Source organism: Hemicordylus capensis, chromosome 1 (assembly GCF_027244095.1).
Source record: "Hemicordylus capensis ecotype Gifberg chromosome 1, rHemCap1.1.pri, whole genome shotgun sequence".
Lineage (NCBI taxonomy): Eukaryota > Metazoa > Chordata > Lepidosauria > Squamata > Cordylidae > Hemicordylus > Hemicordylus capensis.
In genome coordinates, this window is record NC_069657.1 from 226,605,719 (window position 1) to 227,719,492 (window position 1,113,774).

At 45.4% G+C, this 1,113,774-nt stretch overlaps 10 protein-coding genes and 13 long non-coding RNA genes across 54 annotated transcripts; 16 read left to right on the forward strand and 7 right to left on the reverse strand.

The window, feature by feature from the left end:
* Positions 1–71,945: 71,945 nt before the first annotated feature.
* Positions 71,946–73,019, forward strand: LOC128339306 (uncharacterized). Its single transcript, XR_008312971.1, has 3 exons — positions 71,946–72,487; positions 72,625–72,829; positions 72,919–73,019. It is a non-coding gene; the product is annotated as an uncharacterized LOC128339306 (long non-coding RNA).
* A 20,908-nt stretch (positions 73,020–93,927) lies between these two features.
* Positions 93,928–142,386, reverse strand: LOC128339301 (uncharacterized). Of its 2 annotated transcripts, XM_053282974.1 has the most exons (10): positions 142,294–142,375; positions 105,164–105,486; positions 104,764–104,934; positions 104,431–104,558; positions 101,866–101,961; positions 99,674–99,809; positions 99,111–99,205; positions 98,466–98,618; positions 98,247–98,343; positions 93,928–97,378 (listed from the first exon to the last, which is right to left on the reverse strand). In XM_053282974.1, the coding sequence occupies exons 2-9, from the start codon at positions 105,387–105,389 to the stop codon at positions 98,302–98,304; spliced, it is 1,047 nt and encodes a 348-aa protein (XP_053138949.1). In that variant the 5' UTR covers positions 105,390–105,486; positions 142,294–142,375; the 3' UTR covers positions 93,928–97,378; positions 98,247–98,301. The 2 variants fall into 2 exon arrangements, with proteins under 2 accessions (XP_053138949.1, XP_053138951.1); XM_053282976.1 differs by lacking the exon at positions 105,164–105,486 and having other exon boundaries at positions 142,294–142,386.
* Positions 120,225–123,849, forward strand: LOC128332526 (uncharacterized). The gene is made up of 7 exons (XM_053266887.1): positions 120,225–120,441; positions 120,674–120,835; positions 121,065–121,229; positions 121,445–121,572; positions 122,415–122,546; positions 122,988–123,067; positions 123,705–123,849. Exons 2-7 carry the CDS (start codon positions 120,682–120,684, stop codon positions 123,847–123,849), a joined length of 804 nt encoding a protein of 267 aa, XP_053122862.1. The 5' UTR covers positions 120,225–120,441; positions 120,674–120,681.
* On the forward strand, positions 124,306–131,718 carry LOC128339302 (uncharacterized). Of its 4 annotated transcripts, none has more exons than XM_053282977.1 (7): positions 124,306–124,502; positions 125,861–125,965; positions 129,174–129,321; positions 129,781–129,875; positions 130,374–130,526; positions 130,630–130,726; positions 131,600–131,718. In XM_053282977.1, exons 1-7 carry the CDS (start codon positions 124,443–124,445, stop codon positions 131,650–131,652), a joined length of 711 nt encoding a protein of 236 aa, XP_053138952.1. In that variant the 5' UTR covers positions 124,306–124,442; the 3' UTR covers positions 131,653–131,718. The 4 variants fall into 4 exon arrangements, 3 of the variants coding, with proteins under 3 accessions (XP_053138952.1, XP_053138953.1, XP_053138954.1); XM_053282978.1 differs by having other exon boundaries at positions 129,174–129,309; XM_053282979.1 differs by having other exon boundaries at positions 130,630–130,708; positions 131,600–131,695.
* Positions 142,387–157,694: 15,308 nt separating the features above from the next.
* LOC128340367 (uncharacterized) lies at positions 157,695–160,306 on the reverse strand. Its single transcript, XR_008313650.1, has 3 exons — positions 160,230–160,306; positions 159,021–159,070; positions 157,695–158,481 (listed from the first exon to the last, which is right to left on the reverse strand). It is a non-coding gene; the product is annotated as an uncharacterized LOC128340367 (long non-coding RNA).
* A 1,272-nt stretch (positions 160,307–161,578) lies between these two features.
* On the reverse strand, positions 161,579–185,155 carry LOC128340366 (uncharacterized). Its single transcript, XR_008313649.1, has 6 exons — positions 184,785–185,155; positions 179,762–179,977; positions 178,548–178,692; positions 177,215–177,347; positions 162,085–162,129; positions 161,579–161,678 (listed from the first exon to the last, which is right to left on the reverse strand). It is a non-coding gene; the product is annotated as an uncharacterized LOC128340366 (long non-coding RNA).
* Positions 185,156–200,472: 15,317 nt separating this feature from the next.
* Positions 200,473–201,334, reverse strand: LOC128340370 (uncharacterized). The gene is made up of 2 exons (XR_008313653.1): positions 201,285–201,334; positions 200,473–200,604 (listed from the first exon to the last, which is right to left on the reverse strand). It is a non-coding gene; the product is annotated as an uncharacterized LOC128340370 (long non-coding RNA).
* Positions 201,335–254,474: 53,140 nt separating this feature from the next.
* On the forward strand, positions 254,475–257,100 carry LOC128340368 (uncharacterized). Its single transcript, XR_008313651.1, has 3 exons — positions 254,475–254,577; positions 255,721–255,770; positions 256,309–257,100. It is a non-coding gene; the product is annotated as an uncharacterized LOC128340368 (long non-coding RNA).
* A 4,500-nt stretch (positions 257,101–261,600) lies between these two features.
* On the forward strand, positions 261,601–294,726 carry LOC128340369 (uncharacterized). The gene is made up of 3 exons (XR_008313652.1): positions 261,601–261,784; positions 267,904–267,957; positions 294,662–294,726. It is a non-coding gene; the product is annotated as an uncharacterized LOC128340369 (long non-coding RNA).
* A 6,267-nt stretch (positions 294,727–300,993) lies between these two features.
* Positions 300,994–302,065, forward strand: LOC128343274 (uncharacterized). The gene is made up of 3 exons (XR_008315436.1): positions 300,994–301,093; positions 301,724–301,827; positions 302,002–302,065. It is a non-coding gene; the product is annotated as an uncharacterized LOC128343274 (long non-coding RNA).
* A 44,480-nt stretch (positions 302,066–346,545) lies between these two features.
* Positions 346,546–510,190, forward strand: LOC128339312 (endogenous retroviral envelope protein HEMO-like). 15 transcript variants are annotated; one of them, XR_008312983.1, is made up of 12 exons: positions 346,546–346,668; positions 361,462–361,578; positions 364,420–364,656; positions 406,807–406,983; positions 407,199–407,375; positions 407,599–407,726; positions 408,583–408,714; positions 409,460–409,554; positions 410,309–410,404; positions 411,282–411,394; positions 430,062–432,273; positions 440,828–442,082. XR_008312983.1 is itself a non-coding variant. In XM_053283002.1 (8 exons), exons 1-7 carry the CDS (start codon positions 406,272–406,274, stop codon positions 410,394–410,396), a joined length of 861 nt encoding a protein of 286 aa, XP_053138977.1. In that variant the 5' UTR covers positions 405,883–406,271; the 3' UTR covers positions 410,397–410,404; positions 411,282–412,361. The 15 variants fall into 15 exon arrangements, 5 of the variants coding, with proteins under 5 accessions (XP_053138973.1, XP_053138976.1, XP_053138975.1 ...); XR_008312979.1 differs by lacking the exons at positions 346,546–346,668; positions 361,462–361,578; positions 364,420–364,656 and adding an exon at positions 405,883–406,335; XR_008312980.1 differs by lacking the exons at positions 346,546–346,668; positions 361,462–361,578; positions 364,420–364,656; positions 430,062–432,273; positions 440,828–442,082 and adding exons at positions 405,883–406,335; positions 412,085–412,361.
* LOC128339317 (uncharacterized) lies at positions 373,082–375,750 on the reverse strand. The gene is made up of 4 exons (XR_008312988.1): positions 375,385–375,750; positions 374,824–374,976; positions 374,624–374,720; positions 373,082–373,375 (listed from the first exon to the last, which is right to left on the reverse strand). It is a non-coding gene; the product is annotated as an uncharacterized LOC128339317 (long non-coding RNA).
* LOC128339316 (uncharacterized) lies at positions 376,054–377,944 on the forward strand. Its single transcript, XR_008312987.1, has 3 exons — positions 376,054–376,126; positions 376,843–376,925; positions 377,731–377,944. It is a non-coding gene; the product is annotated as an uncharacterized LOC128339316 (long non-coding RNA).
* On the reverse strand, positions 486,715–640,355 carry PCNT (pericentrin). 5 transcript variants are annotated; one of them, XM_053282994.1, is made up of 45 exons: positions 640,103–640,355; positions 628,790–630,376; positions 624,036–624,128; positions 617,673–617,837; positions 608,455–608,710; positions 607,703–607,749; positions 605,838–606,012; positions 603,600–603,724; positions 601,760–601,871; positions 592,629–592,893; positions 589,512–589,599; positions 588,060–588,276; positions 581,338–581,576; positions 577,487–577,953; positions 575,114–575,690; positions 573,188–573,409; positions 568,704–568,855; positions 567,907–568,139; positions 565,916–566,124; positions 558,459–558,606; positions 556,366–556,566; positions 553,841–554,070; positions 552,107–552,226; positions 544,847–545,053; positions 542,499–542,666; positions 541,733–541,885; positions 538,136–538,303; positions 531,999–533,051; positions 529,009–529,530; positions 527,793–527,871; positions 526,515–526,675; positions 521,619–521,813; positions 519,297–519,470; positions 518,558–518,753; positions 512,087–512,309; positions 507,304–507,454; positions 505,134–505,826; positions 502,328–502,605; positions 500,824–500,923; positions 497,393–497,557; positions 494,882–495,120; positions 493,617–493,705; positions 491,975–492,131; positions 489,592–489,701; positions 486,715–487,140 (listed from the first exon to the last, which is right to left on the reverse strand). In XM_053282994.1, exons 1-45 carry the CDS (start codon positions 640,169–640,171, stop codon positions 487,112–487,114), a joined length of 11,307 nt encoding a protein of 3,768 aa, XP_053138969.1. In that variant the 5' UTR covers positions 640,172–640,355; the 3' UTR covers positions 486,715–487,111. The 5 variants fall into 5 exon arrangements, with proteins under 5 accessions (XP_053138969.1, XP_053138968.1, XP_053138967.1 ...); XM_053282993.1 differs by having other exon boundaries at positions 527,769–527,871; positions 588,060–588,255; positions 640,103–640,354; XM_053282992.1 differs by having other exon boundaries at positions 527,769–527,871; positions 640,103–640,354.
* Positions 517,091–518,634, forward strand: LOC128339318 (uncharacterized). Of its 2 annotated transcripts, none has more exons than XR_008312990.1 (3): positions 517,091–517,525; positions 518,251–518,324; positions 518,500–518,634. It is a non-coding gene; the product is annotated as an uncharacterized LOC128339318 (long non-coding RNA). The 2 variants fall into 2 exon arrangements; XR_008312989.1 differs by having other exon boundaries at positions 517,091–517,466.
* LOC128339315 (uncharacterized) lies at positions 529,143–544,837 on the forward strand. Of its 2 annotated transcripts, XR_008312986.1 has the most exons (3): positions 529,153–529,280; positions 541,474–541,573; positions 544,499–544,837. It is a non-coding gene; the product is annotated as an uncharacterized LOC128339315 (long non-coding RNA). The 2 variants fall into 2 exon arrangements; XR_008312985.1 differs by lacking the exon at positions 541,474–541,573 and having other exon boundaries at positions 529,143–529,280.
* LOC128339319 (uncharacterized) lies at positions 545,688–587,184 on the forward strand. Its single transcript, XR_008312991.1, has 3 exons — positions 545,688–545,803; positions 584,773–584,867; positions 586,148–587,184. It is a non-coding gene; the product is annotated as an uncharacterized LOC128339319 (long non-coding RNA).
* LOC128339314 (uncharacterized) lies at positions 621,808–640,953 on the forward strand. The gene is made up of 3 exons (XR_008312984.1): positions 621,808–622,006; positions 626,860–626,967; positions 639,690–640,953. It is a non-coding gene; the product is annotated as an uncharacterized LOC128339314 (long non-coding RNA).
* A 3,575-nt stretch (positions 640,954–644,528) lies between these two features.
* C1H21orf58 (chromosome 1 C21orf58 homolog) lies at positions 644,529–718,461 on the forward strand. Its single transcript, XM_053267026.1, has 11 exons — positions 644,529–644,719; positions 652,388–652,410; positions 688,199–688,251; positions 694,546–694,603; positions 700,587–700,660; positions 701,752–701,913; positions 704,790–704,907; positions 711,438–711,577; positions 714,594–714,802; positions 716,239–716,306; positions 718,009–718,461. Exons 1-10 carry the CDS (start codon positions 644,529–644,531, stop codon positions 716,279–716,281), a joined length of 1,071 nt encoding a protein of 356 aa, XP_053123001.1. The 3' UTR covers positions 716,282–716,306; positions 718,009–718,461.
* A 5,380-nt stretch (positions 718,462–723,841) lies between these two features.
* Positions 723,842–755,657, forward strand: KMO (kynurenine 3-monooxygenase). Of its 2 annotated transcripts, none has more exons than XM_053287321.1 (15): positions 723,842–723,954; positions 727,980–728,049; positions 728,829–728,926; positions 733,117–733,206; positions 734,601–734,649; positions 736,354–736,441; positions 737,355–737,520; positions 739,956–740,027; positions 740,561–740,682; positions 744,809–744,956; positions 749,013–749,070; positions 751,067–751,149; positions 751,229–751,330; positions 751,419–751,478; positions 754,802–755,657. In XM_053287321.1, the coding sequence occupies exons 1-15, from the start codon at positions 723,901–723,903 to the stop codon at positions 754,970–754,972; spliced, it is 1,431 nt and encodes a 476-aa protein (XP_053143296.1). In that variant the 5' UTR covers positions 723,842–723,900; the 3' UTR covers positions 754,973–755,657. The 2 variants fall into 2 exon arrangements, with proteins under 2 accessions (XP_053143296.1, XP_053143297.1); XM_053287322.1 differs by lacking the exon at positions 723,842–723,954 and adding an exon at positions 726,869–727,147.
* A 1,305-nt stretch (positions 755,658–756,962) lies between these two features.
* ITGB2 (integrin subunit beta 2) lies at positions 756,963–830,044 on the reverse strand. Of its 3 annotated transcripts, XM_053283005.1 has the most exons (18): positions 828,972–830,044; positions 818,753–818,913; positions 818,356–818,448; positions 799,818–799,878; positions 797,804–797,892; positions 791,048–791,228; positions 785,337–785,507; positions 780,407–780,648; positions 778,760–778,915; positions 777,296–777,391; positions 776,908–776,997; positions 775,476–775,616; positions 770,507–770,691; positions 768,970–769,214; positions 767,180–767,393; positions 765,118–765,323; positions 762,188–762,354; positions 756,963–760,752 (listed from the first exon to the last, which is right to left on the reverse strand). In XM_053283005.1, the coding sequence occupies exons 4-18, from the start codon at positions 799,873–799,875 to the stop codon at positions 760,687–760,689; spliced, it is 2,307 nt and encodes a 768-aa protein (XP_053138980.1). In that variant the 5' UTR covers positions 799,876–799,878; positions 818,356–818,448; positions 818,753–818,913; positions 828,972–830,044; the 3' UTR covers positions 756,963–760,686. The 3 variants fall into 3 exon arrangements, with proteins under 3 accessions (XP_053138980.1, XP_053138979.1, XP_053138981.1); XM_053283004.1 differs by lacking the exon at positions 818,753–818,913 and having other exon boundaries at positions 828,972–830,043; XM_053283006.1 differs by lacking the exons at positions 797,804–797,892; positions 799,818–799,878; positions 818,356–818,448; positions 818,753–818,913; positions 828,972–830,044 and adding an exon at positions 791,547–791,563.
* Positions 830,045–830,072: 28 nt separating this feature from the next.
* SLX9 (SLX9 ribosome biogenesis factor) lies at positions 830,073–905,589 on the forward strand. The gene is made up of 6 exons (XM_053283007.1): positions 830,073–830,388; positions 847,391–847,499; positions 889,453–889,521; positions 894,867–895,020; positions 901,329–901,394; positions 905,003–905,589. Exons 1-6 carry the CDS (start codon positions 830,269–830,271, stop codon positions 905,127–905,129), a joined length of 645 nt encoding a protein of 214 aa, XP_053138982.1. The 5' UTR covers positions 830,073–830,268; the 3' UTR covers positions 905,130–905,589.
* A 76,982-nt stretch (positions 905,590–982,571) lies between these two features.
* On the forward strand, positions 982,572–1,107,131 carry ADARB1 (adenosine deaminase RNA specific B1). 5 transcript variants are annotated; one of them, XR_008313005.1, is made up of 11 exons: positions 982,574–983,217; positions 1,027,309–1,027,383; positions 1,049,730–1,050,658; positions 1,061,952–1,062,066; positions 1,064,099–1,064,267; positions 1,075,319–1,075,467; positions 1,075,917–1,076,085; positions 1,078,027–1,078,208; positions 1,083,927–1,083,988; positions 1,095,267–1,095,445; positions 1,104,226–1,104,363. XR_008313005.1 is itself a non-coding variant. In XM_053283087.1 (10 exons), exons 2-10 carry the CDS (start codon positions 1,027,356–1,027,358, stop codon positions 1,086,120–1,086,122), a joined length of 1,854 nt encoding a protein of 617 aa, XP_053139062.1. In that variant the 5' UTR covers positions 982,572–983,217; positions 1,027,309–1,027,355; the 3' UTR covers positions 1,086,123–1,086,321. The 5 variants fall into 5 exon arrangements, 4 of the variants coding, with proteins under 4 accessions (XP_053139062.1, XP_053139063.1, XP_053139060.1 ...); XM_053283087.1 differs by lacking the exons at positions 1,095,267–1,095,445; positions 1,104,226–1,104,363 and adding an exon at positions 1,086,072–1,086,321 and having other exon boundaries at positions 982,572–983,217; XM_053283085.1 differs by lacking the exon at positions 1,083,927–1,083,988 and having other exon boundaries at positions 982,587–983,217; positions 1,104,226–1,107,131.
* Positions 1,107,132–1,113,774: the final 6,643 nt, after the last annotated feature.

Consider the following 1,113,774-nt stretch of genomic DNA (forward strand, 5'->3'; position numbering starts at 1 on the left):
CAACACGGAATACTCGTTGGCTTGGTCTCATCCATGCATTAGCAGAAAGCAACTGCAGTTGAGTTGTATTGCTGGTGCAATTTTGGAAATGGCAGTTGTGGCCAATGGGGAGGCCGCTGGCATAGTTAAAGCAAGGGGCAGGGGGGAAGGCTCCAAGAGGATCCTCTTCCCTGCTGGGTCGTTGGCCAGGGTGGAGTTGCAGCAGTCTCAGGGGTCCGGGTGCAGGCAAGAGCGCAAGGAGGAATCCAGACCTCAGAGCAGTGACCTTGACACATTTCCAAGTTGGGGGCATTTGGGCAGAAACCCTTCAGCCTGAGCGCCATTTCCCACGGTGCTGACCTCTGCACAGTTTTACTCTTTCCTCAGTGTTGGGAGGGCCCTTTCCGAGAGATGGAGCCCTCTGTGAAGAGCTCTGTGCGGAGGGCTGCACTTCCCAGGACTCTCTGCAGGCCTAACAAGATGGTGCAGGGAACAAAGGGGTCCTTTTTCCCTTCAGGGAGCATCCCCACACACCCCCAGCCCGGTCCAGATGCCAGCACTGTACCGTGGGGAAATTCATCCCCAGATGCATCCAGGAGGACTGTGTAGAGTATTCTGCTTTGTCCGAAGCTGCACACAGGCCCAATGAACAATTTGTCACAGTCAGGACTGGACAGCCACTTAGGCTAAATGGGCCTGCCGCTGAAGAACACTACTCCGAGGGGGAGTGAGATTCTGGCAGGAAATTCAGGACCTTGGATAGCTCCAGACAGGGACCCTTGAGCCGGTGGGGGAGACCAGAGCAGGGTAGACGTTGCTTCAGCAATGTTGACAAGCCCAGTGCAGGATTGGATCTTTGGCTGGCTAGTTAGGGTGGCTGGCTAGTGCCTCCGTTTTGGACTTCTGCAACCTCCTTCCACCACCCCTCTGCTGCTGCTCTGGATGGGAGCCACCACCCTCTGAGCAAACGTGTTTCTGGCCCTCCTGGTACTGAGCCTGTGCTGATCCTTTTTGTTGCAGTTCAGAAAACCTTGCTTCGTACGAGCACCTGTGACGTTTCACATTGAATGTGAGATGCGGACCAGGCAGCCAGGACCTGTCCACGTAAGTTTAATGCAAGCCTTATGTTCCCTATGGACTAAGAATGGGGGCAGGAACCCGATATGGGGGCTTCATCCTTGGGATATGGAGGGAGTGCTAGATTTTTCTCTGATCCCACTTGTGTAAAGGGTTCCAGTGAAGTGGAGCCGTCTCCGGCTGAGGTGGCTGGCTAGCGCAACAGTTTTGCGCTTGGGCAGCCTCCTCCCAGCAGCGCTCTCCTGCCACTCTGGATTTCAGCCACCATCTAAAGAAATGCATTTTTGGACCTCCGGGTACTGAGCCTTTGCTCAACCTTTCTGTTGCAGGTCCCAGAGCCTCAGCTTCCTCCAGGAATGGGAGGTTTTATTCGAAAACCTCCCCATCACAGGCTGAGACCAAAACCTGTATGTATGACGCAAGTCATTCCCGTACGTTCCCTATGTAAAAGGAAGGGGGGGTCGGGACCCCAGGGAGGGCCTGCATCCTCGGGCTAAAGAGGGAGTGCGATATCTGTCACCCATTCCACTTGTGCCGGGGTTTCAGTCAAGTGGGGCTATCTTTGTCTAAGCTGTGAGGACATTGCTTCATGCAGCTTGGAGGGTGAGCAAGATTCTGGCGGGAAGATCAGGACCATGGGCAGCCCCAGGCAGGGACAACTGAAGTGGAGGGAGAGCCCGGAGCAAGGTAGATGTTGCCTCAGCAATGTTGATAAGCCCACTGCAGGCTTTGGAGCATTTGCTGACCAATTAGAGTGGCTGGCTAGTGCAACAGTTTTGCGCGGATGCAGAATCGTTCCAACAGTGTTCTGCTGCTGCTGTGGATTTCAGCTGCCCTCTGAGGAAATGCATCTTCAGCCCTCTGGGTACCCAACCTGACCTGAACTTTTCTGTTGCAGGTTCAAGAGCCTCGGCACGCCCCAGAACCTCCCCAAGATTGGAAGTATCAGCCAGAATCTGTCCAGGTACGTTTGCTGCAAGTACAAGGTTCCCTGTGGAAGAGAAATGGCGGGTAGGATCCCAAGGAGTGTGCTGCATCCTTGGGCCATGGAGGGAGTGCTGGATCCACTTGTGCAAGGGGTTCAGGCGAAGTGGGGCCGCCTGAGCTGAGGGGACTTCCTAGCTCGGAGTCAGACAGTTACTGGGTAGTGATCTCCGCTCCCCCTGCCCCTCTTCCTCCTCCCACTGCTGGGCATCATGACTCTTCCAGGGCACAGAAAGAATAGCAGCAGAAGGATGCTACAGAGAGAGTCACTGCTGCATCTGGCAGGGTCCCTCTAGCTTCAGGTGGTCCAGATATTCCTCCTCTGCGGAAGCCTTTTCAGTCTGAGCTACTCCTCACTCTTGATGTAGCTGAGATTTCAGAGTTGGGTCTGTGTTGTTTTCTGGATTCCTTTTAGAAGTGGAGACAGTTTGTGGCCACGGAGGGTCTAAGGGAGCTCCGCAGTTCGGCCTGTAGGATCCTGGAAGCGCTGGAAGCCACACAGGTAATGTTGGATCAAAAACTCCATCAATGCAGAGGGAAAGGAATCCGTGGGAGCAGGGGCATAGCAAGGTTGGGGTGGGCCCAGAGACAAGATTTCAAAATGGGTCCTTTGCTGATATACACACACAAACACACTTCACAATATATAGTGCACTCACACTCACATCCCCATTATGAATACGGTGAAGATCTAGTTCACTTTGAATCTAGGTTTTTTTACGCTCTGCTACTGCCGATATTCAAGAGAATCAACCTAATTCATAGGGGGTGCAACACGGGCGGGCAGGGAGTCATGTGACGTGCCTCTGGGGGTCCCCTCAATGGCAGTGGGGCCCTGAGAAGACTGTCCCCCCTTGCCTAATGGTAGTCACGCCCCTGTGTGGGAGGCAGGTGCAGACCCAGACAGACGGAGACCTTTAGACATTTCAGGCTGAGCTACTCCTCAGTCTGAGCTCATCCTACCCAGCATATGGTCTACCCAGCAAATAACCCAAGTAGGAGAAGTGGGTCTGTGTTCTTTTCTGGCTTGCTTTTAGAAGTGGACATGAAGGTAGGAAATGAAGGTTTGAGTGGGCCACTAATGGGCACGTTGTTAACCTTCTTGCCATAGGAATTCCTTGCAAAAAACCCTACGGCGAGATTCTATGGGCCAGGAAACTTCCATAAGAGAATTATGGAAACCATGAAGGTGATGGAAGCCATGCAGGTAATGTCTGGAAAATGCTAGTAATTATGAACAGAAGATAGGGAGGACCAGCAGAGCTTCCCCAGACAGCACACTAAAGAGCTGTTCTCATGGCCATTGACTGGGTAGGACAAGCTGCCAGCCAGTCTCCGGAGCGGTGCGCCCTCCCAAGCCCCAGTCCTGAAGAAATCAAAAACTAGATCAGAGAAGAGGGAGAGGAACCCATGGGAGGCGGGTGCCAACTCAGACCATGTCCTCCTACCCAGCAAATTACCCAAGTAGAAGGGAAAGACTTCCAGGTTCCAGAAGGGATCCAGCCCTCAGAGGAGCCGTAATCTTGATTCTTTTCCAAGTGGGGGCCTATTGGGCCGAAATGGCATGAGAGCCGTTTCCACCTTTGCTGACCTCTGCATAGTTTTACTCTTTTCTCAGTGCTGGGAGGGCCCTTTCAGAGGGATGGAGCCCTCTCTGGAGAGCTCTCTGGGAGGGATTGCACTTCCCAGCACTCTCTGCAGGCCTTCGAGGTGGTGCTTTGGCTCAGGAGGGCTCCTTCTGCCTGAAGGGAGCCCCCACCCTCAGGGTGCAAAGATGGCAACACTGCATCTTGGGAATGGTCATCCCCACATGGTTCAAGGGGGACTGTGCAAGGTATTTGGCTTGGGCTGAAGCTGCACACAGGACCAATCCACAATTTGACAGGCTTAGGGCTTTAAAGGTGCATAGGGTTGATGGGGCACTGAAGAACACTGTCGCAGGCAGCTCTAAGGGGGAAGAAGGTTTTGACAAGAAGATCAGGATCTTGGATAGCCCCGGACAGGGACAGTTGAACTGGGAGGGGACACCAGAGCAGGTTAGTTGTTGCTTAAGCAATGTGGACAAGACCTCTGCAGCCTTAGGTCTCTGGCTGGCTAGTTAGGGTTTTCTGGCTAGTGCCATATTTTCACACATGTGCTGCATCCTTCCAGCAGCGCTCTGCTGCTGCTCTGGATGTCAGCCACCACCAGAGAAAATGCATTCCCAGCCCTCTGGATACCAAGCCTGTGCTGAATCTTTCTGCAGACAAACCAAGAGCCTTGGAGCATGAAGGGACTGGGGACATCTGATCGCAACTGTGATCCTGGGTCGCTGCCAGTCACAGAAGACATTCAGGTATTGTTTGGGTAACCTCCTACTCCTAACAGAAGAGGGGGAAGGACCAGCAGAGCTTCAACCGAGGGCACGCTAGCTGCTCTCTTGGCCATCAGCTGGGTGGGACAAGCTCCCAGTCCCTCTCTGGATCTGTGCGCCCTCCCAAGCCCCAGTCATGTATGGATCAGAAACTAGATCAGAGAAGAGGGAAAGGAACCTGTGGGAGGTGGGGACAGACGCTGACAGGGTCCGGCCACCCAGCACAGCATATGACCCAAGTCGGAGGAAATGCCTCCAGAGTCCGAGAAGGGATCGAGACCTCAGAGCAGTGATCTTGAGACTTTCCCAAGCGGGGGCCCTTTTGACAGTAACCCTTCAGCGCGAGAGCCATTCCCCACTGTGCCGACCTCTGCACAGTCCTGCGCTCTCCTCAGTGCCGGGACGGCCCTTTCAGAGAAATGGAGCCCTCTCTGGAGAGCTCTCTGGGAAGGGTTGCACTGCCCAGCACTCTCGGCAGGCCTTCCAAGGTGATGATGCAGGGCTCAAGAGTGCTCCGTTGACCTTAAGATGCTCCCGCCCCCGGGCCTGCCCAGATGGCAGCACTGCACCTTGGGAATGGTCATCCCCACATGGCACCTGCCGGACGGTGCCGGGTATTTGGCTTGGGCTGAAGCTGCACACGGGGCTAGGGCTTCAAAGGCACCTAGAACGGATGGGGCCTGCCGCGGAAGGACACTGCCTCATGCAGCGGAGCAAGATTCTGGCAAGAAGATCAGGACCTTGGATTTCTTGTAGAAGTTGTTACAAAATGAGGTAATGCAGGTTTGAATGGGGCACTCATTGCCCTGTGGTCAACCTTCTCGCTACAGGGCACTGAAAACAACTGGCCTGAAGGATGGTGCGGGCTCAGGAGCTTCCCAACAAGAATCCTCCAAGCCATGGAAGCCGTGCAGGTAATGTATGGGAAAAATTCCTAACAGATTAGGGCGGGGGGGGCAGACACGTTCCCAGCCAGTCTCCGGAGCTGTGTGCCCTCCCAAGCCCCAGTCTTGGATGCATCAGAAAGTAGATCAGAGGAGATGGGGAAGAACCCGTGGGAGGTGGGCGCTGACTCTTGACAGTGTCAGAGGGGGCAGAAGAGTGGGTCAGGTGGTAGTGTCCCAATGGGTGCCTGCTACCACCCAGATTTCAAAGAAATTGGTGAAAGGGGTGATTTTAAAAAGAATTTCTGAAGTTTGTGCATCTTTAAGCTTCCCCCCCATCGGGAATGATGGGGAATTTCAGCAGCCCCATAACTCCACTTGGGGGGCACCAGGGATGCTCTGAGCGAGTGGTGGTGTAGTGCACATAGGGTTCCAACCACCCCTTAACCCAAAACCCATGGGGCACGGGGGTTTGTTGTATCAGAGCTGTTCTTCTGAGAGTAGATTCTCTAGTCGGAATGAGAGTGGATTCAAGGTGGGTCATTCTTTCTGTGCCAAACCTTCACATCATCTCCAGCAGCAGGAAGAATCCTTCACAGCAAGTAGCCAATCTTTCGTGCCTTAGCTGGAGAATTGCAGTTTGTTCCACCAGGGTCCGGAGAACACACATCTGGCAGGTGGAGGGGTCAGATGGATATCACACTGAAAACGGAGGGTGCTGTTTAGCTCCTTTTGGAGAAGCAATATTGGGAACACGTTGGGGATGATGTTGATTATGATGAATTTCATGCAGATACCTCATTCGGCCTTGGCTGGTGAATGGCTCTTTTTCCCCACCAGGGTCCAAAGGAAAAGGCTTTGCAGCAACAAAGCATCCTGGACAAATACAGGAAGGAGGGCCTCTTCCAGAGATTAAGGTCCCTCCGGAAGCTGGATGAGGTGAGGAAATCGGTAGCACGTGGGCCCCATACGGAGAACCCAGTTCTCTGGGACACGATCCCCCTGCGCTCAGCCCTTTGTGGGTTGTCTCGGGCAGAGAGGAGGAGGGTCTTGGCCTCAGTGCTGCTGCAGTTGCGAGGGGGCAGGTGGAGATTGGAGCCCCACCCCAGTCCAGTGGGAAGCTCTGCCCCTCCAACACTGGTGAGCCGAGCCTGGGCAGCCTGCAAGCAGCTTCTCCTTCCCCAAGCCAACGTGGCCATCCCCTGGGATCAGCTGGACTTCAGGTGGAAATGGGAGGGTCCTGCGGAGCATTTTCTCCCGCCCGCTCTCTTAGTCACATCATATGCCAGATGCAGGGGGAGAGCAACTGGCCCTGTCCATCCCCAGCACAGCATCCCTCCAGTGGCAGTTGCTGGGGTCTGTCTTATGTTTCTTTTTGAGACTGTGGGCCCTTTGGGGACAGGGGGCCGTTTTATTTCTATCTATGTAAACCGCCTGAGGAACCTTTTGTTGAAAAGCGGTCAATAAATATGCACTGAATTCTTATTCGTAATTCGTGCCTTACCCTCTGGAGGGCCAGGATGCAGCAGGCGCCCTCCTCACACCTTTCTCCCTGTCCTGGAATCCAGGAGACTCAGCTGCCCACCAGACCCGGGCCAGGAAGAACACGGAAGCCCCTGCCTCCAGCGCCAACTCCAGCCCCGCCCAGCACTGCAGGCTCCCCCGAGAGCACCGGAGAGGAGGTAAGCAAGCACTGCCCCTCCCGCACGGCCGAGCCCAGACGGGAAGGAGCGCCCCATCTTCCAAGCAAACTTGGCTGGCCAGAGGTCCCCCCGCCCCAGGCCAGGAAAGCCCATGGCTCAGTGGTAGCCTGGGTTCCTTCTCTGCAGCAGCTCCCAGCTTCCATCCCTGGCAAAGGGCAGAATCCTGTCCAGTCTCTCCCAGGCTCCCATGAAGGCGAATGTGCTGTTTGGAGGGCAAGGCAGAGTTGCAGGCCAGGGTGGGAGACAGAAGAGGAGCAGGGAGCTCCCCATCCCCAGATGAGGGCAGAGGTACTTCTTCCGGCCGTAAAGGGGTCGCCTTGCCTTGCAAGTAATTCGGGCTCACGGGCAGTGGGCATAGATATCGTTGATATCTATGTGAATTGCCTGCAGAAATTCTTGTTGACAAGTGGTCAATAAATATTCACCAGATTCTTATTCTTAAGTCGCTCCTCGCCTTTTGGAGGGCCAGGATGCAGCAGGCACCCTCCGCACGCCTCACTTCTTCTTCTTGCATCCAGGAGTCTCAGCCGAGGCCAGGTCTGCCGCTGCCCACCAGACCCGGGCCAGGAACACCACCGCAGCCCCTGCCTCCAGCACCAACTCCGGCCCCACCCAGCACTGCAGGCTCCCCCGAGAGCACCGGAGAGGAGGTAAGCAAGCACTGCCCCTCCCGCATGGCCTTGCCCAGATGGGAAGTGTTGCAGGGGTGGGAGTCCGAAGAGGAGCGGCGGGGGCTTCCCATCCAAAGATGAGGGCAGAGGCAACTCTTCCGGCTGTTAAGGGGTCGCCTTGTGAGTAATTCGGCCTTGTGTTCTTCTCCGCAGATGGAAAGAGGAAGGCCCCAAAGGAGGGGGTGGTATGCGGTCAAAGGCCCTCTGCTGTACAAGGTGAGGAGATCTCAACACCCCCACAGAGTGTCCCATATAGTCATCTTGGCTTTCTGGTATCCCAGAGATAAGGAGTATTGAGAGGGAGACCCAGAGATGGGATCATTTTTCCGGCAGGGGCCTCCTGCAGCCAGTTTGAAATGAGCCTCCCAGTCAGTGATTCTGCTGCCAAACCAATTAGGGGAAAGATCAATTGAAGCCAAAACTCAAGAGATGCAGCCAAGCAGGAGCGGCAGCAATTGAGATGAAACCAGATCCTAACCATAAGGAGGAGGCACTGGAGGCACAACGCAGCACTGAACAAATTGCCCTCAGAGAGGCAAACCATCTCAAGGCAATTCTAATTGCGATAGACAGACCCCACTTCCCTTCCTCCTGCCCAAACAGAACCTGAAGAGGGAGCATTCAGTGGCATGCAGCCGAATCATGTTCTGTACGGGTTATAGAGAGCAGGGGTCCCAACCCTCTACAAGAAGTGTACCCGTCCCATGGCAAACCTTCAGCTCAGGTACCCCAGAGCAGCAACTGAGTGTGTGTGTGTGTGTGTGTGTGTGTGTGTGTGTGTGTGTGTGTGTAAATCATAAATGTGGCCGTTATGAGACAGGAGACGCCAGTCACTGACTGATATCCAGACATTACTCATGAGTACACTCACTAAAATTAATGGGACAGGTTTACATGTCCCATTAGAATGAGTCGATGAGGAGGAGGAGGAGGAGGAACTGAATCTGGATGCAAGTCAGGGATTGGAGGAGCCCATCTCACAACTGTCACCTTCTAAGAGTGTGTGTGTGCTCTCCTAAAAACACAACAGGGGGTGCGGTGGGGGCAACTCCAGTCACTGGCTCGTGGCTGTTTCTGTCCCCTTCCAAGTTGCCAAGAAGCCGTCTCATGGAAGTCTTGTCCGGTCCATGTCAAGGGGAGTGCTGGGTGCGAGGCTGGGGAGAAGGAGAAGAGGGGATGCAGAGCTTCAGCACCCAGCTGGCTGCAGCCTGGGGAGGGGCAACCTCGGGGCAAGAGGGCCCCCTGGCAGCCCTCCCAGTCCTCGAACCCCTGCAGGACAGCATGCTGTGACTGCCCGTTTTCCTGATGAGCTGAGTGGGGATTCCCAGCCGGGGCAGCCCAGGATTTGTATGATGGGAGTCCATGACAACTTGGGAGACACAAGTTAGGGAAACCTCCAGTGAAGTGAAAGAAGGAGCATCGTGTGCTGTTTCACTTGGTGGGCTGCTGCAGAACCCCTGAATTGGCTCAGAACGATGGTCCCCAGAACGGCCCTGGAAAGCATCCGTGAAGAATTGGTCAGGCAGCATCTTTGCAGTTTTGCTTGGGAGAGGCAGCTTGTTCTGAGCCAAGTGGATTCCTGCAAGAGCAGCTGCTGGCGTCCTTTCTCCAGCCAATCCTCGTGAATCCTCCATCTTTTCCATTTCCACCAGGACATTGTAGGACTTTGAAGAATTCCTTCTCAAGCCCAAATCCAGAGGGGCTCAGCTGGAAACATGGCAGTGGCCTCTGCTTCTCAAGGGGCAGAGAAGGGCAACTCATCTCTTCCTAGGAATGGTCACGATGAAATGTACTGCATTCTAGCTGCGCACCATTTTACAAAAAGAAACCCAAATCTTCCAATTAGAACTAGTTTTCAAAGTTCCATTGAAACGATCTTTGATGTATGCATTTAATTGTGCTGGCGATAAACAACTTTGAAACCCGTTCCTTCTGGGGTGAAAAGGGTTCTTTAGAGAGCCAGCGTGGTGTAGTGGTTAGAGTGCTGGGCGAGGAGCAGGGAGATGAAATCTCCGTTCAGCCCTGAGGCTCACTGGGTGACTCTGGGCCAGTCACTTCTCTCTCCGCCTAACCTGCCTCACAGGGTGGTTGTGGGGGGAAGCAGAACCCTGTTCACTACACTGGGCTCCTTGGATATAAAGAGAGTGACATCAATCCATGCGGGGCTCTCGGTGGCAGCTAGTCCTGATGGCTGGAGGCTACCTCCAGGCTCAGAGGCAGGGCCCCTGTGAATAGCAGCTCCAGGGGAGCAACAGCAGGAGAGGAGGCATGCCGTCATCTCCTGGTGGTGAGCTTCCCAGAGGGCTCCACTGGTGCGCTACTGTGTGGTACGGGAGGCTGGACTCGAGAGGTCTTGGGTCTGATCTAGTAAGGCTGCTCTTCTCTTCTCCCGGGGAGATATTGAATGGCGTTGGCTGAGAGCAGAAATTGCCAGCTCTCGAAAAGGACCGAGCTGCTTGTAACTCGTGCATCGTTTTAAAAGGCTTGATCTGGCAAGCTTTCATGAAACAAAACCTTGCCGAGAGAGAGGGAGATCTGGGATGAGAGGTCTGTGGTAGTTCTGGCCCCAAGCAATTGGCCCAGTCCTACAAACAGGCGCAGGAGCACTTTTGGATTTGATTATTGGCGGGTTGTTTTTGGATTCCTTGTCTAATGGGTCGGTGTCATGGTGGCTGTGTTGATTTTTGCTTGCTTTGGGTTTTGCAGGGATTTGACAAGCTGAACCTAAGGACAGCCCAATAAACACCCCTTGCAGCTGCAATCCCTTGAAAAGAGAGACTGCTGAGTATGTAAGGAAATATCCTCGGCAGGCTCCATCTTGCCCCCGCTGTGTTTTTCCTGCAACTTGGTCATGGCATTCAGTAATCGGAATGAGTCCAGAGCGTCTGAAACCCACGAGCGCAAATGGGGGGTGAGGTTCCTCTCCCTTCCTGCACGGTAAGCCCTGGAGGTGGGGTTCAAGGACTGACTTGGGCATATTGGCCACGTGTCTATTCCAGGATCCCAGGACATGGGGGCACTGCAGGGAAAGGACATCGCTTTCCCACCCATCCCATCGAGACACTTGTCTGTTTAGTCTTTTCTGGTTGCCAGCTTTGCAACCTCGCTGCAGACCTGATTGTTGTGGCATGATGTGGCCTATCTGCTGCTGTGCCATCCAGTCTAGAACTGTGTGTGTCCTTGCCTGGAAAATGATGGTTTGCCTCTCTAGAAGAGTGACAGCTTGGGTACCAAAGAGTTGATCTCTCCCATCTTGTTGTCGGTCAGCAATGCAGTGACCTTCTATGCTGTCTGGAAACCCTGGTTGCTCCCTCCAGCAAGTCTGAAGGTTCCAAGGGAACTCTTCTTTGGCCGTTAGTTCAATCCCTATATTTAGACTAAAAAGCGTATGAGGTCTCAGAACATGAAGCCAATTAAAACAAGGCTTAGCACATCCAGCTCTGACCATGCTGGTCTCCTGCAACCTAGGGAGCTTCAGCGTGGGGATCCAGTTGGCTTTGCTTGTTTTAGAGCAGGAGTTCTCCAGCCTGGGTCACCAGAGGTCATTTGAATTCAACTCCCATCATCCCCTGCCACAGTGGCCTTCAGTGGTGATGATGGGATTTGTAATCCAACAGGATACGGGGACCCAGTTGGAGGACCTCAAAGAAAGAAAGCCATGTAGAGAGTTTCCAAAACTACAGTGATTCTTTGGGGTGATATTGGTTCTGACTGTAAGATCTTGCCAGACTCCACAGGTAGAGAAAACGGTCTCTTCCTAGCCATAATGGGCCATTTTCCAGCTCTCTTCTCTCTCTCCCTTCCATATAGTTTTAAATGATGGCTTCTATTTTGTGTGTGGTAATTCTACAAAGTTGATGAATCTTTATATACTGATTCTCAACACAAGTTCTCAAAGCGGTTGACAATGTATTAATTTAGTAATGAACTAAATAAAGATAAATTTTATTTAAAATAAATAAAATGTACTAATTACACTTTTCTTCAGGTTGACAGGATACGCAGATTTGGATGGTCCAGGAACCTCATCTTAGAAAGGGACCGTAAGTGGCTCTTAATTACCATCCGGGTCCAGTTTTGGGACAGGAATTGGAAAATCAGCTTGAACTGCTTAAGGGTCTCAAGCGACAAAGGTAGCTTTGGACCTTCATGTTCCATTCTTTCTGCTGAGATGCAGAAAGCCCAATGCATGCTAGATTCCCAGGCTGTATGCAGTGAGCACGTGAGAGACGTGGAATACACCCAGCCTTGATTGCAGGGATTCAAAGCCTCTACATGGCCAACCTCTGGAAGCACCAAAGCCACCAGAATTGTGGGGCAAGGCAGCCTCTGGCCCTTTCCCTCCGGCACCACCTCAAGGCCTCCGGCCACCCCTCTTTGGACAAGGCAGGAAGCAGAGAAGAGCTTCTCGGCCATGCTGGGCACCAATGTGGGGCTCTGCCCTTTCTGAAGTGCAGGCCTCTCTGTGGGGGTGATGAGATCTCCTCACCTTGTACAGCAGGGGAGTAGAATACCACAACCTCTTCTTGGGCCTTCCTCTTTCCATCTGCGGAGAACAACACAAGCCCGAATTACTCACAAGGCAACCCCTTTACGGCCGGAAGAGGTGCCTCTGCCCTCATCTTTGAATGGGGAGCTCCCCGCTCCTCTACTGTCTCCCACTCTGGCCTGCAACTCTGCCTTGCCCTCCAAATGGCACATTCGCCTTCATGGGTCCCTGGGAGAGACTGGACAGGATTCTGCCCTTTGCCAGGGATGGAAGCTGGGAGCTGCTGCAGAGAAGGTACCCAGTCTACCATTGAGCCGTGGGCTTTCCTGGCCTGGGGGGGGGGCCTCTGGCTGGCCACGTTTGCTTGGAAGATGGGGCGCTCCTTCCCGTGTGGGCTCGGCCGTGCGGGAGGGGCAGTGCTTGCTTACCTCCTCTCCGGTGCTCTCGGGGGAGCCTGCAGTGCTGGGCGGGACTGGAGTTGGTGCTGGAGGCAGGGGCTGCCATGGTGTTTCTGGTCTGGGTGTGGTGGGCAGCTGAGTCTCCTGGATTCCAGGACAGGAAGAAAGGTGTGAGGAGGGTGCCTGCTGCATCCTGGCCCTCCGGAAGGCGAGGCACGACTTACGAATAAGAATTCAGTGCATATTTATTGACTGCTTTTCAATAAAAGGTTCCTCAGGCGGTTTACATAGATAGAAATAAAACGGGCCCCTGTCCCCAAAGGGCTCACAGTCTAAAAAAGAAACATAAGATAGACCCCAGCAACTGCCACTGGAGCGATGCTGTGCTGTTGGGGATGGATAGGGCCAGCTGCTCTCCCCCTGCATCTGGCATATGCCTTATACTCTTTCTAAGGCCTTCATGGCCTTAGATATCCTTTCTAAGGCCTTCATGGCAATCCTACCAAGTGCTACTCTGTGGCGTATTTCTTGACTGCTGGATCTTGACTGCTGATGGTAGATCCTAAAAGGCAGAAGCTATCCACCACTTCAACGTCTTCATTGTCAATTCTGAGTCTGGTTGCTGTACCCGTTGTCATTAGTTTAGTCTTCTTTACAGTTAGTCGTAGTCCCATTTTTTCACTGTGCTCCTTGACTTTCCCTACTAGAGGAAAAGATCATCCACATTCTCACCTATCAGAGTGGTGTCATCAGCATAGCAAAGATGTTTCTTCCCCCAACTTTAAAACCACACTCATCTTCTTCCAATCCAGCTTCTCTCACTATAGGTTCAGCATGTAAGTTGAATCAAGAAGGAGAAAGTATACAGCCTTGTCTTACTCCTTGGCCGATCTGGAAGCAGTCTGTTTCACCATGTTCTGTCTGGACTGTGGCTTCCTGTCCTGTGTATAGGTTTCTCTTGAGAGCAATGAGATGTTCTGAGACACCCATTTTCCTAAGGATATTCCACAACTTGACAGGGTCGACGCAATCGAAGGTTTTTCTGTAGTCAATAAAGCACACATGGACTTCTTTTTGGTATTCTTTGGCTTTCTCAATTCTCCAGCGTGCGTCAGCAATGATGTCTCTTGTTCCTCGGCCTTTTCTGAAACCAGTTTGAACATCCGGCATTTCTCCTTCCATGTAGGACTCTAATCTGCATTGGATGATCCTGAGCATTCTTTTGCTAGCATGTGAAATGAAGGATATTGTGTGATGGTTTGCGCAATCTCTTCAGGCTCCTTTCTTCGGTATGGGTATGTAGACTGACCTCTTCCAATCTGTTGGCCATTGTGTTGTTCTCCAAATTTGCTGGCATGGTTTGGTTAGAGCCTTGACTGATTCTTCTTCTGTTTCTTGCCATATTTCTGTAGCTATTCTAACAATTCCTGTAGCCTTCTGATTTGGTAATGTCCAGAGTGCTATTTAGTTTAGGAAAAAAGACAACTGTGGGGAGACATGGTAGAGGTCTATAAAGTCATGCATGGTGTGGAGAACGTGGATGGAGAGGAATTCTTCATAACACTAGAACCAGGGGTCATCCCATGAAATGGATTGACAGGAAATTTAGGACCAAAAAATGGAAGTATTTTTTCACACAACGCATAATCAACTTGTGGAATTCTCTGCCATGAGATGTGGTGACAGCCAACAACCTGGATGGCTTGAAGAGGGGTTTGGATCACTTCATGGAGGAGAGGTCTATCAATGGCTACTAGTTGGAGGCCGATAGGCCACATCGAGCCTCAAAGGCAGGATGCCTCTGAGTTCCATTTGCAGGGGAGTAAGCGCAGGAGAGAGGGCGTGTCCTCAATTCCTGCCTGTAGGCTTCTAGCGGCATCTGGTGGGCCACTGTGTGAAACAGGATGCTGGACTAGATAGGCCTTGTGTCTGACCCAGCAGGGCTGTTCTTATGTTCTTAGAATGCTGATCTAACTTCATCTTCCCATACTAGAGCTTCTTGCAAGTAGGGGATATCTTCTAGAGTATCTTGGATGTTGTCATCCCTACTGTACAGATTTTCAGTATACTCCTTCCATCTCTGTTGGATCTTCTCTGAATCAGTGACTGTCTGTCCTTTGGCATCCCTGAACATACAAATTCAAGGTTGGAACCAGCTTCTGAGTTCAGAGATCTTTTGGAAAACTTTCCTCATTTTTCCGTGTCTATTTCCATCCCCAAGGTCTTTACAGATGTCATAGTAGTACTGTTCCTTATCTCTTCTTACAGCTTTCTGAAATTCCCTATTAAGTTCCTTCCTGAGGTCTTTCTCTTTCTTGACTTTGGCTTCTCTCCTCTTCTGGGCAATTTTGCTTTCTTCTGTTTCTTGGTCTTTGGCAGTCTCTTTTCACATTCGTCCTTAGCAACTTCTTTTTTCATTCCACAGTTCCTCCGGTTCCCTATCAATGAGGTTCAGAACTTCAAAGTGGTTCCTGATGTGCTCCTTGAAAATGGTGGCTACCTTCCCAAGGTCATATCGTGGAAGCTGGATAGCTTTGGTTTTTCCGCTTTAGCTTGACTTGGAGCTTGCACATGAGCAGTTAGTGATCTGTTCCTCAATCGGCCCCCGGCCAGGTTTTTGCTGTTATAACTGAGCTCTTCCACCTCCTTGCACCAAGAACATAATCAGTTTGATTTCTGCGTATTCCATCTGGTCAAGTCCATTTGTATAGGCGTGCTTTGGTTGTTTGAAGAATGTGTTAACAATGAAGAGATCATTGGCTTGGCAGAAACTAAGAAGTCATTCTCCTGTTTCATTTCTGTTTCCTAGGCCATGCAGTCCAACTTTGTTTTCCTCCTTATCATTTCCAACTTTTAACTTTCTTTAAAGATTCAAAAAGGTGTAATTCCATCCCAGTCTTTTATTAGGACCAAGCAGAATCTATGATTATTTTTGAACTATAAAGATTATCGTAAGGAGCGGACAACCCAAGAATGACATTGTAGAGTATTATATGTTGAATGTTTTGTAGTCATCTGCTTGGGCCTCTTCTTGCTTTTCTTTTTAATGATAGTTTTTATAAATGTATTATAATGGTGTCTGGTGTTTTTAAATAATAATCTCTTTTTAAAAAAGGGGGGGGTGTCACTGGTTTGAAGTCTGGATTCCTCCTGGGACTCTGAAGGCATTTCCTCCTACTTAATAATAAGCTGGGTGAAAGTGGTGGGTAGGATGACCCTGGCTGCATCTGCCCCCACCTCCCACAGGTTCCTCTTCCTCTTCTCTGATGTAGTTGTTGATTCATACATGACTGGGGCTTGGGAGGGCACACAGCTCCTGAGACTGGCTGGGAGCTTGTCCTATGCAGCTGATGGTGTTCTTCCACGCCAGGTCCCATCAATCCTATGTGCCTTTAAAGCCCTAACACCGCCTCCATGGTTCCGTGCACATCCCTTGGCTCCATCTCTCTGAAAAGGCCCTCCCCACACTGAGAAAAGTGCAGGGCGGTGCAGAGGTCAGCACAGAGGGAAATGGCTCTCGCACTGAAGGGTCTCTGCCCAAATGGCCCCCGCTTGGAAAAGAGTCAAGATGACTGCTCTGAGGTCTGGACTGCTCCTGGGACTCTGAAAGTATTTTCTTCTACTTTGGCTATTTGCTGGGTAGACCACATGCTGGGTAGGAAGTCACAGTCTGTCAGAATCTGCGCCCGCCTCCCACAGATTCCTTTCCCTCTTTATTGATGAAGTTTTTGATTCAACATTACCTGTGTGGCTTCCAGCGCTTCCAGGATCCTACAGGCCGAACTGCGGAGTTCCCTTAAACCCTCCATGGCCACAAACTGTCTCCACTTCTAAAAGGAATCCAGAAAACAAGACAGACCCAACTCTGAAATCTCAGCTACATCCCAGGAATACTGCCCTGATGGTCCCCAGGGCTGGGCGAAGATTGAGGAGTACCTCAGCCTGAACAGACTTCCGTGGAGGGGGAATATTTGGACCACCTGAAGCTAAAGGTACACTGCCAGATGCAGCAGTGACCCTCTCTGTAGCATTCTTCTGCTGCTCTTCTTTCTGTGCCCTGGAAGAGTCATGATGCCCAGCAGTGGGAGGAGGAAGAGGGAGAGGGGGAGCAAAGCTCTCTTCCCAGGAATTGTCTTTTCCCTGACTCAGAGCTAGGAAGTCCCCTCAGCTCAGATGGCCCCACTTCACCAGATCCCCTTGCACAAGTGCATCCAGCACTCCCTCCATGGCCCAAACGTTCAGCACACCCCTTGGGCTCCTACCCCCCATTTCTTTTCCATAGGGAACATAAGGCTTGCATCAAAGGTACATGGACAGATTCTGCCGTGCAATATGTAGGTTCTTTCTGCCAGTGTTGATATTCACAGAAAAATCCAACTAGCCATTTTGCACGCCGAGGCTCTGGAAGCTGTAGCAGAAAGGTTCAGGTCAGGTTTGGTACCCAGAAGGCTGAAAATGCATTTCTTCAGATGCTGGCTGACATCCAGAGTGGCAGGAGAGCACTGCTGGGAGGAGGCTGCCCAAGTGCAAAACCATTGCACTAGCCAGCCACCCTAACTGGCCAGGCAAAGATCAAATCCTTCAGCAGGCTTGTCAACATTGCTGAAAGAACCTCTACCCTGCTCCGGTGTCCCTCTCCAGTTCAAGGGAGAGGGCTTCCTCTCTCTGCAATGGCCCTCCACGAACTGACACAAGCACAGGACTGTGCAGGGAAATGGCTGTGCAGGGATATGGCTCTCACGGAGAAAGGTCTCTGGCCAAATCGACCCTACTTGGAAAAGTGTCAAGATCACTGCTCTGAGTTCTGGATTGCTCCTGAGACTTGAAAGTTATTTCCTCCCCCTTGGGTAATATACTGGGTAGGATGAGACTGTCAGAGTCTGTGTCCACCTCCCACCTCCCACGGCTTCATTTCACTCTTCTCTGGTCTAGTTTTTGATTCATACATGACTCAGTCTTGGGAAGGCGCACAGCTCCTGAGACAGACTTGGGAGCTTGTCCAATCAAGCGAATGGCCATGAGAAGAGCTCTGTAGTGTGTTGTCTATTGAATCTTCATAAGGGACACAACAAAAGTGTTGCTTTTTGAATAGGGGTCTTAACACAGGCCTGCAGCAGGATTTCTCCTGCTCCCCGAGGAAAGAGAGGGGAGGAAAAATCTGGAGGCTGTGCAATATTTCAGGCTTCATGATTAACTCACTGTGCCTGCATACACCAGCACATTAGCCTATCCATTTTCTCTTGAAGAGAGAGTTTGAAAGTATGCCCTGCAAGTGTAACAGCCCCCAACTTGGAAAAGAATATTCATCAATGCATTGATTAGAAATGAAGAGAATATTTCGGAGACTAATAATAATAATAATAATAATAATTATTATTATTATTATTATTATTATTATTACTACTACTACTACTACTACATTTATATCCTGCTCTTCCTCCATAGAGCCTTGAGTGGTGTACTACATACTTGAGTTTCTACTCACAACAACCCTGTGAAGTAGGTTAGGCTGAGAGAGAAGTGACTGGCCCAGAGTCACCCAGCTAGTTTCATGGCTGAATGGGGATTTGAACTTGGGTCTCCCCGGTCCTAGTCCAGCACTCTAACCACTACACCACACTGGCTCTCTATTCTCTTAAGAGAATTCTTTTTTCTATTCTATCCAGTGCATTGGCGAATATTCTTTCCAGACCTGTAAATAATGTTCTTTTCCAAGCTATTTCTGTAATGTTGTCAAAGGAGAGATCTCTCTTCTTTTCATTGTATGAATTGCTGCTTGACCTGCAGTGGCAATGCAAAGAAAAGACAATAAAAGTTTGCTCCGGGGGATGGCGGGAGATTCAACCCATTGAAGTGTGGAGGGGTAGACAAGCTCCAATAGCAAGCCTTACGCAGACATATGCAAGCGGGCATGGGATGAGCCAAAGAAAGAGAGTCATGCTCGGCACTGACGGTTCTCCTAGCTGGCCTAAGGCTGAGGCGTCCCTCAGCCTGAAAAGGCTTCTGCTGAGGGGGGATATTTGGACCAAGTCATGCTAGACGGAGAGTACCAGATGCGGCAGTGATTCACCTTGAAGCATCCCTCTCTTGCTTTTCTTTCTGCTCCCTGGAACAGTCGTGATACCAAGCAGTGGGGGGAGGAGGAAGAGAAGGAAAGATCTCTTCCAAGTCACTGTCCTATCCCTGACTTATGAAGTCCCCATGCTCAGACGGAGACGGCTCCACTTCACTGGAACCCTTTACACAAGTGGGATGGGAGAAAAATCTAGCGCTCCCTCCATGGCCCAAGGATGGAGCCCCCACCTCGGGTTCCAGCCCCCATTCTTAGTCCATACGGAACATAAGGCTTGCATTAAACTTACGTGGACAGGTCCTGGCTGCTCGGTCTGCATCTCACATTCAATGTGAAACGTCACAGGTGCTCGTATGAAGCAAGGTTTTCTGAACTGCAACAAAAAGGATCAGCACAGGCTCAGTACCAGGAGGGCCAGAAACACGTTTGCTCAGAGGGTGGTGGCTTCCTGCCAGAGCAGCAGCAGAGCGCTGGTGGAAGGAGGTTGCAGAAGTCCAAAACGGAGGCACTAGCCAGCCACCCTAACTAGCCAGCCAAAGATCCAATCCTGCACTGGACTTGTCAACATTGCTGAAGCAATGTCTACACTGCTCTAATCTCCCCCACCGGCTCAAGGGTCCCTGTCTGGAGCTATCCAAGGTCCTGAACCTCCTGCCAAAATCTTGCTCCCCCTCGGAGTAGTGTTCTTTGGCGGCAGGCCCATTTAGCCTAAGTGGCTGTCCAATCCTGACTGTGACAGAGTTTTCTTTGGGCCTGTGTGCAGCTTCGGACAAAGCGGAATACTCTACACAGTCCCCCAGGCACCATGTGGTCATGGCATTCTACTTACAGAGGCCGGCTGCTGCTTCCTGGAGTTTCAGGAAGGAGGAAGAGGAATTCTTCCGGTGCGGAAGGGCCACATGGTTTCCGTTGTCTTGTCTGCCCCACTCTGATGCTGAGTGTCAGTGTGAGTGTTTGTGGAACGGAGCAGGTTTCTCTTCTTTCTCTTCTCATATTTGATGCCATCATTTTCTTTCCCCCTTTGTGACTTGACCTGCTTCACCAGCTTGTCATCAGGAGCAGGTATACCCACCCAAACCCTGTTGCGGTATCACACTTACTTACAACCTAAGGGGAAGGGGAAGATCACAATAAGATGACAGACCAATATGCTACGTACATTCTCAGTCAAAAAGTGAGTTTGTTTTGCTCTCGTTGATGCTCACTGATGTGTAGGACAAAGATTTCTAAATAGCTCTCTCTCTCTCTGTGTTTCATTAACAGTTGAAAACCCAGGTTCTTAAAGAGGAATTAATCCTTTGCCCCTGCTAACTGGGCAAAGAGGTACCTTCTTAACATGGTGATTCTGCTTTATTGAGCAGTAAATGGCCCTCTCCACCCCCAGCTCAATACTTCCAGTGACTGTTGCTGGTGTCTGTCTTATGTTTCTTTTTAGATTGTGAGCCCTTTGGAGACAGAAATCCATCTTTTTTATTTATTATTTCTGCATGTAAACCCCTTTGGAAAAATTGGTTGAAAAACAGTTTATAAATATTTTGTGGTTGTTGTTGTATTGAAAGGAGAGATCTTCCGCATGCATGATTTGGTCAGGTCTGTGATCTATATGGCTTAATTTTCAAATCACATAAACTACATGTTGCATAGAATTCAGGCTGCATCCAGAGTTGATAGAAACCCATGTTTGTTTGTTTTTTAATTTAAAAAAATCTGATTTTTTCCATTTAAACTGGCTTGTGTTTTATTTTTCTTTAACCAGTTTATTTTCCAAAAGAACACAGGTCAAAGATATCATCATCACCATGAATGTTAATCATAACTCCTAATGATATTCTGTGAATTTTTTTATCAGCAGTATATGGGGATGAGAGAGAACAGGCCTGATCCTATTCTGCAGGTGGTGAATATACAGCACTCACATACACAGTCAAGCCCTTGTGGGTGTCTGGGTGTTTCTCTCCAAGTGCAAAGACATTAGGCCCATTCACACATGATGTTCAACACACATACAATGAGTATACACACAGGTACAATTCTGTGCACAGCTACAGTCATTCCCATGTTATGTTGAACACAGGTACAGTGTAATTCCGATCTGTACAATGCATTTGAAGGTCCCGTAACGAGGTTCAATTTTGTAATGAACCCCGGTACAGTAATTCACACCAACATGTGTTCAAGTTGTACAGCATAATGTCTGAATCGGCCTAAAGAAGGACAAGGAATGACTAGAGGATTGAGGGGCATGGGATAGGTCTGAACAAGGAGCAGGAAGATGGAGGATACCTTTCCAAAGTCGTAAGAGGGATGTCTCTCACCGGAAACTGAGGACAGGTGTCGCCTCAGAGGAAATGTCCGTCAGCTGCTCCTCTGGAGCTCCGTACAGGAAGCTCCCCACTCTGGGAAAAAGAAACAGAAAAGCAGAGCATCAGTCCCGATACGCTGGGCTGAAATAAGCCGCCCATCTTTTGGGGAACCGGTTCAGATGGGGGTCCCCAGCTAGTGCTGAACCAGATGTTGTTGAACTACGATTCCCATGACCCCCATGCTACAATTCATGGTTGTGGAGGATGGGATTTGTCATTCAGCAACACCTGGAGTAACATGGCTGGGAACCTCTGCACTGTTAAGAAGAGACTTCCTTCCGCCCACTAGGAGCACTGAGGCCTGGCAGTGCTGAGGTAAAATGAAGGGAGAGGCCACTGCCCACCGGGAGGGACGAGGGAGGAGGCCATGGAGCCCAGGCCTCTGTGAGCGAGCCAGTCTCCCTCGTCACCTCAGAGACGTGAGGGACATCATCACTCCAGTGCCAGAATGGCCGCCCTTCTCTGGCCAAGAGCTTTCTCCATCCCTGGGGGGCGGGTGGGGCAGATCTCACCAGCCCCGTCAGAAATTCTTCCCAACAGTTTCTGAGGAAAAAGTCTTTAAAGAAGCAAGAAACAGCTCCCCGCTCCCTCCCTTTCTTCGAACAGCCACACTACCATTTCTGCAAGGGGGAGAAAAATGGAAAATAACCCCCCTGCCCCCCATACCGGCACACCATGCAGGAGGGCAATATTTTGGGGCTGGGAGAGTTTATTTTGCGTCCTAGAACCAGCTCCAGCTACACGGACCTCGTGGTCTTCTTCTCTCCCCTGCAGCGTGACCTTCTTGGCCAGCATAGAAACTTGGGATCAGTCCTGCAGGGAGGTCCCGAGGGCAGGTTTCCTGCATGTCCTTTTCCAAACCACTTCCCAGCCTTCATGGCAAAGCAAGTCCACACCACTCAGCCAGGCCTCTCCCGTCATGGAAATCCCCTCAGCCCATGGGTGAGCGTTTGGACTCTGCCGGGGAAAAGTATATCATCTTTTTAAAACAAGTTCTTAAAACAGGAGGCTTGGTGGGGGAAGCACAACCCTGCCTAACGGGGAGCTGCTGAATGGATTGGAAGAGCCAGGGTGCAGCCATTTTGGCCCTCCCCTGGATGTAAGGCCACTAAGTCAGCTGAGGGCTTGAACTGCCAGCTTAGCTTAGCCTTCTGCTTGCAACAAATTCGCCATGACTCCCTGTATGAATCACCTCTGTTTCCCCTGCGAAAGAAGGAAGAAAATGGTTCTTTCTTCCTGGTTCTTGGTTCTGTAACTGCCAGAGATCAATGCAAAGCAGGTTAGGCTAAGAGGGCAGAGGGATCCTGGATGTTCAAGCATGTTTGCCTGACCAGCAGAAAGGGAGGAGGACTAGCGGAGTGCGATGTGTGTGGCTTTTCCTATATAACGCTGAGGCTGAATGTGCTGGGTGTGCTTTTTGCTTTGGAAATGATTCCCTTGAGAACCATTTATTCTGCAGAATAAAAGCTGATTTCGAGATCTCCACCCTGGCTGTGTTTTATTGGCTCAACACACGCCAGGCAAGGACCAGATCTGGGACAAACGATTCACCCCATTAAAAATGCTCTATGACATCCAGGAGAAGCCTTTGAGCTGGAAATTGGCACAAGCTCCGACATTTGGGGGTAGGATGTGAAATGCAGAGGGAGTCTGTTGTGTGCACGGACCCAGAATCACGTAGCCTCCCCGAATCCCCTTCCCTCAAAAGCAGCCCAAGCCAAACCGCCCATCCAAGAATGGCACCATGAGCTACGCCGCTTGGGGCTGAACTGTGGAGCTGCCGCCGGGTCGGAAGAGCTGGACTGGAGAGAGCTCGGCCACGGAGGCCTGGTTTTGTGAGGGACGGGAGGAGAGCTTCAGAGCGCCACTGTGGGGAGAGATGGGCGAGTGGGAAGCATGCGGCCATGTCCAGGTGCTGGGTGCACATCTCCTGCCTTCGGCATGCCTGGGCTCGCTCTCGGGGCCAAGCTCTGGGAGCTGCTTGCGGGTGCTCTGGCAACTGCAGTGAAGTGGATATTGACCTCCCCTTAAGGAGTCATTTAGAACTAGGTTTTGCCTGCTTAGGAACACATGGAGCTGCCATATCCTGAGTTAGACCTTTGCTTTATCTAGCTCAGTATTGTCTTCACAGACTGGCAGGGACTACTCCAAGGTTGCAGGCAGGAATCTCTCTCAGCCCAATCTTGGAGATGCTGCCAGGGAGGGAACCTGGCCCGTTCTGTAGAGAAGGCACACCGTCCGGGACCAAGCTGTGGGCTTTCCTGGTCCCGGTGGGAGATGGGGATGGCCACCTAGCCGTAGAGGGTAGGGCACCAATGTCTGCCTGCCCATCCCCAATTCCAACAGCACCCAGGCCAAGACCCCCTGGGAATGCATGAGACAGCCCACAGGCTTCAGCAAAGGGGATGAGCGCCGTGGTAAGGCAGAAATGAACACAGCCAGAAGGTGCCCTGCTCACCAACCCCACCTTGCAGTTTCTTCCCATGTGCAGAGGCAGATTCTTGCAGCTCTTGCATGTGCTCTGATGTCCAGAGAATACAGGACCCGGGGAATGAGCCAACTTCTCTTTTCCGACTGGCAAAGCACTGTGTGGGAGGGGCTTGCCACATCCGGCCTTAGCCTTATAGACAGATTTTCAAACCTCATTTTCCTACAGTATCTCTCTCCTTTGAGGTGTGATACTACTGTACATCACTAGGGCCATACAAAACATTCTCCTGATGGACCTACAAGATGTCGCCCATCAAGTTTGGGGCTGGGGTGAGCTTTCGTCCACGCTGAAGTGATCCACACCTGGTGGCTGTTGAATCATGGCCTCCAAATCCAAGTGCCCAATCGTTGGCAGAGTAATGCTCAGATGCATTATCTTCAGAAAGGTTCCCAATGGTGACATTGAGAAGCCCAGAAAAGCAGTGCAGAGCTTGCAGCAGGGCCGTCCCTGGGGGGCTGTGGGGCTGTGCACCAATTGGAACATGTGGGACCTCCTTCTCTAACATTTGTTCGGCCCCAAGCAAGACCAGTTTCCAGCAGCTCCTAAGATGAAACAAGATTCAACTGCTTAAAAGTTTATGCCAGCCAATCTTAACAACATGTAGCCAACACACTACCCTGTTTCCCTGCTAAAATGAGGGAATTCCATCTCCTTGTTTTCCTGCAGCCAATTCCCCGCACAACTGAGAGTCGGGGGGGGGGGGTAGTTAGAGGGCTGGATGAGACCTGGGTGCAAATCTTTCTCTATGTAGCCCTAACGCTCACTGGGTGACCTTCGGCCACTACACTCTCTCTCTCTCATCCTCATCCTCACCCTCCTTACAAGACTGTTGTCAGAATAAATGTGGGGAGGCAGAACTGTGTACACCATCCTGAAGGAAGGGCAGGATATCAGGGGCCTAAGCAAATACACATCTGTACACATGCCATCTACTTCTTTATGTTGAGTATTAGCCAATGGAAGCATTACATGTGCTGTGCATGCCAAAACAGAAGGAAAAGTCACCTATTTGCATTCAGGCCAAAGATATCTATTTCCCCCAATTGGGATTTCAAACTAGACAGCAGAGTGGCAGACACGCCAACATTCCGTCTCACCCAGCACCGCCCAGCTCTGGCTGGCAGCAGTTTCCCTTTCCTCAAGCAATGACTCTTGGATCTTTTCCCGAGTTCCCTTTTCTTGATCTAAAATTGCCCCTCAAGCTTCGATGAGCCCTGTGGGGCACAGAAATAGAGTTTCAGGAACAGCATCTCAGATCTATTTCTGAAAGAGATGGAATCTCTTATGGAGGCAGAACCGGAACACCTGTGGGCAAGGTGGACTCAGAATTACCAGTAGATACATTGGTTTCACAAACCTGTGAAGGAAAAGAATCCAAAGGGGGCAATTCACCCCAAACTGCCCAATGGAACTCCATGGAGCGGAATGTTCATGGACTCCAAGAGCAGTTTACAGGCAACCAGCTGGGCAGAGCTAATGGGACTCAGTATTCTGAGTAAACCTTCTTTCCCAGTTTATTAAGTCCCTTGAGAAAGAGAGAGGTGGGGATCCTTCGTCCTGCAATGAAGCTCGAAGGCTGACCCACCAAATGCCTAGTGCAGGGGTTCCCAACCTGTAAAACTCCAGATGTTGCTGGACTACAACTCCCATCATCCCCAGCTTCAATTGATGGTGGCTGGGGATGATGGGAGTTGCAGTCTGGAGTCCCACAGGTTGGGAACCCCTCGCCTCGTGGATTCTTGCCTGGATGCAGCCACATGGACACCATGGGGCATCGTGGCTGGGGCCAGCATCTCCATCTTCCTCATCTTCACCTGGGCCTCCAAGACCAAGGAGGAGTGTGGGTGCACAGATGGCAAGTTGGAGGGCAGCACAATTGCTGACGTTGCACAACATCACAACTGATCAGGTGGTGGCGGCAGTTCTGTCAAAGCGTCAGCCTCCAGTTCCCATTTCCCGCCTTTGTAGAGCTTGAGCCCAAACGAGATGGCCTGAACTCTGCTCGGAAACTGGCGGGTTTCTTGTCTGCCCTCGAGAGTGTGCTGCTTGTACACTTCATGTCTGGGGCCAGGAGTTCCGCGCAAGGGGTCGCGCAGATGCTTATGCCAAGTGGTGTTTACGGCTATTTCTTCAGGGCCAAAGAGAAACTTCCTCCGTGCTTGCCCGGCATGGGGAAAGGGGGCAAAAGGGCAGTGCTTGGTTCTGCCAAGTGGCCTCAGGAGAGCTGGCTGTGGTGAGGTGGAAATGAACACAGCCCGAAGGTGCCCTGCTCACCAATGCCACCTTGCGGCTTCTTCCCAGGTGCAGAGGCAGATTCTTGCCGGTCTGACTTGCATGTGCTCTGATGGCCAGAGAATGCAGGACCAAGGGAATGAGCCAGCTTCTCTTTTCGGAAAAACAGGCCAAGGAGAGGAATGGAATCAGAGCGAAGCAATGTGTGACTTCTGCATAGAGGAAGCGGTTGCTCAGTGTGCAGATCTCTCTTCTTATCAGAGAGGGTCAGTTTTCCATTTCCAGCTCCTCATTAAGTTGCACCAACTGGGGCGTTTTGTGTGGTCATCATTAGCTCTCAACACTTTTTAGCAGACACCTCTTTGATGGCGGCCTGTCTCCTAACCTGGGAAAGCCTCACCATCCTGAATTTCTGGTGCGTCCGTTGGGGCTGCTCTTAAAGACACAGGAGCGTGGCTCAGAAAAGCAGCTGGCCACCCTGAATGGCAGTGGCGTGCCCAGAGGGCAGCTGGTAGGCCTGTGGGTACTCTGGGTTTCTACAAGGTTGCAGAAAAGTGAAACAGGATGGGGCCTAACCCTCGGGCTCCACAACTGTATCAAATGCAAACCCCTCCCCCCATGAGAGATGTTGGAGTGGTCACTCTTTCTTTCCCATGATGCCTCTTCTTAGGAGACACCAAGGCTCCCAGAGTCGCTTTCCTACCCCACTTCCAGCACCCCAGTCCACAGCCTCTGCTGCCAGCAGTCAGCATCTCTCCCCTCCCAGCTGTCTCTGCCTGGCCGGCTCCCATCCCCCCCTAGAACTGAGCTGAGAGTTCCGGCATCCATGGAGATGGAGAAACGCAAAAGATGCTCCAGAAGACAGTTGGCCAACTGCCTGCTTGCTGACCTGAAGCGAGATGGCCTTCTTCCTCTGGGTTTTGGCTTTGGCCATTACAAGCCTCATTGCCTTGGTCTATATCTACCGGAAAAAGGGCCGTTCAAGGCGGAGGAGACAGGTAAGAAGGGTCGCGTTTTGCCAAGTGAACCCTGGGTGGTGGGTCCAAAGAGGTTTCTCTTAATTGTTTGTTCACTTGTTCTTTTCCTAAAATCATTTCGTGCTGGACATCAGCCAATGGCAAATCAAAGAATTTGTATCCATTTTGGCAGGGGTTTCGGGCTTTTTGTGTTGCTGCATTCTAATTCATGTCCCCTGCCTCCTGGAGGGTTTCCATCACTAGAAAGAAGCACGCACCCCTTTTTTGTGGTACCATTTGTGCTTCTGAAGCTTTCCTCTAGAACATTTTTCCGGTGTCCTCTCTTTTTTGATACACTCTCTCTAAACTATCATCTGACATATGCATAACAAAGGTTTTCTCAACCAATTTCCTCAGAAGTCTTTAAATAGTGAAACTAGTGTCAGAAGATATTGCTTGCCTCTGTCTTTGTAAATAACATTTCTTTTTTTAAAAAAGAGAGACAATGAACTGTTCTTGAGGCTTCTTGGTTCCCTTTTTGTTTTAGCTTTTGCTTTGGATCCCCCTCTTTCTGTTTTAAAAACCAAAGTGCCTAGCCATTCCTTGTGTTCTGTTTGGGACTGCTTTGTTTGACAAGCCTGCATGTAGCCATAGCTGCAGATTGTAGTCCCATGCCATTCTGCATGCAATTGGATCGTTTTAGCCAAGCATTTGGACATGTCTATCCCACTCCTCCTCTGCGGGGTCTGGTGTGGTCTACATGCTTATGGTTATCCTCACAACCACCCTGTGAGGTAGGGTGGCCTGAGAGCCAAGGTAGTGGCCCCGATACAGTAGAGGGGAGGGCATGGCATCCAGCGAGGACCTGAAGAACACGGCCTCAGGCAGGTCAGGACCTTGGAGATCTCCAGGCAGGGACAGTTGAACAGGAGGGGACACCAGAGCTGGAGTGGTGTTGCTCCAGTCATGTTGACAAGCCCACTGCAGGCTTTGATCTCTTGCCAGCTAGTTAGGGTTGTTGTGCAGCATCCTTCCAGGAAGGCTTTGCTGCTGCTCTGCATGGCAGCCACCATCTGAGGAAATGCATGTTGCGTCCTCTGTGTTCTGAGCCTGTTCTGAACCTTTCTGTCTCAGGTACGAAAGAAGCGGCGTGTCCGGGTGGACCGTCGGCGTTTACCTAAGCGGCCCGCTAAAAAAACTGAACATCAGATGCCAGGACCTGTTTACGTAAGTTTTATGCAGGCGTCACATTCCCTCCAGCAGAAGAATGGGGGTCAGAACCCATGGGGGGTGGGCCGCATCCTTGGGCCATGGAGGGATAGAAGATCTTTCTCCCATTCCCCTTGTGCAAGGGGTCCCACTGAAGTGGGGCTGTCAGATACTGAGGTTTGGGGACTTCCTAACACTGAGTCAGGGATAGGAGGACGAAGCTATGCCTCCTCCCCGCACTTCTGGGCATTACAGCTGTGCCAGGGCACAGTAGGGAAAGCAAAAGAAGGATGCTGTGTAGAGAGCCATTGATACATCTGGCACTGTCCATCTTGCATCAGTTGGTCCGAAGAGACCCCCTCAGTGGAAGACTTTCCAGGATGAAGTACTCCTCAGTCTTAGGCCAGCGATGGGGTCCATCCGTGCAGAGCATGTCTCTGCTCCTTGGGCTCATCCCAGGCCTACTTGCAGAATCTGGTGTAAGGCTTGTGATAAGAGCTTGTTTACCCCACAGACTTTGGTTGGATCAATCTTCATGGCCCTCCTACCGCGCCCCCACTCCCGAGCAAAATTTTTGTTTGGTTGTGTAAGCATTGCCTCTGCAGGTCATGGAGCAATTCATACACTCTGAGTAAGACAGGTCTCTCTTTTCAAGACATTACAGAAATAGCTTGGGAAAGAACATGACGGATAGGGTGATCAAATATTCACCCATGCATTTAATAGATGGGATAAGATAATTCTCCAGAATGTTCTCTTCAGCTCTAATCAATGCATTGGTCAGTATTCTTTTCTAAGTCGGAACTTGTGATCCTTTCAGGGCAGCCTTTCAAAATCGTGATCAAATGGGTCGGCTGGTGGGGTAGTGTTTGCAGACACTGTGAATTAAGGGTGCACCTTGAAGTATAGCTCAGCCCCCAGATGCTGCTGCAGGCCTGTGTTAAGGGCCCTATTCAAGAAGCCAACACTTGTGTGCGCCTTGTGAAGTTTCAATGGATAACACACCACAGAGCTGTCCTCATGGCTATTAGTTGGTGGGACAAGCTCCCAGCCTCTTTCAGAAGCTCTGCACCCTCCCAAGCGCCAATCACATACCAGTCAAAAACCTCATCAGAGAAGAGGGAAAGGAATGCATGGGAGGCGTGTGCAGACTCTGACAGTGTCATCCTACCCAGTAGTTTCCCGGAGCATAGGAGCAAAGTTGGAGGAAATGCCTTCAGAGTATCAGGAGGAATCCAGACCTCAGAGCAGTGACCTTGACTCTGTTCCAAGCAGGGGCCATTGGGGCAGAAACCCTTCAGCCTGAGAGCCATTCCCCACTGTGCTGACCTTGGCATGGCCCTGCTCTTTTCTCAGTGCTGGGAGGGCCCTTTCAGAGAGAAGGAGCCCTCTCGGAAGAGCTCTCTGGGAAGGCTGAAGTTCCAGCATGCCTGCCAACATAGAACAGGGGCTCAAGGGGGTTCCTTTTTCCTTGGGGGAGCACACACACACACACACACACACACACACACAAACACTCTGGCCTGTGCAGATGGCAGCACTGCACATTGGGTATGGTCATCCACAAATATGGGTCCAGGGCCCTTGTGCCACGTCGTTCCACCAGTGCTGTCATGCTGCTCTGAATGTCAGCCACCATCTGAGGAAATGCAGTTCCAGCCCTTCGGGTACCAAGCCTGTGCCCAACCTTTCTCTTGCAGGTGGAACAGCCTTGGCTTACGGAGTGTCTGTCACAGGGTGACTGCTACTTTAAATGTGGAAAATGGCGAAAAGAAAAACCTGCCCACCACAGGAGGAGACCTCTCAGCGTACGTTCTATGAAATCTTACCTTCCTTACAGAAGAGGGATGGGGGCCAGAACCCGAGGGAGGGGGGCTGCATCTGGCACTGTCCGTCTAGCATCAGTTGGTTCGCATGTCCTCCCACCCTGGAAGCCTTGTCAGGCTGAGGTGATCTTCTGCCTTAGGCCAGATCTAGGGATGGTCAGTGCAGTAGTCCCATGATCATTCCTGTGACTTAGCTGAGATTTCAGAAGTGGGTCTGTGTCCTTTTCTTGATTTCTTCTAGAAGTTGAGACAAAGTCAAGATGGCACAGGGGCTCAAGGGGATTCCTTCTCCCTTAAGAGAGCACACACACACCCCCTGGTGGGTCAGGGCTAGACAAGCACATGGGGGTCAATGGGGCTGTACACAAAAGATGCTTCCTGACTGCCTCAGGAAGCTCTGAGGGGGGGCAAATTATGGCAGGAAGATCAGGACCTTGGGTTGCTCCAGGCAGGGACCATTGAACCAGACGGAGAGACCAGAGAGGGGTAGAGGTTGCCTCAGCAATGTGGACAAGTCCACAGCAGGCTTCGATGACTTGCTGGCTAGTTAGGGTGGCTGTCTAGCACAACAGTTTTGCGTTTGTGCAGCATCTTTCCAGCAGCGCTCTGCTGCTGCTCCGGATAGCAGCCACAGTCTGAGATCATGCATCTTCATCCCTGCGGGTACTGAGTCTGTGCTGAACCTTTCTGTTGCAGGTCCAAGATCTTTGGCTCACTATAGGACAGGGTGGATTTCTCCCGGAGCATGAGCGCTGGCTGCAAGAATTTCTCTGTGGCACGATGAGACCTATGCTGGTACGTATTATGCATTCCCTACGGAAGAGGAATGGGGGTAACAACCCAAGGGATGGCCCGCATCCTCAGGTTAGGGTGGGAGTGCTAAATCTGCCACCCATTCCACTGGTGCCAGGGGGACCGGTAAAGTAGGGCTATCGGGGTCTTAATATGGGTACTTTTTATGGGACAGGGCAGTTAATCAGAAAAGAATCCCACCTCTCCTTTTCACCCTGGGGGGCTTCACACTGCTGTGCATCACAGCCAAAGCTGCACACAGGCCCAAGAAACAATTTGCTAGGGTTGGAGCTAGACTGACACATTGGGGTGATGGGGAGTGCCACTGAAGAAAAGGCAGCTGAGCAAGATTCTAGCAGGCAGATCAGGACCTTGGATAGCTCTGGGCAGGGACAGTTGCACTGGAGGGAAAAACCGCAGCAGGGTAGACCTTGCTTCAGCAGTCTTGACAAGTCCACTGCAGGCTTCGATCTCTGGCTGGCTAGCACAACAGTTTTGCCATATACTGAGTGGCAGTATACCGTTGGTCCATCTAGCTCAGTATTGTCTTCATAGAGTGGCAGCGGCTTCTCCAAAGTTGATTGTTCAGCATCATTCTAGTAGCACTCTGCGGTTCTGGATGCCAGCCACCATCTGCGGAAATGCATTTTTGGTCCTCGGGGTACTGAGCCTGTGCTGAACCTTTCTGCCTCAGATCCAAGAGCCTCAGCTTGCCCCAAGACTGGGTAGATCTTGCCATGGGACTGAGCATCACCTAAGGAATCTGAACATCTCATGCCAACACCTACAGTGGGTATTGGAAAGAAACACCCCCTTTGATAGACCTTCAATTCTGGTTCCCTTACATCCTGAAATGAAAACACAAAGAAAATTCCCTTCACCAGCTGTACTTATCCAATGCAACCTATAGCATCCAACTGAGAAACATCACAATTACAGTCCAGAAGAAGTGTCAGAAATAAAAAACAAGAATTACTGAGATTGAAAAAGGATCAACCCCTCCCCATGTCAATATTTTGTTGAACCACCTTTTGCTTTAATAACAGCCTTGAGTCTGTTGGGATACTTCTCTATCAACCTTACACATCTAGACGGAGCAATATTTGCCCACTCCTCCATACAGAACTGTTCAAGTTCAAAAGGTGATCCTTTTTCGATCTCAATCATTCTTGTTTTTTATTTCTGACACTTTTTCTGGACTGTAATTGTGATGTTTTTCAGTTGGATGTTATAGGTTGCATTGGATAAGTACAGCTGGTGAAGGGAATTTTCTTTGTGTTTTCATTTCAGGATTTAAGGGAACCAGAATTTAGAGAATTTAGAGAACCAGAACCAGAATTTAAGGTCTATCAAAGGGGGTGATTCTTTCCAATACCCACTGTAAGACCCAAGAAGTGCTCGGCATTTGAGTTCTCAATCTCTCAAATTCTGCCACATCTCTGACAATACCACCTTGCTTTTGTATTTCCTTCTGTGCTATGCTCTTGATTGGTGAATCTTGAAACCAGCCTCCACTGCAAACTCCAGCCCTGTCCACCACCAAGGCCGAACGGACCCGACCCTACTTTGTGGTAAGCACCCTCCCTTTCCAGGGAATCCTGGGCTCTCTACTCCTGTGGGATGGAGTTTGGCATTTCTCTCTCTCTCTCTCTCTCTCTCTCATATCCCCCTATTTCTCCAGCAGTATTGGGGACACTTATCTATCACTCTCACGTTTCCAATGCTTCTTTATCTTCTCCTTCTGTACTGCAAGATCATCTTCATCTTGCCATCCTCTTCACTTTCCATACATGTAGAGATCTCTAGTTGCTTCAGTTTCCGGGTTTCAAGGGTTGTTGCAGTGGTGGTGGTGGAGATGATGATGATGAGAACAACAACGAAGAATTACATGTGTCAACCTGACTCTGACTTGGCTGGCAAATGGCTCTTTTGTTCCCCCAGGAGACAGACCCTAACCACCCCAATCTGTCCTGTGGCCTTAACCGGAGAGCAGTGCACTTACAGCAGGTGGGCCGAGCAAAAGTCCTGAGGCGCTTCCGCAAGCTGGCTGAGGTGAGGAAATCAGAAATACACAGACCCCCACTGAGAACCAAGAGCAATGGGGCAAGTTTTTCCCTGCGCTCAGCCCCTTTGCTGAATTGTATGGCTTGGCTAAGGCAGAATTCAGGGGGTCTTGGCCTGGGTGCTGTTGGAACTGGGTGTGGGCAGGAGGAGATTGGGGGCCCCCTCCATACTCTCCCAGTCCCAGCACAAAAGCACCACCTCCACCCTGTGGGAAGCATTGCCCCTCCAGCACGGGTGTGCCTAGACTGGGTAGAGTACTAGCAGCTTCTCCTTTTGCAAGCCAACATGGCCATCCTCATGTTCCACCATGGCCTGGGAAGCTCACGGCTCCCTGGTAGATCCCAGTAGACCCTCTTCACACCTTTCTTCCTGCCCAGGAGAACGTATCTCCAGTTTGTATATGAGACCCAAGAAGTGCTCGGCCTTTGAGTGATTAATCTTTCAAATTCTGCCAAATCTCTGAGAATATCACCTTGTTTTTGTATTTCCTTCTGTACTGTGCTCTTGATTGGTGAATCTTGAAACCAGCCTCCACTGGAAACTCCAGCTCTGTCCACCAGCAGGACCGACCCAACCCGACCCTACTTTGTGGTGAGCAACCTCCCTTTCCAGGGAATCCTGGGCACTCTAGTTCTTTGGGGCAGAATTTGGCATCTCTCCCTCCCTCCCTCTCTCTTTCTCAAAAGAAATGCCACAGACCTCATCTGCCCACATGTTTGAAGTATAGCCCCCTATTTCTCAACCAGTATTGGAGACACTTATTTATCTCTCCAACGTTTTCAATGCCTCTCTATCTTCCCATTCTCTACTGCAAGATCTGGCTTAGCTTCAAACTTCATCTTCCTTCCTCTTCAGTTTCCGTACATGCAGGGGATCTCTGGTTGCTTCTGTTTCTGGGTTTCAAGTGCTCCTGCAGTTATGATGATGATTGATTTCATGTATATAACAGACTAGGAACATAGGAAGCTGCCATATACGGAGTCAGGCCATTGGTCCATCTTGCTCAGAATTATCGACACAGACTTTCAGCAACTACTCCAAGGTTGCAGGCAGGAATCTTTCTCAGCCCTACCTTGGAGATGCCAGGGAAGGAACTTGGAACCTAGATGCTCTTCCCAGAGCAGCATTCTCTTCCCCGGAGGGGAATATCTTACAGTGCCCAAACTTCTAGTCTCTGTCTTGGTTGACGAATGGCTCTTTTATTCCCCCAGGCTCCCCAAAACCAACAGGTCTGCCTTACCTGTGGCCTCGACCCCACAACAACATTTTTAAAAAAGAAAGGGAGGTTCGAGACATTGAAACGCTTCCGTAAGATGAATGAGGTGAGGAAATCAGAAGTAAACAGAGTACCAGGTTCTCTGGGACAAGCTTTTCCCTGCGCTCTGCCTCTTTGTGGAAGCGTGTGGGTTGTCTAAGGCAGGCCCCAGTAGGGCCTTGGCAGTCTGGAAAGTGGGGAGGAGGTGAGAGCTGGTCTGGTGGGCTCCTCGGGGACACCTTGCCCCCTTGGAAGAGGACAGCAGCTCCTTCCAAGCACAAGTGCAGATTACTCCATTTTCAAAGTCTGCATGCCTTGGTGAAGACCAGGGAGTCAGTGTGGAGGAAGCGCCTCTTGGGAAGTGTCGCCTCGGTGTGCAGCAGCTGTGAAAAGGACAATTTCCATGCAAAGGTTCACCAGGAAGGGGACTGAGAACAGAGCTGCTAATATCATCACCCCTTGAGACATCCACATTTGGAGTCATACTCTGTACAGTTCTGGTCACCATATCTCTCAGAGGACATTCTGGAGGTATGAAAGCTACAGAGGAGGAAACCGAGAGGATCAGGGGGCTGGAGCACCTCCCTTATGAGGCTCAGTTTCCACATCTGGGGCTTTTTAGTTGAGGGGAGAAGGCAACGAAGGGGAGCCATGATAGAGGTTTATCAAATGATGGTGTCTAGAATGTGGAGAGTGAGAAGAATTTCTTCCCCTCCCATAAGACTGGAACCAGTGGCCATCTCATGAAAATGATTGCCAAGTCATTCAGGACCAGCAGAAGGGAGTCCTTTTGGACACAGTGTATCATGAATCTAGGGAATTCTCTGCCACGGGATGCGGTGCTGGCCACCAGCTTGGAGGGCTTTAAAGGGGACTCTGGCCATTTCACAGAGGACAGGCCTATCCATGGCCACTAGTCTGGATGGCTGTAGGTCACCTCCAGGCTCAGAGGCAGGATGCCCCGGAGTAGCAGTTGCAGGGAGCCGCGGCAGGGGAAGGGGCAGGCCTTCACCTCTGGCCTGGGGGCTTCCCAGAGGCAGCAGATGTCCAGGGTGGGAAACAAGAGGCAAGACAGGATAGCATTTCTTTCCTGAAGGATCTCCTCTGAAAAAGGGCAGGGTCAGGGAAGACCCCCTCCTTGTGCAGCCATTAAAACTTATCTTCACTCATGAATCCTTTGTCTGGGATGACATCCTCATGTCTCTCTCTTTTCTACCTTTAGAAGAAGAGCAGGAAGAGGAAAAGGCCATATGATCCAGGAGAAGGCCCAAGGTAACTTTGTTTGAAGCTTTCCTGATGTGTTAATCTCCACCTCGAAAGGAATGCCGGGGTTGTGTGGGGGATTTGAAGCACAGCCAGAGCTTTGGTCCTCCCAGACCAGGACTGGCATCAATGACTAGTAGCAGCTCTGCAGGGTCACAGGCAGAAAAAATAACTTGGCCCGGGGCAGAAATCTCTTGTGGGGTCTTCCGCGATGCATCAAGGTGGTTCATGCCCTCCGGCATCCGGACGAGTCTCCCTTTCTGGCCTGGGGTTCTGGTGTGGCCTCTCCCTGATCCACCTTCTGTCCACAAGGGGGAAACGTTCTTGGATTGGGGAGCATTTGTTCACCTGAGTAGTGGCCACCCTGCGCCATGGGAAGGGGTACAGGTTGGTCAGCTCCACGGAGATGTTGGAACTAGGTCTGAGGCCGGGCCTGAAAGCCATGGGGCTGGGATGGGTGCTTTCCTGGATCAGAACGGGCGGAAGCCTGCAGAGCAAACCCTGGCCAGCCGCAGGGACTGATTCCTTTCCTCCTCTCTCTTTTGCAGGATCAAACGGAGGAGAATCTGGCCCTAGTGACGTTTGTATTTCATGTTATTACATATACTTCTTGTTATTATAGATCCAAGTCAACTTGTACAAAATCCCCCTCCCCTTGGCCTCGTGCGGAGGGGAGGGAGTTTGTCCCAGCCCTGCCCCGCACGAGGCCCAAGAAGCGGGCCGATTGGCTCCCTTGAAATTGGAGGCGTGGTCTGGGCCGTAATCGGCCGATCCACGCCCCAAGCTCTTCAGTTTTGCCTTGGCAATCCCCTCCCTCCCTTCCTTCCCTGATGCAGAGCGGGTCTAGCGGCTGGTCGCCTGCGGGGGCCGAGTAGGAATTTTTTGCTCTCAACGCATTGGCCACCGTTGGGGGTTTTTTCGCCTACTCCGTTCTGTACTCAGGTGTTTAGTTAGAGTTAGAGTTGGCAGTAACAGTGCGGGCTGAGGGGTAAGTTGAGGGTTAGAATATCGGTGAGCACCCTTGGATCTTTAAAGGTTGATTGGTCAATTGCTCCTTTGTGGCCTGTGCGGCACGGGGAGAATAGATTGCCATGAAACCTGCTTCAGGACTTCACCAACCTTTGGGCTGTGCAGTCCAGGGTGGGTGAAGACCTTGAAGTATCCAGATCCCCTCTTCTAAAGGGGGCGGTTGGCTCTGAAGGAATTAGGCGGGGCGTACCTGCCTGTTTCCTGAGCCAGGGTGTGTCGCCCAGTGAGGCGATGGGTAGGACGTTAGAGTCCTAGCCCGAGCCTAAGGGCCCGCACTGTTCTCTAAGGGTGATTAATCACCTGGCGTTCTAGTCCGCCAGCTCTGTTGTTTCTTTAATAAAATTGTGGTCCTTTCACCCATAAAAAGTCTACGTGTCTTCTTGGGCTGGGGTCTGGGGACAACCTACTATTTGTTTCTTTATTTACGTCTACTCCTACTTGGATTGATATGCTGTTGCTATACTGGAACTGCATTTGACCTGACCACTGTGAAATTGCCTTCCGCTGCCATTGGTTCACCATATTTAAAGCAGCAAGTAGTTCCAAAGGACTTGCTTCTATGTCTTCATCCTTGTTGACCATCCACACTTTTTATAGTACCTGTATAAGTCTTTTCAAAAAGAAAGCTGGTTTACTAGCACAGAAAGGATCAGTTTGAGCAGGTTCATCAATGTCCTTGAAGGTGGTCTTTGTGGGCATGAAGCCAAATGTGAAGAAACGGAATTGGTTGCTATGCTAATATCGAGGTGAAGCCTGCTTAATTTCTAAGGACATCTTTGTGCCCTGGTTTGATAGACTTGTTTCTCTCAATATATTTCATTATTGATTTATTATTACTATTAGTATTAATAAGGTATTGTTGTTCTTGAATAAAATCCGTTACTAAAAACATTTTCCTCCAGTATGTGTCTCTTTTGAGGCTTCATAGTATGGTATGTCACTCAAGGTAAAGCACAGGGCCATAAAAAACATTCTCCGGAAGGACTGACATGATGAAGCCCATCTGGGTTAGAATGGGGGGAGCTTTCTTCCACACTGGCTGCCGTTGGGAAATGCCGAACAGGTTTTTAGCACTTTGCCCCTTGTTTACCCACTCTGGCATCAGATGCTTTTCTTCCTCTCTTCTCTTTGCAAAACAAAGACCCGAAATTCAAGCACCCAATCTTGGGCAGAGAGTCAGGCTCAGGGAATCTGGCAGGTTGTTTTGTCCAGATTCAGCCGGAGAAACCTCCCTGAGATCTCTGCGCAGGAGAAGCGTCTGTGGTTTGGGTCTAGGTTAAACACTGGCCTGCATTCATTGTGCACATGCAAGTTCCGGGTAACTGCAGTGTGGTTATTTCTATTAGAAATGGATGGTGTAAAAAACAAACAAACCCCAAAGCAGAATAAAGCACCAGGGTTGCCCTAATCATGTGGATAATGGGGAGAAAGGTATGTGGTGTGGGGGTGAGGGACGGCCATGCACCCTCCAAGAAACGAAAAAACGAGACTCTTCAAAATAGCTGTAGAAATTAGAATGAATTGCAAAACCACATCATATGCCGGAATGCACCACATATCTGGGGGAGGAAGAGGCTGCCACAGGGTCTCCCCAGTCCCTAACGAGGCCATCCAAGGCTGCAGCCCGCGTGGGGCAGGACCCTTGTTTGGAGTGACAAGGACACTTCCAGAGGTCTGGTGGGCAAAGGATGTGTTTTCCCCTCCCCACCCTCCCCACACCTTCCCCAAAACCAGCACAGAGAAGGCCCCGTCCTGCGTGTACGACAATTGAACTTCAGCAGGGCTTGGCACATAGAGCAGGGTATTCCCAACTGATCTTGCGTGCTGGGAAGCTTCACTTGGCAGAAGGCCGTGCTTCAAGGAGCCGGGGCCCAGACATGGCTGCTGTGTGAGATGGGTATGCGAAAAGATTGCTCCGGGAGCTGGAAGGGATGAGGTCGTAGCTCAGTGGTCGAGCGGATGGAGTCCTAGCTCAGTGGTGGCTCTGGGCACGCAGAAGGTCCCAGATCCCATCCCTGCTGTATTCTCCAGGTAGGCTGGGGAAGAGTTCCTGCCGGAAACCTTGGGAAAGCCGCTGCCTGTCAGTGTAGCCCATCCCAAGCTAGATGGACCAAGCATTGGGGGATCATAGGGCTGTAGCTGAGTGGGAGTGCATCTGCCTTGCAGGTAGAAGGTCCCAGGTTCCATCCCCGGCAGCATCCCCAGGAAGGCTGGGAAAGCGTCTTCCTGAAAAGCTGGATGGACCAGTGGTCTGATAGGGCAGCTTGGTAGGAGTGAGAGGACAGACAGGAGAAACCTTGGATGCCGAGAAGGGAGAAGGAGTGAAATCAAGGATGGGTTCCCTGGTACAGCCGTGGAGCTGTTGTTGGTGCTGACCCAGAGAAACAGGCTTTCTCATCTGCCCTCCTCATCTGGCCAATGGCATCACCTCTACCAGATCTGCATTATTCTCCTCCAAGCAGAGGCGTAACTAGGAAAAACAGCTCCCGGGGCAAGCATTGAAATGGCTCCCCCCCCGCGCCCCCCGCCCCCCCCAACATACTACATTATACTTAGGTTTTTCCTCACAAGCGCCCGCCGCCAAGCCAGGCCACTGACTGGCCGCCAGGTGCCAGCAAAGCAATGGGGGGGGGGGGCGTGGGCAGAACGGAAGGGACCGCTCATGGGGAAGGGGGCGCCGACGCGCTCCCTTGACTGCTGCAGCGCTGCTGCACTGAGCAGGAAACATTTGTATTAACAAAAAAATTTTTTAAAAATTAAAAAAAAAAATTTTGTCATGGCGGCGCCCCCCATGTGACCAGAAAAGATGGCGCCTGGGGCACGTGCCCCCCCTGCCCCCCCTATAGTTACGCCTCTGCCTCCAAGAGTTGTATTAACTCTTCAGTCCAGCACCCCCTGCTGGCTGATGCTGGAATATCCAGCCAAATGTGGCCTAGATCCAATGGGGTCTGTGCTTATGCTCTTTCCCCACAAAGCAGGGTTCTCCCACTTGGGTCCCCAGACACTGTTGGACCATCACTCCCATAATCCCCAGCCACAATGGCCACAGGAGATCTGGGGTTCTCGCATTCCCAGATGGCCAACACGGAGAATCCCAGCCATAAGAGCTCTGCAAAGACCTTCTGGTGGAAGAGGCCATGGCAGGACCAGAAATCTCCTTGCTTTCCCCTCTGAAAAATGCATTCACAAAAGGCAAGAGAGAAAGAATTCTGGCTCTGCATACTGAAAAATAGCAGTGTTTCTTTTCAAACTGGCGAGCCCTCCCTTTGGAATCATGAGAAGAATCAATTGCACGATGGCGATTCAGGGAGATTAAGCATCCCAGCCTTGTTCAGGAGCTGTGCGTGCTCCAGTTCGGTCAGCCTGTGCGAGGGGACAAGCCAGGTCAGTTTGGGAGAGAGGCGCTGGCATGGATGGTGCTGTCCCACCCTGCTCTGGTGCCCAGCACTTTACCCAGGTGGGCGGAAATGCCGCCAGAGGAAGCTCCTCCCCCTCCGACCTTGCTGGTCATCAAGAGGACCGGATCACCAAATGGGAGCACCCACCACAGCTCCCAACTAGGGTGGGCTGCTTGGCCTGCCCCGATCATGTGGATCTTGGAGATTCCCAGATGGAGACGGAGAGCAGGCGATTCCAGACGGAGTATTTGGTGAACCTGTTCCACTTGCACAGATGAAAGATGCTCCCTGAGAACTTGAGCCCTCCACTCGCCCATCTGCTTGCAAAACCCAAAAGGACCTTCCCATCCATTCCCTGCTCTGGGTGCTGCTGGAGGGGAGGAGATGTGGAGGGGGGGGCCTGACTGAGATCATGCAGGGGCTCTACTCAGCAGCAGCAGAAGGTCTGGGGAGGAGACCCACCCGAAAGGGCACCCCCTTTTCCGCCATGAGGAAAACAGCCTCTTCCAAAGTCTAAATTCATCGAAGGCTAAGCAGATGCTTGGACTTCCCACAAAGCTCTCCGTTTGCTTTTGGACAGCCAGCTTTGGGGATATTTGAATACAAGTCAGTCTGGCTTTTGGTCTAGGGCCACCGCAGGAAGTCTCCACTTGCATGAAGTATCAGCATCCAGAGCAGGGAAAGCTGAAGGCGGAAAACGGAAGCAGCAGGACATGCATTTCAGTTCTCCAGGGGAGAGCTCCAGTTCTCAGCGGGTCTCCATCCTCCCTCCCTGGAAGTGGAACTTCTCTTCCAGGTCTCACCCCATACACAATGGCCGGGGTTCCCTGAATTGGGTCCCCTAATGTGGCTGGACTACAACTCTCATTATCTTCTGCTGCCGCAATTTCCTTTGTGGCAGTGGATGATTGGGGGAGTTGTAGCCAGGGGTGAGACATCTCAAATTGGGGGTGGGGGGGCGGATGCACTGCATGGCATATGGGAGGCCTTGGGGTAGTACGCATGGCTGGTCCCCTTTGCTAAGCAAGGTGCACCCTGGTTTGTATTTGAATGGGAGATTCCAGGTGAGCAGGGCAAGACTTTCCCCTTAGGGGATGGGACGCCACCTGCATGCAGAATAAGCACCACCACTTGGGGAGCGGTTCTGCTCTCCCACAGCGGCAGCGGCAGCAAGCCCCGCCCCCGAGGAGGAGGAGAATGAGGAGGGGAGGGGCTGCTGCAGCCGAGGCCAAGCTGGGGTGGGCGGGGCAATGGGAGGAGACAGCGGGGCGGGAACTCGGCCCCGGGAGGAGGAGTTAGAGCGTCTCCCCTCTTCGCAGCCAGTTGCCCAGGCTTGGTGGGGGTTTCCAAGGTTAGGAGACAGGCCGCCATCAAAGAGGTGTCTGCTAAAAAGTGTTGAGAGCTAATGATGACCACACAAAATGCCCCAGTTGGTGCAACTTAATGAGGAGCTGGACATGGAAAACTGACCCTCTCTGATAAGAAGAGAGATCTGCACACTGAGCAACCGCTTCCTCTATGCAGAAGCCACACATTGCTTCGCTCTGATTCCATTCCTCTCCTTGGCCTGTTTTTCTGAAAAGAGAAGCTGGCTCATTCCCTTGGTCCTGCATTCTCTGGCCATCAGAGCACATGCAAGTCAGACCGGCAAGAATCTGCCTCTGCACCTGGGAAGAAGCTGCAAGGTGGCCTTGGTGAGCAGGGCACCTTCGGGCTGTGTTCATTTCCACCTCACCACAGCCAGCTCTCCTGAGGCCACTTGGCAGAACCAAGCACTGCCCTTTTGCCCCCTTTCCCCATGCCGGGCAAGCACGGAGGAAGTTTCTCTTTGGCCCTGAAGAAATAGCCGTAAACACCACTTGGCATAAGCATCTGCGCGACCCCTTGCGCGGAACTCCTGGCCCCAGACATGAAGTGTACAAGCAGCACACTCTCGAGGGCAGACCAGAAACCGGCCAGTTTCCGAGCAGAGTTCAGGCCATCTCGTTTGGGCTCAAGCTCTACAAAGGCGGGAAATGGGAACTGGAGGCTGACGCTTTGACAGAACTGCCGCCACCACCTGATCAGCTGTGATGTTGTGCAACGTCAGCAATTGTGCTGCCCTGCAACTTGCCGTCTGTGCACCCACACTCCTCCTTGGTCTTGGAGGCCCAGGTGAAGATGAGGAAGATGGAGATGCTGGCCCCAGCCATGATGCCCCATGGTGTCCATGTGGCTGCATCCAGGCAAGAATCCACGAGGCGAGGGGTTCCCAACCTGTGGGACTCCAGACTGCAACTCCCATCATCCCCAGCCACCATCAATTGAAGCTGGGGATGATGGGAGTTGTAGTCCAGCAACATCTGGAGTTTTACAGGTTGGGAACCCCTGCACTAGGCATTTGGTGGGTCAGCCTTCGAGCTTCATTGCAGGACGAAGGATCCCCACCTCTCTCTTTCTCAAGGGACTTAATAAACTGGGAAAGAAAGTTTACTCAGAATACTGAGTCCCATTAGCTCTGCCCAGCTGGTTGCCTGTAAACTGCTCTTGGAGTCCATGAACATTCCGCTCCATGGAGTTCCATTGGGCAGTTTGGGGTGAATTGCCCCCTTTGGATTCTTTTCCTTCACAGGTTTGTGAAACCAATTTATCTACTGGTAATTCTGAGTCCACCTTGCCCACAGGTGTTCCGGTTCTGCCTCCATAAGAGATTCCATCTCTTTCAGAAATAGATCTGAGATGCTGTTCCTGAAACTCTTTCTGTGCCCCACAGGGCTCATCGAAGCTTGAGGGGCAATTTTAGATCAAGAAAAGGGAACTCGGGAAAAGATCCAAGAGTCATTGCTTGAGGAAAGGGAAACTGCTGCCAGCCAGAGCTGGGCGGTGCTGGGTGAGACGGAATGTTGGCGTGTCTGCCAATCTGCTGTCTAGTTTGAAATCCCAATTGGGGGAAATAGATATCTTTGGCCTGAATGCAAATAGGTGACTTTTCCTTCTGTTTTGGCATGCACAGCACATGTAATGCTTCCATTGGCTAATACTCAACATAAAGAAGTAGATGGCATGTGTACAGATGTGTATTTGCTTAGGCCCCTGATATCCTGCCCTTCCTTCAGGATGGTGTACACAGTTCTGCCTCCCCACATTTATTCTGACAACAGTCTTGTAAGGAGGGTGAGGATGAGGATGAGAGAGAGAGAGTGTAGTGGCCGAAGGTCACCCAGTGAGCGTTAGGGCTGCATAGAGAAAGATTTGCACCCAGGTCTCATCCAGCCCTCTAACTACCCCCCCCCCCCGGACTCTCAGTTGTGCGGGGAATTGGCTGCAGGAAAACAAGGAGATGGAATTCCCTCATTTTAGCAGGGAAACAGGGTAGTGTGTTGGCTACATGTTGTTAAGATTGGCTGGCATAAACTTTTAAGCAGTTGAATCTTGTTTCATCTTAGGAGCTCCTGGAAACTGGTCTTGCTTGGGGCCGAACAAATGTTAGAGAAGGAGGTCCCACATGTTCCAATTGGTGCACAGCCCCACAGCCCCCCAGGGACGGCCCTGCTGCAAGCTCTGCACTGCTTTTCTGGGCTTCTCAATGTCACCATTGGGAACCTTTCTGAAGATAATGCATCTGAGCATTACTCTGCCAACGATTGGGCACTTGGATTTGGAGGCCATGATTCAACAGCCACCAGGTGTGGATCACTTCAGCGTGGACGAAAGCTCACCCCAGCCCCAAACTTGATGGGCGACATCTTGTAGGTCCATCAGGAGAATGTTTTGTATGGCCCTAGTGATGTACAGTAGTATCACACCTCAAAGGAGAGAGATACTGTAGGAAAATGAGGTTTGAAAATCTGTCTATAAGGCTAAGGCCGGATGTGGCAAGCCCCTCCCACACAGTGCTTTGCCAGTCGGAAAAGAGAAGTTGGCTCATTCCCCGGGTCCTGTATTCTCTGGACATCAGAGCACATGCAAGAGCTGCAAGAATCTGCCTCTGCACATGGGAAGAAACTGCAAGGTGGGGTTGGTGAGCAGGGCACCTTCTGGCTGTGTTCATTTCTGCCTTACCACGGCGCTCATCCCCTTTGCTGAAGCCTGTGGGCTGTCTCATGCATGCCCAGGGGGTCTTGGCCTGGGTGCTGTTGGAATTGGGGATGGGCAGGCGGACATTGGTGCCCTACCCTCTATGGCTAGGTGGCCATCCCCATCTCCCACCGGGACCAGGAAAGCCCACAGCTTGATCGCGGACGGTGTGCCTTCTCTACAGAACGGGCCAGGTTCCCTCCCTGGCAGCATCTCCAAGATTGGGCTGAGGGAGCTTCCTGCCTGCAACCTTGGAGTAGTCCCTGCCAGTCTGTGAAGACAATACTGAGCTAGATAAAGCAAAAGTCTGACTCAGGATATGGCAGTTCCATGTGTTCCTAAGCAGGCAAAACCTAGTTCTAAATGACTCCTTAAGGGGAGGTCAATATCCACTTCACTGCAGTTGCCAGAGCACCCGCAAGCAGCTCCCAGAGCTTGGCCCCGAGAGCGAGCCCAGGCATGCCGAAGGCAGGAGATGTGCACCCAGCACCTGGACATGGCCGCATGCTTCCCACTCGCCCATCTCTCCCCACAGTGGCGCTCTGAAGCTCTCCTCCCGTCCCTCACAAAACCAGGCCTCCGTGGCTGAGCTCTCTCCAGTCCAGCTCTTCCGACCCGGCGGCAGCTCCACAGTTCAGCCCCAAGCGGCGTAGCTCATGGTGCCGTTCTTGGATGGGCGGTTGGGCTTGGGCTGCTTTTGAGGGAAGGGGATTCGGGGAGGCTACGTGATTCTGGGTCCGTGCACACAACGGACTCCCTCTGCATTTCACATCCTACCCCCAAATGTCGGAGCTTGTGCCAATTTCCAGCTCAAAGGCTTCTCCTGGAGGTCATAGAGCATTTTTAGTGGAGTGAGTCGGTTGTCCCAGAACTGGGTCCTTGCCTGGCGTGTGTTGAGCCAATAAAACACAGCCAGGGTGGAGATCTCGAAATCAGCTTTTATTCTGCAGAATAAATGGTTCTCAAGGGAATCATTTCCAAAGCAAAAAGCACACCCAGCACATTCAGCCTCAGCATTATATAGGAAAAGCCACACACATCGCACTCTGCTAGTCCTCCTCCCTTTCTGCTAGTCAGGCAAACATGCTTGAACATCCAGGATCCCTCTGCCCTCTTAGCCTAACCTGCTTTGCATTGATCTCTGGCAGTTACAGAACCAAGAACCAGGAAGAAAGAACCATTTTCTTCCTTCTTTCGCAGGGGAAACAGAGGTGATTCATACAGGGAGTCATGGTGAATTTGTTGCAAGCAGAAGGCTAAGCTAAGCTGGCAGTTCAAGCCCTCAGCTGACTTAGTGGCCTTACATCCAGGGGAGGGCCAAAATGGCTGCACCCTGGCTCTTCCAATCCATTCAGCAGCTCCCCGTTAGGCAGGGTTGTGCTTCCCCCACCAAGCCTCCTGTTTTAAGAACTTCTTTTAAAAAGATGATATACTTTTCCCCGGCAGAGTCCAAACGCTCACCCATGGGCTGAGGGGATTTCCATGACGGGAGAGGCGTAGCTCATGGTGCCATTCTTGGATGGGCGGTTTGGCTTGGGCTGCTTTTGAGGGAAGGGGATTCGGGGAGGCTACGTGATTCTGGGTCCGTGCACACAACAGACTCCCTCTGCATTTCACATCCTACCCCCAAATGTCGGAGCTTGTGCCAATTTCCAGCTCAAAGGCTTCTCCTGGATGTCATAGAGCATTTTTAATGGGGTGAATCGTTTGTCCCAGATCTGGTCCTTGCCTGGCGTGTGTTGAGCCAATAAAACACAGCCAGGGTGGAGATCTCGAAATCAGCTTTTATTCTGCAGAATAAATGGTTCTCAAGGGAATCATTTCCAAAGCAAAAAGCACACCCAGCACATTCAGCCTCAGCGTTATATAGGAAAAGCCACACACATCGCACTCCGCTAGTCCTCCTCCCTTTCTGCTGGTCAGGCAAACATGCTTGAACATCCAGGATCCCTCTGCCCTCTTAGCCTAACCTGCTTTGCATTGATCTCTGGCAGTTACAGAACCAAGAACCAGGAAGAAAGAACCATTTTCTTCCTTCTTTCGCAGGGGAAACAGAGGTGATTCATACAGGGAGTCATGGTGAATTTGTTGCAAGCAGAAGGCTAAGCTAAGCTGGCAGTTCAAGCCCTCAGCTGACTTAGTGGCCTTACATCCAGGGGAGGGCCAAAATGGCTGCACCCTGGCTCTTCCAATCCATTCAGCAGCTCCCCGTTAGGCAGGGTTGTGCTTCCCCCACCAAGCCTCCTGTTTTAAGAACTTCTTTTAAAAAGATGATATACTTTTCCCCGGCAGAGTCCAAACGCTCACCCATGGGCTGAGGGGATTTCCATGACGGGAGAGGCCTGGCTGAGTGGTGTGGACTTGCTTTGCCATGAGGGCTGGGAAGTGGTTTGGAAAAGGACATGCAGGAAACCTGCCCTCTGGACCTCCCTGCAGGACTGATCCCAAGTTTCTATGCTGGCCAAGAAGGTCACGCTGCAGGGGAGAGAAGAAGACCACGAGGTCCGTGTAGCTGGAGCTGGTTCTAGGACGCAAAATAAACTCTCCCAGCCCCAAAATATTGCCCTCCTGCATGGTGTGCCGGTATGGGGGGCAGGGGGGTTATTTTCCATTTTTCTCCCCCTTGCAGAAATGGTAGTGTGGCTGTTCGAAGAAAGGGAGGGAGCGGGGAGCTGTTTCTTGCTTCTTTAAAGACTTTTTCCTCAGAAACTGTTGGGAAGAATTTCTGACGGGGCTGGTGAGATCTGCCCCACCCGCCCCCCAGGGATGGAGAAAGCTCTTGGCCAGAGAAGGGCGGCCATTCTGGCACTGGAGTGATGATGTCCCTCACGTCTCTGAGGTGACGAGGGAGACTGGCTCGCTCACAGAGGCCTGGGCTCCATGGCCTCCTCCCTCGACCCTCCCGGCGGGCAGTGGCCTCTCCCTTCCTTTGACCTCAGCACTGCCAGGCCTCAGTGCTCCTAGTGGGCGAAAGGAAGTCTCTTCTTAACAGTGCAGAGGTTCCCAGCCATGTTACTCCAGGTGTTGCTGAACGACAAATCCCATCCTCCACAACCATGAATTGTAGCATGGGGGTCATGGGAATCGTAGTTCAACAACATCTGGTTCAGCACTAGCTGGGGACCCCCATCTGAACCGGTTCCCCAAAAGATGGGCGGCTTATTTCAGCCCAGCGTATCGGGACTGATGCTCTGCTTTTCTGTTTCTTTTTCCCAGAGTGGGGAGCTTCCTGTACGGAGCTCCAGAGGAGCAGCTGACGGACATTTCCTCTGAGGCGACACCTGTCCTCAGTTTCCGGTGAGAGACATCCCTCTTACGACTTTGGAAAGGTATCCTCCATCTTCCTGCTCCTTGTTCAGACCTATCCCATGCCCCTCAATCCTCTAGTCATTCCTTGTCCTTCTTTAGGCCCATTCAGACATTATGCTGTACAACTTGAACACATGTTGGTGTGAATTACTGTACCGGGGTTCATTACAAAATTGAACCTCGTTACGGGACCTTCAAATGCATTGTACAGATCGGGATTACACTGTACCTGTGTTCAACATAACATGGGAATGACTGTAGCTGTGCACAGAATTGTACCTGTGTGTATACTCATTGTATGTGTGTTGAACATCATGTGTGAATGGGCCTAATGTCTTTGCACTTGGAGAGAAACACCCAGACACCCACAAGGGCTTGACTGTGTATGTGAGTGCTGTATATTCACCACCTGCAGAATAGGATCAGGCCTGTTCTCTCTATTCTCATCCCCATATACTGCTGATAAAAAAATTCACAGAATATCATTAGGAGTTATGATTAACATTCATGGTGATGATGATATCTTTGACCTGTGTTCTTTTGGAAAATAAACTGGTTAAAGAAAAATAAAACACAAGCCAGTTTAAATGGAAAAAATCAGATTTTTTTAAATTAAAAAACAAACAAACATGGGTTTCTATCAACTCTGGATGCAGCCTGAATTCTATGCAACATGTAGTTTATGTGATTTGAAAATTAAGCCATATAGATCACAGACCTGACCAAATCATGCATGCGGAAGATCTCTCCTTTCAATACAACAACAACCACAAAATATTTATAAACTGCTTTTCAACCAATGTTTCCAAAGGGGTTTACATGCAGAAATAATAAATAAAAAAGATGGATTTCTGTCTCCAAAGGGCTCACAATCTAAAAAGAAACATAAGACAGACACCAGCAACAGTCACTGGAAGTACTGTGCTGGGGGTGGAGAGGGCCATTTACTGCTCAATAAAGCAGAATCACCATGTTAAGAAGGTACCTCTTTGCCCAGTGAGCAGGGGCAAAGGATTAATTCCTCTTTAAGAACCTGGGTTTTCAACTGTTAATGAAACACAGAGAGAGAGAGAGCTATTGAGAAATCTTTGCCCTACACATCAGTGAGCATCAACGAGAGCAAAACAAACTCACTTTTTGACTGAGAATGTACGTAGCATATTGGTCTGTCATCTTATTGTGATCTTCCCCTTCCCCTTAGGTTGTAAGTAAGTGTGATACCGCAACAGGGTTTGGGTGGGTATACCTGCTCCTGATGACAAGCTGCTGAAGCAGGTCAAGTCACAAAGGGGGAAAGAAAATGACGGCATCAAATATGAGAAGAGAAAGAAGAGAAACCTGCTCCGTTCCACACACACTCGCACTGACACACAGCATCAGAGTGGGGCAGACAAGACAATGGAAACCATGTGGCCCTTCCGCACAGGAAGAATTCCTCTTCCTCCTTCCTGAAACTCCAGGAAGCAGCAGCCGGCCTCTGTAAGTAGAATGCCATGACCACATGGTGCCTGGGGGACTGTGTAGAGTATTCCGCTTTGTCCGAAGCTGCACACAGGCCCAAAGAAAACTCTGTCACAGTCAGGATTGGACAGCCACTTAGGCTAAATGGGCCTGCCGCCAAAGAACACTACTCTGAGGGGGAGCAAGATTCTGGCAGGAGGTTCAGGACCTTGGATAGCTCCAGACAGGGACCCTTGAGCCGGTGGGGGAGATTAGAGCAGTGTAGACGTTGCTTCAGCAATGTTGACAAGTCCAGTGCAGGATTGGATCTTTGGCTGGCTAGTTAGGGTGGCTGGCTAGTGCCTCCGTTTTGGACTTCTGCAACCTCCTTCCACCAGTGCTCTGCTGCTGCTCTGGAAGGAAGCCACCACCCTCTGAGCAAATGTGTTTCTGGCCCTCCTGGTACTGAGCCTGTGCTGATCCTTTTTGTTGCAGTTCAGAAAACCTTGCTTCGTACGAGCACCTGTCACGTCTCATATTGAATGTGAGATGCAGACCGAGCAGCCAGGACCTGTCCACATAAGTTTAATGCAAGCCTTATGTTCCCTATGGACTAAGAATGGGGGCTGGAACCCGAGGTGGGGGCTCCATCCTTGGGCCATGGAGGGAGCGCTAGATTTTTCTCCCATCCCACTTGTGTAAAGGGTTCCAGTGAAGTGGAGCCGTCTCCGTCTGAGCATGGGGACTTCATAAGTCAGGGATAGGACAGTGACTTGGAAGAGATCTTTCCTTCTCTTCCTCCTCCCCCCACTGCTTGGTATCACGACTGTTCCAGGGAGCAGAAAGAAAAGCAAGAGAGGGATGCTTCAAGGTGAATCACTGCCGCATCTGGTACTCTCCGTCTAGCATGACTTGGTCCAAATATCCCCCCTCAGCAGAAGCCTTTTCAGGCTGAGGGACGCCTCAGCCTTAGGCCAGCTAGGAGAACCGTCAGTGCCGAGCATGACTCTCTTTCTTTTGCTCATCCCATGCCCGCTTGCATATGTCTGCGTAAGGCTTACTATTGGAGCTTGTCTACCCCTCCACACTTCAATGGGTTGAATCTCCCGCCATCCCCCGGAGCAAACTTTTATTGTGTTTTCTTTGCATTGCCACTGAGGTCAAGCAGCAATTCATACAATGAAAAGAAGAGAGATCTCTCCTTTGACAACATTACAGAAATAGCTTGGAAAAGAACATTATTTACAGGTCTGGAAAGAATATTCGCCAATGCACTGGATAGAATAGAAAAAAGAATTCTCTTAAGAGAATAGAGAGCCAGTGTGGTGTAGTGGTTAGAGTGCTGGACTAGGACCGGGGAGACCCAAGTTCAAATCCCCATTCAGCCATGAAACTAGCTGGGTGACTCTGGGCCAGTCACTTCTCTCTCAGCCTAACCTACTTCACAGGGTTGTTGTGAGTAGAAACTCAAGTATGTAGTACACCACTCAAGGCTCTATGGAGGAAGAGCGGGATATAAATGTAGTAGTAGTAGTAGTAGTAGTAGTAATAATTATTATTATTATTATTATTAGTCTCTGAAATATTCTCTTCATTTCTAATCAATGCATTGATGAATATTCTTTTCCAAGTTGGGGGCTGTTACACTTGCAGGGCATACTTTCAAACTCTCTCTTCAAGAGAAAATGGATAGGCTAATGTGCTGGTGTATGCAGGCACAGTGAGTTAATCATGAAGCCTGAAATATTGCACAGCCTCCAGATTTTTCCTCCCCTCTCTTTCCTCGGGGAGCAGGAGAAATCCTGCTGCAGGCCTGTGTTAAGACCCCTATTCAAAAAGCAACACTTTTGTTGTGTCCCTTATGATGATTCAATAGACAACACACTACAGAGCTCTTCTCATGGCCATTCGCTTGATTGGACAAGCTCCCAAGTCTGTCTCAGGAGCTGTGCGCCTTCCCAAGACTGAGTCATGTATGAATAAAAAACTAGATCAGAGAAGAGTGAAATGAAGCCGTGGGAGGTGGGAGGTGGACACAGACTCTGACAGTCTCATCCTACCCAGTCTATTACCCAAGGGGGAGGAAATAACTTTCAAGTCTCAGGAGCAATCCAGAACTCAGAGCAGTGATCTTGACACTTTTCCAAGTAGGGTCGATTTTGGCAGAGACCTTTCTCCGTGAGAGCCATTTCCCTGCACAGCCATTTCCCTGCACAGTCCTGTGCTTGTCTCAGTCCGTGGAGGGCCGTTGCAGAAAGAGGAAGCCCTCTCTGAAGAGCTCTCCGGGAAGGGCTGCCCTTCCCAGCCCTCTCTGCAGGCCTTCCCAGACAGTGCAGGGGCTCAAGTGGAATCTGTTCTCCTTAAGGGAGCCTCCACCTTCGGGCCTGCACAGATGGCAGCACTATCCTGCGGGGATGGTCGTTCCAGGGTTTTCAGCTTTCGCTGAATCTGCACACAAGCCCAATCAACAATTGGTCAGACTTAGGGCTAGACAGGCACCAAGAGTTCAAGGAGCCTGCCGCTGAGGATCGGCTCTGACGGGAGAAAGATTCGGTCAAGAAGACCAGGAACTTGGATATCTGTGGGCAGGGACAGTTGAACTGGAGAGGGACAGGGTAGAGGTTCTTTCAGCAATGTTGACAAGCCTGCTGAAGGATTCGATCTTTGGCTGGCCAGTTAGGGTGGCTGGCTAGTGCAACGGTTTTGCACTTGGGCAGCCTCCTCCCAGCAGTGCTCTCCTGCCACTCTGGATGTCAGCCAGCATCTGAAGAAATGCATTTTCAGCCTTCTGGGTACCAAACCTGACCTGAACCTTTCTGCTACAGCTTCCAGAGCCTCGGCGTGCCCAATGACTAGTTGGATTTTGCTGTGAATATCAGCACTGGCTGAAAGAACCAGCACATCCCACGCCAGAATCTGTCCATGTACCTTTGATGCAAGCCTTACTGGGGCGTAGGAGCCCAAGGGGTGTGCTGAATGCTTGGGCTATGGAGGGAGTGCTGGATGCACTTTTGCAAGGGGATCTGGTGAAGTGGGGCGATCTGAGCTGAGGGGACTTCCTAGCTCTGAGTCAGGGAAAAGACAGTTCCTGGGAAGAGAGCTTTGCTCCCCCTCTCCCTCTTCCTCCTCCCACTGCTGGGCATCATGACTTTTCTAGGGCACGGAAAGAAGAGCAGCAGAAGGATGCTACAGAGAGAGTCACTGCTGCATCTGGCAGTGTCCCTCTAGCTTCAGGTGGTCCAAACATTCCCCCTCCACGGAAGTCTGTTCAGGCTGAGGTACTCCTCACTCTTCGCCCAGCCCTAGGGACCATCAGGGCAGTATTCCTGGGATGTAGCTGAGATTTCAGAGTTGGGTCTGTGTTGTTTTCTGGATTCCTTTTAGAAGTGGAGACAGTTTGTGGCCACGGAGGGTTTAAGGGAACTCCGCAGTTCGGCCTGTAGGATCCTGCAAGCGCTGGAAGCCACACAGGTAATGTTGAATCAAAAACTTCATCAATAAAGAGGGAAAGGAATCTGTGGGAGGCGGGTGCAGATTCTGACAGACTGTGACTTCCTACCCAGCATGTGGTCTACCCAGCAAATAACCAAAGTAGAAGAAAATACCTTCAGAGTCCCAGGAGCAGTCCAGACCTCAGAGCAGTCATCTTGACTCTTTTCCAAGTGGGGGCATTTGGGCAGAGACCCTTCAGCATGAGAGCCATTTCTCTCTGTGCTGACCTCTGCACCGTCCTGCACTTTTCTCAGAGGGGGAGGGCCCTTTCAGAGAGATGGAGCCCTCTCTGCGAGGGGTTGCTCTTCTCAGCACACTCTTTGCAGAGGCTCAAGGGGCTTCCCTTTCCCTTAAGGGGGCACACGGACACCCCCGGGGTGGCACAGAGAGCAGCACTGCATTAGGGAAATGGTCACGCCCACATGAGGACAGGGGGACTGTATAGAGTTCTAGGTTTGGGGTGAAGCTGCACACAGGACCAATCAACATTTTGTCAGGGTCCAAGACACTCACCTCAACCCAGGACTGGGTGCCTCTCACAGTGAATGTGAGCATCGCCCTGAGCAACCAGTCAGTCGCATGGCGAGACCTGTCCATGTACGTTTTGGTGCAACTCTTAAATTCCCAATGGAAGAGGATTGGTGGTTGGAACCCGAGGTGGGGGGGGGCTGCATCCTCGGTCCATGGAGGGCCAGATCTTTCCCCCATTCCACTTGTGCAAGGGGACTTCAGACTTCAGTTTGTTGAATCCTGCTTCACTTTTATGGCGGGATCCTGGAGACTGTTGTGCTGTGAGAGTGATGCAGGATATTGGAAGAAGACTATGCCACATCTTCACTGAACGGCAATTCCCAGGAGTCTTTGGGGAGCACCATGAAAGCTCATGCACTTTCCAACGACTATATGCAGATGCGCTGCCAGTCTTGGTGGGGGGGGGGGTGTTCTCAACTGTGAAAACAGGAGCCCTGAGAGGACATTGACTATTCCCGTGCTGTAGCTGAGATGTCAGGAGTGGGTCTGTGTTCATTTCTTGCTTGCTTTTAGAAGTGGACATAAAGTTAGGGAATGCAGGTTTGTGTTGGCCACTAATTGGCACATTGTTAACCTTCTTGCCACAGGAATTCTTTGCAAGAAAATCCATGGACGGATTCTATGGGTCAGGCAACTTCCATCATAGCATTATGGAAACCGTGAAGGTGACAGAAGCCATGCAGGTAATGTCTGGAAAATGCTAGTAATTATGAACAGAAGATAGGGAGGACCAGCAGAGCTTCACCAGACAGCGCACTAAAGAGCTGTTCTCATGGCCATCGACTGGGTAGGACAAGCTCCCAGCCAGTCTCTGGAGCTGTGCGCCCTCCCAAGCCCCAGTCATGAAGAAATCAAGAACTAGAACAAAGAAGAGGGAGAGGAACCTATGGGAGGCGGGTGCCAACTCAGACCGTGTCCTCCCACCCAGCATATTATACAAGTATGAGGAAAAAGACTTCAGGATTCGGGATCCGTTCCCCTTAAAGCAGCCTCCACCTTCGGGCCTGCACAGATGGCAGCACTATACTGTGGGGGTGGGCATTTTGGGACCTCCGGGTACGGAGCCTTTACTGAACCTTTCTGTCGCAAGTCCCAGAGCCTCGGCTTGCTCCAGGAATGGGTAGTTTTATTCGAAAACCTCCCCATCACAGGTTGAGACCCAAACCTGTATGTATGATGCAAGTCATTCCCGTACGTTCCCTACGTAAAAGGAATGGGGGGGGGTCGGAACCCCAGGGAGGGACTGCATCCTCGGGCTAAGGAGGGAGTGCGAGATCTGCCACCCATTCCACTTGTGCCGGGCTTTCAGTCAAGTGGGGCTATTTGGGTCTAAGCTGAGGGGACATTCCTCAGGCAGCTTGGAGGGTGAGCAAGATTCTGGCAGGATGGTCAGGACCTTGGATAGCCCCAGGCAGGGACAATTGAACCGGAGGGAGACACTGGAGCAAGGTAGACGTTGCTTCAGCAATGCTGATAAGCCCACTGCAGACTTGGATAATTTGCTGACCAGTTAGGGTGGCTGGCTAGTGCATCAGTTATGCACTTGTGCAGCATTCTTCCAACAGCGTTCTGCTGCTGCTCTGGATGTCAGCTACCCCCTGAGGAAATGCATTTTCAGCCCTCTGGGTACCAAACCTGACCTGAACTTTTCTGTTGCAGGTTCAAGAGCCTCGGCCTACCCAAGGTCTAGTTGCATTTCGCTGGGAATATCAGCAATGGCTGAAAGAACCAGCACATCCCACGCCAGAATCTGTCCACATATGTTTGATGCAAGTCTTATGTTCCCTATGGAAGAGGAATGGAGGTAGGAGCCCTAGGGCTGTGCTGCATCCTTGGGCCATGGAGGGAGTGCTAGATCTGTCCCCCATTCCACTTGTGCTAGGGCTTTCCAGTGAAGTGGGGCAGTCTGAGCTGCGGGGACTTCCCAGCTCTGAGTCAGGGAAAGGACAGTTCCTGGGAAGAGATCTCCACTCCTCCGCCCTCTCCTCCTCCTCCTCCCACTACTGGGCATTACGACTGTTTCAGAGCACAGAAAGATGCTACAGAGAGAGTCACTACGGCATCTGGCAGTGTCCGTCTAGCATCAGGTGGTCCAAATATCCCCCCTCCATGGAAGCCTGTTCAGGCTGAGGTACACCTCAATCTTCGCCCAGCCCTAGAGCAGTATCCTGGGATGTAGATGAGATTTCAGAGTTGAGTCTGTGTTGTTTTCTGGATTCCTTTTAGAAGTGGACACAGAGTGTGGCCATGCAGGGATTGGGTGAGCTCCGCAGTTTGGCCTACTGAATCCTGCAAGCGCTGGAAGCCACACAGGTAATGTTGAATCAAAAACTTCATCAATGAAGAGGGAAAGGAATCTGTGGGAGGTGGGTGCAGATTCTGACAGACTGAGACCCTGAGCCTTTACAGGCTGATTTACTCTTCAGTCTGAGGTCATCCTACCCAGCATGTGTTCTACCCAGCAAATAACCAAAGTAGAAGAAAATAACTTCAGAGTCTCCGGAGGAGTCCAGACCTCAGAGCAGTCATCTTGACTCTTTTCCAAGCGGGGGCATTTGGGCAAAGACCCTTCAGCGTGAGAGCCATTTCCCTCTGTGCTGACCTCTGCACCGTCCTGCACTTTTCTCAGTGTGCGGAGGGCCCTTTCGGAGAGATGGAGCCAAGGGATGTGCACGGAACCATGGAGGCGGCGTTAGGGCTTTAAAGGCACATAGGATTGATGGGGCCTGCCGTGGAAGAACACCATCAGCTGCGTAGGACAAGCTCCCAGCCAGTCTCAGGAGCTGTGTGCCCTCCCAAGCCCCAGTCATGTATGAATCAACAACTACATCAGAGAAGAGGAAGAGGAACCTGTGGGAGGTGGGGGCAGACTCAGCCAGGGTCATCCTACCCACCACTTTCACCCAGCTTATCACCCAGCTTATTATTAAGTAGGAGGAAATGCCTTCAGAGTCCCAGGAGGAATCCAGACCTCAAACCAGTGACCCCCCCTTTTTTTAAAAAAAGAGATTATTATTTAAAAACACCAGACACCATTACAATACATTTATAAAAACTATCATTAAAAAGAAAAGCAAGAAGAGGCCCAAGCCGATGACTACAAAACATTCAACATATAATACTCTACAATGTCGTTCTTGGGTTGTCCTCTCCTTACGATAATGTTTCTAGTTCAAAAATAATCATAGATTCTGCTTGGTCCTAATAAAAGACTAGGATGGAATTACACCTTTTCGAATCTTTAAAGAAAGTTAAAAGTTGGAAATGGTAAGGAGGAAAACAAAGTTGGACTGCATGGCCTAGGAAACAGAAATGAAACAGGAGAATGACTTCTTCGTTTCTGCCAAGCCAATGATCTCTTCATTGTTAACACATTCTTCAAACAACCAAAGCACGCCTATACAAATGGACTTGACCAGATGGAATACGCAGAAATCAAGCTGATTATGTTCTTGGTGCAAGGAGGTGGAAGAGCTCAGTTATAACAGCAAAAACGTGGCCGGGGGCCGATTGAGGAACAGATCACTAACTGCTCATGTGCAAGCTCCAAGTCAAGCTAAAGCAGAAAAACCAAAGCTATCCGGCTTCCACGATATGACCTCGGCACGTAGCCACCATTTTCAAAGAGCACATCAGGAACCACTTTGAAGTTCTGAACCTCATTGATAGGGAACCAGAGGAACTGTGGAATGAAAAAAGAAGTTGCTAAGGACGAATGTGAAAAGAGACTGCCAAAGACCAAGAAACAGAAGAAAGCAAAATTGCCCAGAAGAGGAGAGAAGCCAAAGTCAAGAAAGAGAAAGACCTCAGGAAGGAACTTAATAGGGAATTTCAGAAAGCTGTAAGAAGAGATAAGGAACAGTACTACTATGACATCTGTCAAGACCTTGGGGATGGAAATAGACACGGAGAAATGAGGAAGGTTTTCCAAAAGATCTCTGAACTCAGAAGCTGGTTCCAACCTTGAATTTGTATGTTCAGGGATGCCAAAGGACAGACAGTCACTGATTCAGAGAAGAGCCAACAGAGATGGAAGGAGTATACTGAAAATCTGTACAGTAGGGATGACAACATCCAAGAGACTCGAGAAGATATTCCCTACTTGCAAGAAGCTCTAGTATGGGAAGATGAAGTTAGATCAGCATTCTAAGAACATAAGAACAGCCCTGCTGAGTCAGGCACAAGGCCTATCTAGTCCAGCATCCTGTTTCACACAGTGGCCCATCAGATGCCTCTAGAAGCCTACAGGCAGGAATTGAGGACACGCCCTCTCTCCTGCGCTTACTCCCCTGCAACTGGAACTCAGAGGCATCCTGCCTTTGAGGCTGGATGTGGCCTATCGGCCTCCAACTACCGTAGTAGCCATTGATAGACCTCTCCTCCATGAAGTGATCCAAACCCCTCTTCAAGCCATCCAGGTTGTTGGCTGTCACCACATCTCACGGCAGAGAATTCCACAAGTTGATTATGCGTTGTGTGAAAAAATACTTCCATTTTTTGGTCCTAAATTTCCTGTCAATCCATTTCATGGGATGACCCCTGGTTCTAGTGTTATGAAGAATTCCTCTCCATCCACGTTCTCCACACCATGCATGACTTTATAGACCTCTACCATGTCTCCCCACAGTTGTCTTTTTTCCTAAACTAAATAGCACTCTGGATATTACCAAATCAGAAGGCTACAGGAATTGCTAGAATAGCTACAGAAATATGGCAAGAAACAGAAGAAGAATCAGTCAAGGCTCTAACCAAACTATGCCAGCAAATTTGGAGAACAACACAACGGCCAACAGATTGGAAGAGGTCAGTCTACATACCCATACCAAAGAAAGGAGACTGAAGAGATTGCGCAAACCATCACACAATATCCTTCTTTTCACATGCTAGCAAAATAATGCTCAGGATCATCCAATGCAGATTAGAGCCCTACGTGGAAAGAGAAATGGCGGATGTTCAAACTGGTTTCAGAAAATGCCGAGGAACAAGAGACATCATTGCTGACGCACGCTAGATAATTGAGAAAGCCAAAGAATACCAAAAAGAAGTCAATGTGTGCTTTATTGACTACAGAAAAGCCTTCGATTGTGTCGACCCTGTCAAGTTGTAGAATATCCTTAGGGAGATGGGTGTCTCAGAACATCTCATTGCTCTCAAGAGAAACCTATACACAGGACAGGAAGCCACAGTCCAGACAGAACATGGTGAAACAGACTGCTTCCAGATCGGCCAAGGAGTAAGACAAGGCTGTATACTTTCTCCTTCTTGATTCAACTTACATGCTGAACCTATAGTGAGAGAAGCTGGATTGGAAGAAGATGAGTGTGGTTTTAAAGTTGGGGGAAGAAACATCAATAATCTGTGCTATGCTGATGACACCACTCTGATAGCTGAGAATGTGGATGATCTTTTCCTCTAGTAGGGAAGGTCAAGGAGCACAGTGAAAAAATGGGACTACGACTAACTGTAAAGAAGACTAAACTAATGACAACGGGTACAGCAACCAGACTCAGAATTGACAATGAAGACGTTGAAGTGGTGGATAGCTTCTGCCTTTTAGGATCTACCATCAGCAGTCAAGATCCAGCAGTCAAGAAATATTCCACAGAGTAGCACTTGGTAGGATTGCCATGAAGGCCTTAGAAAGGATAACTAGATGCCGTGACGTGTCTATACCTACAAAGATTCGAATGGTTCGGAGAGTGGTTTTTCCTGTGACACTCTATGGATGCAAAAGCTGGGCTTTGAAGCAGCAAGACAGGAAAAGTATGGACACTTTTGAACTCTGGTGTTGGAGAAAACTTTTGAGGATACCATGAACAGCCAGGAAAACAAATAAATCATAGAAGAAATCAATCCAGAATTTTCACTCGAGGCACAAATGACCAGGCTGGGAGTTGATCTTGCATAGCTTCAACATTATTGGATGTTTCAAAAGTTTCCAAGGTACTCACAGCCTCCTCAGAGTTTAGATTTTTTGGGGCATCCTAGCTTGTTTCTCCCCGCAGAGTTCTCAGGGCTATTTCTCTGTTTCCTTTTTTGTTTCCCCCCATCCTTCACGCAAGGTCTCACAAATGGGAAAACAATAATCAAAAAACTGCCAGAGAATTCCAAACAAAATCCCAACAGACTGTCATTTTGAGACATAGAAGACATCAAAACCAAAAGCAAGGCAAGACATTCTCAGAAGAGGACGTGATACAGACTTCCACTCTGATGCCATCTTAAAATGCCATCTGATTTTACCCAACTGATGGGTAAAAGTGCCGGGTAAAATGACACTGAGAGTCTGTGCCCGCCTCCCACAGATTCCTTTCCCTCTTCTCTGATCTAGTTTTGGATTCATATGTGACTGGGGATTGGGCGGGGGGTGGGTTGGGTTGGGTATGCGGACATATCGCACAGCTCTTGAGACAGGTTGGGAGTGTCACGCCCTCGGTCTCAGATAGCGAGGAGGAAGGGGAAGCTGTCAGCTTTCTATTCACCGCTGGAAGACAACGTTTGTCAACCTTCGTGTCGACAGCTTTCAGCCCAAGCCAGATAGAAAGAACTATTCTGAGCCGTGTCTTGTTTCTGCAGCCCAGTTTGTATTGCGGACTTCCCTGCTGGGTGGCCAGACTGCTGACAGGGAGCATGTCCTACCCAGTTGATGGCCATGAGAACAGCTCTTTAGTGTGTTGTCTATTGACCCTTTACATGCTCCGCACAATTCAGCACTCCACAGAGGCTGCGAGTGCTGAACTGGGATCTAAACACAGGCCTGCAGCAGAATTTCTCCTGCTCCCTGAGGGAAGAGAGAGGAGGGCAGGGAGGAGAGAGGAAATCTGGAAGCTTGAGGTCTACTTAAGGCTACACCGTTAAGTCACTGTGCCTGCATATACCTCCCCATCACTTTACTCCCTTCCTTTTATTGACTTAAACTATTTCTATACCGCCCAAAACCTGCGTCTCTGGGCGGTTTAAAATGAAAATGATTTAAAACATCAAATCAATTTTCAATTAAAATCATTTAAAAGATTTAAAACATTGGAAACCCAGTATTAAAATTTCAAAACTATCAATCTAATTCAAAGCCTGGGTGAATAAATGTGTCTTCAGTGCCTTTTGAAAAGGTGTCAGAGATGGGGAGGCTCTTATTTCAACAAGGAGTGCATTCCAAAGTCCAGGGGCAGCAACCGAGAAGGCCCGTTCCCGAGTAGCCACCAAACGAGGTGGCGGCAGCCGCAGACGAACCTCTCCAGATGATCTTAACAGGCTGTGGGGCTCATGGTGAAGAAGACATTCTCTTCAATACCCAGGAACTAATACGTTCTCTTCAATACTCAGGGTTTATGGCTTTAATGGTAATAACCAACACCTAGTATTTTCCCCGGAAACGTATCGGCAGCCAGTGCAGTTCTTTCAAGAAAGGAGTAATATGGTCTCTCCGAGATGTCCCAGAGACCAACCTGGCTGCCGCATACTGGACCAACTGCAGTTTCTGGACTAGGTACACAGGCAGCCCCACATAGAGCGCATTGTAGTAATCTAGTCCGGAGATGATCAGCAGTTGTACTACTGTTCTGAGGTCTTTCATCTCAAGAAACGGACGCAGCTGGCGTATCAGCCGAAGCCGGGGGAAAGGGCCATTAGCCTATCCATTTGATCTTTAAGACAGGTTTTGCAAGTCTGCCACCAACTTGGAAAAGAATATTCACCAATGCATTGACTACCACTGAGGAGACTATTTCAGAGAATTCTTTTATCCCTAACTGCAACCCGCCTGGGAACCAGGGAAGCACAATGGGAGCCCGAGTCCCTCTCCCGGCGGCATCATCGCTCCCGCCTTCTCATCGGCCTCACCGGCTGGCCAGGAAACCACCTGCCCCATCCAGAGGGCTTGATCGGGGCCACAGAGGCTGCGGTGCAGTGAGGAGTTGCTGCGAGAGAAAGGCGAAGGGGCCTCCACAGCTGCCTCCATCTGGCTGTAGAGGCCAAGAAAGGTTCCAAATCAGAGCGGGCACATCGGATGGCACGGGGGCGGGGCCTCGAAGCCCTTCTTTGGAGGGTGTGTCACACCCAGACATGACAGGGCCAAACAGACCAGCCGCGGTGGAGCCCCTGGTACCAGTTGACCTTCATGGGGATGCCCCCTCCACCCCGCCTTCAGGTGTGCTTTAAACAGAACCACCCACATGGCAGACCTGGTTTCAAGATTGGCAGGATAAGTCTCTCCAACAGTCCAGGTCATCCAAGGGCCAAGGTGTCCAAGACCCAGGAGGGACCCATCATCATCTTCTTCTTCCTCAGGAAGCCAGACTCCCAGAAAATCTAAAAAGAAAAGCAAGGCAAAGAGTATAAGGCATATGCCAGATGCAGGGGGAGAGCAACAGGCCCTGTCTATCCCAACAGCACAGCATCCCTCCAGTGGCAGTTGCTGGGGTCTGTCTTATGTTTCTTTTTGAGACTGTGAGCCCTTTGGGGACAGGGGGCCATTTTATTTATATCTATGTAAACCGCCTGCAGAAGTTCTTGTTGAAAAGCGGTCAATAAATATTCATCGAATTCTTATTTGTAAGTCGTGCCTCACCTTCCGGAGGGCCAGGATGCAGCAGGCAACCTCCTCACGCCTTTCTTCCTGTCCTGGAATCCAGGGGACTCAGCTGCCCACCAGACCCGGGCCAGGAACACCACCGCAGCCCCTTCCTCCAGCGCCAACTCCAGTCCCGCCCAGCACTGCAGGCTCCCCCGAGAGCATCGGAGAGGAGGTAAGCAAGCACTGCCCCTCCTGCACGGCCTAGCCCAGACGGGAAGGAGCGCCCCATCTTCCAAGCAAACGTGGCCAGCCAGAGGTCCCCCCCCCCAGGCCAGGAAAGCCCACGGCTCAGTGGTAGACTGGGTACCTTCTCTGCAGCAGCTCCCAGCTTCCATCCCTGGCAAAGGGCAGAATCCTGTCCAGTCTCTCCCAGGGACCCATGAAGGCGAATGTGCCGTTTGGAGGGCAAGGCAGAGTTGCAGGCCAGGGTGGGAGACAGAAGAGGAGCAGGGAGCTCCCCATCCAAAGATGAGGGCAGAGGCACCTCTTCCGGCCGTAAAGGTGTCGCCTTGCCTAGCGAGTGATTCGGGCTCACGGGCAGTGGGCATAGATATCGTTGATATCTATGTAGATTGCCTGCAGAAATTCTTGATGACAAGTGGTCAATAAATATTCACCAAATTCTTATTCGTAAGTCGCGCCTCAAGGCTGGGTGTATTCCACGTCTCTCACGTGCTCACTGCATACAGCCTGGGAATCTAGCATGCATTGGGCTTTCTGCATCTCAGCAGAAAGAATGAAACATGAAGATCCAAAGCGACCTTTGTCGCTTGAGACCCTTAAGCAGTTCAAGCTGATTTTCTCATTCCTGTCCCAAAACTGGACCCGGATGGTAATTAAGAGCCACTTACGGTTCCTTTCCCAGATGAGGTTCCTGGACCATCCAAATCTGCATATCCTGTCAACCTGAAGAAAAGTGTCATTAGTACATTTTATTTATTTTAAATAAAATTTATCTTTATTTCGTTCATTAACTTAATTTATACCTATGTCAACCGCTTTGAGAACTTGTGTTGAGAAGCAGTATATAAAGATTCATCAGCTTTGTAGAATTACCACACGCAAAATAGAAGCCATTATTTAAAACTATATGGAAGGGAGAGAGAGAAGAGAGCTGGAAAATGGCCCATTATGGCTAGGAAGAGACTGTTTACTCGACCTATGGAGTCTGGCAAGATCTTCCAGTCAGAACCAATATCACCCCAAAGAATCACTGTAGTTTTGGAAACCCTCTACATGACTTTCTTTCTTTGAGGTCCTCCAACTGGGTCCCCGTATGCTGTTGGACTACAACTCCCATCATCACCCCTGAAGGCCACTGTGGCAGGGGATGATGGGAGTTGAATTCAAATGACCTCTGGTGACCCAGGCTGGAGAACTCCTGCTCTAAGAAAAGCAAAGCCAACTGAATTCCCACACTGAAGCTCCCTAGGCTGATAGGTTCTGCAGGAGACGAGCATGGACAGAGCTGGATGTGCTAAGCCCTGTTTTAATGGGCTCCATGTTTTGAGACTTCAAATGCTTTTTAGTCTAAATAGAAGGTTTGAAGTAAAGGCCAAAGATGAGTTCCCTTGGAACCTTCATACTTGCAGGAGGGAGCAACCAGGGTTTCCAGACAGCATAGAAGGTCACGGCATTGCTGACCGACAACAAGATGGGAGAGATCAACTCTTTGGTACCCAAGCTGTCACTCTTCTAGAGAGGCAACCCATCATTTTCCAGGCAAGGACACACACAGTTCTAGACTGGATGGCACAGCAGCAGATAGGCCACATCATGCCACCACAATCAGGTCTGCAGCGAGGTTGCAAAGCTGGCAACCAGAAAAGACTAAAAAGACTCAACAGACTTGTGTCTCGATGGGATGGGTGGGAAAGCGATGTCCTTTCCCTGCAGCGCCCCCATGCCCTGGGATCCTGGAATAGACACGTGGCCAGTATCCCCAAGTCAGTCCATGAACCCCACCCCCAGAGCTTAACGTGCAGGTAGGGAGAGGAACGTCACCCCCCATTTATGCTCGCGGGTTTCAGACGCTCCGGACTCATTCCAGTTACTGAATGCCATGACCAGGGGCAAGATGTACTCTGAGTCTGCTGAGGATCTTGCCTCACATACTCAGCAGTCTCTCTTTTCAAGGGATTGCAGCTGCGAGGGGTGTGTAGTGGGCTGTCCTTAGGTTCAGCTTGTCAAATCCCTGCAAAACCCAAAGCAAGCAAAAATCAACACAACCACCACGACACCGACCCGTTAGACAAGGACTCCAAAAACAACCAGCCAATAATCAAATCCAAAAGTGCTCCTGCGCTTGGTTGTAGGACTGGGCCAATTGCTTGGGGCCAGAACTACCACAGACCTCTCATCCCAGATCTCCCTCTCTCTCGGCAAGGTTTTGTTTCATGAAAGCTTGCCAGATCAAGCCTTTGAAAACGATGCACGAGTTACAAGCAGCTCGGTCCCTTTCGAGAGCTGGCAATTTCTGTTCTCAGCCAACGCCATTCAATATCTCCCTGGGAGAAGAGAAGAGCAGCCTTACTAGATCAGACCCAAACCTCTCGAGTCCAGCCTCCCGTTCCCCACAGTAGCGCACCAGTGGAGCCATCTGGGAAGCTAACCACCAGGAGATGACGGCATGCGTCCTCTCCTGCTGTTGCTCCCCTGGAGCTGGTATTCACAGGGGCCCTGCCTCTGAACCTGGAGGTAGCCTCCAGCCATCAGGACTAGCTGCCACCGAGAGCCCCGCATGGATTGATGTCACTCTCTTTATATCCAAGGAGCCCAGTGTAGTGAACAGGGTTCTGCTTCCCCCCACAACCACCCTGTGAGGCAGGTTATGCTGAGAGAGAAGTGACTGGCCCAGAGTCACCCAGTGAGGCTCAGGGCTGAACGGAGATCCCATCTCCCTGCTCCTCGCCCAGCACTCTAACCACTACACCACGCTGGCTCTCAAAAGAACCCTTTTCACCCCAGAGGGAACAAGTTTCAAAGTTGTTTATTGCCAGCACAATTAAATACATACATCAAAGATCGTTTCAATGGAACTTTGAGAACTAGTTCTAATTGGAAGATTTGGGTTTCATTTTTTTTTAATGGTGCGCAGCTAGAATGCAGTACATTTCATCGTGACCATTCCTAGGAAGAGATGAGTTGCCCTTCTCTGCCCCTTGAGACGCAGAGGCCACTGCCATGTGTCCAGCTGAGCCCCTCTGGATTTGGGCTTGAGAAGGAATTCTTCGGAGTCCTACAATGTCCTGGGGGAAATGGAAAAGATGGAGGATTCACGAGGATTGGCTGGAGAAAGGACGCCAGCAGCTGCTCTTGCAGGAATCCACTTGGCTCAGAACAAGCTGCCTCTCCCAAGCAAAACTGCAAAGATGCTGCCTGACCAATTCTTCACGGATGCTTTCCAGCGCCGTTCTGGGGACCATCATTCTGAGCCAATTTAGGGGTTCTGCAGCAGCCCACCAAGTGAAACAGCACACGATGCTCCTTCTTTCCCTTCACTGGAGGCTTCCCCAACTTGGGTCTCCCAAGTTGTCATGGACTCCCATCATACAAATCCTGGGCTGCCCCGGCTGGGAATCCCCACTCAGCTCATCAGGAAAACGGGCAGTCACAGCATGCTGTCCTGCAGGGGTTCGAGGACTGGGAGGGCTGCCAGGGGGCCCTCTTGCCCCGAGGTGGCCCCTCCCCAGGCTGCAGCCAGCTGGGTGCTGAAGCTCTGCATCCCCTCTTCTCTTTCTCCCCAGCCTCGAACCCAGCACTCCCCTTGACATGGACCGGACAAGACTTCCATGAGACGGCTTCTTGGCAACTTGGGAGGGGACAGAAATAGCCACGAGCCAGTGACTGGAGTCGCCCCCACCCCACCCCCTGTTGTGTTTTTAGGAGAGCACACACACACTCTTAGAAGGTGACAGTTGTGAGATGGGCTCCTCCAATCCCTGACTTGCATCCAGATTCAGTTCCTCCTCCTCCTCATCATCAACTCATTCTAATGGGACATGTAAACCTGTCCCATTAATTTTAGTGAGTGTACTCATGAGTAAAGTCTGGATATCAGTCAGTGACTGGCGTCTCCTGTCTCATAACGGCCGCATTTATGATTTACACACACACACACACACACACACACACACACACACACACTCAGTTGCTGCTATGGGGTACCTGAGCTGAAGGTTTGCCATGGGACGGGTACACTTCTTGTACAGGGTTGGGACCCCTGCTCTCTAGAACTGTACAGAACATGATTCGGCTGCATGCCACTGCATGCTCCCTCTTCAGGTTCTGTTTGGGCAGGAGGAAGGGAAGTGGGGTCTGTCTATCGCAATTAGAATTGCCTTGAGATCATTGGCCTCTCTGAGGGCAATTTGTTCAGTGCTGCGTTGTGCCTCCAGTGCCTCCTCCTTATGGTTAGGATCTGGTTTCATCTCAATTGCTGCCGCTCCTGCTTGGCTGCATCTCTGGAGTTCTTGGCTGAAGCTGATCTTTCCCCCAATTGGTTTGGCAGCAGAAACACTGACTGGGAGGCTCATTCCAAACTGGCTGGAGGAGACCCCTGCCGGAAAAATGATCCATCTCTGGGTCTCCCTCTCAATACTCCTTATCTCTGGGATACCAGAAAGCCAAGATGAGTATATGGGACACTGACCTGCAAAGAGACCTGAGCTTGGCCCCAATGCAGGAGACTGTAGAATTCTGCTCCCAGCAGATTTACTCCTGTCCTGCTAGAGATTTTGGGAATCTCACTGCCTTGCGCCATCGGAGAGCCTTCTTCAGGCTGGCCTGCTAGAAGACTGGGCAACCCTGGAGGAAAGATTGCGGGACATCCCTGACCCTGTGTGTCTCTGGGATTCGGCTATGAGCTCTGGCCCTGTGAACACTCTCCTTATCCCACCGATTATAACCAATTATTATCATCTGGGTGGACCAGGTGAGTTTGACTTTACCTGTTGTGATCATCCTCATCAGACTGCGGGGCTCCTCCTTCCCCTGCTCTTCTGCTAGGGACAGAATCGAGGGCAGCTGCTCCTCTCAGTGGCCAGCACAAGAGGAGGACATATATTTCAAAATAAGTATGCTGCCAAGAAATACATTTCACTGAATACACACACACACACTTCACAATAGATAGTGATATACATTGAATACTATATATTTGTGCTACTTTTAATGCCTAGAACACACTAGAAACACTAATGATTAAAATGGGCCCCTTGCTGCAGATTAGCAAAGGAGACTTTCAACCATGCAGGGTGAGCCTATGTCTGTTTTCTCAGAATTCTGAACCAATTCAGTCAAGTTTGATTCCAGGAGGTTTTTCACAAGAGGCTTTGAAAGCCCTTTAACACACATCTCCTCTGGAATGGAGGTGCTGCATTCCCATGTTGGCCAGATTGACCCTGAAGTCCCTGCAAGTTATTGGGGAGCAGTTCACACACAAGAAAAATAAAATAAAAGCACCACACATGCTTCACAGTTCTCACTCAGACCTTCTGGGTTGCAAAACAACTTGAACATAAGTGCATTTATAAATGAATGAATGAATGAATAAAATTAATAAAATACTGTTCCAGAAGTTTTTGCAATTTTCTGCCATGAAACAAGCCACTTATAGGACTTTTTAGATAGTTTTTTTTAAGCCAGCAAATTTTCCAAGCTGTTTCAAAATAAATATTCAGAGACTTCTCGGTCCCTCCCCCCCCCATTTCCAAGCCCTATGGCAAGCAGATCCCTATATATGGGAGGGGGGGCGGGAAAAGTAACCACAAAAAGGAGTTCACACTCTACCTGGCAAATGCTGGTCTGGGTTAAGCAGGGCAGCAAGGGGTCTTCTGCTGCCGAGAACACTCTGGCTGCCTCCTCCTTCCTGGCTGGCTTGGGCCCTACTCGAGTTCAGGCTTCACTGCGGCCTACACGGAGGCCTCCCTGGAAGCCCCGCCCACCCGCCCATCAGCTGAGAGGCGCCCGGGAGAAAAGGAGCTCTTTGCAGCTTGTCTGCTGCCTGCATTGCCGGCCAGGAGAACAAGCTGGAGAGACGGCGAACAGGGCAAGTGGCTGAGAGGCTATGGGGCTGGGCAGGGGGCAATGGGGAGTCACATGAGGTGCCTCTGGGGGGCCCCTCCAGGCAGTGGGGCCCCCAGACAACTGTCTCCCCTTGCCCTATCATTGTTACTCGCCTGGCAGATCTATTCCTCTCTCTCTCTCTCTCTCTCTCTCTCTCTCTCTCTCTCTCTCTCTCTCTCTCCATCTTTATTTCTATCTCAGTTGTTTATTCTTTCCCCCCATTTGGGAGGGTTTCTTTTGGCTCTTTAAAAATGTCTTTTTAAAAGCCCTTCCCATTGCGCCTCTCTGTTCTCTGGGGTGGGTAATAAAGGGCAGCTCAGTCTTCCAGTAGAGTTTTCTCCCTCCTGCCCCAACTGGGCAGACGATCCAAGTGCCTGGACTCACTCCTGAGCCAATTCACTTCAGAGATACTTTATGGGCACGATAAGTTTGCATGCCTAACTAAAAATCTTCGGGCTGACTCAGCTGTGTCAGCTTTGGAAGTGCACAAGGCTCCTCAATGAGCACTATGGAAGAGTTCTGTGTAAGTTGAAAGTTTGCAGATTGGTCTGGTTTTTATTTTTATTTTTGCTTTATCCTGCAAATTCTCCCGTTTCTGTATCTCTTTCAATGCCAAGGCTTATGTGGTGATAAGTGCCCTTCGATCCTAGATAAAATGTGTAGAAAAAGCAGGTTCTCAAAATACTTATGTCGGGATGGAACTGGGAATGATAATGCTCATATTAATAAGTATTAATACTATTATTAATCATATTAAATGTGCATATCTCACCATCACACTGATTTCTAAGCAAAATACAGCTATGAAATGGTTCCTTTGCTTAGTCCAGCCTGGTTAGAGAAGAGAGAAACTTTCACTCTGGCTGACAGAAGCCCCACGGGGTTTAATTTGGGGTAGTGTCATTAGGGTGGAAGATGTCGCCACAACAACATCCCAAATGGCCAGAATGATGTCATTCACTGGCCATTCATAAAAGAAGCTGCAGTTCTTGGAGGAGAGCTGGTCTTGGGGTAGCAAGCATGACTTGTCCCCTTAGCTAAGTAGGGTCCACCCTGGTTGCATTTGAATGGGAGACTACATGTAAGATATTCCCCTTAGGGGATGGAGCCACTCTGGGAAGAGCATCTGGGTTCCAAGTTCCTTCCCTGGCATCTCCAAGATAGGGCTGAGAGAGATTCCCGCCTGCAACCTTGGAGAAGCCACTGCCAGTCTGTGTAGACAATACTGAGCTAGAACGACCTATGGTCTGACTCAGTATATGGCAGTTTCCGATGTTCCTAATTTTGCAAAGTTTTGCTTTCAGGAGAGAATCATGAAGCATGTTTCCAATTTGGCAAATCCTGCTTTTCTCAGCCGTTCTGGTCTCAGTCATCCTGCAGAGAGCTGGTCTTGTGGTAGCAAGCATGAATTGCCTCCTTTGCTGAGCAGGGTCTGCCCTGGTTTGCATTTCAGTCAAGTCAAGTCAAATTTTATTTACGGTCTTAGACCAAAACAGAAAACATATACCTCTGTGAATACAATTACATCTATATGATAATACATTACCATCCTAAAAACGATTCCCCTATATACATCCTGGAAGCAATATAACAAAACTTAGCTACTGAGTTAGAAACTGGGGCACCCTCATCTGAAAGTGAAAATTTAACAAGATGTTCATCAGACTGGTTTGACAATCTACATATCAAGGGGAAAATAAAACATATCCTGTTTTTAGCTTGATGTTTTTACTGTTTTTTACTGTATGTTTTTAATTTTTGTAAACCGCCTTGGGGTTTTCTTTTAACGAAAGGCGGTATAAAAATGTAAAAATAAATAAATAAAATAAAATATCCTTACGTTTGAGTGTAATCGACAGTGCAAGAAAATGTGGTCGGTGGTTTCTATTTCCCCGGATCCACAGCTACAACAGCATGCTTCTATGGGGATACCTTGGTATCTCCCTACTAACGCTGAAGAGCTATTAACCCTAGCTCTTGTGAATACCCAGCGGAGTTTACTAAGGAGAATGGAGGACAAATAATCAGCGGGCGAGAGAGCCATCCCAGACCTTTTTCCTTTCTAAAACTCTGGTAGAGAGGCTCAGTTATTTTGCAACTCAGTATCTACCAGACGTTGTCTCACTGCTCTTTTAGCCTTAGTCTGGCCCAACTCCACCAGCTGTTCAGGAGCTATTCCTAAAGAGGTGAGCTTATTGCTTACCGCTGAATACCAAGTCGGCTGAGGAACAGCCACTAGGAACTTGGGAATTAACCCAGTCGGCCGCAAGTGTACTCTCAGCCAAAAATAAATAATTAGGAGCCAAGCACGTGATTCAATTTTTAGAAAACCAGCCTCCATACGCAAGACCACATTTAGAGTGCATCTTGAAGTACCAAATAAAGTTCTCAAAAACCCAGATTGATTCCCCCCCCCCCCCAGCATAATAGGAACTTGAGTATGAACCCAATTGAATGCCATACAATAACTGAAGGATTACTTTGGCAGAATATAATGTTAAGGCTGCAGGGATAAAACCTGCGCCTTGCGTTCTAAAGAATCTATTAGTTGCCGCCACACTGCATTTTGCCGACTTGGCTACCATTCTCATGTGCGCAGATTTCCTGGCATTTTGTTGAAAAACGACCCCCAGATATTTTCTTTGAGTGACCTGTTCTAATTGAGGTCCATTCAATGTCCATATAAATTTCTTTGCTTTGTTCTTAAAACACATAATTTTTGACTTATCATAATTGATGTTTAACTGCGCCTCATTACAATACGAGGCTAGGACATCTACATGTGAGCACTGTACATTATGTTTTCTCAACATAATTCTCTTCCACTATGATGATGCTCCATCATTTTTTATTTGTAACATTTTTTAAAATATTGATACCCGACTTCTCTTTCTGAGAAGCCCAGAGGTTTCATGGTTATTTTTAGCCTCACAACCACCCTGTGAGGGGGTTGGGCTGAGAGATTAGTGACTGGCCCAGAGCCCAGTGAGTGTCATGGCTGAATGGGGATTTGAACTTGGGTCTTCCTGGTCCTAGTCCACCACTCCCCAATATACTCCAAGGTATATTACCTAATGGTCACAGAGGGCTTCTGGAGCTCTCCATTATAACTGGATTCCATTCCTATCTGTTTTCAGTACAAGTGATATATTGTGCTCCTTTTGCATATACAGGTGAAACTCGGAAAATTAGAATATTGTGCAAAAGTCCATTAATTTCAGTAATGCAAATTAAAAGGTGAAACTGATATATGAGACAGACGCATTACATGCAAAGCAAGATAAGTCAAGCCTTAATTTGTTATAATTGGGATGATCATGGCGTACAGCTCATGAAAACCCCAAATCCACAATCCCAGAAAATTAGAATATTACATGGAACCAAGAAGACAAGGATTGTAGAATAGAACAATATCGGACCTCCGAAAAGTATACAGTGTACTGTGCTTGATTGGCCAGCAAACTCGCCTGACCTGACCCAATAGATAATCTATGGGGCATTGCCAAGGGAAGGATGAGAGACATGAGACCAAACAATGCAGAAGAGCTGAAGGCCGTTAATGAAGCATCCTGGTCTTCCATAACACCTCAGCAGTGCCACAGGCTGATAGCATCCATGCCACGCCGCATTGAGGCAGTAATTGCTGCAAAAGGGGCCCAAACCAAGTACTGAATACATATGCATGCTTATACTTTTCAGAGGTCCGATATTGTTCTAGTGTACAATCCTTGTCTTCTTGCTTCCATGTAATATTCTAATTTTCTGGGATTGTGGATTTGGGGTTTTCATGAGCTGTACGCCATGATCATCCCAATTATAACAAATTAAGGCTTGACTTATATCGCTTTGCATGTAATGCGTCTGTCTCCTATATCAGTTTCACCTTTTAATTTGCATTACTGAAATTAATGGACTTTTGCACGATATTCTAATTTTCCGAGTTTCATCTGTATATAAAATGTACACGGTTTCTCCTCCTCCTGTGGTCTGTTATTGTTGCGTTACCCTGTTTTCTGTGGCTTCTTTGTTTTGGGAAGGGGGGGGCCTTTCCCCCTCCCATTGGTCTCCCATCCAAAGGATTGGTTGAGTTCACCCCTGCCCAGCTTCAGGAAACATTTGGAGAGCCTTCTTCCTGCCCCATGTCCTCCCTTAGGCCTGATTGTAATGTATTATCATTTGTTGCTTCAAATTCCATGGCTTCCCCAGTATTGTATCGGCTTGAACAGCCTGTAATTTGTGCTTCCCTGCATGGTGCTAATGCTGTCTGGCACTTGGGTTACATCCAATTGCACCTTCTGGGCAACCCTGGCGGGGAGGATCACCAGTTTGGGCAGCAGAACTAGTTCAGCCATGGGATCCGTGAAGTGTCCCTGAGCATGTGGTTTCAGCGCCAGAGCCCAGCAGTAGTAGTTTATATACATACCTGGGCGGAGCCTAAGTAAGGGCAAGTGAAGTCAGAGCCTAGTAAGGGCAAGACGTCATCAAGCCCCACCCACTGAAGGGCAAGATGTCATCAAACCCCTCCCCCTGAAGGGCATGACGTCACCACAGCAGGGAGGAGTTGAAAACCCTCCAGAGAACATCTCCAGGCATGCCCAGAGCCTCCTGTACTATGAGGGCTACCCACCTGACCTGTGAGGACCAATAGGAACGAGGTCCCACCCTGCGTGTCATTGAGCTCTTATTGGTTGAAAAGGGATACTGTAGGATATAAGTAGCAGGCTAGGGTGTAGGTTCCTGCAACAGGGGTTGTTGTACACTTTTGCAGAGAGGATGTCTGATTACAGGACACCCTTACGCCCCATGACCCTACCTTTACCGATGGCACCAGTGAAACCTAGAAGGGGTCGTTCCAAATATGGTGTAATGAGGAGCCTCTCCTACTCTCCACCCTCGAGCCTGAAAAATGGACTAGATCTGGACCCCTGTGCCACTCCTGAAGGTGTGCCTGTGGAAACGGAGAACAGAGACCCTCAAGAAGTAGAGTGGGAATCTGAGAGCCGAGAACCACCAGTAACAGCCCTAAAGCAGAGAAACGTGAGTTCATCATCATCAGATTCTGAAACAGAAGCTCCTGTGAAACCAAAGCTGCGTAGGAAAAAGCAACGGGTTAGGAGCAGACCCCACTTTGATTGGTGTGATGAGCAATGTTGTGATAGTTCATGTGGGGAGTATACTTATTCTGATGAGTGTGGGTGCGGATCTGAGCAGTGGTCATCCAGGCCAAGGGTATCCTATCGTGTGCTCAAGTGCTGCAGTTCGAGCGAAGATTGGTCATCATGTGAATGTGAGACGCCGAGTCCTAGCCAGAATCATTACTCTTATTGTAGGGCTGTGTGTTTCACATCAGCATCTGAGAGTGAGGAGGATGTCACTGATGGCTGTGTACTTACAATACCTACAGAGAAAACAGCAGCTGAGGAGCAGGACGAATCGGTCAAAGAACCATCTATGGGAACTGGACCCCGAGAGTCTGAAGAGGTGATTGTGGAACCTGAGGGGAGAGAACGAGTACCCCCCAATCCCAGAAACGTGAGTTCATCATCATCAGATTCTGAAACAGAAGCTCCTGTGAAACCAAAGCTGCGTAGGGAAAAAAGGGTGAATAAGAAGCATCAGCTGAATAAGGGTGCTGATGAGTGTGGCTCCCTATCTTTCATGTCAAACAGGCCTCGGGAGTACCGGTGTGTCGATCAGAGTTGTTGGATGTGCAAAGATCGTGAGACACCATGGCCATCCAGCCCTACAGAGGATTACTTAAGGGATGTAAGCGTTACATCAGCAGCTGAAGGTGGGGAGGAATGTATGGATAGTGGTCTGGTAACCACGGCCATGCCTGAAGAGCAAAATGTAAATGAGGAGGTTCCCAAGATGGTGAGCCATATGTCTTTTATTTTGTATGATTAGTTTGTTTTACTTAATGCTCAGTTTTATTAAAGTATTGTCCCCTCTTATTTGTACAGGCCAGGACCATTGAGAACATGCATCTAGGCGATGTCAGCGTTTCCTGTATCACATGTGTCTGTACTGAAAACGATCAATAAAAGAATTTTGTTTGAAAAAATGTGTGTTCATACCTGTGTTAAGTAGCACCATGGCGGAACAGGAGAAAATCCTAAAGAAAATATATTATACACCAGGGAATGTAGGGAGCTATGGTGGTGTAGAACCTCGATATCAAGAGGCCCGGCAGAACACTAAAGAGTTGAGTAAAAGACAAGTGAAGACATGGCTGTCAGAGCAGGATGCTTACACTCGGCATAAACCTGTGAGGATACACTTTAAAAGAAACAAGACGGTTGTTTCAGGGGTTGATGTACAATGGCAAGCCGATCTAGTGGACATGCAGCAGTTTTCTAAATACAACGATGACTACAAGTACATATTGACAGTTGTGGATATTCTATCTAAATACGCATGGTGTGTACCTCTAAAAGACAAAAAGGGTAGGGAAGTGGCCAGGGCTTTTAAAGCTATTTTCAGTGAAGGCCGAAAACCTAGAAAGCTCCAGACGGACAGAGGGGGTAAATTTTTAAATAAGACAGTAGGTGCCCTATTAAAGGAACAAGAAATACACCATTTCATCACGAACAATGATGTCAAAGCTGCTGTGGTTGAACGTTTTGACCGAACACTAAAAACACGAATGTGGAGGTATTTCACAGCTCACAACACCTTCAGAGATATTGATGTTTTACCTGAACTCATAAAGAGCTATAACCACAGTTTTCACAGAACCATACAAAACAGGCCTGTGGATGTGAAGCCTTCCAATGAGTTGGCTATATGGAAAACTGTTTACGGTAACACTAGCCACAAAAAAGCCAAGACTCTTACGCTAAAAAAAGGTGATCATGTCAGGATTTCAAAGATTAAAGGAAGGTTTGAGAAAGGCTATGAACAGAACTACACCACAGAATTCTTTATAGTGGACCAAGTCATCAGAAGAAGGGAAAGACCTGTTTACCTGTTAAAAGATGACATGGGGGAGGCTGTTCTCGGCAGCTTCTATCCGGAAGAAATGCAGAAAGTTAAAGAGGGGGTGGACAAGGTGTACAGGGTTGAAAAAATTATAGATACAAAAGGCCGTGGAAGAGTAAAACAACATTTAGTGAAGTGGGCAGGTTGGCCTGATAAGTTCAACAGCTGGGTGCCTGCTTCAGATCTATGCAAACCGGTGTAGAATGGCAGGCAGAGGGTTTTCTGTTACTCTGCCCAGTAATGCCAGCCATAAGGCCTTCCCACAGAACACTAGTTCTGCCTACACGATCCAATTAGCAAAGCCCCTGGATCTTCCTGGAGAGTGGGAAGTGGGCCTGGTTGAGATACAGTACCCGCACAGCTAGAACACTATTACGGAGGAGACACCCTTTGAATAGACCAGGTGGCCAAGGACGCGGCTCTTTACTGTACGAAAGGGGTATTACCCAAGCATTACAGATTGGGTTGACAATAGTAGTAGAATAACCATACTTGATTTCAACATGATTAATGACCCTAGGGTCAGGAGGTCAGGCTTACGTCAACAGTGAAAGAGAAGCATGTTTATGGCAGATACTGTTTTAAGGAGGTACAAGCAGACAGCTATAACTCTATAGAAAGTGCAGCTGTTTTGAAAGCTGTATTTCCTTTTGGGGGAAGTCGAGCAGAATTCTGAAAAAAGCACTATAATGTATACATACATGTATAAAATATATATATTGGCGAATAGTACCGTTTTGATTATATTGATTTGTCCTTCAGTTTCTTTTGGATTAGCAAAATGCCCATCGCTTCTTCAGCTGCAGTCCCTTACCCCCACATTTCTTATTGTGTGTCTATGGCTGTACAGTATATGTATGCTGAATATGAATCTGAGAGTTCCAAGATAAGTCTTCTGGATCATGGTTGAAGCATCTTCATTTGTTTAGGGTTTGATTCCCCTGTATCACCTATTGGCTAAGTCTACCTGTGCAAGTCTGTGGTAGATGGTGAGAATGGAGTGCCCATGTAACTTTACTCACACTGATCAACAAGATTTAAGGTCACAGCCAAACTCACATGCATAGGCCTCCTTGAGAAAGATTTGGAATTATTCGACACAGTCTGCTATAGAAGTGAATAGTTTCTTAGAATAGCTTTGTGCCACCATCCTGTATCAACATTCTCTTGACATCAGAATTGGCAACATGGAACTTTTGGGAATTCAGTCTCTATGTAAAACTATATATTACTTTATTTTTATTTTTTATAATTACATTTTGAATTTTCATTACAAAAAGACTCAGTACAAAATACAAAAAACCCTGAAACAACACATTTCCTAGCATATCAACATAGCCATACAAAAAATTTCAACATTCATAATACTAGCTTCATATAAACATTAAAATCCATATCAAGTTTTCTCTTCCAGATACCCCAAAGTGGATCCCACCAAATTAAAAAAGAAAAGAAAAGAAAAAAGATGATCTCATTTGCCTCCCTTCTTCCTATCTTATGAATTCTATTATTTTTATCCTTTATCACTTCATCTGTAACAAAGTAAATGGTACAACATAGATGTAAAATCATACACTTGGCAATCATTGCTAAAGTGTTTGGAATAAACCCGTATACATTTGAACCACCCCCCAAACCCTTCTGCACCATTCAGTTACAGAGAGAGATTCATAGTCTTTCAAGTGTCTTGAAATTATCTTTTTAGCAGCAGTCAGGCCCTATTGTCAGAGTTCCCAGTTTAGAGGGGAGATTTACAAACCATTCCATCAGAACCACTTATTTATTATTTTATTTTATTTTATTTAACATATTTTTATACCGCCCAAAACTTATGTCTCTGGGCACTTTACAAGAAGATAAAAACAAAGGTAAAACATTAGTAAAAAAAACAAAAACAAGAAATTTAAAACACAATCATTTAATTTAAAAACCAACCAACAAACAAAAACAATATTCTAAGAACAATATTAAAACAACCAAAACAATATCAGTTAAAAGCCTGGGTGAACAGATGTGTCTTTAAAGACTTTTTAAAATTTGTCAGAGATGGGGAGGCTCTTATTTCACTAGGAAGCGCATTCCAAAGCCGCGGGGCAGCAGTGGAGAAGGCCCCGTCCCTGAGTAGTCACCAGAACACTTAGATGTTCTTTCAATTATTATGTTTGTTATTCTTTCTAAATTATCTAATACCGCCTTCCAAAATTTATGAACCACAAGGCAATTCCATTTCATATGGGAAATTTCTGCATTTAAATCTCCACACTTCCAACACCTCACAGAGCTTTTGTATACCTTATTAAGTTGTTTAGGTGTCATATACCATTGATACAATACTTTAAGAAAATTTTCTTTCATATTAATACAAATAGCTTTCATTGCTTGGCTGTTGAAAATATTATGGGATGCTTTTTAATTGGGTAATGGGGGGCACATGAGAGTAGGTTGCTTATTTAGGAGAAGGGGCAATTTTGGAGGGGCAGCACTGTTGGGGAGAAACAAAATGATTTCAAAAAGACCACATACATGAGAGTTATAGATTATTACTGTTGTTTTCTAGATGTCATTGTGGTTTTGCACAATTCTTATCATAGTACATGTGTACGACAGACAACCAGCTAGGGCATCAGCACATTTAATGTCAGCATGCCAGTCACCTGCAAAAGTATGACTGCTAGCAGCAAAAGCAGTTATCTAGAGAAATTCATGGTTACTGCTTGACTTGTCTGAGTCCCCATTTCTTAAGGGTCAAATTCACACATGATATTCATTAGTGCCCCAAACTAACATCAAGTGATGACTTGCATACATGAAAGAGTTATCACAGCTCAAACACAACCGTTTTTAGTTATAGCAATTCACACAAGGTCAAGTAATGGGCATCTAGTGATGCACGCGAACGTGTGAATCAGCCACCAGGCAAGCCTTGAAGATAAATTCTTAAGAGTTTGAAAGTAACAATTCCGGCTGTTGTTGGCTTGTAGTCTTCCATTGTTTTAAAAATCAACACACACACACACCCGACAAAAAATAAAAATTACCAGAAGTGAAATTCACAGACAAGAAATACTTTAATTCAAGATTGTGTAAAATGAACATTTTTATACAGTTAAATATCTGAAAAAATGTACAGATAAAACAATCTTATTGTAGGGTCTTTAACAGTAAAATCTACCATTTAGTGCAGTTTTCCGTTTGGAGACAATGAAGCAATGAGTGCATTGACTAATTAATCTAAAACACAAACAGATTGCAATTATGAAGAAATGTGCAAACTTTCTAACATTTGGAGGGGCAGAAACAGGGTTTGTGGCCGCTCTACAAACATGCCCCACCAGTTGGCATGAGTTTCATGGCTTTGAATCACTCCATGCTGCTTGTGTGGAAAAGAGTGGTGCTTGTAGTCCCACCAATGTAAATTCATTTTTGTTTACCTACTGTAACACAGAGCTTCAGAAGATGAGCTTTTTAGGGGACAAGCTTAGTATATGAGACATGCTGATGGAACCAGTATCTTCAAAACACATTGAAATGCTACAAAAACTTTGTTTAAAGATTTTATTTAAACTGTTAAGAATCAACCGACTGCTTCATGAACAATTCCATTTTATTTCCTGATCTTCTCTCATATTTTCACATTTCTTGGTCCTGAAGAATAAGGAAAAAGCCATACCTACTTTGTATAAAGTTTCTGATTACGTCTTGGCTATGTCTAGTACTTGCTATGTATGTGTCGGGGAAAACTTTGTGGATGCACCATTTTGATTATCATGAAACACTGATGAAAACGCCTCCAAAACATGTATCTCTATAATGTGATTTTTATTTTTTAATTTAATTTAATTTAATTTATTTATTTTGGTGGTATAAAAAGGGGGGCCAAGGAGGTATAAGCCAACAAAACTGGGAGGAAAGGATGAAAATATGATTTAGGATAATTTTGGGTGTTGGAGGGTGGGAGGGTTTTTCATTGCTTAACTTCATCTTAATGAAATGAAACTTTGTAACTTATTATAGTTAGAAATTGTAACTTTGATACTGAATTCTCTTGCCTTCAACAAGCACACTGACAGAGACAGAATGCTACAGTCTGTTGGTTATATATATTTCCACTGCTAGAGCTTCCTGTTAAGCAAGTGCGATCTGCAACATTCCCCCCCCCCCCCAAAAAAAAGTTTGCTAGCACTATATAATGTTGCATTCTTAGGCTACTGTGAAGTCTATGTTTCTTGTACCAGAAAATTGCCCTTTTGACTTCTAGATCCTGCTTCCCTAATGTGTTTTGTAATTGGTTATAAAATTGTAGACTTTTGTGATTTTGCCAAAGTTGTAGCTAAATTTTTATACACTTGTCTTGATTTTCCCCCCCAGATCCACTTAAATATTTAGAAAAGTAAATTTTATTCCTTAAAAAGATAAGGAATAAAATAGTCATACTTTGCAACACTTTCTTTCACATAAACACTTGCAATCACCAGGGGAATGTATTTTGTAACATATCAATTATAAATATCGTATTTACCTTTGAAATTTTGTATATTGCTTTTCATCATTTTTTCTTGTATGTATGTTTTTGGTCACTTGACTGGTATTGTGATGTTGTGAAAAGCATTAAGCCAAGAACAATTGCCGCTCGGCGTTGGGGGAGAGTCCCGACATCCATGCTAGGATCTTTAGGAATTATATTATCTCTCCATACCATGCATAATTTTATAGACTTCTATCATGTCTCCTCTTAGTTGCCCCCCCCCTTTCTAAACTAAAAAGCCCCAGAGGTTGTTCTAGGCTTGCCTTGCCTTGTAAGAAAGGTGCTCTAGGCCCCTAAGCCTTTTGGTTGCCCTCTCCCGCAGCTTTTCCAATTCTAAAATATAGTTTTTGAGATATAGTGACCAGAACTGTACATCGTACTCCCAGTGTGGTTGCACCATAGATTTGTATGAAAGTATTATAATACTTATAATACTTGTTATAAGTATTATCAGGGTGCTGATGAAACCCAAATCTATTTCTCCTCCTCGTCCTCGTCCTCATCCTCATTATCATGAAATTTGCTGGTCAATGACTGAATAAACTTATAACTTATAACTCATCATGAAATGGCATTCACTCCCTAAACGCCTGCTTAAAATTGAGCTTCAGGGTAGAATTTCCCCAGTGTGCCTCAGTGTGCCTTGTATACATATGCATCTGTAAAACTGTGATAGTAAATAAATGCTTCAGGTCATATAGCTCCATGTTTCACTATTTCACTAAATTCACAAAACATACAAGGACATTTCTTAGCATACTATTCTTAGCATGATATGCTGACAGTCTACCATACTCTGTGAATAAACTGTGTCTTTTGAAACTCCTTTTATTCGAACTTGGACACAAATCAGTTTATTCATGGATCGCTGTAGTTTTTCGGCAGATGGCACTAGGAATACCACACAATCGTCTTGTACATTGTGTGTATTTCTTGTTTTATTTAAGCTGAACTATATCACCAATGTAGAAAAAAAACCTGATCCATACATTATGGCTGAGTTCAGAGATGGCATGAAATTGGAGTTAAATGGGGATTGGTTGGAACTCCAGTAATCGAAAATCGAATAAATAAATAAAATAAATGTCTGAATTCGTGAAACCATGTTTTTGCAGCAAAAATGATCTGCAGTTTGCCTTGACAACCTCCAAATTGAACCTTCAGTTTGCACAAAAGTTTGCCACCAAGACCACTGGTTTGGTCACTAAAGGGTTATGTCTGAGCCCAAAGGCTGCTATAATCATGGGTTTGTGCTGATTTTCAAAGTGGTGGTGGCACAAATGTGCCAGGGATTGCAGCCGCTTCATTGCTTCTGTGATTCTCACTGGTCACCTCTCTGAGCACCAGCCCCACCCCTCCTGTCACCTATCCAGCTATAGAGTTGCCCCCCAACAGGGACACCACCACATCCCACCCCCAGATTTGTCAGCCTCACAAGCAGTGTAGTCACACAAGGGCATTCCCCTCTTCCCACTTTGTCCCTTGCTCCCCCCGACCCACAACCTGGCAAGCAGGAGGGAAAGGGGACGGGGTGATAGGATGGACACTAAGTGCTTTGCTCCCCAAGGAGGAAGCAGCAATGATATATGTTCACAAGCACAAACACTCTAGGTGGCAACATAAGCAGGGCACCCCATCACAGCACTGGGAGGGGAACAAATGGCTGGTGGTGTGGTGCCTGGGATCAAGTTTAAAAAACAGCCCCAACCAGGAATTCTTGAGCAGCCAAATTCATTTTTTTTCCCCACAGAAAGGTTGGGGAAAGGGGGGCCCCAGAGTTGGCAGATCCCCTTTCCCAGCAGATCTGCATATGATGCAATGCCAGGCCAGGCCTGACTTAGGAATTTTGAATAGATTAAAAGATCCACCCACTCACCCACCCACCCCCATCTATGTGCACGGTCAGGCTCTGACATATAGAGTGTCAAAATCTCCTTTGGGTGCACAGAAAAAGGGGTGGGTGGGGTTGCAGGGATTCTTTTTGTATATTTTTTTTAACCATGGAGAGTTGGGGACCCCACACAAGCTTTGTTGGGTTAGCTCCACTCATGAGTATGTAGTCTACAGGGAGACCTAGGGGTTTCAGCTGCATGGGCCTCCCTAGTAGACTGAACCTCTAATGAGAGGCCTAGCTTACCAGCAGCAAGCTGCCAGAGGAGCAGGATTTTGGTTTGGTCTGCATGGACTGCTTTGACAGGGTGATCCCTTGCAACACCATCCTAGGTCACAGTGGAACAGATACCCCCACCCCCACCCCGGCAGCAAGGACCCTTTGCCCTTCCGCATACACATGTCCCCTCCTAGGAAGTCTTCATGTTCCCTTCACTTTCCTCAGAAACCGGGAAATTATGTCCCCCATAGACCCTCTGCAACTGGAATCGCACTTCATTAAACCATTTCATTAAAATCAGCTAATAAAGTTAAACACGTTATCTTACTTGTATTCACACTTCTTCTCCTTTGCTTTGACTTACAATGGCCCCTGTTGCAATTTGGGGGCCATTTACATTGCACCAGACGTCACAGGATGTCTGTTTGGACAACACCATATCATATGAATTAGAGAACCTTTAGCAACATCACAGCATCAATATAAGGGAGAAAGCAGTGATATGTTTATGAAATAAACATTACGGTATCCAATAGGTGGAGAAAATCTGTTGGATGAGCTTCAATTTAAGAATCAGTGATTGCTCATACGACCAACCCAACAGGGGCAGGACAGGGCTACCCCAGGTAGGGTGGGTTGTGCGCAGTGCCAGGATCACTCCCGATCCTGGCACTCCACCTCAGATAGCTCTGCTTTCATTCCCAGGCTAAAAGTGAAGTCGTAGGAGGCATATGCACTTCCTACCTCATGCCCAGGCCGTGGGGTGCTTTGGCTGCCACAACCACCATTTCCATAGAACTGGGAAGAGGGAGGGGGAGTGGCCCCGCAGTGGGAATTTCCCAAATGCACCATGCAACTCACACAGTGCATTGTGGGACTCTAGGAGGCCCAGTTCCCTCCCCCCTGCTCTTGATTCCCGTATCATTGGCCACTTGCCACCATGCCATTCTTCTGGGCATGCAAGTGGCAGAGCACTGAGGAGCCACCATTCATGTGGGGGAGGTCAGGTGGGCTCCTGCCTTCTCCCCAGACCCAGCTGATTTGGTCATGTGAATGATCTTCTAGTGTAGAGGATTTTTTGCTTCCTAGAACATTGGTCCATTCGACTGGAAGGATCTGGGTTTCCAACTCCTCATGTTGCTCGGCACATAGGAGCAATAAGTCAGACTTATCATGTGATGTATCTACGGTATATGGATATGTTTGGTTTCGGCTGGTCACCAATGCAAATGATATCTTCTAAAACTTTAGGGACCTCAGAAGCACTTAGAGCAGAGTGCCCAAATCTGGAAGTTATAGTGTGTTTCAGCTGCAGGTATTGCTACTTAGCTGTCAGGGGCAGATCATCCTGTATGCACAAAAGGCAGGAAATTGTGATCGGTGTCTAATATCTGGTCAAGAGTTAGAAGATGATTTATGGCCCCATTGTTCTCCATAAACATAATACCAGATGTTTTGACTGCAAGATTATATCAGAGGGTCATTTTGTCATGTAAGGATCAGAGTCATTATGTCAGCACAGGTAGCTCCAGTCTGTTAAAATCTGGAGCACAGTCCAATCCAGTCCAATTTGGAGCCCAATACAGGTCTGATTGATAGAGGCTATACAAGCAAACCTCAAGAGTGGACCATGCTGAAGGGTTGGGAAGATCATATTTTAATTTAAAGATCCAACTAAGCCAATTTGTTCTATGATGTTGTAAAATAGCTGAGAAATTAAGATCCCCTTCTAGGACTGGTAACTGTAAGCTATGAAGGGAAAAACTGAGATTGTATGTATGTATGTATTTAGTAAATTTGTATTCTAGCCACTACCAAAGTCTCTAGGCGGTTTACTGCATAAAACAAACCAAGAATAAAACAAACCAAGAATTTAACTGTTTAACATAAAACTAGATTTAAAAATCCATAAAAACATTATGCCATATAAAGTGTCAGAAAAGTTTGAGAAAGTGTCTGAAGGGTTTTCGGGGAATGAATAAGAGGAGACTCCTTAATACATAAATCAAACAGGGAAGAAGATTTATTTTAATTATGTTTATTGTACTCCAAATGCTGTTAGCTAAGGAGATCCATGTATCCACATCAAGTTTCATTTGAGTGACAGTTTATTTTGTTTACAAAAACATAAAACAAAATAAAACAGACATTAAAAAACGATTTAAAACCACAAGTCTAGTTAAAAGGCTTTGGTGAAAAATGTTTCTTGAAAGGCTTCTTTAACGTTGTCAGAGATGGGGAGGCTCTTATTTCAGCAGAGAGCACATTCCAGCGTCTGGAGGTGGCAACAGAGAAGGCCCGTCCCTGTGTAGCCAACACTTGGGCTAGTGGCAACAGCACTGCTCTAGGGCTGGGAGCTTGTGCTTGGCCCCATCCAGGACTTCAAGCTCTTTCCCTGTCTCCTTTGGCCCCTCCCCAGCAGCCACCCCTCATGCTAGCACAACCGAGAGGTATCACTGGGACCCGGGCAGAGGAGCCACCTTGCCAGGATTCTAAGTTTGCATCTCTTCCTCCCACACACTGCCCGTCTTTTGCACCCCATCTCCGGACCTTATTTCATTTGAATGATTTGGTTGGTGTTCTATAGTGTTCAGTCCTGCTTCTTTAAGAATGCTTTGGAAATCATCATTTTGAGTGGCATCATTTTGCAGTGATGCCATTTCTTCTCAAACTGCCAGGATGACATCAAGGGCATGGGAAACAGAAATATCTATTGAAAACAATTCCAGAATAGCATTAGCTGGATGTATCAATTTTGACATTTGTTGGGCGGGGGGTGGGTGGTGTCAAGAAGTGTGCCAGAAAATGGGTGGGTAATTTTTTAGAAGCAGTCCTTTGGCTTCAGTGCTGATGGTTGCATCACATTCAGGGTCACTATCAAAGAATTTGAAAAGTTGTACTAGTGGCTATTCACTCCTAGGTCTCCATCACAGTTTTTAGAAAGCATGTTAAAATGTGTCTTTTTACCCAGGCTTCTATTTGATTGTCTCTGCTGCTGCTCTTTTTACTCTGTAGTGCTTTTATGCTTTCATTTTAAATTTTTAATCAGATTTGTTTTATATTTTTAGCTTAATATTTTAATGGTGTCCTTTTTACAACCTTGTTTTTAAATTTTGCTGTAAACCCCCTTGGGATTGTTTTAATTAAAGGCGGTATATAACTTTAACAATTAAAAATAAATTAAAATAGTTCCTTGTAACTTCAGACAATAGCTTCTATAGATGCAAAATGCCCTATTCAACATTCTTCCAAGAGATATTTCAGTTTAATGCTACTGTATTTCACTGAAATGGCTGGCATGAATGAAATTGTCAGAGGGAAGGCGGAGCAAGCCACGGACAAGATGGTATGTTAGCTCAATCTCTCTCTCCATGTCAGCCCTTTTATCAGACCTAGCCTTGAGAGTTTGGCAGCTACATTTGTTAATTTGAAGTGATATTGGAGGGAAAATGTCCAAGAAAGAGTTAAGCAGAAAGGGAAAGGAATTAGTGCCTTCTTGGATGATTTGAAGCCAGCTGGTATCCCCCCCGCCCCCAATATCGGAGCGGAGGACCAAGATGACGAGATCCAGGAAGAAGCTCAACTGCAGTTACAAAAACAATAAGAAAAGCCTTTGGATACCTCTGGGCGAACCTTGGAATTACAATTAATTGAACATTTGATAATGCAGCTTAATAATGAACTACAAGTGGAATGGAGTAACTTGTTTACAACTGTCCGTCAAGATTTGGCAAGTATAACTGATCAAATTAATAAGCAATGTAAGGACCTTTCACTGCAAATCTCTGATATTGGACAAACAGCTAGTAATGCCTTTGATCTGGCGAATAAGAATGCCCTAGAATTATCTGCTACTCAGAAGAAAGTGGAAGAAGTATGATAAAATATGATGATTATCCAAGATCGCGATAGAAGAAATAATTTAAATATTCGGGGCATTAGTGCAAACTTGCCAAATGTGGATTTAATGAGCTATGTTATCACTAAAATGAAGAGGTGTCTTCAAACTTGCAAATTGTAGAAAGAGATCTGGAACTAGTTCATAGGATCTCATATAAACTGAGAGACGTCCTGGTGAGATTCGTTAATTCTGGCTTGAAGGACAGAGAGCTATATAAAGGACGTCAAAAAGAGGTAATCTGGGATAATGAGAAAGTACCATTTTTTCAAGATATTAATACACCAACATTGCAGCGGCATAAAGAATTCAAGCCCTTGACTGAGATTCTCTTTTCAAAAGGGATTCGATACCAATGGGGGTTTCCCTTTAAAATAATTGTCTTCAAACCTGAAGGGAAGCAAGTTATTACATCTCTGGAAGAAATGCAAAGAGAAGTAGCTGAGCTGGAAAGTCTCACAGAGAACTAAACAACTTGGCCTTGAGTTAACTGGGAAACAGAAGAATTCGTTTAAGATATGCGTCTCTGCTAAGATTTTTTTTTTTAACTGTCTCCTTTGAAACTAGGCCATTTGGAATCTATGAGAAGCAGCTGGAAGATTTGATAAATTACTATAGTAAGTGAATTTTAAAAGAGAAATGAGGAAGAAGGGAGGAGAATGCTAAGGTGATTAGCTACGCTGGTTGAATATAGGTAAGTAGTTAAATAGTCATTTGGTTATAAGGAATATTGGGCTGGAATGGAGAGAGGGCGAGCTGATGCTCCTCTCACCCCCCCCCCCACAAAAAGTTAGATAATTTATCTCTTCTGCAACAATGTTTGCTTTCGGTCTGAGTGTACCAGGGAGGGAAGAGGGGGGGAAGGGGTGACAGGAAGAGGAGGCAGTTGGAGGGAAGGGTTTTCTGGGAAGGGGGAAGCATATTTTAAAAAGGAACAGTTAAATACATTGTTTTGCATTCTATAGATAGATATACTAAAATAGAAATGGGTGATGTGAGGGGATTGGAACTATCTGGAATTTGGAAATTAAATCATTTCTAGCTGACCCCGTACAGAGCATCTGTGTGCTAGTTGGGCCCAGCTGTGTCCCCCAACATGCTGGCATGGCCGGCTTTCTGACTGGCCAGCCAGCCGACTGGCCGTCCCCGTCCCCCACCCTCTGCCTGCTTTTGGCCCCCCTCTACTTTCTCCCCCCTCCTCCCAGCGGCCAGGCCAGGGCCTGCCACCACCTCCTCCTCACTTCAGCAGTTGGGCTGGGTGAGCCAGGGCCAGCCATTCGGCTGCTGCCTCCTCCTCATGGCGGCCTTGGGCCGTCAGCCACCCTCCTCCTCAGGCCGGCGGGGCTTTGCCCACTGGTGGTCCTCCTCCCCAGTGGCCGCCCTCCTTCTCAGGCCAGCGGGGCTTTGCCCGCCAGCCATCCTCATCCCTGCCAGCTGCCTTCCTCCTCTGGCTGGAACGTTCCACCAGGCATCCCTGCGCATCCCCATGCATTCTGGCATAGAGAAATAAGTTCTTCGTTCTTGCTGACAATCTATATAATTGTCAGCAAGAACTAAGAATCAAAAATGAGTGATTACAGTACGGTTGTTTCCTTGAAAATGAGAGGTTTGGGGGATGCAATTAGAAGGGCCAGGATATCTAAACATATTAAGTCCTTTAACCCTGTTGTGGTCTTTGTTCCCAGACCCTAGCCCAAGAAGACACGGAGACATGTATATGGTGAAAAGGGCCACAACTTTATTAAAATTACAACATGGCGAACTGGAACTTTAGGTGATTAATCACCGCTAAACAACAGTGCGGGCTCCTAGGCATGAGCAAGGACCCAAAGCCCTGCACATAGCCTGCATGGGTGACACACCCTGGCTCAGGAAATAGGGCAGGAATGACCCGCCCAATCCCTTCACAGCCAACCACCCCCTTTTCAGGAAGTGATCTGGATCCTTCAAGGACTTCAACCACCCCGGACCGCAGAGCCCAAAGGCTGGTGAAGTCTTGAAGCTGGTTTCTTGGCAATCGTTCTCCCCGTGCCGCACAGGCAACAAAGGAGCGATTAACCAATCAACCTTAGAATACCCAAGGGTGCTCACCGAGATCTAACCTCAATTTCCCTTAGCCCGCACTGCTACTGCCACACAGGGAGGTTAGCCCACGCTTGACCTCCCTGCCCCATAAACCTCCAAGAACTCGGCAAGCCCCCTCCGAATATTGCTCAGGTACAAATCGCACCAAACCTCGGACAAATGAACCCCGTCGGGTCGGTACAGCTGAGGTAGGCGTGCAGCTATCCCTGGTTGGAGTACAACTTTACCTCCAGCAGCCCTAACCATATGGCCTAGGGCCGCTGAAGCCTTGCGACGGGCTTTCTCCACCCCAAGACCCGAAGACACCCCCCTCCAGACTCTACGCTGGAGCCAGTTAACCCAAAGGATGTATACCCCCGGGATCCAGCTCCGAAGAACCTTGAAATCGGATGCGGCTTGCCGAATAATTGAGAGGCCAGTTCGCCGGCCCAAGTCATTCTCACCTAAATGTAAAATTGCCACTTGAGGGGCAGGAAAACTATCTAAATGGTTCCTAACCGTGGGGAGCAGCTGGCCCCATAGCATGCCACGCATGCCCAACCAATATATAGAGGCCCTCCGGCCGAAACCCAACTGTGTGCCCCACTGCGAGGTGCTGGCCCACCTGAAGGCCTAGAAGACCAGCGAATGGCCACACACCAGGACCTGGACTGGAGCCGCCGCTCCACCAGCACCTGCAGGGAGAAACACAGAAGAGAAACCATGAGACGTTGGCCACTGTCAGCGCACATACCGCCTGACCGCCACGGACCTCCAACGCCCAATCCGCCGCACGGCATCCTCAGTCATGCCCAATCCGGAAGCAGTAGAGGCAGCCCCTATCCGGAAGAAATGAAGGGTGAGCCCAGCTGTGGGGATCCTGGCTTCCTTAAGGACCTTCCTGATCACTGTCAGAAACTGATATTGCGTCAATGGGCAGCCGCTCCCATGAAGAAACAAGCATCCCCCAGGCCGGGGACACAGTCCAATGTAATGCCTAAGGGCTGCCACCGGGCAGAGCGCAGAACCAGTAGCCTCTGCTAACTTGACCAAGTGACCCTTGCCCCTCTGATCCGTCTTAGATCGACGGAGGCACAGGTTAGCCGTACCGGCCTCAAATGTTAAGTCAGAAAGTTGGAGACAACAATCCCGTGGGGAACAGCTGCTACGCGGCAGCAACTCAGAGGGGCGAAATGCGCCAAAAAAGGCAACCAGAAGCGCTGCCCTAAAGAGGAAAACTTCCCAAGGGCTGGAGCAACAGCCGTCCAGGCGACCCAAAATGGAAGCCAACATGTCCAGCATAATCGGGCGCCTGCTATCAATCAGCGCCGGAGACATCCTGGCCCATCCCTCCAACATACGCCTGATACGTGGATCGGAGGAGGAATCCCCGACCCCCCTAACCTGAGCCTCAAAAGACAAGGCCGACAAGTAACCGCCCAAAGTAGACCCAGATCGCCCCGCTTTGTGTAGTGAGACTAAAAACTGCTGCAGGTGACCAACCGGGGCAGGCCAAGACTCTGCCAAACCTTCAGCCTTCCGGAATTGGGCAAAAGCCTCTATCTTGGCTGCGTAACTCGCCCTGGTACTAGGTGCCAGTGACGCTGCTATGGCCTGCTGGGCTTCCAATTGCCAAGCTGCCACAGGACTGCTGGCATGGGGTCCGGGAGCCGCGCTGCCTCGGGAGCTAACGCCCTGAATCTGTCTATCTGAAAACGAGACAAGGCGTCAGCGATCTCATTTTTTATCCCCGGATCATGGCAGGCCTGAAAGACTATATTCGCCCGCAGGCATTGGAGAACCAGTGCTCTGACCAAGCACATGACCCTCCGTGAGTGTGAGGTTTGGGTATTGACAATGTGCACCACGGCCTGGTTATCACACCAGAACCTCACAGAAGAGTTGGCAAACTCCCCCTCCCAGATGTGGACTGCAACCACAATGGGGAACAACTCGAGAAAAGTCATGTCCCTAACTAACCCTCGTTCGACCCACAATGCAGGCCAGGGGGCAGCACACCACCGGCCCCTAAAATAGATCCCAAACCCGGCCCCTCCAGCCGCATCCGAATGGACCTGCAAGTCGGCTTCTAAAAGCTGTTCAGACCGCCAGAGAGAGGTACCATTAAATGTGAGAAGAAAGGTTTCCCACAGGGCCAAATCGGCCCTGACTCCTTCGGAGATCCGCACACTGTGGTGCGGGGCCCGAAGGCCTACCATGAGATCGCAGAGTCTTCTCAGAAAAGCCCTACCAGGGGCAACCACCCTGCAGGCAAAATTCAGGTGACCGGCTACCACCTGCAGTTCCCTCAGGGAAGCCTTGCGGGCCTGCCCTAGGGTCCTAACCAAAGCCAGCAAGGCTTGCAACTTGTCAGGGGGCAACCTGGAGCACCCTGCTACTGAGTCAAGCTCAATGCCTAGGAAAGACAACCGGGTAGCTGGGCCTTCCGTCTTATCTTGCGCTAGAGGGACACCAAGTTCCGCTGCTAACTCCATGAAGGAGCACAGCAGGTGACAACATTCCCCAGAATTGCCCCTCCCTACAAAGACAAAGTCATAAAAAAAAATGGGCCGTTGACACAAGCCCCGCCCTCCGCCGCACTGCCCATTCTAAAAAAGTGCTAAAAGCCTCAAAGGCCGCACATGAAATCGAGCAGCCCATGGGCCATTAAGTACTATGTACTTAAGTTTGTCTTTCACAACAACCCTGTGAAGTAGGTTAGGCTGAGAGATGTGTGACTGCCTAGTTTCATGGCTGAATGGGGATTTGAACTCCGGTCTCCTCTGTCCTAGTCCAGCACTCTAACCACTACACCACGCTGGCTCTCGTGAAAAATGAAAAGGTTTGCTGGTAATAATATAGTGTTGGGGGGGGGGGCCTTTAATATTGATGCCACTAAGTCATCTAACGAGAATAAATCAAGATCTTTACAATATAAGAAACAAGTCTTACTATAATTGAACTTTCAAAGATTGATGCATAAATATGAGCTTATAGATTCTTGGCAAATGCTTGATCCCTCCGCAAAAGTTTTACCTTTTTTTCAGGAAGACACCAATCTTATTCTAGGTTGGATTATATATGGGCATCTAATACTTTTTTAACACAAATCCATTTCATAAAATTTCATAAGGGAGAAATTGGACCCATTCTTGTTTCAGATCATGCCCCAGTGATCTTTAATTCTATCTTTCTATTTATTTATTTGATACATTTCTATACCGCCCCAAACGCAATTTCTCTGGGTGGTTTATAGACGATGAAGGCAGCCAATAAAAGATTAAAACATTTCAAAAATTAAAATTAAAAAGTTAAAAATTTTAAAGCATAATTAAAACACAATTAAAACAGTATCTAATTAGAGGAGAAATTTTTATTCTTCCCGGTTTGGCGTTTTAAACCTAGATTACTTGTGGACTGGGTGTCAAAGCAACAATTGGCCTAAACATTAAGAATTTTTTTTAAAATGAAAATGATAAGGAACATACATCACTAGTAATGAAATGGGATGTGATGAAAGCTGTTATTAGAGGGGAGTGAATTGATCAGATGAGCAGGATTAAAAAAGAATCAACACAAATGCATGATAAACTAGAATTGGAGAGTAAACACTTATTGGCAATATTTCATAGAACAGGGTCTGTTAATGCCTTTAAGCAAATAGAGAAGAAAAGGAAGGTGCTCGTGGTTTTGGAAATGACAAAAATTTCTACTCAACCCATTTATTTGAAACAAAGTTATTATGAATATGATAATAAAATTACAAGATCGTTAGCCTATAAATTAAAGAAAGTTAAGGAGAAGAGGCTTATAAAAGTAATAAAGGATTATAAAGGTCGAACCATCACTAACGCTAAAGATATCAGTGATCAGTTTGTTAAGTTCCTTGAACAATTATATAATTCTCATAACCCAACACAAGGGAAAATCCATAACTACTTAGATAAGACTAGTACCATGGTATCAAATACCATGGCTAGTTTGGTTTCAAATTAGATCTATATTGATGGATAGTAGTAGTAGTAGGGGGGAGTCTGGGGAGATTCCAGGCTTGAAAAAACCTGGAGGACCCTGGATGAACCCTCAGGAGAGACCTTTCTGCATTAAGCATCAGGCTGAATGGAGACAGGCTTAACAACATGCCTTCTGAAGAACGGCTTGCTATTTATCTACTTTTTTCTTGCCTATCAAATCTCTGAGATGACCATGGCTTTTGAGCTTGCAAGATCTTTGCCATTTCTTTTTACTTCTTCTGGCCTCCCCTTTTTTTGGTCTTTATTACTTTTGAGCCTCCTACTGACTTTTCCAGAGGGAATGATGTAAACGGCATTAAGAAGAGGCTTGGCTGGGAGAGGAATGAAGTCTTACATGACCAATGTGTGATTCTACTGCTTAATTTTTTGCAGAACCCAGCCTCTTATTTCAATCAGTTTTTAGTTTTACCTTGAAGAATTCCTGCGAGTGGTTTTGCAAAGCGTTTGATGCTCTAGTTACTAATTACTCTCATTTTGAACTCTAATCACAGCACTGGAATTCCGGCACTGATAAAAGTGTTTTATGGCTGGTAATTAAGTTCTTTGCTCTTTGTGTGGCACTCTCTGTTTCGAACATTTAGTAGCATTATTGAAGTTGGGATGGAATAGATAAATGAATGAGGGTTTTTTGTTTTTAAAGGTTTGAATACAGTATGTATATGGAAGTTTGAATACAGAAGCTCACTTGTGGTACAATTATGTTTATGTCTCTTGCTTGCTGCCTGGAACTTTTAGCAACATTATTGAAGTTGGGACTGTAGAGACAAATGGAAAGGGGATTCTTAATTTCTGAGCTTTTGATGCCTCCTTTTCATTATATTATGGATTATGGTGATGGAAAAACAGGGGAAAAGAAAAAACTCTGAACGTTACGGCATCCTTTGGGAATTTTGGACTCTCTTTATTTTCTGCTGTTGACTAATTGGATGAATACCTTCTACCACCACTGATGGAGTATAAATATTACCCAGCATTGCAAATCCTATTCAGAAAACTGGCCTGAAAGTCAACATTTGAAATAGGAATAATCACAAATAGAAGACCTAAGACTTTTTATATTTACTACACATAACCTGATAACACACTTTCCCATGCGCAAGCTTTCTTTCATATGGAGCTAGTTCCGGCAGTGTTTAGTCTCCCAGCAGAGTTTCCTCTTATCTTTCTACCTGGAATGTTTTGAAGACTTTCAAGTTAACCCCTTGATGGACTACGAAAGACTCTTAATAGTATCTACTTATTTGATATGATTTTTTCTGGGACTCTTTACTATTTTGCTTTGATGTTGGAAAGTAAATGATACCTGAGAATTGTAGTCCCTTGATGGGGGTGGTTTGATTTGAACCGGTTTGAACTGGTTTGAACTGGTTCAGACATCAAAAAATTGGTAGGATGATAGCTGGCACCCAGGGGTACCTGCCACCCAAACCCAAAAGCAATCGGACACTCGTACGGTTTTTAATGAATTTTTGAAATTTATTTTTATTTTTTTCTTAGGTATAATGGGACTCGAACCAGCCCATTATTCCTTATTGTGGAGCAACCATGGGTGCCAACAACCATTGAAATCCTGAAGCAATTGGACACCCCTATGATTTTTTATGAATATTTGAAATATTTTTATTATTTTTCTCATAGGGTATAATGGGGTCCAAATCAGCCCATATCCCCTATTGTGGAGCACCTAGGGGCACAAAGGTGGGATGGGTGGTAGACAACCAGGGGTGCCTACTATCCACAAAGTTCCAAGGCAATCAGACACTCCTCTGATTACTGGTGAATTTTAAAATTATTTTGGAATTCCTCATAGAGAATAATGAGGATTGCAGCAAATGTATAGCTTCACGTCAGGGAGAAAGGGGTGTCCTAGAGTGGAGTGTGGCGGGTGGTAGTTCCCAAGGTGGGCAAGGAAGCTATCAGAATTATTTGAAAGGAATTGGGCAAAGGGCTGATTTTAAAGTGATTTTTGAAGTTTACGTGACTTTAAGGTTTTTCTCCATAAAGAAGCATGGAGGTGTCAGCAAATGTATAGCTTCACGTCGGGGGAAAAGGGGTGTCCAAGAGCAGAGTGTGGTGGTGGTAGTGCCCAAGGGGGGCCAGGTAGCTATCAGAATTATTTGAAAGGAATTGGGCAAAGGGCTGATTTTTGAAGTTTATGTGTCTTTAAGGTTAGCAATGAGAGTGGATTCAGTTTGTCATTGAAAATCTCATATGCTACCAAAGAATGTACACTCAGAACACTTCAGAAACAACAAAACCCAGTACCCCATGGGTTAGCAACCCATGGGGGTGGTTGGCACCCTCTTTGCACTAGACCACCACTCACTCTGGGCCACCCCAGCACCTCACAAGTGGCTTTAAGGTTTTTCTCCATAGGGAAGAATTCAGGTTTCAGCAGCCCCATAACTGCACTTGGGGGTGCTGGGGTGGCCCAGAGAGAGGGTGCCAACCACCTCCATGGGTTGCTAACCCATGGGGTACTGGGTTTTGTTGTTTCGGAAGTATTCTGAGTGTAGATTCTTTGGTAGCATATGAGATTTTCAATGACAAACCATGAATCCACTCTCATCTGCTAACCTTAAAGACACATAAACTTCAAAAATCACTTAAAAATCAGCCCTTTGCCCAATTCCTTTCAAATAATTCTGATAGCTTCCTGGGCCCCCTTGGGCACTACCACCCACCACACTCTGCTCTTGGACACCCCTCCCCCCGCCCCGACCTGAAGCTATACATTTGCTGACACCTCCATGCTTCTTTATGGAGAAAACCCTTAAAGTTGCATAAACTTCAAAAATCACTTAAAAATCAGCCTTCTGCCCAATTCCTTTCAAATAATTCCAATAGCTTCCTTGCCCACCTTGGGAACTACCACCCGCCACACTCCACTCTAGGACACCCCTTTATCCCCGACGTGAAGCTATACATTTGCTGCAATCCTCATTATTCTCTATGAGGAATTCCAAAATAATTTTAAAATTCACCAGTAATCAGAGGAGTGTCTGATTGCCTTGGAACTTTGTGGATAGTAGGCACCCCTGGTTGTCTACCATGAACCCCACTATTGTGCCCCTAGGTGCTCCACAATAGGGGATATGGGCTGGTTTGGGTCCCATTATACCCTATGAGAAAAATAATTAAAAATATTTCAAATATTCATAAAAAAATCTTAGGGGTGTCCAATTGCCTCGGGGTTTGCGTGGTTGTTGGCACCCATGGTTGCTCCACAATAAGGAATAATGGGCTCATTCGAGTCCCATTATACCCTATGAGAAAAAAATAAAAATAAAATTCAAAAATTCATTAAAAATCGTACGAGTGTCTGATTGCTTTGGGGTTTGGGTGGTAGGTACCCCTGGGTGCCAGCTACCATCCAACCAATTTTTCGATGTCCAAACCAGTTCAAAATTGTTCAAATTCAAACCGAACCAGGGGGAGGTTTGAGCAAAACCAAAACCAAACCACCCTCTCCTGGTTCTAACCTCGTTCGAATTTGAACCGAACCGGGCAAACCGGTTTTTTGCACATCCCTAATTTTTAATTCCTATTGGTTTATTTCAAGATAAAAATGTATACATTTAGATTATCACAATTTATACTAATATGTTTAGTTTGTTATTTTAGCTATTATTATATGCTTATTTAATATGAACATATTCAATTTATTCCCTCTGATGAAATAGCAAATGTATGATATTGGTGAATATGGAAATCTGTGTTTAAAGGCATATAGGTGAATTTATCTGTTGAAGCTATTAGGTTGAACTTACTTATAAGAGATAGATTTTACTGAAAGCTGATTAATTTTCCCCCATTGGATTCCCTGTTATTGCAGTTTCCAAAAGTATTACAGAGACTAGGGAAATTAATTTATACATTTATACGTTTCATCTATAATTATAATTACTGCTATGTTTTTGGCCTGTATGTGTAATTAGTCTTTTCCAATATGAAGAATTGGTTTTATGGATTCCCTGTTAATTTAACAGCTGTTATCAAAAATTCTTGTGAAGAGGAAAATCTTTATACTAAAGGGTATTGTTTTTTCTCTATTTTTTTCAAATCATGGGTTAAAACTGAAGTTTAATTGGATGGTATTGCATGAGATTATGGCACTGAAGATGTGTTTGGTTTTCAGAAGATTGAGAGTTCCAGATGCAGTTTGTTTGTTTGATTTTTCATTGAGGAATTTCATTTTAGTATTTCATAAGATCTCCTCTTCTCTTTAAATTAACTTTTTCCCCTTCTCTCAAATTCCTCCCTGTTGTTCATCTCTTTTTTATATAATAGGTTCTAGATGCCAGTCATGAACATTTGCCAAAACGTCTCGTATTTGGTGTGCATGGGTTGGGAATTTTGTCTTGGCTCTGGGTTTAAAATATCCATACTTCATGTCTTCGCATGGTCAGTTTCTTCCTCTCTAATAATTAACTTTCTTCTTTCCTAAGCCCTTGGATTATCTGGACAGTCGAATGGGAAGTTCAAAATCCATTTTTAAAATCTTTTTCATTAGACTTTAGATCTATTTTTGTCGCTATCCCTTTTGTTTTAAATGACACTCCCACAATTGAGAATACCTTTTGAGCTTATAAGTACTAACAGGATTCCTTGCATTTTTGTTCCTCAGTCTCCGTGTTTCCATCATTTTTGAACCTCCCATGGACTTTTTAGGAGGCAACTATGCTGTATTGTGTATTGAGAAGAGAGCCAGTAGGAAGGGATTAATTAGTTCTGCTTGAGGGATCCTCCTGCTTTATTTGGTTTGCATTATGAAGGGTTTTATGACCAGATAACTACATTCTCACTTTAGAGCTTTCACTACCAGCACTGAACCTATGGTGACGAAATTTACAGCTTTCATTGGGGAAGTCTGCTGGCAGGAGCTTTTCTTTTTCTAGATCTTTTCTTATTAGAATTATGCTTCTTTAAAGACTTTGAATTTTTCTAATCTTTTCTCGATTTTTAGTCCCCCCCCCTCCCCCTGCCGTCTATTAGTTTAGCACCACTAATGGAGCTTGCATTCATTGCCTATACTACTCAGTATTGAAACCCTGATTGGAAATTTTGTCCAAATTCCTTCATCTGCTATTCACAGAATGAAACTATGACTGGAGAGATAGGTGTGTCTGAATGGAATTTATAGCTTTTCACTTAAGCTTTTTTATGTCTTTGTGTTATCAGAGTAAGGATTTTAAAAGACATTGAACATTTCTGGCATTTTTCTAGATTCGTGGATTCTTTTTGTCTATCTTAGACTCTATCCCTCCATTAGCTTAATAAATAGCATTATTAATGGAATTTGTACTCATTACTTATATCATTCAGTATTCTACATGGATTTTTTAAATTTGCTATTCAGAGCTGCTGGGACAGAAAATATTAGAAGATTTATGACTTTTTATAACCCTTTTAAAAATTTAGCACTGGAGAACATTGTAAGTTTTTTAAAATTCATCTCTTTCTGTTAGACTCAGGATTCTGAAAGCTTCAGAATAATTCTGAATAAAAAAAATTGGAGTGGGGAAATTTACATTCATTGATTTTATTGATCTGTTTTGTATGCGGACCATTAAGTGGTGGATTTCTTATGTGGATACTCTATGAAGGTTTTATTTCAGTGGGTTTGAGTATTTCTTTATTATGCGACAGCCTTTAAAAAAATCTATTTAATTAATTATTATTATTTAACTAATCAATTTTTCTCTTCTTTCTTTCTGGGTGCTTGAATTACTGATATTGCCTATACCTGCAGTACTTCCTGGCAAAAAGACTCCTGTGTGGATGGAACAAAGGGAAATTGATGCAGCAAGAGAAGCTGTAGGTGTGGATGTCCCATGGTGGCTCCTCCCATTATCGTTCATCATGATGTGTGTGAGCACATACAGTTCATAAGATGGCAATGAAGAATGTCATGTTAGCAGAGTCCAAGGGCAAGTGACAAGAAAAGAGTGATGGCCAGATGTTGCAGATGGATGAAAGGTGCTCTTAGATCTCCATATCATTGAGGCTATGGTGACCTGAGTTGAAATATCTGCCCATAGGTTGTTCTTTGTTGAGATGGCAGATTTATGGTTCCTGAAAGATGGCTTCAGGTCTGAGGATGTTTTACCTTCATAGCGCATATGGCAATATGGATGTTTGCACTCTTTAATATATACGACAGGTGGATGTATAGGTGAGTTTCCCCCAGATATAATAGGTTTTCTTGGTAGTGGTACTGCTAAAAGTGATGATATCCCTTAGAAAAGTGAAAGTAATGAAGTGGCTGGATTGACAGTGATGTGATCCAGGATTGCTGATGAGTGATTTTTGGACAACTCTCAGTAATTGCCTGTACAGATTAGGTGGTTGATGGAAAGCAACAGCTTTAGCTGTAAGCAAATTCTGAACTTCTGGGAAAAGCTCTCAGGGTAGTGGCTGTCTTTTTACTGCCTGGTGATAGTCTGGTGAGGCAGGATGAAAGTCTACCAAAATGGGACCCTCTCTTCTTTTTGCATATTTTGCCTCTGTAGAGAATCCCTTGATATGGCTGATGTCCTATTAATGTTGTAATCTTTGAGGGTATCCACATTTTCAAAGGTGTCATTTCAGTTTCCTGATTCCTTTGAAGAATTTTGATCATGATGACTGATACATTTAATTCAGATGATATGTGATCTTTCTCTTGATATGTTTAGGGTGGAAGGATGTATCGTTCAAGTATGAGTGTTTCATATGGAAAGGAAGGAAAGGTGTCATGGGAGGGAAGGAAGAAGGTTTCATGGGAGGGTAGTCGGCTTAGCTACACTGCCAAGGTCCATCAGTAAGTCACCTGAATGGAAGAGAAGAGAAGGAAAAATATAATGATGCCAGCACCATTTGACTAAGGAAAGTGTTAGGGATGGGAATCGCTGTAGAACTCCTAATGTAATAAGTGGAGGAGTTGTATGTGGAGCTGGTGTTAGCATTCAGGCTCTCAAAGCAAATAGTACCGTCTGCTTCCAAAGCAGTAGGTTCTTTCGCAGAAAGAACCCTGTTGGACCTATGTCATGGCTGGTATTTTTTTCTAGAATAGTCCTGTGGTAGTAATCATTTGAGGCCACAGCATATAAAAGATGCAGCTAGAAAGCAAGTCATAGGTGTAGCTTGTATTAAGTGCCATGGAAGTTAGGTGGGCCGCTGAAAATTGGCTCTGAAAATAATCCCGCATTAGTGGATTCATTTTCTAGATAAGCATCCACGTTCATAAATTCCGCCCGAATTCTGCATTAGGTCCACATTGAATTTCTGGGTCCTGGCAGCAGGAGGAGAGGGTGACTAGGAGGGTGACATTCACAATAGGATTACTAGATTTAGATTTGAGGTCCTTGGATGTTGCCTTGAGCCTGTAGCCCCTGAAAAAGCAAGGAACTATAGGAATTTCTCTCCCAAAAGTTCCATCTTCCCAGGATGCACTGCACATGTGCATGTGGCCTTAAAAGCAATGACTTAATGCAAGAACTTGGATAAGGTTTTCTGACTAATCAAGACATGACCCCTTGGGAAGTCCGGGTCACACACATTACAGCAATATGTTTGGGACCTTTAACTCCTAAGACCAGCTATGGTACAGGGGATGGGTTTCGGTGGGTGAAAGTACTTGCACTGTGGCTCCAGGGATGTGGTTCTCCCCTCCCCAATTCCTTGGAAATAGAGATTACCTTGGTTTTTATAAAGACCTTGGAGTTCTTCAGGCAGCCCTTTGCTCTTTTTAAATTAGCGGAGACGACACCAGATTTTCCTCCTGATTTCCTCCTCCTGTGGAGATGGGGAAAATGCCCACCCCGCCAGAATCAGAGGCCCTTTTTGATTACAGGAAAGGGCTGGGGCTGTGTGCCATCCCCCACCCCCACTGCCATGCAGCTTAACCAGTGGCTCACCTCATGCCCCATCAGTGCATCGGCCTTGCCCAGGAGGGAGTACAGCAGAATCAGACCAGCCTCTTTAATCCTGTGGAGGGGATGATCAATGGCCCAAAGAGTGGTCCTCAGGAAGGATCTTCGCTGATCTTTGTTAAAGATCTCCCCGAAAACCTAAAATCAAGAATCAGCCTCAATTAATTCCCCTGAAGCCCAAAGATGTGCAACTTGATTCACATGCATTCAGCTCATACGCACTGCTTCTCCTATTCTCCCTCTTCATTCCTTCCTTCTTTGATCTCCTCCACAGTCAGAATTGAGATGACAAGCTGCTTGGGGAAGGACCTGCTCTTCTGCTCAGGCTACTCAGTAAAGGACCATGTGCATTGATAGATGTAGATATTCCAAATTAATCATCATTATCTTATCAAGGTGTCATGCCACTACAGCAGGTTGAAAGTTGCGTTTCCATGAACTAACATGCTCTGCAGTTATTTAGCCCGTTGTGTCTCTGGAGAGTGTTCTGTCAAGATGTCCTAATGCTGATTCTGGCACTTCTTGAATGCAGAAAGTGATGAGGACGCCTCTGCCCATCTCACACTCTCAAAAGGAGGGACAACGGGCCATTCTGGAACCCAAGGGAGCCACACAGAGGGATCTTCTTACCTCCCCAACTCTGGCTGTGTTGAGATAGGCCAGAATTCTCTCATCCTGCTGCCATCTCCGGCTCCACAGCTCCCCAGCTTCTTTGCTGCTCTGGCCTGAGAAGGAAACATCAGGGGCTAAATAGTTATACATCCTGATGACATAGGGGGTTTCTGACAGAATGGCTGGAAGTTTTTCTGGATTCCCCCCCCAAGAGGAATTGCTCATTGCAGCAGTGGTCCGAAGCCAGACTTGAGAAATAAGAGGTTCGAGTCTGGTTTATGAGAGGGCCTGTATACTCATTGTCTCCATGTTTGCTTATGGGATGGGGTCTAGTGGAGAAGGGGAGATGAGGAAATCCAGCTGAATCAGCTGCTGGTCACTCACTAGTAGAGTCATCTTTGTGGAGGACACATCCTTATTGAAGCACCTTTCAAGGGACTCGGCTGAAATCAGTAGATATAAATGGACGAAGCCAAAAGACCAGGGGCTATAATCTTATTTACTGGTATTTGAAACTAAGGCATTTGTTATAGAACACATAATAATCTAGAAAGCAGTGTTGGTCTCACCAGCTTCCTTACCTTTGTGGTGGAGAAGCACCTCTAGGAGCCGGTAGATTCCCTCCCTGGCGTATCGGCTCACATCCCTCCTGGAATCCATAATGCAGATTCCCAGTTTGGGCACATTGTGGCCCAAACTGGGGAGTTCTGCAGAGTTCTAGCAGGAAGGAAAATGAGAGGGATCTCTGTCATCGACATTTCTTTGTCAGCCCTTCCCCTTCTTTCATTGGCAATTGATATTCCTGGGTTGGGTAGACCAGTCATCTCTTCCCTTCCTAACGCGAATAGACAAGTAGGTCCCTCCAAGGGGGTGCATTTTCCTCTCTGTCTTGGCAAGGGGTTGGTGACAGGATGAACTTGATACCTACAGGTATATTGCCAGAAGAGTAAACTTCTCTAGTTTCATTTGCTTTCTATAGATATTATATAATCTAATGAGATCTATGGTTTTAAATTTGTAATGTTGGTTTTAAACTATTTTAATGTTTAAATAATTTCCATTGGTTAATTGATTTAGTTTTGATTTTAATTGTTAATTGATTTTATTTGTTTTGATTTTGATGTAAACAGCCCTGAGCCATTTCTGGGAGGGCGGTATATAAATCAAATCAATCAATCATTTTTTTTTTGTTTTTGTGTTTTTTAATGTTGCTTTCAACCATCACAAATTCTAACTTCCTTTTGCTCTATACTAGTTCCCAGCCTATACTAGTGCAGTCATCCCTTGCCAACTGCAGTATTCCCAACGGTTCCCGCAGTTTCAGTCTCTGCGACTGGGAAATGGTGTCCGGACTCACCAACCGCAAACCAAGTATCCGTCCACATGGGTTTTGGGGGGGAATCGGGTGGTTTCAGGGGTTCAAACTGTTCATTCCTCTTGCTGGCCCTTGATTACCCTTGCCCATTTAAAGTACAATTGAGTGTTTCGCCGCGGTGTGTGCGTGTGTGTGTGTGTGTGTGTGTGTGTGTTGTCCAAAAATTCCCAGAGGTTGCCTTTTGCAAAAGGCAGAGCATCGGATGTGGCAAGGAGGGAAAATGTGGAAGGGCAGTAGCAGTAACTGGCAAAGCAATGTTGGGGTGGGGAGACAATGACAGGTCGAGGAGAGCTGTAGTGGCTGAAGGCAGTGGCAGGTCTGTGGAGGCAGCCAGTCTGCTTGTCTGCCAATCCACCACTGTAAGATGGACTGCCACCCTTCATCTCTTGGGAGCCAGAGACCCCTGATGTCAGGGATAATCCTGGGCTGAACCCTCCTCCTAACCTATTTTGTCTATGCCTATGGACTATTGCCTTTCATTTTTATCCCTATGGAATCCTTTAAAACATTGTTATTGTTAAAGAGGAGCATGAGGATTAGTCCAGTTTTGAAGTCCCTTTTGTCTCTGTCACGCCTTCTGAACTCTTGACTATCCCCGTGCCTCATCACACAACTGCCTCCCGCATGGACTTAGTCAGGAACTCCTGTGAAGCCTCTGGTCTGGAAAGAAGGAGTCAGATTTCCTCCCATTCTCACCTCTCCTCTGTTTTTCTGTGGGAATCTGTCAACTGCTCATACTGAGGTGTCGGAAGCCTGTGTGATGCACCTGTGAGGGACCTATCTAGCTTTCTCATGCCCCTTTGCCTGGATTTGAAACTATTCCTCCAGCCACTCCTGTACACGTATAGCAGAATTTCTTCACAGAGCTGGTGGCAGTTCTTCCCCTATGCCCTTATATTGGCTAAGAGTCAAGTTGAGAATCCTTTTGGGGGGAGCCAGGGTCAAGGGCAGTACTGATTTGCCACAGGGAGCATTTAAGTATCTGCTCAGCCACCTGCTCCCTAAAGTGGTGCTTTCAAGGAGAAGCTTTACCTCTTGAATCTGTGCATGTATAGTCTAGCCCTTTGTGTCCAGGAGAGGAAGTGAGTGGCTTCCCAGAGATCTCTAGGATGGAACAGGTGAGTCTGCTCAGTTGTTTCTCTCCTGCGTCTCTTTGATTTGGGGATACTGTTCCTGATCAAGCTTTTATTCAGAGATGTGTAGAGCATATGTGATGCTGTTCAACAGCATGTTGTATGAGATTGCGCATGATGTTCCTGCCTTTTCCGTTGGGCTGCCAATCACAGAAGAGCCACAGTGGTGCATGGTGGGCATTCCCGCTGACTACATGTGGCCCAGGTGTCCATCTCTCCCTGCTGGGCTCTCCTTCCCACCTCACCACCTCTTCAATGTTCTTACCTCCAGGAGGGACAAGAGATGCTGTGTGGTTGGGGCCTCTGACAAAAACCCCCTCAGCATCAGCTCCAGATTGTCTGCTGCGAGTTTGTGCAGAGCCTGAAAGAAAAGAGAGAGCCAGTGTGTAATTGCGGCACTCCCCCCAGGCCCCGCCCTCCAGCATGTCAACAAAGAGGAGCTCAGCACAGTCAAGGCGAGAGCCTTCCATCAAAGCCATTCAATGGATGAGAAAATAGACCAGTGACCTTCACTGGTTATGCGGCAGAGGCTGCCGGCACTCGCCCATTCTGCTGCCACTTCCACATCTCCTTCTGCCTTCTGCCACAGGCCTGTGATTGGTCCAGTGCCCGCACCCCTAGCAGCATGTGACCCAGTGGCGAGCGGGGAGTGTGCACACTGAGGGGGCTCTCCAGGCACCTTCCTGTCTTTCCCGTCTCTCGCTGCTACTCAGAAGGCACAGCAGAAGGCATGGGGGAGCATGGGCCTCGTCGGCCGAGGGGTGAGGACAGGGAAGTCGAGGCCACCAGCGGCCCACAAGCCATGCAATGAAGGAGATGGAAAGAGACTGTGTCAGCACCCGTGAATCACCTCCTCTGCTTTTTTTCCCTTTGCACCCCTGAAGATAGAAGGTATCTCAGGGAATTAACAATCATGGCTCCAGGAGGTGTGTTTGATGAATTCCATAAGAATGTACCTGTTTGTGGACATTTCCTGCTTGCACTGTTATGAGCCCACGAACAGCGAAGTGCAGGATCGCAGACTCTAGTTCTGGGTCAGTTGGAGGCTTGATTTTGCTGGCAGGGTAGGGGGGAAGTTAAGTTATGCAGGGTGGGGGAGAGGCTGTCATCCTCAGGTGCAGCCCAAGGCATTTGGGTGCCTGAGGTGAGGTGCAAATTGCTGCCTCACCTTGCTCCCCCCCAAGTCCTACCTGGAGCTTTTACACACATGGCTTTTAGTTTGAATATCCTCCAGAATAGAGAGCGTGAGTCCACATATCAACTGGATTTACCCCAAAGTCGTTGCAGGCTATCGGGTCAGTTCAGACACGACTCTGTTGCCTCCCGAATAATGGCTCCGCATTCTGGCTTAGCCCGAATTACTGTATGTCCAGCAATAAAAAATCCTTGATTTTCAGCAGCTTCCAGAGGAATCAAAACTCCTCTGGGGCCCATCACAGAGCCAATACATCCCCGTTCTTTTCCCAGCCACTTGTACTGATAGTGTTGTGGGCCAAAGGGAAGACCCCTTCTTTTTTGTAGGCAATTTCCATTTCCTTTTCTGCCCGTGTCTCTCCCCTTTATTTTAACTGCTCTGGTGTCTTTTGTGCAAGTCTGAAGGTTTTCTCCCCTCACTCGCCACTTTCACTGCACCCCTTTTTGCCAGCCATCTTGGCTTATTGTGAAGAGAGATCCCCCTTCTCCCAGAAAAGATACCTGAGGCGGGAGACGGCAGCCATGGCATAAAGCAGGAGAATGGTAGGCCCAGACTGCACAGGGGACTTCTCCATCACCACCTGAGAAAGACCAAGGGCCAAAACAAAGCAGAGAAGCATCAATTCATGATGCTTCCTAGTGTGGCTATTTCAGCCCACTCTTGAGCTTTCCTTCCAACCTCACACAACCTTCCAAGCAGAGATCCAGACTCTCCTGGCCGCTCTTATATGAAGCCTTGCAGCAAGCACAGATGACAGCCAGGAAATGGACATCCTCATCCTGATTGTTGGCTCTCTGAAGTTGCAAGAGAGTCAAGCAGTTAGGTAAGAGAAGACATTCTGATAGGGTCCAGCACCCATCCCACGGTGGCTCTGAATGGAGAAGAATTGAGGACCTTCCCACCCTGCATAGCATTCTGCTAGTGCACAGAGAGAGGGCGGAACTGAAAAGGGGATGGAATCAAAAGGGGTGGGATCCGTAGGCCACCATGGAAATTGTTCTGGACTCCGTGGCTGCTTCTGCTCCAGTCATTTCGTCCCAGAGGCACACATTTCCTCCACTCAGTGTTTTCAGGGGATCCAGATGACACGGAGGGGAGAGCAACCCAGCACTTTCCAGTAATTCCAATGATGCCCTCTTGTCTTTTTCCACACCCTCTTTGTGGTGCAATTTGGGAGTTAAAATGCAAGGGCAGAGCCAGAATATCCAGGCAGGGCACTCTGGAGGCTTCCCAGGACTTCCGTCCCTTAAAGGAAATCCTTAAATAGGCTTCTGCCCCTTGTCTCAGTTGTTTCCTGTTCACTTGTGTGCCTCTGAATCAGCCCAAGTTGCAGAAGCCTCTTGGAAAGAAAGGAGTGAGGACTGAGGAGGCAGAAATGAAACAAAGGAGCAGGTGCTGAATGGGGCTTAATTCTGAGTCTCATCATGCAGTAAGATCATGACGGTCGGGAGAGGCATTGCTGATTTTCACAGGGAATATGGCCGTGACAGTCCTATATGACATGTCATGTGGAACCACCGTTCGTGCCCACCCCCCCTCCCTTCCATCTGATGGCAGAAAAGCCATTGGAAAGGTAAAGGTCCAGAACATGGAAGCAACCTGTGGAGGAAGCACCTGGGATGTGGGGTTTTGTACCTCCTCTCTGTCCTCCATATGCCTGTGGATGATTTTGATTAGTTCTTCATCCACTTTGCAGTCCTCCACCTCAGACTGGTAGGAGCTGGAGGAGAAAAGGGAGCAGTGCATGCTGCTGACTGATGAATCTGGGGGAAAGAACAGGAAGAATGTGCAGACATATTAATGCACCCATCTGTATCCTTCTTCCAAAAAGGACCCAGGTTCTTCTCACTGAAACCCTCTTTGTTTAGGAAGAGTATAGCTACCTTGGAACCTGCTCTGCCTCCCATCCTCACCTATTGGCCTCAATTTCTAAGATTTTCAACCCCTAAATCCTGAGCATCTCCTCACCTCCAGATTGGTTTCCAAGTGCTCTGGAGCTTTGCCTCTCAGTATCGCTCAGGTCTTCCCAGACCATCTGTGTGGAGCGGTCCACCATGAGCTCCTCACCCAGTTTTAGGTCCTCCAGCTCTGATTCATCTGAGGAGATGAGGGTGCAGTGCATACTGCTGACTAATGAATCTGGGGGAAAGAACAGGAAGAATGTGCAGACATATTAATGCACCCATCTGTGTCCTTCTTCCAAAAAGGACCCAGCTCCTTCTCACTGAAACCCTCTTTGTTTAGGAAGAGTATAGATACCTTGGAACCTGCTCTGCCTCCCATCCTCACCTATTGGCCTCAATTTCTAAGATACTCCATTCCCAACCCCTAAATCCCCCCCCCCCCCCAATCCTGAGAATCTCTTCACCTCCAGACTGGTTTCCAAATGCTCTGGAGCTTTGCCTATTTTTGTGTGCATCTCTCCCATCCTTGACAGCGAAAGCCTCCCTCCTCCTGCACAGATGGTACCATTTGGTTCTGGGAGGGGCTGATGGAGTGCTGATGCCAAAACTCCCCTGCCGTTCAGGATCCTGGTGGTCTCTTGGCTTTCTGCAGCAGGCTATCAAGTGCCAGCTCTTGGGATAAGCAGCCATGGGCACTGTGGCACCCTCTTCTTATCTTTTGCTGCTTCCTTCTGGTGGACCAGACTTGGGCCTCCGCTTGCGCAGGAGGGTCCGCAGCCTTTGCAGCCTAGAACCGAGTGGAAAGAAGATGAGAGGTGGGGCTTGCAGGGTCCTCCTGCTCTTTGTCCCTAGAGTGAGCTTGGGCCACCTGTTTGGAAATGTTGCTGTAATATGTCCAGCCAGTAGGTGGCACTAGCCTTTGCTTAAAAGGGTCAAATGAATGGTTCAGCACCTGGACTCATGAAGATACACACACAGGTGTATTGAAGCATCAGAGCATGCCCTGAGGACAATCTCTATTAAAAAGATCCTTGCCTTAGATAGAGAAGAGGAAGCCCCAAGGCTCTCCTGAAATCACAAAGAGAATGATAGAATCAGAAAGTAGAAACCTCTATGAAATCCTACTTACATCTTGCTCCCTTTGTGTTTCTCTGACTAACAGAAAGCTCAAGCACAAACACAGATGCACGTGTGCACGCTTTCTTTCTCTCTCTTTTTGTCAATATAGTGATCCAACACTATAACACAGCAGAGAAAAGCATATGCTTCTGCTCCCAGAAAGCACCTCTGCTCATGTGACCGATGAGTGAGCAGGGGGAGGTGTAACAAGAGAGGTCATGTCCCAATGGACCATTTTTCCTCCTGAGTCCCAATGTTTCATTTCTCTGAGTGGCTTTTGATCTATGTTGAGCCTCTGAATTTACTTCTGATTTTCTAGATATGTTTTCAGTGGCTCTTGGACAACCGGTTCCATAATCAGAGGGGCACCTAGGGAATTTTGGAGCATGGACCTAAAGGTTTTTGAAGGCCCCTCCCACACACACAAACAGTATTTCACACACACTTTTAGCGTGACCACACCACCCGGGACAGACTAAAAAGGATTTGGGGTCCCCCAAGGGGACTGGAGGCCCTGGACTTCAGCCTGGAAGTCCAGGGGTAAGAGCGCCTCTGTCCATAGCCATGATAACCAAAATACTTTAGACTTATGACTAGAGAAATAAGAATGAGAAGGAATCAGAAAACCCTCTTTCTTTATCTTTGGAAGATTGTTAAAAGTCACTCCTCAGTGCTAACTGCAGGGCCGGTGTTACCATCAGGCCAACTAGGCAGCCACTTAAGGTGCAGAACTCAGAGGGGCGCAGAGTACAGAACTCAGAGGGGTCACAAAATAGTCTGGCACCGGCCCTGGCTATCTGGCCTTCCCACAATTCTAAGTTGGCATGTGAAAGTAGTGCTAATGGACTGACAAGGCCACCACACCTATTTGCATGGCATTACTTCGTTTTGCATTCCCTTTGGGGTTTATGATTAGTGCCGCTTATAGCAGATTCAAGCTGTATGCAGCATTGTGCAACCCTCTTTTGAATGTAACATGGTAATAGCTTTTCTTTTCCACCGAGAGTTGAGAATTAACTTGAGCACAAAAAAGCTTTCAAAGCAGTTATTAGCAAATTAGCAAAATAATTGAGAAAATGGCTCCCTGCCTAAAAAAAAATCCATGAATCTAGCAAAACCAAAAACGAGTTCAGTGAATTTTAAAATCCTTGTTCTATCAAAACAAGGGTATAACAGGTTTACTGCAGGAACCTCAGCAGCAGACCACCACCAAATGTTATAAAGTTCAGTTGCACCTATCTTCCACTTAAATTTCAATGTTATAAATAAGAGATGAAGGAATCTAAACGGAATTCACGAATTCAATCCTGCTAATAAGAACTCTAAAATAGAGATGTAGTTTTAAATGTATCTCAAATGTACGTCTCACATATGTCTTAGTATGTAATTTTAAATGTGCTTCAATGCACTATATAATTCCAATAAAATAAAGGGGGAGGATCCCTCAGACAGAAGATACGCTGGTTCTGCATGGTTCTGCGCCCAAAGCACACCATAGATCACATCAGTCACTTCATACTGGCTGTCTTCTCCAAACGCAGTTCAGCACAGCTACCTCCTAAAAAATCCATGAGAGGTTCAGAAGACAGCAATACAAAAATCATATTAGTATCTGTAAGCTCAACTATAAATCTAATCGTCAGAGAAAATAGAACCTAAACCTCTCACAGAACACTCCCCCTGAGTTTAATTAGTTATTAGGCAACTATATATTCAAACGATTCCAAACAAGATTGATCAATGGAGAAGAAAACAATTTTTAAAAAACACGCTAGTTTTGCCATAACAGAAATAGTATGTGTATTGTAAATACAAAGCCACATATCCACCAATAAATAATCAAAATTCCCATCTCGTCCTAAACAGGTGAACAAAACACCACAATAAAGTAATTGACAGAAATCAGCTAAGCCTTTAATAGTCCCCCTCCTTATATAATGAAAAAATAAACAAACCAACCGGAGAGATAAATGGAAAGATATCCTTTCATGAAGAGGGAGACTAAATTCAGCCATAACTGATCTTTATAACCTACAACTGGGAGCATCAGCTATCACACACTATGACAGTGAGATCTCCCCCCTATAGGTATATCTAATCCTTCACAATTTCCTTCCAATTGTTTGCATCACAAACTGTTCATTCAGTTAAGCTTCTCAAAGTATTGTTATAAAGTATTCATAACAAATAATAAAACCATTGCGGAAGAGAAAGGAATATCATCATCATCTTGAAAGAAACCGTGGAAATAATAAAGATATATATTTCTAAAAAATTGAAGATCAGGACATTTTAGTAGAGCATACTGTCAAGTTTAAATGACCACCTAAGTCTCCTTGAATTGATATTTCCAAGAGCTTTAAGATAGGCTCTCAATACTTTTTGTGCAAAGGGAAGACCGGCACGTTCATTCTTAATTCCAATGGTCTGCTGATGGTCACTAAAGACCTGGGTACTTATTGTAAAGCTATTGACACTTGTTTGACTTAGAGATTAATATCTCATCAATAGATCAACTTCCTGCTAGAGTGCTGTAAGTATATTTGCCGGTAAGGTCTCCACAAGTGGAGCCATGTAAGTGTCTCAAGCGACTCCTCAATTTAAACTGAAATCATGTAAAACCTGCAGCATTGATAATATTGTCTTTAGAAACTCTTTACTCCAAAGTCCTCATCATTTCCTCCTGCTTTATTAGACTTAGAGGAATAAAAGATATAATCCATTCAAGCATTGAAATCTCCAGCCATGACCACGTAAGCTGATGGGTGTTGAATTCCTGACTTCAATAGACATTGTTCTTGATTAGTCCAGCAGGTCCCCTTACAAATTTGAATTGGTGGGTTGGAGAGATATAACTAATAATCAGATAAATGTGTCTAATTTTAACAATAAAAGTTATTGCTACTGCCTAAATAAGCTAGTGTGGCATTTAAAGTAGAAGCTAGAACGCTGGCATCTCATCCACATGGTCTACGTTTCTGCTCGGCTGCAACTGCTTCTAATGTCAAACCCTGATGCCTATTTAATTCTATTCTATTTTGGGCCCAAGTTTCTTGAAATCATAATATATCAAACTGATGTATATATTCCAAGAATCATTGAAGCTATTCTCACGAGCAGCAAAGACCAGGCGAGGGAAGCCCATCCCGGTTTTTGCTGCTCGTGAGAATCGCTGGGAGCCACACGACTCCCGGTGGTGGCGCGGCAGTGAGGCCTCTTACGTAGCCCAGCACTTCACTCAGGTTTTGGCCGCGAGTGTGCCCAAACACCGGGCTACCTGATCGTGTGCCTGCTGCAGCTGCTTGCAGCCGTGGCGGACAAACTCAGAGGGGAGAGGGGCTCCCAGGAATGCACTGCGCACTTGCACAATCGTGATTGGGGCCCTGGGGGTAGGACACCATGCAGCAGTACTTCCATGCGCCAGACCCCCGGAGCTGCTGGGCAAGGCCTGGCGAGGTTTGTAAAACCTTTATCTATTTCTATATGTAATTTAGCTAAACAACCACCTAGCATTACTAAAACTATCAAGATTCCTCCTAACATGAAAAGAATGTCACTAATTAATCCAGGTAAAGAAGCAATTCTGAGTCCAGAAACAAGTTCTGTCAAAAAGGGTTTTAAGTGATAGATCTTTGCAAATAGAAAGCCCAGAACCTGAAGAACAACAACTATTTCAATCCTTCTCCATCTTGCTTTAATTGAACAACAAGCTATTATAAATAGATCAGTGTCTTTAGAATGCGTTAGTAAAAGAAATGAAGAGACAACTGAAGAGGATTTGACCGTTTTTTCAGAAAATCCACAAACACGTGCAGTAGTACATCCACAAATTACCATTGATAAGAATAATGAAGTAAATCGAAGTCAGTAGCCATTTTTCTCCAAAGGAAATTGACTCAGTATTAGTTAATTTAAAATCAATGCTCCTTCAAGAATAGCAAAGTCACCAACATAACTAACCAGGTTGAGCTCAAACCCTACGAAATCACTTACTGAAATGAAGGCTCAGAAATCAGAATAAACCCCAAAACTGGCAGTACCTACGTTAATCAGCTAGGAATAACTGAACCTACATGTAGACAATCTAAGATCCAAAACATATTCCAGTTATTTCTACTTTCTTTCATGGAATTAGCTGGATGGGCTAATAAGACAGCAGATAATGAAGCCCATCTCACGATGGGCGAGAAGGGCTACCCTCTTATGCGGGGAGGAAGCCTGAAAGCGCTTACCTCCCCACAGAGGATCACAGTGAGGTCTCTGGGCGTGCAAATCGCCCTCCCAGATGGGTGTTGGCTCTCCTGCGGGCCACCTGTGCTTCGCCAGGCCTTGCCCAGCAGCTCCGGGGGTCTGGTGCAGGGAAGCACTGCCGCATGGTGTCCCACCCCCAGGGCCCCAATCATGACTGTGCAAGTGCGCGGTGCATTCCTGGGAGCCCCTCTCCCCCCTGAATTTGTCCGCCGCGGCTGCAAGCAGCTGCAGCAGGCACACGATCAGGTAGCCCGGTGTTTGGGCACACTCATGGCCAAAACCTGGGTGAAGTGGTGGGCTACCTAAGAGGCCTCACTGCCGCACCACCACCGGGAGTCGTGTGGCTCCCAGCGATTCTCACGAGCAGCAAAAACTGGGATGGGCTTCCCTCGCCTGGTCTTTGCTGCTCGTGAGAATAGCTTCAATGAGTTCTTAGAATATATACATCAGTTTGATATATTATGATTTCAAGAAACTTGGGCCCAAAATAGAATAGAATTAAATAGGCATCAGGGTTTGACATTAGAAGCAGTTGCAGCCGAGCAGAAACTTAGACCATGTGGATGAGATGCCAGCGTTCTAGCTTCTACTTTAAATGCCACACTAGCTTATTTAGGCAGTAGCAATAACTTTTATTGTTAAAATTAGACATATTTCTCTGATTATTAGTTATATCTCTCCAACCTGCCAATTCAAAAAATTGTAAGGGGACCTGCTGGACTAATCAAGAACAATGTCTATTGAAGTCAGGAATTCAACACACATCAGCTTACGTGGTCATGGCTGGAGATTTCGATGCTTGAACGGATTATATCTTTTATTCCTCTAAGTCTAATAAAGCAGGAGGAAATGATGAGGACTTTGGAGTAAAGCTGAGAAACTCTAAAGACAATATTATCAATGCTGCAGGTTTTACATGATTTCAGTTTAAATTGCGGAGTCGCTTGAGACACTTACATGGCTCCACTTGTGGAGACCTTACTGGCAAATATACTTACAGCACTCTAGCAGGAAGTTGATCTATTGATGAGATGGTAATCTCCAAGTCAAATGACTGTCAATAGCTTAACAATAAATACCCAGGTCTTTAGTGACCATCAGCAGACCATTGGAATTAAGAATGAACGTGCCAGTCTTCCCTTTCCACAAAAAGTATTGTGAGCCTATCTTAAAGCTCTTGGAAATATCAATTCAAGGAGACTTAGGTGGTCATTTAAACTTGACAATATGCTCTACTAAAATGTCCTGATCTTTTATCATTAAAGCCATAGAAAGTGATTCATTAGTCTCAGAATTAGTAGCTTATGACACCGTGATTGTAGTTCTCTATAAACATTTGACTATTACCCAGTCAATTGGATGTTTCAACTCAATAAGGGGAAATCGTTAGTTTGATAGAGATTGAGGCTGGTCTCACGATCAGTGAGACCTGCCAGATAGCGTTCTGCGGGGAGAGCGGGATTAAGCCGCTCTCCCCGCAGAGGGAAGCAGCCCATGGCAGCCGAACCAATAGCCGACTCTGTCACGGAGCTGGCAAGGGATCAGGGGCCACACGGTGCCACGTGAGCGCACAGGGCATGATGGAGAGACCCCTGAGCCGGGAGGCTGCATTAGGCTCTCCGCCAGGGGTCTACTTGTGTTTTGCCACAGTGCAGAGTCATACCATGGCAACACACGACCAAAATACCCGGGTTAGCGGAGCGCTCGGTCCGCTAATCTGGGCTAAGAGGAGGGCTGCCTCATTGTATAAAACTGAAGAGGAATGTTCATGATCAATATTAGCAATACAGAGCTTCTAGTGTCAAAGTATTACCACATACCTATGTTCAGCTGAGGAATAATTATAAGAATCTCTTAACCAAGAAAGAAAACAGCAGAAAAAAACAGCTGGGAAATATTGATAGTGGCCACAATAAATAAGAACAGTAAAGTGTTGGCAAATGATCACAGCAACACTTACTGGTTATGACATAGCAAACGATTCCTGAAAATCACATGGGAACATTTCCCCCCACTTGTAATGGTTTTGCAAGAGAATTAAAAGTAAAGTGTGCCGTCCAGCCGGTTCCCTATTCAGAATGTTAAATCAGAGTTCCCCACTGAAGGGTTGCCTGAGTAGAAACCAGTCTCAGAGCTGGAGATATTCAATTTTATAGCACAGTTAAAATCTGAGAAGGCTCCAGGTCAATTCCTTCTGAATTGTTCAAATCTAATGTTCACTGGTGAGTAAAACCTCTCACTTCATTGTTCACCCATATTGATATTTTTGGCTGTATTCCCCAAAGCTGGCTTAAAACACTTTATAAACAAGTTGATCTAGCAAGAACCAATCAGCCTACTTTCCTTTCACTGTCTCTTCATCTGGACTAAATTTGGTGCAAATCAAGGTCCACAAGTTCGATCTCTTGTGCCTCAAATGTTCATATGTCCACTATCTTGGATTGGAGTGGATGTCATCACTACGAACTGCACCATTGAGGTGTCCCTGTGTGTCATTCACTACAGCTGTTCCAAATTTGGATCAAATCGGCTAGACAGTCCTCAAGTTAGTGCACTTGCGCCTCAAAAGTTTATGCATCTGCCATCTTGGGTTGGGTTGGGTGATATCACAACAAACTACCCAGTCAACCAGATAGCCGTTGAGGTGTCTCTATGTGTCACTCACTGCAACTGTACCTAATTAGGCTTAAATTGGTTAGACAGCCCACAAATTAGTCCGCTTGCACCTAAGAAGTTCATGTGGCCACCATCTTGAATTGGAGTGGATGACATCATCACACACCACACCATTTATTATTTATTTGTTTATTCAATTTCTATACCATTTGGAAAACCCTATGTGTCTCTACATCTGTAGCAAATTTGGTTCAAATTGGTTAAGCGGTTCACAAGTTAGCTCACTTGAGTCTCAAAGCTTTATGCTTCCACCATCATGAGTCAGAGTGGATGGCATCATCACAAACTACTTCACTGAGGTGTCCCTATGTATCACTCACTACAACTGTACGTAATTTGGTTCCGATCAGTTAGAAAGTACACAAAATTAGCCCACTTGAACCTCAGGTGTTCATGTGTCCACCATCTTGGATTGGGGTAGATGACATCATCACAAACTAGCCATTGAGGTGTCCCTATGTGTCCCTACAGCTGCAGCAAATTTGGTTCAAATCAGTTAAGCGGTCCACAAGTTAGCCCTCTTCGGCCTTAAAAGTTTATGCGTTTGCCATCTTAAATCGGCTTTGATGACATGATCACAAGCTTTGCCATCAAGGTGTCTGTGTGCGTCACTCACTGCAAACATACCCAATTTGGTTCAAATAGGTTAGGCAGTCCACAAATTAGCGCACTTGTGCCTCAGATGTTCATGTGGCCGCCACCTTGAATTAAAGTGAATGACATCACACACACCACACCATTAGGACATGCCTATGTGTCGCTACAGCTGTAGTAAATTTGGTTCGAATCGGTTAAGTGGTTCACAAGTTAGCCCACTTGAGCCTAAAAGTTAGTCCGTCTGCCATCTTGGATCAGCATGGATGACATCATCACAAAGAATGCCATTGAGGTTTTCTTATATGTCACTCACTGCAACTGTACCTAATTTGGTCTAAATTGGTTAGACAGTCCACAAATTAGACCACTTGCTCCTCAGATGTTCACGTGGCTGCCATCTTTAATAATAATAATAATAATAATAATAATAATAATAATAATAATAATAATAATAATAAAGCATATTTTAAAGAAGAAACAATGCTATTCTGGGGAAAATTATGGGACAATCCAATAGATTATAATAAAAAAGCAGACTGGATGAAAGAGGTCAAAAAATGTAACCAACAAATGCAAGATCTAACAATAACCAGAATTAATAAGTGAAAGAGCAAAGATAATTAAAAATTGGAGTGCTCCAGGCGACGATGAACTGCATGGCTTTTGGCTTAAACACCTAACAAGCCTTCATAAACAACTATCAAAACAGTTCAATCACATTTTGCAAGGAGGTGATATTGAACAACGGCTAACAACTGGGAAAACTCCCCTCATAATGAAAGACCCAGCAAAAGGTGCATTTCCAAGTAATTATAGACCGATAACCTGTCTGCCAACCATGTTCAAATTATTAACTGGAATAATAGCAGATGAAGTGATGCAACACTTATTAACTAACAAACAGCTTCCAGTTGAACAGAAAGGAAATTGCCCAAACACCAGAGGCACAAAAGACCAGCTGCTGATTGACAAAATGATTTTAGAAAATTGCAAGAGAAGAAAAACCAATCTAAGTGTTGCATGGATTGACTACAAGAAAGCCTTCGATTCATTGCCTCACACATGGATACTAAAATGTTTAGAAACAACTGGGGTCAGCAAAAACATTCAGATATTTATATAAAAAAGCAATGAGCATGTGGAGTGCACAGTTAACAATCAATGGTGAGACACTTGGACAGGTTAACATTAGAAGAGGCATTTTCCAAGGGGACTCACTATCCTCTCTGTTGTTTGTAATCGCCATGACCCCACTTTCACAAATACTCAACAAAACAGGCCTCGGATACCAAACATCTAAAACATCCAGTCAAATCAACCATCTGCTGTACATGGACGATCTGAAGTTGTATGGAAAGTTCCAGTCAGAAATCGAATCACTGCTAAACACTGTCCGTATATTCAGTAGCGATATAGCAATAGAGTTTGGACTAGACAAGTGTGCTGCATTAATAATGAACAGAGGGAAAATAAGAAAAACAGAAGGAATAGAACTGCCCAATGGAAGCAAGATCAAGAACCTGGAAGAGAAAGAACATTACAAATACTTGGGCATTCTCCAGGCTGATAACATCGCACACACTGAAGTGAAAATAAAAATTGGAAGTGAATACATCAGGAGAGTTAGAAAAATCCTCAAGTCCAAACTCAATGGCGGGAACACCATACAAGCCATAAACACCTGGGTTATACCTGTTATCAGATACACTGCAGGAATAATAGACTGGACCCAGGCAGAGCGAGAGATGCTAGAGCGTAAGACCAGGAAAATCATGACCATCAATCATGCTCTTGCTCTGCACCCCCGCAATGATGTCGATAGGCTATACCTCCCTCGCAGCTCAGGTGGAAGAGGAATGCTGCAAGTCCATCAAACAGTAGAGGAGGAGAAAAGAGGCCTTGAAGAATATATCAAGGGCAGTGAAAAAGATGCACTTCAAATGGTCAATAATGCGAAACTATTCAACACCAATGAAACAAAGCAGGCCTACAAGAAAGAACAAGTCAAGAACCAAGCAGAAAAATGTTGAAATAAGTCCCTGCATGGCCAATATTTGCACAATATAAGTGGAAAATCAGACATCACCAAGACCTGGCAATGGCTTAAGAATGGCAACTTGAAGAAAGAAACAGACGGTTTAATACTGGCTGCACAAGAACAGGCACTAAGAACAAATGCAATAAGAGCAAAAGTCAAAACATCAACCACAAACAGCAAGTGCCACCTTTGTAAAGAAGCAGATGAAACCGTGGACCACCTAATCAGCTGTTGTAAAAAGATCACACAGACTGACTACAAGCAAAGGCATGACAAAGTAGCAGGGATGATATACTGGAACATCTGCAAAAAATACAAGCTACCTGTAGCCAAAAATGGGTGGGACCATCAAATTGAAAAAGTTGTAGAAAATGGAAGATGTAAAAATATTATGGGACTTCCGACTACAAACAGACAAACATCTGCCACACAATACACCAGATATAACTGTAGTCGAGAAGAAAGAAAAACAAGTCAAAATAATCGACATAGCAATACCAGGAGATAGCAGAATAGAAGAAAAAGAAATAGAAAAAATCACCAAATACAAAGATCTACAAATTGAAATTGAAAGGCTATGGCAGAAGAAGACCAAAATAATCCCAGTAGTAATTGGCACCTAGGTGCAATTCCAAAACAACTTGAAGAGCACCTCAATACCATAGGGGCCACAGAAATCACCATCAGCCAATTACAAAAAGCAACTTTACTGGGAACGGCCTATATTCTGCGACGATATGTATAATAATATCAGCAACAACATTGATAATAAAATTCAGCCATCCCAGGTCCTTAGGAAGGACTCGATGTCTGGATAAAACAAGCCAGTCAATAACACCTGTCTGACTGTGTAAAGAACAACAACAACAAACATATTTATACCCTGCTCGGCTTGCAGCACACTAGCAATAGTAATAGCAATAGCACTTACATTTATATACTGCTCTATAGCTGGAAGCTCTCTAAGCGGTTTACAATGATTTAGCATATTGCCCCCCAACATTCTGGAAGGATGTTGACCTCGGAAGGATGAGTCAACCTTGAGCCCCTGGTCAGGATCGAACTTGTAACCTTCTGGTTACAGGGCGGCAGTTTTACCACTGCGCCACCAGGGGCTCTACTACTTGGGGCAGCTCATAACTACTTATCTACTGATCTGTTCCCCTAAGACAGTTGTAATTAGGGATGTGCTACATTTTAAAATGACATAGGAACATAGGAAACTGCCATATACTGAATCAGACCATTGGTCTATCTAGCTCAGTATTGTCTTCACAGACTGGCAGTGGCTTCTCCAAGGTTGCAGGCAGGAATCTCTCTCAGTTCTATTTTGGAGAAGCCAGGGAGGGAACTTGAAACCTTCTGCTCTTTCCAGAGCGGCTTCATCCCCCGAGGGGAATATCTTGCAGTGCTCACACATCAAGTCTTCCAGCTAAATATGTGATGTAGTTTTATGTTGTTTGCCATCTGAAATGACAGAAAAATTAGTGACATGCCATTTTATGTGGTGCTGTTTGAAAAGCTGCTTCACTTTCACCCACAGAACACCACCCTGATCAGAGTGAAAGACCAAATCATGCGTGTGACCTGCAATGTGCGTTGGTCTCGAGACCACCTGAGATAGGCCCATAATCGTCATAGCTGCTATGAACTCCTGAGCCTGGACAAATTGGTCCCGAAATGAACATTGAAGTTGCCCAGCACCACAAGCCTAGGCGACTCCAATACCAAACCCGAATTGGAGTGGATGACATCATTCATTCTTTCATTCATTCATCCGATTTCTATACCGGCCTTCCAAAAATGGCTCAGGGAGGTTTGCACTGAGAAATAACAAACAAATAAGATGGAACCCTGTCCCCGAAGGGCTCACAATCTAAAAAGCAACACAAGATAGACACCAGCAACAGTCACTGGAGGTACTGTGCTGGGGTGAATAGGGCCAGTTACTTTCCCCCTGCTAAATAAAGAGAATCACCACATTAAAATGTGCCTCTTTGCCAAGTTAGCAGGGGGATGCCATTTGGATGCCATTTGGAAATCCCTGTGTGTCTCAACAGCTGTAGCAAATTTGGTTCAAAGCGGTTAGGCGGTTCACAAGTTAGCCCACATGTGCCTAAAGGTTTAGGTGTCCGCCATCTTGGATTGGGGGGGATGACATCATCACAGACTATGCCGTTGGGGTGTTCCTATGTGTCCCTACAACTCTACCCAATCTGGTTCATATTGGTCCAGGCGTTGCAAAGTTGATGGGGGGCGGGAACACACGGATGGACAAACACACGGACGGACACACAGACACAGACACAGAATGCCGGGTGATCTCATAAGCCTACTGGAAAGTAGGCTAAAAAGGTTCTAAACTAGATCCTTAAAATTATAAACCTATAAGTCTCCTGTCAATAACTGGCAATCTGTTGGAGATTCAGCTCCGCATGGCATCAACCTTTTGCACCAGTAACCCTAATGACAACTAGGCATTGGGAGTAGAGATAGTCAGTCAGGGTCTCCTACTCTTTCCCGATGATCTCTGCCGCTATGACCCCTCAGTTGATTGAATGTACTCAGAAACTTCCTGGGAGTGACTTCCTCCTTCTCCACAGAATGCTTCTAGCTTGCTCGCTCAGCACCATGTTTCTATAGGTCTCTCACTGACCAACATGTAGCCAGAACCTAGACATAGGTTCATTTCATTGTAAGTCATTTCCTCCAACACAAACTCTATGCCATATATCTTAATTAAAAATTAGTTGAGGGGTGAAGTGAATAACATCTTTAGTACTGAACAAACTGCATTCTGAAGGGGCCACTCCACTTTAGATCATGCTACTGAAAGTTTCTGGAATGTAGGGGGTTGCCCACAACCCATATTAGCATGCTGGTGTCTACCTTATTTTCCTGTTTAAATTATGAGCCCTTTGGGGACAGGAAACCATCTTAATTTTTTTAAAAAATTCTGTGTAAACCGCTTTGAGAACTTGTGTTGAAAAGTGGTATATAAGTAGTAGCAGCAGCAGCAGCACAATTGAACTTGCTTGTGTGAGTTGGGGGCTCAAGTACTTTTATTTCAGGCATCCAGCCTGCCTGGAACTGCCGGTGGTAGCAGAGAAAACCCTTCTTGGAGGAATCTGGGGGTGTAAAGGCTTGGAAAGTAACATTTCTCACATTGCTGTTGATGGTGTTTCAGTTGTGTTTATTTCTAGATTGTAGACAGGGAGCCATTTTCTCAATTATTTTGCTATGTAAACTTTTTTGTGCTCAAGTTAATTCTCAACTCTCGGTGGAGAAGGAAAGCTATTACCATGTTACATTCAAAAGAGGGTTGCACAATGCTGCATATAGCTTGAATCTGCTATAAGCAGCACTAATCATATGACCCAGAGGGAAGGCAAAACAAAGCAATGCCATGCAAATAGGTGTTGTGGCCTTGTCAGTCCATTAGCACTACTTTGAAATGCCAACTTAGAATTGTGGGTAGGCCAGTTAGCCAGGGCCGGTGCCAGACTATTTGCGACCCCTCTGAGGTCTGCATTCTGCGCCCCTCTGAGTTCTGCGCCCTAATCGGCTCCCCAGTTGGCCTGATGGTAACACCGGCCCTGCAGTTAGCACTGAGGAGTGACTTTTAATAATTGGACAATCTGGGCAGGAGACCAAAGCTGCCACCAAAAATAAAGAAAGAGGGTTTTCTGATTCCTTCTCATTCTTTTTCTCTAGTCATAAGTCTAAAGTATTTTGGTTATTATGGCTATGGACAGAGGCGCTCTTACCCCTGGACTTCCGGGCTGAAGTCCAGGGCCTCCAGTCCCCTTGGGGGTCCCCAAATCCTTTTTAGTCTGTCCCAGGTGGTGTGGTCACGTTAAAAATGTGTGTGAAATAGTGTTTGTGTGTGTGAGAGGAGCCTTCAAAAACCTTTAGGTCTATGCTCCAAAATTCCCTGGGTGCCCCTCTGATTATGGAACCGGTTGTCCAAGAGCCACTGAAAACATATCTAGAAAATCAGAAGTAATTTCAGAGGCTCAACATAGATTAAAAGCCACTCAGAGAAATGTCACAATGGAACTCAGGAGGAACAATGGTCCATTGGGACATGACCTCACTTGTTACAACTCCCCTTTGCTCACTCATCGGTCACATGAGCAGAGGTGCTATCTGGGAGCAGAAGCATATGCTTTTCTCTGCTCTGTTATAGTGTTGTATATTGACATATACAACATATATAGTTGTATTATATTATTATTATATTACATATATCGTTGTATATATGTTGTATATACAACATATATAGTTGTATATAGAGAGAGTATAACATATTGACAAAAAGAGATAGAAAGAAAGCGTGCATACGTGCATCTGTGTTTGTGCTTAGGCTTTCTTTTAGTGAGAGAAACAAAGGGAGCAAGATGTAAGTAGGATTTCATAGAGGTTTCTACTTTCTGATTCTATCATTCTTATTGTGATTACAGGAGAGCCTTGGGGCTTCCTCCTCTCTATCTAAGGCAAGCATCTTTTTAATAGAGGTTGTCCTCAGGGCATGCTCTAATGCTTCAATACACCTGTATCTTCATGAGTCCAGGTGCTGGACCATTCATTTGACCCTTTTAAGCAAAGGCTAGTGCCACCTACTGGCTGGACATATTAGAGCAACATTTCCAAACAGGTGGCCCAAGCTCAGTCTAGGGGCAAAGAGCAGGAGGACCCTGCAAGCCCCACCTCTCATCTTCTTTCCACTCGGTTCTAGGCTGCAAAGGCTGCGGACCCTCCTACGTAACCGGAGGCCCAAGTCTGGTCCACCAGAAGGAAGCAGCAAGAGAAAAGAAGAGGGTGCCACAGTTCCCATGGCTGATCATCCCAAGAGCTGGCACTTCATTGCCTGCTGCAGAAAACCAAAAGAGCAACAGGAACCTGAGCAGCAGGGGGGGGTTGGCATCAGCACTCCACCAGCCCCTCCCAGAGCAAAATGGTATCATCTCTGCAGGAGGAGGGAGGCTGTCGCTCTCAAGAATGGGAGGGATGCACACAAAGACAGGCAAAGCTCCAGAGGACTTGAAAACCTGTCTGGAGGTAAGGAGATGCTCAGGATTGAGGGGGCAGGGTGGATTTAGGGGTTAAGAATCTTAGAAACTGAGGCCAATAGGTGAGGCTGGGAGGCAGAGCAGGTTCCCAGGTCGCTATACTCTTCCTAAACAAAGAGGGATCCAGTGAGAAGAAACTGGGTCCTTTTTGGAGGAAGGACACAGATGGGTGCATTAATATGTCTCCACATTCTTCATGTTCTTTCCCCCATATTCATCAGTGAGCGGTATGCACTGCTCCCTCGACTCCTCAGACCAGTCCCAGCTGCAGAACCTAGAACTGGTTGAGGAGGTCATGGTGGACCGCTCAACACAGACGGTCTGGGAAGACCAAAGTGAAACTGAGAGGCAAAGCTCCAGAGCAGATTGGAACCAGTCTGGAGGTGAGGAGATGCTCAGGATTTGGGGGGATTTAGGGGTTGGGAATGGAGAATCTTAGAAATTGAGGCCAATAGGTGAGGCTGGGAGGCAAAGCAGGTTCCCAGGTCGCTATACTCTTCCTAAACAATAGGAACCAGTGAGAAGAAACTGGGTCCTTTTTGGAAGAAGGACACAGATGGGTGCATTAATATGTCTCCACATTCTTCATGTTCTTTCGCCCATATTCATCAGTGAGCAGTATGCACTGCTCCCTCGTCTCAGACCAATCCCAGCTGGAGGACCATAAACTGGATGAGGAGCTAACCGTGGGCAGCCCAAAAGAGCGGGTCTCCAGATGGGAAAACATGGGCTACATGGACAGCCAAAGCTCCAGAGCAGTTTGGAACCAGTCTGGAGGTGAGGAGATGCTCAGGAATTGGGGGGATTTAGGGGTTGAGAATCTTAGAAATTGAGGCCAATAGGTGAGGCTGGGAGGCAGAGCAGGTTCCAAGGTAGCTATACTCTTCCTAAACAAAGAGGGTTTCAGTGAGAAGAACCTGGGTCCTTTTTGGAAGAAGGACACAGATGGGTGTATTAATATGTCTGCACATTCTTCCTGTTCTTTCCCCCAGATTCAGTGGTCAGCAGCATGTACTGCTCCCTTTTCTCCTCCAGCTCCTACCACTCTGAGGTGGAGGACTGGAAAGTGGATGAGGATCTCATGGAAATCATCCACCGGCATATGGAGGACAGAGAGGAGGTACAAAACCCCACATCCCAGGTGCTTCCTCCACAGGTTGCTTCCATGTTCTGGACCTTTACCTTTCCAATGGCTTTTCTGCCATCAGATGGAAGGGAGGGGGGTGGGCACGAACGGTGGTTCCACATGACATGTCATATAGGACTGTCACGGTGATATTCCCTGTGAAAATCAGCAATGCCTCTCCCGACCGTCATGATCTTACTGCATGATGAGATTCAGAATTAAGCCCCATTCAGCACCTGCTCCTTTATTCCATTTCTGCCTCCTCAGTCCTCACTCCTTTCTTTCCAAGTGGCTTCTGCAACTTGGGCTGATTCAGAGGCACACAAGTGAACAGGAAACAACTGAGACAAGGGGCAGAAGCCTATTTAAGGATTTCCTTTAAGGGACGGAAGTCCTGGGAAGCCTCCAGAGTGCCGTGCCTGGATATTCTGGCTCTGCCCTTGCATTTTAACTCCCAAATTGCACCACAAAGAGGGTGTGGAAAAAGACAAGAGGGCATCATTGGAAATACTGGAAAGTGCTGGGTTGCCCTGCCCTCCGTGTCATCTGGATCCCCTGAAAACACTGAATGGAGGAAATGTGTGCCTCTGGGGGGAAATGACTGGAGCAGAAGCAGCCACGGAGCCCAGAACAGTTTCCATAGTAGCCTACAGGATCCCACCCCTTTTGATTCCATCCCCTTTTCAGTTCTGCCATCTCTCTGTGCACTAGCAGAATGCTATGCAGGGTGGGAAAGTCCTCAATTCCTCTCTCATTCAGAGCCACCGCGGGATGGGTGCTGGACTCTATCAGAATGTCCTCTCTTACCTAACTGCTTGACTCTCTTGCAACTTCAGAGAGCCAGCAATCAGGATGAGGATGTCCATTTCCTCGCGGTCCTCTGTGCTTGCTGCAAGGCTGCATATAAGAGCGGCCAGGAGAGTCTGGATCTCCCCTACAGCAAAGGACAACTGATAAAAGCAATCGTGGTGAGTGAGAAAGAGGACCAGAAATCGAGTGAAAAGATGGAAGTTAAATAAGGGGTGGGACTGGGAGGTCAACACATTTGTGTAATCAATATAGATTCCGCCTTTTAACACCAAACTGCTCCCAGGGCAGCTCACAAGCTTATCTTGAGAAGGTTCTGTAAAAGAAAGGCTTGCGGATTTGCTAGAGAGTAGGACAATGCAGCCTTTTGGAACAGGACCACTAAGTCCACTTAAAAACAGCCACAAGACTGCGGAGTAATTATAATTCCCACTCAAGGGAGTTAAGTGGTCGATGAAGATAAAGACAAGTGCTTTGGAAGGAAGGTTGGAAGGTTGGATGGGGTTGGAAGGAAAGCTCAAGAGTGGGCTGAAATAACCCCTACTAGGAAGCATCATGAATTGATGCTTCTCTGCTCTGTTTTGGCCCTTGGTCTTTCTCAGGTGGTGATGGAGAAGTCCCCTGTGCAGTCTGGGCCTACCATTCTCCTGCTTTATGCCATGGCTGCCGTCTCCTGCCTCAGGTATCTTTTCTGGGAGAAGGGGGATCTCTCTTCACAATAAGCCAAGAAGACTGGCAAAAGGGGTGCAGTGAAAGGGGCGAGTGAGGGGAGAAAACCTTCAGACCTGCTCAAAAGCCCCAGAGCAGTTAAAATAAAGGGGAGAGACACGGGCAGAAAAGGAAACGGAAATTGCCTATAAAAAAGAAGGGGTCTTCCCTTTGGCCCACAACACTATCAGTACAAGTGGCTGGAAAAAGAACGGGGATGTATTGGCTCTGTGATGGCCCCAGCGGAGTATTGATTCCTCTGGAAGCTGCTGAAAATAAAATATTTTTTAATGCTGGACATACAGTAATTTGGGCTAAGCCAGAATGCGAAGCCATAATTCGGGAGGGAACAGAGTCGTGTCTGAACTGGCCCGATAGCCTGCAACGACTTTGGGGTAAATCCAGCTGATATGTGGACTCACGCTCTCTATTCTGGAGGATATTCGAACTAAAAGCCATGTGTGTAAAAGCTCCAGGTAGGACTTGGGGGGGAGCAAGGTGTGGCAGCAATTTGCGCCTCATCTCAGGCTCCCAAATGCCTTGGGCTGCACCTGAGGATGACAGCCTCTCCCCCACCCTGCATAACTTATCTTTCCCCTCTACCCTGCCAGCAAAATCAAGCCTCCAACTGACCCAGAGCTAGAGTCTGCGATCCTGCACTTCGCTGTTCGCGGGGTCATAGAGGTGCAAGCAGGACATGTCCACAAACAGGTACATTCTTATGGAATTCATCAAACACACCTCCTGGAGCCATGATTGCTAATTCCCTGAGATACCTTCTATCTTCAGGGGTGCAGTGGGCAAACAAAGCAGAGGAGGTGATTCACGGGTGCTGACACAGTCTCTTTCCACCTCCTTCATTGCATGGCTTGTGGGCCGCTGGTGGCCTCGACTTTCCTGTCCTCACCCCCGGCTGACAAGGCCCATGCTCCCCCATGCCTTCTGCTGTGCCTTCTGAGTAGCAGCGAGAGACGGGAAAGACAGGAAGGTGCCTGGAGAGCCCCCTCAGTGTGCACACTCCCCGCTCGCCACTGGGTCACATGCTGCTAGGGGTGGGGGCACTGGACCAATCACAGGCCTGTGGCAGAAGGCAGAAGGAGATGTGGAAGTGGCAGAAGAATGGGCGAGTGCTGGCAGCCTCTGCCGCATAACCAGTGAAGGTCACTGGTCTATTTTGTCATCCGGAATCCATGGAATGGCTTTGATGGAAGGCTCTCGCCTTGACTGTGCTGAGCTCCTCTTTGTTGACATGCTGGAGGGCGGGGCCTGGGGGGAGTGCCGCAATTACACACTGGCTCTCTCTTTTCTTTCAGGCTCTGCACAAACTCGCAGCAGACAATCTGGAGCTGATGCTGAGGGGTTTTTTGTCAGAGGCCCCAACCACACAGCATCTCTTGTCCCTCCTGGAGGTAAGAACATTGAAGAGGTGGTGAGGTGGGAAGGAGAGCCCGGCAGGGAGAGATGGACACCTGGGCCACATGTAGTCAGCGGGAATGCCCACCATGCACCACTGTGGCTCTTCTGTGATTGGCAGCCCAACGGAAAAGGCAGGAACATCATGCGCAATCTCATACAACATGCTGTTGAACAGCATCACATATGCTCTACACATCTCTGAATAAAAGCTTGATCAGGAACAGTATCCCCAAATCAAAGAGACGCAGGAGAGAAACAACTGAGCAGACTCACCTGTTCCATCCTAGAGATCTCTGGGAAGCCACTCACTTCCTCTCCTGGACACAAAGGGCTAGACTATACATGCACAGATTCAAGAGGTAAAGCTTCTCCTTGAAAGCACCACTTTAGGGAGCAGGTGGCTGAGCAGATACTTAAATGCTCCCTGTGGCAAATCAATACTGCCCTTGACCCTGGCTCCCCCCAAAAGGATTCTCAACTTGACTCTTAGCCAATATAAGGGCATAGGGGAAGAACTGCCACCAGCTCTGTGAAGAAATTCTGCTATACGTGTACAGGAGTGGCTGGAGGAATAGTTTCAAATCCAGGCAAAGGGGCATGAGAAAGCTAGATAGGTCCCTCACAGGTGCATCACACAGGCTTCCGACACCTCAGTATGAGCAGTTGACAGATTCCCACAGAAAAACAGAGGGCAGAGGAGGAGAGGTGAGAACAGGAGGAAATCCGACTCCTTCTTTCCAGACCAGAGGCTTCACTGGAGTCCCTGACTAAGTCCATGCGGGAGGCAGTTGTGTGATGAGGCACGGGGATAGTCAAGAGTTCATACGGCGTGACAGAGACAAAAGGAACTTAAAAACAGGACTATGACTCCCTGTTTCCTGGAAAGAGCCCTGAGTAGCCAAGCATTCCTTTTATACGAAACATACCTGTTTGTTTGTTTGTTTGTTCGTTCAATTTCTATACCGCCCTTCCAAAATGGCTCAGGGCGGTTTACACAGAAAAATAATAAATAAATAAGATGGATCCCTGTCCCCAAAGGGCTCACAATCTAAAAAGAAATGTAAGCGAGACACCAACAAAAGTCACGGAAGGTACTGTGCTGGGGGTGGATAGGGTCAGTTGCTAAATAAAGTCAGGCTTTTGGTTTATCATTTTAAAGTTTTAGGTTTTAGAGTTTTTAATCTGTGTTCTAAACTCTTTTAATTGGGTTAATATTTTAACAGGGTTTTTTTTAAGATTGTGAACTGTATAGGGACTTGCATCTGGGGTGGTATAGGGCCATGTTAAATACTGTAAATAAATAAATGTTAGCTGCATGTAATGAGATTCTGCGGTGCTGTTTCTCTTTCAGCACATCAACATCTGGATCCTCTCCAGGAATGCCCAGGAGAGAGCACGAGCCAGCAAACAATGCGCCAGCTTGCTCCGCTTTAGTGTCATGATGCCTGATTGTGATGTGAGTATTACCACACACAGGTTGGCATAACTTGGTTTTGAAGGCCAAGAGAGTCCTTGTTTTGGGAGGCAACCATAGCAAGAGAAGCAAGTGGAAATCCTTATTCTCTTCTTGCTTTGTGGAGTGAGTCTGAAGGCTGGACTCCTTGCATCGAAGTGGCCTGAAGACTTGTCCCAGTCTCTGGAGCTGTTTCCTTTTGAGCTCACATTTGTCCCTTCGATTTGAGGGCAACAGAGGGAAAGCCAAGAATCAAAGTGGGGAAGTGAGATTGGCCTTGTCTGCACCTTCCTCTGGTCTCCGAAGACCAGAGATGCATTTCATGGAGCTCTGAAACCAGGCACAGTTCTAGCTCAGGATAGCGGGACTCTGTGTACTAAATTCAAAGCTAATCAGTCACTTGGCTGATTTTTAATTTTTTTTTTTTCCCTGACAGGGAGGGCATTTCACTTTTTTCTTTTTTAATTTCCCTGTTGATCTTGCACAAGACTGCAATCAGCCACCAGGTGGCAGCCTTGTGCAAGAGCAACAGGGAAAGCACCCTCCCTGTCTAAAAAATTATTAAAAATCAAACCATTCTCTCAAGGGCTTCAAATTTAATACACAGAATCCTGCTATCATGTGCTACAACAGAGCTTGGTTAAAGAGCTCCATGGCCAGCCCTCCCCAACTTAAGAATTTTTTTATAATTTTCCATTGATTCCTACGTTAAAAAACAAAACAAAAAACACCCTTGTAGCTGGCAATAGAGACATGTCGCTGCTTGGCCAAGATCCATGACAAATTAATTTTAATTTTAAAAAAATGAGTTGAGCTTTTCAGGAAGGAAGAATTTTTAAAATTAAAGAAAAAAGAGAAATGAATGAATGGAAGTTGATTCCAGGGCACAGGAAACAAGTCTGCCCAGAGTGCTATCATGTCAGCAAAGACTCGGCAAAGCCACCCCTCCATCTCATCTTGATCCACTTTATCTGTGGGGTCTCTCCACACATCAGCATCGTATCTGCAGAATGACAGAGTATCCCAGGAAAACATTTTAGGAAGTGCAACTCTTTTTGGATGCAGATACTCTGAATTAAGCTCCATTTGTAAAGATAAAACCTGTATAATTCCGCTTGCTAGGTGAACAGTACCTTGCTGACATAGTAATGAATTTGGTCTAAATCCCACCCTCATAGGAATACACCCCAAGCCCCATGTGGAAAAGCTCCAGGAGGGGGCAGGCAGAGTAAGAGAGAGGTGATAGTTAAAAATCAGTTGGATGACAATTGGTCAGACAATGAAGAGGGAGAAGCTAAGCTGGAGGCTTGGGTCAAGGGAGGAGTAGTGAACAGGAGGGACTTTTCTGGAGAAGAGAGAAGTGAGGCTTAAGGAGAGGCAGAGGATAAATCCAGAGAGGCGGAGGGTAGATCTGAACGTCCTGAGAGGGGAGGCACATCAGGAAGAAAGCGATCAGGTTAGGCACCTAACCCCTATGTGGAGAGGAGGAAAAGTAAGAAAGAAACTTAACTCAGAACATTTCTGTAAGCTGTAAGTTATAAGAATTTTAACATCATTCTGAAACCACTATGCTTATGTATATCTGAAACCTTGTTGTAACCATCACGCTTAGATTCCCCCCCCCCAAAAAAAACCCCCAATAAAACTTGTTACTTAGGTATGTTTTATTTCCTCTCCCTCAACACCAGCAGAAGGACTATGCTATCACACAAACAAGATGGGGGGAAAGTGAGAGTTGGTCTCAGATCCTTTCTAATGAGGTCTGAGTGGTGGTAGCAAAGTTACTCTTGGCAGCAACGTTACTCACAGGCCTCTTATCCTTTCATCTCAGAGCTAAATGGGCTTCTTTCAGCCTGACGTGTGGCAGAGTTTGCTCTTCTGGCAACATACCTGTAGGTCAAGGGTCTAGTAAGGTTGGAGTGGGCCAGAGACGAGATTTTAAAAAGCCCCCCCTCTCAAAGTCCAGGGCCTCCACACACCCCAGGCCCCCAAGGATTTAAGTCTGATATTTCAAAATATGTATGCTGCCTAGAAATATATTTCACTGAAGACACACACACACACTTCACAATATATAGTGATATACATTGAATACTATATATTTGTGCTACTTTTAATGCCCAGAACACACTAGAAACACTAATTATTAAAATGGGACCCTCGCTGCAAATTAGCAAAGGAGACTTTCAACCATGCAGGGTGAGCCTATGTCTGTTTTCTCAGAATTCTGAACCAATTCAGTCAAGTTTGATTGCAGGAGGTTTTTCACAAGAGGCTTTGAAAGCCCTTTAACACACATCTCCTCTGGAATGGAGGTGCTGCATTCCCATGTTGGCCAGATTGACCCTGAAGTCCCTGCGAGTTACTGGGGAGCAGTTCACACATAAGAAAAATAAAAGAAAAGAAAAGCACCACACATGCTTCACAGTTCTCACTCAGACCTTCTGGGTTGCAAAACAAGCCAGCAAATATTCCAAGCAGTTTTAAATTAAATATTCAGAGACGTCTCAGTCTCTCCCCGTCCACATCAAAGCCCTATGGCAAGCAGATCCCTATATCTGGGCGGGGGGGGGGGGGTGACCACAAAAAGGAGTCCACCTTCTACCTGGCAAATGCTGGGCTGGGCAGAGGGTCTGCTGCAGAGAGCTGTGGGGGCCACTCTGCCTGCCTGCCTGCCTGCCTGCCTGCCTCCTTCCTTGCTTGGGGCCTCCCTTTAAGCCAACTCCAGTTCAGGCTTCACTGAGGCCTACACGGAGGCCTCCCTGGAAGCCCCGCCCACCCGCCCATCAGCTGAGAGGCGCCCGGGAGAAAAGGAGCTCTTGGCAGCTGGCCTGCTGCTTCGATGGCCCCCCAGGAGGACAAGCAGGAGAGAGGCAAGCAGGGCAACTGGCTGAGGGGCCTTGGGGCTGGGCAGGGGGCAGTGGGGAGTCCTGTGAGGTATCCCTGGTTGGGCCCCCAGGCAACCGCCTCCCCTTGCCTAATGGTAGTTACGCCCCTGCTGTAGGTATCCAGTTCATCCTGTCACCAACCCCTTGCCAAGACAGAGAGGAAAATGCACCCTCTTGGAGGGGCCTGCTTGTCTATTCACGTTAGGAAGGGAAGAGATGACTGGTCTACCCAACCCAGGAATATCCATTGCCCACGAAAGAAGGGGACGGGCTGACAAAGCAATGTGGATGACAGAGATCCCTCTCATTTTCCTTCCTGCTAGAACTCTGCAGAACTCCCCAGTTTGGGCCACCATGTGGCGAAACTCGGAATCTGCATAATGGATTCCAGGAAGGATGTCAGCCGAAACGCCAGGGAGGGAATCTACCGGCTCCTAGAGGTGCTTCTCCACCACAAAGGTAAGGAAGCTGGTGAGACCAACACTGCTTTCTAGATTATTATGTGTTCTATAACAAATGCCTTAGTTTCAAATACCAGTAAATAAGATTATAGCCCCTGGTCTTTTGTCTTGGTCCATTTATATCCACTGATTTCAGCCGAGTCCTTCAATAAGGGTGTGTCCTCCACAAAGATGACTCTGCTAGTGAGTGACCAGCAGCTGATTCAGCTGGATTTCCTCATCTCCCCTTCTCCACTAGACCCCATCCTATGAGCAAACATGGAGACAATGAGTATACAGGCCCTCTCGTAAACCAGACTCGAACCTCTTATTTCTCAAGTCTGGCTTCGGACCACTGCTGCAGTGAGCCATGGCGGGGTTCAGGCAATTCCTCTTGGGGGGGAATCCGGAAAGACTCCCAGCCATTCTGTCAGAAACCCCCTATGTCATCAGGATGTATAACTATTTAGCCCCGATGTTTCCTTCTCAGGCCAGAGCAGCAGAGACGCTGGGGAGCTGTGGAGCCGGAGATGGCAGGAGGAGGAAAGAATACTGGCCTATCTGAACACCGCCAGAGTTGGGGAGGTAAGAAGATCCCTCTGGGTGGCTCCCTTGGGTGCCAGAATGGCCCATTGTCCCCCTTTTTGGGAGTGTGAGAATGGGCAGAGGCGTCCTTATCACTTTCTGCATTCAAGAAGCGCCAGAATCAGCATTAGGACATCTTGACACAGACCTCTCCAGAGACACAGTGGGCTAAATAACTGCAGTGCATGTTAGTTCATGGAAATGCAACTTTCAACCTGCTGTAGTGGCATGACACCTTGATAAGATAATGATGATTGCTTTGGTTTGGAATATCTACATCTATCAATGCACATGGTCCTTTACTGAGTAGCCTGAGCAGAAGAGCAGGTCCTTCCCCAAGCACCTTGCCATCTCAGTTCTGACTGTGGAGGAGATCAAAGAAGGAAGCAATGAAGAGGGAAAATAGGAGAAGCAGTTCTTATGAGCTGAATGCATGTGAATCAAGTTGCACATCTTTGGGCTTCAGGGGAATTAATTGAGGCTGATTCTTGATTTTAGGTTTTCAGGGAGATCTTTAATAAAGATCAGGAAAGATCCTTCCTGAGGACCACGATTTGGGCCATTAATCATCCCCTCCACAGGGTTAAGGAGGCTGGACTGATCCTGCTGTACTCCCTCCTGGGCAAGGCCGATGCACTGATGGGGTATGAGGTGAGCTACTGGTTAAGCTGCATGGCAGTGGGGGTGGGGGGTGGCATGTAATCAAAAAGGGCCTCTGATTCTGGTGGGTTGGGCATTTTCCCCATCTCCCCAGGAGGAGGAAATCCGGAGGAAAATCTGGCGTCGTCTCCGCCAAATCAAAGAAAGCAAAGGGCTGCCTGAAGAAATTGAAGGTATCTTAAAAAACCAAGGTAATCTCTATTTCAAAAGAATTGGGGAGGGTAAAACTACATCCCTGGAGTCACAGTGCAGGTAGAAGTCTTTTCCCCCACCCAAAGCCATCCCCTGTACCATAGCTGGTCTCAGGCGTTAAAGGTCCCAAACATATTGCTGTAATGTGTGTGACCTGGACTTCCCAAGGGATCATGTCTTGATTAGTCAGGAAACCTTATGCAAGTCCTTGCATTAAGTCAATCCTTTTCAGGCCACATGCACATGTGCAGTGCATCCTGGGAAGATGGAACCTTTGGGAGAGAAATTCCTATAGTTCCTTGCTTTTTCAGGTGCTACAGGCTCAAGGCAACATCCAAGGACCTCAAATCTAAATCTAGTAGTCCTATTATGAATGTAACCCTCCCAGCCACCCTCTCCTCCTGCTGCCAGGACCCAGAAATTCAATGTGGACCTAATGCAGAATTCCGGCGAAATTTCTGAATGTGGATGCTTATCTAGAAAATGAATCCACTAACGTGGGATTATTTTCAGAGCCAGTTTTGAGCGGCCCACCTAACTTCCATGGCACTTAATACAAGCTACGCCTATGACTTGCTTTCTAGCTGCATCTTTTATATGCCGTGGCCTCAAATGATTACTACCACAGTATTATTCTAGAAAAAATACCAGCCATGACATAGGTCCAACAGGGTTCTTTCTGTGAAAGAACCCACTGCTTTGGAAGCAGACGGTACTATTTGCTTTGAGAGCCTGAATGCTAACACCAGCTCCACATACAACTCCTCCACTTAGTACATTAGGAGTTCTACAGTGATTCCCATCCCTAACACTTTCCTTAGTCAAATGGTGCTGGCATCATTATATTTTTCCTTCTCTTCTCTCCCATTCAGGTGACTTACTGATGGACCTTGGCAGTGCCGCTAAGCCGACTACCCTCCCATGACACCTTTCCTTCCTTTCCATATAAAAGTATAAACATATCAAGAGAAAAATCATATAACATCTTAATTAAATGTATTATGTATTATCATAAATGTATGTTTCATATGTATCATATCATAAATGTATTAATCATGATCAAAATTCCTCAAAGGGATCAGGAAACTGAAATAACACCTTTTAAAATGTGGATACCCTCAACGATTACAACATCAATAGGACATCAGCCATATCAAGAGATTCTCTACAGAGGCAAAACAAATATGCAAAAAGAAGAGAGGGTCCCATTTTGGTAGACTTTCATCCTGCCTCACCAAACTATCACCAGGCAATAAAAAGACAGCCCCCACCCTGAGAGCTTTTCCCAGAAGTTCAGAATTTGCTTACAGCAATAGCTGTCAGAACATCCACGTGTTGCTTTCCATCAACCACCTAATCTATACAGACGATTACTGAGAGCTGTCCTAAAATCACTGATCAGCAATCCTGGATCACACCACTGTCAATCCAGCCGCTGCATTACTTTCACTTTTCTAAAGAATACCATCACTTTTAGCAGTACCACTACCAAGAAAACCTATTACATCTGGGAGAAACTCATCTGTACTTCCACCTGTCATATATATTAAAGAGCGCAGATGTCCATATTGCCATATGCGCTATGTAGGCAAAACATCCTCAGACTTGAAGCCATCTTTCAGGAAGCACAAATCTGCCATCTTAACAAAGAACAACCTATGGGCAGATACTTCAACTCAGCCAACCATCATCTCAATGATATGGAGACCTAAGAGCGCCTTTCATCCAACTGCAACATCTGGCCATCATTCTTTTCTTGTCACTTGCCCTTGGACTCTGCTAACATGGCATTCTTCACTGCCATCTTATGAACTGTATGTGCTCACACACATCATGACGAACGCTAATGGAAGCCACCATGGGACATCCACACCTACAGCTTCTCTTGCTGCATCATTTCGCCTTTGTTCTAGCCACACAGGAGTCTTTTTGCCAGGAAGTACTGCAGGTCTAGGCAATATAAGTAATTCAAGCACCCAGAAAGAAAGAAGAGAATAATTGATTAGAAATACATTTTAAAATGTCGCATAATAAAGAAATACGCAAACCCACTGAAATAAAACCTTCATAGAGTATCCACATAAGAAATCCAACACTTAATGATCCGCATATTAAAAAAGATCAATAAAATCAATACATGTAAATTTCCCCACTCCGATTTATTTATTCAGAAGCTTTCAGAATCCTGAGTCTAACAGAAAGAGATGATATTTTTTTAAAAAATTCTCAATTCTCCATTAGTGGAGCTAAACTAATAAACGGGGGTGGGGGGACTAAACATCTAAGAAAATGTTAGAAAAATTCAAAGTCTTTTCAGAACCATAATTCTAATAAGAAAAGATCAAGAAAAAGAAAAGCTCCTGCCTGCAGACTTCCCCAATGAAAGCTGTAAATTTCGTCTCCATAGGTTCAATGCTGGTAGTGAAAGCTCTAAAGTGAGAATGTAGTTATCTGGTCATAAAACCCTTCATAATGCAAACCAAATAAAGCAGGAGGATCCCTCAAGCAGAACTTAAGCTGATTAACATAAATGCAGAACTCTGTGCCAAAACTATGAAGCAAGAGCTTAAGCAGATCACATTAATCACTTCCTACTGGCTCTCTTCTCAATACACAATACAGCATAGTTGCCTCCTAAAAAGTCCATGGGAGGTTCAAAAATGATGGAAACACAGAGACTGAGGAACAAAAATGCAAGGAATCCTGTTAGTACTTACAAGCTCAAAAGGTATTCTCAGTTGTGGGAGTGTCATTAAAAACAAAAGGGATAGCGACAAAAATAGATCTAAAGTCTAATGAAAAAGATTTTTAAAAACGATTTTGAACTTCCCATTCGACTGTCCAGATAATCCAAGGGCTTAGGAAAGAAGAAAGTTAATTATTAGAGAGGAAGAAACTGACCATGCGAAGACATGAAGTATGGATATTTTAAACCCAGAGCCAAGACAAAATTCCCAACCCATGCACACCAAATATGAGACGTTTTGGCAAATGTTCATGACTGGCATCTAGAACCTATTATATTAAAAAGAGATGAACAAAAGGGAGGAATTTGAGAGAAGGGGAAAAGGTTAATTTTAAGAGAAGAGGAGATCTTATGAAATACTAAAATGAAATTCCTCAATGAAAAATCAAACAAAAAAATAACTGCATCTGGAACTCTCAATCTTCTGAAAACCAAATACATCTTCAGTGCCATAATCTCATGCAATACCATCCAATCAAACTTCAGTTTTAACCCATGATTTGAAAAAATAGAGAAAAAACAATACCCTTTAGTATAAAGATTTTCCTCTTCACAAGAATTTTTGATAACAGCTGTTAAATTAACAGGGAATCCATAAAACCTGTTCTTCATATTGGAAAAGACTAATTACATGTACAGGACAAAAATATAACAGTAATTATAATTATAGATGAAACGTATAAATGTATAAACTAATTTCCCCTAGTCTCTATAATACTTTTGGAAACTACAATAACAGGGAATCCAATGGGGAAAAATTAATCAGCTTTCAGTAAAATCTATCTCTTATAAGTAAGTTCAACCTAATAGCTTCAACAGATAAATTCACCTATATGCCTTTAAACACAGATTTCCATATTCACCAATACCATACATTTGCTATTTCTTCAGAGGGAATAAACTGAATATGTTCATATTAAATAAGCATATAATAATAGCCAAAATAACAAACTAAACATATTAGTATAAATTGTGATAACCTAAATGTATACATTTTTATCTTGAAATAAACCAATAGGAATTTAAAATCTTATTAATATTAAAAAAGGATAATAAAAGTAATGGATTTAAAGGGGGGGGGGAGGAAAGAAAAACATATTATTTAATTCTCAGGTATCATTTACTTCCCACATCAAAGCAATATAGTAAAGAGTCCCAGAGGAATTCAGATCGAATAAGTAGATACTATTAAGAGTCTTTCCTAGTCCTTCAAGGGGTTAACTTGAAAGTCTTCAAAACATTCCAGGTAGAAAGATAAGAGGAAACTCTGCTAGGAGACTAAACACTGCCGGAACTAGCTCCATACGAAAGAAAGCTTGTGCATGGGGAAATGTGTTATCAGGTTACGTGTAGTAAATATAAAAAGCCTTAGGTCTTCTATTTGTGATCATTCCAATTTCAAATGTTGACTTTCAGGCCAAACTTCTGAATAGGATTTACAATGCTGGGTAATATTTATACTCCATCAGTGGTGGTAGAAGGTATTCATCCAATTAGTCAACAGCAGAAAATAAAGAGAGTCCCCAAGTCCCTAAGGATGCCGAAACGTTCAAAGTTTCTTCTTTTCCCCTGTTTTTCCATCACCATAATCCATACTATAATGAAAAGGAGGCATCAAAAGCTCAGAAATTAAGAATCCCCTTTCCATTTGTCTCTACAGTCCCAACTTCAATAATGTTGCTAAAAGTTCCAGGCAGCAAGCAAGAGACATAAACATAATTGTACCACAAGAGAGCTTCTGTATTCAAACTTCCATATACATACTGTATTCAAACCATTAAAAAGTAAAAAACCCTCATTCATTTATCTATTCCATCCTAACTTCAATAACGCTTCTAAACGTTCGAAACAGAGAGTGCCACACAAAGAGCAAAGAACTTAATTACCAGCCATAAAACACTTTTATCAGTTCCAGAATTCCAGTGCTGCGATGATGACGACGACGATGATGATGATGATTAATTCGATTTCTACACCGCACTTCCAAAAATGGCTCAGGGCGTTTTACAAAGAGAAACAACAAACAAATAAGATACCTCCCTGTCCCCAAAGGGCTCACATTCCCAAAAGAAACATAAGACACACACCAGCAATAGTCACTGCAAGTACCGTGCTGGGGTTTGGATAGGGCCAGTTACTCTCCCCCTGCTAAATAAAGAGAATCACCATGGTAAAAAGTGCCTCTTTGCCAAGTTAGCAGGGAGATAATTAGTAACTAGAGCATCAAACGCTTTGCAAAACCACTCGCAGGAATTCTTCAAGGTAAAACTAAAAACAGATTCAAATAAGAGGCTGGGTTGTGCAAAACAGTAAGCAGTAGAATCACACATTGGTCATGTAAGACTTCATTCCTCACCCAGCCAACCCTCTTCTTAATGCCGTTTACATAATTCCCTCTGGAAAAGTCAGTAGGAGGCTCAAAAGTAATAAAGACAAAAAAAGGGGAGGCCAGAAGAAGTAAAAAGAAATGCCAAAGATCTTGCAAGCTCAAAAGCCATGGTCATCTCAGAGATTTGATAGGAAAGAAAAAAGCCGTTCTTCAGAAGGCATGTTGTTAAGCCTGTCTCCGTTCAGCCTGATGCTTAATGCAGAAAGGTCTCTGCTGAGGGTTCATCCAGGGTCCTCCAGGCTTTTTCAAGCCTGGAATCTCCACGGATCCCACCCACCCCCGGGGGGGGAGGGGATGCGCCCTGCATGCATTCTGATCTTTATGTAGCCGATGAAAGATAATTAGACCAAATGGGAGCGGAAAGCCCTGGCAGCCAAATTGTCAGGTACTTCCCAGAAGAATGCCATCTTGCTTCTCTGTCCATTCCTCAAACCTATTGGGGGATCTCCAATCTCTATTTGTATTAAAATCGGGTAGCTGAACTATCGATGCTACTATCCATCAATATAGATCTAATTTGTAACTATACTAGCCATGGTATTTGAGATCCTGTTTCTTGTTCAATCTCAACCTTCTTGAATAACCTCTTATTTCTATGGACGTCTTTTATTCTATAAAAATTCTTTCCCTTCAACATCTTCAAATAAGCCAATCCATATTGATCTTCCCCACTATCCAGATATGTTAATAAAGGTGTTAGTGGAGAAATATCTTTCTTATAGAATTAAATAGATTTCTCCTAGGAATGAATCGATAGATTGATCGATATGAACAATTTTATAACTAATTAATTTAAGTCAATTTGCCAATAATTTAGTATACTGTATAATTTATAATCAACATTAAGTAGCAAAATTGGTCTATAAGAGCTGACTTCCTGTAAATCTCTACCTATTTGAGGAATTAATGTTATTTTTTGAGTCATACCACGAGGGTGGGAAACATGCTCCCTGACTCAGAGCATTCATTAAAATTACAAACTTTGGTATAATAATTTCTTTGAATTGGCTAAAAAATTCCCCTATCAAACCATCCGGTCCTGGAGATTTGTGATTCTGAATGGTTTTAAAAACCTCAAGCACTTCTGCCTCAGTAAATGGTGCATCCAAAATCTTAATATCCTCTGGAGTTAGTTGTGGGGTACTAATCTTATCTAAGTAGTTAAGAATTTTCCCCTGTGTTGGGTTATGAGAATTATATAATTGTTCAAAGAATGTAACAAACTGATCACTGATATCTTTAGTGTTAGTGATGGTTCGACCTTTATCATCCTTTATTACTTTTATAAGCCTCTTCTCCTTAACTTTCTTTAATAACGATCTTGTTAATAACTATCTTGGCTAACGATCTTGTATTTCTATCACCATATTCATAATAACTTTGTTTTACATAACAGGTTGAGTAGAAATTTTTGTTGTTTCCAAAACCACTAGCTCCTTCCTTTTCTTCCATATTTGCTGAAAGGTATTAACAGACCCTGTTCTATGAAATATTGCCAATAAGTGTTTAAACTCCAACTCTAGTTTATCACTCATTTGTGTTGATTCTTTTTTAATCCTGCTCATCTGATTAATTCACTCCCCTCTAATAACAGCTTTCATCACATCCCATTTCATTACTAATGATGTTTGCTCCTTATCATTTTCATTTAAAAAAAAAAAAAATTCTTAATGTTTGGGCCAATTGTTGCTTTGCCATTTGTCCACAAGTAATCTAGCTTTAAAACGCCAAACCGGAGAGAATAAAATTTTCTCCTCTAATTAGATACTGCTTTAATTGTGTTTTAATTATGTTTTAATAATTTTAACTTTTTAGTTTTAATTTTTGAAATATTTTAATCTTTTATTGGCTGCTTTTATTGTTTGTAAACCGCCCAGAGAACTTGCGTTTTGGGAGGTATAGACATGTATCAAATAAACAAATAAATGGAATTTAAAGATCACTGGGGCATGATCCGAAACAAGAATGGGTCCAATTTCTCCCTTATGAAATTTTATGAAATGAAATTGAGTTAACAAAGTATTAGATGCCCATATATAACCCAACCTAGAATAAGATTGGTGTCTTCCTGGAAAAAAGGTCAAACTTTTGCAGAGGGATTAAGCATTTGCCAAGAATCTATAAGCTCATATTTATGCATCAATCTTTGAAAGTTCAACGATAGTGAGGCTTGTTTCTTATAGTGTAAAGATCTTGATTTATTCTCATTAGATGACTTAGTGGCATCAATATTAAAGTCCCCCCAGGCTGCAACACTATATTAGTACCAGCAAACCTTTTCATTTTCCTCATTGTTTTCTGAAGGAAGTCAATATGTCTCTGATTTGTAGCATAGATAGAGGCCCAAGTAATATCCTTATTGTGCAACTTCTCCTTAATAAAAATAAATCTTCCATCCTTATCTTTCAAAAAAATTTCAACAACAAGATCAATGTCAGCTTTAAATCAAATACCAACCCCTCTTGCTTTGTTTGGAAAACTGTTTTCCAAAATATTTATCTGCAGTATCATCTATCTTATAAGTCTCTTGTAAAAAGACCACAACTGGGTTAAAGGATTTAATATAGATATCCTGGCCCTTTTAATTGCATCCCCCAAACCTCTCACGTTCAAGGAAAAAACCATACAGTAATCACTCATTTTTAATTCTTAGTTCTTGCTGACAATCTATAGAATTATTTCTCTAAGCCAGAATGCATGGGGATGCGTAGGGATGCATGGGGATACCTGGTGGAATGTTCCAGCCTGGAGAGGAGGGTGGCCTGTGGGGAGGAGGACCACCGGTGGGCAAAGCCCCGCCAGCCTGAAGAGGAGGGTGGCCTGTGGGGAGGAGGACCACCGGTGGGCAAAGCCCCGCCAGCCTGAAGAGGAGGGTGGCCTGTGGGGAGGAGGACCTCCGGTGGGCAAAGCCCCGCCAGCCTGAAGAGGAGGGTGGCCTGTGGGGAGGAGGACCACCGGTGGGCAAAGCCCCGCCAGCCTGAAGAGGAGGGTGGCCTGTGGGGAGGAGGACCACCGGTGGGCAAAGCCCCGCCAGCCTGAAGAGGAGGATGGCTGGCGGCCCAAGGCCGCCATGAGGAGGAGGCAGCAGCCGAACAGCTAGCCCCGCCTTGCCTGGCCCGGCTGCTGAGGTCAGGAGGAGGTAGCGGCGGGCCCTAGCCTGGCTGCCAGGAGGAGGGGGGAGAAAGTGGAGGGGGACCAGAAGCAGGCAGAGAGGGGAACAGCCAGTCGGCTGGCTGGCCAGCCAGAAAGCTAGCCATGACAGCATCGGGGGGGGGGGGGGGGGACACGGCTGGGCCCAACTAGCGCACAGATGCTCTGTGTGGTGTCAGCTAGAAATGATTTAATTTCCAAATTCCAGATAGTTCCAATCCTCTCAAATCACCCATTTCTATCTTAGTATATCCATCTATAGAATGCAACATAATGTATTTAACTGTTCCTTTTTAAAATATGCTTCCCCCTTCCCTGAAAACCCTCCCCTCCAACTGCCTCCTCTCCCTGTCACCCCTTTCCCCCCTCCCTTCCCTCCCTGGTGCACTCAGACCAAAAGCAAACATTGTTGCAGAGAAGTTAAATTCTCTAACTTTTTGTGGGGGGGGGAGGAGCATCAGCTCACCCTCTCTCCATTCCAGCCCAATATTCCTTATAACCAAATGATTATTTAACTAATTACTTATATTCACCCGGCCCAGCTAACCACCTTAGCATTCTCCTCCCTTCTTCCTCATTTCTCTTTTAAAATTCACGTACTATAGTAATTTATCAAATCTTCCAGCTGCTTCTCGTAGGTTCCATATTTCACAGTTCTAAGGTCAAATGGCCTAGTTTCAAAGGAGAGAGTTTTTTTTAAAAAACAATCTTGGCAGAGATGCATATCTTAAACAAATTCTTCTGTTTCCCAGTTAACTCAAGGCTAAGTTGCATAGTTCTCTGTGAGACGTTTTAGCCCAGCTACTTCTTTTTGCATTTCTTCCAGAGATGTAATAACTTGCTTCCCTTCAGGTTTGAAGATAATTATTTTAAAGGGAAACCCCCATTGGTATCAAATCCCTTTTGAAAAGAGAATCTCAGTTAAAGGCTCAAATTCTTCACGCCACTGCAATGTTGCTGTATTGATATCTTGAAAAAATACTACTTTCTCATTATTCCAGATTACCCCTTTTTGATGCTCTTTATAAAGCACTCTGTCCTTCAAGCCAAAATTAACTAATCTCACCAGGACGTCTCTCGGTTTCTGTGTTGAAATCTTATATGATATCCTATGACCTCCTTCCAGATCTCTTTCTACAGTTTGCAAGTCTGAAGACAACTCGTTCATTTTAGTGATAACATAAATAAGCTCATTAAATCCACATTTGGCAACATCACACTAATGCCCCCAATTTTTAAATTATTTCTTCTATCGCGATCATGGATAGTCGCCATAGTCTCTCTTACTTCCTCCACTTTTTTCTGAGTAGCAGATAATTCTAGGGCATTCTTAATCGCCAGATCAAAGACATTACTAGCTGTTTGTCCAATATCAGAGATTTGCAGTGAAAGGTCCTTAAATTGCTTTTTAATTTGATCAGTTATACTTGCCAAATCTTGACGGACCGTTGTAAACGTGTGACTCCATTCCACTTGTAGTTCTTTATTAAGCTACATTATCAAATGTTCAATTAATTGTAATTCCAAGGTTTGTCCGGAGGTATCCCAAGGCTTTTCTTGTTTTTGTAACTCAGTTGAGCTTCTTCCTGGATCTCTTCGTCATCCACACATCCATTATGGGTGTGTGGGGGGGGGGGGACATACCAGCTGGCTTCAAATCATCCAGGAAGGCTCTAATTCCTTTCCCTTTCCACTTCAACACTTTCTTGGACATTTCCCCTCCAATATCACTTCAAATTAACAAATGTAGCTGCCAAACTCTCAAGGCTAGGTCTGGTAGAAGGGCTGAGATGTAGAGAGCGATTGAGCTAACACACCATCCTGTCTGTGGCTTGCGCCACCCTCCCTCTGACAATTTCATTCATAAGCCAGCCATTTCAGTGAAATACAATGACATTAAACTGAAATATCTCTTGGAAGAATGTTGGATAGGGCATTTGGCATCTATAGAAGCTATTGTCTGAAGTTACAAGGAACTATTTTATTTATTGTTAAATTTATATACAGCCTTTCATTAACAATCCCAAGGCAGTTTACAGCAAAATTTAAAAACAAGATTATAAAAAGGCAATCCCAAGGCAGTTTACAGCAAAGTTTAAAAACAAGATTATAAAAAGGACACTATTAAAATATTAAGCTAAAAATATAAAACAAATCTGATTAAAAATTTAAAATGAAAGCATAAAAGCAATACAGAGCAAACGGAGCAGCAGCAGAGAGAATCAAATAAAAGCCTGGGTAAAAAGCCACGATTTAACATGCTTTCTAAAAACTGTGATGGAGACCTAGGAGTGAATAGCTACTAGTACAACTTTTCAAATTCATTGATAGCGACCCTGAATGTGATGCAACCATCAGCACTGAAGCCAAAGGACTACTTCTAAAAAATTACCCACCCATTTTCTGGCACACTTCTTGACACACACACAGGGGCGTAGCAAGGTTGGAGTGGGCCCAGAGACGAGATTTTAAAATGGGGCCCCCCCACTCTAAGTCCAGGGCCTCCGCACACCCCAGGCCCCCAAGGATTTAAGTCTGATATTCCAAAATAAGTATGCTGCCTGGAAATACATTTCACTGAATACACACACGCACACTTCACAATATATAGTGATATACATTGAGCACTATACATTTGTTTTACTTTTAATGCCTAGAACACACTAGAAACACTAATGATTAAAATGGGCCCCTTGCTGCAGATTAGCAAAGGAGACTTTCAACCATGCAGGGTGAGCCTATGTCTGTTTTCTCAGAATTCTGAACCAATTCAGTCAAGTTTGATTCCAGGAGGTTTTTCACAGGAGGCTTTGAAAGCCCTTTAACACACTTCTCCTCTGGAATGGAGGTGCTGCATTCCCATGTTGGCCAGATTGACCCTGAAGTCCCTGCAAGTTATTGGGGAGCAGTTCACACACAAGAAAAATAAAATAAAAGCACAAGACATGCTTTACAGTTTTCACTCAGACCTTCTGGGTTGCAAAACAACTTGAACATAAGTGCATTTATAAATGAATGAATGAATGAATGAATAAAATAAATAGAATACTGTTTCTTCCACAAGTTTTTGTAATTTTCTGCCATGAAACAAGCCACTTATAGGACTTTTTAAATAGTTTTTTTTAAGCCAGCAAATTTTCCAAGCTGTTTAAAAAGAAATATTCAGAGACTTCTCAGTCCCTCCCCCCCATATCCAAGCCCTATGGCAAGCAGATGCCTATATATGGGGGGCGGGGGGGGGGGGCGGGGAAGGTAAGCACAAAAAGGAGTTCACACTCTACCTGGCAGCAAGGGCTCTTCTGCTGCAGAGAACAGTGGTGGCCACTCTGGCTGCCTCCTCCTTCCTGGCTGGCTTGGGCCCTACTGGAGTTCAGGCTTCACAGAGGCCTACAGAGGCCTCCCTGGAAGCCCCGCCCACCCGCCCATCAGCTGAGAGGCGCCCAGGAGAAAAGGAGCTCTTTGCAGCCTGTCTGCTGCCTGCATTGCCGGCCAGGAGAACAAGCTGGAGAGACGGCGAAGAGGGCAAGTGGCTGAGGGGCCTTGGGGCTGGGCAGGGGGCAATGGGGAGTCACGTGAGGTGCCTCTGGGGGGCCCCTTCAGGCAGTGGGGCCACCAGACAACTGTCTCCCCTTGCCCGATCATTGTTACTCGCCTGCACACACACACACCCCGCCCGCCCACCCCACACACAAATGTCAAAATTGATACATCCAGCTAATGCTATTCTGGAGTTGTTTTCAATAGATATTTCTATTTCCCATGCCCTTGATGTCATCCTGGCAGTTTCACAAGAAATTGCATCACTGCAAAATGATGACACTCAAAATAATGATTTTCAACTGAACACTATAGAACACCAACCAAACCATTCAAATGAAATGACCAATGCCAAAGAGGATATGTAAGTCTCTCTTCCACCTACAAAACATGTATGAAAGCAATGCTGACCGTGCTGTGATTGAGACTGTCCTACAGATTATCAAACTTTTAGGAGAATATACAGGTGAAACTCGGAAAATTAGAATATCGTGCAAAAGTCCATTAATTTCAGTAATGCAAATTAAAAGGTGAAACTGATATATGAGACAGACGCATTACATGCAAAGCGAGATGTCAAGCCTTAATTTGTTATAATTGTGATGATCATGGCATACAGCTCATGAAAACCCCAAATCCACAATCCCAGAAAATCAGAATATTACACGGAACCAAGAAGACAAGGAATGTAGAATAGAACAATATCGGACCTCCGAAAAGTATACAATGTACTGTGCTTGATTGGCCAGCAAACCCGCCTGACCTGACCCCATAGAGAATCTATGGGGCATTGCCAAGAGAAGGATGAGAGACATGAGACCAAACAATGCAGAAGAGCTGAAGGCCGCTAATGAAGCATCCTGGTCTTCCATAACACCTCATCAGTGCCACAGGCTGATAGCATCCATGCCACGCCGCATTGAGGCAGTAATTGCTGCAAAAGGGGCCCAAACCAAGAACTGAATACATATGCATGCTTATACTTTTCAGAGGTCCGATATTGTTCTATTCTACAATCCTTGTCTTCTTGTTTCCATGTAATATTCTAATTTTCTGGGATTGTGGATTTGGGGTTTTCATGAGCTGTACGCCATGATCATCACAATTATAACAAATTAAGGCTTGACTTATCTGGCTTTGCATGTAATGCGTCTGTCTCATATATCAGTTTCACCTTTTAATTTGCATTACTGAAATTAATGGACTTTTGCACGATATTCTAATTTTCCGAGTTTCACCTGTATTTCAGTGCAGTTGATACAGAGAAAGGTGAAATGGCAGCTCCATCTGGGGAGAAGTATATGGATATTTCAGTTGCCATACAAACTTTAAAGATTACAGACAAAGACGACTTTCTCGACCCAAAGAAGCTTCTACCACTGTGTGAAATTTCCAAATGAACTTCAGAAATTGAGGAACTTCAAACATGCAAAGAGGTCTACGGATGAAGTGCAAGGATATGGCAGAATCTCACCAACCCCCCTCCCCCCCATCATTTCACAAGCTTACCAAACATTGTACCTTTAAAAGGAAGCAGGATAATGCTTTTTGTCCCAGAGGAGGAGCCACAGAAGTCTGAGAGGAAGGGGGGAAACTGGGGATTGAGACAGAACTATTAAAGGAGCTGAGCAGTCTCCAAATTTGACCTCCATCCCTGTAGCCCACATCCTGCTTCCTTACCTACATCTAGAGGATGAGGTGACCGGACAGATGGAAGGCCTGCATCTGCCTCCACCAAAGAACCCATCCTGCTTCAGCTACAGGTAAATTAGTGCCTAATTACCAGCCTATAACAGACTCAGTAATCTGTGATTACGAGTTGGGTTTATACTGTGTGCACGTGTGTGTTTATATGTTCTTCATTATAACACCCTCCGTTTCATAAAATACATGGTTTTTAATGTAATACATGTGAAAGGGGCTACTAACTGTTCACGTATTATTACTAGCCTACTGTTCCCCCCTTGCCCTGTTAGGAAATATTGTAACTACAGACCTATGTCTTTCATCAATGTTGACATGCAAATCCTGGCTTCCGTTCTGGCCAATAGACTGCAGTCCATTTTATCTTCAATAGTACATCCCAATCAAGTGGATTTCATTCATGGTTAACAAGGCGCAAACAATATCCCAGCCCCCTCATGGCCAACAAGGCGCAGTCAGTTTACTGAATGATCTCACTATCCCAGGACAAATCTATTCCTGCTGCTGTCTCTCTCTTGTTGGCGCTTTCCAGATTACATGCTACAACAGGGGTAAAATGCTTGAGCTTGTCAGGACCGTATTGGAAATGATCCCCAGAATCTCAAACTCCTACAATGGGGAAATGCAGCTCTTTTTCTGCAATGGACTTGTGATGTTGTAGCACTATAACGCAAAGATCAAATCTGAAGGAAGGCATCAGAAATGTGAACGGCACCCTGATGTCAGTGCGGAGACTGTGGTATCACAACACAGGAAGTATGAAAGCACACTTAGCAGATCGGTAGTGACACTGTTGTAGGGTTTAATCTGGAAAGCACCATTGCAAAGAAAGCCTTTGATAAAGTTTCTTGGTCTTTTTTGAATTATGTTCTATTCAAATTTGGCTTTCCTCCTGAATTCATTCACTGGATAGGCATTTGATACTCTGTGCCTCAGTCTCAAAAGTTTTCCAGCGGAGTTTTGTTATTGCCCTTCAGGCTTTCTTGAGCCACCAGACAAGGCTGCCTTTTTATCTCCTTTTTAATTTAGCATTAGGTCTTCTGGCTTGTACAGTCAGACAACACCTCACCATTTAAGGTATAATGATTCATAATAATTAGAGCATAACATAGCCCTCTATGCTGATGATACTCCCCCCTTTAAAGGGTCCTGTTTCTTCTATGCCTGGTTTCCCTCCTAATTCAGAAATGTAGTCAGCTCTCTGGCTACTGCATTAACTGGCCCAAGTCTGAACTGAAGCATCTGAGAACGTGTTCTCCTCTCTCCTTATTTCAAAATTGGAATTTAATACTTTGCCAAACAGATATTAAATACTTCAGAATTATTGTCACCTGCAGTAGTTGCTTGTTAATTAATAGGAATCTTCATCTCATTTTAGGCGTCTTCATCATGAGCCCTATCACCCAATGAAATCATCTGAAGAGGTTCATCTGCGGTTGCCACTAGCCCAAGTGGTGGCTACACAGGGACGGGCCTTCTCTGTGGTCGCCTCGAGACTCTGGAATGTGCTCTCTGCTGAAATAAGAGCCTCCCCATCTCTGACAACGTTCAAGAAACCTTTCAAGAAACATTTTTTCACCAAAGCCTTTTAACTTGACTTGTGGTTTTAAATCGTTTTTAAAATGTCTGTTTTATTTTGCTTTATGTTTTTGTAAACAAAATAAATTTTCACTCAAATGAAACTTGATGTGGATACATGGATCTCCTTAGCTAACAGCATTTGGAGTACAATAAACATAATTAAAATGAATCTTCTTCCCCATTTGATTTATGTATTAAGGGGTCTCCTCTTATGCATTCCCCGAAAACCCTTCAGACACTTTCTCAAGCTTTTCTGCCACTTTATATGGCATAATGATTTTATGGATATTTTAATCTGGTTTTATGTTTTAACAGTTACATTCTTGGTTGGTTTTATTCTTGGTATGTTTTATGCAGTAAACCGCCTAGAGACTTTGGTAGTGGGTAGAATACAAATTTACTAAATACATACAGACATACAATCTCAGATTTTCCCTTCATAGCTTACAGTTACCAGTCCTAGAAGGGGATGTTAATTTCTCAGCTATCTTACAACATCATAGAACAAATTGGCTTAGTTGGATCTTTAAATTAAAATATGATCTTCCCAACCCTTCAGCATGGTCCACTCTTGAGGTTCGCTTGTATAGCCTCTATCAATCAGGCTCCAGATTTTAACAGACTGGAGCTACCTGTTCTCCTACCATCAAGACTTTGAGAGAAGCATGTTTATGCTCTGTGCTGACATAATGACTCTGATCCTTACATGACAAAATGACTCTCTGATATAATCCTGCAGTCAAAATATCTGGTATTATGTTTATGGAGAATAATGGGGCCAGAAATCATCTTCTAACTCTTGACCAGATATTAGACACCAATCACAATTTCCTACCTTTTGTGCATACAGGATGATCTGCCCCTGACAGCTCAGTAGCAATACCTGCAGCTGAAACACATGACACTATAACTTCCAGATTTGGGCACTCTGCTCTAAGTGCTTCTGAGGTCCCTAAAGTTTTAGAAGATATCATTTGCACTGCTGACCTGCCGAAACCAAACATATCCATATACTGCGGATACGTCACATGATAAGTCTGACTTATCGCTCCTATGTGCTGAGAAACATGAGGAGTTGGAAACCCAGATCCTTCCAGTTGAATGGACCAATGTCCTAGGAAGCAAAAAATCCTCTACAGGAGCTTAACTACTATTAGGCAAGAGGAGGCGGCCGCCTGGGGCCACCCATGCCTTGAGGGACCCCCAGAGGCAAGTCACATGACTATATATTGTGAAGTGTCTGTATCAGCGAGGGGCCTATTTTACAATTTTGTCTCTGGGCCCACTCCAGTCTTGTTACGCCCCTGTCCTCTACATTAGAAGATCGTTCACACGACCAAGTCAGCTGGGGCTGGGGAGAAGGCAGTAGCCCACCTGGCCTTCCCCACATGAATGGTGGCTCCTCAAGGCTCTGCCACTTGCATGCCCAGATGATGGCAAAGTGGCAAGTGGCCAATGATACGGGCATCATGAGCAGGGGGAAGGGAGCTGGACCTCCTAGAGTCCCACAATGCACTGTGTGAGTTGCATGGTGCATTTGGGAAATTCCCACTGCGGGGCCACTCCCCCGCTCCCCCCAGTTCTATGGAAATGGTGGCTGTGGCAGCCAAAGCACCCCACGGCCTGGGCATGAGGTAGGAAGTGCATATGCCTCCTATGACTTCACTTTTAGCCTGGGAATGAAAGCAGATCTATCTGGGGGTGGAGTGCTGGGATCGAGAGTGATCCTGGCACTGCGCACAACCCACCCTACCTGGGGTAGCCCTGTCCTGCTCCTGTTGGGCTGGTTGTATGAATGATCACTAATTCTTAAATTGAAGCTGAAGCAGCAGATATTCTCCACCTAGTGGATACCTGTATGTTTATTTCATAAACATATCACGGCTTCTCCCTTATATTGATGCTGTGTGATGTTGCTAAAGGTTCTCCAATTCATATGATGTGGTGTTGCAATATAAAGCTCCCTTCTGGCAAGAAGTGATTGCTTGCATCAACCTAGTTTTGAATTCTGATTTTAGATTTTGTGACAACCTATTTATTTATTATTTCTCTGTGTAAACCGCCCTGAGCCATTTCTGGAAGGGTGGTATAGAAATAGAATTCATCATCATCATCATCTATAACTAATCCTTCTTCGTCATCTAATAAGCTTCTCTTATTCATTTCTCTTGTGAAACTTCTCTTGTGGTAGCAGATCATGTCTCTCCTTTTGCAGTATGTCAAGCCTTCAGTTTATCAGTAGATGCAGGGGTGGATGAATGGATAGGCAAAGCAGGCACTTGCCTATGGCGGCAAATCAGAGGGGCGGCAAATCAGCCCGACTCTACGACAATAAGGATCTTGTGTTGCCACTGCAAGGCAGGCAGCGTCGAGGTCCGGGGGTGGGGTGCAAAAGACGGGAGGTGCGTGGGAGGGAGGGAGGCAAACCCGGAAGCCTGGCAAGAAGGCTCCTCCTCCCGAGTCCCAGTGATACCTCTCGGATGTGCTAGCATGAGGGGTGGCTGCTGGGGAGGGGACAAAGGAGACAGGGAAAGAGCTTGAAGTCCTGGATGGGGCCAAGCACAAGCTCCCAGCGCTAGAGCAGGGCGGCAGTGGTGCTGTGCTGGCTGCTGCTACTGCTGCTTCCTGAAGGGACTGTCTGTTTGCCTCATGCTGCCGGAGATCGTAGCTGTTGCTGCTTAATCTGCAGTGCGCTACTTCCATTGCAAGAAGAAGAAATAGGAGGAGAGAAGACCCCGAGTGGGGAGAAGCAGAAGGCTGAGAGACCGCTCAGCAGCCCGTGCCCCACCACCTCGCACAGTTTGACTCCAGCTTTCCCTCCCTATTGCTGCTGCTTCGGCAGTCCCAGCCAACAGCCATGCTGGAGGACCAATGCAAAGGAGACTCAGGAGGAGGAGGAGGAGGAGGAGGTTGAGGAAGCGCTGGGCTGGCTCTGCTGCATTTCATTTCTGCATGTGATGCACGGAATACTATATACAAAGTAGTTTTTTCGTGTTGAGAGTCGGACAGAGAGGGGTGGCAAATCCTTGGTTGCCTACGAGTGGCAAAAAGATTAATGCGCACTGAGTGGATGGAAGATCTCTCTGACCTGGCTACATCTGAAGTCACAACTTACTGTTGTATGCTCAAAGGAGACTCTCATACCAAGATCTGGCAGGTGTATTTAGATTTGTGTAATTTCTTCCAGACTGATAATTATCTTTATCCCTTCATCCTCCATTCCCATTTCTTGTTTGTTTTGGTTTTTGTTTCATATCCCCACCTTGTTCTCTCTCCCTCTCTCTCTCTCTCTCTCTCTCTCTCTCTCTCTCTCTCTCTCTCTCTCTCTCTCTCTCTCTCTCACACACACACACACACACACACACACACACACACACACACCCCGCACCATCCAGAGGCTCTGGGCGGTGGACAACAACTTTTTAAAAAGACATAAACCCCACAATTCAAACACAATGCTAAAAACGATATTAAAACAACCCAAACATGATTAAAACCATTTAAAACTAATTAAGATACTTTTAAATATTTTTTTAAACAAGCCTTGGAAGGCCAGGCCGAACAAATAGGATTTTAGGGCTCCTAAAGAAAAGGTTGTGCAGAGCAAGAAGCCTCTTTTCTGCCGCCATTCCCCTGCCTGCATAGGCCAGACACCTATTGGCTGCCCTGCAACAATGCCATGTTTACTTTGGGCAAGCCTCCCCTGCACACAGCCATCCCATTGTCTTCAGTCAGCTGAGCAAGAGGTTTCTTGTTTGCTGGCATCACCTTTGAGGCCATAAATCACGGTGATGCCGTAACTAGGGGTGTAGCCTCAAGACCCTTGTTTTGAGAGGCCTGGAGGCTTTCCCCAAAGCTAAGGAGGAGAGAGCAGTATTGCAAAAGAGCTTTTCCTGAGTGTGGAAACCTGAAAAGTGCCCACCAAAGTTAGGTGATTAGTCAGCCTGAGGATGAATCCTATCCTAAAGGAGCTCCTAAAGAAGAAGGGTGTGGAGAGCAAGAAGCCTATTCCTCAGACTAGTCAAGGTTGGCCAGAGAGTCGGGAGGCCATCCAAAGCCCAAGCTTTCAAGCATCATCAAGTTCCCAAGATCCACCCGCCCAGAGAACATCCCCGTGCTTGCCGCTCTAGGTCAAACCTCTTGTGCCAGCATCTGCTGAGCTCAGGGAGCAGTCGCAGCCAGTAGCCCTCCCCGAACTGGTGCAGCCTCCATCCTCTGAGTCTGATCTAGGGGCTAATAGGAGAGACAAGAGGGAGCCACGTCGGGTTCTAGGCAAGCCTTCCAAGGAACAGGTCGTTTTGCCCAAGCTGCCAGCCGCTAAGCCAAAGCCGAGCACCAGACCAATACCGAAAAAGAAACTGCCAGAGGGTGGAGCACCTTTATCGTCAGAACTCTCTGATGAGCATTTCTGATATCTGTGGGACAGCAAGAAGCTGCAGAAAGGGAAAACTGTCCTTTTAGCAGTGCAGATGATGGATGAGAGCCAAGTCCTAGATACCATCCTGGCTCACCTCCAGCAGCCTCTTCAGCAGACTCCTGCTACAGACCCCAGGCAAGCTGCAAGAAGACATCTCTGCTACAAGCCAGAAAAAAGCAGGACCACAAAAGGGACCCAAAGCACATAGCCAAGAGAAGTCTTCCAATTATAAGTACTATGGGGTAAAACTGCGAGAATCAAAGCATAAAGAGTTGGTCCCCAAACTCCTGAATATGCTTCTGCGGTTAACAGGATGAGAAGGGGGCGGAAAGGGAATCGTAGAAGCAGTCAACCGGGTGGCTTTTTCCAATTTGCCTGAGAACATGGCGACAATTAAGGATTATAGGCACTTGATGCTTACAAGGCACTCTTTGCAGCGAGAGATGTCTGAGTGACAGAAACATGTCCTTGAGAGAAACATGCGTGCCACTCTCATTTTGTGCTATGATTTCGCAGGAGACAATTTACAGCTTTGGAATGTTGGAATGTGTTAAGAGAGCTGTTTATGTGGAAGACTGCATGTTCCAAGGTCATGTTAACTAGGAAGCTATATCGCAAGCAATTAAGAGCCGGGGAATGCTTGGAAAAGCATCTGGAATATATGCTTGCAACATTTTCTGAACTGTCTGAGCGTGGGATGGACTTTACAGAGAGTCACAAAGCGTTTGTGATTCTGTCCTCCTTAAACGAATCTTGGGACACACTTGTTATGTCCCTGGAGGCTTTGGACGAGAAAGAGTTAACTGTAGACCTGCTATCTGCCCGGTTGCTGGAGGAGGAAAAGAGACGAAAAGAAAAAGCAGAGTGTCGGCTGGACAGCTGGAAAGCTTCAAGAAATGAGGAGGCTGAGACCGTCCAGAATGTAACGAGGTGCTTCAAATGTGGTTCCCGTAAACACTTACAAAGAGACTGTAAGCAGAGATTGCCTGCAGCGCGAAAAGGAACTCGGCAACAAACAGGCGGTCGGCACGTGAACCTGACACGTGAGAGAGACAATGTGAGTAGCTCAGAGTGGATAATAGACAGTGGATGTTCTCAACACATATTCGTGGATCCTGAACTCTGTCCAGAACTGAGGCCAGCTACCGGCAAACATGTGAGCCTGGCTAATGGCAAGTGTTCGGACATTATGGGGGAAGGAACTGTATGTATTCCAGAGTTATGTGTGAAGCAAATGCTTTGTGTGTGCCAAGCATTAGGCAGAACCTAATCAGCGTTCCTCGTTGGATAATTCACATGTATATCCAACTCATTTAATATCTGTTTGTACCATGTCAATTCTGTACACAGATCAGACAATGAAGCATATTCTGCTTCTGCTGTGGACGTCGCAATACTATTCTGCTTTCGCGTCTTCCATCCGATTAAACTACCACCAAGTAATATGACATATCCTGTGGTGGACTTTCTATCTTTTACATCGCCAGCCCAGTCACTGTCCACATAGGCTTCAATTTTTAGGCTTTCATCGGGTTCCAAGTGCAACCCCTTGCTCATTGTACCTTTTAGATATCTTAAGACTCTTTTAACACCTACCCAATGTCTTTGCGTGGGTTTGGTGGAATATCTGCTTAAGATATTTACAGCTGTCGATATGTCAGGCCTTGACCACTGGGCTACGTACAATAATTTCCCAATTATAGATTGATATAGTTCCACATTTTCAAATGGTTCACTTGTACAACTGTCTTCGTTTAAGAAACCTGTCACCATTGGTGTTTCTACTGTTTTACATTGCTCCAAGGTGCATTCTGCTAACATCTGTGCAATTTTATTGTCTTGTATTAGTATGTACCCCTCGTCTGTATGGTCTACATGCATGCCAATATAGGTTTGGATCAAGCCTAAACCTATGAGGGTGAATACCTTGCCAAGTTCCACCTCAATTCTCTTTCTTTGTTTTTCATCATGCACGAGCACTAACAGGTCATCAACAAGTGTGTCCCAAGATTCGTTTGAGGACAGAATCACAAACGCTTTGTGACTCTCTGTAAAGTCCATCCCACGCTCAGACAGTTCAGAAAATGTTGCAAGCATATATTCCAGATGCTTTTCCAAGGATTCCCCGGCTCTTAGTTGCTTGCGATATAGCTTCCTAGTCAACATGACCTTGGAACATGCAGTCTTACGCATAAACAGCTCTCAACACATTCCAACATTCCAAAGCTGTATCGAGGCCTCTCGCATGAACCAGCAAGTTATCTTCCAAACATAACACTATGCTGGCCAACGCCTTCTCATCCAGCCTTTGTTCTTCAGCATCTGGTTCATCAGGGGGGTTAATCACAGCTCCCCACAAACCTTCTTTCCGCAGATACATCTGCATTTTCAGGCTCCAAGCCAAGTAATTTGTCCCGTTTAACTTGCTTACCAGGATGTTATGTGTTTGTCCACATGCCATAGTCCACACTTCACTCTCTACGTTACTAGGGGTACTCAATCCTCCTTCTTCAGGGCTTCACATTTCATCACAGGGCGCAGCGGAAGCGTGCTGGGCCCAGAACCTGTTGGTGTTGCGCCCTACTCGCAGAGTCACGTTCCAGTACCCCAGTGGAAAAGTTAGAAGACTCCAACACACAGGCAAGGGTTTAAACTGAAGAATATATTGTAGAAAAGGCAATCACATGATATTGCAGCCCAGTAAGTCCATTACACATAAATATGTATATACATCAGGCACATGGATACAGCATTCACATAGTTCAGCCGGGTGGACCACAGTGTAGCAGCATCTGCCACTGTGGACTCTTTGCTCTTCTCTGAGCCTCCTTCTTATACAGGCCTTGGCCAATCACTGCAGATCATTACTCAGCAGCTTGTAATTGGCCTCACATGTTGCTAGTCACTAATCACAGTAAATACAGTGACTTGCAGTTTTCACCTGAAGGCATGTTACTACAACACCTAACAGAGATATATCCTGACAAGGCGCCAGGGAGAAAAGCAGCTTGCCTGCTGCTTGGATTGCCGACCGGGAGGACTAGCAGGAGAGCGGGCAAACAGGGCAAGTGGCTGAAGGGTCTTGGGGCTGGGCAGGGGGCAATGGGGAGTCATGTGAGGTGTCTCTGGGGGGCCCCTCAAGGCAGTGGGGCCCCGAGACGACTGCCTCCCCCTGCCTAATGGTAGTTACGCCCCTGGGTCTCCCTCTTAGCCCCCCCATTGCAGAAGGCGGGGCTCTCAGGACGGGTTGTGTGTGCTGTGTGGGGTGTGTGGCTCCCCCTCCTTCCCCTCCTCTTTCTCGGGGGTCTTGTCTCCCACTCCCCTGAGGGGCTGCCTGACCGGACTGAGAAGGGGGAGTGGCTTCCTTCCTCCTCGTGTGGGGTTGTGCCCCGCCCCCTGAAGCCCCGCCCCCCTCCCGCCCCCACCCAGCCAGGGAAACTGCCTGCGAAGAGGGAGAACGCTCTAACTCCTCCTCCCGGGGCCGAGTTCCCGCCCCGCTGGCTCCTCCCATTGCCCCGCCCACCCCAGCTTGGCCTCGGCTGCAGCAGCCCCTCCCCTCCTGTTTCTTCTCCGTCTCCTGCTCGGGGACGGGGCATGCTGCCGCTGCCACTGTGGGAGAGCAGAACCGCTCCCCATGTGGTGGTGCTTATTCTGCATGCAGGTGGCATCCCATGCCCTAAGGGGAAAGTTTTGCCCTGCTCACCTGGAATCTCCCATGCAAATGCAAACCAGGGTGCACCTTGCTTAGCAAAGGGGACCAGTCATGCTTACTACCCTGAGGCCTCCCATATGCCATGCGGTGCATCCGCTCCCCCCCTCCCAAATTGAGATGTCTCACCCCTGGCTACAACTCCCCCAATCATCCACTGCCACAAAGGACATTGCGGCAGCAGAAGATAATGGGAGTTGTAGTCCAGCCACATCAGGGGACCCAATGCAGGGAACCCCGGCCGTTGTGTATGGGGTGAGACCTGGAAGAGAAGTTCCACTTCCAGGGAGGGAGGATGGAGACCAACTGAGAACTGGAGCTCTTCCGTGGAGAACTGAAATGCATGTCCTGCTGCTTCCGTTTTCCGCCTTCAGCTTTCCCTGCTCTGGATGCTGATACTTCATGCAAGTGGAGACTTCCTGTGGTGGCCCTAAACCAAAAGCCAGACTGACTTGTATTCAAATATCCCCAAAGCTGGCTGTCCAAAAGCAAACTGAGAGCTTTGTGGGAAGTCCAAGCATCTGCTTAGCCTTCGATGAATTTAGACTTTGGAAGAGGCTGTTTTCCTCATGGCGGAAAAGGGGATGCCCTTTCGGGTGAGTCTCCTCCCCAGACCTGCTGCTGCTGCTGCTGCTGCTGAGTAGAGCCCCTGCATGATCTCAGTCAGGGCCCCCCCACATCTCCTCCCCTCCAGCAGCACCCAGAGCAGGGAATGGATGGGAAGGTCCTTTTGGGTTTTGCAAGCAGATGGGCGAGTGGAGGGCTCAAGTTCTCAGGGAGCATCTTTCATCTGTGCAAGTGGAACAGGTTCACCAAATACTCCGTCTGGAATCGCCAGCTCTCCGTCTCCATCTGGGAATCTCCAAGATCCACATGATCGGGGCAGGCCAAGCAGCCCACCCTAGTTGGGAGCTGTGGTGGGTGCTCCCATTTGGTGATCCGGTCCTCTTGATGACCAGCAAGGTCGGAGGGGGAGGAGCTGCCTCTGGCGGCATTTCCTCCCACCTGGGTAAAGTGCTGGGCACCAGAGCAGGGTGGGACAGCACCATCCATACCAGCGCCTCTCTCCCAAACCGACCTTGCTTGTCCCCTCGCACAGGCTCACCGAACGGGAGCACGCACAGCTCCTGAACAAGGCTGGGATGCTTAATCTCCCTGAATCGCCATCGTGCAATTGATTCTTCTCATTATTCCAAAGGGAGGGCTCGCCAGTTTGAAAAGAAACACTGCTATTTTTCAGTATGCAGAGCCAGAATTCTTTCTCTCTTGCCTTTTGTGAATGCATTTTTCAGAGGGGAAAGCAAGGAGATTTCTGGTCCTGCCATGGCCTCTTCCACCAGAAGGTCTTTGCAGAGCTCTTATGGCTGGGATTCTCCATGTTGGCCATCTGGGTATGCGGGAACCCCAGATCTCCTGTGGCCATTGTGGCTGGGAATTATGGGAGTGATGGTCCAACAGTGTCTGGGGACCCAAGTGTGAGAACCCTGCTTTGTGGGGAAAGAGCATAAGCACAGACCCCATTGGATCTAGGCCACATTTGGCTGGATATTCCAGCATCAGCCAGCAGGGGGTGCTGGACTGAAGATTTAATACAACTCTTGGAGGAGAATAATGCAGGTCTGGTAGAGGTGATGCCATTGGCCAGATGAGGAGGGCAGATGAGAAAGCCTGTTTCTCTGGGTCAGCACCAACAACAGCTCCACGGCTGTACCAGGGAACCCATCCTTGATTTCACTCCTTCTCCCTTCTCGGCATCCAAGGTTTCTCCTGTCTGTCCTCTCACTCCTACCAAGCTGCCCTATCAGACCACTGGTCCATCCAGCTTTTCAGGAAGACGCTTTCCCAGCCTTCCTGGGGATGCTGCCGGGGATGGAACCTGGGACCTTCTACCTGCAAGGCAGATGCACTTCCACTCAGCTACAGCCCTATGATCCCCCAATGCTTGGTCCATCTAGCTTGGGATGGTCTACACTGACAGGCAGCGGCTTTCCCAAGGTTTCCGGCAGGAACTCTTCCCCAGCCTACCTGGAGAATAAAGCAGGGATGGGATCTGGGACCTTCTGCATGCCCAGAGCCACCACTGAGCTACGACCTCATCCCTTCCAGCTCCCGGAGCAATCTTTTAGCAAACCCATCTCACACAGCAGCCATGTCTGGCTCTCGGCTCCTTGAAGCATGGCCTTCTGCCAAGTGTAGCTTCCCAGCAGACAAGATCTGTTGGGAATACTTTGCTCTATGTGGCAAGCCCTGCTGAAGTTCAATTGTCGTGCACGCAGGACGGGGCCTTCTCTGTGCTGGTTTTGGGGAAGGTCTGGGGAGGGTGGGGACGGGAAAACACATCCTTTGCCCACGAGACCTCCGGAAGTGTCCTTGTCACTCCAAACAAGGGTCCTGCCCCACACGGGCTGCAGCCTTGGATGGCCTCGTTAGGGACTGGGGAGACCCTGTGGCAGCCTCTTCCTCCCCCAGATATGTGGTGCATTCCGTCATATGATGTGGTTTTGCAATTCATTCTAATTTCTACAGCTATTTTGAAGACACACGTTCTTTCTTTTCTTGTAGGGTGCATGTGGCCGTCCTCACCCCCCACACCTCATACCTTTCTCCCCATTATCCACACAATTAGGGCAACCTTATTGTTTTATTCTGCTTTGGGGTTTGTTTGTTTTCTACACCAGCCATTTCTAACAGAAATGACTACGCTGCAGTTACCCGAAACTTACATGTGCGCAATGAATGCAGGCCAGTGTTTAACCTAGACCCAAACCACAGACGCTTCTCCTGCACAGAGATCTCAGGGAGGTTTCTCCTGCTGAATCTGGACAAAACAACCTGCCAGATGCCCTGAGCCTGACTCTCTGCCCAAGATTGGGTGCTTGAATTTCGGGTCTTTGTTTTGCCGCTCCAAAGAGAAGAGAGGAAGAAAAGCATCTGATGCCAGAGTGCTCCGGTGCGAGTGAACAAGGGGCAAAGTGCTAAAAACCTGTTCGGCATTTCCCAGCGGCAGCCAGTGTGGAAGAAAGCTCCCCCCATTCTAACCCAGATGGGCTAAATCATGTCAGTCCTTCCAGAGAATGTTTTTTATGGCCCTGTGCTTTACCTTGAGTGACATACCATACTATGAAGCCTCAAAAGATACTGGAGGAAAATGTTTTTAGTAACGGATTTTCTTCAAGAACAACAATACCTTATTAATACTAATAGTAATAATAAATAAATCATGAAATATATTGAGAGAAACAAGTATATAGAACCAGGGCACAAAAACGTCCTTAGAAATCAAGTAGGCTTCACCTCGATATTAGCATAGGAACCAATTCAGTTTCTTCACATTTGGCTTCATGCCCACAAAGACCACCTTCAAGGGCATTGATGAACCTGCTCAAACTGATCCTTTCTGTGCTAGTAAACCAGCTTTCTTTTTGAAAAGACTTATGCAGGTACTATAAAAAGTGTGGATGGTCAACAAGGATGAAGACATAGAAGCAAGTCCTTTGGAATTACTTGCTGCTTTAAATATGGTGAACCAATGGCAGTGGAAGGCAATTTCACAGTGGTCAGGTCAAGTGCAGTTCCAGTATAGCAACAGCATATCAATCCAAGTAGGAGTAGACGTAAATAAAGAAACAAAGAGTAGGTTGTCCCCAGACCCCAGACCAAGAAGACACGTAGACTTTTTATGGGTGAAAGGACCACAATTTTATTAAAGAAACGACAGACATGGCGGACTGGAACGCCAGGTGATTAATCACCCTTAGAGAACAGTGCGGGCCCCTAGGCTCGGGCTAGGACTCTAACGTCCTACCCATCGCCTCACTGGGCGACACACCCTGGCTCAGGAAACAGGCAGGTACGCCCCGCCTAATTCCTTCAAAGCCAACCGCCCGCTTTAGAAGAGGGGATCTGGATACTTCAAGGTCTTCACCCACCCTGGACCGCACAGCCCAAAGGTTGGTGAAGTCCTGAAGCAGGTTTCATGGCAATCCATTCTCCCCGTGCCGCACAGGCCACAAAAGAGCAATTGACCAATCAACCTTTAAAGATCCAAGGGTGCTCACCGATATTCTAACCCTCAACTTACCCCTCAGCCCGCACTGTTACTGCCAACTCTAACTCTAACTAAACACCTGAGTACAGAACGGAGTAGGCGAAAAAGACCCCAACAGTGGCCAATGTGTTGAGAGCAAAAAATTCCTACTCGGCCCCCGTGGGCGACCAGCCGCTAGACCCGCTCTGCATCAGGGAAGGAAGGGAGGGAGGGGATTGCCAAGGCAAAACTGAAGAGCTTGGGGCGTGGATCGGCCGATTACGGCCCAGACCACGCCTCCAATTTCAAGGGAGCCAATCGGCCCGCTTCTTGGGCCTCGTGCGGGGCAGGACTGGGACAAACTCCCTCCCCTCCGCACGAGGCCAAGGGGAGGGGGATTTTGTACAAGTTGACATGGATATATAATAACAAGAAGTAAATGTAATAACATGAAATACAAACGTGACTAGGGCCAGATTCTCCTCCGTTTGATCCTGCAAAAGAGAGAGGAGGAAAGGAATCAGTCCCTGCGGCTGGCCCGGGTTTGCTCTGCAGGCTTCCGCCCGTTCAGATCCAGGAAAGCACCCATCCCAGCCCCATGGCTTTCAGGCCCGGCCTCAGACCTAGTTCCAACATCTCCGTGGAGCTGACCAACCTGTACCCCTTCCCATGGCGCAGGGTGGCCACTACTCAGGTGAACAAATGCTCCCCCATCCAAGAACGTTTCCCCCTTGTGGACAAAAGGTGGATCAGGGAGAGGCCACACCAGAACCCCAGGCCAGAAAGGGAGACTCGTCCGGATGCCGGAGGGCATGAACCAACTTGATGCATCGCGGAAGACCCCACAAGAGATTTCTGCCCCGGGCCAAGTTATTTTTTCTGCCTGTGACCCTGCAGAGCTGCTGCTAGTCGTTGATGCCAGTCCTGGTCTGGGAGGACCAAAGCTCTGGCTGTGCTTCAAATCCCCCACCCCACCCCGGCCTTCCTTACGAGGTAGAGATTTACACATCAGGAAAGCTTCAAACAAAGTTACCTTGGGCCTTCTCCTGGATCATATGGCCTTTTCCTCTTCCTGCTCTTCTTCTAAAGGTAGAAAAGAGAGAGACATGAGGATGTCATCCCAGACAAAGGATTCATGAGTGAAGATGAGTTTTAATGGCTGCACAAGGAGGGGGTCTTCCCTGACCCTGCCCTTTTTCAGAGGAGATCCTTCAGGAAAGAAATGCTATCCTCTCTTGCCTCTTGTTTCCCACCCTGGCCATTTGCTGCCTCTGGGAAGCCCCCAGGCCAGAGGTGAAGGCCTGCCCCCTCTCCTGCCATGGCTCCCCTGCAACTGCTACTCAGGGGCATCCTGCCTCTGAGCCTGGAGGTGGCCTACAGCCATCCAGACTAGTGGCCATGGATAGGCCTGTCCTCTGTGAAATGGCCAGAGTCCCCTTTAAAGCCCTCCAAGCTGGTGGCCAGCACCGCATCCCGTGGCAGAGAATTCCCTAGATTCATGATACACTGTGTCCAAAAGGACTCCCTTCTGCTGGTCCTGAATGACTTGGCAATCATTTTCATGAGATGGCCACTGGTTCCAGTCTAATGGGAGAGGAAGAAATTCTTCTCACTCTCCACATTCTAGACACCAGGCATCATTTGATAAACCTCGATCATGGCTCCCCTTCGTTGCCTTCTCCCCTCAACTAAAAGCCCCAGATGTGGAAACTGAGCCTCATAAGGGAGGTGCTCCAGCCCCCTGATCCTCTCGGTTTCCTCTTCTGTGCCTTTCATACCTCCAGAATGTCCTCTGAGAGATATGGTGACCAGAACTGTACAGAGTATGACTCCAAATGTGGATGTCTCAAGGGGTGATGATATTAGCAGCTCTGTTCTCAGTCCCCTTCCTGGTGAACCTTTGCATGGAAATTGTCCTTTTCACAGCTGCTGCACACCGAGGCGACACTTCCCAAGAGGCGCTTCCTCCACACCTACTCCCTGGTCTTCACCAAGGCATGCAGACTTTGAAAATGGAGTAATCTGCACTTGTGCTTGGAAGGAGCTGCTGTCCTCTTCCAAGGGGGCAAGGTGTCCCCGAGGCGCCCACCAGACCAGCTCTCACCTCCTCCCCACTTTCCAGAGTACCAATGCCCTACTGGGGCCTGCCTTAGACAACCCACACGCTTCCACAAAGAGGCAGAGCGCAGGGAAAAGCTTGTCCCAGAGAACTTGGTACTCCGTTTACTTCTGATTTCCTCACCTCATTCATCTTACGGAAGCGTTTCAATGTCTCGAACCTCCCTTTCTTTTTTAAAAATGTTGTTGTGGGGTCGAGGCCACAGGTAAGGCAGACCTGTTGGTTTTGGGGAGCCTGGTGGAATAAAAGAGCCATTCGTCAACCAAGACAGAGACTAGAAGTTTGGGCACTGTAAGATATTCCCCTCCGGGGAAGAGAATGCTGCTCTGGGAAGAGCATCTAGGTTCCAAGTTCCTTCCCTGGCATCTCCAAGGTAGGGCTGAGAAAGATGCAACCTTGGAGTAGTTGCTGAAAGTCTGTGTAGATAATTCTGAGCAAGATGGACCAATGGCCTGACTCCGTATATGGCAGCTTCCTATGTTCCTAGTCTGTTATATACATGAAATCAATCATCATCATAACTGCAGGAGCACTTGAAACCCAGAAACAGAAGCAAGCAGAGATCCCCTGCATGTATGGAAACTGAAGAGGAAGGAAGATGAAGTTTGAAGCTAAGCCAGATCTTGCAGTACAGAATGGGAAGATAGAGAGGCATTGAAAACGTTTGAGAGATAAATAAGTGTCTCCAATACTGGTTGAGAAATAGGGGGCTATACTTCAAACATGTGGGCAGATGAGGTATGTGGCATTTCTTTTGAGAAAGAGAGAGGGAGGGAGAGAGAGATGCCAAATTCTGCCCCAAAGAACTAGAGTGCCCAGGATTCCCTGGAAAGGGAGCTTGCTTACCGCAAAGTAGGGTCGGGTTGGGTCGGTCCTACTGGTGGACAGGGCTGGAGTTTCCAGTGGAGGCTGGTTTCAAGATTCACCAATCAAGAGCACAGTACAGAAGGAAATACAAAAACAAGGTGATATTCTCAGAGATTTGGCAGAATTTGAAAGATTAATCACTCAAAGGCCGAGCACTTCTTGGATCTCATATACAAACTGGAGATACGTTCTCCTTGACGGATTCAAGGGCAGGAAGAAAGGTGTGAAGAGGGTCTACTGGGATCTACCAGGGAGCCGTGAGCTTCCCAGGCCATGGTGGAACATGAAGATGGCCATGTTGGCTTGGAAAAGGAGAAGCTGCTAGTACTCTACCCAGTCTAGGCACACCCGTGCTGGAGGGGCAGTGCTTCCCACAGGGTGGAGGTGGTGCTTTTGTGCTGGGACTGGGAGAGTATGGAGGGGGGCCCCAATCTCCTCCTGCCCACACCCAGTTCCAACGGCACCCAGGCCAAGACCCCCTGAATTCTGCCTTAGCCAAGCCATACAATTCAGCAAAGGGGCTGAGCGCAGGGAAAAACTTGCCCCATTGCTCTTGGTTCTCAGTGGGGGTCTGTGTATTTCTGATTTCCTCACCTCAGCCAGCTTGCGGAAGCGCCTCAGGACTTTTGCTCGGCCCACCTGCTGTAAGTGCAGTGCTCTCCGGTTAGGGCCACAGGACAGATTGGGGTGGTTAGGGTCTGTCTCCTGGGGGAACAAAAGAGCCATTTGCCAGCCAAGTCAGAGTCAGGTTGACACATGTAATTCTTCGTTGTTGTTCTCATCATCATCATCTCCACCACCACCACTGCAACAACCCTTGAAACCCGGAAACTGAAGCAACTAGAGATCTCTACATGTATGGAAAGTGAAGAGGATGGCAAGATGAAGATGATCTTGCAGTACAGAATGAGAAGATAAAGAAGCATTGGAAACGTGAGAGTGATAGATAAGTGTCCCCAATACTGCTGGAGAAATAGGGGGATATGAGAGAGAGAGAGAGAGAGAGAGAGAGAGAGAGAGAGAGAGAGAGAGAGAGAGAGAGAGAGAAATGCCAAACTCCATCCCACAGGAGTAGAGAGCCCAGGATTCCCTGGAAAGGGAGGGTGCTTACCACAAAGTAGGGTCGGGTCCGTTTGGCTGGAGTTTGCAGTGGAGGCTGGTTTCAAGATTCACCAATCAAGAGCATAGCACAGAAGGAAATACAAAAGCAAGGTGGTATTGTCAGAGATGTGGCAGAATTTGAGAGATTTAGAACTCAAATGCCGAGCACTTCTTGGGTCTTACAGTGGGTATTGGAAAGAATCACCCCCTTTGATAGACCTTAAATTCTGGTTCTGGTTCTCTAAATTCTCTAAATTCTGGTTCCCTTAAATCCTGAAATGAAAACACAAAGAAAATTCCCTTCACCAGCTGTACTTATCCAATGCAACCTATAACATCCAACTGAAAAACATCACAATTACAGTCCAGAAAAAGTGTCAGAAACAAAAAACTAGAATTACTGAGATTGAAAAAGGATCACCCCCCCACAATGTCAATATTTTGTTGAACCACCTTTTGCTTGTTTTTGCTCTTCCATCCAGTTTGGAGGGCCGACCGGATCCAGGGAGGATAGCAGTCCACCAACACCTACCATCCAATGTGACCCAACTTGAACAGTTCTGTGTGGAGGAGTGGGCAAATATTGCTCCGTCTAGATTTGCAAGGTTGATAGAGAAGTATCCCAACAGACTCAAGGCAGTTATTAACCATGGGCTGAGGGTTTTCCATGACAGGAGAGGCCTGGCTGAGTGGTGTGGACTTGCTTTGCCATGAAGGCTGGGAAGGGATTTGGAAAAGGACACGCAGGAAACCTGCCCTCTGGACCTCCCTGCAGGACTGATCCCAAGTTTCTATGCTGGCCCAGAAAGTCACGTTGCAAGGGAGAGGAGCGGAGAGAAGAAGACCACGAGGTCCTTGTAGCTGGAGCTGGATCTGGATCTAGGACTCAAAATAAACTCTCCCAGCCCCAAAATGTTGCCCTCCTACATGGTGTGCCAGCATGAGGTGGGGATATTTTTCATTTTTCTCCCTCGTGCGGAAACGGAAGTGTGGCTGTCAGAAGAAAGGGAGAGAGCGGGAAGCTGTTTCTTGCTTCTTCCTCTTCTTTTCAATAGTCTTTCCCTTCAGAAACCGCTGGGAAGAATTTCTGATGGGGCTGGTGAGATCTGCCCCACCCGCCCCCCAGGGATGGAGAAAGCTCTTGGCCAGAGAAGGGCGGCCATTCTGGCACTGGAGTGATGATGTCCCTCACGTCTCTGAGGTGACGAGGGAGACTGGCTCGCTCACAGAGGCCTGGGCTCCATGGCCTCCTCCCTCGTCCCTCCCGGCGGGCAGTGGCCTCTCCCTTCCTTTGACCTCAGCACTGCCAGGCCTCAGTGCTCCTAGTGGGCGAAAGGAAGTCTCTTCTTAACAGTGCAGAGGTTCCCAGCCATGTTACTCCAGGTGTTGCTGAACGACAAATCCCATCCTCCACAACCATGAATTGTAGCATGGGGGTGATGGGAATCGTAGTTCAACAACATCTGGTTGAGCACTGGCTGGGGACCCCCATCTGAACCGGTTCCCCAAAAGATGGGCGGCTTATTTCAGCCCAGCGTATCGGGACGGATGCTCTGCTTTTCTGTTTCTTTTTCCCAGAGTGGGGAGCTTCCTGTACGGAGCTCCAGAGGAGCAGCTGACGGACATTTCCTCTGAGGCGACACCTGTCCTCAGTTTCCGGTGAGAGACATCCCTCTTACGACTTTGGAAAGGTATCCTCCATCTTCCTGCTCCTTGTTCAGACCTATCCCATGCCCCTCAATCCTCTAGTCATTCCTTGTCCTTCTTTAGGCCGATTCAGACATTATGCTGTACAACTTGTACACATGTTGGTGTGAATTACTGTACCGGGGTTCATTACAAAATTGAACCTCGTTACAGGACCTTCAAATGCATTGTACAGATCGGAATTACACTGTACCTGTGTTCAACATAACATGGGAATGACTGTACCTGTGCACAGAATTGTACCTGTGTGTATACTCATTGTATGAGTGTTGAACATCATGTGTGAATGGGCCTAATGTCTTTGCACTTGGAGAGAAACACCCAGACACCCACAAGGGCTTGACTGTGTATGTGAGTGCTGTATATTCACCACCTGCAGAATAGGATCAGGCCTGTTCTCTCTCATCCCCATATACTGCTGATAAAAAAAATTCACAGAATATAATTAGGAGTTATGATTAACATTCTTGGTGATGATGATATCTTTGACCTGTGTTCTTTTGGAAAATAAACTGGTTAAAGAAAAATAAAACACAATCCAGTTTAAATGGAAAAAATCAGATTTTTTTAAATTAATTAAAAAACAAACAAACATGGGTTTCTATCAACTCGGGATGCAGCCTGAATTCTATGCAACATGTAGTTTATGTGATTTGAAAATTAAGCCATATAGATCACAGACCTGACCAAATCATGCATGCGGAAGATCTCAATACAACAGCAACAACAACAAAATATTTATATACTGCTTTTCAACCAATGTTTCCAAAGCAGTTTACATGCAGAAATAATAAATAAAAAAGATGGGTTCCTGTCTCCAAAGGGCTCACAATCTAAAAAGAAACATAAGACAGACACCAGCAACAGTCACTGGAAGTACTGTGCTGGGGGTGGATAGGGCCAGTTACTCTCCCCCCGCTCAATAAAGAGAATCACCATGTTAAGAAGGTACCTCTTTGCCCAGTTAGCAGGGGCAAAGGATTAATTCCTCTTTAAGAAACTGGGTTTTCAACTGTTAATGAAACACAGAGAGAGAGAGAGAGCTATTTAGAAATCTTTGTCCTACACATCAGTGAGCATCAACGAGAGCAAAACAAACTCACTTTTTGACTGAGAATGTACGTAGCATATTGGTCTGTCATCTTATTGTGATCTTCCCCTTCCCCTTAGGTTGTAAGTAAGTGTGATACCGCAACAGGGTTTGGGTGGGTATACCTGCTCCTGATGACAAGCTGCTGAAGCAGGTCAAGTCACAAAGGGGGAAAGAAAATGACGGCATCAAATATGAGAAGAGAAAGAAGAGAAACCTGCTCCGTTCCACAAACACTCACACTGACACTCAGCATCAGAGTGGGGCAGACAAGACAACGGAAACCATGTGGCCCTTCCGCACAGGAAGAATTCCTCTTCCTCCTTCCTGAAACTCCAGGAAGCAGCAGCCGGCCTCTGTAAGTAGAATGCCATGACCACATGGTGCCTGGGGGACTGTGTAGAGTATTCCGCTTTGTCCGAAGCTGCACACAGGCCCAAAGAAAACTCTGTCACAGTCAGGACTGGACAGCCACTTAGGCTAAATGGGCCTGCCGCCAAAGAACACTACTCCGAGGGGGAGCAAGATTTTGGCAGGAGGTTCAGGACCTTGGATAGCTCCAGACAGGGACCCTTGAGCCGGTGGGGGAGATTAGAGCAGTGTAGACGTTGCTTCAGCAATGTTGACAAGCCCAGTGCAGGATTGGATCTTTGGCTGGCTAGTTAGGGTGGCTGGCTAGTGCCACAGTTTTGGACTTCTGCAACTTCCTTCCACCATCCCTCTGCTGCTGCTCTGGATGGAAGCCACCACCCTCTGAGCAAACGTGTTTCTGGCCCTCCTGGTACTGAGCCGGTGCTGATCCTTTTTGTTGCAGTTCAGAAAACCGTGCTTCATACGAGCACCTGTGACGTTTCACATTGAATGTGAGATGCGGACCAAGCAGCCAGGACCTGTCCACGTAAGTTTAATGCAAGCCTTATGTTCCCTATGGATTAAGAATGGGGGCTGGAACCCGAGGTGGGGGCTCCATCCTTGGTCCATGGAGGGAGCGCTAGATTTTTCTCCCATCCCAGTTGGGTAAAGGGCTCCAGTGAAGTGGAGCCGTCTCCGTCTGAGCATGGGGACTTCATAAGTCAGGGATAGGACAGTGACTTGGAAGAGATCTTTCCTTCTCTTCCTCCCCCCACCCCTGCTTGTTATCACGACTGTTCCAGGGAGCAGAAAGAAAAGCAAAAGAGGGATGCTTCAAGGTGAATCACTGCCGCATCTGGTACTCTCCGTCTAGCATGACTTGGTCCAAATATCCCCCCTCCGTAGAAGTCTTTTCAGGCTGAGGGATACCTCAGCCTTAGGCCAGCTATGAGAACTGTCAGTGCAGAGCATGACTCTCTTTCTTTGGCTCATCCCATGCCCACTTGCATATGCCTGCATAAGGCTTGCTATTGGAGCTTGTCTACCCCACAGACTTCAATGGGTTGAATCTCCCGCCATCCCCCGGAGCAAACTTGGATTGTGTTTTCTTTGCATTGCCACTGCAGGTCAAGGAGCAATTCATACAATGTAAAGAAGACAGATCTCTCCTTTCACAACATTACAGAAATAGCTTGGAAAAGAACATTATTTACAGGTCTGGGAAGAATATTCGCCAATGCATTGGATACAATAGAAAAATGAATTCTCTTGAGAGAATAGAGAGCCAGCGTGGTGTAGTGGTTAGAGTCCTGGACTAGGACCGGGGAGACCCAAGTTCAAATCCCCATTCAGCCATGAAACTAGCTGGGTGACTCTGGGCCAGTCACGTCTCTCTCAGCCTAACCTACTTCACAGGGTTGTTGTGAGGAGAAACTCAAGTATGTAGTACACCACTCAGGGCTCCTTGGAGGAGGAGCGGGATATAAACGTAGTAGTAGTAGTAGTAGTAGTAGTAATAATAATAATAATAATTATTATTATTATTATTAGTCTCCGAAATATTCTCTTCATTTCTAATCAATGCATTGATGAATATTTTTTTCCAAGTTGGGGGCTGTTACACTTGCAGGGCATACTTTCAAACTCTCTCTTCAAGAGAAAATGGATAGGCTAATGTGCTGGTGTATGCAGGCACAGTCAGTTAATCGTGAAGCCTGAAGTATTGCACAGCCTCCAGATTTTTCCTCCCCTCTCTTTCCTCGGGGAGCAGGAGAAATCCTGCTGCAGGCCTGTGTTAAGACCCCTATTCAAAAAGCAACACTTTTGTTGTGTCCCTTATGAAGATTCAATAGAAAACACACTACAGAGCTCTTCTCATGGCCATTCGCTTGATTGGACAAGCTCCCAAGCCTGTCTCAGGAGCTGTGAGCCTTCCCAAGACTGAGTCATGTATGAATCAAAAACTAGATCAGAGAAGAGTGAAATGAAGCCGTGGGAGGTGGGAGGTGGACACAGACTCTGACAGTCTCATCCTACCCAGCATATTACCCAAGGGGGAGGAAATGACTTTCAAGTCTCAGGAGCAATCCAGAACTGAGAGCAGTGATCTTGACTCTTTTCCAAGTAGGGTCCATTTAGGCAGAGACCTTTCTCCGTGAGAGCCATTTCCCTGCACAGCCATTTCCCTGCACAGTCCTGTGCTTGTCTCAGTCCGTGGAGGGCCGTTGCAGAGAGAGGAAGCCCTCTCTGAAGAGCTCTCCGGGAAGGGCTGCCCTTCCCAGCCCTCTCTGCAGGCCTTCCCAGACAGTGCAGGGGCTCAAGTGGAATCTGTTCTCCTTAAGGGAGCCTCCACCTTCAGGCCTGCACAGATGGCAGCACTATCCTGCGGGGATGGTCGTTCCAGGGTTTTCAGCTTTCGCTGAATCTGCACACAAGCCCAATCAGCAATTGGTCAGACTTAGGGCTAGACAGGCACCAAGAGTTCAAGGAGCCTGCCGCTGAGGATCGGCTCTGACGGGAGAAAGATTCTGTCAAGAAGACCAGGAACTTGGATATCTGCAGGCAGGGACAGTTGAACTGGAGAGGGACAGGGTAGAGGGGCACGCAATGTTGACAAGCCTGCTGAAGGATTCAATCTTTGGCTGGCCAGTTAGGGTGGCTGGCTAGTGCAATGGTTTTGCACTTGGGCAGCCTCCTCCCAGCAGTGCTCTCCTGCCACTCTGGATGTCAGCCAGCATCTGAAGAAATGCATTTTCAGCCTTCTGGGTACCAAAGCTGACCTGAACCTTTCTGCTACAGCTTCCAGAGCCTCGGCGTGCCCAATGACTAGTTGGATTTTGCTGTGAATATCAGCACTGGCTGAAAGAACCAGCACATCCCACGCCAGAATCTGTCCATGTACCTTTGATGCAAGCCTTACTGGGGTGTAGGAGCCCAAGGGGTGTGCTGAATGCTTGGGCCATGGAGGGAGTGCTGGATGCACTGGTGCAAGGGGATCTGGTGAAGTGGGGCCATCTGAGCTGAGGGGACTTCCTAGCTCTGAGTCAGGGAAAAGACAGTTCCTGGGAAGAGAGCTTTGCTCCCCCTCTCCCTCTTCCTCCTCCCACTGCTGGGCATCATGACTCTTCCAGTGCACGGAAAGAAGAGCAGCAGAAGGATGCTACAGAGAGAGTCACTGCTGCATCTGGCAGTGTCCCTCTAGCTTCAGGTGGTCCAAACATTCCCCCTCCACGGAAGTCTGTTCAGGCTGAGGTACTCCTCACTCTTCGCCCAGCCCTAGGGACCATCAGGGCAGTATTCCTGGGATGTAGCTGAGATTTCAGAGTTGGGTCTGTGTTGTTTTCTGGATTCCTTTTAGAAGTGGAGACAGTTTGTGGCCACGGAGGGTTTAAGGGAGCTCCGCAGTTTGGCCTGTAGGATCCTGCAAGCGCTGGAAGCCACACAGGTAATGTTGAATCAAAAACTTCATCAATAAAGAGGGAAAGGAATCTGTGGGAGGCGGGTGCAGATTCTGACAGACTGTGACTTCCTACCCAGCATGTGGTCTACCCAGCAAATAACCAAAGTAGAAGAAAATACCTTCAGAGTCCCAGGAGCAGTCCAGACCTCAGAGCAGTCATCTTGACTCTTTTCCAAGTGGGGGCATTTGGGCAGAGACCCTTCAGCATGAGAGCCATTTCTCTCTGTGCTGACCTCTGCACCGTCCTGCACTTTTCTCAGAGGGGAGGGCCCTTTCAGAGAGATGGAGCCCTCTCTGCGAGGGGTTGCTCTTCTCAGCACACTCTTTGCAGAGGCTCAAGGGGCTTCCTTTTCCCTTAAGGGGGCACACGGACACCCCCGGGGCTGCACAGAGAGCAACACTGCATTGTGGAAATGGTCACGCCCACATGAGGACAGGGGGACTGTATAGAGTTCTAGGTTTGGGGTGAAGCTGCACACAGGACCAATCAACATTTTGTCAGGGTCCAAGACACTCACCTCAACCCAGGACTGGGTGCCTCTCACAGTGAATGTGAGCATCGCCCTGAGCAACCAGTCAGTCGCATGGCGAGACCTGTCCATGTACGTTTTGGTGCAACTCTTATATTCCCAATGGAAGAGGATTGGTGGTTGGAACCCGAGGTGGGGGGGGGCTGCATCCTCGGTCCATGGAGGGCCAGATCTTTCTCCCATTCCACTTGTGCAAGGGGACTTCAGACTTCAGTTTGTTGAATCCTGCTTCACTTTTACGGCGGGATCCTGGAGACTGTTGTGCTGTGAGAGTGATGCAGGATATTGGAAGAAGACTATGCCACATCTTCACTGAACGGCAATTCCCAGGAGTCTTTGGGGAGCACCATGAAAGCTCATGCACTTTCCAACGACTATATGCAGATGTGCTGCCAGTCTTGGGGGGGGGGGGGTGTTCTCAACTGTGAAAACAGGAGCCCTGAGAGGACATTGACTATTCCCGTGCCGTAGCTGAGATGTCAGGAGTGGGTCTGTGTTCATTTCTTGCTTGCTTTTAGAAGTGGACATAAAGTTAGGGAATGCAGGTTTGTGTTGGCCACTAATTGGCACATTGTTAACCTTCTTGCCACAGGAATTCTTTGCAAGAAAATCCATGGACGGATTCTATGGGTCAGGCAACTTCCATCACAGCATTATGGAAACCGTGAAGGTGACAGAAGCCATGCAGGTAATGTCTGGAAAATGCTAGTAATTTTGAACAGAAGATAGGGAGGACCAGCAGAGCTTCACCAGACAGCGCACTAAAGAGCTGTTCTCATGGCCATCGACTGGGTAGGACAAGCTCCCAGCCAGTCTCTGGAGCTGTGCGCCTTCCCAAGCCCCAGTCATGAAGAAATCAAGAACTAGAACAAAGAAGAGGGAGAGGAACCTATGGGAGGCGGGTGCCAACTCAGACCATGTCCTCCCACCCAGCATATTATACAAGTATGAGGGAAAAGACTTCAGGATTCGGGATCCGTTCCCCTTAAAGCAGCCTCCACCTTCGGGCCTGCACAGATGGCAGCACTAAACTGTGGGGATGGGCATTTTGGGACCTCCAGGTACTGAGCCTTTACTGAACCTTTCTGTCGCAAGTCCCAGAGCCTCGGCTTGCTCCAGGAATGGGTAGTTTTATTCGAAAACCTCCCCATCACAGGCTGAGACCAAAACCTGTATGTATGACGCAAGTCATTTCCATACGTTCCCTATGTAAAAGGAATGGGGGGGGGGTCGGAACCCCAGGGAGGGCCTGCATAATCGAGCTAAGGAGGGAGTGCGAGATCTGCCACCCATTCCACTTGTGCCGGGCTTTCAGTCAAGTGGGGCTATTTGGGTCTAAGCTGAGGGGACATTCCTCAGGCAGCTTGGAGGGTGAGCAAGATTCTGGCAGGATGGTCAGGAACTTGGATAGCCCCAGGCAGGGACAATTGAACCGGAGGGAGACACTGGAGCAAGGTAGACGTTGCTTCAGCAATGCTGATAAGCCCACTGCAGACTTGGATAATTTGCTGACCAGTTAGGGTGGCTGGCTAGTGCATCAGTTATGCACTTGTGCAGCATCCTTCCAACAGCGTTCTGCTGCTGCTCTGGATGTCAGCTACCCCCTGAGGAAATGCATTTTCAGCCCTCTGGGTACCAAACCTGACCTGAACTTTTCTGTTGCAGGTTCAAGAGCCTCGGCCTACCCAAGGTCTAGTTGCATTTCGCTGGGAATATCAGCAATGGCTGAAAGAACCAGCACATCCCACGCCAGAATCTGTCCACATATGTTTGATGCAAGTCTTATGTTCCCTATGGAAGAGGAATGGAGGTAGGAGCCCTAGGGCTGTGCTGCATCCTTGGGCCATGGAGGGAGTGCTAGATCTGTCCCCCATTCCACTTGTGCTAGGGCTTTCCAGTGAAGTGGGGCAGTCTGAGCTGCGGGGACTTCCCAGCTCTGAGTCAGGGAAAGGACAGTTCCTGGGAAGAGATCTCCACTCCTCCGCCCTCTCCTCCTCCTCCTCCTCCCACTACTGGGCATTACGACTGTTTCAGAGCACAGAAAGATGCTACAGAGAGAGTCACTACAGCATATGGCAGTGTCCGTCTAGCATCAGGTGGTCCAAATATCCCCCCTCCGTGGAAGCCTGTTCAGGCTGAGGTACACCTCAATCTTCGCCCAGCCCTAGGGACCATCAGAGCAGTATCCTGGGATGTAGATGAGATTTCAGAGTTGAGTCTGTGTTGTTTTCTGGATTCCTTTTAGAAGTGACTTCCTACCCAGCATGTGGTCTACCCAGCAAATAACCAAAGTAGAAGAAAATAACTTCAGAGTCTCCGGAGGAGTCCAGACCTCAGAGCAGTCATCTTGACTCTTTTCCAAGCGGGGGCATTTGGGCAAAGACCCTTCAGCGTGAGAGTCATTTCCCTCTGTGCTGACCTCTGCATCGTCCTGCACTTTTCTCAGTGTGGGGAGGGCCCTTTCGGAGAGATGGAGCCAAGGGATGTGCACGGAACCATGGAGGCGGCGTTAGGGCTTTAAAGGCACATAGGATTGATGGGGCCTGCCGTGGAAGAACACCATCAGCTGCGTAGGACAAGCTCCCAGCCAGTCTCAGGAGCTGTGTGCCCTCCCAAGCCCCAGTCATGTATGAATCAACAACTACATCAGAGAAGAGGAAGAGAAACCTGTGGGAGGTGGGGGCAGACTCAGCCAGGGTCATCCTACCCACCACTTTCACCCAGCTTATCACCCAGCTTATTATTAAGTAGGAGGAAATGCCTTCAGAGTCCCAGGAGGAATCCAGACCTCAAACCAGTGACCCCCCCCCCACCTTTTTAAAAAAGAGATTATTATTTAAAAACACCAGACACCATTACAATACATTTATAAAAACTATCATTAAAAAGAAAAGCAAGAAGAGGCCCAAGCCGATGACTACAAAACATTCCACATATAATACTCTACAATGTCGTTCTTGGGTTGTCCGCTCCTTACGATAATGTTTCTAGTTCAAAGATAATCATAGATTCTGCTTGGTCCTAATAAAAGACTGGGATGGAATTACACCTTTTCGAATCTTTAAAGAAAGTTAAAAGTTGGAAATGGTAAGGAGGAAAACAAAGTTGGCCTGCATGGCCTAGGAAACAGAAATGAAACAGGAGAATGACTTCTTCGTTTCTGCCAAGCCAATGATCTCTTCATTGTTAACACATTCTTCAAACAACCAAAGCACGCCTATACAAATGGACTTGACCAGATGGAATACGCAGAAATCAAACTGATTATGTTCTTGGTGCAAGGAGGTGGAAGAGCTCAGTTATAACAGCAAAAACCTGGCCGGGGGCCGATTGAGGAAGAGATCACTAACTGCTCATGTGCAAGCTCCAAGTCAAGCTAAAGCGGAAAAACCAAAGCTATCCGGCTTCCACGATATGACCTTGGGAACATAGCCACCATTTTCAAGGAGCACATCAGGAACCACTTTGAAGTTCTGAACCTCATTGATAGGGAACCAGAGGAACTGTGGAATGAAAAAAGAAGTTGCTAAGGACGAATGTGAAAAGAGACTGCCAAAGACCAAGAAACAGAAGAAAGCAAAATTGCCCAGAAGAGGAGAGAAGCCAAAGTCAAGAAAGAGAAAGACCTCAGGAAGGAACTTAATAGGGAATTTCAGAAAGCTGTTAGAAGAGATAAGGAACAGTACTACTATGACATCTGTCAAGACCTTGAGGATGGAAATAGACACGGAAAAATGAGGAAGGTCTTCCAAAAGATCTCTGGACTCAGAAGCTGGTTCCAACCTTGAATTTGTATGTTCAGGGATGCCAAAGGACAGACAGTCACTGATTCAGAGAAGATCCAACAGAGATGGAAGGAGTATACTGAAAATCTGTACAGTAGGGATGACAACATCCAAGAGACTCGAGAAGATATTCCCTACTTGCAAGAAGCTCTAGTATGGGAAGATGAAGTTAGATCAGCATTCTAAGAACATAAGAACAGCCCTGCTGGGTCAGGCACAAGGCCTATCTAGTCCAGCATCCTGTTTCACACAGTGGCCTACCAGATGCCGCTAGAAGCCTACAGGCAGGAATTGAGGACACGCCCTCTCTCCTGCGCTTACTCCCCTGCAACTGGAACTCAGAGGCACCCTGCCTTTGAGGCTGGATGTGGCCTATCGGCCTCCAACTACCGTAGTAGCCATTGATAGACCTCTCCTCCATGAAGTGATCCAAACCCCTCTTCAAGCCATCCAGGTTGTTGGCTGTCACCACATCTCACGGCAGAGAATTCCACAAGTTGATTATGCGTTGTGTGAAAAAATACTTCCATTTTTTGGTCCTAAATTTCCTGTCAATCCATTTCATGGGATGACGCCTGGTTCTAGTGTTATGAAGAATTCCTCTCCATTCACATTCTCCACACCATGCATGACTTTATAGACCTCTACCATGTCTCCCCACAGTTGTCTTTTTTTCTAAACTAAATAGCACTCTGGACATTACCAAATCAGAAGGCTACAGGAATTGTTAGAATAGCTACAGAAATATGGCAAGAAACAGAAGAAGAATCAGTCAATGCTCTAACCAAACTATGCCAGCAAATTTGGAGAACAACACAATAGCCAACAGATTGGAAGAGGTCAGTCTACATACCCATACCGAAGAAAGGAGACTGAAGAGATTGCGCAAACCATCACACAATATCCTTCATTTCACATGCTAGCAAAATAATGCTCAGGATCATCCAATGCAGATTAGAGCCCTACGTGGAAAGAGAAATGCCGGATGTTCAAACTGGTTTCAGAAAAGGCAGAGGAACAAGAGACATCATTGCTGACGCACGCTAGATAATTGAGAAAGCCAAAGAATACCAAAAAGAAGTCAATGTGTGCTTTATTGACTACAGAAAAGCCTTCGATTGTGTCGACCCTGTCAAGTTGTGGAATATCCTTAGGGAAATGGGTGTCTCAGAACATCTCATTGCCATCAAGAGAAACCTATACACAGGACAGGAAGCTACAGTCCAGACAGAACATGGTGAAACAGACTGCTTCCAGATCGGCCAAGGAGTAAGACAAGGCTGTATACTTTCTCCTTCTTGATTCAACTTACACGCTGAACCTATAGTGAGAGAAGCTGGATTGGAAGAAGATGAGTGTGGTTTTAAAGTTGGGGGAAGAAACATCAATAATCTGTGCTATGCTGATGACACCACTCTGATAGCTGAGAATGTGGATGATCTTTTCCTCTAGTAGGGAAAGTCAAGGAGCACAGTGAAGAAATGGGACTACGACTAACTGTAAAGAAGACTAAACTAATGACAACGGGTACAGCAACCAGACTCAGAATTGACAATGAAGACGTTGAAGTGGTGGATAGCTTCTGCCTTTTAGGATCTACCATCAGCAGTCAAGATCCAGCAGTCAAGAAATATGCCACAGAGTAGCACTTGGTAGGATTGCCATGAAGGCCTTAGAAAGGATAACTAGATGCCGTGACGTGTCTATACCTACAAAGATTCGAATGGTTCGGACAGTGGTTTTTCCTGTGACACTCTATGGATGCAAAAGCTGGGCTTTGAAGCAGCAAGACAGGAAAAGTATGGACACTTTTGAACTCTGGTGTTGGAGAAAACTTTTGAGGATACCATGAACAGCCAGGAAAACAAATAAATCATAGAAGAAATCAATCCAGAATTTTTACTCGAGGCACAAATGACCAGGCTGGGAGTTGATCTTGTATAGCTTCAACATTATTGGATGTTTCAAAAGTTTCCAAGGTACTCACAGCCTCCTCAGAGTTTAGATTTTTTTTGGCATCTTAGCTTGTTTCTCCCCGCAGAGTTCTCAGGGCTATTTCTCTGTTTCCTTTCTTGTTTCCCCCCATCCTTCACGCAAGGTCTCACAAATGGGAAAACAATAATCAAAAAACTGCCAGAGAATTCCAAACAAAATCCCAACAAACTGTCATTTTGAGACATAGAAGACATCAAAACCAAAAGAAAGGCAAGACATTCTCAGAAGAGGACGTGATACAGACTTCCACTCTGATGCCATCTTAAAATGCCATCTGATTTTACCCAACTGATGGGTAAAAGTGCCGGGTAAAATGACACTGAGAGTCTGTGCCCGCCTCCCACGGATTCCTTTCCCTCTTCTCTGATCTAGTTTTGGATTCATATGTGACTGGGGATTGGGCGGGGGGTGGGGTGGGGTGGGTACGCGGACATATCGCACAGCTCTTGAGACAGGTTGGGAGTGTCACGCCCTCGATCTCAGATAGCGAGGAGGAAGGGGAAGCTGTCAGCTTTCTATTCACCGCTGGAAGACAACGTTTGTCAACCTTCGTGTCGACAGCTTTCAGCCCAAGCCAGATAGAAAGAACTATTCTGAGCCGTGTCTTGTTTCTGCAGCCCAGTTTGTATTGCGGACTTCCCTGCTGGGTGGCCAGACTGCTGACAGGGAGCATGTCCTACCCAGTTGATGGCCATGAGAACAGCTCTTTAGTTTGTTGTCTATTGACCCTTTACATGCTCCGCACAATTCAGCACTCCACAGAGGCTGCGAGTGCTGAACTGGGATCTAAACACAGGCCTGCAGCAGAATTTCTCCTGCTCCCTGAGGGAAGAGAGAGGAGGGCAGGGAGGAGAGGGGAAATCTGGAAGCTTGAGGTCTACTTAAGGCTACACCGTTAAGTCACTGTGCCTGCATATACCTCCCCATCACTTTACTCCCTTCCTTTTATTGACTTAAACTATTTCTATACCGCCCAAAACCTGAATCTCTGGGTGGTTTAAAATGAAAATGATTTAAAACATCAAATCAATTTTCAATTAAAATCATTTAAAAGATTTAAAACATTGGAAACCCAGTATTAAAATTTCAAAACTATCAATCTAATTCAAAGCCTGGGTGAATAAATGTGTCTTCAGTGCCTTTTGAAAAGGTGTCAGAGATGGGGAGGCTCTTATTTCAACAAGGAGTGCATTCCAAAGTCCAGGGGCAGCAACCGAGAAGGCCCGTTCCCGAGTAGCCACCAAACGAGGTGGTGGCAGCCGCAGACGAACCTCTCCAGATGATCTTAACAGGCTGTGGGGCTCATGGTGAAGAAGACATTCTCTTCAATACCCAGGAACTAATATGTTCTCTTCAATACTCAGGGTTTATGGCTTTAACGATAATAACCAACACCTAGTATTTTCCCCCGGAAACGTATCGGCAGCCAGTGCAGTTCTTTCAAGAAAGGAGTAATATGGTCTCTCCGAGATGTCCCAGAGACCAACCTGGCTGCCGCATACTGGACCAACTGCAGTTTCTGGACTAGGTACACAGGCAGCCCCACATAGAGCGCATTGTAGTAATCTAGTCCGGAGATGATCAGCAGTTGTACTACTGTTCTGAGCTCTTTCATCTCAAGAAACGGACGCAGCTGGCGTATCAGCCGAAGCCGGGGGAAAGGGCCATTAGCCTATCCATTTGATCTTTAAGACAGGTTTTGCAAGTCTGCCACCAACTTGGAAAAGAATATTCACCAATGCATTGACTACCACTGAGGAGACTATTTCAGAGAATTCTTTTATCCCTAACTGCAACCCGCCTGGGAACCAGGGAAGCACAATGGGAGCCCGAGTCCCTCTCCCGGCGGCATCATCGCTCCCGCCTTCTCATCGGCCTCACCGGCTGGCCAGGAAACCACCTGCCCCATCCAGAGGGCTTGATCGGGGCCACAGAGGCTGCGGTGCAGTGAGGAGTTGCTGCGAGAGAAAGGCGAAGGGGCCTCCACAGCTGCCTCCATCTGGCTGTGGAGGCCAAGAAAGGTTCCAAATCAGAGCGGGCACATCGGATGGCACGGGGGCGGGGCCTCGAAGCCCTTCTTTGGAGGGTGTGTCACACCCAGACATGACAGGGCCAAACAGACCAGCCGCGGTGGAGCCCCTGGTACCAGTTGACCTTCATGGGGATGCCCCCTCCACCCCGCCTTCAGGTGTGCTTTAAACAGAACCACCCACATGGCAGACCTGGTTTCAAGATTGGCAGGATAAGTCTCTCCAACAGTCCAGGTCATCCAAGGGCCAAGGTGTCCAAGACCCAGGAGGGACCCATCATCTTCTTCTTCTTCTTCTTCCTCAGGAAGCCAGACTCCCAGAAAAGCTAAAAAGAAAAGCAAGGCAAAGAGTATAAGGCATATGCCAGATGCAGGGGGAGAGCAACAGGCCCTGTCTATCCCAACAGCACAGCATCCCTCCAGTGGCAGTTGCTGGGGTCTGTCTTATGTTTCTTTTTGAGACTGTGAGCCCTTTGGGGACAGGGGGCCATTTTATTTATATCTATGTAAACCGCCTGCAGAAGTTCTTGTTGAAAAGCGGTCAATAAATATTCATCGAATTCTTATTTGTAAGTCGTGCCTCACCTTCCGGAGGGCCAGGATGCAGCAGGCAACCTCCTCACGCCTTTCTTCCTGTCCTGGAATCCAGTAGACTCAGCTGCCCACCAGACCCGGGCCAGGAACACCACCGCAGCCCCTTCCTCCAGCGCCAACTCCAGTCCCGCCCAGCACTGCAGGCTCCCCCGAGAGCATCGGAGAGGAGGTAAGCAAGCACTGCCCCCCCGCACGGCCGAGCCCAGACGGGAAGGAGCGCCCCATCTTCCAAGCAAATGTGGCCAGCCAGAGGTCCCCCCCCCCGCCAGGCCAGGAAAGCCCATCGCTCAGTGGTAGACTGGGTGCCTTCTCTGCAGCAGCTCCCAGCTTCCATCCCTGGCAAAGGGCAGAATCCTGTCCAGTCTCTCCCAGGGACCCATGAAGGCGAATGTGCCGTTTGGAGGGTAAGGCAGAGTTACAGGCCAGGGTGGGAGACAGAAGAGGAGCAGGGAGCTCCCCATCCCAAGATGAGGGCAGAGGCACCTCTTCCGGCTGTAAAGGGGTCGCCTTGTGAGTAATTCAGGCTTTTGTTGTTCTCCGCAGATGGAAAGAGGAAGGCCCAAGAAGAGGTTGTGGTATTCTACTCCCCTGCTGTACAAGGTGAGGAGATCCCATCACCCCCACAGAGAGCCCCACATTGGTGCCAAGCATGGCTGAGAAGCTCTTCTCTGCTTCCTGCCTTGTCCAAAGAAGGGCGGCCGGAGGCCTTGAGGTGGTGCCGGAGGGAAAGGGCCAGAGGCTGCCTTGCCCCACAATCCTGGTGGCTTTGGTGCTTCCAGAGGAGGGCCACGTAGAGGCTTTGAATCCCTGCAGTCAAGGCTGGGTCTATTCCACGTCTCTCACGTGCTCACTGCATACAGCCTGGGAATCTAGCATGCATTGGGCTTTCTGCATCTCAGCAGAAAGAATGAAACATGAAGGTCCAAAGCTACCTTTGTCGCTTGAGACCCTTAAGCAGTTCAAGCTGATTTTCCAATTCCTGTCCCAAAACTGGACCCGGATGGTAATTAAGAGCCACTTATGGTTCCTTTCCCAGATGAGGTTCCTGGACCATCCAAATCTGCGTATCCTGTCAACCTGAAGAAAAGTGTCATTAGTACATTTTATTTATTTTAAATAAAAATTATCTTTATTTAGTTCATTAACTTAATTTATACCTATGTCAACCGCTTTGAGAACTTGTGTTGAGAAGCAGTATATAAAGCTTCATCAGCTTTGTAGAATTACCACACGCAAAATAGAAGCCATTATTTAAAACCATACAGAAGGGAGAGAGAGAGAAGAGAGCTGGAAAATGGCCCATTATGGCTAGGAAGAGACCATTTTCTCTACCTATGGAGTCTGGCAAGATCTTACAGTCAGAACCAATATCACCCCAAAGAATCACTGTAGTTTTGGAAACTCTCTACATGACTTTCTTTCTTTGAGGACCTCCAACTGGGTCCCCGTATGCTGTTGGACTACAACTCCCATCATCACCCCTGAAGGCCACTGTGGCAGGGGATGATGGGAGTTGAATTCAAATGACCTCTGGCAACCCAGGCTGGAGAACTCCTGCTCTAAGACAAGCAAAGCCAACTGGATTCCCACGCTGAAGCTCCCTAGGCTGATAGGTTCTGCAGGAGACCAGCATGGACAGAGCTGGATGTGCTAAGCCCTGTTTTAATGGGCTCCATGTTTTGAGACTTCAAATGCTTTTTAGTCTAAATAGAAGGTTTGAAGTAACGGCCAAAGAAGAGTTCCCTTGGAACCTTCAGACTTGCTGGAGGGAGCAACCAGGGTTTCCAGACAGCATAGAAGGTCACGGCATTGCTGACCGACAACAAGATGAGAGAGATCAACTCTTTGGTACCCAAGCTGTCACTCTTCTAGAGAGGCAACCCATCATTTTCCAGGCAAGGACACACACAGTTCTAGACTGGATGGCACAGCAGCAGATAGGCCACATCATGCCACAACAATCAGGTCTGCAGCGAGGTTGCAAAGCTGGCAACCAGAAAAGACTAAAAAGACATGTGTCTCAATGCGATGGGTGGGAAAGTGCAGCGCCCCCTTTCCCTGCAGCGCCCCCATGTCCTGGGATCCTGGAATAGACACGTGGCCAGTATCCTCAAGTCAGTCCATGAACCCAACCCCCAGAGCTTACCGTGCAGGTAGGGAGAGGAACGTAACCCCCCATTTATGCTCGCGGGTTTCAGACGCTCCGGACTCATTCCAGTTACTGAATGCCATGACCAGGGGCAAGATGTACTCTGAGTCTGCCGAGGATCTTGCCTCACATACTCAGCAGTCTCTCTTTTCAAGGGATTGCAGCTGCGAGGGGTGTGTAGTGGGCTGTGCTTAGGTTCATCTTGTCAAATCCCTGCAAAACCCAAAGCAAGCAAAAATCAACACAACCACCACGACACCGACCCGTTAGACAAGGACTCCAAAAACAACCAGCCAATAATCAAATCCAAAAGTGCTCCTGCACTTGGTTGTAGGACTGGGCCAATTGCTTGGGGCCAGAACTACCACAGACCTCTCATCCCAGATCTCACTCTCTCTCGGCAAGGTTTTGTTTCATGAAAGCTTGCCAGATCAAGCTTTTGAAAACGATGCACGAGTTACAAGTTGCTCGGTACCTTCTGAGAGCTCAGTGGGGCTGGCAGTTTCTGCTCTCAGCCAACGGCAGTGACATCTCCCGGAGAGAAGAGAAGAGGAGACTTACTAGATCAAACCCAAGACCTCTTGAATCCAGCCTCCCATACCACACAGTAGCGCACCAGTGGAGCCCTCTGGGAAGCTCACCACCAGGAGATGACGACATGCCTCCTCTCCTGCTGTTGCTCCCCTGGAGCTGGCATTCACAGGTAGCCTCCAGCCATCAGGACTAGCAGCCACCAAGTGCCCAGCATGGATTGATGTCACTCTCTTTATATCCCGCTCTTCCTCCAAGGAGCCCAGTGTAGTGAACAGGGTTCTGCTTCCCCCCACAACCACCCTGTGAGGCAGGTTATGCTGAGAGAGAAGTGACTGTCCCAGAGTCACCCAATGAGCCTCAGGGTTGAACGGAGATCCCATCTCCCTGCTCCTCGCGCAGCACTCTAACCACTACACCACGCTGGCTCTCAAAAGAACCCTTTTCACCCCAGAAGGAACAAGTTTCAAAGTTGTTTATCGCCAGCACAATTAAATGCCTACATCAAAGATAGTTTCAATGGAACTCTGAGAACTAGTTCTAATTGGAAGATTTGGGTTTCATTTTGTAAAATGGTGCGCAGCTAGAATGCAGTACATTTCATCGTGACCATTCCTAGGAAGAGATGAGCTGCACTTCTCTTCCCCTTGAGAAGCAGAGGCCACTGCCATTTGTCTAGCTGAAGCCCTCTGCATTTGGGCTTGAGAAGGAATTCTTTGGAGTCCTACAATGTCCTGGGGGAAATGGAAAAGATGGAGGATTCACGAGGATTGGCTGGAGAAAGGACGCCAGCAGCTGCTCTTGCAGGAATCCACTTGGCTCAGAACAAGCTGCCTCTCCCAAACAAAACTGCAAAGATGCTGCCTGACCAATTCTTCACGGATGCTTTCCAGGGCCGTTCTGGGGACCATCATTCTGAGCCAATTCAGGGGTTCTGCAGCAGCCCACCAAGTGAAACAGCACACCATGCTCCTTCTTTCCCTTCACTGGAGGCTTCCCCAACTTGGGTCTCCCAAGTTGTCATGGACTCCCATCATACAAATCCTGGGCTGCCCCGGCTGGGAATCCCCACTCAGCTCATCAGGAAAACGGGCAGTCACAGCATGCTGTCCTGCAGGGGTCCCCGACAGGCAGTACGAGGACTGGGAGTGCTCCCAGCGGGTCCTCTTGCGCTGAGGTTGCCCCTCCCCAGGCTGCAGCCAGCTGGGTGCTGAAGCTCTGCATCCCCTTCTTCTCCTTCTCCCCAGCCTCGCACCCAGCACTCCCCTTGACATGGACCGGACAAGACTTCCATGAGACGGCTTCTTGGCAACTTGGGAGGGGACAGAAATAGCCACGAGCCAGTGACTGGAGTCGCCCCTACCGCACCCCCTGTTGTGTTTTTAGGAAAGCACACACACACACTCTTAGAAGGTGACAGTTGTGAGATGGGCTCCTCCAATCCCTGACTTGCATCCAGATTCAGTTCCTCCTCCTCCTCCTCCTCATCGACTCATTCTAATGGGACATGTAAACCTGTCCCATTAATTTTAGTGAGTGTACTCATGAGTAAAGTCTGGATATCAGTCAGTGACTGGCGTCTCCTGTCTCATAACGGCCGCATTTATGATTTACACACACACACACACTCAGTTGCTGCTATGGGGTACCTGAGCTGAAGGTTTGCCATGGGACGGGTACACTTCTTGTACAGGGTTGGATCCCTGCTCTCTAGAACTGTACAGAACATGATTCGGCTGCATGCCACTGCATGCTCCCTCTTCAGGTTCTGTTTGGGCAGGAGGAATGGAAGTGGGGTCTGTCTATCGCAATTAGAATTGCCTTGAGATCATTGGCCTCTCTGAGGGCAATTTGTTCAGTGCTGCATTGTGTCTCCAGTGCCTCCTCCTTATGGTTAGGATCTGTTTTCATCTCAATTGCTGCCGCTCCTGCTTGGCTGCATCTCTGGAGTTCTTGGCTGAAGCTGATCTTTCCCCCAATTGGTTTGGCAGCAGAAACACTGACTGGGAGGCTCATTCCAAACTGGCTGGAGGAGGCCCCTGCCGGAAAAATGATCCATCTCTGGGTCTCCCTCTCAGTACTCCTTATCTCTGGGATACCAGAAAGCCAAGATGAATATATGGGACATTGACCTGCAAAGAGACCTGAGCTTGGCCCCAATGCTTTGGAATTCTTTGGAGGATTCTGCTCCCAGCAGGTTTACTCCTGTCCTGCTAGAGATTTTGGGAATCTCACTGCCTTGCGCCATCGGAGAGCCTTCTTCAGGCTGGCCTGCTAGAAGACTGGGCAACCCTGGAGGGAAGATTGCAGGACATCCCTGACCCTGTGTGTCTCTGGGATTGGGCTATGAGCTCTGGCCCTGTGAACACTCTCCTTATCCCACCGATTATAACCAATTATTATCATCTGGGTGGACCAGGTGAGTTTGACTTTACCTGTTGTGATCATCCTCATGAGACTGCGGGGCTCCTCTTTCCCCTGCTCTTCTGCTAGGGACAGAATCGAGGGCAGCTGCTCCTCTCAGTGGCCAGCACAAGAGGAGGATGTGGGTCCCCTCTGGAGCCCCCACCACCAGGGGATGGATGCCAGCATCCTGAGCTCCTTTCCCTGCCGGTCTCTGGCCTGCCCTCCAGGCTCTCCACTCAGGCAAGGACCCAACAGGCAGCAGCAGCCCCACAGCCGGGCTCGGCTGAACGGAGGGAGCGGGAGGGCGATGGTGCACAGACCGAGGAGGGTTCGCAGCCCCAGAGCACGTGGGGGCGGCCGCCAGTGGGGCACCCATCATGGGCTGCAGAGCTCTTTTCCTGCCGGCTTTGGCTGCTGCTTGCTGCTGAGCCCCCCTCCTCCAGGCAGCTGTCCGGCAGGTGGGGCGGGGCGAGCAGGGAGCCTGAAGCGGGGATCGCTCCGTCCTCCTCCCTCCGTCCAGCTTCTTTGCTGCTGCTGCCGCTGCTCACCTCACAGGGGGGTGGCTGAGTGGGCTGGGCTGGGCGGCGAGGAGGGAGGGAGCCCGGCACGGCCAGCCCCGCCTTCTCCCCACTGCCCCGCCCTCTCTTGGCTGCTCCTCCGCCCCACCTGGAAGAGGGGGAAGAAAAAGAGCAGCCTCCACACCGGCCCTCCCCAGAGAGAGGCGGGCCGAGCGGGAGTCTCCCTGGGGTCTCCCCAGGGGCGTAACTAGGTTGGAGTGGGCCCTGAGACAAGATTCTTAAATGGGCCCCCATGCCGAGAAATATTTTAATAATAACAACAACAATAATAATAATAATAATTCGATTTCTATACCACCCTTCCAAAAATGGCTCAGGGTGGTTTACAAAGAGAAAAAGGTGCCTCTTTGCCCAGTAAGCAGGGGGCTTTTATTCTCACATTTCTGTCCTCATTCAAAACATACAAAAAACAGATGTACAAAATTGAGCAAATGAGAAGAGAAGAATTATATGGGAGTAAAACCTTTTTTAAAAGGAGTCAGGAAGCGCATCTTTGGAGGCTCAAATGGATACCTTTCAGGCACAAGTATTTCCAAGTCAAAAATTCCTTTTTCATATGGTGTATTTGCAAAACCAAGGATTTGAGCTTGAAGTTCATCTAAGCGACTTCCAGTCTGCCAGCAAGTAATAGCCGGTGGTGGCTCTGTGGACAGCAGATGCAGCTCCCTTTTCAATCGAAAAGCTCTCTGCATTGTGCTCCGTTTTCGAAGCAGAGCTCTAAGAGCGGAGCCGAATGTGCTCAGGGGCGTAGCAAGGTTGGAGTGGGCCCTGAGAAGAGATTTTAAAATGCCCCCCCCCCCAAGTCCAGGGCCTCCACACACCCCAGGCTTCCAAGGATTTAAGTCTGATATTTCAAAAGAAGTATGCTGCCAAGAAATACATTTCACTGAATACACACACACACACTTCACAATAGATAGTGATATACATTGAATACTATATATTTGTGCTACTTTTCATGCCTAGAACACACTAGAAACACTAATGATTAAAATGGGCCCCTTGCTGCAGATTAGCAAAGGAGACTTTCAACCATGCAGGGTGAGCCTATGTCTGTTTTCTCAGAATTCTGAACCAATTCAGTCAAGTTTGATTCCAGGAGGTTTTTCACAAGAGGCTTTGAAAGCCCTTTAACACACATCTCCTCTGGAATGGAGGTGCTGCATTCCCATGTTGGCCAGATTGACCCTAAGGGGAAAAAACATAAAAGCACAACACATGCGTCACAGTTCTCACTCATGTCTCAGTTCTCACTCAGACCTGGGGTGCCAAACAACTTGAACATAAGTGTATTTATGAATGAATGAATGAATGAATGAATGAATACATAAATAAATTTGTTCCAGAAGTTTTTGTAACTTCCTGCCATGAAACAAGCCACTTATCGGGCTTTTTAGAGGGTTTTTTGAAGCCAGCACATTTCCCAATCAGTTTTAAATGAAATATTCCGAGACTTCTCCGTCTCCCCACCCCCCATCCAAGCCCTATGGCAAGCAGATCCCTACCTGCAGGGGGTAGGGGCGGGGGAACCACCTCAAGGGATTCCTCTTCTCCCTGGCCAAGGCTGAGCTGTCTGGCCTGGGAAGAGGGTCTGCTGCAGAGAGCTGTGGCGGCCACTCGGACTGCCAGCCTTCTTCCTGGGGCTGGCCAGCCTACTCGAATCCAGGCTTCACGGAGGCCTACACGGAGGCCTCCCTGCAAGCCCCCCCACCCGCCCATCAGCTGAGAGGCGCCCGGGAGAAAAGCAGCCTGCCTGCTGCTGGGATGGCCGACCAGGAGGAGGAGCAGGAGAGGGGGCCAAGAGGGCCAGTGGCTGAAGGGTCTGGGGGCTGGGCAGGGGGCAATGGGGAGTCATGTTGATGTGTTTTAGTAAACCAAAGCTACTCCATTTTGTTAGTAAACCAAAGAAACTCTCCTTTGAAAGCAAAAGCTCTAACTCAGAGAAACCTCAGCAAGGCCAAGGACACAGACTCTGCAACATTGCTTTAACAATAGCCGTCACTACTCTTATCTCTCTAGCTTGCATAGTAGCAATTGCAATGCTAACCAAGCTAGGTTCCCATGAGAAACGCTTGAAATGCTAATGCTGAAGAAAGAGCGGATCTAACCATATTAGGGAAATCACCTGATGGACGATAGTCAAGTCACGCATGCGTGCTTGAAAGGGGTTAGGTCTCAGTTGGTATGTGCATTAGGGTCAAGAGCCTTTTTGCATTCATGTTGTTGTTTGTATAAATAGAACATCTCTAGCTGTAACTCATTGTATTCAATGTGATGCGTGAGCTACATTGTCTACCTTGCTATCGCGAAGCAATAAAGCCTCTGACTGATTCCCTTGAGTCTGTTTGATTGGCTAAAATGCGGACCCAAGTCGAGCCGGGTATTCACATCAATGTGAGGTGTCTCTGGGGGGCACCTCAAGGCAGTGGGGCCCCGAGACGACTGCCTCCCCCTGCCTCATGGTAGTGACGCCCCTGGGTCTCCCTCTTAGCCCCCCCATTGCAGAGGGCGGGGCTTAGGACGGGGTATGTGTGCTCTGTGGGGGGCGTGGCTCCCCCTCCTTCCCTTCCTCTTTCTCGGGGGTCTTGTCTCCCACTCCCGTGAGGGGCCGCCTGACCGGACTGAGAAGGGGGCGTGGCTTCCTTCCTCCTCGTGCGGGGATGTGCCCCGCCCCCTGAAGCCCCGCCCTCCTCCCGCCCCCGCCCAGCCTGGGAAACTGGCTGCGAAGAGGGAGGACGCTCTAACTCCTCCTCCCGGGGCCGAGTTCCCGCCCCGCTGGCTCCTCCCATTGCCCCGCCCACCCCAGCTTGGCCTCGGCTGCAGCAGCCCCTCCCCTCCTCTTTCTCCTCCGCCTCCTCCTCGGGGGCGGGGCTTGCTGCCGCTGCCACTGTGGGAGAGCAGAACCGCTCCCCAAGTGGTGGTGCTTATTCTGCATGCAGGTGGCGTCCCATCCCCTAAGGGGAAAGTCTTGCCCTGCTCACCTGGAATCTCCCATGCAAATGCAAACCAGGGTGCACCTTGCTTAGCAAAGGGGACCAGTCATGCATACTACCCCGAGGCCTCCCATATGCCATGCGGTGCATCCGCTCCCCCCCTCCCAAATTGAGATGTCTCACCCCTGGCTACAACTCCCCCAATCATCCACTGCCACAAAGGACATTGCGGCAGCAGAAGATAATGGGAGTTGTAGTCCAGCCACATCAGGGGATTCAGTGCAGGGAATCCGGCTCTCAATATATTTCATTATTGATTTATTATTACTATTAGTATTAATAAGGTATTGTTGTTCTTGAATAAAATCCGTTACTAAAAACATTTTCCTCCAGTATGTGTCTCTTTTGAGGCTTCATAGTATGGTATGTCACTCAAGGTAAAGCACAGGGCCATAAAAAACATTCTCCGGAAGGACTGACATGATGAAGCCCATCTGGGTTAGAATGGGGGGAGCTTTCTTCCACACTGGCTGCCGTTGGGAAATGCCGAACAGGTTTTTAGCACTTTGCCCCTTGTTTACCCACTCTGGCATCAGATGCTTTTCTTCCTCTCTTCTCTTTGGACCGGCAAAACAAAGACCCGAAATTCAAGCACCCAATCTTGGGCAGAGAGTCAGGCTCAGGGAATCTGGCAGGTTGTTTTGTCCAGATTCAGCCGGAGAAACCTCCCTGAGATCTCTGCGCAGGAGAAGCGTCTGTGGTTTGGGTCTAGCTTAAACACTGGCCTGCATTCATTGCGCACATGCAAGTTCCAGGTAACTGCAGTGTGGTTATTTCTATTAGAAATGGATGGTGTAAAAAACAAACCAACCCCAAAGCAGAATAAAGCACCAGGGTTGCCCTAATCATGTGGATAATGGGGAGAAAGGTATGTGGTGTGGGGGTGAGGGACGGCCATGCACCCTACAAGAAACGAAAAAACGAGTCTCTTCAAAATAGCTGTAGAAATTAGAATGAATTGCAAAACCACATCATATGCTGGAATGCACCACATATCTGGGGGAGGAAGAGGCTGCCACAGGGTCTCCCCAGTCCCTAACGAGGCCATCCAAGGCTGCAGCCCGCGTGGGGCAGGACCCTTGTTTGGAGTGACAAGGACACTTCCAGAGGTCTGGTGGGCAAAGGATGTGTTTTCCCCTCCCCACCCTCCCCAGACCTTCCCCAAAACCAGCACAGAGAAGGCCCCGTCCTGCGTGTACGACAATTGAACTTCAGCAGGGCTTGGCACATAGAGCAGGGTATTCCCAACTGATCTTGCGTGCTGGGAAGCTTCACTTGGCAGAAGGCCGTGCTTCAAGGAGCCGGGGCCCAGACATGGCTGCTGTGTGAGATGGGTATGCGAAAAGATTGCTCCGGGAGCTGGAAGGGATGAGGTCGTAGCTCAGTGGTCGAGCGGATGGAGTCCTAGCTCAGTGGTGGCTCTGGGCACGCAGAAGGTCCCAGATCCCATCCCTGCTGTATTCTCCAGGTAGGCTGGGGAAGAGTTCCTGCCGGAAACCTTGGGAAAGCCGCTGCCAGTCAGTGTAGCCCATCCCAAGCTAGATGGACCAAGCATTGGGGGATCATAGGGCTGTAGCTGAGTGGGAGTGCATCTGCCTTGCAGGCAGAAGGTCCCAGGTTCCATCCCCGGCAGCATCCCCAGGAAGGCTGGGAAAGCGTCTTCCTGAAAAGCTGGATGGACCAGTGGTCTGATAGGGCAGCTTGGTAGGAGTGAGAGGACAGACAGGAGAAACCTTGGATGCCGAGAAGGGAGAAGGAGTGAAATCAAGGATGGGTTCCCTGGTACAGCCGTGGAGCTGTTGTTGGTGCTGACCCAGAGAAACAGGCTTTCTCATCTGCCCTCCTCATCTGGCCAATGGCATCACCTCTACCAGATCTGCATTATTCTCCTCCAAGAGTTGTATTAACTCTTCAGTCCAGCACCCCCTGCTGGCTGATGCTGGAATATCCAGCCAAATGTGGCCTAGATCCAATGGGGTCTGTGCTTATGCTCTTTCCCCACAAAGCAGGGTTCTCCCACTTGGGTCCCCAGACACTGTTGGACCATCACTCCCATAATCCCCAGCCACAATGGCCACAGGAGATCTGGGGTTCTCGCATTCCCAGATGGCCAACACAGAGAATCCCAGCCATAAGAGCTCTGCAAAGACCTTCTGGTGGAAGAGGCCATGGCAGGACCAGAAATCTCCTTGCTTTCCCCTCTGAAAAATGCATTCACAAAAGGCAAGAGAGAAAGAATTCTGGCTCTGCATACTGAAAAATAGCAGTGTTTCTTTTCAAACTGGCGAGCCCTCCCTTTGGAATAATGAGAAGAATCAATTGCACGATGCCGATTCAGGGAGATTAAGCATCCCAGCCTTGTTCAGGAGCTGTGCGTGCTCCAGTTCGGTGAGCCTGTGCGAGGGGACAAGCCAGGTCGGTTTGGGAGAGAGGCGCTGGCATGGATGGTGCTGTCCCACCCTGCTCTGGTGCCCAGCACTTTACCCAGGTGGGCGGAAATGCCGCCAGAGGAAGCTCCTCCCCCTCCGACCTTGCTGGTCATCAAGAGGACCGGATCACCAAATGGGAGCACCCACCACAGCTCCCAACTAGGGTGGGCTGCTTAGCCTGCCCCGATCATGTGGATCTTGGAGATTCCCAGATGGAGACGGAGAGCTGGCGATTCCAGACGGAGTATTTGGTGAACCTGTTCCACTTGCACAGATGAAAGATGCTCCCTGAGAACTTGAGCCCTCCACTCGCCCATCTGCTTGCAAAACCCAAAAGGACCTTCCCATCCATGTCCTTTGTGGCAGTGGATGATTGGGGGAGTTGTAGCCAGGGGTGAGACATCTCAATTTGGGAGGGGGGGAGCGGATGCACCGCATGGCATATGGGAGGCCTCAGGGTAGTAAGCATGACTGGTCCCCTTTGCTAAGCAAGGTGCACCCTGGTTTGCATTTGCATGGGAGATTCCAGGTGAGCAGGGCAAGACTTTCCCCTTAGGGGATGGGACGCCACCTGCATGCAGAATAAGCACCACCACTTGGGGAGCGGTTCTGCTCTCCCACAGCGGCAGCGGCAGCAAGCCCCGCCCCCGAGGAGGAGGAGAAAGAGGAGGGGAGGGGCTGCTGCAGCCGAGGCCAAGCTGGGGTGGGCGGGGCAATGGGAGGAGCCAGCGGGGCGGGAACTCGGCCCCGGGAGGAGGAGTTAGAGCGTCCTCCCTCTTCGCAGGCAGTTTCCCAGGCTGGGCGGGGGCGGGAGGAGGGCGGGGCTTCAGGGGGCGGGGCACATCCCCGCACGAGGAGGAAGGAAGCCACGCCCCCTTCTCAGTCCGGTCAGGCGGCCCCTCACGGCAGTGGGAGACAAGACCCCCGAGAAAGAGGAGGGGAAGGAGGGGGAGCCACGCCCCCCACAGAGCACACACACCCCGTCCTAAGCCCCGCCCTCTGCAATGGGGGGGCTAAGAGGGAGACCCAGGGGCGTCACTACCATGAGGCAGGGGGAGGCAGTCGTCTCGGGGCCCCACTGCCTTGAGGGGCCCCCCAGAGACACCTCACATTGATGTGAATACCCGGCTCGACTTGGGTCCGCATTTTAGCCAATCAAACAGACTCAAGGGAATCAGTCAGAGGCTTTATTGCTTCGCGATAGCAAGGTAGACAATGTAGCTCACGCATCACATTGAATACAATGAGTTACAGCTAGAGATGTTCTATTTATACAAACAACAACATGAATGCAAAAAGGCTCTTGACCCTAATGCACATACCAACTGAGACCTAACCCCTTTCAAGCACGCATGCGTGACTTGACTATCGTCCATCAGGTGATTTCCCTAATATCGTTAGATCCGCTCTTTCTTCAGCGTTAGCATTTCAAGCGTTTCTCATGGGAACCTAGCTTGGTTAGCATTGCAATTGCTACTATGCAAGCTAGAGAGATAAGAGTAGTGACGGCTATTGTTAAAGCAATGTTGCAGAGTCTGTGTCCTTGGCCTTGCTGAGGTTTCTCTGAGTTAGAGCTTTTGCTTTCAAAGGAGAGTTTCTTTGGTTTACTAACAAAATGGAGTAGCTTTGGTTTACTAAAACACATCAACATGACTCCCCATTGCCCCCTGCCCAGCCCCCAGACCCTTCAGCCACTGGCCCTCTTGGCCCCCTCTCCTGCTCCTCCTCCTGGTCGGCCATCCCAGCAGCAGGCAGGCTGCTTTTCTCCCGGGCGCCTCTCAGCTGATGGGCGGGTGGGGGGGCTTGCAGGGAGGCCTCCGTGTAGGCCTCCGTGAAGCCTGGATTCGAGTAGGCTGGCCAGCCCCAGGAAGAAGGCTGGCAGTCCGAGTGGCCGCCACAGCTCTCTGCAGCAGACCCTCTTCCCAGGCCAGACAGCTCAGCCTTGGCCAGGGAGAAGAGGAATCCCTTGAGGTGGTTCCCCCGCCCCTACCCCCTGCAGGTAGGGATCTGCTTGCCATAGGGCTTGGATGGGGGGTGGGGAGACGGAGAAGTCTCGGAATATTTCATTTAAAAGTGATTGGGAAATGTGCTGGCTTCAAAAAACCCTCTAAAAAGCCCGATAAGTGGCTTGTTTCATGGCAGGAAGTTACAAAAACTTCTGGAACAAATTTATTTATGTATTCATTCATTCATTCATTCATTCATTCATAAATACACTTATGTTCAAGTTGTTTGGCACCCCAGGTCTGAGTGAGAACTGAGACATGAGTGAGAACTGTGACGCATGTGTTGTGCTTTTATGTTTTTTCCCCTTAGGGTCAATCTGGCCAACATGGGAATGCAGCACCTCCATTCCAGAGGAGATGTGTGTTAAAGGGCTTTCAAAGCCTCTTGTGAAAAACCTCCTGGAATCAAACTTGACTGAATTGGTTCAGAATTCTGAGAAAACAGACATAGGCTCACCCTGCATGGTTGAAAGTCTCCTTTGCTAATTTGCAGCGAGGGGCCCATTTTAATCATTAGTGTTTCTAGTGTGTTCTGGGCATTAAAAGTAGCACAAATATATAGTATTCAATGTATATCACTATCTATTGTGAAGTGTGTGTGTGTATTCAGTGAAATGTATTTCTTGGCAGCATACTTCTTTTGAAATATCAGACTTAAATCCTTGGAAGCCTGGGGTGTGTGGAGGCCCTGGACTTGGGGGGGGGGCATTTTAAAATCTCTTCTGAGGGCCCACTCCAACCTTGCTACGCCCCTGAGCACATTCGGCTCCGCTCTTCGAGCTCTACTTCGAAAACGGAGCACAATGCAGAGAGCTTCACGATTGAAAAGGAAGCTGCATCTGCTGTCCACAGAGCCACCACCGGCTATTACTTGCTGGCAGACTGGAAGTCGCTTAGATGAACTTCAAGCTCAAATCCTTGGTTTTGCAAATACACCATATGAAAAAGGAATTTTTGACTTGGAAATACTTGTGCCTGAAAGGTATCCATTTGAGCCTCCAAAGATGCGCTTCCTGACTCCTTTTAAAAAAGGTTTTACTCCCATATAATTCTTCTCTTCTCATTTGCTCAATTTTGTACATCTGTTTTTTGTATGTTTTGAATGAGGACAGAAATGTGAGAAGAAAAGCCCCCTGCTTACTGGGCAAAGAGGCACCTTTTTCTCTTTGTAAATCGCCCTGAGCCATTTTTGGAAGGGTGGTATAGAAATTGAATTATTATTATTATTATTATTATTATTATTATTATTATTATTAGTAGTAGTAGTAGTAGTAGTAGTAGTAGTAGTAGTAGTAATAATAAATTTCTCGGCGGGGGGGGCCATTTAAGAATCTTGTCTCAGGTCCCACTCCAACCTAGTTACACCCCTGGGGAGACCCCAGGGAGACTCCCGCTCGGCCCGCCTCTCTCTGGGGAGGGCCGGTGCGGAGGCTGCTCTTTTGTTTCCCCCTCTGCCAGGTGGTGTGGAGGAGCAGCCAAGAGAGGGCGGGGCAGTGGGGAGAAGGTGGGGCTGGCCGTGCCGGGCTCCCTCCCTCCTCGCCGCCCAGCCCAGCCCACTCAGCCACCCCCCTGCGAGGTGAGCAGCGGCAGCAGCAGCAAAGAAGCTGGGCGGAGGGAGGAGGACGGAGCGATCCCCGCTTCAGGCTCCCTGCTCGCCCCGCCCCACCTGCCGGACAGCTGCCTGGAGGAGGGGGGCTCAGCAGCAAGCAGCAGCCAAAGCCGGCAGGAAAAGAGCTCTGCAGCCCATGATGGGTGCCCCACTGGCGGCCGCCCCCACATGCTCTGGGGCTGAGAACCCTCCTCGGTCTGTGCACCGTCGCCCTCCCGCTCCCTCCGTTCAGCCGAACCCGGCTGTGGGGCTGCTGCTGCCTGTTGGGTCCTTGCCTGAGTGGAGAGCCTGGAGGGCAGGCCAGAGGCCGGCAGGGAAAGGACTCAGGATGCCGGGTGCCACAGACCTCAGGAGAGGCCTCATCCATCCCCTGGTGGTGGGGGCTCAGGAGGGGACCCACTTCCTCCTCTTGTGCTGGTCACTGAGAGGAGCAGCTGCCCACGATTCTTTCTGTCCGTAGCAGAAGAGCAGGGGAAGGAGGAGCCCCGCAGTCTGATGAGGATGATCACAACAGGTAAAGTCAAACTCACCTGGTCCACCCGGATGATAATAATTGGTTATAATCGGTGGGATAAGGAGAGTGTTTACAGTGCCAGAGCTCATAGCTGAATCCTGGAGACACACAGATGTGTGCACAGGGTCAGGGATGTCCCGCAATCTTCCCTCCAGGGTTGCCCATTCTTGTAGCAGGCCAGCCTGAAGAAGGCTCTTCGATGAGGCAAGGCAGTGAGATGCGCAAAATCTCTAGCAGGACAGCAGTAAACCTGCTGGGGGCAGAATTCTCCAAAGAATTCCAAAGCATTGGGGCCATGCTCAGGTCTCTTTGCAGGTCACTGTCCCATATATTCATCTTGGCTTTTTGGTATCCCAGAGATAACGAGTATTGAGAGGGACACCCAGAGATGGATCATTTTTCCGGCAGCTTGGAAATGAGTCTCCCAGACAGTGTTTCTGCTGCCAAACCAATTGGGGGAAAGATCAATTGAAGCCAAAACTCAAGAGATGCAGCCAAGCAGGAGCGGCAATTGAGGTGAAACCAGATCCTAACCATAAGGAGGAGGCATTGGGGGCACAACACAGCACTGAACAAATTATCCTCGGTAAGGTGAATGATCTCAAGGCAATTCTAATTGCGATAGACAGACCCCACTTCCCTTCCTCCTGCCCAAACAACCTGAAGAGTGAGCATTCAGTGACATAGCAATAGCAATAGCAATAGCAATAGCACTTACATTTATATACCGCTCTATCGCCGGAGCTCTCTAAGTGGTTTACAATGATTTAGCATATTGCCCCCAACATTCTGGGTACTCATTTTACCGACCTCGGAAGGATGGAAGGCTGAGTCAACCTTGAGCCCCTGGTCAGGATCGAACTTGTAACCTTCTGGTTACAGGGCGGCAGTTTAACCACTGAGCCACCATGCGCCGAATCATGTTCTGTACAGTTCTATCAAGCAGGGGTCCCAACCCTCTACAAGAAGTGTACCCGTCCCATGGCAAAACTTCAGCTCAGGTACCCCATAGCAGCAACTGTGTGTGTGTGTGTGTGTGTGGATCGTAAATGTGGCAGTTATGAGACAGGAGACGCCAGTCACTGACTGATATCCAGACTTTACTCATGAGTACTCTCATTGAAATTAATGGGCCAGGTTTACATGTCCCATTTCAATGAGAAAGATGATGAGGAACTGAATCTGGATGCAAGTCAGGGATTGGAGGAGCCCATCTCACAACTGTCACCTTCTAAGAGTGTGTGCGTGCTCTCCTAAAAACACAAGAGGGGGTGCGGTGGGGGCGACTCCAGTCACTGGCTCGTGGCTATTTCTGTCCCCTCCCAAGTTGCCAAGAAGCCGTCTCATGGAAGTCTTGTCCGGTCCATGTCAAGGGGAGTGTTCGGTGCGAGGCTGGGGAGAAGGAGAAGAGGGGATGCAGAGCTTCAGCACCCAGCTGGCTGCAGCCTGGGGAGGGGCAACCTCGGGGCAAGAGGACCCCCTGGCAGCCCTCCCAGTCCTCGGACCCCTGCAGGACAGCATGCTGTGACTGCCCGTTTTCCTGATGAGCTGAGTGGGGATTCCCAGCCGGGGCAGCCCAGGATTTGTATGATGGGAGTCCATGACAACTTGGGAGACCCAAGTTAGGGAAGCCTCCAGTGAAGGGAAAGAAGGAGCATCGTGTGCTGTTTCACTTGGTGGGCTGCTGCAGAACCCCTGAATTGGCTCAGAACGATGGTCCCCAGAACGGCCCTGGAAAGCATCCGTGAAGAATTGGTCAGGCAGCATCTTTGCAGTTTTGCTTGGGAGAGGCAGCTTGTTCTGAGCCAAGTGGATTCCTGCAAGAGCAGCTGCTGGCGTCCTTTCTCCAGCCAATCCTCGTGAATCCTCCATCTTTTCCATTTCCCCCAGGACATTGTAGGACTTTGAAGAATTCCTTCTCAAGCCCGAATCCAGAGGGGCTCAGCTGGACACATGGCAGTGGCCTCTGCGTCTCAAGGGGCAGAGAAGGGCAACTCATCTCTTCCTAGGAATGGTCACGATGAAATGTACTTCATTCTAGCTGCGCACCATTTTACAAAAAGAAACCCAAATCTTCCAATTAGAACTAGTTTTCAAAGTTCCATTGAAACGATCTTTGATGTATGTATTTAATTGTGCTGGCGATAAACAACTTTGAAACTCGTTCCCTCTGGGGTGAAAAGGGTTCTTTTGAGAGCCAGTGTGGTGTAGTGGTTAGAGTACTGCGCGAGGAGCAGGGAGATGGGATCTCCGTTCAGCCCTGAGGCTCACTGGGTGACTCTGGGCCAGTCACTTCTCTCAGCCTAACCTGCCTCACAGGGTGGTTGTGGGGGAAGCAGAACCCTGTTCACTACACTGGGCTCCTTGGATATAAAGAGAGTGACATCAATCCATGCGGGGCTCTCGGTGGCAGCTAGTCCTGATGGCTGGAGGCTACCTCCAGGCTCAGAGGCAGGGCCCCTGTGAATAGCAGCTCCAGGGGAGCAACAGCAGGAGAGGAGGCATGCCGTCATCTCCTGGTGGTGAGCTTCCCAGAGGGCTCCACTGGTGTGCTACTGTGTGGTACGGGAGGCTGGACTCGAGAGGTCTTGGGTCTGATCTAGTAAGGCTGCTCTTCTCTTCTCTCGGGGAGATGTCGCTGCCGTTAGCTGAGAGCAGAAACTGCCAGCCCCACTGAGCTCTCCGAAGGGACCGAGCAACTTGTAACTCGTGCATCGTTTTCAAAAGCTTGATCTGGCAAGTTTTCATGAAACAAAACCTTGCCGAGAGAGAGGGAGATCTGGGATGAGAGGTCTGTGGTAGTTCTGGCCCCAAGCAATTGGCCCAGTCCTGCAACCAAGCGCGGGAGCACTTTTGGATTTGCTTATTGCCTGCTTGGTTTTGGAGTCCTTGTCTAATGGGTCGGTGTCATTGTTGAAGAGAATCTGTTTCATGGTGGTTGCAAGATTGGTGTTGATTTTGGTTTGCTTTGGGTTTTGCAGTAATTTGACAAGCTGAACCTAAGGACAGCCCACTACACACCCCTTGCGGCTGCAATCGCTTGAAAAGAGAGACTGCTGAGTATGTGAGGCAAGATCCTCGGCAGACTCAGAGTACATCTTGCCCCTGGTCATGGCATTCAGTAATTGGAATGAGTCCGGAGCGTCTGAAACCCACGAGCGTAAATGGGGGGTGACGTTCCTCTCCCTCCCTGCACGGTAAGCTCTAGGGGTGGGGTTCATGGACTGACTTGGGCATATTGGCCACGTGTCTATTCCAGGATCCCAGGGCATGGGGGCGCTGCAGGGAAAGGACATCGCTTTCCCACCCATCCCATCGAGACACATGCCTGTTTAGTCTTTTTAGTCTTTTCTGGTTGCCAGCTTTGCAACCTCGCTGCAGACCTGATTGTTGTGGCATGATGTGGCCTATCTGCTGCTGTGCCATCCAGTCTAGAACTGTGTGTGTCTTTGCCTGGAAAATGATGGGTTGCCTCTCTAGAAGAGTGACAGCTTGGGTACCAAAGAGTTGATCTCTCCCATCGTGTTGTCGGTCAGCAATGCCGTGACCTTCTATGCTGTCTGGAAACCCTGGTTGCTCCCTCCTGCAAGTCTGAAGGTTCCAAGGGAACTCTTCTTTGGCCGTTACTTCAAACCTTCTATTTAGACTAAAAAGCATTTGAAGTCTCAAAACATGGAGCCCATTAAAACAGGGCTTAGCACATCCAGCTCTGTCCATGCTGGTCTCCTGCAGAACCTATCAGCCTAGGGAGCTTCAGCGTGGGAATCCAGTTGGCTTTGCTTGTCTTAGAGCAGGAGTTCTCCAGCCTGGGTTGCCAGAGGTCATTTGAATTCAACTTCCACCATCCCCTGCCACAGTGGCCTTCAGGGGTGATGATGGGAGTTGTAGTCCAAGAGCATATGGGGACCCAGTTGGAGAACCTTTGAGAAAGAAAGCAAGTCATGTAGAGAGTTTCCAAAACTACAGTGATTCATTGGGGTGATATTGGTTCTGACTGGAAGATCTTGCCAGACTCCATAGGTAGAGAAAACGGTCTCTTCCTAGCCATAATGGGCCATTTTCCAGCTTTCTTCTCTTCTCCCCCTCCCCCTCCCCTATAGTTTTTAATAAGGGCTTCTCTTTTGCGTGTAGTAATTCTACAAAGCTGATCAATCTTTATATACCGCCTCTCAAGTTCCCAAAGCGGTTGACATAGGTCTAAATTAAGTTCATTAACTCACTAAAAATAAATTTTATTGATTTACAATAAATATAATGTAGTAATTACACTTTTCTTCAGGTGGCAGGATACGCAGATTTGGATGGTCCAGGAACCGCCTCTGGGAAAGGAACTGTAAGTGGCTCTTAATTACCATCTGGGTGGGGTTTTGGGACAGGAATTGGAAAATCCGCTTGAACTGCTTAAGGGTCTCAAGCGACAAAGGTAGCTTTGGACCTTCATGTTTCATTCTTTCTGCTGAGATGCAGAAAGCCCAATGCATGCTAGATTCCCAGGCTGTATGCAGTGAGCACATGAGACACGTGGAATAGACCCAGCCGTGACTGCAGGGATTCAAAGCCTCTACGTGGCACTCCTCTGGAAGCACCAAAGCCTTAATTCGATAGTGCTATGACTACAAACACTTATCTACCACCTTTCAATGGGATGCCATTGGGAACATCTGTCTGGTGGTGAAATAGCCACCTGGTGGTGGTGATTCCTGGAACTCTCTTCAACTTGAAATGCAGGTTGGGTAGGAGTGATGACCCTGGGCAGATGGGGGTAGAGGAGGCATCGTGTTTCTCTCCCTCAGTCTAGACAACAGCTCCTTCACCCTTCTCAGCAAACAGGGTTTCTCCAGGCTTGGACCTGTCTACTCATCCCTAGGAAGTGGCCCTATCAGACCAGTGGTCCTTCCAGCTCAGTCTTTTCCTTCCTGACTGGCAGCAGCTCTCCAAGATTTCAGGCAGGAGTCTTTTCCAGCCGACCCAAGCGGTGATCTTCCCCTGAGCTCCGCCCCTTCCTCCTTCCGGGTCAATATTGTGCCACACCCATCTCACACAGCAAGCATGGATGGGCCCCAGTTTCTGGAAGGACTTGTTATGCCAAATCGATTCTTGCAAGTATAGGTCCGCAAGAAAAGGTTGCAGCATATCCCTGGTATGCCTTGAGGCTGTGCAAGGAGGAAGTTTGAGACCCCCTTTCCCCTCAGAAGCAGAAGGGGTTGTGACTGCTGTGAGGGAGTATTCTGCAAGCGGAGACATTGCCTGCTCTTTCAGTTACAGCCTACTGTTCCCCTCTTTGCCACTGAGCCCCATGAGCTCTGCCCAGCTAGTTGCCTGTCAATTGCCTAGAGTCCATGAACATTCCGCTCCAGGGAGTTACATTGGGGCAGTTTGGAGGAGTAGCCCCCATCTGGGTTCTTTTCCTTCAGAGTCTGGTGAGACGTATCTGCTGGTTATCTTGAATCCACCCTGCCCACAGGTGTCCCAGTTGTGCCTCCATGAGGAGCATTGCATCTCTTTCCGAAACAGATATGTAATAGTGCTGCTGCTGAAACGATATTTCTATGCCCCACAGGGCTCATCGAAGCTTGAGAAGCAATTTTAGATCAAGAAAAGGGAACTAGGGAAAAGAACCAAGAGTCAGTGCTTTCGGAAAGAGAAACTGCTGCCAGTCAGAGCTGGGCGGTGCTGGGCGAGACGGAATGTTGGTGTGTCTGCCAATCTGCTGTCTAGTTTGAAATCCCAATTGGGGGACATATACTGTATTTCGCCTAAATTGATTGCAAGTAGGTGACTTTTCCTTCTGTTTTGGCACTGACCACCCAAGCGATACTTCCATTGGAGGTCGCAATGTGGCTAATACTGAACATAAATAGGTATCTGGGATGTCCACAGGCATGTATTTTGTCATGCCACTGATATCCTGCCCTTCCGTCAGGATGGTGTGCACGGTTCTGCCTCCCCACTTCTATTCTGGCAACAATCCTGTGAGGTAGGTTAGGATGAGAGAGACTGAGTATCTGGCCAAAGATCACCCCGTGAGTATTAGGGCTGAGTAGAGGAGGATTTGAACCCAGGTCTCCCCTGGTCTCCCCCAGAACTCTCACTATGCCACTGCTCGGGCTCTCAGTATTGGCTGCAGGAGAACAAGGAGGTGGAAATCCTGCTTTTTAGCAGGGCAACAGAGTAGTGGGTTGGCTATGCATTGTTAAGATTGGCTGGCATGAATTTTTAAAGCATCGAATCTTGCTTCCTCATAGGGGCTTCTGAAAACTGCCTTTCTCCGGGGCCTAGCAAAGCTAGAGAAGGAGGTCCCAATCGCTCCTACAGCCCCACAGCCTACAGCCCCACAGCCCAGCCAGGTCCCACTCGCTCCTACAGCCCCACAGCCCTACAGCCCCACAGCCCAGCCAGGGACAGCCCTGCCTGCCTCCTCTGCACTGCTTTTCAGGGCTTCTCAATGTGACAGTTGGGACCTTTTCTGAAGGAGATAATGCACCTGAGCCTGACTCTGCCAAAGACTGGGTGCTGAGATTTGGGGGTCTTTGTTTTGGCCCTGGAAAGAGAAGAGGGGAAGAAAAGCATCTGATGCCAAAGTGCTCCAGTGTGGGCGTGCAAGGGGCGAAGTGCTAAAAAGCTGTTTGGCATTTTCAAACAGTAGCCAGGGTGGAAGAAAGCCCCCCCCAACTCCAAACCAGAAGGGCTGCATGGTGTCAGTCCCCTGGAAGAATGTTTTGTATGGCCTTGGTGACATATTGTACAATAAGCCTCAAAGGAGAGAGGAGAGGAAAGCTGGTCTTGTGGTAGCAAGCATGACTTGTCCCCTAAGTCCGCCCTGAAAGCATATGAAAGGGAGACTAGAAGTGTGAGCACTGCAAGAGATTCCCCTCAGGGGATGGAGCCGCTCTGGGAAGAGCAGAAGGTATCAAGTTCCCTCCCTGGCTTCTCCAAGATAGGGCTGAGAGAGATTTCTGCCTGCAACCTTGGAGAAGCCGCTGCCAGTCTGTGTAGACAATCCTGAGCTAGATGGACCAATGGTCTGACTCAGTATATGGCAGCTTCCTATGTTCCTATGAGACAGATACTGGAAGGAAATGTTTTTTTAGTCATGGATTGTATTCAAGAACATCAACAACAACGATAATGAATAGTGGTCAGGTCAGATGCAGTTCCATTATAGCAACAGCATATCGATACAAGTAGGAGTAGATGTAAACAAAGGAACAAACAGTAGGTTTGTACCAGTTAAGACTTGGATATATATACGAAGAAGAAATATATGTAATAACATATCCCAGGCAACAGTTCTGTCTCAGCAGGGCCAAGTGCATTTCTGCACGACTCAGATCTGCTCTTCAGTTTTCCAACAGACAAGCCCATGATAAGGCGCATCAAAGAAGATCGTCATCAAGGCAGCTTGTCAACCTCTGAGGGAAACGCTAAAGAGATTCTAAAAGAGACTGATGGCCAACTAGGATGAAGAAAGACAAGGAAAAACCCTTCCACAGGAGCAATTGCTCTGGACCTACAGGTGCCTTAAATATGGGGAAGAGACCCCAGCAGGAGGTGTTTCCACAGGGCTGAGGTGGTCAAATGCATTTGCATTTTAGCAGCTGCAAATCAATACAAGTAAGAACACAAATACATACACAAAGAGTAGGTTCGCACAAGTTTTTATATATCTCATTCCTACGCAATCATAAATTAAGCAAATAATACTAAATAATATAATGAAAATAGTTAAGTGAAGTACAAATGTCACTATGGCCAGCTTCTCCTCCGTTTGATCCTGCAAAAGAGAGAGGAGGAAAGGAATCAGGCCCTGCGGCTGGCCAGGGTTTGCTCTGCAGGCTTCCGCCCGTTCAGATCCAGGAAAGCACCCATCCCAGCCCCATGGCTTTCAGGCCCGGCCTCAGGCCTAGTTCCCACATCTCCATGGAGCTGACCAACCTGTACCCATTCCCATGGCGCAGGGTGGGCTCTGCTCAGGTGAACAAATGCTCCCCCATCGGAGAACGTTTCCCCCTTGTGGACAAAAGGTGGATCAGGGAGAAGCCACGCCAGAACCCCAGGCCAGAAAGGGAGACTCATCCGGATGCCGGAGGGCATGAACCATCTTGATGCATCGCGGAGGAGCCCACAAGAGATTTCTGCCCTGGGCCAAGTTATTTTTGCTGTCTGCAGAGCTGCTGCTAGTCATTGATGTCAGTCCTTGTCTGGGAGGACCAAAGCTCCGGCTGTGCTTCAGATCCCCCACCCCACCCCAGCCTTCCTTTCAAGGTGGAGATTTACACATCAGGAAAGCTCTCATGGGAAGCACAGCCACGGTCCACTGATCCAAAGAGTTGCTTCCAGAGGAGGTGAGTGTGGCGGAAGAGCTGAAGGCAGCACACAACACACTTCTCGGAGGACTCTCCCCTGATCTCCTTGGAACGTACCCGGCCTCTCCTGCGCTTCAAACAAAGTTACCTTGGGCCTTCTCCTGGGTCATATGGCCTTTTCCTCTTCCTGCTCTTCTTCTAAAGGTAGAAAAGAGAGAGACATGAGGATGTCATCCCAGACAAAGGATTGATGAGTGAAGATAAGTTTTAATGGCTGCACAAGGAGGAGGTCTTCCCTGACCCTGCCCTTTTTCAGAGGAGATCCTTCAGGAAAGACATGCTATCCTGTCTTGCCTCATGTTTCCCACACTGGCCATCTACTGCCTCTGGGAAGCCCCCAGGCCAGAGGTGAAGGCCTGCCCCTTCCCCTGCCGTGGCTCCCCTGCAACTGCTACTCCGGGGCATCCTGCCTCTGAGCCTGGAGGTGGCCTACAGCTGTCCAGACTAGTGGCCATGGAAGGACTGTCCTCTGTGAAATGGCCAGAGTCCCCTTTAAAGCCCTCCAAAGCTGATGGCCAGCACCGCATCCCGTGGCAGAGAATTCCCTAGATTCATGATACACTGTGTCCAAAAGGACTCCATTCTGCTGGTCCTGAATGACTTGGCAATCATTTTCATGAGATGGCCACTGGTTCCAGTCTAATGGGAGAGGAAGAAATTCTTCTCACTCTCCACGTTCTGGACACCAGGCATCATTTGATAAACCTCGATCGTGGCTCCCCTTCGTTGCCTTCTCCCCTCAACTAAAAAGCCCCAGATGTGGAAACTGAGCCGCATAAGGGAGGTGCTCCAGCCCCCTGATCCTCTCGGTTTCCTCTTCTGCACCTTTCATACCTCCGGAATGTCCTCTGAGAGATATGGTGACCAGAACTGTACAGAGTATGACTCCAAATGTGGATGTATCAAGGGGTGATGATATTAGCAGCTCTGTTCTCAGTCCCCGTCCTGGTGATCCTTTGCATGGAAATTGTCTTTTTCACAGCTGCTGCACACCGAGGCGACACTTCCCAAGAGGCGCTTCCTCCACACTTACTCCCTGGTCTTCACCAAGGCATGCAGACTTTGAAAATGCAGCAATCTGCACTTGTGCTTGGAAAGAACTGCTGTCCTCTTCCAAGGGGGCAAGGTGTCCCCGAGGCGCCCACCAGACCAGCTCTCACCTCCTCCCCACTTTCCAGAGTGCCAAGGCCCTACTGGGGCCTGCCTTAGATACCCACACGCTTCAGCAAAGAGGCAGAGCGCAGGGAAAAGTTTCTCCCAGAGAACTTAGTACTCCGTTTGGGGCCCGCGTGATTCTGATTTCCTCACCTCATTCCGCTTCCAAAAGCGTTCCAATGTCTCAAACCTTCCTTTCTTTTTAGGAAATGCAGTTGTGGGGTCGAGGCCACAGGTAAGGCAGACATGTTGGGTTTTGGGACCCTGGTGGAACACACGGAAGTGACACTTTGCAGTGGAGGCTGCTTTCAAGATTCACCAATCAAGAGCACAGTACAGAAGGAAAAACAAAAGCAAGGTGATATTCTCAGAGATTTGGCAGAATTTGAAAGATTCATAACTCAAGTGCCGAGCACTTCTTGGGTCTTATATACAAACTGGAGATACGTTCTCCTGGATGGATACAAGGGCAGGAATAAAGGTGTGAAGATTGTCTACTGGGATCTACCAGGCAGCCGTGAGCTTCCCAGGCCATGGTGGAACATGAGGATGGACACGTTGGCTTGTAAAAAAGAAGTTCCTAGTACTTTACCCAGTCTAGGCTCACCCGTGCTGGAGGGGCAGTTCTTCCCACAGGGTAGAGGTGGTGTGTTTGTGCCAGCTTGCGGAAGCGCCTCAGGACTTTTTCTCGGCCCACCTGCTGCAAGAGCACTGCTCTCTGGTTTGGCCCACAGGACAGATTGGGGTGGTTAGGGTCTGTCTCCTGGTGGAACAAAAGAGCCATTTGCCAGCCAAGTCAGAGTCAGGTTTACACATGTAATTCATCGTTGTTGTTCTCACCACCACCACCACCACCACTGCAACAACCCTTGAAACCCGGAAACAGGCGTTCTGCTGGAGAAATAGGGGGATATGAGGGGGGGGTAATTCCAAGTGCCATCCCACAGGAGTAGAGAGCCCAGGATTCCCTTGAAAGGGAGGGTGCTTACCACAAAGTAGGGTCGGGTCCGTTCGGCCTTGGTTGTGCAAAGGGCTGGAGTTTGCAGTGGAGGCTGGTTTCAAGATTCACCAATCAAGAGCATAGCACAGAAGGAAATACAAAAGCAAGGTGGTATTCTCAGAGATTTGGCAGAATTTGAGAGATTAATAACTCAAATGCCGAGCACTTCTTGGATCTTATATGCCAGCTGTTAGTGAAGTTTGGCTGAGTAGGTTGAAAGTTGCAGAGTCTGTGCCTGCCTCCCACGGGTGTCTCCCCCTCTTCTCTGATGATTCCTACATGACTGGGGCTTGGGACTGGCCGAGAGCTTGTCCGACCCAGTTGATGGCCATGAGAACAGCTCTCTTGAAGCTCTGCTGGTCCTCCCCAGCTCCGCGATGTTAACAACGGCATCATTTCCCAAACACTACCTCTATGGCTTGCAGTATTCTGTGGGATGAGCTGCTTTGTCTGCCCCATTCTTCGTTGGAGTTTTTTGCAAATACCCATGGTGAGAAGGTAAATGACAACAGGTCTAGTAGTGGCCAACGCAATCCTGCCTTTCCGCACTTTCTGTCAAAGACATCAAGAAAAGGACACAGACCCACTTCTGAAATCTCAGCTCCATCATGGGAATACTCAACGTTCTCTCAGGACTGCTGTTTTCACAGTCCAAATCAGAGACTGAATGGTACAGGAATCCTGTTCTCCTGGGGGGGGTTGTGCATGTTTTTGGTGTTCCCCAACTAGCGTGTGAGTTGAGGGCTGGGTCGTCGGAGGGGAGGGTCCCGTGGGAGGCGGACACAGGCTTTAAAGGCATTTCCTCCGATCTGGGTTATTTGCTGGCTGAGTGTGCTGGGTAGCATGGCCCTGCCAGAGTCTGTGCCCACCTCCCCCGGGTTCATTTCCCTCTTCTCAGATCTAATTTTTGATGCATACGTGACTCCATAGTGGGAGGGCGCACAGCTCCTGAGACTGGCTGGGAGCTTGTCCTAGCAAGCTAATGGCCATGATGAGTACAGCTCTGTAGTGTGTTGTCTATTGAACCTTCACAGACACTCTACCAGAACCCCCTTGCACAAGTGCAATGGGGAAAGATCTAGCACTCCCTACATGGCCCAAGAATGCAGTCCACCCCTCGGTTCCAACCCCCATTCCTCTTCTATAGGAGACTTAAGCCTTGCATAAAATGCATATGGATAGGTGTTGGCATGAGATGTTCAGATTCCTTAAGTGATGCTCACTCCCATGGCAAGATCTACGCAGTCTTGGGGTGAGCTGAGGCTCTTGGATCTGAGGCAGAAAGGTTCAGCACAGGCTCAGTACCCCGAGGACCAAAAATGCATTTCCACAGATGGTGGCTGACATCCAGAACTGCAGAGTGCTATTAGAATGATGCTGAACAATCAACTTTGGAGAAGCCGCTGCCACTCTGTGTAGACAATACTGAGCTAGGTGGACCAATGGTATACTGCCACTCAGTATATGGAAAAACTGTTGTGTACGTACGAGCATAGGTCTCATCATGCCACAGGGAAATTCTTGTAGCCAGCACTCACGCTAAGGGAGAAATCCACACAGTCCTGGAGCGAGCCAAGGCTCTTGGACCTGCAAGAGAAAGGTTCAGCACAGGCTCAGTACCCGGAGGGATGAAGATTCATGATCTCAGACTGTGGCTGCTATCCGGAGCATCAGCAGAGTGCTGCTGGAAAGATGCTGCACAAATGCAAAACTGTTGTGCTAGACAGCCACCCTAACAAGCCAGCAAGATGTCTAAGCCTGCAGTGGGCTTGTCCACATTGCTGAGGCAACCTCTACCCTGCTCTGGTCTCTCCGTCTGGTTCAATGGTCCCTGCCCGGAGCAACTCAAGGTCGTGATCTTCCTGCCATAATTTGCTCCCCCTCGGAGCTTCCTGAGGCAGTCAGGAAGCATCTTTTGTGTCCGGCCCCATTGACCCCCATGTGCCTGTCTAGCCCTGACCCTATCCAATGGTGTATTGGGATGGTGCGCAGCTTCCGCCAAAGCCAAATACTTTGCATAGTCCCCCTGCGCCATGTGCAGATGGCCATTCCCACAGTACAGTGCTGCCCTCTCTGCAGAACCGGGGGGTGTTTGTGTGTCCTCTCTTAAGGGAGAAGGAATCCCCTTGAGCCCCTGTGACATCTTGACTTTGTGTCAACTTCTAAAATAAATCAAGAAAAGGACACAGACCCACTTCTGAAATCTCCGCTACGTCACAGGAATGATCATGGGACTACTGCACTGACCGTCCGTAGATCTGGCCTAAGGCAGAGGATCACCAAAGACTGGAAAGGCTTCCAGGGCGGGCGGACATGCGAACCAACTGATGCTAGATGGACAGTGCCAGATGCAGCCCCCCTCCCTCTGGTTCCGGCCCCCATTCCTCTTCGGTAAGGAAGATAAGATTTCATTGAACGTACGCTGAGAGGTCTCCTCCTGTGATGGGCAGGTTTTTCTTTTTGCCATTGTCTACATTTAAAGTAACAGTCACCCTGTGACAGACACTCAGTAAGCCAAAGCTCTTCCACCTGCAAGAGAAAGTTTCGGCACAGGCTCGGTACCCAGAGGGCTGGAAATGCATTTCCTCAGATGGTGGCTGACATTCCGAGCAGCAGGAGAGCACTGGTGGAAAGATGCGGCACAAGCGCACATCTGTTGTGCTAGCCGGCCACTCTAACTAGCCAGCAAGAGATGGAAGCCGGCAGTGGGCTTCTCGACATTGTTGAAGCAACGTCTACCCTGCTCTGGTGTCCCCCACCAGTTGGACTGTTCCTGTCTGGAGCTATCCAAGGTCCTGATCTTCCTGCCCGAATCTTGCTCCCCTCAGAGCTGCCTGAAGCAGTGTTCTTCAGCAGCAGGCTCCTTCACCTTATGTGATTGTCTAGCCCTAACCCTGACAAATTATTTGCTGGGCCTGTGCGCAGCTTCAGCCCAAGCCAAAAACTCTGCACAGTCCCCCTGGACCCATATGTGTGGATGACCATACCCACTGTGCAGTGCTGCCATCTGCACAGGCCGCAGTGTTTATATGTGTGTGTGCTCCCCTAAGGAAAAAGGAACCCCCTTGAGCCCCTGTTCTATGTTGGCAGGCATGCTGGAACTTCAGCCTTCCCAGAGAGCTCTTCCGAGAGGGCTCCTTCTCTCTGAAAGGGCCCTCCGAGCACTGAGAAAAGAGCAGGGCCATGCCAAGGTCAGCACAGTGGGGAATGGCTCTCAGGCTGAAGGGTTTCTGCCCCAATGGCCCCTGCTTGGAACAGAGTCAAGGTCACTGCTCTGAGGTCTGGATTCCTCCTGATACTCTGAAGGCATTTCCTCCAACTTTGCTCCTATGCTCCGGGAAAGTAGGATGACACTGTCAGAGTCTGCACACGCCTCCCATGCATTCCTTTCCCTCTTCTCTGATGAGGTTTTTGACTGGTATGTGATTGGCGCTTGGGAGGGTGCAGAGCTCCTGAAAGAGGCTGGGAGCTTGTCCCACCAACTAATAGCCATGAGGACAGCTCTGTGGTGTGTTATCCATTGAAACGTCACAAGGTGCACACAAGTGTTGGCTTCTTGAATAGGGCCCTTAACACAGGCCTGCAGCAGCATCTGGGGGCTGAGCTGTACTTCAAGGTGCACCCTTTACTAGCGGTGCCTGCATACACTACCCCACTAGCCGACCCATTTGATCACGAGTTTGAAATGCTGCCCTGAAAGGATCACAAGTTCCGACTTAGAAAAGAATACTGACCAATGCATTGATTAGAGCTGAAGAGAACATTCTGGAGAATTATCTTATCCCATCTATTAAATGCATGGGTGAATATTCGATCACCCTATCCATCATGCTCTGCACGGATGGACCCCATCGCTGTCCTAAGACTGAGGAGTACTTCACCCTGGAAAGTTTTCCACTGAGGGGGTCTATTCGGACCAACTTGTGGAATGGAAAATTCCTTATTGTTCTCTACTGTTGAAACTGTTGAGTCTCTTATCTACCAAGGACAGACAGGGTGGGGGAAGTGGGTACGGATGTTGCAAACTGCATTAGCATAGGTGTCGAATGATAGGCTTATTTCAGACTGTAACTGTTCTGTTTCTTGGAATGTAGATGTATCTTCTCTTAATTTGCTTATCTGTCTGCTGAGGAACCAAAACTTAAGGCAAAGTCCAGCCTCAAGGCAAACACATGTGTAAATGTAATAAACTAATTGGTCCCTCGGGCTGAATGGTGATGCCCAGCTGTTTAACAATGCCAAGGTATAAAATCCCAAGGCACTGGGTATTTGGCGCGTTTTTTCCTGGTAGGCCGCGAGGCGCCAGGAAAAGCCACCAGCGCTGGTTTGGGTTCAAGAAATGATGACTATTGCTTCCTTCAATCATCCTTGTTCGTCTGGTTTGTGGTAACTGGGGTTCTCCCAGGTAACAAACTGATGCAAGATGGACAGTGCCAGATGTGTCAATGGCTCTCTCCACAGCATCCTTCTGTTGCTTTCCTTGCTGTGCCCTGGCACAGCTGTGATGCCCAGAAGTGGGGGGGGGAGGAGGAGGAATAGTTTCCAAGTCACTGTCCTCCTATCCCTGACTCAGAGTTAGGAAGTCCCCAAACCTCAGTAACTGACAGTCCCACATCAGTGGGACCCCTTGCACAAAGGGAATGTGAGAAAGATCTTCCATCCCTCCATGGCCCAAGGATGCGGCCCACCCCCCATGGGTTCTGACCCCCATTCTTCTGCTGGAGGGAATGTGACGCTTGCATAAAACTTACGTAAACAGGTCCTGGCATCCGATGTTCAGTTTTTTTAGAGGGACGCTTACGTAAACTGTGATAGTCCACCCGGACACGCAGTGCTTTCGTACCTGAGACAGAAAGATTCAGAACAGGCTCGGCACCCAGAGGACGCAACATGCGTTTCCCCAGACGGTGGCTGACATGCCGAGCATCAGCAAAGCCTTCCTGGAAGGTTGCTGCACAACCACCCTAACTAGCCGGTGGGAGATCAAAGCCTGCATTGGGCTTGTCAACATGGCTGGAGCAACACCACTCCTGCTCTGGTGTCCCTGCCCGGAGATCTGCAAGGTCCTGACCTGCCTGAGGCCGTGTTCTTCAGTTCCTTGCTGCATGCCATGCCCTCCCCTCAGCTGTATCAGAAGGCAGAGACAGAAAGGCCCCCACCACTGAGAGGGGATGCCCCTGCGACACGGGAGTCCTGCGCTTCAAAGGGGTTGACAACTGTCTATATCAAAGGAATGAAGTGTTCTGTAGCACATGTAGATTGGGCTCCTGTGATGTGGCGCAGCGGAAGGAGATGCTGTGACAATCCAGTGTCTTGGGCCAGATGCATTTCGACAGACACAGTCTTGGTCCACCCGGCGTTAAATCGTGTGGCCAATCAGAAGCCTGGTCTTCCCATGTCATTATTTCAAAACAAGCCCTGGCCAGCCGCAGGGACTGATTCCTTTCCTCCTCTCTCCTTTGCAGGGTCAGACTGAGGAAAAGCTGGCCGCAGTTATTTGCTTGATTAGTTTGTTATTTTCTATTCCTACTTGTATTGCTCTGTTGCTACAGTGCAACTGCATTTGGACTAAGCATTGTGGAAACTCCTCCAGCTGTGATCTGCTCCCAAGATCTCAAGCAGCAGAAGGTCCAGAGAGGATTTGCTTCTGCAGGAGGGTTTTCCCTTCTGCTTCTTAATCAAGGTTGACTAGGGCAGAAATGCACTTTGTTCAGCTGATACAGAGTTGTTGCAGTATTGGATGGTCTGTTTGGTTATGACGGAGAATCCTGAACTGTAATGGGTGGTGGTTGCCATAATGGTACCTTGTCTGTGTTTCTACCACTGGCAACAGGTATTCTGGGCTGGATTTCAATACCTTTGAGCCTGGGCAAGCACACAAGTCTTTCCAGAACAAAACCTGCTTTACTTGCACAGAAAGGATCAGCCTGAGGAGGTGGTCGATCAATGCCCTCCAAGGTGGTCTTTGTGGCTGTCAAGCAAAAAGAGTGAGAAACTGAGTTTGTCCCAAGTCTAGGATTGATGTGAAACCTTCTTCATTTCTCAAGCCATGCTCATGCCCGGGATATATTGTTACATATAGTTCTTCTTCTTATATATCCAAGTCTTTACTTGTGCAAACCGACTGTTTGTTTGTTTACGTCTATTCCTACTTGTGTTGATATGCTGTTGCTATAACGGAGATGCGTTTGACCTAAGCGCTGTGAAAAATACCTTCTGCTGCAATCTGTTCACAGTATTTACAGCAGCAGTAGGTCCAGAGGGCTTGATTTGATTGTCGATTTGCTTGTTATGGAGAATCCTGAACTGGAATCTGCGGTGGTTGCCCTCATGGTATTGATGTGAATACCGATTCGTCCCTGGGTCCGCCTTTTAGCCAATCAAACAGACTCAGTGGGGATCAATTAGAGGCAATTTTATTTGCTGCTGCAGCCAGCAAGGTAAATCAATGGCTATTGCTCTGCATTGAAATACAAATTGGTTATAGGTGCATCTTACATTTATGCAGACAATCTGAATGATGTTGACACCCTAGACATAGTATACTTGGCAACAAAATGGTGGACTAAGTATCTAGTACGCATGCGAAAGATTCATTGTTCATCTGGTGATCACCCCTTATTTGGTTACATCCTGTTTTCTTTAACTGTCAGCAAAGAACGGTGAGAACCAAGTTTCTTTAGATACAATTAAGTGGAGAGAGATAATCATGTGAGGCCGTGTCCTTGGGCTGGCCTGAGCTGGGCTGGGGTTACTTTAAGTTAGAGTGAGGTATTCTAAGTAAAATGGAGTTACTTTGGTTTTCTAAAACACATCAGTATCTTGCCTGCGTTGCTGCCTCTAGCAATGGGCTTTTCTAGGCTGGATTTCAATATCTTTGAGCCTCCGCAACTGCTTCTGCAGAAGGGTTTCTCTGCCCACCCTCCTTGTGAAGCCTGCAAGTAGCACAAGGGGCGGAGCGTTCTCTTTCCCCTCCCCATAGGCCACATTCAAAGCCTGCAAGGGTCCTTTGTGGGACGGGGCGGGGGGGAGAAGAGGCTCTACTTCCAGTCTAGGTGAAACAGCGCTGGAGGTTGGGTGCTTACCACATCGTAGGTGATAATGGCTGCGTCCACTGTGCCGGGCGGGGCTGGAGCTGTCACTGGAGGCAGAAGCTGTAGTGGGGTGGTGCTGCTGGTCCCAGTCTGGGTGGCGGCGGCAGAACTGGCCTCCGCAGAGTCCCCTGGATTAAGGAAGAAGAAGACAGGCGTGCCGAGGGCTCCTTCTGTGCCCTGGACTCCAGAACAACCGGGGGGGGGGCACCAACCCCTCCCCACTTTCACGAGCGCCAAGGCCCTTCTGAGGTCTACCTTCGAGGGCCCACATGGCTTGACGAAGAGAGTGGATGGGAGACGACGCTAAGCAGCAGCCTCAGTTTCCAGCCTGGTGTCCATCGGATGCTTGGGGATGGCCCCATGGGAAAGGAGTAGCTGCTGCTAGTCGAGGCTCACCATTACTGGAGCAGAAGTGCTTGCCACATCATTGGTAGTGCAGGGGGAGGCTGCAGTGATGGCGAGGGGCAGAGACAGTGGGGGCAGGGGCTGCTCACGAGGTAGACATGGTGCTTTGCAGCTGGGACTGGGACAGGACAGACGGGGGGACACCAATCTGTGCCTGCCCACCCCCAATTCCAACAACCCCCAGGCCAAGGCTCCCCTCTGCTTTAGACAAGCCCCCCACACACACACAAACACTTCTTTCTTTCCTTATTGCTGGCTCCTGCTGTGTCCCATTGAGTCCAGGGCTGTGTGAAGGGAAAATGTGGGGGTGGGTCAAGATCCCCCTTAACTGCCTGAAGAGACGCCTCTGCCCTCATCTTCGGATTGGGAGCTTCCCCTTCCTCTTCTGATGCCCCCTCATGCAACTCTGTCCTGCCTTCCAAATGGCACATACGCCCTCTTGGATCCCTGTGCAAGACTGGACAGGATTCTGCCCATTTCCAGGGATCGAACCTGGGACCTCCCTGAAACTCTGCTTCCCAGAATAGGTACTGGGAACTGGTAGTAGGGATTAAGGATTTCAGGGTCACCATGCACATTTGGAGAGAAGTACATGAAATGTACATACAATTCTTTTAATAATTGGTTTTCATAATTGTTTTATGCTACTGCTTTTATTTCTGTTTTATGTTACTGCTTTGATTGTTTTGTGTATTTTCACCTGTGCTGATTTTTAAATATTGTGTTGAATTTTGTACACCACCTAGAGATGTACATATCAGGCAGTATAGAAATATGATAGATAAATACATACATAAATAAATAGCACCAGAATGACTCCTTTTGATTTATAATACTAGAACAGTCTGGAAAAGGGTGGGGAGGTATTCATGGTGGTTTAAATCAAATTTTTAAAAACAAAATAATATCTATAGAAAATAAATGGCGGCAGCATCTCCTCCACCCAGGGCTCGGAGAGACTCCTGCCTGCAACCTTGGAGAGCCACTGCCCGTCCGAGCAGCTTGACGGATGAATCGGGATGAGGCAGCTTCCTAGGTTCCTCTCTAGATCCTGAAGTTTACCACTGCTTGGACAAGCCCCATAAGAAGACAACTTCCTCCTCTGGGATATGAACACCTGTCTGAGTTCACTCCCAGAAGTGCCTCTCCCAAGGCATGGGTGATCTTTCTGCTGGCCATTGGTCCCGCAAGCACAGCACTGACTGCTCTGTCTGGCAGTGGCTCTCAGGCCAAGCCAAGTCCTTCTGGGGCCTGCTTCCTGAAACCCTTTCACGGACAATGCCCGGGATGGACCCTGGCCCCTTCTGCAGAGAAGACACGCCATCCGTGACGGAGCCATGGGTTTTCCTGGCCCCGGTGGGAGATGGGGGTGGCCACCTTGCCCTGGAAAAGGAGAAGCTGCTGCTACCAGTATGGGCAGACCAGTGCTGGAGGGGCAGAGCTTCCTGCATGATCCCGGGGAGCGCGAGGGGAGGCTGCAGTGATGGCGAGGGGCGGAGACAGTGGAGGCAGGCAGGGGCTGCTCAAAGGGTGGAGGGTGGGAGATGGGGGCGGCCACGTAGCAGTAAAGGGGACGGTCCAATGTCCACCTGCCCACCCCCAATTCCAACAGCACACAGGCCAAGACCCCCTGGGCATGCATGGGACAGCCCACAGGCTTCAGCAAAGAGGATGAGTGCAGGGAAAGGTTGCCCCAGCGCGCTTAGTTCTCAGTGGGGTTTGCTTCTGATTGACTCACCAGCTTCCTGAAGCTGGCCAAGATTTTGAATGGGCCCTCTTTCCTACGTTGAGGCCGATGAGCCCTTGGGTCCAGGCTTGGCCACTTCTCTCATTTCCGAGCCTGAAAGGTTCAATGTCTGATCTGTAACTGAAGGATCAAAACTGCATTGACCAATAACACATCAGTCTTTCAGGGAAGGTGAGAAATGGGGAAACCTAATCTCCAGATTGCTAGCTTTTCTATCATCATGGTGGAATTCCAGCTACCGCCACAAGGGAGTTGCCAGGGATTAGCTTTGCCTACAAATCCCACCCTCCACTGTGACACCAGACAGGCTACAGGCTACATTATGACATCATGAGGTTCACCACTGAGCATCACTGGAAGCAGAGAGACAAGTTATTCATCCCTCTCTTCAGCCCATTCATTTCAATCCTCCATGCATGGTGTGGAAGGAGCGGACGGAGAGACATTTCCCTCCCTCTCTCACCATACTCGAACCCGGGGGCCTCCCCTGAAACTGACAGCCACGAAATGTAGGATGCCACTCCAGGCCTGGGAGTGCCACCCACATGCTGCAGAAGAGCAGGCAGCTGAATGGCGTGCAGGATCGGTGCCACGGTCATCCCCAGGGAGACCGCAGGAAGGCGAGTGGGGGAAACCTGACTGCAGGAGACGGGCCATCTCCTCCCACCCCCCTCGGCTTCTTACCAGGATGGGAAAGAGGGAGGGGCCTTTCCCAATGGGTGGTTCTCCTTCCTGAGCTGGGGGAGAGTGTTGCAGCAGCAAGAAAGTGAGCTGTCTGCCTGGTTTCCAGAACAAGCCCCAGAGAAAGGCTTAAGCTCACTTTCCTTGGGAGACCAACCAAAGAGGCACTTGGGGAGATCAGAATAGAACCGACCGACTCACACACAGGAAACAGAGCCCAGGAACAGGAAGGAGAAGAGAAACTCCTAGCTAGCCCCACCAGCCCAGAGGAAACTACAGTGCCCCCTCTGGCTGCAGAGCAATTGCACGATGCAAGCGATGCACAGTGAGTTGGGCCGCAGCTGTTGCATATCGCAGCGGAGAGCAACTGGCCCTATCCATCCCCCGCACAGCATCCCTCCAGTGGCGGCTGCTGGTGTCTACCTCCTGTTTCTTTTTGGATTGTGAGCCCTTTGGTGACTGGGATCCTTCTTTATTTTTTATAATTCTCTGTGCAATCCACTTAGACACCTTTTGTTGAAAAGAGGTATATACAGGTGAAACTCGGAAAATTAGAATATCGTGCAAAAGTCCATTAATTTCAGTAATGCAAATTAAAAGGTGAAACTGATATATGAGACAGATGCATTACATGCAAAGCAAGATAAGTCAAGCCTTAATTTGTTATAATTGTGATGATCATGGCGTACAGCTCATGAAAACCCCAAATCCACAATCCCGGAAAATTAGAATATGACATGGAACCAAGAAGACAAGGATTGTAGAATAGAACATTATCGGACCTCTGAAAAGTATAAGCATGCATATGTATTCAGTACTTGGTTTGGGCCCCTTTTGCAGCAATTACTGCCTCAATGCGGCGTGGCATGGATGCTATCAGCCTGTGGCACTGCTGAGGTGTTATGGAAGACCAGGATGCTTCATTAACGGCCTTCAGCTCTTCTGCATTGTTTGGTCTCATGTCTCTCATCCTTCTCTTGGCAATGCCCCATAGATTCTCTATGGGGTCAGGTCAGGCGAGTTTGCTGGCCAATCAAGCACAGTACACTGTATACTTTTCAGAGGTCCGATATTGTTCTATTCTACAATCCTTGTCTTCTTGGTTCCGTGTAATATTCTAATTTTCTGAGATTGTGGATTTGGGGTTTTCACGAGCTGTACGCCATGATCATCACAATTATAACAAATTAAGGCTTGACTTATCTGGCTTTGCATGTAATGCGTCTGTCTCATATATCAGTTTCACCTTTTAATTTGCATTACTGAAATTAATGGACTTCTGCACGATATTCTAATTTTCCGAGCTTCACCTGTAAATATCCTTAGTAGTAGTAATACACAGAGTAATATAGAGAAATGGGCTTCATTAAGTAGAGATCAAAGACAGCCAGAATCTGGATGAACAATAATCAGGCCAGGTCGAAGCGCCAGATGAGTGAGTCACAGCCTCGGATGCCAGCAGTCCGAGTCTCTCCCCTCCCAGCTCTCTCTGCCTGCCCTCCCGGGAGTGTCCCCCCCTCCAATACCACAGCGCTGGGAGTCCCAGCATCCATTGAGCTGGAGAATGGTCAAAGATGCTTCTGAAGTCAGTGGGACTCAGAGAACATCTTCTCCCCGGTGCTCCTCCAAGGCAGGCACCTCCCGGTGGCTTTCTCTCTGGAGGCATTCACACACCTTCCGTGATGAAGCCCATCCTTGCTCTGTTTAGACACATGATTTTATTTTGCATATTCCAAGAAGACGGGATCTCAAAATGGGATTGCTGTCAACCGACAAAGGCCAATGCTGGCAGGAAGGGCCACGTTTGGCAAAGCGGAAGCTGGGGATGGAGGGAGACGCTTGGCGGGAGGTGAAAGGGCTCCCCAGTCAACGGTTTCCACTCACTGAAATCACTGCGGTGTGAAAGACGCAAATGGGAGTCTCTTGGATACCCCTCTTCTCCTTTTAGTGACATGCCAAGCCCATGACTGGCTCCTCTTCATTTTGAATTGTTCTGCATTTTGTATCAGGAGGGAGATCAGTGTTGTGATTTTTCATCTCCAGGGTCCCCTGAATGCCGCCAAATGATCTTTTCCCAACTTGGCTCCTTTGGGACTTGATACAAACCCTGAGGCACCATAGCAAGGCAAGGGCCTCTGGCTTTCCTGATGCTGTGGATTGCATATGGAGGTGAAAGGGCTTTGAGTGGTTATTTGTAAAGAATGTAAAAATCTGGAATAGCTTGAATTGTGTCTATATCGCGAATAAACACTTGCATTAGAGACTGTGTGCTTGGTATTTGTCATTTTATGGAACTGACACAATGACTCATCAGAACAAAGCAAAGTTTCAAAGAGTCCAGCGTAAATCGTAAATCACTGTCCAGTCCAGCTTTAAATAGTAAATTCTGATTTGAAATGCACACTGGAGCAGATCAAACATAAAAGAGAACTGACTCAGTCAGAGGAAGAGAAGTAGAACTTGTCCTTCTGCTGGAATGGATGTCTGCTTGCTGCAAAGAAAAGCAGTCATCCCACCTGCGGTGTGTGGAGTGGGGCTACCATCATCCATTCTGCCGCAGTCTCCTCCTCCTCCTCCTCCTGCATGTGTGGGGTGTAGCGAGAAGGAGGGAAATGGGGGCGAAGCTTCCTCAAGTGGAATATCCTTTCAGTCCTCCAATTCCGGTCATTTCATTAGAATTGCCACTTTTAGAAAGACAGCTTGAAGGACATCCCGAAGGGGCAGGGCGGGGCCAAGGAAGTGTCCAGACGGAGAAGAAACACAAGAGGAAAGGTGTGACGGAGCTTCTGTGGCTCACTTGGAAGTCGCAGGAATCCCAGGCCAAGCCCAGTGCCCTGCGCAGAGGAGGGAGAGCAGCCCAAATGGGTCAATGGCACAGTCCAAATTCTGCAGCCTCTTAACCAGCTATTGTTGCCATTTGCCAGTGCCTTGGGCGTGTGCATGTGCCTAGGCCTGTCTGTGTGTGTGTGTAGGCTGGCCAGCATTGTGTAGTGCTTAGAGTGTGGGACTTGGACCGGGAAGAATTCCCGAGTTCAAATCCCCATTCAACTATGAAACTCTTTGGGTGACTCTGGGCCAGTCATGCATCTCTCTGCCTAACCTACTGCACAGGCTTGTTGTGAGGATAAAAGTAAGCTTGTACACCACTCTAAGCTCCTGGGAGGAAGAGTGTGATAGAATAATAAAATAAAATAAAATAAAAATTCCATGAGCCTAGAGTGCCCCCATGAAAGCAAGAAACTATGGGGAATCATAAGACCTATTTGGTTCCTGGATCAAATGGCCGTTACTGCACAACACAGGACGGGAAGAATCGCATCCTGGAATTCTGTCCAGGTACAATACGGCAAGATGAAGTGGGAAGATGTGGAGGAAATAAGATTAAAAGAAGCACCCAGAACTGGGGCCAGAAAGCAAACAGGGAGATGACTAGAGAAAGACAGGAGATGCAGAGAGGAGCTGGACCCCTCCCAAGGATCAGGGCTGAACACACATCTTGGTAGACGGGAAGGCGTTGCCAACCCCGGGGCTTTGCCCTTGGAGGAAGGAAAGGTGGGAAGCACCCTCTTGTTTCCTCCCGGAGAGCTCAGCCAGCCTCCCAAGGTGGTGCAGTACAGCAGAAGGGGAGGGGCCTTTGCAGCCCCAGGCAGAGAGTGCACAGTGCAGGGGGGCGCCAATTGTCCGGCCCTCCGGCTCTTGTTGAGCGACAACTCCCATCCGGCCCAGCCACAAGCTTTGGATGTGTTTAGAAAACCAACGTAACTCCATTTTTGCCTAGAAGACCTCATTCTAACTTCAAGTAACCTAGCCCAGCTCAGGGACATCACTGCCTCTCGTGATTAACGTCATTATCTCTCTCCAGCTAAATTGTATCGAGGAAACTTGTTAACACAGCTAAAGTTCCCAGGCTAGAAAACAGGATCTAGCCAACTAAGGAGTAATCACCCGATGAACAATGAATCAGGCTTCCGCGTGCGTACTAGATACTTGGACCACCATACTGTGTGTGTCTAGGGCGTCAGCACCATTTAGATTGTCTGTATAAATGTAGGTGCACCTGTAACCAAACTGTAATCGGTTTGAGAGCATGAGCCTACTGCTTACCTATTGCCATCTGCAGAAGCAATAAAGCCTCAATGAATCATTCCCAATCCTTGTGTCTGACTGACTGGTTACGTTGACCCAGGAACGAGCCCCATCCACATCAGTATGGTCGCTCAGCAAGAGCTGGAGGGCCAGATTTCCCCTCCCCGGCACAATGTCAGGGCAAATGAGCAAGAGAGGTGTTTGTGATCTGGCTCTCCAAAGCCCAGGAAGCCTGACGGAGCCCTTGCTTGACATGGCCCCCCTTGCGATGGGGATCTGCAATGCTGAGCGTTGGCCTGACTGATGGTGGGGATCTTTCTCTCCTAGTTTATCAAGTCCATTGAGAAAGAGAGAGATAGGAACATAGGAAACTGCCATATGCTGAGTCAGACCATTGGTCTATCTAGCTTAGTATTGTCTTCACAGACTGGCAGCGGCTTCTCCAAGGTTACAGGCAGGCAGGAAGCCCTATTTTGGAGAAGCCAGGGAGGGAACTTGGGAACTTCTGCTCTTCCCAGAGCGGCTTCATCCCTTGAGGGGAATATCTTGCAGTGCTCACCCATCAAGTCTCCCATTCAGATGCAACCAGGGCAGACCTTGGTTAGCTATGGGGACAAGTCATGCTTGCTACCACAAGACCAGCTCTCCATCGTCCTGCAATTGAGTTCTAAGGCTTACCCACCAGGTGCCTAATGCAGCAGTTTGGCAACTTTGGGAGTTCTGCAGGCTGCAAAACCTTGGCCTCCCGGAATCTCATGTCAGCCCAAATCCTGCTCTGGGAGTCATGGAAGGTGAAGCCTGAGGGAGGAGGGGGAGACCTGAGCAGGAGCGGTGGGGACCACCAGGTGGGGGGTATGAGCCAAGTGGGAGGGGGAGCAGTGGGGGTGGGGGGGCTTTCTTCCGAGGAAGCCTGCCCAGGACTGCCTTCGCCTTTGCTTCCCCTCCCTATTAATTCAGAGTCAAAGGGAAACGTCCTCCGTGCTTTCCTGGCATGGGCAGTTCTACCAAGTGGCCCCAGGAGAGCTGGCCGTGGTGAGGTGGAAATGAACACAGCCAGAAGGTGCAATGCTCACCAACGCCACCTTGCAGCTTCTTCCCGTGTGCAGAGGCAGATTCTCGCAGGTCTGACTTGCATGTGCTCTGATGGCCAGAGAATACCGGACCCGGGGAAAGAGCCAGCTTCTCTTTTGGGAAAAGCAGGCCAAGGAGAGGAATGGAATCAGACCCAAGCAATCTGTGGCTTCTGCATAGAGGCAGCAGTTGCTCAGTGTGCGGATCTCTCTTCTTATCAGAGAGGGTCAGTTTCCATTTCCAGCTCCTCATTAAATTGCACCAACTGGGGTGTTTTTTGTGTGTGTGGTCATCATTAGCTCTCAAAACGTTTTAGCAGAAACCTCCTTGGTGGCGGCCTCAGCCTGTCCCCTAACCTGGGAAAGCATCACCATTCTGAATTGATGGTGTGTCAGGGCTGCTCTTAAAGACACAGGAGCGTGGCTAAGAAAAGCAGTTGGCCACCCTGACTGGCAGTGGTGTGCCCGGAGGGCAACTGGTAGGCCTGTGGGTCCTCTGGGCTTCCCCAAAGGTGGGGCACTCTTTCTTAATTTCACCCAACTCTGTGCCAAGACAAGCTGGATTCTGCACCCATATAGATCACACAAAGCTAGTCCATGCCATGTATTTCCTTAGTCTGATTTCAGTGAAAGCATATGAAGTGCCTGAAAACTGTGACAGGTTGCCGAAAGGTGAAAAAGGATGGGGCTCAGCCCTCAGGCTCCACAACTGTTTCAAATGCAACACACACACATACACACACCCATGAGAGATGGAGTGGTCTCTCTTTCTTCCTCACGATGCCTCTTCTTCAGGCACCCCAAGGCTCCCAGAGTAGCTTTCCTACCCCAGTTCCAGCACCCCAGTCCACAGTCTCTGCTCCCGCAGTCAGCGTCTCCCCCCTCCCAGCTGTCTCTGCCTGGCCGGTGCCCATCCCCCCATAGAACAGAGCTGGGAGTTCCGGCGTCCATGGCAAAAGATGCTCCAGAGGACAGTTGGCCAACTTCAGCCTTACTGACCAGACGCTGAGATGGCCTTCTGCCTCAAGGCACTGGCTGTGGCCATTCAAAGGCCCATCTTCTTGGTTGTGGCCGATGTCTGCAAACCTATTTGGGGTTCCCTGCTGAGGAAGGTAGGAAGGGTCACCTGGTGCCAAGTGGGCCCTGCGGATGAAGGGAGGGCGGGAGCTAAAGGACAGTCAGGGAGTGGCCACCGAGCAAAGGTGTGCTTTAGCAGCCTCACCCCTCCTCTCCATCTTGCTTGCAGGCTCTCTCCTCATCTTTCTGGCTGCCCCCAGGGAGGAGCTGTGTGACTTCTGCCTCTCTTTCTAGCAAGGTCTAGCAAGCCCAGCATCCTGTTTCCCAAACAGTGACAGATCTTTAAGAATGGGGGGTTTCCTCGGGATGGTTGTCCTGACCCAGACATGCATCTACCTAGTGAGGGGGAAGAGAGTCAGCCATGAGGACAGCATTTCCCCCTTTAGATGCCAAGTGGATTGATCTCGAAGAGAAGTCCTCAGGGTCTTGGAAAAGGAGTATGGGCAAAGAGTGGAAGGGGCTAATGCTAAATGGGCCAGGTCCAAGGGAAAAGAAGCCGGTCTACTGGCTTTGCTGCAAGAGACAGTGTGAGAGGGAATCTGAGATGGGCTTAGGGGATCCAAGAACCTTGCTGGATCAGGCCCAAGGCCCATCCGGTTCAGCACCCTGTTTCCCGCAGAGGCCCACCAGATGTCTTGGGAAGCTGCCCCCCTCCTGCTGTTGCTCCCCTGCAACTGGTGTTGAGAGGCACTGTGTGAAAAGGTCCTTCCTTGGGTCGGTCCTAAATTTCCTGGCAGTCCGTTTCATGGGAGAAGCTCTGGTTCTAGTCCTGGGAGAGAGGGAGAGAGATTTCTCTCTGACCACTCAGCAGGTGGCATCCATAGGATATTTCCCAGGGTGTTCAAGCTGTGCACAGGATGCTGAGGTGTGGCCTCTGGCTGCCATCCAGGGATCTGGGTGTGATGCCATCACCATGCCGAGGACCCCAAGGGGATGGGGCCATAGTTCAGTGCTGGGGCATCTACTTTGCATGCAGAAGCTCCCGGGTTCCATCCCTGTCATCTCTGGCTATGGCTGGGAAAGAAGCTTGGAGAGCGGCCACTGCCAGACTGTGTCGGCGATACGGAGCTAGATGGACCACTGGTCAGACTCGGTAGAAGGCAGCTGGCTATGTCACAGTGTCCCCAGCTCTCGCTCTCCTTTCCATCTGATTCCAAGGGCTGGAAGTGAGGATTGAGCGGAGTGGTGGGCTGGCAGCAGGTCTACAGCTCTCGACCGGAGAGAAGTGCTGCTGTCAGTCAAGCCTGTGGGGATGCTACTGGTGGGGATTGGTGCAAGAGAGCTCCTAGGAACCTGGGGCCTTCTGCACGCTCAGCAGCGCTTCTCCCACGGAGTAGGGGCCCAAGGGGAACTGGGATGGTCGAGGCTGAGGTGCCAGGAAATAAGAGCTGTCTTTCTTTCCTTGGTCCATAGGAGCGTATGAAGCCCGACCCCCTGTGGCAGCTGGAGCATCTGGGGGAGCTTGCTCGGAAGGAGGTGAGGAGCATCTTGAATGGCATTGTCCAGCCTAGAGTGGAAGACCACCCAACCCCTTAAGCAAGGGGTTTGGAAAACAAGGTTGCCCTTCTTTGAGCACCCTTTTCCGTGGGGTTTGGTCAAGACACAACACGGAATACTCGTCGGCTTGGTCTCATCCATGCATTAGCAGAAAGCAACTGCAGTTGAGTTGTATTGCTGGTGCAATTTTGGAAATGGCAGTTGTGGCCAATGGGGAGGCCACTGGTATAGTTATAGCAAGGGGGTGGGGGAAAGGTTCCAAGAGGATCCTCTTCCCTGCTGGGTCATTGGCCAGGGTGGAGTTGCAGCAGTCTCAGGGGTCAGGGTGCAGGCAAGAGTGCAAGGAGGAATCCAGACCTCAGAGCAGTGACCTTGACACATTTCCAAGTTGGGAGCATTTGGGCAGAAACCCTTCAGCCTGAGCGCCATTTCCCACGGTTCTGACCTCTGCACAGTTTTACTCTTTCCTCGGTGTTGGGAGGGCCCTTTCCGAGAGATGGAGCCCTCTCTGAAGAGCTCTCTGCGGAGGGCTGCACTTCCCAGTACTCTCTGCAGGCCTAACAAGATGGTGCAGGGAACAAAGGGGTCCTTTTTCCCTTCAGGGAGCATCCCCACCCACCCCCAGCCCGGTCCAGATGCCAGCACTGTACCGTGGGGAAGTTCATCCCCAGATGCATCCAGGAGGACTGTGTAGAGTATTCTGCTTTGTCCGAAGCTGCACACAGGCCCAATGAACAAGTTGTCACAGTCAGGACTGGACAGTCAGTTAGGCTAAATGGGCCTGCTGCCGAAGAACACTACTCAAAGGGGGAGAGAGATTCTGGCAGGAAATTCAGGACCTTGGATAGCTCCAGACAGGGACCCTTGAGCCAGTGGGGGAGACCAGAGCAGGGTAGATGTTGCTTCAGCAATGTTGACAAGCCCAGTGCAGGATTGGATCTTTGGCTGGCTAGTTAGGGTGGCTGGCTAGTGCCTCCGTTTTGGACTTCTGCAACCTCCTTCCACCAGCGCTCTGCTGCTGCTCTGGATGGAAGCCACCACTCTCTGAGCAAACGTGTTTCTGGCCCTCCTGGGACTGAGCCTCTGCTGATCCTTTTTGTTGCAGTTCAGAAAACCGTGCTTCATAGAGCAGCTGTGATGTTTCACATTGAATGTGAGATTCAGAGCGAGCAGCCAGGACCTGTCCACTTAAGTTTAATGCAAGCCTTATGTTCCCTATGGACTAAGAATGGGGGCAGGAGCCCGAGGTGGGGGCTCCATCCTTGGGATATGGAGGGAGTGCTAGATTTTTCTCCCATCCCACTTGTGTAAAGGGTTCCAGTGAAGTGGAGCCGTCTCCGTCTGAGGTGGCTGTCTAGTGCAACGGTTTTGCACTTGGGCAGCCTCCTCCCAGCAGCGCTCTCCTGCCACTCTGGATTTCAGCCACCATCTAAAGAAATGCATTTTTGGACCTCCGGGTACTGAGCCTTTGCTCAACCTTTCTGTTGCAGGTCCCGGAGCCTCAGCTTCCTCCAGGAATGGGAGGTTTTATTCGAAAACCTCCCCATCACAGGCTGAGACCAAAACCCGTATGTATGATGCAAGTCATTCCCGTACGTTCCCTACGTAAGAGGAAGGGGGGGTCGGGACCCCAGGGAGGGCCTGCATCCTCGGGCTAAGGAGGGAGTGTGAGATCTGCCACCCATTCCACTTGTGCCGGGGTTTCAGTCAAGTGGGGCTATCTTTGTCTAAGCTGTGAGGACATTGCCTCAGGCAGCTTGGAGGGTGAGCAAGAATCTTGCAGGAGGATCAGGACCATGGACAGCCCCAGGCAAGGACAATTGAAGTGGAGGGAGAGCTCGGAGCAAGGTAGATGTTGCCTCAGCAATGTTGATAAGCCCACTGCAGGCTTGGATCATTTGCTGACGAATTAGAGTGGCTGGCTAGTGCAACAGTTTTGCGTGGATGCAGAATCCTTCCAACAGTGTTCTGCTGCTGCTCTGGATGTCAGCTGCCCTCTGAGGAAATGCATCTTCAGCCCTCTGGGTACAAAACCTGACCTGAACTTTTCTGTTGCAGGTTCAAGAGCCTCGGCGCACCCCAGAATCTCGCCGAGAATGGACGTGTCGGCCAGAATCTGTCCAGGTACGTCTTACGCTCCCTATGGAGGAGAAATGGGGGGTAGGAGCCCACGGGGTGTGCTGCGTCCTTGGTCCATGGAGGGAGTGCTGGATCCACTTGTGCAAGGGGTTCGGGTGAAGTGGGGCCGTTTGAGCTGAGGGGACTTCCTAGCTGGGAGTCAGACAGTTCCTGGGTAGTGATCTCTGCTCCCCCTGCCCCTCTTCCTCCTCCAACTGCTGGGCATCACGACTCTTCCAGGGCACGGAAAGAAGAGCAGCAGAAGGATGCTACAGAGAGCGTCACTGCTGCATCTGGCAGGGTCCCTCTAGCTTTAGGTGGTCCAAAAATTCCCCCTCCGTGGAATCCTGTTCAGGTTGAGGTACTCCTCACTCTTTGGCCAGTGATAGGGACCATCAGGGCAGTATTCCGGGGATGTAGCTGAGATTTCAGAGTTGGGTCTGTGTTGTTTTCTGGATTCCTTTTAGAAGTGGAGACAGAGTGTGGCCACGGAGGGTCTAAGGGAGCTCCGCAGTTCGGCCTGTAGGATCCTGGAAGCGTTGGAAGCCACACAGGTAATGTTGGATCAAAAACTCCATCAATGCAGAGGGAAAGGAATCCGTGGGAGCAGGGGCATAGTAAGGTTGGAGTGGGCCCAGAGACAAGATTTCAAAATGGGTCCTTTGCTGATATACACACACAAACACACTTCACAAGATATAGTGCACTCACACTCACATCCCCATTATGAATACGATGAAGATCTAGTTCACTTTGAATCTAGGTTTTTTTACTCTCAGCTACTGCCGATATCCAAGAGAACCAACCTAATTCATAGGGGGTGCAACACGGGCGGGCAGGGGGTCATGTGACGTGCCTCTGGGGGTCCCCTCAATGGCAGTGGGGCCCTGAGAAGACTGTCTCCCCTTGACTAATGGTAGTCATGCCCCTGTGTGGCAGGCAGGTGCAGACCCAGACAGACGGAGACCTTTAGACATTTCAGGCTGAGCTACTCCTCAGTCTGAGCTCATCCTACCCAGCATATGGTCTACCCAGCAAATAACCCAAGTAGGAGAAGTGGGTCTGTGTTCTTTTCTGGTTTGCTTTTAGAAGTGGACATGAAGGTAGGAAATGAAGGTTTGAGTGGGCCACTAATGGGCACGTTGTTAACCTTCTTGCCATAGGAATTCCTTGCAAAAAACCCTACGGCGAGATTCTATGGGCCAGGAAACTTCCATAAGAGAATTGTGGAAACCATGAAGGTGATGGAAGCCATGCAGGTAATGTCTGGAAAATGCTAGTAATTATGAACAGAAGATAGGGAGGACCAGCAGAGCTTCACCAGACAGCACACTAAAGAGCTGTTCTCATGGCCATTGACTGGGTAGGACAAGCTGCCAGCCAGTCTCCGGAGCGGTGCGCCCTCCCAAGCCCCAGTCCTGAAGAAATCAAAAACTAGATCAGAGAAGAGAGAGAGGAACCCATGGGAGGCGGGTGCCAACTCAGACCATGTCCTCCTACCCAGGGGATTACCCAAGTAGGAGGGAAAGACTTCCAGGTTCCAGAAGGGATCCAGACCTCAGAGGAGCCGTAATCTTGATTCTTTTCCAAGTGGGGGCCTATTGGGCCGAAATGGCATGAGAGCCGTTTCCACCTTTGCTGACTTCTGCATAGTTTTACTCTTTTCTCAGTGCTGGGAGGGCCCTTTCAGAGGGATGGAGCCCTCTCTGGAGAGCTCTCTGGGAGGGATTGCACTTCCCAGCACTCTCTGCAGGCCTTCCGAGGTGGTGCTTTGGCTCAGGAGGGCTCCTTCTGCCTGAAGGGAGCCCCCACCCTCAGGGTGCACAGATGGCAACACTGCATCTTGGGAATGGTCATCCCCACATGGTTCAAGGGGGACTGTGCAAGGTATTTGGCTTGGGCTGAAGCTGCACCCAGGACCAATCCACAATTTGACAGGCTTAGGGCTTTAAAGGTGCATAGGGTTGATGGGGCACTGAAGAACACTGTCACAGTCAGCTCTAAGGGGGAAGAAAATTTTGACAAGAAGATCAGGATCTTGGATAGCCTGGGAAAGGGACAGTTGAACTGGGAGGGGACACCAGAGCAGGTTAGTTGTTGCTTAAGCAATGTGGACAAGACCTCTGCAGCCTTAGGTCTCTGGCTGGCTAGTTAGGGTTTCTGGCTAGTGCCATATTTTCACACATGTGCTGCATCCTTCCAGCAGCGCTCTGCTGCTGCTCTGGATGTCAGCCACCACCAGACAAAATGCATTCCCAGCCCTCTGGATACCAAGCCTGTGCTGAATCTTTCTGCAGCCAAACCAAGAGCCTTGGAGCATGAAGGGACTGGGGACATCTGATCGCAACTGTGATCCTGGGTCGCTGCCAGTCACAGAAGACATTCAGGTATTGTTTGGGTAACCTCCTACTCCTAACAGAAGAGGGGGAAGGACCAGCAGAGCTTCAACCGAGGGTACGCTAGCTGCTCTCTTGGCCATCAGCTGGGTGGGACAAGCTCCCAGTCCCTCTCTGGATCTGTCCGCCCTCCCAAGCCCCAGTCATGTATGGATCAGAAACTAAATCAGAGAAGAGGGAAAGGAACCTGTGGGAGGTGGGGACAGACACTGACAGGGTCCGGCCACCCAGCACAGCATATGATCCAAGTCGGAGGAAATGCCTCCAGAGTCCGAGAAGGGATCGAGACCTCAGAGCAGTGATCTTGAGACTTTCCCAAGCGGGGGCCCTTTTGACAGTAACCCTTCAGCGCGAGAGCCATTCCCCACTGTGCCGACCTCTGCACAGTCCTGCGCTCTCCTCAGTGCCGGGATGGCCCTTTCAGAGAAATGGAGCCCTCTCTGGAGAGCTCTCTGGGAAGGGTTGCACTGCCCAGCACTCTCGGCAGGCCTTCCAAGGTGATGATGCAGGGCTCAAGAGTGCTCCGTTGACCTTAAGATGCTCCCGCCCCCGGGCCTGCCCAGATGGCAGCACTGCACCTTGGGAATGGTCATCCCCACATGGCACCTGCCGGACGGTGCCGGGTATTTGGCTTGGGCTGAAGCTGCACACGGGGCTAGGGCTTCAAAGGCACCTAGAACGGATGGGGCCTGCAGCGGAAGGACACTGCCTCATGCAGCGGAGCAAGATTCTGGCAAGAAGATCAGGACCTTGGATGTCTTGTAGAAGTTGTTACAAAATGAGGTAATGCAGGTTTGAATGGGGCACTCATTGCCCTGTGGTCAACCTTCTCGCTACAGGGCACTGAAAACAACTGGCCTGAAGGATGGTGCGGGCTCAGGAGCTTCCCAACAAGAATCCTCCAAGCCATGGAAGCCGTGCAGGTAATGTATGGGGAAAATTCCTAACAGATTAGGGCGGTGGGGGGGGGGCAGACACGGTCCCAGCCAGTCTCCGGAGCTGTGTGCCCTCCCAAGCCCCAGTCTTGGATGCATCAGAAAGTAGATCAGAGGAGATGGGGAAGAACCCGTGGGAGGTGGGCGCTGACTCTTGACAGTGTCAGAGGGGGCAGAAGAGTGGGTCAGGTGGTAGTGTCCCAATGGGTGCCTGCTACCACCCAGATTTCAAAGAAATTGGTGAAAGGGGTGATTTTAAAAAGAATTTCTGAAGTTTGTGCATCTTTAAGCTTCCCCCCCATCGGGAATGATGGGGAATTTCAGCAGCCCCATAACTCCACTTGGGGGGCACCAGGGATGCTCTGAGCGAGTGGTGGTGTAGTGCACATAGGGTTCCAACCACCCCTTAACCCAAAACCCATGGGGCACGGGGGTTTGTTGTATCAGAGCTGTTCTTCTGAGAGTAGATTCTCTGGTCGGAATGAGAGTGGATTCAAGGTGGGTCATTCTTTCTGTGCCAAACCTTCACATCATCTCCAGCAGCAGGAAGAATCCTTCACAGCAAGTAGCCAATCTTTCGTGCCTTAGCTGGAGAATTGCAGTTTGTTCCACCAGGGTCTGGAGAACACACATCTGGCAGGTGGAGGGGTCAGATGGATATCACACTGAAAACGGAGGGTGCTGTTTAGCTCCTTTTGGAGAAGCAATATTGGGAACTCGTTGGGGATGATGTTGATTATGATGAATTTCATGCAGATACCTCATTCGGCCTTGGCTGGTGAATGGCTCTTTTTCCCCACCAGGGTCCAAAGGAAAAGGCTTTGCAGCAACAAAGCATCCTGGACAAATACAGGAAGGAGGGCCGCTTCCAGAGATTAAGGTCCCTCCGGAAGCTGGATGAGGTGAGGAAATCGGTAGCACGTGGGCCCCATACGGAGAACCCAGTTCTCTGGGACACGATCCCCCTGCGCTCAGCCCCTTGTGGGTTGTCTCGGGCAGAGAGGAGGAGGGTCTTGGCCTCAGTGCTGCTGCAGTTGCGAGGGGGCAGGTGGAGATTGGAGCCCCCCCCCAGTCCAGTGGGAAGCTCTGCCCCTCCAACACTGGTGAGCCGAGCCTGGGCAGCCTGCAAGCAGCTTCTCCTTCCCCAAGCCAACGTGGCCATCCCCTGGGATCAGCTGGACTTCAGGCAGAAACGGGAGGGTGCTGCGGAGCGTTTTCTCCCGCCCGCTCTCTTAGTCACATCATATGCCAGATGCAGGGGGAGAGCAACTGGCCCTGTCCATCCCCAGCACAGCATCCCTCCAGTGGCAGTTGCTGGGGTCTGTCTTATGTTTCTTTTTGAGACTGTGGGCCCTTTGGGGACAGGGGGCCGTTTTATTTCTATCTATGTAAACCGCCTGAGGAACCTTTTGTTGAAAAGCGGTCAATAAATATGCACTGAATTCTTATTCGTAAGTCGTGCCTCGCCTTCCGGAGGGCCAGGATGCAGCAGGCACCCTCCTCACGCCTTTCTTCCTGTCCTGGAATCCAGGAGACTCAGCTGCCCACCAGACCCAGACCAGAAATACCACGGCAGCCCCTGCCTCCAGCACCAACTCCAGTCCCGCCCAGCACTGCAGGCTCCCCCAAAAGGAGGTGAGCAAGCACTGCCCCTCCCGCACGGCCTTGCCTAGACGGGAAGTGTTGCAGGGGTGGGAGTCCGAAGAGGAGCGGCGGGGGCTCCCCATCCAAAGATGAGGGCAGAGGCAACTCTTCCGGCTGTTAAGGGGTCGCCTTGTGAGTAATTCGGCCTTGTGTTCTTCTCCGCAGATGGAAAGAGGAAGGCCCCAAAGGAGGGGGTGGTATGTGGTCAAAGGCCCTCTGCTGTACAAGGTGAGGAGATCTCAACACCCCCACAGAGTGTCCCATATAGTCATCTTGGCTTTCTGGTATCCCAGAGATAAGAAGTATTGAGAGGGAGACCCAGAGATGGGATCATTTTTTCGGCAGGGGCCTCCTGCAGCCAGTTTGAAATGAGTCTCCCAGTTAGTGATTCTGCTGCCAAACCAATTAGGGGAAAGATCAATTGAAGCCAAAACTCAAGAGATGCAGCCAAGCAGCAGCGGAAGCAATTGAGATGAAACCAGATCCTAACCATAAGGAGGAGGCACTGGAGGCACAACGCAGCACTGAACAAATTGCCCTCAGAGAGGCAAACCATCTCCAGGCAATTCTAATTGCGATAGACAGACCCCACTTCCCTTCCTCCTGCCCAAACAGAACCTGAAGAGGGAGCATTCAGTGGCATGCAGCCGAATCATGTTCTGTACGGGTTCTAGAGAGCAGGGGTCCCAACCCTGTACAAGAAGTGTACCCGTCCCATGGCAAACCTTCAGCTCAGGTACCCCAGAGCAGCAACTGAGTGTGTGTGTGTGTGTGTGTGTGTGTGTGTGTGTGTGTGTGTGTGTGTAAATCATAAATGTGGCCGTTATGAGACAGGAGACGCCAGTCACTGACTGATATCCAGACATTACTCATGAGTACACTCACTAAAATTAATGGGACAGGTTTACATGTCCCATTTTAATGAGTCGATGAGGAGGAAGAGGAGGAACTGAATCTGGATGCAAGTCAGGGATTGGAGGAGCCCATCTCACTACTGTCACCTTCTAAGAGTGTGTGCGTGCTCTCCTAAAAACACAACAGGAGGTGCGGTGGGGGCGACTCCAGTCACTGGCTCGTGGCTATTTCTGTCCCCTCCCAAGTTGCCAAGAAGCCGTCTCATGGAAGTCTTGTCCGGTCCATGTCAAGGGGAGTGCTCGGTGAGAGGCTGGGGAGAAGAAGAAGAAGGGGATGCAGAGCTTCAGCACCCAGCTGGCTGCAGCCTGGGGAGGGGCAACCTCGGGGCAAGAGGACCCCCTGGCAGCCCTCCCAGTCCTTGGACCCCTGCAGGACAGCATGCTGTGACTGCCCGTTTTCCTGATGAGCTGAGTGGGGATTCCCAGCCGGGGCAGCCCAGGATTTGTATGATGGGAGTCCATGACAACTTGGGAGACCCAAGTTAGGGAAGCCTCCAGTGAAGGGAAAGAAGGAGCATGGTGTGCTGTTTCACTTGGTGGGCTGCTGCAGAACCCCTGAATTGGCTCAGAACGATGGTCCCCAGAACGGCCCTGGAAAGCATCCGTGAAGAATTGGTCAGGCAGCATCTTTGCAGTTTTGCTTGGGAGAGGCAGCTTGTTCTGAGCCAAGTGGATTCCTGCAAGAGCAGCTGCTGGCGTCCTTTCTCCAGCCAATCCTCGTGAATCCTCCATCTTTTCCATTTCCACCAGGACATTGTAGGACTTTGAAGAATTCCTTCTCAAGCCCAAATCCAGAGGGGCTCAGCTGGACACATGGCAGTGGCCTCTGCTTCTCAAGGGGAAGAGAAGTGCAGCTCATCTCTTCCTAGGAATGGTCACGATGAAATGTACTGCATTCTAGCTGCGCACCATTTTACAAAAAGAAACCCAAATCTTCCAATTAGAACTAGTTCTCAAAGTTCCATTGAAACGATCTTTGATGTATGCATTTAATTGTGCTGGCGATAAACAACTTTGAAACTCGTTCCCTCTGGGGTGAAAAGGGTTCTTTGGAGAGCCAGCGTGGTGTAGTGGTTAGAGTGCTGCGCGAGGAGCAGGGAGATGGGATCTCTGTTCAGCCTTGAGCCTCACTGGGTGACTCTGGGCCAGTCACTTCTCTCTCAGCCTAACCTGCCTCACAGGGTGGTTGTGGGGGGAAGCAGAACCCTGTTCACTACACTGGGCTCCTTGGATATAAAGAGAGTGACATCAATCCATGCGGGGCTCTCGGTGGCAGCTAGTCCTGATGGCTGGAGGCTACCTCCAGGCTCAGAGGCAGGGCCCCTGTGAATACCAGCTCCAGGGGAGCAACAGCAGGAGAGGAGGCATGCCGTCATCTAATGGTGGTTAGCTTCCCAGAGGGCTCCACTTGTGCGCTACTGTGGGGAATGGGAGCCTGGGTTCGAGAGGTCTTGGGTCTGATCTAGTAAGGCTGCTCTTCCCTTCTCCCGGGGAGATATTGAATGGCATTGGCTGAGAACAGAAATTGCCAGCTCTCGAAAGGGACCGAGCTGCTTGTAACTCGTGCATCGTTTTAAAAGGCTTGATCTGGCAAGCTTTCATGAAACAAAACCTTGCAGAGAGAGAGGGAGATCTGGGATGAGAGGTCTGTGGTAGTTCTGGCCCCAAGCAATTGGCCCAGTCCTACAACCAGCCGCAGGAGCACTTTTGGATTTGATTATTGGCGGGTTGTTTTTGGAGTCCTTGTCTAACGGGTCGGTATCATGGTGGCTGTGTTGATTTTTGCTTGCTTTGGGTTTTGCAGGGATTTGACAAGCTGAACCTAAGGACAGCCCAATAAACACCCCTTGCAGCTGCAATCCCTTGAAAAGAGAGACTGCTGAGTATGTAAGGAAATATCCTCGGCAGGCTCCATCTTGCCCCCGCTGTGTTTTTCCTGCAACTTGGTCATGGCATTCAGTAATCGGAATGAGTCCAGAGCGTCTGAAACCCACGAGCGCAAATGGGGGGTGAGGTTCCTCTCCCTACCTGCACGGTAAGCCCTGGGGGTGGGGTTCAAGGACTGACTTGGGCAGATTGGCCACGTGTCTATTCCAGGATCCCAGGACATGGGGGCGCTGCAGGGAAAGGACATCGCTTTCCCACCCATCCCATCGAGACACTTGTCTGTTTAGTCTTTTCTGGTTGCCAGCTTTGCAACCTCGCTGCAGACCTGATTGTTGTGGCATGATGTGGCCTATCTGCTGCTGTGCCATCCAGTCTAGAACTGTGTGTGTCCTTGCCTGGAAAATGATGGGTTGCCTCTCTAGAAGAGTGACAGCTTGGGTACCAAAGAGTTGATCTCTCCCATCTTGTTGTCGTCAGCAATGCAGTGACCTTCTATGCGGTCTGGAAACCCTGGTTGCTCCCTCCAGCAAGTCTGAAGGTTCCAAGGGAACTCTTCTTTGGCCGTTACTTCAAACCCTATATTTAGACTAAAAAGCGTATGAGGTCTCAGAACATGAAGCCAATTAAAACAAGGCTTAGCACATCCAGCTCTGACCATGCTGGTCTCCTGCAACCTAGGGAGCTTCAGCGTGGGAATCCAGTTGGCTTTGCTTGTTTTAGAGCAGGAGTTCTGCAGCCTGGGTTGCCAGAGGTCATTTGAATTCAACTCCCATCATCCCCTGACACAGTGGCCTTCAGTGGTGATGATGGGAGTTGTAGTCCAACAGCATACGGGGACCCAGTTGGAGGACCTCAAAGAAAGAAAGCCATGTAGAGAGTTTCCAAAACTACAGTGATTCTTTGGGGTGATATTGGTTCTGACTGTAAGATCTTGCCAGACTCCACAGGTAGAGAAAACGGTCTCTTCCTAGCCATAATGGGCCATTTTCCAGCTCTCTTCTCTCTCTCCCTTCCATATAGTTTTAAATAATGGCTTCTATTTTGTGTGTGGTAATTCTACAAAGTTGATGAATCTTTATATAGTGATTCTCAACACAAGTTCTCAAAGCGGTTGACAATTTATTAATTTAGTAATGAACTAAATTAAGATAAATTTTATTTAAAATAAATAAAATGTACTAATTACACTTTTCTTCAGGTTGACAGGATACGCAGATTTGGATGGTCCAGGAACCTCATCTGGGAAAGGGACCGTAAGTGGCTCTTAATTAACATCCGGGTCCAGTTTTGGGACAGGAATTGGAAAATCAGCTTGAACTGCTTAAGGGTCTCAAGCGACAAAGGTAGCTTTGGACCTTCATGTTCCATTCTTTCTGCTGAGATGCAGAAAGCCCAATGCATGCTAGATTCCCAGGCTGTATGCAGTGAGCACGTGAGAGACGTGGAATACACCCAGCCTTGACTGCAGGGATTCAAAGCCTCTACGTGGCCCTCCTCTGGAAGCACCAAAGCCACCAGGATTGTGGGGCAAGGCAGCCTCTGGCCCTTTCCCTCCGGCACCACCGCAAGGCCTCCGGCCGCCCCTCTTTGGACAAGGCAGGAAGCAGAGAAGAGCTTCTCGGCCATGCTGGGCACCAATGTGGGGCTCTGCCCTTTCTGAAGTGCAGGCCTCTCTGTGGGGGTGATGAGATCTCCTCACCTTGTACAGCAGGGGAGTAGAATACCACAACCTCTTCTTGGGCCTTCCTCTTTCCATCTGCGGAGAACAACACAAGCCTGAATTACTCACAAGGTGACCCCTTAACGGCCGGAAGAGGTGCCTCTGCCCTCATCTTTGAATGGGGAGCTCCCCGCTCCTCTACTGTCTCCCACTCTGGCCTGCAACTCTGCCTTGCCCTCCAAATGGCACATTCGCCTTCATGGGTCCCTGGGAGAGACTGGACAGGATTCTGCCCTTTGCCAGGGATGGAAGCTGGGAGCTGCTGCAGAGAAGGTACCCAGTCTACCACTGAGCCGTGGGCTTTCCTGGCCTGGGGGGGGGACCTCTGGCTGGCCACGTTTGCTTGGAAGATGGGGCACTCCTTCCCGTCTGGGCTCGGCCGTGCGGGAGGGGCAGTGCTTGCTTACCTCCTCTCCGGTGCTCTCGGGGGAGCCTGCAGTGCTGGGCGGGACTGGAGTTGGTGCTGGAGGCAGGGGCTGCCGTGGTTTTTCTGGTCTGGGTCTGGTGGGCAGCTGAGTCTCCTGGATTCCAGGACAGGAAGAAAGGTGTGAGGAGGGTGCCTGCTGCATCCTGGCCCTCCGGAAGGCGCCTCGCTTACGAATAAGAATTCAGTGCATATTTATTGACTGCTTTTCAATAAAAGGTTCCTCAGGCGGTTTACATAGATATCAATAAAATGGGCCCCTGTCCCCAAAGGGCTCACAGTCTAAAAAAGAAACATAAGACAGACCCCAGCAACTGCCACTGGAGCGATGCTGTGCTGTTGGGGATGGATAGGGCCAGCTGCTCTCCCCCTGCATCTGGCATATGCCTTATACTCTTTCTAAGGCCTTCATGGCCTTAGATATCCTTTCTAAGGCCTTCATGGCAATCCTACCAAGTGCTACTCTGTGGCGTATTTCTTGACTGCTGGATCTTGACTGCTGATGGTAGATCCTAAAAGGCAGAAGCTATCCACCACTTCAACGTCTTCATTGTCAATTCTGAGTCTGGTTGCTGTACCCGTTGTCATTAGTTTAGTCTTCTTTACAGTTAGTCGTAGTCCCATTTCTTCACTGTGCTCCTTGACTTTCCCTACTAGAGGAAAAGATCATCCACATTCTCAGCTATCAGAGTGGTGTCATCAGCATAGCACAGATGTTTCTTCCCCCAACTTTAAAACCACACTCATCTTCTTCCAATCCAGCTTCTCTCACTATAGGTTCAGCATGTAAGTTGAATCAAGAAGGAGAAAGTATACAGCCTTGTCTTACTCCTTGGCCGATCTGGAACCAGTCTGTTTCACCATGTTCTGTCTGGACTGTGGCTTCCTGTCCTGTGTATAGGTTTCTCTTGAGAGCAATGAGATGTTCTGAGACACCCATTTCCCTAAGGATATTCCACAACTTGACAGGGTCGACGCAATCGAAGGCTTTTCTGTAGTCAATAAAGCACACATGGACTTCTTTTTGGTATTCTTTGGCTTTCTCAATTCTCCAGCGTGCGTCAGCAATGATGTCTCTTGTTCCTCGGCCTTTTCTGAAACCAGTTTGAACATCCGGCATTTCTCCTTCCATGTAGGACTCTAATCTGCATTGGATGATCCTGAGCATTCTTTTGCTAGCATGTGAAATGAAGGATATTGTGTGATGGTTTGCACAATCTCTTCAGGCTCCTTTCTTCGGTATGGGTATGTAGACTGACCTCTTCCAATCTGTTGGCCATTGTGTTGTTCTCCAAATTTGCTGGCATGGTTTGGTTAGAGCCTTGACTGATTCTTCTTCTGTTTCTTGCCATATTTCTGTAGCTATTCTAACAATTCCTGTAGCCTTCTGATTTGGTAATGTCCAGAGTGCTATTTAGTTTAGGAAAAAAGACAACTGTGGGGAGACATGGTAGAGTTCTATAAAGTCATGCATGGTGTGGAGAACGTGGATGGAGAGGAATTCTTCATAACACTAGAACCAGGGGTCATCCCATGAAATGGATTGACAGGAAATTTAGGACCAAAAAATGGAAGTATTTTTTCACACAACGCATAATCACCTTGTGGAATTCTCTGCCATGAGATGTGGTGACAGCCAACAACCTGGATGGCTTGAAGAGGGGTTTGGATCACTTCATGGAGGAGAGGTCTATCAATGGCTACTAGTTGGAGGCCGATAGGCCACATCCAGCCTCAAAGGCAGGATGCCTCTGAGTTCCATTTGCAGGGGAGTAAGTGCAGGAGAGAGGGCGTGTCCTCAATTCCTGCCTGTAGGCTTCTAGCGGCATCTGGTGGGCCACTGTGTGAAACAGGATGCTGGACTAGATAGGCCTTGTGTCTGACCCAGCAGGGCTGTTCTTATGTTCTTAGAATGCTGATCGAACTTCATCTTCCCATACTAGAGCTTCTTGCAAGTAGGAGATATCTTCTAGAGTATCTTGGATGTTGTCATCCCTACTGTACAGATTTTCAGTATACTCCTTCCATCTCTGTTGGATCTTCTCTGAATCAGTGACTGTCTGTCCTTTGGCATCCCTGAACATACAGATTCAAGGTTGGAACCAGCTTCTGAGTTCAGAGATCTTTTGGAAAACTTTCCTCATTTTTCCATGTCTATTTCCATCCCCAAGGTCTTTACAGATGTCATAGTAGTACTGTTCCTTATCTCTCCTTACAGCTTTCTGAAATTCCCTATTAAGTTCCTTCCTGAGGTCTTTCTCTTTCTTGACTTTGGCTTCTCTCCTCTTCTGGGCAATTTTGCTTTCTTCTGTTTCTTGGTCTTTGGCAGTCTCTTTTCACATTCGTCCTTAGCAACTTCTTTTTTCATTCCACAGTTCCTCTGGTTCGCTATCAATGAGGTTCAGAACTTCAAAGTGGTTCCTGATGTGCTCCTTGAAAATGGTGGCTACGTTCCCAAGGTCATATCGTGGAAGCTGGATAGCTTTGGTTTTTCCGCTTTAGCTTGACTTGGAGCTTGCACATGAGCAGTTAGTGATCTGTTCCTCAATCGGCCCCCCGGCCAGGTTTTTGCTGTTATAACTGAGCTCTTCCACCTCCTTGCACCAAGAACATAATCAGTTTGATTTCTGCGTATTCCATCTGGTCAAGTCCATTTGTATAGGCGTGCTTTGGTTGTTTGAAGAATGTGTTAACAATGAAGAGATCATTGGCTTGGCAGAAACTAAGAAGTCATTCTCCTGTTTCATTTCTGTTTCCTAGGCCATGCAGGCCAACTTTGTTTTCCTCCTTATCATTTCCAACTTTTAACTTTCTTTAAAGATTCGAAAAGGTGTAATTCCATCCCAGTCTTTTATTAGGACCAAGCAGAATCTATGATTATTTTTGAACTAGAAAGATTATCGTAAGGAGCGGACAACCCAAGAACGACATTGTAGAGTATTATATGTTGAATGTTTTGTAGTCATCGGCTTGGGCCTCTTTTTGCTTTTCTTTTTAATGATAGTTTTTATAAATGTATTGTAATGGTGTCTGGTGTTTTTAAATAATAATCTCTTTTTAAAAAGGGGGGGGGGGTCACTGGTTTGAAGTCTGGATTCCTCCTGAGACTCTGAAGGCATTTCCTCCTACTTAATAATAAGCAGGGTGAAAGTGGTGGGTAGGATGACCCTGGCTGCATCTGCCCCCACCTCCCACAGATTCCTCTTCCTCTTTATTGATGAAGTTTTCGATTCAACATTACCTGTGTGGCTTCCAGCGCTTCTAGGATCCTACAGGCCGAACTGCGGAGTTCCCTTAAACCCTCCATGGCCACAAACTGTCTCCACTTCTAAAAGGAATCCAGAAAACAAGACAGACCCAACTCTGAAATCTCAGCTACATCCCAGGAATACTGCCCTGATGGTCCCCAGGGCTGGGCGAAGATTGAGGAGTACCTCAGCCTGAAAAGACTTCCGTGGAGGCGGAATATTTGGACCACCTGAAGCTAAAGGTACACTGCCAGATGCAGCAGTGACGCTCTCTGTAGCATTCTTCTGCTGCTCTTCTTTCTGTGCCCTGGAAGAGTCATGATGCCCAGCAGTGGGAGGAGGAAGAGGGAGAGGGGGAGCAAAGCTCTCTTCCCAGGAATTGTCTTTTCCCTGACTCAGAGCTAGGAAGTCCCCTCAGCTCAGATGGCCCCACTTCACCAGATCCCCTTGCACAAGTGCATCCAGCACTCCCTCCATGGCCCAAGCGTTCAGCACACCCCTTGGGCTCCTACCCCCCATTTCTCTTCCATAGGGAACATAAGGCTTGCATCAAAGGTACATGGACAGATTCTGCCGTGCGATATGTAGGTTCTTTCTGCCAGTGCTGATATTAACAAAAAATCCAACTAGCCATTGGGCACGCCGAGGCTCTGGAAGCTGTAGCAGAAAGGTTCAGGTCAGGTTTGGTACCCAGAAGGCTGAAAATGCATTTCTTCAGATGCTGGCTGACATCCAGAGTGGCAGGAGAGCACTGCTGGGAGGAGGCTGCCCAAGTGCAAAACCATTGCACTAGCCAGCCACCCTAACTGGCCAGGCAAAGATCGAATCCTTCAGCAGGCTTGTCAACATTGCTGAAAGAACCTCTACCCTGCTCCGGTGTCCCTCTCCAGTTCAACTGTCCCTGCCCGCAGATATCCAAGTTCCTGGTCTTCTTGACAGAATCTTTCTCCCATCAGAGCGGATCCTCAGCGGCAGGCTCCTTGAACTCTTGGTGCCTGTCTAGCCCTAAGTCTGACCAATTGTTGATTGGGCTTGTGTGCAGATTCAGCAAAAGCTGAAAACCCTGGAACGACCATCCCCGCAGGATAGTGCTGCCATCTGTGCAGGCCCGAAGGTGGAGGCTCCCTTAAGGAGAACAGATTCCTCTTGAGCCCCTGCACTGTCTGGGAAGGCCTGCAGAGAGGGCTGGGAAGGGCAGCCCTTCCCGGAGAGCTCTTCAGAGAGGGCTTCCTCTCTCTGCAATGGCCCTCCACGAACTGAGACAAGCACAGGACTGTGCAGGGAAATGGCTGTGCAGGGAAATGGCTCTCACGGAGAAAGGTCTCTGGCCAAATCGACCCTACTTGGAAAAGTGTCAAGATCACTGCTCTGAGTTCTGGATTGCTCCTGAGACTTGAAAGTTATTTCCTCCCCCTTGGGTAATAGACTGGGTAGGATGAGACTGTCAGAGTCTGTTTCCACCTCCCACGGCTTCATTTCACTCTTCTCTGATCTAGTTTTTGATTCATACATGACTCAGTCTTGGGAAGGCGCACAGCTCCTGAGACAGCCTTGGGAGCTTGTCCAATCAAGCGAATGGCCATGAGAAGAGCTCTGTAGTGTGTTGTCTATTGAATCTTCATAAGGGACACAACAAAAGTGTTGCTTTTTGAATAGGGGTCTTAACACAGGCCTGCAGCAGGATTTCTCCTGCTCCCCGAGGAAAGAGAGGGGAGGAAAAATCTGGAGGCTGTGCAATATTTCAGGCTTCATGATTAACTGACTGTGCCTGCATACACCAGCACATTAGCCTATCCATTTTCTCTTGAAGAGAGAGTTTGAAAGTATGCCCTGCAAGTGTAACAGCCCCCAACTTGGAAAAGAATATTCATCAATGCATTGATTAGAAATGAAGAGAATATTTCGGAGACTAATAATAATAATAATTATTATTATTATTATTACTACTACTACTACTACTACTACATTTATATCCCGCTCTTCCTCCATAGAGCCTTGAGTGGTGTACTACATACTTGAGTTTCTCCTCACAACAACCCTGTGAAGTAGGTTAGGCTGAGAGAGAAGTGACTGGCCCAGAGTCACCCAGCTAGTTTCATGGCTGAATGGGGATTTGAACTTGGGTCTCCCCGGTCCTAGTCCAGCACTCTAACCACTACAACACACTGGCTCTCTATTCTCTCAAGAGAATTCTTTTTTCTATTCTATCCAGTGCATTGGCGAATATTCTTTCCAGACCTGTAAATAATGTTCTTTTCCAAGCTATTTCTGTAATGTTGTCAAAGGAGAGATCTCTCTTCTTTTCATTGTATGAATTGCTGCTTGACCTGCAGTGGCAATGCAAAGAAAACACAATCCAAGTTTGCTCCGGGGGATGGCGGGAGATTCAACCCATTGAAGTGTGGAGGGGTAGACAAGCTCCAATAGCAAGCCTTACGCAGACATATGCAAGCGGGCATGGGATGAGCAAAAGAAAGAGAGTCATGCTCGGCACTGACGGTTCTCCTAGCTGGCCTAAGGCTGAGGCGTCCCTCAGCCTGAAAAGGCTTCTGCTGAGGGGGGATATTTGGACCAAGTCATGCTAGACGGAGAGTACCAGATGCGGCAGTGATTCACCTTGAAGCATCCCTCTCTTGCTTTTCTTTCTGCTCCCTGGAACAGTCGTGATACCAAGCAGTGGGGGGAGGAGGAAGAGAAGGAAAGATCTCTTCCAAGTCACTGTCCTATCCCTGACTTATGAAGTCCCCATGCTCAGACGGAGACGGCTCCACTTCACTGGAACCCTTTACACAAGTGGGATGGGAGAAAAATCTAGTGCTCCCTCCATGGCCCAAGGATGGAGCCCCCACCTCGGGTTCCAGCCCCCATTCTTAGTCCATAGGGAACATAAGGCTTGCATTAAACTTACGTGGACAGGTCCTGGCTGCTCGGTCTGCATCTCACATTCAATGTGAAACGTCACAGGTGCTCGTACGAAGCAAGGTTTTCTGAACTGCAACAAAAAGGATCAGCACAGGCTCAGTACCAGGAGGGCCAGAAACACATTTGCTCAGAGGGTGGTGGCTTCCTTCCAGAGCAGCAGCAGAGCGCTGCTGGAAGGAGGTTACAGAAGTCCAAAACTGAGGCACTAGCCAGCCACCCTAACTAGCCAGCCAAAGATCCAATCCTGCACTGGACTTGTCAACATTGCTGAAGCAATGTCTACACTGCTCTAATACCCCCACCGGCTCAAGGGTCCCTGTCTGGAGCTATCCAAGGTCCTGAACCTCCTGCCAGAATCTTGCTCCCCCTCAGAGTAGTGTTCTTTGGCGGCAGGCCCATTTAGCCTAAGTGGCTGTCCAATCCTGGCTGTGACAGAGTTTTCTTTGGGCCTGTGTGCAGCTTCGGACAAAGCGGAATACTCTACACAGTCCCCCAGGCACCATGTGGTCATGGCATTCTACTTACAGAGGCCGGCTGCTGCTTCCTGGAGTTTCAGGAAGGAGGAAGAGGAATTCTTCCTGTGCGGAAGGGCCACATGGTTTCCGTTGTCTTGTCTGCCCCACTCTGATGCTGTGTGTCAGTGCGAGTGTGTGTGGAACGGAGCAGGTTTCTCTTCTTCCTCTTCTCATATTTGATGCCATCATTTTCTTTCCCCCTTTGTGACTTGACCTGCTTCACCAGCTTGTCATCAGGAGCAGGTATACCCACCCAAACCCTGTTGCGGTATCACACTTACTTACAACCTAAGGGGAAGGGGAAGATCACAATAAGATGACAGACCAATATGCTACGTACATTCTCAGTCAAAAAGTGAGTTTGTTTTGCTCTCGTTGATGCTCACTGATGTGTAGGACAAAGATTTCTAAATAGCTCTCTCTCTCTCTCTCTGTGTTTCATTAACAGTTGAAAACCCAGGTTCTTAAAGAGGAATTAATCCTTTGCCCCTGCTAACTGGGCAAAGAGGTACCTTCTTAACATGGTGATTCTGCTTTATTGAGCAGTAAATGGCCCTCTCCACCCCCAGCTCAGTACTTCCAGTGACTGTTGCTGGTGTCTGTCTTATGTTTCTTTTTAGATTGTGAGCCCTTTGGAGACAGAAATCCATCTTTTTTATTTATTATTTCTGCATGTAAACCCCTTTGGAAACATTGGTTGAAAAGCAGTTTATAAATATTTTGTGGTTGTTGTTGTATTGAAAGGAGAGATCTTCGGCATGCATGATTTGGTCAGGTCTGTGATCTATATGGCTTAATTTTCAAATCACATAAACTACATGTTGCATAGAATTCAGGCTGCATCCAGAGTTGATAGAAACCCATGTTTGTTTGTTTTTTAATTTAAAAAATCAGATTTTTTCCATTTAAACTGGCTTGTGTTTTATTTTTCTTTAACCAGTTTATTTTCCAAAAGAACACAGGTCAAAGATATCATCATCACCATGAATGTTAATCATAACTCCTAATGATATTCTGTGAATTTTTTTATCAGCAGTATATGGGGATGAGAGAGAACAGGCCTGATCCTATTCTGCAGGTGGTGAATATACAGCACTCACATACACAGTCAAGCCCTTGTGGGTGTCTGGGTGTTTCTCTCCAAGTGCAAAGACATTAGGCCCATTCACACATGATGTTCAACACACATACAATGAGTATACACACAGGTACAATTCTGTGCGCAGCTACAGTCATTCCCATGTTATGTTGAACACAGGTACAGTGTAATTCCGATCTGTACAATGCATTTGAAGGTCCCGTAACGAGGTTCAATTTTGTAATGAACCCCGGTACAGTAATTCACACCAACATGTGTTCAAGTTGTACAGCATAATGTCTGAATCGGCCTAAAGAAGGACAAGGAATGACTAGAGGATTGAGGGGCATGGGATAGGTCTGAACAAGGAGCAGGAAGATGGAGGATACCTTTCCAAAGTCGTAAGAGGGATGTCTCTCACCGGAAACTGAGGACAGGTGTCGCCTCAGAGGAAATGTCCGTCAGCTGCTCCTCTGGAGCTCCGTACAGGAAGCTCCCCACTCTGGGAAAAAGAAACAGAAAAGCAGAGCATCAGTCCCGATACGCTGGGCTGAAATAAGCCGCCCATCTTTTGGGGAACCGGTTCAGATGGGGGTCCCCAGCTAGTGCTGAACCAGATGTTGTTGAACTACGATTCCCATGACCCCCATGCTACAATTCATGGTTGTGGAGGATGGGATTTGTCGTTCAGCAACACCTGGAGTAACATGGCTGGGAACCTCTGCACTATTAAGAAGAGACTTCCTTTCGCCCACTAGGAGCACTGAGGCCTGGCAGTGCTGAGGTCAAAGGAAGGGAGAGGCCACTGCCCGCCGGGAGGGACGAGGGAGGAGGCCATGGAGCCCAGGCCTCTGTGAGCGAGCCAGTCTCCCTCGTCACCTCAGAGACGTGAGGGACATCATCACTCCAGTGCCAGAATGGCCGCCCTTCTCTGGCCAAGAGCTTTCTCCATCCCTGGGGGGCGGGTGGGGCAGATCTCACCAGCCCCGTCAGAAATTCTTCCCAACAGTTTCTGAGGAAAAAGTCTTTAAAGAAGCAAGAAACAGCTCCCCGCTCCCTCCCTTTCTTCGAACAGCCACACTACCATTTCTGCAAGGGGGAGGAAAATGGAAAATAACCCCCCTGCCCCCCATACCGGCACACCATGCAGGAGGGCAATATTTTGGGGCTGGGAGAGTTTATTTTGCGTCCTAGAACCAGCTCCAGCTACACGGACCTCGTGGTCTTCTTCTCTCCCCTGCAGCGTGACCTTCTTGGCCAGCATAGAAACTTGGGATCAGTCCTGCAGGGAGGTCCAGAGGGCAGGTTTCCTGCATGTCCTTTTCCAAACCACTTCCCAGCCCTCATGGCAAAGCAAGTCCACACCACTCAGCCAGGCCTCTCCCGTCATGGAAATCCCCTCAGCCCATGGGTGAGCGTTTGGACTCTGCCGGGGAAAAGTATATCATCTTTTTAAAACAAGTTCTTAAAACAGGAGGCTTGGTGGGGGAAGCACAACCCTGCCTAACGGGGAGCTGCTGAATGGATTGGAAGAGCCAGGGTGCAGCCATTTTGGCCCTCCCCTGGATGTAAGGCCACTAAGTCAGCTGAGGGCTTGAACTGCCAGCTTAGCTTAGCCTTCTGCTTGCAACAAATTCACCATGACTCCCTGTATGAATCACCTCTGTTTCCCCTGCGAAAGAAGGAAGAAAATGGTTCTTTCTTCCTGGTTCTTGGTTCTGTAACTGCCAGAGATCAATGCAAAGCAGGTTAGGCTAAGAGGGCAGAGGGATCCTGGATGTTCAAGCATGTTTGCCTGACTAGCAGAAAGGGAGGAGGACTAGCAGAGTGCGATGTGTGTGGCTTTTCCTATATAACGCTGAGGCTGAATGTGCTGGGTGTGCTTTTTGCTTTGGAAATGATTCCCTTGAGAACCATTTATTCTGCAGAATAAAAGCTGATTTTGAGATCTCCACCCTGGCTGTGTTTTATTGGCTCAACACACGCCAGGCAAGGACCCAGTTCTGGGACAACCGATTCACCCCACTAAAAATGCTCTATGACATCCAGGAGAAGCCTTTGAGCTGGAAATTGGCACAAGCTCCGACATTTGGGGGTAGGATGTGAAATGCAGAGGGAGTCCGTTGTGTGCACGGACCCAGAATCACGTAGCCTCCCCGAATCCCCTTCCCTCAAAAGCAGCCCAAGCCCAACCGCCCATCCAAGAATGGCACCATGAGCTACGCCGCTTGGGGCTGAACTGTGGAGCTGCCGCCGGGTCGGAAGAGCTGGACTGGAGAGAGCTCGGCCACGGAGGCCTGGTTTTGTGAGGGACGGGAGGAGAGCTTCAGAGCGCCACTGTGGGGAGAGATGGGCGAGTGGGAAGCATGCGGCCATGTCCAGGTGCTGGGTGCACATCTCCTGCCTTCGGCATGCCTGGGCTCGCTCTCGGGGCCAAGCTCTGGGAGCTGCTTGCGGGTGCTCTGGCAACTGCAGTGAAGTGGATATTGACCTCCCCTTAAGGAGTCATTTAGAACTAGGTTTTGCCTGCTTAGGAACACATGGAGCTGCCATATCCTGAGTTAGACCTTTGCTTTATCTAGCTCAGTATTGTCTTCACAGACTGGCAGGGACTACTCCAAGGTTGCAGGCAGGAATCTCCCTCAGCCCAATCTTGGAGATGCTGCCAGGGAGGGAACCTGGCCCGTTCTGTAGAGAAGGCACACCGTCCGCGACCAAGCTGTGGGCTTTCCTGGTCCCGGTGGGAGATGGGGATGGCCACCTAGCCGTAGAGGGTAGGGCACCAATGTCCGCCTGCCCATCCCCAATTCCAACAGCACCCAGGCCAAGACCCCCTGGGCATGCATGAGACAGCCCACAGGCTTCAGCAAAGGGGATGAGCGCCGTGGTAAGGCAGAAATGAACACAGCCAGAAGATGCCCTGCTCACCAACTCCACCTTGCAGCTTCTTCCCATGTGCAGAGGCAGATTCTTGCAGCTCTTGCATGTGCTCTGATGGCCAGAGAATACAGGACCCGGGAATGAGCCAACTTCTCTTTTCCAACTGGCAAAGCACTGTGTGGGAGGGGCTTGCCACATCCGGCCTTAGCCTTATAGACAGATTTTCAAACCTCATTTTCCTACAGTATCTCTCTCCTTTGAGGTGTTATACTACTGTACATCACTAGGGCCATACAAAACATTCTCCTGATGGACCTACAAGATGTCGCCCATCAAGTTTGGGGCTGGGGTGAGCTTTCGTCCACGCTGAAGTGATCCACACCTGGTGGCTGTTGAATCATGGCCTCCAAATCCAAGTGCCCAATCGTTGGCAGAGTAATGCTCAGATGCATTATCTTCAGAAAGGTTCCCAATGGTGACATTGAGAAGCCCAGAAAAGCAGTGCAGAGCTTGGAGCAGGGCCGTCCCTCGGGGGATGTGGGGCTGTGCACCAATTGGAACATGTGGGACCTCCTTCTCTAACATTTGTTCAGCCCCAAGCAAGACCAGTTTCCAGAAGCTCCTAAGATGAAACAAGATTCAACTGCTTAAAAGTTTATGCCAGCCAATCTTAACAACATGTAGCCAACACACTACCCTGTTTCCCTGCTAAAATGAGGTAATTCCATCTCCTTGTTTTCCTGCAGCCAATTCCCCGCACAACTGAGAGTCCGGGGGGGGGGGTAGTTAGAGGGCTGGATGAGACCTGGGTGCAAATCTTTCTCTATGCAGCCCTAACGCTCACTGGGTGACCTTCGGCCACTACACTCTCTCTCTCTCATCCTCATCCTCACCCTCCTTACAAGACTGTTGTCAGAATAAATGTGGGGAGGCAGAACTGTGTACACCATCCTGAAGGAAGGGCAGGATATCAGGGGCCTAAGCAAATACACATCTGTACACATGCCATCTACTTCTTTATGTTGAGTATTAGCCAATGGAAGCATTACATGTGCTGTGCATGCCAAAACAGAAGGAAAAGTCACCTATTTGCATTCAGGCCAAAGATATCTATTTCCCCCAATTGGGATTTCAAACTAGACAGCAGAGTGGCAGACACGCCAACATTCCGTCTCACCCAGCACCGCCCAGCTCTGGCTGGCAGCAGTTTCCCTTTCCTCAAGCAATGACTCTTGGATCTTTTCCCGAGTTCCCTTTTCTTGATCTAAAATTGCCCCTCAAGCTTCGATGAGCCCTGTGGGGCACAGAAATAGAGTTTCAGGAACAGCATCTCAGATCTATTTCTGAAAGAGATGGAATCTCTTATGGAGGCAGAACCGGAACACCTGTGGGCAAGGTGGACTCAGAATTACCAGTAGATACATTGGTTTCACAAACCTGTGAAGGAAAAGAATCCAAAGGGGGCAATTCACCCCAAACTGCCCAATGGAACTCCATGGAGCGGAATGTTCATGGACTCCAAGAGCAGTTTACAGGCAACCAGCTGGGCAGAGCTAATGGGACTCAGTATTCTGAGTAAACCTTCTTTCCCAGTTTATTAAGTCCCTTGAGAAAGAGAGAGGTGGGGATCCTTCGTCCTGCAATGAAGCTCGAAGGCTGACCCACCAAATGCCTAGTGCAGGGGTTCCCAACCTGTAAAACCCCAGATGTTGCTGGACTACAACTCCCATCATCCCCAGCTTCAATTGATGGTGGCTGGGGATGATGGGAGTTGCAGTCTGGAGTCCCACAGGTTGGGAACCCCTCACCTCGTGGATTCTTGCCTGGATGCAGCCACATGGACACCATGGGGCATCGTGGCTGGGGCCAGCATCTCCATCTTCCTCATCTTCACCTGGGCCTCCAAGACCAAGGAGGAGTGTGGGTGCACAGACGGCAAGTTGGAGGGCAGCACAATTGCTGACGTTGCACAACATCACAACTGATCAGGTGGTGGCGGCAGTTCTGTCAAAGCGTCAGCCTCCGGTTCCCATTTCCCGCCTTTGTAGAGCTTGAGCCCAAACGAGATGGCCTGAACTCTGCTCGGAAACTGGCCGGTTTCTTGTCTGCCCTCGAGAGTGTGCTGCTTGTACACTTCATGTCTGGGGCCAGGAGTTCCGCGCAAGGGGTCGCGCAGATGCTTATGCCAAGTGGTGTTTACGGCTATTTCTTCAGGGCCAAAGAGAAACTTCCTCCGTGCTTGCCTGGCATGGGGAAAGGGGGCAAAAGGGCAGTGCTTGGTTCTGCCAAGTGGCCTCAGGAGAGCTGGCCGTGGTGAGGCGGAAATGAACACAGCCAGAAGGTGCCCTGCTCACCAAGGCCACCTTGCAGCTTCTTCCCAGGTGCAGAGGCAGATTCTTGCCGGTCTGACTTGCATGTGCACTGATGGCCAGAGAATGCAGGACCAAGGGAATGAGCCAGCTTCTCTTTTCGGAAAAACAGGCCAAGGAGAGGAATGGAATCAGAGCGAAGCAATGTGTGGCTTCTGCATAGAGGAAGCGGTTGCTCAGTTTGCGGATCTCTCTTCTTATCAGAGAGGGTCAGTTTTCCATGTCCAGCTCCTCATTAAGTTGCACCAACTGGGGCGTTTTGTGTGGTCATCATTAGCTCTCAACACTTTTTAGCAGACACCTCTTTGATGGCGGCCTGTCTCCTAACCTGGGAAAGCCTCACCATCCTGAATTTCTGGTGCGTCCGTTGGGGCTGCTCTTAAAGACACAGGAGTGTGGCTAAGAAAAGCAGTTGGCCACCCTGAATGGCAGTGGCGTGCCCAGAGGGCAGCTGGTAGGCCTGTGGGTCCTCTGGGTTTCTACAAGGTTGCAGAAAAGTGAAACAGGATGGGGCCTAACCCTCGGGCTCCACAACTGTATCAAATGCAAACCCCTCCCCCCATGAGAGATGTTGGAGTGGTCACTCTCTCTTTCCCATGATGCCTCTTCTTAGGAGACACCAAGGCTCCAAGAGTCGCTTTCCTACCCCACTTCCAGCTCCCCAGTCCACAGCCTCTGCTGCCAGCAGTCAGCATCTCTCCCCTCCCAGCTGTCTCTGCCTGGCCGGCTCCCATCCCCCCCTAGAACTGAGCTGAGAGTTCCGGCATCCATGGAGATGGAGAAACGCAAAAGATGCTCCGGAAGACAGTTGGCCAACTGCCTGCTTGCTGACCTGAAGCGAGATGGCCTTCTTCCTCTGGGTTTTGGCTTTGGCCATTACAAGCCTCATTGCCTTGGTCTATATCTACCGGAAAAAGGGCCGTTCAAGGTGGAGGAGACAGGTAAGAAGGGTCGCGTTTTGCCAAGTGAACCCTGGGTGGTGGGTCAAAAGAGGTTTCTCTTAATTGTTTGTTCACTTATTCTTTTCCTAAAATCATTTCGTGCTGGACATCAGCCAATGGCAAATCAAAGAATTTGTATCCATTTTGGCAGGGGTTTCGGGCTTTTTGTGTTGCTGCATTCTAATTCATGTCCCCTGCCTCCTGGAGGGTTTCCATCACTAGAAAGAAGCGCGCACCCCTTTTTTGTGGTACCATTTGTGCTTCTGAAGCTTTACTCTAGAACATTTTTCCGGTGTCCTCTCTTTTTTGATACACTCTCTCTAAACTATCATCTGACATATGCATAACAAAGGTTTTCTCAACCAATTTCCTCAGAAGTCTTTAAATAGTGAAACTAGTGTCAGAAGATATTGCTTGCCTCTGTCTTTGTAAATAACATTTCTTTTTTTTTAAGGAGAGACAATGAACTGTTCTTGAGGCTTCTTGGTTCACTTTTTGTTTTAGCTTTTGCTTTGGATCCCCCTCTTTCTGTTTTAAAAACCAAAGTGCCTAGCCATTCCTTGTGTTCTCTTTGGGACTGCTTTGTTTGACAAGCCTGCATTTAGCCCTAGCTGCAGATTGTAGTCCCATGCCATTCTGCATGCAATTGGATCGTTTTAGCCAAGCATTGGGACATGTCTATCCCACTCCTCCTCTGCGGGGTCTGGTGTGGTCTACATGCTTATGGTTATCCTCACAACCACCCTGTGAGGTAGGGTGGCCTGAGAGCCAAGGTAGTGGCCCCGAAGCACCCAGTAAGTTTCATGGCTGAATGGGGATTGGAACTGGGGACTCCCCAATCCGCGGTCAAGACGGACACCTTACTAAGGGCTGCATGGATGTCTTTGTCACAATGTCCCTTTGAAAGGAAAGCCTTGGTTCTTGTACTTGTCTCTCCTGTTCACCTGCTACACAACGTTACATGTGTCCTGCAAGTTCTGATGTGGCAAAGACAGGGAGAGGAAGGTGGGGTTGCCTTTCTCTTCTTTCCCCAGCCCACTCCACCCTCCTGCAGTCTCTCTAGAAGGGCTTGAAGAGGAGGACGGGCTCCCTGGTTCTCACCTGACTCGTGTCGCAGGGGCATCCCCTCTTGGCGGTGGGGGCCTTTCTGTCTCTGCCTTCTGATACAGTAGAGGGGAGGGCATGGCATCCAGCGAGGACCTGAAGAACACGGCCTCAGGCAGGTCAGGACCTTGGAGATCTCCAGGCAGGGACAGTTGAACAGGAGGGGACACCAGAGCTGGAGTGGTGTTGCTCCAGCCATGTTGACAAGCCCACTGCAGGCTTTGATCTCTTGCCAGCTAGTTAGGGTTGTTGTGCAGCATCCTTCTAGGAAGGCTTTGCTGCTGCTCTGCATGGCAGCCACCATCTGAGGAAATGCATGTTGCGTCCTCTGTGTTCCGAGCCTGTTCTGAACCTTTCTGTCTCAGGTACGAAAGAAGCGGCGTGTCCGGGTGGACCATCGGCGTTTACCTAAGCGGCCCTCTAAAAAAACTGAACATCAGATGCCAGGACCTGTTTACGTAAGTTTTATGCAGGCGTCACATTCCCTCCAGCAGAATAATGGAGGTCAGAACCCATGGGGGGTGGGCCGCATCCTTGGGCCATGGAGGGATGGAAGATCTTTCTCCCATTCTGCTTGTGCAAGGGGTCCCACTGAAGTGGGGCTGTCAGTTACTGAGGTTTGGGGACTTCCTAACACTGAGTCAGGGATAGGAGGACGAAGCTATGCCTCCTCCCCGCACTTCTGGGCATCACAGCTGTGCCAGGGCACAGTAGGGAAAGCAAAAGAAGGATGCTGTGTAGAGAGCCATTGATACATCTGGCACTGTCCATCTTGCATCAGTTGGTCCGAAGAGACCCCCTCAGTGGAAGACTTTCCAGGATGAAGTACTCCTCAGTCTTAGGCCAGCGATGGGGTCCATCCGTGCAGAGCATGTCTCTGCTCCTTGGGCTCATCCCAGGCCTACTTGCAGAATCTGGTGTAAGGCTTGTGATAAGAGCTTGTTTACCCCACAGACTTCGGTTGGATCAATCTTCATGGCCCTCCTACCGCGCCCCCACTCCCGAGCAAAATTTTTGTTTGGTTGTGTAAGCATTGCCTCTGCAGGTCATGGAGCAATTCATACACTCTGAGTTAGACAGGTCTCTCTTTTCAAGACATTACAGAAATAGCTTGGGAAAGAACATGACGGATAGGGTGATCGAATATTCACCCATGCATTTAATAGATGGGATAAGATAATTCTCCAGAATGTTCTCTTCAGCTCTAATCAATGCATTGGTCAGTATTCTTTTCTAAGTCCGAACTTGTGATCTTTTCAGGGCAGCCTTTCAAAATCGTGATCAAACGGGCCGGCTGGTGGGGTAGTGTATGCAGACACTGTGAATTAAGGGTGCACCTTGAAGTATAGCTCAGCCCCCAGATGCTGCTGCAGGCCTGTGTTAAGGGCCCTATTCAAGAAGCCAACACTTGTGTGCGCCTTGTGAAGTTTCAATGGATAACACACCACAGAGCTGTCCTCATGGCTATTAGTTGGTGGGACAAGCTCCCAGCCTCTTTCAGGAGCTCTGCACCCTCCCAACCGCCAATCACATACCAGTCAAAAACCTCATCAGAGAAGAGGGAAAGGAATGCATGGGAGGCGTGTGCAGACTCTGACAGTGTCATCCTACCCAGTACTTTCCCGGAGCATAGGAACAAAGTTGGAGGAAATGCCTTCAGAGTATCAGGAGGAATCCAGAGCTCAGAGCAGTGACCTTGACTCTGTTCCAAGCAGGGGCCATTGGGGCAGAAACCCTTCAGCCTGAGAGCCATTCCCCACTGTGCTGACCTTGGCATGGCCCTGCTCTTTTCTCAGTGCTGGGAGGGCCCTTTCAGAGAGAAGGAGCCCTCTCGGAAGAGCTCTCTGGGAAGGCTGAAGTTCCAGCATGCCTGCCAACATAGAACAGGGGCTCAAGGGGGTTCCTTTTTCCTTGGGGGAGCACACACACACACACACACAAACACTCTGGCCTGTGCAGATGGCAGCACTGCACATTGGGTATGGTCATCCACAAATATGGGTCCAGGGCCCTTGTGCCACGTCGTTCCACCAGTGCTGTCATGCTGCTCTGAATGTCAGCCACCATCTGAGGAAATGCAGTTCCAGCCCTTTGGGTACCGAGCCTGTGCCCAACCTTTCTCTTGCAGGTGGAACAGCCTTGGCTTACGGAATGTCTGTCACAGGGTGACTGCTACTTTAAATGTGGAAAATGGCAAAAAGAAAAACCTGCCCACCACAGGAGGAGACCTCTCAGCGTACGTTCTATGAAATCTTACCTTCCTTACAGAAGAGGGATGGGGGCCAGAACCCGAGGGAGGGGGGCTGCATCTGGCACTGTCCGTCTAGCATCAGTTGGTTCGCATGTCCTCCCACCCTGGAAGCCTTGTCAGCCTGAGGTGATCTTCTGCCTTAGGCCAGATCTAGGGATGGTCAGTGCAGTAGTCCCATGATCATTCCTGTGACTTAGCTGAGATTTCAGAAGTGGGTCTGTGTCCTTTTCTTGATTTCTTCTAGAAGTTGAGACAAAGTCAAGATGGCACAGGGGCTCAAGGGGATTCCTTCTCCCTTAAGAGAGCACACACACACCCCCTGGTGGGTCAGGGCTAGACAAGCACATGGGGGTCAATGGGGCCGTACACAAAGGATGCTTCCTGACTGCCTCAGGAAGCTCTGAGGGGGGGAGGGGGCAAATTATGGCAGGAAGATCAGGACCTTGGTTTGCTCCAGGCAGGGACCATTGAACCAGACGGAGAGACCAGAGAGGGGTAGAGGTTGCCTCAGCAATGTGGACAAGCCCACAGCAGGCTTCGATGACTTGCTGGCTAGTTAGGGTGGCTGTCTAGCACAACAGTTTTGCGTTTGTGCAGCATCTTTCCAGCAGCGCTCTGCGGCCGCTGCGGATAGCAGCCACAGTCTGAGATCATGCATCTTCATCCCTGCGGGTACTGAGTCTGTGCTGAACCTTTCTGTTGCAGGTCCAAGATCTTTGGCTCACTATAGGACTGGGTGGATTTCTCCCGGAGCATGAGCGCTGGCTGCAAGAATTTCTCTGTGGCACGATGAGACCTATGCTGGTACGTATTATGCATTCCCTACGGAAGAGGAATGGGGGTAACAACCCAAGGGATGGCCCGCATCCTCAGGATAGGGTGGGAGTGCTAAATCTGCCACCCATTCCACTGGTGCCAGGGGGACCGGTAAAGTGGGGCTATCGGGGTCTAAATATGGGTACTTTTTATGGGACAGGGCAGTTAATCAGAAAAGAATCCCACCTCTCCCTTTCACCCTGGGGGGCTTCACACTGCTGTGCATCACAACCAAAGCTGCACACAGGGCCAAGAAACAATTTGCTAGGGTTGGAGCTAGACTGACACATTGGGGTGATGGGGAGTGCCACTGAAGAATAGGCAGCTGAGCAAGATTCTAGCAGGCAGATCAGGACCTTGGATAGCTCTGGGCAGGGACAGTTGCACTGGAGGGAAAAACGGGATCAGGGTAGACCTTGCTTCAGCAGTCTTGACAAGTCCACTGCAGGCTTCGATCTCTGGCTGGCTAGCACAACAGTTTTGCCATATACTGAGTGGCAGTATACCGTTGGTCCATCTAGCTCAGTATTGTCTACACAGAGTGGCAGCGGCTTCTCCAAAGTTGATTGTTCAGCATCATTCTAGTAGCACTCTGCGGTTCTGGATGCCAGCCACCATCTGCGGAAATGCATTTTTGGTCCTCGGGGTACTGAGCCTGTGCTGAACCTTTCTGCCTCAGATCCAAGAGCCTCAGCTTGCCCCAAGACTGGGTAGATCTTGCCATGGGAGTGAGCATCACCTAAGGAATCTGAACATCTCATGCCAACACCTACAGTGGGTATTGGAAAGAAACACCCCCTTTGATAGACCTTCAATTCTGGTTCCCTTACATCCTGAAATGAAAACACAAAGAAAATTCCCTTCACCAGCTGTACTTATCCAATGCAACCTATAGCATCCAACTGAGAAACATCACAATTACAGTCCAGAAGAAGTGTCAGAAATAAAAAACAAGAATTACTGAGATTGAAAAAGGATCAACCCCTCCCCATGTCAATATTTTGTTGAACCACCTTTTGCTTTAATAACATTCTTGAGTCTGTTGGGATACTTCTCTATCAACCTTACACATCTAGACGGAGCAATATTTGCCCACTCCTCCATACAGAACTGTTCAAGTTCAAAAGGTGATCCTTTTTCGATCTCAATAATTCTTGTTTTTTATTTCTGACACTTTTTCTGGACTGTAATTGTGATGTTTTTCAGTTGGATGTTATAGGTTGCATTGGATAAGTACAGCTGGTGAAGGGAATTTTCTTTGTGTTTTCATTTCAGGATTTAAGGGAACCAGAATTTAGAGAATTTAGAGAACCAGAACCAGAATTTAAGGTCTATCAAAGGGGGTGATTCTTTCCAATACCCACTGTAAGACCCAAGAAGTGCTCGGCATTTGAGTTCTAAATCTCTCAAATTCTGCCACATCTCTGACAATACCACCTTGCTTTTGTATTTCCTTCTGTGCTATGCTCTTGATTGGTGAATCTTGAAACCAGCCTCCACTGCAAACTCCAGCCCTGTCCACCACCAAGGCCGAACGGACCCGACCCTACTTTGTGGTAAGCACCCTCCCTTTCCAGGGAATCCTGGGCTCTCTACTCCTGTGGGATGGAGTTTGGCATTTCTCTCTCTCTCTCTCTCTCTCTCTCTCTCTCTCTCTCTCTCTCTCTCTCATATCCCCCTATTTCTCCAGCAGTATTGGGGACACTTATCTATCACTCTCACGTTTCCAATGCTTCTTTATCTTCTCATTCTGTACTGCAAGATCATCTTCATCTTGCCATCCTCTTCACTTTCCATACATGTAGAGATCTCTAGTTGCTTCAGTTTCTGGGTTTCAAGGGTTGTTGCAGTGGTGGTGGTGGAGATGATGATGATGAGAACAACAACGAAGAATTACATGTGTAAACCTGACTCTGACGTGGCTGGCAAATGGCTCTTTTGTTCCCCCAGGAGACAGACCCTAACCACCCCAATCTGTCCTGTGGCCTTAACCGGAGAGCAGTGCACTTACAGCAGGTGGGCCGAGCAAAAGTCCTGAGGCGCTTCCGCAAGCTGGCTGAGGTGAGGGAATCAGAAATACACAGACCCCCACTGAGAACCAAGAGCAATGGGGCAGGTTTTTCCCTGCGCTCAGCCCCTTTGCTGAATTGTATGGCTTGGCTAAGGCAGAATTCAGGGGGTCTTGGCCTGGGTGCCGTTGGAACTGGGTGTGGGCAGGAGGAGATTGGGGCCCCCCTCCATACTCTCCCAGTCCCAGCACAAAAGCACCACCTCCACCCTGTGGGAAGCATTGCCCCTCCAGCACGGGTGTGCCTAGACTGGGTAGAGTACTAGCAGCTTCTCCTTTTCCAAGCCAACATGGCCATCCTCATGTTCCACCATGGCCTGGGAAGCTCACGGCTCCCTGGTAGATCCCAGTAGACCCTCTTCACACCTTTCTTCCTGCCCTTGAATCCATCCAGGAGAACGTATCTCCAGTTTGTATATGAGACCCAAGAAGTGCTCGGCCTTTGAGTGATTAATCTTTCAAATTCTGCCAAATCTCTGAGAATATCACCTTGTTTTTGTATTTCCTTCTGTACTGTGCTCTTGATTGGTGAATCTTGAAACCAGCCTCCACTGGAAACTCCAGCTCTGTCCACCAGCAGGACCGACCCAACCCGACCCTACTTTGTGGTGAGCAACCTCCCTTTCCAGGGAATCCTGGGCACTCTAGTTCTTTGGGGCAGAATTTGGCATCTCTCCCTCCCTCCCTCTCTCTTTCTCAAAAGAAATGCCACAGACCTCATCTGCCCACATGTTTGAAGTATAGCCCCCTATTTCTCAACCAGTATTGGAGACACTTATTTATCTCTCCAACGTTTTCAATGCCTCTCTATCTTCCCATTCTCTACTGCAAGATCTGGCTTAGCTTCAAACTTCATCTTCCTTCCTCTTCAGTTTCCATACATGCAGGGGATCTCTGGTTGCTTCTGTTTCTGGGTTTCAAGTGCTCCTGCAGTTATGATGATGATTGATTTCATGTATATAACAGACTAGGAACATAGGAAGCTGCCATATACGGAGTCAGGCCATTGGTCCATCTTGCTCAGAATTATCTACACAGACTTTCAGCAACTTCTCCAAGGTTGCAGGCAGGAATCTTTCTCAGCCCTACCTTGGAGATGCCAGGGAAGGAACTTGGAACCTAGATGCTCTTCCCAGAGCAGCATTCTCTTCCCCGGAGGGGAATATCTTACAGTGCCCAAACTTCTAGTCTCTGTCTTGGTTGACGAATGGCTCTTTTATTCCACCAGGCTCCCCAAAACCAACAGGTCTGCCTTACCTGTGGCCTCGACCCCACAACTACATTTTTAAAAAAGAAAGGGAGGTTCGAGACATTGAAACGCTTCCGTAAGATGAATGAGGTGAGGAAATCAGAAGTAAACAGAGTACCAAGTTCTCTGGGACAAGCTTTTCCCTGCGCTCTGCCTCTTTGTGGAAGCGTGTGGGTTGTCTAAGGCAGGCCCCAGTAGGGCCTTGGCAGTCTGGAAAGTGGGGAGGAGGTGAGAGCTGGTCTGGTGGGCGCCTCGGGGACACCTTGCCCCCTTGGAAGAGGACAGCAGCTCCTTCCAAGCACAAGTGCAGATTACTCCATTTTCAAAGTCTGCATGCCTTGGTGAAGACCAGGGAGTCAGTGTGGAGGAAGCGCCTCTTGGGAAGTGTCGCCTCGGTGTGCAGCAGCTGTGAAAAGGACAATTTCCATGCAAAGGTTCACCAGGAAGGGGACTGAGAACAGAGCTGCTAATATCATCACCCCTTGAGACATCCACATTTGGAGTCATACTCTGTACAGTTCTGGTCACCATATCTCTCAGAGGACATTCTGGAGGTATGAAAGCTACAGAGGAGGAAACCGAGAGGATCAGGGGGCTGGAGCACCTCCCTTATGAGGCTCAGTTTCCACATCTGGGGCTTTTAGTTGAGGGGAGAAGGCAACGAAGGGGAGCCATGATAGAGGTTTATCAAATGATGGTGTCTAGAATGTGGAGAGTGAGAAGAATTTCTTCCCCTCCCATAAGACTGGAACCAGGGGCCATCTCATGAAAATGATTGCCAAGTCATTCAGGACCAGCAGAAGGGAGTCCTTTTGGACACAGTGTATCATGAATCTAGGGAATTCTCTGCCATGGGATGCGGTGCTGGCCACCAGCTTGGAGGGCTTTAAAGGGGACTCTGGCCATTTCACAGAGGACAGGCCTATCCATGGCCACTAGTCTGGATGGCTCCAGGCTCAGAGGCAGGATGCCCCTAAGTAGCAGTTGCAGGGAGCCGCGGCAGGGGAAGGGGCAGGCCTTCACCTCTGGCCTGGGGGCTTCCCAGAGGCAGCAGATGTCCAGGGTGGGAAACAAGAGGCAAGACAGGATAGCATTTCTTTCCTGAAGGATTTCCTCTGAAAAAGGGCAGGGTCAGGGAAGACCCCCTCCTTGTGCAGCCATTAAAACTCATCGTCACTCATGAATCCTTTGTCTGGGATGACATCCTCATGTCTCTCTCTTTTCTACCTTTAGAAGAAGAGCAGGAAGAGGAAAAGGCCATATGATCCAGGAGAAGGCCCAAGGTAACTTTGTTTGAAGCTTTCCTGATGTGTTAATCTCCACCTCGAAAGGAAGGCCGGGGTGGTGTGGGGGATTTGAAGCACAGCCAGAGCTTGGTCCTCCCAGACCAGGACTGGCATCAACGACTAGCAGCAGCTCTGCAGGGTCACAGGCAGAAAAAATAACTTGGCCCGGGGCAGAAATCTCTTGTGGGGTCTTCCGCGATGCATCAAGGTGGTTCATGCCCTCCGGCATCTGGACGAGTCTCCCTTTCTGGCCTGGGGTTCTGGTGTGGCCTCTCCCTGATCCACCTTTTGTCCACAAGGGGGAAACGTTCTTGGATGGGGGAGCATTTGTTCACCTGAGTAGTGGCCACCCTGCGCCATGGGAAGGGGTACAGGTTGGTCAGCTCCACGGAGATGTTGGAACTAGGTCTGAGGCCGGGCCTGAAAGCCATGGGGCTGGGATCGGTGCTTTCCTGGATCTGAACGGGCGGAAGCCTGCAGAGCAAATCCGGGCCAGCCGCAGGGACTGATTCCTTTCCTCCTCTCTCTTTTGCAGGATCAAACGGAGGAGAATCTGGCCCTAGTCACGTTTGTATTTCATGTTATTACATATATTTCTTGTTATTATAGATCCAAGTCAACTTGTACAAAATCCCCCTCCCCTTGGCCTCGTGCGGAGGGGAGGGAGTTTGTCCCGGCCCTGCCCCGCACGAGGCCCAAGAAGCGGGCCGATTGGCTCCCTTGAAATTGGAGGCGTGGTCTGGGCCGTAATCGGCCGATCCACGCCCCAAGCTCTTCAGTTTTGCCTTGGCAATCCCCTCCCTCCCTTCCTTCCCTGATGCAGAGCGGGTCTAGCGGCTGGTCGCCTGCGGGGGCCGAGTAGGAATTTTTTGCTCTCAACGCATTGGCCACCGTTGGGTTTTTTTTCGCCTACTCCGTTCTGTACTCAGGTGTTTAGTTAGAGTTAGAGTTGGCAGTAACAGTGCGGGCTGAGGGGTAAGTTGAGGTTTAGAATATCGGTGAGCACCCTTGGATCTTTAAAGGTTGATTGGTCAATTGCTCCTTTGTGGCCTGTGTGGCACGGGGAGAATAGATTGCCATGAAACCTGCTTCAGGACTTCACCAACCTTTGGGCTGTGCAGTCCAGGGTGGGTGAAGACCTTGAAGTATCCAGATCTCCTCTTCTAAAGGGGGCGGTTGGCTCTGAAGGAATTAGGCGGGGCGTACCTGCCTGTTTCCTGAGCCAGGGTGTGTCGCCCAGTGAGGCGATGGGTAGGACGTTAGAGTCCTAGCCCGAGCCTAAGGGCCCGCACTGTTCTCTAAGGGTGATTAATCACCTGGCGTTCTAGTCCGCCAGGTCTGATGTTTCTTTAATAAAATTGTGGTCCTTTCACTCATAAAAAGTCTACGTGTCTTCTTGGGCTGGGGTCTGGGGACAACCTACTCTTTGTTTCTTTATTTACGTCTACTCCTACTTGGATTGATATGCTGTTGCTATACTGGAACTGCATTTGACCTGACCACTGTGAAATTGCCTTCCGCTGCCATTGGTTCACCATATTTAAAGCAGCAAGTAGTTCCAAAGGACTTGCTTCTATGTCTTCATCCTTGTTGACCATCCACACTTTTTATAGTACCTGTATAAGTCTTTTCAAAAAGAAAGCTGGTTTACTAGCACAGAAAGGATCAGTTTGAGCAGGTTCATCAATGTCCTTGAAGGTGGTCTTTGTGGGCATGAAGCCAAATGTGAAGAAACTGAATTGGTTCCTATGCTAATATCGAGGTGAAGCCTGCTTAATTTCTAAGGACATCTTTGTGCCCTGGTTTGATAGACTTGTTTCTCTCAATATATTTCATTATTGATTTATTATTACTATTAGTATTAATAAGGTATTGTTGTTCTTGAATAAAATCCGTTACTAAAAACATTTTCCTCCAGTATGTGTCTCTTTTGAGGCTTCATAGTATGGTATGTCACTCAAGGTAAAGCACAGGGCCATAAAAAACATTCTCCGGAAGGACTGACATGATGAAGCCCATCTGGGTTAGAATGGGGGGAGCTTTCTTCCACACTGGCTGCCGTTGGGAAATGCCGAACAGGTTTTTAGCACTTTGCCCCTTGTTTACCCACACCGGAGCACTCTGGCATCAGATGCTTTTCTTCCTCTCTTCTCTTTGGACCGGCAAAACAAAGACCCGAAATTCAAGCACCCAATCTTGGGCAGAGAGTCAGGCTCAGGGAATCTGGCAGGTTGTTTTGTCCAGATTCAGCCGGAGAAACCTCCCTGAGATCTCTGCGCAGGAGAAGGGTCTGTGGATTGGGTCTAGGTTAAACACTGGCCTGCATTCATTGCGCACATGCAAGTTCCGGGTAACTGCAGTGTGGTTATTTCTATTAGAAATGGATGGTGTAAAAAACAAACCAACCCCAAAGCAGAATAAAGCACCAGGGTTGCCCTAATCATGTGGATAATGGGGAGAAAGGTATGTGGTGTGGGGGTGAGGGACGGCCATGCACCCTACAAGAAATGAAAAAACGAGTCTCTTCAAAATAGCTGTAGAAATTAGAATGAATTGCAAAACCACATCATATGCCGGAATGCACCACATATCTGGGGGAGGAAGAGGCTGCCACAGGGTCTCCCCAGTCCCTAACGAGGCCATCCAAGGCTGCAGCCCGCGTGGGGCAGGACCCTTGTTTGGAGTGACAAGGACACTTCCAGAGGTCTGGTGGGCAAAGGATGTGTTTTCCCCTCCCCACCCTCCCCAGACCTTCCCCAAAACCAGCACAGAGAAGGCCCCGTCCTGCGTGTACGACAATTGAACTTCAGCAGGGCTTGGCACATAGAGCAGGGTATTCCCAACTGATCTTGCGTGCTGGGAAGCTTCACTTGGCAGAAGGCCGTGCTTCAAGGAGCCGGGGCCCAGACATGGCTGCTGTGTGAGATGGGTATGCGAAAAGATTGTTCCGGGAGCTGGAAGGGATGAGGTCGTAGCTCAGTGGTCGAGCGGATGGAGTCCTAGCTCAGTGGTGGCTCTGGGCATGCAGAAGGTCCCAGATCCCATCCCTGCTGTATTCTCCAGGTAGGCTGGGGAAGAGTTCCTGCCGGAAACCTTGGGAAAGCCGCTGCCTGTCAGTGTAGCCCATCCCAAGCTAGATGGACCAAGCATTGGGGGATCATAGGGCTGTAGCTGAGTGGGAGTGCATCTGCCTTGCAGGTAGAAGGTCCCAGGTTCCATCCCCGGCAGCATCCCCAGGAAGGCTGGGAAAGCGTCTTCCTGAAAAGCTGGATGGACCAGTGGTCTGATAGGGCAGCTTGGTAGGAGTGAGAGGACAGACAGGAGAAACCTTGGATGCCGAGAAGGGAGAAGGAGTGAAATCAAGGATGGGTTCCCTGGTACAGCCGTGGAGCTGTTGTTGGTGCTGACCCAGAGAAACAGGCTTTCTCATCTGCCCTCCTCATCTGGCCAATGGCATCACCTCTACCAGATCTGCATTATTCTCCTCCAAGAGTTGTATTAACTCTTCAGTCCAGCACCCCCTGCTGGCTGATGCTGGAATATCCAGCCAAATGTGGCCTAGATCCAATGGGGTCTGTGCTTATGCTCTTTCCCCACAAAGCAGGGTTCTCCCACTTGGGTCCCCAGACACTGTTGGACCATCACTCCCATAATCCCCAGCCACAATGGCCACAGGAGATCTGGGGTTCTCGCATTCCCAGATGGCCAACAGGGAGAATCCCAGCCATAAGAGCTCTGCAAAGACCTTCTGGTGGAAGAGGCCATGGCAGGACCAGAAATCTCCTTGCTTTCCCCTCTGAAAAATGCATTCACAAAAGGCAAGAGAGAAAGAATTCTGGCTCTGCATACTGAAAAATAGCAGTGTTTCTTTTCAAACTGGCGAGCCCTCCCTTTGGAATCATGAGAAGAATCAATTGCACGATGCCGATTCAGGGAGATTAAGCATCCCAGCCTTGTTCAGGAGCTGTGCGTGCTCCAGTTCGGTGAGCCTGTGCGAGGGGACAAGCCAGGTCGGTTTGGGAGAGAGGCGCTGGCATGGATGGTGCTGTCCCACCCTGCTCTGGTGCCCAGCACTTTACCCAGGTGGGCGGAAATGCCGCCAGAGGAAGCTCCTCCCCCTCCGACCTTGCTGGTCATCAAGAGGACCGGATCACCAAATGGGAGCACCCACCACAGCTCCCAACTAGGGTGGGCTGCTTGGCCTGCCCCGATCATGTGGATCTTGGAGATTCCCAGATGGAGACGGAGAGCTGGCGATTCCAGACGGAGTATTTGGTGAACCTGTTCCACTTGCACAGATGAAAGATGCTCCCTGAGAACTTGAGCCCTCCACTCGCCCATCTGCTTGCAAAACCCAAAAGGACCTTCCCATCCATTCCCTGCTCTGGGTGCTGCTGGAGGGGAGGAGATGTGGAGGGGGGGGCCTGACTGAGATCATGCAGGGGCTCTACTCAGCAGCAGCAGAAGGTCTGGGGAGGAGACCCACCCGAAAGGGCACCCCCTTTTCCGCCATGAGGAAAACAGCCTCTTCCAAAGTCTAAATTCATCGAAGGCTAAGCAGATGCTTGGACTTCCCACAAAGCTCTCAGTTTGCTTTTGGACAGCCAGCTTTGGGGATATTTGAATACAAGTCAGTCTGGCTTTTTGGTTTAGGGCCACCGCAGGAAGTCTCCACTTGCATGAAGTATCAGCATCCAGAGCAGGGAAAGCTGAAGGTGGAAAACGGAAGCAGCAGGACATGCATTTCAGTTCTCCAGGGGAGAGCTCCAGTTCTCAGCGGGTCTCCATCCTCCCTCCCTGGAAGTGGAACTTCTCTTCCAGGTCTCACCCCACACACAATGGCCGGGGTTCCCTGAATTGGGTCCCCTGATGTGGCTGGACTACAACTCTCATTATCTTCTGCTGCCGCAATGTCCTTTGTGGCAGTGGATGATTGGGGGAGTTGTAGCCAGGGGTGAGACATCTCAAATGGGGGGGGGGGGGCGGATGCACTGCATGGCATATGGGAGGCCTTGGGGTAGTAAGCATGACTGGTCCCCTTTGCTAAGCAAGGTGCACCCTGGTTTGCATTTGCATGGGAGCTTCCAGGTGAGCAGGGCAAGACTTTCCCCTTAGGGGATGGGACGCCACCTGCATGCAGAATAAGCACCACCACTTGGGGAGCGGTTCTGCTCTCCCACAGCGGCAGCGGCAGCAAGCCCCGCCCCCGAGGAGGAGGAGAATGAGGAGGGGAGGGGCTGCTGGGGTGGGCGGGGCAATGGGAGGAGCCAGCGGGGCGGGAACTTGGCCCTGGGAGGAGGAGTTAGAGCGTCCTCCCTCTTCGCAGCCAGTTGCCCAGGCTGGGTGGGGGCGGGAGGGGGCGGGGCTTCTGGGGGCGGGGCACATCCCCGCACGAGGAGGAAGGAAGCCACGCCCCCTTCTCAGTCCGGTCAGGCGGCCCCTCACGGGAGTGGGAGACAAGACCCCCGAGAAAGAGGAGGGGAAGGAGGGGGAGCCACGCCCCCCACAGAGCACACACACCCCGTCCTGAGAGCCCCGCCCTCTGCAATGGGGGGGCTAAGAGGGAGACCCAGGGGCGTCACTACCATGAGGCAGGGGGAGGCAGTCGTCTCGGGGCCCCACTGCCTTGAGGGGCCCCCCAGAGACCCCTCACCTGACTCCCCATTGCCCCCTGCCCAGCCCCCAGACCCTTCAGCCACTGGCCCTCTTGGCCCCCTCTCCTGCTCCTCCTCCTGGTCGGCCATCCCAGCGGCAGGCAGGCTGCTTTTCTCCCGGGCGCCTCTCAGCTGATGGGCGGGTGGGCGGGGCTTGCAGGGAGGCCTCCGTGTAGGCCTCCGTGAAGCCTGGATTCGAGTAGGCTGGCCAGCCCCAGGAAGAAGGCTGGCAGTCCGAGTGGCCGCCACAGCTCTCTGCAGCAGACCCTCTTCCCAGGCCAGACAGCTCAGCCTTGGCCAGGGAGAAGAGGAATCCCTTGAGGTGGTTCCCCCCACCCCACCCCCCACCCCCTACAGGTAGGGATCTGCTTGCCATAGGGCTTGGATGGGGGGTGGGGAGACGGAGAAGTCTCTGAATATTTCATTTAAAACTGATTGGGAAATGTGGCGGCTTCAAAAAACCCTCTAAAAAGCCCTATAAGTGGCTTGTTTCATGGCAGGAAATTACAAAAACTTCTGGAAGAAATTTATTTATGTATTCATTCATTCATTAATTCATAAATACACTTATGTTCAAGTTGTTTGGCACCCCAGGTCTGAGTGAGAACTGAGACATGAGTGAGAACTGTGACGCATGTGTTGTGCTTTTATGTTTTTTCCCCTTAGGGTCAATCTGGCCAACATGGGAATGCAGCACCTCCATTCCAGAGGAGATGTGTGTTAAAGGGCTTTCAAAGCCTCTTGTGAAAAACCTCCTGGAATCAAACTTGACTGAATTGGTTCAGAATTCTGAGAAAACAGACATAGGCTCACCCTGCATGGTTGAAAGTCTCCTTTGCTAATCTGCAGCAAGGGGCCCATTTTAATCATTAGTGTTTCTAGTGTGTTCTAGGCATGAAAAGTAGCACAAATATATAGTATTCAATGTATATCACTACATATTGTGAAGTGTGTGTGTGTGTGTATTCAGTGAAATGTATTTCTTGGCAGCATACTTCTTTTGAAATATCAGACTTAAATCCTTGGAAGCCTGGGGTGTGTGGAGGCCCTGGACTTGGGGGGGGGGGGGGCATTTTAAAATCTCTTCTGAGGGCCCACTCCAACCTTGCTACGCCCCTGAGCACATTCGGCGCCGCTCTTCGAGCTCTTCTTCGAAAACGGAGCACAATGCAGAGAGCTTCACGATTGAAAAGGGAGCTGCATCTACTGTCCACAGAGCCACCACCGGGTATTACTTGCTGGCAGACTGGAAGTCGCTTAGATGAACTTCAAGCTCAAATCCTTGGTTTTGCAAATACACCATATGAAAAAGGAATTTTTGACTTGGAAATACTTGTGCCTGAAAGGTATCCATTTGAGCCTCCAAAGATGCGCTTCCTGACTCCTTTTAAAAAAGGTTTCACTCCCATATAATTCTTCTCTTCTCATTTGCTCAATTTTGTACATCTGTTTTTTGTATGTTTTGAATGAGGACAGAAATGTGAGAATAAAAGCCCCCTGCTTACTGGGCAAAGAGGCACCATTTTCTCTTTGTAAACCGCCCTGAGCCATTTTTGGAAGGGAGGTATAGAAATTGAATTATTATTATTATTATTATTATTATTATTATTATTATTATTATTATTATTATTATTAATAAATTTCTCGGCGGGAGGGCCATTTAAGAATCTTGTCTCAGGACCCACTCCAACCTAGTTACGCCCCTGGGGAGACCCCAGGGAGACTCCCGCTCGGCCCGCCTCTCTCTGGGGAGGGCCGGTGTGGAGGCTGCTCTTTTGTTTCCCCCTCTGCCAGGTGGGGCGGAGGAGCAGCCAAGAGAGGGCGGGGCAGTGGGGAGAAGGCGGGGCTGGCCGTGCCGGGCTCCCTCCCTCCTCGCCGCCCAGCCCAGCCCACTCGGCCACCCCCCTGCGAGGTGAGCAGCGGCGGCAGCAGCAAAGTTCAGCCGAACCCGGCTGTGGGGCTGCTGCTGCCTGTTGGGTCCTTGCCTGAGTGGAGAGCCTGGAGGGCAGGCCAGAGGCCGGCAGGGAGGAATCCGGGTGCCACAGACCTCAGGAGAGGCCTCATCCATCCCCTGGTGGTGGGGGCTCAGGAGGGGACCCACTTCCTCCTCTTGTGCTGGTCACTGAGAGGAGCAGCTGCCCACGATTCTTTCTGTCCCTAGCAGAAGAGCAGGGGAAGGAGGAGCCCCGCAGTCTGATGAGGATGATCACAACTGGTAAAGTCAAACTCACCTGGTCCACCCGGATGATAATAATTGGTTATAATCGGTGGGATAAGGAGAGTGTTTACAGTGCCAGAGCTCATAGCTGAATCCCGGAGACACACAGATGTGTGCACAGGGTCAGGGATGTCCCGCAATCTTCCCTCCAGGGTTGCCCATTCTTGTAGCAGGCCAGCCTGAAGAAGGCTCTCCGATGAGGCAAGGCAGTGAGATGCGCAAAATCTCTAGCAGGACAGCAGTAAACCTGCTGGGGGCAGAATTCTCCAAAGAATTCCAAAGCATTGGGGCCATGCTCAGGTCTCTTTGCAGGTCACTGTCCCATATATTCATCTTGGCTTTCTGGTATCCCAGAGATAACGAGTATTGAGAGGGACACCCAGAGATGGATCATTTTTCCGGCAGGTTGGAAATGAGTCTCCCAGACAGTGTTTCTGCTGCCAAACCAATTGGGGGAAAGATCAATTGAAGCCAAAACTCAAGAGATGCAGCCAAGCAGGAGCGGCAATTGAGGTGAAACCAGATCCTAACCATAAGGAGGAGGCATTGGGGGCACAACACAGCACTGAACAAATTATCCTCGGTAAGGTGAATGATCTCAAGGCAATTCTAATTGCGATAGACAGACCCCACTTCCCTTCCTCCTGCCCAAACAACCTGAAGAGTGAGCATTCAGTGACATAGCAATAGCAATAGCAATAGCACTTACATTTATATACCGCTCTATAGCCGGAGCTCTCTAAGCAGTTTAGCATATTGCCCCCAACATTCTGGGTACTAATTTAACCGACCTCGGAAGGATGGAAGGCTGAGTCAACCTTGAGCCCCTGGTCAGGATAGAACTTGTAACCTTCTGGTTACAGGGCGGCAGTTTTACCACTGCGCCACCATGCGCCGAATCATGTTCTGTACAGTTCTATCAAGAAGGGGTCCCAACCCTGTACAAGAAGTGTACCCGTCCCATGGCAAACCTTCAGCTCAGGTACCCCATAGCAGCAACTGAGTGTGTGTGTGTGGATCGTAAATGTGGCAGTTATGAGACAGGAGACGCCAGTCACTGACTGATATCCAGACTTTACTCATGAGTACTCTCATTGAAATTTATGGGCCAGGTTTACATGTCCCATTTCAATGAGACAGATGATGAGGAACTGAATCTGGATGCAAGTCAGGGATTGGAGGAGCCCATCTCACAACTGTCACCTTCTAAGAGTGTGTGCGTGCTCTCCTAAAAACACAAGAGGGGGTGCGGTGGGGGCGACTCCAGTCACTGGCTCGTGGCTATTTCTGTCCCCTCCCAAGTTGCCAAGAAGCCGTCTCATGGAAGTCTTGTCCGGTCCATGTCAAGGGGAGTGCTCGGTGCGAGGCTGGGGAGAAGGAGAAGAAGGGGATGCAGAGCTTCAGCACCCAGCTGGCTGCAGCCTGGGGAGGGGCAACCTCGGGGCAAGAGGACCCCCTGGCAGCCCTCCCAGTCCCCGGACCCCTGCAGGAGAGCATGTTGTGACTGCCCGTTTTCCTGATGAGCTGAGTGGGGATTCCCAGCCGGGGCAGCCCAGGATTTGTATGATGGGAGTCCATGACAACTTGGGAGACCCAAGTTAGGGAAGCCTCCAGTGAAGGGAAAGAAGGAGCATCGTGTGCTGTTTCACTTGGTGGGCTGCTGCAGAACCCCTGAATTGGCTCAGAACGATGGTCCCCAGAACGGCCCCGGAAAGCATCCGTGAAGAATTGGTCAGGCAGCATCTTTGCAGTTTTGCTTGGGAGAGGCAGCTTGTTCTGAGCCGAGTGGATACCTGCAAGAGCAGCTGCTGGCGTCCTTTCTCCAGCCAGTCCTCGTGAATCCTCCATCTTTTCCATTTCCCCCAGGACATTGTAGGACTTTGAAGAATTCCTTCTCAAGCCCAAATCCAGAGGGGCTCAGCTGGACACATGGCAGTGGCCTCTGCGTCTCAAGGGGCAGAGAAGGGCAACTCATCTCTTCCTAGGAATGGTCACGATGAAATGTACTTCATTCTAGCTGCGCACCATTTTACAAAAAGAAACCCAAATCTTCCAATTAGAACTAGTTCTCAGAGTTCCATTGAAATGATCTTTGATGTATGTATTTAATTGTGCTGGCGATAAACATCTTTGAAACTCGTTCCCTCTGGGGTGAAAAGGGTTCTTTGGAGAGCCAGCGTGGTGTAGTGGTTAGAGTGCTGGGCGAGGAGCAGGGAGATGGAATCTCCGTTCAGCCCTGAGGCTCATTGGGTGACTCTGGGACAGTCACTTCTCTCTCCGCCTAACCTGCCTCACAGGGTGGTTGTGGGGGGAAGCAGAACCCTGTTCACTACACTGGGCTCCTTGGATATAAAGAGAGTGACATCAATCCATGCGGGGCTCTCGGTGGCAGCTAGTCCTGATGGCTGGAGGCTACCTCCAGGCTCAGAGGCAGGGCCCCTGTGAATAGCAGCTCCAGGGGAGCAACAGCAGGAGAGGAGGCATGCCGTCATCTCCTGGTGGTGAGCTTCCCAGAGGGCTCCACTGGTGCGCTACTGTGTGGTACGGGAGGCTGGACTCGAGAGGTCTTGGGTCTGATCTAGTAAGGCTGCTCTTCTCTTCTCTCGGGGAGATGTCGCTGCCGTTAGCTGAGAGCAGAAACTGCCAGCCCCACTGAGCTCTCAGAAGGGACCGAGCCACTTGTAACTCGTGCATCGTTTTCAAAAGCTTGATCTGGCAAGCTTTCATGAAACAAAACCTTGCCGAGAGAGAGGGAGATCTGGGATGAGAGGTCTGTGGTAGTTCTGGCCCCAAGCAATTGGCCCAGTCCTGCAACCAAGCGCAGGAGCACTTTTGGATTTGCTTATTGCCTGCTTGGTTTTTGGAGTCCTTGTCTAATGGGTCGGTGTCATTGTTGAAGAGAATCTGTTTCATGGTGGTTGCAAGATTGGTGTTGATTTTGGTTTGCTTTGGGTTTTGCAGTAATTTGACAAGCTGAACCTAAGGACAGCCCACTACACACCCCTTGCGGCTGCAATCGCTTGAAAAGAGAGACTGCTGAGTATGTGAGGCAAGATCCTCGGCAGACTCAGAGTACATCTTGCCCCTGGTCATGGCATTCAGTAATTGGAATGAGTCCGGAGCGTCTGAAACCCACGAGCGTAAATGGGGGGTGACGTTCCTCTCCCTCCCTGCACAGTAAGCTCTAGGGGTGGGGTTCATGGACTGACTTGGGCATATTGGCCACGTGTCTATTCCAGGATCCCAGGGCATGGGGGCGCTGCAGGGAAAGGACATCGCTTTCCCACCCATCCCATCGAGACACATGCCTGTTTAGTCTTTTTAGTCTTTTCTGGTTGCCAGCTTTGCAACCTCGCTGCAGACCTGATTGTTGTGGCATGATGTGGCCTATCTTCTGCTGTGCCATCCAGTCTAGAACTGTGTGTGTCTTTGCCTGGAAAATGATGGGTTGCCTCTCTAGAAGAGTGACAGCTTGGGTACCAAAGAGTTGATCTCTCCCATCGTGTTGTCGGTCAGCAATGCCGTGACCTTCTATGCTGTCTGGAAACCCTGGTTGCTCCCTCCTGCAAGTCTGAAGGTTCCAAGGGAACTCTTCTTTGGCCGTTACTTCAAACCTTCTATTTAGACTAAAAAGCATTTGAAGTCTCAAAACATGGAGCCCATTAAACCAGGGCTTAGCACATCCAGCTCTGTCCATGCTGGTCTCCTGCAGAACCTATCAGCCTAGGGAGCTTCAGCGTGGGAATCCAGTTGGCTTTGCTTGTCTTAGAGCAGGAGTTCTCCAGCCTGGGTTGCCAGAGGTCATTTGAATTCAACTTCCACCATCCCCTGCCACAGTGGCCTTCAGGGGTGATGATGGGAGTTGTAGTCCAAGAGCATATGGGGACCCAGTTGGGAACCTTTGAGAAAGAAAGCAAGTCATGTAGAGAGTTTCCAAAACTACAGTGATTCATTGGGGTGATATTGGTTCTGACTGGAAGATCTTGCCAGACTCCATAGGTAGAGAAAACGGTCTCTTCCTAGCCATAATGGGCCATTTTCCAGCTTTCTTCTCTTCTCTCTCTCCCCCTCCCCTATAGTTTTTAATAAGGGCTTCTCTTTTGCGTGTAGTAATTCTACAAAGCTGATGAATCTTTATATACCGCCTCTCAAGTTCCCAAAGCGGTTGACATAGGTCTAAATTAAGTTCATTAACTCACTAAAAATAAATTTTATTGATTTACAATAAATATAATGTAGTAATTACACTTTTCTTCAGGTGGCAGGATACGCAGATTTGGATGGTCCAGGAACCGCCTCTGGGAAAGGAACTGTAAGTGGCTCTTAATTACCATCTGGGTGGGGTTTTGGGACAGGAATTGGAAAATCCGCTTGAACTGCTTAAGGGTCTCAAGCGACAAAGGTAGCTTTGGACCTTCATGTTTCATTCTTTCTGCTGAGATGCAGAAAGCCCAATGCATGCTAGATTCCCAGACTGTATGCAGTGAGCACGTGAGAGACGTGGAATAGACCCAGCCGTGACTGCAGGGATTCAAAGCCTCTACGTGGCACTCCTCTGGAAGCACCAAAGCCTTAATTCGATAGTGCTATGACTACCAACACTTATCTACCACCTTTCAATGGGATGCCATTGGGAACATCTGTCTGGTGGTGAAATAGCCACCTGGTGGTGGTGAATCCTGGAACTCTCTTCAACTTGAAATGCAGGTTGGGTAGGAGTGATGACCCTGGGCAGATGGGTGTAGAGGAGGCATTGTGTTTCTCTCCCTCAGTCGAGACAACAGCTCCTTCACCCTTCTCAGCAAACAGGGTTTCTCCAGGCTTGGACCTGTCTACTCATCCCTAGGAAGTGGCCCTATCAGACCAGTGGTCCTTCCAGCTCAGTCTTTTCCTTCCTGACTGGCAGCAGCTCTCCAAGATTTCAGGCAGGAGTCTTTTCCAGCCGACCCAAGCGGTGATCTTCCCCTGAGCTCCGCCCCTTCCTCCTTCCGGGTCAATATTGTGCCACACCCATCTCATACAGCAAGCATGGATGGGCCCCAGTTTCTGGAAGGACTTGTTATGCCAAATCGATTCTTGCAAGTATAGGTCCGCAAGAAAAGGTTGCAGCATATCCCTGGTATGCCTTGAGGCTGTGCAAGGAGGAAGTTTGAGACCCCCTTTCCCCTCAGAAGCAGAAGGGGTTGTGACTGCTGTGAGGGAGTATTCTGCAAGCGGAGACATTGCCTGCTCTTTCAGTTACAGCCTACTGTTCCCCTCTTTGCCACTGAGCCCCATGAGCTCTGCCCAGCTAGTTGCCTGTCAATTGCCTAGAGTCCATGAACATTCCGCTCCAGGGAGTTACATTGGGGCAGTTTGGAGGAGTAGCCCCCATCTGGCTTCTTTTCCTTCAGAGTCTGGTGAGACGTATCTGCTGGTTATCTTGAATCCACCTTGCCCACAGGTGTCCCAGTTGTGCCTCCATGAGGAGCATTGCATCTCTTTCCGAAACAGATATGTAATAGTGCTGCTGCTGAAACGATATTTCTATGCCCCACAGGGCTCATCGAAGCTTGAGAAGCAATTTTAGATCAAGAAAAGGGAACTAGGGAAAAGAACCAAGAGTCAGTGCTTTCGGAAAGAGAAACTGCTGCCAGTCAGAGCTGGGCGGTGCTGGGCGAGACGGAATGTTGGTGTGTCTGCCAATCTGCTGTCTAGTTTGAAATCCCAATTGGGGGACATATACTGTATTTCGCCTAAATTGATTGCAAGTAGGTGACTTTTCCTTCTGTTTTGGCACTGACCACCCAAGCGATACTTCCATTGGAGGTCGCAATGTGGCTAATACTGAACATAAATAGGTATCTGGGATGTCCACAGGCATGTATTTTGTCATGCCACTGGTATCCTGCCCTTCCGTCAGGATGGTGTGCACGGTTCTGCCTCCCCACTTCTATTCCTGCAACAATCCTGTGAGGTAGGTTAGGATGAGAGAGACTGAGTATCTGGCCAAAGATCACCCGGTGAGTATTAGGGCTGAGTAGAGGAGGATTTGAACCCTGGTCTCCCCTGGTCTCCCCCAGAACTCTCACTATGCCACTGCTTGGGCTCTCAGTATTGGCTGCAGGAGAACAAGGAGGTGGAAATCCTGCTTTTTAGCAGGGCAACAGAGTAGGGGGTTGGCTATGCATTGTTAAGATTGGCTGGCATGAATTTTTAAAGCGTCGAATCTTGCTTCCTCATAGGGGCTTCTGAAAACTGCCTTTCTCCGGGGCCTAGCAAAGCTAGAGAAGGAGGTCCCAATCGCTCCTACAGCCCCACAGCCTACAGCCCCACAGCCCAGCCAGGTCCCACTCGCTCCTACAGCCCCACAGCCCTACAGCCCCACAGCCCAGCCAGGGACAGCCCTGCCTGCCTCCTCTGCACTGCTTTTCAGGGCTTCTCAATGTGACAGTTGGGACCTTTTCTGAAGGAGAGAATGCACCTGAGCCTGACTCTGCCAAAGACTGGGTGCTGAGATTTGGGGGTCTTTGTTTTGGCCCTGAAAAGAGAAGAGGGGAAGAAAAGCATCTGATGCCAAAGTGCTCCAGTGTGGGCGTGCAAGGGGCGAAGTGCTAAAAAGCTGTTTGGCATTTTCAAACAGTAGCCAGGGTGGAAGAAAGCCCCGCCCCCCCCCCCAACTCCAAACCAGAAGGGCTGCATGGTGTCAGTCCCCTGGAAGAATGTTTTGTATGGCCTTGGTGACATATTGTACAATAAGCCTCAAAGGAGAGAGGAGAGGAAAGCTGGTCTTGTGGTAGCAAGCATGACTTGTCCCCTAAGTCCGCCCTGAATGCCTATGAAAGGGAGACTAGAAGTGTGAGCACTGCAAGAGATTCCCCTCAGGGGATGGAGCCGCTCTGGGAAGAGCAGAAGGTATCAAGTTCCCTCCCTGGCTTCTCCAAGATAGGGCTGAGAGAGATTTCTGCCTGCAACCTTGGAGAAGCCGCTGCCAGTCTGTGTAGACAATCCTGAGCTAGATGGACCAATGGTCTGACTCAGTATATGGCAGCTTCCTATGTTCCTATGAGACAGATACTGGAAGGAAATGTTTTTTTAGTCATGGATTGTATTCAAGAACATCAACAACAACGATAATGAATAGTGGTCAGGTCAGATGCAGTTCCATTATAGCAACAGCATATCGATACAAGTAGGAGTAGATGTAAACAAAGGAACAAACAGTAGGTTTGTACCAGTTAAGACTTGGATATATACGAAGAAGAAATATATGTAATAACATATCCCTGGCAACAGTTCTGTCTCAGCAGGGCCAAGTGCATTTCTGCACGACTCAGATCTGCTCTTCAGTTTTCCAACAGACAAGCCCATGATAAGGGGCATCAAAGAAGATCGTCATCAAGGCAGCTTGTCAACCTCTGAGGGAAACGCTAAAGAGATTCTAAAAGAGACTGATGGCCAACTAGGATGAAGAAAGACAAGGAAAAACCCTTCCACAGGAGCAATTGCTCTGGACCTACAGGTGCCTTAAATATGGGGAAGAGACCCCAGCAGGAGGTGTTTCCACAGGGCTGAGGTGGTCAAATGCATTTGCATTTTAGCAGCAGCAAATCAATACAAGTAAGAACACAAATACATACACAAAGAGCAGGTTCGCACAAGTTTTTATATATCTCATTCCTACGGAATCATAAATTAAGCAAATAATACTAAATAATATAATGAAAATAGTTAAGTGAAGTACAAATGTCACTATGGCCAGCTTCTCCTCCGTTTGATCCTGCAAAAGAGAGAGGAGGAAAGGAATCAGGCCCTGCGGCTGGCCAGGGTTTTCTCTGCAGGCTTCCGCCCGTTCAGATCCAGGAAAGCACCCATCCCAGCCCCATGGCTTTCAGGCCCGGCCTCAGGCCTAGTTCCCACATCTCCATGGAGCTGACCAACCTGTACCCCTTCCCATGGCGCAGGGTGGGCTCTGCTCAGGTGAACAAATGCTCCCCCATCCGAGAACGTTTCCCCCTTGTGGACAAAAGGTGGATCAGGGAGAGGCCACACCAGAACCCCAGGCCAGAAAGGGAGACTCATCCGGATGCCGGAGGGCATGAACCATCTTGATGCATCGCGGAGGACCCCACAAGAGATTTCTGCCCTGGGTCAAGTTATTTTTGCTGTCTGCAGAGCTGCTGCTAGTCATTGATGCCAGTCCTGGGCTGGGAGGACCAAAGCTCCGGCTGTGCTTCAGATCCCCCACCCCACCCCAGCCTTCCTTTCAAGGTGGAGATTTACACATCATGAAAGCTCTCATGGGAAGCACAGCCACGGTCCACTGATCCAAAGAGTTGCTTCCAGAGGAGGTGAGTGTGGCGGAAGAGCTGAAGGCAGCACACAACACACTTCTCGGAGGACTCTCCCCTGATCTCCTTGGAACGTACCCGGCCTCTCCTGCGCTTCAAACAAAGTTACCTTGGGCCTTCTCCTGGATCATATGGCCTTTTCCTCTTCCTGCTCTTCTTCTAAAGGTAGAAAAGAGAGAGACATGAGGATGTCATCCCAGACAAAGGATTGATGAGTGAAGATAAGTTTTAATGGCTGCACAAGGAGGAGGTCTTCCCTGACCCTGCCCTTTTTCAGAGGAGATCCTTCAGGAAAGACATGCTATCCTGTCTTGCCTCATGTTTCCCACACTGGCCATCTACTGCCTCTGGGAAGCCCCCAGGCCAGAGGTGAAGGCCTGCCCCTTCCCCTGCCGTGGCTCCCCTGCAACTGCTACTCCGGGGCATCCTGCCTCTGAGCCTGGAGGTGGCCTACAGCTGTCCAGACTAGTGGCCATGGATAGAACTGTCCTCTGTGAAATGGCCAGAGTCCCCTTTAAAGCCCTCCAAGCTGGTGGCCAGCACCGCATCCTGTGGCAGAGAATTCCCTAGATTCATGATACACTGTGTCCAAAAGGACTCCCTTCTGCTGGTCCTGAATGACTTGGCAATCATTTTCATGAGATGGCCACTGGTTCCAGTCTAATGGGAGAGGAAGAAATTCTTCTCACTCTCCACGTTCTGGACACCAGGCATTATTTGATAAACCTCGATCGTGGCTCCCCTTCGTTGCCTTCTCCCCTCAACTAAAAAGCCCCAGATGTGGAAACTGAGCCGCATAAGGGAGGTGCTCCAGCCCCCTGATCCTCTCGGTTTCCTCTTCTGCACCTTTCATACCTCCGGAATGTCCTCTGAGAGATATGGTGACCAGAACTGTACAGAGTATGACTCCAAATGTGGATGTCTCAAGGGGTGATGATATTAGCAGCTCTGTTCTCAGTCCCCGTCCTGGTGATCCTTTGCATGGAAATTGTCTTTTTCACAGCTGCTGCACACCGAGGCGACACTTCCCAAGAGGCGCTTCCTCCACACTTACTCCCTGGTCTTCACCAAGGCATGCAGACTTTGAAAATGCAGCAATCTGCACTTCTGTTTGGAAAGAACTGCTGTCCTCTTCCAAGGTGGCAAGGTGTCCCCGAGGCGCCCACCAGACCAGCTCTCACCTCCTCCCCACTTTCCAGAGTGCCAAGGCCCTACTGGGGCCTGCCTTAGATACCCACACGCTTCCACAAAGAGGCAGAGCGCAGGGAAAAGTTTCTCCCAGAGAACTTAGTACTCCGTTTGGGGCCCGCGTGATTCTGATTTTTCCACCTCATTCCGCTTCCAAAAGCGTTCCAATGTCTCAAACCTTCCTTTCTTTTTAGGGAATGCAGTTGTGGGGTCGAGGCCACAGGTAAAGCAGACATGTTGGGTTTTGGGACCCTGGTGGAACACACGAAAGTGACACTTTGCAGTGGAGGCTGGTTTCAAGATTCAGCAATCAAGAGCACAGTACAGAAGGAAAAACAAAAGCAAGGTGATATTCTCAGAGATTTGGCAGAATTTGAAAGATTCATAACTCAAGTGCCGAGCACTTCTTGGGTCTTATATACAAACTGGAGATACGTTCTCCTGGATGGATACAAGGGCAGGAAGAAAGGTGTGAAGAGGGCCTACTGGGATCTACCAGGCAGCCGTGAGCTTCCCAGGCCATGGTGGAACATGAGGATGGACACGTTGGCTTGTAAAAGAGAAGTTGCTAGTACTCTACCCAGTCTAGGCTCACCCGTGCTGGAGGGGCAGTTCTTCCCACAGGGTGGAGGTGGTGTGTTTGTGCCAGCTTGCAGAAGCGCCTCAGGACTTTTTCTCGGCCCACCTGCTGCAAGAGCACTGCTCTCTGGTTTGGCCCACAGGACAGATTGGGGTAGTTAGGGTCTGTCTCCTGATGGAACAAAAGAGCCATTTGCCAGCCAAGTCAGAGTCAGGTTTACACATGTAATTCATCGTTGTTGTTCTCATCACCACCATCACCACCACCACCACCACCACCACTGCAACAACCCTTGAAACCCGGAAACAGGCGTTCTGCTGGAGAAATAGGGGGATATGAGGGGGGGGGGTAATTCCAAGTGCCATCCCACAGGAGTAGAGAGCCCAGGATTCCCTTGAAAGGGAGAGTACTTACCACAAAGTAGGGTTGGGTCCGTTCGGCCTTGGTTGTGGAAAGGGCTGGAGTTTGCAGTGGAGGCTGGTTTCAAGATTCACCAATCAAGAGCATAGCACAGAAGGAAATACAAAAGCAAGGTGGTATTCTCAGAGATGTGGCAGAATTTGAGAGATTAATAGCTCAAATGCCGAGCACTTCTTGGATCTTATATGCAAGCTGTTAGTGAAGTTTGGCTGAGTAGGGTGAAACTTGCAGAGTCTGTGCCTGCCTCCCACGGGTGTCTCCCCCTCTTCTCTGATGATTCCTACGTGACTGGGGCTTGGGACTGGCTGAGAGCTTGTCCGACCCAGTTGATGGCCATGAGAACAGCTCTCTTGAAGCTCTGCTGGTCCTCCCCAGCTCCGCGATGTTAACAACGGCATCATTTCCCAAACACTACCTCTATGGCTTGCAGTATTCTGTGGGATGAGCTGCTTTGTCTGCCCCATTCTTCGGTGGAGTTTTTTGCAAATACCCATGGTGAGAAGGTAAATGACAACAGGTCTAGTAGTGGCCAGCGCAATCCTGCCTTTCTGCACTTATGTGATTCTCTAGCCCTAACCCTGACAAATTATTTGCTGGGCCTGTGCGCAGCTTCAGCCCAAGCCAAAAACTCTGCACAGTCCCCCTGGACCCATATGTGTGGATGACCATACCCACTGTGCAGTGCTGCCATCTGCACAGGCCGCAGTGTTTATATGTGTGTGTGCTCCCCTAAGGAAAAAGGAACCCCCTTGAGCCCCTGTTCTATGTTGGCAGGCATGCTGGAACTTCAGCCTTCCCAGAGAGCTCTTCCGAGAGGGCTCCTTCTCTCTGAAAGGGCCCTGCCGGCACTGAGAAAAGAGCAGGGCCATGCCAAGGTCAGCACAGTGGGGAATGGCTCTCAGGCTGAAGGGTTTCTGCCCCAATGGCCCCTGCTTGGAACAGAGTCAAGGTCACTGCTCTGAGGTCTGGATCCCTCCTGATACTCTGAAGGCATTTCCTCCAACTTTGCTCTTATGCTCCGGGAAAGTAGGATGACACTGTCAGAGTCTGCACACGCCTCCCATGCATTCCTTTCCCTCTTCTCTGATGAGGTTTTTGACTGGTATGTGATTGGCGCTTGGGAGGGTGCAGAGCTCCTGAAAGAGGCTGGGAGCTTGTCCCACCAACTAATAGCCATGAGGACAGCTCTGTGGTGTGTTATCCATTGAAACTTCACAAGGAGCACACAAGTGTTGGCTTCTTGAATAGGGCCCTTAACACAGGCCTGCAGCAGCATCTGGGGGCTGAGCTATACTTCAAGGTGCACCCTTAATTCACAGTGCCTGCATACACTACCCCACCAGCCGGCCCGTTTGATCACGATTTTGAAAGGCTGCCCTGAAAGGATCACAAGTGCCGACTTAGAAAAGAATACTGACCAATGCATTGATTAGAGCTGAAGAGAACATTCTGGAGAATTATCTTATCCCATCTATTAAATGCATGGGTGAATATTCGATCACCCTATCTGTCATGCTCTGCACGGATGGACCCCATCGCTGTCCTAAGACTGAGGAGTACTTCACCCTGGAAAGTTTTCCACTGAGGGGGTCTATTCGGACCAACTTGTGGAATGGAAAATTCCTTATTGTTCTCTACTGTTGAAACTGTTGAGTCTCTTATCTACCAAGGACAGACAGGGTGGGGGAAGTGGGTACGGATGTTGCAAACTGCATTAGCATAGGTGTCGAATGATAGGCTTATTTCAGACTGTAACTGTTCTGTTTCTTGGAATGTAGATGTATCTTCTCTTAATTTGCTTATCTGTCTGCTGAGGAACCAAAACTTAAGGCAAAGTCCAGCCTCAAGGCAAACACATGTGTAAATGTAATAAACTAATTGGTCCCTCGGGCTGAATGGTGATGCCCAGCTGTTTAACAATGCCAAGGTATAAAATCCCAAGGCACTGGGTATTTGGCGCGTTTTTTCCTGGTAGGCCGCGAGGCGCCAGGAAAAGCCACCAGCGCTGGTTTTGGTTCAATAAATGATGACTATTGCTTCCTTCAATCATCCTTGTTCGTCTGGTTTGTGGTAACTGGGGTTCTCCCAGGTAACAAACTGATGCAAGATGGACAGTGCCAGATGTGTCAATGGCTCTCTCCACAGCATCCTTCTGTTGCTTTCCTTGCTGTGCCCTGGCACAGCTGTGATGCCCAGAAGTGGGGGGGGGAGGAGGAGGAATAGTTTCCAAGTCACTGTCCTCCTATCCCTGACTCAGAGTTAGGAAGTACCCAAACCTCAGTAACTGACAGCCCCACATCAGTGGGACCCCTTGCACAAAGGGAATGTGAGAAAGATCTTCCATCCCTCCATAGCCCAAGGATGCGGCCCACCCCCCATGGGTTCTGACCCCCATTCTTCTGCTGGAGGGAATGTGAAGCTTGCATAAAACTTACGTAAACAGGTCCTGGCATCCGATGTTCAGTTTTTTTAGAGGGACGCTTACGTAAACTGTGATAGTCTACCCGGACACGCAGTGCTTTCGTACCTGAGACAGAAAGATTCAGAACAGGCTCGGCACCCAGAGGACGCAACATGCGTTTCCCCAGACGGTGGCTGACATGCCGAGCATCAGCAAAGCCTTCCTGGAAGGTTGCTGCACAACCACCCTAACTAGCCGGTGGGAGATCAAAGCCTGCATTGGGCTTGTCAACATGGCTGGAGCAACACCACTCCTGCTCTGATGTCCCTGCCCGGAGATCTGCAAGGTCCTGACCTGCCTGAGGCCGTGTTCTTCAGTTCCTTGCTGCATGCCATGCCCTCCCCTCAGCTGTATCAGAAGGCAGAGACAGAAAGGCCCCCACCACTGAGAGGGGATGCCCCTGCGACACGGGAGTCCTGCACTTCAAAGGGGTTGACAACTGTCTATATCAAAGGAATGAAGTGTTCTGTAGCACATGTAGATTGGGCTCCTGTGATGTGGCGCAGCGGAAGGAGATGCTGTGACAATCCAGTGTCTTGGGCCAGACGCATTTCGACAGACACAGTCTTGGTCCACCTGGCGTTCAATCGTGTGGCCAATCAGAAGCCTGGTCTTCCCATGTCATTATTTCAAAACAAGCCCTGGCCAGCCGCAGGGACTTATTCCTTTCCTCCTCTCTCCTTTGCAGGGTCAGACTGAGGAAAAGCTGGCCGCAGTTATTTGCTTGATTAGTTTGTTATTTTCTATTCCTACTTGTATTGCTCTGTTGCTACAGTGCAACTGCATTTGGACTAAGCATTGTGGAAACTCCTCCAGCTGTGATCTGCTCCCAAGATCTCAAGCAGCAGAAGCTCCAGAGAGGATTTGCTTCTGCAGGAGGGTTTTCCCTTCTGCTTCTTAATCAAGGTTGACTAGGGCAGAAATGCACTTTGTTCAGCTGATACAGAGTTGTTGCAGTATTGGATGGTCTGTTTGGTTATGACGGAGAATCCTGAACTGTAATGGGTGGTGGTTGCCGTAATGGTAACTGGTCTGTGTTTCTACCACTGGCAACAGGTATTCTGGGCTGGATTTCAATACCTTTGAGCCTGGGCAAGCACACAAGTCTTTCCAGAACGAAACCTGCTTTACTTGCACAGAAAGGATCAGCCTGAGGAGGTGGTCGATCAATGCCCTCCAAGGTGGTCTTTGTGGCTGTCAAGCAAAAAGAGTGAGAAACTGAGTTTGTCCCAAGTCTAGGATTGATGTGAAACCTTCTTCATTTCTCAAGCCATGCTCATGCCCGGGATATATTGTTACATATAGTTCTTCTTCTTATATATCCAAGTCTTTACTTGTGCAAACCGACTGTTTGTTTGTTTACGTCTATTCCTACTTGTGTTGATATGCTGTTGCTATAACGGAGATGCGTTTGACCTAAGCGCTGTGAAAAATACCTTCTGCTGCAATCTGTTCACAGTATTTAAAGCAGCTGTAGGTCCAGAGGGCTTGATTTGATTGTCGATTTGCTTGTTATGGAGAATGCTGAACTGGAATCTGCGGTGGTTGCCCTCATGGTATTGATGTGAATACCGATTCGTCCCTGGGTCCGCCTTTTAGCCAATCAAACAGACTCAGTGGGGATCAATTAGAGGCAATTTTATTTGCTGCTGCAGCCAGCAAGGTAAATCAATGGCTATTGCTCTGCATTGAAATACAAATTGGTTATAGGTGCATCTTACATTTATGCAGACAATCTGAATGATGTTGACACCCTAGACATAGTATACTTGGCAACAAAATGGTGGACTAAGTATCTAGTACGCATGCGAAAGATTCATTGTTCATCTGGTGATCACCCCTTAATTGGTTACATCCTGTTTTCTTTAACTGTCAGCAAAGAACGGTGAGAACCAAGTTTCTTTAGATACAATTTAGTGGAGAGAGATAATCATGTGAGGCTGTGTCCTTGGGCTGGCCTGAGCTGGGCTGGGGTTACTTTAAGTTAGAGTGAGGTATTCTAAGTGAAATGGAGTTACTTTGGTTTTCTAAAACTCATCAATTCCCCCCTTAAACACTGCATCATCCTGAATCTTCAGGATGCCTTAATTAAGGTTTGTAAAGGTACAGCTATATGTATGGGTCTTACATTGTGGCAAGGTTTAAAGGTTCTCATAAACATTTGGATTAAAGCTGGAATGCATTATAAGCAGCAACATGTTGATTATCAATACAAAGAAAATACATGCTATAACTAGAATTATCTTCTGTGCCTATAAATCCATAGGCTCTCCATATTAGTTAGATGAAAGTTCTAACTGTTTGGAAATATTAATAATAGCTCCTTTTTAACACAAACTCTTAGATGGAACTCTGTGTTTCGTGTGGCTAAAGGGTTTGGGACACATGTGGTTTTGGGATGCCTTAAACATTTGTGATGCATTAAGCATAGTTTTTACAGAAATGGTATGTGCTATGGCAGGCACATTGCATACAATATTCTAGAGCTACAAACATAATTATATAATTCTATACATCACACACACATCCTTAACGACCCATATCTGGCATGATTTGATATAGATAAAAAGTTTTACACATAGCAGCAAAGTGTACATATAAAGATTATACAACTTCTAGCAAGCAAGATGATTTTAAACCATCTTTATCCCAAATAAAGTATCAATAACAGTCTTGCATTGTGGAACCAGGTGCTTCTGGTGATTAATGGATTATCAGTTTGTGGAAAGCGATAGCGATGACAAGTCATGTATAATCACACTGATTAATACAAGTGTCTATAAAATTGCAGGTAAAGCTTGGGCCAGCTTAATGTCTTAGATCACAAAGGGATCAGTAACTTGGGGATAGGTGCAGACTTGCAGGTAAATGCTCTGGTTGAAACAATGAGATGATTGGCACAATATATAAGTGAAACAAATAAGGAAATGACTGGAGAGCAAGCATGTGAGGCCCATGATCTTACAGCACAGGAGATAGCTAGGTTTTCAACATAATGATAGCACATAGTCACTACAAGAAAGTAATATAAGAAAGTGGTGCAAATCATCAACTCCCACCCCCCTTAGTGTCCTCTAAAGTCTGTCATGGCCCAAAAGGAAGCCATGGAGAGCTTTAGAATTCAAAATCTAAAAGTCCTTGGTAAGGAAAAATATATTTTAGTCCTTCAGTTGAGAACCAAATGCTCTTGTAAAACGTTGCAGGATTTAGGCTATCCTGATCCGTGTTGTTTTGGCTTGTTTGGCTAGTGTCCACAGACAAGCTCAAATGTTCATGTGTGTGGGAACCTTGACTCCCTCCCCTTGTAGGCAATCTGAAATCGTGTCTTTGGCAGAATTTGAAATAGTGTCTTTGGCAAGGTATCTTACCCAGGTAGGATGGTTCCAGGGCTTTACAGCTTGGGGAAGTGCTGTTGCATGTATGACTCCAGAGAAAAGTGAACAAATTGGCTTGCTTGTTTGTTGTCTATTCCTCTCCTACAGCACTTAGGAGCAGGAAGATGAACTGTGCATTAGGCCTTCTTCCTCGAACACAGGACAGGGTAGTAGATGGACGTTCTGTCACCATTGGGTTGGGTTGGAAATGCAGATAGGGACTGCCCCCGGGTAGCTGCTGCTGCTGGTTAGTTTTCCTGGGTCACTGTTGACGGAGACTCCCTTGGGATCACATTCTGGCGATGGATCCAGGTATTCCTTCCATCTGGGGAGGACCAATCCTTCTTGGAAAGACAATTCAAGGCACTGTTGGTTGCAAACCTGTTTACTTGAGAGAAAGACAGGCAAGTGAGTTGCCAATTCCCTCCCCCCCCCCCCATGTAGGGACAGCATCCTGAGACTAAGTCTCTGGGTGCCAACCATTAGCACAAAAGGAATAGTCAAGTTTTCAAGGCAAATAATACAAAGGATGGACAAAACCTGAGGCTAATTCAATTTGGTCTTTTGGCAATTCCCCCCCCCCCCAATTTATATTTTTGTTTCCCTGTTTGCCTTGGGCCCCCCTTTCCCTGAAGATCAGAACAGGGGATGATGTCTTCATTTGAGGCTTGGTGGCCAGGCGTGAGGCTGTGTGTGGGAGCCGGTGCTTCTTGGAGGCTGGCTGGCTTGTGTTGTAGGCTGGTTTCTGATCACGAGAACAAAACAGCAATCCTGGGCAAAAGCAAGGCAATAAAGTCAAAAAGAAAAAGGCATTCACATTTTTCACCTCCCTTGTGAGTTTGGGGTTTAGAGGAGGCATTAAAGCCTTTCAGGTCAATCACAGTCACTGCTAACAAAGTCCAGTTTCCATGTGGCATCTCACATTCTCTTCTGCATCCTGTTCTTCCTCTTTACAACAACCCTGTGAGGCAGGCCAAATCATTTGAGTTGTAGGCTCTGTGTCGCCCAGCAAGTGTCTTGGCTGAATGAGGATTTGGACTTGGGTTTTCCCGGTCCTGTTCCAGCACTCTAACCACTGCACCACGCTGGCTGACAATCATACTTACAGTCCTTTGTCAGGGCAATCAATCTCCATCCAGTATAGCTGACTTCATCGTCAGTAACGTGTAGATAGTTGTGGTGTCCCCGTTCTCCATCTTTAGCCTCATAATTAACCAGTCACTGATGGATTCAAGTTTGGGTTTGACATTTCTGTAAAGCAAAAACAACCTCTCAAGACAAGGAAAAAGATAGCCCACAGTCAATCCCTGCCCTCTGTTTACCCACAGCTTGGGCATTACCTGACTTGGTATGTCCAGTGACATACTACTATACCTTGGTAAAGTAGGATTGTTTACTACACAAATTACACAGGCGGTTGCCACATGTTCTGCAAAAGGGTACATCCAAGAGGCACAAAAGTGTCTTTGTATTGACTAGGAAAAACCAAAGGATTGGTTCTGCAAGAATTCCACATCCATCTGCTGTTCTTTACCAGCCATCCTCTTCTAAATGCGCCCCCTGCTGTGGTGCAAAGTCAATGTCCTTTTTCTGAATATGTGTGTGTGTGGGGGGGGGGGGGGTTGTGCCAAGATAGTTAGCACAAGAATCAAAGTTGCTTGGAAACAGGAATGGAAGGAGCAGCGGTTTTAACTGCAGCATCTGCCATCCCATTACCCTTTGTCACTGGGTCATTTCCCTCTGGTGACCTCTGCTATGGATGACTGCAACCTCTTCTAGTAGTGTAACAGCATTCTAGAGTTCTGATATCTGTGTCCCATATTTTACTTCCTTGTTTCCCACTGTTAAAAATCTTCTTTCTTTCCAAGTGGCCCCATGAGTTGTGTAAAAATTACCTTGAAGGTGATGAGCTCTGCAAGCTGTGCTGACTGAGATACCTGGAGAAAGAGCATGGTCAGTCACTTCTCCATAGCCAGCTTACGTTGTCCATCTTACATGAAGCTGCCTCCATCTGTGTACAAATCAATGTCTGCATTTTGGAGAGGTTGATCTTTAAGATCAGGACGGCTTGGCATAGATGCAGTCCACAGCTTGCAAGCAATCATGTTCTTGGTCTTCTGTAGTCTCAAAAGGAAGTAAAGTAGCTGGATTAAGAATAGCCATGGAAACCCCAGAATTCCCCACCAAAGTCACATGATATTCAGTCATGTGTGAGGGAGTCAGCCATCTACTGCCCCAGACTAATCCCTTTTAGCTGGGAAATTTCCAAGGTGAATTGCAAACCGGTGCTTTGGAACTCCTTGCCACTTGCAGGATTGGCAAAACAAAATTCCTTTCATCAAATCTCATGTCTGGAATTTTAAGATTCAGCTGCTGTGAAGGCAAAGCAGGGCTGGTGGTGAGACAAATTTAAAAAATTTTTTTGAACCTTAGACCATTTGATCATTAGTTCTCAGTTTACATCAAATTCAGCTAGCAGGAATATTGCATAGATTTTGCAAAAACATGACAGTAATACAATTAGACTCATTTATCTTAAAATCCATTTTTCCTTCTCACCCACAATTAATCTGGCTGGAACACAAACTGCTTTACAGAGAACCTCTTTCCCCCTCCCATCTGGAAATGGGCGGAGTTATCCTTGTTCATCAGGGATCAGCTCAGTTGTGAGCAAGAATTTGAAAGGGAAACTTCCGGTTTAGAGTTTTGAGCTCACGGAAAATGGTAAGAGACCATCTCAAGGAAATCAGTAAACATAACATCTAAAGGCTTATGATACTCGGTAGTGGCAGAAATATCACAATTAACTTGATATAAGAATGAATGAAATAGAGCTTGCTCTCATGCCTAATGCATTTAGCCATAAGCAGCACTTTTGCAGAGGTGGGAAGATTCAGCCCTCAGTTGGCCAGCTGACCGCTGAAAGTTCCCTGTGTTGCTCAGGCCATGACCAATTTTATGTTCAATTAATATAATAACTGTCAATTTTGGAATTCAATGTCAGAGCAAGTTTGGTCTGGAACAGTTTACAGAAAGGAAAAAAACACAAACATGACACTAGTATAAATACATTCACAAATACAACAGAATAAACAGAATAAATACAACAGAAACCTCATCTTCACAGAGATGAGCTATAAAATTGATGTGGGTTGAATTCCTATACAGAACCAGAGCTTTGGGCTCCCTCTCAGAAACATGCACAGACACACATACACACACACACACACACACACACACAGAGGATTGTCTTGTGTATTTCACAGAACAAAGGACTAAACAAAGAAAACTCCATATGAGTCACAAGGAATTTTATAACATTTTCAATCTGTTAGCCATAAACTCAGTTAAGAAAGTAGCTTAAATAGAACAAATTTATCACAGCCATCCATAAAAACAACCTGTAATTCTATATTACCTTTCCACATCACAATCTTATAACTTACTGGTGCTTTTCAAGCATTTTTCTTTTTGTTGTTGTTAACAACCTCCAACCAAAATCCTTTTACGTATTTCCTTCTAGGTTTTTTCCCCCCTTTTGTCTGCAATTCCCATATGCATTCCTTCAAAACTCCATTTTCTTTCCTCTTTTCCAACTGAAGTAGTTGAAGAGAGATAGAAAAGAAGAAAAAGAGAACAAAAGCAGCCTTTTGTTCAGAGAAACTTTTGCAGCTAGAACAGTGTTATCTTTTGGCTTGGTTACAACAGGACAGTGGCAGAGACTGTTTGCAGACTGTTTGCAACACACGGGCAAAGCTTGGAAGCAACTTGGAAACAGAACACAGAGAGAGAAATGATTTTTGCCAAAGACAATCATTCTTCCTTCCTTAACACTTCTAAAACAGAGGCAAGTGCAAAAGGATGTTATTTTTGGAGTCAGGAGGCCTCTGACTCGAGTTCATAGTGGCCAAACTTTCATACGAAGGCATTTCAAAACATGTTTTCTAAGAGCACTCTTTGCTCCCATGATAATCACCCAATTTTTCAACACACACTCCAAAGGTGTACATGAAATCCGTTCAGATTTTGTGTACTTGCTATTTCTGCTACCCATAGCCCCCCCTTTGAATTGCTCGGGCTTAGGCTGTTTATTTCCTTCCCAGGCAGCCCTACTTCGGCTGTGGGGTTGTTGTTTTTTGTTTGTTTGTTTTTCTTCTCTCTCTCTCTCTTTCCCCCTTCTCGAGCTAAAAGATTAAACCGCCCCTGCTTGGACTTTTTGGCTTAAATTGCCCCCCCCCTCGGGATTTTGGCTTAATTTGCCCCTGCGTGGGCAGCCCTTCTTCGGCTGTAGGATTTCCCCCCTTTTCTCGGGCTGAAAATTGCCCCTCCCTGGGCTTCCCCCCCCCCTTGCCCCTCTTCAGCTGAGGAGAACCAAAAGACGTCTTTGGATTTCACTCTCTTACTCACTCACTCTCTCTGTTCACACTTTCATTCACTCTTGCCTCGATTCCCAGATGTGGCGCGTTGTGACGACTGGTGCATCCCAGGCCCATGAGAATCCTCCACAGACAAAAGCTGTGGGGCGCGCTGGATCTCACTGTCCCGTGACGGGTCAGACTGTCCACCCAGAGTCACATCCGACTGTCACGGCACCAAATTGATGTGAATACCGATTCGTCCCTGGGTCCGCCTTTTAGCCAATCAAACAGACTCAGTGGGGATCAATTAGAGGCAATTTTATTTGCTGCTGCAGCCAGCAAGGTAAATCAATGGCTATTGCTCTGCATTGAAATACAAATTGGTTATAGGTGCATCTTACATTTATGCAGACAATCTGAATGATGTTGACACCCTAGACATAGTATACTTGGCAACAAAATGGTGGACTAAGTATCTAGTACGCATGCGAAAGATTCATTGTTCATCTGGTGATCACCCCTTATTTGGTTACATCCTGTTTTCTTTAACTGTCAGCAAAGAACGGTGAGAACCAAGTTTCTTTAGATACAATTAAGTGGAGAGAGATAATCATGTGAGGCCGTGTCCTTGAGCTGGCCTGAGCTGGGCTGGGTTTACTTTAAGTTAGAGTGAGGTATTCTAAGTAAAATGGAGTTACTTTGGTTTTCTAAAACACATCAGTATCTTGCCTGCGTTGCTGCCTCTAGCAATGGGCTTTTCTAGGCTGGATTTCAATATCTTTGAGCCTCCGCAACTGCTTCTGCAGAAGGGTTTCTCTGCCCACCCTCCTTGTGAAGCCTGCAAGTAGCACAAGGGGCGGAGCGTTCTCTTTCCCCTCCCCATAGGCCACATTCAAAGCCTGCAAGGGTCCTTTGTGGGACGGGGCGGGGGGGAGAAGAGGCTCTACTTCCAGTCTAGGTGAAACAGCGCTGGAGGTTGGGTGCTTACCACATCGTAGGTGCTAATGGCTGCGTCCACTGTGCCGGGCGGGGCTGGAGCTGTCACTGGAGGCAGAAGCTGTAGTGGGGTGGTGCTGCTGGTCCCAGTCTGGGTGGCGGCGGCAGAACTGGCCTCCGCAGATTCCCCTGGATTAAGGAAGAAGAAGACAGGCATGCCGAGGGCTCCTTCTGTGTTCTGGACTCCAGAACAACCGGGGGGGGCGCCAACCCCTCCCCACTTTCCCGAGCGCCAAGGCCCTTCTGAGGTCTACCTTCGAGGGCCCACATGGCTTGACGAAGAGAGTGGATGGGAGACGACGCTAAGCAGCAGCCTCAGTTTCCAGCCTGGTGTCCATCGGATGCTTGGGGATGGCCCCATGGGAAAGGAGTCGCTGCTGCTAGTCGAGGCTCACCATTACTGGAGCGGAAGTGCTTGCCACATCATTGGTAGTGCAGGGGGAGGCTGCAGTGATGGCGAGGGGCAGAGACAGTGGGGGCAGGGGCTGCTCACGAGGTAGACATGGTGCTTTGCAGCTGGGACTGGGAGAGGACAGACGGGGGGACACCAATCTGTGCCTGCCCACCCCCAATTCCAACAACCCCCAGGCCAAGGCTCCCCTCTGTTTTAGACAAGCCCCCCCCCACACAAACACTTCTTTCTTTCCTTATTGCTGGCTCCTGCTGTGTCCCATTGAGTCCAGGGCTGTGTGAAGGGAAAATGTGGGGGTGGGTCAAGATCCCCCTTAACTGCCTGAAGAGACGCCTCTGCCCTCATCTTCGGATTGGGAGCTTCCCCTTCCTCTTCTGATGCCCCCTCATGCAACTCTGTCCTGCCTTCCAAATGGCACATACGCCCTCTTGGATCCCTGTGCAAGACTGGACAGGATTCTGCCCATTTCCAGGGATCGAACCTGGGACCTCCCTGAAACTCTGCTTCCCAGAATAGGTACTGGGAACTGGTAGTAGGGATTAAGGATTTCAGGGTCACCATGCACATTTGGAGAGGAGTACATGAAATGTACATACAATTCTTTTAATAATTTGTTTTCATAATTGTTTTATGCTACTGCTTTTATTTCTGTTTTATGTTACTGCTTTGATTGTTTTGTGTATTTTCACCTGTGCTGATTTTTAAATATTGTGTTGAATTTTGTACACCACCTAGAGATGTACATTTCAGGCAGTATAGAAATATGATAGATAAATACATACATAAATAAATAGCACCAGAATGACTCCTTTTGATTTATAATACTAGAACATTCTGGAAAAGGGTGGGGAGGTATTCATGGTGGTTTAAAGCAAATTTTTAAAAACAAAATAATATCTATAGAAAATAAATGGTGGCAGCATCTCCTCCACCCAGGGCTCGGAGAGACTCCTGCCTGCAACCTTGGAGAGCCACTGCCCGTCCGAGCAGCTTGACGGATGAATCGGGATGAGGCAGCTTCCTAGGTTCCTCTCTAGATCCTGAAGTTTACCACTGCTTGGACAAGCCCCATAAGAAGACAACTTCCTCCTCTGGGATATGAACACCTGTCTGAGTTCACTCCCAGAAGTGCCTCTCCCAAGGCATGGGTGATCTTTCTGCTGGCCATTGGTCCCGCAAGCACAGCACTGACTGCTCTGTCTGGCAGTGGCTCTCAGGCCAAGCCAAGTCCTTCTGGGGCCTGCTTCCTGAAACCCTTTCATGGAAGATGCCCGGGATGGACCCTGGCCCCTTCTGCAGAGAAGACACGCCATCCGTGACGGAGCCATGGGTTTTCCTGGCCCCGGTGGGAGATGGGGGTGGCCACCTTGCCCTGGAAAAGGAGAAGCTGCTGCTACCAGTATGGGCAGACCAGTGCTGGAGGGGCAGAGCTTCCTGCATGATCCCGGGGAGCGCGAGGGGAGGCTGCAGTGATGGCGAGGGGCGGAGACAGTGGAGGCAGGCAGGGGCTGCTCAAAGGGTGGAGGGTGGGAGATGGGGGCGGCCACGTAGCAGTAAAGGGGACGGTCCAATGTCCACCTGCCCACCCCCAATTCCAACAGCACACAGGCCAAGACCCCCTGGGCATGCATGAGAAAGCCCACAGGCTTCAGCAAAGAGGATGAGTGCAGGGAAAGGTTGCCCCAGCGCGCTTAGTTCTCAGTGGGGTTTGCTTCTGATTGACTCACCAGCTTCCTGAAGCTGGCCAAGATTTTGAATGGGCCCTCTTTCCTACGTTGAGGCCGATGAGCCCTTGGGTCCAGGCTTGGCCACTTCTCTCATTTCCGAGCCTGAACGGTTCAATGTCTGATCTGTAACTGAAGGATCAAAACTGCATTGACCAATAACACATCAGTCTTTCAGGGAAGGTGAGAAATGGGGAAACCTAATCTCCAGATTGCTAGCTTTTCTATCATCATGGTGGAATTCCAGCTACCGCCACAAGGGAGTTGCCAGGGATTAGCTTTGCCTACAAATCCCACCCTCCACTGTGACACCAGACAGGCTACAGGCTACATTATGACATCATGAGGTTCACCACTGAGCATCACTGGAAGCAGAGAGACAAGTTATTCATCCCTCTCTTCAGCCCATTCATTTCAATCCTCCATGCATGGTGTGGAAGGAGTGGACGGAGAGACATTTCCCTCCCTCTCTCACCATACTCGAACCCGGGGGCCTCCCCTGAAACTGACAGCCATGAAATGTAGGATGCCACTCCAGGCCTGGGAGTGCCACCCACATGCTGCAGAAGAGCAGGCAGCTGAATGGCGTGCAGGATCGGTGCCACGGTCATCCCCAGGGAGACCGCAGGAAGGCGAGTGGGGGAAACCTGACTGCAGGAGACGGGCCATCTCCTCCCACCCCCCTCGGCTTTTTACCAGGATGGGAAAGAGGGAGGGGCCTTTCCCAATGGGTGGTTCTCCTTCCTGAGCTGGGGGAGAGTGTTGCAGCAGCAAGAAAGTGAGCTGTCTGCCTGGTTTCCAGAACAAGCCCCAGAGAAAGGCTTAAGCTCACTTTCCTTGGGAGACCAACCAAAGAGGCACTTGGGGAGATCAGAATAGAACCGACCGACTCACACACAGGAAACAGAGCCCAGGAACAGGAAGGAGAAGAGAAACTCCTAGCTAGCCCCACCAGCCCAGAGGAAACTACAGTGCCCCCTCTGGCTGCAGAGCAATTGCACGATGCAAGCGATGCACAGTGAGTTGGGCCGCAGCTGTTGCATATCGCAGCGGAGAGCAACTGGCCCTATCCATCCCCCGCACAGCATCCCTCCAGTGGCGGCTGCTGGTGTCTACCTCCTGTTTCTTTTTGGATTGTGAGCCCTTTGGTGACTGGGATCCTTCTTTATTTTTTATAATTCTCTGTGCAATCCACTTAGACACCTTTTGTTGAAAAGAGGTATATACAGGTGAAACTCGGAAAATTAGAATATCGTGCAAAAGTCCATTAATTTCAGTAATGCAAATTAAAAGGTGAAACTGATATATGAGACAGATGCATTACATGCAAAGCGAGATAAGTCAAGCCTTAATTTGTTATAATTGTGATGATCATGGCGTACAGCTCATGAAAACCCCAAATCCACAATCCCGGAAAATTAGAATATGACATGGAACCAAGAAGACAAGGATTGTAGAATAGAACATTATCGGACCTCTGAAAAGTATAAGCATGCATATGTATTCAGTACTTGGTTTGGGCCCCTTTTGCAGCAATTACTGCCTCAATGCGGCGTGGCATGGATGCTATCAGCCTGTGGCACTGCTGAGGTGTTATGGAAGACCAGGATGCTTCATTAACGGCCTTCAGCTCTTCTGCATTGTTTGGTCTCATGTCTCTCATCCTTCTCTTGGCAATGCCCCATAGATTCTCTATGGGGTCAGGTCAGGCGAGTTTGCTGGCCAATCAAGCACAGTACACTGTATACTTTTCAGAGGTCCGATATTGTTCTATTCTACAATCCTTGTCTTCTTGGTTCCAAGTAATATTCTAATTTTCTGAGATTGTGGATTTGGGGTTTTCATGAGCTGTACGCCATGATCATCACAATTATAACAAATTAAGGCTTGACTTATCTGGCTTTGCATGTAATGCGTCTGTCTCATATATCAGTTTCACCTTTTAATTTGCATTACTGAAATTAATGGACTTTTGCACGATATTCTAATTTTCCGAGTTTCACCTGTATATTCTCCTAAAAGTTTGATAATCTGTAGGACAGTTCTCGATCACAGCAAGGTCAGCATTGCTTTCATACATGTTTTGTAGGTGGAAGAGAGACTTACATATCCTCTTTGGCATTGGTCATTTCATTTGAATGGTTTGGTTGGTGTTCTAGGCCAGTCATGCATCTCTCTGCCTAACCTACTGCACAGGGTTGTTGTGAGGATAAAAGTAAGCTTGTACACCACTCTAAGCTCCTGGGAGGAGGAGTGTGATAGAATAATAAAATAAAATAAAATAAAAAATGCCATGAGCCTACAGTGCCCCCATAAAAGCAAGAAACTATGGGGAATCATAAGACCTATTTGGTGCCTGGATCAAATGGCCGTTACTGCACAACACAGGACAGGAAGAATCGCATCCTGGAATTCTGTCCAGATACAATACGGCAAGATGAAGTGGGAAGATGTGGAGGAAATAAGATTAAAAGAAGCACCCAGAACTGGGGCCAGAAAGCAAACAGGGAGATGACTAGAGAAAGACAGGAGATGCAGAGAGGAGCTGGACCCCTCCCAAGGATCAGGGCTGAACACACCTCTTGGTAGACGGGAAGGCGTTGCCAACCCTGGGGCTTTGCCCTTGGAGGAAGGAAAGGTGGGAAGCACCCTCTTGTTTCCTCCCGGAGAGCTCAGCCAGCCTCCCAAGGTGGTGCAGTACAGCAGAAGGGGAGGGGCCTTTGCAGCCCCAGGCAGAGAGTGCACAGTGCAGGGGGGCGCCAATTGTCCGGCCCTCCGGCTCTTGTTGAGCGACAACTCCCATCCGGCCCAGCCACAAGCTTTGGATGTGTTTAGAAAACCAACGAAACTCCATTTTTGCCTAGAAGACCTCATTCTAACTTCAAGTAACCTAGCCCAGCTCAGGGACATCACTGCCTCCTGATGATTAACGTCATTATCTCTCTCCAGCTAAATTGTATCGAGGAAACTTGTTAACACAGCTAAGGTTCCCAGGCTAGAAAACAGGATCTAGCCAACTAAGGAGTAATCACCCGATGAACAATGAATCAGGCATCCGCGTGCGTACTAGATACTTGGACCACCATACTGTGTCTAGGGCGTCAGCACCATTTAGATTGTCTGTATAAATGTAGGTGCACCTGTAACCAAACTGTAATCAGTTTGAGAGCATGAGCCTACTGCTTACCTATTGCTATCTGCAGAAGCAATAAAGCCTCAATGAATCATTCCCAATCCTTGTGTCTGACTGACTGGTTACGTTGACCCAGGAACAAGCCCCATCCACATCAGTATGGTCGCTCAGCAAGAGCTGGAGGGCCAGATTTCCCCTCCCCGGCACAATGTCAGGGCAAATGAGCAAGAGAGGTGTTTGTGATCTGGCTCTCCAAAGCCCAGGAAGCCTGACGGAGCCCTTGCTTGACATGGCCCCCCTTGCGATGGGGATCTGGAATGCTGAGCGTTGGCCTGACTGATGGTGGGGATCTTTCTCTCCCAGTTTATCAAGTCCGTTGAGAAAGAGAGAGGTGGGGACACAGGAACATAGGAAACTGCCATATACTGAGTCGGACCATTGGTCTATCTAACTCAGTATTGTCTTCACAGACTGGCAGCGGCTACTCCAAGGTTGCAGGCAGGAATCTCTCTCAGCCCTATCTTGGAGAAGCCAGGGAGGGAACTTGGAACCTTCTGCTCTTCCCAGAGCGGCTCCATCCCCTGAGGGGAATCTCTTGCAGTGCTGCTCACACATCAAGTCTCCCATTCATATGCAACCAGGGCAGACCCTGCTTAGCTATGGGGACAAGTCATGCTTGCTACCACAAGACCAGCTCTCCACTGTCCTGCAATGGAACTCGAAGGCTGACCCACCAGGGGCCTAGTGCAGACGTTCGGCAACTTGGGGAGTCCTGCAGGCTTCAAAACCGTGGCCTCCCGGAATCTCATGTCAGCCCAAATCCTGCTCTGGGAGTCATGGAAGGTGAAGCCTGAGGGAGGAGGGGGAGACCTGGGCAGGAGAGGTGGGGACCGCCAGGTGGGGGCATGAGCCAAGTGGGAGGGGGAGCAGTGGGGGTGGGGGGGCTTGCTTCCCAGGAAGCCTGCACAGGATTGCCTTTGCCTTTGCCTTTGCTTCCCCTCCCTCTCCTGCCTCCCCTGCCAGGCAGAGAGCCACTCTCTCCCTCTCCCTCCTTCGAAGGACCTCAGGCTGCTTCTCTCACTGCCCCCCCCCCGCCCCCCAACACTGAATGCTGAGAGGAAAAGTGCACACGACTTCTACCAGGGAAAGGAGGAGGTCCTTTGGCCCCGGGTGGAGGGCTGCTTTAAGGACACCCATTTTAAAGAAAAGCCCTGAAGTCATCTCCGTGGAATTTGGCCCAGGCCCTGCTTGAGCCCAAACGAGATGGCCTGAACTCTGCTCTGGAACCGGCCCCTTGCTTGTCTGTCTCAGAGAGAGTGCTGCTGGGCACAGGTCACGACTCAGGGCAGCCTGTAGTTGAGCGAAATGTGTGGTTCCGATGTGTGGCATGCTGGCCAGCAGATGCTTCTGCCAAGTGGTGTTTGCGGCTATTAATTCAGGGTCAAAGGGAAACGTCCTCCATGCTTTCCTGGCATGGGCAGTTCTGCCAAGTGGCCTCAGGAGAGCTGGCTGTGGTGAGGCGGAAATGAACACAGCCAGAAGGTGCCCTGCTCACCAAGGCCACCTTGCAGCTTCTTCCCAAGTGCAGAGGCAGATTCTCGCAGGTCTGACTTGCATGTGCTCTGATGGCCAGAGAATAACGGACCCGGGGAAAGAGCCAGCTTCTCTTTTGGGAAAAGCAGGCCAAGGGGAGGAATGGAATCAGAGCGAAGCAATCTGTGGCTTCTGCATAGAGGCAGCGGTGGCTCAGTGTGCGGATCTCTCTTCTTATCAGAGAGGGTCAGTTTTCCATTTCCAGCTCCTCATTAAATTGCACCAACTGGGGCGTTTTGTGTGGTCATCATTAGCTCTCAAGACTTTTTAGCAGAAACCTCCTTGGTGGCGGCCTCAGCCTGTCCCCTAACCTGGGAAAGCATCACCATTCTGAATTGATGGTGTGTCAGGGCTGCTCTTAAAGACACAGGAGCGTGGCTAAGAAAAGCAGTTGGCCACCCTGACTGGCAGTGGTGTGCCCGGAGGGCAGCAGGTAGCCCTGTGGGTCCTCTGGGCCTCCCCAAAGGTGGGGCACTCTTTCTTAATTCGGTGCCAAGACAGGTTGGATTCTGCACCCATATAGATCACACAAAGCCAGTCCATGCCATGCATTTCCTTAGTCAGATTTCAGTGAAAGCATATGAAGTGCCTGAAAACTGTGACAGGTTGCTGAAAGGTGAAAAAGGATGGGGCTCAGCCCTCAGACTCCACAATGGTTTCAGATGCAAACCCACCCAAACACACACACACACACACACACCCATAAGAGATGGAGTGGTCTCTCTTTCTTCCTCACGATGCCTCTTCTTCAGGCACCCCAAGGCTCCCAGGGTAGCTTTCCTACCCTAGTTCCAGAACCCCAGTCCACAGTCTCTGCTCCCGCAGTCAGCGTCTCCCCCCTCCCAGCTGTCTCTGCCTGGCCGGTGCCCATCCCCCCATAGAACAGAGCTGGGAATTCCGGCGTCCATGGCAAAAGATGCTCCAGAGGACAGTTGGCCAACTTCAGCCTTACTGACCAGACGCTGAGATGGCCTTCTGCCTCAAGGCACTGGCTGTGGCCATTCAAAGGCCCATCTTCTTGGTTGTGGCCTATGTCTGCAAACCTATTTGGGGTTCCCTGCTGAGGAAGGTAGGAAGGGTCACCTGGTGCCAAGTGGGCCCTGCGGATGAAGGGAGGGCGGGAGCTAAAGGACAGTCAGGGAGTGGCCACCGAGCAAAGGTGTGCTTTAGCAGCCTCACCCCTCCTCTCCATCTTGCTTGCAGGCTCTCTCCTCATCTTTCTGGCTGCCCCCAGGGAGGAGCTGTGTGACTTCTGCCTCTCTTTCTAGCAAGGTCTAGCAAGCCCAGCATCCTGTTTCCCAAACAGTGACAGATCTTTAAGAATGGGGGGTTTCCTCGGGATGGTTGTCCTGACCCAGACATGCATCTACCTAGTGAGGGGGAAGAGAGTCAGCCATGAGGACAGCATTTCCTCCTTTGGATGCCAAGTGGATTGATCTCGAAGAGAAGTCCTCAGGGTCTTGCAAAAGGAGTATGGGCAAAGAGTGGAAGGGGCTAATGCTAAATGGGCCAGGTCCAAGGGAAAAGAAGCCGGTCTACTGGCTTTGCTGCAAGAGACAGTGTGAGAGGGAATCTGAGATGGGCTTAGGGGATCCAAGAACCTTGCTGGATCAGGCCCAAGGCCCATCCGGTTCAGCACCCTGTTTCCCGCAGAGGCCCACCAGATGTCTTGGGAAGCTGCCCCCCTCCTGCTGTTGCTCCCCTGCAACTGGTGTTGAGAGGCACTGTGTGAAAAGGTCCTTCCTTGGGTCGGTCCTAAATTTCCTGGCAGTCCGTTTCATGGGAGAAGCTCCGGTTCTAGTCCTGGGAGAGAGGGAGAGAGATTTCTCTCTGACCACTCAGCAGGTGGCATCCATAGGATATTTCCCAGGGTGTTCAAGCTGTGCACAGGATGCTGAGGTGTGGCCTCTGGCTGCCATCCAGGGATCTGGGTGTGATGCCATCACCATGCTGAGGACCCCAAGGGGATGGGGCCGTAGTTCAGTGCTGGGGCATCTACTTTGCATGCAGAAGCTCCCGGGTTCCATCCCTGTCATCTCCGGCTATGGCTGGGAAAGAAGCTTGGAGAGCGGCCACTGCCAGACTGTGTCGGCAATACGGAGCTAGATGGACCACTGGTCAGACTCGGTAGAAGGCAGCTGGCTATGTCTCAGTGTCTCCAGCTCTCGCTCTCCTTTCCATCTGATTCCAAGGGCTGGAAGTGAGGCTTGAGCGGAGTGGTGGGCTGGCAGCAGGTCTACAGCTCTCGACTGGAGAGAAGTGCTGCTGTCAGTCAAGCCTGTGGGGATGCTACTGGTGGGGATTGGTGCAAGAGAGCTCCTAGGAACCTGGGGCCTTCTGCACGCTCAGCAGCGCTTCTCCCACGGAGTAGGGGCCCAAGGGGAACTGGGATGGTCGAGGCTGAGGTGCCAGGAAATAAGAGCTGTCTTTCTTTCCTTGGTCCATAGGAGCGTATGAAGCCAGACCCCCTGTGGCAGCTGGAGCATCTGGGGGAGCTTGCTCGGAAGGAGGTGAGGAGCATCTTGAATGGCATTGTCCAGCCTAGAGTGGAAGACCACCCAACCCCTTAAGCAAGGGGTTTGGAAAACAAGGTTGCCCTTCTTTGAGCACCCTTTTCCGTGGGGTTTGGTCAAGACACAACACGGAATACTCGTCGGCTTGGTCTCATCCATGCATTAGCAGAAAGCAACTGCAGTTGAGTTGTATTGCTGGTGCAATTTTGGAAAAGGCAGTTGTGGCCAATGGGGAGGCCGCTGGTATAGTTATAGCAAGGGGGTGGGGGAAAGGTTCCAAGAGGATCCTCTTCCCTGCTGGGTCATTGGCCAGGGTGGAGTTGCAGCAGTCTCAGGGGTCAGGGTGCAGGCAAGAGTGCAAGGAGGAATCCAGACCTCAGAGCAGTGACCTTGACACATTTGCAAGTTGGGAGCATTTGGGCAGAAACCCTTCAGCCTGAGCGCCATTTCCCACGGTTCTGACCTCTGAACAGTTTTACTCTTTCCTCAGTGTTGGGAGGGCCCTCTCCGAGAGATGGAGCCCTCTCTGAAGAGCTCTCTGCGGAGGGCTGCACTTCCCAGTACTCTCTGCAGGCCTAACAAGATGGTGCAGGGAACAAAGGGGTCCTTTTTCCCTTCAGGGAGCATCCCCACCCACCCCCAGCCCGGTCCAGATGCCAGCACTGTACCGTGGGGAAGTTCATCCCCAGATGCAGCCAAGAGGACTGTGTAGAGTATTCCGCTTTGTCCGAAGCTGCACACAAGCCCAATGAACAAGTTGTCACAGTCAGGACTGGACAGTCAGTTAGGCTAAATGGGCCTGCCGCCGAAGAACACTACTCAAAGGGGGAGAGAGATTCTGGCAGGAAATTCAGGACCTTGGATAGTTCCAGACAGGGACCCTTGAGCTGGTGGGGGAGACCAGAGCAGGGTAGACGTTGCTTCAGCAATGTTGACAAGCCCAGTGCAGGATTGGATCTTTGGCTGGCTAGTTAGGGTGGCTGGCTAGTGCCTCCGTTTTAGACTTCTGCAACCTCCTTCCACCAGCGCTCTGCTGCTGCTCTGGATGGAAGCCACCACTCTCTGAGCAAACGTGTTTCTGGCCCTCCTGGGACTGAGCCTCTGCTGATCCTTTTTGTTGCAGTTCAGAAAACCGTGCTTCATAGAGCAGCTGTGATGTTTCACATTGAATGTGAGATTCAGAGCGAGCAGCCAGGACCTGTCCACTTAAGTTTAATGCAAGCCTTATGTTCCCTATGGACTAAGAATGGGGGCAGGAACCCGAGGTGGGGGCTCAATCCTTGGGATATGGAGGGAGTGCTAGATTTTTCTCCCATCCCACTTGTGTAAAGGGTTCCAGTGAAGTGGAGCCGTCTCCGTCTGAGGTGGCTGGCTCGTGCAACGGTTTTGCACTTGGGCAGCCTCCTCCCAGCAGCGCTCTCCTGCCACTCTGTATTTCAGCCACCATCTAAAGAAATGCATTTTTGGACCTCCGGGTACTGAGCCTTTGCTCAACCTTTCTGTTGCAGGTCCCGGAGCCTCAGCTTCCTCCAGGAATGGGAGGTTTTATTCGAAAACCTCCCCATCACAGGCTGAGACCAAAACCCGTATGTATGACGCAAGTCATTCCCGTACGTTCCCTACGTAAGAGGAAGGGGGGGTCGGGACCCCAGGGAGGGCCTGCATCCTCGGGCTAAGGAGGGAGTGCGAGATCTGCCACCCATTCCACTTGTGCCGGGGTTTCAGTCAAGTGGGGCTATCTTTGTCTAAGCTGTGAGGACATTGCCTCAGGCATCTTGGAGGGTCAGCAAGAATCTTGCAGGAGGATCAGGACCATGGACAGCCCCAGGCAAGGACAATTGAAGTGGAGGGAGAGCCCGGAGCAAGGTAGATGTTGCCTCAGCAATGTTGATAAGCCCACTGCAGGCTTGGATCATTTGCTGACCAATTAGAGTGGCTGGCTAGTGCAACAGTTTTGCGTGGATGCAGAATCCTTCCAACAGTGTTCTGCTGCTGCTCTGGATGTCAGCTGCCCTCTGAGGAAATGCATCTTCAGCCCTCTGGGTACAAAACCTGACCTGAACTTTTCTGTTGCAGGTTCAAGAGCCTCGGCGCAACCCAGAATCTCGCCGAGAATGGACGTGTCGGCCAGAATCTGTCCAGGTACGTCTTACGCTCCCTATGGAGGAGAAATGGGGGGTAGGAGCCCACGGGGTGTGCTGCGTCCTTGGTCCATGGAGGGAGTGCTGGATCCACTTGTGCAAGGGGTTCGGGTGAAGTGGGGCCGTTTGAGCTGAGGGGACTTCCTAGCTGGGAGTCAGACAGTTCCTGGGTAGTGATCTCTGCTCCCCCTGCCCCTCTTCCTCCTCCAACTGCTGGGCATCACGACTCTTCCAGGGCACGGAAAGAAGAGCAGCAGAAGGATGCTACAGAGAGCGTCACTGCTGCATCTGGCAGGGTCCCTCTAGCTTTAGGTGGTCCAAAAATTCCCCCTCCGTGGAATCCTGTTCAGGTTGCGGTACTCCTCACTCTTTGGCCAGTGATAGGGACCATCAGGGCAGTATTCCGGGGATGTAGCTGAGATTTCAGAGTTGGGTCTGTCTTGTTTTCTGGATTCCTTTTAGAAGTGGAGACAGAGTGTGGCCACGGAGGGTCTAAGGGAGCTCCGCAGTTCGGCCTGTAGGATCCTGGAAGCGCTGGAAGCCACACAGGTAATGTTGGATCAAAAACTCCATCAATGCAGAGGGAAAGGAATCCGTGGGAGCAGGGGCATAGCAAGGTTGGAGTGGGCCCAGAGACAAGATTTCAAAATGGGTCCTTTGCTGATATACACACACAAACACACTTCACAAGATATAGTGCACTCACACTCACATCCCCATTATGAATACGATGAAGATCTAGTTCACTTTGAATCTAGGTTTTTTTACTCTCAGCTACTGCCGATATCCAAGAGAACCAACCTAATTCATAGGGGGTGCAACACGGGCGGGCAGGGGGTCATGTGACGTGCCTCTGGGGGTCCCCTCAATGGCAGTGGGGCCCTGAGAAGACTGTCTCCCCTTGCCTAATGGTAGTCACGCCCCTGTGTGGGAGGCAGGTGCAGACCCAGACAGACGGAGACCTTTAGACATTTCAGGCTGAGCTACTCCTCAGTCTGAGCTCATCCTACCCAGCATATGGTCTACCCAGCAAATAACCCAAGTAGAACTGGGTCTGTGTTCTTTTCTGGTTTGCTTTTAGAAGTGGACATGAAGGTAGGAAATGAAGGTTTGAGTGGGCCACTAATGGGCACGTTGTTAACCTTCTTGCCATAGGAATTCCTTGCAAAAAACCCTACGGCGAGATTCTATGGGCCAGGAAACTTCCATAAGAGAATTATGGAAACCATGAAGGTGATGGAAGCCATGCAGGTAATGTCTGGAAAATGCTAGTAATTATGAACAGAAGATAGGGAGGACCAGCAGAGCTTCACCAGACAGCACACTAAAGAGCTGTTCTCATGGCCATTGACTGGGTAGGACAAGCTGCCAGCCAGTCTCCGGAGCGGTGCGCCCTCCCAAGCCCCAGTCCTGAAGAAATCAAAAACTAGATCAGAGAAGAGGGAGAGGAACCCATGGGAGGCGGGTGCCAACTCAGACCATGTCCTCCTACCCAGCAGATTACCCAAGTAGGAGGGAAAGACTTCCAGGTTCCAGAAGGGATCCAGACCTCAGAGGAGCCGTAATCTTGATTCTTTTCCAAGTGGGGGCCTATTGGGCCGAAATGGCATGAGAGCCGTTTCCACCTGTGCTGACTTCTGCATAGTTTTACTCTTTTCTCAGTGCTGGGAGGGCCCTTTCAGAGGGATGGAGCCCTCTCTGGAGAGCTCTCTGGGAGGGATTGCACTTCCCAGCACTCTCTGCAGGCTTTCCGAGGTGGTGCTTTGGCTCAGGAGGGCTCCTTCTGCCTGAAGGGAGACCCCACCCTCAGGGTGCACAGATGGCAACACTGCATCTTGGGAATGGTCATCCCAACATGGTTCAAGGGGGACTGTGCAAGGTATTTGGCTTGGGCTGAAGCTGCACCCAGGACCAATCCACAATTTGACAGGCTTAGGGCTTTAAAGGTGCATAGGGTTGATGGGGCACTGAAGAACACTGTCGCAGGCAGCTCTAAGGGGGAAGAAAATTTTGACAAGAAGATCAGGATCTTGGAAAGCCTGGGAAAGGGACAGTTGAACTGGGAGGGGACACCAGAGCAGGTTAGTTGTTGCTTAAGCAATGTGGACAAGACCTCTGCAGCCTTAGGTCTCTGGCTGGCTAGTTAGGGTTTCTGGCTAGTGCCATATTTTCACACATGTGCTGCATCCTTCCAGCAGCCCTCTGCTGCTGCTCTGGATGTCAGCCACCACCAGAGAAAATGCATTCCCAGCCCTCTGGATACCAAGCCTGTGCTGAATCTTTCTGCAGACAAACCAAGAGCCTTGGAGCATGAAGGGACTGGGGACATCTGATCGCAACTGTGATCCTGGGTCGCTGCCAGTCACAGAAGACATTCAGGTATTGTTTGGGTAACCTCCTACTCCTAACACAAGAGGGGGAAGGACCAGCAGAGCTTCAACCGAGGGCACGCTAGCTGCTCTCTTGGGCATCAGCTGGGTGGGACAAGCTCCCAGTCCCTCTCTGGATCTGTGCGCCCTCCCAAGCCCCAGTCACGAATGGATCAGAAACTAGATCAGAGAAGAGGGAAAGGAACCTGTGGGAGGTGGGGACAGACATTACAGGGTCCGGCCACCCAGCACAGCATATGATCCAAGTCGGAGGAAATGCCTCCAGAGTCCGAGAAGGGATCGAGACCTCAGAGCAGTGATCTTGAGACTTTCCCAAGCGGGGGCCCTTTTGACAGTAACCCTTCAGCGCGAGAGCCATTCCCCACTGTGCCGACCTCTGCACAGTCCTGCGCTCTCCTCAGTGCCGGGACGGCCCTTTCAGGGAAATGGAGCCCTCTCTGGAGAGCTCTCTGGGAAGGGTTGCACTGCCCAGCACTCTCGGCAGGCCTTCCAAGGTGATGATGCAGGGCTCAAGAGTGCTCCGTTGACCTTAAGATGCTCCCGCCCCCGGGCCTGCCCAGATGGCAGCACTGCACCTTGGGAATGGTCATCCCCACATGGCACCTGCCGGACGGTGCCGGATATTTGGCTTGGGCTGAAGCTGCACACGGGGCTAGGGCTTCAAAGGCACCTAGAACGGATGGGGCCTGCCGCGGAAGGACACTGCCTCATGCAGCGGAGCAAGATTCTGGCAAGAAGATCAGGACCTTGGATTTCTTGTAGAAGTTGTTACAAAATGAGGTAATGCAGGTTTGAATGGGGCACTCATTGCCCTGTGGTCAACCTTCTCGCTACAGGGCACTGAAAACAACTGGCCTGAAGGATGGTGCAGGCTCAGGAGCTTCCCAACACGAATCCTCCAAGCCATGGAAGCCGTGCAGGTAATGTATGGGAAAAATTCCTAACAGATTAGGGCGGTGGGGGGTGGGGCAGACACATTCCCAGCCAGTCTCCGGAGCTGTGTGCCCTCCCAAGCCCCAGTCTTGGATGCATCAGAAAGTAGATCAGAGGAGATGGGGAAGAACCCGTGGGAGGTGGGCGCTGACTCTTGACAGTGTCAGAGGGGGCAGAAGAGTGGGTCAGGTGGTAGTGTCCCAATGGGTGCCTGCTACCACCCAGATTTCAAAGAAATTGGTGAAAGGGGTGATTTTAAAAAGAATTTCTGAAGTTTGTGCATCTTTAAGCTTCCCCCCCATCGGGAATGATGGGGAATTTCAGCAGCCCCATAACTCCACTTGGGGGGCACCAGGGATGCTCTGAGCGAGTGGTGGTGCAGTGCACATAGGGTTCCAACCACCCCTTAACCCAAAACCCATGGGGCACGGGGGTTTGTTGTATCAGAGCTGTTCTTCTGAGAGTAGATTCTCTGGTCGGAATGAGAGTGGATTCAAGGTGGGTCATTCTTTCTGTGCCAAACCTTCACATCATCTCCAGCAGCAGGAAGAATCCTTCACAGCAAGTAGCCAATCTTTCGTGCCTTAGCTGGAGAATTGCAGTTTGTTCCACCAGGGTCCGGAGAACACACATCTGGCAGGTGGAGGGGTCAGATGGATATCACACTGAAAACGGAGGGTGCTGTTTAGCTCCTTTTGGAGAAGCAATATTGGGTACACGTTGGGGATGATGTTGATTATGATGAATTTCATGCAGATACCTCATTCGGCCTTGGCTGGTGAATGGCTCTTTTTCCCCACCAGGGTCCAAAGGAAAAGGCTTTGCAGCAACAAAGCATCCTGGACAAATACAGGAAGGAGGGCCGCTTCCAGAGATTAAGGTCCCTCCGGAAGCTGGATGAGGTGAGGAAATCGGAAGCACGTGGGCCCCATACGGAGAACCCAGTTCTCTGGGACAAGCTCCCCCCTGCGCTCAGCCCCTTGTGGGTTGTCTCGGGCAGAGAGGAGGAGGGTCTTGGCCTCAGTGCTGCTGCAGTTGTGAGGGGGCAGGTGGAGATTGGAGCCCCCCCCCAGTCCAGTGGGAAGCTCTGCCCCTCCAACACTGGTGAGCCGAGCCTGGGCAGCCTGCAAGCAGCTTCTCCTTCCCCAAGCCAACATGGCCATCCCCTGGGATCAGCTGGACTTCAGGCAGAAACGGGAGGGTGCTGCGGAGCGTTTTCTCCCGCCCGCTCATTTAGTCATATCATATGCCAGATGCAGGGGGAGAGCAACTGGCCCTGTCCATCCCCAGCACAGCATCCCTCCAGTGGCAGTTGCTGGAGTCTGTCTTATGTTTCTTTTTTAGACTGTGGGCCCTTTGGGGACAGGGGGCCGTTTTATTTCTATCTATGTAAACCGCCTGAGGAACCTTTTGTTGAAAAGCGGTCAATAAATATTCACTGAATTCTTATTCGTAAGTCGTGCCTTGCCTTCCGGAGGGCCAGGATGCAGCAAGCACCCTCCTCACGCCTTTCTTCCTGTCCTGGAATCCAGGAGACTCAGCTGCCCACCAGACCCAGACCAGAAATACCACGGCAGCCCCTGCCTCCAGCACCAACTCCAGTCCCGCCCAGCACTGCAGGCTCCCCCAAAAGGAGGTGAGCAAGCACTGCCCCTCCCGCACGGCCTTGCCCAGACGGGAAGTGTTGCAGGGGTGGGAGTCCGAAGAGGAGCAGCGGGGGCTCCCCATCCAAAGATGAGGGCAGAGGCAACTCTTCCGGCTGTTAAGGGGTCGCCTTGTGAGTAATTCGGCCTTGTGTTCTTCTCCGCAGATGGAAAGAGGAAGGCCCCAAAGGAGGGGGTGGTATGCGGTCAAAGGCCCTCTGCTGTACAAGGTGAGGAGATCTCAACACCCCCACAGAGTGTCCCATATAGTCATCTTGGCTTTCTGGTATCCCAGAGATAAGGAGTATTGAGAGGGAGACCCAGAGATGGGATCATTTTTCCGGCAGGGGCCTCCTGCAGCCAGTTTGAAATGAGTCTCCCAGTCAGTGATTCTGCTGCCAAACCAATTAGGGGAAAGATCAATTGAAGCCAAAACTCAAGAGATGCAGCCAAGCAGGAGCGGCAATTGAGGTGAAACCAGATTCTAACCATAAGGAGGAGGCACTGGAGGCACAACGCAGCACTGAACAAATTGCCCTCAGAGAGGCGAACCATCTCAAGGCAATTCTAATTGCGATAGACAGACCCCACTTCCCTTCCTCCTGCCCAAACAGAACCTGAAGAGGGAGCATTCAGTGGCATGCAGCCGAATCATGTTCTGTACAGTTATAGAGAGCAGGGGTCCCAACCCTCTACAAGAAGTGTACCCGTCCCATGGCAAACCTTCAGCTCAGGTACCCCAGAGCAGCAACTGAGTGTGTGTCTGTGTGTGTGTGTGTGTGTGTGTGTGTGTGTGTGTGTGTGTGTGTAAATCATAAATGTGGCCGTTATGAGACAGGAGACGCCAGTCACTGACTGATATCCAGACATTACTCATGAGTACACTCACTAAAATTAATGGGACAGGTTTACATGTCCCATTTTAATGAGTCGATGAGGAGGAGGAGGAGGAACTGAATCTGGATGCAAGTCAGGGATTGGAGGAGCCCATCTCACAACTGTCACCTTCTAAGAGTGTGTGTGTGCTCTCCTAAAAACACAACAGGGGGTGCGGTGGGGGCGACTCCAGTCACTGGCTCGTGGCTGTTTCTGTCCCCTTCCAAGTTGCCAAGAAGCCGTCTCATGGAAGTCTTGTCCGGTCCATGTCAAGGGGAGTGCTCCGTGCGAGGTTGGGGAGAAGGAGAAGAAGGGGATGCAGAGCTTCAGCACCCAGCTGGCTGCAGCCTGGGGAGGGGCAACCTCGGGGCAAGAGGGCCCCCTGGCAGCCCTCCCTGTCCTCGGACCCCTGCAGGACAGCATGTTGTGACTGCCCGTTTTCCTGATGAGCTGAGTGAGGATTCCCAGCCGGGGCAGCCCAGGATTTGTATGATGGGAGTCCATGACAACTTGGGAGACCCAAGTTGGGGAAGCCTCCAGTGAAGGGAAAGAAGGAGCATCGTGTGCTGTTTCACTTGGTGGGCTGCTGCAGAACCCCTGAATTGGCTCAGAACGATGGTCCCCAGAACGGCCCTGGAAAGCATCCGTGAAGAATTGGTCAGGCAGCATCTTTGCAGTTTTGCTTGGGAGAGGCAGCTTGTTCTGAGCCAAGTGGATTCCTGCCAGAGCAGCTGCTGGCGTCCTTTCTCCAGCCAATCCTCGTGAATCCTCCATTTTTTCCATTTCCCCCAGGACATTGTAGGACTTTGAAGAATTCCTTCTCAAGCCCAAATCCAGAGGGGCTCAGCTGGACACATGGCAGTGGCCTCTGCTTCTCAAGGGGCAGAGAAGGGCAACTCATCTCTTCCTAGGAATGGTCACGATGAAATGTACTTCATTCTAGCTGCACACCATTTTACAAAAAGAAACCCAAATCTTCCAATTAGAACTAGTTCTCAAAGTTCCATTGAAACCATCTTTGATGTATGCATTTAATTGTGCTGGCGATAAACAACTTTGAAACTCGTTCCTTCTGGGGTGAAAAGGGTTCTTTTGAGAGCCAGTGTGGTGTAGTGGTTAGAGTGCTGCGCGAGGAGCAGGGAGATGGGATCTCTGTTCAGCCTTGAGCCTCACTGGGTGACTCTGGGCCAGTCACTTCTCTCTCAGCATAACCTGCCTCACAGGGTGGTTGTGGGGGGAAGCAGAACCCTGTTCACTACACTGGGCTCCTTGGATATAAAGAGAGTGACATCAATCCATGCGGGGCTCTCGGTGGCAGCTAGTCCTGATGGCTGGAGGCTACCTCCAGGCTCAGAGGCAGGGCCCCTGTGAATACCAGCTCCAGGGGAGCAACAGCAAGAGAGGAGGCATGCCGTCATCTCCTGGTGGTGAGCTTCCCAGAGGGCTCCACTGGTGTGCTACTGTGTGGTACGGGAGGCTGGACTCGAGAGGTCTTGGGTCTGATCTAGTAAGGCTGCTCTTCCCTTCTCCCGGGGAGATATTGAATGGCGTTGGCTGATAACAGAAATTGCCAGCTCTCGAAAAGGACCGAGCTGCTTGTAACTCGTGCATCGTTTTAAAAGGCTTGATCTGGCAAGCTTTCATGAAACAAAACCTTGCCGAGAGAGAGGGAGATCTGGGATGAGAGGTCTGTGGTAGTTCTGGCCCCAAGCAATTGGCCCAGTCCTACAAACAGGCGCAGGAGCACTTTTGGATTTGATTATTGGCGGGTTGTTTTTGGAGTCCTTGTCTAATGGGTCGGTATCATGGTGGCTGTGTTGATTTTTGCTTGCTTTGGGTTTTGCAGGGATTTGACAAGCTGAACCTAAGGACAGCCCAATAAACACCCCTTGCAGCTGCAATCCCTTGAAAAGAGAGACTGCTGAGTATGCAAGGAAATATCCTCGGCAGGCTCCATCTTGCCCCCGCTGTGTTTTTCCTGCAACTTGGTCATGGCATTCAGTAATCGGAATGAGTCCAGAGCGTCTGAAACCCACGAGCGCAAATGGGGGGTGAGGTTCCTCTCCCTACCTGCACGGTAAGCCCTGGGGGTGGGGTTCAAGGACTGACTTGGGCAGATTGGCCACGTGTCTATTCCAGGATCCCAGGACATGGGGGCGCTGCAGGGAAAGGACATCGCTTTCCCACCCATCCCATCGAGACACTTGTCTGTTTAGTCTTTTCTGGTTGCCAGCTTTGCAACCTCGCTGCAGACCTGATTGTTGTGGCATGATGTGGCCTATCTGCTGCTGTGCCATCCAGTCTAGAACTGTGTGTGTCCTTGCCTGGAAAATGATGGGTTGCCTCTCTAGAAGAGTGACAGCTTGGGTACCAAAGAGTTGATCTCTCCCATCTTGTTGTCCGTCAGCAATGCAGTGACCTTCTATGCTGTCTGGAAACCCTGGTTGCTCCCTCCTGCAAGTCTGAAGGTTCCAAGGGAACTCTTCTTTGGCCGTTAGTTCAATCCCTATATTTAGACTAAAAAGCGTTTGAGGTCTCAGAACATGAAGCCAATTAAAACAAGGCTTAGCACATCCAGCTCTGACCATGCTGGTCTCCTGCAACCTAAGGAGCTTCAGCGTGGGAATCCAGTTGGCTTTGCTTGTTTTAGAGCAGGAGTTCTCCAGCCTGGGTCACCAGAGGTCATTTGAATTCAACTCCCATCATACCCTGCCACAGTGGCCTTCAGTGGTGATGATGGGAGTTGTAGTCCAACAGCATACGGGGACCCAGTTGGAGGACCTCAAAGAAAGAAAGCCATGTAGAGAGTTTCCAAAACTACAGTGATTCTTTGGGGTGATATTGGTTCTGACTGTAAGATCTTGCCAGACTCCACAGGTAGAGAAAACGGTCTCTTCCTAGCCATAAGGGGCCATTTTCCAGCTCTCTTCTCTCTCTCCCTTCCATATAGTTTTAAATAATGGCTTCTATTTTGTGTGTGGTAATTCTACAAAGTTGATGAATCTTTATATACTGATTCTCAACACAAGTTCTCAAAGCGATTGACAATTTATTAATTTAGTAATGAACTAAATTAAGATAAATTTTATTTAAAATAAATAAAATGTACTAATTACACTTTTCTTCAGGTTGACAGGATACACAGATTTGGATGGTCCAGGAACCTCATCTGGGAAAGGGACCGTAAGTTACTCTTAATTACCATCCGGGTCCAGTTTTGGGACCGGAATTGGAAAATCAGCTTGAACTGCTTAAGGGTCTCAAGCGACAAAGGTAGCTTTGGACCTTCATGTTCCATTCTTTCTGCTGAGATGCAGAAAGCCCAATGCATGCTAGATTCCCAGGCTGTATGTAGTGAGCACGTGAGAGACGTGGAATACACCCAGCCTTGACTGCAGGGATTCAAAGCCTCTACGTGGCCCTCCTCTGGAAGCACCAAAGCCACCAGAATTGTGGGGCAAGGCAGCCTCTGGCCCTTTCCCTCCGGCACCACCTCAAGGCCTCCGGCCACCCCTCTTTGGACAAGGCAGGAAGCAGAGAAGAGCTTCTCGGCCATGCTGGGCACCAATGTGGGGCTCTGCCCTTTCTGAAGTGCAGGCCTCTCTGTGGGGGTGATGAGATCTCCTCACCTTGTACAGCAGGGGAGTAGAATACCACAATCTCTTCTTGGGCCTTCCTCTTTCCATCTGCGGAGAACAACACAAGCCCGAATTACTCACAAGGCAACCCCTTTACGGCCGGAAGAGGTGCCTCTGCCCTCATCTTTGAATGGGGAGCTCCCCGCTCCTCTACTGTCTCCCACTCTGGCCTGCAACTCTGCCTTGCCTTCCAAATGGCACATTCGCCTTCATGGGTCCCTGGGAGAGACTGGACAGGATTCTGCCCTTTGCCAGGGATGGAAGCTGGGAGCTGCTGCAGAGAAGGTACCCAGTCTACCACTGAGCCGTGGGCTTTCCTGGCCTGGGGGGGGGACCTCTGGCTGGCAACGTTTGCTTGGAAGATGGGGCACTCCTTCCCGTCTGGGCTCGGCCGTGCGGGAGGGGCAGTGCTTGCTTACCTCCTCTCCGGTGCTCTCGGGGGAACCTGCAGTGCTGGGCGGGACTGGAGTTGGTGCTGGAGGCAGGGGCTGCCGTGGTGTTTCTGGTCTGGGTCTGGTGGGCAGCTGAGTCTCCTGGATTCCAGGACAGGAAGAAAGGCGTGAGGAGGGTACCTGCTGCATCCTGGCCCTCCGGAAGGCAAGGCACGACTTACGAATAAGAATTCAGTGCATATTTATTGACTGCTTTTCAATAAAAGGTTCCTCAGGCGGTTTACATAGATATCAATAAAACGGCCCCCTGTCCCCAAAGGGCTCACAGTCTAAAAAAGAAACATAAGATAGACCCCAGCAACTGCCACTGGAGCGATGCTGTGCTGTTGGGGATGGATAGGGCCAGCTGCTCTCCCCCTGCATCTGGCATATGCCTTATACTCTTTCTAAGGCCTTCATGGCCTTAGATATCCTTTCTAAGGCCTTCATGGCAATCCTACCAAGTGCTACTCTGTGGCGTATTTCTTGACTGCTGGATCTTGACTGCTGATGGTAGATCCTAAAAGGCAGAAGCTATCCACCACTTCAACGTCTTCATTGTCAATTCTGAGTCTGGTTGCTGTACCCGTTGTCATTAGTTTAGTCTTCTTTACAGTTAGTCGTAGTCCCATTTTTTCACTGTGCTCCTTGACTTTCCCTACTAGAGGAGAAGATCATCCACATTCTCAGCTATCAGAGTGGTGTCATCAGCATAGCACAGATGTTTCTTCCCCCAACTTTAAAACCACACTCATCTTCTTCCAATCCAGCTTCTCTCACTATAGGTTCAGCGTGTAAGTTGAATCAAGAAGGAGAAAGTATACAGCCTTGTCTTACTCCTTGGCCGATCTGGAAGCAGTCTGTTTCACCATGTTCTGTCTGGACTGTGGCTTCCTGTCCTGTGTATAGGTTTCTCTTGAGAGCAATGAGATGTTCTGAGACACCCATTTTCCTAAGGATATTCTACAACTTGACAGGGTCGACGCAATCGAAGGCTTTTCTGTAGTCAATAAAGCACACATGGACTTCTTTTTGGTATTCTTTGGCTTTCTCAATTCTCCAGCGTGCGTCAGCAATGATGTCTCTTGTTCCTCGGCCTTTTCTGAAACCAGTTTGAACATCCGGCATTTCTCCTTCCATGTAGGACTCTAATCTGCATTGGATGATCCTGAGCATTCTTTTGCTAGCATGTGAAATGAAGGATATTGTGTGATGGTTTGCGCAATCTCTTCAGGCTCCTTTCTTCGGTATGGGTATGTAGACTGACCTCTTCCAATCTGTTGGCCATTGTGTTGTTCTCCAAATTTGCTGGCATGGTTTGGTTAGAGCCTTGACTGATTCTTCTTCTGTTTCTTGCCATATTTCTGTAGCTATTCTAACAATTCCTGTAGCCTTCTGATTTGGTAATGTCCAGAGTGCTATTTAGTTTAGGAAAAAAGGCAACTGTGGGGAGACATGGTAGAGGTCTATAAAGTCATGCATGGTGTGGAGAACGTGGATGGAGAGGAATTCTTCATAACACTAGAACCAGGGGTCATCCCATGAAATGGATTGACAGGAAATTTAGGACCAAAAAATGGAAGTATTTTTTCACACAACGCATAATCAACTTGTGGAATTCTCTGCCATGAGATGTGGTGACAGCCAACAACCTGGATGGCTTGAAGAGGGGTTTGGATCACTTCATGGAGGAGAGGTCTATCAATGGCTACTAGTTGGAGGCCGATAGGCCACATCGAGCCTCAAAGGCAGGATGCCTCTGAGTTCCATTTGCAGGGGAGTAAGCGCAGGAGAGAGGGCGTGTCCTCAATTCCTGCTTGTAGGCTTCGAGAGGCATCTGGTGGGCCACTGTGTGAAACAGGATGCTGGACTAGATAGGCCTTGTGTCTGACCCAGCAGGGCTGTTCTTATGTTCTTAGAATGCTGATCTAACTTCATCTTCCCATACTAGAGCTTCTTGCAAGTAGGGGATATCTTCTAGAGTATCTTGGATGTTGTCATCCCTACTGTACAGATTTTCAGTATACTCCTTCCATCTCTGTTGGATCTTCTCTGAATCAGTGACTGTCTGTCCTTTGGCATCCCTGAACATACAAATTCAAGGTTGGAACCAGCTTCTGAGTTCAGAGATCTTTTGGAAAACTTTCCTCATTTTTCCGTGTCTATTTCCATCCCCAAGGTCTTGACAGATGTCATAGTAGTACTGTTCCTTATCTCTTCTTACAGCTTTCTGAAATTCCCTATTAAGTTCCTTCCTGAGGTCTTTCTCTTTCTTGACTTTGGCTTCTCTCCTCTTCTGGGCAATTTTGCTTTCTTCTGTTTCTTGGTCTTTGGCAGTCTCTTTTCACATTCGTCCTTAGCAACTTCTTTTTTCATTCCACAGTTCCTCTGGTTCCCTATCAATGAGGTTCAGAACTTCAAAGTGGTTCCTGATGTGCTACTTGAAAATGGTGGCTACCTTCCCAAGGTCATATCGTGGAAGCTGGATAGCTTTGGTTTTTCCGCTTTAGCTTGACTTGGAGCTTGCACATGAGCAGTTAGTGATCTGGTCCTCAATCGGCCCCCGGCCACGTTTTTGCTGTTATAACTGAGCTCTTCCACCTCCTTGCACCAAGAACATAATCAGTTTGATTTCTGCGTATTCCATCTGGTCAAGTCCATTTGTATAGGCGTGCTTTGGTTGTTTGAAGAATGTGTTAACAATGAAGAGATCATTGGCTTGGCAGAAACTAAGAAGTCATTCTCCTGTTTCATTTCTGTTTCCTAGGCCATGCAGTCCAACTTTGTTTTCCTCCTTATCATTTCCAACTTTTAACTTTCTTTAAAGATTCGAAAAGGTGTAATTCCATCCCAGTCTTTTATTAGGACCAAGCAGAATCTATGATTATTTTTGAACTAGAAAGATTATCATAAGGAGCGGACAACCCAAGAACGACATTGTAGAGTATTATATGTTGAATGTTTCGTAGTCATCGGCTTGGGCCTCTTCTTGCTTTTCTTTTTAATGATAGTTTTTATAAATGTATTGTAATGGTGTCTGGTGTTTTTAAATAATAATCTCTTTTTAAAAAGGGGGGGGTGTCACTGGTTTGAAGTCTGGATTCCTCCTGGGACTCTGAAGGCATTTCCTCCTACTTAATAATAAGCTGGGTGAAAGTGGTGGGTAGAAAATACTGGCTGCATCTGCCCCCACCTCCCACAGGTTCCTCTTCCTCTTCTCTGATGTAGTTGTTGATTCATACATGACTGGGGCTTGGGAGGGCACACAGCTCCTGAGACTGGCTGGGAGCTTGTCCTATGCAGCTGATGGTGTTCTTCCATGGCAGGTCCCATCAATCCTATGTGCCTTTAAAGCCCTAACACCGCCTCCATGGTTCCGTGCACATCCCTTGGCTCCATCTCTCCGAAAGGGCCCTCCCCACACTGAGAAAAGTGCAGGGCGGTGCAGAGGTCAGCACAGAGGGAAATGGCTCTCGCACTGAAGGGTCTCTGCCCAAATGGCCCCCGCTTGGAAAAGAGTCAAGATGACTGCTCTGAGGTCTGGACTGCTCCTGGGACTCTGAAAGTATTTTCTTCTACTTTGGCTATTTGCTGGGTAGACCACATGCTGGGTAGGAAGTCACAGTCTGTCAGAATCTGCGCCCGCCTCCCACAGATTCCTTTCCCTCTTTATTGATGAAGTTTTTGATTCAACATTACCTGTGTGGCTTCCAGCGCTTCCAGGATCCTACAGGCCGAACTGCGGAGTTCCCTTAAACCCTCCATGGCCACAAACTGTCTCCACTTCTAAAAGGAATCCAGAAAACAAGACAGACCCAACTCTGAAATCTCAGCTACATCCCAGGAATACTGCCCTGATGGTCCCCAGGGCTGGGCGAAGATTGAGGAGTACCTCAGCCTGAACAGACTTCCGTGGAGGGGGAATATTTGGACCACCTGAAGCTAAAGGTACACTGCCAGATGCAGCAGTGACGCTCTCTGTAGCATTCTTCTGCTGCTCTTCTTTCTGTGCCCTGGAAGAGTCATGATGCCCAGCAGTGGGAGGAGGAAGAGGGAGAGGGGGAGCAAAGCTCTCTTCCCAGGAATTGTCTTTTCCCTGACTCAGAGCTAGGAAGTCCCCCTCAGCTCAGATGGCCCCACTTCACCAGATCCCCTTGCACAAGTGCATCCAGCACTCCCTCCATGGCCCAAGCGTTCAGCACACCCCTTGGGCTCCTACCCCCCATTTCTCTTCCATAGGGAACATAAGGCTTGCATCAAAGGTACATGGACAGATTCTGCCGTGCGATATGTAGGCTCTTTCTGCCAGTATTGATATTCACAGAAAAATCCAACTAGCCATTTTGCACGCCGAGGCTCTGGAAGCTGTAGCAGAAAGGTTCAGGTCAGGTTTGGTACCCAGAAGGCTGAAAATGCATTTCTTCAGATGCTGGCTGACATCCAGAGTGGCAGGAGAGCACTGCTGGGAGGAGGCTGCCCAAGTGCAAAACCATTGCACTAGCCAGCCACCCTAACTGGCCAGGCAAAGATCAAATCCTTCAGCAGGCTTGTCAACATTGCTGAAAGAACCTCTACCCTGCTCCGGTGTCCCTCTCCAGTTCAACTGTCCCTGCCCGCAGATATCCAAGTTCCTGGTCTTCTTGACAGAATCTTTCTCCCATCAGAGCGGATCCTCAGCGGCAGGCTCCTTGAACTCTTGGTGCCTGTCTAGCCCTAAGTCTGACCAATTGTTGATTGGGCTTGTGTGCAGATTCAGCAAAAGCTGAAAACCCTGGAACGACCATCCCCGCAGGATAGTGCTGCCATCTGTGCAGGCCCGAAGGTGGAGGCTCCCTTAAGGAGAACAGATTCCTCTTGAGCCCCTGCACTGTCTGGGAAGGCCTGCAGAGAGGGCTGGGAAGGGCAGCCCTTCCCGGAGAGCTCTTCAGAGAGGGCTTCCTCTCTCTGCAATGGCCCTCCACGAACTGAGACAAGCACAGGACTGTGCAGGGAAATGGCTGTGCAGGGAAATGGCTCTCACGGAGAAAGGTCTCTGGCCAAATCGACCCTACTTGGAAAAGTGTCAAGATCACTGCTCTGAGTTCTGGATTGCTCCTGAGACTTGAAAGTTATTTCCTCCCCCTTGGGTAATAGACTGGGTAGGATGAGACTGTCAGAGTCTGTGTCCACCTCCCACCTCCCACGGCTTCATTTCACTCTTCTCTGATCTAGTTTTTGATTCATACATGACTCAGTCTTGGGAAGGCGCACAGCTCCTGAGACAGGCTTGGGAGCTTGTCCAATCAAGCGAATGGCCATGAGAAGAGCTCTGTAGTGTGTTGTCTATTGAATCTTCATAAGGGACACAACAAAAGTGTTGCTTTTTGAATAGGGGTCTTAACACAGGCCTGCAGCAGGATTTCTCCTGCTCCCCGAGGAAAGAGAGGGGAGGAAAAATCTGGAGGCTGTGCAATATTTCAGGCTTCATGATTAACTCACTGTGCCTGCATACACCAGCACATTAGCCTATCCATTGTCTCTTGAAGAGAGAGTTTGAAAGTATGCCCTGCAAGTGTAACAACCCCCAACTTGGAAAAAAATATTCATCAATGCATTGATTAGAAATGAAGAGAATATTTCGGAGACTAATAATAATAATAATAATTATTATTATTACTACTACTACTACTACTACTACATTTATATCCCGCTCTTCCTCCATAGAGCCTTGAGTGGTGTACTACATACTTGAGTTTCTACTCACAACAACCCTGTGAAGTAGGTTAGGCTGAGAGAGAAGTGACTGGCCCAGAGTCACCCAGCTAGTTTCATGGCTGAATGGGGATTTGAACTTGGGTCTCCCCGGTCCTAGTCCAGCACTCTAACCACTACACCACACTGGCTCTCTATTCTCTTAAGAGAATTCTTTTTTCTATTCTATCCAGTGCATTGGCGAATATTCTTTCCAGACCTGTAAATAATGTTCTTTTCCAAGCTATTTCTGTAATGTTGTCAAAGGAGAGATCTCTCTTCTTTTCATTGTATGAATTGCTGCTTGACCTGCAGTGGCAATGCAAAGAAAACACAATCCAAGTTTGCTCCGGGGGATGGCGGGAGATTCAACCCATTGAAGTGTGGAGGGGTAGACAAGCTCCAATAGCAAGCCTTACGCAGACATATGCAAGCGGGCATGGGATGAGCAAAAGAAAGAGAGTCATGCTCGGCACTGACGGTTCTCCTAGCTGGCCTAAGGCTGAGGCGTCCCTCAGCCTGAAAAGGCTTCTGCTGAGGGGGGATATTTGGACCAAGTCATGCTAGACGGAGAGTACCAGATGCGGCAGTGATTCACCTTGAAGCATCCCTCTCTTGCTTTTCTTTCTGCTCCCTGGAACAGTCGTGATACCAAGCAGTGGGGGGAGGAGGAAGAGAAGGAAAGATCTCTTCCAAGTCACTGTCCTATCCCTGACTTATGAAGTCCCCATGCTCAGACGGAGACGGCTCCACTTCACTGGAACCCTTTACACAAGTGGGATGGGAGAAAAATCTAGTGCTCCCTCCATGGCCCAAGGATGGAGCCCCCACCTCGGGTTCCAGCCCCCATTCTTAGTCCATAGGGAACATAAGGCTTGCATTAAACTTACATGGACGGGTCCTGGCTGCTCGGTCTGCATCTCACATTCAATGTGAAACGTCACAGGTGCTCGTACGAAGCAAGGTTTTCTGAACTGCAACAAAAAGGATCAGCACAGGCTCAGTACCAGGAGGGCCAGAAACACATTTGCTCAGAGGGTGGTGGCTTCCTTCCAGAGCAGCAGCAGAGCGCTGGTGGAAGGAGGTTGCAGAAGTCCAAAACTGAGGCACTAGCCAGCCACCCTAACTAGCCAGCCAAAGATCCAATCCTGCACTGGACTTGTCAACATTGCTGAAGCAACGTCTACACTGCTCTAATCTCCCCCACCGGCTCAAGGGTCCCTGTCTGGAGCTATCCAAGGTCCTGAACCTCCTGCCCAAATCTTGCTCCCCCTCGGAGTAGTGTTCTTTGGCGGCAGGCCCATTTAGCCTAAGTGGCTGTCCAATCCTGACTGTGACAGAGTTTTCTTTGGGCCTGTGTGCAGCTTTGGACAAAGCGGAATACTCTACACAGTCCCCCAGGCACCATGTGGTCATGGCATTCTACTTACAGAGGCCGGCTGCTGCTTCCTGGAGTTTCAGGAAGGAGGAAGAGGAATTCTTCCTGTGCGGAAGGGCCACATGGTTTCCGTTGTCTTGTCTGCCCCACTCTGATGCTGTGTGTCAGTGCGAGTGTGTGTGGAACGGAGCAGGTTTCTCTTCTTCCTCTTCTCATATTTGATGCCATCATTTTCTTTCCCCCTTTGTGACTTGACCTGCTTCACCAGCTTGTCATCAGGAGCAGGTATACCCACCCAAACCCTGTTGCGGTATCACACTTACTTACAACCTAAGGGGAAGGGGAAGATCACAATAAGATGACAGACCAATATGCTACGTACATTCTCAGTCAAAAAGTGAGTTTGTTTTGCTCTCGTTGATGCTCACTGATGTGTAGGACAAAGATTTCTAAATAGCTCTCTCTCTCTCTCTCTGTGTTTCATTAACAGTTGAAAACCCAGGTTCTTAAAGAGGAATTAATCCTTTGCCCCTGCTTACTGGGAAAAGAGGTACCTTCTTAACATGGTGATTCTGCTTTATTGAGCAGTAAATGGCCCTCTCCACCCCCAGCTCAGTACTTCCAGTGACTGTTGCTGGTGTCTGTCTTATGTTTCTTTTTAGATTGTGAACCCTTTGGAGACAGAAATCCATCTTTTTTATTTATTATTTCTGCATGTAAACTGCTTTGGAAACATTGGTTGAAAAGCAGTATATAAATATTTTGTGGTTGTTGTTGTATTGAAAGGAGAGATCTTCCGCATGCATGATTTGGTCAGGTCTGTGATCTATATGGCTTAATTTTCAAATCACATAAACTACATGTTGCATAGAATTCAGGCTGCATCCAGAGTTGATAGAAACCCATGTTTGTTTGTTTGTTTGTTTGTTTGTTTGTTTGTTTGTTCGTTTGTTTGTTAATTAAAAAAAATCTGATTTTTTCCATTTAAACTGGCTTGTGTTTTATTTTTCTTTAACCAGTTTATTTTCCAAAAGAACACAGGTCAAAGATATCATCATTACCATGAATGTTAATCAAAACCCCTAATGATATTCTGTGAATTTTTTTATCAGTAGTATATGGGGATGAGAGAGAACAGGCCTGATCCTATTCTGCAGGTGGTGAATATACAGCACTCACATACACAGTCAAGCCCTTGTGGGTGTCTGGGTGTTTCTCTCCAAGTGCAAAGACATTAGGCCCATTCACACATGATGTTCAACACTCATACAATAAGTATACACACAGGTACAATTCTGTGCACAGCTACAGTCATTCCCATGTTATGTTGAACACAGGTACAGTGTAATTCCGATCTGTACAATGCATTTGAAGGTCCCGTAACGAGGTTCAATTTTGTAATGAACCCCGGTACAGTAATTCACACCAACATGTGTTCAAGTTGTACAGCATAATGTCTGAATCGGCCTAAACTAGAGGATTGAGGGGCATGGGATAGGTCTGAACAAGGAGCAGGAAGATGGAGGATACCTTTCCAAAGTCGTAAGAGGGATGTCTCTCACCGGAAACTGAGGACAGGTGTAGCCTCAGAGGAAATGTCCGTCAGCTGCTCCTCTGGAGCTCCGTACAGGAAGCTCCCCACTCTGGGAAAAAGAAACAGAAAAGCAGAGCATCCGTCCCGATACGCTGGGCTGAAATAAGCCGCCCATCTTTTGGGGAACCGGTTCAGATGGGGGTCCCCAGCTAGTGCTGAACCAGATGTTGTTGAACTACGATTCCCATGACCCCCATGCTACAATTCATGGTTGTGGAGGATGGGATTTGTCGTTCAGCAACACCTGGAGTAACATGGCTGGGAACCTCTGCACTGTTAAGAAGAGACTTCCTTTCGCCCACTAGGAGCACTGAGGCCTGGCAGTGCTGAGGTCAAAGGAAGGGAGAGGCCACTGCCCGCCGGGAGGGTCGAGGGAGGAGGCCATGGAGCCCAGGCCTCTGTGAGCGAGCCAGTCTCCCTCGTCACCTCAGAGACGTGAGGGACATCATCACTCCAGTGCCAGAATGGCCGCCCTTCTCTGGCCAAGAGCTTTCTCCATCCCTGGGGGGCGGGTGGGGCAGATCTCACCAGCCCCGTCAGAAATTCTTCCCAACAGTTTCTGAGGAAAAAGTCTTTAAAGAAGCAAGAAAGAGCTCCCCGCTCCCTCCCTTTCTTCGAACAGCCACACTACCATTTCTGCAAGGGGGAGGAAAATGGAAAATAACCCCCCTGCCCCCCATACCGGCACACCATGCAGGAGGGCAATATTTTGGGGCTGGGAGAGTTTATTTTGCGTCCTAGAACCAGCTCCAGCTACACGGACCTCGTGGTCTTCTTCTCTCCCCTGCAGCGTGACCTTCTTGGCCAGCATAGAAACTTGGGATCAGTCCTGCAGGGAGGTCCCGAGGGCAGGTTTCCTGCATGTCCTTTTCCAAACCACTTCCCAGCCTTCATGGCAAAGCAAGTCCACACCACTCAGCCAGGCCTCTCCCGTCATGGAAATCCCCTCAGCCCATGGGTGAGCGTTTGGACTCTGCCGGGGAAAAGTATATCATCTTTTTAAAAGAAGTTCTTAAAACAGGAGGCTTGGTGGGGGAAGCACAACCCTGCCTAACGGGGAGCTGCTGAATGGATTGGAAGAGCCAGGGTGCAGCCATTTTGGCCCTCCCCTGGATGTAAGGCCACTAAGTCAGCCGAGGGCTTTAACTGCCAGCTTAGCTTAGCCTTCTGCTTGCAACAAATTCACCATGACTCCCTGTATGAATCACCTCTGTTTCCCCTGCGAAAGAAGGAAGAAAATGGTTCTTTCTTCCTGGTTCTTGGTTCTGTAAGTGCCAGAGATCAATGCAAAGCAGGTTAGGCTAAGAGGGCAGAGGGATCCTGGATGTTCAAGCATGTTTGCCTGACTAGCAGAAAGGGAGGAGGACTAGCGGAGTGCGATGTGTGTGGCTTTTCCTATATAACACTGAGGCTGAATGTGCTGGGTGTGCTTTTTGCTTTGGAAATGATTCCCTTGAGAACCATTTATTCTGCAGAATAAAAGCTGATTTCGAGATCTCCACCCTGGCTGTGTTTTATTGGCTCAACACACGCCAGGCAAGGACCCAGTTCTGGGACAACCGATTCACCCCACTAAAAATGCTCTATGACATCCAGGAGAAGCCTTTGAGCTGGAAATTGGCACAAGCTCCGACATTTGGGGGTAGGATGTGAAATGCAGAGGGAGTCCGTTGTGTGCACGGACCCAGAATCACGTAGCCTCCCCGAATCCCCTTCCCTCAAAAGCAGCCCAAGCCCAACCGCCCATCCAAGAATGGCACCATGAGCTATGCCGCTTGGGGCTGAACTGTGGAGCTGCCGCCGGGTCGGAAGAGCTGGACTGGAGAGAGCTCGGCCACGGAGGCCTGGTTTTGTGAGGGACGGGAGGAGAGCTTCAGAGCGCCACTCTGGGGAGAGATGGGCGAGTGGGAAGCATGTGGCCATGTCCAGGTGCTGGGTGCACATCTCCTGCCTTCGGCATGCCTGGGCTCGCTCTCGGGGCCAAGCTCTGGGAGCTGCTTGCGGGTGCTCTGGCAACTGCAGTGGATATTGACCTCCCCTTAAGGAGTCATTTAGAACTAGGTTTTGCCTGCTTAGGAACACATGGAGCTGCCATATCCTGAGTCAGACCTTTGCTTTATCTAGCTCAGTATTGTCTTCACAGACTGGCAGGGACTACTCCAAGGTTGCAGGCAGGAATCTCTCTCAGCCCAATCTTGGAGATGCTGCCAGGGAGGGAACCTGGCCCGTTCTGTAGAGAAGGCACACCGTCCGCGACCAAGCTGTGGGCTTTCCTGGTCCCGGTGGGAGATGGGGATGGCCACCTAGCCGTAGAGGGTAGGGCACCAATGTCCGCCTGCCCATCCCCAATTCCAACAGCACCCAGGCCAAGACCCCCTGGGCATGCATGAGACAGCCCACAGGCTTCAGCAAAGGGGATGAGCGCCGTGGTAAGGCAGAAATGAACACAGCCAGAAGATGCCCTGCTCACCAACTCCACCTTGCAGCTTCTTCCCATGTGCAGAGGCAGATTCTTGCAGCTCTTGCATGTGCTCTGATGGCCAGAGAATACAGGACCTGGGGAATGAGCCAACTTCTCTTTTCCGACTGGCAAAGCACTGTGTGGGAGGGGCTTGCCACATCCGGCCTTAGCCTTATAGACAGATTTTCAAACCTCATTTTCCTACAGTATCTCTCTCCTTTGAGGTGTGATACTACTGTACATCACTAGGGCCATACAAAACATTCTCCTGATGGACCTACAAGATGTCGCCCATCAGGTTTGGGGCTGGGGTGAGCTTTCGTCCATGCTGAAGTGATCCACACCTGGTGGCTGTTGAATCATGGCCTCCAAATCCAAGTGCCCAATCGTTGGCAGAGTAATGCTCAGATGCATTATCTACAGAAAGGTTCCCAATGGTGACATTGAGAAGCCCAGAAAAGCAGTGCAGAGCTTGCAGCAGGGCCGTCCCTGGGGGGCTGTGGGGCTGTGCACCAATTGGAACATGTGGGACCTCCTTCTCTAACATTTGTTCGGCCCCAAGCAAGACCAGTTTCCAGGAGCTCCTAAGATGAAACAAGATTCAACTGCTTAAAAGTTTATGCCAGCCAATCTTAACAACATGTAGCCAACACACTACCCTGTTTCCCTGCTAAAATGAGGGAATTCCATCTCCTTGTTTTCTTGCAGCCAATTCCCCGCACAACTGAGAGTCGGGGGGGGGGGTAGTTAGAGGTCTGGATGAGACCTGGGTGCAAATCTTTCTCTATGCAGCCCTAACGCTCACTGGGTGACCTTCGGCCACTACACTCTCTCTCTCTCATCCTCATCCTCACCCTCCTTACAAGACTGTTGTCAGAATAAATGTGGGGAGGCAGAACTGTGTACACCATCCTGAAGGAAGGGCAGGATATCAGGGGCCTAAGCAAATACACATCTGTACACATGCCATCTACTTATTTATGTTGAGTATTAGCCAATGGAAGCATTACATGTGCTGTGCATGCCAAAACAGAAGGAAAAGTCACCTATTTGCATTCAGGCCAAAGATATCTATTTCCCCCAATTGGGATTTCAAACTAGACAGCAGAGTGGCAGACACGCCAACATTCCGTCTCACCCAGCACCGCCCAGCTCTGGCTGGCAGCAGTTTCCCTTTCCTCAAGCAATGACTCTTGGATCGTTTCCCGAGTTCCCTTTTCTTGATCTAAAATTGCCCCTCAAGCTTCGATGAGCCCTGTGGGGCACAGAAATAGAGTTTCAGGAACAGCATCTCAGATCTATTTCTGAAAGAGATGGAATCTCTTATGGAGGCAGAACCGGAACACCTGTGGGCAAGGTGGACTCAGAATTACCAGTAGATACATTGGTTTCACAAACCTGTGAAGGAAAAGAATCCAAAGGGGGCAATTCACCCCAAACTGCCCAATGGAACTCCATGGAGCGGAATGTTCATGGACTCCAAGAGCAGTTTACAGGCAACCAGCTGGGCAGAGCTAATGGGACTCAGTATTCTGAGTAAACTTTCTTTCCCAGTTTATTAAGTCCCTTGAGAAAGAGAGAGGTGGTGATCCTTCGTCCTGCAATGAAGCTCGAAGGCTGACCCACCAAATGCCTAGTGCAGGGGTTCCCAACCTGTAAAACTCCAGATGTTGCTGGACTACAACTCCCATCATCCCCAGCTTCAATTGATGGTGGCTGGGGATGATGGGAGTTGCAGTCTGGAGTCCCACAGGTTGGGAACCCCTCGCCTCGTGGATTCTTGCCTGGATGCAGCCACATGGACACCATGGGGCATCATGGCTGGGGCCAGCATCTCCATCTCCCTCATCTTCACCTGGGCCTCCAAGACCAAGGAGCAGTGTGGGTGCACGGGGGGCAAGTTGCAGGGCAGCACAATTGCTGACGTTGCACAACATCACAACTGATCAGGTGGTGGCGGCAGTTCTGTCAAAGCGTCAGCCTCCGGTTCCCATTTCCCGCCTTTGTAGAGCTTGAGCCCAAACGAAATGGCCTGAACTCTGCTCGGAAACTGGCCGGTTTCTTGTCTGCCCTCGAGAGTGTGCTGCTTGTACACTTCATGTCTGGGGCCAGGAGTTCCGCGCAAGGGGTCGCACAGATGCTTATGCCAAGTGGTGTCTACGGCTATTTCTTCAGGGCCAAAGAGAAACTTCCTCTGTGGTTGCCCGGCATGGGGAAAGGGGGCAAAAGGGCAGTGCTTGGTTCTGCCAAGTGGCCTCAGGAGAGCTGGCTGTGGTGAGGTGGAAATGAACACAGCCCGAACGTGCCCTGCTCACCAAGGCCACCTTGCGGCTTCTTCCCAGGTGCAGAGGCAGATTCTTGCCGGTCTGACTTGCATGTGCTCTGATGGCCAGAGAATGCAGGACCAAGGGAATGAGCCAGCTTCTCTTTTCAGAAAAACAGGCCAAGGAGAGGAATGGAATCAGAGCGAAGCAATGTGTGGCTTCTGCATAGAGGAAGCGGTTGCTCAGTGTGCGGATCTCTCTTCTTATCAGAGAGGGTCAGTTTTCCATGTCCAGCTCCTCATTAAGTTGCACCAACTGGGGCGTTTTGTGTGGTCATCATTAGCTCTCAACACTTTTTAGCAGACACCTCTTTGATGGCGGCCTGTCCCCTAACCTGGGAAAGCCTCACCATCCTGAATTTCTGGTGTGTCCGTTGGGGCTGCTCTTAAAGACACAGGAGTGTGGCTAAGAAAAGCAGTTGGCCACCCTGAATGGCAGTGGCGTGCCCTGAGGGCATCTGGTAGGCCTGTGGGTCCTCTGGGTTTCTACAAGGTTGCAGAAAAGTGAAACAGGATGGGGCCTAACCCTCGGGCTCCACAACTGTATCAAATGCAAACCCCTCCCCCCATGAGAGATGTTGGAGTGGTCACTCTTTCTTTCCCATGATGCCTCTTCTTAGGAGATACCAAGGCTCCAAGAGTCGCTTTCCTACCCCACTTCCAGCACCCCAGTCCACAGCCTCTGCTGCCAGCAGTCAGCATCTCTCCCCTCCCAGCTGTCTCTGCCTGGCCGGCTCCCATCCCCCCCTAGAACTGAGCTGAGAGTTCCGGCATCCATGGAGATGGAGAAACGCAAAAGATGCTCCGGAAGACAGTTGGCCAACTGCCTGCTTGCTGACCTGAAGCGAGATGGCCTTCTTCCTCTGGGTTTTGGCTTTGGCCATTACAAGCCTCATTGCCTTGGTCTATATCTACCGGAAAAAGGGCCGTTCAAGGCGGAGAAGACAGGTAAGAAGGGTCGCGTTTTGCCAAGTGAACCCTGGGTGGTGGGTCCAAAGAGGTTTCTCTTAATTGTTTGTTCACTTGTTCTTTTCCTAAAATCATTTCGTGCTGGACATCAGCCAATGGCAAATCAAAGAATTTGTATCCATTTTGGCAGGGGTTTCGGGCTTTTTGTGTTGCTGCCTTCTAATTCATGTCCCCTGCCTCCTGGAGGGTTTCCATCACTAGAAAGAAGCGCGCACCCCTTTTTTGTGGTACCATTTGTGCTTCTGAAGCTTTACTCTAGAACATTTTTCCAGTGTCCTCTCTTTTTTGATACACTCTCTCTAAACTATCATCTGACATATGCATAACAAAGGTTTTCTCAACCAATTTCCTCAGAAGTCTTGAAATAGTGAAACTAGTGTCAGAAGATATTGCTTGCCTCTCTCTTTGTAAATAACATTTCTATTTTTAAAAAAGAGAGACAATGAACTGTTCTTGAGGCTTCTTGGTTCACTTTTTGTTTTAGCTTTTGCTTTGGATCCCCCTCTTTCTGTTTTAAAAACCAAAGTGCCTAGCCATTCCTTGTGTTCTCTTTGGTACTGCTTTGTTTGACAAGCCTGCATTTAGCCATAGCTGCAGATTGTAGTCCCATGCCATTCTGCCTGCAATTGGATCGTTTTAGTCAAGCATTTGGACATGTCTATCCCACTCCTCCTCTGCGGGGTCTGGTGTGGTCTACATGCTTATGGTTATCCTCACAACCACCCTGTGAGGTAGGGTGGCCTGAGAGCCAAGGTAGTGGCCCCGAAGCACCCAGTAAGTTTCATGGCTGAATGGGGATTGGAACTGGGGACTCCCCAATCCGCGGTCAAGACGGACACCTTACTAAGGGCTGCATGGATGTCTTTCTCACAATGTCCCTTTGAAAGGAAAGCCTTGGTTCTTGTACTTGTCTCTCCTGTTCACCTGCTACACAACGTTACATGTGTCCTTCAAGTTCTGTTGTGGCAAAGACAGGGAGAGGAAGGTGGGGTTGCCTTTCTCTTCTTTCCCCAGCCCACTCCACCCTCCTGCAGTCTCTCTAGAAGGGCTCCAAGAGGAGGACGGGCTCCCTGGTTCTCACCTGACTCGTGTCGCAGGGGCATCCCCTCTTGGCAGTGGGGGCCTTTCTGTCTCTGCCTTCTGATACAGTAGAGGGGAGGGCATGGCATCCAGCGAGGACCTGAAGAACACGGCCTCAGGCAGGTCAGGACCTTGGAGATCTCCAGGCAGGGACAGTTGAACAGGAGGGGACACCAGAGCTGGAGTGGTGTTGCTCCAGCCATGTTGACAAGCCCACTGCAGGCTTTGATCTCTTGCCAGCTAGTTAGGGTGCTTGTGCAGCATCCTTCCAGGAAGGCTTTGCTGCTGCTCTGCATGGCAGCCACCATCTGAGGAAATGCATGTTGCGTCCTCTGTGTTCCGAGCCTGTTCTGAACCTTTCTGTCTCAGGTACGAAAGAAGCGGCGTGTCCGGGTGGACCATCGGCGTTTACCTAAGCGGCCCGCTAAAAAAACTGAACATCAGATGCCAGGACCTGTTTACGTAAGTTTTATGCAGGTGTCACATTCCCTCCAGCAGAAGAATGGGGGTCAGAACCCATGGGGGGTGGGCCACATCCTTGGGCCATGGAGGGATGGAAGATCTTTCTCCCATTCCCCTTGTGCAAGGGGTCCCACTGAAGTGGGGCTGTCAGTTACTGAGGTTTGGGGACTTCCTAACACTGAGTCAGGGATAGGAGGACGAAGCTATGCCTCCTCCCCGCACTTCTGGGCATCACAGCTGTGCCAGGGCACAGTAGGGAAAGCAAAAGAAGGATGCTGTGTAGAGAGCCATTGATACATCTGGCACTGTCCATCTTGCATCAGTTGGTCCGAAGAGACCCCCTCAGTGGAAGACTTTCCAGGATGAAGTACTCCTCAGTCTTAGGCCAGCGATGGGGTCCATCCGTGCAGAGCATGTCTCTGCTCCTTGGGCTCATCCCAGGCCTACTTGCAGAATCTGGTGTAAGGCTTGTGATAAGAGCTTGTTTACCCCACAGACTTTGGTTGGATCAATCTTCATGGCCCTCCTACCGCGCCCCCACTCCCGAGCAAAATTTTTGTTTGGTTGTGTAAGCATTGCCTCTGCAGGTCATGGATCAATTCATACACTCTGAGTAAGACAGGTCTCTCTTTTCAAGACATTACAGAAATAGCTTGGGAAAGAACATGACGGATAGGGTGATCGAATATTCACCCATGCATTTAATAGATGGGATAAGATAATTCTCCAGAATGTTCTCTTCAGCTCTAATCAATGCATTGGTCAGTATTCTTTTCTAAGTCGGAACTTGTGATCCTTTCAGGGCAGCCTTTCAAAATCGTGATCAAATGGGTCGGCTGGTGGGGTAGTGTATGCAGACACTGTGAATTAAGGGTGCACCTTGAAGTATAGCTCAGCCCCCAGATGCTGCTGCAGGCCTGTGTTAAGGGCCCTATTCAAGAAGCCAACACTTGTGTGCACCTTGTAAAGTTTCAATGGATAACACACCACAGAGCTGTCCTCATGGCTATTAGTTGGTGGGACAAGCTCCCAGCCTCTTTCAGGAGCTCTGCACCCTCCCAAGCGCCTATCACATACCAGTCAAAAACCTCATCAGAGAAGAGGGAAAGGAATGCATGGGAGGCGTGTGCAGACTCTGACAGTGTCATCCTACCCAGTACTTTCCCGGAGCATAGGAGCAAAGTTGGAGGAAATGCCTTCAGAGTATCAGGAGGAATCCAGACCTCAGAGCAGTGACCTTGACTCTGTTCCAAGCAGGGGCCATTGGGGCAGAAACCCTTCAGCCTGAGAGCCATTGCCCACTGTGCTGACCTTGGCATGGCCCTGCTCTTTTCTCAGTGCTGGGAGGGCCCTTTCAGAGAGAAGGAGCCCTCTCGGAAGAGCTCTCTGGGAAGGCTGAAGTTCCAGCATGCCTGCCAACATAGAACAGGGGCTCAAGGGGGTTCCTTTTTGCTTGGGGGAGCACACACACACACACACACAAACACTCTGGCCTGTGCAGATGGCAGCACTGCACATTGGGTATGGTCATCCACAAATATGGGTCCAGGGCCCTTGTGCCACGTCGTTCCACCAGTGCTGTCATGCTGCTCGGAATGTCAGCCACCATCTGAGGAAATGCAGTTCCAGCCCTTCGGGTACCGAGCCTGTGCCCAACCTTTCTCTTGCAGGTGGAACAGCCTTGGCTTACGGAGTGTCTGTCACAGGGTGACTGCTACTTTAAATGTGGAAAATGGCGAAAAGAAAAACCTGCCCACCACAGGAGGAGACCTCTCAGCGTACGTTCTATGAAATCTTACCTTCCTTACAGAAGAGGGATGGGGGCCAGAACCCGAGGGAGGGGGGCTGCATCTGGCACTGTCCGTCTAGCATCAGTTGGTTCGCATGTCCTCCCACCCTGGAAGCCTTGTCAGCCTGAGGTGATCTTCTGCCTTAGGCCAGATCTAGGGATGGTCAGTGCAGTAGTCCCATGATCATTCCTGTGACTTAGCTGAGATTTCAGAAGTGGGTCTGTGTCCTTTTCTTGATTTCTTTTAGAAGTTGAGACAAAGTCAAGATGGCACAGGGGCTCAAGGGGATTCCTTCTCCCTTAAGAGAGCACACACACACCCCCTGGTGGGTCAGGGCTAGACAAGCACATGGGGGTCAATGGGGCCGTATACAAAAGATGCTTCCTGACTGCCTCAGGAAGCTCTGAGGGGGGGCAAATTATGGCAGGAAGATCAGGACCTTGGGTTGCTCCAGGCAGGGACCATTGAACCAGACGGAGAGACCAGAGAGGGGTAGAGGTTGCCTCAGCAATGTGGACAAGCCCACAGCAGGCTTCGATGACTTGCTGGCTAGTTAGGGTGGCTGTCTAGCACAACAGTTTTGCGTATGTGCAGCATCTTTCCAGCAGCGCTCTGCTGCTGCTCCGGATAGCAGCCACAGTCTGAGATCATGCATCTTCATCCCTGCGGGTACTGAGTCTGTGCTGAACCTTTCTGTTGCAGGTCCAAGATCTTTGGCTCACTATAGGACTGGGTGGATTTCTCCCGGAGCATGAACGCTGGCTGCAAGAATTTCTCTGTGGCACGATGAGACCTATGCTGGTACATATTATGCATTCCCTACGGAAGAGGAATGGGGGTAACAACCCAAGGGATGGCCCGCATCCTCAGGATAGGGTGGGAGTGCTAAATCTGCCACCCATTCCACTGGTGCCAGGGGGACCGGTAAAGTGGGGCTATCGGGGTCTAAATATGGGTACTTTTATGGGACAGGGCAGTTAATCAGAAAAGAATCCCACCTCTCCTTTTCACCCTGGGGGGCTTCACACTGCTGTGCATCACAGCCAAAGCTGCACACAGGCCCAAGAAACAATTTGCTAGGGTTGGAGCTAGACTGACACGTTGGGGTGATGGGGAGTGCCACTGAAGAAAAGGCAGCTGAGCAAGATTCTAGCAGGCAGATCAGGACCTTGGATAGCTCTGGGCAGGGACAGTTGCACTGGAGGGAAAAACGGGATCAGGGTAGACCTTGCTTCAGCAGTCTTGACAAGTCCACTGCAGGCTTCGATCTCTGGCTGGCTAGCACAACAGTTTTGCCATATACTGAGTGGCAGTATACCGTTGGTCCATCTAGCTCAGTATTGTCTTCACAGAGTGGCAGTGGCTTCTCCAAAGTTGATTGTTCAGCATCATTCTAGTAGCACTCTGCGGTTCTGGATGCCAGCCACCATCTGCGGAAATGCATTTTTGGTCCTCGGGGTACTGAGCCTGTGCTGAACCTTTCTGCCTCAGATCCAAGAGCCTCAGCTTGCCCCAAGACTGGGTAGATCTTGCCATGGGAGTGAGCATCACCTAAGGAATCTGAACATCTCATGCCAACACCTACAGTGGGTATTGGAAAGAAACACCCCCTTTGATAGACCTTCAATTCTGGTTCCCTTACATCCTGAAATGAAAACACAAAGAAAATTCCCTTCACCAGCTGTACTTATCCAATGCAACCTATAGCATCCAACTGAGAAACATCACAATTACAGTCCAGAAGAAGTGTCAAAAATAAAAAACAAGAATTACTGAGATTGAAAAAGGATCAACCCCTCCCCATGTCAATATTTTGTTGAACCACCTTTTGCTTTAATAACAGCCTTGAGTCTGTTGGGATACTTCTCTATCAACCTTACACATCTAGACGGAGCAATATTTGCCCACTCCTCCATACAGAACTGTTCAAGTTCAAAAGGTGATCCTTTTTCGATCTCAATAATTCTTGTTTTTTATTTCTGACACTTTTTCTGGACTGTAATTGTGATGTTTTTCAGTTGGATGTTATAGGTTGCATTGGATAAGTACAGCTGGTGAAGGGAATTTTCTTTGTGTTTTCATTTCAGGATTTAAGGGAACCAGAATTTAGAGAATTTAGAGAACCAGAACCAGAATTTAAGGTCTATCAAAGGGGGTGATTCTTTCCAATACCCACTGTAAGACCCAAGAAGTTCTCGGCATTTGAGTTCTAAATCTCTCAAATTCTGCCACATCTCTGACAATACCACCTTGCTTTTGTATTTCCTTCAGTGCTATGCTCTTGATTGGTGAATCTTGAAACCAGCCTCAACTGCAAACTCCAGCCCTGTCCACCACCAAGGCCGAACGGACCCGACCCTACTTTGTGGTAAGCACCCTCCCTTTCCAGGGAATCCTGGGCTCTCTACTCCTGTGGGGTGGAGTTTGGCATTTCTCTCTCTCTCTCTCTCTCTCTCTCTCTCTCTCTCTCTCTCTCTCTCTCTCTCTCTCTCTCATATCCCCCTATTTCTCCAGCAGTATTGGGGACACTTATCTATCACTCTCACGTTTCCAATGCTTCTTTATCTTCTCATTCTGTACTGCAAGATCATCTTCATCTTGCCATCCTCTTCACTTTCCATACATGTAGAGATCTCTAGTTGCTTCAGTTTCCGGGTTTCAAGGGTTGTTGCAGTGGTGGTGGTGGAGATGATGATGATGAGAACAACAACGAAGAATTACATGTGTCAACCTGACTCTGACTTGGCTGGCCAATGGCTCTTTTGTTCCCCCAGGAGACAGACCCTAACCACCCCAATCTGTCCTGTGGCCTTAACCGGAGAGCAGTGCACTTACAGCAGGTGGGCCGAGCAAAAGTCCTGAGGCGCTTCCGCAAGCTGGCTGAGGTGAGGAAATCAGAAATACACAGACCCCCACTGAGAAACAAGAGCAATGGGGCAGGTTTTTCCCTGCGCTCAGCCCCTTTGCTGAATTGTATGGCTTGGCTAAGGCAGAATTCAGGGGGTCTTGGCCTGGGTGCCGTTGGAACTGGGTGTGGGCAGGAGGAGATTGGGGGCCCCCTCCATACTCTCCCAGTCCCAGCACAAAAGCACCACCTCCACCCTGTGGGAAGCATTGCCCCTCCAGCACGGGTGTGCCTAGACTGGGTAGAGTACTAGCAGCTTCTCCTTTTGCAAGCCAACATGGCCATCCTCATGTTCCACCATGGCCTGGGAAGCTCACGGCTCCCTGGTAGATCCCAGTAGACCCTCTTCACACCTTTCTTCCTGCCCTTGAATCCATCCAGGAGAATGTATCTCCAGTTTGTATATGAGACCCAAGAAGTGCTCGGCCTTTGAGTGATTAATCTTTCAAATTCTGCCAAATCTCTGAGAATATCACCTTGTTTTTGTATTTCCTTCTGTACTGTGCTCTTGATTGGTGAATCTTGAAACCAGCCTCCACTGGAAACTCCAGCTCTGTCCACCAGCAGGACCGACCCAACCCGACCCTACTTTGTGGTGAGCAACCTCCCTTTCCAGGGAATCCTGGGCACTCTAGTTCTTTGGGGCAGAATTTGGCATCTCTCCCTCCCTCCCTCTCTCTTTCTCAAAAGAAATGCCACAGACCTCATCTGCCCACATGTTTGAAGTATAGCCCCCTATTTCTCAACCAGTATTGGAGACACTTATTTATCTCTCCAACGTTTTCAATGCCTCTCTATCTTCCCATTCTCTACTGCAAGATCTGGCTTAGCTTCAAACTTCATCTTCCTTCCTCTTCAGTTTCCATACATGCAGGGGATCTCTGGTTGCTTCTGTTTCTGGGTTTCAAGTGCTCCTGCAGTTATGATGATGATTGATTTCATGTATATAACAGACTAGGAACATAGGAAGCTGCCATATATGGAGTCAGGCCATTGGTCCATCTTGCTCAGAATTATCGACACAGACTTTCAGCAACTTCTCCAAGGTTGCAGGCAGGAATCTTTCTGAGCCCTACCTTGGAGATGCCAGGGAAGGATCTTGGAACCTAGATGCTCTTCCCAGAGCAGCATTCTCTTCCCCGGAGGGGAATATCTTACAGCGCCCAAACTTCGAGTCTCTGTCTTGGTTGATGAATGTCTCTTTTATTCCACCAGGCTCCCCAAAACCAACAGGTCTGCCTTACCTGTGGCCTCGACCCCACAACAACATTTTTAAAAAAGAAAGGGAGGTTCGAGACATTGAAACGCTTCCGTAAGATGAATGAGGTGAGGAAATCAGAAGTAAACGGAGTACCAAGTTCTCTGGGACAAGCTTTTCCCTGCGCTCTGCCTCTTTGTGGAAGCGTGTGGGTTGTCTAAGGCAGGCCCCAGTAGGGCATTGGTACTCTGGAAAGTGGGGAGGAGGTGAGAGCTGGTCTGGTGGGCGCCTCGGGGACATCTTGCCCCCTTGGAAGAGGACAGCAGCTCCTTCCAAGCACAAGTGCAGATTACTCCATTTTCAAAGTCTGCATGCCTTGGTGAAGACCAGGGAGTAGGTGTGGAGGAAGCGCCTCTTGGGAAGTGTTGCCTCGGTGTGCAGCAGCTGTGAAAAGGACAATTTCCATGCAAAGGTTCACCAGGAAGGGGACTGAGAACAGAGCTGCTAATATCATCACCCCTTGAGACATCCACATTTGGAGTCATACTCTGTACAGTTCTGGTCACCATATCTCTCAGAGGACATTCTGGAGGTATGAAAGGCACAGAAGAGGAAACCGAGAGGATCAGGGGGCTGGAGCACCTCCCTTATGAGGCTCAGTTTCCACATCTGGGGCTTTTAGTTGAGGGGAGAAGGCAACGAAGGGGAGCCATGATCGAGGTTTATCAAATGATGCCTGGTGTCTAGAATGTGGAGAGTGAGAAGAATTTCTTCCTCTCCCATTAGACTGGAACCAGTGGCCATCTCATGAAAATGATTGCCAAGTCATTCAGGACCAGCAGAAGGGAGTCCTTTTGGACACAGTGTATCATGAATCTAGGGAATTCTCTGCCACGGGATGCGGTGCTGGCCACCAGCTTGGAGGGCTTTAAAGGGGACTCTGGCCATTTCACAGAGGACAGGCCTATCCATGGCCACTAGTCTGGATGGCTGTAGGCCACCTCCAGGCTCAGAGGCAGGATGCCCCTGAGTAGCAGTTGCAGGGGAGCCATGGCAGGAGAGGGGGCAGGCCTTCACCTCTGGCCTGGGGGCTTCCCAGAGGCAGCAAATGGCCAGGGTGGGAAACAAGAGGCAAGAGAGGATAGCATTTCTTTCCTGAAGGATCTCCTCTGAAAAAGGGCAGGGTCAGGGAAGACCCCCTCCTTGTGCAGCCATTAAAACTCATCTTCACTCATGAATCCTTTGTCTGGGATGACATCCTCATGTCTCTCTCTTTTCTACCTTTAGAAGAAGAGCAGGAAGAGGAAAAGGCCATATGATCCAGGAGAAGGCCCAAGGTAACTTTGTTTGAAGCTTTCCTGATGTGTAAATCTCCACCTCGTAAGGAAGGCCGGGGTGGGGTGGGGGATCTGAAGCACAGCCAGAGCTTTGGTCCTCCCAGACCAGGACTGGCATCAACGACTAGCAGCAGCTCTGCAGGGTCACAGGCAGCAAAAATAACTTGGCCCGGGGCAGAAATCTCTTGTGGGGTCTTCCGCGATGCATCAAGGTGGTTCATGCCCTCCGGCATCCGGACGAGTCTCCCTTTCTGGCCTGGGGTTCTGGTGTGGCCTCTCCCTGATCCACCTTTTGTGCACAAGGGGGAAACGTTCTTGGATGGGGGAGCATTTGTTCACCTGAGTAGTGGCCACCCTGCGCCATGGGAAGGGGTACAGGTTGGTCAGCTCCACGGAGATGTTGGAACTAGGTCTGAGGCCGGGCCTGAAAGCCATGGGGCTGGGATCGGTGCTTTCCTGGATCTGAACGGGCGGAAGCCTGCAGAGCAAACCCGGGCCAGCCGCAGGGACTGATTCCTTTCCTCCTCTCTCTTTTGCAGGATCAAACGGAGGAGAATCTGGCCCTAGTCACGTTTGTATTTCATGTTATTACATTTACTTCTTGTTATTATATATCCAGGTCAACTTTTACAAAATCCCTCTCCCCTTGGCCTCGTACGGAGGGGAGGGAGTTTGTCCCAGCCCTGCCCCGCACGAGGCCCAAGAAGCGGGCCGATTGGCTCCCTTGAAATTGGAGGCGTGGTCTGGGCTGTAATCAGCCGATCCACGCCCCAAGCTCTTCAGTTTTGCCTTGGCAATCCCCTCCCTCCCTTCCTTCCCTGATGCAGAGCGGGTCTAGCGGCTGGTCGCCCACGGGGGCCGAGTAGGAATTTTTTGCTCTCAACACATTGGCCACTGTTGGGGGTTTTTTCGCCTACTCCGTTCTGTACTCAGGCGTTTAGTTAGAGTTAGAGTTGGCAGTAACAGTGCGGGCTGACGGGTAAGTTGAGGGTTAGAATATCGGTGAGCACCCTTGGATCTTTAAAGGTTGATTGGTCAATTGCTCTTTTGTGGCCTGTGCGGCACGGGGAGAATGGATTGCCATGAAACCTGCTTCAGGACTTCACCAACCTTTGGGCTGTGCGGTCCAGGGTGGGTGAAGACCTTGAAGTATCCAGATCCCCTCTTTTAAAGGGGGCGGTTGGCTTTGAAGGAATTAGGCGGGGCGTACCTGCCTGTTTCCTGAGCCAGGGTGTGTCGCCCAGTGAGGCGATGGGTAGGACGTTAGAGTCCTAGCCCCCGCCTAGGGGCCCGCAATGTTCTCTAAGGGTGATTAATCACCTGGCGTTCCAGTCCGCCATGTCTGTTGTTTCTTTAATAAAATTGTGGTCCTTTCACCCATAAAAAGTCTACGTGTCTTCTTGGGCTGGGGTCTGGGGACAACCTACTCTTTGTTTCTTTATTTACGTCTACTCCTACTTGGATTGATATGCTGTTGCTATACTGGAACTGCACTTGACCTGACCACTGTGAAATTGCCTTCCGCTGCCATTGGTTCACCATATTTAAAGCAGCAAGTAGTTCCAAAGGACTTGCTTCTATGTCTTCATCCTTGTTGACCATCCACACTTTTTATAGTACCTGCATAAGTCTTTTCAAAAAGAAAGCTGGTTTACTAGCACAGAAAGGATCAGTTTGAGCAGGTTCATCAATGCCCTTGAAGTTGGTCTTTGTGGGCATGAAGCCAAATGTGAAGAAACTGAATTGGTTCCTATGCTAATATCGAGGTGAAGCCTACTTAATTTCTAAGGACGTCTTTGTGCCCTGGTTCTATATACTTGTTTCTCTCAATATATTTCATTATTTATTTATTATTACTATTAGTATTAATAAGGTATTGTTGTTCTTGAATAAAATCCGTTACTAAAAACATTTTCCTCCAGTATCTTTTGAGGCTTCATAGTATGGTATGTCACTCAAGGTAAAGCACAGGGCCATAAAAAACATTCTCTGGAAGGACTGACATGATTTAGCCCATCTGGGTTAGAATGGGGGGAGCTTTCTTCCACACTGGCTGCCGCTGGGAAATGCCGAACAGGTTTTTAGCACTTTGCCCCTTGTTCACCCGCACCGGAGCACTCTGGCATCAGATGCTTTTCTTCCTCTCTTCTCTTTGGACCGGCAAAACAAAGACCCGAAATTCAAGCACCCAATCTTGGGCAGAGAGTCAGGCTCAGGGCATCTGGCAGGTTGTTTTGTCCAGATTCAGCAGGAGAAACCTCCCTGAGATCTCTGTGCAGGAGAAGCGTCTGTGGTTTGGGTCTAGGTTAAACACTGACCTGCATTCATTGCGCACATGTAAGTTTCGGGTAACTGCAGCGTAGTCATTTCTGTTAGAAATGGCTGGTGTAGAAAACAAACAAACCCCAAAGCAGAATAAAACAATAAGGTTGCCCTAATTGTGTGGATAATGGGGAGAAAGGTATGAGGTGTGGGGGGTGAGGACGGCCACATGCACCCTACAAGAAAAGAAAGAACGTGTGTCTTCAAAATAGCTGTAGAAATTACCATGAATTGCAAAACCACATCATATGACGGAATGCACCACATATCTGGGGGAGGAAGAGGCTGCCACAGGGTCTCCCCAGTCCCTAACGAGGCCATCCAAGGCTGCAGCCCGTGTGGGGCAGGACCCTTGTTTGGAGTGACAAGGACACTTCCGGAGGTCTGGTGGGCAAAGGATGTGTTTTCCCATCCCACCCTCCCCAGACCTTCCCCAAAACCAGCACAGAGAAGGCCCCGTCCTGCGTGCACGACAATTGAACTTCAGCAGGGCTTGGCACATAGAGCAGGGTATTCCCAACTGATCTTGTCTGCTGGGAAGCTTCACTTGGCAGAATGCCGTGCTTCAAGGAGCCGGGACCCAGACATGGCTGCTGTGTGAGATGGGTTTGCTAAAAGATTGCTCCGGGAGCTGGAAGGGATGGGGTCGTAGCTCAGTGGTGGCTCTGGGCATGCAGAAGGTCCCAGATCCCATCCCTGCTTTATTCTCCAGGTAGGCTGGGGAAGAGTTCCTGCCGGAAACCTTGGGAAAGCCGCTGCCTGTCAGTGTAGCCCATCCCAAGCTAGATGGACCAAGCATTGGGGGATCATAGGGCTGTAGCTGAGTGGAAGTGCATCTGCCTTGCAGGCAGAAGGTCCCAGGTTCCATCCCCGGCAGCATCCCCAGGAAGGCTGGGAAAGCATCATCCTGAAAAGCTGGATGGACCAGTGGTCTGATAGGGCAGCTTCGTAGGAGTGAGAGGACAGACAGGAGAAACCTTGGATGCCGAGAAGGGAGAAGGAGTGAAATCAAGGATGGGTTCCCTGGTACAGCCGTGGAGCTGTTGTTGGTGCTGACCCAGAGAAACAGGCTTTCTCATCTGCCCTCCTCATCTGGCCAATGGCATCACCTCTACCAGACCTGCATTATTCTCCTCCAAGAGTTGTATTAACTCTTCAGTCCAGCACCCCCTGCTGGCTGATGCTGGAATATCCAGCCAAATGTGGCCTAGATCCAATGGGGTCTGTGCTTATGCTCTTTCCCCACAAAGCAGGGTTCTCCCACTTGGGTCCCCAGACACTGTTGGACCATCACTCCCATAATTCCCAGCCACAATGGCCACAGGAGATCTGGGGTTCCCGCATACCCAGATGGCCAACAGGGAGAATCCCAGCCATAAGAGCTCTGCAAAGACCTTCTGGTGGAAGAGGCCATGGCAGGACCAGAAATCTCCTTGCTTTCCCCTCTGAAAAATGCATTCACAAAAGGCAAGAGAGAAAGAATTCTGGCTCTGCATACTGAAAAATAGCAGTGTTTCTTTTCAAACTGGCGAGCCCTCCCTTTGGAATAATGAGAAGAATCAATTGCACGATGGCGATTCAGGGAGATTAAGCATCCCAGCCTTGTTCAGGAGCTGTGCGTGCTCCCGTTCGGTGAGCCTGTGCGAGGGGACAAGCAAGGTCGGTTTGGGAGAGAGGCGCTGGCATGGATGGTGCTGTCCCACCCTGCTCTGGTGCCCAGCACTTTACCCAGGTGGGAGGAAATGCCGCCAGAGGCAGCTCCTCCCCCTCCGACCTTGCTGGTCATCAAGAGGACCGGATCACCAAATGGGAGCACCCACCACAGCTCCCAACTAGGGTGGGCTGCTTGGCCTGCCCCGATCATGTGGATCTTGGAGATTCCCAGATGGAGACGGAGAGCTGGCGATTCCAGACGGAGTATTTGGTGAACCTGTTCCACTTGCACAGATGAAAGATGCTCCCTGAGAACTTGAGCCCTCCACTCACCCATCTGCTTGCAAAACCCAAAAGGACCTTCCCATCCATTCCCTGCTCTGGGTGCTGCTGGAGGGGAGGAGATGTGGAGGGGGGGGCCTGACTGAGATCATGCAGGGGCTCTACTCAGCAGCAGCAGAAGGTCTGGGGAGGAGACCCACCCGAAAGGGCATCCCCTTTTCCACCATGAGGAAAACAGCCTCTTCCAAAGTCTAAATTCATCGAAGGCTAAGCAGATGCTTGGACTTCCCACAAAGCTCTCAGTTTGCTTTTGGACAGCCAGCTTTGGGGATATTTGAATACAAGTCAGTCTGGCTTTTGGTTTAGGGCCACCACAGGAAGTCTCCACTTGCATGAAGTATCAGCATCCAGAGCAGGGAAAGCTGAAGGCGGAAAACGGAAGCAGCAGGACATGCATTTCAGTTCTCCACGGAAGAGCTCCAGTTCTCAGTTGGTCTCCATCCTCCCTCCCTGGAAGTGGAACTTCTCTTCCAGGTCTCACCCCATACACAACGGCCGGGGTTCCCTGCATTGGGTCTCCTGATGTGGCTGGACTACAACTCCCATTATCTTCTGCTGCCGCAATGTCCTTTGTGGCAGTGGATGATTGGGGGAGTTGTAGCCAGGGGTGAGACATCTCAATTTGGGGGGGGGGGGGCGGATGCACTGCATGGCATATGGGAGGCCTTGGGGTAGTAAGCATGACTGGTCCCCTTTGCTAAGCAAGGTGCACCCTGGTTTGCATTTGCATGGGAGCTTCCAGGTGAGCAGGGCAAGACTTTCCCCTTAGGGGATGGGACGCCACCTGCATGCAGAATAAGCACCACCACATGGGGAGCGGTTCTGCTCTCCCACAGTGGCAGCGGCAGCATGCCCCTTCCCCGAGCAGGAGACAGAGAAGAAACAGGAGGGGAGGGGCTGCTGCAGCCGAGGCCAAGCTGGGGTGGGCGGGGCAATGGGAGGAGCCAGCGGGGCGGGAACTCGGCCCCGGGAGGAGGAGTTAGAGCGTCCTCCCTCTTCGCAGGCAGTTTCCCAGGCTGGGTGGGGGCGGGAGGGGGGCTGGGCTTCAGGGGGCGGGGCACAACCCCACACGAGGAGGAAGGAAGCCACTCCCCCTTCTCAGTCCGGTCAGGCAGCCCCTCACGGGAGTGGGAGACAAGACCCCCAAGAAAGAGGAGGGGAAGGAGGGGGAGCCACACCCCCCACAGAGCACACACAACCCATCCTGAGAGCCCCGCCTTCTGCAATGGGGGGGCTAAGAGGGAAACCCAGGGGCGTAACTACCATTAGGCAGGGGGAGGCAGTCGTCTCGGGGCCCCACTGCCTTGAGGGACCCCCCAGAGACCCCTCACCTGACTCCCCATTGCCCCCTGCCCAGCCCCAAGACCCTTCAGCCACTTGCCCTGTTTGCCCCCTCTCCTGCTAGTCCTCCTGGTCGGCAATCCAAGCAGCAGGCAAGCTGCTTTTCTCCCTGGCGCCTTGTCAGGATATATCTCTGTTAGGTGTTGTAGTAACATGCCTTCAGGTGAAAACTGTAAGTCACTGTATTTACTGTGATTAGTGACTAGCAACATGTGAGGCCAATTACAAGCTGCTGAGTAATGATCTGCAGTGATTGGCCAAGGCCTGTATAAGAAGGAGGCTCAGAGAAGAGCAAAGAGTCCACAGTGGCAGATGCTGCTACACTGTGGTCCACCCGGCTGAACTATGTGAATGCTGTATCCATGTGCCTGATGTATATACATATTTATGTGTAATGGACTTACTGGGCTGCAATATCATGTGATTGCCTTTTCTAGAATATATTCTTCAGTTTAAACCCTTGCCTGTGTGTTGGAGTCTTCTAACTTTTCCACTGGGGTACTGGAACGTGACTCTGCGAGTAGGGCGCAACACCAACAGGTTCTGGGCCCAGCACGCTTCCGCTGCGCCCTGTGATGAAATGTGAAGCCCTGAAGAAGGAGGATTGAGTACCCCTAGTAACGTAGAGAGTGAAGTGTGGACTATGGCATGTGGACAAACACATAACATCCTGGTAAGCAAGTTAAACGGGACAAATTACTTGGCTTGGAGCCTGAAAATGCAGATGTATCTGCGGAAAGAAGGTTTGTGGGGAGCTGTGATTAACTCCCCTGATGAACCAGATGCTGAAGAACAAAGGCTGGATGAGAAGGCATTGGCCAGCATAGTGTTATGTTTGGAAGATAACTTGCTGGTTCATGCGAGAGGCCTCGATACAGCTTTGGAATGTTGGAATGTGTTAAGAGAGCTGTTTATGCGTAAGACTGCATGTTCCAAGGTCATGTTGACTAGGAAGCTATATCGCAAGCAACTAAGAGCCGGGGAATGCTTCGAAAAGCATCTGGAATATATGCTTGCAACATTTTCTGAACTGTCTGAGCGTGGGATGGACTTTACAGAGAGTCACAAAGCGTTTGTGATTCTGTCCTCAAACGAATCTTGGGACACACTTGTTGATGACCTGTTAGTGCTCGTGCATGATGAAAAACAAAGAAAGAGAATTGAGGTGGAACTTGGCAAGGTATTCACCCTCATAGGTTTAGGCTTGATCCAAACCTATATTGGCATGCATGTAGACCATACAGACGAGGGGTACATACTAATACAAGACAATAAAATTGCACAGATGTTAGCAGAATGCACCTTGGAGCAATGTAAAACAGTAGAAACACCAATGGTGACAGGTTTCTTAAACGAAGACAGTTGTACAAGTGAACCATTTGAAAATGTGGAACTATATCAATCTATAATTGGGAAATTATTGTACGTAGCCCAGTGGTCAAGGCCTGACATATCGACAGCTGTAAATATCTTAAGCAGATATTCCACCAAACCCACGCAAAGACATTGGGTAGGTGTTAAAAGAGTCTTAAGATATCTAAAAGGTACAATGAGCAAGGGGTTGCACTTGGAACCCGATGAAAGCCTAAAAATTGAAGCCTATGTGGACAGTGACTGGGCTGGCGATGTAAAAGATAGAAAGTCCACCACAGGATATGTCATATTACTTGGTGGTAGTTTAATCAGATGGAAGACGCAAAAGCAGAATAGTATTGCGACATCCACAGCAGAAGCAGAATATGCTTCATTGTCTGATCTGTGTACAGAATTGACATGGTACAAACAGATATTAAATGAGTTGGATATACATGTGAATTATCCAACGAGGAACGCTGATTAGGTTCTGCCTAATGCTTGGCACACACAAAGCATTTGCTTCATCACATAACTCTGGAATACATACAGTTCCTTCCCCCATAATGTCCAAACACTTGCCATTAGCCATGCTCACATGTTTGCCGGTAGCTGGCCTCAGTTCTGGACAGAGTTCAGGATCCACGAATATGTGTTGAGAACATCCACTGTCTATTATCCACTCTGAGCTACTCACATTGTCTCTCTCACGTGTCAGGTTCACGTGCCGACCGCCTGTTTGTTGCCGAGTTCCTTTTCGCGCTGCAGGCAATCTCTGCTTACAGTCTCTTTGTAAGTGTTTACGGGAACCACATTTGAAGCACCTCCTTACATTCTGGACGGTCTCAGCCTCCTCATTTCTTGAAGCTTTCCAGCTGTCCAGCCGACACTCTGCTTTTTCTTTTCGTCTCTTTTCCTCCTCCAGCAACCGGGCAGATAGCAGGTCTACAGTTAACTCTTTCTCGTCCAAAGCCTCCAGGGACATAACAAGTGTGTCCCAAGATTCGTTTGAGGACAGAATCACAAACGCTTTGTGACTCTCTGTAAAGTCCATCCCACGCTCAGACAGTTCAGAAAATGTTGCAAGCATATATTCCAGATGCTTTTCCAAGCATTCCCCGGCTCTTAATTGCTTGCGATATAGCTTCCTAGTTAACATGACCTTGGAACATGCAGTCTTCCACATAAACAGCTCTCTTAACACATTCCAACATTCCAAAGCTGTAAATTGTCTCCTGCGAAATCGTAGCACAAAATGAGAGTGGCACGCATGTTTCTCTCAAGGACATGTTTCTGTCACTCAGACATCTCTCGCTGCAAAGAGTGCCTTGTAAGCATCAAGTGCCTATAATCCTTAATTGTCGCCATGTTCTCAGGCAAATTGGAAAAAGCCACCCGGTTGACTGCTTCTACGATTCCCTCTCCGCCCCCTTCTCATCCTGTTAACCGCAGAAGCATATTCAGGAGTTTGGGGACCAACTCTTTATGCTTCGATTCTCGCAGTTTTACCCCATAGTACTTATAATTGGAAGACTTCTCTTGGCTATGTGCTTTGGGTCCCTTTTGTGGTCCTGCTTTTTTCTGGCTTGTAGCAGAGATGTCTTCTTGCAGCTTGCCTGGGGTCTGTAGCAGAAATCCGCTGGAGAAGCTGCTGGAGATGAGCCAGGATGGTATCTAGGACTTGGCTCTCATCCATCATCTGCACTGCTAAAAGGACAGTTTTCCCTTTCTGCAGCTCCTTGCTGTCCCACAGATATCGGAAATGCTCATCAGAGAGTTCTGGCAATAAAGATGCTCCATCCTCTGGCAGTTTCTTTTTCGGTATTGGTCTGGTGCTCGGCTTTGGCTTAGCGGCTGGCAGCTTGGGCAAAACGACCTGTTCCTTGGAAGGCTTGCCTAGAACCCGACGTGGCTCCCTCTTGTCTCTCCTATTAGCCCCTAGATCAGACTCAGAGGGTGGAGGCTGCACCAGTTCGGGGAGGGCTACTGGCTGCGACTGCTCCCTGAGCTCAGCAGATGCTGGCACAAGAGGTTTGACCTAGAGCAGAAAGCACGGGGATGTTCTCTGGGCGGGTGGATCTTGGGAACTTGATGATGCTTGAAAGCTTGGGCTTTGGCTGGCCTCCCGACTCTCTGGCCAACCTTGACTAGTCTGAGGAATAGGCTTCTTGCTCTCCGCACCCTTCTTCTTTAGGAGCTCCTTTAGGATAGGATTCATCCTCAGGCTGACTAATCACCTAACTTTGGTGGGCACTTTTCAGGTTTCCACACTCAGGAAAAGCTCTTTTGCAATACTGCTCTCTCCTCCTTAGCTTTGGGGAAAGCCTCCAGGCCTCTCAAAACAAGGGTCTTGAGGCTACACCCCTAGTTATGGCATCACCGTGATTTATGGCCTCAAAGGTGATGCCAGCAAACAAGAAACCTCTTGCTCAGCTGACTGAAGACAATGGGATGGCTTTGTGCAGGGGAGGCTTGCCCAAAGTAAACATGGCATTGTTGCAGTGCAGCCAATAGGTGTCTGGCCTATGCAGGCAGGGGAATGGCGGCAGAGAAGAGGCTTCTTGCTCTGCACAACCTTTTCTTTAGGAGCCCTAAAATCCTATTTGTTTGGCCTGGCCTTGCAAGGCTTGTTAAAAAAAATATTTAAAAGTATCTTAATTAGTTTTAAATGGTTTTAATCATTTTGGGGTTGTTTTAATATCGTTTTTAGCATTGTGTTTGAATTGTGGGGTTTATGTCTTTTTAAAAAGTTGTTGTCCACCGCCCAGAGCCTCTGGATGGGGCGGTTTATAAATGTGTGTGTGTGTGTGTGTGTGTGAGAGAGAGAGAGAGAGAGAGAGAGAGAGAGAGAGAGAGAGAGAGAGAGAGAACAAGGTGGGGATATGAAACAAAAACCAAAACAAACAAGAAATGGGAATGGAGGATGAAGGGATAAAGATAATTATCAGTCTGGAAGAAATTACACAAATCTAAATACACCTGCCAGATCTTGGTATGAGAGTCTCCTTTGAGCATACAACAGTAAGTTGTGACTTCAGATGTAGCCAGGTCAGAGAGATCTTCCATCCACTCAGTGCGCATTAACCTTTTTGCCACTCGTAGGCAACCAAGGATTTGCCACCCCTCTCTGTCCGACTCTCAACACGAAAAAACTACTTTGTAGATAGTATTCCGTGCATCACATGCAGAAATGAAATTCAGCAGAGCCAGCCCAGCGCTTCCTCAACCTCCTCCTCCTCCTCCTGAGTCTCCTTTGCATTGGTCCTCCAGCATGGCTGTTGGCTGGGACTGCCGAAGCAGCAGCAATAGGGAGGGAAAGCTGGAGTCAAACTGTGCGAGGTGGTGGGGCACGGGCTGCTGAGCGGTCTCTCAGCCTTCCACTTCTCCCCACTCGGGGTCTTCTCTCCTCCTATTTCTCCTTTTTGCAAAGGGAGTAGCGCACTGCAGATTAAGCAGCAACAGCTACGATCTCCGGCAGCATGAGGCAAACAGACAGTCCCTTCAGGAAGCAGCAGTAGCAGCAGGCAGCACAGCACCACTGCCGCCCTGCTCTAGCACTGGGAGCTTGTGCTTGGCCCCATCCAGGACTTCAAGCTCTTTCCCTGTCTCCTTTGGCCCCTCCCCAGCAGCCACCCCTCATGCTAGCACATCCGAGAGGTATCACTGGGACTCGGGAGGAGGAGCCTTCTTGCCAGGCTTCCGGGTTTGCCTCCCTCCCTCCCACGCACCTCCCGTCTTTTGCACCCCACCCCCGGACCTCGACGCTGCCTGCCTTGCAGTGGCAACACAAGATCCTTATTGTCGTAGAGTCGGGCTGATTTGCCGCCCCTCTGATTTGCCGCCATAGGCAAGTGCCTACTTTGCCTATCCATTCATCCACCCCTGCATCTACTGATAAACTGAAGGCTTGACATACTGCAAAAGGAGAGACATGATCTGCTACCACAAGAGAAGTTTCACAAGAGAAATGAATAAGAGAAGCTTATTAGATGACGAAGAAGGATTAGTTATAGATGATGATGATGATGATGAATTCTATTTCTATACCACCCTTCCAGAAATGGCTCAGGGCGGTTTACACAGAGAAATAATAAATAAATAGGTTGTCACAGAATCTAAAATCAGAATTCAAAACTAGGTTGATGCAAGCAATCACTTCTTGCCAGAAGGGAGCTTTATATTGCAACACCACATCATATGAATTGGAGAACCTTTAGCAACATCACACAGCATCAATATGAAATAAACATACAGGTATCCACTAGGTGGAGAATATCTGCTGCTTCAGCTTCAATTTAAGAATTAGTGATCATTCATACGACCAGCCCAACAGGAGCAGGACAGGGCTACCCCAGGTAGGGTGGGTTGTGCGCAGTGCCAGGATCACTCTCGATCCCAGCACTCCACCCCCAGATAGATCTGCTTTCATTCCCAGGCTAAAAGTGAAGTCATAGGAGGCATATGCACTTCCTACCTCATGCCCAGGCCGTGGGGTGCTTTGGCTGCCACAGCCACCATTTCCATAGAACTGGGGGGAGCGGGGGAGTGGCCCCGCAGTGGGAATTTCCCAAATGCACCATGCAACTCACACAGTGCATTGTGGGACTCTAGGAGGTCCAGCTCCCTTCCCCCTGCTCATGATGCCCGTATCATTGGCCACTTGCCACTTTGCCATCATCTGGGCATGCAAGTGGCAGAGCCTTGAGGAGCCACCATTCATGTGGGGAAGGCCAGGTGGGCTACTGCCTTCTCCCCAGCCCCAGCTGACTTGGTCGTGTGAACAATCTTCTAGTGTAGAGGACAGGGGCGTAACAAGGCTGGAGTGGGCCCAGAGACAAAATTGTAAAATAGGCCCCTCGCTGATACACACACTTCACAATATATAGTCATGTGACTTGCCTCTGGGGGTCCCTCAAGGCATGGGTGGCCCCAGGCGGCCGCCTCCTCTTGCCTAATAGTAGTTAAGCTCCTGTAGAGGATTTTTTGCTTCCTAGGACATTGGTCCATTCAACTGGAAGGATCTCGGTTTCCAACTCCTCATGTTTCTCAGCACATAGGAGCGGTAAGTCAGACTTATCATGTGACGTATCCGCAGTATATGGATATGTTTGGTTTCGGCAGGTCAGCAGTGCAAATGATATCTTCTAAAACTTTAGGGACCTCAGAAGCACTTAGAGCAGAGTGCCCAAATCTGGAAGTTATAGTGTCGTGTTTCAGCTGCAGGTATTGCTACTGAGCTGTCGGGGGCAGATCATCCTGTATGCACAAAAGGTAGGAAATTGTGATTGGTGTCTAATATCTGGTCAAGAGTTAGAAGATGATTTCTGGCCCCATTATTATCCATAAACATAATACCAGATATTTTGACTGCAGGATTATATCAGAGAGTCATTTTGTCATGTAAGGATCAGAGTCATTATGTCAGCACAGAGCATAAACATGCTTCTCTCAAAGTCTTGATGGTAGGAGAACAGGTAGCTCCAGTCTGTTAAAATCTGGAGCCTGATTGATAGAGGCTATACAAGCGAACCTCAAGAGTGGACCATGCTGAAGGGTTGGGAAGATCATATTTTAATTTAAAGATCCAACTAAGCCAATTTGTTCTATGATGTTGTAAGATAGCTGAGAAATTAACATCCCCTTCTAGGACTGGTAACTGTAAGCTATGAAGGGAAAATCTGAGATTGTATGTCTGTATGTATTTAGTAAATTTGTATTCTACCCACTACCAAAGTCTCTAGGCAGTTTACTGCATAAAACATACCAAGAATAAAACAAACCAAGAATGTAACTGTTAAAACATAAAACCAGATTCAAATATCCATAAAATCATTATGCCATATAAAGTGGCAGAAAAGCTTGAGAAAGTGTCTGAAGGGTTTTCGGGGAATGCATAAGAGGAGGAGACCCCTTAATACATAAATCAAATGGGGAAGAAGATTCATTTTAATTATGTTTATTGTACTCCAAATGCTGTTAGCTAAGGAGATCCATGTATCCACATCAAGTTTCATTTGAGTGAAAATTTATTTTGTTTACAAAAACATAAAGCAAAATAAAACAGACATTTTAAAAACGATTTAAAACCACAAGTCAAGTTAAAAGGCTTTGGTGAAAAAATGTTTCTTGAAAGGTTTCTTGAACGTTGTCAGAGATGGGGAGGCTCTTATTTCAGCAGAGAGCACATTCCAGAGTCTCGAGGCGACCACAGAGAAGGCCCGTCCCTGTGTAGCCACCACTTGGGCTAGTGGCAACCGCAGATGAACCTCTTCAGATGATTTCAGTGGGTGATAGGGCTCATGATGAAGACGCCTAAAATGAGATGAAGATTCCTATTAACAAGCAACTACTGCAGGTGACAATAATTCTGAAGTATTTAATATCTGTTTGGCAAATTATTAAATTCCAATTTTGAAATAAGGAGAGAGGAGAACACGTTCTCAGATGCTTCAGTTCAGACTTGGGCCAGTTAATGCAGTAGCCAGAGAGCTGACCACATTTCTGAATTAGGAGGGAAACCAGACATAGAAGAAACAGGACCCTTTAAAGGGGGGAGTATCATCAGCATAGAGGGCTATGTTATGCTCTAATTATTATGAATCATTATACCTTAAATGGTGAGGTGTTGTCTGACTGTACAAGCCAGAAGACCTAATGCTAAATTAAAAAGGAGATAAAAAGGCAGCCTTGTCTGGTGGCTCAAGAAAGCCTGAAGGGCAATAACAAAACTCCGCTGGAAAACTTTTGAGACTGAGGCACAGAGTATCAAATGCCTATCCAGTGAATGAATTCAGGAGGAAAGCCAAATGTGAATAGAACATAATTCAAAAAAGACCAAGAAACTTTATCAAAGGCTTTCTTTGCAATGGTGCTTTCCAGATTAAACCCTACAACAGTGTCACTACCGATCTGCTAAGTGTGCTTTCATACTTCCTGTGTTGTGATACCACAGTCTCCGCACTGACATCAGGGTGCCGTTCACATTTCTGATGCCTTCCTTCAGATTTGATCTTTGCGTTATAGTGCTACAACATCACAAGTCCATTGCAGAAAAAGAGCTGCATTTTCCCATTGTAAGAGTTTGAGATTCTGGGGATCATTTCCAATACGGTCCTGACAAGCTCAAGCATTTTACCCCTGTTGTAGCATGTAATCTGGAAAGCGCCAACAAGAGAGAGACAGCAGCAGGAATAGATTTGTCCTGGGATAGTGAGATCATTCAGTAAACTGACTGCGCCTTGTTGGCCATGAGGGTGCTGGGATATTGTTTGCGCCTTGTTAACCATGAATGAAATCCACTTGATTGGGATGTACTATTGAAGATAAAATGGACTGCAGTCTATTGGCCAGAACGGAAGCCAGGATTTGCATGTCAACATTGATGAAAGACATAGGTCTGTAGTTACAATATTTCCTAACAGGGCAAGGGGGGAACAGTAGGCTAGTAATAATACGTGAACAGTTAGTAGCCCCTTTCACATGTATTACATTAAAAACCATGTATTTTATGAAACGGAGGGTGTTATAATGAAGAACATATAAACACACACGTGCACACAGTATAAACCCAACTCGTAATCACAGATTACTGAGTCTGTTATAGGCTGGTAATTAGGCACTAATTTACCTGTAGCTGAAGCAGGATGGGTTCTTAGGTGGAGGCAGATGCAGGCCTTCCATCTGTCCGGTCACCTCATCCTCTAGATGTAGGTAAGGAAGCAGGATGTGGGCTACAGGGATGGAGGTCAAATTTGGAGACTGCTCAGCTCCTTTAATAGTTCTGTCTCAATCCCCAGTTTCCCCCCTTCCTCTCAGACTTCTGTGGCTCCTCCTCTGGGACAAAAAGCATTATCCTGCTTCCTTTTAAAGGTACAATGTTTGGTAAGCTTGTGAAATGATGGGGGGGAGGGGGGTTGGTGAGATTCTGCCATATCCTTGCACTTCATCCGTAGACCTCTTTGCATGTTTGAAGTTCCTCAATTTCTGAAGTTCATTTGGAAATTTCACACAGTGGTAGAAGCTTCTTTGGGTCGAGAAAGTCGTCTTTGTCTGTAATCTTTAAAGTTTGTATGGCAACTGAAATATCCATATACTTCTCCCCAGATGGAGCTGCCATTTCACCTTTCTCTGTATCAACTGCACTGAAATACAGGTGAAACTCGGAAAATTAGAATATCGTGCAAAAGTCCATTAATTTCAGTAATGCAAATTAAAAGGTGAAACTGATATATGAGACAGACGCATTACATGCAAAGCGAGATAAGTCAAGCCTTAATTTGTTATAATTGTGATGATCATGGCGTACAGCTCATGAAAACCCCAAATCCACAATCCCAGAAAATTAGAATATTACATGGAACCAAGAAGACAAAGATTGTAGAATAGAACAATATCGGACTTCTGAAAAGTATAAGCATGCATATGTATTCAGTTCTTGGTTTGGGCCCCTTTTGCAGCAATTACTGCCTCAATGCGGCATGGCATGGATGCTATCAGCCTGTGGCACTGATGAGGTGTTATGGAAGACCAGGATGCTTCATTAGCGGCCTTCAGCTCTTCTGCATTGTTTGGTCTCATGTCTCTCATCCTTCTCTTGGCAATGCCCCATAGATTCTCTATGGGGTCAGGTCAGGCGGGTTTGCTGGCCAATCAAGCACAGTACACTGTATACTTTTCGGAGGTCCAATATTGTTCTATTCTACAATCCTTGTCTTCTTGGTTCCGTGTAATATTCTAATTTTCTGGGATTGTGGATTTGGGGTTTTCATGAGCTGTATGCCATGATCATCACAATGATAACAAATTAAGGCTTGACTTATCTCGCTTTGCATGTAATGCGTCTGTCTCATATATCAGTTTCACCTTTTAATTTGCATTACTGAAATTAATGGACTTTTGCACGATATTCTAATTTTCCGAGTTTCACCTGTATATTCTCCTAAAAGTTTGATAATCTGTAGGACAGTTCTCGATCACAGCACGGTCAGCATTGCTTTCATACATGTTTTGTAGGTGGAAGAGAGACTTACATATCCTCTTTGGCATTGGTCATTTCATTTGAATGGTTTGGTTGGTGTTCTATAGTGTTCAGTTGAAAATCATTATTTTGAGTGTCATCATTTTGCAGTGATGCAATTTCTTGTGAAACTGCCAGGATGACATCAAGGGCATGGGAAATAGAAATATCTATTGAAAACAACTCCAGAATAGCATTAGTTGGATGTATCAATTTTGACATTTGTGTGTGGGGTGGGCGGGCGGGGTGTGTGTGTGTGCAGGCGAGTAACAATGATCGGGCAAGGGGAGACAGTTGTCTGGTGGCCCCACTGCCTGGAGGGGCCCCCCAGAGGCACCTCACGTGACTCCCCATTGCCCCCTGCCCAGCCCCAAGGCCCCTCAGCCACTTGCCCTCTTCGCCGTCTCTCCAGCTTGTTCTCCTGGCCGGCAATGCAGGCAGCAGGCCAGCTGCCAAGAGCTCCTTTTCTCCTGGGCGCCTCTCAGCTGATGGGCGGGTGGGCGGGGCTTCCAGGGAGGCCTCCGTGTAGGCCTCTGTGAAGCCTGAACTCCAGTAGGGCCCAAGCCAGCCAGGAAGGAGGAGGCAGCCAGAGTGGCCACCACTGTTCTCTGCAGCAGAAGAGCCCTTGCTGCCAGGTAGAGTGTGAACTCCTTTTTGTGCTTACCTTCCCCGCCCCCCCCGCCCCCCATATATAGGCATCTGCTTGCCATAGGGCTTGGATATGGGGGGGAGGGACTGAGAAGTCTCTGAATATTTCTTTTTAAACAGCTTGGAAAATTTGCTGGCTTAAAAAAAACTATTTAAAAAGTCCTATAAGTGGCTTGTTTCATGGCAGAAAATTACAAAAACTTGTGGAAGAAACAGTATTCTATTTATTTTATTCATTCATTCATTCATTTATAAATGCACTTATGTTCAAGTTGTTTTGCAACCCAGAAGGTCTGAGTGAAAACTGTAAAGCATGTCTTGTGCTTTTATTTTATTTTATTTTTCTTGTGTGTGAACTGCTCCCCAATAACTTGCAGGGACTTCAAGGTAAATCTGGCCAACATGGGAATGCAGCACCTCCATTCCAGAGGAGAAGTGTGTTAAAGGGCTTTCAAAGCCTCTTGTGAAAAACCTCCTGGAATCAAACTTGACTGAATTGGTTCAGAATTCTGAGAAAACAGACATAGGCTCACCCTGCATGGTTGAAAGTCTCCTTTGCTAATCTGCAGCAAGGGGCCCATTTTAATCATTCGTGTTTCTAGTGTGTTCTAGGCATGAAAAGTAAAGCAAATGTATAGTACTCAATGTATATCACTATATATTGTGAAGTGTGCGTGTGTGTATTCAGTGAAATGTATTTCCAGGCAGCATACTTATTTTGGAATATCAGACTTAAATCCTTGGGGGCCTGGGGTGTGCGGAGGCCCTGGACTTAGAGTGGGGGGGGGCCCATTTTAAAATCTCGTCTCTGGGCCCACTCCAACCTTGCTACGCCCCTGTGTGTGTGTCAAGAAGTGTGCCAGAAAATGGTTGGGTAATTTTTTAGAAGTAGTCCTTTGGCTTCAGTGCTGATGGTTGCATCACATTCAGGGTCGCTATCAATGAATTTGAAAAGTTGTACTAGTAGCTATTCACTCCTAGGTCTCCATCACAGTTTTTAGAAAGCATGTTAAATCGTGGCTTTTTACCCAGGCTTTTATTTGATTCTCTCTGCTGCTGCTCCGTTTGCTCTGTATTGCTTTTATGCTTTCATTTTAAATTTTTAATCAGATTTGTTTTATATGTTTAGCTTAATATTTTAATAGTGTCCTTTTTATAATCTTGTTTTTAAACTTTGCTGTAAACTGCCTTGGGATTGCCTTTTTATAATCTTGTTTTTAAATTTTGCTGTAAACTGCCTTGGGATTGTTAATGAAAGGCTGTATATAAATTTAACAATAAATAAAATAGTTCCTTGTAACTTCAGACAATAGCTTCTATAGATGCCAAATGCCCTATCCAACATTCTTCCAAGAGATATTTCAGTTTAATGTCATTGTATTTCACTGAAATGGCTGGCTTATGAATGAAATTGTCAGAGGGAGGGTGGCGCAAGCCACAGACAGGATGGTGTGTTAGCTCAATCGCTCTCTCCATCTCAGCCCTTCTACCAGACCTAGCCTTGAGAGTTTGGCAGCTACATTTGTTAATTTGAAGTGATATTGGAGGGGAAATGTCCAAGAAAGTGTTGAAGTGGAAAGGGAAAGGAATTAGAGCCTTCCTGGATGATTTGAAGCCAGCTGGTATGTCCCCCCCCCCCCCCCACACACCCATAATGGATGTGTGGATGACGAAGAGATCCAGGAAGAAGCTCAACTGAGTTACAAAAACAAGAAAAGCCTTGGGATACCTCCGGACAAACCTTGGAATTACAATTAATTGAACATTTGGTAATGTAGCTTAATAAAGAACTACAAGTGGAATGGAGTCACACGTTTACAACGGTCCGTCAAGATTTGGCAAGTATAACTGATCAAATTAATAAGCAATTTAAGGACCTTTCACTGCAAATCTCTGATATTGGACAAACAGCTAGTAATGTCTTTGATCTGGCGATTAAGAATGCCCTAGAATTATCTGCTACTCAGAAAAAAGTGGAGGAAGTAAGAGAGACTATGGCGACTATCCATGATCGCGATAGAAGAAATAATTTAAAAATTGGGGGCATTAGTGTGATGTTGCCAAATGTGGATTTAATGAGCTTATTTATGTTATCACTAAAATGAACGAGTTGTCTTCAGACTTGCAAACTGTAGAAAGAGATCTGGAAGGAGGTCATAGGATATCATATAAGATTTCAACACAGAAACTGAGAGACGTCCTGGTGAGATTAGTTAATTTTGGCTTGAAGGACAGAGTGCTTTATAAAGAGCATCAAAAAGGGGTAATCTGGAATAATGAGAAAGTAGTATTTTTTCAAGATATCAATACAGCAACATTGCAGTGGCGTGAAGAATTTGAGCCTTTAACTGAGATTCTCTTTTCAAAAGGGATTTGATACCAATGGGAGTTTCCCTTTAAAATAATTATCTTCAAACCTGAAGGGAAGCAAGTTATTACATCTCTGGAAGAAATGCAAAAAGAAGTAGCTGGGCTAAAACGTCTCACAGAGAACTATGCAACTTAGCCTTGAGTTAACTGGGAAACAGAAGAATTTGTTTAAGATATGCATCTCTGCCAAGATTTTTTTTTTAAAAAAACTCTCTCCTTTGAAACTAGGCCATTTGACCTTAGAACTGTGAAATATGGAACCTACGAGAAGCAGCTGGAAGATTTGATAAATTACTATAGTACGTGAATTTTAAAAGAGAAATTAGGAAGAAGGGAGGAGAATGCTAAGGTGGTTAGCTGGGCCAGGTGAATATAAGTAATTAGTTAAATAATCATTTGGTTATAAGGAATATTGGGCTGGAATGGTGAGCTGATGCTCCTCCCCCCCCCCAAAGTTAGAGAATTTAACTTCTCTGCAACAATATTTGCTTTTGGTCTGAGTGCACCAGGGAGGGAAGGGAGGGGGGAAAGGGGTGACAGGGAGAGGAGGCAGTTGGAGGGGAGGGTTTTCAGGGAAGGGGGAAGCATATTTTAAAAAGGAACAGTTAAATACATTATGTTGCATTCTATAGGTGGATATACTAAGATAGAAATGGGTGATTTGAGAGGATTGGAACTATCTGGAATTTGGAAATTAAATCATTTCTAGCTGACACCACACAGAGCATCTGTGCGCTAGTTGGGCCCAGCCGTGTCCCCCCCCCCCCCCCGATGCTGTCATGGCTAGCTTTCTGGCTGGCCAGCCAGCCGACTGGCTGTTCCCCTCTCTGCCTGCTTCTGGTCCCCCTCCACTTTCTCCCCCCTCCTCCTGGCAGCCAGGCTAGGGCCCGCCGCTACCTCCTCCTGACCTCAGCAGCCGGGCCAGGCAAGGCGGGGCTAGCTGTTCGGCTGCTGCCTCCTCCTCATGGCGGCCTTGGGCCGCCAGCCATCCTCCTCTTCAGGCTGGCGGGGCTTTGCCCACCGGTGGTCCTCCTCCCCACAGGCCACCCTCCTCTTCAGGCTGGGGGGGCTTTGCCCACCGGTGGTCCTCCTCCCCACAGGCCACCCTCCTCTTCAGGCTGGCGGGGCTTTGCCCACCGGTGGTCCTCCTCCCCACAGGCCACCCTCCTCTTCAGGCTGGCGGGGCTTTGCCCACCGGTGGTCCTCCTCCCCACAGGCCACCCTCCTCTTCAGGCTGGCGGGGCTTTGCCCACCGGTGGTCCTCCTCCCCACAGGCCACCCTCCTCTTCAGGCTGGCGGGGCTTTGCCCACCGGTGGTCCTCCTCCCCACAGGCCACCCTCCTCTCCAGGCTGGAACATTCCACCAGGTATCCCCATGCATCCCTACGCATCCCCATGCATTCTGGCTTAGAGAAATAATTCTATAGATTGTCAGCAAGAACTAAGAATTAAAAATGAGTGATTACTGTATGGTTTTTTCCTTGAACGTGAGAGGTTTGGGGGATGCAATTAAAAGGGCCAGGATATCTATATTAAATCCTTTAACCCAGTTGTGGTCTGTTTACAAGAGACTTATAAGATAGAGGATACTGCAGATAAATATTTTGGAAAACAGTTTTCCAAACAAAGCAAGAGGGGTTGGTATTTGATTTAAAGCTGACATTGATCTTGTTGTTGAAATTTTTTTGAAAGATAAGGATGGAAGATTTATTTTTATTAAGAAGTTGCACAATAAGGATATTACTTCGGCCTCTATCTATGCTACAAATCAGAGACATATTGACTTCCTTCAGAAAACAATGAGGAAAATGAAAAGGTTTGCTGGTACTAATATAGTGTTGCGGCCTGGGGGGACTTTAATATTGATGCCACTAAGTCATCTAACGAGAATAAATCAAGATCTTTACACTATAAGAAACAAGCCTCACTATCGTTGAACTTTCAAAGATTGATGCATAAATATGAGCTTATAGATTCTTGGCAAATGCTTAATCCCTCTGCAAAAGTTTGACCTTTTTTCCAGGAAGACACCAATCTTATTCTAGGTTGGGTTATATATGGGCATCTAATACTTTGTTAACTCAATTTCATTTCATAAAATTTCATAAGGGAGAAATTGGACCCATTCTTGTTTCAGATCATGCCCCAGTGATCTTTAAATTCCATTTATTTGTTTATTTGATACATGTCTATACCTCCCAAAACACAAGTTCTCTGGGCAGTTTACAAACAATAAAAGCAGCCAATAAAAGATTAAAATATTTCAAAAATTAAAACTAAAAAGTTAAAATTATTAAAACATAATTAAAACACAATTAAAGCAGTATCTAATTAGAGGAGAAAATTTTATTCTCTCCGGTTTGGCGTTTTAAAGCTAGATTACTTGTGGACAAATGGCAAAGCAACAATTGGCCCAAACATTAAGAATTTTTTTTTTTTAATGAAAATGATAAGGAGCAAACATCATTAGTAATGAAATGGGATGTGATGAAAGCTGTTATTAGAGGGGAGTGAATTAATCAGATGAGCAGGATTAAAAAAGAATCAACACAAATGAGTGATAAACTAGAGTTGGAGTTTAAACACTTATTGGCAATATTTCATAGAACAGGGTCTGTTAATACCTTTCAGCAAATATGGAAGAAAAGGAAGGAGCTAGTGGTTTTGGAAACAACAAAAATTTCTACTCAACCTGTTATGTAAAACAAAGTTATTATGAATATGGTGATAGAAATACAAGATCGTTAGCCAAGATAGTTATTAACAAGATCGTTATTAAAGAAAGTTAAGGAGAAGAGGCTTATAAAAGTAAGAAAGGATGATAAAGGTTGAACCATCACTAACACTAAAGCTATCAGTGATCAGTTTGTTACATTCTTTGAACAATTATATAATTCTCATAACCCAACACAGGGGAAAATTCTTAACTACTTAGATAAGATTAGTACCCCACAACTAACTCCAGAGGATATTAAGATTTTGGATGCACCATTTACTGAGGCAGAAGCGTTTTTAACCATTCAGAATCACAAATCTCCAGGACCGGATGGTTTGATAGGGGAATTTTTTAGCCAATGTAAAGAAATTATTATACCAAAGTTTGTAATTTTAATGAATGCTCTGAGTCAGGGAGCATGTTCCCCACCCTCGTGGTATGACTCAAAAAATAACATTAATTCCTCAAATAGGTAGAGATTTACAGGAAGTCAGCTCTTATAGACCAATTTTGCTACTTAATGTTGATTATAAATTATACAGTATACTAAATTATTGGCAAATTGACTTAAATTAATTAGTTATAAAATTGTTCATATCGATCAATCTGGATTCATTCCTAGGAGAAATCTATTTAATTCTATAAGAAAGATATTTCTCCACTAACACCTTTATTAACATATCTGGATAGTGGGGAAGATCAATATGGATTGGCTTATTTGAAGATGTTGAAGGGAAAGAATTTTTATAGAATAAAAGACGTCCATAGAAATAAGAGGTTATTCAAGAAGGTTGAGATTGAACAAGAAACAGGATCTCAAATACCATGGCTAGTATGGTTTCAAATTAGATCTATATTGAGGGATAGTAGCATCGATAGTTCAGCTACCCGATTTTAATACAAATAGAGATTGGAGATCCCCCAATAGGTTTGAGGAATGGACAGAGAAGCAAGATGGCGTTCTTCTGGGAAGTATCTGACAATTTGGCTGCCAGGGCTTTCCGCTCCCGTTTGGTCTAATTATCTTTCATCGGCTACATGAAGATCAGAATGCGTGCAGGGCGCATCCCCTCCCCCCCCCCCCGGGGGGGGGATCCGTGGAGATTCCAGGCTTGAAAAAGCCTGGAGGACCCTGGATGAACCCTCAGCAGAGACCTTTCTGCATTAAGCATCAGGCTGAACGGAGACAGGCTTAACAACATGCCTTCTGAAGAACGGCTTTTTTCTTTCCTATCAAATCTCTGAGATGACCATGGCTTTTGAGCTTGCAAGATCTTTGGCATTTCTTTTTACTTCTTCTGGCCTCCCCTTTTTTGGTCTTTATTACTTTTGAGCCTCCTACTGACTTTTCCAGAGGGAATTATGTAAACGGCATTAAGAAGAGGGTTGGCTGGGTGAGGAATGAAGTCTTACATGACCAATGTGTGATTCTTCTGCTTACTGTTTTGCACAACCCAGCCTCTTATTTGAATCTGTTTTTAGTTTTACCTTGAAGAATTCCTGCGAGTGGTTTTGCAAAGCGTTTGATGCTCTAGTTACTAATTATCTCCCTGCTAACTTGGCAAAGAGGCACTTTTTACCATGGTGATTCTCTTTATTTAGCAGGGGGAGAGTAACTGGCCCTATCCAAACCCCAGCACGGGACTTGCAGTGACTATTGCTGGTGTGTGTCTTATGTTTCTTTTGGGAATGTGAGCCCTTTGGGGACAGGGAGCTATCTTATTTGATTGTTGTTTCTCTTTGTAAAACGCCCCGAGCCATTTTTGGAAGTGCGGTGTAGAAATCGAATTAATCATCATCATCATCGTCGTCGTCATCATTGCAGCACTGGAATTCTGGCACTGATAAAAGTGTTTTATGGCTGGTAATTAAGTTCTTTGCTCTTTGTGTGGCACTCTCTGTTTCGAACGTTTAGAAGCGTTATTGAAGTTAGGATGGAACAGATACATGAATGAGGGTTTTTTACTTTTTAATGGTTTGAATACAGTATGTATATGGAAGTTTGAATACAGAAGCTCTCTTGTGGTACAATTATGTTTATGTCTCTTGCTTGCTGCCTGGAACTTTTAGCAACATTATTGAAGTTGGGACTGTAGAGACAAATGGAAAGGGGATTCTTAATTTCTGAGCTTTTGATGCCTCCTTTTCATTATAGTATGGATTATGGTGATGGAAAAACAGGGGAAAAGAAGAAACTTTGAATGTTTCGGCATCCTTAGGGACTTGGGGACTCTCTTTATTTTCTGCTGTTGACTAATTGGATGAATACCTTCTACCACCACTGATGGAGTATAAATATTACCCAGCATTGTAAATCCTATTCAGAAGTCTGGCCTGAAAGTCAACATTTGAAATTGGAATGATCACAAATAGAAGACCTAAGGCTTTTTATATTTACTACACGTAACCTGATAACACATTTCCCCATGCACAAGCTTTCTTTCGTATGGAGCTAGTTCCGGCAGTGTTTAGTCTCCCAGCAGAGTTTCCTCTTATCTTTCTACCTGGAATGTTTTGAAGACTTTCAAGTTAACCCTTTGAAGGACTAGGAAAGACTCTTAATAGTATCTACTTATTCGATCTGAATTCCTCTGGGACTCTTTACTATATTGCTTTGATGTGGGAAGTAAATGATACCTGAGAATTAAATAATATGTTTTTCTTTCCTCCTCCCCCCCCCTTTAAATCCATTACTTTTATTATCCTTTTTTAATATTAATAAGATTTTAAATTCCTATTGGTTTATTTCAAGATAAAAATGTATACATTTAGGTTATCACAATTTATACTAATATGTTTAGTTTGTTATTTTAGCTATTATTATATGCTTATTTAATATGAACATATTCAGTTTATTCCCTCTGAAGAAATAGCAAATGTATGGTATTGGTGAATAGGGAAATCTGTGTTTAAAGGCATATAGGTGAATTTATCTGTTGAAGCTATTAGGTTGAACTTACTTATAAGAGATAGATTTTACTGAAAGCTGATTAATTTCCCCCCATTGGATTCCCTGTTATTGTAGTTTCCAAAAGTATTATAGAGACTAGGGGAAATTAGTTTATACATTTATACGTTTCATCTATAATTATAATTACTGTTATATTTTTGTCCTGTACATGTAATTAGTCTTTTCCAATATGAAGAACTGGTTTTATGGATTCCCTGTTAATTTAAAGGTGTTATCAAAAATTCTTGTGAAGAGGAAAATCTTTATACTAAATGGTATTGTTTTTTCTCTATTTTTTCAAATCATGGGTTAAAACTGAAGTTTGATTGGATGGCATTGCATGAGATTATGGCACTGAAGATGTATTTGGTTTTCAGAAGATTGAGAGTTCCAGATGCAGTTATGTTTTTGTTTGATTTTTCATTGAGGAATTTCATTTTAGTATTTCATAAGATCTCCTCTTCTCTTTAAATTAACCTTTTTCCCTTCTCTCAAATTCCTCCCTGTTGTTCATCTCTTTTTAATATAATAGGTTCTAGATGCCAGTCATGAACATTTGCCAAAACGTCTCGTATTTGGTGTGCATGGGTTGGGAATTTTGTCTTGGCTCTGGGTTTAAAATATCCATACTTCATGTCTTCGCATGGTCAGTTTCTTCCTCTCTAATAATTAACTATCTTCTTTCCTAAGCCCTTGGATTATCTGGACAGTCGAATGGGAAGTTCAAAATCATTTTTAAAAATCTTTTTCATTAGACTTTAGATCTATTTTTGTCGCTATCCCTTTTGTTTTTAATGACACTCCCACAATTGAGAATACCTTTTGAGCTTGTAAGTACTAACAGGATTCCTTGCATTTTTGTTCCTCAGTCTCTGTGTTTCCATCATTTTTGAACCTCCCATGGACTTTTTAGGAGGCAACTATGCTGTATTGTGTATTGAGAAGAGAGCCAGTAGGAAGTGATTAATGTGATCTGCTTAAGCTCTTGCTTCATAGTTTTGGCACAGAGTTCTGCATTTATGTTAATCAGCTTAAGTTCTGCTTGAGGGATCCTCCTGCTTTATTTGGTTTGCATTATGAAGGGTTTTATGACCAGATAACTACATTCTCACTTTAGAGCTTTCACTACCAGCATTGAACCTATGGAGACGAAATTTACAGCTTTCATTGGGGAAGTCTGCAGGCAGGAGCTTTTCTTTTTCTTGATCTTTTCTTATTAGAATTATGGTTCTGAAAAGACTTTGAATTTTTCTAACATTTTCTTAGATGTTTAGTCCCCCCACCCCCGTTTATTAGTTTAGCTCCACTAATGGAGAATTGAGAATTTTTTTTAAAAAATCATCTCTTTCTGTTAGACTCAGGATTCTGAAAGCTTCTGAATAAATAAATCGGAGTGGGGAAATTTACATGTATTGATTTTATTGATCTTTTTTTATATGCGGATCATTAAGTGTTGGATTTCTTATGTGGATACTCTATGAAGGTTTTATTTCAGTGGGTTTGCGTATTTCTTTATTATGCGACATTTTAAAATGTATTTCTAATAAATTATTCTCTTCTTTCTTTCTGGGTGCTTGAATTACTTATATTGCCTATACCTGCAGTACTTCCTGGCAAAAAGACTCCTGTGTGGCTAGAACAAAGGCGAAATGATGCAGCAAGAGAAGCTGTAGGTGTGGATGTCCCATGGTGGCTTCCATTAGCGTTCGTCATGATGTGTGTGAGCACATACAGTTCATAAGATGGCAGTGAAGAATGCCATGTTAGCAGAGTCCAAGGGCAAGTGACAAGAAAAGAATGATGGCCAGATGTTGCAGTTGGATGAAAGGCGCTCTTAGATCTCCATATCATTGAGATGATGGTTGGCTGAGTTGAAGTATCTGCCCATAGGTTGTTCTTGGTTAAGATGGCAGATTTGTGCTTCCTGAAAGATGGCTTCAAGTCTGAGGATGTTTTGCCTACATAGCGCATATGGCAATATGGACATCTGCGCTCTTTAATATATATGACAGGTGGAAGTACAGATGAGTTTCCCCCAGATGTAATAGGTTTTCTTGGTAGTGGTACTGCTAAAAGTGATGGTATTCTTTAGAAAAGTGAAAGTAATGCAGCGGCTGGATTGACAGTGGTGTGATCCAGGATTGCTGATCAGTGATTTTAGGACAGCTCTCAGTAATCGTCTGTATAGATTAGGTGGTTGATGGAAAGCAACACGTGGATGTTCTGACAGCTATTGCTGTAAGCAAATTCTGAACTTCTGGGAAAAGCTCTCAGGGTGGTGGCTGTCTTTTTATTGCCTGGTGATAGTTTGGTGAGGCAGGATGAAAGTCTACCAAAATGGGACCCTCTCTTCTTTTTGCATATTTGTTTTGCCTCTGTAGAGAATCTCTTGATATGGCTGATGTCCTATTGATGTTGTAATCGTTGAGGGTATCCACATTTTCAAAGGTGTTATTTCAGTTTCCTGATCCCTTTGAGGAATTTTGATCATGATTAATACATTTATGATATGATACATATGATACATACATTTATGATAATACATAATACATTTAATTAAGATGTTATATGATTTTTCTCTTGATATGTTTATACTTGAGTGTTTTATATGGAAAGGAAGGAAAGGTGTCATGGGAGGGTAGTCGGCTTAGCGGCACTGCCAAGGTCCATCAGTAAGTCACCTGAATGGGAGAGAAGAGAAGGAAAAATAGAATGATGCCAGCACCATTTGACTAAGGAAAGTGTTAGGGATGGGAATCACTGTAGAACTCCTAATGTACTAAGTGGAGGAGTTGTATGTGGAGCTGGTGTTAGCATTCAGGCTCTCAAAGCAAATAGTACCGTCTGCTTCCAAAGCAGTGGGTTCTTTCACAGAAAGAACCCTGTTGGACCTATGTCATGGCTGGTATTTTTATTTATTTATTTATTTATTTATTTATTTATTTTTGCATTTATATACCGCCTTTCGTTAAAAAGATAACCCCAAGGCGGTTTTTCTAGAATAATACTGTGGTAGTAATCATTTGAGGCCACGGCATATAAAAGATGCAGCTAGAAAGCAAGTCATAGGCGTAGCTTGTATTAAGTGCCATGGAAGTTAGGTGGGCCGCTCAAAACTGGCTCTGAAAATAATCCCACGTTAGTGGATTCATTTTCTAGATAAGCATCCACATTCAGAAATTTCGCCGGAATTCTGCATTAGGTCCACATTGAATTTCTGGGTCCTGGCAGCAGGAGGAGAGGGTGGCTGGGAGGGTTACATTCATAATAGGACTACTAGATTTAGATTTGAGGTCCTTGGATGTTGCCTTGAGCCTGTAGCACCTGAAAAAGCAAGGAACTATAGGAATTTCTCTCCCAAAGGTTCCATCTTCCCAGGATGCACTGCACATGTGCATGTGGCCTGAAAAGGATTGACTTAATGCAAGGACTTGCATAAGGTTTCCTGACTAATCAAGACATGATCCCTTGGGAAGTCCAGGTCACACACATTACAGCAATATGTTTGGGACCTTTAACGCCTGAGACCAGCTATGGTACAGGGGATGGCTTTGGGTGGGGGAAAAGACTTCTACCTGCACTGTGACTCCAGGGATGTAGTTTTACCCTCCCCAATTCTTTTGAAATAGAGATTACCTTGGTTTTTTAAGATACCTTCAATTTCTTCAGGCAGCCCTTTGCTTTCTTTGATTTGGCGGAGACGACGCCAGATTTTCCTCCGGATTTCCTCCTCCTGGGGAGATGGGGAAAATGCCCAACCCACCAGAATCAGAGGCCCTTTTTGATTACATGCCACCCCCCACCCCCACTGCCATGCAGCTTAACCAGTAGCTCACCTCATACCCCATCAGTGCATCGGCCTTGCCCAGGAGGGAGTACAGCAGGATCAGTCCAGCCTCCTTAACCCTGTGGAGGGGATGATTAATGGCCCAAAGCGTGGTCCTCAGGAAGGATCTTTCCTGATCTTTATTAAAGATCTCCCTGAAAACCTAAAATCAAGAATCAGCCTCAATTAATTCCCCTGAAGCCCAAAGATGTGCAACTTGATTCACATGCATTCAGCTCATAAGAACTGCTTCTCCTATTTTCCCTCTTCATTGCTTCCTTCTTTGATCTCCTCCACAGTCAGAACTGAGATGGCAAGGTGCTTGGGGAAGGACCTGCTCTTCTGCTCAGGCTACTCAGTAAAGGACCATGTGCATTGATAGATGTAGATATTCCAAACCAAAGCAATCATCATTATCTTATCAAGGTGTCATGCCACTACAGCAGGTTGAAAGTCGCATTTCCATGAACTAACATGCACTGCAGTTATTTAGCCCACTGTGTCTCTGGAGAGGTCTGTGTCAAGATGTCCTAATGCTGATTCTGGCGCTTCTTGAATGCAGAAAGTGATAAGGACGCCTCTGCCCATTCTCACACTCCCAAAGAGGGGGACAATGGGCCATTCTGGCACCCAAGGGAACCACACAGAGGGATCTTCTTACCTCCCCAACTCTGGCGGTGTTCAGATAGGCCAGAATTCTTTCCTCCTCCTGCCATCTCCGGCTCCACAGCTCCCCAGCTTCTCTGCTGCTCTGGCCTGAGAAGGAAACATCAGGGGCTAAATATTTATACATCCTGATGACATAGGGGGTTTCTGACAGAATGGCTGGGAGTCTTTCCGGATTCCCCCCCAAGAGGAATTGCCTGAACCCCGCCATGGCTCACTGCAGCAGTGGTCCGAAGCCAGACTTGAGAAATAAGAGGTTCGCGTCTGGTTTACGAGAGGGCCTGTATACTCATTGTCTCCATGTTTGCTCATAGGATGGGGTCTAGTGGAGAAGGGGAGATGAGGAAATCCAGCTGAATCAGCTGCTGGTCACTCACTAGCAGAGTCATCTTTGTGGAGGACACACCCTTATTGAAGCACCTTTCGAGGGACTTGGCTGAAATCAGTGGATATAAATGGACCAAGACAAAAGACCAGGGGCTATAATCTTATTTACTGGTATTTGAAACTAAGGCATTTGTTATGGAACACATAATAATCTAGAAAGCAGTGTTGGTCTCACCAGCTTCCTTACCTTTGTGGTGGAGAAGCACCTCTAGGAGCCGGTAGATTCCCTCCCTGGCGTATCGGCTGACATCCTTCCTGCAATCCATTATGCAGATTCCAAGTTTGGCCACATGGTGGCCCAAATTGGGGAGTTCTGCAGAGTTCTAGCAGGAAGGAAAATGAGAGGGATCTCTGTCATCGACATTGCTTTGTCAGCCCTTCCCCTTCTTTCATGGGCAATGGATATTCCTGGGTTGGGTAGACCAGTCATCTCTTCCCTTCCTAACGTGAATAGACAAGCAGGCCCCTCCAAGAGGGTGCATTTTCCTCTCTGTCTTGGCAAGGGGTTGGTGACAGGATGAACTGGATACCTACAGCAGGGGCGTAACTACCATTAGGCAAGGGGAGGCGGTTGCCTGGGGGTCCAACCAGGGATTCCTAACATGACTCCCCATTGCCCCCTGCCCAGCCCCAAGGCCCCTCAGCCAGTTGCCCTGTTTGCCTCTCTCCTGCTTGTCCTCCTGGCGGGCAATCTAAGCAGCAGGCCAGCTGCAAAGAGCTCCTTTTCTCCCCGCCTCTCAGCTGATCGGCAGGTGGGCCGGGCTTCCAGGGAGGCCTCCGTGTAGGCCTGCTGTTCGCACAAACTGGGCTCAAAAGTTTTAAAGACGCTCAGCTGATGACATGTTCGTTGCTTCCGTGCCTTTTCCTTGAAGCTGGACAAGCACCAGCCAGAGGGCTCCAGCTTCGCGTGTGGAGGGGTGGTGGTGGTGGAAAACAGAGGAGCAGCGCCTGCCAGTCAGCAGGAAAGGATGGTTACTCGGACCAAGTAATGTCAACATGTAAGTTCCTTCTCAGCACTGCGCTTCTCGGCTGGATGGGAATGAACAAGCTCTCCTTTTCCCTTTCCTTTTCTTTCTCCCCCCCCCCCCCGCCCCCCTCAAGCCCTGTGAATGCCTTTCTGATGCCAGCCTCTTTAGCAGTTAAAGTTTAACTGTAACGGCAACTCCCGAATGGAGCCTCAAGGCTCCCTTCCTCAACAACTGAACTGACTCAGAAAAGATCAAAAAGCCTTGCTCGCATTCATTAAAATGTAGCACAGCCTAGGCAGGTTTTAGTGGAAAGCTTCCCTTTGCATCACAATTAACGTGGCATATACTGGTTTGCAATATGCATACTGGGGAAGCAGTGTGTGTGTACACACAAGGGGGGAAGAAGAAGAACAAAAGAGACCGCTCTTTTTATCCGGGGATGATGAGGTCAGTTTGATTTTACTGACAACTATTGATGTATGTGGAGCAATTGCAGGGCAGTTCACTGCATCTGCTGACACTTTGCAGGAGAAACAGTTATGTTAACTGGCTAAAACATTCGTCCTTTTGCAAATCTTGGGGCTTAAGCACTTAACTTCAGCTGAGCTACTACTCACTGCCAGACCACACCCCCAGCATCTGACATCAGAAGTGGGGGGTGGGGTTAGCGGGGGCGCCCGCTGCGGCTGCACACGGGCCACCGGCGGGCTAGCTATGTCCCTGCTGCTTTGGATACTTGATAAAGCATTGTTGGAGAAATCTCCAGGAGTTTGTTTGAATGAGCGGAGGCCACATCATCCATCAGGTTCAAGATTGTGACTAGGCCCAAACCAGGCCCAAATAAAGTTTTTCTTCATCAGCATCCGTTTGTCGACTTGATATTTTTACTGCTCGCAGCTAAAGGAGCACCTGTCCAAGGAGCTTAGCATGCGGGAAACGTTGGAAGAATCCCAAGCCGTCCTGCTCTATCGGATGCAGGGTATGGGAGCAACAGTGGCGAAAGAACGGAAACAGGTTGGTAAGACACAGCAATCTAAACCCTTTCTTTAGGATTTGACCAAACAATTTGAACAAACAATGCAGCCTACCCTCCAAGTAGTACTGAGGCTAAAAGCTACAACAGCTCACAGCAGATGGTAGATGGTGAATATCATTATTACTAGTGCAGTGCAAAGGCCCTGATAAAATGTCTAGAAGGCAGTTCAGAACATTTCTGCAGTCAGACAGCACGAGCATCTTCTGCAGCATGTTGGCAGCACTGTACTTGCAGAGAATGGTCTACATCAGCGTTTCTCAACCTTTTTGGAGTCAAGGACCGCTAAATTAGTTATGCACAGTTTCAAGGACCGCTATATTTGTGTGTGTGCAGTTTCTAGTCCCAGACCAGCAGTTAGCAAAGGGGTTTCAAGTTTATCTATTAGTACAGGCGTTCACAGGTGTTCACCACTCAAATGTCTGTAACTTGGCTCATGGGGGCCGAGGTCAATTTTTAGGGTGCCGATTATTAAAATAACACTTAATCAATCAATTAAATCAAAGTGAAATTAATGAAAATGAATTTAATCAATATTTAACTTTTGAAGTTCTGGCTCAGAAGGGGGAGGGAGGAAAGGATGAGACATCATGGCTCCCTGGCACCTGAGATTTGTCCAGTCCAGATTTAACATTACCATCTTTTAAAAATAGGCTGCAACCTTACACTCCATTCTTCCAATTCTGTCTTTTCTTACTCCTCATCTATCTATTTTGCATATAAACATGCAGGCAGGAACTTGTGTCAAGTTCCTGTATACATAATATCTTGCTCCTTAAATGCATAAAAATAGTAATTTAATATTGCTTTTAAAAGAGTACTCTCTCTTACACACACAATACTCCCCCTCCAGATTTCCTCCTCTCTTCATTTGGTAATCACTGCCCTTGCTCTCCTTAGCAAATGGGACAATGCATGTTTGCTACCATAAAACCAGCTTATCAACTTAATTGATAGGAAGCTTAAAACATGACATCTCATATCATACTGGAAGTCTGTAAACAAACATCATCCAAAAAACCTTCAAGCAGTACACTCAGAACTAAAACACTCATTACCTTGAAAAGGTAATGTTATGGTAATGAACTTTACACAGCAATATGGCATCCACATTAGGAAAGTAAACCACAGGGAACGGGGTGGGAGATTTAACCCTTCATACCACACATTCATATCTCTCCAGGTTTTTACAACTGTTATGATTTTTAGGCAGAGGTTTAAGGGAGGGGGGGGGAGCACTATGTACTCACACATGAGTGGGAAGACTTTTAGTGGGTCTCTTCTTCATCCTTCTTTCCCTCCTTCTCTCTCCTCTATTCACCATTCCATACCTTGCTACACCCAGCCCCCACTCCATCCCCTTTCTCGTGATCTCTTTTTTCCACTGGTTTTCTCAGTTCGCACACATTGCACTTATTCTCTCTTCTGCCTGCATGTTTGCTTTTTAAAATCCCAGTTTATGTTAGCTTCATCCCCTTTTTGGTAAGTCAGTAGCTCACCCTAGCCACCCCTTTCTTCATCTCCCTCATCCCCCCCCCCACATTTTATTTCTCAGTTCACACAGATTGTACTTGTTCTCTCCTGTATGCTTGCTTTTAAAAATCCCATTTTATTTGATCTCCATCCCCTTTTGTTGTGTCAGTACATGATCAGCCCGCCCCTCACCCCCACCCCTTTCATTCTTCTTATCTTTCCCTTCTTTTTTCATTTGATCAGCACTGGTGCTTACTTTTGTTTGTTTTCTTATCTTTTGCCTGCCTGCCTTCCTCTGTTCCTCCTCTGTAGTAGTTCAGAACAGAGTTTAGGCATGCAGCACTCCAGCCAAGCCAAGCCCTCCCTCTCACTCGCCCTGCTACCTGCCTCGTGTGTGTTTCACAGGCGGCTGCATACCAGTGATGTCACTCGCTCTTGCTATCTCCTCTCATCAAAGAGACTGGAGATTAGCTGGGAGTGAGAAAAGGCTGTCTGGGACTCCGGAGGAAGACAGAGCCCTGCAGCAAAGGCTGCCTGGTTAAAGATGAGCTCCAGGGAGCTCATCTCCAGGGTGTCAAAGGACTGGCATGCTTGAAAAGGAGGGGGTGTGAAAGGACTTGCACGGACCGGCACTCAACCCCCTGGGGACCGGCAGCGGTCCGGGGACCGGCGCTTGAGAAACTGTGGTCTACATAGTGATATCCGCCAACCGAGTTGTTATTATTTATTTTGATTTGTATAAAATGGCTTCCAAAATGGCTCAGGGCGGTTTTACCTGCTGCGCGACCAGCCAATTGATACATGCAATTTTACATTTGTGAAGATTTCCAGATAAAAAAGAATATATGGGAGTGTGAAAGTGATGTGTTTTAGTAAACCAAAGCAATTCCATTTTGCTTAGTAAACCAAAGAAATTCCTTTTTGCTTAGAAAGCTAAAAAGCTCTAACTTAGAGTAACCTCAGCTGCTCAGCCCAGGGACATTCTCTGCAACATTGTCTTTAACAATAGTCATCATTACCTCTCTCTCTAGCTAAGCAAAGTAACAATGATAGTAGCAATTGAAATGCTAATAAAACAGGCGCTTGGTTCCCAGGAGAGAGAAGATCACCTGATGCACAGTAGTGTTAAGTTACGCATGCGTATTAGAAAGGATTAGGTCATCGGTTTGGGATGTGTATTGGGGGCCGGGAACTTCTCAGCGTTCATTTTGTGGGATGTATAAAAGTGTATTTCTAACTGTGCTCTGGGTATTCAATGTCATGCGTGAGCTCAATTGTCTACCTTGCTATCGCGATGCAATAAAACGCCTCTAACTGATTCCCACTGAGTCTGTTTGATTGGCTAAAAGGCGGACCCAAGGACGAACTGAATTCACATCAATTTGGTGCCGTGAGTGTCGGATGTGACCTGGGTGGACGATCTGACCCGCCACGGGACAGTGAGGACCAGCGCACACCACAGCCTTTGTCTGCGGAGGATTCTCGTGGCCCCGGGACGTGCCAGTCGTTACTACACGCTTCATCTGGGAATCGAGGCAGGAGTGAATGGGAGTCTGGATGGAGAGTGAAATCCAGGGACGTCTTTGGTGAGTACCCCAGCCCAAAGGGGGGCACAAAGGGGACTTTTAGCTCGAGCAGGGGGAAAGGAAACCTCACAGCCGAAGAAGGGCTGCCCGAGAGAAAAGGGGCGACTCAAGCCAAAAGCCCAAGGGAGGGGCGGCTGAGTCAAAAATAAACGGCCCAAGCACAGGCAGACTAGGGAGGGGCCATGGGGAGCAGAAATAGCAAGTACACCAAATCTGAAAGGATTTCCTGCATGCCTTTGGAGTGTGTGTTGAAGAATTGGGAAATTCTCACAGGGGAGAAAAATGCTCTCAAAAAGAAAGTTTTGAAGTGTCTTTGTATAGAAGTGTGGCCAAGTTATCCGCTTGGCGATGGCGCCACCTGGTGGCCATCTACAGGAAGTGTTATCAATCTTTAATTTTGGAATTATTGATATATTGCTCAAAAACGGGAAAATATGAAGAACACCGCTATGCTCAGCCATTCATGGAATTATGGTGCAGACCTCTGTTAGCTATAAACTGTGGGCTAATGCCCGCAGGGAATTCTTCTGGACTATTTCCCTTGCAGTCTTGCCCTTCCACTCCCCTCATTCCTTCCGCTCCCACCCCTCCTCCACCCTTTCCCAGGCCCTATGAATATCCAGAAGATGATTGGGTTCAACCTATTTACCCATCTCCACCCCCACCACAACCTCAGGTTATTCCCCAGCCTCAGTTGCATCCAATTCCCAATGTGCCTGATGTACAGAGAGCACCCTCTCCAGGAAGGGGGGCGGGCATAGGTTTGGTTGACTTAGAGGGGGGAGATACATTGGGGTCACCTCCTACACCTTTGACATCCTTGGGAACGGGGGCAGGCATAGGTTTGGTTGACTTGGGAACAACACCATTGCAGCGTTTAAGGAAAGATTTGGAAGCCTTGGATTTAGCTATTGTGCCTAGTAACAGCGGTACCGTCTCCCTTACAAACCCCAAAACCAGCCCCATTGCCTGGCATACTAGGAGTAAAAGCAGCAGCAGGGTCCCAATTTTGGCTCCATTGAGGGAGACTTTAACTGCCACAGGGGAACGAACATTAGTCCATGTTCCCTTTTCATCTGCGGATTTAATGAACTGGAAGTTGCAAACCAAATCACTTAGAGGAGACCTGGTAGCCTGCTCTAGTCTATTTGAGTCTGTGTTTGCTACTCACAAACCTATATGGGCCGATATCCAGCAAATGGCCGGTTCCTTGCTTACAGCGGAGGAACGACGCCTCCTTTTGCAAAAAGCTACCCAGTTGGCCGCCAACATGGGCGCCCGTCAGACACCAGTACCCACAGCAGCAGATCTATATCCTTTGCAGGATCCTAACTGGGATCCAAATACTGATGCTGGGCGTGCCGCTTTGGACACTTTCCGCCAGCTCTTTCTAGAGGTTCTCAACACTTGTGCGCCTAGACATACAAATCTGAACAGACTTCATCAGACCTTTCAGGGTCCAAAAGAATCGCCAGGAGACTTTCTGGAAAGGCTTGAAAAATGCCTTTGCCAGTTCACGTCCCTGGACCTTAAATCTCCAGAAGCAGAACATATTTTGAGAGCAGCATTTTTAGCTCAGAGTGCCCAGGACATTAGAAAAAGGCTGAATAAGTTAGATGCACCTTTAACCATGGCCCTCGACTCTTTAGTGGAAGCAGCCTACCGCGTCTATACACAGAGAGCGAACCCAGACCCAGAGTCAGAGAGGGAGAAGGAAAAAGAGAAGGAAGAGGAAAGGGAGAAGGGAAAGGAGAAGAAGGAGTCAGAGAAGGAGAAAGAGAGAGAGAGAGAGAGAGAAAACTGGAGGGAGTAAACCACATATCTTATATGCTGGTAGATGAAGCGGGGCCCAGCAGGGGCCGGGAAGAGCATCCCCTTAACAGGGATCTCCATATTGTTACCATTGCGGAAACCCAAACCATTGGGTCCGGAACTGTCCGACCCGGTTTCAAGGGCTGCAGTCAGTGCCATTTCCACAGCAAATGCAGCAAATGCCCTATTGGCAGACAGCCTCTGCTGTTCAGCCTCAGCATTTTCAGCCTCAGTATTTTCAGCCACAGTCCCAGCAGCAGCATTTTCAGCCACAGCTGCAGCAGCATTTTCAACAACCACAGCAATTCCAACAGTTCCAATCCCAACAGCACAGCCAGCAACAGCACTACCAGCCTAGTCCCCAGGGCACCTTTCAACAAAGGAGCTCCAGATAGGACAGGCCGGGGGAAACAGCTGTATTGGCTACTTGCCGAACACTTTCACTCACAGAACCCCTGTTGGCCTGCAAAGTGGGCTCTGGAGCGAATGCTCAGACTGTTTCAATGTTAGTAGATTCTGGCGCCACTCATTCAGTCTTAATTACTCCAAAAGGGGCTACCCCAAGCAGCCGTTCCACCTTTGTGGAAGGAGCCATGGGTGCTTCAGCAAAACATCACTTTTTGGAAGCCATACCCTTTGAGTGCGCATGGTCGCAAGGACAACATTCCTTTCTGCACATGCCTCAGTGCCCTGTGAATTTATTGGGCAGAGATTTATTGTGTGCCATGCGGGCAACCTTATCTTTCACCCCGGACCAAATCGTTATGGAAATTCCTGATTCAGAAACCTGGGCAGTTCAAGCTAGAGTGATGGGTCTTTTTCCACCCATGCTTGCACCATTGATTGATTTACAAGTACCAGAGACAGTATGGGCCAAGGAGGGAGTGCCAGGCAAAGCAAAGTATGCCCAACCAGTGACAATCCGATTGAAACCAAACACCCAGCCTGTTGCAATACCACAGTATCCCTTAAGGAAGGGAGGCGCAGAAGGATTAAAACCAATTGTTGATGCCTTTATAGCCAATGGAATCTTAGTTCCTAGCCAAAGTGCCTGGAATTCCCCAATCATTGCAATTCCAAAACCAGACGGTAGATGGTGCCTGGTACAAGACCTAAGGGCAGTAAATGCCTGTGTGGAACCCCTACACACAATTTTGCCAAATCCACACACTTTAATGACAGCTGTGCCACCACAAATGACTACTTTTACTGTTCTGGACTTGAAGGATGCTTTTTTTTGGCATACCTTTAGCGCCAGAATAACAACCAATATTTGCATTAGAAAGGCACGACCCGATAACGCATGTAAAAGTCAGGCTCCAATGGTCTAGGCTCCCTCAGGGCTTTAATTCGGCTCCTCACTTATTTAGCGGTGCGTTGAGGGAGGAATTGGGCAGGTAGACACCCCCTGAGGGTGAGGAGGGAAAAGATTTTGTGTTGCTGCAGTTTCTAGACGATTTGTTCCTAGCTACAACCACAAAGGAGCTCAATTTGATCCTTACCACTTCACTTTTGCTCCATCTAGCAGATGCAGGCTTCCATCCATCAAAAGCTAAAGCACAGGTGGCCTTGCCACAGGTTAAGTACATGGGACTCTTACTCAGCCAAGGACAGAAGTCTCTTTTTTGCCAGAGCGAAAAGAGGCCATTTGCAGAATAGCCCCACCCTCCAATCGCCGCCGGTTACGTTCCTTTATTGGAATGGCTAATTTTTGCCGCCAATGGATTCATGGGTTTGCAGCTTTAGCCCAACCTCTGTATGATGCACTTTCTGGAGGAGAAAATGACAGCTTTACATGGTCAGCAGACTGCCCGTCTGCTTTCATGAAGATAAAGGCAGCTCTTGCGAGTGCTCCAGCACTTGGACTGCCAGACTACAACAAAGTTTTCTACTTATTTGCTTCTGAGAGTCAGGGGACAGCATCTGGGATACTTACACAAACCCTGGGCAAGGATCATCGCCCAATTGCATATTTTTCTTCCAAACTTGATGGCGTGGCCCAAGGTTGGCCTCCTTGCTTGAGGGCCCTGGCCGCAGCAGCTGTCATTTGGGAAGAAGCTTTGAAATTCACCCTAGGTTCCAAGACTAAACTGTATGTTCCACACTCAGTTCTTACATTGTTGGAGAACAGAGCAAACCAATGGCTGACACCTGCACGCATGGCTAAGTACCAAGCTATTTTTATCAAGTCTCCAGAACTTTCCATTCATCACTGCACTGCATTAAATCCAGCTACCCTTTTACTGCAAAACATGTCAAGAACCAGACCCTCCTTTGCATGATTGTCAGCAATTTCTGGACTATCATTGCTCAGCCAGGCCAGACCTGACTGATATTCCACTATCAGATGCAGATCTCACATTTTATACAGATGGGAGCAGTTTTATGGACAATGGGGTCAGGAGGGCTGGTTACGCCGTGGTTACCATACATGCTACAGTGGAAGCTAACTCATTACCCCCTGGGACCTCAGCTCAGTTGGCAGAACTGATCGCCTTGACTAGAGCTTTGCAGTTAGCCCAGGACCAAAAGGTCAATATCTTCACTGATTCAAAATATTCCTTCTCGGTAGTACATGCGCACACCACCATCTGGCGGGAGAGAGGGTTAATTACCACTGATGGGTCACCAATAAAGCATGGTGGCCAGATTTTGGGACTTCTAGATGCTATACTTTTACCAAGCAAGGTTGCAGTTATGCATTGTCCAGGGCATCAGAGAAAGGACACTGAGATTGCCCAAGGCAATACCAGAGCAGATCACACAGCCAAAACAGCAGCTCTGCTGCCACCCCCACCCACAGTAACCATGTTACCACTTATTCCAGCTTTCCCCTTACTTCAGCCTCAAGATCACCCTTTCCCAATGACAGGAGAGGACGTGTCTACTTTAAATAACCTTTTGCAAAACCCTGAATGGACTCAAACTGAGAATGGAGCTATCCATACTTCAGGCCAACAGTTCTTTTCATATGGCACCACCATGGCCTTAGTTAAGCAAGCCCATCTGACTACACACTTGGGAAGGGACAGACTATATGAGCTCTTGGTCACATATTTTTATCACCCTCAGTTAAGAGCAATGGTAACCACCACTGTCAACGCACGTGTGGTTTGCATTAAGAACAATCCAGCTCCACCAAGGAGAGCAAGACCACGCGGTCTGCTCAGAACAGGAACAGCCCCAGGTGACTCTTGGCAATTAGACTTCACTGACATGCCTAGAGCTGGAATGTATAAATATCTATTATTGTTTATTGACAATTTCACTGGGCGGTCAGAGGGATTTGCTTGTAAGACAAACAAGACAAAGGAAGTCACCAAGAGACTTCTACAAGACATTATACCAAGATTTTCACTTCCTAGGCATTTGGATTCGGACCAAGGGCCATATTTTACCTCTACAGTCTTGCAGGAGGTGGCCACAGCCTTAGGAATTAGCTACCACCTACATATGGCCTGGCACCCCACGTCCTCCGGGAGAGTAGAGGCCTCAAATTGGATCTTGAAGACACACCTGAGGAAGATATGTCAAGAACTATCGCTAAAATGGCCAGACGCCTTGCCTCTGGCCCTTTTTCGCATGTGCATCACACCGAGGGGGCGTAGTGGGCTCTCACCATTTGAAGCTCTGTATGGGAGAGTGTGTTCTCTAAATCCTCTATCTGCTGATGTATCTGACTTACATGTCAGGGGAGAAGAATTGCTGAAACAACATGTAGTTGGCATTGCGGCTGCCTCGTCTTCTCTTTCTTCTCATTTACAGGCAACACAACGGCCGCCACTAGAGGGACCACAACACCCTTTCCAGCCAGGCGATCAGGTGTACCTTGAGAAATGGCAGAAGCCTAACCTCGAGCCACGGTGGACGAGCCCGTTTACAGTGCTCCTAGTGACCCAAACTGCAGTTCGTCTCTCTGGATCAAGGACTTGGACCCATCATACCCGAGTGAGATTCGCGCCTACCCCAGCAGAGGAACCAGAAGACAACAACAACTGGGCGGTGACCAAGCGTGGAGACCTGAGACTCACTTTATGCAAACAGCCACCACCAAAACCCCCACCAGAGCCTCTTTCCCTTGAAGATACTCTGGCAGTGTGGGAAGCAATGGATGAAGGACACTTTTAATTTTCTCAAATATTTTTCCTGCAAAGAACAATATTTTTTCTCCTCTTCTTTTAATTTTTCCTGTACTAAGGGAGGATGTATCTCTTTTGGTGTTTGTCATGTTCTTTCTTGTGTACATGGTCAATTCAACACCCACATGCTCCACTTTTACAGACTTTAGCTGACATTGCCAACTTAAATGACTGCTGGCTATGCAGTCACATGGCAAGCACAGAAGGGGATATTTTAAATGTAGTGGTCATTCCAGTCACACTTGGCTGGTGGATTACTTATCCACAAACCACAGAACAGCCCCAATATTTTTCAAATTACACTACATATTGGTCTTGGGGAAAACACAGCGAAACAATTCACTTCCAAGGGAAAAGTATTAGCTTTAATCGCTATGGTTACATTCAACGGGAAACTCTCAACAGGAATGCCCTTGGTATCCCGGATAGTAAGCTTTCAAGCCACGGCTTGCATCCTATCTGCACTGAAAATAGAAATGGTACAGCGAAGTTTTTGGGAGTGAATCCCTACCACAGCTGTACACACAGAGTGTCCTTTAACAGCACGGACAGAACATGGTTCTCTCAACACAGAGAGAACAAACTAGAATGTTTTCATATTCCTTTTGATTTAGCAATACCTACTTCTCTTAGAGAATTTCTTTTTCTTAACTTCACAAACTCAGAGTGGATCACTGTTTCAAAGGCCCTGAAGCTTTATCATTCTTCCATATATCTTACAAAAGGTTTTGGCCTTTGTCAACAGGCAAACCAGACTGATCATGTTTGTGAAGGCTCCAGTTTTAACACGCACACGCCTTGGTATGACATCTGGGTAACAATTGCATGTGCTTTTCCAGAGGGAGTATCAAAAACATGGAAGCAATTTTTGGGCAACACAGGTAAAGACATTGTGGATTTGTGTAGCCATGATGTCAATCTACCACGTTCAGGAAACAACTTAATTGTTGCCTTACCAGCAGGCCTTTATTGGGTCTGTGGGAACAGAGCCTATCGTGCATTACCCCCAGGATGGACAGGCAGATGTGCACCAGCCCATTTAGCACCTACCATTTATGTGAAACCTACACTTAATGCACCACAAGTTCTTAATCTTGGAAGCTTGTTACACAGAACACGAAGATATGCCAAAATCAATTATGTTCCAAACCCCTTAGCTACATGAAACACTAAGTTCCATCAATGGGCAAGGACTATACTACCTAGATTAGGAGTCAATCAACTAGAAAAAGCTATCATTAATATTTCCAGACAAATCGAACTCTCATTTAACCAGACACTGTTAGCCTTAACTGATATGGGCACAGAGATAAATTCATTAGGAGAAGTAGTTATGCAGAATCGTAGAACTTTAGATATTCTCACAGCTCAAGAAGGCGGAGCTTGCGCAGTCCTAGGTGAAGTCTGCTGTTTTTATGTCAATGAGACTGGATCCATTGCTGATCATGTTCAAAATCTTAAAGATCAAATATGGCATAATATGGGAAAGGAAAACCCTATGGATATATGGGCATGGCTCACTTCTTGGTTACCCAATTGGGGATTGTGGGTACAGAAGATAATCATAATCATAGTATGTATTTGTCTTTTATTGATAATCACATGTTGTTGCTTGCAATGCATTCCAACTTTAATCCAAATGTTTATGAAAGCTTTTAGACCCCACCACAGTTTGGGACCTAAATACACATCCGTACCCTTACAAGCATTGATGAGAGCATCCTGAAGCACCCTGAAGATCCAGGGTGATTCATTATTTCAAGGGGGGAATTGATGTGTTTTAGTAAACCAAAGCAACTCCATTTTGCTTAGTAAACCAAAGAAATTCCTTTTTGCTTAGAAAGCTAAAAAGCTCTAACTTAGAGTAACCGCAGCTGCTCAGCCCAGGGACATTCTCTGCAACATTGTCTTTAACAATAGTCGTCATTACCTCTCTCTCTAGCTAAGCAAAGTAACAATGATAGTAGCAATTGAAATGCTAATGAAACAGGCGCTTGGTTCCCAGGAGAGAGAAGATCACCTGATGCACAGTAGTGTTAAGTTACGCATGCGTATTAGAAAGGATTAGGTCATCGGTTTGGGATGTGTATTGGGGGCCGGGAACTTCACATTTTGTGGGATGTATAAAAGTGTATTTCTAACTGTGCTCTGGGTATTCAATGTGATGCGTGAGCTCCATTGTCTACCTTGCTATCGCGATGCAATAAAGCCTTTGATTGATTCCCTTGAGTCTGTTTGATTGGCTAAAAGCGGACCCAAGACGAGCCCAATAGGAATGTGCGAGAATGCTGACACCACCGAGCCAGATGCCCTCTACGTGCTGTATAAAGAACCAGGTCATGGCAGAGGTTTCAGGCTCTGTGTTAAAGAGTTTAAGAAGGCAAACACGTCAACCCAGGCCAATAGACAATAACAGAATATCTACCTATTAATACCGATATCAGAATCCCCCCCGAGGTCAAGAAATCAAGTGATCACTAGAGAGCGAACCTTTATTAAGCCTCATGAACATGCATCTCAAGATATTGCAAAGCAATGAATTGAGCTACATTACCGTTGGCCCTTTTGTTAGGCCAAAATTTAAGTTTAGGTTTACACATAGCAATCAGACCAGGTACACACTGAATACAGCATCCTAAGGTAATTAGTATAATAAGTACAGCAAAGCAAATCAGCAGACATTTCCATAACTATTGCCCCACAAGGAAGAAGGTGTCATGGGAGGGTAGTCGGCTTAGCTACAACTCCAAGGTCCATCAGTAAGTCACCTGAATGGGAGAGAAGAGAAGGAAAAATATAATGATGCCAGCACCATTTGACTAAGGAAAGTATTAGGGATGGGAATCGCTGTAGAACTCCTAATGTACTAAGTGGAGGAGTTGTATGTGGAGCTGGTGTTAGCATTCAGGCTCTCAAAGCAAATAGTACCGTCTGCTTCCAAAGCAGGGGGTTCTTCGACAGAAAGAACCAGGCGCGTAACTATAATAGGGCAAGGGGAGACAGTTGTCTGGGAGCCCACTGCCATGGAGGCCCCCCCAGAGGATAGTCACATGACTGACTCCCCCAGCCACACACCCACCCGGGCTTCCTTCAGTTGTATTCATCCTCCGAAATTGATGTGAGTGTTAAGACCTGGAGCTACCAGAACAGCATGTCTTTCTCTAGTACCATTAAAAGACTTGCATCATCCACAATTTACAAACCCTTTAAAAATAACTTAGAATGATGTTCTATTGTGACACATAGGATATATATTATATATATTCTACTTCAGTGAGGGAGGGCCCATTTTAAAATCTTGTCTCTGGGCCCACTCCAACCTTGCTATGCCCCTGGAAAGAACCCTGTTGGACCTATGTCATTGCTGGTATTTTTTCTAGAATAATACTGTGGTAGTAATCATTTGAGGCCACAGCATATAAAAGATGCAGCTAGAAAGCAAGTCATAGCCGTAGCTTGTATTAAGTGCCATGGAAGTTAGGTGGGCCACTCAAAACTGGCTCTGAAAAAAATCCCACGTTAGTGGATTCATTTTCTAGATAAGCATCCACATTCAGAAATTTCGCCGGAATTCTGCATTAGGTCCACATTGAATTTCTGGGTCCTGGCAGCAGGAGGAGAGGGTGGCTGGGAGGGTTACATTCATAAAAGGACTACTAGATTTAGATTTGAGGTCCTTGGATGTTGCCTTGAGCCTGTAGCCCCTGAAAAAGCAAGGAACTATAGGAATTTCTCTCCCAAAAGTTCCATCTTCCCAGGATGCACTGCACAGGTGCATGTGGCCTGAAAAGGATTGACTTAATGCAAGAACTTGCATAAGGTTTCCTGACTAATCAAGTCATGATCCCTTGGGAAGTCCAGGTCACACACATTACAGCAATATGTTTGGGACCTTTAACGCCTGAGACCAGCTATGGTACAGGGGATGGCTTTGGGTGGGGGAAAGGACTTCTACCTGCACTGTGACTCCAGGGATGTGGTTTTACCCTCCCCAATTCCTTGGAAATAGAGATTACCTTGGTTTTTTAAGATACCTTCGATTTCTTCAGGCAGCCCTTTGCTTTCTTTGATTTGGCGGAGACGACGCCAGATTTTCCTCCGGATTTCCTCCTCCTGGGGAGATGGGGAAAATGCCCAACTCACCAGAATCAGAGGCCCTTTTTGATTACATGCCACCCCCCACCCCCACTGCCATGCAGCTTAACCAGTAGCTCACCTCATACCCCATCAGTGCATCGGCCTTGCCCAGGAGGGAGTACAGCAGGATCAGTCCAGCCTCCTTAACCATGTGGACGGGATGATTAATGGCCCAAATCGTGGTCCTCAGGAAGGATCTTTCCTGATCTTTATTAAAGATCTCCCTGAAAACCTAAAATCAAGAATCAGCCTCAATTAATTCCCCTCAAGCCCAAAGATGTGCAACTTGATTCACATGCATTCAGCTCATAAGAACTGCTTCTCCTTTTTTCCCTCTTCATTCCTTCCTTCTTTGATCTCCTCCACAGTCAGAACTGAGATGGCAAGGTGCTTGGGGAAGGGGAGATGAGGAAATCCAGCTGAATCAGCTGCTGGTCACTCACTAGCAGAGTCATCTTTGTGGAGGACACACCCTTATTGAAGCACCTTTCGAGGGACTCGGCTGAAATCAGTGGATATAAATGGACCAAGACAAAAGACCAGGGGCTATAATCTTATTTACTGGTATTTGAAACTAAGGCATTTGTTATAGAACACACAATAATCTAGAAAGCAGTGTTGGTCTCACCAGCTTCCTTACCTTTGTGGTGGAGAAGCACCTCTAGGAGCCGGTAGATTCCCTCCCTGGCGTATCGGCTGACATCCTTCCTGCAATCCATTATGCAGATTCCAAGTTTCGCCACATGGTGGCCCAAACTGGGGAGTTCTGCAGAGTTCTAGCAGGAAGGAAAATGAGAGGGATCTCTGTCATCCACATTGCTTTGTCAGCCCTTCCCCTTCTTTCGTGGGCAATGGATATTCCTGGGTTGGGTAGACCAGTCATCTCTTCCCTTCCTAACGTGAATAGACAAGCAGGCCCCTCCAAGAGGGTGCATTTTCCTCTCTGTCTTGGCAAGGGGTTGGTGACAGGATGAACTGGATACCTACAGCAGGGGCGTAACTACCATTAGGCAAGGGGAGGCGGTTGCCGGGGGGCCCAACCAGGGATACCTCACAGGACTCCCCACTGCCCCCTGCCCAGCCCCCAGGCCCCTCAGCCAGTTGCCCTGCTTGCCTCTCTCCTGCTTGTCCTCCTGGGGGGCCATCCAAGCAGCAGGCCAGCTGCCAAGAGCTCCTTTTCTCCCGGGCGCCTCTCAGCTGATGGGCGGGTGGGCGGGGCTTCCAGGGAGGCCTCCGTGTAGGCCTCAGTGAAGCCTGAACTGGAGTTGGCTTAAAGGGAGGCCCCAAGCAAGGAAGGAGGCAGGCAGGCAGGCAGGCAGGCAGGCAGAGTGGCCCCCACAGCTCTCTGCAGCAGACCCTCTGCCCAGCCCAGCATTTGCCAGGTAGAAGGTGGACTCCTTTTTGTGGTCACCCCCCCCCCCCCCGCCCAGATATAGGGATCTGCTTGCCATAGGGCTTTGATGTGGACGGGGAGAGACTGAGACGTCTCTGAATATTTAATTTAAAACAGCTTGGAATATTTGCTGGCTTGTTTTGCAACCCAGAAGGTCTGAGTGAGAACTGTGAAGCATGTGTTGTGCTTTTCTTTTCTTTTCTTTTTCTTATGTGTGAACTGCTCCCCAGTAACTCGCAGGGACTTCAGGGTCAATCTGGCCAACATGGGAATGCAGCACCTCCATTCCAGAGGAGAAGTGTGTAAAAGGGCTTTCAAAGCCTCTTGTGAAAAACCTCCTGCAATCAAACTTTACTGAATTGGTTCAGAATTCTGAGAAAACAGACATAGGCTCACCCTGCATGGTTGAAAGTCTCCTTTGCTAATCTGCAGCGAGGGGCCCATTTTAATCATTCGTCTTTCTAGTGTGTTCTGGGCATTAAAAGTAGCACAAATATATAGTACTCAATGTATATCACTATATATTGTGAAGTGTGTGTGTGTGTCTTCAGTGAAATATATTTCTAGGCAGCATACATATTTTGAAATATCAGACTTAAATCCTTGGGGGCCTGGGGTGTGTGGAGGCCCTGGACTTTGAGAGGGGGGGCTTTTTAAAATCTCATCTCTGGACCCACTCCAACCTTGCTAGGCCTTGACCTACAGGTATGTTGCCAGAAGAGCAAACTCTGCCACACGTCAGGCTGAAAGAAGCCCATTTAGCTCTGAGATGAAAGGATAAGAGGCCTGTGAGTAACGTTGCTGCCAAGAGTAACTTTGCTACCACCACTCAGACCTCATTAGAAAGGATCTGAGACCAACTCTCACTTTCCCCCCATCTTGTTTGTGTGATAGCATAGTCCTTCTGCTGGTGTTGAGGGAGAGGAAATAAAACATACCTAAGTAACAAGTTTTATTGGGTTTTTTGCGTGGGGGGGGGGGAATCTAAGCGTGATGGTTACAACAAGGTTTCAGATATACATAAGCATAGTGGTTTCAGAATGATGTTAAAATTCTTATAACTTACAGCTTACAGAAATGTTCTGAGTTAAGTTTCTTTCTTACTTTTCCTCCTCTCCACATAGGGGTTAGGTGCCTAACCTGATCGCTTTCTTCCTGATGTGCCTCCCCTCTCAGGACGTTCAGATCTACCCTCCGCCTCTCTGGATTTATCCTCTGCCTCTCCTTAAGCCTGACTTCTCTCTTCTCCAGAAAAGTCCCTCCTGTTCACTACTCCTCCCTTGTCCCAAGCCTCCAGCTTAGCTTCTCCCTCTTCATTGTCTGACCAATTGTCATCCAACTGATTTTTACCTATCACCTCTCTCTTACTCTGCCTGCCCCCTCCTGGAGCTTTTCCACATGGGGCTTGGGGTGCATTCCTATGAGGGTGGGATTTAGCCCAAATTCATTACTGAGACAGCAAGGTACTGTTCACCTAGCAAGCGGAATTATACAGGTTTTATCTTTACAAATGGAGCTTAATTCAGAGTATCTGCATCCAAAAAGAGTTGCACTTCCTAAAATGTTTTCCTGGGATACTCTGTCATTCTGCAGATACGATGCTGATGTGTGGAGAGACCCCACGGATAAAGTGGATCAAGATGAGATGGAGGGGTGGCTTTGCCGAGTCTTTGCTGACATGATAGCACTCTGGGCAGACTTGTTTCCTGTGCCCTGGAATCAACTTCCATCCATTCATTTCTATTTTTTCTTTAATTTTAAAAATTCTTCCTTCCTGAAAAGCTCAACTCATTTTTTTAAAATTAAAATTAATTTGTCATGGATCTTGGCCAAGCTGCGACATGTCTCTATTGCCAGCTACAAGGGTGTTTTTTGTTTTGTTTTTTAACGTAGGAATCAATGGAAAATTATAAAAAAATTCTTAAGTTGGGGAGGGCTGGCCATGGAGCTCTTAAACCAAGCTCCGTTTTAGCACATGATAGCAGGATTCTGTGTATTAAATTTGAAGCCCTTGAGAGAATGGTTTGATTTTTAATATTTTTTTAGACAGGGAGGGTGCTTTCCCTGTTGCTCTTGCACAAGGCTGCCACCTGGTGGCTGATTGCAGTCTTGTGCAAGATCAACGGGGAAATTAAAAAATAAAAAAGTGAAATGCCCTCCCTGTCAGGAAAAAAAATAAATTAAAAATCAGCCAAGTGACTGATTAGCTTTGAATTTAGTACACAGAGTCCCGCTATCCTGAGCTAGAACTGTGCCTGGTTTCAGAGCTCCATGAAATGCATCTCTGGTCTTTGGAGACCAGAGGAAGGTGCAGACAAGGCCAATCTCACTTCCCCACTTTGATTCTTGGCTTTCCCTCTGTTGCCCTCAAATCGAAGGGACAAATGTGAGCTCAAAAGGAAACAGCTCCAGAGACTGGGACAAGTCTTCAGGCCACTTCGATGCAAGGAGTCCAGCCTTCAGACTCACTCCACAAAGCAAGAAGAGAATAAGGATTTCCACTTGCTTCTCTTGCTATGGTTGCCTCCCAAAACAAGGACTCTCTTGGCCTTCAAAACCAAGTTATGCCAACCTGTGTGTGGTAATACTCACATCACAATCAGGCATCATGACACTAAAGCGGAGCAAGCTGGCGCATTGTTTGCTGGCTCGTGCTCTCTCCTGGGCATTCCTGGAGAGGATCCAGATGTTGATGTGCTGAAAGAGAAACAGCACCACAGAATCTCATTACATGCAGCTAACATTTATTTATTTACAGTATTTAACATGGCCCTATACCACCCCAGATACAAGTCCCTATACAGCTCACAATCTTTTTAAAAAACCCTGTTAAAATATTAACCCAATTAAAAGAGTTTAGAACACAGATTAAAAACTCTAAAACCTAAAACTTTAAAATGATAAACCAAAAGCCTGACTTTATTTAGCAACTGACCCTATCCACCCCCAGCACAGTACCTTCAGTGACTGTTGTTGGTGTCTCGCTTACATTTCTTTTTAGATTGTGAGCCCTTTGGGGACAGGGATCCATCTTATTTATTTATTATTTTTCTGTGTAAACCGCCCTGAGCCATTTTGGAAGGGCGGTATAGAAATTGAACAAACAAACAAACAAACAAACAGGTATGTTTCGTATAAAAGGAATGCTTGGCTTCTCAGGGCTATTTCCAGGAAACAGGGAGTCATAGTCCTGTTTTTAAGCTCCTTTTGTCTCTGTCACGCCGTATGAACTCTTGACTATCCCCGTGCCTCATCACACAACTGCCTCCCGCATGGACTTAGTCAGGGACTCCAGTGAAGCCTCTGGTCTGGAAAGAAGGAGTCGGATTTCCTCCTGTTCTCACCTCTCCTCCTCTGCCCTCTGTTTTTCTGTGGGAATCTGTCAACTGCTCATACTGAGGTGTCGGAAGCCTGTGTGATGCACCTGTGAGGGACCTATCTAGCTTTCTCATGCCCCTTTGCCTGGATTTGAAACTATTCCTCCAGCCACTCCTGTACACGTATAGCAGAATTTCTTCACAGAGCTGGTGTCAGTTCTTCCCCTATGCCCTTATATTGGCTAAGAGTCAAGTTGAGAATCCTTTTGGGGGGAGCCAGGGTCAAGGGCAGTATTGATTTGCCACAGGGAGCATTTAAGTATCTGCTCAGCCACCTGCTCCCTAAAGTGGTGCTTTCAAGGAGAAGCTTTACCTCTTGAATCTGTGCATGTATAGTCTAGCCCTTTGTGTCCAGGAGAGGAAGTGAGTGGCTTCCCAGAGATCTCTAGGATGGAACAGGTGAGTCTGCTCAGTTGTTTCTCTCCTGCGTCTCTTTGATTTGGGGATACTGTTCCTGATCAAGCTTTTATTCAGAGATGTGTAGAGCATATGTGATGCTGTTCAACAGCATGTTGTATGAGATTGCGCATGATGTTCCTGCCTTTTCCGTTGGGCTGCCAATCACAGAAGAGCCACAGTGGTGCATGGTGGGCATTCCCGCTGACTACATGTGGCCCAGGTGTCCATCTCTCCCTGCCGGGCTCTCCTTCCCACCTCACCACCTCTTCAATGTTCTTACCTCCAGGAGGGACAAGAGATGCTGTGTGGTTGGGGCCTCTGACAAAAAACCCCTCAGCATCAGCTCCAGATTGTCTGCTGCGAGTTTGTGCAGAGCCTGAAAGAAAAGAGAGAGCCAGTGTGTAATTGCGGCACTCCCCCCAGGCCCCGCCCTCCAGCATGTCAACAAAGAGGAGCTCAGCACAGTCAAGGCGAGAGCCTTCCATCAAAGCCATTCCATGGATTCCGGATGACAAAATAGACCAGTGACCTTCACTGGTTATGCGGCAGAGGCTGCCGGCACTCGCCCATTCTGCTGCCACTTCCACATCTCCTTCTGCCTTCTGCCACAGGCCTGTGATTGGTCCAGTGCCCCCACCCCTAGCAGCATGTGACCCAGTGGCGAGCGAGGAGTGTGCACACTGAGGGGGCTCTCCAGGCACCTTCCTGTCTTTCCCGTCTCTCGCTGCTACTCAGAAGGCACAGCAGAAGGCATGGGGGAGCATGGGCCTCGTCAGCCGGGGGTGAGGACAGGAAAGTCGAGGCCACCAGCGGCCCACGGGCCATGCAATGAAGGAGGTGGAAAGAGACTGTGTCAGCACCCGTGAATCACCTCCTCTGCTTTGTTTGCCCACTGCACCCCTGAAGATAGAAGGTATCTCAGGGAATTAATAATCATGGCTCCAGGAGGTGTGTTTGATGAATTCCATAAGAATGTACCTGTTTGTGGACATGTCCTGCTTGCACCTCTATGACCCCGCGAACAGCGAAGCGCAGGATCGCAGACTCTAGCTCTGGGTCAGTTGGAGGCTTGATTTTGCTGGCAGGGTAGAGGGGAAAGATAAGTTATGCAGGGTGGGGGAGAGGCTGTCATCCTCAGGTGCAGCCCAAGGTATTTGGGAGCCTGAGGTGAGGCGCAAATTGCTGCCACACCTTGCTCCCCCCCAAGTCCTACCTGGAGCTTTTACACACATGGCTTTTAGTTCGAATCTCCTCCAGAATAGAGAGCGTGAGTCCACATATCAGCTGGATTTACCCCAAAGTCGTTGCAGGCTATCGGGCCACTTCAGACACGACTCTGTTCCCTCCCGACTCTGTTCCCTCCCAAAATCGAGCTCTTTGGCATCAACTCAACTCGCTGTGTGTGGAGGAGGAGGAATGCTGCCTATGAGCCCAAGAACACCATCCCCACCGTCAAACATGAGGTGGACACATTATGCTTTGGGGGAGTTTTTCTGCTAAGGGGAGAGGACACCTTCACCGCATCGAAGGGACGATGGACGGGACCATGTACCATCAGATCTTGGCTGAGCACCTCCTTCCCTCAGCCAGGGCATTGAGAATGGGTCGTGGATGGGTATTCCAGCATGACAATGACCCAAAACACACAGCCAAGGCAACAAAGGAGTGGCTCAAGAAGAAGCACATGAAGGTCCTGGAGTGGCCCAGCCAGTCTCCAGACCTTAATCCCATAGAAAATCTGTGGAGGGAGCTGAAGGTTCGGGTTGCCAAACATCAGCCTCGAAACCTTTCTGACTTGGAGAGGATCTGCAAAGAGGAGTGGGACAACATCCTTCCTGGGTTGTGTGCAAACCTGGTGGCCAACTACAAGAAACGTCTGACCTCTGTGATTGCCAACAAGGGTTTTGCCACCAAGTACTAAGACTAAGGCTTAGCCCAAATTACTGTATGTCCAGCATTAAAAAATATTTTATTTTCATCAGCTTCCAGAGGAATCAAAACTCCGCTGGGGCCATCACAGAGCCAATACATCCCCGTTCTTTTTCCAGCCACTTGTACTGATAGTGTTGTGGGCCAAAGGGAAGACCCCTTCTTTTTTATAGGCAATTTCTGTTTCCTTTTCTGCCCATGTCTCTCCCCTTTATTTTAACTGCTCTGGGGCTTTTGAGCAGCTCTGAAGGTTTTCTCCCCTCACTCGCCCCTTTCACTGCACCCCTTTTGCCAGTCATCTTGGCTTATTGTGAAGAGAGATCCCCCTTCTCCCAGAAAAGATACCTGAGGCAGGAGACGGCAGCCATGGCATAAAGCAGGAGAATGGTAGGCCCAGACTGCACAGGGGACTTCTCCATCACCACCTGAGAAAGACCAAGGGCCAAAACAGAGCAGAGAAGCATCAATTCATGAAGCTTCCTAGTAGGGGTTATTTCAGCCCACTCTTGAGCTTTCCTTCCAACCTCACCCAACCTTCCTTCCAAAGCACTTGTCTATATCTTGATCGACCACTTAACTCCCTTGAGTGGGAATTATAAGTACGCCGCAGTCTTGTGGCTGTTTTTAAGTGGACTTAGTGGTCCTGTTCCAAAAGGCTGCATTGTCCTACTCTCTAGCAAATCCGCAAGCCTTTCTTTTACAGAACCTTCTCAAGATAAGCTTGTGAGCTGCCCTGGGAGCAGTTTGGTGTTAAAAGGCGGAATCTATATTGATTACACAAATGTGTTGACCTCCCAGTCCCACCCCTTATTTAACTTCCACCTTTTCACTCGATTTCTGGTCCTCTTTCTCACTCACCACGATTGCTTTTATCAGTTGTCCTTTGCTGTAGGGGAGATCCAGACTCTCCTGGCCGCTCTTATATGCAGCCTTGCAGCAAGCACAGAGGACTGCGAGGAAATGGACATCCTCATCCTGATTGCTGGCTCTCTGAAGTTGCAAGAGAGTCAAGCAATTAGGTAAGAGAGGACATTCTGATAGAGTCCAGCACCCATCCCGCGGTGGCTCTGAATGAGAGAGGAATTGAGGACTTTCCCACCCTGCATAGCATTCTGCTAGTGCACAGAGAGATGGCAGAACTGAAAAGGGGATGGAATCAAAAGGGGTGGGATCCTGTAGGCTACTATGGAAACTGTTCTGGGCTCCGTGGCTGCTTCTGCTCCAGTCATTTCCCCCCAGAGGCACACATTTCCTCCATTCAGTGTTTTCAGGGGATCCAGATGACACGGAGGGCAGGGCAACCCAGCACTTTCCAGTAATCCCAATGATGCCCTCTTGTCTTTTTCCACACCCTCTTTGTGGTGCAATTTGGGAGTTAAAATGCAAGGGCAGAGCCAGAATATCCAGGCACGGCACTCTGGAGGCTTCCCAGGACTTCCGTCCCTTAAAGGAAAAATAGGCTTCTGCCCCTTGTCTCAGTTGTTTCCTGTTCACTTGTGTGCCTCTGAATCAGCCCAAGTGGCTTCTGGAAAGAAAGGAGTGAGGACTGAGGAGGCAGAAATGAAATAAAGGAGCAGGTGCTGAATGGGGCTTAATTTTGAGTCTCATCATGCAGTAAGATCATGACGGTAGGGAGAGGCATTGCTGATTTTCACAGGGAATATCACCGTGACAGTCCTATATGACATGTCATGTGGAACCACCGTTCGTGCCCACCCACCCCCCTCCCTTCCATCTGATGTCAGAAAAGCAATTGGAAAGGTAAAGGTCCAGAACATGGAAGCAACCTGTGGAGGAAGCACCTGGGATGTGGGGTTTTGTACCTCCTCTCTGTCCTCCATATGCCTGTGTATGATTTCCATGAGATCCTCATCCACTTTCCAGTCCTCCACCTCAGAGTGGTAGGAGCTGGAGGAGAAAAGGGAGCAGTACATGCTGCTGACCACTGAATCTGGGGGAAAGAACAGGAAGAATGTGCAGACATATTAATGCACCCATCTGTGTCCTTCTTCCAAAAAGGACCCAGGTTCTTCTCACTGAAACCCTCTTTGTTTAGGAAGAGTATAGCTACCTTGGAACCTGCTCTGCCTCCCAGCCTCACCTATTGGCCTCAATTTCTAAGATTCTCAACCCCTAAATCCCCCCAATTCCTGAGCATCTCCTCACCTCCAGACTGGTTCCAAACTGCTCTGGAGCTTTGGCTGTCCGTGTAGCCCATGTTTTCCCATCTGGAGACCCGCTCTTTTGGGCTGCCCACGGTTAGCTCCTCATCCAGTTTAAGGTCCTCCAGCTGGGATTGGTCTGAGACGAGGGAGCAGTGCATACTGCTCACTGATGAATATGGGGGAAAGAACATGAAGAATGTGGAGACATATTAATGCACCCATCTGTGTCCTTCTTCCAAAAAGGACCCAGTTTCTTCTCACTGGAACCCTCTTTGTTTAGGAAGAGTATAGCAACCTGGGAACCTGCTTTGCCTCCCAGCCTCACCTATTGGCCTCAACTTCTAAGATTCTCCATTCCCAACCCCTAAATCCCCCCAAATCCTGAGCATCTCCTCACCTCCAGACTGGTTCCAATCTGCTCTGGAGCTTTGCCTCTCAGTATCACTTTGGTCTTCCCAGACCGTCTGTGTTGAGCGGTCCACCATGACCTCCTCAACCAGTTCTAGGTTCTGCAGCTGGGACTGGTCTGAGGAGTCGAGGGAGCAGTGCATACCGCTCACTGATGACTATGGGGGAAAGAACATGAAGAATGTGGAGACATATTAATGCACCCATCTGTGTCCTTCTTCCAAGAAGGACCCAGTTTCTTCTCACTGGATCCCTCTTTGTTTAGGAAGAGTATAGCGACCTGGGAACCTGCTTTGCCTCCCAGCCTCACCTATTGGCCTCAGTTTCTAAGATTCTTAACCCCTAAATCCACCCTGCCCCCTCAATCCTGAGCATCTCCTTACCTCCAGACAGGTTTTCAAGTCCTCTGGAGCTTTGCCTGTCTTTGTGTGCATCCCTCCCATTCTTGAGAGCGACAGCCTCCCTCCTCCTGCAGAGATGATACCATTTTGCTCTGGGAGGGGCTGGTGGAGTGCTGATGCCAACCCCCCCCTGCTGCTCAGGTTCCTGTTGCTCTTTTGGTTTTCTGCAGCAGGCAATGAAGTGCCAGCTCTTGGGATGATCAGCCATGGAAACTGTGGCACCCTCTTCTTTTCTCTTGCTGCTTCCTTCTGGTGGACCAGACTTGGGCCTCCGGTTACGCAGGAGGGTCCGCAGCCTTTGCAGCCTAGAACCGAGTGGAAAGAAGATGAGAGGTGGGGCTTGCAGGGTCCTCCTGCTCTTTGCCCCTAGACTGAGCTTGGGCCACCTGTTTGGAAATGTTGCTCTAATATGTCCAGCCAGTAGGTGGCACTAGCCTTTGCTTAAAAGGGTCAAATGAATGGTCCAGCACCTGGACTCATGAAGATACACACACAGGTGTATTGAAGCATTAGAGCATGTCCTGAGGACAACCTCTATTAAAAAGATGCTTGCCTTAGATAGAGAGGAGGAAGCCCCAAGGCTCTCCTGTAATCACAATAAGAATGATAGAATCAGAAAGTCGAAACCTCTATGAAATCCTACTTACATCTTGCTCCCTTTGTTTCTCTCACTAAAGAAAGCCTAAGCACAAACACAGATGCACGTATGCACGCTTTCTTTCTATCTCTTTTTGTCAATATATTATACTCTCTCTATATACAACTATATATGTTGTATATACAACATATATACAACTATATATGTAATATAATAATAATATAATACAACTATATATGTTGTATATGTCAATATACAACACTATAACACGGCAGAGAAAAGCATATGCTTCTGCTCCCAGATAGCACCTCTGCTCATGTGACCGATGAGTGAGCAAAGGGGAGTTGTAACAGGTGAGGTCATGTCCCAATGGACCATTGTTCCTCCTGAGTTCCATTGTGACATTTCTCTGAGTGGCTTTTAATCTATGTTGAGCCTCTGAAATTACTTCTGATTTTCTAGATATGTTTTCAGTGGCTCTTGGACAACCGGTTCCATAATCAGAGGGGCACCTAGGGAATTTTGGAGCATAGACCTAAAGGTTTTTGAACGCTCCTCTCACACACACAAACACTATTTCACACACATTTTTAACGTGACCACACCACCTGGGACAGATTAAAAAGGATTTGGGGACCCCCAAGGGGACTGGATGCCCTGGACTTCAGCCCGGAAGTCCAGGGGTAAGAGCGCCTCTGTCCATAGCCATGATAACCAAAATACTTTAGACTTATGACTAGAGAAAAAGAATGAGAAGGAATCAGAAAATCCTCTTTGTTTATTTTTGGAGGCAGCTTTGGTCTCCTGCCCAGATTGTCCAATTATTAAAAGTCACTCCTCAGTGCTAACTGCAGGGCCGGTGTTACCATCAGGCCAACTAGGGAGCTGCTTAGGGAGCAGAACTCAGAGGGGCGCAGAATGCAGACCTTAGAGGGGTCGCAAATAGTCTGGCACCGGCCCTGGCTAACTGGCCTACCCACAATTCTAAGTTGGCATTTCAAAGTAGTGCTAATGGACTGACAAGGCCACAACACCTATTTGCATGGCATTGCTTTGTTTTGCCTTCCCTCTGGGTCATATGATTAGTGCTGCTTATAGCAGATTCAAGCTATATGCAGCATTGTGCAACCCTCTTTTGAATGTAACATGGTAATAGCTTTCCTTTTCCACCGAGAGTTGAGAATTAACTTGAGCACAAAAAAGTTTACATAGCAAAATAATTGAGAAAATGGCTCCCTGTCTACAATCTAAAAATAAACACAACTGAAACACCATCAACAGCAATGTGAGAAATGTTACTTTCCAAGCCTTTACACCCCCAGATTCCTCCAAGAAGGGTTTTCACTGCTACCACCGGCAGTTCCGGGCAGGCTGGATGCCTGAAATAAAAGTACTTGAGCCCCCAACTCACACAAGCAAGTTCAATTGTGCTGCTGCTGCTACTACTTATATACCACTTTTCAACAAAAGTTCTCAAAGCGGTTTACACAGAATTTTTTTAAAAAATTAAGATGGTTTCCTGTCCCCAAAGGGCTCATAATTTAAACAGGAAAATAAGGTAGACACCAGCATGCTAATATGGGTTGTGGGCAACCCCCTACATTCCAGAAACTTTCAGTAGCATGATCTAAAGTGGAGTGGCCCCTTCAGAATGCAGTTTGTTCAGTACTAAAGATGTTATTCACTTCACCCCTCAACTAATTTTTAATTAAGATATATGGCATAGAGTTTGTGTTGGAGGAAATGACTTACAATGAAATGAACCTATGTCTAGGTTCTGGCTACATGTTGGTCAGTGAGAGACCTATAGAAACATGGTGCTGAGCGAGCAAGCTAGAAGCATTCTGTGGAGAAGGAGGAAGTCACTCCCAGGAAGTTTCTGAGTACATTCAATCAACTGAGGGGCCATAGCGGCAGAGATCATCAGGAAAGAGTAGGAGACCCTGACTGACTATCTCTACTCCCAATGCCCTAGTTGTCATTAGGGTTACTGGTGCAAAAGGTTGATGCCATGCGGAGCTGAATCTCCAACAGATTGCCAATTATTGACAGGAGACTTATAGGTTTATAATTTTAAGGATCTAGTTTAGAACCTTTTTAGCCTACTTTCCAGTAGGCTTATGACATCACCCGGCATTCTGTGTCTGTGTGTGTGTGTTTGTCCATCTGTGTGTTCCCGCCCCCTATCAACTTCGCAACACCTGGACCAATATGAACCAGATTGGGTAGAGTTGTAGGGACACATAGGAACACCTCAACAGCATAGTCTGAGATGATGTCATCCCTCCCAATCAAAGATGGAGGACACGTAAACCTTTAGGCGCATGTGAGCTAACTTGTGAACCGCCTAACCGCTTTGAACCAAATTTGCTACAGCTGTTGAAACACAGGGATTTCCAAATGGCATGCCAAATGGCATCCCCCTGCTCACTTGGCAAAGAGGCACATTTTAATGTGGTGATTCTCTTTATTTAGCAGGGGGAAAGTAACTGGACCTATTCACCCCAGCACAGTACCTCCAGTGACTGTTGCTGGTGTCTATCTTGTGTTGCTTTTTAGATTGTGAGCCCTTTGGGGACAGGGTTCCATCTTATTTGTTTGTTATTTCTCCGTGCAAACCTCCTTGAGCCATTTTTGGAAGAAATCGGATGAATGAATGAATGAAAGAATGAATGATGTCATCCACTCCAATTCGGGTTTGGCATTGGAGTCGCCTAGGCCTGTGGTGCTGGGCGACTTCAATGTTCATTTCGGGATCAATTTGGCCGGGGCGGCACAGGAGTTCATAGCGGCCATGACGACTATGGGCCTATCTCAGGTGGTCTCGAGACCGACACACATTGCAGGTCACACGCTTGATTTGGTCTTTCATTCTGATCAGGGTGGTGTTCTGTGGGTGGGGACTCCTGTGATTTCCCCATTGTCATGGATGGACCACCATCTGGTTAAGGTTGGATTCACAGTCATACCCCACCTTCGCAAGGGCGAGGGACCTATTAGGATGGTCCACCCGAGAAGGTTATTGGATCCCATAGGATTTCAAGAAGCCTTGGAGGGAATCAGTGTTGGCTCTGCCGGTGATCCTGTTGATGTCCTAGTGGAGAACTGGAACAGCAAACTCACCGGGGCAGTAGACATGATAGCTCCTAAGCATCCTCTCCGACCCGCTTCAAAACTGGCCCCTTGGTATACGAAAGAACTACAGGGGCTGAAGCAGTGATGTAGACAACTAGAGCGCAGGTGGAGAAAGAGTTGGCTTGAATCTGACAGATTGCAACATAGAACTCATGTGATAGAACTGCTCAGGTGATATGTGCGGCAAGGAAGCGATTCATTTCTACCTGTATTGTATCCGCAAGTTCACGTCCAGCGGAGTTGTTCATGGTTGTGAGAGGACTAGTATGTGCCGCTCCTCCCTTGAATCGGAATCTGAAACCATCGATTACCCGCTGTGATGTGTTTAATGAATTCTTAGTGGAAAGAATCTCTCGTATTCAGGCCGACTTGGATTTTGTCTCCACACTTACTTCAGTATCTGCTGTGGAGGTATCCAGCGACTCCTCTTACGTGGTTAGGTTGGATCAGTTCCAGTTTGTGACTCCTGAGGATGTGGACAAACTGATTGGAACGGTGCGGCCCACCACCTGTCCTCTTGACCCTTGCCCGACATGGCTTATACTATCAGGCAGGGGGGTTGTTGTAGAAGACCTGGTAGAGATCATAAATGCATCTCTGAGGGAAGGTAAGATGCCTCCTAGTCTTAAGGAGGCAATTATTAGACCGCTTCTGAAGAAGCCTAGCTTGGATCCCTCAGAGCTGAGTAACTACAGGCCTGTCTCCAACCTTCCGTGGCTGGGCAAGGTGATTGAGAGGGTGCTGGCCTCCCAGCTCCAGATGGTCTTGGAGGAAACTGATTATCTAGACCCATTTCAAACTGGCTTCCAGGCTGGCTATGGGTTGGAGACTGCCTTGGTCGGTCTGATGGATGATCTCCAATTGGGAATGGACAGAGGAAGTGTGACTGTTGGTCCTTTTGGACCTCTCGGCGGCTTTCGATACTATCGACCATAGTATCCTTCTGGAGCGTCTGAGGGGGTTGGGGGTGGGAGGCACTGCTCTGCAGTGGTTCCATTCCTACCTCTCGGGCAGGTTCCAGATGGTATCTCTTGGAGACTGTTGTTTCTCAAAATCTGAACTTCGGTACGATGTCCCTCAGGGCTCCGTATTGTCTCTGATGTTGTTTAACATCTACATGAAACCGCTGGGAGAGATAATCAGGAGATTTGGTGCAGGGTGCTATCAGTATGCTGATGACACCCAATTTTTTTCTCCATGTCAGCATCATCAGGAGAGGGCATAACCTCCCTAAATGCCTGCCTGGAGGCGGTAATGGGCTGGATGAAGGATAACAAACTGAGACTGAATCCAGATAAGACGGAGGTACTCATTGTGCAGGGAGAGACGATTTTGAGAGACGATTTTGAGAGACTCGAGAGACGATTTTGATCTGCCTGTTCTGGATGGGTTCACACTTCCCTAGAAGAAACAAGTACGCAGTCTAGGGGTGCTTCTGGATCCAAGTCTCTCCTCGGTGTCCCAGGTTGAGGCAGTGGCCAGAAGTGCCTTCTATCAGCTTTGGTTGATATGCCAGCTGCGTCCATTTCTGTGGACTCAGCTGGCATATTGAGATAGACGACCTCAAAACAGTAGTACATCTGCTGGTAACCTCCAGACTGGATTACTGCAATGCGCTCTATGTGGGGCTGCCCTTGTACGTAATCCGGAAACTACAGTTGGTCCAGAATGTGGCAGCCAGGCTGGTCTCTGGGTCATCTAGGAGAGAACATATTACTCCCGTGTTGAACGAGTTACACTGCCTGCCGATATGTTTCTGGGCAAAATTCAAGGTGTTGGTCATAACCTATAAATCCCTAAACAGCTTGGGCCCTGGGTAAGAGAACGTCTTCATCATGAACCCCACTGCCTGTTGAGATCATCAGGAGAGGTCCGTCTGCATTTGCCACCGGCTCGTCTGGTGGCTACTCAGGGACGGGCCTTCTCCGTTGCTGCCCTGAGGCTTTGGAATACACTCCCTGGTGAAATAAGAGCCTCCCCATCTCTGACAACTTTTAAAAAGTCTTTAAAGATGCATCTCTTCACCAGACTTTTAACTGATATTGTTTTGATTGTTTTAATGTTTTTAGAATATTGTTTTAAAATTTTAAATTGTGTTTTAAATTTCTGGCTTTTAATTTTTGTTTTTAATTAATGTTTTACTTTTTAATCTTGCTGTAAACTGCCCAGAGATGTAGGTTTTGGGCAGTATAAAATATTCATCATTATCATCATCATCCCCCAGTGAGGCACTACCTTGGCGTGGTTGTGGGGCTTGTGTGCTCTGATGAAGGTGAGAGCTATGCCAGAGGTCCAAGCATACTGGACTGGTCTCACCAGAGGAGCCAAAGAGTGCCTCTCCCATCAACAATATGGTGATACATAACTTTAATAAATCTATACTGGATCGGTCGTCGCCTGGGTCAACAAGGACTGTGCCAGATGCTATAGTCCCTGGACATCTGGTGGCAAGTGGGCAACAGGACTCAGGATCTTCAGCTGAGCAACCAGGGCTGGAGACAGCAAAGTTACTGGAAGAAACGTCGCTTAACCGGAAAAAAAAAAATACGAAAAATGCCAACAAGGAAATAATGATCTGCTATTACAAGTATAGTCCAACTAGAAGAGGTTATTTTAAAAGAATGTACCAAATTTGGAAAGAGAAGCATCCAGACACAGAAATAACAGAACAAAGGCTAGCAGACCAGAGAAGATTCATAATTAGAAATAAAGTATTCACAGGAGTTGAGCTGGAAGAACTGCAAAGAGCAACACAGGCTAAAGATATGGAAGAAGAATTATCACCAATTGAAAAAGTTGCTCAGGCGCAGGTGGAGGAGGTGTTGGAAATAGAGGATGCCACTGTTGCTGAACTGTTTCAAAATCAAAAACAGGAAACCTCCCCTTTGCCTTCACCTCAAAAATCCGAATGCCGTTTAACAGAAAAGCAACAAGAACTAAAGCAAAAACTTCCAGCTCTAAAAACAGTTGCCAAAAAACAACTTGCTCAGGCATTAAAAGATGTCAATGCTGCACTTGCAGAAAAAACAACCAAGAATTTGCAAGAAACAAACCAACTAATGTACAGTGCAGCAACAATAACAACACAAGAGCTCGGATATAAGATCAGTGGACCTGTCAAAAAAGAAAGCAGTAGATCACCTCAATGGAAGATTAGATTAGAAAATAAAATCACCAGGCTTAGATCAGATGCTAGTAAATTGAAAGATATGAAAGACAAGAAGCTGAAGAATGAAAACACCAAACAGTATCTGATCCAAAAATACCACCTAGATTCAAGGAAAATTAGAGAAGTCCTGGAAATAATGAAGCAGCAAATAACAGCAGTGTCAAAGAAGATTAGCAGATATGAAGCCAGAATTACACAACACAGGCAGAATCTCCAATTCCAGTTGAATCAGAGACGTTTCTACCAAAGCATAGAAGGAGAAACTGCAAGAAACCTAGAAACACCAAATAAAGAAGAAACAGTGCAATTCTGGCGGAAATTATGGGACAATCCAATAGATTATAATAAAAAAACAGGCTGGATGAAAGAGGTCAAAAATGTAACCAACAAATGCAAGATCTAATAATAACACCAGAATTAATAAGTGAAAGAGCAAAGATAATTAAAAATTGGACTGCGCCAGGAGACGATGAACTGCATGGCTTTTGGCTTAAACACCTAACAAGCCTTCATAAACTATCAAAACAGTTCAATCACATTATGAAAGGCAGTGATATTGAACAATGACTAACAACTGGCAAAACTCATCTCATCATGAAAGACCCAGCAAAAGGTGCAGTTCCAAGTAATTCTAGACCGATCACCTGCCTGCCAACCATGTTCAAATTATTAACTGGAATAATAGCAGATGAAGTGATGCAACACTTATTAACTAACAAACAGCTTCCAGTTGAACAGAAAGGAAATTGCCCGAACACCAGAGGCACAAAAGACCAGCTGCTGATTGACAAAATGATTTTAGAAAATTGCAAGAGAAGAAAAACAAATCTAAGTGTTGCATGGATTGACTACAAGAAAGCCTTCGATTCATTGCCTCACACATGGATACTAAAATGTTTAGAAACAACTGGTGTCAGCAAAAACATTCAGATCTTTATTTTAAAAAGCAATGAGCATGTGGAGTACACAGTTAACAATCAATGGCGAGGCACTTGGACAGGTTAGCATTAGAAGAGGCATTTTCCAAGGGGACTCACTATCCCCTCTATTGTTTGTAATCACCATGACCCCACTTTCACAAATACTCAACAAAACAGGCCTCGGATACCAAACATCTAAAATATCCAGTCAAATCAACCATCTGCTGTACATGGACGATCTGAAGTTGTATGGAAAGTCCCAGTCAGAAATTGAATCACTGCTAAATACTGTCCGTATAATCAGTAGCGATATAGCAATGGAGTTTGGACTAGACAAGTGTGTTGCATTAATAATGAACAGAGGGAAAATAACAAAAAAAGAAGGAATAAAACTGCCCAATGGAAGCAACATCAAGAACTTGGAAGAGAAAGAACCTTACAAATACTTGGGCATTCTCCAGGCTGATAACATTGCACACACTGAAGTTAAAAGAAAAATTGGAAGTGAATACATCAGGAGAGTTAGAAAAATCCTCAAGTCCAAACTCAATGGCCGGAACACCATACAAGCCATAAACACCTGGGCTATACCTGTTATCAGATACACCGCAGGAATAATAGACTGGACCCAGGCAGAGCTAGAGACGCTGGATCGTAAGACCAGGAAAATCATGACCATCAGTCATGCTCTGCACCCCGCAGTGATGTCGATAGGCTCTACCTCCCTCGCAGCTCAGGTGGAAGAGGAATGCTGCAAGTCCATCAAACAGTAGAGGAGGAGAAAAGAGGCCTTGAAGAATATATCAAGGACAGTGAAGAAGATGCACTTAAAATGGTCAAGAACGATAAACTATTCAACACCAATGAAACAAAGCAGGCCTACAAGAAAGAACAAGTCAAGAACCGAGCAGAAAAATGTTGAAATAAGCCCCTGCATGGTCAATATTTGCACAATATAAGTGGAAAATCAGACATCACCAAGACCTGGCAATGGCTTAAGAATGGCAACTTGAAGAAAGAAACTGAGGGTTTAATACTGGCTGCACAAGAACAGGCACTAAGAACAAATGCAATAAGAGCAAAAGTCGAAAAATCCACCACAAACAGCAAGTGCCGCCTTTGTAAAGAAGCAGATGAAACAGTGGACCACCTGATCAGCTGTTGTAAGAAGATCGCACAGACTGACTACAAACAAAGGCATGACAAGGTAGCAGGGATGATACACTGGAACATCTGCAAAAAATACAAGCTACCTGTAGCCAAGAATTGGTGGGACCATAAAATTGAAAAAGTTGAAGAAAATGAAGATGTAAAAATATTATGGGACTTCCAACTACAAACAGACAAACATCTGCCACACAATACACCAGATGTCACTGTAGTCGAGAAGAAAGAAAAACAAGTCAAAATAATAGACATAGCAATACCAGGCGATAGCAGAATAGAAGAAAAAGAAATAGAAAAAATCACCAAATACAAAGATCTACAAATTGAAATTGAAAGGCTGTGGCAGAAAAAGACCCAAATAATCCCAGTGGTAATTGGCGCCCTGGGTGCAGTTCCAAAAGACCTTGAAGAGTATCTCAACACCATAGGGGCCACAGAAATCACCATCAGCCAATTACAAAAAGCAGCTTTACTGGGAACAGCCTATATTCTGCAACGATATCTATAACAACAGCAACAACATTGACAATAAAATTCAGCCATCCTAGGTCCTTGGGAAAGACTCGATGTCTGGATAAAACAAACCAGTCAATAACACCTTTCTGACTGTGTAAATAAATAATAATTAATAATAATAATAATAATAATAATAATAATTATTATTATTATTATTATTATTATTATTCAAGATGGCAGCCACATGAACATCTGAGGAGCAAGTGGTCTAATTTTTGAACTGTCTAACCAATTTAAACCAAATTAGGTACAGTTGCAGTGAGTGACGCATAAGAAAACCTCAAGGGCATTGTTTGTGATGATGTCATCCACGCTGATCCAAGATGGCGGACGGACTAACTTTTAGGCTCAAGTGGGCTAACTTGTGAACCACTTAACCGATTTGAACCAAATTTACTACAGCTGTAGCGACACATAAGCATGTCCTAATGGTGTGGTGTGTGTGATGTCATTCACTTTAATTCAAGATGGTGGCCACATGAACATCTGAGGCACAAGTGCGCTACTTTGTGGACTGCCTAACCTATTTGAACCAAATTGGGTATGTTTGCAGTGAGTGACACACACAGACACCTTGATGGCAAAGCTTGTGATGATGTCATCCAATCCGATTTAAGATGGCAGACGCATAAACTTTTGAGGCCAAAGAGGGCTAACTTGTGGACTGCTTAACCGATTTGAACCAATTTTGCTGCAGCTGTAGGGACACATAGGGACACCTCAATGGCATAGTTTGTGATGATGTCATCTACCCCAATCCAATGATGGTGGACGCGTGAACATCTGAGGTTCAAGTGGGCTAACTTGTATACTTTCTAACTGATCGGAACCAAATTACGTACAGTTGTAGTGAGTGATACATAGGGACACCTCAGTGGTGTAATTTGTGACGATGCTATCCACCCTGACCCAAGATGGTGGAAGCATAAAGCTTTGAGACTCAAGTGAGCTAACTTGTGAACCGCTTAACCAATTTGAACCAAATTTGTTACAGATGTAGAGACACATAGGGTTTTCCAAGTGGTATAGAAATCGAATAAATAAATAAATAATAAATGGTGTGGTGTGGTGTGTGATGATATCATCCACACCAATTCAAGATAGTGGCCACGTGAACTTAGGTGCAAGCGGGCTAATTTGTGGGCTGTCTAACCAAATTAAGCCAAATTAGGCACAGTTGCAGTGAGTGACACATAGAGACACCTCAACGGCTATCTGGTTGACTGGGTAGTTTGTCGTGATATCACCCAACCCGACCCAAGATGGCAGATGCAAAAACTTTTGAGGCACAAGTGCACTAACTTGAGGACTGTCTAGCCGATTTGATCCAAATTTGGAACAGTTGTAGTGAGTGACACACAGGGACACCTCAATGGTGCAGTTTGTAGTGATGACATCCACTCCAATCCAAGATAGCAGACATATGAATATTTGAGGCACAAGAGATTGAACTTGTGGACCTTGATTTGCACCAAATTTAGTCCAGATGAAGAGACAGTGAAAGGAAAGTAGGCTGATTAGTTCTTGCTAGATCAACTTATTTATAAAGTGTTTTAAGCCAGCTTTGGGGAATACAGCCAAAAATATCAATATGGGTGAACAATGAAGTGAGAGGTTTTACTCACCAGTGAACATTAGATTTGAACAATTCACAAGAAATTGACCTGGAGCCATCTCAGATTTTAACTGTGCTATAAAATTGAATATCTCCGGCTCTGAGACTGGTTTCTACTCAGGCAACCCTTCAGTGGGGAACTCTGATTTAACATTCTGAATAGGGAACCGGCTGGACGGCACACTTTACCTTTAATTCTCTTGCAGAACCATTACAAGTGGGGGGAAATGTTCCCATGTGATTTCAGGAATCGTTTGCTATGTCATAACCAGTAAGTGTTGCTGTGATCATTTGCCAACACTTTACTGTTCTTATTTATTGTGGCCATTATCAATATTTCCCAGCTGTTTTTTTTCTGCTGTTTTCTTTCTTGGTTAAGAGATTCTTATAATTTTTCCTCAGCTGAACATGGGTATGTGGTAATACTTTGACACTAGAAGCTCTGTATTGCTAATATTGATCATGAACATTCCCTTCAGTTTTATACAAAGCGGCAGACCTCCCCTTAGCCCAGATTAGCGGAGCGAGCGCTCTGCTAACCCCGGAATTTTGGTCGTGTGTTGCCATGGCATGGCTCTGCACTGTGGCAAAACACAAGTAGACCCCTGGCGGAGAGCGTAATGCAGCCTCCCGGCTCAGGGGTCTCTCCAGCATGCTCTGCGCACTCGCGTGACGCCATGTGGCCCCTGATCCCTTGCCCGCTCTGTGACAGAGCCGGCAATTGGTTCGGCCGCCCAGGGCTACTTCCCTCATCCTCTGCGGGGAGAGCGGCTTAAGCCCGCTCTCCCCGCAGAACGCTATCTGGCGGGTCTCACTGATCGTGAGACCCGCCTCAATCTCTATCAAACTAATGATTTCCCCTTATTGAGTTGAAACATCCAATTGACTAGGTAATAGTCAAACGTTTATAGAGAACTACAATCACAGTATCGTAAGCTACTAATGCTGAGACTAATGAATCACTTTCTATGGCTTTAATGATAAAAGAGCAGGACATTTTAGTAGAGCATATTGTCAAGTTTAAATGACCACCTAAGTCTCCTTGAATTGATATTTTCAAGAGCTTTAAGATAGGCTCACAATACTTTTTGTGGAAAGGGAAGACTGGCACGTTCATTCTTAATTCCAATGGTCTGCTGATGGTCACTAAAGACCTGGGTATTTATTGTTAACCTATTGACAGTCATTTGACTTGGAGATTACCATCTCATCAATAGATCAACTTCCTGCTAGAGTGCTGTAAGTATATTTGCCGGTAAGGTCTCCACAAGTGGAGCCATGTAAGTGTCTCAAGCGACTCCTCAATTTAAACTGAAATCATGTAAAACCTGCAGCATTGATAATATTGTCTTTAGAGTTTCTCAGCTTTACTCCAAAGTCCTCATCATTTCCTCCTGCTTTATTAGACTTAGAGGAATAAAAGATATAATCCGTTCAAGCATTGAAATCTCCAGCCATGACCACGTAAGCTGATGTGTGTTGAATTCCTGACTTCAATAGACATTGTTCTTGATTAGTCCAGCAGGTCCCCTTACAATTTTTTGAATTGGCAGGTTGGAGAAATATAACTAATAATCAGAGAAATATGTTTAATTTTAACAATAAAAGTTATTGCTACTGCCTAAATAAGCTAGTGTGGCATTTAAAGTAGAAGCTAGAACGCTGGCATCTCATCCACATGGTCTATGTTTCTGCTCGGCTGCAACTGCTTCTAATGTCAAACCCTGATGCCTATTTAATTCTATTCTATTTTGGGCCCAAGTTTCTTGAAATCATAATATATCAAACTGATGTATATATTCTAAGAACTCATTGAAGCTATTCTCACGAGCAGCAAAGACCAGGCGAGGGAAGCCCATCCCGGTTTTTGCTGCTCGTGAGAATCACTGGGAGCCACACGACTCCCGGTGGTGGCGCGGCAGTGAGGCCTCTTAGGTAGCCCACCACTTCACCCAGGTTTTGGCCGCGAGTGTGCCCAAACACCAGGCTACATGATCGTGTGCCTGCTGCAGCTGCTTGCAGCCGCGGCGGACAAACTCAGGGGGGAGAGGGGCTCCCAGGAATGCACCGCGCACTTGCACAGTCATGATTGGGGCCCTGGGGGTGGGACACCATGCGGCAGTGCTTCCCTGCACCAGACCCCCGGAGCTGCTGGGCAAGGCCTGGCGAGGCACAGGTGGCCCGCAGGAGAGCCAACACCCATCTGGGAGGGCGATTTGCACGCCCAGAGACCTCACTGTGATCCTCTGTGGGGAGGTAAGCGCTTTCAGGCTTCCTCCCCGCATAAGAAGGTAGCCCTTCTCGCCCATCGTGAGATGGGCTTCATTATCTGCTGTCTTATTAGCCCATCCAGCTAATTCCATGAAAGAAAGTAGAAATAACTGGAATATGTTTTGGATCTTAGATTGTCTACGTGTAGGTTCAGTTATTCCTAGCTGATTAACGTAGGTACTGCCATTCTTCTGAGTTTGGGGGTTTATTCTGATTTCTGAGCCTTCATTTCAGTAAGTGATTTCGTAGGGTTTGAGCTCAACCTGGTTAGTTATGTTGGGGACTTTGGCTGCTATTCTTGAAGGAGCATTGATTTTAAATTAACTAATACTGAGTCAATTTCCTTTGGAGAAAAATGGCTACTGACATCGATTTACTTCATTATTCTTATCAATGGTAATTTGTGGATGTACTACTGCACGTGTTTGTGGATTTTCTGAAAAAACGGTCCAATCCTCTTCAGTTGTCTCTTCATTTCTTTTACTAACGCATTCTAAAGACACTGATCTATTTATAATAGCTTGTTGTTCAATTAAAGCAAGATGGAAAAGGATTGAAATAGTTGTTGTTCTTCAGGTTCTGGGCTTTCTATTTGCAAAGATCTATCACTTAAAACCCTTTTTGACAGAACTTGTTTCTGGACTCAGAATTGCTTCTTTACCTGGATTAATTAGTGACATTCTTTTCATGTTAGGAGGAATCTTGATAGTGTTAGTAATGCTAGGTGGTTGTTTAGCTAAATTACTTATAGAACTAGATAAAGGTTTTACAAACCTCGCCAGGCCTCGCCCCGCTGCTCCAGGGGTCTGGTGCAGGGAATCACTGACGCATGGTGTCCCACCCCCAGGGCCCCAATCACGAATGTGCAAGTGCGCGGTGCATTCCTGGGAGCCCGCCTCCCCCCTGAGTTTGTCCGCCGCGGCTGCAAGCAGGCACACTGCAAGCGAGGCACACTCGCGGCCAAAACCTGGGTGAAGTGGAGGGCTACCTAAGAGGGCTCACTGCTGCGCCACCACTTGGAGTCGTGTGGCTCCCAGTGGTTCTCACGAGCAGCAAAAACCAGGATGGGCTTCCCTCACCTGGTCTTTGCTGCTCGTGAGAATAGCTTCAATGAGTTCTTGGAATATATACATCAGTTTGATATATTATGATTTCAAGAAACTTGGGCCCAAAATAGAATAGAATTAAATAGGCATCAGGGTTTGACATTAGAAGCTGTTGCAGCCGAGCAGAATCGTAGACCATGTGGATGAGATGCCAGCGTTCTAGCTTCTACTTTAAATGCCACACTAGCTTATTTAGGCAGTAGCAATAACTTTTATTGTTAAAATTAGACATATTTCTCTGATTATTAGTTATATCTCTCCAACCCACCAATTCAAAAAATTGTAAGGGGACCTGCTGGACTAATCAAGAACAATGTCTATTGAAGTCAGGAATTCAACACCCATCAGCTTACGTGGTCATGGCTGGAGATTTCAATGCTTGAACGGATTATATCTTTTATTCCTCTAAGTCTAATAAAGCAGGAGGAAATGATGAGGACTTTGGAATAAAGAGTTTCTAAAGACAATATTATCAATGCTGCAGGTTTTACATGATTTCAGTTTAAATTGAGGAGTCGCTTGAGACACTTACATGGCTCCACTTGTGGAGACCTTACCGGCAAATATACTTACAGCACTCTAGCAGGAAGTTGATCTATTGATGAGATATTAATCTCTAAGTCAAACAAGTGTCAATAGCTTTACAATAAGTACCCAGGTCTTTAGTGACCATCAGCAGACCATTGGAATTAAGAATGAACGTGCCGGTCTTCCCTTTGCACAAAAAGTATTGTGAGCCTATCTTAAAGCTCTTGGAAATATCAATTCAAGGAGACTTAGGTGGTCATTTAAACTTGACAGTATGTTCTACTAAAATGTCCTGATCTTCAATTTTTTAGAAATATATATCTTTATTATTTCCACGGTTTCTTTCAAGATGATGATGATATTCCTTTCTCTTCCCCAATGGTTTTATTATTTGTTATGAATACTTTATAACAATACTTTGAGAAGCTTAACTGAATGAACAGTTTGTGATGCAAACAATTGGAAGGAAATTGTGAAGGATTAGATATACCTATAGGGGGGAGATCTCACTGTCATAGTGTGTGATAGCTCATGCTCCCAGTTGTAGGTTATAAAGATCAGTTATGGCTGAATTTAGTCTCCCTCTTCATGAAAGGATATATTTCCATTTATCTCTCCGGTTTGTTTGTTTATTTTTTCATTATATAAGGAGGGGGACTATTAAAGGCTTAGCTGATTTCTGTCAATTACTTTATTGTGGCGTTTTGTACACCTGTTTAGGACGAGATGGGAATTTTGATTATTTATTGGTGGATATGTGGCTTTGTATTTACAATACACATACTATTTCTGTTATGGCAAAACTAGCGTGTTTTTTAAAAATTGTTTTCTTCTCCATTGATCAATCTTGTTTGGAATTGTTTGAATATATAGTTGCCTAATAACTAATTAAACTCAGGGGGAGTGTTCTGTGAGAGGTTTAGGTTCTATTTTCTCTGACGATTAGATTTATAGTTGAGCTTACAGATACTAATATGATTTTTGTATTGCTGTCTTCTGAACCTCTCATGGATTTTTTAGGAGGTAGCTGTGCTGAACTGCGTTTGGAGAAGACAGCCAGTATGAAGTGACTGATGTGATCTATGGTGTGCTTTGGGCGCAGAACCATGCAGAACCAGCTTATCTTCTGTCTGAGGGATCCTCCCCCTTTATTTTATTGGAATTATATAGTGCATTGAAGCACATTTAAAATTACATACTAAGACATATTTGAGACGTACATTTGAGATACATTTAAAACTACATCTCTATTTTAGAGTTCTTATTAGCAGGATTGAATTCGTGAATTCCGTTTAGATTCCTTCATCTCTTATTTATAACATTGAAATTTAAGTGGAAGATAGGTGCAACTGAACTTTATAACATTTGGTGGTGGTCTGCTGCTGAGGTTCCTGCAGTAAACCTGTTATACCCTTGTTTTGATAGAACAAGGATTTTAAAATTCACTGAACTCGTTTTTGGTTTTGCTAGATTCGTGGATTTTTTTTTTAGGCAGGGAGCCATTTTCTCAATTATTTTGCTAATTTGCTAATAACTGCTTTGAAAACTTTTTTGTGCTCAAGTTAATTCTCGACTCTCTGTGGAAAAGGAAAGCTATTACCATGTTACATTCAAAAGAGGGTTGCACAATGCTGCATACAGCTTGAATCTGCTATAAGCGGCACTAATCATATACCCCAAAGGGAATGCAAAACGAAGTAATGCCATGCAAATAGGTGTGGTGGCCTTGTCAGTCCATTAGCACTGTGGTCACTGCTTTGACATGCCAACTTAGAATTGTGGGTAGGCCAGTTAGCTAGGGCCGGTGCCAGACTATTTTGCTACGCCTCTGAGGTCTGCACTCTGTGCCCCTCTGAGTTCTGCACCCTAAGTGGCTGCCTAGTTGGCCTGATGGTAACACCGGCCCTGCAGTTAGCACTGAGGAGTGACTTTTAATAATTGGACAATCTGGGCAGGAGACATAGGCGTAACGATAGGGGGGGCAGGGGGGGCACGTGCCCCAGGCGCCACCCTGGTTGATCACGTGGGGGGCGCCAAAGTCCCCCTGCCGATCCCCTGGCTTTCCGTTGCTTTTTTTTTAAGCGTCCGCGTGGTGGCGCCCCCTCCCCCGGTCCCGGCGCCGCCCCCCCCCCATTGCTCGGCTCTGGCGCACGGGCGCCGAGTCGACTCAAATCTTCGTCACACTCACAACACAGGCAGCATAAGGTGGAAGGAACAGCACTCCTCCCAGCACTCCGAGTCCGCACTCCTCCCAGTCCCCGCCCCGCAGTCGCGCATGCGTGGTGCTGGTGTCCCGTGTCCGACTCCTCCTCCCAGCTCGTGTAGCACATGCGTCGGCGTCGAGGCAGGGACTCGGAGCGAGTGACTCGTCCGTTTCTGCCGCTGCCTGAGGCAAGAAGCAGAAGGGGATTCATTTCAGTTTGGCCGGCCGGCGGCACAAGCAGCAACACATAAAGCACAGGACAAGGTGTGTTTTGTGATCATTCACGTGTGAACTTGGTCGGGCGGGGCGGGGGCGGGCTTACTTGGCATTGCACCAGGCTGGCTGGGCTGTTAAGTTGCGTCCCAGAGGACGAAGCGCTCTCCTCCCTCCCTCGCTTGCGCTCCTTTTCCGGAGTTCCACCGTAACTAACCGGCCCCGAACAAGAGCGTGCCTCCGAGCATGTGCAGAGCGCAGAGCGCGCGCGGGGGAGTGGCGTGCTAAAGCAGAATCTGTGGCGGGGAGTCCTCCTGGTCTGGAACCTACTCAGTGCCCAGGTCTGGGAAGCGTAAAAAACCCTGCGCTGCAGTGGTGCTGTGCACAAAAGGGGCGCTTGGCGCAGCCCTCCGGCTAATGTGAAGTAATGCCGCCCCGTGAATGGCCCTTGACCGGGTGGTCTCTGCACTGCAGGCAGCAGCAACCGAGGGCAGGTCGGGGCCCTCATCGCCCGCTGCTGGCCGACCTTTTGCTCCTTAAGCCGGACTCCGGAGTGCTTGCTCAGCCCAGCACGGAGCAGGCCCGGCGGCGGCGGCGGCCACGCCCATGGAAGTTCCACCGGTCTGGCTCCGACGGCCAGCCAGCCGCCGCGCAGCAGCCAGCTCAGCCCTGCTGGGCACTCCTCTTCTCCGTGGCCTCCAGAAGCAGCAGGCGGGCAGGCAGGCAGGGCTGAGCAGGCGCCCCCCTTGGGCCGCTCCGCCCGCCGGCATGACCCCTGGCAAGGCTGGCAGGCGGCTGGGCCAGCGGGCTTACTCCACCACCCCCCCGCCAGCCAGCCAGCCAGCGAGGAGACTCAGGAGAGCAAGCCCCGGCCGGGCAGAGGTGGGCTGGACGTCCGGCTCAAGGCGGGGGCTCGCCTCGCTCGGCGGCTCCCTCTCTGCTGGCTGGGCGTGGTGGGGGCATGCTCGGGGTGCGCTCTGTCCCCCTCCCCAGTTGCCGTGTCCCTCGTGGGCCCAGCGCGCAGCGCAGCCCCCTCTGGGTCCCTTCCTCCGGCTGGAGAGGGAAGCTTGTGCTGCTGGGCGCCGCGTCCCCTCCCCCGCTGCCCTGGCTGCCCCTCTGCTTCGCTCCCTCCCCACAGTCTTGACTCCCTCCTAAAGCGAACTCTCTCCCCGTGGCGAAGTGCCGCTTTCCCCTCGCGACGACGGGCACCGGCTCGGAGAATCCCCTGCACGGAGCATCTAGTGAATGAGTTTTTGTTGGAGGCTCCCGTCCCACCGGGCGACCAGAGCGGATGCATATATCTGTTGGGAAGCCCTTAAGCACTCCATTTCGCAATCTGAATTAAAGAGACACATGTTGAATTCCTGCCTTGAAGGAATCCTGCGTAGATGGCGAGGTGGGGTAAATGTGTCTGAATATACTCTCTCCCCCTTTTTTTTGAAAACTAAATTCATGGTCCTCTGTCAAATTGCGCTGAGGCTTGTGGGGGTGGGGAACACAGAACTGAAGCCCTTGTGGTTCAGAATGGAGTCATTGTAGGGAACATGCTTTATTTCTGAGATCAAGCATTATAAATATGATACAATAGAGTATGACTTATTATAGCAAATTATGTTTCGGATTCTGTTGCTCAAGGAGGATGGGTGCTTACTTTCGTCACTTTGCTTTGGCGAAACACTGTTCTGCTCAGTAATTCTTTACCATACTTCTAGAACATTCTGGGCACTTTGTCCACAATCCAGTAAACCTAACTCTATACTGACTTGTGGCTCTTGTCTTCAAATGTGTATTCTTGCTTAGTGTGCTTCCATGTGTATGGAGAGAAGAACAGAAATTCATTAATTTCACAGTTGCTCCCTTTTCTCTAAGATAGTGATGTACTGCAAAAGGCACAGAGTATTATCAGAGGTATATGTTGTATTAGTAAGTAGTGCAAGCCCTTTAACTGCAAACTAATATGTTTTGGTTGTTATAATAAACAATTAGTATGCGCTTATTGTTAGAAAATTTATAATTTACAAAATGGGAAATGATGTAAATCAGTATTTTTCCCTCCCACCCCCAATCAAATTACTGACTTAAAATTATCTTGATTTTAAATCTTGATTTAAACTTGCAACAGGTTCCCTCCTTTGGTACTTTAAAAGCTTAACATATTGTTGTGACTAGAGATTACTTTATCAGATGCAAGATTCAGAATTTAAAACTAGATTGTGTTAACCAGAAAGATACTTGGTTCTGTACTAGCAAAAGGATTTTAAGTGTTCACACTGGTAGGGTTGCCTCAAGGGCTAAAAAGTGTTTTGGTTCTTTTGCTTTAATTTATTAAAAGCTAGACAATAAATCGACTAATAGTCTGAATGAAATAAAAGTGATGGCACCTTTCTCCCTCCCTTCCTCCCTCTCTTTTTTCTTGTCTGACTTCCTTCCTTCCTCTCTCAATTTCTCTCTCTCCCTTCATTCCTCTCTCTTTCTTTCCTTCTTTCTTTCTCAATCTCTTCCTCCCTCCCTCCCTCCCTCTCTTTCTGCCCCCTCTCTTTTTTCTTGTCTGACTTCCTTCCTTCCTTTTTCTTTCTTTCTCTCTTCCTTCCTCTCTCAATTTCTATCTCTCTCGCTATTTGAGATACAAGCAAACTTCACAGGGTTGTTGTGAGGAAAAAACATGTGTGTCAGTCAGATGTATGTTGGGGCGGCGGGGGGGCGCGGCGGGGGGGCGCAATTTCAGTGCTTGCCCCGGGCGCCGTTTTCCCTAGTTACGCCTCTGGCAGGAGACCAAAGCTGCCTCCAAAAATAAAGAAAGAGGGTTTTCTGATTCCTTCTCATTCTTTTTCTCTAGTCATACTTCTAAAGTATTTTGGTTATCATGGTTATGGACAGAGGCGGCGCTCTTACCCGTGGACTTCCGGGCTGAAGTCCAGGGCATCCAGTCCCCTTGGGGGACCCCAAATCCTTTTTAGTCTGTCCCAGGTGGTGTGGTCACGCTAAAAGTGTGTGTGAAATACTGTTTGTGTGTGAGAGAGGAGCCTTCAAAAACCTTTAGGTCTATGCTCCAAAATTCCCATGACCTCTCTTGTTACACCTCCCCCTGCTTACTCATCGGTCACATGAGCAGAGGTGTTTTCTGGGAGCAGAAGCATATGCTTTTCTCTGCCATGTTATAGTGTTGGATCACTATATTGACATAAAAAGAGAGAAAGAAAGCATGCACTTGTGCATCTGTGTTTGTGCTTGAGCTTTCTGTTAGTGAGAGAAACACAAAGGGTGCAAGATGTAAGTAGGATTTCATAGAGGTTTCGACTTTCCGATTCTATCATTCTCTTTGCGATTTCAGGACAGCCTTGGGGCTTCCTCCTCTCTGTCTTAGGCAAGCATCTTTTTAATAGAGATTGTCCTCAGGACATGCTCTGATGCTTCAATACACCTGTGTGTGTATCTTCATGAGTCCAGGTGCTGGACCATTCATTTGACCCTTTTAAGCAAAGGCTAGTGCCACCTACTGGCTGGACATATTAGAGCAACATTTCCAAACAGGTGGCCCAAGCTCAGTCTAGGGGCAGAGAGCAGGAGGACCCTGCAAGCCCCACCTCTCATCTTCTTTCCACTCGGTTCTAGGCTGCAAAGGCTGCGGACCCTCCTGCGCAAGCGGAGGCCCAAGTCTGGTCCACCAGAAGGAAGCAGCAAAAGAAAAGAAGAGGGTGCCACAGTTCCCATGGCTGCTTACCCTAAGAGCTGGCACTTGATAGCCTGCTGCAGAAAGCCAAGAGACCACCAGGAACCTGAACAGCAGGGGTGTTTTGGCATCAGCACTCCATCAGCCCCTCCCAGAACCAAATGGTACCATCTGTGCAGGCAGAGGGAGGCTGTCACTGTCAAGGATGGGGGAGAAGCACACAAACTCTGGCAGTGCTTCAGATTCCCAAACAAGCACTCCGAGAATCATAAGCTGCCAGAGACTCAGGTGAAGGAAGAGAAACCACCAAAGTCAGTGGACAGCTCAACAGAGAGGGTCTGAATATGGGAAGAAATGGGCCACACAAAAACAGGCAAAACTCCAGAGCACTTGGAAACCAGTCTGGAGGTGAGGAGATGCTCAGGATTGGGGGGGGGGGGGGATTTAGGGGTTGGGAATGGAGAATCTTAGAAATTGAGGCCAATAGGTGAGGATGGGAGGCAGAGCAGGTTTGGCCTGGCATTTCAGGGTTTTTAATTTAGTTCTAATTGTTTTAATCTTAACCTGGTTTTCAGGGTTTTAATTGTTTTGATAGTTTAATTGTTTTTTTAAGATGTTTTTAAATTTGGTGTTTATATTTGTATTTCTATTTTAATTGTTTTTAATGAATTCTGTTTTTTAATTGTAAACTGCCCTGAACCAGCTTGGAAGGGCGGTATAAAAATCGAATAAATAAATAAATAAATAAATAAATAAATAAATGAAATACTCTTCCTAAACAAAGAGGGTTTCAGTGAGAAGAAACTGGGTCCTTTTTAGAAGAAGGACACAGATGGGTGCATTAATATGTCTGCACTTTCTTCCTGTTCTTTCCCCCAGATTCATTAGGCAGCAGTATGCACTGCTCCCTCGTCTCCTCAGACCAATCCCAGCTGGAGGACCTTAAACTACATGAGGAGCTAACCGTGGGCAGCCCAAAAGAGCGGGTCTCCAGATGGGAAAACATGGGCTACACGGACAGCCAAAGCTCCAGAGCGGTTTGGAACCAGTCTGGAGGTGAGGAGATGCTCAGGAATTGGGGGGATTTAGGGGTTGAGAATCTTAGAAATTGAGGCCAATAGGTGAGGCTGGGAGGCAGAGCAGGTTCCCAGGTCGCTATACTCTTCCTAAACAAAGAGGGTTTCAGTGAGAAGAAACTGGGTCCTTTTTGGAAGAAGGACACAGATGGGTGCATTAATACGTCTGCACATTCTTCCTGTTCTTTCCCCCAGATTCAGTGGTCAGCAGCATGCACTGCTCAGTCGTCTCCTCAGACCAATCCCAGCTGGAGGACCTTAAACTGCATGAGGAGCTAATGGTGGTCAGCCCAACAGAGCAGGTCTCCAGATGGGAAGACATGGGCTACACGGACAGCCAAAGCTCCAGAGCGGTTTGGAACCAGTTTGGAGGTGAGGAGATGCTCAGGAATTGGGAGGGATTTAGGTGTTGGGAATGGAGAATCTTAGAAATTGAGGCCAATAGGTGAGGCTGGGAGGCAAAGCAGGTTCCCAGGTCACTATACTCTTCCTAAACAAAGAGGGTTTCAGTGAGAAGAAACTGGGTCCTTTTTGGAAGAAGGACACAGATGGGTGCATTAATACGTCTGCACATTCTTCCTGTTCTTTCCCCCAGATTCATTAGTCAGCAGCATGCACTGCTCCCTTTTCTCCTCTAGCTCCTACCAGTCTGAGGTGGAGAACTGCAAAGTGGATGAGGAGCTCATCAAAATCATCCACAGGCTTATGGAGGACAGAGAGGAGGTACGAAACCCCACATCCCAGGTGCTTCCTCCACAGGTTGCTTCCATATTCTGGACCTTTACCTTTCCAATTGCTTTTCTGCCATCAGATGGAAGGGAGGGGAGGTGGGCACGAACGGTGGTTCCACATGACATGTCATATAGGACTGTCACGGTGATATTCCCTGTGAAAATCAGCAATAACTCTCCCTACCGTCATGATCTTACTACATGATGATACTCAGAATTAAGCCCCATTCAGCACCTGCTCCTTTATTTCATTTCTGCCTCCTCAGTCCTCACTCCTTTCTTTCCAAGTGGCTTCTGCAACTTGGGCTGATTCAGGGGCACACAAGTGAACAGGAAACAACTGAGACAAGTGGCAGAAGCGGAGAACAGAAGCCTATTTAAGGATTTCCTTTAAGGGACGGAAGTCCTGGGAAGCCTCCAGAGTGCCGTGCCTGGATATTCTGGCTCTGCCCTTGCATTTTAACTCCCAAATTGCACCACAAAGAGGGTGTGGAAAAAGACAAGAGGGCATCATTGGAATTACTGGAAAGTGCTGGGTTGCCCTGCCCACCGTGTCATCTGGATCCCCTGAAAACACTGAATGGATGAAATGTGTGCCTCCGGGACAAAATGACTGAAGCAGAAGCAGCCACGGAGCCCAGAACAGTTTCCATAGTAGCCTACAGGATCCCACCCCTTTTGATTCCATCCCCTTTTCAGTTCTGCCATCTCTCTGTGCACTAGCAGAATGCTATGCAGGGTGGGAAGGTCCTCATTTCTTCTCCCATTCAGAGCCACCGCGGGATGGGTGCTGGACTCTATCAGAATGTCCTCTCCCACGTAACTGCTTGACTCTCTTGCAACTTCAGAGAGCCAACAATCAGGATGAGGATGTCCATTTCCTCGCAGTCCTCTGTGCTTGCTGCAAGGCTGCATATAAGAGCGTCCAGGAGACTCTGGATCTCCCCTACACCAAAGGAGAATTGATAAAGGCAATCGTGGTGAGTGAGAAAGAGGACCAGAAATCGGGTGAAAAAATGGAAGCTAAATAAGGGGTGGGACTGGGAGGTCAACACATTTGTGTAATCAATGTGGATTCTGCCTTTTAACACCAAACTGCTCCCAGGGCAGCTCACAAGCTTATCTTGAGCAGGTTCTGTAAAAGTAAGGCTTGCGGATTTGCTAGAGAGTAGGACAATGCAGCCATTTGGAACAGGACCACTAAGTCCATTTAAAAACAGCCACAAGACTGTGGAGTACTTGTAATTCCCACTCAAGTGAGTTACAGTAAGTGGTCGATCAAGATATAAACAAGTGCTTTGGAAGGAAGGTTGGGTGAGGTTGGAAGGAAAGCTCAAGAGTGGGCTCTGTGACGTGCGTGTGCATACGCAATGCACTCCTGGGAGGTTTTGCAAGCAACGCCGGGGAAGGGGTGGCAGGGAGGTATCCTGCCACCCCAATTACTCGTAAGTTTATGGCGCAAAGCGGGAAAGCAGCAGGAGGGGTAAGTAAACCCTCCTGCCGCGCTTAAAGGTACCCCACACCTCATTGCCGGACCACAGTTGGCAGTTCCGTGCACACCCCTATTTCTCAAGTCTGGCTTTGGACCACTGTTGCAGTGAGCCATGGCGGGGTTCAGGCAATTCTTCTTTGGGGGGAATCTGGAAAGACTCCCAGCCATTCTGTCAGAAACCCCCTATGTCATCAGGATGTATAAATATTTAGCCCCTGATGTTTCCTTCTCAGGCCAGAGCAGCAGAGACGCTGGGGAGCTGTGGAGCCGGAGACGGCAGGAGGATGGAAGAATACTGGCCTATCTCAATGCAGCCAGAGTTGGGGAGGTAAGAAGATTCCTCTGTGTGGCTCCCTTGGGTGCTAGAATGGCCCGTTGTCCCCCTTTTTGAGAGTGTGAGAATGGGCAGAGGCGTCTTCATCACTTTCTGCATTCAAGAAGCGCCAGAATCAGCATTAGGACATCTTGACACAGACCTCTCCAGAGACACAGTGGGCTAAATAACTGCAGTGCATGTTAGTTCATGCAAATGCGACTTTCAACCTGCTGTAGTGGCATGACGCCTTGATAAGATAATGATGATTACTTTAGTTTGGAATATCTACATCTATCAGTGCACATGGTCCGTTACTGAGTAGCCTGAGCAGAAGAGCAGGTCCTTCCCCAAGCACCTTGCCATCTCAGTTCTGACTGTGGAGGAGATCAAAGAAGGAAGGAATGAAGAGGGAAAATAGGAGAAGCAGTGCTTATGAGCTGAATGCATGTGAATCAAGTTGCACATCTTTGGGCTTCAGGGGAATTAATTGAGGCTGATTCTTGATTTTAGGTTTTCAGGGAGATCTTTAATAAAGATCAGGAAAGATCCTTCCTGAGGACCACGATTTGGGCCATTAATCATCCCCTCCACAGGGTTAAGGAGGCTGGACTGATCCTGCTGTACTCCCTCCTGGGCAAGGCCAATGCACTGATGGGGTATGAGGTGAGCCACTGGTTAAGCTGCATGGCAGTGGGGGTGGGGGGTGGCATGTAATCATAAAGGGCCTCTGATTCTGGCGGGGTGGGCATTTTCCCCATCTTTCCAGGAGGTGGAAATCAGGAGGAAAATCTGGCATTGTCTCCGCCAATTCAAGGACAGCAAAGGGCTGCCGAAGAACTCCAAGGTCTCTATGAAAACCAAGGTAATCTCTATTTCCAAGGAATTGGGGAGGGTAAAACCACATCCCTGGAGTCACAGTGCAGGTAGAAGTCCTTTCCCCCACCCAAAGCCATCCCCTGTAACCTTAGCTGGTCTCAGGTGTTAAAGGTCCCAAACATATTGCTGTAATGTGTGTGACCCAGACTTCCCAAGGGATCATGTCTTGATTAGTCAGAAAACCTTATGCAAGTTCTTGCATTGTCAATCCTTTTCAGGCCACATGCACCTGTGCAGTGCATCCTGGGAAGATTGAACCTTTGGGAGAGAAATTCCTATAGTTCCTCGCTTTTTCAGGGGCTACAGGCTCAAGGCCACATCCAGGGACCTCAGATCTAAATCTAGTAGTCCTATTATGAATGTAACCCTCCCAGCCACCCTCTCCTCCTGCTGCCAGGACCCAGAAATTCAATGTGGACCTAATGCAGAATTCCGGCGAAATTTCTGAATGTGGATGCTTATCTAGAAAATGAATCCACTAACGTGGGATTATTTTCAGAGCCAATTTTCAGCAGCCCACCTAACTAACTTCCATGGCACTTAATACAAGCTACGGCAATGACTTGCTTTCTAGCTGCATCTTTTATATGCTGTGGCCCCAAATGATTACTACCACAGGACTATTCTAGAAAAAAATACCAGCCATGACATAGGTCCAACAGGGTTCTTTCTGTGAAAGAACCCACTGCTTTGGAAGCAGACGGTACTATTTGCTTTGAGAGCCTGAATGCTAACACCAGCTCCACATACAACTCCTCCACTTAGTACATTAGGAGTTCTACAGCGATTCCCATCCCTAACACTTTCCTTACTCAAATGGTGCTGGCATCATTATATTTCTTTTTCTCTTCTCTCCCATTCAGGTGACTTACTGATGGACCTTGGCAGTGAAGCTAAGCTGCCTACCCTCCCATGACACCTTTCCTTTGTAACGTGAACGTAATATTTATTCGGTCCTTGACCAGCAGTATTACAGGTACAGACATAAAAACATAAACTATACATTAGCACATATTTTACAAAGAATATAACAGTATTTAGCCGCAGTTCTAATTTTATCTTCATCACATAGAGAAAATAAAAACCTCAATGAAACATCATCTGCTCTTCCCTTAAAATTTATCAGAAGGGGAGAAAGTAGCTTTCCTCTGGCTTCATCATAGAAGCTTCAATGTAAAAAGGCATGTGCTATTGTTTCAACACAGCTCTTATCACAAGGACATACACGATTCACCAGGGGAATTCCTGCATATCTACCAAACAGAACTGCAGACGGAAGGACATCCAACCTGGCCAGCATCATGGCTCGTCTATATTCAGGAATCGTAACTACCTGGAGATAGAGGGCCAAATTAAATCCACTCAATTGGTCACCCAGGAACGATCTTTTAGATATCTGGGAAATTTCATATTGCAATTCAATGTCCATTAGGCGTTGAATAATTTGGATACGAGCTCTGTCATAACCAAGCTCCTGTATGGCCTCTAAGGAGTAGCCACAGCGGGCCAGCTTATCAATGGCCTCAGTGTGCCATCTAAATTTAAAGGAGTCCTGTTTTAGAAAAGCAACCAAACCCTCCTGCAAATAATAAATTTTTAACCAGTAAAGAATAATGACTCTCCATAAGCATGTCTGTAGCCTAATCATTCCGACCTCTCTTCTCAGAGCCACCGTGGGGGCACATCTGGGAACAGCCAGTACAGCTCTTAAAATTTTTGACTGCAGTGCCTCCAACGGGTCAAGATTTTTAACTATGCCCAACTGAGCTCCATAAAACTGTTGAGGCAAAACCTTTGCCAAGAATAGACTTGTGGTTTTAAATTGTTTTTAAAATGTCTGTTTTATTTTGTTTTATGTTTTTGTAAACAAAATAAATTTTCACTCAAATGAAACTTGATGTGGATACATGGATCTCCTTAGCTAACATCATTTGGATGTTAAACATAAACATAATAAACATAATTAAAATGAATCTTCTTCCCCGTTTGATTTATGTATTAAGGGGTCTCCTCTTATTCATTCCCCAAAGATCCTTCAGACACTTTCTCAAGCTTTTCTGCCACTTTATATGGCATAATGATTTTATGGATATTTTAATCTGGTTTTATGTTTTAACCAGTAAATTCTTGGTTTGTTTTATTCTTGGTTTGTTTTATGCAGTAAACCACCTAGAGACTTTGGTAGTGGGTAGAATACAAATTTACTAAATACATACATACATACATACATACATACATACAATCTCAGTTTTTCCCTTCATAGCTTACAGTTACCAGTCCTAGAAGGGGATCTTAATTTCTCAGCTATCTTACAACATCATAGAACAAATTGGCTTAGTTGGATCTTTAAATTAAAATATGATCTTCCCAACCCTTCAGCATGGTCCACTCTTGAGGTTTGCATGTTTAGCCTCTATCAATCAGACCTGTGTTGGGCTCCAGATTTTAACAGACTGGAGCTACCTGTTCTCCTACCATCAAGACTTTGAGAGAAGCATGTTCATGCTCTGGGCTGACATAATGACTCTGATCCTTACATGACAAAATGACTCTCTGATATAATCCTGCAGTCAAAACATCTTGTATTATGTTTATGGATAATAATGGGGCCAGAAATCATCTTCTAACTCTTGACCAGATATTAGACATCGATCACAATTTCCCACCTTTTGCATACAGGATGATCTGCCCCTGACAGCTCAATAGCAATACCTGCAGCTGAAACACACTATAACTTCCAGATTCTAAGTGCTTCTGAGGTCCCTAAAGTTTTAGAATATATCATTTGCATTGCTGACCTGCTGAAACCAAACATATCCATATACCGTGGATACGTCACATGATAAGTCTGACTTATTGCTCCTATGTGCCGAGCAACATGAGGAGATATTATTATTATTTTTTTTTTTTACATTTATATCCCGCTCTTCCTCCAAGGAGCCCAGAGCGGTGTACTACATACTTGAGTTTCTCTTTCACAACTGAAAGTAGGTTCACAACTGAAGTAGGTTAGGCTGAGAGAGAAGTGACTGGCCCAGAGTCACCCAGCTAGTTTTATGGCTGAATGGGGATTTGAACTCGGGTCTCCCCGGTCCTAGTCCAGCACTCTAACCACTATACCACGCTGGCTCACCAGATCCTTCCAGTCGAATGGACCAATGTTCTAGGAAGCAAAAAATCCTCTACACTAGAAGATCATTCACACGACCAAATCAGCTGGGACTGGGGAGAAGGCAAGAGCCCACCTGACCTCCCCCACATGAATGGTGGCTCCTCCTGGCTCTGCCACTTGCATGCCCAGAAGAATGGCATGGTGGCAAGTGGCCAATCGCACGGGAATCAAGAGCAGGGGGGAGCGAACTGGGCCTCCTAGAATCCCACAATGCACTGTTTGAGTTGCATGGTGCATTTGGGAAATTCCCACTGCGGGGCCACTCCCCCGCTCCCCCCAGTTCTATGGAAATGGTGGCTGTGGCAGCCAAAGCACCCCACGGCCTGGGCATGAGGTAGGAAGTGCATATCCCTCCTACGACTTCACTTTTAGCCTGGGAATGAAAGCAGAACTATCTGGGGTGGAGTGCTGGGATCGAGAGTGATCCTGGCACTGCGCACAACCCACCCTACCTGGGGTAGCCCTGTCCTGCCCCTGTTGGGCTGGTCGTATGAATGATCACTGATTCTTTAATTGAAGCTCATCCAATAGATTTTCTCCACCTATTGGATACCGTAATGTTTATTTCATAAACATATCACTGCTTTCTCCCTTATATTGATGCTGTGATGTTGCCAAAGGTTCTCCAATTCATATGATATGGTGTTGCAATATAAAAACTCCCTTTTGGCAAGAAGTGATTGCTTACATCAACCTAGTTTTGAATTCTGATTTTAGATTTTGTGACAATCTGTAATTAATCCTTCTTAGTCATCTAATAAGCTTCTCTTATTCATTTCTCTTGTGAAACTTCTCTTGTGGTAGCAGATCATGTCTCTTCTTTTGCAGTATGTCAAGCCTTCAGTTTATCAGTAGATGCAGGGGTGGATGAATGGATAGGCAAAGTAGGCACTTGCCTATGGCGGCAAATCAGAGGGGCAGCAAATTGGCCCGACTCTAAGACAATATGGATCTTGTGTTGCCGATATGGATCTTGTGTTGTCGGCAATATGGATCTTGTGTTGTCGGCAGTCAGCGTCGAGGTCCGGAGATGGGGTGCAAAAGACGGGCAGTGTGTGGGAGGAAGAGATGCAAACTTAGAATCCTGGCAAGGAGGCTCCTCTGCCCGGGTCCCAGTGATATCTCTCGGTTGTGCTAGCATGAGGGGTGGCTGCTGGGGAGGGGCCAAAGGAGACAGGGAAACAGCTTGAAGTCCTGGATGGGGCCAAGCACAAGCTCCCAGCCCTAGAGCAGGGCGGCAGTGGTGCTGTGCTGCCTGCTGCTACTGCTACTTCCCCAAAGGGACTGTCTGTTTGCCTCATGCTGCCGGAGATCGTAGCTGTTGCTGCTTAATCTGCAGTGCGCTACTCCCATTGCAAGAAGAAGAAATAGGAGGAGAGAAGACCCCGAGTGGGGAGAAGCAGAAGGCTAAGAGACCACTCAGCAGCCCGTGCCCCACCACCTTGCTCAATTTGACTCCAGCTTTCCCTCCCTATTGCTGCTGCTTCAGCAGCCTCAGTCAACTGCCATGCTGGAGGACCAATGCAAAGGAGACTCAGGAGGAGGAGGAGGAGGAGGAGGAGGTTGAGGAAGCGCTGGGCTGGCTCTGTTGAATTTCATTTCTGCATGTGATGCACGGAATACTATATACAAAGTAGTTTTTTCGTGTTGAGAGTTTAACAGAGAGGGGTGGCAAATCCTTGGTTGCCTACGAGTGGCAAAAAGGTTAATGAGCACTGAGTGGATGGAAGATTTCTCTGACCTGGCTTCATCTGAATTCACAACTTACTGTTCTACGCTCAAAGAAGAATCTCATACCAAGATTCGGCAGGTGTATTTAGATTTGTGTAATTTCTTCCAGACTGATAATTATCTTTATCCCTTCATCCTCCTTTCCCATTTGTTTTTGTTTTTGTTTTTTTTTTCATATCCCCACCTTGTTGTTGTAATGATTTGTTTTAACATGGAAAAATTTGTGTAATACAAATAATATTTTTCTTTAAAAAACTTTTAATTGCTTTAACTGTTGTTTGATGGTTTTATTTGTTGTAGCACTTGTAGAAATGTAATAAACAAAACTATTACATCTCTCATTTATATGTTTGCAGGAATGGCTATTGTGAGTTTGACTTAGATTTAAATGCTTGAGTACCTCAAGCACAGCCCCGATAATGCAATAATTTATAAATATTATTTTCAGTTAGAATACACATAACTTTGTTGATTTAACTCACCCAAGACCCTTGGTTTCATTGTTACTGGACACAACATGATATTTTCCAGAATAACTAAATTTCTGGGCACAACTCAAAGTGTATAGTAAACACTAAACAGCTTGGCACCTGGCCAGGGTCATAGCTACAATGCAGACAGGGGGTTGAATGTTTGGGGGCTGCACGTGTTTGGGGGCCACCTGCCCCCTCCCTCTACTGGGTGCTCAGCCACAACTTGCACTGGCCATTGCTGGCAGCTGTGCCTGTTTGGTGAGGGAGAGCTTCCCCAATGCCAGCGAGAGCAAGTCTGCCTTAAAAGGGCCCACCTATTCTCACTGGGGTCAGGATGTCACTGCCTCACTGAGCAGGCATGGCAGCCACACTGGCTTGATGGCATCATGAGGCCACATTGGCGAAAATGAGAAAGGCCCTTCAAGAGCTCTTAGCATTCTGTAAGCCCTGGAAATGCAAGCTCTTGAGAGGTCACAGGGCCATTTGGGTTTTCTTCTGATATTTCTCTCTCTCCCCCTTGTTTGTTTTTCTTTCCGTTTACAAGCTTATCTGTTCTATGTACCCAGGGAGCTCCCCACTCATTCTTGAGTAGTCCTTTTTTGAAAGACATTCAACCACCTGCATTCACTATTAGAGGGAATGAGAATTCTAGCTCCCATAAATGTTTAATATTCTTAACCCTTTTTCCATAACAATGCTAGACTAACAAACAAATTTGCCAGATAAATAGTTAAAGCACAGTTCATGAGGATACTTGTGTTAAGGTTGACACTACCAAAACCCAGGCCATTAATTACAGTCTATTAGCCCATCATGGCACAAGCGGTACAGCAACCAGCCTCAGAATTGACAATGAAGACATTGAAGTGGTGGATAGCTTCTACCTTTTAGGATCAACCATCAACGGTAAAGGATCCAGCAGTCAAGAAATACGCCGCAGACTAGCACTTGGTAGGGTTGCAATGAATGCCTTGGAAAGGATGTTTAGATGCCGTGACGTGTCTATATCCACAAAGATTAGAATCCTTCGGACAATGGTTTTTCACGTGACACTCTATGGATGCGAAAGCTGGACTTTGAAGAAGAAAGATAGAAAAGCATTGACGCTTTTAAACTTTGGTGCTGGAGAAGACGTTTGAGAATACTATGGACAGCTAGGGAAACAAACAAATGCAGCCTAGAACAAAACAATTCAGAATTTTCACTTGAGGCACAAATGACCAGGCTCAAACTATCATACTTCGGACACATTATGCAAAGACCCAGCTCCCTTGAGAAGTCCATAATGCTGGGGAAAGTTGAAGGAAGGAGAAGAAGAGGACGACCAGCAGCAAGGTGGATGGACTCGATTACGACAGCAATGAATGCACCAATGAGAGTCATTAAAGGCCAAGTTGAAGACAGGTCATCCTGGAGAGAATCTATCTATGTGGTTGCGAAGAGTTGACAGCTACTTGATGGCACTTAATCAATCAATCAATCATTAGCCCATCATACTATCCTTAGACAATAGTTCTATAATACATAACAATAAGTAGAATAGAATATATTTTAGGTAACTATAAATGGTTCAAGCAACTCAGAAAGCCTGTTTAGCCTATGGCTGCAATAAAAGAACTACTGTTACAACCCAGAAAGCCAGGACTATAGGTACATCTGTTGTTTTTGTAATCCTACAGAGTTCTATATTTGCAGCCCCCAATATTATCTGTTTAGCATTTAGCCGTTTTATGTGACATGATAACAGACCTTCAGATGACTGAAAACTGCTACACTATTTCTGAATTCTTGAGCTACATGAGGCTGCCCCCTGAATAACACAATGTAGGCATTGTATTTTTGAGGGAGGAATAATGGCCAAGTTCCAAAGAACCATGTGACTAGTTCCACACACCCAAGAAGTGGGCACGTTCTCAAAAAGTAGCCCCCTGGACTTCCGGTGGGCTCTTCCGGCTGAAATGGCGGCTTCCCCGTGTGCTCCGTGGGCCCCCACCTGCATCCTAAAAATCCGGTCCTTTAATGAGCTCGTTAAGTACTGATTATCACCTTCAGAGAAAGCTCACATCTGTAGCTACCTATTTCGCATATCAGATGGCTTGCTGAAGCTCCAGCCCCTGCTATATTTGACTTCAAACAAGGGACTATCGAGCAACAGGTCCTCCTCGCTTCTCCCTCCCCCTCCAGCCGAATCTTTCTTATCTCCTCTTCCCTCCTTATCTCCTGGGACACAGAGACTGTTATCATTGCCATTGTTATTCTGCTTCCTGAGAGAGTTGGTTGGCATCCCTGGCTGTTTCTGAGAGAGCGGGAAGGTGCAGATTTGCATACTTGGAGAGACGGAGGAAGGAGGGCCGCACCACTTGGCAGAATAACAGTTGTGGGATTTGAGGTGGAGGAGATCAAGTAAAGCTCCTTTGCTGTCTCAAAATTAGTCTTTGGAGCGGGGTGGGTGGGATCCTCTCCTGTCTTTGCTTTTTCTCCTGAATAACTCCTTGAGAGGTGAGAGCCCAACGGAAGAGGACAAAAAGAGAAGGATCATTTGCCATTGTTTTAAGTGGGCAATATAGAATTACGGAGGAGGAATTGGCTTAGTCTACAAATTTAAATATCTAAAGCAGGTTACAATAAATCATCAACACCCTCCCCTCAGCCATTCTTAATAGTAGAGCAAGAAGAGGACAGAAGGAAAGAGGGCGGCAACCTGGAGTCAAGAAGTAAACGTAAGGGAGTCCCCAAAAGTGGAACTAAAGCAGTCCCCAAGATGTCAAGCTCAGACAGCACGGCTGAGGAAGGGGTAGATACCAAAGCCCTCTTCTCCCTTCTTTAGGGAGTGGCAAGTGACACCAAAAGCATAAAAATGGGTCAGGAGGCGATTAAGGCAGAGATAGGTGAAATCCGGACCTCCATGGAACAGCTCACTTCCAGGGTACAAGAAACTGAGGAACGCATCTCAGCAGTAGAGGATAGAGCCTCCATTATGGAGGCCTCTCCTACAAACCAATCATGAACTGGCATCTTTTAGAGATAAGCTGATTGATCTGGAGGGTCGCAACCGAAGAAATAATCTGCGTTTAGTGGGGGTGAAAGAAGGCTCAGGAGACCGCAACATGATTGACTTTGTCACCACTTTACTACATCAAGCCTTGGACCACCCCAATGACTACAAACTTGAGACTGAGAGAGCTCATAGAGCCCTGGGGTCCACCCCAGCAGGAGGTGCTCCACCTCGGGCCATCATTTTCAAACTGCTGAGATTTACAACCAAAGAAGTTCTCTTAGCAAGGGCCAGAGAGAAAGGTTCTCTTTGATGGGGCCCAGATAACAGTCGGATCTATCTATTTCATGATTTCCCAAAGGCAGTCGTGGATCAAAGGAAGAAATTTCAACGCTGCAGGATTTGGGCTGGAGAAAAGAATGTAACCTGCTTTTTCAAATATCCTGCCATTCTTTGCTGCATCCAGGAAGGCAGAATGCATTGCTAAAGCGACCCGGCCCAAGCTAAAGCTTTCCTGTGGAGTTTGCAAGCAAACGGCTGACTCTTATTTACATAGGGTTTCTCGCAAGCAATCTTTCCTTTCTCTCTTTACAAGGAGTCTGATGTGTCCTATTTCTTCTCAAGTTTGAGATGCTGGTTTTTCTTTCTTCCTCTTAGGCTTAAAGTGCTAACTTTGAGTATCGTTCGGGTGTGTGCTGGAGGCTCCAAGGGAGCTTATGCAATGTTCAATAGGTCAAGGGCTGCTGAATACCCAGGAGTGGTCAACCAATATCCTGCCATGAGCATAATGTTCAATCTTATGTTTTTCACCTCTGGGCGGGGAGAGACTTGTTCTTTTGGTAATATCTGGACATTGTGTGTGCATGTACAGTCGAGCAGGGGTCTTTCCAAGACTGCTTCTGTGAAGATGCAAGTCACTAACCCTGGAGATTCGGCTGCTGTCGGGCCTTTCGACGATGATGGCAAGAACAGAGACTACTCCTGGATAACTACTGGCCTTTGCAGAGAGTGGGCGGAAGCTAGAGCGATAGATCACTAGGAGGGTGAAGTTGATTCCAAGTTTGGAGTTGTTGTATGTTAGTGTCGTACTGGATGTGGGATGGGGGTGGGTGGGTAGTAACTGGGAATTTGCCCCATAGCTGGCCCTTCTGGAAAATCTAATAATGTTTTCCTCACTTTTCTTTAGCTTCTATCCCCCAATTCTCTCCTTTTTGCTATTTTTCATTTCCCCACTCTACTGTCTCATAACCACCTTTCTCACCATTGCTTTCACACCTACAAATGCTAGAATGGCTAACCCGACATACATTGTGTTTTACAAGAGCTCGAATCAAGTGTTTTCTATTCTGTTTTCTAATATACTTATGTTGAGTTTTGATGAAGACCTGTTTTGGATGGTATACAAGGACCCCCTCCCCCCCGCTGATGCACTGGAATGGAACTTCCCGAATGAGACTTGTCCTCTGGCATTAGCTGTGGGACTCCAGGTCATGGGCCTTAATGATTCAAGATCGGGAAGGGTGAGCCTGCGAATGAGACCAGCTGGGTCTAGAATATTAAGTGCTAGGGCTATAGATTCTCGGGCACTGTATGTCCTTAAAATATGAATTTTAAGGACATACATTAATACATACAGGACATATGAATTTAATTACTTTCAATGTTATGGGACTAGGAACACCACAAAAAAGAACCCAAATTCTTAGGTATTTAAAGAGACAAAATGTAGATGTGGCCTTCCTACAAGAAACACATATGGCAGCAAAAGACATTCACAGGCTTAAACGGAGCTGGGTGGGCCATGTTTTGGGGGCGGGGTCCTCTTCAAAGTCAAGAGGGGTGGCAATCCTAGTACATAAGTGCATCATGTTCAACCCCCTTAATGTAGAGGCAGACCCCCTAGGAAGATTTATCATTGTGGAAGCCCAGATTGAGCCAAAAACCATCCTTTTGGTTAATGTATATGCCCCCAATGAAGATTGCCCCTCTTTTTTACAGCTTTACATGCTAAGCTTCTTGCAAGGGAGAACAGTAACTTAATTTAAGGAGGAGACTTCAACGAGGTTCTGAATCCTCTAATAGCAATAGCAATAGCACTTACATTTATATACCGCTCTATAGCTGGAAGCTCTCTAAGCGGTTTACAATGATTTAGCATATTGCCCCCCAACATTCTGGGTACTCATTTTACCGACCTCGGAAGGATGGAAGGCTGAGTCAACCTTGAGCCTCTTGGTCAGGATCAATCTTGTAACCTTCTGATTACAGGGCGGCAGTTTTACCACTGCACCACCAGGGGCTCTGCTCTAATGCAGGGATCCTCAACGTTGGGCCCCCAGATGTTCTTGGACTTCAACTCCCATAATCCCCAGCCAAAGCCACTGGGCCTGGGGATTATGGGAGTTGAAGTCCAAGAACATCTGGGGGCCCAACGTTGAGGATCCCTGCCCTAATGGACAGGAGCACAGGGCATTCTGTGTTATCTAAATCTCGTGTTCTGTTAAATAGTTTTATGAAGGACCTTAGCCTCTACAATGTATGGAGATTACTACACCCCAAAGACAGGGACTTTACTTTCTTATCAAAACCCCATAAGACAAGCTCTAGGATTGACTTCTGGCTCTTGTCCCCAATTTTGGGGAAACAGGTAATTGCATGTGATATTGGCCCACTCATTATCTTGGACCATGCACCTGTGGTGTTAAAAATACAATTGACAGACAGTGGAGACCAGAAGCAGAAACATTGGAGACTAAATACATCCCTGTTAAAGGACCCCAAATTCATTACAATGATTGGATCTGAAATTCAAGAGTTTTTGAAGTTTAGTAGAAAACCTGAGACTAGCTTGGCACTTCTTTGGGATACCCTTAAGGCTTACTTACGAGGGAGAATTTTAGCCTTTGCCTCATATTTTAAAAAGGAACAGCTCAAGAACATTAAAGAATGGGAAGAGAAACTCAAAGCGGCTTGGTTGGAATACAATACCAGCCCAGCCCCTCGTTCCTACTCTAGTCTCCTGAAGCTACAATATGAAGTGAATCTATTACATGCCAGGCAGGCTGACTTCCTTCTAGCTTGCTCCAGGCAAACGTACTGGGAATCAGGAGAAAAAGCTGGCAAACTGCTGGCCTTTAGAATCAAACAAATACAAAATCGTTCCCATATAGCAGGCATCAAAGACAGTAATGGGCATTTACATACTGATAATAAGGCAATTAATGCAGCATTTGAAAATTTTTACTTAGCACTATACAATCATATCCCCTCCTATGGGTGTGAAGAGATCCAACTTCCTAGATAAAATTCAGATTCCGACCCTCACTGATACACAAGCCACACATCTTGCCGTACCCATATCCTTGGCTGAAATCCAGGAAGCAATTAAAAAAATTAAACCTGGAAAGGCTCCAGGCGAGGATGGGTACCCGTCTGATTGGTACAAAACATTCTCTGATAACCTAGCCCCACTACTGGCTGAGGTGGCCACCGAAGCTGCAAATACACATGAATTGCCTAAAACGATGTATGTAGCAAATGTGTCTCTTATACCAAAACCACAAAGGGACTTGCAACAATGTGAAAATTATAGACCAATATCATTACTGAATGTTGATGTCAAAATCTTTGCTACAATCTTGGCAACCCGTCTTAATAGCTGTGTACATACAATTATACATCTAGGACAGGTTGGCTTTATCCCTAAGCGGCAGAGAGCAGATAATATACGTTTGGTTCATAATCTTATCCACATTACATCCCGTAGGACTGACCAGGCTCTGCTGCTGTCCCTTGACGCTGAAAAGGCCTTTGATAAAGTACATAGAGACTTCCTCTTGGCAACTCTTGAGAAATTTAGATTCCCTACCTCTTTCGTAAATTGGGTGCGGACAATCTATAAAATGCCTTCAGCAAGGATCAATACTAACGGCCAACAGACGGGACCCATCTCCCTTCAGTGTGGGGTCAGACAGGGCTGTCCCTTATCTCCATTGCTCTTCGGCTTGGCCCTTGAACCTCTGGCTTGCTCAGTGAGGCAAAATGCAGGTATTAAGGGGATCGAGGTAGATGGACAAGAACATAAAATTGCATTATATGCAGATGACACCCTCTTGTTTCTTTCCAAACCACAGGAATCCGTTCCTAAACTTTCCCCCTTGCTCCCCCCTCTTTCCTCTCTGTTGAAGCAGCGAGTAGCTGCTGAGCTTAGAAACAGAACACAGGCATCATGATTTTAGCAAAATGCAATCATCCCTTCCTCTGAATTATAGTCCTCGGGGACCGAATCAGGGAGTACCTTTGAGCATAGTGATGCTCCACAATTTTACCAGCTCTTGAGCAGAACAATTGCAAAATTGTTTGGTAAACATATGAGCCTTCTGAGGGCCACAGTATTACTCCTGACAGTACCTAGTCATTCTGCTCTTCCTGTGCTCAGTTTTCCCCATACTGATTCCAGCCCTTAAGAATACTCTGCAACGGGGTGCAAGACGTCTCTTTGCGCTTCGATACACAGGAACCCATTGCCCTCTCGTTCCGGCCTTATCTTTGATAGTCTTAGCCAGTTTGGTCTTCAAGTCCTAGGTCCTTCTTTCCACGTAGGCTGAGCTTTGAGGATGATGAGGGGTATGAAATTGCAGTTTTACCCCAAGAGCTTTACAAACTGTCTGGATGACCTGTACTTCACTCGACAACAAGCTCTCCTCTATGATTAGAGTGCTGTATTTCATTCAATAACAAGCTCTCCCTTGCTACTGCTGAGATTAGTGGGCACGACATGAAGAAAAACAAAAAGAGGATTAGATCTCCTTTAGAGGGGCAGCCTGACAGGCAAAAGAAGAAGCTGAAAAACTTAAAGATTGATCAATATTTAACGACTTTGTGAAATGTAAGTACTGACCTACCTTTGGAAAATAGATACTCAGAGCTAATTGATTTGTGTGAAAACATTACAGCTGAGCAGACACACGACACGCTTTCTCTGCGTAGTAACGAACTGTCTACTGATTTACTAAATTTGCCAACAGCTGAAGGTTCTCCAGCTCTGCAGGAATTTTTAAGGACTTATAAGCATATTAATAATAATAATTATTATTATTATTATTATTATTATTATTATTATTAACACAGGCAGGAATCTTTGACCAACTCTCCAGAGGTGAAGCGGGTTCCTTTGAAGCACTGTCCTGTGGACAGTGACACTCTTTTAAAAGCTTACAATATTTCAGCTGAGTCGTTCCTTTTCGTTTTAAAGAAACTGTCAGCTCTGGAAACCTCTTTAGCCAAGGTCATAAGTCTCTTAATTCCTAAAGACACTCGTGGCAAGCAACAAGATTCAAGGAAGCGGATGGAAGTTGACAAACAATTTTCAAGTTTAGTCCCAGAGAAGGAAACTGTTCAACTTAGGTCTTCTGGGGGAGGGAGTTCAAATTTTTCAGAAAGAGTGCTGCAGACAAAGATGGTGCCCCTCTCAATAGTATGGACCCCCCTAAATAGTAACCACTGGATGAATAAATATTATGCAAGGATTTTGCTGAGTAAGCTGTTGCATTTTAACATTTCACAAGTGGATCTTCTACCTTATCAAAGGCTTCCTAGGGCCACTCAGGGAAGAAAACCTGGATTTACTGAAGGGGGAGGGGCTTAGCTCTGATGGTGGATGGACGTGTTTTCCTCAGCTCCCCCACTTCTCATCATTGTAACTGTTATTTTTTCCTTTTTTAGTCCCTATCTTTATAGCATTGATTTTATTTTATTTAAATACTTTTTTATACCTTTTAATCCCTGGGCAAATGTTTTAGTTGTTTGGTTTTTTGCTAATTGTGTTTTACTGCTCAAATCTCTCATACATTATGACGAGGAAGAAGAGAGCTCATCTCAGTCCTGCAGCTGGCAATGTGGAGGAGGATCACCATCCTAAACCATCTTGGATGGATGAATTTTTACTTACTAAAGTAAGTGCCTCCCATATACCAGCTTCGTTGAATAGATTCAGTCCATTGGAGTCTTCAGTTGACCCAGATTCAGAGCCTAATGAGAGGGCTGCTACGGCTTCTCGTCAGACTGATATAGCTCAAGCTCAAGCTTCACAAGACATTGGAAATCTAAATGCCACCCTCTCTCAGTTCTGTAATCTTACTGCAAATACCCTTAAACATGTGCTGCAAAACCTGCATTCTCTTGAAAAGAAACTGGACTCTTTATCTTTGTTTTGTAAACAAAAATTCTCCAGACAAAGTTATTCCCCCCAAAAATGCAATTGTGCCTTTACATCAAGGGCTCCTCCCATGCAAATGGGAACAAAAGAATTTGTCTTTGCATCTCCTCAGAAATGTATTAACAAGTCTTGTTATGTTTTGCAATCAAATTGTATCACGCTTCTGATTTCTAGAATTCCCATAAATTACTCTAAATGGCATCACAAGGAAGCCATACTTCGCTCTTTGAGACTTTTAACACACTCTTCCATTTCATATCAGGATGTAGTCCATTACAACTATCTACCTGATTTTAATTCTTATCAAAGGATTAAAACTGCCAGGTTTCCTTCGATGTTGCTTCGCTCAAACCTAGGCTAGATATGGCATTAGAACTCAAAGATGTTTCATTGATCTCCAGCCAATGCCTCTCTATGCACAGAAGATCAAAGAGAGAGCAAAAAAGACCAATTTATGTCATGCAAGATTATATTCATGTCTCGGTGCAGCTAATAGCCTGAATCCTGCAAATGATTCGCTTATCATTATTGACTCTCAAGGACATTCCACTCCCTTTGAGTCTTCACAGCTGGCTGAGCTTAAACAAGGAAGGCAAGAGCTGCTCACCTGTCTGGCTACAGCTGCAACTAATTCTTTTAGACCTAAGGACTCTCCCGAGCTCATTGATATGATCTCCTCTGAATTACATGAGAGTTCTTTACCATTGACTGAGACAGTGGATTATTTGGCTCCGCTGGGAAACAACACAGAGAAAAATGCCTTGGTTTCAATTCCTGTTTCAACTCAGACAATTAATGATCCCTCTATTCATTCTAAAGAGCTGTATTCACCTTGTATCTCACATTCTTCTCATGTCTCTAAATATAGCTCAGAGGTACTGAAGCTGGTTGATATAGCCATTCAAGAGAATGCTCTGATGGAGAAAAACAGGTGGGCAGGCATGCTCAGTGATCCACGCTTTGATGCTTTACTGTCCACCTTGGACCCTACCCATATGTCCTCCACTAACAATCCTATGGAGAGTTCGGATGTTCTGGTCTCTCAAGGGGATTCCAATCCTCTCTGTGATCTGCCAGTTGACACTACACAGGAATCTTTATCAAGACCCCTTGTTGTGCTGGACTTGCCATCGGCTACTAACTGCGAATCCTTACGAAGATCCCCTCCTGTGCTGGAGAGTGCTAATGCTCTGGACAAAGAGTGCCCTCACTCTAGACAAAATTGACTTGTGGGGTTCACGGTGTAACTCAGGGTGCTTTCCTGGAACGTGGCCAGTTGGAAACACAAGATCTGTGATTCAGATTTCCGCTCCTTTATAAGCAGTTTTGATATTCTTTTCCTACAGGAATCATGGATTATTGGTAACATCTCTTTGTCTGGTTTTTTGGTGCACTCTTTAGATGCAGTACCAGGTAGAGGAAAGGGTAGGCCAAAGGGGTGGGGGTTGGCAATTCTTACTTCCACCATGCTCAGGGGTAAAGTGTCCCTAATTGGGCAATTGGATTTGCTAGCCCTTGCCGTACTTATTAGCCTGAAAACGTTTAATATAATAGCAATTTCTGTTTATGTACCTCCTGTTGGTTCCTGTACAAATATAGACGAGATATGGCATAAATTAGAGGCCTTTATAGCTTCTATTCGAGCAGCTTTTTTGGGGACTTCTGTGATAATTGCTGGTGACTTTAATGCTCGTTTGGGTTCTGATAACGACACTCTCTGTAATAAATTTCATTACCAACCTGTCGATATCCCTATTCCATTGCCCTTGCTTACAAGGTACTCTAAGGACCCCAGGTCTAATACCAGTGGTTTCCATCTCCTGTCCCTATGCCATAAGGAGGATCTCCATCTCCTTAATGGCTCCGTTATAACAGATTTTCCTGCTGAATTCTCCCATTGGTCTGGTTCCAATCCTTCTTTGATTGATTATATGGCTATCTCACGTAATTTGGCTTCGTTTGTCAGCTTTTTTCGGGTGGTCCCTCGCCCGGAAAGTGACCATTCTCCTTTTGAGCTATGCTTATGGTCGACTGGCTCAATCCATTTGGTGAATTGGAGCATGGGCCCCTCAGAGCTAAATGGGCAGAAGAATGCGCCTTTCGTTTCTCTGCAATACTGAATTCAGACAAAGCTAGCGGTTTGCGAGAAGCGATATTAGCCCCACATACCATTCAGGAGAGGGATTCTACTCTCTCCATCTATCATGGTATTTTGGCTCTTTTACTTCCTGTGCTGGTTAAATCTCAATCTCATTCTAGTAATCACCTCAAGGCTCCATCTAAGCCGTGGTTCGATCTTGACTGCCTGAATGCAAAAAGGGATTTGGTAAGGATCTTTAAAAGCCATGTTGCTGATCCCTCGTTAATCTCTAAGCAGGAGATCTAAAAAAAAAAAAAAAAAATCACAATACAAACAGCTAATTAGAGATAAGAAATTTAAAGCCGCCAGAGAAAACTGGGCCAAATTAATTGAGGCGGCTAGATCAAAGAACCAAGTTATCTTCTGGAGGCTGATCTCACCCATAATGGGCAAAGCTTTGTCCTCCCCTCTTATTGTATCTCAGCTGCTGCCTGGGAAGAGCATTTTCGTTCCCTCTATAAAAGGGTTAGTGGGATGGATTTTAATATCATCAACGAATTAAATAATACTGTGATTCCCAGTTGGGACCCTGTATCGTGCCCCGAAGTCGAAAGGCTTATTAAATCTTTTCCTAGAGGCAAGGCCCCGGGAAGCGACTTTATTACTATTGATGTGCTGCGCTCTAATCTTGATTGGTGGGTACCCCTGCTTGCTTCTCTCTTTTCTTACATCGACTCTACGGCTAATATCCCCCGTGATTGGGGTGTAGCCATTATTATACTCATTTATAAAAAGGGCAACAGAGATGACCCTAAAAATTATCGCCCAATCAGCCTTCTAAATGTGATTAGTAAGATCTATGCTAAACATCTATTTTATAAATTGGTGGATTGGATTGAAACAAATGATTTTCTGGCCCCGGAGCAGGCTGGCTTTCCAGCAGGCCAGTCTACCCTGGAGCACGCCTTCACTCTACAACTCTTATCTGAAAAATATTATAGTAAGCCAGCTTCCGGACTTTATGTCACCTTTATTGATCTTAAATCCGCATTCAATCTTATATCCCGTGAAAAGCTTTGGCGTAAACTGTGGGATATCTCGATAGACAAAAGGTTGCTATTATTGATTTCCTCCTTGTATGAAGGTGCCTTTCTGAAAGTTCGCTGCAATGCACTAGGGTCCCTTTTGACTGCGATACCTACATACAGGGGCGTGAGGCAGGGTTGCATCCTGGCTCCCTTATTATTTAATCTATACATTAACTCGGTGGTCTCCTTTGTATCTATAACTTCTACGCATCCTCCCAAAATAGCAAATAAACATGTATCTCCCTTTCTTTTATATGCAGATGATATGGCAATCATGTCCCAAACCCCAATTGGTTTGAGACGTACTTTGGGTCTCCTCTCAAAATTTTGCTCCCAAGAGTCCATTGAGATTAATTATGGAAAAACCAAAGTCCTAGTCTTTGCCAAACGACCTAGGCAATATTGTTGGTCCATCAATGGCCACAGGATTGCACAGGTCAACTCCTTCAAATATCTAGGAGTGGTTTTTCAGTCATCAGGTTCACGCAATGCCCACCTCAAATCCACATTGCTGATGGCACAGTCAACCACGAACCTTATTACCTCTTTCCATTTCTCAAAGGGGGCTTCTTACATCCCCGCTGCAGTTAAACTGTTTGTATCTAAAGTCCACTCCCAAGTGCTGTACGGAGCCCAAATAGGACCTGTCAGCAACTTTATGGCTTTAGAAATCCTGCAGTCTAAATTTCTGAGATCTATATTGTTAGTCCCCCGATGCGTGCCCAATGCTGCGCTTAGATGAGAGGTGGGTATGATTAGATTGGAAACTTGCTATTGGAGGACTATCATATTATTTTGGTTAAAATTTGTCTTCTCTTGCGTAGGACTGGCCCCCCTTATTAAGACTGATTGTTTCCAATTTAAGTGGCAGACCCAAATTGCTGACAAATTGGCTCACTATGGTTTCTCTCAGGATGAGATTATAAAATTGGGATATGATCGTGCCAGGATTGAGATTAAACAACGTATCATGGACATGGAACTGCAGGAAGAAGTCGCTTCTCTGCCTAAGAATATCTTTCTAGGGGATCAAATCTTCAATACTAAACCAGCTAGCAATCTAAGTCTAGTTACCTTCCCCAAATTTAGACGTGCTCTGACGCTCGCCCGTCTTAATGCACTTCCATCTGCTGTCATGGAGGGAAGATTTAAAGGTACCCCTTTTTCTGCTCGACTTTGCCCTTGCGGGTCTGGTCAAGTGGAGACAATTGCGCATGCCATACTTTATTGTAACTTATACAGGGACACCCGCTTAAGATTAGTGTCCCCTTTGTTGCAATGTTTTCCCGGGCACTTGGATGACTTCTATTTGAAGTACTTATTGTCCAGTTCTGATGATAACCTAATCATCAAAATGGCAAGGTATTGTCATATCATTTGCACCATCTGCTCAGGTTTTCAATAATGTTCTGTTGTTGTTTTTTTCTTCCCTTCTCCTGTGATTCCTGTTTCATGATTGCAATGGAGGGTGCTCTGCTTAATAAGGTTTTCAGTCAGACCTATTTGGAGTTCACCATAACTGTTCTAATTTTAACTTGGTACTATTGTGTTATAATCTGTCCGTTTTATTATGCTGAGTCTCTTTTCTTATATGTAAGCATGTAAGTATGTATGTTTTAGCTATGCACTGGTCCATGACCGTAATAAAGGACTGACTGACTGGCCTGCCCTGGCCAGATGCCCTACCCTATGTGCTCTTATCTATAAGAAATACTCCAAATCGAAAACATGGATTAGCACCCCATGAAATTGTGATGGGAAGGCCACTAAGGGTGGGAGTCGAACCCAGGGGTAAAGTTAGTACAGGACAGCTTGGTCCAGCTAGACCAAGATATTGTACAGTTTTGTGTAAACCTGCCTAAAGTGTTTATGTCTCTCCACTCACAGGTAAAAGAGGCTCATATACCTCCAAGCACTGAGGCTTGTCATCTTTGAAACCTGGTGTCATGCCTCTGTCCTCAGATAGTGAAGAGGAAGGGAAAGCTGGCAGTCCACCAGCAGCTGCAGGGGAACCTGAAGGGCAGAGTCCGGCTGTCAGCCCACAGCAGATACCTGAGGCAGGTCCAGTCGAAGCTTCAGGACAAACGGAACCATCAGAGATAGCATAGACAGGGAATGGAGAGCAGGACACTGAGGTAAACGGTGAAGCACCTTTGCATGCTCGCGAGAGAAGACTGATGAGACGCAGAGAACAGGTGGAAGAACTCAGGAGAAGTAGACGCCTGCTCCACAAGCCAGATCAATCCTGAATCTGTATCAGCTGGCCAAAGGTGGAGAGCAATTAAGCCCGGCTATAAATCAAGTCCGAAAGCTGCAGCTAAACGCTGATAGCAACACGTCTCTTTTTCCTGGGTATGTCATCACATGCCTGTCCATGCCAAAGGGGGGTTACCCATGATCCCTATTCCTTTAAATAGTACTGAACTGTCTGCTTATGATTATGCTACATGGGGAACGAAGCCAAATACCACCTGCGCAGATATGCAAGATGAGACTTGTTTGTGCCTCTATGTGCAGCCTAAGGAAGGAGAGTTTTGTTTCCAGTGTAATGGCACAGGTTATCCAGTGAGAAATAGCTCCTGTGAAGTCACCTTTGTAAAGAATGGGGCTAACATAAACGACTCTTACAAACCAAATGTCATTCCTTTTGATTACTCCATTCAAGGCTATTATGAACAGATAGCCCTCTACATCCAAACCTGCAACACAGGATATATGGCCCTGGTGGGACACTCTTTTGTATGTGGCAATAGAACCTACAGGACTTTACCTCCAAACTGGTCTGGAAGATCTTATGTAGCCCAGTTATGGCCTACAGTTACAATTACCCAACACTATCCTAAAGAAGGAATGCGAAATCAGCGGGATTTGGGCTCTGCCCAAGATATAGTGGGCAACAGAACCCCTTTAACAGTGGCTGATGCAATAGGATGGTCCTTCCTCCCACCGGTAGGAGTGGCCAGAGTTGGAGGTGCTGTTATTAGGCTCCAGGCAGTAGTGGAGGTTTTGGTCAATGAAACAGGAGAAGCCTTTCTTTCTTTGGCAAAGGAACAAAGGAAGATTAGGCAAATGACCCTGCAAAATAGATTGGCTTTGGACTACTTCTTGGCTTCTAAGGGTGGTGTTTGTGCCCTTGTAGGGAAAGAATGTTGTATATATATTCCTGACAACTTTGATGAAACCTTTGACCATATGCAGAAGACCCAACAAGTGGTCTATGTACCCCCAGATCACACTGGGGATACTTGGTCTCGGTTCATGGTCTTGGCTGCCAGATTCGGGAGCCCGGGGAAGGAAAAAATTAGCAGTTTGTTTTATTATCCTAATTTCCATTGCTTTATTATTATTATTATTATTATTAACGTTTATATCCCGCTCTTCCTCCAATGAGCCCAGAGCGGTGTACTACATACTTGAGTTTCTTTTTCACAACAACCCTGTGAAGTAGGTTAGGCTGAGAGGATGTGACTGGCCCAGAGTCACCCAGCTAGTTTCATGGCTGAATGGGGATTTGAACCCGGGTCTCCCCGGTCCTAGTCCAGCACTCTAACCACTACACCACGCTGGCTTTTATATGTTGGGGTCATGTTATTGAAATGCTGTATGCAAACTCTAAACAGATCTGATGCTATTTATGCCTGCCTCACTCAAGCTGAACTGCACGAAATTCCTACCAAGTTGCGCAAACATGAGGCATGCCTTCAGATGTGTGAAGTGCAAAAGTGAGGCTTAATGTATTCACATGGAGCCTCAAAGGCGGGGAATGATGAAGAAAAACTTTATTTGGGTCTCGTTTGGGCCTAGTCAAACATCTAGGCAAGGCCTGTAAGTTTGGATTTCAGTGCTGCTGAAGGGTTGCTATGGTAACACAATGTATCATTGTGCTGTTTGGAGGGAATTGAAGGAGATGGGATGACATAAGAACTGCTGGCAAATGGTGATTGGTGCACACTCTCAATATAGTCTGATGTCTGACCTTTAAAATAATTGGGTAACTGGTTATGTTGTATGCCCCTGATTGGGGGGAAATTTATTGCATAATGTTGAAATGTTATTCTATTATGATTGTTTCAGACTGTGTGCTGTAAGCCCCTAATTGGTGAGCCTATGTTTGCATTAAGATATGTAAATGTTTAAAGCACTTTTGCCAAGTCTACTGGGTGTGCAGGCACCCGGCATGTTGTGATAATAAATCCTGAACCTGATGGATGGTGTGGCCTCCACTCATGGATGGTGTGGCCTCCACACTCATGGATGGTGTGGCCTCCACTCATTCAAACAAACCCCTGGAGATTTCTCCACAATGCTTTATCAAGTATCCAAAGCAGGACATGCTTCAGGGCCTTACTGAAAAAACTAAGCATGGCTAAATGTTAGAAATGGGGCTCAGTAACACCCCAAGGATAAACTGTAGAGACAGAAAATGGCTTGAATGACTAACAGCCTGAATTTCCAGAAAAAATCTAACTTCTAGGAGGGTATATCTCTGGTCTGGCCTCAGTTGTGCCGACTGTTTTTAGGTCACCATTTTATTTGTATTCTACTGTATTTTAATTGCTTCTGACAGTTATTGTAAGCTGCCTTGTGTTGTGGAAATATATGCCTAATGCACCTGCGTAGTAGTCTCCCAGGTCAAATTCTTGTTGCATTTCTATACTGTGTTTTTGTGCTGAGACTCCAGGGGTGGTGAAGTACAAATTAAAAACAAAATAATGAAACAACCAAAGGATTCCATTCAACACACATGCACAGTTAGCATTGTTGTGTATTTGGAAGTTGATCTTCTTCCTCTCTCCCTCCCACCTGAAACATGGAAATAGTCTTCTGTCGTTACCACCTGTTATTTATGGCTCATTTTATTGTTTGTCTCCCCCAGCTCCTAAGCAGCAATGGCTACATCTCTCTGCAAAGGCCAAAACACCACATGTGTTTTGCACCAATTTCATCAGCATTTTAATTAATTTTCCAGGCCACACAGTTTTATTTTATGTATTTTGCTGTCCAACCAGAAAGATGAGATTTCCTAAAATGTCACTATATTCTGTCTGTTTGTAAATAAAATTAGACAACAGGTACTAGTTTCCTCATAGCCGGTACAGGTTGTGAGTAGGGGGTTCAAACTCACTCTGTACAGTATTGGTAGATAGTGTTAGGTATAGTTTTAATGTCAATTGTGCTTATTGTATTATGTTCACACGCTTGTTTTCTTTTGTTCAACCTGTATTGGGGTTGTTTGCTGGTCTGTGACTGTATACACAAAAGGATTGGTTTCTGTCATGCCTGATTTGATCCTTAGTGAAACCTTATTACATCAAAGAACCCCGGCAAGTTATTATCCAAACCCAAAATTTCCACCAAAGCCAAAGAAGGAAGGAAGGAAGAAATCAGAAATTGAAATGTAAAGACATGCATTGGAATTGTAAGAGCTAGACATGGTTAGGGGCTTACACCTGCCCAGTAGGAGTTGTGAACTTCTTTTTTAAACAGACTATCATGCCATATCACTAGTAGTTTATGAAACTTTCCTCAGTAGCATTAGGGGGCTACTTTTTGAGAACATGCCCACTTCTTGGGCGTGTGGAACTAGTCACATGGTTCTTTGCAACCTAGCCATTATTCCTCCCTCAAAAATACAATGCCTACATTGTGTTATTCAGGGGGCAGCCTCATGTAGCTCAAGAATTCAGAAATAGTGTAGCAGTTTTCAGTCATCTGAAGGTCTGTTATCATGTCACATAAAACGGCTAAATGCTAAACAGATAATATTGGGGGCTGCAAATATAGAACTCTATAAGATTACAAAAACAACAGATGTACTCATAGTCCTGGCTTTCTGAGTTTCTTGAACCATTTATAATTTGCTAAAGTATATTATATTTATTTATTGTTATGTTTTATAGAACTATTGTCTAAGAATAGTATGATGGGCTAATGATTGATTGATGGATCAAGTGCCATCAAGTTGGTGTCGACTCTTAGCAGCCACATAGATAGATTCTCTCCAGGATGACCTGTCTTCAACTTGGCCTTGAAGGTCTCTCAGTGGTGCATTCATTGCTGTCGTAATCGAATCATCCTTGCTGCTGGTCATCCTCTTCTTCTCTTTCCTTCAACTTTCCCCAGCATTATGGACTTCTCAAGGGAGCTGGGTTTTCGCATAATGTTTCCAAAGTATGATAGTTTGAGCCTGGTCATTTGTGCCTCGAGTGAAAATTCTGGATTGTTTTGTTCTAGGATCCATTTGTTTCTTTTCCTGGTTATCCAGAATATCCTCAAAAGTCTTCTCCAGCACCAAAGTTCAAAAGCGTCAATGCTTTTCTTCCAAGTCCAGCTTTCACATCCATAGAATGTCATGGGGAAAACCATTGTCTGAAGGATTCTAATCTTTGTAGATATAGACATGTCACGGCATCTAAACATCCTTTCCAAGGCATTCATTGCAACCCTACCAAGTGCTAGTCTGCGGCGTACTTCTTGACTGCTGGATCCTTTACCGTTGATGGTTGATCCTAAAAGGCAGAAGCTATCCACCACTTCAATGTCTTGTGCTTGGCCCCATCCAGGACTTAAAGCTCTTTCCCTGTCTCCTTGGTCCACTCCCCAGCAGCCACCCCTCATGCTAGCACAGCCGAGAGGTATCACTGGGACTCGGGAGGAGGAGCCTCCTTGCCAGGCTTCCAGGTTTGCGTCCCTCCCTCCCACGCACCTCCTGGCTTTTGCACCCCATCCCCGGACCTCGACGCTGCCTGCTTTGCAGTGGCAACACAAGATCCATATTGTCTTAGAGTCGGGCTGATTTGCCGCCCCTCTGAGTTGGCGCCCCTCTGATTTGCTGCCATAGGAAAGTGCCTACTTTGCCTATCCATTCATCCACCCCTGCATCTACTGATAAACTGAAGGGTTGACATACTGCAAAAGGAGAGACATGATCTGCTACCACAAGAGAAGTTTCACAAGAGAAATTAATAAGAGAAGCTTATTAGATGACTAAGAAGGATAGTTATTGATTGTCACAAAATCTAAAATCAGAATTCAAAACTAGGTTGATCTAAGCAATCTCTTCTTGCCAAAAGGAGCTATTATATTGCAACACCATATCATATGAATTAGAGAACCTTTAGCAACATCACAGCATCAATATAAGGGAGAAAGCAGTGATATGTTTATGAAATAAACATTATGGTATCCAATAGGTGGAGAAGGCCAGCGGGGCTTCGCCTGCCAGCCATCCTCCTCCCCGCCGGCCGCCCTCCACCTCTGGCTGGAACGTTCCACAAGGTATCCCCACACATTCTGGCTTAGAGAAATAATTATATATATTGTCAGCATGGACTAAGAATTAAAAATGAGTGAGCACTGTACTGTTGTTTCCTTGAACATGAGAGGTTTGGGTGATCCAATCAAAAGGGCCAGGATATCTAAACATATTAAATCCTTTAACCTAGTTGTGGTCTTTTTGCAAGAGACTTATAAGATAGATGGTATTGCTGATAGCTATTTTTGAAAACAGTTTTCTGCTCAAGGGACAAACAAAGCAAGAGGGGTTGGTATTTTATTTAAAGCTGACATTGATCTTGTTATTGAATATTTTTTTTGAAAGATAAAGATGGAAGATTTATTTTTATTAAGGGGAAGTTGCACAATAAGGATATTACTTGCGCCTCTATTTATGCTCCAAATCAGAGACAGATTGACTTCCTTCAGAAAACAAGGAGGAAAATGAAAATGTTTGCTGGTACTAAGATAGTGTTGGGCGGGAGACTTTAATATTGATGCCACTAAGTCATCTAACGAGAATAAATCAAGATCTTTACAATATAAGGAACAAGCCTCACTATCATTAAACTTTCCAAGATTGATGCATAAATATGAACTTATAGATTCTTGGTGAATGCTTAATCCCTCTGCAAAAAGTTTTACCTTTTTTTCATGAAGACACCAATCTTATTCTAGGTTGCCATATATGGGCACCTAAAACTTTGTTAACTCATTTTCATTTCATAAAATTTCATAAGGGAGAAATTGGACCTATTATTTTTTTGGATCAAGCCCCAGTGATCTTTAAATTCAAATTATTTATTTACTTATTTATATCTATATAATACATTTCTATACCACCCAAAACGCAAGTTCTCTGGACGGTTTACAAACAATAAAGGCAGCCAATAAAAGATTAAAACATTTCAAAAATTAAAATTAAAAAGTTAAAATTATTAAAACATAATTAAAACACAATTAAAACAGTATCTACTTAGAGGAGAACATTTTATTCTCCCTGGTTTGGTGTTTTAAACCTAGATTACTTGTGGAGTGGGTGGCAAAGCAACAATTGGCCCAAACATTAAGAATTTCTTTTAATGGAAATGATAAGGAGCATACATCACTAGTAATGAAATGGGATGTGATGAAAGCTGTTATTAGAGGGGAGTGCATTAATCCGATGAGAAAGATTAAAAAAGAATCAACACAAATGAGTGATAAACTAGAGTTGGGTTTAAACACTTATTGGCAATATTTAACAGAACAGGGTATGTTAATACCTTTAAGCAATAGAGAAGAAAAGGAAGGAGCTCATGGTTTTGGAAACGACAAAAATTTCTACTCAACCCATTTATGTAAAACAAAGTTATTATGAATATGATAATAAAATTACAAGATGGTTAGCCTATAAATTAAAGAAAGTTAAGGAGAAGAGGCTTATAAAAGTAATAAAGGATGGTAAAGTTTGAACCATCACTAATACTAAAGATATCAGTGATCAGTTTGTTAAGTTCTTTGAACAATTATATAATTCTCATAACCCAACACAAGGGGAAATTCTTAACTACTTAGATAAGATTAGTACCCCACAATTAACTCCAGAGGAATCAAAATTTTGGATGCAGCATTTACTGAGGCAGAAGTGCTTGAGGTTTTTAAAACCATTCAGAATTACAAATCTCCAGGACCAGATGGTTTGATAGGGGAATTTTTTAGGGAATTTAAAGAAGTTATTATACCTGAGTTTGTAATTTTAATTAATGTTCTACGTCAGGGAGCGTGTTTCCCACCCTCGTGGTATAACTCAAAAAATAACATTAATTCTTCAGATAGGTAGAGATTTACCAGGAAGTCAGCTCTTATAGACCAATTTTGCTACTTAATGTTGATTATAAATTATATACTAAATTGTTGGCAAATTGACTTAAATTAATTAGTTATAAAATTGTTCATATAGATCAATCTGGATTCATTCCTAGGAGAAATATATTTAATTCTATAAGAAATATATTTCTCCACTAACACTTTTATTAACATATCTGGATAGTGGGGAAGATCAATATGGATTGGCTTATTTGAAGATGTTGAAGGGAAAGAATTTTTATAGAATAAGAGACATCCATAGAAATAAGAGGTTATTTAAGAAGGTTGAGATTGAACAACAAACAGGATGTCAAATACCATGGCTAGTTTGGTTTCAAATTAGATCTATATTGATGGATAGTAGCATTGATAGTTCAGCTACCCGATCACTTACAATTTTTGAGAAATTTGAGGAATGGACAGAGAAGCAAGATGGCGTTCTGCTGGGAAGCACCTGGCAATTTGGCTGCCAGGGCTTTCCGCTCCCGTTTGGTCTAATTATCTTTCATCGGTTAGATGAAGATCAGAATGTGTGCAGGGCTTGTTCCCCACCACCCCAGGGTGGGAGTCCGGGGAGATTCCAGGCTTGAAAAAGCCTGGAGGACCCTGGATGAACCCTCAGGAGAGACCTTTCTGCATTAAGCATTAGGCTGAACGGAGACAGGCTTAACATCATGCCTTCTGAAGAACAACTTGCTATTTATCTATTTTTTTCTTTCCTATCAAATCTCTGAGATGACCATGGCTTTTGAGCTTGCAAGATCTTTGCCATTTCTTTTTACTTTTTCTTGCCTCCCCTTTTTTTGTCTGTATTACTTTTGAGCCTCCTACTGACTTTGCCAGAGGTAATTATGTAAATGGCATTAAGAAGAGGGCTGGCTGGGAGAGGAATGAAGTCTTACATGACCGATGTGCGATTCTACTGCTTAATTTTTTGCAGAACCCAGCATCTTATTTCAATCAGTTTTTAGTTTTACCTTGAAGAATTCCTGTGAGTGGTTTTGCAAAGCGTTTGATGCTCTAGTTACTAATTACTCTCATTTTGAACTCTAATCATAGCACTGGAATTCTGGCACTGATAAAAGTGTTTTATGGCTGGTAATTAAGTTCTTTGCTCTTTGTGTGGCACTCTCTGTTTCAAACGTTTAGTAGCATTATTGAAGTTGGGATGGAATAGATAAATGAATGAGGGTTTTTTAGTTTTTAATGGTTTGAATACAGTATGTATATGGAAGTTTGAATACAGAAGCTCTTTTGTGATACAAGTATGTTTATGTCTCTTGCTTGCTGCCTGGAATTTTTAGCAACATTATTGAAGTTGGGACTGTAGAGACAAATGGAAAGGGGATTATTTTCTGAGCTTTTGATGCCTCCTTTTCATTTTATTATGGATTATGGTGATGGAAAAACAGGGGGGAAGAAATAACTTTGAACGTTTCAGCATCCTTTGGGACTTTGGGACTCTCTTTATTTTCTGCTGTTGACTAATTGGATGAATATCTTCTACCACTACTGATGGAGTATAAATATTATCCAGCATTGCAAATCCTTTTCAGAAGTCTGGCCTGAAAGTCAACATTTGAAATTGGAATGATCAAAAATAGAAGACCTAAGACTTTTTATATTTACTACACGTAACCTGATAACACATTTCCCCATGCACAAGTTTTCTTTCCTATGGAGCTAGTCCAGGCAGTGTTTCCTCTTATCTTTCTACCATGAATGTTTTTAAGACTTTCAAGTTAACCCCTTGATGGACTATGAAAGACTCTTAATAGTATCTACTTATTCGATCTGATTTTTTCTGGGACTCTTTACTATTTTGCTTTGATGTTGGGAAGTAAATGATAAGTGAGAATTAAATAATAGGTTTTTATTTCCTTCCCCCCCCCTTTTAAATTCATTACTCTTATTTTTAATTCCTATTGCTTTATTTCAAGATAAAAATGTATACATTTAGGTTATCACAATTTATACTAATATGTTTAGTTTGTTATTTTAGCTATTATTATATGCTTATTTAATATGAACATATTCAATTTATTCCCTCTGATGAAATAGCAAATGTATGATATTGAAGAATAGGGGAATCTGTGTTTAAAGGCATATAGGTGCATTTATCTGTTGAAGCTATTAGGTTGAACTTACTTATAAGAGATAGATTTTACTGAAAGCTGATTATTTCCCCACCCCATTGGATTCTTTGTTATTGTAGTTTCCAAAAGTATTATAGAGACTAGGGGAAATTAGTTTATACATTTATACATTTAGTCTGTTGTTATAATTGCTGTTATATTTTTGTCCTGTATGTGTAATTAGTATTTTTCAATATGAAGAATTGGTTTTATGGATTCCCTGTCGAATTAAAAGCTGTTATCAAAAATTCTTGTGAAGAGGAAAATCTTTCTACCAAAGGGTATTGTTTTTTCTCTATTTTTTCAAATCATGGGTTAAAACTGAAGTTTGATTGGATGGTATTGCATTAGATTATGGCACTGAAGATGTATTTGGTTTCCAGAAGATTGAAAGTTCCAGATGCAGTTATTTTTTTTATTTTTCACTGAGGGATTTCATATTAGTATTTCATAAGATCTCTTCTTCTCTTTAAATTAACTTTTCCCCTTCTCTCAAATTCCTCCCTGGTGGTCATCTCTTTTTTATATAATAGGTTCTAGATGCCAGTCATGAACATTTGCCAAAACGTCTCGTATTTGGTGTGCATGGGTTGGGAATTTTGTCTTGGCTCTGCGTTTAAAATATCCATACTTCATGTCTTTGCATGGTCAGTTTCTTCCTCTCTAATAATTAACTTTCTTCTTTCCTAAACCCTTGGATTATCTGGAGAGTCCAATGGGAAGTTCAAAATCCATTTTTAAAATCTTTTTCATTAGACTTTAGATCTATTTTTGTAGCTATCCCTTTTGTTTTTAATGACACTCCCACAATTGAGAATACCTTTTGAGCTTGTAAGTACTAACAGGATTCCTTGCATTTTTGTTGCTCAGTCTCTGTGTTTCCATCATTTTTGAACCTCCCATGGACTTTTTAGGAGGCAACTATGCTGTATTGTGTATTGAGAAGAGAACCAGTAGGAAGTGATTAATGTGATCTGCTTAAGATCTTGCTTCATAGTTCTGGCACAGAGTTCTGCATTTATGTTAATCAGCTTAAGTTCTGCCTTGAGGGATCCTCCTGCTTTATTTGGTTTGCATTATGAAGGGTTTTATGACCAGATAACTACATTCTCACTTTAGAGCTTTCACTACCAGCATTGAACCTATGGAGACGAAATTTACAGCTTTCATTGGGGAAGTCTGCAGGCAGGAGCTTTTCTTTTTCTTGATCTTTTCTTATTAGAATTATGGTTCTTAAAAGACTTTGGGTGATGTCCTATTGATGTTGTAATCTTTGATGGTATCCACGTTTTAAAAGGTGTTATTTCAGTTTCCTGATTCCTTTGAAGAATTTTGATCATGATTACGGATACATTTAATTCAGATGATATATGATCTTTCTCTTGATATGTTTAGGGTGGAAGGATTTATAGTTCAAGTATGAGTGTCTCATACGAAAAGGAAGAAAAGGTGTTGGACTTCTGGTTCCAGAACACTGAAGGGAGGACGCACTAGAAGCAGCTCTGGTAGTAGTTTTTTGCCGATATGTCTAATTCTTTGCTCCGATTAAGATAAAGGAAAATTTATTACCTTATCTTGTTTGCTGGACTTTGCTGGAAACTGGGCTGACCATAAATCTTCTCTAAATTGAGACAACTGTTGTCAAGAACCTTGATAAGACATTCTCTGTTTTGCCTCAGCTGCGTTGCTAATAACTGAGTCAGCAATGGTCAAAAATAAAAGACTTCGACAGAGCTCTTCTTCTAGTCTAATGCTGGGAGATTCTCCAGATTTTGCAGAAGGTGAACAAAATGCTAAGCAATCCTGTTTGGATGATTATTTTATCTGCAACTGATGTTTCTCAATCCCCTTTGGGAATAAGGCAAAATAAAGTACAAGAACCCCAGGTGATAACTTTGCTGGAGGATGTTGGCAGCAATCCAAAGAATCCTGAAGATAAGACCTCAGCTAGCCCAGCCAAGCCTATATCAGAATTAAGCTGGCTAACTACTACTCTCTCTCAATTCTATAAATTGACTGCTAGCACCTTAAAATTGATATTGGAGAATATGCATAAGCTTGATAGGCAGTTGAGTAAACTATCACCCCATCACCTCTATTACAACAGACTGGCAACTCTTATGATGTGTGCTCGTAATTCCAATTACTTTCTGCCCCATTTGGCAATGTTTAAAGCTGAGGATAGATCTCGGTCTTTCCTTCAAGCAAGTTCAGAAGCACATCTCTCCAAATCCAATTATGTGTTGCAGCCTAATAATGTTATGCTATCAATATCAAAGATCCCAATAAACAATAACAAATGGCACCATAAGGCAGCTATAGTTCTATTGCTTTATTGACAAGGAATAAATTTATTTATTGTTCGTTCTATTGCTTTATTGACAAGGAAGTCTATTACATATGATGACATTATGCATTGTAAATTTTTACCAGTTTCAAATCGCTGTAAAAGGATCATGTTGACTTGTAGAGCGGGAATGATTCCATCGATCCTTTTACGTTCCAACAGATATCTTGCCAAATATGGGATCAGAGTAACTAGATGTTTTAAAGATCTACATATATTGCATTGGAAGCTTAGATCTAGAGATGAATAGTCTTTTTTGATGGCCCTGAAACTGTCCATCAAAGAAAATGCACCTGCAACTGTACTTTAAAATCACAGAACCCTGGGAATGATAAAGATGAAGCTGAACGCTCGTTTAGCCATCTTTCCCCTTCAGAAACTGTTAAGCTGACAGAACAAATGCAAAGGATACAAGACTTTATCAATGCCTCCTTCTATGCCTTAGCCTCTCCTTTAGATGAGGACATAAAAGAGACAAATCTAATGGAGGTGGTATCTCCTAAGTTGTTTGCATTCTGTCATCAGGAAAACCAGGAACTTCTGTCTAAGTGCATGGAAAATGAAGGCCCCCAGTGGACTAAATCGCACTCTACAGATACTCAAATGCCAATATCTGATAATGCTGACCTAAAGGGGATCTCTCCTTTCTGCGCCGTCCCCCTTTTAGACTCCGGTTTGGTCAATAAGGCACTTACCAATCTTGTTGAGACGGCCCTAACTGAATATACACAGGAGGAGAAAAATAAGTGGCTGGGAATACTGACTGATCCTTGTTTTGACGAATTAAACACACCTCTGAATCTACCAACAGTGCTCATCCCCCCATTACTTCTTTAGGCTCAAATTCCCCTTCTGGTTCTCCTGTTTGCTCAGAAACGCTGGCTGCGACCAAATTGGTGGACCAGCAGACACAATTGCGGCCTTACGAGCAAGTTGGGGGAGGCAACTCTGCGCCAGAGCTAATTAACCAAATGATTTTAGCAGTTTTGGTCCCCACGAGCCGGAGGTAGAGGAGACTCCGGCCTCTGGCGATAGAAATTGACTTATAAGTGTAAATGTAAAATGTCAAACTTTATTTTGGTCGTAGACCAGCAATACAACAATATTAAAATAATAATGATAATAATAATATGATAATATAAAATCAGACTACTTATAAGTGCTGCTCTTAAGTTAAAATTGTTAAATTGGAATATTGCTGGGTGGAGGAAATGCTCTGCTGATCCCAGTTTTATTTTATGCCTAGCAACTTACGATATTTTACTTTTACAGGAGGCTTGGGCTGTGAGTCCTTTTGAAGTGTCAGGCTATACAACTTTTTCTATAGATGCCAAACCAGGTATAAGAGCTGATCGCGCCAAGGGAGGAATTGCTGTCTTAATTTCAAACAGGTTCAGCTTAAGGTCATTCCAAATTGGCAGATTAGATGATTTAGCGCTTGCAGTTCTCATTGATGTTCGTGGTGCTCAAATCTTGGTGATTTCGGTCTATATCCCGTCAGAAGGGTCCAGCTCTATGATTTATGATGTCTGGGATAAGTTAGAGGATTTTATATCCTCTCTTGAAGCAAAGTATCCTGGCTCACAGATTTTAGTTGCAGGGGATTTTAATGCCTGGCTTGGGTCGGATAATAACTCCCTTTTGAATAGATTTCATTGTCATTTTGAGGACGATTTTGTTCCTTTCCCACTGCTGTCTAGACTCTCCAGAGATGCTAGATTAAATTTGAGAGGGTTTAGACTACTAACGATATGCTACCGGCTTGATCTTCATATTGTAAATGGTGCTATAGAGTTGGATCATCCAGCCCATTTTACTCATTGGACCAGCAATAATCCTTCGTTGATTGACTATATGGCCATTTCCCGTCATATGATACCCTATTTGGCTTTTTTCAGGGTGATTCCTCACCCTGAAAGTGATCATCTTCCCCTTGAGTGTTGCTTTTGGATAACTGACCGGACACCTGTCCTAGACTGTGTAAATGCCCATGGAAAAACTGAAAATTTGGTTCCAGGTAGAAAGTGGACAAAAAACAGTGCTTTGCAAGTTTCTGCTTTGCTGCACTCTGCGGAGATGTCTAAATGGCGGGACTGGATTTTAAAATTATCCCCCGTTCATCAGATGGAAGACATCCTTGGTTACTATGAAAATATTGTGAATCGTATTCTCCTGGCCATGTCAAATTCTAATAAGGTGTCTATGCACCCAACCCAACTCCCATCCAAGTGATGGTGTGATAAAGAATGTCGGGCAGCAAAAACGGAATTGGTGGGAGCTTTTAAAAGCTTTACTATTGACCCTGGTAGCTTTCCTAGAGTGGAGGTTGCAGAAAAGAAAGCACAGTATAAACAACTAATTAAGAGGAAGAAGGAGGTATCAATCAAAGAGGGTTGGAAACTTTTGATAGAGGCAGCCAAGGAGAGAAATCAGATTAGGTTTTGGAAATTGGTGACCCCTGCATTAAATAAATCAACACCTTGTCTCCCACCATGTATTTCTGTTGAAATCTGGGAAGCCCACTTTCGTACATTGTATCAAAAACCAGCCATCAAAGTCAGTGGTAGCACTGACTTTGAACAGCAACTCCAGACTTTGGATACCCCAGTGTGGGCCCCTGTAACACATGCAAAGGCAGAGAGGCTGATTAGTTCATTCCCTTCGGGGAAAGCCCCTGGAATTGACAGTATCATTCTAGAAGCTCTTAAAGCAAATATGACCTGGTGGGTCCCGCTCCTCTCCTCTCTCTTCACGGCTATGGATGTAACAGCATTAATACCAAATGAGTGGAAAGTAGCTATAGTGGTCCCAATTTATAAAAAAGGACTTAGGAGCGATCCAAGAAATTATCGTCCAATCAGCTTGCTAAGCTTAATTAGCAAAATATATGCTAAACATCTGTACTTAAAGCTAAAAGATTGGCTTGAGGAAAGGGATATCCTGGCTCTAGAGCAGGCGGGCTTAAGAGAAGGGAGATCCACTTTGGATCATGCCCTGGTTCTTCAATTTCTGTTGGCTAAGTATTCAACGAAATCACATAGAGGACTTTTTGCAGCCTTTGTTGATTTAAAATCAGTGTTCGACCTTATCCCTCGAGAAGGACTCTGGAAAAGACGCTGGGCATCGAGAAAAGACTGCTCTTGTTAATTTTTACTTTATATTCTGGTTCCACTCTAAAGGTATGTTACAACCTCCAAGGGGCTTTGACTGCTGCAATACCCTCAGATAGAGGGGTCCACCAAGGATGTATACTGGCCCCTACGCTATTTAACCTGTATATCAATTCTATAGTCTCTTTTATTTCCTCCCCTTCCACGCATCCTCCCAAGATCGCGAATAGGCATATCTCCATTCTATTATATGTGGATGATATGGCGATTCTTTCGCTAACACCTATTGGCCTAAAGCGTGTTCTCCTTCTGTTAGATAAATACTGTACACAGGAGAACTTGAAGATCAATTATCAAAAGACAAAAGTCATGGTCTTTGCTAACCGGCCCAGAGGGCATCAGTGGTCAATAAGCTCACATAGGATAGAGCAGGTTAAGTCCTTTAGGTATTAGGAGCTCTATTTCATTCTTCCTGTTCACGTAAACCTCACCTCGATTCGGCAGTTTTAAAGGCCAAACCAGTAGTTAAATCAATACTCTCTTACTATTACACTAAGGGTAATACTATTACACTATTACACTATGTTCCGGCTGTGGTCAAACTATTCTTGGCAAAGGTTTTGCCTCAACAGTTTTATGGAGCTCAGTTGGGCATAGTTAAAAATCTTGATCCATTGGAGGCACTGCAGTCAAAATTTTTAAGAGCTGTACTGGCTGTTCCCAGATGTGCCCCCACGGTGGCTCTGAGAAGAGAGGTCGGAATGATTAGGCTACAGGCATGCTTATGGAGAGTCATTATTCTTTACTGGTTAAAAATTTATTTTTTGCTCGAGGGTTTGGTTGCTTTTCTAAAACAGGACTCCTTTAAATTTAGATGGCACACTGAGGCCATTGATAAGCTGGCCCGCTGTGGCTACTCCTTAGAGGCCATACAGGAGCTTGGTTACAACAGAGCTCGTATCCAAATTATTCAACGCCTAATGGACATTGAATTGCAATATGAAATTTCCCAGATATCTAAAAGATCGTTCCTGGGTGACCAATTGAGTGGATTTAATTTGGCCCTCTATCTCCAGGTAGTTACGATTCCTGAATATAGACGAGCCATGATGCTGGCCAGGTTGGATGTCCTTCCGTCTGCAGTTCTGTTTGGTAGATATGCAGGAATTCCCCTGGTGAATCGTGTATGTCCTTGTGATAAGAGCTGTGTTGAAACAATAGCACATGCCTTTTTACATTGCAGCTTCTATGATGAAGCCAGAGGAAAGCTACTTTCTCCCCTTCTGATAAATTTTAATGGAAGAGCAGATGATGTTTCATTGAGGTTTTTATTTTCTCTATGTGATGAAGATAAAATTAGAACTGCGGCTAAATACTGTTATATTCTTTGTAAAATATGTGCTAATGTATAGTTTATGTTTTTATGTCTGTATTTGTAATACTGCTGGTCAAGGACCAAATAAATATTACGTTCACGTTACAAAGGAAAGGTGTCATGGGAGGGAAGGAAGAAGGTTTCATGGGAGGGTAGTCAGCTTAGCTACACTGCCAAGGTCCATCAGTAAGTCAACTGAATGGGAGAGAAGAGAAGGAAAAATATAATGATGCCAGCACCATTTGACTAAGGAAAGTGTTAGGGATGGGAATCACTGTAGAACTCCTAATGTAATAGGAGTTGTATGTGGGCTGGTGTTAGCATTCAGGCTTTCAAAGCAAATAGTACTGTCTGCTTCCAAAGCAGTGGGTATTTTCGCAGAAAGAACCCTGTTGGAGCTATGTCATGGCTCGTATTTTTTTCTAGAATAGTCCTGTCGTAGTAATCATTTGAGGGCACAGGATATAAAAGATACAGCTAGAAGGCAAGTCAAAGGTGTAGCTTGTATTAAATGCCATGGAAGTTAGGTGGGCTGCTGAAAATTGGCTCTGAAAATAATCCCACATTAGTGGATTCATTTTCTAGATAAGCATCCACATTCATAAATTTCGCCCAAATTCTGCATTAGGTCCACATTGAATTTCTGGGTCCTGGCAGCAGGAGTAGAGGGTGGCTGGGAGGGTGACATTCATAATAGGATTACTAGATTTAGATCTGAGGTCCCTGGATGTGGCCTTGAGCCTGTAGTCCCTGAAAAAGCAAGGAACTATAGGAATTTCTCTCCCAAAAGTTCCATCTTCCCAGGATGCACTGCACATGTGCATGTGGCCTTAAAAGGATTGACTTAATGCAAGGTTTTCTGACTAATCAAGACATGACCCCTTGGGAAGTCTGGGTCACACACATTACAGCAATATGTTTGGGACCTTTAACTCCTTAGACCAGCTAAGGTACAGGGGATGCTTTTTGGTGGGAGAAAGTACTTACTTCTACTTGCACTGTGACTCCAGGGATGTGGCTTTCCCTTCCCCAATTCCTTGGAAATAGAGATTACCTTGGTTTTCATAGATACCTTGGAGTTCTTCAGGCAGCCCTTTGCTGTTCTTAAATGTCCTTAAAGTGACGACACCAGGTTTTCCTCCTAATTTCCTCCTCCTGGAGAGATGGGGAAAATGCCCACCCCGCCTGAATCAGAGGCCCCTTTTTGTTTACAGTAAAGGGCTCGGGCTGTGTGCCATCCCCCACCCCCAATACCATGCAGCGTAACCAGTGGCTCACCTCATGCCCCATCAGTGTATCAGACTTGCCAAGGAGGGAGTAGAGCAGAATCAGACCAGCCTCTTTAATCCTGTGGAGGGGATGATCAGTGGCCCAAAGAGTGGTCCTCAGGAAGGATCTTCGCTGATATTTGTTAAAGATCTCTCCAAAAACCTAAAATCTAGAATCAGCCTCAATTAATTCCCTTGAAGCCCAAAGATGTGCAGCTTGATTCACATGCATTCAGCTCATAAGCACTGTTTCTCCTATTCTCCCTCTTCATTCCTTCCTTCTTTGATCTCCTCCACAGTCAGAATTGAGATGACAAGCTGCTTGGGGAAGGACCTGTCCTTCTGCTCAGGCTACTCAGTAAAGGACCATGTGCATTGATAGATGTAGATATTCCAAATTAATCATCATTGTCTTATCAAGGAGTCATGCCACTACAGCAGGTTGAAAGTCGCATTTCCATGAACTAACATGCACTGCAGTTATTTAGCCCACTGTGTCTCTGGAGTGGTCTGTGTCAAGATGTCCTAATGCTGATACTGGCGCTTCTTGAATGCAGAAAGTGATGAAGACGCCTCTGCCCATTCTCACACTCTCAAAAGGAGGGACAACGGACCATTCTGGCACCCAAGGGAGCCACATAGAGGGATCTTCTTACCTCCCCAACTCTGGCTGTGTTTAGATAGACCAGAATTCTCTCATCCTCCTGCCATCTCCAGCTCCACAGATCCCCAGCTTCATTGCTGCTCTGGCCTGAGAAGGAAACATCAGGGCTAAATAGTTATACATCCTGATGACATAGGGGGGTTTCTGACAGAATGGCTGGGAGTCTTTCCGGATTCCCCCCCAAGAGGAATTGCCTGAACCCCGCCATGGCTCACTGCAGCAGTGGTCCGAAGCCAGACTTGAGAAATAAGAGGTTCGAGTCTGGTTTACAAGAGGGCCTGTATACTCATTGTCTCCATGTTTGCTTATAGGATGGGGTCTAGTGGAGAAGGGGAGATGAGGAAATCCAGCTAAATCAGCTGCTGGTCACACTAGCAGAGTCATCTTTGTGGAGGACACACCCTTACTGAAGAATCTTTCAAGGGACCCAGCTGAAATCAGTGGATATAAATGGACCAAGACAGGAGACCAGGGGCTATAATCTTATTTACTGGTATGTCAAACTAAGGCATTTGTTATAGAACACATAATAATCTAGAAAGCGGTGCTGATCTCATCAGCTTTCTTACCTTTGTGGTGGAGAAGCACCTCTAGGAGCCGTTAGATTCCCACCCTAGCATATCGGCTCACATCCCTCCTGGAATCCATGATGCAGATTGCAAGTTTGGCCACATGGTGGACCAAACTGGGGAGTTCTGTAGAGTTTTGGCAGGAAGGAAAATGAGAGGGATCTCTGTCATCTACATTTCTTTGTCAGCCCTTCCCCTTCTTTCATGGGCAATTGATATTCCTGAGTTGGGTAGACCATTCATCTCTTCCCTTCCTAACGTGAATAGACAAGCAGGCCCCTCCAAGAGGGTGCATTTTCCTCTCTGTCTTGGCAAGGGGTTGGTGACAGGATGAACTTTATACCAACAGGTATATTGTCAGAAGAGCAAACTCTGCCGCACGTCAGGCTGAAAGAAGCTCATTTAGCTCTGAGATGAGAGTCCTGGGAGCAGAGGCGTAACAATAGGGGGGGCGGAGGGCACGTGCCCCGGGCGCCACTTGCTGGGGGGGGCACCAAAAAGTGCCCCCACTGATCCCTGAAAATTTCTGGAATTTTTTTTTTTTTTGCTGCCGAAAATTTTATTTTGCCGCCGCCGCCACACAGACCGACCAAGCGACCGACGAGCAGCCAATCGTCCGCACCAGAGCAGAGAAACCCAGCGGGCGGCGGCCGCCAAGTGGGGGAAAGGGCTCTGCGCGGCTGGATCGGGGGTTGTTCGCCTTCGCCTGTCTCCCTCTGCCTTCCCTCTCGCCCTGGCCCCGTGCAGCCGCTCACTGGGTTTTTGTTTGGTGTGCTTGTTTGGAAGTTTCAATGCTTCTCGCTTGCGAGCTGGACTGAAGTGAGCTTGGAACAGAAGAGCCGCTTCTGTTTCTCATCTTCGTTTTTATTTTATTTTGGCTTTGGGGTTGGATTTACTCGCCAACCGCAGGAAGAAGAGAATCTGAGGGGGGAAAAGAAGGGAGGGAGGAGGGTTGGTGCAACGCAGCTTCCACGGTGAGAGCTCTTTTCCTTCTTTGCAATTTGCAAAACAAGCTCTTTGGGGGGGAAAGGGGGGGGGACCTGACTATTTGCAAGGAAACACTGGGAAATGCAGATTTCAGGCCGATCCCCTTTCACAAACCTGGTGGCTCTCCCCTCCACTGTTCCAAGGGAGTGATTGAAAGCGGGGGACTTCAGGGCGATTTATTTGGGGTGGGGGAGTATTGAGATTGCTGGGGTGGGAACTGATCTCTCGGTTCCTTCTGGCTTTGGAAGATTACTGAGTGCTCCTTCCCCTTGCGGATGACTTTACAAGGGAGGGAACCCCTCGCTCCGCGCCATTGGGGGCTGGTGTTATTTAAAAGGGCAGAAATCTGCCCTCAGGTTGAAGCAATTCCTGCAGCAGCTTGGAGCAGCTCACACTGCCATGATTTATTTGTGCGGGTATCCATACATGCAGCAATGCACAGCTTCAGCAACGTGTTCCTGAGGACTGGGATGGGAGCAACCCTGCAACTTAGATCCTGACAAGCCTGGATCTAAGAAGGAGCAACTTAACTCGGGCTTGTTTGCAGTGCTGCTTCTTAGGAACAAGGCAATCTCGTCTTTGGCCCCCTTCTTTTAATTTGTGCAGTTGGAATGCTCTGTCGGTGCAATTCAGAAGTGAGCTAATGCCCAGTGTAAATCTATTTTATGCGGGGTGTGTGTGTGGGGCGGGGTGTGTGTGGAATCTTCTCTCACAAGATTGTCTTGTGAACAGAGCTTTTGACATCTGCTCTCTCTCCCCCCTTCACTCCCCCCCTTCTTTTCTTTCTTTTTGGTTTAACTTTGTCACTGCGTTGGAAGTAGCTGGGCTTTGTTGGGTGTTTTTAAACCCCTAAACTTCGCCCCACCCCAGTCCTTTCTATAAAGACGGATCACCTAGCCCTAAATGTAGGGTGGGGGGAGAGTTCATATGGAGGTGTAAAGACAGTGATAGGAATGGGGTGTGTTAAAAGGCCCCTAAAACAAATTGTAAAATATATGTTTCTCCATGCCATTCCCCTAATCTGTAGAGGGAGGTCTGAACTATTTGCATTGAATGTGAGAAAGTCTGGCTGTCATTGTAGACTTTTGCTCGAATAAAGGACTCTCCCCTCTGGATTCCCCCCACTCCACCCCACACACACACCGCAGTATTATTTAGCAACCAGAACATTTCTCCCTTTTGCCAGTGAATGGACTTTGGCTTTTGGAAATCAGTAGAATTGTTAGCACATAACGTGCCAACAAATACTGAAATCGGGCAGAAAGGGGACACTGAATGCATTGTGGTCGCCTTTCTCGTTTAACTGTGCTCTTCTTGCGAGCAAAAGCTTTGGATTCCCCCAACTCGCCTTGCCCCTTGTCTTGTTAATAGTAGCTGGATGCATCGATATAGGAATGAGTTCTCTGGGCAATAAAATCCCGGAGGCTGTTTGTGATGCAGAAAGAGAACAAGGAGGTGGGGTGGGCAGCCGGAGAGCGCTACTTTGTAATTCATGAGAGGGGGATGTCAGTCAGATGTATGTTGGGGGGGGCGGGGGGCGCCATTTCAGTGCTTGCCCCAGGCACAGTTTTCCCTAGTTACGCCTCTGCCTGGGAGTAACTTTGCTGCCAAGAGTGCTAGTGCACAGAGAGAGGGCGGAACTGAAAAGGGGATGGAATCAAAAGGGGTGGGATCCGTAGGCCACCATGCAAATTGTTCTGGGCTCCGTGGCTGCTTCTGCTCCAGTCATTTTGTCCCGGAGGCACACATTTCATCCACTTAGTGTTTTCAGGGGATCCAGATGACACGGAGGGCAGGGCAACCCAGCACTTTCCCGTATTTTCAATGATGCCCTCTTGTCTTTTTCCACACCCTCTTTGTGGTGCAATTTGGGAGTTAAAATGCAAGGGCAGAGCCAGAATATCCAGGCACAGCACTCTGGAGGCTTCCCAGGACTTCCGTCCCTTAAAGGAAATCCTTAAATAGGCTTCTGCCCCTTGTCTCAGTTGTTTCCTGTTCACTTGTGTGCCTCTGAATCAGCCCAAGTTGCAGAAGCCACTTGGAAAGAAAGGAGTGAGGACTGAGGAGGCAGAAATGAAACAAAGGAGCAGGTGCTGAATGGGGCTTAATTCTGAGTCTCATCATGCAGTAAGATCATGACGGTAGGGAGAGGCATTGCTGATTTTCACAGGGAATATCACCGTGACAGTCCTATATGACATGTCATGTGGAACCACCGTTCGTGCCCACCTCCCCTCCCTTCCATCTGATGGCAGAAAAGCAATTGGAAAGGTAAAGGTCCAGAACATGGAAGCAACCTGTGGAGGAAGCACCTGGGATGTGGGGTTTTGTACCTCCTCTCTGTCCTCCATATGCCTGTGGATGATTTCGATGAGCTCGTCATCCACTTTGCAGTCCTCCACCTCAGAGTGGTAGGAGCTGGAGGAGAAAAGGGAGCAGTGCATGCTGCTGACTAATGAATCTGGGGGAAAGAACAGGAAGAATGTGAAGACATATTAATGCACCCATCTGTGTCCTTCTTCCAAAAAGGACCCAGTTTCTTCTCACTGAAACCCTCTTTGTTTAGGAAGAGTATAGTTACCTTGTAACCTGCTCTGCCTCCCATCCTCACCTATTGGCCTCAATTTCTAAGATTCTCAACCCCTAAATCCCCCCCCATCATGAGCATCTCCTCACCTCCAGACTGGTTTCCAAGTGCTCTGGAGCTTTGCCTCTCAGTATCACTTTGGTCTTCCCAGACCGTCTGTGTGGAGCGGTCCACCATGAGCTCCTCACCCAGTTTTAGGTCCTCCAGCTCTGGTTCGTTCGAGGAGACGAGGGAGCAGTGCATACTGCTCACTGATGAATATGGGGGAAAGAACAGGAAGAATGTGCATACATATTAATGCACCCATCTGTGTCCTTCCTCCAAAAAGGACCCAGTTTCTTCTCACTGGAACCCTCTTTGTTTAGGAAGAGTATAGCGACTGGCGAAGCTGCTCTGCCTCCCATCCTCACCTATTGGCCTCAATTTCTAAGATTCTCCATTCCCAACCCCTAAATCCCCCCCCCAATCCTGAGCATCTCCTCACCTCCAGACTGGTTTCCAAGTGCTCTGGAGTTTTGCCTGTTTTTGTGTGGCCCATTTCTTCCCATATTCAGACCCTCTCTGTTGAGCTGTCCACTGACTTTGGTGGTTTCTCTTCCTTCACCTGAGTCTCTGGCAGCTTATGATTCTCGGAGTGCTTGTTTGGGAATCTGAAGCACTGCCAGAGTTTGTGTGCTTCTCCCCCATCCTTGACAGTGACAGCCTCCCTCTGCCTGCACAGATGGTACCATTTGGTTCTGGGAGGGGCTGATGGAGTGCTGATGCCAAAACACCCCTGCTGTTCAGGTTCCTGGTGGTCTCTTGGCTTTCTGCAGCAGGCTATCAAGTGCCAGCTCTTAGGGTAAGCAGCCATGGGAACTGTGGCACCCTCTTCTTTTCTTTTGCTGCTTCCATCTTGTTCACCAGACCTGGGCCTCCGGTTACGTAGGAGGGTCCGCAGCCTTTGCAGCCTAGAACCGAGTGGAAAGATGATGAGAGGTGGGGCTTGCAGGGTCCTCCTGCTCTTTGCCCCTAGACTGAGCTTGGGCCACCTGTTAGGAAATGTTGCTCTAATATGTCCAGCCAGTAGGTGGCACTAGCCTTTGCTTAAAAGGGTCAAATGAATGGTCCAGCACCTGGACTCATGAAGATACACACACAGGTGTATTGAAGCATCAGAGCATGTCCTGAGGACAATCTCTATTTAAAAGATGCTTGCCTAAGACAGAGAGGAGGAAGCCCCAAGCCTGTCCTGAAATCGCAAAGAGAATGATAGAATCAGGAAGTAGAAACCTTTATGAAATCCTACTTACATCTTGCTCCCTTTGTTTCTCTCACTAACAGAAAGCCTAAGCACAAACACAGATGCACGTGTGCACACTTTCCTCTCTCTTTTTGTCAATATACTAAACTCTATATACAACTATATATGTTTTATATACAACATATATACAACTATATATGTAATATAATAATAATATAATACAACTATATATGTTGTATATGTCAATATACAACACTATAACCCGGCAGAGAAAAGCATATGCTTCTGCTCCCAGAAAGCACCTCTGCTCGTGTGACCGATGAGTCAGCAGGGGGAGGTGTAACAAGGGAGGTCATGTCCTAATGGACCATTGTTCCTCCTGAATCTCAGTGTGATGTTTCTCTGAGTGGCTTTTAATCTATGTTGAGCCTCTGAATTTACTTCTGATTTCCTAGATACGTTTTGAATGGCTCTTGGACAACTGGTTCCATAATCAGAGGGGCACCTAGGGAATTTTGGAGCATGGACCTAAAGGTTTTTGAAGGCTCCTCTCACACACACAAATAGTATTTCACACACACTTTTAGCGTGACCATACCACCCGGGACAGACTAAAAAGGGTTTGGGGACCCCCAAGGGGACTGGATGCCCTGGACTTCAGCCCGGAAGTCCAGGGGTAAGAGCGCCTCTGTCCATAACCATGATAACCAAAATACCTTAGACTTATGACTAGAGAAATGAGAATGAGAAGGAATCAGAAAACCCTCTTTCTTTATTTTTGGAGGCAGTTTTGGGCTCCTGCCCATATTGTCCAATTATTAAAAGTCACTCAGTGCTAACTGCAGGGCTGGTGTTACCATCAGGCCAACTAGGGAGCCGCTTAGGGCGCAGAACTCAGAGGGGCGCAGAGTGCAGACCTCAGAGGGGTCGCAAAATAGTCTGGCTCCGGCCCTGGCTATCTGGCCTTCCCACAATTCTAAGTTGGCAGTTCAAAGCAGTGCTAATGGACTGAGAAGGCCACAACACCTATTTGCATGGCATTGCTTTGTTTTGCCTTCCCTCTGGGGCATATGATTAGTGCCGCTTATAGCAGATTCAAGCTATATGCAGCATTGTGCAACCCTCTTATGAATGTAACATGGTAATAGCTTTCCTTTTCCACCGAGAGTTGAGAATTAACTTGAGCACAAAAAAGTTTACATAGCAAAATAATTGAGAAAATGGCTCCCTGTCTACAAAGGGCTCACAATCTAAGAATAAACACAACTGAAACACCAGCAACACCCATGTGAGAAATGTTACTTTCCAAGCCTTTACACCCCCAGATTCCTCCAAGAAGGGTTTTCACTGCTACCACCGGCAGTTCCAGGCAGGCTGGATGCCTGAAATAAAAGTACTTGAGCCCCCAACTCACACAAGCAAGTTCAAGTGTGCTGCTGCTGCTGTTGCTGCTACTACTACTTATATACCACTTTTCAACAAAAGTTCTCAAAGCGGTTTACACAGAATTTTTTAAAAAAAATTAAGATGGTTTCCTGTCCCCAAAGGGCTCATAATTTAAACAGGAAAATAAGGTAGACACCAGCATGCTAATATGGGTTGAGGGCAACCCCCTACATTCCAGAAACTTTCAGTAGCATGATCTAAAGTGGAGTGGCCCCTCCAGAATGCAGTTTGTTCAGTACTAAAGATGTTATTCACTTCACCCCTCAACTAATTTTTAATTAAGATATATGGCATAGAGTTTGTGTTGGAGGAAATGACTTACAATGAAATGAACCTATGTCTAGGTTCTGGTTACATGTTGGTCAGTGAGAGACCCATAGAAACATGGTGCTGAGAGAGCAAGCTAGAAGCATTCTGTGGAGAAGGAGGAAGTCACTCCCAGGAAGTTTCTGAGTACATTCAATCAACTGAGGGGTCATAGCGGCAGAGATCATCAGGAAAGAGTAGGAGACCCTAACTGACTAGCTCTACTCCCAATGCCCTAGTTGTTATTAGAGTTACTGGTGCAAAAGGTTGATGCCATGCGGAGCTGAATCTCCAACAGATTGCCAGTTATTGACAGGAGACTTATAGGTCTATAATTTGAAGGATCTAGTTTAGAACCTTTTTAGCCTACTTTCCAGTAGGCTTATGAGATCACCCGGCATTCTGTGTCTGTGTCTGTGTGTCCGTCCGTGTTTTTGTCCATCTGTGTGTTCCCGCCCCCATCAACTTTGCAACGCCTGGACCAATATGAACCAGATTGGGTAGAGTTGTAGGGACACATAGGAACACCTCAAAGGCATAGTCTGTGATGATGTCATCCCCCCCAATCCAAGATGGCGGACACCTAAACCTTTAGGCACATGTGGGCTAACTTCTGAAACGCCTAACCACTTTGAACCAAATTTGCTACAGCTGTTGAAACACATAGGGATTTCCAAATGGCATCCCCCTGCTAACTTGGCAAAGAGGCACATTTAATGTGGTGATTCTCTTTATTTAGCAGGGGGAAAGTAACTGGCCCTATTCACCCCAGCACAGTACCTCCAGTGACTGTTCCTGGTGTCTATCTTGTTTTGCTTTTTAGATTGTGAGCCCTTTGGGGACAGGGTTCCATCTTATTTGTTTGTTATTTCTCCGTGCAAACCTCCCTGAGCCATTTTTGGAAGAAATCGGATGAATGAATGAATGAATGAAAGAATGAATGATGTCATCCACTCCAATTCGGGTTTGGTATTGGAGTCGCCTAGGCTTGTGGTGCTGGGCAACTTCAATGTTCATTTCGGGATCAATTTGTCCGGGGCGGCTCAGGAGTTCATAGCAGCCATGACAACTATGGGCCTATCTCAGGTGGTCTCGAGACCGACGCACATTGCAGGTCACACGCATGATTTGGTCTTTCACTCTGATCAGGGTGGTGTTCCGTGGGTGGGGACTCCTGTGATTTCCCCATTGTCATGGATGGACCACCATCTGGTTTCGGTTGGACTCACAGTCACACCCCACCTTCGCAGGGGCGAGGGACCTATTAGGATGGTCCGCCCGAGAAGGTTATTGGATACCATAGGATTTCAAGAGCCTTGGAGGGAATCAGTGTTGGCTCTGCCAGTGATCCTGTTGATGTCCTAGTAGAGAACTGGAACAGCAAACTCACCGGGGCAGTAGACATGATTGCTCCTAAGCATCCTCTCCGACCCGCTTCAAAACTGGCCCCTTGGTTTACGAAAGAACTACAGGGGCTGAAGCAGCGAGGTAGACAACTAGAGCGCAGGTGGAGAAAGACTCGCCTGAATCCGTCAGATTGCAACATAGAACTCATTTGAAGACCTGCTCAGGTGATATGTGCAGCAAGGAAGCGATTCTTTTCTACCCGTATTGCATCCGCAAGTTAACATCCAGCAGAGTTGTTCATGGTTGTGAGAGGACTAGTATGTGCCGCTCCTCCCTTGAATCGGAATCTGAAACCATCGATTACCCGCTGTAATGTGTTTAATGAATTCTTAGTGGAAAGAATCTCTCGTATTCTGGCCAACTTGGATTTTGTCTCCACACTTACTTCAGTATCTGCTGTGGAGGTATCCAGCGACTCCTCTTACGTGGTTAGGTTGGATCAGTTCCAGTTTGTGACTCCTGAGGATGTGGACAAACTGATTGGAACGCTGCAGCCCACCACCTGTCCTCTTGACCCTTGCCCGACATGGCTTATACTATCAGGCAGGGGGGTTGTTGTAGAAGACCTGGTAGAGATCATAAATGCATCTCTGAGGGAAGGTAGGATGCCTCCTAGTCTTAAGAAGGCAATTATTAGACCGCTTCTGAAGAAGCCTAGCTTGGATCCCTCAGAGCTGAGTAACTACAGGCCTGTCTCCAACCTTTCGTGGCTGGGCAAGGTGATTGAGAGGGTGGTGGCCTCCCAGCTCCAGATGGTCTTGGAGGAAACTGATTATCTAGACCCATTTCAAACTGGCTTCCAGGCTGGCTATGGGGTGGAGACTGCCTTGGTTGGCCTGATGGATGATCTCCAATTGGGAATGGACAGAGGAAGTGTGACTCTGTTGGTCCTTTTGGACCTCTCAGGGGCTTTCGATACTATCGTCAATAGTATCCTTCTGGAGCGTCTGAGGGGGTTGGGGGTGGGAGGCACTGCTTTGCAGTGGTTCCGCTCCTACCTCTCGGGCAGGTTCCAGATGGTGTCTCTTGGAGACTGTTGTTTCTCAAAATCTGAACTTCAGTACGGTGTCCCTCAGGCCTCCGTATTGTCTCTGATGTTGTTTAACATCTACATGAAACCGCTGGGAGAGATAATCAGGAGATTTGGTGCAGGGTGCTATCAGTATGCTGATGACACCCAATTTTTTTCTCCTTGTCGGCATCATCAGGAGAGGGCATAACCTCCCTAAATGCCTGCCTGGAGGCAGTAATGGTCTGGATGAAGGATAACAAACTGAGACTGAATCCAGATAAGACGGAGGTACTCATTGTGCAGGGTCGGAACTCGAGAGACGATTTTGATCTGCCTGTTCTGGATGGGGTCACACTTCCCAATAAGAAACAAGTACGCAGTCTAGGGGTGCTTCTGGATCCAAGTCTCTCCTCGGTGTCCCAGTTTGAGGCAGTGGCCAGAAGTGCCTTCTATCAGCTTTGGCTGATATGCCAGCTGCGTCCATTTCTGTGGATGCAGCTGGCATATTGAGATAGACGACCTCAAAACAGTAATACATCTGCTGGTAACCTCCAGACTGGATTACTGCAATGCGCTCTATGTGGGGCTGCCCTTGTACGTAGTGCGGAAACTACAGTTGGTCCAGAATGTGGCAGCCAGGCTGGTCTCTGGATCATCTAGGAGAGACCATATTACTCCCATGTGAAGGAGTTACACTGGCTGCCGATATGTTTCCGGGCAAAATACAAGGTGTTGGTCATAACCTATAAATCCCTAAACAGCTTGGGCCCTCGGTATTTAAGAGAACGTCTTCTTCGTCATGAAACCCACCGCCTGTTGAGAACATCAGGAGAGGTCCGTCTGCATTTGCCACCGGCTCGTCTGGTGGCTACTCAGGGACGGGCCTTCTCCGTTGCTGCCCCGAAGCTTTGGAATACGCTCCCTGATGAAATAAGAGCCTCCCAATCTCTGACAACTTTTTAAAAGTCTTTAAAGACACAACTGTTCACCCAGGCTTTTAACTGATATTGTTTTGATTGTTGTAATGTTGCTTTTAGAATATTGTTTTAAAATTTTAAATTGTGTTTTAAATTTCTGGCTTTTAATTTTTGTTTTTAATTAAAGTTTTACTTTTTAATCTTGCTGTAAACCTCCCAGAGACGTAGTTTTTGGGCAGTATAAAAAGATGCATAATAATAATCATTTATTTATTATTATTATTATTATTATTATTATTCAAGATGGCAGCCACGTGAACATCTGAGGAGCAAGTGGTCTAATTTGTAGACTGTCTAACCAATTTAAACCAAATTAGGTACAGTTGCAGTGAGTGACGCATAAGAAAACCTCAAGGGCATTGTTTGTGATGATGTCATCTACGCTGATCCAAGATGGCGGATGAACTAACTTTTAGGCACAAGTGGGCTAGCTTGTGAACCACTTAACCGATTTGAACCAAATTTACTACAGCTGTAGGGACACATAGGCATGCCCTAATGGTGTGGTGTGTGGTGATGTCATTCACTTTAATTCAAGATGGCGGCCACATGAACATCTGAAGCACAAGTGGGCTAATTTGTGGACTGCCTAACCTATTTGAACCAAATTGGGTATGTTTGCAGTGAGTGATGCAAACAGACACCTTGATGGCAAAACTTGTGATGATGTCATCCAAGCCAATTTAAGATGGCAGACGCATAAACTTTTGAGGCCGAAGGGGGCTAACTTGTGGACCGCTTAACCGATTTAACCAAATTTGCTGCAGCTGTAGGGATACATTGGGACACCTCAATGGCATAGTTTGTGATGATGTCATCTACCCCAATCCAATTTGTCCGGGGTGGACGCGTGAACATCTGAGGTTCAAGTGGGCTAACGTGTACTATCTAACTGATCTGAACCAAATTACGTACAGTTGTAGTGAGTGATACATAGGGACACCTCAGTGGTGTAATTTGTGATGATGCCATCCACCCTGACCCAAGATGGTGGAAGCATAAAGCTTTGAGACTCAAGTGAGCTAACTTGTGAACCGCTTAACCAATTTGAACCAAATTTGCTACAGATGTAGAGACACATAGGGATTTCCAAATAGTATAGAAATCAAATAAATAAATAAATAAATAAATAAATAAATAAATAATGGTGTGGTGTGTGATGATGTCATCCACCCCAATTCAAGATGGTGGCCACGTGAACTACTTAGGTGCAAGCGGGCTAATTTGTGGGCTGTCTAACCAATTTAAGCCAAATTAGGCACAGTTGCAGTGAGTGACACATAGAGACACCTCAACGGCTATCTGGTTGACTGGGTAGTTTGTCGTGATATCTCCCACCCCGATCCAAGATGGCAGATGCATAAACTTTTGAGGCGCAAGTGCACTAACTTGAGGACTGTCTAGCCGATTTGAACCAAATTTGAACAGCTGTAGTGAGTGACACACAGGGACACCTCAATGGTGCAGTTTGTAGTGATGACATCCACTCCAATCCAAGATAGCGGACGTATGAACATTTGAGGCGCAAGAGATCGAACTTGTGGACCTTGATTTGCACCAAATTTAGTCCAGATGAAGAGACCGTGAAAGGAAAGTAGGCTGATTAGTTCTTGCTAGATCAACTTGTTTATAAAGTGTTTTAAGCCAGCTTTGGGGAATACAGCCAAAATTATCAATATGGGTGAACAATGAAGTGAGAGTTTTTACTCACCAGTGAACATTACATTTGAACAATTCAGAAGGAATTGACCTGGAGCCTTCTCAGATTTTAACTGTGCTATAAAATTGAATATCTCCAGCTCTGAGACTGGTTTCTACTCAGGCAACCCTTCAGTGGGGAACTCTGATTTAACATTCTGTATAGGGATCCGGCTGGATGGCACACTTTACCTTTAATTCTCTTGCAGAACCATTAAAAGTGGGGGGAAATGTTCCCATGTGATTTCAGGAATCGTTTGCTATGTCATAACCAGTAAGTGTTGCTGTGATCATTTGCCAGCACTTTACTGTTCTTATATATTGTTGATGTATAGTAAATCAGAAATGCATAGAAGTTCACAGCTTGACATAAGCAACACCATTATGTTTAACTAAACTCAAGGATCTGCTCTGCTAGAAGGATGCTTACTACTGTGTATTCCCTCTGGTAGTTTTCCATCCCCCACAGGTTAGAGCAGGGATTCTCAAACTTGGGTCCCCAGATGTTATTGGACTTCAACTCCCATAATCCCCAGCCCCAGTGGCCTTTAGTTGGGAATTATGGGAGTTGAAGTCCAATAACATCTGGTGACCCAAGTTTGAGAACCCCTGGGTTAGAGTGACCATGGATTTAGAATGTAGAACAATTTTAAGATAAGGCTGTCTGTCTGCCTGCATGCATGTTTGTGGTTTATTCCCTAATCTTAGCAAGTCATGATGACGTATTTGCTATGTAGCTGAACAACATGTTGTTCTGGAGAACAATTTTAAGAGTATAAAATGTATGCTTTCTGTATGGTCCTTTGTCTTGTTTTGAGCATGAGCCAAACAATACCATTACTACTTGAAAGTAAATAAACCTTTGATCTTGTTATCTCATCTGGGCTGATGATTATTGGGCTCCATCTGCCCAGGAACGAACCTCCTTATTGGGGACAAGGTTACCCTAATACATTATCAATATTTGCCAGCTGTTTTTTTCTGCTGTTTTCTTTCTTGGTTAAGATTCTTATAATTATTCCTCAGCTGAACATAGGTATGTGGTAATACTTTGACACTAGAAGCTCTGTATTGCTAATATTGATCATGAACATTCCTCTTCAGTTTTATACAATGAGGCAGCCCTCCCCTTAGCCCAGATTAGCGGAGCGAGCGCTCCGCTAACCCAGGTATTTTGGTCGTGTGTTGCCATGGCACGGCTCTGCACTGTGGCAAAACACAAGTAGACCCCCGGTGGGGAGCCTAATGCAGCCTCCCGGCTCAGGGCTCTCTCCATCATGCCCTGTGCGCTCACGTAGCACCGTGTGGCCCCCGATCCCTTTCCAGCTCCGTGATGGAGCCGGCAATTGGTTCGGCCGCCCAGGGCTGCTTCCCTCATCATCTGCGGGGAGAGTGGCTTAAGCCCGCTCTCCCCGCAGAACGCTATCTGGCAGGTCTCACTGATTGTGAGACCCGCCTCAATCTCTATCAAACTAACGATTTCCCCTTATTGAGTTGAAACATCCAATTGACTGGGTAATAGTCAAATGTTTATAGAGAACTACAATCACGGTGTCATAAGCTACTAATGCTGGGTCTAATGAATCACTTTCTATGGCTTTAATGATAAAAGATCAGGACATTTTAGTAGAGCATATTGTCAAGTTTAAATGACCACCTAGGTCTCCTTGAATTGATATTTTCAAGAGCTTTAAGATAGGCTCACAATATGTTTTGTGCAAAGGGAAGACCGGCACGTTCATTCTTAATTCCAGTGGTCTGCTGATGGTCACTAAAGACCTGGGTGCTTATTGTAAAACTATTGACAGTCATTTCTAATGACTTGGAGATTAATATCTCATCAATAGTTCGACTTCCTGCTAGAGTGCTGTAAGTATATTGCCGGTAAGGTCTCCACAAGTGGAGCCATGTATGTGTCTCAAGCGACTCCTCAATTTAAACTGAAATCATTTAACACCTGCAGCATTGATAATATTGTCTTTAGAGTTACTCAGCTTTACTCCAAAGTCCTCATCATTTTCTCCTGCTTTATTAGACTTAGAGGAATAAATGATATAATCAGTTCCAAGCATTGAAATCTCCAGCCACTACCATGTAAGCTGATGGGTGTTGAATTCCTGACTTCAATAGATATTGTTCTTGATTAGTCCAGCAGGCCCCCTTACAATTTTTTGAATTGGCAGGTTGGAGAGATATAACTAATAACCAGAGAAATATGTCTAATTAGTGGGCCCGGGCACAAAGCATCTGTGCCTCTAGCTGGCCTGCTGCCACCTGGCCCACTGCTGCCAGGCCCGCCGCCTCACCTCCGCGGCCGGGCCCGCCATGGCCGCCACCGCCATTCTCCTGGGTGCGCCAGCCAATCAGGCGCCCCCGCAGCCCAGCCAATCAGCTGGGCTGCCGGGACACATTTTTGCCTGGCACACCCAGGAGAATTAAATATATAGATTTTAACAATAAAAGTTATTGCTACTGCCTAAATAAGCTAGTGTGTCATTTAAAGTAGAAGCTATAATGCTGGCAAGTCGTCCACATGGTCTACATTTCTGCTCGGCTGCAACAGCTTCTAATGTCAAACCCTGATGCCTATTTAATTCTATTCTATTTTGGGTCCAAGTTTCTTGAAATAATAATATATCAAACTGATGTATATATTCTAAGAACTCATTGAAGCTATTCTCACGAGCAGCAAAGACCAGGCGAGGGAAGCCCATCCTGGTTTTTGCTGCTCGTGAGAACCGCCGGGAGCCACACGACTCCCGGTGGTGGTGCGACAGTGAGCCCTCTTAGGTAGCCCACCACTTCACCCAGGTTTTGGCCGCGAGTGTGCCCAAACACCAGGCTATATGATCATGTGCCTGCTGCAGCTGCTTGCAGCTGCGGCGAACAAACACAGGGGGGAGAGGGGCTCCCAGGAATGCACCGCGCACTTGCACAGTCGTGATTGGGGCTCTGGGGGTGGGACACCATGCGGCAGTGCTTCTCTGCACCAGCCCCCCGGAGCAGCTGGGCGAGGCCTGGCAAGGCACAGGTGGCCCGCAGGAGAGCCAACACTCATCTGGGAGGGAGATTTGCACGCCCAGAGACCTCGCTACCCTCAAAAGAGGGTAGCCCTTCTTGCCCATCATGAGATGGGCTTCATTATCTGCTGTCTTATTAGCCCATCCAGCTAATTCCATGAAAGAAAAAAGAAATAACTGGAATATGTTTTGGATCTTAGATTGTCTACGTGTAGGTTCATTTATTCCTAGCTGATTAACATAGGTACTGCCATTCTTCTGAGTTATGGGATTTATTCTGATTTCTGAGACTTCATTTCAGTAAGTGATTTCGTAGGGGTTGAGTTCAACCTTGAGAGTTCTGTTGTGGACTTTGGCTGCTATTCTTGAGGGAGCATTGATTTTAAATTAACTAATACTGTGTCAATTTCCTTTGGAGAAAAATTGCTACTGACATCTATTTACTTCATTATTCTTATCAATGGTAATTTGTGGATATATTATTACATGTTTTTGTGGATTTTCTGAAAAACCATCGATCCAATCCTCTTCAGTTGTTTCTTCATTTCATTTACTAACACATCCTAAAGACACTGATCTATTTACAATAGCTTGTTGTTCAATTAATGCAAGGTGGAGAAGGATTCAAATAGTTGTTGTTCTTCAGGTTCTGGGCTTTCTATTTGCAAAGATCTATCACTTAAAACCCTTTTTGACAGAACTTGTTTCTGGACTCAGAATTGCTTCTTACCTGGATTAATTAGTGACATTCTTTTCACATTAGGAGGAATCTTGATAGTGTTAATAATGCTAGGTGGTTGTTTAGCTAAATTACTTACAGAAATAGATAAAGGTTTTACAAACCTGTCTTCAAAGACTAGACTAGCTACTGCTCTGTAACTAGACAGATCTTTTTGTCTTTGTATCACGCTCTCAATTGCACTCGCAAAGTTTAACAAAATTATTTTCCTATACAATGAATCCTGTAGAATTTCTTTACAGTTTAAATCAATGGTCCAACATACAAGAGAAAACTCAAATGATGAACCACACTAGAAAAGGGCTTCCATGATGAAATAAACCCTTTCTAAGGAAATATAGTAAGAACATTTTGATTTCTATATTGTATTGTATGGGAGAACTAATTTCAAGATTATTCGTTTCATAAATAACTTAATACTTAGCTGATGGATCATATTTAAAAGCAAGTTTTCTTGTTTTTAATTTCAGATGTAGAGTGATTAGTTCAGATTTCCCATGCTCTTAGTTAATTACTGATAAAACAAATCCAACTTGACCTGAATTTCCCTTAATTGGTCATAAATAGATTGAACAGTTCTTGCAAGCAAGAGAGTCTGCAATCCTGCAATGATAACACAAGGCTTATAAGGTGATTTGACCCAGTTCAGCTGTGAGAGAACAGGGGACCGAGCTGCAGTATTCACATTTTTATCAAGGTCTAAATCAGATTCCAGAACTTCATTTCTCACAGGAATCTCCATTTTTTAGTTGCTCAGATTCTTCCTTTAAAAACTGATCAATTTTGCTTTATTTTCCGGTTCAAGTATCAGCTGGGCTGGTCCCTTTCCTATCTCTTTTTTATTCTTCTATTTAAAACCAACTATTGGCACAGTGGGGATATCAAATCAAATCTTTATTGTTACGATCATTCAACCAGCAAAACACAAAGTACAAAAGCTTTACATAAAAACGAGCTTTACATAAAAGCGAACTTGGTCAAATAAAATAATAAACTGTTGAAACATAGAACAAAACCATAACACCCGAGTTCATCCATTACATAAAACAGAGGGCTCCATGCATTGTAATAATATAATATTTAATTCAATCCAACCCCATATCTCGCTTCTCAACATTTCTTATCCTAGTCTTATTAGCCAGAAAACAGTACTTCGCCATGTTATAAGATACTGCATCCCAACGGTCTGTCAAAAGTAATTCCAGATAGAACTGTTCAGAACAACTGGGGTATGCTGTTAAAAAAGGACTTATATATCTCTCCCGCAAAGTTTGATAAAACTGACAATTCAACATAACATGGGCCATTGACTCCACTTCCCCAGAACCACAAGGGCAGACACGCTCCTAATAGGGGATCTCACGGTATCTCCCCTCCCAGATAGCCGTTTCTAAGGCATTACACCGGGCCAGCGTCAGAGCCCTCCGGAAACTAGGTACTAATATTTTATTAAGGTATCTTGCTGGGCCAGACAGTGATGTTTGATTACCTAAATAGGTGTCAACCCCTATCTGGCTTCTGTCCATCTGTTTCTCCATATCCATAATGCGTTGGTGCAGACATGATCTCACTCTCTCATAGCCTAAGACAACCAAAGCATCGCTGGAGAAGTCATAGTAATTCAACCCCTTCTCCACATAAGATTTCCACCTAGACCTATATGTATCATTCAACACTAAGGGTGCTAGTCCTACTGGCTGAAAAATCAACTTCAGCCAGTATTCAAATATTACCAGCCAAACACTTGCCTCCACCCGAACCCAGCCTGCTTCCAATCGTAGAAATACATTGGGGACACCCCGGGGTAGTTGGAGCACACTTCTCAAAAACTTTGATTGGATTGCCTCCAGCCTGGCAAGGTTGGAATAGATACCTAGCTGCACTCCATAAAGGAGCAAAGGCCGGACTTTGGCCGAAAAAAGTTTAAGGACAGCTGGAAAAAACTGTGCACCTTGCCTCCTATGAAAGGAGTTAATAGCAGCTGCTGTCCTCGAGGCATTTTGCATTATATATTCCTTGTGCGCATTCCTCCTAGTATTGGTCTGGAAGACTATACCCAAATACTTAAACTGTGATACCTGTTCAAGTCTATGTCCATTCAACATCCAACACCGCTTCTTAAGTTTGTTGGCAAAAGCCATCATCTTGGTCTTTTCATAATTTATGGTGATCGCCTGTGAATCACAGTAGGACACCAGAGCATTAAGGGCTCTCTTGAGGCCAGTTGGGGTCCGTGGTAAAATCACCGTGTCATCCGCATATAGGAATATATTCAAGTGTCTATTGGCCAGCTTAGGGGGGTGAAAATCCTGGTTATTCATCTGAGTAACTAAGTTATTAATATAGAAATTGAATAACATTGGGGCAAAAATACACCCCTGCCTAATCCCTCTACTCGTTCTGATTTCATTTGTAAGATGCACTTTGTTACTGCAACGCACCCTTATTCTTGAATTTTCATGCCTCTTAATTATTAAGAGTAACAACCTCCTATCAGTGGATGATCTTACCAATTTCCCCCACAGTATTTCCCTTGAGATTAAATCAAATGCATATTTAAAATCTACGAACGCAGTGTATAATGTAGAATTTGACTTTCCTGTATATTTCTCAGCTAAATGTTGAAGTACCAAGGCTGGGTCTGCTACCAAATAACCTGCCCTGAAACCATTTGCTCCTCTGCTAGGATTGTTTCTGTGTCAAGCTAATCTACCAGATGATTATACAAATGTCTAGTGTACAGCTTACTCACTATGCTAAGAAGACTGATAGGGTGGTAATTCCCTGGCATCTTCCAATCTCCCTTCTTATATATGGGGACCACGATAGCAACTCCCCAGTCTTTTGCTACACATGCTGTCCTGTCAATATAAGAAAACAATGCTGTCAATACAGGGGTCCACCATTCCAAATTGCAAGATATTACCTCTCCCGATATATAATCAGCACCAGGTGCTTTTCCTGGTTTTAATTGTTTGACAAGCGAAGCAATTTCTGCACACAGTACCAATGGCCATTCAGTTAAGGTGTCAGCATTTAGCTCTGGAACCTCAATATTTACTTCCAATTTCCTATACAACTTACAAAAATGCTCTTCCCAGGCTGCTGCTGTTATTTGACAACCAGACCTTAAAGGACGCCTGCTCTGTCATGCAATAATATGCCAGAATAAAGATGAATTTTTAAGTTGAGCAGCCTCTATTAACTGATTCCACACAACTCTATCCGCTTCCCTCTTTTTAGTTTTCAGTAGCTGTTTATAATGCCTCTTGGCTTGTACCAAAGAATACAATGGCATTAAACAGAGCTTTCAGTGGGGAAATGGCTTGACTACAAAGCCAGAGGTTGTCAGTTCACATCCCCGCTGGAATATTTCCCAGACTATGGGCAACGCCTATATTGGGTAGCAGCGATATAGGAAGATGCTGAAAGGCATCATCTCATACTCTGTGGGAGGAGGAAATGGTGAACCTGTCCTGTATTCTACCAAAAGAAAACCAAAGGGCTCTGTGGTCGCCAGGAGTCGACACCGAATTGACGGCACACTTTACCTTTATTAGCTTAAACACAGGCAGTCAAATCACAACCCAGAATATGAGGAACGTTCACCAGATCGTAATGGAGTCATGAACACAGCATTAAAAAGAGTCAGAGTTAATAAATGGGAATAAAATAAGAAGTTATCACATGGGTGACACACTGGTGTCAACTGACTGGTATACAGAAGATTAAAAACGTCAAGTTCAACTTAAGATTTTATTCTGCTGGGGCTGGCTTTAGATCCACAGGCAAAGAGCCCTTTTGCTCTTGCCCATTAGCTCTTGCCTCTGGCAGGCCCAGGCTTCTGAAATGCCTGAGGAAAGGATGCAGAAGTAGGAAACAAACCCTCAGATTCTGACCAGGTGGCAAACTTTCCTTCCTTCTTCCCTCCACACCATTGAAACGATAGAATAGTGTGCAGCCTCCTGTCATCATGACTTTTACATTTGAAAAGACTTTCCATGAGGTATTTGAGTTCACATAGTTCACACGGTTCAGCTGAATTATCTCCCCCCCCCCCAATGTGGAGATAACAAAGAGCCTGGACACCATGTTTCACTGAAACAGAAACTAACTTTAATTTTGCCTTCCAAAACCTCCCCTTTCTTCCTACCAGTGCCACTCCCCACTAGTGTCCCTGAACTATATACGATTACCCCACACCCCACAGACAAACATTCAGCTGCTCCCCTCATAATATGATTCTGCTACCTGGCTGGTTGTTGCTGGGCTAGTCCAACTGCCTGTCAAAGAATTGCCGTGCTGGGTGAGCAGGTGACTGGCTCGGCTCTTGCTATGCCCAATCTCAAGAGCAATGAGTGACTTGTAATGGGTGCATTGACTCCTCCTGTACCTGGCCACAGCACCAATAGACACCTTGGCTATGGTGACAACATAAGACTCAGCTTCCCCTTGCTCCCAGATATGCCCACAACTGCCCCAGTTTCTCCAGAGCCTGACCACACTTGCAGGCAGCAGCAACAGGGCAGAAGGGATGAGAGAGTGCTGCTGTACCTATTTGGCAGAGGAAGGCCACCTGCAGTTTCACCACAGCGCAGGCAGTCGAAGAGTGCTCACACTGGGGCTGGTATTAATAACTTAGGAAATTCTCTTTTGTGGTTTTAAATAGATCAGCTGGGAAAGTGTTTTATTTCCCCCCTCTTCCACCTCTGGAGCCTTGTGAACTAAACAGCTGGTTTTCATCCAGTTGTCTCACAAAGCAAAAGACAGTTTGGGATATAAAAGCAGGAAAGAGAGAGAGAGGGAGGGAGGGAGGGAGGGAGGGAGGGAGGGAGAGCTCCTGCAGAAGATGCTGGGACATTAAAGGCACTCCTTAAATGCCTGCAACTCCTTAAATGCCTGCAACCGTCCAGCATGGCTGTCTAAGCCCTCACTCGTTTCTCCCCTGTCACCCTGCTCAGTTTTGGCTACCTGGCTTGGAATTGGATAAAAAAAAGTAAAAAGGTTAAAACAATTACAACAATTTAAAACTTAAAACAACGTTAAAATGATTAAAAACCATCAAACTATTAAAACAGTATCTAATTAAAAGCCTAGCCAGCTTAAGTGGCACAGTAGGGAAATGCTTGATTAACAAGCAGAAGGTTGCCAGTTCAAATCCCTGCTGGTGCTATATCGGGCAGCAGCAATATAGGAAGATGCTGAAAGGCATCATCTCTTACTGCACGGGAGGAGGCAATGGTAAACCCCTCCTGTGTTCTACCAAAGAAAACCACAGGGCTCTGTGGGTGCTAGGAGTCGAAATCGACTCGACAGCTCACTTTAATAAAAAAGCCTGGGTGAACAAATGTGTCTTGACTGCCTTTTAAAAAGTTGTAAGAGATGGAGAGGCTCTTATTTCAGCAGGGAGCACGTTCCAAAGCCTCAGGGCAGCAACGGAGAAGGCCTGTCCCTGAGCAGCCACCAGACGAGCCTCTGGCAACTGCAGACGAACCTCTCCTGGTTATCTCAATGGGCGATGTGGCTCATAGCAAAGAAGATGTTCTCTTAAATATCTTTATCACTGCACTGCACTGCAGCTAACTCAGAGACTCAACCTCCACTCTCCACCCCAATTATCTGGGTGCCTGGCCAGATGAAGCCCCACACTGCTGCCTGCTGCAGATACCAAGAGAACGTGGCGGGAGAAGGATCCTGCCTTGGAAGAAGTCTGGGGTGCGTGTGGTCACAGTATAAAGAGGCAGTAGGGGACAAGAGCAGATTAGGGGCAGCAGGTACACCTAGGCATTTTCTGGACTATGAGATTTGTGCCAGTTAAAATGTTGCAAAGTGCAATGGTAAGAGGCAGCAGCTTGAAACTGCTAGTACAGCATTTCTCAGTGCGTTTTCCAATGCATCATGACAGGGTTGTGGCCGTTCAAATTGTCCACCACTGCAGTGGGCATTCCAGGCAGGGGTGTCCATATTCCACATGAATCTCATTCACTGCCCCCGCTCCTCCATTGTGGGCCAATGGGGTCGCAGAGGAGGAGGATGTGACGAGGTTTTTTCTCTCTCTAGGTAGTTTTGTGCAAAGCTGCCACTAGGGAGGAAGACTTCCTTCCGAAATTGGAAGGCCTGTCCAAACGAAGAGAACAGAAAGGAACACAAACTCTGGCAAAAGAAATGCAAGGTGACAATAAGGGAGGCAAAAAGATAGTTTGAGGAACATTTAGCCAAAAGTATCAAGGGGAATAACAAAAACTTATTTAAGTACATCAGAAGCAGGAAACCTGCCAGGGAGGCGGTTGGGCCATTAGACAATGAGGGAGTAAAAGGGATTATTAAGGAGGATATGGAGGTTGCAGAGAAACTGAATGAGTTCTTTGCGTCTGTCTTCACGGCAGAGGATACTGAGCATATACCTGTTCCTGAACCAGGCTTTTTAGGGATGGAGGCTAGAGAGCTGAGTCTGATAGAAGTGACAAGGGATGATGTTCTAAACTGTCTGGAAAAACTGAAAGCTAACAAATCACCAGAGCCGGATGGCATCCATCCAAGAGTCCTCAAAGAACTCAAATGTGAAATTGCCGACCTCCTTGCTAAAATATTTAACTTATCCCTGAAATCGGGCTCTGTACCAGAGGACTGGAGAGTAGCAAATGTAACACCGATTTTCAAAAAGGGATCCAGGGGCGATCTGGGAAATTACAGGCCGGTTAGCCTAACGTCCGTTCCAGGCAAATTGATGGAAAGCATCCTCAAGGATAAAATTGTAAAGCACCTAGAAGAACAGGCCCTGCTGGGAGTGAGCCAGCATGGCTTCCGCAAAGGTAAATCTTGCCTCACCAACCTTTTGGACTTCTTTGAGAGTGTCAACAAGTATGTGGATAAAGGTGATCCAGTTGACATAGTCTACCTGGACTTCCAAAAAGCTTTTGACAAAGTTCCTCATGAAAGACTCCTGAGGAAACTTAGCTGTCATGGAATAAAGGGACAAGTACATGTGTGGATTGCTAACTGGCTGAAGGACAGGAAACAGAGGGTAGGTATAAATGGAGAGTTTTCACAATGGAGGGAAGTAAGAAGTGGGGTCCCCCAGGGATCTGTACTGGGACCGGTACTTTTTAGTTTATTCATAAATGATCTAGAAGCAGGGGTAAGCAGCGATGTGGCCAAATTTGCAGATGATACCAAACTCTTCCGGGTAGTGAAATCCAAAACGGATTGTGAGCAGCTCCAAAAGGATCTCTCCAAACTGGGGGAGTGGGCAACAAAATGGCAAATGCGGTTCAATGTTAGCAAGTGTAAAGTGATGCACATTGGGACGAAAAACCCCAACTTCAAGTATATGCTGATGGGATCTGAGCTGTCGGTGACGGACCAGGAGAGGGATCTTGGGGTTGTGGTTGACAGCTCGTTGAAAGTGTTGATTCAATGTGCAGCAGCTGTGAAAAAGGCAAATTCCATGCTAGGGATCATTAGGAGGGGGATTGAAAATAAAACGGCTAACATTATAATGCCCTTATACAAAACTATGGTGCGACCACACTTGGAGTACTGCATACAATTCTGGTCACCACATCTTAAAAAGGACATTGTTGAACTGGAGAAGGTACAGAAGAGAGCAACCAAGATGATCAGGGTCCTAGAGCACCTTTCTTACGAGGCAAGACTACAACACCTTGGGCTTTTTAGTTTAGAAAAAAGATGACTGCGGGGAGAAACGATAGAGGTCTATAAAATCATGCATGGTGTGGAGAAAGTGGAGAGAGAGAGATTCTTTTCCCTCTCACACAACACTAGAACCAGGGGTCACTCCATGAAATTGGTTGCCAGGAGGTCTAGGACCAACAAACGGAAGTACTTTTTCACACAGCGTGTGATTCACTTGTGGAACTCTCTGCCACAGGATGTGGTGACGGCCAACAACCTGGATGGCTTTAAGAGGGGTTTGGATGACTTCATGGAGGAGAAGTCTATCAATGGCTACTAGTCAGAGGGCTGTGGGCCACCTCCAGCCTCAAGGGCAGGATGCCTCTGAGTACCAGTTGCAGGGGAGTAATGGCAGGAGAGAGGGCACGCCCTCAACTCCTGCCTGTGGCTTCCAGCGGCAACTGGTGGGCCACTGTGCGAAACAGGATGCTGGACTAGATGGGCCTTGAGCCTGATCCAGCAGGGCTGTTCTTATGTTCTAGGGGGAGGACCATGTTACCAACAACAATTCATTGATTTATTCTTGCGCAAGAACCCAAGCGCCCCCCCCTCCCCCCGCCAAAGAAATCATATACGGAAAAGGGCTTTAGTTATCAACAAATCCTTGAACTGCAGAATGAGCCTTACACACCATTGAGAACACCTTGCAGACTTCCTGGTAAATGACTCAGTTCACTGGGCTTCCTTGCAGTAAACAAGAGGGGAAAGGGCCATTGCCTTGCAGTAAACAAGTAGGATTGCTCAGAAGTAAATGAGTCAGTTCCATGGCCTTCCTCTTAAGTAAGTGACTGTTCTCTCTCACTCCCATGAACTGCTCCATTGCCGTGTAGTAAACAGATGGGATTGCACAGAAGTTTATTTATTTATTTATTTATTTATTACACTTGTATACCGCCCCAAACCTGTGTCTCTGGGTGGTTCACAATGACAAAACAGCTAAAAACACATATAAAAACACATAAAAGCAATTAAAAACTAACAATTTAAAAATCAGTCACAGAATTAAAACCTATAAATTATCCAGAAGCTGAAAAAGCCTGAGTAAAATGATGGATTTTAAAGTGTTTTTTTTACAAATTGTCAAAGATGGGGAGGATCGTATCTCAATAGGGGGAGCACATTCCATAGTCCCGGGGCAGCAACCGAGAAGGCCTGTCTCCGTTTGGCCACCAGACAAACTGGCAGCAACTGGAGATGGACTTCCACAGACGACCAAAATGGACAGTGGGGCTCATAATGAAGAAGAAGTTCTCTCAAATACCCAGAGCCTAAGCCATTTAGGGCTTTATAAGTTACTAGTATTTTTAAGCCCGTTATAATAACGGGCGCTAGGTCCCCCCCCCTTTATTCCTTCTTCCTTTTCTCTTGCCCTTTTTTTTTTGTTTCTTTTTTATTTATTTCTCTTCCTTTCTTTCCTTTCCTCTGCAGTTACCTCTTTGAAACTATGGTCTACTTTACATTGGCTGTGTAGGAAGTTGTATATCAAGTCAGAGACCCTTGATCCGTTCATCAACCTCACTATTGCCTACTACTCTGACTGGCAGCATCTCCCCAAAGTTCCAGGCAGGAGTCTTTCCCAGCCCTCCCTGGAGATGCTGCCAGGGCTTGAACCTGGGGTCTTCTGCATGCAATAACTTACTATGGAGTAAGCCTTGTTGAAATCGGTAGGGCTTACTTCCGAGTAAATGTGCACACTGCAGACTCAGGCTGGAAGTATTCTACACACACCACCACCCATCTCCTTTGCAAGCTGCGGTGCGGGCGGCGACGTGACACAGACACACACTAAGCAAGCCAGCCTTGCCTGGTATATGCTTGCTGTAGTGTAGTAGAGAGAGGCTTGGGTTCACGAGGAGAAAAAGTGCTGGTGTTTCTCTCCGGTGGGGGAAACAGCGCAGAGAGCCTGACTGAGCTTCGCCCTTGCTGGAGTGAGAGAAGTGCAAAGAGGAAAGAGTTACCTCCTTGTTCTCTCACCTGCTGGCAAACAAATTGAGGAGGCTGGGAGCAGAAAAGCCTTTTTAGAGGAACCCCCACCCAGAAAAGGAGGCATAGGAAGAAGCCGGGCAGAGGCGCCGCTGCGGCCACCGGCGCCGGACGGGGTGAGGAGGCGGCGGCAAGAGGACTGCCTCCCACGCCTTCCTCCCCGCTGAATTGCCTCCCTGCGGCCGGGTAGGGTGCGCCGTCGCTGCCTCTGTGCTTCTGGTCGGATGGTGTGTGCCGGCCCCGCCGCCATCAGTGCCGCCTGCAACCGCCGTCTTCCCCTTGGCCCTGCCTCCCAGAGTGCCGCCCAGAGTGCCATCCCGATTGCTGCCCGCCCCCGCTGTCTTTCCCTTCCCGGTGTCCTTTCCTCCGGGCGGAAAGATGCGGCCGCAATAGAACCGGCCAGCATGGCCGCCTGGTGTCGGTGGTCCTGTCTCCCTTGGGCTGTTCTGGGCCTGCGCTTCGCGCAGGCCCAAAACAGCCCAGGGAGGCAGGGACGCAGATCCCCGATGTTCCAAGGCCACAGCCACTCACTTAGCCTTTTATTATATAGGATAACCAGCACTTTGTATTTTGCCCAAAAACCTATTGTCAGCCAGTGTAACTCCATCAGTAGAGGTGTAATGTGGTCTCTCCGAGATGACCCAGGGACTAGCCTGGCTGCCACATTCTGAACCAATTGAAGTTTCCAGTCTACGTACAAAGGCAGCCCCACATAGAGCGCATTACAGAAGTAAAGTCTGGAGGTTACCAACAAATGTACCACTGTTTTGAGGTCATTGATCTCGAGAAACGGGAGCAGCTGGCCTATCAGCTGATAGAAAGCACCCCTGGCCACTGCCTCAACCTGAGAAGCTAGGGAGAGATGTGAATCCAGAAGTACTCCCAGACTGCGAACCTGTTTCTTTTGGGGAAGTGTGACCCCATCTAGAACAGGTAGGTCAAAATCGTCTCTCGGGTTCTGACCCCGCACAATAAGTACCTCCATCTTATCTGGATTCAGCTTCAGTTTATTCTCCCTCATCCAGCCCATTACTGCTTTCAGGCAGGAATTTAGGGAGGATATGCCAGGTCCTGAAGAAGTTGACATGGAGAAGTAGATAATTTAGTTCAATGGGGAAGTAAATGATTTTCAATGGGGAAGTAAATGATTTCGTTCAATGGGGAAGCACAGCTCCTTCTGTTCTGCTTGCACAAGCAAGAGCACCGGGAAATGAAATGGAGAGGAAATATATATATATTTTAAAAACATATGCACGTACATACCCTCGATCTGCCAAATGATCCAGCCAATCCCCAGCACACACAAAAGGAGGAAACATGAACCTGTCTGAAAAATAAGTCTGATGAGAAACAAAAGCAAATGTGATCGAAATCAAAAGCTGAAAGCGGATGAGAGTCGAGTTGCACATTTGTTCAAATATCCAGGCAGAAAAATAAAAATAAGAATATTTCTCATGCAGAGGATGGAAAGGGACTGTAAAAATCTACAAATCATTGCACCACAATTTGAACCGTCCACACCACATCATGCTGCAACGCATAAACGATGTGGCAAACCTTCTACAATGCAAAAATACAGTTATTTTCTTGCAATGCATTTACAACGTTGTAGGGCTACAACACATCAATAAAATCCAAGACAAGGCATCGGAAATATGGATGGCACCCTGCTGACAGTGCAACAACTGCGATGTCGCAACTTGGGAAATATAGAGGGGCACTTAGCGGACACGTTGTGAATCTGTTGTAGTCATGTGCACGGACCAGTTCGGAGGCCATTCTAAAGGCCTACAGATCGGTCCGGACACGGGGTGGTTTTGGTTCGGGTGGGGGGTTCCAATAAAAACAGGGGGGGCTTTACTCACCCCTTCCATCTAAGGCACCGTAATTCTTGTAGTAATCGGGCGGCAGGGTGCCGCCGGCTTCAATCTCCGCTGGCGCGGCTCGGGCTCCTCCATTCCTATACGTAATCGGGCGGCAGGATCGCTCCCAGTCCCTGCCACCCCCTTCAAGCTAAGCCCCCACGAGCTGGAAGAAGCCATTTCCTAGAAGCCATTTGCAACTCAGCCGGCAAAGTGAACGGGGACGGCAGGAGAGTTCTCCTGCCGACCCCTTGAGATGGGGGGATATTTGGCAAGAAGGGGGCGGCAGGGGACCTTTGGAAAGCTGCAGGGGGCGGCCGTTTTGTTTCAAGCTTGAAACAGGCTCTATATTTGAAGGGTGTTTTGTTTCAGGTTCAAAACACTTGAAACGTTTTGCACATCCCTAATAAGATTTTTTGTGTGTGTGAGGGAAGCAGCTATACAACAGGTTGCCGGTGGTGTGTGTGTGTGTGTGTGTGTGTAGAGATTTGCATAGGATGTCACCAATTGAGAGACTTCAGGGAAGTCCTTGAGGCTATTCACACAGTTTGCAAAAATCAGGCTAAGGGAACCTAGCCCGATTTTTACAGCCCATGAGAACCACCGGGCTCAGCTGCGAGCCCAGTGGTTCCAAAGCGGGTCACCCGCTTCTGTAGCCCGGTGCTTAAAGTGAGCTCTTCACAAACCTGGTTTTATTAATTGTGAGTTGCCACGGCACCGCTCCGCACCGCGGCTACTCACGAGTATACCTCCCAGAGAGTACTCGCGCTGCGCATGCTGGAGCTTACGGAGGCTGATCGGCCCCCGCTCCCCCCAGCTCTGTAATGGAACCAGCAGTTGTGTGAGCGGCTGCTTCGGCCGCCCAGAGCATGGCAGTTAACTTCTTGCTCAGATAAATGGTAGAAGGTGGCCTGGAAGTATTGGAAGTATTTATAGAAAATACCTCCGTTTGATGGTTCTAAATTTCCCGGCAATCAATTTCATGGGATGACCCCTGGTTCTAGTGTGTGTGAGAGGAAGAAGAATTTCTCTCTCTCCACTTTCTCCACACCATGCATGATTTTATAGACTTCTATCATGTCTTCCCGCAGTCATCTTTTTTCTAAACTAAAAAGCTCCAAGTGTTGTAGCCTAGCCTCATAAGAAAGGTGCTCTAGGCCCTTGATCATCTTGGTTGCCCTCTTCTGCACCTTTTCCAGTTCTACAATGTCCTTTTTTAGATGTGGTGACCAGAATTGTATGCAGTACTCCAGGTGTGGCCGCACCATAGTTTTGTATAAGGACATTATAATATTAGCCATTTTTTTCCCCAATCCCCTTCCTAATGATCCCTAGCATGGAATTGGCCTTTTTCACAGCTGCTGCACATTGAGTCGACACTTTCAATGAGCTGTCCACCACAACCCCAAGTTCGCTTTCTTGGTCAGTCACCGACAGCTCAGATCCCATCAGCGTATACTTGAAGTTGGGTTTTTTTTAATCCCAATGTGCATCATTTTACACTTGCCAACATTGAACCGCATTTGCCATTTTGTTGCCCACTCACCCAGTTTGGAGAGATCCTTTTGGAGTTCCTCAAAATCCGTTTTGGATTTCACTACCCAAAAGAGTTTGGTATCATCTGCAAATTTGGCCACCTCGCTGCTTACCCCTACTTCTAGATCATTTATGAATAAATTAAAAATCACCGTTCCCAGTACAGATCCCTGCAAGACCTCACTGCTTACTTCCCTCCATTGTGAAAACTCTCCATATATCCCTACCCTCTGTTTCCTGTCTTTCAACCAGTTAGCAATCCACATGTGTACTTGTCCCCTTAGCCCATGACTGCTGAGTTTTCTCAGGAGTCTTTGATGAGGAACTTTGTTGAAAGTTTTTTTGTATACTATGTAGGTATCCTATGTCAACTGGATCACCTTGATCCACAAACATGTTGACACTCTCAAAGAACTCCAAAAGGTTCATAAAGGGAGATTTATCTTTGCGGAAGCCATGCTGGTTCTCTCCCAGCAGGGCCTGTTGTTCTGTGTGCTTTATAATTTTATCCTTGAGGATGCTTTCCATCAATTGGCCTGAAACTGACATTAAGTGAACTGGCCTGTAATTTCCCAGATCGCCCTGGATCCCATTTTGAAAATCGGTGTTACATTGGCTACTTTCCACTCATAAGAACATAAGAACAGCCCTGCTGGATCAGGCCCAAGGCCCATCTAATCCAGCATCCTGTTTCTCACAGTGGCCCACCAGATGCCGCTGGAAGCCACAGGCAGGAGTTGAAGGCATGCCCTCTCTCCTACTGTTACTACCCTGCAACTTCTATTCAGAAGCATCCTGCCTTTGAGGCTGTAGGTGGCCTATAGCCCTCCGACTAGTAGCCATTGATAGACTTCTCCTCCATGAAGTTATCCAAACCCTTTTGAAGCCATCCAGGTTGTTGGCTGTCACCACATCTCATGGCAGAGAATTCCACATGTTGATTATGTGTTGTGTGAAAAAGTACTTCCATTTGTTGGTCCTAGATTTCCCGGCAATCAATTTCATGGGATGGCCCCTGGTTCTAGTGTTATGGGAGAGGAAGAAGAATTTCTCTCTATCCTCCAGTACAGAGCCCGATTGCAGGGATAAGTTATATATTTTAGCAAGGAGGTTGGCAATTTCACATTTGAGTTCTTTGAGAACTCTTGGATGAATGCCATCTGGTCCAGGCAGTTTGCAAGTTTTCAGTTTTTCCAGACAGTTTAGAGCATCATCTCTTGTCACTTCTATCTGACTCAGTTCTTTAACCTCCATCCCCAGAAAGGAACAGGTATATGCTCAGTATCCTCTGCTGTGAAGACGGATGCAAAAAACTCATTGAGCTTTTCTGCAACCTCCATATCCTCCTTAATAATCCTTTTCACTCCCTCATTGTCTAATGGTTCAACAACCTCCCTGGCAAGTTACCTGCATCTGATGTATTTAAAGAAGTTTTTGTTATTCCCCTTGATGCTTTTAGCTAAATGTTCTTCAAACTCTCTTTTCACCTCCCTTATTGTCACCTTGCACTTCTTTTGCCAGAAGTGCAAGGTGAAGTTTGTGTTCCTTTCTGTTCTCTTCATTTGGACAGGCCTTCCAATTTCAGAAGGAATTCTTCTTCCCCATTATGGCTTCCTTGACATTACTTGTTAGCCACGCTGGCATCCTCCTGGACTTAGTGGTCCCTTTCCTCCTTTTGGGTATACAGTCTAACTGGGCTTCTAGTATTGCGGTAAACTCCATGCATTCTGGAGTGAAGTCACTCTCCTGATTTTCCTTTTCAGCCTTCTTTTCACAATATTCCTCATTTTGGAAAAGTTTCCTCTTCTGAAATTCAAAGTGTCTGTGTTAGACTTCCTTGGTGATCCTCTCCCTGCATGTATGCTGAATTTGATCACACTATGGTCACTGTTCCCTAAAGGGTTGATGACACTGACATCACACACCAGGTCCTGAGAGAGTTCATGCAACAACTTTTTGTGTGAACGCAATTCTCTTTTGTCTGTGGAAGGAGCTTCCAATAATGGAGTACCCCTTTGTTGAAAGTCTGGATGCTATTCAGTAGTATTCTGAATAACTATAGGAACTCATCCTACCTAAAAGTGTGGATTGAGTTGTCATCTATTCACCATGTAGGTGACATCGTAGTGCCATCAAGTCCAGCACAGCACATAGCTCTCGGTGATGGTCAGCCAAGCTGTGTGCTTCAGAGGGTGGGCAAAATATAAATGTTCTGCCATGTAAAATAAAGTAATATCTGTGGAATTGAGCTGAGACTGGGAGGCACATTTCCATTTGTTTTTATTAATCTGTATTTCTTACTCTGACAGATTTTAAATTAATATGAGCTTTTGAGCAGATGGCCATGCTTTAGAAATAGGCAGGTGTTGACAACTGATTAATGTTGTATGTATCTTGCATACCAGTCTGTTGTTCTCTAACAGCTGCCTGTTTTATGTTGACTAGAGATTAATTTAAGGGGAAATGTGTGGGAATTGCTGCGGGTCATATAGCCTTTGATTACTTCTGTGTCGTAGTTTGTTTTTTAAAAAAACTGAACAATGGCATCTTCACATGACTTCCGAATACAGAAGAGCCAGCAAAGACAATATCTTGGGATTTCATTTAATTTGGGTTTTGTGCTTCTGATTGTACTAGGCCAGCCAGCCAGCAAAAGGAATGCCAGTTGTCAAATGAAAAAAATAAAGTACATCTCTATAAAATGTCAGTTGGTATATTGGAAAAGGTCTGGATATCCTAATCCTTGGATTTTTCTTCTTCTTAGTAACCATCTTTCACTATTTTCCATAGTCTCTTAGAAACATATATAAGAGTTGAGCTTAATTCTCCTTGCTTGTGATCTCTGAGCTGTGACTCAGCACTTTCTCTTTGTTATGAGGCTGTGTGTGAAGGGGAACTAAAGATAATGCTCTTATGGAAAACACCAATAGCATTTCAAGGTGAATAATATTTTTCTTTGTTAAATTTTAAAGCTGCCTATCAAATAGATGTGGATTATCTCTCTCTGCTTCAGAACTATCTAGGCTTGGGTTTCTCAGAGTGGGTCTGCCTAAGGCGGCATGAGCTACTGAAAAAGGATCATGAACTTCTCCCTCCTGTTTCCACACCTATTTTGACAGTATTATTAGAGCTGGTCTATACAATATTTTTACCCTGTGGTTCAGCATTTCTGTGGTGAAATGCTGAACATTTCACACGCCAGCCATACTGTGAACCAGAATTCAAGGCATTAGTTTGGGGCCATCATATAGAGACCTTCTCTGCTCCTGCTGGTTGTGACTACCTTTGGTATGTGGGTTTAGGGTACAATTTTCTGTGACGGTCCCAGGTTTTGTGGTTAATTCTGGGAGGTAGGGCATTTGATGAGATGAAGATAACCATCCTTGTAAAAGTAACATGTAGACCAGTTCTGACTGAGCTAAGTGATAGAGTGCTATTTTGCTCTGATTTTCCTCCATCCATTAATATTGTATAGCTAGATGCTGTGGCATGAATGTGATTTTGCTCCAACCATCTGTAGAGCTACATTGTGATGGGTCCAGTGGGGAACTGGTTTCCCCCGCTGAAGATGCCTACTAAAATGAATAAATTTGGATTGTATTCATATGGGCATGGCTCAGGAAATCCACTAGTCTACTTGTCCATGATGAGTAAAAATTGATGCCTGACAAGTGAAAAACGTCCTGACAAGTATACCAGCATAGCTTGAGGAAACATCTGACAAGTAAAATATTTTGTGTGGCTGGTGAACTGAGCCAACATTTTTTGACCCCTGTGTTATGAATGTAGATGAACTGTCTATCAAATGTATACATACCATGTTTGCATCAAATTACAGCAGGTTAACAGTTTGTGCAAATTAATGGGTTTGGATACTGCTACACACATTTGACTTTTTCTTGGAACTATTTAATTCAGTCAACTTAAAATTCTGTGTTTTTAGTAAATAATAAATGTTGCTCAATAAATGTTATAAATTAAATAATAAATGTTGCTCAATATTTACTTCCTTTACTTTATTTGAAAATCCACTTGTGAAATCTGGTAACACTAATCTAATAGTGAGCTCAAAAAGGCCCATGTTGCCATCTCCCCCCGCCCTCTTTTAATTTTTTTTTAAATGGATTTGGCAGAGACCCTAGATTTAATGTAAAATATAAAATTATTTTAAGGATTATTATTGATAGTATGCCGGTCGAACAATATAGGGATGATGTCTGACACTGTAATGAGACCTGATAGCCTTCAAGCAATTATTCCTTCAAATAAAATATTCATACACTTCCCCCTTCAACTCAAACATCTCCTGAAGCTATGAATAAAAAGATAGGATGGTTAGCAGTTTAACACTCCCTTATATTAATAGCTGTATCAACATAAAGGCGCTGTTATGAGACTTTTTACCATCTGGGGGTCATTTACTATGGACATACAATGATTTACTCACCCTATGTACATTCGTTGGGGTCTAATTTAAAACTTCAGTTTTTCTGAAGGGTTATTTTAGACCGACATGAAAGGTTGCACAGTATGGAGAGGGTTACTAAGGTCTTTCACACAACCATTTGGGGTATTTTGCTGGAGGAAAGAACCCCAACCCTGATTCCCACCGATGATTAGAGCCTTCATTTGGTCACTTCACCATTCAGATGACTGCAGCAACTTCTTTGTCCATAAAGAGAAAAGGGGAACTAGGTCCTTCAAGTATCCCATGATGTACTGTGCTCCCAGTAAAGAGACAGGTCTTAGTACAGCATCAGCTGTACCCGCTGACTGGCCCCTCTAGCCGCAGAACTCTATGATAAACATGGCCTCCGGCAGCCGAGAACAGTTTTAAACAGTGAATTCAACATAAAGTCAAACTCTAAGGTTATGCAGCTGCTGTTTTTGTCCTCTCTTAGTTAAAATCAAGGTTAAAAAGTTAGGCTGCTGCCTACATTTGAGTAGACTTGAGTTGGAGGGCTTCGGCTTCCTGTGAGTTCTCATGAGCAGCAAAAACTGGGTTTGCTGCCTTTTATCTTTATGTTGGTTGTGAGAATGAGCTCACGAATCAGTTTATCCAATTATTGTAGGAGAATACATAGAGTGTGGTGTTACAGTTTTGTAGGGGAGATGCAAAGATAAAAGGTTTGAATGTACACAAATGGAGTTTTATCTCTTTAAAACAGTATAATCTCACCAAATAGGGGACGTTGCCCTGTCCCTAAAAACAGGCTGTAATTCCCAAAGCCTGAATTTGAAATCCAGATTAAATTGAAATCTGTTCTTTGCTGGGATTAAATGGATGATTGAGTGCTCCTACACAGTGTTTACAGTACTCTGACCATACGGATGATCTCTTTGTATTAAATACCAACTAACATCTCATCACTTTTAGGAAGCTGTGCCTCTCAACTCTCCCCATTCATATCTGATGACCCCGTCAAAGTTTTACTGTTCCGTTCCCTGAATACATTTTATCCCTTTCATAATTTAATCTGCATGGCACTATTGATTGACTGTGCATGTTGTGTTCCAGTGGGAAATACAAATGTCAGTATTAAGTTATTCATGTCCCCAGTTAACTAAGGAAAGAAATGCTCATGTACTGCAGATGTTATTGCTTTGCTTTCTCCAAAGCAAGGTTAAAAGGAACAGCAATTGCAGACACCATGTAGACACCAAACAGAGCCCACAGTTGTGAATGCACAACTTAAGCAAGCAGATAGATGCATTTTCAATGCAGAAAAATTGAAACAAAATTGGGACTGTTAACTGGGCAAAGAGGCACTTTTAAAAGTGGTGATTATCTTTTTTTAGCAGTGGGAGAGCAACTGGCCCTATCCACCCTCAGCACATTACCCCTCCAGTGACTGTTGCTGGTGTCTATCTTATGTTTCTTTTTAGATTGTGAGCCCTTTGGGGATAGGGAGCCATCTTATTAATTTATTATTTCTCTAAACCACTTTGGAAACTTCTACTGAAAAGTGGTATACAGTGGTCCCTCGACTTACGTAATTAATCCATTCCGAACGCACGTTCGGAGGTCGAAATTTTCATAAGTCGAAGAGCACACCACGGAAGTCTGGAAACATTCGTAAGTCGAGGAAACCGCATCTAAAAATTCGTAGGTCGAGTAAGCTGAATCTAAACCAGCAACTACTTCCGGTCTTTTTTGTCGCTCGTAACTCGAAAACATCGGATGTCGAGTAGTTCGTAGGTCGAGGGATTACTGTATAAATATTTGTTGTAGTAGCACGAATATTTATATCTCCCTTTTCAAAGTAAGTTTCCCAAAGCAGTTTACATAGATGTAAATATATGAAATGGTTCCCTGTCCCCAAAGGGCTCACAATATTTTTTTTAAAAAACCCCAAAGAGGTATCTGCTAACTCTGCTTCTGCCTTGAACTACCTCTGCTTCTATTCAAGCACTAATGTTTGCATGATGATCCTTCCTTAGGCGAGGATTTAACTCTTCAACTAGCCGGGGTGAAGGCTGTATGCAACCATTTGCAGCCATTGAAGGTGCTTGATCTTGGTCAGCAAGAGTAAGTGTTGCAGGTTGGGCTGAAATGGTGAAAGTTGATGTAGATGATGTTGTTTCTGTGGAATCTAGTAGAGAAGAGAGCGTATGTGAACGTCCATGATCTGGTCCCTGAACAAGACTGGACAGATCGACATCAACATAGATGGTAGGCTGTGGTGATTGATTGACATGAAGGCATTGGATGTCTATCCAATGACATTGACATTGAGAGTGATGTGGAAGGCTTGGGCAATGATATTGATTGGCCTGAAGATTGTTTTTTCAAAAACTGAGTTGACACCGGTATCAATGTCGGGGACTTGTCCACAGACCTCGATGCATGCGAAGATTGCTGGCTAATAGAAGGGACGGGTGCAATCACAACTGTTGAAGATCCCAGTCGTGATGTCGATGTACTTTTCGTCACTGGATGAGCAGACGCTGGTAAATGTGTTCGGTGCTTCAATATCAAAGACCCCTTGGTGTGAGGATGATGCTTCTTTGCTAATGGGGAATGATTGGAATCCTCCTTGGAGGTCCACTTCTTCTTCTTAGGTCTCTTATGGGAGGCAGAAGCAGAAGACATGGAGACTCCTGCGGGGCACTTAAACACATTTGCCTACAACATTGAGGCAGTGCCCAGTTGATGGTAACACTACCCTGCACTTCGTGCACTTTTAAAAGGTCCCCCCCCCATGTCCATGAGTATAGAATAACCCAAATACAGTATGGGTCTAACCAAGAAGAGCCATCAGCACCAAGAAATGAAACCAAATCAGTTAGCAAACAAGTAGTCCATTAAACAAGCCAAGGTAGTCCATTAAACACTCCTGCCAACTAAGCAGAGGCACCTTTCTAAAATGGTAATTCTCTTTTAGCAGGGAGAGAGCAACTGGCCCTGTCCATCCCCAGCACAGCATTCCTCCAGTGGCTGTTGCTGGTGTCTGGTGTTTCTTTTTTCAGATTGTGAGCCCTTTGGGGACAGGGAGCCATTTTATTAAATTATATCTATGTAAACCACTTTGGGAACTTTTGTTGAAAAGCAGTATATAAATATTAGCTGTATTAGTTCGATCAATTCTCATCTTAATATTTACTGATGCAAGCCTTAGGACATGTTGGGAGATTCATCCCAGTCGTATGAATCAGATTATGGTTCAGCATGTTTTGAGTCCTAAGATGTATCTGGAGGAGCAGCAGCAGCTTCCTGCAGCCTCACCCCAGACATATTTACCCAAGTGAGTGTAATGGGAAAAGCACTGAGGAAGGACTCAGCCTCCCAGCACTCCCCACCTGCCTTCTCAAGATGGCTCTGAAATGCAGCAGGGCCCCATGCTCTTTAAAGGGACCCTTGGAACCCGCAAGGGGGTCAATGAAATATTTGGGTCTCTCATAGAGGGGCTTTTTGGGGATGCTCCCCTCTACATGGTGCCTGAAGGGTTGTGAGAATTATTTGGCTTTGGCTGTTTAGAGCAGAATATTTGTGCAGACCTAAGTGTTGGTACACACATTACATGTGTAATGTAGAGATACATGGATAGGTAACAGATGAAGTGTCCCTGTTCTCGCTTTCCCTCTCCTTGCTCTCAATCGGTTCCTGTGACATGTGCAGATATCTGAAACAAGGAAGGCCACAGTGGAGCGAATGAGCTTCTGCTTTGCATGCAGAAAATCCCAACTTCAATCCCCGGCATGTCCTGTTCGGGCTGGGAAAAGTTCCTGTCTGAAGACCTTGAAAGCTGTGACCAGCCAGTTTAGTCAACATGAACAGTGGTTTGACTTAGGAGAAGGCACGCAGGCCAAAGCAGCAGCTCCACATTCCACAGCCACTTCCTGCTCCCAACGTGCCCTAATGCAGCCCCAGCAGCAGAAGCATATTTGCTGCTTTTGCCTCTTCTCTTCTGGCCTGGCAGGTGACAGTGCAGACTTCTTAGGTGCCGTCTCACACTTTGGCACTGCATGGGGAATCCTGGACTAGGTGCTTTTTTGTTTTAACTGTAAAACAACTGTGTGGAGTTCCAATCTGAATTGCAACTGCAGCAGGGAGGTAAGAGGTTGTTGAACTCTTTATTTCAGCACTATTTTCCAGCCCAAAATCCCACCTCCCCACAAAGTGTGTTAGCTCTGGTGGCTTTTAGCTGGCTGGATTTGTCCCTTGGCTTGCCAGCTGTCAACCACAGCTGGCAAACCAGATGTCACAGGGTATGCAGTAGGTTATGTTCATACCCTGTTATTCCTCTTATTTTTCTTTGTAAACCACTTTGAGCACTTGTGTTGAAAAGAGGAATATAAATATTTGTAGTAATGGACTTACCTTTTTCTCCCTTTTAGTGTACAGCCTTCTCTAGCTCTCCCAGGATGAATCTTTCCCAACCTTTTTCATATAGAAAACCGATTATACTAAACACTACAGCCTCCAGTTCTACAAAGGGGATCTTTTAAAAGTTGTTTTAGAAACAGCTAGGAAAGGTTGGTGGAGTTAACTAGTGTTGTATTTAGATGCAGGCCCTAAATTTTAACAATGCTATAATAAACCACTTGATGTAGGTAGTGACATTTTGTGAAAAGATGTGAAAAAAATGAGGCAGCACCATTTATGTTTCCCAGAGTTTTATATCTTCTTTACTGGTGTAGCAACTTTGAAATCACATACTGGATAGAGGGCTGCTCTCAGAGGATGAGAACTCAATACAGTGTTATGCACCAGCTGGAAAAATGCAGCACGGGGTGAAAGCTCCTTCTCTCTCTCTCTCAGCTCAAGCATACCCACACAGGTGATGAGCAGGGAAGCTGTTCTTGGGACAACTATGATCTCTAAAGGTCCCCTCCAATCATGATACATTAATTAGATCAGAAGACAAAACCTTTCTCAAAACCACTGGAAAGCAGCAATTATGAAATGAAATAAAGTAGAAAACACAACCACAGTAACTAAACAAGAATGTAGAGATCAAAATGACTTTTAATAACTGTTTGTGTAGAATCCAATTGAATTATTTTAGTAAGAACAGACACATATTGGCACTTAACATTAAGAATACAGTGATGCAGGCTTGCTTTAGCTGCCAACTTCCTAGTTATCCCAAATAAAAATTGTGATGCATTATTTTCAAATTACATAGTCACTGCCCTCAAAGTAAAAGCACATTAAAATGTAGAAACATTTTGTATAAAAATCTGATGCAAATCTCTCAGACACAGACCCTTTTATTCAATGGCATGCCAGTGTTGACAGGGTATGTGTAAGGCAGATATGTGACTTGTGCAAGGCATTCCTGGAGTGGAGAAGAAAATGGCAGGTCAAGTTTTCTGTAGTAAAGATCCAAGAAGTGTTCTCACATTTAAGGTTTCTCTTGTCGTGGAGATAATCCTAAATTCATACAGATATAAGTCAATTTTGACATCCTACTAACATTTCATTTTTAAAAACAGGATTTATGCAGTGCAGGGAGGATGAACATGGTTAAAAAAAATTTAAATTTGATTTTTAATTTTTAAAAGATTACTGTATTCAGGTGCATGTGGGAAAGGACTGCCTGTGCCTACCCACCAAAACCAACACCCTGCAATCATCAGTACTGCAGCCACTTACTGCAGTTGTATCCCAGAGAAATGGGATCAAAAACGTGAATGAAAGCTAAAGATGCAGGGACTGAGGTTGAAAATCAGCAGCCAGAAAAGTAATTTTAAAAATTCTCAAACGCCAAAGCTGTGCAGTACCACAGCAGCAGGAAGGTAAAGAACTCATGTTTGCAGAAACCAAAGACTGTGGTGTGCCATAACCCTGGGAAACTATTTCAAAATAAAATCAGATGTCAACACAAAAGGAAGATCTGTGCTGAGCTCTCACTGGAAGAGAAGTCGGGAAATTAGGGGGCATGCAGGGGCTGATCCATGAAAGCCAAGGGGCTTCCGCCACCCCCACGGAAGTCACGACTCCCCGTTAGTGCAAATACCATCCACACCTTTGCTGCCGCCTCCTCCTCCTCCTGCAATATTTTATATTGTAGTATAAAATAGTATATTTCATAGTATAATATAGTATTTTATAAATATAATAACTGAGATGTGTCAGATGGGCAGAAGAGGTCCCGGTCATTGGCATCCCTGGACGTTTGCATCCGCTTTTTTGCGTCCTGGACATTTGCATCTCTAACCCACAGTATAACTAATATTTCCATATTAGATTTCATAAAAACAATTTTATTAATTAAAAAAGAGATTGTAGCATGCATCAAAATTAATTTATAAGTCTTTAACAAGTATGCATGTTGTGGGCAACCCCTCATAAGAAACTATTTTGTCCTCAGGATTGTAACATGCAAGTAATGATTGAAGGCACTTCTTGAGATTCATATTTCTTGGTTGGAATAGGCGGTCATATGTTTCTTTAGTCTTACTGGGTAGGAGAGCAAATACACGGGGAATACTGAATGCACCATCTTGGACATGGATGCAATATATTTGATAGTAGATTTGTGGGGAAATCTTGAAAGTGCCATCTGCTGCCCAGTTCTGAAATCGTGACAAGTCATCCAAACCCTCTTCTGAAGCAAAGATGAGCATTCTATTATCATCATTTATGCCAGTACCAATTGCAAGAAACCTTTGTCGTGTTGGGAGAATACAATATTCTTCTGGTATTTTGTAATTACATCTTTGGTTTGGTATAGGCGGAGCATTTTGTTCTTTCTGTCTCCAACAATGAACATTTCTCCCCATTGCTGAGACAGAGGGCATTTCTGCCATTGAAAATTCATCATGTTTTGACAAAGTTATTCCAATGAGATGTCTGGTTGGTTCTTGTGAGGTTGTCACAATATCTTTCAACTCTGAAATCGATTCTTTTGCTCTTATTGCAGCAGCAGAACAACCACGGTTATGCTCATTAATTCGTTTTGTTACTACATCGCTCTCGGTATGAACTCTTGCTTTGCAGGATCGTACCACACATCTCCAGTAAGTTTTCGTGCCCACAACATTTTTCTTATGATAGTGATAGCTATAATTTCTGTAATCAACAAGTATGTTTTCACCTATGTTTGATTTCACGAGCTGTGACATAGCTTAGTTTCTTAAAAAATTACACAATAGGGAATGTTTAACATATATAAATCTCGACTGTTCAGAACAGTGCTGGACTCACAAGTAGAATGAAGTTGGTTGGCCGAGACAGCCCTCACCCTTTCTCTTCTAATCATACCAAACACATGTGGGGATTTGTTTATAAGTAGCTCAGTCACAAACGAGGCACCCCTCATGTGCCTACAATTATGCTAATTGATTAGATGGGATAAGAGGCTTAACATATATAACATGGGGTTTACTTATAGTTGGGTTAGGGACGCAAGTGTCTGAAATGCAAAAAAACCAGATGCAAATGTCCAGGGACGCCAATGACTGGGACGCAATTGACCAGGATGCAAATGCCCTAGTACCGCCAAGAACACCACAGTCCACACCAAGGTAATCTCACACAAAGTCCTGTGGACTCTTTCAAGATGCTGATTTACCAGGGAGCTTCAGTAGCAAGGAGGGGGTGGTGAAGATAATTTCTATAAGGCAACTCTGGATGTCACCCACTCAGCTGAATGGGGTTATGCCCAAGTGAGTGTGCTAAGGATTGCGATCCTAGTTATAAAAATCATGCATTTTCAATTCTCCTCTGTAAAATGGATCATAGACAATCTCAGCTGAGTTCATTGATCAACGGATGTTGGAATAAATTGAGACTGAGCAGGAAGAGACTGTCTCCATGTGGGGGAGTAAGACATGATTTAAGCCAAACGCCCACCTCAAAGTTTATCAGACTCTAAATTACCTGGCATCATAACTCCTAGTCGCTGCTGAATGGCCTCCAAACGAGCAATGTATTCAGTTAATGAATGTTCAGGCTCTTTAGATGATGCTTGAGAAGCAAAGCTAGAGAATCTAAAGGATATAAAAATAAATGTAAACCTTCCCATTTAATACAGTCATCAAAACACAACTGGTCTGTTTGGCTAGGTACACTAATATAAGAAAAACAGCTTCTGAGCAATGAGCATGAATTGCATTCAACTGTACAGCCTGCAGAGTGGAGCTGGTATGACTATCTGAAAGGACAACAGCTTCCAACACTATAGCCTACAAGAGTTTCCCAACCTATTTCATCCTGAGACACATTATATCTGTCTACCTACATTATCACCCCAACACACATACTCCCGCCCCCCGGTGGTGGCAAAGCTGCTGTGCAATTTTAATTTGTTTGTTTTAGTTCCCTTCCCTCTCTTTATTCTTACATAATTTTTAGTCGTATTCGTGGCTGTCCCTCGTATTCCTACGGGAGGTGATTTACCCAATAATGCACCAGGAAAGCCGTATCACTCCCTGTGCATAGGGGAGCGGGCCAGCTTCAGAAGCAGGAAGCTTAAACCCACTCCCTTATGCACGGGAAGGATGTTTCCTCCCCAGCACATTATGGGGCAAGTCAGTTCCACAAGCAGAGAGTGTAAACTCCCTGCTTTTGGAGATGACTCAGAGCAAGTCAGCGTGGCACTGCAGCCAGTGTCTCACTGGCCACCAAGACTGCTTTGCTGAAGAACTGTATGATGCATCAGCATCCCAAGTGTGTGCAAAATAGAACACTTCAGGTGCTCCTGCGGCAAGTAGTAATGCTACGCATTTCTGGCAGGACTAATATCGGAATATATTTAATATTTACCTTCTTTGGATCACAGCCGAAAATAGGAGATCCCCATAGCTACATCTAGTATTTTCTTTTCTTTGATTGAGCAGTTTTCCAACTGCAGATTCTACAAGGGGACTACACATCACTATCTCTTACTGCCATAGGAAAAGGAAATGAACTAGTTTCTTCATGGTATCAAATTTTAACTGGATTTCAATTACTGTTGATATTGGCTGATATCCAGACTGACCCTATGTCAAGACACCAGGATTTTTGGTTGTGTGAGGGGAGCTAGGATCTTCAGATATTCTTTTCCCTCTGTAGCTGCCTGTGGCTCCAAAAAACTAGGGTTCCCTCAACCCTGATATTTCCTCAGTCCTGATCTTCACCAGATGCTAAAATGACATCAAACTGGCTCCAGTCAAGTCTCCATTCCAGAGTCAAAGCATCTCAAAAACAAATACCTTCCCACTAGAATGGACCACCACCAACACCTTAGCTCCAAAAGGTGGAGGACTCAAAGAAGGATTTCAGAAAAAGACAACCAGGCAGGTTCAGATGGTGGGTAGTTCTTAAGGTATCTTGGCCTTGAGCCCAGAAACAGATTCAAGAGCCACTGCAGCTGTTTTAAGACTGGCAAGATGCGAGACTCAGATCCCGTTAGTAGTAAATATGGCAGCTTAAATAGTAACTAGTTTCAAAGTGATGTGAAGAAGTGTCCTTTTGTATGTGCTGCAGTAATGTAGACAGGATGTTACCAGGGCAAGTAAGTAAACTAACAACCCCTATAACCCTCTGATGTATGCAAATAGTATCACCCCCCTATTGCAGATGTGGGAGGAGATAGCGACTGAAAGAGACTTGCTTAAGGCCACATAGTGAGCTCATGGCAGAGGCAAGACTTTTCAATTCACGGCTCACTTTTTGGTTCTCACATGAAGCTTATGCCAATTTGATGAAGTACCATTGATTTTGAAACTAAGAATATTTCTTGCTGTAGGAGTTAAAGTGTTTTTGACTGACCAATAAACTAAATTTAAAAACACTGAAGTAGAAGAACTTGACTACATTAAGAGGCACAGTGGGGAAATGCTTGACTAACAAGCAGAAGGTTGCCTAATCTCTGCTGGTACTATAACGGGCAGCAGCGATATAGGAAGATGCTGAAAGGCATCGTCTCATACTGCGCGGGAGGAGGCGTTTTCTTTCTGTGGGTGCCAGGAGTTGAAATCAACTTGATGGCACATTTTACCTTAGAATAACTTGGCCAGGACACAGGATGAAGTACAGATTGATTGTACAAGCTGTTTGTAGTGTATATTCAGTTATAGATAACACAAAAACTGCTGGTGCAGACAAATCCAAAACAGAATTGAAATGTTGTAGCAACAACTCTCATTACAAAGGAAGCTAAGCAAGAATGTTTTGATATGTGATTCAAACTGTAAATACAATTACTGAGAACAATATATTACTTAGGAAAAGCAATTGTACAGATAAAATGCATACACACAGCGAGCTCTGTACTAACCCATTATGCAAGGAATGTGATGATTTAGGCAAACTATTCAAAAGTCGCTTGACGTCATTTCCGTTGCCGTATCCAGCTTCTTGAGCTGCAGGAGACTCTACAGTGACATGTGTGAAGGGCTGCTGCTGGTTTAAGACCTCTATCCTCGCTCTGGCATCTGCATGCAACAATATATAGCTTTCAAATACAAACCAAAAGCTATCTGAGAAGCTCAGGTACATACAAAAACAGATTAAAAACAAAGCTATAATCATATATCGTTTACATATTCTTCTTTGCATAACAGAATCATATATACATATAAATTAAATGCAGAACCTAGAGCAAGCCAGTTTTTCCAAGTATGAGCCATATCAACAAAAAGGCAACCGGAAGCAGCCAACCATTCATCACCTATTGTCTTTTTGCTTATATGAATGATAACTTCCGTTTAATGCTCAGAATGTACTGACAATATAAGCAAGGGTTCAAGTTAATTTAATCATTTTATCATGTATGCACATTTTGTGTGTGTTGAAAAGCAAAAGAAAATCTTTTAAAATGCCACCATCCATATCCATTTAACAATGAAAACAGAGCATTAACAATTGTAGGTGGATGGTGGACTTCAGGATTTTGTCTCTTGCAAGCCCTTCGCAGAACTTGCTCTGTGGGTTGCCCCTTTTGTACAATCCTTGATTGCACTGAAGGAAGGATGGTCAACGTCCTGACTAATGTTACACGTGTGCGAGGCTCCTGTGCTAGCTAGTTGCACAAAGTCTGGAGCTTGTGAACCAGACCAGTGTTGTGCTAGCACAAGTGTGCTTGTACTTGTGCAACCTCATATGTTTTCAAAGGCAAGTTTTGTATAATAGTGTGATTTTGAAAATCCCTGTGGCTTCATGCAGCTATGAAGTTTTTTTTTTTGCTCTAGTGCAACTCTGTCCATTGAACAGGCACAGCATTAGTCGGGATGTCAGCTACTATATATAAGGAGAGCAAAATCATCCCAACCATCTCAAATTATTTCACAGGCAGGATGGAAGCATAAACGGAATGAACTTGCTAGTTACAGGTGCCTTGACTGAAACATTTAACATCAATGGCCAATTAACATTTCATGCACTGAAAAGGGTTTTGCATGTGCATTTGGGGATGGGCATTTTTGCTGATCCTTCTGCAATCCTCTGTGCTCCCCAAAAATATGCCCCTAAGGGTCTTGCGTCTATCAGGGACTTATTTTTGGGAGGCACAATGGGCTGCTGAAAGAGGGGGAATCAGTGAAAATTGTGCTTTGCAAAAGGTTTTTCAGGGCATAAAGTGTTGGTCTAGATGTCAGTCAACATTTGGGATATCCAATACAGTGGTGTAGCCAACACTAAATTAGGTGGTGGCAAAAGCCCTCGGTTGCAGGTTTCTGGGGGCTGCCTGCTGGCCATTCCAACCCCCTGAACTCACTGCTTGCCCAGTACTGGCTGCCTCGCTGCCCCATCCCAGCAAGAAGAAGTCGCCCCTCTGCACTGGAATGAAACAGAGTGCCGGTGTGGTGACATCATCAGACTACACTGGGGCAGTTTTGGCTAGGTGCTGCGTGGCAAAGGCAGGCAGGGGCAGGCAGATCAGCAGCTCTAACTGTAATACATATTCCAGAAGAAATTCTCACATGAGTTGTGTCCAGTGCTTGGAAATGGGGCTCTTGGTGCTGTTTCTTTCTTATTTATTTTCTGCCATTTTTTCACCAGAAACTTTAACCTTGGGATAAAAAACAACAACACCCACATACATTAGACTATTTAAACTACTTTTTATAATGGTTTAAGTAGCACATATAACATTGGCACAGTGAACAGGACATCTCATTGGTGCAAATACTGTATGCCCCAGAAATCTTATCCATTAATTCTAAGAATCACATGCACTACCCAGACACTTTAAAGGAGAGTGGGATAATAAAAACAATTTGGCAGTTGCACCTTACTGAGCATTTAAATGCTATTGCTTCAATGGGATTGGGAGGAACTATCACCTTCCTTTAAAAAAGCAAAAAACCAACAATCCAATGAATGAATCTTTATTCTGATTACCAAACAGATGCATAACAAGACAAATGTTAATAAATATTTACATAAGAATCAAACAAACAACATTGCGAACAAAACATTTGCAACAGATTAAAACCCACTCCCATTTTATTCTATATCTATCCTGGTAAAACACACCTCTTCTGTTGGACTTTACTCACTATTAAGCAGAACTTGGCAAACATTTAGCAATACAGGAGAACCTCATTATCCGCGGATTAATTATCTGAGGATTTATGCATCCATGGACGGGTAAAAGACACCCAACCTCAGCATACGTGGGGAAAAGGGGGGGAAACCCATGTTGACCTCGCATATCTGTGGGTCGGGGGTGGTCGGAAGTAACTAGGGAGGTAATTTCCAGCCTCCATTTTGTTTCTTGGAGCCACAAAATGGCTCCATTTAAGGAGGGGGGGGGAATGGCGATGTTTGGGCGATTTAGCATTCTGGGGCACCGCACAACTCAGGGGGAGCAGCAAAGCATGATAAGGAGCTCCCCCCTGCATTTCCCTGTGAAATTTGGCCAATTTCCCATCCTTTTCAGCTGACCGGGAACCTAACCCCCACAAACCCAATGACTTCAATGCTCCTGTATATAGTTCAAATCTGTTAAAAGGTAATTTAGATAAAGGTTATCTGACTGTCCTGGAAAGTCTTTTAAAAATGGCATCAAATAATGATGCTGAATGTCTTTGTAAAAATCACAACAGAACAATACATGAGCCATTGTTTCAATACTACCTGATTTGCATGGGCATTGATGTTCAGCATATGATAATCTACTGTGAAAAGTAACAATAAGAGAGAATATTCGTTGATGTAAGTATTTTGTAGAAAAGTTGATTACCTTGATATTGCAATGACCACTCTTACAGCAGACCTAAACTTTGTAAAAGAACGACTCCGTGATTCAGAAACATTCAAATCAGGAGGGGAAGGGTAGATGCCCATTCGTGCTATCAGGGAGAGTGTTGCTTGCTCACATTCCTGGAATCCGCCCAGAAGCAGCAGAAGGTATTTTTTCTGATACACCAGAGCTTTCCTAAAGCTCTCCGCTCTCAAATACTTCCTATATATTTTCTGCAGCTGAACAGACAACACACAGAACATTTTGCTTACAAATGATTAAAACATTAAGAACATAAGAACAGCCCTGCTGGATCAGGCCCAAGGCCCATCTAGTCTAGCATCCTGTTTCACACAGTGGCCCACCAGATCCCTCTGGGGAGCCCACAGGCAAGAGGTGAGGGTGTGCCCTCTCTCCTGCTGTTGCTCCCTTGCAACTGGTATTGAGAGGCATCGTGCCTCTGAGGCTGGAGGTGGCCCACAGCCACCAGACTAGTAGTCAATTAAAATAATGGCTCTGATTAATCAGGCATCTACCAGAGCACCTGCTCCCCGTTCTTCAGGATGAAACAACACAGAACTGTAAAACATCTCAATTCTGGGGAAAGGAAAAGGCATAGGAGAGAGGAGGACAACAGTACCTCAGTCAGCCAGCGTCAGAGGGCATGTGGATCTTGTCCCTTCTCCATAAATGGTGCTGGGCAAACACAACCATGGTTTTGCTGCCAACCACCTTGCTGCCTAATAGTCTCCCTTCTTGAGCTGGCAGAGAGAGGCTTGGATCTGGTATCAGTGGGGCTGCGCTCATCCCTTAAGGGTCAAGTTCACAGCTTGGGATTGCTACTAGAACAGGTCTTTAATCTGTATGCCTTGGTGGCATCCGTGGTACATAGCACCTTTCACTAGTTTAGGCTGGTGCGCTAGCTGCAATCTCTGTTAGATAGAGGCAACCTGGCCACTCTCACCTGGTAACATCTTTCCCCCCACTTAACACACACACACACACACCTGAGAGCTTGTGAATAGGAATAAGAGAGATTTTTCATGGAAGCTGATGGAGAGAGGAAGAAAGGGTGAATTTGTGGGCTGTGTTTATTGGGGTTTACCATCCCTTAAATATACATACTCCACTTCCATATTTTTGTGAGCTATTTCCTCAAAGCTGCAGCAGCTGTATCACTATTTTATCTGCTATTTATTATTTATAGTATAGCTTTAAATTTATATGGTCATCATAAAGCAGTATAGCTTTAAATTTATATGGTCATTTAATTTTTGGCTGTGAGTACAGTAAAAGTTACTTTACTGTACTTTTAGTTTTTTTTATTGCTGTTTGAGAATCTGTCTGTATTGAAAAACAGAATATACATGGTTTGCATACCATAGTTGACGTGAAACCACAGTTTGCATTAGGTCTGAATTCAGAAACTGTTGATAAAGCAAAGTTAGAGCTATTGCTCTGCCTTAAGAGGCTGCTGCACCATGGCAACAGGAATGAATTTATGACCTTATGAAGTTGAGTTCTGAGCAGGTGGCAAACAAAAACAGATAAACAGTTCTAAGTTATAGCTCTCTTGTTTTGTGTCTGGAAGCTCCTACCATGGTTCTTACCTATGGTGAGAACAAACTATGTCTTTGCATTATGTCTGGACCCAATCATAGTGTATGTAGAGAAAGATGACTGTAGCACGTATATACCCTTAAAGAAAATGGGATATATGCAATCACAGAAGAACTTTCAGTCACACAAAGAGGAGACTTTAGTCAATCCCCCCTTCACTCCCCAGCCCCCTACACTCCTCAAAATTCACCAAGAGTTTGGGGACTTTTAGAAACAGAATGGTATAAAGAAGCTGGAGAGGAAGAGGGTCAGCAAAAATCATGTCCTCACAACATGATTGCAAGTTCTACTGTAAGTGGAAAGCAGAATTAGATATAACCCATATCATAATTTTCCATTAGAAATCTTAAATTTGCACATCTGTGCAATCAATTGCTCAATTAACAAAATCCCTATTAATCCCCTAAAAATTTTTTACTTGAGTGAGAGCCCTACATTTCAGTGATCATGAAGGCAAGGAAGCCTTTCAACTTTTTGGCATATCATTAGAGGCAGTGAAGAAAAAGGGAAAACACTGAAGGTATCGGAGGAAATGGTTGTTGAGGAAAGAGGGAAAGGCAGGACTGATAGGAAGAGCTGCAGAGTGAGGTTGTCTGGAACCAAGGAGGAATGTTTTCTATTATGAAAGAGAGACTGGCCTTGGAACCTTTGTACAGAATGTACTTCCTGACTTTTCTTAAACAATACAAGAGAGATGACAGGGTACTTGTTTTGAGAATTCAGGACTTTAGACCCAGAGAAAACTCCCATTTCCCCTATTCATCTCATTCAATCACCCAACACCTCATCTGTTTATCCTTCCTGTTCCAGCAAAATTACACTCCATAAACTCTTGCTGATATGGAGCAAAACAAAGTTCAAATGTAAAGATGGTATGAAGAAAAAGACTACCTTCAGGTTGGAAGATCCCATAACTGACTTGTTTTCCATCACAAAGTTAGTTTTTGTTGCTTCATACTCTGTTGCTTTCAAACAATTCTGCAAATCAAGTTGGGCTTCCTGCCAAGTAATCCCTACCGGTTCTTGCATGGAGTTAAGGCCATAGGTAGATATGGTCTAAAAATAAATTTCAAAGAATGACTTATTAAAGCCAGCATGGTGTAGCAGTTAGAGTGCTGGACTAGGACCGGGGAGACCTGAGTTCAAATCCCCATCCAGCCATGAGACTTGCTGGGTGTCTCTGGGCCAGTCACTTCTCTCTCAGCCTAAACTACTTCACAGGGTTGTTGTGAGGAGAAACTTAAGTATGTAGTACACCGCTCTGGGCTCCTTGGAGGAAGTTCGGGATTTAAAATGCAATAAATGAATGAATGAAAGAAAGCCTTTAAGCTTCAGTACAATAAAGCCATTGAAATTTTCATTCAACAAAAGAATAAAACCCCCTTGTAGCGTCATAACCCACTAGAAATTAAGTTTAAAGAGATTTTAGGGCATGCTGGTATTTATTTGTCATATTTTTATACCGCCTGATATGTAAATCTCAGGCAGTAAAGTTAAAGTTAAAATATATATCTACAAAGCTTTTAAAAGTCTGATTACTCGTGTGGATTATCGAATCTTGTGTTCATATGCAAGTAGTCTCAAACAGATGCAACAACTGTTTTCTCATTTTAGTTTGCGGAGCAAAGTCATGCTGTGGTTTAACTTTAGTGTTACAGTACAAACAGTACTTAGTGGTGTAGCTGATAATGCAGCTTCCTGTATTTAGGCCTTTTAAGGTTCTTTGAGACTACAGTAAAGGTTAACAATAAGATAACTTTAGGAAGAAAATATTTAGACATACAGATCTCTTTCTTATTTGTCGATCCTGTGGGGGGTAGAACTGTGAACCCTTAGCTTATTGAGCAAGAGGTCACTTGATGCAGGACCAATGAAAGAGATTAGTTTTAGGAATGAAAGTAGGCACTGGGCTAAGTCTGTCCTTGTTCACGCCCATTTTAGGCAACGTTAACCACCACCAGAAAGGCCACTTCAAGGTCTGCTTCCCAAAGGCTATGAGATTTATTGAGAGCTGGATTGTGTAGTGGCTAAGGGACTGAGCTGCAAATTTGGAGTTTCCCACTTTGAATATCATCCCTGCGCCATTAACTTATTAGATGACCTTAGGCAAGCACTTCCTCTCAGCCTCAGATTCCCAGTTGCAATATGGGCTGTTCTAGGGACTAACTGCGATAACATATGTGAAGTGCTTCGTACACGCAGAAAGTGCAAAATGAATCAGCAAGTATTACTGAAGATCTTAGAATCATGAACATTTATCTGGATTTGTAAACAGAAGTATTGAATTGAAATACAAATTACCCTTGATTTAAGCAACATATCCACAACAATACTTTTAAGTAGATTTGAATGCTTGAAAAGAGTCCACAAATACTTAGAGTAAACTTTTATCTTGTCAAAGATGGAAGAGACTGGGATGAACTTAGTTGCCTGACATCTGGTGAAGGAAATTACAGATAGTTCGAAATCTCAAGTTGCTAGATCTCAACAAATAGAGTTTTGTTCCCTCCATGTTCTAGTTCCCTTAGAAATCCAGACTAGAATGCCCATGCACATATAGTTCTTCCTTGAGGAGACTATGATCTCTCCCTTGCCCTTTTCAGATTCCTTTTCCTGGGAAAAGGTCCCCACTTGTCTGTAGAACTAATGATCCAATCTTGGGGATCCCCTGAGATCCACAAGATTCATTTTCAAACTTGATTGATTGATTGATTGATTTCTATACTGCCCTTCCAAAAATGGCTCAGGGCTGTTTACACAGAGAAATAATAAATATGATGGATCCCTGTCCCCAAAGGGCTCACAATCTAAAGAGAAACAGAAGATAGACACCAGCAACAGTCACCGGAGGCCCTGTGCTGGGGGTGGATAGGGCCAGTTATTCTCCCCATGGTTAATGAGAACCACCACATTAAAAGGTGCCTCTTTGCCAAGTTAGCAGGGGTTACTAAACTAGTGCATAACACATCAGCTCAGCTCGACCAACACTAGCTGTTCTTTCTTTTTATTTGACATTGTTCACAGACTATTATATATCACAGTAAGAGTGCTGGATAAAACATGAGGTATGAAAGTGGTTCATAGAACCAGCATAAAGTCATACTTCCTAGTCTTAACCTGGCCAAGCAGTTCAGAAGGAAATCATGGTCAACAATACTGAAAATTGCTTTGGCTTTCCACTAGTTCATAAACTAAAACAGAAGATTCAAGAAGAAGATGCCATTTACCTTAGTTACAGAAAGTTTATATTCTTAAATCATGGTCAGGATTATATTGAGGCTTCACCAGCCTCAAGTGTAACCCTCTGCATTCCAGGGCAAACTCAGGAATGTGTGACTCCATTGGAGTGACCATTATCTCCTTCTTCAAAAGAAAAGAAATCAAAGAGGAGCCTATCACAGTGAGAAAATATACCTTTTTGTTGACTCTCCCTCCCTCCCCTGAAAGTTCTAAACTCAAAACTTCTGGCTGACCACGTTCTTGGTCAAGTAACTTTTAAGAAAGACACTGAGGCTCTACACACAATCAGTGTCTAGAGCTGGCTTAGCCTGCTCTCTCCACACACAAGCAGGCACTCAGCCTTGGGCAGCTGGATTGGCCACCCACATGACTACTGGCTCCATCATGGAGCCAGTGTATGTGGGGGGATTGGGGGCCAGAAGTCCCAGGATGCCCCCAAGGCCGGAAGGCTTGTTGTAGCCTCCCGATCGTGGATTTACTCATGAGTAGCTTCAGCACAGCGTCTCATGATATTGCAAATGGGGTTTGTGGAGCGCTCATTCCGCTAACCTCGTTTAAGGGCAGGGCGACTTTGGTGGGCTAGCTACCGTTGAACCACTGGACGATGGGGGGAAACCAGGCTGGGCTCCCTTAGGGGTTTCCCCCTATCGTGAGAATAGCCTCAATGGCTTAGGCATTAACCAGTCTAGTCTTCCCCTCTGTGCTCTTGGCACAGATAAGGTCACCTGAATCCGAGTTAACCAATTCTAAACTGGAAGGCCAATATTTTGAAAAACCAGCCCCAGGGGATAGGCAGAATGCATCTTATTTGTTTGTTATATCTTTGTGTAAACCGCCCTGAGCCATTTTTGGAAGGGCAGTATAGAAATCAAATGAATGAATGAATGAATACCAATAATAATAATAATTGTGTTTTGCATAAATTTTTTATGCAAAACAAACATTTTATGTTTGCATAAAACAAAATGTCCTCCCATTTCCTGCGGGATGAAATCCATTTAATCACAGAGGCTAGCTACATTTTCTCTTTAAAAACAAATCAACTGAATAACAGTTTAAGAAAATAAGATGTACCCTCTTACCGGAACTTTGGAAGCGGTCAGTAATTCTGCTTTAAGTTCCTCAAGTATAAGCAACAAGGCTTCAACAGCTTCATCATTTGATGCAGGCCAAGTAACTGTGCTGTAAGAAGTCAAGAAAATATTCTAAATAGTTGTAGGCTACATTACATTTCCATTGAGCCAATCTATGACTGTATATCATAGATCATCTGGTGGCGACTCAGGGACAGGCCTTCTCCATTGCTGCCCCAAGGCTCTGGAAAACATTTCCTGCTGAAATAAGAGCCTTCCCATCTCTTACAAAGGCAGTGAAGACACATTTGTTCATCCAGGCTTTTAATTAGATATTGTTTTAATTGTGTTTTTAATGGTTTCAATGTTTCAATTTTAATTGTTGTACTGTTTTAATCTTTTTATTTATTGTTTTTATTGTTTTGTTGTAAACTGCCCAGAGACCTGCATTTTGGGCAGTATACAAATGTGTTACATAAATAAATAATAAAATAATATCTGTAACGTTCAAGCTTTTTAGCATAAAAACCAGACTAACAGGATATGCACTAACTTTATAAGGGATAGATGTGGAAGTGTAAAATTTCCAGAAAATTTGAAGTTACCAAGAAAGAAATACAAGAAAAATATGGAAGTTAGCAAGAATTTGGGGGGGGGGGGGCAGGATTGAAATATATACAATACTCCCCCCCGCCCAGCACCCTTTACAGGTCTAAACAGTTACAGTTTCTTTAGGAGCATTTATTTATATCCTACTTTGTTTGTAACACTGATTATGCTTGGTATGCTCCATTTTGAAGTTTCTGCTTCTTCTGATCCTTCATTTTTATCACCTTAATGACTTGGGAAAACTGAATTGCCTGTATTGAGACAAATCTCTCTATCTTTTCAAATGTTTTAAATTTCTTGATCTGCTATATTTCCAAACACAGACCAGTTTCTTTCACATGCTGTAGAAGATGGAGGAATCTGAAGCAAGAAGCTTAAGAGAGCAGAGGCCAGAACACATTTCTGAACACATTTTCTTAAATATTTTATTTAAATTCTAAAGCTATCTCATAATCCAATATTTCAGTAAACCCCTCACCAATGTCCTCCTGGAAAAAACTGGTTTCTCCCCTCAATTTCCCTCCAGGCCTTCATATCTCTAGATGGATGTAAACCAGCCATGATAAATTAATTTCAGACAGCCGAACCTCAAACGGCTTTGGCAAACCATATTTTACACATCCAGGAATTGAAACATAGAGCCAGTAAAAACCAGTAAAAAGAGTCAGTAAAAGCTGCTAATTACATTTAACAGATTTTATCCAAGGAAACACCTGATCTTTCTGGAGGGTCCAGAGGCAGTGGGCCAACTACTAGAGCCGACCAACACATTGCTTAGTAAGAACTAGAAATCATGATCTACAGCTATGGCATTTTACCATTTTCTAGAAGGAATTTTCAGTACTAAAACTACAAAAATTGTTCTCATTAAGATCCTTGGAAGTATTTTATTTAAAATACATACCTGTCTACAGCTTTATATATGAACTCAGAAAGAAAAGCAGCAGCAAAATGCAACTGTTTTCTGATGTTTTCTAGTTTCTGCTGCTCCACATGCAGCATTGCAGTATCAGCTGTAAAGGCTAAGTTGGTGTCCCAATTATTTTTTGAAGGACTTGAAGGAAGTTTGTGTTGATTTTTATGAGAATTAAGGTCTCTTTCCTGTTCCTTCAGGCCTTCTAGCATCTGCTGCAATTCCTTGAGTCTTCCAAAGTTCTGGCTCTGCTGTAATTCCCGCTCATGCTATTGGAATATCAATCAATCAATTTTATTACAGCCGTAGGCCATACAATAGACATAAAAAAGCATTAAAACAAAATATTATACAAAGTAAACATAATAAAACATAATAAAACAGTAAGCTCCGATAAATTAGACCTTAAACAAGATTTTAATCTGATAGCAACATAAAAGAATTTTGTCACCACTTTAATGACCTCATTATGTTGGTCCTCAAGACAGAAGTTCAAATAAAAGGGGCCGGCTCTTCCTGGAAATTGCTCTAACAAGGGGAATAGAAGTTCTTTCCTGGTATCACAGTAAAGAGAGCAATATAACAAATGCAAAACCGTTTCAGGGAGGCCTGCACCACAAGGGCACAAGCCAGAGTCTGGCAATCCCTTATCAAATCTTTTTTCCAAAAGGGCTGAGGGCAGCACATTCATATGGGCCCTAGTAAATTCTATCCTAAACTTTAAAAAGTGCAGGGAAGCTAGATAACTAGCACCTCTATTCCCCAAAGGGGGCATGATCCCAAAAATAAAGGAGAACAAGTCCTGTTTCCCCAAGAAACAAGATTCTGATGTGCAATGTCATGGAGACATTGTAAGAGTATATCCTTTGCCTTCTCAACTCCCATAAGTAGAATTTCAGAAGGAAATAGACCAATTTGCAGTATTTTATTGTTGACGTATGACAGCCAAGGGCTAGGGAAAGAGTCCCTCCATAAGAACCAAAAATAGGAGGGCTCCTGATATTCCAAGCAAATTTGATCCATTTAATAAAGGTAAGCTTCCATGCTTTAGAGGAAATAGTAAGGGATCCAGACTCTAAACATAGCACGGAATAAGGTACACATCTGGGTTCCACAAAAATAGCCCTAAGGAAAATTGATTGAACCCTTTCCATCTCAGATGTTATGCCCTGAATCCAGAGTGGAACCCCATAAAATAACTGAACTACAATCTTTGCTCAAAAAACCTGGAGAGCCATAGGTATCTACTGGCCTCCTTTGGAATAGTAAAATCGCAAGAGAACACTGAGGGTTTTACGTGCAATGGAGATAGAATACAATCTTTGAGATTTCCAGTTAAGATTATATTGAGAATGTATACCAAGATATTTAAATTTATAAACCTGCTCGACATTTTCCTTGTTTACCACCCACTTGTAAAGTTTCTTAGCTTTAGTAAAAACCAGGACCTTACATTTCTCATAATTAATAGATAAGGTATTCTTATTACAATAGTGGGCAAAAGCTCCCAGCAATCTAAGGAGACCAAGACGGGTCTGGGACAGAATCACCGCATCATCCGCATAGAGCAACACTGGCACATGAATATCGGCCAGTTTGGGGGCATGCAAATCCACCGATCCTAAACACTGCGCTAAATTTTTAATAAAGAGATTAAACAAAGAAGGGGCCAGAACACAACCCTGCCTGACCTCACAAGTGACAGGAATTAAATCAGTTAATGCCCCATTAGGAGCATATGCTATTGGAATAAAAATTATAGCAATTTGCAATACATCCAACATGTAAAGGGGAAAAAAAAAAAAAGCCACAAGTGGTTGGAAGAAGCTAATGAGGTAGGTCTAACGATCAGTGAGACCTGCCTAGAGAGGATTAGTGGGGAGAGCGGGCTTAGCCCGCTCTCTCCGCACACGGGCAGGTTGCAGCCTTGGGCGGCTGAACTGGCCACCCACATGACTACCAGCTCCATCATGGAGCCGGTGGAGGCTGAGGGGATCGGAAGTTACAGCATGCTCTGTGTGAGTGCACAGAGCATGCTGGAGAGACCCCCAAGCTGGGAGGCTGCTTTTTAGCCTTCCAGTCGGGAGTCTCCTCATGAGCTGCTGTGACGCAGAGCCATGCCGGTTAGCAGACCGCTCACTCCGCTAACCTGGGCTTAGGGGAGGGCTGCAGAAGCGGATTACCCACTTTGAGGCAACCGGGCTTGCCTGCAAGCCCGGTGGTTCTCACATGCCACTAAAACTGGGCTAGGCTCCCCAGCCCGATTTTAGCCGATCGTGAGAATAGCCTCATAGAATTACCATTCCCCCATGCTATGTGCTGGAGAAAAATGTTATTTGAAGCATGATGTTATGTATTGGTTTATAGATGAGTTATCCTGAGATGATAATCTCTTAGTTAACTGAATTTTTTGCTTTCACTTACACATTCAGAGTATGAAAACAAAGGCTGAACTACATTCAACAAGAACAAAGAATACTGATCAAGTCAGGGGGATCTTGACTTGTCCCTCCTGCAAACTGAGATAAGCAATCAAGTATGCAGTAGGAGATTTGGTCTCCAACATACAAAATTGAGTTGAGTGCAGCATTTCCTACAAATACACCAGAAAATGTGAAGAACCAAAGTAAGGGAATCAAACTGTGCCACAAAACTGCTTGTTTGAGATGACATTTGTTGTTACATCATAAGGTGGATTTTCAAGATAACCTTGAAAATTAGGTTTCATAACTCCCAGAACCACAGTATTTGTTATGCTACAGTTACAAAAAAAGAAAGAAAATAAGATGTTCTTTACCTGGCTTTCTTGAGCTTTCTGCAGCCCCTTTAACTTGTCACTTTCTCTTTGTTGCTCCAGCCTTCTCTCTTTTGCTCTTTGTTCTATTTGGTTCTCCTGATCTCTTGAAGATCTGAGGATTGACTGCAATTGTTCCCATTCTCTTTTCATTTGTGCCTCTTTCTCCCTCTGTATCTCAAAGGCATGGATAATGTCCTGTGTCTGATTTTGCAGAGATGCCTGTGTAACCTGTAAACTGGAATGGAGGTCTTGTTCTTTTTGAGGTTCTTCACAGCACACCTGTATTGCACATGTTTGTTTCTTGGAATCAAGTACCTGTTGCCACGTCTTCTCAATTATGGCTACTAGCTCCCTAGCATGGGACCTCTCTATATACAACTGAGCTTGAAGTTCTTGCAATGAATCTTTATGCTTACAAGATGCACATTCATTGATTCTTTTGCACAGCTGTTCTGTCAAAACACGTTCATGGTTCAAAGCACTTAAAAGCTCCAAACTATGGTGCTTCTCAAGATCTACAGTTTTCTGCAGCTCCAACAACTTCTTTTGCTCTTGGGACAATAAAGCCTCAAAGCGAGAATTCTCAATTTGAAGTTCTTTACGAAGATTACTGTTTGCTGCCTGTTCATGCTCTAAAGCCACAGACAACTGATTGTTTTGGATGCACTGTAGTTCCAAAGCAGCCTGCAGCTCCTATACAAGAGAAGAAGAAATTGTCTGTCATTACATTGCACCTTACGAGTTTGAGAGTGTGTTAAGGAAATTGTTTAGGTAACAAGCTGTACTGTAATTAAGTTATGCAAATCTAGGCACAACACATTTCTGGAGGATAATACCTCCAGAAATTTCAGGTTTTTAAATTAATTAAGTCTATCTTAAATTTAAGATGAATATTTAGATCCAGAACTGGTTGATTTGTAACTATAATAAGGAAAACTGGACTTACTGTGATTTGCACAAGTCAAAAAACAAAGGGGACATTTTGCCCTACTTTGTAGGGAAGAGCTAGAGCCTGGAGGTGTATCCACATACAGACTGAAACACTAGTCTTGACCATCCCTACACAGGCACTCGAATAGAGAAACCGACTGTGGACGGGATAGTCATGGATGTGACTAACAATGACTATGACTATGACTAACCAGGATGGAATTTTATACCTTCCCACTAAAGGCAGCAAAACACACAGATGTCTTGACAGCTAGAACTCTCTGGATCTCTCCAAATTCATGCTGAAGGCCTATTATGCCCTCATTTAGATATCTTTAACCCTTCCCAGTGTAGATAGGTTAAAGACAGGGAAAAAAATCTGGTAAGATACTGAATTGACTTTGGGAACAAAGAATGGATCTAGTTCCAGCACCATTAGGTCCTTATAAAAGATGCACAACTACTCCTTGATCGTACTTGTCAAGAGCGCATTTTTGCTGCTGCCACCAAGAACAGACCTGAGAAAACTTCTTGAAAATATCTAAATCACATTAAGATCAATCTTCAATTCCCTTCAGGAAACATTTATCATATGGTGATAAACGATAGGCTGTTGTCCCAAGCACTCCACATCCTACTGATAGCTTCTTTAAAGTGTTCCTACAGTATCCGTGCAGCAGGCTGTTTTGCACCTTGGTACCTCCAGGTGTTGCTGGGAGATTTTGCACTGGGAAGAACCATTTGATGAGTAATTTTTAGAACAGAGAACACTTTATAGGAAAACACTTTAAAGAAGCTATCTGCACATCCATGGTATGTAACCTGGCCCATGGCACTAAATCTATGTTTACAGTCATGAAAATTCACTGTTGAGCTTGACCCACGAGGCCAGCTTTGTGTTCTTTATTTATCTTTGCTTGCCTGTCCAAAGCAAAAAGAGGATCTTCTATTGGCTATGTCAAAAACCACGCCCATACACAGTGCATGAGTTCTTGCATAGGCTTGGGGAAGCTATTGTCTGCCCCCAAGTGCCATCATGTCCCAATCTTAAAATCAATCCTCTTTTCTATCTAACCCATTCTCTGGTATAAAAAGCAATTTTAAAAGTCCTAAATAAACCAGTGTAGTGTATTCTGATGGCTGAATTGGGGTTTTGTTGGTAAGCATATGGAGGCACAGTAGAACAGAACAAATAAGCTTCAGTAGCACCAGGAGCTATAATTTTCATGCAATATATTACCTCTATTGCTTTTGACTTCTCATCCTCTCTTATCTTATGCTGATGCTGTTGTTCATCTAACATATTCTGTAGCTCTCTTTCTTTAAGGTGCTCATTCTGCAAGTCTTGAAGCACAGCTGCCATACATCTTTCTTTATCTTCCAGTTCAGAACTAGAGTAAGTTATAAAAGTTATGGAAATCATTCTCAAGCTCCTTACACCAACCCACATAATTCTGCTTTTTCAACAAAACCTCTAGTGACTGAGCAAGGAAACAGACCTTTCATGCCAGTAAAGGACCACATTTTGCTTTCCTCAATGCCAATTTTTAATAATTGTTAAGAAAAGCAAGAGTGTGTGGGTTTTTTTTTTAAAAAAAGTTTTAATACTTATAATACTACTCTTTTGAGGGGCTCTGATCCAAGGTACTGACCAAGTGCAAACTTGCTAAGCTTCAGCAGTGATGCAGCATCAAGTTCTTCCTGAACATCACTAGATCATCAGAAAAGCATGTTTTAAAAAAATATTTGAATATCTTTTCAACATAGCTTCACAAATCAGAGCACTGCTTGATATAAGCAGTGAATTCTCTGTGACTCCATAACTGAAAAGATTATTTATCCCTTTACAATATACATAACAGAAGTCAGGGAGAGGTAATGCAGATGAAAGAGCAGAGCTACATGGACTGGACAGGACAGAATTTGAGATAAGAACTCTTTTACAACAACTGTGTGGGTAGACTGTACAATAATAAATGAAACCACAACCAGATGAAGCAAGCAAGCAAGCAAGCATCATCATCATCATCATCATCAATTTTATTACAGCCATTGGCCAGCAAAAATAGACGTAACTAATATGTCCAATACAACAATCAATAAACAATGCTAAAACACAATAAAACAAAATACAATCACTCATAATAAATTACTTAAAAGCAATAAACAGCTCTCGCAATTAAGCGCTTAACAGGGACCTTAACCTAATGGCAATGTAGAAAAATTTAGCTACAATTTTTGTAATCTCAGAGCCTGAATCCACGAGACAGTAATATATATAAAAGAGCTCACATCTTCCAGGAAATTTGAGTAACAGAGGGGAAATAAGTTCTTCTCTGGCATCCCAATACAAAGAGCAATATAACAAAACATGGGTGACAGTTTCCAGGAGGCCAGCACCACAAGGGCAAAAAGGCGTAACAGGATGATCTTTAGCAAACCTCCGTTCCAAAAGAGAAGAGGGCAACACATTAAACCGGGCCCAAGCAAATAAAACCCGAAATTTAGAAAAATGCAGCGTTGTTAAATAATTAGCACCTCTATCTCCCCAAGGTAGCAAAATCCTAAAATGAAAAGGGGAGCAAGTCCTATTGGCCGAAGACATAAGTTGCTGCTGTTCAATATTGTGCAACCGGAGAAATAATATTTCCTTCACCTTATTATATTCCCAAGTGAGAGGTTCTGAAGGAGAAAGGCCCAGTTGCATAATTTTGTTATTTACGTATGTTAGCCAAGGGTTAGGATAAGAATCCACCCATAAATATTGGAAAAAATAAAATTCCTGAATCTCTGAACAAAGTTTACTCCATCTAGCAAAAGTAAGCTCCCAGGCTTTACAGGCTATGGAGAAAGACCCAGATTCCAAGCATAGAACAGAGTAAGACACGCACCTAGGCACTGCAAAGATTGCTCTTAAAAAAAATAAAAATAGACTACTCTCTCCAGTTCAGCTGTTACTCCCTGGATCCATAACAGGACTCCAACAAGTAATTGGGCCACAATCTTAGCACGAAATACCTGGAGTGCCATGGGAACAAACTGACCCCCTTTAGAGTAATAAAATCGCAAAAAGGCACTGAGAGTATTGCGGGCTATATAAACTGAAGACAGCCTATGGGTTTTCCAATTTAGATTATATTGAAATAATATGCCTAAATTTTTATAGTTGTAAACCTGCTCAATGCGGTTCTGATTTATTACCCATTTATAGAATTTCCTGGTTTTAGAGAAAACCAGGACCTTTGTTTTTTTGTAATTAACTGTTAGTTTGTTATCATTACAGTAGCCGGCAAAAGCGCACAACAGTCTTTGCAGACCTAATCTGGACTGAGATAGCACAGCTGCATCGTCAGCATAGAGTAGAACGGGAACTCATTTGTTAGCCAACTTCAAAGCATGGGAATCCACACTCTCCAGAAATGGAGCCAGATCATTAATAAAGAGATTAAAGAGTGTCGGGGCCAAGATGCAGCCCTGTTTGACCCCTCGAGTAGAGGGGATTGAATCAGTTAGGGCCCCATTGATAGCATATCTAATCTGTAATGAGGAATTAGAATAAAGCTGCATCATCAGAAATAGCAATCTCTTATCTATTGTTATTTTTCCAAGTTTGGACCATAATACTGTAAGTATCTGGAGATAGAATCAAACGTAGATTTTAAGTCGATAAAGGCAACAAATTTGCATTTGGGGCCACTAGAGTATTTCTTTGCTAGATGGTGCAGGATCATACAGTGATCGAGAGTAGAGCGGCTTGCTCTAAAGCCCACTTGTTCAATCCCGAGAATTTGATTTTCTGAAATCCATGCTTCTAGCTTATTCAAAAGATACAGAGCATCCAACCACTGACAACAAACTAATGTCGATAATTAGATGGATCTGAATGGGCACCATTTTTGAATATGAGAAAAACTATTGCTGTTTTCCATTGCTCTGGTACAACTCCTGAACTATTAATAGATGTAATTAAATTAGCTAGAACTAAAGCCCACCATTCTATATTGGCTTTTAATAGTTCAGGAAGAAGAAGATCAGGACCAAGAGCTTTTCCAATTTTAAGACAACCTATTAAATTCATTATTTCTGCAGGAGTAACAGGAAGCCAACGGGGCAACTCCCCAATCAGAGGAGGAACAAAGATCTGGCTAGGCTGGGCATCATTACAGATCACAAAAAAGTGAGATTCCCATGATCTAGCCGGAATTCTACAAGGCATATTAACCCGGCCGGTTTCCGAAACCAATCTCCAAAAAGTATGGCTATCTTTATTAGTAGTAGCCATAATAAGCTTGTTCCAGACATTTCGTAATGCTTGTTGTTTAGCAAATTTGAGACTACTTTTGTACGCCTTTTTAATCTGATAATAGATTGGTGGGACTATTTGTTCTGTACCCAATCTATATTCTCTATAGATACTCAGCAGTTGTTTGCGTAAAGCCCTGCAACACAGATCAAACCAGTTATTAGCTGCTCTTTTACTATAAGCCTGTGAAGAATGTAGCTTACTACAGTGTAGAAACTTTTGCATAAGAGCAGTTTCTAATTTTCCATAAGCAACAATTATTTGAGGTCCCATGTGAGCTTGCACAATGGAGTCAAATAAATCTCTACCTTCGGGAGAATCATAAAACCTGGAAATCTCATTTTCTACCTCCTTTGACAATTTTATTTTACACCTTAGATTGGCAGAACTATCCTCAAAAGCACAGGGGAACAAATTACCCCTCCTTTCCTGAGGAAGATCTAAATAGATGTTCACAGGGAAATGAACACTAGAAATTTGCTCACCCACTTCAAAGGAGGATTTGTAGGGAAGGATAGATTTGGAAGCCATAACATAGTCCACAACATTATTTCCCCACGAGGAAAGAAACGTATATTCCCCAGGAATATTGTTTAAAATGGTCAACTCATGTATCTTAGTTAAATAGAGCAATTGGGCTCCTGATGAGTTGATACATTGTCTTTAGAATAACGGTTAATGAGAGAAGCACCACCTATACAATCTCCCCATTTCCAAAAATGCGAGGCCATCAACGTTTTATCATCGGTACCACATCTGGAGTTAAAATCCCCCATAAGAATTACAGAAGCATGGGGAAAATTCAATAATGCTTCCGTTATATATATAGATATCCAACTGTTCCCAGATCAAAGTAGTGGAATTAAGTGATTGACTGGGAGGCAGATAAACATTGACCAATAACAAGTCTCCACTCCGAGCCTTGATCAGAATCGCCATAGCATAGGGGGGGCAGGTCAGCTAATCGGATGGATTCTACATTCAAGGCTAGCGATATACAACATGCTAAGCCAGCCTTCAGCCTTCCCCTATTGGTATCCGAGTGGGCTTTCAGTGAGTAGATAGTATAGCCACTGATGTTGATCTCATCTTTCGTCCATGTCTCCTGAAACACTAGAATATCCCACTGTTGGATAAAAGTAATAAACTCTACGTCATTTCTCTTAGCAAGCAAGCAATTATTTTAAAATAGAATTGCCTTTAAAGGCAATTTAAAGTTAACCCCTGCTAACTGAGCAAAGAGACACCTTTTATAGTGCTGATTCTATAACCACTTTAACAAATGTGGTAATAGAAAAAGTGGTTTTAAAAGGGGGAGGGCAACTGGACCTATCCAACCCCAGCACAGCATCCCTTCAGTGGCAGCTGCTGGTTTCTGCCTTGTTTCTTTATAGATTGGGTACAGGGGACCATCTTTTTTATGATTTATTTATTTTTCTATGTAAACTGCTTTGAGGACTTTGGTTGAAGAGCGGTATATAAGTATTTGTCATGGTAGTTAGTAATTAAAAGAGAATTTCCTTTAAAAGGCAATTAGTGTCAAAAGAGAATCTGAACATCTGGTACTACAGGATGATTTGGGCCCAAAGCATTAAAATTAAGTTCAGTGAGGTAGTGTTACAATGCAAACTGAAAGTACAGCTCCCCCAATTCAGAACAATGCTGCAGTAAATTATTTAACACACAAACTGGTTGTGCAGAGTTCACTTGAAATCCTTACCTGTACTTGATTACTTTCTTTTGGAGTTCCTGTATAGATTCTTGTAGCCTCTCATTAGTTTGCTTGCTTTCACAGATATCTGATTTCAAGTTCACTATTGCAGTGTGTTCCTTTTTCAATAGTTCGTGCATTTCAGAGGTCTTCTCTTGTTCACACTTTAGAGAAGTTTGCAAATCACTTGCAATGGACTTCTCCTGCTGAAGTTTATATTCTAGTAATTCAACTGAACAAGGTTAAAAAAAATTAATGAAAAAATCTATCAAAACTGTTCCAATAACTTAAATGTAGAAAAACAGTAATTGAACTAAATAATGAAGTTTTTCAAAAAGACAACTTTAAGCAAGTTTTAAAAGATTAATATGGGCTAAAGTTAATAGAGGCACCTTTTAAAGTAGCATAACATTTTTCCAGTAGCTGTTGCTGGTGCTTACCTTTGAGGTTTTTTTGATTATGAAACCTTTGGGGGATTACCTTTTTGTAAAATTTCCTATTTAAAAAAAATAGCCTCCCCCCATGTGAACCACTTTGAGAACTGTTTTGTTGGAAAGTGATATAAATAACACCACCAATGCCAAGTTGCACTCCTGTTTAGTGACAGCAGTGGTTTTTTCATACATTTCTGTGAATCTGTCTTGGAACTCTTAAGGAGCCATCAAAGTCAAGTCCTGTAGCAAAGTGTCCCACAAATAATGATTGTCCGTGGCCAAGCAGGCCGCATAGTTAGCTATTCTTATTGCCAAACTGGCAGTGGAATAGATCTTCCTAACCAATAACATCAATTTTCCTTCCCTCCTTATCAGAAAGCATAGTGTGACGGCGGCCAGATTTTGACAAGGATGCACAATCTACTAAGGAGTTTGGGCACTGGAGGCAAGTGTTGTCTTCTTCCCGAATTCTATATAAGCCTTCTAGGTGTTTAGACGTAGAGGTTTGCAGCACCTCCCATGCAGACTGTGCCGCTTAAGTTATCACAGGAAGCATCGGGAGTGCAACAGGATGGAATGTTTTGGCAGCCGCCATCATGTTGTTTTAAGGTCAGGCCGAGGGCCTCTGCCATCTCCCTGATCTGGGCATAATATGACTTCAACTCCTCCAAAGGGGAGGTTGAAATCTTTGGTGGCACATCCAAGGGTGGATCTGGATGTGAGGGATGGCTTGCCCCTTCTCTGCTGCCTGGAGCCGAGGACATCTCTGATTGGGTTATCATTCCCACATGCTCACAGGCAGGATTAATTAAAAGGGTTACAAGCCTTAAGAGCCCAGGACAGATAACGCCGCTCAGTTCTTTTAGTCCTGCTGCACTCCTAGGCAGATCTCCATATAACTTCTCCGTAATATTATATATAGCATTATTGTTTTTATTTCAATCTTCACTCTTTCTCTTGTTTGTCGCCATTATCCCCCGTCTCCATTCTCTCCCTGCCTTTAATCCTCGAATGCTGTTAAACAAAAAAACCCCTCTTCTTCCATCCCTTTCTCCTTTATATGCCTATGGAGTGCCGTCAGGCTATTAGGCATATGGAGCAGAGTGGGTTTCCCGCTCTCAGCTAGGGCCTCGGGATTGCCACTTGTCGTGTCACTGCCATTAACGGCCATGTTGCGTGGCCAGGAAGATACGGGGGTGCCGGATCAGGTCCCTCTCTGAACGTGGGGTAGGATGCCAGACCAGGTCCTTCACTACTAGCTTGTGCGATGTGGAGTTTGACTAGAGCTCAGAGAAGAGTGGAGCCAGTTAGAATGGGCCAGGCTTCATCCTTGCTACCACTGCTGCCGGACTCCAGAGAGCAAGTACGTGCTATTTCCACTGCCAAAGCCAACGGCTCTGCAAACGGCGGCATGACAGTTTTGGCAGGAACTTCGGGAGCTGCACACACTCTTCGGTGGGGAGAGCCACAGACTGCCAGGGAGCAAGAACCGGGCATCGGAGGGAGGCTGCTTCTTTGGGACAGAGAGAAGCAACTGCAGCACCGGTGAGATCCCTCCTTGTCAAAGCTAGCCAGAACGCCCCTCCAATTAGCTCCCAAACTTTACAAAGTGTCAGCTTTCCCCAGGAAATGCCCACTACCTGGCAAAATTGGATTAGAGAAACGTTGGCATTGTCCTTAAAGGGAGTGATGCAAAGGGAGAAAAGGGGCAAGGGACGTTCCCCCTCCTCTGAGGAATCTGAGAGTCATGCACCCAGAAAGGCAAGGCACAAGAGAAAGCACACTAGTGGAGCTAGACATGATCAATCATCTCCTCAGCAGGCTGTTACCAATATGGAAGGGTGTGTTTGTGTTCATCTGAGGGGTCTGGAGGAGAATCCCCCAATCCTATGCCTAGTACCCCATTGCCTTTGCTCCCCACGCCTCCTGATACAAGCACACTCGATTCTACTATTATAATACAAAGAGTTGTACCTGAAACAATTAATCTTCCTATTATACCTGTGGAGACACCACCTGGGGATCCAGGATGGGACCCACTAACAAGGAGGAGGGAGAATGGTCAGATGGCCAGGAAAACCCAGCATCCACATTATCCCAACGTTCATCTGCTCAGGAGGACTTTGCATCCCTTGTGTCCAGGGCTGTTAATACCTTGGGGCTTCAGCCCTCAACCCCTTCTGAATCGGTTCCACCCACTAAGGGAACACTTGTTTTCCCTAAACAAAAGAACAGAGAACTGGCTCTACCCTTACCCAAACTCTTCGCTGACAAAGTTAAGGAGGAATGGCTACTGGCTACCTCTAACTGAAAATCTGTAGCAGTGGCCAATAAATATTATTCATTTCAAAAGGAGGCAACAGATATGTTCAAAGTGCCCCCTAGGGATGTACCAGTGGTCGCCCTGTTAAATGGGGCGCTGCTACCCAGGGATGGGGAATCAGCATTTAAAGATCAAAATGATTAAAAAAAATAGAATTCTCATTTAGAAGGGGAAAATGAAGCATCATCCCTATCGATTAGGGCCTAAGCGGCTGCATCTATGTTGTCCCGTGCCTTGGTGGTGTGGTTAGACGATCTGATTCAGGATCCTCCATTGGACATATATAGCTTAAGACATCAACTCATTAAAATACAAAAGGCTCAGGCATTTGTCTCAGGTGCAACTCTAGATGCTATAAGGTTTTCTTCTAGGGTTTCTACGGCTACAGTTGTAGGATGGCATAACTTGTGGCTGAAGCATTGGCTGGTGGATGCGGCATCTAGGACAAATCTGGCCGCAGTGCCCTATGATGGGGTAAAGCTCTTTAGGGAAGAGGCTCTCAAGGAGGTACTGGTGGAGTCAAAGGACAAACGTAAGGCCATGCCTCGACCTCCAGGCCCAAGCTGGCACAAACCTCCTTCAAGGAGGACCTTTCAGTTTCAGTATCAGCCCTTTCGATCTTTCCTACCCTCCTTTCTGGGGGAGGGATGGCTCACCCCATCTGAATCTGTGTCAGTGGATTCGGATGAATAAACATCGCCCCCAATCTCCAATGGAAGAACCACAGGAGGCATCATTTTCTTTTTCTTTGGCACCATTGGTCGTACAGGAGATTGTTGAGGCAGCAGCATGGGCTCCTCTGGAACCTCTCGTGGCCTGGGAGCAGGAGTACTTGGTTGTGATGCAGGAGGCTGCACAGGTTGTATTGGTTGATCTGGCACACCAGCTTGTGTCTGGCAGGCAGTGGACATAGTAGACACAGTAGTAGTAGTAGCAGCAGTAAAATGCGTTACCTGCTTTCCTGGGGCAACCCACAAAGGGTGCTGCAGAGCCTGCTGAGCCTTCCACAGCTAATATTTAGCATAATCATCTGGCAATGCAGTAGCAGGAGTATGGCGAAAACCACATGAATATGTAATCTCCCTGTGACCCTGGTGGCTAGGCACTCCCTGCTGCCAGAGCCCCTGAGAGCTCACATACTCTACAGGCGACTTCCAAGTTATAGATGGCACTGTCGCCATTGCAACTGGCCCTGTTGTACACATAAACAATTGAAAAGACCTTGGTACCACAGGGTCTGGAACCTGCAAAGGAGACATCAGCTGCACAGGCATCGTAGTCCCTGATGCAGCAATACACAGCGGCAACATTGATGGCATCTTCAGAATTGACAGCGGAACCTCCTTAACATCCTGTTTGATATTGAGTCCGCTGCTCAAAAAGCTTTGAAAATTCTACCCCGAGTGGGTACTGTTTGTTGAATCTTCAGCATAGCCAGTAAAGTATCAGCTGTATTTGGATCCAAAGATGCGCCATCATCCTGATCATGGTCTGAAGTGAAGTCAATGAAGTCTCCTCTCCCCACATGATGCTGTTGTCGTTGTGTTGGTGTTGAAGGGGATTGCACTGGTGTTTGTGCTGGACACAGGTGAAGTTCCCTTCTGGGTTGCACTGCTGCAGCAAGTAGCAAGCGCGGTAAACCTGCTGACATTGTGGTTGGTATCGAAGGCACAGTCGACACTGAGCCTGGGAAACAGGAGCCCTGCTCCATTAACGTCATAGTAGAGATCGTGGTTGATGCTGGTGGCAGAATTTCCGACGTCGATGTCAAAAGCTGCCCTTTCGATGTGGATGGACCAGCCATTGACACTGAAGGCAGGCTATAGCTCTGTAGCGTAGCTGGAGAAAGCGTGCTGTCCTTTGATTTAGAATTGCTCCGATGCTTCTTTTGTGACAGAGAATCTTTCTCCTCATCTGAGGAGTGTTTCCTTTTTTGGTCCAAGTTCAATACGAATACATATGAATTTCTTATCTCTCTAATGAATCTGGATGAACCATGGAGCCAGCAACGAGGTATTGATGCTTTGGTAGTCAAATAAAAACTGAGAAAACGGTGCCCCCAACTGCCAATTTCAACGGAAGCACGAAGCACGTGCAAGACAGAATGGGTGTCATGCGGAACTAGTCAATTTACCCACAAGGTACCTGCACAAGCACAGAACCCATTCCTTATGAATGCAACGGATCATGATCCAGATCAAAATATATCCCTGGTATGCATGTTACCTGAGCAAGTAGCTGAGCTGAGATGAAAAAACTTAAGTTAGCAATAAAGACAGGAGACCCTACTCTAACTTGTATCTTGCTTTATATGCAAAAATCTTTTGGGGGGGGAATCTAAAATCTTAAGCGTTAATAGCTGGTTAGTTTATTGCTTTCATCATTTTTAACTGAGGTTGTAGCAAGTAAAAGGAATCATGAAAAAGGTTGTATCTAATGGTGAACATTGTTAGTTTACTGTGTGAACTAACTGCTATTGCAGCCCCATTAACGGCATGGAGGCCGCCATTTTGTTCCCCCAGCACGTGATGGTGGCCGGCCAATGGGAGCAGGGGAGCGGCTGTGGTGATTCCGACTGTGGAATCACTGATTCTTCCAGTAGAATTTCATTGGAGGTTCTGCCACTTTGCAGGTGAGTGGGGGTTGGGGTAGGTTGTCTTATAATGGTGCTTGACGGGATGGCTGATTAGGGTGAGTGGGAAGCTGAGGAACAACCCTGCAGGTTTTGCGGTCCTTGGACTAGGATCTGCCCCTACTCGGAGGCTGGCTGGGCCTACCACTCAGTGTTTTGTGGCCTGGGTGGGGCGGGGCTGGCTAGCCTCACCTTGACAGGGATAAGACCTTGTGGTGGTGAGGATGTCCAGACCTGGAATCGGGCTGAATCAACACCCAGTCCTTCGCCCTGCAATGGGCAGTCCTCCTTTTGAGGCTGACTGACATGGGTGGTACCACGTGGGTTTGGTATGCTCCTCGTTGCAGGTTAACTGTAACTTTAATTAATAAAAATGGCCCTAGTTCTTCCAATCTTATGTGTCCTGTCATTATTGGGGCCTGGGTGTGCAAGTGTACATACACACATGTAATGAATGGCAGATTAACAGATTCAGTTCACAGACATAGTTTGTTTTTGTGTTATTGGGGGTGGAGATTAACTACACCAAGAGTTTTTATGTGTCAGACCCCTTCTCCCTCCCTCCCTAAAGAGTTTAGACACCTTACCCCTTCAGAAGCAGAATGGGGTGCAACTGTCTATTAAGTTAACCCTCTGAGTCCATGAACATTCCACTCCATCAGGTTACAATGGGGCAGTTTTGGGTTTCTTTGGTCCCCTTAGATCCTTCCCCCTCTTATTTTTGTGAAACTGCCATATCTATTGGTGACCCCCAAGTCTGAAAGTGCCTTCCTCTTGCCCACAGGTGCTCCAGTTATGTGCCCATAAGGATTAACACATTTCCAGCTCTTTCAGAAATAGAAAGGACTTCGAAAGCAAGTATAGACTTCCTAATTGCACATTAACAGTTGATTTTGTCTATAATGAACACACCAATAAGAAAAAGCTTCTTGTTACTCTAAAAACTGCTACAGATGCTTCTTTTTTGTTCTCCATAAAAGTGCTTGCAAAATGAAGACTATTGCAGCCTTCCTAACTTTGACATTTTTTTCAGTCACATGAAACAATGCTGAGAAATAAAGAAAACCTGACAAGCTTCTTCAAGTTATTACCCTGCCTTCGAAGCTGATGTTCTTGTTGACTACCATGATTCTCAGTATTAATCAGAGTTTCTTGGACTTGCTGCAGCTTCTCCTGACTTTGAAGACACATCAGTCGCAACTGAGCTTGAAGGTCTTGTATTTCAGAAAGTAAGCTGTTCCTGTCTGAAGACAAAAGATGCTCCAGAACTGTCTTTTGCTGTTTTCCCTGAAATGAAATCAAGCCCATTTCACATACTCTAGATTTTTAAACAGTGTATAAATTCCAGAGTACAAATTAACTGTATTTTCCATTAAAAAACTACAATTCAAAAGTCTTACAAGCTAAGGTTTATGCCTCAACATATAAAAGGGGGAAACCTCTCAAGTAAAGGACTGGAGCAGCATGGTCCGGAGATGGAATAAGTAGCTCAAGCTGCAGGTGCCCTGGATTCGTAAGACAAGGCTGTTAATTATGCAGAATTAACAGATCTAACCAAGTAGCATAACTTAATTGTCTCAGCACAGAATTTGGTTTTCATCGTATAGATTTTGGATCTAGAATATATCCTGTTCATACATAGGGTGGGGGAAGGGGTGTCAATATGTAAAGATAATGGTAATCAAATAAAATATTTAAAAACCCTTTTGCTCTCAGTGTTATGTATTTATTCTAAAGTCCAGATTAAGAAGACAAGTTTAACAATGTGAAAAAGGAATCTACAGTGCTTTGTTACAAAATGACTAAGGAAATATTTCACATTTTTCATACTTGTTGTTCCACCATATGCTCCAGCTTTTGTACTAATGAGCCTTCATCTCCAGCTTCCAGATTGCAGAAATGTGACTGCAAGTAGCTTTGTAACAAGTTCCGTTCCTTTTCCAAGACAAGCTGGACTGCCTGAAGTAGTTCTCCTCTCCAGTCAAAACAAGCAGACGGATATTCCTACAGGGAAACAATTTCCCCCAGAAGCAAAAAAGGTTTCCATTAGGCCTATGCAGCGGGAATCAGAGGGAAGTTATAACACGGGCTAACCCTGCCCCCCCAAAGGCACGTGGAGGTGGACACTCCTGTTGTCGTCGTTTCTGGTGTGGAGGGCAGGAAACGCCTTTCTACTGGAACCGGAATCTTTCCCATGGAGAAAGAGCTGGGAGGAGCTACAGTTCCCAAGTACCCCAGCATGCTCTCCCAGTCTCTCCTATGCAGCTGTTGGCTCTGGTAGAAAGCCCCACCCCACCTGCACTGGAAAGAGCAACTACTGCCTGGTACTGGGAGCACCTGCCTCTGCAAACTGTGGGGGGGGGGCATGCGGGGAGGAGTGCATGTTGGGGCTTTTGACTAGGGATGTGTGAGTCAGCTCGCTTCAAGCAGCGCTCAACATCGAGCTGGCCTGGTCTGGGCAGTCTGAATTTGAACTGCCCCCCAAAGTGGGAAGCTGGTCCAAGTTCAAACCCCCACCCCCCGAGTTCGAAGAACTGGCTTGCAGGTTGGCTTGGGTATACTTGTTAAGAGGAATCCTTGAGGATCTGTACTTTTAGAGGTGGTGGCAGGGAGTGGCTGTGGGGGCTCCTCCAAGCCCCCCGGTGGCTTCCCAAATGACAGCTCAGGTGAAGCTAATGGCCTCTGTGCATGCGTGCAGTTCACAAAAATTGTCTCTGCACGTGAGCAGAGAGCCAAACCAGGCCACAGCCAGCCTGGGCTATTTGGGAGGCCAGAGGGGGGCTTGGAGGAGTGCCAACAGCTGCCCCCTCCTCTAAAACTGACCCCTGCTAACTTGGCAAAGAGGCACCTTTTAACATGGCAATTCTCTTTATCTATCAGGGGAAGAGCAGCTGGCCCTACCCAACCCCAGCACAGTATCCCTTCAGTGGCTGCTGCTGGGGCCAACCTTGGGTTTCTTTTTAGATTGTGAGCCCTTTGGGTACAGGGATCCCTCTTATTTATTTATTTATTTATTTATTTATTATTTCTCTGTGTAAACCACCCTGAGCCATTTTTGGAAGGGCGGTATAGAAACTGAATAAATATTAATATTAATAATAATTGGGAAGGACTCGATGTCTGGATAAAACAAACCAGGCAGTAACACCTGTCTGACTGTGTAAACAAGAAGTAATAATAATAGTATGGAGGCCGACAGAGGCTGCTTTCTTTACCTACCCCACACACTCCTGCGCTGCCATTTATACCATTAGGATTAGGGATGCCCTTTACTTGTAAAGAGGAATCCTCAAGCATACCCAAGCCAGCCCGGGAACCAGCTCAGCCCGGTTTGATGGATGAACCAGACTGGGCCCAGTTCAACCTAGACCAAAGCCAAACCGGTTCAAATACAGATTGGATTCGAACCCAACTGGCCAGCTCACACATCCCTACTTTTGACTGATTCCCAAGGCACAGGCCTAATTTTCATACTGTGTTGACTTTTCTCCTCAGAGATTGCAATTTTCTCTTTGTTTCCCTCATTCACCTACTCCCCATTCAAAACATAACACTCCCTCACTCCCTGAACCATTATACAAATTGCTACAACAATTAATATGCCAGCATACCACCATATACAATATATCCCCCCCACCCCCCCAAATCTGGCCAGGTTATAGTGCTGATCAGGCCAAGTTTTAAGGAACTGGGACAAATTATCTTGATTTTACAAAGACTTAGAACGGCCAGTTGTAATGGTAGAATGCTGCATGACCCCTTACTTTAACTATCCAGGCATGCTTCCATCTATATCATCTCTAGGATCCATCTAGGCCAGAAACCATAAAAGGTTCTCTAGCAAGGGCTTGTTTGACCAAGCAGCAGCAGAATGTTTGTTTTGTGATGCAACATATCTATAGTTTTGTGTTTATCAGTGGTGGCATTACTGCTGTCTGCCTTGACTCGTGTGTTTGTGACATTTCAGAAGATTCAAGCAGCTTCAACTGCCCCATCAGCCTCTTCAGCTCATCTTTCTTTGCCAGGCTTCTGAATTCTCTGGCAAGCAGGTGCTCAATTTCTGGGATCCCCCCACAATCTAATAAAAACAAAAACCCCTCAAAAATTGCTAATTGACTTTAAGGGAAGAAAACTCTCTTACAAACCATGTACCTTGTCATCTTTATTTGGCTCTTTATTGAGGTAATCCTTCAGTGACTGTACTGTTTCAAGCAAGGTTAATCTCTCTCTTTGCCATCCTTGCATTGATAGTGCCTGCTGGACATTGTTTTTATCATTAGGAGGCAGAGAGTTTTCTGACAAGACCAGTATTTTGTAGCTCTCTTCATATACCATCTTCAGGACATTCTGAAAGGGATAAACACATGTTAACCAGTAACAAGACAGACATTCCAGACTCATCAAGACACTTACGAACTCATTGCTTATTATTACAATGGATCACGATCCAGATCAAGCAGACATTCTAGACTCATCAAGACATTTACCACCTAAAATAGCTCTGTCTTATAGTTTGCAAACATCGTACAATTTCTTCCCACCACAACCGCAGTACCATCCTTTCAGGGAGGAGGGATCTATGTTGCAACTGGCCAGCTTCACGAGGAGAATAAGCAGAATGCATTCTAGTATAGTGTATTCCTAATTCATCTGTTTACATCTGTAAATCACAGAGTATTATAATGAGAAAGAGAAGAGAGGGGAACTCAAAGCAACTGTAAAAACAGACCAGAATGAACTCTATATCTCTACAATTCAATTTAAAATGGATAGAGCAGCTGCCAAGGTCCATGGTATTTCCTAGAGAATTCTGAATATCTTGTGATGGACAATCCTACTGCCAATGATGATGTGGAAGAGCAGGGACTTATGTTCTCAGAAAGCAGTTCTTCTACCATTAAAATGGTGTCCAATATATGAGCTACTATGTTTGATAGTGACCTAAGAAGCCCTAAGACAGCCCCGAAGAGCTAATAATTTCACTGTGTTGGTCACTCAAAACAATTCAGCCTGAATGTCCTTGGTACTAATTTCAATACCTACTCATGAAGCTTAACCACACAGTGTACTTGCGTATGGAGACGGCTTGCACATCAACAGAATTTCCATTTATTTCAGTTTCCCACAACAGAAGCATATTACATATAGAATCAGTCAGGCATTGGATAGCATTTAAAACTCGGGCTGGTTTGAATATTTGCTAGGTTTTGCTTCTCAAGTGTAGCATGTTCAGTGCAGCCAAGCAGATCATCATAAAAATCAAAACAAAATGCTTAAGTCACTGAATATTTGATTTGTTTCAATGCTGTTGAAACAGCATTTCTTTTGCTTCCCTGATTACTGCTGCTTCTTGGAGCAGTAAAATAAATAAAGTAGATGTGCTAACATTCATTCAGAAGAACTGACCTGTCACATAGGAAGGTGCCTTATGTCAGAGTCTCTAAATGTAGGCCAACAGAAATAAACACTGCCACCTCCAGATGAGAACAAGTAATGTCTCTATTAGCACATGCTTATGGGATGAATTGGGAGCCACCTAATGGCACTACAGGAAAATGACCAGCAAGTCAGAAATTGCCTGTTCGAATCCCCGCTGGTATGCTTCCCAGACTATAGGAAACACCTATATTGGGCAGCAGCGACATAGGAAGGTGCTGAAAGCCATCATCTCATACTGTGCAGGAGATGACAATGGTAAACCCCGCTTCTATCAAAGACAACCACAGGGCTCTGTGGATGCCAGGAGTCGACACCGGTGCGACAGCACACTTTACCTTTATGGGATGAACTACTGCACCCCAGAAATGTTAAGCTTGTTGTTGTTGTTGTTGTTTCCTTACCCCTGTGTTTCCCATTCTTTGCAAGTAACTGTGCACCCTACTCAAATTAATTATTTTTCTGCAATTAGCTCACAGTTTTTGCAAGAGATTTCTTTATCTAGCCCCTCCTCTCCTAGTATTATAGCACCATCCAAGCACCTGCCTGTTGAACACATTGTACCATCCAAGAATATATATTTTGTACACCACCTAGAGATGTACATACCAGGCGGCATAAAAGCATGACAAACAAATAAATCTGTACACTAAATGATTCCAAGTCTACACAGCTGGGCATCAGGAGAAGGTTTCTCTTTGTGCTTCTGCAATAGGTCTATCCATAATCACAAAATGGATTTTACACAGCTACAGCTACAGTTTAACTCTAATGACTGTGTGTCTTCATTTGATGATCAATGGAGTCTCCTATCCCATTTAGGGAGTCCAGCAAAGCATAGCTCCATCAAAGCTTTCTTCTGCCTGACATCCAGCCTTTTTGAGCTCAATTGCACTGATATCATGGAATATAGCCAGTATGCACAGGGTGCTAAATATAGTCTGGTATGCACAGGGTGGAAGTCAGAGCTTGGCTCTTAATCTGCAATTTTTGGTTAAGACTTCTTCTCCTTCCTAAAGGCCTAATCCCTCTGTTGTTATCAGGTAGAGGATCTCCAACTAGAGTGGAAACTATCGAGGCCAAATTACATCATTTTGGTTTTTCGCCTGCTCTATTACTGGATTGGGGCTACGAACGAACTAAGCTTGCTCTTAAGCAGATGATACTGGATGTGGCTTATCAAGAACCAGCGTGGTGTAGTGGTTAGAGTGCTGGACTAGGACCGGGGAGACTCAAGTTCAAATCCACATTCAGCCACGATACTAGCTGGGTGAATCTGAGCCAGTCACTTCTCTCTCAGCCTAACCTACTTCACAGGGTTGTTGTGAGGAGAAACCCAATTATGTAGTTCACCACTCTGGGCTCCTTGGAGGAAGAGCAGGATATAAATGTAAAAATAAAATAAAATAAAATAAAATTAAAAAATTAAATTAAAACAATAAAGAACATACTCTTTGTAGAGATAGATATACTCAACCTATTGATTTGTTTACAGCTTGAAATTATTTGAGGTTTTGCCTGCCACATATTTAAATCCGCTTGTAGTCCTAAATATAGAATATTCTCTTTAGCTCACTTCAGTGCACTCCCATCTGCAGTAGTGGAGGGCAGGTCCAAAAAAGTCCCTCATTCAGTGCGGTTTTGTCCACATGGAGCCAATTAATGGTATTTTACTATGTGGTAAATTTTGAAATGAGTTTTAGGTTGCTCTTATTGCTCCATATTTTAAAAATTGTTCTGGCCATTCAGATGAATCCTGTATTAGTTATTTACTGTCAGATCGAGATGCTGAAGTTACATATAATGTGGCCAAATTTCTTCTGACTGCTAATAGGATTGGGCAAGTTATGATATCTTCTACAGCTTCTTAACCTTTCTGTAGTTGTTGGATGTAATTTTTTATGCTGTGATTTAAAAAAAAAATATTTTGATGTTTTGTTTTTCTGGTCAGTGACTGAATAAAGAACGTATCATACTTTTCTGTGTTGTGAAAAGGAAGATAGGTAGAGTAGAGCAGAGATTTTATAATACAGTAGCATCCAGGTCATATTGCAACATGCACTAGATCACATTTCAAGCAGATGTCTATAAATTTGCGTGATCATGCATGAAACTTCCCATGGACTTCAAAAGAGGACAGTCTACTGTTTTTTAAAATATAAAAGAAACATATAAAGCTGGTTTGTCTCTGGCTTCTTTCAACCAAAAACAAAGCAAGGCCCACACAGAACAGATGCCTGGGTGTACAGAAAGGTTTGGTGAGCATGTAAAATTAAATTGTTTTAAAGGACACTCAAGCAACACATGCTACAAGTGAGGAGAGCCATGCCAGGCACACAAACTGGTAGGACCTTTCCTTTTAGCAGGTGCAGGTGATTACGGATTCTCATGTTCAGTTCTTAGCCAAGCTAGTTCCCACCTGCAGTTCTTGAAGCATGCATTTCACTATTATCAGTGGCCAATGTTCTGCACAATGGAATGCTGGCATTAGGGATTAGGACTGTGTGCTTCAGTAAAAGTCAGAATTCTGCTTCGGAATTCCCAGCCCCCCAGCACTGCGATGGAGAAAGCTGAGCGGCTGCAGGGAACCTTGAGATCATCCAGGGGGTGGGCAGGGAATGATAAAGAAGCTGGTCACTCGTGTGGTTGGCTGAGAACAGCAGGGATGCCTGGGGGATGCTCGAGAGGGACCCCAGGCAGCACTGCGGATCTCAGCTGCCCCGCTCAAGTGACCAGCTTCTTCTTAGTCACTCCCTGCCCCACCCCCTAGATGATCCTGAGGATTGTTGCAGCTGCCCAGCTTTCATTGTGCCAGTGCTGGGCTGCTTTTAAAGAATGGCTTCCTCCTTGTGGAAGGAAGGAGGCTCCAGCCTCAGAGGCAAGATGCCTCTAAATACCAGTTGCAGGGGAGCAAGAACAGGAGTGTGGGCATGCCTTCACCTCTTGCTGTGGGCTTCTCAGAGGCATCTGGTGGGCCACTGTGTGAAACAGGATGCTGGACTAGACAGGCCTTTGGCCTAAACCAGCAGGGCTGCTCTTATACTTGTCCGAACAAGACATTTGGTCAAATCAAACCAAATTAGCAAAGTTAGTGTCTAAATGAGGTATTAAATTTCATGGTATAAACACCAAAAATGCAGAAGTGCCATGCTAACTGAGACAGATTGCAGGAGGATGTATGAACTGCACAAGTCTCAATATTTTCAGCTATATGTCATCCTAAAATAAGCCTCTGCAAATACCCTCAATGTGAGAAGAGCACCCTCTTACCTTTTCTCATGGACCACCCCGCCGCCCACCCGAAAAGAGATTCTATTCACATACAAAGTAAAGATGTTGTAAAATGTTCTAGCAACTCAGATGCAAATGGTCAGATTCTGACCCAAAAGGTTGCTGGCAGCCTGTCAAAACTGAATTAGTCATTCTCTCGCGTTCTACTCTCTTTATATATAAGGCGTCTTGAAAAGCAGTACAAATTACAGTAGATGGCAACCATCTAAACAGGTGGCCTTCCTTGTATTTTGCTCAAATTTAAAAATCAATGTTTCACATGTAATATGTTGCTATTTGACACACAATAAAGTGTCCAGCAGTTTTCCTATTACACATTACCTTCAATTGTTGTGAAAATGTGTCTTTTTCTTTCATTGTTGGTTCAGTGATATCTGGAACCATTCTCAAGTACTGCAGATAAGCCATCATATTGCTCTCTTGGTGAACTATAGTTTCTAGATCTTTCTGTTTAAGCTGAAATACGACATTTGCACTAGTATCTAAAAGACAAAACCAGAAACAGAGTCCTAAGAAAAAAGAAGGAAGAGGGAGGGTCATGTCAGCCTGGGGGTTCTGCTTCCTAGCAGGGTGCTAGACATTCCTTTGACACAAGCAGCAAGGCATTCATATCTCCCAGCAATGATTAAGCAGTAGCATCCATAGCCAAAGGTTTCTGATGTCCTTCTAAGACAGGGCTGCTCAACTTTGGCCCTCCAGCTGTTTGTTTTGTTTTTACTATATCCCCAGTCACAGGGGCCCGTAGTCAGGAATTATGGGAAATGTAGTCCAACATCTGCAGGAGGGCCAAAGATGTGCAGGCCTGCTCTAAGATATTGACCCAACCAAAGGAGAGATCAGCATTGGCCCAAGGAGGACCATAGAGTGCAACACTATGACAGCTGGTTACAACCTTGTCTTTAGCCAGACTAGTGCAGTTCTGGAGACTAAAGGAAGGATAGGCGACATCTAATCCCTCTATCACTCCTTCCTCCAGAAGCACTCTATGCCACATGACAATCTGTCCCTGGGGGCTGCATGACCCTCAGGGACATATTTCTACTAAGCACAGGGTGCTTTGAGGGGAAGGAAGGAACCTGAAATTCATCCTCCTCACTGAGCACTGGTTGCTGCGCAATTAGTTTTAGTCCTCCACAGGAGGCATGCAGCTCACATTCTGCATCTGCTTTGTTAGTCAGGATTGCAGCCACTGAGTCCCAGTTCTGGGCCCCATATTTTAAGGATTTAAGGATAAATTGGAATGGGTTCAGAGGAAGACAAGAAAGATGGTGAGGGGTCTGGAATGGCTGAAGGAGCTGGGTATGTTTAGCCTGCAGAAGAGAAGACTACTATCACTTGGCCCCCAGGTTGTACTAGGGATGAGACTGGGAGTGGGCTATTATCACTTACTGGCAGGGAGATCCTCTTGTTGGAATATATTCAGTTCACTAATTAGCTTCTACTTGCAGTCTAGTTAAAGGAAAAAGGGAGAGCATAGGAAGCTGCGGAATGCTTTCCAGGCACATCCCAGGAGCAAATTAACACTCAAGTAGGCTCACTGAAATAAGCAAAAAGCATATGGATCCATTAACTCACTGCTGCCATATTCAATGCTTGCACCTTCAAGTCTGGACATAGTTGATTTCACATCATCCTGCAACTCAGATGGCATCAGAGCGAAGCTTTCATCATCTCTAACCTATTCAGAAATGAACATATAAAAACAAAATTTCCAGGTTCATTCAAATTGCTTCACAATAACAGGATGCATACTGTTGCTTTACCTCCCCCCCCCCCACCACCAGAGAGAACACTATTTTAGGATCACAGCTCACACTACATGTCCTATATTTATTGTTATCAGTGATGAAGGATGCATCTGTATATAACGTCAGAACATTCTTTTTTTCAAAATACGAGCAGCCATCAAGTTTTTGGGTGCAGCTGTTAAAGGCAGCCAGGGACTGGGAGAAGCTTGCAAGCCTTTTCCAATCACTGACTGCTGAAATAGCTTTATATAACCAGGGGAAGCCTTCCCTGATATGGGCTGCCAAAGGCTTTTCACAGTCAGGAGGAGGGGTACTTGGCTTTCCTGGACACCAGCATTCCCTCTAACAGGGAATTCCAGATGCTGATGACTACAACTCCCAGCATCTACAGCTACAATGGAATTTGGCTGGGAATTATGGAATTGGTAGTCCACAACATCTGGGATTCCCTGTTAGAGGGAACACTGTTGGACACCAGCACTTCACACAGAGAGCAAGAAACAGAAGTAGTTTAGGAAGCCACTGAACTTGCAAGTCCAAGGATGCTTCATAGTCATGAAGAATCTTATTCCTCAACATGTGTGCCTGCACCTTTTGTCCTCAAATAGGAGAGCACACCTGTTCCTCTCCTGTATCTGAGGAACAATTCATTAATAATTTGGTCCAAGAATGGGAGTGGGATTTGGATCACGTTTCCCCTTCTCATCCATCCCCATGGAGAAATTAGCACCCAATCCCCAATTCAAATACTATACTATACTGTTTGTCAGATTAGAAGAGAACTTTCTAATTGTACAGCAGCTCAGTCTCTTGTTCAGCTTAAAGCAATCTCATTTACTTTCAAGACAGTTGGATTCACCCACATACAACTAATTATTAAAAGATGTCTCAATATAGCCCAGAATTACCTTTGCTTCATTGACTGAAGTTGATGATGAAGTGATAACATCTGGCTACTATGACACAATACCTATTATTCTTCACTCATTTAGTTTCCATGGGAACTACTGGGAGAACATGACTTGGCAACAAACCAAACTGTGCTTTGAAAATAATCAATCACTTACTGGAATATTCTCTTGTGCATCAGTGTGATCAATAACGGAGAAGGTAGGTCCTGAGAAAGCTGGAAAGTGGAAGGGGAGAGTTGTTGTTCCTTCATTGCCATTAGGACAGAAACTAGCGGATTCCAGGAAGCCAGAGGTGTCTCCCTGTAGGACCAAGGATTCTGAGCACAAACTGTCAAAGCCTATGCTGTGTATACCATCAACATCCGAGAAGGGTGTTACAGGAAGACTTGCTTGGAGCTCCATGCTATTCTGTTTTCTCATAATCTCAGGTGAGTCCCATGAAATCTCATCCATGACTATACTTTGGAAGTTTTCAAATATATTTTGAGTCAGTTGTGTGCTTTGAGAAAGATTATTAAGTTGCAACCTGTGTTGAAAATGGGGCTTTAGATTTTGCTGTTCTTTAACAGCATTTGTTCTCTCTGCTTCCTGAATCAAAAGCATGCCTTCTGGAGGGTTATCTTGAATGCTAAGATTTTTGTTGGCGGTCTTCAGATTAGACATGGCAACATTTTTTTCCTGCAAAGCAATACAAACATTCAGTAAGTTGCTTTAGCATGAAATCACTCATTAGGGCTGAGTCAAAATGGGGGAAATAATGCTTTTTACAAACATATTCACACCCTGAGAAAATGGACCTCTTGCTTTCAGCAGTGGGTGGGGGCTCCGCATATGGTAAGTTTGTTTGCAAAGGGGCTGGAACCCTGCCTGACATTCATGCAGGGAGTGCACCTTTCCTTGGGCACCTGACATTTAGATAACCTGACACTGGGAGCAGTAGTCCAGAGTGAGCCTCTTTGCAACCCTGATCTGTTGTGGCTTCTGAATCCAATTTATTTGCCCAATTGTGATTGCTTGCTTCCAGGAAGAAGTCTGGATTTTAGAAACAACAGTTCCAAAGCAACAGCTAATTAGGGCAACAAATATGTGTGGACAAGGCAAGTGTGTATGTACACCTCATGCCAAAAATATTTACTTAAACGTTTACTTCTCTACAGTGAGAGAGGATTTACTTAAAATAAACATTTTAATGAAGGCATTACCCAAAATATTTAACTAAAATTTTGGCTTCTCTGGTTATCTCTATTGTCAGTCATCTTTTGTAGAACACACACACACACACACCCCTGCAAAATCATCCCAAAGATGTCCAAAGCAGCTAACATATGCAAAATCACAATATTAAACAACAATTAAAAACAGATTTGAAATTGAGCTAACAGGCCTAAACAAGACAGAAATTAAACAATTTCTGTTTAAAAACAGTCGGTGACAGGACTAAATGTATATCCTGGGGGTGGATGGGGGAAGTTCCGGGCAACTACAGAAAAAGCCCATGCTTGTGTGTAAAAAAGCTTATAGGAATGCAGAGAACTGCCTCCCTGCATGATCTAATAGAGCACACAGATTCATATGGGAGAAGGTAGTGCCTCAGGTATCTTCACCTTAAGCCATATATGGCTTTAAAGGTAAGAACTAGCACCTTGAATTGTACCTGGAAACCTAGCACAGGTGCTATCTACTCTGAGCTCCTAAAACCCTTCAGCACAACTGTGGCTGCATCCTGAACCAGCTGCCATTTCCAAAGGGTCTTCAAAGGCAACTGGACATCGAGTACAATACAGCAGTCCAAAGGAGAGGTAACACATGAATGGATGACCATGGCCAGTTCCGAATGAGCCAAAAATGACCACAGCCACCTTCTGATCATCTAGCAGTGAGGCTAGATCCAGTACCAAACTGCATACCTGATTATTTAAGAGGAGTGCAACGCTATCCAGAATAGGTGAACGAACAGTAATCGGGTCAATCCCTCTCCTGAATCAGAACCCCCAACTTATTTGGAATTTAAGATCTGCTTGTTCACCCTCACTCAGGCCGTCATTGTCTCTAGGCAACAGTTCAAGACATCAACTGCCCTCCCGCTGAGGCTGGTAGTTAGATGCAAAACTGGATATCATTAGCATATTGATAATATACCAGGACAATTTCCCCAATGACTTCACCCAGCATTTTTGTATCAATATTAAATAACATGGTGGTGGTGGGGGACTCTGTAAGCCAATAGCTATGGTGTCAATTAGGACTCACCCAATGCCACTATCTGAAACAGTGCCTCTAACCTGTCCAGGAGGTACCATAGTTGATGGTATTAAAAGCTGTTGAAAGGTCCAGCAGAACTAAAAGGGATACACTCCAACTATGCAGTTCCTGGTACAGATCAGCAGCTACAGCAACCAAGGCAGTTTCCATTCAAAAACTGCGTTGTGAGCCAGACAGAAATAGATCCAGATAATCAGTTTATTCCAGGAATTTCTGGAGTTGAAATAACCATATAGCCATAAAGCACTGAGATACCATCTGATTACTTTATTGCCTTTCAGGTGGACCTTGATATTTGCAGGGGTTCCGTTCCACAGCTGTACTGCGGATACGGAAACCATTAATATTAGATCATTGCGGGGAGGGGTGTTTCTAAAGTGACTGAAAATGACCCCCAAACTGCCAAAAATCAGCTACTAATCGGCTAATTTTTGCATGGGGGGGGAGCTTCTTACCTTGTTCTGCTGCTCCCCCCGAGTTGCGATGTGCCCCCAAAACGACCGAAAATTGCATGTGTGTTTTTCAATGTTTTGACTGGAGCCATTTTGTGGCTCCGATCCCTAAAATAGCAGCCAGAAATGATTTCCATCGTCATTTCTGGACACCCCGATCTGCAGACACTGACAAGGTCAGTGTGCCCCCCCCCCCGCTTTACACATATGCCGAGGTTGGGTGTTACTTTCCCAACCGCGGATATGTGATACTGCAGATAATGGATCCGCGAGTAAAGAGGTTTGCCTGTATAGCAGTGTCAGGCATAAAGGTAGAATATAAATACAATAAATAAAATATGGGGTTTCTTAACTAACCTCATTCTACTATCCTAAAATATATGTAATTTTGACCAGCACTTGGGCATTAAAAATATTATGGGCAATACATACCAGTTTATCACTAAAGGATAATTCAATGGATTCTGGTGGCTTATTACTTGGTTCTCTCTCTTCTCCTCCTTCCTTTATTTCTTCAGAAGAAACATGGACATTATGTTCTAGCACCAGCTTATGAAGTTTAGTTTCTTTATTATCATCTTGAACCTTTTCCATGTAGGATTTCAATTGCGAGTGGAGAAGATCTCTTTCAGATCTCAGTGCTTCCTGTTCTTCCACATTTGCCTCAATCTGAGACTTGAATCCCAGAGCAGCAGTTTGTAGTTTGCTAATCTCTTCCTGATGAGTAACATCTTTGTCATGCAGTGTTTGCACCAAGATCTGCAATTCATTTTGAAGCTGTACAACATTTTCTTTTATATGCTGTACTTCAGTTGCTTGATTTAATTTCTGCTCTAATACTCTTTGGAACTGTTCTCTCTCTGCAAGTTTGGCTTCTTTCTCTCTCAGTTTATCTTCAAGTTCCTGGATACAAGAAGTGGTCACAGTCATTTCTGTATCTCTTTGTGTTAAACATATCTTCAGGTGCTTTTGTTCTTCCTGTAATTCTTTATACTGTAGATGTAAAGCTGTAAGTTCTGTAAAATACTGTACAGCAGACTCCTGAACATTTTGAAGGTTTTGTTTTAGTATATTTATTTCTATTTTGAACTGAGATTCTTTTTCTTTAAGGAGCTGTTGCAAAGCTTCTCTGTCTGCCAAAACAAGTTCCAGTTGTTCCTGAAGCTGTTTCTGGCCTGAATGAAGTAAATAATACTTGTCATCCTCAGCTCTGCTTTCCACATGATTTAGTAATCCTTTCTCCGATTTATGTTCCTGATTTTCCTCTTGCTCTTCCAGAACCAGGCTATTTAGACGATCTTGGCTATCACTGACTTCATGACACATGGGTTCAAGAAGTGACAACTCCTTTTGAAGTTTAACAATTACTCCATGAAGCTGGTCTATTTCTTCCGTTTTATCCCTTAGCAATCGTTCCTTGTCAGCACGAAGATGTTCTATAACTGATTTCATGTCCTCAATTTCGAACATTTGCTTTTCTAGAATCTGAAACACCAATTAAGACTTAAGATTTTAATTCCTATGAAAACATAAATTTTGTCTTGTGACCTTTTACTTTTCATTCAAGAAAGAACAGATATGAATGAATGAATTTATTACGGTCAGTGACCAGCAATCAGCAAATAAAATTAAAAGTAACAATAACAATCAAGATAAAACCAAATAAGATCAAAGCAACAGAGCTAGATAATAGAACATTAGTGCATACAGTGGTCTCAATTACAATTAGTCAGTTGCTCCCATCTTAGTTTACAAGCTGCCACATAGAATCTTGCAACCTCAGCTGTAATGGCTATATACTGGTCTGCCAGAAGGAAGAATTCTTCCGATCGAACTGGTATATTTTTAAAAAGTGGTTCAATCCAGGCAATACGAATGTCCCTATAATATGAATAATATAGAAGAACATGTGAAATGGTTTCAATATTGCCTGAACCATATGGACATAGCTGGTACCTGAGCGGTATGTTCTTAAATCTGCTGTCCAAAATGGCAGAAGGCAGGGCATTTAACCGCACCAGTGAGAAAGCTCTTCTCTGATTTAGAGTGGTCAAATTGGTGATGTATGCAGCTGGCTGAGGTTAGTTTGGGAAGCCATCTGGGATAGTAGTAGGGGGCAACAGAACTTAGATCAACTTGCTTCTCCATATCCCATATTCGTTGTTTAATCATTTCTTTGGCAGCATAATATCCCAATGAAAATAAGTATTGTGGAGAGAAGCTATATCTACCCAATTTATCATAGAGGCTCTTACACCAGTTAGAGTGGAACTCATCTTTCAGTACCAGGGGAGCAAGTCTCTGATGGCAGAAATGTACTTTGAGCCAATAGTTAAATGTGTGGAGCCATCCCTGGGCCTCGATTCTGGTTAGACCTGCTTCTAGGCGTAGGATGGCATTCGAGACACACCAAGGCACCTGAAATATTACACAAAGGAATCTAGACTGGCCCACTTCCATAGGTTTGAAGTTACAGGTGGAACGGATCTGGACTCCATATAGCATCTGTGCCAATATTTTGGCCTGGAACACCTTAATAGCTGCTGGGATAAAGTGTCCCCCTTTAGTGTGGACCTTTTTAAATATAGCAGATGCACTGCTCTGAGCACTTGATGCAGCATGTTCGTATTGTGCACCCCATGTCCCATTTGTGTTAAAACTAAACCTAAGTACTTATAGGTCAACCCTACTCCCATTAATTTGCCATTTGTGTTCTTTTGGTCTTTTAGCAAACACCATAACCTTAGTCTTTTGGTTATTTATAACTAGCGAATCATCTTCACAAAACTGTGTGAGTCTTTGTAACACCCTCCTCTTGCCAATTAATGTCCTCGATAGTATAGCCACACCATCGGCGTAAAGTAGGATCGAGATGGGTCTGTCAGTTAGCTTAGGCAGATGGAGGTCAAGATTATCCAGAAGCGGAATTTAAAAATTAATATAAAAGTTAAACAAAAAGGGAGCAAGGACACATCCTTGCTTAACCCCCTTCTGTGTGGCTACTGGCTCAGACAGATGACCTTTGTTATTGCATTTTACTCTCAATGAGGTGTTTTCATATAACTTATGGATGAGCAGCAGTCGTGGATCTATAGAAGTGTTGGCCAACTTGCTCCAAACTTACAATCTAGGGATGGAGTCAAAGGCAGCTTTAAATTCAATAAATGCCACATATAAAGAGGAGGAGGGTTTTCTGGCATATTTTTGCATTAAATACTGTAAAACCAAAGCCTAGTCTAGTGTAGATCGACCGACTCAGAACCCAGCCTGTTCATCCCTAAGGATATTTATGCCCTTGCTCCGCCCAATCAATAAGTTTGTTACAAAGATGTCTGCTGAGCATAATTTTACTAATTATGCTCAGCAAAATTATTGGGCGATAGTTAGATGGGTTGGAGCACTGACTATTCTTGTAAATAGAGACAATAACAGCAGTATTACATTCTTCTGGTATGCAGGCTACCCAATCAATATAAGAGAAAAGATTTGCCAAAACCAGGGCCCACCAGTCAATATTTGCTTTTAATAGCTCCATAGGGATCAGATTCACTCCAGGTGCCTTGCCTGGTTTTAACTGGGACACTAAGCTAACAATTTCTTGGGAGGTGACCGAGGTCCAGGTTGGGAGAAAGAACAGATAATTTATGTTGTCTCTATCCTTACCAGCAGAACATTCAATATTAAATCTATGCAGCATAGAGAACCTGAATTCAATACCTTCCCCAGAGACACAGGACACAGCTTCCAGAGTTTGTGGCTTATTAGCCACAATGAATAAAAAAATCAAAAGAAAGACATTCACAGTACGAGCCACAAGACTAACCATTTTCAAATCAACTGAAAAGAATGGAAAAACAGCCTGACAAAAAGGAGATTGTATTCACCGCAAAAGCATTGACACTTTTGAACTTTGGTGCTAGAGAAGACTTTTGAGGATACCATGGACAGCCAGGAAAACAAACAAATGGATCATAGAACAAATCAATCCAGAATTTTCATTCGAATCACAAATAACCAAGCTCAAACTATCATACTTCGGACACATTATGTGAAAACCCAGCTCCCTTGAGAAGTCCATAATGCTGGGGAAAGTTGAAGGAAAGAGAAGAAGAGGATGACCAGCAGCAAGGTGGATGGACTCAATTACAACAGCAATGAACACACCACTGAGAGACCTTCAAGGCCAAGTTGATCATCCTGGAGAGAATCTATCTATGTGGTTGCTAAGAGTCAACACCGACTTGATGGCACTTAATCAATCAATCAAGTCCTTTAATATATCTAGAACACAGGAGTGATCTAGGTTAAATGTACCCAGTTGCTTCAGCAGTTAATTGCTTTTTAAACTTTTGTTCTAGATTTCATCTGGAAGATTGTTAAGTTCAGCAGTTGTCTTCTTGAAAAGGGTGTGTGTGTGTGTGTGTGTGTGTGTGTGTGTGTGTGTGTGTGTGTGTGTGTGTGTCTTCCAGAACAAAAGCACACATATTGCAGGTTTTGTTAACATCTAAATCTAAAATAGCACTGCATCTTTTGTGCAACACCATTTTCCTGATTCATGTTCAGTTGGCACTCAATCCATCCATCCATCCATCCATCTCCATTGCCAACACAAGCTGACAGAAAATCACCTATGAATAGATAACTGGAGACGTAGTCACACTAGTCAACAAAAATACAAAAGAAAGGTGTCTTGTCTCTAAAAGTCAGGGTATGTTCAATTAACATTTTAATGTATTTACAGTCTTTCTTAAACTCACAGTAGCCCCAGAGTGGCTTCCAGTAAAGAATGGCAATGGTTATACATCCAATGCCTTTGAGCCTAAAACGACCCTCAGGGAAAACCAGTATGTACAGGTCCTTTCAGAAATGCATCCTCCTCCTGCATCATCCAACTAAAAACTGTTGGGGGAGAGCACAGCAGTTTGGGTACTGATATAAAACAAATTACACATCAAGGATAAAGAAGTTTTCCAAACAACAACATAGGTTAACTGTTCTCTATGCTTTGAGAAGGTACAAGAAGAAAGCATCTTAGATTATGAACTGTCCAGGGACTTGCATATGGGGAGGTATTAAAATGGGTTAAATAAATAAATAATAGATCTGAAGTCATTTTCCAAGTCATACTAAGGATTCGTTTATCTCAGAGAAGCAACATGGAGGCAAGATTGCCCTACATAAGAAGCTGTGTATGATCAGCTTCCATATGGAAAGATTTTTTAAAAGCTCCAGGTGGCGGCAGCAGCAACTAACATTATTTCAGCACAGTACAGATACAGAAGCATTCAAATGGGTGGACTGACTTTAAAAAAAACAACAACCATGGAAGCACCCCCCACCCCAAAAGCATGCATTTTGCAAATGTTGATCTATTTTTCTGGCTGCCACTGGAAGAGTCCTTCCTCTAAATCCAAGTCTGATGAGGCAACAAACTCCCACAATCCCAGCCTGTCACAGATGCAGTTTGGCTTGCTCTGTGCTGGAATGGCACTCATGAGGTAAACTTGATGTCAGAAGCTTTAGCTATTAGGTACAAAAGTATACAATAACAGGAGAGTCTTGCACAAGTGTACCAAATGTAAGCACTCTCAGTGGTCTCAAAGCTCCTCAGCCATTTATTACTAGGCTTCTCTCCCTATATTCCTGTTTCTAGGAGGAGACTATTTTTCTAGAAATTATGGAGTCTTGGACTATACATGTAGCAACTTTCAGAGCTCCTGCTCTTCAATTCCTCCATCCATGAGTGCATTATGAAATAGGGATGTGCATGGAACCGCAGCGCTGCAGTCTGGCGCTGGGGTGGGGGTTCCTTTAAGGGCGGGGGAGGGTGTACTTACCCCTCCCGCCACTTTTCCCACTCCTGCAAGCCTCTTTTCGTTAGCAATTGGGGCAGTAGGATACCTCCCTGCCGCCCCTTCCCCCTCTTGGCTGCAAAAGGCTTCAGGAAGCCTTTTGCGCATGCGCACATCATGTCTCCGCGATGTGCACGTGGCCACACACGCGCACGTCACAGAGACATGACACGCGCGCAACGTGCGCACGCGCAAAAGGCTTCCTGAAGCCTTTTGCAGCTGAGAGGGGGGAAGGGGTGGCAGGGAGGTATCCTGCCGCCCCAATTGCTAATGAAAAGAGGCGCACGGGAGCGGGAAAAGCGGTGGGAGGGGTAAGTACACCCTCCCCCCTGCCCTTAAAGGAACCCCCACCCCAGGCTGCCCGAACTCCGAACCACCCACGTCCGGACCGGTCCAGAGGCCTGTAGAATGGCCTCCGGACCGGTCCATGCACATCACTATTATGAAATGAGGCCAAAATATATCACATCCCACTTCCGCCTTTTTGAAACAGATCCTTTAAATGCCAAAACTTTGTCATTTGTATTAACAAGTTTGAGTATCAAACAATCTTTTAATTAGATTTAAGGTTTTAAATTTTTAATGTTGGTTTTAAATGATTTTAATTGTTTAATTGATTTTGTTTTGTTTTTGTTTTTATGTAAACCACCCTGAACCATTTTTGGAAGGACAGTATATAAATCAAAACAAACAAACAAACAAACAATCAGGGTTTACCTCATTTTCCTTGCTTTTTTCTAGCTTATGTTCCAATCTCACAATCTGTTCACTCAAATGGTCTGTTTCTTGATTCTTTTCTTCAAGCAGGGACTTCAGAAATTGCAGAACAGCTGATTCAGTATCACCTGGATCCTGATTTTGCATGTTAAGTTTCTCTATTGTTTCCTAACAGAAAAAAGGTTCAGCATTAGAAAGATCCCTCTACTACGACCACCACACAAGTACTACATTTCTTTAGTGCAACTAATATGCTAGTTACACAAAACTATACTAGCATGATGATATTCCATATAGGTCTCAGTAGTATATTCTACAAAGAACAAGATGTCTCCGCTATTGATGATGTGACTGGTCACAGGCAAAACCAATATCTATATAATTAATATGCTTAGCCAGAGCCAGAATGCTTAGCCAGAATGCGTGGGGATGCGTGGCAAGCCCCGCCCCCGCTGCAGCCGCGGCCAATGAAAAGGCAGGGACGGAGCTGCTGCTCAGCGACGGGGCAGGCAATGGAAGAAAAAGGAAATGGTGGCAGGCGGTGGCGGCGGGGGGTTGGGTCGCAAAATGGCCTGAGGAGGTGGCCTCGACTGGCTGCTCGGAGGAGGAGGCGGGAGGCGGCATGACAGCTTGGCCCTGGCCCACCTGGGTAAGGAGGATGCGGCAGCAGCAGGCCCTGGCTGCCAGGAGGAGGAGGCTGGAGGCGGTGGTGGGACTGCCTGGCCCTGGCCCGCCCAGGTAAGGAGGAGGAGGCGGGCCCTGGCCCTCCTGGAGGTGGCGGCCCTGCCTTGCTGCTGGGGACAGGAGGTGGTGGCAGCAGCAGGATGGCCTGGCCCTGGCCCTCCCGCCTTGGTGAGGAGGCGGCGGCGGCCGCGGGCCCTGGCCTGGCCACCGGGAAGAGGGGGGAGAAAGGAGGCAGAGTGGACGGCGGGGCGGTGGGAGCAGTCAGTCAGGTGGCAGGCCACCCACAAAGCCGGGCATGCCGGTCTGCAGGGTGGGGGGGACGGCTGGCCCCAACTAGCGCTGGGGCAGAAGGTGGGGGGCAGGGCAGGGGAGACTGGGGCAGAAAGTAGAGAACTAACTGGGCCTGAAGGGTGTGGGGGGGGATGAACTAACTACAACAGAAGGTTGGGGGGAGAACAAACTGGGCCTGAAGGTTGGGGGAGTGTACTGCCGCACAGATGCTCTGTGCAGGATCAGCTAGTAATATCTATTTTTCACACAGAAGGTTGACAGCCAGTATCATGCTGGAATTCAGCTCATTATACTGCAGTAATTACAGGCTTATTTCACCAAAATGCAATTTTAAAACTAAAATCAGCTTTCTTTTGCAATCTTTTACAATGCCATGGAGAAAATAAAAACTTCCACATTGTTCAGACAGAAGTCATCCCTTAGGAACATAGGAAACTGCCATATACTGAGTCAGACCATTGGTCTAACTAGCTCAGTATTGTCTTCACAGACTGGCAGCGGTTTCTCCAAGGTTGCAGGCAGGAATCTCTCTCAGCCCTATCTTGGAGAAGCCAGGGAGGGAACTTGAAACCTTCTGCTCTTCCCAGAGCGGCTTCATTCCCTGAGGGGAATATCTTGCAGTGCTCACACATTAAGTCTCCCATTCATATGCAACCAGGGCAGACCCTGCTTAGCTATGGGGACAAGTCATACTTGCTACCACGAGACCAGCTCTCTTTCCCTTCCCTTACTGCTACTGGTGTACTTTGGCAGCTAGTGTAAGAACGTATCAGTCTATTGTCTCTAAACTTCTATTTCAGAGGTGCATCTGGCATATCTCTTCCTGATGGCATTTTACCTACTTACTTATTATTCTATTTCTATACCACCCTTCCAAAACTGGCTCAGGCTTCCTTAGTTTGAAGATACACATCTGGCACTATCAGATGAACCTTGCTGGAAATTATATGCTGCTCATTGGTACTGAAATATGTGGAGCAGGATTAATATAATATTGCCAAATTAATTACATTCCGAGGTTGGTATAACTGAAGGAGGATGGCACAACTGAAAGGCTGAGACTACAAGCAAACTGCATCCCAATGCAAAGGTGGAGGTCAGAAAAAACTACTCTGTTTTCAGAGATGAAACTTTCAGACATCACCATGTCACAATGAATATACAAAAACTTCATTGAATTATGAGTCACACATACAATTCTGTGTAATATGGGCCAATAGTTGTGAATGGCCATTTCTAAATAGCTAGGATCCATTATGATTGCACCCCTCAGTTCCTCCTTCGGAGGGTGTTCACTCTCTAGGATCAGGGGCGTCAAACTGCAGTCCTCCAGCTGTTGTTGGTCTACAACTCCCATTATCCCCAATCACAGTGGCCAGTAGCCAGGGATGATGGGATTGGTAGGCCAAGCGCAGCTGGAGGACCACAGTTTAATGTCCCTGCTCTAGATCATAAGATGGTCCACTGCACCTGTACTTGCAGGCTCCTTGTGTCTGCTGGTCTAGGTCTTTATATGTCTGTGTCCATAAAGATTGAACCATACAATGGATTGGGTCTACAGCAGACACTTCCTCCACCAGGATTTCCAACAGCCTTCTACAGAAGATATTCTGCCCCACTGAAAACAATTTTAATATCTCTGTATAGGTCTTTTACATAGACAAGTTCAAGCAATGAGAGGAGTTTTTCTGTTCTCTGCTTGATATAAATTTTTCTGTTCTAGCCAAACAAAAGTATTTTGTGGGTAAATGGAAAGCCTTCTCAAAACTGGCTAACATCCAGAGTAATGAACCACGTGTGGAATAAGAAAGTTTGCACTAGCACAAGTTAGCTTAACTGTGCTAACAATAGGGATTTGTGGAAGAGTGCTACAGAGCTCTTATGCAAAGTTCTCATTAAAACAAATGAGGTGTGCCACACTTGCGCAACCAGAAGCATGCTTGCAGTAGTGCAACACTAGCCTGGAGCGCAGGCTCTAAACTTAGCGCAACAGTTTTGCACTAATGCAGAGTCCTTGTGCAAGTAGCTTGTTGCTCTGAATACCAGCCACTGAAAACCACTTATCTGGTTCCCTCTCTGAAAGCCTAGTACTACTAAAAGCATGTTTACTCAGAAATCCCACTGAGTTCAATGGAACTTAGAAGTAAGTCCCACTTCCAATGCAAACACTGAAACCAGGGATGGAATCGGCCATGAGTGCTCTCTGCCTCTTCTTGCATAGAAATTCACCCCACTCCCTTCTACCAAGGTTCAGTGTTACATATGGCAGTTGTTAACCCTGGTTAAAATGAAACAGAGTACATTCCAAAACTTACTCTGAGAATCTGGTTTTTAATGCATGTCTTTCACATTGTCTTTACAAGCTCTCCCAGACATGGAAGATTTTAAATGTAGTTCTCAGTGAAGTGGCCAGGAAGAAACAGAGAGGAGACAGAGGCGGTGGGAAAGAAGTCAGTGCTGCAGGTTGGGAAAAAGAAATCCTACACTCTTCTATTTCCTGTCTGCTCTCTCTCTGCTTGAGCAAGCTGGGATACATAATTTTGGAATAAACATATGCAAATTAAGTTGCTAATGGCACAATCTCTAAAATAATGTTTTCCTTAAAATAAGTTTTAGACATACTTCCAGGCACACATTTTCTTCTTGAAGCTGGGTTATTTGGGTGACATTAACACTTCTTTCCACCTCCAAATCTGAACTCAGCTGCAAGACCTCCTCATTTTTATTCAGCAAGTTTTCTTTAAGTTGTTTGAGTTCTTCCTTTAGATCTGCAACCTGAAGCAAAAAAAGAAATGCATTTTGTTTTATAACCCCCCCACCTCTCTCCCACAGTTGCAAAAATCTACATGTGACATTTAAGTCAAATCAGACATCCCACAGGCAAAAGATTTTCAAGCTAAGGGACAGTTATGCAGTAAGCCTCATCTTATTAGGAGAAATAAAACATTTTAAACTAAAAAGGTCAAGATAACCCTTTGCTTCAATGCTTTTTTAGCACAAAACATCTATAAGAGAACTAGAAAGCTAGTTAACTCAAAATCCCATTAAATCAGATGAGAAGTGAAATGCATTTAAATTTACCCTTTTATGTCTATATGTGTATACATACACACGCAAAAATCTTACAGTTACAAAATGGGCTACTCCAGCAACCAGCTGACATCCAAATTAAGTTCCTCATGAGCAGTCTTATTGAAATGAATAGTTTATTAATTTCATAAGCATGCTTCCAAAGGCAGAGATTAACACAAATATAAAAAAGGAGGTACAGCAGCTCTTCTTCCTGACTGTGCTGAATGCCCTCAAGGAGTCTTAGTGAACAGGAATTCATTATAAGAAATTAATTTATTTCATTCACTGGCCCTTTATGGTTTTCATTTCAACTTACTTCTCTCTTTTTTGCTAGAAGTTCCTCTTGTGCTTTTAATTGTTCCTTTAATATATGATCCAAGCTGCCTTCTGTAAGCACTCTGTGCCTGACTTCATCCAGTTTGGATTGGAGAGTAGAAATTTGAATTAAATTATTGTACTGTTGTTGCTGCAATGCTTCTTTATCCTGGAAAACATCAACACAAAAATAAGTAATATTCCTGTTGTATTTTGATTAATATAATATGCCAAACCTATTTATTATTATTATTATTATTAACGAATATGGGGTTCTCATAATTATTAATTATGAATAATGTCTTCTTTCATCATCTAGTTTATTATAGACTGCCTTTATTGCTCTGCAATCTCCATTAATTTTGATGGAGCTGAAACAAAAGATGTTCTACTGTTCCAATTCAGCCACTGACTTTTGATGTACAGTATATCCAATGGGGAAATTACAGTTGTCTTTTTCTGCCAAGTCTTTAGTGCAGGGGTGGACAACTTTTGGCACCTTAGCTGTTGTTGAACTACAGCTCCCATCAGTTGTAATTTGATTACTGCTGGAAGACCAAAGGTTTCCTACTCCTCTTTTAGTCAATACAGGCAAACCTTGTTATCTGTGGATCCAACATCCGTGGCTCCGCGTATCCGCAGTTGGGTAATTAACACCCAACCTTGGCATACACGGGGAAAAGGGGTCAACAAAGGGCTAATTCTGCATATCTATGAGTTTGGGATGGCCATAAATAACCTCAGAGGTCATTTATGTCCACAATTTTAGTAAGAGGTGCCATTTTGTGGCTCATTTCTGTTAGAAATCCCCTGGGGAGGGGATCACAATTATTCCTGCATTTAGGACTTTTGGGGGACACTGCTGGAGACCTGGAGACATGGAGCATTGTAGGACACTTATTTCTCCATTTCCAGGGCCCCTTTACACATTATTTGTCTGTTTTCCGTGCCTCCAGGAACCTAACCCTGCCCCCCACCCCTGAGTCCCATTGACTCAATACCTCATTATCCGCTGTTTTGTTATCCATGGTAAACTGTGGGAAATGAATCCCCATGCATAATGAGGCACACCTGCATACTCAATTTCCATCTGTACACTTTCAGAGGATTTTCAGTAGTGTTGCCGATAGAAGTAACTGGCTAAGTATCTAGAACTAGAGTTCCTCAGTTGCTAGATCAGCAATTCACAGCAGAGCTTCTTTTGCAGGGACAGAAAGATGAGAAAATTTCCCTCATTCGGATTTGTCCAAAATTAAGAAACAGATTGGGAGTTTAGAAAAAGCAGGCAAACTTTTACTTCTTTTGTTATCATGAACAATAGTGAGAGTGGGGAAGAATGAAAACTACTAAGACTTTTAAACTTTTAAAAAGTTTTAAGGACAACTTAGGGACAACTCAGTCTGATGCCTCTTCAATGAAATAAGTTTGTTTAGGAATGTGTTTTTATTAAACACATTGTGTATGCTGTTCATACAATTTCAATTCTAATGCAACTTGACATGATCATGAGCACTAAGTTATCTAAAAATAAGCAATGTATCATACCACATTTTTTAAAAGAATTAACATATTACAGTTGTTTAAGAAACTTACAGTGTGCCTTTTATTTTGGAAGGATATTAATATTTATAAAAGTTCAATTTAGAACTACTTCATAAAATTTGGTCTTTTCACCCTTGATTTAAATGACCATCAATCCACAGTGCTTGCTGGTATTGCTGAGAACGAAGAGACCAAAAATGTGTCTTGCAGCACCTCCCAGAACTCCAAGCAATTCCCTCACCCTGTGGTCTGAAATAGTTAAGTTCAAGACCAGTCAAAATCTCTGTAGGCAACCTTCTCTGCAAATGGGGACCACCCATTTGTCAGAATAAAGTCAAATTCCTAGCCACTCTTTTGGAAGGAGCCAGCTAACAATTGTACAGACCTCTGCAACTATCTCCCAGAATGTCTGGAAGCTTCAAGGCTTGATTTATCTCTCTCTTTCTCTCTTCAACCTAGGCTTCAAGCAAAGGGAAACCTTAATTGGACCAGACCAGTCATCAGCAACTGATTACTATGGAGACAGGAGGAAGTCTGGATTTAGACAAAGTGGGAGGTGCCCCCTAATCCAGGCCCTGGGCACGTCTTTCCTTTGACGAAAACCTGATTCCCAGTGGATGGACGGGGAAATGAACACAATACTGCTAGGACCATGGATGGGAACAAGTACAGACCCAACCTGGCCCCACCCCCCAAATCAACAGAAAATCTCACACGGAAGTCACAGTTATTTACCCTACAAATTTCCAGGTTCCTCTGTCCATTTAAAAAAAAAAAAAGGTTAAAGTCATTGTTTAAGATAGTTACTTGTTTTAGTTCAGCTTCTATTTTTTTCATTTTTTGCAGTTCTTGTGAGAGCTGATTGGCATTTTTTGCTTCCTCCATATTCCTGAATTCCAGTTCCCTAATCCGTGCTTCCAGCTTTTCTGTTTCTTTCTGTAGCTGCTCTTGAGACAAGAAAAGCTCATTGTAAGCATCCATTCTCTCTTTTATTTCATGCTGGAGAGACTCTGCCTAGAAAGAATGGATTAACAAAATGGCTCATGTTTCAGAAATAACAACATTAGTAGTCAATACATCACTAACAAATTTATCTACATTATTCTACTTTGCTTCAAAGTCTTTTACCAATATAACCCTAACCCAAAGTAGCTTCTTGGTACTATTTTACAAGGCATTGTATAATGAAAGTGTACATTCAGAGGTGATTCTTCATTTACACACATCATGCTTATATGATCTAACAACAATATCTCCAACCCAGAAAGCATACCAAGACAGCGCTAAGGACATTTTCCCAACTGATAAAAACTGAAGGAAGCAAGTACAGATTTACCCCAAAAGAAGATGACTCTGAATTTAAGATGACACCTTATAAAATGAGAGATTAAAACAGGACACTATAACTGTATTATCTGAAGATGACTCTGAATTGAAAACTACCCCTTGACTTTTTTCATCAAAGAATGGGGGAAAAAAATTATCTTGGATTCAGATAAATACAGTATGTTTATTTTAGTGAGAGAGAGAGAGAGAAACAGGTTGCTCACCTGTAGCAGATGATCTGGAAGTATACATTGACATCCATTAGTAATGGGTTCTGTGCCTGCGCGGAACTCCCTCGGTGTGGAGTACCACAGCTCCTCGTGGAGCTTTCAACCCTCCCCACATGACCACTTGGTTGATATTTAAGGCAGGAGAAATGCCACTTCCTCTATTCCTGGACAACTGTCACAGCAGGTGACCATCCTTGCAGTGTCACAGGTGAGTTTTTATGTAGAGACTTGAACTACTGCAGTGGGGAGGTCTGGGTGGGTCTAATAAATGTCAACGGATCACTACCAGGTGATCATCAGTTATCATCAGTTACAGGTGAGCAACCTGTTTGTCTGGATCATGATCTGTTGAGCTCCATTAGCAATGTGTTTAGCTAGCTATGTAGGAGAAGGGAGCAGTAGTTATTGCAACACCCTTTTTAGGACCTCTCTCCCAAACTTTGCCTCTGCTGCAGATCGCAAGTCTATAGCATAATGTCTTATAAATGACCAGGCTGCATATGCCAGATAAGTGGGCTGCTGAAGTTGCATAGGCTCTGGTAGGATGAGCCTTTATGGAACTTGGGGACTCCTATCTTTTGTAGCTTTTTGGTTAGCAGAATGAGCTCAGCCAACCAATGGGATAAATGTTGGCTAGATACGCAGTGGCCTTTGGCTTTCCACTTGTAAGTAATGAATAGTCTTTTAGTCTTGTGTATAGACTTTGGTTTTATTATTATTATTTCTTGTTTACACAGTCAGGCAGGTGTTATTGACTGGTTTGTTTTATCCAGACATTGAGTCATTTCCAAGGACCTGTGGTGGTTGAATTTTGTTATCAATATTGTTCTTGTTGTTATTATAGATATTGTCGCAGAATATAGGCTGTTCCCAGTAATGTTGCTTTTTGTAATTGGCTGATGGTGACTTCTGTGGCCCCTATGCTGTTGAGGTGCTCTTCAAGTTGTTTTGGAATTGCACCTAGGGTGCCAATTACCACTGGGATTACTCTGGTCTTTTTCTGCCACAGCCTTTCAATTTTAATTTGTAGATCTTTGTATTCTGTTATTTTTTCTATTTCTTTTTCTTCTATTCTGCTATCCCCTGGTATTGCTATGTCGATTATTTTAACTTGTTTTTCTTTCTTCTCGACTACAGTGATATCTGGTGTATTGTGTGGCAGATGTTTGTCTGTTTGTAGTCGGAAGTCCCATAATATTTTTGCATCTTCATTTTCTACCACTTTTTCAATTTTATGGTCCCACCAATTCTTGGCTACAGGTAGCTTGTATTTTTTGCAGATGTTCCAGTGTATCATCCCTGCTACCTTGTCATGCCTTTCTTTGTAGTCAGTCTGTGCGATCTTTTTACAACAGCTGATTAGGTGGTCCACTGTTTCATCCGCTTTTTCACAAAGGCAGCACTTGCTGTTTGTTGTGGATTTTTTGACTTTGGCTCTTATTGCATTTGTTCTTAGTGCCTGTTCTTGTGCAGCCAGTATTAAACCCTCTGTTTCTTTTTTCAAGTTGCCATTCTTAAGTCATTGCCAGGTCTTGGTGGTGTCTGGTTTTTCACTTATATTGTGCAAATATTGACAATGCACGGGCTTATTTTTCCTTTTTTTTGCTCGGTTCTTGACTTGTTCTTTCTTGTAGGCCTGCTTTGTTTCATTGGTGTTGAATAGTTTCTTGTTATTGACCATTTGAAGTGCATCTTCTTCACTGTCCTTGATATATTCTTCAAGGCCTCTTTTCTCCTCTTCTGCTGTTTGATGGACTTGCAGCATTCCTCTTCCACCTGAGCTGCGAGGGAGGTATAGCCTATCTACATCACTCCAGGGGTGTAGAGCATGATTGATGGTCATTATTTTCCTGGTCTTACGATCTAGCATCTGTAGTTCTGCCTGGGTCCAGTCTATTATTCCTGCAGTGTATCTGATAACAGGTATAGCCCAGGTGTTTATGGCATGTATGGTGTTCCCGCCATTGAGTTTGGACTTGAGGATTTTTCTAACTCTCCTGATGTATTCACTTCCAATTTTTCTTTTAACTTCAGCATGTGCAATGTTATCAGCCTGGAGAATGCCCAAGTATTTGTAATATTCTTTCTCTTCCAGGTTTTTGATGTTGCTTCCATTGGGCAGTTCTATTCCTTCTGTTTTTGTTATTTTCCCTCTGTTCATTATTAAAGCAGCACACTTGTCTAGTCCAAACTCCATTGCTATATCGCTACTAAATATATGGACAGTGTTTAGCAGTGATTCAATTTCTGACTGGGACTTTCCATACAACTAATAATATTATTATTATTTATTTGCACAGTCAGACAGGTGTTATTGACTGGTTTGTTTTATACAGACATTGAGTCCTTCCCAAGGACCTGGGATGGCTGAATTTTATTATCAATGTTGTTGCTGTTATTATAGATATGGTCGCAGAATATAGGCTGTTCCCAGTAAAGTTGCTTTTGTAATTCTCTGATGGTGATTTCTGTGGCCCCTATGCTACTGAGGTGCTCTTCAAGTTGTTTTGGTGGGATTGTTGATTATTATTATTATTAAATTTATATCCCGCTCTTCCTCCAAGGAGCCCAGAGCAGTGTACTACATACTTGAGTTTCTACTCACAACAACCTAGGGTTAGGCTGAGAGAGAAGTGACTGGCCCAGAGTCACCCAGTTAGTTTCATGGCTGAATGGGGATTTGAACTTGGGTCTCCCCAGTCCTACTCCAGCACTCTAACCACTACACCACGCTAGCTCTAGAAGACAGCTAGACAGAAGAAGAGTAGTTTCCTCCTGACATCCAGAGAGTGCTCTCTCTAATGGAGTGGAAGGGTTCCTGAAAAAAGTCAGAAAGACGATGTCCTGATTTAAATGGAAATCAGATACTATCTTAGGCAGAAAGGAATGGTCTGTCCACATCAGGACCTTTTCAGGATAAAACCATGTGTATGGCTTGTCCATTCGAAGAGCTATAACTACTACTAATATTTATATACCGCTCGTCAACCAAAGTTCTCAAAGCGGTTTACATAGAAGAATAAATAATACATATAGAAGATGGACCCTTGTCCCCAAAGGGCTCACAAGCTAAAAAGAAATATAAGGCACATGCCAGCAACAGCTACTGGAGAGATGCTGTGCTGGGGTTGGATCGGGCCAGTTGCTCTCCCCCTGATAAATAAATCACCACTTTGAAAGATGCCTCTTTGCTTAGTTAGCAGGGGTGGTTAGAGCTGTCATTTCACTCACCCTGTAGGGGTGGTGATCGCTACCAGGAGGTGCTTTTTATCAGCTTCGGCTGATACTCTAAGCTGGGTCCATTTCTTGAAATGAATGACCTCAAAACAGTGGCAAATATGCTGGTAACCTCTAGGCTGGATTACTCCAATGTACTCTATGTGGGGCTTCCTTTGTACATAGTACGGAAACTACAGTTGGTCCAGAATGTGACAGCCAGGTTGGTCTCTGGGTCATCTGGAGAGACCATATTACTCTTGTGTTGAAAGAACTATACTGGCTGCCGATCTGTTTCTGGGCAAAATACAAGGTGCTGGTCATTACCTTTAAAGCCCTAAACAGTTTAGGCCCTGGGTATTTAAAAGAACGTCTTCTTCACCATGAGCCCCATCGCCTGTTAAGATCACCCAGAGAGGTTCGCCTGTGGCTGCCGCCAACCAGTTTGGCAGCTACTCAGGAACAGGCCTCCTTTGTTGCTGCCCCTGGACTTTGGAATGTGCTCCCTACTGAAATAAGAGCCTCCACATCTCTGGCAACTTTTTAAAAGGCACTGAAGACACATTTATTCACCCAGGCTTTTATAATTAGGTCTATGGTTTTAAATTTTAATGTTGGTTTTAAATGATTTTCATGTTTAAATGATTTTAATTGTTTAATGGATTCAGTTTGGATTTTAATTATTAATTGATTTTAATTGTTTTTATTTTGTTATAAAGCACCCTGAGCCATTTTTGGAAGAGCGGTATATAAATTAAATAAAAATAATGTATTGCCATGCAGGGGCATGCCTTGCCAGTTTGATGGATCTTGCAATAGATTTTGGTGTCACTGGTGCCATGGAGATGGTATTGGATGTTATATGAGGTGCCTTGGAGATGGTCTTAGAATGGAGCCAGCAGCGTGAGCAATGGGCTGGCACAAGCCTCAAAGATGCTGCTTTTGTGACTCCGCTTGTTTCGTGTGTTGGCCTTGATTGCCCTTATTCTTATTTTGATACAGACATTTGTTGTAAGGTTAATAGGGCTTTCTGTACTCTCTTCTATCTTCTTGCTTATAACCTGACTTTGGTCTGGAGTATGGCTTATATTTTGAAGAGTAGGATGTTGAAGCAGAAGAGGTGAGTGTTTTTGCAGTAAATTTTGACTTTTCCAGCTTTTCCATGGTGGAATCAATCTGCTACCTGAATAGGCCTTTTCTGTCTAAAGGAAGCCCTTCTATTTTATCCTTCATATCATTTTGCAATGAGGCTGATCTGAACCAGGCATGGCGCCTTAAGGTAATTGCTGCAGCCATGGCCCTAGATTCAGATTCTGCGAGGTGTTTTGCTGCACTCAGCTGTTGTCAAGTCAGTGCTGATGATTTTGCCATGACCTGCTTGAACCACACTTTAAGCTGTTCTGGGGAGAGTGTATCTAGATCTTGTTCTACCGCTTCCCAGAACAAGTGATTGTATTTTGCCATACAGGCAGAGTAATTGGCAATTTTGACTGACAGACAAGCTGTTGAATATATTTTTCTGCCCACTCAGCCTAATTTCCTCCCTTCTCTATCTGCAAGGGTTGTATGATGGCGGCCAGACTCCGAAGTAGCTGCACAGTCAATTACTAAATAATTGGGCACAGGGTGTTCATGCAGGTATGTATTCTCATTCTCCTCCACTCGATAGAGACCCTCTAGTCTCTTTGAAGTTGGTGTAGTAGTATGGACAACCTCCCAAGCACTTGTGCTGCCCTTGACATCACTGGGAGGACCGGAAGGGGCACTAGTTGTGCTGTTAAGAGTCTTGGCCATAAAATTATAGAGTGGATCATTAATGGTCATAGTCAGTCTTTAAATCTAGGACCAAGGCCTCTGCCATTTCTTTGATCTGGACATGATACGCCTTCATTTCCTCCACTGGCGAGACACAAGGGTGTTGCTACATCTGGTGAGGGGTTTGGAAGAATGTCTACAGTGTCTGGGTTGGATTCAAAGTCTGAGGAACCATGATGGCTGTTGGGTTGTGAGTGTACCAGTGACTGAGTTGGGGATGCAGATGGCACTGAATCATAAGCTGGTGGTGGCAGAGTTTGTGTTTCAGTGGACTTTTGTTTTGCTTTGAGCTGAGTTTGCATTGAAGCTGAACCCATTCAAGTTGCTCTGGAAAAGAGGGACACGTCTGAATGCATGCTGCTGAGGTTAAAGACTTCTTTCCCTGAAGAGTGTCCCCTGCTGCCAAGGTTCTCACTGATATACCCTGGGTTAGGGCAGTAGTCAAAGGATTTTGTCTGTGAAACACCATTGACTTCCACGACCTGTCCTCTTGGTAGTCGTAGGCTAGGACAAGTGAACAGAGTTCTTTGCTTCCTGAAGGAGCAGCTTGAAGGGTTGGCTGATGTTGGCAACTGCAGGCATGCCAACTTGTAGTTGTTGCCAAATGGGCTGCTACCTAGAGGCACAGATGGCACCCCCAATGTAGTTACTAAGTGATCTTGATCATGAGGGTCTTCTGTTAGAGACTGGAACCCTCTGAATGTAGAGGTTGAAGGCATACCGTTGTTGGAATCCAGCAGGATTCATGCAGGCTCAGAACCCATTACTAATGGAGCTCAACAGATCAAGATCAAGATTATTTGGTGACACAATATAATTTTTCAAGTATTTAAAAGGTTTTCATAAAGAAGAGGAAGAATAACTGTCTATAAGGGTTACTAAGATAGGCTGTAGGAAGATTTATTCCATTTCCTTCACTCCTAGACAACACCATTGTCTTGACAAGCACATTGCCTGTCTATTATCAAAGTATAAAGATGAAGTCAGCAATTAAGACAAATGTCAATAGATCACAATCTGTCACTTACCCTTTACCATGGAAATAATTTTTAGATATAAAGTCAAAGGTGACAGTATGACCTTAGTAAAGTCAATAAAAACAATACTACAATGCAATACTAAAAAAAAAAGCAGCTCCTTTCAGTGGTCCCATTTCTGAAGGCTACAAAAATGTTCTTACATAACATATGTAATCTCTTGGATCCAGAGGAGCACAAGTGAAAGGTCACTTGTGCAAGGGGGCTTTTCCTGCCCCTCCTCCCCGCTGCAGCTTCCACTCACACAAGATGCCACTGGTTGGATTTTGGCCAATTCCTGTCTCCTCCAGCAGCCCCCTATACCATATTCCATGCAATTCCAGAGGGCTCCTCTGACCCTCATGAACCTTTGTGGGGTTTGTGGGGACTGCTGAAGTTCTCTTGCTGGAACAGCCTTCTATTCATGCTTCTTGGGGATCATTTAACTCGGGGATCCAACTTACCACATATGCTCTGGACTGTCCAGAAGCCTCAAATTTTGCTGCTTGTTTTAACTGCATTTCTAATTTCCTAATTTCTTCCTGGAATTCATCACGTTCATGCTCCCGTTCAATAGCTTGTTTCTGTCAAGAAAATGAGAATCACTTTTTCCAAACTTTAGAATCTATTTTTTATTCTTAAGTTTGGGCAACATAACAAGCAAAGGAAGAGTTCACAAGAACTATTTTAAGACTAATGAGAGTCAAGGCAGGCCAGTCCATTAGGGCAGGGTGGGTATTGCACACCCTGTTGTCTAGCCCCCCCTCCCTCAAGCTCCCTCACACTCATTTCCTCTCCAGCCCCACCTGAATTTAATACTTCCCTTCCTTCAATGCCTTTCATTTGCTGTGAATGATCTTGATAACATGGTCAGGCCCTGCCAATTTAGTGACACTAGCCAATCAAAAGCTGCAATTTGTATTACCATTTGGGGGTGGGGCCAAATGGAGCTCTAGCCAATCAGAGAAGAGGAGGAAGAACCACAGCCAATCAGCACTCCTTGGAGGTGGGAGCAGAGAAATGGGCTGCATGACCATTTTATCACACTCCATTTTGTGTAATGTAGTGTGTGGAGACTGGAGAAGTACTCTGAGTTGGAGACCTGTGTCTTGGCTGCGGCCTGCAACAAGTGCGCATGTGTATGAGAGAACAAAAACATAAGAACAGGGCTGTTTGCCTTGGCTTGTTTGCCTGCTGAGGGGTCTTTCTTGGACTGCGGAGGGGCAGAGAACTGGAGTCATTCACAATGCAAATGGGCACAGAAGAAAGATCAGGGAGCCCCCCAGACATGGCCAGAGTGCTTCCTTCCTGGCTATCCTTGGACTTGCTTTGTTGTTTTGTTGAAGGGGTGGGGGGCTGCTTGCTGCCGAGTACTGTTCTTTAGAGGCAAGGTAGTCCTGGCAGAGAACATTTACTTTCTACCTGGGCTGTTCCCAGATGGCGTTTTTACTTTGCTTCAGCATGGGAAGAGCAGGTGTGCATTCACACATAGAGTGGATTTAGGTTGAAGTCCGTGCGAGATATCGGGAAACACTTCATACATGATCTGTGTTTTCCTCTGCACATTGGAGCTTAGCCCACATTTTCTCTATGCTAAAAAGTTCTACTTTTTACAGCGGCTTTTGGGAATACTTTGATATATCCTATCTACACCAATGTTTCTTCTGAGATGTATGGAGGGGCCATGTTCATAGAGTGCCTTTTCTTAAAGCCTCACTTTCCCCCTTTTTAAAAGAAAACATTTGCTTGATGATCTTGTGGAACATCGTTCTTTGCACCCACACGGTGCAAAGTGTTTTCCTCTTTTAATAAAGTTTCTCTCTCCCACCCACCCCTTTTGAAAAGCCTCCTGATTAACTCCCAGTGGTACTTTATGGTGAAGGTCATTTCCATCCACCCAGGAAGTCGGACAGGCTAATTTTAACTCTTTTTTTGTATCCATGAATAATGAGGTTGGGTCTCCATAGCCTGACTATGGATAAAGGAAACCACAGGTGCTGGGACTGTAGATGGCGGGGGCCAACTGTACACTGCTCTGGACTCCTTGCAGGAAGAGCAAGATATGAATGTAAATGTAACTAAACAATGATGTGATTTTTCGAGGACTATACTGCCACCACTGGTGAGAGTTTTAACCGATAATTAAGAGATGCCATTTTGTCCCAAGAACTACAAGGAAGGAATTTAAGTTTTCTTACATCCATGAACTCTCGTTGATTCTTAAGTTGCCTTTCAAGGGCTTGTATCTGTTGTCTTAGCTCAGTAGCCTCCGATAACATCAGTGCTATTTTTTTATTTTTGTTTAGCTGTTCCTCAAGTTCCATCTCTAAGAGCTTCATTTGAGCATTCATGGTGGAAAAGTCCTTTTCTGCCTGACACTGCAGGTCTAATTTTGCTTTTGCTAGATGCTCAACTTCCTTGAGTAACTCTAAAACATAAGGAAACATAACTTTAGCAAAAATATGAACATAATACATTGATTTTTTTAAAGAAGGTATCTTAATCTAGTACATTAGAATCTAGCTGCCTTGGAGTGACTTCGGTTAAGAAAGGTGGGTGCTTAAATAAATAAAACAATTTAGCATTTTCTTACCACAACACTGATTACTTTCATAACTGTAAACCAGAAGATAAATACAAAAAAAGAAAAAAGAGTGCAACCATCTGTATTTGCAAAGGATCGCTGTGCAGCAGGGGGGGCAACTTTCACGGAACACTGACCCCATGTTAATCCTTGCTTTTAAAAACCTATTATGTATTTCATGTTTGAAGTACGACCATGTGCTCAAATACGTGTACTCTATTTCACCCAATAAACACTTATTTACTCTTAGTGAAAGTAATAAAAGTCATCATCATATTTAACATATTAAAAGTTAGTGGAAATAGGAGCATTGGTTACTTACTGTGAAAGCTTCTTTTTGTGGACATTCACACATGCTCCAGAGGATGGACTATGCAAAATATATAGAAATGCCTTAAGAGCCTGGGAACTAGAACCCTGCCCAGTTCTGAATAGCCAAGTCCAAAGTACAGAGAAGCCGAAAAATATAGAACGTAATTTATAGAAGAGAAAAACTTCCAGATTACAAAATATGCTGAATTAGAGGTAGGTCCCTGGGGTAGATCCAGGCAGCCCAAGCAGGTGGGCCAAGATGTCCTCAAATCCAGCCTCAAGAAGAAGCCTTCACGGTAAGTAACCAACGACCCCCTTCTCTGCTGCTGCAGGAGGACATCTCGTGTGGGACATGCCGCCACTGATAATCCTGGGTAGGAGAACCCCAGTCTACTGTGGAGGAAGCAGCTGTTGTAGCACACTCCTGCCAAAAGCAGCCTCCACTATGAATATCCATTTTGTAATTTCTTGTGAACACTGATGGAGTTGACCACACCACTGCTTTACAAATCTCTGAAAGAAGTGCATTAGTGGAGAAGGCTGCTGTAGTTGCAGCTGCCCTTGTAGAATGAGCAGAAATATGTAAGAGGACTTTGCAGCTTAAAAGTCCCATATGCCAAAGAGATACAAGCCTTGATCCACCTGGCTATAGAGGCTGCAGATACCTTTTGTCTCACAGTAGTAGGCAAATATGAAACGAATAAGGCATCCGAGGACCAGAAAGAGTCTGTGCACTTGATGGAAACCTTCAAGCATCTCCTAACGTCTAACATGTGCCACGCCCGTTCTGATGGATGTGTAGGGTGAGGGCAGAATGACAGCAATATAATATCTTGCAATCAGTGGAACACATAAGGAACTTTAGGTATGAATGAAGGTTTAGGTTCAGGAAATGATGTACCTGTGAGGAGGTTTGAGGAGAAAGTAAAGTTCCTCCTGAGAAAACATTGCACATGTGACTGAAGAAGACATGTGACTGAAGAAGACAGGAGAGGAGAGGTGGTCTTGTGGTAGCAAGCATGACTTGTCCCCATAGCTAAGCAGGGTCTGCCCTGGTTGCATATGAATGGGAGACTTGATGTGTGAGCACTGCAAAATATTCCCCTCAAAGGATGAAGCTGCTCTGGGAAGAGCAGAAGGTTTCAAGTTCCCTCCCAGGATTCTCCAAGTTAGGGGTGAGAGAGATTCCTGCCTGCAACCTTGGAGAAGCCGCTGCCAGTCTGTGAAGACAATACTGAGCTAGATAGACCAATGGTCTGACTCAGTATATGGCAGTTTCCTATGTTCCTATCCCTGGCACTCACCAAATCACTGGCAGGCTTCATGGCCTTCTGGAAGGCTTCATGGCCTGCCAGAAGAGAAACCCACTATTTTCTCTTTCAGGTCTGCTGAGTTGGGATCAGCTAGCGACCATGAAGACCTAGTGGTGCTTGGCACACTGCTGAGAGGCCTTGTTGGTGGGCAATGAGCTGTTTTCTTTCCCTTAGATCAGGTCTGCTCAACTTAATAAATAAATAAAAACGAAATTGCAATAAGAAGACAGAGAGTAATAAAACAAGGAGAAAAGACTTATAGAACTTGAGAAAAGTCTGTCTCTGGAGTTGACGAAGGACTGAAAGAAAAGCAGGGGTGGGGTTCTCCTTCCCAGGCTGTTAAAAGCGTTTCTAGCTATTTTGCATAGTCCTGCCTCCAAAGCAAATGGGAAGGATAACCCACAAGAGTTGTCCTCATCCAGCAGGAGAGAACTATATTTCACTGGACTCCTTCTCTAGCCATTTAGCAATCAGGTTCATGGGTGTTTAAATAATACAGCACCCTGTTTCTTACCAACTTCCCTCTCCCCTGCACTGGTAGCCAAAGCTTTATCTTGACTTGTTAGCAACTTCTGCTCCTCAACAGATCTTGCATGTTCCTGCAACTGTGCTTTCAAACTCTCCAGTTCTGCAACAAGATGGCATTCAGACTCTTCTTTCAGGTTCAGAGCTTCTTCCAATGCACAGTTCTCTGCTAAATAGCCTTCAACAAGGCCTAAAATCCAAAACACATACAAAAAAAATAATGATAGGCAGTGGAAGAATGTATGCAAGAGAGTATTATAATTAAACGGAAACTGTTAAGGACATAAATGCATCAATATTTTAATATTGATATATTGCACAAATATTTTAAAATAAAGATTGAATATTTTTATTCCTGCATTTGTCACCTGAGGTCTTTCTTTCTTATTTATTTATTTAATATGTTTTTATACCAATACTAGGATATTAGTCCTAAAGCATCAGACAACTTATGTAGGGGTTGCAGTTGTAAGGAAAAGAAAGATCAGAACAGCATCTGTGCATACATGTACTCTTTTGGGATCCCGGACACTGTCTCTGCAATAATATAGAACTATGGCCAAAATATTCCCACAAAGAGCCATGAACCAGAAAACAGTCATGCTCACAAAATATAATAGATATGGGGTAGCTTTGCTGCAGGAGTCTGGATAAAATAACCATTGAATCTACAGATTAGAATATACTTCACAAAGAAGGGTTATCAACTTGCTAAATAGCTGAATACAAGAGACAGACAAATTCATCGTTCTCCTCACATTCTAATCATGCCAAGAATGCTTAAATGCAGGTTAAAACTGGAGCAAAATGTTTGAGAATTTATTTTATTTCTTAAACACATGCACGCGTGCACACACACGCACACACGACTTGACCTCTATAAAACAGAACACCAAACCCGAACAAAGACTGAATTTCATCTCAAGACTGAACTGGAATATTCATAGATGTGATCCCATGGTTAATACTTCAACTTAGAAACTGAGCAGGCAAAAGGTGACTCCATATGTAGCAGAAAATGTAAACTGCCCAGAAACGTAAGTTTTGGGCGGTATAAAAATATGTAAAATAAATAAACAAATAATTAAAAACTGAACCCTTAACTGCAAGTTCTTTATGGCAGTCAAACAAACAATAAATGAGAGGAGGATTCACTACATATCTCAAAGGCCTTACTTCCGACTTAGGAAATGCAGTAATATGCAGTTTGGTCTCTTGTATCTAAGTTATGAAGGAAATGACCGATTTCTCAGTGCCAGTCAGTTGCTCACTATGGGTAGCAACACTGCCCATTATCAAACATGATCATACCAAATATCAAATGGAGCAATATTAGAAGAAACTGAGGCTATTCACACGATGGGAGAAAATCGGGCTAGCGGAGGCTAGCCCGATTTTCTCCCATCGTGTGAACCACCGGGCTCGGCTGTGAGCCTGGTGGTTTACAAGCGGGTCACCCGCTTCTGTAGCCCAGTGCTTAAACTGGATTTGCAGAGCGAGTGCTCCGCAAACCCAATTTAAGCAACCGTGAGTAGCCGCAGCGTGACTCCACACCGTGGCTATTCATAAGTAGACCCCCGGCGGAAGGCTTAAAACCAGCCTCCCAGCTCGGGGGTCTCTCTAGTATGCCCTGCACACTCACACAGGGCATACTGGAGTTTCCGGGGGCCGCACGGCCCCTGATCCTCCCAGCCCCCGCCAGCTCCGTCACGGAGCCGGCAATTGTGTGGACAGCCGATCCGGCCGCCCTGCTCGTCTGCAGAGAGAGCGGGCTTAGCCTGCTCTCCCCGCAAAACTGGACAAGGTGGGTCTCCTTGATCGTGAGACCTGCCTCACCAAATTATACCTAGATAGAGCTGCAGTGAATACTAGAACTGCAGCTACCAGGGAAGGGGGGGGGGGGGAAAGGATCGCTGCAATCACAGAAATGGTTGCCACTTCTGTTTTTCCATGGAGTGACCACAATGTTAATATCTCAGAACAGCTGCTTTTGCACAGAAGTGAATCATACTTAGAACAGTCTTGGAATTGCTCTAAATCCACAAGGTTTTGACACAGAGTATTTCAGTTTAATTTATCTACCTCTTGCTTTATGAAGCTCCAATGCCAACTGATTCTTTGCTTCACTCTCTTCATTAAGACAATTCATAAGCTGATGGTGACATGCTTTGCAATTTCTCTGACTGAATTCCTCTTCAATGTGAATATGGAGTTTGTGTGTTTCCTCCAGCTTCAAAAGATTAAAATGGACACTGAATGAAGGATGCCTAAGATTTATCCATCAAACTATTTGCTAATTGGACTACCCATAAGACAAAACACTACTATTAAAATGCAAAAGCTACTTTCAAACACTATTGTTAACAATGTAGTGCAACACTTAAAGCATCTTGTGGCTCACTTGAATTTTGATTTATCATATTAGTGGGATCAGAAGCCTATGTATAGAAGAAAGTAATATGACAGCATGTTATTTAAAGGCTTTCTTCAACACTTTTTAAAATCACAACTATACATAGGATTGTTCTTCCTAAAAATCTACTATCTACCCTTGCTAACAGGGCAACAAGGTACTTTTTAAAGTGGTGGCTCTCATAATTAACAGAAGGGGGAAAAACCAGGTTGCTTACCTGTAACAGATGATCTGGTAGTGGTTCCAGACATTCATAATGATTGGGTTCTGCACCTGCGCAGAGCACACTTCGGATGGAATTCTTTAGCTCCTTGCAGCGCCAACCGCCCGCAGCACATGACTGCAGTATTCTTAAGCGGCGGTTAGGCGTCCCTTTCCTCAGTTTTTTTGTTGGCCAACTGGCAATTTGGTATGTTTGTTGCGACTGGTCTTTAGCCTCTCAGGCATGATCGTCATGACGCACGATCGTCATGACTCATAGTTATAGAACGTTGAATATATCATCGAAGTCTGACCTAGTAGCTTGTCCTCTTCTGCGGCGGGGATGGACGGGTGGGTCTTATGAATGTCTGGAACCACTACCAGATCATCTATTACAGGTAAGCAACCTGTTTATCTGGATAGTGGTTCTAGACACTCATAATGATTGGGTGAATTACAAGCTACAGATACGGCGGTGGGAGCAACAAGCTACAGTAGGATCCTTTTCAAGACCGCCCATCCAAACTTAGCTGCCGCTGCCATTCTGATGTCTAAGGCGTAATGTTTCACAAAGGCATGGTGCGTAGCCCAGGTCGCTGCCAAGCATATATCATGGAACCTTATACCCGCAATGTGTGCCGCTGAAGTCACATATGCTCGAGTGGAGTGCGCCCTTATCGCAGAGGGCGGAGCGACCCTCTGTTGGTTACAGGCCAGTTTAATAAGCTCTACTAACCAGAAAGCTAATTTCCGGTGCGAGGGGGATTCACTCCTATGTACACCTTTTTCACAGACGAAGAGCAGTCTTGTCTTGCGTACTTTACTGCTGGCCTTCAGGTAGTATAGCAGCGCCTGCCGCACATCCAATGAGTGCATAGCCTTGTCTAACAGAGTCTCTGGGTTTCTAAAGAAGGTCGGCAAGACTATATCCATATTCAAGTGGAAGTCAGAGACAATCTTTGGTCTGAAGTCTGGATCTAAGCGCATCAGAACGCAGTCTGGGTAGATCTGGGTATACAGCTCATCAATACAAAGTGCCTTGAGTTCACTAACTCGTCTTGCTGTGGTTATTGCCACCAGGAATAAAGTCTTCAAGGTCATCATCTTCAACGATGCAGTAGCCATGGGCTCAAACGGGCTCTTAGTAAGAGCACCGAGTACCAGAGAGAGACTCCATTTTTCTATTGGCCATTTCACGGGTGGATACAAATTGTTTATCCCTCTTAGGAAATCCTTGCACCTCAGGTGAGTGAAGACAGTTTTACCATCCCACCCTGCGTGGCATGATGATATTGTGGCCATATGTACTTTAATGGACACATTAGCTAAGCCAGCTTTCTTTAGAGTGGTCAGATAGAGGAGCACGTCCTTTAGTTCCGCCTCTTCTGGCAAGAAACAATATTCCTGAGCGTACACGCTGAACCTACGCCACTTAGCTTTGTAATTGTGCCTGGTAGAAGCTTTACAAGTATTGAGAAGGATCTTTCTCAGAAGCCTACCCTCCAGGCTGTGAGATTGAGCACAGATAGATCGGGTTGTAGTATCCGGCCTTGATCTTGAGAGAGCTGATCCGACCACTTGGGGAGATGTATGAACGTGTTCTCTGATAGTCTGACTAGCTGCGTGAACCAGGGTTGTCTTGGCCACCACGGAGCTATCAAAATTGCACGAGTTTGTTCCTGTAACAGTTTGGCTATTACTCGTCATAGGAGCAGAGTCAGTGGATATGCATAGAAGAAGCTCTTTCTCCACTGATACTGAAAGGCATCGCCCTTGGAATAAGCGCCCCGTCCCATCCTGGAGCAATATGCGCTTCACTTCTTGTTGTGCTATGTCGCAAATAGATCTACCTCTGGGCATCCCCATCTTGCAAACAAATCCTGTAGTATCACCGAGTGCATCTCCCATTCGTGTTGATGCAACACTGTTTCTCTGCTCAAGGAATCCGCCAAGCAGTTCATTTCACCCGTGATGTGTATAGCTTGTAAGTGAATACCTCGAGGGATACACCAGTTCCGTATCTGGAGGCTCAGGTTGCAAAGAGCTCGAGAAACTGTCCCGCCTTGCTTGTTCACATAGGCTGTTGCCGTGGTGTTGTCCAATTGCAACTGGACCACCACATTCGATATACTGACTTGTAAGTTCTGCAGCACCCTGAATGCTGCCAGAAGCTCAAGGAAGTTGATATGTAATAGAGTCTCCTTTGGAGACCAGAGGCCTTGTGCTGTCCAGGTTCCCATGTGAGCGCCCCAGCCCCTCATGGAAGCATCTGTTGTCAGAACATATTTTGGTAAAGGAGTCCTGAATGGAACACCTTTCAGGAGATGAGATGCCTTCGTCCACCAAAGTAATGAAGCCAGGACTTTTTGGGGGATCAGCAGGCGCCTGGATGGAGGATCGATCATGGGCCAGAATATGTGCAGAAACCATAATTGCAGATTGCGCATCCTCAATTTCGCACATGGCACTGTGGTGGTGCAAGAGGTCATCAAGCCTAGCAGTACCTGAATGGACCTCCAGACTGCAGTGGAGTCAAGTGGAAGGCATGTACCAAGGCACATATGCGTTGATTCCTTTCCTCTGGCAGATATGCCATCTGTCATAGCATATCGAGTCTCGTGCTGATATGCTGAAGGCTTCTTGTCAGCACTAGATGCGACTTCTTCCAATTGATTTGGATACCCAAATCTGTCAACAACACCTTTACCACTTCTATGTCATTGAGTAGTTGGCGCTCGGTTTTGGCTGTAAGAAGCCAGTCGTCGAAGTACGGGTAGACTGATAGTCTCAGGACCCTGAGGTGGGCGACGATGACAGCCATGCACTTGGTGAAGACCCTTGGCGCAGTCACCAGCCCGAAGGGCATAACATTGTATTGATAAACCTGAGTACCAAGGGTGAATCGAAGATACCTCCGATGGCTCTGTTGTATGCTGACATGGAAGTACGCATCCTTGATGTTGAGCGTCACAATCCATTGCTCCCCGTGGGGTAGGGACAGGATGGCTTGCAACGTTGTCATCCGGAATTTTTGTACTTCGATGTACTGGTTGAGCCAGTGTAAATCCATTATGGGACGTATCCCCCCCATCCCGTTTGGGTATCTGAAAGTATTGGGAATAAAATCCCGTCTTGCTCTGAGCCCACTGTACTGGCGATATTGCCTCCTTGAGCAGCAGCAGCTGCACTTCCTCCCGCAAAACTGGAGTCTCTGCGGTGAACCTTATCCACGTAAATGGGGGAAGCTCCTCTTCAAGACCCACTGGTCTGATGTTATAAGGTGCCATGCTGGAGCATGGCTTGCCAGCTTGATGGTAACGCTGGCATGCGTCAAGTAGATGTTGTTCCTTGCACACAGGTTGCTGTTGGTATTGCGGGGTGATGGGACCATGATGTTTCTGGTCATGATGTTGTTGGTCAGTGAGCTCACCAGCAGATCAAAGTTGTTGCTTTGGCTGCTGCGCCGCCTTGTTGTGGCACTGCTGGTTGTTTTTGTTCCTTGCCTGGAATTGGCGCCGGTTATAGCGCTGGTAAGGATGTTGGTAGTCTCTTCGCTCAGACTGACGGTAGTAACATTGCCTCCTTTGATTGGGTTGATATCGTTGGTTGGTTGGAATCTGGAAGTATTGTATTTCTGGCTGGTAAAGGACCACGCCGTCAATTTGGATTTTTTCCACTGTTCCATGGTGGTATCCGTGTTTTCCGAGAACAGACCTTTCCCACTAAAGGGCAAATTCTCAATACGCTCTTTCATGTCTGGCTGAAGTTGTGTCGCCCTCAACCAGGCACGACGCCAAAGTATGACCCATGAGGTAAGAGTACGCGACTCAGATTCTGCCAGATGTTTAGTGTTCGCTAACTGCTGTCTTGTTGTAGTGGTTGTGCGCTGGAAGGTCGCCTCAAACTTCTTGACAAAGTCTGAGTGAGCAAGAGTATCCCGTTCATCATACAGGGCTTGAGTATATTTCACCTGACATGTGATATAATTCGCAATCTTTATTCACAGGCATGCGGTTGAGTAGGTACATCTTCCCAGGATGCCCAATTTGCACCCTTCTTTGTCTGCTGGCGTCGAATGCCTTTTGCTCCCCTTAGATGTCATTGCACAGTCTATCACCAGCGAATTTGGTGCAAGATGCCTAATCAAGTATTCATTGCCTTCTTCCTGGATTCAGTATAGTACCTCCAAGAGCTTTGAGATAGGAGTTGAAGTTGGATGAACTTCCCAGGAGGACTTTGTTGCCCTGGTAATGTGGGGTAGCATAGGTAGATACACCGGCTGTAACCCCGATGTTTTGGTCATCATGTTATACACTGGATCATCCAGGTCCAGTGACTTCTGCTGTATGTCGAGACCTAGTACGCGAACCATCTCTGCGACCAGTTGGTGATACGCTTTCATTTCCTCATTTGGGGAAATGGATGGGATGAGAGCGACATCATCCACAGGATCAGGTAACGTTGGTTCTTCTGGTGCATCTGGCTCCGTAGTGTCAGAAGAGTAAGCATCACTATCCTCATCTCCATCCGTAGAGGAAGACAAAGGTGAAGCAGGAGGAATCTCCACGGAACGGCGTGGTACGTCATCCCCTTGAGTCTCTTCACCTCTTGTAACGGCAGGAGGATGTGCACCAAAGTTGTCTGTAGTGCAACCGATCTTTTCGCTGATAGTACTGGTTGCGCCAAAACAGTTTGCATAGAGACTGATCTCACTGAGATACCAGGACGTTCAGGACTGGTAGGCTTACCAGCCTGAAGAAAGACTGTGAAGCCTAGAGCAGTACAAACTAGAGCAGTAGTTTGTACCGCTGACTCCTTCAGTTGTTTCTGTAGACCTGGAAGATGTCGCTCAGAGTGTTTTTCGATGACACTGGAGACTGCCATGGAGTTGGTGCTGGAGAGAGAAGCAGCACAGCGTCGAGGGCTCTGATGGGTCTGAGCTCGACACAGAGGACTTTGATAAACTTGAAGGCCCAATGGAGAAGGCATGTGTTCAGAGCCTGCATCCTTGCTCTTATGCTTATGCCACTTATCCTTCTTTGCACGAGGTTCCCCATCTGGAGGCAAGCGCTTCCTTTTCGGGGCCAATCCCAAGCCTGTCGGCTTCTTGAATGCCTGGGATGCCGTCGATGTAGATGCCTTCGATGTTGAGGTGGTCGAAGTCGAGGGGGCTGATGTTGAGGCTGCTCTCGCAGCAGCCAAAGGCTTGGACACCGAGACTTTAGACTACATCTCAGCAGGTCTCGATGCCGTCGTTTCTCGGTGTATAGGCAGGAATGCCTGCTCTAATAAAGCTATTTTAAGGCGAGCCGCCCGATTCTTCAGAGTGCTTATTAAAAGTCGAGCAGACTGAGCACTGTAAAGTATTATGGGCCTCTCCTAAGCAAAATAGGCAGAGCTCATGCCCATCAGTGGATGGGATCTTCCCACGGAAATCCCGGCACCTCTTAAAGGTGGTTTTACTCTTTACCCTTGTTTCACTCTTTTCGGCACTCATATGAAATCGAATGAGAAATTACCGTAAGATTTGGACTAAAAGTCCGTAGGCCGTGAGAAATCTGTTGTCCATTCCAAAGTCAGTCTGTGAGGTCCGTAGGCCGTGTGAGGGAAAACGATATAGAAACCAATATCCTGTCCGGGTCGTCGTGTCTTTTTTCTTTTAATCTGTCGCCGTTCTTCAAGGATTGTCCGTAAGAATTGTCAAAGTTTGTACCAGTCGTTTAACAGAAAGTCTTTTGAAAGCAATACTCTGAGGAGCAATAACACTGTTTCCGAAGACATGTGTGCTAAGGCGGTCAACAAGAAACTGCAGAAAGGGACGCCTAACCACCGCTTAAGAATACTGCAGTCACGTGCTGCGGGCGGTTGGCGTCACGAGGAGCTAAAGAATTCTATCCGAAGTGTACTCTGCACAGGCACAGAACCCAATCATAATGAGTGTCTGGAACCACTATCCAGATCTGTCCCTCGTCATCCCTACACAGCATTTCTCCCAGTAGATGCTGCTCATGTTTCTTTTTCGTTTGTGAGCTATTTGGGGACAGGTAACCATAATCTCTTTTCTTTTACTATGTAAACTGCTTTGAGAGCTTTTAAAAAAAATCAAATTATAATAATGATGATGATAATAATAGTAATAATACTAGCAGCAGCAAAAGAGCTTGAACACCATCTCAACACCTTGGGCATCAATAAAATTACAACACATCAACTACAGAAGGCCACACTACACGGGACAGCATGAATACTATGACAAAATCTTTAATTCTTCTTTAGTTATCCTAGACCCTTGGAAAGGGCCCGATAATTAAAGTACCAAATCCAGTCAATGACATCTGGTAGGCTGTGTGTAAATAGCATAATAATAATAGCAGCAGCAGCACTAGCACTACCTTCAGTTAAATGTAAGACAATACCTTTGAGAACTCCTTTCTAATTCTGCCTCTTTAGGGCTGCTTTCCTCATTAGGTTCAATCCTCATGCCTAGCTATAACCAACTTTAGGTAAGTGCAACCGTGTTTGCTCACATTCCTCCCCTCTCTCTCCCGCCTTCCAAATATGTTTTCTTCACTGTACTGCAGATTGTAAGCATCTACAAGACAGGAACCCATCTTCTTTTTGCATATAAAACCCTGTAAAAGTGTTTTTATTCTCACACACAGTGCCATAAATAGTAAAAATATTTTTTCCCTACATGGAAGTAATCTCTGTTCAGGGGGGGGAAATACACCATGTTGTCTGAAGTTCAGGATGAGCTTGTGCCACAAGTATACTCATGGGGCAGCTGGTTCCCATCGCCTGCTTTCGACAGAAGATTTCAGAAGAGGTCCTCAGCAGTGCCCAACATCATACCATTTCCACATACAACTATCCATATATGTTGCTACAATGTTCAATTTAACTAAAACGTGAATATAATTTTTACCTCTTTAGTTGATTCTGCAACCAGTTCTAGAAGTTTTTCCACAGCAATATGCGAACGACGACAAATGATATGGATCCTGTCTTCATTTTCAAATACCAGGTCTGGGTTTTCAAAAATACTTTCACATAAATGCTCACTCAGCTCAAACATTTCATCGGGCACTGAAGAATCAAAGCTGTATTCCGGCAGAGCTGGATCAAGAACTTTGCCTATTAAAGAAATTGATTAATTTTAAAAATATACCACAGATTTCACACTCTGTGAAAATCCAATTAGTTACTTTGTTAGGAGCCAAGTTGTATTGTGCTGAGTATACTTCTGCATCCGAGTATTCTGTCATTATGCTTGTTTGAAGTAATTCAGTATTTCATGGAATAAGAAAATATTTTAATGTTAAAACAATCATACAATAAGCACACACAAAAGTTGAAGGTTCCAGACTCGCTCCAGGGCTTATGCATTTTGGGACCCTCACAGAATTCTACAACTGCCACAAGGAAAGCTGGTTTCCTTCTTTGTTCCCAAACTTCTGAACGTTTTACCAAAAAAAAAAGATACAGGAGACCCTCATTTTCCATGGGTTCTCCTTTCGCTGGTTCACCTATTTGCGGGTCCCCTGTCTGCATACCAATTAAGTTATAGCGGGGGTTGTTCCACTTATTTGCAGTCTGCTACCACACACAATATATGCATTTCCAGTCACTTGTGCCCCCTTTAAGCCTCCTGGCATGCCAGCTGAGAAGCAGGGAGAGTGGCCATTAGATGAGGGGCTCGCGTGATCAGGTGCCTTCCTCGACGCTTCTTTAAGCCAGGCTAGAGAGGTGGAGAGGAAGGCTCTCGGCCACTTGCACCACTTCTTAAAGCCTCCCGATTTGCACAGGCAGACTTTAAGAAATGGGCTCCTCTCTAAGCCTTCTGGGGCTTAGAGAGGCAGTGAGGAAGGCACCCAGGCACTCACGCTGCTTCTACAAGCCTTCCTGCTTGCTCTGGGAGACTTTAAGAAGCAGTGTGAGTGCCTGGGTGCCTCTCACTGCTTCTCTAAGACCCAGAAGGCTTAGAGAGGCAGCATGGAAGGCTCTCGGCCACTCACCTCCCCTGTGCGTCAGCTGGGCAGTAGGGAGAGTGGCCATTTAAATGGCCCCTCTCCCTGCTTCACATCTGGCATGCAGGGAGGCATAAAGTGGCATGAGTGACTGGGGCACTCTCCAAGTGTCTCATTCTCTTGCAGCACCTGAGTGCTGAATCTAACCCAATTGGGGGGGGGGGGCTTAGGTCAAGCACTCAAATACTGCAGATTCATCGTTTGTGGGAGTTTCCCAAACTGGAAACGCCGCAAAAAAGGAAGGTCTCCTATATTTTGCATTACAGATACCTTCAAACACCTTTGGGATGTTCCCTTTGGGGTTTCTGTGACAAATATGTGACCCTTGATGTTTTTGTTGTCACATCTGGAATGAACTTTATCTACTATAATTAACCTTTTAAGATTTTGGTGTTCTGTGGCCTGTCTTTCTATCCTCCATTGCTACATATAAAAGCCTACAAAACTCAATATTTGGTAATGAATTATACTAAGCTTGTACAAATATGTATTCAAATAACTGTGCAAATTCCTACATTACTAGTTCTTCTCTACCTATGCTGAAGAAAGAACAAGGGAGGGGATGCATGAGCTCAGGGTCTTTTCTCAGCCTCATTCTGGGTAAAATCCAAGAGTGAAAATCATCTCTGAAGAGGTTCTAGGATAGACTTTAATATATTTATGGAAAAGAGGAACATATATGGTAGGGACTTGGAACATTATCCAGTCAGAATTAAGCACTTTCAATAACAGAGAATCAAAAGTATACTGAAATCCTTGGGACTTGCTCAGCACTGGCTAGTTTGCACTCTTCATCTGAAGTGCAGAGAAGGCATGGAGGCACCACCACAGTACAGAACTCCATAGCAAGATCCTGACATTGCTTTTGTTCTTCTCTGCACCAAATTACCTTGGCCAGATTTATCACTTTTCTTTCTCTCCCCTTTCTCCACAACTTTATGTTTTTGTTCTGCTATTGTTTCTCCCACTATACTGCAACTCTCCTCTGAATCTCCAGATGCCAGATTGTCATCAACACAAAGACCAATCTTCTTGCAGATAAGGTCTTCCATATCTTTCATAGCCTTCACCATTTTTAGAAGCAATTTCAGAGCTTGCTGATAACATTCTTGCAGCTTTTTCCTAAAATAAAATATAATCAGATGAATGTCAGAATACATGTGCATCAAAAAAGATTCCAGATACAGGTATCATCATAAAATGCAATGCTCATTTACTGATTTTCACCACACAGCCAAATGACACACAGAATTTGAGTTTGTTTGCATTATAAAAACATAAAGAAAGAAGGTTTTATAATTGTTAAGAAGACTGGTAATCTCTCTGAAATAATGGTAAAGGGATATACTTGAGATTATTTACATTATAAACACCTTCTTATAAGGAATAGCAGCTTGAATGAAGGCTGAGTATACCTAATCATCCAGCAGTAGCTTAATCCTACAGTAACCAGAAGAGCAATTCACTTCACCAGTGCTGTTTTCATCCCCAAGATTAAAACTATAGCATAAGACTCCATCACTTCAGTGGGCAGACACAGTCATGGTTAAGATGACAACAGAGTCTGGAAGAAGACTCACAGAGACTACCATTACATGATTGAAAAGTATTCACAATTTTGGCACATTTCCACACTTTAAATCAATATGTAAAAAATGTACTCTAGGCATCTTCAAGTGTACTAACCCTTCATTCCTAGAAAGCTCGATATCAGATCTCAACAAGGCTATCAAAGTTCCTCCTTCCTGATTCTCTCGGTCCCGTTGTTGTAGAACGTTTTTCAGTTCAGCATCAGTGTCTTCTATTACTTTGTTTAAAGATATGATTTTTTCTTGCAGCTGTGGAAAATTCAACAGTGAGCTAAAGATAAAACACAACTTTTTGATATAACAGTGTGCAGAATTTTGCTCAGCAAATTGTTTTCTAAATATATTAAACACTTTGCAGGGTCTAATCTAAATTCCTTAGGGTCATCTTTTCAACCCCCTGCTGTGTGTCAAATGCTAAGTTGTGTTTGGAAGTGGGCTTGTCAAGCTTGGAGTCCTGTGCCTGGACTTGTATCTTCAACTTTTGGTTGAAATTGATTTATTCCCCTTCGGGCCTAGCTCCCCTAATTTTTAAGGATGAACACCCCTCCGATTGGATGCATCTAATCACTGAAAAGCTAAAATCATATAGGCTGTTAATATAGGCTGCTACCGGAGCTAATTGGTCTAGCCTGCAGCTACCCCTGCCCCCATTATTTGGGAAGAGGGTCCAGATTCCTGGGTTCACCCGAGAGGAAATGCAACCCGAGCTCTGCTGAGTCAAAGGCTCCCGTCAGCCCCCACTGCTCTTCTGGGATGCTCCCGCCAGGACAAAGTGCTGTCAGCAAAAAAATAGCCTGCAAAGTCCAACATCCCACGGCAGGTCATGAGAGCTCCCTGAGCTCCCCTCCCACTCAGACCCCTCTGAACAAAGCCAGGACACCTGGTTCCTCCTTTAGACACTGCCAGAACTCCTGATGTAAGACTGCTGGCTGCCACAGGCCCAAATCTGTCTGGAGTGCTCCCCGATAGCTTGCAGGAACTTCAGGGTAAATCCGGCCAATCTGAGAATGCACACCCTCCTTTCCAGAGGAGAAGCGAGCTAAAAGCCCCGTCTGGAAATGCTCCTGGAGACCCAGGTGTAGACAGAGGCTACTCCTTGAGGACCAACCACCCCTGTTTTTGGGGGGGTAGGGGAGAGGAAAGACACTTTTTACAGGGTGGGGGAAGACAATAGCATGCTTTGGGAACTAAAATATAGGTGATTAGGTTTTGAAGGGGAGTTCAGCAAAATGAGGGGTGAGGGATCTGGACCCCTGATCATTTTGTGGTTCTGTCGAAGCAAATGGGCCAACCGCTCTTTCAATAAAATGTTGAAAATGTTTTGTTTCCAGCTCGAAATAAAACACAACATCCATTTTGTACTACTACCCTATTACCCAATGATTGGGAATATTTCTGCCGCTCCACAAACTGGTTCGTTAGAACTGAACTGGCAGGGCAGTTCAGTTAATGCAGATGAACTGGGTCAGTCCAGCTCGGGGGGGGGGGGGAGATCCCTAGCAACTGATGAAAACTGGAAAGGAGTGGCAGGGGGTGAGCAGGAGGTCACCTTACCCATAGCAGCTCCACTGCTGCTGCGGCGGGCCATACTGCGTACAGTTCTGGTCATCATATCTTAAGGAGGACATTATAGAACTGGAAAAGGTGCAGAAGAGGGCAACCAAGTTTATTGGGGGCCTGGATGACCTTCCTCATGAGGCAAGGCTACAGCATCTGGGGCTTTTTCGTTTGGAAAAGAAATGACTATGGGGAGACATGATAGAGGTGTAAAAAATTATGCATGGAGCACAGAGAGTGGAAAGAGAGATATTATTCTCCCTCCCACACAACACTACAAGGGGACATCCCATGAAACTGGCCAGGAAATTTAGAACCAACAAAAGGAAGTACTTTTTCATACAGCACATAATTGATCTATGTGTCAGGATTTCCTACCCTACTCCATGAGACAGGGTTGCATACCCAGTCAAAGAGCAGTGTGCCAGGAGAAGCACAGGGTTTCAGTCACCAGGACAACCCCAGTAATTACCTTTCAGAAGTCAGGAAGGGCTCAGAGAGGCAGGCAACAGCTGCTGGGGAATGGACGGGGACTGCCCAAGAGGCAGCAGAATGGTGGAGAGGGAATAGCGATGATACCAGCTCCACAGCTGCCAATGGGTGTAGAAAGGCTCATGAAGGGGGTTGGAGTTGGAGAACAAGTCCTCTTTGGAGGCCAGGGATTGGCTGGCCCATCCACTTCCCTGGCCAGGGAAGGAGTAAGCTGGAATGGGGGAGGAGTGTCCTAAATGTAGGGCTTTATTTAAGACAGGGGCTGCCAAAGATGAGAGGATCAGCAGAGATGGGGTCTTTTGGTCTGGTAGACTCCCGGAGAGGAGCTCAGGCTTTTTGCTCCCGCTGATAGGTGAAGGAGTGGACTGAATATACTTCCCTCCTCTCCCAACTCTGTGGCAATGCCCACGCCTATAATTTAGTGCGAGAGGGTAGAAAGTTTATTTAGAGAATTCCTCCTCCCTAGACATGGACACTATGGAATTATCTGCCATGGGATGTGGTGGCGGCCACTAGCATGGATGGCTTTTAAAAGAGCCTGGACAAATTCATGGAGGACAGTTCTATCAATGGCTACTATTTGGGTGCTGTAGGCCACCTCCAGCCTCAGAGGCAAGATGCCTCTAAATAACAATTACAGTGGAGCAACAACAAGAAAGAGGGCATGACCTCATCTCTTGCCTGTGGGTTTGTCATAGGCATCTGGTAGGTCACTGTGGGAAACAGGATGCTGGACTAGATAGGCCTTGGGCCTGACCCAACAGGGGTGTTCTTATGTTAACTGGTCCCAAACTTGGAGGCCTGCAGATATGTTCTAGAGGCTTGAAGATATGTTCACCCTAGGACAACATGAAAGACCCCAGGACTTTCACTCCTGGCCTGGGAATCAAATATCCAAATCCTTTGAAATGTAGGCCCAACTATTTACATCACACAACTGCCTCCCCAATTGGCCCTATACTAGGCATACATGTGTCCATGGGTTACTTCCTGGGTCAGGACTGTGATGCCAGCAACCTCAGAATTCAAAGGAAACTGGCTATAAAATAGAATCAGATCAAACAGAGCACAAATCTGGATGATGTAACCATTTGATCAAATTTATAAATATACTGCCTTTCATAAAATCTCAAGGTGGTTTCCACTAGAAATGGATGATAAAACACAGTAAAAATATCAAAAGAATAATATCAACAAGTAAATACATGCAGCAATAAAACCATTAAAAACAGCCCAGAAAACAGCACCCCCTGCATGGCAAAGGCTTGACTCAATAGCCAGGTCTTCAGTTGCCTTTTAAGGCAGCAAGGGAGGCAGAGGAGCGGATGCCCACTGGGAAGGCATTCCAAAGCTTGGGGGCCATGAATGAAAAGACCCTGTCCTACATGCATGACAGTCAAGCCTCTCTCAGTGTCAGCATACAGAGCAGAGGCCATGCGGATTATCTTGAGAAGCAGGCACAAACCTTCGAGAGCACACAGTCCTTTAGGGAACCAGGGACCAAACTATTAATCTGTATCTTGGCTGTGGTTAGAGTGCTGGACTAGGACTAGGGGAGAACAGATTTCAAATCCCCCTTCAGCCATGATACTTGCTAGGTGACTCTGGGCCAGTCACTTCTCTCTCAGCCTAACCTACTTCACAGGGTTATTGTGAGGAGAAACCTAACTATATACTCCGCTCTGGGCTCCTTAGAGGAAGAGTGGGATGTAAATGTAAAAATAAATTTTAAAAAATTAAAAATCATTGTAAGACAATGATATACGATTATCAAGAGGCTGGGATCAGGCTTCCTATACAGAGAGTAAGGGCCAGGTTGGTTTTCCATCTCTAAGGCAGGGTTACCATCTCTGCAACATACCTAAGTTTGGAAATTCATTATAAAATAATATGTTTAGGCAGAACTGCACTGTTCTAATATTTTCCTTTATAAACGACAATGCCCTTATGAGTTTTCTAAAAGAAGCTTTTTGATTTTTGCTTTGTATATTTCTAAACAAGAGCTCAGTTCGTTCCATCTTGCGATACTCTGGGATTGCCTGTCCAAGTATCCGCTACCAGTAAAGCATAAGTATTATTTTAGAAGTGAATAAAGTGCCCAGTTGACTTGCTTAGTAATTAATGCTGGTGTAACTCTCAAATACTACCAGGCTCCAGGGAATTAATTCTGGCAGCTGGTGACAAAAATGGACTTATTTGACTGACATTGTGTGAAATGTCATTCTGTACTTATTTTGTCCCCATGACGAGGTACTCACGCAACGGCAGTCAAACAGAAACTGAAAGAGACACACCCCAACTGCCACTGATAAGAGCAGCACGGCCTCGTGCATGGCAGTAAGGGGCGGAGCGAGGAGCTAGCTAATCGGTCCGTGAGGTCACTGCGCAGGCGCAGAACCCAATGTTATGAATGCAACAGATCACTATCCAGATCAGGTAGTTTCAAATGAAGGAAATATGCAAAACAAACATAAAAAGGTAAACAGATGTTTACTTTTCTTAGAAGCCCATGCAGATTTGAGAAATTCTTACCTGCTGTTTGTCTGAGTTCAGTTGCTCAATTGTTTTCTGAAGCAGCTGGCAATTTTCTTTTTCTTTTTGAACTTCCGCAACATGGAGATTTTGAAGTTCCTGCACTGCTTTTTTATGCTGTTCCTCTATATGGAGGATTTCTCCTTGCAACACATCCAGGGATCTATGATAGTCACTCTCCAATAAACAGCGTTGTTTTTCCAGTGCTATTGTCAAATCTTCCTACAAAGATTCAAAAAGTCAAAAAATAAAATAAAATCTCAATCTCAAAATTACAGGCAGATCATTTTTCCAATCAAAGTAGCATAAGCAGATATTTGCACCCAGATTCTTACTGAATGTTCAATAGAAGTCATGGGAAAATATTCACATTAAAGCATTAAAATGTCAGAATGCCATGGGAGCAAAGGTAGACCATGCTAAAATGTGCCTGTGGAACAAAGAACATATTCTGTGAAATTCCTAAAAGGCTCAAACACAAGCAAACTGGCCACTGGGAAATAATAAAAAAAATTACAGAATAGGACTTCAAATTCATTCTCCAAATATGGCAACCAAAACTTGAAATTGACGCAAATGCTGCTTCTAAGTTTTGCAAGAAAAATGTTGCAGATCTTTGGCATGCATATAACCCATCTTCTGTTGTGTCCATTACTAAGGTTTCTTCAGAGCAGGGGGAGAAGGGGAGATTTTCTATGTCTTTATTTGATATAGCTTTTGAAGCAATATAGTACTTTGTTGATTGTCTTAAAATAACACAAGAATTTTATTCCTTTAAGACTTACAGCCGGCTGATGGTCAACCTCAAATTCCTACTCCCATTTGCTAATTTCCACATTAATGCACATAAACCACCAAAGTTTATATCGATATAATGTCCAACAATCAGACTAATGACATATGTATGAAAGAACATATCACACACACAATGGGTGAGGGGTGATTTTCACTGATCCTTTCCTTCCCTCTACAGTCCTCAGTGCCTCCTGAAAATATATCCCCGAGGGTTGTGGAACACCTTAGGGACAAATTTTCATGAGGCTCAGACGGCTGCAGAGGGAAGGGAGGACTGGTGAAAATCATCCCTCTGCTGCATGCATGAAACATTATTCATTCTTCCATATATGCATTAATCTGAATGTTGGCCTTTAGTCTGTCCCGGGTGGTATGGTCACCCGGCCAAACATGATGATGCTTTATTTGTGCTGGCGGAGAAGAGGGGGGCAGCTCCAAAGGCCTTTAGGTCAAGGCTCCAAGATTACCTAGGTGCACCTCTGCTTACAAGGGGAGAAGCAATGAGCAGCCTGCAGCACCTTCCTACCAGCGAACCCATTGTTTGGCCGTGATGTCTGAACCAGCCTGTATCACAATACAGAGAGCCCTTTTTCATGACTGGAGAAAGGGCTCCAGAGGAGCGAGGAAAGGATGTCTTGAAACGCTTACCTCCTCCCACTCTCCATTGCGATCCCTGGATATAGCTTTCCCTGGGCGGATCGCTCACCCAGATAATGGTCGGCTCCTGCCGGCAGCAGGGGGTTTCTGGGGCCAGGAGGCCTGCAGAACTTCCATAATGCACTGCATGAGTCCATAACGCACTGACACCCTTAGGGAGGGTACTCGTGTGCTGGTGCCGCATGGAGCTGCGCAGCACTGACACACGATCCATTAGACCTGGTTTTGGGCACGCTTGTGAAACCCGAAACCCCAGCTAACAGCAAGGACACCTAACAGGGTTTGCCACTGTGCTGACGCTGCTCCCAGCAGTTCACACGAGCAGGTAAATTGGGCTGGGCTTTCTTAGCCCTGTTTCACTTGCGCGTGTGAATAGCACCAGTTAATGAAGAAGATGCACAACATCACTCTCAAACAAGCTTCTAACTAACTAAAATTCAAATCCAAGGGCAGTCATTTACTCTCCCCACTCACCTTATGAACTTCCTCCAGTTCTGCTGCCATTATTTTAAGTTTTTCTATGTGAACAGTAGCCAGCTCTATTTTCAGAGAGTCTTGGCAAGTTTGCAGTTCTTCGGCATGTTTAAATTTCACTCTATCAAGTTCTTGAGCCAAAAGCAGTTGATTTGCATTATCCTTTTGAAGTAGCTGTTCTCTCAGATTTATTTGCAAATCCTGAAGAGCTTGCCTGTGCTCATCTTGCAGGAGCTGAATTTCAGATACATATGTAGACTCCAGTGTATCCAAATTTGTTAAATGCTTTGTCTCCAACTCTGCAATTTGTGCCTGATGATTTCTCTGCATATCAGCCACATGAGTTTTTAGTTCAGTCTGCTGTTTCCTTTCTAATGTGGATTTCAGGGCCTCTGTTTCAGCTTGGTGCTTTGCCTGTAGATCAGTTGTGAAGGACAACATTTGTTCTTCATGATTATGTTGCAGATCTTCCATCTGGAGCTGAAGCTCAGCAACATGCTTTTCCTTCAGTTCCTGAAGGGCCATTTCATGTCCTGTTATAAGTTTTGTAGTCATAACTTTACCCTCTTCCACAAATCTAGTTATTTCCAAGGGAGTAAAAAAAGGAAAACACTATCAAAATCATCAAAATTCAAAGAACATATATAGCATAAAACAACTTGTCTAAATTAAGCAAACTTTGTGTGTGTGTTCCTTTTAGGATATTTTTGTGCATTGTGCTAAAAGTGCTATTTGCATTTTTTAAAGTTGTAGTGGGACTATAAAGCCTGCATTGGCTAGGAAGCTCATTAGGTTTTAAGGACAGCATGGAGAACTGTGGGACCCCTCCCTAATTGGCCCCGTTTCCTCCTCAGATAAGTTTTCCAAAGGATACTGATCGACTTCTTTATTTGGAAAACACACACTTTCAGGCAAAATGACACATCTCAATCTCTAAAGCAAGATTTTATAAAGCAGTCTTGCTAAAATTTGCTCTTATATGGATGATGTCATCTACTTCAGCTAAAGCTCCAGAGGGGGCAGCGGGCGGGAGGCTGATTTAGGAATAGTCAATGGTTTTCCATTCCCTCATTCTCAAGCCAACATACAGAGTCAAAGTGTGTGCATGTGTGTGCGCCTTCTGAAGCTAAAAATCCAATTAACCAGCGTGCACCTTCCTGCTTTCCCCACTGTCTGGTATGCATCCTGGTCTTTCAATTCCTCTTCAACTGATAAGCCAGTCTTGCCATGCTATTCTATCACATACAATTTTACAATGGCCATGGATGTGAACCTTATTAAAGGTTCAATAAGTTAAACAGCTATCCATGGCAAGGAGAGCTGGTCTTGTGGTAGCAAGCATGACTTGTTCTCTTAGCTAAGCAGGGTCTGCCCTGGTTGCATATGAATGGGAGACTTGATGTGTGAGCACTGCAAGATATTCCCCTTAAGGGATGGAGCCACTCTGGGATCCAAGGATCCCAGAAGGATCCAAGTTCCCTCCCTGGCAGCATCTCCAAGATAGGACTGAGAGAGACTCCTGCCTGAAACCTTCAAGAAGCCACTGTGTAGACAATACTGAGCTAGATAGACATATGGTCTGACTCAGTATATGGCAGCTTCTTATGTTCCTATGTTGTTCCTATGGCAAAAAGAATGGGAGCATCCACTGTACTGCAAATGCACCATCTTGGTAGGCTTACACACATACAGGCAAAATTTAGGTAACAGATTTAAGGTTTAGTACTCACAGTAAACCGGTTAAAAACTGACCACCCCTTAAACGGCACCACAATTCAGAACCTAACAAAAGGTCGTCAGCTTGCTTCTTCACAGACTTTGAACAATCATGAGAGAGAAAAATTCTACTTTGCAATATCTGATAAAGATATATAGAGAATGGCAGATAGCTTGTGTAGTCAAGGGCTAAGAAAAATGGGGTGGGAAGAATACAGCATGTATACATAATTGGCAAACTTTTTCTGCTATACAAAATGACTATGAATAGCCTTGAACCTTCAGGAGAGGGCAGACTGCACAGCTAAATAAAGAAAAAATACATAGACTGGTGACTTGACACTGGATCATCTTGAACATCACCAAATAACTACACAAAAGATACAGCCTGGCAAGGCAAGACCAAGACTGACTTGTGGTCATGTTTATCAGATAGGCTGCAATCCCCCCCCCAAAAAAAGACACCCTCCGATATATCACATGCTTTTGTACATGCACCTACTTCTCCCTCCCATAACTGCTGAATTGTGGACTTCCATTCCTAAAGTTCTCTAAAGACTTGGAAACTTTTTGTTGAGAGGAGCAAGCTACAGCCAAATGAGCAACTTTCAAAAGCCCTCACCTTCTAAACTTTGGCCCTAGTACATAGTTACAAACCTGCTTTGTGCATCCTCAAGTTTAGCTCGATATTCTTCTTCTAACATGTGTTTAGCTTCTTCTAATTCTTTGGCCACAAGGGCCTTTATGGAAGTCAGTTCATTGTTGCCTTGAGCCAAAGACTTCTGTGCATTTAGTAAGCTGTCCTCCAGCTGCCGGACACTGTTCTGCTGCTCCTTTAGAGACTTCTCCAGTTCCACAATTCTAGCAGCCTGCTGCTCGTGAAGTAAAGTCATTTCAGCTTCACGACGTTCAAATTGCTTTTGCAAGCTTTGCTTCTCATATTCTGCCTTGTTTTCAAGCTCTTCATACACCAGCGATAATTTCTCTTCAGTTTTCATTTTCAGGTCCTCCCGTTCCAGTTTCCATTCTTCAGCCTTTGCTTTATGAATCTGTTCCATTTCCTGGACCACTTCTCTGGTTCTTCTCAAATCATTCGCATGTTCTTCAGTGAGCTTACATTTAATCTGCAAATATTGGCAGAAGTGCTAGATTATCCATGGAAATGTACAGTAAAACTCTCAGTGAACAAATGTTCAAAGGCAGAGTATGAATCTTCAATCTGAAAAATACCACTCCCCTCTCTCTATGTGTGTGTGTGGGTGGGGGGTTAGGGGTGGGAGAGAGAGAAACAGACAGACAAAGGGGAACACACTGACTTTTAGGCTGTTACATAATATTAAGCAATGGAAATACACATTTACCCTTAATACTAGTATTAGCATTAATACTTCCATACCAGTTCTAATTACTATTCAACCGAGGGTTCTCAAACTTGGGTCCCCAGGCGTTCTTGGATTACAACTGCCATCATCCCCAGCCTTTGGTGGTTGTGTCAGGGGAGGACAAGAGTTGTAGCCAACAAGAACTGGGGACCCAGATTTGAAAACCTTTGTATTAAACTGTTAATACCAATACTATTAATACTACTATAGCTGCAGCCACCACAGAGAAAAGGAAAAAATAAAACAGGTAATCTAAGGGTGAGCAGGAAGAGGCATGATCTGCAAAGGCTCCATAATAAGTAAGGTGGCAGCAAGACAAAACAGTGAGAAGGCAACAAAACAATGAGAAGGAAATATCAAGATTTAGAGATAAAAACAGATCGTTATACTAATAAGGCAAGCAAACTGTTCAGACAGAAGAGTACCTCCATAGAAGTATCGGCGGGGTGTGTCTGGCATGGAAAGAAGAAGCAGCCACTAGGATTATGCAAGTCAGTAAATGTCAGAATTTCACTTCGGAATTCTCAGCCCCCACCACAAGGAGGCAGCCTCACACAGGGCAACTGCCTCAGGTAGAAGGGTGATGGGGGTGGCCCTTTAAAAGCCACCCGGCACTGATGCAGGGAAGGCTGGGTGGCTGCAGTGATCTTTGAGAGTGTTCGGGGCGGGGGAGGGGGCAGGCTGGGAGTGACAAAAGGGAAGCTGGGCACCGCAGGGATGCCTGGGGGATGTAGTTCCCAAGAAGCTCAGGAGGAACTACATTACCCAGGCATCCCTGCAGTTCCCAGCCACCCCCTTGTCACTCAACCCTGCCCCCCCCCCCCCCGCAAACGCTTCTAAGGATTGCTGTAGTCGCTCAGCTTTGCCTGCACCAGTGTTGGATAGCTTTTAATGCCCGCCCCCCCCACCTGGGGCAGTTGCCCCCTGAGTAGGGATGCCTCCTTGTGGTGGTGGATGGGAATCCCAAAGCACACTTTCCTGCTAACTGAGCAAAAAGGCATCTTTTTAAAGTGGGGATTCTCTTTATTGAGCAGGCAGGAGCAACTGGCCATATCCATACCCAGCACAGCATCCCTCCAGTGGCTGTTGCTGGTGTCTATCTTACGTTCCTTTTTTAGACTGTGAGCCCTTTGGGGACAGGGACCCATTTTATTTATTTATATCTATGTAAACCGCTTTGGGAACTTTTGTTGAGAAGCGGTATATAAATATTTGTTGTATTTGACTTTAAAATGTTTGGTTTTTAAAATCTCTCCCCCCCACCCCTTCTGATATGGTTAAAGGACTGCTTTAAAAAAAATCAAGGCGGCAAACATTTCACCAGGCATATCCAGTGTTCTGGGATAGCCTACACTAGCTCTTTGGATCTCAGCTAATGTATACAAAGTGTTCGAAATGCATGAAATGCACGAATATAAAATTCTATGTACAAGATAATACTCAAATATTTTTATCTTTGTCAGGACAAATGATATAGCACTTGTCTATATCTGATGTATTATACAATACAAGCCGACCCCGCACAGAGCATCTGTGCGCTCTTTGGGGCCGGCTACCTCTCCCTCCCCCGCCGTTGCTGCTCCTTGCTGGCCTCTGCGGCCGGCCTCCTCTCCCCCACCTTCTTGTCCAGGCTGCCGGCCTAGGCCCGTGGCTCCGGCCGGGCCCACCGCCGCCCGCTTCTCCTCAGCTCCGGCCGGGTCCACCACCGCCTGCTTCTCCTTGGCCCGCCCGGCGGCGGCTTCTCCTCAGCCTGCCCGCCCGGCGGCAGTGGCCGCTTCTCTTCGGCTGGCCTGCCCGCCCGCCCGCCCGGCGGCGGCGGCTTCTCCTTGGCCCGCCCGCGCGGCAGCAGCTTCTCCTCGGCCTGCACGCATGCCCGCACGGCGGCGGCCGCTTCTCCTCGGCCCGCCCGCCCACCCCCCCTGGCGGCAGCAGCTTCTCCTTGGCCTGCCCAGTGGCGGTGGCCACTTCTCTTCGGCTGGCCCACCCGCCTGCCCGCCCGGCAGCGGCGGCTTCTCCTCCACCCGCACGCCTACACGCCCGCGCGGCGGTGGCAGCAGCTTCTCCTCGGCCCGCACGCCCGCTCACCCGGCGGCGGCCACCATGGCCACCCACAGCCTGGCCGGCTGGTTCTCCTGTGTGCGCCTTACCCAGTAAGGTGCCCCGCAGCCCAGCCAATCAGCTGGGCTGCCGGGACGCACGTTCGAAAGGCACACCCAGGAGAATTAAATATATAGATTAGTTATGCTCTTTTTGTATCTTTAGCTTATGAGACTAAATTGGGACACAGGAACATAGGAAGCTGCCTTATACAGAGTCAGACCATTGGTCCATCTAGCTCAGTATCGTTTACTGGCAGCAGCAGCAGCATCTTCACCAAGGTTACAGGCAGGAATCTCTCTCAGAGATGACAGAGAGGGTACCTGGAACTTTCTGGATGTGAAGTGGAATTCCCAGAGCACCCCCATCCCATAAGGGGAATACCTTACTCCACTCACACATAGTCTCCCATTAAACCAGGGCAGATCATTCATGCTTGCTACCACAAGAGCAGCGGGGAAATGCTTGACTAACAAGCAGAAAGTTGCTGATTCAAATCCCCACTGTTATGTTTCCCAGACTATGGGAAACACCTATATCAGGCAGGAGTGATATAGGAGGATGCTGAAAGGAATCATCTCATCCTGTATTCTACCAAAGAAAAACCACAGGGCTCTGTCGGTGCCAGGAGTTGACACCGACTCGACAGCACCCTTTACTTTACCTTTGCCACAAAAGCAGCTCTCTTCCCCTTTCCAAAAACAACACTTGTCGTTTTATCATTACACATACTGTTAAGGAGATGCATATATTATTTCTGGAAGAGGTGCTGTTAAAAGCACACATCCAAAACATATCAAATGAAAACAACAGAATTTGTCAACTATTTTAGACTGCAATGCGTGAACACCTAGGGGCTTCCTATGTGAATTTACTTGAAAGTACCCCGGCTGTAAAATATGTTGTTGTTTTTTCCTTTCATAGACAACATTCTAATAAATCCTATGCCTTTCTTAATAAATTCTTGCTTATTTCTTAAAATGCAAACTATTCCAGCATCTCTCAAGGTTTCACTATATGTGAAGCTACCTGTTCTAGCTCCTGTTTCATATGCATTTCTTGCTGTATACCAATTTCCTTTAATTTAGTATTTTCTCTCTTCAGTTCTTCAATTTCTTCTAGTTGAGTGGAGATGGAGTGCTTCTCAGCCTGAAGAACATCAAGTTTAGCTTTGTATTCATTTTCTATCACCAAGAGCCGCGCAGCCACCTCCGTTTCTATTTCACGTGCAGCACACTGAGCACTTTGTAGACGAAGTTTAGTAATTTCTAAAAACAACAAAACAAAAAAGATTTTGCTTGAACTGCATAGATATTGACAGATCCAACAGAAGATAACTTGCTTTTTAATGGCATTAAATGACATCAAAGGGGTCTTGATTTCAAATGTGTACATGCAAAATGAGTGGAAATTTACCATGTTCTCTAATTGCTAACATGGGGAAGCTGCCACAACACATGCATCTTTCTGTAACAGCATCACAGCATTTGTTCAGTCTCAGTGATTGCTCAAGAATGAATGCCAATCTGGAAGATCTAGCCTTTTGGATGTGATAGCTGAGAAAAAGCCATCATCAGGGAAGTGTGCAGGGATTCCTACAGGCAGGGTTTAATGAGGGCTGTCAGTGCCAAACCAAAATTTCAGAAATGTGACACATTCAAGAGGCACAGCTAATGTTTTATTATTCTGTGATTTTCCACATCCATTAAAACAAAGGACAACTAAAAATCCTGATAAGTTACACCTGATTTCTCAATTATTCTCACTAAGGAATAGTTAATACTAGGACATGGGCACTTTGTGGTTAAAAGACTTGAGTCATGCTTAAAAAGAAATGATTTGAGATAAAAAGTTAAATAAGATTTGTATGCCGTGGTCTCAGCACACAAATTCTCACTTGTACGCTTCCCTAACCAAACAAGAGCTCATCCCATTTTATACATGCAACCTTGTTATCCTTCTCTAGTAAAACAACAAAGAAGCACCACAAGACTCCACTGTTTTTCCCATTTATTTTAGAAATATATCTAAAATTCTTCAGAGCTCACAGTAGTCTTGTTGGGGATTTTTCAAGAATTAACAAGCTCTCTCCCACTGTCATATAGTCAGAGGGAAGCTGCTAAGTCACAAATGAGCAGCCTGACACACTTGAGGCAAGAAACGTAAACCTTGGAAAGCAAGAAATCAAAGGAGCAAAAGCAGAGCCTTCTCCTCATTCATGCTTTGATGGAGACTCACCATTTGCAAGCTAGATTCAAGTGATGGTGATAGCAGAAGTTACACAAAAAGATGAGGGGAAAACCAGGTTGCTCACCTGTAACTGATGATCTGGAAGTAATCTGTTGACATCCATTAGTAATTGGTTCTGCACCTACGTGGAACTCTCTCAGCGTGGAATACCACAGCATCTTGTAACGCTTCCCACCCACCCCACGTGATCATGTGGTTGATATTTAAGGCAGGAGGAACACCACTCCCTCAGTTCCGGGACAGCTGCCAGAACAGGTGACCATCCTTGCAGTGTCACAGGTGAGTTTTTATGTAGAGACTTGAACTACTGCAGTGGGGAGGTCTGGATGGGTCTAATGGATGTCAACGGGTCGCTACCAGATCATCAGTTACAGGTGAGTAACCTGTTTGTCCGGATCGTGATCTGTTGAGCTCCATTAGTAATCGGTGTTTAGCTAGCTATGTAGCAGGAGGGAGCAGCAGTTATTGCAACACCCTTTTTAGGACCTCTCTCCCAAACTTTGCCTCCACTGTAGATCGCAAGTCTATAGCATAATGTCTTATAAAGGGCATTTCCGTTGATCAGGTTGCCGCTTTACAGATATCGTTGAAGGATATGCCAGATAAGTGGGCCGCTGAAGTTCCATAGGCTCTGGTAGGATGAGCCTTTATGGAACTTGGGGACTCTATCTTTTGTAGTTTGTAGGTTAGCAGCTCAGCCAACCAATGGGATAAACGTTGCCTAGATACACAGTGGCCTTTGGCTTTCCACTTGTAAGAAATGAATAGTCTTTTAGTCTTGCATATAGACTTTGTTTTAAGCCAGAGAGAAGAGTAGTGCTCTCCTGATGTCCAGAGAGTGAAGTGATCTCTCTAATGGGGTGGAAAGGTTCCTGAAAAATGTCAGAAGGACGATGTCCTGATTTATATGGAAATCAGAAACTATCTTAGGCAGGAAAGAATGGTCAGTCCACATCAGGACCTTTTCTGGATAAAACCATGTGAATGGCTTGTCCATACAAAGAGCTGTCATTTCACTCACCCTACGGGTAGTGGTGATCACTACTAGGAAGGCAGTATTTAATGTGACTAGCTTTAGATTTGCTGTGGCCATTAGTTCAAATGGAGCCTTAGTTAAAGAGAGAACCAAGGAGTTACTCCATTGTTCTATCGGCTGCCTGACCAGAGGATATAGGTTAGTGAGGCCTTTCAGGAAACATTTGGAGCTAGGATGTGAAAAGACTGTCTTTCCATCGCACCCCAGATGTTTCGCTGACTGTGCCACCAAGTATACCCTGATGGATATGTTGGACAGGCCTTCCGATTTTAGAGTCGTCAAGTACAGAAGCACCTGCCTGACTGATGCTTTCAATGCATTGAAACCTTCAGAAGCTGCATAGAACCTAAACCTTTCCACTTATCTGCATAGTTCCTGAGAGTTGATAGTTTCCCCTGATTTAGCATAATCTTGTTCAGAAGCCTGTCTGCCAAGCTGTTAACCTTAGGGTGGCTATGCCAGGGTGCAGCACTTGACTTCCTTCCTGTGACAGAAGATCTGGAAAATGTTGGAGCCTCCTGTATCCGTGTCTGGACAGTCTGCGCACTAGTGGAAACCAAGACTGCCTTGGTCATCATGGCATCACCAGAATGCAAGTCACTCAAAGTAGTAGTCTTGCCACCATTCGGCTTATGAGTGTCAGTGGAGGGTACACGTAAAATAGACCCTTGGTCCAGGCCAACTGGAATGCATCTCGTAGTGACTGCAGATTGTGCTCTGCTTTGGAGCAGAATCTGCTGTACTTGGCATTCGCAAGCACATCTATTCACAGCCAGCCCCAGGCTTTCAATAGTGGTTGTAGATATTTGTTGTCTCCCACACATGTTGATCTGAGCATGGGAAGGTGTGGCTCAGGCTATCAGCAATCACATTGTCTGTTCCCTGAAATTGATATGGAGCTATTCTTGATGGTAGCTCTATAGTCCCTGGACCTTGTTGCCATTGCAGTGTCCTCCCTAACCTGTTAAGGAGGCATCCGTTGTCACCCATATTGTAGGTATTTGAGTCTGGAATGGGACTCCCTGCAGGAGATTTTTTGCCTGTGTCCACCATTGGATGACTTGGGGCGGAATCGTTAGTTTTAGCACGGCCTGTCCAAGTTTGGGCGGAAGACAGAGAGGAACCACAATTGTAGTTTCCTCATCTTCAATCTCATATAACTGACTGTTGTCTTGCAGGATGCCATCAGGCCAGGAGGCACAGTATCTGTCGTGTTCACTGTGCTGCATGAAAACGAGGATCAAGTCCCTGATGGTATGGGACCTTTCCTGAGGTAAGTATGCCTTTCCTTCCAGAGGGTTTATAATTGAACCTATATAGGCTAAAGACTTCACTGGTTGTAGGTGAGACTTCTTCCAATTCACTTCTATGCCCAGCTCTTGGAGAAGCTGCAACAGATATGGTATTTGAGAAAGTAATTCTCCTTTGCCCCTGGACACTAGAAGCCAGTCATCTAGGAACAGGAAGAAAGCCAATCCCCTGGTCTTTAGGTGAGCCACTACAGCCGCCACGCACTCTATAAAGACGTGTGGGGCTGTGCTTAGGCCAAAGGGCAACAACTTGTATTGAAATATGGAGTTGCCTACAGTGAATCTCAGGAATTTCCCGTCTGTCTCTCAAATCCCAATGTGAAAGTAAGCATCTTTTAAGTTGAGGGTTGCCAGCCACCGTTCGTGATGTAGGTGCAGTAATATGTCCCGCAACACTGTCATTCGATACTTCCTCACACAGATGAACTTGTTCAGGTGCCTCAAGTTCATTTTTGGGTGTATTCCCCTTCCCCGTTTGGGGATCTTGAAGTAGTGGGAATGGAAGCCCTCCCACCTTTGTGCCCATTGCACAGGAACTATGGCTCCTTTTGCCATGTTGGCTTCAGCGGAGAAGATTGTCGGGTTGCACTCGATGCCAAGGGGTCTTTCAGCAACAATGGCTCCGGTGTCGACGGGCGGCCCGATGAAGGGGTTTTCATCATCTTAGGCCAGGAGTCCTCCAACACCCTTGGTGTTGAGGGATTTTATACCAAGGTAATAATGACATCCTGAAGGCTCGGAGATGGCGTGGTCTCCGAGATAGAGGTCTTTCTCTTTTTTGCTGGCTTAGACGCCGCTCCATCGGTATGCTTGTTCTTCGGCCTCTTAGGGGGCTTAGGCAATTTAAAAGCTGTGCCCAAGGATTTAGACTGCATTTGTGCAATCCTTGGGCCATACGGTCACTCTGAAGGGATTGCCCGCTCCTTAGATGTTGAAGGAGTCGAGGGGCTCAATACGTCGTCATAAAGTGCGGCCCTTAGTCTGATCTCCCTATTAGGTCTAGTCTGCTTCGAGAATGACATGCAGACTTTACAAGACGTGGTGTTATGCCCTTCTCCTAGGCATAGGAGACAGAGATTGTGTCCATCTTGCGACGGAAGCTTAGCTCTACACTTAGAGCAATGTTTGAAAGCTTTTTCCTCTATCTTTAACATTTAACTATCCATAATCAAAGTCAGTTGATGGTCCGAAGTTCGCTTGCCAAAAAAATCAATCCGTATTTATTTTATTTTATTTCATTTAGAACTCACACACTGAGAGGAACCAAGACGAGGAGCTGCAGCAGTCGAGTAACCAATCGCTACAGCGGTCAAAAAGGAACAGAAGGAGTGGCCTTCCTGCCTTAAATATCAACCACATGGTCGCCTGGGGCGGGTTGGAAGTGCCACAAGGAGCTGTGGTACTCCACGACAAGAGTGTTTCATGGAGGCGCAGAACCCATTACTAATGGAGCTCAACAGATCACGACCCAGATCCAAGAGTAGACTCATGCGTAGTCAAGGTCCAGGCTGGCCCTCAAGAAAAAGTGGACAGCTGCCCTATCAGTACAAAAGGAACAAATGCTCTGGTAGAGAATTTCTTTAGCATACTCCACAGACTGTATCGCTTCAGAACTTTTGCTTTATGAAAAGCATGGTATATTGTCTTTGCAACAGTTTAATGGGATTGTTCCCATGTTCCTGGGATTACCAGCAACTCTTCAATCTCCTTTTCAGGCAGAAATATTGGGAAGGAAATACAAAAGGGAGGAGCCATTCTCTGCTGATCTTTAACTTTTTTTTTTAACATACACTAATTTGCCAAAGCTTGATATGGCTTCCAGTTTCTATTAAGCAGCAGGAACTCAGGAGGAACATTGCCAAGTCTCCCACTTGCTGTCTCCCATTTGCTCTATATATAACAATTCATGGCAAGAAACATGCTTAACCTTCAGTTTAACTTGTCCATTCAGATTTCCATTAATTTGTTAGCTTGTTTGTCTGAATTTGATGATTCTTTTGAACACTAAGATACTGTAATGGAATTTGGCACAAATGTGCAGGACATAATTCTATATTTCAAGGTAAAATACCAGCTCAATTCTCACACTTGAAAGGGGAAAAATTGTAATACACAATGCAATGTAATATCTCCATTGAAGATCGAGACAATGGTATCAACATTTGTATGTTCACAGTATATTCAAGTACATTTTATCGCAGGACCCATTTTCAAAGGGGAGGAAAATACATATTGCAATGTAATATCTGGAGCGAGAACTCTCAAACACTGTACTTTCTTTGTGTCACATCACAAATTTTTCACATGTAAATGTAATTTTGGGAGTTCAGAGTCAGAGTTTTTATTACAGTCAACCAACAGACAAAATCTTACAACAACCATAAAATATATTATCTTATACAACACAACCCATTATACAATATCAAAACCCAATAACCCTCAACACAGTCAACCTTTTATCAACTGCTTCCTAACACAACTTGCAATATTACAGAACTTTGCCACCTTAAGAGTGGTATTAGCATTAGAATATAAGAGGATAAGTGTATAAAAATCTAGTGACCTGCCTGGATAATTTGCTATAATAAGCTGATATAAATAATTCACCAGTATTTCTATAAGATGGGCAGTGGAGTGAAACATGATCAATCATCTCAACCACCCAAGGGCATAGACATAAATTATATCGTGTGTAAATAACAGCCTTCCAGAACAGATGAGGGCAACAATGGCAAAAGTAAAAATTCTCCTTACTTTTGGGATGGTAATACTGTATAACTAGTTAGCTGGTCTATATTGATTGTCAAAACTACTTATTTTATCCACTAGAGGGCTACATCATAAGTTGCTCTATAAAGCAGTATGATACATAATTCAGCCTCTATCTTCCTGGAATGTTATATCCCCAATACATAGCCTTGTTTCTCCCTGGCCTTCACAATGCCCAGGGAAATCAGTGTTGGATGATGAAGGTCTAAACTCCGAATTTTCTTCTCGATCTCCTCTTTCCACCCAGACACAAAATTGAGTCTCAGAACCAAAAGCATAAGTCCTACCTGGCTGGATTCCAGTTTGAACCAATAACCAATCTCAATCAACTAGATGTGGGCATCAGTTCAAAATGCACAACTCATGTTTATGACAAACCATCTTACCTCTGAGGTGCTCTTCTGAAATTCTGGCACGGAGCTGTTCAAGATTTAAACAATGCTTTCTTTTCAGTTCCTCAATTTCAGAGGCATATCTCTCTGAAAGATCCATCTTCATCTTCATTAGGTTCTCTTGGTACTGAAGTGTGAGGGAAGATCTCAACAATTCTACTTCACTTCTGTGTTTTTTATCCAAATGCAGCTGTAAACAAGACAGTTCTTCCTAAAGTCAACATGCAAGAGTTATACCATTAGGATTTAGGAAATTCAACCACTTTAGATTTTCAGTGCTTTGTAATATTTTGTAATACTCAAAGGTGCAAAGAGTCCACATGGACTAAAAAGTTTCATAACCCTCTGTTGGTAATTAGCAATGAAATGCTACATTTCTGTTGAAAAGGTTCTAACACAGTGGAAAAATAAAGCTTGTATCTTTCAACAGGCCACAATAGTACTTGAAAACCAAATAATAAGAATGAGATCTGAGCAAGGGCCAAGTAGATGATTAGTACGTGATTTCACATGTCTCTCAGGCTTCCCTACTTGAACCACCTTTTCAGCTCAGGCAACAGAGATGCTACTGGACACCTTAGAGGAAGAGGAAAAGGAAGGTAACAGGCTGCATTTAGTTCCTCTTACAGACTAAGTTCCTTACCAACTTAGCCAGCTCTCTGACTAGCTTTGAAAATGGCAGGTGCATAAATGGAAGGAAGGAGCTGTAGGCAACCACAATTCTAGACACAGATGCCACAGATGGAGCCAGACTCCATCGCACCCTCACACCTTCTGCAAAGTTTCTGGAGGCTGTTGCTCTCTGAATATTTTGAATCTGAATAGAACTTGCTTATGGCAAGGGATGATGGGAGGAGTTGTGGAAGGGTGAGTTGTCCACACCCCCACTGACATTTTTTGTGCTTCATCAGGGCCTCAATCCCTGAAAGAGAAGTGTGTGTGTGGCGGGGGGGGGGGGATTAAACATCTTGGAACTACAGATAAAGCAAGGCAACTCTGGGCTCACTCACCCACTCATTGTTATGGCCACATTTCCCACATATTCCCGCCATTTGAAAGGCTTCATGACCAATTGCACATAAGATCTTCTAAGCCAGGGATTCTCAACATTGGGTCCCCAGATGTTATTGGATTTCAACTCCCATAATCCCCAGTCCCAGTGGCCTTTGGTTGGGGATTATGGGAGTTGAAGTCCAATAACATCTGGGGACCCAACATTGAGAATCCCTGTTCTAAGCGATTAAAGAAGCAAGAACATTAAATGTGCATTTAAATAAGAGAAGAGCATTATCACTATTAATGTTTTGAAAAATACTGAAACCTTCCTAAGGCCAGAGCAGTCCTCTCCACAGCACCAACTCTTCTGAAAGCCACCCCCATCCCCCCAAAGTAGGCTATTCCTATGCACTTTCAAATATGCCCTTTAAAATGGTTGTCGCAATTTACCTTGTGGTGCTCTAGTTGCTGAGTTAGCTGCTCAAACAGATCCAGTCTCTCTTTTTCAGTCATCTCTTCTAAAAGCGTTATAGATGGGCTGTTGGTGGAGCAGGGGAAGTTTCAGAAAAATAAATAACCTTGACTAATAAAGTAATGCATACTCTTAAGCATGCATAACTATGTACTGCATTACAAATTTAGTAGGGATGTGCAAAATGTTTTGATGTAAAAAACATGGCAGTTGAAAAGGAACTGGAACTCTGGCATTCTTCCTGCCTTAAATAGTAGCCATGTGGTCACATGGGGCAGGGCAGAAACGCCAGGAGGAGCTGGAGCACTCCACACCAAGAGGCTTCCGCGCAGGTGCAGAACGTATTTCTAATGGAGCTCAATGGATCACGTCCCAGATCAGGCCATTTCAAGTGTCTCGAGCTCAGAACAAAACACCCTTTAAATAAAAAGCCTGTTTTGAACTTGAAACAAACAACAACTCTGTTTTGAGTCAAAACATTTCAAGAGCTATTTTGGAGGCCAGTTTTTTCCTTGCTGATTGGTTTTCTGGCACTGGCTTCCAACTGGCTTGCGATCCTATGTAGATTTGGGGAAAAGGTTAAGAGTCTGTTAAAAAGCACCTGCTTGCCCATTTCTTTTGTGGGTTGGGTGGTAGGAAGCATCCATCATGCCGTACCACCCATCTCACTTTGGTGCCCCTAGGAGCTACCCATGGGGAACAATGAGGTGCTTTGAGTTTCTGAAACACTTGAAACATTTTGAGGTTTGTTCTGTCAAAACAAGCAGGTCAACTGCTGTTTCAATGAAATATTTTGGCTGTCTGCATTTTGTTTCGAGCTTGAAACAAAACACAAAATCCATTTTGTGCACATCTTTAAGATTTAGGGCTGATTCACACATGCCCCTACACAGAATGGTGGCACCCCAATTACATGTGAAAGGATTAGCTTTCCTGCTAAGGCTGCACAAGTACTTACCTTTTACAGCTTTTTCTTGAAAACCTCAAAAGGAATAAAGATGAAGCCACCGAGGGAAGCAAGTTCCAGTTTTCTTATTCTTAATTTCCCCACTCACTGCCCCCATGGTTAGCCTAAATCTACCTTCCTGAGTTTGAGGACCACAACTTCTTCTCATATTCTCAACAGACACACTAAACAAAAGATTCCTCTTTAAACATCCTAACTGAAATTTTAATTTTAATGTGTTTTTTATCTATTGTGAATTTTATCTGTTTTTATTTATCTGTTTTTTATTTATCTGTTTTACCAAAATTCCAAATTCCACCAACTGGAGCCAGGTGCAAAAAATCGATCAGAGGGCAGATATATAATTCAATTTAAGGAACAAGTTGCCTCTTACTACATGCCCAATCCAGGAATTTGTTTTCAGGGCTAGAACTGAGCTCACAGCCCGCCCGCCCCCCGCACATAAAAACGTAGTTACCCAGTTGCCTTTTCAGGCCATTTCAGAGTGACCATGGTGTTTGCATATTTTGAATCCGTTGGAGGCACTGTTATACATAGGTTCCACTCCTATCTGGATGGCTAGTTCCAGAAACTGGTCCTGGGAGACTGTCATTCTGTGTCTTAGAGACTCTGTTTTGGGGCCCCTCAGGGCTCTATTTTGTCCCCCATGCTTTTTAATTTCTACATGAAACCACTGGGAGTGGTTGTCTGGAAGGATAGTGTCACCAGTCACCCGATGACACTCAGCTCGCTCTCTCTCTCCTTTTCACTGACTGCAAGTGAGGCAGTGGCTATCCTGAACCGGCATCGGGACTTGGTAATGGGCTGGATGAGCCTATTAGTAGTTGGATGTCAAAAAACAGACTCAATCCAGAAAAGACAGAGATGCTACCGATAGGCAGTTTGTTCATTTAAGTGGTGTTTAAACTGCTCTAAACTCTTCTGGGGTTCCACTCCCGGTGAACGAGCAGGTTCATAGTCTGGGGGTGTTCATAGCTCCATCTCTGACCCTTGAGGCCAAAGCAGCCTCAGTGGCACAGAGTGCCTTTTATCAGCTGATATACCAACTATGGCCAATCTGGGCAGAGATTGCCTGGCAATAATTATCCATGCATTGGTAATCCCCCACCTGGATTATTGCAATGCACTGTATGTGGGGCTACCTTTGAAGACAATCCAAAAACTTCCGTTGGTGCAGAACAGGGCAGCAAGACTGCTCACTGGGACAAGCCACTTTGAACATATTACACTAGTGTAATTGACATAGAATTCAAAGTGTTGGTATTGACATTTGAAGCCCTAAATAAAAATGACTTAGGAACAGTCTATCTGAAGGAGCACCTTCTCCATTATCTTCCTGCCCATCCCTCTACAAGGGAGAGAGCATTTTCAGTAGTGGGCCCCCAATTGTAGAATGCCCTCCCTAGGGAGACCCGCCCAGTGACTTCTTTATATACCTGTAGGTGTCAGACTAAAGTCTTCTTGTTCCATCAGGCATTTGGCCTATAATTCTATTCATATTGGTTCCTGCTGGCTCTCTACCGGTTGTATTTGCTCTACTGGTTGTTTTACTAGTTTTTAGGCCTTGGGGGGGTGTATTATTTCTTTATACTGATTTTAATGCCAATTCCCCACCACTCCGCCCCCCCTGTAAGCCATCCTGAGGTGATTTGTTAGTTTGGCAGCATGCAATTTTAATAGATAAATAAATAGTGAAAAGTTCATTAGTGAACTTGTGCTTTTAAGAAGTTTCCATTCATCATGCTAATCAAGGCAAGAGTTGGGAAACTAGTTTCTACGTAGGAACAAACGTATCAACATTTCTTCCTGAACAGGTATGGTCAGGGGGAAAGTGATAACAGGCCCCTCACTATTGACAGAGGCAGAATTCCAATAAAATGAACTAGGTTTGCTAATTCTCCAAAACTCTGTCTGGAGTCTAACAACCATGACCAACAGAAGTCCAGGAACTAGGCGCTACACATATGAATGAACGTTCTGCAACCATGGCCAGCTATAATGACTATCAGAGGACACAGTAGGGGCACAGAAGCTTCCTTAGTCATTTTCCCTTCACTCTTAATGTGGGATCAGGTCTAAAAAAAAAATTCTGCTATAGAACAACATAATATCAAATTATTAGCATCACCCAAATTCCACACGTTGCTCTTGGTCATTCTCCACCTCCAACAAAGAATAATCCTTCACTTCCTGCATTCTCTGATGCAGCATTGTTAGTTCTTCTCTGTAGTTTTCTTCCACAGCCTTCAACTTCTTTTCAAAATAAAGTCTTAATTGTTCCAGCTCATTTTCATGTGCACTTTTGCTTTTCTCCCATTTAAGTTGAAAATCCTTCTTCAGGTATTCCATTTCTTCCATATGGGATGTGCGAACAAGCAGCTGATCTTTCAGCTCTGATGTGGAAAAAGAGAATACCAATCTATAAATATGTTACTCCAAATTAAACAGCATTTCTAAGAGATACCACACAACACCCATAAAATAACGCTATTAACAACAGTGCAGTTATAATAAGACCTTGGCTTGCTTAGATGCTAAGGAACACTTGATCAGCTTGAATAGTATTTATTGTGTTCTAAACGTGTTTCATGAATAAATGAATTCATGCATATCAATACTGCAACACTGATATTGTTTTTGTGTTTTATCCTCAGATAGATATTCCTCCCCTCCCCCCACAGAACTATAGTTCTGTTTTTGTAGTGCAGATACACTCTTAGGGAACAGCGAAACAGTCTTCATGTGCTATTTTTTGATCCTGTATGTCCATCTTTCTCCTCTCTCTAGTGCAACCAGATGCAATGTAAGGCAGGCTTTTATAGAAGATGGAATTCTTTAAAGGCACAGCTTTTCTTGTACCACCCTCCATCTGGGAATGTTTCTTCTTTGTGGTGCTACAGAGATAATCCAAGATGGGCTACCTCCTCCCACTTGCTCCAAAAGAGGAAGTATGCTAATTAGAAAGCTTCTTGATACAGTTGAGTGCCCCTTTCACTTTTTGTAGAACTGGTGAACAGAGTACAAAGAGTAAGTACTGAACCAATTAAAAATTGTTAGAGAAAAAAGGAACCCAGCTAGAACAACCTCCAGTGAGTCAACCATCCTCAGTGTGCCTTTCTCCCTGAACTACTGGGTGGGGTCTGGATGACCTCCACAGTGCCAACAAGAAGAAAATTTCATGGTAAGTGCCAATGTCCCTTTCTCTGTTGGTGCAGAAGGGCATCCATGATGGGATATACCACTGCAGTCCCTAAAAGGTGGGACAAATCGGTCACTGAGGTGGCAAGACCCGCTGAAGAATGCAACAGCATTATTTGGATGCAGGGAAGGAAAAGCAATACCCTAGTTTGTAAAACCTGGTGAAGGTAGAGACTGAGGACCAAGTCACTGTTTTGAAGATGTCCTCAAGGAGAGCTGTTGGCGGCAAAGGCTGCAGAAATTGCGGCTGCTGTGATGAAAAGCCTCTCTGCTCATCAATCCTTATTTCTGGTTTCAAGCTTGCTTGCGTTGCAGAATAGGTGTGAAAGGGTTCCAGTACCGTCAGTCTTCTCTTCCCAATGTTGCTTTCCTTTCCTCGACCTCTGCTTCCCCTGCAGGCTTTTCCCAGACTCTGACTACAGCAGCCCCATCATGGACTCTACTATCTTGATATATCTTTAGATTGTAAACCACCCTGAGATTTTATATACAGCATTATATAAATGTGCTAAATAAAAATATACCATACCCTGATTTCCTGACCCCTACCCCTTTCTCTCTCTTTCCTATATTTTATTTTATTTATTTATTTATTTATCAAATTTGTACACCACCTCAAACTTTCATCTCTGGGCGGTTAACAATAGCATAAAACAAGTTAAAAACATCAAAAAACTTAAAACAATTTAAAAATTTAAAAATAAACCAGAGATTAAAACCAAAAAATTTAGGAAGCTGAGAAAGCTTGGGCGAAAAGATGGGTTTTAGGTGTTTTTTGAAAATTGCCAGAGATGGGGAGAATCATATCTCAGCAGAGAGCGCATTCCACAATCTCGAGGCAACAACCAAGAAGGCCCATCTCTATGTAGCCACCAAACGAGCTGGTAATAACTGGAGACTGACCTCCTTACGATGACCTCAGTGGGCAGTGGGGCTCGTAGTGAAGAAGACGCTCTCTTAAATACCCAGGGCCTAAGCCGTTTAACTAGCACTTTGTATTTTGTCCGAAAATCTATTGGCAGCCGGTTTAGCTCCGTCAGTAAAGGAGTAACGTGGTCTCTCCAAGATATAAGCTTCTTCTCTTCTAATTGCCTTTTACTTTATTCCACAGGAGACAGCCTGTGGTTTTACAGGTTACCCCATAAACCCTCTCTCAATTCATCCCAGTCACCCACTTCCCTTTGACCACACCCAGATATGTCATTTGTTTGTTCTTCGTCTTTTGGAGTTATGTTTGCTTCATTCCTTTCTGGTGCCTTTGTTTGGAGAGCTGCTGCTTGGTTGCATATTGCTGTGGGGTCCTGACATTCTTGCAGAGCTAACAGGAATAGCCTAGGGGTCTGTAGATGCTGAGTCTCTTGTAAGCAATGGCAATACACACTCTGATCCACCTACCTATTGTGGCCTTGGAAACTATGGCCCCCAGATTCTGGACGGAAAGAGATGAATAGAGCTTCCTAAACAAAGTTGCATTATGGAGAGGAGAGCTGGTCTTGTGGTAGCAAGCATGACTTGTCCCCATAGCTAAGCAGGGTCTGCCCTGGTTGCATATGAATGGGAAACTTGATGTGTGAGCACTGCAAGATAGTCCCCTCGGGGGATGAAGCCGCTCTGGGAAGAGCAGAAGGTTTCAAGTTCCCTCCCTGGCTTCTCCAAGATAGGGCTGAGAGAGATTCCTGCCTGCAACCTTGGAGAAGCCGCTGCCAGTCTGTGAAGACAATACTGAGCTAGATAGACCAATGGTCTGACTCAGTATATGGCAGTTTCCTATGTTAATGTAGTTTTTTTAATTGCTCTGTGAATTTGCAATTTATTCAATCCTTTCTTCCTCCTGTGAGTTGACCTTCATGTTCTTCTGGGCCCTACGAAAGTATGAGTTCATCTTGAGAATAAAGGAAGGTTTTTAAACACCAGTTCTGTGAATCCCATTAGCAAGAAAAGAACAGAGATTCTCTTGCCAGCAGAGTTCCCAACACCAAGATCCTCCTTGCCAAAGTTATAGCCACTAGGAAGGCTACCTTGCAGGGCAAGAGATGCAATGTAATGGAACGAATGGGCTTGAAGGGTGACTGATGAAGGATCCTGAGGACCATGTGAAGATCCCACAAGGGAAAGCAATGCAGTGTAGGTAGATTTAATATTGCAGAGCCTCTCAAGATGCACCTGATGTGTGAGTGTTGAGTTAAAAGCTTCCAATCCTGCTTAGATGGAACAGATGATGCAACTGATGCTAACCTGCATTGGATATTGGTGAAATAATCCTGGTTTAGCCCATCTTGTAGGGCATAAGTGATGCCACTCTTGATACATCAGCTGGTGAAGACCTTCCATGTGGCTTCATATATACACTCATATATAAGCTCAATAGATGCCAAAATGTTATGCAACACCATAATATTTTGTTGTATGATGTTTGAATAACCAAATCTCTTAAGGCCTGGTGTTCAACTTCCACACAGCTAGGTGGAGTCACGCAGAATCCAAGTGGTAGAGGGACCCCCTGTGAAAGCTGATCTGAAGGTTGTGGAAGTATCCAAAACAGGCTCCACTACAAGCTGGATTGGGGGTCCAAGAACTGAAGGAGGTGCCGCTGTAAGCGTCTAAGGTGCAGAATTGCTGGAAACCACCATAATGGAAACCACCATAAGGTCCAATAATCAAGTTAGAGATTGAAAGATAATGTGACAGTGTTGCCTCCCCTGTGCCTCACTGTGTCCAGGACTGCTCCCAGATGAACTAGCTGGTGTGAAGGGTTGAGATGTCTCTTTGCTAGAGTCGCAAAGAAGCCATGCTCCTGGAGACATCTATGTCCTAACACACCTTGGGAAGAGAGTGCACCCAGAGAAGAATATCATCTAAGTAAACATAAGTGTATGCCTTGGAGTGTGACCAGAGACACGATTCTGGTGAAAACTTGTGGCACTGATGACATGCTGTAGGAGAAGGCACAATATTGACAGTGTTTGCCCTGATAATAAAACCTTATGTACTTTTCGATGTTCTGGCACTATGGGCACATGTAAGTAAGATTTCCTAGCTGCAAGACCTTTATGAAGCTACGCAGTATCTCCATCCTCAAAAGCTCCAACACATACAAAATGGTTAAGAAGCATTATGTCTAGGATTGCTCTCCATTTTTTTTGTAATTCCCAAAAGGGACAAGGATTGGAGTACACCTCCTACCAGAACTGTGAGGGATTAACAGGTTCCATTGTTTGGTTATTTAACAAATGGCTGGTGACCTAAAGCATGATGCTGTGCTTCTTCCGGATCTTGGAACAGGGAGACATTAGAAACTTGTCCCCTGGAACATGTGTGAAGTCCAACTGGTAACTGGGTGAATTGAGAAACCCACCAGTCTCAAGAGGATGCCTTCCAGGCCACAGCACAGTGTTGGAGACAACCTCCAACAGAAACTGTTGTAGCTTCCTCCCTTAGAGATGAAGGGACGTGAGGATCTTTGAAATGCTCCCGAAGGTCTACCTTTGTGGTTTTATCTACTTCCAGAATTAGCTGAACTATCTGGAATTTCTGAGTTGGATAGCTGACCAAAAAGGGGGAAAGGAAGAATTAAATCTTCTAGATTCCCTCTTGCTTGTAGATGGCATTGCCTTTTTCTTGTCTTTCATCTTTTAATGCCTCTTTTCCAAAAAGCATTCTTCCTTGGAAGGAGATATTTGAGAGATTTGCCTTAGATGCAATGTCTGCATGCCAGTTGCTCAGCCACAGACTTCTTCTTGTTAGTACATTGTCTGCAATAGATTTAGAAGAAAATTGCAGAGAATCCAGACTAGCATCCATAATGAAGGCAGCAGCTTTCTGTATCTTTAACAAGGATTTGCAAAGACTGTCTGAAGTGGGATGCAGCTCCTTTGCCCAGAGTACTGAAGCTCTCACCTTAACAGATGCTGTTGTTGAGGCTCTAACAACCATGGAAGATTCCTCATAAGCTCTGCGAAGCACAGTATAAGATCTCATCATAGATGTCTTTCAGGGGGTTGTTTCCATCCTTTGGAAGTAGCTGACACAAGGGCAGCTACAGGTGCATCAATGAGGGGGATCCTAAGGTCACTAATTACTTCCTCCAGCAGAAGACCTAAGGAGCCTTTGCATTCTGCTTTTAGAGCAGGGGTTCTTAACCTTGGGCCCCCAGATGTTGGTGGACTTCAACTCCCACAATCCCCAACCACAACGGCTTTTGGCCAAGGTTAAGAACCCCTGTTTTAGAGCCTCCTCTGGAAAGAGAGATATGGGTTGATCCAATTTCCTTTCACAAAACACCAGAGGAAGATTTCAACCTCATCTGCTTCTGCACCAGGCTGCATCAAACCCCACGGGGTAGTGGCTTTACTTAGGAGTGGGATCAGGTCTTTATTCTTAAAAAGTTTAAGCGAGCCTGACTAAGACTGCAATTGTTAAGTCTCCTGACTACACCCTCCCTCTCACCCCCAGACACCCTCAGGGAGTGTGGATCTGAACAACAACCCTAATCTAGAATTTGTATGATGGGGGGGGCAGATTAGAGAGATGCCGCCATTGAAGATAATGGGGGGGGGCTTTAGGAAGAACAGGCGGTAAATCTCTGCTCAAGGAAGCACTATGTGGGTTTAGAGAGTTATATGGAAGCAACTATGATGAGGAATGAGGTTTGTCCTTGCTTTTAAAAGGTTTTTCTGTTGCATTTTATCGTTGCTCCACTTATGTGATGGCGGAGGAGATGGGAAGGAGGTAGGGATGGAAGGAGATCCACACCTCCTTTTCTTGGAAAAAGGGCTTCTGACCCTTGTGAGCCAATTCCATCTCTTCCTTAAGGCTTTTTAGAATAGCAACTTTATTATTATTATTTATTCGATTTCTATACTGCCCTTCCAAAAATGGCACAGGGCGGTTTACACAGAGAAATAATAAATAATTTATGGCACTGCAGTCTAGATGTAGAGACCTGGAGTTTGCTATCAGGATGTATGTGTGGAGGAAAACCACCTGGGATAGAACTGCTGCCTATAGGAGCAGCAGGTATTGTGAGACAGTGCCACTGCCTGTAGGAACAGTACTGCTCACAACTGGAATGGCATTTTGACCTATTGGGGGAACCATAGCAGATAAGGAGCCCTCTGGTGGCCTACAAAAAGGAACTACGACTTCTGGAACTTTGCTTCCCCTACGGAGCTCAGCAATTACAGGCCACAATTTCAAGGCATGTTGGTGCTGGTGTCCCGAAGGGGTGGAATGTGGAGTGAGTTCTTCCTCACACAGGAAGGAATTCCCTGTCCCCAAGTCTGAACTAAGGCCCCACAGTACAAGGGAAGTGGTCTTGAGTGCTGGATGAGAAGAAGTCAGCTCTTCTAGGAGGCCCAGGAGACACATTTGCCTTGTGACTCATACTGATCACTCACTCACTGATCCTAATTATGATACAGATCTTCTACTTTTTCAAGACGTCTGTAGGTAGAAGAAGCCTTTCTTCCCCTCTCCCCCCACTCTTTAAAGAGAAGCTATACTGAGGAGAAAGAGGTTGATGGGAGGTGATGAGATGTGGAAAAGAAGGAAAAGGATACAGAGCACAAGACAGAAGAAGGCAAGACAAAATTCTCCTCCAGAAGGCCTGCGACAAGATAAACTCAAGTGTGTGTCTCTGGAGCAGCAGGATGGAAAAAAATGAAAAAGGGTTTCTCCTTCAACTGTATTAAAAGGTGTTCTAATTAGCATAGTCCTGTCCCTGGAGCAAATGGGAGGCGATAACCCATCTTGAATTACCTCCTGCACCAACAGAGAAATACATAATTTGATGATAATCATTCCAAAAGTCAGAGTTAATGAGATCTTTATCAGATTACTTCATACTTGAAATAACCAAAGCTGCTCTCCCATCTCAATTTTACCCCCCAATTTCCATTTTATGCAAGAGGGAAATGGGGCTGGAAAGGAGACTTTCCTTCTGTAGCTTCAGAATTTCTGGAAAATTTTATATCTCTACTAGCTGAACCCACACAGAGCATCTGTGTGGTAGTTTACTTACTTTTAGGGGTTTAGTTGGGAGAATTCAATTGGTTGGTTGTTTCTTCTACACTCCCCCGCCTCCTTCCCCAGTCTCTCTTCCTGCCGCCCCTCCCCCACCTCCTTCCCCAGTCTCTCTTCCTGCCCTCCCTCCCCCACCTCCTTCCCCAGTCTCTCTTCCTGCCCTCCCTCCCTCTGCCTCTTGCCCCAGTCTCGCTTCTTGCCCTCCCTCCCTGTTCCCCTCCCGACCTGGCCTCAAATGGGCGCCAGGGCTTTGCCCCACTGCCCCTTCCCCTCCCCTCCCGACCCAGCCTCCTTCAACAGGCGCTGGGGCTTCTCCCAACCCGGCCTCCACCACCAGCTGCCCGCCCAATTCCCCAAGTGGGCCACCGACAGCTGCACACTTCCCTAAGCGGCCAGCCGCCTTGCCGCCAGCTTCCCCAAATGGCCCACCACTCTTGCAAGTGGTGCCAACTGCTGGTGCCCAGCCAATCCGGCACCTCCGTGGCTCAGCCAATCAGCTGAGTGCCGGGATGCACTCTCCACACATCAGGCATGTCTACGAGGATTAAATATATAGGTTCTAGAGCAGACTAGTGAACACTAAAGGAGATAACTGTTAATTATATTCCTTCAAGATCAATAAATGTGCTATTTTGGTATGTTCACCTATTATATATTTATTTTTAAAAATACTCATATCCTGCCTTTTGATCAAATAATACACAAAACATCTTACAGTACTGTGAAAACAAATTACATTAAGAGATACAGAAAGGAATGCTACAGTTCTAAACTGGATAGAAAATTAAACTACAATTAAACAAAGCATTATAAACAATATTTAACCCTACTACTTATTTCTTGACAACTTGTCCATGCTCTATCCAGTTGTGACCAGAGTCAATGAATTTCCTCTTGCTACTCTGCCTTTAGCTTTTCAAGTGCAGTCTGAAGTTTCTCTATTGGTGTTTTTCTACTCTAAAGGCGGACTTTTTATTCCTGCAGCCACAAGATTTTTCGAGTCCAAGGTGTTGGCTCATTTTCTCTATGGGGCACAGCCAGGCCTTTATTCTAACACCCAAGCCGTAGAAGCCGGGCAATCTAAATTTCTTAGAAAGCTATTTCAAGTCCCATGAGGCGTTTCCAACTCAGTTTTGAGAGGAGGCAGGCTTGCTAAATGCTGAGTATAAATTTTGGCTTTTAATATGTAAATTTTGGTTTGAAATAAACCTTAATCCCACTGGATTTACCGCACATGTTAGCAGATAAGTTCACTTCCAACTGGGAAATGGAGCTTAAAAGGAAACTGCTTTCCTATGGATTTGCTCCACAGTTATTGTTGGCTATGAATCCTGATCAAGCTAGCCTGGCGCTCTCCCAAAGAATTTGTGACATAATGTGGCAATCCGATAGAAGTTTTTTTAATCAAGGAGATTACCCAAGGTGGGTAAGCAACTATTGAATATGAAACCTGCTAATTACTTAGATAAGCTTACAGTAGCAAAATACCGTAAAACCTTCACGCTAGCATGCTTTGACGTTTTACCTTCTGCTGTGTTTGAAGACAGAATCAAAAAAGTCCCTTAAGTGGAGTGGTTTTGTCCTTGCAATTCAGGTGCTATTGAGTCATTATCCCATGTGTTACTATACTATAGTTTCTACAGGGACATTTGTTATGAATTAATAGTGCCCCTCCTAGCAAATTACCCTGGCCACCCAGATGAATTCTATGTTGGCTATCTCTTTATCTGATAGTGATGATAAAATTACTTATGCAGTTGCTAAGTTTTTTCTCATTGCCATTAGAATTCAAAGAAAAAGTGTGTATCTGTATAGTTAGATTTTATAAGGTTTACGAATACCTGGATTTGTTTATTGTTACTGTTTGAGCTGTAGGCATGTATTTTTCTGGTCAGTGGCCGTAAATAAACAGAACTGAACTGAACAGTATTGTGAAAACAAATTACATTAAGAGATACAGAATTGGATGCTACAGTTCAAAACTGGATAGAAAATTAAATTACAATTAAACAATGCATTATAAGCAATATTTGAACCTACCACTTAATTCTTGACGACTTGCCCGTGCACTATCCAGTTGTGACCAGAGTCGTTGAATTTCTTCTTGCGACTCTGCCTTTAGCTTTTCAAGTACAGTCTGAAGTTTCTCTATCTATGGAAGATAAAGCAAGTTACTAAACATACCAATTTGTGCTAGTTATCAACTGGAAGAGTTAATAACTTAAATGTAACAACCATTTGACAGTGGAATAGTTTGCCTAGTGCAGTGGTAGGCTCTCCTTCACTGGAGATTTTCAAACACAGGCTGGATGGCCATGTGTCAGGGATGCTGTAAGATATTCCTGCACTGAGCTGCAGGCTGGACTAGAAGATCCAAGTCCCTTCCAACTCTAACATTCCATGATTCTATCCAATCTACAAGACAAGACTATATAATAAACCTAGATGCCAGCTATTCCACATTTAATCAAAGTTAACACTATGTGCAAGTGTTAAGTGTTATTGCACATAACCAATAGCACTATCTACCAAATACATGGCACCAGTACCTGTGCATAGGAGTGTGCACAAACCGTTTGTGAAGAACTGGTTCACCTCGAACTAGGGCCGGTTCAAAGGTTTGGTCATGAACCGAACCATGGGCGGTTCAGTCCGTGATTGAAGTGAATCAGGCCTGGCTTGGGCAAACCAGTTCGCCACAGCAAGGACTGGCTGGGTGAGAGAAGGGGAAAGCAGTTTACCTGGCTGTCGCAGATGCCAGCACCGCCGCTTGCCACCTGTCACCCTCTCAGAGCAGCCGCATGTGCGCTCTCCACTCCTTTACCAAGCCACTGGCTCAGCAGCAGCTCAATTCTTGCCTCCATTGGGATGATCATTTCAAACCGCATGTTGGCACCACACCTGGGTACTTGGGACGAGCGCCACAGCAGCAGGAAGCTGCATGCAGCAGTGGAGAGCAGGTATGATTTTTGTGTGTGTTAAAGATTATTATTATTTTTTTTAACATTTATATCCCGCTCTTCCTCCAAGGCCATTGCGGTGTACTACATACTTGTGTTTCTCCTCACAACAACCCTGTGAAGTAGGTTAGGCTGAGAGAGAAATGACTGGCCCAGAATCACCCAGCTAGTATCATGGCTGAATGGGGATTTGAACTCGGGTCTCCCCGGTCCTAGTCCAGCACTCTAACCACTACACCACACTGGCTCATTCCACATGCTGCTCCCCTCCCCGCAGCACCGAACTGGTTCGGACCTCGTCCAAACCGGTTTGGCACCCAACTAGTGCACAAACCTTGGTTCGTGCACACCCTAGTACAAAACTGAAGGTTCCATGTACATTTTGGTGACTCAACACTCAAAAAGTCTCCCAGTACACAAAGTTCTTAAGGCCACGCTCCGGTCCTTTGGGTCCTATCAAAGCAGTTTTTGTTGAATCCAAAATCATGTCACACGTCATTAAAGGAGTAAAGTCACCTGTTATGACCATCTATGAAGGAATTCTTTTTTTTTTTTTTTTTTTGGCAGACCTTGCTGAATGTGAAGCCTAATTAATTTATAGATAGAAATTATTCCATGTCTGAGGCGAAACAGTGAACAGTTTTCTAAATGTCACATCAGCAGAGCCTCCAACATGGAAGAACATGCTTCTTCTTATACCCTACCAAACGTTTCCATGCGGTGGTGCCCTCTGGTAGTAGCTTCTAGCCAAATTCCCAATTCTTCACACAGAAAAGTAGTACTTTCTATGTTATGAATATTCTTAGACAAAAAATTTCACTGAGTATTAAAAATGTATGCCTTTCATAAAATTATCTTTGCATTCCTAATATAAACAGCCTTGCACCGTAACTATCAGCATGGAAAAAGTGCATATTAACCTCCTGCTGCAACTCTCTTTCACACTTCTTGCTTTGATCTTTCAAATCTTGCAACTCTTGTTCATGTCTCGTTTGCAGCTCTGTAGTGGCCAGCTGATATTGGTTTTTCAAGTTTTTATATTCCACTACAAAATAATGAGTTCTGTTAAGGTTATCTTATAAAAAACAGCAAGTAACAGGCAGTTGATAATGTTTTTCTTGAACATAATCAATCTGAGTTGGTGGAACTTTGTAAATGCTCTGTCACTGAGCATATACAGCCCCTTGTGCAAAGTTCCAAGGTGAAAGTATAAGAGAAAATCACAGAAATAGGATGAGACCTAGAGCCCTATTCAAACATCATGCTGTACATGCATATAGGTGTTTGTACACCTGCACATGTCTTCACTGCAAACTGTACCTGGGTACAGGCACCCACAAATAAAGGGTACAGATAGGAAGTGTACTATTGTTTGTGTGCTGAGCATACCATGTGAAGAACTGTACAAAGTACAGATCTGTAAGCATGTATACTGTACACTGACTCTACATACATTGAACATAACATGTGAACTGGGCTTAGGAGAGGCTGTACACCTCAAAGTAGACTGCCTGTCTCAAAATTAATGCTAGATAGGTGGCTCAGCCAGCGGTTCTATTCTCTGCTCGTTCCCCACAAGGTGATCATTAGTTGGTACGCTTGCACCTGTGGTGGGACAAGTGTTTGGTGTGGGTGGAGGAGGAACTGTAACAATTTCCCACCACCACATCTCTGAATGGCCTTGAGGAGCCTCTGCTTCCACCAGTCATACACAGGTCTTCTCGGTTTTCCTCACGTTCTACCTCTTTCCCCACCTTCCCATATTTTACTTGTTTGTATCACAGTGTTCTCTCTTTGCACAAAGAGCAAAGAGAGAACACTGTGACAGGAACTGCTGAAGGAAGCAAATAAAAAAAGAATGAAACAGGGAGTAGAACTGATAATACAGAGGGGGCAGGGAAAGAGGCAGAACTGAGGAGACTTGTGTATGACTGGAAGCAGTGGCTCCCCGAGACTGTTCAAAAATGCAGAGGGAAAACTGTTCCAGTTCCCTCCCACTCACACCAACATTTATCCCCCATCAGCAGGGCAAGCATACCAATTAATAATCCCTGGGGGCGGGGTAAGAGAATAGAACAGCTGATTTAGCCACCCATCTAGCATTCATTTTGAGGTACAGTCTGGTTCCACACACAAACACACTGCAGCTGAATTAAAGGGTGTCAGAGAGATACACAGCATCTGTTCATATCTCCTTAGATCTACCTCACACCTTTGATAGCCATGCACTTCAAATATCTCCATTTTACTGACCTCTGTAGGAAATCATCTACTTATTATCTATCTTCTATATAATTAATTCTCTTATCTATATAACTAATTCTCTTAAACGTACCTGTCACTAATCCCATGCGTAGCAGCTCTCGCAAGAGTTCGGAGAACTGCCGGATAGCGACAGAGACGGCTGGGGGAAGGGGGGGGAAGGAGAAAATGGCAACAGCCAGCCAGCGGGCCATGAGTTAACGGCAACAGCCAGCCGGGAAGAAAACGGCACTGGCAGGCGACGAAGGCAGGGGCAGCTGGCGGGAGGGCAGCCAAGAAGTGGCTGGCCAGAAAACGGAAAGCCTGGTTGGCCAGGTGGGAGCGGGGGAGAGAAGAAGCCAGAAAGCGGTGGGGAGGGGAGAAGTGGACGGCCAGCCAGAAAGCAGCAGAGGAAGAAGAAAAAGACAGCGTTGGGAGGGTGGGTGGGCTGGGAGCAGGCGGTGGCAGGCTGGCCCAGCCGCCAGGAACTGGCGGATGGGGAAAGGAGGGAGCAGACCAGCTTTCTGGCCGGCCCACCAGCCAGAAAATGTGAGTGGGTATGGAGGGAGGAGAAGCGGGCCGGCCGGGCGGCAGAAGAGCAGATGCTCTGTGCCCGACCCAGCTAGTATCTATTATCTTCCACTGAGCAGGGGGTTGGGTTAGAAGACCTCCAAGGTCCCTTCCAACTTTAAAATTCTATGATTCTATTATTTTGATGTTAGAAGATTAAACCATGAACCTGCTGATTTCTTGAGCCCTCACAACAGAACATATTGTGGTTATTATATTCTTCCCAAAATACAGTGGGCAACATCCAAACTGGTTACCCAAAATACAGTAGGTAATATACAAACCACTGAAGTAAGTGAGATAAGTTAGCCACGACTAACCAAGTCTAGATGTTACCCAATACTTACTTTCAATCTGTTCCTTTGCCAGAGACAGGCTATCAAACCTTCCCTTTACTTCTTCAATCTTGGCTTTCAGAATTCTGTCCTTCTCAGTTAATTCAGTCTGATGTTTCACAGATAACTCTTCAGACATGTTCTTTAAGCTGATAGCCATATTTGATGTCCATTCTCTTTTAAGACTCTAAAAGGAAAGTCTAACATTTAAATAGTTCAACACTGTATCCTAAAAATTCTACATCCCCCTTTCAAAAAAAGAATTTTTATTCTTCCAATCTAGCCCCTGGATAACCTCCAGAGGCCCTCCTACATTTATTATCAGTCCCAACTCTATGATCCTTAAAAAGTCTAGAATGGGTTTTGTGGGCAGTACCTACCAAACTTCGGAGCCCTTTCCAGCAACAAACAAGTTTTCCAAAGCAATTTGCTTCTTTAGGAGGAAAGCAAACATCTCTGTTTTTATCTCTTTAGTAGCTTTCCTATGATGGAAAGCAGCAAGCTCAAAATGCAGACTCAGCTAGTTTAGCCTTTGGAGATAGGATCATATAACTGAATGCTAACACAGAGCACATGCATGCACAAGAATTTGCCAGCACATTTGTATTAAGCATCCCTGGTTTGTATTAACTAATTTGTATTAAGCATTGCAGGTTTGCAAGCATGCATGTGTAGGAGACACAGGTTAGGCATGTACTTATTGTTGCAACCCACTCAGTTAAGCCACAGTGTGTAGCCCCAAAGAAGAGGGCATACATAATTACCTAAAGATACCTCCCATCAGACTTGTACTTATCTGCATGGCTAGATTATTTGTCACATTTTTATACTGACCAATCTAATACCCCTGGGCAATTTAAAACCAGATTATCTGCACTGCTCTCCTCTGAAGACATTCTGAATCTTTATATTTATTAAATGCCTAAAAACTAATACACATATACACTTACCAGGTATTCCAGAATTTTACAGGTGAAACTCGGAAAATTAGAATATCGTGCAAAAGTCCATTAATTCCAGTAATGCAAATTAAAAGGTGAAACTGATATATGAGACAGACGCATTACATGCAAAGCGAGATAAGTCAAGCCTTAATTTGTTATAATTGTGATGATCATGGCGTACAGCTCATGAAAACCCCAAATCCACAATCTCAGAAAATTAGAATATTACATGGAACCAAGAAGACAAGGATTGAAGAATAGAACAATATCGGACCTCTGAAAAGTATAAGCATGCATATGTATTCAGTACTTGGTTTGGGCCCCTTTTGCAGCAATTATTGCCTCAATGCGGCGTGGCATGGATGCTATCAGCCTGTGGCACTGATGAGGTATTATGGAAGACCAGGATGCTTCATTAGCGGCCTTCAGCAATTCTGCATTGTTTGGTCTCATGTCTCTCATCCTTCTCTTGGCAATGCCCCATAGATTCTCTATGGGGTCAGGTCAGGCAAGTTTGCTGGCCAATCAAGCACAGTACACTGTATACTTTTCAGTGGTCCGATATTGTTCTATTCTTCAATCCTTGTCTTCTTGGTTCCATGTAATATTCTAATTTTCTGAGATTGTGGATTTGGGGTTTTCATGAGCTGTATGCCATGATCATCACAATTATAACAAATTAAGGCTTGACTTATCTCGCTTTGCATGTAATGCGTCTGTCTCATATATCAGTTTCACCTTTTAATTTGCATTACTGAAATTAATGGACTTTTGCACGATATTCTAATTTTCTGAGTTTCACCTGTAATGTATTTCCAACTTCATTAATATAGTCATAAAACAATGCATGTACACCACTTTAAGGAACTCTTGATAATCAAAGAATTGCTATGTCAATTTGACTTATTAAAACTAATACACTATATACAATACCTCCAATATTTGGGTATGTTTCTCATCCATTTCCTTCTTTTCTTTATCTGAAAAGTAGATTGCAAAAGTATAGCTATTTGACAAATCAGTTAATATGTATTAAACAAACCAGTAAAAGCAAAATGTCAACTCACTTAGCTTTCATATTTTTTATAACTCTATCCACTTTTCATTTCCCATAAGCAGAAGTGCTCACATTCAAGGCCTTTGCAAAATATTCTGATTTTTACAAAATGGTATAAGTTAAACAAGCAATTTTCAATAACTTGAGAACAGAATTTTGTTTCTCTGACAGCAGATATTATTTTTTCTTTCTTTCTTAAGAAACACTGCCATACTTACACCCAGTGCTTTCAGATGTAATACATTTCTTGTGGCACAACATACTCTTTTAAAAAGTATGTTGTCACAAGTGGCACACTTAATTTCAAGGGTGACTGAAGTTGCCATTCATTTTGCCTCAACTAATGACTTGATTAGCAAGCCAGAGGTTGCTGGTTCAAATCCCCGCTAGTATGTTTCCCAGTCTATGGGAAACACCTATATTGGGCAGCAGCAATATCGGAAGATGCTGAAAGGCATCATCTCATACTGCGTGGGAGATGGCAATGGTAAACCCCTCCTGTATTCTACCAAAGACAACCACAGGGCTCTGTGGTCTCCAGGAGTCAACACCGACTCGATGGCACAGTTTACCTTCAATAAGGGAACAAGCCATCAAGTACCTTAGCTAAAATCTATAAGCTATATACCTAGATCATGTTGATGCTTAAAAACGTTTTCTTCTTTTTCCATCTGATTCTGTTCCTTAATATGCTCCAACTCAAACTGGTATCGACTTTGTAGAACTGCTACTTCTTGAGCATGCTTATCATTGAGTGTTTCGCGTAGTTCCATGAGGGCAGTTTCCTTCTCCTTTCTCAGATTAGTCTGTGTCAGCTCCAACTGGGATGTGTGCATATTGTTCAAACTTAGTCTTAAAGTTTCCAGTTTAAGATTATGTAAGGCCTGCAGTGTAGAAAGACAAAACAAAAAGGGTACTAACACTAATTTGTTTCAGAACTCAGTCATGGTACTCTGTCTTATGACTCTACACACAAACATTCAACAGGAACCTGTTGAAGAGGAGAGCTGGTCTTGTGGTAGCAAGCATGACATGTCTCCTTAGCTAAGCAGGGTCCACCCTGATTGCATATGAAAGGGAGACTAGAAGTGTGAGCACTGAAAGATAGTCTCCTCAGGGGATGGAGCCTCTCTGGGAAGAGCAGAAGGTTTCAAGTTCCCTCCTTGGCTTCTCCAAGATAGGGCTAAGAGAGATTCCTGCCTGCCAACGTTGGAGAAGCTACTGCCAGTCTGTGAAGACAATACTGAGCAAGATAGACCAATGGTCTGACTCAACCCCATTTGACCAACTGGAGATGCAAGGCCAATGCACTCCACACAGGTAAGCAAAGCACAGCCAGTAGATACTATGCCTCAAAGGGTGACCTCTGCAAATGCCTCCCATATCTCCCCAACCTGCCACCTCAGTATTGTCAGCTGTGTCTTGGCTAACCATTCTTCCTTCCTTCAGTAGTTAGTAGCTCAGGCTGAAATCCAGATTAACCTTCCACAAGTTTTTCCATTGCAGGAGGAGCTACGATTGGCATGTCCCATCTCTCTGCAGCCATCTGTACCTCACAAAACTATTACCCTAAAGGTCCACCAGCTCTCAGGGATATAGTTTGGGGAGGGAACAGATGGCTGTAGAGAGAAGGTGAGATTGCCAAAAATCACCCCTCCCCCTTTGTGCAACAGAAAAACCTGGCACTTGTGCAGAAGTCTGGATGTCAGCCACAATCTCCCACATAAGATACTCTGGTTAAGTATGCATGATATAAAGCGGCGGGGGGGACGGGGGGGAGGTTTGCTGCTGGCCATGAATACCTCCTCCCAAGGCGGGCAAATCTCTGCTGGTAAACATCAGGCACACCACTCCTGCAGTTGCTGCCGCTGATCAAGTACTCATGATCTGTTTTGTACTGCAGGATCACACACTGGCCATATGGAGCAGAATAGATACTACATACAGAGTACCACTTATCTCCCTACCCATGAAGGGCAAGTATTGTCTCAGTGACTACAGCATGGCTCCCAACAGTTGAATCTCCAAATGTGGAAAGAAGGGGCACCACAAATGTGGCAAGAGACTGACACAAAGTTACTAGAAGAGCATTTGGGTGGCACTCACTCACTCACCATTACCTAATGAGCATCTAAATCCAGGCAATATGTGTTGCACTTGCTGACCATCACTCATTACTAGCCCAGTGTCTCACCTGACTCTCTATAGTCATCCTCCAACAGATAAAGAGCTAAGGATGGTCCTCATGCCTACTGCAAGATTGCAGGAATGCATCCTCTATGGAGGGGTTGCAACCCCCCTTGCTGGAGAATTGGGGACACTATGTGTTCTCTGCTACGGCAGGGTTTAACCTCCATTTGTGAGTGTGTTTGTACTGTCGGCTCAGAATCTATACATACATTGTCCTGACCCATGATGTGGGCTGCTGTCGGCCAGACATGGTATTAAGCATCCTAGGTTTAAATGGAAGCATCTAGGAGGTAATTTCCCTTAGTTACAGAAAGTTAGGTTCTAGAATCTTAGGTTTCAAAGCACAGTTGAGAGCAGTCCTTTGTCCAAAAAACTCTGCTTGGTCTTGAGAACTTGGAACAAGAAAGTTGGACTTGAAATAGAGCCCTTAACAGGAGTTGCTCTGTGTATTTCTTTCCATTACTTTCAAGAGCAAAATATCAAACAGAAGAAACATCTCCAGTTGCCTGACTGCCCAGATTTGTTTGTTTGTCTTTCAAATTTGTAGACCACTCCAAATGTCTATCTCTGGGTGGTTTACAACAACATAAACAAATTAAAAATGAAAACCTTAAAACAATTTAAAACCACAGTCCAGTTTAAAAGCTTGGGTGGAAAAATAAGGCTTTAGAGACTTTTTAAAAGTTGTCAGAGATGAGGAGGCTCTTATTTCAGCAGGGTGCTCATTCCAGAGTCGAAATACAATTATGGAGGTGTGAACAACTCTGAGCACAGTAGGAGAGTCTCAGGAATTTACTTTCATCACCCAGGAATCATCAGTTCAAAAGGCAAGTCCAGGAAAAAAAATAGGAAAAAGGGGACACAACTATAAGCCTGGATATCACAGCTTATGGTTCAAAACCAGTGTTTAAAAACCCATACAAACCAAGATAAAGGTTTTGAGCAAGGCCCTCTCTATACCCACAGTGGCACTGTGATTCCCTTTTTTAGCAAGCCTGGAAATTCAATAATTCAAAAGCTTTCATTTTAAGGAAGAGTGTTAAGATGCTTTCAATTTTCACTCATGCTCTAAAATGCATAAAATTGCAAGTTACGGTGCTCATCTTAATTTCCATGCCATATAAGCTGTAAAGACTTTGTACATTCTCATATATTATGTTCCTTTAGAGATGAAGCTCCATGGACCCAAACATTGCCTTGGTCTTTCAGCTCAAGTTTGATCTGGGGAAGGATATCTCCAGGCACAAACTAAACAGGTGCAGTTTCCCCAATGACTTGCTAGAGATGGCCCTGATGCATTTCTGCCTGATTTAGATCCACAAGGCACAATGCTTTCATAGAATGCCACTGGTATAGTAAATGTCAAACCAAAAATGTAAGGGATTCCCAATCCAGCCACAATAACTTCCCCCAGGTACACTAGATGATTTTCTGTCTGATTCATCTCTACAAGGCATAATTCTTTACCCAACTGCTATGTCCTATAGCAGGACTTTGAACCTTTACACATAAGTAGAACTTGCCCTTATTTTATGTATTTATTGTTGAGGCAACTGGGAGCCAGCCCAGGCGAGGAGCAATACCGGACAGAATGGAGTCTGAGGCAATGGGGAAAGGAGGAAAATGGCAAGAAGGGGGAAGCAGATGTCAAAGGAAAGGCAACTGCAATGCCACAGGTGATGCTGAGATACTGAGAATAATCACGCAGATATAATGAAGAAATCCGGAGTGATGAAATGAGGAGATCCAAATCTTGCATGTCATGAACCAGTTGTACTGTAGTGTCTGCTGAATGGACTAATAACCAATTAAAATGGTACAGAATTAAGTGGGGGTGGGAAACATTGCAGGACTAAGTGATGTATTTTAGCACTAAGCTCTCGGCAGGCTCCAGCAGATGAGGAGGAGGGTCAGCCCTGGATCTTCCTATCCTCCCAGGCACCACAGCAGGAAGTGCCAGCCTCTGGCATTGCCCTTTCAGTGTTGATTAATAAGCTGCAGAAGAGGAGAAGGAGAGAGATGGGGGCCTGGGGGCGGGCGATAAAATTTTTTTGTGCGCGCATTAATTGTGTGTGTGTGAGAATTATGCACTCACACTGCCTTGATATTGCCGCCTAGAAGAAAACTTTTTCCACTCACTGATGATAAAAATCAGAGGGAGCACTGACCCTTGCTTGTGAGTAGACTGTCCACTCTTACTTGCAGCAAGCAGATCTTCAACCACACTTATAAGTAGACCTGAACTTACTTACTCAATCTTATTTGTGGTAGACATTGCATCTTTACTCATGAGAACACATCCCATCTTTACTTCTAAGCAGTCCATCAGTCTTACTCACAAGATGACCCTGAAACATACTTGCAAGTAGACTGTGCATTCTTCCTCAGGAGTGGCCACTCAAGTTTATAGGAGATCTCATATTTTATTATTATTATTTTTAATTACTATTTATTTACACAGTCAGACAGGTGTTATTGACTGGTTTGTTTTATCCAGACATCGAGTCCTTCCCAAGGACCTGGGATGGCTGAATTTTATTGTCAATGTTGTTGCTGTTATTATAGATATCGTCACAGAATATAGGCTGTTCCCAGTAAAGTTAGTTTTTGTAATTGGTTGATGGTGATTTCTGTGGCCCCTATGGTGTTGAGGTACTCTTCAAGTTTTGGAATTGCTCCTAGGGTGCCAATTACCACTGGGATTATTTGGGTCTTTTTCTGCCACAGCCTTTCAATTTCAGTTTGTAGATCTTTGTATTTTGTGATTTTTCCATTTCTTTTTCTGCTATTCCCTGGTATTGCTATGTTGATTATTTTGACTTGTTTTTCTTTCTTCTCGACTACAGTGATATCTGGTGTATTGTGTGGCAGATGTTTGTCTGTTTGTAGTTGGAAGTCCCATAATATTTTTGCATCTTCATTTTCTACAACTTTTTCAATTTTATGGTCCCACCAATTTTTGGCTACAGGTAGCTTGTATTTCTTGCAGATGTTCCAGTGTATCATCCCTGCTACCTTGTTATGCCTTTCTTTGTAGTCAGTCTGTGCAATCTTTTTACAACAGCTGATTAGGTGGTCCACTGTTTCATCTGCTTCTTTACAAAGGCGGCACTTGCTGTTTGTTGTGGATTTTTTGACTTTTGCTCTTATTGCATTTGTTCTTAGTGCCTGTTCTTGTGCAGCCAGTATTAAACCCTCTGTTTCTTTCTTCAGGTTGCCATTCTTAAGCCATTGCCAGGTCTTGGTGAGGTCTGATTTTACCACCCCAAACTTACGTCTCTTTACTCATGAGTAGATCTGCTCTTGAGAAAGTATGCATGGTTTACTTCCGAGTATGGCTGCAGGTCTATTCATGAGTGAAGGTGGGGCTTTAGTGATAAATGGCTTTACCCCATCTCACAAATAGACCTTTAACCTTGTGCGTGAGTAGGCATGGCAAGTCTATCCATGAGTAAGGATAAAGTCTACTCACAACCAAGGATGCAAGATTTCCTCAGGATTAAGACATGCGTCTATTCACAAGTAAGGGTACTTTCAAGTAAGTGTGAAGTCTATTCATGTGTAAAGGTATAGCTGCATTCTGACCGACCCATTTGTATTAGAGTATATCACTTGTCTCTGACCCAGAGCTTTAGATGCTACCTTTGCAACTTGTTTGTTTGTTTGTTTGTTGACCACTTTCCCATCTTAGACTATGTTCCCTGCCTCTGACCCCCCTTGACTACTGCCTCTGGAATTTGTCCAGGACCATGTTGCTCACCTTTGGCCCATCAGACAGGTAACCAGTATCCCTACAGACTCTGACACCTGACCACATGAGTGGTCTGACCCTATTAGGCCCCAAAATTTACCTTAATTCCACATTTGCTACTGGGGAAAAATTTGTCTAGAGGAGTGGCAAGCGAGGGCTGTGGGGGGGTTTTGGGGGGGGGCACGACTGGGGAGTGGAGCATCTCTGTGGGCAGCAGGGACTTCCGCAACACCTAAACTACCTTCACTATTTTTCAAGCAGGGGCCACTCTAGCAAACAACATTCCATGTGAGAGCCACTCCCCACTGTGCTGACCTCTGCACAACACTGCACTTTTGGTAGAAGGGCCCTTTAAGAGAGACAGACCCCTCTCTTAAGAGCTCTGTGAGGAAAACACTGGGAAGGGCCACACTTCCAGCACTCCATGCACACCTTCCAAGATGGTGCAGGGGCTCAAGAAGGCCGAGTTTTCCTTAAAGGAGCCCCCCACCCTGTGCTCTCGACAAAGAGCAGCAGTGCATGGTGAGAACTGACGTCTCCACATGCTGCCAGGGTGACAACTGTGCCCAGTATGAAGCTTTGGCTGAAGCTTCACACAGGCCCAAGAGACAATCAGTCAGGGGGCTGCACTTCGGGTTAATGGCAGCTGCCACTGGTCCCCAGCTTTACAATGAAGTACACTGTTCTAGAGCAGGCCTGTTCAACTTTGCCCCCACCCCCAGCTGCTTTTGGACAACAACTCCCATAATCCCCAGCCACAGTGGCCCATAGCAAGGGATTATGGAAGTTGTAGGCCAACATCTGCAGGAGGGCCGAAGTTGAGCAGCCCTGGTCTAGGGCCAAGCACACACACAGAGTATGAGCCAGTTGCTGGGATCATTATCAGCACTTTAAGCACTGCTGAAGCTGCTACTGCCCACAGTGACACGAAGGGAAAGCATTAAAACAACAACAACAAAAACCCTCCAGTGTCCCTGAACCAGGTGAGTACAAACATTTGAAGATGGGTAAACTTGGAGGACTTGACTTGCTGGTTTAGATGCAATGGCAGCTGATAGTCGCACTAAAGCAAAAGTAATGAACTGAAGTGGACCGTGCTGGAAGAGGCAAATAAAGATCAGAGTGTCAAGCATAAGGCTCATTCCTATAAAACCAAATCATGGTTTGGCATGCCATCATGTGAACAGCAGAACATGAGCAGGATATTCTACAATTCCTAATTAAATCCCACATACAGATCAGAACTCACATCTCCAGCACTGACATCTGCTAAACCTTAGCTTGGCAGGTTGTTGGGTGGTGGTTTTCCAAGAGGCAAGGAGAACAGAAGCTATTGCTAGACTTACAATAATTTCTTTACCCATACAGAACACCATGGCTCCCTTGCAAATTAGTTCATCTCATATGGATTAGAACACTTTACAAGCAAGGACTGAGTAAGTTGCCTGTGCCAGATACCTGAGCCAACTGAAGTCTAAAAACAAGTAGGCCAGACCACACATTACAGGACATACCAAAAGAAACCTGAGCATCTGTGGAGGAGGAATTCTTCTGCTCAGCATAGACTGAGTTCAGGAAGCTGTTCTCGGAAATAGGGCTCCCCACCTCTCTGCTGTGATGTAAGCAAAGCATGACCTATTGGTATGATCCTCTGTCATACTAACTTATGCAGTGACACCCTTTGGACTGGACCTCTGGTCCAAGGTCCGGTCCTCTGCCAGGGGGCCCTCCAAAATGCCCCCCCCCCGGGCCTAGTGTGGGTGGCGCTGTGGTGGCTACACCACCGGTGCCGCTCTGTGCTACACCGCCACTGGGTGGATGGGTTTGTGAGACCCGCAGCCAGCCCCGATCTCTCTCCCATGCAGCGGGGGATGGCCACAGCCAACACAGTGCAGGCCACTCCTGCCTGCCCCCAAGCTGCTTCCGGCCTGGCTTCTTGTTGCACGCCATGCTGTGCAGAAAAGTCCAAGCGAGCAGCTCTCCAAGCTGCACACACACATGCAGTCGGGCTGTGGCCATTTTCAAGCAGCCTGCCCGAGCCACACATGGAGAGAAGGGACAAACAGTGAGGCAGAGCAGGCTGCCTACAGGCAGCCCATCTGCAGGCAGAGTGGCCAGCACTGTGCATGCTCTGCCCTGCTGCTCTGTGTACTGAGCAGTGCTGACCTCCTCCTCTGACTTAGTCATAGGAGGGATGTGATTTCCTTTTTGTGGTTACCCTCCCTTTGTACATTCATGGAATGGCTTGTCACAGGGCTTTTATATCGGGCACAGATGTAGGGCAGGGTGGGAGGGCTCTGTATCTAGTCTGAAGTGGACTGGTCAATCTGTTTTTTTTAAATAATATTTTTTAAAATAAAAAAGTCCTATAAGTGGGTTGTTTCATGGCAGAAAATTACAAAAATGTCTAGAACTGAAGCCCCCCACTGGATCATCATTCCACCCCCATGTGGAAGAATCTGTCCCTTGCCTTCATAAAAAAGGGTAAAACGCCCCCCATTGCCTCACCCTTTAGATCTCTTGGAAAGGCTGGCCGTAGGGCTTTGATATTGAGCACAGATGTAGGGGCAATACATTTTTTTAAATAAAAAAAACTCCTATAAGTGGTTTGTTTCAAGGCAGAAAATCACAAAAACGTCTGGAACTGAAGCCCCCCCTTGGACACCAATGGGAAGCTGTGTGAAACCATGGGGCTAGTGGGGGGTGCGGGGGGGGGAGGATGCTTATTTTGTGAGGGAGGCCCCAGTAACCCACTAGGTTCAGGCTCTAAAGTTACCTAGGTGCACCTCTGAACCTAAGCAACATACCATATATTAAATGCAACATGAGCATGCATCCTAGTCCCAAAGCAGACAAAGCTTCCAACATTAAAATCAACTAGCTGGGACGGGCACAGAAGATCTGTGCCTCTAGTTCCCCCCCCGCCTGCCGCTGCCACCATTTTCTTTCCCTGCCCACCCACCGCTGTCGTCGGGGTTTTTTTACCCGCCCGCCCGCCGCCACCGTTTTCTTCCCCAGCCCACAATTTTTCCCACCTCACCCACAAGCCTGTTCGCCAGCACCGGCGCATTCCTCTCATCCCTGCCAGCAGCTCACTCGCAAACTCTCACGAGAGCTGCCACACATGGGATTAGCGATGGGTGCGCCTTAAAGAAATATATATACATATATATATTTAAGGGCATATAAGCCCTTAACAGTTTGGGCCCGGGATACCTGAGGGACCATCAGCTCCCAAGGGTTTCTGCCTGCTTGACGAGATCATCTGAGGGGGCTCTGCTCCGGGTGCCGACAATGAGGAAGGCTAAGTTGTCATGCACTCAGAACAGGGCCTTCTCTGTTGCTGCCCCCAGACTCTAGAATGCTCTCCCAGTGGCCATTCGCTCATCAGACTCCGTCACAGTTTTTAGAAAGTTGGTTAAATCTTGGCTTTTTATCCAGGCCTTTACATGATTGTTTTATTGTTGCTTCTGTGTGTTTTTATCCATGTATACTTTTCTGTATTTGTATATTAGATATTTTAATATCAGATTGTTTTTATATTTTTAGCTAAATACTTTTAATTCATTTTTATTATGTGTTTTAACTTTTGTAAACCACCTTGTGATTGTTTTAATGAAAGGCGGTATATAAATCTAACAACAAACAAACAAACAAACAAACAAATAATATGGAACACAACATTATGACGATGGTAAATGGTCTTTCCCCCTCATTTTATAATCACATACAGGATTAGAAACATTTGGCACTAAAGTCCTTAAAGTTATCTGGCATCAGTTCACAACAAAACAAAAAATGAAGTATTATTTTTAAGAATCATGCTCTCTTCTAACACATAGCTTGTTTTTATGAACTTTCAGCAGCCAAAGATCTTTGAAAGATTACTGTAGTCAATACTGTACCTCCACTTGCTGCATCTCTTCTTGATGCGCCGTTTCCATTTGTTGTTGCAGTTCATCTAGCAATTGCTGCTGCTCCTTCATTAACTTAGAATTTAACTCTTTTATTTCATTCTCATGTTGAGCAATTAATTCAGCTATTTCACGATCATGTTCTCTTTCATGAACCTAGAGAGAAGAAAAGTATAAAATTAATTTTAAAATACTGGACTCATTTTTAGTTTCATTTATAGTAAATTGCCCCCCAAAATAATCTGGGTGAATATGAAAGCTGAACTTAATCAAACACATGATCTCTTACAACTGAATTTATGACCCTCATGAAAGGGTATTATGCTTTCTAAAGGAAGAACTGGATCACCTATTGCACAATGATACGTCAGCCTAGTAACTCTGCATGCACGCAAGTTGTGTAAATGACATTGCATGAGAAATAACAGGATTGCTGTCATGTCATATCATATGCACAAACTTTGCATAGCTTGCATGCATACTAGGCTGATGTACATATGTCAGTTAATTACAGTGGCACCGTAGTATAAGTACATTAGTTAAGATGAGGGATGATTTCAACATTCTACTATTATAAACCCTGAACGTTTTATAGGTCATAAGCTCAAAACCATCCCTTTCCCACAATGACCAATTAGATTTTCCTTTTCAAAAAGCCTGCAAAATCAGTCATTCGGAAATCTTCAGTTTAAGATGAAAGTTGCTTTCAATTTTCACTCATGCTCTAAAAAGTGTGGAAATTGCAAGTTAAGTTGCCCATCTTAACTTCCACACCAGATAAGCTGTAAAGACTTTATAGTCTTGTATATGATACGGGCTTTGGAAATGAGGCTCCATACAGCCAAACTTTGCCTTGGTCCTTCAGCTGAACATTGGACTGGGGAGGGATACAGCCAAACAAAAGAACTGTCAGATGCAGCTTCCCCAATCACTTCCTAGATACGTCCCTGATAGATTTCTGCCTGATGTACCTCTAAAAAGACAAAGCACTTCCCAAAAATGCCACCTATATAGGAGATGTCCAGAAAGAAATTCAAGAGGTCCCCAGTCAATACACACCTGATGGTTTTCTATTTGATTAATCTCTACAAGGCAGCACAGATATTTACCCAAGTGCTATAGCATGGCTTGGAACCTTTACACATGAGTAAAACCTATCCTTCCTTGTAAGTGCACCCTCTCCCCTTACTCATGAGAACTTTGCATCTTTCCTCAAGCATAGACCCGCAACCTTATTTGTGAGTAGGCCTTCCATTCTTACTTGCCAGTAGAACCTCAACTTCACTCATGAACTTACTTGTGGACAGCCCCACAACCGTATTTGTAGACAGATATTACATCTGTCACATACACACAAGTAGACATCACACCCTTCTTGAGTAGACCATCACCCCCTCATGAATTGACCCCCCAAATTCCTGAATCAACAGTGCATCCTTGCTTATGAGTAGACCCTTACTTCTGAGTGGGTATACTCTTAAGGATGGAAGGTTTACTTTTGAGTAAGATTGCAGACCTACTCACTAGGACAGGGTGCAACTCACTCAACCGGCCCTCCTGCAGATACTGAACTACAAGTCCCATCATTCCTGTCTATTGGCCACTGCATCTGGGGATTATGGGGGCTGTAGTCCAACAGCTGGAGGGCCAAAGTTGTGCAGCCCTACACTAGGGTGTTGTCTACTCATGACTGAAGGTGACTTTACTGGAGAACAGCAGTATATCCCTACTCATAAGTAGGCAGCTGTACTCATGAATAGACCCTGGTTACCTGTAAGTGACGCACTTTACTTTAGGGATGTGCACAAATTGATTTTTTTAATTCGATTTGTGCCCAAAACAAATCACCCCAGATTTGATTTGTATTTTCTTCTATTTGATTCGTTTACAGACCGATTCGGACCACTTAACAAGGTCCTAGTGGCACCAAATTTGGATGATGGGTAGGTCCCCATGGGTGCCACCTACCACCCAAATTTCAAGGCAGAGAGACACTTGGTTGACTTTTAATTATTTTTTTTTAGTTTTTACTTATTTTGAACATTTCTGCCATAGGAAACAATGGGGATTCAAAGTTGCCATATCCTAACCCTAACACAGATCCCCAGCAGAAGTGGAGTTATGGAGCAAAATATGCAGTCATTATTTTTCAAGAGTTTGGATCCTTTGGTGTATAATAACTTTTCCTCATAATGAATCCCTATGAGGAGTCATTATACACCTTCATTTCTTCTGTTCATTTTGACTGTCACTGGACAGTGCCAACTATCAACTGCCATGTGCCAACTACACTCCCCACCTGCAAGGCAGTGGGGTACTCATTTTAATTTTTAGGAATATTGAAATGTTTAGATTATTTGGTGTCTTCATTACACACCTTCATTTCTTCTGTTCATTTTGACCCCACTGATTTGCAAGTGGGGGGTGGGGAATTAGTGGCATCCCATGTTCAAACTACCCCCCAACCCACAAGCCATTGGGTACCCAGTTTATATTTTAGGACATTTTGAGGTGTTTAGACTCTTTGGTGTGTAATGAATCCTCATAGGCACCAAAGAGCCTAAACACTTGAAAAAATCCTAGGACATAAACTGAGTAATATCCCACTGCCTTGCGGGTGGGAGTGGGGTGTAGTTGGCACATGGCAGTTGACAGTTGGCACTGTCAAAAAGGCAGTCAAAATGAATAGAAGAAATGAAGGTGTGTAATGAATCCTCATAGGGATTCATTGAGGGGAAGTTATTATACACCAAAGAATTCAAACACTTGAAAAATAGTGACCACACATTTTGCTCCATAACTCCACTTCTACAAGGGCTAGAGCTTAGCTTTCTTTTTAAATGAATGCTGGGTATCTGGGGGAATTAATAGGAGAGATGCGAATCTTGAATTAATCCGAATCAAATCAGGCACGATTCGATTTGTACCCAAATCTAGCCAACAGACCACAGGGGTAATTTGTTTTGTCTCCAAATCACCCAAATCAGCTAGATTCGGGTACAAATCTATTTGTACCCTAATCAATTTGCACATTCCTACTTTACTTATAGATGTACCTACAGTTTGAAAGACATATTGGTACACAGTAAAGTGGGAAAGGATAAAACCCTGGAGATAAGTACTATAGATGGATCCAGACCCAGCGGCAACACCCATGTGGCAAGTGTAATGTCTGCTCAAACTCTATGAAATTAGACAAATTTCAGAACCCTAGGAATGGCAGACTGTAGGATTCATGACTTTTTTATTTGCAGTAGCAAGGGGATTATATACTTTATTCAATGTCCATGAAAACTCTTATATGTTGGAATGACAGCCAGAATGATCAAGACATGTATAGGGGAACATTAAAGCTATATTAGAAGAAGAAAGGTTCTGGTACCCCTGGTTCATCATTTTAAGGAGTATGGGCATAGTGAAAAATAATTGAAATGTTGGTACATAGAGAAGGTACGAGCCTCTGATAATAATCTCTCTAGAAAATTACAGCAAAGAGAGGTGTATTGGATATAGCAACTACAAAGAGTCATGCCTTTTGGTCCAAATGAAGAGACTGGATGGCAGCAATGTAGGAATGTTCAGATTAACTAATTTCACTAATTTTGTTTTCCTTGCCATTGTAATTGTGAACAATTATTTGGTTACACTATATCAGTGATTCTCAAACTTGGGTCCTCAGGTGTTATTGGACTTCAACTCCCATAATCCCCAACCAAAGGCCACTGAGGCTGGGGATATGGGAGTTGAAGTCCAATAACACCTGAGGACCCAAGTTTGAGAATCCCTGCACTATATGTATGGTTGTAATTCATTAGATATATAGATTGTATATTTGGTGATTTATGGTGATGGGTATTGTACTTTGTAACTTATCATTTTTCATATTCTTATTTTTAAATTTTGTAATTATATTAACTGCGAATATCGTAATTTTGTATAATGGTGATTAGATACATATTGGATTTTTACTCTATAGTCCATAACATAAGATTTTAATAGGATCTTCCCCTTTTTATAGTATAAGAGCATGGCTCCTTTAACAAACAAACTTTTGCAAGGAGGGGCATGTTATAATTTACTATATAAGGAACAGCTGAAAGGGCCTTGAAGTACAGATAAAAGAAGATAGGTGTGGTTGACTTCACTGTTCTGTAAACTCTCTACAAGAAATTGGAATTTTAAGTTACTTTATACAGATAAGTGGCTCTAAGTTTTAAACTTTTATAATAAGGGCATAACACCCTATGGAAGAAAGATGAGCAGGTGGATTTCTGAATGAAGAAGAGACCTTGGAAAGATCATCAAAGTTTCTTTAGAGCAGAAGGGTAAGCTTGTTCCCTTCTTTATCTTATTAGGTGAGGAGTATAATAGGAGATGTAAGTAATCTTTACAGAATTGGGCTATTTTATTCATAGAGTTTAGAGGCATACTGTCCTTGTGAGAATAATATATGGAAATAGTCACTAAGGAAGACTGGAGGTTGAAATGAATCTGACTTTATAAGGAATCCCAAGAACTATATATACCACCACTTGTAGTTCACAGGAACTACAAGATTACATGATTCAGTCACAGGGGTGCAGCTAAGGGAGGGAGGGTCTGTATGTCCCTCTGTGAGGGAGATAATGAAGAAAGTGTTGAGGTGGGGGGGTGGAGCTGGGGGCCCCAGGTCCTTTGAACCCATCTGCTCAATTATAGCTATGCCCCTGTTCAGTCAGCATGTCATACCTTCATGATACAAGAATTAATGACTTAACCAGCATGTGTTTGAGGACTTCTTATATACTATGACTCTTTAAAAAAAATCTGTTAAACTTTGAGTATCTCTTATGAAGTACCATTAACTTATTATTAAAACATCCATTTATATTTTTGTAGATATGTTATTAATCTAGGACTGTATTACAGTTCCTGATTTTATAATAAAATTCTATTACTTTAGTTACCTTTTGGATCAGGTTCATTCCCTGTGTTTGTTTTAAGTTGTCCACTCACAAGTAAGGCCATGAACTAGTGAATGATGGTGAGGTACATGAGGCCTCACTTCTAAATCAGCATAATACATGAGACTGTATAAAGTCTTTACAACTTAGATGGTGCAGAACTCAAGATGGACACCTTAACTTGCAATTTCCACACCTTTTAGGGCACAAGTGAAAACTGAAAGCACATCAGTGTGTGTGCTCACATTATGACTTGACAAATCACTAAGGCAATGTGATGCACCCGCCCCAACTTCCAGGATCATTTTCTAAGACCATACCAAAGAAATTGTACTTCTCTATTATGCCTATAACTACCTGAGCTCTACAATATGTTCAGTTCTTAAATTATCATTTATATAGCACCATTTATGAATATCTATCAACCTAGCAGTGTGATATACTTTCTATTTCATGAAAAACACTATTGCCTAACTGTCACCTATTCTGGGAAATTCTGATTTGTTTATTTGGAAGCAAGTTTTTTTGTTCAGTGGTACTTGTTTCCAGATGAGCATGCATAGGACTGAAGTTTTAGCCTATGCTTTCAAATAAGTGATATTGCTTAAGTATCCTTGCCTTGTATAGAATATAAGCAGAGTTCTCCAGAACAGGCATGTGGGCTGAATGGCCAAAGGCTTGAAATTATGCCTTTAAGTTACATAAAGGCTCTTTTTAGGTGCAAACCAATATGTTCTCATAGTTAAGAGCAACATGTTGGAATGCATGCTTGTTCAGAAAACTTCTAAATTTCAAAATGGAAGCTTGATTTAAATTGGTCTTTTCCTTGGTGATTTATATCCATGGCTCACATATGCAAGCACATTTATCTGTCCAGTAGAAGCTATTATAAAAACATGTTTACTTAATGTTTTTATAGAAACTTACATTATTTATTTGGAGATAGAAAATCAATTCTACTGTGACAGTAAATTAAATTTTTTGTGAGCAAGAAACATCAGTACTGTAACAAGAGTTCTGGATTACTAAGGAAATATGTCCAGGGCTATCCAAACAAGTCTCTTATCTCCTTACTAGGTCCACTGAAGTACTTCCTGCTATGGATTCAAAGCACACTGAAGTCTTAGCAGAATATACTTTAAAATCTGTGCAGTATAGCATAGATTAGGATCTTCACAACTACCATCTCTGCTTCTTTTCTTACTAAGGCATTAGAAAAGATCATCTGATTCAAGGAAATCAAAAAGAAAAGCCGTTCCACTAAGAAATAACTTCTCTGGGTTCCCCACCTATATCTTTGGAATGGTGAGGTAGGGGGAATATGAAGAGCTATTATACTGTGCTCTTCGATAGTGGATACAGTAGTAATAAACAGAGCTATAACACAAATATAAAACAATTACTTCAATACCTTCTTAATTACTCCAATCTGTTCTTTTTGTTCAGCTTCTAGCAGTTGCTGGTTTTCCATTCTCTCTCTAATTTCTGCATTTAATAGTTCAGTCTGAAAACAGAGATAAAAGCTTTAGAAGAGATTTTTCAATTATTGTAGAAGTCTACATACCCATCAGATGTTTACCTGCAAAAACGCCAAATCTAAGGCTAGCCTACACTCTAGCCTAACAATTATGTTCTTATTATGCTGTGCATAAAAACATAAGACCCCAGCCAGATCAGGCCAAGCATTCACTGTACCAGCATCCCATTTCCAAAAGTGGCCAAGCAAAAGCTTCTAGGAAGCCCACAAACAGATAACCATGATTGTGCACACTGCGTCCCCACCAAATATACCTCATGCATGATGTATGCCTGCTCTGCATGATCTCCTCCCAACATTTTTTTGATCAGGCAGAGCTATGCAAGAGCATACCTCTCACGAGATTATGTTGTAGGGGTGGATTCAGACAGTCCTAGTCTAAGTGTAGACTAAAATATTCCCATGAACCAGTCCCACAAGGAGATAAATAATAGGGGGTGCATGAACCAGTCCTCAACAAACTGGGCAGGTTTGACGGGTCAATCACAAACCAGCCTCCAGGAGAACATACTTTTAAGAGAAAATGACAATCAAACTGGACCAAATCTGGGCTATGCTTGTAAAGGTAAATTCAATGAGATTCCCCTTTACAAGCAAAGGGGAATCCTGCCTTTAAAAGGCATCTAAGGGTGGTCAGGGGGAAGGTGGGGTGAGAAATATTTTTAAAGTAGGTTCTGCAGAGACCAGAACCACACCACTGCTGGAGGATCATTAACCCCATATTTCTAAGGGTGCCCTCTCGCTGCTGCCCCAAGCTGCTCTTAGAAACCTTTTAAAGGTAGGATTCCCCTTTGCAAGCATAGCCTCTCGGACTGTCAAACTGGTGTGAGCCAGCTTGAACGAACGAACAGACCAGACCAGTTGGTCAGTTCAACCAAACCAGTTCACAGACTGGTGGTGCAGTTCAAATATGGCCTGAATTCAAACTGAACATAAAAAATCAGAGTATGCACACCCATATGAAACAGTATCCTAAACAGTATTCAAAACAGATTTGCATTGCAAACCAATGAACTTACTTTCTTCCTGTGTTATAATGTGATTAGGATTGAGGCTTCTCCCCTCTATTCCTACCCACCACAAAATTCCAGTTACCTGAGCAATGCTTACAAAAAGCCAACTCAGCTCAACTCATTAGTCTAAATTTTCTTTTTAAACCCACATGAAGGAATTAATTGCTCCATGGTCCTCAAGTAGATGCAAGATTCTTGCTTATCTTAACCAATTGGCACAACCTTGAATCTTCCAAGCATCCTTACTTTGCATCTTAAGACACAACCCTATGCTCAATTTATATCAGCTGAAGCACTTAGTATTTGGTGCATGTCCCGTATGTCGGCAATGTCACACTGACCACTGGAATTACAACAGTGTCACACCAGGAATATGCAGGTGTAGCATTATGCTTGCAAAACTCTGCTGGTGAAGGGGCAGAAAACAGGCAGTGCTGGGAGGAAGTCTAAGGGAGACACAGGCTTAATTTGAATTCTAAACTTCCTGGCACTCTGCTCCTGGCCCCTGTATGTCAGCATAAATTATGCTGGCAAGAGGTGCAAAGCAAAACACTTAACTGAACTCAATGAAGTCAAAACACACACTTCCTCGGTTCCTCCCATAACAAACCATAATATTCAGACCAATTCCACACCCAATCACAACACACCAACAGCAGTATATAAACTCCTGGCAAGGAAGCCAGATGATAGGATGTGGACATGGCGCTGTAGCTCTCTGGCCTAACCATGCACATGTAGAACACACAAGAGGGAACTGTATTACTGTAGTGATGGGACGTATGGAGAACAGGCATTTGGCACGTGCAGACAGCCTGGCCTTAGAACATAACTGATGATTTTAAAAACCCATCTGTCTGCATGTGTATGCGCTTGTATGCATGTTTGTGCACATGTGGTGTTTGCATGTGCTGCCTGCATCCATTTGTTTTTGACTTGGTATGTGTGTGTTTGTGTGTTTCTCTGTAAATGTATTTTCAAATTCATCTCTCACACTTCTGCTTCCCCCCCCCACAGTGCTAACTACTCACCTGACATTCTTCACCTGTCCATCTCATGTCCCCCACTTCCTTTAGAGTGTATATTCCATAATTAATGGAATAGTCATTGCACTCACAATAAAAACCATTAGCTGACTCCCCCTGCCAATGTCAGAGTACAGGCAAATATGTCAGCATTGTGGCTTCACTGTCAAACAGGCCACGCTCTGTATAACTTCATCAGCACTTGGTAGCCACAGGCTTTAAAGGAGCAGGAAAATTTTAATAACTTTTGAACCACTGCTCAAAAGTCATAACTAATAAAGAATTGTCTTCTAGACAAAACCAGAACAGATTACACCAATCATTTTCATCAAAATGTGAAAGTAGTAAGTAATGCCTGTCTAAAACTTGGGCAGAAAGTGTGTGAATTTTCAGCACATTTTTAACCTGTTGTACCTGTGGCAATTTATCAGATCAATTTGAAATTAGGAATATTTATAGACCACATCTGGAAGATTATACATGCCAAATTTCAAGTTAACTCAAGAGATGTCATTTATAAGCAATAGACTTTTGAGGCTTATAATGGTGGATTTTTTTTTTATTTTTTATTTTGTATTCTCCTTAACTAAAGGGGCACTGTTGTGCCTTTAATACAGGAAGAACAGATTGCTAATGCCTACCTTTGAACAACCCTTACAGGTATCCTGCCTCAGGACATTTGTATGTATTACATACATACACCACCAAAAGGAACTTTTTAACCAGTACCCTATCCGGGGATGTAAAGTCAACACAAGTAATCAACAGGTGAGGGATAAGAGAATATGCCTGCACATGTCACTGCTGCAAGTGTGTATCCCACCAAAAGTGGTGTCAGCTGAGACTAGAAGGTGGGGGAAGAGCTGGGTGACACAGAAGGGAGCTAACCAATCAGCCTAAGACTGCATATGTTCAGCCCTTGTGCAGATGTTTGTCTACAACTCCCATCATCCGTATCTGCTACTCTGGCTGATGATGGGGGTTGTAGTCCAACAGCAGGAAGTGGGGGGGGGGCAAAGTTGTTCAGTCCTGCTATACCCTATGTAGTGTTCCCTCTAACTGGCTCAGCTGCTGCATTCTCTTAAGTGTGTCTTGATGGTGAGAATTCTCCCAACCAATTCTAGCAAATGATGTCCAGCTTTTGAACCTAAGACATCATACGTGTGAAACCTGTGCTATTCCACAGAGTAAGGCTCCTTGTGCAGCCGTATTGATCTTGCATATACAGGCTGGTAGGTGGAAAAGAAGTTTATTGCGATGTGTCCCTTCTGTTACTGTGATGTGGTTAGACAGCTGCTTTATAAAGTGCCAAGTATGGATTCTCATCCTGCCTGGGCATCAGTACTGGTATGATACTTTTGTCTGACTAGACTGTTGCCAGTCAAATGGAAAAGGTGAGTTTTTAATTCTACCATTTCCCTGGTGGGGGTCAAACTTTCCATGCCTGTTCCCCATCTCTGAGTTCTATGAAGTGAGCTCCTATAAGAGCTCAGTTGTGGCTCTCCTTGCATGGCAAAAGACTCCCCCCCCTGCATTTACCCCATAAACTCTTAGGCTGAGGAGAGCTAGTCTTGTGGTAGCAAGCAAAACCTGTCCCCTTAGCTAATTAGGGTCTGCCCTGGTTGTATATGAAAGGGACTAGAAGCATGGATACTGTAAGATATTCCCCTCAGGGAATGGAGCCACTCTGGGAAGAGCAGAAGGTTCCAAATTCCCTCCCTGGCTTCTCCAAGATAGGGCAGAGAGAGATTCTTGCCTGCAACCTTGGAGAAGCCACTGCCAGTCTGTGAAGACAATACTGAGCTAGATAGACCAATGGTCTGACTCAGTATATGGCAGTTTCCTATGTACCTTCTAAAAATGATACCTACATCCATTCCTGAATATGTATTAAGGTTATATTAGACAAGTAGGAGAGGAGAGCTGGTCTTGTGGTAGCAAGCATGACTTGTCCCCTTAGCTAAGCAGGGTCTGCCCTGGTTGTATATGAATGGGAGATGAAGTGTGAGCACTGAAAGATAGTCCCCTTAGAGGATGGAGCTGCTCTGGGAAGACAAGGTTTCAAGTTCCCTCCCTGGCATCTCCAAGATAGGGCTGAGAGAGATTCCTGCCTGCAACCTCTGAGAAGCTGCTACCAGTCTGTAGACAATACTGAGCTAGATAGATGAATGGTCTGACTCAGTATATGGCAGCTTCCTATGTAAGAACATACTTTAATGAGAATAATCTTCCTGACTGGTGGCTTAAATGTTAATTTAAATTGTTAAAATTGAGTCCTGTAGAGCTATTTAAATTATGATTTGAATGGACTTGATTTAAATCAAATCAACCCTGGCTGGGAGCATGTAGGATTCCAAGTGTGCTATACTGACATTACACCAGTATGAGCAGCCACTGGCCTAGCTGGAATCATAATCTGCCAACAAGAGCATTATTAAAGAAAATAACAAGCAAAGTGTATAATAGTTTCAGTTAAACTAGTCAACAGAAATGCAAACAATGGGACATACTGATTTCCCCCCCAACAAAAAAATTCATAACGGTCTACTGTTAGAAAGTAGTTGGCTCCTTTGCTAGTAGAGAAACCTACTGCATTCTGGTGTTGTCGTTTCAGATCCGTAAGCTCAGAATGATGATGAGACACTATTTTACTAATTTCCTCATTGTGAAGTTTTCCCATCTCACACTGTATCGCTTCTACATTCTGTACCGACTTCTGTAGGGTCTCTTCTAAGTGAGTTTCAAGCTTTGACTTAATATCCTTTAAGCAAGCAACTTCTTCACTCAGTTTGTATGTCTTCTGAAGATATTCCTTTTCTTTTAGTGTCATTTTAGTGCTAAGCTTCTGTAGTTCTGTATTACTGGCTTTTAATTTCTTTTCAAATTCTAGTCTTTCAGATTCTTTAGATTCCTGAATGCTTTTGGTTTTCACATCAAGCTCATCTACAGTTTGTTCAAGTATCATTATTTTGTCAGCACTCTCTTCCAAAGCTTCTTCTGTTTTCATTAGACTATGCCTTACTGAAAGAAGTTCTTCCTCTAAGATTGATTTTTCCTTATTCAAACCTAGTAAGGTTTGTTCCTTTTTATTAACTTCCAATTTGAAATCTTCTTGTTCTTTTAGTAAGACCTTTTCTAAAACTGCTTTTTGACCAAGTAGTTCAGAAAGAGTCTTGTTTCTGGCCTTCTGAATATCAACCTGGACTTGCATTTGATCCCTTTGCCTCTGCAAAACAGCCAGCTGTCTTCCAAACAGAGACTGAACTTCACTAGTCACAGAATCAGAGGCTGTCTTTTGCTCTTGAACATCTTTCACCAGTTGTTCCTGTACTCTCAACTGCATCATTAAAGTTTCTTTTTCCTGCTGGAGGTCCTTTACCATTCCTTCCCAGGGAAGGGATGTTAAGTCTGGCACTATACATCTGAATTCTTGAACACAAGTTGCTAGATCACTGTTTTCTCTTTGCTTTCTTTTTTCTGGTTCCATCTCCTTCATTTTTTGGCTGTCAATCTCTTCAGAATCAAGATATGCTTCTTGTTCTCTTAACTGAATAACTGAAACTTCAGCAGTCATATCCCTTTGTTCTTCTTGAAAAACCTTGTCAAACACTAAACCTTCATCACAAACAGGATTAATCATACCAGTCTCTCTTATTAACAAGTCATTCTGACCATTACCTATATATTTATGTTCTTCTATTTCCTTCCATGGTGAAGAATATCCTGACAAAAATGAAATTAAATTTACACTGAGCTCACTTTCATTTGAAGTCTCTTGTAGCAAACTGTTGGAATGCCTATGCTCATCAAAATAACTTATTGCCTCCTCAATGCTAGGTTCCAGAACACTTCCATATTGAGATGCATTCCATGAAACATTTTCAAGGTGTGTATGTTCAGGACTGCTAAATGTGCCTGCTTGTCCCTGCTTCACTGTGGAGACAACACATTCAGCTAATTTATCTCTGTCTTCAACAACAGCCCTTAGTTCTAATTCCACCACTTGATCTTTTAAGTAGCTACCAGATTCAAAGCTTTCAGTGTCTTTTTGGGCTTTGGCTTTATTTATGTTTTGGTTTGCTCCTTCCAATACACTTATCAAAGTGTCTCCCCTGGAGCCCTGCTCTTCCATCTTCACAGAACTTATATTTTTTAGCTCCACAGCTGCTTCTTCTTCCTGAAGAAAAAGTTCATTAAATGAAAAATTAGTCCCAGTATTGTCAAGTCTTTAAAATATTTCATGTTTCTTCAATATGTTTACTTTAATATGTTCAGAAAACTTCACTGTATATTTAGCTTTCCCTTACATATGTACAACAATGTCTAACAGATATTCTTAAAACAAATAAGATATTAGTGAAGTGTCACAAAGCACACTTTGTAATAACTGCTTTTATGCAGAGCTTCCTAAACTGCCTGCCTTTATCCTTGCAAAGCCTACACTTATATATATTTACCTTAAAGGTTTTCACAAGCACTTATGCTATGACTGAAAATATATTCACAACAAATATAACACACAAGCCTTTATAAACTGGCAGTGCATTTGTAGAGTCCTTCGAGTCCTTCTTCCACTTAAATAATGTGCATACAAATTATTGTGTATTAATACAATATACACACTATTTATATATTTTCAGTCCGGGCACAAGGCCTCGTGAAAACCCCTAAAGTAAACAAAAGTGAAGGATAAATTTTGCCCACACAAGTGCTGACAAGTGCAGCAGTTTAATTTTCCCCATTGAAGTATAAGCTAAACTTCATCCATACTACTTATGACCCATATGGTTTGGGTATGGTATTCTTCCCCTACCCACAACTACTTATTTGTATGATACACCCAGTCCCCAAACTCCTCTTTGACATCAAGGGAGCTTAAAGAGTAAGTGGGCAGGGGGAGGGATTCTGGGCCTCTGAACCAGAATAGTAGCTAAAATGTTGGCCTGGAGGAGACCCAGTTTTGACTCCCAAGGTCACAAAGTTTATTAGGTGACCTCAAGACAGTCACTACCCTGCCTATCTTGTGAGGTTCTTGTGAGGAAACGGGGGAACATGAATGTTCCTCTTAACTCTTTGGAGAAAAGGCAGGTTAATAAATATAATCCTGAAAGACTAGTAATTTAGGAAGAAAGTGAGGCAATTCTTTGGATTCTGGCCAAAGACTCCAGGGAGGAATTATGGTGTTTCCTTCAAGTTAAGGTCTTTAGAACTGTAGTAATGACTACTGAGAAGTCATATTAATAATCTGCTTATCCTACTTGGTCATCTCTCTTTTGTCCAGCCTGTACCACACTATATTACTGCTTTCACAGTACTAACTACACATTAGCTGGGGAAGAGGGGAGAAGTGAAGGAAGAGAGCTACAAGACACAAATGAGCAATGCAGTAAGCAAATAATGAGAGTTCAATCCAAGAGAGGATACTACATTTTAATAACAGTGGCCAACATCCAGAGCAGCCATCAGAAGATGCAGCAGAGCTGCATCCACATGCCAAGAAGCTGCTCTTAACTCACCATGTTTTTGTCAAGCAGTGGTGTAGGCACATGCGGGCAGGGAGTGACTTTTACTACTCTCCACCTTCCAAAAATACATCCCTGAAGGTTTGGAAGGCAAATAACACTTACAGGACAGGGGAGAACAGCAGAAAATTGCTCCCTGTATGGACAGTCTACTGCTCAACGGGGCTCTGGCTGAGTTCAGAGAAGTCTCTCTGCTGCATCCCCCAATAACTGCTCTCGATGTCAGCATCTCTATCCTGTTTAGGATGTGCACTGTCAAGAATGGCCAACTTTGGAAATATAATGCATGCTAGAAAGATGCAGATAGCTTGAAAAGGCAACAGCATGATACTCCAAAAGCAACGCACACAGCCGCAGACAAGTAGTTATTTATTCCCAACCCACTTAAAAACATGGTGATTATAGGCAAAGTTCCATATGTTGGCTCTCTGCCAGTTTTACTTATATAATAAGCTGGTTGAGTGCCTCTGATGGATGTACATACAGGACTCAATTTTCCTCCTTTTACAGTTCTCCACTCCTCAATCATCATAATTCAAAATATAGGTTGTGATTTTTGCCTGGTCACCTGGGGACATTCTTCCAGACTGTCAAATGTTCCACATATGACTAATACATATGTAAGCAGGAATATGAATAGGCAGTTAGAAAATGTTGTGGGTTATTGATTGATTGAGGGTTAGTAACTTTTGTAGAATTATTTGCAAGGCTGTTAAAAGAAAACCAGTAGAAATCCTCATCGAGGAAAGTGGGACTTCTCAATGTTACCCATTTCTAACAATTCTAGCCCTGTGTGTTATACAACAGTCGTCTTTCCATTGTCCCTTTGCCAGCACTAAGGTTGATCATGTAATCATTTAAAAAGCATATCTAATGGTAAACCCCTCCTATGTTCTACCAAAGACAACCACAGGGCTCTGTGGTCACCAGGAGTCAACACCGACTCAATGGCACACTTTACCTTTTACCCTGCAATTATTTCAGGGATTGGATACATTCCTACAGTGTTCCTGATCGCTGTGGTCAGCCCAGACTAGCCCAAGACTCCACACCCCAAAAGAGAACAACTTGAGAGCCTACAAGGATTACAGATAAACTGCAGGGCAAGATCCCCACCATCTTTCAGAAAGGTCCACTGTTGTGCTTCTGCCTCTTTTAAAATGTATCATTGTAAAAATCAAGTGACCCATACAAACTAGCATACACTCTCATTGATCATCTATCACACAGTGACCCTTTTCACTTGTACCTATTCATATCATGAGTTATTTTATAGTATTTCAAACTACCTTTCAAATTTGAATTGAAGAAATTAGTTTATCACTCTGGTAGCTAGGGCTTGGGCAAACAACATCAACATGGTCTCCAGGCTTCTCTGGTTTTGTTATTTTTTGCATAATTAGCCAAACCACTAATTTACTTGGCTATATCACTAAAACTTTGAATATACAACTGTACCAAGGAGATTAGTTCCCTTATGTTTTTAAAAGCTTCCCCTGATCCTTGCTCTGTCTACTTTTTCATTTCCTTGCATGAACTACTCTAGGCTGCAGATACTAAATACAAAGTTGGCTCATCTAAATTTATACTGCAAATGTATAGACTTCATATAATTATGGATATCAACACAGTAATAGATCAGGAGCTTTGGCTAATCATGAAGTGCTCACAAAAATACTCCTTGACCTTAGACATAACCCTCCCCCTCCCTCCCTCTACAATATGCTTCCACTACAGTGCCATAGGAAGGATTTTTTTTTTTAAAGCTTCATATGATCCAAATATTCCTGTTTACTGGATGGGGTAACCATGTTCGTTTTCAGATTAAGGCTAGAATGCTATGAATACTACTTGGGAGCAAGCCGCATCCTCAATAAGATGTACTTGGGTGTTCAGATCCTAGGACTGTGCTATAAGAATCCTGCACCTCCTTAGACTATTGCTCACTTCTATCAGATGCATGCATCTGATGAAGTGAACTATAGTCCATGAAAGCAGAGACATGCAGAGCATTCTAAGCTTGGAATGTTCTGACTCAGAACTGGATGTTTGAGTGTTTCAAGCATGGAACAGAAAACCCCTCAAATCGGGGCCCTGTTCTAACCTCGGAACAGAACTGCTCTGTTCCGGGTGTTTTTAACATAGGGGTGGCATGTGGGGGCAGCGAGAGGTTACTTTAACACGTAAATTAAAGCCAGCTCTTACCAGTGGCAATAGTAGTAAGAAGAATACCACCAGCACTTCTTGCTGACCATAACCCTGACTATGTTAGAAATTTAAACACTAAAACAGAACACTTGGAACATCGTGAAACAGAGCACTTCTGTTCCATCGATAGACCGGGTTGCTCCCGGTACTTCAGTTGAAACATTCCAAATCGGAACACCAAACACATTTCATGCACACTTCTACATTAAAGCGTTTGCCACAATAAATGTAGGTCTTTAAGGGGCTGCAAGACTCTGTGGTGTCCCTCTTTTGGTCCCTGTTTCTAGTAAATCACTGTACCTCTTTTCAGGCCCATCCTTTGTGTGGGCGAACCAGCTGACCACTCCCAGCCCCACACATCCACCTCTTTCATTTTTCCTTTCCTTCCACACTCTGCTGCACCGGCCAGGCCGCCAGAATAGCTGCCGTGTCCCAATTGGGAAGGATGCAGTGGCCCCTTGCGGGCCATGCATGCTCTCTCCCTGGATCCTAGACAGCCCCCACAGCAGGCAAAGCGGCTACCACCGGCAACCTGAGGGAGCATGCAGCCTGCAGGCATGATGTGCATACTCTCCCCAGCCCCTCCCCACCTTCCTCCACCATTACAGCAGTGAAGCCAGCCAGGGATGGTGTGGGTTGGCTCTCTGTCCCCTGGGAGGAGGCGTGGGGCCACCATGAGCACACCCGCCCCGCCCCAATCACCTGCAGGCCTGCGGCTTTCTCCTGTGAGCCCAGTCGCTGCTGCTGCTCAGAGGTGTGAAGGCTGTGAGGAGGTGTGACTCTCTCCCCCACCACTTTAACATCCCACTCTCTGCAGCTACACACTCTACTGTCCTGAGTTGGGTCACACACACAGCAGCTCTCTGCATGCCAAGAATCGTTATCTGGCTGACTGGCTGCTGCCCTGCTGCTGCTTCCAACATCCACTCCTCCATTCATATTTGTTCCCAACGCATCTCCTTCATTTGTTTGATCATCATCTGTATTTGCTTTTGTTCCTCCTGTGTAGTTATCGCTGTCTGCCCACCATCCACAGTGGCTGCCTGATGCTTGCTTGTGCAAGGAGGCTCAGATGAGCACGGAAACAGTATCAGCAGCTTGTAAAGAGGGAGAGTTGTTTAGATTCTACCCAGGTTGAATTGGGAAGGTTGAACTCTGAAAGCATGTGCACATACACTGCCGTGGTACTGCCGCCCAGAGCAAAACTCATTCTGTACACACATGAGAATTAGAGGGCACACTGAGGAAACAAGCAAGAGCAAGAAACAAGCAAACTCCTCACCCTTAGGGAGAACTACATACTTGCTCTGGCTTGTTTCTGCAGCCGAAGCTTAGCTATGGCCAGTATGCCTCTGATTAGTATCAGCAGCTTGGAAGAAGAGAGGGTGATGGATTTTGGTGGGGGTAGGGAGCTGTTTGCTTGCTTTTTTGTTTGCTTTCTTGCTTGCTTTTGCAGCCCAATATTAGCATAATGGGGGGGGGAGTCCAGAAATGGCTGGGCAGAGTGGATTTCATAATGCTACTGCATTTTCTGCCATGGAGAGAGTGGGCTGAGTTAGAGCCTTTTTGCCTGCTTTTACATGCAGAAGGAATCTTTCACAAAGCACTGTTAAAAATGAGACTATCTGAAGGCTTCCTAGACTTGTTCTGATAGATTTGAGATAGTCCTGTATAAGTCTCAAAGTAGTTTACAAAGCAAAAGGTACAAGAAAATGTACATAGTATGTCATTGGTCAGTATGATTCTGTAATTGGAGCGAACATATTTTATGGAGAAATACTATTCTGCTTCTTCAAAGCATACCACTGACAGGTAGAGAAAATATGATTTGGGAGCAGAAAAAGAACTGAGGGAGGGGAAGAGAAGGTAGAATAACAATGAAGGGTTCTTTGGGGAGAAAATCTGACTTACAGAACATGCTTCAGTAGCTGAGGAAAACACTGAATTAATAGACTGATTGCAATGGCACTGTAGATCCTGCTGCCAAACCTCAGGAGGACAATAGTGCAGAACATGCACAGCCTGCTGAAGTGAAAGCTCTGATGACACTATTTCTTCTGAAGGTCTACATGATCCAGCCAATTGGCCAGATTCACTTGAAAATAAGACAGCTAAGACCTGCCCAAATATCTGGCTGTACCTATGTTTTCCCCAAAGAATTCTGACAACTGACAGTTTTCAGAAGATTTTTAGACTGAGACTGCCCAATGGAGAAAGGGTTGAAAGAGAGTGGCTAGTATACTTAAATAAAGCCAATGCCGTTTTTTGCTTCTGTTGCAAATCGTGTGGCTCTAGTAGGACACATGAAGGCTGTAATGATTGGAAGCATCTCAGTGAGAGGTTGAGATCTCATGAAGTATTCTGAGCATGCATTAAACTCGAAGTTGATTGAAATGAAGATAAAATTGTCTGCAATGAAGACCATAGATGAGTCCCTGACGCGAGAAATAAGGAGAAAAAACATTGGCATGCAGTGCTGACACATATTTTAGCAGTTGTGAAGTACCTAGTTGATCATAACTCTGCATTTCATGGAGCATATGCAAAACTTTATCAGCCTGACAATGGTAACTTTCTGGAGCTGATTGAGATACTAGCTAAATTTCATCCTACAATGCAAGAGTGTGTCCAAAGCATCACAAAAGAAATCCATGACCACTATCTTGAACCTCCTATTCAAAAAGAGTTAATTTTGTTGATTGCATTGAAGGTGAAGGAAACAATTAAAAAGGTGTTCAAAATACTTTGCAGTTATTCTTGACTGCACACGTGATCAAATTTCCATAGTGCAAGCTTCCATTATTTATTGTGTGGTACACTTCTTGCTGTAGACACAGTAAGCCAGTTACTTCAGTCCCAAGAAGTGTAGCCTGATGTGGCTACCACACACACCAAAGATCTCAGTGTCTTTCTGCAGAAACAGAGGAACATTGGACTTGCCTCGGCCAAGAACACAGCAACTGAAATAGCATCTGAGATTGATGTTGAGCCTAAATTCAGAGAGAAACGCTAGGGAAATCAAGAGAGAAAATGTGTACCTAACACTGAAGAGAAGCCTGAGATTTCACCAGAGATTCAAAACCAGCTACTTTCTGGCCATTGTAAATCAGGCTAACATGTCACGGATGACACAATTTCAAACAGATGCAAGGGTATGCTGACAATTCTAGTTTCTTGTATGATGCCAAGAAATGCCAGATGATCCGTTGAACAAACAGTGCATGGATTTGGAGGATGCACTGTTGGAAAGTCTCGCAATGGTAGAGACCTTTCCCCAGAACTTAATGTGCTATGCAAAGTCATCTCTGAAGGAACAAGAACAGCTCTTCAAGCCCTACAGCTTCTTACAACACTAGGGCTCAGTTCCTTCTCCAATACAGCAATAGCATACAGGATTTTCCTAACAAGCCCTGTCACAGTGCCTTCCGTGGAATGAAGTTTTTTTTTAAGTTAAACTACCCACAGACAACTGTCTCGAGCGACTGAATGGACTGGCCATTCTCTCAACTGATAAGGAATTAGCTTCAGTATTGGACTACTTTGCAGCAAATTCTGCCATCAGAGCACAGAAGTCAAGGTAGATTTTTGGAATGAAGGCAGTACAACACTGATCAGCTCAAGCAGACATCTTTGAGCAAGAGCTAAAGGAAAGAAACATGTTCCATATCTTCTGGCTGTTGCTTTCTGAGAGGTGCCATGGCTTTATACTGCTTTTAATCTGCAGAGACCCTCTTCACACTTGCATCCTCACAGTAAACCTGTGAGGTAGGCCATTGTTGTTCCCTTTGATACACAGGGGGCTGAAGCATGAACATGATGGACCCCAGGGATCTGTACTGGGACCAGTGCTTTTTAGTTTATTCATAAATGATTTAGAAGTAGGGGTAAGCAGCAAGGTGGCCAAGTTTGCAGATAATACTAAACTCTTGCGGGTAGTGAAATCCAAAACCGATTGTGAGTAGCTCCAAAAGGATCTCTCCAAACTGGGTGAATGGGTGACAAAATGGCAAATGCGTTTCAATGTTGGCAAGTGTAAGGTGATGCACATTGGGATGAAAAACCCAAATTCAAATATACACTGATGGGATCTGAGTTGTTGGTAACTGACTAGGAGAGAGATCTTAGGGTCATGGTGGACAGCTCATTGAAAGTGTCAACTCAATGTGTGACAGCTGTGAAAGAGGCCAATTCCATTCTAGGGATCATTAGGAAGGGGATTGAAAATAAAAGTGCTAATATTATGCCCTTATACAAAACTATGGTGTGACTACACTCGGAGTACTGCATACAATTCTGGTCACCACTTCTAAAAAAGGACATTGTTGAACTGGAAAAGGTGCAGAGGAGGGCAACCAAGATGATCAGGGGCCCAGAGCACCTTTCTTATAAGGCAAGGCTACAGCACCTGGGGCTTTTTAGTTTAGAAAAAAAGACTGTGGGGAGACATGATAGAGGTCTATAAAATCATGCATGGTGTGGAGAAAGTGGAGAGAGAAATTCTTTTCCCTCTCACACAACACTAGAACCAGGGGTCATCCCATGAAACTGATTGCCGGAAAATCTAGGACCAACAAATGGATGTACCTTTTCACACAACGCATAATCCACTTGTGGAATTCTCTGCCACAAGATGTGGTGACAGTCAACAACCTGGATTACTTTAAGAAGGGTTTGGATAACTTCCTGGAGGAGAGGTCTATCAACAGCTACTAGTCAGAGGGCTATAGGACACCTCCAGCCTCAAAGGCAGGATACCTCTGAGTACCAGTTGCAGGGGAGTAACAGCAGGAGAGAAGGCATGCCCTCAACTCCTGCCTGTGGCTTCCAGCAGCATCTGGTGGGCCACTGTGTGAAACAGGATGCTGGACTAGATGGGCCTTGGACCTGATTGAGCAGGGCTGTTCTTACGTTCTTATGACTGGATGGTCATCTTAGCAGCTGCACTGTCTGGACTGCACTGGTGTTTTTATCTACCAGGAGCAAAGGGTTATACATCCCACAGCTTACATGTTGCACCTCATTGTACAGCTAACCTACAAAATTAGGCTGGGGCCTATTAGTGCAGAGTTGTCGTCCCCCCACCCACACACACACACCATTTTAAAAACAGAGTTGTTTGCCTTTGTCCTTTAATGAGAGAGGAAAAGTTGCATTAATTGTGCCTTCATGCAAAAGTGTGGAATGCCTTGTTCAAATAATGCCTGCCACCTGCAATAAATATACAGTCATGCTGGGAATCAAAGTGTCCTTCCTTCAAAATAAGAGATTTGTTGCAAGCAAATTTTGGAATGAGTTATGCAAATATGTAAAACAAAGGTGTGTGTGAGAGACATATAATGTATATTGAGATGTTAAGGAGGCCCAGCACATGCTGATTCTCCCCAGCCTTTCACCCCACTAGAGACAGCTGTGTCTATTTTACAACTTCAGGTATGCCTTTAAATGTTCTCTCTCAATGCAAGTTACAGGAATTTCCACTGTTCAGGTATCAGGCATCTTTCCTTACAATTCTTCAGAAGTTAAAGGGCAGGGGGGAGGAAAGAGGTCTGCATAGTTTTTATCCAGTCCACTGGGGAAAAACTTTAAGATATCAACGTGTGCACCACTTACCATTTTACATGTCACGGTTGATGAGCTTCATTGTGAACTTAGGACAATGGACATTAACAGTTCAAAATGAATCTTGCCAACAGTCGTATGTGAAACGTTATGGTTTTCCAACATAGTTCACAAAAAGCAAAACACTGTGTTTCTTTGTAGTTCAGCACAGGCAACTGCCGGGTAAACTAATACAGTACGCAGCGGGCGATGAAGACCTTCCGGAGATCTGAAGCTGCAGGGTGGGTAAATCATACCAAGCATGCTTGGGGTGAGATGTTGCAATGTGGAATAAATGGGCCAACGCTCCGACTCGGAATAAGACGGCTTGATCGGCAGGGAACAACAGGTGTGCATCACCCACCCCGGACATTTACAGCTCCTGCCACCGCCAGCCACCACCACCCCCTTCAGAGCGAGGCGAGAGGGGTGCTCTGCACCTGGACGGGCCAGTTCTGGCTGATCTACCTCCAGAGGGAACAGACCCACCATCCCCACGAAGCCAGAAAGCTCTAGGGGACCCGCCGGCTGCAGTCCGGACCAACCCAACCCAAGAGCAACTAAAAGAAGAGTACCTCCAGGACGCCGTCGCTGCTGCTGCTGCTGCTTCGGTCCTCGGTCGCTGCCCGCTCCTCCTCGTCCATACCTGGGGAAGCCGGGGGTGGGGGGTTCCTCCAAGACTTCGGAAAGGCTTTTCCAACTGTCGCACAACCACCAGAGACCAAAAAACAACTTCCAGCCAATAGCCTTGCTCATCAAAACTTGTTGTCCAATTAGGAAACACCTCCGATATCCGAGAGTCAATCCTGCCTACGCACCCCACTATTGGAGACCGGCAGTTCCAAGTAACCAATAGGGATTCTGGAGGAGCAGACAATAACAGATTCGGAGACTGAGCCGGCCCCAGAGATAGGAAAGCTCTAGAGTAACATTTGCAGCAAACTCGAGCTATTCCCCCCCCCCGTCTCGAGGCGGAAGTGAGAAGCTGCCTATGAAGAACAAAGAACGCGAGGATTTTATTGCAGCTGTAAATGGATACCGATATGTCGTCGTCCTGTCCCAAACAAAAAGTACCAGCAAAGGCAGCCGTTCCTGCTCAAATTGACTCTCATGTCTCATTTCGGGTGGAAAATGTGCTTTCCCACCATCACTCCAGTTCTTAAACATGTAAAAATACTCCTGCGGATATAAATTCCAGAGCCAACACAATTATCCCCAGATTGTAGGCAACAGAGGCCGAGAATCGCTGCAATGTACTCCATACTGTAGGTTAGAGATGAGGCTGCTGAGGTTGGCTTGGAATTGGATTCCCCATTAAAAATCAGATCCCTTCCCAAACTCTAACCCAGCTCTGTTGCATGCGCAAGCCTTGTGCCGTTGTGTGTTTATAAAGTTAAAATACACATTAATACGAAAGTTTACCAAATTTCTTCACTAGTGGTTTTTTGGTGTGTTTTTTTAGCAGCACTCATTTTCGCCCCAACGAAGACGTCACTCTCGCCTCTTTCTATATTTATGCCAAAGACTGGCTAGGAAAGGCGGGCAGGAGGGGCGCTTGCTGCTGGGTTATTTTCTCTTCCCGCCGTAGCTCCCGCTGTGACTGAGCCGTCAATCATAGGCAGGATTTCAAACCGGGCTCCGTCTCAGAACAGCCAATTAAGAGGTGAAGAGGATGCCTTTAAGCGCCAGTTGTCTTCCGGTTCTCAAGCAGTTTGTGGGGTGTAGTTATCGCTCCCTCTTAGTGGTGTGCCCGAACCGGTCCGGCGGCCATTCCAAAGAATGGCCGAACTGCCGGACCGGTCCGGCCCTGCCTGGTTCGGGTCCGGGTGGGGGGTATGCCCTTAAGGGTGGGAGGGCTTGCTTAGCCCTCCCGCCTCCTTGCCCCCGCCAGCGCCCGTATTTCCTAGTATAGGGGCGCTGGAAACCAGCCGCCCCCCCCGCCGCCGCCGCGGCGAAAGAACTCCCCATGCCAGCCCTCCCTCCCTCCCAGCTAGCTGGCTGCCCTCCCGCCCGCTCGCTCACCGTTCACCGGCTAGAAAACGAGAGGAGCTCCGGCACAGAGCTCCTCTCGTTTAGAAGGCCTCCCGCAGAATGGTGTTTTGCACGCGCGCGCATGCGCGCACCGCAAAGCACGCCGTTCGCCGGAGGCCCGGTCTACCCAGCGATCGGAGGCCCGGTCTACCCGGCCCTTTCCCGGCGGGTAGACCGGGCCTCCGGCGAATGGTGTGCTTTGCGGTGCGCGCATGCGCGCGCGCGCAAAACACCATTCTGCGGGAGGCCTTCTAAACGAGAGGAGCTCTGTGCTGGAGCTCCTCTCGTTTACTAGCCGGTGAACGGTGAGCGAGCGAGCGGGCGGCCAGCTAGCTGGGAGGGAGGGAGGGCTGGCATGGGGAGTTCTTTCGCCGCCGCCGCGGCGGGGGGCGCGGCTGGTTTCCAGCGCCCCTATACTAGGAAATACGGGCACTGGCGGGGGCAAGGAGGCGGGAGGGCTAAGCAAGCCCTCCCCGCCCTAAAAACAAGGCCCCCCTTTGGTGCCGGTCCGGACTTCTCCGGACCGTGCACATCACTACTCCCTCTCCACCAAGAGTGGTCTTCTCTTGAGAGGCAGTTAACGAGAAATCTTGCGAAGGGGCTCTTCTAAAATTAGGGAAGTTTGTTTCCTGACAAGCAGCAGGAGCTTCTCCACACATAGCTTCCAACTCGAGGGGTAAATGTTCAGCCAAGCCACTTCGAATTACGCTCGCCGGCATGAGGGAAGCTGTCTCTTCCGACTCCGAGTCCCCTCCGGTTTTGCTTTTGGTGCAGGTTCACATTGCATGCCTCTGTGTTTTCCTTGTCGCCAATGGGGGGGGGAGTGTGTGAGTGTGTGTTTGGGAGCTTCTTGGGGAGGAACAAAATGTTGCCTTCAAAATCTCGTGTCCTAGACTGGGAGCATTTGTATACACTAACAGATTTCTTCCCTTTTTTCCAACATGTGGTGTGCTTTACATCAGTTTTAAAACCCTTTTTAACTAGCGAAAACCTTAAACAAGCATTGTTCAAAAAAGTTAACGAGCAAACAGAGGTTTTGGAACGATGACTTTCCAAGTTTGCTTCCTAAAAACTAGGTTTTCCACTCTTCACATCCTAAGCAAGGCAGTTCTATTTGCCTTCCTACAGAGTGCTTTCTTCTTGTCATGTTAATGATTATGTAAAGTCAGTACCTCTCCCTCCTGGCATTTGCTTTTGTGTTTTAAGAATAGCTTGCTTAATACCAGGATTTTAAAACCTGGAAATACATTGAGACAAGCTAGAATTCGGAAGACAAAACCCAATTTGTGTGGGGGGTGCTTCCAAAGATCTTGAATGGACTTCAGGGTAAGTCTGACTGGTGCACTCACACACACACACACACACACACACATTCTCTCTCTCTTCCAAAGACTCATGGTAACAGCCCTGTGTGGAAATACTCCTGGTGGTGGTTGTTAGTCAGGAAACAAGCCCACTATTGCTAGTTTCAAGGCAGTTGTGCTTACTTGTATAAATCCCTTTTCCTGCTTGCTGCTTTCGCTGGCGCCTGCATCTCTCCACCCAGTCACTCGCAATATAATCCTGGATCTACAGGGCAGTTCCAAAATGTATTTTGAAGCTCTATATTTTTTCACTTTTTCACATCAATCTCTCAGTATAGCTGTGTTCTGTTTATATATGTTGTTGCTTGTTTGTTTGAATTATATATTGCCTGACTCCAAAGGCTCTAAGCAGTTCACAAAAAACAAAATAAAAACAAAATAAAACAATCTTTTAGAATTTTAAAAATGCAAAGATTACTAAAAACCTGGCTTAAAAATGTGTCTTAAGGGCTCTTTTGAAGGCAGGTAAAGATGTTAAACTACGAATGTTTAAAGGGAGCACAGTCCACTGCCCAGGAGCAACTACAGAGAAGGCACGTTCCCGAGTCACCGCCAGATGAGCGGGCAGCATACAGAGATGGACCTCTCTCAATGACTTTAATGTGTGGTGGGGATCATGCAAAAGAAGGCACCCTCCCACTTAACCCAGGCCTAAGCTTTTTAGGGCCTCAAAGGTAATTACCAGTATTTGTACTTCACCCAGAAACCTATTGGTAGCCAATGCAATTGTTTTAACACAGGCATAATATGGTCTCTCTGAGAAGCACCAGAGACCAATCAATCTAGCTGCTGCATTTTGGACCAACTGAAGCTTCTGAATTATATACCAAGGCAGTCCCAAGTGGAGCACATTGCAGTAGTCCAGCCTAGAGGTTACCAGAGAGTGCACCACAGTTCTGAGATCATTATTTTCAAGGAACAGATTCTGCTGTCGTATCAATCAAAGTTGATAAAAGGTGCCCCTGTCCATAGCCTCAGCCTGAGAAACCAGAGTGAGGCCTGGGTCCAGAAACACTCTCAAGTTACATACCTGATCCTTTAGGGGAAGTGCAACCCCATCCAGAACAGGAAGATCTATTACCTTGTGTAATCCAATTTGAACATGGCTCATTACGGAGTCCACACGCTGGTATCTAATGGGGGCTCTAATTGTTTGACGGTCCGCGTTTAACATTGCACATGACAAACATCCATGTCAAAATTCATCCTCTGCTTCACACATACCAGCCACCATCCAGTCAATTTAGCTCTCTCAAGTGTGGGCTGTTTGTTCTCTGTGTCTCATGTCATGCACAAACTGTATAAGCTCATGTCTGACTTTGGCTGGAACAATCTAGTGGTGGTTTCCGCTGGGTCCTACAGCCCACCAGATTCCAACCACCTGTTCTGTTGACCTTGACAACAAGAGACCTTCATTACATTTCCCCCAAGTCTATGGGCATAGATATAGATTGAATTGGCGCCATATAAGCCCAGCAAGGAGACAAGCTCGCCTTAAGACTTGGCATCAGCCAAGCAGCCAGACTTAGCCTGGATCCAGTCTTCTGGATGTGAGACGCCCTAGACATCCTGTGCACCGGAGAGCAGATAGAACAAATCTATTGTAATGGAAAACAGCATCTCAGACTCTCTAGACTTAGCCCAAAAGCAAGTGCTAGGATTCATTTACGGGTACTTGGTTCTGGAACGGACCACCACCAACTTAGTTGTTTGGGCCCAACACATGGAAGCTTATAAAAACCTGTACAAGTGCCTTAATGCACAAGTCTGGTCTAATGCCCCTAGCAGCCACATGGGGTAAGTTCATTTTTCTATCTTGCTTGGATTCAGTTTAAATTTATTACCCACATCCAGTTAATTACTGCCTGTAGGCAGACATTTAGGGGGGTTATGCCATTCCTTGATGAAGATGTCATGGAGAAATAGATTTGGGTGTCATCAACATATTGACAACACCCTGCTCCAAACTTCCTGATGATCTCACCCCAGTGGTTTCATGTAGATGTTAAAAAGCATCAGAGATAGGATGGAGCCCTGAAGAACACCATACAATAGCTCTGGTTTCAGAGAGCAGCTATATCTGAGCAACACCATCTGGCATCTACCAGAGATAGGAATGGAGCCACTACATAGCAGTACCACCTACTCCAAATCCCCCAGATGATCCAGAAGGATACCACAGTCAATAGTATCGAAAGCCGCAGAGAGATCCAAAAGGATCAACAAAGTCACACTCACTCACTCCATCCTTTGGTAGGGACCATCCATCAGGCTGACCAAGTTTGTGTCTACCACATAGCCCACTCTAAAGCCAGTTTGAAATGGATCTAGATAATCAGTATCTTCCAAAACTGCCTGGAGTTGATCAGCCACCACCCACCTTGCCCACCCAGGGGAGGCTGAAGACTGGCCTATAATTATCCATTGTCAAGGGCTCCAGGACAGGGTTCTTAAGTAAAGGTCTCACAATTGCCTCTTTCTTTTGGAAGCATCCTGTCCTCCCACAGTGAGACATTTATGATGTCAACTAGGCCATCTCTAATAGTCTACCTGCTAGATGTTGTTGTAGGGGAAGAATGGCAGTAGTTCAGTCCCCAAGGGGAGGACATGCCCTCATCTCTTGCCTGTGGGCTTGTCATAGGCATCTGGTGGGCCACTGTGTGAAACAGGATGCTGGACTAGATGGGCCTTGGGCCTGATCCAGCAGGGCTGTTCTTATATTCTAAATAGCAAAGCAAAGCAAAACCAGTTTGGTGAGAGAGCAGCAAAGCAAGAGGTCTTGAGACAGTTCTTTTGTATTGAAGAACCAAAAAGATTTATTTAACGAAAATATTACAAACAAATGTGAAAAAGCCTGCAGCTTAATTTCAGCTGTAGTTCAAGGCTGAAGAGAGAGACCAAAACAAACAGCTATCTCTGGAGAGACAAAATGGAGACTAACACTGCAAGAACAAAGAGGGGAGGAGTCCAGCACTTGACCCTACCCCCTTGATCCATGACCCTACCCCCCAGTGGTCACTATGAGACATTGCAGCTGAGGACTGATGCTGCCAGGGTCCTAGCTCCAACACTCCTCCTCATCGGCTCATGCTGCAGTCTATAAGTCCCTTCTCTCAAGGTTTTGAAACAATCCCTGGGCAAAGGCTTAGTTAGCACATTTGCTACCATTTGCTCACTTGGACAACACATCAATTTTACAAGTCCCTTTTCTTGTGCATCTGGCACATAATGATATTTTGTTTCAATGTGTTTTGTTGTAAATTTAATTTTCTCAATTTGTGAGATCTGGATGCAGCTTTGATTATCCTTGAACATCTTGTTTTGTTTATGTTGAAATCTGACTTTAGCTTGTGTAGCCATGCCACCTCTTTATATGCTTGAGTGGCAGATACACAGTCTGTCTCAGTAGAATAGAGAGCAACTATTTGATATTCCAGGCTCTTGCAGCCTGCCTCAGTCCATAAATACTTTTCTGCAGCTTACATACAAGTTTTTCTTTACCAGGTTCCACAAATCCTGGAGGCTGTGCCATATAAATATCTTCTTTGATGTCTCCATCAAAGTGCTTCCACATGCTTGGTTCTTGAAACCTTTCTCCCTTTCCAATGTAGGAAAGTCATCTTAGGCGGAACTCCTTTATTTTATCCTTTTGAATGCCACACCCTCTTCTGCTGAATCGCTGAATCAGCACCCTCTTCTGCTGAATCGCTGCAAGGTATAAAACTTAGTGGATCCTTCCTTTTGGTCATATTGCCTTGGTTCTTTCTCCAACTGAAAATTGGGTGGTAAGTTTGGCAGTTCACTAGTGGTTGGTTTTTCATTTTCACTGTAGTATGTTACACTGCATATTTTAATTGTTTCTGTGGCAAGATATAAAATCCTATATCCTTTACATCCTATGGAATAGCCAACAAGTATTCCTTCCTCGCATCTGCAGTTGAGTTTGGTCCTTCTGGCTTTTGGTATATAGATGTATGCTTTAGATCCATACACTCTTATATGACTCAAAGTGGGCTTGTTGCCATGTGGCGTCGTTCCTGTGGCCTTGGTTGGCAATCTGTTTTGCAGGTAAGTAGCAGTCATCACTGCCTCTCCCCAAAATTTAGTAGCCAAACCAGCATCTACAAGTATGCATCTTGTCATTTCCATAAGATAATGGTTCTTTCTTTCCACCACTCCATTTTGCTCTGGACTATAAGGAACAGTCTTTTTGGTTTTCAATGCCCTCTTCCTTTAGGAATCTTATGACATCATTCCCAGTGTATTCGCCACCACTGTCAATGCAGAGGATCTATGGCTTTCTCCCAAACTTGTTACTCACTCTTGCAACATATTTTTCTAGTCTTTCTAGTACTTGACCTTTTTCACTTAACAGGTAATGAATATGTGTATCTAGAATAGTCATCAATGAAATAAGAGCATACTAACCTATCCACACAGAGCATCTGTGCGCTATTAGGGGCTGGCTGTTTCTTCCCACCCCTCTCTCTTGCCCCCTTCCCCTCCATCCTTCCCCCTCCCCCTCCCTCCTGCCCCATCCTGCATTCTCTCTTTCCCACTCACCCCCTTTGCAGTCTCTCCACTGCTTCCCTGCCACTTTCTTGTCTCGCTGGCCTGGCATGCTGCTTCCCGCCCCCGGTGGGCAGGGCGGGCTTCATTGCCACTGCCGCAACCTCCCCTTTACCTGGGACTGCTGGGACGGCCGTTCCACAACTGCCTTCCACGGGCAGGCTGGGCTTTGCTGCCGCCGCTTCCCCCTTACCTGGGATGGCAGTCCCGGCCATTCCGCCGCAGCCTCCCATCTCCTGTGGGCAGGCCGGGCTTCGCTGCCATTGCACCCGCCTCCCCTTTACCTGGGACTGCCGGGATGGCCGTCCCGCCACCGCCTCCCACGAGCAGGCCGGGCTTTGCTGCTGCCTTTCCCTTACCTGGGACGGCCAGGACGGCCGTCCCGCCGCTGTCTCTCACCTCCTGCGGGCAGGCCGGGCTTTGCTGCTGCCGCCTCCCCCCCTTTACCCGGGACGGCCTGGCCAGGCCAGGTTGTCCTGCCGTCTCCTCCCGGCAGCCACCATTTTTCCTTTGCCCCGAAGTCTTGCCTAATGCTAGGAACTCTCGCGAGAGTTCCGCCACCAAATCCAGGAGGACACGCATGCTGGCTAAGAGAATTAAATGTATAGATTATTTTCTCCTGATGTATTAACTTGCATAGGTCCACAAACATCACTATGAATCGCATCCAAAGGATGCTGTTTCTCTTTCTTTGTGTGGAAGAAAAGCAGGCGGTTTTGCCTCTGCTCTTATACAGCGTGCACACTTTGATTTAGGGATGTGCAAAAAATTCCGGGCACAGATTGATCTGTGCCCGAAACAAGCAATTTCAGATGATTTGGGTCCGAACCTAATCACCCCCGATGTCCCCCGATATTTTTCGGGGCTGAGCCGAATCACCCCGATTCGTGCCCGAAAAATTTGGGTGATTCGGGATGATGTCTCTTTGAATTTCCCGCCTTTTTGCCTCCATTGATTTGAATGCAAAAAGGTCTGATGTGACGTCAGCTCAAATTTCGGGTCCCAGGGGCAAAATAGTGGGGTGGGGTGGTAGTTCCTAATGGATGGAGGCTACCACCCAAATTTCAGGGGAATTGGGCAAAGGGCTGATTTTTGGGGAATTTTTGAAGTTTTAGTGTCTTTGGGGCAGTTCAGGGGCATAGCGTGGGATCTGGGCAAAAAGAGTGGGGTGGGGTGGTAGTGACTAATGGGTGGAGGCTACCACCCCAATTTCAGAGTGATTGGGCAGAGGGCTGATTTTTGGGGAATTGTTGAAGTTTACGCGTCTTTAAGGTTTTCCCCCATAGAGAAGCATTGAGGTGTCAGCAAATGTATAGCTTCAAGGGGGGGGCAAAGGGGTGGCCTAGAGCAGTGTGGGGTTGGTGGTAGTGCCAGGTAGAGTCAAGGAAGCTACCTGAATTTTTTCAAAGGATTTGGGCGGAGGGCTGATTTTTGGGGAATTGTTAAAGTTTACGCATCTTTAAGGTTTTTCCTCATAGGGTATACATGGAGCTTTCAGCAGCCCCATAACTGCACTTGGGGGGTTCTGGGGTGACCCAGAGTGAGTGGTAGTGTAGTGCACATAGGGTGCCAACCACCCCCATGGGTTTCTAACCCATGGAGTACAGGGTTCTGTTGTTTCAGAGGTATTCTGAGTGTGGATTCTATGATAGCAAATTAGAGTGGATTCATGGTGTTTCATTGAAAATCTCATTAGCTATCATAGAATCCACACTCAGAATACCTCTGAAACAACAGAACCCAATTCCCCTGAAATTTGGGTGGTAGCCTCCAACCATTGGGCACTACCACCCCACCCCACTATTTTGCCCCTGGGACCAGTTTTTCTTACCTGAATTGATTCAGATTTAATCCAAATCCGAACCGAATCAGGGGTGATTCGGGTAGCCCAGATTCGGGCACAGAACAGAATGGGGGTGATTCGGTTCGGGTCCCGAACCAAATCACCGAAAACCCAAATTGCACACCCCTACTTTGTTTCTGTGCTGCAGGTGGCTATTTTTAGACCCTTTACCAAATCCAGCTTTTCAGCCTGACATTGTTTTGGCATCTCTGTGGCCTAACCTTCTGTGGTTAATTCGGACATCCTTTGTGTGTGCATTCCTTCACAGTTTTGGCCTTTTCAGTCACACATTCTACTTCAAACAATCCGTTCTCTTATAAAACTGCTTTCATAAGTAATTCCTGTTTATGAGTAATGTAACAGTGCTTTCCTTTAAATTGTACTTTGTAGCCACTTTCTGTAGTATGTTTTAGACATCATACTTGTTTCTAGAGTAGGCACATACAAAGCTTCTTCAATTGTTAACAGAGGCATATCTAGGGAAAATAGCGCCTAAGGCAAGCACTGAAATTGCGCCCTTGTCCAAACAGGAATGATGGGACTTGCAGTCAACAATATCTGGAAATCCCTGTTAAAAGGAACACTGTACCATCTAGGCATGGTTGTTGATCAAAACCTGAAAACATGAGCCATCTCTGTAAAAGACTTAGAACAACAGTCAGGAGTTATGTGAGGATTCCAAGTGTCATTTTCTCTGTCTCATCTCATTCTTTTTAAAAAACATGACTTTGTCCTAGACTAGAGGATCACCTGCCCAAATAGCCACTAGCAAAATAGGGGAAGAAGGTGGTGGTGGTGGTGGTGGTGTGTGTGTGTGTGTGTGTGTGTGTCTATAAACCAGTGAATGATTCCTGCCAGCCTTTGTCTTATGATGACTGTTGGCTCATGATGGGGTATATGTGCATTCACCACACTAGTGCTTACTTTGACACCAGGAGGGAGGAGGATACATTAGTTTGCCACACTAGATAGAGGAATTTTCAACAGGAGCAGACAGCCAAGTTCTGCCAGGGCCAAAACAAGCCCCTGCCCAACTAAGAAATCATTGTAATTTGCCCCTTCTCATCACAAGCAGTGTGCTGTTCTTTTATTATTGACAAGTGAATTTCGGCCCGTTAAATAATGGGCGCTAGTAACGGGCGCTCCGGCCCCCCGCTGCCATTCCCCCTCCCGCCGACAGCCTGCATGCCGCGGCCGGTCTCCCAGCCGGGCAAGGGCCCCAAGGTCTCCACGGACGCCGCTGCCGCTGACCGCCCTCCCTCCCTCCCAGCTGCCGAGCCCTCCTTACCTGAGTACGCCCACATCAGTCAGGCGATAAAAGTTCCTATTTAGAGAAGGAGAGAGGAGCTCGCAAGCAGAGCTCCTCTCTCTGAAAAGCCTCTTCCCAAACTGGCGCTTTGGGCGCAAAGGACGCCTATTGCGTCCTTTGCGTCCATAGCGCCAGTTCGGGCAGTGACTTTGCACAGAGAGGAGCTCTGCTTGCGAGCTCCTCTCTCCTTCTCTAAATAGGAACTTTTATTGCCCAACTGATGCGGGCGTACTCTGGTAAGGAGGTCTGGGCAGGTGGGCAGTCGGCGGAGGCAGCCGCGGGGGCAATTACATGGGCCGATATGGCCCTTAATCATGGGGGGGGGTTGGTTCAAAAAGGAAGACTCGGGCAGCTGGGAGGGTGGGCGGCGGCGGGAGCAATTTTTTATTGCTAAGATGGGGACATCAACTGTCGTTTGGGGCACTTCAGCTACTTTGGCCAACATGGCCGCCCGTATCTGGGCGGCCATATCTTTTTCGGCAGTTCTGAGCATGCGCTCTGCGCATGCCCAGAACTGCCAAAAAAGACACGGGTGGCACAAACGCATGCCCAAGCCTTTTATTATAGAGGATTCTAAATCTCAGATATCCCAGTCATGGATGGAAAATTCAAGGTCAGTTTACAAGAGACACATTTTCTACATGGAAGTTTCTTCTGTGCAGGTGTTGTGCAGAAACCCATGTGTAGTGACTGCCAGGGGCATAGCAAGGTTGGAATGGGCCAAGATGAGATTTTAAAATGGGCCACCAGCCCCTCAATGTCCAGGGCCTCCACGCACCCCAGGCCCCCAAGGATTTAAGTCTGATATTTCAAAATAAGTATGCTGCCTGGAAATACATTTCACTGAATACACACACGGACACTTCACAATATATAGTGATATACATTGAGTACTATATATTTGTGCTACTTTTAATGCCTAGAACACACCAGAAACACAAATTATTAAAATGGCCTCCTCGCTGCAGATTAGCAAAGGAGACTTTCAACCATGCAGGGTGAGCCTATGTTTGTTTTCTCAGAATTCTTGAACAAATTCAGTAAAGTTTGATTCCAGGAGGTTTTTCACAAGAGGCTTTGAAAGCCCTTTAACACACATCTCCTCGGAATGGAGGTTCTTCATTCACATGTTGGCCAGATGTACCCTGAAGTCCTGTGAGTTATTGGAGAGCAGTTCACACACAAAAAAAATAAAATAAAATAAAAGCACAACACATGCTTCACAGTTCTCACTCAGACCTTCTGGGTTACAAAACAACTTGAACATAAGTGCATTTATACATGAATGAATGAATATAATGTTGTTTGTTCCAGAAGTTTTTGTAATTTTCTGCCATGAAACAAGCAACAGGCCTTTTTAGATAGTAAAAAGCCAGAAATTTAAAGCCAGAAAATTTTCAATCTGTTTTAAATTAAATATTCAGAGACTCCTCAGTCTCCCCCCCCCCGCCCCATATCAAAGCCCTATGGCAAGGAGATCCCTATATACCAGGGGTGGGTGGGGGGTAACCACAAAAAGGAATTCACAGTCTATCTTGCAAAAGCTGTGTTGGATGGTCTGGGCAGAGAGTCTGCTGCAGAGAACTCTTCCATCCTGCCTCCTTCCTGGCTTGCGGGGGAATGCCAAGTTCAGGCTTCAGGGAGGCCTCTCTGGAAGCCCCGCCCACCTGCCAATCAGCTGAGAGGCGGGGAGAGAAGAAGAGCTCTCTGCAGTTTGCAGGCCGCTCGGATCCTAGGCCAGAGCTGGAGGGCAAGGCAAGCAGGATGGCAAGTGGCTGAGGGGCCCTGGGGCCGGGCCGGTGGGCAATGGGGTGGGGGTGGCAGGAACTGGTGTGGCGCCCCCTCCTCAGTGGCGCCTAGGGCACGTGCCCTGGCTGCCCCCCCCCCCCGCCAAGTTCCACCCTTGAATGCAGGTGGTGTGCCTTTCTCTTGACAAGATGCATCCTTTCTTGCCTCGTTGCAGGCACTGTCATGGTTAGGTGTGCAGTGGCTTGTGATATGCATGTTGAGATCTGCTTTGGCAATTTTGCTGAGCCAAGGCAAAGGGATGTGTATTAGTTGCTAGGCAACAGCAAGGGACTTTCAGCGGCTGTTTTGTTGGCTCCCCGACCCCGGGCCAAATATCCCATTTACTTTTGGAGTTGGCCCTGGGCTGGCATATATTGATACAGATATGAACTATTCTCTATCATCAGAAGAAGAAGAAGAAGAGAGAGAGAGAGAAACTATTTGCTATATGTGCTTTCAAAATTCAGCCATCTGTCTTGGCAAAACAAGGAAATTCTATCAAAGTAGTTCCATTTTTATTAAGGGGCACCCAAAACAGTCATATCTCCTGGAGCTGTTTATTTCTCTTAAGTTAAAACAATTAGTAGACTAAATGTTGGTCACTCTGGCCAGGAAATTGAATCCTTTTAAGAATGTATCAATGTATGACCATCCAGTTAGCATAATGTTAATAAAATGTAATAATGGTGTCAGGATTACAGAAACTCTCTCTTCACTTTTTAAAGGAAACTGACCTTGAAGATTGGATGATATTCCTGAATCATTGCCAGAGTATCAAGCTTGTTGCCTAGAGCTGTCTGAATCAGGCGCACCATTTGTCTGAAACATCACCTCTTTGCATTACTGCATTCATGGGCACAGCACTCCCATGGTGATGTGTTGTTCTAGGTGCAAACACTCAGCCCAGTGTATCCCATTAAGAAGGCATCTTCTGTTGATTCAAATGATTCTTCTCAGTGCATGCACAATGAGCCTCAAGAGCAAACGTATTCTTGTCCTTACACTTGACCATCTTTAAGGGCTCTTAAAGATGGTCAAGGACAGGCATTCGACCACTGAGTTGTGTAGCTAATGCAGTGGTCCCTGCATTGCTGTCTTATTTCATTGTCATATCAAATCTAACATCTGCAGTGACAAGTGCTCTCTTTCAAGCTTTCCTTCTTCTCTCTTCTCTGGCAGAAAAATAGCCTGCAGGCTAAAGGTCTAATCTCATTGCTGATCCTGCATTTGGGAGGAGGCCTGCTATGTAGGGGGCCTCTTCATTTTCTTTCCCTGAAGTATCAGCAGGGATGGATTGCTCTGGGTGGAGGTCTGATACAGAGCTCTCATGATATAAAGGTGGTCACCTTGGGTTCTTCTGCCAGAGTACAAGCAAGGCTGGAAGGTCCTGGGAGGTGGCCTGATATGGAGGCTGCCTTTCTTGGTTCTTTCCTGTCATGCTCTACAGAGAGCCACCCCCACGGCTTTTCTTCCTGCAAAGAAAATGGAGGTGCCACCTCCTAGCTGTTCCCCCAGGGCCAAATCAGTCACTCAGTTTTACTCCGCCTGGATCTAAGCCTCCAGCTGCTGCTTTGGCTCTTGGTGGAAAATAAGAGGGCTGGAGAATAACATTTGGCCTCGAACTTGGGCCTTCCAGCTGTTGTTTGATTACAGCTCCCATAGTCCCCAGTAGTCGCAGTAGCCAATAGTCAGGGTTGATGGGAACTGTAGCCAAACAGCAGCTGGAGGGCTGGAGTTGTGCAGCCCTGCCCTAAATCAAGCTTCCTCTTGCGCATCACCATTCCATCCTCTTCCACACGGGGCAGATCCCTCTTCAGGGCCAAAATCCAGCCTCCTAGTCATACATGTTGGGGCAGACAAGCTCTGTATGAGCCTCCTGGCAAGGAATTGTCTATCTTGAGCTACATCTCAAACATCTCTTGGCCCTGAGTGGACTGGCCAAGAGAGTGTTTTCTGTAGCTGAGTTTGACCCAAAGACCTTTTTACCCAACTCTACCCAAAGAATATTCAAAGCAAGACAAATGTATTTTCTTTAAAATAAAACATTTTATTTTTTAAAACAATAAATATGCAAGTTTTATTGCTGTTCTATCTCTACATCCTATTAAAACAAATATTTAATTTTTTAAAAATATATACACAGCATTTTATTGCTACTTATGTAAATAGTAGCACAGTTGTCTCTTTTAATTTGCCTTCCCCTTCTTCCTCAGCAACGTCCAGCTCCCTTGGAGGAACCACGATCCCCATAGTGGCTTCCACCCTGGCCAGTCTGCTCCTTAGCCGCCTCAATTGTCCCCTCAGTGCCTTGAAGCTTTGTAAGTATTCCTGGCAGCTGCGGAGGTCTCTTTGGCCTTTAAGGAGAGAAAACAAATAGAGTGAAGGGGCCTGTCCTCCACCATGTCAGTCCCTGCACGGACTTCTAGTCCCCTTCCATGCCCAGCACAGACTCCTCCTCTCTGTCTTGAAAACCCTCCATGGCTATGTACCCCCCCCCCGGTGAACTTGCACCTCGTCAGGTTGATTTTTGCTCTTCCAGCTTCTCTGTCTTCAATTGCCACCTGAAGGTCTCCTGCTCTCTAAAACAATTCTTTCTCTTCCCTCTCGCTGACCCTTGGGTCTGGAACAGCCACTCAGATGTGGCCCCTCGTCTCTCTCCTATCCCTCCAATGATACCTGAAAACCCACCTCCACTGCGCAGCCTTTGGCGTAATGCCTCAGTAGAAGCAGCTCCATCGGCTTGAATTGAATGCCCCTTATGCTTTCCTCTCCCATTCCTCCTCTTCCTCACTTCTCTCTCCAAAGCCAAACTTTAGACTGTATGCTCCTGGTGGCAGGGAACTTTTGCCCATGTACATTGATGACACTATAAGGAGGATTTGCAATATGCACAACTGTATATCATCCTCCTTGGTTTCCTGTTTCATCTCAGCTTAAACTCAAAAGGGCTGATATTTGTTTTCCTTTTAGCATTCATATTCTGCTCTTCCTCAAGCAGCTCAGGGTGGTTTATACATGGTTATTTTTTCCTCACAATAACCCTAAGAGGTAAGTTAGGCTGTGGGACAAGTGACTGGCCCAAAGTCACCCAGAGAGTTTCATGACTGGATGAGAATTCAAACCTGGGTCTCCCTGGTCCTAAGGAGGTGCAGCTGAAATACATACACATCTTTCCCCCACTTGCCCCCACCTCAGCTTCCCTCTGCTTCTTCTATTGTATCCCTGCCTCTGTTTTTAGACTATAAGTTTTTTAGATTGTAAGATCACAATGAGGATGGAAAAGGTAGAGGTTATGGAGTGCTGCCTCTGTGAGACTTACGGTCACGCAGCTGATGGACCTGCATCTCTACCAAACTCTGCAGAGTTTCTTTCGCATTGCTGAGGTCCGGCTCCAGAGGAGGTGGGGAAGGAGGAGGAGGTGGAGAGGGATGCAGGAGGAGGGAAGAGGTGGAGGTGGAGGGTGGGATGGAGGCAACCTCAAGGGAGACAGAGGACAATGATGAATCAGAACCAGAGGGCTGGAGAAGTGCAGCAGGGCCTGCAGGAACATCTGCAAGAGAGAAGAAGAAACAGGAGGTCAGCTGCAAGGGCTGACATCCTACCACACCCACCATCACTTGCCCTCACTGCTCACTCTGAGAAGCTGCTTGGATTACAGGCACTGGAGCTTGGACACATAAAAGACAGAAAATGAAGGAACACTTCAGCAAGCACTGACAACCCACTCACAGGCCTCCCCTCTGAAACCTTAGATGCAGACTCAAATCAAGCATTTCAACATGAAATAAACAAAAGAGCCGTTCTTAGCCCAGCAGCAATTTCAGGGTCATGCTGTGAACATACCTTCCCTTTCCCACCGCTGTAGCCGAACTTCACTGCGATGACCCTTGTCCGCATGTGTCCAATTTGCAGGTTGATGGCTCGGAGAGAACGAGGGAACTGTTGGGAAATGCGGCGAACCCTCAGTTCTGCAACAAAGAGAACAAAAAGGAACAAATATTGTATGTGCTGACCAGGCTGAGTACTGGTGACTTGCAAAAAGGGCAATGATAGGGCTTAGTCCATCATCTGGGCTGGGTATCAAAACTGCAGCTGATCTTTGTGCTGGGTGTATATGCAAAAGGTTTCTGAGGTGTTGCAATACTTACGCTGCTGGACATAGTCATGCTGTAATCCTTTGAGGAGTTCTACTTCTTGCTGAAGATAATTATGAGCAATGGAAGGCTCTAGTAAGGGCTCCGACACAGAAGTTGCTTCCTTTGGAGTGTCTGTGAGGATGGAAGGACCTGGCACTGAGGTAGCCTCAATGAGCACTTATCCCAGTAGGTCATTGGTGATACAAGGTATTGGAAGGGGTTCTGGCATTGAGGTTTCCTCAATGAGCTCTTCCTCCAGGATGTCGTTGGTCATGCGAGGTGATGGAAGACGTTCTGGCACGGAGGGTTCCTCAGAGAGCTCTTCCTCCAGGATGTCGTTGGTGATGTGAGTTGCTGGAAGGGGTTCTGGCACGGAGAGTTCCTCAATGAGCACTTTGCCCAGGATGTTGTTGGTGATGCGAGGTGGTGGAAGGGGTTCTGGCACGGAAATTTCCTCAGTGAGCGCTTCCCTCAGGGTGTCATTGGTCATGCCAGGTGCTAGAAGAGGTTCTGGCACGGAGGGTTCCTCAGTGAGCTCTCCCTCCAGGATGTCGTTGGTGATGTGAGGTGCTAGAAGAGGTTCTGGCATGGAGGGTTCCTCAATGAGCGCTTCCCCCAGGATGTCATTGGTCATGCGAGATGCTGGAAGGGGTTCTGTCACGTAGGGTTCCTCAGTGAGCTCTTCCCCCAGGATGTCATTGGTGATACAAGGTGCTGGAAGTGGTTCTGGCATGGAGGGTTCCTCAATGAGGATGTCATTGGTGATGTGAGTTGCTGGAAGGGTTCGGGCATGGAGAGTTCCTCAATGAGCACTTCACCCAGGATGTGGTTGATGATGTGAGTTGCTGGAAGTGGTTCTGGCATGGAGGGTTCCTCAGTGAGCTCTTCCCCCAGAATGTAATTGGTGATATGAGGTGCTGCAACGGGTTCTGGCATGGAGGGTTACTCAGTGAGCGCTTCCCTCAGGATGTCATTGGTCATGCGAGGTGCTGGAAGAGGTTCTGTCACTTCCCCCAGGATGTCGTTGGTGATACGATGTGCTGGAAGACGTTCTGGCACGGAGGGTTCCTCAGTGAGCTCTTCCTCCAGGATGTCGTTGGTGATGTGAGGTGCTGGAAGGGGTTCTGGCATGGAGGGTTCGTCAGTGAGCGCTTCCCTCAGGATGTCATTCGTCATGCCAGGTGCTGGAAGAGGTTCTGGCATGGAGGGTTCCTCAGTGAGCTCTTCCTCCAGGATGTCGTTGGTGATGTGAGGTGCTGGAAGGGTTTCTGGCATGGAGGGTTCCTCGATGAATGCTTCCCCCAGGATGTCATTGATGATGTGAGTTGGTGGAAGGGGTTTGGGCATTGAGGGTTCCTCAGTGAGCGTTTCCCCCATGATGTTGTTGGAGATTTGAGTTGCTAGAAGTGGTTCTGTCACGGAGGGTTCCTCAGTGAGCGCTTCACCCAGGATGTCATTGGTGATGTGAGTTGCTGGAAGGGTTCTGGCACAGAGAGTTCCTCAATGAGCACTTTGCCCAGGATGTTGTTGGTGGTGCGAGGTGCTGGAAGGGGTTCTGGCATGGAGGGTTACAGACGGTTCCATGAAGGGGTTCTGGCATGGAAAGCTCTTCCTCCAGGATGTCGTTGGTGATGTGAGGTGCTGGAAGGGGTTCTGGCATGGAGGGTTCCTCGATGTGTGCTTCCCCCAGGATGTCATTGTTGATGTGAGTTGCTGGAAGGGGTTCTGGCATCGAGGGTTCCTCAATGAGCTCTTCCCCCAGAATGTAATTCGTGATATGAGGTGCTGGAAGGGGTTCTGGCATGGAGGGTTCCTCAGTGAGCGCTTCCCCCAGGATGTCATTGGTGATATGAGTTGCTGGAAGGGGTTCTGGCACGGAGGGTTCCTCGATGTGTGCTTCCCCCAGGATGTCATTGTTGATGTGAGTTCCTGGAAGGGGTTCTGGCATGGAGGATTCCTCAGTGAGCACTTTGCCCAGGATGTTGTTGGTGATACGAGGTGCTGGAAGAGGTTCTGGCAGGGAGGGTTCCTCAATGAGGATGTCATTGGTGATGTGAGTTGCTGGAAGGGTTCGGGCATGGAGAGTTCCTCAATGAGCACTTCACCCAGGATGTGGTTGATGATGTGAGTTGCTGGAAGTGGTTCTGGCATGGAGGGTTCCTCAGTGAGCTCTTCCCCCAGAATGTAATTGGTGATATGAGGTGCTGCAACGGGTTCTGGCATGGAGGGTTACTCAGTGAGCGCTTCCCTCAGGATGTCATTGGTCATGCGAGGTGCTGGAAGAGGTTCTGTCACTTCCCCCAGGATGTCGTTGGTGATACGATGTGCTGGAAGACGTTCTGGCACGGAGGGTTCCTCAGTGAGCTCTTCCTCCAGGATGTCGTTGGTGATGTGAGGTGCTGGAAGGGGTTCTGGCATGGAGGGTTCGTCAGTGAGCGCTTCCCTCAGGATGTCATTCGTCATGCCAGGTGCTGGAAGAGGTTCTGGCATGGAGGGTTCCTCAGTGAGCTCTTCCTCCAGGATGTCGTTGGTGATGTGAGGTGCTGGAAGGGGTTCTGGCATGGAGGGTTCCTCGATGAATGCTTCCCCCAGGATGTCATTGATGATGTGAGTTGGTGGAAGGGGTTTGGGCATTGAGGGTTCCTCAGTGAGCGTTTCCCCCATGATGTTGTTGGAGATTTGAGTTGCTAGAAGTGGTTCTGTCACGGAGGGTTCCTCAGTGAGCGCTTCACCCAGGATGTCATTGGTGATGTGAGTTGCTGGAAGGGTTCTGGCACAGAGAGTTCCTCAATGAGCACTTTGCCCAGGATGTTGTTGGTGGTGCGAGGTGCTGGAAGGGGTTCTGGCATGGAGGGTTACAGACGGTTCCATGAAGGGGTTCTGGCATGGAAAGCTCTTCCTCCAGGATGTCGTTGGTGATGTGAGGTGCTGGAAGGGGTTCTGGCATGGAGGGTTCCTCGATGTGTGCTTCCCCCAGGATGTCATTGTTGATGTGAGTTGCTGGAAGGGGTTCTGGCATCGAGGGTTCCTCAATGAGCTCTTCCCCCAGAATGTAATTCGTGATATGAGGTGCTGGAAGGGGTTCTGGCATGGAGGGTTCCTCAGTGAGCGCTTCCCCCAGGATGTCATTGGTGATATGAGTTGCTGGAAGGGGTTCTGGCACGGAGGGTTCCTCGATGTGTGCTTCCCCCAGGATGTCATTGTTGATGTGAGTTCCTGGAAGGGGTTCTGGCATGGAGGATTCCTCAGTGAGCACTTTGCCCAGGATGTTGTTGGTGATACGAGGTGCTGGAAGAGGTTCTGGCAGGGAGGGTTCCTCAATGAGCTCTTCCCCCAAGATGTCATTGGTGATATGAGTTGCTGGAAGGGGTTATGGCACGGAGGGTTCCTCAATGAGCACTTCGCCCAGGATGTTGTTGGTGATATGAGGTGCTGCAACGGGTTCTGGCATGGAGGGTTCCTCAGTGAGCGCTTCGCCCAGGATGTTGTTGGTGATGTGAGGTGCTGGAAGGGGTTCTGGCATGGAGGGTTCCTCAGTGAGCACTTCCCCCAGGATGTCATTGGTCATGCGAGGTGCTGGAAGGGGTTCTGTCACGTAGGGTTCCTCAGTGAGCTCTTTCCCCCAGGATGTCGTTTGTGATACAAGGTGCTGGAAGTGGTTCTGGCATGGAGGGTTCCTCAATGAGCTCTTTCCCCAGGATGTCATTGGTGATGTGAGTTGCTGGAAGGGTTCGGGCATGGAGAGTTCCTCAATGAGCACTTCACCAAGGATGTTGTTGATGATGTGAGTTGCTGGAAGTGGTTCTGGCATGGAGGGTTCCTCAGTGAGCTCTTCCCCCAGAATGTAATTGGTGATATGAGGTGCTGCAAGGGGTTCCGGCAGGGAGGGTTCCTCAGTGAGCGCTTCCCTCAGGATGTCATTGGTCATGAGAGGTGCTGGAAGAGCTTCTGTCACTTCCCCCAGGATGTCGTTGGTGATACGATGTGCTGGAAGGGGTTCTTGCATGGAGGGTTCCTCAATGAGCTCTTTCCCCAGGATGTCATTGGTGATGTGAGTTGCTGTAAGGGGTTCTGGCACGGAGGGTTCCTCAGTGAGCTCTTCCCCCAGGATGTCGTTGGTGATACGATGTGCTGGAAGGGGTTCTGGCACAGAGGGTTCCTCAGTGAGCTCTTCCTCCAGGATGTTGTTGGTGATGTGAGGTGCTGTAAGGGGTTCTTGCATGGAGGGTTCCTCAATGAGCTCTTTCCCCAGGATGTCATTGGTGATGTGAGTTGCTGTAAGGGGTTCTGGCACGGAGGGTTCCTCAGTGAGCTCTTCCCCCAGGATGTCGTTGGTGATACGATGTGCTGGAAGGGGTTCTGGCACAGAGGGTTCCTCAGTGAGCTCTTCCTCCAGGATGTTGTTGGTGATGTGAGGTGCTGTAAGGGGTTCTTGCATGGAGGGTTCCTCAATGAGCTCTTTCCCCAGGATGTCATTGGTGATGTGAGTTGCTGTAAGGGGTTCTGGCACGGAGGGTTACTCAATGTGTGCTTCCCCCATGATCTTGTTGGTGATGTGAGGTGCTGGAAAGGGTTCTGACATGGAGGGTTCCTCGATGAGTGCTTCTCCCAGGATATCATTGGTGATGTGAGTTGCTGGAAGGGGTTCTGGCACGGAGGGTTCCTCAATGAGTACTTCGCCCAGGATGTTGTTGGTGATGTGAGGTACTGGGAGGGGTTCTCTGCATGGAGGGTTCCTCAGTGAGCGCTTCCCCCAGGATATCATTGGTTATGTGAGTTGCTGGAAGGGGTTCTGGCATGGAGGGTTCCTCAGTGAGCGCTTCCCACAGGATGTCATTGGTCATGCGAGGTGCTGGAAGGGGTTCTGTCACATAGGGTTCCTCAGTGAGCTCTTCCCCCCAGGATGTCGTTGGTGATACAAGGTGCTGGAAGTGGTTCTGGCATGGAGGGTTCCTCAATGAGCACTTCACCAAGGATGTTGTTGATGATGTGAGTTGCTGGAAGTGGTTCTGGCATGGAGGGTTCCTCAGTGAGCTCTTCCCCCAGAATGTAATTGGTGATATGAGGTGCTGCAAGGGGTTCTGGCAGGGAGGGTTCCTCAGTGAGCGCTTCCCTCAGGATGTCATTGGTCATGCGAGGTGCTGGAAGAGCTTCTGTCACTTCCCCCAGGATGTCGTTGGTGATACGATGTGCTGGAAGGGGTTCTGGCACAGAGGGTTCCTCAGTGAGCTCTTCCTCCAGGATGTCGTTGGTGATGTGAGGTGCTGGAAGGGGTTCTGGCATGGAGGGTTCCCCAATGAGCTCTTCCTCCAGTATGTCGTTGGTGATACGAGGTGCTGGAAGAGGTTCTTTCAAGGAGGGTTCGTCAGTGAGCGCTTCCCTCAGGATGTCATTCATCATGCCAGGTGCTGGAAGAGGTTCTGGCATGGAGGGTTCCTCAGTGAGCTCTTTCTCCAGGATGTTGTTGGTGATGTGAGCTGCTGGAAGGGGTTCTGGCATGGAGGGTTCCTCGATGAGTGCTTCCCCCAGGACGTCATTGGTGATGTGAGTTGCTGGAAGGGGTTCGGGCATCGAGGGTTCCTCAATGAGCGTTTCCCCCATGATGTTGTTGGTTATTTGAGTTGCTAGAAGTGGTTCTGGCATGGAGGGTTCCTCAATGAGCGCTTCCCCCAGGATGTCATTGGTCATGCGAGGTGCTGGAAGAGGTTCTGTCACTTCTCCCAGGATGTCGTTGGTGATACGAGGTGCTGGAAGGGGTTCTGGCACGGAGGGTTCCTCAGTGAGCTCTTCCTCCAGGATGTTGTTGGTGATGTGAGGTGCTGGAAGGGGTTCTGGCTCGGAGGATTCCTCGATGAGCACTTTGCCCAGGCTGTTGTTGGTGATGCGAGGTCCTGGAAGGGGTTCTGGCATGGAGGGTTACAGAGGGTTCCATGAAGGGGTTCTGGCATGGAGAGCTCTTCCTCCAGGATGTCATTGTTGATGTGAGTTGCTGGAAGGGGTTCTGGCATCGAGGGTTCCTCAATGAGCTCTTCCCCCAGAATGTAATTGGTGATATGAGGTGCTGGAAGGGGTTCTGGCATGGAGGGTTCCTCAATGACCGCTTCCCCCAGGATGTCATTGGTCATGCGAGGTGCTGGAAGAGGTTCTGTCACTTCCCCCAGGATGTCGTTGGTGATACGAGGTGCTGGAAGAGGTTCTGGCACGGAGGGTTCCTCAGTGAGCTCTTCCTCCAGGATGTCATTGGTGATGTGAGGTGCTGGAAGGGGTTCTGGCACGGAGGATACCTCAGTGAGCACTTTGCCCAGGATGTTGTTGGTGATACGAGGTTCTGGAAGAGGTTCTGGCAGGGAGGGTTCCTCAATGAGCTCTTCCCCCAGGATGTCATTGGTGATATGAGTTGCTGGAAGGGGTTCTGTCACGGAGGGTTCCTCAATGAGTACTTCGCCCAGGATGTTGTTGGTGATGTGAGGTGCTGGGAGGGGTTCATGCATGGAGGGTTCCTCAATGAGCTCTTCCCCCAGGATGTCATTGGTGATGTGAGTTGCTGTAAGGGGTTCTGGCACGGAGGGTTCCTCAATGAGTGCTTCCCCCATGATCTTGTTGGTGATGTGAGGTGCTGGAAAGGGTTCTGACATGGAGGGTTCCTCGATGAGTGCTTCTCCCAGGATATCATTGGTGATGTGAGTTGCTGGAAGGGGTTCTGGCATGGAGGGTTCCTCAGTGAGCTCTTCCCCCAGAATGTTGTTGGTGTTACGACGTGCTGGAAGGGGTTCTAGCACAGAGGGTTCCTCAGTGAGCTCTTCCCCCAGGATGTCATTGGTGATGTGAGTTGCTGGAAGGGGTTCTGTCACGGAGGGTTCCTCAATGAGTGCTTCCCCCAGGAAGTTGCTGGAGATGCTAGGTACTGGAAGGGGTTATGGCATGGAGGGTTCCTCAGTGAGCGCTTCCCTCAGGATGTCATTGGTCATGCGAGGTGCTGGAAGAGGTTCTGTCACTTCCCCCAGTATGTCGTTGGTTATACAATGTGCTGGAAGGGGTTCTGGCACGGAGGGTTCCTCAGTGAGCTCTTCCTCCAGGATGTCGTTGGTGATGTGAGGTGCTGGAAGGGGTTCTGGCATGGAGGGTTCCCCAATGAGCTCTTCCTCCAGTATGTCGTTGGTGATACGAGGTGCTGGAAGAGGTTCTTTCAAGGAGGGTTCGTCAGTGAGCGCTTCCCTCAGTTGGTGTTACGAGGTGCTGGAAGGGGTTCTGGCACGGAGGGTTCCTCAGTGATCTCTTCCCCCAGGATGTCATTGGTGATGTGAGTTGCTGGAAGGGGTTCTGGCACGGAGGGTTCCTCAGTGAGCGCTTCCCTCAGGATGTCATTGGTCATGCGAGGTGCTGGAAGAGGTTCTGTCACTTCCCCCAGGATGTCGTTGGTGATACGATGTGCTGGAAGACGTTCTGGCACGGAGGGTTCCTCAGTGAGCTCTTCCTCCAGGATGTCGTTGGTGATGTGAGGTGCTGGAAGGGGTTCTGGCATGGAGGGTTCGTCAGTGAGCGCTTCCCTCAGGATGTCATTCGTCATGCCAGGTGCTGGAAGAGGTTCTGGCATGGAGGGTTCCTCAGTGAGCTCTTCCTCCAGGATGTCGTTGGTGATGTGAGGTGCTGGAAGGGGTTCTGGCATGGAGGGTTCCTCGATGAATGCTTCCCCCAGGATGTCATTGATGATGTGAGTTGGTGGAAGGGGTTTGGGCATTGAGGGTTCCTCAGTGAGCGTTTCCCCCATGATGTTGTTGGAGATTTGAGTTGCTAGAAGTGGTTCTGTCACGGAGGGTTCCTCAGTGAGCGCTTCACCCAGGATGTCATTGGTGATGTGAGTTGCTGGAAGGGTTCTGGCACAGAGAGTTCCTCAATGAGCACTTTGCCCAGGATGTTGTTGGTGGTGCGAGGTGCTGGAAGGGGTTCTGGCATGGAGGGTTCCTCGATGTGTGCTTCCCCCAGGATGTCATTGTTGATGTGAGTTGCTGGAAGGGGTTCTGGCATCGAGGGTTCCTCAATGAGCTCTTCCCCCAGAATGTAATTCGTGATATGAGGTGCTGGAAGGGGTTCTGGCATGGAGGGTTCCTCAGTGAGCGCTTCCCCCAGGATGTCATTGGTGATATGAGTTGCTGGAAGGGGTTCTGGCACGGAGGGTTCCTCGATGTGTGCTTCCCCCAGGATGTCATTGTTGATGTGAGTTCCTGGAAGGGGTTCTGGCATGGAGGATTCCTCAGTGAGCACTTTGCCCAGGATGTTGTTGGTGATACGAGGTGCTGGAAGAGGTTCTGGCAGGGAGGGTTCCTCAATGAGCTCTTCCCCCAAGATGTCATTGGTGATATGAGTTGCTGGAAGGGGTTATGGCACGGAGGGTTCCTCAATGAGCACTTCGCCCAGGATGTTGTTGGTGATATGAGGTGCTGCAACGGGTTCTGGCATGGAGGGTTCCTCAGTGAGCGCTTCGCCCAGGATGTTGTTGGTGATGTGAGGTGCTGGAAGGGGTTCTGGCATGGAGGGTTCCTCAGTGAGCACTTCCCCCAGGATGTCATTGGTCATGCGAGGTGCTGGAAGGGGTTCTGTCACGTAGGGTTCCTCAGTGAGCTCTTTCCCCCAGGATGTCGTTTGTGATACAAGGTGCTGGAAGTGGTTCTGGCATGGAGGGTTCCTCAATGAGCTCTTTCCCCAGGATGTCATTGGTGATGTGAGTTGCTGGAAGGGTTCGGGCATGGAGAGTTCCTCAATGAGCACTTCACCAAGGATGTTGTTGATGATGTGAGTTGCTGGAAGTGGTTCTGGCATGGAGGGTTCCTCAGTGAGCTCTTCCCCCAGAATGTAATTGGTGATATGAGGTGCTGCAAGGGGTTCCGGCAGGGAGGGTTCCTCAGTGAGCGCTTCCCTCAGGATGTCATTGGTCATGAGAGGTGCTGGAAGAGCTTCTGTCACTTCCCCCAGGATGTCGTTGGTGATACGATGTGCTGGAAGGGGTTCTTGCATGGAGGGTTCCTCAATGAGCTCTTTCCCCAGGATGTCATTGGTGATGTGAGTTGCTGTAAGGGGTTCTGGCACGGAGGGTTCCTCAGTGAGCTCTTCCCCCAGGATGTCGTTGGTGATACGATGTGCTGGAAGGGGTTCTGGCACAGAGGGTTCCTCAGTGAGCTCTTCCTCCAGGATGTTGTTGGTGATGTGAGGTGCTGTAAGGGGTTCTTGCATGGAGGGTTCCTCAATGAGCTCTTTCCCCAGGATGTCATTGGTGATGTGAGTTGCTGTAAGGGGTTCTGGCACGGAGGGTTCCTCAGTGAGCTCTTCCCCCAGGATGTCGTTGGTGATACGATGTGCTGGAAGGGGTTCTGGCACAGAGGGTTCCTCAGTGAGCTCTTCCTCCAGGATGTTGTTGGTGATGTGAGGTGCTGTAAGGGGTTCTTGCATGGAGGGTTCCTCAATGAGCTCTTTCCCCAGGATGTCATTGGTGATGTGAGTTGCTGTAAGGGGTTCTGGCACGGAGGGTTACTCAATGTGTGCTTCCCCCATGATCTTGTTGGTGATGTGAGGTGCTGGAAAGGGTTCTGACATGGAGGGTTCCTCGATGAGTGCTTCTCCCAGGATATCATTGGTGATGTGAGTTGCTGGAAGGGGTTCTGGCACGGAGGGTTCCTCAATGAGTACTTCGCCCAGGATGTTGTTGGTGATGTGAGGTACTGGGAGGGGTTCTCTGCATGGAGGGTTCCTCAGTGAGCGCTTCCCCCAGGATATCATTGGTTATGTGAGTTGCTGGAAGGGGTTCTGGCATGGAGGGTTCCTCAGTGAGCGCTTCCCACAGGATGTCATTGGTCATGCGAGGTGCTGGAAGGGGTTCTGTCACATAGGGTTCCTCAGTGAGCTCTTCCCCCCAGGATGTCGTTGGTGATACAAGGTGCTGGAAGTGGTTCTGGCATGGAGGGTTCCTCAATGAGCACTTCACCAAGGATGTTGTTGATGATGTGAGTTGCTGGAAGTGGTTCTGGCATGGAGGGTTCCTCAGTGAGCTCTTCCCCCAGAATGTAATTGGTGATATGAGGTGCTGCAAGGGGTTCTGGCAGGGAGGGTTCCTCAGTGAGCGCTTCCCTCAGGATGTCATTGGTCATGCGAGGTGCTGGAAGAGCTTCTGTCACTTCCCCCAGGATGTCGTTGGTGATACGATGTGCTGGAAGGGGTTCTGGCACAGAGGGTTCCTCAGTGAGCTCTTCCTCCAGGATGTCGTTGGTGATGTGAGGTGCTGGAAGGGGTTCTGGCATGGAGGGTTCCCCAATGAGCTCTTCCTCCAGTATGTCGTTGGTGATACGAGGTGCTGGAAGAGGTTCTTTCAAGGAGGGTTCGTCAGTGAGCGCTTCCCTCAGGATGTCATTCATCATGCCAGGTGCTGGAAGAGGTTCTGGCATGGAGGGTTCCTCAGTGAGCTCTTTCTCCAGGATGTTGTTGGTGATGTGAGCTGCTGGAAGGGGTTCTGGCATGGAGGGTTCCTCGATGAGTGCTTCCCCCAGGACGTCATTGGTGATGTGAGTTGCTGGAAGGGGTTCGGGCATCGAGGGTTCCTCAATGAGCGTTTCCCCCATGATGTTGTTGGTTATTTGAGTTGCTAGAAGTGGTTCTGGCATGGAGGGTTCCTCAATGAGCGCTTCCCCCAGGATGTCATTGGTCATGCGAGGTGCTGGAAGAGGTTCTGTCACTTCTCCCAGGATGTCGTTGGTGATACGAGGTGCTGGAAGGGGTTCTGGCACGGAGGGTTCCTCAGTGAGCTCTTCCTCCAGGATGTTGTTGGTGATGTGAGGTGCTGGAAGGGGTTCTGGCTCGGAGGATTCCTCGATGAGCACTTTGCCCAGGCTGTTGTTGGTGATGCGAGGTGCTGGAAGGGGTTCTGGCATGGAGGGTTACAGAGGGTTCCATGAAGGGGTTCTGGCATGGAGAGCTCTTCCTCCAGGATGTCATTGTTGATGTGAGTTGCTGGAAGGGGTTCTGGCATCGAGGGTTCCTCAATGAGCTCTTCCCCCAGAATGTAATTGGTGATATGAGGTGCTGGAAGGGGTTCTGGCATGGAGGGTTCCTCAATGACCGCTTCCCCCAGGATGTCATTGGTCATGCGAGGTGCTGGAAGAGGTTCTGTCACTTCCCCCAGGATGTCGTTGGTGATACGAGGTGCTGGAAGAGGTTCTGGCACGGAGGGTTCCTCAGTGAGCTCTTCCTCCAGGATGTCATTGGTGATGTGAGGTGCTGGAAGGGGTTCTGGCACGGAGGATACCTCAGTGAGCACTTTGCCCAGGATGTTGTTGGTGATACGAGGTTCTGGAAGAGGTTCTGGCAGGGAGGGTTCCTCAATGAGCTCTTCCCCCAGGATGTCATTGGTGATATGAGTTGCTGGAAGGGGTTCTGTCACGGAGGGTTCCTCAATGAGTACTTCGCCCAGGATGTTGTTGGTGATGTGAGGTGCTGGGAGGGGTTCATGCATGGAGGGTTCCTCAATGAGCTCTTCCCCCAGGATGTCATTGGTGATGTGAGTTGCTGTAAGGGGTTCTGGCACGGAGGGTTCCTCAATGAGTGCTTCCCCCATGATCTTGTTGGTGATGTGAGGTGCTGGAAAGGGTTCTGACATGGAGGGTTCCTCGATGAGTGCTTCTCCCAGGATATCATTGGTGATGTGAGTTGCTGGAAGGGGTTCTGGCATGGAGGGTTCCTCAGTGAGCTCTTCCCCCAGAATGTTGTTGGTGTTACGACGTGCTGGAAGGGGTTCTAGCACAGAGGGTTCCTCAGTGAGCTCTTCCCCCAGGATGTCATTGGTGATGTGAGTTGCTGGAAGGGGTTCTGTCACGGAGGGTTCCTCAATGAGTGCTTCCCCCAGGAAGTTGCTGGAGATGCTAGGTACTGGAAGGGGTTATGGCATGGAGGGTTCCTCAGTGAGCGCTTCCCTCAGGATGTCATTGGTCATGCGAGGTGCTGGAAGAGGTTCTGTCACTTCCCCCAGTATGTCGTTGGTTATACAATGTGCTGGAAGGGGTTCTGGCACGGAGGGTTCCTCAGTGAGCTCTTCCTCCAGGATGTCGTTGGTGATGTGAGGTGCTGGAAGGGGTTCTGGCATGGAGGGTTCCCCAATGAGCTCTTCCTCCAGTATGTCGTTGGTGATACGAGGTGCTGGAAGAGGTTCTTTCAAGGACGGTTCGTCAGTGAGCGCTTCCCTCAGTTGGTGTTACGAGGTGCTGGAAGGGGTTCTGGCACGGAGGGTTCCTCAGTGATCTCTTCCCCCAGGATGTCATTGGTGATGTGAGTTGCTGGAAGGGGTTCTGGCACGGAGGGTTCCTCAATGAGTGCTTCCCCCAGGATGTCGTTGGTGTTACGAGGTGCTGGAAGGGGTTCTGGCACGGAGGGTTCCTCAGTGAGCTCTTCCCCCAGGATGTTGTTGGTGAAGCGAGGTGCTGGAAGTGGTTATGGCATCGAGGTTCCTCAATGAGCTCTTCCCCCAGGATGTCATTGGTCATGCGAGGTGCTGGAAGGGGTTCTGTCACGGAGGTTTCCCCAGTGAGCTCTTCCCCCAGGATGTCGTTGGTGATACAAGTTGCTGGAAGTGGTTCTGGTATGGAGGGTTCCTCAATGAGGATGTCATTGGTGATGTGAGTTGCTGGAAGGGTTTTGGCATGGAGAGTTCCTCAATGAGCACTTCGCCCAGGATGTTGTTGGAGATGCGAGGTGCTGGAAGGGGTTCTGGCATTGAGGGTTCCTCAGTGAGCTCTTCCTCCAGGATGTCATTGGTATTGTGAGTTGCTGGAAGGGGTTCTGGCATCGAGGGTTCCTCATTGAGCGCTTACCCCAGGATGTCATTGGTCATGCGAGGTGCTGGAAGAGGTTCTGTCACTTCCCCCAGGATGTCGTTGGTGATAAGAGGTGCTGGAAGAGGTTCTGGCACGGAGTGTTCCTCAGTGAGCACTTCGCCCAGGATGTTTTTGGTGATGTGAGGTGCTGGAAGGGGTTCTGACATGGAGGGTTCCTCAATGAGTGCTTCCCCCAGGATGTCATTGGTCATGCGAGGTGCTGGAAGAGGTTCTGTCACTTCCCCCAGGATGTCATTGGTGATGTGTTGTGCTGGAAGGGGTTCTGGCATGGAGGGTTCCTCGATGAGTGCTTCCCCCAGGATGTCATTGTTGATGTGAGTTGCTGGAAGGGGTTCTGGCATGGATGGTTCCTCAGTGATATCTTCCTCCAGGATGTCGTTGGTGATACAAGGTGCTGGAAGAGGTTCTGGCATGGAGGTTTCCTCAATGAGCGCTTCCCCCAGGATGTCATTGGTCATGCGCGGTGCTGGAAGAAGTTCTGTCACTTCCCCCAGGATGTCATTGGTGATACGAGGTGCTGGAAGAGGTTCTGGCACGGAGGGTTCCTCAGTGAGCTCTTCCTCCAGGATGTTGTTGGTGATGTGAGGTGCTGTAAGGGGTTCTGGCACGGAGGATTCCTCAGTGAGCACCTCGTCCAGGATGTTGTTGGTGATACGAGGTGCTGGAAGAGGTTCTGGCATGGAGGGTTCCTCAATGAGCTCTTCCCCCAGGATGTCATTGGTGATATGGGTTGCTGGAAGGGGTTCTGGCATGGATGGTTCCTCAGTGATATCTTCCTCCAGGATGTCGTTGGTGATACAAGGTGCTGGAAGAGGTTCTGGCATGGAGGTTTCCTCAATGAGCGCTTCCCCCAGGATGTCATTGGTCATGCGCGGTGCTGGAAGAAGTTCTGTCACTTCCCCCAGGATGTCATTGGTGATACGAGGTGCTGGAAGAGGTTCTGGCACGGAGGGTTCCTCAGTGAGCTCTTCCTCCAGGATGTTGTTGGTGATGTGAGGTGCTGTAAGGGGTTCTGGCACGGAGGATTCCTCAGTGAGCACCTCGTCCAGGATTTTGTTGGTGATACGAGGTGCTGGAAGAGGTTCTGGCATGGAGGGTTCCTCAATGAGCTCTTCCCCCAGGATGTCATTGGTGATATGAGTTGCTGGAAGGGGTTCTGGCATGGAGGGTTCCTCAGTGAGCTCTTCCCCCAGAATGTTGTTGGTGTTACGACGTGCTGGAAGGGGTTCTAGCACAGAGGGTTCCTCAGTGAGCTCTTCCCCCAGGATGTCATTGGTGATATGAGTTGCTGGAAGGGGTTCTGGCATGGAGGGTTCCTCAATGAGCTCTTCCCCCAGGATGTCATTGGTGATGTGAGTTGCTGTAAGGGGTTCTGGCACGGAGGGTTCCTCAATGAGTGCTTCCCCCATGATCTTGTTGGTGATGTGAGGTGCTGGAAAGGGTTCTGACATGGAGGGTTCCTCGATGAGTGCTTCTCCCAGGATATCATTGGTGATGTGAGTTGCTGGAAGGGGTTCTGGCATGGAGGGTTCCTCAGTGAGCTCTTCCCCCAGAATGTTGTTGGTGTTACGACGTGCTGGAAGGGGTTCTAGCACAGAGGGTTCCTCAGTGAGCTCTTCCCCCAGGATGTCATTGGTGATGTGAGTTGCTGGAAGGGGTTCTGTCACGGAGGGTTCCTCAATGAGTGCTTCCCCCAGGAAGTTGCTGGAGATGCTAGGTACTGGAAGGGGTTATGGCATGGAGGGTTCCTCAGTGAGCGCTTCCCTCAGGATGTCATTGGTCATGCGAGGTGCTGGAAGAGGTTCTGTCACTTCCCCCAGTATGTCGTTGGTTATACAATGTGCTGGAAGGGGTTCTGGCACGGAGGGTTCCTCAGTGAGCTCTTCCTCCAGGATGTCGTTGGTGATGTGAGGTGCTGGAAGGGGTTCTGGCATGGAGGGTTCCCCAATGAGCTCTTCCTCCAGTATGTCGTTGGTGATACGAGGTGCTGGAAGAGGTTCTTTCAAGGAGGGTTCGTCAGTGAGCGCTTCCCTCAGTTGGTGTTACGAGGTGCTGGAAGGGGTTCTGGCACGGAGGGTTCCTCAGTGATCTCTTCCCCCAGGATGTCATTGGTGATGTGAGTTGCTGGAAGGGGTTCTGGCACGGAGGGTTCCTCAATGAGTGCTTCCCCCAGGATGTCGTTGGTGTTACGAGGTGCTGGAAGGGGTTCTGGCACGGAGGGTTCCTCAGTGAGCTCTTCCCCCAGGATGTTGTTGGTGAAGCGAGGTGCTGGAAGTGGTTATGGCATCGAGGTTCCTCAATGAGCTCTTCCCCCAGGATGTCATTGGTCATGCGAGGTGCTGGAAGGGGTTCTGTCACGGAGGTTTCCCCAGTGAGCTCTTCCCCCAGGATGTCGTTGGTGATACAAGTTGCTGGAAGTGGTTCTGGTATGGAGGGTTCCTCAATGAGGATGTCATTGGTGATGTGAGTTGCTGGAAGGGTTTTGGCATGGAGAGTTCCTCAATGAGCACTTCGCCCAGGATGTTGTTGGAGATGCGAGGTGCTGGAAGGGGTTCTGGCATTGAGGGTTCCTCAGTGAGCTCTTCCTCCAGGATGTCATTGGTATTGTGAGTTGCTGGAAGGGGTTCTGGCATCGAGGGTTCCTCATTGAGCGCTTACCCCAGGATGTCATTGGTCATGCGAGGTGCTGGAAGAGGTTCTGTCACTTCCCCCAGGATGTCGTTGGTGATAAGAGGTGCTGGAAGAGGTTCTGGCACGGAGTGTTCCTCAGTGAGCACTTCGCCCAGGATGTTTTTGGTGATGTGAGGTGCTGGAAGGGGTTCTGACATGGAGGGTTCCTCAATGAGTGCTTCCCCCAGGATGTCATTGGTCATGCGAGGTGCTGGAAGAGGTTCTGTCACTTCCCCCAGGATGTCATTGGTGATGTGTTGTGCTGGAAGGGGTTCTGGCATGGAGGGTTCCTCGATGAGTGCTTCCCCCAGGATGTCATTGTTGATGTGAGTTGCTGGAAGGGGTTCTGGCATGGATGGTTCCTCAGTGATATCTTCCTCCAGGATGTCGTTGGTGATACAAGTTGCTGGAAGTGGTTCTGGTATGGAGGGTTCCTCAATGAGGATGTCATTGGTGATGTGAGTTGCTGGAAGGGTTTTGGCATGGAGAGTTCCTCAATGAGCACTTCGCCCAGGATGTTGTTGGAGATGCGAGGTGCTGGAAGGGGTTCTGGCATTGAGGGTTCCTCAGTGAGCTCTTCCTCCAGGATGTCATTGGTATTGTGAGTTGCTGGAAGGGGTTCTGGCATCGAGGGTTCCTCATTGAGCGCTTACCCCAGGATGTCATTGGTCATGCGAGGTGCTGGAAGAGGTTCTGTCACTTCCCCCAGGATGTCGTTGGTGATAAGAGGTGCTGGAAGAGGTTCTGGCACGGAGTGTTCCTCAGTGAGCACTTCGCCCAGGATGTTTTTGGTGATGTGAGGTGCTGGAAGGGGTTCTGACATGGAGGGTTCCTCAATGAGTGCTTCCCCCAGGATGTCATTGGTCATGCGAGGTGCTGGAAGAGGTTCTGTCACTTCCCCCAGGATGTCATTGGTGATGTGTTGTGCTGGAAGGGGTTCTGGCATGGAGGGTTCCTCGATGAGTGCTTCCCCCAGGATGTCATTGTTGATGTGAGTTGCTGGAAGGGGTTCTGGCATGGATGGTTCCTCAGTGATATCTTCCTCCAGGATGTCGTTGGTGATACAAGGTGCTGGAAGAGGTTCTGGCATGGAGGTTTCCTCAATGAGCGCTTCCCCCAGGATGTCATTGGTCATGCGAGGTGCTGGAAGAAGTTCTGTCACTTCCCCCAGGATGTCGTCGGTGATACGAGGTGCTGGAAGAGGTTCTGGCATGGAGGGTTCCTCATTGAGCTCTTCCTCCAGGATGTTGTTGGTGATGTGAGGTGCTGTAAGGGGTTCTGGCACGGAGGATTCCTCAGTGAGCACCTCGTCCAGGATGTTGTTGGTGATACGAGGTGCTGGAAGAGGTTCTGGCATGGAGGGTTCCTCAATGAGCTCTTCCCCCAGGATGTCATTGGTGATATGGGTTGCTGGAAGGGGTTCTGGCATGGATGGTTCCTCAGTGATATCTTCCTCCAGGATGTCGTTGGTGATACAAGGTGCTGGAAGAGGTTCTGGCATGGAGGTTTCCTCAATGAGCGCTTCCCCCAGGATGTCATTGGTCATGCGCGGTGCTGGAAGAAGTTCTGTCACTTCCCCCAGGATGTCATTGGTGATACGAGGTGCTGGAAGAGGTTCTGGCACGGAGGGTTCCTCAGTGAGCTCTTCCTCCAGGATGTTGTTGGTGATGTGAGGTGCTGTAAGGGGTTCTGGCACGGAGGATTCCTCAGTGAGCACCTCGTCCAGGATGTTGTTGGTGATACGAGGTGCTGGAAGAGGTTCTGGCATGGAGGGTTCCTCAATGAGCTCTTCCCCCAGGATGTCATTGGTGATATGGGTTGCTGGAAGGGGTTCTGGCATGGATGGTTCCTCAGTGATATCTTCCTCCAGGATGTCGTTGGTGATACAAGGTGCTGGAAGAGGTTCTGGCATGGAGGTTTCCTCAATGAGCTCTTCCCCCAGGATGTCATTGGTCATGCGCGGTGCTGGAAGAAGTTCTGTCACTTCCCCCAGGATGTCATTGGTGATACGAGGTGCTGGAAGAGGTTCTGGCACGGAGGGTTCCTCAGTGAGCTCTTCCTCCAGGATGTTGTTGGTGATGTGAGGTGCTGTAAGGGGTTCTGGCACGGAGGATTCCTCAGTGAGCACCTCGTCCAGGATTTTGTTGGTGATACGAGGTGCTGGAAGAGGTTCTGGCATGGAGGGTTCCTCAATGAGCTCTTCCCCCAGGATGTCATTGGTGATATGAGTTGCTGGAAGGGGTTCTGGCACGGAGGCTTCCTCAATGAGCACTTCGCCCAGGATGTTGTTTTTGATGTGAGGTGCTGGAAGTGCTTCTGGCATGGAGGGTTCCTCAGTGTGCGCTTCCCCCAGGATGTCATTGGTCATGCGCGGTGCTGGAATGGGTTTTGGCATGGAGGGTTCCTCAATGAGCTCTTTCCCCAGAGTGTCCCCCAAAACATTGGGGAGTCCCCCAGAAAATGGTGCAATATGGGTTGGGTTTCTCGGATGACCTGAAAGAGGAAATAAAGCAGGAATCAGGAAATGATCATGGCTTGTAGGCCTGATAGAAGTGGCCTCCCTTTTCTGCCTATTTTTGCCAGCTGGGAAGTAGCCTGGGATTGTGGGTGAGGTGTTCCATCCAAGGAAACAATCAAGGAATGAAGCGGAGTACATTGCGTAGCACTGACTGGCAAGACAGCCCTCACCAAGTACACTTCAGAAGGGAGTGCAATGGCCAGGCTCTGCTGTACATACAAGTGCAGCTGCCTTCTACCAAGTCATACTCTTGGCTCTCTTTGCCCTACTCTGGCTGGCAGCCACTCTTTGGCAGAGGCCTTTTCCTAGATAGCTAAGATCCTTTAAGAGAAGATGATGAAGTCTAAACAGGAGACCTTGTGCATGCAAAGCAATTGTTCCACTACTGGGCTATGGGCTCTCCCTTCTGTGTGAGGAAAGAAGCTTCTCCTTTGAGCAGAATGGGAGCTGATGGTTGACATGGACTATCTCTGGTTCACGAACCAACCCCCAGTTACAGCCTCTTGGCCTAGTGGGGTGGGGGATCTTGAAAATCTACCTGGATGCCATAAGCAGGAAGCATAGCTGTGATCTCAGGGATGCGGGGCTGGCTCCTAGAGGTAGAAAACTGTGGTTGGAGAAAGAAAGAGTCTCTTTGGACCAAGTTCAGAGCATATTGGCCAGGAAATGTTGCCCTTGTTTTCAGGTGATCCTCCAATTCCATCTTGACCCATGTAATTGTCAAAAAATGAGATACTTTGGAAATAATTAGCTTCCTCTTCTTGAAGGCAGGGAGAAAAAGACCCAGAGGATGTTTTGGGGCTGGGTGTGAGCAAAGGGTTCTCGCAGGACTTTTTCAAAAGTGCACAACCTCTAAAGGAGAATGACCAAACCTATCTGCCTGCTGCCACAGCCCTTTCCCCATCTCCTCCTCAAATGGAGGATAGCTAGATGTGACTCACAGAGCCCCCCCCCAGTCTCCTCTAACACTTTCGGCTGCATCAACAGCAAAGGATAGAGGTGGCTGAACCTGCCCTCCTGCTATCCAACCATCAGATGGATGTCTGCCCATCTCTCTCCATTGTCTAAGAGAAACAGTTCTCCAAGGAGGCTTTCCTTGGGGGGTCGGGGAGCCCTGAGGAGAAGCAGGCACTCTCATCATCCACTTACCTGTCAGTGCCCCCTCTTCATCTTCATCCCTGCAGAGATAAGGAGAAATATTCTTAGTAGCAAATCACAGGAAACAGAGGGTCTCCTCCCCCAGTAATACTAGGGGTATTACTAGTATTACTAGGGGTATTACCAGTATTACTAGGGGTATTACCAGTATTACTAGGGGTATTACTAGTATGTGCCCTCCCTCTAATTTTAATTCACATGCAGCCAAGTATGTCCTCTCCCCTAATCCTTCTAGCTGGCCCTGCTAATTTTGGACGATTCCATAGTTGGGAGCAGTGAATGCAATTGCCGTTGAATGTCACTCACTGCATTTTGCTCAGAGTATTTTTCATTGAGGATTGACTGGTTGTGGCACGGCGGGGGGTGGGCCTGCTCTCGTAGTTCACAGTCATGATGCCAGCTTTCCCACCCCTCTCCAGTGTAGTTTCCCCACTTTTTAAAAAGTCCCCCCCCAAAGGGACACATACATGCTGTTTTGTGTTTTAAATAGGAGGGAGGCAGCCTGCCAAAGGTATCAAGGGGGACAGTTGATGAAATTGGCATTTGATTCAGCAGCCAATTACTGGCATTCTGAACATGGAAAGGAGATGAGCTCACCTTGATGAGGCAATATATGCCACACCTCGGTTTGGGCTATGTCTGAACACCTCCCCCTCATCACTCCCCCCCCCCATCCCTTCAGCTGGCCACACCAGAGCCAAAAGCATTAAGAGGAGTCAAGGGTAGAGAAGAGAGCAACTCACTTTGGTTCTGCCTCTGGGTGAGACCTATGAGAACATGAAAGAAGAAAAGGTTAGGCATGTTCTTGGAAATAACATGGGGGTGCTGGGGGTGGGGCAGCATTTACAACTGGTGGGCAGGATTTCCCCACAACCCCCCAAGTGGGCCCACAGGAGCCAGCCAGTAGCTCCTGAGTGATACAGCTTCACCGGTCGAGGACCTCCAAGCTTAAGAAACACAGTGGAAATCAGCCAAGCAGGTGACCTTCGAGGGCCGCCTGCATTTCAAGGAGAAGCTGTGTGGTGTGAATAGTGGTGGTGAACTTGTGACCACTGAAGTTCCCACAGGGAGCACAAACACGTGTGAACACAGCAGGCTGGGCTTCAGTTCTCTGCCCAGACAGGCTAAAACAACGGAAGGGCATCTTTAAAAACCAAGTCCACACCGCCATTAGATTTTGCTTCACCCACCATGCCAGAGACTTACCTGCAGGCCACACATGACCAACAGCCACCCAGCTTGACAACTAAGCTGATAAGCTGCTAATAAACTGACAGCCGAAGACAGCCAATTTGTCGAAGATGCTTCAGCTAATCTAAAACACTGCCAAGTGAGCCTGCTGCAGAATCTTCGCAGGTTTCCAAGGGGAACCATGAGGGCAGAATTCTGTGGCTGACTGTGAAGTCACAAGTTACTGGTACTGGTCATGCTGGCTCTGGTTTGAATCCAAACACTGTCTTGGGGGTGCAGCTCAAAGTGTCAGAGCACCAGGGGCGAGTCATCCCAGTCCTGCCCTCCCTGCTCCCCACATGTCACTTTCTATTCATTTGACTTTCCCCTTCTGTTAACAAATTCTGAAGGAAGGGGATGCTTGTGGATAGGGGTGGGCTGCAGCTGCTGCTTGTACAGTTAGACACAAAGTTTATAATAAGCCTTGCATGAGTCCTCTGTAACATGTAAGAGGGCAAAGGCAACAGCCACATCCATTGCATGTTCCCAGCTAATTTCCCACCTAATCACTTAGATTAGATTTCCACCTAATCACTTGCTGAAGTCCTTTAGCTAGGAAATTCCTCTAAATCACATTCAGCACTGAGGCCCGTCTCTGTTCAGAACACACAAAAAGAAAGCCAATTAACTTGTGGAACTCACCACCTCTAGATGCGGTGATGACCACTGGCTTAGATGGGCTTGAAAGGGGGTTAGAAACATTCACGGAGGAGGAGAGATCCCTCTGTGGCTATTAGTCATGATAGCTATAGAGAACCTCCAGGTGCACAGGCAGAATCCGAGATTCTGGGGACATGCAGTGGGTGCGGCTGTTGCCTTTGCATTCTTACATGTTACACAGGAAGCATGCAGGTTTATTATAAACTTTGTGTCCAACTGCACAAGCAGCGGCTGCAGCCCACCCCTACCCACAAGCATCCCCTTCCTTCAGAATTTGCTTACAGAAGGAAAAAGGCAAATGAATCGAAAGTGACCGAGAGGGAGGGAGGGGAAATAAGAAGGACAAATAAAGAGGGGAAGCACAAAAAATGAAGATGGCCCACAAAGAATGAGAGGGCGCAACAGAAGGCTGTAATGTACTTTTTGTATAAGGTTATGACAATGGAAAGCAAACAATTATCCCCGCCCCCTCTGTTTCTTCTTAGGAAACAACCCACATCCTTATTAAACTCAATAGGCCCAAGTGTACAAAATCTTAGTTTCTGCTGCATATAGTTTGATGTACTGCACATTAAAATGAACATTGGACAAAGGGACCTCCTCTCTGTCCTCTCAAAAGACCCACCATGGTAGCTCATGGCCCCACAGGGGATGGATGAATCCCGCTAAAGATGCTACTCTTACATTTTTAGGCATTCTAGCGATTGCCTCCTTACAGCTATTATTTCTGCCACTATAGTTAAACCATATGTTGTTGTTGGAAGTGCTTTTGCTTAATGTTTTGTTGACATTCTGTCAGCTGGTATGTATCCCTCACTTCCTGCCCCTCTGGCTGCTGCCACCACCAACAGCACTGCAATTACTCTCCAGTATATTATTTTATCAGGAAGCAAAAAGGTGTCACATAGAAATATGGAAGCACTCAGTAGCTGTTGAAAGTCACTTTGCTCAGAGTGTTTTTTGCTCAGAATGTTTTTCCTTGAGGATTGACTGGTTGGTAGGGTGGAGGGGGGCAGAGGCGCTCTTACCCCCGGACATTGGGGCCCTGGTCCATGGCCTCCAGGGGCAGACTCCAAATGGTCGGGGGGGGGCCCTCCTGCAACCACCTGTGCCCGCCTCGCCACACCGTACGTCTGGTGTGTTTGTTTTGTATAATTTAAGCAAGGAGTGGCAGCTGGGGAGTGAGCTTAGCAAGACTTGCCTACCTGCTCCCCCAGTGTTGTCCGAAGTGACCGCTGGGCTTGTCTATTCAGCCCAGTGGCTCTTGATAACTGCGAGGCGCTCCAGCACGTGGCATCATGGGCTTGTTCTATTTTAACTGCACCGGTGCGCTGTAGCACCTCACAGTAAACAAGAACCTCTGGACCGAATGGACAGGCCGAGTGGTCACTCTGGTCACCACCACCGGGGGTGGTGGGGTGGGATGCAGCTCATCCCCCGGCCCACCCCTCAGCCACACACATGCCATGGTGGCTTGAATTACGCAAAAACAAAAAAACAAAAAACAGAGGCGTGGCGGGCGCAGGGTGGCTGCTGGAGGCACCCCAATTGCCCAGGTGCATCCCTGGCACGGGGAAGGGCAGACCTGCTCTCATAGTTTACAGTCATGAGGCCAACTTTCCCACCCCTCTCCACAGAAGTGTTTCAACTTTTTAAAGAGTCCCCCCCCACCAAAAAATAAATAAAAATAAAGGACATGTTTCAGGTGAAAGAATGGCAACAAAAAGAAGGACCTAGGTGAGTCCAATAGAAACTCTATATTGCACCACAAGAACCCACCCACACAAAACCTTTGCTGTATGCAATATTAAATAAATCTGTAAAAAGACATTAAAGGGACACATTCAACTGCAACCTAATATTGTAAGGATTTTTCTCAAAACATACCAAAGGATGAAAGTTGCTGGATATTTAATATATACTGTTTTAGAATTACCTACATACTGTATATACTCAAATCAATACATAAATCCTTAAAATCATCAAAATTCACATATACATACACATTAAAATAACCAATAATACCCATTATGTTAATATTTCATGTGGGCTAATCCATAATATCTAAAAGCACCCAACTAGTCTTTCAATAATCCCTTCGTTTTATAGCTTCATGAGTTCCAAACTTCCAAAAGGTGCACGAATGCAAAGAAGGGGTCACAAAACTCTATATGGACTTCTTGTACCACACGTGCTGATGTTTTAAAATCCACATCCATAAGTAGCTTCCTCTGTCTCAAAAAGGTGATAAAACCAGCTCCACATTCTACAATGCATGTGTAAGCACCCCTTTCTATACTGAGCTGAAAATGCCATCAGATAAATTCTGGTTTTATTTATATCTGTAGCCCTATTCAGATGTTAGATTATGTTCAGATGTTACAGATGCTACACATGTACACATTTTTCTGTGAATGCTTGTACATGGATTCATTTAAAAGGTGGACCTGAGTACAGGCCCCTCAAACACAGACTACAGATATGAAGTGCACCGTTATTTGTGCATTGAACGTAACTTGTGAATAGGGCTTATTTGTACACATAATATGCTTTCAAGGACACTGATTCCAAGTATGCTTACATGGCAGTCCAAGGAGCACACTTCAATTTCCTTAAAAGGAAACAGCACTAGCATTTTTTGCTGTTTTTGTAATCTCTTTTATTGACTGACCAATCAATCAAACTATATCAGGGGCTATCAATGGCCAGTTATGGAGAAGACGGCATGATTCTGTCGTGAATACAATGTAGCAACACATGTATTTTGCCATAGGAATGTTTACAAAATATATAATGCATAAAGGTGGCATAAAGACACTGGTTGATACCAATGCTGACAAGGCACATGTGAATCCATGTCAGCATCCAGACTGCTGCTGCTCCATTGCACGCGTGGGAGACTGTCCAATGACAGTCAAAATGAACATTTTGACTTCCCCTTCCCTCTGAAGCCCACTGTGTGTCCCAAAAAGATGTCCCTGAGGGTTTAACAGCCCTTTGGAACATATTTTTCTGATGCACAAGGGGCTTCATAAGGTAGGGGTGATTGTCAAATACTGCTGCTTCCCCCATGCACAAAATGACACAGTGGTACTCTGGATCTTCAGATTTCAACAAATATTTATATACCATTTTTTAACAAAAGTGTTCAAAGTGGTTTACATAGAGTAATAACAAACAAACAAACAAACAAACAAGATGGATCCCTGTATCTAAAAAGAAATATAAGATAGACACCAGCAACAGTCACTGGAGGGATACTGTGCTGTGGGTCGTTAGGGCTAGTTGCTCTCCCCCTGCTAAATAAAGAGAATCACCATGTTTAAAAAGTGCCTCTTTGCCTAGTTAGCAGGGGTTAACTAGGCAAAGAGTTAATCCTGGCACTCCTGCATGAGCACAGTGCTAGTCAGGATGTCAGCCCCTGTTAAGAAACTTATCAACTCTGTGTGTGTGTGTGTGTGTGTGTGTGTGTGTGTGTGTGTGTGTGTGTATAAAAATCCAAAAACCTTCAACCTGAATACATTATTTTAAGCAAATGCACAGGAGAAATATGCAGGAGAAAGCCCACTGGCTAAGGAGAAAGCCCACCAGCTGCGGCTTTCTCCAATCTGACCCTTGTGATCTTTTGCAAGAAGTAACTGTCCTCACATTCCTTGAAAAGCTTGAAATATGCCCGAGGAAAGAAGAGGAGGCTGCTGGCAACCTGGGTGCTGTTGGGAATTCTCTCTGGTAAGAGAATCCCTTTTTCATTATAGCAGAGTGCACAGAGGCACAACACAGCAGAATTTGGTTAGGCATGCGTGTATGCTGAGAGTAAAGTAACTTGGAGCCAGTTCATAGTTACAAATCAAAATATATGGCATTTATTAAAGAACTCCATTCTAGATAGGAAAGTGAGGAGTTAGGATCTCTAATCTAGCTAGCTAGCTGGATGCAGATGGATTCTGCATCTCTGCACACATGGTGCAGGGGAGAGGAGCTTGCATGTTGCAAGGCAGAAGGAACAGGAAGAGAAGGGAAGGAGGAAGTGCAAAACAGGAAGGAAGGAAGTTAGTCCCTAAGAGGAGCAATCTACATTCCAAAGGGACAGTGTCAGAGCAGTAGAGAAGGGATGATCAATGTCTTGACCCTCTAGCCCTTTGACTCACTAGTCTGCCCTCCTATGTCACTGAGACAAGAGACAGTGCAAAGTCCTTCACTTCCAACAGGTGCCACAGGTAAGCATGATGATCACCAGTCATCATGTTTATGGCACTGTCCCCCTCCAAACAGTGCTGTAAGCATGGTTGTTGCGTGCAGGGAGGATGAGTGACAGCAGTAGTGGTGTGCACAGTACCACTGCAGCGCGGTCTGGCACTGAGGGGGGGTCTACCTTTAAGGGCGGGGGGTAGAACTTACCCCTCCCGCCGCTCTTCCCCCTCCGGCACTGCATTTTAGATTGAAGTTTTTGGGGCGGCAGCGTTCCTCCCTGCTGCCCTGCCCCCGTCATTGCCTGGAAATTGCAGAAATACAAGCACGCATGCGCCTGTCACTGCCATGCGCGCACGCGCCGCATATGTCATACGCAGCGTGCGTGCGACGTATGCAGTGCGCGCATGGCGGTGACAGGCGCACCCCGCGACGGGCGCATGCGTGCTTGTATTTCTGCGACTTCCGGGCAACGACGGGGGCAGGGGCGGCAGGGAGGAATGCTGCCGCCCCCCAAACTTCAATCTAAAATGCAGCGCCGGAGGGGGAAGAGCGGGGGGGGGAGTTCTGCCCCCCCACCTTTAAAGGTAAACCTCCCCTCAGTGCTGGACTGCCGGACCGGTCCGGTTCCGAACCGGTTCCGAGGCCTCCAACATGGCCTCCGAACCGGTCCGTGCACATCCCTGGACAGCAGGAGGCAGAACATCCTCCCTGCTTCCCCACTCATGAGCAGTGCTCAGTTATGATTCATAAAGTCTGAAGAGGGCTAGTGACATCTGCTTTTGTTGGAGTTGCAGCTCCAGTTGCATCGTCTGTTTGCACCTTTTGTGCTAGTTCCCACTAGCAACATTAGGAATACAGATAGTAAGCAGGGGTCTCACTCTTTGTCTCCCGCCCCCATTTCTGGTATCTCTTTGCTCTGCCTTCTGATTGGTACACCCAATTGGTATTGGTATTAACCCCCCCCCCCACGCCTGTGTGTCAGGTGGAATCAGAAAGGGAAAGGAGGAGGAGAAAATGGAGTTGTTGCTGAATAAACTCTTAGTTAAATCTATACAAGATAACTTTGTGTTTGTGGGGGAAGCAGCTATAACAGTTGCCAATGAGATTTTGAACCAGCTAAGAGTGTGAGCCTGCAAAGCTTGTGAATGTTCCTGCAACTTCGTTTCATTGCATTACTGGGCCTGCACGGCTTTCTGCTGTTACTGCTGCTGATTGTTTCTCTAGCTTCCTGCCCTGCACAATCCCTGAAGGTACTTTCCCCTTATCAATCCTAGACTCCGTTGTTCCCTGGATGCCCACCACAGCATGCAGAGGCGTATCTAGGGACAATAGTGCCTAGGGCAAGCACTGAAATTGTGCCCCCTGTCCAAACATCTGACACCCAGCTTTCAGATAACTTTACCATAATATCGGCTGGAAAAAAAAAGTCAAACTAATAAATCTTTTAATATTTCAAAAACTATTTAGCAGTGGATGTAGCCAGACCAAAAAATGCTGGAAAACTACAAATTTCAGTATGATGGGGCTCATGAAATACCCAAATACTATGTGGAGGTGTACTTGGGAAACTAAATAGAAGTGCCTGTCTAATTCTCTACTATGCACTATAGCATCACTATTACATAAGTTTTAAAAATAAATGGAAAATTTGACTTTTCCCAGATACTCTGAAAATAATTAAAGGATATGCAGAGTAAACTTGCTTGGAATATATTGTAGTATTTCAGACAGTTAAAATGAGAGAAAGAGAGCAAGAAACTCCCAGAGGGCCTTAATACTAAGGATTTCACACTGATTCAAAGATAAACTCTCCATTAATAGCCATATTATTAAGACATCACATTTAACTCACTTATCACAAGAAGCAAAGTAAGAGCAAATAAATACAATCCTAACTCATAAGCTTCAGCTCAGTATTCACAAGCCCTGATTCTCTGTACATAGTGTCAATCTGAATATGTGTACAGTGACATATATTAATTTTTTTTAAAAAAAATTACCTGTAGCCCCTTTGGGGGGCTTCCTAAAGGCCATGGGGGGGTCTGCAAAGGTTCCCCCTCCCCCCTCTGGCCTCTAGGGCCTCTCAGGGACCATTTGAGCATGTGTGGTGGCCATTTTTAAATATATATATATTAAATGGCTGCTGAAAACAAAATGGCCACCACGGATGCTCAAATGGCCTCTGCAAGGCCTGGCATGGCCTAGGGCCTCACAGAGGCCATTTGAGCATGCACGGTGGCCATTTTGTTTTTGGTGGCCATTTTTAAAAAAATAAAAATAAAAATGGCGCCCCTTCAAGTGGCGCCCGGGGCATGTGCCCTGCCTGCCCCACCCTAGAATACCTGTTGGCCTGCAGAGGGTCCCAGGTTTAATCTCTGGTATCTCCAGTCAGGGCTAGGAAAGACCTGTCTGAAACCCTGGAGAACGGCTACCAGTCACTATAGACAACACTGCTAGATGGACCAGTGGTCTAACTCGGTATAAGGTAGCTTTGTACATGCTCTGCTTTTGGGGGATGGGGGGCATAGCATCTGCTTTGAATGCAGAAGGTCCCAGCATCGACAGGAGGCTTTACAGACAGGGCTTCTACCCCGAATCTCTTTCAGAAAAGTGTGTGTGTTCACACACCAGCCAACTTACCCCGAAATCCCTTCAAGATCCTTGGACCCACTCCACACTTTGTCTTGCAGGCTTTGTCTTGCAAATTCTAGCTTATCTCGGAGTATTTCTGGGTTTTTAAAATGCTGGTTTTAAGCTACTTTTTCTGAAAACACCGGAGCAAGTTGGGAGAGGCACTGATGTAGAATCTTTAGCATGATAAGAAGGATACTCTCTTTACAAATGCAGATTTAGATCTTCAGTACTCTCTCTTCTCTCCCCCACCCCCACCCCCATTGGCTAGAAGGAAAACATGTGAACTTGCATCAAAATAAAACCCGAGAGCAGAGGGGAGGGGCTGCTTCCCTCAATGCCGTGAGTGTGATTTGAAGTAGCTTCACTCAACATTTACACCGCAGCATGAAGCCATGTGCGAATAACTCCCGGGTAGGGCTGGAAAACACTCTTGCCTGAAACCAGTGAGTAGAGCTGGGGTGGAACTAGTCTAGAATAGGGAAATGTTTTTTTAAAGATTGTACAGCCTTTGTATTTCTACAATTACATAACTGCATTATTTGCAGGTCACATTGACTGTTTTATTAATATAACTAGCTGATCTGGCACAGGCAGAGCATCTGCACCCCTAGTGCTCCTTATCTCTCCTCCTTCCCGCTTCAGCCCCTGTCCATTCTCCCTCTCCCAGTCTGCTTTCCCTCACTGGCCGGCTTGGCCAGTGCTTTCCTCTGGCCGGCACTCTCCCTCACCGCCCACCAGCAGCGTTTTCCCTTGCTGGCCAGCCTGGCCAGTGCTTTCTAGTTCTTCCTGCTGCTGTTTTCTCCCCTGCCCGCCCTCCCCATCACCACTACCATTTTCTCCTGCCCAACCCCACCTTCTCTGGCTGCCTTCACTGGCCGCCTTTTCCTCGCGCCCACCGGTGCCATCGTTTGCCTGCCACTGCTGCTGTCTCCCTGGCCCACTGGCCAGATGGTGGCAGTGGCCACCATTTTCTTCCACCTGTCCCCGTCGCTATCTGGCAGCTCTCTGAACTCTCACGAGAGCTGCCACACATGGGATTAACCATGGGTATGCCTTAATGAATTATATGTAAAGAAGATAGTTTATATAAATTTTATACTTCTACAGTTTTATAGCTTCATATCCTAGTATTTGCTGTTCGTAGCCACATTACCAATGCCTTTTATGCCTCCACTGCCTCTGTAACATGTTTTTAAAGCTCTCTCAGCCTTTATATTTCTACAGTGCTATAGTTGTACTATTTACAGGGTTGCTGCTATGCCTCTCATGCATCTTACCATATTTTTAAATGGGCTTATGCCTTGTGCTGGTCTAGGACTATAATAAAGATTGATCTGAATAGGGAAACTGGCTAAACTAGCAGTGGGGAAGGAAGCATTCCTTTCCATACCAGATTCTAGGATCAAACAATCCAGAAAATGTTTAAATTACCCTGCAAAATACTTCACTCTATCATAAGTTTGCAACTAGGAGCTCAGACTAATTATAAAATAAATAAAAAATACACACAGACTTATTGATGAGTGGGAGTAGAACATTTTCACAGACATTATTATGGTAATTACAAGCGACTTGCAATGCCATTCCCCCTCTTAACCTTTCATAGGTATGGGTCAGAAATGAAATAGGAGTTCATGGCCCTGCTTCTTAGAGCAAGGCTTTAGTTGGATTAGATTGCTTTCTTCTTTCCTGCTTTTTCAGGGTAAGTTTTCAAATGCCTGCTTCTGTCATTTCTCAATGGTTATGCATTCAATTTGGGAAGCTGGAAGTGCTTGTCACATAGTTATTCTATGCCACATTTCAGGAGGGTTGGATGAATGGTTTTGATTTTAAAACCAAAATAATTATTAACACAGACTGCCTCCTCTGCTTTCAGTCAGCCAGGCAGTTGCCTTTTTTTTTTTTTTTTTTTGGAGGGACAACAATCTGGCATAGAATTATCAAGTCACACTTTTAGCATGCACTGTAATGAGTGTTAACTGGCAAAGAGGCACCTTTTAACGTGGTGATTCTCTTTTAGCAGGGGGAGAGTAACTGGCCTTATCCAACCCCAGCACAGTACCTCCAGTGACTGTTGCTGGTGTCTGTCTTATGTTTCTTTTTAGATTGTGAGCCCTTTGGGGACAGGGATCCATCTTTATTTATTATTTCTCTGTGTAAACCACCCTGAGCCAATTTTGGAAGGGCGGTATAGAAATCGAATGAATGAATGAATGCCCCTAGTCTGTTATAATGGGGATTTCAAAGCCTACCAACTTTGGAAATACAGAATAATCCCCCCCCCCCCAAAAGTACACATGCTGTTGTTGACATGAATGTGAAGTCGTTTAAAGGAACAAGAAAAAAATAAAGGTATGTAAGTTTAAAAATGGGTTGACAACATGAAAATCCATTTTTGGGGATCATTTTTCAAACTTCTGTACATCACAAATCTTTTATTTTCACAACAAATTATCACTGTGTCAGGGGAGGTGCTAGCACTTGTCACCTAGTTGCCTCATGCTAAGTTTCAGACAGATTGGAGGAACAGCTTTGATCTTATGACCAATAGAATGTTAAGTGTAACGTGGCAGAACACTTATACTTGGCACATTAGCTATACAGGCATTTCTGCATCTGTATAATATACTTGTCTACTGAGGATTTCACTTCATGCATCGTATGAAGTGGACTCTAGTCCATTCAAACTTATGCTTCAATATATTTGTTAATCTTTATGGTGCCACAAGACTGTTTGCTGCAGCAGACTAGCACACTGTGCCTCTGAAAATGTGTGCTCTATTTATCTTTTGAATTCTATTGATCTGAAGGCACACTTAAACCTCTGGTCTGAAAACATATCCTTTACTATATGTTAACTGTTCTGTGAATCCTTTTGCTACTATATTTTCAGAAATATTAAACTATTGTTTCAGCAATGGAAACAGCTTCCTTAAGACAATCTGCTGAAGCCTCATGTAGTCTTGTATTCAATTTGTTACAATCAATGTGTACAATATTTGTAATATTGGAATTTTAATATGAAGGGAAACATGGTGTGAGAGAGGAAAATCTGGCAACACTCTTAAAAAGAAATCCAGTGGTTCTGAAAAACCTGATAAATTTTCCTCCATGTTCTATGGAGATTTCTCAGTGGGCTTCCTTGCCTTAAGTAAGATATCTTAAAGCGTGGTTTGATGGTTAAATACGGGTTTGAAGACTCTCACTTGATTTTACAGAATCGGGAATAGTCTTAACAAAACTGCAATGTGATCACCTCTGAGGTGACCAAACTCTGTAGGAAACAGGTAAGTGGCTACACTTGGAGATGAGCTTTGTTTCGATTGTAGACAATGCAAACATAGCAACTGTGTTATCTAGGCTTGACAGATTGATTCAAGCAGCACGTTAGCAACCTGCAGGGCTGGGCTTAGTGAACTTGTAGAAGGAAAGGCAGCAACCATTGAGGAAATACTGCTATTGCTCAAGCAGACCAATATCTTAGTAACCATATATTGAGTGCACAGCACAGAAGGCACAGTGAAGAAGTCTGGGCATGAAAGGATTGTTTCCCCTCATAATTTCAGTCTGACTCCGTCACCATGGGGAGACTTTATGGAAAACATGGACAAAGATTCTAAAGGAAGAAAGAGGCAACACATTACAAATAACTTGACTCTTAATCAGCCTGTTGCCTTGGTATTTTTTCACAATGACAGACTCTGCTGTGGCTGATCACGTGACCCGGCTGAAACTCAAACTCCTTGAGAAGGTAAGATTATTTTGTTCGTCAACTTCCTTCACTGTTGGTTTTGCACAGTAGCATTAAATTGGTAGTAGGGAAAGCAATATCTCAGAAAGATATATGAAGTGGGACTGGGGCTTTACAATAGCTGTAAGGGCATGGTGTGTATCTGCCAGTAAGGCTGGGTTCTATTCATGTGTGTAAAGGTGTGGGTGCATGAAGCCTCATTTCTAAAGCAGCACAATATAAGACTGTATAAAGTCTTCATAGCTTATATGGTACAGAAGTTAAGATTAGTATCTTAACTTGTAATTTCCATGCTTTTTAGAGCATGAGTGAAAATTGAAAGCATCTTGACTCTCAATTTAAACCAAAGATTTTTGGATGACGGGTGGGGGGGGAAATATATATATATATATATATATATATATATATATATATATATATACACACACACACACACACGCACACACACACGCACATACATTCAGCCAGTAACCTCCAGGCTTGACTACTGCAATGCACTCTACCTTGGGTTGCCTTTGTACATAGTCTGGAAGAAGCCAAATTCTCAACGAGGCAGATCTGGCCACAGTTACCCGTGCCTTGTGCACGTCGCAGCCAGTGGTGGATTAACGGAGAGGCAAAGTAGGCACTGGTCTATGGCGGCAAAATTTGAGGAGCAGCGGGATGAGGGCAATGAAAGAGAACTTCTTCCAGCCGCCTTCCTCCGCACACATGTGGAGGAAGGCCCAACTCGTAAAAATGTGGCTCTTCACCCAGGCTTCTGTGAGAGAACTGTTTTTTGCCATTGCTGCTCTGTGTTACTGTTCTATATAGATTTTTAAACTTTTAAAAGAGAGATGTAGTGCTGTATTTTTATACTTCAATTTAATATTTGTACTTTTAATGGAGCACTTTAACTGTACTGTAAATTGCCTTGGGATTATTTTAATGAAAGGTGGCATATAAATTAAACAATAAGTAAAATAAACTGCAATTGGTACAGAATGCTGCTGCTAGATTGGTCTCTGGGATGCCCTGATATTACTCCTGTTCTGAAAGAGGTGTACATGCAGCCTATAGGCTTCTGGGCAAAATACAAAATGCTGGTTACTACCTTTAAAGCCCTTAATGGCTTGGACCCATGAATTTAAGAGAATGCCTTCTTCATTATGCACCCCACCACTGATTAAGATGGTCAAAGGAGGTTCATTTGAAGGTGTTGCCAATTCGCCTGGGTGCTTTCCAGATTAACCCTTACCACAGGTCACTACAGATCACCAGAGTCTGTACTTGCTGTGTTGTGACACCGCAGTCCCTGTGCTGACAGCAAGGTGCCGTTCACATTTCCGGTGCCTTACTTCAGATTTTATCTTTGCGATTTAGTGCTACAACATTGCAAGTCCGTTGCAAAAAAAAAAAGCTGTATATTCCCATTGTAGGAGTTTGAGATTCTGGGGGTTGTTTTCAATATGCCTGCCAAGCTGAAGCATTTTACTGCTGTTCTAGGGTGTAATCTGGAAAATGCCGTGGAGGACTTTCTCACATGGTTCTGCCTCAGGGTATCTGAAGAGCATTTTAATTCGAAGGATTAGATGGACCATTCACATAGCCATCCTTACCTCCATCAACACCTTCCAAGAAAGCAAAAGCCCCAGAGTTTTTTTCAAAAGCTGCTGGAAATAGAGGATTTTTTTTACCTCAGATATATCTCGGGCTAAGCCACAGCCTCCCTTCGGAGAAAAACAAAGCCCTGTCTGCCGGCAGGGAGGTCAGGTTAAATCCAGTGAATATGTGGACTGGCACACTCCAATCAGGAGTGGATTTGGTGGGGGGAGGGGGCGGGAGCCCTGTCTGTAAAAACTCCTGGTGGCAACTCAAAACCAAGCCTTCTCTCTGTAGCAGCAGCCTGGGGCTGTGGGACACGCTTCGTGTTGAGATTAGAGCTGCTCCATCCCTGATGGCTTTTAGAAAACAACTGAAGACACATTTCTTCAGTCAGGATTTCAGTTGAATACATTATACCCTCATGATCTAGTGTAAGCAGTTTGAATTGGAAAGTCAGAAATGAAAGAGCTGGTGGTGGGAGCAACAAACTCCCCTCCGCTGGCCATTTATCTCCCCATTTTAACCTTTGAGCCATTTGGCTTCAATGGCCCTCTGAAACACTTGACCATTTTATTTCTGTTCCAATCTCATTCCTTCTGTGATGAGGTTTTCTGGGAAGTATCTCCATTCCCTCTCATAACGGTGCTGGAAAGCGTACATGTTACTGGGGCCTGGGGAACAGGAGTTGGCAGCCCAAGCTGCCATTCTAGAAGAGGAACCTCTTAAGTATTGAGGATATAATAAATATCCTCAAGTATAACCCCAACGCTGGATAGGTTATGCTTGAGGATATTTATGGGAAGTTATGTGCTACCTATAAGGATCTCCACTGTGAGATTGGCTGGAGCCAGTCAGAAGCAGAACAAGAACCATTCTGAATCATGAGTTGCTAGCCAACCCAGGGCCCTTCTGTTGAGAGAATGGGATTATTATTATTATTATTATTATTATTACATTTATATCCCGCTCTTCCTCCAAGGAGCCCAGAGAAGTATACTACATACTTGTGTTTCTTCTCACAACAACCCTGTGAAGTAGGTTAGGCTGAGAGAGAAGCGATTGGCCCAGAGTCACCCAGCTAGTATCATGGCTGAATGGGGATTTGAACTCGGGTTTCCCCGGTCCTAGTCCAACACTCTAACCACTACACCACGCTGGCTTATGTGGTTAACTCTAAGACTTGTAGAAGAAAAAGGATTTATGCTTTCCGATGTGATATGCTCTCTCAATAACTAAAAGTTCCAGAGCCCCTTGTACATATTGGAGAGAGGGGAGGGACAAATAAGAATATTACAAGGACCATGAGCTGACATGGCACACAAAGGAAAGCAGGTGGCTGTGCCTCGTGCATACAGGGAATGTGCTCTTGAATTAAGGCTGACACACGAAGCTTAATCACTACTAGAAGCACTGAAAAGATATTTCATCTCATTTTCATGCCTTTTGTTGTTCAGTTTCTGGTACAAGTTTTTTGTGTTTTTTTTAAAGTGTTGATGATATACAAGTTTTTAAAAACCAGAGGGATCTCTCTTGAATCAGAGGTAACGCGCATGGCAGATATCAGTGGCCTAAAATTCTACATGAAACATGTATTTTAGAGAAGGCATGGGAATTCTGCCACAATTACCAAAGACAAGAGGCAAGAAGTGGAAATAATTTCATGTTAACACTGCTAAGGAATCATCTCTGACAATTATCTAGAATCTTTTATGATGCAGCTTTGGACAACATTCTGTGTGAATTAGTGCACAGCTTCAAAGCAACCAATAACATTTGTTTTGCGTTCTATTCAGTTCTAAAATCTGTTCTACTGGAGTCTGAGGAGCTGGGGAAAGTTTGTGTCTGTGTTACAAGTATCCTACAGATATTTCTGAGAACTTTCCCTGTGAAATATTGCATCTTAAAAAAATATAGCTTCAAATCTACATTTGGAAAAAAGTATGAAGTACCCACCCCCCTTATTAAATGAGATTTACAGAAAATTGCAACTAATTTTCAGTAAAGTGTGCATAGCACTATGGATTTTTTGCACATTGCCAGCAATTGTAGTAGAAGCTGAAAAGTTTCAAGAAGCTAGCACTCATCAAATACAGTACTGCAGACTATCTACTACAATGGACAAGACAGATTAAGCCACCTTGCTGTTTTGTCTATAGAACTTACAAGTGTCTTTAGGGAAATAATTCAATGATTTTGCAATGAAAGGTCAGAAAAATACAACTTTAAAGTGAATTGTTCAGTTTGCAGCCATGCTGGTCAATTAGGCCAAAAATAAATAAATCAGCATTGGCTGGATAATGCCATTATTAGGACCAAATAAGTTACAAAATAGCCAACAAAGTATAATGTAATTGCAGAATTAAAGTGATTCTTCCTTTTTTGATTCAAGAGATTTTAAGTGTGTGGGATGTTTGCGGGAATCAGCAATCTGTCCATACACTTTCACTACTGTCTGTGTCACAGAGATGGGCAGTATCTAAAATGCAAGTATTTAAAATATGAATTTTTCAATACTTTTGTATTTTGTATCAAAAACACATTTGCTCAGGTATTTTGTATTTTTAAAATACATTGCCAAAACCAAAATAGATCTCAGCCAAGCACTGCTTTGCTTTCTTGCTTCAGGAGCTTTTTGAGTACTGGGTATAGTACAGTACAATAACTCCAGCTATCTTTGTTGAAAAATAGAGAGAGAAAACCGGCTACTTCCCATCCCTACACTCCATGTGCCATAGCCTGGCCGTGTGCACAGCCGTGGGGTTGGCCAACGGAACAGTACATTCACTCAGGTTTTAAAGATCCGGGGTCCAGTCCGTGAGTGTGCTGTATACATATAAGCAGGAATCGTGGGGAAGAGCGCTTTCCTCTGCCCCCTGACCCCAAGGCAGCTGGGTCGACTGCAGGGGCCACTGGTGATGGTGTACCTGTGCATAGGTGTGAATGAAAACCAGGGGACTGGTTTTCCAGGCACATTGGCTGCCATCCCTGGGAGCAGGAAAACAGTCTCTGGGACCCCCCCGCCCACCATTTCCCAACACAGCTCTACTTAAAGCACCTATGGCTTGACAGTCTCGTGAGTGAGCATAGTCCGCGTGGGCTTTGGTATCCGTCATTGTCAGAGGAATTATGACTCCAAAACATGGAGAGATTCTGATCCTGCTGGCTTTGCTCATGAGTAAGCCAGGATTATAACCCTCCCCCCCGAAGTGGCTGGGACCCACATCCCCACCATTTCTTTGTATTTAAAAAACAGCACATAACAGATTCCCCTGAAACCTCCCCACACTTTTCCCCCCTGCAGACTTGTAAGCACCCAGAGGGCATCTACATGCCCCCTTTCCCCTTGCCCTGGTGTGTGTGCGGTGTTGGTTGAGGGGTACAGACCACTCAACCCATGCAAAACTCCTGGGTCCAGGTTCATCCTCTCACTGTATGCAGATCTGCAGGTGCAGGGATTGATGGGAGGTGTCAGGTGGAGAAGGGGAAGTTTTCCTGTAGGGCATCAAAGCAGATTTGTCCAGGCAATTTGCTTCTTTCCTCTCCACTCTGATGATCCATCTCATGAGCTGTCTGGGGGTGTCCTCGTAGCCTGTCACTGTCATGCCTGGCCACTGAGCCCTGGGTCAGTTGGCTGGATCCCTGAAGAAGGGTCTCAGTTGACCCAAGACTGTCCTTAGTGACTGGCCCTGATGATGATGATGATTTATTTATTTATTTATTTATTTGATTTGATTTGATTTGATTTCTATACTGCCCTTCCAAAAATGGCTCAGGGCAGTTTACAGAGAAATAATAAATACATAAATGCATACATACATACATAATATGGAGCCCTTGTCCCCAAAGGGCTCACAATCTAAAAGCAAGCCTTTTGGGATTATGAGCAAGCCTTTGGGGGCGCAAACCTCAAAAAGGGGAAGGGGTTGGGCCCCCGCTTCTGTACCCTTTCTGTGTAAAAAATAGAATTGCTTTTATTCCACCACCCCCAGCCATCCTCCCCCCTTCCTGGCACCATGATGGGGTGCCCTGCTTGTGCTGCCACTTGGAGTGTTTCTGCTTGCGGGCATACATGACTGTTGTTTCCTTCTTGGGGAACGAAGCACTGAGTGTTTGTCCTGTCATCCCTTGCCCTGCAGCTTGCTGGGTGGGGGGAGCAAGGGATGGAGTGGGAATGGGGGGTGCCCATGAGTGGCTGTGCATTTTGACCGGCTGGCCAATCTGGGATGGGGGCTGGCATCGTCCCTGTCGCCTGGCAACTCCATAGCTGCGCAGCTGACAGGAGAGGAGTGGCCTTTTTTTCTGAGCAGCTGCCAGTGAGAAGTGCCAAAAGCATAGAGCAGCCACATCCTCAGGTGGGTTTGCGCCACCACCTCTATGACTGAGACTTGGAAAGGGGTGCAAAATAGCAGTCATAGATGGGTCAGCCGTCGGGCTAATGGCAAAACCACAGTTGTTGGCGGCAAAGCTTTGAGAAACCAAAAGATCCCAATTGGAGTTTGGCAGGGCAAAACGGAGTTAGATTTCGGACCGTAACCACAGTTTCATGTGTCAGGGTGTAGTGCAGTTATGACCTCGGCCAGCTATGACCACGGTTAAAGTGTACGTGTGAACTGGGCCTCTAAGGTGCTGTGTGCTCTTTAATTACTTGTTGAAAGTAAAAGCTAGACTGTCAGGTTTTCTATTTAATTCTCATGCCACTTTGATCCACAGAAACTAGAAAATGAACATGAAAACTTGGATGACTTTGAATCTCCCTTCTCTGCAGCAAGTAAGCAACTAACTTTCTTCTATAACGTGGTAGCTAAGTGGGGAAAACTGTCCCAATTATTAAGACTGAGCTTCTCCAACCACATATTGGTGCAAAGAGGCAAACTTATACCAAACGTCTATTAGAATAACAGTGCTGAACAAACTTCAAAGGGATTAGTATGAAATAAACAAGCTGCAAGGTTCAGCTCATCTAGATCCTGTAACAGAGGATCTGCTCTTAAGGTCTAAATGTTAACCAGAGAGCTGTCACCACTCCTGTCTTTTGTTCTAATCCTTGTAATATCTAGCTGGACCCACTGTATGTCATAACTATACTTGTAGCCAAGTATTATTGGACACAAGCTTGCATACATTTCCCCACCCCAGCCTCGCATCATTGTCTGGGATGCACAAGATGATGTCAGGATGATGCACCAAGGAGTTATTCACACATGGCTTCATGCTGCAGGGTATCTGAAGAGCCAATCTGCTTTGTAGCAGATTCGCAAGATATTTAATTCAGGGTATTAAATTGACAGTTCACATTGCCGTCAGCTCCTCCCCACAATCCCTGGCAGATCTTTTTCCTGTGTGTTCCCACTTACTTGCTCCAGGTTTTTCCTCCAACCAATCATAAATCACACCACAGAGGCAAGAGGCAAGAGAATGTTCTGGTGTTTATATTAGTTTGACAGCTAAGAGCGGAAGGATAGCATGACGAGTTGCCAGCTGGATCAAACAGCAGGACACTTAACCCTTGCCTTTGCGAGTGACTGCCTTCATCACCTCATGCCCCTCCCCCACCTCTAATGGAATCAGCTCAGACAAAAAAGGGCTCAGGTTACAACCATTCTACATATCTAAAGCCTATGTAAAACATAGGAACATTTTAAAGTTTGTGCTTGTGTTTAACTCAGAAATTTCTCCCCCACCCACCCACACACACACCCAGCACTTTCAATTGCAAATCACTTGGAGCAGACCATAACTCAAACAGCTGTCAAACTCCCCTTCACTGAGTTTTGAAAAACGCCAATTTTCTGGCATGACCACCCCACACATAACAGAGAAACTGTGGGGCATAACAGAAGCCCCATCGCCCCACCCCAAAGCCTCTGAAACTAAAGGATTTTTAAAAGCCCGACATACTTTGGGCTAAGCCAGAATGCACAGCCACCATTCGGGGGGAAACAAATTCCTGTCTGTCCTGGTCCCTGACAGCCCACAGGGACTTTGGGGTAAATCCAGCTAATATGTGTACTGGCACACTCCAATCTGGAGTGGATTCAAAATAAAAGCCCTGTCTGTAAAGCCTCCTGGAGGAAGCTTTAGCAGCAGCAACAGCAAGGGCAGTGGGGTAAGGGGGGATGTGATTGAGCATTTCGTGTGGCAAGGTGCCATGCAAGGACAATAGTGCCTCACTTCACAGCACCACTTTAGTTGCTGAAGGAAGTTTGTGTTGAAACAGACATTTCCCACATTTCTAGAATTGTATGTTTTATAACTTATTATTATGACACTGGACCAGAGAAACTACATGTTTGCTGAAGAGCATAACCCCTCCTGGATCAGGCCCAAGGCCTATCTAGCCCAGCATCCTGTTGCACACAGTGGCCCAAAGCAAGAGGTGAGGGCATGCCTTCTCTCCTGTTCTTGCTCCCCTGCAACTGGTATTGAAAGGCATATTGCCTCTGAGGCTGGAGGTGGCCTAGAGTCATTGATAGACCTGTTCTCAATTAATTTGTCTAAGCTTCTCTTAAAGCCATCTAAGCTGGTGGTTATCACCACATCCCATGCCAGAGAATTCCATAGATTAATTATGTGCTATGTGGAAAAACTACTTCCTTTTGCTGGTCCTAAATTTCTTGGCCTTCAAGTTTCATGGGATGAGCCCTGGTTCTAGTACTGAGAGAGAGAGAGAGAAATTTCTCTGTCCACTCTTTCTACTCCATGCGTAATTTTTATATACCTATCATGTCTCCCTGTAGTCACGTCTTTTTCAAACTAAAAAGCCCCAGATGCTGTAGCCTTGCCTCATAAAGAAGGTCATCTTTGTTGCTCTGTTCTGCACTTTCTCTAGTTCTACAATGTCCTTCTCAAGATACGGTGACCAGAACTGTATGCAGTACTCCAAATGTGGCCACATCATACATACATAGATTTGTATAAGGACATTATAATAGTTGCATTTTTATTTTCAATCCCCTTCCTACAGTAATTATCCCCAGCATAGAACTGATCTTTTTCACAGCTGCCGCACACTGAGTCAACCCTTCCAATAACCTCTCCACCATGACCCCAAGATCCCTCTCCTGGTCAGTCACTCACAGCCCCAATATGCATCACTTTACACTTGCTTAAACTGAATTGCATTTGCCATTTTGTTGCCCACTCACCCAATTTGGAGAGATCCTTCTGGGGCTCCTCATAATCTGTTCTGGGTTTCACTACCCTATATAATTTGTTGTCGTCTGCAAATTTGGCCAGTTCACTAGTTACTCCAACTTCTAGATCATTTATTAACAAGTTAAAGAGTACTGGTCCCAATAAAGATCCATGGAAGACCCCACTTTTCACTTCCCTCCATTGTGAAAACTGCCCATTTGTTCCTGTGCTCTGATTCTGAAGAAGGAATAGTTTACAGAGGCGTAACTATAGGGGGGGCAGGGGGGCACGTGCCCCAGGCACCATCTTTTCTGGTCACGTGGGGGGCGCCGCCATGACAAAAAATTTTTTTTAATTTTTTTAAAAAAATTTTGTTAATACAAATGTTTCCTGCTCAGTGCAGCAGTGCTGCAGCAGTCAAGGGAGCACGTCGGCGCCCCCTCCCCCACGAGAGGTCCCTTCCGCGCCGCCCGAGAATTGGCGGTGGCAGAGGGCGCTTGTGAGGAAAAACCTAAGTATAATGTCGTATGTGGGGGGGGCGGGGGGCGCCATTTCAGTGCTTGCCCCGGGCGCCGTTTTCCCTAGTTTTCCCTGATAGTTTAGCCTGATTCTGTGATGTGTTAACATGAGGCTGAGCCCCCTTAGAATTGTGTTAGCCATGCCATTGATCTATAGTCATCCCAGTATGATGGTCAATCACTGTTCTTGGGGAAAACTAGCTCAGTTTGGTCACACTGAAAATGCTGACTATGACCCTTCCTAACTAGGCAGAGGCACTCTTCATGTAGTGGTTTTGTAGCTCCATTTCTTCTGAACTGCAAAAAATATAAGCATTATACTTTTCACAGGGGAGAGCAACTGTCCCTATTTAACTCAGCATATTATCCCTGCCAGTAGCTGTCGCTGATATCTGCCTTTTAATTTTTTTTTTAGCCTACTTTCCAATAGTCTTATGAGATCACCCTGCTTTCTGTGTGTCTGTCTGTGTGTCCAGCCCTATCAACTTTGCAACGCCTGGACCAATATGAACCAAATTGGGTACAGTTCTGGGGGCACCTCAGCGGCATAGTATGTGATGATGTCATCCACCCTGATACAAGATGGTGGTCACGTGAATGTCTGCGGTGCAAGCAGGCTAATTTGTGGACTGCTTAACCCATTTGAACTAAATTGGGTACAGTTGCAGTGATCAAGGATTGTCCTTGATCTTCAAGGGCTTGTCTCAATTCCAGGCACTGGCTCTGGTGGGGCTGGGTAGCTGCTGGTGGGGGTTCTGGTGCTTCTGCTTCATTTACAGGTGAAACTCAGAAAATTAGAATATCGTGCAAAAGTCCATTAATTTCAGTAATGCAAATTAAAAGGTGAAACTGATATATGAGACAGATGCATTACATGCAAAGCCAGATAAGTCAAGCCTTAATTTGTTATAATTGTGATGATCATGGCGTACAGCTCATGAAAACCCCAAATCCACAATCTCAGAAAATTAGAATATTACATGGAACCAAGAAGACAAGGATTGAAGAATAGAACAATATCGGACCTCTGAAAAGTATAAGCATGCATATGTATTCAGTACTTGGTTTGGGCCCCTTTTGCAGCAATTACTGCCTCAATGCGGCGTGGCATGGATGCTATCAGCCTGTGGCACTGCTGAGGTGTTATGGAAGACCAGGATGCTTCATTAACGGCCTTCAGCTCTTCTGCATTGTTTGGTCTCATGTCTCTCATCCTTCTCTTGGCAATGCCCCATAGATTCTCTATGGGGTCAGGTCAGGCGAGTTTGCTGGCCAATCAAGCACAGTACACTGTATACTTTTCAGAGGTCCGATGGAACCCTGTCCCCGAAGGGCTCACAATCTCACAATTAAAGGCAGTCCTGCGTACAACACACTGCAGTAATTTAAATGTGAGGTTACCAGAGCATGAGTAACTGTGGCCAAGCCATCTCTATCCAGATAAGATTGCAGCTGGCATAGCCTAAGCTGATAAAAGGCACTCTAAGTCACAGAGGCCAACTGAGCCTCTAGCAACAACAGTGGATCAGTGAGCACCCCCAAACTGTAAACCTGATCTTTAGGGCAAGGGTGAATAGCTCAAATATGCTGGTGGGCTGGAACCAACCATGACTTGGTGTGTAGGGGGCGAGATCAATTTTCTGCATATTAATCATTACATGACTAAAATTATTTAAAAATTAAGGATAGTGAGGGGGCCGAGGGTTGGAGTCAGGGGGAAAGGGATGAGGGGTGGGGCTAGTGGGCCTGGGCCCAGGGACAGGACTGGACTGGACTAGCAAGGCAAGTGAGGAAAATCTGGTCTCAAGTGGACAACTGCATTGAGCTGCTGCTGCTTGTCGTAGGATAAGCCAAGAGCAACTTCCCTTCCTGCAAGCCAGCAAAATAGCCCCCGTGGGCTGGATCCAGCCACTGGACCTTATGTTGTGCAGGCCTGCTTTAGGGGGAGTGCAACTTCTTCTAAGGCTGAACATTACTCAGCCAGGTGGACTTTAATCTTGTCTGGATTCAGTCTGTTTGTTCCCCCTCATCCAGTCCATTACTGCACCCAAACACTGATTCAGGACAGTCACTACTTCACCTGCATCCAATAAAAAAGAGATAAAGCCAGGTGACATCTTCATACTGATGAGTATCATTTGCATACAGATGACACCGCAAGCATCAAGATGATCTCACCACATCAAGATGATCTCGTCAAGTGGTTTCATGTAGATATAAAATAGCACAGGGGAAAGAAGAGAACCTGTGGGAACCCAAAGCATAACTGCCAAGGGTTTGAGCAGTGATTCCACAGCACCACCTTCTGGAAGGAACCATCCAGAAAGGAAGAGAACCACTGTCAACCTATACTCAACTCAACCAGCCTCTCCAGAAGGATATTATGGTCAATGATATCAATAGCTGCTTAAAGTGTGCACTCTCCCTGGCTCTCTCTTGAAATGGGTCTAGATTGCATCTAGATAAGCAGTCTAAATACACACACCCCTTTTAAATATTTTGATCATGTTTGTGTTCAAATGATCTGAAAGGATTTTACTCTCCCTCGTGCTTGTTTGGTTCATGTAGTTTTCTTTGCCTCTTGAAGGAAACTAATTATCTAGACCCATCCTCACCTTACCTATCCTATCGCTCTTAGATGGTGAGAATCTCAACAAGTGCCTTCAATCATTACTTGCATGTTATAATCCTGAGGCCAAAATAAGTTTCTTACGAGGCCACAATATGCATACTTTTTAAGGACTTATAAATTAATTTTGATGCATGCTACAATCTCTTTTTTAATTAATCAAATTGTTTTTTAAGAAATCTAATATGGAAATATTAGTTATACTGTGGGTTAGGGACACAAATGTCTGAGATGCAAAAAAAACTGGACGCAAATGTCCAGGGACACCAATGACTGGGACTAATTGACCGGGATGCGGTTGGCCAGGATGCAAATGCCCTAGTACCCTCTTAGACATCTCCTCTTTTCTTTTTATTATCTGTCTCCCCCTCTTCCCCTTCTTCCTCCTGATATTTTATACAGTTATTTAAAATAATGTAAAACTATAACTAAACAAAGGAGATAATAGGGTGTCTCCAATTGTTTTGCAGGAAATCTCGATGGTCATGACACTGCATTACAAAATGCACTAAGACGAAGAAAAGATCTTCTGCAGCAACTCAGGGTATGACCCAGGCAATACTTCTAAATATATTCTTCACACCCTGATAAAATACACGTGTGCATGGCTTGGGCTCCAGAGAGCCTGAGCAAGCTCTCTCCCTGTCATTTCAGGCAGTGCTTGCTGCCTAAGACAGCATATATTTCCCTTTCCCTTCCTCCAAAACATCATGTGCAAAGGGGGGTTGGCCCAGGCTTGGGATAGCCTGAGTGAGTTCCCCCTTTGTCATTTCAGGCAACATGCATTTCCCTTTCTCTCCCTGGAGGGAGAGAAAGGGGAATGCATTATGCCAGGCATGCATTATGTCAGTGCTGCCTGAAAAGGACAGGGGAGAGCTCGCTCGGGGCTCTCTGGAACCCTGGTGTGGGTGGAGGGAATTCACTCGGGACTCTTCCAGACAGAGGCATAACTAGGGAAAACGGCGCCCGGGGCAAGCACTGAAATGGCGCCCCCCACGCCCCCCCCATACTACATTATACTTAGGTTTTTCCTCACAAGCGCCTGCCGCCGCCACCAAGCCAGGCGACTGACTGGCCACCAGGCGCCAGCAAAGCAATGGGGGGGGGGCGTGGGCAGGGACCGCTCATGGGGGAGGGGGCGCTGATGCGCTCCCTTGACTGCTGCAGCGCTGCTGCACTGAGCAGGAAACATTTGTATTAACAACAACAAAAAATTTTGTCATGGCGGCACCCCCCACATGACCAGAAAAGATGGCACCCGGGGCACGTGCCCCCCCTGCCCCCCCTATAGTTACGCCTCTGCTTCCAGAGCCCAAGCCATGCCCCCTTGTGGGCTTCAGTGGCCCTTTTCATTGGCAGCCCTATTTGCACCATGTTGGCTCTGCCCCTGACCTAGTGGTAGAAAATTTGGAAGAAAAATCAGATCTCCCCAGTATAGCTTTTAACATTCCACTGTAGCTTCAGAGAAGAATGATTTAGAGTGAGGAACTGGTGATGAGGGGAAAGGGTTAAGCATCCCTTTGCCACAGTACTATTGGGGTAAAAAATTAAATTCCTATCTTTTTAGAGGATTTTCCTTTAGAAAATGTGTCCACTTAAAAACAAACAAATATACATATATGTTTAATATTGTAGGAGCAAAAGCTTTTGGAAGACTTTTCTATCCCGCATGGATTGCCAAGTATACAGAGAAAATGCTACAGACCAGAACCTGAACATGTCTACCAAATTCCTCTTCCTCTTCCTCTTCCTCCTCCAACTCCTCTACCTGAGCAACCAAGGATTATCCAGCAGACAGTAAGAGTGTTGCGCTACATCCCTGAAAGACAGAAGCCTATTGTTTGTTAGGGCCAAACAATATGTAGTTTGCCCCTGCATTTATTTTACTTAAATAGCAACTTTGAAGCAGGGGTGGGGGTGGGTGGGCAGTGAAGATTGAGCCTATAGCACAGAGGGTAGGCTGTTGGTGTTTATGATTATTTAGCAAATTGTCAAGGAAGCTGCTACTCCATTTACAGAGTGTGGAATTTAGTTGTTGTAGTTATTTAAGGAACACACATGGAGATCACGGTAGAGTCTAAACAATTTATTTATTGGTGAAATACATTAGGATAGGAAAGACTTAATCCTATCTATCAGCTACATAATGAATAGGTAGGGAGAGAAATGTCTCCATCTTCTCTCTAGGAAGAATGGAAGAGGACTGACTCACTATAGGAAGTACCAGAGGAGTCAAGGTAGGAGTCATAGAATAGAGGCAAGCAGGGACAGGTAAGGAGACCCTCACCCACTACTTCCACTCTCAGTGCCCCTAGTGGCCATTAGGATAGTCGGTGCAAAAGGTCAATGTGCTGGAATTCCAACTCCAAAATAGGCAACCTTGGCTCTCTTGCTGTTGTTGAACTACAATTCTCATCATTCCCAGCTACAATATAAGGGTAGGTTACCTACCCCTACTATAGCATTTGGGGAGGGGTATTTATTTATTTATTCATTTATTCATTCATTCAGGTTTTATACCGCCTTTCATGAGACATTCCAAGGTGGTTTACAAAAGTTAAACTACAATAAAATTCCATCAAAATCACATTTCAAATTTTAAAATCAGTTAAATAGCAAAAACCATAAAACAGCAAAAATCAACAACCATAAAAAAGACAAATGAGAGGAGTAAAACCCTGAACAAATACAAAGGGTGTTAGTTGTGTTTTAAAAGCAGCCACAAAAATCAGAGAGGACATTCACTGGGAGGGCATGCAGAGCCAGGGGACAACAACAGAGAAGGCCCTGAACCGTGTGCATGACAACTTAGCCTCTCTCAAAGTCAGCATGTGGAGCAAAGCCCTCCACCCGCCGATGACCTTATCAAGCGGGCAGAAACCCTTGGGAGCAGGTGGTCCTTCAGGTATCCAGGGCCCAAACCATTAAGGGCTGTAGGTAATAACCAGCACCTTGAATAGGATCCAGAAACAAATTCACAGCCAGTTCAGCTCTTTCAAAAGAGATGTAATCTGCTCTGAGCAAGCAGTTCCAGGAAAAAAAAAAACCCTGGCAGCTGTTTTCTGCACCAACTGAAGTTTCCAAATATTCTTCAAGGGGAAACCCACATAATCCAGCCACGACATGACTAAGGCATGGCCAGATCTGTGGCCAGATCTGCTTTCTCGAGAAAGGGATGCAGTTGGCGCGCTAGCTGAAGCTGTGCAAAGGCACCCCTGGCTACCGCCTCCACCTGAGCATCCAAAAGCAGAGCCGAGTCCAATAACACCCCCAAGCTGTGCACTTGTTGTCTCAAGAGAAGTATAATCCCATCTAAAGTTGGTTGAATCACCCTGTCCTGCCTGGCTTTTCTACTGACCAGCTGCACTACTGTCTTGTCTGGATTTAGCCTCAGTTTGCTAGCCCACATCCAGCCCATCATTGCCTCTGGTCCCCAGTTCAGTACATCCACTGCTTCTCTAGGATCTGATGTCAAAAACAGATAGAGCTGAGCATCATCTGCATACTGATGACACTTAGTCCAAATCTCCTGATGACCTCTCCCAGTGGTTTCATGTAGATGTTAAAGAGCATGGGGGAGAATACTGAGCCTTGCAGGATCCCATAGGCCAGAGGCGAAGGAGTCAAGCAGGAGTTCCACAGCACCACCTTTTGGAACCTCCCCACAAGAAGGGACTGGAACCACTCCAATACACCACCCCTGATCCCTATACCTGAGAGGCGGTCCAGAAGGATATCATGGTCAACGGTATCAAATGCTGCTGAGTAGAACCAACAGGGATGCCCCCACCCCCTGTCTAGTTCCTGACGTAGGTCATCCACCATGGTAACCAAGGCACTTTCAGTCTCAAACCCAGGGTGAAAGCCCGATTGAAAAGAGTCTAGATAATCTGTATCATCCAAGACCTTTTGCAGCTGCACAGGCACCACATACTCTATCATTCACTTTTTCAATTTTTATACCTCCTTTCATAATGTATCTCAAGGCAGTTTACAAAAAATAAGATAGATAGATACTTTATTTACAGCTGAATAAAAATTAAATACAATTAAATTCCATAAAAGTTACATTTAAAGCCTTAAAATCAACATTAAAAACAATGAACACACCAAAAAACTATTGAAAAGATAAACAGAAGCAAGAAAGCTGAGAAACCCAGCAGCCTCTAAGAGGTAAAAGCCTGAATAAATAAAACAGTCTTGAGTTGTTGATGATTTTAATTTAATGTGTTTTGACATTCTGTATTTGACATACATCTTCTCCCCATTCCCCCCTCCCTCCCCTCCCCTAGCTGCGCTGGCTGGGGGGAGGTTGGAAAAGAAAAGAGAGATGGAGCGGGGGAGAGGGGGGGGCAGGAGGGGAGGGGCTTGTAAAAGCAGCCACAGATGTCAGAGTGTGAACATTAGCTAGGAGAGCATTCTAGAGCCTGGGAGCAACAATAGAGAAGGCCCTGTCCCATGTGCACGAAAATTTAGCCTCTCTCAATGTTGGCACACAGAGAACACGGATAAAATTCTTACCCAACCCCGCCCCCCGCACAGCGCTTGATTAGTCCAATCCTTTATCTGAGCTGAACACTAATTATCTGTCTTAGTTAAAATATATATAAACAAAGATTCCTATTTTAATTTGGTCCCTGAGAATACTGTTTCTCCTTTGTTTTGCTTCCAAGTTGCCTCAGCAGCCAGCAACCATCATTCAACAAATACCTCAGCAACAGCCACCACTCATCACCCAGATTCCACCTCCTCAGCCTTTCCCAGCTCCTCGCTCTGGGAGTATTAAAGAAGGTGAGCATTCATGTTCTGAGACTCAGGTTGCAGTCCTAAGCACACATGCAAGGGGGTAAGCCCTGTTGAAAACCAGTTTTTATGCTGGCTTTATTGTTGTACTCTTATATTTTTATTGTTCTTATCATTTTGCATTTTAATGTATTGTTAGCCAACATATTTACAGGAAAGGCAGGATATAGATTCTTAAAATGAATAAATAAGCAGCACAGTGTGAGTTTCTTCCAAGTAAACATACATTGGCGGCAATCCTCCTGCATGTTTGTTTGCCAGTTAAGTCCCATTTAACTTGCATTGCACAGCTCCAGTCCTAAGCACGCTTACCTAAGGTCCAGTGGGACTTATTTCTGAGTAAGACGCAAACTCAGTCGTCTTCAGATATTACTAGCATTTTTCTTTCTCCACATCATCCCTTGCTTCATATACAAGATATCATGGAGCGATCCCTTTGTGAATTAAGCAGCATGTGGCTACATCCTGTAGCAGCTGGCAGTTTGAAATCCTTTAGCAAAGGAGAGCCCACCACTGCATGAGGCAGTTGGTTCCACTGTCAAACAGCTACATTCATACATCACCACCATCTAGAATATTCTTTTATTTCTACAATCATATCATGCTGGATCATGACATAAAACCAAATTAAATGCATTCATTTCCAGAACATTATAGTGCAATAGAAATGCAAAACACATCACACACAAGGAAAAGAGCAGTCGGAACCCCTGAAATTTATAAGAAAGCTAAAACTGAGGTTCTTGCTGTACTCATCAGCATAATGTGGCAGGATGCAGTAGCAGGAGCGATGCTCTGAGGTATGATGAGAAAATGGTCTTGGTGACTAACACTTTTTCTTCTCTATATATGTTTCTGATCACTAGAAAAGGTTAACAGTTCAGATCCCTCTAGGGGCAAAATAGGTGCAATGATGAGAATGTATTACGTTATATAATTTCTTAACGTTTTTATGAGCATATTTTACTGTTGGGCACCTTATATGAGGCCATAGCATTGTTCCTAACAGGTGGGATGGAACTCTACTAGATAAAGTAAATATAAATACGTGAGATGTCTCCCAACTTAAAAAAAATACTTTAACGCAAACATAGGAAGGGGCTCTGAGTTTTATTGGAGCAGCAAGGGGGATATATTTCTGACCACCCCAGCTTTTACTACCAGGAAAAGAGATTGGGTTCACAATGCATTCTGTTTCCCTTGCACAGAGAGCTTGAGGAAAGTGACTTTTAGCAAATAGCCCTACAGAAAGCTTGAGCACCTCCTGTTCTGATCAGATTTGGAGCTTCCCTGGAGCTGCATTAAAGTTTTTTGTTTTGTTTTGTTTTTTAAGAAGACAAGAGAGGGGGGAAGTGACATCACTAATAGCTCCAAAGCTCTGTCTCCCGGGGATTAATTATCACTTAGCCTTAGCACTGAAAGGCTTTCTGTGTTAACCAAAATGAGCAAGTCTGATGCTAAAACACCCAAGGAATCTACCTACAAGAGAAAAGATCTCAAAAACTTCCTTGTAACTCCACAAATGGCTGAAATCTCCTTGCATTTTCAACAAGATAAAGACAAAATGGCTGTGAAAGAACTCCTAAGCACCCCAGTTAATATAAACACACATACTAACAAGACTTGGCTAGTTTTGAAAGAGCTACATCAGGTAAAATCCAACATCTTAGAGCAGATGCAGCTATTACTACAAACACTACAAACCAAACTGACTGAACTTGAACATAAAACCTCTGAGATAGCACTAGTATCTGATACAGCTATGGAGCTGGGCACAACCCTCCAGACAGAAATACAAATATTACCAAAATAAAAAATAAAAAAATGAAGAGGATTATATTCTTTGTATAGAAAATTTGGAAAATCAATTGCACAGGGATTCATTGCACTTCAGAGATTTTGGAACATCTTGAGGGATCAGATATTTATTTTTTTCAGCTAATTTTTTGGCTAAGCAAAGAGCTCCATTTGGAAGACAGTCTTTATCCAACCAATACTAATGCCTACAGGGTAGATCCTCTGTTATCCATCCCTAACAACATTCAAGAGATATTATGGCAAAGGTTTTAGATGCGCATTCAAAAAGCAAATTTATCTGAGAAGCTAGAAAGAGAGGGAGTTTCAACTTTCCAGCATCAAAACAAAACCTATTTTAGTTTTCACAGATATCTCTTGACAGATGCCAAAAAGGAGAAGAGCAATGTGCCCTATAACTGAAGCCCTATATGTGCCCTATAACAACAGCTCAGATCGCTTATCAATGGGGATCCTCACTGCTTTAAGTCTTCAAGAGCAGTCTTCAGAAATGCATATGGAGAGCCTCCCAGAGAAATTCAAATGTCAGACTCAATAGCAACCTAATTAGAATATCTCAGTGTACACTTCCCTGATTTCATCTCTGTGACGCTTTAGACCAACTGAATCCACATGCATTCTACATTAAAGTACCACTTCATGTTTTAGTCACCTGTTTCCTATGTTCCAGGATGTTATCCTCCCCCCCCCACTTTATTTCCCACTATTCTTCCCCCATACCACCTCCACCCACCTTTCTTACCCCTCTTTTATTTTTTCCTCCTCCCCCGCCACTTTTTTCTTCCTTCCCTTCTCTTGACAGCTTCCCGTGGTGTAATAAAAAAAGCAACCGAGAATGCAGAGAGCCATCTTGAGAAAGCAAGCTAAGAGCGGAGGGTTGAAAACACCTGACTTGCGTCTATACTATGAGTCAGCATCTCTGGCACAAATACCTAAACTTCTATAATCACATAATTCACAGTCATGGGTAAACACTGAAAATCAAACTGTTTTCCACACAATGTGGAAGAAGTACCAAGGTAAGACTTGAAGGATAGACCATTATCTACATTAGACAATGCTTATTTACTCATCACCTTACAAACCTGGGATATATGGAGATATCAGCTTGCTGCTCCACCTCCTTCCCCAATAGCCACAATTTTTGGCCAACACTCTTTTCCATCTGGAAGACATATTAAAGACTTTCAAATCTGGAAAAAGGCTGTACTCACTAAATGTTACTTGTTTATTAACAAAGACAAGATGTTCACAAAACAAGAACTGGCTTCCAAAGCCAACAGTTTGCATTTGCCATGGTTCAAATACTTAAAAATATCACACCTTATAGCATCAAACTCTTGGATAATGAAACTAAACTGACCTAAGATCCTCTTTGAATCTGTAATAACTGACAGTGCTAACCATAAAAGGCTGTTAGCCCAAATTTATGATGCCTTACTTACGGAAAAATTGAAAGTTAAACTGCTATACAGATCTAGATGGAAGAAAGGCCTTAATCAAGAAATCAATGACCTTAAATGGAGCCAAATCTGGAATTCTACAATCCCCCTCCTGAAACATTAAAGAAAACATATACAAGGTACTGACCACATGGCATCTTGCTCTAGTCAACTTGGCAGCATCAAACCCAGTGAATTCCTCTAAATGCTGGAAGGGATGTGGTAGAGACATCAGAAGAGCCCGGCTGGGTCAGGCCCAAGGAGGCCCATCTAGTCCAGCATCCTGTTTCACACAGTGGCCCACCCGATGCCTCTGGGGAGCACACAGGCAAGAGGTATGTGCACGCCCTCTCTCTTGCTGTTATTCCCCTGCAATTGGTAGTAAAGGAAATTTCTTCCACCAGTGATGGACTTGCCCAAATGTTTCTAAATTTTGGCTCAGGTTTCATAAACATATTGTTGTAATTATTAATTATAACATTCCACTTGATCCTATAAACTATTTACTTGATTTATCCTTTCAAGGCAAACTTGACACTTCACACAATGAACTCTTTAGCTGCTGAGCAACTCACAAACAAGTCCAAATCAAAAACTTTATTACAGTCACAGACCAGAGCAATAGAAATACATACACACAGAAGCCCAACAGAGAAAGACATAAGCTGCACAACTCACAACTGGATCTCTATGGAGAAAAAAGGGTCACGTCTCTATCAGAGACTTGTTTGTTAAAACATTGAACATTATGATAATGAATAAAGTCTCCTCATCTTTAAAACCTGACAGCCATCATAATCAAGATACCCATTTTATATGAGGTAGGAACCCTTTTGGAACTTCATAGGTGGGGGATCCAGTCCATTCACCCTAATCACTTACTCATGTCTATTGATGGTAAGATATGTATTTTAATTGGTAATTGGCAAAGGCTGGTGTTAATTCAGGGGGTTAACTGTAGAATTTTATGTTTAAGTCATATATGATGTGCTACAATTGCAATTGTATCTATTGTCTATGCTAGTCACTTATATTGAAGTTCTTTATCTTTTTTGCAGCATACTCAAAAATTTCCCAATTTTTTTTTTAAAGGTCAGGAGAGAAACATTTTGTGTTCTGTCTAATATGACCCTTAGGGTGCCAGGGGAAGCTTCCCTTCCAGGGCAAACAACTTTGCAACTTCAGTTTAAATAAATAAATAAACCTCAAAATTACAGGGGCAAACTATTGTTAGAGAGATTTGGAGAGGAGGTCATTTATCTACCCAACCCTCAGCAGAAGTGCACCAGTAAGGAGAGCACTGCTCATTAATATTGTCTGGAGACAGGTACAGGTGAAACTCGGAAAATTAGAATATCGTGCAAAAGTCCATTAATTTCAGTAATGCAAATTAAAAGGTGAAACTGATATATGAGACAGAGGCATTACATGCAAAGCGAGATAGGTCAAGCCTTAATTTGTTATAATTGTCATGATCATGGCGTACAGCTCATGAAAACCCCAAATCCACAATCTCAGAAAATTAGAATATTACATGGAACCAAGAAGACAAGGATTGAAGAAAAGAACAATATCGGACCTCTGAAAAGTATACAGTATACTGTGCTTGATTGGCCAGCAAACTCGCCTGACCTGACCCCATAGAGAATCAATGGGGCATTGCCAAGAGAAGGATGAGAGACATGAGACCAAACAATGCAGAATTGCTGAAGGCCGCTAATGAAGCATCCTGGTCTTCCATAATACCTCATCAGTGCCACAGGCTGATAGCATCCATGCCACGCCGCATTGAGGCAGTAATTGCTGCAAAAGGGGCCCAAACCAAGTACTGAATACATATGCATGCTTATACTTTTCAGAGGTCTGATATTGTTCTATTCTTCAATCCTTGTCTTCTTGGTTCCATGTAATATTCTAATTTTCTGGGATTGTGGATTTGGGGTTTTCATGAGCTGTATGCCATAATCATCACAATTATAACAAATTAAGGCTTGACTTATCTCGCTTTGCATGTAATGCATTTGTCTCATATATCAGTTTCACCTTTTAATTTGCATTACTGAAATTAATGGACTTTTGCACGATATTCTAATTTTCCGAGTTTCACCTTTAGTTAAAGTTCTAAATAAAGTAGTATATTTAGGAAATATGTAAGGCATGTAAGAAAGGCCTACATGCCTAGCTGCTTGCTACATCAAGAAGGAAGAGAGGAAGAGAAGGTTTGTCCCTCAGGTAAGAGAATGAAGCCTAGGACTGTCAGTCTAACCAACGGGAAGTAGAGAAAGCATAGTCAGAGAGGGCATTACCTTGCTCACTATCTCTGCCTATAGTGCCCCAGTGGCCAATAGAGTTGTTGTCAGGAGCTGCATCTCCAACAACTATGAGCATTGTGTTTAATATAACATGTAGATAGGTTCTTAGTGAATATACTATAGAGAGCAACTGAGTCTGCAATCCTCCACATTCACTAGGAAGTAAGTCCCGTTGAACTCAGCGAGATTGAAATCTGAGTAGGCATGCTTCTTATTGCAGTGTTTGGCTCTTAACATATGTTCTCCCAGAGAATGGCTAGTCTTCTAGCCTTACGTGTGCTTAAAACTAGAATATCTCTTCCACATCTTCAAGGCATCTCTTGGCAACAATTTATTATGAACAGTCCAGAGCACACAAGGAAGTCTAGGCAATGAAATATTTATTTATTTATATATTTACTTACTTACTTACATTTCTAGCACACCCTATGCCCAAAGGTCTCAGAGCAGGTTACAACCAATAAAACAAATATAAAACATTATTAAAATTAAGCATCATAAAATCTAAAATACAGTAAAAAAAATACAGTGCCTGAGAGGGGAAGAACCACTACATCTCCAGTCAACAGCCAGGGTAAAGAGGTGTGTCTTCACCATTCTCCTGAATGTACACAATGTCGGAGCTTGGCGCACCTCAGAGGGGAGGGCATTCCACAGCCCCGGGGCCACCACAGAGAAAGCCCTCTCACATGCCCCTACCCCTTTAGGTAGATAGATTAAATATCTTTAATCCATCCATTTCACTTTCTGCACCTGTGTAGTTGGGAACTTATCGAGTGATTTATTTTAGTTAATATGGTTTTTTTACAATACAAAAGTGTCATAGCTGGAATTCGGTCACTGCTGGCTGCTCTGACTAAATATCTAAACTCTTTAGGAGCTGATTTCTCCTTGCATTCTATAGTTGGTCGGGAATGATGTCTTGATATTGCCCTGCATGCTTTCCTAGATATGGTGGAGATGATGCTAATGCAAAATGCACAGATGCACCAGATCATTATGCAGAACATGATGCTGAAATCTCTGCCGCCACCTGCTTATCCAGCCGCAACTGGGCCTGGGGTTCCTATGCTTCACAATGGACAACAGGTAAAAGTGTTTAGAAAGGCCTTTGAATAGTAAAAGGAAAGGAAAGGTTGTGCTGTTGAGTCCGTGTCGACTCCTGGTGACCACGGAGCCATGTGGTTTTCTAGGTGGAATACAGAAGTGGTTAACCAGTGGTGAATGAGAGGCCAGTTACCAGAGTCTAAAAATGTATTTTTACAAAAGACTCAGGTTTGTCACACTATATATGCTGAATATGACCCTTGAAGGAGGCAATACATCTTATTCTTATTTTTTGTTCTTGAAAAGCAACATATAAATATTCATTAAATAAATAAATGAGCTTGATGTCAACAGCCAACAGGGACAAGCAAAATAGCGCAAGCTGTGCAAAGGCACCCCGGCCATCATCTCCACCTGACTATCCAAAAGCAAGGCCAGTTCCAGCAACACCCCCAAACTGTGCACTTGTTCTTTCAAGGGGAGTATAACCCCACCGAGAGCCGGTTGAATCACACTATCCTGACTGGCTTTCCTACTGTCCAACAGCATGTCTGTCTTGTCTGGATTTAGCCTCAGTTTGCTAGCCCACATCCAGCCCACCACCACCTCCAGCCCCCACTTCATTACATCCACTCTTTCCCTAGGATCTGATGCCAGAGTGAGGTAGAGCTGAGCATCATCTGCATACTGATGACACTTCAGTCCAAATCTCCTGATGAGCTCTCCCAGAGTTTGGGGGGGACGGGACAATACTGAGCCTTGCGGGACCCCCTAGGCCAAAGGCCAAGGAATCAACCAGATGTCCCTTAGCTCCACCTTCTTCCAAGAAAGGACCAAAACCACTCCCGATCCCTATACCTGACAGGCAGTCCAGAATGATACCATGGTTGATGGTCCAGAATGATACCAGCAAAGCACTCCTGCTTCTAGTTCACAGCGTAGGACATCCACCAGGGTGACCAAGGCAGTTTCAGTTGCAAACTCAGGGCAAAAGCCAGATTGAAAAGGATCTAGATAATCCTCATCATCCAAGACCCTTTGCAGCTGCACAGACAGACACCACATGCTCTATCTATCACCTTGCTTTAAAAGCGATAATTTGAAACAGGCCGGATTGGAGGAATCAAGGAAGGGCTTTTAAAATAATGGTCTTACCACTGCCTGTTTGAGGCTCAATGGCATCTTGCCCTCCCTTCATGAAGCATTAATATTTTCCTCCAACCACATACCTGTTCCTGTCCTGGCAGATTTTATTAGCCATGAAGTGCAAGAGTCCAGAGCGTATGATGTTGCCCTCACACTGCCCACGATCTTGTCCACTTCCTTAGGCTGCATTCACTGAAAATAATCCATCACAATGGACCAGATAGCTGCTGAGGTATGTCTCCTGAAATTGCCAAAATCCTGGAATCCAAATCGGCATGGATGCCAACAACTCTATTTGTGAAGTGACACACAAACTGGTCACAGAGGGCTGCTGATGGTTCTTTCCCCATCACCCAGGGGTCTGTATGAAGCAGTGACTTTGCCACATGAAACATCTCTGCTGACCTACATTGGCAAATGCAATGGAGGCAGAGGAAATATGTTTCTTCACACGCACTACGCACCCCAAAGTAGTCCCTAAAATGGGTTCTAGCCCATGTTTGGTCAGATTCTTTAAGAATCTTTTTCCAGCTTCACTCTTCTTTCCAGCTTCACTCGTGATCCAAGTTGCTTAATTGCTCTAAGCTCCAAGGAGAACCAATCAGTGGAACGGGCTGCACCAAGCCAGAGAAGGCATTTAGGAGCGAATATGTCAATAGCGCAGGCTGTTACACATTCCAGAGATTCACCAGGGCCTTGACAGAGTCACCAGTTCTGGACACTGGAAACTCCCCAAGGGCTGTCTGAAAACTGAGCAGATCCATAAGCCTCTGGGGGTGGACCATTCTAATTGGTCCACTACTCCTGAAGAGGTTGGTTGAAGTAATCAAACTAAACCCCACCAGATGATAGTCTGTCCATGACAAAGGAGTTATATCAAACTCCCCCACATGCAGATCATTCAGTTCCTAGATGACAAAAACCAGATCCAGCATATGTCCTGCCACATGACTAGAACCCAGTCAGTGTCCCCCTCTAACATTCCCAGATGTTGTTGACTACAACTCCCACAATCCCCAAGCAAAAGCCATTGCAGCTGGGGATTCTGGGAGTTGTAGTCACCAACACTGAGAGAACGCTGGACCCGATATTAGTTGAGATAGGCCAATGTTGTCATGGCAGCCATGAAATCCTGAGCTGCTCCTACCAGGGGCCCCCGGTGTGGACATCCCTATCCTATCTTGTAGGCCCACCCTCAGGGACTATCAAAATGCTGATAGTGCCTAACCAGGCATCTGAAGAGGGGAATGGACTCACGATAGATGACCACAACTCCTCTTCCCAGTCCTCAAAGCGAAGCTGCTGCAGGATCTTGAAACCCGATGGACAGAGCTTAGTGAGACCCTCTCCACCGAGCTCACCCAACCAAGTCTCAGTCACACATACCAGGCCAGCATGCTCATCCACAATTAAATCATGGATGAAAGATGTTTTGGAATTTACTCACCTGGCATTCAACAGCAGAACCCTAATCCTTGCGGGAGTGTTCCCAGAACTTCCTGGAGCTGCAGGATTGGGAGAAAAGCCAGAAAAAGGAATAGGCTTCAGTTGCCTAAACTGTTTCCCCCTGTAACAGCCTGCCCAACTCCCACCATATAGCTATATTCATATATATGGAATTTGAAACGTCATCATACAATTGAACAAATATTTATATACCCAAAGCAGTTTACATAAATATAAATAAATAAATAAAATGGCTCCCTGTCCCCAAAGGGCTCACAATCTAAACAAGAAACAAAATAGACACCAGCAACAGCCACTGGAGGGATGCTGTGCTGGGGATGGATAGGGCCAGTTGCTCTCCCACTACTAAATATACAGAGAATCACCATTTTTAAAAAGTGCCTCTGTGCTCAGTTAGCAGGGAACCTTTCTCTAAATCATGAACTTTTCTCTAAATTATATGCAGTTTGCTGCCCCTCTGGTGGTAAGAGCAGACAGGTCACGACCATCAACGGTGCATCATCATCATTACACATCTACTGGGGTACCAACTATTCCATCTCAGCTTGGCTTTCCCATGTGGCATTCAGTAATGTCTCCTGGTCTTGGCACACAGCTTGGAGGGTTCCCGTCTGATGTACATCATCTGCCAATCCCAGCTACTGCAACACACACGTAAGTCAACAGCTTGTTGCCAAGTTGCAAGGTTTGATTACGAAACTCTGTGGTTAATTTGATCTATCTGCTATATTCTAAGAGTAGGAAAGTGGTTCATCTCTCATCCTGGCCAGCTTGACTGAATTTCCCAAACAAATGTAGAATTGAGACAAATAAGTCCTGAATTTTGACAAGAAAACTCAAATGCATGAGTTCACGATAGAGGAGACAACAAGCTGAATGTGAACTAGCAGGGTAATGCAGCTCCTTAAAAAGCTAATGCAGTCTTAGACTGCATTAACAGAAGCATAGTGTCCAAGTAATCATTCCTCTCTATTCTGTGCTGGTCAGATCTCACTTGGAATACTGTGTCCAGTTTTCAGCCCCACATTTTAAGGAGGATGTTAATACACTAGAACAGGTTCAGAGCAGAGCAAGAGGGGTCTGAAAAGCAAGCTCTATGAAAGAGCTAAGTACGTTTAGCCTGGAGAAAAGGAAACTAAGGGGAGATACGATAGACATTAGGGCAGTGCAAAGAGTTGTGCCAAATACTGGGAAATGTATTCCTTCCCAATACTTTCCCCACAGAGTTCTGTGGGGAAAGTGCTAGGCAGTGGCGGAGCCTGACAGCTGGTGGCCTGTGTGCGGTGGCAGCAGCAGCCCCGCTGACCATGCCCCCTGCATCTGACGTCAGATGCGGGGGCCGTGGTGTGGCTCCACCACGTGGGAGGCATGAAGTTTGAAGGGGCTGCACGGCCCCCACTTGGGAGCTAAAGCAGCCCCCCCGAGTCTGATGTCAGACACGGGGGGGTGTCGAGGGCCGCAAGGCGCGGCCCCTGATTGGGTGTGGCCCAGGTTCTTTGAAACTGTTGGCCCAATGGTGGCTCCGCCCCTGGTGCTAGGAAGGACTACATTTTATAGCACTCCCCACACAGCTTGGTGCACACTTCCCAAGACTTCACTAGGGCTTCTTGTGGCTCAGGATACCTTTAAGGCCCTCTCCAGTGCTGCTCAGAAGACTGCTCTGCATGGAGGTAAGCACTGAAAGCTGCCACTTACCCACGGAGCCGGGGTTGATGTGAAGATGATTTGTCTCTGATGTTTTGAAACCAAATCTTTGCACAGCCCTAAAAGCAGTCTTCAGCTATCTAAAGGGCTGTCATGCAGAAGAAGAAATGGGTTTGTTCTCTGTTGCCCCTGAGGGCAGGACTATAGCCGGTGGATTCAAATGACAAGGAAACAGATTCAGAAGAGGAATTTCCTAACTATAAGAGCCGCTTGTCAGTGGAACAGTCTGCCTCATGCAGTGATGGGCTCCCCTTTATTGGACATTTTCAAATGGAGGCTGAATTGTAGGCTGCCAAGGATGTGTTAGAAATTTCCAGCAACGAGCAGGGGACTAGACTAGAGGACCTCTAAAATTCTATTAATAAATCACACTTTCTTTTTCTAAGGGTACCAACCAATGGATTCCTTGGATTGCCCCAGGGATTGTAGTCTTCATCGATAGCACCTAGCAAAGGTAACTACAGCATAGGCCCCCTGTGTTCATATTGGGTCTAGGTCTGCCTCCCTGCAAAAGTGGCCCTTGTCTTCCAGCTAGTGGTGCAGCAGGGTGTGGGGCTTTTTAAAGGCTACCTTTGCATGGGTTGCCATACAGCAGTAGCACCGCTTAAGTTGACCTGCTGCTGAGTCAAGGAGCAGGGCTTCCCTCCTACCTAGACACGCCTTTTAGCATTTATGAGCCTATGCAGGGGCATAGCTATAACTGAACCGAGAGGGACAATTGTCCCTAGGCCCCCTGAGAGGGGATGAGCTAGTAGAGCAACTCCACATCCCCCCTTCCATCTCCCTGACTCCCAGGCATGCTGCTGGACAACTCATCTTGACTTCAAGCAGGGGCGGAGCTATAACTGAGCAGCTGGAACATGAGCCACTCACTGCCAGGCCCTCTAATCATTGGCTCCTGGCCCTCCAGTCCCTATCACTCGCTCTCTGCCTCCATGGCGGCTTCTAAATCTTCAGGAGCCACTGTGGCTCCTGAAGATTTCCCCGGCCACCAGCCCTTTAAAGACATCATGGCCTGCTGCTTTTTGTCTCCTAGCCGTGATATTTTTATAGCACACAGAAGCTGCGGAAACTTTAGAAGCTGTTGCTGGAGCGCCTAGGACTTAAGACACTGCAGCTGCTATCACAATGACTCCTAAAACTCATTCCAGTTTTTTTTAAAAAAAATTAAGTTTATTAAAATAATAAAAAGCAAAGTAAAACATAGTTACATCTCTTGAAACATAAGGCAAAACAAAAATAAAAGCAAATCAGAAATCAGAGAGAATCAGAGAGAGAGAGAAATTGACACTCTCCACTTACCAGTGGCTCCTAAAGCTTTCCCTGGCCACTGACGCCATAAAAATATCAGTGTCCAATGTATTTATCGCATGCAACCAGGGAAAGCTTTAGAGGCCACCAGTGCTAGACAAACACACACTGCACTGATGTTTTTACAGTGCCAGTGGCTGGAGAAAGCTTAAGAAACCACTGCCACTCTAGTTGCCGGCAGCGGCAACAACAGTGGAGTGAAGCAGCAGCGATGAGAATGAGAACAAGGTGAGCAGCCATGGAAGAGGCTAAGGGTGTGCAGAACGTTCCAAGGGCGGAATGTTCCGACTCTGAATGGGCCATTCCAATTGTTCTGAGCCTGGAAGAGAACACCCTTTAAATTAAGGGCCTGTTCCAGGCTCAGAATGGAATGGCCTCATTCTGACCTGGAATGTTCTGCTGTTCCAGCCAGCCAGTGAGGGGCCTGGGGGCAGTGTGGGTGTACAAGAGGTACCTTTAAAAGTTTTCCTTACTGCTCTATTTGCAAGGAGAGGTGAGGAGCAGCGCAGCGCCAGCATGACACACAGCGGAGGCTCCTCCTATGTCATGCAAATGGCTACTACCTCTTGTGCCATTGCTGGCCACACAAATGGCTGTCTTGGGGGATGCTAGTTCAGGATGCCTCCTATGGCACGTAGGGGGGCCTCCACCACGCAAAAGAGTTCTACAGGTGTGCTGCATGGCATATCGGGGGGGGGGGGACCTTCAACCTCAATGCTCATATGCCTCTATTCTCAATTGAGTGTTTCTAGTTTTTTGCTTGTCCTGTCTGTTCCATCATTTTACAGCTGCAATGTTATTTTTGTTTAAATTATGTTACACATACTAACAGATTTCTCTCATAGGTAGCCAGCAAAGGAATACTGATCACATACCTTAACTGTCACTGGAGCTTACTTCATCTGACCCTTAATTTCAGAGATGATTGTCATAGTACCGGCGGTGACTGATAGCCTGATCTTATGCATGTCTATTCAGAAGGAAGTGGGATTTAATTCAGTGGGATTTGCTCCCAACTAAGTGCACTCTTCATCATTATTTCCTCTTTTATTGATGTCTACCTAATCCGATCTATTTCTTCTGAAACGACAATTCCAAATCCTGAAGTAACTATTAATGGCTGCACTGGGATGGTGTAATTTATTATAAATATTTTCATTTTTCTAAGCCATTTAACTTCTTTCTTGCTTAGTTCCACACTGACCTGTAGTACAGCAATGACTTTGTAATCCCTGGGAAGATTAGCATATAATGTAACAAACAGAGGTAGAAATAAATGCAATACTGTGGAAAAAACATTGACGTTTGGACCTTGTTCCTTCTGTACCAGTGCAGATGTTTACCATTAACTATCCAAAATGAACAAAGAACTCAAGTGAAAGCACTGAAATAAATGTTTCTCCTCAACTTACTTTGAGAGCCCTTCTCTTTTAATACAACAAAATATTAAACCATGCACCTTGGTTTCTCAGAGCTACTCTTAACAGCCCAGTCCTATGCATATTTACTCAGAAATAAATCCAGCTGTGTTAATAGCCGTGTTGTTGTGTGGAGAAACATAACCATGGGCTCCTTGGAAGATGAATGGGATATAAATGTCATCGTCATCATCATCATCATCATGTTGCATTGTAAGTTACTTTTTGTTTAAACAGAATTGTGTTCTTAGATCAGACCTATTATCTATTTGGTCCAGCATTTTGGCTAGAGCAGTGGCCAGTGCTAGCTATTTTACACATAACACAAATTGCAAAGCAAACAGGAGTGTTGCTAGGCATGTAAAAGATCCTGGCCCCAAATCTGCAAGGCTTTGAGCCAAACCGGCTCAAAACCCCATTCTGATAAACTTTTTCAAGCTCACTTAAAGGAGTCCCAACTCTCTCCTCCAGTTCTTGCGCCATTGATCAGTAGTACATCCTTGTAATATCTGGTGTACTTTGGGCAGGGGCATTGCTAGGGGCCTATTAGGATTGGATCCCTGGCCCACAGTACTTGCTTTCTTTTCAAATGTCCCTCCCTTTTGCAATCATTTCTTGTGGCAGCCTTGCCATCTACACCATGTGGAATGCGTGTGTGTGATGGGGAGGGTTTTTTAAAAACTATCTCACCCATCAACCTATTTTGTTTTGTGGCAAAAACAAAAACTTTGCCATAGCTCAGCAGGTTTTTTTTACACTTTTTTTTCTTGAGAAGAGTTATCAGTACATTTAGGAGGAGGTGTTACCAATACCTACCTCTTTCTTCTGGGCTGGCCCCACCCCCTCCATTGAGCCCATGAGCTGGATTGCTGCTGTGCATGGGGCTGAGGGCCCCCACATGCTGAAGGAGCCACCCCCAGAAGCAGTGTAGCCATGGTCCCCTCCCCTTTGTGCACACATTGAAAGGGAAGGGACAGAAAGTGGCAGAGGAAAGGAAGAGAAGGTGCTCAACAATGGAGGAGGTAGTGATGGGGTCGGGGAGAACACCTGTTGTTCCAGCCTAGCCTGTGTGCTCCTTCATCATTGCCTCCTGCTTCATCCAAACAAGGTGGTTGGTGTGGGGAGCAAGGGGCAAGCAGGCAAGGGGCAAGAGCTTCAGAGCACCCAAGCAAATGTTTGGGGCATGTGCCCCTTGTGGTCAGTGCTAGCAACGCCAATGATGTGCACACTATCATCAGCTGTATGCACTTCCATGTGAATAGCTCTATTAATTCTTCTCTGACTGCTTGCCTGTGTGGAAGGGTGTGGGGTTGCTCAGATATTGCAGAGTGAGAAGAGTTAAAACATCTAGTTTAGGGAGAGATCATCTGTTTACATGGGCTTAGTTTCGTTGAATGATTAACATTTACCAACCTTATTCTGGGAGTGATTTAAGTGTTTGCTGTGAATAATTTACACATACTCTGATAATTAAATCAAATAATCCATGTCTTTTTATCTAACCTTTGATCTCACATTTCAAAATAAAGACACCTAATTTATGTTGATTCGTATTCAGCTGAGTAGTTTGATTCCAGTGCAATCTATGCAAGGAGGACAAACATTCCTACTTTGTGGAGAAACAAGATTCTAGAAACAAAGCTATACACTGGGACACAGGTCTCTTCCTCCAAAAGGTGAAAAATCAATTTGGATTGCCACAGGAACCTACAGAGAAAATAAGTGAGATTCTGACAAGCTATATTTGCAAATGTTTGCCTGATCCTGCAGAAAGGGAGCATGTTTCCCTAGGGCAGCCTCAGAGGACCTCAAAGGGCCTGAGTTCTTTAGAGCAAGGCAGTGATTGAAATATAAAATGTTGGCTTTACCTCTCTTCTGTCACCTTATAAGCAGTTACATATCTCTTGGAACAGGATCACCCACCTCCAGTGTTTTCTCTAATGTCCTTCATCTGTGTGTGGAATGAGTTTTGTTCTGGCTGGCAGTATCAAGGCAGTATGAGTGTGTGCACATGTGCATTCAGAGTGGGGCCTTCCTGATTCAACCTGAGCAAGATCTAAAATTAACTGAGCAGACATCCATAAACATGTGAGCATATGCATATGCACAAGCCTTAGAAGGAACATTGCCCAGCTCCTGTCTGCCGATATTCTGAGGGAAAGATAAAGTGTTGTATTAGGCACAGTGAATTAAATGTCCACTGTCCCTTCAGTCAAGGGCAGCATCTGGGGCTGGTCAGCTCGGGCATGGCTTGACAGTCCATGCCTGTCTGAGGGCCCACAGCCCCAACCCAGCTGACCCATGAAGCCCCAGTGTCTGCTGCTACCCACCACCATCCAGTAACCCACAGGACTATGGGCAAGCTTACTGAGCAATGGTGGACAGCACCAACAGATTTCTTCCTCCTGCCGCCTCCTCCAGTGCAGGGCCATTTTCAGTTTTCCAGAGGCTCTGGCCCTCCTCTTTCAAGGAGCAGGACACAGGAAATGACCTGAAAGAGGAGGATGTCTGAGGCTACCTTCGATCACCTGGGATAGCTCACCACTTTTAACATACCATTTGGACGATGGCTCTTCAAAGGATGAGTTTTTGGTGTATAATCTGCATAGGAAATCTTCTAAGGAAAACATCATGACATCTTAGGAGGTCTGAAGAGCATCAAAGTAATCACTGATAATATTTGAGCAAGTTTCAGAAAATGGTACAACAAAAACCTAAGAAGTTCATTGATGAGGTGCAGAAAGAATAATGGTGGGAGCTTCCCTGCTGGGGCATATGGCAGCTGTGGGACCACTCATTCATTCATTCATTCATTCATGCATGCATTCATTCATTCAATTTCTATACCAACCTTCCAAAAATGGCTCAGGGCGGTTTACACAGAGAAATAAATAATAAATAAGATGGATCCCTGTCCCCAAAGGGCTCACAATCTAAAAAGAAACGTAAGATAGACACCAGCAACAGTCACTGGAGGTACTGTGCTGGGAGTGTAGACTACCAGTTACCTGACCTCTAGATGCACGTCGGGATTGTAGGGCAAAAGGTTAAAGCCCCCTCCACCATGCTAATGTCCTGTTCTTTTCTACGTGTCAATCCCAATCCTGACTGAGCCCTCCTACTCTGATATTTACCTTAGGAAGAGAAGAAAAATAAAATAAAATAAAAACATGCAAGGCCAAAGTACACATATAATGGATGATGCAGTTTGAGCCCTGGAATCAGCAATGCCAACAGCTGGTATGTAGAACCTATTTAAAACCTTCAAAGGTACATAAGGTTCAATAGACAACATCAGTAGTTCTTTTTGACCATTCTCCTGTTCTCTATGTGGGAAGTATAACAATATCATATATTGTTAAAATGTTGTTATAGTACAAAAGAACCCCAAAGCTGGCAAGAACTGCATATACAGCAAGATATCTGTCTTTCCCATTGTGAGCAGAAACATGTAAATGGTAGTTTGATTTGGGCTGAGACTTCAATGGGAGAGATTGAGCATATTCAGTTCTCACTAGCTCTGGAGCTATTTTGTACCATAGCATTACCCCACCCCCACCCACCCCCAATAAATATACTTTTCAAGTGTTATTCTTGTTTGGGTGTAAAACAACACATTGCCTAACCTCTGGTCCTCTTTCCCCTAATTCAGATGTATTTTGTTCAGATTTTCTGTAGGATTATGTAAACTGATTCTCATTTTAGGCAAAAGGATTCAGGGCTTCAGTTTCTGCTACAGAGTCTGCTCAGTAACACTAGGATAGGAAAGCTTGAGGGTGATTTCTCTAACTGGTGTGCAGCAGCACAAAAAACAGTACAAGCCTTTGGCTTTAAGAAGAACATAAGAACAGCCCTGCTGGATCAGGCCCAAGGCCTATCTGGCCCAGTATCCTGTTTGACACCATGGCCCACCAGATGCCTCTGAGAAGCCTACAAACAAGAGGTGAGGGCATGCCCCCCCCCGCTTTTTAACACACGTAATGTTCTGATGGCCAGGCTACCAAAAATGCCAACTCGCGGAAATGGAGAAAGGGCTGTTTTGGATAATACCTTACCAAACAGGCTGACCCCACTTGATAAAGATGTAAGCACATATGTATCCCCCACCAGCACACTGTTCCTTAGTTGCATGTGGTGGGTGGGGTACCAACTTTAAAGTAAGTGTTTAAATTGGGGCGGCGATGTGTGTGTGGAATGAACATATTAATGGCACACACACACACACACACACATCTTTATCACATGCAGTAGGCCAAAGATAACAAGATATGTCCTTAGTTGCTGACCTAGATAGAAGAGCAGTACGGCACCACTGCTAAATCCCGGTAGCTCTTGCTATAGGTGCCTTTTTTTTACTGCATGCTTAAAGTGTAAAATATGCCTAGTTCATAGCTCTCTTCAGATGTTATAAAAAACTGAGGACGTGGTACTTGTATGTAGCACCCCTGAACGTGCATTCAAAAGCCCTGCTTTCCACAGATACAGTGTTTGTCTGCAGAGACAAACAGTATACTTGTGGTCAGATTCTTCCCATGATCAGCATCCCAGTGTTCTGGTCATGGGAATTATCTCACCACGAGTGCAGCATTTATCTCTGCAAATAAATGCTGAAAACTTGGACAACGCAGTGTGTGTGCGTGTGTGCGTGTGTGCACTTCTAAACATATCAGTATGAAGGCAGGGATTCAGAGCATGCTCCTGGGGACGCTTTACATGAGTACAGCATCTCCAGTTTTTCTAACATCGGAAGAAAGCTCATGTGCATTTTCAGTAGTTGTTTCAATTACACCACAAAACTTTTCACATGGGGCTTCTGAAGTCCCTTCACTCGCATCTCCTCTGGAATGGAGAGGGGTGCATTCACAGATTGGCTAGATATACCCCGAAGTCCCTGCGACTGATCACACTATCACACAATCACACAGCAGTTCACACACAATTCGAGTTTTTCACTGTGCAGAAGCATGGAACCCAATTTATATCTAGGGTAAAAAAATCTACTATTTGTGTCTGTTTTTTGGGACAACTTTGAGTTCACAGTAAAGCCTCTTCATAAACTCACAGTAAAACCTGCTGTGTGTAAAAGCCCCAGCTCATTTAGATTACGGTAATGATTTGCATGCAACTTATGATGTTTTGTTTACATTGACCCTTGGCCGTTGAGTCAGATCCTGAGTGGCCCGCCTATTTCTCCTCCCCGAAAGCATTTTTTCCCCTAACAAATACAGCTGTTTAAAGAGTTTGCTACAAATAGGCTAAGCAGGAGAAATATACACCCTCTTTCCCTAGAGGCAGAAGAGAGGAAAAGTTTACAGGGAAATGGATCCTTCTGATACCCCCCGCAAAAGAGTCGCTATTATTGGAGGAGGCTTGGTAAGAAACCTTTACAATTTATTCTTGTGTGATTTTTGATTGACAGTCCATTGGTCTACTGCTTTCATTTCCATACCTTAGCTTGATTGTGAGCAATAAAACAGGAAGAGCTGTAAGGACATCTTCAGTTTGGGTGTATAACATACAGCTGTGCCTTAGCTTTAAGTGTAACAATCTGTTCAAACTACAATAGGGAAGGCTGAACCCTGCAGTCTTGGCCACCATTCTGTCCCCAAAAGATCCTCTGGCATGTGCAGTGTCTTGGTATGGTGGTGCATGGGGGTTCCTCAGCAGACCAAGCCATGTGGAAAGTTCCCTTCCTTGAAGGTAGGAAGTTTGAAAAACCATTGGGGCAGTGGCAGCTGCTGCCTGTTGGGGCTGGGGGGGCAGAGGGAAGGGGGAGCTAGGGGTAACCATAGGTGGGGTAAAAGTAGGCAGGTCCAACCCTGAGGCAAGTTAAAAAGAAGTGGAAGGGCAATCACCAGCCCATGGCTTTCTCCAGGCAGTAAAGTTGTTTACTTGTCTTAACCAAAATCTCCATCATTTATACCAGCACTTGGCAGCTGGCTATGTATTTAGTGCTAAATTCAGCCCTTGGTTGGCTGATACTGAGTAACAGAATCTTGCCCTTAGAGTGGTTCATGGTAGCTGTCAGGGTAGAAAGTAGCAATGTCCTCTCTCTCTCTCTCGTCCCCATGCCTCTTCTTCCCCTCTGTAGCTCCATTCTTGAGCACCTATTTCACCACATTTTCAAGTTTCACACTGTTAAAAAATACCACAATGTATTTGGCCACACACAGAGCCCACTAGTTTCCTTTCTTCTCACAAATACGCACATGCATACTTTAAAAAAAATATGCAAGCCTTTTTTCTCCCTCTCTCACAATATAAACATTTCTTGGATATGTCCTTAGGCTGCCTGCAATCCTATGCACACAGCAGTTACTTGGGAGTAAGCCCCTTAGAGTTCATTAAGGCTGTATTTGGAAACTGTATAGGATTGGCAGCAATTCGATGCAACATTTACTTTATCACATTGGAAAATTAAGCCATATAGATTGCAGACCTGACCAAATAATTTATGCTGAAGATCTCTTTTTTCAATACTACTACCACTCACCATTTAATTTTTTTTAAAAAAATAACCCAACAGCAAACAAACTGTTGTAAGTCCTATAGAGAGAGATGCAGCTACTTGGTTATTCTGGATTTCCCTAGTTCCCAAGCTGTTCCTGTTAGGTTGCTCATAAATAGAAGGCAATAATCTCAGAATGCTTTAACATTAAAAACAAGTATTTCTGTATTAAAGACACACATTTCAGACACGATAAGTTTGAAATTATCCAATTAGTAATTTCAGTTAATACCATGTTTTATTTGGAAGTTTAAAAAATTCCTCCCTCCCTCCTGAGAGGTAAGAGAAAGAGGAGAGAGCAAGCAAGCGACTTCCCTTAAAGTCCCAGGGCCAGGACAAGGGAAGGAGGTGGCTGTTTGGTTGGGCTCCTACTTTTTCTGAACTCCATTTGCTTGCAGACTGAGTGCCCCCATTTTGCACAAACTCTACAACCATGTTGCACAAAAGATGGAACACCAACACAACGTGCTCTCTCTCATAAAAATTGGGCTTCCTGGTTCCTTCCAGCCCCATTCAAAAACTGTGCCTGCCTACAAGTGCTTCTGATTAGTGATCAGGTAAATCAATCATAGCTGAGTCTTTCCTTATTGGCTGAGGGTCCTGAGAACCTGGAAGTGGCTCCTGGAGGACCAGTCTACCTTGTGACAACAAACAAAAACGCTGATTATTGGCTAGGAGGCTTTTTAATATTGAAATTGAGGAGGGAATTTGTATGCTAATATTGTCTGTCAAGGTCACAGGCAAGTGGCAGCGTTGGTGGGCATGGCCAGGGAGGCCAGAGATGGCAGGGGGCCCAGCCGTGGGGGCAAGCAGCAGTGGTGGGCCTGGCAGCTGTGGAGGAAAGCAACGGCGGCGGGCCCAGCTGCGGCAAGGCAGAGTGCCACTGGCTGAACCCAGCAGCAGTAAGGGGGCGGAGAGGCCGTGCCCGGCATAATGGCAGGCCTGGCCACGGCAATAAGGTGGAGAGGCTGGGTCCAGCCTGCAGTAAGCCAGAGGACCCGGGCTGGGGTGAGAGAGAGCCGCAGGACCCGGCTGCAACGAGGCGGCTGCGCCAGAAAAAGAATTTGAAAGGAAAGACAGAGCACAGGGGGTAAGGCCACACAAGGGGTGGGGGGAACAAAACTCAAGGGCCTGGCATGGGAATGGGTGTGAGAGGGAGCCAGTAGGGGGACACGTGACAGAGGAGACAGTTGACAGGCGTGAGACTCAACATTGGTCACCCACTGTATCGGGTACAGATAGTAGAGATGGAAACCTAGGGACACTTGATGAAACTTGATGAAAATGTAGAGATTGACAAAGAAAAAGGGACCATGGTATAGTAAATAAAATCAAAGAGGGCAGAATAAGTGGCGGGGGAGGAAACTGAAGGGCTGCGGGGGGGGGGGGACACAAAGCTACGGAGAACCAGATTCCCCCTTACCCCCCGCCAAAGGACTGAGTGGAAAAACATAGGGCCAACAGTAGCCACACTCAACACTAAACAAAGCAAAACAAAACACCCGAGGGACTTCTAGGACCAACACTGGGGCAAGAGGTAGGGAGGGGGAAGATGTTCTGTGTGATTCCACAGCAGCTGACCAGCCCAACAAAAACATTAAAACAAACAAAAACAAACAAACCTGGGGGCTTTTAGAGACAACACTGGGGCAATAGGTGGGGGGATGGAAGGTGAGACACTGGGCCAAGAGGGAAGGGGGGAAGGCAAGACAATGGGGCAAGGGGGGGGGGAAGGCAGGTGAGACACTGGGGCAGAAGGTAGGGGGAAGGCAGGCGAGTCACTGGGGCCGAAGGTAGGGGGATGGAAGGCGAGTCACTGGGGCAGAAGGTAGGGGGATGGCAGGCGGGGCCGAAGGTAGGGGGATGGAACCCACAAAACAGCAGGGACAAAAAAACTCCTGACAAATACTTGAAACACCAGCCCCCCCACCCCCACAAAAAAACATCCAAATACAAAGTGCACTGATGCACAAAAAGAACTGCAAAAAGACAACAAAGCCACATGGAAAAATAAACAACTGAACAACCAGACAAATTCTCACAAGAAAACTCCAAGAAGTAAGTAAACTACTGCACAGAAGCTCTGTGCGGGTTCAGCTAGTAATCTTTATACTTTTGTAAAATTTATTTTAGTCTCTGCTGTTTAAACCACTTTGGATATGTGTAGCTGAAAAGCATGATATAAATAAGAAATGATTAGTTTCTGTTCTCTCTGACATGAATTCCTTCTGATTGCCTTTCTGTGAATGAGAGTAAGCTATGTATTCCTGCCCCCCTCCCCGCCACACACACACCGACTATCCTTTACCTTGGCTAGGCATGTAGCTATAACTGATCGAATGGGCTCAAGGAACCTGGGCCCCCCAGGTCCAGCCCTCCCTATTTTCTTCACTATCTCGCTCACTCTGCCCCGCCGGTGAGAGGGGCAAACAGGGGCCCCCTCTCCCCTAGCTATGCCCCTGACCTTGGCCTCTTAAAATAGGCACATTTGTTCAAGAATAAGAACATAAGAATATGTTCTGCTGGATCAGCCCGAGGCCTATCTAGTCCAGCATTGTGCTTCACTCAGTGGCCCACCAGATGCCTCTGGGAAGCCCACAGACAAGAGCTGAGGGCATGCCCTCTCTCCTGCTGTTACTCTCCTGCAACTGGTATTTAGAGGCATCTTGTCTCTGAGGTTGGAGGTGGTCTATAGTTCTCAGACTAGGGAAGTGCACGGACCAGTCCGGAGGTTTTGTTTTTTCCAAAATGGCTACCGCACATGCGCAGATTACCTCTGCGAGGCTGTGGGCCATGCCAGGCCTCGCAGAGGCCATTTACGCATGCACGGCAGTGGCCAAAAATACCTATATATTTTAATTCTACAATCTTTCTAATGTTTTTCTTGCAGGTAGGTGCTTTAAATGCTTGTTTCTTTGCGAGAAGAGGATTCCTAGTGGACATCTATGAAGCTAGACAAGGTACACTCCTTTTGATAGTGTTTGTAGTGTTAGAATGCAAATGAAAGCCCCACCCTAAATATGTACGTGCCGATCTCATTGTTTTCTACAGGAAGTTTTTCACACAGGGCTTTCAAAGCCCTTTAACTCACATCAGAATGGAGGGGGGGTGTTCACATATTGGCCAGATTTACTCCAAAGTCCCTGCCAGTTATTAGGGTGCAGTTCACACACAATTTAGGTTTTTCACTGCGTGATAGAGTATAGCCTGATTTATATCCAGGGTAAAAAATTCCACTATTTGCGTTATTTTTGGGGGACAACTTTGAGTTTGCAGTAAAGCCTCCCAGTAAACTCATGATAAAGCCTGCTGTGTGTAAAAGTCCCAGGAGTCTCTTGTGTGTTGTGTTGTGAAATGAGGCCCTACCCATTCACCTTTTCATTATTGCCACAGTTTTTAAACAGTTGAGTACAATGTTTAAATTTTAAATTGATGGGCCATATAATTTCGAATTGATTTTGAATTGATGGGCTATATAATTATGCAGGATATATCTAGAAACCTGATCTTATCCTCTATGCATGATGGCAACAATAGGGGTAAAAATGCCTCCTTCATCCCACTTCCAATTCTCTGAAAAAGCAATTGTCTTTCTCTAGCCTCTCACAAATTAGTCACTTATTATAGACCCAAGAGCAGTGGGCGCATTTGTAAATCACCGAAGCCTTTCCCAGATCAATGTAGATGTGCATTATGATAGCTTAAAACCTGTAACATCTTGCTATTTCATTTCTTTCAGATATCCGCGGTTCTAACGCAAGCCGTGGCAGAAGCATTAATTTGGCCCTGTCTCACAGGGGTCGAAAAGCTCTCAAGGCCATTGGAATGGAAGATGAGGTGACTTTGCCTTAAAAAAAAAAATTACCCACTTTTCATGTTGGGCATATTGATTACTGGATTTCTAGGCAGCTGGAAGAAATCAAATGGTTTAAACAGAAGTAATTCTGGTATGTTTCTGTGAGGACAGGAGGAATTAAGAGCAATTCCAGTGGTACAGAGAGCTTCATAGGAAAGCTGTTTCATCTCCTTCCCTGGAAGTTTTCAAGAAACGCGTGAGATAAGTATGAGAGGGATGCTTTCATCCCTTTCAAGCAAGAAGTGACAATAAACAGGATTCCTTTTAACTCAGCCCTACCTATGTGAGACCTAAATGGGATGGCCCATTGCTCTTTGGTAGAGCACATGCTTTGCATGTAGCAGGAGGACCCTGTTTGGCTCCCGGGCATGCTAGCCCAGTTAAAAGAATAATAAGCAATAGGGTTGGAGAAGACCTTTTCCTCAGGTCTTGGAGAGCCTCCACCAGTCAGAACATACAATAAGGTAGATGAACTAATGGTCTAATTAAGGCATGCCTGCATAAGACATGTTAGGAACATAGGAAGGTGCCATATACCGAGTCAGACCATTGGTCCATCTAGCTCAGTACTGTCTACCCAGACTGGCAGCAGCTTCCTCGAGGTTGCAGGCAGGAATCTCTCTCAGCCCTATCTTGGAGATGCTGCCAGGGAGGGAACTTGGAATCTTCTGATGCTCTTCCCAGAGCGGCGCCATCCCCTGAGGGGAATATCTTACAGTGCTCACACGTCTAGTCTCCCATTCATATGAATATCCCATTCAAGGCAGACACTGCTTAGCTAAGGGGACACGTCATGCTTGCTACCACAAGACCAGCTCTCCTGTTCATGTGTTCATTCCTTTTACTTTGGATTAAAGAATGTGGTATAAACTAGTATCAACTCCTGGTGTATACTCATAATCAAGACTTCATTTAAACTAGGACATTCCAGCTATTTGTCACATTTGTAATCTGCACTGCTTAGAGGAATGTGCATGAAGATAGGTTGTTTTATCCTTATATCAGCACTTGGAGCTGCATTATCATGACGGATAGGAGCCTGCTCGTATCATGGCATTACAGCTCAGCATCTTCCACCCCCAATATGGGAGTAGTATATTGTGAGCGCCTCCTAGGACAGGAGGTCATACCTCTTTCTTCAGGTAATATAAAGGGAGATCATACCTCTCACTTTAGAAATGAATCACTGTTCATCAGCATTAACAGCATTTATCACACTCCATCTGTAAGTATGGGGTGCAAGAGTGGGGATTGTAGGATGTGTAATAGGAAGTATAATATTACCCCATGGATAGAGGATTTTTTCCACCACTTGGAATCCACTTCCCTCCATTGCATAAAACTAGTTCTGGCTTAGATTATGTTTGGTTAGTGGCTGATTGCTGCCTACTGATTGCTGCCTTCATTATGAGCCCCACCGCCCATTGAGGTCGCCCGGAGAGATCCGTCTCCAGTTGCCGCCAGCTCGGCTGGTGGCCATACAGGGACGGGCTTTCTTGGTTGCTGCCCTGAGACTGTGGAATGCGCTCCTTACTAAGATACGATCCTCCCCATCTCTGACAATTTTTAGAAAGCATTTGAAAACCCACCTCTTCACCCAAGCTTTTTCCGTTCTTTAAAATTTTAAGGTTTTAATTTGTGGATGATTTTTAAATTGTTAAATTGTTTTAAGTTTTTACATATATTTTAACTTGTTTCATACTATTGTTAACCACCCAGAGATGAAAGTTTGAGGCTGTGTACAAATGTAATAAATACATACATACATAAAGACATAAATACATACTGTGTTCTCCCTTTTCACTGATATCTGCAACTCTTTCTGATCATCCTTCTTTCTTTGGAACTTACCTTGGGCACAACCAATAAGAAATTCTCCCTGTGGAGACTAAATAAATCCCTTCTCTGTGAGAAGCTTTTTTACAGACTATAAAAGCTGGGATGGGGCTGTAACTGCTGCTGGAGCCGCCGCCAGTTCTTTCTGGGGCCAACACACCTGCTGCAACGGGTAGCCCGCCCCCCACCCCGCACCCCTTCTCTTTTGTGGTGCATGCAGCGGCAGCTTTCTTCTTGATGAAGGAGCCCGGCGTAGGCTGCCCTGCCCCTGCTGCTCAGTGTGGCGGCCAGCTGAATGGTGGGAGCAGGGTAGCCTACCCCCAGCTCCTTCGTCAGGGTGGCTGCGGCCACCGCTGCATACACATGCGGTAGGAGAGAATGGTTGTGCTGTAATGCACACTGATGACAGTCCTATGTGGTGGGTATGAAATTCAGATGCTTTGGATAAAAGTAGCAGAAGTGATTCGAAAACCGACCCATTCATTGGGGATATTTGTCTTGCCTGTCCACTCAGAGAGCACTTAGGGTGGCTTATGATCAGAATAAAAACACAATTAAACAGATCTCACAGTTATGTTTTGTGTCAGGATACACAGAAAATGTTTTGTTGATCCAAAATTAAAAATGGCAAACAAGTTAATTATAACAGCCAAGGTTGTCATAGCAAATAAATAAATAAATAGAAAATAGAGATGAGCCTGTATTCAAGGACTGACTGAAAAGACTGAGGAATAACTGCATTTGGTAGAGCTGAATTTGGACTGAAAAGACTGAGGAATAACTGAATTTGGTAAAGCAAACTCATTTTGTTAGGTTTAGGGAAGGGAAAGAAAAGGCAAAGAAGATAAGAATTATTACCAGATTGGAATCAAGTTCTGATATGTTTGTATAAACAAATCAAAATGTATAGTTGGAATCATTATGTTGAAATTAGTAGAAGTGTATTTGTTTATTCAAGGGGGCCGTTCACATGACCTGCTGGGTGGGCATGCAGGGGGAAGGCTTCACAAACCTTGCCTGGCCCCCAAATAATCATCATTTTGTTGGTGGGAGTGTGCTCCTCACTCCCACATGATTAGCACTGCTCAATGCCACGTTCTCCTGACCACCTTAGATAAGTCTACATAAGATTCCTTTGTGTCTATGAGGGAAGCAGCTATAAAACAGCACCTTGACCCGAGGACACAACCATGCCTTCATCCTCTGCTTCAGAAGAGTCCTCTGAGGACCTGTCAGCCCTAGTAGAGGCCTCCCAACACCACTGGAGCCAGCACTTAGAAAATTGGGCAAAGCCCCTTTAAGCTGGTCAGAAAAGAGAGCTGGTCTTGTGATAGCAAGCATGACTTGTCCCCTTAGCTAAGCAGAGTCTTCCCTAGTTGCATATGAATGGGAGACTAGAAGTGTGAGCACTGTCAGATATTCCCCTTAAAGAGCAGAAGGCTTCAAGTTCCATCCCTGGCATCTCCCTGGATAGGGCTGAGAGAGATTCCTGCCTGCAACCTTGGAGAAGCCACTGCCAGTCTGTGAAGGCAATACTGAGCTAGATAGACCAATGGTCTGACTCAGTATATGGCAGCTTCCTATGTTCCTAAGCAACAGAGTCTTCCCTAAGGAAAGGGTGAGCCCAATTCATGCTTCCTGGGCAGCAGTCATAAAAACTAGCAATGTGTTCCAAGGAGCAGCTAGCGCAACATTTCTCCTGCATTGGTAGACCTAGTTAATGTAGGCTTTGGAGCAAGCCATGTCCCTCCCAGGGTCCCTGCCTTAGCAGAGTCCTCTGCTTGTCCTAGAACAGTTTACTGATGTGTGCTATCAGGAAAGTCGCATTAAAGTTGGGACTGTGGATAAAAATTGTACTTTATGGGTGATGGTGTTCCTTTCATAGCCTGAGCATTCTGTGTCCCAGCTAATGAGGACGCAATTATGATTTTGGAGAGGTTTCATTGTAGTAACCGGGCCACAGCACACTGCTGCTATGATGCACCTGTGCCAGAGTGATACTTAGATATTATTGGGATTCTTTTAAAAAGAGGATTTTAAGGTAAGTTGGTGGATGGAACAGTCAGTGGCAGTATATTGAGGTTTGGGTAGGTTTCTTAACCATTGGTTTTAAGAAAAGGACAAGGTATAGAACAGGAATTTAGAGTAAAACTGGCCCTCATGAAAGGGAATTGAGATCAATCTACTTTAAGAAATTTTGATTATTTATTACACAACTTCTTGGAATTCAGGGCAGTTGCTGGCTGTGTTTAAAAGAAGTCACGAGTCAGTCCTTTGAGATACCTGTAGTGCCAGAAGAAACCAATGTTTCTGTCTTTCTCTCTCTTAATTTCAGATTGTGTCTAAAGGTATCCCAATGAGGGCAAGAAGGATTCACACGCCCTCTGGCAAACAATATTCAATTCCCTATGGAACAAAGAGTCAGGTATCTTTTTGTCTCTAAATATTCCTTGGTATCTTAACTTCTTGGTCAATTTAATATTTAGTGTTTGTTTTCCTATAATAATATCTATTATGCAAGTAGTTAAGAGCTTGTGATTTGGATGGAGGAGAGCTATTGTCTCTATCAAGCACCAGCATAGCATCCTTCCAGTGGTTGTTGCTGGTGTCTGCCTTATGTTTCTTTTTGGATTGTGAGCCCACAGCCCTCCGGCTAGTAGCCGTTGATAGACCTCTCCTCCATGAAGTTATCCAAACCCATCTTAAAGCCATCCAGATTGTTGGCTGTCACCATATCTTGTGGCAGAGAATTCCACAAGTGGATTATGCATTGTGTGAAAAAGTACTTCCATTTGTTGGTCCTAGATTTCCCGGCAATCAGTTTCATGGGATGACCCCTGGTTCTAGTGTTATGGGAGAGGGAGAAGAATTTCTCTCTATCCACTTTCAAGGATTAAATATCCTGGCATAGAACTTAGCCAGGATTCTTGCTATGTGCAGGTTCTCACAGTTGCACTAATGTTGGTAAACCCCATTTAACCGGGATTAACATGACTGTGAGAACACAGCCTATATGCACTTTTGCAAGGAGAATCTATTTAATGAGAGGTATAACCTGGCCAACTGTCAGAAAGCGGGGGGAAACACATTTAAAATCGCTGAGTTGTAGCAGTTTTATTGTTCTTTCTTTCTGTCTGTCTATCTATCTAATTTGTACACTGCCCCAAACTTTCATCTCTGGGTGGAGTTTAGAATTCAGGCAGGGGTGTAACTATAATTGGGCAAGGGGAGACAGTTGTCTAGGGGCCCACTGCCTAGGGCCCCCCCCCAGAGGCATGTCACATGACTGACTCCCCCAGCTGCGCACCCGCCCGGTTCCTTCAGTTGTATTCATCCTCCGAATTTGATGTGAGTGTTAAGACCTGGAGCTACCAGAACAGCATGTCTTTCTCTAGTACCATTAAATGACTTGCATCGTCCACAATTTACAAAACCAAAAGGGTCTCCGAACAGGTTCGTGCACACCCCTACCCTTGGAATAGCTCTTTGGGACTGATTTGACTTTGCAAAATTTCTAAAAACATGAAGCAAGAAGAGGAGGTTGCTAACAACCTTCTATTCCCTCCTGCCCACTATCGCTTTCAAAGCTTGCAAGGGCTGGTTGTGAAAGGGGGCTGGCCCTCACCAGGTACATAGGTCAAGGCAGCATTTTGCCTCTCACCCCAGCAGGGCAAATCTTGGCTACTCAGAAGCTATCGTGGTCTGCTAGGGTTGGAGTGACTTGATATCAAGAGAAAGGGTGTTCTTGGCTTCACTGGGACCACTTAATCACAAACAAAAATATTCTGTACCTTATGGTGGGATTTTTTTCCTTTGCAGTATATTCTGTCTGTAGATAGAGCCAATTTAAACAAGGAGCTGCTAACTGGTAAGTGTGTCTTTCTATTTAATGGTCTCTGTGCAGGCACACATAGGTACTGTACACAGAGCAGCATTTTGGAAATTTCCAGAGCTTAGGTGAACATCATAGCCCCTGTACTCAAATGAAGAAACCCTGTGTTCATACATCAAGAGAGGACAACATCTTTCCCCTAAGATCATATTTGACCACTGCCTTAGCAGCATGATAGGGAATTCTTTCTAGAGCTTTGTAATGAGTGTTGCTCTTCAAGAAATATTTTACCTCCATTTCCAACTACTTCCATCTTCTTTCAGTGTTATCTTCCTTTGCCAGTTATTTTTGTTTCATCTACACTAGGGATTCTCAATGTTGGGTCTCCAGATGTGATTGGACTTCAACTCCCATAATCCCCAGCTCAAGTGGCCTTCGGAGATTATGGGAGTTGAAGTCCAATAACATCTGAGGACCCAATGTTGACAATCCCTGATCTACACCGTCTAGCACAGGGTTCCCAACCCTGGGTCTCTAGATATTGTTTGACTATGACTCCCATCATCACTAGCCAAGGTCATTGCTTCTGCAAATGATAGGAGTTGTTGTCCAACAACATCTGGGAACCCAAGGTTGGGAAGCCATGGCACAATGCAGATTATTTTAAAATGTTGGGTCTGCATGAGTAGAGTTATGATATATGACAGACAGAAGGCCCATTCACACATTATGTTCAACACTCATACAACCAGTGTACAGTGTACCTACCTAGGTACAGATATATATACAGGTACGATCATACACATGTTAATGTTGAACACAGGTACAGGAGTACATTTCTTATCTGTACCATGCATTTGAAGGCCCTGTATCCAGGTTGGCTTATAAAATGAGCACAGGTACAGTCATTCACACAAACAGAAGTATGAGTATTCAGACACGTGTACAGCATATTATTATTATTATTATTATTATTATTACATTTATATCCCGCTCTTCCTCCAAGGAGCCCAGAGCGGTGTACTACATACTTGAGTTTCTCTTTCACAACAACCCTGTGAAGTAGGTTAGCCTGAGAGAGAAGTGACTGGCCTAGAGTCACCCAGCTAGTTTTATGGCTGAATGGGGATTTGAACTCGGGTCTCCCCGGTCCTAGTCCAGCACTCTAACCACTACACCACACTGGCTCTCTCCTGGTCTGAGGGGCTACAGTTGTTACTTTCTATGCCTTGGCATGGTATATAACATTGCTTTGCCTTGCTTGCACTTCTTGACATTCACAAAACAAGCACATTGTAATCAAGTTTTGAGGCTATGAAGGAAAGCGGAGGGAGATCTTGACAGCTGCCCTATCCCACTGAAGTTCTACTGAAAGTGGGCAAGCTTAAAAATGATTTGACACAAGCTATTTTAGTTCTAGCTCCAGTGACTATAGCAGCTTTGATACTGGCGATTCAGTCAGTCCCATTGCCCCTCACAGCCTGCGCAACCTTGGGGTTTTCAGATGTCTCTGCTAATGATGCCTATATCTTCTTCTGTAATATCAGTCTCTTCTTTGGGCAGACATATGATTTCAAGTGTATAGAGCCAATTTTTGACCATTTGCTGATGAGTCTGACAATTTCATGAACATCATCCCCAAACCAAGTAATTTGCTTGTGCTCAGAGTGTGAGAACATGCTCATGTTCATCTAAATATTTGTATTAATACAGTGTACTTCCTTCCCCCGCTTTCTACAGCTGCTGAGAAATATCCCAATGCTAAATTGTACTTTGGATATAAACTGCTGCACTACAACATGGAATCAGGCACGCTGACCTTTTCTGGGTAATGGACAGCCCCTGTCCCCCGAGCCCTTTAATTATTAACCAGAATCCAAACAATAACTCTTCTCAACTAGCCTGAAGGTTTTGCAATTGCTTCAGTTGTTACAGTAACAGAATATGGCAGTTCCATTCAGGAAGAGATTAAGAACATGGCAGCATCTCTTTTAACCCAAGGTTTGATCACCACCAGAGTAGCTAACTCTCTGGTTCTGTAGACAGCACAATCTCTTCTACTGAACAAAGGCATCAGTAGTCATCAGTGCTTCCACATAAATAATCTCCTCCTAACAAAGGGCAAAATGTTGACTTTGACCCCATACTTTCAGTGTGAGGCATGTATTTTGGTCTTAAGAAAAATCTGCAATCAGTATCTTGGTGAGAATTGAAGAGCTGCCCACTTGTATGAAAACAAGATTATAGGTGATATTAAGTTAGTGGACTGAAGGTCCAATTCATCTATGGGAGCTGAGAACATATCAGTCGCTTTACTAATAGTTGCACTGAAATACCTGTTTTGGGGATCAGCAATTGATTTGGAAATAATCCCAAATATTCCAAAATCTCAAAATTGATATTTCAGTTTTGAAAAGGAAATTCATTTCCCCCAAATCCACCTACAATGTGGGTCTTGTACGTTAAAATCTTTATAAATGTTAACAAAATGTTAACAAAATCTTTATAAAACAGAGTCCAAACTTACCAAATGAGGGGAAGAATCCTTAAAGTATGATGCTATGGAAGGCTAATCATAGGTCAAATTCATCATGAACATACTATTACAACATTCATTTAAACATATACAGTAGATTTCATTTTTTAATTGATAGGGGGAGGGAATTGGTGAATAATAATCTTTATTATTCATATTTTTATATAATACTATTTCTAATATTTCTCTCTCTCTTTCTCTTTAGATTAGGTCAGGTATCAGAAGAGGTTACCTACAGCCTAATTGTGGGTTGTGATGGAGCCTTTTCTACAGTTAGGAAGCAGTTCATGAGACAAACACGTTTCAATTACAGCCAAGAGTATATTCCTCATGGATACATGGAACTGACAATTCCCCCCCAAAATGGAGATGTAAGTAGTGATAAGAGTTTGGTTGTAGGCCTTGCTTGCTTCTGTTCTCAGTTAATTGTTACTGAGGTTGTTCTCATGACCAAACGGGGAAGCCGGAGGGAAAGCAGGGACCTACCTGCTTCCTCCCACATGATTGGAGCCTCAGTTGGACTCCACCACCCATCCGCCCACATTAGCAGTGCTATGGCAAGCCCAGTGGCAATGGGGAGGGGGGAAGAAGCAATCCAGGGTTTCTAGGCATCCCACAATGCACCACATTGTGGTGAGCACCCTGGGACTGGGACCAGCAGCAGAGTTTTACAAAAGGTAAAGCTCTGGCCTGTGTCTAAAATGGCTGGTTTGCAAGAAATTGAAGTGTGAACTTTGGTTCTGTGAGCCAAAGTAACTGAAATGGAATTGTTTATTCTGTAGTCAAGGCCTAAAGAGAAGGGAAACTTACCCTGTCCTGCCTTGGAGTTGTTTATGCATTGTGCTATGCTGATGTCAATCATGAGGACGAGCTTGAAACTTGCTATGTTAATCATATTTAGAAGATCTTAGAAAACCACATTTCAGATATCAGTACGTGTATGCAATTGTACATACTTTCACACAGTAACTGCTGAATTGCTTTTATATGATATCTCCTGATAACATTTCTTATATGCTATTTCCTAATAACTATTCTTTGCATGCTCTATTCTAAATTACATTTATTGGAACTAGAAGGCGCCAACCAAGCCAGGAGAAGTGACCACAGGCCGGTCAAAGTGGGGCATAAACAGGGATGTTGCCATCTGAATTCAGTAAACATGTTAGCCGGACCCCACTAGAGTGAATGATGGGAGACCGGGGAAATGTTTACATTAGGATGGAGACTTTAGTAGATTTGATTTGGCTGTCCTGATTTGAAATATGATAAACAGGTTTGGGGAGAGGTTATAAAAGAACACACACACCCCACACACACTGGAACTACCACACTACACCACTAGCCAGACACACTAGGAGAGGAGCCCAATCAGACCCAAAGGAGCTGGATGTCTGCCCTATCAGGGTGGTGGGGGTGGAAACCCCCACTCCTGCCTTGTGGGTTATTATGTGGATCTTAGGCTGTTGAAGCAACCTGTGCCTCATAGCCATTCTTGGACACTATTCCACAGCTGCCTGGGCAACTTACAGCCTCTCGGCGTTCCTCCCCTCCCACAGCTTCCTGAGTAGATACAGACGGCTTGGACTGGTAAATATTATATCTAGAGATTGCCTTCAGACTTAGATTTTTCCAGTACTAACGTACCTTTCTGATCCTGGCTCCTCTCCTTTCAATCTCTGTCTTCTCTGCTTTCCAGAAGGGTCGCTCTCAGCCCATTAGCTGGTCTAACAGCATTCTGCCTTGGCCTGTGCTCCGCACCACCATCTTTTCTTCCCCCTCAGTCCCTCCGCCTCACATTCCCTTTGCCTTTGGCTCATATTTCTCTATGTCAGCAATGAACTCTCTTCTCCCGCTCCTTTCTCCATCTTGGCCTCTTGGTTCAGAGACGATGCGTGGCTTTCTGCTTTCTGCTTGAGCAACCTTGGGTTATTTGGGAATAAAACTGGAAACCACTGACATGGCTAAGCTTCATTATAGCTGCATTAAAGAGGAGAGGTGATTTTAAAAACTGCTTAAACTGCTTGCAAAAGTAGAAGAGATATACCTTTTTCTGTTAAAGTTGAGCCGTGGGAAATGTTTCGGGTCATTGCTACGCAGCAGTAGATATAGGACTGAGCTTGGCCACTAACCCAGACTAGACAGGAATGTGTCTCCACTGTACTTGGAGTAGAATTGCTTTAGCTGTTAACTGTTTCCAGTGAGACTGAATCATTTTATATGTTGTGAGAGCTCTACATTACAATGAATAAGTATTTTGCCTGCATGCCTGCGTGCTTAATTACCAGAATGTAATCATAGTTTCAATAAAGTTTTTTAAATTCTAGTCTGTGTGAGATGCTTCTTATCTCCCTCTTTCCTCCCGTCTGCACGTGATCTCAGGACAACGAATCAAAAGTAGTCAGGTTGACTATAGTGTGTTAGTGACAGCCAGGCTGATCACAACAATAGGAGTAGTACAGTGCACTGGGGAAGCTCCACACTGCCTGGTCACTCCCCCCCCCCCGCCCCAGCTCTATCCTTAAGATGGCTACTGGCAGATCAGGAGTGTTGTTGACAGCACAGTGCCCCAAACAACCAGTGAGTGAGGTAGGAGGCACACAGTTGTCCTACCTCCATTTAAACCTGGGTTGCTAATCAGGGCTACACAGGAGAGAGCAGTGGGATCGGGAGCAATCCTGGAGCCCTAGACAACCAGTCCTGCTTTGGTAGGGCTGGTCATGCGAATGGGCTCACTAACTACTTACTTGTATTGTTTTTTTAAGCTCCTTTTAATTCTTTTGGGGGGGGCGGGGTCTCCTTTCAGTTTGCAATGGAACCAAACTATCTTCACATCTGGCCCAGGAACACATTCATGATGATTGCACTGCCAAACCTGGTATGAGTAGTAATAAATCATTACAGTTGTCTTTTAACTTAACATGTAATTTGAAATTTTCAGATTACTTTAAGCTGGCTTGGAGTAGGGTTGCCATATTCAAGTTTCCCATAGTCAGGTAGCCAATGCAAATTAAGCACATATTATAGCATATTTTGCAAGTTAACTGGTGCCCTGTCCTGTTGACTTGTGTCTGCTCTGGACACCTACCATCAAAAGTCCTTGCCATGGTGCCTAGAGAGAGTAAATAAAAAAGGAACTAGGATCTGCACTGCTTTCTCTTTTGTATGTGCACTTCCCCCATCCATGGCAAAGTTCAGAGTAGGATGCACTATGAGGAAGTGGGTTGTAGTGGGATTCTTGGTCAGGTAGCATCACAGGGCCGGATTAAGGTTTTGGGGACACAGAGCACTTAAGATAGGAGGGTCCTTGTGGTCTCTTCCACATAGCCAACACACAGGACTTATAATCAGCATTTGCCAGATTTGTGTGTCCTTTCAAGTTCTCACATTTATTTATTTTTTAATCCATAGGACAAGTCATTCACATGTACTCTCTTCATGCCTTTTGGTGATTTTGAAAAGCTCACAACAGGAGATCAAGTGCTGGATTTCTTCAAAATTTACTTTCCAGACTCAATTCCTCTAATAGGAAAGTATGCATCATTTTAAAAATATCTATACTATTCAGGGAACAAAACAGATGATTGTGAATTAGATAACCTACTTTGCAGATGCTTTATTGAGTCATTTCTAGGATACCATCCTTCTAGCTAATAAATTATCTTCTGTGCATGTCCTACACAATTCTTCTGCTCATTTGCCACTAAGATGTTCATGGGATACCATCTTCTGAGTAAGAAAATGTTGGAAATGAGAATTCTACAGCATTGTTTCTTAAGTTCCGCAGTAACCTCTTTTGGCCACTAGAGGCATGAGGAGTTATGTTAATAGGTCTCTAAAGGCAGTTTGAGTCAGTTAGAATTGTTCAGTTGTTGAAGTCTTATGCCTGCCTGTTGGTCTATGTTGTTCAATAGCTCTCTCTCAAATATTTTAGTTTAATAAAACTTTGGATTTGTTTTTTGAACTCAGCCTACCATCTTAAGTTAATCTCTTAGGCTAAACTTCTTTATCACCAGAGCATACTCTGCTGTGTGAGGATTCTAATGTTTCTGCTCACACCCCTCAGTGGAAAATACCTTCTGTGCCTGTGGCAAGTAACTGGAAACCCTACTTTGCTTGTAGCTGCATTACTCATTTGGGGCAAAGTGTTTTCAAGAAGTGCACAGTCCTCCCTATACTCGACCCTGGCCCATCCTCTCTCCCCCATGCATGAACTGGACTGTCTCACTGTGACCTGCCCCAGCACTTAGCCAAGTTGTGACTTAAGTCCAACTTTATCTGGATTGTCCAGCTTTCCAATACTACATCTGTTTATTACGTTTTCAACTCCAGCAATTCATTTTGAATAGGTTTTTACCTGTGAAAAAGCAATTATCCATGCTTCTGATTTTTCAGATAACACTTCAGCATTCTGATATTTAATTTGTTTCCCTTTTTAATAATTTCTATTTTAATTTTTAGATTTAACATGCTTTGTTTTTAAATTGTATTTGTAGAAACTCGGGTCTCTAATCCCCATGTCATGCGCAGAAGGTGACTTATTACCCAGAGGATTTAGCATCCTAGCAATAACTTACTGGGAAATAAGGAGAAAACAACCTGTAAATTTGGCTCATTAACTCAGAAGCAGTTGTGACATGCACAGAATGTGATTTCTTACATGGGGGATGATGATAATATCAGCAACAACATTGCCATACAGACAGAGTACGTGCTTGCAAACTAGGTTCTCTAACTCAAAACTACCTGTGACATGCTCAGGAGATGAATATTTACCTGGGAGGATTTGTTTTTCTTCTTTTCAGTCTCTCAGGTCTAGTTTGCCAGAGCCAATAAGTTTTGGCATTTCTTTTAGCCCTTTTGTTTGGAGAATAAGTAGGAGACACAGAGACCCCAGGATCATGAGGAGAAATTCAATATCTTTATTGCGGTCAGCAACTAGTCTTTGATACATATAACTTAAAACAAATTAAAATCAAGATAACTAATAAAAGAAAAGGAGGGAGCTTACTTGATCTGATGACGAATTCTACAAATAACAGCACAAAACTGAGCAACATTATACACTGTTTCAATGATCTGATCAGATAAAAGTCAGGAAATATAAAATTAATCAGACAACCAGATAGCTTTTTTACTTAATGGGTTTATTTAATCTCTGTGAGAATCCTGAAACATTTGACAATATAGGAGCATATGATCAATGGATTCAATGACCAGCACCACAAGAGCACTTGCACTCTTCATAGGGAATTCTGGCATATTGTCCCTCCAAAACGGCTGGGGGAAGTACATCAAATCTTGCAAGCACAAATGCTTTCCTATGAGAAGGAATTGTAAGAGATGTAATATAATCTGCCAGTTTACTTCGCTGATCCTGATACCACGTCTGAAATCCTAGCACTGTCATTTTGCCTACCTGGGTCCATCAGCCGCTGTTTTACTGTGATCTCTTTAGCTTCTCCAGATCTTCTTTCGCTTAAAGTAATGAGCCCATCCCAAAAACATTAAATTCCTTAACCAGAATGTATTCCACCATGAATTAAATTCATCTTTTAAAACTGGAGCGGATACAATCTCAGTTTGAGCCAATAATTATCATTGATCATCATTCAGGACTCAATTTTACATAAGCCTTTCTCTAATCGTAGAAGGTATCCGTGGTAACATGCAGAATTCCCCTAATGAATTTTGTTTGGACCACTTCGATTGAGCTGAAGCTTCCATTAAAACCAAGTTGTGCACCATTCAATATTTGTGAGATGACCTTGTACTCAACAAGTTTGAGGACTGCTGGAACAACCACATCCCATTGGCATGATAATTCTGAATAACCAATGCACTCCTACATGCAGATTGTTTCAGGTACTCCTTGTGTACACGCCAACTGCCCAAAGCTTGCAATACTATTCCCAGATACTTGAACATCTTTACTTGCTTGATCTCTTGACCATTTAAGCACCATATTCTCTTCTGGACCAGGACCTTGTCCTTCACATAAGCCACCAACAGGGTGGATTCCCTCCCACAAACTGTCTCTCTAGCTCTGGGAATCTGAGGGATGCGATCTCCTATTGGTTGTAATAACTTTGGTCCCACCTACTCCAGCATTGTTTGGTGAAGTCACAAATCTCTCTGCCCATTGTTTCTTCTCCTTCTGGTGCACTGCAGTCAACCTTGCTTGTTCCCCCTTGGTTAAGCTGGCCTAAAGAGACTGTAATTGTTCCTGCAAATTAGGCCTGTAGGGCAGGCTAGAAACTAATTTTCAGGTGTTTATTTTCTTATATGTCTGGTCTTTTTCTCTACCTCAGTTCTTGTTCCTTACAGTATCCATGCCTTTTTTCGTATTTTGGCTGTGTGAGGTATTGGGGGAAAATACAAAGGGATGTTGGCTATGTCTTGCCCTGTGTAAGTAGGATTCCTAATGAACAAACCCCAAGAGACCTTGGTTCTCTTTACTGGGGTCTTTAGGATAGTACTGAGGTTCCAACAGTGACTTTTCAACAAAGAAAAGAGCAATCTGGAGAGGTAGGGAATGGATAATGCCCTATTGGATTTCTCCCCACCAAGATTTTAATCGTACACAAATATTAGCCATTTGTCTTCTTTTAAACAATTATTTGTTGTGCAGGGAAAGTAGAAGTGCAGGAGTTGGTCTTGAAACCTGATATGGTATCCTTCATGTATTTCAGAGGAATAGAGTCAGGGAAAGATAGCAAAGAAATTGCTTCCAAAAAGTAAACATTTAGGTGTCTCTTTAGTAATAAGAGGAGGAAAAAGAAGTTCATATCGTGAGAATAATGCAGCATCAGACCATCAGTATTTTTAGTTTGAAGAACAGGAATTGAGATACCGTGTGTGGGACATCTCAAGATTCTTGTGTTTGAAGTGCATGACATAACATTTTTTGGTGCACCACCAATTTAAACTATTGCCCAACACCCCTGACTTACACATTCTTCTAGCAGCTGGGTCTCTGTTCCAGTGCCCTCTAGCTACTTTGTTCTGTTAACAACAAATACAAATAAGAACATGCAGTGGGCAGAAAGTGATTCCACGGGAGCATCTTTCATATATCTTTCAGAGCTATGTATTGTCTGTATTGTGCTGTATTGGCAGCACAGCAAACAATCCCACACCCCAAACAAAGCTCAAAGTTCACAGCAGGGACAGGCACCAGTCCAATCTGATGTGTAGTGATGGTGTTGAGACACTCACCTATGCATTTCTCCTGCAGCTGGGCAACTGTTCTTTGGCTGCTGTCCACCTTGTTCTAAGAATCAAATCTTTAGCTTCTGAGCAGCTGACTGAGGCTATCTAGCTGGTGATGGGTGAATATAATGCTAGATTGTGTTTCTTAGTGTGTTATATATTATTTTGATTATTGATATAGGAAGAGAAAAAGGAGTAGGCTGCATGAAGACCATTCTATTCCACTTCTATTCTGTTCCATCATTTTATTCCTGCTCCCTTCTATTCCATATCTTTGTCTGTTACATTCTGCTACTCCATCCTTGTGCTAACTGTAAAATGGCAGCACCTATGCCTCCCACAGCCTGTGATACATAGGGTACCATCTTTACAAACGCTGTAAAATCTCCCACTATTTATCATGATAATATTTCGTATCTGATCAGTTATATGCCATTTTCATTTCAGACAAGAACTGATGCGAGATTACTTTTTGCTACCAGCCCAGGCCATGGTGTCTGTGAAGTGCTCATCATACCATGTTGGCTCTCACTGTGTGCTTATGGGAGATGCTGCACATGCCGTTGTACCCTTCTATGGACAAGGCATGAATGCTGTAAGTCAGAGCGATTCTTTTGCAATTCCTAATCATGTTTTGTGTCTCACAGAAGCTCTCTCTTTGGGAATTAAAAAAGAAGACTGCTTTTCATTTTAAAAGTTTTAAAGTATTAGCCTGTAGTGGGTACTGACGTTTTGAAGTTAAGCACTTGAAGCATTGTGGCATATCTTTGCAGTTTACCACTTTAGACTGCAGGTTGGTGATTGACTCATTGATTGCTCCCCAAAAAAGTACTACCATGTCAAGGGTGAAGGGTCTAAACTGATTTTCTTGCTGTTACACAAGACCCAACTTTCCTGTTTTCTTTTATCTTGGGTGAATCAATTCACTGTTACAATGTGCATACTGAGTACTAGCAATCAAAAAATGTCTTGGACATCTGAGGGAAGGTGAAGAAGTGCATCCTCACTTCTGCAAATCAAGGGGTGTGTGAACCAGTCCCATCAAACCCCAGTTTGATTCAAACTGGGGCTGTTCGAGTGGTCCAGATTTGACCTGGCCCAGCCCCCCCAAAGATTCGGGTTCAAACCAGCCCAGCCCCTGTTCAAACCAGAGCAGTTGGGGGGGGTCTACTCATAAAGGGGAATCCGGTGAAGATTCCTCTTCCCTGGTGAGGATTCCCTGAGTAAAGGGCCTCGGGGGCTTCCCTAACACTGAAGGAGGCAAGAGGGGAGTCAGGAGTACTTGCCTTAAGCAGTGGTGGCTCCACCCCCCACCCCCACCGGCCTCCTCCATCGTAGCCGGGTTCGGGCTTTCCTGGCCTGGTTCAGGCCTCCACACACATGCAGAGGCCATTTTAGTGAGATCATTTTAGTGACCTCACTAAAATGGCCTCCACATGTGCACAGAGGCCCAAACCAGGCTGGATAAGGCCTGAACTGGGCTGCAGTCAGCCCAGGCTACTCTGGAGGAAGCTGGCGGTGTGGGGAGCTGCCACTTCTACTTATAAGTACCCCTGACTCCCCTCTCGCCCCCTTTAGCGGTAGGGAAGCCCCTCTGGCCCGTTACTTGTCAAGGGGAATCCTCACCAGATTCCCCTTTATGAGTATACCCTCCCAATCAGTCCGCTAACCAGTTCGAACCAGTCTGGCAATCAAACCAGACTGGGTCAAGTCAAGTTTTATTTACGGTCCTAGACCAAACAATCCATGCATGCAAACAGCAGAACAATTTATAGAAAACTCTATAGGTTCTCATTATACATCTTAAAAGCAATATAACAAAATTTGGCTACGGAGTTAAAATTTAAAACATTTTCATCAGAAAGTAAGAATTTAACAAGTTGTTCAGCAGATCGATCTGTCTGTTTACAGACCAGAGGTAAAATTAAGTGCTCCCTTGGTTGCCTATGTAATTTACAGGATAATAGAATATGCTCAATAGATTCTATTTCCCCACTGCCGCATCTGCAGTAGCGTTCTTCCAAGGGAACACCACTGTATCTCCCGGCTAATAATGCAGAGGGAAAAGAATTTGTTCTTGCCCTTGTAAATGCCCACTGGAATTTGCTGAGTGTAATATGGGACAAATAATTTGCTGGTGAAAGATCCCATCTAGTTCTTACTCCTTTATAGAATTCTGTCAAAGAGGCCCGGTTATTTTGCAATTCGATATCTGCCAAACGCCGTTTTACTCTTCTTTTAGCATTTGACAAGTCTAACTGCAGCAGTTGTTCAGGGTCTATTCCTAGAGCAGCAAGCTTTTTACTAACTACAGTGCACCACTGTGGTTGTGGGTTTAACGATAGAAACTGAGGAATTAGGCCCACCGGGCGTAGGTGGACTCTCAACCAAAAGTAAATAATTAAAAGCCAGGCACGAGATTCGATCTTTATGAGGCCGGCCTCCATGCGCAGTGTTACATTTGAGGTGCATCTTGTAGTCCCAAAGATAGCTCTCAAAAAGCCAGATTGAATTCTTTCTAGCATGTCAAAGTTCGCATAAGGTCCCAGTTGGATCCCGTATAAGAGCTGAGGGATAACCTTTGCTGAATACAGTTTTAAAGCCGCAGGAATGAAACCTGCTCCCTGCATTCTGAAAAATCTGTTAATTGCCACCACACTGCGTTTTGCTGAGTCAGCTACCATTCTCATATGTGCCGCTTTCCCAGCATTTTGTTGAAAAACCACCCCAAGATATTTTATTTGATTGACCTGTTCTAATTTGTGTCCATCCAAGGTCCATGTAAATATCCTTGGTTTATTTTTAAAGCACATAATTTTAGATTTATTATAATTGATCGTCAAGTGTTCCTCTTGGCAATAAGATGTTAGAACATCTAAAGCTCTTTTGAGCCCGACCCTGGTTTGAGATAAAATAACCGCGTCATCTGCGTACATCAGGATCGGGATCTTTTTGTTGGCTAATTTAGGTGCTGGGTCCAGTTTGACTGGAACTGGATGGCACTGGCCTGGCTGGTTCCATGCTCCCTTGTCATAATTCCCAAGATCCTGGTGGCAAGCTGTGGTCGGTTTTAATTGCTCTCATGGATGCAGAGCAGACATAACACTGCCAATCAAGGTTAAGAGGTAGGAACCAGAGCTTGAACTGTGAGAGGAAAAGTGTGTGTGTTGCTGTAATAACCCCCTCAACATAATAATAGCCTCCCCACAGACTTCCAAAAACAGTAGCTTAAGGGTCTAGAACAAAAGCTGAGGAGGGGACCTCTTCCGAATCAAATGACATACATTCAGTTCAACACAACAGTTAATGCTAACAAGGGAAAGGAAGAAGTCCTATGAAAGAGGGGCAGGTAGGCATATGAGGTGCATGCCCATGGCCACTGCCTGCTATAATCAAGGTCAAGAGACTGGTGGCAGCCTTATGTCTGCAATGCTGGCCTTTCATTCTGCACATCGTTCAGTCACTCCCATTGAAATATATAGGATATAAATGTGGCTAAATCATGTCTACCGTCAAGTGAGCCTATTGTGTCTCCTTCGGTTTTTGAATGTGGTTTTTTCACTTGGGCTCTAGGAGAAAAGGCAGTATAAAAATGTAAATAAAATAAACTGCCTGAGCAGACTAGTTTGTTTTGTTGAACGTATGTAAAAATAGCTCCAGCTGTATGGTTCTTTTACTATATATTAGGTATTAGCTTTTGATGGGGCTACCATATGGAAAAGAGGACAGGTCATCTGCAGCTTTCAGAGATGCACAGAAGAGAGAATTTCAGCAGGTGCAATCTTTCTTTCTCCTACATAACAAGCTGCACCTGCTGAAATTCCCTCTTCTGTACATCTCTTAAAGGTACAAGAGACCTGGCCTCTCTCCGATACAACAGGCCTATTTTTGGACATCACACTGGGCCAGTTCAGATGATACTTTGAACACGTGATTAGATTCTTCTACATGTGTGTCATCTGAATTGAAAAACATACAATCTCAACCCAGGATTTAAATACTAGATAAATTGTAGGATTTAAAATGTGCCTTAGTCACTATCGTATGTTTAAATGATTGTCCAGATGGCTAAGTGGTGTGTTCCCCCCAAAATCACTGAGTTTGAGCCCAGGATAGGTTCATTTCATACCCATATTGGTCTGCTTGTCTGGATTTGTTTTCCAACTGGGTATAAAAAACCACAGATATACTAATTGTGCATTTAAAAATATCATCTAAACTGGCCCACTGTGTATGAAGATGTAGACTAATAGGGAGGGAACAATTTGGGGGTGCAATTTAAAATGATCAAGACAAGAGTTTCAGAAGCAAGATCTTTCAAAGGCTAAAATTATTTGGCTATTAATACTGAGACCCAGCTAAGAAAATACTTAACCACTATTTGAATTATATTGATTGTAATAAAGAATAATAATTGATCTACTCAGCTGCCAATAATAGAGCAGCAACATTGGGAAGGTATTACTGGTGTGTGTGACAACCCTATCACTGGATCTTTAAGAACAGTTTGGGTGAACATATATCTCACACATGATTTAACTTTTGAATCAATTAATGCAGGAAGATTAACCAATTTCCTTGTGTTTCCTGTTGTTCTTTGGAGTTTAAGGTTAACATCTGAAGCTACCTATTTCCCCTTGTGTTTCTCCAGGGATTTGAAGACTGTCTGGTGTTTGATGAATTAATGAATCAGTCCAAAAATGATCTCGGTGAGAGTATATAGATAGAGGTATTTGTTGAGAAATGCAGTATTCTTCAAAGTCACTAATTAAAACTGCTGCATACATATGAACTCACTGAGATTGCCTCAAGACTGAGAGAGTTAGTTACAGAACCATTTGGCCAGGATAACGTGACTAATAGGAACATAAGAAGCGGCCATATACTGAGTCGGATCATAGGTCCATCTGTGTCTACACAGACTGGCAGTGGCTTCTCCAAGGCTGCAGGCAGGAATCTCTCTCAGCCCTATCTTGGAGAAGCCAGGGAGGGAACTTGGAACCTTCTGCTCTTCCCAGAGCGGCTCCACCCCCTGAAGGGAATATCTTACAGTGCTTACACATCAAGTCTCCCATTCATATGCAGTCAGGGTGCACCCTGCTTAGCTAAGGGGACAAGTCATGCTTGCCACCACCAGACCAGCTCTCCTCAGCCCAAGAGTTTATCGGGTAAATATTCTGCCTAGTTCTGGGCAGTAAGTAATTTAAGCGTGTTCCCAGTTGTCATTCTGATCAACAGGTATGGCCAAATGAAACGTATTACAGGAAATGTCCCACAATATAGTTGGTTACAAAACTATCTTGTGGGGATTTAGAGGTATCTCCAGTGTTTTAACAGTGGTCTCAAGGCTTTTGGGGACAAGCACAAGTCAGAACTGGGATCATCCTGCTCAGTGTGTGGCCTGGGACGGAGTACCATTCTGCAGTTACTCATAAATGCATTGGTGTAAATTCACCTTAATCTAAATTAAATTGAGCATACAACAGCTACTCTGCTTTTTTTATGCTGCAAGTGCTCATATCACCAGAAGAAATGCTTTGTGGAACTTCGCCCCAATACTTTTAAACTATAGAGTGATCCAAGAAAAGGTACCCCCTTAACAATAGTATGCCCACGATGGGATGAACGCCTTGATCTGTGTGTGCTCTGTAAAACATCTGAACCACCTGCACTGCTGTGGGTGTCTAAAACACAAACCAATATTGCTGTGCAACTGGGCTGGTTGGCTACTACTTACTTTTGTGTGATTGAACATTGCAACACATCGAACTTGCATTGGGAATTATTATTTACATTTATATCCCGCTCTTCCTCCAAGGAGCCCAGAGGAAGGGCTCACTACATACTTGAGTTTCTCTTTCACAACAACCCTGTGAAGTAGGTTAGGCTGAGAGAGAAGTGACTGGCCCAGAGTCACCCAGCTAGTTTCATGGCTGAATGGGGATTTGAACTCAGGTCTCCCCGGTCCTAGTCCAGCACTCTAACCACTAAACCACGCTGGCTCTCATAATAATGCAAGTTGTGTCACAAGGTGTGATCGCACAATCATAAGTAGTAGTGGACCAGTGCAACAAGCTTGGGGTGTGCGTGTGAAACACCCGCAGTGGCATGGGCAGCTCAGAACTGACCGTGTTACACTGCAGGATACATCAGCTGCTGTTCTGCAAAAATGTAATTCCATTCTGTTAGATGAGGTAAATTTCTCCTTTTCCAGCAGTTGTTCGCTGCACAAGAAGCTCAAACCAGGCAGGAGAAAAAGAGATAATTTAACATTTAAATGTAAAATTTTGTGTTCAATAAGATATTTTTAACCTGCATCTCAGGAGGTTAAGAGAAAACCAATCATACATTGTTTCCAGCACGATGTATATACAGTATCCTGTAACTTTTCTGTTCTTTAAGAGTTTTGGGCAGAGCATGGGAGGGTAAGCAAAACACACTGAAGTGTCAACATGCAGATATAGTGCACCTCACATGAAGAAACAAGATAAAATTGGATGTATTAATCTGACTTGTAGCCACTTCACACAGTATATTTTTAGGTATATTCACAAGAGTATAGAAATGTAGAGTGTGAACTTATGTTCCAAACCAGTACATTTGTCAGAGAGCCATTACTGGCCACAGCTGACTATTGAGTGTAAACTCTCTTGCAAACTAAGGTTTGCCTCTGAAAGCTGTGAAATGGGTTGCTTCTTTTCCTAGGTATCTGCCTCCCAGAGTTCTCAAGGCTAAGAGTACCTGATGATCATGCAATTTCCGATTTAGCCATGTATAATTATATAGAGGTAAGTTAAGTATTGTTTGGGTGGCAACTATGTAATGAAAGATGTCACCAAATGTGAAAGCCTCTCTTGCTTGTTTCAGATGCGGGCACATGTCAATTCAAAATGGTTCATTTTCCGAAAGCATATAGACAACTTGCTTCATACCCTCTTACCCTCCACGTTTATTCCTCTCTATACGATGGTAAGTCGTGTAATTACTAATTCTGCATTTAATCTAATTGGCTTTTTTCCTTCTATGATTATCTGCATGGTTTTGTAATCTAATTCAGGTCACATTCTCCAGAATCCGGTACCATGAAGCAGTGCAAAGATGGAAATGGCAGAATAAGGTCAGTGGCAGGCTTCCCTCTAAGGTCCGCGCATGCGTGCACCAACCCCTGCCCCACCCCCCACAGCCGTTTCTGGTGGGCACGCAGTCTCTGCTGCACCCACCATCACCACCCAACTGCCTGGCACCCTATTTCCCCAGCCGGGAAGCATTGCCCCATTTCCCTCTCTCCCTGGCTGTGCTGCTGTGCCGCTGCCTCCTCCAGCAGAGGAGGATGGGCAGTGGCTCCCCCCGCTCCCCGGCAGACCAGAGACACAGGAGGTGGGGTAAAGAAAGGTTAAAATGTTTTGCATTTAAGATTTCTGGTGACCTGGAGAAATTTTTTTTGTTAAAGCTTCCTAGTGTGTGTGTGTGTGTGTGTGTGAGAGAGAGAGAGAGAGAGAGAGAGAGAGAGAGAGAGAGAGTGAGTGTTATGTGTGCACACTGTGTTGATCGTGCCACCCAGAACAAAACTATTCCCGCTCACTGGTGATAAAAATTAGAGGGAACACTGGTCAGTGGAATTTATGAGGATTTGTCTGAAATATTGTAGGTGTATAGTGTAGGGTGCAATTTTTGGCTCTCAGGAAATGCAGGTTGAAATGCAGGCACTTCGCAGAAGGCAGGGAAGGGGGCGGGCGGGCGGACGGACATCTCCCCGCCGCCCGCCCGAGCGCTTTAGCACTCGGTCCGGGCGAGATTTCAAGAGCTCAAATGGCTTGAGGGGGCTTCGGGGGCGGCAGGGAAGTATCCTGCCGCCCGATTTTGAAGTCAAGAAGGAGCCCCGGAGCGGCGAGCAATTCTGCGGCGCATTTTTTAAAATAATTATGGCGCCAGAGCAGCAAAGCGCGGGAGGGGTGAGTAAAGCCCCCCCCGCCCTTAATGGAACCCCCCCCAACCCTCCCGAACCAAAACCACCCCTTGTCCGGATCGGTTCGGAGGCCAGTGGAATGGCCTCCGAACCGATCCGTGCACACTACTAGTCATTAAGATGATAATAATGAAGGAGCAGAAGAAGCGGAAAGTGGTGATAGTGATAACTTAGAAAACAAGACTGATTAGACAGAGTTTCACGTGGCAAAATTCAATATCTCTCCCCTGCCTCTCCGCTGCTTTTTTATTTTCCTGAAAGTGACCGGAAGCTTGTGACTGCAGTGATGACACCATCATTAATAGTGATGGAGCCTCTACAAGCATGGTAGAATATGGACTGTGGGGATGGATGAATGGGCTCACCCCACTCTTCAATGGCCAGGACACTGCACTGTATGTAATCCAGTCCCCACCCTCACCCTTTTTCAACATTAGCTTTTTGTCTCCTTCTCTTAAACAGTTTTTGACAGTTTATGAGAGGCAGGAAAAAAGTTGATGTTGAAAACACTAGATTCCGGCTTACAGAGATGCGAGATTCCTTTGAGTCCGTTTGTAACAAATTAAATAACATTTAAGAGTAAATTACTATATTTGGACTAATTATCTGAATAAACTATACTTCTAAATGTAATATACCAAACGTGATCAATGTTATGAGCAAAGCAGGTTGTATATAATAAATGCTCCTAAAGAAACAGTGTGACTTTAGACCTGTAAAGGGTGCTTTTAAAAGGTATTGTGTATATTTCAATTCCCCCCCAAAATCTCCATTCTCCCCCTCCCCAGAAAAAACTACTGAAAACTTTACAGCCGGCCTTGAGCAGTGGCCAGGTCTCTGACAGAGGAGGAGTTGCTGAGGGGTGGCCCTCTTATGGGGCAGGATAAGATGGTCACCTCAGGGCTGGAGGCAGGTGAGGCACAGGGGCTGGCAAGTGCTGGGGCCCTGCTGCCCTGGGCACCACTGCCACTGCCTTCCCTCACCCTCCTGAGGCATGCTGTTCATTTCTTTCTCATTGTCCTGCTGGGGCAATGCCTCTTCGTTGTGATCTAGGCATGTCCCCGCTGCCACTGCCTGGCTTGATGGCATAGTCTGAGAGTGCTCATGTGTTAGCATGGGTCAAGAATGCGGAGTACCCACCCACCAGGCACAGAGCCTGACCGCCGGCGTTCTGTGTGCAGGCCCCGCTGATCCCGCCCCCCAGTCTGACATCAGACATGGGGGGCGTGGTCTGGCTCCTGAATGGAGCCTTGAGGCTCCGTTTGGGAGTTGGAGTTCAACTCCCGAAGGGGCCATGCAGCCCCCTCTCGGGAGCTAAACCAACACCCCCCGCATCTGGCGTCAGACGTGGAGGGGGCCCTGATTGGATGCAGCCTGGGTTCTTTGAACCCGTTGGCCCAATGGTAGCTCCCCCCTGCCACCCACAGATAGCAGGGAGATGCAGGGAGTCATATGGTCCTTTGCCTCAGGTAGCAAACTGTCTTGAGTTACCCCAGCCTGTTACACTATGGGGATATAGGTGTACAGCAGGGCCAACGAGTGTAGTAATTAGATAACATTTTTATTAACCTACTTTCCAGTAGGTTTATGAAATCACCTGGTATTCCGTGTGTGCGTGTCTCCCCGTCCCACCACTATCAACTTCTCAGTCCCTGGACCAATATGAACCAAACTGGGTCCAGTTGTAAGGACTCCTCCAGTGTGAGAAGACAATAATTGTGGAAGACTGATGTAGGTGTATTTGGAATATGTTAATGTATACATTAATTTCTCCTTTATTATTATTATTATTATTATTATTATTATTATTATTTATTATGCTTTTCAACAAAAAAGTTCTTAAAATGGTTTACAAAGAAAAAATAGGAAATGTATGATTCCTTGCTCACAAAGGGCTTACATTCTAAAAAAGATTAACAAAATAGGTCAAGAACTTAAATTCTCCCCCCCCCAATTAAAATAAAACATGATATGAATATAGGATGTGATATGTCTTTAGTCTTGTAAAACACCGTGCACAGTGTCCTTGCCATAAAAATACCATAGGAAGCTATTATTGTAATTCTTTGAGGTTCTAAAATATTTAAATTGAAGTTCTCATGGTTCCTGACAGTTGTACACAAACCAAATTCACAGCACTTGGTAGGGGGTCCTACAGCGTGCAGACAGAGGGAAAGCTTGAGGAGCATCTCATAAATATTTTTGGGAAGAGGAAATATACTTTTTGGGGTGGAAATGTAGGTTATTAGGTTTGGTGGAAGTTCAGTAAAGTGTGTGTGTGTGTGTGTGTGTGTGTGTGTGTGTGTGTGTGTGTGTGTGTGTGTGTAGCTCCTCAAATGTTTGGGGGGGATCTGTACCCCTGGGGTCTTAGGTAAAAGTCACCATGTTAAAAGAAGCAGAAAGTAGGTTCATTTGTTCTACTTAGAAGTACTTGCTATTTCTGTTACATTTTCAACTTCCATTTCTTCTTCCAGGTAATTAATAGAGGCCTCTTCTTCATTGTGGTGGCAGTAACTCTGAGTGGTGTATATCTGCTCAGTAACAGCATAACTCTGAAACCTGACTTTAGTAGAGAGAACCTGTGGAGATGGACTCTTGGTCTCAGAAAATTTGGAAAAGTACCACTGGTTACACAAGAGTGTTAAAAACCAGGAGACAATAGGAGGGGATGTTTGACATCTTGTGTAAGTTACACCTTCAAAGTACTCCAGCAATGGATGTGCCATTGACGTGAGTCATGCTGAATCCAAGAATTAAAGTCCTACCCATATTGAGCTCAGATGTTTTCCATGGACTTTGGTGAGGCTTTGTCTTTATCCAGTTTCCTAAGGAACCAGTGACCACACACTGCGGGTTAGAGATTCTGCAACTTATTTACCTCAGGTTTGCAACTGCTAAAAAAGTTAAATCCATGCCCTGTTTTACAGACAATATGACATTTATAATAGGTCAGTCTGTTCAGTAAATTTCTCCTGTGGCATAGTGGTAAAGGGATCATAATCAGTCTTGTAACAGAACTGGGCTGGTTATCAATTCGGCATATAAAATCCTATTGTGTGGGACTCCCCAACCCCCAATATGTCATTTCCCCCTAGTCATGCTTGCGACCACAAGATTCTTTTAATTACTTCTAGGGGGGAAAGTGTACTAGTACTTCCATATGCTCATTTGTATTTGTGCAATATAGCCACTGCTAATTATCTGGTAAGCTGAAATGTTCAAAGTGATAGTTTAAAATGGTGTCTGATGATTGGAAAACTCCTAACTTTGTATGTATTTGTCTTGTACTACAAGGTCAAATAAAATGGCTCCAACATGCCTTTTTCTGCATCTTCTCTTACCTCAAGAGATTATTTGTGACTTTTCTGAGCCCCCTAAAACTTGAGAATCAATCTGCAACACAGCTTAGTATGCCCTTGAGGAAGTCACATATATCTCACAATTTCACAATTTAGTCTTCTTACTTCACCCTGAAGCTGAGGTGAAATTAGAGATTTACGTATCAGGTGGTATAAAAATAAGATGAATGAAATGAATGAAATTCTACCTCTTCTTTACTTAGATAAAATGGGCACAAGAATCCCTTCCAACCCCAGGTTTAATTCAGCAAACATCAGGGCTCGCCTGTCCACTAGACAGGCTTAGGTACCCATTCCTTAGGGGTACTACCCACACAAGTACCTTAATGGAGTCTGGGCAGGCCACAGGCACCACTGCTGTTTGCCTGCCTAGAATGCTGCCTGCTAGGCAAAGGGAATGCTTTGCTGTGCTGCTGCCAGCTCTTCAGTTCCCTGGGAGGAAGTTGGGTGGACAGGCCCTGCCTCCTGGCTAGTCTCTGGCTTGCTTTCCTTTTCCTCCCCCCTCAGTGGACTCTGTTCCTGCTCCCTCCCCTGTTGTAGCTGCTCAGGTGGAAGCCTCCATCCTGGTTTCATAAATGCCTGGCCCAAAAAGTAAGGGGTGCACATGATGACTGGCTTGGCGTTACTGGGGCTGGTTGGTCATGGAGGAAAGCTTCTTGCAGTGCAATTAAAATTGCCTTTTGGCACATCTGAGAGACTGGTTGGCCCCAAGGATTGTGGCAATAGAGGAAGGGCGTATGTCTCACATTGTATCCCCAAATCAGTATGTGCTAATCATTCACTGGTCGTCTGTGCAAACTAGTCATTCATAGGAACATAGGAAGCTGCCGTATATTGAGTCAGACCATTGGTCTATCTAGCTCAGTATTGTCTTCACAGACTGGCAGTGGCTTCTCCAAGGCTGCAGGCAGGAATCTCTCTCAGCCCTGTCTTGGAGAGGCCAGGGAGGGAACTTGAAACCTTTTGCTCTTCCCAGAGCGGCTCCATCCCCTAAGGGGGAATATCTTCCAGTACTCACACTTCTAGTCTCCCTTTCACATGCAGCCAGGGTGGACCCTGCTTAGCTAAGGCGACAAGTCATGGTTGCGACCACAAGACCATTCTGCTGTGCAGCTCAGATTAAAGCTCTGAACTTCTTCAGGGGGAAGGTGTGTGTGCCAAAGTCAAACTTTGCGTAGGGTGCCAAAACCCCTAGGGCTGTCCCTGATAAACACTGCAGGAAAAGGTCTCTGAACGGGGCATGATGACACTCCAACAAATGTTGAGTCACTTCAGGGACTGTGTTTGAGGTTTATTCGTTCAATGTATAATTTTGACAATTAAATCACAGATGTACGGTACAGGCTTACAATGCATCACACTAGATCAATTAGAAAAGCAACATTCTTTTAATATGCTAACTACTTGCCAGCTTGGGAGCTTGTCTCTTTTCATCAATGTGGCTACAGTGTAAGCTGTAACTGCTGCCAGCTCTGCTTTGTCACATTAATATACTGTTTGCATGTTGTCCTAAGCTATTAGTGTGTTCCCCCACCCCAATATATCTTTGACCAGCACTTTGACTTTGGCTGAGCTCTCTGATGGTCTTGTTCAGAATTGGGAAGGTGCTGCTTTATGGTCCTGCCCTAAATACTGTATGAAGGTGAAAGAGGCAGGAAGGACCTGAGATCTGCCTGTCCAGGAATCCATCTCCAAAAGGACGAGAGGGACAAGTCTTTCCTACTAGAACACCATTTGGTAGGCAGAAAGGAGCATGAAGGTCAGCGTTTTGCCTCATGGAAGCACAGGATGTGAACAAAAGGGGCCTTATATTCTCTACTGTAGGCTGCAACCGTTTTTTTTAAATCAAGAGATTCCCACAATTAATAGAGCAGATTAAACATATTTAAAGCAAGCATTTATAGAACCAGAAGATGGCAAGCACCAGCTTAAGAGGCATTCACCCACTTCTCAGAGGAGGAAATGCCTCTTAAGATTATTCCTGCGACAACACGTGTACATAATTTTAACAGCAAGGACAATATGCTTCTGTAGCAGAACTAATGGGCAGAATGCAGTCCAGACTAGTTAGTCACAGTTACGCACGATTGAAATAGATTATACAAATTAGTCATGATTCGCTTAAATCCCATTAATAACTTAGTTTGGATGCTACCCATTGTTTCTACCAATATGCAAATTTAATTTGTTGAAAATTAAGATTTCTTAAATCTAGTGACAACTCATCTTCTGTGTAGACTGCAAAAGTGCCATCCCTCATGTTTTGTTTAGTTTTCTCCCAGTTGATCCTAATTTGATACAAACAATGTGGATTTCATAATGGGGCTCTTCACATGACTGTCAATTCAGCGATAACCTGAGAACCCAATAACATGTGTGTTCAAATTGAGCGTGACATGTGAAATCAGGAGTTTACTGTGATCTCCAGTTAGCAACAAGCCACCTGAGATGAAGCCAACTTCAGTTCCCAGAATCTTGGAATCTCGGCTTCATGTCAGGCTAGTGCATTGTCAACCAGAAGTAGCCGAATAATCTTGAGTCCACATGGCAAGCTCTGTGGGAGCAAACACGCAGCAGGGATCTCAGTTTATTGCTAAACTGACATTAATTATGCAAAGCCCTTTGATTAATTTCTTCATATGGCAACTAATGCAGAATTTGTGCCATCATGACATCAATCAATGGAGACAATGTCAGAGCTTTCAGACTGTCTGAAATTACATCAGATACAATACTTTCCAATGAATGAAATTTATGACATATACAACAAATATTATATACTGCTTTTCAACAAAATTTCCCAAAGTGGTTTACATAGATAGAATTTATACATTCAGCTTAAAAGCCAGGGTGGTGTAGTATATAATGTGGGACTTGGCCGAGGTAGATCTCTGCTCAACCATGACGTTCTTTTAAAGCCCTTTAACTCGCATCGGGAGCAGTTTACACACAATTCAGGTTTTTCACTGCACATTAAAGTATAGACCGATTTATATCTGGGGTAAAAAAAAATCCACTATTTGCGTCAGATTTTTGGGACAACTTCGAGTTCACAGTAAACCCGCAGGAAAGCCTGCTGTGTGTAAAAGTCCCAGGGCATTCACTGGCTGCCTTTGGCCAAGCCTCACTCTCTTGGCTTCATTTATCTCACAGCACTGTTATGAGGATAAAATAGAATTAATCATAATATCTGATGTATGATACTTTGGGGGAAAAGGTGGAAAATAAGACAGGAACTGCGGCTGTAGAATGAGGGACATCAACTTATGTCCATGCATGAATGAATCAATCCTTAAGTAGGTGACTAGCTACTTCTTTGTCATTGCTAGAGTAAAGATGAGAGACTATTAGACGTTCTTACAGGAAAAATTAAGCATTGAGAAAAGTCCATACTTAAGATTCCTCTAAGGAATACTGATATGGACCATTCAAAGTAGAGGCCACCACCTGTGTATCCCATAAAATGGTTATTCCTAGGATGCATGAGGATTCTTCATATAGGAGGCAAGCCCTGGTGTTGAATGTTGCCAGGAAGATCCCTGGGTAAGTTTTCATCTTGCATGCACAGAAAGACATGTTGTAAATGTCATAAAACAGCACTTTGTTGTTGTTGCTCAGATTAGGAACCTAACATCCAATTAACATGTTATTTTAAATGTGCAGACTCAGAATTGAAAATCATCCTTTTACATACCCACAATTATAGACTTCTACACTATATTAGATTAAGCATGGAGCAAAAACAGCAAATCTGCATTCAATCCTCTCTCTCCCCTCATAATATTTAAGTCATGTTCTCATATCGATGGTATCAAAATGACTCGAGTAACTTTTCCAAGATGTTAGGGGGGGGGGGGCATTGAATGTGCAATTCTGTTTTCAGTTACACCTATATATTTAATGTTGTTCCATTTTTAAAGAGCAAAGAGAGGAGGATCTCCCCTACTCTGTAAAATATGTGCTCAAAGAGAACATTGCAGCAAACCAGTCATCAGTACTCATGAGAAACATTTCCCCCTAGCTTGCCACCTTTTAAAAGGGTCCTGTTCCTGTGTGTTTCACCATAGATTGGCACACAGACATGTAGCAGGTGAAGCATTTTCTGGCACAATAAGTGGTGGGGAAAGCTGCAGCTACTGTATTTTGTATGTCAGGCTGCTGTTAAAGCCACAGGAATAGGGTCGGCAAAAGGGGAGACAATCATTTTTCCTACTTTGCACACAGCTTGAATGTAGGGATAATGAACTGTGAATGATTCATGAAGGTAACCCCAAAATATGCTCTAAATGCAAATTAACAGTTTTGCTTATGTTTTGGGGAGCATACATTTTTGCTTACTTTTCTCTCTCTCTCTCCTTGCTTTAATATTCTGCACTTTGACTATGAATGCCAAATTCTTTAACCTGTAGTGAACGCAAAAAACCTAGTTGCCTTGGGTGGGATATAGAAAGCTGCCTTATACTGAATAGACCATTTGTCCATCTAGGTCAGTATTGTCTACACAGACTGGCAGCAGCTTCTCCAAGGTTGCAGGCAGGAGTCTCTCTCAGCCCTATTTTGACATGCTGCCAGGGAGGGAACTTGGAACCGTCTACATGCAAGCAAGCAGGTGCCTTTCCCAGAGTGGCCTCATCCCCTAAGGGGAATATTTTAGAGGGCATACAAATGTAGTCTCCCATTCAAAGGCAAACCAGGTTGACCCTGCTTAGCAAAGGAGACAATTCATGCTTGCTACCAAGTTGAGACAATTTCATGAGATGTGCAATTAAGCAATCTAGCACTTGGCACTATTTTTTATCATTGGAACTGACATAAGGTTGCAAAAACCACATATACAATTACTGAAAATACATTGTGTAACAAGGATAAAACAGGACATTTTGTTGTTGCCTTAGAAAGGTGGATAGGACTAAAGCACTGTAGAGAAGGCACTTAATCCTTCATCGTCTATTGCTTTGCTGAAGGGCTTCTTTGTGCTTCTCTGTGTTGCTTTGGTTGCTTCACTGGCCATTAAATCTGGGGTTCACAACAGTGGTTGTGGCACTCTTGAAAAGAGGATTGTCAGCCTGCCAATAAAAAAAATCACAGATATATGAAGTTGATAGCACTGCCTAAGCTTTCAAGAACACATCAAGAACCAGATGGATAACTATAACAGAAGTTTGGGCTTCATTAACAGCCTGATGAAAGGAAGAGCAATTGCTTAGGGAGAATGGGGGCAGTTTCTTCAAAGGAGAAGGAATTTTCCATTATGGATCCAACACTGAAGATCAAGCTCAATGGTGCACTAAATCTCTCATTCGCCTGCACTGACAGGCTTCTTACCAATGGGTGAGGGCCTTGCCCTGCCACAATTCCTAGACTGGGGTCCTTGCAGCTGCTACTTAACAAGGAAAATACTTCCTCTTAGTGCAAAAAGGAGCATTCTCCCTTTCCAAATCATAGCTGTGGGAGGCTCAGTCTGGATCAGGACTGCAGTGGTGGCAAAAAAGGCCCACCACCACAGTCCTAATCTATCGATCCTCCCACAGGCCCCCACCTATTCAAAGAAGCTAGGGATCTACGGCAGCAAACCAGATACAATGGATTGTAAGTAGCAAAGTGCTATCTATTCCATTGGGTCCCAAGCATTGTTCTGGTCCAGAAATATTAAAAGACAGGTAAATTAGTAGCAGATTGCTTCTTCAATGGGACAAGGAGGGAAGATTTCTTAAGGAATCTACTAGGGAGGAAGAGAGGCATAGGCACTCCATCAGAGTGCAAATCACATAATTTTAGGTGAGCTATTTCACATTGCAAAGAGGCTTGGTTAGTTCCACCCCATGGTTTCTTCCATTTGGCACCTAATAATCTATGCAAGATTCTGTCCACATGACTAAAGATGAGTATGCATCATGCTAGCAACCATGTGGGTGAAAGTAACATATGGGACCACAAGTGGCATGAGAGTAGCCCAGTCATCCTGCTCCAGGTGAGAGCTCTGTCTGGCCTCATTCGTTCATGCACTTCTGGCATCTTTCTTAAGTTGCAGTTCCTTGCTCAGACCAACCATGCACTTCCTAAGTAGCTACACTGTGCTGCATAAACCGCATTTGTGTGCTGATGTGAGAATCTTCACTTCCCATTTCTGAGCAGATATGTTCAGAGAAACCTGCTCTATGCATGACCCTGAAGCATGCCCACCTACACAGAGACCACCGCCATGGGATTTCCATGGTAGGCTCTCTAAGCCATTTTAGCACTTTTGTGACAGAAGGAAGGCATTAATCTAAATGGGATGTCTGGCTGCATATAGCCTTTAGCATTTTCAGCCCATGATATGATGCAGTGGGTCTCTTGTGTTTTAATTCATTACTTCTCTCAGATTTGTTTCATCTGAAAGTCCTGCCTGAGCCAGCAAAAGCAATTCACTATTTTGCCTAATAATCTGGAGAAAGAAGAAACACATGCATAAAGCAAGTCCCGCCCCCATGCACATCCCCCTGAAATTGAGCATCTTACATCATTCCACTTCGCCTTGGACTTTTCCTTCTCAAATCGGCGATATTCCCTGCGGTCAATCAGCTCCGTCAGAAGTCGCCAAATGATGAGAAGGAGCAGCCCAATAAGAGCCACTCCAGCAATGGTGCCCCCCACAATGGCTGCAACATTCGGAGGCGCTGGACATTCTAAGAACAGGGAGGATGTTATTAGTAATATTTACTATGTTTCAACAAAAATATGTTCGGAGTGGTTTACATGGCAAAAATGACAGAAGATTTGCACTAGCTGGGGTGGGGGTGGCCAGCTGTGAACAGATCACACATCTAGAAAATGTTCAGAGAGTGTGTGTGTGTGTGTGTGTGTGTGTGTGTGTGTGTGTGTGTGTGTGTGTAGAGTAGGGGGTGGGGGAAGCGGGCATTGTTAGAAAATATGTTTCTTGTCTCTCCACTGAACCCTCTCCCCGCCGCCCCACTATGGGGTGATCTGGCCATGATCACCCACACCCTGGTCACATGGAGCCTTGATTACTGCAACACATTCTAGGCGGGGCTGCCCTTGCAAAGGGTTCAGAAACTTCCATCCGTTGAGAATGAAGCAACCAGGCTGCGGTCAGGAGTAAGTTACAGGGACATGTAGTGCTACTGTTTTATTCTCTGTTCTGGCTCCGGATTTATTTCTGAGCACAATTCAAGATATTGGTCGTTACCTTTAAAGCCCTAAACGTTTTAGCTCTAGGGTGATCACCTCTTCCGACATAAGCCGGACATCAGATCTTAGGCAGATTCCTTGCTCCAAGTTCCATCACCAGCAGAAGTGCCATTGGCAGGGACCTGGGACAGGGCTTTCCCCATGCTGTTGCCTAGATTATGGAACTCCCTCTCACTGGAAGGCCAGTAGGCTCCCACATAGCAGGGGGAGAAAATCCACCTTTTCAGACATGACTCAACCACGTTGTCAGCTTTACTACTACTTACTACTACTATTTATAGTGGTTTCAGGTTGTTTATTCTCACCTTACCTGTAATTGATTGTTTTCTCTCATTTCATTGTGTGTGTTATTTTTTTATTGGATGTGCTATTTTATTGTTTTAGCAGGCCTGCACAACACATGGCCCAGGGGCCGAATTTGGCCAGTGGGGACTTTTTTGCTGGCCAGCAAAAATGTGGGCCTTTCCCCTGACTCCAGCCCTCTGCCCCCTCATTTTCATTCTCACTTTCATGCAAGTTTATCCAGCAGCAACAGCAGGAGCCATGAAGAGCTCCTGGCCTGTCCTGCTGACCAGCAGCAGCAGCAGCTCAGTGCAGCTGAGCTGACCATTTCAACCCAGGTGTCCTCCATCTCTGGGCCAGAGCCCACTGACATCATCCCTCTTCCCCCTGGAGAGATTCCAGACGGTCATTTTACTTTGGAATGGCAGGAGTGCATTCACATATCCAGATTGAAGTCGAAGTCCTTGTGAGCTATCCAGGAACACTCCACACATGATTCAGGTTTTTCATGTGCACTGGCACTTAGCCCGATCTATGTCCGGGATTTTTTTTAAAAACACTTCTTGCACTGGTTTGTTTTGTTTTGTTTTGTTTTTGGGGGCAAATTTGAACTCGTAGTAAATCCGCAGTGAAGCTCCTGTCTGGGAAAGCTCCTGACTCCAACTCTCTGCCCCCTCACTTTCATTAATAGTTTTATTAATTAATTTTTAATGTAATGATTAATGTGTTGAAAAATGATCTCAGCCCCAGCATGCCATGTCAAATACTCACTAGGGCATTTGAGTTGTGCACCCCTCTGTTAATATATACTTGTATTTTATTACTGATTTTTTGCACGCCACCTTGAGCACAGTCTTGTGGGAAAGTGGTATATAAATTTTGATAAATACATACATAAATAAAGCAAAATACAAAATACAAAAGACCACCCTTGCAGCTCTAAGTATTTCTATCTCTTAAGACAGCAGATTCACACCAAGGACTTTTAAACTGGGGAGACTTTATGGCGAACTCAAAGTTGTCCCCAAAAAACAACACAAAAACTGGATTTTTTTTTTACCCCGGATATAAATTGGGCTGCACTCTAACATGCAGTTAATTGGGAAATTAACTGGGGAAAATTGGGAAAAACCTGAATTGTGTGTGAACTGCTCCCTGATAAATCTCAGGGATTTCAGGGTAAATCTGGCCAATATGTGAACGTACCCCCTCCATTCTGGAGGAGATACAAGTTAAAGAGCTTTAAAAGTTTTTCACACGGGGCTTTCAAAGCCCTTTAACTCACATCAGAATGGAGGGGGGGTGTTCACATGTCAGCCAGATTTACCCCAAAGTCCCTGCGAGTTACTGGGGAGCAGTTCACAAACAATTTGGGTTTTTCGCTGTGCATTAGAGTGTAGCCCAATTTATATCTGAGGTAAAAAAATCCACTATTTGTGTCGGTTTTTTAGAGCAACTTTGAGTTTGCAGTAAAGCTTCCCCGTAAACCCGCGTTAACGCCTGCTGTGTGTAAAAGTCCCAGGGAGAACTTGCCTGCCTGGCTAAAGAGCCTCCACTCTTTTGACACAACTTGGGGGCACTATTTCCTCCCCAATGTCAGGGCTGGCTTACTTCAGCCATCTAAGTCAAAAGGCCACTTCCAGGGGCCCCTTCATCTGGGTTTCCTCATGAGGCAAGAGGCGTCTTTCACTGAAAGCTTAGGTGATCTAGTCCTTGAATTCTCTTCCTTCTCCCCCCACACCCCACACCATCGGCTTCCCTCTGGTCTTTATGGGATGAACTGGGAGCCCCTTCCCTTCCATCCCACCCAGCTGCCAAGTCACACTGCCGGGGCTGGCTCAGTCCACAGCTAGCTGTTGCCCTCTACTGGTGTCCTTTCTGGGCAACAGCTGCCTGTCTGTTCACTGGAGTGGTGGCAGGAAGCAGGTGTTGTGGCTGTGGTGTGGCGCCACACATACCTTTCTCACTATTGACTTTCACAGAATATTGCTCATCTCCATCCTCTTGAAACATAGTGTAGGTGACCCAGCAATTCAGAGAATCCTTCTCTTTGCACGTTTTGCTGTCTTTTGGACTATTCTCTTTCAGACGAATGTTTGAACAGGCTACAGAGCAGTTCTTCGCAAATGGGCCACTTCCAAACTTTTGGCATTCAACACAAGAACTAGAAAATCAAAGAAGAATTTCTAAGAAGAACTGCCTTGCAGGACAGAGATATATAGTTTATGTAGCACATTCCAAATATTCAAAGTACGAAGTGTAAATTGAGCTCAAAAAGAGTTTGTATGAGAGAGAACGAGCAAGTGCGCACACGCCAAGAGAGAGAGCACATGTGCTGAGAGAGCGCTGAGTGTGTGTGTTTGTGAGAGAGTGCATGCACTGAGTGAGTGTGAGAGAGAGCACACGCAAGCAAGACTGTGCACAAGAGAGCGTGCATGAGAGAGCAAGAGTGCACGTTTGTGAATGAGAGAGCAAGTGCAAGAGAGACTTCATGTGAGGGAATGAGATGGAGAGCGTGAGAGTGTGCATGCGTGAGAGAGAGTGTGCATGCATGAGAGAGAGTGTGTGTGTTTGGATACACATGTGTGAGAGAGAAAGTGACTGTGTGTGCATCTGAGAGGGGAGGGGAGGGGAGGGGAGAGAGAGAGAGAGAGAGAGAGAGTGTGTGTGAGAGTGCAAGAGTGTGAGTGTGTGTGTGAGAGAAAGATACACACACACACACACACACAGGTATGGGGGAATAGAGAAAAAAGAAAAAAACTGTGACAGTGAGGTCAAAGATCATAGGATGAGGTACAGCCAGTGACCATTTTTATGCTGATAAAGCATAAGAAATAAGAACAATGATGATTCATAACAACAACAGCAGCAGCAGAAGAGTACGCTAAGTTAATTAACATATGGAGATGGGAACAATGATTTCCTATTAGAGCCCAAACATGTGGTCCCAGACCTGTGAAAGATGGCAGCATATGGCTTTACCTCTTGTATGCCATTATGGGAGCCTAACTGCATAAGCACAATGATAATTTACATCAGCAATAACAGGTGATGATATAGCCTCATAGCTGAAATGTTGCTTAAAATACATAGTGAGATAAGAAACCTTCATCTTTGTTCACATCAAAATGTATCAGATCAGACCTCTTGATAAATTCTAGTTCAGCAGAACTATTAAGCCTTCATATTTGCCACAGGGAGCTCAGACCAGGACCATAGGGGGAACCGTTCCCCACCCACCCCCCCGCCACCCACCCCTGCCACAGATTTCCCAGTCTAACTTGCCTCTTCCCCAAATGCTCCATTGGTCTCAAAGTGCCATTTCAATAAACCATTAGGAGATCCTAATTATGGATCTATTGCATCCACCTCCTTTGGCCCTGAGAGTGTGAGCTGTGAGCTTAGCAGGTCTGCTTGGAAGTTCAAATCTCACCGTCGCCATTAGGGGTGCATGCTATCTAGGGAGCAAGTCTCACTGAACTGGGCTGGCCTTACGTAGAAGTAGACATGCTCAGGAAGGAGTGCCCTGCATGGAGCCTTAGGCAAGTCTCTGTTGGCCTTAGCTCTGCCCTGCCACAATAGGAGGAGGGGAATACTGTCCTGCATTAAGGGGTCATATTAAGGGTTACTGAAGTTAAGGACTTCAAACTGGAAATCTCTACTATAATGAAACAGAAAACTTACCTTCTTACATTGACCATGTTGTGGGATATTTCTCCTCTCCGTTATATAAACCTTCCAGTCTCCTACCTATGTTTCTCATGGTGTTTTATATTCACTTGTATTCATGCTCCCCTGTGCTGCAAATAGCCCTCACCTGCCATATTAACCCAGTGGCAGGTATCATGTATTAAAATCGTAGAGTGGGAGAAACAACTCTGCTCCCTGCACCACTACTGTCTGCTCTAAAGCAAACTTCTTATACTGACCTGGAAAATGCAGCCAGGAGTACAACAGGTGTAGGGAGGATAGCAAGCCACCGTGGGAGACGGCAGTGCAAGACTCCACCTGATCACTTACATGTGTTTGGCACAGGGCGAGGGACAGCCTGGGCAGTCTTCACAAAAGGGAAGCTGGTAGCCAGATTTACATTCACACCGATTGCACCGGCATTTCCCACGGTCACTGCATTCGCGATGCCTGCTGTTCAAGCAGCCATCTGTGGAAGCTTTGCATTGGCAGGCACTGCCATCATAGCCTGAGTTGCATTTACACTTCCCACAGTCACAACGTCCTCAAAAGAAAAGAAGAAAAAGGGACGATTTTAGGACAAAACACATTGCTCAATGGGAAAGTGTCTAAGTATCCATCAGGAGTCCCCACAGTATCATCAGAGATCCAGGAGAACTATAGAGGCATTCAGCGTAACACAGTGCATTCACAATATAAAACACTATTTCTGATTTAAATGAGCTATGTGTTGCAAAGAGTTATGTCTTTCCTTTCCCTACAGAAAGGTAATGGCAAACAGCAAAAGAAGTTATGTAGTTCACACAAATCCTGTAAAATTTGCCAATGCGTTACACCCCCTACAGAAGCTCCTCATTTTTCTCAGTAGAGACTCGCTTCATACAGAAATATCAGCTTCAGAACCAGCAAGATTATTTCTACAGTCTGAAATGGATCCAGCACATTAGCAGCCTACTCTCTGTACTTTTGCATCTCCAATTGAAATGATCGTGTTAGGCCATTTCATAATAGGTGTTTGCATTTCCCACATCTACAATTCAAATATAAAATGCACATTTGCCAGAAAGTGTACTTGGGTTTAAAACAACTCTACTTTCTACCACTCCACTGAATATTCTCAAAAGGGGATGTGCAGAACTGGTTCAAGCTCAAACTGGATTGGGCCTGGTTCAGACTGAACCGGTTCGACCGGACTGGCCTTACTTGTAAAGGGGAATCCCCTTTACAAGCAAAGGAGGATTCCCAACACAAAAAAGGGGGTTCGGGGGACAGGCGAGAGGGCACCTTACTGGCTGTGGTGGTTCTCCAGTGGTGGCCCTCTCAGCCCTGCTGGTGCTCCCCCTGCACATCACAGGCCTGGTTCTGGAGCACTGGCAGGGCCAAGAGGGGCCGCTATTGTGGAGCCAAGCCCGCCACAGCCAATGTTGCCCTCTCACCTGCCCGCCCTCCTTGAACCTCTTTTTATGTAAGGAATCCCCTTTTATTTGTAATGGATTCCCCTTTACAAGCAAAGCACTCGAACTGAACTGAACCGGTTTGATAGCACAAATCATAGGAAACATAGGAAACTGCCATACACTGAGTCAGACCATTGGTCTATCTAGCTCAGTGTTGTCTTCACAGACTGGCAGCGGCTTCTCCAAGGCTGCAGGCAGGAATCTCTCTCAGCCCTATCTTGGAGAGGCCAGGGAGGGAACTTGGAACCTTCTGCTCTTCCCTGAGCAGCTCCATCCCCTGAGGGGAATATCTTAGAGTGCTCAGACATCAAGTCTCCCATTCATATGCAACCAGGGCAGACCCTGCTTAGCTATCGGGACAAGTCATGCTTGCTACCACAAGACCAGCTGTCCTCTCCTGCCGGACCAGCAGGTTTGATCAAATTCAAACCGAACTGCTGCTGCCGGTTCCATGCACACCTCTAGTTCTCAAGGGATACATTCCAGACTAAAAGGCATTCTTGGCATCACCCTGCTGACAGCATAAGGACTGTGGTGTCACAACACAGGAAGTGCGGAAGCACACTTCGCAGATACACTGTGACCCCGTTGCAGTGTCTAATCTGGAAAGCACCCAGGAGAGGTAAATAAGAGTGCAATATCCTCCATTCATCAGTCACTCACCTTGCCCACCACAAAGCTGACCATTGTGAATCTCACAGCTAACAGTGTCACATTCACAAAAGGGACCATAGATCTGTTTTTTGGAATCACCAGTAGTGTGGCAAACACACTGTCCGCATACACAGTCCCCTAGGCCAGAGCAGACGACTGAGGCATTGTCCTTCCGGCAACTTTTTTCCAGTTCCTTGCTAGATTTGCCTCCAGTTTCACAATCACAGTTCTTTCCAGTAAAACCGGGTTTACATCTGGCATGCGAGTGGGGGAAAAAATAATCAGAATTACAGAACAGGGCTAGCTTGGGGTGAAGAACACAGCATACTTTGCTTCTGCTACAATCACACTAGTTTGTGATTGGTTTTCCTACATATTATTGGTATAATTACATTTTGCATCATTCAGGATCCAGCCTATGGGCTTATCTACAAGGATAAACTTACTTTAGTTCAAACTCACATGGATTTAATTTGTATAGTTTTTTCCAATTATTTAGCAATTGCTTTTCAGCTCAGCAAGATACATATTATATCGCCTTTACCCTTATGCATAAGACAATGCAATGAGATCTGGTATTCGTGCCCAGACTTGAAATGCATAACTCTGTTTGGAATCAGCATCTTATTTGCATTTGCCATTTTTATATAGTTCCCCTTTTTTGTGTGCGCTAGCACAGTGCGTGTCAGCAAAATTGGATTTCTGATGTCGAAAATCCCTTTCCCCACCACCAGGAGGTATCAGATTGCGGGACAAGTGCCCCGGGTAGTGTGTGGGTAGTGGAGACCCTTTAACTGCCCACCCAGCACTGGTGCAGGGGCAGCTGGGAGAGATTCTTGGGAGCTCGGGGAAGCGGGCAGGGAATGACACAGGCAATCGGGGAAGGCCATGTCCTCCCAACAGCCGTGCAGGCTCCCCTGGCTGCCCTGTGTCACTCCCTGCCCCGCCCTTGTTCCCAAGAATCACTGCACTGCCCAGCTTCCCCGTGCCAGTGCTGGACAGACAGTTAAAAGCCCCCACCACCACCAGCACAGTATCTGGGGCACTTGCCCCACAATCTGATTCCTCCTGGTGGTGAGGGAAAGGATTTCCGACGTCCAAAATCCAATTTTACCAACACACATACAGTCCTAGTGTGTGCCCCTCTCCAAGGGTTCCTGCTTATATATACCAGGCTAATATGAAAAATGAAGATGGCCCTGGGGAGTAGTGTCCTGGTCAAGTTGCCAGGGCTATTTGAGGATCTGGTGGAAGAACAATTTAAAGGGGCTGTGCTATCACAACTGGGAGTGTTTTTCTCCAGGATTGTTCTTTCATGCCAAATCTTCAAACTCTCTCTTTTATCTCAGGAAAGTTTAAACAAGCAACTTGTGCATTCTGTGGGAACAGCTTTTCAGTAGGAAACTCTGCATAAACATATAGGTGCATACATGGAACATATGTAAAAATACTTTGGATTGTGACCATGGTTATTATCTCTCAATATGACTGGTATATCCTAATATTATGCAGAGGGCATATATTGGTCCTAAAGTAATTTTATTACCTGCAGATTCCACAGGCTAGTGTCCCATTTCCACTGCAGTCAGAGGGATTTGGTCGATCATCACACTCACAGTCACATCGACTGCGCATAGACACAGTGAGGGCGTCAGTGAAACCAAGAGGTCGGATAGTAATGTTCAGATTGTCAATGCACTTTGTTGCTGTAACTTTTACTTGGAACACGATCTGTGGGGGGGGGTGGATACAAAGAGTAGGTGTGTGCATGATCGAAAATATCAGATCTGATCTGATATATGTATCGGATTTTGGCACCCTTGCAAATATTGCATATGATACTGGCATCAGATTTCTGACTGGAAGTCTGATAAAAATCAGGGGGAAATCCCTGGATTCTATTGGGAAAGAGAAAGAAATAGGGAATGGCTGGGCAGAGGGCCCTGAAATTTGGCACATGTATCGTTCAGGATGACAGGACTCTGTATTTAATCCAAGTAAATTTGTCCATCTATTGATTCTCAATGATTTCTTTTTAAAATTGAGCTGAAATTGGACCCACATCCAAAATTTGTGGCAGAAGTGATGTCACATCCAAGGAACACAAGGAAAATTATGTCACTTGCACTGCCCACACTTTGCAGATAGCAGGAGCTGTGATTATGGTTCGCTGAAACTCAGGGGCATAACTATCATTAGACATGGGGAGGCCGTTGTATCGGGGGCCCCTGCCTTTGGGGGGGCCCTCAGAGGCTCTCCCCTACCCAGCGCCTACCTGAGCTTCCTTGTGAATCACTTCTTTTATTTTTTTCCCCAATTTCAAAATGTTTTTCCCCTCCTTGTTCCAGTGCCAGTATTTCCTTGTTGTCTCTGTCTCCACCCTTTGCCTAGTGGGGCTGGGCTCCTCCTCCTTCCCCATCCATTGGTCCCTGCTTTCCTTCCCCCTCCCTGCCTGGCCGCTTTTCCCCGCAGCCATGGTTTCTGGCTGGACCAGCTTTCCTCTTCCTGGCCAGGTGCCCACGCATTCCCCGCCCGCCCACATGGTCCCAAGACTCTCGACTCCCCTGCTTTCCTCCCCACTCCCCGCCCGCCCATATGGCCGCTTCTCCCCGGCCAGCCATGGTTTCTGACCAGGCTGGCTTTCCTCCTCCTGGCCCGTGCTTTCTCCGCCCGCCCACATGGTCCCGACTCCCCTGCTTTCCTCCCCGCCCACCCGCATGGCTGCTTCTCCCATCTCCAGGTAACAATATTGCCAACGGTTACACTCCTAAGGAGGAGATAATTGTTTTCAAAAGTTGAGAAGGACAGGTGCATGCCATCCTGTCTACAAAATCCCATCTGGGGTTGTACGAGTCTACGAGCCTTGATGTTGGTTGCTTTTCTTTTAGAACCTGGTCATTGTGAGGGAGATCAGGTTTTCTGGCAAAATAGGCTTTCTGATTATGGACTGTGGTCTGGAGATCAGATAGCCTCTGGAAAGAATCAACGTTGCTTTTTCCTTTTGGAATGTTTGAAAAAAAGCATTCTTTTTTGCAGCAGCAATCTTCCTGCTGGGGGGGTGGGAGAGAGAAGCCCCCCCAAATAAGCCATCCCACCTTCCTTTGCAAGCACCGTTGCTTGCCTCTGTTAAGTGTCTCTCAGGCTAGTGGAAGGAGAGGTAGGCGGTGACAGTGTGGAGGAGGGCCCCTTTTTAAAATCTTGTCTCTGGGCCCACTCCAACCTTGTTACGCCCCTGCTGAAACTTTTTTGTAAAGGTTTGATAAGGTGTTCTTGTGCAAGAACACTTTTTTAGGTTGGATAAAACGGTCCCCTTGTGCAAGAACCACTTGTCAACCCCCCACCCCAAACCCAGCAGTGCATTTATGGTTCCCCCAAGCCTTCTTTCCCTTGACAAGTTGTTTTTGCAGTGGGATAGGTATGCAAGAACACATTCTGGTTAATTTAACTTAAAATTAAACACACAAAGTCCTGTCATCTTGCACTACATGTGTGCCCAATTTCAGAGCTCTCTGCCTAGCCATTCCCAATTTCCATTTTTCTTGCTTTCTCCATAAATGTCTATGGGGATCCCCCCCCCCATTTTTATGTTTTGCTTTTTGTCAAACCAAAAAGTTGTTCTTGTGCAAGAACACCATATCAAACAAACAAACAAACAAACAAACAAACAGCTCTGGGGGAATGTTAATTGCAGCCACTATTTGAGAGGAGAGACTGTTCCAAGCTCTGGAGCATGAGTGAATGCACAGGCAGGCAGGCAGGCAGGCAGCAGAATTTGGCAGCCATTTTTCAAACTGCAATTTTAAAAATTGCTTTAACTGCTAAAAGATGCTGACACCATTTTGAAAATACAATACCTTTTTGTCTTCCAATATTCTTTCCTGTATTTTGATAGTGAATCCAATAATTCTAATCCAATATAAACTTCTAAATATCAGATCAGTGTTTTGTCTATCCTCAAAGTTAAAAATCATTAGGAAAGATATAGCCTGAGATATAAATGTCAGGAGGAGGAGTCTGGTAGATAATGTTGATTGTAGAATTGGTCATGCTCCATAATGGATTTGGATACTCCAGAATCAGATTCTTTAATTAGAATTTTTAAATTAATCTTTAGTTTTCTTTTATATCATGATTCCCCTAATTTTTATACGCTCATTTTATATTGTGATTTCCTTGTTTTAAACAAGGCAAATTTTTAACTTGCATTTTATAATGTGATCCTTTTGTTTTAAGATTTATAAATATACTTTTTATTTCATAATGTGTTGACTTTGGTCCTAAGCAATAAAGAGACTTCCTAATATAGGTTTTTCTTGCTGCCATGGATGGATGAGTTATTTTGAATGGAATTTGAACTTAGATGATGAGCAAATCATCTCTTTCTCCAATACTGTATGTACCAGTTTTCCAGCCATAAATCAAAAAGGATTACAGAAAGGCAACCCCTTCCCTGCAACGGTTGCTCACTGGAGCGCAAAGTCAAAACCAACTGCTGCTTGCAGCTTCAGACTTGGAGTTAACTAGTTGTCTGAATGTTACAAACTGATGTGTGGAGCACTTCTGGAAAGTGGTGTCACTAAGGGACAACTCTCTGTTTTTTTAGGCCAAGAAAATTCAAGCTATGTGTGAGACAAGGAGAGAGCAGGAGGTGTGCTTTGCTGAGTGTGTTTGTTCCTGATGTTCTTATTCATTTATTCTTTGCTTTCTAAATAAAATTAGTTGAAACCCTTGCTGTAAAGCTTATACTTAACACAAACTCATCTAGAAAAATCTAGAATTGCTTGGAGGGTTGGCCACAGGATCTACTGGGGAGCACCTACTTGTTCACACAAAACAGCAGTGGTATAGCGATGCTTTATATTGAAAGTGTCATTATTTGAGGTAATTGTTTGCTTTAGGATTTTGAGCTCACACCTCTTCATCCAAAGATGGAACTGAGATGCTGAGCAGAGGCTCCCCAGCAGATCTCAAAGGGTGAACAGGATCATGCAGAAATACACAAGTCTTTCAAACATTCCAAACTCAAACTGTTGGGGCTTTACTTGGAACTGAGCTCAGAAAATAAGGGGAGCCAACTCATATCAAACAGTAATAGAGTCACATGCTCCAAAGCATCAGCAGAGGTTTCATGTAGACGTTAAACAGCATGGAGGACAATAGGAGACTGAGGAAGTTCACAGTCCAAGGAGAAGGAGAGTGGTTTCCCATCCCTACCTTCTGGGATCTACCCTCCAGATAGAATTGGAACCAGTACAAAACAGTGCCCTCCCAGACACAGCTGATCCAGAAGGATACCATCATTGCTAGTAGGGGTGTGCACGGGCAGTTAGGCATGGTTTGGTCTGAATTTGGTTCAAGTTCAGACCAAGCCACGGGTCCCTGGTCCAGTTCGGTCAAACCCACTAGGCGGGCTGGTCAGGTTGATGAACCAGTTCAAAGCAGTTCACAAATGAACTGCTCAAACCGGCCTGGTTCACTGTGGACCGGTTCACAATTGAACCAGTTCTGCACATCCCTAATTGCTAGTACTGAATGATGTTAAGAGATCCAGCGAAGCTAACAGGAACAGGCCATCAGTCAGAGGGTCTAAGGCAATCTCAGTCCAAGCATGAAGTCATTAATCTGTCTTTGCTGCACTGGGAATTCTTCTATCCTTTTACTGAGAAGAAATCCCAAGTGAAGTATAGCATGAAATGAAAGTTCATTTCTAAAACAGAAGGTGGCAGGGTTTAAACCAGGGTGGATAAAAATAAATGGGCGGCATCCAGACTAAGTTAGTCATGACTAAGTCCCATTGAAATTAATGCTTAAGTTAGTCATGACTAACTTGCCTCATTGATTTCAGTGGTGCTTAGTCATTAATCACTAGCCTGGATGCTGCCCAATGATGGGTTTTTAAAAATCGGATTTTTAATTTAAATCATTAAAAAAAAAATGTTCTTCACTAGAATGATTTTGTTAAAAAAAATGAACCTATATAAAGATAGTTTTAATTCAAGATGTAGTTTAAAGTTCAAATATATCAGCATGAATAGGGATTATAACCTGTTAAAGTGGAGGTGATTCACCTCAGTGACTTCACAAGTATCTGCTTCAATTAGTTTTGGTACTAAACAAAATGACCACATTATTACTCAATTTTTTAATGTAGCTGCAAAATTAATCTGACATTTCCCCCCAAAATATATATTGCTTTCCAGAGTATAATGTATACCTTCTAAAATTGGAAACTATGTCTTTACTTGAATGGTGAAGATGTATTGAAATTATATCAAATAACAAGCATGCACTATTGGTAGAAAACAATGATTAAAATCTAGTCTTCTTGACTAGTGATTTAAATCATGATTTCAGTCATTTTGATTCAAATCAAATCCACCCTGCTTTAAACTGGCTCGTTACAAGTGATGAAATTGGCATCAGTCTTCTGATGAAATTGCCATTTTCTTTCCACATACACACCAGTTACAAGCAGAATGGTTTTGAACAGCAACAACCAATTCAACTTCTCCTACCTCGTCATTGATCTTGACGTTATCACACTTTCCACTTAGTTCATTCTTCCTAGATGTTTTGTCAGAACAGAAGGAATCATATGTGATTTTGATGAAGTCTGGCACAGAATCATGTTGGAATATGATTGTGGAAGATAAATTCTGCAAGGAAATGAGAAGGAGGTTGATAGAAACATGGAAGGTAGGAACCCAAGGATGCCATGCATCTTATTATCCAAAGGGAGAAAAACCAAGAAACTATCAATTGTAATTTTCCTTCCCAGTGCCTATATTCTTGTGTATCAAAAAGAGTATCTTTAAGAGAGTATCTCTTGGGCTCAGCTCCCAAGAGGTGTTGACATACATGCATCTGAAGCTTTTTCCTTCCTTCAATGGTTTAGTAGTTCAACAGATCTGTTAAATAACCAGAGAGGTACTTAGGTGAACAGATGCTGGAACAGAGGTAAGCAGTGACAGATACGGATCATACTGAGTTTCCCATGCGATGGAAGAGAACTGGGAAGAGTCTTCCAAGGGAAGGAATATATTGTGTGGAGCGTGCCTGTTGGTGAACTAAAACTCTGAACTCCTACTCAGTCTGACCCGACTAAATGTAGCCCACGGAAAATAACCTCAGTTTGGCAAGTGTTCATCTCCCAAGAACTACAGCAACAGTGACTAGGATGAGAGGAGACTGGAAGATATACAATGCCCCCAATGTCCGCAAGTGTGCTTTTAGAAGGCCTGGGCATACAGAACAATGTGTTACAGTACATGGAAAGGAAGTTAAGGACTGGTTGAACAAAGAACATTAGAGAGTGAAACTAATTAGTTCTGAGGAAGTAGCAACTAGGGAAGTGGTGGACCTTGAGCAAGAGAACTCAAGTAGGCCTCTCACCCTTCTTAAGGACTGACCTCCCAGCAACTCACAACAAATTGGGTTGCAGGGGAAGAGATCAAAGAAGCACAAGACTTCCCCATGATCCTGATGTTATAAGAATGGTGGGGAAAGCAGTCCAACCGTTGACCATTTTCTCCTTGGGCTCCTACGAAGACTGCTGTTTCTTGTCTTCCTTCCCCATTTCTGGGAATGTTCATTTCTTTTGCCAGGTTATGCTACAGGGATGTAACTAAGTAGGTGGAGTGGGCAGAGGTGCACCTAGGTAATTTTGAAGCCTGGACCTAAAGGCTTTTGGAGGCACCCACACACCCAGTATTTTAAACCATTTTTAATGTGACCATACCACCTGGGGCAGACTAAAAAGGATTTGGGGGCCCCCGGGGGTGTGGAGGCCCTGCACCTTGGCCCGGAAGTATAGGGGTAAGAATGCCTCTGGGAGTGGGCAGCATCCTACTGAAAACTATTTGGAAGTCTAAACCAAATTTCTATGCCTGTCAGGAGGCTACACAAATGTCTTTGTTATGTGGAAGCAATATTATTAATAATACTTACATTGTAAGCAGTCTTGATAAGCTTGATGACATTTCTGGAATCCTCCTGCAGCACTCCTACAGCAGACTTGGGGATCATCTTGCTGAGCTTCTACCAATGAAGAGGAAATGTGTGGAAAGTATTGCTCTACTAGATCATCATGGCTATCTAATTATAATGCAAGTACACAAGAAATCTTAATCTCTTCTTGGCATTTCACCAAAGTAATCCTCCTTCTAATAACTTTTCATCCTTTCACCAAAGACACTGGCTGACATCCAGATTAAATTACCCCTGAGAAGCCCTACTGACATTAAATAGTAACTCCTGAGTAGTACTACTGAGTAACTTAATCTGAATGTCAAGCACTGTATACTTAACCTTTAATACCTCTGGAAAATGTACTTACTTCATATGTGGGAGCCACTTTCCTGGTTACAGCAAAAATGGGCTGGATATTGTTTTCTCCAAGTTTTTGTACCAACTGGCCAACAGATGGATAGTCCTGTGTGAAGGGAAACAGCAACCAAGGTTCTTCTCACTCCAAGAAAATTAGTGTAGATGATAATCCTTTTCTATGATCCAGTCTTAGATAGCACACGCACCAGGTTAACAGATACATGGGGTTCCAGGCCCAGTGAGACTGCACCACCAACACAATGTGAGGTATCGTTTGTTAACACAGACCTCCCTCCATGGGGCATTGGAAAAATCATTTCCCCCCTGGGGAATCATATATCCTCAGCCATTAGCCATCCTCTTTTTTTCTAAAGAAGCAATGAGATGAGCAATAGCGGCTGACATTCTAACGAAGCATACACTTGGAGGGAATGTGGAAGCACAATGCAAGTCCTCATGCAATTCCCCTTTCCCTCTGCATTCAAGCTGTTGCACAAGAGCACTTAGAAACTGGGGCGCTCCCCAAGGGTTAGTATTGCAGGTTTTCCACTTTGCAAGGCCCTTCCAGAGAGTAGGGAGTGCTCCCAGTTCTAAGGGGTCTTGTGCAACAGCGTGCATGCAGTGGAGAAGAAGGAATTGCGCAAGGCCTACCATTATGCTTCTGCAGTCCATCAAAGCACCCACGCTTGGATAGCATATCAGCCAGTATCTATAATTATGTATTTTAATTTTTAGTTATTTGCTCTCTCTTATATTTTAAAGGGTTGCCATGTTATAGGCAGTACAGCACGATCCCAACATATATACTTCTTTAATAATTGTTTTATTGATTTTCTTATGCAGAGCTAAACAAATACACAGATGTATTTTCCACTCTATTTTCCAATGCATTAGCTAATCAATAACAAACAACAACAAAACAAAAGACCAATATAATAATCCAACAAGCAAATGTCAGTATACAATCAGTCTTTAACAAGAGATCTTACGAACTTATACATGCCATTCTGAAACACCCTCCAGACATTTGGAGAGAGTGAAACTTCTTCATAATGAAACTTCAGAGTTGCTAGGTGCAATCTGTGTAGTAATTTGAGTGTGACCTCGTGTATTTTTGCAGAAATTGTTTTGAGAGGTTTTCTATCTCATATTGCATCCCACTCGGAATCTGGCATTTGAACCTTAAGGTCTGCTTCCCACACCAGCTTTTAGGCCTCTTGATGAGCCACTAACATGGATAAATCTTACCAGAATTCATTAACACCAAACTATGGCAGTCCAAAGAGCCAGAGGATAATTTTATTTTCATTTATATGGACTTGATTCCCAATTCTTAGAGAATTATTAGAGCATTTTCTAGCAAAACAGTTATAGGTTTCAGTCCCAACTGGAACCTAAAACTGCAAAGTAGTCATTACATGCAATGAGGCTGACACCTCCTTGAGGCAGAATACTACTGTTTCTGAGCACTTACAAATTCATTGCTTCTTTTGTACATATTTTCTTCCAGGTGACATCTTCCATCATAAGGAGTTAAGATGGCTCCAAGCTTGCCATCCCCAGCAAAATGAAAACCGTCATCTGTAGTATACACCAGTAAGCGAGTCACATCACGCCAGCCAATCTTATTCTGGATTGTAAAAAGGACACATTTTAAAACAGTACAAAGTTTACATAAAATCAGAACAGGAAGGGACCTAATAGATCAGGGTGGACCTACTTTTCCTGTCTGCACTCTGCTACTTTTAAACAGTTTTCCATCAGCCAAGCTCAGCCCAGGAAGCGAGCTGGACTGGAAGAAAACTGCTTAAAGCAACAGAACACAGCAGGATAAGACTGAGGAGGGAGCTGGGTTTTGCCATCCTCCCTCATGTGCTTCTTTTGGTATAGAAAGTAGACCCCACTCCTACTTTATAGGCAAACAGCCGGTTGTCCCAGCATCTAGTTTGGTCCCGAGATATCCCAGTGTAGGCAGAGGACTAGAGCTGGTATAAGGAACTACTTGCAGTACCTAAGGAACTAGCTAGCTCAGCTAATTGCTGAGCAAAATCCTCAGTCCCAGGTCCTCTAGAACTGGCTCCCAGATGGCTACTGCCTCATTGGTGGCCGGAGTAAATGGATTTTGCTCTGGTAATCTCTGGACTAAATCATTGTCATGCACTCTCCATGAGGCTTTCTTGAAAAGTGTCGTGAAAATTACCACTGGCCCAGAATGTGGTGGCCAAAATGTTGTTTGACACTAGCTGAAGAGAAGCTCAGTTATCCAGCAATAGCACTGGTTACTGTTGAGTTTCTGGGCCCAATTCAAAGTTGGTTTTAACCCTCAAGTCAAGAATGATCTGCTCCTTGGATATCTGGAAAAATAACTCCTCCATTACATTCCCTATCATGCTTTAAGACCAGTGGCATAGCCCCCACTGGACAAGGGGCATGGCCAATGGGGCCTGGGGGCCATCACAGTGATTCCTTCCCCAGGGCACCCTTTTGTATTAATTGTATTAATTTTTGTATTAATTGTTAATTTTGTATTAATAAAAAATAAAAAATGCCCCTGCAAACTCCCTCTGAACAGGTTATGTACTGATGCAGCAATTACTATACATGCTGCTAAAAATTACTAGCAGCATATGATCCTTGTAAAGCTTTGCAAGAAGCACCTGCCCTTACAAAGCTTGCAAGAACCACAAGGGAAGAGGAGGAGGCTGCTGGTAAACTTCCTTTCTCCTCACAACTTTCAAAACTTACAGACATTGGTTCTGAAAGGGAGATGTCCCCACTCCCCCAGGGTCATAGGGCAAGGCAACATTTGCCACCTTCCCTAGGCACTACAATTCCTTCACACACACACCCCCCCCCAAAGGCTTTTTAAATAAATTCCATCAAATAAAATTTGATGGAATTGTTTAATGCTGATTTTATCCTGCTGTATTTGCTGCATTTTCAATCTTGTTATACTTTTGTTCATTTAAATAATGTTATTGTCCATGTTTTTTTTTAAGCTGCACTGAGAAAGCTTTACGTTGATGTGTGAAGTCTACGTTTACAAAATAAACATATCTATCCCGGTTCCTCAAAAGCATTCTGACATTGTGCCCATTGTGATAGTTGCCATAAATCTTACCCCGCAGACAGCAGCTTGCATAATGGCATCAAGCCCCCCCTCAGGGGCATCAAGGTTTCCCGAAATATCCTGCTTCCCTACTTCTTCTTTAAACAGGTTTTGATCATTTGTGAGGTTGAGCACGTGCCTGAAAGCAAATGGTGGCTGACACTTGGTGTCCTTATTTGGACAGGGGTTCTGCAGCTTCTCTGGATGTGTGTTAACAAAGGGCAACACAGTTTTATCCACAAAGGCACCAAACCCTAAGGGAACACAAGGAAAGCAGTATTGAAAAGAAGTTGCTGCTAGCTTGCCAAACCGAATTAGCCAATCGTGAATTTACGACGCAGTAGCCAGTTGTAAATGCGTCTCTGGTTTCAGCTTTACTCAGAGGCGTATCTAGGGAAAATAGCACCTAGGGCAAGCACTGAAATTGCGCCCCCTGTCCAAACATCTGACACCCATCTTTCAGATAACTTTACCATAATATCAGCTCAAAAATACAAGTTAAGCTTGTTAATCTTTTAATATTTCAAAAACTATTTAGCAGTGGACTTAGCCAGACCAAAAAATGCTGGAAAACTACAAATTTCAATATGCTGGGGGTCATGAAATACCCAAATACTCTGTGGAGGTGTACTTGGAAAACTAAACAGAAGTGCCTGTCTAATTCTCTGCTATACATTGTAGCATCACTATTACATAAGTTTTAAAAATATGGAGAATTTGACTTTTCCCAGATACTCTGAAAATAATTAAAGGATATTCAGAGTAAACTGTGTCACTGCTTGGAATATATTCTAGCATTTCAGAAAGACAGTTAAAATGAGAGAAAGAGAGCAAGAAACTCCCAGTGGGCCTTAATACTAAGGATTTCACACTGATTCAAAAACAAACTCACCATTAATAGCCAAATTATTAAGACATCACATTTAACTCACTTATCACAAGAAGCAAAGTAAGAGCAAATGAATACAATCCTAGCTCATAAGCTTCAGCTCAGTATTCACAAGCCCTGACTTAGTGCCCAACTAAATATGTGTACAGTGACATATTATATGCTTTTTAAAAGAAATTACCTGCAGCCCCTTCAGGGGGACATCCTAAAGGCCATGGGTAGGGGGTCTGCAAAGGTCCCCCCTCCCCCTGCTGGCCTTGAGGGCCTCGCAGGGACCATTTGAGTATGTGCGGTGGCCGTTTAAAAAAAAAAATTAAATGGCCACTGAAAACAAAATGGCCACTGCGCATGCTCAAATGGCCTCTGCAAAGCCTGGCATGGCCTAGGGCCTCACAGAGCCCATTTGAGCATGCATGGTGGCCATTTTGTTTTCAGCAGGCATTTTTTATTTTTTATTTTATTTTTAAGAATGGCGTCCCCCCTTCAAGTGGCCTGCCTGCCCCACCCTAGATACGCCCCTGGCTTTACTGATAAGCAACAGGTTTAAGCAAACAGTCTCAACAAAAATAAAGAAGCAAATAGTCAAGGCACAAAAGTCCCAATCAATATCCAATTAACCAGGCCTTCTAGCAGAATTTCAAAGGTCTAGATTCTGGGGTGACAATCTACCAGACAAGAGTAACGAAGGCTGATTAGATGTGCTGTCTCCAGCAATCTGCTCAGGGCACAAACTGCACAGTTTATAGCCAACAGCCAGGTTCAATCAATCAACGCTCCATCCCCGATAGCTGCTAGAAATTCAGTCAGTCTCTTGCCGATAACTGGCTACTACCTCTCAACTATATAACCTGCCATTGATGCTTCTCTCGCCTATGTTCTCTGGTAGACAAGGGCAGTTCAACCTCCCGCTCGGACTCCAACCCTTCCCTTCAAAGACCACTCTGCCCCTGTTGGCTCCTCCCATGGCAACCACTCACCCTGGCTTGTCTGGGATGCCTCCCCACTCGGACCATGAACCTGACCCTCCTCAGACATCTCCCTGCCCCCCACTCCTCTTTAGAGGCATAACAGAAGTGGACAGAACAAATATAGAGGGAAGAGCTAAAGCACCCATCGGTTTCATAATCAACACCCCTGTAGCTCCTTAAAATAAAAAAAGAGATCAAAATAGTGGAATGAGGTATCTGTCTAAAAGGAGCTGGACATCGAAAAAGTTATCACAGGAAGCAGATATAGCAGGACAAACATGAAGCTAAAGATTTATCATCTACCATTTCAACTGTAGCCCAGTCATTTTGGCTTCATTTTCAGGAAACAGCAGAGGGGAGACATCCCAAAGTTTTGAAAATCAGTACAGATACTGAGGACACTGCTGTAAGTAACGTACTAAAAGTCCTGAACATTTCAAGTTGAGCTCCCGGTTGCCATCTTGGAAAAACAGTGGCCAAAAATAGGTTTTTTTGCATATGTCTTGCAAATGCTTGCTCTAGCAGGGAAACATTTAAAATGAAAATTATAGAGCATCAAATTATAAAAATGTAGAATTTGATGTAGAATTCAACCAATGGCTTTGCTGCAAAATGAAGGTTTTTGTGGTATGCAACTTCAAGGCAACTCCACCATCCCTGTTTTCTGTCTGTAGCTCACTTATGTCAACTTTTCCCGCAAAACTGAACATAAATAAGATTAACAAGCATGAAATGTACTGTCATTCACATGGGTGGGTGGGTGGAAGAACCTACGTATTCATTGTGTGAATAAATGCTGCCATATTTTCACAGTGGCCACTTCCCCATATGCAAAAGCATAAAGGTGGACCTCAGTATCCTCGGTGGGAGTTCCGTTCTCTGCTACTACCAAGGATACTTGGCATTTCTTTAATAAATGATTCCAGGAATGGATGGAGGAGAAAGTGTATACAGGTAGTGAAACATAGCTCCCATGTAGTCATTTCCACATTCGCCAAGAGGTACAGTACTGGTGCATTTTTAAAAAAAAAAAATGTGGCATTTCCATTCAGCCAAATCCACAAGTTGTAATTTAGAAAAAAATAATTTTCTTCACACCTTAGCTTTTACTGGGAGTATCAGATTTATAACTGCTCAAGGACATCAGTCTGTTCAAAATATTCATCACCTTGATTTAAACTGGAATGCTAGAAGTCACTGGCAACATTGGACTTGACTTCTTTGTTTGAAGATGCAGGAATTCATCATCTTCACCTGCATCAGACAAATCTGGTAGAGTTTGGATTAAAGCATTGGCCACAAACTGTGGCACATTTCAATGCACTGTTTCTGAATCAGTAAACAATAATCCTACATTGAAGAGGATTTCAAAAAAATTCAAGGAGGAATTGCAAAACCTGGGTGTTTTTCACACAGGGCTTTTAGGTCTCATCTCCTCTGAAATGGAGGGTGTGTCTTCACATATCGGGCAGGTTTACCCCGAAGTCCCCGCAAGCTATTGGGGAGCACTTTACACACGATTCAGGTTTTTCATTGTGCATTAGAGTATAGCCCGACTGATATCCAGGGTAAAAAAAAATCCACTTTTTGCATTGGTTTTTCAAATTAGCAGTAAAACCTCACAGTAAACTCGCAATAAAGCCTGCTGTGTGAAAAATGCCCTGCGGAAAAGTAGTGTCATTGCAAAGCAATGGATTCAGTACTTTGGTATGTGACTACTTTGAAATGCTACATTTGACCAGAAAAAATGGGCAACTGGAACGTACATATTCATTGTGTGTAATAAATGCTTCCATATTGTCACAGTGGCCACTTTCCCATACGCAAAAGCATACAGGTGGACTTCGGTATCCGTGGGAGTTCTGTTCTCTGCTACTATGGGAGGAGAGCTGGTCTTGTGGTAGCAAGCATGACTTGTCCCCATAGCTAAGCAGGGTCTGCACTGGTTGCATATGAATGGGAGACTTGATGTGTGAGCACTGCAATATTCCCCTCAGGGGATGAAGCCGCTCTGGGAAGAGCAGAAGGTTTCAAGTTCCCTCCCTGGCTTCTCCAAGATAGGGCTCAGGGAGACTCCTGCCTGCAACCTTGGAGAGGCCGCTGCCAGTCTGTGAAGACAATACTGAGCTAGATAGACCAATGGTCTGACTCAGTATATGGCAGTTTCCTATGTTCCTATGTACTATCAAGGTTACTGAAACTACGGATACTGAGTCCTTGAGGCAATAGGGATGGGAGTGGGTTAGGTTCCTGCACGCTGGTGATAAGGGCAAAAATCAGCAAAAACTGCCCCCCAAAAAGGGGGGCAAGTGCCCTACCATGATTATGTTAAGAAGGGGGGAACCTCCACCCCACCCCCACCCCGGTAATTGACAGTAAATATCATGCTAATTTTATTTATGTTCAGATTTGAGGGAAAGTTGACACAAGTGAGCTACAGTGCCATCCCACAAAAACCTTCATTTTATAACAAAGCCATTGGTTGAATTCTATATTCTAAATCAAATTCTACAATTTTATAGATAATTTGATGCTCTGTAATTTTCATATTTTCAACCTTTGGTTGAGGATTATGGGAGTTGAAGTCCAATAACATCTGGGGATCCAGTGTTGAGAATCCTTGGTATAGATGAAGTGAAAAGACATACGGACATAAGAAAAACTCTGCTGGATCAGGCTAAGGCACATCTAATCTCCTCCAGATATCCCACAATGCACCGTGTGACGAGCATGGTGCACTGAGGGATCCTGCCGTGAGTCGGGTGCTCTAGGCTGTCTGCAGCCAAGCATTCACATAACCTTGTACCTGGGTAACAGAGCACACTCTAAATGGTCAGGTAAAAATCCCGGGCTACCGGGAGGGCAGTGCTGGGATTGGCCTTGATCCCGGTGCTTCACACGAGCAGCCCTACCCAGGAAGGGCTGCCCAAGCCTCGGTAGGGCTGCTCGTGTGACATCTCTTTATTTAGATATGTAACAAAGCCTTGTGATCCTTGTCATTTACCTCATTTGAGTTAAGAATTCTGGTCTCTGTTTTTTAGTATTGCCAGATAGTTACAGATTAATTAATCAGGGATATACACACCTATCCGAACATCATTGGTAATACTTCTGAGAGTGTTTAACAGATCCCCTCCTAGTCGCTTCACGTTTTGCAGATCATCTGCCATGGAGAATGAAAGGTCCATCAAGTAGTAGAGATCTATTGGGTAATCTTGACCACGACGGAATGTCACATTAAATACAGCAGGTTGATCTGTCCATGAAAGGGAGAAGAATCAGCATTTGTCCAAATCTATGCCCTCCTACAAATCTTGAGATTTGTCTTTCTTATAGCTACCATATAACATTTCTTACTTCCAGATCTTTATTTGAAACAGGCACATAGCTAGGGGAGGGTGGGCTCCTTTTCGCCCCTCTCCCTGGCAGCCCCTTGTGCATGCCCGCCACACCTCCTGCATGTGACCTCATACACAGGGGACAGGATAGCACTCTTCAACTATCTGACGGGCAGTCACATAGGGGGGAAAAAGTTCTCTCTTGCTCCTGAGCACAGGACTAGAACCAGTTGATTGACATTACAAGGAAGCAGGCTTAGACTAGACACTAGGAAGATTCCTTCTAACTCTGAAATTCTAAGATTCTATTATCTCTGCTATTTTTATTAGTATGGCATGGACACTTTACAATCAGGCATTTATAGCTTTCTTTGAACCAGATTTCAAAGCTGCTGTTGCTATGGTCTGGAGCAATCAAGAAGATTGCTCAAAATCAAGTCAAATTTTTATTTTGTATTGAAATAAATATAACTTGTGCAACCATATACTATGAATGCTTTATATGTGCAGCTTCTGTGTAAGGTTTTAAAGAAAAACATCAACATTCCAAAGGCTAGAATGAAATTTTATTTTAGAAATGTCTGTCCCCACTTGATCAGGCAAAAGCCTCTCAGAGCTGCTAAAAACATAATTTAACACAATAATATGCATAAAACTATAGAACAGAAAACAAAACAGCAAATACATTATTAATAAATGTCTTTTCAACAACAAAAAAGTTCTCAGAGTCCATTACATAGTAAAAGGAATAAAACTAAAGCATATTATAAGTCAACAACTTATATACAACATATGTTATATACAACAGTGCTTAAAAACACAACACTGAAAGGCCAAACTACATGTTACAGTAGGCACATCACTAGAGCTGATGTGGTTAACTTTTCATTTCTAAGGCAGTGTTCTCACAATCACTTTTCTACCCCTGGAGTTAGCCAGGACTGGTGGGTGCACCCAGCAGCAGTGTTCCCTCTAACAGGGATTCCCAGACACAACTCCCAGCATGCCTGGCTGCAATAGCCTTTGCTTGGGAATTATGGGAGTTGTAGTCAACATAATCTTGGAATCCCTGTTAGAGCGAACACTGCCCAGCAGATGATCAATATTGCAGTTGGGCTGCTGCAGTGCAGCACACACACACCCTTTCAATCCCAGCTAGCAGCTCCAGAGGAGCAGATTGGATTAACATCCAGGGACTCCGATGAAATCCCGGCAGCCCTTTCACTGCTCCTCAAGCTGCCCTCACACTGGAAAGACTTCACCACACCACCAATTATGCTTCCATTGTTCCTGAGGTTGGAGTGGGCGGCCAACAGCAGCTCCAACCACACTCAGCAATGCTTGGCAATCTCTGGAGAGCTTCAGCAACATTTGGTGAAGCTCCACCATGGAGTCAGGGCAACCACTGAAGTGAGCATTGGCAGCAGTAAACTCAGGGCCGCCGAGAGCAGGTTCGGGCCCCGGTGAAAAAGGGGGGGGGGACAACAAGGCCCCCTGCACCACCGTGAGGCCCCCCCCCCCCCCGTTGCTGCTGCCATCGCCATGAGGCCAAACCGTTGATCTTTCAAATAATTCTAGCCATCATGTGTGCGGCTGGGTGGGTGGGGTGAAGCAGCCACTCCCGGTCCACCCACCGCCACATTGGGTGTGTGTGTGTGTGTGTGTGCTCAGCTCAACCCTCCCCCCCCATTCCCCAGCTGTGCACATGACGGCTAGAATAATTTCAAAGATCGCAGTTTGGCCTCACGGCGGGGTGGAGTGGGGGCAGGAGGCAAGACAAAAACATATGCAGCATAGTCTGGCTCCGGGCCCCCTTCTGGACTGCAGGGGCCCCCTCTCTCATCAGCCCTGAGTAAACCCTTCCCTGCACAGGGAGATCACTCAGGTCACGACTTGGCTGAGCCCCAGCAAGGAGGCAGGCACACAGCAAGTCTAGTCAAGTACTAGACTGACAGGCGGGCTGTGCAATCAGACAGCTCCACCTGAACCCCAGGGCTGGATTAGGCAAATCTATGGTCCCTGGGGCATACCTGACAGCAGAGTCTACAGTGCCTGTTGTACTGGGGCACTGTCTGTGCGCACAATGGGTGCCCACAGACAGGGCAGGGAGGGCCCATTTCCCACACCTGGTCAGGGTCTGAAAGTAGCCAAATACTGAAAGCCAAATACTTTCAGATTGTATATGACAATCTTATGTTGCATGAAGTGAGATGAAGCGGGATGTGGTCTATGCTCACTTGCAATACCCAACTCATCCCCTGGCAGCTCTGGACCTGCTCCACATCCAGGTGCATCTCTGCGGCAGCTGTGTAGTGGTCTCCACAGTGGTGGAGGGGGATGATTCCTGTGGCACAGGGGACATTTCCTATGGGAGGGGGACCTCTTGCTCTGGGGTGGCGGTTTGCTGCACATTAGGCACCGTTTCCTCACATCAAGGCATTCCCGTGCTCTGCTGGGTTTCTTACCCTTGCTTTTCCATACCCTCGGATTCCTCCACCTACTCTTCATCCTCATCGGCCTCCAGACAGAGATGAAAATGCTGCATCATAATGGTCTCCTTTTCCTCCTCCTCTTGGACGACCTGTGTGCCACCTCCAATGGGGGTTTGTCGGTGGGCCCAACAATGGGCCCCAGTGCTGCTTACACGGCTGGAGCTATTGCTGCTGCTGTTGGGCCACGGTTATGTGTGCTATGGAGGTGGAGGGTGCATCCATGAGGGGACAGAAGGGAGTGGCAGTCGGGTACATGGCAGAGGATGGGCAGACACCCTGCTGTGCCCACTTGCTGGGCCACCCCTGCTAACTGGGCAAAGAGGCACCTTTTATCATGGTGATTCTCTTTATTTAGCAGGGGGAGAGTAACTGACCCTATCCACCCCCAGCACAGTACTTCCAGTGACTGTTGCTGGTGTGTGTCTTATGTTTATTTTTAGAATGTGAGCCCTTTGAGGACAGGGAGCCATCTTATTTGTTATTTCTCTTTGTAAACCGCCCTCGGCCATTTTTGGAAGGGCGGTATAGAAATCGAATTATTATTATTATTATTAATATTGTCCGTGGTGTAGCAGCACTGTGTTGCAGAACTGCTGCCGCAAACTTGTCATAGTGAGACACAATTGACACATGAGGGTGTTTGCCTCCTTGAACCTTTGGTGGAGGGCGACTATGCACTCACAGCACTGTTCCTCTGTTTGCTCACATGTGCACCATGCGATCTCCTGTGCAATATGGCAATACACAGTGGCACTGTGGAATGGTGGAATCTGCACTCCTTGATCTTGTTTTTCACTCCCTGTTCCATCCGCAGATCCACCAGAACAGCAATTTCCTAGTCAGTCTAGGCTGTGGCCTGGAGCTCTTTTGGTTTTGGCCGCTGAGGACTACCATGGCCACTTCTCCATGCTTGGCAGTGGAAGGGGCCTCCTTTTGGCTTGCCATGGCTACAGTTAAGTGCCTACAGGCCTGAACTGTCCAACCCTGAGATGCTGGTCTGTGCAGTGGGGGAGCATCTGGACAAGCCATTGGGCGTTGTAGCGTGTTGCTCGTCAAAGGTTGCTTCCCTCGAAAGTGGATTTGTTCTCCCAGTGCATTCCAATGGGGCAGAGGTGATAGGGCGCCAGCTCCCACAGGGTTCTCAGGCTGCTCCTGTGTGCTTGCTTATGTGCACAACCGTGTCCCTTGGCATATGATGGCAGTGGATTGCTTGGGAGACCAGGACAGGGTGGAAGAGCATGCTACTACAGTGCTGCTGCATGTTACTTGGGAACATAGGAAACTTCCTTATACAGTGTACCCTTGAACCATATAGCTGGGAACTGTCCACAACTGGCCTACACAACTTGGGGCCTCCAGCTGCTGTTGTCCCATCAGCCCTGACTATTGCCCACTGCGACAGAGGATGAGTGGGATGCAGTGCAAGAACCGATAGAAGGCCAATGTTTTGTAGGCCAGGTGTACATGGTCTAGCAGTGACTTTGTGAGGTCCCAAACAGGGGTCTTTCACAGCCCTACCTGATGATGCCAGAGATGACACCTGAGATGTTCTGCATGAAAAGCAGGTTCTCCAGCACTGAACTTCTGGGTACCAGCACCCAGGCCCGGGTGGAGGGAAGACTCCTGGGTGAGATCAAGTTTTGTTCCCCCACCCCCTCCCTTGCAAGTATCTATGCTGATCCCATCCTTATGGGTTGCAGATCTGTCAGGAGCAAAGAGCAGTTGCAACTGGTATTAGGAGGCATCCTGCCCTGAAGCTCAATTTTAATCCCTTTAAGCACATAGGATGGCTGTGTATACACAATGCTTTTTCTCAGAGTTGAAGGTGTTACTGTAGATAACATTGTCCCTGGTATACCCATTAACCTTTTCCCATGTCACATGGTTTCTGGTCAAAGACAGATTTGTTTTGTTAGCACAGTACGTAAAGTAAAGTTGTGCCATCCAGTTGGTGTCTGCTCCTGGCAACCACAGAGCTCTGTGGTTTTCTTCGGTAAAATACAGGAGGGGTTTACTATTGCCATCACCTAAGTACTACACAGGAAAAGCTGGAGCTCTCCGCATTATAACCTAAAAAGACATACTGTTTTTACTCAAGCTGAAGAAGACTCTGAATTTGAGATGATCCTCTTAAAAATAGAAGTTAAACCTGTATTTATCCAAAAGGAAGAGGACACTGAATTCAACACGAGCCTCTGATTTATAACATAAAAGAACTTGCGGGGGGGGGACGACCTAGTTGTGGATTCAGGTAAATACAGTATGTGTATGAATGTGTGCTAGAATAGTAGCAGATATGATTATATCTGGATAAGTGCACTTATCCAAATACATACACAGCCATCATGATCATTAAACACTTTAAAATGAAAAGATGCTCCCACTCCCATACACCAATGTCCCAATCTCAACATCCCACACCCCGTAAACATAACACATTTTTAAAGTTTCATTTAGGAGGGAAACTGACTAGACTTTTGACATGCATGAGATTAGATAAAATGCAGTTAGGAGAAAGAAATTCCCTCTTGGCCTTATATTTGTACAGTTCTCAGACTACTATTGGTCAGTCGGAACTAGGAACATAGGAAGCTGCCATATACTGAGTCAGACCATAGGTCCATCTAGCTCAGTATTAACTTCACAGACTGGCAGCGTGGCTTCTCCAAGGTTGCAGGCAGGAATCTCTCTCAGCCCTATCCTGGAGATGACAGGGAGGGAACTTGGAACCTTCTGCTCTTCCCAGAGTGGCTCCATCCCCTGAGGTGGAAAATCTTACAGTGCTCACATGTGGTCTCTACTGCCATGTTAGTGGTCAGAAGAAAGACACTGGCGTTACTGTACAAAACAATTGCCTGTGTACAGCCTGAGCAATCTACCAAGGAAGCAACACATGCTGCCAATAAAATAATCCTTTATATCTCTTTTCAATTTCTATGTCAAGGAATTAATTTTTAAAAAGGTACCTTGTCTTAGTTGCAGATCCACCTTCTCAGGGCGGATTTGTTTATTCTTCTGACTTGGTGGATCAGTGCCACTTATGGCAATGCTTTCTGGAAAAACAATGCCCTCACTGCATCCCCTCTGCTGGAGTTGTTGCTCAGTGTCACAGCGACTAGAATCTGGTTCTCCTACTTTTGTGAAATCCTATATTTTGTTAAAAAAATTAAAATAAATAAAGAGTAAAATGGCTAGTAAGTTTTGGACAATTAGGAAGGGTCAAATAGATTCTAGACAATTAAAGGTAAAGTGTGCCATCAAGTCAGTGTTGACTCCTGGGGACCACAGAACCCTGTGGTTGTCTTTGGTAGAATACAGGAGGGGTTTACCATTGCCTCCTCCTGTGCAGTATGAGATGATGCCTTTCAGCATCTTCCTATATCGCTGCTGCCCAATAGAGGTGTTTCCCATAGACTGGGGAACATACCAGCGGGGATTCGAACTAGCAACCTCTGGCTTGCTTACCAAGTAATAGATTTTAAACAAAACCATCACAGCTCAATAGTAGAGCACATATTTTGCATGCCCAAGCCCCCAGGCTTAATCTCAGCATCTCCATTGAAAAGGAACAGCCAGCAGGACTGAGAGAGAACTTTGCCTGAGATATTGAAGTCAGGCAAAGAGTAGACATTACTAGTTCAAGCAATGGTATAGGGCAGCTTCCGATTATACTAGCATGGTAGTGCCAGTATAGTTAAGATGAGGAGTTGTCTCATCAACATTCTGCCATTAGAAGCCCTGGACATTCTATCAGCCATGAAATCCAAACCAACTGTCAAATCTGCCTGGATATCAACTAGGCAGCATAATCTTTTGTTTTGGGGGGGAAACCTGAACCGGTATTTCCAAAGTTGTTAGCCTCTGAAGTTCCCATAACAATAGGATAAAATCAGCTATGGGCACTTATCGATTTTTGCCCACTGAAGATTCTGAAGCCAGAGTTGGGAAGGGGCAGTCCTGGAAAGTTCTAGAGTGTGACTTCCAGGTTTTGAACAAAGATGCTTGAAAAGAAGAGTCTAGAAGTACCCTGGCACTTTTAGAGCCAAACATTCTTTCCCTCCCCACTCCCTTTGCTTTTGGGCTTTTGTTTTCTCCCTTGACTGAGGCGGGTGCAAGGCAGCAAGGGACCTTGCTAGGGCATGCAACATGGGGTGAGATGGCAAATGAACACAAGATGGAGGAGAGATGGCACAGGGCCTTGCAAGCAGGGATGTGTGAATCAATTTGGGTACAAATGGATTTGTCCTTGAATCTAGCTGATTCGGGTGATTTGGAGACAGAGCAAATCGCCCCTGTGGTCCATTAGCTAGATTCAGGTCCAAATTGAATTGTGCCAGATTCGATTTGAATTTCAGGTACCTCCTAATAATTCCCACAGATTCCCAGCTTTCGTTTGTTAAAGAAGCTAAGCTCTAGCCCTTGTAAAAGTGGAGTTACGGAGCAAAATCTGTGGTCACTATTTTTCAACTGTTTGGATTCTTTGGTGTATAATAACTTTTCCTCAATGAAATGAATCCTCAAAGAAATGAATCCTCACCTTCATTTATTCTATTCATTTTGACTGTCCAACTGTCAACTGCCATGTGCCAACTATACCCCACTCCCACCCGCAAGGCAGTGGAGTACTACTCAGTTTATGTTCTAGGATTTTTTTAAAGTGTTTAGACTCTTTGGTGAATAATAACCTTTTCTCATAATGTATCCCTATGAGAATTAATTACACACCAAAGAGTCTACACCTCAAAAATTCCTAAAATATAAACTGAGTACCCAGCGGCTTGCGGGTTGGGGGTAGTTGGCGCATGGGGTGCCACTAATTCGCCACCTCCACCTCCAAAGCATTGGGATCAAAATGTACAGAATAAATGAAAGTGTGTAATGAAGACACCAAAGAATCTAAACACTTCAAAAATGCCTAAAAAATAAACTGAGTACCCCATTGTGTGTGTGTGTGTGGCGGGGGTAGTTGACACATGGCAGTTGACAGTTGCCACTGACAGTCAAGAAAGATGAACAGAAGAAATGAAGATGTATATTGAATCCTCATAGGGATTCATTATGAGGAAAGGTTATTATACACCAAAGAATCCAAACACTTGAAAAATAGTAAACACACATTTTGCTCCATAACTCCACTTCTATAAGGGCTAGAACTTAGCTTCGCCCCCCGCCCCCCCCCCAAATGAAAGCTGGGGGTCTATGTTAGTGTTAGGATAGGGCAACTTCGAATCCCCATTATTTCCTATGGCAGAAATATAAAAAATCAGTAGAAATTTAAAAAATTAATTAAAAATCAACCAAGCTCCCCACTGTCTTGAAATTTGGGTGGTAGGTGGCACCCATGGGGACCTAACCACCAACAAAATTTGGTGTCCCTAGGACCTTTATAAGTGGTCTGAATTGATCCAAATCCAAATAGAATCAAATCAAATCCAAATCGAATCCAGGGTGATTTGATTACAAAACAAACAGGGATGATTTGATTTGGGCACAAATTGAATCTAAAAAATTGATTCATGCTCATCCCTACTTGCAAGGGCACTCAAAGTGGTGGCAGACTGCCTTTTTCTACATCAGAGATATACTGACTATGAGTATGGAGGCTTTGCCTAGCCAGCATGGGTAAGAGCTACCGTTAACCTTCCCTTTCCTATAGTGCCTATTGGATTTCCCTTTTCAAAAAGGGATTGACTGCAAATCCATTCATTCAAAAACTCCCACTTTAAGATGAGAATTAAGATGCTTTCCATTTTTCCTCATATTCTAAAAGGTGTGGAAATAGTTAATAGTTAATGTGCCCATCATAACTTCCGCACCATATAAGCTTCAAGTACTTTGTACAGTATTTTATATTATGCTGCTTAAATGAGGCTCCACACACTCACATTTTGCCTTGGTCTTTAAGCTCGAGATTGGTCTGGGGAGGATTCATCCAGATATAACTTCAACCGATAGGAACACAAGAAGCTGCCCAGGGGCGTAGCTATAATTGAGCAAAAGATTTCAAAGAATACGGGCCCCCAGACCATAGGTCCAACTAGCTCAGTATCGTCTACACAGACTGGCAGCGGCTTCTTCAAGGTTGCAGGCAGTAATCTCTCTCAGCCCTATCTTGGAGATGCCAGGGAGGGAACTTGGAACCTTCTGCTCTTCCCAGAGTGGGTCCATCCCTTAAGGGATGGAGCATCTTACAGTGCTCACACACCAAGTCTCCCATTCATATGCAACCAGAGTGGACCTTGCTTAGCTAAGGGGACATGTCATGCATTACTTGCTAGAGATGCCTAATGAATTTCTGCCTGATGCATCTTTACAAGGCACAGTGCTTCCCCAAAATGCCATCTGTATAGTAAATGTCCAGTCAGAAATTCAAGAGGTCCCCAATCTAGGCATAACTTCCTACAGATATACCTTCTGCCTGATGCATCTCTACAAGACACAGTTATTTACTCAAAAGCAGGGTTTGAAACTTTTACACATGAGTAGAACTTCACTTTACTTGTGAGTGGAGCCTATGCCCTTACTCTTGAAAACCTTGCACCTTTGCTTGTGAGTAGTCCCTTAAAGTTGCTCACAAATTGATCCTGAAACTTACTTGCAAGTAGACAGCACACCTTTGCTCATGAGTAGCCACTCTTAAGTCTATGCTTGAGAGAATGCAAGGTTTACCTTTGAGTAAGGTTACAGGTCTACTCATGAGTAAAGGTGGGATTTACTGGTGAGTAATGGTGCATCCTTACTCACAAGTAGACAACAGTACACATGAACAGAACCTCAATGTTACCCATAAGTATAGGTTCTACTCACAAGTAAGGCTGAGTAGTAATGGTGAGATCTACTCATGAGTAAGGATGGAGTTCATGCACAAGCAAGGATGCACAAGCAACATTTTCTCAGGAGTAGGACTCTGGATCTACTCACATGAAAAAGGCTTGTGATATTTGCACATAAGGATGGGGCCTACTTGTGTGTAAAGGGTGCATGCAGCCTTATTGCAAAAGCAGCATAACATATGAGACTGTACAAAGTCTTTACAGCTTACATGGCATGGAAGTCAAGAAGGGCACCTTAACTTTTAGTTTCCACATTCTCTAGAATAGAGCACAAGTAGAGATTTAAAGCATATTAACTCTCATTCTTAACTAAGGTTTTGGGGGGTGATTGAATGATACTATCGTAACCTACCTCTCCAAAACATTGTACTGGGAAAATTCATTGCTTCTTGAACTCAAAATCAGGCAAAACACTCAGATCTACAGAATCAGTGGCTAAAATCCACCGATCCCAGAACACACACGATCAATTCCATTTCCCACAATTTGTTTCACATCCTTTGCATATACAGCGATCTTATTTATAGTCTAGTCATTTTAGGGTAAATAAGTGGAAATACAGTCGTTCAAAATGTTTTGAAAATTGGTACAGATGCTGAGAGAGGTTTGGTGGGGAAAGTTCACCTAAGTGAGCTACAGCCAAAAACAGGGACAGCGGAGCTTGCCATTAAGTCCCATTCTAAGCCTTCATTTCACAACAAAACGATTGGTTCGACACATTAAGGCTATTCTCACAACCAGCTGAAACCGGGCTAAGGGAGCTGGTTTGTGGTCGTGTGCTGCCACAGGAGCCGGGCAACTCTCAGCGGCAAGCCCGCTTAAATGCACCCCCCCCTTAAATGAGGTTAGCGGAGCGCCCACTCCACTAACCCCATTTCTCTGATTGTGTGCCTCTACGTCATGGCAACTCACAAACAGCCTCCCGAGCGGGAGGCGACAACAAGCCATCATACCACAACCATCAGTGGGGGCACCTCGGAATGCCCTGCGCACTTGCACTGAGCATTCTGAGACTTCTGGGGACCAGGAGGGCCCCAAACCCCGCTGCCCTAACCGGCTCTGTGACAGAGCCAGTCATTATGTGGGTGGCTGATCTGGCCACCCAGGGAGGGTTTCCTGCTCGTGTGCGGGGAGAGGAGGCCCAGTCTGCTCTCCCCACAAACCCCCTGCTTGTGTGAAGCGCCTCATTGAGTTCCACAGTTTTATAGCTATTGTGATGCTTCACAGTTTTCAAATAAATCATTTCCTCATCAGAGCAAGAGCTTGCGAGATATGTGAAGAACTATTTTGGGGCCACTATTTTTTCAATTATGCTGCCACAGTTAACTCAAAAGGTCCCGGACTTTTAATATGTCATTTATAACCCTGTCTCCAGCATATGTGCTGGTTTTCAAACATTTGGAATTGTTTCTGCTAGTTGCTAAAAATGAATCTAAAATGACTGGGCTTTTAGGAATTATCTGCTTTTTGTACATGGACATAGAACCAGCAAGCTCTAGTACTGTAAATGGGTTGGACCTGACAGACCTCAAATTCTAACTATCAGATGACTTTTCACAAGTCCAGAGAGCACAGTTGGGCAGGTACCTGGAACACCTCCACTTTCACCCCCAGAAGCCAGTCATGTGGCATGCACAGCTTGCCACCTCTCCCTGATCTTCACCCATAGTAGTGAGGGATGGGAGAACAGATACAAGCGGAAACACACTGTTTCTCACTGAAGGAAAGAGAATCGGATATAGTAAGCAGCACGCCCAATCCCCCCAACTACAGCTGCCTATGTGTGTCCGAAGTCCTAGCTCTATTCCCTTTTTGTAAAGAAGGAATAAAAATTATCGACCTCAGTGGACTAAGGAAATGTCAAGTGCTATGAATCTTGTGGATCTGGAGAATTATTTAGGCTGCCTTCTTGCCTTCTAACCTTGGTCATCATGTCTGGAGCTGTGGGATGTCATCCTAGGAGCTCTTGTCCCACAACAGGATACTTGTCATGAGAGATGGGGCAAAGGAACCAGGTATATTGATAGTCTAGAGAAGAGGACATGATTTTCTCTTCACTATTTTGAAAACAGCAATGTATAGCTAGGCAGATCCCCACCACAACTGCTTTGGAGACCATGACACAGTGGGCCATCCGCAGCTGACCTGCTATGGATGTGCCCATCACTCAGGGAGACAGAGAGGCAGGGACATTCTACATTCCCCACCCACTACCTGCCTTGCCACTTTCCATTAACAGTGGTGGCGGCGGCCTCTCTTTCTCCTCCTCCTCCTTTTTGAAAAGATAGGGGGTAGGGACTATGTGGAAGTATGGAGGACTCCTCCCTCACTTCCCTTTGCTCCATCCCCCATTCCCTGTCTTTTCAAAAGGCAAGCAGCAAGGTAAATGGGAGGAGGAGGAGGAGGAGAGGAGGGGGGAGGGGGAAAGGAAGCTTCCATCACTACCACCAGGTAAGGGAAGAAGGGGGTGGGGTGCAAAGTTCCCTCTAACAGGGATTCCCAGATGTTGTTGACTACAACTTTCAGAATCCGCAGCCAAAGGCCCTTGCAGCTAGGGATGCTTGTTGCCATAGTCAACAACATCTGGGAATTCCTGTGAGAGGGAAGACTGGTGGGGTGGACATATGGCATGTGCTAAGCATTGTGGCTGGTGAGAGGCTTTCCACGCCACCTCAAGAGTGACCTGAACCAGGCCTGGGGCTATCCTACAAGCAAACATACAGAAAAGAAAAAACCCGAAGGGAACAATGCTTCCCACCATTCGAAACAAAAACAACCTCAACTTTCAGCTTTACATAGAAAGGTTTCATTCACAGTGAACAAGAAAGGAGGGAATGTTCTTTGAAAAAACCTGAAAATATACTTTAACAAATGGGATGGAAAACTTACCCGCTTCTTGCACCAGGCACAACCAGGGCCAGACTGGATGCACTCCTGGCATGTTTTTACATTGAATTTGGTACATTCAAGAGAAAGCACTTAAGAAGAAAGAGGAAGGAAAACTCGTTTTAGAAAATATCAGTAATTGGTAGCATCAACATGGGGAAACAAAACTCTGTATAAAATGAAACAAATTCAAAGCAAATTAGTATAAAACAAAGTGAAAAGTTCATATCCATATGGAAACACATCATTGACACAGCTTCCAGCACAACATGGAACACATGGTGTGTTGTGGGAGGAGACCTGGTCTTATGGTAGCAAGTATGAATTGTCCCATTTGCTAAGCAGGGTCCATTCTGGTTGCATTTGAATGGGAGACTACATGTGAGCACTGTAAGATATTCCCCTTAGGAGATGGGCTTGCTCTGGGAAGCACACTTATATGCTTGCATGAAGAAGGTTTAAGTTTCCTCCAAGACAGGGCTGAGGGAAACTCTTGTCTGCAGCCTTGGAGAAGCCACTGCCAGTCTGTGAAGACAACACTGAGCCAGATAGACCAATGGTCTGACTCAGTATATGATAACACAGCAGCTATGTTCCTATGATGGATCCGTAGTGACTAGGCCATAAACCTCGGTAATCTTACACTCTGCTATGATGCTAGCTCTGATGAAGAAGCTATTTGGTCAGGCAATTACATTACATACTTGTCACAGCTGACAGACAGCCCAGCATCTCTGATTCTGGAACAGAGACAGCCAAAATAAATTTTGCATAGCAAGTGACCTGAAGAATCTGCTGGACAGCATCTTGCATACTATTTTAGTGAAAATGCAAGCGAGTAAAAGAAGGTTCTAATGTACCTTTTTGTAGAAGATTATAAGGAGGAAACGTTATTCATCTTCATACTCTCTCATTCTCTATAACAACTTTCTTCTTTTTAACAACTTACTTTGTATGCCCAATGGCACAAACACTTAGTTTCTTGTGCATAAGCTGTGCTCAGCTGCACATTAAAATAAATTTGGTTTAATGCTAAGGCATCATTGTTCCACAGTCAAAAGTAAACAGAATTAGAATGGTGGTTCAACATAACACTTAATATTCTGTTATTTTCCCCATGAAAATCTGCAGTGCCTGTCCACATGGTAAACAGGTGCAGGACCTGCTTTTGAAGGTGGGAGAGGGAAGACTACTTCCTGCATTGTGTAAAGTTTTCTTTTAATATTTAGGAATACAGTTCTAATCTAGTGCAGCAAGATTATTATTTTTAGCCAAGTCAGGAGAAGATTTTGCCATTAGTGATGCTCCATGGTGCCAGCGCTGGGGTTGTGCAGAGATGTAGTACTGTGTCTCCCCCCCCACACACCCCCTCTATATGTATCTGTGCATGTGCATGCACATGGGATAGGAGAGGTATCTCTCTGGATGCTGACTAGATCTCCCTCCCTGGCTCCCCTCTTTGTTGTGCTGGAAGCTGATGCCGTGGCGGCTTTACTTGCCTGCCACCTGCCTCTTCTCCTAGTCTTCAGCTCCTAATCAGCCAATTACAGCAATTCTGATTCCCCTCTTCTTCAGAGCTCAGCAGAGACCAAGGACACATTTGCATCTACAACATGGTTTATGCATGATTACTGAGGAATAAGTCTCACTGAACCCAATGGGCTTATTTCCTGCTGTCCCATCCACCAGACTGCCATTATGGAGGCCACGTTCGCAGGCGCGTGGCCTCCATAATGGCCACCAGGCCTCCAGGTGAAGGCCGAAAAGTGGCCGAACTGGCCGAGGGGGGAATGAGGAAGGCCAATGGGGTGAGGGGGGACCTCTGTGGACCCCCCCATCTCCAGGATCTCCCCCAAGGGGGAATAAGGTAATTTTTTTAACCAAAACGGTCCATGAACCCCCTGAACAAGGGGATAATTCAGTTCAACCCCAAACTGTCAAACTGAACCGGTTTGACGTCTAACCTGTTTGCACACCTCTAACTACCGCCACATAATAATGGCAGATAACAGCTCACCTGTTGTCAGGAACAGCAGCCCAGCGCCAGAAAGCAGAAGGAAACGTTCATGAAACATCTCCTATAAAATTTGAACAGGCATAATGATATGACTAAGTAACTGCAAGAAGAGTTGTAGGGACAAGTGTTTTAGGAAGCATGCATAGAATTTATGAACTCAGTTATAGATTCAAAAAGATATTTTTCTGAGGGGGGAAAGGAAATGCGGAGTGTGGGGCAAAGCTGAAGCTATATGCAGGGTTTGCTCATCAAAATTCAAAATGTATTGAATACTTTAAGATTTAATTCTACTATCACACAAAATTATCTGTCTTTATCATTATGTGTATATTCTTCAGTTTCCCAATTGATCAGAAATTAAGAACCTGACCTGCTCCTGTGTCTAACAGTAGCTCATCTGGTAGAAATAGCTGATGAATTTTTTTCATAAGCATTATGAAAAGTACCTCCAGTGACTACTGCTGGTGTCTGTCTTATGTTTCTTTTTAGATTTTGAGCCCTTTGGGGACAGGGATCCATCTTATTTTATTTATTATGTCTCTGTGTGTAAACCGCTTTGGCAACTTTTGTTGAAAAACGGTATATAAATATTTGTTGTTGTTATCCTCAGAGCTAGTGTGTAGTGGTTAGAGTGCTGGACCAGGACCGGGGAGACCCGAGTTGAAATTTCCCATTCAGCCATGAAACTAGCTGGGTGACTCTGGGCCAGTCACTTCTCTCTCAGCCTAACCTACTTCACAGGGTTGTTGTGAAAGAGAAACTCAAGTATGTAGTACAGCGCTCTGGGCTCCTTGGAGGAAGAGCGGGATATAAATGTAAAATAAAATAAAATAATAATAATAATCCCCTACAAATGCCTGTAGGCCAAGCTGCTGTGGCCTAGGAGTACAGTGCAATTTTAAAAAGCTGATTACCCTAGAAGGGACTGTGTTACTTCTGGGTGGTTTGTACACACCAATAGGAGAAGCCATTTGGCAAAATAATGGAGGCAAATTTTGTATGAGACGTTTCCTAATTCTTTAAAAATGTTGATCAGCTTACAGTAGCCACATCACCTGTAAGGCAACAACTCTTCTAACACATTGAGCTTCCATCTAAATGGCAGAGGCAGGATACAAATGTTCATAAATAAATCAAAATGCATGCATGGTGTAACTGAACCTATTTTTGGAGCAGGTTTTTTAAAATAGAAAAAAACCAAAGCTATGGCCCCTAACAGTGTTGCTTCTGCAAGGATACAAGAAAGAGGAATTCTTAAAAAGGGAACAAAATGCAAAAATATGCTCACTCTACTTATATAAAATGGTAAGAGTACTAAAAATATAACATCAGAAATGCCAGGACATGAATTTTGAAACGGTTGCAAATATCCCCATGATAAATGCACATGTGTGTCCTACAGTTAAAGAAGAGAATACCAATAACAGCATGGCAAAGATTTCAAATTTTCTGAAAATTCGTCAGTCCATAGAATTCTAAGTAACTAATAGCCTGTGAATAATGTCATCAAGAAGCAAATGTATCTGAGTTAGATTTAACTAATTAATTCTAGTTAACTAACATGTTTGCCCTCTAGAACTTGGCAAGAAAAGAAAAAACATATTTACAGTATGTATTACTACAAAATTATACTACTGTACATTGTGTTTTACAATATAATGAAGAATGCAGTGGCTGAACTTTGGTCTGGGCCCAGCGAGTTGGACCACATTAGGCCAATCTTGTGTCAGTTTCATTGGCTACCAATTTGTTTCTGGGCTCAGTTCAAGCTGCTGGTGTTGGCCTTAACCCTAAATGGGGTGGGACTGGTGTGTCTTAGGAATCTTCTTCTTCCATACAAGCAGGCTCAGGATTTCCAATCCGTTTCTGAAGCCCTCCTTGTTATACCTTACCCAACAGCTGGTGGGGACAAGAGGGCTTATTCAGTAGTTGGCACCTGCATTGCACCTTCCTCTCAAAGGAGGTTCGCCTGGCCTCCTCTTTGCCTAAATTTAAAAGGGCTTTTTACAACTCGTAAAAAGAGACAAGGAGCTCGTTCACTTCTCTTATACACTGACAGGGTAAATGCATGGATAAAATGGTACATGTACTGAGTAGGGGGCTTGGGCTGGAAGACGTACAAGGCTCCTCCCAACTGAAAATTCTATTCTACATGGCTACCCCATCTAGTCTGGCCTTTAATCTACTGATGTATCTGGGTCTTACTTTTTATATGCTCAGGAGCCTCACAACATTGTAAGCTCTTTGTTTGTTGGCATATTGCGAAACAGTCACTCTGTAGGCAGTGGGACAGTTAGCCCTAGATTTAGCAGCTGCAAAAGAGCCGAATTGAAAGGAAGCTTGCCTCACGCCTTCCCCATGCTGGGATACTTGAGCAGACTCCCGAAATTAACTCGCAACAGTTAACTCTCCATTCAAGGTCTCTCTGCATGATTGACACTCCTTTGGTTTACCTCCCCTTCACAGATGCCTCAAACGAGGGAAATGCCAATTATTCCAGCAGGGAAGTCAGATAAGGCTTCTTAAATGCACATTCCCTCCTTATCAAAAGAAGGCTGGAGTGGGCGATAGGAACTCAGAGATGTACCCATTAAAACACTGATTACTTTACGAGGTGTTCCCAACTGAGAAGAGTTCCTGTATGCATGTTCAGCCACTCCATTTGCATCATTCTATTCATGCATTGTGTTGTAGTGCAGCACAGCAGACAAAACAATGGGGTATTGTGAGATTCCTTGGAACTGCCCTAGTCAAGAAAGAAGGTCAATTGGAATGTCCCCTCCAGGACATGTTTTGGGCTTTATCTGCCCCTGGATTCTTGAGCCAGTGGGCTTCCCTTGGCCTCCAATGCTACCCGCTTGGTTACCACCTTGTAGTAACCAAACCATCAAATCCGTTACTTCGATGCTACAGCGGACACCTGTTATGCCACTTTGCTGTGTTCTGCTCTGCGGGCCACCCTTGCTTCCCAGGCCCTTGCCAGATCCGATCTGCACGGCCCTCCTAGCAAAAGACCAAATCAAGCATACGACTGGTAGTGTGTATAGGTCCTGAGACCACTTGGGATAGGCCCATTGTGGCTGCTCTGAACTCCTGAGCTGCACCTACCAAACTGGTCCCAAAGTGAACAATGAAGTAACTTGGCAAAAAGGCCCCTGCTAACTTGGCAAAGAGGCACCTTTTCATGTGATGATTCTCTTTATTTAGCAGGGGGAGAGTAACTGGCCCTATACACCCCCAGCACAGTACCTCCAGTGACTGTTGCTGGTGTCTATCTCATGTTTCTTTTTAGATTGTGAACCCTTTGGGGACAGGGATCCATCTGTCTTTTTTATTTGTTATTGTTCTGTGTAAACTGCCCTGAGGCATTTTTGGAGGGACGGTATAGAAACCGAATAAATAATAATAATAATAATAATCCACCATTATAAATCTGGGTAGATGACAACACCAACTCCATGACCAGGTCAGTTAGCTCATTTAGGGACTCCGTTGGGCAGTAGGGTGAACAGTACACCAACAGAAGTGCCAATCTATCCATGGTCCTTGGACTTAAGTACACACAGTAGATATGGGCAGTTTCCCTGACTGGGATTTTGGTAAGGGAGATTTTATTCCTATAGCCTATAACCACACCACTTCCCCGCCCATGTCCCATGACCTGCTCAACAACACAGTACCCAGTTGGGAGAAGCTGGGCTCAAGCAAGGCCACTAACTAGGGATGTGCACAAAACACAGCACATCCCTTTAACACGGAGGGCTTACACATCCCCTTTAACATGGAGGAGAGCATACCTGCTCCTCCGCATCTCACTGCCCATTCCTTCATTGCAGCACACACATACCAGCTATTCTCACGTGCCAGTGGCGCTCTCCCCCAGTTGCCTCTGCGCAATGCCAGAACGTTGTGCAATGCATTATGCAATGTGTTGTACAACTTGTCAACATCTGCTAGCACAAGGATTAGTCTGGAGTAGACATTCTTTTCGTTGTGCAAGGTCCTTGCACTAGCACAACACGAATTTGGATATAGGTGACTAGATTGTGCATTTGATTGAAGTTCAAATGGAAAATATAGCAAGAGAGGTCATCATTAGGTGAAAATTGCAACCTCCATGCCTAATTTTGGGGACTTTAAGAATATTTTGTCAGACAGGTTCTCCTTGCCAGCACTTCAGTATAACACTACAAACACAAACAACTACAACATTTCAATAAGCAAGAAGTGAAATACAGCTTCAGTACTAAGATGAATCACTAGATTAGATTCTCAATCTCCTCCTCATTGGTGCATCCACTTCTTACTTGCCCAGCTGGGCATATGGGAAGTGTTCTGGGGGGGAAGAGAAAGCTATTTCTCTGGACCAAGTCTGATCTTACTGTGAAAAATGTTTTCAGGATGCTTTGAGCAGCAAGATCAGAAGAGGGGTTTTCTGCTTCCAGCTCTACATCTATGTTGCTATGATGCAGCCAAAGCTAAAAACATTTAAATCCTATCTATATCCTGTTTCTGAAAGTGCTGGAATTTGGAACCTTGAGAGAGAGAGAGAGAACTGGTGTGCCTGCAGGCAAGCAGGAGGTACTAGTGGACTTGGGGATGACAGGCAGATAGGTCGGTGTTAAAAAAAATTCTGAAGGAAAAAACCCTGGGGGGGGGAGCAAAGAAGCCCCGAACTGCCCTCATGTTAGTCAACAGGACAGAACGTTTGTAACTCAGACAATTAACAGACAAGTGGGTGGGCAGAGGTAATGCAACTCTATGGGAAGGGAGAGGAGGGATTAAAGATGAAGAGTGGGAAATTTATCAGCTTGAAGAACATTCTCACAAGACAGTCACAAGCCCTTCTACTTCTCCGGAATAAAGTTGTCTAAAATGCTTTTGTTTTCTCGCCAGCCATTTCACAGCTTTGTGTCTATGTGGTGGGGAGGACTCTGAAAAGGAGCTGGGCCTGAACTCCATTCCCCCACCCTGCCACAAAAATACCCAGAAAAGAAACTGTTGAACTGCTGGGATGGGAGAAGTGGCTGGCTCACATCCTCGTCCTGTATAATTTTAAAATGTCTAAATCCAGTACTGCCAGGAACACTATCCCTGCACCTACAATGGGAAAAAAGCCACTAGGAGGCCCATGTGGGCAGAAGAACCTTATTGCTGGAATCAGACTCACTGGCCCACAGTTGTAGTTATCTGGATTTCCCCCAAGTTGTGGGTGCTTCCGGGTGCTAACACTTTGTTTGTAAAATTGTATTTCAACTCTATTTAAAACCTCAAACAGTTTTTAGGAGAACAATTATGTTATTTCTGCAGGTTTCCCCAGCAAGCAACTGTTATAAGACCAGGGATGGGAGAAGCAGTAGCTACGGGGATTCATATATAGAAAGGAGACAGCCTGAAAAAATGAGCTGTGGCTGACATCAAGGAAAATATAAGAATCCTTCTCTCCAGACCTTTTTATTGCGTAGATTCAGATAAAATTAAAAACTACAAATAAAGAACAGATGTTTCAACATACATACGTTAACTTCAGTGTTCCATGTCTCACTGTTTAAAATCCACACTTATAGTCCAGATAGGTAAAGGTAAAGTATGCCGTTGAATCGGTTTCAACTCCTGGTGAGAACAGAGCCCTGTGGTTGTCTTTGGTAGAATACAGGAGGGGTTTATCATTGCCATCTCCCATGCAGTATGAGATGACGCCTTTCAACAACTTCCCTTTTCGCTGCTGCCCGATATAGGTGTTTCCCATAGTCTGGGAAACATACCAGTGGGGATTCGAACCGACAACCTCTGGCTTGATAATCAAGTCATTTCCTCACTGTACCATTAGGTGGCTTATATCCCAGATACTCTCCCTAAATCTAATCAGGCACCTGATTAGCATGTGAAAAAAGTGGGGGAGGAGAGGAAGGTAGAAATTGATGACTCACAGCTTTACTTGCTTAACACTAACTCTGACAGAAAAACAGAGAGGGGGAAAAAGGGGGGGTGTAAACTAAATTACTGCTTACCTTTTAATAGCCTATATACGTTAAGATTTCTTTCAATTCTTCCTTACCATTAATCTCTGAATGTAATTTGTTTAAATACAATGCTTCCCTTATCTTTCTTTTGAGCGTACACCAGGATTCTCAATGTTGGGTCCCCAGATGTTATTGGACTTCAACTCCCAGAATCCCCGACCAAGGCCACTGGGGCTGGGGATTCTGGGAGTTGAAGTCCAATAACATCTGGGGACCCAACGTTGATAATCCCTGGCGTACACTGTTCAGTCTCTAAGATGCTTACTTTAAGAGGCATTGTTTTTCCATTGTGTTTATTTTTCATATGATCTGACCATGGCTTTTCCTTTTTAATATGTTTGGCAGCTGCTAAGTGTTCTTTGAATCTAGTAACCAAATGTCTTCCTGTTTCCCAGAGATAATTTTCACCACATTCTGTACAGGTAATTTTGTAAATATCTCCTTTTTGCTTGCAGATCCCTTCCCCATTTTCAGAGACTGGGCAGGCTTTAGGAACATAGGAAACTGCTATATACTGAGTCAGACCATTGGTCTATCTAGCCCAGTATTGTCTTCACAGACTGGCAGCAGCTTCTCCAAGGTTGCAGGCAGGAATCTCTCTCAGCCCCCACCCCCGAATTACAGTACTACCTGCATATACTTCATAACCTTGTGGGTTTCCAAATCATTGTGTGTAAATCTTTGTAGATATATCATGTACAAACAACCATTTTGTATATAATTGTGCTTTGGCAACGTACTGTATGCTTTGGTAGTTTGTTGGTTCAATAAAAACATCTTGTCCTATTTAAAAAAATAAATCTTGTCCTATCTTGGAAAAGCCAGGGAGGACTATTGAAACCTTCTGCTCTTCCCAGAGCAGCTTCATCCCCTAATTTCATACTTTTTATCGTATATAGTCTAGATCTTACTAACTGCTGTTTCAAAGTCTTGGTGGTTGTGCATACTAGGGATGTGCAAAAAATTTCGGGCACAGATCGATCTGTGCCCGAAATGAGAAATTTCGGGTGATTCGAGGCTGAACCGAATCACCCCCGATGTCCTCCAATATTTTTCGGGGCCGAGCCGAATCACCCGAATTTCGGGGCTGAAAAATTCGGGTGATTCGGCTCATGGCCGATTTTGGGGGATTTTTTGAAGTTTTAGTGACTTTGGGGCAGATTGGGGCAGAAAGTGGGGCCTGGGGAAGAAGAGTGGGGTGGGGTGGTAGTGCCTAATGGGTGGAGGCTACCACGCTAATTTAAGGGGGATTGGACAAAGGGGTGATTTTTTGGGAATTTCTGAAGTTTTTGTGTCTCTGGGGCAGTTTGGGGGCAGAAAGTGTATCTGCCCCAAAAGGGGGGGTGAAGTGGTAGTGCCTAATGGGTGGCAGCTAACACCCCTATTTCAGGGGAATTGGGCAGAGGGCTGGTTTTTTGGGAATTTTTGAAGTTTTGGTGTCTTTGGGGCAGATTGGGGGCAGAAAGTGTATCTGCCCCAAAAGAGTGGGGTGGGCTGGTAGATAGTGCCTAATGGGTGGAGGCTACCACCCTTCCCCAATTTCAGAGTGATTGGGCAGAGGGCTGGATTTTGTTGATTTTCTGAGGTTTTTCTTCATAAAGTGCTTTGTGGTAGATTGATTCATTCATCATATTCATAGTAAATGTGAGTGTGAAAAAGTGAAAGTGGGGTCATGAGAGTTCTTTAATTGAAAAAAATCTCATTTGCTATCATTGAATGAGAATTCACACCTCAGAAAATAAGGGAATAACATCCCTTCAGAAAAACTTCCGAGGTGTGAATTCTCATTCAATGATAGCAAATGAGATTTTTTTCAAGTAAAGAACTCTCATGACCCCACTTTCACTTTTTTCACACTCTCACTTACTATGAATATTGAATGAATCAATCTACCACACTGCACTTTATGAAGAAAAACCTCAGAAAATCAACAAAATCCAGCCCTCTGGCCAATCACTCTGAAATTGGGGATGGGTGGTAGCCTCCACCCATTAGGCACTATCTACCAGCCCACCCCACTCTTTTGGGGCAGATCCACTTTCTGCCCCCAATCTGCCCCAAAGACACCAAAACTTCAAAAATTCCCAAAAAATCAGCTCTCTGCCCAATCCCCCTGAAATTGGGGTGTTAGCCTCCACCCCACCCTTTTGGGGCAGATCCACTTTCTGCCCCCAAACTGCCCCAGAGAAACAAAAACTTCAAAAATTCCCAAAAAATCACCCCTTTGTCCAATCCCACTTAAATTGGGGTGGTAGCCTCCACCCATTAGGCACTACCACCCCACCCAACTCTTCTGCCCCAGGCCCCACTTTCTGCCCCAATCTTCCCCAAACTGCCCCAAAGACATGAAAACTTCAGAAATTTCCCAAAAATCACCCCTTTGCCCAATCCCCCTGAAATTGGGGTGGTAGTCTGCACCCATTAGGCACTACCATCCCACCCCACTCTTTTTGCCCAGATCCCATGCTATGCCCCCGAACTGCCCCAAAGTCACTAAAACTTCAAATATTCCCCAAAGATCAGCCCTTTGCCCAATCCCCCTGAAATTGGGGTGGTAGCTTCCACCCATTGGGCACTACCACCCCACTCCAAAATCTTGCCCCTGGGCCCCTTCCCCCCCGAATCGATTCAGATTCAGATTCGGGTTAAATCCGAATCCAAACCGAATCAAGGGTGATTCGGGTGGCCCATATTCAGGCACAAAACAGAACAGGGGTGATTCAGTTCGGGTCCCGAACCGAATCACCGAAAATCCGAATTGCACACCCCTAGTGCATACTACATTAGCCTTTATTCCATGTGTTCTTAAACTTTTCTGACACTGCCTAATAAAGTTGTTAGAAATAAAGGGGATCTTAAGCACGGGTAAACCTGATACATATTTGGATCCCCCTGTTCTTCTTAAGGGGAATTTATATTTCCTTTTTTTCCTGAGATGAAACTTCAGCTGCTCTTCTAACTATATCTTTCACCGTTCGGACTTTGATTGTTAAAGTGTGTGAATTGCTGAATTGCTATTTATAATTAATTCTTTTTAGCTGGTTTTCTATACCATTTAGTCTGTAGGTTATCCTTCCCTAAACAAATTTCTGTTTCCAGAAAGGGTAACCACCCTTGACTGTCTGGTGCTCCTCTCGTCAAATTTATACTCCCTCCCCTGTTTATGCTATCAAATACCTTATTGGCTGCTTGTTTTGTTTTCATTATGATAATTATATCATCAATGTATCTCTTATAAAAGATCACATCCTACATCCTAAGTGATACATTTACTTTCCAAATTATACATGTAACTGACAGCCCACGGAGGGGCCAGTTACCCATGGCCAGGCCTTTCTCCTGAGAGTAAAATAAGAATAAGAATCATTAGGAAAGACCGAAAACAAAACCATTCACATATGCAACCAGGACTGTGAAGCAACATTTTCCATGATGCCGAGAGTCACCAAAGAAGGAAGGATGTTAACTGCTTCTTGTTTTACTCATTTCAGAAATTGTACAGGGCATTCCTCCTTTCTACCAGCACAATGTCATAATCTAGGAGTGGGGAAAATTCGGGTTATCAAGTTCCATGCTTCAGACCCGGGAATGACTGGAGTTTAAAATATGGGAACAGCTCTAGATCAGTACGAGTGTAACGTGTATGTCAGAAACAGGGCTGGGAGCACGAAGGAGCAGAGTGAAAAATATTAACCTTTGCAGAAGCCAAGAACATAAAAGAAAGAACCTCCACATGTTATGCAAGTGTCTAAATGCTAATTCTTTCTTGCCTCACAACATGCAAGCAAGGTTCTTCTCAACCTAAGCAATCTTCCTGTATCCCATATGCTGACCCCTCATGCTCTTGGTGGCTTCTTTCAACTTCCTGTGGACCTGGGAGTGAGAGAGAAAGTGAGTGTGTTTGTCTACAGCTTTGGAACTAGCCCACTGCAAATACGGACCTTTGCCTACCACAGGAAAACGAATATCTTTTAAACAGCAACACTGTAAATTCGGATGCTCCCCACTTTAAGGAAGCAGGATCTGACAGCAGAACCAAACTTCCCTTGTAGCTACAAAAGACAGAGCTGCTGTAAACTGAGATAAGGACTGAAATGTGAGACACTCTCCTCCATGCCCCAGCCCACAAATTGTGTGGTCTGCTGCTTCCTCTATGAAGCTCCACTACCTTTAAATATATCTTAAGGAAAAGCCAACAACAAATAAAACCTTGCAAAAAATAACTAAAGAAATATGGATCGTAACAGTAAACAGCTGCCAGATGAAAAATTATCCTGGCAAAAACAATTGTTCTAGCACTCAGCAAGCAATCTGGCATGTCTAAGGAAAAACCAACTCCCTCTGTCCCCCTCCACTCAAGTAGTGCCTACAAATCCACTGAAACTTCTGTGCATGGTGTGGTGGGATATGTGACATCACTGGTGACAAGAGGCACATTCTCGTCATGTTTTAAAGGTTTATTCATTTTTAATTGTGTCCATTGTAAATACTACACATTGCACACCCAGGCCTCAATAACGACAGGACACAAAATACTGGAGAACTTGGGGCACTTTATTGATTAAATTTACAAATAACCTGCAACGAGGCCACAAAATACTGAGTGGTGGGCCCAGCCAGCCTCCGAGTAGGGGCAGATCCCAGCCCGAGGGCCACCCACTCGCCTTAGTCTGTCCCACAGTCAAACACCAATACGAAACAACCTACCCCAACCCTCACTCTTCCGCAAAGTGACCAAAACATCCTAGACAATGAGACCCTAGCAGGAGAATCAGTGAGAAGTAGGCAAAAAAGGCCACCCCGAAAGCCAATCAGGTGTGACCCAAAAAATTCCTGCTTGGCCCCCAAAAGGCAAATGGATAGCCCTCACTGAAATAGGCTGGGCGGGCGGGTATCTTGCCCCAGAGCAACTGAGAATGAGTGCAAGGAGCCAGCCACTTATGCAGCTGCTCCCTTGCTATAATTGGACGGCCACCATCACATGCTGGGGGGAAACAAAATGGCAGCTCCCGTGTACATCAATGGGGCCGGACACACAACTCCGCCCCTTGCCTTATCATGAAGTGTGGCAGTGCAGGGAGTGTGTGTGTATAGAATATGCACAAGGCTATCATCTCCCACCTTCTTCAAAAACTTTTGCATGTCACATGTTCTCTTTGAAGGATATGTGCTTCAGATGACATCACTGGTGTTTGTATAGCACTTTTTGAGTGTGCAAAGAGCTTCACGTAAACTATCTTGAAGTAATCATTACAACAACCTGGAAAGGTTGGCAAGTAATATTATGCTCATGGTACATCTAGGAAGCTGCTGAGGCTGGTGAACGGCATGCCTAAGGCCATCTAGGGAGTTCCTGGCAAAAGTGAGATTCAAACAGGGAAAGTCCCAATTTTTATCACAGGTTCATAGCCACGGCACTACATCTACTCTCACATGCATAAGTGTGGTGCTGATGAGAAATGGCTTTCCACTGCAAGAAAACTACTCTTTCCCCACCTTATAGTACATTTGCATGGCTCTCTTGCTACGAGTATGACTAGCACAAGCATAGGGTTGAAAAGAAAGAGGCTCCCATTGTTTTTTATGATTTCTGTACAAGCTCATAAAATGTGTGCTTTTTGGAGCTGTTGGTTCTAACAAAGGACATTATTCTTATAAATGGTACAGATGTTTCCAGAAGACCACATAAGGCCATAAAAAGCGTATGTGTTAACAGTAAGTGTGTTTCCTGTGAACTATGTAGCAATATATCTGTGACTGTTTTTCTTGTGTTCATTTAAGCAACCGTTGAGAAAAGGAGAGGTTCACTGCAGTCCCCACCCTTCCTCTCAATTTACCTAGCGCTACAACAGTGCTCAAGGACAACTCTTACAGCCATTCCTCTTACATGACATCGAGGACACATCTCAAGCTAGTTCAAGGAGGAGTATGGAAAGTGTCCCCATCAAAGATCTCTCTCCCTCCTCAAGAGATTTCAGGACTAAAGCTCAAGCTACAAATGACAGCACAAACCTCTAAGTTGAATTTGCACCAGTCACATGTAGCCCAAGATATTACGAAAGGGAAGAAGAGAGTGTGGGTGAGGGGAACTGAACCCTCTCCTCTCTCACAGCTTCCCAGGCACTTTGTTTCCAGACAGGCTCACTTTCTATATCAGAGATGGGTTGGTGGGAGATGTGCCAGGCTGTGGAGAAGCCAGCTATGGAAACTGAGAAGTCGGCTCCCTCACCCATGCATGTTTTGCTCATAAAATCAGGCCATAACTATCTACTTTAGAGATGACTGGGTAGAGCTAGGTTTTAAATAAATGTGTCCACTAATTTAATGAATTTATTGTTCAATTTTGTACCACCTTTCTTAAAACATCCCAAGGAGGTTTACAAAAGGTCTTTGGGTGTGTTTTTTTAAGCAGCCACAGATGTCAGTGAGCAGACATTCACTGGAAGAGCATTCCAGGGCCTGGGGGCAACAACAGAGAAGGCCCTGCCCTGTGTGCAACGTTGAGCCCCTCTCAACGTTGACATGCAGAGCAAAGCCACCCCACCTCCAACAACCTTGTTGGGCGGCCAGAAACCCTTGGGAATAACTTTACTAATCCGAGTCAAGTTACACAGAACCCAGGCTGAATATCCTCCCTGAACTCCAGGGAGCCAGCGTGGTGTAGTGGTTAGAGTGCTGGACTAGGACCAGGGAGACCTGAGTTCAAATCCCCATTCAGCCATGATACTAGCTGGGTAACTCTGGGCTAGTCATTTCTCTCTCAGCCTAACCTACTTCACAGGGTTGTTGTGAGGAGAAACTTAAGTATGTAGTACACCACTCTGGGCTCCTTGGAGGAAGAACGGGATATAAAATGTAAAAATAAAATAAAAATAAAATATTAAAGATATTTTGAAATACAGATGTTTCTTACTGTGGCTATTATAATGTGATCATACAAGACCTTTCTCACCCCATCCACCTTTTTCTTGACAATCCAGCTTGAGGAACAGTTCCCATGATTTTGCATACTGTATTTTGAATACTGTTTGGGGACCTTACAGACTTAATGATAACACATTTTTCATACTTTTAGTTCACTTTAGAGAATTAAATCCCTCAAGTGAATAAACACATCCATGGGTGGAGTTAGAGCAGGGGTATAGCGAGACTTTTCACTGGAAGTGCAGACAAACACTGGAGAGGCAGGAAGGTTGGGGATAGATCATCATAAAGGTGGAGAAAAAGTTTTAATAGGTAATGATGACCACCGCCAGCCTCCCCACACTGATGCATTTTAATGAGGAACCATGACTTGTGACGTTTACAAGAAGGCAAAATAATTTAAAACACAATAGACTTGTTCACCTTATTGAATCCAGGTAGTAGGAGCACCCAGCCAGGGTCGGAGCATTGGATGCGTTCCTGATCGGCAGTCATGTGCCTTCCAAAATCAAGGCAGGAGGAGGGGAGAGTAGTTGTGTGGGTAGTGGGACCTGGGTCAGACGGGTTCACCCTACCCAGATTCTCTTCCCAGCATTTCAGTAAGGGTGGTGAGGGAACTGTCCAACCCCGCTCCTGCCTCTCATATGGTCTCTCTCCCTGCCTACCTTGATTTTGGAGTCCACGCAACTGCCAATCAGGCGTTCACCTGACTCTCCTACCCTGGCTGGGTGCTCCGCTTACTCAGATTTTGATTGTGTGAACTAGCCTAATATTTTCCACACATGAAATAATTGTATGAACTAATTAACAATGAGTAGTGGAAGTAAATTTATATTTTGCAAGTTATCCTACTGATGTTGCCTCAGTGCAAGGCAATGCATGCAACCATCTGCCTCTGCGCATGGAAAAAATCTGTAAGGTAGAATCTGTGAGCAGTGCAGTCTGTGTCCACTTCTACATAGTCCCAACTGCCTCACAGCTATGAGCTCTTCTGAAGCAACTGCTCTGCAAGACCGAATAACTGCCCTGTCACTACCCTTTCACATTTCAGGAAAGCTTGATAATTAAATTAATCGCTATACACATCACTTTGCACAAGATGTATAGGAACTATACATCTCTCTGAACTACAGGTCCTAGAATTAACTGTACAAAGACATATTCTATTCTACAGAAGGGCCCTGGGCCAGCCAGTGAACACTGCTTTCAACTGGCTCCACCAGCATATTTCCCTATTTTGCCAATAGAACAGTTTACATGAGAAAGGTTAAACAAGGGTGCCCAATTGGAGCCCCCCTCCAATCTTGCCCCCTTGGAGTGGATGCAGTCCAAATTTCTAAGAGCGGCCCTCCAAGTGTCTTGCTGTGTCTCAAATCCTGCATTGTGCTTGGAAACGGGCATGATAAAGGTTTGAGGCCAGAGTCTGGTTGTCCATTCTTACACCTCTGGCTTCAATTATCCCGGGGGGCTCGGCCCCTCTGACCCTACCGGACAATTTTCAATCTTCCTGGAAAAGGGCCATGCAGACTAAATTGTCACTCCTGGGCTTCACCCCCCACCCTACTTACTATGGACCATGACCAGGCGAAAACTGTAATCAAACAGAGGATAATGGACCCTGAGCGCCAGGCTGACCTAGGCAGGGTTCCATCCATCCTGTCCTTTGAAAGGCTCAGATACTCTGCCTCCCCTGCCGAGAACCTGTCACAGCTAGAAATCACAAGCCACAGAAGGACTTTTACCCTCGCCTGTTGTCATACCCTTCCCTCTGCTGTATTGGGAGTCAAATACAGAAAGATCCCAGTTGCAGAGAGACTTTGTCCCTGTGACATGGGGGAAGTAGAAACCACAGAACATGTACTCCTCTTTTGCCCTTTTACAGAGACATTTGGGCCAAGCTTATATTTCCACTACTTTGCAAATACTCTGGCCGCCCAAAACATGTCTACACCTGGTTGCTGCTCTCAGATGAAGACCGGCCTTCAGGTATAACACTGCCAAGTTCTGCGTGGAAGCATGCAGGATCTGCTGGGTTATGAGTGCCAGGCCATTCCCTTGCATCAGCTCTGTATAGTTTTAAACTGCTGACTATTTTATCTTTTTTAGTGTTCCTATTTAGATGCCTTATTTTATATGCCCCAATTTAGCCACCACTTTTTGCATTTTATATATTTCACATTTTATATGTTCATAATTTTTAAAAATACAGCTGTTTAATAATCTCATAGCTACCTTCTTTTCTAAGGGTAGCAGCTTTATAGTATTATAATATAGCTTTATTTATACTATTAGAGTAGTAATTTTAAAGTAATATAGTTTTATGGTTCCATAATTTGTTTTTATTATTTTGAATCATGCTCTGCTGTTCTATCTTATGCTGGTCTTGGACCGTAATAAAGATGATTTGTTTATTTATATGAAGGTTATTTATTTATTGATGATTGATTGATTGATTGAATGGAACCAGCTTTAAAGGATTCTGGGAACTGTAGTTCTGTGAGAGTGGGCTAGGCATTTTCAGGGCCAGCTCAGCAACTTTCCAGAACTCTTTTAAACTAGTTCAGCTTCAAAACTATTTTGAAGAGTGCAGTGTGGTGGTTAGTGCCTGTGTCAGCAATAAGTGCAATGAAACACACATGGGAAACAAAAAATAACTTTTAAGTTAATACTTAACAAGTGCATGTTGCCTTATTTATATTGTTGAATTTTAATTCTACAATCAGATACATGTATCATACAGTACATGAAGAAGCTGTCAAATAAAGGAGGACTAAGTAAAATAAATGTCAGAGTGATGGTTAACTTGTCAAGATTATGGCCAGGATCTTGACTTGACAAGTGGGTCTACAGTAAGTAGGACTAGTAAGTCAGGATTCTGGCCTATATATTTGCCAACTGATTTAATAAACTAGGGGGGAAATACCCATTCCTCCAGCCACACAAACACACCATATTCCAGCTCCCCATTGCCTGGGCTAAATAAGGGCTCCTTCATGCTTCCTGGGTCCCCAATAAATTAAACAAATAAATAAATAACTAAACTCTGAATTCGAAGTGAGACATTTAAGAACATTCACACCCACTATATTGTATTTGTCATCGATATTCATATTTCCTTGGTATGACTAATTAACTTTGACCCTCCCCACCTTCTTTTGGATGCCTGAGCTGTATTCTAAAAGGTGAGACTTTAAGTTACTGAAATGTTAGGAAAGTTAGGAATTAGTTACTAAAATGTTAGGTTGGGGGTGGGGGATTAATATGGGGAGGCAATGTCTCCATTTGACTTCCTGTCGCTATACCCGAGTTGTCTGGAATGACTGTTGGTAAACAAGCCTGTGAAGCTGACCAACTTTACAGAACAAGGATGAACATTTTTGAGTGTGTGGCTCTGAACTGCTTCAAGAGCATGGAAGCAGCAGGAGAGAAATCTCCTTCCATTGGCACAACCAAAGTCAGAAAAGTCTACTTGTTTCACTCATTTCCTCTTTGCAGATCTCTCTTGTTTCTCAATTCTTCGTTGCTTGTTACCATCACCTATTGTCTGCTCTCATCTCTGTTACTGATTCAGCAATGTCCCTCAGGTCAAGCTGTTCTGTTGAAAGAAAAGGTCCTAAGAAAAACAACCACTTTGCATATAATTGTGCTTTGGCAACATACTGTATGCTTTGGTAGTTTGTTGGTTCAATAAAAAAATCTTGTCCTATTAAAAATAAATAAATCTTGTCGTAAGAAAAACAGAACTCCTGATTGGTCTCTTTCTGGGCAGTGAGGGGGTGGGGGTGGCCTCCTGCAGACACAGAAGTTTGATACAATGGAAGATTCTAGTTAAGACATCTGCGCTGAGTGTTCTATGCTTATGATGGTATTTTCTAAAAATACATGGATGCTGTTTCTGTAAAAAAACAGTGTAATGATTCTGTAAATATCTATATAGCCTAAATTGACAAGTCCAATTGAACACAGTGGGTTTTTTTATTTCTGACATTTTTTTTATTTTTGACATTTATTTTACTTAGTCCTCCACTTCTGAGGGCTTACGTTTAATCTTTGCAGAAAAATGAAGAAATTTAACAAAAACAAATGGCTATATTTTGACCACAATGAAACACCAAGGAATAATAGAATGCTATATGCTAAAAGTACACTCCTCTCCTTTATGTCAAAAATGAAACCCTGAAGTTATTACCCAAGTTATACTGTTTTCAGCTCAACTCTTAAGTGAAATCCAATTATCTTCTCTCTCAACTCTTGGCCAAACTATACTTTATTTTAAATGGGTAGATTGAGCCTTCTTATATATTCTTTTTAAAAATTTAAATTGCAACCTTGGGGGGTGGTATTAGGATCAAGATCAGTGCAGTGAAGGGATATTCAACCATTTCCTAGTGCACAGTTTGCCTGACAAAAAAAATGTATTCCCAAAGCTGCTTTTAACCTCAGTAGGAAAGTTTCCCTTGGTACCAATGGAACCTTCCCTCTCAAGGCTTGAAGCAACTTTGGGATAAATATCCTTCCTCACATACTGTGGCCCTGATTCTGATCTCCCATGGCTATTTACATCTTTTTAAAAATTAGCACACAGGACCAAACTACACATTTAACATTGCACATGTATACATTTAAATATGTAGTTTTTGACCATACACGTGATCTCGTTTCCACTCTACACAAGCATGGTTCTCTCTTTACTCTTTTAAGGTTATAAAGCATTTCAGTCCACTGAATTTAGAAGTTAGTAGAAATCTTCCGAGAACAATGAACAGAAAAATCCTTCAGAATGAACCTCATATGTAATGAGGGAGGCTACAGACGTTGTGACAAGAAAGAACTGTGCAGCCACAGATCCAGAGGGAGGGTTGACATTTTTTTCCCTGGGAGGGCTTCTATGCCAACCATAAAATAAAACAGGAAGAAATTAAGCAGAGGAAGATTTCCTGTTTGGAACTTCTGTTTGCCACTAGGGTTACCAAATTTTAATCTATCCTCCCCATCTGCCTTTGGCATCTGCCCAACTCTTTGTGGGGGGGGGGCGGAAAGACAAAAAGCTTATTCTACTAAACTTCTCTGTGTCAAACTACTGTTCAAGGGACAAGAGTAGGGTGGGTGAAGACACTGGCAACCCACTTTATCATACAGTTGCTATATAAAGGTCCAGGAACCATGCTAACAGAAAAGCTATACAGAGAAGCAGAAAGATTATTATTAGAGAAACCCAGTGACAAAAGTGCCAGAAAGCAGAGGGTCTGTTACTAAAGTACCCTGGAAAAAGCAAACCAGAACCATATCTGCCTAGGAAAAGATATAATTTCCACAGTTGCAGGAGATGCTCCTCCTAAGGACTGTGATTTCAAGGGTCAACATTGGAGCCAGCCAGCCCTTGAGCCTGTGCCCAATCTGGCTGACTCTCACTACCACCCCTTGATAGCTGACAGGTCTTAAGGCATAATAAGTAACTGCAAAGTAGGGGTGTGTGTGTATGAATTAAAACACTTAGAAGCCAGCAAAATTAAGGTACACAAGGCATGTGGTAGTTACCACCCTTCCAAAGAGAAAAAACATACCCAGAAAATAAAGATTGTAAAACATACGTCAAGAAGTCTCTATGGTTTCTTCTGTGCTGTATTTGCCTGTTGTGGAAAAGTGAAGTTCTTTCTTCTTGTGAACGGTTTCTTCTGTATTTTCTGTAGCAAGAAAAAAAACCAACCTGTTTTTAAGTAGCTACGCCCCTTCCCTCTTTCTACTTATATAGTATATCTTGCTGCTATGTGGTGTGAGGAAGTGAGAACTGAGGGAGTGAGATAAGGTTTGTATGTGGGACGTTTTTAAATAAACTCTTGTTGACAAGATCTCCAGAATGTATACATTTCAGATGACTGGGGACAGACCTAGACTAGAGTTTATTTTACGCCTTGGGAGACTGGTTGTCCTTCAGCTTAAAATATTTGTGTATTTATTTAATATATTTTTATACTGCCCCAAACTCACATCTCTGGGCTGTTTACAACAACAAAGGGAGCTGTTGAAGAGGCCACCTGAGCTCTCCTCAGGGTGGTAGCTCTTGGGCAGGTAGGCTGTTTCCTCTCCTAAGCTCAAATGTAGTCCACAGGAATTTTGAGCTCTCCAATCAGCTCTAATTTCTGGCTGTCCTGGAATAAAAACTTCTGAATTAATATTAACCTCCGCTATGCATGTGAGGACACATCTAATGTTGCAAGATACTAAGAACTGACAACCCCTAGCAAGAAAGTAATCTTCACTTGTCAGAAGCTGCTTTAGATTGAGTCTTTTGTCTTTCTTGTTGAGTATTATTTACAATGGTAATTAGCAGCAGCTCTCCATAATTTCAGTTGCAGCCCTACCCAGAGAGTCAGAAATTGAACCTGGAACCTCTGCATGCAAAACAGATTCTATACCAAATGAACTATAGCCCCTCCCAGCACAAACAATCAGCAGCAAGTGCTTCTCTCTGGATGGGGAGAGGAGGAACAGATCATAGTTTATTTGCAAAACAGAGTGAACTGGGAAAGTGTCAGGGAACCATGGCTTGAACCATCTGGATTTTAAAGCCAGGGTTTGTTCTCTGAGTAATAACCAAAGGATAACAGATATAACAACTACAGATATAACAACTTTTTTAAAATATGCAAGCAAAATTCTGTGTCAAGTAGGCCATAGTTTCCTCTCTGGCTTTCTGCAGAACACAGCCCTATAAATGTCCTTAACCTCAGCCCACCAGCCCAAAGAGTTTGGCTGGCTCATTAATGACATTGCCCTTCCAGGAAAAGTAGAGGTGTGAAGTCTTGCTTATGATATCACCCAGAGGTTCACCCATTAAGCCTAATGCAATTGCAGCACAAACCCCTGATCTCTAACCCAGCTCTGAGCTGCAGGAAGGGTGGAGCTCATCTCTGTTGCATTGAGTCTTGGTGAAAATTCAGATAACAGAGAGACACCTTGCAGCTTTCCCAGCATCTCTGGGGCTCAGTGTGGTGTCAGCTGGAACTCCTGTCTTTCTACAAGCTTGAGAAAGCCAGATTAAAACTATGTTTGTCAATGTGAGCACTTTTCTAGGCCCCTGCTTATCTCACCACTTGCATTTTGGAGTTTGCTCATGCTTCCTTCCAGTTTACTCCACAATGTTGACAAAAGTGTGGTGGTTTTATTATTTTCAGGTTTCAGTGCATCAAGAACCTGCAGAGAGTCACCAGGGATCAGTACTTTTTGCTAGTGCCAGGGAACCAGGTGATAATTAATAATTGGATCATGAAGTGTGCCACTGAGAATGTGCAGCCTGCCTTTCAGACAACTACAAAATGCCCAGGGATTCAAAGGCCACCTGTTCCAATGCCCTGTTGCATGGCAGAATTATCCATGCAATATTTTTCCTCCCATTTCTCTCACCAACAGAAAACTTCCGTTAGCTAACACAGGTCTGGCATTGGGGGCTGAAGCTAACATCCCTTTTTACCCTTGCTGTATCACTTGAGAGGAAGTGATGCTTCCTGGAGTCACACTGCAAACTTCTGCACTCCCTGGCTATGGAAGCAGGTTGCTGCAAATTGTGGTGAAATCTTGCTAGCCTGCCATGAGGAAGGGCCACATCCTGACTCTGATGCAAGCTGCTCGAGACTCAAGTAAATGTTTTTCATAATTGAGTAGCCATTTCCTGAAATCCTCTTGACAGAGTAACCAACAACCTGATATGATGAATAGTCACACAACTACTTCTCATGTGCGTGGGTCAAAAAAGAGAGGAAATATTTCGGCCAGTTACTATTCCCACATCACATTTCCATTTGGTAGCCGTACAGCACCAAATTCTGTTTTCTAGGTGCATTGTTTTCATAAAAGAGAAAATGGAGGCTTTATCAACAATTTTAATTTAGTGACTCCAAACAGCCACAGTCAGTTCGCTCTACTGCAGCTTCAACAAACTGGAAAAACTCCAACTGAATACATATCGGGATTACAGTGGAGCAGTAATAGAACAGACAGGTTCAAATAACCCATTGTGCCCTGCATCGGGGAGCTGCTGAGCTACTCCGACTAGTGCTCTCACAGTTGCTGCTGCCTCCCCTAGCAGCTGGCCTGGTTCTTGCCTGCTCCTTCTTCCACTGACCAGGCTCTCATCTGATGGGAGAAGGGCAGACCATCACCACTGCCAGCCGCCAAGAGAGGCAGGCTCTGTGCCTCCTCCTTCCATCAGCCAGGACTCCTGGGAGCTGGACCAATGGAAGGAGGATGGGTGGAGCTTTGAATGCATGCGTGAGTTTGTGCACCACCATGGAGGGGCACCATGGGAAGTGGGGAGGCCACCCATGTAGTGAACACGGGTCCACTCTCCCCTTGCCGACTCTCACCCTTGCCAATTCCTCCTCTTGGATAAGGAAGAGGTCTGCTGGGGATGCACAGTTTGTGGTTTCTCTCTGTCTTGCCTGTCTGTCTATGTAGTCAGGCCTTTCCCTTCCCTCATCTGAGAGGCTCTTAGGTGGTGCCAGTTTCACCTCAGAATTTGTCCTGTGTGGGCCTGTACATTGCATGACCTGGGGTATTTCAGCACTTCTATGACTATGGCAGGCCTCCACTGTCCATCTGGGCTTTGTTTGTTACTCATAATCCCTTTGTTAGTGGGCTTAATGTCTTAGAATGTTCATTATCATTTATGTTTTTTCTTGGTATTGATCCAGGATTGTTTTGAACATTGGCAATTAATCAACCTGTGTCTCAAAAGAGATTCCTTCATGGGTGTTCTGGGGCTGAGTTGTCAGTTCATCTACATTTGGGTGGGAGAGTATCCAGCTGCTATAAGTGTATTTCGATTGTTTGACAGTCCTATGAAAGGCTCTTGTCTGTCCTGGCCCAGCCTTAGTTACTGGGCTACTTAGTTCACTATCTGCACATATTTTTCTGCTGCTCCATTAGATTGTGGGTAGTATGGGCTACTTGTCATATGGGCTCCTTGTCATATAAGTGAAACCCCAATTTTCTGTTAATTTGTGAAACTCATCTGATGTGTATTGTGGCCCACTGTTGGAGATTAATTCACCACGTATGTCATGCCATGCCAGTATCACTTCTGTGTGGTTTATCACTGTGCTGGACAGTGCGTTTAGTAGCTGTGTTACTTCAAAACGATGACTCAAAACAACTATGAGTAGAGAGTGCCTTCCTTTCAGCTTAAAAAGGACTATGGCTAAACACTGCCAGACCCCATTGGGCATTTCCTGAGTTATCAAAGGTTCCTCACAATTTTGTGTCTGGAACTTTGCACAAACTTCAGAGTTCCCGATTCTCTCTTCTTTTTGCACAGTCATACCCAACCAGTACAGGGTATCTCGTGCTCTCCTCTTACATAGTACTATTCCAAGGTGTCCCTCGTGGATTCTTTCCAGCATAGGACGACACATTGCTTTGGGTATAACTATTATCCTCTCCCCTTTTAGGATGAGTCCTTGTTAAACAGCAGGATACTCTTTATCATTCCAGAAATTTCTGATGGATGCTGGAGTTTTGAGACTAGTGTGAGAGCCAACCAGCTCATATTGTGCTTTGCAAAGTGGTCATAACCTCACCCTGCTCAGTCTGTTCCTTGATCTCAGCACATTTGTTTAGGGCTGCAGGTAGGTGTTTTAGAGTGTACATGTTCTTCTAGATTGTCTTATTCCAAGTCCTCTTGTTCCTCCAGACAAATGTGAGAGAATAAGTTAGCAATGGGAATATATTTCCCAGGTTTATAAATCACCTTGAGGTTGTATCTCTGGAACTTTAATATCATGCACTAGAATTTTGATGGTCAGTGTTTTCTCTAGGATATGTTTGCGTGGCTTGTGGTCTGTTTTAGTGGTTACTACACTCACATAAATATACTGATGAAACCTCTGGTAGCCAGAGACAATGGTAAACAATTATTTTTCTATTTGGGCATAATTTTGTTGTGTAGGTGTCAGCTACTATGCCCCCAACTTGCATCGGTGCTGCTCCAACTGCTATTTGAGAGGTGTCAACTTGGAGTGATGATTTTTTTGCTTTCATCATAGTATTTCAGCTTGTCTCGTGTGATGGAGTTGGTCATACTTTCGAATGCTGCGTGTAGGTTAGTGTCTCAGTATCATTCAGTATTATTTTTCTTGAGAGCTTGTGAAGGAGCTGTGATTTCTGCTAGTCTAGGTATGATACCATGACCAGTATGGTTTCTAGTAAACGTGGAGTGAAAATGCCCCCCAAATATTCTGTGAAATTTCTCAGGTGGGGATATGATAACAACAACAAATATTTATATACCGCTTTTTAACAAAAGTGTCCAAAGCGGTTTACATAGATAAATAATTAAATAAATATAAGACTAATCCCTGTCCCCCTAAAAGGCTCACAATCTAAAAAGAAACACAAGATCAACACCAGCAACAGCCACTGGAGGGATGCTGTGCTGGGGGTGGATATGGCCAGTTGCTCTCCCCCTGCTCAATAAAGAGAATCACCACATTTAAAAAGGTGCCTCTTTGCATAGTTAGCAGGGGGCAGGATATTCTGAGAATTTTTTACTACATGTTGGGGAGGGAAAAGGACAGATATAGGTTTTTCTCCTAGCAAGTAGTTGTAGGGGTTGAGGGACAAGGAAAGGATGAAAATGAAGCTTCAAGGAGCTGAAGAGTTCATCTTCGCTTTGACCCCACAAGTACAATTAAGAAGAGTAATGTGGGCAGATGTTTTTTCTGTATTACAGGAAAATTGCTACAAAATAGCATTGCAATGTATTTATTTATCTGCCACATTTTTATCCCATCTATATGTACATCTCTTGGCAGTGTACAACATTTAAAACAATATAAAGAAGTAAAAACAGATTAAAATTCCACAAAAAACAATTAAAACAATCCCAATTAAAAAACCAAATTATTAAAATTAATTCCAGTTAAAGGCCTGCAAGAACAGGTGTGTCTTGAGGGTCATCTGAAAACAGAGAAGGAGAGCATCTTCAAAGGGAGCATATTCCAAAGCCCTGGGGCAGCCACAGAAAAAGCCCAGTCCTGAGTCACAACTCCAAGCGACACTATCTGGAATCTACCAGAGAGGTAGGAACGGAACTACTATAAGACATTGCCACCCAATCCCACCTCCCTTAGGCGACCCAGAAGGATACCATGGTCAATGGCATCGAAAGCCGCCAAGAGATCCCAAAGGATCAGCAGAGTCACACTCCCTCTTTAAATAGCCAACTGGAGATCAACCATCAGGTCGACCAAGGCAGTCTCGATCCCATAGCCTACATCAGGGTTTCTTAACCTTGGGTCCCCAGATGTTGATGGACTACAACTCCCATCATCCCCAGCCACAATGGACATGGCTGGGGATGATGGGAGTTGGTCCATCAACATCTGGGGACCCAAGGTTAAGAAACCCTGGCCTACATGAAAGCTGGTTTGAAACAGGTCTTGATTATCTGCATCATCCAAATCTGCCTGGATCTGAGAGGCCACCACCCGCTCAGTCACCTTGCCCAACCATGGAAGATTAGAAACTGGTCTGTAATTAGCTAACTCTGAGGGATCCAATGCAGGTTTATTCAAACAAGATCTAATAATAGTAGCCTCCTTAAGACAAGGAGGCATCCTGCCCTACCTCAGAGAAGGGAGAAATATTTATAATATTTCTCTGATCAGAAATATATTTATTACTAGCCGACCCTGCACAGAGCATCTGTGTGGCGCTTTGGGGCCAGCTGTTCTTCCCCTTCCCTCCAGCCCCGTGCTCTCTAGCCCTCCTCCCCTCCCGTTTCTCCTCCCCTCCTGTTTCTCTCTCTAGCCCGTTTCCCCTCTCTAGCCCTCCTCCCCTCCCGTTTCTCCTCCCCTCCCGTTTCACAAAGAGCCTCACCAGGCGGCGGGCGGCCATGAAGGGCCCCACCGCCGCTGTTTTCTCTCCCTCCCGCCTGCCACCGCAGCTTTTCTTCCCCCCTGCCCACACTGCCGCTTTTCTCTCCCCCCCACTCTGCCCGCCCGCCGCCACTTTCTCTCGCTTGCCTGCCGCCGCTACCTTTCTCTCCCCGCCGCCCGCCCACCGTCACCAGCATCACTTTTTTCTCTCGCCCGCTCCGCCCGCCGCCGCTTTCCTCTCCTCCGCCTTGTCCACCGCCGGCCGGCTACTGGCCCTTTCTTCCCCCTCTCCTCCTCACACCACTGGCCTCTCACCAGAATTCTTGCAGTGTGTCAGAGTTCCGCCGCCAAATCCTGGACACACATGCTGGCTAAGAGAATTAATTATATAGATACCAGACTCTCTCTGATAATATTAGTAGCAGATGAGACAAGCCAAGTTGGGCAAGGGTCAAGAGAACAGGTTGTAGGATGCACAGTCCGAAGCAGTTTGTCCACATCCTCAGGAGTCACAAATGGAAAGTGATCCAACCTAACCCCATAAGAGGAGCTACTGGACACCTCCACAATAGACTGCAGTAACTGTGGAATCCAGCTCAGCCTGGATATGAGAGGTTTTGTCCACAAAAGAGTCATTGAAAACATCACAGCGAGTGACCAATGGTTCTAAGTTCAAATTCAAGGGGGAGGAGATACACACTAGCCCCCTAACAACCCTAGACAACTCAGCTGGATGTGAATTTGCAGAAGCAATGTGGGCAGAAAAGTACTGCTTCTTTGCCGCCCGCACTCCCAGGATCTTCAAATGGGCTCTATGTTGTGACCTATCAGATTTGCGCCAAGTTTTCCTCCACTTGAACTCTAGTCATCTACCTCACCGCTTCAACTCTCGTAGTTCATCTGAATACCATAGGGCTGTCTTTAAAGCAGTTAGAAGAGGACACTTAGGAGTGATTGTGTCTACTTCTCTAGTGAGTTAATTATTCCATGTTTGCTCCAGAGCATCAACAGAATCACTAGCAGAACCAACTCTAAACCTTTCCAAGGCTTCTTTGAATCCTATTGGATCCAATAACCTCCTTGGGCTGACCAATCTAATAGATCCTTCACACCGTAGAGGTGGGTTGTGGTCAGAGGCGTATCTAGGGAAAATAACGCCTAGGGCAAGCACTGAAATTGCGCCCCCTGTCCAAACATCTGACACCCATCTTTCAGATAATGTTACCATAATATCAGCTGAAAAATACAAGTCAAGCTCGTTCATCTTTTAATATTTCAAAAACTATTTAGCAGTGGACGTAGCCAGACCAAAAAATGCTGGAAAACTACAAATTTCAGTGTGCTGGGGCTCATGAAATACCCAAATACTATGTGGAGTTGTTCTTGGAAAACTAAACAGAAGTGCCTGTCTAATTCTCTACTATGCATTGTAGCATCACTATTACGTAAGTTTTAAAAATAAATGGAGAATTTGGCTTTTCCCAGATACTCTGAAAATAATTATATTATATTATTATATTATAAATAATTAAAGGATATGAAGAGTAAACTGTGTCACTGCTTGGAATATATTCTAGTATTTCAGAAAGACAGTTAAAATGAGAGAAAGAGAGCAAGAAACTCCCAATGGCCTTAATACTAAGGATTTCACACAGATTCAAAGACAAACTCTCCATTAGCCATATTATTAAGGCATCACATTTAACTCACTTATCACAAGAAGCAAATGAATACAATCCTAGCTCATAAGCTTCAGCTTACTAGCATTTTCAGTGACTCTGTGCTGAGCAGGACCCCATAGAATGCTGATTATCCCCTCTTTTAAATTTGTTCTGATTTTATACTGCTTTTTGACTGAAACAAAGTGTTTGGCTGAGTCCTTTTTAGCTTACATGCATTTTATTTATTCTGTTTGTGTTTTATATCATGTTTTAAAATTTTGTATTTTTAGATTCCCTCCCTCTCAGTCTTAATGCTACATCAATTTTAATCTCCGTAATACTGCAACACTTTCTTTATATTGCATTTACTGTATAGTATTACTGTTTTACAACTTGTGCTGGTCAACGACCGTAACAAAGATTATTATTATAAGCTTCAGCTCAGTATTCACAAGCCCTGATTCTCTGTACATAGTTCCAAACTAAATATATGTACAGTGACTTATATTATATTAATTTTATTTATTTATTTTACTTGTAGCCCCTTCAGGGGGCTTCCTAAAGGCAAAGGTTCCCTCTCTCCACGCTGGCCTCTAGGGCCTCACAGGGACCATTTGAGCATGTGTCCTGGCCATTTAAATTTTTTTTAAATGGCCGCTAAAAACAAAATGGCTGCCGCGCATGCTCAAATGGCCTCTGTGAGGCCTGGCCTGGCCTAGGGTCTCACAGAGGCCATTTGAGCATGTGCAGTGGCCATTTTGTTTTCGGTGGCTATTTAAATTTTTTTTTAATTTTAGAAAATGGCGCCCCCCCTTCAAGTGGCGCCCGGGGCATGTGCCCTGCCTGCCCCACCCTAGATACGCCCCTGGTTGTGGTTGTAAGTCCTACTTTACAACCACATAAATGCATACCAAAGGCACTTATAATCCTGGAAGAGCTTTAAAATCGATAGTACAAGTGAGTATAAATGCCAGAATTTACTCCAGATTAACGCCAGATAAGGGAAAATCCCCACCACCTCATCTTTGGCAGCTGTATATTAGAGCTGGAAGATTTTGGATGATTTGTTGAAAAACTCATTTAGGGTGTTTTTGCCAGCATCTAACTATGGACCCAAAAATGTGTCTAAAAGTTTTGTGAAGTTTGTGAAAATCCACATCTCACTGCTCCTGTAAATCAACTTAACACAGCAAGGCTCATCTCTGCAAGGCATTGGTGACTAATGATAATTTGGGACAAGCAGGTAATTTGTCACTTTATTTAAAATCTAGCAATAGAAATAGGCATCAATTTATATTTTAAGAATATCTATGAATGAATGAATGAATGTGAGTATCTTAAGCTCATATATTTTGAAGAGTTTGTGAAAAATAAAGTCATACTTCTCAGTTACTTACAGATACCAAATTTCCTGCCCCTGAAATTAGCTGAATGCACTACATTTTACACCAGAATATGCTGGGTGTAAAGTTTAAATGTTTTTGATATTTTTAGCAGAAATGCTGAATATATTGATCATATTTTAACTGTTATTGTTCTCAACTGATTTTTAACACTCAATAATCATGTCAATAATTCAAAAATATCATTCAGAAGAGAAACAGAAGATCTTTCTCAGATTCAAATTTACTATTATTATAATTTACTATATATGGTAATTATTAAATAAAAAGAATGTTTGAAGTTGAAATCCTACAAATTTAAAAAACTGTTCTTTTATTTCCCTGTTGACTACTATGACGACAAATAATTCTATTCCGCTTTTCAACAAAAGTCAAAGCACTTTACACAGAAAAATAATCAAGTTGCTTCCTTGTCCCCAAGGGGCTCAAAATCTAAAAAGAAACACAAAGTAGACACTAGGAACAACCACTGATGCTGTGCTGGGATTGGATAAGGACAGTTGCTCTCTCTCTGCTAAATACAAGAGAGTCATCACTTTGAAAGTTACCTCTTTGCTCAGTTTTAGAAACATATTAATAAAAAATTATCTAACATGTTTCATATCTTGAGCTTTCCTATAAGTGTAATTTAGAACAAAATAATTTTGCCTATCAACAACCAGCCACACCTCCTAGTCTGATATAAAGCAGTATGTATACTGTCACAAGAGTTGGTTTTGCTAAAAGGTGTAAAAGGTGAGCCAGTGTGGTGCAGTGGTTAGAGTGCTGGACTAGGACTGGGGAGACCCGAGTTCAAATCCCCATTCAGCCATGAAACTAGCTGGGTGACTCTGGGCCAGTCACTTCTCTCTCAGCCCAACCTAATTCACAGAGGAGTTGTGAGGAGAAACCTAAGTATGTAGTACACCGCTCTGGGCTCCTTGAATATATATAAAATGTAAAAATAATATAAAATGTAAAAATAATAATAATATGGGAATGTCTAACATGTTTATTTCAATTAGGTACGAGAATGGATAGCACACGAAGAAGAAATGTTTGAATGTAATACTTTCAAAGGAATCAAATCAAATGTGTCAATCAACCATCTGTCTCTCTCTCTCTCTCTCTGCTTTTTATAGGCTGTTTGTGTGTTTTTTCATTTCATGTGCATAAGAATTTGCATTCCCCGAACAAAATGTCTCTTCATACTTACATAAAACTTGTTCCAACAATCTTAATGTATCAGAAACACAAAAGAGGCACACAAATGTGACCATACGACCCTCACCTGCTTCTGGCATCGGAGGTGAGCAACGCCCAGACAAAACTGGCATGTTCACGGGGGGGTGTGTGTGAGAGAGAAAGGAACTGCAAAGCTTTGTGTCTGCAAGCCAAGACAGGAACAGGGAGTCAGGGCAACCTTTTTGACACTGGCAAAACTAGTTTGCTACCTCCCGGTTGTCTCCTGACTGAAATGCCCTTTCTTTATGAAAAGAAAAAGCCCTCTCCCTTCGTTCTAATCAAATGTTGGGCAATCTAAGTAACCCCGTTTCGTGCCGTAAGGATGTACAGCACGTGTTGAAAGAGATTCTTTTTTCTTTTCTTTTTTTGCTTCTTTGCCACCAACAATGTGATGTTGGCTCTAGCGATGGCTCCTGCTGGCTTCACTAACACCAGGCATGGAAGGAAAAAAGCGCCTGTGGAAGTTCAACGCTGCAGAAGATTAGGGGGCGAAACGACCATTCGGTCTCCCGCCTGGCCGAAGTTTAAGGGTTTCAACCGTCTGTTTCGCAGGCTCTCCAGAAGAAACAGGATTCTAGAGCCAGGGAATTTGGTGGAGGGCCGCCAGAGCGGCTGCTGTGGGCTTGGCTGCCAGCGTGGTTGCCATTTGCTCGGAGTCCTCTCCCCACCTTCGTCGTCCAGGAGGTTCCAGGCCTCTACCCCGAGTAACTAAGCATGGCCAGGCTCCTTTCCTCCAGGTGCCTTCCACCTTCTACTACTCCCCTCCAGTAGTTGCCATTGCATCATTCACGCCAATCTCCGCTTTTTATCTCCCAGGGAGGTTCTGAACCATCTCAGGTGATCTAGCAACTTTACAACGATGTTTTGTGGTAATTTAAAGACGAATATATTCATTGTAGCATAAACTGTCGTGGACTAGAATCTTCGACCGCATATGCGGAAATCAGTCTGTTGATCTTGTAAGGTGTCACAAGACTCTTCGCTATCGTTGCAGCAACTGATAAAGGCGTCACACTTGCCCAGCTGTAGGACGCAGGTAACGCAAGTGTGCGCGCGCAACCATCGTTCCGCTATCTATGCAGCAGTCTTAGAAATCAGAGGCGCATGCGGAGGAGGCGGGGCTCTTGGACATTCTGGTAAGGTTGCCTAGCAACGAACAACGATCTCCTGCTAGCAGCTAGAGACAAACGTTCGCAGTGGAACCTTACAAGGCAGGCGCCGTGTTTCCGGGGGAAGACATTTATCGAGCACCGCCCACGAGTGTCTCCTCGCTTTTGGCCTCGGTTGTTTTCGTTCTTAGGATTCCTGCTCTTCCCCGGCAGCCTGAGGTGGCTTTTGTTGCCATGGTGGGCAAAGTGCTGAAGCGGCCGCGTTTGCATCAGGTGGCGCCGAAACTAGCAAAGCCACGACAGGGTTTAGCCGAGGAGGAGCTCTCGGTTAATGCCTGGGCGCTTCCTGCGAAGGTAATAGAGGATGGGATGGGGCGGGGGGATGGACCATCATGGGGGAAAGAGGGAGCGAGAGGGCGCAGGAGGAGGATACTCTGCAGGGCTCACGCATTTGGGACGTCTTGTTTCCTTGTAAGGGCCCCAGAATTAATGAGCTTAAACTAATACTTTAGAATCAGTGCGCATAACTGCAAGGAATCAGGGCTGTAATATGTTTGTTTGCAGGTAAGTCCCACCTAAGTAGTTGAGGTCTACTTCTGAGTAAAAATATTTAGGGGGAAAAGACCGCACTTTCTTTTTTGCTTGGCATCCTCCTTCTCTCCGCCCCCACTTTCTCTTCCTTCCCGATACTGGGATGTCTGCAGAGGCGTATCTAGGGAAAACAGCGCCTAGGGCAAGCACTGAAATTGTGCCCCCCCCCAATATCTGACACCCATTTTTCAGATAACCGTAATATCAGCTCAAAAAGTAAAAGACAAGCTTGTTAATCTTTTAATTAACAAATTATGGCACTACCTGAAAATTATAACTGCACCTTACGTGCTTTCACTGATGCAAATTGCTGAGGTAGCACAGATACAGCCTTCTTCAGAAAGCAGGAATCACACCTATCAGCTATTCAGAGAGGTACTGGAGACTGGATTTAGTCCTTATACTCCCTGATCAGCATGTTTATTGCATTCCAAATCCAGCAGTGTGTATTAGCAACCCCCCTGCCCCCCACAGCTGCTATCTGCCAGCAAGCAGCAGCATTCACATTTTTTATATCCCGTTCTTCCTCCAAGGAGCCCAGAGCAGTGTACATACTTAAGTTTCTCCTCACAACTACCCTGTGGAGTAGGTTAGGCTGAGAGAGAAGTGACTGGCCTAGAGTCACCCAGCTAGTATCATGGCTGAATGGGGATTTGAACTCAGATCTCCCTGGTCCCAGTCCAGCACTAACCACTATCAAGGCAGTGTGTGCACACCTGCATTCAGAGTGGGCCCTTACAACCTCAGTGCCTTCTCCAAAACACAAGTCAGCCTACATGCACATACAGCTACAACATGCAATAAAACAAACAAAAAACCCACTCCATCTTAAGAGTAAGATACACAAAATGAGCAGGCAGGGCTATTGCTGGGGAATCTCAAGGTTAGGGCAAGGAAGAGAAAGAAACAAATTAATTCATAAGGAGTACACTTATGAACAATTCTGGAATGTTAATCAAACTGTTCAGAGCAAAACAACAGAGGAAGAGAGATTTCGTTTATCCTTCTGCAACAATCAAATCCATGTGCCCATGAGCTGCTGGAAGGGCAAGCCAGCACAGCTAAGTGCCTACTCCCCTCCCCTCCCCTCCCCTCTAACCCCCTCCAACAACAGAGCACAGAGAAAAGCCCACCCAAAGAAAGGAAGATTGGATTTGAGCGGGATGGGGAGAGGGGTTTGTTTGTTTTGTTTTTTGTTTGTTTAACTTCTATACTGCCCAAACTTTCATCTCTGGGCAGTTAACATAAAAACAACTGAAACACATATAAAAGTTAAAACAATGCAACAATTTATAAACAGCCATAAAATTAAAGACAGACCATTTTTAAAAGCTGGGAAAGCTTGGGTGAAAAGATGGGTTTTCAGGTGTTTTTAAAAAATTGCCAGAGATGGCAACTTTATTAATAATAAACACATTTCTACTATGGGCTTTGTTTGGTCTTTGCCTAATTCCCTTGGGTTGAGAATAAATGTTGAAGAGAATGAAAAAACAGAAAAATACATAACAGGTGCTGTCTTTAAATCTAAAATGACCCCTCACTAGTAGCCATCACATGCTGGAAAACCTCAGGCCAGGGGGGACTGCTTAGTCTGCATGCTCATGACTTAGGACAAGTCAGTTGTGCGCCTGACAAACACTACTTATACAGCCAGTTATTTTCACTCTTCATTACTGCATGAATATCAAATGGCTATGTGCCACAACACCTTCCCTATAATGAATCTGACTTAGAACCAAGTTAAATAGAATTTAATGCAATTTCCAGTTTCCATAGGTAAGGCCTGAGATTTAACTGGGTAATCCTGAGCAGTTTTATGATCACACATGAGATCTTAAATCCTCATGAAAGGAGCTGTTCCTTACAGAAGACATTCCCAGCCAGCTCACACCTATCCTCCTAACTAGAATCAAATAGCTACAGTGAGCCGACATGATCCATTCACCAAATAGCTTAAGGAACACAACTTGGATTGAAGAGCTGCTTTCATGCAGAAAGCCTGCCCTGAAATGAGACTGATGAGCTTTCTCCAGCTCTTTAGAGCTCGAGGCCACGTCCCCTTTGCATGTGATGTGTCACGTGATGACATCACATGCAAAGGGAGCGTGGCCTCGAGCTATAAATTGCCAGAGCAAGCTCTTCAGTCTCATTTCAGGGGAGGCTTGCTGCCTGAAAGCATCTATTTTCCCTTTCTCTTTCTCTCTGGAGGGAGAGAAAGGGGAATAGATGCTTTCAGGCAGCAAACGCTCCCTGAAAATAATGGGAAAATCAGTGCTCAGGGAGGCTGGGGAGGCGTGCCGTCCCCGGGGCTGGGGGGTTTTTTTTCCAATTTTTTTTAAAAAATCAACTGTGGTGGTTGGGGGCGGGGTGGGCCATGGCAGGCACAATGGCGCCCCCCTGCAACTGGCGCCTAGGGCATGTGCCCTGCCTGCTCCACCCTGATTATGTGTCTGGATGTCTGATGATAGTGGAAGGGGCAACAACTGTGCTATGTGACTCCTGTTTCCTTAGTCGTGTTTCATCTACAGTATAAAGAAGTTTCTTATAAACTCAGGCTTGAAAATGCTTTTGTGTTTAAAGAACATCTGATAAGTATATTTTCTACACTTCTAATTTTATGGTGTTTCCCCTTGCTACAGAATACACATCTGTTCCAGATGACTGATTATTTTGTTTGGCACAGTGTTGCTACTCTTTTAGAACGTTGTTTTCTAAATAATTATCTTATAATTTTACTGAGTCTCAGGCAAAGGACTGATTCCTTATTTATTGATTCATGTACAATTTGAAAATGGAGACATAATAAATATACTGTAGGGATACACACACACACACACACACACACACACAGAAATGGTTGATTTTGTAGCTGATTAAACTTTAAATTTACAGGTCTTGATGAAGAGCAGTGATACTTGAAATGAGATGGAACAATGTTATTGCATTGCATTGGCATTAATACTTTCGTACCTTTTCTCGTTCCCACTACTTGTTTTTACTCTTCTAACAATCCCACATTTAACTCACTGTACTTGTTGCTGCTTCAGAACTTTTTCATAATTTATTTCAATGCTAAATATCTGGACCAAAGCTTGGACCAAAGCTTTGTCCAGAGATTGGGCACACTGTACTTAGCATGATGCCTGTAGTCTTCTTGTGAGATCCTTAATGGAAATAGCTTCATGAACATTCTAAGACATCATTTTTTATTGCTGAAATACCTTTTTCCTCCAGAAGCTTTCACCCAGTAATGTATTTGAACAATTGACTCTTTGATGTAAGTAGTGTTCTATTTTTTCTCCCTTATCTCCTCCCACTCATAAAAACTCACAGTTTGGAAAAAGGTCCCCAAAAGAGAGAGACTGTTTCCAAGATTGTATTAATTTTACAAAGGCTAAGAAATTCCATACAGAAATATCCAATTTCACCTCTTTATCTCTATCATTCCCAAACTAATGCATAATAATAATATTACACTTATAGACCACCCCATCCAAAGGCTCTGGGCGGTGCACAACACAATAAAAACAAACACAATTTAAAACACACTACTTAAAACATTATAAAAACAACTAGCGGATGTGGCGCAGAGCATCTGCACCCCTAGATCTCCCTTGTCTCTCCCCCCTCCCACAACCAATCTGGCTCCCTGACCTGTCTTCACTTCGTCTCCATCCCTTCAGCCATTCTCCCTCACATCCTTTCAGCCAGTTCGTTCTCACCCCACTATATCCCTTTGGCCAGTTTGTTGTCCCCACCCCTTTGGCCAGTTCACTCTTGCCCCCATCCCTTCAGCCCGGTTTGGCTGCCCATGCCACTGCCTGCTTGGCCATTGTCCTTGTGAGGAGGTGGGCGGTTGGAGCCAGCTTGCAGCGGCGCCTCCTCCTCCTCCTCCTCGACCTTCCTCCCTTCTTGGCAGGCTTGGCTTGGAGAGAGGCTCCCCTTGCTGTGCTCTAAATCTCACGAGAGCTGCCATGCATGGGATTAGCCACGGGTACACCTTGGATAATTATATATAGAGAATTATATACCCACAATTTAAAACCAATTAAAATACTTTAAAACAATTTAAAAACCTCAGAAGGCCAGGCCAAACAAGTATTTACAGCTCTCTTAAAGGCCAGCAGCAAGCCTAAACTGTTTATATCTGCAGATATCTTATCCATATCTGCAGGTATAAGACCTCAGAATAGTGGCACATGTGTTGGTAACCTCCAGACTGGATTACTGCAATGCACACTATGTGGGGCTGCCCTTGTATGTAATCTACAGTTGATCCAGAATGTGGCAGCCAGGTTGGTCTCTGGGTCATCCTGGAGAGACCATGTTACCCCCATATTGAAAGAGCTACACGGGCTGCTAATTTAAGTTTATGGGCAAAATAAAAGGTGCTGGTTATAACCTATAAAGCCCTAAACGGCTTGGGCCCTGGGTATTTAAGAGAATGTCTTCTTCGTCATGAACCCCACCGCCCATTGAGATCATCAAAAGAAGTCTGTCTGCAATTACCACCAGCTTGTCTGGTAGCTACTCAGGGACGGGCTTTCTCTGCTTGTCTGGTGGCTCCTTGGGGACAGACCTTCTCTGCTGCTGCCCCGAAGCTTTGGAACACTCTCCCTGCTGAAATAAGAACCTCCCCATCTCTGACAACTTTTAAAAATCTGTTCACCCAGGCTCTTAATTAAATAATTGTTTTAATAGTTTTAACATTGATTTTGAAAAAATATTGTGTTAAAATTTTAAATTGTTGTAATATGTTAACTTTTTCTGTTGTCATCTTTTTTGCTTTGTTGTAAACCACCCAGAGAGGTAAATTTTGGGCAATATAAAAACATGTTAAATGAATAATAAATATCCCATCCACTCTCATTTATCTACTGTCCCTTTCTCCTTTTTCCAATGAACACTAGGTCTTAGCTGTGTGCTCCACTCTCTCATTAAGGAGCATGACTTCTAACCTTGATACTAACCTCCAATCCCTAGCTCTTTCCCAGGGGAACTGCTTTGGGCCCCCAAGCCTCTTTCAGTGTGATGGGAAACGGAATGCACAATGTGGTGTAATGGATGGAGAGTTGGACTTTGATTGGAGAGACTTGGGTTCAAATTCTTGCTCTGCTAGAAAACTCAGTGAGTGACCCTGGGCACCCAGTCATTGACTTATCTACTCTGCAAATTGCGTCAAAATGAGAACTTAACCTACTCCCTTGAGCTCCTTGCAGGAGGGGCAGGATATGAAAAAGAAAACGTAGTATCAACCTTCAATGCATGGGGCATATTCTATTTTATTCCATTCTTCACCCTCCACTTATCTAGTAAAAATACCCTCAGTATTTTGTATCTCAAAAGCAGTGAGGAGAGGAGCAGTCTGGAGAGAAGAGCTGGTCTTCTTGGTAGGACGCATGACTTCTCCCCTTAGCTAAACAGGGTACACTCTCTTTGCCTATGAATGGGAGACTTGATGTGTGAACTCTGCAAGGTATTCCCCTAAGGATGGAGCCACTCTGGGAAGAGCAGAAGGTTCCAAGTTCCCTCCCTGGCTTCTCCAAGATAGGGCTGAGAGAGATTCCTGCCTGCAACCTTGGAGAAGCCACTGCCAGTTTGTGAAGACAATACTGAGCTAGATAGACCAATGATCTGAGTCAGTATATGGCAGCATCCTACGTTCCTGTGTTCCACTGTTACCTATTCATGCCTCTGTGTGAATAGGGTGATAGTATTTTCTGTCTTTGGACAGTTGTTTAATTTATTCATTTATTAAAAATAGTTATGCTGCGCCCCTCCAGTACACTACTGCTTAGGGAGGCTTACAACATTAATCCAATACAATATTCTAATAATAGTCACTGAATATTAATAATATGTATACATATCTTCCACAGCTGCTCTGTTTGGTCAGTCATGTGGAACCTTGAAGTACTACTGTGTTTAATGAAAGTAGTTGACATACTGTGCAAGGGGAAATGGGCAGTTTGAGCACCCCTGGCATCTGTGTAAACACCTGCTATGGGGGGGCATTGCAGGACAGTAGGGTAGGTAAGGGCTTCGTCCATGAATGGGTGTCAGGTTGCACATTTGCATCCATGAAACACGCTACAGATATTTTACATGGGTACAGGTGGTGCTCAAGCAGTCTGAGTTCCTTTGTTGGTCCCTTGTCAGCCACACGGATAGCTCTGTGTGCATAACTACCTATGTATACACTGGCCTACATGATGAGGAAAAACTATTTTGTGTAATTTTCTCATGTCAGTCATTAATAGGTGGTGGAGTGTAAGCAAAACAGGGCATCCATAAACAAGATAGTGTGCCAGGCCTAGTTAGAGTTGTGCCAGGCCTAGTTAGTGAGATGTGTTTGGGCTCTCCTGAGGGGGCTGATGCAGGGGGTGCGCCTGGCAGCCTTGGGGCAGCTATTGCTGTAGTGGTGGGGAATAGAAGATTTGGCGTTGGCAGAACAGCTGGCCGTTACAGGGGAAGAGAAATTAGTAATTTAGTAACTATTTCTACTTCCAACTGTTCTGACAACTCTCAGGCCTTGGGGAGCAGCACCAACTACCCACAGAGCCTGACCTTGCTCCTTTGTAATGCCAGGTCAGTTCAAAACAAAACCGAAATTGTTCATGGTCTGATCATGGATGAGGGAGCTGACCTGGCATGTATAACTGAGACCTGGTTGGCGAGGCGAGTGGCCCAGTGTGGGCTCAGCTTCTCCCTCCAGGTTACTCTGTTGTGGAGCAGGTTAGAGGAAGTGGGCGGGGGTGTGTGTGGAGTGGCTGTGGTCCATAAAAATACTATTTCTCTTACCAGGGCCCCTGTGAGACAGTTGACCTATAGCAATAGTTGACCTATATCGAGTGTGTATTCTTGAGGCTGGGAACTAGGGATAGATTGGGGATTCTGTTGGTGTACCGTTCACCCCGCTGCCCAACTGGCTCCCTAACTGAGCTGACGGAGCTGGTCGCGGAATTGGTGTTGGAGTCCCCCAGGCTCTTGGTGCTGGGGGACTTCAATATTCACTTTGGGACTGGCTTGTCTGGTGTGGCTCAGGATTTCATAGCAGCCATGACAACTATGGGCCTATCCCAATTAATTTTTGAGCCAACTCATGTTGCCAGCCACACACTGGATTTGGTCTTCTGTTCGGATCAGGGGGGTGTTCCGTGGTTGGTGAATCCGGTGGTTACCCCATTGTCATGGACGGATCGCTACCTGGTTAAGGTTGGTATCACGGTCACAATCCACCCCTGCAGGGGTGATGGACCTATTAGGATGGTCTGCCCAAAAAGGCTGCTGGACCCAGCAGGTTTCCAAAAGGCCTTGGAGGGTTTCGATGTTGGTGCGGCCAGTGATTCTGTCGATGCCCTGGTGGGAACATGGAATAGAGAACTCACCAGGGCAGTAGATATTATCGCTCCTAAGCGTCCCTCCAGGCCTGCTTCTAAGATGGCCCCCTGGTACATGGAGGAGTTGCGGGGGATGAAGCGGCTTGGTAGGCGACTGGAACGCAAGTGGAGGAGAACTCGGCTCGAATTTGACAGGATGTGGCATAGAACCCATTTGAAGACCTATGTAGTGGCGGTGCGCATGGCAAAAAAGCGTTTTTGGTCGGCGCGCATTGCGTCTGCGGGTTCACGTACGGCAGAGTTATCCCGGGTAGTGAGGAGTATAATCTCTGCTCCTTCTGCCTCATATCAGCTCCCAGAAACACTCTAAACTAAACAACACACAACTGTGACGCCTTTAGTGGGTTCTTTGCAAATAAAATCTCCTGTATTCAGGCCGACTTGGACTCCACTATTTCTGCAGGGTCTGTGAGGGAGGTATCCAGCAATCCCTCTTGCAGTGTTAGGTTGGATCAGTTTCAATCTGTGACTCCTGATGACGTGGACAAGCTGCTTGGAGCGGTACGGCCTACCACTTGTTCTCTGGATCCTTGCCTGACCTGGCTGCTTCGATCTAGCGGAGAGATTGCTGGAGATGGCCTAGTTAATATCATAAATGCATCGCTGGGGGAGGGTAGGGTGCCTCCTTGTTTGAAGGAGGCAATAGTTAGACCTCTTCTTAAGAAGCCTACCCTGGATCCCTCAGCGATGGATAGCTATAGGCCAATCTCCCCTGGCTGGGCAAGGTAATCGAGAGGGTGGTGGCTAACCAGCTCCAGGCGGTTTTGGAGGAAACTGATTATCTAGACCCATTTCAAACTGGCTTTAGAACGGGCTATGGGGTTGAGACAGCCTTGGTCGGCCTGATGGATGACCTTTACCGGGGAATCGACAGAGGGATTGTGACTCTGTTGGTCCTCTTGGATCTCTCGGCGGCATTCGATACCATCAACCATGGTATCCTTCTGGGTCGCCTGGAGGAGTTGGAATAGGGGGCACTGCTTTGCAGTGGTTCCGTTCCTCTCGGGTAGATCCCAGATGGTGGAACTTGGTGACAGTTGCTCCTCAAAGCAGGAGCTATTATATGGAGTCCCTCAGGGCTCCATTCTGTCACCAATGCTTTTTAATATCTACATGAAACTGCTGGGTGAGGTCATCAGGAGATTTGGTGCTGGGTGGTATCAGTATGCTGATGACACCCAAATCTACTTCTCCTTTTCATCTTCAGGAAATGGCACTCACTCTTTAAATGCCTGCCTACAGGCAGTAATGGGCTGGATGAGGGAGAACAAATTGAGGCTGAATCCAAGCAAGACAGAGGTGCTCATTGTTGGGGCTCAGAATCTGAGGAGTGAGTTAGATCTCTCTGTGCTGGATGGGGTTACACTCCCCCAGAAGGAGCAGGTGCGCAGCTTGGGAGTACTCCTGGACCCAGGGGTATCTCAGGTGGAGGCCATGGCCAGAGTGCTTTCTATCAGCTTTGGCTGATTCGATAGCTGCGTCCAATCCTTGAGGAGGATGACCTCAAAACAGTGGTGCACCAGCTGGTAACCTCCCGGCTTGACTATTGCAATGCGCTCTACGCAGGGCTGCCTTTGTACGTAGTTCGGAAACTTCCGTTAGTTCAGAATGCGGCAGCCGGAGATTGGTCTCTGGGGTAACCCGGAGAGACCATATTACACCTATTTTGAAACAATTGCACTGGCTGCCTATATGTTTCCGGGCAAAATACAAAGTGCTGGTGCTTACCTTTAAAGCCCTGAACGGCTTAGGCCCGAGTTACCTTAGAGAGAGCCTTCTTCTGCGTGATCCCCACCGCACATTAAGGTCATCTGAGGAGGTTCGTCTCCAGTTACCACCAGCTCGTCTGGTGGCGACTCAGAGGCGGGCCTTCTCTATAGCTGCTCCGGGGCTGTGGAATGCGCTCCCTGCGGAAATCCATAATTTGAATTCTCTATTAGCCTTCAGGAGAGCCCTTAAAACGTATTTGTTTGGCCTGGCCTTCCAGGGTTTTAAAAAATTTTAACCTGATTTTGGGGCTTTTAATTACTGTAAATTGTTTAATTGCTGTTTTAAAATGTTTTTAAATTGTTAATTGCTATACTGTTTTTAATTTGTTTTAGCTTTTTATTGTTTTAGTGGTTTGTTTTAATTGTAAACCGCCCTGAGCCATTTTGGAAGGGCGGTATATAAATCAAATAAATAAATAAGATAGTGGTTTCTACATACTTGTGGGAGAGAGGCAGGGATTACTCCTAACATAAGTTTGTAAATTAAAAGAAAAACATTGGCTGACATCCAGACCAAGTTGACAATGACAGTCTAGTCATTGAAATGACTAGATTGTCCAATTTCAGTGAGACTACTTACGAGTAACAGTCTGCCAGTCACCATTAGGAAAAAACCCTCCCTAAACTAGCATTGTGCGCTTCCAGAATCTGAGCTTCCTGGATCTTGCAGAATGTTGATGACATATAGATAAAATATTAGAGTAATTTTTCTCATTGTGCAGAGTGGCAAAACTCCTCTGTCTGCTGCCACTGTCTTTCTTTTTTGAGGGGGAAGAAACAAGCTGCTGCCACCCAATCAGAGCTGCACTAAAATGCTGTAATTCTCTGCAGAAACTCTCATTTGCCCCAGATAAGAAAAATAGGAGTTTAAAAGAACCAGGAATTGAGCAGGCTGTGTGAGTCAATCAGTTAAGTCTATGGTTGAGAGCAGTAGAGATGCAGAATATTAAGAGCGTTGGTTGAAGAAAAATACAAGAAAATGGAGGGCATGAGAAGAGATGTTTAAGCCCCTAACAGTTTACACTGAGTTTCCTAGAGGTAGGAAACTAGATTTAAGAAGCTAGGATCCTATCATGCATGCTGTGAGGCTAAAAACCATTTCTCCCTGCACTATGCAGGGATGTTTCAAGAGCAGAGGAAAAATACAGTAACACATTTCCCCTTTACCACTTTCCAGAACATCCCCCCCGCCCCCACATTATATAGCAATAACATGCTCATCTTCAGGGCTGGCAGCCAGTCCCAGAACCTTGCCATTTAGCATTATATAGCACAGCAAAGGAAGGTCACAAGCGAATGGGTCTTGCGGGGGGTGGGTGGGAATGAAGCAATTTCCTTTTTAATTCTCCCTCCTCGGGTGTTGGGGATACAGTGTAACATTTTGTTGCAAGTCCAACTTGTATTCCATATTGATGATCAAATTCTTGATTAATTGTTAAAGTAAATGACCGCTCCCGCCCTGCCTCAAGGTCTTCCTGCCGTAAGGGCCGGCCACTCTGAACCATGGCTTTTCTGTAATGTTAGCTGCCTTGTGCGGCGGTGGGGGTGAGCCAGGCAGACCTCCCCACACCATGTTGGTGGAGTGGCCCACACTCCATGGTGGAGTGGCCATTGGGCCTGTCCATTCAGCCCAGTGGCCTTCGAAAACAGCAAGACGCGTGACATAACGGGCTTGCAATGATCTATTTGAATTGAGCAGTTGTGCCTCACAGTTTTCAAGGGCCACTGGGCCGGAAGGACAGGCCCAGTGGCCGCTCCAACCATGGCCACCATGGGGGAGGAGTGTGCTTGGCTCACCCCCACCCTACCCCCCACATGGTGGCTAAAATTACAGAAAAGGCACGGTTTGGTGCGGCGGGGGGCAGTGGTGGAGCAGGTGGCAGGAGAGCCCTCCCTGGACTTTGGAGCCACACATACCCTGGACCATGGAGGCCACGTACCGGGGTCCCAAGGTCCAGGGGTAAGAGTGCCTCTGTAACCAACTATTGAATATGAAACCTGCTAATTATTTAGATAAGCTTACAGTAGCAAAATATCGTAGAACCTTCTTGCTAGCACGCTTTGACATTTTACCTTCTGTTATTTTTGAAGGCAGGACCAAAACTGTCCCTTATGTGGAGTGGTTGTTTCCTTGCAAGTCAGGTGCTATTGAGGCACTGCCTCATGTGCTGCTACACCATAGTATCTACAGGGACACTCGCTATGAACTAATAGTGCCCCTCCTAGCAAATTACCCTGACCGCCTGGATGAGTTCTATGTTAGCTATATTTTATCTGATAGCAATGACAAAATTACTTATGCAGTTCCTAAGTTCTGTCTCATTGCCATTCAAAGTAAGAGTGTATCTGTATAGCTGGGTTCCATAAGGTCTGTGAATAGCTGGATTCACTATTGTTACTGTTAGAGCTGTGTGTATTTCTCTGGTCAGTGACCGTAAATAAACTGAACTGATAGGAGCCCATCAGTATAAAGGGTTTTTTTTTAATGGCATCTTCAAGTCTTAATTGTTCTCATTGGATAAAATGGCTCTGTTTCTCCAGAAACCAAGTTGTCTTGATATTGTTTTCTATGTAAAATACAAAAGGGAATTCTCGGGAAGTTCTCAGATTTATGACACAATTGGTTCCTGAAAACTGTGTCTTAATTTGAAATGTCTTAACTTGAACTGATTTTCCCATGGGAAACAATGTTATATATGGGGGTTTGCTTCCTGAACCTAAGCTGGATACCCTATCCTCCCCCCCCCCGCTTTTTTCAAAACCACATCTAATTCCATAGTTCTAATCAATAGAGTGTAATTCAAAATAAACTACTCTTTAATATCTAGACACTCTGTTATACTACTTTTCCCAGAACAAACAACAGAAATTGGACATTACAATCATTGAGGGTTGATGTTAAATTGGATTTTTAGAAGACAGTTCAAATGTCCAAATGATGCCTCCCTTTCAATAGGACCAATTATATCAAGGAACCTTGGTATATACCCCCTTTTAATGTGGTGATCCTCTTTATTTAGCAGGGGGAGAGTAACTGGCCCTATCCATCCCCAGCACAGTACCTACAGTGACTGTTGCTGGTGTCTGTCTTACATTTCTTTTAGATTGTGAGCCCTATGGGGACAGGGTTCCATCTTATTTATTTATTATTTCTCTGTATAAGCCACCCTGAGGGAAATGGGATGACTCTCTATGGCTGACTCTGCTGGGACACCTCAATGAGAATCTCTGACAAACACTTCAAAGCAGCTCCCTGCTCTCTCTTCATTCTCCAACCAACCCTCTAGTGCCCCGCACTTAAAAGCAATTCCCAGCTCTCTCTTCGCAAATAAACAGCTACTTATTGATTACTAGCAAAATGCTATAGTCCCTGGCCCCATTCAAGAGGGCTGTACAAATGTTGACCTTTCATTAGGCTTTTAATTTACTTGGTTTTTAGTCCCCTGTTTTAAGTTTAACTTGATCTTTATCATTTGTGTTTTAGCATGTTGGACCAAATATGTTCATATAACTGTTTTTGGGTTTGTTTACCTTTTTTGTGAGCTGCCTTCTGATGTATTGTGCCCCAGAGGTAGGAGGAGACATCTTATTAAATTCAAATTCAAATAAATTAATAATTGCATGTCCGCTGTTTGCTGGCAGGAGCGGGCTGTTCTGCGCCTCCTTCGCCCACTTCCAAGCCCCATATAGAGAGAGCTGGGAACTGCTTTGAAGTGTGGGGTACTATCGGATTTGTTGGAGAACAAAGAGAGAGCAGAGAGCTGCTTTGAAGTGTTTGTCGGAGATTTGCATTGAGTGGTCCCTGCAGTGAATTGGCCGTGTTGAGATGTCCCACAGTGAGTTGGCCACAGAGAGTTGTCCTAGATCCACCCTGAGCCATTTTTTGAAGGGCGGTATAGAAATCAAATTAATAATAATAGAAAAATCCTCAAGTCCAAACTCAATGGCGGGAACACCATACAAGCCATAAACACCTGGGCTATACCTGTTATCAGATACACTGCAGGAATAATAGACTGGACCCAGGCAGAGCTAGAGACGCTAGATCGTAAGACCAGGAAAATCATGACCATCAATCATGCTGTGCACCCCCGCAGTGATGTCGATAGGCTATACCTCCCTCGCAACTCAGGTGGAAGAGGAATGCTGCAAGTCCATCAAACAGTAGAGGAGGAGAAAAAAGGCCTTGAAGAATATATCAAGGACAGTGAAGAAGATGCACTTCAAATGGTCAATAATGCGAAACTATTCAACACCAATGAAACAAAGCAGGCCTACAAGAAAGAACAAGTCAAGAACTGAGCAGAAAAATGGAAAAATAAGCCACTGCATGGTCAATATTTGCACAATATAAGTGGAAAATCAGACATCACCAAGACCTGGCAATGGCTTAAGAATGGCAACTTGAAGAAAGAAACTGAGGGTTTAATACTGGCAGCACAAGAACAGGCACTAAGAACAAATGCAATAAGAGCAAAAGTTGAAAAATCCACCACAAACAGCAAGTGCCGCCTTTGTAAAGAAGCAGATGAAACCGTGGACCACCTAATCAGCTGTTGTAAAAAGATCGCACAGACTGACTACAAACAAAGGCATGACAAGGTAGCAGGGATGATACACTGGAACATCTGCAAAAAATACAAGCTACCTGTAGCCAAACATTGGTGGGACCATACAATTGAAAAAGTTGAAGAAAATGAAGATGTAAAAATATTATGGGACTTCCGACTACAAACAGACAAACATCTGCCACACAATACACCAGATATAACTGTAGTCGAGAAGAAAGAAAAACAAGTCAAAATAATCGACATAGCAATACCAGGGGATAGCAGAATAGAAGAAAAAGAAATAGAAAAAATCACTAAATACAGAGATCTACAAATTGAAATTGAAAGGCTGTGGCAGAAGAAGACCAAAATAATCCCAGTGGTAATTGGCGCCCTGGGTGCAGTTCCAAAAGACCTTGAAGAGCACCTCAACACCATAGGGGCCACAGAAATCACCATCAGCCAATTACAAAAAGCAGCTTTACTGGGAACAGCCTATATTCTGCGGCGATATCTATAACAATTGACAATAAAATTCTGACATCCCAGGTCCTTGGGAAGGACTCGATGCCTGGATAAAACAAACCAGTCAATAACACCTGTCTGACTGTGTAAACAAGATATTATTATTATTATTATTATTATTATTATTATTATTATTATTTTGAATCCGTTTTCTATCTGGATATTTGCCCTTAGATTTGAATAACTTTTTAAAATTTCCTAAGTATAATTGGTCAGATCTGTTGTAAGGGTGGTGTCATTTGGATGTTTGAGCTGTCTTATAAAAAACAGTAATTTTTAGAATTGGCTAATACATCAATGTTCTAATAGAACAGTGTTTTCATTGTAAGGCCTGGGGCCAGTGGCAGCCTCATTAAGCCTAAGTGTGGCCCTCTGATTAATTGTCTATTGGGCCTGAGTGAAGCTCTGGCCCAATACTCTGCACAGTCCTTCTGGCACTGTGTGGAGATGACTCTTCCTACCATGCAGTGCTGCACTTTGCCTAGTGTGGGTGAGGCTCCTTTAAGGGGAACTGAGCCCCTGCACCATCCTGGAAGGTGTGCACCCAAGTCCTTCCCAGTGCTTTTCTCCTTCTTAAATAACCTTCCCAGCACTAAGAAGAGTACAGTACTGCGTGGAAACCGGCACTGTGGGGAATGGCTCTCTCAGTGAAGGTTTTGTGTTCCATTCTGAGCTCAGAACAGATTGCAAATACCTGGAACATTATTCTGTTCCAGAATATGCAAATACCTGGAACAGTCAAGTTGGCTGTTCCAGCACAATGAGCTTGGAACACTTGAAACATTCTGAGTGCCATTTTGGACTCCAAAATGGCGCTTGGAACACTTGAAGTGTTCCGATTTGGAATGGGGTTGTTCTGTACCGATCTTGGAACAGGTCCTTCATTAGAAGGGTGTTCTGTTCTGTGTTCGGAACACTTGAAACGGCCCATTTCTAGTTGGAATGCTCCGACCCACCAAGTGTTCTTCATATCCCTACAAAGTGGCCCCTGCTTGAAAAATAGTGGAGATCACTGTAATAGAATGTATGTTTTAAACACTATTGTCTGAACACTATTAGACCAGTTACCTGATTAATCCTATGTGGGGAGGAATTGCACTTCTCAAATGCTGACCTGAAGACAGTGCAGGGCCAATTGAAACCAAACTGCTTCTAAGCCAGTTCTACAAATGTGTCTGTAAACATAAGCAGGTAGTATACACATTTTGTGTAGGATTTGTAGGGAATGAAAGAGATTCCAGTGTGTCTCTGTTAAGAGTGCTGGTGTATATTTTCTCCAAAGTATTGATTTATAAGACGTTCACTTTAAAAAGCACTGTAAAGATTTTAGAGATGAATTGCATACCTTTTCAGGCTCCTTGTTTGAGCTCAGCATAGCATAGTGGGTTAGCGTGTTGGACTAGGACTGAGAAGACCCAAGTTTGAATCCCTATTCAACCATGAAACTCACCGGGTGACTCTGTGCCAGTCATGTATCTCTCAGCCTAACCTACCTCACAGGGTTGTTGTGAGGATAAAAATAACAGTGTACACTGCTCTGACCTCCTTGGAGGAAGAGCGGGAGTGTAATAAATAAATACACCTAGCTAAGATTTTGCTTGGCCCTCCACCAATCTAAACTGAGCCACTCCTTTTTCTCTTCCAAACCCATCAAGGTTTTTTACCACATGTTTTAGAAGATGAGATTTACATTGCTAGTTGTCATTCTTTTTCTGTCTTTAAAACGCTTGTGTGGAGAATTTTATTTATTTATTTATTTGATTTATATACCGCCCTTCCAAAATGGCTCAGGGCAGTTTACAATTAAATATGATTGTAAATATGAGAATATGATTGCTTTCCCATAACACTGGTCTTTTGAGGTCCACTATTTTTCTCATTTTATCTAATTACATTAAATTGCTCGTTGAATTTGAATTTTGAGTTTGTCTTGGGCTAAATTTATTCCTCCTGAGGATCTTTTTTGGTATAAAATAGCTTTACTATTCTCCCTAATCTGTCTTAATTCAATTACCAGTATAGGATTAAGTCGGGAAATCTTTAACAAGCAGCTGATATGTTCTATAATGTGTTTGGAAGGGATTAATATTAAATTTCTTCCTCCTTTTTATGGTGTGGGTATGCATTGAAATAAAAGGAACCCAGGGGGTTCGGTCCAGAGCTGGTGTGGTGTAGTGGTAAAGACTAAAGTGTAGATTAGGTCTTACCCAGTTGGAATTGTGCCTCTGCCATGAGCTGACTAGGTGGCATTAGGCAAGCTACTCACTTGTAGCCTCTGTTCCCCAGCTGTAATATGGAGATAATACTGATTTTCCTTACAGGGAATGTAAGGATTACAACAACGTAATTGATGTGAAATTCTTGGAGCACTTGAAAGTGCTTTACAGATGCCAAGTATTATTACTATGTGTTCTGTATTTTGTATTTTTGAGAACATTGATAACTTGAATGCTATGTAGCTAGGACCAGAGTTGAGCCTGGGATCTGTTACATTACTTCTTCTTTTTTTTGTCTGTGTCAGGACCAGCCATTTTGTACCTCAAACATCTTTGCTGGCGTGAAGATTGACCCCAAAACACTGGTAAAGAAGTTAGACACAGATTCAAGAAGCATTGCTTCCATCACAAAAGGTAAGACTTGGGGATTTGGGGGCATATATCATGGATAGGAATGGAGGAACTGGCAGACTGGATCAGGCCCAGTCCCTTAACATGGCTAGCACCCACAATAATTTGTGAGTTGGTGGATTCTTCAGGATGGATCATGACATTTTCTACAGAAAAGGGAAAAAAGAAAAAGGGGGGGGGAGAAAAAGGGGGGGGAGAAAATCTTGTCTACAGTAGTTACATTTTAGGCACCTGAAGCCAGATAGCTGCCACCTTAAACTTAAATTGCATACTGTGTTTAAGCCAATACCAGTCACTGCCTTATCCTCAGCAGTGTTGGCTTTTTTTCGAGCTGGGAGCATCTTTGAATCGGCTTGCATCAAATAGAAAAGATGGTTTGTTTTGTAGAAGCATGGTATATACGTTACTGCTCCTGCTGCAAATAAGATGTCCTCTTCTCTAACAATACAATAAGTTGCACTGTTCAGTTGCACGTAGCCTATCTGAACTTATCTACTGCAATCAGATGCCTTTTTCACACCAGTGCTGGCAATAGGGCTGGTCAGATGACTTATGGTTTTTTGGGTCGTGAATGTGTCCCAAAGTCTTCCAAGCTTAGGTGTTCCCTTCTAGCATGGACCTCCGATGTCAGACTTGTTTGTTTAAAACAATAGTTGGTTTAAACAATAGTTCCAAGTTCTGTGCAAACGTGAAGCAAACCTGTTATTTAAATGAACCAGGATGTTGGCAACTCATAAGTGGAGTGTACGAGGTCTTGAAACTTTGAGCCCCTGAGCTCTTGAAATTTTGTTTCATGTTCTCAACCCATGGCTTGTCAGGTTGTCTGAACTGGCCCACTGAGACATTCACTTGGTGAGAATTCAGTTACATGTGATTTGCAGAAAGGGGAGGATTGGAACCAGCTCTTGTGCTGGAATTGTTTGAGAGATTTCTAGGTACGAACAATTTATGCACCATTAGAGCTGTACTGGTGAAAAACACTGGTATGGGCAACTGCCTGAAATGTGCTTTTTGCAATGTTCAGTATAGTAACAATTGAAAGTTTAAGAATGTGTTTCTGTAACGATCAGGCAGTAACAGTAACCGGAAGTAAACCCTGTCCTGACTGACAGGCAGTGACCTCTGGGGATCAGCCACTCAGCACATGGTAGCCGGGACTTAGAGGGCCTGGTGGCAGGAAGTGAAGGTGGTCTTTTTTATCATTTGGAGCCAGGCAGGGTGAACAACAGGTTGGTTGACCAGGCAATGGCAGCAAGAAGGACCGACTGCAGGGCCCTGAAGTCGCTACCATGGATTTGGTGAGTTCAGGAAAGAAGCCAGGGCTTTGGCTTCGGGGAAATGTTTAGTGAGGGAACAATCTGTTAGCTAACTCGCATTAGATTTCTTTCTTTTCGTGCTATGTGAATCCTTACAACTGGTTTATTGTGTTTTTATTTGTAACGTAACAAGTCAAGGCAAACTGAGCCAATGCCTTCTTCCAACTAGGGCATTGTAAAGGTCTCTGTAAACTCTCAAGGAGGCTTTTTGTATTTTCTTGCATTTATGTTCTATGCAACTGGGTAACCACGATTTTTAAAGTGTGCTGCCCCAATATCATCTGAGGGTGCTTTCTGAAGTATTCTTGTAGTTAGTGAGTATTCCTCTTACCTGTAACTTAAAGCTGAGAGAGCCTCAGACTGAAGCAGTCTGTAGTATTTTGAATAAAAAATTTCTCTTTTTGTTCTTTGCATTTTATCGGTCTCTGAATGGATTTTTAACTCCAGAAAAGAGATTTTAATTTGGTGCAAATATGCTTCAATGTTAATTGTTAACTAAATCACTACCAAGTGTTCTCTTCACATGGAGGCTGCAGGTGGAAGGGTTTTTGGACTTTTTCCCTAGAAAAGGGAAAGAGGCCTACCTGGACATTCACCCAAATCCAGGGGAGGGGGCAACCCTGTAATAATTAGGGTGTGGTGGCAGTGAATCAGCTACTGAGGAAGCAGTTTAAGTTTTTAAAAGGAACAGCCTTTGTTGAGCAAACATGGAGGGAATGATTCAGCATTTTTCTTTCCCCCATGTGGGCTTTCCTTGAGACAAAGGCTGGGCTTAAATCTGCTATTTGCTACAGTTTCCTTATGTAAGAGTTTGCAAAAGTGCTGTTTGAGAAATGACTTTTCATTTTTAAAAGGTGATTGAGAAATGCCCTCGGTGTTATTATTAAACCATCTTCTTTCTGTGTCGTTGTGATTACAATACTTGCTTTTTGTCTTATTAAGTTTGCTATGAACTCTTCTTAGGATATAAAACATCTCTTTCTTAAAAATCATATCAAATCAATATGTATTTTGGTCTTTGACAAGCACGAGGCAATCAGAACATAGAATCTGTAAGCACTATAAATTGGCTATTATAATGTAAAACTATGTAAAACTAAAAAGGTAAGCTAATAGGATACGAAAAGGTTTTTTAGTTAAAATATCTTAAAACTATAAAAATTATTGAAAGCTAATAAAAAAGTAAAAAGCTGCAGGATTGTAAAAATTGTTAAAGCTGTCGGGAGCTATAAAGTTAGTCTAAAGGTTTAAAGATAAGACTGTTGTATTTGGGCCTAGTTAACACTTGCTGGCGGTCAAATCTCGGCAAATTTTGCATGCAGCTGCGGAAACATCCTGGAGCAGAGAGACAAGAGAGCCAGACTTGCCCCCCTTTCTGTCCCCTCCATGAACTCCTTCCAAAATTCCTCAGTGTTGCCTGTCCTTAATTGCAGAAACTGTTATTCAAATCCTGGAGCACCTAAACATTATATCAGTAAAGAGCGATAAGCATAGGGAGCTTGGTCACGACCAGAGGACAGAGTATTCTGGCACCTCCCTCCTCCCCTTGGCTTTACCATCATGTGCATGTGTGCCCCCAAGCTACGCCCCCTGCGTCTGACATCAGAGGTTTTGTCAGGGGTTCCATCTGAAGGTGAGGCTGAGGAGGGAGCTGCCTGGACACTGCCAGGAGCTGATTTATGGCTAAATGGGCTTTTCTCTCCTTGACTTCCGCATGTTACTAGCATGTCGAAGGCATGCTTGAGCTCTGGGGTGTAGGGACTATGGAGCGGGGGGGGTGATTGTCAGTGAAACACTGGCTGGAGAGAGAGGAGCATGCCTTGTGCTGCCAGCCAGCCCTTTGTTCGGTGGGGGCAAGGGGGCACCCTGGCTGAGGGTTAGGGGAAGCCTTGATGGTTCCCCCAGACCCTGGCAGCCAGGGGACAATCTCCCTCCACCCCCACCTTGCTCCATGGTCCCTATGCCCCTGAGCTCAGGCATGCCTTTGATGTGCTAGTAACACATGGGAATCAAGGGGAGAAAAGCCCAGTTAACCATAAATTGGCTCCTGGCAGTGTCCAGGCAGCAATCCCCTCCGCCTCATCTTCAGACGGGACCCCTGCCAAAACGTCACCCAAAACTCATGAAGGGCTGCCAAAACCAACCTGCTCATCTAACTTGTGTGTACTTCAAACTTCCCAGGTGCTGCTACGAATACAGTGAGGGAAATAAGTATTTGACCCCCTGCTGATTTTGTCCGTTTGCCCTCTGACACAGAAATGACCAGGCTATAATTGGAATGGTAGCTTGATTGTAGCTGTGAGAGACAGAATAACAACAAACAAACCCTCAAAAGCCCAGTGCCCAAAAGTCAGCGATGGATTTGCATTGTAGTGAGGGAAATAAGTATTCGATCCCCTATCAACCAGCAAGATTTCAGGCTCCCAGGTGTCTTTTCACTATATGCAGGTAACGAGCTGAGATGAGGAACACCCTCTGTAAGGGAGTGCTCCTAATCCCAGCTTGTTACAGTACCTGTAAAAAGACACCTGTCCATAGAAGCAAGCAATCACTCAGCTTCCAAACTCACCACCATGCCCAAGACCAAAGAGCTGTCGAAGGATGTCAGGGACAAGGTTGTAGACCTGCACAAGGCTGGACTGGGCTACAAGACTATCGGCAAGCAGCTTGGTGAGAAGGTGACTACAGTTGGCACGATAACTCGCAAATAGAGGAAACACAAAACAACTGTCAATCTCCCTCATTCTGGGGCTCCATGCAAGATCTCACCTCGTGGAGTTGCAATGATCATGAGAACGGTGACAAAGCAGCCCAGAACTACACGGGGGGAACTTGTCAATGATCTCAGGGCAGCTGGAACCATAGTCACCAAGAAAACAATTGGTAACACACTACGCCATGAAGGACTGAAATCTTGCAGTGCCCGCAAGGTCCCCCTGCTCAAGGCAGCACATGTACAGGCCCGTCTGCAGTTTGCCAATGCACATCTGAATGATCCAGAGGAGAACTGGGCGAAAGTGTTGTGGTCAGATGAGACCAAAATCGAGCTCTTTGGCATCAACTCAACTCGCCGTGTGTGGAGGAGGAGGAATGCTGCCTATGAGCCCAAGAACACCATCCCCACCGTCAAACATGGAGGTGGACACATTATGCTTTGGGGATGTTTTTCTGCTAAGGGGACAGGACACCACATCGAAGGGACGATGGACGGGACCATGTACCGTCAGATCTTGGGTGAGTACCTCCTTCCCTCAGCCAGGGCATTGAGAATGGGTCGTGGATGGGTATTCCAGCATGACAATGACCCAAAACACACAGCCAAGGCAACAAAGGAGTGGCTCAAGAAGAAGCACATGAAGGTCCTGGAGTGGCCCAGCCAGTCTCCAGACCTTAATCCCATAGAAAATCTGTGGAGGGAGCTGAAGGTTTGGGTTGCCAAATATCAGCCTCGAAACCTTTCTGACTTGGAGAGGATCTGCAAAGAGGAGTGGGACAACATCCCTCCTGGGTTGTGTGCAAACCTAGTGGCCAACTACAAGAAACGTCTGACCTCTGTGATTGCCAACAAGGGTTTTGCCACCAAGTACTGAGACATCTTTTGTGAAGGGATCGAATACTTATTTCTCTCACTACAATGCAAATCCATCGCTGACTTTTGGGCACTGGGGTTTTGAGGGTTGGTTTGTTGTTGTTCCGTCTCTCACAGCTACAACAAACCTACCATTCCAATTATAGCCTGGTCATTTCTGTGTCAGAGGGCAAACGGACAAAATCAGCAGGGGATCAAATACTTATTTCCCTCACTGTAGCTGTGAATTACTTTAATGTACAGAGATGGGTATCCCACAAACTAATAGTCAACTCCCTGAGCTAAATTGTCACCCCAGATTTAAAGGGTTATTTTCTGAGAGAGCAGTTTTGGCTTTCTCTGCAAATAATGGCCGTATGGTGCATTCCTTACATAGTCCGTTGGTGATTATGTTGTAATTATGGAGGAAACCCCACCCCACCCTCCAAATGCATTTAAGTGGGAGAGTGGCTTGACTGAAGGTGAGCAGAATTCTTTTTCTCTTTGGACAGGAATTGGATGAAGTCCAGGTCTATAAATCTTCTGTTTAGCAGGGAGGAGAGTATCAGCCCCTCTCTAACCATACCACAGTAGAAGTGTGCATGGAATGGAGTTTGCAGATACTCTCTTCCCTGATAAACAGAAGATAGTCACCACTTGAAAAGGTGCCTCTTTACCCAGTAAGCAGAGGTGCAGTTTAGTTAAAACATAGTTTTGCCTGTTGTAGCTCAAACCATGGCTTAAGTTCTTAACTATGCTTACCACAAACCATGGTTTTGAATTGTCTCAACTCAGCCACTGTCTCTTGGCTTAACTTACTTTTTGATGTAAAATTAATTTTAATTGTTGTGAAATGTCCATTGTCACTTCTAAGAGGAATAGTATGGTACAAATTACCATAATAATAGTAAATTGGATATTTGGGAAAAGAGTGTGCTGTTGTGTATGCCGTCTTTGCTCAGTGAATATGGGATATCCAAACACTTCCCCTGCCCCTCAGTACTGGTTTTGGGTAGATTCAGTATCCTGCTGTTGCTGGAAAAATGGGAATACTATAGGCCCAAGGCATGGTCTGAAGACACAGGATGCAGTATTGAAGTTAAGCAGGTCTGGGTCTAGACCAGGCCTGCTCAACTTAGGCCCCCCAGCTGGTTTTGGACTACAACTCCCATAATCCCCAACCACAGTGGCCAAAAGCCAGGGATTATGGGTGTTATAGGCCAGCATCTGCAGGAGAGCCAAAGTTGAGCAGCCCTGGTATAGACTGTGGAGTGCCTACATGGGGGACCACCTAGGAAACGCGTACACACACTCCATGGATCCTATCTTAGTTGTATGGGAACATATGGAGAGGTGAGCTGGTCTTAGTAGCAAGCATGAACTGTTCCCTCTGCTAAGCAGCGTTCACCCTGGTTTGCTTTTGAATGGGAGACTATATGTGTGAGCACTGTAAGATATTTCCCTTAGGAGATGAGGCTGCTCTGGGAAGAACATCTGCATGCTTGAATGCAGAAGGTCCCAAGTTCCCTCCCTGGCATCTCCAAGATAGGGCTGAGAGAGACTCCTGCCTGCAATCTTGGAGAAGCTGCTGCCAGTCTGTGTTGACAATACTGAGCTAGATGGATCAGTGGTCTGACTCTGTGTAAGACAGCTTCCTATGTTCCGAAGCCTGTGACATTGCAGATGACCAATGGGCTTTCCCCCTCCTTGTGCCCTGTTGGAAATAACTTTTTTTTAGCTTAGTGGCTGAGCATTCCCATTTCACCATATCACTATGCATTTGAAATGGGTATAGAAGTGTTTTAGTACTCCACATTACTACTATACAGATGAATCACCGATTCAAGACGACCATATTTGGACAAAGTGAATTATGTATTTGCCCTAGTCTTCAGTAAGGGTGATACTGGACAGTTCGAGGCTGAAAGGGTGATGCATGCAAACAAATGCAGGAGGTATCTGAGGTTAAAGCCAAGTTCAAAGCCTTAATTTCTATTTGATGGTACTGGAGAATCCAGGGCGTGAAGTTGCAGCTTCAGTCAGCAGGGAATTCATGATATTCTATATTACAGGCATAGGCAGCCTTGGCTCTCCAGCTGTTGAACTACAACTCCCATCATCCTGAGCCAAGATGATGCTTGCTTGTGGATGATGGGAGTCGTAGTTCAACAGCTGGAGAGCCATGGATGTCTATCTCTGCTATATTGTTAACTTGGTTCTGTCGCACTCCACCCAGTGAAGCAGCTTTGTGCTCTTCCTTCCTTCCTAGTTCTCTGCATTAATTCTTCCTTCCTCTGCTACTGATGCTACTGGCGACTTCCTGTTAGCTGGGTGGGTTTAGTTGTAAAAGGGATATGGATGACTGACATTCTTTGCTGTGGGAAGGGGAGCTATTTGTAGAACCCATTTCTTCTCTTCTGTGGTCTGTCTGTATTAGATCTGCAAATGTGGGTGACTCTGGGCCAGTCATGTATCTCTCAGCCTAACCTACTTCACAGGGTTGTTGTGAGGGTAGCTATAACCATGTACTGGGCTCCCTCGAGTAAGCTCCTCTGGGCTCCCTAGAGTAAGAACAGGATATAAATGTAATAAATAAATTTTAAAAATGTGATTATTTAAAGGCACATTGTTCGTACTTGCGCAGTCTTTGTTGTGGTTGTCACTTTGAGGATGCTGCTGGGAAGGGTGGTTGCTCCATGCAGCAGCTATAATGGGTGGAGTGGAGTTGTTGTACATCTGTGCTGGATTCTTCTGGTGGAATTCCTGGGACTGGACACCATCGGTAGAGTCGAGGAAGAATGTTTCCCTAAGCTGGGCAGGCTGTTGGTGTGGCTTTCTTTTTCCCCCACCCCTGTTCTCTATATGCTGTAGATTGACTTGTGTGCCTGAATCATTTGGTTGGTTTTCTGCAGGCTTCTTTTTGTGGTGCACTTTTTAGTTTGTAGCACTGTGAGGATCCTCTCTGCTTCAGGGTACCTTTTGTGCCGCCACCATGTGGATCTATTGACTGGATCTGAGACTAAGCCACTCCTTTCCCCTCTCTTTGCTGTGTAGTAATGTGGGGAAGGACCTCTTTTGGTGGTGTGAGAGCGGAAATAAACAAAATTGAGAAAACTGTGTGTTAAATTCAGTAATAGCTCTTTTAGCATGGTGGTTACAAATTTAAGTAGTTCAGAAGTGTATTGGTTTTGAGTTCAAAATCCATAGTGGTTACAGGAGGATCACACAGCTTTCCTAGATGACAGACTTTCTCCACCCTGGGGTTCAGGTATCTTCCTTGCTTCAGAGTTACTGCACAGCTTTTCTCGTGAGGTCTGTTGGGGTTTCCCCTGAACAGATCCTAGCGTTTCATTAGATAAGCTAATCTTCCTTGTTCAGAAACCCTAACTCCTCAAGCCTACAGCCTATCTTCTCCCCTCTTCATTCACAGACCCACAGTCCTCAAAAGACTTTAGCTGCTTCTCCCTGTCTTCCAGTGGCAGGGTTTCCTGGTCCCTCCTGCAGGGGTCTCTCTAGTCTTGCTGCCAATCATCCTGCACAGACTTTCAACAACTGGCTATGCCCCATTCTATAGAAAGAACACACACACACACACACACACGTAACTACCAACACAAATCACAGACCGTCACAGGCACACGCCCTGGTGTAGATCAGACCAGTTGATAGGGGTGGGACTATGGAATAAATGGTCCTGTCCTGCAGCAGCTATTTGAACTAAGGAGGCTTTGGATCTGACAGTAACTCTTTCTTAAATTATGTAAAACAAGTGCTACTTTGATGTAGTCTTGTATCTGCTAACAGCAGCCATGCTTGCTTACAGAAAACTATGCAAGACTGTCAGTCTTGTTGTCAACCCGTAGTACATGATTGAACATGAAAGTGAGAAGAGTTGAAACACCCGGATCTTGCCATGGTTTGTTCTCTCTCTGAACTTGCTTCAACCTCTGATTTTGTCTGTGCATATTGGTGTTACATAAGAGGCTGAAATAAGTTCAGGCGTTTTTAAGGAAAGAGAAATGGTTTGTGTAAACCGAGTTCAAGATACTCAGACAAAATATATGACTAGAGACTTGCTTCCGAAGTTTGTCTACTTGCTTTAAAGTCAATATGTGAAATCCTAGTCTGTCTGTCTGACTCTCTTCCCCCTCCCCTCCAGTTTCTCCTTGGCCTTTCTTTCTCAAAACTCCCTTGTATGACTACACCCTTCCTGTCTACTGCTCATCCTGTTCCTAAGTTCTGTGTGAAGTTCTTCTCCTAGTAAAATGCCCTTGCAGAAGTTTGGCTTCCTGCTGCTGACAGCTTTCTCTCTGAGCAATTGGGATGTCTGATATTCTGTGATGCTGAAGAAGCTTAGCCAGTGGGTTTGCAGATAAACAGCCTGGTGTTAGCTGCTTTAAAAATATTTATAATCACCATCACCTTTTATTTCTTAGCTGCCCCATAACAAATTGTTCTCTGGGCAACTCGCAACACAATGTTCAACATCTCATTAAAAATACATAAAATATGCCAAACTACTTTGTAGTACACACTGCTTTTTAACAAGAGTTTAACAAAGCTGTTTATATAGCAAAATAATGAGACAAGTCCCAAAAGAGATGCTGTTCCAGGATTGGATAGGGACCCCTTGCTAAATATGAGAGCCACCACTTTAAAAGGTGTGTCTTTGCCAAGTAAAGCAAAGTGTTGTTGTTTTCTAAAAGTAGTTTAATTGTTTTTAAATGGTTTTAATTGTTTTGAATTGTTTTTATATTGTTTTTTGCACTGTGTTTTCAATTGTGTGTTTTTATGTCTTTTAAAAGTTTTTGTACACCGCTCAGTGACTCTGGATGGGGCGGTTTATAAATGTAATAAATAAAAAAGTAAGTAAGTTAGCAGGGTCCTAATTGTTGCTATATCATTGTAGATGGTGATGCCAATATACACATGTACTAAATTTCATACAGCTTCACATGCTAATATTTGAGTGCTGTTGATTTTTCCTTGCTCAGCCATTGAATGCCTTGCAGACTGTGTGCTGTTGTTTTACAATGTCAGCTTTCACGTATGCCAAATTCTGATAAATGCATGTCTCTTAGTAGCATCTGTCCTGTATGTACTTTCTAGTAAGGCATGAGCAGGTCTCTTCGCTTTTTTCTTTACAGAGAAGTTTAAGCATCTCACTGAAGTACTAATTCAGAGGAGGAAACTATTTTAAATCATATGTGTATTGATTACTGTGCATGGTATTGGAAACTTGTTTTGAAGGCACCAAGACCTTTTCCTACCCCCTCAATATTTTTCAGTTGTCTGTTTACCAGGTGCTTTGGTTTGCAGCTTGCCTTCTTGAAAATATTTATTTATATAGTGCCATCCATGTATGTAGATGGATTTAAGAAGGGCTTTCAACACAACTGGAGAGGTGAGTGATTTTTGGAGCAGAGTGTTAGACAAAGGTGAGCGGACTGAGGTGTGGGGCAATAGGGGATCAGAAAAGAAAATATTGCAGTAGTCAAGATGAAACACAAGGAGCAACTCTGCCCATCAGAAAATGAGAACTGAAGGTGCAGATTAGTGCTGCTGCTTGGAAATTAGTAAAGTCCTTCAGTCGCACAGTTTTTCTGCTATCCTTCTGGCACTTAATTTTTAATGCAGATTTTATGAATGGAATTATGAATTCTTAAAGGTTTTTGTTTGTGAAAAGAGATTATGAGTAAAAGTCCCAAGTGTGCTGCTGTTTTCTATCATCATTATGGTTGTCTGGTGTTCCTGGTTTTCCTTGAATTTTTTGCCTCTCTGCAGCTACTTCACTTTCTGTCAGTAGGTGGCAACCTTTATTCTCAATTCCCAGAGACTTCCTAATATGTAAATAGTTCTGCAGACTTGCTGTTCTCTTCAGTGGCCCAGATTTTTAGAGCGATTTTAGCCCTATTCAGACACTCCGTTGAACACTCATTCAGCATACTGTGCGCACAGATGTAATTCTGTATACACTTACATCTTTGTATATAGTTACAATGATTCTGTCCTGAGAACCGCTTGTGTGTTGGCAAAAACCGAGGTAGGAGAACAGGAAAGTGTTTGTATACTAGCTGTGATCTGGGTGGGACAGGATGGCCAACTGGATTCACTGACCTCAAATTTTATCTTAGGGGAGGAAAAGCACTTCCCATGCCATCCTAACCAGACTGGGGTTAGTACACAAATACTTGCCCGTCTTCCTACCTCAATGTTTGCCAATGCACAACTGGTTCTATGTAATCCTGGTGGAACACTCCTCTCCTACCCAGCTGTGCATTGTGGGGACAGGTCTATCCTATACCCTCATGACCAGGAGACTGTCCTCTATTAGATGCACAATGATTCAGCCCAATCCACAGTATTGTTTTTTAATGTAGAACGCATTGAGACTCCATGATCCCCCAGCAACACTTACCGTTAAGAAACCAAGGGTGTTAAACCCCCAAATAAGCCTTAGGCTCCCTCGCCCCATGCATCCCCACGATCAGAGGATTCTCCCCTACAAGATGTTGTAGCATAGTGCCTGTCCCTGTGCTTTGATTCTGCATAGACATTGCCAAACATGCTGCCCCACCCCCCCGGGCCAGAGACGTCCAATCTATGTTTAAATGGACAAGGAACTGGTGCTGCACATCAGTGTTCCCTCTAACAGAGATTCCGAGATGTTGTGGACTACAACTCACAGAATCCCCAGCTGTAATGGCTTTTGCTTGGGGGTGCTTGGAGTTGTAGTCAGCAACATCTGGGAATCCCTGTTAGAAGGAACACTGCTGCGGCACACCCCAAAGTGAGCACATGTCAGTCGTTTTAATTTAAAAAGGGGGGAACCCCCCAAACCACATGCTCATGGGACCAGAAGACTCTCCTCTAGTCAGGGATCACTTTCATGGAAAGAGCAACTCTGGTGGCATTTTTGATGAGACGTTAATATACTCATTTCATATTCACTCCTTTGTCTCTATCACATTTTTTAGAAAGCATGTGAAATCTTGGCTCTTTACCCAGGCTTTTATATTATGGTCTCTACTTCTGCTTCTTTGTATTTTGTATAGTTATCTTATGCTTGTATATTAAATCCTTTTTAGTCAGATCTCTGTCTTTATATTTTAGCTTAATATTTTAATTATGTAATTTTTATACTCTTGTGTTAGTTTTTCTGTGTGAACTGCCTTGAGATTGTCTTAATGAAAAGTGGTATAAAAATTTAACAATAAATAAAAACAAAGAATTTCCCCCTTAAACTTGATTGTGCTGATAGGGCAAAATTTGCAGTGTTTTGCCCTCAGTTGATTGTGCAAAAATGCTATTGACAAGCTAAACAGTGAGTGTTGATGAAGAAAGATGGTGTGCGCAGAAACATACTTTGGCTTTGTGGGTGCCTTCCTTCACCCACAACTAGGGTTGTGCACGGAACCGCGGAGCTGCGGTCCGGCACTGGGGTGGGGGGTTCCATTAAGGGTGTGGGGGGGCTTTACTTACCCCTCCCGCATTTTCCCAACTCCGGCGCCGTAGTTAGTGTAAAAATCCGGCGGCAGGATCCCTCCTTGCCGCCCGCTTCAATCTCCGATGGCTCCTCCTCCATGGTAAACAATCGGGCGGCAGGATACCTCCCTGCCGCCCCCTTGAAGCCCCCTGCCGCCCCCTTCAATCTCGCCCCGACCGCTCGCTCGCGGCAGGGAGATGTCCTCCCACCCCCTTCCCTGCCGGGCTGCAAAAGTCTTTAAGAAGCCTTTTGCGTGCGCACGCGCAAAAGGCTTCTTAAAGACTTTTGCAGCCCGGCAGGGAAGGGGGCGGGAGGACATCTCCCTGCTGCGAGCGAGCGGTCGGGGGCGGCAGGGGGCTTCAAGGGGGCGGCAGGGAGGGATCCTGCCGCCTGATTGTTTACCACGGAGGAGGAGCCATCGGAGATTGAAGGGGGCGGCAAGGAGGGATCCTGCCGCCGGATTTTTACACTAACTACGGCGCCGGAGTTGGGAAAACGCGGGAGGGGTAAGTAAACCCCCCCCCGCCCTTAATGGAACCCCCCACCCTAACCCTTCCGAATCCGAACTGCCCCGTGTCCGGACTGGTCTGGAGGCCAGTACACATCCGTGCACATCCCTACCGTAGGGTCCGTGCACATCCCTATCCACAGCATTTTGCAATTCATTCTGCTGAAATGAGCTAGTAGAAGCACAAACACATTAGTGTCATATGCTGACACAACAGTAGTGCTGGCATTAGCATGGATACAGTGCAGTACAATTCTTGTATAAGCCACCTCATGTTATTCTGTCAATACACTTGTATCCTCTATGGGAATGGGTGATTTTACTGCTTGATCTTTGTTGAAGCCGCTAGAAACAATTATTGTCCTGTTCTTAGGTGCATAGAGTATTCCTTGTTCAGGAAGCAAGCAAGCAAGCAAGATCAGCCATATTGTCTGTGAGACCCCCAAAAACTGGCCAGTTGGACAGAACTGTTGCCCTTCTCAGCAACAGATCTCTGAGTTGGCTTAAGTCCTTTGATTGTTTTTGTGTTGTCACCACATTCATAGATTCTGCCCTGTATCTGTAAAATGTAATGTCAATCCTGTTGAAATAGTGCACTCTGAAACATAAATGTCAAAAAATGGTTAGCGAGGCCACCAAAAGTAGTACAGCCATTAGGTTTTTGTAGTGTGATTGTAACTGCTTGGTCATCAATCATGAGCTTCTAGTGGCTCATTTCAGCAGAAGGAATTGTGAAAGGTTGTGGATGAAGTCAGGAACATCAGAGAAATCAAAGTATATTCCTGTGCATACCATCTGTGAGAAGTTTCCCAGTTCACTAGAAAATCTGACTAGCATAATTCAGTTTCATGCAGTCACAGGCTGTGCATAGTGCCTGAAATATTCTCCATTGCTGGGCATAGCAAGAAAACGGACCAGAAAGCATTTTGCTCAGATCCAGGTTGTCCTAAAAATTCTTGGAAAATAGAACATACAAGTCAGAGAAACTTGTCTGCAAGATTTACAGTCTTCCTAATGGAGGCAGCTGTGTCAAGGCAACAATTCTATTTGGCATTCACCTGAACATTACCTCTTACAAGTGGTGCATTAGAACTCCATATCCAAAGAGCTCATTATCAGTTAATGGTGTGGAGGAAAGCAACTTGTAACATCCCAAATCTACCATTACTTGAGATAATGGGTTGAGCAACATGTAATGGAAAGCTTGTTCGAAGTTCATATCACTACCTCAGATACCTGATGCTTGTGTCTAAATCATCACATGGTCAAACAACTATTATTGATCACCACAGCATTCGGCACAGTCAAGCTGACAGGAGAAATGACTGTACCAACTTCCTTTTTTCCCCCTTTTAAAAAGATTTTTATTTTAATTACATAAACATAAATAGTAAGACTGATTCATAAAGAAATCCATTAACCGTCCTTCCAGATATGTAAATAATTAGATGGAGAATGACTAAAATTATCTTGATTTGTGAACAGAATAAAATCTGACCATATCAGAATTAGCTTGACTTGTTCGAAGACGAATAATATGAGTCTATTTTTCAGATATGGCAATGTGCCACATAGACTGGTACCAAGATGTCAAAGATATAGTTTTATGCTTCCAATGTTGTGCAATGGATAATCTAGCCGCAGTTAACATAAAAACTATAAGATCCTTAGATGATAATGCCAAATTAACTCCCAGACTGTACCAACCTTTTGTCAATGTCGCCAAAGTTGGTTTTTTAACCAGCAATGGTGACCCAAAAGAGCACATACACACCCACAATACCCCACTCAGATTTTGGTAGTCTTTGGGTATGTTTCTTGGGATAGCTTTCTGAATACAAAAAAAAGAGCCAGCGTGGTGTAGTGGTTAGAATGCTGGACTAGGACCGGGGATACCCGAGTTCAAATCCCCATTCAGCCATGATACTTGCTGGGTGACTCTGGGCCAGTCACTTCTCTCTCAGCCTAACCTACTTCACAGGGTTGTTGTGAGGAGAAACTTAAGTATGTAATACACTGCTCCTTGGAGAAAGAGTGGGATATACAATGTAAAAAAACCCAACCCAGTTTCATTTTTATTGCAATTACTTTTAGGTTTACCACAAAATGCTGAGCCATAGACCCAAGCTGGAAGCTTGTGCAAAAGTGAAACAGTTTATGAACTCTTATCTATTTTCATGAACTTAAAATCTGCTGTGGCCCTTTTTCTTCATTGGTTTTAATTTTATCCTATGCATCTCCAGCACTGAAAGGAATGAATGCCATCAGCTGAATTGCCTGTGTTTACTTTTAACCTTTAGCAGGTTTGCATTCTGCCCCCCATCCTGCCTACAATGATCAAGAATTTGACAACTTCTATTGAAAAGTACTGTATTGTCATTTAGCTGCATCTGGCTCTAGCCTGTGCTGATTCCTTGTTCCCTATCTGTGGCACATTTCATAATAAGGCTGAGTGATTAAATGAATGTTTGCAATTTGTTAGTGCTTTTGACTCTATTTATGTTCACTTGACCTCATCCCTTCTCACTCTTTGTTTTTCTTTTGCATAGTGTTTAGATCTTAGGCTTTCAACAGGGATCTGCTTTGCTTAGTTTTGTTTAAGGACTATTTATGTTGGTGGTATATATCATAATAAACTTGACTGTCGTAAAAGTCTGCCACAGAATATTTCTGAGCTGGTTTATATCTCCTGTGAGATGTGATTTTCAAAATGTTTATGACCCGTGTACTGTAGTGCCAATAATCCCAAGTCTACCCACCTTCCCACATTTGCTATTACTCTCTGAAATATATTTGCTAGAGAAAATTCACCATGCATTCCTGGCTGCCAGTCGGAAAACCTCTTTCCTCATACCTTCGGCTCTTCTGGAATTCTCACAGCCCAGCATTATATCCTGTCTGCTGGCTGCTGTTATGAGGCACTGCCTTGGCTTTTTTTGAGGAGAGGGGTCTGCCTTTTTTTGCAGGGGGGGGGAGAGGAAGCAGAAGCAGGTGATAGAGGAGCTCAGAGTGTGTGAGAGTAGGGCAGCCACCTGAGCAATCATCTCTTCATTGTTGGCAAGGCTGCTGGAAACTTTGATGTTCCTCATCTTAGGGGGGTGAATGATTTGTTTCTTTTGTGGCTTAACTTTGTTGATAGATCCTTACTGCTAAAAATGCAGCCCCCACTTAAGAAATGACTTGACTAGGAAGCAAGAGGTTGCAGCTTTGAATCCCTGCTGGTATGTTTCCCAGACTATGGGAACACTTATATTGGGCAGCAGCAATATAGGAAGATGCTGAAAGGCATAATCTCATTCTGCGCGGGAGATGGCAGTGGTAAACCCCTCCTGTATTCTGCCAAAGACAACCACAGGACTCTGTGGGCACCAGGAGAACACTGACTTGACGGCACACTTTACCTTTACTTAAAAATAAGCAGTGAAGAATGAAAGCTCTATATGGGTTTGTGCATCATGATAAGCTGTGCATTTTAAATGCTCTGTAACACTGTGAAGGGCACCTGCTATGTGTTATGTAATACTGTGGCGCATGCTTCATGACCCATTAGGCATGTGATCACCTTATGCATGTTGGGTCCGCATGCTTGAAATGCAGTTATGCAATTTGGTGTTCATCATCAGAAATGCTTAAGAAACATTTTTTTCCAAATGCTCTTCCTTTTCCTTTTTCCTACCCCCACCCCCACCCCCCACCGAACTTTACCCACTAAGACACATGCTCATTTGGGAAACAGATTTGTGTAGCTCTGCTTTTTCTGTGTGCTCCCAGTTGCTGGGTGCTCATGCCTCAGGTCTGTGTTAAATGCTCAGCCTCCAGTAGAGCAAACTGTACCTTTCAGAAAGGTAGGAAGCCATAAGCTCCTGGAATGGGATGAATCACAAGCCACACTTTACATAATTATATTTCAAAATGTCAGCTCTAGGATATGCTAGTAGGTTCCCACAGTGGATTTCCCCCTGCTGTCTCTAGTGCTGCCTTTCCTCTGATAAACGTCAGCAGTAAATCTGTTGTGTTGCTAGATCAGAAGTTGTATTTCAGAGCTGAACAGTTTTCTTCTAAAGTGCTGTAATAATTCTCTCCCTTGTACACATTCATTATCAGTCTTGTATTCATTCAGTGGCTTCTTGTTCTTAATGGATCTCATGAAAGAAAAAAATAACACTAATTCCAGTATGTCTCCTTCTCCCAAGTCTGCAGTATCATGCCTTAGAGTACTTGACTGGCACTTTGCTCTTCTTCACTAATGACCTGATTACATGTTGCCGCAGAAAGTGTTGGAAAGTGCTAAAGGCCAGTACCTGTTCAGGTAGTAGCTCTTTAAAAATATCAGATGTGTGAACTATCCTACAATATCCATCTGCATGTGTAGATATTAAAATGTATCTCTCAATCAGAGGTTCAAGAATATAATCAGATAAGAGAAATTAATTTATGTTAATTTCCAGAGAGGTTACCTGTGTGTTAGGGAGATAAGTTGTTTTGTTCCTTTTTATTCCACTACCATTTCATAACCTGTAAGGCTGTTCAGTTCCCTGACACAACAGCTGCAGATTGCTGGATTAGCTCTTGACGTATAGTTGTGCGGTAGATTAGTGTGTTGCTATACTCCTCCTCCCCTTTCTGTACTATCTACTGGAAGCTTTAAAAATCAATCACAAGCTCAGATACATGATTTTTCCTCCCCCCCTTCTTTTTAGCTCATGTACAGGGTAGCAAAACAGTAATAATAAAGGAATCTACTTTCTCTTTTTTCAGTATTGTTACTACTGTCGGTGGAAAAAATACATTGCTTTGTTGCACTGGCACCAGCATCTACACAGTGCTCCTCCATATTCAAGGTTTTCTCTCATAAGTGCATGAATGTGATAAGGGGGCATTCTGCTGGCGACTTTTCTGGGCCATCAGTAGAAGGTGCTGTGGGTCCAGGATCAATAGAGGGAGGACACTTGTGGTTTGGGCAAGCTTTTCTTTGTTTCCTTGGCTGTCTTTCTTTTGAGTTATTTTTCTTTCTTTTGTGACATAAGCCAATTTGTGTGGTTGCCACTGCAGCCTCTTTTTCATCTGCATAGCGTGGAGTAATACTTAACTGCCCTGGGAGCAGCTGACACTGGCATGCAAATGTTCCATATGGTTGTTTTCCAGTGTGTGGAACAACTCTATGGGAAGGGATCTTCATTGGCGACTGCAGACTCTGAGGAACACACAGATTGGCCTTCAATTTATTTATTTATTTTTAAAATTGAATTTGGTTTTTTAAAAAAAATGTGAATGAAATACTACATTTCAAATTCACATGTAAAAAATAACATGGTTTCTTATCACAAACATGCTACACCAAGACTTAGTTTCCTAAAAACAAATTAATGACTCTTTCACGTACTTTGAGTTACCCAGGCATTCATTTTAGTTTGATCCAGTGTTGCCTCTTAAGGCGTGCGCATGCGCTCACACGTTGTTTGATGTTCACTCAGTCAATTTAGATCCAGCTCAGATTGAATCGGGAAAGCTCCACTCTGAATGCACATGTGCATACACTGCCTTGATACTGACGCTCAGAACAAAACTCATTCTGCACACAGATGAGAAAAATTAGAGGACTGGTTTCATCTCCTGAAAATGACTCTCTTTTACCCAGCAGTGCCCAGCAACTACCAGCTCTTGCTTCTGGAAATGTCTAGGCTTTCAACTTCTGCTTCTAAGCCGCCGCCTCCTCCTCCTCCTCCTCCTTCTTCATCACATGCAAAGACATAAGCTGGAAAGTAGGTTGGTTGGTTGTGGTGGGACTGGGCCAAGGCAGAGGAGTTAAGACAAAGACCCAATATAGGAAAGGAGGTGAAGAAGACAAACAATGGGGGATGGAAAGGGAAGGCATTATTCAGTTCAGAGCTTTCCTGTAATGCCTCACAGCTTGTCACTGAAAAACTGTCATAGCTTCTGGGTGTAGGAGATGCACTATCTGGCAATATCTTGAAGAAATGCCTTCCCTAGGTAAAAAGGAAAATGTATTAAGTGTAAGCTGCGCAACAAATAGATGCAGAGGAGGTAATAAGTAAAAAGTATTCATTCTATAAGAAAACCGGGTAATTCAGTAGAACCTTGTTGTTCATGGAACAGTGGTGCCTCAGCTAGTAACCTCCAGGCTCGACTACTGCAATGCGCTCTATGTGGGACTACCTTTGTATGTTGTTCGGAAACTTCAGTTAGTTCAAAATACAGCAGCCAGATTGGTCTCTGGGGCAACCTGGAGAGACCATACTATGCCTGTTTTGAAACTGTTGCACTGGCTACCAATATGTTTCTGGGCAAAATATAAAGTGCTGGTTATTACCTTTTTAAAGCCCTGAACAGTTTAGGTCCAGGTTACCCTAGAGAGCGCCTTCTTCTGCATGATCCTCACCACACATTAATGTCATCTGAGGAGGTCCGTCTCCAGCTAGCACTGGTGCGTCTGGTGGCGACTCAGAGGCTCTGTAGCTGCTCCTGGGCTGTGGAATGCACTTCCTGCAGAAATCCCTAATTTGAATTCACAATTGGCCTTCAGGAGAGCCCTGGCCTGGCCTTCCAAGGTTTTTAAATGGTTGTAAATAGTTTTAATCTGTTGTAACCTGCTTTTCCAGGGTTTTAAAACTGTTTTGAATGTTTTAACTGCTTAAATTGTTTATGGTATGTGTTAATCTTTGTTTTTAATTGTTTTGTTTTACTGTAAACCACCCTGAGCCATTTTTGGAAGGGCGGTATAGAAATTGAATAAAAATAAATAACTAGATAAATTTCAGCTCATTTCTTTAAATTTTTCTTAAAACCCTTTCCCCTACAGTTTTGGGGGGTATTTTTTGTGGATTTGGGGGGCATTCCTGAGCACATGGGAGCATGGTACAGTACCCTGTTTTCATTATTTTTGTGGGTGGGGGCACTGTGTTTAGCATTTTTTAAACTTTCCCCCCATTCTGGAACCTAAACCCCCTTTTCCCATGGACATAATGCCTCATTACTTGTGGTTTCGTTACTTGGGGCAGGCGGAGAACAGAACCCCCATGAGTACTGGGAATTGACAGAGGAAGTGTGACTCTGTTGGTCCTTTTGGATCTCTCGACGGCTTTCGATTCTATTGACCATAGTATCCTTCTGGAACGTCTGAGGGTGTTGGAGGTGGGAGGCACTGTTTTACAGTGGTTCTACTCCTACCTCTCTGACAGATCCCAGATGGTGTTGATTGGAGACTGTTGCTCTTCAAAATCTGAGCTTAAGTATAGTGTCCCTCAAGGCTCCATACTTTCTCCAATGCTCTTTAACATCTACATGAAACCACTGGGAGAGATCATCAGGGGATTTGGAGCGGGGTGTTATCAGTATGCTGATGACACCCAAATCTACTTCTCCATGTCAGCTTCTTCAGGAGATGGCATAACTTCCCTAAATGCTTGCCTGGAAGCAGTAATGGGCTGGATGAGGGAGAATAAACTGAAACTGAATCCAGATAAGACGGAGGTACATATTGTGCGGGGTCAGAACTCTAGAGACGATTTTGATCTGCCTGTTCTAGATGGGGTCACACTTCCCCAAAAGGAACAGGTTCGCAGTCTGGGAGTACTTCTGGATCCACACCTCTCCCTGGTTTCTCAGGTTGAGGTGGTGGCCAGGGGTGCTTTCTATCAGCTTCAGCTGTGTCTGTTTCTTGAGATGAACAACCTCAAAACAGTGGTACATATGTTGGTAACCTCCAGACTTGACTTCTGCAATGCGCTCTGTGTGGGGCTGCCTTTGTACGTAGTCCGGAAGCTTCAGTTGGTACAGAACACGGCAGCCAGGTTGGTCTCTGGGTCATCTCGGAGAGACCACATCACTCCTTTGTTGATAGAATTACACTGGCTGTCAATAGGTTTCTGGGCAAAATACAAAGTGCTTGTCATAACTTATAAAGCCCCAAATGGCTTAGGCCCTGGATATCTAAGAGAATGTCTTCTTCATTATGATCCCCACCGCCCATTGAGGCCGTCCGGAGAGATCTGTCTCCAGCTGCCACCAGCTTGGCTGGTGGACACACGGGGACAGGCTTTCGGTTGCTGCCCCACAACTGTAGAATGCACTCCCTACTGAGATACGATCCTCTCCATCTCTGACAATTTTTAGAAAGCATTTGAAAACCCACCTCTTCACCCAAGCCTTTTCTGTTCTTTAAAATTTTAAGGTTTTAATTCATGGTTGATTTTTAAATTTTTAAATTGTTTTAAGTTTTTGTATATATTTTAACTTGTTTTATACTATTGTTAACCGCCCAGAGATGAAAGTTTGGGGCCGTGTACAAATGTAATAAATCTTATCTAAAAATATTACACTGTATACCCTCCCATACATTGTAAATCTGAGTTGTAAAGTAACATGTTTCAGTGATCAGAATTGCACCATTATTTAAGAAATATTGGAAGATTTAAATGGAACTAGTGGGCTCAAATTACAAGGAAGCAGATTCAGGAGTGGAATTTCTTAAGTGGAAGAGCTGCTTATCTTGTACCCTGGTGTCGTGGTCTACCTCATGCCATGGTGGCTTCTCCTTCACTGGAGGTTTTCAAAGGTGCAACCATTTGTCAGGGATGCTATAGCAGACTCCTGTACTGAACAGGAGGTTTGATTAGTAGGCTTCCAAGGTCCCATCCCCGCTCTAAAATTCTATGAGTCAGATTGCTGCAGATTTGTGTACTGCTGCAGAACATCAAAGATGGTGTTCATTCATCATTTCTGGTGCAAAATGATTAATGAGCAGAGAATCCACTAGCACTTTGCACCAAAGAATCCTCTCTCAGAACACCTCAAAAATTGAAAATAACAAAATCCAGTACCCAATGGGCTTGTGGTTTGCGGGGTGGTTGGCCATCCTAGTGCTCCCATGTGGAGTTATGGGGCTGCTGAAATCCACATTATTCCTTATGGGGGAAAGTTTAAAGATATGTACATTTCAAAAATTGGTTAAAAATTGCCCAGTTTCTTTGAAATTTGAGTGGTAGCTTCCACCCATTGGGCACTACCACCCAGCCCACTGTGGCCACAAAATGGAGTTCTGACTCTCCAAACTTTTTCAAGTCCCAATCTGAGTGATTTGTTTTGTGCCTGAATCTGGGCAATTGAGCACAGGGGCGATTTGTTCTGTCTACAAATCACCTGAATCAGCTAGATTTGGGTACAAATCATCCCTAATGTTGATTGCTTAAATTAAGCAAGGAGCCATACTTGATCCTGAAGCCTGATCCTTAGTAGGTCGATGGTTGATTTGAGAAGAAGCATGATTCTGCACAGTCATGAGACTGTGATTTGCCTGTATGCAGTGCTTGCTTATACAACCTGGGTCACTAGAGAGAAATGTTTCAGGTTGTAAAGATGGTGTGGATTGGGCAGATTTTATCTGGAAGGGAAGTGCTATGTCCAAAAACAAGGGTGTGGCTGAACTTCTTTTGAGGAGCAGCAGCAGCAGTAGTAATAGATTTAAATTAAATGCATCCTTAACTAAACTGTAGCTGTGTGAGGAAATGGGATCCCAGAGCCCTATGCTGACCAGTACTGAGAAACTGTCTGGAGGTTGTGTAGTAAGTAGATACACAGGTCAGTTTAACAGGGTTTACATCTGTTGGATTAATTGCCACACACCTGATAAGGTTTCATGAATTATTTGCACTCTCCATTATTTGAAAAGCCACAAGAGAGTCCTGGTGGGGGAAGGGATGTGTGTGCTTGTGAGTGGAGTGGCTGTGGTTAGCTGCCCGGGGCCGGGTAATTCATTCCAGGGTTGGAATGAAGAGGCGGCTTGACCTCCCTGAGGATATCACGCTCCCAGCTAGAGGCAATTACAGCCAAGGGTGTGGCTTGTGTTGTATACAAATCTAAATGTCAGGTAGGAGTGCAACAGGACGAGCCCCTATGGTGAGGCTCAGGCTTTAGAACTGTGCAGGTGGTGAATGTGCCACTGCCTCTGGCACCTGCCTTGCCAACCACATCATTAGGTGGGTTTAGGGGTCTGGAGGGAAAGGAAGTGTGATGTCCCACCCCCTTTTAAAATGGCAGGGTGAGGAGCAGACACTGCCGCCTGAAATGAGTTGCAAGGGGGCTTTCTAGGGCAAGCTGGGAGTGGAGGTGCGAAGGCGTGGGGGTAAGAAGCAGGCAGGTGTCACTGGCATGCAAAGGCAAAAAGGCATTAGGGGATGTGGGAAGGATGGGGGGGCTTGCAAGAGGATGTGGTTAGGGAAGCTAGACATTTGTGAGGGCATGGGGTGGGTGGGTCTTGTGGGGGGCAGAAAGACTTGGAAGAGGCTTGCAAGAGTGTGTGATGGAGTGGGGAGAAATTTGTGAGGGCACATGGATGTGCAGGGGAGGGGCTTCCAAGGTTGCTCACAGGACAGCTCACCACTCACCCAGACACCTCCAGCAGGAATGGGGCTCTTGGGCCAGGTCTGGAGTAAATCAAGAATTATATTTAACTCTTGAGGTGGCTTCTTTGTGTTTCATATAAATATGGCTTTTTAGATGATGATTTTAACCTCTGGGAATAACTCTTACTTGGTTTGGAATTGCTTTTGATATCTGCCTTGAGCACTTGATAGTGGAAAGGTGGAATAGAAATCTTTTAAATACAAAAGCAAACTTTACCTCATTTTGTAGAATGTGAATTCATTCTGGGTTGTTTGTAATGCCTTTGTTAGATAGTAGATTTTGTACTTTTTCCTTTAGTAATGTGTTTATCTGTAGATGATGAGATTTCCTTTCGTGGAGAAAGCTGCTTGGTTTGTCTTTGGAGCAAACTGGCTCATTGATTATTTTGTACAGTATAAGGAAGTAGCTATTATCCATATATATAATTCTCCTGCATGTGCCTTGGAATGTGCGTCCCAGGGCCCAGCTGATTGGCTCGGTGGTGTACACGCCTGATTGGCTGAGGCGCACCAAGGGGGATTGGTTGCCACTGTGGCCTGGCCATGGCGGGCCCGGCCGTGGAGGCAAAGTCCGGGAGGGGGGAAAGAAAGGGGGGAACAGAAGTGGCAGTGAGGAGGAGAGGCGGCTTGGCCCAGAAGCAGAGACTGGGGCAGAAGGGGGTGGGTGAGGTAATTGCCAGCCCCAAAGAGCACACAGATGCTCTGTGTGGGGTCGGCTAGTTATTATTAACATTTTATATCCTGCGTTTCCTCCAAGGAGCACAGAGCCGTGTACTACATACTTAAGTTTCTCCTCACAACAACCCTGTGAAGTAGGTTAGGTTGAGAGAGAGAAGTGACTGGCCCAGAGTCACCCAGCTAGTATCTTGGCTGAATGGGGATTGAACTCGGGTCTCCCTGGTCCTAGTCCAGCACTCTAACCACTACATCACGTAATTGAAATGTGCCATAGCAACAAAGCAGGTTATGATGAGTCTTGTCCAAGATTGAATGTGTGTTTGATAGAGTTTAAGTAAAGCAACCAAATTTGTTTTGAAGTTAGACTTCAGTTGATGTCAAAGGTCTTGTTGCCATGGCCAACTATTGTGTCAAAACTCATTTGTCCATTCTTGTCTCCACAAATTTATCACCAGCCTAACTGACATCTGAAACACTTTGCGATCCCATTGCCATCAGGTGTCTTGCACAAATATAATCGCCCCTGCTGATGTTGCATGTGATCACATTTTTTCTAAGTTCTTTAAGAAATTGCTCTCGTATTAGCATGGTGGGTGGATGAGACTGTGAATGTGTAGTAGTGGTTCATAGTAGTAGAGGCGAGCTGGTCTTGTGATAGCAAGCATGACTTGTCCTCATAGCTAAGCAGGGTCTGCCCTGGTTGCATCTGAATGGGAGACTTGATGTGTGAGCACTGCAAGATAGTCCCCTCAGGGGTTGGAGCCACTCTGGGAAGAGCTGAAGGTTTCAAGTTCCCTCCCTGGCTTCTCCAAGATAGGGCTCAGGGAGACTCCTGCCTGCAACCTTGGAGAAGCTGCTGCCAGTCTGTGAAGACAATGCTGAGCTAGATAGACCAATGGTCTGACTCACTATATGGCAGTTTCCTATGTTCCTAGTCTACATAGTGTACACACATGTGTTCATGGGGCATGTCTCTAAACACCAGATAGTAGGGAACACCAACAGGAGGGGGTGTTTGCCCTCTTTTCCCGACTTGTGGGTTTTCCAGATGAGCCTGGTTGGCCACTGCATGAGACATGATGCTGGACTGGATGAACCTTTGACATGATCCAGTAGGGCTTCTCTTATGTTCTAACATATGTACAGTATATTTTATTTGGAAGAAATGCTATTGAAATGAGTGAGACTCTTTCCATGCATCAGTCTGGCCACAAAATTGATAGGTGGCAGTGATGAGCATTTGCATAGCACTTTTGTGAGCTCAAAGTGCTTCACATTATCTTGTCTTTACAACAACCTTGGGATAAGTTTTATGAAAGGCAGTACATAAATCCAACAGGAGGACAGATGTGAATTGATTTTTTTTAAAAAAATCAGATTTTTACATTTTAAACTGGATTTAGGTTTCAGCTGTAACCTTTGAAAAATAAGCTGATTTAAAATGAAATCTGAACTTCATGCAAACATACTCCCTTAAACATGAATTTATGACCCTTATGAAAGGCTGGCTTTCTTTATAAACTGGGGCGATCATATGTTGGTCGTCATACTTCATAATAGTTCATGTAGTTATGACTTGATACTGGGGGCTCGAGGCTGGCAAGTCAGCACAAGAGTCATTTACTGATCCAACTGAGTGACCTTTTACTCCTGTTTTATGCCTAGTTACCTAATCTCTGCGATTGGCTCAGCATAAGTAATTTGTCTCTACCAATTAAAAAACACAGTCATTTACCTTTCATCTCATAGAGAACACTGTAACTGCTTTGCTCTGCAACTACTACTGTACCTACTCTTGGTCTTGGTTGAGATTGTTTACTCTTTTTTTGGTGGGGTGTTATATGATAAGATCTTAGTATAACTTCTGAGATGGTATAAAGGCTTTTTTCCGTTTTAAACTAGTATAGTTTTATAGGTATGGAAACCAAATACTATGCATTTTGATTGTAATGGCATTTTATTGCTTCTTTCTTCTATAATTTAAATCATTATTTAAATAACTGAACTCAATTCATCCTGGTTCTTATTGTCTTATAAAGAAATAAGCAACCCCTGTGCTTATTCATGTAACATAAGGGGAAGTTGCTCTCTCCCTGTGGAGCTTCAGTAGAAACGGATTTCAGCTTAATGTCATGTCAGTTCAGCTAATCTACTTAGAGCAATTTAGGCAGACACAAGGCCATAATATTCCCAGATTACAACCTTTCATCCTTTCATTATTATTTTAGTGTGAATATAGTGGATTATTGGAAGGAGTTTTTTAATCGTGTGTGTGTGTGTGTTATTTAAAATCCTGTTTAATAAAACTTCTGACCAAGGTCAACTGTGGGGAATTATTTTCAAACATGTTACAAGATGCTCAAGTCCAATTCTCTTTACATATTTGGTATATGCAGTTCTCTCATCAGCAGAGGCTAGGTTAGAACAATAATTTAAACCATGATTTAGATTATATCATGAACATGCTGCTGTGAGCCTCAGGCTAGGTGGTGTATATGAATGGTTCATGCCAAACTAGTTTGCCTCAAACTGGAGCCAGTTTCACCCGTGAGCCAGGGGCTTGATAAAGCTGGGGAGTGTGCCCTTGGGACCAGGGAGGGTGAGCAGCAGCTGTGCCGGCCGGGTAAGCAGCTTTTTACTTCTTTCGCTGTCTGGCCCTCCCTTACCCTTTACAGGATTCCCTCCACCCCTGTACTCACCAGATTCCCCTTTACAAGTATATTGACCAGTTTGATCTAATGGACCAGCCAGCCAGTGCTACCAAACTGGTTCAGAGCAATGTGATTCAGTTCAAATTCAAACCGAACCATGTGTTTGGTTCATGCATATCCCGACCTCAGGCCCTCTCCTCTTCCTATGCGAGAGAAAGAAATGTGCAGTGTCTGTTCTCAGTTTAAAACAAACTGTAGTTTATCGTTGCACCTGAACCATAGTTCAGATTGGTTTTCTAAGCCAGGTTGGTAGCAATTGGCACTTTGGTAATCCTTAGCAATCTGGAAGACTGATTGGGTTCAGCCACTCCTTCAAGATAGCAAATATTGTTGTAGGCAAACAGTTCCTATTGGGATTAGCAACACATCCCTGTAACCTGAGAGCACTTTCCTCATGTTGTGTTGATGAAACTGAGGCCACACCGTTCCTACGGTATGTGCTTTGAGTAAAACTGGAGAGAAGAGGTAGTAATATTTGGAAGGATATATTGTTATAGTGCCTTCCTCTTCTTCAGATGGTGAGAGATGAGTTAATATGGGTGGCCATTCCAACTTGGAATGGCCACCCATATTATATATAAGAACTGGATGCTGCTATTTACCACTGCTTCCTGCTCTAGAAAGCATTGAAGATTTTCAGGCTACTTTAAAGGTAGTGTGCCATTGAGTTGGTGTCAACTCCTGGCGACCACAGAGCCCTGTGGTTTTTTCTTTGGTAGAATACAGGAGGGGTTTGCCATTGCCATCTCCTGCATAGTATGAGAAGATGCCTTTCAGAATCTTCCTATATTGCTACTGCCTGATATAGGTGTTTCCCATAGTCAGTGGGGATTCAAACCGGCAACTTCATGCTTGCTAGGCAAGTCATTTCCCCGCTGCATCATTTAGGTGGCTTCAGGATACTGTACTCTGTGGAAAAACACAGATCAGATTACAAGCTCACTGGGGTTCACATTTTAGTTGGTATCTGGGATCAGAATCAAGTTTGGGAAGGGGGGAATTGAACTGGATGCAACCTTATTTTGTGTTACCTTGCCTACTCTATGCTTTGGGATGGTGTGGGCTATATATCTCGGACATGCTAGGGAGAGAACAAGGAACACACATTTTTAAAGGTCCAGTGACTTTTTCATGCCCACCTAGCTTACTGATTTCATGTTGTATTTGAGGACCTGCTAGCTTTGACATTGCTTCACATTTTTAGGGGTTGGTTTTCAAGCCTATGATTAGAGTCTCCGAATATTCACCATGGCATAAATGAAGAGGAAATCTGTGCCTGCAAGTCACTGGACTGTGAATTGTCTTCACTGATATAGGCAGTTGAAGAACGTCTGTTGTGAATAGTTCTGCTTTTAAATTAGTTTGGTTTGTTTCCATCAGAGTTGTCAGGGAAAGAAGGGGAGGGGCTGGTGGATGTGGTTTAGTGGATCAATGAGTGTTGGCCTTGAGGATGTGCTTGGCCTTCCTGTGCCCTAATTCTCTGACCAAGGGCAAATCTTGATGTAGCATAAAAATTAACCAACCTCCCTCCCCTCTCCCTCCCATGCAAAGCTCTGCGTAGCAAACTGGTATTTGGACTCAAAAACCAAAAAGGACTATTCTACCATAAGCCCCATAGTTTTTGGCTTGCACTCTGCTGCTAAATAAAATGAAATTAATCCTTTTCTTGCCTTAGTCCTAAAAATGAATCAAAGGATTTCTTGAGAAACTTTTCTCCTACTTGTTTAGTATAAACCAGAATCTCTAGAATGACCAAACTGTTTGGTCCATATAAAACAAGGTGTTCCAGTAAGAACTAATCTGCCTACTTTCCATTCACTATCCCTGCAACTAGAATAAATCTGGTCCAAATCAGTTAGGCGGTTCACAAGTTAGTCAAACGTTCACACATCTGCCATCTTGAGTTGGGGTGGATGATGACATCACAGACTACACCATTGCGGTGTTCCTACAGCTGTACCAAATTTTGTTCCAATCTGTTAGGAGGCCCCACAAGTTAGCCCAGTTGCACCTCAAATGTTTGTGTCCCCCACCTCTCTTCCCCCAACATGTTCCTTACTCAGAAGTAAATAAAGAAAAAAACCATAGCAGCCAGCCACCATCGAGGGGGACAAAAACATGAGACTACTTGGATTGTTGCTTGCTTTCTGTAAAAGGGCAAGAGAATCACTCCATAAATGGCTGATAGAATCTAGTTAATTTTATAACTGAGTTCATGAACAGGTTTATAACTCTGCATGTGCTCAGGGACTGTGGAATATTTAGATGCATACAAAGCGGATTAGTGTCTTGCACTCAGCACATGAACAGAGTGAAGAGTGCGTGATTCAGTAACAGGCCTCACAACATGGAGAGAGAGAGAGATGAACAGGGTTAATGGTGTCTGGAATACCTGTTAATGACTCTTCTCTTTTGGTTTGCAAAATAACTTTCAGGTACCCTTTTAAAATTGCAAGCTAACACTTCCAACTTCAACCTGCAGAAGAAAGATTTGTCAAGACAATGAGGGGCTTTGTTTCTCTGATCTTGGAAGAAATATGATTTTGTTCATATATTTGGCTGCATCAGCTCTGTGTGCACTCTTAAAAACCACCACCACCACCAGAAGTCTCAATTAATTAGGTCTCCCACTGCCCCCTGAGTACAGGCAAACCTCATTATACACGGAACCACTATTTGCAGATTCACGTATCTGTGGGTGTCAGATAGACACCCAACCTCCTTATCTGCAGATATGAACGGGTTAAAATCCATGTATCCATGGAGGACATTTCCGGCCGCCATTTTGTCCACAGGAGGCATTTTGTAGCTCAGTTAAACACTTTTTTTTAAATTGGAAAAAATCAGTGACTTTGGGGGACCATTTGGGACTGTGGGGGCGGGGGGACATTGCTGGATGCCAGGAGACCTGCAGAGCACTGTAGGGCACTTTATTTGGCCCATTTTGTTTTTACCACATTTCTTAAGAGTCTAGGAACCTAACCCCACTGTGATCCCATAAACTCAATGCCGCCTCATCCATGGTTTCGTTACCCATGGTAATCTACAGGAATGGAGCCCCCGTGGATAACGAAGTCTACCTGTATGTTCCTTAAGGCATTCTGGAGGTCTGCTTCCTCTGTTAGCCGTGCCCCCAAGGAACCTTCTATGGATATGTGGATTATTCCTGTGTGAAGAAATTAGTGAGATTAGAATTTATAAACTGGTGAATAACTCTCCTTCCTGCACAGCTGGACTATGGTTGCCAACCAACACAATTTTACATTGTGCTTCTGTTTGATACAAAATAGACTCTGTTTTTCAAATGTTTTGCCTCCTGAATGTGCTAGGTACCCTAACTTCTTGCCTCTATCTAGACTGCAGTCCATTTTTTTGTTGATGCTTGCAAATTTGATCTTGCATAAAATTCCCCCGTTTGGTCTAAAGGCATAGATACATGTGTGTAGTATATATGTGTGTGCCCTTGCGGATCAGCTCCCGAAACATTGAAGCATTCACTGTTACATTGCCCGCTTTATATCATTGAAAGAGATTTATTTTTATCCCAGTACCTGAAAGATCTCAAAAGCCACTCGGAGGAGATTATTCTTACATGTTTATTAGAAGATAGGGACCCAACAATATCCTTGGCGGTTGCCAAATTCTGTTATACATTGACCAAATTAAGAGAGGCTAGAGCACAGCAATCAGCTACTGCCAAAGGTTCTTGATTTTATGTATCTGATAACATTTTAGTTTTTGTTTTTGTTTCTCCCCCTCTCTTTACTGAATATATTTTGTTTCTGTTGCTGTTTGATCTAAGATCGTAAATAAACAATTAACTAACTATATGTGTGTGAGCAAGCAGGGTAACAATTCTGCTTTAAAGTTAACTTCTCTTTTTCTATTATGAAAACCTTTATTTGCATTTGGAGGCTAAAGGTGGTTTCCCCCCATAACAGAGGGAATTGGGGTTTTTAACTGGAGCTGATCACCTTAAGGGTTGAAAGAATAAACAGCACACTTTGGCAATATCAATACTGTATTTTTGTTAAGTGACTAAAAAGAATGCAGTCTCTTTTTCCACATGCATTCGTCACACATGGTTGGCTGCTTCAGACATCATTAAGCTGCAGTGCTGTAGCCATGTCCAGCAGTGCAAAATGGGGAGGAAGCCCCACCCCTGAGCTCCAGGACTCCTGCTTACAGCAGGACTTGTCTGAAGAGGGAGAAGCCCTCCCCGTGATGGCAGGTGTTCCCCTGATTGCGAGGGAACAGTGAAAATGGTGCTAAGGCAAATCTGAAGTGCTGTCCAATGCCTGGAGAGGGCATACATGCACCCTGTGTCTGCATCATGCATGCTCTCCATTCCCAGTGGACTCCTGGCAAGAGGCAGCAGGTGGAGGAGTGACAGTGGTGGTGGGCAGCAGGAGCGGTGACAAGGTGGGAGGCAGCAAGAAGCAGGCAGGTGCAGTGGCACGGCGCCATCACCATGGAGTGCATGCCGCTGGGGCGGGGGGGGGGCGGGATGCACCTGTGCTCATCCATTGATCACAGGCCCTCTCTGTAACAAACAGTCCAGCAAGGAGCAGGCAGGAGCAGCAGTGATAAGGCGGGAGAGCTGGGCTTGTGGTAGCAAGCATGACTTGTCCCCTTTTGATATGCAACCAGGGTGGACCCTGCTTATGAATGGGAGACTACATGTGTGAGCACTGTAAGATATTCCCCTCAGGGGACGGAGCCACGCTAGGAAGAGCAAAAGGTTCCAAGTTCCCTCCCTGGCAGCATCTCCCAAGATAGGGCTGAGAGAGCTTCCTGCCTGCACCCTTGGAAAAGCTGCTGCCAGTCTGGGTAGACAATACTGAGCGAGATAGACCAATGGTCTGACTCAGTATGTGGCAGTTGCCTATGTTCCTAAGGCAGAGCAGTGTGAGTGGCAGAAGAAGCGGCAAGGCAGGAGGGAGCAAGAAGCAGGCAGGAGTGGCAGTGCGGCTGAGGGCTGACAGCAAGCTGCCACCTCCAGGGAGCACATGCTGCCGTGGGTGGGGGCACCTGTACTCATCGACTGAGCATGGGCCATCTCTGCCCTAGCTCACTGATTTTTAGCACCAAAGTTTTCAAAACCCACCTTTTACGTGTGTGTGTGTGTGTGTGTGTGTGTGTGTGTGTGTGTGTGTGTGTGTGTGAGAGAGAAAGGCTAAATATGCTTATTTTGTTTCAGAACTTTTGGCTCCATTGTTAACCATGGGGTCAGGGATAAGGAATGAGAAAGCAGAGGTACTTGTCTCTTCTGCTGGGATGTCTCCCATCACTATAGCCAAGTATGGCAATGGTGAAGCAGGAGAATAGGAAACTGCTGCTTGATGTGTTTAAGGTTGCACCAAGTTGTTGCCTTTGATTTTGCATTGGGGAAGAGTATCACTCTGCAGTGGAGTGAGTGAATTAAATGTGTTGTAGCAGAATCAAAGCATCATTGGACTCACTGAAAGTCAGTGCCTGTAAGACACTGTCAAGATTGATCATTCATATAACGTGTTGTGGTACAAACACTGGGGAGCTTGAACAGGATGGCCTTCTGCTTACCACAGTTCTTGTTTTTGCTCTCAGTGTACCACAGTTCTTGTGTATCCTTCTATACCAATTGTAGTGTGCCCCAGCATACAAACCAGTGTAGCAGCTGCCCCATGAACATTTTAATACGAAGAGGCGATTCTCACGATCACCCAAAAGCGGGCTAAGGGAGCCTAGCCCACTTTGGGGCGGTCGTGTGCTGCAACGGGAGCTGGGCAGCTCCTGGCAGCTAGCCTCCATAAATACCCCTCCCCTTAGGTGAGGTTGATGGAGTGAGTGCTCCGTTAACCTCATCTTTTTGCTCGTGTGTTGCTGTGGCACGTGGCGACACATGAGTAGACCCCCGACTGGGAGGCTGCAAGCAGCTCCCCGGGCTCAGGGGTCTCTCCAGGATGCCCCGCGCAGTCGTGCGGGGCATCCTGGAACTTCCGGGGGCTGCGCGACCCCCGCAGCCCCCGCCGGCTCCATGACTGAGCTGGCAGTCATGTGGGCGGCCAATCCAGCCACCCAGGATTGCCTTTGGATTGTCTGTGGGGAGAAATGAGCCCGCTCTCCCCACAAGCCCCCTTACAGCTCTTTACACTAATTGTGTGAAGAGCCTAAATGTCTCCTAAAAGGTAATGATGTGGATTGAATATGCTAGGAGTGAATGAACCAAAGTATGGTCAGTGCGCAGAGAAAGCTAGTGTGGCACATCCTGATCTGATTTCCAGCTTTGCATTGGTGAAGCCACTTTCAGTCTTCCCTAGAACATCAGTGAAAGTTGCTTATAAAAAGTAATGGAGAAATCACAAGGTTTTGATGTAGGTGTAACTGGCCAACAGCTTGCCAGCCAGAAATAAAATGGCAACTAAGTTCAGTCTTCAATCCTGGCCTTATTTTTAGTTGATTTTTGTTGTTTTGTGAGAGGCTGGGCTTTCCTGTCCTACGCAATATGCTCTGCGTGCATCATCCCAGTACTTAAATGGGAGCTACTCTGATACATTATTAAGTGCATGTTGATCATACAACTGTTAGCGAGGTCCCTAGAGGCTTGCAGTCAGGTGCTATATAAAACAAATAAATAAAGCCAAGGTTTCACAATCTGGTTCTAGCCACTTTCTTATTAATTCCTAGGTTATTTTAATATAGGTCAGCAGCTGAACATAACACTGACTGTGAGCAGAGAGGTTGTGCAATTACCACTCCTTAAAGACAGCCTTAATCTGCTGACTAAGGCACTCTGCTTCATAAAAGGGGGAACCTTGTGAAAGGGTTGCCGTAATCATTAGACATTGTTTAGGCTTGACTGTTCTTGCACAGCAAAGGATTCAGAGACTGTTGGCTGTTTATGTAACTTTAGTTTAAGAACCTGGAAGTAGTAAAACACACAAAGGATCAGTAGTTCCTTTAGTAAAAGCTACTGTAATAAAGTAATGTGGAATTGGAGAGACTTTAACCTTGAGAATGCCATTTAAAACCAGCATTGTTTTATGGGTGAAAATGGACTGTGAAGGGCTGGGGCCAACATTTTGGGCATCCCCCCCCCCAAAAAAAGGATCTCCTATTTGTTGAACTGTCCATGGCCAGGGAATAGAGAGAGGGTCTTAGAAGTTCTCAGACAGGTTAATATGGAAGGAGGTGATTTCTGAGATACCTTTGCCCCTCAGTTGTTGAAGGCTTTAAAGGCCTAAACCAGTGTTCTTCATTGTCAAGCCTGGGGGCCAGTGGTGACCACATCAACCCCAAGTACAGCTCCCTGACTAATTGTTGGTTGGACTTCTGAAGCTCTGACTGAAACTGAATATTCTGCACAGTCATCTTGGCCCCATGTGGAGGCAACCATTCTGGCAGTGTAGTGCTGCCCTTTGCCCGGCACCAAGAGGCTCCTTTCAAGGGCAGTGGAGCCCTCTTGAGCCCCTGCACCATCTTGGAAGGCATGCATGGAGGGTGAGGAAATGTAGCCCTTCCCACTGCTTTCCTCCTAGAGCTCTGAAGAGAGGGCTCCGTCTCACTTAATGGGCCCTCTCAGCATTAAGAAATGCAGTACTGTGTGGACGGCAGCAGAGTGGGAAATGGCTTTCACATTGAAGTCGTTTTTGGCCCCACATGATAAATAAATAGATCCAGCCTAAATAAACACCTTGAATGGAGCCCAGATACAACTGGCAACCAGTCAAGACTGTGGAACAATATCTGTTTTTGATTTTGTTATCCCAATATTCACCATGGATGGACCTGTATCCACCATTGTGCAGCAAAAGAAGACTTGTGTGTATGATGTGCAAAGTTCAACACATACCACCTCCCACAATCTCCCAACTAAGGAAGTCTGGTAGCAGAGCTAGGAAAGGTCTCCAATAAAATTGCCACCATTTACTCCACTGGGTAGAATAAATCAGTGGTGATCAGACGTGGCACAGATGGACCCCTGCCCATTGTTCAATAGTGAAGTGATTCCGTCACATTACATTTGAGAGAGGGACAGCAGTAAAAGAATTAGCAGCACGAGCACAAAACTAGGCTTCTGAAAAGCAGTCTGCAGCTTTTCAGTTGTAATATGTAAAAACATATAATCTGTTCTTGGGAGCAGGAGGCCAGTTTAGGTTTTTAAAATACTAAAGATGATCTGTTGCTGCAAGTATGAGAACTTGAAGGATGCGAGACTGATTAGACTATAGATCTAAAAAAGATATGATTGTATCTGGAAATTTTAGAATTGCATTGGTCGCTATCATTTAAAACAGGATCATTCTCAAATACAAGGTGTTTTAAAACTGCAAACCAGGAGAGTCTCTTTTTAAAAGAAAGTGTGTGTGTGTGTGTGTGTGAGAGAGAGAGAGAGAGAGAGAGAGAGAGAGAGAGAGAGAGAGAGAGAAATATAGCATTACTGATGGAGATGAGCTTGAAGCTAAATACAGGACTTGTGCGTGAATACCCATAAGACACATTCCTTAGCATACTGGAATATACCAAGGCTATTCACCACTTATATGATCTGACAGGCAAATATTTCTAAAAATCCCCAGAATATATGGCTGCATAGATATTTTCTGTCTTATTTATTTATTCATTCGATTTCTATACCACCCTTCCAAAAATGGCTCAGGGCGGTTTACACAGAGAAATAATAAATAAATCAGATGGATCTAAAAGAAACATAAGCTAGACACCAACAGTTTTCAGTTTTCTTCAGGAAAAGAATGAAATCTACAAAGGACTGCTTGTGATTTAAGGAAAAAACCAATTGTGTATGAAGTGAATTATCCAAAGGAGAACTAAGGACTGTAGTCACTAGAGACTGAAGGTGGGGAGGAGACACACATCGACACACACGACTCACTCACATTGTTGGCTTACCCACGAGGAACAGCTAAAAGAAGGATGGAAGTGGGGTTTTGAAAGGAATTTGAATATATTTTTTGCTTCATCGGAAATCAGTTAAAATATTTTATTTTGCTGTTGCTTTTCAGCACCTGGTAGCAGAGCTTGCCCACTGCCAGCAGATCAGATCTGCACTACCCCTTGTAAATCAAAATGTGGAGAGTAATTCCCCTTTATGGATACACAGCTGAGTGACATCTACTTACAACTACAGTTGTTGCAGGAAGATACACTCATATGGAACCGTGTGTTTAATCAGGTCACTATTGTGCACTTTGACATCTCCAGTCACATGGCGGCAATTGCACTTGGGAGACAAATCACTAAAAACTGAAGCCACGCAAAGATAAAATATTAATTCACTGTGCAGCCATTACTGAGAGAAAATATTAATTCACTGTGACAGCTTAGGTTTGCTATCTTACATATGTCTGGAACTTGGGAATGGGTCTGTATGCCTGTTCTGCATAATTTAGAACTATGGGATTTGGGGGAGGGAGGCTGGCCCACAGGGCTCCTGCAGGTCCTCCCCCCTCCCAGGGTGTCCTCTGCTGGCCTTCAGCTCACCCTGAGGCAGGTGATGGACATGTGTGAGCAGGAGGTGGAAGCATTGTGCCCCTTGTGTGCTTCCTGCCTTCAGCTCACATCTGATGGATGGGTGTGAGCTGGAGGCAGGAAGAAAGGAATGGGGTGTGCTGTTCTCCCTGCTCACACCCATCCATTGCTGGCCTTGGGTAAGAGATGGACAGGCATGAGGTGGAGGAAGCAAGGAGGGAAGGGGCACTTGCACCCTCCAGCAATTCATCCCTTTCTTTTTTGCTGCTTCCCCATGTGAAATGGGGCAAGCGATGTACAGATGTCTGAGAGGTGGCGGGCAAGCAAGGCAGGAAGTCTACCTCTCCTTGAAGCCGGGGGAATGGCACATCTGCCCTTTCCCACAGGACTCGGAGCTTTGGTGGCATATGGGTGGTGATGGCGTTAAATGTGTCATGGGGGTGGGATGAGCACCTTCTCAGCCCCTGCACACCAAGTCGTGGTTGGTTCTCTCCCACCAGAACATTTGAATTGTGCACCTGCTCTATGCAATTCTTAGCCCAGTCTTGTCACAAGGCTACTGTCTTCATGCCAACATAAGGGTTCACAGCACAAAACCTGCTGTAACGGATTCATGCACTGCGCAGGGTTTGGACTAAAGATTTCAAAGAACCCTTCCAGTTCTAAAATTCTGTACATCTTATGGCTATACCTGTGTAAATAAGTTTGTTTCATGGGTAAAAAATAGTCACAAATATGACTAATTTTCACAATTCTGGCAAATATTTCTGGAAGTTCTTAAGTATTTTGTTGGGAAGTAGGATACATAGGAACATTGGAAGCTGCCATATACTGAGTCAGACCATAGGTCTATCTCATTCAGTATTGTCTACACAGACTGGCAGCGGCTTCTCCGAGGTTACAGGCAGGAATCTCTCTAAGCCCTGTCTTGGAGAAGCCAGGGAAGGAACTTGGAGCCTAGATGCTCTTCCCAGAGCGGCTGCATCCCCTAAGGGGAATATCTTACAGTGCTCACACTTCCAGTCTCCCTTTTGTATGCAACCATGGTGGAACCTGCTTAGCTTAAGGGAACAAGTCATTCTCTTCCCATAGTATTCTGATTCTCAAATAGTCATGGGACATATTTAAGCTAACTAAAGTTGCTGTGATGTGAGCTTTCATCAAGTAGAACTTGCTGTTAGATGCGTGAATTAGTCTGGAAAGTTAGGTTTCCATCCACATGGGACCAGATGGCAGAAGAACAGTGTGTTTGTATAGAAAGTACAAGAGATCATTGTAGGCGTGTCCCATTTTCCCTATAGTTGGAAGGCACATGGTATACCCAGTTTACTGTAACTAGTATTCATTAGGCTGACAGAAAGTGACTAGCCCAAGGTCACCCAGTGAGTGAATGAGGAATTAATCCAGGTCTCCCTGCTCCTAGTCTGACCACTGTACCACACTGACAAAGAGGAATTTTTGCCGAGGTGCCTTCTGCAGAGGTTTGCTGTAGCAAAGTGGTGATCTGGAATTCCTTGCAATGGCATCATTGTATTCAGATGTGCACACTTTTCCTGCCTTTGCTAATATTGTATGTTGGAATCCAGTGAACAAAAACACGGACTTTTCATTCTAGGAGTCAGCTGTACATGCCTGACAGGACTTTCATAGAGCTATAGAGGAAAAACAAAATCTTTACAGAACCACTTATCTCTAATCTATGGCAGCCATTCATTTGTATAAATAGTTTGTTACTAGATGTCAAACAGACCTGCTTCTAGCTTCCTGGCTGCAGCAAGCCTTGATTTTCATTTGCTTGCCTTGGATCTGCACAGAAAATACACTGATTTTGCCCTTCACACACATCTGACCATGCCGGATTAGGAAATATGCTGAAGCAGCCAACTGGACAGATCGCAGCTGAGATGCAGAGTTTGGAAAATCAATACATTACTAATAAAAATGCCCTTCCCCAGATATTGATTGAAAGAAAGGTTAAGCCTTGGCAATCCTCAAATGCCCTCTGCATTTGCATGCTAGCAGTGCTAAAAAAGTAAATAAAAGGAAGGCTCACCACTACTTTGGCAGTCATGCTGAGCAAGCAAAAGCAAGGTAGTTCTGTGCATGTGTGATACCCACAAGGGACTACAGGAAGAGTGAGATAATCCCCTACAAACCTAGCTAAAGGATTCTGGTTTGTGGCTGGGCAGTGGGAACCCTCTGATATAGCAAATGTGGGGTTACCCACCCACCCCCGCATTATATGGGTTAGTTCAGGCTAAATTGGGCCTAGGTGCACATCTTCTGAACCTTCCCTTGCTTTCTCCCATTAGTCTGGAGGAAAGCAAGTGGCAGGCTGCTTAATTCTCTTCACCCCAATGCGACAGCACTCCACCCTCCTGCTGCTAGGACTCCATAGCAGTGTGAGCGCAATGTGCTTGGGTATAGTAATTCCTTGTTTATGTTCAAGTCTCACACACAGTACAGTAAGGGACTACTTTGTTTATAACCAGAGGACATGAATTACAATAAAATATACAACAGAGATGAAAAAAGGAAACTGTACAGTAAACAATGCAAAATCCTTCATGCCAATTCCACCATTAAATACCACTCTGGTATAACACACAAAACCACCTTAAGTGGCGCAGGGGGGAAATGCTTGACTAACAAGCAGCAGGTTGCCGGTTTGAATCCCTGCTGGTATGTTTCCCAGACTATGGGGAACACCTCTATCGGGCAGCAGCGATATAGGAAGATGCTCGAAGGCATCATTCATACTGCGCGGGAGGGGGCAATGGTAGACCTCTCCTGTATTCTACCAAAGACAACCACAGGGCTCTGTGATCCACTGCAGTTTTAGTTGAGTGACCAGCACTGAGCACTGTCAGAATTTTCATCTACCAAACTGATTACCATCTCTTCCTCTCTAAGACCAATCCATTTCTTGATCAAAATGGGACAACAATTTCTTTCTGAGGTCATTATGCAGCCTACAATGCAACAGATGATGCAGAATATCCTCAACGGTCCTAATTCCTCACATGCATTTGCAGGATATCAGAGGTATTTTAAGGTTCCCCCCATCAAGGAACAATGAAGTACCATAAGAACAGGGTCATCCCGTCCCAAAGTAAAAGGCACTTTACTCTCTGCACACTTGTTGGCCAGGCCCCTCCTGCTCTGCTCCTGTCTTCATCTTCTTGGCCCACCCAGCTCAGGGTCTTCTCCCTTTAGGAACATGGGAGAGACTCAAGAAACACAGCTTCCTTGGTCTTTCAGTATAACTAAATGCAGTAAGCAGCCCCTTGTGAAGATGCTGTCTGTAGCATGCCTGCTGCTCCCCATCCCCAACCCCACCACCAGGATCACTAGAGATGGTGAGAGAGAGAGAGAGAGAGATCCACTGTCCCCCTCCAGAGGTGCCATTGCCTCATATATCAAAGGCCTCCACTATCGGAGAAAGAGAGTTCCTCAGTTCCCCCACCCCAGCCATATCCTACGCAAATCAGAGCTGCAGTCTCCTCATTACTTGGTAGCAAAGTTGTATGAATCCCCCACCCGGCATGTAGCTTCTCACCTTAATAATGTTATGGCCTGTTAGTTGGCAGAAAAAAAGAAGGCAGAGAAAACCCAGCAGAATAAGCTGCAGTATCGCTGCTGCAGATCAGAACAGGAAAGTGGTGTCATAACCACATCAACCAATGAGGTGTGTTTTCAGTCTCTAGTGTTGCTAGGTTAAGTATATTTTCTTAAACTCTAAAAGTTAAAATAATGAGTTTTGTTCACTGTTCCCTCTAAGGCATGCACGTGCTCACACGTTTTTGGATGTCTGCTCAGTTCATTTTAGGTCCCGCTCAGGCTGAATTAGGAAAGTCCCACTCTGATACACATGCATACACACTGCCTTGATACTACCGCCCAGAACAAAACTCATCCCACACAGAGATGGAAGAAATTAGAGGGACCACTGGTTTTGTTTCACTACCTAGTAATTATGGGACTGAATTCAGTTATGGGACTGATTCAGAAATCTGAGTGTTGGGAAAATACCCCATTGTAAGGGATGATCCAGTTCTAAATAGTGATGAAAGATTGTCTTGGACCTTTCAAGATGTCTCATCTTCTAGTAATTAGCTATGGCACAATGGACAATCCCACCAGAGATGGAAAAATGTGCCTAGCTCCCTGCATCCCTTCTAGGACCTGGGACTGTACTAGGGCAATGTTTTGTGCAGTTTAGTCAATCTGTTGTGCCAGAAGTGCAGGATCTTGTACTGAGGAAATCCCAGTACAAGATCCTGAGCTGCTGGCATAACATACTGACAGATTGTGTGTGTGTGTGTGTGTGATACTTTAACAGATTGTAAACTTCTTAGAAGTATCCCAAAGGGGTGTGTGTATATGTGTGTGTGTGTTTCCCCCCCTTCCCACTGAAAGCATATGTAATTCCTCAATTAGGTCAAAGTTCTGCACACAGTATAAGAGGGAAGAGAGGCTAAACTGCTAGAAAGTATTAATTACTAACTGGTAAATTTAATAAAAAGGAGGCCTTAGATTTTGGCACACCATGCCTTAAAGATTCTGTCAGTAGGGGGGGTGAGGGTCTTGTGACACCCACTTTTGCATGACTAACTGCATCAGTGTTTTAGTTGCATCAGTTAGTTGCACATAGGAAGCTGTCTATTAATTAATTAATTAATTAAATTACTGTATGTAAACCGCTTTGGGAACTTTAGTCATACAGGGGTATATAAATATTCATCGTGCTCGTATTACACTGGGTCAGGCCATTGGGCCATCTAGCTCAGTGTGCTGACTGGCAGCTGTTCTCTAGGGTCTCAGACAGGAGTCTTACCATACTGTTCCTGGCAATATGGCCATACTGTTTTCTGTGCTTTCACTGATGTGCATTAGGAGTGTGCACAAAACCGGTTTGCCTGGTTCGGTTCGAGTCCAAAGCAGACTCAAACAGAACCGGGCATGTTTGGTCCCCCCGCCCAGGCTCGGCTCAAATTTGAGCTGGTTTGGGGGTTCTAATGTCAAAAATAAGTTTTAAAATACACCACCTCGGGGGGGGGGCACTGTGTGTGGGGGGGGGGTCTCCAACTATTTCCCCTCCCCTCTCAGCCTCTCCCCAGTCTCAAAATGGCTGTTTGGGCCATTTTCAGCACATTTGGGGCCTCTCTGCCCTGGCAGTAGCCATTTTGGAGGCCACCAAGCATGCGCTCTGGCCATCTGCATGGCTGGTGATGCTTATATACTTTTCCAGGTGATTATTATATACTGTTTCTTTTACATAACTTGTGATATTTACCTTGACTTTTTTCATATATTACTCATGTTTTCTTTATTATACAGGAAAAAAACCTGTTTTCTTGATCTTCTGTTTGATTCTTAGCTTACTTGTAAATATTGTACAGATTTTACTTCTTTTTACTTTCTTTCAGTCTTGCCCAGCTAGTGCAGAGTTTTCCTCATTTCCTTTCAAGTCTCTTCTCTCTTTGTAGCTCATGTTTTTTTGGATTGTGACTCTGTTGTGGGTAGGGAGGACCAGTTTGTTTTATTTCTGTGCAGCGGCTAGCATATTTTAGATCCTTTTATAAATAATAAATGGTGGTGGTGATAGATCTCCTTGGTTTGAATGCCTTTCACGGAGTGTTCTAAACTTTCTCTTTGAATTACTTACATAATTTCCAATTATCTCACTCTAAATTGTTTGTATGCTTGGAATATATAGCTAACTGGTGAGCAAGTACTGTTTACTAGGGCTAGATAAGACTTAAGGAAAGTATTATTCATTATAATTTAATTCTTTCAGGTGAAGAAGAAAAGCCACTTTTGTCAAAGAAAGAGAAAATGAAGCTGCGAAAGGACAGATGGCTGCAGAGCAAGTATTCCTTTGATAAATCATATTATTTGAGAGGACCACCAGATATATGGGCTTAGCACCTGTATATATCTGGGATCGCCTTTCTCGGCCAGTTGTATCCCGACCTATGAGGTCTTCTCAGCCGGCCCTCCTCAGTGTCCCAGGCCCTGGTGTAGTGCATAGTGCCTGGGCCCATGTTCCTGAGCTTCTCTATGGTTGCCCCTCTTCTTTGGAACACTTCCCCCCCAGATTCATTCAGCCCCCTCCCTGGCTGCTTTTAAGACCCACCTGTTTCACCAGGCATTTGCCCTTTAAAATTATTATTATTATTATTATTATTATTATTATTATTATTATTATTATTTTAATTAATTGTTATTGGTTAGAGTCTAGAGTCTTTGGAGGAGGTGGTATATAAGAATATTTTAATAAATATATTGTTTCCTGAAGTCTCCTAAAAGCCTAGATGGGAATCCACCCAGTCGATATTGTTCTATGAAGCTGTTTCAGCTGTTATGCTAAGCTCTGCTGGCTGATTTCTAAAGCGATTGTACATCTAGCTGGTGGCACTTCTTAGATTGTTCAAAGTGATCGATTTTCTTCTGAAGTTCTTGTTGAGGGGTGTGAGAAGAAACATTAAAGTTCTTACACAGCAAAGTATGCTCTGGTGGAAAAGATAGCCATTTAACAACATACACAAACAGGCACTAACCTTCAAAAACTGACCAGTTCTAACTGATCAAGAGAGACCTATTCATTCTCTCTCTCGTACACATGTTACAGTTATGAGGCAGGCTACTCCAGTAACTGGCTTACATGCAGGCTCAGTTACTCATGATTATTCCCATTGAAATTAATGGGGCAAGTTTACTTGTCCTATTAATTTCAATAGGAGTACTCAGTCCTGATTTTATGAAGCCTGTCAGTAGACTGGGGTCTGAGCTTTGATAGCCAGCAATTCAGAAGCAAAAAAAGAGGGTCTTGACCCTCCTCTTCTGCAGCAGATGCATCACTGAGGATGCGTCGGTTTCAAGCTGGCAATCCTCAGGTGGGGACCAAATTATGTGGCTGTAGCATGGGGAAGCAAGAGGACTCTAAGTACCTCCTGGGAGCCCTTCAAGTACCCCCTTTTAGGAACCCCTGCTTTAGGGAATGCTCTACCCTATTGAATTCATGGTGGGATGGAGAAGCAGAATAATAAGTAGGTATGAAGTCAGAAAGTACAGTTAAAATCCAAAAGATCTCCTTAGATTTGAAAGCAAAATGATAATTGGCTACCTTTTCTCCCTCGAAGTAGGAGGTCACAGCTCACAATGGGTAGTCTTCTGCTCCTTGCTCCAGATAGACAGGAAGTCTCAGGTGTTTCAGATAGGTGATGATCCGCCTGAATAGTAAGGAGTTCACCGGAAGGAAATTAGTTAGAAATTTGTTATGATGTTTGTATTACTTCAGCAGTAATAGATTATAGTAACTTGTCTATGAAGCAGATGAGGTTATCTTCCTAAACATCAATAGAATAAATCACTGTTGGAAGATTGAATAACCCATTGAATGTGTTTTTGTAGTCAAAGAATCATTTCATGTATACATATTTTTCACTCTTGAGGTTAATTTTGCTTTGTGTTTGTGCTTTTAAGCAGGATAGGAGATGTAAATAGCTTTTGTCCTACACTTTTAAAACTGAAGTTCAACTAATGGCACAACAGAAATTCTTCAGGGAATATTCCATTCCAAGCAGAATAAATTATCTTGGGCAAACTCTCAGCTCTCAGTTTGAAATATGCACACAAGCAGAGTGGCTCAGGCCCTAAAAGGATTTCATAGGATAAGAATTCAAAATCAGGTATGCGCAAACTTCAGGCAAGCAACATTTTTTGGAAAGCTTTGGAGTAACAAAGTTTTGTAGCACCAGACCAAAAAAAGAAGTGCTGCAGAACAGATTGCTTTCTATCCAAAAGACCATCCAAGGCGAAGTGTATACAATCCATATTTTTCACAAGCATCAGTAAAAGGCAAAAAAGACAGGTTAGCTGGAAGAACCCACTATGTTGTAGATTCATATGTCAGCCAGCATAACTGCAGAATGGGTGGGGCGGGGGGACCCTGATGGAGTGGGCAGGGTAATATTGATAAAATACTCAACTGATGAAGATCTAAAATCAGTAGATTCCCATCTCTATGAGTTGGAGTCAAATGGTCCATACTAAGAAGATCAGAAGGACACCGACTTGCTTAAATCTTCAGGACAATATTCAACTAAGGAAATGTGCTGGTCAAAGACTGAAATAAAGACTTTGACTAACTAAGGAAAAGACACTGGATTGGTTCAAAGGGGCATATTTGGCCTCATCATCATTGTTCTTGCTCCTTTTGCTAGGAGCTACCGCAACGTGGGTCAAATTAGTCAACTCCTCCGTTTTTATTTTGCACATGTAACTGATAGGGGAATTTATGGGTGGCTGTATCGTAATTACTTCCTTTGTTCCTTGGAGCTCTGATGCTATTGGACTCTACTGATTGCTGTTGTGAGCCACTTTATGCTTTAAAGCTGAATTAATTGCTATCTAGTGATCAGGCTGGGGCCACTATATTCTTCCTTTCCCCTCTCACTGAACTGCCAGAAATCCGTAAACTGATATTGTGGCAGAATTCAGAGGAAAGTGGATATGTTGCTAAGTGGTGTGGCATATCACCACGATGGGGAAATCTGGGTGTTTTGTCCATTTTGTCTAGTAATGGGGGGCAACATTGGTCCAAAAGCTGGATCCAACAAATTGTTAGTTTACAATGCAGTTATTACAGAAATGTGAGATATGTGAACTCCCTGGCTGACATAGACTAAATTACTTATGCGTAGTTCCACTTAATTGGGACAATGACTAAACTTGTCCAATAATATCAGTGGGACTACTCATGAGTAATTTAGTCTGTCAGCCCTGTATATAAGCAGCCATTTTAAATGTTTTCTGGCTACACATTTCATACTTAAAATTTAGTTAGATCTTAAAATCTATCTTTCTAAAAGAACTGAAAACAAGGATGCAAGCAGATACTGCACATGAGCTACTGTACAACAGAACCAATTTGACTTCATGTGCACCTGATATTTTTTACTAGGGATGTTTATGGAACAGATTTTGCATTTTGTTTTGAGCTCAAAACACAATGCAAAATGGCTAAAACGTTTTGTCAAAACAGTTGTTTACATGAAATAATTGAAACGTTTTTAGTATCAGCCATGGGAAACAATGGGAAAACTCTAAACACCCCATTGTTCCCCATAGGTAGCTGCTAGGGACATCAAAGTAGGTTGTATGGTAGGGCATGATGGGTGCTGCCTACCATCCAACCCACAAAAGAATGGTCAAGTGGGCAATTTTAAACACATTTTTAACCTTTCCCCAAGAATCCTATGTGGGTTTGGGGGAGAAGATAAAAATCTGTTTAAAATTCATCTGCTTGCCCATTTCATTTGTAGGTTGGCTGATAGGTAGCACCCATCATGCCCTACCACACAACGCACTTTGGTGTCCCTAGGAGCTCCCCAAGGGGAACAATGGGGTGTTTCAAGTTTTCCCATTGTTCCCTATGGCCGGAACAAGCTGCACTCACACAGTGCACACAAGTTGTGCATTGCCATTTGCAATGCATTTTGCCTTAGGAAAAAACTGCAGAAGTACATGATAAAGGGGAATCTTGTCCCTCCCAACACAGGGCAGTTCAAAAATGGCCAAAATAATCACTGACCCAGAATCCACTGCCAGCCACAGTGCCTGTGCTACACTAACATCATTGGCACAAGTTGCTCTCTCACACACAACTATGACTCCTTATATTACTTCCTAGCATTGCATCAGCTGCCACAGCAGGATCCTTACCTAGAAGAAAGCATAGCCATAAGCTCAACTAGAGCAACTTCAGCCACATTTTGGCTGAGTACATCGTGCAATGAAAATTGCAGTGAGTGAAGCAAAAGTTAGTCTCAAGACCAGATATGAGGCTCATCACAGCAATCACTATGAAATATTACACACACACACACACACAGAGGCCACTGTCGATTTATTACCACAACACTATCTCACAAACAAAACAAGCCTCAACTCAAGGAAGGAAGGTACCCAAGTTCTGCCTTTGGCAATCTGAGATCCAGCAAAACCAGTTAGTTATAGCAGAAATAGCACAGCATATTATAATCAGTGCTGAGAAAAGAAAACCACAAAATCAAACCTACCTTCCTCCTCTCCTCATGTATCCTCTGCAAGAGAGTAAAAGGGCTCTTTTTCCCTCCCAGTCCCTTTGAATACATTCTGAAACTTCCTTCTTTTGGGCTCCTCCTCCCTTCATCCTCCTCCCAGCCAATGGGGGCGCAGTTGCCCATGACAACACTTGATTTGTATGATAACAAGCCAACCTAGAAGCAAGAAGATTGCAAGTCAATTGGAAGCTAGTGCCAGAAAACCAATCAGCAAAGGAAAAACAGGGCTCCAAAATGGTGCTCAACATGTCAAAATATCTCGATCGAAATGGGATTGTTCTGTTCTGAGCTCAAAACAGGCCCCTTTAAAAGAGGGTGTTCTGATTTGAGCTTGAAACTGCCCATTTTGAAGTCGGAACGTTTTGCTGTCATTGTTCTGTATATCCCTAATTTTTGCAACATGTATGCCACAAATATGTATCCAAGAAGCAGCATCAGTACTGAAATATTTAAAACAATCCTGTGTACTATTATCACCAAAGCCTTTTAGATAAGGAATGTATTTGCTAGTCTTCTGAAAAGCATGCAAGTAGGTCACTCACCTAATTTGGTAAGCCATAAATCCCAAAGAATGGAAACTCTAGCTCAGGGATTCTCAGTGCTGGGTCCCCAGATGTTATTGGACTTCAACTCACATAATCCCCAGCCCCAGTGGCCTTAGGTTGGGGATTATGGGAGTTGAAGTCCAATAATATCTGGGGACCCAACAAAAGGCCTTTTCCTTATGCTCATCAGCCTTTTTTGAAGTTTGGGGCACTCAAGCAAAGCTTCCTTTGATTTTGTTCTGGGCAGATGGGAAGTGCTCCCTAAAGTATCCTAGACTGGAGAGGTAACTATACCAGGAAATATACAGTTGGGTGTGCATACTCGGAATTTTGGTTTCATAACTTGCAATGCAACTACAATGTTATTGCTAACTAAATTGGGTTTTCTGATTTTTATTGGTTTTATTTTCGACAATATTATACTCCATCCTTTAGTTAATGAAACAGACATCAATGTATATACTTGATCTGGCACATGAAGGTGATATATAAATCACAATTAATTAATTAATTGTACTTAAATTATATTCTGCTCACAGTTGTCCCCCTCCTTTTATTAGAAATTGAAGGTATTAAGCTAGCAAAGCAACGAGAAAAAGCAGAAGCAAAGCGAAAAGCTACCCCAGTTGTTGGTGACTTGCATCCACTGATGGAGGCTCTACCTGAGCTCTCAGATCTGGTAACAGTCAGCAAATTCTGCAAACAGCCTAAGACGTAAGTATACTCTTGTGGGTGTATTCCCCACCCTCCATAGCTCATTGAGACAAGTAATGGGTGTAGGCAGGAGGGTCTTAATGCTAGAACCCTTTCTCAGGTGGGATTCTATAAGCATCAAGAAAGCAATAGTGTGTATCACTTTTTGATATAAAATGGTGATGTAAAGTCTGTCCAAAGGATACATTTGGAATGGAATGGAGCTTCCATCTCAGTTTCTACTACCTCTGAATTTTGCAAATTTTGTTTTTGTTTTAAAAGGGAAAGTTTCTAACTCTCATGTTTGAGTAATGATATGTAAGAGCATGCATCTGTCTTCAGAAGCTCATGCAGAACCACATTTCTGCCTGCTTGTTGATAGTTACATTGACTGATTTGGGAAGTCAAACAAACTACCTGAGAAAGCAAAGTTAGTCGTGATGATAGGAAGATAATGAAGAGCAAGATTTTTAGTTCACTGAACAGTGAAATTTAGCAAATAGAAGGAGGTACCCTACTTGAACAATGAGACCTCTACTCATCCATTTAAGGTGCAAGATTTTCATTTTGTGGAAGTTCACATTCGAGATCTTCTCCAAGGACAGGAGCTCCTCTGACCACTTACTTCCTCATTTCTGCTTCAATGGGTGTCTCCCATTCTGCTTCAATGAGTAGGGTGCCTCCTTGTTTGAAGGAGGCAATAGTTAGACCTCTTCTTAAGAAGCCTTCCCTGGATCCCTCAGCGATTGATACTTATAGTCCAATCTCCCCTGGTAGGGCAAGGTAATCGAGAGGGTGGTGGCCAGTCTTGGATGAATCTGATTATCTAGACCTATTTCAAACTGGCTTTAGAACAGGATATGGGATTGAGACAGCCTTGGTCGGCCTGATGGATGACCTTTACCAGGGAATCGACGGAGGGAGTGTGACTCTGTTGGTCCTCTTGGATTTCTCGGCGGCGTTCGATACCATCGACCATGGTATCCTTCTGGGTCACCTGGGGGAGTTGGGAATAGAAGGCACTGCTTTGCAGTGGTTCCGTTCCTATCTCTCGGGTAGATCCCAGATGGTGGAACTTGGTGACAGTCGCTCATCAAAGCAGGAGCTGTTATATGGAGTCCCCCAGGGCTCCATTCTGTCACCAGTGCTTTTCAATATCTACATGAAACCACTGGGTGAGGTCATCAGGAGATTTGGTGCTGGATGTTATCAGGATGCTGATGTCACCCAAATCTACTTCTCCCTTTGTTCTTCAGGAAATGGCACTCATTCTCTAAATGCCTGCCTACATGCAGTAATGGGCTGGTTGAGGGATAACAAATTGAAGCTGAATCCCCAAGCAAGACAGAGGTGCTCATTGTGAGGGCTCAGAATCTGAGGGGAGTGTTAGATCTTCCTGTGCTGGATGGGGTTACACTCCCCGAAGGAGCAGGTGCGCAGCTTGGGAGTACTCCTGGACCCAGGGGTATCTCAGGTGGAGGCCATGGCCAGAATGCTTTCTATCAGCTTTGGCTGATTCAGCAGCTGCGCCCATTCCTTGAAGAGGATGACCTCAAAACAGTGGTGCACCAGCTGGTAACCTCCCGGCTTGACTATTGCAATGCGCTTTACATGGGGCTACCTTTGTACGTAGTTTGGAAACTTCAATTAGTTCAGAATGTGGCAGCCAGATTGGTCTCTGGGGTAACCCGGAGAGACCATATTACGCCTGTTTTGCAACAATTGCACGTTGCCGATATGTTTCTGGGCAAAATACAAAGTGCTAGTGATTACCTTTAAAGCCCGGCTTAGGCCCGAGTTACCTCAGAGAGCGCCTTCTTCTAGATGATCCCCACCACACATTAAGGTCATCTGAGGAGGTTCGTCTCCAGTTACCACCAGTTCGTCTGGTGGCGACTCAGAGGCTGGCCTTCTCTATAGCTGCTTCGGGGCTGTGGAATGCGCTCCCTGTGGAAATCCGTAATTTGAATTCTCTATTAGCCTTCAGGAGAGTCCTTAAAACATATTTGTTTGGTCTGGCTTTCCAGGGTTTTTAAATATTGATATTTTAACCTGGTTTCAGGGTTTTTAATTACTGCGATTGTTTAATTGTTGTTTTAAAATGTTTCTTAAATTGTTAGTTGTTGTTATATTTTTAATTTTTGTTTTAGCTCTTTACTGTTTCAATGGGGGTTTTTAATTGTAAACCGCCATGAGCCATTTTGGAAGGGTGGTATAAAAATCAAATCAAATCAATCAATCAATCAATCAATAAAGTATGTCAATGTTGGACACAGACAATCCCAAAGTGTGAGCTTCCGCATAGCAAGGTTCAGTAAAATGAGTGCATCTTTCCTCAGAACAACCTTCAGAAGTTTGACCTTAAGTTTGAAAATGTCTTGCAGACAGACCTTATCCAGCAGTTAGAACTGAACCCTTCTGAATCCAGAATGCAATATTCTGTGTACAGCTTTCCTGATGCCACTCGTTCATATAAACTGTATTCAGATAACTGTTAGTCTCACTTCTTTTGACTTCTTTTTTGAAATCTTGAGGCATCTGTTTTGAAACCTTCAGAAATGCAGTTTGATTCAAAACATTTTTGCTCTTTCATCCATGTTTTTAGATGGGTTTTTTTGTGGAACAATTTTCTACATGTCTTTAAATCTAATTGTTGCTTACAGTTTACCCCCCCCCCCCTTTAACCCTGTCACTTGTTTTCATGTTTAAAATGTATTTTGGTGGGGGACAAATCCATTTTGTTTGTTTTCCCCTGGGGAATTGTGTTGCCTCTGGCTGACCTGCAGATGGTCCAGATTAAGCACACACTGACGGAATGCTGTGATGTGAGAGCACTGCAGAATTTCCTGCTTACACTCAAAGGTGGAAAGATCGTGGCTTCTCCCATCACTCGGTGGTTTACATTTGTCTTTGGCAATCTTAAAATGTCAGAAAACCATTTACTCTTCTGGTGTACCCTTTCAAGGATAGCATTGTCTTGTGAAACCCTTTTACTGGCAGACTAACTTCATGAGCACCAGAGGTTATTCAAGGGCACACAGTAGTGAAAATGATTAAACTCTAGAATGAAATGGTCAAAGTGAGGGCAGAAGAGAGACTTATGACGTGACTGTCATGTTTGAGGGTAACTAACAATCTGGTGTATATGTATCAAGCCCCAAAGGCCTAATTATTTGGGAGTAGTTGCTCATCAGTTAAGTCTGGAGACAGAAAAAGAATTGGCCACTTCACTTTCTGTGGTGAATCTGCTCTACAGCTGTTCTTTCAAGGGCTTTTCTGTTCAAACCCCTGCTGACTTGACAAAGAGGCACATTTTAACGTGGGGATTCTATTTAGCAGGGGGAGAAGAACTGGCCCTATTCACCCCCAGCACAGTACCCCTTCAGTGACTGTTGCTGGTGTCTACCTTATATTTCTTTTTAGATTGTGAACACTTCGGGGACAGGGGACCATCTTTCTTATTTATTTATTTATTTATTTCTCTGTGTAAACCTCTTTGAACACTTTTGTTAAAAAGCTGTATATAAGTTGTTGTTGTTCTGACTACTCAGTCTGAATCTACTATATGTGTGCATGCACACAGTGGTTTAATCAGAGCAGGTTTTTATATGTTTAGAATAATTGCATAAATGAGGAATAGTCCTTCCAATGATTTGTCAGCTTTTATTCACAGAAGATTAGATTCTCCAGAAATTTGATCCCCTGCTGGGGATGAGAGCATTCAAGCGAGGTTTTATTCTGATTTATAATGAATGAAGTCTACAAAGTGTAATGAAGCAAAGATGGCATTCATTGTGAATGAATAAAACTGAGGCAGGCAGGCATCCCAGCAGCATGTCAGTGGAGCTTGATGCAAAAGTTTCCACAAGTAATACAGATGGCTTAGATATTAGCAGGGCCCTGCACCTCTTTTCCTGGGCTTTGCTTCAAACATAAAGTGGGCTGGTGGGAAGTGGGAACAGCACAGGAGATGGTCACCCCCAGTCTCTCTTTCTCAACCCATTCGAGATCTAGACTCATCCTGCCTAGCACTGGATGAGTAAAGTGGACAAGCACCTTGCCTGTCCAGCACCATAATAGCTTTGAACTGGAAAAATGTCCAGAGATCTCCCTATAAGCTGTGCTGCGCCCTCTGAAGTTTGGCATAAATGCAGGGATGACCCTGCTCTCTTCCTACGTTCAAGTTGGGATAGGCTGGGGTTTTTCTTATCACCCTCATCAGAGTGCATAGAACATTTGCTATAGCAAGAGTGGTGAGTGATAATGTGCTACTTTGTACACTGGAATAAATCCTTCTCCTGGATTGGTTACAGGTCAGATGCATTTTATCTCAAAGAGGGTGTCAAGATCTCCTTTATTATTATCTTATTTATTATTTATTTGATTTCTATACTGCTCTTCCAAAATGACTCAGGGCAGTTTACATTATTCTGAACATTCCATATTGCCAGTGACCTAAGACTGCTTGCCAGGTGTGGGCTCCTGAAGATTTGCCAATTGTGATGAGACCAAAATCATGGTATTTGCAAAGCGCCCAAAAATTTCTTTGTGGTCATTAAATGGTTGCAGGCTAGAGCAGGTTAAGCACTTTAAGTATCTTGGATTTATCTTCCAGGCTGCAGGCGCCCATACAGCCCATAGAGACTATATTATACAGACTGCCATAAAGAGCACTTTTTGTATTCAATCTTATTATCGATCAAGAGGTGCCCAATTCATCCCAGCAGCAATCAAACTGTTTAAAGCTAAAGTATGTCCACAGCCTCTATACGGTATACAGCTGGGCATTTATCCTTGCTTTAATAAATTGGAAGCTGTACAATCAAATTTTTTGAAACATATATTCCAAGTTCCTGGCTGTGTGCCTAGAGCAGTTTTGCGACTTGAAGCTGGGATGGTGAAATTGGAGACCCGGGCTTTGGTAGCTATCTTTGACTACTGGTTAAAACTTATATTTTGCTCCAAGGGTCTAGTATCTTTAAAACTCAAAGACACATACCATTCTGGTTGGATTAAGAATGTGGAGGATAGATTAACATACTATGGCTTCTCTCCAGCCGCTATTCTATCCCTAAAGTATGATACTGCAAGGACCAGGCTGTGAGAGAGAATTTTTGACATGGAACACCAGATTGATCAAGGAGCCATTCCGGCAAATATGTTTCTGGGCAGCCAGATTTCAGATTATTCACCCGCAGCATACCTTTTCCATTTATCTATCTCTAAATTCCGTCGGGCCCTGACTTTAGCCCGCTGTAATGCTTTGCACACAGCAGTGCTGGAAGGGAGGTTTCATGGTATCACCCAGGAAGATCGGGTGTGCCCATGTGGTTTGGGAGAGATGGAAAGTACGGCCCATGTTATTTTACACTGCCAGTTTTATAATGATGCTAGATTTGAGCTTATTTGCCCTGAACTTGCCTTATACCCAGATTTGGATGATAACTTATGTTTATCTCATCTTTTAGCTGAACAGAACATAGCCAGATTGTGGAAGGTTGCCAGATTTTGTTACATTGTGGGTAGGATACGCTTGGAGGTTATGAATAGTCATTGTTAATTATAATCTTTTTCCTTTATTTTATTTATATTTGTTAAATTGGCATTGTTATTTGTTTTCTTTATGTTCTCTTTTCTGGTCAATGACTGTAATAAAATTGAACTGAATTGAAGATTTGCTTTGGAGTCGAACTCTCAGCAATCTTCCTGCATGTTCTGACCCTTGTTAGTAAAAGAACTGACAGATAATTGTCCGATGTGTTTAGGACTGTGTGGCTTGTTAGGCCTGACAGTGTGTTCAGTGCTAGAGTGGCAGGTTGGATTCAAAGTTCTCCTCTTGTCATTTATTAAAAACAAGAAATACTCCATATTTCCTCTTTAAAATAAGCATCAGGTGGCTTACAAGTAAATACACATATGGAATTTCATCTCTCTGCAGTTGGAAATTGTAATATTAATCATATGCATTTTTTAAGAAATTACTCCATTTTTGCTCCCATGTGACTAGTAATTTGTGTGTTGAAACTGCTATAAAAGGTGAATTCTGAAGAAACTGCTACATTCAAAAAGCAGTGCTTTCAAGACCCTCTCCTGCTAGTGCAGAGCAGGCTGCAACTTTTGCTGATGGTAATACCAAAGAACTCACAATTGTTACGAACTCCTCTCTGTGTATACTGTAGTTCATCTGCTGCAGCCAGAGTATAATATAGGTTCATATAGTAGGTTCATATAAGAGGAAAACAGAAGTATTCTCTCTCTAAAAGGGAATTGAGAGAAACTGTTAGCCTTTCCTCTATAGTCAAAAATTAACCATTGCTGTTTTTATTCAGCCAGGGGATGAAAACGGTACAAAAGAACTTCAGTCAGATGAAATCAGCCCAGAAACGAAAACTCTTGTAAGTACTGATTGTAGAAAGAAACCCACCTGTAGCAAGACCAGAAACAGACCAAGCATGTGACTTCCATGATGCATTCGTGATCCTATGCTCAATCAGCAGTTGTTGAAACATCCGTAAGGTAGTACACTAGCACACACTCCCGCAGCATCCCTGGTAACTTCGCTGTTGCCCTATAATCTCCGTGTTACACACTGACAATGCCCCCTCTTTAGTCATGCGTGAAAGGTATCAGTACCTGGCAGCTGTAGGAGTGTTGCCCAGTCGTGTGTGTGAATGTGGCAGATCGGCTCCTAGGAAGAGAGAATAGTGGCAATTCCATCAGACGACGCCTTTGCTCAGAAAGTGAAAGTTCCAGCCATCACAAGGCCCGTCGCTGCTGAAGGATTTTCTTAGAATCTTGTTTCAGCGAACCTTTCTGAGCAGATTTGGAGACCAAGGCCTGTAAATCACCACAAGCCCCTGTTGAGGGTCTTGTGGAAGTGAGCATGAATTGCCCCCATTGTTAAGCAGGGTCTGCCCTGGTTACCATTTGGATGGGTGACTACATGTGAGTGCCATGACATTGTAAGATGTTCCCCTTAGGGGATAGGGCCATAGCTCAGTGGCAGAGCATCTGCTTGGCATGCAGAAGGTTCCCTGCCAGTAGGGCTGGGCGAAACTCCTGCCTGAAACCTTAGAGAGACGCTGCCGATACTGAGCTAGATGAACCAAGGGTCTGACTTCTTATAAGGCGGCTTCCTACATTCCTATGAAAACAGCTGCCGAAAAGGTAGAGTTTTGTCCTATTTTGGCCCTGGCGATCTGCTGAATCACTTGCCTGGGTCTGAGTATCCACTCCATTCTGCAGAATTTACTGTTGCAAAGTTTGCCCTCCTTTTTCTGGGCTGTTTGTTCTCCACTTGTGGGTGGTCACTTCCTAAGATTCAACCAAAGCAATGCTAGGAGACACCTCCCACCCCCATTCTGTGACTTCCCACTTCTGCCATAATAAAGGTCTACAGGTCATGCAAAACATTGTGCTAGTCTTTGCAACGCATCCTGTTGATGCAAAGGAGCTAATTTTAGCAGGTGCTGGTGCTGTGCAGGGGAACTGAAGGCCAACATTTCAACGGAAACAGGCAAGGCGCCCTGTAGTTCTCCTGGCACGTTATTTCAGAGTCGCATCCCAGAGTTCTGTAGAATTGCACTCGAGTAAGAGATTTGCATACCATAACTAGATGCCAGCTGAACTCAACTGTGTGTGAGTAATATGACTTCCCTCAGAAGAAGAATTAAAGAGAGCACTGGACATCTTTTATCTTTCAGATCAGTCCTGAGAACTCTCCCACTTCATTCTGTGAGGAATGCTGTTAGCAGACACATGGAGCTCTCTAGCTATTCCCTCTCCCTCTCTCTCTTGGCAAGCCACCCTAGGAGTGAAGCATTGGCTTATACTGGGCCAGTTCAGACCTCATGCAGAGCCAAGAGAGAGCCTTAGGGAGTGTGCTGCGCTGGGGCCCATAGTTTGCATATACTGGGCGCTTCACCCTAGAACAGGCCTTGCCACATTTTCTATGGCTCTAGGAACCATCCTCAAAATGTCGGAACTCAACACTAGACAGAGTTCCTGGACTTGGTGATGGATATTTTGTGGGGAGTATAAATAGGCTTCTCTCTATCCCCTTCACAAGTGACATAGTTAAGGGGGACAGGGCTGCCTGGGACCAAGGTTTTATTCAATAACTCTACCTCTGACTATCCTAGTCTAGACGCGATGGCTTCCTGGTGCCTGGGATTTGTCAAGTCTTGGTCTAGCGGACTCATGTTATACGAGATGTATGGTGTGCCTGAATGGCTTCCTTCCTCATGTGTGCTGCAAGGCCCAGATGGAGCACAGGCAGGCTGTGCTGGTGTCTGCCTGCAGAGAGAAAAGGCCACATTACAGAGAATGTCTGTAAAATAAGGGTTTGAGTTGAGATAAGACCGTTGCTTTCTGGATAGCTTTACCCATTACTGATAAACGATGATACTTCTTTTCTTTTCTTGGTGCCATTCTTCCTGTGAAAGCAATCACTCCCTTGGTTGTAATCACTGCATTCAGCTGTGGGCTGCATATATACTGGGATGTCTCTGTTCCCTGCTCCTCTGGTCCTTCCCAGTGATTACAACCAAGGACGTTATTTAAACAGAAGTCTCTTTCTGTGCTAAGAACATCCATAAGACCAAGGGAAAGGGCTTAATGGGCAGTCAGAAGGCAGGACACAGGGAAGAGTGCAAACTCTAGGTGTCCTCTGAACCCTCACTGTCAGGAGCTCTACACAGATGCTTTCTCTTCTCTGAGCCTTCAGTGATCACGGAGGCTCTTCTCACAAGCAGCCTCACCCAGGCTAGGGCAGCCCAGTCTGGGTTAGGCTGCTCACGTGGAGCGCTGGGGTGGCTCCCAATCCCAGCACTTCCACTCTGCCTCTCCCCCCGCCCCCCAGGGCTTCCTTCACCCTGCCACCAGGGTTGTGTCTGCCACCTGAGCATACCCAGTCCGATGCCCAGAGCCCATGAGTCAGGCCTAGTGCGCCTGACTCACGGCATCCCTAAATGTCCCACGCTGCTCGTGCAGTGCATGTAGGGATTTCCGAAGGCGGGGACTCATTTTCCCATTCTCCAGGGATCTGCACTGCTGGGAGCAGTGGGTGGAATCATCTGCAGGGGAAGGTAAGCTCAATCTTGCCTCCCCCCTCTCCCGCCGTGCCCTCCCCACCTGTATAGAATGGTCGTGTGCACAGCCTTATTGACTCTTTGATCTCAAGCTTTTCTGATGTTTTTGCAGACACTTTTTTATTGAACTTGCTATCTTGGATAATTACCAAGATAACCGGTTCTATATTAAACAGCTCTTTACTGTGCAGCTATGCACTGCAAACTTCTAGACTCTCTGCTTATACTATTCAGGAAGCTAATGGAAGAAGAGGCAGGCAAGATCACAACATGGTCTCCTGTCAGCAGTGTCCCCTTGCTGCACTTAGGACTGGCTCAGACGGTCCAATGAATCATGATTTGTTGGATTGTGGATACAGAGGAAATGAGCTCCACACCTGCCTGTCCCTCCTTCCCCTTCCTTTCTCACCTTGTGTGTTCAGCTGTGAGCGGGGAATTGTAGTTAGCTAAACTGCAGTTCTGGATGTTGTCTGAACCTAGAAGCTGTGATTTAACTGTAGTTTACTGGGATTAGATCCTGGTGTCATATCTTAGTTTGTAAACCACAGCTTCTGGATTCAGAGAACACTTAAAGCTATGCTTTGTTTAATTAGAATTTTGATGTCACAGCTCTGTGCCAAAAGGGAGCAGAGAGGAACAAGAGCTCAGAGCTCATTCTTGCCACATTCATGCCCAAACTTCTGATCATCTGAACCACCTATAAAGTGTGTTTCACTTCTTAGTGCAAAGAGTATATGATATGTATATTTATGTTCACTAATTCAGGTTTCTTCAGTAACTTAGTTAACTTTACCTGGAGACATTAAGGCACTTGAGAATATTCCTTATTTTTATTGAGAGAGGTATAGGTCCTGCATATTTATGTCTGCATAATGCCAGCAAATCATCTGAGATATTTTTTTCTCCTTTTTCAGAGAGGCCGAAGTAGCCCAGTTTCACAAGACAATATTGGATCCTTTGTTCAAAGCCAACCCTCTTGCAATCATTGGCGAGAATCTTTCTAAAAGACTGAAAGAGGAGAAGGAGGGGGAACCACTCTAATGTCATCCCTGGGACAACTTGAGAGCACGAGAGATTGGATTCTCGCAAGCATACCACATGGTGACCTTACATGCCCAGTAGGCCAGCATAACTTTCAAGAGTCCACAGGATTATGACATCCAGTGACCTTGTTTTCTGTCAACAGAAATTATGCTGCCAACACAGGCGATTATACTGCTAGTACTAGCTACAACCTTGGCTACTGTTTCGTTAGAAGCTCTTGGGGAGCTCTGGGACTGTTTTCATTTCCTGCTCAGTGTTAAATCACAGACCAGCTGTTGTTGCTATTCTTTCTCTGTTGTTCCTATAAAGCAAAGCCTAAACCACCATCCTCCCCACTAGGAACCATGTAGTATTTGTAGAATTCCCTTGAGATACATTCATGCTTACAAAAAGGTGAAAGCTGCTGCTTTTCTCTGTTTTTCATGGAAAAATTAAAATAAATATTTATGTTCTTAAAGAGTTTGACATTTTATTTTTGTTTGGCAGAAATACAGTTGAAAACTTACTATGGTAGCAAATTACAGAAAAACCAATCACTTTATTATGATGTTGTATCCAATAATAAATAGTTCTCTCTCTCTCTCTCTCTCTCTCTCTCTTTTTCTAAAAGGCGGCTGCAGTTGTATCATAGCAATAAGGGAGGAAATCCCATTCTCATGTGTTAAATTAGAATATGATGAGGTGCACTGATTAAGAACCCTGCTTTTCTGAATGGGTATCAATGCACTGTTTTGTTTACAGTTGAAAAATGAGTTGGGAAAACTTGCAGTCTGGTCTTTGGATATTTAAAGTTAAGAAAACTGGTGTGGGTGCCATTATGCTAGAGAAGTGTGTAAGGGGAGTAAAATCAGGAAGTCAGTATCACAAAAGTTAAAATGGCACCAGGTAGTTCTGAACGATTGCTCTAACAATACATCACCATTTTTATTACTATTATATATGTTTATACTCTTAAGTTTAAACATTTACAAAGTGGCTTACAATAATATAAGAACAAAATTAGAACCAATATTATAGCAAGGCAAAAAAGAAGAAGAAGCAATAAAACCATTGAAAATTTCCTATACATTAGAAAGTAATGCACTCTAATTGGCGTTCAGACAGATTCTGTCTGAATCTTCCTTTACTAGTGTCCAGGGTGTGTTCCCATCTCTTTCATTGCCCTCAACTTCCCAGAACAACAGAGGTGATTAGGTTCTATTAACTAAGAGAGTGCGCTAAGAGCAATTGTGTCTACTGCCTGGGTCATCTCTCCAGCCCACAAGTTGACCACTCTCAGCCTCAGCATGCCTTCAGAAGCCCCAGCATGCCAGCCTTTAACCCCAACTGAATGCTGTGAGAATGCAGATCTTGTGTAAGGTATTGATGGCATATTAGCTTAGCAGTGTGGAATGCTGTAGTTACATCAGCAACTGGATGCATCCGGAATCCGGCCAGACATTTACTATATAGGTGGCACTTTGAGGAAGCACTGTGCCTTGTAGAGCTGCATCAGGCAGATGTTTATCAGGGGCATCTCTAGCAAGTGATTGGTGAAGCTGAACCTATTGAATTTCTGCCTGAATTTATCCCTCCCCAGCCCAATATCCAGCTGAAAGGCCAAGGCAAAGTGTGAATTCATGGAGCCTCATTTCTAAAGCCAGCATCATATAAGAGATTGTAGAAGACTTTACCGCTTATATGGAATGGGAGGTAAATTGGGAAGCTTAACTTGCAATTTCTATGCGTTTTAGAACACAAGATAAAACTGAAAGTATCTTAACTCTCGCATTAAACAGAAGGCTTTTGTTTTACTGAATCTGATATTGTTTGGTGGTCAATGTGTATTGAGGGGGTGATATAATATTGCTGTGCCTTGTGTCTTTAGGTAATATGACTTTTTGGGGACTTTTTGGCATATAATTGCATTAAAATCCTATGTGCTTGGCCAAATTTAGGAGAGAGAAAAACTTTGGGGGATTCTTGGTGTCCACTTGGGGAGGCTGAAGAGAGGGATAGCTACAGGATTTAGGCTCTACAGCCTACAGATGGACTTCCACAATTACATTGTGGGGCCATTTTGGAAAATGCCTCCTATAGACCACTGCATGCATATGGGAACATGTCCCTTGGTGGATTTACAAACTTCCATGTGCATAACTCTACTTTCACTATGCTGCTGGTAGCCAAAAATGAAATATTTTTGTGCTGAGCCTCCAGGCTACTAATCCATCCCTGTTGCCCAACACCAAGAACACACACTCCAGCTGGGACTTGACAGGGATCCTGGAGAGAGAGAGGGAATACAACCCAAGGTGAGTCAGCAGTTCCTATATACCACCTGCCCAGAGTAGCCACCTCTGGACCTATATTGGAACGCTGCTTGTGACCTCAGCTTGCCAGAAGCCCTCATCTGCTTTAAGTAAGAGAGGCTCAGGATGAGAGCCTGCAAAATAAATTCAAAATGTTTTAACTTTGCCCCAAACCCCTCTGCATAGGATCCTGGGGGCAGGGGGGTAGTTAAAATTTTGCTCAAAATTCCCGCTTGACCATTTCTTTTGTGAGTTGGGTGGTAGGTAGTAACCATCATGCCCTACTACACAACCCACTTTAGTGTCTCTAGGGGCTACCCATGGGGAACAATGGGGTGTTTTGAGTTTCCACACTGTTTCCTATGACTGGAACCAGCTGCACTCCGAGTGCATGGACACAAGTTTTGCACTGCAATTTGCAATGCATTTTGCAACCCTGCCTTGAAAAACACTGCAGAAGTGCATGGTAAAGGGGAATCTGTCCCTCCCAACACAGAACATGTGATTCAAACACAGTCCCAAAATGGCCAAAAGAGAATCACTGACCCAGAATCCACTGCCAGCCACAGTGTCTGCACTGCAGTGACATCATTGGCACAAATTGCTCTCTTGCACATAATTATGACTCCTTCCTTCCTAGCATTGCCACAGCAGCAGCCTTAGCAGTGAGCATAGCCATAAGCTCAACTAGAGCAACTTCAGTCACATTTTGACTGATTACACTTTGCAATGCAGATTGCAGAACAGATGCACAAGTTAGTCTCAAGGCCAGACATGAAGCTCATCACAGGAATCGCCAAGCAATATTACACACACTCAGAGAAAGCTGCCACTGTCAATTTCTTGCCACAACACTATCTCACAAACACAACAAACCACAACTCAATGAAGGCAGGCACCCAAGTTCTGCCTTTGTCAATCTGAGATCCAGCAAAACCAGTTAGTTATAGCAGCATATTCTACTGGGTGCTGTGAAAAGAAAACTACAAAATCTAACCTTCCTGCCTCCTCTCCTGATGTATCCTCTTCTTCAAAAGTACAAGGGTGCTCTCTGCCTCCCAGTCCCTCTGAATTCATTTTGAATTTGAAATTCCCTCCAAAAGTGTCCCCCCTTCCAGCCATTGGGGGCCCCGTTGCCTATGGCAGCACTTGAACAAGCCATCAGGAAGCTAGTGCCAGAAAACAAATCAGCAAGGGAAAAACAAGCCTCCAAAATGGTGCTCGAAACACTCTGTTCGAAATGGGGTCTTCCTGTTTTGAGATCAAAACAGGTGCTTTATTTTGAGAGCATTCTGTTTCAAGCTCAAAACACTCGAAAAAATAACTATTTTGAGCTTGAATGTGCACTTGGCACAGTCCTATGGGTTACCTTATCTGAGCCACTAATATGCAAATTGTGGCACTCTGACTTAGATTTTCTTGGAACTTAGTTCCCTTTCTTGAAGTGAAGTGTGCTGTCAAGTCAATTTCAACTCCTGGTGACCACAGAGCCCTGTGGTTTTCTTTGGTAGAATACAGGTGGGGTTTACTATTGCCTCCTCCTGCTCTGTATGAGATGATGTCTTTCAGCATCTTCTGACATTTTTGTTATAAATTTGGGACACAAGGCCCATGCGTGCTTGGAAATCAGGGGAAAGTGTGTAGATATTGCCAAGAACCAACCAAAATTATGTAATCTGTGCATAGCCTTTGTCATAAAAATATATCTATCACACCAGTTCCACAGCTTTTAATCAATTAATTTCTCATTAACATTCATGAAAATAATTATCAACTACTTGTGGATCTTTGCCCCCTATCAAGGGACCCAAAATGTCAACCTAGTGCCAGAAAATAGCTCCTTTCCCTGCTGACTCAATGGGGGTACCTTTGAGTGCATGCCAGCCCCAAATAAATGCTGTCCTCTCCTCTTCCTAAATTGCTGTTGCTTTCAGGCTACAATCCAAGGCATGCTTACTTGAGTTTTAAGGCAGTTGCCGGAGAGGACAGTGGATGGTCCTCCTTGGAGCAGAAGTAACTGACCAAAAGAATAACCCCTTTGCCTATCTAGTCCTCTGCTTGTGCCCACATGATGCTGCCACCACTATTCTAGCCCACTCCATTCATTGCTGCTGATTAACCAGGAGCAACTGGCTCTCATGCTCATTGGTCCATCGCTACCACATGGACCTCATCTAGTCTCAAGCGTGCAACTGCAGTGAGCTGCTGTTGCTCATCAGAAGCTCTTTATGGCTCCTGTAAGATATTCCTACCTGAGGACCAACAAAAAAAGGTCGGGCTGGATCTGGCACCCAGGCCTTATGTTGAGCAGGCCCGCATTAGATCCAGGAGGATAAGACTGCCAACAGTAATGTGTATGAAAAATGCCAAGCTCTCACCTGGGACCCAATTCCTCTCCCCTACCACCAGTTCTCCCCACACACACAGAGTGGGCAGCAAAGTAGTGTTCCCCTTTGGGGTTGACATGGCAGTGATGTGCCCCTTATGGCAGCTCAAACAAAATGCATCCCCTTGGGTAATGGCTGCCAGCTTCTTAGTGGCTACGGATGGACTCTTTCCCCGGCGTGAACTCTTCTCTCTGGGCAGAGATGGAAGGTGCAGCTCTGTTCTGGATTGGCTGCATTCACTGTGCTCCCAGTTCTCCTCCCCACTCATCCCATTGTCCTGACTGCTTGCTTACTGCTTGTTAAAAGGAAGTCGTAGCAGCAGCTTGTGGGAGTGAGAAGACTTGCCCTCTTTGGCTGCTCCATACATATGAAATAGGAAAAAAACTAAGGGCCAAACTACACATTATGTTCATGATCTGCTATGTTTTTCCTTGCTAAATTGGCGGGAGTGGGGCGAAAGATGGAAGTAATTAGAATTGTGAGATAATTTTCTTTTTAACCTTTTACCTCAGTCATGGTCCCAGCTCGAGGGCCCCTTCCCAGCACCTATTATTTAACAAGGAAAATCAGAGGAAAGCATGTTAACCTAACAATTGCCACTGCCCACATTAGACTGTGCAACAGGCCACAGATTAGAACAGTAAGTGCTGTCTTCAGGTGGAAAGCAGCACTCAGACAAGGGAACTAAGAGGAGAATAAGTTTCTTAACTCCAGTGGATCAGCCAGTTCACATATTTCAATTAATGGAAGGTGCAACCATCACATTTGCAGATAATTAAAACAAATGAGAATGTACAAACCAAGAGAATTCAGGACGGCCAGGTTAATGGAGTCTGGGACCTTTCCACATCAAATACCCACAGTAAGACACTAGAATTTATTTTGTGTTGCATGGAATCCAGATACCAACTGAGTCCCATGGAACTTACTCCCTCGTAAATATGTTTAGGATTGCAGCCCAAATGACTTTATATAGACCTGGTGTGGTGCAGTGGCTAAGAAACTGAGCTACAAATCATGGCTTCCCTAGTATGAACCTTACCCCTGCCATGAATTCATGAGGTTGTCCTAGGCAAGCTACTCCCTTTCTTGGTCTTTGACAGTCTCTTTCACATTCGTCCTTAACAGCTTCTTTGATTTGATTCCATAGTTCCTCTGGTTTTGAACCTCTGGAATGAGGTTCAGAACTTCAAAGCAGTTCCTGATGTTCTCCTTGAAAATAGTGGCTACATTCTTAAGACCATATTGTGGAAATAGGATAGCTTTGTTTTTCTGCTTCAGCTTGACTGGAGCTTGCACATGAGCAGTTTGTGATCTGTTCCACAATCAGGCGCCAGCCACATCTTTGCTGTTATAACTGAGCTCCTCTACCTCATTGCACCAATAATGTAATCAGTTTGATTTCTGTGTATTCCATCTGGCCATGTCCATGTGTATAGGTGCTGCTTTGGTTGTTTGAAGAAGGTGTTAGCAATGAATAGATCATTGGATTGGCAGAAACTAATAAGTAGTTCTCCTGCTTCATTTCTGTTTCCTAGGCCATACAGTCCAACTGTGTTTTCCTCCTTACCATTTCCAACTTTGGTGTTCCAGTCTTCAACCACACCAGCACATCTTCCTTGCAGGTTCTGTCAATCTCAGACTGAACCTGCGCATAAAACCCATCAACCTCCTCTTCATTTGCATCAGTAGTTTGGGCATAGACTTGGAAAACTGTCATTTTAAAGAGTTGTCTGCAAAATCTAATTTATATTAGTCAGTCACTGACCGTATTGTACCTAAGTACTACCATCACTATATGCTTCCTGACTATGAAAGCAACACCATTCCTTCTTTGTTTTTTGTGTTCTGTGTAGTAAACGGAATGATTTTCTGACTGTAAGTGTCCAATTCCAGTCCATTTTAATTTGCTGATGCCCAAGACGTCAATCTGTAGTTGATTCATTTCACCTTTCACTATGTCAAGCATCCCCATTTTCCTGCTTCTTACGTTCCATGTACCCACTGTAATTCTGTCTTTGCAGCTTCGGATTTTCTTTTCCGACATGGCAACATCAGCAGCTAGACGTCTAAAAGACTTTAACCTAACCTAATATGCATGAACACCATCTGTACTCTGAAAGATCCTCAGCTCTTCCTCAGCAGTATGTTGAGTGCCATCCAACCTGAGGGGCCCATCATCCGGCACTACATCAACAATCATTCTATCTTGTCTATCCATATGGTTTTCCTGGTAAAACATGGGAGTGGTTTACCATTGCTCTCTCCTGTGCAGTATGAAATGATGCCTTTGTTGTTGTCACTGAAGTGGCCGTCCGCCTCCAGCACCTTCCTATATCGCTGATGCCCAATACAGGTGCCTGCTTGCTTTAGCTGGGCAGCTGGGATGACCTTCGCGCCTTGGGTGACCCTATTGGGAGTATACGTCCCAGTGTACTTTGCTCATCCCTCCCAGGAACACACATACCCCCCGCCTCAATGAGACAGCATAGCAGGACTGGGCGGGAGGGGGATGTATACTACATATGCAGTAATAGACAGCCAAGCAACTTGGTACACAACTTGGTGCATTGGCTTCTAACTGCCCTTTTCCTAGGCCGAAGAGGTTTCCTGCCCTCCTCTTTCTTGTCCACTTAGCCTCTTGCTGGAGTAGGACTTCCAGGATAAGTGGCTGTGAGAAGAAGGGTGGGTTTAGGGTCTGTAGAAGAAGAAAAGAGCTTGTGCTCTGGGTATGATTTGCCTGATTTAGAAGGTTTTAATTTTCAGAAATGTGTCAGTCTGTGGGAGATCCCCTTGATCAGAATCTAACTTTCTGCATTTCCTTCGTACCAGGAGCAGTAAGTGCATGGGGAGGTGCAGCTGGCTTCCTTGGCATTTAATGGATGCTAGAAACCATTTCGTGGCTGAATGGTCACTGTCCCAATATTTAGGTCAGTTACCCTTTAACATCTGCTTTAACTAATCAACCATCATAATCAAGATGGGTATAAAAAGGATGTTGTCTTCTGTCTTTTCAATGCAAGTTCAGTCTATGTGGACAGAGCCGAAGGATTATAGTAATTTAGGACTGGCATGAGGGGTGTTTGTGTTGGGTGGGGGCTAAAACTGGAACTAATTCAAAGCATTCAGGAAAAAGATCCTTGTGAGTTTCTCCTCTTGTTGCAAGTCTAGCTAAGTTTAAGTCTCATAGTAAAGTTTTAATTAAGTTAATTGAAGCCCTGATGTAAAAACTGAAATATGAAGTTTATGTGAAAAGCAACAGGGAGAGCACAGTTATAGGAGTAAGATAATTTAGCTTGCTGACTCAAATGTGGAGTTTGTCTTTAACCTTTAGAAGAAATTGAGGATTAAAGTTAAGATCAAATTAGATAGGGGGACACAATTTCTCTCTTTTTCTTTTATATTTACTTTGTTAGCTGCCTTGAATGTTGCTGTTGAAAAAGAAAGGTGGGATATAAATATAATTTAAAAATCAAAACCATTTGGTTTGGGTGTGCTACTATAACAGGCAATGAACAAGTAAACATGAAAGGCTGAATGGTACCATATCTCCATTACATGAGAGATCACACACGTTCATTGCTGCAAAGTCCTCTTCATACATTTTTAAAAAGGCATATGGTACGCACATATGGTGTCCCAGGAGTGTGCCTGCAAGCCCTGCCCCGACACTGGCACACTTCGATGCCTCTGTGTGGTCCATGTTTACACTGTTTATCTTCAGAGAGTCATTGGTGCTACAAACCGTCTTGGAACACCCCACATCCCTTTACGGATGTCTCAGTGTGTTTCTTCTTTGCGCAATAAGCTGAAGGGTGTCATCTCACTCCATGTCTGGCAAAGAAACCTTTGGAGAGCTCTTTTGTGCCAGACCCATTTTTCTTGTTCTCAGTCCCAATTGGCTTTGACGCCCATGAACGATTTCTAACAGACTTCTATAGACTCTCCTGAAATGCTGAATGGCCGGCTCTAGCCACACAGCTGAGCAGTCCTTGCAACAGATGGCTCGCTGGAGGAGGAGGAGTGTGTGTGTGTGTGTGTGTGTGTGTGTGTGTGTGTGTGTGTGTGTGTGTTCTCCCTACAAATGGCTATTGGTCCTAAATCAGACAGAATGGGGAAGTGTCATGTGACAAATATTCCCCGGTATGATCTGTGTTTATATTTTACCATACTTATGCCTACTCTGCAGTGTCAATTTTCCCGTTTCCTGTGCTTTTTTAATGTAATGTTGGACATTGATGTGCAATCTGTTTTTTGAGGCCAAAGTATGAAGTGGCTCTGAAGTATAATGAGTCCTATGCCAACTGACTCAGGCAGCTGTCTGCCCACATATATGCTATTTTTCCCATTTCAACCAAATATGGAGCTTCTTCTTTCCCAGACCATAAAGCATAGTTCTCATGAAATGCCACTGCTTTGTGGAAATGCCCCTTAGTGGGGTGGGGGTAAGATCACAACATCCACTGCAAAAATGAAGTCGTCACTTGCCTTTCTATCTCATGTGTACAAATTCACAATCTCATTTTACCCTAATTGTAGGTCATGGGGACTCATCTGCTTTTTGCCGGTTTTTGTGAGCAGACTGGAAGTCTCTGTCCATGCATAAATGGAAGGGACTTTGAAACATCCACAAGAGCACAAAAAACCAGGAGCAAATATATTCCATGTTTATGATGCGTTTCTGCTGCTAGGAGAAGCAGCTGCTGGAGGAAGCGAAGCCCAGTTGCACAGAACATAAAGCTGCACTGACCACAGAGAATGTGTTGTGATCCAAGTCAAGTTTGAAATGAGAGAGGAGATGGGAAGGCTGGCAAGCGGGTTCTTTTTCAATGGGGGTGAGTTTATCGGAGCATATAGGAAAAATCGTGGCGTGGGAGAGGACATCAGTGACCCCACTCGTGCCTTATGCAATGTAGGTGAAGATCTTAGAAACCTCCGTGCTCACTTTTGCATTCTACAGCAGAGGATTTCTCGAGGATTTCTCTCTGCTACCAAAGGCTGTAGCAGAAGACTGCGCCACAAGCAGCCAACATCCGAGCAATGTGGTCGGGGGGCCCTGGAGTCTTCACAGCTAAAAATAGCGCCTTGCCAGCCTGCCTCAGTTTCTATAGAGACAACCCGTTGTCATGCTCCCCGTTGGGTCAGCCAGCTAGTGCGAGAGTCTCGTGTGCTGTCAGAAGGAAAGGCTGCGGTGACGCTGTTCCCCTGATGGACACCCCGGGCAGAGGAGGAGGCGGCGGCTGCTGCTGTGTGAAAGCTGGGTAAGCCCTCTGTTAATGAGGGCTTGGGAGCAATGGCCAAGACACCCCAGACAGCGCTGCTATTGTTGATCAGACAATCGCTTGCAATATGTGTGCTGCTTGCAGTATGGAAACTGGGAGTGGAGGAACGGCGGGGAGCGGGTGGGGGCGGTAGGGCAGAGATGCTGGGGCTGAGCCTGTGAACTAAGGTTCATTTTGCCAGACTGTGTGCGTCGTTCACTGTCACAGCAGGTGGGCAGACGCGGAGCTTCTCGATGGTGCTCCCGCTACTGAGGAACAAGGGCTGAAACACAAATGGGGCTGATGCAATAGGGAGAAAAGGGGGGGGCGGGGTCAAGCAGAAGGAGCCACCCAATGGCCCAGCGGGGAAGCAACCTGCCTAGGGAGCAGGAGGCTGTTGGTTCGAATCCCCGCTGGTGTGTTTCCCAGAATATGGGAAACTCCTCTATTGGGCAGCAGCGGTAGAGGAAGGTGCTGAAAGGCATCATCTCACACTGCAAGGGAGGAGGCAATGGTAAATCCCTCCTGTATCCTACCAACGAAAACCACAGGGCTCTGTGGGCGCCAGGAGTCGAAATTGACTTGAGGACGGCACAATCTTTCCTTTCCGAGCAGAAGGAAGTCCTGAACAAGGAGTTCAGCTACAGCAGCAGGAAAGTTGTGGGGCTGCTGCAGCACACCAATCAGCACCCAGCACATTCTGCAGTGATTGATAGCGACTGATTCGGTGCTGGGAATGTTAACATGGTTTTAATTTTCAATTCGTTTTTAATTTTAGTTTTAATTTTAATTTGTGGTGATTTATTGTATACCGGCCAGAGACATAAGTTTTGGGTGGTATATAAATATGTTAAAACAAACAAAAATAAATGCAGGATTGAATATCTGCTACATTATGTGTTTTAGCTTGCTTGATTCCAAGGGCTCCAGCAGGACACAGGAAGCTGCCATATACTGAGTCAGACCATTGGTCTATCTAGCTCAGTATTGTCTTCACAGACTGGCAGCAGCTTCTCCAAGGTTGCAGGCAGGAATCTCTCTCAGCCCTGTCTTGGAGAGGCCAGGGAGGGAACTTGGAACCTTCTGCTCTTCCCAGATTGGCTTCATCCCCTGAGGGGAATCTCTTACAGTGCTCACACTTCTAGTCTCCCATTCATATGCAACCAGGGCAGACCCTGCTTAGCTAAGGGGACAAGTTGTGCTTGCTACCACCAGACTAGCTCTCCTCTCTTACATGGATGTGCTTGGAGCAGGGAGTGAAGCAGGGGAAGGGCAACGTAGTATATGTCTGACATGAGTATGCTGTTAGGGAAATGATTCTGCTGAAAAATGGGGTTTAATGGGGTGAATATTCCCCCCCCCTTCCCAGGGGCTTCACGAAAACAAAAATGAATATAAGGTAACCATGACAGCTCTGTCTCTCTCTTTCTCCCTCTCTCCCACACACCACCCACTACTGAGCCAAATTTCAACATTTCTTGCTAGTGTTTCTGAAAAATGTTGGCAGAATCTCCAAAAGAGAGAAATTCTGTCACAATGAGATGACTACTGTGACTGCTTCTCCATTTGCCCTTGTGGCTCAAGGTGACAGATGTTACTGTTAAGAGGGTGTTGAAAAGGGAAGTCGGGAGCAAAGTTGTGATAGCATGATAGACTCCAAGCTCTTATGGTAGTTCAGGTAGTTCAGAATTGTAAAGTATGTTTGCACACTGAGAAGTGCTATAGAAACGATTCTTATAATAAATATCCTCAGGCTCCCTAAGAAGTACAGAGTGGAAGAGGCAGGGATGATGAAGTTGTAGGAATAGGAAATCTCATCAGAGTCAGCCCAAATAGATGGACGTGTTGATATTTTGTTGCAAGTTCCCAAATACATGAGGCTAGTCTAGGGCCCATTTGAGTTCCCTCTTGACTTCTATGGTGGGGACAGGGAGGGCTCATAGTGTATTAGAAAACCAGACATTGTGCATACATAAAATCCAGGTTCCATCCCTCTAATCAATTTATTTCATGTAGCAGGGCTAGACTTCCAGCATCAGGGACCTGGTCATATGGAAACTAATAGTTGTGTGTCCAAATGGACACTAGGGATGTGCATGGAACCAGGTGGGGGTGGCTCGAGGGGGGTGGGAGTGCCACTTTAAGGGCAGGGGGGGTGCACTTACCCCTCCCCCCGCTTTCCCCCTACCAGCGCTTGTTTTCCACAAAAGTCTTCGAAGTGGTAGTGTACCTCCCTGCCACCCCTTCCCCCTCTTTGGCCAGAAGTACCAGGTGTGCATGCGGACATCGTGTGTGTGCATGTCAGACGGGCACGCACACGACATGTACACACAACATGCACTTGTGCACCTGGTACTTCTGGCCACTTCCGGCCGAAGAGGGGGAAGGGGTGGCAGGGAAGTACACTGCCGCCCCAAAGGCTTTTATAGAAAGCGAACGTCAGCAGGGGGAAAGTGGGGGGAGGGTTAAGTGCACCCTCCCCCACCCTTAAAGTGGCACCCCTGGCTTCAAACTTTGAATCCGTCCCCCCACCCAGTGTTTGAACCGGTTCGGAGGCCCTTAAAAGGGCCTCCAAACAGGTTCGTGCACATTCCTAATGGACACCCAGTCCCAGCTAGTACAAGTAAAGTGTGCTGTCAAGTCGGTATCGACTCCTGGTGACCACAGAGCCCTATAGACACCCAGTAAACATGATTTGGACACACATCACATTCATGTAATGAAACTGAAAAAAATAATTTGAGATATTGTGAATATGAAATATTTTGTAATATATTTAAACATACCATTTTTAGTAATATTTAAAATGAAGTCATGGGCCTCCTTTCAATCAATATTAGCAGTTGTAGACTAACTACTATCAGCCATTATAACGAAGATGTACCCCCCCCCCCAAATGTAAATACTGTTTATGGTATGAATAGAACAGCAGAACAACATATTACACAGTAATGTATAAGATTCTTACAAACCGTCTGTTTTTCTGCAAAACTTCCAAACAAAATCTTTCTGTATAGACTGAGAGAGCAGGTTCTCTGTATCTTTGTTCTTTTCTTTGTAAGAATTCTGCTACAGCTGGACATGGAACATAAGTAGCCATTCCTACACTGTTCAGTGCCACAAACAGTTTTGAATGTATCCATGTAACAGGGATAAGAACATAAGAACAGCCCTGCTGGATCAGGCCCAAGGCCCATCTAGTCCAGCATCCTGTTTCACACAGTGGCTCACCAGATACCTCTAAGAAGCCCACAGGCAAGAGGTGAGGGCATGCCGTCTCTCCTGCTGTTGCTTCCCTGCAACTGGTATTTAGAGGCATCTTGTCTCGGAGGCTGGAGGTGGCCTGTAGTTAGGGATATGCAAACCAGTTCAATTCGAACCATGGTTTGAATCGAACTGGCCCAGTTTGGTTTGCTCCATGCAAACTATGTGGTGATGCAAATAGCCTCCTACAGTTTGGAGGAGTCCCTGCCGTTGCTCCTTGCTGCCTCTGATGTCTCCGCTAAGGTAAAGTACCCTTATTCTCCCCACCCCCTTACTATTGGGAATGCCCCTGTATATCTGTAAAGGGAAATCCTTGCCGGATTCCCCTTTAGAAGTATATCCCTGAACTGGCCCGTGAACTGGTTCAGCCCTGTTCTGCGGCCAAACCAGACTGGAACCGGTTCAGCCGGACCCAGAAACGAAGCAGCAAAACCGGTCTCATGCACATCCCTACCTATAGTCATCAGACTAGCGGCCATTGTAACCACTAATAACCATTAGTAACCTGTCTTCCATGAATCTGTCCAAACTCTTTTTAAAGCCATCCTAGCTAATGGCCATCACCACATTCTGTGACAGAGAATCCAATAGATTACTTATGTGCTGTGTGAAAAAGTATTTCCTTTTTGTTGGTCCTAACTTTCTTGGCCATCAGTTTTATGGGATGACCCCTGCTCTTAGAGTTATGAGAGAGGGGATTTCCTCCCCCCCTACTCCATACATGATTGTGTATACCTCTGTCATGTCTCCCCATCGTTGCCTCTTCTATCAATTATTCTAGCAACAGCATTCAATGAAGAGATTCTATGATTGTAATGAGAAATTACTATTTTTTCTGTAGATATTAAGTGGGGTGACATTACTAAAATCAAAGTAAACCCTTTTTGCAGTCAACCTGATATACCAGCTGTGACCTTCTGCAGCTTATTAGAGTACTTTGTGCCACAATCTGGAACAATTATTTCTGGTGGAAGGGCAGCAGCAGCAGCATCTAGTACTTCGTTAACCTTGGGACTATTTTGTTGGAAGTTAAAGGACTTTGCACTGTCTCTTTGTCTCAGACAGTGGAAGACAGACTAGTGAGTCAGAGGGCTAGAGGGTCATCCCTTCTCCACTGCTCTGATACTATCCCTTTGATATGTAGATTGCTAATCTCAGGGACTAACTTCCTTTCTCTCTCTCTTTTCCCTACCTGCCCTTCTACCTTGCAACATGGCAAGCCTCTCTCCCTGCACCATATGTGCAGAGAAGATGCAGAATCCATCTGCATCCAGCTAGATAGATAGATTAGAGATCCTAACGCCTCACTTTACTATCTAGAATGGAGTTCCTTAATAAATGCCTTATATATTAATTTGAAACTATGAATTGGCTCCAAGTTACTTTACTCTCAGCATACACGCATGCCTAACTAAATCCGCTGTGACAGAGATGTGGAAGTCAAGCGACTTGGCAACATTGCACACTACTTGGGCATTCAAGTACAAAGAGAGAAAGATGGAAGTTTCCTCATCAACCAAGAACAGAAAATTAAAGACTTGATAAACCTGCTCAGACTGGAAAATGCGAATCCTACACCAACTCCAATGGAAGTGAACTACATAAAGCAAGAAGATCAAACTGAGCCACTATCTGACAATCATAGATATCGTGAAGCATTGGGTAAGCTTTTATACATTAGTACACTCACTAGGCCAGATATTAGCACAGCAGTTGGCTTACTTTGTAGAAAGACTGCATCACCAACAGTCAAGGACTGGAATGCAATTAAAAGACTTGTTAGGTACCTAAAGGGTACTGCACACTTTAAGCTCAAGTTGCCAGCTAACAGTCAACCAAAACTAGAAGCATACATAGATGCAGACTGGGGTGGAGACCTAACAGAAAGGAAATCCACCAGTGGTTACATAATTTTCTATGGAGATAGAGCCATAAGCTGGTCAAGCACAAAGCAAGACATAGTAGCATCATCAACCACTGAAGCGGAATATGTATCAGCTGCACGGGGCTGTCAAGAGATACAATGGCTGTGTCAACTACTGAAGGACCTAGGTACAGATGTACCACAGCCCATACCAGTGTATGAGGACAACCAAAGCTGCATTCAACTCTCCCAACAAGAAGATGTAAAGGAGCGTACCAAACATATTGATGTAAAATACCATGTAGTGAGATGTCTGCAGAAAGATGGACTAATCAAGCTGATCTATTGCCCGACAAATGAAATGCTTGCAGACATACTCACTAAGCCACTACCAAGACCCTGCTTTGAAAAGATGAGAGAGAAAATGAATCTTGTGAGCTGAGTCACGAGACATCGAGAGGGGGTGTTGGAAGTTAAAGGACTTTGCCCTATCTCTTTGTCTCAGACAGTGGAAGACAGACTAGTGAGTCAGAGGGCAAGAGGGTCATCCCTTCTCCACTGCTCTGATACTATCCCTTTGATATGTAGATTGCTAATCTCAGGGACTAACTTCCTTTCTCTCTCTCTCTCTCTTTTCCCTACCTTGCAACATGGCAAGCCTCTCTCCCTGCACCATGTGTGCAGAGAAGATGCAGAATCCATCTGCATCCAGCTAGATAGATAGATTAAAGATCCTAACTCCTCACTTTCCTATCTAGAATGGAGTTCCTTAATAAATGCCTTTTATATTGATTTGAAACTAGCAATTGGCTCCAAGTTACTTTACTCCCAGCATACATGCATGCCTAACTAAATTCCGCTGTGTTGTGCCTCTGTGCACTCTGCTATAATGAGAAAGGGATTCTCTCACCACAGAGAATTTCCAACATATTTTTCATCTTTTTAGCTGTACTAGCAAACAGGAGCCTGCTTAGTGTTTCCTCCAATGACGGGAGTGACTGTACAGATGAGAACAGTCTGGGCATTGCCACCCAATGGATTCTGTAGACTCCGCAGCAGCTTGCTGTCTTCGTGGTTTATGTAACCACCAGATTGGTTGTGTCACAGAGTTCCTTGATAGCCTGGCCCAAGATGAAGAGGCAGATATTGCAGCCTTCTGTAAGGCCAATCCCTTCTGTGCCGCTTTGGCGACCTCATTAATCGTAAAAACAGTTTCCAGAGTCCAGCTGCCAGTATTAGCCGCTTCCCCATCTGTTGTAACTCCAGCGAGTAATTCAGCTGGACACCAGCAGACAGACAGGCAGACTTTTATCACAGCTTCCAGGAGGCCTTTGACTCCCCATTGCTGAGGCTGGATCACTCCAATAAAGGGCATTATGAATCTCAACCGGATGACCTTTCAAGCTGTACCTAGGAACGGCACATTTGTCATCCTTATCTTGTTGATCTACACTTCCATCAACTTGAGGGGTGAGATAAATCGCTGTTTTCAAGACCTGAGTTGCTCTCTTAATTTCTAGTTCACAGTGCTTGGTTACATCTTGTTTACTATTTATTGTGTTGTCAGCACACAAGATAGCAGGATACTGCAGGATTACTGAACAAATATTTATTAATAACAATCCTTGGACTGCGCTTATCAGAGGCAGGACCTTGAAGAATCGTCGGCCTGAATCTAGCAGCAAAGCCCTCTCTGCTGTCTGGCAACAAACCTTAACTCCACCCTCCAGGAACAACTACTAAGCAGGCTGCGGCCATGTCTTAAAGCAACATTGTATTTAACATTTCATTGGCATCCATGTCATTGGCATCATTTAACTGCATGTGTATCAATTGCATTCACACTACTGCTAAGAGCCAACATGGTGTAATGGTTAGAGTGCTGGACTTGGACTGGGGGAGACCTGAGTTCAAATCCCCATTCAACCATTAAACTCACTGGGTGACACTGGGCCAGTCATGTATCTCTCAGTCTAACTTACCTTACAGGATTGTTGTGAGGATAAACAACCGTGTACACTGCTCTGGGCTCCTTGGAGGAAGAGCGGGATATAAATATTTTTTTTAAAAATCAACATGAATGAGCAATGGTACTTCTGTCAGAGTGGTGTTTCTATTACAGAATCACTCACTGTAAGCATCTATACATAGGGAAATAAAGTCATTAAATAAACCTGCTTGATGATGTCTCAGAGAAGCCATGGATGGTTTTCAGATTGTTATTCCCAACAGTACTGAAACTCCAACTAAAATCCCTCTTGTCCTGGCAAAGTTTTGTTGGAATTCTAGCTTGAGAGTGACTGATTTAGTTAGTTATTTAACACATTTGTATACCGCCCAAAACGCAAGTCTCTGGGCAGTTTACAACAAAACAATAAAAACAACAGATAAAAAGATTAAAATATTACAAATAAAACTTGAAATGTTAAAACTATTTAAAAAACAATTAAAACAATATCTAATTAAAAGCCTGGGTGAACAAATGCATCTTGACTGCATTTTTAAAAGTTGTAAGAGATGGGGAGGCTCTTATTTCAGCAGGAAGTGTGTTCCAAAGCCTCGGGGCAGCAACGGAGAAGGCCTGTCCCTGAGTAGCCACCAGACAAGCTGGTGGCAACTGCAGATGAACCTCTCCAGGTGACCTCAATGGGAGAAGTGGTTCATAGCGAAGAAGGCGTTCTCTTAAATATCCAGGGCCCAAGCTGTTTAGGGCTTTATAGGTTATAACAAAACCTTGTATTTTGCTCGGAAACTTATCGGCAGCCAGTGGAGATCTTTTAAGATAGGAGTAATGTGGTCTCTCCGAGATGACCCAGAGACCAACCTGGCTGCCGCATTCTGGACCAACTGCAGTTTCCGTATAAAGGCAGCCCCACATAGAGCGCACTGCAGTAATCAAGTCTGGAGATGACCAGCAGATGTACTACTGTTCTGAGGCCATTTATCTCAAGAAATGGGCACAGCTGGCATATCAGCTGAAGCTGATAAAAGGCACCTCTGGCCACTGCCTCAACCTGGGACACCAGGGAGAGGTTTGTGTCCAGAAGCACCCCCAGACTGCATACCTGTTCCTTCTGGGGCAGTGTGACCCCATCCAGAACTGGCAGATCAAAATCATCTCCCGACTTCTGACCCTGCACAATAAGTCCCTCCGTCTTATCTGGATTCAGCCTCAGCTTCTTACCTCTCATCCAGCCCATCACTGTCTCCAGGCAGGCATTTAGGGAGGTTATGCCTTCTCTTGATGATGACATTGAGAAAAAATTGATTGAGTCAGAAACCAATTATAGAACACCACACAGGCACTGGAGGATGTTGTAAGTTCACAGAAAGCACATGACTGATGGTCAGGAATGCCTCTTTTCTTTCATGTGAATTACTGTACCCTGAGGACTCTTGCTAAGTGGCTGAAGAGAGATTATCAGGTCTCATTGCCCTACGAGGAAGCTTTATAGACAGGGCTTCTATCCCGAATCTACTTCAGAAGAGACTGTGCATGTTCACACGCCAGACAAACTTACCCCGAAGTCCCTTTGAAATTCTTGGACCCACTCCACACACAAATCGGGCTTTGTGATGTGAATTCTAGCTTATCTCGACGTATTTCCAGATTGTTTAAATGCTGGTTTTAAGCTACTTTTTCTGAAAATGCTGGAGCAAATAGGGAGAGGCACTGATGTAGAATCATTTAGCATGATAAGAGGGATGTTCTCTTTAGAAATGCAGATATCGCTCTTTAGGAAGCTCTTTCCTCCCCCCCCCCCCCCCCCCGTGGCTAGAAGGAAAACACAGAGCATGCCATGTGACCTTGTTTCAAAACAAAATCCAAGAGCAGAGGGGAGGGGCTGCTTCACTCAACATTTGTGCGAATAACTCGCATGTGCAAATAACTCCCAGGCTCTTTTCAGTTAGAATTGTTAAAGCAGGGATAGGCAATTTTGGCTCCCCAGATGTTATTGAACTATAACTCCCATCATCTCTGCACAGAGACAGGGGGATAAATGCTGATTGGATGCTTGTGTGTGCAGGCTTACAGCTGATTGACCGACAGAGACTGAAAATGGACTCTAGAGACTGAGTAAGTGATTTGATTGTCATGACTAATTATTATTTGTGTGTGATTATTATACGTCTGTGGGAGGAGGGAGGGCTCTCATATATGAGACAATGGCCTGCGTTTGGTGTTTGCTAAGGGGAAATGACTTGATTAGCAAGCCAGAGGTTGCTGGTTCGAATCACCGCTGGTATGTTTCCCAAACTATGGGAAACACCTCTATCGGGCAGCAGCAATTTAGGAAGATGCTGAAAGGCATCATCTCATACTGCATGGGAGATGGCAATGGTAAACCCCTCCTGTATTCTAGCAAAGAAAAACCACAGGGCTCTGTGGGCGCTAGGAGTCGACACCATCTAGATGGCACACTTTACCTAATTCATGGGTAGTTGTTCTTCAGTGTGATGAAAAAGAGTGGTTTGTTTTCTGGGGGGGGGGCGTGGAATTGTGTGATGAAATGTTTTCCTTAATAGGACTTTTTGAGAAAAACAGAAAACATGGCTGTGCTAAATTGTGGGTGGGCACCCAGTTACAATTTATTTAAAGTGGTATGAGAGACCAGGTGTGTGTAAGGTTGCTACTGTTGGCCTTTTTCAGTGGCCCTGCTCTGGTCTTTCACAAAAACAGATCCACAGAAACAAAAATGACAAGCAAATCTTCATTTGCTTTATCTTGCCATTAGGATTTTTTTTTTGCCTACTAAATTTCTGCATGATATGTAGCTGTTAAATACACAAGAGCAAATCCAACAAACAAAGCTGGCAACTTTTGCTGAAAACCAGAGCAAATAGCACTAGCCTAAATGGGCCACGGAGGCAACTCCTTGTATCTGAGGGACTGCATGCTGCTATGTTTGCCCCCTCGTGCATTCCACTCAGCATCTGAGGTTGTGCCCTGAATGGCCCTGCCCGTGGAGGTTGGGCAGGTCTCTACTAGGAACCCGGCCTTCTTGCCTACGCTTTTCACTTTGTGGAAGACCTTCCCTCAGGAGGCCTGCTAGGCCACAATGCGTTGGGCCTTCAGGCATCTTGTAAAACTTGGCTCTTGGGGAGGAGTTTTAGGACAAATTGACTTTGTCTCCCTCTGCTTGGTTTGTTTTTATTCTGTTACTCCTGTTTGAGGAGTTCCATTTGGAACTGCCATATTTTTTATAATTTTTGCTTTTATTGTTAGATTCTTTTGAAACTTTGTTTTGATGTAGTTGCTTTGATTTATACTTTATGGAAAAAAACAGGATTGGCACTTCTAAAATAAGTACACGAATTAATAAATAAATAATAACCTGCCCTTGAGCAATATTCTGTCTGTGTGTGTGTGTGTGTGTGTGTGTGTGTGTGTGTGCACTTTCTGGAGTTTAACCAGGGCCGTATGAGTTCTCATCCTGCTTGTTTCCACAGCCTGTAAGAGAAGACTTGAGGGATAGCAGCTGTCAGCATTTTATGAAGATCCTGGGTCTGGGATGAAAAAAAACTGAAGTGTTACAGTATATGTATGTTATATGTAATGGATGTACTTGTATTTTAGAAATGAGGAATTCTTTCTCTTTTGCTTTCCTCAAAGGAATCACTGTAAATCAAATACTCTTTGATTTGCAGTGCTTATAGGAGCATATTCTTTAGAGATTGAGGGTTTCAGTCCTGTGCATACATGGGAGTGCCTCTTAACCCAGCAGGGACTTCTGCATAAACATATACAGGACTGCTACGCATCCTGCCCTGACGATTTTCTTCCCTTCAGGCTAAGCAAAAGTACTCAGGATTTCATGCCAATCTTACAATTAAATTACATAGGAACATAGGAAGCTGCCGTATATTGAGTCAGACCATTGGTCTATCTAGCTCAGTATTGTCTTCACAGACTGGCAGCGGCTTCTCCAAGGTTGCAGGCAGGAGTCTCCCTGAGCCCTATCTTGGAGATGCCAGGGAGGGAACTTGGAACCTTCTGATCTTCCCAGAGCGGCTTCATCCCCTGAGGGGAATATCTTGCAGTGCTCACACATCAAGTCTTCCATTCATATGCAGCCAGGGCAGACCCTGCTTAGCTATGGGGACAAGTCATGCTTGCTACCACAAGACCAGCTCTCCTCTCCTAAGATTAAAATGGCCTTCAGATCCAAGTATGGGTTGGGGCCTCAGTCAACTCTCTTAGCTCCCTCATCTGATGGAAGAAGTAGCTGTCAACATACAAAAACCGGATCTTATCCTAGCAACACTGAGATTCCGGTCAGACCAGAGAAAGAGCTTCTTTACATAACATGTACTGAAACTATGGAATTAGCTTCTGCTGGATGTGGTGATGGCCACCAATTTCTATGGTTTTAAAAATGGATTAAGCAAATTCATTAAGTATAGGCTGGGTAGCTATATTGTGTATTTAGTCAACATTTTAGGTATATGTGGTGGGTATTTGCTTTCAAAAGATTAAAAGAAGTCAATAGTGAACCTAAGAAGAGCTATTTTTAGTATTCCTTACATAAAGACTGTATTTTTGTTGACCATCTTATCTATCTGTCTACCTACTTACCTATCTATTTATATTTATGTAAACTACTTTGGGAACTTTTTGTTGAAAAGTGGTATATAAATATTTGTATCTGTTGTGCTGGACAGACCAGTGAGCTCATCTGTACCAGTTAAATTCAAGTTCTCTCTAAGCATGTTATGAAACTGGGAGGAGGGACAAAACAGTGAAAAATCCTTTAATTATAGCCTGAAATGGTGGTGTTGCAGATGGCAGACGCCTTGTGTGGATACTGAAGCAGTCTGGAGTCATCTGGGATGGAGAGGTCAACTTGGCAAGCTTTTTATTTTTATTTTGCAGCTTGCCTTTTGAATCTTTTGAATTTTGCCTTATTGCTACTGTGACTGTCGTAACTGTATAACTGAAAATCTCTGCTGAATCTATGTACTTTGGCTTAGTTGATGTTTGCATGTTCTTATATTTGTTATTATTATGACAAATGAAGAGATATTAGAGGAGAAACAAATCCAATCCTTTTCTACTTGTCTGGACAATCCTTGGCTTAACATAGCTTAATGCCAGAAGTGTTCATTTTTGCTTGGATCGGAAAGCTTAAATTGAGATATAATATACATTCTCAGCAGGCAGACATAGTTCCATCTCCTAATCAAAGGCATTCATACATGATAGTTGTGTATTATCAGGATCAGAGGGTATGTGCCCCTGAATGGCAGGTGCTAAGGAACACCAGCGGGAGGGAGCGGTTGCCCTCTTTTCTCTACTTGCAAGCATGCCTGATGTACATGGTTGATCATTGCATGAAGCGGGATGCTGGACTTAATGGGCCTTAAGTTCTTAACAAGGTAGGTCCATGCTGGGGTTTCCCATGGTCCTGGATGGATACATGAGCCCAGTACAACATGGTGGTAGGATCAATACTCCTTGCTGATGGCACTACACAACCCATGTTTTGCCAAGTGTGGGCAGAAACTGAAAATGCAGATCACATGTGAGGGCTGGGTGTGCTGGAGGCCTTGAAGAATGCCTGTGCAGAGATGAACATGGAGAACAAATGCACTTGAAAGACAAGACACAGCCAGTGTCTTATAAATTACATCTGAATTATAATCCACTATGGTCACATTAATATCTAACTTTTACCAGGTTGACACCTGTCCTGTTTAGTGAAAGACTAAGGAAATCAGGGTCCACACAAGATGACCCCTAGATAGTCAGCACTGCTATGATTCAATCTTTGTTTCATCCTTGAGGTCATGAGGACCTCCATTAGGACAAATATTTCAAACCAGAATGTGGAATTGCACTTCTCTTTGCCCCCCCCCCCCCATGCCCACAGGTGAAAGATTTGGCAGCAAGATTGTTCTCTTTTTTTTGCATTTTAAAATTTTATTGGCTTTTACAATAGCTTTACATTCAAATCACATTCATTTCTACACATAAGTAAATATTGACTTCCCGCTTACCTATCTGCATGGTTCACAATAACTATACATATAAACCATTGCTATAATAATTCAAAACATACATATTCCACACTACTACTCAATTTTACCCAACCCAACCTGCTGTTATTAATATATTTCAAACCCTACTGAAAAGTCCATACTAGAAAAACAGTTCTTTAAGTAAAGCAAAAATGGTTCCCAATCTTCTTTAAAACATTCCAAATTTTTGTCTCTTATAAGTGCTGTAAGCTTTGCCATCTTGGCATATTCCAAAATTTTTATCAACCAGTCTTCTTTTGAGGGCATTTTAGTGTCTTTCCATTTCTGCGCATATACTATCCTGGCCGCCGTGGTTGCTTACATTAAAAATGTTAAATTTCTTCTGGAGAACTCTCCTTGAGTTATTCCCAGCAGGAAGGATTCTGGCCTCTAAAGAAAAGTCATTTTAAAATTTTTCTTCAACTAATTGTATATCATATCCCAAAAAGCCTTTGCCTTCCCGCATGACCACCACATATGGAAAAAAGTTCCTTCACATTGTCCACATTTCCAACATTTGTTTGGAACATTTTTATACATTAATGCTAGTTTTTTCGGTGTCAAATACCACCTGTACATCATCTTATAATAATTTTCTTTTAAAGTACAACATGTGGTAAACTTTAAATCAGTTTCCCATAATTTTTCCCAAGCAGCCATATCTATATTATGACCCACATCTTGAGCCCATTTTATCATAGTCATTTTAACCACTTCATCTCTTGTCTCCTCCAAAAGCAACAACTTATACATCTTAGAGACTAATCTTTCATCATTTTCACATAGCTCCTTCTCAAATCTCGACATTTGATCCACAAACCCAACCTTAAGATCCTTTTTATAAATTTCATTTAGGTGATGATACTGAAACCAATTACTAACCAAATGTTGTACTTCATTTAAATTTTTTAATTTACAGCCCTTCTCTTGAAAACATAACAAATCCCTATCCCATTCAGATTGCATATGTGTCTCTTTATTATTGATTGATTGATTGAATTTATATACTGCCTCGTATATACATCTTTACGTGCCAAAGCCTCAATTGGGGATACCCATAGTGGAGTTTTACACTCCAACCATTTTTTATATTTTGCCCATACTCCCATCAGACTCCTTCTTACATAGTGATTAAGAAAGTCTTTATGCACTTTGCATTTATCATACCACAAATATGAGTGCCAGCCAAACCTTCTATCGAATCCTTCCAAATCAAATATTCCGGGATTTCTTAATGTTATCCATTCCTTTAACCACGTCAAACAGACAGCATCAAAATACAGCCTTAAATCAGGCAGGGTGAGACCACCTCTTTCTTTAGCATCTGTTAAATTTTTAAATTTAATTCTTGGTCTTTTCCCTTGCCAAACAAATTTAGTTATATCCTTTTGCCATTGCTTGAAACAGGTTAGCGTATTAATTATAGAAATAGTCTGAAAAAGAAACAACATTTTAGGTAAGACATTCATCTTCACAACTGAAATTCTTCCCATTAAAGAGAAGTTCATTCTAGTCCATCATTGCAAATCAATTCTTACTGTAGGCAGCAATATTGTTCTTAGCATAAAATTATGTAGACGGAGGTCACCCCTTTCCTGGTAAAAATAAGCAGTTTGCAAGCTTTGAGCTCCGTCGTCTTCCTGCTAACTCCCTTCCTGGATTCCCAATGTATCTGTTGCACTTCCACTGTTTACATTAGCTGAGCCTTGATGTTAAGAGGATAAATATAAGTTCAGTTTAATGTTCAGCCCCATGTTCTTTGTTCTACACAGAACTATTGGCAGCAGTTGCTGCTGTTGAGCCGGAGAACTTCCTTGACATGAACCTCTGTGTGGACAGAATGTGGTGGCAGCAAACAGAGACAGATTGATGGACTTTACACTGGCACTGTTGTGCTGTGATTCCTGTTCAGAAAACATTGACCAGTTTCACCCAATAATCCCTTTCAGAGAAAAGCCAACAAGCAAGATCTAGTGTGGCAGAGTGGCCAAGAGGTGGTTGTAGACATGAATTTGCTGGGAGGCAAGTCACCTTCCCTCTCATTCTCAGTCACATCTGTAACATGGGTATAATCATATTGACCAGCTTCACAAAGTTGTTGTAAGGATTAATGAGATGATGTATGTGAACTGTTTTGAAGTCAGATGCTTAGCCTTGCATTCCCATGTAGTTGTTCCACTTGCTTTGTACAGTCCGCTTAAAAGCTCCCTTTCTCTAGTCAATAGTGGACCCTGCTGACTCTCCTTAGAGGGCTCCTGTAAGGATGACTGAAATAGTGTGGGTGACATTTTGAATATTAAAGGTGCTAAATGAATGCTATTATTAATTGGTTTTTTGCACACTGATACAATGTTTATCTTTTTCTTTTGTGTTATAGTACCACCAATGCCTGCAGCTGGAGGCCACCCAGGTGGTCCCAATGTTTCAGAACACTGGGGCCACCTTTCAGAAGACCTGTCACAACAACTGGCCATAGTGAAACTCCCAGAGACTGGGCACAAAGCAGGACTTGCCCAGTTGAACTTAACAGGTCGAGGCACAGATAAGGATAGACGATCTCCAAGGTATCCAGGAGGACCAAGCCCACACTGGATTTTACAGGCTCAAAGGAGCATCTTAGTAGTGCTCAGAAACGGACAGGTTGCCAATGCAGTTGCAGTGAAGCAGACTGAATGTGTTCAGACCTCATCAGTATCTGCAAGGATCCTGCCCCAACCCAAGCTACCAAACAGAAAAGGACATTGTCTGATCTTCTGGACAGAGAGTTAACTCTCATCTGGATTTTGGGGTGGATTTCCATCCCCAGCTGCATAAAGCTGCGTAAACAAGCAAACCACTGCACTCCCAGCGATGCTCTTGTTGTCAAACTCTTACCTTCAGAAGCATGGCCCCCCACCAGTTATAACATTTATGTTATTAACAAAAATATGACACAGGGTAGAAAACTACCCCAAAATGAATAGGCTTCCTATGTTGGGGTGGTTTCTATCCCATTCCAAGTCGATTAGGAGAAAAACCATCCCAGAAATTAATGGGCTTTCCGTGGTGGGGTGGTTTCTATCCCATCCCCATGTTAAACAATTTGGGATGGAGGAGAACACCCTGTTTCTCTTTGGAAACTTTAGTTTTGTTTCCTTTGATGATGATAGCATCTCAAGACCAGTCTGAGGTACTGCGTGGTTCTGTGCTCTCGAGTTAGAGCAGATGAAACCAATCCCTCCCATAATGTCAGACCTAGTGTTTGGAACAAGTAGAGCATTTGGAAGCAGCTGACCTCACAGAGGCAGGGATTTTAGCCAGCAGAAAGAAGCCAAAAGGATCACAACAGCAGCAAACACAACAACACATCCGCTTCAGTAAGCCTGGCATCCGTGGATCAACCATCCACAGCACATCTTTGGTCTTTTACCATTTCTTTTGGTGGGATTCAGCCCAGAAGGGGGGAAGGGATTGAAATTTAGTTCCAAGTGGAGAGAGTGAGAAGATGTAGAGGTGGAATATGTGTGCACTGAGGTCTAAAACTAGTCCACCACTGGCCCAATGCATACAGCATACGTTATGTGAGCACACAGGGATAGCATGTGGAACAATCGGAGACAATGTCAGCTCCTCACACCTGTGTCTTACTCACCTGTGTCTTACTCATGCAGAATGGGTGAAGCAATATTGAGAGAAGTCAGAGTGGTGTGGGGTCCTGGCATGCTGCAAGTCCTGACCAGAGTGGATGGTGATGGTCAAGTAATGGAAGGAAGCTGGGGCAAGCAGACACTGGTGTAGCAGCTGGCATGTACAATGGTGAGGTGGAGTTTCTGACACCTTTGATGGCCTGGGATATGTGGGGCTAGGCTTGGTAAACAGCAAAAGGATGATGGAAAACAGCAAAAGGACAGTGGACAAGGAGTTCATTGGGGAAGGATGTGGATGGAGACAGGAAATGGAGAAGGAGGTGAGAGGCCTTTGAAGGGATGTGTGGGTGAAATAGAGGCATTTAAGGATGATCATATCAGTGAGGAGGGTGAACAGTGCTGAGGTGGGTTCTGGGCAGAGTTCCCTCTATGGTATGCACATGTGCACCCGCTCACAGATTTTTTGATGTCATAAGAACATAGGAAGCTGCCATCTACTGAGTCAGACCATTGGTCTATGTAGCTCAGTATTGTCTTCACAGACTGGCAGCGGCTTCTCCAAGGTTGCTCAGTTAATTTTAGATCCTGCTCAGGTTGAATCAGGAAGGCCCCATTCTGAATGCATGTGCGCACACACTGCCTTGATACTGCCACCCAGAACAAAACTCATTCTGCACAGTGATACAAAAAAATTAGAAAGAACACTGGTTCTGGGTCTTCCAGTGAGAGGCCAGACCAATAGGAGTCCAGTCCAGTAGGGAGTAAAGCAACTCCCTCCTTTGCAATCTGAGACCTTGAGTGTGTGAAAGGGAGAGGGGGGAACCATCATGAGCCCTGAGGGAGGAATCAAAATGTTGCCTGAACTCCTGGAGAGCCACTGCCAGTCAGAGTAGACAGTGCTGTATACCAATGATCTGACTCATTAGGTAGCAGCTCCCTATATTCTGGTAGAAGCACCTTGACCCAACAGAACTGAAATTGTATCTTGACCTGCTAGTCCTGGCTGGTGAATTTCATGCCAGTTATGAAGAGCTACAGGGACTGTGGGCAGTACAGTACATTTGGGGCCTTCCTACTTCTGTGCCACAATGCAGCTGAGATGGTTTGACTTGAGGACATCACAGTAGCTTAAGGTTTTATGATGAAGCCACATGCCAGGAGAGAAGACTGATTGCCAAGCTGGCACCATTAGAGGTATCTGGACCTTGTTTGTGCAGCAGCTGCAGCACTGCTACATTCCTGGGGCTAACCTAACAGTTGATGAGCAGCTGTTAGGTTTGTGAAGTGCTGTCCCTTCTGGCAATACATGCCAACCAAATCAAAGAAGTGCAGTTTGAAAATATGGTAGTGCTGTGATGCAGAAACATCCTACCCACTAACAGGCAATGTTTACCTTGGGAAGCAAACTGGAGGAGGACTGCAGCAAAGACAAAGTAAGGCTGCAAGTTGTGCACCAATGTGTACAGCCATGGAACAATATCTGAGGCTGCTTCAGTTGAATCACCCTTCTACCTGCACTCCAAAATTCTGTTGGAATATATGTAGAGGGGAGATTTGGATTAGCATCCCTCTCATGTGACTGAAGGATGTGCCAAGAGTGTATAGGTAGATCCACCAGTGACGTCAGAACAGATGCCTTCTTGCCACAGCCCTGAAGCTATCACATGTGCAGAACTGTATTCATCTGAACCTGCCCTCAGAGAATTGTGGTGGGAGATAACTTTTTGCCCAGTGTATAGCTGGTGGATGATCTCTTGGGTTGCCCTATGTAGCCATTATGAGACACAGAAGCCAGACATACCCCCAGAGATGCAACCACATTCACAAAGGGAAGCACTGTCCTGTGTTTGGCTTAGATGGGCAGCAGATCATGGTCTTGTGTATACCCAGGATGTTTGTGCCCAGGACAGCTGACAAGAAACCAAGCAAAATGTCTGATGATGGTGGGAAACTGGCCTGCAGAAAGCACTTGATCCGCTCACTGACATATGATTGCCTCAGTCAGATCACAGTCACAGTGTGTCCTTTCTGCTGAGAACTGAGCTGTTGAAGTATGGATCCTTATTAGTGTAGGGTTTGAAATGTTCATTTTTCTTAGCTGAGAACTCACATTCTCAGTGAGTCATTCAGTTGCACAGGGTGCCATGCTTGGGATGTGGGGGAGTCACTGCTGTATTACCCTGGGGTGAAATGTTACAGTATTGTGGGTTCTATGGCCTAAAAAAGTTGGAGGCATTCAATGTATCCAATGGGATTACTCAGGAGTAGCAAGTCATACTCATGTGTAAAAAATCATGACTTCAGATGATTTTTAAATAAGATGATTCTTAAATAAGATGCACAATTATATGATTTGGACCTGTGCTTCCTGTTTCCTGAGCTTTTCTGTCTCATCCAAAATTGTGTGTATCCTGTTTCCTACCCTCCTTTTTCTCACAGCCAAAACAAAATGGATGCTCACAGGGGTCGACATTATGTGCAGTGGTATAGCACCACTGCACACCATGTCAGGGCTGTTGTAATTCAGACCCAATGCAGCAGGGAATGAGCTATTGCACAATCAGCACAACTGCAGTTACTCCCATTGTCACACTTAAGAACAGCCCTGCTGGATCAGGCTCAAGGCCCATCTAGTCCAACATCCTGTTTCACACAGTGGCCCACCAGATGCCTCTGGGGAGCCCACAGGCAAGAGGTGAGGGCATGCCCTCTCTCCTGCTGTTGCTCCCCTGCATCTGGTATTGAGAGACATCGTGCCTCTGAGGCTGGAGATGGCCCACAGCTACCAGACTAGTAGCCATTGATAGACCTGTTCTCCAGGAATCTGTCTAAGACCCTTTTAAAGCAGTCCAAGCTGGTGGCCATCACCACATCCCATGGCAAAGAATTCCAAAGGTCAATTATGCGCTGTGTGAAAAAGTACTTCCTCTTGCCGGTCATAAATATCACACATAGTCTTAAATTTCCAAATTTCACACATGGCAACAGATTGCAGAACTGCTCATTCCCTGCAGCATCAGGGCTGAATTATGAGTCCACAAAAGCCCCAATGCAGTGTGCAGTGGCACTGTGCCACTGAGTACCATGTCAGCCAGTGTCTCTTGTGGATGAATGTTGTTGCAGCTATAAACATGACCAAGGTATAAGCCAAATCCTCCCCCCACCCAATAATATTTGCAGATGTTTTCCTTTTGCATATTCAGTAGATTGTGCATGACAGCCTCGCGATGGAAAAAGAAAAGCAAAAGGGATTCAACATATCCCTTGAGGAAAAGTCTATCAACAGTCATTAATCATGATAGCTAAATGCAACCTCCAGGTCTGGAGGCAGGATACCACAGAATAGCAGTTGCTGTGAGAGGAGGGAGACAACAGTATGGAACAGCTGTGGTCTTCAAGTTCCGTTGGACTTTCTGCAGGGCATCTCTGGCTAGCAACTGTGCAAGATGCAAGGCTAGCGGAACCTTTGGTCTTCTCTACTCTTACATTCTTAAGAAAATTGTGGCAAAGGAGATCTATATTTCAGTTGCTCTGAGAATATTTAAGTAGCAAGCATCCTAGAATACCAATGAAGGAGACAGAACTGGAGTTGATATTTGCAGAGAGCCCACCTTTCAAGGGAGTGAATGAACCTCCGGAGGCACTTGGGAGAGGGAACATACGCTCTGACAGTTGAAGGAGGGAGTGTGAAAGGAGTTAGACTGTTAATAGTCTAAGAACTGCCTAAAAGTGTTACTAGCATCTGATGGGAGTTACTGAATAGCATTGTCTGTCATTCAGTTTCTTTTTAAATAATCATTCACAAATTTTAAACATATGTTTAATAAATACCAACTCTTTTCTGTGTCTGGAGCATACTATCTGCATTTCTTTCACATTTGACAGCTAAGAGAGAAATAAATATCACAGGCAGCTGAAACTTACCAGAAAAGGTAAGGGTTCCACGAAAAGTATAATCCTTCATAGTATGTGTGTGTGTTTTAAATTACAGACGCAGATCTTTGTTAAAAAGGTTTTCACAGCCAAATGCCAACAAATTTTATTCAGTGCTTGTAAAATGGCAAATTTACTTGTGTTAAAAACAAACAGATAAGCTGAAATAATAAAAACAATGTTGACTCAAAGTATTTTGGGAGATCTCAGTTTTACATCACGTTCTCACCATATATTTTTATTCAATTGCTACCAGTTTTTGTTTGCAGTGTTTGAATTGGAAATATTCCAAACACCATTTGAATCCAGCACTTTGGATTCTACATTTTTCCAAAACAAATATTATAAATATGCCTAGAAAAATAAACACACATTTAGCCAAAACCATACCCAACAGTCAACCCCATCAGCTGCAGACTGTACAGTCTCTGGTTATCCCCAAGAGAATGACAAAATAATCTTGAGATTTTTATTGAATTATATATCCTCATACTTCACAAATATGCAAACTTAATACTTTCTAGCCAGCCAAATCTCTTGGGGTGTACAAAACAGTCTGGCAGCTGAAACTCTCCATATACTGTGTGGGGATTCTGTGCGTGCATAAAGGTATTCTACACGGAACTTCTTGAAGGGATCAGGGGTGTGACTGAACTCTCTGCATTCCACCTGTGGTGGGTCTTCAGGCAATGTCTTACTTACCATCCACCCTGGACACAAGGCAACATGGCATAGAATGGGCCATGCCATCAGCAAGGTACAATTCCTGCTACTCTTGTGGGAGTCAAAGTTCCAAGTGTTTGTCTTTCCATTTCCTGCATCTAAAAGGCTACTTTTAGGGCACAGGAACCTCTCCTGCAGATGGGCCCTGTGTATGTGGGAGTGGCAGATCTGGCGTATGTGCATTAGGTCAGATGTCTAGGGGGAAACTGTGTGGCAGGAGGAGCCCTGACCCAACATTCTTATCTGCCAAGTCCCTGAATTGGTCTGGGGGTGAATGCTTTGGGGGAGGGCTTGCTTTTTACCCTGCTGCCACCAGAGGGCTTTGGGCCCCCAGAATAGACATCAGGCATTGGGTGAGGTGGTCTGTTTGCAGTAGGATAGAAGATCTAAATATTATGAGAGCCCATCCCTATTGCCACTGAAAAACTATTAAATAGATAAATGTTAATAAAATATATTCATATAGGTGTGTAAGTTATAAAACTGTCTTCAAGGCTTAAAGGGTAGAAAGGTAGACTATAGATCTGTTAAATAAATAGTTAAGGTGAGCATATAGTACAATGCAGAGGGTGACTTGACTACAGTTCTGTAAGTGCAGCTCTGGCCAGGCAGAAATTCACCAAAGGAAACCAGGACCCATAAAGGGGGTCCTGGGTTTTTAGTAAATTCCTTGTTTATCCCTGGCTCTGCATCCAGTCAATCCAAGTGTTTGCCCTTCTGTAACAGTAGACTTCTCCTTTTGATGTATTCATTTTCTTGGGAAAATGTGTTATTTATTAACTTTAGATTCATCAACTTCTTGTGACATTAAGACAAAAAGCCTTTCTAGATGGCATAGTACTGCCACTTACAATACTATATATGACACTGTCATGACAGAAATTTAAAACCAGTTTTTTTTTTTTTTTTAAGTCTTCAAAATGGTGAAGGTGTGGGGAAGGAGGAGTGTGTCACTCAGTACCAGGGATGTCATTGTTGGAGCTAGGACCCTGGCAGCATCAGTTCAGCTGCAATATCTCATAGTGACCACTGGGGTTTTTTAGGGTCATGGATAAAAGTGCTGGACTCCTCCCCTCTTTGTTCTTCCAGTGTTAGTCTTCATTTTGTCTCTCCAGAGATGGTTGTTTGTTTCGGTCTCTCTCTTCAGCCATGAGCTACAGCCGAAATTAAGCTGCAGACTTTTTCACATTTGTTTGTAACCTTTTCTTTAAATAAATCCTTCTGTTTTTTCAATCCTAAAGCACTGTCTCAAGACTTCTTGCTTTGCTGCTTTCTCACCAAACTGTTTTTGCTCTGCTATTTGGGCTCTGAACTGCCATTCTTCCCCTACAATGGGTTATGGGGCCCAAAGCCAGTAAATAAAAGAGAAAAGCCTAGAGAATTAAATAGAAAGCAAAGCAAAGAGAAAAGCTTTGAAAATGGAGAAAGCACAAGGATTCCAGATGATTGAAAAGTTGCAAGGTCCTGAGTACGAGCTCTGGTCTTTCAAGATGGAGATGCTCCTCAAGAGTCATGGACTTGGCAGTGTTCTGTACACCCCGTGTCTTGCAGATGCAGGAAAGGAGCAGTATGTGCATAGGTTTTCCCTGTTTGTTTATACAGAAAAAATGTCTTAGCTCTAAACAAAGATTTAGATACAATGCCTCAAGATTTAGACACAATTACCCTATGCCTCAATGCTAAGGGTAAAGTGTAGCTGTCCATGTAATAGTGTGGCTATTGCATCCATGTAATCATACAGCTATGCACAGCTAATTGCACCTTTCAGACAGGAGGGAAGATGGCAATTTATAAAAACCACAACCAAACAGCTTGCTGTAGCAATGGTTAACTTGGAAAAGAGAAGCAACCAAAAATGAAATAGGGAATAGATCACTTACATTTCTGTGACTCCAGGATGATGAATGGAAGCTATTTTTAAAATATCACAGTTCACAGCCTTGCTCAAGCAGCTGTGCTCCAAAAGTGCAGTTGAGGTTCTCATATCCAGTGACAGAATGGCTTGCACTTGTTCATTCTTGCCTACCACAACTGACCTAGTGGAGAGGGACATGTGGTAATTGGATCAGGGACCATATGCATTATATGATTCCAAATAACATGGAACATCTGTTGTATTCTTTCTAGTAATCTTTTATGTTTTGTTATTGAGACGTTTGTCCCAGTGCGGATCCTGTAGAGAGTGTCGAGGCGGAGTCAGAAAGGGAAAAGGGAGGGAAAGGAGAAGGAGAAAATGGAGTTGTTTCTGAATAAACTTTTCGTGAAATCTGTGTAAGATTACTTTGTGTTTATGAGGGAAGCAGCTATAAAGCAACACTCCATGCCACCTCTGGGGTACTGAATATAAGATGACAGAATAGAACTATTTTGGATTCTGGCTTCATATTTATAATTAATATACTTGGTATTAGATCTTATAATTACCCTTCCTTTGATATTTGATTATTACTTTCTCGATGTCTGTCACATACACATAGTGGACAGGAATGAGGACATATTGCAGTGTTAGAACATCTGTTTTGCATTTAGAAGGTTCCAGGTTCAATCCCTGGCATTTCCAGGTAGGGCTGGAAAATATTCCTGCCTCAAACCTTGTCAATCAACTAGGGGTGTGCATGAACCAAAAATTGTGGTTTGGCTCGAATTTGAATCAAATTTGAGCCAAACTGTGTGCTGCCAAATGAGCTTGATCGAACTGATTGGCCAGTCCAGTCTGTTTGCCTGAACCAGTTTGGCAGCCAATACTTGTAAAGGGGAATCCGGTCAAGATTTGAACCAAACCAGGCCCGGTCAGGATTCTGGACCAACTCCAGAGTTTGGACTAACTCTAGTTCAGTCCACAATTGAACCTCCAGCCTGGTTCGAGGCGAACCAGTTCAGCAACAAGCCGTTACTGCACACCTCTACAACCAGCATACTGATGGTGGTCTGACTCAGTATACAGCAGCTTCCTATGTTCACATGTGACTCAGCCTGCTCTTTTAAGGGGCTTATTCTTTTTTGAATGTGTGTGTCAGGGTCAGATTAAGCTAGTGCGGGGCCTGTAGCATATATTATAAAGGGGCCCTAAATTTGCAAACTGCACATAAAAAGTGAGCGTGACAATAAATTTCCAAGAGCCGGGGCAGATCCAGCAGGAAATTACAGGGGGTACAACAATAATTTTTCCCCATAAAAGTTCCCCCCCCCCATATACAAATATTGGGGCTTGGATTTTATCTCTGTCTTGCAAATGCACTATGCCAGGGGATGTCAAACTAAAATCTGGTGGTGGGCCTGATTAAATTCTGATGCACCTCTGGGGAACCACACATAGCCTTGCGCCCACTTCACACCACCTTCTGTCTTCCTTTTCCTCTCTGCTCTTTCTCTCATTCCGTTTCTTACACACACACACACACACACACACACACACACACACACACACAGAGACAGCCCTTACCCTACCACTTAAATTAGCTGAATTCACTACTTTTTACACTAAAATATACTCAGGGAAAGGTTGGTTTATTTGTGTGTGTGTGTGTGTGTGTGTGGTATTTCTAGAATAAATTCTGAACATTCCTGCCAATACCAGATTTTGCATGGACAATCCTGCCACTCTTCCCTCTTCTCTCCCTTAAAGAGGTGTTGTGAGGTACTTAAAAGATCCAGGGCTTGTGTCCACAGCCTCCCCACATTTTGATAATTAAGCCCTTCCATGCTCTTTTAAAGATATCCAACACTCTCCTCCCCACTAGTTTGCTTCACCCTAAAAATTAATCTTCTTTTCCTCTTGCCATCAGATTTCCCCTGTAATCAATATGCACACAGTTGAGAACCAGTGTAAAGCTGTAAAACTCACTTTCTCTCTCTCTCTCTCTCTCTCTCTCTCTCTCTCTCTCTCTCTCACACACACACACACACACACACACACACACGGTGGGGCTTCTCTCACATGTACACACAAGGTTCATGGGGGGGAGAGAGAGAAACACTTGACCAAGGGGAACAAACAGCAAAGGGTTGGTTTATACCAGAGGCATATCTAGGGAGAAAAGCGCCTAGGGCAAGCACTGAAATTGTGTCCCCTGTTCAAACATCTGACACCCATCTTTCAGATAACTTTATCATAATATCAGCTCAAGCTCGTTAATCTTTTAATATTTCAAAAACTATTTAGCAGTGGACGTAGCCAGACCAAAAAATGCTGGAAAATGACAAATTTCAGTATGCTGGGGCTCATGAAATACCCAAATACTATGTGGAAGTGTACCTGGAAAACTAAACAGAAGTGCCTGTCTAATTCTCTACTATGCATTGTAGCATCACTATTACATAGGTTTTTAAAATAAATGGAAAATTTGACTTTCCCAGATACTCTGAAAATAATTAAAGGATATGCAGAGTAAACTGTGTCACTGCTTGGAATATATTCTAGTATTTCAGAAAGACAGTTAAAATGAGAGAGAGAGAGTGCACAAGAAACTCCCAGTGGGCCTTAATACTAAGGATTTCACACTGATTCAAAGACAAACTCACCATTAATAGCCATATTATTAAGACATCACATTTAACTCACTTATCACAAGAAGCAAAGTAAGAGCAAATGAATATAATCCTAGCTCATAAGCTTCAGCTCAGTTTTCACAAGCCCCGATTTTCTGTGCATAGTGCCAAACTGAATGTGTGTACAGTGACTTATATTATGTTTTTTTTTAAAAAGTTAACTGTAGCCCCTTCTGGGGTCTTCCTAAAGGCCAAGGGGGTCTGCAAAGGGTTCCCCCTCCCCCATTGGCATCTAGGGCCTCACAGGGACCATTTGAGCATGTGCGGTGGCCATTTTCTAAAATATATAAATTTTAATGGCCGCTGAAAACAAAATGGGTGCCGTGCATACTCAAATGGCCTCTGTGAGGCCTGGCATGGCCTAGGGCCTCACAGAGGCCATTTGAACATGTGCAGTGGCCATTTTAAAAAATGTTTTAATTTTTTAAAATGGCGCCCCCTTCAAGTGGCGCCCGGGGCACATGCCCTACCTGCCCTACCCTAGATACGCCCCTGGTTTATACGAAATGTTTTACTTTCCTTCGTTGAGCGAGACCAGCAGCATCCTTGGCTCTGCAGTTACATACCAATTCCAAGTGGGGGTGGAGCACAAGTCTCCAGCAGAACCAATAAGGCTGGGAGAGGGCAGGACAGAATGAATGAAGCTGCGAGGGCTGGGTAACCAGTGAGCACCAAGATGCCAATAGCTCTTTTCCCGCCTAGGGTGGATTGCTGAAGTAGAGAGATCTCTAGGTAGGAGAGGAGATTATAGGAATAGGAGAAAAGCTTGCAATGCATTTAGTGCCCTTGAAAGTGCGGGGCCCGTAGCAAATGCTACCTTTGCTAATAGGTTAATCCGGCATAGGTGTGTGTGTATTTCATTGCCATCCTCATTTATGATTTCTAAAAGTTCACAAACAGAGCTGATCTTTATTTATGATTTGCACACCTGCCAAGGGCGCAAAGGACCAAAGAGAAATAAATGAGAGACAAACGTAAAGAGAAACAAAAAGTGACAAACAATAGTCCAGGCATATCCTGACTTGGAAGCAGGTATTCCAGTTTGCCAGTAGAAATGGTAAGCTGAGATACTTGTAGCTAGATTTTCTACAACATAGGTGCTCCAGTCTGCTGCTCAAAGCAATAAACTTTGCAGACATTGCAAAGGACATTGTAGGCCAGTCCTTTTTATTGAGATACTGACCTTTCCTCAAACAAAAGGATACCACATGGGGATCAGGTGTAGTCTGTGCCAGCTGTTCCCAGCATGTTCCAGGACATATCCCAGGGAAAAAACCAGCTGGTGCATACACATCATGCACAGACATATATCACATCAGATGCCAACATTTTCAATAAGGAAATGGAATTATTTTAATTACTAGTGCTTCAAAACCAAGTCTGCTTTCATACTCCCAGTGTTTCATTATACTCTGCAGCAAGTATAAACAGCGCCCTTAAGTTACCCCTGCCTAAAAGCCTGCCATGACTGATCATTCAGAAGCTGCAGTCTGGCAAGCAAAGACACAGCGCTCACAGTCATGCTTGTCAGTCGTCAAAAGGGCATTGGCAACGAGAAGGAAAGGACAAGGAGAAGCCGTTTGCAGGAACCTGCTTTATGCAGAACAATGCCTGGCCTGATGCAGCACTCTTCTGGAGGCTTCATTGCCGTGCTGCATCCCAAGGAAAGACGTTGCGTGGGCTGAGACCCTATTACCAATATACTTGTAGATGGGTAATAAACATCATGAGACAGAATTTCAAACTAAGTTGATTACTTCTGCTTCATAGAGCCTTTAACTCACGGATGGAATAGAACACACACAGAGATTTCATTTCCTTCTGTGAAAAGGTAGAGGGAAGACCATTGCTCTGGGACAACTTTGGGGAGAAATGTAGAGTGTTTCTCTGCTAAGCAGAAGTGTTAATTATGTGGATATCTCCTCCACACACACAGACACAGCTATGCAGAAATGATGCGCATGTAGCAATATTTTTATTCTACAGGCCTCTAGGGGGAAAGCTTCTGGGAATCTTCCATTACAGACATCATCAGAGAAAGCCACATCACATGCATGAGGGGAGGGTGGGAGCATGAGCAGGGATTACCCGGGTAGACCTGGCCCCCAAGGTGTGCTGACATGCCAAGTCTGGAGCAGAGGGCTGGTCTACCCATTGATCCCAATGGGTAGACCAACTCTCCTCGGGGGGAAAGTGCCATTTTGAGGCCTGTTTTCCCAGGCCTTTCCTTATCTCATAGTCAGCCTGATACAGTAGAAGGCAGCAGCGGCAGCGGAAACTCTGGCTGCTTAGCTAATGTGGCACAAGGAGGGTCTATATCCCAGCACATACCATTTCCTGGGATTAAGGAGTGATTGTGCCTCCTTTAGTTAGCAAAGCAGTCTGCGCTGGATTGTTTATATGAGCGCACAAGGAAATTCAATGTTGCTTGGAAAAAGCCAGACCTATTATTACAGGACAGTTAGGGAGAACCTAGGTTAGACCTTACAACACTATCAGCTCTCAGATCAGAAGGAGGAAGTAACAATCAAAGTTGTTAAGTTTTGTGAGGCAGCTAAGAATGCTAGACAACAGATGGTAAACCAGATAATATTGGATCTCTGTATATATTACTATTATATCATATGTATATTATTATGTATGCCTTAAATTTTGGTCTATGACCGTAAATAAACATGACTGACTGACACTATTTTTCTGTGGATTGTTATATGATATTATACTGCTTTTCAAGGGGGGAAATTTCCCAAAGCAGTTAACATAAACAATTAGAATAAGAAGATGGTGGTTCCCGATCTAAAAAGAAACACAAAGTAGACCCCCAGCAACAGCCACAGGAAGGACACTGTGCTGGGGTTGGAGAGGGACAGCTCTCCCTCTGCAAATTTGTTACCCAGGGAGCAGGGGTTATAATACTGAAGAAGGAAGCAATAACTTCCAGCTGCATTTATCATGAGCAAGAGAAGTTTCTGCTGGTGATCCCAGTGAGTAACGATTGATATGTAGCTGGTGCTCTGGTCCATATCAGCACTCACAAGAAGATGGCGCTGATTATATTGGGAGGCATGGTAGAAGCCAGGCAGGCAGTCCAAGATCATGCCAGAGGACAGCTGGTACACTGGGCAAGACAGAACCAGGCAGTACAAGGTCAAGTCAGTAAGCAACGGGTACAGAGAACTGAGCAAAGTCAGGCAAGCCAAGGTCAAACTCATAAACAGCAGGTACAGAGGACAAGGCAAAGGAAGTGTCAAATGGGCCAAAATCAGTCAGCCCTGGGAATCAGAGGACAAACTGACAGCAGCAGATCCAAAAAGAGCGCCACATGAACTGCTGCTCCAACAGAGGCCAAGAGTAGTTTTTAATACAGTATAGTCCAGGCTTGAAGGGAGGTAACTAACTTCACCCCCCCCAAGAGTAAAACTTGGATTATTTAAGGGGTCTCGCCTGCTGACTTGTATCTCGCCCTGACTGGAACAAGATGTCTTGGTTTCGCTTGTAGATTCTTCCGATTCTGAGTCCGAAGGCAGTGCAGTGTCTTCTGGCCTGACAAAGGAGGGTCAGGGTCCTGCACCAGGTCTCCTTCTTCATCCAGGATCCCCTCCAGGGTGGATGGGAGGGTCATGGATATGGGTCGTGACACAAAGATCCATGGGTGTATTTTTTGCTAGCACTAGTGATAGAAGAATCACAGAGCTGGATGGAGCTTTGCAGGCCATCTAGGCCACCTCCTGCTCAATGCACAGCATTAAGAGCTGGAGCATCCTGTCCAGCCTCTGCTTGAGGACCTCCAGCAAGGGAGAACCCCCCCCCCCATTCTAATACAGGACAGTAATTAAAGTAGTTTCACTGGTAAAAGCCTTGCTGAGCTGTGAACTTTATTATTTTGCATTATTATTTAAAATTGGCTACTATCCTTTCTGCTGGCTTCATCATCTGTGTTGCAAAGATCCAATGCCCTTCAGATCAGAAATGTCAATGCTCATTGTACAAATCCAGAGTCCTCAGTATGAGATCTGGTCCTCCCTAAGGAGAAAGCTAAAAGCACAGTTCTAAAAGAAGTGAAGCCTTCTCCCACTGTTCCCTCTAACAGGAATTCCTAGATGTTGGTTCACTACAACATCCATAATCCCCAAGCAAAAGCCATTCCATAGGGATTCTGGGAGTTGTAGTCAACAACATCTGGGAATCCCTGTTAGAGGGAACACTGCCTTCTCCCTGATCTTTATTTTTTTGTGCTTTGATTTGTCCAAGAGACCATATACTTAGTTTTCTGGTCAGTTTAACACTGGAAGATGCATGGTTTGTTCCATTGATTGCCAGTGCCAGTGCCAATTTTTCAAGCTCTTCTTGCTTTCCTGAAATGTGTCCCTTAAAGATATTAAAATACTTTGGAAGACCAGCTTTCTCCATTCTCTTTTAGTCTACTTGCATTTGCTTGAGGACAATAGTGACTAACATCAGCTGAGTGAACTTCACTTTGTCTCAGGACCAGTCCTCATTACGATGCTTGAAGCATTTAGCTCATCATGCTGAATGTGACTTCTCCATTAATTTTTCATGTTAATGAGAAATATAGTCATGTGAACATGCCATCAAATCTACCTTTTCAAGTAGTGGCTAGGCTCTCTTATATTTAGAAAGAGGAGAGAAACTATCCCTATTTAGTCCCAACATAGTACCCCATCAGAGGCTGAGGTCTCCCATTAGATTCAGAGCCCCTTTGGGACAAGAGAGGGAACCATCTTTTCATTCATTCAATTTTAAAAGCTTTGTGAACTGTCTTGTTGAAAAGTGGCATATAACAATTTTAAATAATAAAATTATTCAACACCACATCACAGATAGACAATTAGCCATTTCAAGGAAAGGTGTGTGCATGTCACTGACTGTGATTTTCCTATAGCCCTATTCAGACATCATGTTGTGTGGGTGTACAGGTGTCTATACACATGTACATGTGTTTCTGTGAATGACTATACATGTGTTTATTTTAAAAGCGAACCTAGGTAGAGACTCACTCAAATGCAGGTACAGATAGGAAGTATAATACTGAACATGGTCTGACCACAACAATTTTTCATGGATTAATGTGTGAACCTTTCACACACATGTATTGAATGTAATGTGAATATTTGGGTATTAGCCTGAAACTTTGTCACCACTTTCCATATTCTATCTCTTATCCAAAATGGAGTCACTGTGGGGATTACTGCCCCCTTAGTTAAGGACCTGACTAATTCCTGAGCTAAGGAAAAACTCAGTATTAGCTACTGTTTTGTATTTTCTTTCTTAATTCCCGAGTATATTTCTGTACTACCCTTTCCCTGTTTACCTAATTCTTTTTCATACAAGTCACATACTTCGAACTGACTTCAGCCTGGTTTTAAAAGAAAAACACCAGCAAATGTGATACTCTCGTTTCAGTTCCATTTGAACTCTCCCAGATAACCTATTAGAGCCCCATTTTCCTACAATGCTCCAGCAGTGTTCTGGGGAAAATAGCAGCCACCACGAAAAAGCCACCACTGGTGGCTGTCATTTCTGCCTGCAGTGCCCTGGAACGATAATGCATCCAAGGGCCATAACTACTGCCACAGATAGCCATGAACATCTGTGAAAAGGAGACAGTAAAATAATTTTTAAAATCCCCCAAAGACAAATGAGAAGTAACAAAATGAATGACTTACTAAGGAAAGAATAACTAAACAAACAGAAGAACAAAGGAAATAGGAATTCAATGAATGCAGTCTTAATGGGAGAACTGAAACAAAAACATTCTTGTACACCCCTATGTTTTCCCACTGTTTATCCCAGCCCGCCCTGTGTTTCTTTAACCGCCCACCCCACTCCAACTTGTTTGTGATTATGTCAGAGATTCTGGTATTGACAGTTGTTGCTATGTCTGGTATTGACACTTGCAAGACCCAAAGAAGACATTTCCTGACAGAGTACAGAGTGCAGTAAGTCACATAACAGATTCCCATCTCAAACTAACACATCCTGCCTAACAGACCCTTTTTCTGGTCATAGATCCACTTATGAATAACTGGCAAATGTCAGATCTAGTGTGTAGTCACATCATGGGCACAGGGCTTTGCAGTCTCTTTGTGTTGACTCTGTGGGACAAGCGGAGTCATTTCATATTTCCATCCATCTGTGGTAATTCAGAACGGAAATGACAGACTCAGTGAGACCGGTGGTCCATCTACTCCGTATCTTAGTTCTGCCAAATACTTCAGAGGAACCTGTAAGGGAGTAGTTGCCTATCCGGATGTGTTAATGACTGTGAAAAGGACTTCTGGGTCCAAGCCAATTTACGTCTAGGCCCACGACCCTAAACATTCTTTTTCTGCAAATCCTATTGTCACAGCTGAGGGCAAAAAACAGAATGAAACATTTCTTCCAGCATTACTTTACACTTCTTGTGTTCTGGAAAAGAATGCAGATAAAGATTTTTGTAATGCACAAATGGCCAGACTTTGGACATGAATGGCTGAGAAGCCTTCTGAAATTTTGGCAGGCACATATTTCAGACTCATAAATGACAGTTCGCATATTACAAAGATGTTCATCTGTGGTCATTTCCCTACATGGATGCTCAGAATATAAACAAAGATATTGTGTACTGAGAGCAAAAGATGATTTTCAGTAAGCCATTTCCTGTGAGGAAGAACTGATCTGAGGCATTAAGACACATACACCAAACACACAAATGCACAGACACAACACAAATACACAATTGCACACAAACACACAAACTAAGGCCATGCACAAATGCACAACATGCACACACAATACACAAATGGACACAAACACATGCACACAACACAAATGCATGCATACAGAAATGCACAAACACATGCATGCAACACATATACAATTGCACATACAAATGCATGAACACAACACAAATGCAGGCACGCAATATAAACACAATACAACAAAACTGCACAAAAACATACACACTGCATAAACGCAAACAGGTGCAACACACAAACATATGCATCAGACTCCACACAGACAGATGCATGCCACACAGAGGTATGCCACATATTTGTTTTTGTTGTTTTAATCATTTTTTATATCCTGCTCTTCCTCAAAGGAGCCCAGAGCGGTGTACTACATACTTGAGTTTCTCCTCACAACAACCCTGTGAAGTAAGTTAGGCTGAGAGAGAAGTGACTGGCCCAGAGTCACCCAGAAAGTATCATGGCTGAATGGGGATTTGAACTCAGGTCTCCCCAGACCTAGTCCAGCACTCTAACCGCTACACCATGCTGGTTGCACACAGACACATGCCACACACAGAGCCACATGGCACACTTACACAACACAAACACACAGACATGCAAACACATGCATACTCATAAGCACATAACACAAACAAATTCATACAAATACTCATAGAGGTACAGAAACATGCACATAAGAAAACAAGCACATCCACATACAAACACATATGCATACAAGACATATATATGTACCCATATGGAAACATAAACACATGGACATGCACCACAAGCGCGCATGTGCGCACACAGAGAAATCGTCCCCATCTTTATTTGGGCCTTAAAGACCAATGAAGATTGTGGGTACATGGAGGGCAAGTTGTAAGTGGGCACAGTTTGTGACACTGTACAATAGAGGTGTGCATGAATCAGATTCTGCTATTCAATTCCATAATTCCCTATAAGAGCTCAAATCAAATTGCAGAATCATCTAATTGATTGGTCTTTTTTCTCCATTTCTGCAAAAATGGGCCTTAACATGGCTATTCACACGACTGGATGGTCAGGGGCGGGGGGAGGCTGGTAGGGGTGTGCACAAAACTGGCTGGCCCGAACCAGACTGGGCCGGTTCGGTTTTGCCCCTCCATAGAATCCCGCCCCCCTTCCCCCAGTTCAGTTCGGTCCAAACTGAATTGGGTATTCTTTGTATGAGAACAGCCTCAATGAAGCTTCATGGTAATTACCTTTAATAAAAATTAAGTTACATTAATTCACACAGCACCAGCAATAGTTAAGGGTTGCACCAGTATATGAAGTTACAGTTGAAGGCACTGGAAGGAGTGGCAAGAAGCAAAGCACTAATACTGTCTAAGGTAGGTAGAAAGGTGCTATAGAAGTATGCATAACAAATAACATAGTAGGGATGGGCATGAAAGAGCCCCTGGTGGCACAGTGGTAAAACTGCCGCCCTGTAACCAGAAGGTTACAAGTTCGATCCTGACCAGGGGCTCAAGGTTGACTCAGCCTTCTATCCTTCCGAGGTCGGTAAAATGAGTACCCAGAATGTTGGGGGGCAATATGCTAAATCATTGTAAACCGCTTTGAGAGCTTCCAGCTATAGAGCGGTATATAAATGTAAGTGCTATTGCTATTGCTAAGTGCTAAATGGATTCTGCATCATTTTTTTTTGAGCTTGAAACAAAACACAGATGGCTGAAACAGTTCGCTGAAACAGCAATTGAACCGGTTGTTTCTATGAAACAGAACTCGAAATGTTTAGAATGTTTTAGCCATAGGGAACAATGGGGAAACTCAAAACACCCCATTGTTCTCCATGGGAAGCTCTTAGGGACACTCAAGTGAGCTGGGTGGTAGGGCATGATGGGTGCTACCACCCAACCCACAAAAGAAAAGGGCAAGTGGGTGATTTTTAACAAGTTTTTAACCTTCCCCCAAAACCTCCATAGGATCATAGGAAGCTGCCATATACTGAGTCAGAATATAGGTCCATCTCACTCAGTATTGTCTACACAGACTGGCAGCAGCTTCTCCAAGGTTGCAGGCAGGAATCTCTCTCAGCCCTATCTTGGAGATGCGAGGGAGGGAACTTGGAACCTAGATACTCTTCCCAGAGTGGCTCCATCCCGAGGGGAATATCTGACAGTGCTCACACTGCTAGTCTCCCTTTCGTATGCAACCAGGGTGGATCCTGCTTAGCTTAAGGGGACAAGTCATGCTTGCTACCACAAGACCAGCTGTCTTCCCATCTTTGGGTAAAGGTTAAAAATGTGTTAAAATTTTCTAACAGCATACACAATGTCAAGGTGGTAGGGAAGCAGTGATCACACAAAAAAACTGGGTATTGATTGAGAAATCTCCTGAGTTATTGTTCACGACATGCTGGGTGGCTTCCTTCCAAAAGGTAAGTACACCCCCAAACACTGGCAAGGCTCTTTTATACAGTTACAGATAATATATCAAGAACATAGGATTGTAGAGCCCCCCAATCAGCATCTTACAACTCAACTAGTAACCCAAACACAGTAAAGGTCAGACATCAGAGTACGCAAATATTAGGATTGAGAAAATGCACCAATCACCAGATATTTTTCTCTGTAAGACACCAATCAGTTCCTAACTCCAGTTTCCCCCAATCATCTTCTGACAACCTATTGTTACAAAGAATCTGACTAGGCTGGCTATGTGACTCTGCACTAGGCCCAAATAAAGTTCTTCTTCATCATCAGTGTACTCCAGCTACAGATATATTTGCCAGCATAGGCACACTTTCCTCTTAGGCTGGATCTGCATCTTCTGCTGCCAGTGCTGCTGCAAGACAGTCTTCTCCCACCCTCCTTTTCAAAAAGTCTGGCTTTTTACAGAAGCAAAGGAAACAAAACATAGACAGATACTTCGTGCCAGGAGGAAATTGGCCTCTTTTTGGATTAAGCAGCAGTGTCATGCAACGGCTTGACTAGTGCAAAAGGTGTCTAGCAAAAAGCGATGCACCCCACCTCCTGAATTTCATAAATTCTTAATAAAATTCCTTACACAGCAAATTAGTCTTTCAGGCTGAAGAATCTTTGAAAAATAAAACACACAGGAATGCAATCAAGTTCAAGTACAGCACCAGTTATGCAGATTCAGCACAGCAGTTCTGCACTTCCTCTGAATACTCACCAACATACAGTGGTCCCTCGACTTACGTAAATAATCCATTCCGAACGCACGTTCGGAGGTCGAAATTTTCGTAAGTCGAGGAGCGCACCACGGAAGTCTCAAAGCACTCGTAATTCGAGGAAGCCGCATCTAAACATTCGTAGGTCGAGTAAGCAACTACTTCCGGTAAGCAACTACTTCCGGTCTTTTTGTCGCTCGTAACTCAAAAACAACGTAAGTTGAGTAGTTCGTAGGTCGAGGGATTACTGTACCCATATCCTCTCCAGGTGACTGGAATCCCCCCTTAACCCAACTTGAAACCTAAAACGTTCCTGTCTTTGGGCCTCTGCAGAAGACAGAACCCTATAAGTGGTTGTGTCCCCTAGACACCATTGTGAAGTTTATGGGAGATATCTTTGCTGTTGCAGAAGACTGGTGGCAAGAGCTGTCTATTATTGCCCCAGAAGTCACCTGCCTGAGCCCCCTTTGCCCTAACTTGAATCACTGGGTTGCTGATCCCTTAAGTAGTATTCAGAATCTCTACTGAGCTGAAATCACTAGCCTTGAGCAGTGTTCCCTGATGTTGAATACAACTCCCAGCTGATGTTGAATACAACTCCCAGAATCCCCAGCTGATGTTGAATACAACTCCCAGAATCCCCAAGTCAAAGTCATTGCAACTGGGGATTCTGGGAGTTGTAGTCAACAACAGCTGGGAATCCCTGTTAGAGGGAAGACTGGCCTTGTGCTGCTTTCAGGAGACTGTTATGAAGAGACTTGTCCTGGACTGTCCTGGACACTCTTGGGCACCCAAATCCTTGGGTCATGTGTGAACTTGCCTGGGACCATTCCTGTGCCTAAATGCCTGAGAGCCCCTAGACCCCTGAGTGACTCCTAGGGACACCTTGAAGCTGAGGCATTCCCTATGCCGGCTTGCCATTCACCTGCCTGCCTGTGAACCTCAGAGCTCCCCTCTGTCAGGTGTGAGCACACAGTGTGCCAAAGACACTGGAACCTGGTGCCAGGTGGGTCTCTCTTACTTCTCCACACCCTCTGCTTTGGAAAAAGCTTAGCAGCTGGATCCTGCCCAAATCCTCCCCAGAGGAAGCAATCCCTTTTTGGCATCATGCACTAAACACCAGATACAGACTGAAAGCATTTAACTGCTCTTACTTTTCTCTGCATTCTCTATCTCTTTTCTCCTTCTTCCCCTACCTCTCTGCCTTTTCCCGTTCACATTCTAACATCTGCCAGCTACTAGGCTATTAGAACCTTCATTGCACACTTCCCCTTCCTCATCTGGTCCTTGGGAGCTGCCTTCACTCCTTATGCAACCACAATGGTATCAAGATTGCCAAACATCTCTGTCTGTGTTGTGCTTCTGCTTTATCAATAATTTGTTTCAAAAGCCTTCTCTTTTCATCTGTTGCTCCTCTGGAGTACTCGAATGCTGGTATTTGTCTGTGTTGAGACCGCGGCCTGTTTGTTATGCAGAATTGAAATGTCAGTTTTGAGCTAAATTCCCCCGAGTCAGTCCTAAGGCATGGATACCAACAAGTACACTGAACTGCAGCAACCTTTTACCTCTCAAATAAGGGTTAATGTGGCATAGACTCACAGTAATAAACAGTGCTGATGCTGCTCCTTAAGTCATGCAGGCCCTGGGACTACGCTCTCATTGGCAACCACAGTGATCTGCCTTGAATTCTGAAGCTTGGGATGTGCATTGCCAAGTAGCCAAGTGCAGTGGTAGCACAATGTGGATCTTGAAGGTCAGTTGTTCTTTGGCACACTTCATATCAGTCTGACTTTGCTAGTGCTTTGCTAATCCAGCATTATACTTCGAAGCAAATTTTCACAAGAGACATTTCGTATTTGATAAGATGGAAACAGAAACAAGTCTACTGCTGAAGCTATCTTTACCCTCTGAGAAACCTTCAAGTAAAAATTCCAGTCTATTGTAAAGAACAAGGGTTATGTGACTGTGCTGTCATCACTTGCAATAAGAAATACCTTCACAAGATTTTTGTGCCGATTCCAAGGGGTACCACCTTGCTCTGGAAAATTCAAAGTAGCTCAACTATCTAAAAGTAGTTTTATATTACTTAATTGGGATGTTTGATTGTGGTTGGAAAGTTTGTTTTGTAGGGTGTGGACATTGTTCCTACTTACTTTAAGGAAGATCAGCAAAAAGGGATGGATCGGAGACTGTGACTCAAGAAACACTGAAGCAATTACCTGTAGATTTAGAGGTGAGGGACAGGGACCGGGCATAGAGAGAAGAAAGGGGAGTTATGCTGAGTTTGGAAGTCCTATCTCTGATTACTGGAAGACTGGTCTTCTAGACATTAAGCCTCTAGTAGAAACTGTCCACAGAGTCATGGGGACCAGAAACCAGATATTTTTAAAAGATGGAATTTAATATTTCTGTGATAGCTACCAATGAAGGCTATATCCCAAGATCCATGTCATGCTCACGGCCATGTACTCCTAGATCCCATGCTGTGGGTTTCTGAAGAATGTTTTTGTTTACTTTCTGAACAGCTTAGGTAAAGCTGTGCTGTCAGGTCGGTGTTGAGTCAGTGTCGACCACTGCCATCTCTGCGCAGGATGAGATGATGCCTTTCAGCATCGTCCTATATCGCTGCTGCCTGATATAGGTGTTCCCCATACTAGCAGGGATTTGAACCAGCAACCTCTTGCTCCCTAGGCAAGTTACTTCTCCGCTGCGCCATTAGGTGGCTTAAAATCAGCTAAATTTATTTGGGAGAGTACCTTGTTTCAAACTACAATGAATGGCATTTATGTGAGAAGCACATTTCTTGTAGAATAGCAAATAAAAAGATCACAGCTACCCAATTCTGGAGAAATGTTATGAAGCTTTCTACGGCTACATTTCATTCTTCAAGATGCCTGAGATTCTGCATGTATTATTGCCCTTCCACTGTGTTAGAACAACTACAATCCACTGGAAGTGGATGAGTATGCTATGGTGCATTATAATGTGAACATTTATATATAATGAAGACTATTACAAGATTAAAGCAAGACAAGGAGAATAAAAAGGCCATTTGCTACAGTTACTGGCATGCAGGCAGAGTGGAGTAAATGAGCTAGCTGTAATAATATAGGCAAGTGGGTTTCCTGTGTGTGGATGCACTTGGTGCCAAAATGGTGGGGAGGAAATGAGGAAGGGAGGACAGGCTAGGACAGACCTTTGGTAAAGATCTCTACTACGGTAGAAACATTGGAGGGGGGGGTGAATAGCTTCTCTCCAAATATTAAAAAATCTGCAGGAGTCCAGGGACATTCACGTGTATTGCTTGGGATGGAAGTTAGAATGCAAGAGGCTGCAAGAGAGCAAGGGACTTGATCATGGAGCTACATGTCCTGCAAATCCAATGTTCATCTCTCTCCCCAACTTTCATCCTTTAAAATGTGAGAACAGCTCCTTCAATGATAGGCCTTGGGGTGGAAGGGGTGGGGGTGGGGAGATAAGCACCCTTAGAAATGTATTCTTTCCAATTCCCTCTGGCAGTTTAAACTTGGATAGCAGGCCTTGAAACACATGCTTCCTAAGACATAAATTTCTCCACTTGCATCCATGAAATGTTTACAGTTCTCCACTGGTTCCTTTGATGAACACTTGGATAAGAACAGATACATAACTGAAGGAATATATCAATATTCAGATGGAGTTCAAGGTGATTCATCATAATACAGCTTATTACATTACATTACAGAACTGGAGCCTAGCATCCAATTTTAAACATGAAAATACTTCAACAAAAAGTTGATTTATATAGTCAAATTGGCAGCTGAAAAATTCTGCAACACTGTGTTTTAGGCAATCATATTAACTTACAGGACAGTAACATGATGGCTAGACCAGTAATACTGGGGTCTTGCACTTCTACATTAAACACAGTGGTTAGTATCCAAAAAGCTACTTCAAATGTGCCAAATAAAATTTCCTCCCTTCAAGGAATAGACAACTATGTTGTCTATTCAATCTGCTTTGCTCAGTTTTAAAAATGGTTTGTCATGTGGCATGGAATACTGTTGTTTGAGAAACACAAGCCATACATGGTCTTGTGCTATGTAGAACTAGCTGTGCGTTCTTTGGATCCTGGCCATTAAGTAGTAGAAAGAAGTCCCATTGATTTAATGTGTTTAGAATCCGAGAGCCTCTAGAGTATATTTAAAATTACATTAAGTACACAAAGCAAGTAGTGTACTATTTATCAACAAACAGATTAAACCGACAAGGAATGGTTATTGATTTATTTGGAATTACATTCCATCATATCCCTAGGATGAGAGCAGATAACACAAACATTTATGATTCTACATTTAAAAACAAGAGAGAAAGGGAAGAGAGACAGATCTTCTTCCCAGAATGGTCAAATTCTCAGACACAACGGAATTTAAATTATAAGCAATATACAACACTTATAAATTATAAGCAATATATTAAATTCTAAGAAATACATTGTCTATCATGGTTGAGAAGTCTTATAGAAGGAAAGAAAGAGAGGACTAATTTGGTGCAGTGCATTATTTTTAGTGCATGAAAAGCTGAAAATAAGAAGAAATGTGGAAAAGTCCAAAGCTATAATTTTGCACTTATTCCTATAAAAAGAAACTGAGCATGACACACAAAGAGAAAACACAACTCTTGCTTTAACACCTCCTTAATCCAATTTGTTTAATTCTGAGCTTCTATTGTACACATCTGAACTTATCAGACAATGACAAACCTTTGACTTTTCTAAAGTGATTTTGTCATCTGAGGTATAATGACCTATGCTGCAAACACTTGGAGGTACTACTGGAAAACATTTAACTGGAGGTACTACTAGAAAACTACTGGAGGTACTACTAGAAAACATTTAAAAGAAGCACTTAAAGGAAAACGGCTTTGTACAGTGTGTCATGGAAGGTGCTCTTTTAAAGTATCATAAGCAATTCCCCGTGTTCTCCAAGAATTGAAGTGAAAGAAAATTCCCTTTGCTAGCTTTTTGCTTAGACCCTTTTGGAGACCCACAGCAGCCTTGATGGGAGACTGAGACTCTATGTGGCTATTTAAAGACAACAATAAAACCCAAATGAGACTATGGAGTTACGTTTAACTGTGGTCTTGTTTGGTTGCCCCATTTCAGGGGCGTAACTATAATAGGGCAAGGGGAAACAGTTGTCTGGGGGCCCACTGCCCTGGGGGGGCCCCCAGAGGCCAGTCACATGACTGACTCCCCCAGCCATGCACCCGCCCGGGCTTCCTTCAGTTGTATTCATCCTCCGAAACTGATGTGAGTGTTAAGACCTGGAGCTACCAGAACAGCATGTCTTTCTCTAGTACCATTCAAAGACTTGCATCCTGCACAATTCACAAAACCTTTAAAAAAATAATATAGGATGATGTTCTATTGTGGCACATAGGTGTGTGTGTGTGTGCTTTTTGTTACCACTATTCAGCCTCATTTAAGATTTCTTTACTTCATAAGCTGAGCTTCGGGGGGGTGGGTGCGTTTTAAAATCTTGTCTCTGGGCCCACTACAACCTTGCTACGCCCCTGCTCCAATTCAAATACATTTCTGCTGGCTAGTCTGCCCTTCTGTCTTTGCAAAAGGATGCTGTGATGTGGGAAGCATCACTTTCTCAACTATGTTGGCAATCATCATTCTCAATATTAACCCTTCTGTACCTACCCGTTTCACACAACATTTGTAAGGTAAGCATGTGCAATAGAAATAAAAAGCTACCACAGAGGCTCAAATTAGTATTTGAGGCTTTGTACCAGTGGCGGCTGGTGGTTCCTGGGCCTGGGAGTAGGGTGCTAGGCAAGGCAGGTGATGAGTGGAGCCACAGGCAGGAAGAGGTGGAGCCAACTGTGAGCAGCTGTGGTGTGGAGATGGAGCCAGGACTAGGCAGGTGCCTTAACAATAACTGGCAAAGTGTAGATCTGGAGCTAACAAGTGGGATCAAAATACAAACACACACAGAAGCACACAAATTTCAACTGCTCATCAGCAGAGAAATATGGAAACCATCAGTTGCTTTATAATGCTTAACAGGACTACAGCAGTGTGAAGATTTGTATCTAACATGCAGAATCAAACACAAGCATGCACTCACAGGAAAAGAACTGTATAAGCCACAAGTAAAGCACAGACCAGCTACAAAAGGCTGCTTCTGTGGAGCGTAAATGCATTCTGAAGTCGCCAGGGCATCAGGCATCTTTGTCTGCCTGATTATTTCAAAAATGAATACTGCTACTAATAAATAACAACCAGAAAGAACTCTGAAACAGAGTGGTACAGTGGTTAGTGTGCTGGACTAGACTGGGAAATCCAAGTTCAAATCCCCATTCAGCCATGAAACACAGTGGGTAGCTCTGTGACAGTCACTTATCTCACAGCATAATCTTCCTCATAGGGCTGTTGTGGGGATAAATGTAACCATGTGCACCACTATGGGCTTCTTGGAGGAAGCACAGGTTGTACATGTAAAAGCAAATAAATCTATATAAGCCACATGTAAAGCAGAGACCAGCTACAAAAGTGGAGAACAAATGTATTCTGAAGTTACAGGGGCAGCTCTGCCTGCCTATTTCAAAACTGCATACATAAATAATTAAAAAAATCACAGGTTTTTCAATGATTCTTGCTGCAGCTATGAACCATCTCCTGTAATTTAGAGGACACCATGGGAAGCAAAGATGCATGGGGACACCCTCTCCCTACTCCATGCCTGCTGAAGAGCTGAGTGCCACTCTCTGCCCATCTTGGGTGCCCACCACATAGCCTGGGTGTCCATCCCATCAAGCAACAAATGTTTTGTTTTGTTTTAACAGAGATCACTTCCTTGATCCTTGACCAATGCACAATAACCACCAGTGGACATATTATTATTATAGATATTGGCCACAATCCAGAGAAAAACCTGGTTAGCCCTCTGCATAGCAAATGGATTTTTAAAATTATTTTCCTTCCAACAGAATCTATCCTTTCTCTATATACACCACACCCACATGGAAAGCTACTTCTGCAATTATTTGAAAAACACTGAACTCAGAAATCCATGCATATACCATAAAGAACTTTTTGGCTTTTTATACCAGTTTCTAATCTAATTAGTCCAGTCTTACAGTTTGCTGTTCCTTCCAATGCTTTATGGCATGTTGTTTTGGAAATGGGCCATAATGCTTTGCCTACAGATCAGATCAGAGAGCAAGGGAGAGAAATCAGAGGTTGCATTCTTACTAACAGCCAGCCAGCCTATCTGCTCTCTAACCAAAGTGGTGATTGGATTATTCTGAGTATTGTTTTATAGCCGCTTCCCTCATACACATAAGGAAATCTTAAGTGGATTTAACTAAAGGTTTATTCAGCAACAACTCCATTTTCTCCTTCCCTTTCTGTCCCTTTTCCTCTTGACTCCTCCCGCACACTCTCTACAGGGTCCTCCTTGGGACAGATGTCTAAACAAACAAACAAACAAACTGCAAAAGATTACTGAATGGAATACAACAAGTAGTTAAAAGAAAAATACTTCCCCACCCTCTGGGCACTCTGATTGGCAGCCAGAGTAATCAATCAGCATGATGCCTTCTGATTGGTGCTCAGGGTGTTTTAAGCTCTGCCCACCTTCTGAAAACAAAGACAAACAATAGGGGTGTGCATTTTGGAATTTTCTTGTTTTGATTTGTATCCGAATTGAAACACCCCCGTTTTGTTTTGTACCCAAATTTTCTGAATCCGAATCAGCCCTGTTTTGTTTTGTAGCCAATTTTTCTGAATCCGAATCGATTTGGATTTTTAAAAAGGGCCCCAGGGCAAAAAGAGTGGGTGGTGCTGGTAGTGTCCAGTGGGTGGAAGCTACCACCCAAATTTCAGAGGAATTAGGCAAAGGGCTGATTTTTGTGAATTTTTTAAGTTTACACATCTTTAAGAATTTTCCCATAGGGAATAATGGGGATTCCAGCAAATGTATCGCTTCAAATCAAGGGGAAAGGGATGACCCAGAGTGGAGTGTGGTGGGTTGTAGTGCCCAAAGGGGGCAAGGAAACTTCCAGAATTATCTCAAAAGAATTAGGAAGATAGGAAACTGCTATATACTGAGTCAGACCATTGGTCTATCTAGCTCAGTATTGTCTTCACAGACTGGCAGCGGCTTCTCCAAGGTTTCAGGCAGGAATCTCTCTCAGCCCTATCTTGGAGAAGCCAGGGAGGGAACTTGAAACCTTCTGCTCTTCCCAGAGCAGTTTCATCCCCTGAGGGGAATATCTTGCAGTGCTCACACATCAAGTCTCCCATTCATATGCAACCAGGGCAGATCCTGCTTAGCTATGGAGACAAGTCATGCTCAGCCACAAGACCAGTTCTCCTCTCCATTGGGCAAAGGGCTGATCTTTTGTGAATTGTTGAAGTTAACGTGTCTTTTAAGATTTCTCCCATCGGGAATAATGGAGGTTTCAACAGCCCCATAATTCCACTTGGGGGGCACTGGGGTTTCCCAGAGCAAGGGGTTGTGTAGTGCACATAGGGTGCAAACCACCTCCATACCCACAAGCCCTTGGGGTACTGGGTTTTGTGTTTCTGAGGTGTTCATTGTAGATTCTTTGGTAGTATAAGAGATTTTCAGTGAAAAACAAGAATCCACTCTCATATGCTACCAGAGAATCTACAGTCAGAACACCACAGAAACAGCAGAACCCAGCACCCTATGGGCTAGCAACCCTTCCCCTAGCCAATGTGGGGTCAGTAAAGAGTGGCAAGAAGCAAAAGAGCCAATGGGGAACAAGGAGGGAATTGTCAGCAGGTCAGCCCATGATTTAGGTTACCGATCAGAAGGCTGGAAGGGTGGGAAATTCAAAGAGAAATCAAACACAAAATGGAGACTGACTCAGAGATCACCACAAAATGGAGGTCCGAAACAACAAAATGTTTTGTATCTGAAACAGGAACGTTTTGTTTTGTATACAAAACTTTTGGATCTGGAAAATGGGTGTTTTGTCTTGTCTACAAAACACCCGAAACAGGCTGTTTTGGGTACAAAACGTTTTGTATCCGAAAAGTTTTGCACATCCCTAACAAACAAAGACGAACCTTGTAATTGGCTCCTGACATTATACCATTCAAATCTGAACAACTCTGTGTGTTCCTATTGGTGTTTACAAAATTCCGGTACTGTTGCCCACCCTACATACACACTGGGGTCAGGCTGCAGGCAGGGAAGTGGCACAGACAAGGAGGCAGTGAGGCAGACATAGAAATGCCTACAGAAGACAGACAGAGGAGGTAAAATGGCTGACAAATATTTCCAGGTATTTCCCGGTGGGTGCTGCCCACTCTGCCCTCAGGTAAAAGCCACCACTGCTTTGTACTACAGGAGCAGACAGACAGAGCTGCTACAGTCTAATGGGGTGCCTAGTGAGTATCTCACTCATAGATATATTTGGAAAATCACAATCCTCTGCATGTATGTAGCACTTTCAGCGTCCAATGCACTTTGCATACATCATCACAATATTCAATGCAGAACTACAGAACAATTTAAGTTGGTTTCTAAATATTCCATCCCTGGGGGTACTAGGGAGGCATCTGCTCCTGGTAGTTATTTGATTAATTTAACAATCCCAAAATTTTGGAGGGTGTTTACATTAGCTTGATTTAATGTCCTACCACCTACTCTTCTGCAGGGGAAATATCGGAGGGTCCCTTATCACAAGTATACATGGTCCTGCAATGGGAGGGAGTGGAAACTCTAGGGAAGTAGAAACTCTTATATTGCCCCTTTTATCAAGAGATTAGTTCTGTTTTTATTACACCTTTTTTTTACTACAACAACAAAAATCAAGGCAGGATAGCTGGATTTTACTTTTTTCACCTTCTTTCTGACCAGAATCCACAGATTACAGATAAGGTGGCTGGGTTCTGTGTAGCTGCTTGTGCCTGTCACAGACAGTTGGTTAAATAGTTTTACCTTAATAACTGTAAGTTTAACTTTTTGGGACTTTGGTAGTGTGGTGATTGGCCAGTGGAAGATGTCAATCAAAAATAATTTAGATCTAGGCACCTCCACTTAGAGTATTATTAAGGGAGGGGCTTTAGAATGGAGGGAACAGGAGGTTATAAACCGAGATGACAGTTAACTGAAAAGATTAGACAGAGCTGGCATGAGCCAGAGAAAGGATCTCCAGAGTGGGGGAGAGGGACTGAGGGTTGGTATGGGAGGTTAGGTTGGGTAGATTCTTACACACTAGGGAAAACCTCTGTCAGTCAAGTGTGTCTATACAAATAAATGTATAGCCAAAGAGGTTGTATTGCAGCAAAATGTTAAAAGTCAATGTAAGCTCATTATTTCACATCAGTCACCTCGGAAACTTGAAGGGGGAAACTCTATAAGAGAAATAAAACAATAAAACCATTAAGAATACACACACACACACTTATAAGAGTATATTTTATTATAAAGTGGAGGAAGACATGGTGTGAATCTGACAGGTCAAAACACAGAGCACATTTGAAGATCGATGCTCTGGCAGTGCAGGCACATTTCTTCTGCAAAGTTATGTCCAGTGGGGTTGTCTAGGGTCATGAGGAGGCTAATATATGCTCCCTCCCCCTTGAATTTGAACTTGGAACCATTAGTCACTTGCTGTGACGTCTTCAATGACTTTTTGTGTGTGGATAAAATGTCTCGTATAATGCAGACCAAACTGGGTTCCGAGGTTACTGGAGGTGTCCAGCAACCTCTCCTATAAGATTAGATTGGATCATTGTCAGTTTGAGACTCTTGAGGATGTGGACAAACTGCTTTGGACTGTGAGTCCTATAACCTGTTCTCTTGACCCTTGCCCAACTTGGCTTATCTCATCTGGTAATTGTTTTATCAGATAGGGTCTCGTAAATATTATAAATGCTTCTCTGAGGGAGAGCAGGATGCCTCCTTGTCTTAAGGAGGCTATTATTAGACCTTATTTGAAGAAATGTATTGGATTCCTTCAAGTTAGCTCATTACAGACCTGTTTCTAATCTTCCATGGTTGGACAAGGTGATTAAGAAGGTGGTGGTCTCTCAGCTTCAGGCAGTTTTGGATGATAAAGATTATCTAGACTTATTCAAACTGGCTTTCGCGTGGGATATGGGGTTGAGCCTTGGTTGACCTGATGGATGATCTCCAATTGGCTATCAACAGAGGGAGTGTGACTCTGCTGATCCTTTTGGATCTCCCAGTGGCTTTCGATACCATCAACCATGGTATCTTTCTGGACCACCTGATGGAGGTGGGATTGGGTGGTAGTATTTTACATTGGTTCCATTCCTGGTAGATTCCAGATGGTGTCACTTGGAGACTGCTGCTCTGCAAAGCAAGACCTAAAGTATGGAGTTCCACAAGACTCCACACTGTCTCCGATGCTTTTTAAAACCTACATGAAACCACTGGGAAAGATCAACAGCAGGTTTGGTGCAGGGTGTTATTATACTGATGACACCCAGATCTATTTCTCCATATCAAGCTCATCAGGAAATGGCAGAACTTCCCTAAATGCCTGCCTGGAGGCAGTAATGGGCTGGATGAGGGATAACAAACTGAAGTTGAATCCAAATAAGACGGAGGTATCGACTGTGTCAGGACCTGAGAAATGGTTTAGAAATGGACTGTTCTCAGTGGGATTACACTCCTTCTGAAAGATCAGGTAAGTGTCTTGAGAATGCTCCTGGATTCCAAATGCTCCCTGGTTTCTCTAGCTGAGGCAGAGGCCAAGAGCACTTTTTATCAGCTTCGGCTGATATGTCAGCTATGACCATTTCTGGAGGTAAATGACCTTAAAACAGTGGTGCATATACTGGTAACCTCCAGGCTTGGCTACTGTAATGCACTCTATGTGGGGCTTCCTTTGTATGTAGTCCAGAAACTACAATTGGTTCAGAATGTGGCAGCCAGACTGGTCTCCAGGACAACCCACGGAGACCATATATTACAGATGTTAAAAGGACTGCACTGGCTGCTGATCTGTTTCCAAGCAAAATACAAAGTGCTGGTTATTACCTATAAAGCCCTCAATGGCTTGTGTCAAGAGTAGATCACCTTCTTGGTCATGAATCCTGTCACCTATTATGATCTTCTGGAGAGATCCGGTTATGGGTGCTGCTGGCTCATTTGGTGACGACTAAGGACCAGACCTTCTCTATAGCTGCTCCAGGGCTTTGGAAAATGCTCCCTGTTGAAATAAGAGCATCCCCTCCTCTATTTGTTTTTAGGAAGACCCTCAAGACTTGGGATGTGCCGAAATGCAATTCAACATCCGATTTGCGGGCACATCCCTTTAAAACTGAGGGCTCCCCTCTGCTATGCCAGTGGGGCATCTCTCAGCTACCACTGCGCTATGCCGGCACACACATGGCACCCCTACTGCAGACACACCCATTTTCTCAGGCTTTTAGCTTAAATTAATTTTAAACCTTTTGTTTTTATCTAATTAGATTGTTTTTATTTTATTTTGTGAAATCTAAACTCTTTTTACTATGTTTTATATTGTGTTTTAAATTTTGTACACTGCCTAGAGATGCACATATCAGGTGGAAAATGCATGCATGCATACATACTTAACCAAAGGTCTGACAATTGGTTTACTATTTGTTCAGGAGTGAATCTTTTGCTTTGTTTTCAGCAACCATTATGCATGTGACCTACCTAGCAGAGTAAAATAAATCACAGAAGCTTGTTGAAAAGAAAATAAAGTTTATTTTGGATTAGAACTTTACATCAGTTTCAATTGAGTCTGTATTTCTTCTCACGCTACCCTCAAACCCAAGACTGTTGTCAGATATAGAAACCCAAATCAATATAGAATTTGGTGGTGGCAGTGTAGTAAAATAAAGGGGTTTGGGGGAGGGGGGAGAAAGTTCACAAACATATTGTATATTTTTAACAAATATATTAACACTTAATCTCCCAGACCAAACCACAGGTTCCGACAGGAAGACTGTACTTTAAATGTGACATATGTTATCTGAGCTAATGCAGGTCTTCTTGATTTTCATTGTTGTTTTATGACTACAATATGGTACATTGAGGGAAATAAGTATTTGATCCCCTGCTGATTTTGTCCGTTTGTCCTCTGACACAGAAATGACCAGGCTATAATTGGAATGGTAGCTTGATTGTAGCTGTGAGAGACAGAATAACAACAAACAAACCCTCAAAAGCCCAGTGCCCAAAAGTCAGCGATGGATTTGCATTGTAGTGAGGGAAATAAGTATTCGATCCCCTATCAACCAGCAAGATTTCAGGCTCCTAGGTGTCTTTTCACTATATGCAGGTAACGAGCTGAGATGAGGAACACCCTCTGTAAGGGAGTGCTCCTAATCCCAGCTTGTTACAGTACCTGTATAAAAGACACCTGTCCATAGAAGCAAGCAATCACTCAGCTTCCAAACTCACCACCATGCCCAAGACCAAAGAGCTGTCGAAGGATGTCAGGGACAAGGTTGTAGACCTGCACAAGGCTGGACTGGGCTACAAGACTATCGCCAAGCAGCTTGGTGAGAAGGTGACTACAGTTGGCACGATAACTCGCAAATGGAGGAAACACAAAACAACTGTCAATCTCCCTCAGTCTGGGGCTCCATGCAAGATCTCACCTCATGGAGTTGCAATGATCATGAGAATGGTGACAAAGCAGTCCAGAACTACACGGGGGGAACTTGTCAATGATCTCAGGGCAGCTGGAACCATAGTCACCAAGAAAACAATTGGTAACACACTACGCCGTGAAGGACTGAAATCTTGCAGTGCCCGCAAGGTCCCCCTGCTCAAGGCAGCACATGTACAGGCTCATCTGCAGTTTGCCAATGCACATCTGAATGATCCAGAGGAGAACTGGGCGAAAGTGTTGTGGTCAGATGAGACCAAAATCGAGCTCTTTGGCATCAACTCAACTCGCCGTGTGTGGAGGAGGAGGAATGCTGCCTATGAGCCCAAGAACACCATGCCCACCGTCAAACATGGAGGTGGACACATTATGCTTTGGGGGTGTTTTTCTGCTAAGGGGACAAGACACCTTCACCGCATCGAAGGGACGATGGACGGGACCATGTACCGTCAGATCTTGGGTGAGTACCTCCTTCCCTCAGCCAGGGCATTGAGAATGGGTCGTGGATGGGTATTCCAGCATGACAATGACCCAAAACACACAGCCAAGGCAACAAAGGAGTGGCTCAAGAAGAAGCACATGAAGGTCCTGGAGTGGCCCAGCCAGTCTCCAGACCTTAATCCCATAGAAGATCTGTGGAGGGAGCTGAAGGTTCGGGTTGCCAAACATCAGCCTCGAAACCTTTCTGACTTGGAGAGGATCTGCAAAGAGGAGTGGGACAACATCCCTCCTGGGTTGTGTGCAAACCTGGTGGCCAACTACAAGAAACATCTGACCTCTGTGATTGCCAACAAGGGTTTTGCCACCAAGTACTAAGACATCTTTTGTGAAGGGATCGAATACTTATTTCCCTCACTACAATGCAAATCCATCGCTGACTTTTGGGCACTGGGCTTTTGAGGGTTTGTTTGTTGTTATTCTGTCTCTCACAGCTACAATAAACCTACCATTCCAATTATAGCCTGGTCATTTCTGTGTCAGGGGGCAAACGGACAAAATCAGCAGGGGATCAAATACTTATTTCCCTCACTGTATATATCAGTGGTCTTCATTGTGTGGCCCCTGGGTTGTCAGCTGCAGATGCTAATGGCAGCCCCTGATATGCCTTTCCCCTGCCCTGCCCTGCCCTCCCCACCTGTCAGCTGCACCAGTGAGGCCAGTGGGGGTGGAGAACGAGAGCACGACATCAGGGCCAGTGAAGCCTGTTGTGGGGGTGGGGCGGGGCAGTGAGAATGGTGGGATATAACTTTTAATTCACCCACGGCTGGCATCAAGCTGAATTGATGCAGGATCCCACAGCCTGTCCCTGCTGTCCTTCAAGGCATGGATGCCACCAAGTGGCAGGGCAGCGTACCTGTTGGATCCTGCCTTGGGCGCTGCCGGTTCAGTTTGGATGCCGACAGTGCTGGTGGTGGGTGAGTTTGCTTTTGCTTAAAGTTATGCTTTGCAACCCTTACCGCCTCTCCCCCCCGCCCCCACCAAGGCAGGCTTCACTGGTCCCAACATCATGATCTCTGCCTCTCCCTTGCCCTTGCTCTCCCCCTCCTACGTGGAAGGAATGCTGGGCTGTGGCCCCCACTCCGAAAACAGTGAAGTTCACAGGTAGATATAAGATGTTGTTTGCTTTTTGCTGGTCTTTGGATGTAATAATAAACTATCTATCTATCGTCACAGTATTCTTACCACAACTCTGTGAGGCACACTAAGATTATTATTCTCCTCACTTTGCAAATGTGGGGCGGGGGCATAGGGAGAAAGAAAAGGGCCTGCCTGAGGCTAGTGAGTGGGTTTGTGGCAGTCAACATTAGAAAGTCTGTGGTTTGAATCTCTCCTCCACACTAGACAATCCACTCAGATTTGGCCCTCAATCCATTTACAATATGGGGATGATAATAATATCGATGTATCTTACAGGGCTGCCAAACATCTAACCAAATTTGTTCTGTAGTCTATCAGATCTTACAAATGTATTTATTTATTTTTTAATAAAGTTGTCTATTAGTCAAGTGGTGTCCCAGGTAACAGCCATTGCTACTAGCATCCACATTCACACAGGACAATGGAAAACCAAACACTTACAGTCGCTAGCCAGTATATCCTAAGGGAATATTCTGTTCTTGGGAAAATTCAGAAGGGTGCTGGGCAGTGTTCTCTCTAATTTTTTTCGTCTGTCCGTGGAATGAATTTTGTTCTGTGCGACAGTATCAAGGCAGTGTGCGCGCGCATGCATTCAGAGGGGTTCTTCATAATTTAACCTGAGTGGGATCTAAAACGGAGGAAACATCAAAAAACATGTGAGCTGATACACATGTGCACACCTTAGAGGGAACACTGGTGCTGGGAACACTTTCACTGCTATGACCTTAAGAAAACATTTCCACTGCTATGATCTTAAAAACTACCAGACATGCTCTCAAGTATGACATATGCTGCATGAAGATGTTGGTTTTCACGTTAGTGCTCCAAGAGATGGAAGCTTCTGGAGACATTACCATGTGGTGGCAACTCCATAAAGTGGCTATGGTGTATAACAACTGCTTACCATGTGGACTGCCCCTATCACATGGAGCATTTTCACACCAGCATCATCCATTCCTTGTGGTAGCAATCTAGTGTGACTGAGGAGAGACTCCATGTAATAGGAGTGATCAATTTTGATACTTTATGACTAGTAGTCGGTGGTGTTCCTGTCCTACATAAGCACCTCCACTGACTTCCACAACATGAAATTAAAACGTAGAGAATCATAGAGTTGTAGAGTTGTAAGGTACCTTGAAGTTCTGTGTATCTTTCTTTAGTCTGTTGGTTTGTATGCCACAGCAAAAAATGCTTCCCACCTATGGGGAAAGGAAAAAATAGAATCCCTCATTAGGTCTTCCTGGAGGAAGGTAAGGATTGATGTTTTGGGTGCAGGTGCAGCACCAAACACTGTGGTTCTGCACAAAGAGAAGAAATGTGGGAGAGCGCTGAGGTTCCCAGGTAAGAAAAGGAAAGTTGTGCCGTTGAGTCGGTGTTAGGCATTAGTATGTGGTAAGCCCTTTCTGGGAGAGTCTCAGCCTCAAAAGGATTTTCCACTGGAAAGTCCTGGAACTTTTATGCATGGAAGTTGTTGTTGCTTATTTATTTACGATCTTAGATCAAACATCAATATACACAGAATATACACAGTAAAGAGAGAAAACAAAAACGGAAACAAAATCTAAAATGTCATCAAATGCATAAAATCAGAAACCTTTGACAGTAACCGATTGCTGTGCTCTAGCTTCTCTTAGTTTGGTCAATATGTAACAGAATTTAGCAACTGCCAGGGATATTGTTGGGTCCCTGTCTTCTAATAAACATATAAGAATCGTCTCCACTGAGTGGCTTTTGAGATCTTTCAGATACTGAGATAAAAATAAATATCTTTCATCAGTATAAAGTGGACAGAACTTTCATGCAGTTAAAACACAAGATTAATCTCATGTTCACCCACATCATAAGGGCTGGGGACTTGACCAGGTAGTATTGAAAAAGCACATGCCAGATGCTGGTTCTCTGCAAAACTTCTCATTGTCTCAGCTCAGAAAGCAGGGGCATCATCCGGTCAGTTACCTTACTGCCTTTGCCTCTCAGGTGCTGCGCCAATCGCTCTTTCCATTCTGGCCAACTTTCTTATACTTGAGCTCCTTCAGTCTTCTCCTTTTTGTTCTCAGGCTTGCCTTTTTCCTTGAACGCTTAAAGCTATCTCGTGCTCTAAGCAATAGTGCTCTGCCTTTGGGTCAGGTTCCACTGTTCCTCTTTCCAGTCTCTCCCTCTCAGCCAACTTCTTTTCTTGCTCATTCCAGCTTCTTAAAAGCTAGAGAAAGTTCTGCCAGGAGTGACGTGGCACATTTCCCTTGATCCCAGAGTGGTTGTAGGTTGGGCTGGCCCAGCCAATCCAGGTCTTCTCCTTCCATTGCCTTCCATTCATTGCAGCTTACACCTGGAGGTTTTTCACACATGGCTCTATGCCTCGGGGTATCTGAAGAGTGAATCTGCTTCGCAGCAGATTTGAGACATTTTAATTCGAGGGATTAGATGGACAATTTGCATAGCCATCAGCACCTCCTTCGCATAGCCATCAGCACCTCCATCAACACCTTCGAAGAAAGCAGAAGCCCCAGAGGTTTTTTTTCCAAAAGCTGCTGGAAATAGAGGATTTTTTTACCCTGGACGTAACTCAGGCTAAGCCAGAATTCACAGCCTCCCTTTGGAGAAAAACAAAGTCCTGTCTGTCCTGGTCCCTGATAGCCCACAGGGAGGTCGGGTTAAAGCCAGCAAATATGTAGACTGGAACACTCCAACAGGAGTGGATTTGCGGGGTAAGGGGGAGCCCTGTCTGTAAAACCTCCTGGTGAGTGAATGTGTTGACTGAGGAGAATAGTATCAGATTCCTCTTCCCCTTCTTATTTTTTTGTAACCACATTTGCTCATGCACATGGTTACCATCACGCCCTCTGCCTATGCTTTGATTTATGTGGGGGAAATAAGCTCAAATTGGATGCAAATGTGCATATAGCAATATTTGGGATAGTTGGTGTGGGTAAAAGCAGGTCAGGGTTAGGGTACCTATAAGATATTTACAAAGAATAAGTGTATTAAAGACAAAAGCATACAAGCAGACAGTGGTAGCTGTTAATCTCCTGGAAGACCAAAGACAGAAATTCCTACTATAAGATCGTCCCTTAAGCAGAGTATTGAATTCCAACCAATGCAAGCTTGAGAGGAGCTGAGCACTGAGGGGAGGGGGAGAGAGATGGGGGTGACAGACAAAGCAAAGGATGAGACAGAGTTACAATCTGTAGACCAGTCTTAAATTCTGCATGGCTGGTGAGCGTTGACTTTAAGATTGCTGGTTGTCCTCCTCTGGGTGGAAAAAGGATGGGTTTTGTCACGAAGAAGTAAAACAGTAGATGCAGACCTGGGCAGTTCAGATGCTAGGGGACTTACACTGACCCATTTCAGGGAAACCTCACTCTTGATGTAAATTGTGAGGAATAAATAGATGATCAAAGGGAGGAAACCCAGGAATCGTCCAATCAGAGTCTTTAGCTGGACTTGGAATGCATAGAGGTGTCCATGGGATGGGGGGAAAGTATGTATGTTGCACAGTTTGGAACACCCACACACAAGAACCATGCACATTGAGAGAGAAGGGGAAATCCTTTATAGGGATAATTTGCCCTTGGGGCAGGTTGCGGCAAATGTGCATATTAGTATGGACTCTCAACGCCTGGAAACAAAAGACTTGAGATTGAATTAGGGGTGGCGATGCCCCTTTACTCCATTCAGGTACTTGGATAGAGAAAGGTGGGTAATTCTTGGTTTCTTCTGTTAAGTTAGAGTGCAGTCTCAAGGTACTTTGGTCTGTCCTGTAGCTTCTGTGAAAGGAAGGAAGGTGACCTTGAGTATTCTCCAGAAAAATCTCAGCAGCTCTCATTGTTGCCAGATCGGGAAACTCCTTAAGGCGAAGGTGCTGATTCATCTGTATCAGTCCAGGGCAGCTCTTGGCCTTTGTTATGGCCATCCCTACCCTTTTGTGATTCTTGCTCTGTTTCTGGGGCACTAGGAATGCCAAATCATCCTGATCACAGTTCCATGCTCGGAACCAGATCGTGGAGGCTGTGCAGAGTGAAATGGGGTTCAGGTTGGTTGCCTTTAATAGCTTGGGCCCATCCCGTGGGCAGGATCACAAAAGGCAAGGAGGTCAATGCTGGTTCAGGCATTTTGGTGGAAGGACCCTATGAAGCAGTTATTTGACAGCTCATGCCACCAAATCCCCACAATGACAACAGGCCTTGTTACCTCCCAATGTGATCAAGCAGGAACCGTGTCTACACAAAGAGTGACCACACAAAGAGTAGACCTCAGGTCAGATCTCACTTGGAGTACTGTGTACAGTGTCTGTTTTAAGGAGAATGTTGATAAACTGGAATGAGTTCAGAGGAGGGCAACGAAGATGGTGAGGTTGTATAGTTGAAAGAGCATGGTATGTTAATCCAGAGAAGAAAGAGCAAGAGGGGATATGATAGAAATATTTAAATATCTGAAGGGCTGTCACTTAGAAGAAGCAGTAGCTTTGTTCTCTGTTGCTCGTACAACCAAATACTTTCTTGGAACCAATGATTATATTATTATAAAGTAGCATTATACTCAGCTATGGAGTGTTCTTTGGAGCACACATGATATAGTCAGTGAGCATGCTCAGAAGCATGGAGCTCCTAGCACTGTGTTATCTTACTATGAGATTTGGACGGAGGTAGTAAAATGAGATATTTAAGGAAGCTCAAAACAAGGATTTAGTACTCAGCCACAACCCAATCAGTGTTCCATTAATCCCAGCATCCAGATCCAGAATACTCATATTGCCACACACTCACTTCAAAATGTAATGCATCAGAAACATCTTAAGAATCAGGATGATTTCTCTGAGCATCCTAATAGTGCTTGTCTTTGATAAATGTGTCCAGCCCTTTTTAGAAACTCAAGCCATATCACTGACTATTAGGTGGCAGAGAATTTCACTGGTTAGCTGTTCACTGTGTTTTTTAAAAAAAGTTATTTTCTTTGGATTTTTTTCTGGGATATCTTCTAGTTCTCCATGAAGTCTAAATAGCTGTCTCTACTATTCAGTTCTGCAAACTCAGTCATGAATGCCATGTCCCCTCCAACTCTCTTCTCAAAACTAGATTGTAATCACTTTAGCCATTCCACATCCCAGTTCCCTGCTGCTGTTCTTCATTTGCCAGTTTCAGTATGTCTTTTTGAAGTGGATGACAAGAACTGCAGATAGTACTCACTTTATGGGCATATGACTGATTTATAGCAAAATATTTCGCTATTTTCTTATATTACTTTCTTTGCACATTTTAGGCCTTTGTGATAACTCCAGCTCATTGCTGGGCATGGTATAGTCATTCTCCCCTTTAAGGAAGAAATCATGTATCAGTTTTTCAAAAGAAACCTGACTTTACAAAACTATAGGCAAATTGAAAATAATATACTGAACCTATGCAAAGTGCATTAATTGAGTTACCAAAACAGCTGGGCTTGCATGTACGGAATAGATTAAGACCAGCTATTGATGGAGGACTAAATAGCATGCATTTTATCTCATTTTACATCAGAGGAGCACCAGCTATCCTGAAAGACTGCTGGATTTGATCCTGCAGCTGGATTTACTAATTTGATGTTTATTATTGTATTGTGAGAAAATATATGCATTGAACAAGATAAGGTAACAAAGGAAACTTTATATTTAATTGCAATTAGAATTTACTTAATTAATCCAAAATTAATATTAACAAGTTTTTAAAACACTGAAACAATGAGAAGAGTTATCTTAATGTATCTTGCTTAGAAGCAGGAGAGGAAAGCTTCTCTCACATGGGAAACTCAATTTAAAGCCCTTGCTAATGCCAACTGGTGCCAATTAAAGTGTCCATGGTTGTATATGGGGTGGGCGAGTTGCATCACGCAAGGATTGCACAAATAGAAAAGAATCAATTTCTTTCATTAGCATGGTGATAGTGTAGGCCTAGGTGTCTCCCCAGCAGCATATGGCAGCCCTCTGAATGGTGGTGTACTACTCATGTTGTAAGTTCATAAGAGTTGAAACGGTAAACAGCATTTTCTCTCCACTTGCCTCTCCAGTCCTCAGTCTCAAAAGCGTACCAGGTATTACGTAGAATGTTAAGTGACCATGCACCTGCCATATATTTTATAATGTACCATAACATAGGCAAGGAAGGGGTCAAGGACTAACAAAAGGAGCAAGGGAGAATCATATACAGTATTAGTGCAGAGGAGGGTGATCAAAACAAAAAAGAATTTTGAAGAGACTTTGCCACAGGAGTTAGTCTTGAAGAGGCATCAATAGCGTTTACAGACAGAGCTGTTACCACTTGAAGAGAGTATGTGCATTCACATGAGCCAGATTTACCCCGAAGTACATGAGAGATCTTTGGAGGCACTCCACACACAAATCGGGCTTTCCCTTCCGAATTTCAACTCATCCCCTGCACTCCAGGGGCCCCACTGATTGAGCAGGGACAGGACCTATTCTCTGGCCACTATCCTTGGTTAAAACTTTGGGTCCCTTGACGGGGGAATAGATCCACAAGTAACTAATAATATTTTTAATTTTAAACGTAATAATGTGCTAAAAATTTACTTCGGCCCCTGCACGCCAAGTTGTGAATGGTTCGGGCCTACCAGGGCATTTGAATTGTGCAATCCTGATAATAAGCCCTAAAACACAGATGAATATTTGATGCAAAGAGGATTTGGAATAGTGGCAGGATTCAACAACTGGACGTGGGAATGAAATCTATTTCCTTACTAAGTCCTTACCAGGTGCTGGCTGCAGAAAAGGCATCATCATCATCCATGTTGTAGTCTCCATGCAGGACTGAGGCCTCCAAGTGCTTCTGATAATGCATTGATGAATTTGCAGAACGAAGGAAGGGAGGGCTGAATTCAATCTTACATCATATGCATTACTTTTCAAAGTATACTCAGCATCTTTCAACTTTGAGCATGACTAGTGCGTTAAGGATGCTTAAATTGGACTACGATTAATTCGGAGCAGAAGAAGCATCTTGTTGCTGATCAGATCAAGCTTCATCTGCGTCAGCACTTTTTAGAGGAATCGCAGCAACCAGCAGGCATTAGTCTGTTCTCTGGTGGGAAGCAATCTCCCTCTGCCCACCCCTGAAGTACCATGTATCCCTGCAATTGTTTTAAAGATATACTGTGTGGCCTTCAGTGGTCCTTCTCATTTTTTTCATCTGTGCGCAGAATGAATTTTGTTCTGGGCGGCAGTATCAAGGCAGTGTGTGCACACCTGCATTCAGAACAGGGCCTTCCTGATTCAACCTGAGTGGGATCTAAAATGAACTGAGCAGACAACCAAAAACTTGTGAGTGTGCGCACATCTTAGAGGGAACAGTGATGGCCTTTATTTTTAGACTCAAAAACTGATTGTATACAACTGCTTCACTTTTCTTCCAGCGATCAGCAATTCTAGTTTCAGCCAAGCAAGAAATTTTTGATCCCAAAACAATCAGCTTTGTTTCTGGCCCTACTGATGTGTTTAGAAAACCAAAGAAACTCCATGTTTGCCCAGAATACCACATTCTAACTCAAAGTAACCCCGGCTGAGCTCAGGGACATTACTGCCTCACATGATCAACATCATTATCTCTCTCCACTAAATTGTATCTAAGGAAACTTGGTTCTCACAGGATTCTCACTGTTCTTTGCTGACAGTTAAGAAAACAGGATGTAACCAAATAAGGAGTGATCACCAGATGAACAATGAATCATTCGCATGCATACTAGATACTTAGTCCACCATTTTGTTGCCACGTATACTATGTCTAGGGTATCAGCATCATTCAGATTGTTTGTATAAATGTAAGATGCACCTGTAACCAATTGGTAGTCAGTTTGAGAGCGTAAAGCCCTCTGATTACCTGTTGCAACTGCAGTGCAATAAAATTGCCTCTAATTGATTCCCATTGAGTCTGTTTGATTGGCTAAAAAGCGGACCCAAGGACGAACCGGAATTCACATCACTACTATTGTGCCTTTAAGCAGAGGAATATTTGCTTAGAAGCAAGATTCACTTGCTTCATTTCTGTATCAGGCTACTGTTAAAGAAACAGGTGTAGGGCCAGAAGCAAAGCTAGCAACCAGAGTTGTCCCTAGTGGGGTGCGGGGCTGGGGGAGAATCAGCATGTGCGAGGCCTCCTTAACATTTCATATCATTACACAATCATACTGATTGATGACATACAGTGTAAATAGTGTGAGTGAGGGTTTTGGACATGTCCAACCAGCTTGGACATATAATGCATTTATAAAAAAATAAAAATAAAAAGCACAACACATATTTCACAGTTCTCAGACCTTCTGGCTTGCAAATCAACTTGAGCATAATGCATCCGTAAATAAATAAATAATGTATTGTTTGTTCCAGATGTTTTTCTGCCATGAAACAAGCCACTTATAGGATTTTGGATGTTTTTGGTTTTTTTTAAACCAACAATTTGTCCAATCCACTTTAATTTAAATATACATATTCCTCCCGCCCTGCCCTACATCTCTGCTCAATACCAAAGCCCTATGCCAAGTCATTCCAGGTGATCTAAAAGCTGGGGCTGAAAGGGGAGCATTTTACCCTTTTTTTATAAAGGCAAAGGGCAGATTTTTCCATATGGCGGGTGGAATGATAGTCTAAGTAGAGTGGGGGCTTCAGTTCTAGACATTTTTGTAATTTTCTGCCAGGAAACAAGCCACTTATAGGACTTTTTGGATGGTTTTTTTAAATTAAAAAGGAATTAAAAACCAACAATTTGTCCAATCCACTTCTATTTAAAGATACATATCCCTCCCACCCTGCCCTACATCTCTGCTCAATACCAAAGCCCTATGGCAAGCTAATCCCTAAATATTCGAGGGGGGGGGAATAAGCACAAAAAGGAAATCACATCATACCTCCATTACTAAGGCTGGACTGGGCAGAGGGTCTGCAAAGAGCTCTGGTGCTGGACACTGCCTGCCTGCCTGCTTCCTTCCTCAGCTCCAGGCTTCAGGGAGGCCTGCATGGAGGCCTCTCTGGAAGCCCCACCTACCCACCGAACAGCTGAGAGGTGGGGAGAGAAGGGACTCTAGCAGCTTACCTGGGAGCCTTTCAAGCTGCACACAGACACAAAAGATCAGCTGAGGGGAAAGATAAGTGGCTGCGTCTGGAGGAGAGAGGAGGGCAGGCTGCACTGCAGTGTGCTAAGAGCGGGGCCTGTGCCAGCATGGGCCATTGCCCCAGTCGCCCCGCCCTAAGGACTGCCCTGCTGGCAATTATAATCCTAAGCTACTTCGGTTTTCACAAACTAATTTTATTTTTAATTTCTTCTTTGATATCAAATACACTACTGATATCAAATACACAAGGTAGTTTAATAAACAACATATTTTAAACACTGTATTTGCTACTTGAGTTAATATTTATCAAAACAATCTGACAAAAAGTTCTACATTTCAGCAGGCTGTTGCAGGGGAAGGGAAATCAGAAACTTAATAGCTGTTTCCCCTTCGGGCTGCCCTGCCAGCTCTTTGACTTGGGGAGCAGTGCCAATGACCCACAGAACCTTGCCTTGCTCCTTTGTAATGCCAGGTAGGTCCAAAACAAATCTGAAATAATCCATGATTTGATCATGGATGAAAGGGCTGACCTGGTGTGTATCACAGAGACTTGGTTGGGGGAGGCCCAGTTTGGGCCCGGCTTCTCCCTCCAGGGTACTCTGTAGAGGAGCAGGTAAGGGAGTATGGGCGGGGAGGTGGAGTAGCTGTGGTCTTTAAGGATAATATCTCCCTTACCAGGATCCCTATCAGAGTGTCTGATCATATTGAATGTCTGTACGTATGTTTGGGGATCAGGGATAGATTGGGACTTCTGTTGGTGTACTGATCACCCCGCTGCCCAACAGAGTCCCTAACTGAGCTCGCGGACTTGGTCTCGGGTTTGGTGTTGGAGTCCCCCAGGCATATTGTGCTGGGGGACTTCAATATCCACTTCAGGACCGGGTTGTCTGGTGCAGCTCAGGAGTTCATAGCAGCCATGACAACTATGGGCCTATCCCAAGTGGTCTCTAGACCGACACATGTTACTGGTCATACTCTTGATCTGATCTTTCATTCTGATCAGGGTGTGTTCCGTGGGTGGGGACTCCTGTGATTTCCCCATTGTCATGGACGGACCACCATCTGGTTAAGGTCAGATTCACAGTTGTGCCCCACCTCTTCAGGGGTGAGGGACCTATTAGAATGGTCTGTCCAAAAAGGTTATTGGATCCAATAGGATTCCAAGAAGCCTTGGAAGGATTTAATGTTGGCCCTGCGGGCGATCCGGTTGATGCCCTGGTGGAGAATTTGAATAATCAGCTCACCAGGGCAGTAGACATGATCGCTCCTAAGCGTCCTCTCCGACCTGCTTCAAAAATGGCTCCTTGGTATACAGAAGATCTGCAGGAGCTGAAGCAGCAAGGTAGATGACTGGAGGAAGACTTGACTCGAATCTGACAGATTGCAACACAGAGCACATTTAAAGATCTATGCTCTGGCTAGTAGGGATGTGCCTGGTCCGGAGCAGTCCGGACCGGCACTGAAGGGGGGCCTTTCTTTAAGGGCGGGGAGGGCTTACTTACCCCTCCCGCCTCTTTGCCCCCTCCAGCGCCCGTATTTTACCGAGTAATTGGGGCGCTGGAAACCAGCCGCCCCCGCCGCCCCCCCCGCGAGCAGATTAGGGCCAAAGCTACTACTGCCGTCGCCCACCCGCCCTCCCTCCCAGCAGCCTGCCCGCCCTCCCTCCCTCCCAGCCGCCCGCCTGAGTCCTCACCAGATGTTGTTTTTAAAAAAGAGAGGAGCTCGCGAACAGAGCTCCTCTCTCTGCAAAGTCCCGGATGCTACTGAGGCTTTGCGCGCGCGCCGCAAAGGACGCCTGGGAGTTCCTCCGGAGGCCCGGTCTACCCAGCCTCGTCCCGGCAGGTAGACCGGGCCTCCGGCAGAACTCCCAGGTGTCCTTTGCGGCGCGCGCGCAAAGCCTCAGTAGCATCTGGGACTTTGCAGAGAGAGGAGCTCTGTTCGCGAGCTCCTCTCTTTTTTTAAAACAACATCTGGTGAGGACTCGGGCGGGCAGCTGGGAGGGAGGGAGGGAGGGCGGGCTGCTGCGAGGGCGGGCGGGCGACAGTGGCAGTAGTAGCTTTGGCCCTAATCTGCTCACGGGGGGGGGCGGCTGGTTTCCAGCGCCCCAATTACTCGGTAAAATACGGGCGCTGGAGGGGGCAAAGAGGCGGGAGGGGTAAGTAAGCCCTCCCCGCCCTTAAAGAAAGACCCCCCACCCGGACCCAGACCGGCCCGAACTGGTCCGGACAGTTCGGAGGCCTTTAGAATGGCCTCCGGACCGGTTTGGACACACCCCTACTGGCTAGACGTGCAGCAAAGAAGTGTTTCTTTTCTGCCCGTATTGCTTCCGCAGGCTCTCGTCCAGCGGAGCTATTCACGGTTGTGAAGGGGCTAGTAGGGCCCCCTGTTCCCCTTAATTCAAATTTGGAACCATCAGTTGCCCGCTGTGATGCTTTTAATTAGTTTTTTGTGGACAAAGTCTCTCGTATTCGGGTCGATCTAGATCTAGATCTAGACTCCACAGTTATCGCAGTGTCAGATGTATCCAGCAACTCCTCTTGTGTGGTTAGGCTGGATCAATTTCAGTTTGTGACTCCTGAGGATGTGGACAAGGTGCTTGGAACGGTGCATCCTACCACCTGTTTGCTTGATCCTTGCCCAACGTGGCTTATACTATCTGGCAAGGGGGTTGTTGTGGAGAGCCTGGTGGCAATTATAAATACCTCTCTGAGAGAGGGCAGGATGCCTCCTTGTTTAAAGGAGGCAATTATTAGACCTATTCTTAAGAAGCCTGCCTTGTACCCCTCGGAGTTTAGTAGCTACAGACCTGTCTCCAACCTCCCATGGTTGGGCAAGGTGATTGAGAGGGTGGTGGCCTCCCAGCTCCAGGTGGTCTTGGAGGAAACTGACTATCTAGACCAATTTCAAACTGGTTTTCGGATGGGCTATGGGGTGGAGACTGCCTTGGTCAGCCTGATGGATGATCTCCAATTGGACTTGACAGAGGAAGTGTGACTCTGTTGGTCCTTTTGGATCTCTCAGCGGCTTTTGATACTATCGACCATAGTATCCTTCTGGAACATCTGAGGGAGTTGGGGGTGGGTGGCACTGCTTTGCAGTGGTTCCGCTCCTACCTTTCTGGCAGATCCCAGATGGTGTCGCTTGGAGACTGTTGCTCTTCAAAGTTTTATATGGGGTCTCTCAGGACTCCATACTGGAGACTGTTGCTCTTCAATGTTTTATATGGGGTCCCTCAGGACTCCATACTGTTTCCAATGCTTTTTAATATCTACATGAAACCGTTGGGAGAGATCATCCAGAGATTTGGTGCTGGGTGTTACCAGTACGCTTATGACACCCAAATCTATTTCTCCATGTCAACACCATCAGGAGAAGGCATATCCTCCCTGAATGCCTGCTTGGAAGCAGTAATGGGCTGGATGAGGGATAACAAACTGAGACAGAATCCAGACAAGACAGAGGTACTTATTGTGCGGGGTCATCACTCGGGAAGCGATATTGATCTACCTGTTCTAGATGGGGTCACACTTCCTCAGAAGGAACAGGTACGCAGTTTGGGAGTGCTTCTGGATCCACACCTTTCCCTGGTTACCCAGGTTGAGGCAGTGGCCAGAAGCGCTTTCTATCAGCTTTGGTTGATATGCCAGCTGCGTCCATTTCTTGAGGTTCATGATCTCAAAACAGTATTACACTTGTTGGTAACCTCCAGACTTGATTACTGCAATGTGCTCTCTGTGGGGCTGCCTTTGTATGTAGTCCAGAAACTGCAATTAGTACAAAATGCGGCAGCCAAGTTGGTCTCCGGGTCATCTTGAAGAGACCATATTACTCCTATACTACAGGAGTTGCTCTGGCTGCCAATAAGTTTCCGGGCAAATTACAAAGTGCTGGTTATAACCTATAAAGCCCTAAACATCTTAGGCCCACAGTACTTAAGAGAGCATCTTCTTCTGCATGATCCCCATCATCCACTGCATACATTAGGGGAGGCTCGTCTGTGACTACCTTCATGTTATTTGGTGGCCACCCAGGGACGGGCTTTTTAAAAGTGTCTAAAGACTAATCTTTTTACCCAGGCCTTTTAGCTTTTTAACTTTTGGTTTATTTATTGATTTGTTTTAAGCTGTTTTAAATATTTAATTGATTTTAAGTTTTGTTTTTATTTGTTGTGAACCTTGGGAACCTGAGACCTTGGGAACCTTGGGAACCTGAGACCTTGGGTTAGGGCAGTATAAAAATGCACGAAATAAATAAATAATAAATAAATTTTAAAAAACCAAGATACCATTAATAGTGTGTTTTAGGAATGTGCACGAACTAGTTTGTGCACTCCGGGGAGGCGTTTAAGGGGCAGGGAGGGTGGCCATCCTTGTCTTGCTGCTTCACCCACAACGGCGCTCTCCCCAAAAGTGCTGGCACGGGGCTGCAGCGTACCTCTCTGCAGCCCGTCAGCGTTGCAGTGGAAACAGCTGACATGCACATGCATGCCGTGCACATGCGCATCAGCTATTTTTGGTATAACGCTGACCGGGGCTGAAGGGAGCAGTGTTCTAATTTTTTTCACTCTGTGTGGAATGAATTTTGTTCTGGGTGGCAGTATCAAGGCAGTGTGTGTATACCTGAATTCAGAATGGGGCCTTCCTGATTCAAGCTGAGTGGGATCTAAAATTAACTGAGCAGACTTCAAAAAACGTGTGAGCACACGCACACCTTAGAGGGAACATTGGCAGGGCGGTATGCTGCAGCCCCTCACCAACACTTCTGGGGAGAGCTCTGGCAGGGGAAAAGTGGCGGGGCAGGGAGGAACACCCTCTTTGTCCCTTAAAAGTACCCCCCCCCCCGTCTGAATGGGTTTGAATGCCAGCAGTCCGAACTGGTTCAGCGCTCCAGAAAAGGAGTGCCGAATCGATTTGTGCACATCCCTAGTGTGTTTTGAACAAGTCCCTAAGCATCAAATATTTGCTTAAGTATTGTGCTCAACAACCACTGTTTTACACCTTTGCTTAAGTTCTCTGCAGTGACAGTGGGCCCTCAAATACTTCCAACAGAGTACTTCCAAAAGAGAGTTCAGGCATGTTATCTCAGGATTGTGGACTGCATAGGTGGTACAGTTGTAAAGAAAAAAAGAAGAGAGCCTTGTGTATTCTGCTTTAAGCTCCTTGGAGGAAGGAGATGCATAGATGTGATAAATGAAAATTTAAGTTATCTGGAAACATTGTTAGGAAAAAATAAAGCTAATGGCCAATGACAAGAAAGCAAATTGCACTGCTCCATGTCTTGTACAATATATTCTCTTTGGAGCACACAGGAATTGTTATTTCTCTGTGTAAAGCGCCCTGACCCATTTTTGGAAGGGTGGTATAGAAATCAAATTAATAACAACAACAACAGTAATAACAACCTACCACTAACCAATAATGTCAAGAATATTTTGATCCCCAGATGTGATTTTAGAAAAATATTTTCTTTATGTAGCTAGTGGCTTTAAGAACATATTAAGGATAAATCTACTTCAACTGGCACTCATTTCACCTATTTTATAAACACATTTTACTAGAAGTAAGTCCCATTACTTTCAACTGTACATGAAGCAAAAAATAAAAAAATGGTTTGATTGATTCAGGTCTCAAGAAAGCAGTGGTTTTCAACCATGAGAAAATTAGTAGAAGAATGAAATATTCTCAGCATAAAAAGCAATTCAAAAGCATATTAAAACAACTGTGGGAGAGGCTGTATTTTTTTTTGCTGAAAAATGCATTACAAAAGATGGGCACAATCCATCCAAAGTATGCTTATGTCCCATTGATTTCAATGGAAACATTTAAGCATACACTTCCGCTTAAGTGGAATAATATCACTTTAGTGATTCACTCTGGCTGAAGCATGCCCCATGCCTTTAAAATACAATAAATCTGTTTTTGTTTTTTAAAAAAGCAGAAAAGTACAAAATATATATTATCCTGGACAACAATTTTGGAAAAATTGAATCAGCTCTTTCAATAAATTCTAAATAGTGCAATCCTATGCCAAGCAACTACCAGCATTTGAATTTGACTAGTGTGGTGAATGACGTATTAGATACATAATACATAATAAAGTGATACATAACTTTTAGCAGAATTTACTATTCAGATACCATAATAATGATACGAGAAACTCTCTTGTGTTGTTGAGATGAACATATTTGGAAATGTAAGGTTATCTAAAATACAAAGTTGTGATTGTGGGTGGGGTGGAGCAGTGTTTCAGGGGAAAAAACTCAAACTGCACATAAAAAGGGGTGCAATTCTAGGCACACTTGCTATGAAGCAAGTCCTATTTAAGTCTGAACACATGTTTACTTCTAGCATGCACAGATTATATTGCACAGCTCAATTCTACACATTTAATTAGAAATAAGCCCCACTTTGTCAACAGGATTTATTTTCAAGTAAATGTGCATATGATTGCAGCTACAAAATCTACTTCTATTGATGTCTCTTCAGAAGCAATTACTGAATTTTCCTCTACATAAAAAGCAAGTAAACCAGCCAACCAAACTAACACATCAGGGAGAACGTTTTGATCCGGTCCTCTCCCTGCTGTTTTGTTTTTCTACTTGTAGAATTATGATTATTATTTTTTTTTAAAGATGTGGGGTAGCGTTCAATCCCCGCTTGCAGTTTGTTGCAGTTCATTCTAACTCAAGGTTCTTCTATTATTTCTCTCTCTCTCTGCACACACACACACAGAGCTCTTCTGAATGAGGCGGAGGGCTCACTTAGCCCACCATCGTGTTTTCTACAGCAGCTAAGTAGATGCTTCCGTGAAGCACGGCATGAAGACAATGGTTCGGCCAAATTATTGGTATTCAGAGATAGATTGCATCGGAACATGGAAGTTCCATGCTGCAGTCACGGCTCACAGCCGATGACAGACCGATCCTCTACCAACTGCATCGGTAGACCAGCCACGGTAGCCAGCCTCTACTTAAAAAACAGGTTCCACGCGCATGGAGACCGCAGGACTCGACAAGACCCGATCCGTTTTATTTGAATCACAGAACTGGGAAGAGCCAGGTCTGGAGGAGAGAGAACGCAGGGCGGCGAACGACGCGTCCACTCTTCGGCGAAGCGGCGGCGGCGGGCGCGCTATTGCCCGCCCCCGGGGAGAAGAAGGACCGACGCTACTGGGAGGCAGCCTCCTCCTCGCTCCTCCTCCCCCCGCGCCCCCTCATTGGCTTCTCTCTCGGTCTCCCCTCCTCCCGCGGCCACGCCGGCAGCCACCAAAGCCGCCGTGAAGACAACTCGCGGACGGAGGGAGGCACCTCATGCTCTCCGAGAGCTCAGCGGCCACACCTCCCCAGCGCGGCCCCGGGCCGGGCAACGAGCAGGAAGAGACCTCTCCGCGCTCTTCCTCCCGCCTCTCTCGCTCGTGCGCGCGTACGAGCCGTGTACGTGCTCGGGCCTCCTTTCGCTCGGCTCCGGCTCCTCCTCCACCGCATCCATCAACCTTCTCTCTCTCTCTCTTTCTCCCCGCCCCCCCGCCGCGCTGTGCACATTGGTTGAGATCGGACACAGCGGGAGGGGGAGCAAAGCAGATCCAGCAGCACCACCACCAGCCCTGGGCTGCCTCTTCGCGAGGCTCGCGCCAGGCGGTCGTGTGCGGGGTGTCGGGAGCGCGCGCCCGCCCGCCCGCCACTAAGTGACTGACCGATTGATCGCTCGGCTAGCGGGCGAGGGACCAGCGGCTTTGGGACAAAAGCAAAGGGGCGAAGGGGTCGTGCAATCCGAGCCCCCGCAGCAGCAGTGGCGGGGAAAAGGGCGGCGCGTTGCCCCTGCTGCAGCTCTGACAAGAGGCACGGACGCGACTGCGGTGGTGGCGGCATCGTCGCCGCCGCCGGCGGACCCGCTGCGAGGTAGGCGAGCCTGCTCCTCCTCCCGCTTCCAGGTGGAGGTTTTCCTTCATTACTTCCCTGCTGCTGGGGCGGCCGGCCAGCCCGGCAGCCTGCGACCCTCCTCCTGAGGGCATCGCTCCCTCCTTTCCTCTCCGTCTGCCTGCGTGTCGGAGGCACCAATGGAGGGAACCGAGCTGCGGTGGCGGCGACAGGTGCAGGCGGAGAGAGCTCCTCCGGCGGCGGCTGCTTGCTGCTGGGCAAGGTCTTCTTCTCTATGCGCCCCCGCCCGCCCCGCAGTCTCCTCCTCCCTCCTCGGAGCTGTGGCGAGGGGCAAAGGCTTGGCTCGCCACTGCCGCCCACCCCCGCGCGACCGCGGTCCTCCTCCTCCTCCTCCTGCTGCGTCTCCAGGCAGGCAGGCAGGCAGGCGAAGGCTGGACCGGCGCGTGACCGCCGAGCGGGCTGAGGTGGTGGAGCAGCCCGGAGGTGGCAGAAGGGACCCGGGCGCTTCAGAGTGCCGGGCGGAGAGATGCCATTTTTAGACGTCCCACCAGTAAGACGCGCCCTGCGAGTAGAAACCCAGCAGGAAGAGGGCTAGTTCGAACTCGCTCCCTGAGGAAGTGTGTTTGCCATAAGAACACACGAACTTGTAGGGACTTTGTTTTGTCTTGTGTTAACTTCGGGAAGCATTCAAAAATAGCATCCCCCGTCCTCTCGGAAGTGGTACAGTCCATCCTAGGACCTCACGACTCCACCAGCCCAGGCTGCTGAATGTGTAGTCCAGACCTGTATTCGAGTTTGTAGCACGCTCGAAATGTGGGAGGCAAAACAGAAGCGACCTCTGCTTGCCTCCGATAGGAAAGGCCACCCTGTCTTCAGCCACTGCTTTCGCAAGTAGCCCAGGTACTTCAGGGTTAAACCTATTCAGGGCTTGTACTAGCATCTGTTTCTTTCCCCCTTCTTCCAAAGTGCATCCTAGGTGCCCATCCTGTGGCATGTTTACTCGGGAATAAGCCCCATCATTTTCAGTGACACTTAACAGTACTCTCAGATACTTGTGTTTGGCATTGCAGCCTTTGTGCAAGCTGCTTCCGTGGGAGCTTTATGGGATCTGCTGTGACCGACAAAGGCCCAATAGCTGGATATTTACCTCTGCTTTTGTACAACTGTTCTTATTCTGCCAGTATGTATATAGATTTTAAAACTCTATTATAGGTTACATGCATGGGAAAATTCTCTTCTCCTAAGTGGCAATTTAAAACCAAACATTGTGTGTGTGTATGTGACATTTAACCTTTTGATGCAAGTTGAGTATGGCATAAAAAAGAGAATGGCTTTTTAATTTCATTACCAATCAGTAGCATGTTTGCAGTGTGGATTGTAAAAGAGTAACAGTTGGACAGATTAAACATCCTGGTTCAGATGCAAAAAGATCAAAATGAGCTTAAAGTATTCAGTGTTAAAATTACTTTAACTTCATTTAAAATAGGATTAAAATGGAAATTCATGGGTTTAGTTGACATCCATGAATGATGATGGATTCCAACTTAAACTTTTCAGTTACTAGAAATGTGCATTTGCTGGAAACTGAAACGGAGTCTCTTTTGCTCTGAGGGAAGAGTATTACAGTTCATTGCTAGCTGCCTGGTTTTCTAAAACTGTTGTTGGGCCTATATTGCACTTAGGTAAGAAATGGGCAAATATAGTAACAGCTCTTTAGAACATAAGAACTATGATCAAAATACTTGTAGAGATTGCACATCTCTCCTGTGACCAGATAATACTTCAATCTATGTGCAAACTATAGATTGAGGTCATGAGATTGCACATTTCTTTGCAATACAACCTGATCTTAATATGAAATGATAGGAAAATAGGAATATACAATAAGTATGATTATATATTCAGATATTTTTGTGAACTATGAAAAGTATAGCTAAGAATGGAAAAGATAAAATAATATTGTCATTGCGAGTCATGGAAAGTTAATGTGAATATTTAGGGAAGAATGTACACTTTAAAGCATTGCGAGTATGAAGACAGGCTGTATTGAGCTTCTAATTATCCACCCGCTGACATGTAGCAAGGCTATATATTTGCTTTTTAGAGGTCATGTGAGAACCTAAAATTGTTTTAAATGGTTCACAATAACACATTATTTCAATTCTTTGTGGTTTTAGAGTGATGTAAAGTGTCAAGACTTGGTATGTGATGTGAATCACATGGATGTGAAAAACTGTTTTTTCTCCGTGAGTGGAATTTAAATGACAATATCTGGTTTAAAACCTTATTCTGACATTCCATTTTATGTAATTAGGAGCTTTTAACTTCCAATAGCCTTTGTGTTTTCAGGCTAGATCTATGTTAGAATCTTGTCCATTGATAAATTATCTAGCACTTTCCATGTACAAAATACTGTACGTCTTCTAAAAGTCTTCATCCTTGAAGTATTTCTCTGAAGTACAGCTGCGACTAAGAATTATTTTTTTTGTCTATGGTCAACCAATGCATGCATGATATAGATCTTTTTTCCAGTTTGATCTATGTTTGTTTGTTCTGTTTTAATTGTATATTACTTTTAGTATTTTAGTTGATAGAAAAGTGACTCATAAATATTAAATATCAACACTGCATCTGCTAAACCAAGCTGGCATTGAGATGTTGTTATATAAGAACCAACATCTGGGTCTGATCAGGGCAAACAGTAGTGTAGCAATTCCAGTTCAATCAACAGATGAAGAATGATGTTCCAAATTAAATTCTGTGTGTTGGGTGGGGAGTGGTCTGCAGTCAGTAGTGTGAACCATAATTTCCAAAAACTCCCTGAAATTAGTAGACTTGATGGATGCTCACTCTTGGGATCCATAACAGTAGTTTGCATGAGTTCTCCTACAGTATACTCTAGTTATGGAACCAATCTACTTAGCCTAATTTTCTCAAGTGCTTTTTTCAAGTGGTCCTTCTATTTTACCATAGGCAGGCTTACTTAATAGCCATGTTGAGAGTTATTGTGGATGAGAAAATGGCACAAGAAGACAGAGTTAACTCCCCCTATGCACCATTGTCCTGGATTGGACTCCATGTGGCTGCTTTTTGTGAAAGAAGAGGTGTTTGGTGTTAAGGGCACTTCTTAATAAGACCATAATAAAGTGTAGTTCCTATAAATATTTGCCTTGGTACACTCTTTATTCCAAAAGGATTTGAAATCAAAGTATCATTCCAAAGGCCCTTAAAGGAACTTTATGTTCCTTTGGAATGGTACAGTGGCTTGAAATCCTTGTTCAATCCTTTGGCTTTGAATGACAGGGGAAAAAATATTGAGGTGTCCTCATAAGAAACTGATTCATCTGGAGCTAATTGGTTGGTCTTCAACATAAAGTACAAAGGAACTGCCAGTTAATGCAGCAGTCAGAACTTTAGGAACAATGTTTTTTAATTTAAAGACCATGAGGAGGGAGGGGGAAATCATCTGAAAGCCTTTTAGTTCATTCTTCTAAAGTTCCAAGAGCAGATAAACTGCCCAAAAGGATATTTTTTTTTTTATGTCACCCAGAGGAGGTTAGCCATGCTCCCTCCCTCAGGATTTTTAAAAAGCATCTGAGAACCTGTTTTTTAATTGAGGCTTTTTAATGTGTTGTCTGCAACGGTAACTGATGGAATTTTAATTTTTTAACTTTAATCTGGTTTTAACTTGAGCCTTTAAAAAACTTATTTATTTTGTTAATGTTTTATTATGTCAACTGCTTAACCATTTTTGTGAGCCGCTCTGAGCAGTATCGCACTGAAAGGGTGGGATATAAATATTATAAATAAATAATACTTATTCCCTATTACCTTCCTCTAGGGTCCTGATTGTTATGACTGTCAGACCAAATGTGTCTATCCGAATGCAGAAAGTATCTTCCACTCATAGAAGGACTGTTTCACACAGTGTGTTGGGATGGTATATGAGAAAAGTGAAACAAAATCCAAGAATTTCTTCCAATAATGCCTTATACAATAATTTGTGAAACTTCATGCATAACCAGAATAAGGAAAGCTGCTGAAGAACTTGGCTATTATTATTTCTTGTTTACACAGTCAGACAGGTGTTATTGACTGGTTTGTTTTACCCAGACATCGAGTCCTTCCCAAGGACCTGGGATGGCTGAATTTTATCATCAATACTGTTGGTTATTATAGATATCATCGCAAAATATAGGCTGTTCCCAGTAAAGTTGCTTTTGGCCCCTATGGTGTTGACCACAGAAATCATTATTATTATTATTAATAATAATTCTTGTTTACACAGTCAGACAGGTGGTGTTAACTGGTTGGTTTTATCTAGACATCGAGCCCTTCCCAAAGACATGGGATGGCTGAATTTTATTATCAATATTGTTGTTATTATTATAGATATCATCACAAAATATAGGCTGTTCTCAGTAAAGTTGTTTTTTGGTAGTTGGCTGATGGTGATTTCTGTGGCCTCTGGTGTTGAGGTGCTCTTCAAGATCTTTTGGAACTACATCTAGGACACCAATTACCACTGGGATTATTTTGGTCTTCTTCTGCCACAGCCTTTCAATTTCAATTTGTAGATCTTTGTATTTTGTGATTTTTTTCTATTTCTTTTTTTTCTATTCTGCTATCCCCTGCTATTGCTATGTCGATTATTTTAACCTGTTTTTCTTTCTTCTCGACTACAGTTATATCTGGTTATTGTGTGGCAGATGTTTGTCTGTTTGTAGTCGAAAGTCCCATAATATTTTTGCATCTTCATTTTCTACAACTTTTTCCATTGGTCCCACCAATTTTTGGCTACAGGTAGCTTGTATGTTTTGCAGATGTACCAGTGTATCATCCCTGCTACCTTGTCATGCCTTTGTTTGTAGTCAGTCTTTGCAGTCTTTTTACAACAGCTGATTAGGTGGTCCACGGTTTCATCTGCTTCTTTACAAAGGATGGGACTTATTTATTATTATTATTATTATTACAGCACTGTGTGGAAATCTTGTGCAAGCTTTTACACATGTTTATACACATAAACAGTGCCAGCGGCTGTTTTCCTGCCGCTTGTGGGCTGACATAAAGCACAGCATAAGGGGATGGAACAGGAGCTGTGCCCTCGCAGACAGACTGCTTGGAGCTCAGCCAGGGTAGTGTTGAGCAGCGAGAGGGGGTGACTTTTGCTGCTCTCCCCTCCCGCCGCTCCAAAAATGCTTTTTGGCTTCCAGGAATAATGTCCCTGAGGGCTGTGCAACTCTCAGGCACATATTCCTGGAAGTAAAAAAGTACTTTTGGAGGGCGGAGAGAACAGAAAAAATTACTTCCACCTTCCCCTGAGTGCTCTGCTGTTAAGCAACATTCTGTCTGAGCTCTGAGGCAGGCTCGTTGCAAGGGCACAGCTCCTGTTGGGTTCCCTATTGCTGTGCTGGATGGCAGCTATGATTCTTTGAATCCAATGGGTTCTTTGAAACTTTTCTTGAAAGAGCAAACCCTGCTGGTATGTAATTGTGTAGGAGATTTTGGGCATGAAACATGTGAGACCGATGTTTAATGTGAGAGCCAGTGTGGTGTAGTGGTTAGAGTGCTGGACAAGGACCGGGGAGACCTGAGTTCAAATCCCCATTCAGCCATGATACTAGCTTGGTGACTCTGGGCCAGTCACTTCTCTCTCAGCCTAACCTACTTCACAGGGTTGTTGTGAGGAGAAACTCAAGTATGTAGTATGCCGCTCTGGGCTCCTTGGAGGAAGAGCGGGATATAAATGTAATAATAATAATAATACATATGCAACAGTAGAGTTAAAATATCACGTTTTAAAATAAAACTAAAGCAGTAAGTCTGAAATTGTGAGCAGTATGTCCCTAACGCATTGGGATTTTCTTCTGGATAAAAATAATGGGATTGTTCTGTAAGGCTGAAATCGTTAGGAGAAAGTACAATTGAACTTAGTGGGACTTATTTGGGCCACATGACTTTTGAGTTTAAGAACATATTCAATTTTGTGTGCTGTTAATGCATTTTTAATGGTGTTCAAATCATGATTTGGCAGTAGCTATTACTACTTGGATGGCCTAATGTAAACACTGGGATTAGATACATGTTAATAGATAACATTTTGGTTTGGTACTGTTTAAAAAATATTTTTCTAGCTTCAAGATTGTCATATTATTATGGACCAGGAAATACTTAATGGTCCACAAAAATAAAATTGGAAAGAGCTGGTCTTGTGGTAGCAAGCATGAATTGTCCCTTTTGCTAAGCAGGGTCTATCCTGGTTTGCATTTGAATAGGATATTACATGTGTGAGCACTTTAAGGTATTCCCCTTAGAGGATGGGGCTGCTCTGGGAGGACCACCTGCATACCTGCATACAGGAGGTTCCAACTTCCCTTCCTGGCATCTCCAAGACAGGGCTGAGAGAGACTCTTGCGTCCTCCCTGTAACCTTGGAGAAGCTGCTGCCAGTCTTTGTAGACAATACCGAGCTAGATAGATTAATGGTCTGCTTCGGTATAAGGCAGCTTCCAGTGTTCCTATGTAGAATAAAAACAAAGGTTTTTTAAAATAAATATATATTCATAGAAAAGGATACATTCCTGGTGTGAAAAAAGAGATGCACATGATAGTGCTTGAGTGCTTCAAAACATATGGAAAACTAGGGATACTTGTAGCCAAGTCATCCTGTTGGACACTTGACTGTGTAGCCACTACTACTACTACTGTATATATACCACTTTTCAGCAAAATGTTCTCAAAGTGGTTTATATAGAATAATAATAATTTTTTTAAAAAATAATGATAATATGATTCCCTGTCCTCAAAGGGTTGACAGTCTGAGAGGAAACACAAGAGAGATACCAGCAACAGCCACTGGAGGGATGCTGTGCTGGGGCTGAATGGGACAAAGTTTCTGAATGGGGCAAAGTTTCTGAGGTTGCAATGTGTTATTTGTTTAAGCTTTGTGAATCTGTTGAGTGCGTGGCATATGTTCAGGGTGGGGATCCACAAATTTAGGGTTAACTCACTAGCCAGCCATTATTTGAAGTCACCACCAGTCCCCTCTCTACTCTGAGACTCTATTCTGGTACACACTTTCAGTGGGCATACTTGTGAGTAACTTGGTACACAAGTAAGCCAGTAACTATAATAATCTGCCTCATACCGGTAGAATTTAAATATGTGTGCAGCAGTGGTCCCTCTAATTTTTTTTCATCTCTGTGCAGAATGAGTTTTGTTCTGGGTGGCAGTATCAAGGAAGTGTGCGCGTATCTGCATTCAGAAACCTGAGCGGGATCTAAAATGAACTGAGCAGACATCCAAAAACTTGTGATTGTGCGCATGTGCGCACGCCTTAGAGGGAACAGTGGTGTGCAGAAGTGTATGTTTGTATGTACACATATGCTGTTATATAACAAAGACTTCTTAGTAGCTGTTCCCTCTACCTGAGTCTTTCTCCTGTGTTACTAAGTTATTGTTCCTCTCTGCTGCCTCATCTCTCCTACTTCATTCTACATACATTGATATAATGGCCATTTCCCAATTGGAAAGGAATGCACAACCCAGAACGTTTTCCTCTCCAGGCAGCAGCAGTAAGCCAGTTGCTTGCACAGCTAACCTCCTTGCTCCCTCTTGGCCAACAAGCGTGAGCTCTCGTCCTATTCCAAAGCTGTGGCATACAATAGCTCCTGCCTGCAGCTGCCCCTCCAGCATTAGAGCCGCCCTTGCCTCTATCAAACAGCATCTGTCATTCTCACAGTTTGGCTGCTTCTTGCAATATTGTCCCATGCAAAAAGACCCATTTGCCTAAATGGTGAAACTGAAGGAAGAGCAGAGCACACTCAGGAGGACTCGGAAAGGAAAAAGAGAAAGTAGGAAGGGATGTGCAAGAGAAGACTCTGGCTCAGGAGGTGGAATTGCTATGAAGTAATTATTGAACTGGTTTTTGGTTAAATTTCTAAGTTTCATGGCATCCCGTACCTGGGTTTTGTTGAGCCCCTGTTGTTAAGGTCAGCATAATATATGAGACTTTACACAGTCTCTACTATTTACCTGCCATGGGAATGAAGATAGCTTGCCATTTTCATCCTTTTTGGAGCATGAATGAAAATTACAAGCACATTAACTTTCATCTTAAACGAATGGTAGTTTGATATTTGAATGTCCATACTTTTAAAAAAGAAAATGGCTGAATTATATGCTTGCACCATTTTTGTGGAGTGGGGCATAAGCCATTAAAATTTTGTAGTGCTTTAAGGACTTCAAACTACTTCCTCTCATTTTATATGGTTAAGCATGCACAAAGTAGGAAAAATGTAGTAGCTGCCAGACATAGATCAGACTGACAAACACAATAAATACTCTGGTTCTTTTGACCATCTCTTTTTGCTTTCCCCCCACATGGAAATGGTTTACACTCCAAATAATGATGTTAATCATTTCCCACATTTGAGTTATCTTTTTAAATGGAGATACCCAGTGTGGTGTAATTATTCCTTATTAAAAAATTCAAAGCCAGAGTCCCAGATTCAATTCCATAAAGTTCACTAGGTGACTTTGGGCCAGTTACTCTCTGTCTAACCTCCCTCAAAAAGCTGTTGTGAGACTAACATGGCAAGGGGAAGAACCATGTACACTGTTTTGAGCTCCTTTGAAGAAGGATGTGACAAAAATAGAATTAATAAGGTAATTGAAAATATACTTAATGTGGATTAGTTTCAACCACACTGCAGATGGTCAAAGAGTAGTAATACTGTAGATTTGCTCTTACTTTTTCAGTATATGCTTTTGAGTGGAATTGCATTTCTTAAACATGTTAGTTGTTGATTGAATGAATGACTGAACTTCTGAAATTTTATAAATCTTCAGTTGTGTGATTTGTGTGTGTGTTGGCACTATTCAAAGTCAGTGGGACTTTATCTCTAGGAAGAAACCCGTAGCAGTATGGTGACTTGACTGTTCTGCCCTTTTGCTTCTTTGAAAATGTCTGATGAAATGAGAAGGGGAGCCTCAATGCCAAACAGAAACACCACAACAAGAAACTAACCTATTTAGATAACTTTTTAAAAAACCCAAGCATCTCCTTGTTCTCCCTTTCAGTTCCCAAGATGTTCAATAAGGCTTGCGTAAATACATTATATTGTAATCAAATAGTCAATCCAAAGTTTTTTGTCCAGGAATTGAACTGAGTTCCAGAGAACTTCACAGATAATTCTTTTATTCCATTGCATGTACAGATAATCCCCAAAGTCCTCTTTTCCTTATTTTTTTAAAAAAATTGCCTAATTTATCTCTGTTTTCACCTAGCTATCTGATTTTTTTTCAAAAAATTTTTTCTGCCCATTAGTGGAACTATAGTTGAGTGAATGTGGCATGAACATGGGCCGCTCTCTGCAAGGGGCCGATTGCCTGTTATCTCTGCTGCTCTGCTTCCTCTCCCTGCCCATGCTGCTGCCATGGCTCCTAAGCCTCCAGGAGCCACTGTGGCTAGTAAAGTTTTGCCTGGCCACTGTGCACTATAAAGATATCACAGTGCCTGGCTGTGATGTCTCCATACCGCACAGCAACTGGACAAACCTTAGTGAGCCACCATGGCTGCTGGAGGCTTGGGAGCTACCGTGGAGGAAGAGACTGAGGCCTGCAGGGGGAAGAGAAGCAGTAAGTGAAGTGCTGTGGAGGCAGCTGGTGAGGAGGCGGCTGCTGGGCCTGGTGGTGGAGAAAGGTGTCAGGTGAGCTGGCACTGTGGCGGCAATGGCTGTGGCTGCCAAATTTTGAAAACAGGCTGCCGTCCATATCATTCCGCCACTGTCTCTGCCCCATGCATTCCTTCATCCGCACCCTTCTGTGTGTCAAAGCACAATATTTCTCTCCGAGGCTAAAGGTACAAGCTTGTTGTGCTCTTATGGTGCTGTAAGCCACCTATTTTTGACCACGAGTAACTTGCCTTTCTTCTTTTGTTCTTCTTTTAAAGCTTGTGCTTTAGATCTGTTGAAAACATTGGGTCAATAGAGGGGTACATGCTTTTGCTGTTTTGGAAAAAAAACACTGAGTGAATTTTGAAGTGTCTTTGAAGTCCCCATTGTTTTAAGTAAGTTGTGGCACACATCACAGCACAGGATAAATGTAGGACTTAAAGATTGTGAGGTAGTATGTTTGTCTCCCACCAGTGGCTGCTGCCACTATGGCAGTATATAACTATAGTTCTATATGCAGTTTCAGTCATAGTGGTAAAGAGGTATTTAAAAATAACTTAAGAATGAAATTAAAATTAAACACAAAGAATTATCACATGGATGTGCTCCAGTAATAGCAATGTAAAAGGTAATTGCAAAGGTATAATGGCAGATGCTAGATAGAAGTGACCAATGCTGGACAGCAAGGGCAAGTGGAACAAGCTTGGTTATAGGCTGGACCTAAACACACTTGCTCTCATTCTCTCATTTTATGTAAAGGAATAGTTGTATTAAAAAAATCCATATAGGAAGTGATTGTAATGCCATTCTACTGAAAGTTGTGCCATCAAGTCGGTGTTGACTCCTGGCACGCACAGAGCCCTGTGGTTTTCTTTGGTAGAATACAGGAGGGGTTTACCATTGCCATCTCCTGTACAGTATGAGATGATGCCTTTCAACATCTTCCTATATTACTGCTGCCCGATATAGGTGTTTCCCATAGTCTGGGAAACATACCAGTGGGGATTTGAACCAGCATCCTCTTGCTCCCTAAGCAAGTTACTTCCCTGCTGTGCCATTAGGTGGCTCTGACATTCTACTTGGGGTTGAAAAATAACCACAGACTGATACCAGGGGTGGAAAAAACATGAGTAAAATTCTGGACAAGAGCAATCTGTGACAAGCATTATGTGGATATTCCATAAAAGGTTGGTGATCAAATTGGATCAATGTAGATAAAGTTACCTGACACACACATTTCAACCCTATCTGCCTTGTGGGTGTGCATGCATCTGTCCTTATTTATTTGTATCCCACCAAGAAAATGGTCTGTAGGAGAAAGCTGGCAACAGATGACAGATACAGGGGGTGGTCCTTCTCCATTAGGTGGAAGATGCAAGAGTGGCCCCTGGCTGCTGACTCTTCTCTGTAGTAGGTCCAGATGGCAGCAAGGGCTGGGGGGATGAGATGGCAACAGTCATGGCCCCAGCCCAGCAGCCCTACTGCTGTGGAAGGCTCAATGGGCGGGAAAATAACCCCCTCCCTCTGTGTGTGTCTATATTACTATGAACCCTTCAACTTCAGTTTTATCATTTTCCCAGAGTAATGTCAGTCACTTTTCTAAGTGTTAGTTACAAACTGAAGCTTACATAGGTTACTTCTATTCTAGCTATTTGGTTGTGTGTGCAGGACAATGTGGTCTTTAAATTTTTTTTAAAGATCCTATCAAAACTATCCAGTGTGTGATGTTTCCTGTAATGAGACAAAAGAGAATGAAAATTCTAGAAGTTGGGTTGCTAAAGTGCCGTGAAATAAACTTCAGAAATGAGAATGACCAATGCTGATTGCATTGCTGGTCTCAGAGATGCTACTTGAGCTAATGGGAGCATGGACACCAGAAAAGTTTCTCTTGCCACTGGGTGATGTGATGGAGCTGACAGAAGCGACCATGCATGATCTTGTGCCAAGGCAGAATAGGGGGAATTCTCAGAGGATGAATGCAGTGTGCATCTGAAGAGCCTGACAAGACTTTCTCTTTCCTAAAGGGACAGTTCATACTGTTACCGGGTGATTAACAAGAGAAGTCACCTTGGGATGCAAGCCTACCATATGGTAACTATACAGGTCCTAGTTAAGTTTGCTCATGAAGAAATTTCCACAATTCTGTTTGTTGTATTTTCTGAAAACAGAAAATAATCAGGTGTTCTGGCTACTGCTGCTGGTTCTTAAGTCTGCAACAGACTTTATATAACTAGCCCTCATGAAAATTGCCACCAGATGAACCTGGCAGCAGCTGACAACTACAAGGGGCAGGAATTTTCCTCCACCAGTTTGCAGATTTAAGCATTGCCACTGTCTGCTGTCTCTCCTCTGCAGTAGCTCCAGGTGGAAGAAATGGCTGGGGATGGTGATAGCAACAAAACACTCCAGGTGTTCTGGCTGCTGCAGCTGATGTTTCATAAGGTTGTGGCAGGCCTACTTTGAAAGGCTATCAGAAAAACAAGGCAGCGGATGACTGTTATGGAGGTGGGATTTTTTTTTGTCCACCAGGCTGCAGATTTAGGTGTTGCGCAGGGAAGCAACCTGCCTAGAGAGCAGGAAGCTGTTGGTTCGAATTCTCGCTGGTGTGTTTCCCAGAATATGGGACACTCCTATATCAGGCAGCAGCGATATAGGAAGGTGCTGAAAGGTATCATCTCATACTGCATGGGAGAAGGCAATAGTAAACCCCTCCTGTATTGTACCAAGAAAACCACATGGCTGTGTGGTCACCAGGAGTCGACCCTGACTCGATGGCACAACCTTTCCTTTTCCTTTCCTTTCTCCTCCACAGTACTTCCAAATGGCAGAAAAGGCTAGTGGGTGAAATGGTAACAGTTCTTACTCCAATCCAAGAATTCTTGCTGCTTTGTGCTAAGTTAAGCACATCTTACTGTGTTGGATTGTGGTCCCTGAATACTCACTCTTGAATCTGTACACAAAGCACATCAATAATACCTTGGGGATTCTAGTTTAAAAGCAAAAAGACTGCACACGAATGAAGTCAGCCCACCTTGGATTAGATCAATAATTTACAATAGATTTTTCTAGACATATTCACAGAAAATGTACTTTAATTTCCTATGTATGTATCAAGTATCCATTGAAATATAAGTGGTACTTGGTACTTGGCAAGTTAGCATATTGTATTGTGGTAGGTTTACAAAAAAAAACCCAAAACCATCTTTCTGAATCCAAAGGAGGTGCTTTTGAAAAGGTTGTATACAGACACAATGGTCTACTGTTCCTCCTATCATAGTAATATTTTAGATGTTTTGTGCTTAATTAAGTCGTGGACCCTGCTTCCACTTTGTCTTGAGGATGATCAGATTACAGTCATTTAGAAACTTGATAAAAATTACCATTGACACATTTTTAGAAAACACTTAAAAATAGGAAATGAGTTTTTCAGTATCTTTGTAGATCTAAAAATAGATTTGTCAGTTTTCATAGAAGCTGGTCTCTGTTTCCTATATATTGGATAACCTGCGAAGTTTGTTAGGAGTGAATGTAAAATCAAGAAGTTACAAACCAGGTAAGATAAGATGGAACATAAGGTGCTTCCGTCATACAGTGCCTTTTTTCCTGAGTTGGTTGTAAATTAACTTTACAATTGTCCCTAGGGACTCAGAGAGTTCATAGTGTGGAAGTGTAGCCAGATAATGGCCCCACACATTCACAAATTGCTGATATTTACTATTACCTTTTTATTACTTCAGAAATATTCCTTCCATAATATTCTGTGATCTCAGAAGTAGCTCAGCCAATGATGAGAGAGGAAGAACCAAATCCAGGCAGATCAACTCCTGTCTACACGCCCCCACCACCAGTTCCCTCAGCACAAATTATACTTGCTTACAAGCTATAAGTGAGCACAATTTGTGACACTGAGCATCATAATTACTGATCACATGGTACACTTGTTAAGGCATTATGTTCCAATTTCCTGGCTTTGAAGAACATGAGACAAAATGAGATAGTCTTAACTCTAGTCTTAAACTGGCAGGGTTTTTTAAAAAAAACAAACCATAAAATTTCTGTGGTTTGTGAAAAGGAAATTTGTTATTAGTGTTGGCAATCCAGTCCCCTCTCCAATGTAACATTTAGTGTTGATTCTAATGAGACAGTGAATTGCATTATATTTTATATTTGATGTTCAAAATATCTGCTGGTTTAAGACCAAGGTTAAGGCTCAAGTCCACAAAACTGGGAAACTGGAAGCTAAGGCTGATGCTTAACAGTCATGTCACTTGATCGGCAATGATGTGCAATGTCATGAATTGTGACATTGAAACTTGCCCCCTATGCACCTGCATGGAAAACATGAGGATCTTTGCTGGTGCGCTGGACTAGGACCGGGGAGACCCGAGTTCAAATCCCCATTCAGCCATGATACTTGCTGGGTGACTCTGGGCCAGTCACTTCTCTCTCAGCATAATCTACTTCACAGGGTTGTTGTGAGGAGAAACTTTATGTACACTGCTCTGGGGTCCTTGGAGGAAGAGTGGAATATAAATATTTTTTAAAAAAAAGCAAGCATAATTTGTGACATTGAACAACATCATTATTAACTACATTACATTTAGTTACCCTTGCTAACAGAGCAGAGAGACACCTTTTTGAAGTGGTGATTCTCTTTTATTTTGCAGAGGAAGAGCAACTGGCCCTATCCAGTCCCAGGACAGCATCCCTCCAGTGGCTGTTGCTGGTATCTGCCCTACGTTTCTTTTTAGATTGTTAGCCCTTTGGGGACAGGGGACTATTTTATTTATGTATTATTTATTTTTCTATGTAAACCACTTTGTGAACTTTCATTGAAGAGTGGTATATAAATATTTGTAGTTGTAGTAGTAAGCTCGTGGCACATCTGTTAAGGCATTCCAGTTTCCCAACTTTGGGAAGCTTTAGCCTCAACCCTGGTCTCAAACTGACAGGTTTTTTGAACATCAGATTTCCATGGTTTGTGAAAAGGAATTGCATTGTTGGCAATCCAATGCCCTCCACAGTGAATTCACATTCTTTGGAGCAGCTATTTGGCCAGAAGCATGGTGTTTAAAATCAAGCTTCTGGATGGAACCCCCCCCCCCCCCAAGCCTTTTAAACCACACAGGAGTCATTTGCCAGGAAGCCATTTCTAGTGTAGCTCACTTATCCTCTGTGCATTTTAAAGGTGCTAATTGTTTGTCAAAGATTTATCACCTCCTTAGACCAACAATCTTTTTGAGCCATGAATGAGGCAGGACTTGCAATGTTTGTTGTGTTTTTACAGCTAGCTGGTCTTGTGTGCGAGGGGTACTAACCTTCAGTTTTTTGTAAAATCATTCCCCCCCATAATTTTCTTGTGCCATATATTTAAAAAAGCTTTGTAGTCATGCAATGTTGAGGGTGGCTCAATCAGGTGAAGTTAATCAGATTCTCCAGCTTGGACACACAGTAAGAGGGATGGCATGATCAAGGATGAGAGAGCTTCTGAGCATATATAAATATTTAACAAGCAGCAGAATACTTACCCTGATGTCTGCCCTGGGCCCCATAAGAAGCCCCCCCCCCCCAATAATGCCATTAGGTCCAGACGTTGAAATTATCTAGGTGCTCCTCTGCCCTGATGTAATATTTAGTGCTGATTCTAAAGAGACAGTGAATAGCAGTATATTTTATATATTTATCAAACAGTTGTAGTATATTCTGCATTATGGTAGAGTCTTAGAGTCATTGTGATATTACAATATATACTACAGGATTTTAGAAAGTAAACAGAATGCTGGGGTGTGGAGATTAGCATGGTGAGAAATGGGAGTTTTCTTGCCAAAGTGACCCCCACTTGACAATTTGCATACTGTTAAAAACAAATACTTCCCACTCCTCAAAGTTTCGATGTTAAGAGAGCTAGGAATATTTGAAGGTTTTATGAATAGGCAGTAAGGCCAAATTTCATTGAGATTAATTTAGTGGTTTTAAAAATAATGAGGTGCAAAGTGGCCCAGCTCATTCAAGTCAATGGCACCTTATCATAGAAGTCAAGTGTTGTTCTCCTGTCAATGTTCTGTAGTGGGGGGATTGGCAGGAGGACACTGAGGTAATTTTGAGGGCATAGGTAGTTGCTTTCTGCCTGATAGAGGAGGGGACTCTTCCCTGAGAGTTCACATTCCATAACTAACAGAATAGGCATTGCAGTTGCAATAAAATCCACTAGCTGGCTCTGCCTGCCAATGTCAGAGTATTGGCAAATGTGTTAGCATTCTGGCTTCATTGTCAAATCTCTGTATAATTTTGCCAGTGCTTGAAAGTCAGACTATAATGGGGAAGGAAAACCTTTGTAATTTTTTAACTGCTGCTCAAAACTTCATCAAACCAAGGAAGAACTGCCTTCCAAGTCAAGCTTAAATAAGGTACATCAGTCATTTTCATTAGAATTCGAAAGAAATGATATGCCTGTCTAAAAATTGGACAAAAAGGTCAAAGTGTCAATTTTCAGCACTTTTAAACTTGTGTATCCGTGATAACTTTCATCAGAACACTTTTAAATTGGGCACATCATTTATAGCCGTTGTCTAGTAGATTACATGTCAAGCTTCAAGTTATTAGTTCAATAAATGTAATTTGCTGACAGACTTTGTTTTTACAATGGAAGACTCCATAGGACAATGATGATCACTGTTGTTCAAGTGGGGCCAATCAATCAATTTTACAACCATAGGCCATACAAAAGAAATAAAATAACATTAAAACAAAATATTATGCATAGTAAACAGAATAAAACACTAAGCTCCTATAAATTAGACCTTAAACAAGATCTTAATCTAATAGCAACATAAAAGAATTTGTCCACCACTTCAGTGACATCATTATTTTGGTCCTCAAGGCAGAGGTTCAAATAAAAGGTGTTGTCTCTTCCTGGAAGTTGCTCTAACAAAGGGGATAGAAGTTCTTTCCTGGTATCACAGTAAAGAGAGCAATATAACAACACATGCAAAACCATTTCAGGGAGGCCTGCACCACAAGGGCATAAGCCAGAACCTGGCAATCCCTTATCAAATCTTTTTTCCAAAAGGGCTGAGGGCAGCACATTCGTACAGGCCCTAGTAAATGATATCTTAAACTTCAAAAAGTGTAGGGAAGCTAGATAACTAGCACCTCTATTCCCCAAAGGGGGCATGATCCCCCCAAATAAAGGAGAACAGGTCCTGTTTCCCCAAGACACAAGATTCTGATGCTCAATGTCATGGAGATGTTGTAAGAGCATATCCTTTGCCTTCTCAATTCCCATAAGTAGAATTTCAGAAGGAGATAGACCCATTTGCAGTATTTTATTTTTGACGTATGACAGCCAAGGGCTAGGGAAAGAGTCCCTCCATAAGAACCAAACGTAGGAGGGCTCCCGATATTCCAAACAAAGTTTGATCCAATTAATAAAGGTAAGCTCCCATGCTTTAGAGGAAATAGTAAGGGATCCAGACTCTAAACATAGCACTGAATAAGGTGCACATCTGGGTACCCCCCAAATACCCCTAGGGATTGAACCCTTTCCATCTCAGATGTTGCTCCCTGAATCCAGAGTGGAACCCCATAAAATAGTTGAACTACAATCTTTGCTCAAAAAACCCGGAGAGCCATAGGTATATACTGGCATCCTTTGGAATAGTAAAATCGCAAAAGGGCATTGAGGGTTTTACGTGCAATGAAGATAGAATACAGTCTTTGAAATTTCCAATTAAGATCATATTAAAAAATGTATACCAAGATATTTAAACTTATAAACCTGATTGATATTTTCCTTGTTTACCACCCACTTGTAAAGTTTCCTAGCTTTAGTAAAAACCAGGACCTTAGATTTCTCATAATTAATAGATAAGTTATTATCATTACAACTAGTGTTTTTAAGCCCGCTGGATAACGGGCGCTAGTGGAGCTGTGTGCTCCGGACACCCGCCGCCATTCCCCCTCCCGCCGCCGACCGCGGCTCCGGCCGGGCCCGCCGCCCACCGCTGCCCGGGCCCACCGCTGCATCCAGTTTTCCCCCCCGCCTCGTCCGGCGGCCATGTTGGGCGGCCAGAGGCGGCCGCCCTGAAGAAGCTGGGTAAGCGGCGGCGCGTCCAGGCCTTGGCCATGGCTCCGCCGCGCCTCGGCCAGTGTCCCCCGCTGCTGCTTACCCGGCTTCTTCGGGGCGGCAGCTTCTGGCCGCCCAAGATGGCTGCCGGGTGCTGGCGGTCGTGTCCCCCTGGCTCTGTTCTGGGCATGCGCTTTGCGCATGCCCAGAACAGGCAGGCACAAACACACGTTTGGTATCCATCCACGGACGGACACCAAGCGTTTTATTAGAGAGGATAGTGGGCAAAAGCTCCTAGCAATCTAAGGAGACCAAGTCAGGTCTGGGACACAATCACTGCTTCATCTGCATATAGCAACACTGGCACATGAATATCGGCCAGTTTTGGAGCATGCGAATCCACCGATCCTAAACACTGAGCTAAATCATTAATAAAGATATTAAACAAAGAAGGGGCCAGAACATAACCCTTCCTGACCCCACAAGTGACAGGAATTGAATCAGTTAATGCCCCATTAGGAGCATATCTGACTTGCATGGAAGAATTGACATGGAGCTGCATAAACAAGAACAACAATCTTTTGTCCATCAAGGAGTTCCCAAGTTTGGACCACAGTAATTCCCTAGGAATAAGATGAAACACAACTTTTAAATCCATAAAAGCAGCAAAAAGTCTACCTTTGGGAGCGCTAGAATATTTGCATGCTAGGTGGTTCAAAATGATATAGTGATTGAGAGTGGAATGACCTGCTCTAAAGCCTGCCTGCTTGATCCCTAAGATCTGCTGTTCAGAAATCCACGCTTCAAGTTTGGATAACAAATAAAGGGCATATACTTTGCTCACCATCGAAAGCAGACTAATGGGCCTAAAGTTAGATGGGTTAAGATGGGAACCCCATTTAAGGATTGAGACCACTATTGCTATTCTCCATTTTGGAGGGAAGATACCTGTACTATTTATCGAAGTAAACAGATTAGCTAAAACTGGAGCCCACCAGTTCACGTTGGCTATCAAAACCTCTGGACGAATAAAATCAGGGCCAGGAGCTTTACCAGTTTTGAAACGACTCAGTAAATCAGCTATTTCACCAGACAGAACCAGAGGCCATAGAGGTAACACCTCAAATGAAGGTGGTGCAAAGAGTTGCGTGGGTTGAGCATCATTATAGAGAGCATAGAAGTGGGATTCCCACGTTCTAGCTGGGATCCTGCATTATTATTATTATTATTATTATTAGAATGGTTTGCCACCGAAACTATTTTCCAAAAAGCATAACTATCTTTGTTGTTTGTGGCCAATATTAGCTTGTCCCAGGTGTTTTTTAGCACCTGAGTCTTGGCAGACCTAAGGCTCCTTTTATAGGCCTTCTTTATCAAAAAAATATGTTGATGGAAGATTGTGATCTAAACTCAATCGATATTCTCTATATATGCCCTTCAACTGATCGCGCAGTCTCCTGCAGCGCGAATCAAACCAGTTATTAGATCATTTCCCATTGTATACACCTTGAGAATGTGAATACCTAAAATGTGAAATCTTTTGAAACAACACACCTTCTAGGACCTCATAAGCAGTAATTGCTGGCAGACCCGGTTAATCTAATACAATTAAGTTGTACAAATTACTCCCCTCAGAGGAATTGTATAAGGTGTTCAGCTCATTTTCAACTTTCTTTGACCATTTGACTTTGCAACCCAGCTTAGCTGGTCTTTGCTCAATCAGACATGGGAAAGGGGTGTCCCCGCTCCCCCGAGGAAGATCTAAACAGGTGAGCATCGGAAGATGATCACTAAAAATTTGCTCACCCACCTCAAAGGATGTAACCTGGGGTAGCAGGGAGTGGGAAACCATAACATAGTTGACTACACTACTCCCCCGCGAAGAAATTGTATTCGCCGGGAATATCCGGTGATATAGTACTATATAGTAATACCAGCTCAAGTATTCTAGCTAAATGGATCAGTTGCTCTCCAGACTTATTGATAACTTTATCTTTTGACAGCCGATTTGATACAGGAGGTGCCTCAAAGCAATCCTCCACTTCCATAGATGAGAAGCCATTAGTGTGCTGTTATCTGTTCTGCATCTAGAATTAAAGTCACCCATAAGGATGACCATGGCATGCGGGAACTTTAATATTGCTTCCATCATGTATGAATCTAATTGTTGCCAAATGTTGGTGGATAAACTGGAAGCTAAACCTGGAGGGATGTATACATTAAACAGCATTATGTCCCCACCTATGGCTTTAAGCAAAATAGTCATAGCATATGGAGGAAGATAGGTAAACGAATAGATCCAACGTTAAGGGCTAGTGATATACAGGTGAAACTCGGAAAATTAGAATATTGTGCAAAAGTCCATTAATTTCAGTAATGCAAATTAAAAGGTGAAACTGATATATGAGACAGACGCATTACATGCAAAGCGAGATAAGTCAAGCCTTAATTTGTTATAATTGTGATGATCATGGCGTACAGCTCATGAAAACCCCAAATCCACAATCTCAGAAAATTAGAATATTACATGGAACCAAGAAGACAAGGATTGAAGAATAGAACACTATCGGACCTCTGAAAAGTATAAGCATGCATATGTATTCAGTACTTGGTTTGGGCCCCTTTTGCAGCAATTACTGCCTCAATGCGGCGTGGCATGGATGCTATCAGCCTGTGACACTGATGAGGTATTATGGAAGACCAGGATGCTTCATTAGCGGCCTTCAGCAATTCTGCATTGTTTGGTCTCATGTCTCTCATCCTTCTCTTGGCAATGCCCCATTGATTCTCTATGGGGTCAGGTCAGGCGAGTTTGCTGGCCAATCAAGCACAGTATACTGTATACTTTTCAGAGGTCCGATATTGTTCTTTTCTTCAATCCTTGTCTTCTTGGTTCCATGTAATATTCTAATTTTCTGAGATTGTGGATTTGGGGTTTTCATGAGCTGTACGCCATGATCATCACAATTATAACAAATTAAGGCTTGACTTATCTCGCTTTGCATGTAATGCGTCTGTCTCATATATCAGTTTCACCTTTTAATTTGCATTACTGAAATTAATGGACTTTTGCACGATATTCTAATTTTCCGAGTTTCACCTGTAGTTGGTGTGCAAAATTTCAGGGGGCATGTGGTCGATACTATGAGCAATAGAATCTTCAGGGCTTATAATGGCAGAATGTTTAAACAACTCCTTGTCTTACATATACTGTACAATTGTTAGTCCTTAAGGTGCTACAAGACTACGTTTGCTGCAAATGCTCCTCTGAGAAAGCTGCACAAGCAATTGGTTTGTTAATTGCATACTTGGACGGCTATGCTTCAAAATCATGAGGCAGTGGCGTGTGATGCAGGTGTTGCTTGTTAGAGGTGAGAAAGTGTATTACACGTACCCGAGTTATACACCAATTTGAGAGCTGGAGCAGAATTGCAGCTGCTGATTTGGCAGCTCTGCTTAAAGTACATGGAGGCATAGCAGGGGGAGACACATTAGTATAGATACTTTTATGTGTTCTTAACATGGTAGATTGTTTTAAAAATTCATTGTGACTTGCCTTGGAGGCCTTTGTCAGGCAGAAATATAGGATGAAAATATTGTGCAAGTCTTTCTGTTGCAAAAAGGGCGGCAGCTTTCACCATTCCTCCTCGACAAAACAGAATTTCAGTTCCCTTTAATGGGGGGGGGAGGGCTTAGAAGGAAGTACAGGACTTTCAGCCCAGCAATCATGTCCCTGCTGTATCCTCTCTATTTATGGGATTGTTAGCTCAGAGTTTATGCAGATGTGCCTTCCTTCAGGAGCTAGTGCTTATACCTGGCTACAGCTCCAGTGCAGGTAGAGGGGTGTGTGTGTGTAAGTGTATACCCCTCACTTAAGTTCAAAGTCAGAGTGTAGCTTACAAAAGAAATTAAAACTGTCAACATATAAAGATATACAAAAGCAATCAGCAGCATTTAAAACCATTAAATACTATAAAAGGGCTGAGTAAATAAAGGTATTTGCCTGGCATCAGCATGATCCAAGTTTTCATCGTGAGGAGAGCATTCCACTGATGGGGTAACTTTGGAAGGTTACTAGTCCTGGAAACTGGGAGCAGGAGGCCAGGTCAAAGGGACTTGACAGGTAAGACAGTCCTCAAAGGTAACTGTAGGTTCAGGGAGTCACAGAACACAGTGAGAGGGCTGGGGTCAGCAGCTGTAGCAAGTTCTTCTTCTTCGTGGTTTCTGTGCATAGTTTTAAATAATAATACTGGTTTTTAAATTTTAATCATCTTTTAAATGATTTTAATTGGTAATTAATTTAATGTTTTAAATTATTTTTATTGTAAAATGCCCAGAGATGCAAGTTTTGGGTGGTATAGAAATATTTTAAATAAAATAATAAAATAAAATAAATGAATCACACATGGGATTTGCACCTGCAAAGCCACCGTCCAGAAACTTCCAAAGCTTTACCTTATTAGGAAAAAAGAGTGGGAAACCCGGATCCCTCTATCAGACAGTTTATCTCATTCCCTCAGTCTTTCATTGACCTCCCCAGCTTCTACACCTCCAGTTGAGTTCTCTGGCTTTGCCGTCTCTCTCTGTGGAGAATTGGTTTTATTAGGATTTCTCTTCCCTGACTTGTTTTAGCATTTTCTGCCTATTTACCCTCTCATTTTTCTATTTGTTTGCGTTTTTGGTTAATATCGTGACCCCCCCCCTTCTTGTAATTCTTTGTGCCTCCTGTGGCCACAAAGATTACTTTTAAATGGTGCTTTGGATGCCCCACCAAGCTCCCTTCCTCCGACGGCCATTCTCTGTGTCTGATTTGTTTAGGGGAAGCGCACTGCACCGATCTCTGCTCTATTTGCTGGAGCTTTACAAAGCAGGCCACTGTAATCAGGCTGCCCACCTTCAGGTGTTCCTTTGGGAGACGGCTCTCTTGTGGAGCTCCTCCGTCACTGAGACTGCCACTCTCCCACTGCCTGTACTGCGCTCTCTCCCCTGTACGGGAGTATTGCTGATGGCTGACAACATGCAAGCTGCCCCAGACTTGCCTCCACCGGCGCCTATCAATGTGGCTCCAGTGACGCCGGGACCATTGGCTCCACCACTTCGCCCTCTGCCGTTGGTCCCAGCTGCTCCTCCACTGGATCCCTCAGCAAATCTTATACTCCCTGGCCTGAGCAGCACTTTACAAGCCTTAGCTTTAGGGAGCAGTCTCAGGAGACAGAAGAAAGGGGCAGAATCTAAATCAGGTTCTAAGGGCAAGATGGCCAAGAAAGCTGCTGAGCTCCCTGGGACTGCCCCCTCCTTGCCTGCTATCTTGCTACTGACAGGGGTTGCAGCATCAGTACCGAAAAAGAGAAAGAAGAAAAAGAAGGCAAAACCTGTGCTGCCTTCAGCACCTGCTCTCCCTGCATTGCTTTCAGCTCCTGCTCTCCCTTCAGTACCTCCAACACATCAAGCTAAAAAGAAGCAGAAAACTAAGCATCTGACCCCTAAGCCTTCAATACCCACCACAGTGACACTTGATAGGTCGGATCCAGGTTCCACTGATCCTTTGAGTGGTGACTCCAGTATAAGGGGCAGCAGCCCAAATGCCTCCCCCAAGAAGGATAGGCGTAAGCGACGTAGGAGCCACTCTAAGGATAGGACTTGTTCACCAAGCAGGCGTTCTCTGTGCAGCCATAGGTACTCTTCCTCACCAGACTCCTCCCAATGGGGAGATGATCAAGACATTTATTATGACAATTTGTTTGATCGAAGAGCACCACCTGGTGACCTACTGTAAATACTTCGCGCCTGATCGTCACTGGCCTTATTTCCCTTCTCTTCCTCACTATGTATATATGGACAATGCTTGTTGTGGCGATCAACATCGCCATGGAAACCGCTTTTAGCCAAGTAGGTACCGCTCACCACCTAGATCAGCTTTGGGTTCCCCTGTGGGGCCACGCTCCCACTCAAGATCTCCCTGTACTCCATCGGTGCCACTGACAACTGTAGCACCACAACCAACCCTAGATAGCCAGCCCATGGTACCACCTCCAGGGCAGGGGCGTAACTATAATAGGGCAAGGGGAGACAGTTGTCTGGGGGCCCACTGCCTTGGGGGGCCCTCCAGAGGCAAGTCACATGACTGACTCCCCCAGCCGTGTACGCACCCAGACTTCTTTCAGTTGTATTCATCCTCCGAAATTGATGTGAGTGTTAAGACCTGGAGTTACCAGAAGAGCATATCTTTCTCTAGTACCATTAAATGACTTGCATTGTCTACAATTTACAGAACCTTTAAAAAAATAATTTAGGATGATGTTCTATAGTGGCACATGAGAGATAGATAGATAGATAGATAGATAGATAGATAATATATATAAATTTTACTATGCTTTTTGTTTCCACTATTCAGCCTCATTTAAGATTTCATGAGCTGAGCTTCAAGGGGGGGGGACATTTTAAAATCTTGTCTCTGGGCCCACTCCAACCTTGCTACGCCCCTGCTCCAGGGCAACCTTTGCCTTCTGCTCAGCTTCTGCTGCTACCCACCTGCCCTTCTCCCCAGAATCCATCACAAGTCTCAGCCCCAGAGGACCCGGGTCACTCCTTGGACTCTAGCTCCAGTTCGTCGGGTTTGGGCAAGTCTAATGACGGAATATCTACTCCTGTGGGAGATGATGGGGTACTGGGAGTGGGGGATAATCCCTCCCTAGAGGTATCTAAACATTTTGCTGAATAATTGATATGTATGGCAACATGTCTCGGCTTAGAAATTCATCAGCAGACCAACTAACCTGATGACCATATTTTCCAACTTATTCAGACAGACTGCTACATTCTTGTGGCCCTCCCGCTCATATATACACTGGCACAAGTCATTAAAGCATAATGGGAAAAACCAGCTTCTGTCCCTGCAACTTCGAAGAAATTGGAAAACACATATAGGGTGTAGCTGAAGGATATGGGATTTCTACTTAAGCACCTGGTTCCAGATTCAGTGGTGGTGGCTGTTTCTACTACTCCAAGGCAGAAGGCGTGGCCACGCTACACTAATTCCAAGCAGCCATCTTACCGCTCTGGAGACTCCTTTCAATAGCACCAGCGTTTCCAGCATCGAAAGGCCCAAGTTTCTGGACCCGGTGCCAGAACACAGTTCAGCTCCAAGCCAAAGTCAGCCTACACCAAATGTCAATGACGCCGTGGCACACTGCTCCTTGTCATTGTTCTACAGGGCTTGGAGAGCGATAACTTCAGACACATGGGTCTTGGCCATTGTAAGGAATGGATACCAGATAGAGTTCGACTCTCTACCCCCTTTTTCGGGAATCCACACTACGCCTCTCTCTCTCCTCTTCTATTGATGGAAGTTGACTTACTCCTGTGAAAAGGAGCTATTCAAGAGGTGCACAACAACGAACACATTGGATTCTACTCTCAATATTTCACTGTTCTGAAGAGAGAAAGAGGCTTACAGCCCATTCTCGATTTAAGGGGTGTGAATGTTTTCGTGACTTACAGAAGATTTCAGATGGTGACCATGCTGGCCATTTTGCACTTGCTTTTTCCAGGTGCCTGGTTTGCATCCATAGACTTACAGGATGTCTATTTCCACGTGTCTATTGTGTCACACCATCACAAATACCTGAGATTCTGTGTGAGGTCCTGGACTTAACAGTATTGTGTCCTGCCGTTCGGACTAGCCTCCACCCCATGTGTGTTTACCAAATGCATGGTGGTGGTTTACCAAACTGCCTGGCAGATAGAACTGTAACCATGTTCACCCTCCAAGTGCAGGCCATTTTGACAGTGGCAAGAAAGCCGTCTACCTTGAGATCTTATGTTTCAAAATGGACACATTTCTCTGAGTTTGTGAAGGGTAAGGGGGTCTTCTCCCTCGGAGGCTCCATTGCAGTTAATATTTGAGTATCTCCTACAGTTAAAAAACATTGGCTTGTCATACTCCTCTCTGAGAGTCCATTTGGTGACCATAGCCGACAAGCATTCTGCTCCAGGACTGTTCACTCATAAGTTAGTCAAAAGGACATTATCCATTTCTTCCCACCTGCTCCTAAGTGCTCCCCACCTTGGGACCTGGTGCTTGTTCTGAAACAATTGATGAAATCTCCCTTTGAGCCTCTAGCTACATGTGACCTTAAACTACAGTCACTTAAGGTGGTGTTTTTGGTCACGATAACCTCAGCTAGTTAGTTAACTGAAGGCGTTGCGTTCTGATTCACCATACTTTGTGTTTCATAAAGATAGGGTAGTTTTGAGACCTGATGTATCAGAATTCCATTTGTCACAAGAAATTTCTTTACCTATCTTTTCTCCCGATCCTGTTACTGCTGAGGATAGAGCTTATCATGCTCTGGATGTTCGAAGAGTTCTTGCCTTCTGTGTGGACAGGACAAAGTCCTTCCGCAAATCAAATTCCTTGTTTGTGTCATACGCGCAACCTACGTTGGGGTTGTCTGTTTCATCCCAGCGGATTGCTTTATGGGTCAAAGAGGCTATTTCTTTGACATATCAAGAGGCCAAGGAGCCTTTGCCTAACCCAATCAGGGCACATTCCACTTGGGCATTAGCAACCTCACTGGCCTTTTCAAAGGATGTTTCCTTGTCTGACATTTGTAAGGCCGCTTCGTGGCCCTGTGCTACTACTTTTGTTAGGCACTATGCCTTGGACGTGTGATCTAGCTCTTATGCATTGTTTGGTACCTCTGTACTCCAATCTACAGATGACAGAAAATAAATCAGATTCAGATTTACTTCTTTGTGCTTGTTTTTTATCTGTTGTTTTAAGCTGCAACCTCCATCCAGGTTTGGAAGCATGCTATTGTCCCATGTGTGATGCACAGAGACCACGAAGAAGAAAGGCAGGTTCTTCGACGTGGTCTCTGTACTTTACACGAATGGGCTTTGTGCCTGCGCAGAGACCACATCAGAACTTCCAAGCTAGAGTTCTAACTTTTGGCGGTAACCTTGCCCCCTCGGTATATAGGCGGCTGCATGGGCTTCCCTCTCCAGTTTTTCTTAGTCTGCGATAGAAGACACATCGTTGAGCTACTCCTTGCTAGATCACGGTGTTGAGTATTACCCTTGCTGGGTTTTACCCGATATTTTGTTTAGCATTCCCCTTCATTAGCATTTTGATTTCTTTCCCCGGTACCCCCCCCCCCCCGAAGTTTTTTCTTGAATTCATTGTTATGCCGTGGCCTTCAGGCCTGGCATGTTCCGGTTTCTCCAGTCCTCCTCCGGCCTATGGCCAAGATTACAAACTTCAAGCAGTGTGGTTGCTGCAAATCTAAGATCCCTTCCACCAGCGGCCACAAACTTTGCCTTTTTTGTTTGGGTGAAGCCCATAAAGTTGGCTCTTGCTCGCACTGTGCGGCCTCTACTAAGCAGGCACGTAAGAATCAGGCCTCTCGACTTAGTTCTTGGCTCTGGGAAAAAGCCTTCAAGTGTTCAGGCTTGGACAAACTGCCTACTATGCAGGCCTCTTCAAGCGCGTCTCCTTTGGCCCGGGGCTTACAGCCCGTTTTTTCCCCACCAGGGATCTCAGTGACCACACCAGAGGCCAGTGTACCAGTCGATCCTGTGGCTCGGGGTTTGACCTAGGTACTGAAGAACTCGGTGGCAGTGTCGATCTCGACAGCGGCTCTCGTCGAACTGCGCTCCGTCCAATCAGCCAAAAAGAAAAAGAGAAAGAAGTCCCGTCGTGCTCCTCAGGAGCCTCCTAAGAAAAAGCATAAATCGATGTACGATACCAAACACCGATCCCGTACGCTCCGGACGGAGACCATCTTAGATGCTGAGGTGGTCTATGCTTCTAGCCCCCACGATCCCGTGTACAATTCCGAACGGGTTTCTGAACTCGAGGACCTCCCTCCAGAAAAACCCTGTTGATGGTCCAGTCGAGAGCTTGAAGCTGCGCTCGAGCGCTACGCCCGTCAGGTTGAAGAAGAGGCAAACTATTTTTATGCTCACCAGGAGGTTCGCCAACACAGTCGAGCCTCGGCTGCTACTGAGCCGCCCCTTCGGCGTTCTGCCACACCCTGTCCATTGACCTCGGTTCCGGCATCGATACCGAATCTGCTCTCGGAGGTAACGGCCCTTCCTCCTCCGCCTCCACCCTGAACCATGTCTCTGCTACTGCTGTGGGTCCGACCAAGGAGTTCTCCCGTGCAAGTGGCCACGGCTACAATCACCCCGGATTCTAGACCACCCCCTACTCAGCTTCGAATCCAACCCCTTCACCTCCGGTCTCTAGTGACTCCTCTGATTCGTCTTCTGATGAAGAGGGACCAGAGTCCTCGATCTCAGACACAATATTGTTGGGCTCTTCGCCCCCTACTCTTATTATGAAACCCAAGCCCAGCTCTCCTTCGGATGATTTCCAGATATATACTGACTTTGTCTCCCGTATGGCTACCTCCCTGGGTGTTCAACTTTCCCAGGGGGATAAATCAGAGCTGGACCCCCTTTTTCCAATTGATTGAAGACTATGCCCGTCCATCGGTATTGCTTCCATTGAATCCATCCATTCTCAAGGTCACCAAGGCCTCTTGGTCGAAACCCTTCTCCCTTCCCCAGACATCGAGGAAACTTGATTCCTTCTATAAGGTGCACGTCTCTGCTGCCCAGGATGACTCCTTTCTGAAACAACACCCTTCTACTGACTCCATCGTAGTAGAATCCTCACTCTCTAAGTTCTGTGGATATACCTCTTCCATCCCACCCGACAAGGAAGGAAAGAAACTGGACATGTTTGAGAGGCGTTTGTACTCAATTTCATCTTTATTGACCAGAATTGCAAATTATCAGGCCTACTATGCCAGATACCAGTCCTTTCTGTGGGACCATGTTGCCCCCATCTTAGACCACCTGCCTGAGGAACAGCAGGGCCTAGCTAAAGTTTTCCTGTGTTAAGCCACACAGGTCTCAAAACAGGAACTTCACACAATCCGTCATTTAACAGAAGGTGCTGCTAAGGTGATGGCATCCTCAGTCGCTCTTCATCGACACACCTGGCTCAGATCCTCTGGCCTTAAGCCCGACGTTCGATCCAGAGTAGAAGATCTTCCCTTTGATGGTTCATCTCTATTTGGAGAAAAGACGGATGATGCACTTCAGAAAGTGCAGAAACTTCGTAACACGGCCCACTCCATGGGGCTCCAACAATCCTTATAGGCCCCAGAAATGGCAGCAGCAGCCATATTCTTCTAAACACCAGTAATGCCAACCACAAGACAGATCCTTTCATTCTTCCAGGTATCAACCATACAGAAAGCGTTCCAACTTCACTGGCTCCAAGCAACAGCAACGCTCTAAGGGGTCCCAGCCCCAAACTAAGAGACAATGACTTGAAGCCCCCTCCTCGTTGGGGCACCAGACTCTCCCCCTTCGTCTCCACTTGGGAAAATATCACCACTGACTCTTGGGCTCTTACCATCGTGAGGGTCAGCTGTGCTATAGAATTTGCATCCACCTCTCCATACAATCCCCCACTCCCCACACCGGCCACCCTGGCTCTCCTAGTGGAATTAGACTCTCTACTCACAAAATCTGCAATAGAACTGGTTCACAACCTGCAGTCCCCGGGTTTCCATTCCCGATACTTCACCGTACCCAAGCCGGACAGCTCCCTCCGCCCAATCCTGGATCTCCGGGAACTGAACTCCTATGTCACATACCAGAGGTTTTGTATGGTCACCATTCCCACCATCATCTTCCTCCTGCACAGGACCCAATGGTTCGTTTCAATAGACCTCAGGGATGCCTAATATCATGTCACCATCAGACCTCAGCACCATTGTTTCCTCCGCTTTCAGATAGCAGACACCACTTACCAGTTCTGCACCCTCCCCTTCGTGCTGGCATCCACTCCGCGGGTGTTCACCAAATGCGTGGCTCCAGTGGTGGTGGCCCTGCAACAACAAAACATTCAAATTTTTCCATACCTCGACGATTGGCTTGTGGTAGCCGACAACCCACAATCCCTACTGAGGAATCTCCACACGGTCATTGACCTCCTTTCCAACCTGGGGCTCCAGGTGGATTACGAAAAGTCGAAGCTCAGCCCTTCCAGAACCATAGAATTTTTGAGGATCATCTTCAACTCCTTCCAGTCGAAGATCTTCTTACCTCAGCGCAGGATCCAAGCTATCCTGGACTTGTCACCCCACCTTCTCTATCACCCGTGTCAGCCAGCTTAACGATCCAGTACCTATTGGGCCACATGGCGTCCACCACCTACGTCCTCCCCCACACTCGTTTGGGTGCCAGGACTCTGCAACACTGGTTCCTCTCCATGTTCTCCCCACATGAAGATTCCCTCATCCGCACCCTTATACTCCCGCCTCAAGTCCTGTGTTCCCTGCTGTGGTGGACGGACCCTGCCAACCTCAGCGTCAGCTCCCCCTTCCAAACCCCGCGTCATGCCCTTCTACTCACTACAGACACATCCATGGATGGCTGGGGTGCCCATGCCACAACCACAACATCCACGGCATCTGGTCCCCGACCGAAGCCGCTCACCATATCAACTACCTCGAACTGCTGGCCATTTTCTAGGCTCTAAGAGCTTCCCTCTCTCTGATACGGGACTTTCACGTTCTGGTCCAAACGGACAATACTACGGCCAAGGCCTACCTGAATAGACAGGGCGGCACCCCCTCCAGCTCCCTCTTATTCCTAGCCATGGAAATGTGGTTCTGGTGCATTCACCACGGCATCACCCTACTGGCATTCCATATTCAGGGCCAGGACAACGTCATGGCAGACAGGTTGAGCAGGACTCCGTCAACATCACACAAATGGCAACTACATCCCCCCATGCTCCGCTCCCTTTTCTGCTGCTGGTTCCTCCCAGAAATATACCTCTTTGCATCAGAGACGAATGCGCAATGCCACCTGTATTGCTCCAGGTCCAGGATCGGACCCAAGTCCCTCAGGGATGCGTTTGCCTTGAACTGTGCGGGACGTCTAGTCTACGCTTTCCCTCCAATTCCTCTACTTCCTCGAGTCCTTCAGAAAATCTCCCAGGACCGACCACATTGCATACTCATTGCCCCGTGGTGGCCCAGGAGGCCCTGGTTCCCCCGCCCCCTCCGCCTCTCCAACCATCAGTACCACCACCTACCACACACTTCTCACCACCTCTCCCTGCAGGACGGTCACCTTCTACATCCAGACCTACAGCGTTTCCATCTCACAGCTTGGCACATAGTCCCAACCTGCTCGTAGATCTACAGAGGATAGTCAATGCCTCACGTAAACCTGCTACCATCGCCTCCTATTCCCTTAAATGGACATGTTTTCAGAACTTTCTAAAGGACAGGGACGTCCTCTTACACTCCGTCTCTGTGGAACATATTTGCTCATACTTGCTCTCCCTCAAGGAGGCTGGTCTTAAGATGCCTTCCTTGTGCATTCATCTCACAGCCATAGTGGCTAACTCCCTGCTGTCTATGCCATTGTGGTTCCAACACCCTACGGTCAAACTTTTCCTCAAAGGACTCACTCACCTCCGATCATGGCACCTGCATGGGACCTGACCTTAGTGTTCTCCTCTCTCATGCACCCTCCCTTCGAACCCATGGCTACAATTTCTCTGGACCTACTTTCCTGCAAAGTAGCCTTTCTCACGGCCATCACTTTTGCAAGGCAGGTCAGTGAACTCAGGGCTCTTAGAGTTGACCCGCCTTACCTGGTTTTCCACAAAGAAAAAGTCATCCTTAGGCCGGACATTGCCTTCCTGCCTAAGGTAGTCACTTTGTTTCATCGCTCCCAACCAATCTCCTTACCTGCATTCTTCTCTGAGCCATCGACTGAGGCCAAACAATGTCTCCACACTCTCGACATTCACAGATCGCTTGCCTTCTACGTAGACCGGACTTCTGCTCTCCGCACTTCTAACTCTCTCTTCGTGCTTCACTCTGAGCCCAATTAGGGGTGTGCACGGAACCGCCGAACTGCGGTCCAGCACTGGGGTGGGGGGTTGCTTTAAGAGTGGGGGGTTTATTTACCCCTCCCGCCGCTTTCCCCCTCCGGCTCCTGTAGTTCCTTTAGTAATTGGGGTGGCAGGATACCTCCCTGCCACCCCTTCCCCTGTTTCACTGCTCAAGGCTCCCAGCCCAGGACCCAGAAGTCTTCTGTGCTCACGCTTCACGTCTTTAAAAATATCCCTTAAGGCGGGTTTTTTTGTGGCATAATACCTAATACCTAAGGAGGTATTGCGGTGGCAGCAGCAGTAATTGGGGCGGCAGGATACCTCCCTGCCACCCATTTCACTTCTAAAGGCTCCCAGGACCCAGAAGTCTTCTGCGTGTGCGCACGTCTCCGTGACGTGAAACTAGCTCAAACTGGTCTTCCATGTTTTCCCAAAGTCTAGCAGTTTACTCACTAAATCACACAGATTATCTTTCCTGATATTATATTTTAAGTTCCTAGGACTCTGTGGAGCCTCGTAGTGGGAAAGAAATTCCAAGATAAATGAAATCTATTATGTTGAGTTCCTGCACCTCAGGCACATGACTCAGTAAACAGGTTTTTCGTGATGACTAAGAAGCCTCTTAATATCAGTGGCTGTATGAGCTTGTATGGATATAGCTGAAAAATTGTTTTCCAAACAGCACTGAATTCTGTTTGGATGGGATTCAAATGATCTGCTAAAAAAATCCAGTTCCATGATCCTGGTAGGCATGCTATCCCAATTCACCAAGCTCTGGTGCCCAAGCCTTCTGCCCAACATTTGCCTGACATTCTCCACCCACCTTCAAAGATAGGTTACACATGGGCAGAGAATGTCAGGTGAATGTTGAGCAGAAAGCTCAGGAACTGGAGGTTGGTGAGTTCAGATGACACGTCTGCTGGGAGCATGCATTCCCTGGGAATCAGATTTTCAGCAGGTTGTCTGAACTTGCCCTTTGTTATACTGTTTCTTGCAATCAGAAGAGGGGTATTCCAGATGGAGAACGCAAAACAGTGGCTAAAGTTGAATTTGGGACATTGAGAGGCAACCACTTGACTTGAAGTTCTGAACCTCATTGATCGGGAACCAGAGGAACTGTGGAATTAAATCAAAGAAGCTGTTAAGGATGAATGTGAAGAGAATGCCAAAGATCAAGAAACAGAAGAAAGCAAAATGAATGTCAGAACAGTGGAAATTGCCCAGAAGAGGAGAGAAGACAAAGTCAAGAAAGATAAAGACCTCAGGAAGGAACTTAATAGGGAATTTCAGTAAGCCGTTAGAAGAGACAAGGAGCAATACTACAATGGCATTTGTAAAGACCTTGAGGATGGAAATAGACATGGAAAAACAAAGCAAGTTTTCCAAAAGATCTCTGAACTCAGAGGGAGGCTCCAACCCTGAATTAGTATGTTAAGGGATGCCAAAGGACAGATAGTAACTGATTCAGAGATGATCAGAGATGGAAGGAGTATACTGAAAATCTGTACAGCAGGGATGTCAATGTCCAAGATAATCTAGAAGATATTCCCTACTTGCAAGAACCTCTAGTACAGGAAGATGAAGTTAGATCAGTACTCCAGTCATTACCAAGTTGGAAGGCTACAGGAATTGATGGAATAGCTACAGAAATATGGCAGGCAACAGAAGAAGAAGCAGTCAAGGTTCTAACCAAACTATGCCAACAAATTTGCAGAATGGCACAGTGGCCAACAGACAGGAAGACGTCAGTCTACATACCCATACCAAAGAAAGGAGACTTAACAGATTGTGCAAACCATCACACAATATCTTTAATTTCACATGCTAACAAAATAATTCTCAGGATCATCCAATGCAGATTAGAGCCTGATGTTAAAATGGAAAAGTTCAAGCTGGTTTCAGAAAAGGCCGAGGAGCAAGAGACGTCATTGCTGATGCATGCTGGATAATTGAGAAGGCCAAAGAATACCAGAAAGAAGTTAATATGTGCTTTATTGACTACAGAAAAGCTTTTGATTGCATCAACCATGTCAAGTTGTGGAATACCCTTAGGAAAATGGGCATCCCAGAACATCTCGTTGTTCTCATGAGAAACCTGTACACAGGGCAGGAAGCCACAGTCCAGACAGAACATGGTGAAACAGACTAGTTCCAGATCGGCAAAGGAGTAAAACAAGGCTTTATACTTTCTCCTTCTTTATTCAATTTATATGCTGAACATATACTGAGAGAAGCTGGATTGGAAGAAGATAAGCGTGGTTTTAAAGGAAGAAACATCAGTAACCTGTGCTACACTGATGGCACCACTCTGATAGTTGAGAATGCGGATGATCTGCATGCTCTAGTAATGAAGGTCAAGGAGCACAGTGAAAAAATGGGACTACAATTAAATGTAAAGAAGACTAAACTAATGACAACGGGTACAGCAACCAGCCTCAGAATTGACAATGAAGACATTGAAGTGGTGGATAGCTTCTGCCTTTTGGGATCAGCTGTCAACATTAAAGGATCCAGTAGTCAAGAAATAAGCCGCAGACTAGCACTTGGTAGGGTTGCAATGAAGGCCTTGGAAAGGATATTTAGATGCTGTGACATGTCTACACCTACAAAGATTAGAATCATTCAGACAGTGGTTTTCCCCGTGACACTCTATGGATGTGAAAGCTGGACCTTGAAGAAGCAAGATACAAAAGCATTGATGATTTTGAACTTTGGTGTTGGAGAAGACTTTTGAGAATACCATGGACAGCCAGGTAAACAAACAAATGGATCATAGAACAACTCAATCCAGAAACTTCACGCGAGGCACAAATGACCAGGCTCAAACTATCATACTTTGGACACAAGACCCAGCTCCCTTGAGAAGTCCATAATGCTGGGGAAAGTAGAAGGAAAGAGAAGAAGACGGCGACCAGCAGCAAGGTGAATGGACTCAATTACGACAGCAGTGAATGCACCACTGAGAGATCTTAAAGACCAAGTTGAAGACAGATCATCCTGGAGAGAATCTATTTATGTGGTTGCTAGAGTCGACACAGACTTGATGGCACTTAACCAATCAATCACTTGACTTGTCTTCACATAAGGAACAAATCACTGGTTGAAGCAGGAGTGCCAACAGGATTTTCTGGGCCCAGCACACTGTATGTGGGTTCTTCCCACATACAAAGTCTACCAGCAAGAACTACTGTTTGACAATAATATCCCTTGCTGTTATTACTTTACATTTCTCCTGGCTACAATTACCTGGCTACCCAGCTATTTCTCCTTCACCACCAGTCATGCATGCATGCACACGCACTCATACACACACACACACACACACACACACACACACCACACACACACACACAGTGAGAGGCATCCCAATCCTATACATGTTTCTACAACAAGAGTAAACCCTGTTCATCAGTGGGGTTACTCCCATGTATGTATGCATAGGGTTGCAGCCTTTTGCTCCTGCACAGAGCCTGTAGGGGCCCTTGCTAGCTCTGGGGCCCAGTATAGCAGGTTCTCCTGTGGCCCAGGACTAAGGTAAGTCAGAGCTGCCTAGAAAGATCGGGGGCTGTTGACTCGCTTCTGTTTCACCCTAGGATTAAATACATATTTTCATTTGACGGAGGTGTAGTTCAGATGTTCATGACAAAATAGAGCTAGCAAGGGGATGTGCTCAAACAAATGAACATTATTTCAAAATCTTCTCGTATAAGGTGTTAATAGTGCTTACAGCAAACAAAAGATTTTAAAAAAGATTGTCCCTCCCTATTGCTTACGATATGGCATGATACCAAAAGAAAAGAGGAAGAAAAGCCTTTTATAAGACCCAGCGGTTGTTGGATTGAAAGTCACAGCACATACTAGATGTATATTTTGAAAATATGTATTTTTCATTTCCTTCCCACCTACCCTCAAAGTAATTTAAGACACAAGCTACAATAAAAAAGCAAGGATAAGACAAGAACACTGACTGACATCCTGACTAATGCAGCATGCATGTTTCGAGAGACTGCGGGATTACAAAGGGATCCTTTGCCCAACTCCCCCATTCCCAGTGGCATCACCCAGCTTTTTAACTAGACTCTGTTTTAAATTTGTTTTAAGGGTTGTATTTCTGGTTTGATGTTGTTGTAAACTGCCCGGAGATGGAAGTTTGGGGGCAGTGTACAGATATAATAAATAGCCCTGGAGCAGCCCATGTCCAATATGTCAGAAGAGTTCCTTCCCCCTCTTGGGGGGGGGGAGTTGGGGGGATTGAGCTGTCCCTGGCACTGCTCACTCACCCCCAAGGCCCCACTCACTGCAACTGCCATTCCCATGGAAAGGCTGCTGTTAGCCCCCATGGCGCCACCCCTGCTTGCCACTCTCCCTCCTGCTGCTGCCACCATTTCCTAGCTGGCTTGGCTGAAGTAAGTAGCTTAGTTAATTCTTTTTCTCTCAAGAACAAGGAGAAAGGAGGAAGCATCCCATCCGGCCTCTTACTGTTGTGTGGGCCAGCTGGGAAATGAAGCTTGCACCCTGATGCCAACCATGCAACACATTGGTATCAGGTGATGCTGATGTGTTGCATCATTGGCATCAGGGCACATGTGAGCCTGCCATTTCTCAGCTGGCTTGCACAGAAGTAAACAACTGGATGGGCTTCTTCCTCTCTTCATTTGCTCAAGAGAGTAAAGAAAGAGCCCACGCATCCGCTGACTGCTATGTGGCTGACTGGGGAATGGTAGTGGAAGGAGGAGAGGGGCAAGGCTGGTATTGGCTCAGGAGGCCAGGCTGTGCATAGCGGGCTGTTGGCTTCGTGGGGCTGCTGCAGAAGCAGCAGTTGAGCAGCAGGGGGTGACAGGTGAGGAGCCCTCGGCAGTCTCTCTTCTGAGGCCAAGGGCAGCCTGGGTTCATAGCCCATGTGTGCCCAGTTACACTTACGCACAAGAGATGTTCGAGTTTTCAGCACTCTGGTTCTGCAACAGCAGAAACATGTCTCCAATCTTGTATGAAGAAGAAAATGAACAAAGAAGATTCCATCCATTTTAAAGTAGTATCCAGACTCCGATAAATACTGAGACTTTTCTTTCAACAAATCCAGTAATGATCCAATAATAGGAAGGAATAATCAGCTATATAATAAAGATGCCAACTGGTAATAAGGATTTCATAGTTATAGAACGATACGTGCATGTTGCATACAAACTCATAAGAGAGAGATGATTAAAGTGCACGATATTTCTATGTAGCTACTGTTGAAAAAGCATCTTTTGGAGAAGTATTAGCTAAGAATCAGCCTAACAAAAAAAATAAAAAATGTGCTGATCAGCAGCCATTACAGGAGCTGATAGTTAAATGAAGGTCTAGTGCTGTCCGTTAAAAGTGTTTGCTGGTTGAAGTGGTGGTTGACAGATTGTTGGTATTCAAACAAATATATTGCTCTGTGTTCCTTTGTGTGCACAGAACTTCTATCCTTTCCATCGACTTGAAAGGAAACTATCTGAGATGGTTGAGTTTTCTGCTTTTGCAAGGAAAATTAAGTCTGAGGTGTTTATAATGCTGATAAGAGATAAAATAAATTCAAAGTGATGCTCTTCTATTTGTTTCCAGTTAAATGAGGTGAAATGTTGAAATTACTGGTTTGCATATGGTGCAAGGGCATGCAGGCGACTTGAGCCCTGCCTTTGACCCTACATGGGTGTAAACAGCTGTGGGAGGAAGGCTGGGCTGCAGGAAAGCAGTGCTCTATGACTCAACACCCATTGTTTCCAATGAGTGTTACTTTCTACCAGTGCTGAGTTCCTCCTTGTCAGTATTCTAATTATCAGAGTTATTTTTACTGGCACATCATCACCACCTTGTGGACAAAATCAAAATATGCTGGGTGGAAGATTACTCAATATATATATATATTTACTTTTGAGGAAGTTTTTTTAAAAATATATATTCTTTTAAAAATACCTAGCAGTAGATACTAGGGGTCTTGGGGAGGGGAGGCAGTAGTAGTACGCAAATATTTGTGTGAGAGAATGACCATCTGCTTGGAGATGTTTGAGGTGTCTAAGTGACACATGGTTTATTGTCCTCTGACTTTTCCATTTCCCTGCTGCTGCTTCAAGTCCAATTCACTCATTCACAGCCACACCCTCTGCTTGTGCTTCTTTAGGGGCTATCACTCAGTGCACGTCAGCATATGCTTTCTGTGCAGAAGACATCGAGTTCAATCTCTGGCATCTGCAGGTAGGGCTGTTTGTTTGAAGATTCATTCTGAAACCCTGGAGAACCAATGCCAATTAGCATAGACAGTACTGTCCTAAATGGACCAATGGTCTGACTCAGTAAAAGGAAACTTTATTTGTGAGCTGCAAAGGGGCAGTTCACCCCAGCATAGCATAGTGGTTAGAGTGTTGGACTAGGACAGGGAAGACCTGAGTTCAAATCCCCATTCAACCACAAAACTCACTGGGTGACTCTGAGCTAGTCATGTATCTCTCAGCCTAACCTACCAAGCAAGCAGGGATGAGGGAACAAGATTAACAAGATCTGTTAACTCAGGAAGGGAGAGAGATAGAAAAAAGAAGGGAGGGGAAGAAAGACAGGGGGAAGAGTGATGGGAAGAGAGAAGAAGAAGGTAGGGGAATAGAGAAAGAAGGAAGGGCAAAGGGATGGGCCTGAGCCTATCAGCAGCCTGAGGGGAACGAGCGGACATGGGGTTGGCCGCAGTGAGGAAGGGCCCGGTCTACTGCTGCTGCTGTTTGGGGCCACCGAGGTCATTAGTGGAGGGAGGCAGACAGGCAAGGGATGGGCCTGGGCCTGTCAGCGCCTGAGGGGAACGAGTGGCTATGGCGGTGGCAGTGGCAGCAGCGAGGAAGGGCCCAGTTAACCACTGTTGCTCCTGTGGTGAGGGTGGAGAGGTCTCTGGAGATGGAGGCTGCAGCTTGGGCAATAGGCACCAGCAACGCAGAAGCCATGATGTGTGAGAGGGATGGAGTAAAATGATGGAGGAGTGACCAAGATGGGTGAGGGGGATGGAAGCAACCGGATGGAGGAGGAGGAGGAGCAGGAATGCGGCTCAGGTGAGGGTGGAGAGATCTCCGAGGTGAGGGTGGCTGTGGCAGGAGGTGAAGGGAGTAATCAAGTACTAGCACACAGGTGATCTGCGTGGGTTAAGCTAGTTTGTCATATTGTATGTTACATCACTTATAGAGGTTTTGATGGTGGTGATTTCAGCTTCATTGAACAGAACAGTCAAAGGACAAATGACCAACTAAACTTTTTAATTTGGTTGTTAACTTTAAATAAAATTAAACTATAATTCTGAGAGATGTTATTGTTAAGCACAAATTTATTAATTAAGTGGAAATATTCAATTTTCCAGGTTTTACATAGTTCTGACTTTCAGTTTTAATTTTTTAAACTTTCATATAAATCTTACACTTTTCTTGACATTATACATATTGAAACAAAATGTTGTTTCTCCTGCTTTTAATTCCTATGCTAAAATTCAGGATCTGAAAACTGCTGCCACTAAAATGCAAGCAAACTGAGCTTTCCCACCCTTGTGCTAAGAAATTAGGTTGCTTTCACAAGATAGCTATTTATACAAAAATTCTGTCTTTTCAACTTTTTGATAAAAAGAATGAGGTATACAAAATATCAAAATATATGCTGCTAGTTATACCATTGCTAATTACGTTTTACAGAACGTCATTGTAAATAGAAAAGTATTTATTTTCAAATCATGCCAAATACCATTAATGTTAAGAGCATCTTTATAGAGGGCACCTGTATAAACAAAAATATTTGAAAATCCATTGTGCTCTAGAGATATAGCCAACTTTTGATGTTGATAAATGCTTTTTACAGATATTTCTATTTAGTCATTTTTCCCAAGTGTGTGGTATGCTTATACTGTTGACATGCCATTAAAGAGTTCAGTGCTGTCATTTATAATCTAGAACAGTGTTTTTAAAACCCATTTACGGTTGCCCTAGCATGCTGTGACTCATACTTAGCTATAAATAAGACACATGAAACAGTTACATTGGAATGTAAAATGTGATTACTTCATATGAAGGGGGGGGGGGAACCAGCTATTCCCAGAGTTAATGATCAATAAGCAATAAAACAATTTTAGCAAACCTAAATTGGCTAAATCTGTTGCCTTATGGAAAAGTAAAAAGACTCAGGATGTGTTGGGCTAATTATTTACAAGAACTCCTTTACAAGACTTAAGTCTGGGCACAAATTCAGATCTGTAGTTTAACATATATGCCCCAGCAACAGCCCATATTAAAATTAATAATCTTAAATTTTCTAAAATTTCTATTCAACATGGTACAAGGCAGGCGTGCCCATTATCTCCAGCCCTCTTTGCTTTCTCAGTAAAACCTCTAGTGGAGGTTATTAGAAGCTCCTCAGCAATTTTAGAATATAGAGATAAAGGTCTGGAACACAAGGTAAATTTATTTGGAGATGATCTCACAGTATATATGTCTAATCTGCAGTCGGCTTTACTTGAGTTGAATGGAATTGTGTCTCATTTTGAAAGAGCCTCTGGTTTTAAAATCAACTCATCAAAATAAGACATTATTCCATATCTGATGCCACTGTTGCCTACCTCTGCTCTACTAATGCTTTTAAGTGAGCCTATAAGCAGAAAACGTTAAGGATTTGGATACCTATGGATGATAGTCTTATAGATTTAAACCACAAGGCCCGTCTTGACTCTCTCAAGAAGGATATTATTCAACAGTAGCAGCCAGTGAGGGCAGTGCCGGGCTGGAGGAGTTGTGGCGCAAAGCTCCTTTAAAAATAAATTAACGGATGCTTGCCAGTGTTAGGGCAGCACCTGTGAGTTGTCACAGGCAGTGGTGCTCCACCTGAGATCCCATGCGGGGCGGAAGCATGGCCCTGGCCTCTGCGTGTGCATGGAGCTTCTGTGCGTGCACTTGCCTCTGCACTGTGCACATGCGCACAGGCTAGGACCACGCCACTGCCCTGCACCGGATCTCGGGTGGAGTGCTGCTGCTTGAGGCAGCTTGCAGGTGCTGCCCTATCATTGGTAAGCACCTGTTAATTTATTTTTAAAGGCACCTCTTGCCACCCCTCAGCGCTGCCCTCACTGGTCACTGTTATGTAATTGAAATATCTTAAACTTTCCTGTTTGCAGAGATTACGGACAATAAAGATGACTTTTCCTTGGAAAAATTTATTTTTATTCCCAAGAGTTACATCTTGTTTACAATTTCCCTCCTTAAATTATGGCAAAAAGGCAGGGGGACTTTGATTTTACATCCATCTACAATGAGAGGACGGCTCAGACTCCAGATTTAATACTATATCATGATGCCAGTCAACTAATACATGTTTTAAAGGTTTCTCTTTGACGCTAACCCACAACAATGGGTTAGTGTCTAGAACACTGAGACAAATGGAACGAGGTGTTAGCTCCTTCACTATCACCAGTAGCCAATCCTTTTGGCCAGTTGTTTTAGCCAGTTGCAGTAAAGCAACTGAAGCAACAGAAAGAGGGGAGGGCATATGCTCACCTCTTGCCTGTGGGTTTCTCATGAGCGTCAGGTGGGCCACTGTGGGCCACAAATGCAATTCACTGTGTGAATTGAGCCAGCGTGGTGTAGTGGTTAGAGTGCTGGACTAGCACCGGAGAGATCCGAGTTCAAATCCCCATTCAGCCATGAAACTAGCTGGGTGACTCAGGGCCAGTCACTTCTTTCTCTGCCTAAACTACTTCACAAGGTTGTTGTGAAAAGAGAAACTCAAGTATGTAGTATACCACTCTGGGCTCCTTGGAGGAAGAGCGAGATATAAATGTAATAATAATAATAATAATAATTAATACCAGGATGCTGGACTGGATGGGCCTTGGGTCTGATCCAGCAGAGCTGTTCTTATGTCATGTTTTTCCTCTGGACCCCTCACCTTTCACCTCTTGAAAAAGCTCCACCTCACTAAATTTGTGGTGTTAATGCATACGGGAAACCTTTAAATAGACTACAACTTTTGCATAAAATGACATGCCCATCTCTTCCATCTTATGAATATTTACGAATTATCCACTTTCTATGCACTAAGAATATGTTTAGTCATCTTAGCCACTCTACAACACATTTTGAGTCCTTAGTTCTAAGTGTGGTATCAAATCATATCCCAACTTTATGACATTTTGGTCTAAACAATGTGGGATCTACCTGTATCATACAGAATTTAATGGTCTGCTGATCTATCTGTTAGAATAATAGATGAAATGTGGCAAAGTATCTATTGGCAAAGTATCATCTAACTCGTTAACATCTTCATTGTTTTAAGGATCATGCATTTAAACTTTTAACTAGATGGCACCAGGGTTGATTTGATCATTTCATAGAACTCTGTTTTAATGATTTAAATCAGTAGTCAGGAAGATTCTATTTAATTATCATTTTCTAGTATAAGTACATTCTTGTGGTCTAATATAACCGTAATACATATTCAGAGATAGAGATAGGTTTCCTTTTTAGAATGTAGGTGCACACTTCTGATAATGCTTTTCATTCGGGCAACAAGACCTTACATTTCTTTGTTGCACTGTTTTGTTTTCACTTTCTATTCTCCTCCCCTATCCCTTGCATTTATATCCAGACTCCTCCTCAGCCAGGTCTTTTCCACCCCCCACCCCCCAAATCTTCTATTTATTTATTGACCACTTTTGTTTTTGCACTTTTTGAGAGAGAAGGGAGCAAGGGTTTGACTGTCTGTGTGTGTGTGTGTGTGTGTGTGTGTGTGTGTGTGCGCGCGCGCGTGCTGCATGTACACAGCTCAGTTGGTGGCGACTCAAAACTGGGCCTTTTCTAGGGTTGCCCCAGGCCCCCAGGACTTTGGAATATGCTTCCTAATGGAATTGGAGCCTCCACTTCTCTGGATGTTTTTAAGAAGGATGTGAAGTCATATGTGTTTAGTCAGGCTTTTGGAATATAGTTTTAAAAATTTAAGTTTTAGAGTTTTTATCTATCTTTTAAACTGTTTTGTGTTAATGTTTTAATTGTTTTTAGATTGTGAACCGCCCAGGGACTTGTGTATGGGGTGTTATTAAATTGTGTTAAACAAATGAACAAATAAAATGTACACCACCTGCAGAATAGGATTGTTTGGGTCCATTATCTCTCATCCCCATATTACTGCTCTTAACATGTTCATAGAATATAATTAGAAGTTATGATTAATATTCATGGTGATATATTTGACCTAGGTTCTTTTTAATGAATTTTGTTTAAAATTAAAATTCAATTTAAATTTTAAAAAATGATTTAAAATCTGATTTAAAAACAAACAAACAGGGGCTTTTTATGAGCCCCAGATGGCACTTGGCACCAAGTAGATTGGCCGTGATATAGTCCAATGCTTCTCTTTTATTTTGGAAAGCATGCAGCTATAAAGGCTTGTATTTTAATGCATGGTGGATATGCCCCATAGTTAAAAAAATTGGCTTTGGGTTCCGTCATATTTCTCTGATATTTTCCAGATCCAGGTTCCTTTGCTTCTTTTTATTTACACTTCCTTGTCAATATTTATTGCTGGGTGCTCAACAGGAGCTTTTTTATTTATTATCTGTAGCAGCCATACTAACTATTGGCTCCCATTGGTGGGAAGAGAGACCACATTTCTGTTAGGTTATGGTTCACCAAAATATGGCACATTATGGTGACGTCTTTGAAAGCTTCTCAGTGTGACCATAGCTTATTACTTCTTACAAGATGGCAATGTTATTGGGATTATGTATCTAGAAATGAAGACCCTGTGAATCTGCCAGGTAAACTTGATGTTATCTATACTTGGTAGACATTTCTAGTTTTCTTTTTATTTCTGGTATAAATCTTGGACACTCCAAAAGTTGAATATACACTGTATTGATTCTTTAGTCCTATTAAGTGTGGTGGAACCTGGGACACTGTTGGGTGGGTGGGAGTTTTGAGTTAAGGTTTTTTGTATGTACTCTTTCAGTGGCATAATATTGCTATCTGGATTGTTTGAGATGTAATGATTCTTGTTCTTTTTCACATATAATCTTTTCTCTGAATGTAATAAAATTTGTTTTAAAAAATATGTTGAGCCAATAAATCATTCACTATGCATGTCCACGATTTCTCTCTAACATTCCAGTCAGCCACAAAGCTCACTGGATAGCATTGGGCCAGTTTCTGTCTCTCAACTTCACCTACTTCTTGTCTGTTACGTGGATGAAATAGGAAGGTCTTAGGTACCCCTACCCTATTTGTTCCTTGAAGGAAGGATGGGATAGATAAATAATAAATACTTTGGGCTTATAGCTAGTTCAGAACAACTCTGAGTTAGGAAAGGGAATAACTAATTGGGCTGATTCTCAAAATATACTTAGTTCTGTGGCATAATCACATCAGTTTATCTAATCTAATTTTATATAATCTGTCATCTTTTGTCTTTCAGGAAAAAACAGTCTTCACCAGTCAAGAAACCTGAAGAACTATTTCACAATGGATGTAGATGATGAAGAGAATATGAGTAAGATGTGTACATTACATGATGTTAAAACTGGTTACTGTTTCTTCATAGTACCACTATAACAGTTTACTGCTTCCTCATTCATCTTTTGTTCCAGATCTGAGTTGAAATCATGAGGATACTCGTGGTTTTGTTTTATGAAATGAGGAGATGATGTCATTTCATAGCAGAGAGAGCCTATAAAATGTTTTCACAAATAATGGGTGCATTCCTGGACACCTGTGTACCACAGATATTAATGGGATTTAAATGCCTCATTGGGCATAGGTACTATTGATTACATTATGTATGCAGACCAATCTTATGCATGCTTATTCAGAAATGTGCAAAGAATTCCAGACTCAGTCTTGCTTTAATTTCTCTGAATTGTGCTCAAAGCCTTACAATGTACACATTGTTCCATTCTGCTGTCCCAACTTCGCTGCTTTTTTCTTCCATTCGTTTTGAAAGTCAGCTCTCTCACTTTCTAGAAAAGCTCAAAATATGGGATACAGGATTGATATTGTATAGTGCAATGAAAAACATGCTGCTGAGTAACTTGCAGTGGGCTATGGTTTCTTGCTTAACAACCAAAGATGATATGGTAGTTCTCCCCCCCCCCCAATTTATTATCTACCCATACAAAACAAGAGCAGCTCTGCTGGATCAGACCCAAGGCCTATCAGGTCCAGCATCCTTATTCCCACAGTGGCCCGCCAGATTGTCTAGGAAGCCCCCAAACAGGAGATGAAGACATGCCCTCTCTCCTGATGTTGCTCCTCTGCAACTGGTATTCTGAGTCATCCTGCCACTGAACCTAGGGATCATCTACAGTCAGTGTGGTGTAGTGGTTAGAGTGTTGGACTAGGACTGGGGAGACCTGAGTTCAAAATCCTGTTCAGCCATGAAACTTACTGGTTGACGCTTGGCTAGTCACGTATCTCTCTGCTTAACCTACCTCACAGATTTGTTGTGAAAACCAACATAACCATCTATACTGCTCTGGGCTTCCTGGAGGAAGAGCAGGATATAAATGTAGCAAATAAATAAAGTAACCCATGAATTTGTTAAAGCCATCCAAGCTGGTGGCCATCACCACATCCCATGGCAGAGAATTCCATGGATGAATTGTGTGCTGTATGAAAAAGTGCTTACTTTTGTTGGTCCTAAATTTCTTGACAATCAGTTTCATAGGATGATCTCTCGGTCTAGTGTTGTGAGAGAGGGAGAAAAAATGCTCTTTCCATGCCTCCGTACCATGCATAATTTTATGAACTTCTATCATGACTCCCCTTGGTCACCTTTTTTCTAAATTAAAAACCCCCAAATGTAGCCTTGCCTCATAAGGTTCTCGAGGCCCCTGACCATTTTGGTTTCCCTCTTCTGCATTTTTCCAGTTCTTTAAAGTCCTTTTTGAGATATGGTGACCAGAACTGTGCACAGTACTCCAAATGTCGCCACACTATAGATATGAATAGACACAGTAATATTAGGAATTACATTTTCCACCCCCTTCCTAATTATCCCTAGCATGGAACTTGTCCCTTTCACAGGTGCTGTACACTGAGTTGACACTTTCAATGAAAACCACCCCAAGATCACCAACCACTCACACCTCATCAGTGTATATGTGAAGCTGGGTTTTCTTTTGCCCCAATGTGTATAATTTTATGCTTACTTACATTGCATCACATTTGTCATCCACTCACCCCCCCCCAAATATTTATATACTGCTTTTCAATAAAAGTTTCCAAAGCAGTTTACAAAGAGAAAATAAATAAGATGGATTTCCAGAAATCATCCAGTTTGGAGAGTTTCATTTGGAGCTCCTCACAGTCTGTTTTGGATTTCACTACCCTAAATAGTTTAGTGTCATCTGCAAATCTGACCACCTCACTGCTTATTCCAGTTTCTAGATCATTTATGAATAAATTAAAAACACTGATCCCAGCACAGATTCTGAGGGGACCCCATTTCCTACTTCTCTCCATTGTGAAAACTGTCCAATTATTCCTACCCTCTGTTTAGGATTGTTCATGAATCAAGATTTGTGCATGATTTGAAGGGGCAGTCCAGGCACTTGTAAGAACAAGGAGAGCAGTTCCATATCTGCTCCTTCACTGCTTGGCGCAGCTTCCTACTGTGGTGTCATGCCCCCCAGGCATGGTGTGGCAGTGTCATGCACATGGTCCCTGTACATGTGTGGAGGGGCTCCGGGGGAGGTGCAAGTGATGCTGCAGCAGGAAATACAGCGAGCGGCAGAGGAGCAGGTACAGACCTGCTCTCCTCTTTCTTAAAGGTGCCTGGACTTCCTCTTCTAATCGTGTATGAATCTCAATTTGTGCACAACCCTACCTTTGTTTCCTGTCATTCAGCCAGTTACCAATCCATGAATGAGCCTGTCTCCGTATCCTATGACTGCTAAGTTTATTCAAGAGCCTCTGATGAGGTACTTTGCCAAAAACGTTGTGCAAGTCCATTTATGAAGGAGGTCCAGGCTTTCACGATCTTGGTTTTCAAGCCTTTAGACTCCAAGATTCCTCCAGAAGAGTTCCGCTGCTACCACCAGCCTTTTATAAATAGGCTAGCCATCTGGAAGTGCCTTGAACCCTATGGCCAAGCCATAGGTAGAACAAAAGGCGCAATGGCTCTCCCATTTATACTACTGTCTCTCAGGATAATAGCAATTAGTAGCAGATGGTCCAGGGTAGAATCAAGAAAAATGTTACATGACACATAAGCCTGGAGATCATGGCTTGTTATTTAAAGCTTAATTTAAAAATTAAAAACTCCTCAGAACCAAGTTGAAGGTTCTGGTGACTGGGCTGAATAAGAATCCTTTCTCCACACCAAGAATACTATGTTAACTGGATCACCTCTATTCACATGCTTGATGACACACTCAAAGAACTCCAGAAGGTTAGGGAGGTAATACTTACCTTTGCAGAAGCCATGCTGGTTTTCCTTCAGCAAGGCCTGTTCTTCTAATGTATTTAACAATTTTAGCCTTAATAATGTTTTCCATCAATTTATGTGGAACAGACATTAAGCTAACTGGCCTATAATGTCCTGGACCCCCCTGAAATCCTTTTTGAAATTTGGTGTTATATACATTCACAGTCTTCTTGCATAGAGCCTGATTGTAGGAACAAGTTGTATATTTTTGCTGGAAGATAAGAAATTTTACATTTGAATTCAAGATCTCTCAAATGGATGCCATCTGGCTCTGGTGATCTGTTAATTTTTCAACAGGGTTTAGAACATCATCCCTGGTCAACTGTATTTGACTTAGTTCTTCAGCCTTTCTCCCTGAGAAGCTAAGTTCAGGTGTGGGTATATACTCTGTATCCTCTACAGTAAAGACAGATGCAAATAATTCATTAAGATTGTCTGCAATCTCCACATCTTCCTTCATAATCTCTCTTACTCCCTTGTCACCTAACTGTCCAACTGCCTCCTTGGCAGCTGTCTTGCTTCTGAATTATTTAAAGAAGTTTTTATTATTCCCCTTCTATCTATATGTTCCTCAAACTCTCTTTCTGCATCCCTTAGTGTCTTGCCATCCCTTAGTGTTTTGCCAGACCTTACTGTTCACCTCATTTGGACAGGACTTCCATTTTCTTTTCGTTTTTAACATTTATGGTTTATTTGACAATTTCTTAAACAAATACAATTCACAAACATACAAATAGAAATAAAATTATATGTACACAATACAAGGTTATCATATTATAAGGACATCTTTCCAAAGAGTATAACAACCATTTATACTATGATGGCAATTATTGACATAATTGATCAGTGGGAACCAGTGAATAATGGAATAATGAAAGTGTCAGAATGAGAAATTTCAGAAGAGACTTGTGATTGTTGTGTTAATTTTGCCGTTAATACTAATTTCCACAGTTTAGCATACCAGTCAGTGATCAAAGTCTGGAAACACCTCCAGTGGAATGCAGTTTCCATCTCTGCTGCTGTTAGTCCGAATTCTGTTAGTCTTTGTTGGCTTTTTGTAGCTCTCTTAATTGTATGCCTAGCAATGCTAGCACCGGATCAGGTTGTATATCAGGCCTGATAAGTGATCCAAGTTCTGTACATTTTTTGGTTCGATAAAGCTGATTTAAAAAACAACAAACATTACATATGAAACCAAGTCCCCCGTTCCCCACATTTCCTCAATACTTGGGAGAAAGATCTATATTAATTATGCTTAGTTTAACAGGTGTTAAATGCCAATGATGAATTACTTTTAGGGCACTCCCCTTTATACTAGCAAAAATTGCTCTGTAAGCTAGTATTTTCTATAAAGCTGGCCAACAATTATCTGGAATAGTGCAACAAAGGTCTAATTCCGATGGTTTTTAAAAACCTATTTCGGGCAAGTGATACTGTGGTGTCAGAATATAGTAAAATTTAGAAACCATCTTTTGTAGCAAAACTACTCTGTGAAATTAGCAATTCAAACTCTTTTAGGGTTGAAGGGCTTGTGTCTTCTCTACTGGTTTGTTTTACTTGCAAAAAATAGAACTATGTCCCTTTAATTGTTCCTAGTTCCGTTTTCAGCTGATCCTGTCCACCTATAATCCAGTCTGTAATGTAGTAAATATCTTGTTCTCTTCAGCCCTGAAACTAGGCAAATTTTTCAGCCTTCCTAAACAGTGGATGATCCATACATGGAGTATGTGGTGATGAGGGTGGGGTTCGTCTCTTTGTCCATACTTCCAGACCATAGCATTTGCTCTGAGGAATGGATTCTCAGTTGCCTCAGCAACCTGTCCCATGTCAAATACAAGTAGTCTTTGATTTAAATATGAACTGGAATATAATTCAATTTCTACCCACAATTGAGTGGTGTCGTTCTGAATTATATGAGTCCATTGTTGGAGGTGACAGGCTTCGTAATATGTGGCTAGGATTGGGAGTTTTAAGCCTCCTTGTGGTGTAGATCTATAAAGAATGGTCTTAGGTGCACAAGCTTTCTTGTCATAGGAACATAGGAAGCTGTCATATAGTGAGTCAGACCATTGGTCTATCTAGCTCAGTATTGTCTTCACAGCCTTCTCCAAGGAAGAAGCAGCTTCTCCAAGGTTGCAGGCAGGAATTTCTCTCAGCCCTGTCTTGGAGAAGCCAGGGAGGGTACTTGAAACCTTCTGCTCTTCCCAGAGAGGCTCCATCCTCTGAGGGGAATATCTTAAAGTGCTCACACATCTCGTCTCCCATTCATAAGCAACCAGGGTGGACCCTGCTTAGCTAAGGGGATAAGTCATGCTTGCTACCACAAGACCAGCTCTCCTCTCCTCTTTGTGAATGAATGTTTCAGTCAGAATCTGCCATTCCTTTAACATATTAGCGGGAATGGAAATTGGCACACTTTGAAATAAAAAACTAAAACGAGGGAGAATTTTCATTTTGAGTATAGCAGCTTTGCCTAGCCAAGTCAAATGTGAATCTTTCCATTACTTTTTATCTTTTTGTATTGATTTGTAGAGAGATGTAAAATTCAGTTTTAGTAATTTTGTATAGAAATCATAATTCCTAGGTATTTAAGGCATACTTTCTGGTTGGAGAAACCACTTAATTGTGCTAAATTTGAGTCACAATCATGCATATTGAGACAGAATAGTTCAGATTTTTCTTTATTTATTGTAAAAACCATAATATTCAAGAAGGCGAAGTACTTTAGGAATGGCTTTTAAAAGGCTGGTTAGGATAATAGCCAGGGCTGTAGCTATAATGGAGCGGATGAGTCCAAAGAACCTGGGCCCCCCAGGTTCCTCCCCTCCCTATTTTCTTCATTATCCCACTCACAACAGGGGGCTGCCAGGGAGAGGGGCAAACATAAGCCCCCTTTCTCCTAGCTACACCCATGATAATAGCAATATTATTCTATTATCTGTTATGCATACAATAACAGGTTTATTGTTTGCATTTTGCTCTATATGTTTAATCATTTAATTTGGGGAGAAGACCTGATGGCATTTGCTAGCAGCTTCAAAGAAAGAGCAAAAATAATAGTGGCTATAGAGAGTAGCCTTGCCTTGTGCCATGGACAAAGTCAATTTTAGGTGAATCATAGAAGTTTGATCTAGTTGTAGCTTTGATTGGACCGTGTAACTGGGAGGTAATATGTTAAAAAAACCCTCCCCATGCCCTTTTTAACTTAAAGCATTTTAAGATAGGCCCACTCAACTTTGTCAAATGCTTTACACATATCCAAAGAGATAATGGTAGTAGCAACTTTAGTTTTGTAACTTGGTATATAATATTCAGAATTCTTCTACCAGAAGCATCTTCTGTAATCTTTAAATTTAAGGTCACCTTATGTTCTTCGCTAAGAGTTTGACTGCTAACAGTTTCCGAATATGAATTAATATCATTGTGTGGAACGGTAAAAGAGTATACTTCTTGATTATAACCAGTGAAGGTGTTTCCTATATCACAGGTTTTGAATAATGTTTCCTCTCCTTTTTTAACACTGTAGATATGGGTACAAGCCCTCTTTGCTTTTTTAGATAATTTGCTTGCAAAATTGAATTTTTATTACCATACTGATAGTATTTTTGCTTATGGTAAGCCATGTTTCTTTGTATGGTGCCAATCTCCATTGGTTCCAACTCTCTGCTTGTTTCCCTAGCAGTGTTTTATATACGGCTTTATTGCATGTCCACTTGTGTTCATTTTCTAACGCTTGTATAGTTTCTAATAATGTCTCTCTTTCTTTATTCCAAAGCTTTTAATTTGCACTACACGAATCAAAGCTGCTCTGAGACAGCCTCCATTGCTTTCCACGCTGTTGCCAGTGATATGTTCTGATTGTAGTGATCCTTAAAATAAAGTTTTATAGCATTTTGTACCTTTTCTGTTGTCTGTTTTCTAATAAGCACTGTGTTCAGATGCCATGTTGGGGACCAGCTTTTGCCTGAAAGCCAAGTGATCACACCTGGAGCATGATCAGATAATGTTATCTGTCCAGTTTCTGCTGACATTAGATAATGTCTCAAGTTTCAAGATATTACAATACCATCAGTTCTAGTATAGGAGTCGTGATGTGATGGCCTGAACATAATGTGTAATTTGTAATTCAGAGTTGAAGTGTATGCTATGTATCAGTCAATGTATATTTTTCTAATATTGCTGCCACTTTAAAAGTAGGGGTTGATTTTTGCAGCTGATTATGCTTTTGTCTAGTTCCTGATAATACATTAGATTTAAATGCCTTCCCTTAATCAGTTTGCCTTCTTTGAAGTGAAATAGCTAATCCAAAACGAAATTTAAAAATTGTAGCTGAGCAGAGTTTGAAGCATAGACTGATACTAAGGTGATTTGCCCACCTTAAAAATATATGCTCATTTAAAATATATATATCTTCCTCCTGGATCTCTTTTAATATTCAAGACTTTAAAAGCAAAGGTTTGTGAAAAGATAATAGCTATACTCTTGAATTAGAAGTACCTTCTGCAGAGTAGTGGTCTTGGGTTTTTTAAGTCTCACTTTTATATTTATATGATGTGTTTCTTGTAGAAATATTGGGTTCACTTTTAATTTTTGAAGTATTTCTCACTCTGCTATGCTTGATAGGGCTTCCCAAACTCTTGATATTTAGGCCGACAAGTTTCATAATCTCCATAGACATATTGTATGTAGTACGTTTTGTCATATTCAGTTTGTCTTTCAGCAAAGCTAATGCCATAAGTCTTTCTGTCCTAATTAATGAGTTTAGACCCTGCATAATATAACTCAGTAACCCAAAGAGGCTGTTCACACGTGCGTGCAAAACCGGGCTTAGGAAGCCCAGCCTGCTTTTGTACGTGCCTGTGAACCATCGGGATTAGGCCGATCCCAGCAGCACCATGGCAGCAAACCCGCCTGCAGAACCACTCTTTAAAATGAAGTTAAGGGAGCGAGTGCTCCCTTAACTGCGTTTCTCTGCTCATTTGTCAGCCGCAGCTGCTTGGAGACTCGGGAAAGGGAGGCGGGATCCCCATAACGCACCGTGCACTTACGCTGTGCATTATTGGAGCTCTGGGGCAGGGCAGGGTGACAGGGCGGTGCTCCTGGCACCCCGACCCTCGGGGTGCTCATCTGGTGCAGGTGATCTGGCCGCCAAGGGATGGCAGAACAAATGTCTGCGTGGAGGTAAGTGCTTTGGGGCTTCCTCCCCGCAAACCAGGTAGCCCTTTCTCATTGGTTGCGAGAAAGCAGAATAACCTCCCAAACAGTAGCATAGCTATTACTAACCATTCAGAAAGGGTTCCCTTTTTGAGGGACCTCCCCTATTAGACCCAGTCATTATTTGGCCTGTTGGTGGTACTGGTGTGTGTTGCATAGCTATTATAGGGAAGAATCTTCCTCCCTGCCAGGAATATAACAATTCTAACTGGCTTAGACACAGTATTATACAACGTTAACAAACAGAAGAATAACTTTCATAACAGGCAAGGGATACTTAGGGCTTGGATGGTAGTGAAAAAATATTGTCCTTGTTATACGAAACTAGTCCAATTAGCAGCAACTCATGAAGTCATCTTAGTTGGGATTGGGGAATGTATTCTGCAAGTGCTGATTTGTTGTTGTAGCTCAGATGTTCTGGTTTTCCCTCATCTTTCTGGAAAGCACAGTCAAACTGGTCTGAGCCACCACATTCTTCTTCTCCTCAATTGTCTAAGTCTGGAAGTGAATCAGCCCTAAATTTTCAAAGAGGTTTTTCCTTTCTTGGTTGTTGTGCTTGACCATTGCTTGCCTTCATACATTACAATCAGTTTTAAAGGGAAGCCCCAACAGTAGCTGACCTTAGCTGTTGTAGTTTTGAGGTAAAGGGGCATAGATTAAGTCTTTCTTTTTTTTTGAACAGGGCAAAGGTTTTGAAAAACTGGAATAAGTGGTTGTGGTTATCTCAGACCTATGAATATTGCTTCTTTTAGAGTGAAACTAGCAATGTACAAGTGTACAATTATGTCTCTGGGCCTTGCCAGCTTTGGAGTCATTGGAGCTATTGCTCTGAAATTATTTTCAGAGACATTCACTGAAATAAGCCACGTGAAGAATGGTTTTGTTTTGTTTTTAATTGCTTGATATTATCTCCTTCCTTCTGTTCTGCACTGCAGTGCCTCTTACGTGCAGATTGGGCTTGCAGTTTCTGTTCTCAAGGTTGTCCTACTTCATTTGAAGGCCTCTGGTCAATTTAGCTAGATCAGTATTTTATTTTATTTGGTCATTTCTGATGCTTCGATCTAAGGCCTCATTAGCTGTCTTTGCAATGTCCAAAATCTTATTAGAAACCTCTGAGATCTTCGCCTTCTTTAGATGTTATAATTAAAGATGCTGTACTCACATACAAAGTCTAAAACGAGGCCAGAAGTCCTGCCACGGTCCCTCTCAGCTCATTATTATAGGGGCATTTGTCTGAAGAGGTGAATGCTATTTCCATGATGGCAGGCACTTCTGTGATCAGGAGTCTGGGGCACTCCTGCCTTCCAATCACGGAAGCATCTGCCATTATGGATGCGGTATTTGCCTCTTCAGATGAATGCCACTGTATCCATGAGCAGCCAGCTGCAAAGATGAGTGATGGGGCTGGAGTGGGACTTCTGGCCCCCTTATAAACTCTGTCAGTGAGTACAGTGTTTTCAGTTATAACAACTGAAGAGGGCTCTTATCTCCTCTTGTGCTGAGAGAAGTTGTTTTGCTAATTCTTCTCCAGCTGTGATAAAAGGGCAAGGAAGTCTTGCTATCTGATTTGTCTTTCTAGCACTGATCTCTAACAAAATCTTGTCTTGTTGTCTCACCTCCACCATTTCTTTGGCCTGCACTTTGTTTAAAGGCCTCTGCCCGTCAACTGTTACTTTAAGAAGTTATTTTCTGCTGTTTAAGGTCCACTTTACATCCTTTAATATTCCTAATTGTTAGCCTACTTTCCAGTAGGCTTAGGAGACCACCCGTCAATCTCTGTGTGTGTGTCCCCCATCAACTTCACAATACCTGGACCAATGTGAACCAAATTGGGTACAGTTGTAGGGACACCTCAACGGCATAGTTTGTTATGATGTCATCCACCCTGATCCAAGATGGCGGATGCATAAATTTTTGAGGTGCAAGTGGGCTAACTTGTGAACCACTTAACCGATTTGAACGAAATATGCTACAGCTGTAGGGACACATAGGGATGTCCTAATGGTGTGGTGTGTGATGACATCATCCACTCCAATTCAAGATGGCAGCCACGTGAACATCTGAGGCGCAAGCAGGCTAATTGGTGGACTGTCTAACCAATTTAAACCAAATTAGGTACAGTTGCAGTGAGTGACACACAGGGACACCTCAACGGCATAGTTTGTGATGATGTCATCCACACCAATTCAAGATGGCGGACACATAAACATTTGAGGCACAAGTGGGCTAACTTGTGAGTTAACCACTTAACAGATTTGAACCAAATTTGCTACAGCTGTAGAGACACATAGGGACACCTCAACAGCGTAGATTGTGATGATGTCATCCAACCCAATTCAAGATGGCAGAAACGTAAACCTTTGAGGTGCAAGTGCACTAACTTGTGGACAGTCTAACCAATTTGGACTAAATTTGCTACAGTTGCATGGACACATAGAGATGTTCCAGTGGCATAGTTTGTGATGATATCATCCACTCCGATCCAAGATGGCAGATGTGTAAATCTTTGAGGCGCAAGTGGGCTAACTTGTGAACCACTTAACTGAATTGAACCAAATTTGCTACAGCTGTAGGGACACATAGTAACACCTCAGTGGTGAAGATTGTGACAATGTCATCCACCCCAATTCAAGCTGGTGGACATGTAAACCTTTGAGGCGCAAGTGCACTAACTTGTGGACAGTCTAACCAATTTGGACCAAATTTGCTACAGCTGAATGGACATGTAGGGATGCCCCAATGGTGTAGTTTGTGATTATGTCACCCACCCAAATCCAAGATGGCAGATGCATAAACTTTTCAGGTGCAAGTGCACTAATTTGAGGACTGTCTAACATATGTTTTTCAGTCCCAATGTGGAGCAGAGCCTCTCAGCTATGCAGCCATCTTGTTTGGTGGCTAGCCATGCACCCAGGACTTCCATTTTCTCAAGGAAGACTTCTTTTCTTTTATAGCTTTCTTGACTCTGCTTGTTAGCTATGCTTGCTACCTCCTGAACTTGGTGGTATGTTTTCTTCTTTTTTATATTCTAACTGAGCTTCTATTATTGTGGTTTTAAATAAATTCCTTGCTTTCTGATTTGACCCTCCTGACTTTTCCTTCCAGCTTTCTTTTCACCAGTTCCTTCATTTTTAAAGAGTTTCCTTTTCTCAAGTCCAAAGTGTCCATGTTGGACTTGGCAATTTTCCACTTGCATATACGCTGAATTTGATTGCACTATGGTTATTGTTTCCTAATAGTTCAACAGCACTGATCTTGCACCAGATCTTGAGCACCACTCAGGATTAAGGCTAAGGTTGCCTTCTTTCTGTTTGATTTCATGATCAACTGTTTTAAAGCACAATTATTTAGGGTATCTAGAAATTCAGCTTCTTTGTAAATTTCACTAGTAAGGTGAGGGTAATTGGATGAGGGTAACTGAAGTCACCCATTGTTACAACACAGTCTCTCTTCTATGCCTCCTTGATTTCCTTTTCCAAGACTAGGTCATTCTCAGCATTTTGATAGAAGTGTGTGTGATAGTACGTCCCTAATAATACATTTCCTTTCAGGTCTTGTATTACCACCCACAATGGTTCTGCAGAACTCTAGTCCACCTAGTTTTTCTAGCTTGTTAGTGTCTATCCCTTATATAACATACAGTGCTACTCCACCCTTAATGTGATCCTCCCTGTTTTTCGTATAAAATGTATATCCAGGAATAACACTTGTTCTCACTGTTCTACTGGGTTTCCGTTATGCCCACTATATCTTTGTTTTCATTCGCAACCAAGCACTCCAGCTTACCCATCTTAGCTCATAGGTTTTGGCATTGGATATAAACCCCTATATGTGATGCATCTATCCAGGACTTGGCTTGTTCTCTCTCTTTTATGGCTGTTTGACCTTTTTGACTGGCTGTCATAACCTTCTGTCTGATTTACATCCTCACTCAAGGAATGATGTTTGCTACACTGGATGTTGCCCAGCTCCTGTCAATTTTCCTCCTAACATCAGTTTAAAGCTGAAGACAGTTTATAAAAATGGCAGCCCTTCTGATTTTAAGTGCCAGCAGTCAGGAACCATCTTGGTTCAAGTGGAGCCTATTCTTTTTGTTCAGGTTAGGCTTGTCCCAAAATGTCCCCCAGTGCCTAACAAATCTAAACCGCTCCTCCTGGTACTGTAGTCTCATCCGCTCTTTGAGACCCCTAAACTCCATCTGTTTCGCAGACCCTGCACATGGAAACAGGTAGAATATCTGAGAGTACTACCTGTGTGTTCCAGGACTTTAATATGCTGACACCTTAAATTTGGCTTCCAGGACCTTCCGTCTACATATCCCAGTGTCACTGGTGCCAACATGCACCATGACTACTGACTCCTCCCCAGAACTGCCTAACAACCTATCTAAATGCCACATGACATCTGCAGTTTTTGCACTAGGCAGGCAAGACCCCATGCAGTCTACACTTCCATCACAAACCTCTTTGGTCCAGATTATCAAATCACCCACTACTAAGAGTACTCTGCTCCCAGTGGAATGTCCTTTGTGCAAGAGGGTGTGAGTCCATAATCCAAGGAACGGGTTGCTTCTAAGGAAGCATTCCCCTCTTCTTTGGAATGATGTTCTCCTTCCACAAGACCCTCATTCTCAGAGGCAGCAGAGAAGCTGTCAGCCTGGGAGTGAGGTGCCTCTTTCATGTCCCTAAAGATTTCTGCCTCTCTGAGCTTATCCAGGTCAGCTACCTTGACTTTGAGGGACTGTACTTATTCCCTTAGACATAGGAGCTTCTTGCATTGAGCATTCGCCCACAATGTCTGCCCATCAAGCAGATAGTCATGCAAGCAAACACTCTGTGCAATACTCTGGAAAGCATTCCTTCCCCTGCTGACTTTCTACCTTAATAATTAGTCTTTGTTGGTTGTTTAGGACTGTATAAGCCTTAGCTGAAGTTGTCGATTAATGAATTAAGTCTCTCTCAGACAAAAATTTAAGGAGTATTACTTTTCCTCAAGCTGTGCTGCTGGGCTCCTTTGTGATCAAAGAGGAAATGCTTTTGAGTTTCCCCACACACCTCCCCACTAAACTCCCAAGCAAAACACCTTTGTAACCTGTTTGCAACTCTTGTTCACAAGCTCCCCTGTCCTGGATCTCTTCTTTAGAGTTCTGCCTTCAAACTGAGACAAAGAGGCTCAACAGGAATGTAATTCCTCCCACAGGCTGTGACTCACTTGCTGCAAGTTCCATCCACTCTGCTTGGACAAAAGGGAAACTGAAACCACTGGCCAGAAATAGTACAGACTTGCACAGAAACACACAGTCAGACAAAAATGGAACTTATCTCTTAGAAAACAGATCAGCCCCACAAACCCATCGTCTCCTTCTTCTCCTGTCTGTGCATATGTTTAAGGAATGTTTGCTAGCTCCACTGGCCTGGGCTCTTCTTAAGATAACTGGCTTTAAGCTGAGACAAACAAGCTCAACAGGAATGTGGTTCCTTCCACAAGTTGTGTCGCACCTGCAGCTAGCTCCACCCACTCCCCCAAGGCAAAACATGTTTCATGCTGAGTTGTTTCTGTGAAACCAGCCGGACCCCAATTAGACCATTAGTTTGTGTAACTCACACAATACCTCATGCTTGTGAGGCAGATTTTTGTATTTGTGTTTTCCTAGAGTTGAATGTATTCATTGGGATCCATGGTAAATCTTTTTGTCCACACATACTTAACATGTTGACACTTATCTCTGACCAGGTTGATCCTTACTTGAAACTGTTGCACACTTGGAGCTCACCAGTTACATTAAGCACAAGTAAGACTGAAGATGGCCAAGTTGCAACTGGCATGAGCAACTCCTCTGCTTGCACATGGGGACTTTAAAATAGGAACATAGGAACATAGGGAACTGCCATATACTGAGTCAGACCATTGGTCTATCTAGCTCAGTATTGTCTTCACAGACTGGCAGCGGCTTCGCCAAGGTTGCAGGCAGGGATCTCTCTCAGCCCTATCTTGGAGAAGCCAGGGAGGGAACGTGAAACCTTCTGCTCTTCCCAGAGCCGCTTCATCCCCTGAGGGGAATTTCTTGCAGTGCTCACACATCAAGTCTCCCATTCATATGCAACCAGGGCAGACCCTGCTTAGCTATGGGGGCAAGTCATGCTTGCTACCACAAGACCAGCTCTCCTCTCCTAATCCTTCCTTCAATCCTCTTAAATCCCCTAAAAATCTTCCTCCCAAGGTCAGGGGGCCTGCCAGAGTAGCATGAGATACTGCCATCAAAAGAAGTTTTTATCCCTTCCTCCATTCATGAGAGAAAGTGTTTGTTGCTCACACTCAGAGGGTCTCAGAGTTGGATCTCATTCATTAATTTTTAAAAGATTTGCAAGAAGTATGCTAAGAACTTAAGAGCTTAAGAACAGCCCTGCTGGATCAGGCCCAGGGCCCGTCTAGTCCATCATTGTGTTTCACACAGTGGCCCATCAGATGCCTCCGGGGAGCCCACAGGCAGGAGTTGAGGGCATGCCCTCTCTCTTGCTGCTACTCCACTGCAACTGGTATTTCGAGGCATCCTGCTAGAAGCATTGTTGCCCATTTGTTTCTTTTATTCCAACATCTGTAATCAGACTTGCACTTTTGTAACACTTCAAAGCCCTGCATTTTTTAAAGCTACAAGCAATAGTGGCATGAGTACACCATAGCAATGGTGTCTCTATCATACCATATTTAGTTCACTGAAAAAAACTATTATATTGTCTTTGGTCTATATTGCCTTTGTCTTGGGTCTTCTTGTATGGGATGATCATATCTCTTTTTGCCTTGTATTTGACTACATACAGTAGTCTACATACAGTAAAGAGCAAAAAAATATTTTCCAGAATCCGAAGAACCATGCAACTAGTTCCACATAGCCAATGAGTCTTTGGATTGAGTATTTTAAACATCAGTCCTCTGTGCCACATAGCACACCCTTATTGAAACTAAGAGCAGTTCGAAAAGCAGATTATAAGGGTTTGCTGTTCAAAGAAAAAAAAGTAAAACATCCCACAGGGCATTCCAGAAATAGGTCTTTGGCTTCTGGCTGTTGCATCCATAAGGTTTTGCATTATTATTGCTCATTGTTGTTGTTATTTTAAGGAATTAGTTTTCTCTTTCTTTTTTTAGAAGCTTCAATCTTGCAGCTTTTAGTTCATTTCTAAATCCCACTGAAATTAGTGAAACACATCCATGTGTAACGAATGGTACTCTTGGTTAACAAGTTCTTAATACCACAGGAGACGTGAAATCCAAAAATGTGTGTATAACATTCGGCGGATAATAGCTGCAGAAAATCAAGTTAGAAAACATAGAAAACGTAAATGTTTATTTACTTAATTTATTTAGACCAATATAAAGGCATTCTTTCCTTTTCCTTTCCTTTTCCTTTTCCTTTCCTTTTCCTTTCCTTTTCTTTTCTTTTGAAGACTGAGCATTAGAAGACTTAGCGTGTGTGCAAATGTAGGGTGCTCCCCCACACCCTTAAAATGATGGCTCTAGCTGAGGCCTTGATAAATATTCTTTGAATCTAAGTAAAAAGGTAAAGTGTGCCAAGCTGATTTCGACTCCTGTCGCCCACAGATACCCTGTGGTTTTCTTTTGGTATAATACAGGAGGGGTTTACCATTGCCTCCTCCCGCTCAGTATGAGATGATGCCTTTCAGCATCTTCCTATATTGCTGAGCCAGCTCAAAATTTTAGGAGCCAGACAATGAGCAATTGACAAAATTACCAGGCTTAGTGACAGACATTGTGATGGGGAAGGATAAATGGTCTCACTTTATTGCCTCTACAAGTAAGATACTTAGAATAGAAACAGGGCTGCTTGCGACAAATAAAGATTGTATTAATTAACTATACCTCTTAACATCCTAGTCCATATATCATGGTTAAACCTTTAGGTACCATGATACCCTGGTGCCTGGAATTGATCAAGCCCAGTTCTAGCTCCTGTCCTGTTTCCATGGCTCCTCCAGTTTCAGAGGGGAAGTTTCCTTCAAAGGGTACAGTTTTATTTGCCTTTTTTTTTTTTAAAGTTAACATTCAGGAAATGTTGGATCTAGCACTACAGAGGAAGCATTCAGTGAAATATGGTTTTTAAGAAAAAGATCTTTAAATGGTAGAACGTTGATGTGAGAGTGGGGTAAACCTTGGCTTAAAGAGCCATATGTGTTTTTCTGAATTTATCTTTCATCTTACTACTAACAGCTTTAATAATCAGACTACACTGGTCTAAGAGCAGAGGTTAAGTGTGTGCTTTATGCCTGTGATGTCATGGATGTTAGCCAGTAGGCGCACCAAAAGCCATACTAACATCTGCGGAATCAGCCTTGTCTCCCTTCTGGAAGCAGAGATAAAGTTTCCAAATTTCAGCTCAAAACATGGAGAAGGTCTGCAAAGCTGGTCTGACTGCAGCATGTAATAAGACAGGAAAAAATGTAAATATGTACTGCAGCAGTGATAATACTATATCATATAGATGTCACTGCTCTGAAGATGTTATGTACAGTACTGTGTTACTGTAGAAGTTTTTGGTTGAGGTAAACTAAGGTTTGATATAGCATGCTTCTAAAGAATTAAAAATGCAAAAATATGTTACTTTCATTTTGTTTGCCACTATTGTATGAACAATTATTTCTTTTTTTTTTAACCTGTATGTTAACTTTCTACCCAGTCTCTTCTAATTTATCTTCTTTTGAGCACCGAAAGGAGTAACCTATCGAGCTTTTGCTGGAGGATGTTATAAATGAAAATTTAATAATTATTCCATCAACTTTGTCAACTGGGTGAAGTGGTGTGTGCACGCCTTAACTGTCTGGATTTAAAACAAATTTAAATTTTTTCAGAAGAGAAAATTCAGAATTTTGATCAAATCTCCTTAATGTTGGCAGCATGTTATAGATATCTGAAAATGTCTATTTTGAAGTGTGGGTTTTTTCAGCAAAATAGTTTTTTTTTCATTAGATTGATTCAAGAGCAGCAATTTGCTCAGTGTATTTGAAGAGAACTCTTGGCATTTGTAAGAAACATTCTAGAAAATGAATTGCTATGAGTACCAAGACTTCATTGTTTATAAGTATTGTATTGAATGTAATATTCAGTTAATAAAAATAGAAAATACTTTAATTAAATCAAATAAGTTTATTACCCTTGGTAATCATTGTTTTGCATTGTGTGAGTATACAGATGATTCATGTTATCCTCGGGGGTTCCGTTCTCTGCTACAAGTGCAGATAACAGAACCACAGATAGTGAGTCATTGTGTCAATGGGACTGGTGGGGGGGGGTAGGTTCCTGGAGGGGGGGAAAGGCTTGAAACGGTTAAAATCTTGATAAATTACAGAAACAAAGTGCTGTACCATCTCCAGGCAAAAAATCACAATTAGATTCTTTTTTTAAAAATTGCAAATGAGCCACAAAATGGCACCTGTCCTCAAAATGAAGACTGGAAATTACCACAGAGATCATTTCCGGTCACTCTGAAGCTTCAGAGACACAGAATGTAAACACACACAGCCGACCGCGCATATGCTGAGCTTAGGTGTCAATTATGTGACTGCGGATATGCAAAACCATGGATGTTGGCTCCGTGGATAGCAAGGTTTGCCTGTACAGTTCTTTTAAGATGTGTAACTATTTACTACAGGGCTCCAGTTTCTTGATAAGCCAGTTAGAATCCCAGACTTTGAGGGTATGAAGGGATTTGAAGGTGACCTATTCCTATTTTCTGTTTGGGGGTAGTGTCTTCACTAGCTAGGCATGCCTAACAGGTTTGCTCATGGCCAGGTTATACAACCAGTTTATGTTGGGTTACTTCAGGAGAATAGATGAGAAGCTCCTAGTTTAGATTCTTTGAAATGGTTTAGGTAAGCAAGCCACACACACACCCCGCCACTGGCCCATCTATATTTGGATGAATTTGTACCTGACCCTGAAAAGGCAACCAGATCTAAGCATGGAAATAAGAGTCTCCACTGTCCTTCCCTGGGAAAACATGTTCTTAACACTTTACTACCAGTCAATCTATTGTACCTCTATTTCTCATTTTTAGGAAAGCTTCACTTTGTACGGTATATTTAAGATGCTGCTTTATTTTATATCACATCAAAACAAAATTACAACCTCTTACTTAAATGGTGTGTATGTATCACACTGATCGCTTCCAGGAGGAGGAGGAGGGGCAAACTATTGCTCCTTGTCCTTCCTCATTTAGAGTGTTGCTCTTTGCACATGTGGTGTTATCCCTAAAGAGGAAAGCAGAGTACTCAGGAGTAAGAAGCCCACTTGAAACAGAGCATTCCCCAGTTGACAGATTTGCCAACAGGATGGTGGTGGTCTGTTTCATTTGGCAGAAATACCACTTGAAAAAGGTCTCCCTCAGCCAGCTGATTTTCAGATCTGTCCAGCAGATATGTTCAGCTGATTTTCAGGATTTTTTGTGAGGGGTAGGGTGGCAGGGATGAGATGAGGAAAGCAGTATTTCAAGAAGGAATTGACTCTCCTGGCAGGTCCAATATTCAGCTATATAGAATAATGCAAAGCATGTGAGTTCCTTTTAAAAAAGGAAATTGCTTTCCTTGAGCCAGGTTTGGAAGTAGATTACCAAACAGTGAATTTAGCTAGATTCTGAAGCATATTCCAGGCAATAAATTGATGCGAATTCACTATTTGTTTTCCTCATCTTTCCCCCTTTATTCCACCCATGTGACATCTGACTTGAGTGTAAACCCCCCCCCTCACACACAGACTACTACTACTACTACTTCTACTACTACTACAGCAGCTACTGGCTCACAACCACACTGTTACTTATCAGCAGTCTTATTGAAATTAATGGGACAAGTTTACTTGTCTATTAATTTCTGTGGGAGTACTCCGTGCTAACTTTCTCAAGCCTGTCAGTCAGGCTGAGGGGTGGGGTATGCTGAGCTTCAGCATATAGCCAGTCAACCAGGAGCAGAGGAGGTGGGTCTTTATCCTCCTCCTTCCCCATTTGCAGCAGACATGTTGCTGAGGACACATTAGCGTCAAGGCGGCAGTCCTCAGCTGGGGGGAAAGAATAGCATGGCTACAGTGTGGGGAGGCAGTAGTGCTCTGAGTACTCCCAAGTGCTCTGGGAGCCCTTTAAATACTCCTGTGGGTACTAGTACCCCCTGTTGGGATATTCTGTTTTTTGCTTCTATTCTTTATTTCTTCCTTGCCAATTGTGTTGAAGCTTGTAAAATGCTAACTGTATTACCTTCACTATTTTCCAGTCACAGCTGTAGTTCCAGTGTGTTTTAATTATAACTAGCTTGGCCGGGTGCAGAGCATCTATGCCTCTTGTTTGCCACTGCCTCTGTTTTCTTCCCCCACTGGCTGTCCTCTGACCACTTGCACCCCCCCTCCACCGGTTTCCCTCCCGTCTGCCATTTTCTTTCCCGGCGGCTGGCCACCCTCCTGTCCCCGTCTTCTTCTGCCCACTGGCTGCCTGCCTTCGTTGCTGGTTTCTCTACCCTCTGGTCTCCAGCCCCCTGTCAGTTTCTCCCTTGCCCTCCCATCCCCGTTGCTGGTTTCTCCCCCACCTGCCTGCCTTCCCACCACCGTCACCGGTTTCTCCCCCCAGCCAGCCCATTCATCCCCATCGCTATCTGGCTGGTGAACTCTCGTGAGAGCTGCCACGCATGGGATTAGGGATGGGTATGTTTAAGAGAATTATATCCTAAAATACTGTTTCATTTCCCCTGTTATATTGCATATTACTATCCATGCATCTTAGATTGCCTCAATTTATCACTTTCCTTTATCTGAGGCTGATTATATTATCCAGACCTTCTAAAATCTTCAGACTTGCTCCCTTTAAAAAAAATTATTATTATTATATTTATTATTTATTCGATTTCTATATCGCCCTTCCAAAAATGGCTCAGGGTGGTTTACACAGAGAAATAATAAATAAATAAGAAGGATCTCTGTCCCCAAAGGGCTCACAATCGAAAAGAAACATAAGATAGACACCAGCAACAGTCACTGGAAGTACTGTGCTGAGAGTGGATAGTACCAGTTACTCTCCCCCTGCTAAATAAATAGAATCACCACGGTAAAAGGTGCCTCTTTGCCAAGTTAGCAGGGAAAAGTCTTCTTACATTTAGTCTTCTTACATTTTCTTGGGTTTTGTTGGTCTTGTTTCTGATGGCATCTTTGATTACCATATGGTTGAGCTGCACTTTATAATATAAATTCTATTGAATGGCAGTAAAAACATTTGATCCAGGCTGAAGGAAAAGAATGCACTTAATGTGTATTTGGAGTCATCTTGGTCTAAACAGCTATATCAGTGGGAACCTGAAAAGAACTGTGGGGAAGGCAAAATGTGCAGATTACTTTTCTTCTTGTTTTTAAAGTTGCTTTTGTGTCCCCTCCCTTTGACTCAGTGAGAGCTTCTTGAGCCCAGGCCTCTCTCCCCTGTTGCAGAATTCTTTAGCCCAGTGGGCTTTGTGCTAAATTCTGCTACTAGGGATGTTGCCATATAAGGAAAATGTGCATGTCGAACCCTCTCCTGCACCAGTTTTGGGAAGAGGCTGTTTTGGTGCCTAAAATTTTCATGTGATGATAAGGGATCTCTAATATTGGTAGAGACCCTCTCTTACCCTTTTAAACTACTTGGTTTTGAACTTTTAAGTATCCATAGATGGATGCAATACGTTACCACTAGTAAGGTAGATTTGTTGCTTTTAAATCCAATAGAAAAAAGAGTCTACTTGAGCCCTTGGAGAATTGAATATTCAGGCAGTTTAAATTATGTTTGGGGATATAAAAGAATGTAGTTTCTTGATGAAGTCTGCTCAGATAAAAATAATAAATGTCAGGAAATAAATGCCATTTCCTTTGACAGCTTCACACGTTATGTGATGATGAAGTTACAGCAGTGGTTTGTTCTCCTGGATATGACTCTGCCTTTTAACATTACAGTGCAGGAAACACCACTGGAACTTGGCTATTTCATGAGAAGTGAAGCAGCTCTTAGAAGACAGTAAGGGTATTCACACATGCAGCCTAACCCAGGCTAGGGCAGCCCAGCCTGGGCTAAGGCTTGTGTGTGAAGCACCGGGATTGAGCTCGGTCCCGGTGCTGCCCTTCTCGAGTTTTTAACCCAGCATTTAGCCAAGGTTAAGTGAATCTATGATTCACTTGACCTTGGCTGGCGATTGGGTGACTGCCGCTGGATTAAACTGCTTCCTCCCAGCCTGCCGCCATTTCCAGCAGTGAGCTAGGGGGAAGGAGCGGCTGCACTCAGTGTGGCAGCTGCTCTAATGAGAGCAACTGCCGCACTCATGCCCTGGGGCACCCTGGGATGCGGGAGGGGGAAGTCCTCCCACTCTCAGCATCTCCCTCCGCTCCTTGTGTGGGTGTGGGGTGTGGCGGAAGGGAGAACCGTGGCTGCGCAGCTGTTGTCTTCCCCGCAGCCCGCTCTCCCCAGCAGAGTCATGTGCACAACCTCAGTGATTGACATCCAGACTGAGTAGTACTACTCAGGTGTTACTCTAATTTCAATAATTTAATAAAATTTAATTTTTAAAGAATTATTTAATAAATCATTTCATTTACAATTAATATTATTGAATTATTAAATAAATTAATTTCAATAGGGCTTCTGTCAATTAATTTAGTCAGAATGTCAGACAATAATTGGAATGTTTGCAGATAAGAAGGAGCTTAGTATCTTAATAATATATATGTTGATAGTCATGTCTCATTTATTTCAAGTGAAGAACATTCTTCCTCATGAATATGCTCCTGATATTTAAGTACATGAATAGTCTTATGTGGCTGCCCAGTGGCTTCTGATGCTTAAGGCTAATCAGATACTGAATGATCAAAGATGGAGATCCCAGCCTGTTGACTGTTACTTTTTAAAACTTTCATTTTAGAAATGGTAGTGATTTAGCATATAAATACTAACAGGTACTCTGGGTGCAAAATGAAAACTTTATCATCGTGTATCAATACCAAATGCCTACGAACTTTATCAGTGCATATCTTTGGGCTATTAAATTTATCATTAGCAATCTCTAATTAAGATATTAACATGTGAGCACACATCACTTAACCAGTTGCAAAGATAGATAAAGGAATCTGTAAATTTTACATTTACAAGGTCCTGCAACGAAGGCATTGTAAGTTACTCTTTCTGGGCACCACAGGTTCAGGCAGCACTGATGTTAAAGAGAATCGCAACATGGACAACATTTCACCTAAAGATGGGAGTGTGCAAGGTACCGGGGAGGGGAATCAGCTCTCCAATGGTGGTGGCAATGGCAGCAGGAAACGGCCATTGGAAGAGGGCAGCAATGGCCACTCCAAGTTCCGGCCAAAGAAGAGGAAGAAAACACCAGGGCCTGTCTTGCCCAAGAATGCCCTGATGCAGCTGAATGAAATCAAGCCTGGTTTACAGTACAAGCTTCTCTCCCAAACAGGACCCGTTCATGCCCCTATTTTTGTGATGGCAGTAGAAGTTAATGGGCAGGTTTTTGAAGGTTCTGGTCCTACAAAAAAGAAAGCAAAGCTTCATGCAGCAGAGAAGGCTCTGAGATCTTTTGTTCAGTTTCCTAATGCCTCTGAAGCACATCTAGCAATGGGGAGAACTCTTTCAGCGAATACAGACTTTACCTCTGACCAGGCAGATTTCCCAGACACACTTTTCAATGGATTTGAAAATCCTGTTCAGTCTGAGCATTCCTTTTATCTGGATTCCAATGGAGACGGTTCTTTTAGCTCCAGTACAGACTATAGTCTGTCATCTGCTATGGCTAGTAGCCTTATCCAATCATCTCTCCCAGCTCCATCACCATATCCATCAACAAGTGGGAAGAACCCAGTTATGATACTGAATGAACTTCGTCCAGGGTTAAAGTATGAGTTTCTTTCAGAAAGTGGAGAAAGTCATGCTAAGAATTTTGTGATGGCTGTGTCAGTGGATGGCCAAATGTTTGAAGGATCTGGAAGAAACAAAAAACTTGCAAAGGCGCGGGCAGCTCAATCAGCTCTTGCCTCCTTGTTTAACATGCAGCTTGATCAGACACCATCTCACCAACCCATTCCTAGTGAGGGACTTCAGTTACACCTGCCACAGGTGAGCAAGTATAAACCTTTCTCTTTATATATTTCTATAGAATGTATGACATGCCCATTTAATTTAAAAAGCATACTTATACTCCCCCCCACAACCGCAGTCTTGGGTAGTTCTTGTTGTTCTTGAATTTATCCAGTTAATTATTTTGGGGAGATCTGTATTTATCAATGTTGACATTACTGGTGATTGTCTTAATTGCACTTTATGTTTGATGCTGCAGAAAAGCTGTGAAGGACAGAATATGTTACTGTTACCTCAGGAAATAACAATGGTGATTTTAAGCTTGATCAAACAATTTTCTGCAGTGGCAACAAATAGTTAGGATTAAGGCTGTGCATGGACTCTTATTATCAGGCTGATCCTGACCATTCTCACACCGTGGTAATGATGAAGAAGGGGTCAGGATTGCACTGAGACGATAACTGTTAATCAGCTCGATGCATCCGGATTGGTGGTGGAGGGGAGGGCTTGCCTCTACTGAAGAGCTAGCTTCTCTGAATAAATTGATTGCCTTCCGGTAGCAGCAGCTTCACAAACACTGTCCTTCCTTTCTTCATACACCAGGTAAAGCAGCAACATCATGATGCTGTTCATTTTCTTGGTGCATTACTAGAGGGAAAATGGCCATGCGCTGTAGATACAGGGTGCGGCCATCTTTCCCCCAGTAATGCATCAGAAAAAGGACACAATGTCATGACGTTGCTTTTTTGCCTGATGCATGTTAGGACAGTACCAGGAAAGGAAAGGTGATATTTTGAAATGCCATCATTACAGCTGCCAGAAGGTGGTCAGTTTCTTCCCAAAAAAAGCCAGCTTTTCAGTAAAGATAAATCCCACCCTTGCCCCCTGATTCTATTCAGTTCAATACCATACCAATATGTGATTGCCAGTATCAGAGGAATTTTTCTCTGCAATCGTTTCTGGGGGGAAATGCTCCGATAGGGCTTGCATTGCTTTGGACCTGCTTATCAGTTTGATGCAATACACAGCCCTAGTTAGGATAAGGTTGCAACTTGCATTGTATCAGTGTAATATGCCCTTTGATGGAATGGCCAACCTTGGCTCTGCGGCTGTTACTGGGCTACAGCCTGAATCATGCCCAACCACAATAGCCAATAGTCAGGGATGATAGGAGCTGCAGAAGAACACCACTCAGAGAGCATAGATTGACCACCCTGACCAATAGCACTGTATTGGCATTATGAACAAATGTAAATATACTCTATTCAGCACAACAGTGCAGTTTTGATAATAGCAGTGCCCTGCAAAAGGTAGTCACTGAGCAAGAACTGGGGGTGAGTCAAAGCAGTGAGCAAGAACTGGGGGTGAGTCAAATGCCTTAAGGGCATTTCACCTCTAGGGAAGTTGTTATAGTGGCACAACTATATAGCTCTGGTCTTTAACACAAAAAACCCCACACATACACAAATACAGGTCTCTGTCAGTGGAGGCTGACTTGCTCAACAGGCAGAGGTTGCTGATACCCAATGGAGTCCCTGAGTGCACCCCTTTAATCTAAGAGGTGAATGGCTGCTGTTTGCTTCAGTGGAAGTAATTCAAGCTTATTTTGCTGAGATGGAATGAAAGTCCATTCACCCGCAAATGTTCAAAGTAGCTTTGAAACCACCCACCCACTCACCCACTAAATGTTTCCAGTTCAATCTTCACTATCTTCCACTGTCTGGGTAGAAGTCAAACATGCCCTTAGCACTGGTGACCCCAGGTTTGGGAGCAGGTTTTGATTCCACTGTTAACAGTATTGCTCATAAGAAAAGCCCTGCTGGATCAGGCCAAAGGCCCATCCAGTCCAACATACTGTGTCATGCAGTGCCAACTAGGCACATCTGGGAAATCTGCAAAAAGGGGAGAGAGGGCAAACCCCCACCGCCAGATAAATGGCTAGTAGCCACTGATAGCCCTATTCTCTATGAATTCATCTGATCCCCTTTTAAACCTGTCTAGATTGGTGGCCATCACCTCATCCGCTGTAGCGCATTCCATACACATGTTAAGAAGTACATGCTTTTGTCTTCTTGATTTGTCTACCCTGTTTCCAGTAGTACTGAACTGCAGGCTTCCATGCAAGTGTCTCCAGTGTTGCAGGCAGGAGTCCCTCTCAGCCCTATCTGGAGATGCCAAGGAGGGAACTCAGAACCTTCTGTATGCAAGCATGCAGATGTTTTTCCCAGAGTGGCCTCATCCCCTCTTACAGTGCTCACACTTGTAGTCTCCCATTCATATACCACCAGGGTGGATCATGCTTGCTACCACAAGACCAACTCTCTTGCCTTTTCATTAGACCACAACCCAGTCTTTGAATGGGGAAGGTCATAGATTCTTGCAGCAATGCATCCTGGCAGCAATGCTTCTGAAGATCACAGATTCTGGCAGCAATGCAGCTCTATAAAGATATTGCCTCCACCATCACTTAATCTTGCGGGATCTTAAGCATTAATGCAAGAGTCATATGGCAGGTACACTTACTTAGTTCCTTCAGTTCAGTGCTGCTCACTAGTAGAACAGAAAAAACCTGTGTTAACAAAGTAGGCCACAATAGGAGGCAAATAGTGAGCCCAACACCTGTACGAAGTCTCAGGTCTAATTTCTGCAATGTTGTGACATCTGATAAGAGACATAACCAAGTACATTATTTGCATTTATTACATTTCATGACTGAAGGACAGAAATAGGCACAGTGACGAGATTTAGAAAATAAACAATGAAAACAGATCCAAACAGCCCTGTTTAGGAATTGTTGGAGAGGAAGAAAGATGGGGAACCAGCCCTTGCAGGTGAGTGATAGGGGGCAAGTTCCCAAAGGAAGGGGTTCAGTCGGAAGAAGAGGGGGTCACTTTCTGGCTTGCTGCTTTGTACCGTGACTCTTCCCTATCTGCAGGAGCAGTCCACTCATGCTGTTTGTAGGTTTTGCCTCCAACCTACATGCATTTACCACAACTTGGGGATGGGTCAGGGAGCAGCTGATCATATGTTCTTACAGACTGAAGTCTAAATAAAATACAGAGAAATTTAAAAGCCATTACTCATTTGAAATTAGTGGGAGACATAGATCTGCTGGTGCATAGTATTATAGGTGTCTTTCATTCCATTTTGATGACTTCAGACATCTAGTATGACTATGGCTTAACATGGTTTAGTGTTACTGTCATGAGGCTTGCACGTTCCCCCCCCTCCCCTTTACTTGTGCAGGGAAGAAATGTTCAGCTTCAGATCCTGGTTTTAAAAAAGCTGGGGTTTGCTGTTGTGTTGACTTGACAAACTTTACAAATCCTATCTTGATAAAGATGAAAAAGCCATCTATTATATTAATTATCCTGGGTGTGCCTTGGAATGTGCGTCCCAGAGCCCAGCTGATTGGCTCGGCGGCAGATGCACCTGATTGGCTGTGGCACACCCAGGAGGATCGGTTGCCGCTGCGGCGGCCCTGCCGTGGAGGCCAGAGGTGGCAAGCCCAGCCTGGCCGCGGAGGCAAGGCCCAGGAGGGAGGAAAGAAAGTGGGGGGAGGAGAAGTGGCAGTGGGGGGGGAGAGGTAGCAGGGCCTGGAAGCAGAGACTGGGGCAGAAGAGCGGGGGAGAGGTAACCGCCGGCCCTAAAGAGCGCACAGATGCTATGTGCGGGGTTGGCTAGTTATAGATAAAATGGCCAATTCCTGGTTGTTTTAACCCAGAACTAGAAGTTGTGAATTTCCTCTGATCACATCTGAAGGAGAGGGGGGAACATACAAGCCAAAGGCTCATAATAGTTACACCAATCCATGATTAACCCAAGGTGTAGCACGGCATCTGAACCCAGCTACTGTATTTGGTGTCTGTGCTACAAATCTCATACAGCTGCTGTTACAAGATTACGCACTTTACAGATTAATGAAACATCATACCAACAGTAGTGGCATCCAGATATCAGAGAGAGAATTTATATGAAACCTTATCACTCACCATACAGTTAACGTTTTAACCTCCCCAAACATAAATAATCATACCTCAACATAGATCTTTCTAATCTAACATAACAAGTCCTTTTATATTGTAATTTTCTATAACTAACATCAATTTGTTTTTATCCTTTCAAGAATGTTAATTTAGAATATTCCAGATTTATCATAGATTGTTGGGAAGGCAGACAACCGCCCAATTCGTAAAGTGAGTGCTTTTTGTATCACTTTTAATGAGGCTTCAATCTCCTGCAAATTAAATTTATAATCTTATTACAATGCTTATTCAGAAGATATTGTTATACAGCTCTAGCACGTAGGAAGAGATTTGTGATGGGTCCTCTGGGCCATGTAGGGTTATCTTGAAACAGGATAGCCAAGATCTAAATCCCTAGCAATGGCTTGTTTTGCTTTAGCTTAAAAATCTTCCACATCATATTTCCTCAAATTTCCTAGGCAACCTGTTCTGTTGTTCAACTATACTTAAACTATTGCATTAAAAATTAGCCTGTATCTTTTAATAGACATTTTTTAAGGCTATGACAACTCTTCCACTGTCTTCCAAATTTACTGGTCTGGTTCAAATGTTATGCTAAACCATGGCTTAGTTTTAAGTGAACAAGTCTAAGGGAGCAACATCCTTGCACACTCTCACCTCCTTGTGCTTGAATGGAGAGTGAAAGCTTCCACTTCTAGTTTGAAAACAAAGTGCAGTTTGTAGACTCAGTCATGTACAAATGGTGCATGTGTACACCCTGTGTACACACAGTTAAGTATAAGTGGTGGTTTGCTAACTAGAGTTAGAACAAGCCAAGATACCAAACCATAGTTTGTTTCTTGTTTGATATCCTGGTTTGTTCTAGTTAGTGTTAAGTAACTAACCAGCCACATTTCCCTGAGTTTGTACATAACTCAGAACTTTTGTTTGTTTTGTTTTGTTTTATGTCTGTGAGAGATGAGGGAGGAGGGGCAGCATGCAAACAGACATGCGGTTCCCTTGGGTTTATTCACATACCTGCTAAACTATGGCTCTTGGAAACCTGGAAAGCTTCATGATTTTGGAGGAAGTCATCCTGGAACATATATGCTCTGGAGTGTTAGAAAACTGGCCATACAGCAGTATTCTGGCTCTAAGTGAGGTCCAGCATTTTGGGATAATTCAGCAAATCCCTTTTCCTTAGATGTATAAAAAAATGCTGTGTTGGTTTTGATGGTGAAAGTAAAACTAGTTATAGTTATTATTACAGATATGTTATCACTTGAAAACCAATTTGTTGTGCAGAAGTTTGCAGTATTTATTACTTGTGAGCCAAATTTTTGAACGTGTAAGTAAATATTTGGTCAGCATTCTGTATAGGAAAAAGCTTCCAGATCTAAAAAGGTCTTAAAACATTTTTGAAATTCAGAGCAGTCTTCTGATAAGATGCAGTAAGGCCATCCACCTGCCTGCCCCCTGCCACCGCCACTCCACCCCCCCGCCCTGATGGCGTTTGCTCCACATGGATTTTGCCTGCCAGCTGACGCTACAGCAGCAGTGGCTCATCTGTCTCACACTCTCAGAATGGAGCTGGCTGATGTGGACACTCCATTCTTTTTTGCCTGTACCCCTTTCCAAGGGGTGAATCACCCTTTTAGGCTTTGGAAGGGATGTGGAGCAAGAAGAAAAGGCTGCCAAAATCTTCCTCACCTGACTATCTTCCCCTTCCAAAGCCTGTAGAGGTTGCACCTGACCTTTGCAAAGAGATACAGGATGAAAAGAAGGGGCTGCGAATAGCCTCTTCTCCTATTGCCTGGCACATTTTTGAGCTGTATTTTAAGTGCTCTCCTCACACTGAGAGTACTTTCCCCAGCTCTCAGTTTAAACCCTTGTAGGTTTTGAAAGACACACAGGTTGAGGAGAGTAGGCTTCTCCTTGCCCAATGCCCCCTTTAAAGCTGGTCAGGTAAGGTGAGATTTGTCATCTCCCCTCGGGCAATCAAAGACTTTGGACTGTGCCTCTGCAAAAACCATTAAAGAATTATCCCCATAACAAAATTTAATGCTGATGTCTTGTTGTATTTCTCAAACCGGTTTGGTGCCGATGTGACATGTGAACCTCTTTCAGATACTGGATTAACCCTGGGCAGCATTAGCTATGGGATAACAGTGCTGCTTATGTAACACTGCATAAGGAGCAGTGAGGATATATACATGTCCTAGAAGGGAGGGAATTGGAGGGGAGAGCACACAACCCTACAATTCACCTAACGTGGCTAGGTAATTGATAGCAGGCCTAAACACGTTCCCCCTGACTTTCCCTCAGTGGTGTGGAAGACCATTTATTCTCCTCCTCCTGGAAAGCACCCTTTTAGATATTTCTTTCATGCTGTCCCTTTAACGTTTACTTTCAGCTCTTCCTTTTCCTTTAAATATTCCACTGGCTTGAATTTTCAGTTCTTTTTATTTACTATTTTTATTCTGCTGAAAATCCTCTCTACGTTGTCCTTAATGCATGATACTCCATTTGAAAGCAGTACTTCAGACTGTGCTTCCGCATTACTGACTAAAGTCAATAGTATTTCTTCTGCTTGTATATCCTAGGCTAGGACAAGCTTCTCTCACTGCAAGTTCTCCAGCTGCATACTTTTACATACATGATACTTTCATATGACCTGACAGTTCTAATTAAAATCTTGAGGCTTTGTTTTAATTGTTATCTGTTTCCCCACTCCCTCCTTTCTGTAAACCACCATGAGATTTTTATAATTTGATAATATAAAAATGTAATCAATCAATTTTAAAAAGAGCATAATTCTTGCTGTCATAGTTAGCAAGATATATTTGAAAACATGGGCTGACATCCTGACGAAGGAAGCACTCATGCTTCTAGGGGCTTCAGAGATGCGATGGGAGCCCTGTTCCCCCTGTGAGTGTAGTTGCACAAGAGCCTTTAGACTCCAGAGCACTTCTCATGTTCTGGAAGGGCTCTACAAGTGTGGAAACATATTACTGACCCTCCATGACGTGCTTCCAATCTTGCAGTGTGGAGAGCACCCTGGATTCCAAAGGCTCTTACAGAACTGTGCTTACACAGGGGACAGGGCAAGTTGCATGAGGGTGTCTATTGTGCCACTGCAGCCCATTGAAGTGTGAGTGCTTCATTAGTCAAGATGTTAATTGCAGTGATTAAAATACAAGAAATTTATATTTCAGTTCTTATGTTTTCTCGAACCCAAGGAAAGCCCTGCTGGATCAGGTCAAGGAGTCAATTGTTTCTGGGAAGTCCGCAAGCAGTGCATGAGTCTCCTCCTCTTGCTGTTTCTTCTCCTCCCCCAGTAACTGGCACATGGGGGACATATTAGGTCTGAATCCAGAATTTCTATTTAACTGTCATGGCTAATAGGCCTTTCATCCATAGAATTATCTAATACCCTTCTAGAACTGTCTAAGCTATTCGTCATTACATTTTATGGCAGAAAATTCTTGGGAGGATTTCCAAGAGAGAAGTCAATTTTTCATTTTAGTGTTAAGAATACAGAATAGGAATATTGTAGAGAAGCAGCAAAATGATCTCCAGTTGTAGTTCTGGTATTGGCAATGTTCATGAAAATGATAACAATATATAATACACAACTAATTTATGCCAAACGGCAATCTTTTTCATTTAGGTCATCTGTGTTGAACCGATAGCTCATCTCTGTAACTAGACAGTGCTGCAAAGTAATGTTAGCCTTCTCTGCAACAGGGTCATAATTGTCATTTACAGCCCATTCCTTTGCAGAATGAGGTGCTGTTATTCTCATTGAACTCTGCATAGGATTTCCTCTTTAAGCTCAGTTATCTATAAACCCACAGTTATCTATTAACCCACTTTCAGAACTATGCCACTTGTTCTCTGTCTTGCCAAACCATGGATGCGGAAATTGCCACAATTTTGCGGTCGCGGATACAAAACTTATGTCTCTGGGTGGTTTTCAATAAAAATTAAAACAAAATTAAAATGTTAAAACATTAAAATAATTTAAAATTTAACACAGTGTTAAAAACTAAGTCTAATTAAAAGCCTGGGTGAACAAATGTGTGTTAATTGCCTTTTAAAAAGTTGTCAGAGATGGGGAGGCTCTTGTTTTATCAGAGATCAGCAACGGAGAAGGCCCATCCCTGAAGCTCTCCTAATGATCTCAATAGATGGAGGGGGCTGATGGCGAAGAAGACATTCTCTTAAACACCCAGGGCTCAAGCTGTTTAGGGCTTTATAGGTTATAACCAAAACCTTGTATTTTGCCTGGAAACTTATTGGCCGCCGGTGTAGTTCTTTCAATACAGCAGTAATATGGTCTCTCTGAGATGACCCAGAGACTAACCTGGCTGCCACATTCTGTACTAATTGCAGTTTCCAGACTACGTACAAAGGCAGCCCCACATAAAGTGCATTGCATTAGGCATGTTTGGAGGTTACCAACATATGTACCACTGTTCTAAGGTCGTTTATCTCAAGAAACAGACACAGCTGGTGTATCAGCTGAAGTTGATAGAAAGCACCTCTGGCCACTGCCTCCACCTGGGACACCAGGGAGAGGTTTGGATCCAGAAGCATCCCCATACTTCGTATCTGTTCCTTCTGGGGAAGTGTAACCTCATCCAGAAATTTGTCTCCTGAGTTCCAACCCCACACAATAAGTACTTCTGTCTTATCTGGATTCAGCTTGTTATCTCCCATCTAGCCCATCACTGCTTCCAGACAGGCATATAGGGAGGTGATTTAGGGAGGCTTCTCCTGATGATGTTGACATAGAGAAATAGATTTGGGTGTCATCAGAATACTGATAACACCCTGCACCAATTTTCCAGATGATCTCTCCCAGCAGTTTCATGTACAGTAGATGTTAAACAACACTGGAGAGCATATGTAGCCCTGAGGGACACCATATGAAAGTTCAGATTTTGAAGAGCAACAGTCACAGGGTTGTTGTGAAAGAGAAACTCAAGTATGTAGTATACCACTCTGGGCTCCTTGGAGGAAGAGCGGGATATAAATATAATAATAATAATTAATAAATAATCTGGAATCTGCCTGAGAGGTAGGAGTGGAACTACTGCAAAGTAGTACCTCCTACCCCCCACCCTCTCAGATACTCCAGAAAGATACTATGGTTGATAGTATTTAAAGCCACCGAGAAATCCAAAAGGACCCACAGAGTCACACTCCCTCTATCAATTCCCAGTTGGGGATCACTCATCAGGCTGACCAAGGCAGTCTCCACATTGTAGCCTGCCCAAAAGCCAGTTTGAAATGGATCTAAATAATCAGTTTCCTCCAAGACTGCCTGGAGCTGGGAGGCCAACCACCCTCTCAATTGCCTTGCACAGCCATGGAAGGTTGGAGACAGGCCTGTAGTTGCTTAACTCTGAGGAATCCAATGCAGGGTTGTTCAGAAGAGGTCTAATAATTGCTTCCTTAAGACAAGGAGGCACTCTGCCCTCCCTCAGAGAAACATTTATATTATCTACCAGGCCTCCTACAACAACCCCTCACCTGATAGTATAAGCATGTCGGACAAGGGTCAAGAGAACAGGCAGTAGGCCGCACCGTTAGGAACTCTGTTGGGCAGTGGGGTGATCGGTATACCAACAGAAATCCCAGTCTATTCCTGGTTCCTAAACTTAAGTACACATATTCAATAAGGTCAGACACTTCAACAGGGATCCTGGCAAGGGAGATGTTATTCTTTTAGACCACAGCCACTCCACTTCCCCGCCCATGTCCCCTCACCTGCTCCTCAACAGAGTACCCCGGAGGGAGAAGCAGGGACCAAGACTGGGTCACTAGCCTCCCCCAACCAAGTCTCTGAGATACATACCAGGTCGGCTCCTTCACATGGATGATTTCTGATTTATTCTGGACCGATCTGGCATTACAAAGGGACAAGGTGAGGCACTGCTCCCTGAGGTCAAATTGCTGACAGGACAGCCAGAAGGGGAAACAGCTAGGAGATTTCTGATTTCCCTTCCTCTGTAACGGCCTGCTGACCTGCCAACATTTCTTCTTCTATTCTCCACCACCACCGGAATAGTTGCCCCATAATCAGCGGATATGCCCCCTGACTCCCCATCTCCAGACAAACTCAGACACATTAGAAACCAATCTCACCCAACAGAAGCCAAAATTAAAATACCCACCCACCACTACCACACACACATAAGTAATGATATAATATTATTGTATTAAATAATAATGTTTTAATATAATATATAAAATATAATAAATATATATGTACATACAATCCACATGTGCCCTAAAAATCCACTTCCCCCTCATTAAATGCAAGTCTCTAATTTTTTAAAAAAATACATGGGTGTAGGATTCTGCTTACAAAATAGAGGTGGGGGCACAAGGCTAGAGAGACTATTTGGAACAAGGTGGGCTGAAAAATATCCGTATCCCGGTGGAGTGATACTATTGCCACCCAAATCCTCAAGTTGATACATCCAGACATGATATTTGCCTATGCTATAGCAGCACATGGTTGACTCATGGTCTGTTTGACCATGAGTCATTTTAATTTTGAAATTAACAGTGGTAGTGTTAATATCTAGTCAGGTTCTGTTCTTCTGCAGATTTTATTGTCTGTCTTATGCATCATTTTTGTCTGGGTTCAATTATATTTCATTGTTAGCAGGTCAGCTCTCCAGTTTACTGGGATACTATTTTAAAAAAACAAAAAAACTTTCTCTACTAAATTATCTGACATTCTCTGTAGAACTGATAATCTAGTAGATTTAGCCCTGTTCATTTAATCCAAGCCTCTAATAAGTGTGTTGAAGAGCAAGGGCCCTAGGACTGACCTCTGTGGAACACATTGATACTGCTTTCTAGTTTGAAATAAATTAGTTCTTACTCTTTGGGTATGCCATTCAAGGCAATTATGAAATTGCCTCTGTGGTAATTCCCTCATATCAAGATTCTTTACACTTTCTAAGGAAGGTGTCCTATGGGACTAGGCCAGAAGTGATACTGATATTTAAATCTTTATATATTAAGATATTTATATAAAACATTCACATAAATTTGTCATGTGCACAGTGTAAGTCATTGCATTTGAGATTTTGTTCCATGATGGGTACTAAAGACTGCTATAAAATGCAGCATGATATGAAGAAATGCCTAAAGGTGTGGCTATTCATTTTGAGTGAATATTATAGAAATATTAGAAATATTGACTCTGATCAATTCTAGTAAGCTTTAGGACTATGTTATACAGGTTTTTAAATCATTTAAAAAGCAGTGTGTAAAACAGAACATTTGTAACATAGCAGCAGATTTGTTGTGATGTAGTGCCTAACATATTTTATGTGATTTTGTAGGTATTAGCTGATGCTGTTGCACGCTTGGTGGTAGATAAATTCAGTGATTTGACAGATAACTTTACATCACCCCATGCACGTAGGAAAGTGCTAGCTGGAGTTGTCATGACAACAGGTAAAAGCAAAACAATACCACCACCCCTATGTTTATTTTGTTTTTATTCATTTTCCTTCTTACATTGTTTTCATTTTCTTAAAATAATGAAGTTTCTTAATGCATAAAATTATGATGGAAAAATCAAATCTGAATTGCTAATCTCCATATTTTTTATTTTATTATAGTTAATTACTCTGTGGCTTGCATGTTCCACAGAAGGGCAGAACTGGAGCTGCATCCTTGTAAGAAGCTGCTTTGGAGTGCAGCCTGAGCATTGCCAAGACGCCAGACATGCACGGAGGGCGAGGGGGCAATTTTTGTTGATTCTTTCTCCCTCTAAAAGTGCTATTTGGCTGTCAAAACTATGTCCCTGAGTGTCACACAGCCCTCATGGACATATTCCTGGCAGCCAAATAACACTTTTGGAGGGAGGGAAGATCAGTGAAAATTCCTCCCCTCTTCATGTGCATGTTTAGCTGTGTTCCGGCTGAGCTCCTGATCCGTCCATCCTAATACTGCAGAACATGTGAACCACAAGAGCATACTTATGGGTTTTACTTTTAATAAAATGGCAAAAAAGCCTGTTATATGAGATGTTCTGTGGCTTTTTTTGCTTAAAATGCAGAATTTGTCAAGAATTGAAGCATCTTAAAATGTTATGAATTATAAGGTATCATCACTTCTGAACAAGAGCTGGTCTCTTCGGATATGTCTGGCATGTACATTCTATCTATTTTACAATTTAAAACAATTTCAGCACCTTTTGAAATCCTGGTCTACATATTGTAAGCCAACCCTTCCCCCATCCATTTCTTATCACCTGGTAACCTCTCGCTTTAGTGCTTTTCTCACAGCCAGACTCATTTCCAGTGTTAGAGCTTGGCTATGAAGAAAAATGTCTCATTGGGCAGACTTGGGTAGGTAAGCCCCAGGAGATTTAGTACCCCTTGCCTGCGTGCCCTTTTGCCCTAAACATGGGACACACTCACCTCTGCTTTATATTTGATAGGGCAGGTCTTGGTTTAAACAGACGGGTTTCCCTGTATCAGGTATAATTTGGATCCATGAATGATCTAATTATATGGTAGGGATGTGCACGGAACCACGGAGGCGTGGTCCGGCATTGGGGGGGGGTTGTCACTTTAAGGGCGGGGGGGGTAGTACTTACCCTTCCCGCCGCTCTTCCCCCTCTGGCACTCATCTTTAAACAAATGTTTTTGGGGCGGCAGCCCCCATCGTTGGCTGCAAAGCTCTAAAGTAAGTAGAAGCTGGTGCTATGCATGCGCACGGCGCATGCACCCATTGTTGCTGCAAGCATGCACATGTGCCAGCGGCAACAACAGGCGCACATGCGCCACGCCGGGTGCATGCGTAGCGCCAGCTTCTACTTACTTTAGAGCTTTGCAGCCAACGATGGGGGCTGCCGCCCCAAAAACATTTGTTTAAAGATGAGCGCCGGAGGGGGAAGAGCGGCGGGAGAGGTAAGTACTACCACCCCAGCCCTTAAAGTGACACTCCCCACGCTGCCGGACCGCTGGACCGGCCAAATTCCAGACCGGTCCGGAGGCCTTTTCCATGGCTCTGGACCGGTCCGGGCACACCACTACTATATGGACAACCCAGTGAGACAGCTCATATACTACTTTCTAATAAAGCTATAACTCTATGAACTCTAGGCTATATAAAAAATGATATTTCACCTTCTGAAGCAGTGGTGTGTATGTGATGATTGGCCTCACAGGTCCACTTATGGGCAGTATCAAGCATGGAAACCAAACTAAATTCAAGCTATATGTTTAATTTTAATATGGTTCCAGAATTTGAAAGGCAACCCAAATTGTTAGTGCAGATTGTACTGTGACTGCATTTGCATCCCAAGTATGCCTTCAAAATGTGTGTGACTAGTGTATAGCTCAAGATAATCAGGTCCAGAATTTTGTGCTTAGGCAGATCTCTCAAGCCCCTAAGTAGCCCATGCATCAAAATATACATTTCAGGAACTTCTGGAAACAACTTCATATATTACTTTTCCCTGAAAATTATTTTTCAGGTACTGATGTGAAAGATGCTCAGGTTATAAGTATTTCTACAGGAACAAAATGTATTAATGGAGAGTATATGAGTGATCGTGGTCTTGCACTGAATGATTGCCATGCAGAAATTATAGCTCGCAGGTGCCTGCTTAAATTTCTCTATGCACAACTTGAACTGCTCTTAAGGTAAGTTTAGAGATCAATTTCCTCACACCTATTGTTTAGCACACTTGCTGTGAATCAAGTTCCGCTGATGACATTGTGCTTAAAATAAAGCAGCTGACAAGTGCCAGGGCCTCAGTGCTAGCAGAGGTGAAGAGCAGTGTTTTTGTTTTTAAGTTACACCTATTTATTGTGATATACCCAGGCAGCTTAGCAGTAGCAAAAATAAAAAACTAAAATTAAAAACAATATAAGAAAGCACAAACAAGAGCAGCAGGTAAAATTAACAACAACAGGGAGTCAGGCATATTAAATGCAAACACCAGTCAGGCCAAAGAACAAAACAGGTTTTTAATAGCATAGGAACATCGTCATGGAGGAGCAAGACAGATTTCCTGGGGCAAGGAGGTACAGTCTGGGTGCCACAACAGAGAAGGCTTTTATTTTTTTATTTTTACATTTTATATCCCACTCTTCCTCCAAGGAGCCCAGAGCGGTGTACTACATACTTAGGTTTCTCCTCACAACAACAACCCTGTGAGAACACCAAACGGAGGTAGGACACACAGAAGGGCCTCTCCAGCTGACCTATGTGAACAGGAAGACCGTGTGGGAGGAGATAGTTCTTTAGGTATCTTGTTCCCAAGTAGTTTGTTTAAGGCTTTACAGATAATAAAGAATGAAGTTGAGCCCAGAAATGTACTGGAGGCCAGTGAAGCTGATATACAAACCAGTCACAGTCAGAATTTTAATGTATGCATTTTGTACCAACTGATGTTTCCAGATGCTTTTTAAAAGGCTGCACATTACAGTAATCCGGCATTGATGTAACTAAGGGTTCTGTCTTGTCAGGATTAAGTTGGTTCCCTGTTGTCACTTGGATCCAAGAACAGCACTAGCAGAGGAACAGTCATTGTATCAATGCTGCTTCCCTTCTAGCATTGTTGTGCAAAGACTCTTCAGGGCTTCAGTGACTGCCCAGCAAGCCTGGATTCACCTGCAGTGCGCAATCCTTCACTCTTGCTTATTAAAAGGTTCATAGTGTAGAGTTCATATTTACCAAAGCTTGGACTATTTGTTGTGTTATGTTGAAATGTATCCTAAAAGTTAGAGGGGGTATAGTCAATAGTGTTCCCTCTCAGGCGTGCGCGTGGGTGTGTGCTCACAAGTTTTTTTGATGTCTACTCAGTAAGTTTTAGATCCTGCTCAGGTTGAATCAGGAAGGTCCCACTCTGAATGCATGTGTGCACACATTGCCTTGATATTGCTGCCCAGAACAAAACTCATTCCGCACACAGATGAAAAAAATGAGCGAACATTGATAGTAGAGTATATAAACGAAAATAAGTCACTGGGTGTAGCAGATTATAGCCTTTGTCTCAGAGCAATCTCCTGTGAGGGGAAAGAAGAATTTTGGTAGGTTCAAAAATGGCTCCCACCACCAGCCCTCTCTATTACAGAGCTTGAACCTTCCTGGGACTGGGATACAATTCCTAGGGGAAACTCCCTTTATTTTGCTATTGGAAAAGTGCACAAAAATCCTCCGCGTGCAAGCTTAGACTTGTTGAGAAAACTGATAGCAGTTGACTGCCTGAGGCATGTTTGCACCAGAGGGTGAAAAACCCCTTTCAGTCCCTGTTTTCTCTTGAGTTAAAAATCCATTCAGAGAGGCTTGTAAAATAAAAGAACAAAAAAGAAAAACAGTTTTATTCAAATGCTATAGACTGCTTCTTTTGGAGGCTTTCTCAGCTTTTGGTTACAGGTAAAAATATTCAGTAGGTTACAAGATTACTTCAAAAAGCACCCTGAGTGATGTTGGGGCAGCATGCTTTAAAAATCATGGTTACCCACTTGCAAGGAACATGTATGTAGAAAAATACAAAAGCACATTTAAAAGCTTACAGAGTCTTTTGCAATGCCTTGGCTGGATGAGTGAAGGCTGGTGTTTCTTAATTTTGTTACTACAGGTAAACAATAATAGACCAATGTCAGGGATATACAAAACACACACCAAAGAAACAGAAAGTCTAACGCAAAGTCTGACTAAACAAACTTTTCCCTAGGCTGAATTTCTCGAAGCCAAAGCCCTTGCTTCCTTTGTCTTCAACTCACCAAACCCTGGATGAGAATTCAAGTCCCTGCAGTTCTGTCTTCTAAGAGCTGCGGTCAGGGGCGTAACTATTATCGGGCAAGGGGAAGCAACTGTCTAGGGGCCCTGGCCTCTGGGGGGGCCCTCCAGAGACATGTCACGTGCCTCCCCCCACCCAGCTCCTGCCGCAGCTCCTTCAATTTGAATTATTTAATTTAATTTCTTTTCCTCCATGCGTGCGAGCGTGCCATATTTCCTTGCCGTCCCTCCCTCCTTCTCCAACCTTTCCCCTTGTAGGCTCCTCCTCCGTCAAAACCCCGTAGTCCCAGCTCGGTCGAGCTCCAGCGGCTGATCTTGTAGGCGGACCTGCGGCGGCCGGAGGGTCTGCACCCTCGAGAGCGTGCAGCCTCCGGGCTCCTCGTCCACACTGCAGCCGGCCAAGTCCACCCCCTCGGGCTTAGCCATGAGCGCTCCAGCTCCAGGGCGCGGATCGGGCGCCCGCAGCATTAGCATCGGACAGCCAGACGGGAAAAGACACCCGAGATGGAGCGTGGCTGCTGCTTGCTAAGCCTGCGGGCCGGCCGTGCAGTCGCTGCTCAGTGCTCTGGAAAGCCAAGGAGGCGGCCTCAGCGGCACCGCACTGCCCCTTCCAAGGCACTGTCCCATCTGCTCTCATCTCCTTCTCCTTCTCCTGCTCGGCGTGTGCCGCCTGTTTTCCAGCTCCTGTCCTTCCTCCGTCTCCCCGAGGTAGCCTTAGGGCACCTTGACGCGTTGACCTCCTCCCCACTCCTCACAGTCGCATTTGGTTCCACCGCCCCCCCCCCAAAAGACAAGACTCACGGAACAATCCCTCTGCCCCAAGGTTTGTTTTCTCTTCTCATTCAGCTCCTCATTCTCCCCACTCGTCGCTCCCCCAGGAAGCGGCAAAGTAATGGACTATTGTGGTTTGTGTGAGAGATGTGTGGGGTGTGAGCTTGGTCCGGTGTTTGGGGATTCTTGCTGTGCTTCTTTGTGCTTTCAGGAAACTTTAAAACTAAATTAAAAGCAATAAACTTCCAATGGGGAGGGGGGAAACCCTTCAAGTCTTTCACTGCCCGCGTTAGTGATGTCAACTGAGGCAAACTGTTTGTGTTGCGATCATCACTGCGATATTTTCCCCCAGTGTAAATGGCATGTTGGAGATTGTAAAACCCTTCTGGGCGGAGGAGGCGGCGTTAGGTCTTTGTTCTGTACAGCGCCAGGCACTCTGTTGATGCTACAGAAATGTCAGCACTTTAGTTTATTTGGATTGGGCTCTCTCACCCTGTGCAGGAGAAGCAATGGTAAACCTTTCCTGTATTTTACCAAAAGAAAACCACAGGGCTCTGTGGGCGCCAGGAGTCGAAATCGAGTTGAGGGCATACTTACCTTTACCTCTCACCATTGTTCCCTCTAAGGCGTGCTGCACGCCTCGAGGGGCCCCCCAGAGGCAAGTCACATGAGGCAAGTCACATGATAATATATTGTGGTGTGTGTGTGTGTGTATCAGCAAGGGGCCCATTTTAAAATTTTGTCTCTGGGTCCACTCCAGCCTTGTTACGCCCCTGGCTGCAGTCATCCTCCTTGCAGCCATCCTCCCTGGCCACATGTGCTGTTCTGTCCACCTCTAGCCTAGCTTCTTCTAACAAAGAAACTCTCCTTCCTCCCAATGGCTCTCTAGGTCCCATCCACCTGGTATGCTGATTGGCTGAGCCCTGGAATTCACCAGCCTGTCAGTCAGGGCAAGGTTCCCTTATGGTGAACTCTTTAGGGGCTGGCTGGCTGATCACTACACCAGGGCCTAATGGTTTGACTGCAAGTTTTTATAAATCTCCTACAGAGTGCCTTGTACTCCACTTACAGAGACAATTCATGTCATTCTGTCTTCTAAAACACTGCTTGAAAGTTGAACTAAAGCAAAAGCAATAGTTATTTGTAAGGGGGGTAGGACCCCAGTATACTTATATCATTAATAATAATTATAAAATCTGTACTTCATTTCTAGCAACACATCTAAATCATGTTTTCTATAAGAATATTCATCATGACCAGTCAGATGTCTTATGGTGATGTAAGGTGGACAATGTCCATAGATTTTTACACATCATAGACCATGATGTATCCTGTGATGCATTCTTTTTTCACTCAAAAGAAGAGAGTGACGTTCTAAGTGGGGAAAAGAGAAGATCGCATTGAGTACCCATTTTTATTTGGAAAATGAAGATCATTGAATGTTGTTGTTTTGGTTGGGTTAAAGAAATGTATGCACATCCTAAAGTAAGAGTGAATGTAAATAGTTTGCTGTCCAATGCATTTGAGTTGACAAAAGGAATAAGGTAGCCCCTCATCAGCCTTGCTTTTTCTCATTGGATTAGAACCTTTTGCAAAACAAAAAACAAAATATTACTGTAGAGTACAGGCATAACAGCAGTGACACATGCCTTTATCATCTCCCACTTAGATTACTGTAACGCACTTTACCTAGGGTTACCTTTGAAGATGATTGGGAAGCTTCAGCAGGTGCAGAATGCAGCAGCTTGCTTACTTATGGGTGCCAAAAGATATGATAAGGTAACACCTCTGCAGTCGCTGCACTGGTTACCCATTCACTTCCAAATTCAATTCAAAGTCCTGGTTCTTGCCTTCAATGCCTTGCGAGACTTTGCGCCTGTTTACCTACAGAATCGCCTCTCCCATCCAGTTACATCCCGTCCTTTTAGATCATTTCAAATGGCCCTTTTATCGGTCCCTGATTTTCAAGAGGTTCAGAGTTCTAGGACCCACAAAAGGGCTTTTTCGGTTGCTGCCCCAATTTGGAATTCTCTTCCCCTTCAGATTCGCCTAGCTCCCTCTTTATTGGTCTTTAAATCCTTACTGAAGACCTTTCTTTTCCGCCGGGCATTTGCCCTGTAGTTTACTCTATTTCCTTTCCATTATCTATTTTAGTTTGCAATTTTTAATGTAATTTTTGATTGTAATTTTTAATGTTACTTTATTTACATGTTGTTGTACACCACCTTTGTAATAAACAAATCAACAAATAAATTGGAGAATCAATAAAATATCCCTATATGTTTATTATATTGTCTTTAATAAAATGATATATAAGATGCTTATAAATCTCTTAAAGAAACAGAGGCTATTATTGCTGTATACAGCCTATTAGCCTATAAAGTGTGGTGTAGTGGTTAGAGTGCTGGACTAGGACTGGGGAGACCCGAGTTCAAATCTCCATTCAGCCATGAGACTTGCTGGGTGACTCTGGGCCAGTTACTTCTCTCTCAGCCTAACCTATTTCACAAGGTTTTTGTGAGGAGAAACTTAAGTATGTAGTAATAATAACTTAACTATGTAGTAATAATAACTATGTATGTTATTATTAAGTATGTAGTAATAATAACTTAAGTATGTATGTAATAATAATAATAATAACGTAAAGCTAAGTCTGAACTACTTGGATTTAATATAAAAACATAATGCTAAATATCAGATACAAAACTTATTTGAATATAAATGGGCAGAGAAACAGGTATGATACATGGGTATAGTTATATTATTTTTAAGTTTAAAATAATATAAATGAAATTCAGACATCAGGAAGCATCAAGAGTATTAGTTTTGTAAGTGGAAAACATTCTGCTCATGCAGAGAAAGAAGGTTTTTTTTGCTGATTTCTTCTTTCCTTGCAGCCTCCTGTGTCTCCCAAAACCATGTCCCTGAGGTTGGGGAACTCAGAATCAGATTTTGGCGGGTTATAGGGAGTCACAGAGGGAAGAGAGCACTGGCAGAAATTACCTCTCCCCACTGTAAGCAGGATGTCTTCTATTTGCATAAGTACTAGTCTGGACACTGCCCAGTATTATGAACCACTATACAAAAATCTCACTGAGATAATGGGGAAAAAACTTTCCTTAACTTTTCCTGGTGTAGCATCTCAGCAATAAAAATGATGCTGTTGCCCAAAGTAAACTTTTTGTTCAAGTTTATGCCCTTTGCAGTTCTTAGTATTCAGATTAAGTAGTGGCAAGGATTACTTATAAAATGTATCAGGGCTGGGGTGGGGTGGGGGGAATCCGAGATTAAAAGCACTGAAATTTTATGATAGAAAGAAAGCAGCGGGTTTATCATCCCCATATTTAATCGTGAAGCCAGATCTTTAAACTGGTTTACTGAGAAGATAAGTCACCTGATTTGAAGAAATATTAGTAGAGATGTCTCTTTATGGCATAAGAGCTTGAAAATCTCAAAAAGTGAAGTTTGTTGGTTTGTTTATTTATTAGATTTATATACTGCCCTTCCAAAATGGCTCAGGGCGGTTTACAACATGATAAAAACAATCAAAACAACAGTTAAAATCAAACTATAAAAACAGAGTAAAACCAATTAAACAATTGAAACAGCTAAAAAAACCCTGGAGGTCAGAGCAGCAATTTAAAACAATTTGTCAATCATTTAAAAACCCTGGAAGGCCAGGTCAAACAGATAGGTTTTAAGGGCTCTCTTGAAGGATGGTAATGATCTCAAATTACAAATTTCTGCCGGGAGTGCATTCCACAGCCCAGGAGCAGCTACAGATAAGGTCCGCCTCTGTGTTGCCACCAGACGAACCAGTGGCAACTGGAGATGGACCTCCTCAGATGACCTTAACATGCGGTGAGGATCATGTAGAAGAAGGCACTCTCTAAGATAACTTGGACCTAAGCCGTTCAGGGCTTTAAAGGTAATAACCAGCACATTGTATTTTGCCCGGAAACATATTGGCAGCCAGTGTAACTGTTTCAAAACAGGCATCATATGGTCTCTCCAGGTTGCCCCAGAGACCAATCTGGCTGCCGCATTCTGAACTAACTGAAGTTTCCAAACTACGTACAAAGGTAGCCCCATGTAGAGCGCATTGCAGTAGTCCAGCCGGGAGGTTACCAGCTGATGCACCACTGTTTTGAGATCATCCTCTTCAAGGAATGGGTGCAGCTGTCTAATCAGCCGAAGCTGATAGAAAGCACTCCTGGCCATGGCCTCCACCTGAGATACCAGGGTAAGGCCTGGATCCAGGTGTATTCCCAAGCTGTGCACCTGCTCCTTCTGGGGGAGTGTAACCCCATCCAGCACAGGAAGATCTAACTCGCCCCTCAGATTCTGAACCCCCACAGTGAGCACCTCCGTCTTGCTTGGATTCAGCTTCAATTTGTTCTCCCTCATCCAGCCCATTACTGCCTGTAGGCAGGCATTTAGAGAATGAGTGCCATTTCCTGAAGATGAAAAGGAGAAGTAGATTTGGGTGTCATCGGCATCCTGATAAGACCCAGCACCAAATCTCCTGATGACCTCACCCAGCAGTTTCATGTAGATATTAAAAAGCATTGGTGACAGAATGGAGCCCTGGGCGACTCCATATAACAGCTCCTGTTTTGAGGAGCAACTGTCACCAAGCTCCACCATCTGGGATCTACCTGAGAGATAGGAGTGGAACCACTGCAAAGCTGTGCCTCCTATTCCCAACTCCCCCAGGCGACCCAGAAGGATACCATGGTTAATGGTATCGAACGCCGCCGAGAGATCCAGGAGGACCAACAGAGTCATACTTCCTCTGTTGATTCTCCAGTAAAGGTCATTCATCAGGCCAACCAAGGCTGTCTCAACCCCATAGCCCATTCTAAAGCCAGTTTGAAATGGGTCTAGATAATCAGTTTCCTCCAAGACTGCCTGGAGCTGGTCGGCCACCACCCTCTCAATCACCTTGCTCAACCAAGGGAGATTGGAGATTGGCCTGTAACTGTCCATCACTAAGGGATCCAGGGAAGGCTTCTTTAGGAGTTGTCTAACCCAGGGATTATCAACGTTGGGTCCCCAGATGTTATTGGACTTCAATCCCCATAATCCCCAACCAAAGGCCACTGGGGCTGGGGATCATAAGAGTTGAAGTCCAATAAAATCTGGGGACCCAACATTGATAATCCCTGGTCTAACCAATGCCTCCTTCAAACAAGGAGGCACCCTACCCTCCCTCAGCAATGCATTTATGATATTAACTAGGCCATCTCCAAAAATCTCCCTGCTAGATAGAAGCAGCCAAGTCGGGCAAGGATCCAGAGAACAGGTGGTAGGCTGCACTGCCCCAAGCAGCTTGTCCACATCCTCAGGAGTCACAGATTGAAACTGATCCAATCTAATACTGCAAGAGGGATCGCTAGACATCTCCTCCATAGACCCTGAAAAAATAGTGGAGTCCAAGTCGGCCCAAATACAGGAGATCTTGTTCGCAAAAAAAACCATTAAAAGCATCACAGAAGAACTACCCCAGGGATTGATTTTAGGTAAAAGGAGCAGAAATCAAACTCCTCACAACCTGGGGTACCTCTGCTGAGCGCGAACCTGCAGCCGCAATGCTTACAGACCAAAAACCATTTTTCGCCGCACACACTGCCACCTCATAAGTCTTCAAATGGGTCACATGCTGTATCCTGTCAGATTCTAACCGAGTTCTCCTCCACTTGTGCTCTAGTCACCTACCTAACCACTTCAGCCCCACAGCTCCTCAGTATACCAAGGGGCCATTTTTGAAGCAGGTCGGAAGGGACACTTAGGAACAATCGTGTCTACTGCCCTGTTGAGTTCCGTGTTCCAGGTTCCCACCAGGGCATTGACAGAATCACCGGCCACACCAACATCAAAATTCTCCAAGGCCTTTTGAAATCCCACTGGGTCCAGCAGCCTTTTCGGATGGACCATCCTAATAGGTCCACCACCCCTGCAGGGGTGGATTGTGGCTGTGAAACCAGCCTTAACCAGGTAGTGGTCCTTCCATTGCAATGGGGAAACCACCAGATCCCCCACCCACAGAACACCCCCCTGATCCGAACAAAAGACCAAATCGAGTGCGTGGCCGGCAACATGAGTTGGTTCAGAAACTAATTGGGATAGGCCCATAGTTGTCATGAACTCCTGAGCCGCACCAGACAAGCCAGCCCCAAAGTGGATATTGAAGTCCCCCAGCACCAAACGTCTAGGAGACTCCAACACCAACTCTGCGGCCAGCTCCATCAGCTCAGTTAGGGAGTCGGTTGGGCAACGGGGTGGACGATACACCAACAGAATCCCCAATCTATCCCTAGTTCCCAGGCACAAAAATATGCACTCAATATAAGCCAGCTGTCTCACAGGGGCCCTGGTAAGGCTAATGATATTCTTATGGACCACAGCCACTCCACCCCCCGCCCACGTCCCCTAGCCTGCTCACAACCAAGTAACCTGGTGGGAGAAGCTGCGCCCACACAGGACCACTCCCCTCCAGCAACCAGGTCTCAGTTATACATATCGGGTCAGCTCCTTCATCCACGATCAAATCGTGGGCAATTATTCTGAACTAACCTGGCATTGCAGAGGAGCAAGGCCAGACTCTGTGGGTCGTTGGAGCTGCTCCCCGAGGCCTGAGAGTTGACAGAGCAGTTGGAAGTGGAAACAGTTACTGAATTACTGATTTCCCTTCCCCTGTAACAGCCAGCTGCTCTGCCAGCACCAATTCTTCAATTCCCCACCACTACAGTAATAGCTGCCCCAGAACTGTCAGGTGCACCCGCAGCACCATCCCCCTCAAGAGAGCCCAAACACATATCTGCAAAAGGCCTGGCCCAACCCAGCCCACCAGCCCTCAGTCCCACCCCCCAAAGGCCCGGCTCCAAAGGCCCGGCCAACTACAGGTGGCCTGACAGCTATGTCAATAGCTACGCCTTTGGTGAGTCTCCTTGCCTTTAAGCCGACAAGCCCTGAAAGCCACACTTCTCACAAGTAGCTCCCAGAACAAGCCGCAGGTGGTTCTCTTCAACAGGCTGGGGGCTGGCAACCAGCCAGCTAGAACTTGGCAGCAGACAAGCAGGCTGCTCCTCGTCTGGGCTGGAAACTCCACAGGAGGCAGAGGGACCATTTGGTAAGTCCAGGCAAGCCAGGTGGAATACCTTACAGCTCCCTGTTACCTCCCAGACGTTTATATAGAGACGTTTATATAGTGATGAGCCACTTAAAAGTATGGGATCACTATATGTTTAAGTTCTAGTATTAGCTCCAGATCACAGCTTATCTGGTTTTTTAAAGACAATGTGTAGGCTGGGACACTTATACTGAGGTATTGCAAAAGTCTACAGAAATTGTAGTTCTCTAAATCAGTGTCCTTACATTTAGTAAAAATTCTCATGATTAAAACTGTAAACCTTGCATATATTGTATTTATTCTGCAGAATTGCATTCTATGCTTATTTATTGAAGGTTACTGGGTATAGGTAGATACTGTTAGGATAGTTCCTTTGTCAATTGTGCTATTGTATTATATTCACATGCTTGTTGTTGGTTTTCTTTCTGTTTGACCACTATTGGGTTGTTTTCTGGTCTGTGACTGTATCAATGAAGATTAATTGATTGACTGAGGTTATACCTTTTCCCTACATTACAGCTTTCTTCTGTTAAAAATGTATATGCTATCAAGTTCATGTAAGCATTGTACTGTTTTCTATGCCTTCTGCAGTTTACTCAATTACTCAATCCTGTTTTTCTTTCACATACCCCATTTTGGAATTTAGGGGATTTAGTTACTGTACAAAATTACTTTGGAAATAATAATAATTTTTTTAAAAAAGAGAAAGCACTAATTAGACTTTGGCACTTTTATTTTCCATTTGGTTCATTGTAGCAGATTCTTTATTGTAAACAATAGTATATTAAATCCAGTTTTGCTAAACTTAGAGTGTTGCTTTCTTTGGCTGTGCTCTACCATTCGCGACGATCTGGATTTAATGAAGTTTAACTACAGTGATGTGACCCGGATTGCCTGGGAAATCTGAGTTCTCACAATCTGGAGTTCTAGCTCCATGGAGCTCAGCAATCCTGGTTAGCCCTTTAACCAGGATTGCTATGGTTGTGAGAACTCAGCCATTACTACTTGAACTTTTTTGAACAGCATCTTTTCTCTTTGTTTCAGTAATAAGGAGGATCAACAAAAATCTATTTTTATCAAGTCAGAACGAGGTGGGCTTAAGTTGAAAGAAAATGTGCAGTTTCATCTCTATATCAGCACCTCTCCTTGCGGTGATGCTAGAATTTTCTCACCACATGAAGCAGCACAAGAGGGTATAATCAGTTTTGTTTTCCAATTAAGGCATCTGAGGCTTGTTTTTTAAAATTGAAAAGAACAATTTACAAAGAAGATTTCTTATCCTGAAAATCTAAACCATTTACATTACATCTGTTGTAAACCGCCCAGAGACGTAAGTTTTGGACGGTATAATTAAAAAAAAAAATTACACCATATTATAAAAGCAGTACTATATAGAGAGGCTATATAGGGCCACTTCATATATTACAAAATTCCTATCCAGGAAGCATTTTCAGATATGAAATGAAGAGTTGCATATGTATAGAACATAGAGTGTGACAATCCTGCATGCATGTACACCCAGCAGATGTTTAAAATTCCTTCTATAATCAATTTTTGGAAAGTGTTAAATGATCCTTAGCACAGAAATCTGTAACCTTTTTTCAGATCATGATCAGTAATTATGGTGATTTTTGTCACTTAGATCAGGGAGACAGACATCCGAACCGGAAAGCAAGAGGACAGTTGCGGACAAAAATTGAATCCGGCGAAGGAACAATTCCTGTCCGATCCACAACTACAATCCAGACATGGGATGGAGTGTTGCAGGGAGAGAGATTACTTACGATGTCCTGCAGTGATAAGATAGCTAGGTGAATTTGTTTCTCTTTTGTCACCTTGACAGCGTTGTCATATTTCTGGACTCGATGCTGTTGATTAACCATTGCAATTATTACTGTTGGTAATATGTTCTGTTGGAGAGTATTTTTCTTGTAGACGGATGTGTAGTATTTATTCATTTCTGTCCTTTCCTTTCTGTAATACAGGTGGCATTGTATTATATTAATATATTTCAGTCCTCCATATTCTAGTTAGGAAAATATGACTTAAATCAAAACAAAATTTAAAAATGTACCAGTTTACACTCGAATGTAGGAGTGTGCACGGAACTGTCTGGCCCGATTCGGTTAGAGGCCGGAGTGGCCTCGAATGGAACCAGGCCAGTTCAGTGCGGCCCCCATCGAACCCACCCCCCAGGTCCAGTCTGGTCCCGGACCGGTCCGTGAATTTTTTTTTTTAAATTTTCAGAATGTAAAAGAAGTACCTGTAGCCCCTTCGGGGGGCTTGCTGTAGCTGTGGGGTGGGTGGGTCTGCGCGGGTTCCCTCTCCCCCTGCCGGCCTTCCTCATCACCGCTGTGGCCGGGTAAACAAAGCCTTTTTGGCCCTTTCGGGCTCCGTACAAGCGAGCAGCCGCCATTTGGGCAGCCGCCACACATGCGCAAATGCCCTCTGCAAGGCCGTGGCGGAGAGAGAGGGAACCTCTGCGAGGCCGGCGGGGGGAGAGGGAACCCGTGTGGACAACCACCACCACCCCACAACTAAAGCAAGCCCCCCAAAGGGGCTACAGGTACTTCTTTTACGTTTTAAAATTGTTTAAAATTTGCGGACCTGCCGGACCGGACCCAGCAGTCCGGTTCTGGTCCGATGGAACGGGAGGTGGCTGGTTCGGTTCGATCACGAACCCCCGGACTGACCGCCGGACCGGTTCTGAACATCCCTACTCTAATGCTAGGAGCTGGGTACCTGTGTAATTGTATTTGTAGTGCTAATAATTAACCTTGTCTGAATAATCTTTCAGTTTAACTCTTTAGGCTGTTGAGGAAGAATTTTGTCTAGTATCAAGTCTATTTATTATTATTATTAATTTTTATTTATTATTATGTCTTGTTTACACAGTCAGACAGGTTTTATTGACTGGTTTGTTTTATCTAGACATTGAGTCCTTCCCAAGTACCTGGGATGGCTGAATTTTATTATCAATATTATTATTATTATTATTATTATTGATATCTTCGCAAAATATAGGCTGTTCCCTGTAAAGTTGCTTTTTGTAATTGGCTATCTAAGCCAAGGGCAGGCAGGCCACTGATTAATTCATGGTCTACTGGTAGATCTCAGGCTGATTTGCAATAGATCAGCAAGAGTTCCTACTTCCTTTCCCCTTCAACCAGTACTGGAAGTCTGATTGGCTGGCTGAGTAGTGCCATTGGCATTGCCATTTTCAGTCTCTCTTCTGGTGCTTGGGTTTGTTTAAATATTATCTTGTATCCTTGTGCAAAGCCAGTTACCGCAGGCAGTCTCCCTTTCTGTCCTGAGACTCAGTTGCTACAGCTCCAGAATCCTTGTAGCCTCTTTTCATCCTCTTCCCAGCATCCCCACATATACTGAATAGGTCCCAGCTCTTGCCATTCTGCAAGCTGGCTTCCTGGAGTGATGATAAATAGTTACAAAATGGCAATCATCTTTCACTGAAGTATCCCAAGTACATACAGCTAGGCTCGTCATGAACCACATGCTCATCATTAACTAAAAGCTTTTCACTGACTACAAAGCAAGAGCTTCAGGAAAAATTAAAACAATATCTTCTTTCAAATATACCAGAAGAGGTGGGAGAGAGAAAAGCCACAAAGGCAATTGCCCCCATGCCCAAATAAATCCTGTTCTGCACTTTTTCCCTTCTATGACCACTTCTTGTTTGCATGAATGTAGAAATGATATGCGTCACTCAGAATTCTATTATTGCTTTACTTTAGGTGGAATGTGCTTGGTATTCAAGGAGCACTGCTTAGCCTTTTTGTGGAACCAATTTACTTTTCGAGCATTATCTTGGGAAGCTTATACCATGGAGATCATCTATCCAGAGCTGTATACCAGCGGATAGCAGAGATAGAAGAATTACCATCTCTCTTCGTGCTCAACAAACCTCTACTCAGTGGTAAGTAAATAATAAAAAAGAAAGCTGATCTTCTCCAGTGCTTGCATGTGTTCAGATGATTACAAATTATGGGATGGCTTTGTTAAGGAGAAGTCTACTTTGATTATAGTTAGAGAATTCAGAAGGGGTTTGGAGTTCTTTTTTAAAAAAAATTACATGTATATGCCGCCCATCCAAAAGGCTCTGGGCAGTAATGAGTGCTGTTGACTTAGGCTACCTCGACACAAATTTAGGTGTGTAATACTGTCCTTGCTTGTGACTATTAAGTACTGTGTCTTATTGGGGGAAAGTTTAGAAACTGATTAAAAGTGGACTTGTTTGGTAGCCATGGATGCAACTACACATTATGGGGCATTTCTCACGATCGCCCTGAGCAGGTGGAGAGGGCGTGGGGGGAAGACTGCTTCCCACTTACCTTCCCCCCCAGATGACCAAGCAGGTCGGCTTCGGCACACTTCCACTTGGACAGCCCTGCTCCATACAGCTCCGTAAAGCATGCTTCAGCACCGTGAAGCAACACAGCACGCACGTTGCATTGAGGATTTCCCCCCTCGGATGGGCACTCTGTGCGTCCATCTCTGTAATTCTTTGGGCTGCATGCAGCCTGAGGAATCACATGATTCCTGGTAGCTGTGCTCAGGGTGAAAGAGCACCCTTAACCGCAGCTAAAAGAAGGGTTTATTTAGTGGGGTAGGTGGGAGGGAAGCAGAGGGATCTGTGAGGGTCCTGCTGCTTCTCATGACCAGCCTAACCCTGCTTGAGGCAGCCCAGGCCGGGTTAGGCTGGTTGTGAGAAAAGCCTCATTATATGTTGTTCCATGATTCTTTTTAGATATGTTTGGCTTTGGAACAATACAGGCACTGCTGAAATTTGATAGGGAAAACTGTTGTGATGGGAGAGGGGCTTCTTAGGTTTCACCCTTTATGTTGCTTTCCTGCTAAAAAAATTCCTCCCCCAGCTGCTTTTGACCTTACTGAGAAAAAGATGTGAGTACATGGGGCTTTCCCGGTGTTTTTCAGCATTAATGCATGTTGCTGGTCACACTCTTGATTAGACTTTTTGTTCCAGTCAGGTTGGGGATGTTCCATGGGTATTATCCCTGAGGATGCCATCATCATCATCAATTGAATATTGAAGATTAGGCTTTTGGCTACAAATGACCTCCACAGATGTGGTGGACCCATTAAGATGGCTCAGCCCTGGAGGCTTATAGATCTGATTTATTCTTAACTGCCCTCTTAGATTTAGTTGACTAGTTCTGCTTTTCTGCTGAAGCTCTAGTCAGCTCTTGGAATAGGGAGCTGACTTGGACAGCGGACACAATAGCTTCTAGACATTCAGTTCCTGCTGCCAACGCCCCAGTATTGTCAAGGTTTAATGATGATTTGAGAAAATTGAAATGACAGTGACAACAACTTGAACACAAGTGGAAGAATATCCAGAACAAATCCAGTTGAACAAAGTTTAGAGCCAATTTGAAGGCCTATTTTCTTGTGCTGAAGGCGGCAGCAGCATCAGCAACAACAATAATAAGGGTTAAAAAAAAAATTACCTGCCTGCATAGTCCTGCCCAGTGTAGCTGTTCAAGTTGTAAACGGATTACAGTATCCTAATCCCCTTCTTATTGGGCAAAGAGGCACCTTTCAAAGTGGTGAGCAGGGGGAGAGCAATTGTCTCTACTCAGTCCCTCCCGTGGCTGTTGCTGGTGTTTCCCTTGTGTTTCTCTTTAGATTGTGAGCACTTGGGGCCAGGAAGGGCCCCATATAAACCAGTTTCCAGTCTCCCCCTCCCCATATAAACCAGTTTGAGAACTTTATAGTTGAACAGCAGTGTATAAATCTACCACTATGTTATGATAATAATCCTGTCAACATAACAATTAGATTGCTCAGCAACCCACTGTGACATTTTGTACCATTCTTTGAAAATAAAATTTGTTATATCCTTTCTGACTCCACTAATTTAACAATAACTGAGGCAATCTGGTCCTCCTCTAGTTAGATTGCATTGGATGAACTTAAATTATTTATGCCCAAGGAAGTGGGCAGAGCACTTGGTTCTGTTTGCACCATGTCCTGCCCTTTTAAACTGTACCCTTTCTGGCAGATTCAACGAGCAACATAAAGTTGAAGGCCTTTTTTTATTATAATCAATGCCTCATTGAGGGACAGCAAAGTTTCATCTGCTTAGAAGGAGGACACCTATTGGAAAGACACCCGCCCTTGATCCTCAAGATTTGGGAAATTGTAGATCTAGTCTTCTATTTGTGGCTGTCAAGCAGACTGTGACTGAACCACCTTCAACTACTTCTGGATGAACGACATTATCTTGTTTCATCCCAATCCAACTTCAGGTCAGGGTTCAGTACCGAAAGTGCTTTGGTCAGTCCTGTTGATTACTGCTGCCAAGAGCCAGAAAAGGGAGATGTGGCCTTATTGATTTCCCTAGATCATTTAGTGGTCTTCGGTACCATTCATTGTGGTATTCTTCTGGAGTGACTAGCAGGGTTGGGGCACCACATTTTGGCAGTTCCAATCCCACCTTGCTGGGAGATTCCAGAAGGCAATACTGGAAGGTGGTTGTTCCTCTGTGTCACTCAGTGATATTTAATATTTGCATGAAACTGCAGTTACAGGTGAGTTTCAGATCAATTTAAAAATCTGGTTTAACTTTTCATCAGTATACAGATGACTCTAGTTGGTAATGGACTAGATGAGATGAATACACTGAATCTCAGTAATAGTGAAACCCAGACTGACTCAGTTTCTTCAGGAAAAGTCTCTTTCAATAGTTTCCCCCCCCTCATATGAGGGCCTTTCACAAGTTTGTCAAAATAAATATGTTCTGAATTTCTACAAATTAAGAAAATGGCTCTCGTTAGGTTCTCTGGTAACTTCAGATCTGCACATGCCCAGTAGCAGTCTTTGAGCAGTATAGAATTTTGGGAAGGAGAAGAAGGGAAGAGGGAGCAACTGGGAAGAGAAGGGAGGCAGAGCAAATAGTGGCTGCTCAGTGTCTCAGCTCGTATTGTTTTTAGCCATGGAAACAGCTGAGAACGACAGGTCCCCACCCCACTCAGGGAAGGAGAAATCTTAAAAATAAATGTCACCCATTAGAACTGAATGGTTTAAATCATGTCTCTGAGATAAATTGGGTCTGTACATAGGCTTGTACATAGAATTGGGTCATCATATAGCCTTCAGCTGCTGAGCAGTGGTAGTGTGGCTGCTTTTCTCTGACCATGGTCTCCTCCTTCATTTTGTTTCATTTTTACCTCAGAACTGCTAGGCCACAGTGCTCCTGTTTGGCTTTTACCATCCTCCAACCTTGTACCTCATAAGGAGGAAGAGACCTTGTAAGGGTCAGAGGGCCCAGAGTAACTTTTAATAGTTGCATGACAGGCAGACATTAAATAGGTGCAACTTTGCCTAGCATAACAGGGCAAGCAGCATCTGTTGATATTTTGCCTGTACTTCAGCTGCTTGACAGCCAGAACTTCAACAAGCATCTTATTCAAAAGTATGTCACACTGGCTGACATCCTGACTAACAAAGCCTGTGCATTAGGAGAGTCTGTGGGGACATGCTACGGTAGGAGTCCTCATGCAACTTGCCTGGCCCTCCTGCGCTTTCACTTCCTTAATCAGGATGTTGGCGACTGTGACATTGCATTAGCACAAGCAGGTTTGGGAGCTGTGCATGCTCCAAATTTCTGGTTGTATGGAAGCAAGGTAAGAGGAAAACCTGAGTAGAAGTGATTGTCTGGAAGTGGTTGGGAGCACACACAGCTCCCAAACCTGAGTAGAACACAGTTTTTGATTGTGTGAATGACCTCTTTTTTTCATATTTCTGCATCAGGAAAGTTTGCACTGAGTTTAGTCTTTGTTTAAGAACTGAATTTTCCAAGTGACATGTCTCATTTGATAGGTTGCTTCACTTTTGATGGACATGCCTACAGGAGGGGTAATAATGAATGGTGAAAGTTTAGACTAATAGAATCAGGGGATATAGCAAGTCTGGGGTTTTAATCTTCCGACATAATGGTTATGCTGAGTATCAGACTAGAGAGTGACTGTCCTATGCATTAATTATCTCCGTGGCTGGAGAATGGCCCTAGAGTGCAAAAATAACTTGATTGCCTAGAAATAACATCTTACCTTATCTGTTTCCACAACTGCCCTGTGATCACATTACACACAACATAATTAAGTTGTAGTGGTGAAATTAATCCTGAAAAAATGCACTGATCCACTCCCTCCAAGGTAATTTTCTATTGTGAGAAACAGAAAATTTTCTTCGACTGAATATTGTTCAGGAATGAGGAAACCATTCTAAAAGCAATTCAAAAAGGTTTCAAAAAGTTAATTTTAATGGATGCATTATATGCAGTGGCCAAGTTTCTTTTTTTATTGCAGTGAGGAACTTTTTAACACAAAATGAATATCTGCCCTACATGAATGAAAGAGCACGCTCTTCAATGCTGTAGTTCATACAAAATTCTGTTCAGACTCTTGTATATGTTAGCACCTGCTCTCAGGTGTCCTTAACTATTTAAAAACTGGATTTGCTGAAATCTCTCTTCACTTTTGCCCACAAAATAATGTGTTGAGTCTCACTATTACTTCTCTTACTGTTGCAGATACTTGAGCAGCCCACATCACTTAGCAGTGTGACTGTTGATTTACAATTTCTGTATCAGTAATCAACTAAAATGGATGGAGAGAACTACCCAGCTGCCTTTGGTTGTATTTTCTTCTTGTCATCTGACCCTCTTATATGCAGCTTTGGCTTCAGTTAGCATGGCAGCCAGTTAGCCTGCATGACCTAATTACCATAAAAATACCCAACCCTCGAAAATCAGTCATAGCAAATTGAGTAGATTGAATCATTTGGAGCAGAAAGCTTTGAAAGATGACTGGCCCTCACCAGTCAGTCACCTCTGCCCCTTCTAGCCAAATAAGTATCTAGTCAGATAACCACAATCCAGGTTTGACTAGGTTGCATGGAAATGGAGGCTTCCATGGGGGTCCTGAGCAGTGCTCCCTATAACAGGGATCACCAGGTGTTGTTGACTACAACTCCCATCAATCTCAACTGCAGTAGCCTTTGGCTGGGGATTATGGGAGTTGTAGTCATCACCATCTGAGAATCCCTGTTACGGAGAACTCTGCTCCACAGTCATTATTTTATGCTGCTTTTGACTGTGAGGGAGGACATTTTCGAGGGTTGATAATCACTTCCTTGTTGCTCAAATGGCTGCTTTTAGAGTCTATCAACACACTCTTTAGCCAGATTATGAAACTGACAGGTGATTCTCAGAACATTTGCCATTTAATCTAAATAGCTTGTGGAGTAGCTCAAACTGCTTTTTAAACTTAATTTAGCATATTTTTATACTGCCCAAAACTCACATCTCTGGGCAGTTCACAACAAAACAACACAGATTAAAAACAAAGTTAAAGTTCAGACATCAACTTTAAAACAAAGTTAAAATATTAAAACAATGACAGAGCCTAAGTGAGGTGGTTTACTGAAATGTATTGTTTTGACTTCAAAGAACTTGGTATTTTCATTTAAAGGACATTTTGGAGGTATATTTTGAATCCCTTATAAAATACATTCTTTAAAAAGGTGAAATCACTGTCTGAAAGTTGAAGGCAAAGAATTTTCTTCTGAAATATGTTTTTCTACTGCTGTATGCATTGCTTTTGTTTTGCAGAGCTTGGCTATTGGCATGTGATCCTTTGTTTTCAAGGAGGAAGCAGCATGTGTTGTTTTAGGGTGATTATTTTTTTAAACAAAAAACATACGGTCTCAGAACAATGAACATCACAAAACATGGTGTTTTAATGGTGATTTTTATTAATATCATTAGTACAAATAATACTAGAAAAGTAACATGGAATAGTCCTAAAACAAGAGAGTCCTGTGGTTCTATCAAATTTATTGTGACATGAGTTCCTGTAGTCTTGAATGAGAATCTTGTCCCTCATAATTAAAATCATAGTAGATTGAGCATAATTTTGGTCATTCTATAAATTCCCTCAAGGAATTCAAGATATTACAAGGATTCATGTTGGGACTCTCTTTTTATATTGGTTGAGTTATTGGAGAAGTCCTGGCCCCAGGCAGTTAGAATTTTAATTGGGGATTTTAGTGCAGAAATGATGGGTTTTTATCAGCCAAGATTGGAATAGAAGCAGCAGAAGATTTTTTTTTTTTTTTTGCCCCTAGAAAAAGCTAGGGATAGTTATATAAATGCAAATGGCATTTCTTCAACAAAAATTCTGTATAAAGTAAATTATATGGAGATACAAATTGAGATTTTACTTTTATTTCTCCAAGAGGTGTCAGTACTATAGACTATGTTTGTCTTTCTGTTTCCCACATGAATAGGATGTCCAGTTTTACTGTAATATTATTGTTTAGAAACAGCAACCACCAACCAATTTGTGTTCATTTAGAACTATTTCCAAATTATGTTCTGTTACACTAGACACATTTATTAAGTCAGCCAATGATAAAAGGTGTCAAAAGACTGCACTGAGATGAGCAGTGGCACCATTTGCAAACTGCCTTTAGTATGGGGTGGGGTGGTATGCTTAGTACCTTATTGTTGCACCTTTCACACATTGCTTCCTCCAGCTCCTTACCAGAGGAAACTCCCAAGGATAACTTTTATCTTTCCCAGAAATATTCCATTCACTAGGAAAAGAGTCATATGCACAGTCCTCACTTATGACTTCCATTTGATCACCACCAAGGTAGGAACATTCTGCAGTATTGGAGAGCCCCTCTGTTTCCATAGTGTCACGCCCTTGCTCTCAGATAGCTACTAGGAGGAAGGGGAAGCTGACAGCCCTTCAGCCAGTGCAGGGGTGCCTGAGGGGCAGAGCCCGGCTGTCGGTTCCCAAGAGATGGCTGAGGCAGGTCCGGCTGATGTTTCAGAGCAGGCACAGCAGTCTGAGGCAGCAGAGACAATGATGGACAAATCGGAGGATGAGCTGTGCAGGCAACCCCCACTGACTCCACAGCAGAGGCCTGTCACAAGACGGCGGGCACAGCTTGAAACCATCAGGAGAAGTAAGCGCCTCTTGCAGAGGGCTGATAAGCCTTGAATCCCTGCCAGCTGAGAGTTATCAGCTTGGACTATAAAGCACGTCCACAGCTTTCAGTTAGCTGCTGGAAGGCAACATATGTCATCCCTGGTGTTGACAGCTTTCAGCCTGAGCCAGAGAGAGAGAAATATTTCCGAACCGTGTTTTGCTTCTGCAACCCAGTTTGGTCTTTTGGTGAACTATCATCCTAGACTTCCCTACCGGCTGGCCAGATTACTGACACAAAGCAGAAGTATTACACCTGCCTCACCACCAGCCATTGACCCTTAGAGTTATGGTGAATTTATCCAATTAGGACATCTGGGCTGTGCAGAAACATCATAGAAGAGTTGTCATTACTGACTTTGGTTGGGTCTCTCATGATGGGATTTCCCAGTCCTTAACTCTCCAATACTGTGGGACGCTATGGTGGATGATATTCAAATGGAAGCTACAAGTGAGGACTTCCTCTCCTTATTTCTGTAAATGAGAGATTTGTTGCCTTGGCGAGCAGCTGCAGGGAGCAAAGAGCAAAAGGTGGATTATTTGAGAGGTGAGGGGAAAACATGAAGGAAGGTAACCTGTTTGGGTGGAGGGTGCTGGAGAAAGTCCCTCTCAGAACCATAGTGCTTCTCTTGTAATCCAGTTGCAACATGACCCTGACCCTGATTAGTTTGAATTATACATGATCTTCCTCCTGCATCACACTCATCACCATCTCCATTCTCTTTGAGGGGGAGTGCGAGGAATGTGTTTCTGTGTTTCAGGTTTTCAGTTGTCAAGCAGAGCCACATGATCCTTGTCATGGTCCTGTGTGATCCACTGTGCCTGCCTGTGCTGCCTCTGGAAGATTTTCAAAGCTCTGCACGACACTCCTTCTCTGCACTTCACATGTCTCAAAAGATGGTTGGAGCACCGCCTTCCTCAGTCCTTTTCTGACTGCCATGGCTGTAGCATTGTGAGGAAATCACTCTGGGTTTCCAGCAATTTTCACTGATCTGTCATGAGATAAAGCAGAGCAAATGAAAAAAAAGGTTTACAAAAAATAAAATATAGCAAATGGTGATGTCAGACTCTCAGGGGACGATGCAGGCTGCTAGCCCTTCTTGAACTCCAGAATGACTGGAGCACCCAAAAAAGGTCACCCTCAGGAACAGCCAGGGGAGGAGGTTAGCTTGTCACCTGAGTCCTCCTCCTGGCTTGTTGCATTCAGCTAGTTCCCTCTCATGGAGTACTCCAGGCTCCCATACTTAGAAGCAGCTCATCATCATACGCTGCCTTGTCTTTAAATACCCCAGTGCAGAGCTGACAGGGCTTAAAGCCTACTTCCAGCCCCACCCCCTTCCTGACCTTGCTTCCTGTTTCCTGCCACACCCAACCTAGCTGTCTCCCTGGAGCTGTTTCCTGCAGCTCTCCCTGCCTTGCACTCTCAACCCCACTGGGATCCGAACGGCCTGGGCCCTTCTCATCCCCACTGCCCCCTAAAGGGAACGAAGGCCCCACAGGAGGGATGCCACACCCTTCTTCAGGCTCCACAGGTAAGCAAGCAGGTAACATGGCATCCCAACAGGTGAAAAAGAGCTTCTTAATCATTTTCATTATCTGTTCTGGGTGTCAAAGCATAAAGACCTGTTAATGAGCATCAAAAAGACATTTAAGAAACGTGTTAGATGCAATGCCAAATTACCATCTTTTGGCAGACATTATGTACCTATTGTGTCTCAGAGAAGATTACAAAATCAGTTCCTGTAAGATCTGCCTTCCATTTTCAAAGCAAACAAGAAAGAGCAGAGAGTTACTTTTGCAGGATACTTTTTACAACTTAGTGCTAAAACCTGCACTGGTCATGTCAACATCAGCAGCCATACCTCGCTCTCTAACATTAACCACCAAGTCCATCTCAATAGCACATTCATTGACCATCAAGTCCACGTCGACAGTCAGTATGGATACAAGCTTGTAGTATCAATACCTTCTGAGGGGACATTGACAACAATCCATCCTTCTGCTATTAGTAATGGACAAGTGGTTTGCTGCAATAGATCTAAAGGATGCATATTTCCACATTCAAGTAAGACCAAACCACAAAAAAATTTGCAATTTCCAGTAGACTGTACAAAATACTTCCCTTTGGCTTATTGAGAGAGCTCTGAGGATGTTTACCAAATGCATGGCCACAGCATCAGCTTTCCTGAGGGAAATGCATGAAGGTTTACCTATACTTGAATGATAGGTTACTAGCATCAGAAGTTCCAGGACAGCTGTCAGACAACCTATGAGATATGTTGAGCCGTTTGGAAAATCTGGACATAAAACTCAGTTACAATAAATCAAAAATAAGCCCATCAAAGAACATTCTATTCATTGGAGTAGTGCTGAATGCAGTGACCCAAGGAACATACATACCATCAGAGGTAAGGAAGCAAAGAATTCAAGACATGATCCTCTCCTTTAAAGAAAATACATATCAGACAGTGAAACAGATCCAAACACTATTAGGCCTAATAGCATCTTGCACTACAGTTGTGCCTTATGCCAAGTTAAGAATTCCATCATTACAAAATTGGTTCCTGACAGTATAAGTTCATGCGATCAATAACCAATCCTTGCAATTTACCATTCCAGGAAAGATGATAAACTCTTTGCAATGATGAGCAGAGAAAATGAACTTGATGGTAGGAGTTCCTTTTTATCCTCTGACCTGAATGGTCATACGGACCTTGGAATGGGTGGTGGGATGTCAGGTTGGATTGCCTAGACTACAAAGTAAGTGATACATGGACAGAAAAACAGAAGGAATTGCATACAAATTGTTGGGAATTCTCTCTGGTAGGAGAAACCCTTTTTCATTATAGCAGAGTGCACAGAGGCACAACACAGCAGAATTTAGTTAGGCATGCGTGTATGCTGAGTAAAGTAACTTGGAGCCAGTTCATAGTTTCAAATCAATATATATATATGGTATTTATTAGAGAACTCCATTCTAGACAGGAAAGTGAGGAGTTAGGATCTCTAATCTAGCTAGCTAGCTGGATGCAGATGGATTCTGCATCTCTGCACACATGGTGCAGGGAGAGGAGCTTGCATGTTGCAAGGTAGAAGGAACAGGAAGAAAAGGGGAGAGTGGAAGTGCAAAGCAGGAAGGAAGGAAATTAGTCCCTAAGAGTAGCAATCTACATTCCAAAGGGATAGTGTCAGAGCAGTAGAGAAGAGATGACCAATGTCTTGACCCTCTAGCCCTCTGAGTCACTAGTCTGTCCTCCACTGTCATTTAGACAAGAGACAGCGCAAAGTCCTTCACTTCCAACACAAATTGCCTAGAATTACTAGCCCTATTTCTAGCAATGAAATCTTTCCATTTCTGAAAGCGAAAGTGATAGACAATACTATGGCCATAGCCTACCTAAACAAACAGGATGCTACTGTTTCAAGAACATTATGCAACCTTTCCATACAAATATGGGATTGGTGTATAAGTCACAATATCCATCTTGTTCCAATATATATCAAAGGCACAGAAAATGTGGAAGTAGACTGTCTGAGCAAAGAGAAACCACGTCTGATGTACTCATTGAGTCTTCTTTGGCTTTACCTGCAACCAGTATTGTCATTTTGGGGGTTGCCAAAAATAGATCTATTTGCTTCTCCATAGAACAGCAAGTGTGCAGTTTTGCACTATGAGCATCTTGTGAGGGCAATTTAGCCTTGCATTTCTCACAGTATTTAAAAGTCTTTTTTCCCTTCAGGGTATCCATATCTACAAGATCGTCCATTACTCACAAATGCGTGGTCGTTAGGCAGTCCGAGGTCAAAGCCAGGTAGCAGTCCTATCAAGTCACCAAACAAATTCTTTCAAGAGTACACAGAAAACGCTAAGCAGTCCAGGGTCTTATAGCCAGAAAATACAGTCCGATCAGGTGGCAAAACAGAATTGCAAGGTGGAAGGTTTTATCAAAAGACAGTCCAAGGTCAGAAGCCAGAGAAGATGAAGAAGAATAGTAGAACTTTTTAAAGATTTAAGGAACCAGAACGAGAAGCCACAGAAACCGAGTGAACCGATCTCTATGGTGGTTGCAAAGGAACTGAGGTGCCTGCGCTTCCTCCCACCTTAAATAGCCACATGGTCCGGGGCAGAGGCGCTTTAGAGGAGCTTTAGAACTTGACACCGAGAGGCTTCCGCGCAGGCGCAGAACCCATTCTAATGAATTTCAACGGTTCACTACCAGATCATCAGTTACAGGTGAGCAACCTGTTTTTTTGCACAAGAGTGGGAGTGGGACAGTATTCCCAGGGAGATGCCTTCCTCGGGGCTTGAACAGCGGCTCTGTACTATCTATTCTCCCCTATGTCCACTCATCATAATGAACAAGATAATGCTGCACAACACAGATTGTATTCTGATAACACCATAGTGGCCAAGGCAAATATAGTTTCCGGTACTACTGTGCCTATTACAAAAGCAGTATGTTTGATTGCCAATGGAACCAGACCTTCTTTGGAAGGAAAGTTCTACCAAAGAAAGGAAAGTTCTACACTACAGCACAGTAATGCTGAAATTGACACAAGTGATATAGAAGATAATGAGCTTTTAGAAAGAATCTTGATCAATGACAAGAAGACATCTACATGGAAGACATATATGGCAAAATGAAAATAGTTCGCTGTATACCCTGAAAAGTGGGACTTCAAACTGGAGGAATTTCAAACTCAGGTTCTTTGGTACTTCCCAAATCTAAAATCATCAGGATTGTCTACCACTTCCCTGAAAGTGCACTTAGCTGCTATTTCAGGTTTTCATTATGGGATAGGTTCAAAGACACACATTCACTTCATGAAGGGCCCACCAATTAAAGAACCAGTTAAGCAATGAAGTTTATCCATAGTGTTAACAGATTTGATGCCTCACACATTTGAATCAATGGCATCAGTGTCCCCCCAAAATCTGTCTATGAAAATATCTTTTCTAATAATAATTATGGCAGTAAGAAGGGTCAGCAAACTGACTGCCTTATTATCAGACCCTCTGTGTATATGCTTCCATAACATCAAGGTTGTATTGTGGCCAGATATCTCATTTCAACCTAAAATTACAAGTGACCTCCATATTAACCAAGATATTATTCTACCTACTTTCTTCCAGAATCCAAAAGCAGATTTGGAGAGGAACCTCCATGGGCTGGATGTTAGTATAGTAGACATTAGCCTACTATACAGAGAAAACAAAGGAATTTAGATTAGATAACAGTCTATTTATTTTTTTCCTCAAGGCAACAAAAGTGGAAAATGTATTACAAAACAGAGACTATCTCATTGAATAGTAGAGACTATACAATTAACTCACAACTTCCAAAACCTAACACCTGCTGTGGTGTAAAGACACTCACCTAGGGCAATGGGATCCTCAGCTGCGAATTTAGCTGATATTTACATTCAGGATCTCTGCAAGACTGCTACGTGGTCCTCAGAGCAACCTTTCATAAAATATTATGTGCTAGACATTTGATTGGCTGTTCCTTCAGAAGAGGAGTCGTAAAGCAAGTCTTGATGTGAGATACCTGCACCCTCTTCCAGTTGGTAAGCTAGCTATTCGCCCATTAGTGTGAATACACACTGGATCATGACAAGGATAAACAGGTTGCTTACCTATAACCAACTATCCTTGAATGATCCTTGGGTATTTGTGCAACCCATCCTCCATCCCCACTGCAGGTATAGCTATGTGTATGTTTTATTTCACTTACTTTCACAAATTCCACTGAATGATGGTCATCCATCATCAGTGGTCATCCAGGGATTGAGGAGGACAGTGATCCAACCATCCCTTACAATGGCAGCACTGAGGTGTGTAAGGGACAAAGCAGGAGCACTGCGTGGAGCTTTGAAAATTTCCCTGAAGGGGCTGCTGTGCAGGCGTATTACCCATTAGTGTGGATACCCATGGATCACTCAGTGATCATTAGTTACAGTTAAGTACCCTGTTTTTATTTTTTCACACTGGTTGATACTTGTGATTCTGGACCTGACACCTGTAACTGACTTCAAATCTAGGTTCCAGATGTCAGGTTTAGTAGGGTGGAATATGCTGACACTGGCAAGTTCAGATGACACGCTCAATGTCGACATAGCCTTCCTGACCCTAGAAGCTGGGCTCGCATGCACCCTCTTGGAACTGCATTACATGTGAAGCTACCCCTATAGCTAAGTGTGTGTGTATGTTTTGCGAGGTGAGATTAAAAGATAAAAGAAGTCTTCCTGAAATCCAAATGACCACACATGAATAGGTAAGAGTGGAGTTGGCAGTTCCATGGATGTGGATAGGGCCTAGCATACCTAACTCTTGCAGGCTTTTTCTTAGTTTGCATATCACCAGATGTGTGAGAGAGAATTACTAACTTACTGGACCTAGCATGTTTGTTTTACAAGACTTACCAGAACTTTCTTCCAGTGAATACAGAATACAGTGAAAAATGCCAACATATGTATTAAAACTAAGAGTTGTTTTTAAACCCATACATACATTTACATGCATTTTATAAATCTAGGGCAGCATTGTTGTGCCCTTTTTCTTTCATCCTGGATAGCAGGTAACATAAAATCTGAGATTCTTGGCAAAACGTTTCATGCCCCACAGCCTCCTGGGCTGCTTGTGGTGTTTTTGTTGTTGTTGTTGTTTTTTGGGGGGGGGCATTTTCACTCTTTCAAAGTCCTGAAAATGGTTGGCTCCCTAAATATAATCTGCAGACCATGCATACTCTCTTCTTGCTGCCAGTTCATAACTGCTTGTTGCTAGTTTTCCATTGTCATAATGTAGTGCAATTGCTAAAATGCTTTCACGTCATTTTTTTCCCTTGGTTTTTCTTATTCTATTAGTGCTGCCTTTTGTTTGTTGGTTCCTAAGGTTATTTGTAGGGATGTAATGCAGTGTGTCTGTGTGCTTAACTACCCTAAGACCAAAAGCTCCTGTTCTCCTGCCAGCGTGGTTCCTTGAAAACTTTGCCCTTGGGAATATATTTTTGAGTGGCACAGGGCACTTCCCAGGGAAGGGGAAATCAGCACAATTTATGTGAATTAACAGAAACCTTCTGCTTCACAGGGCATCTCCCATAATGCGTGTGCAGCCCTAATAACATGTCAGCTGTTGTTTTTGTCTGTAATGCAGCAATGAGGGAAACAAAACCAGGAGAAGGGTATCTGTACAAAATGGGCTTTTGCTGCTGCTAGGCCCGAGTGTGCAGCCTTCTCCCTGCTGCTCCATCCCAACTCCCCTCCTCCTGACCATGATTGGTGGGAACTAGATAAGAAAAGAACCACAGCATTGGTGGCAAAATGAAAGTGCTGTGTTGCTGATCCTGGAAAATAAAAGTCACTGGGAGTTCACTTAGTCTCACTCTTGGGGCATTCAGAAGCCACTATACTGAATCCAGATCAGGAGGTTCTGTGCTGATAAGGTTGCCATGATAAGGTTGCCAAGCACCTTTGTTAAAAAGGTGGTGGTGCGGACTGTCATTAAGCCCTAAACATCTAATTCATGTATCTAGACCTCATTATTTCAATGAAGAACCTGAAAACAGATAACGCTAGCTGATAAAAGGTGTCTCCAATTTCTGGGGTCTCTCTCCTCTCTTCTTTCCCTTACAACCACCCGTGTCACAGTCTGTGCCATTGCTGAGTGTCCCTAACAGCTTTTCTGGAGCTGCAGGAAGAGAAGGAGGAGGTGGTAGTGAAAACTGCTTGTACTAACTCTTTCTTGTGTTCATGCCAGCCTAGAAACTAGCCCTTGTATCCTAAAGAGAAAGAAAGCAGAAAACCAATATAAAGAATCAGAAGTTAATATACAAGTATTATAACTATTAACATTTTTAAAAGTATAGAGACTTCTGCAGTGTTTAGTAAATTCCTTTGTGTTCTTCTCTCTTGGGAGTGAATTCAGAGTTTTATGAGATTTGATCCCCACACAGCTGCAAGGTATTAGGCTTTCTGTCATACAGTTTGGTACTGGTACATGGCAATTCTTTTGGTGTTACTTTCATTCCCCACCTTGTAAAGTGTTACTCTAAAAGGTAGTCTGTACATTTTTAAAAGTGATATATAAAAATAAGGTTTGTTCAACAGAGGATTGGTATAGTTGTATTTATTTATTTCTCAGATTTGTAGATCGCCCCAAACTTCTGTCTCTGGAAGTTGTTCTGGTAAGAATCAATCTGCCTACTTTCCTTTCACTATCCCTACAGCTGGACTAGATTTGGTCCAAATAGGTTAGGCAGTTCACAAGTTAGACCACTTGCACCTCAAACATTCACACATCCGCCATCTTGAATTGGGGTAGATGCCATCTTCACAAACGATGCCATTGAGGTGTCCCTACAGCTGTAGCAAATTTGGTTCAAATTGGCTAGATGTCCTCTTGTGCCTCAAACGTTCATGAGTCCACGATCTTGAATTGGGGTGGATGACATTACAAACTATGTCATTGAGGTGTCACTTTGTGTCACTCACTACAACTGCACCAAATTTGGTCCAAATCGGTTAGGCAGTCCACAACTTAGCCCATTTATACCTCAAATGTTTACATATGAGCCATCTTGAATTGGGGTGTGTCATCACTACAACTGTACCAAATTTGGTTCAAATCGGTTAGATGGTTCACAAGTTAGCCCACTTGCACCTGAAATGATTATGCATATGCCATCTTGAATCAGGGTGGATGACATAATCACTAACTACATTAGTGAGGTGTCCCTACAACTGCACCCAATTTGGATCATACTGGTCCAAGCATTTCAAAGTTGATAGTAGCACACACACACACACACACACACACACACACACACACAATGCCTGGTGATCTCATAAGCTTACCTTCTGTAAGGAATGTAGGCTAAAACGAATTAAAAATGAAAACCTTAAAACAACTTAAATCCACCATCAAATTAAAGAGCTTTGGTGAAGAAAATGAGTTTTTAGGGACTTTTAAAAAGTTGTCAGAGATTAGGAGGCTCTTATTTCAGCAGAGAGTGCATTCCAGAGTCTCGGAGTGGCAACAGAGAAGGCCCGTCCCTGTGTAGCCACCAGATGATTTAAAAGAGTGCATGATTTAGAAGAGCTGTGCTAGAATATCTTTTAACTAGGGACAGCACACCTTGTTTTGGCAGAGTAAAGTGCTGCTTTTTGCTCTTCCATTGTGTATGGGGTTAGAAATTTAGGAGTAGGGTCCTAAATTGTTTAAGATGAGATCTGCTGATTCATTCTTTCTTCCCTCCTCATCTTATTGGAGCTGTAATAACTCACTGGTTATCCCCACCTGATAGAGGAAATCAGAGCATCACGATGATGCTCTGCTGCATTTGCTTGTGTTTGGGAACATGCCCTCACTTTAACGAAATGGCCAGCTAGTACACTGGTAGAAAAGGGTCCTAAAGGTTTGTGCTCAGTTTCATTTTCATTCTTAGTTTCATTCAGGTGAAATGAAGCAAGTTTTATTTTGAAGGTTATAGGTTATAACTTTTCCTTTATCTAGTTACTGAATTAAGCTCAAATCTTTTCAGACTGAACTGATATAAGGTCAAGCAAGCTGATACACATATTCATTGCTTTCTGTGTGACTTCCTCCTTATGTAAATTTCTGTATACTTTTTCTCCAATCCTTACACATACAAACTTACCTTATTGATGCTGGAAGATTTCATAGACACATTATTAATTGAATGTTCATGGCTAAAATGTCTTGGACTAGGAATATCTGAGAGGAAAGGTCCAGTTATTCAACTGTTATAAAGGAATATAGCATGACACAAATTATGCTCTCTAAGATTCTAAATTAGCTTTGGGGTGGGGTGTCTTGTAGGCCATCTAGTTTAACTCCTTGATTGATTCAGGAAATCCAGATTCAGAGCTGTCCAGCCTCTATCTGCAAAGAGAAGTTACAAAACATTAATATAAACTTCCTTGTTTCTTTCCTTCAGGTATCAGCAATGCTGAAGCCCGCCAACCCGGAAAAGCACCTAACTTCAGTGTCAACTGGACAGTAGGAGACGTTGGTCTTGAAGTTATTAATGCTACAACTGGCAAGGATGAAATGGGCCGTGCGTCCCGTCTTTGTAAGCATGCTCTGTATAGTCGCTGGATGCGCATTCATGCAAAGGTATGTCTTGAAAAGTGAATAGTTCAGCACTGCATTGAATTTTGATTATGTCTGTTGTTATGCTAGCAGTTCTGAAATTCATATAGTAAATTAGATAGTAAATTTATTTTTCTCAAAGAGCAGTTTGTGGAATGGTAGAGTATGTCGTCAGAGCAAAGCCATAAGAGAGCTCTCTCTTTCTCTTATAGTTTTTACTCTTTTTGTTATCAAGATGATACACAGAAGAAAATAAAAACTTTGGCTTTATAATTTAAAGAATTGTATACAGGAATTGTGACTTCAAATGGGCAGGAAAGTCTAGCAACTTCACCCAGAGAACACTAATCTAGGTCTCTGTCTCACCCCAAAATATTTCTTCATATTAATTTAAAGAGAAAAAAGTGTTTAGTGCTGCCAGTGAACAGCTTCTTCAGAAGAACTTTCATATTCGTAACAAGGAGGTAAAAATGGCCAGCACTACTGTATGTTTTATAGTGTGCTTTAAAAATAATTATCACCTAGTTGGCTTAACAATATCCAGAAGCAATTACACCCTTAAGAAGGGGCCTTACTGGATAAGACCAAAGGTCCTTGTAGCCCAGCATCCCACCTTTCCCGTGGTAGGCAGTCCGATGCCTCTAGGAAGCCTAAAAGCAGGAGGCGTAGGCAATTGTCCTTGTTCACTGTTGCTTCACAGCATGTGGTATTCAGGGAGATCCTGCCTCTGAACCTGGAGGTAACCTATCACCTTCGTAACTATTACCCATTGGTCGATTCGTCCTCCATTGTAATTCCTTTTTAAAATCACATCTTGTGGCAGTGAATTTCCATAAATTAATCATGTGCTTCCTTTTATCTGCTCTGAATTTCCATTTTGGGAGGGGGGAAAAGAACTTCTTTCCACACCATGCATAATTTTACAAACCTCTATCGTGTCCCCTTATGGTGGTCATTTTTCTCAATGAAAAAGCCTTGAATGTGTTGGCCTCAAAGGAAGATGAGAAGCACCCCAAAAGAGAAGGTGTTCCAGAGAAGGTGCTCCAGGCCTTTACAGGGAAGGAGCTCCAGGTCTCTGATAATTTCAGTTGCCCTTTTATTCACCTTTTCCAGCTCTACAATATCTTTTTAAGAATGTGGCAGCCAGAACTGTACACAGTATTCCATGTGGGCCACACCACAGATTTGTGAAAGGGCATTATGATTTTGGCAGCTGTACTCTCCATGTCTTTCCTAATGATCCCTAGCATGGAGTTTGCCTTTCTTACAGCTGCTGACTTTGATGTTTCATTGAACTACCTATATAAAATAAATTAGATCCAAAACATACAATTCAATGTCTCTTTAATATACAGGCACTAAAGATACAAAATATGATGTAAATAACTGTGAGCGAACTGAATCCATAAATATATCTTGTCATGAGCACAAAGTGTATAAATCCCCAATATAGTCCTCTAGTTTCTATTACTTCAGACCACTATGGTGACTTCTATTTAGAATTGGCATCTTTTTCAAGTGGACGAGCATTGAGATGATGAAAATTCTATTTTCTTGTAGAGAGACTTTTTAAAGATGCTAGGAGAATGCTCATGAATTGTCCATCTTCCACAAATATATACCCAGCAAACTTTCTGTAATACATATATGCATATAAATATGATTGTAGTAAACTAACAAACATATGTTTGTCAACCCAATTAGCTGTGTTACACAGTCATCCCCCACCCACCTTCTCGCCACCCTCCTGCCCGTCGTGTGAATGACCACTGTATCTCCAACTCACCTCCTCTCAAGCTGTGAGATGAAGCAGAAACAAGACAAAGTTGAATAAAATCTGTAGTCAGCAAAGCCATCTTTTCTCTATGTTTTGGTCAGCCATCCGTTTTGTGAGAATGGAGTGAACACTTTTCTATAATGTATTTTACAAAGGCTGTAACATTTCCTCCTACTACATGAATATGTGAACTATTTTGTGAAATGTTGAAAAGCAGAACAAAAACAATACATGTTCCACCAGTTTTGGTGAAGGGCTGTACAAGTTCAGGGGAAGACCACCTGCTTTGCATGCAGAAAGTCTCAGCAATCACTCACAGCTCCAGATAGGTCTGGAAAAGACCCCTCTCTGAAAGTGGAGAGTCACTGCTAGCCAGCATAGGTGACACTGATCTTGCTAGATGTGTTAAATTCAATTAACAATGATCTACTCAATATATAATTTTAGTGCTTCTTACAAATTATTTTAAGCCTACCATAACTCCAAGATCCATTGGTTAGTCACTGCCATCAATGTATATGTGAAATCAGGGTTTTTTGCCCCATTGTGCATCATGTTACATTACTTACATTGAATCACATTTGCCATTTTGCTGCCCATTTATGCTGTTTGGAGATATACTTTTGCAGTATATCTATTTTATCTCTTTTAATTTTCACCCTCTTGAATAATTTGGTGTCATCCACAACTTGGCTACCTCCTTGTTTACCCCTAACTCCTGATCTTTTACTGAACAAGTTAAAAACAGTGGTCCTGTGATGAGGTGTCCTTTAGGGACCCACCTCAAAAAAGCCCTCCCTTTAATTCCTTAACCCACTGCCCCATCTACCCACTTTAGTATACGGGGGGGGGGATCCCCTTTTTTAAAAAAACAGTAATGAGACTTGAATGGGGACAGGGTAAGAATAGGCAAGCACAGACCAAATATAAAAGAACCAGAACAAAATAGCTTTATTGTAGGGAACAGAATAAGATGAAGTTTTATTTATTTATTTATCAAATTTATACCCCACTCAAACCTAGGTCTCTGGGTGGCTAACAACAATTAAAACATATATAAAAGTTAAAACAGATCAACCGTTCACTCACTCTGTTAACCTCATTTAAGGGAAGGGTGTTCTAGGCGGGCTAGCCACCTTGGGAGCACCGGGCTATGGGAGCTTAGCCCGCTTTCCGTTGATCGTGGGGATAGCCTCAGTGCCTTCTTGAGCTCACCCCTCATAAGACACCACTGAAAAGTCACTTTTTCAGAGGGACTCCTTCCCTCCAAGCCTGTCCTCTCACTGCTGCTTCTGCATCGTGGTCAAGAACAGCACAGCCTTTATTACAGTACTTTCTTCTTTTGACTGCTTCCTTAATTTCTTTCTTCATCTCAAATTCATCCTCAGCCTTTTTAACGGGGAAGGAGTGATGGTATGTCTCCAATACAGACTTACTTTTGTGGCCTGGTATTGCCAACCACAGCAATTCATTGAAGGAATCTGTCTCTCTTGAGTTTTGTGGTCCTTTGACTGTGCCTTCTTTGCCATACAGAGCTACACTGACCCCAAAATGTTTTCTTCCCTCTCCTTCTATAGAGTATCCAGGGATATGCACGGGTTCTCTCCCTTCCACCACATTTCTGTTGTATCTCTGTACAGGGTCTTAGTAAGGTTGGAATGGGCCCAGAGACAAGATTTTAAAATGGGCCCCTCGCTGATATACACACACAAACACACTTCAAAATATATAGTGCACTCACAACCACATCCCCATTATGAATACGGTGAATATCTAGTTCACATTAGGGGTGTGCAAGGTCCTGAGTCCCCCCCAGTCCGGCACGGGGGGGGACTGTTACTTTAAGCGGGGGGGTGGTAGTACTTACCCCCCCGCCGCTCTTCCCCCTCCGGCACTGGTCCATTTAAACATCTTCTTGGGACGGCAGAGTTCCTCCCTGCCGCCCCTGCCCCCGTCGTTGTTCCTTAAGGTTTAAAAGAGATGAGTGCTAGCGGCACGCATGCGCCCTGCGCAGCGTGCGTGCTCGTTCTTGACGCTGGCGCGCGCACCACATACATGACGCGCCGCATACATGATGTATGTGGCGCGCACGCACCAGCGTCAAAGACGAGTGCGTGCGCCGTGCAGGGTGCATGCGCACCGCTAGCACTCGTCTCTTTTAAACCATAAGGAACGACGACGGGGGCAGGGGCAGCAGGGAGGAACTCTGCTGCCCCAAGAAGATGTTTAAACGGACCAGCGCCGGAGGGGGAAGAGTGGCGGGGGGGGGAAGTACTACCACCCCCCCGCTTAAAGTAACATGCCCCCGCCCATCCGAACTGCCGGACTGCCGAACCGGTCTGGAGGTCTGTAACAGTGTGCCCGGACCGAACCATGCACACTACTAGTTCACATTGAATCTAGTTCACAGGGGCGGATCCAGCAGGAAATTACGGGGGTGCAACAGGCATCCCACCCCCCCAACAATATAAATATTGGGGCTTGGATTTTCTCTCTTCCAAATGCACTATGCCAGGGGGTGTCAAACTAAAATTTGGTGGTGGGCCAGATTAGATTCTGATGCACCTCTGGTGAGCCACACATAGCCTTGCACTCACCTCACACCACCTATCTTCCTCCTCCTCTCTGGCTCTCTCTCTCTCATTCCTTTTCTCCCCCACCCCCTTAAATTAGCTGAATTCACTACTTTTTACACTAAAACACACTCCGGGAAATTTTTAGAAAAATTCAGAACATACCTGCTAATACCAGCTTTTGCATGGAAAATCCTTCAACTCTTCCTCTCTCCCTTACAAAGTTGTTGCTAGGTACTTAAAAGAACCAGGGCTTGGGCCCACAGCCTCCCCCCATTTTGATAATGAAACCCTTTCATGCTCTCTTAAAAGGTATTGAACACTCTCTTCCCCACTAGCTTGCTTCACAGCTAAAAATGAATCTCCTTTTTCTCCTGCATCAGATTTCTCCTGTATCCTACACACACAGCTGAGAACCAGTGTGTAGTGATTAGAGTGTCAAGACTAGGATTGGGGGACTTGCGTTACCCATTTAGTCATGAAACTTACTTTGGGACTTTAGCTGTGACACTCGCTCTCTCCTCTCGAAACCTGCCTCACAGGATTGTTGTGAGGATAAAAGTGGGGAGGAATAACATGTACACTACACTGACCTCTTTGGAGGAAGAACAGGATGTGTGTCATTCATTAATATAATATGAATATTTTTATACACACACACACACACACACACACACAAGTATTTGTAAGCCCGTTTTTAATAACGGGCTCTGGTGGGGGTGGGGTGCTGCTCTTGGCCTCACCTTGGGCTGCCAGCGGGCCCAGTCCCCCGCCGTGGCCGCCGCCAGCGGGGCCAGTCTTCTCGCCGCCGCCGCCAGCGGGGCCAGTCTTCTCCCTTTCTCTTGCCCTCCGCAGTGGCAGCGACGCGGACTGAGCGCGGCCGCGGCTGCAGGAGGCGGAGGAACAGCAGCAGCGGCGGGGCTAGCTGGGTAAGGTGAGGGGCCGGGCTTGGCTGGGCTCGGCTCAGCAGGGCAAGCGGCACTCACGAGAAAGCAAAGCAAGGCAGGAGGCCGCAGCGGGTTCCCTTTGTGTGGCCGCGGAGCTGCTGGCGGGGTCCCTTCCCTTCTTTGTTTCTTCCTCCCCAGAAGCGGCTTGTTGTGTCGTTCCCTTCACACCCCTGCGCCGCCCACCGACCTCCATCTCTGTTCTCCCGGTCCCCCCTCGGGCCCGTCTTTTTATTCTTTTCTTTTCTCCCCCGGGGTTTTTTTCATTTGTTCCCTGCGGCCACCTCGGCCCTCCCGGTCCCCCCGCGGCCGCCCAACATGGCCGCCCGTATCTGGGTGGCCATACTTTTCACTTAAGTTCTGGGCATGCGCTCTGCGCATGCCCAGAACAGCCGAGAAAGACACGGGCCGGAAAAGGACACGGGCACACACTCAAGCCTTTTATTATAGAGGAGATATATATGACTTTTAGCCACATGCACTCCAATCCTAAGCATGTACTCAGAAGCACATTCAAATAGCTTTTTTTACACCAATCACGGCAGCATGCAATTCAGTTTGATCTTTTATTTAGTACATTTCATTTAAGCAAGAAAATCATACGCAAATATAGTGTGTCTATATACTACAGTATATATACAATGTATAGTGTGTCTATACACTACAGAAAGAAAAGCCACCATTTTGATTTCAAATAGGACAGCAGAATGTCATATATGGAGTTACCCCAATTTTGCAGAATTTAAAGACAACCAATTATTTCATGTGCAATTTAAAAATGAGTTTCTTGTGAACTGATTTGCAAAGCCTTATTTTGAAGCAAGTGTACACAGTACAAAAATAGACTTTTGATGGGGGAGCATGCTACAAACACAAAGCAAAATAAAATATTAATGTTTAAAAGGGAAAAGATGTTGAGAGAACCATTTTCTCATATTTTGCTATTTAAGCCATTGCGAGAACTCTGTTGCTAAAAAAGCAGCATATAAATATTTTTAATAAGCGTGGGGGGAGAGAAAGCAACACACACAGAGACCAGATTAGAGCTATAAACAGTGTAACTTCAGGAATAAAAAGGAACAAAAGCAAACATCCATTTTGTCAGAGCACACACACACACACCCCATTCTTTTCAAAACTTTTAATACTTTTGCACTAACTAATTACCTCACAACAAGGTATACTGTTGGGAAGGGGAGGGATTTTCTTAGAAGTTTGCACTAGAATAGTTTTGGCGTACTTTGAAAATGTTTTATTTTTGTTTAAGCTTATGAATTCTCTCTCTCACACACACTCAGACTTCTCTCCTATGTGCAACACACACACACGGTTCATGGGGGTGGTGGGAGAGAGCAAGCAACATGGTAGCTTGACCAAGGGGAACAAATCACAGACAAAACAAACAAACAAACAGCAAAGGGTTGGTTTTTACAAAATGTCTTCTTACTTTCATTCTTTGAGGGAGAACAACAAGCCAACAGCCAGCTTCCAGGGCTCACAAACAAGAAAAAACAGGGACACAGGCAAAGGAACAAACAAATGAAGAGAACCCATGTGAAATAGGCAAGGTACAAAAAAAGCAAGGGCACAGTGTAGAATGAAGCAATACTGTATATATGATCTCAAACTAAAGGCATCCAGAGATAAGCAGCAAAAAAATACAACAATGTAGACTTTAACAAACCCCCAATGGCAAAAACACACTCAGAGGAACAATGGTGCAATAGTGCAAACACTGGTAATGTAAACAAACTAATATGAAGCTGCTGGTGCCAGTTTGCGGAAACCCCTCTGCGTGGTCCTTGGAAAATCCAAAAACTTAGTAGTGGAGTCTTAAAGCTTAAATGAAGACTGGAAGACTTTCTTATAGCTTGATTGAAGACTGGAAACTGAAGAACTTGAAGAACTTGACAGACTCCCTAGATGATAGTCTGTTTCACATGCATCTTCATCAGAAGTTTCTAGTGTCTGTACATCAATGAACATAAAATATACCATCAACAGTGCTAAGAACAACATGACAAGTATATAATGCAAATGCAGCCACACCAACCTTATTAGAGGAAAAGCCTTGTCATAAGAGCAGCACATAAGTGCCTGCAAAAATGTGCTATGAACCTTCTTATTTGAGGAAAAGCCTTGTCATAAGAGCAGCACATAAGTGCTTGCAAAAACATGCTATAATCCTTCATAGGTCAAACTTGGAGTTAAATACTGTCTACAAAAACTCAAACATCACATGAGGGGTGAAACTAATTAGCCAGCTGGGCTCATCTTCATCCCACTGATCTTAAAGAAACAACCATTTCCAAACAGCCATAAAAATGCATCTACTGGGCTCTTAAATGCTATAAGGTACTCTTCAAAAGAAGATCCTACCACATATATAAAAGCCTTATCAGTCAACGCAGCACCAAAGTGCCTGCTTAAACATGCTAGACCCTCTTAATAGACTTAACCAAGGAGTAAAAAACTCTCCTTATAGCATTTAAGAGGGTCTTTAAGAGCCCAATAGATGTTAAGTTTTGGGATGTTCCAAGGACCACGCAGAGGGGTTTCAGCAAACTGGCAACAGCAGCTTCATATTAGTTTGTTTACATTACCAGTGTTTGCACTATTGCACCATTGTTCCTCTGAGAGTGTGTTTTTGCCATTGGGGGTTTGTTAAAGTCTACATTGTTGTATTTTACATTGTTGTATTTTTTCGCTGCTTATCTCTGGATGCCTTTGGTTTGAGATCATATATACAGTATTGCTTCATTCTACACTGTGCCCTTGCTTTTTTTGTACCTTGCCTATTTCACACTTGTAGCTTCCAGGGCTCTGCAGTTCCATACAAATTCCAAGCGGGGGGAGGAGCACAAGACACCAAGAGAACCAATAGGGCTGGGAGAAAAGTTAACCCTTTCTGCTACTGCTGAAGTGCTGATCTCCAAGAGACTCAATATTAATAGGGAGTGCAAAATAGGCAGGTGGGGAGTCATGTGATCTGCCTCTGGGGGGCCCTTGAGGCAGTGGGGGGCCCCAGACAAATGTTTACCCTATTCTAATGCTAGTGACACACCTGCCTGTGTTCTCGCTTAAAACCAAGCACTCCAGCTCCCCCATATTGGATCAGATGCTTTTAGTATTCACATATTAAACTCTTGGTTAAAATGGACCCAGTTGGTCCTTGCACAAGTATAAGTCTCCTTCTGTTCCCTGGAACTTCTGCTAACAGAGCACTAGTCTGGATGTTGCCTATAGTGTGTGATTTGTGTTTTGCAGACTTACAGTTGTGTTTTTTGTTTTGTTTTTTAAGTACAAGGAGAGAAGGATGTATAGTTTTACATCCTAGCTTTGGATTCTAGTGGTCAGATTAGAGAGATGAAAATGAAGCAGCTCCTAATTTCCTGTTGGCAACAGTTTCATAGCTGAACAATTAAGAGAGCAAACATAAAATGAAACGATTGCTTAAATGAAACTTCAAATGAAATGTAACAGGATTCTTTTTCCTTTTGGTCTTTCCAGCTTTCATCCAGCCTCCGTTCAAAAGTCAGTAAACCAAACGTATACCATGAAACTAAGCAAGTTGCTGCAGAATATCAAACTGCCAAAGAGTGCTTGTTTAAAGCATTTTCAAAGGCAGGACTTGGAGCCTGGATAGAAAAACCCATAGAACAGGATCAGTTCTCCCTCATAATCTGATTCTTGGATTGCACTTCAGTTGGAAGAGGAGCTACGGTGGAAATCCCGATGTCCAGCATCAACATATTTCATCAACACACGGATCACACCAGCTTTTAAAGAAATTAGTTTTCCTCCCAAAACAAGCTTTTTTTCTGTGTTGGGAGGATAACTTACTGACCCTACCCCCCTTTTTTTGGCTAAAGTATTGAAATTAATGGAAAACTGATAATACAATAACTAGTTTAGAATCAAAACAGGTTGTTTTCTCAAGAATACCTGTCTGCAGGGAAAAATCATGAAACTCTCTTAAAGTGATTTAGCTAGAGAGTTTAGAAATTATTTTAATGCATTGTTGACAGGTGCATGAATAATGAATACTGTAAATCACATAGTGTTTTACACTACATTTTGCATATGTGATATGATTTTGTGTAATTCTTTTAGAGTATAAGTGACAAATAATTTATGTGCTTCTTTTAGATTATTATTTTTAAATGGTTGGAGCTTATAAGAAGGATATAGATCACAAAAACAGACTGGAGATTAGAGACCTAATTTCCCTGCTTCCTTGCTTTTTAAAACCAGCTGCTGAAAACTTTGTGTCTCTTGATTTATGTATTTATTAGTCTGTGTTCCAATTCTTAACATGCCACTTTTTATTCTGTTTTTAAAATACTTGTTTTCACTTCCCATTTACACACATTGTGACTTTTTAAAATACTTGTAAACTGGAAAGGAGAAATATTTGTAAGCTAACAAATTTTAATGTATAAAATCCAGCTTAGAAGTAGATGGTTTGTGTTTCACAGGAACTCATTAGTAACCAATAGTAATATTACCAGTGGTGTGGCAACTTCAAAACACTTGTTCCTTTTGTGAGGAAATATTCCGATTTGCCAAATGCCAACCCACACACAAACACCATCGCTGTTATTCGAAGGGTTAAAATTGTTTTAAACTGTGTGTACTCTTCAGAGTCCTAACACTTTCAGCCAAACTGTTGTGTCCCTTTTGAGGTTGTGTTGCCTGTGAGTTTCCACGTATAAATATACAGTAATTCTATTTAGTTTTGTTTGATCTAGTATGATAGAAATAAATACTGAGTTCCTATTGATAAAAGCTGTGATCCATAAGCATGTCTGTACAGGTCTGGGTCTCTCAAGGACGGCAGTACTGGCTGAGGGAGTTAGTCCTCATGCTGAGCATAAGGATGGGGCCTCTGATATCCCCAGTGGCAATGGCCCCTGCCGCCTGTGCTGTACCACCAACTGGCTACATGAGGGTTCACTGTAACATGCACTGTGTGTCTCATAGCAGTGTAGTGAGATTATCTACAAGGCCAGAATGGTTTTGCTCACTGCCCATGTATATTCTCTCTACCTATTTGACATTCCTTTGCCTTCTAAGGCTATAATAGAATGCACTTGGCACAGGGACACAGAATCCAATAGGAGGGGGCTTGATATTCTCTAGAGTTTGCCCCACCAGAGGAACTTAGATATAAAAGTGAAATATTGCTGGAAATAACTTCTATAAGTAATAAACCTAATTGTAAGAAAACAAGACGTTCATAAGTCATAGTAGACATTTGGGCCTGATTTTGTCAGTTCCACTCCAGCAAAGCATGTCTTGTAGGTTTAGCAAATTCAGTAATACTGCTCATGTGCTTAAAGCGACATAATCATACAGGTTTTGCTAAACTAGTGCCAGAAACCGAAGTTGTAATACCAGACATTTATCACATATATTGTGCCCTCTAACATGATGTGATGTTCATATTGAAGGTATTACATCAGCTAAAAGTATTTTTAAAGATTTACATGACCATATGTAGTAGATAGAAATGGTAGTTAGATCCTCATCTCAAGATATTTTCTGGGTACTGCTGCCTACATAGTGTTGTGGTTATAGATGCAAAAACTATAAAAGGTTATTATGCATGCCCAGGAAAGCCCTATGCTGTAATTGGTATACATCTTTGTTAAAAAGGAACATAAGTATAAGTTCACATTTACAAAAAAATATGACTAAAAGGCATGATAACAATATGCTAATATAGATTTAAATTGAATAGAATAAATCAGAATGTTATTGTGTGAAGGCAAATGATATATATGGCCTTTTTCAATGTTAATGGGCTATTTCTTGCAGTACTGTGGTTTCAGTTATAAAGTAAGAAACTGCTTAAATGCCTAATGTTGGTCACATAAATAATCTTACTGAAGATATTCCAGTTCAGAGGATCAAGGCCAAATTATGGACAATCCTAAGGTAGAACAGGTTGTGAATAAGGTGGCCAGCTTTTGAAGAAAAGAAAAAAATGCAGGATCCCGAAGAGGACTGGGAATTGAGCCCTCTAACTCAAGGGGTGGAGCCCAGGATGAGTTTGGTGACTGAGGGGAGGGGTGGAATAGGTTTTTGGATGGAGCTTGGTAGTTTTGGTGGCTCTAGGGCCAGAGCCCATCACACTATCGGTCTATTCACCTAAGGTTTGCAGCTGCCCTTTTTTTTTTTTTTTAAGGAAAAACAGGTGTGTGGGTGGGTAGGGGAAGGAATGATTCGTGTTTCTTGCTTTTCTGGCAACATGCTCAAAAGCAAAGCAAAACAGCCAGGCTGCCACCCCGCCACCCCACTCCCAGTTGATTGGCAACTCTAACTGTATACTTTCTGAGTGTTTTCACTATAGTGTTTTTAGTGGCAACAGTCTTTAGAATGTGAAGATTTGACAATATATTCCCTGGAATTTATGCCTTGTTATATGATTTTTAAGAAGCTTAGTGTCTTCCTTTTCAGAGTGTGCAGTATGTTCCTCCTCCTTGGTTTTCCTTCCCCTCCTCTGCTATGCCTGTCAGATCTCCATTGTCATTAGCAATAAGAAATGTGACATGACAAGTTGAAGCTCATGGCCACATAGTGTCAAATGTAATAGTATCCTTCCCATATAAATCAAAACATGACAATGTAGAATTAAAATATCCAAAATAGCAACAAACAGAGCTTTAATAGTACCATTCCTGTGTTACATAACAAATATTAACGGTGTTTCATTGGTCTCATTTTATTTTGAGACAACTCTTCTGTGCCAAGAAATCTGATATTTCTTGCTGGGATAACTTGTGTGTGACTGAATTCTACTACATTCCAGTTTCTATGAGTGTGTGAGCAAGGCTGTAATTCATTTGCAATATGATACTACTCCAGTATTGGGGATTCAGCTCACATACTTGTAAAAGAAAGGGATACTCTGGGCAGTACATTGTGTGGAGGTAAGTTTCTTGTAACTGAAATACTACATACACCTAGCATCAGAGCAAATTGGTTAAATGACTCATCACTTTACCCAGTTGTATTTCAAATTTTCTGTGATCAGGGCAAGAATGCTCTATACCAATCTATAATAAAAGGGTGTGTGTGATTTCACATGATGGAAGGGAGGAGTGGATTTCTTTCCTTCTCTCCCCAAACAACCAGCCCTTCTCTCACAGGATTAAAATTTTATTATTGAGAATAAATAGGTGGTGGTGTTTTCACATAATTTCAATTGTTTATTGTTTCATTAAAATAGGAAAGTTTCCCAGGCCTTAAAAAAATCTCTGCCTTCCCTCAAAGGAAATCCTTTTAACTTTAAAGACTCCTTTAATGTCTTTGCAGTTTAAGCACAAACTATTGCTTGTGAAAGTTCTCATAACTTTAGAGGTGAGAAAGATGTGTGTGATAAAGAATCCAAATGTTCAAATGAAGTGAGTCCACAAATAAAATGGACACAATGATAATTGGCTACTGTGTTGTGTATTAAGTGCACTTCTAAGATATGAGGTTGATTTCAAAGTATTTGAAGCAATATATGCTTGAAGGTTGAACTCTGTTGGAAGGAAAATGCAAGATTATTTCAGCTCTTAAAACTTTCAGACAACTGACTTTCATCATCTGCTTCAATCAGCTTTACAATGTAATACATTTTTCAGTTTTCAAAGGCTGATGGAAAAAAATGAGGTGATAGCCTATACTGCTTTCACTATTAACACAATGGAAAATGTGTTGGTTTTTTTTAATCATTCTCCATAAAACATAATGTTAATGCAGATAAAAAACACTAGCAGCCTGAAGGGAAGGAAACTTTAGGTATCACATCCAGGGAAAGAATGGTGCAGCAGCTTTGATTAGGAATTTAAGAACTTTCATCTGGATTCATTTTTATTTAAACTTTGTTATAATGTTACAATACAAAACAAATAATTGTTTTGTATTGTATAGTTCCTCCCTGCTTCCCCCCAATGCCCCAAACACAGCAAGAATCCATTGGAACTTTCATAATTGTCCATTGGAATTTTCATATTTCATATAAGGAAAATCAGTTGCTTGGGAAGTGGAACATAATTTAGGGATTTGTTTTTGCTTTCTACAACAAAGAAAAGGAAAAGAGAGAGAGGGAGGAGTTCAGACTTAAGACTAAACTTGTGGGATGATGCAGCAACTCTTAATTTATCCATTCAAATTCTACTGGAAACAGACCTTGTAATTTCTATGCAATAAACCTGGTTATAAATCAACCCCCCACCCCTAGGAATAAATGTTTGGAAGTCAATGGAACACCCCAAACTCTTGAATGGAAGGGAGTGATGATAAGAAGAGATAACCTCCAACCCATCAATGGAAAGATATATCCCACCATTGTCTGCAAGGAGAATTAAGAAGCAGTTCAAAGTCCATTTTCATCATTAATACAGAACAGATTTCAATCAATTAAGAACAAGCAACTTAAATAACTGTTTCTTCCCAATCAACAGGCTAAAAACAATAAGCATACAAACATAAAGCTCTAAGTGATACATCGCACACAGGAATTTGGTTGTCACTAGTTGACTCCAAATTATAACAATTGCCTTTTATAATTTTTGGATCTGGTACGGGATCCGTTGATATGCATTAGAATGGGTGGTACGCCTGTACGCAAGCCTCTCGGTGTTGAGTTTGCACAGCTCCTTTTTGGCGCCTGCGCCCCACCCCACGTGACCACGTGGTTATTTAAGGCGGGAGGAAGTGCAGGCCGCTCAGTTCCTTTTGCGACCACTGTGGAAATCACTTGGTTTCTGCAGCTCCTTCACGCTTGTTTCCTTGGCTACTTTCATTTTTGAATTACTGGTTTTGACTTGGACTGTTTTGACTATTCTTGCTGCTGGTTTTGGATTATCTGCTATAGTTTTGACCCGGATTGTGACTGTTTTTGGCTTCTCTAATCTCCTCTGGCTTGTCGAAAGATCGGACTGTTTCTCTGGCTACTGACCTCGGATAGTGAGTAACATGGACACTACTGCAGAAAAAAAGAATTTTAAACATTGCACTGAGTGCAAAGCTAGACTGCCCTCACAAGATCGCCATAGCTTGTGCTTACTGTGCCTGGGAGAAGCCCATAAAACTTTTACCTGTAAAATCTGTCAATCCTTTTCTAAACAGACCAGGAGAAATCGCGAGCTCCGGTTATGGGCCGCTCTATACAACGATGTTTTGGCAGCGCCTTCCTCCTCAAAATCTCCTCAGGCGCATGGCTCGAAGGACCTGGGTCCGGCCCAGTCTAAAACTTCGAGGCCCTCCATGAAGACCCCTAAGTCCTCGAAGAGGCCAGGTGAGAAAATGGCGGCCGCTGGTGTTCCCGCCAAAAAGGCACGGCCTCGAACCCAGTCGGAATCAATGCCATCTCTGGGTACTGCACAAGACGTGGTCTTTGTCTCCGCATTGAGAGCGCCGGCTCCCGGAGATTCAACTTTGACACTGTCGATACCGACGACTTCGCAGCTTCCAGTATCGACAGCTCCTCCACGAACAGAACCTTCAACATCAGGAGCTCCAGCCTGAATTCTGTCGACACCGAGACCTATGTCCCACTCGACATCGACGGCTTCGATATCGACAATCTCTATACCTACGGAGGCCATAGAGACACTGGCGGTACATGCAGCCTTGACACCGAGACCAGAAACCTCTGTGTCGATATCGACAGAGACTCTACAGGATGCATTGAATGAGGCACCCTCGACATCGACGGTGCTGCCAGCAACATTCTCGATATCGACTACTAGGGACCTAGTACCGGCGCCTACTCCCATCCATTCGCCATCGAGGGATGATGATCAAGCATCTGTACTAAATACCCCAACAAACGTCATGGCGGTGACCCCATGATTCTGGGCGCCAATGACGTTTACTCTGGAGGGAGCTGATGCAGAGGACCCTGAGACACCACAGCTGGATCCTCTTCTGAAAATGGTGGACTCCTCTAATAATACTCAGTCCACTTTCCGAGGCTTTCCACATTCCGAAGAAGATGCTTCCGCCTCTGACCCACGCCTACTCACTGCTGTACAACTCACAACTTCAACCCCTTGGCATACTTGCGGTTTTAGTCATCAAGTGTCCCCATCTAAGGAGACTGCTTTACCAGGTACCAGTTCTCCTGGTGCGGGATATGATTTTCAGGAAAACCGTGCTTGGCGAAGCGGATTGGCATCGATACAGACTCCTGCCTTCTCCGCGGACGCTGCTCCGCCTCCTCGTGAAAAGATCTTTACGAATGTGAGCACTCACACTAGAACTCAGTGCACTTCTGCACAGACTCAAACAGTTTCAAGGCAATACACCAACGCCAGTGCACAAACCGATCCTTTGCTGGCTCCTAATTCCCCGAGGGAAACGTCTCCGAAACTTCCATCGCACCATTCTATTTCAGACCCGGATTCTGATGAAAGTCATCATGGCTCGTCTGATTTTGAATCAGATATAGAAACGATAGAATTGGACCCGTCTCCGGATGTGGCAACACCTTCTCACGTGTCACCAATGGAAGCATTAAAAGCATATCATTCACATGTTAAACGTATGGCCAATGCGTTGGGACTGGATCTTACTTCGCAACTTAAGACTATAGATGATCCAGTCTATAACTTTATGCAAAGATCTCAATCAGCACAGCCTGTAGCGCTTCCCTTGTTACCCATCATTTCCAATGCTGCACAGTGCGCGTGGCAAGTGCCCCATACTTCTACACCAACTTCAAAAAGACTTGAAGGTCTGTATCGGGTGCAGGAGCAAGATAATACCTACCTGTTTAAGCACCCTGTCCCGAACTCTTTAGTTATTGACTGTGCTACCACCTCCAAGTCTGGATGGTGACATACGACCCCTGCAGACAGAAGACAGGAAACTAGATGTTATGGGAAGAAAATTATATTCTACTTCCTGTTTATCCGTAAAAGTTGCTAATTATTCGGCTTGTATGGCAAAGTACAGCTATTGCATTTGGGAGGAACTGGAGAAGGTCCTGGATACGTTATCTCCAGAAGAGCTGAAACTTCGATTCCGAAAAACATTTCAACAGGCTGGTGACCTTACCTGTCAGCAATTGAGCACCGCTAAGCACTTAGCAGAGTTGGAGTCCCACTCCATCACGACGGCAATCACCCTACGTCGTCATGCCTGGCTAAGATCAGCCACCCTACAACAGGACATGAAAGATAAAATAGAGGGTCTGCCATTTGATGGGAAGGGTTTATTCTCAGAAGAGACTGATGCCACTATGGAAAGAAAAAATCTAAATTCACCGCTAAAACCTTCACATCAACGGCCTCACTGGCTACATCCTACGGAAATAGGCAGCGTACCTCTTACCGACCCGGGTCTACATACAGACAACAAGACCGGAGAGACTTCCGTAAGCTCTACCACCCATTCACTAAACGGACAACTCAACAGAAAGGAAAATTTTCCTCAGGCCAACATAACAAACAGACAGACGGAAATAGACAGCGTCTTTGAGGTGCAGAGCAGCCCGTCGCTCCCACCTGGGACTCCCCATTGCTTCTACTCCCAGAACACCAGGGAGAATTTGATCCCGGCCTACAAATTCACGCGACCGGGCCCACTAGCCACCAACAACATCAGGTTGGCAAGTCATGTGAAAGCATGGCACAACATAACATCAGATCAGTGGGTCTTAAAGATTGTTACATCAGGTTACGCGATAGAGTTCAAGACCTGACCAAATTTCAGGGGCATACGCTTCACAAAAGCAATGCCGGCCCTTCTTCAGGAGGTTCGGGAACTCCTGCTCAAGAAAGCAATAGTACCGGTGCAATGGGCAAACCGGCGGGAGGGGTTTACTCCCGTTATTTTCAGATTCCAAAGAAGGATGGCGGGATTCGACCGATCATGGATTTAAGACATCTAAACCAAGTTCATCCGTGTGAAAAGGTATCGAATGACGACGTTGCAGGACATCCTACCTCTTCTCCATCAAGAGAGGTGGCTTGTGACATTAGACTTAAAGGATGTCTACTTTCACATAGGAATCCGGCCCTCCTTTCAAAAGTATCTGCGATTCACTGTGGGGACCACGCTTTACCAGTATCAAGTACTTCCGTTTGGTCTATGCACGGCTCCCCGTGTTTTTACCAAGTGTATGGCGGTGGTAATCGCCCACCTGAGGACAAGAGGTTTGAAGCTGTATCCCAATCTGGACGATTGGCTGCTGTCCTCAACAAAGAAGAGTTACTTTCACAGATAAAGTACATGTTACAACTTCTCTAGGACCTGGGCATACAAGTCAACTGGAAGAAGTCGAATCTGACGCCAGTTTCAACCATATCGTTCATTGGAGCTCAACTCAATGCTACACTGGGGAGAGCGTTTCTACCAGAAGACCGCTTTCAGACCATAGCTTCGCTAGTTCAAGTGTTTCAGACTACACCGTCACAAACAGCGTGGCACATCCAACATCTATTGGGACTGATGGCTTCTTGCAGGACAACCATGCGATATACATGCCTGAAAATGTGAAAACTGCAATTGTGGTTCCTGTCCTCCTTCAGTCTACTCGGTGACAACCCCAGAAAACTTCTGACGGTTCCTCTTCCACTTCTTCGATATCTTTCCTGGTGGACACAACGCTCCAATCTGCTCAGGGGGGTCCCATTTCAGGCCCAACTTCCGTCGGTATGGGTCACGACGGATGCCTCTCTTCAAGGTTGGGGTGGGCACTGCAATGCCGCCACTACCCAGGGCCTTTGGACCCGCAATCAGGGTCTACTACACATAAACTTTCTGGAGCTGCTGGCAGTTTTTCAAGCCATGAAAGCCTTCCTTCCAATGCTACAAGGGCGAGGGGTCCAGTTACAATTGGACAACACTACTGCCATAGCCTACCTCAACAGACAGGGTGGAGCGGTTTCCAGATCACTCTGTGCACTCAGCGTTCAGATCTGGCATTGGTGCATCAAGAACAGCATAACACCTGTGGCAATACACATAAAGAGATCAGACAATGTATTAGCAGATGGCCTCAGCCACTCGTTCTCCATGGACCGCCACGAGTGGGAACTGAACAACCATTACCTTCAA

Bases quoted from the DNA above. Each gene is read 5' to 3' on its own strand.
- LOC128339301 (XM_053282974.1), bottom strand. From the start codon at position 105,389: ATGGCTGCTTATCCCAAGAGCTGGCACTTGATAGCCTGCTGCAGAAAG. The intron at 104,935-105,163 runs GTGAAGAGATTC...TCTTTCCCCCAG, and splicing joins ATTTGGAAACCAGTCTGGAG to ATTCATTAGTCAGCAGTATG. The intron at 98,344-98,465 runs GTGAGCCACTGG...CCATCTCCACAG, and splicing joins ATGCACTGATGGGGCATGAG to GAGGAGGAAATCAGGAGGAA.
- LOC128332526 (XM_053266887.1), top strand. From the start codon at position 120,682: ATGCACTGCTCCCTCGACTCCTCAGACCAGTCCCAGCTGCAGAACCTA. The intron at 122,547-122,987 runs GTGAGTGAGAAA...GGTCTTTCTCAG, and splicing joins AACTGATAAAAGCAATCGTG to GTGGTGATGGAGAAGTCCCC. The intron at 123,068-123,704 runs GTATCTTTTCTG...CTACCCTGCCAG, and splicing joins GCTGCCGTCTCCTGCCTCAG to CAAAATCAAGCCTCCAACTG.
- LOC128339302 (XM_053282977.1), top strand. From the start codon at position 124,443: ATGCTGAGGGGTTTTTTGTCAGAGGCCCCAACCACACAGCATCTCTTG. The intron at 125,966-129,173 runs GTGAGTATTACC...CCTTCCTGCTAG, and splicing joins TCATGATGCCTGATTGTGAT to AACTCTGCAGAACTCCCCAG. The intron at 130,727-131,599 runs GTAATCTCTATT...TCTCCCATTCAG, and splicing joins AGGTATCTTAAAAAACCAAG to GTGACTTACTGATGGACCTT.
- LOC128339312 (XM_053282998.1), top strand. From the start codon at position 368,854: ATGGACAATGGGGTCAGGAGGGCTGGTTACGCCGTGGTTACCATACAT.
- PCNT (XM_053282992.1), bottom strand. From the start codon at position 640,171: ATGGACGAGGAGGAGCGGGCAGCGACCGAGGACCGAAGCAGCAGCAGC. The intron at 541,886-542,498 runs GTAAGTTGAAAT...TTTTTGCTTCAG, and splicing joins TTCTAGCAAAAAAGAGAGAA to GTTGCAGATCTAAAGGAAGA. The intron at 495,121-497,392 runs GTAGTCTTTTTC...TTGTCTGTTCAG, and splicing joins TGGGATCTTCCAACCTGAAG to CTGCAGAAAATATATAGGAA.
- C1H21orf58 (XM_053267026.1), top strand. From the start codon at position 644,529: ATGGAAAACAGCATCTCAGACTCTCTAGACTTAGCCCAAAAGCAAGTG. The intron at 694,604-700,586 runs GTAAGCAACTAA...ATTGTTTTGCAG, and splicing joins ATCTCCCTTCTCTGCAGCAA to GAAATCTCGATGGTCATGAC. The intron at 714,803-716,238 runs GTAAGTCAACAG...TCTTTTTCTAAG, and splicing joins CCAGCTACTGCAACACACAC to GGTACCAACCAATGGATTCC.
- KMO (XM_053287321.1), top strand. From the start codon at position 723,901: ATGGATCCTTCTGATACCCCCCGCAAAAGAGTCGCTATTATTGGAGGA. The intron at 728,927-733,116 runs GTGACTTTGCCT...TCTTAATTTCAG, and splicing joins CCATTGGAATGGAAGATGAG to ATTGTGTCTAAAGGTATCCC. The intron at 733,207-734,600 runs GTATCTTTTTGT...TTTCCTTTGCAG, and splicing joins CCTATGGAACAAAGAGTCAG to TATATTCTGTCTGTAGATAG.
- ITGB2 (XM_053283005.1), bottom strand. From the start codon at position 799,875: ATGTTTCATGAACGTTTCCTTCTGCTTTCTGGCGCTGGGCTGCTGTTC. The intron at 769,215-770,506 runs GTAATAAAATTA...CTCGCATGCCAG, and splicing joins CTAGCCTGTGGAATCTGCAG to ATGTAAACCCGGTTTTACTG. The intron at 765,324-767,179 runs GTAAGTGATCAG...TTGATTTTCTAG, and splicing joins TCGCCCTGTGCCAAACACAT to TTCTTGTGTTGAATGCCAAA.
- SLX9 (XM_053283007.1), top strand. From the start codon at position 830,269: ATGGTGGGCAAAGTGCTGAAGCGGCCGCGTTTGCATCAGGTGGCGCCG. The intron at 889,522-894,866 runs GCAAGTATTCCT...TCCTTTTATTAG, and splicing joins AAAGGACAGATGGCTGCAGA to AAATTGAAGGTATTAAGCTA. The intron at 895,021-901,328 runs GTAAGTATACTC...GTTTTTATTCAG, and splicing joins TTCTGCAAACAGCCTAAGAC to CCAGGGGATGAAAACGGTAC.
- ADARB1 (XM_053283085.1), top strand. From the start codon at position 1,027,356: ATGGATGTAGATGATGAAGAGAATATGA. The intron at 1,078,209-1,095,266 runs GTAAGTAAATAA...TCTTTCCTTCAG, and splicing joins CAACAAACCTCTACTCAGTG to GTATCAGCAATGCTGAAGCC. The intron at 1,095,446-1,104,225 runs GTATGTCTTGAA...TGGTCTTTCCAG, and splicing joins GGATGCGCATTCATGCAAAG to CTTTCATCCAGCCTCCGTTC.